At 42.3% G+C, this 1,153,433-nt stretch overlaps 21 protein-coding genes, 6 long non-coding RNA genes and 2 pseudogenes across 95 annotated transcripts; 14 read left to right on the top strand and 15 right to left on the bottom strand.

Annotated features, from left to right (window-relative positions):
• The first annotated feature begins 11,128 nt into the window (after window positions 1-11,128).
• Window positions 11,129-86,037, top strand: PDGFRB (platelet derived growth factor receptor beta). The gene is made up of 24 exons (XM_083728679.1): window positions 11,129-11,983; window positions 45,380-45,462; window positions 49,124-49,396; window positions 50,073-50,339; window positions 50,863-51,005; window positions 52,404-52,578; window positions 53,541-53,733; window positions 55,009-55,124; window positions 60,005-60,131; window positions 61,554-61,759; window positions 63,587-63,681; window positions 64,690-64,822; window positions 65,700-65,804; window positions 66,434-66,544; window positions 67,917-68,070; window positions 69,219-69,397; window positions 69,655-69,764; window positions 74,072-74,194; window positions 77,176-77,287; window positions 78,652-78,751; window positions 79,143-79,248; window positions 79,690-79,937; window positions 80,515-85,053; window positions 85,393-86,037. Exons 1-23 carry the CDS (start codon window positions 11,691-11,693, stop codon window positions 80,636-80,638), a joined length of 3,576 nt encoding a protein of 1,191 aa, XP_083584805.1. The 5' UTR covers window positions 11,129-11,690; the 3' UTR covers window positions 80,639-85,053; window positions 85,393-86,037.
• An 8,783-nt stretch (window positions 86,038-94,820) lies between these two features.
• CSF1R (colony stimulating factor 1 receptor) lies at window positions 94,821-129,386 on the top strand. The gene is made up of 22 exons (XM_083728681.1): window positions 94,821-94,967; window positions 95,058-95,300; window positions 106,003-106,254; window positions 107,604-107,876; window positions 108,664-108,797; window positions 109,643-109,808; window positions 111,037-111,226; window positions 111,561-111,676; window positions 113,189-113,306; window positions 113,657-113,847; window positions 114,558-114,664; window positions 115,204-115,330; window positions 115,825-115,929; window positions 116,509-116,619; window positions 117,758-117,923; window positions 118,836-118,918; window positions 120,056-120,168; window positions 122,684-122,806; window positions 123,101-123,212; window positions 124,090-124,189; window positions 125,256-125,361; window positions 126,826-129,386. Exons 2-22 carry the CDS (start codon window positions 95,228-95,230, stop codon window positions 126,958-126,960), a joined length of 2,901 nt encoding a protein of 966 aa, XP_083584807.1. The 5' UTR covers window positions 94,821-94,967; window positions 95,058-95,227; the 3' UTR covers window positions 126,961-129,386.
• A 1,047-nt stretch (window positions 129,387-130,433) lies between these two features.
• Window positions 130,434-153,415, bottom strand: HMGXB3 (HMG-box containing 3). The gene is made up of 20 exons (XM_083728677.1): window positions 153,097-153,415; window positions 151,125-151,272; window positions 148,816-148,990; window positions 147,862-148,425; window positions 147,406-147,504; window positions 146,495-146,626; window positions 144,158-144,591; window positions 143,674-143,849; window positions 143,213-143,310; window positions 141,999-142,097; window positions 141,028-141,177; window positions 138,848-139,149; window positions 138,249-138,376; window positions 137,883-138,014; window positions 136,512-136,696; window positions 135,938-136,157; window positions 135,064-135,197; window positions 133,940-134,056; window positions 133,332-133,541; window positions 130,434-132,325 (listed from the first exon to the last, which is right to left on the bottom strand). Exons 2-20 carry the CDS (start codon window positions 151,268-151,270, stop codon window positions 131,858-131,860), a joined length of 3,969 nt encoding a protein of 1,322 aa, XP_083584803.1. The 5' UTR covers window positions 151,271-151,272; window positions 153,097-153,415; the 3' UTR covers window positions 130,434-131,857.
• A 29,488-nt stretch (window positions 153,416-182,903) lies between these two features.
• LOC310839064 (neuropeptide Y receptor type 2 pseudogene) lies at window positions 182,904-198,535 on the bottom strand (annotated as a pseudogene). Of its 2 annotated transcripts, none has more exons than XR_014568661.1 (2): window positions 198,228-198,535; window positions 182,904-184,919 (listed from the first exon to the last, which is right to left on the bottom strand). The product of XR_014568661.1 is annotated as a neuropeptide Y receptor type 2 pseudogene (transcript). The 2 variants fall into 2 exon arrangements; XR_014568662.1 differs by lacking the exon at window positions 198,228-198,535 and adding an exon at window positions 186,800-187,490.
• Window positions 197,600-206,997, top strand: LOC310839065. The gene is made up of 3 exons (XR_014561318.1): window positions 197,600-197,693; window positions 206,231-206,288; window positions 206,673-206,997. It is a non-coding gene; the product is annotated as an uncharacterized lncRNA (long non-coding RNA).
• Window positions 206,998-234,713: 27,716 nt separating this feature from the next.
• LOC310839780 (zinc-binding protein A33-like) lies at window positions 234,714-255,430 on the top strand. 2 transcript variants are annotated; one of them, XM_083728703.1, is made up of 7 exons: window positions 234,714-234,859; window positions 236,039-236,314; window positions 237,457-237,552; window positions 250,370-250,603; window positions 252,454-252,473; window positions 254,248-254,363; window positions 254,520-255,430. In XM_083728703.1, the coding sequence occupies exons 2-7, from the start codon at window positions 236,042-236,044 to the stop codon at window positions 255,059-255,061; spliced, it is 1,281 nt and encodes a 426-aa protein (XP_083584829.1). In that variant the 5' UTR covers window positions 234,714-234,859; window positions 236,039-236,041; the 3' UTR covers window positions 255,062-255,430. The 2 variants fall into 2 exon arrangements, with proteins under 2 accessions (XP_083584829.1, XP_083584830.1); XM_083728704.1 differs by having other exon boundaries at window positions 234,731-235,126.
• Window positions 255,431-275,635: 20,205 nt separating this feature from the next.
• FLT4 (fms related receptor tyrosine kinase 4) lies at window positions 275,636-369,024 on the top strand. Of its 5 annotated transcripts, none has more exons than XM_083728355.1 (30): window positions 275,636-276,179; window positions 304,964-305,060; window positions 309,088-309,362; window positions 316,791-316,903; window positions 318,232-318,394; window positions 319,647-319,786; window positions 321,667-321,838; window positions 322,696-322,813; window positions 324,245-324,399; window positions 327,110-327,272; window positions 333,945-334,086; window positions 338,330-338,438; window positions 340,369-340,728; window positions 341,397-341,543; window positions 342,721-342,852; window positions 343,164-343,270; window positions 344,251-344,386; window positions 344,989-345,093; window positions 347,037-347,150; window positions 348,311-348,399; window positions 349,396-349,552; window positions 351,014-351,108; window positions 352,447-352,569; window positions 353,374-353,485; window positions 354,262-354,361; window positions 354,696-354,801; window positions 355,505-355,644; window positions 356,562-356,682; window positions 357,559-357,644; window positions 359,365-369,024. In XM_083728355.1, the coding sequence occupies exons 1-30, from the start codon at window positions 276,122-276,124 to the stop codon at window positions 359,582-359,584; spliced, it is 4,155 nt and encodes a 1,384-aa protein (XP_083584481.1). In that variant the 5' UTR covers window positions 275,636-276,121; the 3' UTR covers window positions 359,585-369,024. The 5 variants fall into 5 exon arrangements, with proteins under 5 accessions (XP_083584481.1, XP_083584482.1, XP_083584485.1 ...); XM_083728356.1 differs by having other exon boundaries at window positions 275,765-276,179; window positions 359,368-369,024; XM_083728359.1 differs by having other exon boundaries at window positions 275,863-276,179; window positions 309,088-309,172.
• Window positions 280,070-288,223, bottom strand: LOC310839754. The gene is made up of 4 exons (XR_014561638.1): window positions 287,910-288,223; window positions 287,148-287,268; window positions 281,036-281,172; window positions 280,070-280,594 (listed from the first exon to the last, which is right to left on the bottom strand). It is a non-coding gene; the product is annotated as an uncharacterized lncRNA (long non-coding RNA).
• On the bottom strand, window positions 341,481-356,555 carry LOC310839747. The gene is made up of 6 exons (XR_014561629.1): window positions 356,456-356,555; window positions 355,236-355,392; window positions 346,453-346,527; window positions 343,158-343,300; window positions 342,792-342,881; window positions 341,481-341,563 (listed from the first exon to the last, which is right to left on the bottom strand). It is a non-coding gene; the product is annotated as an uncharacterized lncRNA (long non-coding RNA).
• LOC310839572 (uncharacterized protein) lies at window positions 357,145-377,963 on the bottom strand (the record flags this gene model as incomplete). Its single annotated transcript, XM_083728203.1, has 3 exons — window positions 357,145-358,787; window positions 376,054-377,754; window positions 377,838-377,963. The coding sequence occupies 2 exons, from the start codon at window positions 377,961-377,963 to the stop codon at window positions 376,741-376,743; spliced, it is 1,140 nt and encodes a 379-aa protein (XP_083584329.1). The 3' UTR covers window positions 357,145-358,787; window positions 376,054-376,740.
• RNF130 (ring finger protein 130) lies at window positions 376,898-419,349 on the top strand. Of its 3 annotated transcripts, none has more exons than XR_014561601.1 (9): window positions 376,898-378,292; window positions 388,102-388,293; window positions 390,452-390,702; window positions 397,199-397,270; window positions 398,044-398,126; window positions 399,576-399,672; window positions 400,283-400,487; window positions 409,636-417,431; window positions 417,675-419,349. XR_014561601.1 is itself a non-coding variant. In XM_083728585.1 (9 exons), the coding sequence occupies exons 1-9, from the start codon at window positions 378,034-378,036 to the stop codon at window positions 405,141-405,143; spliced, it is 1,269 nt and encodes a 422-aa protein (XP_083584711.1). In that variant the 5' UTR covers window positions 376,898-378,033; the 3' UTR covers window positions 405,144-405,308. The 3 variants fall into 3 exon arrangements, 1 of the variants encoding a protein (XP_083584711.1); XR_014561602.1 differs by lacking the exons at window positions 409,636-417,431; window positions 417,675-419,349 and adding exons at window positions 402,783-403,034; window positions 405,128-405,308; XM_083728585.1 differs by lacking the exons at window positions 409,636-417,431; window positions 417,675-419,349 and adding exons at window positions 402,941-403,034; window positions 405,128-405,308.
• A 3,549-nt stretch (window positions 419,350-422,898) lies between these two features.
• Window positions 422,899-458,298, top strand: TBC1D9B (TBC1 domain family member 9B). 3 transcript variants are annotated; one of them, XM_083728360.1, is made up of 22 exons: window positions 422,899-423,151; window positions 430,348-430,458; window positions 431,646-431,764; window positions 433,203-433,431; window positions 433,876-434,134; window positions 435,231-435,438; window positions 436,091-436,303; window positions 439,585-439,746; window positions 440,683-440,833; window positions 441,323-441,537; window positions 442,703-442,820; window positions 444,366-444,651; window positions 445,975-446,104; window positions 446,856-446,954; window positions 447,904-447,972; window positions 448,841-449,078; window positions 449,699-449,764; window positions 451,118-451,189; window positions 451,549-451,599; window positions 454,508-454,561; window positions 454,931-455,037; window positions 455,830-458,298. In XM_083728360.1, the coding sequence occupies exons 1-22, from the start codon at window positions 423,034-423,036 to the stop codon at window positions 456,520-456,522; spliced, it is 3,768 nt and encodes a 1,255-aa protein (XP_083584486.1). In that variant the 5' UTR covers window positions 422,899-423,033; the 3' UTR covers window positions 456,523-458,298. The 3 variants fall into 3 exon arrangements, with proteins under 3 accessions (XP_083584486.1, XP_083584487.1, XP_083584488.1); XM_083728362.1 differs by having other exon boundaries at window positions 422,970-423,657; XM_083728361.1 differs by lacking the exon at window positions 451,549-451,599 and having other exon boundaries at window positions 422,906-423,151.
• Window positions 458,299-459,269: 971 nt separating this feature from the next.
• MRNIP (MRN complex interacting protein) lies at window positions 459,270-466,664 on the top strand. The gene is made up of 7 exons (XM_083728614.1): window positions 459,270-459,645; window positions 461,441-461,500; window positions 462,206-462,303; window positions 463,692-463,764; window positions 464,441-464,574; window positions 464,746-464,833; window positions 465,996-466,664. The coding sequence occupies exons 1-7, from the start codon at window positions 459,586-459,588 to the stop codon at window positions 466,530-466,532; spliced, it is 1,050 nt and encodes a 349-aa protein (XP_083584740.1). The 5' UTR covers window positions 459,270-459,585; the 3' UTR covers window positions 466,533-466,664.
• A 947-nt stretch (window positions 466,665-467,611) lies between these two features.
• Window positions 467,612-477,137, bottom strand: SQSTM1 (sequestosome 1). The gene is made up of 8 exons (XM_083728573.1): window positions 476,381-477,137; window positions 473,541-473,636; window positions 471,551-471,786; window positions 471,270-471,426; window positions 470,923-471,006; window positions 469,844-470,067; window positions 468,613-468,820; window positions 467,612-467,930 (listed from the first exon to the last, which is right to left on the bottom strand). The coding sequence occupies exons 1-8, from the start codon at window positions 476,562-476,564 to the stop codon at window positions 467,770-467,772; spliced, it is 1,350 nt and encodes a 449-aa protein (XP_083584699.1). The 5' UTR covers window positions 476,565-477,137; the 3' UTR covers window positions 467,612-467,769.
• A 22,151-nt stretch (window positions 477,138-499,288) lies between these two features.
• Window positions 499,289-575,462, top strand: MGAT4B (alpha-1,3-mannosyl-glycoprotein 4-beta-N-acetylglucosaminyltransferase B). Its single transcript, XM_083728518.1, has 15 exons — window positions 499,289-499,737; window positions 545,711-545,890; window positions 547,230-547,370; window positions 548,862-548,995; window positions 551,747-551,793; window positions 554,603-554,716; window positions 555,736-555,811; window positions 556,751-556,865; window positions 558,795-558,925; window positions 563,338-563,445; window positions 565,068-565,261; window positions 566,660-566,738; window positions 567,237-567,324; window positions 573,146-573,258; window positions 574,405-575,462. Exons 1-15 carry the CDS (start codon window positions 499,641-499,643, stop codon window positions 574,426-574,428), a joined length of 1,641 nt encoding a protein of 546 aa, XP_083584644.1. The 5' UTR covers window positions 499,289-499,640; the 3' UTR covers window positions 574,429-575,462.
• A 918-nt stretch (window positions 575,463-576,380) lies between these two features.
• On the bottom strand, window positions 576,381-595,799 carry LTC4S (leukotriene C4 synthase). Of its 2 annotated transcripts, none has more exons than XM_083728643.1 (6): window positions 594,426-595,799; window positions 588,584-588,655; window positions 583,028-583,127; window positions 579,091-579,161; window positions 577,589-577,670; window positions 576,381-576,614 (listed from the first exon to the last, which is right to left on the bottom strand). In XM_083728643.1, exons 1-6 carry the CDS (start codon window positions 594,523-594,525, stop codon window positions 576,503-576,505), a joined length of 537 nt encoding a protein of 178 aa, XP_083584769.1. In that variant the 5' UTR covers window positions 594,526-595,799; the 3' UTR covers window positions 576,381-576,502. The 2 variants fall into 2 exon arrangements, with proteins under 2 accessions (XP_083584769.1, XP_083584770.1); XM_083728644.1 differs by lacking the exon at window positions 594,426-595,799 and adding an exon at window positions 589,345-589,945.
• A 474-nt stretch (window positions 595,800-596,273) lies between these two features.
• MAML1 (mastermind like transcriptional coactivator 1) lies at window positions 596,274-618,297 on the bottom strand. Of its 2 annotated transcripts, none has more exons than XM_083728381.1 (5): window positions 617,429-618,297; window positions 605,649-607,046; window positions 603,449-603,715; window positions 601,684-601,795; window positions 596,274-600,310 (listed from the first exon to the last, which is right to left on the bottom strand). In XM_083728381.1, exons 1-5 carry the CDS (start codon window positions 617,852-617,854, stop codon window positions 599,331-599,333), a joined length of 3,183 nt encoding a protein of 1,060 aa, XP_083584507.1. In that variant the 5' UTR covers window positions 617,855-618,297; the 3' UTR covers window positions 596,274-599,330. The 2 variants fall into 2 exon arrangements, with proteins under 2 accessions (XP_083584507.1, XP_083584508.1); XM_083728382.1 differs by having other exon boundaries at window positions 605,649-607,043.
• Window positions 618,298-620,204: 1,907 nt separating this feature from the next.
• On the bottom strand, window positions 620,205-646,928 carry CANX (calnexin). 3 transcript variants are annotated; one of them, XR_014561594.1, is made up of 15 exons: window positions 646,688-646,897; window positions 638,898-639,089; window positions 637,066-637,139; window positions 636,225-636,283; window positions 635,076-635,217; window positions 634,384-634,465; window positions 633,205-633,397; window positions 632,749-632,938; window positions 630,370-630,483; window positions 627,843-627,999; window positions 626,278-627,050; window positions 624,759-625,755; window positions 624,524-624,650; window positions 624,249-624,358; window positions 620,205-623,121 (listed from the first exon to the last, which is right to left on the bottom strand). XR_014561594.1 is itself a non-coding variant. In XM_083728493.1 (15 exons), the coding sequence occupies exons 2-15, from the start codon at window positions 639,084-639,086 to the stop codon at window positions 623,068-623,070; spliced, it is 1,827 nt and encodes a 608-aa protein (XP_083584619.1). In that variant the 5' UTR covers window positions 639,087-639,089; window positions 646,688-646,928; the 3' UTR covers window positions 620,205-623,067. The 3 variants fall into 3 exon arrangements, 2 of the variants coding, with proteins under 2 accessions (XP_083584619.1, XP_083584618.1); XM_083728493.1 differs by having other exon boundaries at window positions 624,759-624,878; window positions 626,835-627,050; window positions 646,688-646,928; XM_083728492.1 differs by lacking the exon at window positions 646,688-646,897 and adding an exon at window positions 646,155-646,275 and having other exon boundaries at window positions 624,759-624,878; window positions 626,835-627,050.
• Window positions 646,929-651,423: 4,495 nt separating this feature from the next.
• Window positions 651,424-658,435, top strand: CBY3 (chibby family member 3). Of its 8 annotated transcripts, none has more exons than XM_083728657.1 (2): window positions 651,424-652,117; window positions 657,805-658,435. In XM_083728657.1, the coding sequence occupies exon 2, from the start codon at window positions 657,850-657,852 to the stop codon at window positions 658,339-658,341; it is 492 nt and encodes a 163-aa protein (XP_083584783.1). In that variant the 5' UTR covers window positions 651,424-652,117; window positions 657,805-657,849; the 3' UTR covers window positions 658,342-658,435. The 8 variants fall into 8 exon arrangements, with proteins under 8 accessions (XP_083584783.1, XP_083584784.1, XP_083584785.1 ...); XM_083728658.1 differs by having other exon boundaries at window positions 651,424-652,121; XM_083728659.1 differs by lacking the exon at window positions 651,424-652,117 and adding an exon at window positions 652,190-652,214.
• On the bottom strand, window positions 654,272-662,979 carry LOC310839741. The gene is made up of 3 exons (XR_014561620.1): window positions 659,630-662,979; window positions 654,936-655,020; window positions 654,272-654,823 (listed from the first exon to the last, which is right to left on the bottom strand). It is a non-coding gene; the product is annotated as an uncharacterized lncRNA (long non-coding RNA).
• Window positions 662,980-663,095: 116 nt separating this feature from the next.
• On the top strand, window positions 663,096-679,894 carry HNRNPH1 (heterogeneous nuclear ribonucleoprotein H1). Of its 30 annotated transcripts, none has more exons than XM_083728543.1 (14): window positions 663,096-664,661; window positions 665,072-665,236; window positions 672,857-672,985; window positions 673,720-673,875; window positions 674,053-674,196; window positions 675,403-675,541; window positions 676,431-676,609; window positions 676,695-676,766; window positions 676,842-676,954; window positions 677,041-677,176; window positions 677,432-677,515; window positions 677,639-677,689; window positions 678,707-678,799; window positions 679,153-679,894. In XM_083728543.1, the coding sequence occupies exons 2-14, from the start codon at window positions 665,188-665,190 to the stop codon at window positions 679,269-679,271; spliced, it is 1,464 nt and encodes a 487-aa protein (XP_083584669.1). In that variant the 5' UTR covers window positions 663,096-664,661; window positions 665,072-665,187; the 3' UTR covers window positions 679,272-679,894. The 30 variants fall into 30 exon arrangements, with proteins under 30 accessions (XP_083584669.1, XP_083584662.1, XP_083584666.1 ...); XM_083728536.1 differs by having other exon boundaries at window positions 676,824-676,954; XM_083728540.1 differs by having other exon boundaries at window positions 672,851-672,985.
• On the bottom strand, window positions 666,774-671,235 carry LOC310839713 (deoxycytidine kinase 2-like). The gene is made up of 7 exons (XM_083728630.1): window positions 671,102-671,235; window positions 670,158-670,273; window positions 669,770-669,963; window positions 669,424-669,571; window positions 668,334-668,449; window positions 667,838-667,937; window positions 666,774-667,188 (listed from the first exon to the last, which is right to left on the bottom strand). Exons 1-7 carry the CDS (start codon window positions 671,196-671,198, stop codon window positions 667,165-667,167), a joined length of 795 nt encoding a protein of 264 aa, XP_083584756.1. The 5' UTR covers window positions 671,199-671,235; the 3' UTR covers window positions 666,774-667,164.
• Window positions 679,895-680,646: 752 nt separating the features above from the next.
• Window positions 680,647-705,734, bottom strand: RUFY1 (RUN and FYVE domain containing 1). Of its 7 annotated transcripts, none has more exons than XM_083728470.1 (18): window positions 705,174-705,734; window positions 696,971-697,144; window positions 695,885-696,002; window positions 694,344-694,445; window positions 693,600-693,723; window positions 692,986-693,047; window positions 691,920-691,985; window positions 691,244-691,313; window positions 690,510-690,611; window positions 689,942-690,058; window positions 689,460-689,627; window positions 687,799-687,896; window positions 686,723-686,842; window positions 685,060-685,189; window positions 684,411-684,505; window positions 683,262-683,310; window positions 682,307-682,384; window positions 680,647-681,368 (listed from the first exon to the last, which is right to left on the bottom strand). In XM_083728470.1, exons 1-18 carry the CDS (start codon window positions 705,466-705,468, stop codon window positions 681,228-681,230), a joined length of 2,109 nt encoding a protein of 702 aa, XP_083584596.1. In that variant the 5' UTR covers window positions 705,469-705,734; the 3' UTR covers window positions 680,647-681,227. The 7 variants fall into 7 exon arrangements, with proteins under 7 accessions (XP_083584596.1, XP_083584597.1, XP_083584600.1 ...); XM_083728471.1 differs by having other exon boundaries at window positions 696,971-697,141; window positions 705,174-705,586; XM_083728474.1 differs by having other exon boundaries at window positions 705,223-705,353.
• Window positions 702,705-703,618, bottom strand: LOC310839479 (cytochrome c oxidase subunit 4 isoform 1, mitochondrial pseudogene; annotated as a pseudogene). The gene is made up of 2 exons: window positions 703,432-703,618; window positions 702,705-703,322 (listed from the first exon to the last, which is right to left on the bottom strand). The product of its transcript is annotated as a cytochrome c oxidase subunit 4 isoform 1, mitochondrial pseudogene (transcript).
• On the top strand, window positions 705,357-1,033,458 carry ADAMTS2 (ADAM metallopeptidase with thrombospondin type 1 motif 2). Of its 5 annotated transcripts, none has more exons than XM_083728369.1 (24): window positions 705,357-705,434; window positions 706,532-706,616; window positions 757,568-757,741; window positions 811,005-811,366; window positions 896,859-897,012; window positions 959,708-959,907; window positions 968,917-969,000; window positions 978,781-978,937; window positions 979,668-979,773; window positions 981,341-981,484; window positions 990,318-990,450; window positions 993,192-993,305; window positions 1,005,870-1,006,015; window positions 1,006,722-1,006,897; window positions 1,007,631-1,007,764; window positions 1,008,675-1,008,798; window positions 1,009,493-1,009,573; window positions 1,014,204-1,014,367; window positions 1,015,429-1,015,585; window positions 1,017,135-1,017,267; window positions 1,021,442-1,021,649; window positions 1,024,315-1,024,444; window positions 1,025,070-1,025,159; window positions 1,029,863-1,033,458. In XM_083728369.1, the coding sequence occupies exons 5-24, from the start codon at window positions 896,865-896,867 to the stop codon at window positions 1,030,324-1,030,326; spliced, it is 3,093 nt and encodes a 1,030-aa protein (XP_083584495.1). In that variant the 5' UTR covers window positions 705,357-705,434; window positions 706,532-706,616; window positions 757,568-757,741; window positions 811,005-811,366; window positions 896,859-896,864; the 3' UTR covers window positions 1,030,327-1,033,458. The 5 variants fall into 5 exon arrangements, with proteins under 5 accessions (XP_083584495.1, XP_083584494.1, XP_083584492.1 ...); XM_083728368.1 differs by lacking the exon at window positions 705,357-705,434 and adding an exon at window positions 705,737-705,872; XM_083728366.1 differs by lacking the exons at window positions 705,357-705,434; window positions 706,532-706,616; window positions 757,568-757,741 and adding an exon at window positions 809,285-809,893.
• On the bottom strand, window positions 1,016,111-1,021,617 carry LOC310839762. Its single transcript, XR_014561646.1, has 2 exons — window positions 1,021,413-1,021,617; window positions 1,016,111-1,017,020 (listed from the first exon to the last, which is right to left on the bottom strand). It is a non-coding gene; the product is annotated as an uncharacterized lncRNA (long non-coding RNA).
• A 15,143-nt stretch (window positions 1,033,459-1,048,601) lies between the features above and the next one.
• On the top strand, window positions 1,048,602-1,057,701 carry LOC310835642 (uncharacterized protein). The gene is made up of 2 exons (XM_083720516.1): window positions 1,048,602-1,048,863; window positions 1,052,266-1,057,701. Exon 2 carries the CDS (start codon window positions 1,052,268-1,052,270, stop codon window positions 1,053,246-1,053,248), a length of 981 nt encoding a protein of 326 aa, XP_083576642.1. The 5' UTR covers window positions 1,048,602-1,048,863; window positions 1,052,266-1,052,267; the 3' UTR covers window positions 1,053,249-1,057,701.
• Window positions 1,057,702-1,062,163: 4,462 nt separating this feature from the next.
• Window positions 1,062,164-1,100,952, bottom strand: CNOT6 (CCR4-NOT transcription complex subunit 6). Of its 5 annotated transcripts, XM_083728513.1 has the most exons (14): window positions 1,095,694-1,099,143; window positions 1,094,405-1,095,560; window positions 1,091,596-1,094,027; window positions 1,083,061-1,083,174; window positions 1,079,304-1,079,490; window positions 1,076,252-1,076,337; window positions 1,075,657-1,075,761; window positions 1,075,497-1,075,565; window positions 1,074,131-1,074,288; window positions 1,070,944-1,071,098; window positions 1,070,246-1,070,400; window positions 1,068,556-1,068,786; window positions 1,067,748-1,067,950; window positions 1,062,164-1,066,184 (listed from the first exon to the last, which is right to left on the bottom strand). In XM_083728513.1, the coding sequence occupies exons 4-14, from the start codon at window positions 1,083,170-1,083,172 to the stop codon at window positions 1,065,972-1,065,974; spliced, it is 1,674 nt and encodes a 557-aa protein (XP_083584639.1). In that variant the 5' UTR covers window positions 1,083,173-1,083,174; window positions 1,091,596-1,094,027; window positions 1,094,405-1,095,560; window positions 1,095,694-1,099,143; the 3' UTR covers window positions 1,062,164-1,065,971. The 5 variants fall into 5 exon arrangements, with proteins under 5 accessions (XP_083584639.1, XP_083584640.1, XP_083584638.1 ...); XM_083728514.1 differs by lacking the exons at window positions 1,094,405-1,095,560; window positions 1,095,694-1,099,143 and adding an exon at window positions 1,100,850-1,100,952 and having other exon boundaries at window positions 1,091,596-1,091,724; XM_083728512.1 differs by lacking the exons at window positions 1,094,405-1,095,560; window positions 1,095,694-1,099,143 and adding an exon at window positions 1,100,438-1,100,639 and having other exon boundaries at window positions 1,091,596-1,091,724.
• On the top strand, window positions 1,100,804-1,110,246 carry LOC310839739. 3 transcript variants are annotated; one of them, XR_014561616.1, is made up of 3 exons: window positions 1,100,804-1,100,877; window positions 1,101,205-1,101,983; window positions 1,110,039-1,110,246. It is a non-coding gene; the product is annotated as an uncharacterized lncRNA (long non-coding RNA). The 3 variants fall into 3 exon arrangements; XR_014561617.1 differs by lacking the exon at window positions 1,100,804-1,100,877 and adding an exon at window positions 1,100,943-1,101,035; XR_014561618.1 differs by lacking the exon at window positions 1,100,804-1,100,877 and having other exon boundaries at window positions 1,101,130-1,101,983.
• The last annotated feature ends 43,187 nt before the right edge of the window (window positions 1,110,247-1,153,433 follow it).

The raw sequence follows: 1,153,433 nt of genomic DNA, 5'->3' as shown, positions 1-1,153,433 counted from the left end.
TTAGCTCAGTTCAGATGCCATTGCAAAGTCTATGGTTATTGCAAGCCATGAAACGGAAGGAGCATCTATGTGTAAGGGGGGAAGACAGAGGGGAGGGACCGTGCAAGCCCAAGAGTTAATAAGTTTCTAGATGTAGGTGGGCCCAGGCACACACAGCATTTGCAGCCCAGTACTAAATCTGCATAACTCTACATTCAGTTTCTAGGATCAGTCTCCATTTTTATTTCTCTCCTTTCTGCAGGCATGCAGTAGATCACTTTAAAAAACAACAACTCCACAACCCATCTTCTCTGAGAGGTTGTTTGTGGAGTGAGTGGAGAATATCCAGTGTGATAAGTTAAAGGTAAAGGGACCCCTGACCATTAGGTCCAGTTGTGACCAACTCTGGGATTACGGCGCTCATCTCGCTTTATTGGCCAAGGGAGCCAGTGTACAGCTTACGGGTCATGTGGCCAGCATGACTCAGCTGCTTCGGGTGAACCAGAGCAGTGCACGGAAACGCCGTTTACCTTACCGCCAGAGTGGTACCTATTTATCTACTTGTACTTTGATGTGCTTTCAAACTGCTAGGTTGGCAGGAGCATGAACCGAGCAACGGGTGCTCACCCCGTCACGGGGATTCGAACCGCCGACCTCCTGATCGGCAAGCCCTAGGCTCTGTGGTTTAACCCACAGTGCCACCCGCCTCCTGTGATAAGTTAGAGGGATAATCATCATCATCATCATAAATTTTTATTTGTACCCTGCAGCGAACATCATATAAATAATACAATATGGGGGCAGGGGCTTGGTGCCTGCTGTGAACAGCACTCCCTCCCCTCCCCTTGGACTTGCAAGAATCTGCAACAGCTTGGTTAGTAAATGGTTAATCTTCCCAGAATGTAAGTGGCTCCAGATGTGCTGCAGTGACTGGGTGACCGGAAGGTGCTTCTATTAATATTCACACTGGAGTTGGGCCGCTGCCTGTGAGAATGCGGATTCTCCCACCAAGTTCAGTTAGGAAAGCACTTAAGGGAAGAAGACTCCAAGGAGCAGGGATGTCCGCAGATTCAGCTTCACGTGGTGTTTCACATCAATGCATCATCATCATGGGAGAAATACAACTGGTTTTTCCAGAATGGGTGTATAACACACTTAGATGCCCTTCTGTGCCATATTACTTCTCCTTATCTTTTGAATCCTCAGCCAGAAAACTCTGTTCTGAGTGACAGGCCTCCCTTGCAATACACATGAATAACATTAGCCCCTCCCTCTTTCCTTTCCACCACATTAGGAGATAGGAAATATCAGCCACTTGAACCCTGGGCAGGCAGTGAGAAAGTGTGGCTTTCACACTAGCTGTTATTTATCAAGCTCCCAGTTATCTCACCCACCTCATTCAGATTTTTTGAGACTGTTTTTTTTTGTATTTGGTATGGCAAAGTGGGGAATATGTAAAAGCTTTGCCAACCTTGTAATTAGAAAAAAAATTAGGGTGTGGGAAAAATACAAAAACTTATTAGAAAACAAAACACCAAGGTGGCTATCTCCAATAGAAGCTGAAACAAGGGGAAAAAATAATATGAGCGGAAACTGGGGTACCTATAACGATTTGTTAGACTTTTCAGAAGGAGAACCAAAAATTGGGGGGGGGGGTGGAGAGAATATGTTTCAGACTGGCTAAATTATTATCAAATCAATTCAAAATTCAAGGTACAGTGGTACCTCGGGTTAAGTACTTAATTCGTTCTGGAGGTCTGTACTTAACCTGAAACTGTTCTTAACCTGAAGCACCACTTTAGCTAATGGGGCCTCCTGCTGCTGCCACACCGCCGGAGCATGATTTCTGTTCTCAACCTGAAGCAAAGTTCTTAATCCGAGGTACTATTTCTGGGTTAGCGGAAATTGGGATTTGCAGAAAAACCATCACAATTTGCAAAAGTAATATTAAGATCCAGAATTAAAAATTTATCTAAAATGTGCAAGATACTATTAGATTGGGAAACTAAGGAAGAACTTGTGAAATTGTCTATGATCAGAATGGGCACAAGATGTAGGTCATAATATTGATCTGAACTTGTAGGAACATCTGTGGAAAATAAATTCAAAATTTACTGCTAGTTATGTGTTAAAGGAGAAGTGTTTAAAAATGATCCACAGGTGGCACTTGACACCAAGGAAACTAGCTAAAATGTTTATAACTAAAAGTGACCTATGCTGGAAATGTAAAGAAACAATAGGCACCTTCAATCACTCATGGTGGTCTTGTACAATAATAAGAGAATTCTGGGAGGTGGTTTATAACAAACTTAAGAAAATGTTTAAAAGAATGTTTCCTAAAAACCCAGAAGCTTTCCTTCTGGGAATAATAACAACAGAAATCCCAAAAAACCAAACTACTATCTGGATGTACGTGACAACAGCTGCCCGAATTCTTGTAACACAAAAGTGGAGAGGAGATGCAGTACCATCAAAAGAAGAATGGCACATTAAAATATCAGAATATATAAACTTGCCAGCATGACATCTATTAAAGAAATAAAGATGATAAGAATTTTAAACTGGACTGGATATTATGTATAGAAAATAAGTGTAACAGACTGAAAAAAGAATACTCAGCAGTAGATGTGACAAAGTGGGATAATGTGTAAGGTAATGAAAATGATTTAGTAGAATAAGAAAACGCAGTCAAAAAGATAACAGTAAAGAAACCAGGGAAAGAGTGGAAGGGGAGTTAAAATTAAGGCTCATAAGAGTCAATTAAATTGGATGAATATCCAATATTATGCTACTATTATGACTTACAGAAATATATTTTATAATTATGTTATCTCCCCCTTCCTTTTCTTTTCTACTTTCTTACTACCATCTGTTTGACTGTAACATACTATGCATTGATGAGGCATATAATGATGCAGAAAAGCAAATAAAAAAAGAGATTTTTTGTGTGATCTTAGGTAAAAACACACACCTCGGTTTTTGTGGAAACAAACAGAGGTGAGTGTTGATTTAGATCTACAGTTCTGCTTAGGATCCATTGATAAACTGTGTAGTTTGTTAATCAGCTTATAATAATCAACTGATAATAAAATTTGAGCAGAGCTGCAACAGGAGAGGCATGCTTCACAAACAATTTGGCCCTGCAAAGCCCTTTTGGGTGATTTGTTTTATTTTTTGCAGCCCTGTCTGAAAAGGTTCAAAATTTTTTGCTAGGAGTGACTGTCTGGGGAAGACAGCTGGGCTAATGTACTCTCAGCCCAAACCAACCACACATATTTTACTTGGGGCAGATGTGAATAGGGATATGCAATCATTTGTGCATCTGAATGCACATGCCATTTAAAGTGGACAACCTCTGTGTCTGGTTGTCACAGTGGACTACATCTGTATCTGGATAGTTATCTGAATGTAATCAATCTATTACATGCCCGTTACTTCCAAAGTGACATGCATCCCCATTCTGCCTGCCTGCCTGAACTAGTCACATGACTTAGGGCTGTATTGATGCAGAAGATTTGGTTTCCACTGCTCTTGGCAAGTGAAGCCATCAGTGCTGTGTGGCAAAACAGGGAGCATTGCCATGATTGCCCACGCAATAGCAGTGCATTTTGTCTTTTCTCCCATTCAAGGTGAGGGCAATGGGAAAGCTTTGTTTGTGCTCAGAGGCGTTATTATGTAGCCAGATCTAACTGGCTCTGCGGCATGGTGAAACAATCATTACCAGTGCTTGATCCTCGTGATCACACAGTGAAGGAAGAGTGTGAGTAATGAGGGAGGGACTGATGCCAAGGGAGCAGCAGATTAAAAGAATAATTCCAAAAAAAAGCAACAAAAAATGTGAAAGCGTAGAATTTAGGGGATTTTTTGTAGATAGCCCCACCCCAAAGCATCAGATTTCACACAAAAATTGAATTTTGCACACCACTAAGCAAAATACAAGAGAATTTGTAATCTGCAAATTACAGCATCTGGTGAACTTGATACAATGTCCTGGTATGAATCACATGGATGAAACCAAATAGATCCTGAATGGGCTACATAGAATAGCTACCCCACTCTAACCTCCATCCTTGTAAAAGGAAATGTGTATAGCTTTTTAAAGATGTCATTGGGACTGTATAATCTTGTAAAACACAAAGAACAATGGCTTTAAAGCAGATATCTTAAAGTATTACAACAAACCTATAATCATATTCTGGTTAATCAATGTAACCTGTAATCAAGACCATCCTATGGGGAAAACCTGTTACAATTCTCCTCTTCTCTAACAAGCTTCTCTTAAAATATTTGCATTTGAATGAGGACTGAGTCTGTTCATGGCTGACAGTTCATGAATGCTTTGAGTTGTGTTTTTTAAAAAGTAAAAAACATAAAAACCTCACCAATCAGGCGATATATAAATTTAAATGAATAAATGTGCTTTAAGGCAGTGTTTCCCAACCTTGGGCCTCCAGATGTTTTTGGCCTACAACTCCCATCATCCCTAGCTAGCAAGACCAGTGGTCAGGGATGATGGGAATTGTAGTTCAAAAACAGCTGGAGGCCCAAGGTTGGGAAACACTGCTTTAAGGTATAGGGTGTACACAGCCTCACCTGATAGATGGCACAGCAATTGACCCAGATGAAGCCAGATTGACTTCCTCCCTCCCATGGACGTCATGAACTGCGGGCTTGTGAATATGGGGGTGACCCCACTAATTTGCAAAGCAGCTGATTCTCAGTAGTCTTACTCCATGAAAATCAGTTGCCAAAATGAAAGTCTCTGCCTCTTCACAGCCGTCTTATATTCTGTACTCTCCTGGGCTTTTCCCAAGCAATAAGAGACTATGCCTGCCTGAAGCCAACCTGTCCTCTGCCCTTTTCATGCCTCTTCTGGTTCAGATAGACAACAGTGATGGGCGTTTGTCACAGCAGGAGGGGGAGACACTCATGACTCTTCACCAGCCTGACTCATCTCTGCCTCTTGGCCTCCCTCCTCCCGTTATCCTGCTCCAGCTTCTTCCTCTGGTTCTGGAGTACTTTCTGCCACAGACTCTCCCAGCTCACTAAACCCTGTTATCTCTCCAGCTTCTGACACCTCCTTTTCCCACTTTTCTCCCTCTTCCCACTCATTTTTGTCCCACCACCACTCCCTGGGCTCTGAGCCTTCTTCCCTTGATAGTTCCCCACCTACTGTTCCCACCATTCCTCTGCTTCGAACCAGTCCATGACATCCAGATTTGGTGGTGGTAGTGGGGACTGTTGCCACTGTTACCCTACTGCTCTCTCTCTCTTGGGGCCAGTCAACACCACAGCTCAGAAGGACAAGGCAATTAGAAACTGTTGCACCCCTTTCCCTTTGTTGCAGCTCAAATGTTGGAGGAGACAAGTGAGCAAGTGGCAAAAACAAGGAGGGAGCGTGCAGGGGGCTCTGGGAGTCAGCAGATTCCCCAAGATGTCAGGCACGCAACTCCAGTCAACACAGCAACCACTTGGGCTAGATTCAGAGGATGTCGGAGCCAGACATTTGGTGAGGGGTCAAGACTAGCAAAGGACCTATGACATTATCCCAGTGGTGCTGTCTTCCTCACACTAATGAGAGCACCTGAGAAGCTCGCTCAGAGGCAGCTTGGGAGAATGTTCAGCATGCATGTGCTTTTTCTTCCAGGTTACCACTGAGAGTGGTGCGCCCAGTGGTCCCTCTCAAAAGTCACTGACAACAGGTTCAACATGAGCCAGCTCACACAAGGATAATGCTTTCCGGCCAATGGATGAGCCCAAGAATGTGTGAAATGAGAGGAGGACAATTCTGGCAATGCAAAAGGGGTCTTTGCCTCATCTGTAAACAGCTCCCTAGCCCCAGAAAAGGAAGGGCTTTGGGTTGGGGACAACCTGGAGCCCCAGAATTTCCAACCCCTTAAAAACTATCCTTGCTATTTGGTGAGTCACCCATTAATCTTCGGCTGCCCCTGATCTCATCTCTACAGAACATGTCAATTTTAGGACTGCCTTCCCTTTAAAAGATAATGCTGTCAGCGCCATAAAAATATATAATGTAGAAACGCCTTCAGCTTTATGCCATTCATACTTGGTGCAGCTTTCCAGTGTTTGCTCTTTTCTTAAAGAAAGAAGGTTCAGGAGGGAAGCAACTCTACAGAACAGTTACTCAGTGCCTGGATATGTGATATCTCCTGACATCACACCAGTACTTCCTGTCTCTTTCTGGGCTCCATTTCAGCATTTGCTGCTATCGTTGCAGATAAAATAAACCATTTGCTCTTTCATCTGGGGACCACATTGCACCAATTTCCAGTCTGCTAAAATGGTTCAAGATGCCTTCGTCTCAGCTGTCCCAAAGGCAAACACTCCTTTCGAAGCCTGTGAAAAACCTGGGGCGCTGCCAGCCCCACCCCAATGGAGTATTGTTGTTTTCTCTCTTGTTGCTGTTTGGGATGCCATCTAAGTTCCGTCATGAGCATTAATACACCAAGCCAATAGTGCATCTTATTTGGGAGTCTGTTGTTGTAATCCCACATTCCATTTAAAGTTATAAAGAGTACCAGCACCTTTATAGCACACATGCATACATTAAAAACTTACTGGAGGAATGGAAAATGTACCAAATTTTAATGTCAAAAACGGACAACTGGCAGCTGTGACTGGATAAGGCTTCAAAGTGATTTTACTCAGCCTCTAGTGACCCTATCAAAGACCTTTTAAAAAACAGATTCCCATCATTTATACATTTTTATGCAATATGTACATAGGGATATTTTTGTGTATTGAGCACATGTGCTGTTTAATGGGTAAGCTTTACTGCTGGCTAGTGCCAAACTTATTATGAAACTAACCTTTTCCAGCCTGGAGAACAGAGTGGACCATCTTCATTTTAGAAGAAAATGGTAATAGACCTGTTCACATACGCTGAGTTTTCTAGAAACAGGCCCAGATTGGTGGTGGGGGTGGGTGAGGGGAGGAAGCAGGCATGTGTCCCAGGTAGCAGGCTGGGTGTGTGTGCGGAAAAACAGCATCTTGCATGGAAGAGAGAGGAGAGAGGCACTCCACAGGCCCACAGCACATGCTATACCTCCTTATGTTCTGCTCATAGTCTGCTGATTAAAAGGTGGCTGGCTGTCCGCCCATCTCTTCTAAAAAGTGGAACCCAACTGGGAATGTTAAGGAGTGGCTGAGCATGTGCTGTGGGCCTCTGACATGTGTCTCTCCTCTCTCTCTCCCACACTACATCCAGTTGTCAGGGCCTTACTCCCCCTTTATGCTCTTATGGAACCAGCAGGAGCACACAGGAGACAGATGCACTGTGGCTGGCTACAGCCCACCTGCCTCATCTTAGAAGAGGTGGGTGGCTGTGGAAAGACCTGTCCACTTAGCTGTAAGAGGATGGGTGGGTAAGGTATAAAGGGAGGAGAGTTTAGTCAGGGGTTGGAGAAGGGTAGTTGGCAAAAGTGTGGTGGGTACGTGAGGTTGATGAGTGGAAAGATCAAGGACAGCAGCCCTTAGTGTATATACATCTCAAGATGCTATTCCCTGATCATGTTCTCTTTATCTACTTTCTTCGAATTATATTATAAAAGATGAAGATCTAGAAAACTAAGACGCTTTGCAAATCCTCTGGCACTTGTTTACTGATTTTTGTTTCCGTTTCTGACATTTTGTCCCTGATATCTTTGGGGGTTTTGTCATCTTGTTTGTGCTACTTAAAGCAGACTGTTCCTTAAAGAGCTCTCTAGGGATTAAAAGAATCCCCCCCCCAAGCGAGCAAATTTATAGCACTGCTTTTGCTATAAAAAGACTCAAGTTCAGTAGACCTCTACATCTTCAAATACTGATATTTTAGTGTTCACTGTTTTTGACATCTGCTAAAAACCTTTTTGTCTAGGCAAGACATGTAATTGTATTACGTACCTGTTTTTAAAATTCATTGGTTGTCTCTAATTGCAATATACCTATGCAGTGCTTGGAATGAATTAGTTCAGTTTAAGAAATTTAACTGCATTGGTTCAAAAATTAGTTCAAAAATATACTACACCTGATAATTGCCTGGTGAACTGAACAAGTTTGTTTGGGGGTGAAACTTTGACAAACTTCATAAAATTATTGGCCTAAAGCCTGGATAAATGAAAAAAGGCTTTACAAGTTTCCTGAGTGCAGGTAAAGAGGAGAACATCCTGATTTCCCCTGAGAGAGAGTTCCATAGCCACACTACCACCACTGAGAACGTCTCTTAGGTCCCCATTCTTCATCCTACAGCTGTTGAGAAGAACATGTGCAGTCCTCAAACTGCAAATTTCTGACCAGTACCTTCTTTTAAGTACCTGGCTTGCAAGATATTTATAAAGGTAAAGGGACCCCTGACCATTAGGTCCAGTCGTGACCGACTCTGGGGTTGCGGCACTCATCTCGCTTTATTGGCCGAGGGAGCCGGCATACAGCTTCCAGGTCATGTGGCCAGCATGACTAAGCAGCTTCTGGCGAACCAGAGCAGCACACGGAAACGCCGTTTACCTTCCCACCGGAGCGGTACCTATTTATCTACTTGCACTTTGACATGCTTTCGAACTGCTAGGTTGGCAGGAGTAGGGATCGAACAATGGGAGCTCACCCAGTCGCAGGGATTCGAACCGCCAATCTTCTGATTGGCAAGTCCTAGGCTCAGTGGTTTAACCCACAGCGCCACCTGTGTCCCCTTGCAAGATATTTAGGGCTTTGTTAACTGGGCTTGGTAGCTCACAGGCAGCCAGTGCAAAGTTGAAAAATATATACATCAAGGAAGATACATGCTGGAGAAGTGAAGAGCTAGAGTATGCAGCCTTCAATAAGGTTTAAAAAACCAAAAAAAACCAAGAAGATCCATAAATGGAATTGTGTTGCAGATAGCATTTGATGGGATGGGGCATGTCGTTCTCCATAAATGATGTCAAGTACTGTCATGAGATGATTGTGACCCTTGCCCAACCACATTACATATAGTACTTGAAGCTGCAGTGGTCCCTCAGCATTTCCCCAGAACAATATATTGTGAGTAAAGTGCTCAGAGAATGCAATACCCACCAGATGGCCATGCTTCTTCAAAGGAAAACATGCAACAATTGAGCAATGACACTCCTTTTAAAAAATGACCAACTCAAGAAGCTCTTTGACAGTTTTTATAAGCAAGCAGCTCAGCTGATTAGCATCTCAAATGCACAGTGCAGTGACTAGAATGTCAGGAAGTCTTGAGAAACTTTTGAAACAGCTGATAAATTTCCCCAAACCTTAAGATTTGCCTGCTTTCCTTATGAAAAACCAACAAGGATGTGGCATGGCAAGAACTATTTGCAAATTCTAGTTGCAAATCCAGAGTTCAACACAAGTATCTCAGGTATGAATGACATTGATGCTTTCCGTCATCCATCACCATATAAAGAGTCTTCAGAAAAGCTTGCTCGCTATATTGTAACATTTTGGTTGGTCTTAATTCCCAAGTATTGGCTGACTATGAGTTTTGGAATTTCACAGGATTATTTCATACATTATGCATATCTGAGTCAGCCATTGAGCCAGCCAAACCTGGGCTGTACCGGTAAAGAATGTACTTGTATGATATGTGTGTGTTTGTTTGTTGCATTCACAGGACCCTAGGTAGATACTAATGCCAGTGTACTGGAAGAAGCAAAGATCACCCGTGTCAAAGCAATGATTCTTCAACATCAACTTCGTTGGACTGGTCATGTTGTGTGGATGCCTGATTAACGTCTTCCAAAGCAACTACTGTACTCTATTCAGAACTTAAAAATGGAAAGCATAATGCTGGTGGTCAACAAAAGAGGTTTAAAGACTCTCTCAAGGCAAATCTTTAAAAATGTAGTATAAACACTGACAACTGGGAAACACTGGCCTGCAAGTGCTCCAACTGGAGAACAGTCTTTACCAAAGGTGTCATGGGCTTTGAAGACGCTCGAACTCAGGACAAAAGGGAGAAATGAGCTAAGAGGAAGGCACACTTGGCAAATCCTCACCATGATCAGCTCCCACCCGGAAACCTATGTCCCCACTGTGGAAGGACATGTGGATCCAGAACTGGCCTCCACAGTCACTTAGGACTCACTGTTTAAACTGTGTTTATGGAAGACAATCTTACTCGGCTACGAGTGATTGCCAAAGAAGAAGAAAGCGAGCAAAATTCACAGTGGTGTGTGCATATTGATAAATCTTGCACATTCTTCAGGTAGGGGAAGAATGCACATCCTCAATAAGAGCTGTTCGACAGTGGAATTTGCTGCCAAGGAGTGTGGTGGAGTCTCCTTCTTTGGAGATCTTTAAGCAGAGGCTTGACAACCATATCTCAGGAGTGCTCTGATGGTCTTTCCTGCTTGGCAGGGGGTTGGACTCGATGGCCCTTGTGGTCTCTTCCAACTCTATGATTCTATGAATATCCAGCAATGAATGTGCTTTCTTTCTCTTCCAGGCAAGGCTGGAAGTAAGTCGTTTCTCTTCCAGGCGACTGCCTCAGGTGGCACAGTATCTCAGGGGCAGCAGACCCCAATGTTGTAGATCTTTATTCCCCTCCCTTGTTCCTGGTGTATCTCTTCAGTCATCCCTTCTTCCCATGGTTTGGTTCACCACCTCAGATGCCGAATTGTCTTGCTTCCAGGCCTCCATCAGAAAAGAAAACCGCACAGTATGCTAATTTGCGGAGGGGCCTGAAGATGGATGGCTAAGCGGCCTCCTCTTGGCCCGCTATCAATCGGAAGCAGACGATGCTGAGGCACATGAGTCCCACTCGGGCCTGTGAACCATTCCACAAGCTCTATTGTTCGGCAGAAAAAGAAAAAAGAAAATCCTTTCAAAGGAGCTTGTAAACAGCGGCTCCGCCCAGCAAACAAAGCCGCCCTGTAGCAAAACGTTATCTCGGCGATAAGGAGCTGGGCAAAGCCCACCGTGGTCGCCCCCGTCAGAAACCCCCACCCCGCACGGCCCTTCCCGGGGAAGGCTAGGTGCCAGCGAGCGCGGGGTGTGGGGTAGGGGGGCCGGGGAAGGCCTGGCGCGCGCAGGGATTTTAAGACGTGGAGGCAATTTTAAGGCACAGGCCTCTCTCTTCTTTAATAAAAACATGAGTCAGCGGCTGGCGTGGGCAGCGGATTTTCTAAACATCCCCTCATATCCTGAGAAAGGGGAGAGCAGGGAGAGGAGGGGAAAGACGGGAGGGGCGGAGAGGGGAGAGAGAGGCCAGAATCGAAAGGAGGCGCGTTCACACGCACACACAAACAGCAGCGTGTGAGGGAACTTTCACGGTTTAATTCGTAAAAAGTCCAGTCATGAATTAAAACGCGCACGCTTTTGGTTCCTCTTGTTTTTATTTTGTTTGGCGCCTGGAGCTTTCCCAGAGGCTCCCCTCGCCCTCTCCCGCCCAAATTCGGCGACTGAAGTTCTGCTGGTGTCTGTCTCCTCGTACCCCACCTTGGGGCCGACGGAGGTGTTTGTTGTGTCTACCCCACTGAAGCTTCTTTGCGTCTTCCCTCTGTCTTTCCCAACAAGAAAGAAGCAGTAAATCGATTCAGCCTTATTCCCCTGCCCTACATCTTTCTTTGCGAGAGTGGACCAAAAAGTTTGAGCCAAGTAGAAGTTCAAACACGCGCGCACACGCACACCATTCGTGGCATCTTTTTCTGAAGGAAAATAGAAAAAAAGGCTCCGGAGCTGCGAGAAAGCCGCGGAGCCTTGGATCCTGGCGAATGCTCTGGGGGGTAATAAAATGCGCTAGAGGCACCAGCAAGGCAGCCGGCGCGCTGGACAGCGGGGACACCCCACCCCCACCATCGCCCAGTCCCGCCTCTCCGGGCTGCAGACGACTCTCCCTCCCCTCGGGCTCTGCAAAGGGCTGCGCAGCTCAGCCGAAGGAAGCTGGGGTCGCGGACTCAAAGCAACGGGGGGAACTTCAGGAGAAGGATAAAAGAGAGAGGCGAAAGTCCCCGCAAGTTCCGGGCGCGATTTGGCGAAAGCCGTCCTGTCCCCTCTGCGAAGTAAGGTAAGCGCTAAGCGGTCTCTCTCCTTCGCTCCCAGCAGCTCGCCTCCTTTTCGCTTTTCCAGTCTGCGAATGGAAACTCTCCTTTAACAAATCCAGATGTGGAGAGCCCGCAGCCTTGTTCCTTTTCCCCATGACAAGTTCCCAAAAGGCCAAACCCAGCCAGTTTCCTTTGCAGACGCCTGGATCCTTCGCCTGCATCTTTCGATTTCTTTCTCCGCTGCTTTCCCAAGGCGCCGGGCAGAGGGGATGCGGTGCAGGATGCCCCTCTATGGACGAACTCCTGGGATGCCCCTCTATGGACGATCTGTTCTCATCCTGCAGGCTCCAGAGTAGAGCCGGGTGGGGAGGAGGAAGCCCGTTGCTTCTTGCCTGGTCTGGTAAGGAGAGGCAGCAGTGCTCCTGCATCTCCCTCGCTGTGCTGTGTGTTGCCCATCTATCTATCTGTGCAAAGGATCTAAGTTAGTTCTAAGCTATGGGATGCACAAAGTGCTATTATTGGGTCTGTCTTTTTTTTCTTTTTTCTTTAATCAGCAGAAAGAGAATGCCTGTGATCCTGATGCCTGAAAATAACTTTCTGATGCTCAAAACTCCTTGGAGCTTAGATTCCTGGGGTGGATGATGGATTGATTGGACAGAGAAGGAGAATCTTTCCCCTGACTGCCACTCTAACATCCGCAAGGAACATCTGTCTTGCATCAGAACAGGCTGTTTGTCTGTTGAAAGATTAGATTCTACCCCATGTCTGGGGTTAGAACTGTTTATCATTGAAGAGTTGCAGCTCACCATTGGCAGGAACTCCCCAAACCTGTAGGTGGGAGGGTCAGCAGATGTCAGTTGGAGTAGTAGTGCACAATCAAAACGTGGTTAAGTGCTGATTTGGACACTTTGTTTACTAGCTGGAAAGATAACAAACAAATTTCTTACACACCCTTTCACACAAGAGCTAAAGCACCAAGCACTTTAAAAGATCTTAAGCAAAGTAGAAAGGAGGGACTCTCCTGCGCTTGATGGTACCTGCATTGGCAGAGAGTTTGCCTGGATGTTATATGCGCTTCCAATGCTGCACCAAATGTTACTATTACCTTTATGCTAAAAGCTGGCAAAGCCATTGGTCAATAACATTCCCCTCCCCAAATAACAATAGGTTGTTTCAATCAGTAGAAGAGCTCCTTTGGGAGGAAGGGTGGGAAACAAATTTAATAAATAAATGGATAGGTTTCCTTCATTATATCCTGTTTTTGGTGACTTTTCATAACCACAAGTCTACCTGAAACTGATTGGCACCTCCTTCGTAACCACAAAATGTTCTATCACGCTTTGTGTCTGTCTTGTTTTCTGTTCCAGCAACAGCTAAAATACTTCTAAAAGCCTCTCACTTATGCCAATATGATTTTCTATGCCTACAAAATCTAAGAAGCTTATATATAGGCATATATGTTGGTGCAAAATGAATAAAGCCCATTCTTGTGCACTCTGGAAGTATCTCGCCATGGTCTCTAGGTAGAAAAGTATTCCATGTTACTTGCTTCTTAAGCTTTCCTTCCTTCCTTCTCTATTTTCAGAGGAACCATGACTCTATCTGTGGTTCCTTCCAGACATCTGCAGTTCTTATACATGGGACTAAAATTCCAATAAATGAACTCACACACTGGTGCTTCTCAAGGTGTAAAACAGATATACTGTGCAGTAAGAGACATCACCTGTTGCTGTCATACCTTGCATCTCTGTGCCAGGAACTAAACTACTTTAAGTTTTAGGGGAGAGGCTGTAGCTCGGTGGTACAGCACACGTTTTAAATGCAAAAGGCGTCAGGATCAGTTCCTGGTATCTTTAGATAGTGCTGGACTCCTGACCCCAAACCCTGCTGTCCAAAGGGCCAGTGAGCGTTGTCGAAACTGAGCTAGATGGACCAATAGCCTGACTTGCTGTATAAGGCAGCTTCCTATGCCCTTTTGCGAGTCCCCCTTCTTATTTATTTCTGCTGCAGCCACTAGAAAAATGCCATATACTTCTTATATTACAACCCAGCACTGATGTCGATACTGTAGACAACTTGCTTCTGCTTAGCATGATCATTTTTACTGTTTTCACAGTCAAGAATCCAAAAGCTATGTTTTTACTGAGCACTGGTAAATTGACTGACGATTTGCAACTATTGTTACAACTATGTGTTACAGCACATATGCTTATCACTTTTTGATAAGCGCGTTCATTGTGATCCTTACTGGAAGCAGAGTTTCTGTTGTGACTTTCTTGAGTGCCTACACTGTCATTTCATTATAATGTTACAATCATAACAATATGGTGAGGTTCTCTACTTAAAAAATAATTTTGGAAGGGACAATAAGGACCATCTAGTCCAACTCCCTGTGATGTAAAGATATGCAGCTGTCTCATGTGGGGATCAAACCTACAACCTTGCTGTTATCAGCACCACACTCTAACCAACTGAGCTATCCACTTGGATTAGGCTATTCCCATCCAGCAGTGCTGTGCCCTTGACAAAATACCATGCAAGTATGCTAAGTATGTTAAGGACCCAGCATATGTTTTGCCAACTAACCATATTATATATTTACATGCATAGAGAGGCACGTCTCTGAATACTAGCTACTGGGGATCCTAAATGGGGAGTGCTGGAGGAAATGAAGAGCGCCAGATCATTGATGAACCTCTCGTCTATCTATTGAGAAACAACAGAGAAGCAGACCTGGAATATTAGTTTCTCAGAGGCCAACGTTACCCAGGGCTCATTGCTGCTCAGTCGACTGAGCTACGAGAAATGGTTAACCCATTCTCTGATACTACTTGTATACATTTATTTATTCATTTGGAGTATTTAATTTGTCCCTCCTGGAAAAATTCATGTGTATGCCCATGAATGATATGTATGTGGATGCATTTTAAATTGGTCTTCTTGTGTGAAAGGTATGTAGCATGGATAAAAAATGCACAGCTAACACATATTTGCATACACAAAACCTTTGCTGTATCAGAACCCAATCAATCTATATACAGATGATCAGCACAGGACAGTGATTATCACAAGTTTTGAGGATGGAGAGAAAAACTGGTTGTAGCATCTGTTTCCCATTTTACACTTAAGGACAACCATCACAGACAGTGCTATACATCTGTTCAAAGGGCAGATCTTCATGCATAGGAACATGTCTGGATGATGACCTGAGTGATCAAAGTACTGAAACAGCCTCTACTGTAGTATTAATGTTTCATCATGTTTATCACTCTCTTCAGAAATGGCATCTTTCTTTCTTTTTTAAAAAAGGTTTCTTTTAAAAATAATAATTCAAAACTGCTTGCCACATTTCAAATGAAAAACTGCCCACCACTATATGCTGTTGTATGATAGTATCAGCACATTCAGTACCATTTTGTTCTTGCATCATTAATTCATTAGTTCGTAAAACGTGTATCCTACTTTTTTCTGACTATATCACAACCAAGAAATAATAGTGCCATCTGTGACAATGGCTGTCAATCACAATAATAATACCAGCAATGACAGCACAATGCAGTGAAAATTGGAATAGATATTCACACTTAATGGCTTTTTTAAAAAAATAAAAGGGTGTTTCACCCTACTCTTCCAGCACATGAGTTATTCCAGATTAATTAGCGCAAAATTTTAGGATGTGGATTTGTGTGTGGTGTGGGGCTGTTTATTAGTATCCACACAATGCTTTTCTTCTATATGTGAACCATCTTGACTCAAACGCCCAAGCTGTAATAGGAAAACTCATGATAATAGATATGGCCAAAAACATTACCTGTGGCAATACAGTTTTCTGCCATGCTGACTGCAGGATGTGCCACAGTTGCTGAGTGATAGGACAGTTTACACATTACTTTTCTCCATGCAAATATGTTTTCTTCACAACAAGAAGAAAATTATTTGTTTCCAAGAGTTGTTTCCCAAATGAATAGATTGTACACTGTAGTCCCATTGACTTCTTCCATTTCCTTTGACTCTGATGTAAAAGGACATGTGGTTCCCACTAATAACCCCCCCCCCTTTCACAAAACATCCAGGGTGAGCTGTGACTCTGTGACCTGGGAATTGTGGTTTGTGTCCTTTAGTCCTGTTACAGTTTCTCAGAATGTTCTCATTGATTTTAATGGAAGAAGGCTTTGTTAAAACTTTAACTTATTCCAACTCAAAAAAGTGAGGCAGAGGTTGGAGTTAAAATGCTGCTGGGAGTTTAATTCCATTTAAAGAGAGAGAAATCCCAAACAGAATATTTTTGATAGGAACATCATGAGCAGTGCATTGTTTCCTGAGATGCTGAAACAGCTCTAGAGAACCTTTTTGAACTGATGGATAAACAGGGCATAATGTGCATAGCTTATATAGTCTCCAAATATAGTGTAGCAATTGTTGCAATTGATAGACTTATCTTAGTAGAACTCATAAATCATAGGCCTGTTCTCTTATTCTCCTCTTCCTCACATTGCTAAACTCTCTGCTGATACTAAGCAACCCAAAGAGCCATTTCTAAAAGTCTGCCACCACCCAGACATCTGGTATAGTGCAAGCAGCTGGTAGCTAGAAGAGAACATTGCAAAAGCTCTTCTGCATAATTTGAAATGCTTATGGGTGGGCATGGGGACTTGAATCACATCCATTGTTTACACATGTCTGTTCAAGATGCAATAGTGCTGAAAGGTGTTCAGAGGTCTCTGGTAGTAATGCTCCTGGGATATAAAGCTCCATTTCAACGTCAATCTTCTAATCAGGCCTTGATTTGTGTCCCTACTCCATGTGAACTACTGTCACAACTAGAAGTAAAGCCTCTGTATCAGTTGCTTGAAGGTAATGGGGAAAAAAATCTCTATCCAGAAGTGTGTAATGCCTTCTCACGGGCCTTTTGGGGTGGGGTGGGGTTGCAATACGTATCATTTTCATGGACATATATTCTTGTTGTTTCTTTATTTTTTTAATTGGGCACTATTTTATGCTTGTTTTTTGGGGGGAGGGGTGGAAGCCACTTTGGAAACACAGCATTCAAATGTTTGGAATGAATAGGTAAAGGTAAAGGTAAAGGGACCCCTGACCATTTGGCCCAGTTGTGACCGATTCTGGGGTTGCGGCGCTCATCTTGCTTTATTGGCCAAGGGAGCCGGGGTACAGCTTCCAGGTCATGTGGCCAGCATGACTAAGCCGCTTCTGGCAAACCAGAGCAGCGCACGGAAACGCCATTTACCTTCCCGCCGGAGCGGTACCTATTTATTTACTTGCACTTTGACGTGCTTTCGAACTGCTTGGTTGGAATGAATAAACAACCATATTTCTTTCAAATATGTTTTATTTTTATTTGTTGTAAACTGCTTAGAGGTTTTTTTTATTACAATCAAGCAGTGTTTCAATTTTGTGAAATGAAATGAACATGAAACAACTAGCTATATAGATAGGTTGCTCTCACTGTGGCCCCACGATGTGTTTGAAAAAAATATATAGAGCAAGGGAAACAATAGTTTCATTACAAACAAAGGAAGAACCTTTTCAAGAACTGATCTTTTCATTAGAGAAAAAAAAAGCAGAATAGATAGCAAACATCATCCTAACAATGCAGTTATCTTCTACTCTCCTCAAATTTCCTGGACTAGGATAAAAGATCAGGATGACTCAAAAAAGTTTTCTGTCAGCATTGTTTACATCATTTGCTCCAATAAAGAACTGTCCTACTTGCTCAGTGTTTGTAGTGAAAGTTTGCATTCATAAAAATCTAATAATAAAATGCCACAGAAGCTGCCTAGTCATAGGATCAGTGCTCTAGCAAACCATCCAAAGAAAAATGGCAAATTCATAATACATTTCAAAATAGCACAGGGCCATAATTCTAAAATACATTTTATTATCTGTATCTCACACTGTGATGTTAACAAGCAGGTTTTCAATTTAATAATAATAATAATAATAATAATAATAATAATAATAATAATACCCCACCCATGTGGCTGGGTTGCCCCACCGTTCTAATTCATCCTCAAGAGACACACACACACTTATTTATAATATTGTTTTAAAGTTATATTTATTTGCACTTGAAAGCTAAAGTAAAAGTTGTGCATTTCACAAAACATGTTTAGTTTGCACAATTTGGCTAAATACAGATTTTTATGGGCGGCCTTTTTTATTCTTTCCAAGAACGCATAATATTTTTGCAAGGTCTGAGATGGTAAAGGAGAAAAGCAAAGTGAAACATCCATTGGACTGGGAAACAGTAGTGACAAAGGAGCAATGAATGAAGGAATGTGTGCTATTTTCCCATATTTGAATATTATTGTACTTGAGGAACATGTATGGAGGATGATCTTGCAAGTAATGGGACAATAAGATCACAAGATTTCATAGGGCAGCATCCAAGTAATTCGTCTCATCAATGCAAGGATTTCTCCTTGTGCAAAGAAACCCTTCCCTTTTTTGTGCCCCCCACACAACACAAATCTTCTCTGAGCAGTACAGCTTCCCTCCTGCACTCCACTCCATCCTCATGTATGCTGCATACTTTGCCCCTGGCATCAGTGCCAGCTTCACTTTCCATCCTGGTGCCACCTCCCTTGTTGGATCAATGTCTTAGCTTGCTTTACCATGTATGGCACCTGCTGCAAAAGAGAAGACCTGAGTTTGAGGCTATCACCCGGGGAAACCAGGACATTTCTATTCCTAAGAGAAAAATAATTCTGGAAGATAATCCTAGAAGTTTCCAGTGGGATGGAATGGGTACTAATTGCTGATTTTTTTCAACACCTCGCCATAACCTGGCTTCCATGCTTGGATAAGCCTTTCTTGCATCTGCTTGTTTAGCAGAAAACTATGGCCAGCAGATGGACTGCAAGCTCAACAGGGCTAGTCTTTGGTACAGGGCCACTTTTCTGAGCACTACCTTCTTTTTCTTGGTGTTTGCAGTATTTTAAGGAGCTGTGACTAAATTCTTAATGCTACCGAGAAACAGTAATTGGCACCAATTAAATTGCTACATTCATGTTTGAATTGCTTTAACTGGCGAGACACACTGTCTTATTTATACTGAAAGTATGTTTGCTTTGTGGTTTGCTCTGAATCAGGGCCAGGAGAAACTAAACCATCTTGAGCCTCTTTCTCTGAAGGCATATTCTCCCTTTGCAAGCTGGATGCCACCTCAATTCCAGAGTACTGATTTATTCATTTATTTTTGCCTCCAACAAGCTGTAAAATAGAATACCTGCTTGTCTGAGGCTTATGCATTCTCTCTCTCTCTCTCTCTCTCTCTCTCTCTGTGTGTGTGTGTGTGTGTGTGCGCTGTCCCTTTTTCTTAAAGTACTGCAGATTTCCCCCTTCCAAACTTGGGAATTTTCCAATACATAGTTGCAGCTAAGAGAAGAATTCTTTCAAGATGGGGAAATCAGGGCATTAACTCTTCAGTACTCATAGATCAAAAAATCAGATCTTGATTCAAATGCTCAAAGTATAAGTACATGAGAAAAGCCCTGCCAGATCAGACCAAAGCCCAATCTAGCCCAGTATTCTGTCCCCACAATAGCACACCAGATGCCTACGGGAAACTCCCAGGCTGTTTAATAGTTGGGATTGTGTACTAGGAGATTTGTGTCATCATTATGAGACCCAGTTCTGTTTCACTGTGATATCTGAATCAGGACTGGGCCAGTGTCTGCATGCAGTGCAGGCCTGGATGAGGGCTGAAACTGAAACTGAATTCTGATATGACAGAGGTCCTGCAAACAGTGGTTCTACTTTCCAGGGCAAAGGTCAGTTACCTGTTCTGGATGGGGTTGCATTCCCTCTGAAGGAATAGGTATGTATTCTGGAAGCACCATGTTGGGCTGCCCTTCTGCTTGGTCCAGAAGCGGTAGCTAGTGCAAAATGCAGCAACATGGCTTGTGGCCAGGATTGCCTTGTTATGTATCAGCACATAACATCATTGCTGAGGGAACTGCTAAAATGCTATTGGTCTGAGCTTCAGATTTTATTGTTCATGTACATAAAGCCCTAAAGAACTTTGGACCAAGATAGCTGAGGTACCACAATATACCTGCCTGTTCAATGCAGTTGCATGTGCGGGTCCTTCTTGAAGTGCTGCATGTGGCCAGAGGTACATTCCATGGCAGTTCAGACTAGGGCCTTCAACACAACAGTACCTGCCCTGTGCAACACACAGCCCATTGCAACTCCAATAATATTGATAACCTTTTGTCAGGTGCTAAAAAGTGCATTATTTTTACAGGCTTCCCCACAAGTATGTTTATTCGCTGGATGCTTTTAAAGAACAGTTTCACCTGTTTCTAGTTGTTCTGTTTTTTATTGTTGTATTCTGATGTACTATGATGATGATGCAAAGTGGGTTTATAAATATACCTAATAAACAAACAAGACCACAATTTATGAGTGCAACTTGAGCACAAGAGCACTCTCTCCACATGCACTCCCTTGTAGCTGGTATTCAGAAACCTACTGCTCTCTGACTGTAAGTATATACTAGGAGTAATTGGTAAAGATGCACTTTTTTAGTCTTGAGAAAGAAAAGGAGACTTGAGATTTGATTGGCTGTAGTTATGTCCCTGGTAAGCACTGAGAGTTAGATTTGTTTGTTTGTTTGCTTGCTTGCTTGCTTGCTTGCTTGTTTACTCCAAGGATGTCAGATTAGGAGGTTAAAAATAAGATATATTGCAGGGCTATGGTGTCTGTGCTACCAGCTGAAGAAGGATACAAATCACAGTGGTCTAGCTTTTTTCCTTATTATTATTTCCATACTGAGACAGTTAAGAAAAAGACTGTAAGACACTAAAGCACAACACACCAAGCTTCTAGTTCCATGCTAGATGACAGAATGACTGTGACCTGATTCAGTAACTATGCCTATTAGCACAGAAAAAAAAGAGTATTTCCCCAGTTGAAAGGACGTACTGTCTGATGGACCATTTGCCTCTTTATTTTGCTAACTTCATGTTTCACACCATTTTCTATTTCTGTCTGTTTTCATTCCTTTTTGGCTAGAATCTGCTGGAAGTTGGTATCATGTTGCCTTCTGCTATTTCACTGTAGGTTTTTCCCATGACACTCCTGGTGCATTTTCTCCCTGGAAGAACAGGTATTCATATCAATGCAGAGCACGCCATGAAACAGTGGCAGCCCTGTTTGAAATAGCATCCAAGCATTCACACCTGGGATATCCTTTCTGTATCAGTTTGAACGATCCCCTCTCTTTCTTTCGCGTGCATTGATTTTAACAATGTTTGGGTGCATTTTAGTAAATCCCAAGCTGCCTTCATAATGGCATCATTACTATAAGGGAATTGTGAGTATGTGTGAAATGCACACTCTTCCTCTGCCCCCCCCCGTCTCACACACACACAACACATGGCTCAGGTCCAAATGAAGGCATGGGAATCTTTCTCCTGGCTTTAAAACAATTAACCAACCAACAAAACCTTAAAAGACTGTGAGTATAAATGGAAAAATAGCAGGTGGTGGGGCTGATTAGCCCTTCCTTGGATAGCTAGTTTTCCACTCAAAACCACTACCTAAACTTCCAGGGCCAATCCCTGTTAGGCAGAGTGAAGTGGCCACCTCAGGGGTTAGATACTGGGTGGTGGGGGGAGGCAGTGGTGAAGCCCCTTCAGCCATCCACCTGAACCCACTGACTGTTGAAGGTCGGAACCATGTGTGCTTATGTGGTCTGAGCCCTTCCCCATCTTGTCCATTTCCTCAGGCAGCAAAGTATATTGGGCTGACCCTGAAAACAGCTTTTATATCTGAACTGGGGTGGGTGGGGAGGCACAGCTAATATCCAGTACACCTCGGGTTACATACGCTTCAGGTTACATACGCTTCAGGTTACAGACTCCGCTAACCCAGAAATAGTACCTTGGGTTAAGAACTTTGCTTCAGGAGGAGAACAGAAATCGTGTGGCGGTGGCGCAGTGGCAGCAGGAGGCCCCATTAGCTAAAGTGGTATCTCAAGTTAAGAATAGTTTCAGGTTAAGAACAGACCTCCAGAGCAAATTAAGTTCTTAACCCGAGGTACCACTGTAACTATATCCCATCTGTCTGACTGAAGCGTCCTGCAAAACCTAGCAGCAAGTTTGCTGCTTGGCATTGTGCAAAAAAGCTGGAATTTCTGTGTGTGGCTGCAGCTGATGGTATGCCAGGCCTGGAATGAGTATATCTTGGCTTGTTTCCCCCTTTTCCTTCTTGTGGCTTTCGTATCCCTGAGAGATGGAGAGGCTCATGGAACTAACAGAATGTTCTCTGTGTACCAGGCCTCCTCCTGCTGCTACAGAGGGCTGAGCTTTGCTGAGGATGGAGCGGCTAACAAGCCAGTCATTTCAGTAGCATTTGCATTTTCTGTGCCACATAAGAAAAGGGGCACTTGTTGAATTGTTTCAGTAAGCAAGGCAGATGAGATGGTCTGTGAGCTGCATGCATGGTGAATAATATCCTTTTCCCCATGGTGGCCAGTGGGGCGTGTGAATAGGGTTGTATTGCTCTCCTGCATTCCCCGTACATCACATTGCTGTTGCTTACTGAAAGGAGAAGGGGTGAGGTACAGGGAACTTGGTGTCCAGTCTGGCTCCACCACCACGCTCCATACTGAGCTCTCCGTGCCTTGCGTCTCCTCTCAGTTAAGTTGCAACAATGCAGCTCTGTTGTAAAGGTGGAAGAACAAGGCATTCCTGTCCAGCCCGCCCCATAAGGCACTACTACACCTTTCTAGGAGATCAGTACCAAGGAGGACTGATAGAAGAAAGAGACAAGGATCAAGCAAGGTCTCCTAGTCAACTGCAAAAGCCATGGCAGAAACAGTGCTACCTTCCCACCATCTGTGCCCAGCTTACTAGGTGGGTGTGAGCGTAGATGGCTGCATTGGCTCTACCAGTGCACCCGTGCAGCTCCAACTTCCTCCCACCATCTCCAAGTAAGCAGCAGTGATTTCAAAGCCAGAAAGCTAGTGTCACTTGCTTCCACCCTACCAGGCAAGCAGCTTCTCTCTCTCTCTCTCTCTCTCTCTCTCTCTCTCTCTCTCTCTCTCTCTCTCACACACACACACACACACACACACACCACTCCATCCTTCATACAGGCAAGCAAGAAGCATTATTACACTTCAAGGACACATTCCAGTTGGGCAAAAGCACTCAACGAGAGTGCAGAGCAGGGCAGGCGATGGGTACGGCCTGAGGAGAGAATGTGGCTGGGGCAGATAGAGAGGCCTGGAGGGCCACATTTAGTCCCCAGACCTGAGGTACCACTCTGACCCTTGATGTAGAAGAGTGGTTTTGCTTATTATAAGTATTTTTATTCCACCCTTCAATCGTATTTGCAGGGAGGCTTACAGAAATACCTTGCTCTTTTGAAATACATAATTTGCATGCTAATTGGGTTTGCACACCTTAAGTGAAGAGAAGGGGTACATTGTGCTAGGCCCTGTGCATATACATATTTACTCAAAGATTACTTTGTAGAAAAATTTAAAGTGGCATGGGGTTTTTTAAAGAATTAATGTGGAAAAGAATGAGTCACCAAAACACCTTCTTTGCAACCAAAAAGGTAGAAGCAGACCTGGAAATTAGGCCAGGCTGACACCTGATCCATTGCTTTTCCACTGAAAAAAAATTCATTGAAAATAATATATCCATGAATGTCTGGATTTAGGACATTGGGATCATGCTTGGTATTTGCTTGTACAGAGCCGAATGCTTGAATAGGGCCTACGTGTACATGAGCAAGTTGCATGATCAAGAATCCTGGGAAAGGCAAACGTCCTGTTCAGTTGCACAGCTGTAGGCTTTGATCGGACCTGTGGCTGAACTCTCAGAGGTCAGGGGCAAGTCAGGGGCAGCAGGAGTGACCATGCACCCTCCAGTAAATACATTAGTGCTTGCAAATATGTTGTATGCACAGGGTTCAGGGTTCTCTTAACTGGAAGCTGCGCATGCATCAGCTCATCACATTGTTACATTATTGTTAGATATACAGTGGTACCTCGGTTGTCAAATGTAATCCGTTCCAGAAGACTGTTTGACTTACGAAACATTCAAAAACTGAGGCGCATTGGGCCGTCAGCAAGTTCAATGGGGAAAAATGAGAAATGCGCCTTGGAAGCTGTTTGTCTTCTGAGGTGTGTTTGAAAACGGAAGCAGTTACTTCCGGGTTTTCGGCATTTGGGTTCCAAATTGTTCAGCTTCTGAAACGCTAAAAAACTGAGGTTCCACTCTACTTCCTTTTTCATCCATGTTCAGCATTCCCAGGCTTTGTTCTGCAAGGAAGACAAAGGGCACCTTAGCCATGCAGGAGGCTTCATGGAACTTGGGATCCTGCTTTTCTATTATTCCCATTTATACAGACAGAATCTATATTCATCTTGTACCCGTGTAGGCTCTGTTTTGCTTTTATCTAATAGCGGGAGATCCAGACCTGTTCCACCCACTCTCGGCACAGCCCTTCTGAATACTAATCTGGATTCCTTTTAACCACTTAAAATCCACTTCTTAACCTGAATGAAATGGGAACCCTGGTTAGTGTTGGTAATTGTTAGTGCACTGTCCACATAAACGTAATGTTCAACGTGGTTAAGTTCAACGAGGAAAGTGAGCAGGGGAGTTCATATTGGTGAGTGCAAAATAGAAGGTGTGGCAGTGTATGTTCCTGGTATTGGCTTCATGCCTTCCCCTGGGAAGCAGCATGAAGACATAGGGCTTTTCCAGATGACCTGTTCATTGAACATTCATCCTGATTTGTTTGTTGAAAAATTATGCTGAGGTTATATGACATCACTGTTTATTGAGCCTTCATTCTGATTTGTTTGTGTGGAACTTATATGTTGTTGCCATTATCCCACATTTCCACAGCACTTTCCTGCCCCTTTTCTTACCACAAAAATGCAGGGTTTCACTGGAAGCAGGTTTGTTTGCAAGAGCGCTAAATCCATTTTAACTGCGCAAACAAAATCTGCTGGGTTTTGATTGACTCATACCTGCAAAATAGTGACCGTCTGGAAACTGCCACAGCACATAGCCTAACACGGGGTAGGCAACCTAAGGCCCGGGGGCCGGATGTGGCCCAATCACATTCTCAATCCGGCCCACGGACAGTCTGCGAATCAGCGTGTTTTTACATGAGTAGAATGTGGCCTTTTATTTAAAATGCATCTCTGGGTTATTTGTGGGGCATAGGAATTTGTTCTTTCTTTTTTTCTTTCCAAAATATAGTCCGGGCCACCACATGGTCTGAGGGACGGTGGACCGGCTCACAGCTGAAAAAGGTTGCTGACTCCTGGCCTAACACAAAGTATCCAGAAGGACTTTGGGCAGCAACTTGAAAGGTTCGTGTTACACAGAAGTTCTCCTATGGTACTCAGATTAGGTGAACAATTCATGCTGGGAACATACATTAATTGGAGTCTGTATATTCAGGTCAATTAGTGAGACTATAAGATCCCTTTTACTGCCTAGATTTGTTTTCTTCTCAGCACCCTCATCCTTGTTATTCTTAATGATGAGGATTCAAGGGAGGGTGGATGTTTCCTGACTTTTAAATTAGCTCCCTTCCTCTTTTCCTCTTCATCTGGTCTATCATTAAAGAACGACTGCAGCTGGTCGATACATGGGAGGATGTCTGAATCTGCTCCTAGTTTAGTTTTTACCACAGTGACAAAGTTGAAGTGATTGTAACTAAGCAGCTGAAGGATGTATCCCTCCCACACACCAGTAGCATATTGGTCTTTCTTCCTTTTTGTTCTTTCCTCATGTACTCCTTAGAAAAACATTTTTCTTTAATTAATAAAAGCTGGTGATGGATCACAGCTTCCTAGCAGTTTTGAATTTGTCTGACAACACAAAAACTTCTCTGTCTGTTCATTTAAAGGGAGTCTTCTCCTCACAACCAGATAATTTTTCTATCCAGTTCTCTGGTGTTTTGTTTTTTTAAAGCTTTTTCTCACCCACTTGAATTTAAACCAGTGGTGCAGTATGGTAATTTTAGATTTTGGTTTAATAGACACTCCACACCCTTAGACTGCTCTTTAGACAGCAATGTGTATTAACTTCACTTGATCCAAAGTATATTAAGCCAGCCCATCTGTGCTTGGACACACAGCCATGCCCATTCTGCTGATCTAGGCCCCACCCATAAGTCCTGATCTGATGGCATCAGTGACCTAGGTTTCTTGTTCACCAAGGGTGAGCTGGTCCCAGAAACGCAAGGGATGTCCTCATCACTCAGGATGGTTCCAAACTGCTTGCATTTATAGAGAAAGTGACTTTGCGAACCCAGGCAAACCTTATGTCCTAGTTCCTGATGCCAAATATGCAGCTTGTGGGGTGGGGTGAGGGAGAGACAGTTGCAGTCTGGAGGGCAGACTCTGCAGATGGTGCCATGAGAAAGTGCTCCGTGCCATTAGAAGTGACAACACATCTCAAATGGAGCAGACATGCAGAATCAGCAGAATCAGAGACACAGACCAGCACTGATCTTAAAGGGCCAGTGAATGGGAGCTTAGGAACCAGTTGGAGTAGTTTCATCTATAGAGACGGCAAATCTGGAATTATGGGATAGGAGAAGAGGGTTGTGATAAACTATAGAAGTAATCAAGTGGTTGCATGTAATTGCATCTATATGTGTGCATTTCTCTAAAATGAACTAATAGCAATGGCTACAAAGTTGTGTGGAGGTATAACTAGTCCTTCCCCACTGTTTTGTTTTGGGTTTTTTTGCTCCTAGCGCTATCTTCAGGAAAGCCATTCTGCATTCTCTGTGCCTGCCCCATCTATATACATTAAGATATTTTCCCATGAACAGTTCCAAGATTTCTCGTTATTCAGAAGCAAGCGAATGCACTGTGGGGCTGTTCTTTTAACATGAAGCTGGGGGCAGAGGAAGCATACACAGTGAGCGGGGTGAATAATATCAATGCTCCAAGACTGAGGAATTATTTATAACACTGGCAGCTTGCCAAACAGATGTTCCATTTTATTTTAAACTTAAACAACGCAGGCTCCCATTTCTACTGCCCCCATAGACCCGAATGGGGTCGGGGAGCATACTATGGCTTGATCCCGCATCCCCTGGAAAGCTTAGAATAGGGATGCTTTGTGCTCTCCTAAGAAATGTGGTGAATAGACTCAGAGCAGCACTTTAGTGTGGGATCACACATAACATATCATTCACGTGCCTGGCTTTACACTCAGACACACTTCCAGATCGGCGAGGCTGACCCACACACGCATGCACAAAAAATTCAGAAAACCCTGCACACACAAACTAATACTGAACACTTGCGAACCTCAGAGGCAGTCTGGTTTTGTTATGAGAAAATAACTAAGATCAGAAATGCTGAGTCACACAACTGGGTCACTCACTGCATAACACAGAAAAGCACCCATCATTGTTTCCAATAGTCATTTCCTCTATTGTAACTGTGTTTCTCATTACTAGCCCTTGCCAAGTGTTTTGAAAGGTCAAGCCCTGCACTTAGCAATAAACATTCGGAAACTTGGGCTTGTTTCACATGGCTGTCACTGCATATAATTACAGACAAATGCATGTGCCCACCTTGGTCTCACTTAAGAGCATGTGGATATGGGCAAACACCCCTTCCCTGACTTACTTTTGCCTGCTGTTGGGAACAGGCCATTGTAACCAAAGCTCAGTGTGAACTGCTATCCTTCACGGCTCTAAATATAGCATGGCTGTCAGTCAAAGCTCCTGAATCCCAGAATGTGGCTTTTCATCAAGGTGGAGCCTTGAGACTCCACGAGGCATGGGGACGGTGTGGTTCTTTTCCCAGAGGGGAGAACAAGGACTGAGCCAGCCTCATGTGAAATCAGTCTTGGTCACAGATCCCTGTATCAGTAAGGGGCATGGGTCTTACTGTTTAAAGAAAAGAGCTATCTGTGTCCACCTGGAGTGTTTCACTCGTTCTGACATGGAAGGAGGGAATGGCAGTAGAGGATAAACCGACGCATCAGCGACCTGATGCACAACCCTTTGCTGTTAGCAGCAAGCCCGCTATGGGCGCTCTACCAGAGATTATCCATCAGCAAGCACATTCCAGCACAGGATGAAAGCTGCTCAGCCCTCATGATTCATTACCACATTTAGCCCATGAAACAAAGCTGTTTCTTTTCTTTGTTTCCACTGCTAGTCTTTGTGTACAGGCTGATGCTACTATTTTATATTCTAGGCATCAGTATCCTTGCCTTGGTTTTTAGTTCTCCATTACAATTACCCAAATTAAAGGAGGGTGCGTAGTGTCAGACTAGAGCCAGATTCAGCATGGTGCTGGACAGCAATAGGATCAGCTCCCCCAACACACGTATTATATATGTTTTCATTGGCATTTGAGAAAGCCTGCATTATTAAAGCGGCTCCCAGGCTGTTATTTACCTACATCAGCCTTTATGTGCATACTGTTGTACTTTCCCTTTCCACAGGATGACAAATGGAGTCTCTTTAACAGGTTCATAATGCAGGGCTAGTCCTGTGCAGTCAGTGAGATAGGAGTCTTCCTGAAATTGTAACCAAACCTTTCTGCAATTCAGCTTATGTAATCAGCAGGGGTGGAAACAACCCTAAATACCTAGATCCAGGATATACTGTATTAGGGACCTACCGGTACTTATTCCATGCTATCAAACCTGCTCCCTTCAATCAGAAGGAGAGACTGTCCCTAGGTGGGAACCTAGGGTGGAACCATGTATGACTGGGACAAGAGAGAGGGCCTTCACAGTGTCTGAACCCAGATGATGGAACATCTTGCCCTGAGAAGTATGGTTGGCCCCTTCCTTCCTGTTTTTCGTATGATTATTTTATTCTTGCAGGTTTTTTGTTGTATGTGGCAGATAAGGCTTTTATGCTCGATCTTTTATACTGCTGATCCTGTCTCCTTGGCTGGCTGTTGTATATTGTTGCTTTTTGTGGGGTGGGGGAATCTATATTTAAATGTTGTAAACTTTCCTGAGTCATGCTTGTGCATCAGAAGGGTGAGACATAAATGTTTTATAGAAATAAACAGTGCTTTTTTCTAAAAAAAATGTTTAGGTGTATTCTCATTTTCCTACTCATGTTAATAGTAATAATAATAATAATTTATTATTTGTACCCCGCCCATCTGGCTGGGTTTCCCCAGCCACTCTGGGCAGTTTCCAACAAAGATTAAAAATACATTAAAATATCACGCATTAAAAAGTTTCCTGAACTTCAGATGTCTTCTAAATGTCAGGTAGTTGCTTATCACTTTGACATCTGATGGGAGGGTGTTCCACAGGGCGGTCGCCACTACCGAGAAGGCCCTCTGCCTGGTTCCCTGTAGCTTTGCTTTTCACAGTGAGGGAACTCGGTCAGAAGGCCCTCGGTGCTGGACCTCAGTGTTGAACAATGGGGGTGGAGACGCTCCTTCAGGTATACTGGGCCAAGGCCATTTAGGGCTTTAAAGGTCAACACCAACACTTTGAATTGTGTTTGGAAATACTGCCCCTCAATGAGGCCAAACTTAGATTCACAAAATGTTTAGGGGTATGCGTATCCCTGCGTACCCCCAGAAAAAAAGCACTGGAAATAAATAACCTTGGCTGAGGAAGGGGGGGGTCTTTTTCCCTTTCCTCTGCTGTTAGCCTCACAATTTTACCAATCGCTTACACTATGGGCCAAGATTCTGACCCAAATTGCAGCATCTTCCTCTCTTTGATTGTACAGGTTAGATAAGGTGGAAGTTTTTATCACTCCAAGTGGAAGTCATCTAGAAGATGTATGCTTTTTTAAAAAATTGACACAAAACCTGAAGCTGTTTATTTTGTTTTTAAAAATTGTGTTTTATTGTAATTGGCTTTCTGTTGTGTCTGTTAGTTGCTTTGAGTCATTTCCATGAGTAAAGTGACTAATTAATAATCATAACAACAATAATAGAAATAGAAGATCCCTGAGACTTTGTACTTCTGTGCATACATGCACAGAGACCACCAGCCTCCTGAGGCCATCAGTCCCAGCTTAGTTTCAGTTTTCAGACATCTGCGTTTTATCATAAATTGTTTATGCACTTTCAAAGGCTCCCCACATATGTCTGCTCTTCTGGATTTCAATGAGGGGATGGGAAAATGGCTTTCTCGTGATAATCTGGACTATGAGTAAACATGGTGTCATGGGACTCTGAAGACCCCAGAGGACAGATGTTGCAATAATGGATGTTTAAAACACACACACACACACAACAGCCATAAAATGCTTTGATTTATTTAGATTATAGAGTGGGAAAGAAATGGACTTGGAGAGGAGGCCAGGTTGACAGGAAGAAGGAGTATTAGTGCTTATTGCAAAGGCAGATCCACATGTTAGATGGGGTTTTTTTTACAGTTTACCTTGGCTTGTCCCGGGAAGAATAATTTGTTGCCAAAAAGTGTGAAATGCTCAGAACTTTTTAATCAAACCAGAACCTTGCTTGAGACATTGGTACGTGCCAGAATAGTATTAGGGCTCTGACAGTGCTTCCTCGTTACACATGGGCATGTATGATCTCACTTAATGACTCAGATACATTTTTAAAAGCAAAAATAAAATGTATTTTATTTTCTTCTAATTTGTAACAGCTGTGCTCTGCTGGCTTGGCAGAGTCTCAGTCTAGCAAGGCATTGTGGGAAATCATGAAAGTGCAGGCCAGTTAAGCAGCAGTTTCTAAAATAGACATTGTTTTCAGCAGATTAGAAGAAGGCAGGATCCAGGTCCAAATTCATAATTTTTTTAATGGAGTTAAATGAAGTTTTAACTTGTAGCCTTTAGTGATATGTTTTCTTTTTTTCTATTGTGCATTAATGTATTTATGATTTTAGCTTATTGCTGTTTTAATGTGATTTGTAAACCACTCTGGAATTTGATCATAAATATTCTAAATAATAAATAAATAAGATGTTGTTTTAGGTCAAGTAAAACATTCTGCTGGTCCATGAGCTCCCCAAATTTATTTATCTTCCTAGCTGAATACCCTGGGCAATTAAAAAAAGAAAAACGAAAAATGAGAGGGAAAGAGAGAGTGGCTATTCATAGACTCATTGGTTGTAGAAAGTGCATGTGGATCAAAGTTCTACATTTCCCCCCACTTTCTTCCCTTTGCTCTTGGATCCACTTAGCTGGAATAAGGGGTCATCTTAACCTTTGTAATGAGCACATACAAAGAGTTATAGAGTTGGAAACTGATACTTTTGGGGGTGTGTTAATTTTTTTTATGACCATTGCCTAAGTTGTGAGATAACTTGTTTGGTTGTTTTTCTTTATATATATTTTCATCTTCCCTTTCAGACAGACTCTTGAGGTGCCTAACAAAATTTTGAAAGAAAAGACCTATTGGAACTGCCAAAACATTTACAACTAGTTCAGTCAGTAACCAGTAACAAAACAACAATAAACTCAAATAATATTAAAAGTCAGAGACCGTAAAAACATCTTTATCACTCAATTAAATGCATTGAATGTAGCTGCCTACACTGAGAGCCAGTGTGGTGTAGTGGTTAAGAGCGGTAGTCTCGTAATCTGGAGAACCGGGTTCGAGTCTCCACTCCTCCACATGCAGCTGCTGGGTGACCTTGGGCCAGTCACACTTCCTTGAAGTCTCTCAGCCCCACTCACCTCACAGAGTGTTTGTTGTGGGGGAGGAAGGGAAAGGAGAATGTTAGCCGCTTTGAGACTCCTTAAAGGGAGTGAAAGGCGGGATATCAAATCCAAACTCTTCTTCTTCTTCTGCCTGAGAAATTGTCAGGGAGTTCCAGTCCCACATAAGACCCCCAAAATCTGCTCCACAGGGTCCCTTACAGAGTAGATTGTGAGGGTGTATTGGTGGCTGCAGTGGGGAGGAGAGGAGCCCCATTGCATGAGCAGAAATCTTTGAAATGAAAAGTTGCATAGCCTTGGAGGTATCTTTTGGTGTTTGAGTAGGGATTTTTGGGGTCTTCCTAAACAACAATGTTCATGAGTATCCAACAGTTTCCTCTGCAGATAGCCTTGTTCGTTATGCTAGCTGGTTCTGGTTGGTATTAATGGTCAGGGGGCCCTGCAGAGCAGATTTTGCAGGCATAGAAGGGGGCCTGCAGGGGATGGGAAGGGGAAGTACTAAAGATTACCTTCCTGTTCCATTGACAGATGCCTTCTATTAACAAAATGGCACCCATTGGATTTTACTCTTTTTGTGGTAATACTAACCCAGGGATAGAAGAAAAGAGGCCACAGGAAAGAATCAAGCACTACATTAGGGTTTGTGTGTGCACGTGTGCACATCTGGGTGAAACAGCTGCAGTTGAGAGATTTATCATTCATGTTGATCCTACTAATCCTCAGTCTGCCTTTTGGCTAGCTGGGAGAAGTACAGGATTTGGCTAGCAAAGGATAAACATGGTGGTTGGCATAGTTTCTACACGGCTTAGAGGTGTTGGGCATGCTGAATCAGCATACCTGCTATTAAGAGAGGAAGAAAAACAACCTTTTGCCTCAAAGTGCCCTTCAAGTGGATTAAGGTATTTCCCCAGGTTCAACAAATGCCACAACAATGGATGAATCCATGGTTGTTGTTGTTGTTGTTGTTGTTGTTGTTGTTAACAATGGCCTAAAATCTGAACACACACTGACTCATTCAGGAAATTGAGATATGGATGATATCCAGCATAAGATCATTTTTTAATAAATGGCATTGTAATGGGGAAAAAAGGTCAGACATGATCAGTGGATTAATCTACCCCGTATAATTCATGGCTCAGATTTCCGCATTTGTATATATAGACTAGCGGGGTCTAATAACTTAGAGTTGGATTTGTACCTGGTAGATTCTGTCCTGACGTCAGATGGCGACTTACACATTGGCCTTGGGTAAATCATGACCTTTCAAATCATGACCTTTCAGGATAAGTGAGACAGAAATAATAATGAAGAACCTCATTGAACTGTGTCTAGGAAGGAGCTGGAAAAAAGGCATATTTAAAATTTTAGCCATATGGATAAAAATTTAACATAATAAATCCTGATCTGCATGTTTGCAGCACAGCATCATTCATTATTGTCCATTATCATGTATTGAAGTGTTTTGCTGTTTTTATTAAAGAGAAAATAAGTGCCAGAGGTGCAACAAAATCAAAGTTGTTGCATTAACATAGCCCATAATACTATTTTGACTGTTGTGCCTAAACCCATGCAGCCTGTTTTGTGCGGACCTCATACAAGATCATGGCACACAGCAAGAGTAATCAGTAAGTCAAGCTGTGCACACAATTAATCAATATGATTTAGCAACAATAATTTTTTATAATTAAGTGGTGGGTTCAGAAAAAAAATCTCAAGGAAAAAGAGGCTTTTGCTTGAACATATGGAGAGAAAGATCCTAAATTACTGCAGTACGTCAAATTATAATGTTGAACTGTAATGTGAATAGCTAAGTGAAGTGTGCCACATAAACACATAATAAAATGTAAAAAATGAGCTGTATGTGCCCAGCATCTGCCCACACTTTGCCTACATTGAGGCCAGAATAATCTGCTCTTTGTTTATATTAATGCTGAAAAAGGCTCCCCCCCCCCACTTTTTTGCAAGCTAAACTAGTCACACACCTCCCTCCTCTCTGGATACTAGTGACCATAAGCTGAAAACTGACATCTTCCATCAAAGGAAACTACTGAGTGGTTTATCTGTTAAGTTGCAAGCATTTCTAAACTATGCAAGGCAGAGTGATAACGAGATTGGAAGAAAGGCAAGACATTACAGTTTGGACACAATGCAAAGTCATGCGTAGTAGTAGCAGCTAGTATCCATATTCTTTTCCTAGTGCTGATAACAATTCAGTGCAGCCCCCCGAGGGCAGGAATGAGCTCTGTGGCCACCCCTAACTCTTCCCATTAATTTTAGTGAATGATGTGAAGGTTTTTAATAATTTCCTTTAATTTAAGGGATAGGTTTTTGACATTCATTGACCCATGGATATACTTGAAAACATATTATTTAAAAAATCTGAAACCAAGTTTTTTTTAAAAAAGAGTAGTTTTCAGCTATCTTGGTTTCTAAGCCCTATCTCAAGATGGAATCCATTCTCTTTCTCCCCCCCCCCCCCACAGTGCCGAACAAGTTGACATCACAGAAATAACCAGTCCCTTTCAGTTGGTCTGTTCTTTTTGATACAAGCAAAGAAACTCTACTAGCTTGATGACTGCCAGGGTAAGTGTTCAGGAACTGTACGTGTGTATGGCTACGCTGTGGGAAATCCTGTCTGACACTACTGTTGAGATAGTCCAAAACTTATTTGGGCTGTTCACTACATCTGGCACTGTGCTTTTCAGGGACTGAAGTGCCTGTTTCCCATTCAGAACAGACTGTACCCCAGAGTGAAGTGACCTCTTGTCTCCTCTTCCAGCCACATTCCTTTTTTACAATAACAAATCATTCCCATGATAGGCTCCCAACTATTTCCTGTTGAGCAGTTCTGTGGTAGGGGCAAAAAGGGTGACCAGAATCATTTCTGTTGCTACAGTATAAATCCTAAAGGAATAGTGGTGGTTGAGAGAGAGAGAAAAAAATAAACAACTGGCAATGGAGAAAGATAAGGGTAAACACAATGAGGCGTTTTCTGGGTTTATTTGGCTCTCACCATAGCTGGCACTTGGATGGATTATGAACGTATGCATATATTCTTACATTCCGAAGATGTAGGGGGCTAAGGAGGATACTGTGCAATCAGCTTGTCAGAGGATGCTCACTTGAGCTCCTTTCTTCAGTTCTGGAAGAGTATTTTTCTAGTTCTTCTCATCCTTTAATTACTTGGGGTTTGAGTGGTAGCTGCATCATATTATACTTGACTGACTTGACTGCTACACTGTTAAGCTGCATGTGAAAAAGACATTGTGCCTCTGCCTATTTCCTTGAAGTGAGGAGTAAAGAGGTGAGGTGTACCCAGTCCATGCGGCACAGAGACAGTCACTCTGATTGGAGTTGTGGCCCACAGAAGCCAAAGGGCACTACACTGAGAAAGGCTGACGCGACGCAAATGTCACCCTTTAGTAATAACAGCTGCTGCAAAATGGGTTTTCTCTGTTAGAGTCTTAACAATGCAAGTTGAAAGGGCAGAAACACAAACACCCAACACAGAGTCTGGACTCTTGAGGGTCACGTATGAGTCTGGATCACAGATCTTGCTGGCCACACATAAGAGATTCACAACTTCCATACGACAGATTTACAGCCACCTATTTGGCCATTAAAGAAGGTGGACATTATTTTCCTCTTTTCTTACTTGCCTCTTGATGTAAGCAGGGAAAAGTAACATGGAAAGAGGTTCAAAGAGATAAAAGGGCACACTCATTTTTGCAGTTCTGCTACAAACACTAACATATTTTTCATTGCAGCCCCTCTCTCCCAGCCTAACCTAACTGCAGCTTATCCTTTTAACCCTTTTTATCACCTCTTACTCATCCACCCCAACTTCTTGATATGCCTTCCTATCTCCAGATGCAAATGCATGGCGTTAATTATTTGTATTCCATCTGGTAAGGTCAAATGTGTGGCATTTGATGGAATCCACATGGATTTTAAATGAAATGTAGTCTTTGAGTCAGCATGAAAGCCCTTTATAGGAGTATGAGAACAGCTTTAGCGAGCAACAGAAAGATTTGTTCTCCAGTGTAGTACATTGAACCCTTCTGGGAAAGGGCTACGTTGAATAAACAGGAGTGCCCCCTTTCTTATTTTCTTTTTATCTCTTCCAGTCACAAAGTCACAATTTGAAAGAAAAAGAGCTAGGAATGATGAACATTTTCACAGAGATAGGAAATCCCCAATATTTTCTCGAGGTATTCATGATTAATCATTCCACCAAGGCAGATATACAAAGGACAATGTTAAGACACCATTGCAAGCACTACTTCATACACTCCAACATTTCTCAAATGAAAATAGGGATGTCCCATTCCACAATGATAATTTTACTATTTATACCCCACACATCTTACTGGGTTTCCACAGCCACTCTGGGCAGCTTTCAACATATATATTAAATATTTTTTTAAAAATCCCTATACAGGATTGCCTTCAGACAGGTCAAAAGTCAAATAACTGCATACCCTCCAACATTTCTCCAGTGAAAATAGGGACATCCTAAGGAAAAGTGGGACATTCCGGGATCAAATCAGAAACCAGGATGGCTTCTCTAAATCAGGGACGTCCCTAGAAAATAGGGACACTTGGAGGGTCTGCTACTTTACTGCAAACTGTTCTATTAAAATGAGCTATGAACTCAGATGTGAGAAGGCTGTCTGAAATAACACTGTAGCAATTGCCTCTCACACTGCTGTTGATTCTAGCCTTCATTTTAAATGATGTTATCACATGTGATGCTAAAATAAAAGCATATTTAGCCTCTTTGGCTTCACAATGCAAAATGTGAATCTTGTTAATGTGGAAGGTTTTGCAGCAGAGACAATAGGATGAACAGTTTTTTTTTAAAAAAATATTTTATTAAGGGTTTTCTTGTTTTACAGTGTAAGTGTAATGCCTCGTGTTTTTTTTCCATGTAACATTTTTACAAATCCATTTCATTTGTTGAGGCATTAGGGGGAGAAGAAAAAAAGAAAAAAAGAAAGGGGGTGGAGGGAGGGGAGATGGATGGGGGTGGGGTGGGGTAGCGGTGTTTCTATTATGCTTAATGTATGTAGAGTTTGGTGTCAGCGTGCTTGTGTTGTTCACTTGTGTTCCTTTGGTGGTGAGAGAGGTTGGGGTTGGCCTAGGGTGTGATTGTTTGTTTGTGATTGGCTGTGGTGATCTTTGTTTTCGTGTGTGAGTGAGGTGGGTGGATGTTTTGGATTAGGTTAGCCATATTGATTTGTATGCTGTTGGTGGATTATTGTCATTGTCCTGTTGGGCTGTGTATGTGATAAAGGGGAGCCATACCGGGGTGAAGGTGTCTTCTTCTGTTTGTCCCCGTGTCAGTTTCAGTTTATTAGTTAATTTTTCTAGTAGGGCTGTTTCCCATACTATTTGGTACCATTGGTCCATGCTTACTCCTGACAGGTCTCTCCAGTGTCTGGTTATGGTGTTTCTGGCTGCTGAAAGTAGGTGGGTTATGAGTTCTTTGTGGTGTAAATGGGCATTGTTGTCTTGGAAGATGTTTAGTAGGGCCAATTCTGGGGTGAAGTCTAATACTTACTTAGTTATTTTACATATTTCTTGTATGGCTGTTGTCCAGAATATTTGGATTTTGGGACACTCCCACCACATGTGGAGGTATGTGCCTGTGGCGGTGCACCCTCTCCAGGATTTTGGTGAGGTTCCTGGGTGTATTAGCACTAGTTTCCTTGGTGTTAGGTACCAAGGATCAACAGTTTAGGCAACATTGGCTCTGCATGCACATTATTAGATAGATTTAGAGCAACCAATTTCAGCCTTATTTATAAAATCTCTCTAAATTGGGATCAGTGCTGATTCCTGCTAATCAACAGGTCCTGAAAATTCCCTTAAAGGTTCATTCATATCAAGCAGCACTCTACTTGCTTCACTTTTCTCATTTCACATCATTTTCCTTTTCATGCTGTATCCTACTTTATTCTGAAATAGATTTTATTCTCACAGACAAACCCCTTCTACCAAGATTGTATGTATAGGTTTTGTTTTCTTTCGTTGTTTTTTTAAAGGGCTGGTATAATTTTTGTTCAACCTGTTCTGGGTGGAGTCACACTCCCCTTAAAGGATCAGATTCACAATTTGGTGATACTGGTACAACCATACCCCACAGTGCCTTCACCAGCTACAGAGGCTGCATGAACCGCAGCCCCTCCTGGACAGAGATAGCCAACATGGCCACTCCAAAACATTGTACATGGAACTGCCTTTGAAGACTTCTATGGAACTTCAATTAGTACAAACACAGTGGCTAGTTTGCTAAATGGGATGGGTTAGTTACTACCTAAATGGTTTGGGAGCTGACTGCCTGAAGAACTGCCTTCCTCCACACAAGCCTGCCTGAACCCTCTGTTTTTCACTGGATAACATTCTTGGTGTGAGATTAGGCAGAGGTGACTGGACAGAGACAGGCTCTTTGGTCATAGTGCAATGAATGCCCTTCCTATGAAATGCAATCTGGCATCAATTCTGCTGTCCCTTTGGTACCAGAGAAGACATTTTTATACTCCCAGGAATGGAGTATAATATAGCTCTGATATATTTTATTGGTTTTATGGCTTCTGTTTATATGCTTTTATTTTTGGTTCCGTGCTTTTTTATTCAGAGCCGATCAGTTGTATGCTGTGCTAGAATTTTTATGCTTAGAGTGATCTAGAAATTATATTAGCTAAATAGGTCTAATTAATGATTTTTAATTTTTTTAGAATGTAGAGGTTGGCACTAGTGAAAACCATGTCTCTTTAATCTATAAATAGTCTTCATTCATAAACATAGAGTAAGAAACGTTACACTCCAGCAAAAATATTCAAATCTATTTTTTTTGTAATATGAAATAATTGCCAGATCTCCTGGCATACCGGCTCCAGTTTAAATCTATGTTCTTCACATGTAATTGGAAATTGTGGCACTATATATAGAATTGGTTTAAAATTCAGATTACAATTAAAATAAATCTGATCTGCCCTAGAAGAAAATCCTTACTTTCCATCAGGGTTGTTTTACAATGGAGATGGATATAAATGCAACTAGGCTGCTTTTATGGCATATGACTGTTTAAAAAGCTAAGTAAACAGGAAGTAAATTCTTCCATGTGAACAAGACCTGGGAAAGCAGAAAAAAAAAATCACAAGACTTTGGGAAAAGTTGATGAATAAATCAGAAACACATTAAGATTTGCTGGTAAATCAATTAATTCAAGCTGAAGTGATGGAATAAGAAAAATATCTGGTGACCACACGTAATTTAAAAACTCATTTCCCCTTCAAAGCTGAGCAGGCAACCAGGAGGCCAAGACACAACGTCCTGGTTCAACAGCAGTTCTTGCAGCCAGGCCTGGCACAGTCTTTAGGAGCTCTGCTGATGCAGTGTAAGATTTTGGCATGACTTCTACTTTAGTTTTTGCTTCTCATGCCATCATGGGAAGAAAGCTGTCTTTTTGCATTATTCTGTCCAGTAAATCCAGATTAGTGCTGACACTAGTGCTATTTCTTTTTATGTTGGATATGCTACTACTACTACTACTACTACTACTACTTATAATTACTATTTATTCATCAAGTTTAACAGCAGCTGCAAATAGCAGCTTCCCTCATGTGCCAAACAGCAGTTTCAGCAGGGGCAAGTTTCACACTGGAAAGTGTTACACTCCTATCCTTTTGCACCATAGTCTAGATCATGGGTAGGCAAACTAAGGCCTGGGGGCTGGATCTGGCCCAATTGCCTTCTAAATCTGGCCCGTGGACGGTCTGGGAATCAGCGTGTTTTTACATGAGTAGAATGTGTGCTTTTATTTAAAATGCATCTCTGGGTTATTTGTGGGTCATAGGAATTTGTTCATTCCCTCCCCCAATATAGTCCAGCCCCCCACAAGGTCTGAGGAACAGTGGACCAGCCCCCTGCTGAAAAAGTTTGCTGACCCCTGGTCTAGATCCTGATCCACACCACCAATGGCTACCATTTAACTTAAAAATGTGGAAACTTATCACCAAACAGTATGTTTAACATAAAGTGTAGTTTGGCCTGTAGTTGAGTTGGTATTACTATCTAGATATTATAAACTGGGATTTCTGACATGGTGGCAGTGCAGAATCTGACATTCTGTAGCCATAGTGTGGCTTACCAAATCCCATAGCCTTCCTATCTGGTGAATCTTCAGTATACGATTGCACCCAAACAGATTTATTTGTGGCATTCACTTTTATGATCCTGCATCTGGTGGTCTAGGCTGTTCAAAAGTATGACATGTTAAATGGTTTAGGCTTTAATGTATTTCCTGTTTGTCAGCCTTTTATCTGTGCACTGGAGACAGCGACTTGTCACTTTTCTCACGAGGATAAAGTTTGGTGACTGAGCCATAATGGCAAGGACCAGTGTTTAATTTCCAGGGGGAAAGCTGATTAAGTCTACTTGAGAGTCACATCCTGTGGACCATAAAAATGTTTTTAAAGTAAAATAAATAAATACTTATGTTAGTATGGTAACATAGTGCTGGCTTGATTTCACTAGTAATGCAGTTTCTTAGTCCCACTATTAACTCCTTGCTGCAGTGAGAAGTAGCTCTGTACTGTGCCTGTTTGCTATTCCACCCCCCTTAAAAATAAAAATTAAACCAGAGTACATGCATGCTTCAAAGGTGATTACTGAAGAGGAGGAATGCAGAGCCAAAGAGGAACAAAATAGGAAGAAACTAGAGGGCAGGGGATGAAAGTGCAGTGAGGAAAGGTGCTGGTGTTCACCAGGATTATTATGCTTTTTAAGTGTAAAGGTTATATGAACCTGATAGTCTGGTAGGGCAGAGAAAGCTCAGCTTCTTAGAAAAGCAATTTTAACATGGGCAAATAGCTTCCCAAAAGGTGCCATGAGCAGCAATGAGCAGGAGTATGCCTTTGGTCGCCAATGACGCCATGGGCACCATCCATCAGCTGCTCATGACATCCAAGTGAGGTCCTTCCAAGGCACAATCAATCAAAATAGGAACACTAGCAGAGCGGGTGGGTGGGGGAACCTAGGAGGGGGTTGCATTTCCCAGCACCATTAACTTGTGGTTTGAGGGCTTGCAAAATGAAATTTCCCCACAACTGAGGTACTATCTGGAGGGAAAACATTTGGATTTCCTGTGCAGCTGAGTGATGTCTGCACATTCCCTTGAAACAGTTGTCTGGAAAGGGACTACTTCTTGGGAAAAGAACATTTATTTGCTTCTTTGTTTTTCTAGCCTTCTTCAACCTGAAAGCTCAAGAGGATAACAAAAATACGTATTTTTTAAGAGTGAGATGTCATTGTTAAAAGCTACCCTATGTACACCTTCTGTCACCTTCACTCTGAAAGCCAGCCCAGACTGATAGGACTCTGCTTGGATTTTATTACACCTGCAGGGTGAGACTGTTCCATAGCTAGGGAATGGCCACAGAGAATGCCTCATTGCTGTGTGAGAACAGTATCAGAAAGAAGATGTTCTTGGCGGATCTTACAGATTGGAATGGGATATATGGGAGGACCTAGTTTTGATGGTATATGGGGCTTAAACCATTTAAGACCTTCTATGTAGGCTAAAACCAGGAAAGAGAAGGGAGCTAATGATCACGGCTGCAATATTCTCCAGGTGAGTTGTGCAAATCGCATAACGGAGAGATGAATCCAATTTTGATACAGCAAGCAGGTGTGCGAGTGAAGGGTGCTGGTTCCTTTTCATAGTCCCCATCCCAGGTTGCTGAGCCAAGCACTCAGGGAAGAAAACTGGGGAAATAAGCCATAAGGAAGGAGAACACTGTACTCCTCAGCCATGCTCCCCCTTTGCTGATAAAATCAGATCCACAAATGTTATTTTTATATATGATATGTATGGGCATGCTTTCTTCAGGCAGACAGTTACAGCAAGTGCTGCTTCTAGCTGAACAAGTTGCTATCTCATGGCAATCCTAGCCAACTTTCCCCTCAAGCGTTTTTAATTTCCCAGGAATTTGCCATCTTCTTTGTTCTTTTGCAAGTGGAACATTCTCCTTTCTGTTTGTTTCTTTGGCTCTATGGTGTTCCTTTTCCAAGCATTTCCTCCCCACCCCCCAGCACAAGGGATAAACTAGGGTTTTTGAGGAAGAGGTTAGTACTTTTAGCGAGCGAAGCTCAATCTGGTTTGCTGTTAGTGGTTATAGTAGACTATTCTATTCTATTTGATACCGACTAATATAAGATTGAGGGCACAAGGAGAAGGGGACGACAGAGGACGAGATGGTTGGACAGTGTTCTCAAAGCTACTAACATGAGTTTGACCAAACTGCAGGAGGCAGTGAAAGACAGGAGTGCCTGGCGTGCTCTGGTCCATGGGATCACGAAGAGTCAGACACGACTAAACGACTAAACAACAACAATATGACACAAATTTGTTGTTTCACTTCGCTCTGGCCAAACAGTGAGTGAGTGAATGAGAGACAAAGAGAAGAAAAGCTTTTGAAAGAAGCAGAGTACAAGGTAAAGGGTGGGGGAAAGAAATTGACTGGACCATAAGTGTTTTGTGACATAGCCTAGTGAATTTCATATCTGAGCTGTTCTGCCAGGCCTTTGGTCTGGGCCCAGTCTGACCCCCTTTTTTCTGTGGGACCCTGTATGTAAGTGGCCTCCTTGGCTCTTTCCATCGGCCCATATGAGACCAGCACGGGTGGGTGGGCCTGGTGAACATTTAATATTCCTTACCCCTACGGCTGCGATTCGTGGGTTCCCACTTAATTTTATTCTGATTTTAAATGTGATTTTGAACTGTATTTTAACCAATTGTTTGATTTTGTGTTTTTAATGTGTTATATATTTGGTGTTAGCCGCCCTGAGCCCGGTCTTGGCCGGGGAGGGCGGGGGAGAAATAATAATAATAATAATAATAATAATAATAATAATAATAATTATTATTATTATTATTATTATTATTATTATTATTATTATTATTTATATCCTCCCTTTGAATCCTATGGGAATAAAGGGAGCAGCTGCGCATAGTAAAATTGAATGAATAGGCATTTCCCTATAAATGAGATTCTCACTCCATTATATTTATACAGTTATCAAGCTACCATTGTGATATGAAGGTTAGTCCTTGTGGGGTATGGAGAAGTTCTAATTTCTGTTCAGAAATAGTAATACCCTAATCCTATGCATACACATTGGGTTTAGTGTAACATACCCAAGTATGTGTACATAGAATGGCAGCCTAACTTTTCTGGAATTATCCATTTATTGTTTTACAACATTTACCCATAATGCATATCCATCATAATGGCTCACAAAGCACTTCACAATAATAAAATCAGGCTGATAGATAGATTCTCAGAGTGATAGATCTGGAATAGCAAGTCTTATATCATGTGTTGTATCAAGGAAGGTCCACCAGGGGCGTAGGGTTAAGGAGATGTTTTTAAAAGACCTTTCCCCAGTTTAACTGGTGTTTCTGCTGCCACTACTGCTGCCATCTCTGGGCATATGGTATCAATCGATCACAGTTCATAAAGCTATTACGAGCAAAGGTCATTGGAGTCACTATGGACAAGTGATGTACAAAGACCTCTGCCCAGCCTTCTTGCTGCTGATGGTTGTGGCAAAGAAAGGGAGGGAGGAATCTTCTTTGCAGGCCAACATGTGTCCCTATAGTTCCATAATTCTAGTCACTAGAACTGTGGAATGATAGAATTATGGCCGAATATGTCTTCTTCAAACAAAGTCTTTTTAAAAAAACACCTTGCAAAAATATTCAGAACATACTTAACACAAGAAATATGATAAACAGATTGTATAAGCTGGAATCTGTAATGTACTAATCTCTGCATGCTGGAAAGGCACATATTTCATTTTGCTAAGGAAAACATATCATAGGAAGAGGCGTACAAATTACACCAACTGTCTAATGGAATTTATTTATTATTTCAGTGGTCTCAGCCAGATAGGATTCTATCCCAAGTATTGGTGGTGGGTAGGGAGCTGGGTGAGTGATTCAGATTCCAGCAAGGCAAAGCCAGTTTCCAGTTCTAGTAAGGCAATGCCAAATATGGTAAGGGTCAAGTTCCAGCAAGGCAAAGTTCAAGCAAAGCAAGTAGCACCCTGGAGAGCTCCATGCAAAGCTCAGGCTGAAAGGTCATGCAAGCAAATTCAAAATGCTTCAATGGCAATCAAACACAAAGCGAGCCCTAAATAAAGCTGCAGCTCTTTCCGGGGTGGTGATCTCCCCTTCCAGTGCTCAAAGCCTCTTCATTTAAAGGGGTCTAGCCCAATTCAGCAACCAGGGGAAATGATGGTTTCTCTGAGGCAATATGAACTCACCAGACCAGGGAGGTGCTGGCAACTCAGACTCTGCTTATGCTAAAACTTCTGGTGCAGTGGGAACATATGGCAATGATATTTCCTCTGAATCCCTGGCCTTGTTCCTTGAAGAGTCATGACAACTTTCAAAGAGTCATGAGAAGACAATGAATTTCTAATTGGCCACTGCGCTTAGGAAAGTTGGGTTGTTTTTTTTTAAATAGAATCAGTCACACACCATATCATATATAGGCAACAGCAAATCCATATGCAACCCTGCCCCATATATTTTAGATTTTTTTAAAGAAATGATTTTAAAGAAACTGTGAGTGTTAGAGATCAATCACATAACCAGGCACAGCACACCCATGAGGCAAAAGTGCTGATCTCACCAAAACCTGACAAGATATGGTGGAGTGCACAACATCTCACAAGATTTCAGTGAGATCTTGCTGGAAAACAGCACCACTTCTTCAGTGAAGGTGGCCTTGTGGGTGGTGCGGCAGGGCAGGTTGGCACTTCCTGTTTTGCAATACAGGATGCATTGTCCTGCTCATAGTCATTCACTATTTTACTAAAAGTGGCATACTGAGTGGCATACTGAATATTCATAAGAACATAGTAAAAAGTTCTACAGCCAGTTTATAAATAAAGAGTGTAAGCCTCCATCTTCAGGCTCACTGTCTCATCTGTAAAGTGGAAATAAAAGGAATTTACTCCACAATTCTATAATTTGCTAACTTTGCAAAAAAATAAAATCACTGTATAAACCCCAAGTGTTATGATTAGTAATCCTCACATGTACAGGACAAGTGTTGTTGCTCAGAAGACATATATAAAAACCAGATGAGTTGTAGTGGTTTCAAACATACACACTCTGTACACCTACTATATCCAGCTAGCAAAATAAATTGGCCCTTAGATGACGCAGGAAGTACCATGAGTCGTCACAAAGATGCTTCATAGCTCATTAATCTGGAATGCTGTGGTTATGATCCTATGCTAACCCTGTTCCAAAATTAAAGCTGAGGAATTATGAGCAATCCCTGCAGACTCTGTTTGGATCTTCAGCAATCACCATGCACTCAATACACAACCAACCTATAGTGTGGAGGAAGATAGCATAGGCTGGCTGTTCACCAACATTGATCCAGTGTATGACCAGTCCAAGGATTTGCACTTTGTGGACTTGCCTTCTGTATGAGGCTCGCTTCAATGTTCATTGTCAAAAGGTTGGCAGCCAAAAACCACATTGAACTTTTGATTACCTTGGATTTCCCTTGCTGATTTCCTCTTTCCACCTACACTGGTGGTCCCTGTCTGAGGCTGAGAAAGAGGATGTTAGTAATTAAGTCTACAGGGAGAAGATGTCTCCTGTGGAATTGCTACTCACATTTGTAATCTCATGTTTTCTCCAAAGGAACTTGGGTATTCTCCAGCTTTCTACTCACAAGAATTTGCTTTTTTAACAGGGCATTGCTTGCTACAAAAGGAACTCCCACGATGCGACTTCTGTTTTTGAAGATGCTCCTCTTCTTGCTGTTCTTTCTCACAGGTAAGCAAACACATGACTAAGTGTGTCTGTGTGAACTTCTCAAGGAATCCCCACGGTGCACAGGACAGATGAAGAGAAAAGGAGGTGCAGATATGGCAGTTCTCCTGTTGAGACATGTCCCCCTGTCTTAAGCCATGTGCATGCAGTGTTAGTGTGCAGACCCAGTAGCATTTAAATGAAAGACTTTTTCCCCCTCATAGGCTGCAACATGCTCATTTTTCTGTTCTTGTAGGGCAGGCCTATACAACTCGCAAAACAGGAATAAATACGCAGCCCACAATTCCCTTTATAACAGCTATGAGGAACTAGATTTAGGTTGCAGACAAAGGCTTGGATGAACCCAAGTATGTGCAATGTGCTTCTGTATAGGTAAGGGAGAGGCTAATTTTGCTTACCAGAGGTAGCCTGTAAAACAAGAATGGGGAGCCTGTGGCCCTCTAGAAGTCGCTGGACTTCAACCCCTTTAATCTCTGGCGATTGGCCATGCAGGCTGGGAATTGGAATCCAACAACATCTGGAGGACTTCAGGTTCTCAAGCTCTGTCTTGAAGGTTGGAGGCTTTCTCGAGCATGTACTAGTTTAATATTTAAATGCTCCCTTTTCTCCCTATAGGGTGTTATTAATAGGTCGTCAATAAATGCCAAAAATAAATAAACATCATTTATTTTGTTGTTTATTATTTATTTAAAACATTTATATGCCACCTCTCTTTAAAGTCATTTCACTGCCTTGTAAGTGAAACAATTTAAAATGATTCAATATACAATTGCAAACAATCTGATAAGAACCGCATATATCACAATACATAAAGAAAACGGGGTGGAATAGGCTGCTGCCACAGAGGGTCCAAAACCTTTAGGGAGATTTTAAGGGGCATATAAGGGTTGCTATCAGAAAAGGGAAGTTGAAACTACCCTGTGTTTAAGCAGAAGTACCCACATGCTTCTCTGAAACTAAACCAAATTAAAGGATTGTGGGGGTTTTTTTGAGAAAGTTTAAGTCACTTTTAAAAAGGGATGCTTCTGGTGGTTTGCTGTACACTCTTCCAGCTTTTTTCAGATGTTTTGTGGTATTGCTTCAAAAAATTGCAAAATTTCATCAGAAGTGACAGTGGGATGAAAGAAATGTTTGTGTGTGCATAGTAGGGTTGTCAGCTTTTCATCATGTTGCTGTGTCCTGAAACACAGCCAGATGGGCAGGTTATAAATAAATTCTTCTTCTTCTTCTTCTTCTTCTTCTTCTTCTTCTTCTTCTTCTTCTTCTTCTTATGCAGCTTTATGTGCAAACATTAGCAGACTGGCACATCCACTCAGTGAAACGCTTCGCTTGAAGTTGCCATTGCTGTTGGATGGACTGAGTTCACCTTGGTCGCTTATAAACAGCAATGTTTAAGGAATTCATTATTTGTGAATTTCAGTAGGAACTGATCTGATCCACATCTCCTGGATTATTATGCAGATTGGAGCACAGTTATCCCTCAGGCTTTCTTGGCTTAAAAAAAATACCCTAATGCATTTAAAGATGGAGAAATACATTTAGAAATGTGTGTTTTGAGGGGGGGAGTTTCAAAATGTGTATTTATTAGAAAATACATTCAAAAATATGAATTTTGAATTATTTTAAAATTGGAGATTAAATGGAGAAATGGAGCACATGCAAACCAATACAGACCAGAAATAAAGTGATCTGTTCATCCCTATTTGCAAATTGTGCAGGTCTCTTATAGTGTTTTTCTCCTTCTTTCTACACAAATGGAAGATTTCTGGCAGAGGTTTTCTGGCAGCTGAAGAAGCTGTCTGTCTGACATCCTTCAGGCAAGGGACCTTCAAAATAAAGATTTTGTGCCTTGGCACCAAATGAAACAACATGAGTACCTTCACTTTCTTTACGCTCCAAGAGCAAGGCCAGAACTGCTTCCTAGATGCCCACGCTTAAAAGTTACTGCTTCACAGTCTCCACTGCTGTCCCTCAACATCCTGTTTTTCCCCTGCTACAATTACACCTTTTATTCATGTTATTTTGTAAATGTCCTGAGCATAGTAAGTCTCTGTTGTTGTATTTGTGGGGAACATTTTTTTTTTTATTTAGATGTGGGCAAAATATGTTTAAAAAGCAGATCAGGGTGGCTGTTCATTTGTTTTAAGACAACAACAAAAACAAGTCTTTCAAATATTTTGGGTCCCTTTATTATATTTTTCCATTTTTGTTCTGTATTATTTCATTGTTTTTAACATTCGTAAGCCACCTCTTAATGGAAAGGCAGGGTGCTGAAAAGCACCATAAATAAATAAAGTAATCCATATTTTGGAAGCTCAGATTGATGAGTTTTGAAATCCTGGAATTGGCAGTTCTACATAGAGATATAGCCTGGTGATAAATCTGCAAGACACTTTCTGTCTTTCTAAGGACAAGCTGCAGTGTACATTTCTAAACGGAAGCATTTTGCACTCTCCTTTCATTGTCCTATGCAATGGAAAATGATTTGTGACTGTTGTACTTCCATGACCAATATAATAACTGTGGGAGCACAATTACACAATAAGAAGGAGGACAGTTAAGTGGAGAATAGCATATCCTTCTTATATGGCTGTTTCCACTCTCTAGTAACATTGGGAAACCTCTCTGCAAAAGCTAGGAAGCTGGCAGCTGTGATGGGCTCATAGGAAGCAATTCAGGAAGACATTGTCTACCTTAACATTTCCGAAATTTCCTGTTGTGATTTTCCTCTCACATTTGGAACATGACTAGATCTATCCAACACAACCTGCAAATGAAATCACATAATGGAAATAAGTGTCATAGAAGACACGTCACCTTTTAAATACATGAAATGAAATGCAGCTTGTTCCTATGACTCTCCCCTTCTTCAACAGTATTAAAAAGCCAGAATCTTAAACGTTCTAAGAGAAGAAAATATATGGATTATCCTGTGGCTTTCCTATGGCCAGGCATAGGCAAACTTGGCCCTCCAGCTGTTTTTGGACTACAACTCCCATCATCCCTAGCTAACAGGACCAATGGTCAGGGATGATGGAAGTTGTAGTCCCAAAACATCTGGAGGGCCGAGTTTGCCTATGCCTACCTATGGCCCTGTGCTGATGTCTGACAGTGCAATCCTATACACGTCTACTCAGAAGTAAATCTTATTTAATGTAATGGTACCTGTCTCTTGGTAAGTGCATAGAGGATTGCAACCTTAATTATCCATTCACACCATATAATCATCATTGAGCAAATCTGTGTTTTCTTTATAATGTTTGGTTTTGCCATAACAAAGCAATTAAGGACCAACACCAGGCTCTCACTTTTGGTTGAGAAATAGTAGGTGGAGAAAGAGGCCAATTATCTCATATATGCCTATGAATTTTCATGAAACATCTGTGATTGACCAGTGTGTTAGAACCACTAAAGCAATCAGGATTGCGGATGAGCTTTGCATGCAATTCAAGAGTTAAAACAATGAATGCATTATTAATTATTAATATGCTGCTTCCATTTCTGATCTCACTTTCTGAATTCACCACTGCAAATTCTACTGCCATGTATTGTAAGTTGCTTGGAGACCTTTGGGTAACAAGCGGCTAACAAGTTTTAACACCACCACCTCAGCTTCTGAACTGTGGGACTTTAGTGTTTCTCTTATGATTTGTTTTTCTTCAAGGATTGCCACAAACCAGCTCCCTGGAGATTTCGCCTAATGACCAAGAAGTCATCCTCAGCCTCTACAGTGATTTTTCTGTGACATGCTCAGGGCAGAACGAGATTTACTGGAAAAAGGACAGCAAACACGTATTAGACACTGGGCTGGAGAGAAGGGACAACACTTTTATTAGCGTCCTTACACTCAGGAATGTGACCGGCTATGATACGGGTGAATATTCCTGTCTCTACAAACAATCCGCAGAGGAAAAAGCCATCTACATTTTTGTACCAGGTATTGGAGATTGCAGTGCCTTGCTGCTTTTAAGTCTCTGGGTTGGTGTGCATGCAAGGAGATCTGGAAGACTAGAATATATAGGAGGATGTTGAAGAAAGGTGACGCGGTGATCTGTGGTGTGGTTTGGGACTGTGAATGTGGTTTGGGTTTTAACTTTGTGGCATATGCAAGAAACAAACAACCCAAACTCTTGTGAACAGTGTGCTTCTAGCCCCATTCCTCTTTTTTTTACCGTGTCCAGTTTCCACAAAACCCTACCATCTCCAGAGATGGCCCACCTTAAAGAAATAATTTAACTTAGATATATATAATCTTCTTTTGCAACAACTCCAGTCTGACAAGTCTTGTCCAAGCTAGAGAGAAAATAGGACTGTAGTATTCCAATAACACTAAACCTGATGTTGAGTCTCTTCCAATTCATCCTTATTCTGTATTGTTTTTAATATTAATAATATTTTAATATTCAGTTGGAAGCCACCCAGATTGCCTGAGGAAACCCAGCCAGATGGGTGGGGTATTATTATTATTATTATTATTATTATTATTATTATTATTCATTGTTCAGTTTACAAATGTCTTATGCCAGGAATTCATCTTTTTTATTATTGTTACTGAATATTATCTGTGCCGTTGCATAATTAATTGGTTTCTCTCCACCTTCTTCTACCTATAGACCCCTCTTTGCCATTCGTACCTAGCAGCCAAGAGGACACATTTGTTTTCACCACAGGCCATGGTGAAGACATTATCCCATGCCGTGTGACAGACCCCAACACAAGAGTGACCCTTTATGAAAAGAAGATCGATGACCCAATCCCCAGCACTTATTTTGCACAACAAGGCTTCAAGGGGTACTTTGAAGACACGTCCTACATCTGCAGGGCAACATTGGACGAGCAGGAGTTTGACTCTGAAACATTTTATGTGTACAGCATCCAAGGTGAACCTTTTCATAATACTTTCCTCATCTAATGTGGGCAAAGGAGTTGCTCTTCAGTCAAAAGTTACGGCCTTTCTGTACTGAAATACAGCAGCCTAATTTTGTGTTTTGGTGTTGAGTCTCACCCATTGAACAACATGTAGCAGATGAAGCCAGTCCACCCTCCTGCCCCAAGTGCAAGACAACCTTTTGGAAGTGGACCTGCTCAATTAAAATTGGCCATGTCCGCAGAGTGTTCAGTGTGCTTTGCACCTGGAACAGTTGCCTGATGTATTACTCCATTGTGTTGCCATATTTATTCTCCAGCCTATGCTGAGATTTATTTTTTGAGGTGGCAGCAGGATTACTCACATCTTCATAGAGAGAAAATGAAACTCAATGTGCAAAGGAATAATCATACAACAACCATGAAGCCAGCAATATGAACTTGGTGTACATCCCATGTACAATTTCAGTCACGTGAATCTGTCCTCCTGTAATTTTGGCTTCTTTTCATACTAATTTGAAATTTCCCCTTTTATAGTTTCCTCTTCTCCTACCTCCGTCATCAATGTCACTGTCAGTGCTGTGCAAACTATTTTGAAACAAGGGGAAAATATCAGTGTGACTTGTGCAGTGAGAGGCATTGATCTGGTCAATTATACTTGGAGTTATCCTGGTCAGAAGGTAAGTAAATGGCCGGGGCGGTGGGGAGTGGCTGGGAGGTTTGTTTTGTCTTCTCGTCCAGACTGGACATAACACAAGTGATGGACTAATTGCCCTGTTGTCTTCTCTGTAGAAGGGTGGGCAGTCATTACAGCAGAGAGGCAACTGTTTGAGTGTAATAACTGGGCTACAAAGCCAAATGTGGACGCTCCCTCCCACAATCAGTAATAATTTTGGGACTGCATACTTATGCACACTTACCTGGGAGTAAGTCTGTTCCAAGAAGGCATGCACAAGATTGCACCATTAACTTGCTTGATTTTTTTGTGGCAAAATGCCCTGGGAACATGGTTACAGGGTAACATATAAATATTATTTAATAATTTGATGACTGAATACTCCATGAGCACCTAGGATAGGATGGAAATATTAATGAATTCATTAGTGAAGTGCCCTCCATTTCTGTTCACTGCCTTGTTACTTTAAAGGCAAAGGTAAAGGTACCCCTGCCCGTACAGGCCAGTCGTGTTCGACTCTAGGGTTGTGCGCTCATCTCGCTTAAGAGGCCGGGAGCCAGCGCTGTCCGGAGACACCTCCGGGTCACGTGGCCAGCGTGATGAAGCTGCTCTGGCGAGCCAGCACCAGCGCCGCACACGAAACGCCGTTTACCTTCCCGCTATAAAGCGGTACCTATTTATCTACTTGCACTTAGGGGTGCTTCCGAACTGCTAGGAGCTGGGACCGCAGACGGGAGCTCACCCCACCGCGGGGATTCGAACCACTGACCATGCGATCGGCAAGCCCTAGGCACTGAGGTTTTACCTCCAGCGCCACCCGCGTCCCCTGCCTTGTTACTTTATGAGATGGTAATATGTAAATACTCCTATTAAAAATAAAATATAAATAAAAGAGTGAACACAATCTGCTGCTTGAGTAGAAGAATGGGGAAAAGCATACCAAGCTGCCTTACTTATGTATTAGCACACTGCCATGGTGCTTTCTTCTAAGGGCCTTTCAACATCAGATGTGTTGATTTGTTAGATGGAAAATAGATGCCAGATGCAAGTGCCATATGAACAGCAGAGAATTTGCACATCCCTGAATGACTCCTATAGAGGCTCCTTTACCTATATATCAGTAGATAGAAGTCATGATTGTTATGCTCTACCTCCACTGCAAGGGGCATTATCCACTTTCAGGCTTTGAATAGGCACCTGGTCATCCACTGTGAGAACAGGATGCTGGACTAAATGGGCGACTGGCCTGATCCAACAGGCTTATCTCGTGTTCTTATGCTCTTACCTTCAATCATTTGAGCATGGCTACGTGGGTTCAACAAACCCTTTGACAAACTTGAAAAAACTCCTGTAATGCTAAGCGCTATTTACATCATGTAATCTTTTTTCCATTCTTCTGCAGGTAGGCAAGGAGGTAAAACCATGGACCGATGTTGGAGCAAGGGGCAGTCGCGATACTAGTACCACCTTAACCATCCACAATGCAGAGCTGGAGGATGAAGGAGATTATATCTGTGAGGCCACTGACACCTATCATGGGCAAAAAGAAACACAAAGCATCTTTATCAGAGTGATTGGTATGTTTGTTTGTATATAAAATTCCATCAGCCTGGTGAAATGTAATTAGATGGTGTTGAACTGACTCTATAAACCTTTTTTTTGCGCTTTGATTATTTTTACAGAACTATTATCTTGTAAAGGAGTTGCCAACCTTTGTGGGGCCTGTAGGCACCTCTCCCTCTGGTCACTTATTTCCCTTTTCATCCAGGTCATACATCAACAGACAGAAAAGCATAAAACATGAACACTTTTCCATGGGGTCTGGATATCCAGTAGAGTTAAAGTCGATCCTCTTGACTGTATAATTTTCAGTGGGTTCCTCCAAAAGCTTGCACTGGTGAACTGTTAAAATCACAGATCTGGTGTTTCTAAGGAGCGCAAAAGCATTGTTCCAAAACACAGAGCCTCACACGTATTCATGGTTTTTATACTAAATGACAACAAAACCACCAAGAAGTCACAAGCACACCTATGTACACAAAGGTGACCTATGTTTTGATGGTGGTTTTGAGAGGAATGGTAAAAATTACAAGGATCCCTAAGGATCCATGCCTCAGATTCATGTTTTTGCAGCATTGGAAAGTGTCAGATCTGTGATTTTGTTGTTGTTTCCATTAAGAAACAGATGTGAGCCGTGACTTGATGGTGGGATGTTGGTAACCCATGAAAGAAGTGCAATATTAAAACCATCCGTTTTACTGGATCCAACATGTGTGCACATGCACTGTCTTGGAGACGCTGTTCTTTCTCTTTTCCCCTTGTGATACTCTACATTCTCCCCTTTCTCCCCGCCGGTCACTCTGTTTTCCTCCAATCTCTCAACGATCCCATTTCCTTCCTACCCACTCAGTCACTTTGCTTTCTGTTCAGCTGTTCAAACTGCAGAACACATAGATCTGAAAGAGGAAGCTGGAAAGATGGCAAAGTCAAAGCCACTCTGCTTACCTGTGAATTCTCTCTCCCACTTTTTCTTATCTAGAGCATGGCTTTGTGACCTTCCACACTATTCTGAATGACACAGTGTCTGCTGAACTGCACAAAAGCCACACCTTCCATGTGCTGATTGAGGCGTATCCAAGCCCAACTATCGTTTGGCTTCAGAATCATCAGCCCCTGACTTCAGAGAGCAACAGTGAATTTGCCATCAGCACCAGGAATTCCTCAGAAACCAAGTAAGTGTCTGCTGTCAGATGAGCTGGCAAAATCAGCCAGGGAGTGTGACCCTGGTTGCTCCTTCTGGATCTTTCAGTGGCTGTTATTGCTGTCCACCACTGCATCCTCCAAGAACATCTCTGTGAGCTGAAGGCACTGATCTGTTGTGGTTCCGCTCCTACCTGCAAGACTAGTCTCAAAGAATGGTATTGGGAGTCTATGCCACACCCTAGCAACATAGATACAGGGTGCCACAAAGCACTCTTTTATCCCTAATGCTACTTAGCATCTATATGAAGCCGTTGGGCGTAGTCATCTGGGGCACACAATCCTCATCACACCCATCTGTGAGTCTCCATTAAGGCTGTGCACAAGCTGAACCAGTGCCTGCCTGGATGCAGTGAATGAGGGCTCACAAAATGAATCCTGTTAAAAGCAGAGACACTGTCTGAGTGGTTCCTAGGTCTAGGAACTGGGCATTTCACCTTTTCTAGAAGGGGTTGCACTGCTTCTGAAGGAATAGGTATGCTGTTGAGGACATTGGGAGTACCTTTGCACATGGAGGCCCAAGTCTCCTCTGTGGCAAAGAGTGCCTATCACCAGCTTCAGATGGTACATGAACTGTGCCATTTCCTGGGCAGGTGCCACCATCACCCATACACTGGCAATCTTGTTCAGAGAAAATGGCATCCATCAGAGCAACCAAGGTGAATTTCTGGCCCAAAACCTGGCCTGAACCCAGATTGGAATGGGTCCAAATAATCAATTTCCTCCAAAAGTTCCTGCAGCTGAAACACCACTCCCCTCTTGAGCACCTTGTCCAAAAAGGGGATCTTAGTGACCAATCAGTAGTTGTCAGGTACCTCAGACTCCAGGGACCATGTTTTCCTTCAAAGTGGCAGGGACCATCCCCTCATACAAAGATGCATTAACCATCGCCTGGATCCACATGGTCACACACACCCTGCCAGCCTGCATGAACAAACCAGGATGGGAAAGAGATGACAGAGCAAGTACTGTGACTACAGTGTGCTTCAAAAGCACTGTGGCTTTCCTTTTCTGTGTATAATTGGGGGGAAATTCCTGCCTTGAAAGAAAGAAAGAAGAAAGTCTCTTTTAGTCCATGATGGGCAATTTTCTGGATTGCTCCAATAATTTCACAAGAGTCTTCAAATTTAGTTTGATTGAAGGGACTTGGCAGAAATGCCACTTTAACTGTAGCAGGTTTCGTGCTTCTGCATGAGCTGATCATCTGCTCCAGCATCTTAATTTACATAAGGTTCTAATTCCTCCAGGTACCATACTACTCTAACCCTTGTGAGGGTGAAACAGAGTGAGGGAGGTTTATATACTGTCCGAGCATTCCATGAAGATGACTTGAAAGAGCTCTCCTTCACCTTACAGATTAATGGTGAGCAGATTTCTTTGCAAAAATTTATCTTGCACTAGGAAATTATTTATCAACCCAGCTCATTTAAACAAAAGCAACACAAATGTCAAGGGCAGGGAACAAGCATTGTCCCACTGCCAAAGGGATTGACTCTGCACTCACTTCTGTACCACTGAACAAATGAGTCTCTTTTCTTTTCTTTTCTTTTTGCAAATATGCTTTATTGTTTTAAAGTACAAATACAAACAAAGCCATACCACAGTAAACAAACAAAAACCAATTGTAGGGAACAGCATTGATGATAGAGGCGCACCAATAAAATCAGAGTGGTGCATATTTCACATCCCTGGCTCCCTCCCACTGCACTGCAGACCTTGCCAAAGACTCACATGCAAAACTGGAGGATTAACTGAATGCAGGTTTCTATTTGCAGAGCTTAGGAAAGGAAAACGTACTTTGTCAGACTGTTCATGTTTCATCAAGTCTCTGACCACTTTGCTGTACTGTATTAAGCACTCAGAAAGTGTGGGTACATTTTTCATGCAAAAGTTACATCTGTGCTCATGTTTACTCTGGCATTTACTCCGCCACCACATGTGGCATCCATACACGTGGAGTTTTAGCATGCTTGCAATCAGCAGTGTGGTTGTGTATGGCAGTAATGAGTGAGTGTTGCACATGAATGGGCCTGCCCATGTGGCAGGTGCTTTTTAACATGGCAGGCCAAGCATTCTAGAATGTTTTCATAGGTAAGTCCAGGCCACTCTCTCTTGGCCCTCTCATTCTGCTCTCTCTTTCACGGTGTGCTTGCTAAGTCCATCAGAATTGCTTTGTTGGATCAATAGAGAGCAAAAACCCTTGCAGATAACTTCGCCTCGGGACTTCAGAGACAAACACTCCATGGGAAACTCTGCTTCACTCCTGCGACAGAGGATGCAAGGACAAAGTTCTCCACACAGGTAAGCAAGGAAGGGGAAGTCCATGCCTCAAAGTACGAATTCTGTACATGACATGACATGACATACCTTCCATGTTCACAATTCCTCACAATGTTGGAAACTTCATATTGGTGAACAACCCTTCACAGCAGCAGTATAGAGACATATATAGTGGGATTGAGCTGTGGAGCCATACCTGCAATGCCAGCATTACTGCAGCATATCTGGGCAGCCCTACGACAAGTCAAGATGGCAGTAAGGTTAGGGCCATATAGATGTCCTGGTGGAAGTAATGGAATGCTGGTAGCAGTCCCATCAGTGACAGTATGATCCTAATCTCTCCACTATCTCTCCACTATCTCAGATAAGCAGTGTTGGGAGGGTGGCTCCACCTCACCTCACCCATTGCCACTGCTCAGCAGATAGCACAAATTTATCCCACACAGGGCACACAGCGTAAATAGGGAGTAAGAACTACACCAGACACCATGAAGGCAGCAGAAAGCACATCTATTTCTGCTGGTGAAAACCAATCACTCATTTCAACCACCGCGGCAGCTGCTTCTGGCCAAAAACACATGACCTCTTTTTCTTTGCAGGATCAGGACTTGGCACATGAAGAGGAATAAACATTATCAGCAGCCAGAATTCCACTACAGCTCCCCTACATGGGAAAGGTGAGTTTTGTTTCTGTGACCATTGACAGATGAGTCTCTGAATTCAGTTGTCAGGCATCTCCGGGCTGGGGGGGATGGGTGGGTCTGAGGCACAGGACGTGGAAGAGCACTAAGGTTAAAGCATCTTGTTTTCATCACTTGCTCACAACCACCTGCTGAGCATCTGAGCTATTGACCATTACTCATCACTTCCCCTGTGTCTCTCTTTCCAAGGTAACCCTCCAACAGGTGCAGATGCAAGTCTGGTTCCAAGTCCAGCAGAATGTGGACTGTGATCGAGGCCTGCAGCAGGACCTGCCACAACAACAGCTGCCAGAGTGAATGCAATTGTTTCCACACGGGATTACCATCATTTGCTTTAACAGTGTTCCTGTACCTGTGCAAGCTGCTTCACAGACAGCCATGTAGCAGGTGCAGTCACACTCTAGGATGTGGATGCAGGAACAGCGAAATATGTTCCTGGTACCCTGTTGTGTGTCATGCACAGGGCCTAGGAGCCCTGCTGGAACAAGAAAGTTGGGAATCCCATGTGCCCACCTTAATTTCTGAACCTATTCTCCCACTGTGGCTGTTCAATAAAAATTTGCTTGTTTGACAACTGTTTCTGTGTGATAATAACGCAAAGCGGAAAGGGATTTCCCTCCCCACACACCTGTACCCACCTTCACAATGGAGCTCCTAATGGAAGAGGGTCTGTGGCAGGAATGAAGCACTTTTGGTCCTCCAGATGTTGATGGGAGGACTGCAACTTCTATCATCCCTGGCCACTGCTGATGGGAGGAGGAGTTCAGCAACAAGATATTGAATGCCACAAGTTCCTCATTCCTAGCCTAAAGCATTAAACACCCCCACATCCCACCAGAGCTCAGGTTATGCATTGTATTCAGCTTCCGAATGGAGAGATGTAGAAAGTTGAGTCCCCTAAAGATCAGTATTGGGACCTGTGCTTTTTAACTTGTTATAAATGATCTGGGGTGAGCAATGAGGTGGCCATGTTTGCTGATGATACTAAATGGTTTATGGTCATTAAAACAAAAAGATTGTGAAGAGCTCCAAAAGGACCTCTCCAAACTGAGTGAAAAGGTGTTAAAATGGCAAATGGAATTCAGCATAAGCAAGTATAAAGTGATGCATGTTGGAGCGAAAAATCTTAATTTCACAAATATGCTCATGGAATCTAAATGGGCAGTGACTGACCAAGGGCAAGAAGTCATAGTAAATAGCTCAATAAAGATGTCAAGCCAGTGTGTGGTAGCTGTGAAAAAGGCAAATCCCTTGCTCGGGATCTTTAGGAAAGGAATTGAAAATAAAGCTGCAGATATCATAATGCCATTATACAAATCTATGGTGTGATTGCATTTGGAATACCATGTACCATTCTGGCTGCCTCACCTCAAAAAACAAAATATGTTGTAGGTAGGATTCGAAAACAGTTCAGCAAAGGGCTACCAAAATGATGAAAGGGATGGAGCAGCACTCCTGTGAGAAAAGATTGTAGCATTTGGGACTTTTTGGTTTAGAGAAGAGGTGAGTCAGAGGCGATACGATAGTAGTTTATTAAGTGATGCATTGCATGGAGAAAGTGGATAGAGAATCCCCCCCCTCCCTCTCTCATAATAGAACTCATGGACATGCAATGAAGCTGAATGTTGGCAGTTTCAGGATAAACAGAAGAAAGTACTTCTTCACACAGCACATAGTTCAACTATGGAACTCTCCCAGGAGGCAATGATGGCCACCAACTTGGATGGCTTTAAAAGAAGATTAGACAAATTCATGGATGCCTATGTACTACCTTCATTGTCAGAGGCATTATGCCTCTGAATACCAGTTGCTGGAAATTGCATGCGGGCAGACCGCTTGCAGGTTTCCATGGGCATCTAGTTGGCCACTGTGAGAACAGGATGCTGGACTATATGAGCCATTGGCCTCATCCAGCAGGCTGGTCTTATGTTCTCTAGCAAGAGGACAGCATCCTGGTATCTCACCATCTCCCTGGTGAACTATACAATCAGACTGTGTGAAGACTCTGCTACATTAGTCAAAATACAGCATTATAAATACTTTATAACACTGTGGCACCGGATGGCGCTGTAGAGCTGAAATCGCAACTCAATGATATTTTCAATTGTGAGCTTTACAATGGTTTTTTCTTTGGCCTTTTTTTTTTTGCAGATTGTTTTCAGAGCATTTTTTGTGTAGGTGTGTAGAATTCAGAGGTCAGCAAGGTTTATCTCGCCTGGGCCAGATCAGTCCCATGGAGATCCCTCTGTGGGCTGGATTGCATGTGCGCCTGCGATTTTCAGCATCTGCGCAGACGCAATTTTCGGTGCCGTGGAAGCGAGTCCCCATGCCATGCTGCGCCAGTTTAGTGCAGCGCACGAGCGGGCAACTCACTTCGGGGACAGCTTGTGGACCGGTCAAACAACCTCTGCAGGCTGCTTCTGGCCCATGGGCCTTAGGTCCCTGACCCCTGGTGTAGATGTAGCCTGAAATGAAGGCTAGAGGGGCAGATGCATAACAAGATCTGCTGGAGCAATAAGCAGCAGACAATGGAAAACCACATGTGGGTGAATAGGATCAAGGAGGTGGGAAGGATGACAAGCATCCACAAGTCAGTCCATGGAATTACTTCCTCTGACTGGCTAGGGTGCTTTGCTGTTCTAGCCTCTGACCTCCCAGCCAGTTCTACCATGTGACCACATGTAGGCTTTGAACCTGGGATCTAATGTGTGTTAAACCTACAGGGCAACAGTTCCATCTGGTGGCTCCTAAGGCTTGGTGTATATGACTAGATTCAAGGGTTGGGCAGCTGGAAGGTCACAAATGTCCTATGATGGGTGCTGCTCTGTTTGTTCTCTCTGAAAGTGCACAGGATCACAACTATATATGGACACACACACCAGTATTAGCAACCTACAGTGCAGCAAAAGCACAGGATTTCTCTGTAACCAGTTGACTCACAAGAGCATCACAATTGTAAGGGCCATTTTCAATGAGTTTGAACCCTGAAATTCATCACACGTGTAAATGCCTTGATTATTAGGATGGGAAATCAGGAAATGGAATGTTTATATATACACCATCAAAATCAGGGACTCAAATTGGACTACTATGTTTCTGATTCTGGGTATTTATCAATAATAGTATCATTTGTAACACAAATGTTTCTTTCGGGTGGCAGAGGTGGGGGTCTATTTTCTGAGACTTGTTTATTCCAACCACCTCCTTCCTACCTTTTAAGCAGCTCCTTGTTTTCTTGTGTTCTTTCCTCCAATATAACCAGTACCAGCAAAGGTGACCCATTTGAGAGAGGACAGCAACACGACCAGTGGGGAGCAAACGGTGACCTGCATCACAGAAGGAATGCCCCAGCCAGAGGTTGTCTGGTATACCTGCAATAATGCCAAATGGTAAGGAGATCACTTCTGAAGGGCCTGTTTGGTACATTTGTGCTTGGGACTTCCGGGAGCATGGGATGGAATTAAAATATGATGGAATAGGAGACTCAATAACTGTATAACACAGAGAAAGGATTCCAATAGGCATGCTACTCATCAAAGGATTGAAATAAGTGCATGGCAGATGGGGTCTGCAACAGAATGTTGCAGTATTTTTCACCTCCTGATTGGATGGAATACTCCTCCTTTTCAGTGCTCCAGGCAGCCAGAACCTTCTCTAGCAGTTTATTCCATCACCTATTGTTTGCCCCCATTTTTCTTTTCCAAGTGACAGCCAACATTCTGTGAGTACTGATCATGCTCAGATCTTATTAGGCTGTTTTTGTTTTACTATGCCCCATTACAGGGTTTTTTTTAAAAGTATTTTTTACTTCCGCAAACCTCACCTAAGCATGTCAATACACCTCTCTCTTCTTTATCAGTTTTGGCTACAACACTTGACTCCCCTATTAAAAGGATTAATAGCTTGCAGTGACCATGCTTTTCATATAGCTATTTTCACAGATTCAGCACTCCAAACATTTTGAACGTGAATTATATACCTACATAATTTTATTTGTATCATAAGATTTAAAATATAGATACGAAAAATTAATGTCAATAATAGCAGCAACAACACCCCCATAAAACCCTCAAACAATACCCCATCCAAGAGTCTGTTCAGCAGCCTCAGCTTTTGTAGCTGGAGTCAGTCAGGCCAGGTGGAAAAGGCCTGCAAGGCAGGGAGCAGGTTTTCTGTGACTCACAGCTAAGATCAGGGGTCAGCAAGGTTTACCTCACCTGGGCTGGTTCACTCCCACGGAGATCGCTCCGTGGGCTAGATCGCGTCTGCGCAGACATGATTTCTGGCATCTGCACATGCACAGACACAATCTCCGGCACCTCGGAAGTGAGTCCCCACTCCATGCTGTGCCGGTTTAGCACAGCGCTCGGGGACTCACTGAGCAGGCAGCTCGGGGGACATTTAAATGACCCCTGTGGGCCACTTGTGGCCCATGAGCCGCAGGTTGCTAACCCCTGGCCAAGATGGTCTCAGGCCTCTTCAGTTTGCAGATCAACGCCAATAAAAAATGTTGTATTGCACTTATATCCTGCCTTCCTTCCCTCATGGAACTCATGGTGGTGCACATGGGGTTCCAAGGTGATCACTGACCAGATGCAGTTTCAGCAAGGGGGCTGAATCATGTACTTTCAGAGTCATACTTGATGTTGCACTGAATGTCTCCAACTAGACCTAGCATACAATCCTGTACAAACTTACTTTTAAGTAAGCAGGCACAGGGCTGGGTTGCAGCAGTTCAAATGGAGCGTGAATAAATCAAACATCAGAAGAAGCTGGGCTGTCTTCCATTGGCTGATTATCTTCAACAACAGGTGTGATGCAGAAGCCACCAAATCCCTGGTGAATGCCTCTGAAGAGATGGTTCTGGAAACAAACACCACCTACCGAGATGATATGAGGATTTACATCGTGACAAGCAAGCTGCACCTCCACAGAGTAGATGAGCCAGTCTTCCTCAGTTGTGCTACTCAAAACCTCTTGGGCACAGATACTCAGAACATCACCTTGGTCCCAGACAGTGAGTTCCACAGCATGTCTTGCATAATACGTGTGTGTGTGCGTGCGCACACAGCAATGTTTATTTCAGTGTAGGATTGTAGGAACATCGTCATGTCCTCGACTTATGCCATATGTCCCTTCTGATATTCCTATTCCTATATGGCAGAGTTTAAATTAACTCACAGGAGCACAAGTTATAGAGGCACAGTAAGAGAAAATGAAGAGGCATAGTTCCAAAAGCAGATGGTGTTAAGTGAGTGAGAAAATACTGAACAGGGAAGCATGAATGTGATAAATGCATAGCCTTGCTTCTCCTATGGGTTCAGTGCCTGCAAAGCTTGCCACCACCATTCCTTTTAACTGCATTTATCCTCTGTGTGCCCCAAACCATAAAAGGTTTGAGAAAGGCAAAGGGGTTGGGAGTGTACAATCTTTTAAAATGTTTGTTTTCTCCGCGCGCCCCCCCCTCAATCCCTCACAGGTATATACAGAGTCAAGCTAATAGTGCATTTAGTTCAACATTGTTTACTCACAGTCTCACCCCAGGGTTTCAGGCAGGAGCCTTTCCAAGCCCTGCCTGGACATGCCAGGAATTGAACCTGGGACCTTTTGCATGCAAAGCATGAGCTCTGCCATGGAGCTATAGTCCTTCCCATACTAGATAAGGCAGCAAAGCAACCAGCAACATACTACAACATTGCATTGTGTTTCTCAATCCTTTGCTGTTCTCTGTGGCTCTATATAGCTATGGCTTCTTTGGCTTCTTTGTTGTGTGATCACCACAACCCTATATGAGCTGCTTTACAAAACTCTGAAGGAGACCAGCGATGCAAGCTGAGCAATGAAGTTGAGTATGTGACAAAACAGTCAATGCGATTGTTTTGGCACATGCCCACACCCCAGTTATTCTTAATGTTCAGTGATAATATACCACACTACTGCAGAGACTGATGAGAAGTAGCAGAGATGTCAGCCTGTGTTGAGAAATGGGGATTTGGGCATATGGTGGTGAGTCAGTCACTCAAGACATTCCTCTTGCTCTTGAAGACACGCCTGTTTAGAAAAGCACCAACGCATGGAGAGGAAAAAGCAAAATAACCACTTAGGGCTTGGAGATGTGTATGCTCAGGTGTACATGCAGGGAAGAGGTCCTTTTCAGACCTTTTTATGAATGCATAGAGGACAGGCACCTGCAGTCCTATTCCACCTCTCTTTCATGTTGTTGTTGTTTAAAATAATATCCATAATGGTGTCTTGTTGTGATCAGAGTAGGATGCCACAGATTATGACAGATATCTGAGGTGGCTTCCTATTATATATAAATAGTATTTGGCAGGAGTTGCAGGACCTTGGATAGCTCCAAGCAGGTAATTCACACTGATAAAAGTTGTGTTTGGGCATTTCCTTGGATATATGGGGTTGTAGTCAACTAATGTTTACTCAGAGTAGACCCACTGAAATAAATGGCCATGACTAACTTAAGCCTGTTGAGTAAAAAGATAGTTGACTCCAACCCATGACCTTCAGAATCACACATACACAAGACTCACCTTCAAATGTCCCTGAGTGTCCCTGCACTGCCCACTCAGTTCTCGACGTTTCCCTGTTGAGTGGGGAAGGTTTACAGGTTTGCTGATTGTTTCTGGTTTTAATATGAGGTGAGCCTCTGGCAGTGTTTGTGCATTTTTGTTTTTTAAACAATGGCATATTCTTTTTATTTCTCTTAGTGTAAGCATTTCTAGCTGAAAAGTGGCTTTAAAATATACATCTAAGCAAATAAAATGTGTTTTCGTATTCTCTTGATTAGAATGGGACCTTATGTTTCTGTATACATTTAATGTTTCAGATTTGCCCTTTAAAGTGATAATCATCTCAGTTATCCTGGCCTTGCTGGTGCTCATGTTTATTTTCCTAGTGATCCTCGTTGCTGTGTGGCGAAAGGTAAGAGCATGCTTGACCCTTTTCTGTGTCTCAGTAAAAGTCCTATAGCGAGCCTGGTAGTGATATTATTTCCCTACTGTTAAGCCTTTTTTGAGAGAATGAGTTCAACAATTTGGAAAAGGGCCTGAAGGACTAGGGGACAGATTCCTGACCCAAACTCCAGAGATCAGCTGGTAGTCAGTGTAGAAAATATTGAACCAGATGGACTAATAGTCTGACTTGGTGAAAGGCAGCTTTCTATGTTCCTATGCCCTTGATTGGTTGGCTGAGCAACCATGAAGCTTTAGCTATTCAGCTACAGGGAACCTCAGGAATCTAGTGGTAATAGTTGATAGGCTGAAGCAGTTCAGTTACCACTATGAACTGTCAGTAGGCAAGGATTTAGGCATGCACATCTAGAATAAGCCTGGTATATAAATAAGGAATTATTCCCAGAAAATCCATTAATGTCTGTAGGAGACTCTTACTCACCAGAGCTACTAGGAGACACACAATATATTTTCCAGATTGTAAAACAATTTCCCCTCATTATGAATTGCCAACTTATTTTTTTTAAAAACTGAAAACTAAAAAACCCCACCAGTTAGTAAAAATGGAAGGTTTCAGGAACCTAATGGACATTTGGAAATTTGGGGGAGCACTTCCTTTTGATAAGATGATAAATAACAATGGAAGTGTGGCTGCTTTCATGTGGCTGTTCCATGGTGGGCAGGTGGATAAAGCTATAGAACAATTCAGGATGGCTGTGCCCACTTAAGCTTCACTGATTTCGATAAGAATTAGGTGTGCATAATTCTGTGGTCATTGTGTTCATAATGTCATCACTTCACTTGATTAGCCTTCCTGGAGAGGCAGAAACCATCCCTCGGATAGAGGTCTTGATATGTAGAGATTGGGGAAATGTGTGGATTTGCTTACTGAAAACTACATGGACACCTAATCTTGCCAGGCTTCTTGGATACCAACACAGCACAGTCCTTTCTAACACCTTCCTTTCCCTTTCCTTAGAAGCCTCGCTATGAAATCCGCTGGAAGGTGATTGAGTCAGTCAGCTCTGATGGACATGAATATATCTATGTGGACCCCATGCAGCTTCCATATGACTCCAGCTGGGAGGTTCCCAGAGACAAGCTTGTGCTAGGTGAGGGGAAGAACAGGCCATGGGAAAGGATTCGTGCTTAAATGGTTAGTGCCACTAAGCAGAAGAAGGGCAGATCTGTTCCAGGACTACTACCTCCATGTCTTGCTTGGACTACAACTTCCAATACTACAGGAGATGAGGAATGATTTTTGTAGTCCCTCATAGAGCCACCTTCTTCAGTCCTCTGCATTTGGATACTGGAGGGTAGTACACAGAAAAAGCACTTCAAGTTTCCATAGCAGAATTCAACAGCTGCAGCACTAACTCAACTTCCAGGTAGTCAGTGCACCACTAGGGGGAACCAGAAAGCTGTGGCATACTATTGCAACACTTGTTCAGCAATAGCATTAATTTGCAAGTTGCTCCTGTCTTAGAAGGAGCAGTACAGAAAGTCTCCTGCCATGCAGAGAAGAGGAAGCAGCGCCATGCAATAGCGGCTGGGGTGTGATCAGCAAATACACTAATGGGGATCGGTTCCCAATTATACTGAGGCCACTAGGCACATATTCTCATAATCAGAGAATATGTAAAGAGATAAGCAGCTAGGAATGAGATGCTGTGGAATTTGCAATAAATTCCCCACCTAGCGGTCTCAAGTAGAATACATCCAATGTTGTTTAGAAGAAAGCAAGACTAGTGCAGGAGTCTTATCGGTCATGCGGAAACCATCTCTTGCCCAGACATCATAACTCCCAACTTTAGTCATTCCCCAGTGGAATAACTCATGCTGTCCAATCGTTCAAGTAAAGAGCTGAACATTTTCCATGCAGCTGTTCTGCGGACTCCTCCCATTACTGTTAATAGCTGGAAAGTCCTAAAGTTATGGTTTTCTTATGTTGTTCCTGATGGAGAATATGCCTTCATCTTTCTGCTGCAGGACGCACACTGGGCTCCGGGGCCTTTGGGCGTGTGGTGGAAGCAATAGCCCACAGCCTGAGCCACTCACAGTCTACCATGAGAGTTGCTGTGAAAATGCTTAAGTGTGAGTTTGGAATCTTCTCTCCCCCTTGCTGCCAAGTGTTTGCACCCCCTTTCCATGCACCTTGTCTTTCTAATATATTTTCACCATCATCTGCCTGTGTCTTCAGTGTTCACTGGTCTTGCTCATGAGACACGCGTAAAAGCATGCCATTAAGCAAACTGTTTCCCCAAAGAAAAAATACATAGTAACCTTTAGCCATTTCCCTGAATCCAAGGTGATGTGAAATCACTTGTGGTTTGTGGCTTGCTTATGTGGTAGCCACAATATAACAGTCCACAGTATGAAATACAGCCACATGGAAATCTACTTTTTGGTAGTGGCCAGGTGAGGTGAGTAATATCTGGATCATACTGCAATCTATGCTCACCTAGATGTAATCTTCTTTGAACCCAATACTTCTGAGTAGTCACAATAAAGGATTGTGCTGTCAGCCCTCAAGTGTATAATCCAGAGGAGGCTTCTCATTACCTGTTGTCACCTGTTGTCTCTTTCTTCCCACTTCTGATCATCTCTCTGTGTCTATCCGATGTTAACATTTTTCTGAAGATGGATGTGTCTAGAGCACTCCCCCCCCCTGTACTTCTAAGCTGCTGTTCTGCATTTCATAATTTGATCCACCCATCTTACAGCTACTGCCAGAAGCAGTGAGAAGCAGGCACTAATGTCAGAACTGAAGATCATGAGTCACCTTGGGCCTCATCTGAACATTGTCAACCTGCTTGGAGCCTGCACCAAAGGAGGTACCAGCGTCACGACTGTGTTCTTGTGCCCTTGCCTTTCTCTTCCCCTCCACGCACATTGAAACGTTTATCATTAATAGATCTTATTTTAACCTGAGAAAATAACAAACCTGCATTGGGGCAAGGAGAGTGAGGAGGGTCTCATGCTTTGCTGTTCCATCACCTAAAGTGCTGTTCCATGTGGTTGTTTTCCGGCAGGCGAAGAAAACCTGCCAATTGCCCTGCCACTATCCAAACCTCCATGTTATGGAACTGGCTCACCCACCCTCTCCACCTTTTTATTTTAGACTGCCCAGCAGAATGATAGCCCCCCCTCCGCCCCGCCCCCTGTTGTGCACTTTTAATGGGTCCATTTTTATTTTGCCTTGATACTTTTAATCATTCCATTATTTTCAAAACCACATTTTCCTTTTTTCTCTCTAGGCCTTTAGTGCTATAGAGACTGATCTCACAACAAGACAAGTTAGACACAGTAGGGGAGAGGCAGCAAATAGCTACCACAGTAGGGGAGAGGCAGTTATTTTGATACAATGCATAGTCCTTCCACACTTCCTGTTGCAGCTTTATGACAGCATTGTCACATTTTCCCCATTTTCAAAGCACTAAGTAGCACACCCATCAACTGCTACAGCTGCCAGTAGATGCTTGCATGCCTTTCTTTTTGGCAGCCCCAGATTCTCTCCCCTAGAGAATGCTCTGTCCCATTTGTGCCCACAGATATTTAATACATGACGCTTATAGAAATGATTAGTTGTTTAGCCAGCCGGCTTGCATACTTATGAACCAGTGCTAGTGGAGGTCCGCACAACAACTTGTGCACACATCTATGCAACTCCTCAGAAGATGCCTCTACTTAATCTAAATAAATGAAAGCAGAAAGTGTGAAATGTAAATGCAAACAGGCAGCCTTGAGCAACAAAAGGCCTGGTTCGCACACTAACCTAGCACGGGATCTGTGCTGTGTGGTCAAATAGCAGGCAGGAGGCAACATGCAAGGCAAGTGCTTCAAAGGGAGCACTTGCTTTAAAACATGTGGAGACAAAGCAAGCAATGTTGCTTTCAACTCTGATAAAGATATAATGCACACACACCTAGTTTTCACACTTGGGTGGTAAAATCTATGTCTAGCTGCACCACTGCCAGCAGGGATTCACTTAACAGAATATCCCTCCTGGCATGCATGTTTACAATGCAGAGGGTTGGCTGCTGCTGCTGTTGTTGCTTGTAGAAGTATTCAGCAACATGAGCCCCACACTTGCAGTCTGAAGTGGATTACCATTTCTGTAAGGCCACAATTGCCCTACTCTCGAGTCATATCCAAGGAAAGCAATACTCCTACCTGGATGGCTAGAGCTGTTCTTCTTCTCTGCAGGCCCTATCTACATCATAACAGAGTACTGTCGCTTTGGAGACCTGGTGGACTACTTGCACAGGAACAAGCACACCTTCCTGCAGTGCTGCAGTGAGAAAGCCAAGCAGGAAGCAGAGGTGTATGGGAATGCCCCCACGGAGGACAGGGTGCAGAGGTACCTGCTGTTTGACACTCTCCCCTCTCTTTAGTGCATGCTACTGTTATTCCATCACCACCTACATACAGGAGTGTGGCTTTTCTGAAATGGAAACCTGTGAATTATAGCGTCTCTGTAAACAAGTTTAAAGGATAGCAAATTCAGCACAGAGCTGGCTTTCCCTTGCATTTGCGTGTGTGCTTATTTTAGTTCTACATTTCTAAGGCGGACTCTTTTGCAATCAGTATCAAGGGAGTTGACATCTAGATTCCAGTACAATTTTGCCCGAGTTGTTTGTTTTGCTCAAAGAGGATTTACATAAGCATTTCCCTCAGTCATGGGGCTGACATTTGGAATCGCCCCAAGGTGAGAGCCCCCTGGAACTCAGTTCCATGTAACAAAGATCTATATGCATTTGCCCCACATGTGACTCTTTACTACTTAATTCACTCCGTTGAGATTATTGTGAATTGCAGCACATAGAAAATCAAATGCCAACTGTTGATCCCATTCCAGATGTGCAAGGAATATTTTAGCAGAACAATGCAGATGCTTGAAGCAATTCCCTCAAGCCAAACTAAAAATAAAATAAAATAATGCCCACTAAGGAAGCGGCATTCTTCAGGAAGATTATTGTTGCTGTTTAGTCGTTTAGTTGTGTCCGACTCTTCATGACTCCATGGACCAGAGCACGTCAGGCACTGCTGTCTTTCACTGCCTCCCGCAGTTTGGTCAGACTCGTGTTTGTCTCTTCAAGAACACTGTCCAACCATCTCGTCCTCTGCCGTTCCCTTCTCCTTGTGCCCTCCATCTTTCCCAACATCAGGGTCTTTTCCAGCGAGTCTTCTCTTCTCATGAGGTGGCCAAAGTATTGGAGCCTCAGCTTTAGGATCTGTCCTTCCAGTGAGCACTCAGGGCTGATTCCCTTAAGGATGGATCGGTTTGATCTTCTTGCAGTCCATGGGACTCTCAAGAGTCTCCTCCAGCACCATAATTCAAAAGCATCAATTCTTCGGCGATCAGCCTTCTTTATGGTCCAGCTCTCACTTCCATACATCACTACTGGGAAAACCATAGCTTTAACTATACGGACCTTTGTTGGCAAGGTGATGTCTCTGCTTTTAAGATTCTTACATGGTCTAAATAAACTTCTCCCCTCTTTGCAGCCATGTTTCCTTATCTGTGGAAAGTGATGGGGGCTACATGGATATGAGCAAGGATGAGTCATTGGATTATGTGCCCATGTCAGTGCCCATGTCAGATATGAAGGGTGAAATCAAGTACGTGGACATTGATGCCTCCAATTATGGTACTACCTATGAGCTGGACAGCTATTCACCATCAGGTAAGAGAAGTGACAGAGACAGGCTGCATGCATGGATGTCCAGTCATACCAATGTGAAACAGTTTGATTGCTTCAAAATCCAATATGCAGAACTGAAGGTGTTTTCTGTGTCATCCTTAAATTGTATTTTCAGTGTCAGGAGAAGTAAGCATCTAATATTACTCCTGATATCTCTTGGTCCCATGTTTTAGCAAGCCTTTTATTGTGTGGGTTTAGGTGTAGTTAGACCTGATTGTATCTCTGCTCTTTGTTTTCAGCTTCTGAAAAGGTGGCGTTGATAAATGAGTCTCCTCTCCTCAGCTATATGGATCTTGTTGGAATTAGTTTTCAGGTTGCCAATGGAATGGAGTTCCTAGCTTCCAAAAATGCAAGTACTTTTTATATTCAGAAGGATGTAATAATACCTAGGGATGACTGGCTTCAAAGTCTTTTTGGGCATGTCTGTAGAATATGAAATTAATGGAAGCAGGTAGAGGGGTTTAGGATCAGCTCGCTTTAGTACATTTCATTATAAACAGAGACAGGATGTTTGAGTCAAGTGATACTAGCCATCCTTTAGACATTGCTGCTTCTTCCTTCTTCTTGGGAACAGGCAATATTATCTCATTACATGAGGGTGCGGACCAGAGACATGACACAGTGAAGGTAGGCTGCATATCATGAAGTTAATTCATTCAGGTAATTTCTATCCCACTTAGATCTTTAGCAAAACCCCTCCAGTGGTTTATAATATAATGAAATATGAATGAATAAATTTATTATAATGCAATGATATGCAATCCAGCTTCACTGTAAAATCAAAAGTATTTTTTACACACACACACACACACACACACACACACACACAAAATTCATCTCTTCTGGAGATATCTCATATGCTCTGGGACATCCTGCCAGAAGCCATCACTGCTTCTCCACTGGCAGCAGAGGCAGCAGAATGGGCAGGGCATCTATGGGGGCATTGCTTTTTAGGCTTCTGCTGCCCGAGGCAGCTGCCTCACCTCGCCTCATAGAGGTGCTGGCTATGTTGATATAGTAGGGAAGGTGATCTGTTAGGTACCCTGGCACTAAGCTGTTTAGGGCTTTATAAGTCAGTAGTATCTCTTCTTGGCTCAAGGCAGACCAGAGTTTAGTTATGCAATACTCAGTCCCTATTTCAGGTCTTTTCAGTGCTAATATGGACTATGGAGATACCATTAAAAATGCATCTGCCAGTACTATTCCTGAAAGCAATTCTCCTCCACTCTGAGGAAGTTACCTTCCCCGTTTCAATGTAGAAATCATTGTTCATATAAGACTGCTTTTAAAAAAAATTGTTCTACGTTAAGGTGACTCAAGTTCTGTGCCAAGAAAACCTACATTTTGTGACTGGTATAAATTTTACAAGTTAATAAATTCGCATATATTTTCCATAGTTTATTTTGGTTCTTGTAGTCATGGGGGAAGGGGGGGGGGGAGCAAAAAGCTATGCAGTCATTGCAGTCCCACCTCCTGGCCACTGCAAATACTACTTTGCTCCCTTACTGGTTTCTGCAATTTCTGTATACTTCCTCTGACTCTTAGAGGGCTAAACTTACTTTAAAATTGAAAGAAAGAAAGAAAGAAAGAAAGAAAGAAAGAAAGAAAGAAAGAAAGAAAGAAAGACCAAGTCTCTCAAGGTGATTACCGTATTTTTCGCTCCATAAGACGCACCAGACCACAGTTTTTGGAGGAGGAAAACAAGAAAAAAAATATTCTGAATTTCAGAAGCCAGAACAGCAAGAGGGATCGCTGCACAGTGAAAGCAGCACTCCCTCTTGCTGTTCTGGCTTCTGGGATAGCTGCACAGCCTGCATTCGCTCCATAAGACGCACACACATTTCCCCTTACTTTTTAGGAGGGAAAAAGTGAGTCTTATAGAACAAAAAATACGGTAATTGCACTGCCAGTCTGAATGTATGCCCTTGTGATGTATAGTCACGCACTAAACACAGCCCCCCACCTACGTGGCATAGCGTGCATTGGGCTGCCCTTAGACAATGTAAGTATTCTTAACGCTGAATTGCAAAGTAATGTTTGCTGCCACTAACTAACACAATTGCCATTTCACTGGGATAACTTCAGACTGTAAATTACTCAATGGCATTTCAGTGATGCGGTATTATTTTTTATCCTTGCTGAGTCATCCTTTTCATAGAAGGTATTAAAAATATATATATACTGGGAAAAGGAAGCATGGGGAAAGTGGTCAAACTCATGCAGACCAAGTTACTGCTAAGAGTTACCACACCTAAGCCCTGTGGTTATTTTCCAGAGAGCATTCCCACAAGCCACAGTTTGTTCTGAAACATTACACATACAACACAAATGCCACAGGCTATTAATGGTACTGCAGGTAAGCATACTGAAGCAGTGCTAATCTAAAGGCTTTTGTTAGGCAACAGACTTATGCAAGAGAATGGAGAAGTGAAAATGGCAAGACAATTGCATGCAAGAAAGGTGTCATCCCTCATGAGAGGTTCCGTTCAGCAATGAACTCTGAGACTAAAAGCACAAAGGTTCAAGAAAACACAGTTAATTAATTCCACAGTGTTAGATTCTCAGGCTGTGTACAATTATTATTCCTTTGCAACCATCATCATATATAACGTGGAGAGCATATTTTCACTGCTTTCCTGCTCTGATTCCTAAACTACAATTTCTTGCCTATGTCCCAAGTAGGAAAGGTAAATTTGGTTCAGTTTGCATTTCAGGGCAAACCTACCCAATCTGCACTTCCTACAACAATGTGTGAACCAGAACACAGCCACCTTTCAAAATTCACAAATTCTGCATTGCAATTCTCCAGCCAAGTAATGTATACAAAAATACTAAGGGAAGATGTGCATAAAAATGCATATATACTAAATGTATATATGCAAACTAAAATGTATTATTTTAAGGGAAATTGCATAAATAAAATGCATACAGTTTTATACATTAGAATAAATCTACAGTAAAAAGCTGATGAATTTTCATGAACACTTAAAAACAACAACCACAAGTTGATGTGGAAATGTGGAGAACTAAATTTAAGATTGGAAAAATGGGAAATGGAAAAAACACCCCAGGCAAATCAAAGATTAGAGCAGGGATAGTCAACCTTTTTATATCTACCGCCCACTAATGCATATTTCTTGATGGCAAAATTTCCTTACCGCCCACCAGTGCTCGATGGAAGGAGCATTCAGCTTGTGCCGTAGAACCCCCTACTGCCCACCTAGAATCCTGAAACGCCCACTAGTGGATGGTAGAGACCAGGTTGACAACCCCTGGGTTAGAGTGTGATGCTGATAACGGTAAGGTTGCAGGTTTGATCCCCATATGGGACAGCTGCATATTCCTGCACTGTAATTCTATGATTCTATGATTCTGTGACAGTAGTCAGTGTCAAGAATAAAAGGCACACTACAAAAAGAAAATGTTCTGAACATCAGGCCTTACACCCCCTCTTCCCATTTTGTAAAGTGGTTGGCTATGCATTTGTATTTCCACATCATCAATAGGTAAAGGTAAAGGTACCCCTGCCCGTACGGGCCAGTCTTGACAGACTCTAGGGTTGTGCGCCCATCTCACTTAAGAGGCCGGGGGCCAGCGCTGTCCAGAGACACTTCCGGGTCACGTGGCCAGCGTGACAAAGCTGCATCTGGCGAGCCAGCGCAGCACACGGAAACGCCGTTTACCTTCCCGCCAGTAAGCGGTCCCTATTTATCTACTTGCACCCGGGGGTGCTTTCGAACTGCTAGGTTGGCAGGCGCTGGGACTGAGCAACGGGAGCGCACCCCGCCACGGGGATTCGAACCGCCGACCTTTCGATCGGCAAGCCCTAGGCGCTGAGGCTTTTACCCACAGCGCCACCCGCATCCCGCTACATCATCAATAAAGCAGCTCAAAACCTGTATCAGTCATTTTAAAATATGTATGTCTTCTGCATTAGGGCTGGTTGCATTCAGGTTTTTCAGGGTCTTACTTGAAGCACTACAAAATCCTGCAAAACTAGAAACTGCAGCCTGACAGGAGAAGAAAATCCCCACAAATGTATGAACCACAGGCAATAGCAGGGATGAAATAACACCAGACTGGCAGAGACTTCAACACTGGCAATGGGACTGTGTCCTCTACTGCATCTGAGGACAGCATGCTAGCTTGAGGGGTGTAGGGCAGGCTGCATGGCACACACACACAGTTCTGTTGTCTGTCACCTCACTGCTCCTTAGTATCTGCCGCCTGAGATCTGCCTAATGGAAGGGATGGTCCTCAAAGCCTGTAAAGCTATTGGGCAGGATTCACCTAACAAGTCCTATTAGTGGAAGCCCTGTGCAAAGATTTCTAACAAGGTTTCCCCTCCTCTATTCCCCTGCATGCCCCCAAAATTGGTTTGTGAGGTCAGGATAATCCCCAGACTAGTGTATAGCAGGGGGAGAGGGGAATAATTCTGTCAGGCAAGCTGAAACACTTGCACTGATGGAACAATTTCCTTAGCATGACATTGAATTCCTCCCATCGTTTGATCACAGTGCACTCACTACTATTTCACAAAAATTTCTTGTTGATGCTAATTTGGTCTGAAGGCGCTTCCTGCAGAAAGCAGCAGATTTCTTGAAAAATCATAACTGTTTAACAGTTTATACACTGTGTCTTTTCCCTATTCCACAGTGTGTGCACCGAGACCTGGCTGCAAGGAATGTGTTGATCTGCGAGGGGAAACTGGTGAAGATCTGTGACTTTGGTCTAGCTAGAGACATAATGCGGGATTCAAATTACATCTCCAAAGGCAATGTGAGTGACTTGATTACATGGACTCTGAGTGTCCCTTTGAACTTCCACGAGTCTTGTCTTGTGTAAGGGCCATATGACAGATGTCTCCAACTTCTGACAGAGACTTACAAAAATGGTTCCTGACCTCTTTACAGAGCATCTGCAGGCTATTTTCTGAGAAATGGATCTCCAAGCTCCAAGTTATATATGGCCCATAAATTATTTTCATGCTCCAAAGAAGAATTTCACCTTCTTTGTGATTCACTGTCTCCATCTCTCCATCTCATTCAGCTCCTCCAGCTTTTGTTTTAAAACCTCCTTCAGTCCCCCTGAGAAGTTGCTTCTACTTCCCTAGATGATCATGCTTCAGTTTCCTGAATACTGACTTAGTCATCGGCTATGAGTAAGTCCTTTAGTCCAGAGCTCCCATGGTTACTATGTCTCTTATAACTTAACCTCCAACTTTAACGCAATCTCTAGAACTTCACTGGACCTACTGAGCAGCCCCATCTCCCTCATTTGTCAGTACATGATGAACAGACAACAGTGCTGCCAGCCACTTGTCTCTTATAGCTGCTGAGCCTCCTAAGTGTATGAAGCAAAAGCAACCAGAGCCTCCCACCTTTCTGCAATTTCCAATCATTCAAATATTTCAGGAAGTCCTGAACCCTCCTAGGACACTTCTTTCACACCAAAAATTCTGATATTGACTTCACGGGGAAAGAATAGCTGGTGCTGAGACCACAGAAGTCATCAGTTGTAAGGAACCTGGTCTTCATGATCTTATCTACATTCACAAGGAACCCCAGCTAAACATGGTTCCTTCTGACCCCAGTAGTCTGCATACCCCTTATTTAATCCCATTTGGTTTTAAGGACGTAAGAAGAGGCTGCTGGATCAGGCCAATGGGCCATCCAGGCCAGCATCTCATTCTCACAGTGGCCAACCAGTGGGAAACCTGAGCACAAGAGCTCCCCAACTCCTGCTGTTTCCAATAAATGGTATTCAGAAACATTACTGTCTCTGACTGTGGCAGCAGAGCATTTCTTTGGTTCTGGAACGCAGTATATTCCACCCCTCAAATCTACACACCGGACATCCCCTTCCTGGTTCTAAATGCTAGGCTGTGGGTGCACCCTCTCTAGCTTTGGGTTCTTCTGCTCCTTTCCTCTCACATATTTGCCTTCCATCTCCTCCTCTATACTACATTGACTGGCATGTCTCAGCTCTGGGCCTCTAACCTTCTCACAGCAAAAGGCCCACATCCATTTTCTTGATTCTGCACCAAAGCCCTTCATGACCTGTGTTCAACAATGGATTGCTTCACAATGGTTTATGCATTTCCTCTGTCCCCTTTTAATTCCATGAGTCATCTTACTAGATAAGGTAAAGGTACCCCTGCCCGTACGGGCCAGTCTTGACAGACTCTAGGGTTGTGCGCTCATCTCACTCTATAGGCCGGGAGCCAGCGCTGTCCGCAGACACTTCCGGGTCACGTGGCCAGCGTGACAAGCTGCATCTGGCGAGCCAGCACAGCACACGTAACGCCGTTTACCTTCCCGCTGGTAAGCGGTCCCTATTTATCTACTTGCACCCGAGGGTGCTTTCGAACTGCTAGGTTGGCAGGCGCTGGGACCGAACGACGGGAGTGCACCCCGCCGCGGGGATTCGAACCGCTGACCTTCTGATCTGCAAGTCCTAGGCGCTGAGGTTTTACCCACAGCACCACCCGTGTCCCATCATCTTACTAGATACTAGGCAACAAAACTCCTTGCATCCTAACTGATCCATGCTAGCCTTACAAATTTTGGTTTCCCAAATTTCTGGGAATCTGAGCAAGGAGGCTTCTCAGCACAGACGGCTGTGGTGGATGGGGCATGGAAAGAGTATTCTTCAAGAACTTTCTAGAAGCTCCAGTCTGCAGTCTGTGCTGGCACATTCCTATATGTGGGACTATCCCAAATATCCACTGAAACAACCATTGCATATGCTTTTTTCTCCTTTACATGGCAGCCACTGAGACATTTGGCTCCTGCTGTCATTGGATAGCATCTTGTTCTAATAAAAAAATACCCATATACACAAGGCTCAAAGCACTCTGCAGTTATCCTCAAGAGCCACATATCTGATTCTTTTTGTCTTGAGCTGATTGTGCGAATGCACAGGCTGAGGTTTTCAGAGGCTTAAATAATCTAACCACTGTGAGTCACCTTGCACATCTCAGAATCTCCCTTACGTGACCCCTCTCTTAGATGAACAGGGAAATGAAACCATGGTCCTTCGCAATCCTTCCTGGAGATTATTTTTGATGCTGGTTGCACAAATAAGCCCACTAAGAGTTCAGGGAATTGTAATAGGAAAGCAGCACGCAAGCTGCTAGAGAGAAAACCAGAAGCAGGCTAGTTTCATATGTAACAAATAAGTATGGTCTGGAAACTGCGGAGACAAGTACAGGAAATGAGGGCAGCAAGAATTGTATGTCTGTCCCTTTTGCCAGAGCCTCTTATGTTCATCATGTTCATTCTTTTCTATCAAGCACACTGTGTAACCTGACTGTTCCTGCCAACACTGGGCGTGTTTCTAAGCATTTAGCTCTGACTACTGGAAACTCACTAACGCCCTTCACACATTATATTTGTGAAGAGGACTTGCCACGTTGAAGGGGATTCTATGTGCTAGCTACAGGCCCTGACCTTGGTGTTTCACTGCTCTCTGGTGTCATCTCCCCCCCCCCTGCCCCAATGCTTATGCATTGAACATGGATGTCTGAGCAGGGGAAGCCCACACACACAGATTTCTATGCAGGGAAGTCTATGTGCAAAAAATTCTCCATGCATATATTTCCCCTGGAATATACCATAATCCTAAATAGAATACCTGGTGGCTTTTCCCATGCTACAGGCTAGGTTTCATTAAAAGCCACATGGAAGGCCCTCACTGTTAGCAAACAGATGAAAATTCATTGAAGATCACTGCATTTCTGCTGTGTCTTTTGGTTATAGACCTTCTTGCCATTGAAATGGATGGCACCTGAGAGCATCTTCAACAACCTCTACACTACCTTGAGTGATGTGTGGTCCTTTGGAATCCTCCTCTGGGAAATATTCACTCTGGGTAAGCAACTGGTCAGTGTCACCCAGACTCTGTTTGACCCATCCCACTTACTGGATTTCTTGTGTACGGAATGAAAACAACGTTTCTCACTCTCTTTAATCTACATATGCTTCATGCCACACTATAAGTACCTTCACACAAGCCCAGAATCCTTCATCTTTCAAGCTAAGGACTAAACTATGCATGATGTCCACTTACCCTCTTTTAGGGATGCAGCGGCATTGCAGGACGCCCAGCGCCTCCCCTCCTGCCTACAATGCAGGACTGGGTGTCGGGGTCTGATCCCTGCCAGAGTGTGAGATTCAGTTCTCCCTCCTGACTTGAAATCCTGCTCTGCATCAGCCTGCCGAATTGGCCAATGGCAGGCTGGCACGGAGGGCTGGTCTCTCGGGGGGTGGGCTTGAGGGGACAATCAGGCTTCCCTCAGGTCTGCTCCCAGGGGACTTAAAACAGCCCACGCCAGCCCCCAACGCCCAGCTCAGTGACAATTTAGGCATTGGGTAACCTTAGCCTAGTTGTACCCACACCTTCCCCTCCAGAAATAGGGTATCCCGTTAAAGGGACCTGTGATAGAGTTGCTTCTGTCCATTTGCCCAGATGGGGGGCTTGGGCCTTAGCACTCCTAGAGGCTGGTATTCCTGTGGGGATCCCCCTATTTTATGTAAGTCATAGGAATCCCTGCTTCCGGGTGGACCCTGATGTCATTTCCAGAAATATATGCTTACCCAATGCTTTTGCCAAACCACTTCATCTGTAGTCAATAAAGTTGTAGCCTGATTCAGGCCCATTCAACTGTGTGTTCTCCTTTATTGGTAGCTCACCTGAGCGGGGGGGGGGGGGCGGGCGAAGCGGGTTGGGAGTGCGCAGCCTGGGTCTGCAAGTTAATCACATCTTTTGTTAGTTCATTCACTGACCACGTTCCTGTGTGTGGGCTAGACTGGGACCCTGGCATGGGCTTAGTAGGGCTATAACCCTTTATCCATCCAACTTGCATTGAGGAAAAACTCAGAGTGGAGTGAATTTGAGTTCTTCCCCCCAATGCAAATTGCAGGCACAGACCCCTTGATCTGAAATGAGACCACAGTAGGGGCAAAGGGATAAGTGGGGGTGGAGCAGGGGCAGCATTCTGATACAGGCTGGGATCCCTGTACTGGCAATTTGTGCATGAAGAAGTTTGACCTGAAAGTCCATGTGTACTGTCAGTGCGGTCCTCAGAGGGGCCACCAAACATTAGCCTTTTGCCATTACCATTGCTGTATTGGTAGTGAGAAAGAGACTAGAATGAGGTGGTGCTGGCATTGGCATGCAGTATACAGAAGTTTCCCCACTAACTGGTTTTGCTTGACCTCCTTTCCTATCCCTAGGTGGGACTCCATATCCTGAACTGCCCATGAATGAGCAATTCTACAATGCTATCAAACGCGGCTATCGTATGTCCAAGCCTACACATGCTTCTGATGAGATGTAAGTGTTAACAGCATATGTTTGCCTATCTTGTACAGAAAAAAGTCCCTTCCTTTCTCTCAGTATAAAAAAGGTAAAGGGACCCCTGACCGTTAGGTCCAGTCGTGGACAACTCTGGGGTTGCGACGCTCATCTCGCTTTACTGGCCAGTCATGACTAAGCCGCTTCTGGTGAGCCAGAGCAGTGCACGGAAATGCTGTTTACCTTCCCACTGGAGCGGTACCTATTTATCTACTTGCACTGCGTGCTTTCAAACTGCTAGGTTGGCAGGAGGTGGGACCGAGCAACCACAGCTCACCCTGTTGTGGGGATTCAAACTGCCAACCTTCTGATTGGCAAGCCATTATAGCACTTCCCAAATTATTATTATTTGCTTTTTGTGTCTCTCCAGCTATGAAATCATGCAGAAATGCTGGGATGAGAAATTTGAGATCCGACCTTCTTTCTCTCAACTGGTGGTACTCGTGGGGAACCTGCTGGCAGACAGCTATAAGAAGGTAGAGTTGGGTTGGGCTGAGAGGATAAAAATGATAGGAGGAGAGCACAGAAAACAGCCTCATTTCTAAAATCGTCCATGACTGTTGACATCAGCCTGCAATAGACTGTGCAAAAGATTGGGAGTAAATCTGATTACAGAGGGAAAGTGGTGGGAAAAGTGGGCTGTCTAACATTTTAATATTTTCTAGTATGATTCTGGTTTCTTCATTGCCATTTTCAGTTCCAGATCTGGAGCTAGCCCTTTTCACAGACTTGTGCTCTTAAGAAACTGTAGATTCATCAGGGCTGTCCTTATATTTAGAATCAATAAAAATTCAGCAGTGCCTTTATCTTATGTAATAACCTTGTCCTTGTGTGAAAATGTCATGTGCAGAAACATTACATGTGGTATTCATGCACTCACAAGCACTTTCTGTCCTATCTGCCTTATATGAGAGCAGAAGTACCAACAAGTCAATGAAGAATTCTTGAAAAGCGACCACCCTGCTATTGTCCGCACAAGGCCCTGGAACTCAGGTCTCAACAATTCCAGGTCCACTGCCATCAATTCCAGCGCCACCTCAGGCACTGTCCTTTATACAGCTGTTGAACAGAATGAACTGGACAATGATTACATCATTCCTTTGCCGGACCTTAAACCAGAGGGAGCCAATGAAAACCCTCAGGAGGCCTCCAGCAGTCGGGCAAGGTTAGAATCTTAATCTTTCTTCCACTGTGACATTATTCACTCCCAGACCTCCATTATCTCTGTTCTACCAATTGATTATCTGGAAGGTGAAGTAGATTAAACTGTTTTTATATTCAGTAGCCAGTATGGAAGCTGAGTGGATTAGTCTTAGCTCTGTGTGCCTTGAAATGGTGGTTCCGAAAGGTTTTTCTCACCTATTGCTCTTCCTTTTGAAGTATCCTGAAATATCAGGGCGCTTGGAACACCCTGAAGTGGTGGTTGCCGAAGAGCCAAATGAAGTACAAATGGAGAAAATAATCATAGGTAGAATGACTGCAGATTTTGAAACCCATATTTTGAAGGACCTTTCAGTATAGTCACTGAATGGCCCCCATATATTTACTCCATTTTGGAGATGAGGAACATGGTTGTCCAAAGCTTCTTATGGAATTTTCTTTAAGAAGAAGAACAACTGGTTTCAGAAATCAGAATGGCAGCCTACATGGCACCCAGCTAAGGCTTTCATAATGTATTTACTCCTGATTAAAGCTGAAACTTGATTCTTTCTCTTTCTCTTCTTTGCTCATTCCACCATTAGCTCTTCACTGAATGAAGCACACACATCGTCTACTATATCCTGCGACAGCCCTCTAGCCCCACAGGAAGAAGAAGAAGAAAAACAAGAAGAAGAAAAAGCACCAGAACTAAAGCCAGACTGCTAGGATTGTTAGAGAGGTGTGTGTGAGAGAGAGCATGTGTGTGTGCATGCATGGTGGTGCCGGGGAGTTCTGGCCACAAATTGGTGCTTCCCTCTCCTTCAGCCCTACTGCAATATGCCATTCTCTTCAGCCCACAGCAGAACCCAGAAACTGTAACATTGAAGAGACTTTCTGCAGCCAGCATTGAGTAGACGTTTATATGGCTCCTCACGCTTCATAACTGAGACTATTTTCATTCCATTGCCTAATGCAGAATTCATTTTCCATTCATACTTGTCTCTGCTAACCAAGACCATCATGATGAGAAATGTCACTCTTTGCCTGACAGCTTCACTACCTTATTGCTGGAGCGGAATGAACCTTCGTATAAGACTAATCTCTCCACCATAAGGCATGTTCCCCTTGTATCAAGCCAGAGAAAAAACCCCAGTGGTTCTCTTGAGGAGTGCCTTTACTCTAATTGTTTCACTTTCTATTTTTGCAAGCTTATTTTTGAAGCCAGCAACTGTTCAACGAATTCTCTAATCAATGGATTATTAAATTACACCTTTTAAAACTTATCATGAAAGTGTGGATGGGGTATGAATGTACATATGTATGGACAGTTTTTTTGTTTTTACTTTGCTAGCGAAGGAGACACCAAGAAGTGATCTGCCCACAGTTTTATCCAATTTACAGACATTGCATGGATTCTCTGTTCAGGGCAGCATTATGATGATGACCAACAGAAGAGCAATATCAGGCATTTCACTCGGGTTGTGCTCTTCATGGCCTGGGTTCTCCACTGCTTTTGCTGAGTAGTTCCAGGATCACGAGAATGATGGTACAGATACAGGTACCATGGATTACAGGTACTAATAGATCTCAAGGATCAGAGATTGTCTAGACTAGACCTAAAGCCACAACTTTATCACCCAAGGACATACTGAGCAAATGGAGACCATCAACTAATGACTCAGCTGTGGCAACAGGAGGACAGTCCACGGCTACATTTCTCTGCATTCTGTCTTTTTATCATACTTCTCATTTTAAAAGGAACAGGTGGGTCTTTCTGAGATCAGTAGGAGAATGCTAGTGTACCTTGAGAGGAAAGACAAACTGCACTATATTTGTTTTACTTTGGAGGTCGATTGATAGCAGTTGTCATTGGTCTGTCCCATTCTGCCTCTAAGGGGAAAGGACTGTTGGCAGGTTCTTTCAGGAAAAATGCAGGTTGTGCATATGGCAGCCTTTGCCAACCTGATGCCCTCCAAATGTTTTGGACTACAACTCTGTTGCACCCGAAGGGGCAATGGTTCTTTTTGGATTCAGAACACAATGGGGTGAAGGCTGAAGATTTTATTAAACAGCTCAAAGAAAACCACAAAGCATTGCCATTTTCATACATCCATGATGCTGTTGGAGAGCCGCTCAACAGACAATGGGCATGACCCCTGCAGCTGGAGCTTGACCAGTATACAGCACTTTCCAGGTAGCCTAGTATAGAGGTTCTGACTAACCAACATGCTCTTGGGGGTAGCATATGCTGGCTGGAGCTGATGGAAGTTAGTCCCAAACAGGTGGAGGGCACCAGGTTGCCAAAGCCTACCATATGGCATAGCCTGCATCTCATATCAGACTTATATAGAGAACCTTTACGTTTCTTGTTTTAAGCACAAAGCATTGAGAGATGATGAGGATGGGCAGAGGAGATTCTACTCCAAAGATGAGCAGTAGATGGTATGTGAGGTTCTCAATATATTCTATTTAAGAGAATCATGAAAAATTCCTGCCAGTGTGCCTCAGAGCTAATCTACATTTTAGACAGAATGAGCTAGCAGAGTTCTTTCCCATGCTACTTCAAATTACAGGTGGGGGGTGGCACACTTTGAATATTCTCCCTTGTAAAAAATCACTATGTATAGCAGAGCACACCATGTATAGCCTTCTCTGTGGAGTGCTGGCCTATTACATGCAAAGAGCTTCAAAAATATGGTTTCTCACTGTGGTCATGAACTGTCAAATTTGGTTCTCATTCGTCATAATCTGTAGATCAACTCCAAACTTGCCTCAGCAAGAATGCCCCAGTTGGAAAACTGCTTTTTCTCAAAGCCTTCCTTAACAGAAGCAATTCCTGGCAGAATTGACTCTAATGTCTCCTCCAATTCACTAAATATGCATTCTGGTTGGTGTTAACAAAATATTGTTTATTTTGTTTTGTACCATATCTTTCACTGCCTTCCATAGATATAGATGGGGGAGGGGTGGTGAGTCAAGTTAGGGATTTTTTAGAAAGAAAAAGAAAGAAAGAAAGAAAGAAAGAAAGAAAGAAAGAAAGAAAGAAAGAGCTTTTCAGTACATTTACTATAATGTTGACTTTTTTAAAAAGGCATTAGTACCTACCACTACCCCACTCCCAATGTTGTATTTGCTAATTTTCTGTCCATTTTCTTGTTATACATTTAGATTTAAGTTCTAGTAATAGAAGCAGGAGGTGTTTTCAAAAGAATGTGCCACTTAAAAGGATTAGTGTTATGGCAGCGAGAAAGTATATTCCATAAATCATGGGCAGTGCCAGGTTTATCTCTTTCCAACTGAAAGACACATCCTTTTCAATCAGTCTTTGAATTACACTCGTAATTCAAAGTAGTTACCTACTGGATGATATTGCTGCCTGTAGAAATGACCTATTGGTATTCTGCTTTAGGACACTAATATGATGGAAATATCTCTGGGTGGGGATGGGTAAGACCACTACGGCGTAGCTTCTTTTTAAGTGCTATGTAGTATAGTAACTACACCATGTTCATATATTACCATAGCATGGACAATGTTTTATCCCAGCTGGCTTAAACAGTATTAGCCCAATGGGCTTAGTACTTTTCCATGGTCAGAGACCTGTAGCCCAGTGGCAACAGCACACGATGCTTTCCATGCAGACATTCTCCCTGGCATTGGCCAAGACATTTACTGAGATCCCGGAGAGCTATTGCCAGTCAAATTAGTCTGCCATGGTGTCAGGCACCTTCCTGTGCTCTGTGATGGGATTTTGGTGTGATCTGAAATACAAGCCAGCATTTTAAAGAGCACAGTAACCATATATAATTATATAGCTCAATGGGCTATAGTTGTAACTGGGCAGATATGCTCTACTACACCTAAGGTTCCTTGACAAGGATGAACAAAAGGATTTGCCTTCTGTTCCACTAAGCTGAATAATTTTTCTGGGTAAGGCGGTGGTTTAACAGTGTTGCTGCAAGCGAAAATGACTCCAGCCGAGGCCAGTGGAACAGCCAAATGAAGTCACTGGGCATTTCCATTCCACTGTTTCAGACTGCTGGGTACTATGTTTTTTCCCCAAACACTGCAATTCATTTGTACCTGCTGGGCCCCAGTCGCCAGGTGGCACCAGCTCCAATGGGTTCTAGGTAATAAAACTTTCACACTAATATAAGACATCTGAGCTTTGTGCATTAGACCCCTGACATTGGCAAGACTAGAGTGAGGGGCAAAGAGGAGGTACTTAATCAAAGAACTCTTCTGTATCCACAACTTTTATGGCCATGGTTTAGCCTATGAGTCTCCCTCCTCCAGGGGTCCATTGCTGTTTTGTATTTTTGCATTACTATCATTTGGGTTTGCTTGGCTTTATTTTATATTTTTAGAATATTGGCTAACCAAATCCCTGACTGAAACGTGCTAAATTTTAGAAATGCCTCAAATCCATTTTTGCAATCTTGGTCTCATTTCTAGTCTAGCATATTAGTATAGTGTCTGTAATATTTTAATCTACAGCTGTTTCACTGTTATCTGTTCAAATATAAGCACCTTTTTCCAGCCACCCACTACTGCTATGTAGCCAGAATGTACCAGAGGAATATTGTCACACTACAAAATTATGTTTTTTATATATATTTTCTGCGCTTTGAAATGCTTATGGGATTGATATGTATACAGTTTTTTTGTCTCTGCCTTTCCATTTCTGTTTGACTGTGTTGTTTTTATTAAGTGAGGGATGTAGAGAATAGCAGAGTTTTACTTTCTGTTGCTGTTGTGTGATCCATATTATGGTGGACTTTAGTTGCCTTTAGTATGGTGGACAATGAGGTGCCTTGTCTACTTTTCCAAGGGCCAACATGTCCTTCGTAGATCGAAAGACAGGATATAGAAGTGCAATTAAACAATGTTATTGAAGTTGGCCAATATTGGCAGTTAAGCTCCCTTCTTCATAGTCTCACCAGCTTTCTGAAATAAGCAGGCCATTCAAAAACAGTTTGGAAACCAGTAAACACTAAATTGAGGACTGGAGAATCAAACCAGTTCTGTTTATTTGTAAAGCATTGCACAAAGGGAATCCTTTCTCAGATTACTTTCTTTACAGACACTCATAATGCAAATCCTATTGACAATTATTATAGGCAGTTATTATAGGGACGCGGGTGGCACTGTGGGTTAAATCACAGCCTAGGGCTTGCCGATCAGAAGGTCGGCAGTTTGAATCCCCGCGACAGGGTGAGCTCCCGTTGCTCGGTCCCTGCTCCTGCCAACCTAGCAGTTCGAAAGCACGTCAAAGTGCAAATAGATAAATAGGTACCGCTCTGGCGGGAAGGTAAACGGCATTTCCGTGCGCTGCTCTGGTTCGCCAGAAGCGGCTTAGTCATGCTGGCCCCATGACCCGGAAGCTGTATGCTGGCTCCCTTGGCCAATAAAGCAAGATGAGCGCCGCAACCCCAGAGTCGGCCACGACTGGACCCTTTACCTTTACTTTATATGGTCAGTGTTAAAATAATCTGACACCTCTAAAAGGGTCAGTTCCACGTTATGTTTCTTCTATTAATTTAAAGAATCTGAGATAAAAAGGCCGAGATTGCCACTGATTCTGTTGAATCAGATAGAAGAACTTTGCCATTTGTGTGTATCAAACTTGGATTTAATAATCTTTTGACATCTACAAAAACGTCCACTTTATTCTTATTTTGTTACATGTATCTTAAAGTAACGAATAGGGGGAAAATAACATTAGAAATGAATCACAACGTATCTCTTCCTCTTCATCCATCAAATTTGCTCTTTGTGGAGGAAGTTGTTCCACTTTCCAGGCACCTTTTTGGCATTCCCATTCCTTGTCTCTGGGCAGAGCCATAGAGACTCTTTCGTATAGCAACTGACAGCAGTCTCTGAATGGGAAGCAAAATCCATTTCTTGTCTTTTTAATCCTTTGTACACCATCATGGGAGTGAAAGACAAAAAGGTGTCCTGAACTAAGGTACCAAAGATTTAATGTTATCCTAGGTTTACAAATGTATGTTAAGACTCTTATTAAGCCACATTTATACCAGTGAGATATTATTTTTTATGCTGTAAACTTATCATATGTGTTTTCTTAAAAGATTTTTAAAATTAAAAGAGCTTCTTTTTAAAAACCCTGGGGCTTCTCTGTGATCTTACTACAGCCTACATTTCTTAGAAAACATGGGGTGTTGAGGAGGTTTCTCCTGAATTTCTTAGCAAATGAATTAACAGCATTAAGAGGAAGAATGTTAATATGCTTAGGTGCCACAAGACTCTTTGTTGAACATGGTTAATATAACTCCAGGGCTTAGAGAGAGCTTATCTGCAGTACCAAGGAGAGAGTGTACGTGACAGAGAGAGAAAGAAAGAGTTATATAGCAAAAATGATATGCCATTGGAGACGGAGTCTGTGAGCAGATGAAGACTCAGTGGGCTGTATGAAAAAAAGGTAAGTGGAAAGAAGAGCTTACAGGTGCTGTCTAGGTGTGTAAGAAGGCATACAAGCAGGTCTCCCAACAGCATAGACCTGGTCTGTTGTTTGTATGCACATCTGAGAGGTGTGAGCCAAGACTTTGAGGGCTCCTCCAATATCTGGAATCCTACCAATTAATTTACCAGGACCTCTCTTGCCTATAGCAGTGCATTCAATGAAAATGCTTCACCTGAGAGAACATACAAGCCTTGCCCTAGCATAAATCAACACTGGAGGCTAGCCTAAAAATGTTTCTTCCATCCAACGTCTCTGAAGTTTGAGAGCTCTTCTCCACTTCCATGGGGGAAACTAAATGCAAAATGTGTGTTCATCATCAGGGATGATTATCATATACATTCATTTGTTTGCAGCTTCCCAGAGCATGTGAACAGCATACAGATTCTGCAAAATACACTTATGTAAGCTATTTCCTATATGGAAGTGTCGTCTGTGCAGAGAATCTTCATGTTTAAATTGCCCTTAAGCTGCACATTCTTCTCCAGCTGAGGATATGTGAGAGGTGTAATACCAAGCTTATATTTTACATCAAAGGTTAAGGCTCATGTTGCTGCCCTAGGGTGGTCAGGCAAGGTGTGGACCTTGCTAGGTCTGGATCCAGCCAGTCCTTGAATGGAGCATGAGAATTCCATGTATGCCACTTTGAGTTCCATGAAGAAATAAAAGGGGTGGTGTTATAAATTGCATTAAATAAATAATCACCCCACCTGTCCTGGGGAAAGGAGGGGCTGTTGCTTTTTGCATGTATTCATTTAAATTCTACGCAGTCAACTAAGTGTGGGGCTCACCTAAAAATGCAACCCAGACACAAGGCAATAACCAAAAGTAACCCAGAACAAGGAGATTGACCTTTAACAGGGGACACAAGGGACTCAGCCACATTGGCAAAGAAAAAGTGCTTTATATGCATTGTACTGTATATGCATTATAACACTGTGACACCAGATGGCGCTGTGGAGTTCCGTTTTTGCCAACCCGATTTCTCATACAAAGTTTACATGTTTAACTGAAACGCTTCTTTGAAGTGTCTAGATCCAGCCAAGGACAGCTGCAGAAAGCATCGCTTGGTCTGTGGGCATCTCATGCCTGGTCTAAATGATTATTTGTTGCCCACAATTCCCCCCCCCCCATTTGCAAGACCATCTGTACTCATGTCCTGGTTGGAGTGCTCTCACATTTCCTGTGCCATGTTCCAGCTACTGCAGATTATCCGATGCAACAGCTAGTTCAGCATTTTGTCAAACACTTAAATTCCCTCTTCCTCTCTCTTGTATTACTAATTTAGTAAAATCATTCCGTCTTGTAAAACAGCTGTTTTAATGCATCTTCATGGGTGTCTGCTAGCAACCTGGGTGCAGGTTACTAAGGAGACGGTTTTCTGAAAAGAGGAGGTAAAATGAGCATCCTTGGCACATCCACTTAGCTGAAACTCTCAAAACTCATTGCCTTTAAAATCAATTTGGTGCTGTGGCTACAGCAGGCAGTGTTTTTGTCCTCCTTCCTGCTTGTGTCAGCTAGTAAACTGCATTAGCCGATAGAAGATTATTCATGTGCATGTGTAAAATGAGCCTGCTTTAGGACCCTGAAATGTACCATAAAGGTGCAGCTTTAGTCCCAAAGCTAGAAGACACCCCAGTCAAAGCTTCCTGTGGCTGATTTCCCTGGATACAGGTGAACTGCTACTAAGCTGAGGAGAACAGCTTGATGGCTTTTTCATTGGAGAAGGCATGATTCATAGGGGGAGGCTGAGATGTTGTCAAGACTGGCTGCTCTGTTCACTGACAGTCATTAATAGTTGAGTCAACAAAGAAGGAAAAATAATCACCCTTACCCTGTCAGAAAATACTGCATATATACAAACCCTTTTTATGTTAAGCCTTTGGGGAAAGAAAAGAACTCAGCAAACTTCAGTGGCTGTGGGGAAAATCATAGACATCCATCAAATGTAAGCAGACATGAAGTTACCTGAGCATTAGGGCTGTCCAAACAAAAATTACCTCAGAACCAGTCTCAGATTTATGCACAAGCTAAGTAAGCTACAGCTTACGGGCTCCATTTACGAAGGGCCTCCAATTATTTTTACTAAATTTCTATGAGTTTGCTCTCAAAAATGTCACCAAACAGTTTTAAATTTATCTCCGCTTCCATTTAGTAAGTGCAAACTGCATGTGTGTGTAGCTGCTCCTGTGTTGCTGAACATTAAAAGTTCTTACGTATGTCAAGCAAGAAATTGTAAGCTGTTTTCCATTAAAGATATTTCAAAGGCAAATAGGCTTATTGCAAGATATATGTTTTTAGGTGCAACATTGCCTATATATGCAAATATAAAAGTTTATAATTTCTGCTGGAATAACACACACTTTCTGGGTCATGTTATGGGGCCTCTTATACCTGACACAGCTTGTCTTAATTGGACCTTGATCAGAACCCACCTGGTTGGCTTGAATAATAAACCAGAACCTGCTTGGAGGCTGACATTGCAGGCAGGCAAATTCTTTTTCCTCAGCCCAAACAAGAAGCATCCCCTTCTGATGAAAGTGAGGGTCATCTTCAGTTGGCAGATTCCCCACTGGAGCAAACACTTCATATTAAACTGGGATTTGCACCTTGGGTTACACCTACAGTGCCACAAACATTCACATCAGATTTGGACCTCATCCAAGGTTTTGACGGAGCCTTACTAGGAATGCTGGCATCTTATATTCAATAATTTTCATTACTTTTGTTAAGGATTTAGGTTTACATCTTGTTTATGAGGAAGTACGCTTACTTTGCTTTTCATACTCAGGACCCACAGGCATCTTGGTTGGCCACTGGTGAGAAGATGACGCTGGACTAGCTGAGCCTTTGGCCTGATCCAGCTGGATTCTTCTTACGTTCTGAATGGAAGTGAGTTCTGAAATGTTACCATCACCTATTATGAGGTGCCTCTTCAGTTTCATCATTTGGCTTGCAGTTGCCTTTTGCTTCTATTTCCATGCAATTAAAAGCAAAGTTTTGAGTGGAATTCCTTCAAGTTACCTGGTACTCATCAGGCTCCCCATGGGAAAGATTAGTTTGCCTGACCTTAAAGCATATCTTTAGTTTCAGAACACCACGAGTGCACCAGAATTCAAGTGCAGAAGACTCACTTAACCCCCAAGGCACTCTCTTGCATCATACCCTCCAATATTTCTCTGATGAAAATAGGGACATCCCATTCCATAATGATAATTTTACGGTTTATAGCTCACACATCTTACTGGGTTGACCCAGCCGCTCTGGGGAGCTTCCAACATATATAAAAACATAATAGAACATTAAACATTTTTAAAAAAACTTCCCTATACAGGATTGCCTTCAAACGGCTCGGGGGTCAGATAACGCCATACCCTCCAATATTTCTCCTATGAAAATAGGGACATCCTAAGGAAAATTGATGCTTTTGAATTATGGCGCTGGAGGAGTTTCTTGAGAGTCCCATGGACTGCAAGAAGATCAAACGTATCCATTCTTAAGGAAATCAGCCCTGAGTGCTCACTGGAAGGACAGATCCTGAAGCTGAGGCTCCAATACTTTGGCCACCTCATGAGAAGAGAATGCTCCCTGGAAAAGACCCTGATGTTGGGAAAGATGGAGGGCACAAGGAGAAGGGGACGACAGAGGGCGAGATGGTTGGACAGTGTTCTCAAAGCGAGTAACATGAGTTTGACCAAACTGCGGGAGGCATTGGAAGACAGGAGTGCCTGGCGTGCTCTGGTTCATGGGGTCATGAAGAGTCAGACACGACTAAACGACTAAACAACAACAAGGAAAAGTAGGACATTCCAGGATCAAATCAGAAACCAGGATGGCTTCTCTGAATCAGGGACATCCCTGGAAAATAGGGACACTTTGAGGGTCTGTGACATTGTCTCCCAAGACAGACAGATGAAAACAGTTAAATGTATGGTGGTTCTGTGATCACATTCTAGGTAATTATTTCCAGTTATTGAAGTGCTTGATGCTGACACAGTCCTCATAAACTAAATGTAATCCCAGACCCTTTAAAGAAAGTAACATATGAACTGATAATGTCAGTTTTAAGACCTAACAATTGTCTGGCATTCATCTGTGGATAGAAACGATTGACAGACCACTGAGAGATAGTTTCCCCTCTGGGCAAGCAATTTAATATTTGTTCCTTCAAAGCAAGTCAGTTCCTTTTGAGTTGGCATTTGTTCCTGGAAAAATGGGTAAATAAGGAAATAAACGTCTTTAAAAAAAAACCCCTTCCGTTAAAAATATGCGTTGGTCAAGATTTTTGAGCAGTGGCATTACCAGCCAGGATGGTATCCTTAACTCTATGTTCAAAGAATCTAGTAGTAAAACTAGATTCTAGTTTTACTTCAAGGTCTAGTAGTTTCTAGATCTAGTTTTACTAGATTCTAGTTTTACTACTAGATCTAGTAGTGAAACATAGAATCTAGTAGTAAAGATTTGTGTTACTGTTCTCACAAATCACTCATTGTTTCCTGCAGTTCTGGTGCACAAATCATAGAGTTGGAAGGGACCCAGGAGTCATCTAGTCTGACCCCCTGCAATGCAGGAATCTCAGCTAAAGCTTCCATGACAGATGGCCATCCAACCTCTGCTTACAAACCTGCAAGGAAGGAGAGTCCACCACCTCCTGTGGGAGTCTGTTCCACTGCTGAATAGCTCTTACTGTCAGAAAGCTTTTCCTGATGTTTAGTTGGAATCTCCTTTTTTGTAACTTGAATCCATTGCCTTGAGTCCTACCCTCCAGAGCAGGAGAAAACAAGCATGCTCCCTCCTCCATGTGACAACCCTTAAGATATTTGAAGATGGCTATCATATCTCCTCTCAGTCTCCTCTTTTCCAGGCTAAACATACCCAGCTCCTTCAAGCGCTCCTCATAAGGCTTAGTTTCCAGACCCTTGATCATCTTGGTTGCCCTCCTCTGCACATGTTCCAAATTGTCAACATCCTTCTTAAATTGTGGTGCCCGGAATTGGACACAGTGAGCAAATGGGTAAATGTGGACAGGATTGCAGCATAAATAGGACCGGCTGTAATTTTAAGGGGCTCTAGTACAAATGTCCTCTGGTGAACTCTGATGAGCATACCTGACTGTGGTGGCAATGCTCACATACTGAACTGGGCAACCTTTTAATTTCTCACTATGCCCTACAGTGAGACTAGGTCAGCAGCATTTTGGGAAATTAAAAAGGCAGTGAGCTCCAGCTGTGTGGTACTTCTTATGAGACCCCATATTTTAAAGACTGTCTAGGCTGTAAGTCCTGGTAGACCTGCTCTTTGCCTTACAGGCCTTTTCCCACCTGGCCTGGGAGGGAGGGGCCTTGATTGATTCCAGCTGCAAAAACTGAGGCTGCTGAAGAGGGCAGAGGCCATCTTCTTGGCTGCCTCAGACCCAGATCATGGAGCCTGAGCTTCCACAGCCACCGCCCACCATTGGCAGCAACAGCAGCAGATAGGTTCAATGCTTAATATTTTATTCTCTTACTGATTATGCTGTTTTAAATGTGTATTTATATATGACTTCCTTTAGTGATGTTTTCTTCTGAAATGTTTAAGATAATTGTTTTTGTTAACTTTGCTGCATTTGATGTGCATTCAGTAGTTGAAATCTTTAAGATAATAGGAAACAAAAATATGTAGCTTTGAATGTATACTTTGCATTTGACTTTCTTCAGTAATGTTTTATTCTGGATTGTTTTATTTGAGGTTTTGATATAGGTTGTATAGTGTTTTGAGTCCCCTCTCCCTAAAAAACATATAAAGCTGTATAGAAAGAAGAAGAAGAAGAAGAAGTGTGGGGGTTAGGGCAGGTATCAGCAGTGCCCCCTGGCAGGGCATAGTTACCCTAGCAGATGCCCAATGATATGAGGTGGCTGACTCCAACGATGAACTGAAAGCAAAGGAGCCTTTCAGCTCAACAAATGCCCCTGCTGATCTCTGGAACAGTACATTAGTTAGTCAGATGCAGCTGACAAAGGATTCCTCATTGCTTGGTTTGGAATCGGGGCAGAGTTGTGTGTCAAAAAGCCAGCCTGCTCTTGATTTTTCACAACACTGACAACAATTCCCTCATGGGTGACTCATTGGTTTCATCAACATCAGGCAGAAAAGCATGGATTCCTCTGGGCTAGCTTAGGGGTGATAGGGGCCATTGCATTTTGGTCCTAGCTATCATTCTGAAGTGTTCTGCTGGAAATGAAAGGAGCGTTTCTGCAAATATTCAAAATTTGCCAGCATTTCAGATTTTGGCTTTCCAGTTTACATCTGAAATGTAAATGTTGACTTTGAAATGCAAGTGCTTTATTATGTGTTTATCACATTTATGGCCTGCCCTTTCCCCCAGGAGCTCAGGGACTTCATGCCCTGTTTGTCTTTAAGCAGAAAGCATCTTACTGGCCACCATATAACACCAGTCTGCTAGCTGAAGATAATTTGGTCTGGTCTAGCAAGGCTCTTCTTACTGCCTTAGGGCAGTATCCAATTATATCCTTACAACAACCCAATAAGGTGAGTTAGGCTGACAGGTGCAGTGACTGGCTCAATGGTCACCTAGTGAGCTTCAGGGCTGACTGGAGATTTAAATATAGCTTTTCCCCCTTGCCCAAATCCATTGCTCTAACTACTTCACAAAACTGTGATCATTTAATGGGGTTTCATTGACTAAATTCCATCAATTGAAATACTGCTAAATGCAAATAAGCCACACCTGTCAAATATAGGGAGCTAATAAATAACACTGTATGCCAAATGCCCTAAATTACAATTTTAGGTCTACGAGTGCTTCTCTGGCTGAATGAAACAATGGGGTGTGGCACATCATTTGGGAGTCAGAACCAATCAAAACAATACAAAAACAAAAGTACAACCAAGAGATACTCAACCATGAGATACACTGATCCAGGCTTCCATACACATATTCCTAGCAGGATGAAGACCCTTATGCACAAATTCAGTGACTCTTTCCAGTCCAGTGTTATTGAACCTATCTGTGGTTTGAGAGGGGGAAAACAGAGGGCTGGGTTTAGTCTTCATCCCAAACCTCCTAATCAGCATAGTGGCACAATTACTGGATGTTTCAGGGTGGTGGGGCTCTCTATACACACAGTCGAAGCTTTTGTGCATATGCATACACAGATCAGGTCCCATATTTATCGTTGTAAACAAAACCCTTAAGGTTACTGTAAAGGAAAGATGCTTCCTCCCACTTACTTCCCATTTTGCTAATGCTGACCAATCTGAAAATTCACCAAGGAAGGTAAAGGGGGTCCTTGGCCTGTGCTTCCATCCCCATGTCAGCCTTTTCTTTAACCGCAAGCTGTGCAGAGCTTCACCTAACTAGTTCATTAGTGAACCCAGAGCAAACAATATATAATAAGAACATAAGGCAACTCCTGCAGGATGGGACCCAAAGGCCTCTCCGACATACTGCACCTCCTGTTCCTTTAATGACCATGTGCTCTGCCATTCCTATAGTGTTTGTGTCAAGAAATAACTACAGTGGTACTTCAGGTTAAGGACTTAATTCGTTCTGGAGGTCCGTACTTAACCTGAAGCACCACTTTAGCTAATGGGGCCTCCTGCTGCTGCTGCGCCGCCTTGAAGCAAAGTTCTTAACCTGAGGTACTATTTCTGGGTTAGTGGAGTCTGTAACCTGAAGCGTATGTAACCTGAAGCGTATGTAACCTGAGGTACCACTGTATGTCCTGGTGGTTCTCTCCATTTCACCAGATTTCCATTATGCCACTATTCCTATGTTCCTCTTTAACACCAAACACCCCAGCTCCCTCATCTCGTATTGGAGGCTTCTATCATTACCATATAAAAGCGGTTACTTCTGCAGATGTTTGCCATGAGCATTTCCCTCTACAGATCCTTGGCCGGCTATTAAGCCCTACTATGCACTCATTGCCTAGTTCTGCCCTGTTCCCCATCTGAATGATTTGGATTTCTATCCTCATCCTCCCAGCTCACACCAGCTTTTCCCCAGGGGTCGGTTTAAAAGCTCCCTCTGCAGCATTTTTATATTTGTTCCATGATGAGAGAGGCCAGAGAAGTTTACTAGTTTGCAAGCAGGAATGGGAGAGGACTTTGGTTCAGTTCACATGTTAATACAAACCTACCTGATTTACACTTCTCTAAACAATATTCAAATGGAAACACAGCAGTCCTTCAGATTTTGTGATGCAGTTCTCCAACTTTAAAAAATGCATATTAGAGAAAAGTGTGCATAAAAATGAATACATTGGTGTAAACAGCATACAGAAATGCATCATCTTAGGAGGAAATGTGTGCAAAGTTTATTAGGTGCGCTAAAATGGATTTTTTTATTTTAAAAAATGTAAATTGATGTGGAAATTTGGTGAACTGGAGTTAATGCTAGAAATTGAGAAAGCAAGTGAAACTGAAAGTGATCTATCCGTCAATCCCTATTGACAAGAGATCCTTTCTGATTGTTGTCCATGACAACATAGGCAAAGCTCACCTATATGAAGGGTTAACCCTTTAAATGGGGCATCACAATGCAGCTGCACCTCCCCTCCCCATCTACGACTGGTGAGTTTTCGTGACACACACGCCTTTGCTCATTTTCTTCTTTTTTTTAACTAAAAAAACTAGGAATTTCCTAACTTGTGGTCATTTCAGAAAAAGGAGAAGTTCCCACTCCAAAGAGAGAAACAGACACGGAGAACACACAACTGAAAAAAGCTTAGCAGCATTTTCTGCCTCATCTATCTCTCTTTCTCCTAAAGAAGATCCACTGGACCAAAGCCCTGGCACGATTCTAATACCACAGCACACCTGTCCTGTGCAGGATGGGCATGTTTATTCCAGGGCCAGTGGGCCCAGCCATCCTGATGCTCTTGGTAGCAGCTGATATCTGGCATGGTAGGTTTGCTTTTTGTCTATTGCATGGACACCAGGGTAGCTTTGGGCGGCTCACGAGTGGTCTAGAAAATGTTGCATAGTATAAGGGAGCTCCTTATATCAGTACGCATTAGAAACAGCTCTGAATTATTACAATAACTGTAATGTTATCTGTTGAACCTGCATGATTCTGTCAAAGTTTGTTCTTTTTCCACCATTACTTGGGATTTGGTCACCAGTTCATATTTGTGTCATATTTCAGAAGTTGTTTTTAAGATTGGCTTCACTTTTCCATAGTTAGGTTATATCAGCCTTTTGTCCACAAACTGAATACTCGGCTATGAAGTTTATTCCCCACCGCCCCGGTACGATAGTTCTAAAAAGTGGCTCTAGAATTTCTCAGTCTGAATGGTAGGCATACTGTGGAGATTACATAAACTGACTCGGTGTGCGTTCTCGGAGAGGATGAAGTCCATCAATGTTGCATTATTTCTCATTTTATTTAATATATTCATGTACTGTTTCATACTTAAGACAGTCTCTAAGCAGTTTAAGATGGTCTCTAAGATCAGAGACTAGGTTTACGCTCAAGAAAGAGAACTGAATTTAATACTTCCCATCTGCTAGTGACCAGAGGTTTTCTTTGTCAGACTTCTAATCATGTTTGTTTTTATTTGTTGTTTTTTAAATAGCTAACCACTGGACTAGGGCCAGAGTCAATTCATTATATCCTTATATGTTTTTAAATTAATAAATTAGAGAGGATCTTGGAAGGTGCCCAGTGATTAAGGCATGGGATGTCTACTCAGTCCCAAGTTTTCCCAAACCCTACAATTCAAAGTGCTGCAGCTCTTTGCACCTCATGACCTCAGTACTTCAAGGACAGCCTCAGGGAGAAATTCAGGTAGGTAGCCATGTTGGTCTGACGCAGTTGAAAGAAATTAAAAAAATAAAAAATTGCCCAGTAGCACCTTAGAGACCAACTAAGTTTGTTCTGAAGAAGTATGCATGCACACAAAAGCTTATACCCAGAATGTACTTAGTTGGTCTCTAAGGTGCTACTGGACAATTTTTTAATTTATTTAACCTCAGGGAGAGTGAACCAACCTGGACCCTGCATTCATCGTCTGAGGTCCTTCACCATGTATCTTCTCTGAGGGAGATGTATAAGGTGACAACATGAGAACAGGCCTTCTGGGATTCTCTCCCCAGGGAAGCATGCCTGGCACCATCATGGTCAGTTTTTAAGCATTTATCCAGTCCTGAGGTTCCTAAATTGGGGTGGGGGTGGAGGAAGCTAGTTACTGGTCTGTGGCCTCATTCTTGTGCTCATCCTTTTAAGAGGGGCGTGCGTAGGATTTGCTCCCCCCCCTCCCTCTCTCTCTCTCTCTCTATATATATATATATATGGATAAGCACTTCAAGTCTTCTGTTATTGCTGCTTTTATGTTTGGCTTTAATTTTGTTTCATTTCGTTGCTTTAATGTTTCTATCATGTAAGTCACTTGCAGACACTTCAGTGTAAAAAGCAACTAATACATTTAATAATAGTGAATAACCACATCAGCCTTTTTTCTGCTTAACTGACTTATTTCCCTTCAACTTTCTATGAATATCACTCTTCCATCTTGTTCCTATTCCCATCCCTTCCACATGCCCACTTAAAAAATAATAATAACAACCCCATAGTTTCTAAATTTTTGCTTCCACCAAAGGAAAGAAAGCTTCCGGTCACAGAATTCTGCATATTTATTGTTTGTGAATAAAGAATGCACATCAATAATGCACACAATTGTAAATGGCCTCAAAAGGCAGGCGCAATCAAAGGTTTGCTGCAAAAGAGAGTAGCATTCATATGCCAGCTTTAGGGTGCAACCCTATCCAAGTTGGCTGCTAATACTGTAGCAGCAGCAACAAAAAAGCCAAGAACAATGTGGGCAGCAATATAACCAAATCATTACTGTATAAGCTGGAAAACTTCTTGGTTAAGGTAGAAAGCTTCAACACATGTCAAAATGTGATTGTTCTGGTTTAGTGTCCAAATGTAACTGCAAACAGCAGGGTGAAAGAGTTATGTGCCTGGTTGAAATGGCTTCACTGGAAGAGAGAGAGGGGGGAGAAATGGGCCAGCAGGACAGTAACTGAAGGCCACTTATGCAATGTGGTAATGTGGTAAAGTGATAGCCAGAAGTTACTGAAAGTATAAAGGAAGTAGGGGAGGAACGGGGTCAGTGACGTTTTCTGAAAGTTGATGAGAAAATCCATTCTCATCAGCTTAAGAAATGGCAGCAAATATATTTATCCGTATTTTGAATAAACTGCAGAAGCTGACTATACATTCTCATTGGTGTCCTACTACTACTACTACTACTACTTATAATAATAACTCTAAATCCACAATCGAATGACAACAGTATAGCTGAATATCACAAGTTGTGTGCATATACACTAATAATAGTTAATACAGTTGGTCTACAAAGTATAACCTTAAGCTTGTAAGAAGAGTTAACTACCGTACATAAATACCCCAAAGTCAGCTTCTGCCCCCATCCCAATTCTGAGTAGGAAAGGAATGTAATATCCTCTGTATGCTTTTGATGTGTCCCGCTTCTAAGCAGGAGAGATCTGTGGGACTATGAAGACATTCACTTCCTCCCCAACCCCACCCTTTCTGCCCCAGCTGGCCAGTTTTGAGGATAGCAAGGTGGCTCCCATTCAGGATCCTTCACACCTGGTGTTTCCGAGCCCCGCTTTAATAACCTTTGGCATCAGAGACAGGAAAGGATAGCAATGGATCTCTGTGTGCTCTCCTTTTCTCAGGGAGCATGGGCAAAGATGTTTCCATCTTTTCTAATGCTGTCCCCTCCTTAGGAACATATGTGCACTCAGCCCAAGAAGACAGATGTGTGTAAACTCTCCCTGCCTCACCCATGCCTCTGAATTCTGAGAGCCAGTGCATTTTTTCAGGGGGTACTCAAGTATACACAGTATTGGCACCTTTTGTTGTTGTTAAAAAGTGTGGCACTTAGTGTAACAACTTCATGGTGAGTACCAGCACCCATCTTTCTAGGGAAAAAGCACTGCTGAGAGCTAATATATAGTCAACTCGTAGCTGGAACAAGGATGTTTTATTTCCCTCTGGAACCAAAGGCCAATTTATATATAAACCATCCGACGGATGGAGGGATATCTGAAGAGTCTGGACCAGATGACAATAAATCATATTGCTCCTCCACTTAACAATGACTGAGTCACCAGTATCTCACATAGTCACTCTCTATTCCATACCACCTAAAGTCAATCATAAATTTAAAAATTACTGTTTCTGGCTATGGCCATGAGAACAGGTGTTCCACAGTTAAGGAGCAGAGGCAATTCCCAGTTAGGGAGGAGGAGAGACTGTTGGGTCTCCTGCAAGCCACCCAACATTTTGATGTTCTTGCAATTCCCTGATGTAGCATCACTCCACAGTGGAAATGTAAAACTGGCAGGTGTGCTGGTGCCAGGTGTGCGAGAGCCTCCAACTCAATTCCCAATGCCAGTGGGTCACTTCCTGGGTGCTGAGCATTGGGCAGATGTCTGCACGTGATGGCAGGCATGCTACCATCCCTGGTTGAGGGCAAGGCACCAAGAATCCCGCTCTGTGCAGTCCTGATTTGCTGCATAGATAGTAAACTTAATGATTGCATTCTCAATCACTCATCAAGGTTTTAATGTAACATGAAGTGGAGGAAATTATTAGGATTTACTTTGGAATACATATGCTTAGGATTGCACCGTGCACACAAAATTGAGAGAAGTTTGGGGCATGGAACGGAAGGGCAGGGAGAAGTGAGATAGCATTGTCCTGGGAACATTCCTGCCATCACAGAGCCTTCAAAACCAGTACAGGTCTATGTACCTGATTTCTCAAGAGTCAACAGCTAGAAAGGTTTCGGTACTGTTAAAAGGAAATGCAAAATGGAGCCATTCTTCTGCATGAGAAATGTGCGGTGCCTAGTAGATTTTGTTATTCATTAGGCTTTTGCCCCACCTTTCTGCCAACATTGACCTAAGACCAGTGCTTTCTTTCTGGGGGGACACAGGGGTGCGCATACCCCTAAACATTTTGTGAATCTTTGTACTTTTGTCCATTTACTGTATGTATTTTTCCTGATTTGAACTATAAAATGGTGATTTTCTTGAGTCGAAATGAGAGTACCCCTACCCTAAACATTTTTTTAAGAAAAAAAGCACTGCCTAAGAAAGTTGCACAAAAAATGAAAGCAGGTGTGTGTGTGTGAGAGAGAGAGAGAGAGAGAGAGAGAGAGAGAGAGAAATACAAAAAAGAAATACAGATAAAAGCACTATGAAATTCTCAGAATAAACAGAGTTTCTGATTAGTAAAACAGAAGAATTAAAAAACCTCTTCACCTAAACTCCTGTTGTTGTTTTTTTTATAAAAAAAGACATTTATTAAAAAGTTATAATACAGCTTTGTCTGCTGCCATAATAAAGTGATACCTCGGGTTAAGTACTTAATTTGTTCTGGAGGTCTGTTCTTAACCTGAAACTGTTCTTAACCTGAAGCACCACTTTAGCTAATGGGGCCTCCCACTGCTGCCGCACCACTGGAGCACGATTTCTGTTCTCATCCTGAAGCAAAGTTCTTAAACCGAGGTACTATTTCTGGGTTAGTGGAGTCCGTAACCTGAAGTGTATGTAACCTGAAGTGTATGTAACTCAAGGTACCACTGTATCACAGAATGATCACTCCAATCTTCAATCCCACATCACTTTCATGTTGGCTCGCCGAAAACCTTCCATAGAAACCAGCTACCAATCTGGTTTACTAGACATTTTGACTTCTAAAAAGTCTTTGTTTCTTAAAATTATACACTCTGGGGGCTGAGTTCGAGAGTCTTTTTGGCGGGAGGCATTAAGGAATCTTCCCCATCCCTGGTCACTCTAATCGGGGTGACATTTTGTCAAGTGCTTCCATTTCAGAGGAACGTTCGTTTCCTGGCAGTCCTGGCACTAAAGCAAGTTGCTGGAAAAAGACTGTCCTTCCCACACATGTTGCATGCACAAGCGCTGTATGAAATGTGGTTGCAAAAGTGTCACAGCTGGTGCTCGTGAACAGCAGCACAAGTCTTCCCCACCAATGCCTCTGCAATTTTATGCACTTTTTCAAAGTCCTGTTTTGTTTTTATTATTTTTTATTTTGCTCTCAAGGCTTAGGCTCACTGTGCCACCACTGTGGAAAAGCACTAATCGAGCCCTTAAGATAACCCTTTCCCAAACGTAGCAACCAATCGCTAGCAACTCTCTCTGTATAGAACTATCCCACTGCTTCATGAAAGTTCACCTCCTATCAAAAAGATGGATTCTGAAGTGAACTTTGATCAGGAAAGTAGTGCAGTTAGATTATTTTAGATTCTGGACTTATAGTCTTGCCTGTTTAGATGGTGATTGTGTATTACTTCATTTACTTCAGAATTAGATAAGGCAGCCATGTTTTCATTCTCGTTTTTTTGCGCCAAAGTCCTGACTTGATAATACCAGCAGACCAGAATTTCTGGTTCTTTATCCCAAATTTGTAAGTTCTTTACTTAAGCTGCGCACACACCAGACATTTACAGCACACTGCCACCCAAAGAATTGTGGGAGCTGTAGTTTACCCCTCACAAAGCTACAATTCCCAGCAGCCCTAGCAAGTTACCGTTCCTAGGATTCTTAGGAGGAAGGATGTGCTTTAATTGTGGCTGACATGTATGGTGTGCAAGCAGCCTTAGTCCAAGTTTAATTTGCACAATTTAAGCAGTTTTCAAACCTTGTTCTGGAGAACTCTGAGTTTCCTTAGAAATGTATCAGGGTTTCAGTGGCAACAAACTTCCTGAAAAGAAATATTATATGTTTTCCTCTGAAATGCGCAACCATTGGGACAGTGGTTGTTTTTTACTTGCTTAAGGTCCAGGACAAAGTGCCGCCTTTCGGAAATTTCCCCTGTACGTCAATTCCGCCACTGAAATCCTGGTAATGTCTGGAAAAATCCGGACATGTAGCAGTCCTAGAAAGTTGGGGTGTTATTTCTAGGGCACGTTCTCAGCTCAGACAAGGCTGCAAAGAAGCTACAGACAAAGCTTTTAAGGAAAATTGATGTGGAAGGAGTATAACAACAATAATGATAATGAGACATAGAATGATTGAAAAGCCCTGTTCTAGACTTGTGTGCCAAGTTGTACAATTAAAACATTACATACTTAGAATAACTAGAAGAGGAAGATGCTGTTAAAATACTGGATTATTTTTTATTTGACAAATTGTGGTGGTGATTTCAACTTGTTCATTGTGATATTCACACAAGAATGCAACTGAGTCAAAATTGACTCATGTAATTAGTTGTGTGCTTTGAGCTTCTTCTTCTTCATCATCATCATCAAGAGTAGATCTATGCTGTTTTTGATACCGTACTATTATACTTCAATTTCTATTTCTATTCAGTTATTATTTCTTTGCTACTTCTAACAGTCATAAAATAGGATGGTGATTTCACTATTACATTGAGCTTTGTGAAAGGTACCAGGTTTAAGATCTCTTGTTGTCCCATTAAGGACATCCTTTTTTAAAAAAAAGGTCTTGAAATTACTTTGACCTTTTTAGTTATTCATTCATTTAGTAAATTGAATAGAGAAGATTCCTCACAAAGCAATGTAGAAAATACAAGATTGAAGCTGCAGTCCCAACCCCCTCTACATAGGGCTAGGTGTGTGTGTGTTCGATTGGACAGAGGTGCCCTAGCCTCTGCCAACCACTGCCCACATATTGATGGCAGTGCCACTCCACCAGAACAGAGCTCCTTGCTTCACCCATCAAATCAGCAGGCGGACGTACTATTGGTGGGATTTCCCCCCCCACACACACACACACCAGCAAAAGCTCATAGAAACCCCCCAAATGGGGGCATCAGGCCTGATTTGGGCTCAATCACTATACCAGCTTCAGGCTGGAGCTTGGATGGCAGTGTAAGCAACAACCAAAACAATGCAAAAATACAACACTAGAATTTTAAAAGATTCTAAAGTACATTTTAAAATCTTTAAAATAGTCCATGCAAGACAACAAATATTGCAGCATAAAGCTGAACAGATCAAATAGAAACATGCCTTTTGCATTCTTAGGGATTATAGTGATTAGGGTATGATCTGGATTTTAATTTCTAAATTAATATATTTTGTATGATTTTTATTAGGAATCCACCAAATGTTTTCCCATTTTAATTTGAGGGCAAAAATATATCTACCCCTCACCAAATCTGCTTACTGTTCTTTATTTCCCTTTTGTCATGTTGCCATTTTGTTCGGAGCGTCTTTCTCCTCCTGAGAGTGATCTCAGCAAACCAGAGATCCCACTGTGAACACAATTACCATTTAACCTTAGAATCATAGAGCTGGAAGGGACCCCCAAGGATCATCTAGTCCAACCCCCTGCAATGGAGGAATCTCAGCTAAAGCATCCATGGCAGATGGCCACCCAACCTCTGTTTACAAACCTCCATGGAAGGAGAGTTCCCAGCTTCATGAGGGTGTCACAGAGCTGCATAGCACAGTTCAAGTAAAGAAACTCTTCTTTCAGCAACTAAACTAGTTTCCCTAGAGCAGGGATGGGGAACTGGTGGCCCTCCGGATCGGCCCCAGCCAGCATGACCAATGATCAGAGATGATGGGAGATGTAGTCCAGCAACATCTAAAGGAATAAACTACTATAAACTAATTGGAGAGGAAAAGCCATAACAACATACTTTAATGGTAGCACTGTAATGTTTAATCAATTAATTAAACAGATTTATTTTAAAATCTTTTTGTAAACCAAAAATGTGTCCCAATTACAGTAATTGAGCAGCAGCTTTTCTGAAAACTTTTTTATTTTAGCATTTTTCATTTTATATAACAAGTAAGAAAAAGTATAATTAACAGGACCTAAGTACGTATTATTGAGCAGTCACTGCCTCATTATTAATTAAGCTTCTCACTTTAGTTTTTTGTTAAGCTTTATAATTACTAAATTTATTTAATCATTTGACAATTATTAACATTAATCAACAAAACTGCTCCAGAAAAAATACTTCAGATCATAATATTCTGCAAGAATATAAGACTTGTCATAAAGTTGCAGTGTTTCTTCTAAAAAAAATTAAAACCTATTTGAATTTGCTTTTGCGAAAGATCATTACTGTATTTTCATGACAGCATTGTAAAATAGGGCAACCAGTTTTCTCATAATTTATTTCAATATTCACTTGCAGTTCTCACTATTAGATGTTATTTTTGCTATTATAGCCAAATCCCAAACTGTATTAAGCCATTATTTAAATAAGGGAGTAATGCAACTTTCCAATTTTGAGCCATTAACATTGTTGCAGCTGTTAAGAGCTGTTAAGGTCTTTCTTTATGATAGGTGGCATATTGTTCAGGAATAGCAATAATGGATCTAAGGGAACTTCATGTCTCAGTATATTTGTTATTATTCTAATAACCATCTTCTAGTCTTTTTGTGCATAATCACATGTCCACCAAATAAGGTAATACCGGTATGTTCCATTCTGCTTATTGCACTTCCCACATATTTTTGAATAAGATTTATTGCTCTAATAGAGTTTGGATTTGATATCCCGCTTTATCACTACCCTAAGGAGTCTCAAAGCAGCTAACATTCTCCTTTCCCTTCCTCCCCCACAACAAACACTCTGTGAGGTGAGTGAGGCTGGGAGACTTCAGAGAAGTGTGACTGGCCCAAGGTCACCCAGTAGCTGCATGTGGAAGAGTGGGGATGCGAACCCGGTTCCCCAGATTACGAGTCTACCGCTCATAACCACTACACCACACATAATTACAGTTATGTTGGTTTATCTATATGAGAGTGTATGCAATTTTAACCAAGAGTTTAATCAATTACTTGACTAACAGCACAACCCTATACTGTACATGTCTAATCAGAAGCAAGTCCCATTTAGATCAGTGGGACTTGCTGCGATTCAGCTGCAACTTAAAGCTCCTAGGACTGTGCCCTGCAACCCTGGCACTAATGACAAAACTTTATTTGGCAGAAGCTAAACGCAGAACTATGGTGCCATGTTGAGATCATTTGAATCAGAGCTAACACACTTCCATGACCCAAGTGTTTTCTTATTTTACTTTTTTAACCTAACATTGAAAGAAAGCCAGAATTCATTTTCAGTGGATTGCCACGAGTGCGACAAGAACATTTGACATAGTAATCTTGGGCTTGTTTTCAATCTGGAGTAAAGTGCAAAAAGCAGAAGTGGAAGAACAAGAATACCAAGGGGTTAAACGGCAGCGATGAGGAGTGGGAAGAAGAGAGAGGAGCCACAGAACCCAGAGCAGAGACAACCATCTTCAATGTGTTTCCTCTGTTATTGAAGGGCACTTCAGAGTCCGTCTCCCCGCAACTATTATTCACAATGCCTTCCTCAGCACATTTGAGGTGCTGATTCACTTCTCACTTCCTCATCCTTGTATTATAAATATGAACAGCGGTCAAAAGAACTTGCTGACGCTGCAAAAAAGGCAATTGGCTTCAGCCACAGTAAAAGCCTGAAGATGCTCCGTTCTTTCTTTCACCTCCCATCTCATTCAGCCTGAGGAAGAAGCCAATTTGGATCCTTAATAAGAAAGCTGGCATCTGGGGCTCGGATGGCCAGATGGAAAAGAAGACAGGCCTCCTGCACCTTTCACTCTCCCTTCGGCACAACTATTAAAGGTGCAGGAGCTCTGCCCACCCCAATGTACAGTGGAACCTTGAGTTGTGGACGTAATCTGTCCCAGAGGCATGTCCGCAACTCCAAGCATTTGCATTCAGAAGCGCTGAGGCTGCGCATGTGCGAGACGTGATTTAGCGCTTCTGCGGAAGCAGCGAAACCTGGAAGTAACCGTTCTGGTATTTCCGGGTTGCCGTGGGACGCAACTTGAAAAGACGTAACCTAAAGTGGACGCAACATGAGGTATGACTAGATCCAAATGTCAGATCCATTGTAAAAAAAAAATCAGCACACAGAAGCCCCTGTAGACAAAACCCCTGACTTTCAGTCATTTGGAATTAAAACCTGTGATTTACAAGGCAACTGCGGCAACACAATAAACCAACACCGTTGATTAATCTATAATAAATAAATAATAAATTTTTATTTATACCCCGCCCTTCCAGGTTCAGAAAACCGGGCTCAGGGCAGCTAACAACAAATTTAAAACACTTAATTGATGCAACAAAAAACGGCATAAAATACAGTATAAAACGTGAATAACAATGAATTCAAACTCTAGGAGTGCTTAATATCTTTCTGTTTCTGTCTTGCCACAATCCATGCAATGAAACTTCTGACTACACAGCCTATGCCAGATGATGAGTGCATATGCCTGGCCCATTCTGGAAGAGCTGCTAGGAGAAAACAGAGGATTGTGTTTGCATACCATATGGATGTTTTTCAGAGTACCAGAGCCTTATTTGGGCTGCAGTCTGGCAAGGCAAACAAGTCACAGGGCTCACCGCCGGCTTCATTTATTTTACTCATTTCAGAACAAATGGGTGCAAGTTGTTTGGTTGTAAGTCGCTTAGGGTTGCCTTGGGCAAGATAAAGCGACTAACAAATTTTAAAAATAAATAATAAAAAGATTTGCCAATGGTACCTGAAGATACACAGGCTGCTCACTGTCTTTCTTCTTTCTAGGCTCAGCCTCTCCTACCATCAGCCCTAATCTCCCCACTGTGATTGTGGACAAGGGAGACCCGGTAAGCTTGCATTGCTCCGGGAATTCTAGTGTGGAGTGGGTCGGCATAAGGAATGAGTCTAACATCGTGGTGTACACCAATGGCACCCTCTACATACCCAAGGCCAGTTACAAGGAAAAGAAAAACTACCAGTGTGCTTATGTTAACCGTACCAGTGAGGAAACAGCATCTGTATCTCTCTGTGTAAAAGGTAACCAGACTTTTCTATTCTACTTCATTCAGTTTCACTCTCTGTTCCCACTCTATGCTTCCAAAATATCAGACAAAGGCTATGCACTTAGGGAAACCCTTTGGAGGCACTGTCTCCATGTAGCTAACAACGGTTTGAAAAGGAAGAGTGGGGCAGTTTCTCCTAGAAACCTCCCTCTGTCCCCAACCCTCTGCAGCCAGCTTGCTGTACAGGCGTAGTCTCTCCTCATGATTTGAAACTGTATACAGCAGGCTCCCCTCTATAGATGTTTCCCTCAATGCATGGATGTCTGCTGGTTACCATAACGCATGGATGGTAGAGGAGCATAGAAGGCCTGGACTCGTGAGTGGGAGCCAACTCTCTCCATCTGTATGTTTGTTAATATTGTGGATTGACTGCATGTGTTGGAAAGGGGCAGTATGTTTGGTGGGGGACACAACGTGCTCCTTCTGGATAGTTGATCCATCTTTGGGCCCCCTGCACTCAGCTCACACCTGTGGCTCCTAGACACCTGTGACAGTGGCCACACCTCAGGAATGGCTTCATCTGGCTGGCTAAACCAGATGAGGGTAGCTGATGGGTCTTGGTGAGTTAGGGGCTTCCCCTGCACATGACGACAGACCAATAAGTGAGTCCAACGGTCAAGAAGGCAGTTTCTGCTTATTCTGTAGAGGGAAGTGAGGACCAGATGGGGCTCGTCAACCTGGAAAAAATGAAAACTCTGATCCTAAACCTCCCCTACCTTGTGACTACACTCACTTTGGAGTGAGAAAGGCTTTGGGAGCAAACCCCCAAGGAAAAATCTGTACCTGCTGCTTTGTGGGACATCATCAGGATAAGAAAAGGAGTAAACCCTACACAAATCCGGAGTGGAGTCCTTAAGCTGGTTGGATGGCATTTTGTATGCCTCCTTCTGGCAACTCCTGCTGCCAAGCTGGTGCCAAATGTATTGCTTTCCTTTCCTTTGGACCACATCCATAAGGGCCAGAGGAAGAATCTTATTGTCTGGGCAGCCCAGGACCTCCAGACACACTGCCCAGGCCTGCGCCCCAGAGACAGAGGTTGTACAATGAATGTGTGTGAAATGGCGCCGTTCTTACTTCAAATTTTCAACCCATTGGCTCAGCTATAAATATACATGAACATTGTTATGTGGGTATATAGCAGGGGATACCTAAACTCAGTTAGGGCCATTTCCCCAGATAATTTGGCGTGAGGGAGCCTAGGTAGTTGCCATTGCTTCCAGTTGCTTCTAATGTATTCCAGGTTGCCACACGCACATCTGCTAAATGCTGGCCTCAGCTTCACAATTGATTTCTGACCCTTCTCTCTCCCCCCCCCCCCCACAGATCACAGCTCAGCCTGGTGTGTCATTAAAAAATTCATTAGGGTGACAGAAGGTGAGGATGTGGTGCTGCCGTGCTTGATCCCTAACCCAGAATTGGCAAGCAATGTTACCCTGTGGACGGACTCGCGCAACATCTCCTCTGGATTCTCTTTCAGCGCTCAAGAGGGAATACGTATGCACAGTGTAAACATGAGTGATAAAAACTTCTATAAGTGCCGTGCCCTGGTGCAAGGACGGTGGGTGGATTCAGCAAAAATAGGCCTTATTGTTGAAGGTAGGTTTGCAGTTGCTCTTTCTACAGTGGCGCCACAACAGCAGCAGTGGTGGGGACCAGGGTGGGGTGAGGTATTTCTAAGTTGCTGGTGTAGTTATTCTGATAGCACAGTGCTGGAAGAGTGCTAAAGGTCACCTCTTGTTTCCTCTCACAACAGCTTTGAGCACTGGGTGAGGCTAAACTATGGAGACTTCAAGGGCACGGTGCAACTTTCATATCTGAGCAAGGATTTTAACGTCAATCCCTTCTTGCATTCAGACTCCACATCCTTTTCTTGCTGCATTGCACTGGACCCGTGCTAAAGATGGGAGAAAAAAATTGGCTCAGTTCACATTTTAATACGAAATTAGCTAATTTGAATTGTCTGGAACAATGTATGAACCAAAACTTAGCTATCCATCAAAACTGCCACTTTTGCAAACACTGACTAGTGTGTCTGAGCATGCAGCTTTGTGCAACACACAATAAATGCAACAAATTATAAATAGCAGTGGTGGCAAACCAACTCCTAGCCAGCAGTGGCAGAACTTCATAGAACAGCATAGCTGCTGCCACATCCTCGCCCACTCTGTTTATGCCAGCTGAAGTCAAAGGGCACTGCATTTTTGCTTTGCCAGCTCTTAGGCAAAAGGGCTGACTTTGAATTCATGGTTTAAAAAAGTGGGCCACACAGTCAAAAAATGATGGCACAAGCTGAAGAAATCTTGACAGATCTGAAAATGCTGCTTGTTACTTCACTTAGTCTGTAGCTAATCGGCATACTTCTTTTCTTTTTTGCTTGATTTAGCAAGCACCTTATCTGTCACAATTAAAACGAAAGATAATGTGAGACTACGAGGAGAACCTTTCAATATCACCTGCAGAATAAGTTCCCGCTCCTATTCCTATGAGGCAAAGTGGACCTATCCTTCCACTGCAAATGTAAGTCATTTTTAAAAGGTATTTAGTCAGAACTGTCTGTTATGGCTGAAGCAGCAAAGACCTGGGATAACAGAGAGATTTGGTGGCACGGGCTAATTGATGCACGACTTTAAACTGGATGTCATATGTATCCCTGCTGATCTGGTCTTTGCTGAGCATGATCTAGATCACTTTGCTGATCTAGATCATTTTCAGGTTGGATTCAGACTTAGTCTTTGCACCAAAGTCACTTTTGGCTGCCCTGATTGATCAAGTGCATTGGGAGAAGGGTGTGTGTGTGTGTGCGCGCGCAATCCTGCTCCACCTCCTTGCTCTCTCAGTAGATGTTGATACCATCAAAACATGCTATCCTCCTGCTAGACCAGCTCTCGGGGTTGGAAGTTGGGGCACAGTATTGCTGTGGTTGTGTTCCTACCTACAAGGCTGAGGAAATTTCCTACCTACAAGCAGGAATAGGAAATTTCTGCTCAGCCCCTTGGCAGTTGTGCTGTGGGGTCCTGCAGGGATCCATTCCCCCACCCCCTGTAATATTTAACAACTGTATGAAACTTTTGGTGTCAGCCATTTGGGGAAGTTGACTTTGCTTGTGCACTTATTTAGGTGAATACTGCCCATAGTTTCCTATGCCATTGCCATTCTCTAGGAGCAGGCATAAGCACAAATAAATACCCTACTGTGTATATTTACTTTATGATTTAGGTCTAATCCTCTGGGTGATGATGGAGCAACACTGGGTCTAGGATGGGCACTAATGAAATGGGATGAATTAAAGTGAGGATGGTGACAACTAAAACAACGACTTGTCTGCAAAATGTGCCATCATTTCTAACTTTCCTGGCTTACAGGTCAACTTGTTTCCAATGGAAGATTATAATGTGACCTCTAGAAAATACTTCACAGACCACATCCTGTCCATTCCAGCAGTACGGTTAGAAGACACTGGGGAATATACTTGCTTGGGAACCAATTCCGCAGGAACTAGTAATTCTTCAGCCACCCTCCGGGTGATAGGTGAGCAAGTCTTGATGTTTTTGTAAGCAGATTTTAAAAAATTAGACTGCAAAACAGCCAATTTTTCCAAGTCTCATATTTCCATTCATTGTTAATCACAGCTTCCCCTTCTATGGTACTTTAGCTGCAACCTAATTCTCTGTATTTTCACTCCATGGATTCTATATTTTCTTCTCCTACCAATTTGTTCCCAGCAGCACTCAAGACATCCGTGATGGATCACACTTATTCACTCATTTGCCACCAACTTTTAAAGTGACTGATATGCCCCACAATAAATCAAATGCCGCAAAGCTTGTTCATATCTAATGGGCCCAGTTCTCAACATCATTCACAACCCAGGAGCCCAACAATACAGCTCACCCAGTATTAATATGAAAACAAACCTCAGTCAAGAGAGATGTGTGTTGCCCCTTCCTACAGGTTTTATCTGGGCAAAGGTTTCTGATTCCTCCATTGCAGGTGGTTGGACTAGATGACCCTCTGTTTCCCTTCCAACTCTACAATTCTATGACTTTGTGATCATTGCACACTTAATCTGGTGATAATGCACACATTTAAATGAGTGCCTAAGCTGGGCTTTGTTTCAGGAAGCGTTTAAGAAAGGAGCATTTGGGTTAACATGAGAACAATGGATTCAATACATAACCCAACGTATGTCCCCAAGTTCACTGCTCCCCATCAGATTTCTAGGTGAAACACCACCACAATTTCCTACAGACAATAACTCTGTCCTTTTGATGTCCTTTTGACTTCAATATTGCAGGCTTAATTCACCCATCTCGAGCTCTCATCCAGGAAGAAGACAAAAGGATGAATCATCTTCTTGCCTTTCTGGTCCATCATTTATGGCTTCCTGGACCATCTTCACTTCCACTGAGACCCATACCTGAATATCACAGGTTATATGTGGCCTGGGGAGAAGCATGGCTTAGGGAGAGTCCCAGACAAGGAAGCCTGTAAGACCACATTTAGCCCATGGGCCTATGCTTCTCCATCCCTGCATTAAGCAATTTGCTTATGGCATTGGAAGGCGGCTGCTTTGCTATGTGGAGGTCCAATTACTGTGATTATTCAAGTTGCCAAATTCCATGTGGGTACCACAAGGGAAAACCCACACTGATCCTAGTTGTGTCCCGACCTTTTCTCCTAGGAGAAAGGTTTAAAAAAACAAATCAAAAAAAGAATTCCTCTGTGCAACATCTTCATTCATTCATTTTCTTTTCAGAGAGTGGCTATGTGCATTTGTCCACCATACAGAACAGAAGCCAAGCGACAAATTTGCACAGCAGCCTGAACCTGCACGTGCTCATTGAGGCTTATCCTAGACCTCACACACAGAGATGGACATACATGAACCCATCAAGGAGCTCCGAGAATTTCACACTCAATATGGAAATGACTTCTGGCAACAACAGGTAAGAAAGAATGTGCCTCCTCTTTCCTAAATGACTTTCCAAACTATAAATTAATTGCATGAGGGATGCACAGAACTCCTCCATTGGCCAGGCTTGCTGGGGCTGATGAGAGTTGTAGCTCTATCATCTCGAGGACCAAAAGTTTCCCACACTTGATCTAAGGTATGATATGAGCAATGCCCTCTGTCTTGCTTTTACATAGACTATTTATGAAATCTAACAACACCTGTTCATAGATAATGCAAAATTATCTCTGGTCTCTATTTGAGAGGCTTCCATTCTGATTGCTTCTGAAAGGACCCTACCCTGTGCATTTGTTCTTTTTTTGTGAAAGGTACAACAATACGCTCAAACTGAACAGGATGGAGGAAAAGAATGGTGGAATATACACATTTTTTGCAGATAATGGTGAAGCCAACGCATCCATCACCTTCAACATCTCAGTGAAAAGTAAGGGTTCCATCCACCACTGTTCTTCCAATGTTATGTCTATGTTGAGAAGGAACAGCAGAGCATTCAGTCTCAACCAACAAGCTAAAGTGAAGGATGCTGGTGACCTTTCTGCTCTTCCTGTAAGCAAATGTGATGTCCCAAAATAGCTATAACAATAAAATACACCGAAAGGAATTGTGATTGCAGTGATACAACCACATACACTCAAAGCAGCCCCCAAGAATAGATCAAGTGATCGAGAGTGAAGTATAATTGCCAAAAGTAGCCTTTCCTAGTGGGAATTGGAATAATCCACACCAAAAGAAAAATATTGACTGTGCTTTTGCTTGGATAAAGTGGTGACCAGCTACAGAATAAATTTGCTCCAAAGGCCACATCTGAGACTCTGGTATAGAATCATGGAATTGCAGAGTTGGAAGGGACCCGGCAATTGTCGAACCTCCTGCAATGCAGGAATCTCATCTGAAGCATCCATGACAGATGATCATCCAACCTCTGCTTTAAAACCTCTTGTGGAGGCAAGTCTACCACCTTCTCAGAGAGTTTGTTCCGCTGTCGACAGCTCTTACTGTCAGAAAGTTCTTCCTGACGTTTAGTCAGAATCTCGTAACTTGAATCCATTGGTTCCTATCCTTCTGGAGCAGAAGAAAACAACCTTGCTCTCTCTTCCTTGTGATGGCCCTTTAGATATTTGAAGATGGCTATCATATCTCTTTTCAAGTCTCCTCTCAGTCTCCTCAACATACCAACTTCCTCAACTGTTCCTCTTAAGGCTTGTTTTCCAGACCCTTTTATCATCTTGGTCACCCTCATCTGCACATGTTCCTACTTGTTAATATCCTTCTGATTGTGGTGCCAGGTTTGGTGTGGCCAAAATAAAACATGGAGTGTATTCTAAATATACTGCATAAGCAGGGCTTATTGTAAATGTTAGAAGGTTCTATTAGTTACCTTGCTCTGGACACTATATTTCTGCTAACACAGCCTAGAATAGCATTTTGTTGTTGCTGCTGCTGCATCACACTGTTAACTCATGTTAAGCTTGTGGTCTACTGAGACCTCTAGATTCTTTTCCCATGTACTACTGGCAAGCCAGGTGTGTCCCACACCTTATATTTGTGCAGCTGGTTATTCTTGCCTAATTGTAAAACCTCACACATTACCCTTACATGTTACCCACTTTCCCATACACCCAAGTTTCACTACATATTATTTCATGATGCAATTTCTCATGTTGCCTATGTTAAGCATGGGGTGGAAAATGAAGACTACATATGCACCATACATTTAAAGCACCCCCCTCCAAGAATCCTGGGAATGGTAGTTTAGGTAAAAAGATAAAGGACCCCTGGACGGTTAAGTCCAGTTGAATTGAACTATGGGGTGTGGCGCTCATCTCCACTTTCAGGCCGAGGGAGCTGGCATTTGTCTGCAGACAGCTTTTCCAGGTCATGCGTAGGTATACAAATGGCTGCTATACCTAACAGCTCTTTTACCTTTGCTATTCAGCTCCCCCTACAGCTAAACTGATGGACAACAGCTCTGGCAGCCTTTGGTGTGAAGCCAGTGGTTATCCTGCTCCACACATTGAGTGGTATAAATTGCCTCGCAATCTTCATCCAGACAGGTGAGATAAGTTATAGCATTCCCTACAGTTTCCAGAAGTAACACTACTGAGTTCACTAGGGAAGTTTTTAATCTTTGATCTTTTATTGTGTTTTTAAATATCCTGTTGGAAGCTGCCCAGAGTGGCTGGGGAGGCTCTCCCAAATGGGTAGGGTATAAGTAATAAATTGTTATTATTTATTGGGTCTGTCCCAAGTAAACGCTGCACTGATCCTAAGGTCAAAGGCCTGGTAGTCCAGTGAATCTACCTGAACACATCTCAATCCTTCATAGAGCAGAATTTAGAAGCTGATAAATAAAGGAACAAATATGAGCATATGAATATCTCCATCATCTTTGGCTGTCCGGCAGATGTGACCAAGGTGGAATGCTGCTTATGAAAGACACCAGCCCAGAGATAACGCATGAAATTCCCTTCGGAAGAGTGACATCGAAGAGCACCCTCAAAATTGATGAGATGCTGGACAACATGACATACTGCTGCCTAGCAGTTAATAACATGGGGAATGGATCCAGTTTCGGTCCATTGGTTCGGTACATAGGTGAGACAAATCTGAGCATCTTGTTCACTAAGAACTAGCTTTTTACCTTTCATCTCACTAAATCCTGGTTGTGGCTGCGTTTACGCCAATATAAAGGGGGCTCCTATGTGATTCTGTCCCTTGGGGTTGGCCTGGCACCAGCATTGTACATCGTTTGGCCCCAGGCCTTTCCCCTCTGACAGGCATTTCAAGTACCTCTGGAACAGATGGCTGGATCTGCTGCTTGATAATTCCACTGTTTTAATTTAATGTGCTGTGTCATTTTTTAATTGTATTCTTGCTATCTGTCCTGAGATCATCTATATTGAAGCATGGGAAAGAAATCACATAAAGAAACAAGCAAGCAAACAAATGTCAGAAATGTTGTGCAAGTGTGTGCACCTATACATCCATACATACTCATTCTGCCCGAGCTGGAGCAAGCCACAGGACTTTGGATGTGGCAGTGGTTCTGCTGCGCCTTTTCATTCTGCTGCTCCTAGTCAGGGGGTGGGATTGCTCTGTAAATCGGCTTTGCTATCACTGGATATCTGTGTCTTTGTTTTTTATAGCAAAGCAGGGAGGAAGCCAGGTATCTCTCTTGTTCTAATGTTGTGTTTGATCTGATAGCATGGTTCAGGAACGACTGATGCACTACAAACTTTTAGCTGATAGCATGGTTCAGGAACGACTGATGCACTACAAACTTTTATTTTCTTTCCCTCCTGCAGCATCTGAACCCCTGAGTGAATTCCCCAAACCAATTCTTATTGCATGTGCTGGGACGATGTTTTTCCTGCTTCTGTGTATCATCTTCCTATTCTACAAGTATAAACAGGTCAGATGGGTGTTCGTGGTCTGTGTGGAAAGAAAAGTAGCCAGGGAAGAGGTCCAGAGGTTGAAAGCAGCTCTACTGCTGTCACTTCTCATGTCTAAAATGGCTCTCTCTCACAATGCAGTACAGGAGAAGACCCTGCTGATGGAAAGATTTTTTAAACCTTAGTGTCATAGTGGCATAAAAACATTCCAAGCTTAATTGTGAAGGGGCATATTGACCCAATTAAACCAAACTACAGCCTTCCAACCCACCCAAATTTGACAAAACTGTATCCTTAATCAAACTGGGACTGTATGCCATGTGTTTGATTTTAGTATGGAGGCCTCATTTAGTAAAATTCATGGGCCTCTTCAAACTTATAACAGTTGCAACATCTATGGAGGAGGCTGCTGGGAGTTTAGCAGGCCAATCCTATGTATGTCTAGTTGACATTTAAGACCCACTAAATTCAGTGAGACTTATTTTCCAGATAATATGTTGAAGTGCTAAAATGCTATTGAACAATGCTTTTCTGATGCATGGATAATTTTTCCTTGCAGAAACCAAAGTACCAAGTCCGTTGGAAGATCATTGAGGCCTGTGAGGGAAACAATTACACTTTTATTGATCCCACCCAGCTTCCTTACAATGAGAAGTGGGAATTTCCCAGAAACAACCTGCAATTTGGTGAGGAGCAATCCTTGTACACTTGCTCTGGTAGTCGTAAGTCATTCTGTTTATCTACATTTGTGGACGATCCAAATTATTGAATACACAGCAGTTGCATAATACTATCCTGCCTATATGAAGGACTGCACAGTTTCCCCCCTCGTAATTCTTGGGATTTTGCAGAATGAGCAAAATGGCATTCCATGACAGCTACTGACTGATAGGTCTCAATGAAAAGATCAGAAAAATCAGAAGCGGAGAAATCTGGGCTACAAATAACAAAGAAATGACATTGAACTGTGCAATGCACAGAAACTGATCATGTTGTTGACTGCAAACCTTCTCATAGCCTGCTGTGGCTTATTGAACTTTAGGAGATATTACTTGTCTGCTCTCAAGGATATGTGCATATCCACAGGGACACACACGCACACACAATGATCACTGAATCAGTATCAAAAATCCTCCTCCTGATTCTGTTATGCTTCTAAACACCATGTTTGCTTTCATAGGAAAGACCCTTGGAGCTGGAGCTTTTGGAAAGGTGGTTGAGGCCACTGCTTTTGGACTTGGGAAGGAAGATTCTGTCCTGAAGGTGGCTGTGAAAATGCTTAAATGTAAGTGCTGGTTAAAGCAGTCCTTGGCCAGTGCTCACTAGGTAATAATCATTCTAAGGGCCTGCAAATTGAAAACCAGCTCCAGCATTGGAATAAATTGGGGGTGATGTAAGTAAGGAGCAAGAAGCAAGTCCTTCTCATGATACTATCTGTATATTTCTATTTAAGAACTGGACATACTGATCCTAGGTGACTAGTTGGGATGGGGAGGTATCAATTCAATGTGCATTTATAGGTGAACTTAACCTAATACATACTTTATGAAGCAATGTGAAACACAGCCACTTTTTGAAGTGTGCACTTATCTTAATTTTGCAATGCAGTTCTCCAGCCAAGTAATGTACACAAAAGTGATTATATTCTATGTATATGCATATAAATGCATATATTAATGAAAACAACATACAAAAATGCATTATATTATGGAAACCTGCCTTGCAAAAGAAAAGAGTATACATTAGGCAAAGTTGCTTTTGAAAAATGTGTGTATAACAGGAGAAATTTGCACAAAAACGCTGTGCATTTTCACAAGAACCTGCATACGGGTTTGAATACAACTAGTTTCATTTCTGGTTTCAGCAACAGCACATACTGATGAGCAAGAAGCCCTCATGTCAGAACTGAAGATCATGAGCCATTTAGGTCACCATGACAACATCGTCAACCTGTTGGGAGCATGTACACATGGAGGTAAGAAGCGGTCCCTGGCGCCACTACAGTCCCCTCCATTCTCGTTCCTATAGTTTCATTCTTTTCAGCAACATTTCCTCATAATGGAAGAGTCATAGATTTTTCAAGTCAGTATCACAATCATGCCAAGAATAAACATTTCTGCTTTGAGAATGCTGGCTATTAAGACCTTAAGGGTTACAATACACAGTCTGTAGGAAATTAGAAGTGGCCTGAATTTACACGAACTATATTTAGTTCGGATGGAGTGGCAGGAGGTAGACCTCATTTCACAATAGGTGTGCTATTCTCACTTTTTAATCTGCCATCATAGTGCTGCTTCAGACTACTTTCTCTTTGTCCTATTTCACCTGTTTCTGGTTTCATACCTGTCATTCCAACACCTGAGAGTGGAACTACACAGTCAGTAAAATCATGATGTGTAGTTTTTGCTATACTGTACCACTTTGGCTTGCAGGTAGAGGAACACATGCTTGAATTTTCCTAGTATAAAAGAATTTCAAAGAGATTTTTAAAGCAAAAAAACCATGCATGTCAGAGTTTTACATGAAGCTTCTCCAGGTGGCTTTCTATCTATAGGGAATCGTTTTACAGAAACAGAGCGTTCAATTCCCTCCTCCCCCCTCTGAAATGGTGCTGTCCAGCAAGAACCATGTCACGTGATTCTACTGATTACATAACTTGCCTTTGAGAGCAAAACTACACTTTACATTCCACTTAGGAATTACTTTTCCCTGCTTGGTTTTGTTTTATTTTAAGCCCAGGTCAGTCTTGATAAACCACAATCCAGTCACTATCTGACTGCAGGAAAAGCAAGAGATAGTGTTGCTTAGCCCTTTCTCTTGTGACACCTTTCTGATCATAATTCCTTCGTCCATGATGCTAGTCTACCTGCAGGGGGGAAAAGGCAGCTTGAATAGGTAATTCTGAGTGGTAAAGAAATCTGGAGGGAATGGGGTGATGCACATCCTGCTTTGAGTTAAAAACAATGTGGAAGCCCTGTGTGGCGCTGCTACAAAAACCAACATCCTTTAAACTGAAATAGTTAGTGTTGATCAGTCAGACTAAGCTGCTACCTAGCAGAAACAGAGTACAATGATGCCACTTTCTGATCAGGTTTATTTTTTTTCTTTTTCAGGCCCTGTATTTGTCATCACTGAGTATTGTCCTTATGGGGACTTGCTGAATTTCCTGCGAAAGAAAGCAGAGTGTCTCATAATCCAGGATTTAACATTTGAGTCTTCTCTTGATAGCATGGCAGCAGACTATAAAAATATGTACCTTGGGAAGAAATACGTCCGGAGGTAAGAATCCAAACCAGTACAGATTCAACAGAGGGCTAAAACCCAACAGAATTAGGGCAAATTTCCAACCTAGCATACCTTTACAATACAGTCGTCATCTGAGAAGTCAATGAGAGCAAGAGTAATTTTGCTAAGCTTTCATGACTGGGATTTCTACACAAGGTAATTAGCTCATGTTTCATATAGTGTGAGAGATGGTGGCTACATGATCTGAGCACTTCATTCTAGGAACCAGACAAAATGGCCAAGGACCTCACATGTATCTGTGCAATGGAATGGCCTACTCTATCTTTAAAATGGTTTTGTGGCATGAAGGAAGTTGACCAGAACCTTTATTTACAGATGAGAAAGGCTGGTACCCACATTCTTCAGCACCTTCCATCCCACATACAACTGCTCTCCCTTCTTGAAATGCCTCAACACACAGGAGATAAGCTCAATAAATATAGTGCTTGTTGGAAAGAGACAAAGAAATTGATGCCTGGTACCAGGATGCCTGCCAATCATTATTATTTTTCGTTTACATTCATGGGCTTTGTCCCACCCTAAACAAATTCCTCACACACTTACACCATTTCAAATAATGACATACTTAATATTATTAGCAATGTGTTAATATGCGAGGAAGTCCCTATAGCGTTTTTTTAAAGGACACTGAGAAAGCATTTGATAGAGTTGAGAAGCCCCATTTGAAGTTTTTAATAGATTGGGGGAGCAGTTTGTTATATGACTTTAAAGTTTTAATGATGCATCTAATGCTAAGCTCATGATGATAGCCAGCATCAATTGGACTGGAACTTAAAATTACAGATTTGCACCTTTAGCGCTCCTCCATTGATATTCAGGATGCTAGATCTGCTGCAGAGATTAGATTGTTAATAAATTTTTCTTTCTCTGTTTCCATTGATGCAGTGACAGTGGAATCGGTACCCAGTGTTTGGACAGTTATTTGGAAATGAAACCAGTAACAGCATCAGGCTCTATGCCACCAAACGGTAAATAAGCAAGGAATGATGCTTTCAATTATTATTGCCAGAGGAGGTAGTTCCTGCTGCTGAGGTTTTCAGTTTTTGCCATTATTTTTATATGATGGTTTGTTTATTACATTAAAAAAAAATAACAGAAGTGAGCTCAATGTAGCATCTCCTTTCTTTTCACAATAGCCCTTACAGGTTGGACTGAGAGATGTATAAAAATGTCTGCTGACACCATCCAACATTGGCACAATTTGTGTATTATCCCTATGTTCATTGCATCCTAAACTTTTACACTAGACTTTGATTGTCCACTATTACAGCTGCCTGAATGTGCATAGTTTTCAGGATCACGACCCTTACAGCAACATATTGTGCCAAAATTCAAATAAATTAGCCAGAATGTGAATTATTATGGGGAACTACATTTTGAGATATGCAGCTTTTCATTAATCACCATGAAATCCTGTAAGGGCAGATTCTAATTTTATTTATTAAATTTGTGATTCTAAATGCAGAATTTGAACACAAATTAACAGAATGATACATTGCTTTTTGTAACTGGAACTCAGCTCCCATGTACAAAGATCACATGACCAGCATTGCTAAGCACATCTATGTGTATAAAATAGGAATTGCAGCTCTTGCATGGAAAATATGCTCAGTCCATTCATATTTCCCACTTCAGTATATTCTGCAACCACAACTGCACACATCATTACACAGGTTAGCATCATAAATGACATGTGCATAAATTTTGTACCGAACAAAGCAGTCCTATTACTTGTAGGGACTGGGAACAGCTTGCACATATAATCCGATTGTATTGAACAAATAGAACTGGGCCACTAATTCTGTTCCTACTAGTAGACTTCCAGTTCAATCATAGTCAAAAGCAAGCTCATCCGAGTTCAGTGGGACTTAAATCTTAGGAAAGTGTTACAACCTTCATTGTACACTGGAAGTTTCAAATTCAAGTGATTGCTCTTTCCTTTCTCAAGATGCTTATCTGTTAACCATGGTTCCCTGTTATTGTTCCCATTTCTAGACTTCATTCATCTCCCTATATTGGAGATGTGGTTCAGTTAGCTTGAACATTGACTTCATCCTGTGGTAAAGTTGCCCTTTGTTGATCACCATGAGTTTTCCCCATTCCAGGGAGGAGCTCAGTGTCAGGAGAGGACATAGACGGCCATCCTCTTGACTTGTATGACTTGCTGCATTTCTCCAACCAGGTGGCCCAGGGAATGGCTTTTCTTGCTTCAAAAAACGTGAGTTCACACTCCTCTGAACATAGTTCTCTTTAGAAAATGTTTTCAGGATCAGTTATTCAGAAACCAAGGCGTCATTTTCCATTACTGTGCAGGAAACTGACTTGCATCCCAAACAAAAGGCCTTGGCCCAACTTTTACTCTACATATGTGCAGCAGTTGGAACCCCACCCTGCTCTGTACACAAGTATATCCTGCATGTTACCCTTGAATAATGAACGCATAGCGCTGAAGTCTGAAAGAAACAAAAGAACATCCCAAAAACTAAGGCTTAGTTCTCAGTGAGGTGATAAGCCTGTGTCAAGGCTGTACCATTTCATACTGTTGGTAGGAGTTCACGTGATTGAATGTTTCTTTATTAAAATGAATCCCATATAACACCCACCCACTGACTAAAACAACAACTTACTAGTATGGCAGGGAGAGGGCTGAGTTGCCTTTTCCCCAGCAGCTAGTTTTCTGTGTGGAAGGTTGTTTTGAACATGGAGGAACATTCAAATGTGTGAGGTAGTCTGAAGTGTTTCTTAGATTAAGAACCTGCTTTTGTACAAGAGAAATTTATTATTACAGCATCCTAAATATATTATTATTATTATTTTGCATTTTTAATGAATTCCATATCAAACAAAACTTAAAACTAAAACAATGCTAACAGAAGTGGTTCTCTAAAGTAAATAAGAAGTGGCATTGTTAACAAAGCAAAGAATTATTCCTTAACTGACTTCCCATCCCCTTTCCACGGTTCCTCTTATCTCCTCTTTTTCTCACGTTGTCTTGGTTCACCCTGTCTATCACAACTATTTTTGTAAACTTAGGTTATTTCCTACACTGCTGAAAATCTTACCATTCTGCTAAGCTGATTGTTTGATTATAATACTTTTCCATATAGGCAATAAACAGTATCCAGTCCTCCTTAAATACTTGCGGCTTTTGATAGAAAGGAATCCAGGTGTATGTGTATATCTCCCTATATGGTGAGAAACCATTTCTCTGACCAGGGCTTATTTCTCATGCGGATCATGTCAGGAGAGAAAGATGCTAGCAAGTGGGGCACTCCTTCCCCTTTGATTTCCCTTCCTTGCCCCTTGCATGAAATTAGGGGAGGGAATTTGTGCTGCCTACCCCAATCTGTTCCTGCCAACCTAGCAGTTCGAAAGCACGTCAAAAGTGCAAGTAGATAAATAGGTACCGCTCCAGCGGGAAGGTAAACGGCATTTCCGTGCACTGCTCTGGTTCGCCAGAAGCGGCTTAGTCATGCTGGCCACATGACCCGGAAGCTGTACGCCGGCTCCCTAGGCCAATAAAGCAAGATGAGTGCGGCAACCCCAGAGTCAGTCACGACTGGACCTAATGGTCAGGGGTTCCTTTACCTTTTACCCCAATCTGTACCTGCGTATACATATGGATGCTGTACAATAACATGAACTATATTTTTCAGCTTGTGCAGTCCCCTCTTCGCATACCAGCAGAAGTATTACCATTTTTAAACATATTTTTCTATCTGAATGTTCACATTTGTTTAGTGGTTTGAGCCCAAAGCTTTTACAAAGATTTACAAGATTTAGGGTGTTCATTATGCCTCCCATTCCAGGAATAAGGAACTGAAAGTGACGGTTGGGGCTTCTGACCCACCATGTTATAAATATAATTAGTGAGTGCAATCTCACTGGCTGCTCATCACAGCACAGATTGTACTGTGCCGCAGACACAGGCTTCCACAAAAGGGTACCTCCCTACCTTTTAAGCTTGTACAGCAAGGAGATTGTGTAAAAGCTATAGACTCCATATGTGGCATTCTATAGCTTGAAAAGGTTTTACAACCATTTCAAAATTAATGCTGTTGGAGTGTTTAACCTTGACATTACAGGAAAGGGAAACATGGGCTATAATTATCCAATTACCTGGATGTCCTGAGCACTAAGACTGCTTTAACCTAAATCAATGCAAATGATTTTCAAGGCTGATTCAGGCATGACTACTTCTGTAGTGGCTTAATGAAATGGTTAGTTTTGTCAGGTGCTCTATTCTTTGTGGAGGTGTCAGCACAGTCTCACAACCAGTCTTTTACATGCTGTGTCCAAAGTACAGTGTCTTCCTACCTGTATCACCAATGGCTGGAAGCTCATACTAACTATTGGAGTTCCATAGGGGACCAGTGGAGTGAGAATAAGAAAGCCAAAACAAATACTCCAGCCCAGCTGTTTCCAAGCCTTAAGATATTTTTGACAATAGCTCTCATCAGCCCTGGCTGTTGACTATGCTGGCTGGAGCTTATGGAAGTTGTAGATCAAAACATCTGGAGGATGTGAAAGCAACTGTAGCCTGTGGTCTCACTAATCCAGCCCGGATGTCTACATCGTGCTTCAGGTCACCAGGAGGAACAGGCACAAGCACAAATTGGGTTGAGTCCATCATGCTCAACCTGTATTTCTCTATGGCCGTATGTTGAAATAAGTCAGGAAGATCAAGAAAAACTGATATGCCATTTCTCACCCTTGCTATCTGTTTAATCTAGTGCATCCACAGAGATTTGGCAGCAAGAAATGTGCTAGTGGCTGATGGACGAGTGGCCAAGATCTGCGACTTTGGCCTGGCCAGAGACATCATGAATGATGCTAACTATGTTGTTAAAGGCAATGTAAGTAACGGGGGTGGCAAATGTGCACTGGGTACACAGGAAATTGATTTACAGTCAGACCTGTTGCTGATAGTAGCTTTCTGGGGTTTTGAACACCGATCTCTTCTGCCCTCACCTGGAAATCTTGGGGTCACAAACATGGGAAATTTTTGAGTGTGTGTGTTCTTTGTCAGTGGGACAGGTGTTGCTGCATGTAAATTCTGGCAGAGGCTACTGAACAAAATCTGGTGGAAAACAGTGGCACAAGATCTGTATATCACAGGATGTTTCCTCTCTAAATAAATTTAATTCCAGGCTCGCCTGCCAGTGAAGTGGATGGCACCCGAGAGCATCTTTGAATGTGTCTACACAGTCCAGAGTGATGTGTGGTCTTACGGCATCCTTCTCTGGGAGATATTCTCCCTAGGTAGGCAATGATGTGTTTGTCCATCCCCAATTTTCTGTATGGAAAGGCTTTAGATCAGAAATGGGGTTTGGGAGAAAACTGACTGTAGCGCTGATTCTTCAACGCCATACACTGGCATAAGAAACCTCAGGCCTTTGGAGAAAAGTCATACTAGACTACTTAAAAGTTTGGCTGGCATTTGGGGGATGACCTCAGGTACTTAACAGGGCCCAGATCCATAGAGAGCCAATGCCACCATCTCGGCTTTCACCTGATGTATGATCTGCCCTAGTCAGAGGCACTACATGCTACAGTACTTCTGACTTTTGCAGCAGAGTACTAAAATCGCTTCAATAACCCAAAGGCCTCTAGAGTTACACACCTACTCCCCCAACTTTTCCTCCCTATTCACCAGACATTGCTTCCTGCCAACCTAGCAGTTCAAAAGCACATCAAAGTGCAAGTAGATAAATAGATACCACTCCAGCAGGAAGGTAAATTGCGTTTCCGTGCGCTGCTCTGGTTCGCCAGAAGCAGCTTAGTCATGCTGGCCACATGACCCGGAAGATGTACACCAGCTCCCTCGGCCAATAAAGCGACATGAATGCCACAACCCCAGAGTCGGCCACGACTGGACCTAATGGTCAGAGGTCCCTTTACCTTTACCAAAATGGCTTCAATAACCCAAAGGCCTCTAGAGTTACACACCTACTCCCCCGGCTTTTCCTCCCTATTCACCAGCCATTGCTTCAGTGCACCCACACAGTTAGGGAATTCACGTAGCATTGCCTTCAGCCTCTTAGATATTGACCTAAGAATCAGGAGCCAGTCCTGTAGGAAAGCAACATGAGAACAGCATGGTGACCGTAGAGTGTTGTACTTCTTCTTATCACTATAGGCAGGAGCCCTTATCCTGGCATGAAAGTGAACAGCAAGTTTTACAGCCTGGTAAAACAAGGATACCATATGGGCAGACCTGAGTTTGCACCAGAGGATATGTAAGTAAACGGATTTCAGAAATCTCCACTGTAACTGGGCAACACACACAAGCATTACAAGGAAGCGACGGAGGTTTGTTCCAGAGTGTCACTGACATTTTCTGTGATGAGCATACTGCATGTTGCTGCTGTAATTCCACCAAGGTGTTTCAGATGCATTTCACAGCTCACAAAGTTGTGTTCAGTGACAGGCCAAGATTTAGGCACCTTAGTAACAAACACTCTTCTAGCCACATGAGAACTGCTTACCTGTGACTGGACTATATGCACTGGCAGAATGTCAGAAGTTACCCAACCATGTGGGCAGGGCTCCTTCAAGCGCTTCTCTTAAGGCTGTTTCCAGAGCCTTGATTAGGCTGGTTGCCCTTCTCTGCACACATTCCAGCTTGTCAACATCCTTCTTAAATTGTGGTGCCCAGAACTGGTGTGGTCTGCCCAAGGCAGAACAGAGCGGGACTATGACTTCCCTTGATCTGAACAATATACTTCTGTTGTTGAATCCTAGAATAACATTAACTTTTTTTTGCTGCTACATCACACTGTTGACTCATGTTAAGCTTGTTAATCACAGCATCATTCTCTAAATGCTCACAGACCAACAGTTGAATTATTTGTTCTCTGGTATCGATGTCCAGCTCACCGGTCAGTAGTTACCTGGGCCTTCCTTTCCCCCTCCCCCCCTTTTTGAAGATGGGGACAACATTTGCCCGCCTCCAATCTGTAGGGACCTCACCTGTTCTCCAAGAATTCTCAAAGATAATAGATAAAGGCTCTGAAATTACATCCGCAAACTCCTTTAGTACCCTTGGATGCAGTTCATCAGGCCCTGGAGATTTGAAGTCATTTAAAGTAGTTAGGTGTTTCCTTAATACCTCTTTTCCTATCTTGGGCAGCAGCTCCCTCCTTACATTTATTCTGTTGTCACCAAGTCGGGCATCATTATAGGATCTGCATTTAGCCCTTGGGAATGATCACAGACTTGTCATTATTTCAGTTGCTTTTACACAGAATACCACAAGTTGCAGCTGAATGGGTAATATGCAGATTCCTCCCCCCTCCAATCCAGGTACAACATCATGACTGCATGCTGGAACATGGAGCCCACTCAGCGGCCAACCTTCAGTCAGATTTCCACTTTCCTTCAGAAGCAACTGGATACCAGTAAGGAACAGGTGAGATGCTAAAATTACTCGTAAAAATGCAATGTGAAGGTAGTTCATACCTGAATTATCTGTTTCTTCAGTAACTGTGTCTTTCCTTATATTTTCACATAAATACATTTGTATTATGTTGGGTAGAAACTGCGCCACCCTAAAAATATTCTGGGATTTCTCATACTACTTCATTATTTGCAGAACGTTTGTTACTCCTCCCCCCCTTCCCCTTAAGGCATAGATTGCACTATATAAATTACACTGCCCACAGTATATAATCCAATTCCCACCCAGATTAGATTTAACCCATTGACCTAATTGGTCAGGGATAAGGATCTTGTGCTCCTCCATTAATTGCTGGACTACCACTCCCAGTATCCTTGAGCATTGGCCATATTGGAGTCCAGCAACATCTGGAGAGCTGCAAACTACCCATCTCTGCTCTAGCCATCCTACACAGTCATAGAATCATAGAGTTGGGACCACATTGGTAATCTAATCCAATCCTCTGCAATGTAGGAATCTTTTGCCCAACTTGGGGCTTAAACCCACAACCCTGAGATTAAAAGTCTCATGCTCTGCCGACTGAGCTATCCCAGCAGGATGTCAAGACTGGCATCAAATAGCAGAACAGGGGTGGGGAATAGGATGCAGCCAGACGACCACGTCCAGAAGAAGTGGCCCAACCCCCTCTGAGTGACTCTTGTCAGGTGGGTAGTGCCACCCATTTGTGAGTCCCTTTACATCTTATGTCAGGGGACTGATACTTCAGGCCACTGCTGCAAAGGAAGTTTCTCCCTTTCACTTGTGGCTTGCTGGGCGGTTGGGGTTGGGGAAGTTTCCTGGAAGTCCAGGAAAAGTGGGCACGCCAACCTCAGAAGTCTGCCAGGTCTAATCAGGTCTGTGAGAGAGGTTCCCCAGGCCCGTTGCAGAGTTCCCACGTTGCTGAACATACACTAAAATGGCACTTGTCGCTGGCAAAATCAAAAGGGGATTAATGCTGTGTTCAGGTGTTTGGAAACCATGGTAATACATGAGAAGCTGTAAAAAGCAGCTGTCTCCCAGTGACCATTGCAATCACCTTCCAAGTCATGGACGGCAACTTTGTGAAGGGGGGGGGGTGTCCTTCCTTCATGGAGGGGTTCCCACACATTTTTAAAGCCTGATTTCCCAGAGTAAAATGCATGGGGACCAGGAGGCTCCCTGCTCCACAAGGTTACCCTCCATGAGTCTTAAGGTGACTGTCATAGCGACAGGGAGGTAGAGCCTAGCACACTCACCTCCTTACCACCTCAGTTGTTAGCAGGCTTTTCAAATGGCTGAAGAGGGATAAAGAGGCATCAAATTGTTTAGGAGCTTCTGTTTTATTTATTTTTAATGCTGTATTTTCCTGAATGCAATTGTTAAGAAGGCTTTCTCTTCAGATTATATACTCCAAGCACTAAAGTTTGTGGGTTTCCCCCCCCCCCCCTTGCTGTGAAGGGTTACACCAACTTACCAGCCAGCACAGAAGAAGACAGCGGATGTGAGCCTTCCAGCTATTGTGAAGATGAATCTTGTGACACTGGAGAGAGCATCCAACCCCTTCTGAACAGCAACAATTACCAGTTCTGTTAAAGGGTATACAACTGCACCCTACTTCTTGGTTCGATTTCAACTGAAATGTAGTTCTCACGCAGCTATCCCTCTGGGAGCATTTCATACCAGAAAGCCAGATGTAACTGGTGGGCACTGCACTGGCAGCAGACTTCAAGACATGAAACATTGCCTGCCATTACACACACACACATACCCCGGCTACTTGTAACTGGTTTCCAATTTTTATAGAGCTTAGCTTAGAGCATGCAGGAATCTTGGGCAGAATCATCGTATAAAGTCAGCAGATTGCCATAGCCTACTACGCACCAGTCTTCATATAAGTGTGCTTGTAAGAGTGAGAGAGTGGGGAATGTGGACTTTAAAACCAAGTTTTCTATATCTCGTGTACCTTTCACTGCTCATCCATCAGTATATGAGTTTAGAATGGACTCCTTTCCCTATCTTGACTTCTTCCTGGGAAGGAATGCCACATTGATAAGATTAGTCGAAAGCAAATGGACAGATCCTAACCAATTTGACTCTGGCTCAGGGATTTTGCAATGGTCAGGGTGGGAAAAGAATCATAACCATTCCCCATCTGTGAAGTCACATCTCAAGAGGGGAAATGACCTTAGCTGGAAGAAAGGTTCTCTATTTCTCCACAGATAAGAACTTCAAACAAGGAAGTAACAGCAACTCTTTCTCTCACTTGGGATTACCATTGTACCATGTGCTAATCGAGCAAACAAAAATTTAAGTATTAAACTGTGATTTTTAGTAGTATAGCCAATCTATTAGCAAAGCTTTAGATTTAAAACACATTACTAATGAGTGACTTACAGTGCAGTTCTATACATGTCTATGCAGCTGTAATCAAGTTCCATGGGGCTTACTCCCAGGTAAGTCGATACAGGATTGCAACCTCTCTTGCTCAATTGATTTAAATGACTGCTTTTTGTTTTGGAGACATCAATATGTGAAAATTTAGTGCCACAAAATATGTGAAAATTTAGTGTCACAAAAAAGGAAGGGAGGGTATTTTGGCCAAGCCTTAGTCAATATTGTTTAATATTGGACCCAGAGATAATCGCAGCCATCATTGTAGTTTGTAGTTTGTAGTTTGATCACTTAACCAGTTTTTATAGGTTTTAGAAACTGGTAATTTTTATTTGCCAATTTTTGGTTAATGGAGAGAAAACTCACAAGGCTTAATTCATTCTTACTTGGCAATTCAAATGAAACAAGAAGCCAAAAGGAGCAATAAGCTAGGGAATGTACTACATTAGGAATAATTTGCAACAGTATTAGAAAGCAAGTTATTAAATATGTGATAGCAAGCATTGAAATAATAGAAACAATGTGAATGGCTTGGCATGCAACAGATCAACAAGACAGGAAATGACCTAGAATAGTACCTAAAGTCCCATTGATTTTAATGGAGAGTTTAAAAATTGTGAAATGTTCTCCTTTAGGAAAGACTGGGTTTTATTAGCGACTGGAATGTACCAGTAGCTCATGAAGTCCCTACATTTACTACAGCAAACACAAATCACCACTGCTGGAGGCTTTGTCCTTAGGGACAAACAATATTAGTAAAATTAGAGAAATTAGAAAACAAAGCAAAATTAGAGCTCATATATATAAAGGGCATTGCAGCAATAGAAAGTAATGTTTATTGAGGCAAACACTCAACTCGACTGGTTGTAATCAATTGTTTTATTTTTCTCAATTTTATCACTCTTTGGCATTGTTGCTCTGTAGTTTATAACACTGAGATTTTATTGCATTTGTGTTAATATGTAAGCTGCCCTGGGCGTTTTACACTGCAGGGTGGCATTAATGTGCTAAAATAAATTGTTGCAATGTATTAGTTTTTGGGTTACAAACGGGTAAGCAAATCTCAGGCAATTTTATATTAAGACTACTGACGTTTGATATTTTTTTCTGAAATATGAAAAAAATAAATATTGTTAACCTGCTGCAGAATGGATGGGCAGTCTCATCTGAAGTATCTAACTCACATTCTCCAATAAGTCAACTGTAGCAAATGTGAATTTGTACTGCTTGCATACACAAATTGTCACAACTGTTTTATGTATTACTTTGTTATTTTTACATACACTGCAGTTTTAAAAACCAAAACTAGAAAGGAGCAGCTTCATAATGGTTTTCATAATATTTTGCAAGCCACTGATTTGAGTTTTATGTAAAGGTTACTAGCTTTGCTAAGCAGCTATCTTTGAAGCCTTGTGTAAATGAAAAAGGAGCATCTCTTTTACTGGATAAGAACTAGCCAGACAGTTTTCCAGCACAAACTACCAGCATTCAGTTGCTGCAAGATTGCTTTTAAATAGTAAACTGCTATGTGTTGAGTTTCCAAATGAAACCATTCTTCCAAGTACATAAATTAGTATGTTCACATTTAACTCTCATTCAAAATAAAACAATTTGATTAAGCAAAGTAATTAGAACTCTTTAGTTGTTTACTTTTTTCCTAGGTGACAATACAATTTCTTCTATAAGGGCATTTTTAAATAATGTGTAATAAATAATAATAATAAAATAAGTGAGTTTGAGAATAGTTCTGATACTAAAAAAAAAAAAAACCATGCCTCAGCTAATGTACTTACTTATGAACCATGAACCATGTAAAGTACAGGTTTGTTTAAAGACAAAAGCTGGCACACAAATGCCCAATTCTACAAGATTCTGAACTAACTGAGCATTACCTAAAGCTTTAGGTAACATGTCCCCTTGTTGATACCATCCAGTTAGAACTCTATTCTCTCTGGTGTCCAATTAAACTGTCCTCTCTTCTTATTGGACATCAACTACAAAGAAGACTGCTCTCCCAGCTACAAAATGGTAGGAGGGCTGAAGCAGACAACATGGGGGAGAGTGAAGAGAAACTTTGACTATGTCAACACTGAAAATATGCCCTGAAGGTGATTCAAGAAATTCCTCTGGTGCTCTGGTATGTCTGATTGCCTTAGTGCTCACAGGTGCTGTGTCTGAACCTGAGAGCTAGAGTTTCAGATCAGGACTGCGGTGACCCAGTTTAAAAACTTCATCTCGGCCATGAAACTCATGTGGGTGACCTTGAGCCAGCCACTCATTCATCCTAGCCTACCTCTTAAGAGTTGTTGTGAAAATAAAATGGGCATGGCAAAAGAACCATCCATGCCACCTTGAGCTGCTTGTAGGCAAGGTGGGGCATAAATGTAATAGTAGTAATTCAGGTGTTTTCCCCCTGATAACCTATGCCCCACCCCAAGGCTTTAGCCACCCATAACTAAGTTGATAAAGCATCATTATGTAGCTTCTGCAATGTTCTACACATCTCAATACTCAGTTTCAACAGATGTTTGAAATTAATCTTGACATGATACAGACCTCACAAAACCTTTCCCTTCCACATCTTGGGTAACTATGATCTTGAACTTTGGAGCAGTATTTCAAGTCACTTTCAACAGCCTTAGGGTGCCATACAACAAATTCCACAGTAGGCCAAATAGTTTCACCCTCCAAACACTGGAAGAGATAATTTATTAAAGTTTTCACTGACTGTAAAAGTGTCATTCATAAATTAGCATTTTTAACAGCAAATCACAAGCTTTGCTTGAAAATTCATTATGGTGGTGGTTTGTTTTACAGCACAATACACACTAGAATCCTTCATGGAAGGAAGTTTTTAAAACCACACCACAAATCTGAATAAAACAGTGGAAACTCTTCCCCTATGTTTCAGAATTTCCTGCTTTCAGCTATAGTGGAAATCCATTTTCACTTTCCAGATTTATAGATGGGCAAGAGTGAATGGGAATCAGTGGGTAATAATGCAAAGAGTTGACACACCACATTTCAATATATTACACAGGAGGAAGAATGCTGGTCTCCTCAAGACAAAGTGTTGGAGTGAATATAACCATATTAAATTCGCCCAAGTCAGTTTTGTAAATGTTGGAAATGGAGAATACATAGTGGTTTGCAAAGAGCCCAGGCAGTAAGTGTTGCACACCTTCCCTAACAGGCATCAGCTGGGGAAATAATAAAAGCATCTCTTGTTGGGCTGTGTTCACTGAATCCCACTACCAATGCACAAATACTCTTTAATAATGTTACTAGAAATAGCAACAGACAATCTTCTATCAAGTCCATGGATAGGATGTAAAGTGCCTGAAAATCCTCTCCTGATCCAGATGCTTCATCCAAAACACAGAAATCCCTGAAGAACCTTTATAATAACTATGCTAGCCAGGATAATTATAACCTACGGCAGAACAGCTCTTACCTTAACGCACGGTGCCATTAAAACTTCAGCTCACTCTGGATTTCAACCACTACTAAATAAACATAGAAGCTTCTCAGATAGAGCCAGAATGAGTTAGAGGAGCAGATGTGCTCTCACTCCTTCAAACACTGACTGGTGCTGAAAGTCAGTCTAAGTTCAAGTCTTTTCAGAACGGAACCAAGTAGCAGCTGGGGCTCCAAATGCTCATTGATCTATTATGGTCACCCACTTCAGGGTATAATATTGGGAGAGTCACACAAGCTTGCGGCTCCCTGTCGTCTCCTGGTATGATCCCGACACCCAGCAACATACACACTTCGAAAAACAGGTTCGATGATCCTCTGCAAATCCATTTCTGCAAATTTCAGGCCACTGGAAACCCTTTGTCTTCTCCCGTTCAGCACGCTATCCCAGCGGGCTTAGGGATTCAAGTAGCTCCTGGGGAGGAGAAACCTGCCTGTTTTCAGCTAGCTGGTCTGCAGATCAAAAACCCAATCCAGATTTTAATGGAAGCACACAACTCTTTGGTCAGCATAAGCTGTCAAAGCTGCTCAGGCGTGGGGCGTATCTGGGTGACAGCTGCCCAGAGTATCTGCAGCCTAGCTCTCTTTCCTATGGCTAAGATGACCACCTCAGACCATGTTATTATGCAACACCATCCTCCCCTTGGATCTCCTCATCTTCATCCATTTCCGTCTTGATCTGGGCCACACCTAGGCGGTACAAAGTATCCCGGATCACCACCTCACCTGGCTGGCAGCTTTGTACAATCTCGTGAATCTGCTTGTTCACAATCTCACGGCTGGAGAGGAAATCCATCAGGCGATTATAAAGATAATAGTGTGTTGCGTTGTCAAAGGTTATAGGCCTCTGACGGACGTTATTGGTTTTGCTGTCATTGATGGCTGTAATGATAGCACCGTAGGGTTCCAGTTCCCGGCAAATGGAGAGGGAACGGTACTGAGCTGTTGCGTCCCCCTGAGTGCTCTGCTCTGTCCCAGCATGAACTACTCGTCGAGACGCTGATTTGGTGACAGGATGCTGAACGGAATGTTCAGCACTGGTCATATCTACATTGTAGTGTCTGTCAAGAAGTTCTGGGCAAGACACAAACTGATGAAAGAGAAAGGGAGGGGGAGTTACCGTTCATGTATCAGAATAATGTTTGCAATTTCCTTCTTCAGAAGTGCCTAAGCAATAAGAGAAATATCTTAAGAAGAGTCAGCATGGTATCATAGGGGCAACTAGATCTGAACCTCTAATTAGTCCAAGATTCTTTGAGTAAATCATACACTTTAACATGCTCAGTTCTGCATCTGTACAGCAGGAAAAATAGTTGACTATTTCCACAGCAAGACAAATGTATGGATCACGCTATGGACTAAGATATAAATAAAAACCCATGCCAAGCATTTGAAATGGACATACATTTGTATTCATTTTTATGTACATAACCCCAATCAGTGAGAAAGAGGGGAGGCAGAGAGAAAAGCCCAAAATTATTGCTTAGAGAAGTAATACCAGTTTGGGGCCGATTTTCCTACAATGAACAATTAGGATAAAAATATTACTATTATTATTAAATTCCTTAGCCGTTCTTCACTGCAAGGTTCCCAGGTTATAGCAAAGTTAAAATAAGTTTAACACATATTGAGCTGTCTTTCTCATTCTTACCAATTTGCATGGCATTCTTTTCGTTGCCTAACTAAAAACAAATGAATTCTAAAAACACGTAACACAGAGAAACATTTCTCATTGAAATGTGTTGCTTAAGCCGACAAACACTGAGCTGGACAAAGAGGAGTAGGAGCTAAAAAGGAAGGCAGAAGAAGACTGCAGAGGTAACTCAACTGTAGAAGTTTAACACCCATACTGTCTGATCAGAGTAATTATATTGCTCAAAATTAGACCTTAATGAAGTTACAGTAGGCAAAATAATATCAGAAAGATAGCATATGCCTTAGGAAGTTGTAGCTCATGTTATCTGAAAAACAACCCCTGACAATTCAGAGTCCCCACCACCTTAGCACCTTCTCTTAAAGGCACCTCCTAAGAAGACAAGCTTGCCCTTGATGATGCACTAGCTTTGAAAACAGTGCACTGATGCAAGGCAACTAACCTTTAATGGCTCCATGGGGTCAGAGAAGCAGCCCTGGTTCCTCCCCCACATCTGAGCAGTCAAGTCAGGATAGCAGATATCTGCACACAGTGCCACAGAGGAGGCCAAGTCTACCACATAGACTGGTGGCCAGTGGCGTGAAGAGGCCAGGAGGTCCACGTGGTCCCGGGGGCTTTCCCCCCTCACAATGTATTTTGAGCCACACACAACCTGGGGAGATAAAAAGTGTAACTGATCTGGTGCAACGCACTGGAAGATAAGGAAGCACGTCTCAGGCTCCACCCTAAACTTCTCAAATGCTGCCCTGATAACTTACGCCTCTCTTCAAATGAACAACTTGAATTCTATAGAGGAAGATTCAGTCTACGTTTCTCTCTAGGGTGACGGTCAAGAAAAGAGCATGGACTGTCCTGACACCATGATCCAGAGCACGTTCCCTGATCCAGAGACATATAGATAAGCTGTGGTTTATCCAAAGAGAAGTAGCTGCAGCGATCGTGGGCTCTGCATGCTCCTCCTCCTTCTTGGGGAACCGTAAGGAGGAGTTCAAACCATGTTATGAAACAGGCTTATTTAAACTTACTAGTGCAATTTTTAATCCTTCTCACCTGGTGTGGACAGACTTTGTAGACCTTCCCTCCAGTGAAGTGTGCTGGGGGCTGACTGATCTGTGTCCCATTCTGTACAAAATCATATAGAGCCAGAAGAGAAAGACACAGCTGCTCCTACGGAATATGTCACAGAGAAAAATCAGCATGAGAGAGACAAAACAGGAAGACAAAACGTGGTGTAGTTATAAGTTCATGTAAAGGTTGCAAGGGTCAAAACCCCCAGACTCTCCCATTTTATTTTTTCATGAAATACCCTATTCCCATCACAGCCTCATATTTTTAGATGATATTTTCTCAAATAGATTTTACCATATTACCCCCAGGAAGTGTTTTCAACTTGGGAAAACATTTGGGTGTTTTTTTAAGCACACACGTTACGTACTTTCTTTTTAACAATATCCAATATAAGAACTACCCTTATTTAATTATTTTATGTAATCATTTCCCTTCTTTCTTATTAATAAATTTTTTTTTATTATTATTATTATTTATTAAATTTTTATACCGCCCTATACCCACAGGTCTCAGAACAGTTACAACATAAAATCAGAATATAAAAACACCAAATACGTTATAAACATAAAAACAAAAACAACCCAATAACCCTCCCCTCATATTAAAAGGGCATTGGATGTCACTCAGCCAAAGGCTTGGTTTAGGAGGAACATTTTCACCTGGTGCCTAAGGGTGTATAATGAAGACTCCAGGCGAGCCTCCCTGGGGACAGCATCCACAAATGGGGAGCCACTGCAGAAAAGGCCCATTCTTGTGTTGCCACCCTCCAGCCTACTGGTGCCCTCCAGATGCTTTGGACTACAACTCCCATCAGCCCCAGCCAGCACCATTGTAGTCCAAAACACCTGGAGGACACCAGGCTGGTGAATGCTGGTCTGTATAATGCAAAAAAAAAAAGAGGCTTCCCTTGATAATGCAACAATAATACCATGAAGCCTCAAGATGAATTGCACAGTACTATCATCAAGCCATTTACTTTTCCAAACATACTGAAGTGATACTGTATGCTTCTGTTTCCCTCTGTAATTGAATCCCAAGAGGACACGGAAGCAGCACACACTTCAAAAGCCAGGGATTGCTATGTGCTTACAGAAAACCTCCATTACCTTTGAGTCCTCTGCCTCCCAGGGAACGCTGCACTGGGTCAAGAAATTCTGCAATTCTTCCTCACTGTATGAACCAATCTGCTCCATTTTACAGGTTTCGTCCTGAATCAGCCTCACTAGAACACTTGCATTACCTAAAGAGCAAGGTGTAATTCTCACTTAGAAGAGAACATTTTAATTAATTCTACAAATGGCAAAACAGTCCTTGCCTTGCACCAGAATGCAGGAAGCTAAGCCACTTCACAAATTCTGAATTCCTAGAATGACAGACATCAAGCATCTAAGCTGAGCACCAGAAGTTGGCAATATGAAACTGAGGGCACAAGACCTTTGTCTAAAACAGGCATAGGCAAACTCGGCCCTCCAGATGTTTTGAGACTACAATTACCATCATCCCTGACCACTGGGTTCTGTTAGCTAGGGATGATGGGAGCTGTAGTCCCAAAACAGCTGGAAGGCCGAGTTTGCCTATGCCTGGTCTAAAAGGTCTTCCCAGTCATGTGGTGCTCCACAGAAAAAATGATAATGTTTAAAACATTCCTTATCCCTTAATGTGGCCAACATGAAGCTTCTGCAGGCATGCCAACCTAAGGGTATTCTAGCAGATGTTTTACCAATGTGCATAGGCTCCATGGGCACAAAACAGGATAGAAAGCGTAAAAAAATTATTGCTTCCCTATGGCAGCTCACCGTGGGAAATATTTTTTCCAGCAGTGTTCATACAGAGCTGGCAACATGCTACTCAGCCCTTGGCAATTCCACCAGCCTTTTTAAAAGCACACATTCTCAAGGCTAAACTTCCTGCCTTAGTGCTCAGTTGTTAAGTGTCCTTTTGGACACCATATAAAGCTACCATTCCAGAGAAACAAGTTACCTGGCATTATATGTGCTTCAAGGTTCTTCTCTCTCTCTGTGTTGACAACCACGGTGCCCCTCATCAGTGGTGGGAAGAAGGGGGAGATGATAGAGGCATCAAACTTTGTGATTGGGATGCTGGAGGGGAATGCCACCTGCTCTATTACCTCCGTCTCCATGGTGGACCAAAAGTCTTCCACGTTTACCTCACTAGAGGCCAAGAATTCTGGCCAAGTAAACTAGCATTGGAAGAAGAGGGTAAGAAAAATATCAACCAATAACTTAATTTTAAGACAATTATATGCCCTATTCAACTCTACACACAGAAATCAGTTCTTCTTTCCGCTTTGAATTTCACAGTATCATTAGCTCTGGGTTGTCCCAGTACTCCCCACTCACTTCTCAGAACTGCAGGAAGAGGTTTGCGGAAGAGAATGCCCTGAGAAATTTTGCTGAGAGTTTCTCACTTTCCTGCTTTGGAACAAACAAGGCTATAAACTGACCCAGTACATAGTAGCACTACAAACAAATATAACGAGCAGCAGAATTCAAGGTATGACTGGAGCGCATGGCACATGCCTAAGATAATCTACCTCAATATTTTTCAGCAGCAAAACATTTTCCACATTCCTCTGGGCTATTTCGACTTTGGGTGCGATGCCACAGACTCCACAGATCATATCATTGTAGTCTCGGACAGTGAGGCACTCAAAGGCCCAATAGCCATTACATAGCAGTTCCTCGAGCTGAGTGAGCTCCTCGGTGCTCAGGTTTCTCTCTAGGGATAAAAAGAGAACCATTTAACTAGTCAGGAAGCCTCAGACAATCGTCATCCCTAAGAATGGGATTGTGGGAAGGACAATAGAATAAATGGTAATGCTAAGCTTCTGTGCTGCCTATTTTCTAGCTCTGTACTCTCATTGGAAAGTCACAGAAGTACTACTTGAATTACAGTTTACCCAGAAATTTTATCTGAGCAATGCTGCTCCCTTTAATTCAGGTACACTGCGATATTTACACCTGTGTGGGTCCCCAGAGATGACAGGGAACAGAACAGGCTATGTACTCTGTATGACTGGCTTATTGCACTCACAGCAAAGGTGTGTGAGGAAACAGGTACTGCTTCCTTTAACCCTGCACTCCAGTTGTAGCTACACCTACAGCGAATCCAACACATTTCCAGAATATGCCACTCACAGACATAGTGCAGTATTCAACTAAATAATTGTGCTCACACAAGGCTTACCATCAGCACAATAGGACTTTCCCCCTTCTCCACATTCTATTGCATAAAGAAGAATGCTTGCACTGACACAACAGTCAGTCACAATGGCTGGGAAACCATGGCTGAGCAAAAAGAAAGTCAGCTTAATTCAGTAACTTTCACATTTTATTCTTGGAAAAGCAGAAGAAAAAGTACCCAATGATCAAGTGAAGGCAACTTTACACTGCCAGCAAATCCCTATCCAAAGATGTCAGACAATCCTGCTGGGTAGGTTCTGTAGTCTCATCTTCTGCATATTTTGGGACACAGGAAAAACGTTCATTCATAGTTTTTCAGCCAACATCATACCAACAGGCCCTTTTGCCTATAGTCCTGTGTAGCTAAAATACTAATCTCTCTTACAAAGCCCTCCATTCCACAATAGTCAGCTGATTAAATAAAGCATCCAGGTAATCTGCTAAAATAGTCCTTGATTCGCCGCTGTTTTCTCAAGGAGAAAATGTTAAATGGTGGCTAAAAACTGTTGACTCAGCAGTCACAACTGCTGGGTAGATTTCTGAATGGGTAACAGACATTTTCACAAACTCATCAAATAAAGTGCAGGGGAATCTTAATTTGGAAAGAACTGGTTGGAAAAAGCCAATTACTTTAAACCCCCTCACAGAAAAAACATCCTATTTCCAAGCAAACTAAGGGTGCAAAGCTGTTGGGAAATAAGGAGAAAGGGAATTATCAATACCAGTCTGCTCCTGCACCGATTCCAAGATGCTGCTGACTGCCACTTTAGGATCCTCTCCGAGTTTAATATGATTTCTTATTGTAAACAGAAGGTCCAGGCTCACCAAAAGCTTGTTGCCCACATTAAACAAGCCTACAATTGAAAACAGAAACAAAGACAGCTCTTACTATGGATTTAGAAATTCAGAAGATAGCTCAGATCCCAAGTTCAGAAACTCTGCTCACATTCAAGCACACAGGGCAGCCTCATGAAGAAGAAACACATGAAAACCACAACAGAAGAACAGAATGCACATGTCACACTTTTATACACCTCCCTTTGAAGCTTAGGGCTCCAATATATTAGTTTATTGATACAGTTTCTTACCTGTGTATATATCATTGAAGCTGTGGAGAGCCAAGCACTGCACATTCACGCACACCTTGAGCTGAGCAGTGACCACCTGCAGCCGGTTAGCTGTCAACAACCAGCACTCTTGAGGACCCGCAAGAGAACTATGACAATAGATGGAAAAGAAATTGATTTCAGTTTAAGAAATGCCAGGAAAGACAGAAGTAGGATCAAATGCTTAGCTGAAAGTACTTACTTTAACCCCTTCCTGGAAATCTAAACACAGCCTAAAACACAGGTTATCTCCAGTTGGGGGGGAAAGCCACCCTGATGGTGTGTTTGAAGTGTGTTTTGTGGTTTCATATTTTGATTTTATTCTGTGAACCGCCCTGAGATGTCCTTTACTTAAGATTCGAAATGCATGAACCAGTTATGAGAGCAAGGAAAACTTTCTTTTAAAGAGCAACCCCTGTAGAATAGGAGCAGGGAACCTGTGGCCTCCAGGTATTGCTCAGTCAGAACCCACCCACCCCCACCTCAGCCACAGACTGACTGGAGCTGGGAGTACAGTGACATTTGGAGACACGCCCCCATCTGCTTGAGAAGAATGGCAATCAATGCAATTCTTCACTCACTTTGGTCCTCCTTTGAACAAAGGGCTGCTACAGAGAAGGCACTGGCATGATGGAAACTCGTAATAGTTTGACCAAGAGGTCTGCTCAATGGTGACCGTCTCCTCATTCATATTGGACAGGATGAGCCGCGAACTATTGAGTTCATGAATCAGTGCAAAAACATCAGCCAGCTCTGATTCGTTCTCCGGTATCTGTATTACTTTGCGAAGAAGCTGTAAGGTGGACTGACGCTGGACTTCTTTTTGGGACTGAATTAGAGGCTCACTGGTGTTCAGCACATCTGCAGGGCTAGAGGTGACCTCCTACAAAAAAAAGATTCGTTTTGATTATCTGCCAAGATGTTTGAGGGTTCGAAAATGATCTTATTTTCTGCTATTTATGTGATGACTAGACAAAAACAGTGATTTGGTAATACTCTCAAGGGCGTGCTGAGCCCCAGCTCAAACAGAAAGCCTGCACAGGGTTCCCTATTGCAGGGGAGATTCTAACTATATTCAGCCAAACACAATTAGAATCTCCCTGCAGATCTTTGCAGTTTAAGGCTAGGAAATGAAGGGGCAGAGCTGCCGCCCATGAGCCCACACACCCCTACCCAGTTTGAGCCCTCACACATTCTTTTGAATACCTAAAGAAGGCTAAGGTTAACTGTGGAAGAGTCCACACACTCTCACAGGTGTATGAAGAATGGAATTCAGTGCCATGTTGCGTCTGCTCAAGCATTTCAGCTTGAGTCCCTCCTCCCCCCCCCCCAGTTATGGGGATTTTCCTGGCCTCCCAAGTGCCTATTTGGGATTTGTGCAAAGGGGGGGACACTGTGAGGGAAGAGAGGGGAAGCCCTGTTGTGCAAGTGGTAGCCCTGGTGCAGGTCTTCCACTGATGGGGTTTATTAAGTGAATCCCACCTGAAATGTGCAAATAGTCTTCAATTATTAACCTGCTGCCTGTTAACTACAGAAGGTCTGAGAAGTGCAGCTTCAAATTTAGTGCATCAAGGAATTGGAAATTAAGTACATCAAGGAACACTAGGGGGCTCTTTAGGATAGTAAAACAAAACACGCTTTGCTTTAGTAAATTTACACCCCAACAGTGTGTCAATCTGCAGTACAGTGGTACCTCGGGCTAAGTACTTAATTTGTTTCGGAGGTCTGCTCTTAACCTGAAGCAACACTTTAGCTGATGGGGCCTCCTGCTGCTGCTGCGCCGCCGGAGCACGATTTCTGTTCTCATCCTGAAGCGCAGTTCTTAACCCGAGGTACTATTTCTGGGTTGGCAGAGTCTGTAACCTGAAGTGTATATAACCTGAAGCGTATGTAACCCGAGGTACCACTATATTAAAGGGCAGATGGGGGGGAGGTGAAGAGACAGCTAATGAAAACTTAATTAAAAGGGGAACAGTTCAGCATTTTCCCTTAAGAGACCACTGCAGAATCACAGATAATTACACAGCACAGCATTTTAACCATGGTTAAAGGTTCAGGAATGTGCCACAATATCAGACAGTCCTTTCCGAACACTCTCCATTATTCCATGCAATTTGTACCATCTCATTTTATCAATGGTAAGAGTTAGCTCATCGTGTTAGCTGATCTGCTAACCAAGATTTGTAGCCAGCTTCAAACCCTGATTAAGAGCACACCATCAAAGTAGTTTGCCAACTATGACTAACAGTGCCAATAAAATCCTGAACCATGGTTAACTCTTAACCAGCAGAGATAATTCATGAATGAGAGGGAAGGAGCTAGGAATGGAGCATATGATCCCAGCACCCATCCACAAACCCTTCACCCAGCTTACAGTTGCAGCAAAGCAACAGCACAGAACAAAGATTTTAAAGAAAATGCAGAACTCTGTCACTTCGTATTAATTATGCTAAGACTAGAAGCAGCCCAGAGTGGCTGGGAAACCCAGTCAGAAGGGCAGGGCAATAATAATAATAATAATAATAATAATAATAATAATAATAATAATAACAGCACTGAAAAGTAAACCAGAATGGTATCAAGAACTAATAGTTATAAAATGTAGCTTCTAAACACATTTGTCATACTACCCAACCAGTTAATTTTACTCAGAAGCAGGTCCCACCACATTCAAAACCACAGGCCGATAGGAAAGAGATTTCTAGAGTAGTACACTCAATTATAAGGAGTAATAAAAAACAAAACACCAGCCACAACTCACCAGGGATTTTGCTGTTTTCTCAGCCCTGTCTTTGGCAAGATTGTAGCCACAGCTGGGACAGATCCTTGGTTTGTGCCGATTAGTGTATACGTAACTGCAAGAAGGATTCTTACATTTCCCTCTGCCACGTAAAGTGGCCAACCCCAAGTCCTACAAAGAAAGACAGACCAAATAATTATCCAATCTGCTTTACATGTACCAGGAGGATGCTAGACCTACAGAACTTGCTACACTACCCACTTTCCCTGAACACGTAAAAATCAGCAATGGCATTAGTCACCACACCAACAACCACCGAAAACTGTTTGCTCCAGAATTAACAAGAATTATCGCAAGCATTAAGCTAGATGATGTTCAAGCAAACATAATAGGGTTAGGGTTGGATGCTGGTTTTGATGAAGGGGAAAACAGAAGCAGAATTCCATTAAGATGTCATGGAAAACCGTGTTCAAAAGAGATTAACGTCAAGTAAGATAACAACCTGTACACTTTCCATTTCACTGCACTACTATGAACCACCAGCGGGTGAGAAATGAAACCCACACATGCTCTCTGACTAGAAGCTGTGATGTTTCAGGGCAAATCAAACTGCAAATGCTTATGAATGGAAAGGGAGGTAGAAGCTGACCTAGAAACCAGTTCATAATGGGCTGTGCAGTTCAAAGCATGGGCAACACCACCTTGTGCTTTCAGTAGAGGTCAGCTAAAAGTCAGTACTAGTTAAGGAAGTTTATACACCTAAACCAGCCTCAGTTCTTAGCCAGTTCCTAAAATAAGAAGCTTCAAAACTTTGAAGTGCTTTGACAGTATCAAAGATGATAACCACAGCAAAACCGTGGCCTACTTTTAAAAACAGACAAGGGGTTCTCATTTGAGGAAAACCATGCACCTGATAACAGAAAGCAAACGAGAGAGAGAAAAAGCCACATATTGCATTCTCCTGAGGTGCTGCAGTGACAAAGGATTCTCACCAAGGTTACAGTGCAGCTGTACTTATAGGAAGGGAATACATCTGGTTTGACCTCCACCACTTTGACGTGAGATGCTGAGCTGTCTGTGCTGCCACGGAGCTTTCAATGGAGATCAAGGAAGCAAGAGAAAAATAAGACTCAAGTCATATGCACTGTTGGAAATTCTACTAGACTGCCATCTGTACCTAACATACTTCTGATTATTTCCCTCCACATATCACCAGGATACCAGTCTCTACTTTACAGCAAAGCCCTCCCAAGACACATTCATTTTCACTCTTCCGTATATATACAGCAAATTGCTGTCTGAAGGCCAGTTTGTGCATGGCCTCTAAATGCAACACACACAGGCGCACAGGAGCAGCCTAAAGCTTGCAGACAGAAGGCAACCCTAGCATTTCCCCATAATTAAGCCTAACATTCCCATAGGATATGCTCTGCACAAATAGTGAACAAAGGCTGAAAACATATGCTTGAACTCAAGTAGGCCCAGCTCATATAACTGTCTGCCACAGAATTGGGGTGGATGGATTATGTGAGCAGAGTTTATTAATTATGAAGTCTACACACAAATCTTACAGTTCACACCACACATGGTGAGAAGGTTGTAAGCAAAGCCAAGTCTTGTTCCCAGCGTGAACTGGCCTTGAAACGACTTCACTAGAAATAGAACAGGCCAGAATACTCTCTCTATATATATTGAAATTTCCCCTAGAGACTGTAATAGTGTAGCAGGTCATACCAGGATGGGGAAAGGCCAGATCAAACCCCCGCTCTGCACCCTGGGTCCAAACACATCCTCTCAGTCAAGCTACCTTGTTATGAGGATAAAATGGAGGGGTGGGGACTATGTATACAGTCTGTGATTCTTAGAGGAAGGGTGGGATTAAAGTGCATAACATAAATAATAAGTAATTTAAAAGATTACACAGTATCACACACACTACTCAGTATTTTTTTTTAATTTTAGGAAGCATTTGCAAAGTATAATGCAAGAAGCATTTCCAAGCTCCAAAAGCTCATGCTCATGGCCCAAGGAATAGAGATCTGTAGGCCAGAGCCTGATGTTTGCAGGATAAGCCCCATGAAATTAAATGAGTTATGTAAACTAAATTTTCCCCCACTTTACATGAAAAAACTGAATTCTGTAACATGCTAACAATGACATTCCTAGACAAAAGAAGAGCATGAATTCAGGCAAAAACCACCATTACCTTGTTCTCTTCAACACTGGGCGGTTGCAGGGGAGACTGGCCCAGCTGCTTCAGAGTGCTAGGCTTCAGTCCTGAGATTCTTACACAGGAGTTTTTTTCTTAAATAAAAAACAAGCACGGAACGTTTAACATATGTGAACACTACACATCAATATGTTGCATTTTACACTGACTGGTCTAGCAAATGCAGTGTGGGATGTGGTGTAGCAAAATCACTTCTGAATCTCAAAGAGACCAAGGCACAGGTGTGCAGGCTCTCTTTTCTTACAAGCATTTGCGAAACTGACAGTCCTGGAAACATAAAACTGCTTTGATGGGAAATCACAATCCAAGCCTTCTCGTCATTAAGAGGCACTCACAGTCGCACCCTGCCAGCACAATTCTAGGTACAACAATTCAAGTCCTGCCATTCAGAAAACACAGTTTACCTCACCACACACAAACAGTAAGCCTTGTTTTACCATTGTTTGTAAATGGCTGCCTGCAAGCGGGCTGCTCTGTGTTGGTTTCTCTTGCCACACTGACAGGGGCAGGCAAAATGGCCCTCGTGGGTCTTGCTGCGGCCAGCAAGGAAGGCTTGGGCTTGGCTTTGCTCTTCTGCTCCTGCCCTTTGGGTGCAGTGCCAAGAGCATCAGCTCTGAAAAGAGAAGAAACGCAGTTGAGAATTCCACAGTTCAGTTATGCCAGCAGCAGTCACAACCTGCTTGAGAAGCAAGGTGGCTGCCTTGTAATTTATCTGAGGCTTCCCATCTGTCAAAAAAGAGACACAAAAATATAGATAGCATTGACTCAAAGGTGTCAATACAAGCGTGCTAAAAGAGCTACTCTAAGAAGCCCAGAAGGCAAAAGTGTCCTTGGAGCTCACCAAGAAAATCATTTGTAGCCAAAAGTGTAATCAGCAGTGCAAGACATGAAATGTCTGTTTTTCACACAAAATCGACTTACCCTGTTGGATGTTTTGTGGCAGAAGCTGGATTTGAAAGGGAGCTGGCAGCACTCGCTACCTCCACCAATGCCTGTGCCTCCAGCCCTTCATTCTCCCTGTCCTTCTGTTCTAATAAAGGCTCCGCCTGTACAATGCCCTCTTGAAGTTGAATAACAGCTGTGGTGTTTCCTTGCTCCTCTGGCTGCATGTTGTTTGCAAGGATGTGAGCCTCCGAGATGATCACTTCTTCCCATTCTGTTTCCTGCACTTGCTGCCCAGAAGGGGCAGCATTCAGAAGCTGAGTAACTGCTTCGGAGCTCTCCAGCATAGATTTGGAGGCACTGTCGTGAACCACAGCCTGTCCCAAGGCTAATGGCTGCTGACTTTTTTTGGGCCCCAATGTTTTTAAAGGCACACCGGAAGTTGGCTCAGTTTTGCCTTTAGGCTGCTTCTCCTGAAAGGCAAAGCACATTCAAAGTCAGCATCACATATACTTCATATTGCATTAAAATCCATACAGTAAATAATAATTGGCAGACATGGAGAATGAAAACACGAAATTCTCCAGGGCTGAAAATGTGAAATGAATATCAACCCGTCAAATAAGCTGATGTGAGACCATATTAAAATTAAAAAAAGGATTTCTCTTTCTTTGAGCAATTCAGCTAATTTTAAATAGGTAAACTTACTTTAAAAAAACAAAAACTTTTGGGACAACAGGAAATACACACTGATTCCTGATTTCATCTGGCACTAGTGCCTTGGGCTTTAATTTGTATTGTGGATTATATATTTTATGTGCATTTAATAGTTCAAAAGGAGGGATATAAAATCTTTGAATACATAACTAAATAAGAATGGTTGATCAAGCATCATTCTTCACCTTCATTTAACTGGGTTCTCACTTGTGGGGTGCCTCAGGTTTCCGTCCTCTCCCCCATGCTTTTTAATATCTATTTGAAGCCGCTGGGAGAGATCATCAGGGGTTTGGGCTGGGTGTTCATCAGTATGCAGATGACACCCAGCTCTACCTCTCCTTTAAATCAGAACCAGTGAAGGCGGTGAAGGTCCTGTGTGAGTGCCTGGAGGCGGTTGGAGGATGGATGGCGGCTAACAGATTGAGGTTGAATCCTGACAAGACAGAAGTACTGTTTTTGGGGGACAGGGGCAGGCGGGTGTGGGGGATTCCCTGGTCCTGAATGGGGTAACTGTGCCCCTGAAGGACCAGGTGCACAGCCTGGGAGTCATTTTGGACTCACATCTGTCCATGGAGGCACAGGTTAATTCTGTGTCCAGGACAGCTGTCTACCAGCTCCATCTGGTACGCAGGCTAAAACCCTACCTGCCCGCAGACTGTCTTGCCAGAGTGGTGCTCTAGTTATCTCCCGCTTGGACTACTGCAATGCGCTCTACGTGAGGCTACCTTTGAAGGTGACCCGGAAACTGCAATTAATCCAGAATGCGGCAGCTAGACTGGTGACTGGGAGTGGCCGCCAGGACCACATAACACCGGTTCTGAGAGATCTGCATTGGCTCTCAGTACGTTTCCGAGCACAATTCAAAGTGTTGGTGCTGACCTTTAAAAAGCCCTAAACAGCCTCGGTCCTGTATACCTGAAGGAGCGTCTCCACCCCCATCATACAGCCCAGACACTGAGATCCAGCGCCGAGGGCCTTCTGGCGGTTCCCTCATTGCGAGAAGTAAGGTTACAGGGAACCAGACAGAGGGCCTTCTCGGTAGTGGCGCCTGCCCTGTGGAACGCCCTCCCAGCAGATGCCAAGGCAATAAACAACCATTTTACTTTTAAAACACAACTGAAGGCAGCCCTCTTTAGGGAAGTTTTTAATGTCTGATGCTGTACTGTTTTTAATATTCAGTTGGAAGCCGCCCAGAGTGGCGGGGGAAACACAGCCAGATGGGAGGGGTATAAATAATAAATTATTATTATTATTATTATTATTATTATTAACTATCAGCTGTGCAATGAAGGAGGGGAGGAGCTCAGGTTTTTATCACAGCAGTTCAAAAACGAACTTAATGTTTTTAAAATGAGTTAGAGCAGAAAGCAATGGCTGATTTCAGTTTATTAGACCCAACTCAGCCCGAGATAGAAAAAGGACACTGCAAAAAAGTTTTCCACTTGTAGAATTATGAAAGGAAGGAAATTGCTTTGAGTATTTTTGACAGTATGGAGTCAACCCTATCCACATACTTCTTGCCAAGAACAAAGGCTCTGAAGAGTCACCATTTCAACAAATAAACCATTCCATAGCCTTACTTACTTTATGCATTAAAAGCCAAGAATAAACACAAAAAGCGAGGTGCAAGGTCAGATTTCCTAAAATCTGAAAACATACCTTTGGGATCCATTTGCCTCCCAGAAAGTTCCCACACATTGGACATTTGGGTGGCTTGTGTCTGGTCACGTATGTGAATGTACAACCAGGGTTGGTGCAATTCCCATGCCCTCTGCGGGTGTAGGTAGTTGTCTGAAGTGAGAGGGTATGGATTATTTTGCTAGAACTACATCACAACTGGAAGTTTCCTTCCTATCATTAAGCATATTCAAACATCATTAAAAGACTGCATCACGACAGTAGCATAGAATCACTCTCATTACTTCACTTGGATCCCTGTTCTGCATGGCAACTAGGGCAGATCATTTTACCCAGAGTTATCGGGTTGATAAGCCAGCAATACTGCCATTTTAAATTTGATGATACTAAAATGCTAAGAACAGTAACTTTAAAAACAACCCCCCAGCTCACATTCTGTAATTCACACAAAACAGTTGTCAAAAGTGAGCATGGCCACACAGACAAAAAGCACAACACAGATGCATACTCACAGGCAGACATACACCCACAACTGTTCTAACCTCACCAGCAATAAAGGTTGTTATTGTTGTTGTTTTAAAAGAATTGTAGCCTGCTATTGGAGGCCTTTTCCAAGCCAAATTATGGCATGAGTTGCATTTTCGGAGGAGTCACAGGTGAGGAGGGCAGGATTAACCCTCATCACCTCATGTACTGTATGTTGCATATATGCAAAGGTTCTGGCTTTAGACCCTAGTATCTCCTGTAAAAGGACTGGAAAATCCAAAGAACTGAAAATCCAAAGGAACAGTAATATTCTAAAAGACTGATTGTCTGATTGTCTGATTCAGTAGAAGACAGTGGCTTAGTGTGTTCTAGACCTAACTAAAAGCAATGCATGAAAAATGAAGAGCCTTTCCAAGAGAGATGGCATCAGCGCTTCCTTTACTGACCAGTTTGATTGATGTTGGATTTTCCAAAGCAGAATGGGCTGACAGAGGTAGCATAATGAACTGTGCAGTAGGCGTTGACGAATTACTTTCTTCTCTTTCCTACAAGAGAGAAACAGGTTGCGTGTGTTTTCTATGTTCTAGCAATTTTACTGCACATCCTCCCCACCCCATTAATATAAAATTCACAAAACACAGTATGCCAAAACAACAGGGCAGTGGTAGTTAAGACCTACAAATGCAGCCATCTTGATCTGTTCAATAAGCTACAGGACTGGATAAATTTTGTTTCACAATTATTCAAGAGTGTGACCAGCAACAAGAATAAGGCTGCAATCTAGGCAGATTACATTAGGTATCTGTCCCATTGAACCAGTGGAATTTATTTCCCAGTAAAAATGCACTGGATCACCCAGTAAGGAAAGCCAAGAGGGAAAAACTTTCAAAAGCTTTACTTACTCTTCTGGTCACCACAGCTACAACAGAGAGACCCTCTGAAGGCTGTGGTTGGGCCACAGCAATGCCCCCATTGGAGGAATCTGAACTGTTTACCAGGGTCTCTTCAATAACCACGCTAGCTGCTTGATAGGGATAGCCATCGCTTACTTCCAAAGAGGCTTCATCCAGGAGAACGTCTCCAGCCCCTTTGTGTGCATCAGGTCTGACATAATGAGACAAGATCTCCGATGCAACAACTTCTTCTATTGTGTCTGACTGAACAAATGAGGCTGGGTCTTCTGAAACCCCTTCAATGGCAATGCACTGCTCAGCAATGCCAATGTGGCTGGAATCTACAGAGAGGATGTTCTGCACAGTGCTGTGGGAAAAACCTGTGACATTGGTAGAAGCTGTCAGTCCTTCTGATGCTGTTTGGCCCTGGGTGACGCAGAGTTCCAAGTGCTGCTTGCTTCTCTCCTCCTGGAGAGAGCCTTTGGGGATAATTATGTAATCTGAACGCGGGAGGATTTTACGGAAACCTGGAATGTCTGGAACCACAGCAGTCAGGGAAGACAACTTTGAGTTCTATGGAGAAGGGCAAACAAGGGGCATGAGGACACATCAGTTTGGCTATTTTAACGCATTCCTGGCATATCAAATAAGCCGCAAAAGCAAAATTCTACCAAGACTTCCTTATCTGTAGCAAAGCATGCGGATAAGGTATGCACACATACCTCAAACGTGTGTGCAGTCATTTCAGGACCTCAATGAAACTTAGATGCTTCTCCATACTAAAAAAAGTTATTCCTGGCTACCTCTAAACACAGTACTGTGTAAGTAGCAGAGTTTAGAAAAAGCAAGTAAAAGGCCATGATGCTTAAAGCATTTTATTTCTTGCTGGTTTCAATATATAGCAAAACATAATATTTGCATGCCAGTAGGTGCCATGAAAGGAAGCTACTTAGGATGAATTACCGGGTCTAGACCTTCTTTTTCTAATTTGGCCTTCTCCAAATAATAACTCTTCTCAGCCACACTGAGCAGCTTCCAACTCTCACTGATCTTCTTGTTAATTTCAGACTGGGGAAGATGTGGGAGCTCCTGCTGAACTTTCAGGTATATGTCATAATAATATAGAAGGTATGCAGATCTGGAAAGCAAGCAAACACCAGACTTTTACAGCCAGTCACAAATTACAGTGACAGCAAACAAATCCACTTAACCCGGGCCAGCCCAGCAATTACAGGTTTGCTTTAAAATAAACATTCAGAAAATAAAAAGGTGTTTTGTAAAGAGAAACACATTAAGACTGAAAGATGTATTTGGTAAACAACAGTCCAACCCTATACATGATTACTAGGAAGCAACTTCAGTGGGAGAATTTGGATGTCACACTAAGCCATAGATGAGCATGACAAAGATGAGCCACAGTGAGCTTTGAGTTTGCATCCTCCGCCCTCCCCTCTTCACTGTCCAGGAGAAGCTTTCGCTTAATCATCTAGAGTAACAAACTTGTGTTTTAATAATAATCATGATTTTTCCTGAAACAAGCCAACTTCAAATTGTGGGTTAGGAAGCAGGCTTGTTTAAAGAAAACTATTGTTCTTTCCCTCTTTAGATCATGTGTCCATTCCTCTCTCGCGATGTCTAGAGAGAAGTTGTCTCCCTCTCAACTTTGGTCACCCAGTCAGAAAACTGACAACAGGTTCAAGACACAGGCTAAAAAAAGTACTTCTTCCACACAACCAATGACTAATTTTTAGAATTAATCACTATGGTATGTGAGGATGGCCAGTAAGATGGCTTTTAAAAGGATTGGTCACGTGCATGGAAATCAGCTCTATCCCAGGCTAAATGGAACCTCCATGTTCCTATGCATTATTTTTCCTGCTGCATATCTGCAGATTTATATCACTGGTGAATCCTGTATCATGCAATGCTTCCCCCCCTCCCAGCCCGAGTCCTGGATTAGCAAAGAAGAAAAGCTCGAAGCTTCTGCACATCAGCCCTTTATTTCATGCCTGTCATGATCATTCACAGAGCTAGAGTTGCCATGGACCCAGTCACAATGAGGGGCTTATTCCATGTAACATAAAGCCTTAACTTTCACACTCGGTCACATTCAACCTACTATTTCAGTTCCAAAGCCCTTCATTTACAATATTATCTGTTCTGGCACTAAGATGAGTACTTCAGGAACTGAATCCGAGAAAAACAGAGGAAATGACTGTGAGAGGGACAGAATGAGTGTTGGCAAGGGACTGTCTGACCTAAACTCACTTTTCTTTTCACGCCTAAGAAGAGTACAATGGGGATCCAAGCATTTATTTACAGACCAGCTAATACACTCTCTACCCTGCTGTAAACTGTTCTTTTACTGTAAACAAGACAAGAGTTCTCTCAAGCACTCAGAGAGTTTGAATTATTTCTGAAACAAACTTAGTTTTCCCACCACAAATTTACAAGGCACACTACATTCCTGCTGCCCTTGTACGTTCAGGGAGAGATCTAACATAGAGCAAAAGGGAATCTGCTCAGTCAAGGAGGATTCTCCTTCCTTTCTTTCACCCCACGGGTAGGTCTCAAGCTCCCACAAAATCTACTCTGAAGGGTTGGAACAAGGTGCTAGAGAAGGTAGAATTTTTTTTTGTCTCATTGTGCAAGCAGATTTGCTTTGCACAAGCAGGTGGACATTATTGGGTGTTACTTTAAGTTCTGGAACAAATCCAACACTTTAACCTTTCCTACTGATCTTATAGCAAAAGATATCCAAATTTTCAGATACACTGGCACTGTCTTATCTCCAGTGACGATGTTATGTTTTTCAACTAAGATCCATGGCAGAGTGATTTCTATTCTCAGCCCTAAGGCCCTGTTGATTTTTCTTACCTCTTTACAGAGGAGACCTACTTTACTGAAATATTTAACTAGCTAACAGAGGATGAGTGCAGACAAGTGCACAGAATTCAAGACAGACTAGAGGGTGGACTAGCAGAAAAGGGGTTGAGTATGTGCCCAGCAAAGAAAGCAAATCAATGAAAAAAGGAGGAAATCCCCTTCTTCCCAAGACAGAAAGCTGCTAGAGGAGGGATGGAGCTTTCTGGCCCACCTCTGCTGCCCATCTCACCCTGCAGACTAGCAAAAAAATTTGCAGGCTAGTTACTTTTGTGGACTTCTACAAAGCTGACATTTTTGGAAAAGGAATGCACACTAAAAAAAAAGTTATCTTAGATGGAAAGCTCTTCATACAATATACATCCATTTAGGCGGGAAATATCACCCACCTGGGCTTCTTAGTCTTTTCCCCTTGATCTCCAGGACTTCTATATTTCTTCTTCTTTTTAGATGGCACCGGAGAAGCAAAGGTGTATGTGCTTTCTATTTCCTCCATTACTACAGTAACTTCACTGCCATCATATGGAGCTTCCATTGCTATGGAAAAATTCTAAGAAGTTATACACTCTTCAAATCATTACTGGTCATAAAACCGTAACAATAATCATCAAAGCTGAAAGATCCATGCTGAGTTTGAACTATTGCTTTCAAAACATAGTACAGAAATTGAATGTACTTCTGACATCCTCCAGGCATTGTGAGATCTAAATGTCTCTTGAAACTGGACACTCAAATTGAGCCCTAAGCAGCTGCCACTCAATGTATTGAGAGCATTTGTAAAATAAGCCTAAAGCTATTTCACACACAATTGCTTCATACATGGATATTACTTTCGACACATTATTCTGTTGCATGCACATGTAGCGAAGGTACATCAAACAGCAGGTGTACAACACATGCACAGTTGCAATTGCCTTATAGGCATAAATCAGATGACAACATACATCCAATTACCCTACACAGAAGTAATGCTGGTGTAGAAAATAAAATTGCTCTGTTAGAAGCAGCCCTTAGATCTGAACTAGTTTATTATGGTTGAACGTTTCATTTTAAAAAGTGCAGCTGTTCATTCATGAATACAGCAGCAAAACAAGAGAGACTTAACATGAGGACTAAGTATGGTGATTTGTAGAGCACTAAAACTTTGAAATCTGCCCCAATAGTTTATGGGGTTTTTTCTGCCCAGTAACATGTTTAAAGCATATGTTTACAGTGGCTCCCTTGAAGAAGAAAAAACTAAATTATAATGGTAGTGCTTTTTTTAAAATAGAAAAAAGGTGCCGGTCTTCACCATGAAGTTGTTACAGTACACCTTTAACATTTTTTTTTTTGGGGGGGGGGGAGGTTCCAGTACTGTGTACCCTTGAGTGCACCCAGAGAAAAAGCTCTGGACAATGCCATCCTATATACATGTAATTATATTCAAAATAAAAAATGTTAGTCTCAGTATATAGATAAGAGTTACATAAAGGAAGGATATTTACACTAAAGTCAAGAGGGCCTTTCTCTGTAGTAGCCATATGCAAAAGGAAGTACTTGCCTCAATCAGAATTGTGTCCCCACTTTGTTTGTATAGAAGCCTATCTATTTAGGAATGTTTCAGTTGCCCCCCTTTCAGTTGAAACAAACACCAGAGCCTGTCTCAAAATATTAGAACCCAGAGCCATCCATTGCAGTCAAATAGTGGGAGATTCAAAACAGGCAAAACCAGAGCTTTTTTTCCAGCTGGAACTCACTGGAACTCAGTTCCAGCACCTCTCAGGTGGGTGCCCCTGCAATTATAAGAGAACAGAGGAGGCGTTCGTGGTGAGTACCAGCACCTCTTTTTCTAGAAAAACAGCACTGGGCAAAACCTTTCATTTCAGAGTGCAGCATGGAATTCACTACCACAAGATGTAGCACCGGCCACCGACTTGGCATGCCTTAACATGTGATCAGACAAGATAAAGCTGTCAAGGGGTATACAACGCTCTCCAGTATCAGAGGCAACACTTATATTTATTTAACAGAATCCGTTCTGCACTTAGTTGTATAACCGCAAACGGCAGCAAACTGCAAGAAGATGCAAACAGCGGGCAGGTGCCGCTGCGCTCAGCTGGTGCTTGTGGGCTTCCTGCCAAGTCATCTGGCTGGCCGTGCGAAAACAGAATGAGGGGCTGGGTGGGCATTTGGAGATGCGAGCGGCGGGGCCCCCAAAGTCAGCCTCCCGCTCCCCCAGCTCCACCCGATACCCTCCTGTCAGCCCCAGCGCCGCCGCCCCCAGCCTTGCGGGTGGGGACTCCACACTCCACGCCCCGCTCTGCCGGCGCTTCTGCTATTAAAGGCGAGAGCGAGGCCGGACTTGCCCTGGCCGGGACTCACTTGGTGGCGCGGGACGAGCCGCTGATACCCCAGCGGAGAAGAGCCCCGCCGTCCGCGCATACCGGGCAGCCACGGCCAGGCCGCTTCGCTCACGCCTCGCGAGGAAGCCTCTCAGCGGAGCCCGGCGCCTCCATAGCTGTTCAACGCCTGGCTAAGAGCAGCTCCAGAGCACAGCTTTAAGCACCAGCGCCGTGCCGGAAGTTCTGCTCCCGAGAGTTCTTCCTGGGTCTATAGGTCACCGGGCCGGCGAACGTTCGGGCGAATAGGCAGGCAGGCCGATTGCCGCGAGCGAAAACCATAGAGTTACGGTAACAGCGGGAGGGAGGAGGGAACCGAGGGACTATCTAGGAGAGGGGAGAAGGTTATAGAGTTGAATCGCGCCTCTTGCGGGAGGGAGGTTTGTTGGATGCTCAGGGCGTCTATAGAACAAGAATCTTGGTGCGGCAGAAGTCGTGGTACTCGAGGGCGAGGTGGTTGCTCGCCGGGTGTTAGAGTTGTGGAGTTGGAAGGGACCTCGAAGGTGATCCAGTCCAACCCCCGGCGATGCAGAACTCTCAAATAGGCAGATGGTCATCCAACTTCAAAAAACCTCCAAGGAGTTCACCGTCTCTTGTGGGAGTTTATTCCACTGTCGAACAGCTCTTACTGCCAGAAATTTCTTCCGGGTGTTTAGTTGGAATCTCCTTTCTTGTAGCTTGAATCCCTTGGTTTGGGTCCTATAAGCCTCCGGAGCAGGAGAAAGCAAGCTTGCTCCATCTTCCATGTGACGCAACAAGATCACAAAAGGAATAAACCCACTTTTAGCTATTCTTTGTGTTTTATGCTTGTGGCACAACAAGGCAGCAGAAATAAAACAGAAAATGGTAACATATCTTTTTTTTCATCCTTCCACTATATGAGTGGTTCAAAACACTAGAATCATAGAGTTAGAAGGGAGCTCAAATGTCATCTAGATACTCATGGGTGTAACCAAGGAGGCCAGGGAGCGGCAGCTGCCCCCTCCCATTCAATAAAATTCAATAAAAATACATAGCAAAGTGAGGTTCTCACCCCGCAACAAAAGATCTGCCCCTCCAACAAAAATCCTGACTACACCCATTTATTTATTTTATATACAGCATGGGTAGGCAAACTAAGGCGCGGGGGCCAGATCTGGCCCAATCGCCTTCTAAATTGGCCCATGGACGGTCCAGGAATCAGTGTGTTTTTACATGAGTAGAATGTGTCCTTTATTTAAAATGCATCTCTGCGTTATTTGTGGGGCATAGGAATTTGTTCATTTCCCCCCCAAAATATAGTCCGCCCCCCCACAAGGTCTGAGGAACAGTGGACCGGCTTCCTGCTGAAAAGGTTTGCTGACCCTGGTATACAGTCTTATACCCAGGGGTCTCAGGGTGGTTCACAGAATGAAATCAATATATAAAACCACAAAATACATAATAAGAATAAAAACAACAAAGGCCTGGTTAAAAAGGAACATTTTTGCCTGGCACCTAAAAGTGCATAATGAAGGCACCAGGTGAACGTCCCTGGAGAGAGCATTTCATAGACAGTGAGGCACTGAAGAGAAGGCCCATTCTCGTGTTGCCGCCCATGTAGGTACTGCTGTAGTGGGGTATGGAAGCCTGATGGTATTGCTAAGGAGAGAACAGCCCGTGGGTGAAGTGTTGTATCTCCACTGCACATTGTCAAGTCACATCTCATTTGCTTTTGCAACCCTATTGAACATTTCCTACAGTTTCAAATTGTTCCTCAGCAAAATCCATGCCATTGGTCCAAAGCATTGTACGTGAACATGAATCTCAAAATTTGGGCATTTTTCCACATGCTTTACTTCTCTTCAAATGACATTAGTGCATGGGGCTACTCTGTTTTTTGTTTTTGCTGTCTTCCTGCCAAGTAGCATAACACTGCACAGTTCAAGTAGGGCCTGTCAAAAGCAGGAATGGTGGACAAAACCTGCTTCACAACCCTTTCTTGGAACAGAAAGCATTGCGGAAATTGGGCCCCCACATCTTCCGACTGATTTATCATTAACCCGAAGTGCTACTTATAAACAAGGCTTTTGAAAACTTGGGGCTTCCTCCCTTGGTTTACTTGCCTTTTAAGGACTTTTATATTACTCTTGTTTCATTTAGTGTCCCCCAGCCAACTATCATTATGTTGCACCTGTAGTGGAATCAAGCAGAACATGCAAACATACAAAATGGGAACTGTGAGGAAAGCCAACTCTACAACCGGTTCTTAGAAAATAATGCATTAAGAGGAAATGATATCAATGAAGTGGTTCTAATTAAGTTATATCCTTTCCTAAACAATATACACTGGCCACAGGTGGTATGGACCTGGTCCAGACACTTAAACCAAAATATTTAGGTGAGTTAGGAAAGAAGTTCCAGATTCTAATGGTGTTTTTTAAAAGTAGGGATTATAGTGATGCGAAGACCTTGCCTCGCTGTTCCTCCACCACCCACCCTCCCACCCACCCAATCAATGAGTACAACTGATAGCGTGGTCCAAAGTTCACTCAGTTATTGTGCTATTGATGTGGATATAATATGTTAGGGAGGCATTTCCTAAAATAGGGAGTCAGTCCACTCCACACCAGCTGTCCACCTCTTCACACATATGGAAATATTTTGCTTGAGAAGAGAATTGGATACAAACTGGAGACAGCTGTGCTATTTCTTGAGCCAGTTCATAGTGCTGTTGGGGATGTTCCTAGGGAAAATATAGGTAAATGGCCCACACAATCTAGAAGGTTGAAAAAGATGACTCATCGTTCCCCTCTCCAGCCAGAGATAAAGAGCCAGCTAGCTGTGAGGAGATAACAATAAAAGTTGTTTCTGAGATGTGGACAGGCTGTTAGCTGCAAGAGCCTGAGAGACATGCCACCCCGATACAATGGAACCTCTGGTTACAAACTGAATTCGTTCCAGAGGTCCGTTCTTAACCTGAAACTGTTCTTAACCTGAGGCACCACTTTAGCTAATGGGGCCTCCCGCTGCTGCCGTGCGATTTCTGTTCTCATCCTGGGGCAAAGTTCTTAACCCAAGGTACTCTTCCAGGTTAGCGGAGTCTGTAACCCGAGGTGTTTGTAACCCGAGGTACCACTGTATTACCTTTATGATTTTAAATCATGGCTTCACTGTGCTTTCCTTTGCAAGGCAGGGAGACGAGTAGCATCATACTTGCATGAATCATTTCAACAAAAATGTCGCAAGTCCCACCCTTGCAATAGGGTGCCACTCAGGAGATGCGACCACAAATCAAGAGACTTAACATACAATGAGACTTGCTAAATAGTAAGTATCACCATTGGTCTCCACAAAATAAAATACTGTCAGGGTGGGGATGTGTCCCATCTTGAATTGCAGAACCATACTACCGTATTTTTCGCTCCATAGGGCGCACCGGACCATAGGGCGCACCTAGTTTTTAGGGGGGGAAATAAAGATTATTATTTTTTTTACAAAAAAAATATTCCAGCCAGGAGAGGCTGCACGCGGCTTTGGCAGAAGCCAAGACACCGAGCGGGATGGATCCTGCTCGCTGTCTTGGCTTCGTTTTTAGCCGCAGGGCTGGGGCATGGGAAGCCTGAGCTTCCCCTAACCCCAGCCTCCAAAACAGGTCCAGGAGCAGCGGCAAGATTGCGTGCAACCTCGCCGCCACTCCCGGAGCTTGCGGATAGCTGCCTGAAGCACGGGGAGCGCAGCGGGAGTTGGCGCTGCACTCCCCGGGCTTCAAGCTGCTATCCGCAAGCTCCGGAACTCCCGCCGTGCTCAGAAGGCTTGCGGATAGGTGCCTGAGGCCTGGAGAGTGAGAGGGGTCGGTGCACACACATTTCCTCTTCATTTTTGGAGGGGGAAAAGTGCATCCTATAGAGCGAAAAATACGGTACATATTGGGGTAGGAGGTGGCAAGGAAGCAAGACTATGTCTAATCATTTTTGGAATTTACTTTGTAGCTTTTTGTTTTTGAAGCAAATATTGTTCCCATTTGCCATGGTTCTACTTGCTGCCTTAAATCACTCACTGAGCTGTTTCCTAGTTCTGCTGGATCTCTCAGCGGCCTTTGACACCATCAACCATAACATCCTTCTGGACCGTCTAGAGGGGCTGGGAGCTGGGGGCACTGTCATACAGTGGTTCCGCTCCTTCCTCCTGGCCGTGTCCAGAAAGTGGTGGGGGGGGTGAGTGTTCAGGCCCCTGGGCTCTCACTTGTGGGGTGCCTCAGGGTTCTGTCCTCTCCCCCATGCTTTTTAATATCTATATGAAGCCGCTGGGAGAGATCATCAGGGGGTTTGGACTGGGTGTTCATCAGTATGCAGATGACACCCAGCTCTACCTCTCCTTTAAATCAGAACCAGTGAAGGCGGTAAAGGTCCTGTGTGAGTGCCTGGAGGCGGTTGGAGGTTGGATGGCGGCTAACAGATTGAGGTTGAATCCTGACAAGACAGAAGTACTGTTTTTGGGGGACAGGAGGCGGGCAGGTGTGGAGGATTCCCTGGTCCTGAATGGGGTAACTGTGCCCCTAAAGGACCAGGTGCGCAGCCTGGGAGTCATTTTGGACTCACAGCTGTCCATGGAGGCGCAGATTAACTCTGTGTCCAGGGCAGCTGTCTACCAGCTCCATCTGGTACGCAGGCTAAGACCCTACCTCCCCGCGGACTGTCTCGCCAGAGTGGTGCATGCTCTAGTTATCTCACGCTTGGACTACTGCAACGCGCTCTACGTGGGGCTACCTTTGAAGGTGACCCGGAAACTGCAATTAATCCAGAATGCGGCAGCTAGACTGGTGACTGGGAGTGGCCGCCGGGACCACATAACACCGGTTCTGAGAGATCTGCATTGGCTCCCAGTACGTTTCCGAGCACGATTCAAAGTGTTGGTGCTGACCTTTAAAGCCCTAAACGGCCTCAGTCCTGTATAACTGAAGGAGCGTCTCCACCCCCATCATACAGCCCGGACACTGAGATCCAGCGCCGAGGGCCTTCTGGCGGTTCCCTCATTGCGAGAAGTGAGGCTACAGGGAACCAGACAGAGGGCCTTCTCGGTAGTGGCGCCCGCCCTGTGGAACGCCCTCCCATCAGATGTCAAAGAGATAAAGAATTACCTGACGTTCAGAAGACATCTTAAGGCAGCCCTGTTCAGGGAAGTTTTTAATATGTAATGCTGTACTGTTTTTAACACTGATTGGGAGCCGCCCAGAGTGGCTGGGCAAACTCAGCCAGATGGGCGGGGTATAAATAATAAATTATTATTATTATTATTATTATTATTATTATTATGACATTAGTAACTCCCCCTGCCCCCCCTCTCTAAAGCACAACCTGACAGAGACTGATTCAGTTATCTCTCCTTGCTTTTCCTCTTCTGCCTCCAGTCTCCTGGCTGTCTGCTTCCTGAAGCAGAGGTCTTTGCTGCAACTGCTTCAGACATTCATTTGAAAGGTCTGTTACTCTATTTCCTCAGCTTCCCTTGCTTAATAAAACTATGGTTTAGCATTATGTGTAACAGGAGACAGTGAGAAGCAGAGGGAGCTTATGTGGTAATGGATTTGGCTGTCACTTGGGCTGTGCCTCCACCTTTGCTTAACCTGTATATTTGTAAATAAAACATCACACAATATAACAAGTGTCCAGCAGCCTCCTCCCAAAAGGCACTGCCTGTACCCAGGAGAGTATTGCACATACCCCTGCTTTACCACTCAGGGAAGTTGGGGTGAGTGTAATAACCTCCTATTGAAATCAATAGCAAATCCCAATTGATGGAAGAATTTTTGTGCAGTGTTGCTTATCTGAACTCCCTACCCCATGACACATTTTGACCTTGAAATCTAAAAGAACTATAACAGGAAAAATAATTTCCTCTAATAGAAGTCTATGAATAAAAACAGCCAGAATTAAACAACAGGAGGTATAATATGAACTTAAATGGCAGTGTGGGATATAAGGTCAGATATTTAGCTTGCCCAAATCCCATAGCAGGCGGTCTGTATGTAAGTAAATGGTGACAATCTGTCTGTTCTGTGTCAAGCATTATACAGGGAACTTTTCAGCCATGCAATTCCTAATGGCGTTCTGTTTTCTAATCGAGAGTAGTCGGTGTTCCTTTGACTCGCAGACCAAACTAATTGCATTCATCAAGTTGACCTGTGCATGTGGAAAGAAACCGGGGACAGAAATGTCACTTTGATAATCTGTTTGAAAGCACAATGTGTCGGTGGAATATGACATTCTGTTTTGGCTAAATTATGTGTCATTTCTGTATCTCCTGCAGGCATACAACAGTATTAATGGAATAACGACCACAGCGGTACATACCTTTTTGTACTACCGTAATGGGTTTTTTTATTTTAAGTGTGTGCTGTTATTTAAAGATCCTCATTTACTGCCTCGCAGGTAAAAACAAATATAGCAGCACCTTTATTGAAATAATATATTTGCTAAACCATCATTTAACTTTCATCCGATATCTGAGGGAAGGGAGAAATCACACAGATGATATTGGGGTTGTATTTTCTATCTGAATGAGAATTCCCAGTGTTTGGTGGGGTAGACTTTAGATCTGTTCAGAGTGCTGACTTGCCAGCCATCCCTTCTCCACATTACCCCAATTTCATTCCCTTTCCTTACTTTTCTGTTTCTCTCTTTTAACTGGCACTTGGCATTTTGTGATTATGGAAATGTCACGTCCTAATTGCTATATATGGTGGGGTGCCCTCTTAGTTTTCCTTTTTTCAAATGGTGTTACTGTGCTGGTGCAAACCTTGAACTTTCCCTACCCAAGCTGAACCCTCCCTCGCATTTCTCAATGACACCTTTTTGGCGCAATCTCTCACTATCTCAGTTCACCATCAGATGAAGTAATAGCAATCTATGTCAAGGAACAGATGGTGAACCAGTATGATGACTTGTCCTTGAGAAATTTTCAATGTCAAATAATATAGTTCCAGCAGATTAACATGTTGCTACACATGCTTAACTTCACTGAGCAGTGAACGGTCTAGGGACAGCACTACATTAAGTAGTTCCTATTGAATGAGGGAGGGTACTTATTGCATTCCTTCTGTCCACACATATTTGCACACTTTGATCCAGATGAACTCGTTGGGTTTGTCTGTATATAGTCATATAGTGGAACAGCAATGATGTTATAATCCCAGTTGGGAAGGTTAATATGAGCATTGCTCCATTACGCTCAGATTAAAGAAGCTTTTAAGTCAGATAAAAAGTTAGGATTCCAGGTGGAAAAATCAAAGTTAGAAACAGAACTGTTAGAACCCAGCTCTAAGTTACTTTCAAGAATGTATAACTTGCTGCTAAAATGGAACACACAGGATGAAACGGTCAAATCAGCTATGATAAAATGGGCACAGGACATAGGGCACAACATTATGTTCGCGGACTGGGAAAAGTTATGGACCACAGGTTTGAGATTTACGGCATGTAATGCCTTGAAAGAAAACATTATGAAAATGATATATAGATGGTACATAACTCCAGTCAAGCTTGCAAAGATATATCATGTGTCTGACAATAAATGTTGGAAGTGTAAAGAAGCTGAAGGAACATTCTTTCACCTCTGGTGGACTTGCCCTAGAGTGAAGGCTTTCTGGGAAATGATATATAATGAGCTGAAAAAGGTATTTAAGTATACCTTCCCTAAGAAACCAGAGGCCTTTCTTTTAGGCATTGTCGGCCAGAGTGTGCAAAAGAAGGATCAAACCTTTTTTATGTATGCTACAACAGCAGCAAGGATACTCATCGCCAAAAGCTGGAAAACTCAAGATTTGCCCACACTGGAAGAATGACAGATGCAACTGATGGACTATATGGAACTGGCGGAGATGACTAGCAGAATCCGAGATCTGGGAGAAGAACTGGTGGAGGAGGAATGGAAGAAATTTAAGGACTAACTACAAAAATATTGTAAATTGTATGAATGTTAAGAAAGATGTAAGATTAGCAATAGAATGGCTCCAACAAATTAGCTACAAGGAATACAAATTTAATAGTAATTGAAAGAAAAGACAAATTTTGGACAAATTGTCATAACTAAGTCTCCAAAAGAGTGATTTAAATTCTAAAATCTGAGATTTAATATTGGAAAAATATATTATATGAATTGAAACAAGTTAATAATTTGCTAGTAAAATTTATGAGTTTAGGATGCAGGAACAAGAGATGTGAGGAAGTCCAAAGATGAGAATGAAATGTGGATATTAAAAAATACTATGTTATTATGTATGTTTTTTATTGTGTAAACAAAAACTTAATAAATATTATTATTAAAAAAAAATATGAGCATTGCTCACTAGTCTTCAATTCAATGATCTATCAAAGTGACTGAGATATTTTAGAATTTAACAATTCAGCTCAATGGTACTCCCACCCACTCCACAAAACTTTGGGAATAACCTGGCTTATTCTGAGCTGTTTAAAGTGAAATTGGATTATTTCACATCCCAGTTTCAAGTGCAGCATAGATCAACCATTTCCCCAGCCTCTCTGCGCCCCCCCCCCATTTCTGTGTCCCCCCTCCCTTTGGATTCTAATCCAAACCAAAGAAAACAGTGTGTCTTCTCTCCCATCTGCAAGACTCCCACCTTGTATTTGTGGTAAATCAAAGAATTATGAAGCTCACTGTTGTTATGTAATATCATTATGAGTTTGTGGGAGGCCAAACCCTATAACCCTAGTAAGTGTTAAAAGCTAATCAAGACACAGGCTAGCTGTCCTGAGGTAATCGCCTGGGTGATGAGCCATTAAGAGAACAAAGAAGAGGTGATGGGCCATTAAAAGAACAGAGGAAAGGGGGCTCTGTGTGAGGTAGAAAATGCGTGGGGGCCCTCCTCCCTCTGTTAGATAGACAAAGCAGGAGTTTAAGAGCAAGAGTTTGCTGCTATGTGGCCTAGAGGGGAAAGCTGCAGGCTGAAAAGGCAGAAGAAAGCCATGGCTGATTTCTGTTTGAATCCAAAGCTGTGGCTATGGCAAAAGCAAGGCTCTCTTGGGGTGTTGATGCTGTGAACCTCTCCATCATAGGCTCAAGATGTATATTTGTGTAAATAAACCATATATCATAAGGGCACCACAGTCTCTCGTGCCTCATTCCCAAAGGGAAACACAAACCGGTTAACCACCTAGAACATTGGGATTTCACACCACTTGAAGATCAGGGTGGCATGCAACAATATAATTAGTTCCAAAATCCTAATTTCCTTGAATAAACTTTAGCAATTTCCTTTTCTAATGTCTTCAGAAATTGTCTCATTCTTACTTATAATAAAGGGTTGGTTGTTGTTTTTTAAAAGGAATATATCTCGGTCTTTTCTTTATAGCACCATGAAAGTCTAATCAAAGTTTCACGGAAATGATGCTGAAGATAAACGTCTGATAAATGAAATAGCACTGATAACAGGCTTTGCCATTTCTAAAATGGAATCAGCTTGACAGGTAAAAATGAGGTGCTTGTTTTTCACCTGTCACATTCTGTTGTCTTTAGAAAGCATTAGCGAGGACAAACATAATCCCCAAGAATGCTAATATTTTAGCTAAATGCATACTATAAATTTGGGGGGAAGCAAAGTAGCTACAAGTGTTTGTGTTATTGTAGTACAAAGTTTCGTAAAAAGCATTAACATGGAAAGCATGTTACTTTGTATAACTTTCCTTGTGTTTTTCCAGAAGCCTACTTGTCTCCTTTAAACAGTAACAAAGGATCAAGAAAACAAAATGTTTTTAGTCCTAAATCAGCAGGATTAAGAAGTCTCTTCCATTCAAAATGAACTTCCTGTGAGCAGCAGTGTAGCATTCCAGTTATTTATGTAGAAATCCTACTCATTTCCATGATCTTACTTCCAAGTAAACAGGTTTTGGATCAGTGTGTTAGTCCCATTCACCGCAATGCCTTTCAAAACATCATTGTCAGCTTAGTTTCCCCTGTATAGAAATGATAGAAAAGGCATTTATTTTTGACAACAGCATACAAAAAATAAATTATATTAGGGCAAATTGCTTTGCATATATGTGTGGGTGTGAGTATGTGGAAAAAATCCAGATCAAAACATTTAAGAGAAATTCATTTTAAAATGCTGACTTTTTAAATGCAAATTAATGAGGAAAAATGAGAAACTGAGAGAATCTGAAATTCTCAGGTGTGTCCATCCTTAAAGCTTGCACTGATTTTCCTCATAACATTTGGGGATTGTAAACATGTCAAGTTGGAGCTATAGCTTCATGCCTACCCAGGTTATCATAAATGCTGAAACTAAAACAAGCCTCATGTGAGGGGCAATATTTGGGGATGTTTCATATTGGGTATCCCCTGCTCCATTCCGTTTTGGCATGCTCACAGGTATCTCTTTAATTGTAGGAATCCAAATCGTAGCTCATAGCTCTTGTAAGGACAGCATCAAGAAGCAAGTCAGAACCAAATGACAGAGAGGGTGCCAGGACCAAACAACAGCCAGAGACACAAGAGCTCAAGGAAGGCTCAGTGTTTTAACAGATGGGTGAAGTCAACACAGTACAGACACACTGAAATGGATGCCTCTTGAAGTTCAGTGATTCACCACAAGGGGCAGCTGCATACAGATCCTGCAGTTCCTGACTATTTGCTTTTCTTTTAACTTTTAGACTTCTGTATTGAATAAATGAGGGGGGATCCCCCCCCCCTCTCTCTCTCGCAGCTACCTAACAACCACTTTGGGTATGTGTGTTCAACTTTGACTCTAGATATTAGCCTCCTGCACTTGAGGAATGACACTGGTTGCCCTGCCACATAGAACACATTTCGAGTTTTCCAGCGCACAAGGTAAAGGTAAAGGTACCCCTGCCCGTACGGGCCAGTCTTGACAGACTCTGGGGTTGTGCGCCCATCTCACTCAAGAGGCCAGGGGCCAGCACTGTCCGGAGACACTTCCGGGTCACGTGGCCAGCGTGACATCGCTGCTCTGGTGAGCCAGAGCCGCACACGGAAACGCCGTTTACCTTCCCGCTGGTAAGCGGTCCCTATTTATCTACTTGCACCCGGAGGTGCTTTCGAACTGCTAGGTTGGCAGGCGCTGGGACCGAGCAGCGGGAGCGCACCCCACCGCAGGGATTCGAACCGCCGACCTTTCGATCGGCAAGTCCTAGGCGCTGAGGCTTTAACCCACAGCGCCACCTGCGTCCCTTCCAGGGGAAGACTAATACATGCCTTGGGCTCTCCTAGCCTTGGCTATTAGAGTATAAATACTAATCTTAACGAAATACTGCAGAGCTGAAATTTATGTCTTATTTTGAATGGCCTGATTAAAGAAAATAAACAGGCTTGAGGTTTAATCCATTCTGAGGAGAAAGCAATTATGTGCTTTTGGGGAAATGAAGGGGCTTAATGGTGCTTACAAAGAGCAATCAAGCAACAGAGTGAGGAAATGAGGAAATGCTCGGCATGGTTTAGCATCCACGCTTCAGCGTCCTAGAAAATAAGTCAGGGATTGTACATTTCCCCAGGTTAGAGCTGGGGTTAAACCTGCTGCTTCACCAACGAGGGAGCCCTTCCTGGTTTTCGGCCAGGTCATGATCTAAGCAGATGGTCTGATATATGGCCCTCCCCCCCATTTATTAATTGCCTTTATATCCCACCTCCCCACCCCACGCATCAAGGTGGCGTACATGGTTCTCCTCATGCCCTCCTCATTTAACACCCTCAACAACCATGTAATGTAGGTGAGGCTGAAAGGCATCGATTGGCCCAAAATGAGCTTCAGGACTGAATGGGGATTTGAACCTTGAACTCCCAGCCCCTAGGCTAACAATCTAACCACTGCACCACACAGGCTGTCCTGAGGAGCCTCACATGCAGCTAGCTGCACACCTTGGCAATGACTCTGAAGTTATTGTCTGGTTCACTATCTCCTCCACTCCTGTGGCCCTGGGAGAAGTGCGTGTGTGTGTGCACACACACACGCAAGAGAGAGCGAGAGAGAGGAGGTGCTGGCCAGGAACCCAGGCAGTTGGTGTACGGACCTTTAGTCCTAGGGCAGGGTTGTGTGGGTCTCATGCAAGCCTTAAAGTCCCACTGAACTCAGTTGAATAACCATGTATAATATCCATCATATAGGATTGCATTTTGGTCTGGTTTTACTGGCTGATATCCTTAAATTATAATACACTATTTTGTTTAGGATGGGCTGAACATTTAAACACATCTATGGAGTGTTCTAGCTCAGTCAGTAGAGCATGAGATTGTTAATCTCAGGGTTGTGGGTTTGAACCCCATGTTGGGCAAAATATTATTGCATTACAGGAGGTTGGGCTAGATGACCCTCATGGTCCCTTCCAACTCTACAGTTCTATGATTTTACCTCTCCTGGCTACTTATGAAATTAATTTAGAATATAGTCTATTAGACAAAAACTAGTTTCCAAGTACAGAGAATAAATTCCACCCCTCCATCCCCTTTGGTTGTTTGTCTGACTTCCAGCGAATCACTATATAGGTCTCCAGGAGAGGAGGCTTTGTTTTGCACACAAAATACTCTTTTTGGTGCTGCCTCTCTTGGCAAATGAAAGGGTGATGTCTGACCTTAAAATCTCTCTCCTATGCAGTGTGTCACATGCCACCGCCTCTCAGCTGCAGTAAACGAAGGCAGGATCCAATAGACAGAGAGAAATCATTGGCCTTTCATTTTTTATCAGTTCCATTCTGAAAAGTTAATTCCTTTCATGGGGTCTTATTCAGAGCCAGCTAATGCTGAAGTGTTCATCTTCTCTTTTTCATTTTGGAAAAGGAAGTGACAGGCCCAAATGGCCTGGGCATTTCGCATCATTTGCCTCTACCTGCCCTCTCTTTTTATTCACTCCTTACAGTGCTGCCAGCATCAAAGCTGAGTTACCTTATCACCTTCTGCAGCTGGGAATTGATTAAAATAATCATTAAAGTGCCTTCAGGCCCCCTCTGCTTTGCTTGTACAGCAAAAGGCTTCCAAGCATAGCAGAGTTCATTGAGCAAAACCGATTGTTAGGACCAGAGTGTATAGGCTTAATAGCAATATAACATCCCTTTAGATGGGATGGAATGAGACGGTGACCAAATACACCTGATGAAATTCTACACAACTATTAAGAGCGCAGGAACACTTTTGCATCTTGCCACTTTATTAAAGGAATGGATGGTGAAACTGAAAAGATCCCGTATTGTTTTTTAAGGGTGCCTGTATATCCTACTAACTGAGAGTCAGTCAATGTGGTGCACTACAGGTGCTGCATGACTCCCAATCATCCCTCATCATTGGCTGTGCTAGCAGGGGCTAATGGGAGCTGGAGTCCAACAAAATCACATTGACCGCCCCTGTTCTAATTCATGTTTGAATAGGGAGGGAATCAGAGCTAGTTGTCCACAGATGCCATGCAACTTAAATGAGCAAGTGTATCTGTGATTACCAAAACACATTCTTTAGAATCATCCGACATGTGGAGACAAATAAAATATAAAAAGATAATTCACAGTGGGGGTGCATCGCTCAGCTATAGTGTGAAAATCTCTTCCATCTGGCCTTGTCATGAGCCCAGCAGAACTGTCAAGATTGGATTTGGATTGCAGGAGAAGAAACAAAGAGGGGGAGCTGAACAGTGGGAACCTGTGTCAGAGGAGGAGAGACCTTGACCCTTTGCACCTTGACTTCAGCCATTTCGGAAGACAGAGCAGGGATTCCAACTCTCCGCCATTGTTACTGCAGAGCAGAAAGCCTCGATGCAGGCTGGGGTGGGCTTTGAGCAGCCAAGAAGGAGGCAGGACAGGAGGCATCAGCAAATGAACAGGAAGGGGCAGTCTTGTTGCCTAGAACCATGTGCCATTTTCACAGACGGTGGGGACTCATCCCCCTTGATGGAGCAAATGTATGCAATTCCTAGAAGACGAGCGACTCTCGTGAGGGAGTGCACCACACCTCAGCTTTCGAACTGCATAATAATAATAATAATAATAATAATAATAATAATAATAATAATAATATATTATTATTTATACCCCGCCCATCTGGCTGAGTTTTCCCAGCCACTCTGGGCAGCTTCCAATCAAGTGTTAAAAAACAATACAGCATTAAATATTAAAAACTTCCCTAAACAGGGCTGCCTTCATATGTCTCTTAAAGATAAGATAGCTGCTTATTTCCTTCACATCTGAAGGGAGGGCGTTCCACAAGGCAGGCGCCACTACCGAGAAAGCTCTCTGTCTGGTTCCCTGTAACCTCACTTCTTGCAATGAGGAAACCGCCAGAAGGCCCTCCTCACTGGATCTCAGTGTCCGGGCTGAACGATGGGGGTGGAGACGCTCCTTCAAGTATACAGAAAAACTTGCTGGGATATCTTCGTCACTTCTGTGAAGTTCTGAGCTTCTTGCCCTAATGACTCCCAAGCCTTGTGTCTGAGGCTGAGCCTGCTCTGTTACCTGCCTGAATTAAGCTCTTTTTCTTTCTTACAAGTAACAGGCACTGCTTGTGGGTTTGGGGGCAGGGCCACAGCATTTAAAGCAGTATTTTGTATGTGGACTATGTCATGCATCTTGTGCCCTTCCTCCCATATCTCATCTCGCCTACTCCATTTTTTAAAAAACTTATGAGTTTGACCAAACTGCAGGAGGCAGTGGAAGACAGGAGTGCCTGGCATGCTCTGATCCATGGGGTCACCCATGGGGTCACAACAACAAAATTTACATTTGTATGCTTGAACATCCATTCATCACCATTTCTAAACTGTTTTTACAGAAAGAAGCCGTTCTGCGAAAAAGGTTGCGGGATTTTTTAACGCTTTCCCCTTTCCTCTGAATTCTCACTGCATAGCATGTATGTGAAGAGCCAACTTCTTTTTAAAGGTAGGCTCCAACCGTGCATTATTTTGTAGAGAATTTATGGTTCATGCAGTCTGGAGTCACTCAGGACCCAATTGTAAATCTGAAACTTTAATTACAAGTATCCCATCTCAACCTGTTGAGATGATGTGTATGTTCAGCTTTTTATTGGACACCAGTAAAGGCAAGTTGTCATTTGTTTATATGACACTAACCTTGTGTAACCATTACTCTACGTTAACTGACAGAAAAACATTAATGCCAAGCTTATTGGAAGACACATCTTTGTAAGACAACTTAAGGGAAGTTTTATTAGCAAATATTCTATTCTGACTTTCCACCTATAAATAATGTTATTTCCTCCAAATATTTTTGACAAATCTCAAAAAGGAGGGAGATCTGTGTTATGACTGTGAATGCTTAGCAGCTACTTCCACATCATTAACCCCTCCCTTTCTTCACCCATATTTGGGACAATAAATGTGCCCAGGTGGAAGTGGCAGGAATAGCCCATGCTGGTCATTTCTTCTGGATCAGTTGTTTGACAGGGAATGAAACACCCTATCAGTGCTGCATACTGTCTGAGACAGTATGCTGGAGAAACGGCTATAAACTACATAAGGACAAAGTCATTGTTTTAAAATGTGCACTTGAATTTCCCTTTCGCCTTCTGTTTTTTTTAAAAAAAGAATGCACATGCTTCCGTTTTATTTTAATTACGCATTGCTGCATTTACACCACACCTTTCATCCAAGGAGCTCAGGGTAACCTCACAACAACCCTGCGAGGACGGTTAGGCTGAGAGTTGATAACTGATGCAAAGTCACCCAGTGAGCTTCATGATGGAGTAGGGATTTGAACCCTGGTCTCCCAGGTCCTCTTCCAACCACTGCTCCACATCGTCTCTTTCTCTGCAAGTCTGAGAACTAAAATAAGCCTGGACACCCTTCTTTTGTCTTCCCACACTGTCTCCTCCGGTGCATTCATCTCTGCCCCCTAACCAACCATCAACCCCCATTCCACCTGCCTTTCCCCAACATCTTCTTCTACACTCTAGTCAGAATTCCCTGCTCCATCCCATTTCAGCAGGCACTGATTATGGAGACAGATCAAGAGGGCATGAACCAATCACCTTCCCCATGAAAGCAGAAGCACAGATGTCTGCCTTCCAGCAACCTAATCTGGATGTGATAAATGTTATTTGTCATAAGGTCACCTATCTGCTATCTCTAAATTACATTTTCTGTCATTGCTGATTGCCAAGATATGTGTGTGACATTATAAGCTGCCTTTATAGCAAGCCTGAACCATTTTTCTTCTCTAACCCCTCACTTGAGAAGGCCGTGATTTAGTACTTGTTTTGCATTCTCACAATCATTTTTCTGTGAAAAGCCTTGATTTCAGGCACTTACTCTGTAGAATTGGCAGTCAAAGAAATGAAAAAGAGAATGACATTTGGCTAAATCATATCGATGCGGCAGGACATTACAATTAAGGAATTAATGGAAACAGTATTTTAGAGTTAACTAGAGCCATCTAACTTATTTAAGAAAGCAACACAAATACCGCAATTACTTTTTTCCACATTATGGAAAGCTAAAAGTTGGCACTTGGTAACAAAATGAGACGTGTTAATCTTTTTAGGCAAAATTGTAGATAGCCATATTGATCACTTAGAAAAACAACAGCAATAGTGTAAATCAAGAGGGTAAATTAGCATCACAAAGGAGTTTAGATGGGTCTAATTACACTGTTACTTTACTGTTCCTTTTGAAATTATAAATTGGTGTTATTCAGAGTCATCTACCTCTGTATTATATTTGAGCAGTATATACATGCTATGTACGTTTCTGGTCACCTCACTTAAAAAAGAATACCGTAGAGCTGGAAAACATTCAGAAAAGGGCAACTAAAACCATGAAGGAATTGGAGCAATTCTACCATGGGGAAAAGTAACAACATTTTGGGCTTTTTAGCTTATAAAGAAGGCAAGTAAATGTGTCATAATCCAGGTGTAAAATATTGTTGCATGCCACCCCAATCTTTGAGCAGTATGAGATTTCAGGGGTTCCAGGCACTTGCCCAGGGTTCATGTTTCCTTTTGGAAATGGGGCACAGCGGAGACTGTGGTGTCGTTATGATATATGGTTTATTCACACACCTATACAACCTGAGCCTACAATGGAGAGGTTCACAGCACTGAACAGAAATCCCAGCAAACAAATCAGAATAAATACTCAGTAAATCACCAACATTGTCTAACCTCCCCAAACACTTTTGCAAACAAATCAGGATTAGCGCTCAATGAACAGGTCAGCTGGAAGCAACCCTAAAAACAAAGTTTCTCAATTTTACCACATTTCTGGGAATATGATTGGTTACATTTCCTCCCTAATTTGTAGGGATTGTTAGTGAAGTGCTGCTTCTTTTACCCTTTTGTGAGTCAGAGCATAGAAATAGCTTAGCTGACAGCCTAACAAAGACCCTAGTCTCTTAATGCACTGCAGAGATTAGTTGTCACCCTTCAGAAAAAGCAGCTTTCAACTGTTCACTCTACAATTAAAACAATAAATCAGAAAATTACATTATTACAGAATCATAGATCTGTTGGTACATATTATTCGTTATGAATTACATACAAAACCAGCATAGCCATTGTCCCACTTTACAAAGGCTAGTGCTTTAGTTGAAAGAGTCCTTTGTATGAAGGACTGTCCAGTCCAGGTCTGGTTTTAAGAACTGAGGACTCAGAGAATGGAGAGTGAGCAGGGGCCTTGAACTTGCCCATTAGCACAGCAGACTAAGCAGGCGCACAAGAGATTGCATTGTATTTCTATTTAAATAATAGCAATTTATTACATTTACATTGATATATGCAGATTTTACGCAAAGTTGTGTCCTCTCTTTTGGTTATGCATTTTCTCTCCCATTAGTCTTAGTATTAGTCTGCCTGTGTTCCCAAGTGATATGTAACACTTTCACATATGGGTCCCCAACCCCACCGACACTTTGTTCTGTCCTTTAGATGGATAGCTGGATGACTTAGTTGGTTATAGTATGGAGCTGACAAAGCCAAGATTGCAGGTTCGATTGCTGTAAAGAACAACTACATATTCCTGTATTGCAGGGATTGGACCAGATGATCCTCATGGGCCTTTCCAACTCTATGATAAAAGATAAAAAAACCATATTCTATCAGGTGAACATTCATCTGAGTAGGCCACTAGTCCGTCTGTCTCCAACAGCAGCCAAACAGAACTCACTGGCTCTGGAAGGAAGTCAAAATGTGAACACTTTCCCAACCATGCTACATTTTATTTCTGAAGCTCAGAGTTTGGCTTTTAGAAATGCTCCCCTTCTGCTTCAGTGACTGCTGATTGCTGCTGACGAGCGGAGGGGAACGCAGCTGGAGACATTGCAATGAAACGCCTCTGCCGGATGAAACGATGATGGTGAGACAGTAGGGATTATTTTATGAGGCAGGTAGTGTTGAGGCCTAGCCTGTCAGCCATGACAGAAAAGATAAAATGAGAGTTATTCAGACCGGCACATGTATTTCTGAGCATGTGAGTCATGGGAGATGTGCTGTCTCCCTCAATCTGAAATAATCCTAGCTATCTAAGAGATCATCCACACGCCTGTTTGGTCCGTGACTTCTTGTCCTGCTGCTGTCCCCAGGAAAACCCTCTGTTCACTGCTGAATCGAAGCAAATGTCAGTCAGGTGCCAAATGGAAGAAATCATGGGACGAAGTGTGCATGAGCCCTGAGTTTGCATACAGTGGAAGGGGCAGGGAGTAACTAGCACTGAAAGGAAGACTTCCTCTCTGAAAGAGGTCTAGCAGATCTATACTGCGTGGTCAGATATGCATTGCCCAAAAAAGAAAAAGAGAGTTTGCATCACACAAGTGAACACCGATTTGTATAAAATTTGCATGTGGTGATTTACATCTATAGATACAAATTTAAAATCATTGCTATAATTTAAATTGAAATAAAATATATCTCACCATAGTAGGGAAGACATCAGGCTCAGACTGCTGACCATGTGTTGCTAAATGCTGATGGTCACCTTCAAGGCTTCTCATCTCCCTTTTGATGCTTCCTTATCTTTTAGCCAAACTTGGACTGGTCAAACCTCAAATAGAGGACACCTTCATAATACCATCCTCTGTAAATGAAGCCACCATAGATCTAAATGACTGTAAGTGCCGAATGCTGGGTATCAAATCCCTAGTGTTTGGAATAATGTGAGCCAGGACTCAGCTAGCCTGTTTTAAAATGCCAGGGCTTAGGCCTTCAGGCAGGAAACAGAATATTTATATATTTAAATTATTTGTACAGAGTTTTCCAAAGATAGGAATTGCAAAATAAATAAATAAATTGCAAAATAAATGGACAAACCAGTTTCTTTGTTAATGTAAGTATCTGGTTTGTTATGTAATCTTGGGGCACAGTTTTACCATAAAAACTAAACAGCTGTAGACACTTCTGGAGACATGTCTTTCTCCCTGCTCTGTCACGTCCCCTGGCTGGAAGAAATGTCTTTCAGGTCTCTGCATGAAAAAGAAAAGAAAAAAACAGTCTGGAAACTGGAAGGGAAAGAGATGGAGGCCGGACTCACTTCCAATGAGTGAATCCAAGTTTATGGCTTTGGTGGTGCCCCTAGAAACCTAATGTGGGGAGCAGGAAATGCTGGAGTGTTAATACATTGAATCTTGCATTTTATGTTCAGCCTAGCTATATGTGTAAATAAATCTCTTATCATAGAATTGCCACAAACTTCCAAGGAAACCAAACTCAAGGTATGAGCTGGAACACTTGAAACCTCTCACTGCTCAGATATTGTGCTACTGAAGTACTTGTGCCTGTCCTTTTGAACAACTTCTATCACTAGACAGATTACCAGCAGCATCCAGACTTCATGACTCAACAGACTACTGTCAACTCTCTGAACTTCCACAGAGACTACCATCTGTTTTCTGCTGTCGGCATTTACCACCCAAGCTACTGTGGAAAGGGTAACGCTTTGCATGTGATTTCATATGCAGAACAAGTCCTTGTTTTTAAACTGTTAAATAAGCATAGCCAAATCAAAGCTGTTCTGGTGACTGCATTAAGGTGAGAAGACACTGCATTCAATTTGCACTCGAAGATGCCTTGAGCTGAAAACCCAGCGGGACGTCCTTGCCCTTCTCAATCAAACATTAATTTCACTGATGAGAGATTCAGGAGATCAGCCCTCTCCTGAATAGGCTCTCAGCCTCGGAGATTTTCAGCAAGACCAGACAGCTCAAAGAGGCCAATATTATAGCATATCAATACTGATTAACCACTCTAAGCAAAAGAACACCGCCATCCCCATAACATTACTGAAGTCCGATTTTCCGTATCCTGCATTTTCTTTTTATTGGAGCATTTTTTGCGTGGAATAGGGTAAGTTCACTAGGCTAGTTCAAGGTCAGTGGCAATACCAATATCCAGGACTGGTCCAAGGTTGGGCTCCAATGCAAAGCCTGAAACAATGGGCCAGGCAAGGTGAGGACAACCCAGGGTCGTGTTAAAATTGGTCCAGGGGAAAAAAGGTATAGGCAGGCAACAAGTCAAATGCAACCTGTGGCCAGGCTCAGAATAGGGAGGAGATCAGAACAGCAGGCAAAGCATAGCACTAGTAGTAAGACAGCACTTCCAGCCTTACACTGGGTTTTTTGAGCTGGAGCTGCTGGAAACCATACGCTGACCTCAGCTGTCGTCATCCAGACGTTTTTATTCCCTAGGAGACTTTTACTCCTGAGGTTTCCTTTTCTGCAGTTGAGCACTTCTCCAGATGGGGTGGGTTTCTTTCTGGCAGTTGAGGTGTCATCTCTCCCTCAGGATTGGGACTTGTTCTGCCTCAGTGTCAGAGGCCTAACTCCAAGGCCTCAGATATGGATTGTGACTCTTCAACCCCAGATTGAGACTGGTCCAAGGTCTAGCATAATGCCAAGGCCTCCAGATTGTCTTCAGACTAGGATTCTCCCAGCTGAGACATGGCAGTAGGGGAGCAGTCAGGAGATTTCTGAAGCTACTACAGATGTGCATACAGCTTTAAGTCTGCGTTGTCTGGTGGTGCTGAAGAGCTTGTTGTACTCTGAAGAGGGAAGTTTGCTTGGAATTCAGGTCCATTTCATTTGATTAAATTCTTTAGGAACACAGTTCCTTTTCCTCAAACACAATGTCCTCAACCATTACTGGAAAAAATAAAAAACAAGAGAACACAGGAGCTAGTGGATTCAGCTATACAGTTGTGAATAAAACATTTTGAATTAGTTGTAAAGTGAAATATACAAATGTGACACTGGATGGCAACAGTGAACTAGGCCAAATTTAATGTATTTTTCTAAACGGTTTTTTTTAAAAAGCATTTTCACAGCATTTTTTATATGTGTGTAGATTCCACCAGTAAGACTTCCTGTCTCTCTGAACAGAATGTGACAGCTGTGCTATTGCTTTTCTGCCCATAACATATGAATGAAGTTCTGTTTAGAACAGGTAAAGAAAAGCATGTTGGGCTGATAAGAACCACAAAGGTGTGACAGCTTATGAGAGGAAAATGCTACTTTCCCACAAAATGCTACAGTCACCTTTATTCCAATAGGTCAAAAGTGCTTTTAAGATTTTAAAAAAGTAAACAAATTTCAATGTGTGTATGCCTGAAGTAAAATTGGTGCTTCCTTTTGTGTTGCTGAATGCATGACGCAGATGACAGTAGTTGTAAATTCATACATATCTGTACGTTTAACCCAGTGGGTCAAAGAGCAGCTTTGGGAAGATGATTTAGATCAGGAAAGCTATACAGTGGTACCTCAGGTTACATATGCTTCAGGTTACATACACTTCAGGTTAAGAACTAACCCAGACTTCACTAACCCAGAAATATTGCTTCAGGTTAAGAACTTTGCTTCAGGATGAGAACAGAAATCGTGCTCTGGCGGCACGGCAGCAGCAGGAGGCCCCATTAGCTAAAGTGGTGCTTCAGGTTAAGAACAGTTTCAGGTTAAGTACAGACCTCCAGACGGAATTAAGTACTTTACCTGAGGTACCACTGTATGAAGGTTTAAAAAGGGGGCTTAAAAAAAAAACCCTCCCCCAGCACAACTGCTCCAATCAAAATGGGAGCGCTTTGCAAAAATGGAATCCTTTTCTAAAAATAAACTTTTCAGGAACTGAAGTTCAATCACATATTTTCTGTGTCTCTCAGGTAGTTTGGAACGACTCAGTGAATGTTAGTGGCTGCAATCAAGCATAAAGTAAGCATCCTCTGTCCTGTAGATTTCAATGGGCTTTGGTTCACCCAACTGTGTGTGCTGGATTGTGACATTGAGGCATGTTTTGGGAATACTCGGAAGCATCTCATAGTTAGCAAGCTCTGTCTCTCATTTATCATATTACTTAAACACAAAATTAGGACTAGAAATAGCTGAACTCTTTCTCCTGTCCTTCGCCAAATCTATTTTCATCAATATTAGGCCCAAGGGAAAGATTAATACTCTGACAAGTGTATGTAATATTGTTTCTGGCACTTAAAGAACCTCAAAATAGATGCAAGATACAGTGGAAGGAGATAATTCAAGCGATGCTGGTTCAAACCTAATGATCCTTTTCCTCCGTTGAAAACCAGATTACAGAAGTTTGTATACGATACCAAATTTGGCAAGAGGGTTTTTTCCTTGGGTTTATTTTTTACAAAGCAGGGCATCAGCTAGCCCCAAAGTCTACATTGTTCATTACTGAATCACAGACAAGATAATCCCTTGTAGATAAAGCACTGAAATAATTACAAATCATGCCCAGGCAAAAATGTATTTGCCTTGGCTTAAATTAGTAATAATAATCAAAAGATACATGCCTAATCTCAGTGGAAGTTGCTGGCCATCTGTGACCCCTGTTTGGCAGAATTATTTCTTTCATTAACATATATTAAAAGAACTGATCTTGTCTCCTGATATGGTATTCGTATTACTGCAGGTCCTTTATCAAAAGCACAAGACTTACCGGTATTTATTTATTTTTGTTCTAGCTCTATCCAGCCTGTTATGGGCTGTGAGACGTATGCTCTCTTACATTGTTTGCTTGGAAGGAAATGGAAGAAATATCCAATTTGTAGTGCAAACATTTAGCAATTGATTCAGCTCAAGACTTAAAGCATGGTGGACCACATACATTCAACAAAATAATAATTATAATCATAATAAATCATATAATTTAGCTCTTGTTTGCATATTTTATATGTTTCTTTTCCTAGCACAATTCACAAATTGCAGATCAAGAATAGCTGCTGCAGTTCAGGAGTTGAGTTGGTTAGTAGTAGGTTTGGAGAATAAAAAATCCAAGATGAAAAACTTAAAAAGGATTCCATTTCCAGATCTGAGGTTGTTGTGGGCAGGTGTACTCAACAAAGAGAAAAGTCAATTGTTAGCATTATTGAATGTATATAGAATTCGTTCTTGTCTTGGATTGTTCTGACTTCCAATGAATTTGCAAAATCCCCTACAACACATTTCTGTTAGCATTCATGTAGTCAGAAAGCTGCAATCTTCAAGCAGCTGTACATTGATTATGGACATATAGTTCTTCATTTCAATCTAATAAAATGATATACATTTTTTTTAATGTCATTGGAAGGTCTTTGGTAAAAGATTTGGAAGACAGTGAATAATAGAGGGACAGCACAACCTACTTAGAAGGTAGGGACGAACAGAGCAAATCGTTTGCTTATTTATAGTGAGATGTGAGCAAAGATGATGTCATGGGAGGCATGAATTTTGGTGTAATGGCAAGAGTGTTGGTGTTGGGTGCAGACTAAGATCCCTGCTTGGCTATGGAGCTTACTCACTATCTGTTAGCCTAACCTAGCTTTTTGAAAGAAGTTGAGGGTGCAGGTATAATTTTAAAAGCACCCATTCATTGCTATAACAGTAGAATATTTCCCATTTCTAAGAGTGTTGTGGCATAGAAGTACACACCCTTACAATTTTGGATACAGTAATGAAGCCTTTTGAAAATAATAATAATAATATGAAAACCTGTGTGTGTGTGTGTGTGTGTGTGTGTGTAAAATGCTTTAAAAAGAGGACAGATGTTGCCTTGAGGAGCCCAGACACAAGGGAGATACAGTATCAGAGGAAGGTGGGAGGAATTACTCCAGCAACATATTCATTCATAGCACAATCTCCTTATTGCTGAACATCCAGCTGCTTTGTATATAATGTCAAATAACAAAACCTTTGGCTAGCTCATAGGAAACTCGTTTGCTTCCCTGTCTGTCACAGCTGAGAGAAAGCTCTGATCCATTATAGATGTGGCTGAACACGCTACTTTGACAAGCACTAGTGAGTATGAAATAGCTCTGTGAGATGTTTATGCATGAAACAAAATAGTTTCCACTCCTTTAAGCCTCTTTATATATAAAAAAACCAATAGTACTCTGTGAGTCTGAGGAAGATGCACTGCTATGCAAATGGAATGTGGAGTACAGAGCCCTTGTGTTCATTGCTTCTGACATTAACCTGGTCCCCTCAGAAACAAATAGAACATCCATTTTGTTGGAAGTGAAACATAGACCTTGGCCAAGAGGGACAGGAATTATTATATGGGGGGGGGGCATTATGTGTGTGTTTTTATGTCTATGTGTGTGTGTTATTTATGTGTTTACTGCCAAGAAACTATACTATCTACAATCTTAACACAGATTAATCACTTAATTTGAGATTTACCTACCTTGCTGTTATCCCACAAAACATGAATATTTCAGGAATCATTAAACCTACCCAGCCTTTAAGGAGCATGAAATGTTGGCCCCTCAGATTAAATGGTTCGCAGGAGTCCTGTTCACATGGGCAATGTGTAGATACTGAACAAGAAGAGAGAACAGGATCTTGACAGCAGACTCACCCCTGACCTGCACAGTAGGTTTCAATAGGCTCTGTCATTAGGCCTATATGCATGCGTCTGGCCTTGCCTGATGGGGAACCCTGCTTTCTACAGGACTCCAGATCACATGCATAGAGCCTGTGCTTGTACAAACTGTACGTGCAACAAACCTGTATACACAGGGTCAAGACGTTCCTGTGACACCCCACACTGTGGAAATGATTCAGCGGAGGCATAATGGGAGGCAGGTGCATGAAGGTTATTGAGATGGTGGTTCAACGACAGCAGCCACAGCTAGCAGCTGAGCCAAATGCTAGAGTATAATATGGGTGGACAAAAGTAAGACCCTCATCTTGTACCTGATGAAAGAACATCCTTTTTTTCTTTTAATGTGTTTTTATTGATTTTCAAGAGACGAATAAAAGAACATCAAATATCCATGAAACTTGTCAGTATACTGCTTCCTTCAAGGTCTTATCATGAAGGAAGCCAGCTAACTACATATAGAAATTTAAAGAAATTGCTCAGGCTGATATTTTTATGGAGCAAATATCTTTTCTGCTGCTCAAGAGGGGTAGAACCTGAATCAATGGATTCAAATTATAATAAAGGAGATCCCAACTAAAAGTAAGGAAGAACTTTCTGACAGTAAGAGCTGTTTGAGAGTGGAATGGAATACTCCAGAAGATTATGGACTCTCCTTCCTTGAAGGTTTTGAAGCAGAGGTTGGGTGGCTATCTGTCAAGGATTCTTTAGCTGAGATTCCTGCATTGCAGGGGGGTCAGACTAGATGGTCCTTGAGGTCATTTCCAGCTCTACAAGTCTATGATTCTTCTCTGAGAAACATAGCTGAATCCACAGGTCATGCACCAGGCACCCAAACTGGTAGGAAAATGAGGGAAGTTGGGGAGAGGGAAGGGGGGAGATTAAAATGTATAAGGCAGAGATTTGCTTCCCTGGAAGATCTAGCTGTGTGAGAAATGAAACAATGAGAATTCTAGAAATGCCTATGAGAATGCCTATGTTGATGTAAATATGCAATTTATATCACCAGGTATTCCCTAACCCTGGGAAAAGGAGCTTGTGGCCTTCCAGATGTTGCTGGATTTCATTTTCCGCAATCTCTGACTTTGGCAATGCTGGCTGTGGCTGATAAGGAATTCTGCCACATCTGTTGGGCCTTAAGTAGAGTATGGATGGGTTTCTCTTACAGCAAGGGTGGCCAACTCCCAAGAGACTGCAATCTACTCACAGAGTTAGAAACTGGCAGTGATCTACCCCCTTTTGGGGGGTTCAGGCCAAAGTTGTTTTTTTTCAGGGAGGAGGTAAAACGTTGAGCTTTTTTAGGGGGGGCACAGTTGTTCAGCTTCTTCGGGGGGAGCCAGGGATCTACCAGGGATCTACCGCAGATGTCCAGTGATCTACCGGTAGATCACGATCTACCTGTTGGACATGCCTGTCTTACAGTATCTGCTTGTGCCAAGTACTGCCAAGGTTTCCTGGCAATTGGCAGCCACCATTAATATGATAGCCTTTCTAAAGAATGGCCTGCCTCCCATTGATTTGTGTATGGGAAAGCTGTGTCTTGTTTTGTGGCCTTTACAAGATGGGAACAAATGAATGCAAACAACAGAAAGTATGAAGAGACTGGAGAAATTATCGTAATCTGGCCTGGCAGCATACAACAGAGTTGGAGAGCTAGCACAGCAGGAGCCAGGACTGCTCAGGATCAGAGTTTTGCAATAAGCCCCACTGGAGCAAGTCTCTCTTAATAAGTTTCCTTCCTCCCCCCCCCCCCCCCGAACTTTAGCCTTGCAGAACCAATAGTCTGACACAGTATGGCAAATTCTATACTCAGTGCTTAGAGGAAAAGATGGCACCTTTCCCCTAATCCCTCAGATTTCTAAATCCTTCCTCCAATAACTGATGAATGAAATCTGCCTTGCAGTTACTTAGGTCTGAGAGAAAATGCACTCTGAGCCTCTGGAAGGAAACTTCCATATAATTTTGCTTGATAGGTTCAAGAATTGAGCCTTGGCACCAGAAATAGATTCTGAGGCAAAGTAAGTCCTGTTTTATTGTTTTATATAGTCAGGAGTTGCAAATTTCTTCCTCTATGTTAAGAAGGTATGAGAAGTCTTATTTTTTTCATTTGGGAGAAATTCATTTTCTACCTGGTTGAGCAAAGACTTCAAATGACGCAAGTGACAAGCTGTTAAGAGTGCGGTGGCAATCAAACCTCTCTTGATGGCAAAGTTAAAAATATGCTTCTCTGCCTGTCAAAGTCTCAAAGATTTTTATTTTAAAGAAAGAAGTGGTACAGGCTGGTTTTTTTAATGCATTTTATGAATCCAGGGGAAATATTGTGTCATGGGATGAGAGGGGGCATATAGGTTATTTTTCTCTCCTGAGATAAAACATTAATATATTTAAAGCATAGCCCCTAATTGCATTTAAAAAAATAATCAGACAGTGGTCAAGAGTCCTCCAATATTATTACTCTAATTTTATCTAAATGAAAAGTTCATCTTTGTCTTGGCGTTTCTGAAATTTTGGATGACTACAGATGTCATCAGCAATCCCAGTGAAGGTTCATAAGGCAAGGAGCACCAGTCTAGGGTGGGTGGGAGATTCTCTTCGGGGAAGACTAAGACAAAATAGCACTGAGGTGTTAAATTCTGACCTTGTCATTAGGTCGTTGTTCCACTTACCTTTACAAATCCTGCTACCCTTGTGAAGAAAGAAGAAACCCTTAGAAGCAATGTCTGGTAACAGGTCACTTATAGTAGTCTCATGCTGCCTGCTTCACCAAACCCATGTGATTTTCCTCTTGGCATGTCCTTGTTGTCATGGAAATATGTGTGACACCATATGTCAGCTTGCAGCAGCTGTAACCTGATGTGTGGTGCATGATGGTGCAACAGAATTGCTAAACAGACATTCAATACAGGCAAGTGCATGGGATATTCTGTGTGCGTGGAGCAGGAATGGCAGTATTGTGCTGCATGTGGCATAGTCCTCATGCAAAGAAATAGCTATGTTTTGGAAATTTGCTACCCGTCCCTTCTCCCTGCCACTACCGTTCCAGATACTCTGAGGAGATATTCCCCAACTTCGATATCCTTCCTCCCCTTCAAAAGAACATTTTTGGTGTGTCAGCATTGGAACCCTTTTATTACCGCAGCTCCCCTCTCTGGTTCTCCTTAAGGGGACTCCTGCCAACTGCCCTCCCAATGACAAAAGGAGATTCCCCAGATCTTTCTCCTGAGGCGATGGATGTCTCTGTTGGCACTGTTGTTTGTCCTCCCACTTTGCTTCTTGTCCTGAGGCCTCCATTTTTTTTCAAGAGTGGGTAATAGGGCAGCTAAAGTGCACCCATAGGCAATGCCCTAACTGTATTTGCTCAGTCATGGGAAATATGCCCCTGGTGGACTACTCGGGTACCAACTCTTTCCTTCCCTATTCTTTTTAAGTTAATTTGGCTGCCTTTCTGACAAAAAGATAAAAGGGAGAAATCAAGGGAAGGAAAATTTGTGCCTCTCAGCCCCACAAACTATTTAAATTGTGAGACAGTAGCACAGCAGTCAAGGACGCAGGTGAGTGAGATGGGCGCACAACCCCAGAGTCTGTCAAGACTGGCCCGTACGGGCAGGGGTACCTTTACCTTTACCTAGCACAGCAGTCAGTTGACACCAGGCTGAAGGAAATGTGTTAAAACCATGTTGGGAGATAAAACAATCACTTCAAGAACAGAAACTGAAAAATCTAGGGTGATAATAGGCACAGCACAGGAATGTAATGATTTGGGAGAAGTTTGGGTCACTACCTAAAGACCTGTCTGCCCAAAGTTTGCAGGAAGGTTGGACAATGTCAGTTATTTCCTGAACAGTCATTCTGATTTGTTACATGGTGTTGCATTAAGTGTTATCCTACACTTTCCAGAGCATTTTTCTCATAATGCTCCTTATAGCAGAAAGTTCCATTTTGGGAGGGGGGGATGGATTTGTCATGCAAAAGCATCAACTGAACTATCAAAATAGCAACAGTCCAGAAGTGCCCATCATCTAGATTCTCAGGAATGAATGAGTGAGCAAATGACGTCAAAAATAGAATAAAATGGTCTGTACTATGGCAAAGGGTGCTTGTTTTTTTTTTTCAATTTTAAAAGGGCTGGGGAACATTCAGGAGTGTGGGGGAAATGGATTAACCCCACACACTTGTATTTCCAATGCTTATCACACACACATTCTGCGGCTGCTGCTATTTAAAGTTTTAAAAACAAGCACACATCACCAAACTATGTGTTTAATGTAAAGTGCGGTTTGGTCCTATTAGTGACCTTTTAAGGACAGGAAAGTTCCATTCACTTGAAAGCAGAAATTCCAGTAGATTGTGCCCCATATTTCACTTCCAAACATGCCTACCTGGCACATGTCACTTCAGTTTTGGCCTTCACTGTCTTGGAACAATGTTTTGCATATTTCCTGTGCATACATACCTTCTCCACCCAGAGAGCACAGTTTTAAAAAATGTTTTGGACCACTCAAAAACATTTGGCAAAAAGGGAAGTTATTTTCAGAAGCGACCATATAGTTGTCTGTTAAAAGGGAAAATTATGAATGTGTGTAGGTGACTCCATGCACAAACACAGTGGTGCATATTCACCATATCTAGAAAGAAAGGAAGACTCCATAGGAGGAAGACGTGCCAGGGAGGATGCCTGTAATTTCTGCTCAGAAAGAAAATTAGCATTAAAAAGAAAAGAGCTTTTAAATACTGCCCTTTGAGCTAGAAGTGGAGTGCAAGTAGAGGCTGGGTGTAGGATGCAGTATGAACATCACTTCCTCAAGACACTATTATCGGTACATCTGGTTACATGAAAAGCTGCCATTCTGGACAGCAACCATTCCAGTTTCAGATACCAATGCAAACCTTGAGCAGTCATCATTTGTGATAGTCTGGAAACCTAGAAGAATCTGGTATTTCAGCCGAATCCATGTGCTGAATGCCCAGCCTTTGCTTCTCAATTGTTTTATAATACCTATTTTAAAAACTGCACACAATGGGTCGTGAATTGTTCAGTCTTTAAAACTGGAAATAATAATATGACTTTGGTATGAGAAATTCAAAAGAACAGGAGGACATGTCATTTAAAAGAATATACAGCGCATTTAATATATAATAGCATACTATCCTGTAGTTTGCAGTACTGGAGGCAGATACTTTCATTCCCGCTGGATGCCTAAAACCAGCCTTTCCCAACCTGGTGCACTCCAGATGTTTGGGACCACAGCTCCCATCTGAACCCAGACAGCATGTCAATTGGCCATGCTGGTGTCTGAAGAAGTGTGCATGCACACGAAAGCTCATACCAATAACAAACTTAGTTGGTCTCTAAGGTGCTACTGGAAGGAATTTTTATTTTATTTTGCTTCGGCGATGGCAGACCAGCACCTGTAACTAGAGCCAACTCTATGGGAGTTGTAGTACAAAATGCCAGGAGGGCACTAGGTTGGGGAAGGCTGCCTAAAACAACCAGTCCTATTCGCCGTTTCTCTCCTCTCTCAGATTATGGTAGAACTGAACTGAAAGCATTCTGTGAACAACATGTTTATGCTGCTTATGTAAGAAGCAACACAGAATTCAAAGCAAGGTTTAGTTAACTTGCTTCATGAGACAAAATAGACAGTGCATGAGGTTCTTTGTTTGGACAGATAAGACAATGTGCTCCCATGTAGGCTATGACAAGTAACACTATTTTGGCAATACGACACATTGAGTTTTAGAAAAGGCATCAGTCCTAGGTAGATGCCACCGAGGTTCCTGCCGCTTTGTGGAGGCACAGCTACTTGTGGTCCTAAACTGGCGTGGGCAGCTGCCCATTGAGTGTCGAGTGCTTGATGCTGTCATTCAAGGTGGTGGCTCGGAAAGTGTAAGACCGCCCTCTGACCGAGCCCTCCGTATAGAGCCTCTCCGGCTTGTTCTGGCAACGGAAGAACATGAGGAATCCATTGCGGTAGTTCTTGTTCATCCAGCCATAGAGCAGAGGATTAGCAAAAGTGGAGCACATGGCCACCACGTGGAACACGGTGTAAAGAAGCTTATAGTCATGGAAGATGAGCACCAGATCAAGGTCAACGGCAAGTTGGAAAACATGGAAGGGGAGCCAGGAAACTGCAAACACCACCACCACCATGACCAGCATCTTTGTGGTCTTTCTCCTCCGGCAGTGGCTGTCACTCCTAGCAGTGGGACTGATGTGGCTTTTCAGCTTGAACCATATTCTGATGTAGGCATAGCAGATGATGGAAAGAGGGAGGACATATTGCAAGAGGAGCATGGATAAGCTGTATATGGTGGCGTCCCTGCTTTCAGAAGGCCATTTCTCGGAGCAGACAGCGATTCTGAGATTGATGGATGGGATTTCTTCGTACCTGTACTCTCGGAAGATGGCCAATGGACTGGCTAGGACGGCGGCAACCAGCCACGTGAAAGCGATGATGGTGAAGCTGACCTTCTTGGATATCCTGCTATCCAAATGGAAAACAATGCATCTGTACCTGTCCAGAGCAATCACAGTTAAGGTGAGAGTAGACACATGGACACTTAAAGCTTGAGCGTAGGAGACCAGGTGACAAAGCACAGCCCCGAACTTCCACTCATCCAACAGAGTGTAGGCCAAAGTGAAGGGCAAGCAGAGCGTGTCCACCATCAAGTCTGCCAGAGCCAGGTTAGCTATGAAGAAGTTGGTTACAGTCCTCATGGTTCTGTATCTCACAATCATGTAGACTACTAAGGAGTTGCCAATGAATCCCAGAAGAATGATGAGGGAGTAGGCAGTTATCAATATGATCTGGACTCCCAGGATCTTGGTACTGTCCATCATAACATTACTGGATCCTTCAAGCCCCTGGCTAGGGGTGGCAAAGCCCTTTGCATGCCAGCTGAATGGCAGTTGTTTATCCAAGTTGTGCTCTTCCAGGATGATAGTGCTGTTGGCTTGATCAAGCAACCCCATTCCTATTTATTGGCTTATTCTCGCTTCTGAGCTAATAATTTATGTAAAGTTTGCAACTCCACCTGTGAACATGGAAACAAGAACACACAAAAAGGATATTTTAGATAGGAGGGAGGGGAAACCCTAGATATTTCAGCTTTCAACAGCATATCCAAGAGAGCATTTCAAATTAGGCTCCATCCCTAAAGTCCTACCAACACTCTTTCAATTAAAATTCATTGTCCATAGTTTCCATACAACGTTTTCATGGCTGTTCTTTGACTCAGTTGGATGCCCCATCCCCCATTTTTATCCACATGATAAAATTAATGCTGACCAAAGATCTAAGAGGCTGGTCTCAATTGAATTATTTCATTAAAAATGTATTTACTTCAAAAAAAATTATTTGTCTGAAATTGAATGGGCTGAAAAGACCCTTTAAAATGTCATGCTGATGTAATCAGATAAACCAAATCTTCTATTTAGCTGCTAACAACAGGCAGCCCTTGGCTTGCAATCTGCCTCCGTGGTCTCTGGTGACATGGGCTCTGCTTGTCAGAATAATTAAATCTGAGAGAAGGATGGGAAGGAATACAAATAAATATATAAATCAATAAAGGCCTGGGAAGGTAATAGAATCTGTGGTAGTTTGCCCATGAGGGTGACATAAAGTTGCAGTTCCACACACACACTTACCTGGCTGAAATAACACAGTGGGAAGCAAAGTCTGAGTCACATGGGGTCATGTAGCATCCTTAGGCACCCACTGGGCCCAGAACCTGGCTGGGCTGAGCACCACCACTTAGCCTGGCCCTTTGACTGACAGTCCAATCCACTGGTTGCTCATCAGCTGCATCCTGGAGCTGTGTGTTCAATTTCCCACAGTGCCCCTGAAGTAGCATTGCTTTGGGGCACTGTGGGAAATTTAAATGGCTGCTCCCAGTAGGGATCTGGGAGCTGCCATTTAAATTTACCACAACACCTTCTAGAGATGCTTTGTTGGGGGAACTGGGCTGGGGGATTACAAAGTTGTTTCATCAGAGTGCTGCAGCCACCAGGTCATGTAGCTGAGGGCCCCCTCAAAGGTGGAGCTGGCTGTGTTTTGAATACACATACTGTACTTAGGATTGGGCTGTCAAATGGAAGGCCTGGAGGACTTTCTGGAACCATAAACTTTTCCCATTGTAGTATACAGAATTTTTTTTTTTTTTCATAATCTGAATCTGTTAATTATTGGTATGCTAGGGTTAGTAACTTTATCAGTTACTATCATTGCCAAACAAAATATAAGTGGATCTCCCAGCATTTGTTTTTGTTTTTTGTTTTTTTGTCCTTTTAAGATAAAATGAAGAGGGACAATGTTCCCAATTTCCCTGATTTAAATCATCCTATCATTCTGCCAAAGTAGCCATGGATAGGAAGAAAGACTGCTACACTCTGGGATACAATCGGATTCATGAAGCTAGCATAACTTGATGGTAGGTTGTGATAAGAAATCAAGTGAGTTACATGCATGAGTGAGCAAGCTCCAAGATGCAGATTTGAACAAGATAATGTTTCTTTCCTAGAGCTAGACACAGCTTCTAATTTACAACTTCCATTAAGCTTCATCTCAAATGAATATATCCCCAATGCGCCTTGAGTTTCCAGATGATAATTATCTCATCATCCAGCACACCCAGCTGCTTATCACTTCCCTTTGGAACATTCCAAACATTTGCTCTGACCATTCCATTTTAGCCTGAAGAAAGGTTATGTGAACCTGAAAATGTGATTATTATGCTTTTGCATTTGTTCCTAAGCAACCTGCATTCATTCTCTCAAAAGAAACGTTTATACATTTTACATGCTACACTCCTCAACAATTGGATCATGACGACTTAGTGAAATCAGTGGGGCAACTTGCAAACAACTAGTTTGAAGCTAGTGGAACTGAGTAATTTGGACCACAAATATCATTGACCTGGTTGTTGCTGGAGCATCTATTTTCACCATGTGGCTGTTCTCTTGAGTTTTTCCATGAAATGCATGCAGTGGTTCCTTAAACAAACGGGTGGGGAGAGAGAACGGCTGACCAGATGGTGATAAAGGCTGAAGCTATGTCACAATTCATAATAAATGTCCCTTTGTCCATTTATCATTTGGTAGAACAAAGTTCATAATCCCTCTTGGGAGCAGCTGCAGGAATTCATGTTGCTTGGCTGCTAAATTCTGCTGTATGGGAAGTGAGGAAGCGAGGAAGGGGCCTGGTTTAGATTGGTCTGAGCTCCTTCCTCACTTAAATATTATTGGCTGACAGAGATGAACACCAATGGGTTAATCTGGGATGGTGACTTTTGTAGTAGATTCTCTATGAAACACAAATTAATATCCCTCTGTACAGTTGTGAGGATAAAGACTGTAAGTTCAACTTCAGTGCTGCCCAGAAACATTCTTCTGGCTCAAGCCTCCCTTGTGCTGTAGGGGTCATATTGACCCAAACTTTTCAGCAAGAATGAACAATAACTCATGACACAACCCAAAAGCTGGTGACATATGGGATTAAGGTTGGGCATTGTGTTTCAAAGGCTCCCACACTGTCCTGTGTATTTAACCCTCATGGCCACAAATTTGTGTGTTAACATGTGCTAAGTTTCACTGTTGGTATGGCTTATTTTTCTTGCCATTTCCCACCCTCCACCCCTACTACTTGCCATACTGGACATTTGTAAACTTGAGGGAAATGGGTATTAATTGCATGATGAGCTGAGTTCACTTCTGATTTTACCAGATTACTCTTGTAGCAACTGCCTATAGGCATTGCAGAAAAGCCTAGTGGTCATATTTAGCCAGAGCTGTCTAGGATAACATCTAAAAGTTATCATGAAATAGACTCACCACCACACTGACCGTTAAAAGTATTGCCTACAGACACCAGCTATGTTCAGTACTGTGGTTGCAGTTCTAGCCCAAGTTAAGCACATTTATATTTTATTGATAAAGTGATCTTCGGATGAAGGGTAGTATATAGACTCAGTAATCCAGCCCCAATCCAGCTCTAGTCATGCATTCATTAGTGGCTTGTGGTTGGGGTAGCACATCACTGCTCCACATCAAAAGGAGCATCTGACTGAGGGCTGACCCAAGACATTTTGTTGCTTGATATGAAGTGGCAAATGGCACCCCATTCTCCACCCCCACCCCCAAGGTGAATGTGCATAATGTCCAAAGCCAGCCAAGTCATTTCGACACCTGAGGCAAAAAAACAACAACAAACCCAACAAGCACATTTTCCCCACCATGGCAATAAAAATTCAACAACAACAAATTAAATGACTAAAATTATCCTTCTCTTTCTGACTAGTTCAGTTGGATTCAGATGAGCAATGTAGCTGCAGATATTCATCCACATCAGCCACCCTGGTTTAGATTGGTCTGAGCTTCTTCCTCACCTTATATATTATTGGCTCACAGATCTCTCTTGATGGTTCCAAGGATAAACACTGAGGTATACACACAAGCTGAAGCAACACAGGATGTCCTAACATGCGTGAGCATGCGATAGTTTGTCTATAAGACCCTTTTATCCAGTAAAATATATTGAGACCATGCAAAAATAAATTAATAAATTGTGCAGGTTTTTCCCATGTGTGTCCATGATACCATTCCCTTTACCACTGTATTTGGCTTGACTGTCCCATTGACTTCCACATGCTGATAGCCATGGATAGCTCACTTGGTTAGAGCGTAGTGCTGATAATGCCAAGGCTGCAGGTTTGATCCCCATATGGGACAGCTGCATATTCCTGCATTGCAGGGGGTTGTGCTAGATGATCTGCAGGATCCTTTCCAACTCTACAATTCTATGATACTGTGAATCTTATAATTATACTTGATTTCCTCATCTCCTTTGCAAGTAGGCTGAAATGGACAAAGGCTGCACAGCAAATTATGCTTGCTCAGTTGTCTTCTTCATATTTTTCCCACTTCAAACAATTAGCTGCAGAGTAACCATTATTGCAGTTTCTAAAAGTTAACAATTAGAGAACAGTCAGAGGTACAATTATTGTTCGGACCATTTCGGATTATTTGTTTTAAGTGTCTTAATGGGTTTTTTTAAAAAAAAAAATAGGCTAACATTTCAGAATTAATTAATGCATTTCATAAATGAAGCAAAGTAATAAGTGTGATCAAAAATAATTTGCAATGCTTCTAGACTAGTTAATATCATGCGGTGGATTTCACCCAAACAGAAATCACGTTTCCTGAAAACATGCTAAAATTTTAAGCTGTAGCCAGGCAGGCTCCTCGCGTATATGGAGAAACTGCTGGTGTTTCGTAAGAATCAAGCAACAGCTAAGCAGTCTTGCTGACTGACACAGGGAGAATAATTTATTTGTGACATGATATAGTTGTAAAAGCTCTAAGAGACTATTAAACTTTTTGGTGGCAAACATTTTGGGTACTTTCGTGTGTCTTCTTTCCCATAGAAGCAATAACTAGCAAGGGTCATGGCCACACAGTTAAGGTGATACTAGGACAAGTTAAGCTAATGCAGTGAATATACAAAGCAGGGTTTCATAAACTGTGAGCAAGGGATCAACCCTCTTTCAGGTTGGCCTCAGTGTTGCAGCCAGCCCAGTGCTTCCTTGCTTCTTCATCCCACCCATGATTCCAGCATCAGCAGCTTCCCACATGTGCAGTACAGAGGCACTCATGGGAGTGGGAGCTGACTAGAGAGTGAGACTGAAGCGCATGAAGTTGGAGGGAGGAAAGAAAGAGAAGGAAAGAGATTAGGAATGGGCAGAGTTGCTGGCCAAGTGTGAGGGAAGGAGGAGAAAAACAGAAAGGAGGCAGAAGGGATGCTCAGGCAGAGGAAGAGGGAAAGAAGCAGCAAGTGTTTAGTGGTGTGCTGCTGCTGCATCTTCTGCCCCCTTCCGTCTCACGCACACACATGTACACTTGCTCGCTTACTCGCTTTCCCACAGCCCAGCTTTTTAGCTAGGAAGCCTCCCCTCACTGCCTTCAAAATGGCAGCTGTCTCAGAAAAACGACCAGCCATTAGGCAGTGGTGCTGGGAAGTGGGCAACTGGTGTGTGCGCATGTGCTTGCATGTGTCATGTGCTAGGACAGAGGAAAAGAAGGTGAGACTGAATGAATAAGACCAGGAGAGGGAGAGGTTTGAGTTGGGTGGGAAGAGAGAGTCTCCCTTCTCTGAGGTGAAAGGGCCCTCAGGAAGAGATAACAGAGAGAAGCTGTTATGGGAGGAATAAGAGTGCATAACAGGAGCAGAGAAGAGGGATCAGAGAATGTAGACCTTATTCCTTCTTCTCACCACAAACTGAGGGGGAAGAGAAGGGTAAATGACAGAGATGAATAAAATACTTTGAAAGGCATGCGTATGGGAGGAAAAATATAAAATAACAAGCTTTCTCCACATGGGAGCCTCTGGGTCAACAAATTCTGCTGAGTCATGATACCTCCAGAACCAACCGGAGGAAAGGTAAACTATGGAACTCCCTATCACAAAGAAATCGCTGTGGCACATTTTGAAGAGGAATTAGCAGTGCTTTTTTTCTTTAAAAAATGTTTAGGGGTACTCTCATTTTCCTACTCATATTGAAATATTGCCCCTCAATGAGGCCAAACTTAGATTCACAAAATGTTTAGGGATATGCATACCCCTGCGTCCCCCCCCCCCAAAAGCACTGGGAATTAGATATCAATTAAAAGCTATGTCAGCAATTGCCTGCTGAATATGCCAAACGCTACACTCTTCTGCCATCATTTTGTGACAGAACTGGAACCAGGAGATCTCTCAAACTATACATTTGCCATGGCAGGCAATTTACTGATTTCCTGGACCCAGAAACCCCTCCCCCACCCACTTTGGTCTTTCAAATTGTAGTGGTGCCCTTTGTGAGGCAAAAATTTGTTGTCCCACCACTTCTTGCCTTCTGTTCTGTGTGTGCACTATGTCACAGTTGTGATGCCCTGCAGCTCTCCCCCTTGGTGCAACAACCAGCACGGGAAAAACAATTGCGCTGCCCTACATCTGCCTCTGGGGGACGCTGTGGGTAAAACATCAGTGCCTAGGGCTTGCCAATCGCATGGTCGGCGGTTCGATTCCCCGCGGCGGGGTGAGCTCCCGTCTTCCGGTCCCAGCTCCTGCCCACCTAGCAGTTCGAAAGCACCCCCGGGTGCAAGTAGATAAATAGGTACCACTTTCTAGAGGGAAGGTAAATGGCGTTTCCGTGTGCTGCGCTGGTGCTGGCTCGCCAGAGCAGCTTTGCCACGCTGGCCACGTGACCCGGAAGTGTCTCCGGACAGCGCTGGCCCCCGGCCTCTTAAGTGAGATGGGCGCACAACCCTAGAGTCGGACACGACTGGCCCGTACGGGCAGGGGTACCTTTACCTTTACCTTTACATCTGCCTCTGCCTCTGCCCACAGAGCTTCCATCCTGCAAGTTGTCTGATTCAGTTTATTACCCCTCATCCAGCCCAATGCTGTATGCAGACACCAGTCCAGGGCCTTTTCAGCCATTCCTGATTTAGAAAATACAGAGAATTAAAGTTGGGTATCATGAGCAAACACCTTGCTCCAAAACTCCTAATGGCTGCTCCCAATTGCTTCGTGTAGATGTTAAATAGCTTCAGAGACAAGATAGTGCCCTGTGGCACCACATAACCAGGGGGCCAAGGAGCACTCATCCAATGCTACCTTCTGGAACCTGTCCCAGCAGTAAGACCAGAGCCACTGCAGAACAGTGTCCCTTAAACCCATCTCCTGTAGAGTATCCAATAGGATACCATGGTCAATAGTATCAAAAGCCCATGAACAATCTAGTAAGAGCAACAGAGTTGCAGTTCCCCTGTTGCTCTCCCAACAGAGGTCATCCATCTAGGCAGATTCAGTCCCAAACTCAATCTGGTTATATGTAAACAGCCTGTATTTGGACTGGATTAGTTCAGACTGCAAGTTGTGGGCATGCATGATAATGTTCCTCCATGCAACAAATTACCATTACAAAGAATACTAGAATGTCTAGCCAGCATCTCTAGAGGGATTTAAAAAGAAATAGAGGAACGTGAGCCCCCATGATTCAGAAATGTTATACTAGAAATAAGTTGATCGTTACATAAATAAGTGGACCTTTTAATGGGCGGAATAAGATTCCAACATGATAGACTTTTAGGAAGCAATGGATTTAATTAAAGCTAGGAAAGTACCTTAGAGGTCAACTAAAGTTGAGTAAGATCTCATAATATGTTTTGATGATATAAGCTGGAGAATCAGGCTAAGGTACTCCGTAAGGTTAGAGGGAAACAGCTTAGAAGCCATTATGCCAATAATCTAAGTTCAGACAACAAAGTCAAAGGACTTGAATTGCTGATATTGTGACTACAGTACAACTGAAGTCCGATAACATTAGTGGGCATGTACTTCTAGGATAGATGCCATCTATGAAAGGTGGAGCTTGGATTATCTGAACAGTTGCAAAACTACAAGGTTTATTGCACCCTAATGTAGAATTGGTCTGCCCTAGTAATATGATCCTAAAGGTTCTTGATCTCCCTTTGGGGTGTGATTGGTGGCAGAATGATCTACTGATATCTGCATGGGATCAGAAATTACCCTAGTGCTGGATCAACCCTTCCTCTGCCATCAGAGGTAGTAGACTTTCTGGTAATTTTCTCTTGATGTGAATAAGTATAAGTAAATAAATAAATATTTACTATATGTAAATATTTGCCCAGATCTTAGGTTGACTCTTGATTCAGGCCTTCAGAGCAGATTTTTTTAAAATGAGAGCTGTTGTTCTGAAGGCAACAGGTTAGGGCACTGATAACTTGCAGGAGAGGATTGCAGTCCCTTCTTAGCAAGGCTTTCTCCTTATAATTTCCTGAGCCTCTAACCTCATGACATGGCATGCTGTGCAATAACTGAAAGCCTCCTGCTAATGCTCCAGATTTGATCTGTCACTGCCTCAATTATCCTGCCCTACTGAAGATGTGGAATCTATGTCACAATACAATTTTCGGTGTTAGTGGTGCCACAGGGCTCTGCTGGGTTTTTTGGGGGGTTTTTTGCCACAACACACTGTAGCTCTAATTGCTTACCACAGGATTTCTGGGTTGTGCTTGTTTTTCTCCATTTCTTCTTGCTTTGACTCTGGATTTATTTCTAACACTGGAACCATCCTTTAACCAGAATTGTTGTGTGTGTGTAAGCAATTAATAAGTGAGTGTTTTGTCACCAGATTCATATTTGTATGAAAACATGGTTGGTATACTCTCCACCTTTGATATTGTTAAATGGGCATAACAAGTGATACAGCTGAATATTAATTATTCTAGGTTTAAAAATTATCACAAGAAGGTAAATATCATTCTTTCTATGTTTGGTAACTAGTATTAAAGGGGGGGCATTTTTGGCAACCTTTTCAGGCTTTTGTCATTCTCTTTTGATCCAAATATATCAAATTTGTTAATTTGGACATTAATTCTATATCTCAGAGCTTTCTGGACCCCTGCACTATGTGCACACCATATATTTTAAGCACATTCCCCCCTAAAGGAACTGCAATTTGTTATAGTTGCCCTACTCGGTAGATGACAAATTGTGGGCTTTACCTGAATGTGTTACCTGGAATGATACTTGGAAGTTAGCAGTAGCTTAGTGACAGAAGGCACGTATAAACAAGGGAAAGGGGAAGAGATAACCAAAAACACACTCTGTAGAAACAGAGCACTTTAATTAAAAAATTCCTCCCAAGAGCAGTGAGTTTTGATTGCCTCCAGCGAATGGAATGGGAGAAGCATATAGACTAGAAAAAAATAACATCAAGAGCAGAGGACCCTTTACAATCACAAGTTATCAATAGTGAAAAGCTGGAAATAAGGGTGTTTGAACCGCCCCAGCCGCCTTTCGCTGTTTCATATCTAATTATCAAGAGATGGAAGCCATTTCCATCACCAGCTTTGGCCATGAAACGTACAAAGAGACATTACATTTCCTTCCAAATCAGGGTAATTTCTCCAACTGTTGTCCTGCTCTCCGTGTAATAGTGTTTATCTACCTTTGCCTTTTTATAGCAATAAAAGAGGAGCCTTAAATTGCTGCTAAATCCCCATCTTTGTGTGTCAAATGAAACTTTCACAGCTTCCCTTTACCTCCATGCTCTCCCAGTTATCACTTTGGCTCCTTTTCCTCTGGCAATTAATTTCCTTTTCTTATCACAACTTTCATTATTACTCTTGCAGTTATTATACACCCGTTGTTTCACCCTTCCCTCAGGTTGCTGGTAAGGGGTACCTTTAAAATAGCAAACATGCCTTGTAGAGGATGAGGGAATGCTGAGAATAATATATATTTCTAAAGGTAAAGGTAAAGGTAAAGGTACCCCTGCCCGTACGGGCCAGTCTTGACAGACTCTGGGGTTGTGCGCCCATCTCACTTAAGAGGCCAGGGGCCAGCGCTGTCCGGAGACACTTCCGGGTCACGTGGCCAGCGTGACATCGCTGCTCTGGCGAGCCAGAGCCGCACACGGAAACGTCGTTTACCTTCCCGCTGGTAAGCGGTCCCTATTTATCTACTTGCACCCGGAGGTGCTTTCGAACTGCTAGGTTGGCAGGCGCTGGGACCGAGCAGCGGGAGCGCACCCCGCCGCAGGGATTCGAACCACCGACCTTTTGATCGGCAAGTCCTAGGCGCTGAGGCTTTAACCCACAGCGCCACCTGCGTCCCATTTCTAAAGGACAACTAGCTAACTTTTTGCACCTGGGAGGAGTGCAATGCTATTTACCTCAGATCCTGGAAGCATTTGAAATACTGTGTACTGGTGGATGGGGCAGGCAGAAATGGAAGCATACCAATTAGGTCCCAGCAAGAAGAATAAAATGTGATTAGCATTGCAATCCTATGCAAGTCTACTCAGATCAGCAGTAAGCCCCATCAACTCGCAGGTAACATTTCATAGGATTGTTTCCAAGCAGACCAATTCTAGCAAGGGGCTGGGAGGCATAGAACAGTGAATTCATTGCCATATCTGTAGCCCTCTAGCTCCTGCTCACCAGGGTGGAAGCTTGGCATGCTGGTAAAGCAGAAATGAACTGACTTTGGATCCTTCAGATCCATCACCGGCCCTGTTCTGCTCTTCTCTCACCCCCAGCTAATACAGTCAAGAACACTGCTGGTGCTATCTTCCCAGCTGCCCTTGCTTTCAGTAGGGAGGCTCTCCACTACAGTTGACCCCCACCCACGGGAGGAGAGATGAAGCCACCTCACTCCCTCCAGAAGGGCTGAGCAAGGCCTTAGGATTCAGTTAAGACTGCCTTTGTTCCTAGTCTTCACTTCCTTTGTCCCTCAGACTTTCCAGGCAGTTGGAGGGGCTGCATAGCATGTACTCTGATAACACATGGCTGCACTCCTATGTACACTTACTTGGCAGAAAATCTCATTGGATTTAAGAGCATTTGTTTCTGGATAGGATTGCACTGTAAGGCTGTAATACTGCATTTTTATTTATTTCTATGCATGTATGTATGTATGTATGTGTGTGTGTATGTTGTTGTTGTTAATCATTCACCTTTCTGCAAAATTACTAGGGAGCAAGTTCCATCAAACTGATTGAGACTTACTTCTGACCAAAGAAGCTGAGGGTGCATTGTGAAAGTGCCTCTCACAAAGTATCACTGGGTCGCTCTTCAGTGATATTCAAAGCACAGCTGCTCTCTCTGTACAGTCTTACAGCGTCTGCAATTCCTCAAAAGCACTTAGGAACTTAGCGGAATGTCTGTGTCTGCCAGGACCTCAAGAGAAAACAGCCAGGGAGGTGAAATGATGAAGCCTAATTAAGTGATTTGTCCCAGGTGGCTCAGAAATCCAGTGGCAGAATACAGCTTTTAAGGGAGCTGTCTTGTTTTGTATTGTTTTGTTTTGTTTTGATGTATCTGACACCTGCGAGCCACATGGGAATCTGGAACTACGCCAGTACCATCACTGAATGATCCCTACTTGTCCAAATAGCAGATCAAGGGATTTGTGAGATCAGGCAGCACAGTTCAAATGAGGGGTTTAGACAGCAGCCCTATAACAACTTGCACAACTTTGAACCTCATGTCTGCCTGGTACGTCTTTGTGTGCATTGCTTTGTACTAAATCACTCACCACAAAGGTATCATCTGATCGCTGCCTGACACCTTTTAGTCAGTTCTTTGTCGTTTATTTATTTTTAATCGGGCAGGCGGCTAAAGCCCCATTCCCAAAGGAAAGGTGAGAGAAAGGGCTATGCTCTGAAGACAGGATACTCTGTGAAGAGATCCAGACAACACAGCCAGGAGGGGGCAGCCACCAACACTCTCCGTTCAGCTGTGGTGTTTTCTTGATGATTGCAACAATGTTTTACATTTAGCGTGAGACAGCATTCTACTTTTTCCAAATCGGTGCTGTTTCGTCATGTCAAGCATCTGGCTCAGGGGATCAACAGAAACAGCTGTTCCTTGTTTGGTGTGATGCTTCTTTGAGACAGAGGAAAGTGAGGGGCAAAGGGAAAGTACGGAGGATTCACAAAACTGCAAGTTTAAATGGAACGCCCCGAAGCACCACAGAGCACAATCTTCAGCCCACTCCTCAAGGACCCCCTCCATGCTCAGTAAGCCAAAGGCCCTGTGCTAAAAACCCAAACATATCTTCACACTTCTGGACTACAAATCCAGCAAAACAAAGAGCTATGTCCGACACCATATTCATGACGTCTGTCATAGCCTCATTCTGTTGAACCAACCCAACCCAGATTTTTCCATCTGAGCAAACTTTTTCTCTCATGGGCATCAAATGCTTGTGAAATGCATTTGAAGATGACACCAGATATTCTTAAACATGTGATTTCATGGAAATTCAGCTCAACAGGACTCACTCCTTAGGACAAGTGCAAGAAAAACAGCTGTTTTCTGGTGGCACTTAGAGTAAATTGCAAAGCTGTCTAGAAGGGGGGAAACAGGGTGGGCAGCAAATGAATTGTGCATAGGGTAGGTTATGCATCTGGTATTCCCATTGTAAGGAACACTTGTAGGGGTTCACTTTTTTAAACCTATGCCCTCAATGCTCCTCAAGCATGAGTTTCCCATGCAGTTGGACTAGTGAAATACTTTCTTTGCCAGGAATAGGTCAAGAGCTATGCCTGCGGATGTGATCTGCCATGCACTTTGCAAAGGGAGGACAAGCATGGTGTTGGAGGAAGGAAACAGAGAGCAAGAAAGCACAGCTGGAAGTCTGTACTGTATATCCCAACAGGGAGGTGGGTGGTCTTGTGGGATCAATGCTCCTCATGCATGCAAGTTTGTTTTTTGCTGTGTTTACATGACATCGTTGGCATCAAAATGCCAACCCAAGTTTTTCTACCATTGAACCTGAATTTTCCCTTTCTAAGGGAAATCCAGTAAGTTGTGTTTTTTAAAACTACCTGTTGCCAATGACTTTCTTGTGATATCTCAATGGCCTGTTTGCGATATCTGGAGGCACCTGGAGTCTCTTGAAAAGTCACTCCCTATCTGTTGCATTTAACTGCTACACAGAAGCTGTTACAGGCTGCAGAACTGGCCCGTTCTTTTAATTCTATGTGTAGGATGCAGCCCAGAAGCAGGCTGAATGTAGCTGGCAAAAGAGCATGCCAAGGTGCACCAGCAAGAACCTTGTCCCTCATTCTGTAAATCCAGCATCTGCAGATAAAGGAGAGTGCTTATAACTAGTCAGTGACCAGAAGAATCAGACTTTGCACTGTTTTACAAAAGCTGCCTGGGAAGGTGAATGAGACCAGAACCCTCCAACATTGCTGTGCTGTGCTCTGGAGATCAGAAGAAGTCATATATGCTGACCAGTGAGTGACCCACCTTTTGCATATCTTTCTCCATCTCATCCCACAAACATTTGGAAACTCCTAGCACTATTGCTTGCAGCACGTGCCTCTGTACCACCACCTGAGGCTTAGCAACAGACAATATTCCTTTCAGAAAAACAAAGGCGACAAGGCTACACTGCGTGAACGATCACTCCCCTATTGTCTCAGTTCGTGGGTTTTGCAAATTTGTGTAGCAGCGGTTAAAAAACCCCCTGCAAAACATGTTCAACCAGAGACGAAAGAAATAAGGGTATATGGCTCCACAGTGAAGCTATGCTTCCATGTTCCCACCTTCAACTCTCTTAAAAACTATTGTCTGTCTTCAGACTAAAATTAGCTTTCCAAGAATGCTGTTTTATAAGTGATGGCAGGGGATGATAAAACATGCTAATTCTCAGCTGCACAGTAAGGTACAAACTCTTCTCTCCCACCAACAAAATAAGACTCACAAAAAAATGAAAAAGCAGTTCTAATTGTCCTTCCTGGATGATGAATAAAAGGAAAGCCACTTACCTGAAGTTACTGTTTCATTGCTGCGACGAACCAAGCTCCTTGCTTCTGTCTTTGCACTCTTCTTCCACTTTGTGAAATCTCGTGGTGGCCGAGACAAAAGCACTTTCTCAAAGTAATTACTTTCAGAGAGCAGCCTTCCTCCCCCTACCCAATTACAAAGGAGCCCTTTCCTCAAGAACCTGCTTCATTCTTGACAAAGGGAGAGGTGATGAGGAAGGCTTTGACTTCTGAACATGACTGGCAATCCCTATCCCTCAAAGCTGGATGCTCTGTGATGCTGAAAGAGAGGGGGAGTGTGCTTAACCAACGGCAAAGCACAGGGAGAGAGGGAGGGAGGGAAAGAGAGAGAGCGCCAGCGGTTGCTGCTGCTGCTCAGGGATTGCTCAGCCCCCCACTGGGCTTCTTACTGAGCTAAAACATCCTATGACGGTGACCAAACTGGATTCTCTGGCAATGAAATATAGGTTACAGATAGCATGGTGCACATCAGCTAGAGCACCATCTATATGGCATTCAGAAGATCAGTGCTAGGTCTGCCCCGGTACTGAGCAGCTTGATAGCCCTTGGCAAAATCTCCTTTTCTTTGTGCCCTTATCCATGCCTTCTCATTACGTGATAAATATTTTTAAATACACATGAGGTATTATCCTTTCCTAGCTGTTGTATATCTGCAGTAACTCACTTAGGTCTGCTTGCATATTAGCATATCATAGCAAAGTATGCCATTTTGGATATGCACAATGTTTCCTACGGTATGTGATGTGCTTGCATCTGGCAGCACTATTCAAATAACTTGTTTATTTATTGGATTATTGCATTTCTAATGGCAAAGCCTCATGATTTCATTTGGAGGGGGTGATATTTTCATCGCTATAATAATCCAATGTATACTTACTCAGAGGAACTCCCATTGAACTCATACAGCTTACTTTCAAGTACACATGCAGCAATCACAATACCAGAAATAAGTGCATGGAATGCAGAGTATCATGTAAACCTTTTGTTTATTTATTTTTTAAGAAAAGCAATGTGGACCAGGCCTAGTTCCATAGGTCCTTAGTACATCTAAGAACATGAATCTCACCTTTAAGAACTGTACTGATATACACACATACCTTGTCCTTACCATTTTCAGAGTTAGGGAACTTCCACAGTTTATTGTGGGTTCACGCATGCAAGTTTTTCACAGCATCTACACATCTCATTAAAATGCCACCCCATATCTCCCCTACCCCAATTTAATCCTGATTTACTGTTTCCGTGTTTTGTTTTGTGTTTTACTTATTAGACTTTCTGCAGAAAAGGTAAATCCAGAATAAATGGGAAAATAATATGGGGTGGCATTTTGGTGAGGACAGCGTTGTGTATGAGGCAGCCCCATAATTGGAAAATTGGTAAACGTTTGCAGGAATTGTGGCAGCACACTTGTTAACAAAAGGAATGATGTGCTGGTGAATTGGATAACATAAATAAGTATCCTAAAATGGATACCAAGTTTCACCACATGTGAAATTTCAAAACTAACCAGAAGCTCCTGCCAGAGCAAATGATTCAAGGAATTCTGAAGGGGGAAAAAGAAAAGAAGATGTCTTGATAAGTATATCAAAATTTCTCAAGGGGGTTGTGTGCACTCCTAACCCTGGTGCATGATTTACATGTAAATATATATTTCACGGCAACCGCATTGATTCTCAATTGTTCTGTTATTAGGTAGAAAGCAATATAAATAAAGAAAAAAGAAACAGGGGAAAAGGTGGTATGAAGCAGAAGTTCACCCAAGATTGAAAGCCAGCATAGTAACCAACCACAGATCTTTAGAAAGAGTGGTCTTTCGAATAACAGCTATGCAGCTGAGCTTCCCCCCGGCAGGGCCTGCAGAGATACAAGTGCCCAGACTCTTCAGCTTGAAATCTAGGAACAAAAGCGGCTGCTTTATACTGAGTCAGACCAATGAGCCATCTAGCTCAGTATTGTCTAAACTGATTGCAGCAGCAGCAGCATTCAGCATTCAGCCGGGCAGCGCAGCCAGGGCGGCATTGCACACCTGGCCTCCCAATGCCGAGTGTGACTGCTGCTTACTGAAAGCGGGGAGAAGCAAGGAGCTCAGCAGTGTGAGCACAGCAGCACTGAGCCCTTCACATCTTGCCCAGTGCTGGATTTACGTATAAGCTAAACTAGCTATAGCTTAGGGCCCCACTCTCTTGGGGGCCCCAAAAAAAATTAAAGAAAAAAACCCCTGGATGTACATTTCCAAAATATAAGATTAAAAACAAATAAAATAAAACCTACATACAGCAACAGTGTTTTGTGTTGTGTAGGCTCTAACAACAACAACAATAACAACAACTTGTATTTGTATCTCACCCTCCCTGGCCGAGATCGGGCTCAGGGCAGCTAACATCAAGAAGAAGAAGAAGAGTTGGGCTTTAAGGAGTCTCAAAGCTGCTAACATTCTCCTTTCTCTTCCTCCCCCACAACAAACACTCTGTGAGGTGAGTGGGGCTGAGAGACTTCAAAGAAGTGTGACTGGCCCAAGGTCACCCAGCAGCTGCATGTGGAGGAGCGGAGACGCGAACCCGGTTCCCCAGGTTACGAGACTACTGCTCTTAACCACTACACCACACTGGCTCATCAAATATAAACATTGATATAAAATCAAACAATAATTAAACCACATTTTAAAAACAAATCAGGATAGAATTAAAATCTGAATTAGATGGCTTTCCGCAGGATTTGGGTTGGGAACAATAAATGCTCATCAGGCCCAACTGTGTACGCTGATCTTATATGGGCCTGTGAGAATGCTGGGAGGCCCCTTCTGTACTAGTTCTTATACAAAAAGGGAAGGGGAGTCAGGCTGAGCCCTGACCAAAGGCCTGGTGGAACATCTCCATCTTGCAGGCCTTGCGGAAAGATGTCAAATCCCGCAGGGCCCTGATCTCTTGTGGCAGAGCGTTCTTGTGGCTGGTCGAGGCCAGCCTAATCTCCCTGAGGCCTGGGATCTCCAAGATGTTATTATTTGCAGACTGCAAGGTCCTCCGTGGGGCATACCAGGAGAGGCGGTCCTGTGGGTACGAGGGTCCTAGGCCTATGATGTGAGTAATGGACCCCGCCTGCTCCGTAAAATATCACTGGTTTGCTCATTTCTATATACAGTGGTACCTTGGTTCTCAAACTTAATCCATTCCGGAAGTCTATAACAGTGACAATTTGTTGTTGACAAAGGATAGCTGGACAAATAAAGAGCCTCATTACCTTCAGTAGCTTAAAGGTAAAGGTAAAGGTAAAGGTAAAGGTACCCCTGCCCGTACGGGCCAGTCTTGACAGACTCTAGGGTTGTGCGCTCATCTCACTCTAGAGGCCAGTGCTGTCCGCAGACACTTCCGGGTCACGTGGCCAGCGTGACGAAGCTGCTCTGGCGAACCGGCACCAGAGCAGCACACAGAAACACCATTTATCTTCCCTCTATAAAGCAGTACCTATTTATCTACTTGCACTTAAGAGTGCTTTCGAACTGCTAGGTGGGCAGGAGTTGGGACCGAACGACTGGAGCTCACCCCGCCGCGGGGATTCGAACCGCCGACCATGCAATCGGCAAGTCCTAGGCGCTGAGGTTTTACCCACAGTGCCACCCTAGCTTAGGGCCTCATTAAACCTAAATCCGGCCCTGGTCTTGCCCTGTCTCTCCCCCAGTATGTGGCAGTGATTGGGAAGTGAGGTGTGCAGTGCTGCCCTGCCTGCCCTGTCCCACCAACTACTGCTGACTGACTGACAGCAGCTCTTCAGGACTTTGGACAGGAATCTTTGCTGGCCTGCCTGGAGACACAGTGAACTACAGCCCTTCCTCAGTCTAGTATTGAGAGGATAAATATCAGTGCTATTTTTCTAGAAAAAGAGGTGCCAGAACTCACCCTGAACGTCTTGTTCTCTTATAATGTTCTTGTTCTCTTATCATGGCAATGGCACCCACCAAGGAGCTGCAGGAACTGAGTTCCGGTGAGTTCGGGCTGAAAAAGCCCTGATAAATATGCAACGTAGAACCCAAGATTGAAGAGCTTTCATCTGCTTTCAAGAAACATGAGCCGATATAGCTTCAAGATGCACTCAGGTGCATCTCAAGCTGCAAGCCCTTGCCAAAGAGGCAAAGCTAGGCATAGCGAGCGTCTGGCTCCAAGGAGATCGTTGCTGGAAACCTGGCAAGGGGTTCTTTGTCGGGAGAGGAGCCAGATGGTGCAACAGACAAAGGAAAGCAGCGAACATGTTCAAAATGCAATTATCCTTCCCTTTAGCACATTAGCATCTCTTTTCAAGTCACCTGCGGCCTCCAGCCATTCAGTAAATGAGCATATGCAGCAAATATAAGCGTAACCATACTTGTTAATTTACAAGGCAAGCATTACTCAGAAGTCTCTGATGAGTGCTTTAACAACAAATGGGACCATATGTACCCCTAATAAAGATCGCCTAGAGATTGCCCAAGTCTGTGATGCTCTGTAGGAATAGCCAGGAGCAAGGAGTGAATATGTCACAGCAGACTTCCAAGCACCCTAACCATATGCTCTGACAGACCCAAGCAGCCGTACCTTCCATCTGGCAACAGCTAGACTACGCAGTACCGAATCGGCGTTCTGTCTCCATCCACCTGGCAGGCTGCTTGGATATTGTAAGCATTGTGCAGAAGATAACTGAATGTCAGTCTTTGGCCCCTTGAGAGAAGGCATTTGAGCATGAGTGCTCACTTGAGATAATCTAAAGACAATGAAGTTTAATGATCCAAAGTTTAATGGTCCGACAAGGTTGTGTGAGAAAACAAATATACACAGGTCTTTTCACCATCAGGTCTGCCACATACCATTTAGCAGCCATTCAAATGTGTGCCTGAAGAACTCGCCTCTAGAAAGCTGGTTGTGCGTTCCCCCACCGTATTGCAGGTAGTAGATATGCTACATAGGAGAGGCGTAGGAAGCGGGCAGCCTCTCTGAAGGCTCCGAACTTTGCCAAATACATTTGGAGGGGAGGAGGCAACAACTCTGTACCAGGAAAAAGCACACATAGCATTCCATCCTGATGTTGGGAGGAACTAAAAATAATTCAGGCATTTTAAAGCAAATTTGCATACATTACTTAATTTGGATACTTTAGTTTGACGGCAAGATTTTGATTTCAGAAGATTTTGTAAATTGCTTTCTATAGCAATAAATGGTGCAGAGAAGAAGTGAAACACTGAGGCTGCAATCTGTTATTCTCACTTGCGAGGGAGTAAGCCCCATTGAGCTCAATAGGACTTCCTTCTGAGTAGGAATGTATATAATTACATGCCTTTATTCTAGTCTATTTTCTATTCTGTTCTATTCTATTCTATTTATTTAATTTACTGCATTAAATCACACCTTTTTGTCCAATATGCCCAAGGTGGCATGCATTCAACCCCACAACAACCTTGTGAGGTAGGTTAGGTCACCCAGTGAGCTTTATGGGATCCAGGATTTGAACTCTGGGCTCCCAGGTCCAAGTCTGGCACTCTAACCACTGCATCATACTATGCTGTAAAGTGTTTTTTTAAACAAACAAACAAACAAACAAACAAACAATTGAACCCTACTGGAATCTTGTACATATGCCTGAGAATTTGATGAAGTGTGTGTAATTTGTGGATCCTGAGGTTGACTACATCAATAGAATCAGATTCTGGCCTGGCATGGTATTCAGCCTCCTCAGAATCCAAATTCTGGTTTTTAAGAAACAAGTTCCCAGTCTTTGTGGCCACAGGAAAAGGCTGAGAATGTTGGGCAATGTCCAGTCAAAACTCAAAAGCAGAGTAATAATAATAATAATAATTTATTATTTATACCCCGCCCATCTGGCTGAGTTTCCCCAGCCACTCTGGGCGGCTCCCAATCAGTGTTAAAAACAGTACAGCATTACATATTAAAAACTTCCCTGAACAGGGCTGCCTTAAGATGTCTTCTGAACGTCAGGTAATTCTTTATCTCTTTGACATCTGATGGGAGGGCGTTCCACAGGGCGGGCGCCACTACCGAGAAGGTCCTCTGTCTGGTTCCCTGTAGCCTCACTTCTCGCAATGAGGGAACCGCCAGAAGGCCCTCGGCGCTGGATCTCAGTGTCCGGGCTGTATGATGGGGGTGGAGGCGCTCCTTCAGAGCAGAAATTCCAGCACATAGCTTTCCCTACCTACACTTATCCTTCATTTCCTCATCTTTCCCTTTTCCTATTGCCTCAGTGCATTCAGTGTCCTTAGAAATTAAAATCATTAGGAGCAGAATAAATTATGCATAGTAAGTAAAGTACAGGGTATTTTGCTTAATTTCTGTATTATTTTATTTTGATCAATGAGCACAGTTTTGGGGTTCTTCATGAGAATTGAAGGGTTTTATGCAAAGTGGCTGTTCAACTCAAGTAACAGATTTACCCTTGTGCGACTGGATTTACCCAACCTCATTTTCCCCTTTCACCCCCTCGAAATCTGCTCCAAATGCAGAGTACTTGTAAGTAACCGAAAGGAGAAGGAACCTGCAAGTTTCTTTTCCAAATTTGACATGCTGATCGAAACTTGCATCACTTCACATATTTATTTAGGGGCAGAGTCCTAAAATGGAATAATAGGTTTGCCTTCTGCTCATTTCAGTGACAAAAAAAATTATCCATACCCAAAGCCATTTGTTGGACTTATTCCCCCTTAATTGGAATGACATTTCTTCATTCAGTCACAAGAGCAGTCTGGGGTAGGGAGAATTAAGCAAGAAGGACTCTTACTAATTTGGGGAATGTGGCGGCGGTGGCGCAATACAGAATCTTGACAGCTTGGATGCCAGCAATATTAATGCAGAAACTTCTGCCAGACTACATATGTCCTTTAAATCAATCCTTTTTCTTCTCCCACAGCTAAATCAGGTCCCAGTGGAGGGTTTATCAACCAAAGATTAGATGCCGGGGGGGGGGGGGCTAATTCTGAATTTTCTGGCCAGTAAACAAATCATATTTTGTTGCAGACTCCGAGTTGCTTAATCAGAGGGGAAGTCTGAGTTTCCACCTCTCCCACAGCTACACAGGGTCAAGGGGCCTGGGATATTGAGAAATCACCATGGAGCACTGATGGAACACGGAAGCCATTCCTGGTCACAGCTTTGGCCTATCCAAAAAAGGCTGCAAAGAAGGGGACAGTGAGAAGCTTCTCAATAGTGTTAAACCAACGACCTTGTTGTTTTATGTGCACAAGGCCATTACACCAGCAAATGAAATAGATGAAGAATAAAAACAAAACCTTATCACCGAGGAGCACTTCTCATTATTGCTGGAGGATAATAAACCTGGTCAAGCTTAATTTCCTCTTGATCTGCGTAATATAGAAATCCGCTGCAAGCCGCGCCACAGGTCATAAACTTTTGCCAACGCATTGATTTGCCATTGTGGTGCTCAACACTGCTGTGATTGTAGGTTACAGATAATTATCCTGACCTGGATTTCTTTTAGAAATCTCTGTACAACCTTGAGTCAAATGATGGTATGGGAGGATGGGGGGGGGGGTGAATGAGCAGGTGTAATTGAAGACATTCTAACTGTGTGACAAGCACTCTGTATGGGCATACCTACATGGATGTCACCTAATTCTGCAACACCAAACATACTGCAGCTCTCTGTAATATACAGTGGTACCTTGGGTTAAGAACTTAATTCGTTCTGGAGGTCTGTTCTTAACCTGAAACTGTTCTTAACCTGAAGCACCACTTTAGCTAATGGTACCTCCTGCTGCCACTGTGCCGCAGCTGTGCTGATGCTGCATGATTTCTGTTCTCATCCTGAAGCAAAGTTCTTAACCCGAGGTAATATTTCTGGGTTAGCGGAGTCTGTAACATGAAGCATATGTAACCCGAGGTACCACTGTATGCTAGCTGTGTTTCAGTTTGCATATTGTTTCAGAAGGTCTGAATTAGATAGATTTGGCTTTAAATGCATATTGATTTACATTTCTCTTCTATCCCCAGTGGTGGCACCCCAATACCAGCTTGCCTGACACCGAGTTTGATGTCTTTTCAGCACCAGGTGATTTTTATTCTTTTATTATTATTTTTGCCCAGCACTCTGTGAACTAGTGAGTTCTTAGATCTGGTGGTTTTTATAGTTTTAAGCTGAGGCTGTTGTGGTACTATTGCTGTTATCAATTTTAGACCAATCTTATTGGTATGTGTTTAACTAGCAAAAACCACCCTGGAAATCATTTGATTGAAGACCTGGGTAGTAAGTTTTCATCATCAATAAATACATTGGGAAGAGAATTAAAGGCAAGATTTCCACTAAGAAATCTTTCCCCCATAATTCAAGCATTGACCAGACCATTCACCTCTCAGAAAAGCTCTACTAGATGACACTCCAAAATGTAATCACATCTACTGCTGCAGAAATAGTGACCATTCTTCTTCGTTTCAGCTTTCCAAGGGTGCAGCTAGCACTGAAAACCCAAATTTGGCCAGAGAACAGAAAGCAAGCAAACATGGGCACCGAAAAAACTGCCTGAAGGCCTCTGAAAAACTGTTGTCTGACTCAGTACAAAATCTAAATTCATATTTCACCTGGTTATTATCACTTTCCCACTAAACATTCCATCTTGTGGAGAAATTGTGTCCCACAAAGTCTTGCTTTAGAAGGGGATGAGGGAGCCCAGAATTCCTAAGCCATGTAGCAAGTCATTGTGATGGATAAAACTACCACCTTTCTTCAACCCCACATCCCTAAACCTGGCACAATGGGGTGGGTGTGTTTTAATATATATATCTTCCCCACCACCACCATGTGATTCTTTGGAATGAAAAGCAGTCTAAAAGCATAATCAGTCAATCATTCAGACTAACCAAATGCTTCTACAATGACGCTGTCTACAAATCTTTGCTTCCTAACTTCACTGTGGGGTCGGGATGCATACAAGCATCTTTAATCTTCCTTGTACTGTAAAGTAATTATGATTGAATTTCTGTTCCTTCAACATCATGCTGAGAGCACCAGTCACATCCTGTGCTTCTAATTAGTTATATGAACCCCAGGAAAGTCTGTACTGTGAGAAAGCCAGCCAGCTAGCTATAGCTTTCCTCCATGATCAATTAGGGAATGATTTGTAATAAATATCCTTACTTCTAACAGGTCTGGAAAGCAACTTACAGGCTGGTGCAGATGGGCTCAAGGCCTAGCTGCATCATAAAGCTTATTGCCACTCCTTCTCTTACCTCTCCTCACCACAACTCTCTTAATTCCGCAGAATTCTGACACTGATATAAGCCCTTCAGCACAGAATGTGCTCTTATCAGCATTCTTGTCATAAATCAAGCCTGGTATCCTGTTGTCTCTAAATGCAGTCAATACTAGGAATTAATGCAAAATGCTACAGAGTCTTGCTCTAACTTAGAGACTGGGTTATAGCCAACTAAATCAGTGTGTGCCTGGAACTGCAATGGAACTTCCCTTCCCTTTCCTCCGCCTAAGCACAGTCAAAGAGAGTTTCCAAAAGCTACAATAATATAATTCCCTATGTATTTTCCTGTATATATCATACAGTATTAACAAAAAAATATACTGAAGATGTACTGTCTTAAGGCCTGCAAGCATTTGGAAGTTCTGTGGCGCACAATGGAAACAAAGATATTGATGCTGAAGATCAATGCTGTGAACTTATAATGAAAGCTCAAAGACATCCAAAGTCCATCTGCCACAAGGAGTACTTCTCTTCATCCTACAACAAAAACTCTTGGATAATGTGCCTAATGTTTCTGTTGCTCTAAAGGATCCTTCTTATACTTCCAGTGTCAGCGGTAAGTGGTGAACAGTTTCTCAAAGTTCAAACTTATAAAAATTTACATACACTCAGCATTGTTGCAAAAGAGACTAGTTAGCTTGACAACTGTATCAACTGAACATGCAGAGCATCAGCACTTGACCTGAAATAATTGATGACAAAAATTAAGAGACTTAAATTTTAACATCACAATTCACAAGATTATTCAAAATGATTTGCTTCTTGAAACATTTCCTTTTGTATTTGCGAAAGATAATCAAGGATTGTTGTATTATTTATTCTTGCCATTTAAAATAAATTTAGCAGTTTCTGGTTTTGCGCTTTTCATTTTTTTCTACAACATATCTATTTTTGAAAATTGAAGTTAGCAATTCTTGGCAAACAAATCAGGGTGATGCGTCAATGAACAGATCGCCTGGAAGCAGCCTTAATCCACAAAGCTGGATTCAGTTTATTTATATGTCAGACAGGCTTTGAAGGGATGCGGGTGGCGCTGTGGTCTAAACCACAGAGGCTAGGGCTTGCCGTTCAGAAGGTCAGTGATCTGAATCCCCACGACGGGGTGAGTTCGCATTGTTCGGTCCCAGCTCCTGCCCACCTAGCAGTTCGAAAGCACATCAAAGTACAAGTAGATAAATAGGTACCGCCCCAGTGGGAAGGTAAACGGTGTTTCCGTGTGCTGCTCTGGTTCACCAGAAGCAGCTTAGTTATGCTGGCCACATGACCCGGAAGCTGTCTGCGGACAAACACCGGCTCCCTCAGCCAGTAAAGCAAGATGTGCGCCACAACCCCAGAATCATTCATGACTGGACTTAACTGTCAGGGGTCCTTTACCTTTACCTTTTTACAGGCTTTGAAATAGAAGGACTGTAGACAGAATGGGCAAGACCAGAGTCATGCTTTGTAATACTTGTGACTATGGCTCAGGTATTAGAAGAAGGAACTGTATACGTTGCTGACACTTCTTGCCCTAGATGTGCATGTGGAATTGGGAATATATATATGAGTGCAAAGACAATTGGGTCAAGGAAAGGATAATTCTTTTGTAGAGTGGAGGTTATGACTGTCTGATGTTCCCTATCTTTATAGGGAGAAGAGAAACTACTGTTATCTTGTTATAGAGTTATATATGCCCACTCGACCACTTCGAGCTGCAGAACTAGCGCTGTTACAGATACCACGTAATACTCATTCTGCACTTGCAAGAAACCAACCTTTTAGTGTGGCATCACCCACACTTCGGAAATCCCTGCCTATTGACATCAGGCAGCTTCTTCCACTGTGATCCTTTTGGCACCTGCTAAAAATATTTTTGCTTAGGCAAGCTTATCGGGAGATAGAATCATAGAATTGTAGAGTTGGAAGGGATCCCAAGGTTCATCTAGTCTAATCTCCTTTTCAGCTTACTATTCATTTTTAACTTTTTTGAAGGTTTAAAATATTTATTTACTTGCTTGCTTGCTTGCTTTTGTTTTATTCCTTTTTATAAACTGCTTTGAGCTGTTATCACAATCAAGCGGTATAGAAATCGTGTGATGTATTTTAAAAAATGACTATCTGAAATGGCTAAGGTGTCATTTCTGTCTCTTCCCCAGTTACCTGTGCTGATGGGGAAAGGAGCTGGCATCTAGGGTTTGTCACTGAAAAGAACCACCTACGGCACGTCAACTGCATCTCACAAAATGCCACAGAGGTCACCCCAGAAGTGAGGTGAATGGGACACCATCATCTTATCTTGTTGTTATTAGCTAACTTGCTTATTTCTCCTTCCCATTGTGATTCCTCTCTATCCTTCCTACTCTTCTTCAACTTGAAGAACTTGGAGAAATTTTCAGTTGTGTGTCTGTCTAGTTGTTTGGGGTGTCATTTGCTTGAGCTTGTAAGGTCTTTTTAATTGGGTTTGAAAAACAACTCAGTTTTTCAGGATAATGTCCCTTTCATTTGATCTGAATCTCTGCTATGTTTCATGATGGATGTTAAGTGGAGAGGTATTTATTGAGACCAGAACTTAAAGTAGAAGAGGAGGGCTGAGGAGGAAGCTTCCCCTTTATCTTTTGTGTTGTCTCCCATTGCTTTTTTCAGGAAAGACTGTGAGGAGCATGATTTAGCTAAGATTGGGCACAGTCAGGGTGTGGAGCTTTTTGGCTTTACTATAGACCCCCTACCTTTACTTCCAGCATTCAAACACTGACCCAGACAACCAAAGGCCCAAGGATTCTTGGGTAGGGGGTGCTTAAAGCCAATGTGATCTGCAATAAGGACACATTAGACCAGGGGTGCACAACCTGCAGCCCTCCAAATGTTTCTGCACTACAACTTCTATCAGCCCCTGACAGCATAGCAAGTGTTCAGGGATGAGTGGAGGTTTAGTCCAACAACATCTGGAGGACCGCATGTTGTGCACCCCTCCATTAGACCTTTGTACCTGGTCCTTGGTTCTAATACAATTTTCCATAGAACGACTAGCTGCCTCAAACACAATATGGTGAAAGTTGAGCCAGCAGAAGTATGAGGCTAATCTTGATTCTGTGTGGTGAAACTTGTGACTGTATTTTGACTCTGTGAGAAAAGCGTCACACAGCTCTTCTAAGCAAGATTTTTGAGTTCAATACTTCTTCACAAAGCTAGTTTTCAGTTATATAAGACTGGCAAATATTTCTAAAGCATCCTCTCCATCTGTTTAATTCTGTGGGTGAATGTTATCACAACAAGTGTTTATAATATTCATTCAAGCTCTTCATAGCCTTACTCCAGATAGGCAGAAATTGCGTCACGTAACTGAAGAAATTTTCCCTTTTGAACACAATAATGCCTAAATGCAATTAATTCAGCTGTTTCTGAGCACTCTTAAGAAAATTACCCACAGATGCAATAAGGGGCTATGTTGACAGAATGAAATGTGGCAGAATATTGTGCTATCAAATGATAAATGAGCCAATGATGTGATGCAGTGGCAAAAGAATGAATGTTATGAATATTATATCAGAGTTTAAAGAAATAACAATAGCACCCCTGGAAAAGCTCCATGGAGAACCCTGTGTTCAGTTCCAGGTATCACCGTTCATGAAGGAACATCAAGAAAAGTGTGTGAGAGAAAGGAGCACAATGGGAATGAAATGGAGATTAGAAAGCAAAGGAAAAAAATACACAGAAACTGATTATATGTAGCATAGAATAAATTGGTCTTAAGAGCTTTCAATTCTAACATATGGCTTAGGATTCACAGACTATCATTATGTTCTACATTGATATCCCCCTCCAATGATATTCTAACATTCATCACTTTCAGACCCTGACTGTGCCCACATTGCCTTGGCAGAGCCTACCAGCACTGATGCCTCCCTATGCCAGAGAGGTTGCTGATAAATACTATAAAAAACTAAGACTTTTTTTAAAAAAGGAAATTAGGATAGTTATGATAGGAAGAAGGTGAAACAAGGGTGCTTTTCATTCACTGAGAGCATGTCATTCAAATAAAACACACACAGTCTAACAAAGGAACAAATATGTCACAGGTTGGAAATTAAGGTAGAACCCTCAACTAAAAGAGTTGTTCCTGTGCTTGTTCTGAACAGCTGCCACATGGAAGGAGATACGCAAAGCTGGAGATTCTTGAGGTTGGGTAACCCTAGTCCCCCAAAGGATCCAGTAGGAAGAGGAGGTGAAGCCATGAGGGGTGATGGAGAAAGAGAAAGGAAAAGAAAGGAGTTGATGGAGTTGTTCATTAATAAAGTTTGCAGTTCAAGCTATACTGCTATCTTATATTTGTGCGAGAACCAAGATACAAACTTCATATTATTATTTTTATTCTCATACCCACATGATCAACATCTGAGGCCCTCCTCTCTTCAAGACATGTTCAGAGGGTAGAACCCTGATTGCTTGCAGTTTTCACGTATTATTTTCTCCTAAAGTCAGAATTGTTCATCCTAGTAACAGTGCCATTGTCACAATGACCAAATATGGTATCATAACAATGTCACTGAAAACAAACAGACCTAATTCAGAGTGAGCGCAATGACTGCCGCAACTTCAGTGGCAACCACCCCAAACAGCATCTTCCTGGCCTGGATATACATGTTTCCTGATCAGGTCTCTAGGAGACAGGTAACTCTGACCTTGCTTGCCTTAACTGTCCTTCATCGTCTGTATTGCTTGTCCATTTCTTTGTTAGCTTCCTTGCCTGCCAACCCTCTGATATGATATTTCCGTACATTCTGCTTTCAATCGCCGTCAACGGCGGACCCCTCAGCTCTCTGACCTTGGTGATATTGTTGGTATCCATCTGTCTCGAGAGACAATGGAGTGCACCTCCGGGGGCGGGTAGGTGCTTCATCCTGCCTCCAATTTAACAACTAGAAAAAATACATACAAAAAAGTTCACATGCAAAATCTTAGTAAAACTATTATAAGAATGGCAACAGTTATCAGATCCAAAGCATCAAAAGATCAAGACATCAGAAATTCAGATTATCCCACAGCAATCTGTCCCAAACATCAGCCAAATCAATATACCTGGATAAGTATTATTATTATTTTAATGTATTACCCACCCATCACCCTAAAGTCCCAATTTAAAACAGAACATTAAAAACAGCTTACAATCACAAAAACAGCATGTGTCCTAAGAATATACACCTCAGGTGTCAATGTAAGAGGTGTGTCTTTTTCTTTTTAATTTTTATTTATGATTTTCAATTTTATACATTTCAATAATTTTACAATCATTTTAACATATCAAAACTTGACTCCCTTCCCCCTATTTCTGCAATTCCTTAAATTAATTTTTTATTCTTTCTGCATATTCCAAATTAACTTAACTTAAGCATGTATTCATCTACTTTAAATGTATACTCTTATAAAACTGAAGGTTTTTACAGAAATCCTGCCGATGTTCTTACCTGTTTAGAGTTTGTTTGTAAATATTCAATAAACCCTTTCCCATTCTTTTATAAAAAGTTTATCTTGATTTCTTATTTTTCCAGTAAGTTTTGCCATTTCTGTGTATTCCATAAGTTTTTGTTTCCATTCTTCTTTCATCAGGACTTCTTCTTTCCATTTTTGGGCAAATAACATTCTTGACTCTGTAGTCGCATACATAAATAAATTTCTATACAGTTTGCGTAGTACTGTCCCTATAACTCCCAAAAGGAAAGCTACCTGGTGTTTGTTTTTTTACAAATGTTATTCTAAACATCTTTTCCAATTCATTATATATCATTTCCCAGTAATCTTTAACCTTACTACAAGACCACCACATATGATAAAAAGAACCTTCTTTCTCTTTACATTTCCAACACTTATTTGATTTTGATTTATACATTTTTGCCAGTTTACTCCAATGTAAGGATATTTGTCTTAATCTGACACCTAAAAACCACTAGCATAGTGAACAGCTGGATCTCTTCGTGTTTCAAATCTGAGGTGCCACAAAAGAGAAGGCCCTGTCCCTCATTGTTGCACCATGAGCTATAGATGCCAACAGAACTACAGTGGTACCTTGGGTTACAGACGTTTCAGGTTACAGACGCTTCACGTTACAGACTCCGCTAACCCAGAAATAGTACCTCGGGTTAAGAACATTGCTTCAGGGTGAGAACAGAAATCATGTGGTGGTGGCGCAGTGGCAGTGGGAGGCCCCATTATCTAAAGTGGTGCTTCAGGTTAAGAACAGTTTCAGGTTAGGAACGGACCTCCAGAACGAATGAAGTTCTTAACCCGAGATACCACTGTATGAGCAGGGTCTCTTCCACAGTCCTAAAAGCATAGGATGTTCCTGCCACCGCATGCCACGCCATGCTGACTTCCCTGCGCCTCACTCCTGCCCCTCTTGGTAAGCGGCAGCAACCCACAGTTTTTAGGAAGCTGGGAGAGCAATCAGGGCTGTCTTACCCACAGTGGCGTAGCGTGGGTTGTCAGCACCCGGGGCAAGGCAAGTAATTTGCGCCCCCTAACCCGTGGATTTGCGCCCCCTAACCCGTGGATTTGCATCCCCTAACCCTAACTCCCAGATGTTGCACCCGGGGCGGCCGGCCCCCACTGCACCCCCCACGCTACGCCACTGCTTACCCATAGGCGCTAGGGGTGTGGGGCACCCAGTCGCCGGGCTCTCAGGGGTGCCAGGCCAAGAGTTCAGGCCTGAGAGTTGATTCCAGGGAAGAGCCCACCCGAGTGCCGTGACGGGCTCTTCTGCTGCAAGTTCGGGGACAACCGAGCCAGCGAGACACTGAGGCAGCTGGCCGGCTCCACCCTCCTGCGCACCTGGGACTGGGCAACCTGGGGAGGGGGATTGGCAGATCTTTGCACCCCAGCACCGCATATACTTAAGACAGCCCTGAGAGCAATGGATCTTCACCCATGCCAGCATATAAGCCACTACTAATGAGATAGCAGGTAACAGAGGAAGCAGTGCTTCAGATAATTGAGTGGGCTGCCTACCATTCTGTACTGCTATTTCATAACTGTGAGAAGATACAGCAATAGAATGTGTTACCTGGTAAGGTTATAACATCTTTTTTAAAAAAATATATAAAATTGGACAGATATCAACAGGGAATGTCTAAGGTACTATAAATTGCCATAAGAACCTGCCATAAGAAAATAGATTAAATTAGCTGTTCCAGCATCCCTCTCAGCCCTATGGCAACACCCATACAACCACACAAGACCAGAATTTATAAATCCCTTTGCCAGTGTCTTATTAAACTTATTCCTGTACAGTTTCATAACTAGAGGGATCTATACATAGAAGATATTTTTGCTAGAATGTGTGGCAGCACTCAGGTGTCAACAGTCAAAACCAGCATACAGAACAGATAAAAGAATAAGATTTTTCCTGCAGGTGTGAAAAGGGGAAAGAATCAGGCGTGGAAGTTAAGAGTGTCTTCCATAACTGCAAAGCACAAAGCACCAAGTAAAGAACAGAGAATCAGACTTTAAAAGGTTAAAGTTGGAAGCTCCAGATGGGCTGGTTCTGAGCTGCAGTAGATTAGATCAGCTGTCAGTTAATATGGCAATTTCTTGCATCAGGGAAAAATTGATTTCTGTGGCAGAATATCACAAGCCATATCAGTCTATCAGTCGGGATTCCGGCCTCTACAGCAGGAGTTCCTGAGCTGTTTTGCAAAGCTTTCTTTCAGATGCCGAGGCCTGGGCATGCTACCAATGCAGATACAATTGCCATCCACAGAATTATTTAATACACATTGTTCCTGTGTCCAGTCAATCTTTTTTCCGCATCAGATACTTTTGATTGCTGTTCTGTCAGTATCTGCCCCTTTTACATATTTCTAGAATGTTTGCCATGCAGAGGGTGGGGGGAAATAGGCAGGAAATACAGACTGGTTATTTTCTCCACTCAGCCTTCACACTGACCTCAAGCAGGTCAGGGGTGCTTCAAATAGAGGCCATCTTTGCAGCTAGACTAGATCGTTGGGGCAGCACCAGGAGTAGGGCTTTGCTAAAAGGTTGGTGTTTTCAATGAAATGTGTCACTTGCCAAACTTCACTGAGAAAGGAGCCGCACAGGTTCTGTTCCGGTTCCGTAGCAGTCAGTACTGTATTCCACTGGACTTAGATGCATCTGGGTAAAACCAGGAGTTTCTTGGTTGGAAAAAGATGTGAAGTTGTTCCCTAGCTTCCTGACTGGTGTGATCTTGAAGCCTGCATCTAGCAATTACTCTTAGGAATGCAAAGTGAACTCTATAAGTTAGACATGGAGTAATGATGAAGGCAGCAGCAGCACAGAAGAAGATTGGGAGAGTGCTGGTGCTGGCATAAACACTGCCTAAATGACAGCTCTGCACAAGACCAAAATCAGGGCTATTATTAGTGAAGTGTAAGTTGACGACTCCTTTGGATTCAGTGGCTCAGAAAAGCTGCTTGATTGACAGGCAGAGAGCTAGGATTTCCCAAAGTGCTTTGCTCACTCTGAAAACATTTGAAGCGTGAGTTGCTGCTGAACAGGTGCTTGTTGAAGGCTGACTTTTTTTGGCACCAAAACTGGAGGCAGTGCACCTGCTCCCAGAAGACCAGTAATTTCAAGGGGCTCATAGGCACCTAAATCCAGGGGTGGCTCAGGAAGGGAGTAGTGGCAGTGTTCTCCAATGGTACTGCATTTGTCGGGAAGACAGGTGGGGCAGAGCGAGGGAGGCTCAGGGGGAGTTCTTGGTTGGCAGTGGCCCCACAGGTGCACCACTGCTAACCCAAAGTTTCTCCAGTCTTGTCTCCATCTCACCCTATCCCTGCCCTGCTGAGTGCACAACCACCACTGCCAAGAGGACAACACTGTCTCCACCACAGTGCTGCACAAACCAACCTCATGACAGGAGAAGTGGGCCCTCTCTGCCCCCCCCCTTACAACTTGACACTGAACCTGGGCACCAAGGCATCTGATCAATTAATTTATAATAAGAAAAATGTAAAGGTTTGGTTTTCAAAAATCACATTTTAAAAATCCTGGAAAAAACTGTAGGAAATATGAAGCCTTTTCTTTTGAAGATCTCTCTCTCTATATATACATATATATATATATCTTTCTGTCTAACTCACTCTCTCTGCCCTTGAATTTCTTGAGTCACTGCCCTTGCTGATCAAGTTAGTTATCTCTTTCACTTCTTTCATAAATATTGCTCTATAAATTCAAAGGAGTCCTGGATTCTAGCCAGGAAAGACACCGAAAGACAGTTCTTTGATTGCATGTACCACTCCTATGCATGTACAATTTGTACACTCACAAGTTCTTTTAGAAGTTCTGCTGCATCCATATAGTGCTCTAGCTATCAAATGAATCTATTTATCTAAGGGTAGGGATAAGTAGCACTAAAATTATAGGGGAGGTAAGAGCCCATAATGAAATAGGTGACCATGGGCTTCCACGGTTGTGGCAATCACCCTGTAGAAGAAACTATGCCAAGAAGAACACTTTTAAAATCAGCAAGTTGAAACATTTTAATTCGGGAAAAGTGAGTATTTACTTCCAGTGAAGTATTACTGGAAAGCTAAATTGTTTATTTTAAAATAGGTATTGCATTGCTATTGGCTTTCAGCTGCTGCCAGTTTAAAATGTTTTTATCAACATACACTTTTAATTTTCTGTTTTATTGCCTGTCACTTTGGGTATTTAATAGAGAAGCAACTATCAAGCTCCATAATAAAATATAGGCTCATTTGGTGTTCTCTGGTTCCCATGACTACTGCAGCCATTCCCAGAGTTCGTTAGTGTCTGAAATCAAGTGCTAACGTAGTGTTGGCACATCTGAGCTTTCAGATCTTTCTCCTCTGATAGTGAACACAAAAGTCCCCCTAATCAGCACTTTCCAAGGTTTGTCCTAAACTTTCACAATGCATTTGGCAAATGTGCTTCTCAGTGATTCTAATGGTAATATACAGCATAATCCTATAATGCTTACTCAGAAGTAAGTCACATTGAGGTCACTGGGATATAAAGAAGGGACGTGGGTGGCGCTGTGGGTTAAACCACAGAGCCTAGGACTTGCCGATCAGAAGGTCGGCAGTTCAAATCCCCGCGACAGGGTGAGCTCCTGTTACTCGGTCAATGCTCCTGCCACCCTAGCAGTTCGAAAGCACATCAAAGTGCAAGTAGATAAATAGGTACCGCTCCGGCGGGAAGGTAAACTGCGTTTCTGTGCGCTGCTCTGGTTCGCCAGAAGCAGCTTGGTCATGCTGGCCACATAACCTGGAAGCTGTCTGCGGACAAACGCCAGCTCCCTTGGCCAATAAAGCGAGATGAGCGCCGCAACCCCAGAGTCGGTCACGACTGGACCTAATGGTCAGGGGTCCCTTTACCTTTTTAAGGATATACAGGGTGAGTCTTTTAAAAGAGGCCCCGTGGAACATGTGTACTCTGTATCCATGGGGCCTCTTTTAAAGGACTCACCCTGTCCATGATTGCAGCCTTTGGTTGTATGTTTGGCACCTCCCAGCATTCTTCAGATGCCTAGTCCACCTTATAAAAAAATAATAATTGCCACATAATTCTTTTGCATTTGTTTGCCATTAATTTCTTTTTTTAACCCAAATCTATTTTAAGTTACAAAACCACTGCAGCAATTGGAGATAGGGTTGGGACACTTCAGGTGGAATCCAATTATTGCAGTGCTCAGTTGACCTCTACTGAAAAGTGGCAGAGCTGGTTTTCATGGAGTTTAACCTTGGACAGAAAATTGTTCAGCATTCTGTATGCAACAACACCTCCACAGCAGCTTAACCTCAAATAATGTTCATTTATATCCACCATCAATGAGTGTTTTCTGCCCCAAATCTAGTTAAGGCAAACCTTGGGCTGAAATCTTGTATCATACAATCTTGACTCAATTGCTTGAATTCAAAGGAATTCAAAGGAGCATCTCTCTGATAATCAAAAGAATAACTGGACAAACTTGTACAAACTTGTTTTGAATTTCTATTGTTACTAAAAAGAAGGCTATCTAAAATTTTAGCTGAAACCTTCCTTGTGTTTGTTTTTTTAGTTCTCATTCCATCTTATACAAAGATTTGTTGTTATGGTGATAATTCCAGTAGGGTTCCAGCACAGCACAGTTCTGGAGATGTTATTGTCATTGTTATTATAATTACCTTGCTGAAAGAAGATACCATTATCTTTGTTCTGTATTAGACGATGCCCCATTTCTGACCTTTCCTTTCTTAACATTGTCTTCAACTTGTATTGGGGATGCTAGCGATATCTTTGCTGCGCTGCACAACTTTTAAAATTAAAAGCATCTCATAATGTTTTAAAAAGTAATCATGGAGGCATTAAATCCATGTTTTCATGATGAGCAAGAAAGCCTTCTGAAAGTTTAGCTAAGCCACAGTTCGGAGCAAATTAGGGTTTCAGATTGGTTTAGATTTGTAACACAATATGAGTCAGTGAGCCGGTCATGCATCCACATTCTTATCAATGATTGCAGCATCAAATAGCAACTTGCACATTCCATGGTTCGAGTTTTGCAGATGGAAATTTTCATATAATCTGCATAGTAAATCCAGTGCAATCAATTAATACATTCTGTGGGTCATCAGACACTGAGAGATGAAATGGTGAAAAATCAAGAGGTGTGAACAATTGTTTCTATCTCACTTAGAGCTGGAGACAAAGCAGCAAAATAGGTTTGCCTTCAACACGCACTGTTGTGGGATGGGGAGCACAAATAGATCAACAATGAGGCTCCAAACAGACGGATATTATGTGGATCTAATTGATTCTGGTGGAACCCACAGTGTAATAAGGATAATAAACAAATAAAACTGCATGACTTCATCTCTTTATTCTGTCTATTCTTGTACTTTAGAAGTTTCTCCACCTGCCTTGCTCTTCTCCCAGTAATGATGCAGCCATTACAATAAAGGTACTGGTACTTGCTAATTTGCCAAAAGGCAAGGGGGGAAAAATAGTGGGTTCCCATTTGTATGTATAATTATTCAGTTAGCCCTTTTGGATTTGCCCAGTTTACATTTTAGAACTGTTTTTTTAAAAGTCTGGGCAGGGAAGAGAACCCTAGGGCCTAGGCTACATGGAAAGCAGATTGCTAGCAAACCTATTAACAGCTCTGGGGGTGCTGGGAGTTCAGTGCCTCACCTACAGGTCTCCCTGTTGGAGTTTGGCACGCAGCATGTATGAAATACCCCTGCTTTGTCTAATGCCAGACAAATTCATGCAAAATTTGGAACAAATTAAGCAAACAGCAGAGAGGTTATCTCATATCGTACTCCCAGAAAACATTGGCTTTGCAGCTGAGATCAAAGCAGCACTAGGATTCCACATGGAATGCTCACACGGATTCCAAACTGTCCACAGAAGGGCTGGTATGGTAAATCTCTCTCATTAAAATGCCAGACTCCTTGACAGGCCAGCTTGTGATCTTTGCAGGAAGGAGGCCAAGCCAGGCAAAAGCTCTACATCTGTAAAGTGTACCTCTCTAGAACTAAACACACAGAGCAGCACCAAGGGTGGCAAGGCACACTAAGAACATGGCAGGAGCTGTCACCCCAAAGGGCAGCCCCTTGCCAGCAATTTCCCTCCACCACCATCAGTGCAGTTTTGGAGAAGAGGGATTCTATTCTAAGAAACAAAACAGATAACAGAATGCATCTCGAAGATATATGCTTTATCTGTGTTAAACCGGGGGGGGGGGGGTTGAGGCAATTTGGTATGGGCCATTGCACAACACAGTGAGAGTTCCTCCCCACCTCAAAACACACACCTATTCCCCTCTCTTCAAAGCCAAACATACAGCCGCCTGTACTGTGTATATGTATGTCTTCACCTTAGTGGCTAATAGCAGGCGCAAAGCTTATGCTTACGCAGTTGTTAGACCATGGTAAGCACATTGTAATGATGGCCAGGCATGGGATAAATTGAACCAAACAAAGGGAGGAGGCAATTAAATATGAGGCTGCTCCCCATATCCACACTGTTCTGGCGAGATATGCCAGCGTTTGAAATACTTGATGCCTGCCAGCTAACAGTGATGATTGATGATGGAACTTTGGATCATTTTTGTTCTTTTATAGATTTTTGCAGGAAGTCCAGGATCCAAAGTTCCATCATCAATCATTGTGGAAATAGGATTTGTTTCCCTTACAGGGTAGTCGTTGGTTGTGTTTTTCCTCCCTGTTTCTTTTCTTTTTCTATCATTATTTTTTTTAAGTCTTGCTTTCATTTGGTTATAAAAAGGCATATGTACCTATCTGTTTATGAGAAATTAAATTTAAAAAGTTAAACAAGGTGGGAGCTGGCGTTGAAAACACAATTTGCAATGTGTAATTTCATCATAAGGGGGGGAGTCTACAGTGAGGAGCCACACAGCAGCTCATCTAGCTTGTTGCTATGCAGAAACAAATTTTAGGGATACTTTTTAAATAAGCAAATTGCCCTAATTTGAATTTTCTAACAACCAATTTGATTTATACCCCTGAATTCAATTATTAATGATCTTCCTGAAACTCAACAGTTAATGGCCACTCATTTCTTTAGAGTAAATTTCCAGATGAACTGAAAAGATAAAGATGAAGCTGCTCCATAGCCTGCAGTACAATTTCCTGCTACATACTGTTATGATTTTGTGGGGTGCCTGGATTCCCCTTCTAATTCATGGAGCCCACCCCTTCTAATTCCTGGGTACCAGACACTGGATTTAGTTAAAATGGTTTGTTAAAAAAGAGTTATTAGGGAGACAAAGAGATTGGTTCTGTGCCAACGCAGAATTAGGACAAAAACATTTGAAGTAGTTTTTAGAGTTGGAAGGAGAGCAGCTGTTTTTAGGATTGCAGTTAGGGATGTTGTGGGCTGGAAGAAAAATAGTTGCAGTTGGTTAAATGCGGTGAGCTGGGCAGTGGGACAGAGCGCCATCGCTAATTTCTGCAGGCTCCAAGACTGTGGCTATGGGAGAAGCAAGACTCCCTTGGGGTGTTAATGCTGTGAGCCCCTCCATCACAGGCTCAGGTTGTATATGTGTGTAAATAAACCATAGACCATAAGGATACCACAGTTTCCGCTGTGCCTCTTTGTCCAAAAGGTAACACAAACCCCTGGGTGAGCGCCCAGAACCCCTGGAAACTTGCACCGCTCAGAGAGTGGGGTAGCATGTAACAATATATTGTGTGAGTTTTATTTGCAGTCATATTGGTATGCAGGCATAAAATTCTGTGTAATGAAAAATGTGGTGAGGGAGGTGTTTTCCTCTGCCCCCTCCCTTCTTAAAACTGGGAAAGTTGGGGTCATCCAATCAAATGAATTGACAGTTGATTCAGAAAAGTGCTCCTTCATGCAAAGCATAATTGATTTCACTGCCACAAGGTTTGTTGATGTTCATTAGCTTAGATGGCTTTTAAAAGAGTTTGGACCTATGCCTCTGAATATTTGTTGCTGGTGGGCAACAGCCTTAGAGGACTGTTGCCTTCACATCCGGCGTCCTGGAGGCACTTGACTGGCCACTGTGTGAGGGATTATATAAATGGTTTTTCTGATCCAGCAGAGCTCTACGTTCGTTCTTACGAATTCCGTAGCAACTGCACTTCCACATGCTGCAGCTTGCCCTAATACAGGTGTGTCGCAGCTGGATAGAACTGAGCAGCCAGGCAACAGTTCTGAAAGAGGCCTCTTAACAAGGCTTTAATGTTTACTTTATTCTAAGTTATACAAAGGATAAAAGCCTTTAACTGTCCACAGTGCAGCTCTGACTTGGGAATGGTGGTGTTAGGGGAGCTAAGCAAATCCATCACTCAGTCATATGCAGCTATAATAACAACAGTTTATGGAAACGGGTTAGAATTACAGTGGAGTCCTCCACATTATATACTGGTGTTGCTTATTTTTATAAGGCAAAAGCAGTTCTTTTTATATTCTATGGCCTCTATGGAGTTGAATTCCACCGCTGCTATGAGACTGTTTACAACAAAGGGCAAACAATTCTAAAGGATATTGGACGAAGCCCATTAGCATTAAGCCAAATCCTTCTAGACTGAGGTTGACACTCCATCTCTCTGTTAAGACTGCTGCTGCCAAAGACATTAGTATTTTCGGACCTCGTTTTTCAGAATCCTGAGCCCTTTGCCCATTAAGGAAGAAAACTGATTTCATTTTGCATGAACCAACTGGTCTAATATGGATCTACTCTGAAATTGGGACCAGATTTTAAAGCTAATATAACAAAATGCCTTGTGGTATGCTCTCACCCTGACAGCAATCTTCTGCTCTGTCTATAGGACAAACAGGTAAAAGGCGACACAAATCTGACACAAAAACTGGCAAAATTCAGAAACCCATGGAAGGCCATTTCATTCTCTCAGGACACTCTGCTGACCTTAAAGCCATTATTCTTTGAAAAATCAAAGGGAGAGTCCAACATGAAATTGCTGAACTAGAATTTATCACCAGGAGTTTTTTAGGATTCATTTGGGATGAAGACCTTTTGTCCCACTGCAAGTGGTAAATTATAACAGAAAAACTTTATTATATAACAAGGCTTTACTGTTCCTGTGAAGAACTGCTGTTGTAAATGGTCTCTGTGCTTATCTGTGCTTATACATTTTAGCTTTACATAGAACTACAACTGAATCACAAACATTGCCTCTTGCATTTTGCATCCTTTTAGTTCCATTATTTATATATCTTCCTTTACACCAGGGTATATGTTCGTGTATTATCTGCTGAGGGTAATACTTAATATATCTAATGAAGCAGGCTATAGCCCTGGCATAGGCAAACTCAGCCCACCAGATGTTTTGGGACTACAAATCCCATCATCCCTAGCTAACAGGTCAGGGATGATGGGAATTGTAGTCTCAAAACATCTGGTGGGCCAAGTTTGCCTATGTATGCTATAGCCCATGATAGCTTAGGCCACAATAAACCCATTAGCCTTTAATATGCCACAAGACTTTCTGGTTTTGTTCTTTGGAAAGTTTCAGAGTGGTGCTTGGTTGCATTTTTAAGTTTTTAAAATTTAATGCTCCAGCTCTGTAATGGGACTTTTCCATCTTTGGAGGATTGCAACTGAGATGGTCACTTTGCTGTAAGTTATTTACAACCTCAGCAAAAATGTGACCAAATAAATGCCCTTGGAGTGCCAAGTGTTGAGATCTATGGTGGTTCTTAGTAATAAAGGTCTCTTTGTTATGCAGTTTTGGACTCACTCCTAAATAAGCTATATTGTCTGGTTCGCCAGCTCTGGAAGCAAAAAGTATGGATAGAAACTGGGGTTTGCAGCCAATTCACAAATGCATGTTTTTGCTAGACAAGCACAGGGCTAGTACACAGAGACTTCTTAAACTTGTGTCTCCTCCTTTTCCTTGAAAGCACTATTGAACCATGATATATAACTCCCCCCCAAAAAAGTGGACCTTCTGTGTGCTTGCCTTCTCTAGGTGGGAATTCTGCAACAAAGGAGATAATTCTTTCTACTTCCTCCTGCTTTGAGGAGACTTTCTCCCCACCATGCTTCCAAACTGATCAGACATGTGTCTGGGGGCTCCAGACACCCACAGCCTATTTTGAAGCCATCTTTTGTATTTTGTGTTAATGAAGTTTTCTTACATGTACTGTATTTTCTGCCTGCATTGAAATGTAAGTAAACTTTTTGTTTATTTTGCTGAAAACATGTGGTTCATTCTCTGCAGCGGGGTGAAGAGGCAGAGGTCAACATACCACAAATAAAAAGGATTAAAATGTGTAATTGCCTTATTGCTAGGATTTAGTAAGCTGCAAAACGTACAAGTGTTTTACTCTGCTAAAAAGGCTTCAAAGCCTGCTTACTTTTTGCATCTCTCCCACATACAAGGGATAGGAGGTTTAAATTTTAATCTGCAGATTTAACCATCAGTCCATGTCTTACAAAAACAAACCTACATGTACAGCTGGTACACACGCCTTGTGGTGGAAGGATTAGCCAGAGGGAGAGAAAGAAATGAGGAGACAGCCCATTAAAATCACTGTTCTAGATACATACTTTATTCCCACAGCATGCTGCTGACACAAACAAAATGATGTTTAATGTGTCTAATGAGCTATATAGCGTTTGATGGTTTCCCCCACAGTCAGTATTCTGTCTGAAGTGTGGGGAGGTTTTGAACTGATAGTAAACTAGAAGTAATTGCAAAATGCCAGATATTCTTTAGAAATCTCAGTTTATAATAACTTGCCACAACATTGATAAATGCATGGCACACAGTTTCTACTCTAGTACAGGCTTGGGCCACACTTTAAAATCAGCTATACATCCTACATTTCCAGGGTTAAATCCCTGCCAGGCCTATCCATGAGGCAGACTGAGGCAGCTGTCTTAGGTGGCAGAATCTAAGCAGTAGTGCCCCCGCAAGCAACCACCCCCGGAGAAGAAAGGAGAAGCAACTGTGGTGGCAAGATCTCTTGTGAGATCTCACCAGAACCACACAGAAGCTGACACCACACCCACAGGATCCTGGTAAGCAAGGCTTCAGGGGAGGGTAGCACGGAGGCTGCACCTTCCCATTTCAGGTTACAGTCTCAGCTAACCCAGAAATATTACCTCAGGTTAAGAACTTTGCTTCAGGATGAGAACAGAAATCGTGCAGCAGCAGGGCAGTGGCAGCAACAGGAGACCCCATTAGCTAAAGTGGTGCTTCAGGTTAAGAACAGTTTCAGGTTAAGAACAGACCTCCAGAACAAATTAAGTTCTTAACCTGAGGCACCACTGTAATCTGAAAGGGCAACTGCATCCCTGTGTCTCCTCCTTTTCCTCAAAAGCACTATTGAACCATCATATATAACTTTCCCCCCACAAACCTGTGTTAAACCTAGTTAACACAGTGTTGCAAGGAAGACTTGTGATGTATAAGGCCTACCACTTACGCTGCAGTCCCCTTTCCTCTTTTTGATTCTGAAAGGGTCACAACCTTTTTGGAACATAAGCTTTACATGTACAGTACATGCTGAAAGCAGTCGCAGTGCATGAGGATACAGGGTGACAGAGGCACCTTTCTGACAACAGTGCTACACTCACCAGGACAGGGGTGGGGTGAGGCCAGGGGAGTTCTGAGTTGGTGGCAGGCTGCAGGTGCTGGCCCATTAGGGTGAAGGAGGCCTCCAGTCTCAACCTGCCCTCACCTGCCAACCTTCTTACTCACAACTAGTCCAGGGGGTGGCAATGCCTACCAACCTGTTTTTCGTTTCCATGCTGCCCTTGTAGAACTCAGCAGGGAGGAAGGCAGGACAAAAGCTAAAATCAGTTGACTCCACCTGTCGTGGGCTCTGGCTCCACCTACTGGTGGGCTTCCTGTCTTCTGTCCTACCAGTCCCCATGGGCAGCAGTTATCACCGCCCACAGGTGTGCTTACCTCAGGCATAGGCAAACTCTGGCCCTCCAGATGTTTGGGACTATAATTCCCATCATCCCTGACCACTGGTCCTATTAGCTAGGGATGATAGGAATTGTAGTCCCAAACATCTGGAGGACCAGAGTTTGCCTATGCCTGGCTTGCCTGGTTGGAACAGGTCTTTGAACTGTAAAAATATTGCTTCTTCTTTGCCCAGGCAGAGGATGGAGAGGCTTGTGTGTAGAAACCTGTGGTTTGTGTGTGGTTGGAAAGTAGCATGCGGTACAAAGATAAGTCATATCTCTTGCTCCATCCACTTGCTTGCCTCTGGTTGTTCTCAGCACTGGCATGTGTTTCTAAAAGAAAAAAAGAAAGAAAGAAAGAAAGAAAGAAAGAAAGAAAGAAAGAAAGAAAGAAAGAAAGAAAGGAAGGTAGGTAGGTGACCCATTCCTGCAATAACATATCCTATAGAAACCCTGAAACCCTGTTAATGTTTAAAAAAGAATGCCAGTATTTCTTTTTAATCTGTCTGCAGACAGTTCTCTTGGACAGAACGCTAGAAGGCTTGTGCTATATTGCAGGAGGCTGAGATAAATAATGTCACACAAATCTCGGGATTATTCAAAGATGCAATGAGCTGAGCTTGGTTGGCTCTTCGCTCTAAAGGTGTTTATTACTCCAGACATCTCAAGAGTGAAGCATAAACTATGATGACAAAGCCACCTGCCAGCAGAATAGAATTTGCATTATTGAACAATCAATTCATTTTAAAAAGTCATTCTGGACTTGACAGGTTAAGATCCATTTAAGATATGTTAGGGTTCCCATTATTCTTGTTATCACCGATTGCCAATGACCATGTATAGCTCACAGACAAACTCTATTAAAATGAACAGGATTTTTGCTCAGAAGTGCTTACACAGCTTTGCTACATCCATCTTTAGTGTGCTATGTGGGAATGGTCAGTTGGTAGAGCATGATATTCTTAATCTCTGGGTCATGGGTTCAAGCAAAAAGATTCCTGCATTACAAGGGAACCCTAGTTGACCCTCATGGTCTCTTCCAACTGTATGATTCTATGCAGCTAGAGGTACAGTGTTCCTGAACCTTTAATAGTTCAAGAGAGGACATTTCAGCTGATGCAGGTTTTTTAATGAAATATCCATCCTGCTATTAAAGGTACAGAAGCCCTGTCCTTTTTTACATATAATATCTGAAGTATGGTGAGCATAAGTTTGTCAAATATATATAATGCATTGCTCCTGTACCTTTAACAGCTTATGAAAACAAAGCACAACAAACAAAAGCAGCTGAAGCTTTTCACACCATGCAGATACAGAGATAGGAAAAGCTTACCCTGTTGGATTTCTACATCTTATGCAGCTAATAAACGCAAAAAAGTGATTTGCTTCCCACACAAGTCCCATAACACTACAACATTGGCAACCCTATTGTAAAGTATTTCAAATTCAACATGGTGTCAAACTAGAGTTCAAATTACCAACAGTAATGGCATCTGCATTTAAGGTAACTGGAAAGATTTCTTTCTTCCTCACATCATTATTTAAGGCTCATTTTCTCTTAATTTATCTATCCATGTTTTGGGGGGAGAGCTTGGTGTAGCTGTGTTCTTTATAACTTCAATATCTTAAAAACCTGTAAACGGTAATCTTTTTACCTTTCATAAATAACACCACTTTGGCATAAATACATTTTTTAAAATAAATTGTTTATATCTGCCCTACAACAGAGTATGGTTGCCCATCCCAACAGACTCCAACATTGGTCAAACAGCAGACTCATTACAAATAAAAAGCACAATATAAGCAAAATTATTAAATCTTTCTGTACAGACAGAAATAATAAATAAAAAGCAGGATTCATCCTTTATCCGGGGCAGAAGAGGACAAGGAGTTTTTATATGCATTTTGAACAGATCAGTAAGTCACCAGCTCCATTTCTTTTCCATCAGTGCACAGACCAGAGTAATGAGATGCCCCAATGCACGTTTACTGCTGGATCCTATCCTTTTCTCCTGCTGATCAAAAGCATGTATGATCAAGCTGTTTGTATGTGACTGCATGTGTACAGCTCAATTGCATCACTTTAGAGTTGGTACATTGTGGCTTCTTTTCACACTTTAGCCTTTGAATTCTCCATTCTATCTTTTCTCCTTTATCTACTTCAGAATGTATTTTCTTAAAGATGGGATCTATTTTAGTTTTGTATGCTTCTCCACCGTGTACAATAATGGCACAAGAATAACAAACAGGGGATTAGACCCTGAAGCACAACCACAGTCCTTCCCAGCAAGAATGCAGCCTAATGATAGAAAGCAGAAATAAATAAAATGAGAGCACTTAACCCACTCATGAGTTATACAAGATTATCAGTAGGTGCTGCATATTATGGTACAAATAAGAACGAGGAGAGACAAGCCATGTTTAATGTGGAACACAAACAATGTTTTGCTCACAGAAATAATTAGATTGTTTTTATTCATGGCATTCTGAGAATCCCCCATGCAACGTCCATTCCCTCTACTGCTTCCCTATTTAAATCAGTTGTGTTTCCACCTACCTAGCCCAGCGCATTTGGTAAAAATGTAACATCTGCAATTCATAGTTTGGTCCAACTTCACTGAGGCTTAGCATTAAGTGTGAAAGGCAAAGTAAGTCATTTAGAAGCTGCGATTCAATGTGAGCTTAATTTGGAGTAAGCCTCATGGATTGTATGAAGATGCTAGGTCGGTGCAAACAGGCAGAGGATTGGGCTCTGAGAAAATTCAAGTGGGTAGGCTAAACCTGAATCTCACTGTAGAAAGTTAGCATTAATTGAAGGTTGGGGACATGCTGTTATAAGTTTGTGTGGGTACCAGGCCACTTTAATACATGGATCCAGCAAGGGTTAGAATTTAACCAAAGCTTGGGGTGTTAAGATGGCTGCCAGACAATTGGAATCCTTGGATCCAGCAAGTGTTAAAAACTAAATATGGGAAGAATTATGGGTAAAGAATTGGAAATTTACAGCCTGCGAAGCGCTAAGGGAAAATTTAATCAATATGTTTTATAGATGGTATAAAACCTGCCAAAATAGCTAAAATGTATAAAACAAAAGCAAACCTGTGTTGGAGGTGTGGTAAAGCAGAAGGGACACTTATACATATCTGGTGGACCTTAAAACACCACATTCTCCGCTGCGCCTCATTTCCAAAAAGAAACATGAACTCTGGGTTAATGCCTGGAACCTGTGGAATCTCGCACCGCTCAGAGACTGGGGTGGCATGAGCCAATATTTAGGAAGTCGAAATTATACTTTCAGCTTTTGTTGGGCAGAGAACACACCTGGACACGACTAGTGCAAACATCCTGGCATGCTTTCAGCCTGTTGCCTTGCCCTCTGCATACTTATATACAAAGCCACCATCCTCAGTTCCCCCCCCCCCCTTTTGTGAAAGGAAAGAGGATGTTCTCTTTCTAGAGGTAGTACCTGTGTGTTGCAGTCATTATGTTTTCTTCTGTTAAGAGTAATTGATATTTCTTGAAAAGGTGTGTTGCTCAGTTAAAAAAGGCGAAAATAGCCCCCTCTTCATTCATCTCAGATTGTTCCTTTCCTTTGTTTATTTCATTACTGTGGAGCAGAAGCAAGAAGCGGAAGTGCATAAATGGATGACACTAATAGACCCTCTGTTACTGTTCATGTTGGGGAAGAGGATGTTAAAGAGCCCTTTTGTCTGTATCTTCACTTAAGTGGCTGAAGTGTATAAGGAAGGGCAGATCTTGCCCCCAGTTAACTTTTGCTAGCCTAACCATGTTTCCTGTACTGCCACCTCATGGGGTGTGCAGGTACTGCACCCAGCACATTATAATCATACCACAGTACCTCACGCTTCAGGTTACAGACTCCGCTAACTCAGAAATAGTACCTTGGGTTAAGAACTTTGCTTCAGGATGAGAACAGAAATTGTGCGGCAGCAGTGCAGCGGCAGTGGGAGGCCCCATTAGCTAAAGTGGTACCTCAGGTTAAGAACAGTTTCAGGTTAAGAACAGACCTCCAGAATGAATTAAGTTCTTAACCCGAAGTACCACTGTACGAGACACCTTAATGTTAAAGATGCTCTGCTTCCAAAATTATTCTTGGACATTTGCTTTACACGTGGAAAATACATATGAATTTCTGTGGTTTTTAAGGGCTTCCATGGTAGCCAAACATTTAATTTCACAATTTCACTAAACATCAACTTTAAAATGTAGACAAAGACTCTTTATTAGATATGGCAGTAAAGGGAGGAAATGTCATTTAAACAGTAAGGTGATTTTAACAGTATATGACATGAATTACTTAAAACATGAATCATTTTGGTAGAGGATTATAAATCTGTGGAGAGGGTGCGGGGATAATGGGGGATAGAGGTGGGGACTATTATGGGGCTATTTTCTGTTATGTTCAAAGGAGAGAAAATGCTGTGCTTAAAAAATGGTGATACCCAAATATGCTCGAAGGTAGGATATGGGAGGTTTGCTTGTTTTGCCTGCCTATGTCTCTCTTCTGTTTGTTTCCTGTGCACTTCTGTCAGTTTATCTCACATTTTTCCACAGAGGAAAATGGGCACAACAGCTTTGATCAAATTTGGGGTGCTACCAAAAAAAAAGCAAGCCACACACACTTCAGTATTTCCATGTTTCTTGTGGGGTCCAGGAGTGGAGTGCTCCAAATCAATATACTACACATACTGCAGGACATGATTACTCTGTGAATGGCAACATTGCCTTGCTTAATTTGGGGAAATTAGCAAAAACCAATAAATGCCAATCATAATGAATACAAATGCTTATTCACATAAAATGGCAGACTGTGAATGAGATGGCTTTGCTGCTCGAAGCGCCAGTACAGAAATAGAAAATAATGACATGGTTTGTTGTCACGAATGACCCAAGCTACCCAAGGCACATCTGCCTGGGCCATGTGCTTAAGCAGTTCCTATCGCAGAGATGGAGAGAGGTGGGGAAAGAATGCCCTAGCTAGATGGAGTAGAGGTGGGCATTAAGGAACTAAGCAAAAGGCAGTGGAGTGGAGGTTTAAAAGCATCAAAAGGAAGAACACTTGGGCTGGATGATAAAAGGCCTCCCATTTGAGCCTTCCAGTTACTGGCTCCTTGTTCCTGATTTCTGTTTCCCTGATTTGCTGTGTTATTTCTTGCCAGAATTCCCTGTGCTATTGACCCTGAACTACTGTGCAACTTCATCTCTAGATCATGTTTAGGCCTAGACTGATTCTCTGTGCTTGACCTTGATTTGTTTGGACTGTATAGCACTTGTAACCCTTCCCTTATGGTAATTGGTGGCATGGGTGTAGCAAGGATTTATGTTGGAGGGCAGGCTTTATGTTGGCAGGGGCAGAACCTCAGTTAGTTAAGTATTTTCTATTGATTTACTTAAGACGCCTGCTTCTTGGGAGAAAAGCGATGACAAAGCCTAGACAGCACCTCAAAAAGCAGAGACATCAACTTGCCTACAAAGGTCCGTATAGTTAAAGCTATGGTTTGTCCAGTAGTGATGTATGGAAGTGAGAGCTAGAACATAAAGAAGGCTGATCGCTAAAGAATTGATGCTTTTGAAATACGGTGCTGGAGGAGACTCTTGAGAGTCCCATGGACTGCAAGAAGATCAAACCTATCCAATCTTAAGGAAATCAGCCCTGAGTGCTCACTGGAAGGACAGATCGTGAAGCTGAGGCTCCAATACTTTGGCCACCTCATGAGAAGAGAAAACTCCCTGGAAAAGACCCTGATGTTGGGAAAGATTGAGGGCACAAGGAGAAGGGGACAACAGAGGACGAGATGGTTGGACAGTGTTCTCAAAGCTACCAGCATAAGTTTGACCAAACTGCAGGAGGCAGTGAAAGACAGGAGTGCCTGGCATGCTCTGGTCCATGGGGTCGTGAAGAGTCAGACACGACTAAATGACTAAACAACAACAAGCTGCCCATGGACCTTGGGGTCCCAAATTTCAGCAGTGCCCATACCTATCACCTTCCATTCTACATTATACTTGCAGTGCCCCCTGTGGCAGCCCCGAGACTCCGCTCCCAGTACAACCAAACTAGCTGTGATGCCCTAAATCCACCTCTGCCTATTGGGCAGAATGCAGTGAAGGCTTATATTTTCTAGAACTGGGACCCTAGTCCTTGAGGGCCTCCCTTGGACAATGGGCACTAGTACATCACCTTGTAATTTTTTTAATAGAACATGCCTATGGTCAAAAGTTGTATGAGTGGGGAAGGGATTCCAGTTTGGGACCAGTGGCATAGCGTGGGTTGTCAGCCCCGGGGCAAGGCAAGTAATTTGCGCCCCCTAACCCGTGGATTTGCGCCCCCTAACCCTAACCCCCAGATGTTGCGCCTGGAGCGGCCGGCCCCCCTGCACCCCCCACGCTACGCCACTGTTTGGGACCAAGCCCAAAGCCCAAGTTAAAGCTCCCATTCTACCCACATCACAATCCTGATCCCAATTAGGGAACCCGCAACCACAAATTACTTTTTTATTTTAAAGTCATTCACACAATCATTTATTCATATAGATTTTTTTAACCCTGCCTTTCTAATGCGTATGCATTACTCAGCATGGCTTACAATAATTTAAACCATGTCATTATCAAACAAAATGCAGCAGAGGCAGCAAGTAAAACACAACCTTCAAATAAAACACAGTATCTGCCTGGCAGGCTAAATGCCTGTTTGAACTAAAAGAAAAAAAGAAAAAGTATTAACCAACTGACATAAGACAACCACGGGGGATTGGACAGTTTCATGAGACAAAGTGTTCCACAGTATTAGGAAGCCTGCTGTGTTCACTAGACACAGAGTATGACCTCTTTCTTGCCTACACCAACTGTGCTTCCACCAGATACAGATAATAGCTTCAATGCTTGATATTAATGAGCAGGCAGCTAGGTATAAGAAGAAGTGATCCCTCAGCAATTACTGATTGCCCAAATAACATCGCATCTGTTTTAGTCAGTGGGCGACTTGTGTCAGAGAAGGCATTCTGAGCAGAACAACAGCACAATTTGTTTCAACCAAGTCATATGGTTGAATGCCTAGCAGCTTGGATGCAAAACAGTTACCCCCAAAATAAGAGAACTCCCCAGGTATATTGAAATACAGACACTTGTAGATTAAAGGAACTCCGGAAAAAAGTAGAAGATGGCTTGACAAGGGCCTATTAACTCCCATATTATCTGTTTATTGAGCATCCATTCTGGGGGATTTGCACAATGCTTGCAACGTTAGACAAGGTCAAACTTTCCAGTTCCTTTTCCTACCACTTTCCTTGTTGAAAGCCATCCAATTTAGGCTGCTAGTATTTTTGGATTGGACTCAATACATACCAGAAAATTCAAGCGTTAATTATTGTTGATTAGGAGGTATTGTGCAACACACCTGCTTTCCCCAAAGATTTGACTTTTTTGTGATAAGGATAGCGGCAGATAAAATGGCTGGAAAGTGCAGGATAACACTTTCCTTGACTTGGCATCATCTAACCTCCCTGCAAACTAATCATAATGAATGCTCAATAAATAGCCAACATCATCTAATCTTCCTGCATACCAATCAGGATGAACACTGATAATAAACAGGGTCTCTGGGAACGTCCTTAGCTGGGGAAGTAAGGCTTCTTGGGCTAAGTGTCAAATCATCTTTAATTGTGCAACCTGAATGTGCCAGTATGGGACCAACACAGTGTCTAGAGGTGCATTTACAGGTATGTTGATGTGTCAAGCTGAAGAACAGGATGGCATTGGAAGCAGAGGACTGGCCTGCTCAAGCCCTCCTGGAAAAAGGAGATCCCTCTCCTCACCACACTGGGATGCATTTTGAAGGCAATGTGACTACACATTTTATAGAGTGAAACTCAGCAGACTCTTCAAGAGACCAAGCTCTTAAAAACAGCAATTCATTTTTGTAGAGGATTATAGATGATGGTGGGCAGGGGTGGGGTTGTTATGGAATTGTTGTTGTTGTTAGATATGTACAAAAGATAGAAAATGCTGCGCTCATACACACACATACATATGATGATGCCCAAATATGCTTGATGGTAGGACATGGTTGTGGATGTTTAATTCCTGTTTCTGCCTATGACTCTGCTGTTTGCTTCCCCTGTACTTCTGCCCTGTACTTCAGAACCATCAACGCCACAGCCAACAGCTGGCTTTTGAGTCCTAACTTTCTAACAACCTTCCTTCCTTTTGGTGGGCGAGAATGATGCAAAGGTTTTTATTATTATTATTATTAGTAGTAGTAGTAGTAGTACCACCACCACCAGTTGCTCAGCGACACTGCCCACGTTGATGAATCACACCACCACCAAGGAGATCTCCGGCCTAAAAACAACCAGGTGTTTCCCGTGTTTATAATGTATATACAAAATCATTGTGAACAGGTCAAAACCTTAGCAGGATTTTAAACACACTTGTAATAAAATAACAGAACGCATAGATAATTTAGGAAGATGAAAAATTGGAGAAGTACTGGTATGCAGTTGAAAATAGAATTAAAAGGACCCATGGAAGGGACAGGGGAAAAGTCAGGAGATTCAGAGCAATCTCGAGATTTGGATTTTGTTTTCTGTTTATATCTTTGAAAATCAATAAAAACGATTATGAAAACAACAACCACCAGGTGCCGAGACTGCCCCATTCCGCCTCCCGCAAGGGCAAGCCTGGTGCAACAACCAACCCGCCGCCTGGCGTCCGAGTCGCGCTCTCGAGACCCGCCGAGGGCCCCGGCGGAGCAGATCTCCCTCGCCGGCCAATGGAGGGCGACGCAGCCTCCCAGGGCCTGCCCCAATTGGCGGGGAGCGCCCGTCGCTCAGCTACCGCGGGGCAGGCGCGCCGCGCAGGGGAAGTGAAAGTTGGAGCGCCTGGGCCGAGGGTCCGTGGCGCGCGGGGAGCCAAAGCGCGAGAGCGGGCGGCGGGTAGGGTTCCGGCGGAGGAGAGCGGCGTCCCCGTCAGGCGGTGAGTCCGGAGCCGGGGCAAGCAGCCCCAGCGCAGCCCTTCTCCTCTCCCGTGGCCTGCACAGGGGGGAAGAGGGATTTGGGGGGGGGGGGGGAGAGAGAGAGAGAGCTGGCGTCTCCGCTCTCCCGACTGTCTGCTTCGCTCCTTCCGTGGGTCTTCCGACGAAAAGGCTCGTTTTTGCCTTGAAGGAACAGCAGTTCGACAGGTGTTGCTTTCCTTGCCGTGGAGGTGTTGGGCTGCATTTTTGCCTGTAGGGCAGCTGCTAAGGTGGCAACCTCCTATTTATTGTTATTGTTATTACATTTATAGCCCACCTGTCCTCCAAGGAGCTCGTGGTCTCCCTCTCTCCATCTTCACCTCACAACAACCCTGCGAGGTGGGTTAAGCTGGGAGATAGTGACTGGCCCAAGGTGGCTGAATGAGGGTTTGGACCCTGGTCTCCTGGGCCCTTGTCTGACATACTAAGCTGGGGTAGCTTACAGCTTCCTTCATCTCTGACCTTTGGCCAAGTTGGCTAGGGCTGGTGGGACCAACAATGTATGGAGGGCACCCTTTCTAAGCACTACACTGCCTTTGCGTGTAGGCCAGTGGTTCCCACTAATAATTCTTCTTACTCAAAAAGTGAACTCCTGTTCAGGTGGAGGAAGTCTAAAAGGCCATTAACTTGGTCTAACTCATTCTCGAATTGCCCCCCTTAAAAATCAAATTGCCCCCCTGTGGGGTGTGTGCCCCATGTTGGGAACCATGGGAATAGGCAGATATGCATCTGGTGCTGCTTTTCTCCTTGGCACATCTGAATTTGTAGAGGTTGTCCTAAAACTCTATTATTACTGCTGTTAAAGGCCTAAAACAGGCATCCCCAAACTCGGCCCTCCAGATGTTTAGGGACTACAACTCCCACCATCCCTAGCTAACGCAACCAGTGGACAGGGATGATGGGAATCGTAGTCCCAAAACATCTGGAGGGCTGAGTTTGGGGTTGCCCGGCCTAAAAGGACAGCTGTTTGTTTCTGTACCTGCCACATTTTAGCGTGAGTGTGCAACAGAACCATGCACACAGCTAGCTTGTTTGCATGTGTTGCAACCGCAGGGTTTTGTGAATGTGCAGGAGAGGTTCGGACCTTGGAGTCTAGGGGTTTGTGGCAGGTAGAGTGAGGAATGTGTCTTGTGTCTGTGCAGGAAATGGCCCATAGGAGCGGGGAGCAGAGCCTCCGGGAAGAGCTGACCTGCGCCATCTGCTATGATCTGTTCCGAGACCCAGTCATGCTGGAATGCATGCACCACTTTTGCAGGGAGTGCATCCAGAGCTATTGGGATAAGAGCTCAAAAGTTGCCACCTGCCCCCAATGCCGGCAAAAGTTCCCCACCAGGTCCTTCCGTCCCCAGTACCTTGTTTCTGGAGTAGTGGAGACAGTTCGGAGGTGCACCTCTGAGGAACACAAGAAAAAAATGCAGGTGAGCAGCTGAGTGGCAAGGCAGTGATTATTACTTCCTTTCCTCCTGGAGTGTTTCCCTCAATGAATTGTGGGGCTTGGCATTTCTCTCAGGTGGTCAACTTAGCTACAAAACAGGATGGTCAGATATGAACTAGGCAGGGGTACCTTGTACAGTAGTATGAGGGTTGCTTGGGACTGTATAGAAAGATTCAAGGAAGTGTGGGACAGACTTGTTTGGACCAAGAATTCTGGACAAGTGGAAAATTCCATTTGTCACCTTCTGATTCTAACAGAATCTCCCATCAAGCAGTCTCCCCTGCAGCCTCTGAAGCAAAGACAAATAGCACTTTGACAAAGATATTTGTGTGTCTTTTTAAAATCTCAACTCCCTGTTTCCAGCTCAGTTTGCCAGCAGATGGCTTGCCTGTCATTTGTGCAGAGCCCAGTGGATTTCTTTTCCCTGCATAATTTGCCCTACTCCTACCCCAGCGTCTTAACTCCCTGGGAGTTTCAGTCCAATGGCTGATTGTATTCTTTCTGTAGTTATTCCTCTTTGCTGTCTTGGGTCATTGCAACACTATTGTTTGCACTGGACTACCACATCACGTGAGGCGCTTAATCAAAGGTCACGGGTTTCATATTCTGTTGATTCTGCACAAAGGCTAAAAGGCATGTTAAATATTCTGGGAAGGTAAATTCCCATCATAGGCCTAGTGTGGGATTTTCAGCTTTGTGGATTTCAAGGTAAGTCAGTGACATTGAGCAAGTCATGCTCTCGTAGCTTAATTTACAGCTGGGGTTATTGGAGAGTGAGGTTTGGGATTGGCAAGTGAATAGAAGAGGAAAGGGTAGCAGTTGATCAAGCAGTAATGGAAGAACAGGAAAGCTGGGGCTGCAGAAGTCAATTCTAAAGGAGAAAAAGAACATGGCAGTTACTGTTAAGGGCAGTACCCTGGCTTTTATTTAAGAAACTCAGGGAGGTAGGACTTACCTCATTTTGCTCTTCTATCAACCCTATGAAGTGGGAAAGCCGGCTAGGCCAGAAGTTTTGCATCCTTGCTCTGTTTATTATTATGCCATCCTGGCTCTAAAATTGATAGGCAGAGACTGTTGCACACATAATGATTAAGTGTTCTATCTATCCATCTATTTCATTCTTAGACACACCTCCAAGAGGCATTTCAGTCTTGCCAGGTGGAGTGTGAGAAACTGATGAGAATGAAGCATGCAGCTGAAGAGAACATCTGCACCCTGCTGGTACCAGTACATTCCCCACTTTTCCTTCTGTGGTCGCTTTTGTTTCATGTTGGCTTGCTCAGATGAGAAATGCCAAAGTTTCTAAAGGTGGAGGCTTCCCTACAGAGGAAGAGATGTGTTGCTCTTTTGTATTGCCGGTGAGAAAGGGCTGGAAGAGATCAATTGGGGAGTCTTAACTAGAGAAAAGAATGGACAAAAATAGAAAACAGCTGAAAGCTGGGCCTCGGCAGGCTTATCAAATCAGCAGGGCTGCAATTGGGGTGTCTTGCTGTTTTGTGACCGCCCATCTTAATGGTTGCTTTAAATCACAGGCAAAAAGATAAAGCCGCCAAATAAATGACAGTTGCTTTGGGGTTGGAGCAAACTAATTATCTGCCCAGATAACCATTGATCTGCTGACGCACCTCAGCAGAAAAGAAGATTAATACCTCTAATTGCAGCACTTTCACAGAGGGAGCTGAGCAGTAGGGAAATTACTTGGGAGTGGTATAGAGAGAGACAGCTGAAAGCCACTAAGCTTCAGCAAAGAACCTCAAATTTCCCCATGTCACCAGGCTTCACATGCCAGATTTCACTTAGTCAAATCCAACCTGTTGGGTTTTTATCTTGGGGAAACAAGCAAAATGCCTCTTAAATAATAGAGGGAAGAGAGAAGCTTTTGTACACCAGGGTTTATGACACAGAATTAAACAAGACAAGTTGATTTTCTATAAGCTTCTCAGGGTCACGGACAAGGAAGGCGGGATTACCCCAAGGGCCTTTGGACAACAATGCCCATCAACACTCCCATCAGTCTTTTCCAAGCATCTTCAGGCAGGGGCATCAGAGCCACCTCAGCCTCTCCAGCACCAAAGCAAGTAAGGACCGCAGTGGGAGTTACACTGAACATGCAGCTGTTCTTAAACAGCTCTTAGCCGGACAGGTGGCAGGGAGTGCCACACAGCTGCTTGGATAACCCCCACCCACCTCCACCACCACAGCTTCAAAGTTGGGAGGAAGGAAGGGTTGGCCGCTCTTCATGCTCGCCATGGTGTAGCACCTCACTCACCATGCTGAGTGGAATAATGGAAACCCCTTAGGGCTAGAGCGTTGGTGTAATAGATGTCCTTCTTCACAGAGCACAGAGTCAAACAAGAGGCAGTGATGGCCACCAATGCAAATGGCTTTAAAATAGGATTAGGCAAATTCATGGAGAGGAAAGCTGCTTGTGGCTACCAACCCTGAGGGATATGGTCTCCTTCCATTGCCGGAAGCAATATGCTTCTGCATACCAGTTGCTGGAAACCAAAGGAGGGGAGAACACTGTTGTGCTTGGGTCCTTCTCATGTGTTTTCTCAATTGGCATATGTTTGGCAACTGTGAGAATAGGGTGGTGGAGTCAGTGGGCCACTGGCCTGATCCAGCAGACACTTCTTATGTGGTGAGCTTGCAGCTGGGGATTTGCCAACTAAGCATAGTCCCTGGCTAACATCTTGGGTTGCGTCTTCCCAGTGACTTCTGCGTATTGGCAACTTTGAGAGTTGTTGGCACTAGTGACTCTCCCAAATTGTGTTTTTCATTCACAATTATTTGTTCAGCTCTAAAAGTCCAAGGGAGCAGTGCCAAGCTAATTCAAAACAGCACCCCATAGAATCTCCAGTAAAATTGTCTGTCTGCTGCTCAGAGCAAAGAAATATGTCAGCAAGACTCCTGGCAATGTGAGCACTTAGTAGAGCATCATTAGCTGGTAGGGCAAGTCCTAGACAGGAGCCAGATGGTTCAGCGACTGCTAAAAGCAGCTGATATCCGGCCTGAGCAGGCGCTAGCTTTGGAGAGCTGCCAGACCTTGATTAAAAAGGATCCCCATCTCTCATGTCTCATTCTTTCCTCCTTTTATGCTAGATATGTTACAATTATTGTCATATTTAAACATAGTACACATTTGAAAGATAACATCGCCCCTGAAAGCATTTATGTACACTCTTTATATATTTAAGCCATCATGCTCTTTCCGAGCTCATTGTGCACTGTGGCTTTTTCACCAGTCGAGGAGACACAGTGCAACAGTTCACTCTAAAACAATTGTCAGGGATGCCTAGAATGCCAATCTGAAAGCAACCAGAACCTGTGATCAGAAAACGCAATTTTTCAAATGAAGCAAGTTATAGTAACTGGCATACAGATGTTTTACACACACACACACACACACAGAGAGAGATCGGCAAACAATCAGCAGCTTTCCCTGATCGGCAAACAATCAGCAGCTTTGTTTCAACACCCTCTTCCCTCTTTCAAAAAAAAAAAAAAAAGCATGATCTGCTTTTTGCCCCTGTGCAATTCAGCTCCAGGGACCACATATTCGCTCCATAAGACGCACAGACATTTCCCCTTACTTTTTAGGAAGAAAAAAGTGTGTCTTATGGAGCGAAAAATATGGTACACATCTGGTATGGAAGCAGCCTAGCTTTGTGACAGCAAAAATCGAGGCGGCGCGAACGGTAATGGCTGCCCTTTCCTAACCGGGAGAGGGAAGCTACGCTGGAAAAGGGTCGTCCGCTACGGCGAAGCGGAGACCCATTCTGGAAAACCGCAGGCAGCGGAAGCCTGCGGTCTCGGGACCCGGCGGGCGCCAGGAGCTACCCCCGAAACGTTGAGGGAACCCCGTAAGGGGCTCCGGATCGCAGAGGGGGTAGCGGCGCTGTGGGTCTATGCGCATTCAGCGGAGCGAAGCCGCGTTGCCGTTGCCGGTGAGCGCCGACCTTTCTTCCTTCAACACAAGATTCCAAAACGTAACAACCCGTGAGTAATTGAGGACTTTACTAAATTTCGGGACTAAAATATTGAAAATAAGCTGAAAGCGGAGAGACGAGGAAAAGGAAGTCCGTCCTCCGCAGCCATTGATTTTTAAAGCAAAGAGCAGGAGGAGTGGAGGCATAGAGAGAACTTTTGACAGCTCAGATTGAGCACCCGCAGAAATTACTTTTCCTTTTAAAGACTGTAAGCAATTGATTTTTGGACTTTTATTAGGACTTATATATTCCTTTCTTTGTGGATTACAATTCTGTTTAAGAAGCCCAGGTGTCAGAACTGCCTGAGCAGTAGAACTGTCAGACTGCAAATTTGGATACATTCTATTTAAACTTGGAGACAGTCTGAGGGAGTTCAGAATGGTTACGTTCTTGCATTTTGGAACTCCAGTAAGCACAACTTGAAATATTGTGGCAAACCTAAAACCAACTCTGCTAAAACTACTTTTGTGAAGATCCCTAAGAATTGGTTTAGATTTTGTATGTGGAATGGACTCTTCTTCCTAGGACATTTTATGCTCCCCCTAGAGGATTGAGGACTTACAACAAAAACATTGTTTTACTTTCTATTTCCCGGCCCTCTGTTTGATTGCTACCATCTGGGCCGTAGCTTTCCCATGGGAATAACTCAGCTTGACCTTGACTGCTAGATATTTTTGGAATGAGTGGCGCAAAAAGAAAGGGATTAAGAACCAGACAAACAACTCTGACAACCGTAACTGCAGCCTCACAAGCACGCAGATCATCTGTGCCCACTTCGCCCTCGGAGGAAAAAGTTACCTCCCTGTCACAGGCAGGGGAGGAAGAAACTGAGGATTTACAACTAGAAGAGATGGCCTCAGGAGGATCTGGTTCTGTATTAGAGAGAATTCTTGAGAAATTGGAGTCTTTGGAGAGGAAAGTTGACCAACAAACTGCGAAAATTGACCTTAATACAGAAACTTTAAACAAATTATCTGGGCAAGTTGCACAGAATGCACAAGCAATCGGACAACTGAAGGAGGCTGCAGGTGAAAATCAGAAACTGGCCGAAGAGACCAGCCAAAGAGTGGGAGAGTTGGAAAAAGAAGTAAGGCCGCTCAGTAAGCAGGTCGGAGAACATCAGACCTATCTCTCTATGTTGGAACTTCGGAACAGGGAGATTAATTTAAGGATAAGATCGATACCAGAAGTGGAAGAAGGTAATCTAGCTGAGTTTCTGACCAAAGAATTCTCCAAGTTCTGGGGTTTAGAGGAGGAAGATTTTAAAATTGTGTCAGCCTTCAGACTTGGAAGACTTACAAAGAGAGAAAGGCCCAGAGACTGTTTGATTACGTTGAGATCAAAGGAGGAAAGGGACAAGATTTTGGGCCTGCACTACGGAAGCTCTTTGAACATTTCGGACAAAAGAATTGAGATTTTTAAGGACATTCCTAAACAGCTGTTGGATCTTAGATCTGAATATTTGGACTTAGTAAAACTGCTGAGAAGCAACTCAATCATCTTTAGGTGGGACTTTCCCCAAGGACTATCTTTTACCTTTAGAGGGAAGAAGATCAAAATTAGAACTTTGGAAGATAGGGATAAGTTTTTGACTGCCTACGGTGAGGACCTTCATAAAGGACTTGAACTACCCTCAGGGTCTGAACCACCACAGGTGCCTGTACCTCAGAACCCTGAAGACTCACAGAACAAAATACCATCCCAAGGAAACTAAACAGATCTATCCAGGATGTCTCTGCAACTTTTAAGTTGGAATATAAATGGCTGCAACAGCCCGGAAAAAAGGAAGAAAATCTTTCACTTATTAAAAAAGGAGCAACTAGACATTACTTGTTTACAAGAAACACATGTGACTAGGCTCCACAGAAAAATATTGGTAAATAAAAGGATAGGCCAAGAATTTATATCTTCGGATTTAGTTAAGAAGAGAGGAGTGGTGATATATGCAAAGGAGAGCCTCTCACCAAAATTTCTATTTAAAGATGAACATGGAAGAATTTTGGCAATTGAAATACAGCACCAAGGAGAGAAAATTTTGATATTAGGAATCTACGCTCCAAATGAAGGGAAATCAGAATTCTACAAGAAGTTGCATGAGATTATGCTGGATTATCTGGACTATGATAACATCATTATGATGGGAGATATGAATGGGATCGTTTCTACAAACATGGATAGGTCACAAAGCCAAAAGGTTACTAAAGAAGGCAGACTACCAAAGACCTTTTTTGAAATGACAGACAACATGGACTGGATTGATATATGGAGGACAAAGAACCCCTTAGGGAAAGAAGGAACATTTTTCTCTGAAGCCCAACTGACTTGGACAAGAATTGACCAAATATGGATTTCTAGAGGTCTGGCTCCTAAGGTGAAGAAAGTGGAAATCTGCCCAAAGACCTGCTCCGATCATAACGCGTTGAAAATGGACATGACATTATTACCAACCGGCTCCTTTAGATGGAAGATGAATGACAACTTGTTTAGAGATCAGGAGATTATCAAGAAGGCCCAAAAAACAATAAAGGACTATTTTGAGATAAATTTGAACACTGCTGTGGAAAAAAGAACAATCTGGGACGCAAGCAAAGCTGTGATGAGAGGGTTCTTGATACAACAGAACGCCATAAAGAAAAGACTACAAAATGAGAAAAAGGACAAGATTTTGGGGAAAATTAAAGAGTTAGAGAAGAAACTAAGAGTAAACCCGAAGTCACAGCCGATTTTGAGAGAAATTAAACTTCATCAGGCACAATATTCCAAACTGATAAATCAGGAAATAGAATGGAAGATTAAATCAATGAAACAAAAAACATTTGAATCGGCTAATAAATGTGGGAAACTGCTGGCTTGGCAGTTGAAGAAGAGACAAAAGCTGAACATAGTAACAAATTTGGAAATAGAAGGAAGGAATATTCAGAACCCGGTGGAAATTAGAAAATGTTTCCAGAAATATTTCAAGAAATTATACACTCAAGGGCCACAAAAGGAGGAAGAGATTGCAAAATTTTTGGAGAAAAATGGACTTAAAAAACTATCACAAGAAAATAGATCACTCCTGAATAGTAAAATAACACGACTAGAGATAGAACAGGCCATTCAGAATATGAAGTTGGGCAAGTCTCCAGGGCCAGATGGCTTGACCTCCAAGTACTATAAGACATTAAGTGACTATTTGATTCAACCACTGCTGGAGGTCAGCAATGAAATTATGGAGGGAAAGAAGGCGCCTGAATCGTGGAAGGAAGCTTTCATCACATTGATACCAAAATCAGAAACTGAAAAGACACAACTTAAGAACTACCGCCCCATTTCCCTTTTAAATGTGGATTACAAAATATTTGCTGACGTTTTGGCAGGAAGATTCAAAAGAGTTTTAAATGAGATAATTCATAAAGACCAGGCAGGCTTTCTCCCAGGAAGACATTTATTTGCTAATACAAGGAACATTATTGACATTTTGGAACTCTTGCAAACAAATATTAACACTAAAGCAGTTCTAATTTTTATAGACGCGGAGAAGGCCTTTGATAATATTTCTTGGAAATTTATGAAGGGGAATTTAAAAGAAATGGGAGTGGGGCGGGGTTTTGAAAATGGGATTGACGCGATTTACTCAGAACAAAAGGCAAAACTGATAGTTAACAATGTGGTTACAGAAGAGTTTAAGATTGAAAAAGGGACACGACAAGGCTGCCCGATTTCCCCCTTGCTGTTTATTTCTGTCCTGGAGGTGCTCTTGAACTTGATTAGAGGGGACCGGTTGGTGCAAGGGATTCAGATCGGAGTGAAACAATATAAACTTAAAGCTTTTGCAGATGACCTTGTTTTGACATTGCAAGAGCCAGAATCTAGTACAAAAAGAGTGTTACAATTGATTCAGGACTTTGGTCGGGTAGCGGGCTTTAAACTAAACAAACAGAAAACTAAGGTGTTGGGAAAAAACTTGACAGATGCAGAGTCAGAACGGTTTCAGAGAGAAACAGAACTAACTGTGGTTAAAAAAGTAAAGTACCTAGGGGTAAACATAACAGCAAAAAATCTGAGTCTATTTAAGGATAATTATGAAAAATGTTGGTCTGAAATTAAGAGAGACTTGGACAGTTGGTCAAAATTGAAGCTTTCTTTGTTAGGCCGAATTGCTGCTATTAAGATGAATGTATTGCCTAAGATGTTGTTTTTATTTCAAACATTGCAAATTGTGGATAAGACGGAGTGCTTCAGGAAGTGGCAGAGAGATATTTCTAAATTTGTCTGGCAGGGCAAAAAGCCCAGAATTAAGTTTAAGATATTAACTGATGCGAAAGAAAGAGGGGGCTTTGCCCTGCCAGACTTAAGGTTGTACTACGAAGCCGCAGCTTTCTGCTGGCTAAAAGACTGGCTACTTCTAGAGGACACTGATGTGTTAGATTTAGAAGGTTTTAACAATGCATTTGGCTGGCATGCATACTTATGGTATGACAAAGTTAAGATCAATAAGGCCTTTAAGAACCATATTGTCAGGAAAGCAGTGTTTAATGTCTGGACAAAATACAAAGACCTATTGGAAAATAAAACTCCAAGATGGCTATCACCTCTGGAGGCTAAGGCCCGAAAAAGACCCAATATGGAGGCCAAATGGCCGAAATATTGGGAAATAATAGAGAAAGAGGGTAACAATTGGAAATTGCAGAGTTTGGAAAAAATGAAAGATAAAGTGCGAGACTGGTTACATTACGCTCAGATTCAAGAAATTTTTAAAAAGGATAAAAAGTTAGGATTCCAGGTGGAGAAATCGAAGTTGGAAACAGAATTGTTAGAACCTAAGACTAAAGTACTTTCAAGAATGTATAACTTGCTGTTGAAATGGAATACACAAGATGAAATGGTTAAGTCGGCCATGATAAAGTGGGCACAGGATATTGGGCATAATATTATGTTTGAGGATTGGGAAAGGTTGTGGACCACGGGGATGAACTTCACGGCATGTAATGCTCTGAAGGAAAATGTAATGAAAATGATTTATAGGTGGTACATGACCCCAGTTAAACTAGCCAAAATATGCCATGTGCCAGACAACAAATGCTGGAAATGTAAGGAAAATGAAGGAACATTCTTTCACCTCTGGTGGACTTGTCCCAGGGTGAAGGTCTTCTGGGAAATGATATATAATGAGCTGAAAAAGGTATTTAAGTATACCTTCCTTAAGAAACCAGAGGCCTTCCTCCTGGGCATTGTCGGCCAGATGGTGCCAAAGAAGGACCGAACATTCTTTTTGTACGCAACAGCAGCAGCAAGGATACTTATCGCCAAGAAGTGGAAAACTCAAGATCTACCCACTCTGGAAGAATGGCAGATGCAGCTGATGGACTATATGCAACTGGCCGAGATGACTGGCAGAATTCGAGACCTGGGAGAAGAGAGGGTTGAAGAAGATTGGAGGAAATTTAAGATTTATTTACAAAAATATTGTGATTTGGCGGAAAGTTAAGTAGGATGTTTGATCATAAATAATTGGCCACCACAAAATCGGATCGAAATGGGATGTAAAGTGAGATTAAGAGAAACTAATTTACAGAGGATTATATTTAAATGAGTGGTTATAAAATTTGCAAATTAGATGATAAATTGCTGGGAAAAATTTATGATGATGAAAATGGCAGCGGGAGATGTGAGGAAGTCCAAAGAAGTTATGAAACTTTGTTGAGATAAAAGAAAGGTTGTTTATTTCTGTACTTTATTTTGTAAAAACCCCTAATAAAAATTTATTAAAAAAAAAAATAAAACAATTGTCAGGGATGCCTAGAATGCCAATCTGAAAGCAACCAGAACCTGTGATCAGAAAACGCAATTTTTCAAATGAAGCAAGTTATAGTAACTGGCATACAGATGTTTTACACACACACACACACACACAGAGAGAGAGAGAGAGAGAGAGAGAGAGAGAGAGAGAGAGAGAGAGGGGGGAGAGAGTGTTTGTTGGTTTCATTATTATTTTATTTTGAAGATTGACCAAATGGGCAGATAAGAGATGGTTATGTGTTCTTATGTTATGCATTGAGTTTGCTTGTTCTGGAAAGCTGCTGTTACTAGTGCTCAGTGGCATGCGCACACATGCAATAATTTTGCCACCTATGACATGGAAATGGGTTAGATACATCCTTATAGTCCCATGGAAGAAGGAAGAAAATGGTTGCAGTTGCAACAATGTGTAGTTGCTGTTCAGACATCTGTCTCTAAACAGTGTGGTGACCTTCTGACTTTCACACTCCCTTATCTTCTCCTTTATTTGTTACTCTGTTTATATCCCACCTTTTCTCCAAAGAGCTCAAAGTGGCATATATACTTCTTCCCCTCTCCATTTTATCTGCACAAGAACCCTGTGAGGTAGGTTAGACTGAGATGCGTGACTGGCCCAAAGTCACCCCCATGGGTTTCATGGCTGAGTGGGGATTTGAACCCTGGTCTCCCAGGTCCTAGCCAATACTCTAACCACTGTTCCATGCTGGCTCTCTCTTTGCACATGACAAAGAGCGAAAGCTTTCACTTTTGACTGAACCATAGTTTCTTGTTATATATGACTTCAGTAACTGTGGTCTATTTCAAGGGAAAGCTTGGGTGATCTTCTTAAGGTAGGATATTAACAAGCATTTCCCACACATGTTTTTCCCTTTGATCCTCCATTTGTTTGAGCCAGCAGACTTTTGGATTCTTACACTGCTTGTAGACTTCTCAGAGGTAGCTGGTTGGCCATTGTAGGAAATGGGAAACTGGAGTGGATGGAACTTTGGCATGATCCAGACAGGATTTTCTTACGCTCTTATCTGTTTGTACCAGAAGACCCCCATGGGTTTGGGGTGGGGATAGTTAGTAATTTCCCAGGAGGCAAAGGCAGTGTGATTAGCAACACAAATGGATTATCCTGCACTAACCGTTCTAATTGGTGAGGATTGAAGGTTGGATAAAGATACCCTACCACAAGCAGGGTTGAGGGAAAAGTGAATGAGCTGTGAGTTGGCCTAACTTTAAGAGACATAATATTGTTTTAGTTGAGGCTGAAGTCTGCCAGCAACATCAAAAGGACTTGGGTGGCCTAGTTTAGGAAGCATTACTAGACACTATTGACATTGGCAAGCTGCAAGTAATGTGCACTTCAGAAGGAATAATTTGAAATAAAAATGAACTCTAATCACTGATAATGCATACTGATGTTCACTATGGAAACCCTCATATGTGATGTGTAGCAAAGACTTTTTAAAAATGGCAAATCAAATAATGAGAGACATGGATAGAGGATATATATATTGAGGCTGTTTTGATGCCATCCGTGAAGTGGCTTCACCTGGGCCTTTCTATTTCATACTAGTCATGTCATCAGAAATGCAATACTGTACCGTTGGAGGTCAAAGATGGACAATGTGAATGATTAGTACTTTGATAGTATTTCTTTGTCTCTGTAGTGAAAAGACCTGAATTGCTTGCAGGGGAGTAGTAAATTGGAGAGGCCAAAGGCTGTAATAGATGGGTGGGGTATAAATAATAAATAATAAGAATAAGAATAGTCAATACAAAATAACCCAGTGCTACCAAGAATACAGAAGAGATGAGGGAGCTTCTGGTTATTCTTCTCCAGTCCAAGAATAGGGGCACCACCCACCACTCCATTTCAGTCTGGTGGGCTCTGGATAGAACATTCCACCTTGTGAAATTGTTCTTCAGAATTAGATGCTTTTTATTCTTCAGAATTAGATGCTTTTGCACTACACAATTTACAAGTGCTCCCACTGGTGAGTTGCTGGAGGTTCTGCTTCAAATTCTAGACCATCTTGCTGAGAAGTTGCTTTTAGGATGGGCTTCTGGAGTGCATCTGGTCTCCACAAGACACCTTTGGCCAAAGCTCAGCTCAGATTGGGGTTCTTGCACTCCGCATAGCAGAGATGAGCATCAGCGGCACCACTTCACAGGAGAGGAGTGAGTATCTCAGACTCTCACTCATGCTGCTGTATCGATAAAAAAAGAGAAAGAAATAGCAGACAGGCCTTTCTTCCACTCTTTACCCCCTTATCGGAGACTCTGCCCCTCCCTCTGCACTTCTTATGTGGAGAAGGAAAGCTGACATGTCTATCCATATCCAAACCTTCCTGGAGTTCAGAAAATGCTCCTATCTCTTCTTTGAGTCTGTCAAGCATGGAGAGAGAGACACATGGTCTTGCAGGAAACTTTGAAGGATAGAAACAGCAGGCATCTCTGGAACTGATTACATAAGGTCAACTCCTGAGGCAATTTATCAGAAATTTATCAGGTACACTCAGCAGGAAGCAATCAGAGGAATAAGCCATAAAGAGGTATGTGGCGATCACACAGGGTCCCCGGACGTTTGATGGTCTATTGACCCTGTGGCACCACTGTGATTGCTTTCTTCGCTGCCACCAACCCGTTTCTCACGGGTACACACAGAGTCCAGTCAGTTGTTAACATTAACAAATAATCAAGTTTATTTTATAGGCATGAACAAGCTTATGGTTTCAGTTAATTTTTCTTGTCAGTTTCTTAATCTTAGTTCCATAACTGTCCTATTCGTTCCTAACAACTTCAAACTGATTATCCCAACTAACTATCTGACTCCACCTAACAATTCCTCTCACTCTCTCACCACACAACTCGACCAACCCACAGACTGTTCCTCACTCTTCCTTCTCCAACTCCCCACTCTCAACTGATTTTCACACACCTCCGACTCTAACCCTAACTCCTCCTATCTGTTTCCATTGGCCAATCACATCACACTCATTTTAACCCTTTCCTTATGACCCACCTAGGAGGCAAACGCCGCAAGGTAGCTTCTAATTAAAGCTGTAGCAGCTCTGAAAAAGTTTAATCCATGCCGAAAAGACTGGCAGTGCAGTTAAGTTTTATGAGGTCAAACAGTTGCCACCAGTCAGTCCTGAAAAAAGACAGGCGGGCCGAAGAAAAATGGTATTGTAATGAAACAGCATCAGCAGTTTCTTGTAAACAGTTCTTGAATGATGGATGGCAATTCCCGATTGCCGTATTTTTCGCTCCATAAGGTGCACCTGACCATAAGACGCACCTAGTTTTTAGAGGAGGAAAACAAGAAAAAAAATATTCTGAACGAAATAGTGGATGTATGATTTTTGTGGTTCATGCTGTGGCCACAGGCATGTGATCTGATGGTGAATTTGGGGTGACCCAATGCAAAATCCTGAGGATCCATGTGGATCCGTGCTTTGTAACCACATTTTTGCACCCAGGAAACAGTGGATATGTGATTTATTTGGTGCAGGCTGTAGCCATGGACATTATATGTGATCTGATGGAGAATTTGGGGTGACCCAGTGCAAAAATCCTGAGGATCCATGGGCTTTTACCTCCCCCCTCCCAGACAGCCTCTGCTAGCGGCCCTTATCTCTCTTCTGATCCCACCGATCAACTGTTTCCTTTCAATACTCCCTTCCCTCTTGTTTGCCTTAGTGTCTTAGCTGGAGCAGTTTTCTGCTCCTTCTTCTAATTTCTCTTCTTATTGCTTTAGTCTTCCTGTTTCCCCCCTTTGCAAGTTTGCTGTCTTTATCTCCCCCCTCCCCCTCCTTTATCTCTAGCGTCCCTTATCTCTCTCCCTGATCGGCAAACAATCAGCAGCTTTGTTTCAACACCCTCTTCCCTCTTTCAAAAAAAAAAAAAAAAGCATGATCTGCTTTTTGCCCCTGTGCAATTCAGCTCCAGGGACCACATATTCGCTCCATAAGACGCACAGACATTTCCCCTTACTTTTTAGGAAGAAAAAAGTGTGTCTTATGGAGCGAAAAATATGGTACACATCTGGTATGGAAGCAGCCTAGCTTTGTGACAGCAAAAATCGCTATGAAGCCAATGAACATGGATGCAAATGTTTTATATTAGAAGGGCCATAGGCTGCTCTCCCCTTGACCGGCACCATATTGTATTTTCTGTCCCACAAATGTTTTGGCTTTACAATCCTCCTTTAATTACACAGAATTCTGTGGATGTGGCTGAACATGTTGCTTTCATACATAGCCCTTTTGCTGTTTCAGACAACATCTCGTGAAATGAACTCCAAGATCCGGGCAGAATTTGAGTATCTTCATCAGATCTTGCAAGAGGAAGAGAGAGCTGTGCTGACGGGGCTGGCCAGAGAGGAAGAACAGTGGTTGATGAAGCTGGACGGAGATGCCACACGTCTCAATATGGCGATAACTGAGCTGAAGAAGAGCATGGAGCACATTCAGAAAAAGCTTGATGAGCTGGGGAACTCATTGCTGCTGGAGGTGAGACTCATCATGCTTACAAGGCTGAGGTGAGAGGAGTTTGGGTCATGGGTGTCGGAGGCAGATTTGTATTTTCTCACGTTTTCTCAGTCATAGGCTCCACCCTCTCCACATTCCCTGACGCGTATCACACTGCACACTGGCAAATGCTATAGTTTTCTATGGATTGATTTACCAAGCGAGGGTGTCATCTTGTACTTCATTCTATGCATTCAGGAAGTGAGGCTTAAAAAATCCTAGAGTCGGAGCTGGAATGGACCTCAGAGGTCATCTAGTTCAACCCCTTTCTAGTGCAGGAAATCCACTGTGGCAGCATACCTGATTGGTGACCTTTCGGCCTTTGTATAAGATGCAGTGAGACCTGGGAGTGGGTCATGTGTGTGTGTGTGTGTGTGTGTGTGGTGGGGGGGGGGGGGAAATGCGTGTTCAAAGAAGTCTTTCCATATTTTAAACTCCGGACTGAAAATGTTTGTCTCTATCAATAATATGTTTTTCTGCCCTAGACCAGAATTAGGCCTTGTCAATGTCTGCCAGATAACATTGTCAAAGAAGGCAAATAACTGTTGGCCTTTGCACTGAGATGTAAAGAGGTTTATCTGCCATTAAAAGTGTGGCCTCCCAAATTCCCTCTCTCTTTTAAACAGAGGTGAGACAGTGGCTGGAACACTTCTCTCACCACAAAAAAAACCCAACATTACAGCTTTCTATTTGTCACTTCCCTCATAAAGGAAAACGAGTGCTTGCCATTTTCTTCCCCAGGCCCCATGGTAAGAGGCAGCCCTTTCCATCTCCCTCTAAGATTGAACTATTGCTGGTTGCTTGGCGTGATGCTTTTCCGTAGTTGGTTGCCACGGTTACTGCAGCAGGATTGTGCTGTGAAGTGACCGAGGTAGCCTTTGCTAGGAGGTTTAAGATTGCTTCTCCAGCAGGATCTGCTTGTGCATGCTGTGAGATTCATGGTCCTTAACCTCTGACAGGCATGAAGAAGCAGTTCAGGCTTGGAGACTGGTTCTGTCATAAGAACTAGCTGCTCTTGGGGAAGTAGGGATGAAGTGCTTAGTTTCAGCCAAGGTTACTGTATTGTGTGCCTTCGGACCATGCTGCGCTGTGCTGTGCAGGTCTGCATGAAAATACTTCTAAATGTTTTTTTCCTAAATGTCCCAAATACTCCTTTCCTTATCTATCTCCTTCCATCATCAGACTTCTATGGGGTGGCTGGTAGTGATACTACCTTGGGTTTTATTTTACTGGTTGTATAATTTTGAAATTTTAAATGCAAGCTGCCTTGAGGGTGCTTGTTAGAGCCAAAAGGTGGGTTATCGTTTGTTTTGATAGGCAGGTACATGTATGTCCTCACTTCTCAGTCAAGATTGTGCATATATTCCGCCTCTTTGCGTGCCAGAGGTACAATATGACAAGGGAAATGTTGTTATGTGTGTATGGCATGCTCTCCTGACAGCTGACAGTGATACTGTCTAGGTTCCAGGCTTTTCATTCTTGGCGATATGAGGAACCTGCCTTCTCTTGCATCTCTCTTTTGCTTACAGAAACCAGTGTTTATATATCAGAACTAGCCCATACCCCTTCAGAATTTGCTACCACCTCATTCATTCATTTATTCATTATATTACATTTATATACCAACTTTCATCCGTCATGCAACTCAAGGCAACATCCCATGTGGTTCCCAGGCAGCCACTTGAAATTGTAGGGCCATAATTATGTTTTTAATTGTCTGTACTTCAGTACAGAGGCAAAAAATGGACAGGAGAATTTACTTGAGCAGCTGCAATAAGGATTAAGTGAGGGGTTTTGTTAATTTTCTCCTCTTTTTTCTTTTCTTTTTGCAGGTGGAAAATGTGTCTGTTAGGTACGTGCCTGGAAAGAAAAAAAGCTGCTTTTGTCTTCATGAGCCTCTTATTTTACCTGCTCAGCTGGCGGGGTGGGGGGACTGTTATCGCTGTAGCTTTTAAAGCATTGGAAAATAATTGTTGGGAGAGAAGCTGTTGGGGAATATAAGAGATCTCTCCTTCTGGGCATTGTTGCATAGATGTGCTGACCTCAGGGTTCAAGATGTAAATGCAAAAGCACTGAGGTACACCCAGGATTTACCGTATTTTTTGCTCTATAAGACTCACTTTTTCCCTCCTAAAAAGTAAGGGGAAATGTGTGTGCGTCTTATGGAGCGAATGCAGGCTGCACAGCTATCCCAGAAGCCAGAACAGCAAGAGGGTTCGCTGCACAGCGATCCCTCTTGCTGTTCTGCCTTCTGGGATTCAGAATATTTTTTTTCTTGTTTTCCTCCTCCAAAAACTAGGTGCGTCTTATGGTCTGGTGCGTCTTATAGAGCGAAAAATACGGTAACTGCTTTCATAAGGTCCTCCCACATTACTTCAAGGAAATGCTCAGAATGGTCTTCTGGGGCCACTATGTTTATGTTCTAATAGCCTCAGAATACAAGTTGCCGGAAATCACAGGGGGGCAGAGTGTTATGCTCAGGTCTTGTTTGCCTGCTTCCCATGGGCATCTGGTTAGCCACTGTGGGAAAAGGAAGCTGGAATCGGGGCCTCTGGTCCTGCTGGCCTCTTTCTGTGTTCAACAAGGAGGCCTGGCAAATGAGCCTAAATAAATTTTGCAGGTCACCAAGCTGAATGCACCTCACCTGCCATATAATGTTGTCTGTCAGCTGCTTGAAAACCTTGCTTTTTTAATTTTATTTTATTGTAGCCTAGGAAGGCAAGGATGAGGGAACAGGTTTAATGAGCCACCCAGGGGCTGTGTTTTGGTGGCCTGCCTTAAAATGATTATCGCTCTCTCAAGTTGTGGATTTGCCAAGCTTCTCTAATGGCTAAACTTGGGCGAATCTCGCATACACAGCCATATCCCACCTCTTGGCTGAAAGATTGCCAGAGCAGTTCGTTTCCCAGCTCACTTTGCTGGGGAGAAAGGAGAGCAAATACATCCATATAAGATAGGTTTGAGACTGCTCTTTGGCTGCTGTCAATGTTGAGGAGAATTAGGGCATTTGGCTCATGTTTCTATGGAGTACTGTGCCAAAACTGGTGGATTCTATTTTATTATCATGCATGTTTCCATTCTGGAAGTTGGCTTCCATGGAACTTGTGTCCGACTACATTCTGTCTCTCTAGGCAGTAGGCTACTTAACCACTAAGGCAGAGGAGAACCAGTGGCCTGCTTATGTCAGAATCCACCCCACTCCAAGGTGGAGTACTGAAACCACTAGGAGTTGCGTCCTTTTCCAAAGATACCTCACTCTTGAAATACCTGCATAAGAGGGGTTGTTCAGCAGAGATAGTGTTTTGCCCTTTGACCTAGGATCCCAGGGAGTACTTAGATTGCAAGGACAGGAGATGCACATCTTTTGTGATGGCCCCCTTAGCTACTGTTTTTAGAAAGCTAGAAGGAAAGGGGGAAAGAATGATTTGGCCCCCACAATAATTTGAGGACGCTCCCTGCCATTATGTGCGCCAAGCAAATGGCACTGGCCAAGCCGCAACTGCCTTATTGTCCCATCCTTATTCTGGCTTAAGCACTTTCAGATTGGTTAGGAGCCACTTTCTAAACTCCAGAACTTCCTTATCTGGAATCTTGTTTTGCTCAGCAGACATTTCTTTCTTCTGCAGGCCAGCAGTGCAGGTGAAAGAGTTGACCGCCTTTAATATAGAGCAGCACAAGGACCGGTATGATGGACCTCTGCAGTTTATATTTTGGAGAAGGATGCTGAAATCGATCTGCACAGGTGAGTCGCACCCACCCCCCAATTGCAACAGAGCATACTGGGGATATGGGAACAGGACAGAGTTCATAGACTCATTTGACGACACCCTACCCAGTTTCTTTCTTAGAATTATCATTAATTCAATTAGTTGAATCCTGGTATATTCTCTTCCTACAGCTCCTGCTCCTCTGACCTTGGACCCTGAATCGGCTCACCCTAATCTTGTCCTCTCCAAAGACCTGACGGCAGTGACAGAGAGGAAGATGCCCCAGTCTGTGCCCAGAAGCCCCAGCCGCTTCCTGCAGTGTGTGAATGTGCTGGCGAAGGAGTCCTTTGAGAGTGGAAGACATTACTGGGAGGTCTGGGTGGGCACCAAGACCAAGTGGGACCTGGGAGTGGCGGCGGACTCAGTGGACCGGGCAGCAAGAGTCAAGCTATGCCCCAAGAATGGCTACTGGGCTATACGGCTGCGGGAGAAGTCTCGTTATTGGGCTGCAGCCGCTCCCTGGGTGCGTCTGAATCCTGGGCGCTTGCTGAGAAAAGTAGGTGTCCTGCTGGACTGCAGGGCAAGGAAGGTGGCCTTTTATAATGCCGAGGACATGTCCCTTCTCTTCACCTTCCACGAGGCCAGGGCACGCAGGTTCTACCCTTTCTTCAGCACTTGTTTCGGCGATGGCGAGAACGCAGAGCCCATGAGGATCTGCCACCTGAACCTGTAGGAACATCCTGAAGTCTGATTCCATTCAGCAAGACTTGGTGGGTCCCTCTTGTTTCCTGGGAACACATAAGTTCTACCCTGTGTGTCTCCCTGCTGTGATGAACAAGTTAAGGGAAACTGAACGGTTTTGCAAAGAGGTTTAAAAAAACCACAACCCACTCTTCTATTTCATAGGACAAAACCACCTCTTAGAATGCATAAAACAATATCAACATGATGGAATGTATTAGAATAGATATTAAAGCAGATGAGTAAGAAGAATTAGTCGGTTCCTGGTTCATTCCCCCCCCCCCCTAATTATAATTATGTCCCCTTCTCCAGGTTAATGCTTTCTTCTGTCTGGTGTACTTAAAGGGCCTTGTGCTTTGTAGATGGTGCTGCCTGGTCATTTCTGCCAGCTGTATAAGATGGGAATACAGCCCAAAGCACTAGGGGTCAGTAACACACAACCACAACCATTGGACATTTTGACCTGCGTTCTGACTTACAGACACATACAAAAACACAGGTGTAGAAAAGCTGGAGCCAAAAGTGATAATGGCAGAGACAAGGATAGTTTGTTGGTTGCATTCATACCTTGCCCTTTCTCCAAGGAGCTCAATTGACATATATGGTTCCCTCCCCTTTTCATTTAATCTCCACGTCAACTCTGCGAGGTAAGGTAGGCTGAAAGACAGCAACTGGCCCAAGGTCACCCAGTGAGCTTCATGGCCAAGTGGGGATTTGAACCCTGGTCTCCCAGGTCCTATTCCAACACTCTTAACGACTACGCCACACTTAAAACTACCCCCAGGCTCTGCAACACATACACTCATGCAAAAGCACAACACAACATAATCGTTCATACTAGTTGTGGAGGAAATTAGATTGTCAAAATAAGACTGGGCACAGTGAAGAGCTGAATAATGGTGCTGAATAAAGCAGTGCAACCTAACAGTGGCAACAAGAATGGCAGATTGCAGGAGAGAGGATTGGGATCGGTGCACCTTCATGGACTAAGTCCGCATTGGCAGAGCTATGCTCCATGGACGAACCATTGGATGATAGAATTGCATTGGCGCGTTGCAGCACAGTACGGTGGTACCTCATGTTACATATGCTTCAGGTTACATACGCTTCAGGTTACAGACTCTGCTAACCCAGAAACAGTACCTCGGGTTAAGAACTTTGCTTCAGGATGAGAACAGAAATCGTGCAGCAGCGGCAGCAGGAGGCCCCATTAGCTAAAGTGGTGCTTCAGGTTAAGAACAGACCTTCAGAACGAATTAAGTTCTTAACCCGAGGTACCACTGTAGTTCAGAGTAGCTTGTATATTTAGCAGAGATGCGTAAAGGTCTTTGTGCCAGTTTTGGCCTGTTCCAGGACGCCATGATTTGTCTTCATTATATTTCACATCATCTTGCCGTACCACTTTTTAAAAATAATAATAAATGCTTGCTTCTGCCCATTCTTCCACAAGAGTTTTCAGTTTCACAAGCTGTCATTGTTTTTGCAGCAGTGCACAAAATGCTCAATCAATCAGTCTTTTACCCAGTGTTGACACTAAAGAATTTCTTCATACGAAGAGTGGAATTTCCTTTTGCAAGCGTGTTTTTTCAGTGGGTATAAGGAGTTCCTGTTCTTGGTGCAGGGCCACATTTTGCCAGCAGAGGGCTCTGCATGCTAACAGAAGGCGCTGAGTGATGGCGTTGATGCTCAGCAGTTGCTGCATGCCTTTCATATTTGGCATTGAATTCTTAGCCAGTTCTTTGCAAGATTGTTCTAGCATGCAGCAGCCTTTATCAGGAGCCATATAGAAAGAGTTAACAAAGTTAATCTGTTTGTCAAGATTAGCTATTTCAAAGTATAGCGGGCTGAGTTGTCCTCCTGCCTGCCACTAAGATAGTCAAATTTTACAGTAACAGCAATTTTACAAATCTGCCTCTCAAATTTTACAGTAACTTCCATCGCTGCCCCCAAGACTTACTTGGTCATAAAAGATCCAAAATTCTGCCAGTGTTTTACAATTCTTTACTAAATCTGACAGTAGTAGTTTTTTAAAAAAAAAATTAAATTAATGGAGTTGAAAAACTATTAATTTAGTTTTAATACAGATATATGTATATATAATTATAGTTTTAATTCTATTAATTTTTACTTGTTTTTAAATTTTTTTTCTGTTTTTAGCTATTCTTATAGTAAGCTGCCTTGAGTCCCTTTGGTGGGGGATGCCAGGGTATCAACAACAGCAATCCTGCAAAACAGGGTGGACCAGCTGCTCAACTGATAGAACACAATAACTTAAGTATTTAAATGAATATTTTCCCATCTAATGTCCAGTTTTACACGCTGTATTAAACCATTATTTTGGGTTTATCACAATACAAACTAAATTATCTTAGCAGCCTACACAGTTCAACCTGTGAATCGGAAATTAAAATAACATCATTAGCACAATAAAAGGATAACTATCCTATTGCAGCCTACTTTCACAGTACAAAGATGATTGCTTTTTAAGAAGGGCGCCTTTAAAAACAATTTGAAAAGCACATCCCTAGCAACAGTTCTAGCCGGTAAAGTTATTCCAGAATGCATCCTTATGAAGGAGCTTAATAGTTTTAAATAAATACCTACTGATTGCAACTTTCTCCCAAAAGCATTAGGGAGGGATAGAGTCAAAGTCTGCTTTCAAGTCATTGAGAGCCGTGAATCTGCTTCTCTGTGCTTGCCAAGGTATTTGTTGATAATGTGCTTCAGCAACAAGCATTGATCAATAGTTGAATAGTCATGACTTTTCCACTTTGAGAGATTCAGTGCCTGTCTCATGCAACCCATGCGCATGAAGCCATTGCACAACCGCTCTGTGTTAAGCACACAACTGCACAAGGGAAGCTGAGAGGTCACACTCAATGTGACTGACTGCACCCCTTTTAAATGAAGGCAGTGGCACTTTGAAGCAGGGACCTAAACTGGTGCTAGGCCTTTCCCCTACCAATCTGTGTCCATCCAGATAGAGCTGGATTCCCAGCTCCCATTATCCTTGACCAGTGGCCATGCTGGCTAGAGCAGATGGGATTTGGAATCTTACCTGTGGGTTAACCACCAAGGACACACACATTGTTGGGGGCATATTGTTGGTCTTTGAGCCTGGCCAGGACAAATGTAAATGGGTGGGGGTGGGGGAAGGCAGTAGATGCAAGAAGAGATTAGCTAGCTCTCCCCCCTCTTTCCCTGCTTGAAATTGCTTCTACCCCTGCATTGTGGTTCAACTGAGTTTTGAAAATGCAATATCCCATCTAGATCTGCCCCACAGCCTTCCTAGTGCAGCTTTCGTGCCTACTGCACAACTGTACTGCACAGGGGTTAGAGGCACAATGTGCTTGTTCAGGCTCCATTGCTTCTCCTTGACCTGCTAGAACTATTCTCCACAACTTTTGGGGTTTTTTAAATATAAAAAATACTGTTCTCAAAATGAAAGATGAGAGTCCCATTCATTTGAGGAATGTAACAAATGGCGCCTGATTCTGCTATTTGTTTAGATTCCTAAGACTGAGGTTGGAGTGACAGGTTTGGACTCTTTTCAGAGCTGCTTTAATACTTGGAGGAAAGGGGCGGGGGTTGGGGATCACCTCCTGGCTAAGAAACCCTCGTCTGTCAGCAGCCTTTCTAATGGGTGAGATTATACGGAGCCTTCCTGTAGCTCAAGGCTTTCAACAAGCCTGGTGGATCCAGGCCCAGTGGGCAAAACAAACATATCCATTGGCCGAAGCCAGCAGCTTTGAGGGGTGAGACACTGGTTGAAGATACTGTACTTGATGGATTGGTCACAGTTATCTAATCTTAACAGCAGCCAGGGATTGCCAGTGTCCTATTATTTTACCCTGGCACTGAATGAAGCAGATCTGTTCGTTTCCCAGAAGCTCATCAATCTGGTTTAAAAGTGTTACAGGAAGGCCCAAAGGCTTTGTGAGAAGGCTCCTTCCCACTTTCCCAGTGCACTGTGCAACCTAATAGGAAATGTACATTCACATTCCAAACCTGTCCTCATTAAAACTCAAAATTTTAATAAAGCATGCCAAATGTATGTGAAGTCAATGAATGTAAGCTTGATTACAAAGTGTGAACAAAAGCAGTAAGTGGGATAAACAAAAAGTGTGGTGGAGGGATTGATCCAACCAAGTGGGCTTCCTTCAGGGAAATTCAGAGGACGGTGTTTCAAAATTCAGGTGTGCTACACCTCTTCTATTTCTTAGGACAGCATAGGAAACAATTAGAGGTAGCACATTTGAATTTTGCATTACTGTTCGCTGAATCCCTATAGCGTCTGAAATATATTAGGTCAACAAATCCCCTCCTTTCTTTGGTCGGCCCCATTGCCTTTTGCATTTGTTGCTACTTGCTTTATTTTGAGGGCAGGTTCCCATTTTTGTTGGGGCTTTGATCACTCAATGTGCTTGTTTTTTGCACAGTTTGGAATATTTTAGTAATGACTTGGAGCATGTAAGGAAGCAGGATAAATGCATTTCTGCGGCAAACAAAAAGTACTAAGCTTTTCTCATTTCTGACGTTCTACAAATGGTAGGAGTTTGTTCCTTTTTAAGTGGAAGCTGAGAAACAGGGCACTATGGTTCACCTTGGGGGGAGCATTGTTCTTATACACATACACCCCTGCAAGTGTCCGTGCATCTCCTTGCATGAACATCATGGTATCTGGCCTTGGCTCAGTCTGCCTCTGACACATGTAAGCCATATCTAAATTTTCTAACAATACCCAAGTACAGAAGAGTTTGTTGGCATATTTTTACATTTTGCCCTCCAAGATCCCAGATGACAGATTTACCCAAGTTCCCTTCAATGGCAGATACGATCCTTGTAACCATTTAGAGTTTGAAACACTCTTAGGTCTTCTACTAAAGCTTCTGTCAATGTTAGAGAACCCATAACGGGTGGAGGAATGCATAATTTATCTCCTTAGGAGGCAGTTTCCTGGTTGATCCTTGGAGACCCTTTCAAGTGTCTACTTTGAGGGGGTCTAATAAATCCAGTGCTTTTTTTTCTTAAAAAAATGTTTAGGGGTACTCTCATTTTCCTACTCATATTGAAATACTGCCCCTCAATGAGGCCAAATTTAGATTCACAAAATGTTTAGGGGTACACCCAGAAAAAAAACACTATGACCAAACAGGTGGCATTCATCATTTGAATGTTGTAATTAATTTCCCTTATACCTGCTATGATTGTGAGTTCCCAACTTTTCACTGTTAATAATTAATCATTGGTTCTACTGAGGCTGTGATTGTACACTACTTTTTCATTTGTACTTTATTTAATGGTTGATCAAGCATAATAAATATTTGATTGATTCAATTGATTTACCTAACCCATTCTTATGGAGCAAAGTCTTGTGGAGCAAAGCAACTTAGAGTTGACAGAGATGCTGACTTTGTGTATAGCAAACCAGATTGGGTGGGGGAGAATAATTTATGGAACAATGTGTGTTGCAGATACTGTATTATTTGAAGGTTGGGGGTGGGGATCTCTCTGAGGTGCATCCATGTGACTGCTACCCACGTTATTGGTTAGGCACTGTAGAATATAGTCAAAAATTAAGGAAGAATGCTTGGGAAAGGCATAGAACCCTTTCCCCAGAAAGTGCTTAGGCTGAATGGAAAACTCACTGCTTGTGCTGGTCATGTGAACATCACCATAAAACTGAGTGGATGTATCCATGTACAGGCTAAATTCCCTTAAAACAAAACTTTATTGAAAAATTTTAAAATGATTACCAAACATAAAGACAAATATATGTACAGATGTTAAGTATTATATGCAGTCATACACATGGCATCAAAACAAACTTGGAAAATCTTTGTACATTACTGAATAAGTTTGCATCTACAGGGTAGACTTCAATCTAAAGAATTAAGATAATTTATGTTGTAAGTGGCTGCTGTAAGACAGAAGTGAGATTACTGTACTATTGTTAATAAATTATATAAATTGAACCATAGAGAGTCAAGCCCATCTTTGTTGTTGTTGTTCCTCTTATCACCACTCAGTGGTGAGTTAAGCATTTCATAAGTGCCATATTCCACACATATAGGGTCTGAAATGTGGGTTACAGACAGTGGAGAGAAGACACACTCCCAGCCACAAAATAAACAACCCACAGATCTTAAGAGATAAGAATAGGACCATGGCAGCCAAGCTTCTCTTTTCCTGCTCCTGATTCATTTCATTACATTTATGTCCCACCTTACTGAATGGAACCCAAAGTAGTGTATATGTGATTCTCAGGCAGCCACCCATCCAAGCACTGACACACACACACCCAGCCTGCTTAGCTTTGCATGCTTTCAAACCACATCCCCTCAGAGGAAGTAAAAAGAGTGGGCCATTATCCCATGGTCGCTGCTTCAAAACATCCTACATGGAGGAGCTGATCGAACCTGTACAGTGGTACCTTGGGTTAAGAACTTAATTCGTTCCGGAGGTCCGTTCTTAACCTGAAACTGTTCTTAACCTGAGGTACCACTTTAGTTAATGGGGCCTCCCACGGCTGCAGCACAATTTCTGTTCTCATCCTGAAGCAAAGTTCTTAACCTGAGGTACTATTTCTGGGTTAGCAGAGTCTGTAACCTGAAGTGTCTGTAACCCGAGGTACCACTGTATTAGCTTAAGTATACGTGTCACATTCAGCTTGCCAAATGGCCAAAGTCTGCCATTCCCCTGCAGTGACCATGCAATAGGCCACCATCTGTTTTCTCCAAGGTATGCATCCACTGTGTATGATTTGTGTATGATTTGTACAAATCGGAAAGGGAGCTGCTTTTGGACAGAAGGAATACTCTCGGTGGGAGAGCCTCTGCTGGGTGTTTATTTGATTTTTCGTTCTCTCGGGCTGTTATGCTAGTGTGTCATCTTCCAAGAATCAGCTTCTTTTGTATTAAACAACAGCTCTGAGTCTTGGCCTGTTCCTTCCAGAGTCTCAAGCCATTTGTAGCTCCACTACCCAGCGTTGCCTGTGCGGGACCCAGGGAGTTTATGCAACCCATTTTCGTCTGTGGATGTCCTGGAACAGAGCTAGCTCCCTTACAGCCTGCTGGCCACAGATGAAATGAAAACAGAATAGCAAAGGGGTTGTTTGTTTGAGATCTCCTGTGGGGAAAGGAAAAATAAAGTTCCTGGGGATGTTTTGTCCGTGTGCAGCCTGTAAGAAAAGGTGAAGACTGCTTAATTCAATGAAGAAGCTGGCTGACCCACACATATGCAGCAACAAGACTAAATCTAATCTCTCTGGAACAAGAAAAAAAATTCATTTTTTCTTTCCTGGCTGTACCAACACAACAGTGATATAGGGTTAGCCTGGGTGATTTGGTTCTGGCTGTTGCAGATGCAAGAGCTTGTTGAGAACTGTGAGCTGCTGCTGTTGCAGGCATTTTGTTAACAGCAATAATATGACTACAATGCACATTTGTATAAATTTACCTTTACAAAAGACTTTACAAAACAATATTAACTTATGTTTTTTAGAAGCCAGATAATTTCAATCTCTGCTTTAAAAGGAGGGAAGATTGGAAATGGCTGGCCCAAGGCATTGTGCTGCCTGTGACAGAATAACAAATGCCAACTGTCCCATTCCCCAAGTCAAGCTGCAAAATTCTCAAGGCTGACCAGCTTGTTTTGCCGCCTCCCATAATCTCAAAATCACCTGCTCACCACAATCTCCATAGTGATGTTTTGTTGCTGCCCTGATCCATCTCCTGCCCTGAGCACTTCTGACAAAAGAAACAAAAGGTACCCATTTACAGTGGTACCTCGGGTTACATACGCTTCAGGTTACATACGCTTCAGGTTACAGACTCCGCTAACCCAGAAATAGTACCTTGGGTTAAGAACTTTGCTTCAGGATGAGAACAGAAATCGCGTGGCGGCAGCACAGCAGCAGCGGGAGGCCCCATTAGCTAAAGTGGAACCTCAGGTTAAGAACAGTTTCAGGTTAAGAACAGACCTCCTGAACTTATTAAGTACATAACCAGAAGTACCACTGTACCTGGATAGTTACCTGCTCTGCTCCCGCTCACCTTTCTTCCTTTTTTTGTTTTGTTTTGTTCTTTTTTTGCTTCCATCGCTCAGCTAACCAGGCGCTCTATGGTAGCCTAACATATTTATGGAGCAGGAATTTTATGGAGAGCAATTAGGCGCTGCAACACACCGGCTTGTCATGGGAATGAAATAACGCTAAGCACATGTTTTGATGACAAATAAATGAAGAGCAGGTTTAGAAAGTTTCCTTTTCTTACTGAACTTACATGATTCTGGAAGAGTGTTCTGTACTTGAATGACAAATTGTGGTGTTGGGAGAGAATTAAACAGTTTTGTGGTGGTTTTTTTTTTAAGGGGGGGCATAATTTTATGCACATTCCCTGTGCAATGGACTTGGAAGGACTTGTTCCAGTTCCCAGCATGCACTTCTTCTTTGCTCCATGGGATATGCCCTTGACCCATCTGCCTCCCACACAAGGAAGAGACTTGTATTGGGAGAGAATGCTCTTTGGGTCAGGAGGGGAGGAAGCACATTGAAGCTCCTGCTGGGGTCACTGTGAGGAAATGGGTTGCTGACAAGCATTTTTTTAAAAAACAAAACAAAACCCTGCCAACATGTCAAAATATCTATATATTAATCTGTTTACCCCAGGTGATACCATAATTCGGGCCCTGTAGCCCCTTTCAGAGCTGGCAATGTGGTTGAAACAAATAAATTGTGCTGTGGATGGATTGTAAGTTTCACATGCTGTATGTGCAGATGAAATTATGGCTTTTGTCTGTTAGAGGATGTATGGGGCAATTTTATAATCTAATAAAAATCACAGAAACAAGCACCATTCATGAACTTTTATGTGTCACATAGTCCTACACTGAAACACATTTTAAAAATAACCCAAAGCTTTCCTGTTTTTCCATGATGTGTGCTTACTCCCCCCTGCTCTCCCTATTAAGAATGAGAATTGCTTTGGGTATCATGCAAATCCTTTTATTTTCCAAACGCAGGGTTGCAATGCAGCTCTGTGGGTTCATATGCTTAAGTTAGCAAGGACAACCTAAAAATCAGCCTTTGGTGTTCTGGTGCAAGAAGGATAGGAAGCTTCTCCTATGTTTGATCTTGCTGTGATGACAGTGGTGCATCGCTACATACACATGTATCATACAATCCATAGTCTGATAGGTGGATTTTGTACACACACCAGGACTGTGCCATCAGTAGCGACCAATTTTTCCAACCCCCAGGTATGCCTCTGCCCATAATAATAATAATAATAATAATAATAATAATAAATTTTATTTATATCCCGCCCTCCCCAGCCGAAGCCGGGCTCAGGGTGGCTAACAACAATAAAACAGTACAAAAGTACAGCACAAACACTGTAAAATCATTCATTATAAAATTAATTAAATTCAAGCCACTGGCCACCATTGGGTCAGAGCTCCGCGAAGGTTGCCAAGCGAGGGAGTCAGGCTGCGCCCTGGCCAAAGGCCTGGCGGAACAGCTCTGTCTTGCAGGCCCTGCGGAAAGATGTCAAGTCCCACAGGGCCCTAGTCTTTTGTGACAGAGTGTTCCACCAGGTCGGAGCCACAGCCGAAAAAGCCCTGGCTCTAGTTGAGGCCAGCCTAACTTCTCTGTGGCCTGGGACCTTCAAGATGTTTTTATTTGAAGACCGTAAGTTTCTCTGTGGGGCATACCAGGAGAGGCGGTCCCGTAGGTGCATTCTGCACCCGCTGGAGTTTCTGGGTCAGTCTCAAGGGCAGCCCCATGTAGAGCGAGTTACAATAATCCAGTCTGGAGGTGACCGTCGCATGGATCACAGTGGCTAGGTCAGGGCGAGAGAGGTAAGGAGCCAACTGCTTAGCTTGGCGGAGATGGAAAAATGCCGCCTTTGTTATAGCTGCAATCTGCGCCTCCATGGAAAGGGAGTCCCAGCCAGCAAAGTGATGGAAGTTGCACTTCAAAACATCTGAAGGGCACCAGGTTGGTGAAGGTGCTTTAGGGTGCTTTCACTGAGGGCAAACATAATTTATCAGCAGACCTCCTTGGGGAGACAGCCTAGAAATATGTAGTGTGGCCTACCAGACCCTCTGTAGCAAAACATTTCTGTGGTTCTAGACAGGGCAGTACTGGAGATTGAAAGATTTTTATTTTCATTTTGTAAGACTCATGTACAATATCATTATAAAACTGGAAAATGTTTTAGTATGTTTCGTCAACTCTTCTCCTTAAAAAAAAAAAAATCAGGGAAAGGTTGTAATTTTTGCTTAAAATATTTTAAATATTTTTCTTCTTTTTATTTGTATGTGTGCAAATAAAGTGTGGCCAGTTGTACAATCTCAGTTTATATATATGTCCTGTTTCTTCCCCCTTATCTCTGAGTTGTTTTGCTACCCTGATTTCAGTATTAAGCTGTCTCACATTTCCTAATTAGCTACTTTGAAAAACCTGAAAGATAACAAGAATATTGTGGAAACAAAATTTACAAATTCCTTCCAGTAGCACCTTAGAGACCAACTACAGTGGCGTAGCATGGGGGGTGCAGGGGGGGCCGGCCGCACCGGGCGCAACATCTGGGGGTTAGGGTTAGGGGGCGCAAATCCACGGGTTAGGGGGCACAAATTACTTGCCTTGCCCCAGGTGCTGACAAGCCACGCTACGCCACTGACCAACTAAGTTTGTTATTGCTATGAGCTTCCGTGTGCATACCAATAACAAACTTAGTTGGTCTCTAAGGTGCTACTAGAAGGATTTTTTTTAATTTTGTTTCGACTACGGCAGACCAACTCAGCTACCTACCTATAACTAAGAATATTGTGCATCATTTCATGTCTCAGGTCTGAAAGCACATGAAGCTCATTGCTGAAGTGAAACAGGTCTAGGTCTGGTTAGTGACTGGATGGAAGGCTGCCTGGAAGCCACTTGGGTTCCATGATGGAAGAAGGGCAGTATATAAATGTAAGAAAATAAATAAATCTCAACTCTCAAAACAGCAAGCAACTAATATGCACTTTCAATCCTTTACCTTATGTTGTTAACTGGTCATACTGGGCTTGTCAGGGGCAGTATTTTTCAGATTATAACAACGAAGAGTTCCTGTTGTTCACTAATAATCTACAGCTTATGTGTAAATAAAGTCCTAATTGCTTCCCACCATTAGGTGGCAGTGTGGTAAAGCTGGGTATTGAGACTTTGGCGATTGCTTGCATGGCGTGCGATTCAGCCATTTTGCAGATTGTACTGCCAGGTGACACCTTGTCCCTGTCCTTCAGGTTGAACACAATTTGCCCCTCCCCACAGTCACACAATTGAGGGTTGCCAAGAGACCAGATAAATATGTGGAACTGAAGCCAAGTTCTCATGATCCCCCATCCTTTGCTTTCCACTGCCATCAACGCTCTTTTCAGTGCAATGACTCTTTATTTCCTTTGGTGTTTTAATATATCCCAGTGCCATCTCTCGGTCTGTTTATCTCTCTGTCACACTTTTGTTACCTCTCTTTCCCAATACGAATGTTTGTATTAATTCTCACTCTTTACAGTCCAGTAAAGCAGAGGAACAAAGGCATTTCAGTCTTCAGCCTCAACATCAGCTCAAAGAGACAGGAAGTATAAAAGGTGTCAAGTGATGTGAAAGACCTTCTTCCTGAGACCCTGGAGAGCCACTGCCTGTCAGATTAGATGGTTCTGGAATAGATAGACATGGTAACCTTGTTTGCAGGTAATGCTAAGCCAAACCACGGCTTAGCACAGACAAATACATGTGTGCGCTCCTGGAGAGAGGAGATTACAACCACTTTGCTCCACTTCTGGTCAGGTTGCTGCTGTGCTACTCTGAGCTAAGCCGTGGTTTGGCTTAGCATGGGAGCCAGCAAACTTTTTCAGCAGGGGGCCAGTAGTCCACTGTCTCTCAGACCTTGGAGGCCGACCATGTATGGAGGGCCACAGGTCCCTCACTCTTGCTCGGAGTGGAGCACAACCTCTGGGATGGGACAAGAGAGCCATCAATAAGATAAGCATTCAAGGAACCATTTCTTGTTGCACTCTGTTGAATCCTACTCACGTGTCTAGGTGTAGGTTCCTGCCCCCTCCTTTGTGTTTTGGGTTTATTGTGTGTTTGGCCTTTATTTTGGTAGTCGGCTTGAAAGTACTCTGGTTCTCTGAACAGCTTGAATCCCTGTTCATTCTTACAACTAGTGTGGAGTTCAGTTTCACATCTTGCTCCTGGAAAGGCCTGTTCCCTTAAGCCTTGCCCTTGGCACTTCTGAACAGTTGCTATCTGTTGCAGCTTGTGGGGTCCAAAGGAGGAAAGGGCTTGGCTTTACAGAGTGATTGTTGGATCATGTAAAGCGGGGGTCAGCAAACTTTTTCAGCAGGGGGCCAGTCCACAGCCCTTCAGACCTTGGGGAGAGCCAGACTATTTTGGGGGGGGGGGGTGAACGAATTTCTATGCCCCACAAATAACCCAGAGATGCATTTTAAATAAAAGCACACATTCTACTCATGTAAAAACACCAGGCAGGCCCCACAAATAACCCAGAGATGCATTTTAAATAAAAGGACACATTCTACTCATGTAAAAACATGCTGATTCCTGGACCATCCATGGGCCGGATTTAGAAGGCGATTGGGCTGGATCCAGCCCCCGGGCCTTAGGTTGCCTAACCATGGCTTAGCATGTCATCAGAACCTGGGTTCATGGTTCAGCTCTCCCAGACATAAATAGCAAACCGTAATGCAAACATTGGTTACAGGTCATGGTTTGGAGAGAGCTAAACCATGAACCTGAGCTCTGATGATACTCTAAGCCATAGGAGCCAACTCCTAGGAGTCTTTGCCCCCCAATAAATATTTGAGGGGGCCCCGCACTGTGTCATGTGATTGATTATGTGGGGCAGGACTTACCTGCCCCCTACTCCAATCTTTTATTCAAGTTGGCACCCCTGCTCTAAGCCAAACCATGGCTTAGCTCAGTTCACCACAGCAGCAGAAAAACTGGAGGAGCAAAGTAGTCAGTCTCCTCTGGCAGGCCCTAGTAGTTGATGGGAGACATGGGAGGAGTCGGAGGAAATAGGACAGAAGAGAAAAGAATATGCTGAGAATGTGCCTGGATGCTACAATGAAGATCTCCTTTGAAATAAGTTATATCTATTCTTAAGTAGTTATGAAAGACTGGGCAGAGAGGCCAGAGCTACATTTGGTGCCTTCCCCACCCCTGCTTTCTATGACTGCCTTCCAGGTCTTTGTCTCATTTATGACTAGTGTCAAGACATTGCTCAGCCTGGCCCAGGAGCCTGTGGCAGTAGCCAAGACTATAGCTGATCTAATACATTAGAAATGAGAACAAGAATGGCCCAACATGAAATCCAGTACATCTCCCTCTTGCTAAATGAGAAAAGAAGCTGGTATAGAGAAGTCTGCTGGTTCATCTGGGCATAAATAACTTTCTGTGAAGTGAAAGAAGTTGAGCTTTGCGTTTCCTACGTTCTGTAGACGTACAGTCGCCTCTCCACTGTTTGTGAAATTCATATTGTTTCTTTGATCATGGTGTCTGTTGAGTAGCTGTTTTTGTTTTTGTGCAAGAAACATCCCAAGAGACTCAGGTGACCTTTGTACCGTTCTTTAATGGAACTTGTTAGAGCAGTTCCCTGCTGACAGGCATCCTTCCAGATTCCACTGTCATCTCGACTGGCACAACTGAAGCCCCTCACCAGCAGTGACATGCGGAATGAATATAGGTGTTGAAGCAATGTGTTTTCTCGTCTCCGAAGGCTTGCTTGACTAATGGCCTGGAAAGGGAATGAATAGCAAAGCGATTAAAATGTGCACAGGAGGACCTCTCAAGGCTAGGAGAATGGGTAATAAAACGCAATGCTTAACAAGTGCAAAATTATGTACAAAAAAAACCCCTCGACAGGCTTAACTGTCCTTAACAGAATTCTGGGTTCTGAAGTAGGTCTTGTCATGGAAGAGAGATTATTATTTAATTGTGGACAGCTCCCTGAAGACTTGATGCAGTGGGCTGCATCTGTCAAATAAGCAGATGGGGCATTGGGAGAAAATATCGCAATGCACAGTGTCTGCCTCAAGTACTGTAAGGATATGACAGACTAGAAATGTGTCATGCATAAACCACATTGGACCAAAGAAGATTTGCTATATGAGGCAGTGGCTTTCAGCTTAGAAGTTAGATGGGGGAGAGGGGGGGATACTATAGAACAGGGATGAGGAATCTATGGCCTTCCAGATGTTATGGAACTATAGTTCCCATCAGCTCCAGGCAGCATGGACAATGCTCAGGGGTGATGGATGCTGTAGTCCAGCAACATCTAGTGGGCACCTGGTTGGGGAAGGCTGATCTAGAAAGTGACAGGTTTTCTATCCGTTCCATAGATGCATACAAAATTGATGAAGAAAAATAAAGCAAACAGAAAATTTCTTGCAATGTTAGGGGATGCAATGACATTATCATAACCCAGATTCAAAAAGATGAACAGGAAACATTTTTCTCATTGTGCACTGTTATTCTTTATGGCTGAGTTGAATGGGAATTTTAGTAGCTTTAAAATAGCCATAGTAGAGGTCTTTATCGCCAACAGTATCTGTACTGGATTTGAAACTGGTTTTTTATATGCAGTTGTTTTATATACATTTTTATTGTATTGCGAAATCACTTTGAGATGCCTCAAAGGAAGCTGTTCATAAACAAAATAAATAACAGCAGTAATATTGGTTCCATGGGGATAATAGTAATCTGCGAGAGATGTGAGCATAAATATAAAACTCTTGTATGCAATGGGTGCAATCCTGTTCCTGCTGAATTCAGTAAAACAAGAATTTACTAAAACATACTGGAACCTGTGCAAACAGGTGCAGAACTTGTTGTTGTTGTTTAGTCGTTTAGTCGTGTCCGACTCTTCGTGACCCCATGGACCAGAGCACTCCAGGCACTCCTGTCTTCCACTGCCTCCCGCAGTTTAGTCAAACTCATGCTGGTAGCTTCGAGAACACTGTCCAACCATCTCGTCCTCTGTCGTCCCCTTCTCCTTGTGCCCACCATCTTTCCCAACATCAGGGTCTTTTCCAGGGAGTCTTCTCTTCTCATGAGGTGGCCAAAGTATTGGAGCCTCAGCTTCACGATCTGTCCTTCCAGTGAGCACTCAGGGCTGATTTCCTTAAGAATGGATACGTTTGATCTTCTTGCAGTCCATGGGACTCTCAAGAGTCTCCTCCAGCACCACAATTCAAAAGCATCAATTCTTCGGCAATCAGCCTTCTTTATGGTCCAGCTTTCACTTCCATACATCACTACTGGGAAAACCATAGCTTACAGTTATGTATAAAGTATTTATATTAAACATGGGGGGAAAGCCCTATTTATTTGATTCTAACTAGTGCATAGATTGCATGAAGGGTTTTGAAAGAAACAAATTGCAGCATAAATTTTAATAGTTGCAGAAAACAGTTCCCATATCTCTCAGACTCACCACATTCTTACTGGTGGCATACATAGGAAGGTAAAAGGATGCAGGTGGCACTGTGGTCTAAACCACTGAGCCTCTTGGGCTTGCCGATCAGAAGGTTGGTGGTTCGAATCCGCACAGCGGGGTGAGCTCCTGTTGCTCTGTCCCAGCTCCTGCCTACCTAGCAGTTTGAAAGTACACCAGTCCAAGTAGATAAATAGGTACCACTGTGGCGGGAAGGTAAATGACATTTCCGTGCACTCTGGTTTCCGTCACGGTGTTCCGTTGCCCCAGAAATGGTTTAGTCATGCTGGCCACATGACCTGGAAAGCTGTCTGTGGACCAATGTCGGCTCCCTTGGCCTGAAAGCGAGATGAGCACCGCAACCCCATAGTCACCTTTACTGGACTTAACCATCCTGGGGTCCTTTAGCTTTTATATACATAGAAAGTGATTCTGAACTCAATTCACATAGCCACTATATATGACTGCATAGTGTTAGGACTGTACTCCTTCAATGTACAGTGTCATACGGTACTCCAGCTCCCATCTGCTCCAACTAGCATGGCCAGTGGTCAGGAATGACAGGAGTTGCAGTCTGACCTCAGGAGGGCTCCAGGTGGAGAAGATTGCTATGGACAATGATAAAAGTTACTATAATTTTGCCTCTAGGAAAATCCATGAAGTCAACTGATTAGTGAATAAACTTCTTATCCACTACAGTGGTACCTCGGGTTAAGTACTTAATTCGTTCTGGAGGTCCATTCTTAACCTGAAACTGTTCTTAACCTGAAGCACCACTTTAGCTAATGGGGCCTCCTGCTGCTGCAGCGCTGCCGGAGCATGATTTCCATTCTCTTCCTGAAGCAAAGTTGTTAACCCAAGGTACTATTTCTGGGTTAGCGGAGTCTGTAACCTGAAGCGTCTGTAACCTGAAGCGTCTGTAACCTGAAGCATATGTAACCCGAGGTACCACTGTATTATATATCGTGATAAACATAGACCCTGTAAAAGGCATTTGTCAGGTGATTTTCTGTTTTTCCTGTGGTAGTTTTTTTGCTATTTCAGTAATCTGCTCTTGTTTATATAAGTTACTGTGTGATTTATGGTTTTATTATTAAGCCACTTTGAATGTATCTGTGGAGGAAAGTGAGAGATAAAGAACCACAGTGTGCTTGTGTTGATAAAACCCTTATTTCTTCCTTTGAATCTGCTCATTAAATTCTGAACAATCATTTACTTGTTGTGTAATAGATGCAGAAAACCTGCTGTAGGCTGTTGCTGGACCCCAGCTCCAGTAATACCCACAAGTCATCACTTTCATCACTATCTGGGGTTTTCAGAAAGAGGGGGTGATGTGTATTTGAATTGGTTTATAGAAGACATTGAGAACACAAGCTACTTGTACCATTTGGAAAAACTAAGCATGTGGTTCTCAGCCCAGTGTCATTTTCAATGTCCATGAGGTCATATCATTGATAAAAAATTGTGTAGCCAAACCACCCACCCACTCTCACTTCCACTCTATGCTAGATACACATTGTAAGGAAAGGGTTGGCCTCCCAATTGGCCTGTTGTAGCTTTAATTTGTAAATGATGACACTGTATCCATTTATACAAAGCCAGAACTCAACATTTTACAAGCTGATAATTGAACAATATTTGTGTGCGGTTTTTTGCCTTTGATTTGTAATGTTTACCTTTTTCTTTTTGGTATTTGCTCCCTCTCCTGTTTAAAAATAAATAGATGGTGTTATTCAACTAACTCAGAGTAAACCCACTGAAATTCCTCGCCATGACTAACTTAGGTACAAAGTTAGTTGAATACACACATCCCCCACTGTTTTCTTCTCATACAACCTACATTAGTTCTTTGGTACAATATTTGAGGTGCCTCACACAACACTCTGTCCTGCAAAAAGCTTGGTTTGAGCTGGTCTTCACTGTAGGTCGCCCAGTAAAGTCAGGAGCACTGTAACCTTCTGCTGTGACATGCAGTCTTTCAACCGCTGCAGGGGCAGAAAATAAAGGACATGATACTCTGGCATTGTGCTGTCAATCTATGTTGCTCTGCAAGGCTAAAGCAAACCAGGCTTCACTGTGTCCCCCGCCCATCCACCTCCAATCAAGCATTTATTTACTGTGGCAGAGAAACTCAGGGTCAGAGTGCAATCCACAATATACCTAAGAAGTTGTACTAACTTTAATAGGACTATTCAGAAATAAAAGGTTGTAGGTTGAGGCTACGTGGGCATATATGGCTGGATTCCTACATACACTCAGTCAGAAGGATGCCATGTTGACCTCTGTGGGACTTACATGTGAGTAAACATACATAGGGTCAGCTCTTAGAATGTTTAATACTTCTGGGGATTAAGGGAAAAACTGGACATTATATATGCCATTGGCAACTAGATTTGTATACTGAAAATGATTAATACTACAGTGGTACCTCGGGTTACATACGCTTCAGGTTACATACGCTTCAGGTTACAGACTCCGCTAACCCAGAAATAGTACCTTGGGTTAAGAACTTTGCTTCAGGATGAGAAAAGAAATTGTGCTCTGGCGGCGCGGCGGCAGCAGGAGGCCCCATTAGCTAAAGTGGTGCTTCAGGTTAAGAACAGTTTCAGGTTAAGTACGGACCTCCGGAACAAATTAAGTACTTAACCCGAGGTACCACTGTACTACTACTACTACTACTACTACTGGCCATTCAGAAATAGTTAAGACTACGCAGGACGGCTTGATGTGGCAAATCTCATTATGATACAAACAAGACACAAGGTAACAGCTACAAGCTACTTTGCACCCAGCCAAATATGTGTCCCATGTTGCCACCTCATATCCATGCTGTGATCACCATTATTCCTGAAGAGGCTTGCAATGATGCACTAGATATATCTTGGAGAGCACAGGCAACCACAGCAGAACCCCCGCGCGGTATCCCTATATGTTTACAGAGGCATATCTTAACTTTCATACATGACTGCAAGACACATGGTGGGCACATGGGGAAACATGCTTTCTATGCAAAGTGTGAAATGGCCTTCAATCCTTTAAGCTTCTAAAAAGCCGGAATTCTGTTATCTGCCATCAGGGAATTACTTAAGAATAATTGTCTTCTCTGCAGGACATCCACAAAAGGATAACATCCCATAAGAATGGTGGACAAAGCCTGCACTTTACAGGCTGTCAACACCTGTAAGTCCACAAAAAGGAAAAAAAAGAAAATTGGTAATAAGCTCCGCTTTTAGAATAAGTTGGTTGTATTCTCCGGGCCAACTAGAACAAGAGGCTACTGGACTCATTGTTTTCTAGCATAACTGCTCTTAAGTAATCACAGCAAAAGAGCAGCTTATCCGCAGATGCCAAGAAGTGGTCCTGATCCTTGGCACAGCTTGGCTGCCTTTGTCCTTACTGTGCTTTGAAAGGTTAGTGATGCACTTATTAAAGCAGACTTCTCTAAATGGGGGGGGGGAGAGGAAAGGAAACAAAACAACAAACAGCTGGAGGAGGAAATAGCAGGTCAGGTCCCCGAGGCGCTGGTTTCTGCAGATGGAGAGAGATCTTTCAATGACTCCCATGTGTTTAAAATGCTCTTTTACATGGTGAGAGCTACAGTGTGTGCTTATCTCTGTGTGTTTCAGACACACATATGAATCCATGTGTATGTATGTACCTGGCCATGCAGTGGCAAAGTGATACACATACTTATGTCAAGCATTCCGTAAGTTTGTCCTGATTTGCACATTTGTATGGCTGGGTGACCCCCCCCCTTCTACTCATCTATTTCTGCAGCTGGCAATATGCATGGCAAGTGTGTTTGTTAGCATGGAACCAAAGTCAGCAAGTATGATTTTATAGGGTCACTTAGTGCCCCTGTCCACATGTCTATGCATTCCTGTCAGTGTACTTGCTCTGTTACTGGGATTGTTACACTGCATTTTCATGCTTCCCTTTCTCCAAGGAACGAAGGGTAGTGTAGGGTTGATTTTATCTTCACAGCAGTGGCGTAGCGTGGGCGGTGCAGGGGGGGCCGGCCGCACCGGCTGCAACATCTGGGGGTTAGGGTTAGGGGGCGCAAATCCACGGGTTAGGGGGTGCAAATTACTTGCCTTGCCCCGGGTGCTGACAACCCACACTACGCCACTGCTTCACAGTAACCCAGAAAGGCAGGTTAGGCTGAGGGATCATGACTTGCCCAAGGGTCACCCACCAAGATAAAAGGCTGGGCAGAGATTTGACATCACCTCTACCCACTATTTTTGTTATCTATATGTCTTATGTTGCCTTTGCGTTATCATCACTACTTTTTATATAGCAGGGATGGTGGACCTCAGTCCTGGGGTTCCTCTTCAGGCCTCTCTTCACGGTCTACCTGTGGGACATGCCTGCTCTAAGGCATAGGCTGCATTGCTTATCCACGTGGAATCACAAAGTCTGCAGGCAGGTAGTGGAGTCCACCCCTCTTCCCATGGTTCCATGGAAGAGACTATTTCTGGTGCTTCTGGCTTTGCACAGAAAGCACAGCAGGAACTGGAACAGCATGTTCAGTAGTGAAAAGGGATATAAGCAAGGAAGCACATTATTCTATGGCTGCCACTATTGTTCTGGCAGAGCTCCTGCTTCTCTAACACGGGCAGCGTCGGCAATAAAAATAAAATAAAATCCAACAGGTGAAGCTTTCCCCTCATCGAACGTCAGTGTCAGGAAATTGCTCATTTATGGTATTGTCCCGTTGTTGTTGTTGTTGTTGTTGTTAAGCGCACACAGAACCAGCGTCCTCAAAAGAGAAGACTCCAGACTCCCTTTGCCTGAGGAAGCCATTTGTCTTTATAATAATAGCAAAGCGGTGGTGGAGCCTCTCACCTGCTCCTTGCCGCGTTTCCCCCGTCCCACAACGCTGCGTCTGCCCATCGCCTACCTCAGCAAACTTCTCGGCCTCCCACGAGTCATTCAATCTGACTCGCGACGTGATTTCTCCCGCCGTCCAGCCCCCCCCCCGCCCGTGCCAACTTCGCTCTAATTGCGCGCGCTCCCCTCACACACCTTAACGCTCCTGCCCACCCCGTCGTCGAAGAGCTTTTATCTTTCCCCACGCCCACCCCCGTTTCCCGCCGCTATCCCTTGGCGGGTGAGGGAGAAACTCCGCTTTCCGACCCAGCAAGCCCCACCCCACACTCGGTGCCCTTCTCGTCGTCGTCCCCCTTCTTCACACTTTCCCCCCTTTGCCCACCAGCCCGCCCGCCACCTTCGCTCCCCGCCCCCGCCGCGCGTTTCCCGCCTTCCTTCCGCCCCTCACACCGGCTGGGCTGCCTCGCGCAAAGACGGAGCAGCTCCCGGCCGAGCTGCTGCGCCGGGGCAAACTTGGCCAAGCCGCTCCAGCGGGATTTGCTCCCGGCAGCGGGAGGAAAAGGAAAGGGAAGCGCGCCTGAGGCATCGAGAGAGCGCGTCCGCTCTGCTTGAGGCGGACGGAGGAGGCACAGCCTTGCGCCGGCCGTCGAGTAGAAGCAGCCGCGGAACCCCCGTGGCCAGACGTGGCTTCGCCTGCTGCCGCAGCCCCTTCGCTGGAAATGAAGAGAGTGTGCACGCTCTCCCTCTGGCTCTGGATCGGCATCGTCTCGGAAGCAGGTGAGTGAGCGCCGGCGCGCCTTCGACGGAGCGCACGCCGGCGGCGCCGCGCAAGCCGAGGAGCTGCTGTGGGCTGGCAAGGGATGGGACGGGGCGGGTGGCGGCGGGCATCGCCTGGCTGCAGGATGAACCGGGGTGGAAAGCTCCAGCCCAGCAACTCCGCGTTCCCTCCCTCCGCCCGCGTGCGCGGAGTTGCGCCAGCGGCTCCCGACCGCCTGGCACCGGCGGGGACGGGCATCCCCTGGCTCCTCTCACCCTTCTGCTGCTATTTGCATGCTCTCCGTGGCCTCGGTCCCCAACCTTGCCTTTTGCCTCCCTTTCTAGATAATATTTGGCACTTTTCAGCTCTCCCCGCTTTTATCGCTTCTTTGGATTCTGAGTCCCCAGCTGTGCGCTCTTCCTCTGTCCCTTCATTCCCTTTCACATCCCTTTCCCTCTTTTGTTCAACTCCGCCGCTGTCCGGGCAAAGCATCTGCCAACTCAGTAGTACTGTACCCGCTTCCTTCGACTACTTGTTCATCTTTTTCGACTTCAGCTGGATGACCGAGCGCCATTCAACCACCAGAGGGCACACTTGGGTGACTAATCTTTTCTTCCAGCTGCACGCAAAGTTCGGGCAGGAAAGGGGACTTTAGACATCCCTTTGGTTTAACCCCGCAACAGGGATCAAACCTGCGCTGGTTCCTCAGGAAGTGCCTTCTGGTGTGATCCTGTACAGTTTATCCTGCCTTTGTGTTGGTTTTTTTCTTTCTTTTCCTTTTTAATGCATTGCCTGTTGTTTTTGGGCTATGATATATAGTCTGTGTGCAGACACATAAGTTGGTTCAAGTTACTGCATTTATTACCAAAACACATTGGCTGGCCCAACACTAGGGCTACAGTCCCAAAGTGAACAAAGTGGGACCATAGGACCATAGGAGAAGGTGGCGGGCGGGCTGGTGGACCTCAGTCCTAGGGACTGAGGTCCCTTCACCCTCCCCCAATAAAATATTGGAGCCCCCCTCCCCATTGATCGACATCGCCATTTAAATGGTGTGTGCACACTGCTTCTTGCTATTGATTATGTGGGGTGGGGCTTACCCCCCCCCCCAATATTTCATTCAAGTTAGCATCCCTGAGTGGGACTTTCCTTCTGAGTAGATCTATACTGGCTGAGACTGCATGAGATGCATGTCAGACTTAGGAGTAGGGAGGTGGTCTGCCTGCGTGTCGGAGCTACTAATAAAATAAAGCTGTAGGTAACATTTGCTGAGATGCAGAAAATGTTTCCGTGGAGGAGGACTATGACACATGATTTGCTAGCATTCAGGTGGGAGGCTATAAGGAACCAGAGAGACCACAGCAAAAGTCATAGTGCAGGAAGCTTTGCAAGCGGTAAGATCAATTTTTGCAGCATAAGACCATTTTCTATAATCACAGCTCCATGATTCATCACTATTGTGGTGTATTGTTTATTCCACACAAAAAAGTGATTTAAAAGCAGGGTCTTAAGCATCAGAGAGGTATAGAATGCAGCACCATGCTCATTGCAAGTCCAGACAGCTGCTGCTCAGCAAAGGTGCTTTTAAGGCATAGTGCTTTGCAGCTGGAATTGGACATTGTGATGAATTATTTGTGGGTGATGTTACCTTTCTCCTACTAACCTAATGGGTCTGAACAAGGCTAATACACACTGAATTGCTGCCTCTGGGGTGGAGTGCACACAAGCAGCGCACATGCTTGGTTTTTCATGTCCTGATACAAAGAGAACTGAGTTGATATAATGCTCCCTTCATAAGGATCAGAGTTTCTGTGAGGCAGGAGGGCAGTGTGGATTAAGAACACTACCTTTCCTAAATGAATAGCTAGAAAGGAATGAAGAATAAACAGGTGTGAGATAAATCTGGCATAGGGGCTTGAATGTGTTCAGAAAACCGATGGTGGTGATGTTCAAACCCAGGTTCAGCCATGAAGCTCACCTGGTGACTTTGGAGTACATTAGTTTCAATGGCACACAATTTTTTATAGTAGCTTTAACACTCTTTATCTGTCTCTTATGCTATCATGAATGTCTTATGATCAGGTGCCACTATTGGCATACTTAGCTTTGATCTGTAAATATTTCCTTTTAAATCCAGACAGTATTGCACCATAGTTCAGGGGTGGGGTAGGTGATTTTAGCCGGTCACTTTGTCAGCCTGTCCTATCTCACTGGGTTATCGAGAGGATAAAGCAGGAGAGATGAGGAGATCCATACATATTCCCCGTGAAGAATTGTGTGTGGCGGGGTAATCATCACACATAATGTTAAGAAATGTTAAGTCTTGTTGTTTGGGTGAGCAGATTTACAGACTCCTGTATTTGGGCTCTTTATAATAGGGATGTCTAAACTGAGGCCTTTCAGATGTTGTTGGACTACAAATCTCATCAGCCCCTGGCAGTAGTGGGGGAATCACAGGGGTGGTTGCCCCGGGTGCAAAATTCTTAGGGGTGCAACATTTCAACACCCGGTACTGCCTCAATGCAATGCTTCCATTGCTGAGTTCTGTTGAAAATGGCTTCTCCATGCAAACCAGGAAGTGTCCTCTCCAGGCAGCGGAATTATTTCTCTTTTCTTAATCTCTGCGGCTGTGATCTCACAGGGTGCCATGGTGTCATTAGGAATGTGCATGCGTACTCTGTCCTTTTCCCTCCCTCCTTCCCTCCCTTGTCAGGCCCTGGGCACTGGCAACCCACGCTATGCCAATGCCTACCAGCATGGGACAAGGCCCTTTGTTGCCACCTTATTTTGTATGATAAGTTGTAAATAAACATGCACAGTCTGTTCTCCTCAGGCCCATCCAGCCACTTGGTTAAGGGTGCACCAATTTCTTTGGCCTGCAGTACATAGCTGGACTGCAGATCATACTGACTCGCCTGGCTCCATGGATCAAGTCTCCATTTACAGTGAGAGTGCTAAAAGCATCCTTTTGGCACGAGGCCAAGTAAAACTCAAACCTGCCGCTTTCAGGAATGTAGCTGAGGGAGGCAGACAAATCCTTGTAGCAGACGTAGTGGAGCATGCTGACATGATTGCAGAGGGCATATGGAATATATTATTGCCGCACTTTTCCCCGATAGATCCCCAATTGCCGCAGCACCTGCTGCAAGGACGACGCTTGACACAATGTGTTAAACAGATACCCCCTGCTCCTTGTAGCCTGGGACTTGGTGCTAGGCATTCCGATGGATTGCAGCACGATCATAATTTCTCCTCTGTGGGCATAGAAATACTTCTGCAGCTGCTCTGATATCCAGTGACTGTTTAAATTAATCCCAGGATTTTTATTGCCTCTGGCTATCTTAAAGCTTTGTTTCTTATTTCAAGCTGCTAATGAGGTGGTTTGTGTTAGTCCCGTTGGTGGATTTCTCCTAAGGTCAAAACTGTAATGGTGCTTAATGAATTGCAGTGGTATCATTGCTCCTCCAAAGTGCCTCGTTATTAAAAGGACACAGCCAGGCTCAGTGCCTAGGCTGGCTTTGTGTTCTAAGCCTGGCTCTATTGAGCGGCAGAGGCAGCCTCTCGGGCACCTGGGGCGCCCATAGGGGCGGGGCGAACTGCCCATAGGGACGGCACGGGGCATGTGGAACCCATAGGGACGGGGTGCACAGCGCCCATAGGGAGGAACAAGGCACATGGCACCCATGGGGGGGACTGTGCCCTTAGGGAGGGATGGGATGGAGCGCACAGCACCCACAGGGACGGGATAGGGCATGAGGTGCCCTTAGGGAGGAACAAGACAGGGTGCGGGGCACCCATAGGGATGGGATGCACCACGAGGGCCAGCCACCCTATAGCTGGGGGGGGGGAGGCAGCGGGCGGACATCAAGGAGCCTGTGAGTGCCCAAAACACGCTGCAGGCCCTGTAGTGAGTGCTCCCCACCATTTGTCACCCCCCTCAGTGGGGACACCTGGGGTAGACCGTACCTACCGCACCCCCTTGCTACACCCCTGGTTCTACCCCCTCACAAAAATAAGTCTACATATACTCACATGCTTTGCATCCAGAAGGTCCCCCCACACTTTGCCAGTAGGGTTGTTAAAAGTCAGAAACTCTGGAGAGCCATTATTAGTCAGGGTAGACAATACAGTGTAGGCTGTAATGGTCTGATTTGGTATAAGGCAGGTTCCTATGCTCCTATTGTGAGTGCAGACAGCTTACAAAGGGAGATTTCCAGTCCACCGTCCCACCATATAATTCCTCCGTCCTTTTAGTTTTCTTCTTCTTCTTGCAATAGCCTTCTCATGTTACACTTGACTAAGACATTCAAAGCCAGCTCAGCACAGTTGTGGCTACTTGGCAGTGAGGCCAAACCAAGAGATGATGGAAAATCCAAAACAAGCTAGCAAGTGTCCAAATGGAATTCCAGTTATTGTGCTACAGTCCATTGATGCCCTTCATAAAAAAGAGACAAAGATAATATTGCTGCAAAATCAGAAGGATATCATGAATCACCAGCCACTGGAGAGACAAGAAAGAATGCAAAGTTGTGTAATGCGCAAAGGGCAGAACCTGGCGAATTAACTTATTGAATCTGCCCCCCTCACATTCTGCAACTGCAGTCATTCACTTGCCCTTCTGACTATTTCCAGTATTTTAAACAGTATTGTTTTTCCACAGTTACTCCTCCTATATAAATAATGCCTCTTTACTTCTCTCCATCTGTGTTATGAATTTACAGCAAAGATTTATCCCCCTTTCCTCCCTAAAAAACCCCAAGTTATCTGATCAGACAGGAAAAAATAATAACCCAATATGTTATTCACAGAAAAGAGAGTGGACCTTCTGGAATTTATCTTTAGACATTAGGAAGTTTCTAAAGGATACAGGGATTACCTTTTCATAGTAGTAAACCTAGAGTTCGCCAGATGTCAGTTTATTCCGTTAATGGCTTCATAATAGGAAATAACCTGTTCAGCATACTGGAAGTGTGTGAGTATAGTTGTTGCATAGACAAGCAACTGTAAACCTGTCTATAAGGAGATAAAATAATCACTGAATGCTTTCAAGACATGCATATGCTTAACTTCCTGGCATGAATTTAATAGAGGTACATAGTCAACTGTTTGCTGTTACAAATGGGTTAAATTTATACACTGCTGAGATAGACATGCACTGAACTGAAGTTGGGTGATACATTATAGAGATCAAACTGTGCCAATATTATGCTCTCTGAACTTTATGTAAAACTGAGTCACGCACTATGATTAATCCAGGTATCTGCAGGTCCCTGGCTTTTAACAGGTAGCCTGCAAAGAGTTAAGTGAAGATGCTTAGCTACGATGCCAGGCATGATGTCCAAGCCTTTGCTGGCGGAGGTCAGCAGTGGTTCATGGGAAAGGAAAAATTGGCAGCTGGGCCGGATGTCCTGCATTTCCCCTCTTCCTGCAGCCGCCTGAACTGCGGTCCTTATTTAGCTTTCCTGATGGGCAGGAGGAATCCGATGGCGGAAACTGTCATAGCCTGATAACAGTTCAGGGACCCCTTTATGATGGGTGTCTAGGTAGGCAATGGGTCAGTTTTCATTTTGGTGAGGATGGGGGAGGAGAACAGCATGCCCGGCCAACTCAGGCATGATTGACACTGGCCATTTAATATACATTTTCCAGGGGGAGAAAGTATCTGCACTTCAGTGTGTTGATCTGCTCACTTACTTGTACAGTACACAAATCACGCTGCATTTCTAGTCTGAAAATAATCCAACAATGAAATGATGACGTCTTTCAAGGAGGTGTTTCCCCCCCCCTTTCTGTGGGCGGTTGAGCCAGCTGACTCAGGGAGGAGTTCATGGGGAGAGGGGAAAGGGGGATCCTGGAGTAGAGCCTTCTGGCTGGAGTCCAGGCCCGGGCAGAGTTTTCCACTGACTTATGGTGACAATGTGTCAGCAAGGCCAGCAATAACAATGGCATGGTACATGGTGACGCAGGGCTTGTCAGAAGTGAGAGGCGGTCAAGAAGGAATCTCTGTACAAGCAGCATGAACAAAACATTTGGACGTGTATTTTCACCATACATGGTGCTTTGATATGATCTGTGTACTAGAGTCTACGTTTACAGTTACATACAAAACAAACCCGTATTAGAACTGCTGAAGTAAATATATTTCCAATAAAAGCAACCCCACTATATTTGTATTGACTTCTGCCATTTTTTCATGGAGCAACATGCTCCATGAGAATGGTCATCATATGCACACTTAGCTATTCCTTTACCCCATGTATCAATCTCCATTTGGAGAATGAAACCTCAGCACAGAACAGCTTAAACTGCAGGTCAGAGCTAGGCAAGCACTGATGATTTGGGGGGTAGCTATGGTGAAATTCATTGTGGACATCCTAATGATCACCAGTTTTGCCCAACTTTGACTTGAAGCTTAAGCATTTCTGTATCCGTGGTTTAATTTTCCATGTGGTGACTGATACATTAAAAATAATAATCCAAGAAAGGCTGCTTGAAATAAGAGATAGGAAACGTGCTCCAATTTCCACTTCACTGAAGAGGGCAAAGTTACTCTGGATTTAAAACAAGACAAGATGGGGCATGCAATTTTGCAAACATATCCAATTAGCATAACTCATGTTGTTCGCCAAATGTTGGTTTTTCTGGCTGCAGAATTGTAAACTACACATTAGTAGGCAAACACAGGTTCCCAGTTTGCCTAATACTGTTAATGAATGGATAGACAGGGCATTAGCAAGGGAGTGTTACTGGGCAAGAGTGAGTGCTTAAATATTTTCAGCTCACCAATGTCCCCCATAACCCTTCTCTCCCACCAGTTCCCCACCCCTCTCTTTCTCTCCCAGCTCCCTGCTTTGCCCAGGTGGCTCCAAGGCCATGCATTAGCCTATCAGTCAAGCAACAAGTCCAGGAAAATGGTTGTAGGGAAAGGTTAAGCACTTCCAGCCTCTGATTCTCCTCTGTAAATACCCGCTGCTGCATCACTTTTGACTTTGCTTGCTGAGTTAAATTGTACATATACCCCGACTTTATGTATTAACATGCACAGGATTGTTTGAGTTGCTTCAATAAACCTCTAAAAGGGAACATGGAAATAAGTGACTGTTATGTCCAACAATGGCTGCGCGCACATTACCCGGGCTCCAGTGTGCTCTCATTCTGGAGGTACACCTGACATAAGCCACAATCCATATCTATCATGTAGTTCTTGATGCTTGATGTGTTTTCCCTCAAACCAGTTGCCATATGATTTGAAAACATAAGCCACATTCACTTCCCAGTTAAGCTGAGGTGTGTACCTTTGAGACAACCATTGTGCATGTGCAGATGACAGCTTCACGGGGGAATTGCAGGCGAGGGGAAATGTGCATTGGATGAAGATATCCTTGCCAGGCAAATGCAACTTGAAATGCAGCAGGCGGGCATGTCTCATTGTGTTTTAAGTCACTAATATGTACATAGCCTACGTATTTTGGAAGAGCCTACGGCCTATTCCAAAGAGTAACCATATTTGCTCCATCTTGCTGGTTGTTCTGTTTTCCTTGGAGTTTTAAATCTTACCTCATTTCCACCCTAGCAGCATCTGCAGGAAGGAATAAGGGTGATCAACCAGAATAGCTGATGGGTCTAGTCTCAAGAGTTGTAGACAGAGCAGAAAGGAACATAGCTATGCCCTGCAGAGTGTTCCACAGAAAGAAGGAAGGAAGGTTTTATTACTAGGCTAAATCCTAAATTTCTTGTTCTGCACTCAATGACATCCGAGGGACTGTTGGCTGATTGAAATTGAGAATAAAAATTACAGGAATCACTGCAAGGGCCTGGGGTATGTAAAACGTTTGGCAAACCATAAGTTTTCAGAAATTGCACTTTAGTAAGTTGAAATTGCACTGTTTCCACAGGTAAAACTGAGATGATGTGGACAGCCAAGGCTCTTATGGAATATAGGCCCTAAATCTAGAGGAGGAAATAGTTGTACTTTAGTCCTGTTGAAATAAGTGGGTCAGGTTTAGCCATGGCTAAGCCTAATAAGCCTGACTGTATTAGGGCCAAAGTATACAAGGATTTAGTTGTCCTTCCTCCACATGTCTATATTGCAAATTATAAAATGTACAATTCAAGTACATATGCGATTTGAGAACCAAATGTTTCAGCCTTGTAATTTGATTTTCTGATCAATCAATCATTTTATTTGCATGCCATCTTTCCATAGTTAAAACTATGCTCATAAGAAAAAGAAAAGTAGTTATAAACATAAGAAACATAAGAAAAGTAGTTATAAACAATAAACAAAACATCAAAAAGGACACAACCAAACTGAACAATTTCCACATAAATCATAAGATCCAGTATAAAGATATAAAAAACTAACATCAACAACAGCAGCAAACCCCCGCAACAAAATCCCCTAAACAGTTCCCTGGCCCCTGATAATAAAATGATATTTACTTTATCATTGGATCATCCTTTATATTTTTATTTATACAGGCAACAACAGATTTATGTGCGCCCAAACGACATGTACACACGCACAGCACCGAACCTGGAAATACCCTAAAATGTCATAAAGACATCACAATATGGGGCAGAATGGGGTAGGGGCGGAGCAGGCTTATGTGTGCTCTGCCAACACATGGGAGGATCTGGGATATAACCCCCCCGCACAAAACCGAGGATTGCCTGTATACTAGGGACTGCACCACTGTTTAGGTTTCTCACCAACCCCTGCCTGACCACTTCCCCTTTTCAACCCCTCTCATCTTACACCTGGCACTAAACCCATCCCCTTACACCTAACCCAAGCCTGCCTTCTCTCTGTTTAGTTTGTTATTCTATTTTTACTGCCAGGGGAGACTTGCTTTTGAGATTTTCTGTCTCAGATACGCAATAACTTGGTTGGCTTTGGATACTATGCACATTGATGTGTGTGTGTGTGTGTGTGTGTGTGTGTGTGTGTGTGTGTGTGTGTGTCCATTTATTGCTCCACCTTTGGGCAGCAAAATGTCCTGAGTTGGCTCTGTTTCTGCATAATGTATTAATATTTCAGGTAAAATATCCTTGAGATAAGAATACAAATGAAGGAAGCAGGGTTAAGACTTACCAAAAGGAGTGAGAGTAAAGATGGTACAATATTTGAAAGAGGTGCTTTGCTCAAAGTATTGTCAAAAATATATTTGGGAGGAAAACGTGTTTGTGTGTGTATGTTTTAAAGTTAGTACCTTTCCTTGTGCCTTCCTCATTCTCGAAGAATGAGCATCCACTGCCTCATGTTGATATGTAGCTTTGGCATTCTGCTTGCTCCTGACTTTGCAGTTCAGTGGCAGAGTCAGACAAGGACTGTGCTCCCAGGGCTTGGCATTTCCCAGTATTTACAGCCCCCTCCCCACCCCCAGCTGGTTAGACAAATAAAATCTAATGCCGACTGAATCCCCAGCTCTCTGTCCTCAACAGCAATAACAAGACCTGGGTGGCATTTCAAAGAATGTATCCGTAGGAGATGGCTTGAAATTAGCTAGCATTGGAATATATTCTTTTAATTTTGGGGCCTGGAAGAGAAATGTAATACTTTCTTTGTAATAGACTGGAGACTCTGGCTTAGCTGCTGTTTAGCTAGTATTGCTATGAATTGGAAAGATTGCTTAGAGCATTGACCTCTCACTAACCCCTTCCCCAATCCCAATGAAAACATGTTTTATTGCAAGAGCAGATAAAAGGAATCATAAATAAATGTGATCTTGCGCAAGCTCTATGCTACCTGACCAAGTGCAAAAATATGTGTTAGCACTGACAAGTTTGATTAAAAATCGGTGGCTAAAGTTCCTGCTTGCACTACATTTACAGTTTTATAATGTTTTAAGAGAAGAGAGACTGTATCATCCGCTTTAGAATACAAACCACCAAGCTTTGAGAAAAAGATTCAGATCCATCGCTGATACAACAGATTGCTAGAAATGAAAGTTTCTGAATTCCTCCTTGCAGCTTCAGTAGGGGGTACATGGGCCCAGGGGGAGACTAGGCCCATTTTTATAACACTAAACTGTGGTTAAACCAGGTGTTCAATTAATTCATCAAGATAACAGATTATAGAGTTTTTGGAGACCACGCTGTTGTGGATTTCCCTATACCTTTCTGCTACATCTTGAATGAATGAGACCAGCTAGTTCATCTGATTTTCAACCCCTTTCAAGCACACTCAGTTATTAAGCACAACATCTTTGTTAGTAATTACGTTCCTTAATTGAGTCATTAGCATCTATCAACATTTCTCTGCTATTGTATTCTACTTGTGAGTACCTCTGGGGTTTGAGTTATTGTGTATGGAAACAATTTTAAATAGGAAAACAACAATCAGTAGAATTAGATTTTTTTTTTTTAAAAAAATGGCAATTTATGATGGCCTGCAAACCATTTATAAAAAAAAAATATTTTCAACTTGAAGTTCTAACTATGAAAATATGATTGATCTGAACACAAGTAGCCTGTTGAGAAAGCCATAGCATGGCATTTCAATGGACATCTTTTTTTGTTTGAGGGGAAAAATGAATTTCATGCCTGCCTGTGATTATTAGTACTGGTAGTTCTAAGATGCCTGAGGTATCTGTGCAGATTCATTGACTGTCTCTTTGAACTTGTAATCATCAGGATTTGTACTCTGCAAAGGTTGCACTATTTGACTGTTTTATTAAAGGGGGAGGTAACTGAAGTACTTCAATCCTGGGAGGCTGCAGAATAAAATATTAGATATGCATTCCTTTAAGAATTAATTATATGATCAAAGCATTTTCCATCCATTTCCTGCTCTCTATACTGCTATGATTATAGCTCATCTCTCCACCAGAGAATTCAAGAAAACTGTAATGTATTTATGAACCTAAATAGGGAATAATGTTTACACATTGGGGGGAAATGGTCTGTTTCAAAGGCTATAAATTTAGCCAGTAACTCCAAAGTAATGAAAGTAATCAAGGGCCAAACCAGGGATGGCACCTCCTCACCTCTCTGCAAGTGCTCGAGCATTTTTCACACCTTTGTGATGTGAACAAATTCAACAGATGAAGTGTTTCCCAATATGGAGATGATATGAAGTATCTCCTATTAGGTTTCTCTGTCAGGCAGCTGTTAAAAGAAGTCATAGGAACACTGATTTTAGAAAAAGGCCACACCTACATTTAAAGTACTTATTTAGCTTTAATGGTAATAGTTTTCCACAAAGAATCCTGGGAACTGTAGTTTGGTAAAGGCACTGAGCTCACAGACCTACAGTTCCCAGCACCAGCTCCCAGGATTCTCCATGTGTGGTGCAAAGAGTGCTTTGAAAGCATGGGGTGAATGTAACTAAAGAGAACTGGCAGTCCTAGAGAAAGAGATGGCTAGCCCCCTTGCCATCAGTTGTTGGCAGGCCAGATCCAAAAGGAAACACGTGCTGTCAAATGTGCAAAGAACACCCTACCCCTCTAACTTAAAAGCAGCACATATGGAGCTCAGCAGAGGGACAGAAAGGCTGCTGACAGCCCAGATCCGAGAGGAGGTCTGCAGGGTGGCCCTGACTGACCTAGTGGCTCTAGGCCGGACATGTGGCTACCTGACAGGCTAACTTTGGCCCAGGACATCTCCTCTCTGAGAGGATGGAGCCGGGGAGGGAAAGGGCACTGCGGTGAGGCAGGGGGGAGAGAAAGGAAAGCTGACAGAGATAGAAATGCAAACATGGCCTAGCAGTTATGGTGTGGGGGAGGTGTGGAGGAAGATGAAGGGTAAACCTGGCAAGAGAACTCAGGAAGTCAAGCTGAAGCAAAGTGAGGGGAATGATGAGATAGAGTTTCCTGGAGAGGGCTGGAGAGAAAGGCAGACAGATAAACAGCCCGGAGGACCCAAGGAACGGATGCTGTTCCCTGAGCAAAGTCCTAGAGGGCGCTACACAGCTGGCAGCTTGCCAAGGCCTGGTTTCTGTTCTCTCCCCTTGTCTCCTTATGCCTTTTGATTTTACTTCAAGGACTTCCACATATGGCAAACATATTCGAAAGAAGAGGTGTCACTGCACCCCCCTCCCCACTACTGTTTTCTAAACACTAAATATTGTTCATAACATCTAGCAATGTGCCGGTAATGCTGCATATTTCAAGGGAAGGCTAGGTGTTAGAAAGGTTAGGTTATATTCTTCAGCCACACAGCCATCAGGCTTCCTTTAAAGGCTGCAGCTTGTAGTGCTGCCTCTTATGATATCAGTGCTATATTGTTCTGTCACATCTTGGTTGCCTGTGTACACATTACTTTAGGGCTGCCCCAAGACATTTTGGAACCTGAGGCAAACCACAAAACGGCACCCCCTATCCCTGCCAGGTGAGAAGGGGTGAGTTATAATTCCTGTTATGTTATCTTTATGAAGAATGCATAGGTTATATAATGTTTTTATTGTAAACTGAAAATAACAATGGTGGTGGGGTTTTTTAAAAACTTTTGACAAAACTATACTGACCTATAGTTACACAGAAAATTATCCAGTACAATTATACTTACTGATCTACCTCACGGTGATAATGTGAACATGGGATTGTCATTTCTCATCTAACCTAGCATTTCTACCAAAAGCTTTGCTGCAAGGAAGGATATCCAGGATATGTGTTGCCTGTTCTAATGCTGTAGGGCTCAGGATGCAACCTTTTTCTGGGTGTGGTATTGCTGGGTTCAGCTCCATTCTACAGGAAATGAACAACCAGGAAAGGCAACAAAAACTCTATAGCACTTGAAGCAAGCAAGAAATGCAGGATTACCCATCTCCTTCTTGCAATGTAGTCTTTATAAATGTTGAGAAATTAGGTGCAACAAAACTTTGGGGTCGCCCTGAGCATTCTGATACCTCCTTTAGATTTCTTAGTAGCTGCATTTTCTATTGGCATGAGAGCACATAAGTTCACCAGCCAAATGCAGGCTATGAATTTTAATCCTTGTTTTAATTCTGCCTGAGTTTTGTAAGAATAAATGAACTGCCTGTGGTGGTGTGTTCCACTGTAACAATTTCCAGAAGAGTAGGGATGTTAGTTTTCTTTAGCAAAAACAGCAAAGTCTTGTGACAACTTTATTATAGCATAAGCTTTTGAGTTCAGGTGCATGAAGTGTTATCCTGTCAATGCATCTGATGAAGTGGACTGTAGTCCACAAAAACTTATACTATAATAAATTTGTTGCCCTTTAAGGTGCTTTACTGCTTTTTGTTCTTTTTGCACTATTGGCTCTGAATAAAGGGCCTCAGATTCCACCCCGCCTCCGGAAATTTGGCATTTGTAAGGTTTTTTCATTCTATTTATCTCCCAAGACAGTCCCGGGAGGGGTGGGTTTTTTGTTGCTGTAGTTTTGAGGAACCTAAACAGGCAAACTGATTTTGGTCTCTTTCTCCAACTATAATAATGTTGTCTCAAGGAACAATTAGAGTTGCCAGATTTCCCATATTATTATATCATATTTCAAAATATCCCAACTCCATAAAACAGGCACTCCTAGATTCTTGGCATGGCCCATTTTGATCTAGTGGTTTCATGACAGTTTCATGTACAGCATTAAAATATCTGCCTCCCCTCCCCATACTCTTGCCCTAAAGTATTAAGAGCTGAGACCAAATTTCCCCATGTTGTTCTAGTAGCTATATTTAACCAATAGTTTCACAGTTTTCAGACGGGAGATAGGCCTCTCAGAGAATATATGGGCAGCTGGTAGGTTTGAGAAATATGACATCTGCTCACTCAGCCCAGTAACCAATTCCTTTCAGTTGTGTTTCATCTTGCCCAGCATGATGTATTGTCATATCCGTCAGTATAACTTGGGTGTCTATGCAGTAGTCAGGTGCTGCATGTCTTTATTGTTAATCCGAAAGGTCAAAGGAGCTGCCACCTCTGCCAGTTATTGATGTGGACTTCTAGCTTCCAGAAACCTCATTCTTTGGGGACATTAAAGCACTGATACCCAACTGACACCTTCCCTTTCCCTGCCTTTATCTGCCCATGCATCCCCAAACTACAGTGACAATTCCAGCTCTGAAGTTGACTGCCATCTGCATCCACCCTTTGTTATTTTAAGGAGGGTCCTTTATGACAAACTTTGAGGAGCCCAGGTTTAGGGTCTGCATCTGCTCTGTAAGGCCTGCTTTGCCACAGGAAGCAGCTCTCAAATTTGTTTGGGCTCTCATTTAGGCCACCTAGTTAGTCGCCGCATACACCAAAACAAAGGATAAGTACATGTCCTTGAATTAGGTGAATGGCCTATTCTGGGAGGGGTTGCACTCCACGAAAAGTTTAGGACTCTGGGAGTACTTCTGGATTTCAGCTTGTCACTGCAGTCCCAAGTGGTTTCTGTGACTAGGCCTGCTTATGTCAGCCTTAGGCTAGTACATCAGCTGTAGTCATTCCTAGGCTGAGAATGTCCTCACTTCTCCATGCTGTAGTGACTTTCTGCTTGGACTGCTGCAATGTGCTATATGGGGAGCTGCCCTTGAAGATGGCTTAGAAGCTGAAGCTAATGCAGAATGTTTCTGGAGGCTGGCATCTACAGCAAAAGAGATCTAAAGTGAGATGATTAAAACCTGCCCTCTATGCTTTCTGAGCAAGGAAAGTTGTGAATATTGCTGCTTACAACACTGGATGTTCTGAAGTTCCACCTAGAGGTTTTGTGCGTTTATTTATTTGTATAAATACAGTTTTATTTTTTCCCAGACCACAAATTATTTCTAAGTGTCATTTAGCTGGGAAAAGCTCTAATCTTCATTCCATATCTTCAAAACATCACTTATATTGAGCTACTTATTTAATTAGTTAATGAGTAGACTTTACAACCTTTCAGTGGATTTTTTTTCAGAATTTTAATTTAATGGTGGCCGTTTATCTTAAAACTTCTCAATATTGTCGTTGTAGAGTAGATTCCACTTTGGAAAGAAGCCGGACATTGCCCGTGTTAGGAACTATTTTAGGATAGGTCTGGGAGCTCACAGTTTAATTAATACCATGTGGAGCAGGTTGGAGGACATTAACTAATCCTTTACTTATTTTGTTTATCATCACTTGGGATAAACAAAGACTCTGGACTAACTCTCGGCATGATTAACTCTGAATGGGTGGGCAGACTTGACCTTGTTATAATCAACACCTTGTAAATTATGGCAAAAGTGTGACTATTAGCTATACATTAGCTATACATTTCTAAAAGCAAGAGTGTTAGCAATTAATCTTGTATGGGACGGGGGCAAGACAGTGATGGAAGACTTAAAATTAACCCCATGTGGGGCACACATGGGATACTGTCAGATGCCCTCATGTGAGAAACAGGAAAAGGATATTGGCACTGATCCTATAAAAATAGTACACAATATAAATTGATTGTGTGTCTGTGGTGTGGATTTATTTGTTTACGTGTGTATTTAGTATATTTGAAAATTTCCCTCACTTGCTACGACTCAGAACCGTTCACTGTATATCTCCGTATCTATACTTTACAATAAAGTAAAAATATATAAGTAACATGGTTAGAATAAACCTATCTTCATTCTTATCTGTATTTGTAGAAACTTACAGCACCCAGGAAACATTTTTGTGTGTGGAAGCAAGCTTCAGAGTTGGGGAGTCAACACAGGGTACATCAGACTAGTGGCCCATGTGTCCTCCATCGGACACATGGAGGATACAATCAAAAAGTCAGCTAGCTTGGCTGACCACTCAGACTGCAGAGAAAAGAGTTGCTCTGGAATCAGACAAGCATATCAACAAACTGAGCTCTGGTCCAAGCCTGCCAACCTTGCCCTTTCCCTCTCACTACCTTGCTTGCTCCCACTGCCTCTTCCTGCTGATTGCTACAGAAAGCATCAGTATCTGGGTTACTGAAATGGAACACTGGCTGCAGGATGCTTTGTTAATGGTCTCTAGGTGGAGGCAGTGGTGGACAGGTGAAGGAAGCAACACAGGAGAGGGGAAACAAGAGTGATGGGCTTGAATTAGTACTTGCTGGTGTTGATTGACTTACAGGAGTTGTGGAAGCAGCCATAGTGAATGGAGCCCTGTTTGTCTTTTATTTCCGCTTAAGGCATTTACAGCCCAAACAATGTAGAACTTTATAGGTTCACAATGGTAGCTAGAACTGTAGCTTGATAGCTATATTTCCTGAAATTGTGATACAATGCTGTTTTAGCAAATGTACCTATCAAGTAGTGTCACTATTGTGCTGTTGGTTTTACCTCTTTTTTGCCCCCTAATTATAAATGTAGCTCTATTTTGTGAGACCACTTTGGGGCAGTTGTGGCTGTTAAAGTCTGAAATAAATCCTTGGAAGGTGTTTGTCTGTGTGGACCAACTTTGTGTTTATAGAAAAATGATTTGGTGCAGGACAGGGTGGAGGTACAATTCCTGCCACTACATCTGCAAAGGAGAAGCGGAAGAACGCACACACTTTGAACCAGGAAGGCAAAATCAGTGGCCTCGTCCTGACACTTCTGGTGCTGACATCACTAGTCAGCAGTAACCTCTACTCTTGTTGACACAAGGAACAAACCCCAAAGACCGTCTAGACATTGAGTTGGCTGCCAACTTATTCACTAATATCTGGAAATGCTCAGAGATCCACTTGGAGGCAAACCAGGGGGAGAAGGAGGCTTGAGAAGGGAAATGCCATTTCCCGTGTTATTTTTTAAAAATGGATTCCAATCCCTAGGCCAAAGCTGATTCTTGCACCTCCCATTTCCCCACCATCTGCTGCCTGTGAGGTTAGAACAAATGCCAGTTTTAAAACTCTGTTCTCACATCATAGTTGCTGCTGTCTCTTCTCTATGCCAGAACTTCTCCAAGTTATGCAATTCCTCCTGCTGATTCTCTTTCCTAATGAAGTGGGGTGGGTGGTCATGAGGAAGAGGGTCTTTTTCAATGGTGGCCCCCCAGCTGTTTTTTTAAAAATTATTTTTTAAAAATATTTTTCTCATTTAAAAAAGCACATGCATTGTCTCTTTCTTCAGGTTGTGTTTTCTACAGATCAGTTACATTTGTTGTGAGACATTGGTGTTATATGCAGTATAGGGTTGGGAAGAAAAGAAGTGGGGGGCGGGGCGGGAGAGAGGGGGTAGTGTGGTGTTGAATGCCCTCCTCAGAGAGGCTCAGTTGGTACTTGGTAGCATCTTTTGGCACCAGGTGAATATCTTTTTATTCTCCCAGGCCTTTCAATTAAATGCTCTGGTGGGTTTTCAATTCTGACATTAATGATTCTTTTAAAGCTGGTTTTATAGAGATGTTATACTACTCTGTGTTGGTTTTATGCTGAATTTTGTAAAATAGCGTAGATATTATTAGTTTTAGCTTTTTTTATTGCATTTTGTTTTGGAGTTTTAAAAAATATATATATTAAGTTTTGTAAACTTCCGAGAGGAATTTGTTGATGGTAAGTATAGAACTAATGTCTAAATAAAAATAAAATAAATCTTCCGCGGATCAGTGGCAGCTGCTAACTCTGCTGGGATTGGCTGCATTTATTAATTCCTATGTGCTGCTGATCCCTGTTGAAAATCAGGTTTGTATCCAGTGCCAATCAGCTGATGGGCAGTGCCTGCAAGCCCTGTTATCATTCTGGATCTTCCTTTGCAGCTTGACTTGAGTTCAATACCAGACTGCAAAAGAAGAAAGGAAAGAATTGAGATCACACTTAGAGCATTGCCCAATTCTTTCCTTTGAAGCTGGGTCAGGTGATTGATAACTGGGTGCCCCTGCTCACTTGTCAGAGTGGCCCACATGAGTGTGGGAGCCGAAGATGTGGCTGACCAGATCCTGTTCCTTAACCCCACCTGTGTTATTTCAATCAGAAGGGCCAAGTGGACTTGAACAATGATTAGGGCTTGCTCTTCTAACCCTGTCACAAAACCAGCCCATCGTTTCATCAGACTGGGAAGGGAGTCAGCACAAAGGGCATAATGTATACTAAATACTTCACTGAGAGGAAACTCTGTGAATCAGCAGATCTGCGAAATCCTCCAAGAGGGAGGCAAAAGGAAGTGCAAAAAATGCTGAAGCATTTTGAGACTTAGGGATGAGGATGCAGGAGAGGATTTCCTGCTGGCAGGAAGGGAAGCTTTTAAAAATGGCTCTGAAAGGTCTTGAGTATTTCATCCTCAGCTTTGAAATTCTGCACAGCTCCCATTTGCTTCTGTGATCTTCCCACTTAGCAAAACAAAGAGTCTGTATCCCTCTGGCTCTGACCAAACACCTGTTTTCGAAACTGCAGAGTGCATAAATGGAATTAAGTGTGAAAGTTTCTTAGACTGAGCTGTCATGAGCTGTGACAGCTGAGTGATGATAGGTATGTGGAGCTGGGGACACAGTCATGCAGCCAGGGGTTGACTTTACGGAAATGCCCCCTCCCTGAATAACATGCACATGCAACAACCAGGAGAGCAGAGGGAGCAAACTGGGAACCGGCACATATCATCTGCTGCTCATGGGTAGGAACGTAGTGTTTAGAAGATAATCACAGAAAGGCAGAAATTGATCATAAAAAAGAAAACCCAAAGGCTCCTATAATAAAGGGCAGGGGATAACCAGGAAGGACAAAGGAAGAATTCTGTGTAAGCCACTCACACAATTTGTCTTTGGACAAATTTGTCTTTGGCAAATTACAATGAATTGCCAACATCCTTGGACCAGTAAGGAATAATTGTTCTACTCACCTGTCAGTTTGCCAAAGGGTGTTTCTGATATGTACTAGTCACTGGCCAATGTTATGCTGTGGGGTAAGGGTTCATAGTCCAGGGGTGCCAACTTGAATAAAATATTGGGAAACGTGTGTCAGATAAATCCCGCCCCACATAATCAATCACAAGACATGGCACGCACGCACCATTTGAATGGCAATGTCCATCAACTTGGGGGGGCAGCCCCCTCAAATATTTTATTGGGGGCGAAGGGACTTTGGCCCCTTGGAGTTGGCTCCTCTGGTTCATACACATAACCAGGTTGTAAAGGACCAATAGTCACAGATTGTAAAGCGCTATGGAAACTCTTTAAAGTGTTTGCATGAATTTCTGTAGCAGATTCTGCATTACGATGCCAGTGTGGGCACAACCCTACAATCCATGGCAAATGTATATCAGTTTCTGCTTGCAATAAGCATCAAGTTGCATCAAGAATATACTTATGCATCAAGCGGGACTACCAGAGCAATGGCACAGAATAATTGCAAAGAAACTGTGCTGTCACTGAGCAATCTGAATGTTCCACAGTAAGTCCAAGGAATCAAATTAATGGGAAAATGGGTACCACCTAGGGAGGGCAGGAGAAAGCATCCCCCTCCTCTCATGACTACATAATCATTTATCATCAATATCTCTGTGAAAGTCCAATGCTTCTTTGTAACTTGGTGTTGAATATATTCAATATCAGGACTTGAAGTTTGCTGTGAACTTTATTCCCACTTCTACCACCAAAATTTGAAATGGTGCTCTTGAGGAAAAACATGATAATCCTCTTCAAAACTTCCAACTACAGCACTAGTAAAAATTTGGCCCCATTGGAGGATTTCAGATTGATATTCACGGATTTCTCTGTCACCCATATGAAAATTAAAAAATGAGATTTGCTTATCATAAAAAATATTGCAGCTGTTACATTTTCAGGTGGTTTCTTAAGATCTTCATTTACAACGTTGCAGATAAAACTGTTTGAGTTCCCTTATGTAGGTTAGAATAATAAGGGTTACATGAGGGGCTTGTGGAAAAGTAACTGCATGTTTTAAAAGAGACAAAACCCCAACCACAAGATTGATTCCAGAAAGAAACAAAAAAGTATTGTGGCACCTCAAAGATAGGAATAAATGTATCATGGCTTAAGCTTTCATGAACTTATGAAGTGAAGTGTGGGCCATGAAAGCTTTTGCTAATACTGTAGTTAAAAGTGCTATAAGATTTTTTGCTTTTGCTGCACAAACTTAACACAACTACAGGTACCCCTGAAAGAACTCGAAAACTGCATTTTCTCTCTCTCTCTTTACAACTCATGACCTGTGCATATCTTGGTATTGTTTAGTTCTCAGGAGTGTTTTCTGTAATGTTAAAAATCAACTAAAAACATAGGTGGGGTGTTCAGTCCCCCCTTTACTTTGTTTTAGTAAAAACAAATTACAGTGAACAAAAAAAGTAACTGGACCACTAAATCTTGTTGCTAACCTTTCAGTACACCAAGGACTCTTTCTAATTATGCATGTTGCAATCATTAACAAATGCTGTTTTAGGGAAATTATCCCCCCTTGCCCAGCAATGAGCTATCCATATCAAGAATAAAGAGGAATGGAAACATGCCAATAATGATATGGTTATGCACAAGATATCTTGAGTCAACAATCTCAATTAATAGAAGACGTTTGGTGACAAGTACAATTAAGCAATGGCAGACAATGAATCCACTTTGGATAAAGACCCTTGTCTGCAGTTTGCCCCTTTAAAAACCATAAACTGAAAGATCAAGGATAGGAATAGGAAACCCAGTTTTCCAGAAATAGACAAGGTGTCAGCAACTACAGAATCCTGCTTCCTTTTTCAATGTCCCATCAATCCAGTTGTGTTTATTTTACTATCCAGCTGCCAGCTCTCTTGGAAACCATCTTGAGAAAACAAATATTACTGGAGTTGCTGCATGCCTTTTTAATTACACTAATTCTTTCTCCCTGTTAATAGTATGTGAATATTAGAATAATATATGCACATATGAGACACAATGACTCATACTTTTTACAGCTGCATGGATGCTATATGTTAACTCGTCATCATGTATGCGTGTGAGCTCACTTGGTTTCCTCCATGAGGCTCTGGAGAAAAAACCCAAAGGATGAAGGTCACAGCATATAAATCTTGGAGAGAGAGGAAGGGCATTATAGTCTAGCAGGAGTATCTCCTTCACACCTTGGGGTTTTACTTGAGACACAAACCATCTGCATGTCAGTCAGCTGCCATTTCATAGCAGACCTCCCTGCGAAAATCAACTGTCTGGAGGGCCTTGTTGTGCCTTTGCAGGCACCAGTGAGAATTTCAACCTGGTGGGGTCAACTATACAAAGTGTCTATACAAAGTGGTGATTTTGGATTGGAGGGATTGAATAGAGTTGCAAATGAATCTGGAAGAAGGGATTTTTAAATTTGAGGATCAGATCCTGCCTTTGTGTTTACTTCCAAATCTGTGAATGTAACAGCAAAATGACTACCCAAAGATTGCGGTCAACCCTCTGAAATGCGCTCAAGCATCCAGTTGTTGCCAGACAATCATCATTTTAAGGGGCTTCTTGTTTTAGAGCAGAGATGGTCACCTTTTTTCGCCTGAGGGGCACCTTTGGTCAACTCTCGCAGTCTTGAGCTGATCCAAGTAGCTCAGCTGAGTAGGATGCTGTCTCCCCAATTATCAAATGATTAATCTGATAACTAGGAAGGGGTGAAAGATCCATCCCATCAGGGTCATGGGATTCTAGTGCAGTGTCAACTTTAGTGTTTTTCTTCTTCTCTTTTTGCTGCTGTTGCAACAAAAATGGGTGGCGGGGATGACAGAGAAAGTTTGTTTGGAGGGGTGTCATGTGGCTCCTAGGCCAGGTATTTGTTGTTGTTGTTTAGTCGTTGTTTTAAAGAGTTGCTTCTCATTTAAGCAGGGAATTAGCATCGTCCAGTAGATAAAATGTTTGAATGCAGAAGTCATGAGTTCAACTAGAGATCACCTAAGGGAATCTCTTGAGCATTCTTTGGCTTTCTATTGTCACTTTTGAATAATTGTTGTGAATATGTACAGGATAAATATTTAAAAGCATATTCATTTTTTTAAAAAATGCAATGTAACTGATGAATAATAATTATTTCCAAACTATAGGAGTATAGAATACCATACAATGGATATCCCACCACTCACCATTATTTTTTCATACTTCAGCACACTTTAGACCACAGCATAGCAACCTGTGTTGTTGGTGTGATGAACTGGCAATGTCACACCCTGTCATTGACAGACTTTAGAGAAGAGGTGGAGACACCTGCCCATGAAGTTGGAAATGATAATTAGAACCAATTAAGCATAAACAACAACAGCTGTTAATGTACTAATCATTTACTATTCCTATTTTAACTCTCACACTTCTCTCTTAATGAACTTTACTCACTGCCCCTCAGCTGAATTTAACACAGGCTTCCTCAACCTCGGCCCTCCAGATGTTTTGAGACTACAATTCCTAGCATCCCTGACCACTGGTCCTGCTAGCCACGGATCATGGGAGTTGTAGGCTAAACACATCTGGAGGGCCGAGGCTGAGGAAGCCTGATTTAACAGATGTTTTAACTCCCTAGAATGCTGCTGCCTTAATTCTCAGTATCACAAACACTTTGAATACCTATTGCTCTTGGGACTAAGCTGGATGTACATGTGATTATTGAACATGGGTTTGCCGGGGTAAGGGTTAATTTCTGAGTCTTAAAGAAGCAGTAATTGTTTTTGTTGTTGTTAATACCCTGCCCTTCTGGCTGGGTTGGCCCAGCTACTCTGGGCAGCTTCCAACATATATAAAAATATAATAAAACATCAAACATTAACAGTAACAATCTGATCTAATATAAAAAGTCACCATAAATTTAAAATAACGTATATCAAATACGTAAAGCAATATTCAGTCATCCTTTAGAATCTAATAGTAAACAGTAAGCACATGGTTGACAGGAACAAAACCTGCCCTCTCCTTTACTCCACATGCTTTGCTGCTTTAATGTTCTTTCCCCTCCAGCCAGATTACTTCTGGTATCAGAACTAGGCTGAAGGTAAAAAAGTTTTAAAGCATCAGAGCATAGAGCATACGGCAAGAACAGGCTTGATTCTTATAGGGTTTATCACTTTAGAGCCAAACTGGCAAGCATGAATGCTATAAACAAACATGCATCAGGTTTGGTCCTTCCTCCAACACAACATTACATCTTTAGTTGCTACTGGTACAATTTAAAATGTTATATTTACAGCCCAAGAAACCATGATTCACTGGTGTAGGAATGAGTGAAAAGCTCCACCACTCCCTGCTCTGAAACCTTCCTTCGTCTTCTTCTTGTATGTTTAGCTGCAGAAGAACTTTCTTGGTTTGTTAAGACATAGTTTCCTGTGATGTCTGAATTCAGAAACTTATCCTGATCTGAAGGGAGCACTTAAATCAGTTTCCCAGGTTGACATCATGGTAAACCATGGCTTAACAAACCAGGAAGTCTTATTTAAAGCCAAGCATGGGAGGGGGGGAGAAGATAAAACACGCAAGCTCATTACTTAAGAATGAGATGCCAGGATGCTCAAGAACAGGGCCAACCATCCAGATGTGGAATCAGAATAACAAGCCTTACTTATAACATGTGCATTTCCAGATTATTTCAAAGGCAATGTACCTAGAGCAGCAATAACGATTGTCACTAACTTATTTTGAAAGCTCCTTTTTACTATGGCAAGGGACAGCAGTTAAAAGGGAACAAAAGATGAATCAAGGAATGTAGGACACATTGATAGGAGGGGGGTTCCAAGATGACTGGTCAATACTACTGTCATCCTATGTTTCCCGCATTCCACCCCCCCCAAGTACAATAAATGCAGTTTATGGTGTATTCCAAAGGATAGTTTGTTCCTTTTCCTGTTGTACTTGTGGAGAGCCTCTGACAGGATACATCTGGAGGAATCCCAGAACCTAAACCTGCACAGACCGTACATTTTCTTTCTCTCCCCCCTCCCACCCCCTGCAACCCTAGTATAGTGCTGTTGCCTAACAGGTCATAAAGCTAAGAGAGGTGTCTTCGGTTTTTGTTATTTTGCATCCTTCCTTGTATCCTCCACCCAGTTCCACGGGACAATATTTGTGCCCAGCCCTCTGATCAGTTCTCATGAGCAGAACAGAGGAGCACCTATCTCTGTCCCAACCATTGTTTGCGTGTTTTGCCTTTACCTAAAGGAAGCAACATGGGTTAGTTGCTGGCAGGGACATTGTTTCTAACAATGTGTTAGATAAATAAATAAATCCCAGCATTCGTAAGGAGGAGAGCTGTTTCGCAAGAGACCCATGAGTGACACAGTTACATCTGCTGTTTACCCATCTTCCTGCTGATGTAGCTCCGCTCTTTGAGAGCACCAACAAAGAATCCCCAGCAGCAAAATTTGTGGAAGCATAGAGAAGGGTTTAGTGTGCAAAGCAAGATGGTGTTGTGCCTTAAATATGAGAAAGCAAGATATTTCACATAGGTTTCTAGAGGGTACTTAACCCACGACACTTAGAGCTGTCATCCTTCAGAACCAATTACCTCCCTAATACACACACATGTTGAATGCAATCCTATGTATGTTTACCCAGAAGTAATGGGGCTTGTATCTCAGTAAGTTTGTTTAGGATGCAGCTGCAGGTACCCATGTTTTAGAGGCAAGGAGTTCTCTCATTATATAGTGATAATGTCCTGCTTCAATGGGGAGTGTGTCCTCAAGTCCTTAGTACACTGATTTCAATGCCTGTTATGATTCTCCTCAGGACACCTCTAAACATGTACTGAGGGACAGTGAAATTGTTCCTGTGTCAATAGTGTCTAGCCATCTGGAGCCCAGAATTTATACTGGAGGCAGATATGTCCAGCAGTAAATTGGATATAAAGATTTGTATTCAGGACGGATCGGAATTATTTTTGTTTCAAAATGGTTATATTTTCATGGGATTTCACAAAAATGCTTTCATTTATTTTCATTAACACAGAACACATTTTTTGTACAACATCCAAAAGTTTTCCCCACCCCTTGTGTCTTTTCAGTCTAACTGTTTTGTTAAGTGATAGCTTCAGGGAGAAAAAGGATGCTTAACCCTTTCTAACTGTACCTCTTCCCTTACTCCTACTCAGCCATTCTGTTTTATTTCATCCTGCACTGCAAGTTTAGAACAGGTTTCCATCTTCCATTTGCAATTCCATCTCATTGTCAGGGACGCAGGACTTGAGCTAGGAATCTTCATGTCCAAGGAAAGGATCTTGTTTTGTGAGCCACCAAGCATGGATTACATGTGCTCAAGCCACATAGACTTGTTCATGTTCATAAAGATGTTTTGCATGAGCACCCCATGCTTTCCTATGGAGGGAATTATTTATTTATGTTCACAAGGACTGAATCCCCATTCTGCACCTCAAAATGTACCCTTGCCTGAGAAGAGACTGGGGAGGTGTTTCATGTACACTGCATCACAGCCAACTTCCCACTCCATCTACTTCTGGATATATGGATATGTTATTAATATTTATTTTTCATTTCATTTCTATACTGCTTTATATTTTTACAGAAAAATCTCAAAGCGGTTTACAACACATTAAAACATCAAATAAAACCATCCAGAATCAACATTACCAAAGAAAGTCAAATATAAAATATACATTAAAAGTGACATAATTAACAGGAAGCTAAAATATCATTTTAAAGATTTCAAAATAAAACATTGTGAAGGAGGTCAACTACAGAAAACATATTTAGCACAGGAAAGTTCACACAGAAACTTAACCATTTCAAAAGAAAACATTACTAAAGGAAGTCAAATATAAAATAATCATAATTAACAAGAGAATAAAATATGATCATAAACATAGAACATATCTTCTGCTGTTGCTGCCAAGTCCTGCCCATAGTAATTCATGGCAGGTGGTGGCTGCGGAAACTCAGGCTCAATGACCTGGGTCTGCACTAAGAGAGTTTCTGATGTACGTGGTGTTCTGCATGCACTTCTGTGAGAGGGGTAATACTCCATGTATATCCTCATTGCACATGGCCATTGTCATCTTCACATTGAAATGAAGTGGGAAACGTGAATGCAGGAGTTGCGTGCACATGTCAGAATGCTCACAAAGCTCAAAGATCTACAATACTGAAAATTAGATGTGTAGCTTGGCAGACAGAACAAAGCCTCCAGATACTAGGAGCCAAGACTATGCTTGCTCAACTGAGCAGTGCGTTCCTCATGCTTTTAGCTTCAGGGCCTAACAGTTCAGGCCACTAACTCCATTGGAGTGTCAGGGGCTGGATTTGGGTGTGGCTTTAATTGAGGAATGATATGAGGAATGAAAGACACAAGTTAACCATTAAAAAAAAAAGCCCTTCCTCTTGACTAACGTGGTGAAAATGAAAGCCAGAAGGACTTCAAAAAGCAGAAGGCAATAAAAATTTGTAACCGTGACCCTGATTCCTTTAAGGTTAGTGGTGGGAAAATGCATGTATATAGGGACAGACCTCTCAGCCCAGTGTCTTCTCCATCTACATTATCTTTCATCTCTCCACCTCACACACTCACATGCAGCCTTGTGCGTGATGTACATGGATGCTCAGTCTTGCTCTGATTCTCCATCTCATTATTCTCTTATTACAGTTCATTGGTTGCTGCTGAGTGGCCATGTGCTAAGTGCACCACTGAGGGTCTATTCTTGCTTTACTTTACATGTTTTGCTTTTTCGGAAGCCACCATGAAGGATGCTACCTCGATGGTTTTGCACAGTGAACGTTTTCCATAGGGGAAAGAACCTCTGAAAACTAGAAGTCAGAAACTCATCCACCTATGACAAGTATTGGCTCCTGGTGCTTAAGGACACTTACTGAGCTGAATGCACTGATCAAAGCTTTCTCTACTCTTTTGACCTCTAAGTAGTCCACCACCTAAGACTAGGCCTCTGTAGTAGCTATGTTACCAGCACAACTATGTATCTGACAAGTGTCCAGGTACTTGTATGCCAAGGCTGATGGTTGACCTATCAGAGCACTGATCTGACTCAGATCTGCCGAGCATCATGTGCTTTCAGACCATTCATTGGCCCCTCTGGACCTACCTATGCCCACTGTGGAAAATGAACAGTGGAGGTGCTATAACTTCCACTTGTTGCATCTGGGTCCTTGTCAACTGCTGTAAAGTTTTCTAAATGGAGGGAATCTGAGCATTGTCTAAAATATAGCCCACCCTAGCAATAGGGTGATGCGTGTTCCCTCCACCGCCACCCTTCCTTCCGGACGTTTCTTCACACTTTAGAAATCATGGTTCTAAATTTTGTGAGCAAAGTGGGGCAGGGGGGGAAGCCACAATAAGAAACTTGAGAGTGGGATGTGACGGATCCACCCCCATCCTGCCATTCTGTATTGCTGCTGTGGCTCCTGTTGCTCCCATTATTACTCCTATTACTCCGGCCGCTACTACAGGAAAAGCATGGTTGGGAGACAAGCATGTCCGGCAGAGATAGAAGCTCGAGACTGCTGATGCCAGCCCAGTTTCTAAAGATATACCTAGTCAAATGACCACAGTCTGTGTGGCTTCTTGGCAGGAAGGAAGTGTAAAACAATTAAAAAGAGCAAGGATGTCTACACAAAACTAGGTTTTGGACAGGTCATTCTTATGACCTGGGTGCTGCCGTGCACGTTTCTCAGCCGCCTGTGGGAAATTGCTCCCCAAATGCTTTTTCTCTTCTGATTCCCTGGTATTCCTCTTACCTGCTTTCCCAGATTCTAATTTAGCCTGGGGGAGCATGCCCTTTCTCTTCCTGATTGCCCTCCCCCTCAGCATCCCACTGTTGTTGTAAGCATATAAGATGAAGCGGCCAAGGAATGCAAATATTTTAAGTTCCTCTGGCCATGGTGTTTCTGAAAAACAAATACTGTTTTACTTATGAAGCACCATGTATATAGATGTTCGAAGTGTGATTTATTTCTTATCATTTAGTAATACTGTAAGGGGATATTGCACTGCTTAACTCATTCATTAAAGTAGCAGTCAAAAGTGTTACTGGGATATGAATCAACATAAGTTCAAGTGCTTACAGATATTTTCTCCTTTTGTAAAAGAGAATGTGTGAATTTAAGGTGACAGATCTTTCCTGCTTTTGCAGGATACCCGTAACCAGTAGACTGAAACCCGTGAAGCAAATCTTGATATACTACTACTAAGTGTTTCCTCCAACGTTAATTTATTTTCTATTTATAAAACACTTAAAAAAAACCACCTCTTTAAGTTTTGAGCAGCCTAAGGGCTTATCCACACTTACCTTTCTGCTGCTCTTTCCAGACACAATCTGCGCTTTAAAGCTCTGTGTCTGAGCACCGTTGTGTTTTTTTTGCTCTGCCGTTTCCCCCTCCCACTCTTAAAAACTCAGTCAGAGCAAATGGCCATCCAAATGGACATTTGCTCCAGTTGAGCACTAAAGAGTAGGTTTGGGGTAGAGATGGGAAGGCCTGGGGTGGGGAAGAAAAATTGGGGGGAGGGGACCAGTCCCTCCCTTTTCCGCCCAAAGCCGTCCCCCCCCCCCCAGTTTGGAAAAAAACAGGGGGGAAACCTGGTTTTCCAGGTTTTTCCCCAGCCGTCCCTTCTCTAGTTTGGGGCAAAAAACAAAAACAAAACACACAGACACTGATCTTTTAAGTGTGGACCTGTGCCTGGAAATAGCATGGCCAAAGGTAAGTGTGTTGTTGTTGTTTAGTCATTTAGTCGTGTCCGACTCTTCGTGACCCCATGGACCAGAGCACGCCAAGCACTCCTGTCTTCTACTGCCTCCCGCAGTTTGGCCAAAGGTTAGTGTGGATAAGCCCTAAAAAAGAACAATGTATAATTACAACACTGAAACAAAAACAAAAACACAACCTAAAACCTATAAAACAACAATATAAAAACACATTGAATGAAAGTGAATGAAAAAAATTAGACAAACCTGAAATATCAAACGTAGTTAGCCCATGATGGATGATTGATAGAACTACTAGAGTAGATAATAATGAGTGACTGTTGTTCTGTACTATGAACTTGTTTCTTTCTCTCCCTAGATCTAGTGAGTGGCTATTCTATGACCCCACCCACACTCAGCATCACAGAAGAAGAATACGTGATCAACGCTAAGGACACACTGAATATTACTTGCAGGTAAGATTAAAAGAACAGTGCCTTTCACAGTTGCCAGCTGTTGTGTCAAAGATTCTGAAAGACCTTTCAAAGACACTCAGTGGGAAACCTCTTTCTGGTTTCTGGACTGATGGAAAAGCTGAACTTAAGTTGACTGGTTTGAATACTTGGGACAGAATTGTGGCTCTCCATTTGTGATGGGGGAATACTGGGTCAGGGCAGCCAAGAACTGTCAATCATAGCCTATTTATACAATCAGGGGGAACACTATACATTATGATCACAACCTCCACATTTACTGATTACAGACACTTGAGGGCTTATAGTAATATTTGACCAATGGATTTTAGTAGGCTTTCAAGAAAATGCATGGAATTAGTATTATTTTCACCTGAGCTCCAAAATTCAAAAAAGCAACAACAAAAGCAAGTTCGAGGGCATATATTATCAATGGCTGAGTGCCAAAGAACATTGCAACTCACTCTGCATGCTGAAAGAGTCTTGAACAGCCCACATAGCAATTCGCTTTGGAAATGAAAAGGGCTTTCAAAAGTGTGTAATCATGACAAAGAGCAATCCCATCTTAGTATTGCATGCTTTCCACCAGTTTACTTGGAAGGAACAGGAATTAGGTTTGTAGGTCTTTGCTGTGGCAGGCAACCATGCAACCAGGACCTAAAAATTAGTGCCCGTTCAAGCATGCAGAGGCAATGTGGTCATGTAGCTACACTTTCACAGATTCCTTCTACCTAAAGCCTGTGTTCCCTGTTCTTTTCTTCCCCAGGAAACCCTGATCTGCACCTTGAAAAATGTAGCATAGTATAGTATGGTTGAGTGCACATCTCCAACCTACTATGTACCCACTTACCTTTTTGCACATATGCCCTTATCCTAAGCCTGTTGGGTAAAACCCCTCCTTCATTGCCTCCTCCCAAGGACAGAGCAGCAACTATGCTAAGGTTATATCTTTATTTATCTGACAGAGGCTTACAGGGAGCAGGAAAGTGTCTTATTTCCAGTCTGAACTCTTATGTGCAAAGATGCCCTTGCCAAAGCAAAGAGGCTGATCTGTTCTTTGAGTTGTCCAAGGGAATCTTCCCAAATAGCAGTTAACTCTGTTTTGAGCCAGCTCATCTTTAAATCCCAAGGGGGATATGACCAGAAACCCGCCTCATGCTAGGATGAAAACAGCAGGAAGGAAGTATTCCTATCTCCTGCTTCCAGACCACATATTCAATGCAACTTAAAGCTTGTCAACAGATCACTGGAAAAGAATGGGGCCCATATCCTTCATCAATAGCATGGCTATCTTGCCCACCAACACTTACCTCCCCCAAAGTTCAGCTTCCGCATTTTTCATTAACTTTCAATGATGTGGAAGAGCCATAGCTCAGTGGTAGAGCTCATGCATTGCATGTACAAGTTCAGTCTCTGGTGCCTCAACCCCACAGACTAAGATCCCTGCAAACCCTGCTTGTTCTGTCTGCGTGATTTGAAAGCAAACAGCGAGGACAATGGCTCAGGGGTGTGTGGACACAGTTGATCAGTGCTGCCTGCAAACAGTGCTTTCAGTAGGGAGCTGCATCTCTTTACTTGCTCCACATCTAAATGTTGTATATGATGTCAAGCTGTAGGGCACATGGGGAAAATAGCCTTGTGGGCGAAATGGTTTCACGAAGAAGGAGATTTACCGTATCATTCTTACTTACCTAGTACCGTCATCTCCACTACCTTCTCCCTGCAACAGCTGCTTAATTTGAATCAAATTCCTACTTGTTCAGACATCTTTAATCTTGCCCAGCTGTGCCTCAGAGTCTCTGCTCTGGAGCATAGACCATCCTGAATGGACATGGTTCACATTAGTGAGAGCCGGGGGAGTTGAAATGCAGAAATATGCAACATGTCGGCCGTGGGGGAAAACATGGTTGGGAGGATGCTCGGAGCAGCCAGTAGGAGACTTCTGAAATAAAACATAATTATTTTAAATGAGTATGAAGCAAACGCTCTCCTCAGATTTCACTGGTGAATTGGAGATAGATTTGTTTGTCCATGCTGTAACTCAAAGAAGAATGTTCTGGCTGTTGCTTGTGAGCAGCATTTAAATTTACCTTAACCATCCCAACTTTCTTTGCAAACCTCTGAAGTTTTTGCCTGTTTGCACATGTAATATGATACTGGTTTTCATTTACTAAGTAGCAGTAGAATATGCACAGTGCACCAACTGCTAGTTTCTGTCCAAACGTTGAATCCAGAATGACTGGATATTCCCCATTCTATTTTGTTATCATCCTGACCTTGATTCCACTCCACATGCCTCACACTTTTACTTGGAGAATTTATACAAATTAGTTTCATAACTTGAGCATGTTCAGTTTTCTGTGCTCTTTGGGGTACCGTATTATCTCCAACCTGTCCTGTGCTAGTTATTGATGTGAAGAAACTTACATGTGCATTGATTATACTACAGCATGAAAAGGAGTCTCGATGCGATTGTATACTTGCATAGCGATTTCAACTATGAATATGAGCAGTGATAAAACCACAGTGCAAAAAGGGATCTGGATGTGTTCAAGTAATCACATCAGGATTCCTTTTTGTGGTATGATTTCATCAGTGTCTGCACGTTTCAACTAATAAACAGGGCAGGGGGTTATGTTGAAGTGAAAACTGTAACAATGCACAGCTATTGAAAGTCCAGGAAAAAACCCCAGAAAATTAATCACTAACTCATCAGTGCAGCTCTGCCAACATGATTAGGTAATTTGGAACCCTGGAGAAAAATCTCTGGAGAAATTCATATGAGGATAACTTCACAAGCATCCCTAGATTAAACAAAAAGATTTAAAACAAATTCCTACATAAACATGCCTTGGGCAGCTTCATTATAGAGAGGATATAAAAGATGCATGCAATTCTTATTCAAGAACTGAGAAGTAGAGCATATGGAAACTGACAGCTGAGCTCCAATAAGAGATGCATAAGAAGCTGGTACTACCAGGCCTTACTTTGTACAACATGGAAAAAGCAAGTACCTAATCAGTCAGCATTCAGACAGAAGTGTGAACTTCTGCTATCTGCAGTTTGATAATGTGACTGTACAGTGGAGTCTTGTAATTGCCACAATAGAAAAGAGGGAATATGAACACACACAAACACAGAGTCCAGCAGAGATAAGCAGTAGCCAAATATAATTAGTGGCATGAAATAACAGGATGGGCCTGCCTTGCAAAAGTGCCTGGAGGAATTTTGCTGTTGTGGATTGTCAGTTTTCCAAACTATCAGCATCTCTAGAAGCTGGGAGCCTTTAACTGGGATACTTCTGTGAGTTGGATGACACAAGGACCGTCAGCCTTCGTAATCAGACAAATGTAGTGACCACCACTTTCCCTCTTCCTCTCAGATGATGAGTGGGCCTTGCCTGTGACATCTCACTGTACTTTGGGAATGCTCACCCACCTTCAGGGTCCAGTACAGCTGCAAGGGCAGGCCCACTCTCCTTCTCCAGCTCTAAGTTGGGAGACAGGCTTAACCCTGGAAGTGCTGGAGTGTGGAGAAGCTTGCAAAGCAATGAGACATCTTGCAGCTCTGCAATTCTCTCCATGGTGGCATTACATTTGTGACACTTTTTGGAAAAAACAACAACCATATATGCTGTTTTTATAGTAATAAATAATAATTAATGCTGAGAATCATACACTAAATATTTCTCACTTCTACATGCTTAGTGTGCTAGATAGAAAGGGTCAAGCTTTCTTCACAGGTGAGAAGTTGTCACACTTAGGCTGTGTACACCCTCCTATTTACTCTTCATCCAGTGTGCTCCTACCACTGACTTGGAAAGCAGCGTACATACGACATGTTAGCTACAATCCACATCTTGTGGATTCTATGATTCTGTATTAGAGGAGGAATGCAGCTGAATCCCTTAATTTGCAATGTGGACATTAGAAATGGAGTAGTAAAGGAATTTTAGAATGCCATACCTATTATAGAAGGCCATAGTATCACATCTAATTCTGCTTCCGTTATTCCTTTTGTTCTGGTGAAGAGGGCAGCACCCCCTGGAGTGGTCGTGGCCTGGAGGCCAAGAGGACACCGTCCAGATTGGGAAGGAGAGCGATTCAGTGGTGTTGGTGAGTCTCGACGGTGTCCAAACAGTCAAGGAAGAGGATTGTGAGGGCACTGACACAAAGCCCTACTGCAAGGTCTTGACACTGACAGGGACTCAGGCTAACGACACGGGCTACTACCGCTGTTACTACAAGTACATCAATGCCAAAATCGAGGGCACCACTGCAGTCAGCACCTATGTATTTGTGAGAGGTAAGAGGGTAAAAGACCTGCACAGCCAAAACAGATTGAACTCCAGGTGGAAGAACGTATTGGCCAAACTGCATTACAGCCTTAAAAATAATAATATTTTTTTAATCGAAACTCTGTATTACATAGCAGGTTGCTTAAGGAAAAGCTACTTGGAGTTAAAATCATTGTGAAGAGACAGAGGTTACACTGTCCTCTGAAAGAGAAAGGTTATCGCAGTTTCAAATGATGTAAGATTGATGTGCCCATGTGCAATTTTGCCTGCCTGCCTCTATCCTGACTTACTCTATCATGGCATGGCAGTCAATTATACTGAGTTCCTACATCATGCTGTTAAGGCTTCTCTGTTATCTAGGTCAGTAGTTTCCGACCCAGGGAGCCCACTTTTAACCTAAACATGCATTTGGAGACCCAATTCTCCCCCCCTTTTTTTTTCTTGTGCCATATATTTGCATGGCGGTATTGCTGCTGTTTCAGCCCACATTGGATCAGGCCACAACCTAGTCATGGTCCCCAACCACCAATTGAAACCAAGGATTTAGGTGGCTTGGAATTACATTAAATATACATAGTTGCATATGTTGTTCTGGAAGGGCACCACCTGTACCTTTGTGCATCAGATAGAAGGGCAGTGTTAAGAGAGGCTGCAATTGCAGCTATCCAACCTATTTGCAGCAAAACTGTGTGTATGTTTACCTGAAAACTGTGTGTATGTGTATGTTTACCTGAAAGAGCAGGAATTCTACATCATGACTGAGACTCCATGCTGCCTATGCAGACACACCGTGTTTATTGGTTTATTGTGTAGAAGACATTGAGAGGGCTGGGGAAGACTGCTCTAGACTACTCAGATGTTGCCTGTGCCCTGGGCTTAAGGAATGGTGGGGGTGCACAGCACATGGTGATAGAGGCTGAGGACATACATGAAATAGTTTTTTTTTTTTGTTTAGGTTTCTATGGTGAAATCGCTTTGAGTTGTTTTAGTGATTCATAAATGGAATGAAATAAATACTTGAATAATAAGAAGGGGGAACCCCAGAGTATATAGAGGAATCTGTAAGAGAAATTTGATGTTTCCCCATTCCCACCAGTTCTGAGGTGGCAAAGGTTCCTCCCGCCGCCCATCTCTAGCACCTGGTCATCCTTCACGTCTGCAAATGCTTCTCTGTATTCTGGTTTCCTCTATCATCTGCATAACAGTGATTAAATCCAGGGGAGTTGAAGAGGGGTGTCAAGTCTTCTGCTGAGAACAAATCAGTATTCATCCTCTTGTGTGGGATTTCTGATTATAGGCTCTGACTAGGGGATTCAATTACACTGGTGCCTGGGGTGAATGTTTCTGTCAGGCTGGAATGCAGGAATTTTTAGTTCAATGGCACCCTAGAACCACAGCAGTGGCCTTGTCTAGGCTTTTTTGGTTGTTTTTTTAAAGAGAGAAATTAAATCAATTGTTTAGAAGGGAAGGGTGAAACGCAGGAGCTGTTTTGAATAAAACTGAAGCAGAGAAGGATGAAAAACTGTGGTGCTAGAGTTAGAGAGGGTGTAGGAGGTAGAGATTCTCTTTTCCCCAATCACATATTGTTTAGCCTCTGGCACCTGAATCATAATTTGTGTGTGATATAGCTAGATCTTCCAAACTCCCTAGATTCTTGCCATTTAATGAAGTCATGATGTGCTACATTTTCTGCTTTTAAAAGTGTTAAAATTATCCGTTGAGTATGTCCTGTCAGTCAAGCATAATTTTAGATTAAAATTAGGAAAGATTGTGCACTAGGGGTAAAAAATCTAGACTCTCGTGCTTTGTGATTTTTGTGACTGAGAGGACATATTAATTATCTAGATTTCTTTAAAACACAGAGGCTGTAGGATTCTGAGGACACTTTCTAAAGCATTCCACTTATCCAAAAAAACAAATCCTAACCTTTCGTCCCCATTCACCAACTCTGTTTGTATGATCAAAAGTGGTTAGGTAATGTAACTTGAAGGAGCAATCCTAATACCCAGACGGGTTTTGCTGTGCTAGCTCTTAACTGGTTCAGCAGAGAGGTCCAGATTAGACCCCTTACCCCTTCCCCACACAGGAATGCCCCTTTCTAAGGGTTTACACTGACTACCACCCACTGCTTTTAGTGAGTGCAGTGGGGAACCAGTGGGTGGACTAAAGTTTGCTCTCCCCCCCTCACGCCAAATGAAGAGGCATATCTTCCACTCTGGGGCAGTGGATAGCATGTTTGGATTGTTCTGCCATCTACCTAGTAAACTTGGGGATGAGTTTCAAAATGAGATATAATAATTCTAAAGCACAAAAATGCATTCATCTGGTTTGTGATGGCTAAGTGAAGAGCAAGCATGTGTTGTGCAGAGTGCTGTGGTGAGCCGGTCATATCTATCTGTTTCAACATAGATTGGCAAGCACCAGAAAAAAATGACAATGCAGTATTACGATTATATCTCGGTGCCAAAAATCTGACTGTACAAGCAGTAATGAGAAATTAAAGGCTACTTCTAGTTCTATAGTTGTGGTGGTTACAATTACCAACAAGAAGATGGACGTCATCTGTGAGGTCACTAGGCAGGGTGGGGGAACCTGTTGGACTCCAACTCCCATCAGACTCAGCCAGCGTGGCTAGTGATTTTGGGAGTTGTGGTCCAACAACATTCAGAGGGCCAGCAGTTTGCCCAGCTTTGCTATAAGGGGAACCTGTGCATTCTCTGTCACTTCTCCACTCCAAATCACTCTCCTAACTTCTTTCCCCCTGCACACTTCCAACTGCCTGTCCCCCCTGGCAAACTTGCATTTGGAACTGCAAAGAGAGATAGAAAGTGCCTGCATGGGCAATTTGGAACAAAGAAGGAATGAGCGAGAAGGGGAAAAAAACCCTAAGCCTTGCCTGGTCTCTTCTCCAAATTCCCCACCCTCAATGCTGCTTTTCTTTATAAAGTAAACAACAGTATATTAATACAGCTTATTGACACTTATCTGATTTTTCTTTTGCACAACAATCCATTCATGGGTGGTCTTAATTTTTGCTATACTTTGGGATCAGAATATCTGACCAAAATTTGCTGGGAATTGCAACCACATGGTAGGCTCCCATGCTGCTCAGACCAACTTTCCTTGCCAGCGTCATTGACCTCAGAGGAAGGCAATGGTGTTGGTACTCAGGTGACTCCCTCTGTATGAATGTTGAAACATGGAGCACCATGGGAACCAGGAATGCAGAAGTGGTCCTGATGCCATTCCAGCATTGGCCCTTGAAATCATACGATGTGATAAGCTGATGGACAGAGTCTTCATGCTGCACTGGCCCCCAGTCCTTGCCCCACACCTCAGCCCCCAAACTCAAAGCCACACTTTAGCTTTCTCGTCCATAATAATGTTCATCATTGCTTCTTCTCACGTGCATAAATGCATGCATACCTAAGCATGTCTCCCACAAACTTACATGTGTCCCATCCCCCTGTAACTGTCTGCCCTTAAAATACTTAGAAAACAGGGAGTCAGTGTTCAAAGAGAAATTGCAATTGCTTTTGGGTTATGTGGATATTAGTGTAGATTATGGACTTTGGATATTCAGAATCCAGTCTAAATATAATATGGGCAATTAATAGTGAGCCCCTGTGGTTTGCCAGCTGAGCAACTGTTGCTGGTATTTTAAAATAAATCATTCTCCGATAACAAACTCAAAATAACAATAGCCAGAGGCATTAGAAGTTTGGCAGGAATTTCCCCTCATGAATGTTAGTTCTCTCTTAATCTAATCTGCCCTTGGTCTTTGCTATGAACATCTGTGGCTGCTCTTCAAATACATCCTGGAGGAATATTTATATAAAAACACAGAGATGGAATAAAATCCAAAACCTCTAGTCAGGAGCACTTAGCAGCAAAGAAGCTGATGTACAACACTGCCCATGAAAATATGTCTCAATCGTGACCTCGTGCTACAATTGTAGGATGGTGAAATGGGTTTCTTCTCTCAGTTTAGAGCTAACTTGCTCTTTGCTAGCATACCGGGGGCCTAAGTTGGAGATTTGTGTATATGTTACAAACTTCTGAAGAACAGCGGGAGGCAGCGTGGTTAGAATGTCAGACTAGGATCAGGAAGACCTGAGTTCAAAACCTCATTCATTATACGTAGAGTCTTGGGCCAGCTGCTATCTCTCAACCTAACCTCCCTCACAGGGTTGTTGTGAGGATAAGAAGCGGGGCAGGAAGACCAGCGGATGCTGGCCTGAGCTTCTTAGTGGAAGGTTATAAATGTAATAAGTACATAAACTGTGGTCTGATATCTGAGTTGTCAAAGGGATGGGGAATGGTACATTTATTGTCACTCACCTCCTAGGATAGCTTTCGCAATCTGCATCATGTCTCTAACCCTAACCCTAACCTTAAATTTCCCTTCCTTTCTCCAACTTCTCAAGGATGTCATTGTTACAAAGGCAAGAAGTGCCTTCCTCCAAGTGCTTGCTACCAAGTTTATACTTGTTTTATCTCTACATTTAAGGGTTGTGGCTCAGGGGGTAGAAGATCAGCTTATTGAGCTAGGTAGACCAATGGTCTGACTTGTTATATAAGGCTGTTTCCTATGTTCCTACACACTGAACAGCCATTTAAAAAATATTCAGACAAATGACCATTTTTCCTGTGTGAGAGTGAGAGAGAGAGAGGATATAATCAACCACTACAACAAGTTTAATAATAATAATAATAATAATAATAATAATAATAATAATAATAATAAATAATTTTATTTATATCTCCCGCCCTCCCCAGCCGAAGCTGGGCTCAGGGTGGCTAACAACAATCAAAATAGTTCAACATTCTAAAAACATTCATTATAAAATTAATTAAAATCAAATTAAAATCAAATTAATGGCAACCATCAAGCAAAATTCTGTGCAGGTTGCCAGAGGAGGGGATCAGGCTGCGCCCTGACCAAAGGCTTGGTGGAACAGCTCTGTCTTGCAGGCCCTGCGGAAAGATGTCAGGTCCTGCAGGGCCCTAGTCTCTTGTGACAGAGCGTTCCACCAGATTGGAGCCACGGCCGAGAAAGCCCTGGCTCTAGTTGAGGCCAGCCTAACCTCTCTGTGGCCTGGGATCTTTAGGATGTTTTTATTTGCAGACCGTAAATTCCTCTGTGGGACATACCAGGAGAGGCGGTCCCGTAGGTACGAGGGTCCTAGGCCGTATAGGGCTTTAAAGGTTAAAACCAGCACCTTGAACCTGATCCTGTACTCCACCGGGAGCCAGTGCAGCTTGTATAGTACTGGATGAATATGATCTCGCAGCGAAGACCCCATAAGGAGTCTCGCCGTGGCATTTTGCACCCGCTGGAGTTTCTGGGTCAGTCTCAAGGGCAGCCCCACGTAGAGCGAGTTACAATAATCCAGTCTGGAGGTGACCGTCGCGTGGATCACAGTGGCTAGGTCAGGGCGAGAGAGATAAGGAGCCAACTGCTTAGCTTGGCGGAGATGAAAAAATGCCGCCTTTGTTATAGCTGTAATCTGCGCCTCCATAGAGAGGGAGGTATCGAAGATTACACTCAAACTCTTAACGGACGATGCTGGCACTAATTGCACCCCGCAAGAGATGGGAGTTGCCCCCTCAATACTATCACAGACCCAGTACAAGCGAATTAAAATGCCAAAATCATACAGTTTCTAATATTCACTGATTTAAAATACTGTATATGGTACGATGAAAACAAATAAAGATACCAAGTAAACTGACACAATCCCTTTATGGTTCTATGCAGCAGAAAAGAGAGATCTTCCATTCCAAATTGTTCCATTACATTATTTTGTTTGTGTTAGCCAATAAATAGCCCAAATACCATTCACAGGTACTTCCTGGGTATTTTAGTAGCATGGGAGTATATCATTCATTCTGCTCATCTCTATGAGAATATAATGATGATAGCAGCTAGGACCTTAAAAGCGTCTGAGGCTTGAGTCCAGCACTCTCTCTGCCTTTAGGGGCAATGCTAGAGCACTGCATAGACACCCACACAGTTGTCATGCATAGGTGGGGAGCTTCACTGTAGCCCGTGAGTGACAGACATTTTTAAAAAACCACCGTCCATTTTTTCTTCTGCCTTTTAAAGCCAGAGTTGTAATCTGGAGTCCACACTGACACTGGATATGATTGTGTGGGTTAAAGAAGATTGCCAGCCTCTCCACGCATGTGGAGAAGGTTCTCTGAAGCTTTCTTTGTGTCTTCATTTTAGCATTCGAATTTGTGGTTTTTTAATTGGAATTTGGGGAATAGGGGTTTTGTTGTTTCTACTATGCTAAGCTCATGGCCACAACAATGGATTTGTATAGATCAGCCTTAACTACAGGAATTCTGTAAGGAAATCTGGCCACATGAAATCCAAGTTGCCATTGAGCTATCGTATGGCTTGCTCCCCTCGCCTCCTTATTCCCTTTTCTAAAATTCTACACTGCAGGATAATCTGTTAATTCCAAATATACAGAAAAAGAAAGGAGCAATAAAAATTTCTTGAATGCTTCTGTGGGGAAAAGAGTTTTCTCTTAATGTCAAGAAATACAATAAGCAGGAGCATTCTAAGCTTGGCTGCTGATAAATTGGATTGACAAAACAGACATGAAAGGCAGTTTGCCTACTTTCCTGATTCATGTTATTGTTCTGCAAGTCAGGGCATGAAAATTGCTGAGTTTTGAAGCTAAAAAGATTGGGGAAAGGCATTATTCATGCTAAAGAGATTAGCAGTAGTACCCATATTCAGACTTATACTTAACTAATTTCCATCCTGTCCTTTCTCTGAGGGGCTCATAAAGGTATATATGGGGCTGTCCTATTCTGTCCTCTCAAAAAACCTATATAGGTTATTCTGCGATAGACACTTTGGTTGAGCAGAGATTTGAATCCAGATCTCCCCCTTTCAAATCAAGCACTCTGTCCATTATAACTCACATCTGAAGTGATTACTAGAACATACTACCACAGAGCACTGAATTCAAAATAAGAATTAAGCAGACAACTTAAATTAACAAAAACAGCTAAACATATTATAGCTACACACAGGTCTGCTGCCTGAGTTAATGGAAACATAGGCAGTTTCCTAAAGTTTACTATGATTCCCTTTGCTTTCTGGGTGCCCTTTCATTGTTGTTGATCATGATGATGATTAAATGAACTGGTAACCTACGGTTGTAATCCTATACCCTTTTTGCCTGGGAGTAACTACCACTGAAATAAGTGGTACTTATTTTTGAGTAGGCATGTATAGATTTGCACAATAAGACTGTTCATACATTTCCCATCTCATATTTGTGCCTGACTCAGTACAATGTCCTGCAGATTTTAGCTAACTTTATTTTTCTTAAAAAAAAGCAGCAAGGGGAAAAAATAACTACGGTATATTTTCCTTGTTTTCTCCAATTCTGCGGCTCTTCTTTCATTCTCAGATTATGAGCGGCCATTTATCAATAAACCAGAGGCTCTTCTTATCTACAAGAAGGAGAATATCTGGGTCCCTTGCCTGGTATCTATTCCAGACCTTAACATCACTTTGCTCTCGGTAAGAAATCTCCCTGCGGGATGACTCAGGAATCTGCCTTATTTCAGTGTGAAGGGGAACAGAGAAAACACCCGGGGGTGTGTATGTGTGAAAAAAAAAACAGAAAAGAAAGAAACCCCCTAAAGGTGCTGTCCTTGCAAATCTGGATGAAATCCCTGGATGTAACCCCTGTGGATGTTTCCCAGTAACAGTTGTGGTTCCCCCATTTTGGATTCCCTTGCACTGCTGATTTCAGAGTCCCTTCAGATTGCTCTGAAACAGGCGCCCTCCAACTCTCATCAGCTCCAGCCAGTATGGCAAATGGTCAGGGGGAGGATGGGAACTGCAGTCCCAACAACATTACAGATTACCCATTCCCACTCTACAGTGTTAATGATCTTCTTTGAAGAGATACTACAGCATTATAATATATTATAATCTGGAGAAGGAAGTGGAACTCCTAGGGAGGGGAGGAAAACATTTCATATATATATTCAGTTATCTCTAAGGCTTCATTTTCTGGCACACCAGCATCAATTTATACAGTTCTCCTTTTCTGGGGGTCGCACTCCACTTTCTGCAGGCTGTGAGAACCATTTCATATGCACTGTTCCATCAAGTATACACTTTTCTGGGAGATGCATCCAATCATAGCCCCTGATGTTTGTTCCTGTATGATGCATGTTTTTGAAAATACATCTTTGCTTACATTTTACAGGTTTACAACCTATTTGGTGCACACCCAAATATAGCATGCGAAGCAGCCCTTTGCTAAAATGCATAAGCTGCAATCTTTTAAAGGGTTTCCCAGTTCTTAACAATGCTTGAAATACTACAAGAGTCCTGAGAAACTATGGAAAGGACCAGCACACTGTTTCATTTGCTGCTGTATTTACACTTCTCATGAAATGCAAAAAGAAACATTAGTCCTGGAAGGCCAGAACCAATTTCCATTACCTGAGGGAAATGGCAGCCTGTGCACAATGTAACCTCACCAGTGTCATAAATTCACTCTTTGGTTCACTCCTTCACTCTTTGGGCAAGCTGTCCTCTCAGCCATTTTTCTTGCCTCTTCCTCTCCTAGAATCCCAATAGTCGCATGACCAAAGCTTCATTGGAAGTACATTTGGATTTATGTTGGGGGTGTCAGTAGACACCCCCCCCCTCAAAATAACCCACAGGGTCACATACTGTAACAGAAAGCTCTCTATAAGTTTGGAGGGATTTCCCCACCCCCATCAGGTGTGAAATATTGGAACTAGTCTTGAATAACCCTTCAAAGAAATGGAGGATGCAGTATTAATGATACCACCCTGCACATCTCTTAAAAATAATTTATCTGTTTCTAGACAACCTCTCCCATATATCCGGACGGGAAGAACATTCTTTGGGACAACAAAAAAGGAATGCTGGTCCCCACTCACCTGATCAAGGACTCCTTGTTTGTTGAGTGCGAAACTTTCATTGATATGAAGCCCCGCAAATCAAGTTTCTTCCTTGTCCACATTGCAGGTGAATTTTGGAACAGAGTCAGTCACTGTGACAATCGACCTCTTAAAAGTGCTCAGGCAGTACGATAACCATTTTTCACACATGAGGCTTCCAGCCATTCTTGCTGCAGTCCCTTTGTAATGTGATTATGAAACCTGCTATGACCAGAAGGCTTGTTTTGTATTGTAAATGCCTCTGGTTTGCCTGCTACATCATCAACAAACAGCTTCAATTGTCATGTCCATGACTTCAAGCCATGATTGAAGGATTGATTTAGAAGGTGAGGAAGGCTCCAGGCACAGGCTCCAGGTGCCGGTTCTGGACCTAATCACCCAGACAATCGCCTCCAGTTCCCTCTGAGCCATAGGCCCCTACAGCAGCACAACTGTCCTTACTCTTAAGGGCTTATTAGTCTCCATGCCTGGCCAAGATGCCACTAGATGTGGATAGGCATTGGCCAAGTAGTGTATCACTCCAGGAACAGGGACTGTCCCTTTAAACTTCGCTATCCATCTCAGTGAGGGCAGAAGCTGGCAACCAAGCCAAAGGTAGGAGACTTGGATGGGTTTCAGGCATCATCAGAACAAGTAGTCACTGCGGAGCTGTCTGAGGTGCTGCCACTCCAACATGACCTCGCCATGCCCCTAATTCTGATAGACGCACGTTTGTGCCTAAGTACAATTGTGAAAATGCTAAATCTTACATATTAAAATCCAAAACACACATGCATTCACAATCTTGGGAACAGGCAGCCGGTGGCATCAGAGAACATTTCAGAATAAGGTAGGATGACGTGAAATGAAATTAAAGTTTAAAAATAAGGAAGCAAAATAAGCAATGTCTGGGTGCAAATAAACCCTCACATTCTATCTGTTCTATCTACAATGGCAGTCATCGTTACCCCTTCAAATGGGCACATATTCCTTGTTCAAAATGCACTTTTTGATATGGCACACCCTCATTCCTATTCCCTGCATATATCTTGTATTATTCTGTAGGATGTCAATTGACAGTTGAATAAGGAAGTAATCAACAAACTTTTAAGGCAGGAGGTTTGACCATCCAGAACCACAGTAGTCTGATAACACAGACAAATGGCTACAGAATTAAGCAAATATATGGTGGGGGGCATCTTAGACCAATGAGCCTGTGTTGTGTGGTTTGATTTTATTTTTTTATAAATTTGTTACAATTTTGTAGCAAGAGTTCTGTTCTCCCCCCCCCCCCAGGAAAAACTGTATTTGTTTAAGTAGTTGCCTTACTTTTACACCAGGGAATGAACTTTATGACATCCAGTTGTTTCCAAGGAAGGCCATGGAGCTTCTAGTGGGAGAAAAACTATATCTCAACTGTACAGTATGGGCTGAGTTTAATTCGGGAGTTGATTTCCAGTGGGATTACCCTGCGAAACAGGTAGGAATTGACATTATACTATTCAGTTTTTGCTTCTATGAGTGGTTTGTGTGCACTACTTTTAATTTTGGATCCATGGAGTGGAAGCAGAACACACACACACACACACACACACACCAATTCATGCATAGTTGACAAACCTAATTATACTGGTATAGTCACATCTGATGTTCCTTGTACTCTTTGCCTTGTTACTTGCAGCCTTCCTTTCCCCCTAAATTTACTCCCTGCAGAGAAAAAATGAAATAGCAATGCCTTCCTGAGTACATGCCAATTCAATCCAGTTTGGGGCATGTTTGCGTTCACAATATCCCTGACATCTCCATCACTGTTGGGATGGGCTGCAGCTCTCTGGCACAGCATCTGCTGTGCATGCAGAAGATCTGTGGCATCTCTAGGAAGAGCTGTGAATTGTCCCCTGCCTGAAAACCTGAAGAGATGCTGTCCGTCAGTGTAGACAGTACTGAGCTGGAGGAAGCAATGGTTCTAACTCGGTGAAAGGCAGCTTTCTGTGTCACAACAGCCCTACTCATATGTTTAATAGAATGGGTGTAGAGAAAGACATGTATGCCAGCCCTGCCCCAAAGGTTGCTGTCGCCGTAGGCTCCATCCCCAACATTTCTGGGACATTTTGCTGAGCAGACTAAATGAGATCAAAGGTTTACCAAGGAAGATGTAGAGGGAGGCTCCCGTGCAGGAGTTTCTTTGGGGAAGCAAGCTAGGGTGATAGAAAAAGGAGACTTGCCTCCTCCAAGTCACAGTGAGAGTCTTTGCTCCCCTATTGACCCACCCTGTAGACTTGCCTATGCTCGTCTTCATCGCTCCTTTTTCCTCTTGGCTCCTTATCTGGGAGGTAAATTATTATTATTATTATTATTATTATTATTATTATTATTTATTTGTACCCCGCCCATCTGGCTGGGTTTCCCCAGCCACTCTGGGCAGCTTCCAACAAAGACCAAAAATAAAATAAAATGTCACACATTAAAAACCTCCCTGAACAGGGCTGCCTTCAGATGTCTTCTGAATGGCAGGTAATTGTTTATCTCTTTGACATCTGATGGGAGGGCGTTCCACAGGGCGGGCACCACTACCGAGAAGGCCCTCTGCCTGGTTCCCTGTAGCTTTGCTTCTCGCAATGAGGGAACTGCCAGAAGGCCCTCGGCGCTGGACCTCAGTGTCTGGGCAGAACGATGGGGGTGGAGACACTCCTTCAGGTATACTGGGTCAAGGCCTTTTAGGGCTTTAAAGGTCAACACCAACACATTGAATTATGCTTGGAAATGTACTGGGAGCCAATGTAGGTCTTTCAAGACCATTGTTATGTGGTCTCGGCGGCCGTCCCCAGTCACCATATGTGTTTGCAGAGGTGTTCGCACTTCACATCCACACAGTTATGCAACACCTTATATGTCTGGAAGTTCTTCTATGCATGTACAAAATATCCCTCCACACAGCAAGCTAAAGTGTTAGGGGAAAACTTTTTAGCCTAAAACTCTCCTTGAAATGGTGGTTTTCCTATACACAAAGAATCCTCTTGTATGAAGGAACATCCAGTCATCTGAGCTCCCTTGCTAGCTGATGTGGTTTAGCCCAGATGCAAGTTTACTTTACCAGCTGGGATTAGGTTTTTGACTACTCTGTCATTCCCCTTTTAAATCAGCCTTCTCCAACCTGGTGCCCTCTGGGTATTGTTTGACTACAACTTCCAACATCCCTGACTGTTTGTCTTCCGGCTGGGGTTGGTGTGAGTAGTCCAAAGTACCAGGAGGGCACCAGGTTGGGGAAGCCTGCTGCGGTGGGGAGGGCGTACTCCAAGCTTTATATTTCCTAATATCTTATATGTTTATTCCTTTCCTTCTGTTGCCTTCTTCTGGCAGATGAACCGGAAAGTCACAGAACTGCCTGAGAGGCGCTCCCAGCAGACACACACTGAACTTTCCAGCATCTTGATCATCCAAAATGTGAGCCTACAAGACCTGGGAAAATATACATGCAAGGCTAGCAATGGGGAGCAAGACTTGAAGGAGAGCATAGATGTCATCGTACATGGTAAAAACCATTAACTCAGGATAAGAAAACCTTGTAGGAGCTTCTGGTGTGTTAGCATGGTGGCAAACAGTTTAAAGGCAGCTGGTGTCTTTGTGAAACAGTGGAGATCAGACATGATAAAGGAAGCAGTGGAGAACTTCCTGTGAAGACTGACCTTTTGTCCTCTGTTCCCTGCCATATGAAAATGTGTGTGAGTGTGTGTGTGTGTGTGTGTGTGTAAGTAAGAAAGAGGGAGAGAAATGCTCCTGCTAGACAACAGCAAAGGATATTGTATGTTCCCTGACATGACATGATTCTGAGTTAAGTCATGCTGGTACTGATACCAAACTCCATATTATCACTGAGATGTCAGAACAGATGTTCCCTTTCTCTCTAAGGACTGCCGTTTTTATAGCAGCTGAAACTGTCCACTTGCCCTCCTTATGCCTATGTCATTCTATAGGTAGTAACTATAAACTAACCACCACCCATACAATGAAAACTTTTACTTGAGCTGAAAAGTTATGGCAAAGGTAGCGGTAAGGGTTAGTTAAAATATCCATCCGATGCAAGGTTATTTGCAGGATAAGGCATGGTAGCATTGTCAACGTTTAAGAAAGACAGGTCCCTGTACCTTCACAGAGCAAACTGTGAATCAGCGTGAACAACTGTTCTCATGTCTGCACAAATTCATGGATACACAGATTCAGTATCTAATGGGCATCTGTGCATACGTGATGTTTATTTCCAAGCAGTGCATACTTCTACTATGTGTATGGATTAATGCTATCTAATCTCTGCTGTAGCTCCAGCATGCTCATCTCACAGCTTTCACCCTGCTTTCTTCTTCTTCTCTCTTATCTGTCTTGTTTTCACAGAGAAACCCTTCATCAATGTGGAGTGGAGGAAGGGTCCAGTGATTGAAGCAACAGCAGGAGATGAAATGGCGAAGCTGCCGGTGAAAGTGGTTGCCTACCCCCAGCCTGAGTTCCAGTGGTAATGCACTCCCCCTCTTAGCATATGGGCTTAGCAGGCTTCAGGGCTGACCTTTGTAGAGAAGGGGAAAAGAGGAGGAGAAAGGCCCCTGTCTTGCTGAAATTGATTTTGTGAGAGGAGTGACACTGCCCTCCCACACGGCTTGAGGGTTCTGATTTGGAGGTCTGTTTCAAAACCTGAGCGATTCTTCTTGACTGCCGTGATCCTTAAGCTTGACTCATTACCCACCATTTTAATATTGTATAGCAAAGCAGGCTATTCTTTTCACCAGAGATATAAAAATTCTTCCTCGTCTTTTCTCCAGAGTTCTGGCAGACGTTAGAGGCAGGGAGAAACAATCTTTCTCATCATTCACTTTGTTGGCAAACGCACGCCACACAAACACACAAATGTTCTCCACCCACACACAAGTGCTGTCTCACATTCCCTGTGGCTATGTAAACACCTGTTAACACTTTCAGAAAGCTGAGGTCCTCCTGACTAAGGGAAAGTCGTGGAATCTGGTACTGAGGTGGCAAGTGTTTGGGTCTAGACTTGCACCTCAGTCCCGGTCAGAGGGGATAATAGCTGAGCTCCCTGGGGGTGTCACATATATCCTGATCTCATTCTGATCAGCCAGTGGATTCCATCTCTCACAAACTCACTTCATTCTGTCATATCAGCTTGTGCTGTGTGTAAAATTATAAGTAGTATAAGCCCTTCACTTCAGCCCCTTGCTCAGTTATGTAGCAATGACTTGCCATAAATGGCACTTTTGCAAGATACCACAAGGCAGTGAAGTGTCATTTCATAAGGGCAGGACACGCCTGTCATTTTAAATTTCTCTCCTTTTTTTCCTCTCCCTTTTTTCCAATCTCACAGTCAGTTCTCCATACTTCCATTTCAGTTTACAATTAAAAAAATTCTCATGAAAATTTATCAGAATTTTAGTACGCACTTCTCATATGTACATTTTTACAATTTTACCTATTAAACACAATTTTGCAAGTGATTTTCCGTAACATTTTTGGATGTTATCTTCACTAACGTATGTATTTTTAAATGCACATATTTACCCTTGCATATACATTTTTAAAAAACATTCTTTGGTTTGATAATGCATTGCAAAATTTGGAGAAGTGTGGATTTTGAGGAAAAGCTGTGTTTTGGGATCTTGTATTGTTTTGAGAAATGCAAATTAAGTAATTTGACATTACATTGCAAACCTAATTTCCCCTGCATTTTATACATCTGAATTTTGCCTTGGGTGGTTGTCAGTGTTTTCCCTTTGGCCAGAAAACGCAGCAAGCTTTCCTGGAAGGGGAGGAATTCGTGAGAGGCCTCCCTTTGAGGAAGTGCCTCCTGCCATGGACTGAAGCCCTGTGACTGCCTTTTGGGAGGAACGTGCTAATCCACACACCCCTCTCTCTTTCTCTCTCTGCTTCTGCCCAGGTTTAAGGATGGAAGGTTAATTTCCAACAGGCAGTCTCAATATTCCCTGCAGATCAAGGATGTGGCAGAGCAGAACTCTGGCTCCTACACGTTGGTTCTGAAGAACGGGCCAGCTGGACTGGAGAAGAGCATCAGCCTCCAGCTGGTGGTCAACGGTAAGGAGGTTAGACTAATGGGAGAGGAATGTCCTGAAACCCTGTGCAGTTCGACAGATGTTTGTACCTGATGTCATTTGGACTTGTGTGGTTGTTTATTTTAACAAGTCCGTGCTATAGAGGATGGAGACCATAGTCCTTTGCCCCTCACCCCTGGCCCCAGTCCAAATTGGCCCCATGTGCATCCTATTCACAATGGGAGGGGAGCTGTCATTGGCAAGAGGGGAGCTGGCTCTGTCTGGGAACATGGCAAGGGCAAAAGGGTTGGAACCCCTCTTCTCCCCACACAAGGCTGAACAATGAGGATGACATTGCATCTAGAATGACTCCTTATCGGTTTGTGTTATCTTTCCCTCTCTGGGATTTCTCTGTCCTTTCAGATCAGAAAGTTATAAAATGAATGCCATTGGGTCAATGGGTTTTTTTAAATAAAAAAATAAAATATAATATGATGAGTAGGGCAAAGAAAGGGTGTCAGGTTTGGAATGGCGGGACCCTCTGTTCAAATACCTTTTCTGACTGCACATAATGGCAGCAGATCCATGTCTCAAGATTTGATTGCCATCAAAATCCCTATATAAAATGGTTTAGTGCAGGCAGGTGGGAGAAACTGAAATCTTCTCCCACCCCCATGTTCCCACTCCCACTGACACTGCATTCTAAACAAAGTTCTCTTTCATTGGGGCTTTGTTACCATTGCCAAGGAAAGGCTAAAATGTAATTTGGAGGTGGGAAAAACAATTTCACTTCCCCCCCATCCTGCACATTAAATCCCCCCTCCCCGCCCTTCTCTGCTTTGTAGGGATTCAGCACCACCAGTCTGGGTCTCATTGTATTTGGCCAGGGGTAGGCAACCTAAGGCCTGGGGGCCGGATGCGGCCCAATCGCCTTCTCAATCTGGCCCACGGATGGTCCGGGAATCAGCATGTTTTTACATGAGTAGAATGTGTCCTTTTATTTAAAATGTATCTTTGGGTTATTTGTGGGGCATGGAAATTCGTTCATTTTTTAAAATCAAAATATAGTCCGGCCCCCCACATGGTCTGAGGGACGGTGGACCAGCCCACGTCTGAAAAAGGTTGCTGACCCCTGTATTTGGCCCTCAATAGCAGCAGACAGGAGAGTGGAATGTGGGAGGGGTATGAGGAGTAAAATTGGGGAGGGTCCTCATTCAGGCTACCAAAGGATCTGCAGTCTTGTGACTCCATGATATCAATGCACAAGAAAGAATTGCAATAAGTGAGTTTTCCTGGAGCTAGTCCAGCATCCATAACATGCCTGGCAGTCACATCACTGTAGTGTTTATAGAGGAAGAAAATAACTTCCCAGTGTTTTAAATTAGGATTGGGCAGAAGGTAGATTGGGATCTAATGTCAGACCTTTGGATGATTTGCAGTAGATCAGCAAGGGCTTCTGATTCCCAGCTGTCTAACAATAGCAACAGTTTAAACTCTGCACACCCTCACCCCCATGCACCAAATTAGTTGAAAAAGAACACCAGGAGCAGGATTCTCCTAACAATCCCTGTCAGCAGAAGCCCTGAACAAGGACTTTTACCTGTGCAATGGGACTTCCCCACCTCTCCTCCCACCCACCATGAACTTGGGGCTGGAGAACTCCCAAGAACAGCACACCGAGGGAGAAGAGGGGGGTCATTCGGCAAGCTGAATTGCTTGCACACTTGGAAGTCTATAATAGTGCAGTATTGAATTCCACCCAATGAATGGGTGTTTTGTGCGAAGGACTTGTGAGCTTGGTTATGGGAACTGCTCATTCATTCCTAGACTGAGCATGTGCTCAGAGGCTCCTTGTTCCTTAATTCTGAACTTACATCCACGTACCTGATCCACTAATTTGCACCTGGTTCTGGTTGGTGGTCCTTGATGTTGTAGTAGAAAACAAAGTAGATCTCGCAAGCCTGACGCCCACCCAGCCGTACTCTAAATGCACCCATAGCTTATGCTCAGGTTATTTTATCCATTGCATTTAGTACATAATTTCTTAAATGAGAGGTGTGCCAGGTAATTGTACATTACCTGCTGGTAGTTCAGCATTTGCTTGCTCTCCTGTAACAGTTGCCCTCAAGCAATGATGTGTCATTCTCTTCCTCAAAACAATGACTTCCAACAGGGACAGGGAAAGACCAATGTACACTGCCTCCATAGTGCTATCCTGCTTAATAGAAGGCAGCACCAGCATTGGCCTGTGGGGTGGGGTGGGGTGGAGCTGCAGATCCACCCTCACAATGCCTGTATCACTTACATTGCACCTTACCTGTATGGAACCTCCCCACCCCTTCCCCACTCTCGCCTGGTAAGCAGCAACAACCTTGCTGCTGGGAAGCTAGTGTTGCAGCTCCACCACACTGGGTGAGGCACTTTTGGACAGAACACGGCACTGGTGAGGTTGAGGCTGTACAGGAGCACCAGCTGAACCAATCAGGTGATCCCACCCTGACATTGCTGCCCCACTCCAGCCCTGCCCAGGTAAGCTGCAGTGACATCAGTGCTGCTGGGACCTAGAGCAATTCTAAGGGAGAGGAAGGAGTATAATTACTACTACTACACAGCAGCAACACGAGGTTGGGAGGGGAGGGAGAAGATTGACGGAGATAGTGTGGGTGATTATTGGCAGAGAGAGCAGCAGAGGCAACCATCCCAGAACAGTTATTACTTACAAGGCTGATACATCAATATTCTTCTTATTTCAGTTCCTCCACAAATCCATGAGAAAGAAGCAACTTCACCCAACATCTATTCCCGTAAAAGCCGACAGGTGCTCACCTGCACTGTGTATGGCATCCCAGCACCAGAGAAGATCCAGTGGCAGTGGAGGCCTTGGACACCCTGCCCAATGTTCTCCCGTCACAATCTGTAAGTGACTGGCCTCCTTTGATCTTTGCCGTGTTCTTGATGCTGCAGCAAGGGAGGAAGACCTTGGCATGTTTCTTCATGCAAATGCATATGAGATGGTCACCGCAAGAGGGTCACTAGGGATGTGCATTGGATGAATGCCAAAGCGGGCTACTTCGGACAGATTTCAGGCATCTCCGAGCTAAAGTGGTATCTCTTCAGTATGCCCCAAACCGAAGTGGGATTTAGGGCACTTCAGTTATTTGGATATTTAAAATATTGCTGGTTATGTTGTAGAGGTGTCCCTAGGAAAGTATGCCATTTTCATAATAAAATAGTTGCCCACAAAACCAGAGGGAGAGAAGCAAATTCCTTTTAGTTCTTCCCATCCTCAAAAAGCACCCAGCACAAAAAAACATTTTGTATTTTGGCAGGTTTCTTACAAAGAGGGGGCTGTCTGGTGTATGCTATTTGCATACAGATTGCATACAAAATAAGAGGGGAACTTAAGTGATTTCTTTTTTGACCATCCTAAAATGGAAAACCACTTGCAGGAAAACCACTATGGCTAGATTAAAAAGTGCCAGAGTACATCCTCTCAGAAAAGGCAAACAAGAGAGCAAATTTCATACACTTCTGCCAAAAGGTAAAATAATTGTAGACAATTCTGGTTTTGTTTTTAAAGGTGCCTAGTACAAAAACTAATGGAACTATTTGGCAGGCTTTATCCACTAAGCCTTGAAATTTAATGCAAGTCCATTAAAAATGAAACTGTTTTTTGTTTTCCTATTTGTTCCTTACAAATTTGGATTTGGACCCAAATCAAAATGGGTAGCCTCCGTGTTGCTGTTGCTAACTGTTGCTGTTGCTGTTGCTGTTGCTGCTGTTACTTGCCTACCCTTCACTTTAAGGTGCCAGGACAGGCTACAACAATTAAAACACAATGTTAAAAATGGATTAAAACAACTTACAGTAATAGAAATGAAGCCATTTGTGTGCAGTGGCTTCTTGCACTTACAGGACAATATTTATCCACACTGCCTTTTGGAGAACATTTGTAGTGGCATGGAGAGTGGTGTGAGTACCTGTCCATTTGAAGGGCATGCCATAAATAATGTTGGCCAGGAGCTAAATGCAGCTGTTCCTTCACTTTAAAACCTATGAATAAGACCTAATTCAAATGTCATAATAAGCTGGTATTATCACCTTGATCTCAGAGAGGTATTATTGTCCAGCATCTGTAGGTGAAAGTACAAATGGTGGTCCTTGTGCAAGAGCATCAGTTTTTTATTCATATGAGTGGAGCAGACAATGAGGTTTACCCTCCTGCCTGCATCTTCTAGTCCCAAGAGAGGGGGCTATTCATTTGGCCCACAAAATTCTCCCTCCTTATGGGTGTGACTGGGGTGGCATGAATCCTGACTACTGGAAAAGAGATTCCATGCTTCTCTAGCAACTAATTGTGCCATGGGGGTGCATTTTAGATTTCTCACAGAGCAACACAAAGGAGCAGGGTTAAGAGCAGGGGTTTAGACAGGTTTTTCTTCTGGTGTTGAATATGTAAAAATGTTGCTGATTACTCCTGCATAGAATTATCCTGCTAGTGCTTTTTCTTTGATTTCTCTGGCCACTGAGGACTGAACTATTGGCTTAGGTCCAAACTAGGCATGCCATGGGAGATTCAAGAACTGGATGTCTCATTTTTCCAAATAAAAACAAGCAGCTACAGAGGGCTCATATTTGGATTGAAACTGCTGTGTTTGGGAAGGGAGAACATAGCAGTACTGTATGGGTAGATGTACATTTTTGCCCTCAGAGTTGATTTAAATCAGGGAAATGTAATGCAGGCACAGGGGTGTTAAAAAGCAAAACAATTTCCCCACAACATGGCAGTGACAATCTGAATGAGGGGCCCTGTGGCTACTTTTAAATATTTTTAAAAGCTGGGGAACCTGAGCCCATAACTCCTGCATCAATTTCAAGTTTGGCCCTTCCGTGTCTGAAAACTTGTTAGGATCTAGGCCTAGTTTAAAGTAGAGCTGAGAAGCAATTGTTCACAAACATGAACAGGCCAGCAGCTGCATGAAAAGGCAATTTGTAAAGTGGACTCAGCTCAGCCATTTGACAGAAAAAGAACGAGAAATGCAGTGGTCTAACATGAAGAATCACCTATAAATAAGTGGCTCTTCAGTCTTCACAGACATTTATCAAACCAAAGCTGCTTTGCCTGGTGCAGTTTGCACCATCTTAGGAAGCTGTAGAGATTTGTTAGCCTCTTCAAGAGATTTGTTTCTGAGCATGCTAGTGGCAGAACTCAAAACTTGCCTGCTGCTTGTCTGCAGGGACAATGAAGGCAGAAATTATTACAATGGCAGAGTTGTGAGGTTTTCAATGTGTGTGGGTTTTTCCTGCAGAAAATTTATGTAGCTGCCAGAAAATGTCTAGGTAGGAAGTGGCATCTAAGGCGTTTAATACTCTATTTAACAGAAACAGACTTAGAAAGATCGATGGGAGTCTGATACAAAGTTTTACAAAGATGTGTTTCAATGCCCTTGTTGCTTACCAGAACAATATCTCATAAAAACAAATCTATATGAGTAATGCTGTATAATTCATGCACCTCAGAAGGTTCTAGTAGTGCTAATAGATAAAGGGGTTTTTTTAATAGTCAGAATGCAGAGTGAGATGATCCAGTGGTTGTTGAAAATAAAACTAGATAAGAATATGTTTGGATCCCAAAGTGTTGGCACAATGAAAAAAAAGGGTATACTGTATAAAGAATTCCCTAGATGCCAAAATCCAAGTTTGGGGCAAGTACAGAAAAAGCTGCACAGGCAGTAAAACCTGGATTAGTTACAGTAGTGAAAGTTCCCAAATTATTGGTATAGGAACTCAAGAATGGCTTGTTAGAGCCATGTGGCTAAGTTGGAGCAACCAGCTTAGCCTCTTCACATGCTGAGCTTCTCCCACAGACTAGGAAGAAACGATAGGCTTGATTACCTAGTTCCTCCCAAGGTGAGGGGAAGTGGGCATAACTAAGCCTGGCAAAACAGCTTACTCTATGGTATTAACCCCTTCGTGTGTTAATCAGACTTAAGCACATTGGTTATGTGAGGCTGGTTATCCCACACAAAGAAGTTATGTTACTTCAATAAATTCCACAAAGGCAGAAGCTTGAAATCGCAAATCTGTCAAAGTAAAGTGTGAAAGCCTGCAAAAATGACTGAACAGTATGTTACCCCAGCAGTGGAACATACGCTCCTGCCACCTAAATTGGGTGCATAGGGCATGCCCTAAGGGGGCAGGGGCGGTGGGAGCCTGCTGCGCCCAGCCAGGCATGATAATGCTGCCTTGGCAGCATCCTCACACAGCACTGCCCGGCCGAGGAGAGGGGCAGCAACACTGCTGCTGTGACTATCCTCCTTCTCTCCGCCTCCCGGGTCAGACCTGGCCCAGGAGCTGGAGCCAGGCCCAGTAAGGGAGTCTGGGAGGGGCGCCTAGTCATGCCCCTCTCAAAACTGTGCCCAGGGCCATGCTCCCCACACACTATGCCTCTGTGTGACCCCAAGATCATATTTGATTCAAAGTGACGATGAAGCTTGAGTAAAAGCTGAGTGAATGTAGAAGTAGCAGATTCACGCAAGTTAAAGTCATAAGGCAGAATGTATGGAGCTCTTATGATACTAAGTGATAGGAAGACTCATAAAAAGTTTTGGACTCCAAGATGCCTGTGACTACATCAAGAAGCAGAGAGATTAAAAAAGCCCATTAGATTGGGAGAAGAATAATGTGTGAGAGAAAGAGAGAACAAGAATACGAAACAAAGTGGTCCACTTTGTTTCGACTGTGTGGAGGGAAACAGTTCTTGGAAACATTAACACAGAATTGAAACATAGGGCAGCAGCCATTTAATAAATGAGAATTTTACTGGCCTTCAGCATTTTAACTCCAAAACAAACCCCTTAGTGCAACGGTTCTGAGAATGTGAAGTAGGCCTGTCTCCAAGGAAACCTGGGCAGCTTGCTAAGAAAGGCTTGAACTGCTTGTTTTCTCCCAGACTGTTTAGTATCTGTGCTTCAACTGGGTGAGATGCAGGGTGCTTATTTTCCCTGTCCCAAGCAATGTAGCCCAAAGAGCTGTGGAGGCTGCTAAAAAGGTAAAGGACCCCTGACAGTTAAGTCCAGTTGTGAACGACTATGGGGTTGCGGCGCTCATCTCACTTTACTGCATAGCTGTCAACTTACGGATTTGAAAATAAGGGACCAGCAGCCAAAATAAGGGACCTGCAGCCTCACCTGTTCCAGTCTTCCTGTCCTCCTGCAGTCTGGTCAAACTCATGCTGGTAGCTTCGAGAACACTGTCCAACCAACTTTGTAACCAGAGGTTTAACTGAATAGAATCTGAATCACATGCACAAGGCCTATGCAGCCTCAACTTAAGATGGCTTTGCACTGCAAAGTTTGCAGCAACCCGTGCAACAAAATGGCGTCCAGCATTCAAAAAAACCCCTCAGCTTGCATTAACTAGCCACACACAAGGCATGCTAGCTCCACACACCCCCAGTCGTTCTTAGACTTCTTATTGGGTGAGCAACACAGCCAAGCAACACAGTTGGAGCCTCCTTCCTCCCTGGCCGGCAGGGAGGGAGGGGAGGAGCTGCTTCCTTTGAAATTTAAGGGACATCATTTAAGGGACATTTAAGGGACATCTATCAATAAGGGACAGCAGCGGGATATGGCGCTGGAATAAGGGACTGTCCCTTCAAATAAGGGACACTTGACAGCTATGCTTTACTGGCCGAGGGAGCTGACGTTTGTCCACAGACAGTTTTTCCGGGTCATGTGGCCAGAGCAGCACATGGAAAAGCCGTTTACCTTCCCACGGAAGCGGTACCTATTTATCTACTTGCGCTTGACGTGCTTTTGAACTGCTAGGTTGACAGGAGCTGGGACTGAGCAACAGGAGTTCACCCCGTCACGGGGATTTGAACCACCGACCTTCCGATCGGCAAGCCCTAGGCTCTGTGGTTTAGACCACAGCGCCACCTGCATCTCTTGTGGGTGCCCCATAATTTTCCTTTTTCTCTTGCTGGTTGACTGGAGAAGCTTGTGGTGATTTGCAGTAGTATTCAGCATGCACCAGTTTGGAAGAGGCAGTAGTGCTAGAGGTTCTTTTCCTCATGGAGGCCCTGTTTGACCAGGTGTGACAGACTCTGGATGTGGCGAAAGTAGTTGTGGAACTGCCCTTAGAAACAAGGACAATTTATATGACCTCTATCTCTGTCTGAATGGTTATTGTGCAGGAGACAAGCTGCCTCCTGTTTCTTTGGGTACTGCTGGCAGGACATTTTACAGCAAAGGTCTATTATTATTGAGAAAGAAAGATAGAAAGAGGCCTCTAAGATAGAGAGGAATGTGACAGGGAAGCATTATTGACCCAGGAGGAAGTGGGGCATCTATAAAAATACTTATGCCGTAAATGTACTGTTTGACTGGCTGAGGAAACAAGGGCATTTCCAGTCCCATCAGAATGCTTTGTGGCCTTGTCAGGAAGGAGAGGAGTTGTTGAATTATTAGCACTGTCTCCAAGGCCACAATCTTTATGCTTATCCCAGCTTCAGAGGATGCATCATGATTTCCTGTTGTTTAAGCAGATTCTCACCCTTGTTATGGTACACTAAGTGTGCTAAACATCTGTCCCCTCATCTTCTCTAATGAAGGCATGTTGTTTGGGCAGAGGAGCACACTATCTGCCAGATGTTAATTTGGGTGCCAGAACTATCCAACACTCTCAGAAATGTTTTGGGCCACCAGTTGTCCATACCTGGTCTACTGCATACACAGCAGTGCAGACACTTTATCCAGGTACCCACATTGCATTACATTTGAACCCGACTTTCCAGCAGACACCTTCTGACACATGTTGCAGGATGCCACACCCTGTAGCATACTCTCTCTTAACTCTCAGTCAGTGTCCCTTAGATGCATATCAATCCCCTGACATCCCACATTAAAAACTCTTTCAGGTTGTGTGCACACCATATATCTAACACGCACATCCACACAGCATGGCATGAAGGCTATATTCTTCTCCTGCTTTTGCTCCCCAGACACTGGCACCCCATCTGGTCAAGGTTCCAGGCAGAGGGAGGGGCAAGGTGCAGGGAGCTTAACTGTGCAGGCATGGCAAAGGAGCCAGTCCAGTGCTCTTGCCACACATCACCCTGCCTGCACAACCTTGAGCTTTCTGGACCTTACCACCCCACCAACTGCTGCTGGCTCCATATAACAATCTGATAGCTGTATATGAAATATCCTTTCATTTTTTACCCCTTTTTAAAGCAATCTAAGCTAGTGGTTATCACCACATGAAATAGAGCGAATTGTTCACTACATTAAGAGAAGTGCTTATATTCCATCTCTTCTGACTCTCTTGCTATCACTGGCGATCCTTGATTTCTCATACTGTGGGAGAGGGAGAACATTTTCTCTTTATCCGTTTTCTCTGTACCATGCAATGTTTTATAATGCCCCCTCGTGCTCCCCCTTAGGCATTTTCCCTCTCCTCCTAATTATATTAGAGGCAGCATTGTATGTTAATGCCCTGTAATCTTCCCAGTAACGTCTTTTATTGGCTAACCAAATCTCCTGTTTCTCTCTGTCTCTTCTTCTTTCATGGCTTCTGGATAAATAGGAGCAGGAGGAGGACTGTCCGGCGCCATCAGCGAGACCGGATGCCCGAGTGTAAGGACTGGAAGGATGTGTCGCAGCTGGATGCTGTGAATGCCATTGAAAGCATTGACACCTGGACAGAGTTTGTGGAAGGAAGGAACAAGGTGAGGACACATGTTTCTCTTTGTCCTTTCTGCGTTGGAAAGAGGTAGAAGCACCTCGAGCTCATGAGACGGAGCCTTCTAAGGCCAAACTGTTTTAGCTGATTTTGCAGCATGAAGCCAAACTGTGAGTTGACTTCCATCATGTGGTCAGTTTTATGCAGCTAAATGATTACACATTTAGTAATCAGTTTTTGTCTTATCTATACCTTTATATGAAAAACCAAAGCCAGTTTTGGATAACCTGTTAAGATCCTTACTACCAATTATGATACTTGAGAGAGGTATAAAATGTGAAGACTGACATTTCTGAATACATTCACATGAAATAAAAAATAGTTCACAATGCGGGGGGGGGGGAGGACTCTGAAGAAATGAAGGCTGCAGAGTGTGAAACTTCCATAGCTGTCATGTACACCTAATATGGCTGACGTTACTCAAAGGTTAAGAATTCACCAGATTTATGTGAATGGCACTGGCAAATTTGGGGGCAAACGTTGTATGAATATGCAAAGGAAGGAATACTAGAGACAGTGATCATAATGATCTAAATTTGAGATGCCCAACAATATTCATTCCAAACTCAATTCCATAAGAATATATATCACAACTGTTTTTAAGACTCAGGCCAGCATTCTGATTATTAAACTACACTTTGTCCCACATTAAGCTAGATTCAGTGAAACTGCTGAAAATTAAATTTGATGTCACAGTGGCAGAACCACCTTGGTCCTGCTAAATATAAGGGGTGGGTGGGAATTGGAATTGAGAACTTGAGGTGGAATGGCAGGGAGAACCCTTTTCCTATCCTTATTTTTTGCCCCCAAACTACTGTGCTTCAGCCATTTTTCTCCTGGTTGGAATTTCATAAAGCCACTCAGGGATGGTGGGACAGCTGAGGTAGGACATTTAAGGGGTAAAAAACATAGGCAACAAGAGTCCAACTCTTCCATCTTGCTTATGCTGTGTTTTCAGTCACCCCACTCACCTGCCCCCTACTTTCTCTCGATTCAACTACCAGACTCAATGGGCCATTATGAACAGTTTGGCCCTGTACACTATCCCAGTACAAATATGTGGATCCAAGTGTATGAAGTGTTGCTTTGAAGTGTGAGAGGTTCCATTGGACATTACACTATATTTCCTTTCTGGAATGATTTTTTTTCTTTCTCTCCAGTCCTGATGCATGACTAGCTGGCATTTAAAGGCTGTTTCTTTCCATCCCCCCTGTATAAATGCCAGAGTCATGTGTGCTTTTCTATGACTAGTTTCCTGTTCTAGGTGACAATGTCAGTTACCAAACACGCGTGCATAATAGTGATGCAGGCTAAAGAACAAACAAATGGTTCCCAGTTTCCTGAAGTCACTTCCTGTTTTCATACGCCCCTCCAAAATCACTTCCTGTTCCAATTTCAGTCAGGAGTTGGAAAGCAACAGAAAGGATGATGGGAAGGAGAGAGGCATGTTTCATGCTCTGATGCAGGCTGTGTTAATGGCTTATACCAAGAGACAGTCTGTTTTCTGAACCTATCCTAATAATAGACAAGTCATATTTGGTGATATTATTTGGGATAGTAATTTAACATATATTACATTCACTTCTTTTACTTTCCTTTCTCTCCTTCAACCCATTCCCCCCCCCCCCTGCTTTGTCCTTTACAGGATCCATTGCCATATATATTTCTTTATTTCCTCCCCCCGCCCAAGTTACTAGTAGGGAAAGAAGCATGAATAGAAAACATTTGTAAATAACTTGCAATTCTGACTCAGCCAGTCAGCCCCTCAAATGCTTGGGCTCTGGTAATGCTCCTGGAGTGGTGAGTGGTGTCTCCAAAAGCTGTCTCGCATTTCCGTTATGTGATGGCATTTTTGCATTTGTTTATTTTATTGTTGTTAGCTACCTGAATCATATTCAGTGGAAAGGTGGGCTATATGTTTCATAATATGAGTATGCCAGTATAAGAAAATAGCTAGTCTTTTGGCCTTCAAAACTTTTGCTAATGGAATTGATACTCCAGAACATTAGGAAAGTCTCCTGTCTATGAACAGGTCACTAGATGCAGCTCTGGGTACCACTATTTAAATTTGTTTGTTTCATTGATACCAATTCAAGTAGAGGAAGAACCCAAAGTTGCTGGTTTTTCCACTGAGCGACAGAGTGGCTCTGCTTCCTTTCTTCTTCCTCTGTGGGCAGTCTGACGGAATGGCGGCTACTAAATGACCGCTGATGCGGGGAGAAACCTGATGGAGCTGGTTTCTCAGCAGAGCTAATGGAATGGCCCTGCTTCCCTCCTTCATTGCAACCTGAAGGAATGTCTGTTACAAGACAACAAACGAGGAATAAACTTCCCAGGGTTAATTGATTTCATTTGATGAATGAATTTCTAACCAGCCTTTCAGTTTACAAGAAGGATTCCCCAGAGCACAGACTGAAAGCCACTCCTATGTAGTTTCTGAAATAGAAGAAAGCAGGACTATGCAGATAGGTGGAATAGGCTTATAACACCAGAATAGTTAATTTCCAAGCATAGGTTATAAGACAAATTGGAAGCAATAGGAATTAAATCTAGATGATGGACGTTGTGCATACCCTGTTGTGCATGGTTTTGTACTGTTTTGTACTGTAGAATTTGTTAAATATTATATTATTTGGTTTATATTATAAACCAAAATATTATGTTGGTTTAATTGCACTAGCCAGCAGCTGTGTTGACATTTTGTGGACCACTGCATATATCATTAAAGGAACTGGAGCTATCCTTCCACAGATGATCTGCAAAGGTCAGCAGAGCAGATCCATCTTAGAGTGGGCTTGTCCACGTTTGAGCATTACTTAGTTCTTAATCCACCCCAATTCAAATTAGACTGGAGTGGTCTTTCCCATTCATACTAGCAGGCATTCTATTTTGCGTTTGTTGTAGCCTTCTAATTTCTTGATTCTATTATGCCAGTTAAGGACTGACAGGGCATGCATGCAGGTACGTGCACCTTGTTTTGTTTTGTTTTTGTTTCTTAACATCTTTGCCCAAGAAGTGTGCAAAAACACGCTGTCAGGCAATCATAAATTTGCTTGTGCAGTTTTCTAGTTCTGTGCAAATCTGAGGAATCAAAAGAATATCAAAAGAATAAAATATCAATATGAATGACTAGGCTCCTGACTCACTAGGATGCTGGAAAAGAAATGAAATCAATTGTAAAATTTCAGCACCCACTTTTCAGATGGCTGCCCAATGTAATTGGTGTAGAAATTTTTCATGTGCTTTGTTTGTGCAATTTTCTGGTTAATGCAAATCTGTGGGATCAAAGGCTGGGGGTGGGGTGGGGTAGGGGGAATCCTGCATTCAGGAGAACACCAAAAACAGTTACGGGCACAGCTGGAAAAGCAATGAAAGCACCGATGAAGTAGCAGGCATGGAAAGAGCAGTAGCAGAAAGTGACAATTGATTTACCCATCCAAAACACACCAAAACAAATGATCTGCAAACCCTGGGTGAAGTGGTTTGCAGCCAAATTTTCCCCAGTTTATCAAAGTATCCCTGTATTGTGTAAACCTAAATTTACAGGGGGAAAGCCCTGAGATTGGTGTTGTTTGAAGGTGACATCATGTGGACTAAGCAAATTAAATGGGGATGCAAACAGCTGCAAACACACTGAACTGTAGTGTGGACAAGCCTAGTGGTCCCACCCATACATTTCTCATCTGTTGCTTTTCCTATAGTTTGCACTACATCTGCAATCCTCTCTTTAAACAGGGACAAAAGATGGCATTTGTCTGGTGTACACCTCTTTGTTCCTGTCCTTGGCTTCTCCAAAATTCTGTGTCAGGTCATTATGCACCATCTGTTTGTGTATGGCTACTAACCCCCTTTCAGCCTACTTCCCTGTAAGCAGAATGGCAGCACATAAATAAAGTTTGCTGCCCCTGATTTAACCCTTTTTATTGAGGGGAGTGTCTCAGTGCAACAGCAGCATTTCAGTAGGGGAAGTGGTGAATGGAGATCACAGGACAATGCTGAATGATAAGCAAACTATCAGTGGAAACAAAATGAAGAGATAGGAGAAACTGGACATCAATTGAATGGGTGGTGCAAACATACCCTTAAATATTTCATCATGCAATTCCCCAGAGCATAAGAATGAAGCTAGAGCATCCTCTTCCTTCCTGGAAGGTTGGTAAGAAGCTGAGAAGTCTTGCGTTTCCACATTTTAAATGTCATTCATGTTGCCCATTCTGTTTCTTTACCAGACGGTCAGCAAACTTATCATCCAAGAAGCCAACGTTTCTGTCATGTACAAGTGTGCAGCCTCTAACAAAGTTGGCCGTGATGAACGGCTCATCTATTTCTATGTAACTAGTGAGTATCATAAAGCATGCATGTGTGTGTGTGTGTGGGGGTGTCAGTCCTTTGTCTTTGCATCTGACCTTCGCTCACAGACCATTTGAATGGTTCATGAGTGTTTTTAAAAGCATTACTGCCATGATGTGCTCACAATCAGACAGCAGTGTGTGTGTGTGTGTGTGTGTGTGTGTGTGTGTGTGTGTGTTTATATGGCCTCCTCCGGGACTGAAGATACAGATCACTGAAAGACATGGACCTTTTAATAAGGGCTAGTGGTGAATTAAAAAATTTCTCAGATTTCAAAATCTGTACAGTTTCAGATTATCAGATTTTTAATAATATAGGAGTTCCCTCAAACTTTGTCAAAACGTTGAGTTTGAGGGTAAATCTCTAACTTTGGTTCTTATAGTTTAGTCAGTAGAGCCACACATTTGCCACCTCAATTTCTTTTTTATAATCATGATCAAAATTTGAGCTTTGTAGCTGAAAGATGAGTTTTCAAATTGGGATTTCACAGAATCATAGAATTGTAGAGTTGGAAGGAACCCTGAGGGTCATCTAGTCTGACCCCCCTGCAATGCAGGTGTCTCAACTAAAGCATCCTTAACAGATAGCCATCCAACCTCTGCTTTAAAACTTCCAAGGAAGGAGAATCCACTTTCTATAGAAGGAGACTTTTCCACTGTCAAACAGCTCTTACTGTCATAAAGTTCTTCCAGACACTTAGTTGGAATCTCCTTTCTTGTAACGTGAAGCCATTGCTTTGGGTCCTAACCTGGAGCAGGATAAAAGAATCTTGCTCCATCTTCCAAGTGACAGCCCTTTTAGTTGTTTGAAGATGGCTATCATATCTCCTCTCACTGTCATCTTTTCAAAGCTAAGCATACCCAGCTCCCTCAACTGTTCCTCATAAGGCTTGGTTTCCATGCGTCTTTGAAAAATTCACTTTGCAGATGTTTATATTTGAGCATTCATCGTTTGATTTGGGATTTCATTTTTTCAAACTGGCTTCATCTGTAACAAAAACATGGGCCTCCACCTCCTTAGTAAAGTCTGCATCCAGAATAAAACATATCCACTCTGAGATGTTAAAAAGCCAGGCTTGTTTCCACTGCAAATAAGAGTATGCAAGAGATGTCCTGGAGCTAGAAAAGGGAAAATACAAACTCAGTTCCTCTCTCATGCTTCCTGTGAGCAGATATTTGCTAGTGAAGAGATCAAAGCTCCCTTCCACGAAAATGCTGGAGCATGCATTTCCCAAGTGTTCCTGGTGCAGTAGCACCCCCTAGTGCCCTGTCGCTGAATAGACTCTCTGTGGTGTCCCAGTTTCATTACATATTTAGGAAGTTGGGTTTTTGTCTCTTTAGCAGATTTCTTCAACCAAGTTTGGGACTACAACTCCCAAGTTTGGGACTACAACTCCCAGGAGCACCCAGTGGACTGTGCTATGGAGTCAGCCTCCTGACACTGGTGTCACTTCCACTTCCCAGAGTAGAGCAGCACAGTGGCAAGGTTGGGGCTACATGATTGCACCGGTGGGAGCTCCAGAGGGGCTCTGCTGGTGTGCCAACACAGCCCTGACCTTGCCACTCATAGTATAATAGTAAATCATAGTATAATAGTAAGTCATAAATCATATTATACTAAGGCATAGTATAATAGTAGTGGTTTCCTCTTATCAGTGTTTGGATTGTGGCTTTATTCATTGGTGGCTTTTTTCATTCTTCTCTGTGTGTGGACAAAGCCAAACCTTTCATTCAGCATATTTGAAGCGACCGTTGTGCATGCATTTAAATAAACACATACAAGTAAGTGGTTTCTCCCATTCCTTAACCATACAGCCTTGAGCACATAGAATAGAATTCCATAAGCGTAGCCTGAGACTGGTATTTCAACTTTTGCAATTCCGTCACACATCTGTTTCCTTGTCTTGTTTTCCTGGCAGCCATTCCAAATGGGTTTGAAATTGAATCGCAGCCTTCAGAAGAGCCCATTGAGGGGCAAGACCTGAGGCTAAGCTGCAATGCTGACAATTACACCTATGAGAACCTGCAGTGGTACCGACTCAACCTTTCGACGCTGCATGATGAAGAGGGCAACCCGCTGGTCTTGGACTGCAAGAATGTCCACCACTATGCAACAAAGATGCAAGGAGAGCTGCATTTCAAACCCAACTCCAGTTATGCTGCTTTGACACTCACCATTCCAAGTATCTCACTAGAGGACGAAGGGGACTATGTGTGCGAAGTGCAAAACAGGGAGAACAGCGAAAAGCACTGCCACAAAAGATACATCTCTGTGCATGGTAAGGACCACTCTGAAAGTACTCGTCAGGTTAGTTGGCAGGACTTCATGATGCTGAAAGATGTATGGAAAAGAGAATGTGGTAGCAATGGCTGTAGGGAATTTCAGCCACTAGGTTGGAGCCTAGATTGAGATATAATCTTTGGGCCACAGATTGATCCAGAAGGCACTTCTTTTTGGATCACATATTCTTGTTAGAATCCTGAAACAACATAGTTTTCACCAGAAGAAATAACAAGGGCAGGTGCTAGCCCTAATAGCTGGAGAAACATCAAGAAAAGGAGAAACTTAGATTAGGAGAAAGTAATAATTCCAATGCCAAATAAAATTGTGTCCAGTCATATGTCTGGTTTATTATTTCTGTATTTTTATGAGAGTGACTCATGATTTAAAATATCCAGTTTTACAATAATAAGGTTCATAGTGGTCCTGAACACTCCAGGAGTCTCATACTGGCAACAGCAGGAATCTTGTTAAACTGCTTACTAACATTTCAAATATTGTTTCATGATTAACAAAATGCCCCCTGTCACAGCTGTAGTCCAGCTGTATCAGAAGAACCAAATGTTTCCCACCCCTGCTATAGAGTGTTTCTTCTTGACTGTTCTGCCAAACTGGGTTTTTTTTTGTGGTTGATCACCTTCATTTACCATAACGTCCCTCTTTTAGCTCTAGAGGTCCCCAGGTTGAAACAGAACCTGTCAAACATCTTGGTGAATGTGAGTGATTCCATAGAGATGCGCTGTAAAGTGGATGGCACACATATTCCAAACATCAGCTGGTATAAGGATGAGAAGCTTGTAGAAGAGGTCTCAGGTATGGCTGGTTGAAGATATCTGTGGGGGAGGGAATGAATGGCACATGAATTTTCCTGCTTCCTAGTGGAGCCTTGCAAGCCTCTGGGTTGGGATATTCAAATTCAAATTCAGGCTGGGTTGTATGCCCAGGCAACAGTGTGTTGGTGCATTCAGTTCAGTTACATTTCAATTCAGTTACATTTATATGAATTACATTTATATCCTACCTTTCTTCCGTTGTGGAACCCCAGGCAGCATACATGTGGAATCCTTGTGGTCACCCATCCAGGTACTGACCATACCCAGACCTGCTTAGCTTCAGCGTCATGTGGCCTCATGTACCTTCAGCCCATCCCTTGGGAAATGTGGGCAGCAATCCCAAGGAACTATTTGCATGCATGTAAATGTTTGAGCAGTCACTTCTGTTTTTGCTACTGAAATTCTGATAACTATGGGGTAGGATAAGATTAAACAGCTTACCTCATCAGTTGTGTGCTTAAAAGCTACAGGAAAATATTTGACTACATGAGCAGTTCCCATTCACCAAAGTAAATGGTGCATTTGGACCCCAGTTTCATTCTACTGACCTGCAGTGGCAAACCAATCAATTTTCAAATCTTTCTTACAGAAGATTTATGCCATAAAGATCATGGAGAAAACAATTTGTTCTATGGTTTGTTACTTTACCATTAATGTGTGTCATGTTATACTCGTTGACCACTGAAAACCTCCACAAGCTTTTTCTATCTGTACAGCCTTCAGGAGCTATCTAACTAGTTTCTGACTTTTATCCATAATGAGGTGGGCTAAAATAAATTCCAAAAGAAAATTGGAAATTGTAAGAGCTGCAAAAATCAAGTGTTGTAGAACTGTGAATTGTGAAGCCACAACCTGTGATTTGTTTATATCTCCGTAATGGCACACTGCATTTTGTGAAAACTACGTATTGCCTCTGGGGGCTACTCTTTCACAAATATTACTTCATTGCTGGGGGATGAGGCATATGAAAGTGACTAAGTGCTGTTACAACAGCATGTGGCGAGCAGTGGTGAAAAGGACTGGTCCCTGTTTGATTTCCATACTCTAATTTTAGTCCAGGCTTCCGCTTTGAACTAGGCCAAAGGCCTGAGGATCCCAGCCCTCCCTAGACACCACTAGTTCACACCTGAAAGCCCTTCCCCTTCTGCCTGTTTCAGGAATTGACCTGGCAGATTCCAATCAGAGGCTGAGTATCCAGAGGGTGAGAGAAGAGGATGCTGGCCTTTACCTGTGCAGTGTCTGCAATGCCAAGGGTTGTGTGAATTCCTCCGCCAGTGTCTCTGTAGAAGGTACTGTTACTAACTTCAACCCCCTAAGCCTGTAGAGGGAAATGTTATTTGGAAAGAAAGCAAAAGAAAGACAGAGGGATCCCATCAGAATAAAGACCATGCCGAGACAACAGTACAAGATTCATCTTCCTTAACCCAAACTATTAAAAAGAAATCATATTCTCCTATATTTATCCCAACTGGAAGGAAATCTGGAATATTCTCAACAATGTTTCCTCTGCTGTCTCTTGAAAATGCCCTTGGTTTTGTCATGTGCCTGCTTTAAACTTTATTCTCTTGCTAATTATTATGTGGTTCTTTCCGACCTGTAGGCTCGGATGACAGGACCAATGTGGAGATTGTGATCTTAATTGGGACAGGTGTCATTGCCATCTTCTTTTGGATTCTCTTAATCCTCATCTTCTGTAACATCAAGCGAGTAAGTCTCCTGTGATGCTTCCAACAGAGCCTTCAAACAGAATCATGAGCAAGAGATGATCCCATAGAACCCATAGAACCTCAGGCCTGGGGCCCAGATGTGGCCTTCAATGACTCTCTATCTTGCCCTCTCCACAGGCCACACCTCCTCACTGGCCAGTCTTCATGCTTCAAGTGGTTTTGCTTGGCTGGAAAGTGTCATTGAACTCTGATAGTGCCTTTTCCTAGCCTTAATGGATGAAAGAGAGAGCTGTATAAGTTTATGTAGAAACTAACCTATTACACAAAAGTCAAATTCCACCTCCACCCACTACTAGCATGTGGCCCTTGAAATGTTGCCCAGAAGGGAATGTGGCCCTAGGGATGAAAAAGGTTCCCAGTCCCTGCCATAGGATGGCTTTGTCTCCCTCCTCTACATTCCCACTGTCTTATGTTTGCAGTTCACCCCATTCACCTAAGGTAGAGAAGTATCTGGTTTCCAGCAGAATGAGAAATCACCTTGGTAACCACCGCTGAATACAGATTGCATTGCCATGGGAGGGTAACCAAGGATAAGCCATCTTGGATGCCTTGGCAGAAAGGCGGTATATAAATGTAAAAAATAAATTAGGGCTCTCCTTTTTTAATAATTGCAGACCCATAGAATCATAGAATTGTAGAATTAGTTTACTTTGTTTCAACAGTCTGGTTAGTTTAGCTGAAGGATGAACCCTTGTTGTGTACAATTTCTTGTGAAGGAAATGATTTAGAGGGAATTGCAATATATCCTGAGCTAATAGTAACAGTTTTGTTTCAAACATGGGCCCCTTTCTATTGGGATGGGGGACTGAGACATGGATGTTGAAATGTCAGGCCATCTACTTCCCCCTTTTGCTTTGTCAAGCAAAGGCCAATGTATAGGTTCAAGACATGAGGAAAATTGCACAGTAAAAGGGTCCGTTGCAAAACAACAGATTTACCAGCATCTCTCCCTCCCCGCAGCCTGCTCATGCAGATATCAAGACGGGCTACCTTTCTATTATCATGGACCCAGGTGAAGTTCCCTTGGACGAGCAATGTGAATACCTGCCCTACGATTCCAGCAAATGGGAATTCCCTCGGGAGCGACTTCGACTCAGTAAGGTTCAGCATGTTGTTTGCTGCTAAGTGAAGAATATGTTTAGCTCTTCTTTTTTTTCTCCTTTCCAGCTTGCCTTTGCAAATCCAATTGCCATTTATGAAAGTTGGTTTGCACCACAAAATAACTAAAGAAGCCATTGTCTATTCAGTCTCAGAACACAGCACATTCTAGAACAGCCCATACACCCAGCTTATTTAGGGCTGCCACAAATGCAGGCATTGATGGAACAATGATGAAGTTCTCATACCTATGCAGTATAGCCTCACCTTTCCCATGCGCTCTGGTCAACAGCAACAAAAAATGACACCTCATTTTCAGCTATCTGTTTCCTTCCTCTGCTTTGTTGACTCTGCGTCTGTCTCACTTCCTCCCCTCTCTCTAAAAATACAGCCACCTGGAGATGGTGAAAATGCCATTCTTTCCTCTTCCTTTTTTCACACCTTTTCTTCTTTTTTGTCCCAGTTTCCTGTTTTGTTTTGATCCCATTCAGTGACTGTTACAGTCATTACATGAAATGAGTTCATCTAACTGCACCCTGGCCTTTTTTTTTTAAACGCTGTCTCTCTCCCCCCCCCCCAAAAAAAACTTTCTTTTTTCAGGTAAAGTCCTGGGCCATGGAGCCTTTGGGAAAGTGATGGAAGCCTCTGCATTTGGAATTAATAAGAGTAACAGCTGTGAGACAGTGGCAGTAAAAATGCTCAAAGGTAGGCGTAATAAATGATATCTAAGTATTACTTGTCTGTCTAAAAACACTCACTTGGTTAATTTTTTCTTTCTGGAAGTCCATTTCTCCATGATTTAAGCAAATTCCTCATCATCTCCCAACCCTACCCCAATATGTTCTTCTGCCAGCAGGATCCACTAAGCTGATCTTCCTCCGTAGAAGTAATTAGCTATAGCCTTTTCTGAATCTTCAGTTTCTTTGCCTTTGACTGTTTGTCAGTCAGTAACTGCTAAACAGTGTCCCATTCCTCCCAATACAGCTGGGCAGGGAGTGAGGGGAAGGTGGCCTTCTTCAAACAGAGCTGACCTACAGAGGCTCTAAAAGTCAGATCAACATCAGATCCAATAAAATGAGGGCAGAGAGGATTCTCCATAACCCGTTAATATAGATGACCCAAGTGATAACTTGGGACCCATGGAACCAGTTGGTGAGCCAGCTGTTTATATTGGTAAAACCATTTTGTTATTGGATTATCAGATGGGTACTCAATACCATGGTAAGTTACCACTAGGTAAACTGTCATGTCTGTTCTCCCAGTGGGCCAATGAGTCTCCAAAAAAAATGTTACAGTGCCCAAAGATTGATTACAGGAGAGAAAAAGATCAGCTGAGATAATGCAGATGATAACAAGGAGGAAACAGATGTAAGTGACATACTCTAATGGAACAACAATAGAATAGTTATCTCAGTAGACAAGAATAGCGTTGCTCAGATTCTCCAGGTAGGAACCTTCATATAGCAGCTGTTCAGGAAAACCTGTGGGTATACCTTGCGCTGTTTGTCAGAATTAACCACGGTGCTGCAGTCAGGCATTAAGCTGTGGTTCCATCTGTTACAATCAGAACCAAAAAGAATCCAAACCCCTTGAAATTAGAGCTTTCCATAAATGCTTGTAGTCATAATTTCAAATGGCCAAGAGCAATTCAGGTAGGGATTTCTGCAAAGGCCACCCAATGTTCCTGTTCTATCTCCAGGGCTTGTGGACATCCACACTTGGCTTAGGGGACATGGGGGTGGGAAGTCTGGCTGCATGAGTAGAACTTAGCACTACACTGAATTCCACCCCATATTTATAATTATTTTTCTTAAGCTTTCTTATAATAGCAGAGCATGACACATTTTAATGTACTGGCACTGCCGTACAGGCCCAGTGAATGTATGATGGTGGCTGCATTGTATGGCATTCTTAAAGTTCAAGCCTATACATGTTTTCTTAGAAGCATGTCCCATTGATTTTAGTGTGAGTACATTTACTCCCAATGTACTGAGCTGAAAGAGGCAGATGTTTGAATAACAAAGCCTTTGCTGCACTGGTGTCAACAAACAAATAACAACTTACTGTCAAGAGAAGTTGTCCATGCTAAGTAGTTGCAAAGACTACGCTTTCCTCTCCTCTCTCTTAGAAGACGGGATGCTGAATGAAGAAATTAATATTTTGTTTTGGATGAATCATATCAAGTTTTGCAATGTAACATTTGCAAACAATTTCTTAAAGCAAGCTATAGCTATCTAGCTATCTAGCTATCTATCATCTATCTATCATCTATCTATCTATCTATCTATCTATCTATCTATCTATCTATCATCTATCTATCTATCTAATCTATCTATCTCAGAACAAAAAATATTCCTTCCAGTAGCACCTTAAAGACCAACTAAGTCAGTTCTTGGTATGAGCTTTCGTGTGCATGCACACTTCTTCAGATACACACGAAAGCTCATACCAAGAACTGACTTAGTTGGTCTTTAAGGTGCTACTGGAAGGAATGGAAGGAATTTTTTTTTGTTTTGACTATGGCAGACCAACACGGCTACCTATCTGTAACTATCTATCTCAGGAATGGTTTTGGGTGACAAACATAGATATGAGCTATCTGGATGCTAGAAGTGGCAATTAAGGGATAATTGTAACATTGTTTTCAGAGGGAGCTACTGCAAGTGAACACAAAGCACTTATGTCAGAGCTGAAGATCCTCATCCATATTGGAAACCATCTGAATGTGGTTAACCTGCTGGGTGCCTGCACCAAACCTAATGGTAAATATTGCAGCCAAAGCCGGGGAGGAGGGGATTAACAGTGTGAATGCGGTTAGAAAGACATGGCACCAGCTTGGGATAGAAATAGCCACAACTCTATTGCCACAGGCATTGGGCAAGGATCCTGAATCAGCTAACCCAATTGCTGACTGATATCGCCAAGAGTCGTACAAGGTGAGAGGATAGCCTCCATTGATGCAAATCTAACAAGGAAATCCCACCAAGATGCCATTCAGGATGCCATTCAGCATGTTCTGTGGTCCAGGTTTTTGGATAGAACCCTACCCCCTTTACCAGATTACCTTGAGTTTAGCCTGATATTTGGGGGGTGGAACATCTACCCAGCCCAAGCTTTTGTCTAAGGAGCCAACCCAATGCCTTTTTCCTAAAAGTGACAATTGCTATGAGGAAGGCAAAAAAACCCAAACTGGCCTGATACATCTGCAGGCAAATTCCTTCCTGCTCATGAATACGTCAACTGGGAAATTCAACAGCAGGGTCCTGTACATGCGCTGCCCTTTTCCCATTGGGCAAAGCCACAAAATAAAGAGAGGGTAGGTGGGATATCCGTTCCAGATTGTGCTGCTGGATAGTAATGCAGCCGACTTTTATGCCTCACTGACATCAGCTAGATGTGTGGGGTGATGACCTCCCACCCTTGGTCTCCCTAGTTCCGCACCAGGCCACAACTGCTGCCACTGTCTTGATCACCTTGCATGTAAAAGAAAAATGGTACGAGAGCCAGTCCACATTGTCCCTGTACAGCAGGATAGGGAACCTCAGGCATAGAGGTCAAATATGGCCCTCCAGGCCTCTCTGTCTGTCCCTTGAGACACTTCCTGATGCCACATTGCCCCTGCTCTGCTTCCTCCTTGAATGCTTTTACCAGGCTATAATGTATATTTGAATTCTGATCACGCTTCTTGCTCACCCTGATGGGGCGTGTTTCAATAAATTAACATTTGTTGCGCCACCCACTTTTGCTCCTGGCCCTGCCCACCACTCCCTGTCGCCTTCAGAAGCATGTCTAGAGAGGACCGCAGCTAGAAGAATGTCTTGCACATGTGGGTAGTATGGTGTGAAAGACAAGGCAATACAAATTTCTCACGCTTAAGCCTGCCTGAAAGAAACACACTTTCTTCTTGACTTCTCTACTGCAGGTCCCCTCATGGTTATTGTTGAATTCTGTAAATATGGAAACCTCTCCAATTATCTGCGGACCAAACGGGAAGGATTCAGTCCTTATAGGGTATGTGACTGACATTATCTTGGCAATAATTCTAACTCTGTTTTCATAGGATAAGCTGAACATCATCATCATCATATCATTGAAGAAAAATCACTTGCTTAAGCATGTTTCAGTCCCTCTAAACACTATGGCTTGGTGTGTAAATAAAAAGGCTGAGGTGCCAGCTAGATGTGATGTTTGGACATAATTCTGATGTATAACTGTAAAGTGTCAGAAACAATCTAAAGTAGAGGAGGAGGAGCTGGAAAACTGCTACTGCTTCCCCTGCCCTTGTCCACAGGTTTTGCCTCCTTTACTGTGTCCCCCAATCACTTTTTTCCTCGCTAGGCCCACATTCAGTCTAGGGGCCTGCGCTGGAGAAAGGAGATGAAGGGGCTTGTGGTGTTAAGAGCGACAGGACAAACCAGGATCCAGCATCCTTCTTCACCTGCTCTGCTCTTTCTGCTTCACACTTTCCCCTGCCAGGAGGCCCACAGGCAGCATACCTCCAAATGTCAGTTGCAGGAGAACAACAGTGGTAGAGGGCTGCTGCCCACATGCCCTGTTTTTGCAGTCTTCCCAGGGGCATCTGGTAGGCTGCTGGAATAGATGGACATTTGTTCAGGGCTCTCCTGATGCTCACCATAATACTTTACAGCTCAGTAACAAATGAGCCTTCTGACAGCTGGGTCTGCTTCTAGTCAGTTGCTCCTAAGTGGAGGTTAGAGCTTCTGGGCTGCTTAACCTCATCTGAGATTGAATCACTGCAGCATGAGCATGAAGGCTTTTCCACACTTCCACTTGTGCCATGCCTAAAAAGTATGGATTCAAGCAGTTTTCCCCTGGTCCTGCTCCTTTCCAAAGGAAAACCCAGTGTTTAGTGATAGATCGGAACAAATGGCAATCTGGGGGAAACCCAAATCGCTGTTTGCTCAGATTGAGCACTAAAGAGAGGGAGGTGTGGATAAGCCCACAGTCTGCCTCATGGTAATCCTTGTGATGGGGTGTGCTTCCTAGGAAAAATCTCCCCGACTACGCGTCCAAGTTCGTTCTATCGTGGAAGCTGTCAGAGCAGACAGAAGGAGTCGGTCTGGTACCACTGACAGTGCAATTCTTAATAGACTTCTGATGAACAAGAGCCAGGCAGCACCGCCGCCACCACTCATACAAGAAGGTAAAGAACTCACTGAATCTTCATGGGCGGAGGGGAGCAAGGAATTGACATTTAGGAAACTTGAAAGAAAGTGTGCAGGATTTCTTTAAGCACATGTGAAGGTTGGGCCAGTGGCAGAGTGGATAATGTTCCCTTTTAGAGACCTGGAAGCAGATGGAAAGGGAGGGAGCCAGACTTTATGGGTATTCATCACAGTTCACATGCAAGGTGGGAAGAACTTGAGGAACCAAAACGAATGCACTGAAGAGGAAGCTGGGGGCATTGGTCCTTAGCGACCCTAGTCTGTGTAACAAGTGCAAAGGAGTACAGCCTGCACAGCAGCCTACACTGAGTTTATTGAGAGGTGCAAAGGGTAAGATTCCACTCTGTTCCTTGACCATAAAAATCTAGGTTAGAGTATGGAACAAAGTCATGGAGGGTCCTGGACCTTCCCTTGGAGGCCCTTCACCAGGCAGTCAGATGACCATATATCATGTGCAACTTAAATGTGTGCCTTGTATAGAAATTTTGAGGGCATTCAAAACATTGAATACCAACAATATTTTTAAAAATTAAAGAGCTTTATACAGCTTTACAACTGCACAAACATAAATAATAATTGTTCTAAGTACAGCATGAGGACAGTAACAAATTCAAACACAGTCATACAAAATGCATAATGTTGATTAGTAAATATAGATCCAATTCTCAGACCTTTCCTGTTTCTCTGTTAGTCTCCCAAAGCTTTTGTAGGAGCAAAGGAATCCCTTCTAAAGAGAATGATTCCTAGGCTTTCCTAGTACAGTAAACCAGTGTTCTTACCCCATGAATATATATAACTTTCCACAATAAGCTACAGAACTACCTAAAGATGATTAGCCCCTAGTCAAATGGCAAGTTTGTAAATCTACAAAGGTCAGCAATCTGCAATGTCTTAATCAGGCAGTACCTCAGCCAAGTAAAATGATTTTCCTGGAGGCAGGCAGTTTTCCTATCTGTCTGGCACTGAAATACAGTTTTCTTCATCAGGAAGATACTAAGCCCTGTCTTTATTCTCAGCTATAGGCCTCACATCTGCTTGAAGTGTCTCTCATAATTAATAGCTCTGTAGGTTTCAGTACCACCTTTCCATTTATGCAGAGACAATGTCCCTAGTGCAGAGTCCTCATCAATTGTATAAAGTCAGGCTATGCTTTCAGCAACACAAATGGTTAATGATAATCATTTTTAATATCAGGCATACAGCTACACAGGCTTAAGTTCTGTTGAGCTTGTACTTAACCATGCATAGCTTTGTCTTTGATTGCTGTCACTGATCCCAGTTATCTGTCCCTACTTAGCCAGCAAGTCTAAGATTTCTCTAGGACACTCTAAAAGAAAATCACTTTAGTCTAGGCAAAAGCTGGCTGACCTGGAGATAGTTGTCTTTTTCACTGCCACAAACCTTCAGAATATAACTTCCTTTCTTGCACATTTGTACAGTGGATGATTTGTGGCAGAGCCCTCTGACAATGGAAGATCTGATCTGCTACAGTTTCCAGGTGGCACGTGGTATGGAGTTTTTAGCTTCCAGAAAGGTAAGCACTCCACATACTTATCCTGACTCCCCGTCCCCGCCCCACCCTGGTTCTTTTTTTTTTTTTTTTGCCTGCTATCTTAACAGAGGGGATATAATAAGAGATTTATAAAACAATGTGTGGTGTGAAGAAAATGGGCAGAGAGGAGCATTTCTCCTTCTCTTGTACTAGAACTTTTGAGTCATCCAGTGAAGTGGACTGACAGTAGATTCAGGACAAGTAAAAGACGGTACCACTTGACAAACCACATAATTTGTGCTGCCACAAGGTGTGCTGATGGCCATGTACACACTTTATACACATTCAAGAAGGAGCAGTCTAACCATGTTTTTTAAGCCATGGTGGATGATATTTAGTACATCCAATTTGAAAGACAGTACCCTGTATGCTAAGGGATGTGGGTGGCGCTGTGGGTTAAACCACAGGGCCTAGGACTTGCCGATCAGAAGGTCGGCGGTTCGAATCCCTGAGACGGGGTGAGCTCCCGTTGCTCTGTCCCTGCTCCTGCCAACCTAGCAGTTCAAAAGCACGTCAAAGTGCAAGTAGATAAAAAAAAGGTACCACTCTGGCAGGAAGGTAAACGGCATTTCCGTGCGCTGTTCTGGTTCACCAGAAGCAGCTTAGTCATGCTGGCCACATGACCTGCAAGCTGTACGCCGGCTCCCTCGGCCAATAAAGCGAGATGAGCGCCGCAACCCCAGAGTCAGTCACGACTGGACCTAATGGTCAGTGGCCCTTTACCCTTACCTTTACCCTGTATGCTAATTGTGATCTTGTTCTCTGAGTGTGTAGTAAAAACTGCACCATCCACAAACAAGGGGGAGGTAGTGGCATGCTTGGACAATCACAAGGCTTGCAGAAGTACAAAAAAATCATTTGAAAAAATACATAAAGGGAGGGGGTGGATCCCAAAACAGTCCAATGAAGACTGAGCATGGTCAGTGGAGACAACAGGATGCAGACAGATTGTTGGGGAAGAGGAACAAAAAATGAAGGGGGGTGGAATGGAGTATGCTGGATAAGGGCATGGCTGGCTGGAAAATTGATCCACACTGCCATTGTGTGATTGTATTCCAGTAGAGGGCTGTTGCTTTCAAGCCCGGCCTGCTCACATTGGGTGACTTGTGAGCACTTCCCAAAGGAGCTATTACTTGTCCTGAACACAGGGATTACTAGAATATCTTCATAGGATCAATGATCTGCTTTTGACTTACTTTGAGAGAAAAGGTCTAACTGAGACTTTTGTACTTGTTCATAGTTTCTGATACCCCATCTGTCATTTCCACACTGGAATCTATATTCCTGATGATGTCTCCCCTTTTTTTCCTTTTCCTTTAGTGCATCCATAGAGACTTGGCAGCGCGCAACATCTTGCTATCAGAAAACAATGTGGTGAAGATCTGTGACTTTGGTCTGGCTCGGGACATCTATAAGGATCCTGACTATGTCAGGAAGGGCAGCGTGAGTTGTGGGTCATGGATATGGGGAACTGGAATCGGCTTTAAAAGTTTATAGTCAGTCAGTGCCTTCAGTATATGTTTGCTTATGACCAGTTCTTACTGAAATACAAAGAGGATGTTTATCGTCTGTTCTTATAGTTGATACGAAGAGGAATGGAGTAGAGAAATAAAATGGTTAAGAGGCTTTGTCTAATGCACTTCCTTGGCACAAAATATGCATTTTTTTTCCGTGTAAGATAAAGACAGTATAGAGGGTAGCACTTAGCCTTGCCATCTGTAGTGTAGGGCTACTTGATTTCACCTGTCATCTGCAATAAACATCATGCTTCCCTCACCTGAAAGATGTTCATATGTTTTCTGCTTAGCTGTGCATCCTCAACTGAATTAAAGCCTAGGTCCCTATAACTGCTTTTGCTCACAATTATTTATTGCTACACTTTGTATACAGTATTTTGAAACATGTGTGCAAAACATCAGCTTTCTATCTGTTGTGGAAGTATTCATAACCTCATTGAGTTAGTGAGTGAACGAAGCCCAAGCATCTAAGGATTCCAACTCCCATGATTCCTGGGGCTGATGGCCAGCAACATCTGGATGGCCACAGATTAACCACCTCTGATCTAGGTAGATAATATCAGGCTACAGCTTCCTAATATGCACCTAAATAGATATTCACTTGATTTGGTGCCTGTCTGCATGAGCCACTATAGGATGTTCAGAGATTTTTCTGTGGGTTTTCTTATTTAGTTGCTATTAACCTTTTTCTGAGCTGTAATAGCCATTCACATTTATTTCTCTTCCATAGGCTCGTCTCCCACTAAAGTGGATGGCTCCAGAAAGCATCTTTGACAAAGTCTACACCACCCAGAGTGATGTCTGGTCATTTGGAGTCCTCCTATGGGAGATCTTCTCACTAGGTGAGCACTGATGAATAGTTGAACTCTCCCCTGGGCCACCCATACTTTTAGATGCATGTGACTTTGAAGGTAGGTTGCTGGAAGGGCCCCCTAAGTCTCCTTATTTTTCCTACCTTACCACTCCAGTTACATCTATCCTGCTAATTATTTTGCGTTGTCATGCTTGTGCAAGGACTTCCACCTAAGGAATTGGACTCTTTCTCTCCACATGAACCCCAACCTCCCCAGCTCTGTTCTGGGGGGTTCCTCTAACCATCCAGAGTAAATTGGGAGGGAGCTTGGGGGGAGGTAGAGAGAGGAAGTCCCATTGAGCAGGTAGATGCAACACTTTGCTACCTGTGACCTGCAGCACACCTGCTTCGTGCATTACAAAGCCTACTTTTGGATCTTAGCACCCCTGAATGCATATCCCAGAAACCTCCTGTCTCAAATTTATCAACTAGGTTTCAATTCTATAGAATTTCTTTACAGAAAGTTAGCCTTTCCTTTTTGTGCATAGATAAAGGCCTAAACTAATATTGACTAGTTCTTGAGCAACATTTTTATTCCAGTACTTGTAGCTTTGGCCCTGTCTAAGTAGGCTACTTCAGATTCCTTAAAGTGAGTCTAAAATAACAGGTGAGACAGAGGAGCACTCACACAACAGGGATATCTCTGTGAGTTCTCTCACAGTGTAAAAGAACAGATGGGGCATTTTTGCAGATGCAAGAGTGCCTTATTCCCTTTCATCTTTCCTTCATGCCCCTGCCTGACAATCTGTGGATTATCTTCTTCAGGTGCCTCCCCATACCCTGGAGTCCAGATCAATGAAGAATTTTGCCAGAGACTGAAAGATGGCACCAGGATGAGAGCTCCAGAATATGCCACTGCAGAAATGTGAGTCAGAGCACTTGAAAACATGGCCAGCAGCAAAAAAAAATAAATAAATACTGTGGTCAACAAAATATAGATCCATAGAGGTTCCCAAGGTCTGAAGCATATTTTCTTCCTCTGCTTTGGCTAGTGTGCTGGAGGTTCAACATGATATAGCCATTTAAACTGTTTCATTTGCTTCTGTAGTAACACTTCTGGTGCTCAAGTCCAGCATTTACCTTAAGGAGAGGCTTTCCCTTTGCAGCAGTTTCCAAATTCTAGCTTTGTATCTGATTGAGTTATAGGATGAAGAGATTGATCAGCTTTATGCAAAGGCTTGTTCTGTTTTTCTCCGCAGTTACCGTATAATGCTAAGCTGTTGGTATGGTGATCCCAAGGAAAGGCCAACATTCTCGGACTTGGTGGAGATCCTGGGGAACCTTCTTCAGGAGAATGTCCAGCATGTAAGTTCTTATTTGTAATCATAGCTCAGAAACCAGCTGCAAAAGCCAGCTATGTGCAAGGAGTTATTTCTTTGGTGAGCTGCTGAGTAAACATTTAGATACAGTGGAGATGGGGAGCCTTTTTGTCTGGCAGCCCAACTTTGACAGTTGAATGTGATTAAGTTTAGAAGACGAGTATCAAATCTCTTTCCTTCTCTCTCTCTATTCAGAGAGGTTTTTTCAACACACATGCTGCCCTCTTTTACCTTAGTGTCTTTCTAATTGTGCTTGGGGGAAAGCTTAAAACCAGAAATTGTTTCACAAATATATATCCTTACTTATCTTGTGCCCCTTGCCTGTCTTGTATCCCAGGACATTTGGTACAATCGGACTGTGGAGTTGATGCCACCAGAAAATAGTTAAATGGGTTGGATGACAGAAGTGGGTGTCCTTACCTTTTATTTGCAAGTCAGGAGATGGGGAGATGAAAGCATTGTTTCACTTTCTGATATAAACCAGTTTGATCTATTTGCTTTCCTTATGAAATTCATCTACCCATTATTCCTCAGAAGTATGTGTCTGCACAGCCATTAACAGCTACCCTCTTTTTTCCTGGAGGAGAAAATGGGAGCAGGGGGAGAACTATATTCACTCTCATTGTTGCTGCTTCTGGCAAATTCTTCAATTTTCCTGGCACATAACTACTTATTTAAATTCCCATTAGGAAGGGAAGGATTATATCCCACTTAATGACTCTCAGAGTTCTGAAGATGATGGCTTCTCCCAGGTAGCTTCCTCCATCCAGCAGAATTCTGATGAAGAGGAATTTGACTTGAGGATGCACTGTCACAATATAGCAGCAAGGTAAGTCCCTGCTGAATCCTGGAAGAGTCAAGCTGAGAGCTGGCCAAACTAAGAACAAAGCCTTTTAGAAAGGCAGTATTATCTCACATCAAACATTTTTATATCATTAGGCTACGAACAATATTTTCAGCCATAACTACTTCTCATGGATGTTATGCATTTGACTTGGACCCCTGCCCTCCCCAAAATACAGTTTATCTGTTGCTTGATAATAAAACAGCAAGATTTGCTCTATACATGTCCAGATAATATACATGTGGGACAATAAATACTTTTTGCTAGACTGGAAAAGGTGGGTACCCCAAGCACTAAAAAATGGAAGGCCATTGATGCACAATATTTGTCTTCATCTTGGAGATGCAAAGTGACAGTAGCTATGGGGGTGGCATAGGAAGAGAGACATGTCATTTCCACCCAAAGCATCAACATCCCCAGTGACAGCTGGTGAATCCTGCTTCATGTTGCTACATTTAAATCACTGCTGTACTTACCAAGGTTATTCTAAGGGATAAACCAGGCACTCTATGCAATATATGTGTAGCAGTGGAAGAATGGCAGGGGGAGGGGGATTCTTAAAATTTCCCTGCCATCCATATTCCTGTTCAAAACCAGCCCTCAACCAGCTTTTCATCCTTGAGGACTGGGAAAAGTGGCTTCTCCCAGGCTACTTTTCCTTTCCTGAAGCTACATAAATCTGTGTGCAATGTCTACTTAGGCCTTAAACATACTTCCTGAGGAGCAAGGGGAAAGGGTAATAACACATTCAGACTGTGCTAGCTTTTTTTCTGCAGACTTTTATGTTTTAACTGACCCAGTATTGCTGACCAGAAGAGCACAAAGTGAAGATTTCCTTATTTAATGTGTATGTTCCACCAGTATCTTTTCTGATTCACCCTTTACTTTATGTCCTTTCCCAGATATTATAACTGTGTGTCTTTCCCTGGCTGTTTAACTGGTGGGAATCAGATAAGGTGTCCATCCAGAATAAAGACTTTTGAAGAATTTCCTATGACACAAACCATGTATAAAGCACATCCGGTGAGTGGAGCAAAGTGGTAGTGGGACAGAAGGAAAAATAAACAGTTCAATGTATATTTGTCCATTACTGCAGTCTAAAGACAAGTTAAACTGTGTTTTCTGCCACACTTCAATATTCACACAAATTGCTAACACCATGATTTACAGTTGGCATGAAAGCTAGATGTGTATTGAGGAAACTCTTCTAAAAATAGAATATAGGGACTACCTATCCTCATTATATTTAGGCAACTACATCCCAGATAAAGGTATTTGCTGTATTAACGGTGGTGGGGTGTGTTAATTCAAATCTGCTATTATTTTTGTGATTGGACAACATTTGGTTTGGTAAGTCTACTTCTGATGAAGAAGCACGTACACTGCTTTCAGAAAACCAAAGAATTTAAATTTTACCTTCTGAAAATGTCAGGTAATGCAACATAACAAGAACAAAACAACAACTAATAATAATATATACTAATGTATAATATAACTACAAGTACTTGGCAATCATTTTTAATGATTTCTATGCAATTTTACACACATTTTACTTACCAAGCAAAACTTAATTATATTAATTTAACCAAAAGATCTTTTGAATTCCGAAGTTGTGTTACAATTTTTTAGCACCCCTCATTTTTGAAAGTTGAAAAATTCAACATGCTCTATAACATGCTTATAAAAATTTGTACAGGCTTCTAAGTTTTAGAGGCATATTTACAAGGCTGAGTTAAGCTCCACTCTTCTTGCTCATCATCTGCAGCTGTTCCCTGCCCTACATTTGCTTTTCAGTCTCCATCCATCAGAGGAAAGGTTCCTGGTGAAAAAAATTCAGAATGCTTGCTCAACAAGGCTGGCACTTCTAACACTTTTTATTTTTTTTCTGCTCCCTTGCAGGACAATCAGACAGACAGTGGGATGGTTTTGGCATCTGAGGAGTTTGAGAGGATAGAAAATAGACACAGAAAAGAAAGTGCATTCAGGTACTTGGTTATTTAGTTCTCCTCGCTATATCTCACAGCCCTCAGTAACATACAATACCCAGCAGTGTCCTCTGCAGCAAACCTCACTGCAGCCTCCTGTAAATGTGCTGGGAGCACAGAAATGCAAGCGCATCCATTCTCCTGTAACCTGCTGCTGGCGGCAGCATTCCTGATGGCATTTGTAACAAAAAGGGTTGATTGAGCTTAATGGCTTTTGAGTGGAGTCAGTTGACTCTGTGCAAGGAAATAAAGAGAGGAAGCATATTACACAGGCATGAAATACAGCAAGAAATCAAGGAGCTTTCCAGACAATCAAGCAGCAAAGGTACAGTTCTTTCAAGGAAACACTTTTCTTGTGGAAATGTCACATATTCCCAGTGCTCAAACTGCAATATAATGCCATTGGGAAAATGTGATTCTTTCCCCAGCTAGTGGGAAATGTTTCTGTAGTTGTTATGCATTTGACAGTGGATATGGCATCAAATGACAACACAAACCATCAAGGCACTATTTTATGGCTACTTTTAGAACATATAGAACAAAACTAGGCTAGGTTCCATTGATTTCAGGAAGAGAATTAATCTGTTTCTCCCACTGAAATAATTGAGACTTAGGCTGCTGCCAGATGAGGAGCTCCTAAGCTACAAGGGGAAGTCCAATTGACTTTCCATACTATCAGGAGTATTGCATTTGTTCTGTGTATACATCCTGTTATGTTTCATTAACCATAAGATTGACTGAAATAAACAAAAAATAGGGACAAACATGATATTCACTGTAATAATTATAATGAATATGTGCTGAGTTGCAATAGGTTCACTTTTCTGATATGTCATTGCCCATGTCAATACTCTACCCTTTTTAAAAAGATGTAAGAGTAGCACTAAAGGCATCTGTGCCTGTGGAAATAGAACCACTAGTGAGAAAAGTCAGACTTTCTGAAGTCTGACAAACGAGGGAAGAATCACAGGGAAAATACAAGATTTATTAAAGCTTAAAGTGTAACTCAGCTGATATTCAAAATCATTGGTGATACTTAACTGGCCTATATGGTTCCTGGCTTTGTTCAAATCCTCCAATAGAAATGGTGGGTAAGAACAATGAAATCCTCGGTGGTGAGCATGAGGTACATCGCTGGTAGGTCTAAAAGCAATAAGAAAATCAGTATACATACATACATACATACATTTTTTTGGGTTTTTTAAATGAAACTCCCTGCTTTGAAGAAGTGATATTGCAGTGCAATCCTATAGGATCTATGGGGCTTACTCTCTAGTAAGTCTGTTTAGGTATAATCTGCCAGTAGCTGAATCCAGTTTTCCTATATGAAATCAAGCTCCTGACAGCAATAAGGTTTACAAAAAACTACATTCTTGCATCTCATTTCTGGCGCACCACCTTCACTTTCTCATTAGAAAGATGCTCTCTGCATTTATTTATTTATTTAGTCAGACATACATACATACATACATACATACATACATACATACTGCCCTATACCCGGAGGTCTGAGGGTGGTTCACAGAAGTCCTCTATCATGTAACTTCACACATCTTGTAGAATTACCAACCTGCTAAATGGCTAGCTGTGCTTGCCCTGAGCTTTCTAATGCTAAGATGCTTTTGTTTTTCCCCTGGACAGTCAATTAGAATACTATCTCTTACTCAGAAGAACTGACTTCCTGTCTCTTGCTCTTTCTTTCTTCCCCCACCCGCAACAGCAGTAAAGGATCCAGTCGAAATGCAGAATCAATAGTGGATCAATCAGACCTGAGGGGTAGGTGTCGGCCATCGTACCAGTCCCAGCTCAGAGGCCAGACTTTTTACAACAGTGAATATGGGGAACTGTCAGAACAGTCGGAGGAAGGCAGCTGCACTCCACCCACTGAGGGAGCCAGTCCCTCCCTCCTCCATGCTTCATTCTTTTCAGACCAATACTGAAGGGAAGAACAGATTGTGGAGACACTCTGCTGAGAGACTACACTTCGCCCCTTATGCAGCACTACATTTGTTCAGTGGAGCCCACTTTCCCTTCATCCTTGAGGAATCCACAGTAGGGAACCCCTGTGGAACAGATGGCGAACTCCTTGGATGTGAAGATAGATGCCAAGCATTTTGATGCGGGATATAGTCCTTGCACTTGGCACTAGCACACTTCCTTGATCTGATTCTGTATTTGCCCCCCACCGCCCTGCCACCCTCAATAGATATTGGATGCAGTTCCCTGGGTGAAACAGGACTGTTCTGCCACCAGATGGATGTGTGTAGAGAGCTGCAGCCTCCGCTCAGTATTCAGCCTCCATTCAAATACTTTGCCGTAATAAGCTTCATTTCAGGTCAGATAAAAATAGATGTGTCTTAGCTGAGTTTCTTCCTGATATGCAGCCTTGTTTGCTTCTGCTCTTGTTTCAACTCAGCTATCATGGGAGGGGGAAGAAGCAAATGAATGAATTTGGGCAATGGAGGAGCAGCAGTATTTCCAGACTTGGAGAGTCCTGCTTCACTAGATATAGACATTCCCTATAGACACATCAGTACAAAACTATATATTACATACTTAATTCTTGTATGGTGTTACATATTTCATTTATGTTAGACACTAAGCCTATTATAGATTTTATCACATCACCATTCCCATGTCTGTGGTGGCATTATTGTCTGCTCTAGTACAAACGGACCACTTTATCTCTGTGCAGTGGGGGATTTGGTGTTAACTAGTTCAAGGTGGAAATTAATTTCCTTCACTCTCTACTGACATATACAGACTTGGAACCCATTTATGTGTTCAGTCATTTCCCACCCCACCCCTGAATCCCTGGTCAGCTATAAAATGTTTTTTATTGGCAGCCATCATTTTCAAAAATTTAGTGTCCCTTATCATCCCACGGCAAAGTGTGGAACTTTGTCTTTGTGGAAATGAATGCAACCTTATAATAGAGAATCTAATGAAACCCTTAACTGGTGTTTTTAGCTCTGTCCCTCTACTTATTCTTCTCTACCTCCCAATTCCTACATCCTTACTTCCTCTTTCCAGGATATCATATGTTAGAATAAATAGTACAAAGTAAATTTCTGCAAATGTATCTAATTTGCATTATTTATAATAGGAGGAATACAATGCAGGTCATTTTGTTAGTGCAAGCTGTTCTGCTTGCCTAATTAAACAATCTACCCTATCCTCTTGCTGTCTACGGTTCCAGGGGTTTCCTGACACCTCATCCCTGAGCCAATGGGGGAGGATATGGGGCACTGAAGGGAAGAAAGTCCCATTGCGCTAGGAGAAGTCCTTGTGTGGGCTTCCACTGGTGGCACTGGTTAGCTGAGCCCAGCCCATAGTCTGGAATTTGAGGATATTACTAAACATATACACACATTTGCATTCTTCCCTGACACAGTCCTTAGCATAGTTTTCCATCTTCTAATTGTAAACCATTGCATCAATGAGGTTTTGTTTTTTACATAAATGAGAAATAAGTATAGAGTCAATCTGAACTTGTTTGTGTAGTTGTTCCCTTGCATAGCCTACGAGCCTTTCCCTCCCAGCTCTAATTCTGAAGGACGCTGCCATAGGAAAATGTCTGTGAAAGCCTTATGAAATGGCTTTTGACCAGCTTGTGAACTTCACTTCATAATTCTGTACAGTGTCAGAGGCTCCCACTCTCAGTTGTGTCTCCATGTGAAAGAATTTCTGCTTGCAGGCCAGGCTTCTGTTTATAGAACTGATAGTTTTGGTTTAGCTTATTTTATTTTTTTCATATTGGGCATATGTTTCCCCCCCTCCAGATTATATATATTCCTCCATAAGAGGGCTTTATGCATTTATACATTTGTAATTATCATTGTTCATGCCTTTTCTACATTCATTTGTATCTTTATGAGTGCACTCAATGTCTTGTCCCTTTTTATTACATTTCCTATCTACATAAGTATACAGTTGTGGTTTAGTTATTATCAGGTGTGGAAGGGATGAAAGTCTCTTGCCTCTGTGTGTGTATTACATATTCTGTAGAAAGGGGGAGGGTGACTCAAAGAGATATATAAATGGTGTACAAATGGAAAACACAATTCTACATGGAATATTTCCTTCCTTTTTTCTGTTAGCAGAATCCCATTGACCTGAACAGCTGAGAACTTCACAAACTGGACCCATTTCAGTTGTACTTTTAGTGCACTGAATCACTACCCAGATGCAGATGAAGTCCCCCTGCCCTGAGCAACGTAGATACACGTGCAAAGCTGTAAATCTAATCTAATCAAGTGTTCCAGATTACAGGAAAGCTGAAGGATCATGTTGCAGGTCCATTAAGACCAAACAACCTGTTCATTGAGCATTCATTCTCATTTCTTTGCAGGAAGGTTAGATGACCTTGCATCAAAGCAAGTGTTATCCCATACTTCCTGGCACTTCCTTTACTGCAAAAAATCTATGGGGGGTGGGAGAGCAGGTTGTTGCACAGTACTTCAAAATCAGCTGTAATTCTGCAACCTGAATTTTCCAGTATGTGATTGAATTCCACTCAAAAACAGTGACAGTCTGGAAGTGCCCTTAGTCTTAATACCTAGTTTTAAAAGATAAGGGACAGTGTGGAACCATAAAAAGTTTAATGTTGTATGAGCATCAATGTGACTTGCTCATCCTGTAGTATTGTTATAGGCATTGGTGGATCTTTAACGGGGGAAGAACTCTCGATTAAGTGATTTTGGGGTGCAGCTACACAGCATCCAGGAATTGGAGCGTTTTGAAATGTGACATTGTTCCTGCAGTGTTTACATAAGAAAAACACTGTTGGGTGATGCCAAAGGCCCATCTAGTCCAGCATCCTCCTCTCACAGTGGCCAATCATATAGTGTATCTGGAGGGGTGTGTGCATCCACCTCTCACAGGATTAAAATGTCACAATGAAAGCAGCCCTCAGTGTTAATGTGTGAAGAAGCCACATTCTAGATTCCACTTCCAGTTTTATTCTCTTGCAATACTAAACTAGCAGTAGTACTTCCATTTCATTAAAATAACTTATTTTAAAAACTATCATCTTTTTTCTCTTTTCTATTTGGTCATATTCCTGTTTACCCAGAGGTGTAATTAGGGGTTTGCGAAATCAAGGGCAACACAACACTGCTATTGTGGCGAGCTCAAACGCAGGAGAAGCTTCCCGTTTTTCTCACACCGCAACAGAAAGGCATGCATTTTTTCCACCCTTCCTCTTCACCTCACTCTCACTCCGGATGCTTCGGGTACTTGGTTGTGTAAAATGTAGGAATTTCTAATATGGTATTGTGGTAAAGTGATGGGGGGGGGGGTACCAATACAGCTCCTTGCCAAGGGTGCAAGGGAACCTTGATACGCCTCTGTGTTTATCTGCTGAATTTTACATGGCTTCAATTGCTTAAATAAAGCATTTAAATAAATGTTTACCAGTATAGTAGCAAACTCTGTAAAGCGTTAAGCAAACTGCACTGGTAGAAGGCCATATCAATTCTACAGATGAAGGTATTATCCCATTAATGCACCAATAATTGTAAACTGGGTTTTTTTAAAAATAGAAAAAAATGAAAACCAATTATAGATATCTCCGTGAGTATGGAGGGGCAATTTGCTCATGCTAGGTCAAATAACCAAGTGCCTCAGGACATGGTCAGTTCTTCCCTGTTGTGAGATAGCAGTTTCTTTATGATTTCTTGATGCTCACGGTAAAGAGTAGGCCATATAAACAGATTGTCCCCAGAGAGGAATTCCCAAATAATTACACAATTTTGGGGAAGCAACTATTTGGAGCTCCTCATCATCCTTTTAATTTTATCTTGTTCTGAGCACTTTCACTACTACTTGCCTATTACTTTTAATATGTTACTTCTCCTGATGTTATTTGATGGGTAAAGTGATTGATGCACCCCAATTCACCATGGTCTTTTAATGGTACTGTTGTCTTCCTAAATTTGTAATTCAAAACATCCACAAAGTGTGCAGATTTTACATCTCCAAAGAAAAAACTCTTGTTTCTCAGTTTCTCTGTTCAGGACACCAGCTGCATAAGCACAATTACTGCAAAACTGGAAATATAAATGGATAACAGAAAGAATGGTGGTGGGGCAGTATTCTAGGACATAAAAGCAAATACAGACTTGCAAAGTAAAGCATTCAACTTTTCTTTGTCCACTATTCTGTTGTTTCAAAGAGCATTTTAAAGCATATGCTATCTTCCGGATGCAAGGGTTAGTCTCACTTCCCCATTCTCTGATAAAAATGCTGTGAAAGTCTGATTCTGACTGAGTCATTCTTTAAAAGAACATATCTGTTGGAAAGATCTGGCACAGGACAACACTTCTACTCCTGAATGAAACTCCCAACACTCTGATTGGATCAGGGACCATACTTGTCTGTAAGGCAGATTATACAAGCTGCTTGCATGCTGGATATGTCTTCTTTATTTGAAGCTGCAGCCTCAGGTTTCTTCTGCAACAAGGGTGAGGGACCTGTGCACCTCCAGATATAGCTGGACTGCAACTCCCATCATCCCAAATCACTGACCATGCTGACTGGAATTGATGGGAGTTGGATTCCCAACAGTATCTGGAGGGCCACAGCTTCCTTACCACTACTGCATTCTACAATATATCTCTTTCTAGTTTTCACTAAGTGGAAGCATTAAAAGTCTGGGTAGTATTCATCTGATTCCCATTTCCCTTGAATAGATTTGCAGTGTTTTGAGAAACTCTGAGAAAGAATCAGTTTGCCCTTGGTATGGGCAAGTGTCTAATTTTAATGCAGACTCTAGATCTTAAATAGCATGAATATATAGAAAGGCACTTCAAAATTACAGGACTATCGCAGGACAAAACCGCAGAAAAGTAACCTCTTTTCTGTTGGATCTTCTGCCACTGCTGTAACCTCTTAAAGGCACTGTAGAAATGCATCTGTTGTCTGTATGGAGTAATATACATTTTTAATCAATTAAGATGTATGAAAAGTCCCCTGTGTGGAAAAAATACTTCTGGAGTTAATTGAAATTGGCTGGTAAGAATCAAGAATTGTTTCTTAGGCTCCAAATTCACATTTGAGAGGGAGAAGGATGAGCTATTTATAGAGTGGTTATCTATAACTTGCAAGATCTTTGTTGGGCCTCTTTGGTGTCAAAGATACCCTGTGTGATTTGGGATTCTTCTCCAGTCTCATTTTCCAGTTTGTAAAATGGACAGGATGCACTTCCCCATATCATACATAATGTAACCAGATGTATGTGAATTTAAAGAAAATCCATATTTCCATAGCACTTAATAGAATTCCAAGCACAGTTCCAGAATGTACTTTGTTTTACTGCTGTTGTGTTTTGATACAGCAATTCTACACTTTTATAAACAGGAACTATTGCAGTAAGAGGAAGCCTTATGACAGTCATGGGTTTGTGGGCAAAAGTTGCCAAGCATTCTCCAGAATGTTGTTGGGTCCTCTACCACTTGCATTCCTTGGCAAATCCTTTATTGCCTTCTGAAGTGCACGTTCAGCTCAAACTAGGCTAAGGAAGCAGGACAGGTTTTGCTGAGGATCCCCTCATAATGCCACACCTTTAATACGAATTTAGTAACTATATATATTCACAAGGTTTTTAAGAATGTTTTCATACTTAGTGGGGGGGAAGCTTCTCATTAAATTGGACCTGAATTAGAAAGATGAAATGAGATTTCTTTTCCATTGTCCGAATGTAGAGATAAATTAGTCATAGACTCACCAGGATGATCTCAAAACGGCTTCAAAATAAGCCAGAAAGTCCTTTCTCCATCTTCATATTGAAGCTATTTTGATCTTTCCTGGTGAGTATATGACTTTAATTTTCTTTAGAACACTCATCAGTCTAACTCTGGCTTCACTAATTGTCTACAAACACTGAAAGGTGGGAGAAGGCTCATTTCTCACAATGGAATTGATTAGAACAGTGTCTACAGGATTTGCTTCATAACACTCCTTAAAAGGGCTGGAGGCTTATTTTAAAATAAATCATGACAGCTAGGAGTCTCGGCCCCTTGTGTGTCATCAGTACACTTTTGACAGTCAGCTTTACTTCTCTGTAATCAGGAGTGGCTGTGCAAGCCCTGGCCCAGTGTCTGGATGTATTAGTGGGCTGATGGGGGCTAATAAGCTGAGTCTGAATCATGGCAAGATGGAGGCTCTGTGTGTGAATGACTTCTGGATCCAGGAGGTCAGTCAATTGCCTGCCCTAGATGAGACTATACCATGAAGGAGCAGCTACATTGTATGTGCTCCTGATCTTGCTTTGTCACTGGAAGGTCAGGTGGCCTGTGTGGCTAAGAGTGCCTTCAACCAGCTGTGGCTGGTGTCACAACTGCAACTGTTTCTAGACCACAGCAGCCCAGGCATTGGTAATAACAAGATGAAATTACTGCAATGCACTCTAGGTAGGTCTCCCCTTGTGATCTGGAGGTTGCAGCTAGTGTAGAATGTGAACTGCTTGTGAATTCTAAACACTGACTGATTACCTGCAATGGGCTAAAACCAACCAAACATATTAATATTAATTAATATGTATGATTTACTGTTAGCACACTTAAAGCTGGTGAAAGAGTAGCATTTATTACCATTCTTTGACTGGTTTGATTAGGGCTATAAAACCCTGGTTATTGTTCTCCCAATCAGACCTGTTAAACAGTATGGAGGCCTTCTATCCTCTCAAAGCATATTGTTGATAATCCATTTGTAGTGTAATCCTGCATGTGTCTACTGAGAAGTAGCCGTGCAATCCTAACTGTCATCTGAGAAGCTGTAATTAATTCAGTGGGGCTTACCTCCAGATACATGGGGTTAATATTATAGTCATACCTTGTTTCTCAAATGGAATCCATTCCAGAAGTCCATTCAACTTCTGAAAATGTTCGGAAACCAAGGCGCAGCTTCCGATTGGCTGCAGGAGCTTCCTGCACTCAATCAGAAGCTACGGAAGCCGTGCTGGACATTTGGGTTCCAAAGAATGTTCACAAACTGGAACAGTCACTTCCGGGTTTGCGGTGTCCAGGAGCCAAAATGTTCGAGTTGCAAGGTGTTCACAAACCAAGGTACGACTGTATGTCCTTCATAGCTTCGAACATAATGGCCAGTGCTTATTCCAAATTAATTTATGAAGACTACAAGGGTGTGCTTTTGTGTATGACAGACACAAGATGGCTTTAGTGACTGATCAGTATTACAATCAGCAAATCACTCTGAAACTTGCAAATCAGTTGTTGTTTTTACTAGACACACATCTGGACCAGTAACTGTCCCACACTAAACTTTAATGACTTAACTCATGTACTTACCAGCTTAAAAAAAATAAGCCATAAAATATACCCCAGAATATGGCTGTTCTTGTTCAGAAAACCTAAGCAATGATGAAGTAAGCATTTTGCTACACACACCTGTGCTGAAAATGTTTGTGCACACACAAACAACTGACATAGATGTATTCAGTGTAGTGATGTTGGTGGGGGTGAGCAAACTACTTCTGGACTGGGTCACCTGCATATGCAAAAGGGTAATGTGAGACCTTTAATCCAACACACAGTTCTGAATGCTAGAGTCATTTGTGCTTTGTCACCTTTGACTGAAGCATCCACCAGTTTGGGGTGTGATGATTCAATCCAACACGTACCATTTGTCCTTCCAGCAGGTGAGCTAAGGTAGCAAAGCTTTCCTGGGCATGGGTAATGTGTTCACTGTGGCATATATATTGGTAAATTGTCTGGACTATTGTAATGCAAGCTTTGTTGGGCTTTCCTTGCAGCTGGTCCAGAGTAGGGATGGAAGAATCTGTCTATTTCACATCTCGGACTCTCATTTTTCCAATCTTAAACCCAGTTCTCCACATTTTGCAGCAATTTGTTGAAAATTTTGAAAATTCAGCAGCATTTTAGTGTGAATTTCTCCTAATAAACAATTGTATACAGTTTTCAGTAATGTACACATTTGTGCAAGTAATTTCTCCTAATACATGCATTTTTGTAAATATTGGTTGGCAAAATACAATGCTAAATTTGGATGAGTGAATTTTGAAGCTGTGCTTTGGTTTGCATCTTGTTTCAGAAAGTGTCAATTTGATAGATACTTACATACAAAATCTAAATAAGCTGACCAGGTTAACTGAAAAAAGTATTCTTATTCACTGCCTAGCAAGGGCAGTAAGATCAGCTAAAGGAACTAATTTAGTTTTGCAATAATTACAGGCTTGTGGTAACATGGGCTTTTTCACTGGCAGCAGCAATGTTGTGGAATGCCCTCCCTGCTGATATATAAGAGACCCCATCAGTATTGGCATTCTGCCAGCTCCTGAAGACACATCTGTTTAGGCAAGCATTCCCCTGAACTGAACTTCTGGTTTGATGGTTTCAACTGTGTTTTGGTTTTTTAAACTGCTTTAAAAACAGTTTTTTAATTGTTTGTTTTATTGCATATTTTAATTAAGGATGTTTTGGGCACAATTGAATTGTTATTGTGTGTTTTAATGATGTATTGATTTTATTGTTGTAAAACACTTAGGAACCATTTTGGCATATATGCAGTATATTTATTAATAAGAATCATAGCTGTCTATTTAGCAGCTATTTCTACACAGAGCCTCATGCACAGCACACTATTGCTTGTCAGCAAGTGTCAGATATGTGGATTTCTTAGTAAAAAAATATATCTTAAAGCTATCTGTTAGATTGTCAGTAAATGGAAAGTACATGAGGCACGCTTGGTTTATTTTTTTATTTTACATTTACTGTATTCCCAAACAAATCTTTAAATGCTATAGACCTCATTTTCTCTTTATCCTTAGCATCAAGGAAAACCTATTATGGCCTATATACCTTTCTACTTTTCATTAAGCACTATCCACTAATCATATCTGTTCATAAAGCTTAGAGGAATTATAATGCTTCTTCAAAAGAAAATATTGTGGAGTCATTTAATTTCTGCCGAATGTCCTAGTGTTCTGATGTCTGGGCATTTAGGCGCACTCCTGTTCCTCTAGTGAAAACGATACTAGGGATGAGGCATAGAGAATCTGAGCTCATGCAAGCTACAGAAAAGATGATTACAGAGAGAATCTTGGATGACAAGGTCTTAATGGAAATAAAAGCTGTACCTGGGGAAAAGAAGAAAGGCAGGTGGAAGAAGACAACATAGAAGAAACTGGATCCAAGAGACTGGGGTCTGCCCTAGTATAAAGAGAGAAGGGGTCTAAGAATCAAGTATGTGTGGTGGGATTTAAGATATTAAAGGACGGAAGGGTCAAGAAGAGTTCAGCTCCTTTTATTCTGTCAATAGATCTGCCACTGATTTGTGTGTTTTGTTTCCTAAGGACTTTAGTTTGTTCACCAATTAAAGTACGTAATGTAATAAACACTAATGAATGCTGCTTTGCCTGATTAGACAGTACAATTGTGCATGGGGGGGGTTATGTTCCAAGGATGGTGAGTATATGCAAACTCAGGTAGTTCTGAACTACTTCCAGGCAACCACCTGTACCTTCCAAGCTTAAAAGCTCTCTGCCTTACTTAGTGGGCTCTAGGATGCTCTTGTGCCAGCTGTGAGATGTTCCAAGTTCCAGCAAGAACATCCCAGAACCTAGTATGCATGCTTAAAAGCTCTTTCCACCAGGAAAACTCAACACAAAAGGAGCTTTTAAGCTCTTCACCTTGTGTGCAATTAATTTGTGGGATTTCAACCGGACAGTTTTCAACCATACAAGGTTGAGATCGCACAAGTTAATTGCACACAAGATGCTATTGTACTGTATATGAAAATATTTCCCATTGGACGATTTACTTTCATTTCTCTTTGCCCATGCAGGAGTGTTTGTGCTTTTGTATATAGCTGTGCTGCAGATTTACTTCTGAATAACAGCAGTACGTCAAGTTGTCTGGTTTGTTGTATGAATGCACCCAGTGTTTTTGTACCTGTTTCTCATTTTGATTTCTTAATGAATGGCTGGACTGACTTGATAAGGTGCTTTGACTCATTTGAAACAAAATAGTCGTAGAATTATTTACTTCATACAAATATAGCACCATCTGTGTACATAAGCACATTGAAGAATTATATTAAAAAGCTGTGAGTGCCATTAGGATTGTAGCCAAAACAGAGCTGCTGGAAAGCAAGAGGGAGGGAGAACCAGGAGGATTGCAAAGGAACAAAAAGAAAATAAACTATTGAGACCAACCAACCCCAATCCCCAAGGGGTTGAGATCATGCTCAATGGTCACAGCAAAGGGCTGTAGCTCAGTGGCTGAGTATCTGTTTTGCATATGGATGGTCCCAGTTTTATTCACTGGCATCTCCAGGTAGGGCTGGGAATGTCCCCTGCCTGAAACCCTAGCCAGCTGCTTCCAGTCAGTGTAAACAATACTGAGCTAAACAGACCAATGGTCTGACTTGGTATAAGGCAACTTCCTATGTTCCACATAATACTGTTATTATTTAGTGCATTTAAAATCACTCTTCTTTCCAAATTTTTGTGTACATTGGTTTTTTTTTGTGGGGGGGGTGTTGGTAGGGTTGGTAAAAGACCAGGGAGAGTGGAGTATGGAATGGAGTATGCTGGAAGGGAGCATAGTTGACTAACTGGCTGGAGCACTGGAGAGCAACATTTTGTTGCAGCTTCCACTTGCTGTAAATAATAGTGTTACAGCTATGTTGTGCTGTTGGGCTAAGCAAAGAGCTAGAGCTTTCTTTCTAGGTTCTAATTGTTTGATAGTAGATAGTGAACAGTATGTACTGTATTTACGCGAATCTAATGTGCCTTTGAATCTAATGCGCACCTCAATTTTCAAAACCTTGAAACCAAAAAAGTATTTGCTGCCAAAGGTAATATGCGCCATCAAATCTAATGTGCACCCTAATTTTCGCAATGTTAATTTGGCCAAAAAAGATGTGCATTACCTTTGAGTAAATACAGTATTTCCTTACTGGCTAGTCACTACTATCAGTCTTGTTGCCCTTTATTTAGTCTAATGTAGGGAGGGAGGCTGTATTTGTGAAAAATGGATGTGCCAAGAGAGCTAAAATCTTCTGACGCTGACCCAATCCATGGATAATGCAAATTGGTTACAAAAGGTTATAAAATGGTGCCAACCAGTAGAACTGATCTTTAATAGTGTGCTGGGATGAGGCTAGAATTTTGTCCACTTGCTTGGGTTTCCTGCCTGCTCAGCTTGTACATTTGTAAATAAGCAGTTTATTACAAATGCCACACTAAGTCTCTAGTGTTACTTTAGCCAAAGGAAAACTGCTCTATAGAATAAGATTTCCCTGGAACATCCCGCTATTCAGAGATTTACGTAGCACAAAACAAAATCTACATCTCCAAAACATTTCTAAAACTTTAGCTGTCACCCAGCAGAACCAAATGCAGTGAAAACTTGTTATATAAACTGTTGTGATATTCGTTACACCCCTGCTCTAGATATTCATAAGCTCTATATTCACCTATGATGCTATTCTATCCTCTGTTGCTGATATTATAGACAGATTTCATAAATTCTGCATAGGAAGGAATTTCAAGGAGACAAGCAGGCAGCTTTTGCTGCTGATTTTAGTTCTGGTGTTACTGCTTACATGAGGGACACAAGATGCTACCGTGACATTTACACATTTAGAAAAGCAGCATTCTTCCCAAGTATTTTCTGCTTTGCATAAAAGTGAACACTGTCAACTCCACTGATGTGGTGACACTTTACAGTACAGCTGAGCTGTCAATAAAGTTGCACTAGATTGGGAGATATTATTCACTGTAGAACTGTGAAATTTCTCTACAGCAATGAAAGCACAAGACCAGTTCTGAGCAATCAGTGGAACAGCAAGGCATTTTCTGTATAACTAGTATTTTTGTTCTGGTGCCTGAGGCATAGGTGATATTTTGCAATTTCCCCTTCTGGATTGTAGTTTTGTAACCCTTTTTTATTTGCACAGTTTGATTGAGCCTTTCCAGCGTCATAAGCCATGGTTTATGAAGCCAGGAACAAGCATCAGGAATGAATGCTTCTCCTCTGCTTCTCCACTCCTCCAACTGTGCATTGGGTTCTTTGGTATGAAAAGTCTAGATGTATTAAATCAAAGTTTCCTGCTATGTCCAAACCAGTGAACTCTGTCTAAATGTCAGCAAACCAAGAAAACAAGTGAGGATTGATCCTGGCTTTATTTTCCTGGTTTGCTGATAGGTAATGGAGTACAGTATCCTGGAAAAAAGCATGCCTGTATACTGAAAAGGATTGTAAAGGCAATGAAAAATCAGAAAAGACTGGCAGGAGAGATTTCACGTGCTTATTTAATTATTGTTAATGGTACGTTTCTTAACACAAATGTGCAGATAGCTCAGCCAAGTCTACATTATCTTCACATCAGACATCATGGATGCCCGTCTATATGCAGAACAGATGTGGAGCTAAGGAATCAAACTGTGCCATGTGCACAGGACTGATTCCAAACAGCAGAATAATTTTAGCTAGGCCTGTTTCTGTGCCTTTCTGCTACTGGGTGGCACCACACATCAGTTATAAAACACATGATTTGCATGTGGAAGAGCCTAGGTTAAACCCCTGGCACCTCCAGATGATTGATTGATTGATTGATTGATAGATAAATAAATAAATAAATAAATAAATAAATAAATAAAGTAAGTAAGTAAGTAAGTAAGTAAGTAAGTAAGTGATGGGGGAAATCTCTTTCTGGGATCTGAAATAACTTTTCCCAGACAGAATATTCAGTAATAGGCTAGATGGACCAAGAGTCTGACCACCTATAGTATGTAACAGGTATAAAAATATTCATTGTAGTCAGAAGGATCTAGCAAGATCTGCTAGGCATTGCAGCTGGTCACAGTCATCTGTGTGAATTCAGATACAAGATGGAATGTACAGTAACAAACACTCATTATAGAATGTAGTACAACGATAGAAAATGGATCGGTTCATTATAGCTCTATTATTTTCTTATAGCTTCAAGTAAAAGCAGATGCAAGTGGGCTAGACATGAACTAATAAGGTTGTTCTAATTTTGCTATAAAATGCAAGCTGTTTTCCCACAGAGCTGTCTCCTGATTCCTGTGACAGAACAAATACAGGAACCCATTTTTCTGTTAAAATAATAAGTGTATTATTTTCAATAACAAAGACGCATGGAAAACATTAAACGTTGTCAAGCAATCTGCCCACTGTTAGACACAGTAAATATTTCTTGTGAAGGACACTAGTGAAATGTGAATATTTGTCATTTTTGTTGCTGCATAGTCCCCTGAGTACAGGATGAAGAGTTTTTGCAGAATGCTTAAAAGGCCATTAGTGGACCCACTGTGGTTCATCACCTTGCATTTCCCAAGCACGGGGGTGGGGGGTGGGGGAGATGTGATGTGAAAGCAGAACATTCAGCTACCACTTCAAAAACATTTCCTGTATTATATTGACATTTCTATAGAGCTTTTCATAAATGACATCTCTGAGGATTTTACAGATCCACAAGTTATCTGCCTTTAGTGGGTTTTGTGGGTCAATGTTTGCTCTCACAAGCACGCACAATGCGTACTGCATTTGTTGAAAGCCACCCAAGAAGAGGAGAGAAACTTGGCCCTCATTAAAGGAAAAATTAAACTAGCACAATGCAATTTGCTGCTAGATTCCTCACACTGGTGATCAAGTGTATCATTCACAACAAACACATTAGCTTCTCCAAAAGGAAACATTTAACCACACTGCTAAAGATTAATAATTGCTCTCAATGTGGGGCTTTCCATTGCTGCTAACAAAATAACTAGGCAGGACATGTCTCTGCAGAGCAGACAGGTGGTTATTTGCTTCAAAACACACATATTTTCTGCAACAAATACTAAAAATAAAAAATAAAACAGTGTATTTAACCATCATAAATGTTAGATGGAAGGTTGCTTCTGAGTTTTCTTTTTGGATTTTTTGTGGCATCCATTTCTGAGGACATAAAAAGTGATCCGGAGTGGTTTCATGCATATTTATTTTATTTATCTGTGTACCCACTTTTCAGAGCAAAAAGCCTTCAGAAAGCAATTTAAAAGAATAAATTGGAATAAATACAAGTTAAAACCAATTAAATATAGCAAGCAATACAAAAAACAACAACCCAACAGCTATATAAAACAGGAGTCCAATATGACAGTTAAAAGGCCTTCAGACTCAGGCTAGTCTTTAGCACATACCTAAAGTCTGTGAGTGAGGGTGCTGGCAAATCTCACTAGGTAGTGAGATACACAGTCAGGGAGCCACCCCTGAGAGGACCCTGTTTCTAGTATTTCTGATAATGGCAGGGCCAAGGCAAGACCGTAGATACTAATCTCAAGATAGATTCACATGAATGGGATGTTCCATATTGATGAACAAAATTACAACTACTTTACCATTGTTACATGTGGTGGTATTATTTATGTATATGGTGCATCTGCTGGTGCACCAACTGCAACCTTCTCTGGAAAGTTAAGACAGTAACCCATGCCCTTCTCACAGGCAAGCTAGGCTTGACTATTGAAATGTGGGGGGGGGGGCTGCCTTTAACATGACTCAGAAACTTTTAACTGGTTCAGAATGTAGCCACATGAATCCTGATGGGTGCTAGTATTTGTGTCATAGGACACCATTATTGTGCCACTTGCACTGGTTGCTGGTGTGCTTTCCAAGCCCAATTTGCCAATTTTAACTTTTAAAACCTTAGAGGGATTGGATCCAAGTAATTTGAAGGACCAAATTCACTAATACCAATCTTTTCACATGTTATGACCAACAACTGAGGCCATTCTCACTTGCATGCCACCAAGATGGTGGGCACAATGTGGAGGGCTTTCTCCGTGATAGCCCATGACTCCAGAATTCAATGCCAGCTGGCTGCTATACAGTTAGTATTGTTTATAAATAAAAAATTATTATTATTAGGTCTTCAGAAAGGCCTTGACAACCCGCTTAGTCTCAGTGGCTTATTTATGAGTGATACCTTATGCTGCCATTGCACTTCTGCAAATTATGTTTTATTCCTGGGATGCATGTGTATTTATTATTATGGCTTTTATTAATGTTGTGAGCTTTATTGGAAGTTTTAGCATTGTATTCTGTTTTAATATTTTCAGGAAATGTTTTTATGTGTTATTGTGTAAGCCACTTGGAGGGGATTTTAGTCATAAAGGCAGCCTATAAATATTTTTAAATAAGTTGTAGAAGGCTGATTAAAACTCTAACAAAAACTGTGCTACAGCATGGACAAATTCTGTAGCCTCTCCCCCTTTATTGCCAGCACAGGTGACAGCCACAAGTCTTCCCCCACCCCAGTGATACCCTGATCTTCATCTATGAAATATTGATTGGTGTATGACCAAGATGGAGATGAATCTTTAACCCCAACATTGAAAAATGTGCACCCATAATAGCCAAATGAGTATTCTGTATGTATGAAACGTGTGGATGTAGATGAAACACATGCTAAGCCCATTCTTCTGCTGTGAAGTAAATGTGTTCATTCTCCACACTCTCAATACAGTAGTCACAATGAAGGACTACTAAGCACCAAGAGAGGAAAAGCTGGTTGATGATACAAGGTATAACAAGAATGGGATGTTTATATTTAGTAAAATGAATCACAGTGCAATTCTAAGTGCATTTACTCATAAGTAAATTATGCTGTGTTTAATTGTATTACTCCTAAGTAACTAGATAAGAGTCCCTTCTAGGCAAAATACATGGGATTGCACTACATAATATTAACTTATTTATGTACTGCTTTTCAGTCAGGATTGGCTCTCACACCAGGTTCCAGTTAAAACCCACATAAAGGTACAATATAATTAAGGATATATTTGGCATATGTCAGGAAGTCTCTTCTGGTTTTGGCAGCTGGTGATACAGTCCAGGCTCTTCCCTTTGAATCAAGAGGGACAGAGCAGAAGGTGCTATATAGATAGACTGGCAGAGGGTAAATAGGCAGCTTCTGTAGCTTGACATTTTTGTGAACCCACTGTCTGGCCAGCATATTGCCAGTGGGACAAAAAGTTTCTCTTCTATCAGGATATGGCTTAAGCCACATTTAACCCCAATGAAATGTAACTTGGCATATGAGGTTTTAACTTATTAAAAAGGAGCCAGAAGAGACGTGCTTACACTATGCACTCACTAACAACTTAATACATAGGCATATCAGAAGGAGGTGCAGAAGAAATCTTGACGCCCAGGCAAATGACCCTCATAAGACCCCAACACACACACACACACACAGAGCTTAGCCCGTGCATGAGAAAGAGGGATTGGGGGAAAGCTGTTTGTGTGTCTATGTAAGAGGGATCTCAGGCTTCACCGACCTCTGGCATGTATTCCTGGTCTACACCAACCGGCAAAATCTTTGCAGGGTTTCAGAAAGGAATATTTCCCAGCCTTACCTGGAGATGAAAGAGGCTGGACCCGGGACCTTCTGAATGTGCAGCTTTAGCACTGATTTTGGCCCTTCCGCCGGAGCAAGGCAAGGTGAATTATGCGGACTTGAGGGGACTTGGGTCCCAGAGAAATGTGGGTGGCGCGTAACCTGAGGGGATTTCTAGCTCTCATCAGAGAAGTGAATTTGTGAGGCAATTTCTTCCTAAAATGACGGGGAGGAGTGTCGTGTCGTTAACTATTATGTCAACGTGTGGAAGGCACAGCATAATGCGGGAAGGAAAAGGGGGCTTATGGCTGGGAAATGGAATGGCCGGTGTGAGGTAAATGGACTGAGCGAAGGAGTGATTTGCTTGAGGGGGACATGACGGGTGTTGCTGCCCTGCTTTCGCTCCCTCGGAAGAGGGCATAATAATGACACTCAGCTTCGATCGACTGGTAACGGCGGAGGAGAAAGGGTCAGTTTCTATTGGGAGCACACACACACCAGTCCTGCCTCAGTGTCCAATGAGTGTGTGGAGGGGGAGGGGTTGCAGTAAAGCAATATAAGGAAGATACATATAGATGTGGAGCTAGTTCGCATGCACAGCTGTCCCTGAGCCTGGCTGCCTTTTCCCTTTTCGACGGTTCAGCTCCCCAAAAACAGCCACCGCGCTGCCGCCTCTCCCTCAGAATCCAGCGCAACCCAACTATTTTTAAACTAGCCCCGCCTCCGCTGCCTCAGTCCCTGACTGTAACGCTCGCGCACCCTCCCCTAGGAGTGGGTGTGACTTTTCACTCGAGTTCCCTCCCACCTCCTCGTGGCGGTGCGTGGGGGGAGGAGGGGGAGAGGACGAGGGCGAGCAACGGGTTGGCGCAGTGCGCCTGCGCACGCGGCGCGAGAAACTACCCGGCAGGTTGCAGTTGGTGGTTCCGCCGTAAGAACCCGCCCGGGCGCTGCCGGCTGCCGTTGTTTCCAAGCTGAGGGGGGAAAGGGAAAGGCTTGACGGTTGCTCGGTGGGTGGGGCTGCTGGCGCCGCGAGCTCCCTTTCGGCTGTTGGTCGCGCGGCCGGACTGACCGAGGGGGGTGGGGGTGGGAAGAGGAAGAGGAGGGACCCGCGAAGCGGCCGGAGCCGAGTCGGCCTCCATGGAGCTTCCGCGGCTCCTGACTCCGCCGCAGTCGACCGCCTGGGGCTGGGGAGGGTCTGTGGAGGCTGCGCGCGAAACTGGGCTCCGCCTCGGGACCCGACAGCAAGCCTGAGGAGGGCCGAAGGCTCCGGGGCAGCCGAAGCAGCGGCGCCGAAGCGCTCTCCTTGCCGAGCCGCAGGCTGTCCTGGAAGCGGCGGCGGCACCGTTCGCCTTCTCTGTCTCTCTGTGCCCCTCGGGTGGAGCGGCGACGCTGAGTGACTGCTTCCCTCCCTCGGACGAGACTGTCGGCCGCTCCTTCCCCGCGGCCGCCCCCGGAGATACGAAGCCCCCCCGGAGCGACCGCCGCCACCTGCGCTTCTCTGCCTACCTTCATCCTTCTCCTTGGTAGAAAGCGAAGCCCCAGGAGGCGAGCTGGCAGGCCCAGAGCTGCCCCTCTCTTCGGGAATCGAGTGACGGACTGCTCGGCCTCTGGAGCCCCATCCTCTGCTTTTAAAGCATTTGGATCCCAGTGCCCCCCCCCCCCGTCTCCTTCGAATAAGCTGTTGTGTCTCGTCTTCCTTGCAGCTGCTGTAGAGCTTAGGCTATTATCCCGGTCTCTTCGTTCTGATTCGTTTCCACCTTTTAAAACCCGATATATTTTTTAAAAAAATATCCTTTCCCCCACCATCCATATCATTTTAATCTTCCTCCGGTGGCTGAATGTATGGAAAGGACTAGGCACCCAGGGTGGCTCTCTTGCTTCTTGTAGCGATTCTAATTCCTTTTTATTGTGATATGGAATAACATGCATTTATGCACACAATAATCTTTTGTTCAAGAGACGTTTTGAAGATAAAATTTACATTTTTTTAGGGCTGAAAATGTTCCTAAAGTGGGTTTTGCCTTATTGGAGCTATTTATCCTCTGTGCCCATTTTGGTCCTGTTTAATTGTTACACTCTTCCAGCTAGTGCAGATAATGCTAGTCAAGCATATTATACAGCCCTCATAAATGTGACTGTACTGAGTCCTGATCGTTCAACACCTACTTTGCTGATACTTGAGCGTGGACGCTATGGACAAGATTCTCCCAAAGTAGCTGTCAGAGGCCAACTTTTGGCACCTCTGCCAATCAATGGAGGTAAGGATTTCCTTTGGTTCTTTCTCTTTAGTTTAAATGAGGCTTTGGTTTGTTAAGCTTTCCTTACAGTGTACATTAAAATTTTCACAAAAACTATCAAACCCTCTGCCTTCTCCCTTGCCCATTGGTTCTGGTTGGGTTTCCGTATTTCCTTATTTAAGCAATCTGTAACTATGAAAGTCAGTTCGTGGACTGACCTGTGAAGTACATTTGGGTGAATGTAGTACAATTTTATACATTTTTTTGGTGTACACCTAAAATACATACACACATGTTGAAAACACATGTATCATAGGCACTCCTTTTCAGCCTACTGGGAGCTGCCTGTCAAGTTGCCCTTCAGAAGTAAATCTGAGTTTGCTGCCATGTAATGTGTGAAATGGCTCTTTGTATTCAAGGGCATTGAACACAAGATTGATTCGAAGCCTCTCACAATCTAGTATGGTATTATACTAGGTTCGGCCAACAGGCAAGAAGTGGTGGTTTCTGCATCTGCTGCAAATTTCTACAGCCTTCCAGGTTTGCATTATAATAGTGGCAAGGTTCTTCCCTCTAAGGAGGTAAGCAACATATCAGGGAACTAATTGCAAGCAATCTGACTGTGGATGCCATCTGGCCCTCGAAAACAAAGCTGAGACTAAGGCCAGTCAGTCTTAGCTTTAGTGTTTAACTTGCTTTAAAGTGAAGTTCCATCTAGAACAGGCAGTCCCACCAATAGCAGCTCTCTATAAAAAGAATGTTTTTCCTAGTCCTTTGAAAGTTAATCCATTAATTACTGTTACATTAATTTAGACACATGGGTAAGTCTTTTTTAAAAAATCTCAACCTCACAGTCTCTTGAGTACCTTTTTAGTTCTGAAAGACCTTGGAGCAATAAAGTTCTCTTCTATCTGATATCATAAATTGATGCTTAGGATTTGTTTTAAGTTTTGTAAGAGTGTTTTGTATATATTTAGCAGATTCTTTTACACAGTAGCTTGATTTTTTGTCACAGTTGAAAACTTGCTTAGAAAAAATGGTTGCTCTGGAATGTAAGCATAAGACATACATTAAGTATGCAGTTTTATAGCTATTGTAAAGTGGAAAGTGCTATAGAACTAATTTTTAAAATTGCAATTAGGACATACATGTAAGCGTTAAGTGGTGAATAAGTTCTAATTTAGTACTTCTGTGCAGTTAATTGTCAGCACTCTGAGTTATGTGATCTTATGCATGTTTGCTCATAAGCAAGTCTCATTGTAGGACTTACTCCTAGGTATATGTGTATAGTATTGCAGCCTTAGGCCTGTATCATTTTCTACTTCCTATTTTTTCTTCATACCTCACCTTCTGTTTAATTTTCTTCTTCTTTTGTGCTCTTTGCATGTTAACAGTTTGCCTAAAACCTTGCGTAATTCATCTAAATACTGTAGGTTTTTCCTTTTTCGTCCTGTGAAACTAACATTACGTGCATGCTGAGAATGACATGCCCTAAACATTTAAAAAGATTATTTGGAACAAATTTAATAGAAAACAATACGTAGTTGTTTGAGGTTATAGATGTTCTTCGTTTTATGCTGTCTTGACTGTTAAGGACCTATTGATAGTACAATTTAGATTCAGGTATATCTGAATGTCCAAGGAATAGACATGGGCACAAAGCATTTTCAGCCATAATTATTTATCTGGATTCAGCTTTAGTTAGCTTGTCTGCATCCAGTCTCCAATTCTAGCCAGACAGAGTGAACATTTGCAGGACAAGAACTGAGTGACATAAACGTATTGATAACTCTAAAGTCTGTATAAATATACAGTAGTTCTCCAAACCGAAAGGTGGGGGACCATGGTGAATAGCATCTTGTACATGGACAGCAATTCAGAAATAATAAGAAGTAGGACACAGAGTGCTCCTGCATTTTACCATTTGGGAAGAGTGGGGTGTAAGTATGAGGTCCACAAATTAGTGACATTTCATACCTCTCATATGGACAGTTTGTGCCTCTGAAGGACAGTTTACGTCTCTGAAATTATCTATTTTGACTCTTCTTTCCATCACTCTTTCCATCACTTCCTTTTTCCATCACTTCCTTTTTCCATCACAGGAATAGGTTTCTCCTTATTTGGGGGTGGGGTGGAATAAAAAAGGCAGAACTTGAATAATTTTTAGGGGCACTTTTTTACTGAACCCCTATTCCAGTTGGCTTTATTTTATTTAAAGAATTTTAAAACTGTTTTAAAACAATTCTTTCATCTGTTGTTTGTATGCTACTTTTCTGATACTGAATGGAAAATAGTGTGGCTAAACAGCTTATAGACTGCTAGAAAAATTGTTTTATTTTAAAATAGAAAACAACTACTTTCAATTAGTCAGCATTATAGGTTATGAAATTTCACCCCTCCAAATTACTGCAGTTTAAAAATGGTATAATCATTAAAATTTGGTATCATGATCATTTACCAACCTAGTCCAATATTACTGGGAAAGCTAAATACACAGCAGCCATTAACTATTTACCACTTTTTTTTCTTGTGTGTTGCTCTATTTAGGCAGTTCTATATCAGATGCGTTGTCTTTAAGCAGTTAATATGTGAGTGAAATTGAAGTCACACATTTCAGAATAGGCATGTAAGCTGCTGTATGTAGCTTATTTTTAGTATTTTGAGTGTCAGTTAACCTGAATATGTCTGATCTCAATAGTTGTACCAGGTGACCCTTTTATATCATGCATTCACTGTTGTGAGTCAACTGTGAAAATGAATACACTCTTAACACACTGATTGGGTGCTTCATAGCAAGATACATAGTAAGAGTAGGAAAGGCACTTGAAATTGTTTGCCAGTGTGTTGTGTACATCTGCTAAATGCAAGGTTCAACCTTCTACATCCACAGTAAATGTTCAAGTGACATTTTGTGGTGGTAAAGCAAAAGTTGGGCCCTGTGCATAGGAGCAGATGCATACCGCCAGGTGGAGATGGGCTGGCACTTGCATGTTTCTTGATCTGTTACTATGCCTGTGTGAATAATCTCTGAGAAGAATGGATTTATTTATAGCATTTATATACCATGTTCTCCAAGTAGCTGAAGATGGTGTACATGCTTCTCTCCCTCCTTATTTAATTCACACAACAACCACGTGAAGTTAGGTTGAGAGGTCAGTTTAATGGTTTAATGGTTTTGAACACTGGTCTCAGAGGTCCTAGTCTAACCATGATACCACATTCATTGTGATTAAGGATGGAAACCATCTAGATCATTTTTATTTCCATAAGAAGTCCAAGTTCTTGAGGTAAATGACATTGTCATCAAATTTACTGTCCCTGAACTTTGGTATAGGTAGTAAAGATTATGGATATGTGTTGTAGTGCACTGAAATTATTGCACTTGTTAAGTAAAGTGACTGAATTGAATTTCATGAATAAACTCTAGTTGTGAAGGCATTTGCAGTTTGTAAGAGTATTAAGATTATTTGCGTGTTTCCATTTCCAGGTAAACTCCTAAATCTTTTTACTGCTGTTTTATTATGATAATTTTATATAGCGTGCTTGTATGTATTTCTCATTCTACCTGAAAGGTACCAAGTTGGGGAAGGCTGTTAAGTATGATGGAGATCTCTACTTCTTGTTCTTTGAAATACTGTAGAGGGTTTTTTGTGTTTTGTAAAAACATTAGATATTCTCTGACATAGTTTTCCTTTGGAAAAGTATTTCAGACAATATCTAATGTTTGCTATGGAAAACATAATTTTAATAATATGTGATGTGATGAATCCTAATCCATAAATTGTTATGTATCAGGAAAATCTTTAAAATGTTGTCAGATAGTTTTTGTTTAATAAATCAAATTTAAGGAAAACTTTATTCAAATTGAAGGCAACCATTATCTTCAAGATTAGATAACAGAGATACTCTAATTTTAAGCAAAAGAAAATTATAAAGGCCCCAAACATATTGGTATTTGTGATGACATTTAACTGGAATAGAACTGGAGTGGGTTATCTGGCAAAAATTACAGCTGAAGCTAGTTGGGTTGGCCTTGGTGTAACTGGTGCTTTTGTCAGAAGTAAGTAGTATTGTATCAGAACCATCACAGTGAAGCTTTGGCTGTTTATCGTGGATGTGTGGATTTTTAGAGACCAGCTATTTGTGTAAACCAGTGTTTCCTATCTGAGGGCCATATGGCCCCTGGGAGGCCCCAGGATATTCCAAGGGGGCTACAGGTGAAAATCACACAAATGATTTTATTTGTGTAAACCAGTGTTTCCTATCTGAGGGCCATATGGCCCCTGGAAGGCCCCAGGATATTCCAAGGGGGCTACAGGTGAAAATCACACAAACGGGGGGTCACAGCACGAGGCTAGGGGTCTACAGAGTGAACTGAGAAGTGAAGATAAAAGGAACATATGAGATGACAGAACACAGCTGGTGAATATGTTATACTTCTTACGTGATGTCATGAATGGAGTAACTGGTTTGAGGGTGATATGAAGGTTGTTAAAATGTTGGTCACGTTGATCTGATCCCATATTTACATATAATATAGTTCGGAAGAGAAATATTTGCACTCGCATGCACATGCTGGCAACAAAAAGCTATGCTAAAAGTATTTATGTATCATAGATTTTAACTATGTTAAGTAAATTCTATTTTTTTTTCTTGTTCCTCTTCTTCCTCTTATTATTTATTGAATTTGTTCGTCACTTTATCTTGCCCAGGGCAACCCAGAGCAACTTAAAATCAGATAGACAAAAAACCCCCACATAAGATACTTTAAAACTTAGAGGAAAAATGAAATACATTAAAAATGTCATTTCTACTTTTGTTTTATTCCCAAAGTAGCCTGGGGCAAACTTGTGTCTGTGGGAAAAGGTGCCTGGGGAGACCTGCTTAACTGCTTCCTCTTCCCCTCTGGTCATTTTGCTCACAACTGCCTTCCCCAAGCTACTTTCCTTCCATAGAGGGAAAACATATGGGAACCCTACATCTTTTCTATCACAACTTAAAAAAGGAGCTGAGCATGTATTATATTGAGCTAAAGCAACTACTGAATGAGAAAAAATTAAGCAGGTCCCCACCCCTGCCACCTTGTCCCTGACTACTTTGTGTTTAACCAGCACAAGGATGAAAGAATTGTAGAACTCCTCATAACAAGTACTTTGAGTCTCAGGTGACTAAATGTTCTGATACTGCCAATCCAAAGTAGCCTAATTTTAAACTGTTTCAATTTATAAATGTGTGTTCTAGTTCTAAGCTTTTTAGGACATATTTTCTCCACAGTGCTGTGAAAACTACCACATGTACTGTAGTCATATTGCTTGATACTTTGGGCAAGGTTTTTGATATTAGCAGGTGGATGTTATAAACATTTATTTCAGTTCAAGCACTTTGGAGAGGAAAAGAGTAAGTTGTTGCACAATGCTAATTTGTTAACTATAAGCAAATAACTGCTGCTTCCTCTTTGAATTAAGCAAATTGTACTTCCGTATTCTTCAGTAAATTTCAGTTGTAGGCAGAACTTGGGTGACTGCTGAAACTGATAACTGAGGGGAAAGGCCATAATCTGTGTTGCATCTGTCGGAAGAATTTCAGTCAAGATGGGGAACCTATTGGACTCCCAGCTCTTTTATTTCCTTTATTACCTGATGATTGGTCATACTGGCTAGTGCTGATGGGAGTCAGTAGAGAACATCAGTAGAGGCACAGGTTCCCTATCATTGGCTTAGAATCACAACAATCAACATTTTTGAGACATTCCTGTAAAATAGGAATGAGTTCTCAAAAACATTTTTTCCCAGAGAACACACATTCCGTTAAATCTAATACATGTCCCCAGTTTTGTGGTAAAACTGAGAATGAGAGGAAACAAAATATGTTCATCAGGGAATTAACCTGAATGTTTACATGAAATTGTTAATTTTATATTGTAATTGTGAGGGGAAGGCAATGTATGCTGCTAGGTGTTAGTGCTGCTTCTGTCTTTTCTCTTTATACTGATACAGCATTTTTGCAATACAAGTGGACCTGCAACAAAATATTACCTTTTAAATCCACTGTGATAGTGGGATGTTTGCACATTTATGGTCCGCCTGGTTTCTTTTCCAAAAGATAGTGAGTAAACTAATATTTCCATGCAATACAACCAACTCTGAAATAAGTTCCATTGCAACAGTTTTACAGTACTGTACTTCCAAATAAGCTTAAAATTGAACAACATTGCTGTGTTAAGGAAATGCCTACATTGAATCTATTATATCAGGAGTTTACTTCTTTTGGTGTACAGCATCTGTCTGTTTGAGGGGACAGTGGAGGAGTGTACTTTTGGGGGTGAAGTCAAATTGTTGAAGAGTTACAGCACCTGCTGTGGCTGTAGAGACACTGGTATGGATGAGATGTGTTCTGTTGCAGCTGAGGCAGATGAAGGCACCCAGTTGTGCTGAGGCTGATTCCCCATGGCGTTTCTTCTCTCTGTGCTCCTCTCAGAGGTCCTATTCCTCCTCTGGTCACTGCTGTGGATACACAACTTGACTGACTTTCTCCAGGCACAGCTGTCATATGCAAGGGATTCCCACACAGCAGGGCTGATGTTACCAGCCTTTATGTGACATTTGCAGTCATCTTTGTAATGCAGAGTTGGTTCTGTCAACAGGCCTGGTGCTTGAAGCCAGCTCCCAGTAGAGCACATCCTTGGGATCCTGCCATCTTTCATTCTGTGGACATGACTAAACCAGTGTTTACTAGCTTGTTTATTTTAAAAAAATATCTGTACCAAACTTCAGTTATATAAACTCAGATTAGATTAGATGTTTATTTTATTTGTTTATTGCATTTATATCCCACCTTTCCTCCAAGAAGCTCATAGTGATGTATATGGTTCTTCCTCTCCCCGTTTTATCCTCACAACCCTGTGAGATAGGGTTGAGAAACAGTGACTGGTGCAAGGTCACCCAGTGAGCTCCATGGATGATTAGAACTCCAGAAGGAATCTGCTAGCAGAATGAGGAAGGGAGGCAATGGAGGGGGGCAATTCTCCTCCCTCTCATAGCTCTCTGCCCCCCCCCCCCGCCGCATCTGCTTCAGGGGATTAGGGATCCTCAAACAGATGATGGCATGGGACCTGTAGTGGGGAAGGGAATTGTCATCTTCCTTCATTTCACTGACAGGTTCCTTTCATTGGTGACCAACATTCTTTACCAACCCATTTGTGCAGTTTTGTAATATGTGAGCTTTCACCATTTCATCCATCCATTTGTAATGTGAAGTGATACAGATTGTCACATGGGCTGGATGATTCTGTATTTAAGTAGTCAAGAAAAGGTGTTTCAGGGAAACTTGTTTACAGAAAAGTGCACCTGCAATTCAGTTAGAGGCATGTTTGATTCCCTCCACCCCTGAAATTTATATAATGTGTACATCTCAGGTGTGGATATTTCCAGAGTGGTAAAGGTCAAGAGAGCCATCTGTAACAAGAAGCATCTGATCAGCACCATCTGCTAGCTGGTAACCAAGATGTTGTAGTGTTATACAGAGTACTGTACTACTTTGAGATTTAGATTCTCCTTTGGAGTGGATTATGCTCCAAAATTCTGTGGACTGAAATTGCTTCCCCCCCAAAATGAATTGCAACTGTCTCAGTTTTGCTTCAGCTTACATGCTTTTCTGCCAAGTCTTTATTTCCTGTAGCTCAAAAGATGACACCTGAGGATTTCTATTTTTCTCTAATTAGCACAACTATGCAAGTTTGCCAGGTGTAACCTCAAAAGTTTCTCACACATAACACATAGAAAATGCAGAAGATTTTGCTTTAGCAAGTACAATAGCTACCAGAAAATAAGCAGTTGCATACTTCATTGGAAGCTCTTGGAAGGACTAGGAAGGATACTTAATAGGATGGTGAAATCCCATTTTCTGCATGTTTTGTGGGACAGACTAGTTTCTCCAAATAATCCACTACTTGTTGAGTATTAGAGCATTACAGCAACTTGTTGAGTACTTGAGTATTACAGCATCACCTGTGCTGTAGGCATTGAACACCACCACTGAATAAAAAAAGAATTAACCAACTTGAAAGACAAGACCTTAGATAGCAGTTTTGCATGCAGTGTTAGATCAGATTCTAAATAATATTAAGTTTAAGTGGCTTAGCTCTAAATGTTCTGAGCCAGATGATCTTTGAATGTGGCAGCTTGAAAAACTGGAAAGCATAGCAAATTCACTGCACACAAGAAGTTCAGAATTCATTGTGAGTGAGCTAAGGTAGAGGACGGTTGTCAGTACAGAGAAGGTACTTGAATTTGAAATAGACTAGGTTGATGGAATTTGGCACTTTATTGAAAAGAGAAAACATTTTATATAGTAACCTTTTGTACGATTGTGAAATGACATAAATGACTTCAGAACACATATTTTTAAATAAGTGATTTGTATAAGCTTGAAATTACTCTTAAATTGCTTTTCATTATGCCATGGAGACTTTCCAGCATATATATTCAGAGTCCTCAGCTTGAGAAAAATATACATTAGAAATGGATTCTAAATAACTGATCATAGATGACAGATGATAATGGACAACTATTGACAATTAAACTTGCTGACATGGTTGTCTGTGTCCTTTACAATGCTGATTGATGTGTCTGGCACTCAAGGTGTATGGTAGTATCCCTTAGTTCCAGTAAATATTGGAAGATTCTATGAGAAGCTATGAAGAGGACAGAGATTGCCAGCCTGTTTGCCTTTCTGATACATGTAGAGGCACAATTAGACATTGTACTGATTCAAAGCTACCATAAAGATTGACCATTACATCTTACTAAATTTGCCATATCAAGTTGTATACATTTTTTTGGGGGGGGGGGTCTTTCTCATTTTTTAAAATCATTGATATAGTTAATAAAATCATACCAAACTATAGCAAATAAAATATTTTTTTGCTCTGTTCTCTATACTGCATATTCTTAGTTTATAAGCTTGCTTTTACAATAGGACTGTCTCCCAAGTATCAAGCAGTTGGTAAAAGGTAAAGGTAAAGGACCCCTGACAGTTAAATCCAGTCACAAACAACTCTGGGGTTGCAGTGCTCATCTTGCTTTACTGGCTGAGGGAGCTGACGTCTGTCCACAGACAGTTTTTCCAGGTCATGTGGCCAGCATGACTAAGCCGCTTCTGGCAAAACCAGAGCAGCACACGGAAATGCCATTTACCTTCCCGTCGGAGCGGTACCTATTTATCTACTTGCACTTTGATGTGCTTTCGAACTGCTAGGTTGGCAGGAGCTGGGACTGAGCAATGGGTGCTCACCCTGTTTCGGCGATTCGAACTGCCGACCTGCCAATCGGCAAGCCCCAGGCTCAGTGGTTTAGACCACAGTGCCACCCGTGTCCCTATATCAAGCAATTGGAGTACCAAGCAATTAGAGATTTTTAAATAGAGGTTGGATGGCCATCTGTGATTCCGATATTCCAGGTAGGGGTTGGACAAGATGGCCTTTTGAGTCGCTTCCAAATCTCCATTCTAAATTCTAAATATATACATAAATTTTGGGCAGCTGAAGATGACAGCGGTACATGAACAAATTTATCCTAACGTTTTGCCATTCCTCTGACCAGGTATTGAAAATATTCACTAGTAAGTATTCTGGAGCTGAAAAAAATCTTTAAGTGTAATGATCATAATGATCAAATATGGTTAACACTTACAGATTATTATTTAGCTTAAAAATTGCTTTGGGTTGTGCAAATTGTTCTGGTCTCATAACTAGAAAATAATTTTAGCCAGTGAACTGCTTTTTAGATATTTTTATCAACAAACTTTAACTGACATCTCTTTCCTTTTTTTAGTTTCAGATCGTTTAGGCTGTGATCCACGAACTCGGTTTCCAGTTCCTACAAACAAGCAGTGGGTTGCCCTACTGCAGCGAGGAAATTGCACCTTTAAACAAAAAATCCTGCGAGCAGCTTTACATAATGCTTCAGCTGTGGTAATTTACAATAATATGTCAAGTGAGGAGCCTGTCACCATGACTCATCCAGGTAAAAGCTAAGATACCAGATATTTCTTTGTTTTTAGACATGTTCAGATACATCATGGTGGATAGTTAACAGTATTTTGTCTTTTTTGTGATTATCAAGCGTGGAAGTTGGTCATTCATTCTTTGATTTATAAAAGTGCTGGATAAAGTGCTGAGACTGGCAGTCTCCACTAGCTGCATGACCATAGCATATTGCCATGTCTACTTTATTTGTGACAGAGAAGAAAATAATGTGCTTAATTTAATGCCTGTAACAGAAACTAGATGGGAAGAAGGATAAGTATACGGAGTATGGTTTGTGCAACAATCCCTTCCAATGCATATTTGCATGATTGTATTAGCTGTGCTCAAATATTCTACAAAACATACATGATCTATAGAAACCCTTCATGACAGCTTTCCATTAGCATAGTATCTGAAAATACAAGACTTGGAGCCCATATTGCGCTGTTGAACTATGATAGTATACTATTTCTCTGACAAAGTGAAATCTTCAGTTGCATTCTTCCTAGACATAGATTAATGCTGGAAATCTTGCTCAGCCAAGTATTAGTTGCATATACTTTTAATCTAATTTTCAGTTAGTTAGTCCTCTCCTGTTGTTCCCTGGGAGCTCGCATTGAGGTATCCATTGGATTTGCTGTAACCTTCAGCCCTGGTCTGCTTCTTTCTAAACCTGCTTGTTTGCCCCTCACTGGCTGATCTTAGCTGCCTTAATGTAATAGAGGTAGTCGAGTAGACAATAAATGCTAGGAGCTTTTCCACTGCAAAATGCAATAAAATATAGAATAGTTGGCGTCCAGTAGTGGACAACATTCAAGTAGGCTATTTGCTTCTGGTGATATGTTTTTAGCTCTGGGCAAACCTTCAGATTCAGAGCCAGCATGTACCTGAACACCAATTGCTGGTGGTGTAATAATGGGAGAGGGCTGTTGTTTTTGTACTCTGTGGGCTTCTCAAAAAGCATGAATGCATAAAATAGACATTACTGGCTAGATGGACCTGTGACCAGATGCATTATATTCAAGTTCATAGTCTCTGAATGCTACATTAAAGCATCTACAGAAAAGTATCAAATACTTACTAGTTCCCATGGTTGCCTTCTAAATTATTGTTACCTGGACTTGTGTAAGGGAGAAAAATATAGTTGCTAGGTCATTTGTGGCAATTGTTAAAAAATTAAGATTAGAGTAGATAAGCAGCAAGTGAAATGTGACAGACCAATTGTTTGAGTACATCATTCTGTCTCCAGCATCAAAGAAAATGCTCCTATAGCTCACAATCGGGTGTGGCAGAGTTGTCCAGTGTTTTCACCCAGTATCTGTTAGGCAGAGATATGCTGTACACAGGAGATATATATACAACATTATTTTAAGTTTCCTTTCTCAATTTGCCCAATAAGCTCTACCATTAAAATTGCATTTTTTTTATTGCTGCTAGATGGTTTCATTGAATTTTACTCTGGGACCTTCAGTTCTGTTTCTTGGATTGAGTGAAAACCAAAAACCATCACTAAATCTTTAGCTAGCTAGTGATTGTGTATTATATCCAATGTTGGTTATGATTGGAGTTCACTCATTTATATCAGTGGAAAATTGTTGACCATTAATTTCATGAGATTAACTCTGAGTATGACTTAGTTGCTTAGTTGGATATTATCCTGTATACTTGGCTCAGTGGAGCATTCATTACTTTCTAGGTCACTCAGGAAGGAATATGATTATCTTTTCATTACTCAAGGGTGAAGGTATAGCTTGGCCAATTCTTTTCAATGTTTTTGAGTTTCCTTTAGCCTCAGAACTAAACTGCTATATTTAGGAGGAATATAGGTGCTTTTTTTGTCTCACTGCTTTGTTCTTGGTAGATATCAGTATGAATAGTTCATATATGTGTTGTTTTGAAATTAAATCATTTTCAACAAATGTTGGTTAAGAGATGTGCATGTAAAAAAGTGTTTGCAAAGTAATGTTGCTTTCCTAATTTTCTAAAATTTGAGGTTGCTAATCTCATACTGTTTTTCACAATTCGGGATCAGCTTTTTGATACCTAACAGTTTGTTTAAATGTATATATGTACAGCCAAATGATTTGCTTCTTAATAAACATACATGTTATGTCAGATGTTGATTCATTGTTTTCTTCTGCTTATTCTTTTGATAGGAACTGGAGACATTGTCACTGTCATGATCACAGAATTGAAGGTTAAGGAGATTCTGAATTACTTGGAGAAAAATATGTCTGTCATTATTGCAATAGCAGTTGGAACCCGCTATCCAAACAAAAACTTTAGCCGTGGTTCTCTTGTCTTTGTATCAATATCGTTCATAGTTTTGATGATAATTTCTTCAGCATGGTTAATATTTTACTTCATCCAGAAGATCAGATATACAAGTGCACGTGATCGGAACCAGGTAACTATCTTTTGATTCTTCATATCAAATGTGTAGGGTTTTTATGTTGTGTTGATAGATTTTTATTAAATGTTTTTGTAACTGCTTTTCACTACTATACACCATCCTGAGTGCTATGACTACAATGGAAGGGTGGGATATTAATTTTCCCTTGTAATTAAATTGTAAAGTTAATGCATGCAACATGTGAGCTGTTTCATACTGTGATAAAAATATATTTTGGTATTTTGCAGAAGGTCTTTATCATATGCAATTATACAGTATTAAAGGGAATATAAATGGGCCTGTACTAAATGTTGACCCATATATATTTTTAAGACAAAAGTAATACTTTCTGGTGTAGGGGAGAAAGGGGCTATTTCCTGTAAAACCCTTAAACTTAGGTGAATGTTCAACTTGTTTTGAACTACTTTCCTGATCTGTTACTTTTTGCCTTCTTTTTTTAATGAAGTATTCTGGTGTTACCTAAAAAGGAGGTACCTACAAATAAAAACACAGATTCTTCTCACCAAAAGAAGACAAATACAGCGCTTGGAAAGAGTTCAGATTTATTGCATGCTGCAGTGTGAATAAAGAGACCCAGTTGGATAACTGCCAAAAGAAACTGGGCCCTCAAACGAAGGGTTCACAGAGCTTTTATAGCATTTTAGAAAAATATGCAATAATGGCAAACGCTTAAACTATCCTAACTGGCTATCTTTATGTGTGTTCAAAATATGCTCTTATCTCCATATAAGGTAGCTTGGCAACAAGTTGTGGTTGTGCCTGTGAGAACCTGTTTATGCAGACTTGGCACTTAGCAGGCTGTGGTCAGTTGTGTAAGCATAGTGACAGAGGATTTGAGCATAAGTGCATGCTGTGCTGTGCTGACTTGAGGGTCTTGACATCTGCCTTAGGTCATGACATTCACCTGGGTCCCAGGGTATGACACACAGGTATCACTGGGAATGGTCATAAGTGTTATCCCAGGCAGGTGGGATTCAGTTAATGAGAATTACCGGTACGTTACAGTGTTGGGGTTAGCCAAACTAAGTTGCTTGGTTCTAATATCACTGAGGGCAGCCTTCAAGAATTACTTTGTTCTCTCTGTTGGTGAACACAATCACTACCTCTAGTTTTAGTTTGTAAGCTAAGCTATTTAAGTTTCCTCTGGATTCCAGAAATCTCTTGAGCAACATTCCTCTTCAACCAGGCCTTTGGCTTATCAATATTCTATAGCCTTTAAAATGTGTCTGTGGAAAGGGGTGTGTTCTTGTTTTGCTGGGTTTTTTAAATAATTAGTAGTTACTTGTTTTTCTGCTGTATTTTATGAACTGCCCTGAGATCTATTGAGGGTGGTATACAAATCAAATAAATAAATAAATAAGCATGACATAACTAAACTGCTGCTGTTTGTAACCTTCATTTTCATTCATTTTATTTGTATGCCACTTTCCACAAAAAAACATGCTCAAAGCAGCTTACAAAATAATAATAATACCAGGAGTACATTTCAAACAAGTACTGCAAAAATAATTTCATAATAACATGAGAAACCAATAGCAAATATAGTAACATACAAAAAAACCACTTTTCAAAAATATAACAAGATTACTTAAATAACATGAATCATCCAGTAGCAAAAACAACAAGGGAGCTTCACTGTTTCACCTTAGTCCTAGAAACACTACTCCCATAATGTGCTGGTTTTAAAAAATACAGACAATCTTCATATGTCTGAGAGTCTTAAGTAATGAAAGACTAGATCTTCAACATTTTTCTGAAATGCAGTGTGTCATTTCTTAGGAATTAATTTCAGTGTAATATGCTATAAACCATTCGGGAGTTGAAATGCAGACATTTTCCTCCACTTGGGAGCATTGTAAATTGCCAAATATTATTAACAAGATTCTGTTCTAATATAAATTGTTGAGTGACTGCTTGTTTATGGTGTGTGTGTGTGTGTGTGTGTGTGTGTGTGTGTGTGTGTAGCTATTCAGTGTTTCTCATTCATTGTAGGTAAACTGCATTGGGGGGAATATAGGTGTGCCTTTATTTGGGGGTTCTGAAAACAAGGTCTACAGAGCTATGGAAAAGAAGAATTTTTTGGATTGAACGGTAGCTCACTGTTTCCTATTGCAAGGCAGGGCAAAGATTTTTCTCAGCCTGGATTTTGAAATGAGGCCTTCATTTTAACGTCTCATTTGCCCCAGTGGAACAAAAGGGTAGTGCCCAAACAGGATCTGAGAAGCTAGACATTGTTTCAAAATATTGGTTTTAAATACATCAGCAGGCCAGTGAATAAGTTACAATCTTAATAATATCCAGAAGAAATTAACAGCACATTATACATATTGGGGAAATAAGGAACAGTATGTGAAAATAATAATTTCATGGAAAAACAAAATGAATATGAATATGCAATTTTAGTTTAATATTTAACTTTAGTGAGAGGAACATAATTCAAATTAACTTTACAAAGCATCATGATGGCATGCAAAACGAATAATTTTTAACTGTTGTTATGCAACTCTATTGTTTGTTCCTCTAAAACATTCACTAGTCCAAATGACCTAAAAGCTGTGCTATGTTTTAGCCGTATAGGCACTTGTTCTAAATACTAAGAAAAGAGAAGATATAGCAAATAGCTACCAATCCAAACAGGGTAGTAGTCAACTAAGTTTTATCCAGAGTAGAACTGTTGAAATTAATGAACATGACTAAGCCAGGTACATTTCAGTATGTCTGCTCTGGGTAAAATTTCACTGAATACAACCCAGCAGTTTCTGTGGGTTCAGGGAAGAACAGAGAGATGACTGCAGGGTCCTGCTGGCAGGATCCACATGGTGGAGAAAAGCTCGGGGGGTGGGGAGGTGAAGTATATCTCAGCTTGGAACAAGCAAAAAATACATATATTCAAAGATGTCCAAATGCTGGAGCTCAGGAAAAACTCAGTTCTGTGTAGTAATTACAAGGAACAATTCTAGTAACAGAGAAGTACCGGTAAAAGCTTCCCAAAACAAGTAATTAAGATTAACTGGAGCTGTACAAAAAGTATTTGGAAAACTGGTATGAATAAAGAAAAAATCCCAGTGTAAAATTACCATAAACTGTAAGAATGGAATCAAAAAGCAAAGTTCTCTTCTGCATTCTAGAGAAAAGTTACAGGAGAGAAAGAAAAACTGCTTTTGTGAAATAGAGATGAAGCTAAGATGGGGTTCAGAGAAGAATCTGTCATTTCTCTGTTTCCCAACACCCCCAAATCTTTTCCTGCTCACTGGTTTATTTCTTTATTTTCTTTCCTCACAACTTTAATTTGTTTTGTACTGGTAAATGACAGGTCATGGGGCAAATACTTGCAGAAACAGAAAATCTGCTCCAGCAAGTCCCCCAACTCTCCAGGGAGTTGTAGGGGGAGGAAAGGAAGGGGAAGTCCCACAGTGCAAGTGGAATGGTTCTCCATTCAGTTTGAATTCCATCCTCTGTACCAGGGGCCAGTCTGGGGAGTGGGGAGCCAGACTATATTTTGGGGGGAAAGCCCCCCCAACTCTCCCTCTCTTCTCCACAGCACCGGACGAGCCCTGGTGGCTGCTTACCTGTGCCTTGTGAGTGGCAGGGGCTGGCGGCAGCAGTGGAGGGACAATGAACGGCATGATATGGCTGGCTCCAGAGAGGGGCTGCTAAAATGGTGCTCGTGGCTCAACAAAACCCAGCCCCCTTCCTCCTCTAGGCAGGGTGGGGAGAAGCCAGGAGGAGGGAGGGAGTAGGCGCCGCTGCGGTGTGTGTGTGGGGGGGGGAATGGCACAGCCCGAATGATCAGAATCCCCATGCCGATCCACGTGGCGATTCCCAGACCGTCTGGATCCAGAAAGCAATTGGGTCGGATCCAGCCCCCGGGCCTTAGTTTGCCGACCCATGCTCTGTACAGTCGTACCTCGGAAGTCAAACGGAATCTATTCTGGAAGTCTGTTCGACTTCCAAAACGTTTGGAAACCAAGACGTGGCTTCAATCGGAAGCTGCATCAGATGTTCAGGTTCCAAAGAACATTTGCAAACAGGAACACTCACTTCCGGGTTTGCAGCGTTCGGGAGCCAAAACGTCCTTTTATCAGATAAGCATAGTCACTGCCCAGTTGTACTTGAAACACCCAGGAAAGAGGAGGTTGTGAGATACTTTCTGTTCTGCTTCATAACTTGTGTGTTTATGCTGCTTCGTTACTTTTGTATTTCAGACTTTTGACAATGTTACAATTCTCTTTTTTACCTATCTTGTATTTGGCAGTTGAAAAGAATAACAAATAGGCAACTGATTGGACAAAGTAGCAATCCTATACATTAGCAATTTCTGGATTTCAAAAATCCACACCTGCACAGTTGCTCTTTAAGTAAAAGTCTTTAGACCTTTTTCCTTTAGAATTTTACAAAGGTCAGGAGAAACTTGATAAAACTTTTATGTGGTTTAAAAGGCTTGTCTTATTAAAATTTTATGAAGAGGTAGCAACAGCTAGAGCACAATTGGAAAAGCTTAGCTATTTTATATAGGGGGGAACAGCTGCTAAGTGATAGGATAACTGTGCATTTTAAGTCTGTTGCTGACTTCACACAATAGTTTGGAAGTAAACTACTGCTTCTGAAAAAAGGTTAAATATCATGAAGCTTGCTTTGATATGCCAATAATGCATTTTACAACTCACATGTATTCTGGAATCAAAGAAAGCATTTAGCAATAGACTGGGCTTGGTCTGTACTCACAGCCAGTAGTTGGCAAAGTATATATTCTACATCGCTGTCTTGAGTGAGCAGAACTATTGAACTTTTTGGTCATTATGGAACCAAATATGTAGTTAAAACAGCCAGCTTTGAAAATTTACCGTGTCTTAAGTTAGGGAAAACGTAATGGAAATTAATAAACAATACCCACTTCTCTTTGCCATTTTGGGATGACCATTACCCCATTATGAGACTGACTGAAATATTTAAAACCTTTTCAAATGATACCTGTGATGTTTACTACTGGGGCAGGTTCTGCTGCTGTTGATCTTTTGGTTTTACTATTTTAAATTGGGCTTTCAGCTGTTCTGTTTTTAGTGTACTTCTAATTTTGTAAGCAACTTTGCATTAAAATGAGTTGGAGTGTAAATGGTTCTCTCCACAGTACCATCCATATAATATTGGATTAGTAAGAGACTGTTTGGCTTGTTTGCTGTATTGATTGAAGCATACAAAGGACAGTCTTACTTAGCTTTTTGTTGCAGGAGACCTGCAATTGGCTTATCAAGAGGCTGGCTGGATTTTAATGTGTTGAAACTTGTACATTATATGGCAATGTTTAGGAGTGGAAGTATGCTGAAAACACTTGATTTGGGGACCTTTTTGCTTTTCTCTTTATAGCCTATGTGACTTTACAGTGCTGATGAGCTTCCTATTTTTCTCATATTTGATGGACAATGAGAAAAATAAAAGATACATACTTGAATAATGTAGGAGACATCCAGAGGCACAAACAAGCAGAAGCAGGCCAAAGTATTTAGCACAATGGATTAATATGTTCCAAATGGTCCACTTGTTCCTTCTCCATTTCATCATCCTAAGCGTCCAGTTGAATGTAAACATTGGAATGGCCTCTGATTTGGCCCTTTCCGTATGTTACTTTGAAATATGATTCTTTTGATTGCCGATTCCTCCTTCCATTGTGCCCCCTGATCTGGAGGGTTTGGGCACCCTTTGGAACAGAATGGGAGTTGCTGCAAAGGGCTGAAGGGGAAAGGGGAAATTGGTGCAAGGCCCCCTTCCCCATTCTAATAGGTAGCTTTATCGTATCTGGAGCCTTTCCATAGATGGAAGGTGCCTTTTTGTTTGTTGAAAGGGCACTCAGGATCTATCCCCCTATAAAGCAAATAAATACATCTAGCAAAGATTAACACAAAATTGAATCTCTCTTTACATATTATTGACAAACTTGAGAAATTAAAAAAAATCGGAGATTTCTGGTTTCAGGTGTTTCCAGAATAGCTACAAGATGATATCAGGAAACATCTCTGTAACAGCATACTCTTCTAAATAACAACATAATTACAGTAGCTTAAAGAGCAAAAATGCTAACACATTGCTTGATCCTCACTGTATAAACCTAATCCTCCTCCTGTTGGGAGTCCTGGTTACTGAAGCAAGGAAATGTGAGCTTGTTCTATTCAAAGTGACCTGTCTCAGAAATCTATTGAATCACTTGGCAGCTGGCCATTCTCAATTGCCTTGGATAATATTGTTGAAGGTGAATCTGCACTTTAAGCGTAGACGTTCTTGCTTGCAACTAAAAGAGATTCCCATAAAATATGAGCTTGATGTTTATGGCCCAAAGAGACTTTAGTTTTGAAAGTGCCATGAACTGTGTACCTGGTACTCTTCAGAATATAGTGAACAAGCTGTAATCACCATTTTAGTATATAACCAAAGGAGATTTAAGAGGAAGAAGCACAGTTTTTCCAACACCTAATAACTCTCTCTGTGTTTTATTCAGCGTCGACTTGGAGATGCAGCAAAAAAAGCTGTTGGTAAATTGACAACAAGAACAGTGAAGAAAGGGGATAAGGTATAGTCACCCAAATGAAATGTTAGTCACATTTTTTCTTGAGAAAAGTGTTAACGCTTATCTGTGCAAGTCTGTTTCCCCCCTCGATTTATCCCAATCCTTTTGGTTTGTGGAGTCCTCCACAAAAGAAGTTGTTGAGCTTTTTTGGGGGTGGGGAGACCAATGTTGTTGAGGGGGGCGGAGAGTTCTTTCACTTCCAACAATAGGGATCCAGCGATCAACCGCGAACATCCCGGGATTTACCTGTTGATCACGGTCAACCGGTTGGACATCCCTGATGTAGATAATGTTTTTTTGTTTGTACCCGGCCCATCTGACTGGGTTGATCCCAGCCACTCTGGGCGGCTTCCAGCATATATAAAAACATAGTAAAACATTAAACCCTATACAGGTAAAAGTGTTGACGCTTAGGGAGCTGAATACCAACACCTTACCCGTATTGCAGTTTTTCGTTTTCATTGGTATATATGTAGAAAAGGGAAGAGTATAATACCATGAGGAAAAATGAGAAAGGGTGGGCGGGTCCCCTCTAGTCTTCTAGAATAGTGGTTCCCAATTAGCTAAGTACTGCAGAACCCCTGTTTCTCAAACCCCAAACCATGGACCCCTGACTTTTGAAAATGTTGATATATCTGTGTTAGTTTTTGTTATGTGAATGGTACCACCATACCTCCAACATGTCCCAGCACAAAACCAGGTCATGTGTCTTACTACAGGATTTCTGTGACTGTCTGCTCTAGAGATTGGTTGAATATTCACTTTGTTCATTTTAGGAAACGGATCCAGACTTCGATCATTGTGCTGTTTGTATTGAAAGTTACAAGCAGAATGATGTTGTCCGCATTCTTCCATGCAAGTAAGCCAGTAATTCCTCTTTCCTTTTTGAGAGTGCTTTACCCTTGAAAATATATGTCTTAGCTTCATTATCCTTTTTGTCACTCTTGGGTTCACTCAACTCATTAGAACCTGTGTATTAATTTTATGCACACAATTAATTTTGTGTGCACACAATTTCTTAGAGTAGTGTGGGAAACTATGCAAAAAGGCCTGGGTGGTGAAAGATACTTAGTATAGCCTGAAAAGAAAGTGGTTTGTGAATTAGGAGAATAGATGTGGTGGTAGACAAATAAGACAATCATGGTACCCATGAAGAATTTTCTTGGTGACTTCCAAGGCGCTCAAACAGATCTCTGAATGAAGATGGGACCTGTGTGTGGCCTTCATATTGCAGAGTACTTCCTGTAGCTGGAAAGGCCCACCCCTTCTACTCTAATTGGTTGTGAAGGCAACCCCTCCTCTTTGAAGGAAATCTTGAAAGTGCCATGGAGGATGTTTGAACTAGTTTGTGCAGTGGTCTGGAAAGGGAGAGGTAGGGTGGTGGCCACCACTTCTTTTATTGCCCAGAAAGGCATTTTATTTTGGGAAGCAGGAGACAGAAGCAATGGGAATGTATGTGGTATCTACGTGAGAAGGAAAGGGGCTTTCTTTTTCACTACAGAGCACATAAGAAATGCTGGAATCTGTAAAGACTTAGACTAAAATGTATTTAGTCTATTTGAATATTAATACATGATGAAATTAACAGTGGCAAGACATGTTACATAATTACAATGAGCTTGAATCTCAGATTATAACAAATCTGACATCCGTTCACTTCCCTTATTAAGTCCATTTGGTATTACTGTATTTAGTTTATAAAACTACCTGACTTCTTCCCTTCATAATTATTTAAGTATTATTTTTCTGCTCCATAAACTTTCTCAGTATACCAAAACTTACAAGGATTTGACATCATGCTGCTGTTCTATAATTTTTTTTACCAAATGCACCTGAAGTTTTTTATTCTTCTTTCTGCCCTGTGTACTCCTGTTTTTATCTGAATCTTTTGAGTGGTCATCTTAATATATAGCAAAGGACACAGGCATTGAACTGCATAAATAACCCAGTTCAGTTCCCATGTTCCTTGTTATATGCACACACACTAAAATGGAAGAGGAACTAAATAACGTTTTGGTATGTGTGTGGCTGTTACTTAAAACCCCTGAAATTGGTATGTTCTGTACAAAAATGTAACACAAGCAGAAGTTATAAGTGAAATATGCAATCCCTACATTCTCAGATCTAAATGTAGCTTTCCTATTAAGGAGTTAGTTGTACCCAACTCAAGGATGATTGCCAATTTATTCGAATTCCCAAAATAAATTGTTCAAAATTCCTAATATTTTTTCTTATTATGACCTCTCCAGTATGTCTGGTGTTATTAATAGTTTTGCAACTAGCATTTGTTGTGCTACTCTGTTTTCAGGCATGTTTTCCACAAAACCTGTGTGGATCCATGGCTCAGTGAACACTGCACTTGTCCTATGTGTAAACTGAACATTTTGAAGGCTCTGGGAATTGTGGTGAGTCAAGTCTTATTTAAACAGTAAGGAATGTAGAGCTTTCCTTTCCAAAATGATCATAAATCAGTAAAGTCAGGTACGAGAGGACCAGAATTCCAGGGTGTTAGCCATTCTTCCTTTCTTGCATGAAATTGCAGTGTTCCAATTCTAAATATTGGAAGCATCCTTGGTAGTGGGTGTAAAAGGACTGTGGCAGAGGCACAGAGTGATTGGTGTCAGCATTGTGCAAGCCCTGGGTGTCTGCCTTCCCATTAGAATATTGTGTTCGGACCTACCTACTATACCTCTCAAGTATATTTGCCTCTCACTATTACTTTTGGAATTGGCTCTTTGTACAATTTATCATCTGGACACTATCAGAATATCTTATGATGGGATTACTGAATCCTTTGATTGGATGTGTGGCTGACTGCTTGACAGTCCCTGTTCCAACTGGTTGCTGCTCAGCAGTAACTGCTTCTTCCTGTGAATCACATTTCATCATTGGTCACTATTGGATGCTTGTGCATCCCTCAGATAGCCTTCTGCAGACATTTTACAATATCTCTTATGATTTTGCCAGAAGCTTACAAAAAGGAAATATATTAACTTGCCAACACTGTGTTTTCAGACAAATGTGCCATGTGCTGACAATATGGCCTTTGACATGGAAAGGCTCACCAGAGGCCAACTAGGCAACAGGAGATCAGTTCTTGGTGACCTTACCAGTGACACTTCACTCACTCTTGAGCCCCTGCGTACTTCTGGAATATCACAATTTCCACAGGATGGGGAGCTGACTCCAAGAACAGGAGAGATCAATATTGCTGTAACTAGTAAGTGAAGTTTGGTTTTAATTTGAGCATTGTAGGTTTCATGTTGCTTTCAGATTTATGCTCTATTACTGTAACATGCATGAAAGTTTTCTATTGGTTTTAAGTGACAGTGAAAAAGACTCATATTGAACATCAAGACAATGCACTTGGAAATAGCTTTGGCAAAATCTTTTTCAAAATTAATTACCAAGTAAGAAAATAAATTATACAAGTCAATTATTTAAATGGCTAACAGTTAAGATGGTTAAGTATTTTAACAATTTTCCCCGTCAGTGAATTATGTTTGCAAATCATAATGGCTGGATCTAGAAATTCAGTAGATTGCTCCAATTATATCTGCCATCTTTTTATAATTATTTTGGGGCTTGATGCAGTCTTCAAGAAGTTTATAGTTTGAGTGCCATCAGAAAATCACATATGCCAATTGTTTATGAAAATCACGTATGCCAATTCAGCAATCTACCTGTGAACACAACCTTGCATTAAATGAACTCTGGAACAGTGATCTGTGTTGAGCTAGCTGTTTGGGGTATCATTTAGGCAAAGAAGAAGACATAGTACCAGGTCCTAAAAGCTAAAGAACCCTTACTGGATATATAAATAAGAATTTTGCTTCTGATTCTGTTGCACAGTCTAAGCCCCAGACAAACGGTGTAATCCTTACTTTGTTCAATTCAGCTGCAACTCATCAAGGGTAGAACTTTCATATTTCCTGGTGCTAAGCATTGCTTGGTCTGCCTCATGATCAGTAGCAACACATGGCTTTTCTTTCTTTCTGCCTATCAGGCCTGTGCAGAGCTTGTCTGAGGCCTGGGATGGAAGTCTTGTTAGACTAAACTCAAATAAAAACGCAATCGGTCCCTGGCTGGGGCCCCTGGCCAGCTTACTCCTCTGAGGCCTAGGGCACGTGTATCTGTCCCCCCCCCCCCCCCGCATGGGTCTGCTGCCTAACAGACCAGGTAAAACTATTTTGTGGGGGAAATGCAGTATGCAGTCCGACAAACAAGGATGAAAGTTTCTTTTAGTCCTCTATTTGCAAACTTGATGGTTATGTGGTTTTACTAACTAAATGTCTTGGTGGAACCTGGAGATATGTGGGAACACCTGAGCAGAAGCACTTGCATATAATTTGACCAGTAATTAAGAGAAATGTTTGGGCCAATGTGACATATACTACCACTCTGTATTTTGGGAGACTGCTAATTTTGACAAAAGAGCTGGGTTTGCCCCTAACATTCCCCATACGTCCCACACATTTATTTAAAAACTTCAGGCATGGAATTAGTGCTAGCAGGTTTTGCTTTGTTATATTCCCTCAGAAGTTGGGTTTGCAGTGTTATCATATTGCTATGTGTGAAGAATTCCATTTGTCAGTAAAATATCCCTCATGAAAATTGAGACTTACCATTGAATACTTTCTACAGTCTTAAAGTGGGATATATATCTTATAGTGACTTTGACCATCTTGAGAATGAGCAGTGGTAATGCACCCACCCTGTTGTTGTTGGTTTTGATTATTGCTTGCAGGCCCAGAACATGTCTAAGAATGGATTGACAACTCTTTTTCATTGACCGGAAAGACTTATTTAATATTCATAACCACATAACTGTGCATTTAACATAGGTTAAATCTCAGTGTACAAATACTGCTGGTTGCGCGAAATACACATGTACAGCTATACATACAACTTCAAAAATACGCATATTAACTTGGCTTGAGTCCTGTTGCTTTTCCAGTCATTTAAAATGGAGATCATGATAAAGGAGAAGAAATTCATGCAACATTTCAAGCACTGTCATCTGAAAACTTTTCTGATTTATTTTAGTTTGTGTACATTGCACACATTCATATGCCACAAAAAGTTAAAATCAAAGAATGCACCTAGTTAGAAATTATGTCCAAAACAATCACATTCCTTAAAAAAAAATTAAGATGTACTTTTGTGTGATTTTTTTAAACTAAAATTATATTTCATTTTTTATTATTAATGACTCCCTGTTGAATTCTACCTTTTAAAAGTGCTAGAGCACTTTATTTGCGGATAAAGGAGTGGAAGACATGATACAGGGAGGGTGTGTGCGCGCGCTGTCATATTTCTTTTAATACAGGTCTCTTTGGAAATAGTCTTATTCCTTAACTGCAGGTAAAAATTTTGCTTATGCTTTCCTTATTTTGCATTTTACTTTGATCAGTCATTTATCATTAATGTCTGGACTCTGTGATCAATATTATTGTATCATTCCTCTTTCTCTCACTTCTCCGCATAACCTTGTTTGCTGGCCTTCTCCATTTAGTACCTACTTTGCCTTCTGCTTTCCTCTGGAGCTTCACTTCCTGGTGCCCCACATGAGTAGAATTATTGTCTTCTGCTTCTGATCTTTGAGGGCAGTTGCCATCGATTTGACATAAGCCTTCTTCCACGAGTGATTTCCTCCCTTTCCTTTGTCAACAGAAGAATGGTTTATTATTGCCAGCTTTGGCCTCCTGAGTGCCCTTACACTTTGCTACATGATCATCAAAGCCACAGCTAGCTTAAATGCTAATGAGTAAGTAAATGTTCAGATTGTGAGTGTGCCTACACATACGGCAGCATTGTAAAGAAATGATGAGTTGAAGAATTAGAAGGAAGGAGATTTGGGAAACATCCAGAATACAGTGTTCTTTTACTAAGTTGCAATATCAGATTGTTAGAACATCTGAGGATAGGTTTTCCAAAGGGAGGGTACATTTTTTTTTTAAGGTGAAGATGCGTTATCATTCAATTTTACTTTGTATTCTGGCACTCCTGCTTTTTATTCATTTTGTGTCTGGATATGCGTGCTTGCACTCCTTGTTTGGTTAAGTTTATATTAGCAAGCCTACCATTAAGGGAGAATTGTAAGGATCATTGCCTATATGGACTTGAGTGAACAAGCCTAGATTTAGATAACTGAATGTTATTTATTTGTCTAGGAATTATATTCAGGAAGTATATTCCAATAGGGAAGCTTAAGGGAAGAGAGTAGTAAGGATGCTATTTTTTATTTAATATTTTTCTTCTGCTCCCAGAGAACCAAGAGCAGCTTACAATGAAAAATACAATAAAAAAATAATTTTTATCACTAAAACACAAATTTAAAAACAATTCCTGATAACAATTTAAAAGCAGCAATCAATGAAGAATCAAGTTAAGGCTTAGTGCTGTATGTTTTTAAATAGTTGTTGAAAGGAAAACTTTTTTTAGCTTATGTTTAGAGGAGAGTCTCTTGAATTCCTGATTCCAGCGCAGTGTTATCACCAAGCAAGTGCTGGCTTGTGTAGTATGATGTGGACGAGTTTCCTGCATTTGTGCACAGCCTCTTTGCTCTCGCTTCATTTATTTCTTTGTGCAAGCTGGGAAACAAATCAGGAAACCAGAGTTAACCAGAGTTGCCTGTTACTTGCAAACTGGAGAAGTTATGGTTAACTGTAGATTCTTTGTTTCCTTACTCACATGAAGAGACAAGTGGCCTGAAGCAAAGGGGCTGTGTACACGTGCATGAAACAGATTAAGCCTGAATTTGTGCAAACACAGCCACTGAATCTCGTGTCCGCCAACCTAATGGCGTGAGGTAATGGCACAGAGAGCAGGGCTTCCAAGGCACATCTCAAAGGTTTATATGGAAACTAACTATCCTTGAGATAGCCTGGTCTAAGATTGTTTAGGGAGATAAAGATCCAACAATGATGTACATCCTACAAGAAGTGCAGTATAGGAGAGAGCTTAAGGACGAGAATTTAGAGTGAACTAGTGGTGCACCAACATACTTCGTAACTCCTGGAGGACAAATTATGCAGCAAACATATATTTGCAAGCAAATGTACATTAATAAATTATGGTTCTCGCTACATGTGGTGAGCAGCATGAACACAGAGCTTGCTCTCGCACACTGCCCCATGAAGGAGGTATATAGGCTACATATTTTATAGTAATTGACTAGTTCACCAGCACTCTGGTCTGGAATAATCTTACAACTTACTCATGTAGCATTTTGGCTGGCTACTTTCATATTTCCAAAAAGAGACTGGAATATTTTTTAGGGATTTCACACAATATTTCCTACTGGTGATAGCTGCATTAAACTAGAAGGTTCCTCCTAGATTTTTGTATCTAAAAGTAAAAATGATGTTTGCATAAATGGATACTACAGATATCCAAAACCACTTTCAGTCATTACTTTGCCATGCTGGAACAAGATGTGCAAGTTTCCCACATAGTGCCCCATCTCTGATCTTTTGGGTGGAGGAGATGCAGAGATTGTATTTTGGACATGACACAGTATAATAGGAAGCCGGGAGAATTTGTATATTGTGTTCACGTACAGTATTTTTCTTTATTTCACCCCTCCCCCAAAGGTGTAGTAAATAAATGAAACCTAGTGTGGAGGTCAAGGAGGTAGCTAGAATTCATAATTTAGTTCCCGTTTTTATGAACCATCTATTTTAACTGTAATATCTACGGATTTGCCACTTGTGAAAAAGGAATAGCTGTATGCCTTCCTTCCCATTGACTGAAAGCACTAGCAAGTTGTTTTTATTCTGTTCACAATTTATTTTAAACATTTGTGCATTAAACAGCAACAATAAAATATTACTGATAATCTCTTTTACTTTCCCACAGAACTGAATGGTATTGAAGAAACACTTTGACTAATCGCTTTGGAGAGAGAGCGGCTTATTTTTATGTATCATTTCTTGATCATGTAACACAAGCATATGTTTTGTACATTCTATTTTCATAATTTGCTAATGCTGAAGCTTTGTATTACAAAAGACTCAATAAAAGGTCAATCATAAAAAAATTATTCTGAGATTGAATTTTATTATACGCTTATCAGTGGAAAGTGGTCATCCCCCCCACATCCAGTGAATGTTTCTACCTAGTTCTGTTCAATGTATGGACATGTATCAGATTTTGATCTTATACTTCTCCTGTAAATTCAAGGCTTAGTTCCTTGAACTAAAAGTTAACACAGAAGTTTGCAGGAGGAAAGTTTTAGGTCCCTTCCTTTTGCCAGCATGCCTGCTCTTCTGCAGAAAGCTACACTGAAAAGTCAAGAAGGCCCTCTTAAACAACATGAGATGTAGACCCTCCAAGTGTCCCTATTTTCCAGGGACAGTCCTGGATTTGCAGAAGCCATCCCAGTTTCTGATTTGATCCTGGAATGTCCTGCTTTTCCTTAGGATGTTCCTATTTTCATCGGAGAAATGTTGGAAATAGAGTGCAGGCCTGGTGCTGCTGCAGAGAGGATGAACTGCCTAAAATTGAGGTTGGATCCTAAGATAAGTTAACTTATCCTAGGAGTAAAGTTTCCCATTCTTTCCCTCCTCTAGTAGCCCACCATGCTCCATTTTATATTATTCAGGAGGGCCCTTTGATCTTCTACAGCAGGCATCCCCAAACTCGGCCCTCCAGGTGTTTTGGGACTACAACTCCCATCATCCCTAGCTAACAGGACCAGTGGTCAGGGATGATGGGAATTGTAGTCCCAAAACATCTGGAGGGTCGAGTTTGGGGGTGCCTGTTCTACAGAGTCTTTTCAGAAGTCTGAGGGTAGCAAACATTCCTTCTGTGAACTTGCTTAACTTAGTATACAAGCTGAAGCTAACTTATAAATTAGAAAAAGGCACTCACTTTATGGATTTCCACGAAACACTAACGCAAATGGGAAGCAGTTCTTGCTATAGGAAGGAGGGCTTGATTTCTGCCTCCCTTGTTTCAGCTCCCTGTATCGTATCTCGATAATGCTCTGAAGGTATCTCAGTCCTCAAGGGTAGCTTTTTGGGGGTTGTAGTGGAAAAGAAGAGGCGAGCAATCACCTTTCCATAAGTGAAACTCCTCTTGCAATATTTGGGACTTAAATAATTATGACTCCAAATTTGTTCAGAGATTACAACTGGAAATACCAGGTATCGGATATATACTGTTTTATAGCTACATAAACATTTAGCTTGTGTTATTTCATTTTTTTTATTATTATTATTCTCATACAAGCTTCAACAACATGGCATCCTCATGGTTTTGTCTTCCGTTTCTCATTCCTTAATACTTCCGTATAACAATGGCAATTGTGGTCTGTTTTTAGATAAGTTATTACAAAATCTAACACTTGAACAACCTAAATTACCTCAGCTCTCTGCTGTTCGAAAAAATATTCAGGAAAAGAAGAAATTGTCTGGTTAGATAGCTTTCATTGTTGTTGGGATTAAATAGAGTGGTTGGCAAAAACATGATGTATCAATAAAGGAATAGGTATAGTATAATGTATATAGGTATACATGCATTTATACATACTCTTTTCTCTCTTGACTCTTCTCCTGTGGCATTGGGGAAAATGGATTGGGTGGGTGTTGCGAGCAGGCCAGGAATTCGGGCAGCTGATTTGGGGCAAGAATATCCAGATCCAGTGGCCCTTTAGAATCACTGGCTGCATCGCGATCAACTGGGCAGGATTCTGCTCCTCCTGCAGGGAGACCTCAGTTTCAGGGTGTGGCACAGCTGCCCCTGACAATTCTAAATTTAACTTTATCAAAGATGGGAAAAGAAATTTATTTAAATAAAATTTACTCCTTGCAAACCACCTTATTGTCCCTTCTCTGCTACTTCTACATCACAAATTATTCTCTAAGGGAATCAACACTGAACACTAATGTGAAAGTGTGTTCAGCTATTGTGATTGGAAATGAATGGTGTATAGGATTGCTTCCACAGCAAGCTCTTCCATTTCAAATCGGGTCAGTGACACAAAATCTCATGTCCCTGCTGCTTTTTCAGTAGTGGTGCTTGCTTGCACTTCCAAGCCATTGAACACAGCACATTCTTCTTCTTTTCTCATAGAGTAAGAATCATTCAGCTCTTTATAAAGAAAATCCACAGTGGCCTTGTTAGTGAATGTAGAGCTGTTGGGCTCTTGATTTCCAGCCAAAAGCTAATGTCAGACTTAATGAGATTGACTATTGAATCAGGCAGACAAAAAGGCATAAGCTGGCCAAAGCCAGAACCTTTTGTGTTTTTGTTCAATCAAAGTTTAACCTACTTTTGAATTTAGTACTGTGTTTAATTAAAATAAGCCGGTTTGCATTTCTAGCTATCAAAAAAGGAGCTGGCGTTCCTTTTTTTATGATGCTTTTTAAGAAATATTGGGGCTGGGGATTTAAAAGTACTTCTTGAACTTGGGAAAGCAGCCAACATCTATATTAAAATAGTAGCTTAATTTGTGGCTGTCAGGAAACCGTCAGCTGAGAAAGCAGCTTTTATTAATTAGAAATGAAGTGTGTTAAAGTTTCCATAATAGAATATTTCAAAATGTATTTGAAACGTTCAGAGAAATGTCACAAATAAGGAAGTGACTTTGCTTTAGAAAATGTGAAAAAGTGTAATTGAGGAGGAAGGAAGTACCACGTGAATTTTCAAAACATTGTTTTGCCTTTTTTGTTTTGAAAAGCTGAAAAAATGGGTTCTTTGTTTGTTGAATGCCTGCATGTAAATTTTATTAGCCAGTTTTGTAACATTTGAAACAGACCTCATGAGCGTAGTGAACCTGGTCAGTTCTTTCTAGATTTCTGTTTTGTTCATTACATGTAGCGAAGTTGCTGTGCTAGGAAACAAATAAGCTAAGAATTTTTAAATGAATGGGAGGAGGGGGAAATGTATGTAGGTCAGTCCTTTTCTTGTCTCTTGATATGGGCTTGTCTTGTGAAACCCAGTCAAAAGGCAAGAGAACCTTCAATCTGCAAGGCAACATGTCCTTTACTAGGCTCCATTTCCAGCAATTGGAGTTGCAGGGAGAGGCTATAGTTATAAGCAAGCTTCAGATCGCTTTAAGGCAACAGAATAAGCACATAACACATGTGTTTGCCTTCCTCATGCTAGTAACAGCAAGATTTGATGACAGCTTTTTCTTAGTGCACTCTGAGAGTAGGCATATAGTAGTCTTCATCACAGAGATCAGGAAAATTGAACCAATTTGTAGTCAAAAAGCCCATGGCTGTGTTTAAATTTAGCCCATACTGCTGCTTTCACAGCAGTGAGAAGCAAACCTCTGATCGAAATCAATTTAGACTGTCAGTCAACTAACTGTAGCAGAAATCTGTTTTTTTTCCAGCATCTTACTACAGTGATGTAAGCAGCTTCTTTGCGGGGCCTTGGGTGGGTGGGGGGAATACTAGGTAAAAGTTTGGATGAGAGAGATGGTAGAAATGTCTTGGAAGCTTACAACGAATTGATGAATACAGAGCAATGTGGTTGAAATGACCCAAATAACAAAGAGGAAAGTGTCAAGGATTTCCTAACAAAAATGGACAGTCTGTGTTGAAGGAAATGAATGGAGAGAGAACTTGATAGGCAAATGTGACACGAGGCAGATCTGTAACCAGATTATTGAACAGATGTAAAAGGATAGAATGGTATTAATATTTAACACTTAGAAAACACCTAAACTTTTAAGCGTTATACATATGTTTAAAGATAAGACTGTCACTGCCTGCCTTATGATCATAGGCCATCTGCCTGGTGTTGGGGAAGGGGCAAAGTGTGCTTCTGCAGTCCCAAGTAACAGGCGGTTGGAGCAAAATATTCTTTCATGCAGGGTTGCGGGGAGCATTCCCTCTGCAGTTGTTCATACTGTGACTGATGAAAGAGATCTGGATATATTGCAGAAGTTCTATTTTCCAGGTGTATAATATGTAACAGCACTGACTGCTTGCTGCACAAAACACAAGTGGCACGCTTCTGCACACAAGCCTTGCGGCCCTTCTTGGCAACGTTTCATACACAGGCTACCTTGAATTTTATTTTATTTTATTAAATTTGTATACTGCCCTTCATCCAAAGATCACATCTACATGTCATCAGCCAAGAGTTTATTAAACCTGTAGTATTACAATGTCCATACAGAAGTATGCAATGGGTTTATTACCGGAAAAAGAGAGGTCTTTCTAATTTTCCAATAATTCACATAGCCCAGATAACGATGGTTATTTTTTTAAAAAAACTGATGTTTCTTTTGCATTTCTGTGACCTTGGTATAAAAGTAGATTGAAATGCGTAAACTTTGTTGTTAGCAGAGTCGCTTCGTTTTTTCTGCCTCATTCCTAATAGGATTCTTTTTATTGTTGCTTCTTTCCTAGGTGGCCACTTCTTTCACCGTAATTCCCTCTCTCCTCGGAGCCTGGTTTATGAGAATGACTTCTCTTCCATTGAACCTGTCTTGGACATGTATGATGAGAACAAGACCTGAAGGGGATCTGCATTCTTATTGCTTTGCTCTCTTTCCCCTTTCCTTTTCCGTTTCTCATTCCTATTGTTGTGTACTCCTTCCATGGGTGTCCTTTGTCTGAAGAAGAGCTGCCTTTTCCAGAACATGTGCCTGGCTGCCAGGCTGCAAAGGTGAAGCTCAGCTGAGGCAATATCCAAGGATGACATCTGTAAACGGATGAAGTGTGTGCACAAAGTCGGCTGTTGGAGGTTGCCGAGTGACCAAGTTGTCATTAGCAGTGCCAGCGGGATGGTGTTGGTATGCTAGAGGTTTTGCCCTACTCTCAGTTTTAATTTTGTACAACAGTCACCTCTCTCGAGTAGGCACATGATATTTCTCTTCTTTTTTTAAAAAAAAAAGTTGCAGTGTTTGCCAGCTTAGTTGCCTGATGGAGGAGGTGGTAGGCTACATGCCCAAAGCGCTCCAGTTATTCTTCATTCTAACCTTGATCTTACACCGAACATCCCCATTCCAAAGGGATCTATGAGAAATGTATTAATGTTCCAGCTTTCCATTTAACAAGCTGATGGCAGAACAAGCCAACGTTACAGCAGCATTACAGCCTGCAATATTCGTACAGGATTTTTCAGGGGTGGGGGATGAGGGTTCCTACTTAATTGCTGCGGTTAAATATGAACAAAAGCTGCTTAGAAAGAATGCAAAAAAAACAAACAAAAACAGCCATTTTTACAGCCTTCCTGCTGAAGGAATCTCAGACTGATGCTGCTGCTGAAATTTATAAAACCAATATTTGATCTTTAGATGATTAAGACTTCTTAAGAAGAACCCAGGAATCAGAAATTGGTTATTGCTTGTTTTTTTAAAAGGTGTGTACTTTTTCACTCTGATTTTTAAAAAGCCACTTACGTTGGTGTTACATACTGAAAGAACTGGAAGCATCCTTCATACATTTTTACCTGAGATAACTAATCGTAAAGCAACAAACACTTTTCTGAAGCTACACCTGTTCCAGAGGACATCAACAGTATGAATTCAGTATGGAGGAAATGCAGTTGCTACTTTGACATCCAGGAGCAAATCCATATTTACTAGAATGGGACAGTGGCTGTAGGAAATAAACTTTCCAACTGATGCAAAAATGGACAGCTAAAAGAACAAAGACTATAGGGTTTTTTTTAAGTAGTTGGCAGTGTTGCTTAAGCAAAAAATAGCAATTCAGAACAAAATTATGCGATGGTGCATCTAAAGTAGCTTTTCCTACTGTGGGTGCTGCATAAAATGTAACAATTGAGAGTAGTCGTTCCCCCCCATTGCAAATCTGAGCTGCTGTAGAGATAGAAGTGGTATGCTTGTAGTGTGGACACTTAATGCTCTTATGAATCTTGATCGTTGAAGAAATTGAAAACCAAAAGAAAAGGTAAGGAATGTTGTGTGGGTGTCTCGTTCCATTCAGGCAGCTTACAGATGAAAAATGTCTTGTTTTTCTCCTGCAGAAGGCGGGCTTTCACAAGATCTCTCCTGCCCTGAAATGTGATGCTGAAAGTTTTATGCAAAGACTTGAAATTAGCTCTGTGAAGCTAAGTGTTTCTTCGTTAGCAGGAATGCCCTTTCTGTGTTGCTGAGATGGCCATATTGTGTGTCTGATCATTCTTAACTGGGTGATACAGAGCTTAGGGACTTAGCACTGGCAGCCGTTTTGTTTGTTATATGTGCCAGGTAAGTTTTAATGTACTCCACTGAACTGTGAGAGATTCTTTACAAAATCTATTTAAAAGCACAGTCTTGAAGTATTGTGAATGAAAGTTAGATGATTTAGTGGAGAAGATCAGTAATACTGATTACATGATTACAATGATATTATTTAAATGGACACACAAAGTCTAGCATTCATTTTTCCTTTAACAAACTGCCAATGCCATACACTTCTCTGATGGCAAGAAAGGATCTTATGAAAGAAGTGTATGTAAAGTGCTCTGGTATTGCAGAGTTTTTAGTGCATAGCTAGAATCTTGATTTAAAAACGCCTAAAACAGGTTCTGCCCCTGCCCAATCCCTTTTATTAACTATACATCTGCAATTATTCACATGTAATAAATCACAGTAGTTTACCTGATTTTAAAATTTTAACTAGCTGAAGTTAATTTTAAAACTGAACTGTTACTGAACTTTACTAAATTCTTACAGCCATAACATTGAAGTATTTAAGACTGGGTGTTTGGCAGGATGTTGTGGAATGTTCAAAGGTCACTGTGTAGGCCCATAGCCTGAAAGGCAATAAAATATATTAACTGGATAAACTTTTAGAAAATGCTAATTGGAAGCAAAAATACCAATAATTCTTTGTGCACAGAGGACCCATTCCAGAGAAAATGTAGTTCAATCAGTGGTTGATTTCAATGAGATTTAAGTGTAATTAAATTCCTTTGTATTTGCATTTTAACGGGTGAATGGTAATATCATAGTCATGTTTTTAACAGATTCAGGCCACTATTTTAACCAAATTTATACCGTTTTTAGCAAGATCCAGGCTTCTCCTCCTCCTCCTCCTCCTAACTTAATGGATTTTCAAGCTGGAATCATTCTACACAGATGAATAAGGCAACTTATGATTTAGGGCACTGTTTGCTAGATATAAACAATGTTTGCTCTCCAAATCAAGGAGAGATCTATTGTTTGAACATATACAGCTGCTGCTATAGAGTCAGATCATTGGCTCCTCTAGCATCATATTGCCTGTTCTGGCTGCCAGCTGCCCCAAACCCCAGGCCTGCTGCCCTAAATGCTTTAAAATAGAGGCGCTACCATGGATGAGTTTGGTATCTTCTGCATGCGAAACCTGTGTTTTATCACTGAGCTATGCTCTGCCCACTCTCGTTTCTAGAACATGAGGCAGGGCAATCAGAATTCAGTGAACTACAGCTGGCCACTACACTAATATTTCTCTTTGGTATCTGAGGCATTGGTGGCAGTGCCTGAAGCTAAGAAAATAGAGCAATGAAAGGGAAACATGGAAGCCTTTAAACAAACTGTAGTTTCTATTGAGTTATCTGTCTGACTCAGAATGTTGCACCCTACTGCGGCCATTCAACATGTCTTGGCTCATGAAGAACCTTGACAGTTGCCACTGGAGCATGTTCTGTGTCCTGATAACTTGGGAATGGGCAGCAATCAAGAAAAGCCTTCAATTGTAGCTTTTCAAATGTGGCTTTTGTCTGAGCTGTAAATTGTAGTATCCCTCTGAACAATAAAAGCAAACAAACCAGCCCCCAGAATTCACAAGAAAGCACCCTTTGGAAAAGCCTAGTGCTGCTTAAACTTCAATGATTCCTTAAGTAGATGTCATCAAGATTGGGCCTCCTTCCCCTATAGATCTTCCCAAACATAAAATATTTTGCTATCTTCAGAGAGAATGCAGTAGGGGGGTGAGCTCTAATTTAAGTATTATGTATTGCCCTTTAAGAACAATGGTGGCTTACGTTCAGGGGCATATATTTTATCTGGACAGTATCATTCACTCTTTTATTTAGCCCAATATGGGTTTTTTAAAATAATAATAATAATAATAATAATCAAGATTTCTGAACACAGGTCAGACCATGATGTGAGCACACATTGATTCATTCTCAAGACTAGAATGTTTGTACATAATCAGCCCAAATTTGGGGTGGGTAGGGTGGGGTTGAGATGGATTTGGTCCTGTGAACCTACTATTTTGCCATTGACACTGTTGTGAAAAACAGTATTTTTAAAATAAAAAGACAACTGGGGAAATCGGCTTGTACATAAACACAAGTTTTAAAACTCCCATCCTGCTTATATTTGGCTACACTCCAAGCAAAAAAACAGCTTGCATAGTTTTTAAAGATGTTTATATTACATGTGAAATGGCTGTTCAGTCTTCTCACTTAAAAAGTGCAGCAAATACTTAGCCCAATATAAGAATTGTGCTATACACATTTTTTTTCTTCAGAGTTTATTCCATGTAAGGAAAAAATGTCAGAAAGTGGCTCCTCCAAAAGGGATTCTTCATGTGCCTTGCCATCCAGCATTGCACAAGTATCCCTAGCCAACTACAGAGATTGGGTCCTGCTCTGCAACTTTCTAGAGAGCATGCATTTTATTAATATCTGGGTGTGGCTACTTATTATAGGTAACACAAAAACAGGTAATGCAGGCATGGGGGTGGGGCATGTCTGTTTCTAAATTTATTACACTCCCAAAGATTTCAGGCAGTTCATTTGAAAGATTAGTTAATTGCACATATCCTTGCTCAATGATTTTCCCTTATATGTGTATAACTAATTTACCTAGTTAATAATGCATTTTTGCAGATGTAGTACTTAAGACTTATATTGTTTTTATTATCTAATTCCCTAACTGTCGCTTTGTTCAAGAACTGCACAGGTATGTAGAGGCTATACTATTACATGTAAAGTCAACTGTGGCTCAGTTGATAGAAGCTATGTCCTCTCCTTTTCCTGTTACTTTTCTGGGGTTTATTATTGCAACTGGAGGAAATTGTAGCAATGATAGACTGTGGTCTGGTCCACACACTTAACAGGCATTTTCACATTGTGGAGCAGACATGTACTCTTCTCACCCACCGCATAACACCACGCATCGCATACAGCGAACAGTTCACCAAAAGGCCCAAATTTCACAACTTGATTTCACAAGTCAGTTTCACATGATTTCCCCTTGCCTCTGCATGAGACACTCTGTCTCATCTTATGTTCATGGGGCAGGGGTGGGAGGGAGAGGAGGGATAGTTATAGGGCATGTCAAGTCATAGAATCATAGAGTTGGAAGGGACCCTGAGGATCATCTAGTCCAACACCCTGCAATGCAGGAATAGGCAGCTGTCCCAGATGGGGATCAAACCTGCAACCTTGGCATTATCAGCACCACATAACCAACTGAGCTATCCAGGCTGATATGCACCTTCTCCAGTGTATTCACAGGATTGAGGGCTAATATATGAACAAGACCATTATCCACAAACTATTTTTAAAAGGTGTGCGTATATTAAAAGCCTGTTTCACTTGTTAATTCCTAGGAGATAGGCACACACAATGAAGACTAACAGCCCTAAGAAAATGTGATTTTAAAAAATGTGAATAGGAATAGGAACCATACACATACAAATAGACGGTTGCAGTGAGGGCAAAAATGTGGGTAAAACAGTAACTTTGGACAAATGGTATGTTGATTTAGGAGTGCAAATACTTTAGTTAGGCAGAATAGTAACCCATAGACATATCCACCCTACAAATAAATGAAAGTCTGTTTTATACCACTATTGCTGCCTTTGTGCCAGAAAGAGAAGGGTGTATTCAATCTAGCCTGGACTAAAAATAATCATTGACTAATGCAATCAGCAAAGTGTGTGAGCATGGAAAAGGATAGTAAAAGCTGGTGCCTTCCCACTTTTAAAGATGAGCATTTTTATCCATTCCTGGACTTTAGACAGCTAGTGTTCTTCCTTCCACAGGCAAACCACTTTCCCTTGGCATCTGTGTTTTTATTGGTTGTGATAAAGGAAGCTGGAAGCTTGTTTTGCACAATTTTAGAGCTGGAAGGTCATAAGGCATCTAATCTATCTACTCCTGAATACGTGTATTTACATATAAAACACCATAAAAAATATTTCTCTAACCTTGTTTAAAAATGCCCAGTGACAGAGACTCCCTTAGTAACTTGTTCCGTTCATTGTTGCTTCCTAATTATTCCTCCTACTCAATAATTTCCCTTGCTCACTTTCTGATTCATGTTCTAACTTGTGTGCCACACCCTCCCACACCCAATAATACTGTTTTTCACAGTAGTTATGAGTCCATCTCTATCCAGAGGACATATCAACATATTTAAAACATAAAGGCCTATACAAAGACTCTGTTTTCGCAGCAAGACTGCATTGATGTGCCCTATGTGAATGTACAGAGATTAAACAAAGTAACTAAGAAGCATCTGCATCATGGTTCCATGACGTTCAGTTGTTTACAGTGACATCTAGTGGGGAAGAAGGGGGTAAATCAGCTCTCCAGGCATTCATCTGATGTTTAAACAAAGAAAACTCGTCGAGTCCTATTGTTTGGCCTACATAGGAAAGAAAAACAGATATATAGCAACTTTTCAAGCAGACAATGCTGTATCCCCCCCCCCCTTTAACCTTTTCTTCAACTGACCTATAATTTGGTGAAATCAGCATATTATGGATGGCCTTCTACTAGGTGCTATTGGGGTAAATGAAATAGGCATAATCCTTTCTGTACAAAACTTAGCAGCTAACAAGAGAATAGTTTGGTTTTATTGTTCCTTTTTCAAGCTGTACTTCGCCTGTAAAACATTTGCAGTTAGAAGGCTTGTCTACCCTCCTCTCATTCCTGTATGTGTGGAAAGGGCTTCGCACCCTCTTAGATTGTATTTATTTATTGCAGTTGATTGGTGCAGTCAAAACTGTATTATAGTTGTACTGAAGCAGCACAACTGCACTAATGGGTAGTGCAGTTGTACCAAGGATAGCTGCTTCTCTTCAAAACAGTGCCACTTGAACCACACAGCCTGTTTTGGGCAGTGCTCCATTTGTAAAGCTTATCCTAGTATACAGTTGCAGTGATTGGGGGGGGGGGCTGCACCTCTTGAGTTCCCCTCTGTCACGTGGCTATTTAAAGCATAGGATCCCTGATATTTCAGCTTAGACTGCAGAGGGATGACATCAGTTGAAACTGACCTGCAGTAAACTAGCAGTATGTAAACTCAGATTTTACTGTGTTCTGAAACTGGCACAATTAGCAGAATGTACATGATGTATTGCTATTAGCACACCTGTGCATTTGCTATAGGAGGGGCTTAGCTCCCTTTCCTATCAGTTCAGTAAAAAGATGATGATCTGGTGTGGGATTCACATGCACCAGGCGGGAAACAAGTGAGTTTTTGAACAGGAAATATCTAGTTCCATCCAAGCGCTAAACAAGCAAGTTATGTTCAATGCTTCTGTTTCCTCATATATAATATGGTAATAATACCTACCTCACAGGAATAGTGTGAGACTTCATTCATTAATATTTATTCAGAATGGCAAACTTCTTGCATGGATGGTGCTATGTAAATGCTTACATGTTTGTTCGCTTGTTTGCTTATATATCTTCCCAGTTTTCCCTATAGATGTCAGGCCCTCTGGGGTGCTGGACCATGTTGGCTAAAGCGTTGTGATCTGTTATTGTATCTGTACTCTGATTGTCTGCCTCTCTTTTTATTATTTAGTGTTTGTTCACTTATGCTTGATGGGCCATGCTTGTAACTCTCCTAAATGTTATTTCTTTTGATGTATCCAGACAATAGAATACAGTGGAATGGCATTTTAAAGGGATGATCTGCTGACTCACTAAATTGGCATACTCCCAATGAGTTCAGAATGTCTATGCTAGTATAAAGGGTCAATGATTCTCCCATTAGAATTGCCAGTCATGTCAATGATGGGATTTTAGCAAATGCCAGCTATTGAAGTTTTGTTCCATCAAGCACCTAGATTGCTAAAACCATGTTCTTATTATGTTGAGATCTGCTCAAATTATGGGGGGAAAGAAGATAGTGGTCCTTTATAAAACCCACAAGCCTCAACTCCTGAGATTGCCCAATTTTAGTCAGATCATGGGCCCCCTGCACTCTCCCAAAAACAGTAGTGAAGGGAATCAGGCCCAGTGTGGTGTAGTGGTTAAGAGCGGTAGTCTTGTAATCTGGGGAACCGGGTTTGCGTCTCCGCTCCTCCACATGCAGCTGCTGGGTGACTTTGGGCCAGTCACACGTCTCTGAAGTCTCTCAGCCCCACTCACCCCACAGTGTTTGTTGTGGGGGAGGAAGGGAAAGGAGAATGTTAGCCGCTTTGAGACTCCTGAAGGGGAGTGAAAGGCGGGATATCAAATCCCAACTCTTCTTCTTCTTCTCTCCAAGCTCCCTGTAATTTGAGCACTTCTGACAATCCCTGTAAGAGGGTATAAGAACCTAAAAAACACACACCAGCTATCACATTTGTTAACACACTGATGAGGTTGATCTGCATTAACGAAAAGCACATGTCAAATAACTGTCACTCAGCTCTGTAGCTTGGAGAAAAGAGTTGCCATTTTTCTAGCATATAATCTAATCATTTGGAATGGCTCTGGCTGCCCCACTTCCAAGGTCAGTGAAGTTTCCTTCAGTTCTGGAAACTGAAGAGAAGAGACACTTGCTATGTGGTAGTTAGGCTGTGCTGTCTTAGATATGATGGTGGTGGTTATAATTAGCAGGAGCATGATGAATAACCCTCATACCTGGGCTTTATCTGGACACTATATCAAGGATGGCTAATCTGCAACTCTCCAAATATTGTTGGAATCCAGCTCCCATCAGTCTCAGACAGTATGGCTAATGGTCAGGGGTAGGTACACCATCTCTGCTGTATATGAAGGCTTTGCCAGCTTTTTCTGAAAGAGTTCCTGTGCCTTTCACAGCTGCATGCCAGGCTAAAATGCAACTTGTACAACTTCTCTTGGCATAAAGATGCAGTCATTTTTTTTGGGGGGGGGGGAGCTGCAGTTGCTAAGTTCCTTCTTGTCATGCAGCATCTGAAACCACAGGAGCCCTGCCAAGAAAAAGAGGGGGAGGAGAAAATCTGTGGATATTTGGAAATCAACACTTGTGGGTTTAAGAGGAAATGCTGCCACCAGAATTAAACATTTGACCTGCTTTCCTCTCTTCTCTACATCTGCACATTGCTCACTCTGGTGATTAAAATTGCTGCACTAAGCCTTATATGTTGGGAGAAAATAACTTTTCTGAAGTGCACAAAGCTAGCAGTATCCCAGTTGTTTGGTCAACTTAGCAGCAAAATAAATGGATATCTGCTAGATGCCCTTTTTGTGCCACTTAAGGGCTATGCATGCAATCCTTAGGTTTGTGGTTATCCATAGAAACTATTTCTATGGATATTTAGTTACGCTGAACCAACAGTTTGCATTTTTATCAGCACACAGTTCAGTGGATGTGCTTAATCATGATTTGAGCTCATGTAACTACAACCAGCAGTCTTGAATCTAGACTGTTAGCCCAGATAGAAAATTTAAGTGGATAACTCTGTACGTAAGGCTCATGTGTCTGCTCAGGATCCCCAGGTACGGGCCAAGATTAACTATGCACAAAATGCAGTGAGAAGAACTTTTAGCAGGTCTTTTGCAATGTGATGAGTGAAAGTGATTAAACTATCAAACAGTGTGTATGTAAAATACAATGGCAGGGCCTATGTATTTGAATTCCTCATTGCCATATTGTGAATTATACCAGTATGAACAACAGAGAGCCGAAAAATACAAACAAGCTACTAGAGGTCTGGCAAAGTGAAAAGGATTATTTGCCTTGTTTCTAATCTAGGCATGTGCAGGCAATATGCCACCCTCTTGACAATCTAAACTTTAAAATCTGTGTGATAAGCTGTAGCTTGGCAGCCACAAAAATTCTTAGTCTACATATTTTGATGTAAGTATACTACTATATTGTAGCTATGTGGTATATGCTGATATGTTAATAGTGTATACCTTTAAGTTAGGATTTGCTAATGTAATACATTTCAATAAAAAGCTATTTAAAAACAGCCTATGCCTGCTCTGTTCCATTGCTCTGTATATGTGAGAATTTCACTGCCTGGCAAATCCCGGTGCACAACTGGTGAGACAATCTGAGATACCTGTTCTCCAGTGCTTCAAGAAATTGGATGAAATCTTCGGCACACAGAAAATTATCTTCTAGGTATCTCAGATGGCTCTTCATGCATTTTATTTCCTGTTATACTTAGATATCATGTGATCACATGGCAGATAAGGAACCAGTGGACAAATTAAAAATACGTTCATCTGCCTGATTCTCATCTCATGATACTTCACAAACTGTACTTTCACATAGTCAATTTTGTGTTCTATGGTGTTCAGCAAATTTACAGCAGGCAGTTAAGAAGAATAGTAAGGCAAGATAATATAGGAAGAAGGAGCAATCCCTAAATCTTAAGGTCTAACTCTTGTCTATAGACCACTAGTGGTCTATGAGCCTCATTCAGGAATGTCTGTGGATTTGTGGCTGAAGACGAGATGGCACAGCCATTAATTTGATTTTAATATTTATTGTAAATATTTTAATTCTATGGAATTAAAATGGTAATACACTAAAATAAAAGAAGCAATGAAATTTAGCACATCTAGCACATTGCATTACAATTGTTACAATAGAATTATTAAATATTTAGCAATATTTTAAGTGTTCCATGGAGGGTGGGGTGAGTTGGGAACCTCTGGCCTAAGGTATCTCATACCTAAGCAGTTTAGGACTTTAAAGGGAATCACCAACACTTTGAATTGAGCTCATAAGCAAATTGGAACCAGTGCATCTATGTCATGCAGTCATTGTCTCAGTAGGCAAATGGCAGCTAATATTTATTCAGGAAAAGGGCAGAGGGCAGAAAGAGACCAATTCTGGTACTGCATAGCTAGAGATAGGAACAGGACTGCATATTAAGCCCAAGATTTGTGGCTTTTGCCAATATGCAACATAGAATATAATTTAAATGTTTTCTCTATTTTATCAGGGATAGTGAATAGCTTTAATTTAGTGCATCCCAAGGGAGATGTTTAATCCATCTACTGCTTTGTTTTTTGAATTGCCCTGACAAATGCAGTCATTCTGGCAGAGAGACATTTAAGTGAACACTAGGCATTTCAGAAGATTTATCCATGCCTTTTGTAAGTTAGCTTCAGAAAAACAACAAGGTGAGCAATCCTTTGTGCTTCAAGAATTGTAATAAGTACTAAAACAAAATGGGTTGTTGCAGTTCAGGAATGTTGTGGAGAAGTAACTGTGTAGGTGCCACTACATTCAGAAGAATGAGAACTTATTAAGAGATATTGCAGTGCTCTAAAACAGGTAATGTGGTAAAAGAATCTGTCGCCTCAGTCATTCAGCAGGGAATTGCTTCTCCTATGGCATCAGACATCGACTCTAATTCAGCACAAACCATGCTAACCCTTTATTATTATTACTATATATTATTATTTAGCTGCCCATGCTACTGATGGGGATGATTGCAACAACAGCTTCTTGCTGTCAGAGCAGCAGTGGTGGTGAGGGAAAAGGTACCTTCCTGTTCCATGAGTGCTTCCTATATAATATTTATTTATTTATGCAGTGGTGGGAGGGGTGCTGGCACATCAAAGATGGTCACAGTCACAGACAGGTCATTGGATGGAATCAACTTTCATTTCAGTCCTGTCTTCATTGCTAAATGAAACCTGGTGGTTTCCAGTTCTCAAGCCAGCCATGTGGTTAGTTTTGGGCAGAGCCAAACTAGCACACCACCACACAGTGCTTTTTGTAGTAGTGTGCCAAAACCTTAATGCTGCCTGCGGTAGTGAATGAGCTCAAGTGGCAATGGTGCTGCATTTGTGGTCGAGAAGGAATTTTCCCTCAGATCAGATTGCCTTGTGCCTCTGGGAATATTTATTCATTTCGCCTTCCCAGGTTTTGAACGCATGAATCTCAGGTGTATGAGGCATTATTCTAGAGCAGCATTGTCTCTGTTGTTTGCTGGGCCTTTAATTCCTATTATTACTGTTAAAGGAGCAAGGGCCCAGGCAAAGAGGTGATGGCCCTGTTCTACAACTATTTCCTGTACCCTTTCCAGCTCCTCTGTCAGATGATTTGTGATTATTTTTAGCCTGATTATGGAAAGATGACTGCTTTCCTTCCAGTTGTGATTCCTTATGCTCTAATTGCCTCTATTTAACCAAGGATGGTTCTCATTTTCTGATACCAGTTCCTTATAAACCACTTATTTGTGCCTTTCAGATATTCTCAACATCTATTTAAAATGTTTTTGTTAGCATGAGTTGATAGCTCTCTTCAGATGCTCAACCCCATGTCCAGGATCTCTAGAAGTTCTATCCACACCACCCTTGATGGCACAATCTAACATAACTACTCAGAATTAAGTCCCATTGAGTTCAGTGCCACTTACTACTAGGCAAATGCATCTGGTCTCCTGTTTTTAATCCTTGTAAATGCATGCCCACAAGCAGGGAGGTTCTACACATGCATTACCTACTATTTCAGATGGCTGAGGCCCATGTTGAGCTCCTTGTGGAATGACAATATGTTTTCTAAAATACCTTTAACCCAAAGAACCACAATCTTCCTGTCCTTTAAAAAACAGTGTAGCACAAGCCTGTTGAACAACAAATGGATTTGGCATGCACTGCTGGAGTGGGACCTTCAGCAGTATGAAATGGGGATGGGACAGTCTCAGGTGTCAGAAGACTGGTTTAAAAGTGAGTTCCTATTATCATGTGAAGAAATGACTGGGGTTGCGTATGATACTCAGTGCTGGTCCTGCCATTAGCAGAGTGAGGCGGAGACCCCAACTAGGGCTAGGGAGAAACAGCAGGGTATTTGCAGGGCTGCATTCTTGATGTGCCAGGTAGGCTGTCCTGTATCCTCCTGAGTCTGCTGCTTAGGGGCCATTGAACTGCACCTCTAACAGCAGCAAACTCTTCCAGCCTGGACATGGAGCTGGGGCTGGAGCCATCTTGCCCTTCCTCTCATGTAGCAAAACAGCTGAGCTCAGCCCTGGTGCGTCCATGACATTAGAAAAAGCAGGGCGTTGGTTCCAAAGCAGCTAACAGGACACAGGGGTCTCCAAAAAGCCACACTAGGTTGAGCCCAAACTCAAAAACGGGATTTTTTTTTTAAGTCCTAGGTTCCAAGCTGCAACAACTGAAATACCCGGATGGCGAGGGCCTTTCTCTGCGGGGTCACACAGCTTTGCCCACCGCATGACACACTCCAAGTCTCGCCAGGTGCAACGGGATTGACGGTGCCACCCTAGACAGGTCTCCTCGTGAGAAGGCCCCACTGACTTCAGAGGGGAGGGGTGTTACTCCCAGGTCGAATGGGTATAGCAGCAATGCAGCCCCACTTCCCCAATGTGTGCGTAGGACCGCGTAGCCACAAGGCGACGACCGTCGTGGTTTTAGGCGGCTTGGGAAGAGGGTGGACTCGGCTCAGCCTCGCACTGAGCGGGACGACGACGACAAAAATGGCCGTTTTCCCTGCGCTGCGGTGCGCCAGCCACGCCGCTAGAGGGCGCAGTAGGCAGACAACAGCTCCTCCGGGCTCGGTCCGCGACGTGCGTAGCCCCCGTGACCCACCTGTGACTGTCGGGCCGGCCCCGGTTCGGAGACGGCGGAGTGTGCCCGGTTGGCGGCGACGGCGCCGCAGCGGCAACAGCCCCGCTATGTGGCTGGGCCCGGAGGAGGTGCTGCTGGCCAACGCGCTGTGGGTGACGGAGCGGGCCAACCCCTTCTTCCTCCTGCAGCGGCGGCGGGGCCACGGCAAGGGGGGCGGCCTGACGGGTGAGTGGAGCCGCCGGTCGCCAGCTGGGCGAGGAGGAGTTGGAAGAGGGGAGTCCGTCAGCCGCCGTCGCCCGGGGCCTCGCGGGCCGCAGAGGCGCTGCTGGGAAGGCCTCTCGGGGAGAGAATGGGCCCAGTCAGGGCAGCGCCGCAAAGCGCCTTCGCAGCCGCAAGCTGCCCCACGTCCCTCGCTTTAAAACGCACAGGGAGTCGGGCCTCTTCGCCCAGGGCCGCTGCGGCTTGCGGGTGTCAGGTCCAGTGCCCCCCCCATCCAGCCAAGTAGTTGGCTAGTGACATCGCCCCTTGCCCGTGGGTGTCTCTACCTCCCCACCCTTTCTCCAGGTGGACCAGAGAGGATGCTTCTGGGTGCTGAAAGGGTTTGGTCCTGCCCTGGGTTAAGGTGCCTGTGCGCAAAAGCCTCGACACTAGTTTCCCCTTTCTCCCAAGGCTTTCAAATCAGCAGGCTCTTCTTAACTTGTGATCCCGCCCCGCCCCAACCACCAACGCAGGTGAAATTTGGGGGATGTGTGCCCCGTAAATATGTATATTTGAATGTGCCCTCCCGTGTGTGCCAATGAAATACAGAGGAGGGGCTCTGTGGAGTTTCGCAACGTCTGACGTGGGGAGGAAATAAACAAACGAAAAACATTGTTGAAAGGCTTTTTTTGATTAATACATCACTTGTATATTTTCATTTGGTAAATAATATGTCGGTATTGAAACATTTTACTTTAGAGCTTTGTAGAATATGTGCACAGTTTTAAAGGATTTCAGTGTAAACAAGGGAGCTAATTATTTTGCTTTTTAGAGGCTGACACTCTAACCCACATTATTTCAGCAGCTTAGTACTACACTTGTAACATTTGTGGTAGTTTTAAACAATAAAAGCTAATTTCAAGTAAAATTCCCGTATGCCAGTAGCATACCCACTCATTCGTTTGGCTCCCAGACACAGGCTGAATTTATTTACACTATATGCAGTACATCTGCACTGCAGATTCTTGAAGGCCCAATGCAGAGCATCTCTGTGAATTGCTGCATATCTGTTTAGCATATATTTGTATTATAGATAAATTTGGTTCCAAGACAGTAAGTGTTACCTATGTAAACACAGGAATGGCATTGCTGTGGTGTTGTTTTCTGTCACAGTCTCCCTGCAAAAGTATACTTTCTTGTGTTATCATTTCATTTGCCTCAACAAAAGTTAATCTCCATAGGACAGTGCAGAGAATAGATTGGGTCCAGACTAAGACTGCAGTCCTGTATCCACTTACCTAACAGTAAGCCCCATTGAACTCAGTGTGACTCAATTCTGAGTAATACATAGGTTTGCACTGTGTTGGTTGTTGAATCAATAAGTCATGACTAATTTATCCCACAGATTTCAGTGGTACCTAAGTTCAGCTAACTTAGATCCGTACCCTTGGTCATTTTCATGCCTAATTGTGAATTTTGCTTGTTGAATATGCTTGGATCTGGTAATTTGTTTGATATGGGCAGAAGAAGCTAGTGATCTTACACACATGATATGTATGTGGTAGAGGTAGCTGTATCTTTGCAGCTGCAAATCTTGTGAAAGTCTGCAAAATGCTTATATATAGTGGTATTTCAGGTATTTCAGCTGCTATCTCCCTAGTGTGAAGCTGGATTCCTTTACAGTACTTTGCATAAGAAAGGATATTTCATCAGGTTCTTTCCCTCATGTCATAAGTGCTTCAAGCATTGCAAATTCCCACATACCATATTTTTCGCCCTATAAGACGCACTTTCCCCCCTCCAAAAATGGAGGGGAAGTGTGTGTGCGTCCTATGGGGCGAATGCAGGCTTTTGCTGAAGCTTGGAGAGCGAGAGGGGTCGGTTCACACCGACCCCCCCTCTCTCCAGGCTTCAGGAAGCTATCCATAAGCCTGGGGAGCCCGCGGGAGTTCCCTCAAGGCTCCCTAGGCTGCGGACAGCAGATTGCTTGCCGGAGTGCGGGGCGCCCAGCTATCCGCAGCCTGGGGAGCCCTGCGGGAGTTCCTGCGACTGGGGGGGGGGGATAAATTTTTTTTGCTTTATCCCCCCCAAAAACAAAAACTAGGTGCGTCCTATGGGCCGGTGCGTCCTATAGGGCGAAAAATACGGTATATGCATACAGGCCTCTTAATATCGAAAGAGAGATTAAGCCAAAAGTTAAGTTGGTAATGTGGCAATAAAATGCTAATATTTCTTTTATCAGGAGAAAATGTTCATATACATGTGTATGTTGTTTTCTCAAACAGTGTTTTAAAACAGTGTTTCCCAACCGGTGTTCCGCGGCACACTAGTGTGCCGCGAGACTTTGCCTGGTGTGCCGTGGGAGGGAGGCGGGCTCCATGTGCTTAGAGCAACAGGCTGCCGCCCCAAGCCTCGCGCGCCCGACGGGAGCTCCTGCCGGGTGCGCAAGGCTTGCAGACACTCGCCCGAAGCACGGGGCACCCTCCGGAGGGCTCCGCGAGCTTCGGGCAACAGGCTGCCGCCCCAAGCCTCGCGCGCCCAGCGGGAGCTCCTGCCGGGCGCGCAGGGTTGCAGACACTCGCCGGAAGCACGGGGAGCCCTCCGTAGGGCTCCCTGTGCTTCGGGCAACAGGCTGCCGCCCCAAGCCTTGCGCGCCGGGCAGGAGCTCCTGCCCGGCGCGCAAGGCTTGCAGACACTCGCCTGAAGCACGGGGAGCCCTCCGTAGGGCTCCCTGTGCTTCGGGCAACAGGCTGCCGCCCCAAGCCTTGCCGCCTGGCAGGAGCTCCTGCCGGGCGCGCAGGGTTGCAGACACTCGCCCGAAGCACAGGGAGCCCTCCGTAGGGCTCCCTGTGCTTCGGGCAACAAGCTGCCGCCCCAAGCCTTGCGCGCCTGGCAGGAGCTCCTGCCGGGCGCGCAGGGTTGCAGACACTCGCCCGAAGCACGGGTAGCCCTCCGTAGGGCTCCCTGTGCTTCGGGCAACAGGCTGCCGCCCCAAGCCTTGCGCGCCTGGCAGGAGCTCCTGCCGGGCGCGCAAGGCTTGCAGACACTCGCCCGAAGCACGGGGAGCCCTCCGTAGGGCTCCCTGTGCTTCGGGCAACAGGCTGCCGCCCCAAGCCTTGCGCGCCTGGCAGGAGCTCCTGCCGGGCGCGCAGGGTTGCAGACACTCGCCCGAAGCACGGGGAGCCCTCCGTAGGGCTCCCTGTGCTTCGGGCAACAAGCTGCCGCCCCAAGCCTTGCGCGCCTGGCAGGAGCTCCTGCCGGGCGCGCAGGGTTGCAGACACTCGCCGGAAGCACGGGGAGCCCTCCGTAGGGCTCCCTGTGCTTCGGGCAACAGGCTGCCGCCCCAAGCCTTGCCGCCTGGCAGGAGCTCCTGCCGGGCGCGCAGGGTTGCAGACACTCGCCCGAAGCACGGGCAGCCCTCCGTAGGGCTCCCTGTGCTTCGGGCAACAGGCTGCCGCCCCAAGCCTTGCGCGCCTGGCAGGAGCTCCTGCCGGGCGCGCAAGGCTTGCAGACACTCGCCCGAAGCACGGGGAGCCCTCCGTAGGGCTCCCTGTGCTTCGGGCAACAGGCTGCCGCCCCAAGCCTTGCCGCCTGGCAGGAGCTCCTGCCGGGCGCGCAGGGTTGCAGACACTCGCCCGAAGCACGGGGAGCCCTCCGTAGGGCTCCCTGTGCTTCGGGCAACAAGCTGCCGCCCCAAGCCTTGCGCGCCTGGCAGGAGCTCCTGCCGGGCGCGCAGGGTTGCAGACACTCGCCGGAAGCACAGGGAGCCCTCCGTAGGGCTCCCTGTGCTTCGGGCAACAGGCTGCCGCCCCAAGCGGCATATAGTCAATATAGGCACAGAGTTAATTTTTTAAACATTTTCTAATGGTGGTGTGCCTCGAGATTTTTTTCATGAAACAAGTGTGCCTTTGCCCAAAAAAGGTTGGGAAACACTGTTTTAAAAGATCCCAGTTTATCTCACCACACAATCTATCTATCCATTTAGAAAAGTAGTGCATGTATAATGATTATATGTTATAAAAAGATTTATTAAAGTAAAGTTGTCATTCAGGAAATATAATTTGCCTAGCACTCAAAATAGTTTTGCTCCTGAGAACATGTGATTTCCCTCCCTCTTCTGGTTTCATTTCACTAGTTAGTTACAGAAGTGTCCATAACACATTTTAAACAGAGTCTGTGACATCACTGATAATGTGCTGTGAACCCCCCTGAGATCTACGGGCATCAGGTAAAGGTACCCCTGACTGTTAGGTCCAGTTGCAGATGACTCTGGGGTTGTGCGTTCATCTCGTTCTATAGGCCGAGGGAGCCTGTGTTTGTCCGCAGACAGCTTCCAGGTCATGTGGCCAGCATGACTATGCCGCTTCTGGCGAACCAGAGCAGCGTATGGAAATGCCATTTACCTTCCCACCGGAGCGGTACCTATTTATTTACTTGCACTTCATGCTTTCAAACTGCTAGGTGGGCAGGAGCTGGGACCGAACAATGGGAGCTCACCCCGTCACGGGGATTCGAACTGCTGACCTTCCTGTTGGCAAGCCCTAGGCTCTGTGATTTCGACCACAGCGCCACCCGCGTCCCTAATAATGTGCTGTGAACCGCCCTGAGATCTACGGACTTAGGGAGGTATAATAATAATAATAATAATAATAATAATAATAATAATAATGAAGAACAACAAAAGTCTTCCCTCCCCAGTGTCCATGTCATTTTGTTAAAATTTTAATATATTCTGGAATGAAAGAAAGAAGGCTTGTGGAATGCCTTGAATCTCTTAACCATAGTTAAGAAATTGGAGAGTATTCCATATGCAGTCAGCATCTACAGTGTAAAGGGACTTTTCTTTTTCTTTGTAAAATTGCAAACACATTAAAAACAACAACACCCTGCTCTTCCGGAGCTCGTGCTTGGAGCTTGCGGCAGGGACTGGCCCTACTTAGGAAGTCCTAAGGGGAGTTTATCACAGCCAGGTTTGTATTTGTTGCCAAATTTAAACCACTGGTTTATGCATTGGCATGCTTTGTTTATTTTACAAGCAAATGAAACTTGCATTCCGTAAGTTTATGTACATATTCTTGGCTGTTACTGAAAGTTGCCCCTCCCCAGGCTGGACAACACAACAGAACTCCTGTAGCCCAGCATTCTGCCACAGGTATACCTTGGCTTGCTCTGTGCTGGAATGCACAGAGAATGGACTCTATTATGAAGTAAACATCATGTCCAGAGTTTGGACATGCTATCTAGGAAGAATTGTACCTTGGACTACACATGCACCAGATTTCAGCTTTGTGGGTGGTCTAGCAATACTGTGAACATTTTGAATTACACGTATAAGGTTGTCATGTTCCAGTAAAAACATAAAAGTCTATTGTTGCATCTGTATGTGATTTCTTGTGGCATAAGCTTTTGTGTACTTAACCAGATGCATGGTATCATTTGGGTAGGGTGTGTGAGAGAGACTGAAAGAGAAAATTATAGTTTACCATATTGAAAACAACTTCTAATGATCCTCAACAAATCTTAATTATATAAAATAATCATAGATTAAATATACAGATCTTGCATACTTTGTAAAAACTTAGTTTTATCACCTTGGAAAAACAAGCAGTTATTTGTTGTCTTGCCCCTCCCCACAACTAAATGACACAAATAGGAATGCCCTGCATCATTTATGGAAGATAACTCAGGATATGAAATTAGTAAATCCCTAAAGGAAGAGAGTTCTAGTTCTAAAGGGATGCATCACTGAGAGTGCCTCCCTACATGCACGTCTCTGTTGTTTGGACGTGGTATATACAAAGTATATTTAAGAGGACATTCTCAGCTGCTCTTGGAGACTACAACTTCTTTTCAGGTACACAGTGCCAATTGGAAAGCTAATGCATTAGCTTAACTTCCTTCAATATTTCATTGGCAATGATATACTGTCAGTATAATTCTGCACCCACTCACTATCACATAGATCTCTCTAGTCTTTCTCCACTCAGAAAATGTGCAACAGGCCTAACACTGTGTAAAATAGTAAATAACATTACCGCTTACAGCATTCTGAAGGCATTTCCGAAGAAGCTTCAAGTATGCTATTGTAATACTGCATTAAACCCAGTTTTGATGTTGTATAAACATCAGTTCTCCTTCAGCTGTTGTGCCTCACGGTGTTCCTTTCCCTGTTAAGAATGCATTGCTTTAGTGACTTTGCTTTTTAAATGTTTGTGAAACCTCAGTCTCTCCTTAATGTGCAAAGTGTGGTTTGTGCTTGCCATTCAGATCAGGATTGGAAACCATGGATTGACCTTTGTTATTCCCAGTTTTTGTTTGAAGGGAAAGCACAAACCATAGTTTGGACAACTAGGAAACTATGATTTGTCACAACCCCAAAAAGAAAGTGGAATTTTCCCATGCACAAGGGGCATGGTTTAGCATTGTGTCTGAACCAAGCATTTCAGACAGTTGCTTTATCTGTGGGGTTTTTTTAAAAAGTGGGGTGGCTTAAGCAACCTAAGATGACCATGGGGATGATGGAACAACTCCCTAAGAAGAAAGGTTACAACATTTGGGACTTCGGTTCAGAGAAAAGGCAGCATGATAGGGGTGTATAAAATTATGCATGGTGTAGAGAAGGTGAACACAGAGTTTTTTTTATTCCTCCCTCATAATACTGGAACTCAGAGACATCCAGTGAAACTGTTGAAGACAGTATGCCCTGAATGCCAGTTGTCGTTCATGGCAGGTGGGATGAATGCTGTAGTGCTTAGGTCCTGTTTGCGGGCTTCCCTTGGGCATCTGCTTAGGCACTCTTAAGAAGAATGTTGGACTAGATGGGCCTTTTGTCTGATTGTGTAGACCCTTCTTGGGATCTCACATCCTTTATAAACTTTTGTATCAATAAACACTTTATTTTAAAGACCAACTAAGTTAGTTCTTGGTATGAGCTTTCGTGTGCATGCACACTTCTTCAGATATCTGAAGAATATCTGATATCAGATATCTTCAGGTATCTGAAGAAGTGTGCATGCACACGAAAGCTCATACCAAGAACTAACTTAGTTGGTCTTTAAGGTGCTACTGGAAGGAATTTTTTTTTGTTTTGACTATGGCAGACCAACACGGCTACCTATCTGTAACTGGAACACTTTATTTTAAATCATCTCACCATTTATTTCACTCTCTCATTTGCTCAGATCATATTCATTATGTTTCTCTCTGCATCTTGGTCTTCTTAGGGCTACTTGTGGGAACCTTGGATGTGGTTTTGGACTCAAGTGCTAGGGTTGCTCCTTACAGAATTTTACATCAGACACAGGATTCTCAAATCTATTGGGCAGTGGCATGTGGTGAGTAAATACCATTCTATAACAAATAAATTCTGTCAGTGTATGATTGCTGTCCCCCACAGTCAGCTTTTAAATGCTCTTTAACTACAATATCCTCAAAAGGATTTTTGAGCAGTTCAAGTGCTCTTCAGAGGCACATTCTGAAAAGTTTAGAAAAATTTGATTGTACATGTGGACCATGGTTGCGCATCTGGATTATGGCCATTTTACTCAAAGTTTTAATCCAATATTCTATAATTGTATCAGGTGGAGTAGAAAAAAAACCTGATTGTCCAGGATCTGTTCAAAACCAATTGGCTGATAGCAAGCAAATTTGTGTGAAGTAGAGGGTAGGCTGGCAGGGAGCTAGCAGAGGTATATTAAGTAAATACTGGCTATCTAATTTAACCAGTAGTAGAAAGTATTTAATATAAGGAATAGAAGGTTAAAGTTTGCTTTTAAGTGGCGAAGTTACAGTTAAACCATAAAAGAACAACACCTCCCACCCCACCCCAAAAATACAGACAGAGAACCAGCAGGAAGCATGATTACCATAATCCTTGAAAAAACCTGGGAGAAGAGTACATCTGATCCTGGTGCTAAAAGGATGTTGATGCTGGTGCCAGGCAGGCTTTGCAGAAGAGAGTATTCAATAAATTGGAGGGAGGGTACCGTAATTGAAATGCTCACTGAACCTTTCTCATAGAGAGCACCTGGAGAAAAGCCTCGGATGCAGTATGCATGTTCCAATCAGGAGATGTGTTCCGTTACATATTGGTGTCTTGGCCTGTATATGGCTTTGTATGTTAAAACCAGCACTTTGAATTGAGACTCAGAAAATATACATAGCCACTGTCATTTTGCCAGAACTGGTGATGTGGTGAGATAGCTACATGTCCACCAGCAGCCTCGCTGCTGCATTATGCACCAGCTGCAGTTTCCTAGCCATCGTCAGAGGCAGCCCCACATACACCACATTGCAGTAATCTAATCTAGAGGTTTCTAGATTACAGATTACTGACACTGGATTATCCCTTTCCATGGAAGGAACATAGCTAGACTGCCAAGCCAAAAGCTGGTAGAAGGCACTCCATGCTACTGGAGCCACTTCTGTCCCCAGTGATAGTAGTGGATCCAAGAAAACCCCCTAACTATCGACCTGCTCCTTATAGTAGCTCTTATCTGATTGTTTCTGAATTTCTCCTTAGGTTCATCACGTAAGGAAATAACAAAACACTGGGAATGGCTAGAAAATAACCTGCTTCAGACACTTTCTATCTTTGACAATGAAGAAGATATCACTACCTTTGTCAAGGGCAAGATACATGTAAGTGGCACCTATTTGTCATTGAACTTTTCCAGTTTTTTAGCAACAGAATGGCAATCCATAAGAACTGCAGCCTGTGAATTGTTACATAAAGTTGGATGTAGGATAAATATTTGCCATATGCTATGAGGAAGGGACGAAAGAGCTAAAGAGCCGGCTATCTAGAGTATTTTCATTTCACCTGGAACAATAAAATAGGCTGGCTAGTTTAACATTCTACCATATAGTTAAAGATCAACACTATGATTGTGCTTGAGCCAAGGTTCAGTTTGAACAGACTTCCGTATATTTTCATCTATCCTTGCTTCGGCAAGGATATGTACGCTGTTGCTACTTTCCATCTGGAAGTATTTTTTCTGCCTTCCGTTGCAGTTGTACGCCTTCACTGCCTGCATGATTTCTTTACAGTAGGTTTGGCACTTGAGGCTTAAACCAGTGCTCTCATTAGACATGGTGAGCCCTTTCTCTTAGTGAGACATTGCGGCCCCAGAGGGTGCTACTTTAAAAGTGTTAAACTTTACTGCACTGAAATTCTTAAGAAGCTTTTGCACAATGACGGCACAGGCACTCACTAGGTCACACATGGGGAGCCTTTGGCAGCAATTGGGCTCAACGTGCTGGTGGAAGAGGCAGTGTCTCAAAGAGCACCATGCTTTCAGCCAGCCCTGATTTAAAACTTTGCATGCAGTCAGCGTAAAACAAATAAACATAAACAACTTTTGAAGGAAGTTCACACAACGTTGGAGGCCTTGTCACAAATGTTACTGGCAGTATTCAGTATGCACATGTGCATTGGCACAACCACTCAACAAGCATAGTAGTTGTGGATGAGCTATCACATATTTCAGAGTACAGTGCAGATATATATATACAGTGGTGCCTCGCAAGACGAAAATAATCTGTTCCGCAAGTCTCTTCGTCTAGCGGTTTTTTCGTCTTGCGAAGCAACCCTATTAGCAGATTAGCGCTATTAGCGGTTTAGCAGCTTAGCGGCTATTAAAGGCTTAGCGGCTTAGCGGCTAAAAGGCTATTAGCGGCTTAGCGGCTTAGAAAAAGGGGGGGAAGCGAAAAAAATCGCAAGACTCGCAAGACGTTTTCGTCTTGCGAAGCGAGCCCATAGGGAAATTTGTCTTGCGAAGCGCATCGAAAAACGGAAAACCCTTTCGTCTAGCGGGTTTTTCGTCTTGCGAGGCATTCGTCTTGCGGGGCACCACTGTATTTTCATTCTTTCGATCAGGCGTGAGGAACCCCTGGCCCTCCAGATGCCGCCCAACGACAGACATTGAACTTTGAGTGTTTGGAAATTGTATTATATCCACCCAGAAGCATAACCTCAAGTGGTACACTTGTCAGCTGTGCATAGCAAATAAATAATGCAACAGAGAATTTTAGAGGCCATTATATTTTCATCTGCTACTTTTGCTACTCCTTCCTGCAGGGCATTATTGCTGAAGAAAATAAGAATCAACAGCCTCAGGGGGAAGAAGATCCTGGTAAATTTAAAGAAGCTGAAATGAAGATGCGTAAACAGTTCGGAATGCCTGAAGTAGAGAAACTAGTGAATTACTATTCCTGCAGCTATTGGAAAGGACGTGTCCCTAGGCAAGGCTGGCTGTATCTGACTGTTAATCACCTATGTTTCTATTCTTTCCTTTTAGGCAAAGAAGGTAAGTGGTCAGCTGCTTAATGTTTTTTTTTGTCCAGCACTTCTAACTGCCCTTTTTAAAGGTGGTTTCATATCTGGTTGTACATCCATATTGTCTTAATAGTGAGGCCCAGTTGGGGCAGTGGAAGAAATTGGTACTCCAGAAGGGAGGGGGGTTGCACTGTTGTTGTTGTTGTTGTTGTTGTTATTTTTAGTGATATTTAAGCAATCAGCAGCCCTACATCCATGCTACAGCCCCCAAATATTATTTGAACAACATTTTAAAAATATTTTGCAGGGCTTCCTTCCCAATCTGTTTTCTTTCTGCTTAAGTACTTCACTGAGTCAAGCTATAATTAAAAAAAGAAAAACAGATAGGCTTCAAATCTGTTGTGTTCTAATTTGTTTAAAATGTCTGTTAGAAATCTGATAGTAATTGTTGCTTTGCGTTTGCATGTTTTCCTAGTGACCTTAATAGTCCAGTGGGTAGATGTAACCCAGCTGGAGAAGAATGCCACCCTTCTATTCCCTGAATGCATCAAAGTGAGTACCAGGGACAGTGAGCTCTACTTCTCTATGTTCCTCAACATCAACGAGACCTTCAAGTTAATGGAACAGCTGGCTAACATTGCCATGCGGCAACTATTTGATAATAAAGGGTATGTGGAGGACATGTTGCTTCCTAAGCCCAGCAAGCCTCTCAAAAATATTTCAGCACTCAAAAGGTATGTCTGTCTGTCTGTCTGTCTGTCCATCTCCCTCTCTCTCCTGCTACACTCACACACCCCTTGGCACAAGGAATCATTTTAAGAATAGTTAAATATGTTCCTGGACTGGATTGTATCATTGTGTCTGGAAATCACAGAAACATAAATGTGGATTAAGTTTTCCAGAAATCAGGGTTTAGGTTTTATATTGGACAGCTCTCAGCCCCTTCCCATGGATCCTATTTACATTTCTTGAACCTACTAAGTGATTCAGGAACCTTTGACTTGGAAGTTGTACTGGACATGGAAAATGGACTGTAGAAAAATTAATATCTGTGAAGTTGTTCTCTTGGTGTCATTCCAATGGAAGGATATTAGTTTTCTGATTGAATACTATGGGCTTGCAATAATCCATCAAAGGGCTGTGTTCCTCCTTATCTCAACCACTCTAGTATGTAATTTCATAAGATCTCGGTAGACCAGGCTATTATGGGGAATGGGTGTTTTTGTGCATCTTCCCATCCATTCCTCTGTTCAGGTAGTGCTGGGCGGGCTGGGTGGGATGTTAGAGGCATGAATAGACCTCCCATTCTCTATAGCAGTTTGGGGTGCTGAGTGTCTCTATGTACACAGACATAGAGGAGAAAAAGGTTCTATTATACCCTATGGGGATCCCTTGTTGGTACTGAACTTTTGTTGGACTAGATCCATCATCTTTGACACTGAAGTTGACAAAATGTATTTTCCTTTGATTTGAGCATTATTTTTGTCATCACCTGCATCTTTTCACAATTTATGTTTTAATTTATATATAGAAATAGTTGTATACCACCATCTCATAAAATGTCAGGGTATTGTACAGCAATGCACTGGTTCTTCTCACTACAAAAGATATTATAGAGCTGGAAAAAGTTAAGAAAAGGACAGCCAAATGATTATGGGGATGAAAAGTATTTATCATCACTAGGAATTTTTGCCTCTCAATACTCAGTGTTTGATGGAAATAGAATCTTGAGTAAGCTGCATTGGAAAGGGGCATTTCCTGTAATGGTTGGATAGTGGAATGTATTATTTTCCCACTTAGTATCTGGTGTGTATTATCATTTTTCTTCAGAGATTTGGATGCTCGAGCCAAAAATGAATGGTACCGTGCTTCATTTCGACTTCCTAAGGATGAACGTCTTGATGGGCATACAGATTGTACTTTGTGGACCCCATTCAACAAAATTCACATTCCTGGACAGATGTTTGTTTCCAACAACTATATTTGTTTTGCTAGCAAGGCAGAGGAGGCTTGCCATCTCATAATACCACTCAGGGAGGTGAGACACTGTTTCTTAAGGATGAATTGTCTTAGTATCTCATTGTTACTTAGTTACATGCTTATTCAATTTTTTCAGGAAATATTTGAAGGTTTGTTTTTGAGTGTTAGTAGATTGGCCTGTTGGTTAAATAATTTTCTAGGCTGATGGCGACAAGATCCAGTTATGTTTTTCAGTTGCGGCTATATTTTGAGTTGGGAGCTGATAGAAATTCTGTGGCCACTGTTTGAAGAAGCAGTTTTATATACATAACAGAGTCAACAAGAGTCCAAGGGCTCCCTCTCCACTTTTGTCAGAGCAGCTTCTAGAGTCAAAGAACCAAACCATTATCTGGTTTAGCGTGAGAACCGTCTGAAATAAAGCAGGTGTTTCAGAAATGTAGAACTTGAGTAGAATAGCCTTTCTTTATCACACTTCTTGCAGCATTTCAGTTTTCTATGTTTCACATGCACTGTGGCATCTACCTGTACAGAAAAAAACTCAGTGTCTTCAGGAATATCTTGACAGCATTCACCTCCATATGTGTCAATTATGGAGTTGCTAGTAAGATAACTGACATAGTTGTGAATAATCTATTAAAAGTTAAATTTAGAAGTTATGTTAATACAAAGGAGCCTGATACACCCAAATGATCCCCATGTATATTCTCTAGGTCACAATTGTTGAAAAAGCTGACAGTTCCAGTGTATTGCCTAGCCCACTGTCCATCAGTACCAAAAGCAAAATGACCTTCCTTTTTGCTAACCTGAAAGACCGTGATTTCCTGGTGCAGAGAATCTCTGACTTTCTGCAGAAAACTCCGTCCAAGCAATCGTGTAACAATGGAGGAGGACGGAAGAAGAGCTGTGGTGACAATGCACACGAGGTATGAGAACTGAGCATTGAAAAGCCCCTGCTATTATTGCATCATGGTCATGGCAAATTTCAAATATGTTTTGACATGTAGTCTCTTCAGATAGCCCCTCTTTGTAAAGCTAGATGCTTGAACCCTGGTGCTTCATTTGCTTACAGTGGCCATGTTTAGGTGCATTACTAAACCATAGCCCATAGTTAAGCAAATTAGTTTTTGCATTCAACTTGAGCTCTTCCACTAAACTCCTACCTTTAGCGACAGGAAATCAAACCACAAAGTAGATGGTTTAGTGTTACTTCTGAACCAGTACTTGTAGTTTGTTTGGACATAAGGCTAAGCTATCTGTTTCATTTCCATTTGATGGAAAGGGAAAATGGCTTAGAGTTGTGGCCAGTGACCCACAGTGGAAAGGACACTGGGTGTGTTTTTTAATTTTATCCAAAAGATTTGGGAAATTATCTACTTATTCAGTCAAATATGACCTATATTCTCAATATTGAGATGAAATAGAGTTTTATATTAGTCTAAGGGAAAATGGATGAGGCAGCACTGACTGCCTCAGATGTGAGAATGAGGAAGAAAGTGGTTGGAAACTCTGACTAAGGGAAGTTGAGATCATGACTTAGTGATAGAGCAGATGTTTGCATACTGAAGGTTTTCCCGAGGTGCCCAGCCTCACTGTTAGTTTAATATACCTCTTCATGTCTTGACGTATAAAGTTTCACTCTTCATATGACTATGCCATGTAAGGGCATGTGCAAGTCCAATAGAGGGAGTCAGCAGTAGCATACCCTAGCTGTCCTCCTTTCTTCTGTTAAGAGATAGACTTATATCAAAATACTTACCTATCATAGGCAATGAAGATAAGCAGATGCCTAACTACTTCTGACCCCTTTTGCACACAACTAACAGAGATGCCTCTGTTTGGCCATTAGGTAGTTCTGGGGAAAATGGAAGCAGCTTCCCCCAAAGCACGATGCCTACCAAAAATCATCAAGAGGTGCTAGCATTATTAAAGTAAAACAGGGGCTAGAGGGACAGATAGTCTGAGCTGGTATAAAGTGACTTATTGTGTTTGCCATTAATGATTTTCTTACCTGAGATAATCTCCCTGTAGGGGAGGAAAATGTACACCATAGCTTGTGTGGCATGTGTGTTGATTTAGCTGTGAATGCACAAGTTAGGTGGCCAGTTCATCCTGTCAATCCTGGATGTGTCTGGTGGTGTAGGTGTGTATAAATTATTGGTCTTCTGTTCCATTTTGTTTAATGGTTCCACCCTTCCTCATATACTTGGTTCATGAGATGGTATGCTTAATGGTTGCTTCTTAGCTCAGTTCAGTGCTGTTTGCTCAGAGCTACACACTGAGTGAGCTGCCTAAGTGCCCTGGATTCTATCCAGCATGTTCTGCTTTTATCAGAGAAAAATGATGCATCATACCATGCTAGTCTTAAGGGAAAGCAGATTAGGCAGCACTTGACTGCCTCAGATGCTGAGCAAAGGGGAAAGTGGCTGAGAATTCTGGCTAAGTTCTCTAGGAGCAATGTCATCAGTGATGGTTTTCGACATGGGCTAATGGGCTCATAATTCAGTGTCATTCCACTTCATAGTAGTGAACCAAATGACAGGAATGAGGACTCGGTTAATGAATAGTGTTGTGTGATGGCTTCGGTGTCGGGAGGCATAAAGAAAGATGAACTTCAGAAGCAAGTGGGTAGAGGAACACATATGAGGGGTGTAAATCTCTGCATATTGGTGAAAGCTGGCTGAACTTTTTTTTTTTTTTTTTTTTTTTTTTAGCATCCAGGACCAACAGGCTAGAGAAAATGTAAAACGAGCTGGTCACTGTTCCCACCGTCACTGATTGGTAGACTTACTCAGTGATATTTCATATTGGTTGAGATGGTGGAACAGCACTTTATATTCATAATGCTGATCAATAATTTGGGCATCTCATCGAGTGTTGATAAGCCTGTTGGTCAGTATCATCAGGCTCCATCTGACTGTTGTTGTAGTGGTAAGCTTATTGGTCATTACCACTCAGCGCTGCTTCACATACTGCCTTTTTGAGGCATATGCATAATAATGTGCTGTATGCTGAGACATAAACGTTTGCAAACACATCTATATATTTAGGAAAGTGGTTTGTCCATTTGTTCTCTTGACATCTGGTCATCTCTTGAGAAGTCACCAAATTTGGCACCAGGGTTTCCAGGGTGGGGGTGCCATTCATCAGTGTTTGTATGCGGGCTGCCATTTTGAATCAACATGTGAACCAAAACGTGACATGAGTGTGACTTTGTTTTTTGGCATAGGTTTGGCTGCCTTTCAATATATCATCAACAAAGTTGGCACAAGGGTTCCAAAGGTGGGGCAGCAGACTTCATCGCCATTTGGACACTGGGTGCCAGTTTGAAACAAGATGGCAGACTGAAATGTCACTTTGGTGTGGCTTTGTCCATTTTTTGACTGTTTCAACCACCTCTTGAGATACGGTCATCAAGCTCAGCAATAGGGTGGGGTGGGGTTCTATGTTGATGTTTGGGTGCCAGGTGCCATTTTGAATCAAGATGGTGGACCAAAACGTGACTTTTGATTTCACTTCACCTGATATTTGCCGTAACAGATCCAAATTCACAAATTGCACTATCCATTTTAAAATCACAGTATTTTTTGGTTTCTAAAAAATTAGCTGGGCACTTCCCACTAATGATTTAGACAGGGGCCATAGCTTCCTAACAGGTATAGGTAAAGGAACCCCTGACCATTAGGTCCAATCGTGACCGACTCTGGGGTTGCGGCACTCATCTCACTTTATTGGCTGAGGGAGCCGGCGTACAGCTTCCGAGTCATGTGGCCAGCATGACTAAGCCCCTTCTGGCGAACCAGAGCAGCGCACGGAAACGCCGTTTACCTTCCCGCCGGAGCGGTACCTATTTATTTACTTGCACTTCATGCTTTCAAACTGCTAGGTTGGCATGAGCAGGGACCGAGCAACGGGAGCTCACCCCATTGCAGGGATTTGAACCGCCAACCTGATCGGCAAGTCCTAGGCTCTGTGGTTTAACCCACAGTGCCACCCGTGCCCCTTGTTGTTAGTGACCTTCCTGTACATCATAGATGGCCACCTCAGTGAAGAATCAAAAAAAGATGAATTGAAATGCACTAACAGTGGTCTCTAATGTACCTATATTATAAAGCCTTGGAACACCTTTTAGTCACACTAAATGCCATTTAAATTGCAATGGAAGCCTGTTTGTTCCTTTATAATTTTCAGTTTGTACATTTTAAAGGAAATTTCAGAGCTGTCTCCCAGCAGCCCACTTGCAGCCAGCCCTGTCTCACCTCTCAACAATCAGCTGGCCAATTTTTGCAGAGATGAAGTACCAACAGCATCCCAGGGACTGCTTAAACTCTTCGGGAACAACACTGAGGAGCTCGTTGGACCAAAAGGGGTAAGTCACCAACTCTTTTATTGGGGTAGGGGGGTGTCAATAGTTCTAAAATTAGTACAATAAAATCCTCTATAAAACCATATTTATTGAGGGGAGGTCAGTCAGATTTAATTTGCAAAAAAGAATTCAAAAGATGTTCATCTATGCATTAAAGACATGGGTAATATTTTTTAACAAAAGCTGTACCTATTTTTCTCAACTTCGGATGGCTCAACCTTATGGCCTTTGGCAATAAATTTGAAAGAAGAAAGACCAGGCACAAAAAAACTAAGGCATGTCCCCCAAGGAGGGAAATCTTAAGCAAGACCCCGCTTAGTGACCTTCAGGATTCACATGGATAGGTTTTTAAATACTTTTTAGCTTAAGACAACATCTTGCATTGGGCCTGGAAGCCAATGGCAAAAGTTGGTTCCTAGTGCTTGTGTTCCATAAAACGTCTGTTGGGGCACTACATTGGGGTGATGATGCATTGCCTTGTATTATAAAAGTAGATATGTGAGAAAGTAATTGGGTTGATCATATTATTTTGTCTCGTGAATGCTAATAATCCATTCAGGCATGTCTGTACTAATCCTTAGGTATCCAAAAATGCTACTCTCTGAACACAGCAATAATATACCATATAACTATGCTAGAGATTGAGTCCCAACTTAATTTTGCTGAGTGTATATTAAAGCAGATAGTCCGTGAGATGTGCTGCCTTGGTGCCTATTTTGTTTTTAAAACAAAACATAACTGCCCGTTGAGAGGGGAGGTATTTGATATCTTGTTTCATCTTGCACATTTCTATTACAATATCTTTGCCAGTTACTATAAGAGATCGATGTCAATAGATTATTTATAGAGCAAAGTGTGCTGTGTAAGAGTGGAAAGAAAATCCCAGGGTTTGGTCATCTGAAGTTTCCAGTATTGTGATCACAGTAATGGTTTCTTTAGGCAAAGGAGACGATGAAAGAGGAATCATGGAACATTCATTTTTTTGAGTATGGGAGAGGAATGTGTATGTATCGCACAGCCAAGACCCGTGAACTGGTGCTAAAAGGGATTCCAGAGAATCTTCGTGGAGAGCTATGGCTCCTATTTTCAGGTGAGACATTATATGCTCAACAGGTTTCCCTTTTAATGGGAATATAAGTTTTTCAGTTAATCTTTGTGGGCTACTTCCACTGTTACAATGTAGGGGTTCCCAAAGCTGGAAGTGACCTCAAGAATCATCTATAATTCCTTCCAATGGTCCAGGGATGGGGAACACTTCACCCTCCTGATGTTGCTGGACTGCAGTTCCCATCATTGCTGACCAATGACAATGTTGGCTGAAGCTGAAGGGAGCTGGAGTCTGACAGCACCTGCTGTTCCCCATCCTTGCATTTGTCCTGACCAGTGGTGGCCCATGTTGAGTTTTCTTCTCTTGAAAGATTAATGGAGAGATAACATGCATGGATTGCAGGATAGCTGACATGAGTTTAAAAATGATATCTAAATAAACATATAACAGCATTATGTTATGCATTTAGTCCATGGTCTAGCACAACCACAAAGAATTGAAACTGACTAGTTTTTGTGTGCGTCACTGCAGGAGCCTGGAACGAGATGGCTACTCACCCTGGGTATTATGCAGACTTGGTGGAACAGTCACTGGGAAAGTATAGCCTTGCTACAGAGGAAATAGAACGAGACTTACATCGATCAATGCCAGAGCACCCTGCCTTCCAGAATGAGCTGGGGATTGCTGCACTTCGAAGAGTACTGACAGCATATGCTTTTCGGAATCCCACAATTGGCTACTGCCAGGTAAGAGAGTGGTGATCAAGGATTAGCTTGCAGTTTGGCACTTCACATCCAAGTCCAATTAAATTTCATATTGGAGCTCTAGCTGCCTATCAGTACTAATGCTGCCAGTAGGGTGAGAGACTCCCTGGTCCTGAATGGAGTAACTGTGTCCCTGAAGGACCAGGTGCACATCCTGGGAATCATTTTGGACTCACAGCTGTCCATGGAGGCGCAGGTCAATTCTGTGTCCAGGGCAGCTGTCCACCAGCTTCATCTGGTACTCAGGCTGAGACCCTATCTGCCCACAGACTGTCTTGCCAGAGTGGTGCATGCTCTAGTTATCTCCCACTTGGACTACTGTAATGCGCTCTGCACCTTTGAAGGTGACCTGGAAACTACAGCTCATCCAGAATGCGGCAGCTAGACTGGAAACCGGGAGTGGCCGCTCGGACCATATAACCTAAAGGATCTTTATTGGCTCCCAGTGCATTTCCAAGCACAGTTCAAAGTTTAAAGCCCTAAACAGCCTCGATCCAGTATACTTGAAGAAGCGTCTCCACCTCCACCGTTCAGCCCGGACACTGAGATCCTCCTCTGAGGGTATTCTGTTGCTTCTTGGTAGTGGCGCCCTCCCTGTGGAACACCCTCCCTTCAGATGTCAATGAGATAAAGTATATACCTTTTAGAAGACATCTGAAGGCAGCCCTATATCGTGAACTTTTTAATTTTTGATGCTTTATTATGTTTTATGTAGTCTGTAAGCCGCCCACAGTTGCTGGGGAAACCCAGCCAGATGGTGGGGTATAAATAATAAAATTATAATGCATGGTCCTAAGCACCACTCTAGGTTGAGCACAACCAGGGCTGATGGCTTCCCAGTCTGATGGAATCCCCCTGTCTTCCCTCTGTAGAATTTCCTGGAGCTTTTATGGGGGGGGGGGGATGAAGCATCCTCATTTCCCACTCCACCTGCTAAATGTCATTATTTCTAATAATAGCACTAATACTAGTTACTAGAAGCCAAGATGTGGTTCTGAGCTGTAAAATATTTTATTCAAGGTATCTCATTTATCATTTGTGTCTTATGCTCTGACAACCTGAAATATAAACGATTGCTGCCCTAAACAAGCTTCTCACCTAGTGTGGATTATTATTATTCTCATTTTGCATGCCCGCTTGCTCTCAGGCCATGAACATTGTGACATCAGTACTGCTTCTGTACTGTAATGAAGAAGAAGCTTTCTGGCTCCTTGTGGCCCTGTGTGAGAGGATGCTGCCAGATTATTATAACACCAGAGTGGTTGGTAAGTCTTCCAGTTAACCTTAAAAGCTAGAATTTGTTTTTACAGAGCAATTCATTGGATAGGTAAGTTATTTTGTCCTTCGAACAGGAGGTATTCGTTGGAAGCCTTGGCCTCATAAAACCAGGTTTTGAATATATTCTTAAAATTATAGGGTGATAGGATTATAGGATTTTGTGTGAGCATACAGGAGGGCAGAGAGCAAGAGGAAGCCTGCTCCACTGTTGATGGCTTCTACTAAATATCCATACAGGTGGAAAAAAGCCGAACGAGTCAGTTCAATCACCTGTCATAATACAAGATACCTTGAAAAAGACAAATCACTTGCCTGTCTAGTCTGTGATTAAAAATCTTCAAGGACAGAAGTTCTGGTATCTTCCTAACCACTATGTTTGATTCCTAATTTCTCTTGTGTGGAGTTTTTTTTAAAAAAGTTTAATCTGCTATTGACTTTATGCAATTTTATATCCGCTACATCCAATCCTATCTTTAGTGGATAGAATAAATAAATATACTTCCTGTGTATAATCAATTCAAATATTCTAAAACTGTCAATATATTAGCATCTCCTCTCTAGCTCCTCCCTAGTTTCTTTAGCTTTTGCCTGCTTGAGCAAAATGTGCTCTTCCACTGAACTGAGCAATACCATTGCTTCACAAGTCTGAAATTGATATCATCTTCTCAAAATAATTCAGAAACTAGAGTTATTAATAATTAAATGCCCAAAATGATTGAGGTTGGCAGGTACTGCCAGGGAATATCAGCAGGACTGGTGAAGTATAGAAAATTGATTGAAGGTTTTCTGAAATGTTAAAATACATATTTGACTGAGTGAGGCAATGTAATAGGTACTGGGCTGCAGTGAGACCTTTACTAAGTCTTCAGAAATTTAAACTAAATTAAACTAAATATAGATTCCTTATATTTAGTTTATATATGGAATTGTTTAATTGTATATGAGCATACTGCTGAGTCTCCCAACAGGTTGTGTTTTGCTCTGAAAGGCGTGGAAGGTTCAGTCATTTCAGTAAAGACACATAACATTCATTGTAAATTTAGTATCGTTCTTATCCTTTAAAGAAGCTAATAAGGGATATTTCACACATTAATACTTAACACTCAGTGATTGCTACATGAGGTAATGATGTCCCATGAGTAAAACAGCCATTGTAACCTAAATATTGCAGTCAGAAGGTTGTATCCAGTGGAATTCCACTTGCACAGTGAGACTTCCTCATTCTCTCCTTCCCATTTCAGGCCCCATGCACCCTACAGAAATGTTCTGTTGGGCTTTCAGATTTCATTTCATCACTTCCTCAAGCACAATAATTTTTAGTGGACGGCTGCTCACTCACAATATTCCTTTGCAAGCCAAGTGGTGAGTGTACAGGTGACTTCACCCTAAGGCAAACCAGTTATTCTCTGCACTTTTGTTTTGCTCTAGGTTTACCTCAGCCCCTTGTCTGTAATGCTGAGTCTATGCTACACTTCCAGTTCCATGTTGCAGATAACACTCTCTCTCTCTTTCTCTCTCTTTTTCCTGTTCAGGTGCCTTGGTAGACCAGGGCATCTTTGAGGAGCTCACACGGGACTGTCTTCCCCAGCTGTCTGAGAAGATGCAAGACCTGGGAGTCATTTCCAGCATATCGCTTTCTTGGTTCCTCACACTCTTTCTCAGCGTCATGCCTTTTGAAAGTGCTGTGGTCATTGTTGACTGTTTCTTCTACGAAGGCATCAAGGTCATCTTGCAGGTCTCTCTGGCCATCCTGGATGCCAACATGGAGAAGCTGCTAAACTGCTGTGATGAAGGCGAGGCCATGACTGTCTTGGGCAGGTAGCCTCATTTTTCTGTTTCACAATGAAATGAATGGTAATGGATATGGTAATAGCTACCATTAATTCTTCCTTCTTATCCCTGGCTAGTGACTGAAGCTTCTTGCTTTTCACTTGGCAGAGACCAGTTATTACAAGGATAATAATAAAAAGCCATTTGCTCAAAGCCAGCCACCATGTTTCAGTGTGTTGTGAGATATGTCCACCGTAGGTAGTGAAGCCCAGAAAGATTTATTGTAACTGCAAGATCCGTTTAGCCAAAATAGATAATTTGTGGTTAAATTTATAAGTACCATATTTTTCCATGTATAAGACGCCCCCATGTATAAGACTCCCCCTATTTTGGGGGACTTCAAATTAAGAAAACACCCCTCAGCACTATCTGTGTATAAGATGAGCCCCAATTTTAAACCTATTTTTTTGGTAAAAAAAAACCTAGTCTTATACATGGAAAAATACGGTAATTTGTGGATAAATTAATAGAAATTTAACTAGGAAATCTGGTTTCCATGAAAGAGGCTAGTGAAATCTCTTTCAGCCAGGAGCATGTGGGCTAGCAGGGGTCAGAAATGAACAATCACAGTGCTGACTTTGATCATCGTAATGAAGTCTTTCAAGAAGGGTTTGCTTCAGATAGCAATTCAGTTCTGCTGGAACCAGCTGTTACCCAGCCTATCCTGTCTTAGAGTAGATTCCAGTAGCAACCAGCTATCTTATGAGACAGGTGCGGGGAACATTTTGGCCCTCCAGAAGCTGCTAAAGTACAATTCCCATCAGCCTCAGCAAACATGACAAGCTTGACCAAAGGCCAAGGAAAAAGGGATTTGTAGTTCAGCAACATCTGGAGGGCCAAAGGTTCCTCACACATGTTAAAAGATAAACGGTGAGTCAGTGGGTTTACTTGTACAGGGGTCAGCTGCCTTCCTGCCCTTCCCCTCCTTTGAATGAGTGGCCAGCTACTCCCCAGCTAACTGCCAGAAGAAAGAGGGGAGGTTGTGAGGACTTCCTGTTTTGATCATTCATATTTTATTCTAGTTTTTGCATGTTGCCTTGAGTTTTCCTGTTACATTTTCCTGTTAACGCCTGTTCCTACATTTTCCTGTTAACGCCTGTTATTCAACCTTTCACCAATATAGTATGTTCATTTGGTTTCTTGTAGCATATAAATGATTTGTACAGAGATTGAATCAGTAGTAATGAGAATTAATCATCAGTGGAATTATGCAGGCTAGGTAGAACTATATAAACTATTCAGAATGGTAACCCTAAACTTGGGTTATGCATTAATCCCAGGTTCTGTCTTTTACTTTTGGTTTTCCTGTAGGTACCTGGACAACGTAGTTAATCGACAAAATGTTTTCCCACGTATTCCTCACCTCCATGCCTTATTGACAAGTGGGGATGATCCACCAGTTGAAATTGATATCTTTGAACTTATAAAAACAGCCTATGAGGTCAAGTACTGTCTTATTTTTTCACTCCTTTTTATTTAAATACCTTACCAGACTTGTATTCCTTGTTAAACTCCACACCCACCCACCCCTTTTCCCCCCTTCATGCTGCTTTTAATCTTGGGTTGTTCAGGGTAATTATTTAAAAGATGGGATTACTATTATTTTTATCTTTGTGTTTGTTTTTATATTTTGGAAGCTACTTTGACTCCTTTGATGGGGGAAAGTGGGATATAAAATTTTGTATTAATCAGTCAAACTTCTTTGCGATACATGCACAATTTCTGGATATGGGCTTGATGTTACTTCTCTCCCTCTGCCCCACCTTTCATATAAACCTTATTAAATCTGAGTCTAGTCTTCCGAAATGTTACATAAATGGTTAATGCAATAGAAGGGAAGCAAAACCGTAAAGTTTTACTTCCCCTGTTTAGACAGTGACTTTTTGCTGCTTGCTAATGTATCTTTTCCTTCCTCTGCCATTAGTATTTCTATTCATGGCTTTCAAACATTGCTAGAGGCAGCTGTTTGGGACTATAACTCCCATCATCCCTACCTAACAGGATCAGTGGTCAGGGATGATGGGAATTGTAGTCCCAAAACAGCTGGAGGGCCAAGTTTGGCCATGCCTGCTTTAGATAGAGATTTACTTTCTCCCCAGTGAAATCATTGCTTAGGAAATTATCTTTAAATGCTTCATCAAATACATGGCTGTGGCTCTAAAGATGAATCTTGTTTACTTTTATTACTACAGAAATTCGGCCATTTGAAAGCGGATGACATTGAGCAGATGCGCTTTAAGCAGAGATTGAAAGTGATCCATTCTTTAGAGGACACAGCTAAGAGAAGTGTGGTATGTTGCACCCAGTTTTGTGTTATAGGTATTGGGTATGCTGCTGTTTTTCTAATTTTTACCTTTGTGGATAGGATGAGTTTTTAAAAAAGTAAATCAGGTAATCGACTGATTAGCATGCACTGAATGACACTTTGCTTAAAGTTTTTCTACAGAGAGTTGTTTTGTATCACCTTTGAATTAAGGAATTGTGAATGATGATCTTGGGGGTGCATCTGCTGCATCTGAGAAATTGCCATATATTTCTCTGAAGACATGAGAGGTTGGCCTGAAAAAGTTGTGAGAAAAAATGGGCAGGCTTTTAAAAAAAACCTTCTACTGAGCTCTCCTCTTTTCCTTCACTGAAGGTGTGGCAACAGGAGATACTGACCTTTCTCATCCTCAGAACTCCTGTGCCATAGAATCTCAAGGGAAGAATAGCTTTCACGTCTTCTTGCTTCTGTTTTTCCCCCCTGTTGTTTGTGCCATTGTGGTGTTCATTCCCTCCAGATAGGATCAGATGTCTCCAAGTGAATGTCTCTAATGCCCTTGTGGATGTTTGACAGTGAGTGGATCAAATAGATAAAAGCTGAAAGGATGAAGGAGTTGACACATTTCCTGTTCCCACTTCCAATTACAGTGCACTGAGAGCAGGAAATGCATTTAATGTTTTTGACCACTTTTTTGCTGTGTTTACCCCCTGAGTTCAAGGGAATAGAGCTACTCTTCTCTAGCTGTTGTTGAGGTTTTTGCATCTTCCTGTCTCAGATCAATAGCTCCCAAATGCAGACTTTAGTATTCTGTTCAAAATCATTACATGTTCCTTCCTTTCTCCGGTCAAGTCCCCAGACTTTGAAAGTCATTTTGTCATGCTTTGTTCGAAGTAACCTTCCTGGTGTGTTTTAATTTAACTTTTCTGAGTTCACAGCAAAAATAATTAAAATATATCTGTTTCTTTGTGTTTCTGTAGGTCCGAGCTATATCTGGTGACATTGGTTTTTCTATGCAAGAATTAGAAGACCTCTATGTAGTATTTAAGGTAGGAACCCTGCAGAAAAGCTTATTTAACAATATACAGCATAATCATAAGCATGTTTGCTCAGAAGTAAATTTCACTGGGACTTGCTCCATAGTAATCCTTAGTGTATTTTATTTACCAACGTACGGTGTAATCTTGGCATGTTTTCTCATATATAATGCCCACTGATTTCAGTGGGATTTATTCCCTACTGAGCATCCTTGCGACTGCAGCATGAGAGCAGAACCAGAATTATTAGTAACAGTATTATCTGTTAACTTGTACTTTGCTGTTCCAAGCTTAATGAATACATTCAGTTTCCGTAGCCTCTGCCACTGCAGTTGAGAAGTAAGAATCTAATTTCACTTATCTACTTGTTGAACAGATTTAAGTGGAATTCTTCCAACTGATGTGAGCATTCATTGAAAGTTTAAAGGGCTATAGAACTGCAGAAACAAATGCCATTTATTTCCATACCTTTCATTCACATTAACATTTCTACCTGAATCTGCATCTCAAGTTGGTGGTGTTGCTTACTGCAGGGGCAGTCAATGTGGCACCCTCCAAATGTGTTTGGACTCCCCCCAGCCCCAGCCAGGATGGCCAGTCCTCAGGGACAATAGGAGCTGTAGCTCAGCCACATCTGCTGAGAACCACTACCTCCATCTTACTGTTATGATTAACCTTTAGATGTACTGTAGTATCTTTTCTGCCTGTTGCAGTTGATTAAAAGTTATTTCCAAGCCTGAAAAATGTAAAATGGTGTTGGTGTTCAGCTCACAGGTTTCCCCACCATCACTTATGGGTTTGGGTTGGCTTCAAGACTGAAGTTTTGAAAATGTAATTATTGTCCAACCACAATAATTATAGTACCACCTTCCCTTCACAGGCAAAACACCTAATGAGCTGTTATTGGGGAAATCACACTGTATCTGCCCAGCGAGACCAGAGCCTGCCCTACTTAGAGCAGTACCGCATTAACATGGAGCAGTTCAAGGAGTTGTTTGCATCCCTTACTCCTTGGTCTTGTGGCCTCCACACACCAGTGCTAGCAGAAAGAATGTTCCGACTGTTGGATGAGAACAAAGATGCACTAATTAACTTCAAGGAGTTTGCAACAGGGATGAGTGAGTGGCTTATATAAAAGATTCAATGTACTGCTGAAGCATAAATTCTTGCCTCCTCCCTGCTTCTCCTATCTGCTGGTCAATTGTGAGAGAATGATGCAATTGCATATTTGAATGATTTCCTCATAATATGTTTGTGGTTGAAATGTTTTCTCATTATTAGGCCAATTCATTCCCCCACTCTGTGATGTAGGGTGAGAAATATAAATGGCAGTTCTCCTAGTGCCACATTCTACTCCAAATTAGCAGATAAAGCTTCTAATGGCTTGTGTAGGATCTATAGATAGATGTTCGAACCAGTGTGGCTTGGTTGTGAAGCCTGACTTGAAACTTACATTTGCCATGTATTCACTGTTTGACCTTGGCCAAGTCAATAGCTATGATCTTCAGCCCTCCATCTCTAAATTAGAATAGTGAGACCTACCTCACAAGGCTGTTGAGAGGGGAAACATAAACAAGCTCTGTGATGGCATACAAAAATTTCAGTGTGGATATGGGAAAGCTTCACTTGCTAAATGTCTGCATATCAGGCAGATATCAAGCATAATAACCTTTTCAGAATTTTTTTGAAGTGTCTTCTAATGCTAAATTTATTTTCCCTTCCTCCCCATTCCTAATAGGTGGAATGTATCATGGTGATCTGACTGAGAAGCTAAAACTTCTTTACAAATTACACCTACCTCCAGGTGAACCACTTATTTCTTTCAAATGTACATTGGTGGTACCTGAATGCTGCAACCTGTTAAAGTTGGTAATAGGTTCTTTCAAATACATTATATCTTGATAAGCGTTCAGTATTCTGTGTTCACTGGGGTTTCATTTTCCTAAGGTGTCAGTCTATACCAATTGGAAATGTAATTCTGGTTTATCATGACCAGCTCCTTCAGCTACATTGAGAAAGGATTTTAAAATAACTTACAAGAGCTAAAGGTTTTAATTCACTTCACTGGTGTGGTTTAATCAATGAAATTAATATCTGGCCCAAGAGTTTGGGGGTCACGCGGAGTACACCTCCCTGTGCCAGTACACTTCTCCCTATGTACACTTCTCCCTGTGCCAGTTCAGTGGCTTATCTGAGTAGCCTTTTAGGTTTGGGCCAGTGCTTTGGGAGATTCTCTCTGTGATTCTTCATTGCAGCTCTTCCTGTATGTGTCATCTCTTCTCCTGTCTTTAAGAAACTTGGGTTGGGCTTACTGAAATGAGTAGAGCAGAAAAGGTGATCTGAATATTATTTAGAAATTGCTATCATGTTAATCTGCCTATTGAAGAACTTGAATGCTTGTGTCCATATATAGCACAGGTCAGATTTGAATTTAACGATAAACAATAGTCTGCCATTGCATACATGAGCTTCTCAAGCATTAAATCACATTTTGCTGTTAAGTCCAAACCTAACGTAAAGGTAAAGGGACCCCTGACCATTAGGTCCAGTCATAGCCGACTCTGGGGTTGCAGTGCTCATCTCGCTTTATTGGCCAAGGGAGCCAGCGTACAGCTTCCAGGTCATGTGGCCAGCATGACTAAGCCGCTTCTGGCGAACCAGAGCAGCGCACGGAAATGCCGTTTACCTTCCCGCTGGAGCAGTACCTATTTATCTACTTGCACTTTGACATGCTTTCGAACTGCTAGGTTGGCAGGAGCTGGGACTGAGCAACGGGAGCTTACCCCGTCACGGGGATTCGAACCGCCGACCTTCTGATCGGCAAGTCCTAGGCTCTGTGGTTCAACCCACAGCGCCACCCACGTCCCATAGTCCAGGAAAAAGCTTTTTTCATAAAACATGGCTTGAAGATGGCTAGTTCATACAACCACAGTTTTAGGCTCAGACATACAGCTAACTGTAGTTTGTGAAAAATGGATGTATAAGCTTTGAGTCTCCTCATTGTGGCCATGCTGGAGTGGAGTGGGGAAGCACACAAGCCCAAGGCTAGCTTAGGCTTTTTATTGTTTGTAAGCTACCTTAAATTCTTCAAATAAAACAGGGAAGAATTAAAATAAATAAAAAGGCCATGGCTTTATACTTTTCTTTCTTTGTACAGCTCTGAGCCCAGAGGAAGCAGAGTCTGCTCTGGAGGCTGCACGTTACTTCACAGAAGATAATGTTACAGAAGGTAACAGGGATTGGTTCTCATCTGATTGTAGGAATGAATATTCAATGGTGGCTTTCTTAGCTATTCCTCTAAGCAGCATTGTGTCAATGAAATGCTTTAGCCTCTGTTGTGGACTGTGAAGAGATGTTCTCCTTTTATATGAAGCATTGACTGGCTGCTACTAAGGAAGACCAAAACCACTTATCAGATGGCTTTTTCTGCTCAGGCTGTTGCTCAAATCTTGTTTCCATTTTTGTTTTCCCCACTTGTTTCTGTTGCTCTGTATTTTAACTCTCTCTCGTTCTATCTTGAATTTATTCCCTGACCTCAACCCCCCTCCTCTCTCTTTTTCTCTCTCTCTCTTCTCTTTGCTTCTCTAGTATCTCCCTTTGTCTCAGAACTGGATCTCTTCCTGCATTGTGATTCTCAAGGTTAGTCTGCCTGCCCTTGCAAAGGTGGGCCACTATTGATGTACTAAAATTTACCTGCCTACTGTGTGAGTGAAAGCTCATTTAAAATGGAATTGCTTTAGTGCTACTCTTCAATGCGTGGCAGCAGAGTGGATGCTCTATGGGTGAGTCATTCGTGTGTCCAAGAAATCAACCAGTTGCCTGTGCTGCACGGTGTTAGACGCCACGTGAAGGAGCAGTCTGGTACACAGTCTGGGGGGTTCTTCTGAGTCAAGCTTTGTCAGTGGTTGTTTAGCCATTGTTAACTTCAAGATTGGATTACTGCAGTGCACTTTGTGTGGGGCTCCCCTTCCAACTGGTCTAGAAGCTGCAATTAGTGCAGAATACTGCAGCATAATTGCTGACAGAGTGAGATCATCTACTCAAAGATCAGCAATGGCCGTCAATTTGCTACCTGACCAAAATCAAGGTCTTAATTTTATTGGCATGCAAAGGCCTTAAGAGCTTTGGCAACCCTTTATTTGAAGATCTCCTTGTCCTTTCCTTACATGTTTGACCACTTGGCTGTGGTCTGTGCTATAGAACTCACCCCCGGTTAACATTGGGCAGGCACCCACATATTGTTTCAGATACCTTTAAAAAATAGTTTAGGAAGCCTATCCAGACATATGATTTAGTTATGCATACTTGTTTTTAAATTTTGCTGCTTTTATTTGTATATTGATGATTGTTTTATGTATACTGCTTAAGGATTTTTTGATTAATAGTTTATAATTTCAAATAGATAGATAGATAGATAGATAGATAGATAGATAGATAGATAGAGAGATAGATAGATATCATGGATTAAGCTACCTAGCTGTCACCATAACAAGCGTGCTTTATTTTCTTAATCTATGATCAGTTCCTCTAACTCCATATATACCACATTCACTGCACAGATTTTTGACCTAGAAAAGGCACAATGTCTGATAATTAAAATTCATTCCTCAAATGAAGTTGTTTATCTATAGCACTGGTTATCTTTTTTCCTATTTTTTCTAACACTTTAAGCAGTTAGTATCATCTTATGGCCATGAATCTCAAGTTATTGTGTTTTATGTGCAGAAATATTAACTTTATTTGCCCTTAGCAAGTTATCAATGAATTTCATTTAACCTTTAGTTCCAGTAGTTGGAGGAACAGAGAAACAAATTTCTCTTAATTCACACTGACTCCACATATTTTATAACTGTACAATCCAGTAGTCTGTTGTGTCTCACTGTAGTCATTTTCTAAATTAAAAAACCATGTTGCTGCTAGCTCCCAAATAACTGATATATTCTCATGACATTTTATGTCAGATTTTTACCATTGCAGATGAGTTAAACTGAAATATTTTAAAATAAAATATTTTGTTTGTTTGTTTGAGCATATGTTTTTACCATCAATTGCTTCCTCCCTCCCCCCCCCCCAGCAGTACAGGATCAAAGGTGTTTGGGTGTGTAAATTAGAATTCATTGGGAGGTTTTTCCCAGCTGGCAGACATATTGGTCAATAATTTGAAAGCTTATTCAAATGCCTCAGTCATGATATATAGGTGGTACATGACCCCAGTTAAACTAGCCAAAATATGCCATGTGCCAGACAATAAATGTTGGAAATGTAAGGAAAATGAAGGAACATTCTTTCACCTCTGGTGGACTTGTCCCAGGGTGAAGGTCTTCTGGGAAATGATATATAATGAGCTGAAAAAGGTATTTAAGTATACCTTCCTTAAGAAACCAGAGGCCTTCCTCCTGGGCATTGTCGGCCAGATGGTGCCAAAGAAGGACCGAACATTCTTTTTGTACGCAACAGCAGCAGCAAGGATACTGATCGCCAAGAAGTGGAAAACTCAAGATCTACCCACTCTGGAAGAATGGCAGATGCAGCTGATGGACTATATGCAACTGGCTGAGATGACTGGCAGAATTCGAGACCTGGGAGAAGAGAGGGTTGAAGAAGATTGGAGGAAATTTAAGACTTATTTACAAAAATATTGTGATTTGGTGGAAAGTTAAGTAGGATGTTTGATCATAAATAATTGGCCACCACAAAATCGGATCGAAATGGGATGTAAAGTGAGATTAAGAGAAATTAATTTACAGAGGATTATATTTAAATAAGTGGTTATAAAATTTGCAAATTAGATGATAAATTGCTGGGAAAAATTTATGATGATGAAAATGGCAGCGGGAGATGTGAGGAAGTCCAAAGAAGTCATGAAACTCTGTTGAGATAAAAGAAAGGTTGTTTATCTTTGTACTTTATTTTGTAAAAACCCCCAATAAAAAATTATTAAAAAAAAAACAAATGCCTCAGTCATGATGTTTACCTTATTTAAAATTTTATTTTTAAAACACTAGTTTGACATTTATTCAATTTAATGTATGTTCATCTCCCCTTTTCATTTTGTTTTTTCGTTGTTGTTTTTTTTAAAAGTAGGATTGGTTTTTAAACTTGAAAAATTGATTTGAGGGCTAAGGAAAATGACTTCACAATTTTCTGGCCAATCAGCACTTTGTGCATCTTGGTTCTGTGATAAACATGCTGCTGGTTTCTTCTGAGGTTGATCTATAAGAAAAGGCTGCGCATCTATATAAAACACAATGAGTGTCCAATGTCTACACACAACAGAGCCATTGCTCAAATTATGGATGCACCCTTAGCTTTGTTATATATCATTCAGTGTCTTTGGTATCCTGCTGGGATAACTTAGTCAGTAGTGCATGAGACTCTTAATCTCAAGGTTGTATATTCAAGCCCCATGTTGGGCCAAAGATTCCTGCAGGGGTTGCACTAGATCACCTTTGTGATCCTTTCCAACTCTACAGTTCTATGATTTTGCTATCGTTTGTTTCATGTACTTCTCTTAAAGTAGTTGCTACTGTATTGTCTGTTTTATTAGAAGCAGCTATGCAGGAAGAGAAAGCACCAAGAGATGGGAACTCCAAAGACCAAGGTAATTAATTATTATTTGTAATGGCTGACGTATCCCAACATTTCCTTACTGTGACTCATAAATTATCTCTCCCCAGAACCTCAGCCTGGTTCGTTTCCTAGTTTTAACATTTCCCTTTAACATAGAAAAAAATGTCTTGATTAAACCAACATCTTAATAGTCCTTTCAACAGTTTTATTATGTTTGCTGTGTGTTCCAGGCCTCAGCAGAACTTTTACTTATTGCTGCCAGTTTGAAGCAGCATATTATGGCAGAAAGTTTAAAAATAAATAAAATAAATATCAAAATCTATGTCAAGGTTACTGAAGTCAATAAAATGCATCATCATACAGTTTTGCATTGTTTATGCTGATTGGGTTTTCCTTTCAGAGGAAAAGGGCACCAGTCCCCAAGATTACAGATATCACCTGCGAATTTGGGCCAAGGAAAAAGATTCCAAAAAAGAAACTATCAAAGATCTTCCTAAAATGAGTCAGGTAGGAATTTATTTTAAGATCTGTTATGCTTTTTAAGATGAATTTTTGAAATAGTATTTGCCTAGATTTAAGATACTGAATGAGCCAGAAGGGTTGGTGGTTTTATTATTGTACTATATTTTACCAGGCAATAAAGGAGAGCTGTTCTAAGACTGGCATGGGTGACATCCTCATGAAGGGTTGTGTTCTCTGATTTAGCCAAGCCAGTGATATGTGGCTGATTGCTGGAGGAGGATAAAATGCAAAGAAGCAGAGAAGAAGACCATGTCTGCTTTGGCTAAGACAGGGGGGAGCTCTTGGTATCACCATCCCCCTTTGCTGAGAGAAATGTCTCTGGGTGGTGCAGCTCAGGGACATTCTAGGGAAAGAAAGAGGGTGGGGTGGCTGGGGGCCTGCATTTCATTTTCTGCCTTCCTCAGCACCACCCAAGGAGGAATTGTCTGCTACTGTCATTACACCTCTTCATGAGCAGACGGGTGGAAATGGGATTTTCCCAACCCTTAGAAATGTGGAGTTTAGCCAAGTTAACTTGGTAACATTTAAAAAACAGCTAATTTTGGTTCTTTGCATTCAGTTTTCATATATGAAACATTAGTGCACATCTCAAGTGGAAATGCATTACATTTTGCAACATTTTCTGTGTTGTCAGCATGATTGCTAGCTTGAGATGATAAAAAAACGTTTATTTGAATTTGTGACTGGTAAGCTTGTTGTTTTGCAGCATTGTCAGTTTGAATATTTTGCACCTAAACCCTAAGCAGTTGTTATAATGTGCATCTGTCTCTTTTCAAGGAGCAATTTATAGAGCTCTGCAAGACCCTTTACAATATGTTCAGTGAAGACCCCGTGGAGCAAGAGCTGTACCATGCTATTGCCACTGTTGCCAGCCTTCTCCTGCGCATTGGGGAGGTAGGCAAAAAGTTCTCCCACCAGCCTGCTAAGAAAGCTGATGACTTAAAAGCAAACAGCGTTCAGGACCCAGTAAGTGAAGAAGAGTCTCCAACATCTGACCAGAGTCAGAATTCAACTGTGGAGCAGTATTCCCAAGCTACTCCAGAAGAAAAAGCTTCTGGAGACATTCAGGTTGAGAAACAGCAACAGGAAAACCAGATTTTGGTAGATGGAGGTGGTGAGGGTCCAGGATCTCCAATACAGCTGTTTTCAGATGATGAAACTAAAGACGATATGTCCATGTCTTCATACTCCATGGTCAGCACAGGCTCTCTGCAGTGCGAAGATATTGCAGACGACACAGTGCTGGTCGGTTGTGAGGCTGGCAGTTCAGCTGCGCGATATGGCAGTACCATTGACACAGACTGGTCCATTTCCTTTGAACAGATCTTGGCCTCCATGCTTACAGAGACAGTACTGGTAAACTACTTTGAGAAGAAAGTTGACGTTGCACAGAAGATCAAGGAACAAAAGAAAGTGGAGAGGCAGTTCAGTGCATCCAGTGATTATGAACTTACCTCAGTATCAGGCTGAACTCAAGAGATGGATGTAAATAATAGAGGCAGGAGAACTAGAAACCTGGCAGATAGCTGGACACTTGTTTTTTGTTTTTTACCAACACCTACAGCTACCCAACAATTAAAGTCACTTCAGCTGAGTAAGGGACTTATCACAATGACTCTTTGGTATAGATACCTCCCTGGAGGACACCTTGCTTGCTGTGCTTACATTACATTCTCAAAAGCATGAAAGCCATTAGAACCTAATAGCCTCTGTGGCCTAGAATTACTATGGTAAATTATGCATGTGTGCCTCTGCCTATCTTTCTTTAATGAAGCTTGATTTCAGTCACACTATTGCTTTAGGTTCCTTGGTAGTTGCTCACAAGAAATGCAGCCTAGCTTGAATTCCTTCCTCTGTATCTTTGGCTGCCTCCCTGTGACCTTAACGCCATGTATCAAAATGCTGTAGAGATCCCCAGCCTGCCTGAGAGAGCCTTGTTAGGAACCTAGAAGCTACGCAGTAACTAGTCAGAGGTAAAGGATGTTATGCTCAGTTACGCCTGGCATCCTGCCGCTAGAATGTACCAGTGTCTTGGGACAGCTGGTTTCTATCCCAGATGATATACCATCACAGTAGCATGTGGTTTTCAACACTGCCCAAGAAAGATGCATATTAATATGTTTTAGCCCAATTTTAACTCTTCAGTGCCATGTAATTTTTTTGTTTTTTGTTGTTTTAATTTCCCTGAGGGAGGAAAAAGCAGCACTGAGAATTGCAAAAGCTATGGAGACTGGAGAGGGTGAAGTGAATGCAGAAATCCTGAGAATTGCAAGACACTGATAAGAACGGAATTCTCGGTGCTTTGGGGCATTAGAGTGTTTACTTCATAATTTTTGATGGTACAAGGGCTCAGAAATGTGGGGTTTAAATAAGTTAATAATAACATGGAAGATCTAAGCCCCTACACCAGTAAGCTAGTTATCATAAAAAACTTGCATTACTGTACAGGCTGCTTATCTGATCTGTTTCTCACCATGGTGGAAAGTGGATCTATTGCTTTTGTGTGTTTGCTGGGCTCAAGTAATGCAAATGTGTACACAGTTTAGGACTAAGCAGAAAGCAGAGATTAGTCCAGTTTATCTGAACCAAGTAACCTACTGGCTACATGCTGGTCCAGAAGTTCCACACCATAGGAATCTTGCTGGTTGTACCCTCCAAACAGTGTCTGTTACCTACTTTATAATGTTGTGTGGTGTTTAGGCAACCTTCTTTTCCGGCGGCATAGAGTGTGGTTATGAGATCTGTGCTCTGAGAATCAGTTGTAGGTCTGAGGAAAACTGGAGCTCCATTTTGGGATTGATAACTTCCCTATGGGAAGGCATTCACTCTAAAGAAGCACTATTATATTTGTTTATATTTGTATACCTGCTCATCTCATTGCACAATTATTTTACTCAGTCATATGAGCACCATTGAAACTGTGTGAATGCTAGTGTGTGGCTGTTGTTGGACCAGTGATGAATATGGAACATACTGGCAGTTCAGAAAGAGCAAGTGTGACCTTGGAATATACAAGGAATACACCACATGGTGCAATACCCAGTGTTACTACAATTTTGTGGCGTACTCTGTATGTATTCACAACCAGTATTTGTTTTAAGACTGTCTTCTTAGCCATGCACCTGGAGAGCTTTTACTAATTCAGTAATTTATTGTAATTTTTTTAAAAAAACAAATACATGTGATTTTACATTGGTTTTTGTCTGATCAATCATGTATTCAATAAATGAACAGAATCACACATAAGACTTCTTTTTCCTTTATTTCAACTTCAGGACCATTTTTTAAAAATGCCTGTTCTCTTCCACAGTTCCTCTTTTTTTCATATACATAACAATGGCCTTTGGGAAGAATACGTGAAATGAATAGCCATGTGATCAGGGGACACAAGCAATTTTGAAGTTTTCTTGTGTGTGTAGAAATAAAACTTGCAAGCTATTGAAGCAGGGCTTTTTTTCAACTGGAACTCAGTTCCGGCACCACTCAATTGGGTGCCATTGCCATTATAAGAGAATGAGGGAGGTTTTCATGTTGAGTTTTGGCACCTCTTTTTCTAGAAAAATAGCACTGTGGTGAAGACCTTGAGTATGTTTAATGGCATTGAATCATCTTGACTCTAGGAATTGCTTGTAACTGGCTACTACACGCATCCCTTCACTTGATGACTGCAGCATCAAGTGATGAGTTTACTGCAGAAATGGGCCACTAGACATAACATTTTGGTACCATCTCAAATGCAAAAAGTTTCAGCAGAACCAGCTGATACATGCAGCTACCATTCATCAGATGTACAGTAATGAACATATGTAAGCCCATAAAGCAGAGAGATCTTACAGAAATAGTGCCAGCCTCACAAACTGAGATGTAAAGAAATGTCAAATCTTCACTCTGCCCACTAGATGGCATATAAACAAAGTAAAAAGGATGCATGAAATCAGTTGCTCTGATAAACTGGAGGGGAATGGGAAAAACGTGGGACTCGGCTACCTGGGTATAAACTCTACAGGAAGGATAATTGTCATAAGCCACTCTTAGCCTCCTGACCCACCCCATCTCTCAGCCTCATCCCTGCCACCCGTAAAATGGGGATAATAATACTCATTTTTGTTCAGTCGATTAGTCGTGTCCGACTCTTCATTACTACTTAATTAATCCTGGAGTTCTCGCTTTTTATCACCCCACAAAGGCCGGCGGAGGGTTCAAAGGTAACCAGGAAATTCACTCCGCGGGCAAAACAACTCCGCCTCTCGAGGGGAGCCCTTAGCTAATGGAGGAACCTCGTCCCCGCCCATCCCAATTAGATCATGCACGAGGCCAATGAAAAGCCGTAGGAAATGGGGGGAGGGAGGAACCTATCTGCGCATCGCGCGCCATTTCCCGCCAAATGTTTGGGCTTAAGGGGAGCCTAAGCGGGAGGTGGGCTGCTGAGGCGGCGCTTGCCAGTCGCTCTCGCCCCCTGGGAGAGATGGAAGGTGTGTGTTTTTCTCTCCCATGCGAGTGAAGAAGCTGCGCTGACTGAGAGCAGTGTCCCTGATGGCTCAGCAGTTTCAGGTGCTGAGGTGCTGCTTCTGCAACGTCTTCCAAGTCCAGCAGGTGAGGCCGCGGGGGAGCGGGACCTGCCGGCTGGAGCGCGCGAGCTCTGTCCTCCTCGGGCTCACAGAACAGATGAGTTGTAGAATTGGAAGGGACCCCCAAGAGTCATCTAGTCCCATACAAGACGCTGAAAGTAATTCGAAAGGCAGACAGTAATTCGACAGACATAAGTTGAGGTCTTGCAAGCTGGCTTTGCCTTCAGGGCAAACTTGGGCATTTCCATCACTACAGTCAGTGCTCCCCCCCCCCTAAAAAAACCAAACACGTTTAGGGGTACTCTCACTTTGACTCAAGAAAATCACCATTTTATAGTTCAAATCGGGAAAAATAAATACAGTAAATGGACAAAAGTACAAAGATTCACAATATGTTTAGGGGTATGCATACCCCTGCATCCCCCCACAAAAGCACTGACTACAGTTACACAAAGGTTGCTACAGGTCTGAAAGTCTGAAATGGACCAAAATGTATACCAAGGGGGAGGGGGGTGTTACCCTTTCTTAGAGACCAGTGGTCTTTATTGATGAATTAAGTAAATATAGTACTAAAAACCAGCATCTATTGGGGTACTATCAAATCATTGTGCATCACTCACTGGCTGCAGCAAGTGTTCCCAAACTGGTCAACAGGCCACCTGTGGTCCATGAGCTTCATTTAGGTGGTCTGTGGTGTCTCTGGATTTGTGTTTGAAGATGAGAAATGGCACATCCATTTTATATACTCGCATTGTTTTTTAATTGTATTTATTTTGCTTCTGTATATTGTATTTTATTGTATTATAATTTGAATTCTATGGTGATACAGTAACACATGAAATAGGAAATAAAAGAAGCAATAAAAATACAATTAAAATCATACAGCATTTAGCACAGCACATTACCAGTTGCTGCAACAGCCAGAAACATTAATTGGCCTGCCAATTTTCTACAATTTTCAGTTGGTCCACGTGGAAGAAAGCTTGGCAACCACTGGGCTTGAAACTCCTTTTTTTATTATTTGCCATTCCATGTACTTTGACTTGAACCAGCTGCAGCTATTTATTCTGCCACTGTGCCATTCTGCAGTGCTCCTGCTCCCTGGTCAAAGCATGAGTGAAGCAACTTTTCTTCTGTCAAAGGCCACATTACCTTGGACGGAATCCTCCAGGGGCCACATGTTAGCAGTGGATTGGGCAAAAAGAGACAGTATTATTCTGGATGTGTTTTCCAGAATAAAGATAGTCTTGCTTCAGTTTTAACTGTGGCCAAAATTAAGGAGGAAACAAGCAGGAAGGAACAAATGCTGATTGGATGGAAGAATGGAGCAGCTTTGGGAGGGACTTGGGGCTGCATAAAATGTAATGTGTGCAAGGCAGTCAGATGTGGCTTGTAGCAGACTGTAGCCTGCATTGCACATGCCCCAATCTGTAGAATGGTCACTGTTGCACTTTGTCTTTAGAGTTGTGATTCCTTTGGCCATTAAATCTATGGATTATGATTGAATTATGGCCAGGGTGAAGAGTTCAAATGATGGTGCACAATTCTGATATACTTTTTTTATATTAGGTAATACAAAAGAATACTAAGGGGAAAAAGGAACAGAAAACCTACAATAAACAACTCTGATATACGTATAAGTGCACAGTATACACAACACTCTGATCATAGACCTGTTCTTGAGCCCCTTAAAATACACACTTGGCTTTTATTGAAAATCGATGAATAGTTACAGAAACATGCACAGTGGCGAATGTTTCACCCACAATAATATGAATTGTGTGGGTTATTAAAGAATTGTATCTGCAATTCTGTCTTAGATCAAAAAGAGCCAAAAATGGAATTGCAAAGTATGTGATGAAAAGCAGTCAGTTCTAAAGGTGAGTACCCACAGTTCCTTTATTTAAGTCCTGCTATCAGTGAACTGGCTTTTTAGTAGGTGGATTCTTTTTCCTCAGATTCTCAAACTGCAATCCTACACATACTTAACTAGGAACAAGTCTCATTGGATTCAGTGGGGCTTACTGCTGCGTGGACATGAATAGGATTTTGCTGTATTAGTATTAGAAATCTATGTTACCCACATTAATCTCTTTTTTTAAAAAAATCTCTTTATCTTGCAATAGGAATCTGTTCACATAATCTGGTGTTAAAAATAGGTTAAGCAGTGGAATGTTTCTATTTTTTCTGGTACCTCCTCGACTAGAAGAGATTTTAATACGTTATCATGTTGATGATAAAAAATGTGATTCAAATATAGTACTATAGGAGAACTACTATAAAACATGTATTGGAAGAAGGGAGTCGTAGTAATTATTCTGATTATATAAACTATGTGGAGGTTAAAGTACACAAAGAAGAGTATCCTGTATTCTTTGCTAAAGTGTGGAGTGATAAGATGTACAGTGCAAGTCTGTTAAAGCAAAAGGTTGTATATATGTCAGATTTACAAGCAGGAAGTGCCCATTATTAAGTAATGTCCCTGGAACTAGGGCCTCTCAGATATAGCTATAATGTTATTTCCTTGCCTTTATTACATTAAAGAACTGTGAAAATAAGTGTTAACAAAACTTTTGTTACTTTAGATTTTTGGTCAGGGTTCTGGATCTGATTGCAGGCACCATGTACAAAAACTCAATTTGCTACAAGGACAGGTAGAGCAGGGACCTACGGAAATGCTTAGGTATGGTATTAAGTGATTATTTGCTGTTTTGTGTTTGTATACATTTGCATTATAACTTTCATTCTAAATTGCATATAATGGGTGGTATCGAGCAAAGTACACCCATTGGAATTAGTGGACTTAAGGTTACTTAAGTCCATTGATTTCAGTGGGTGTCTTCTGAGTACATCTATCACCCAATGGATTTTAATTAGAAATGTTCAGCAATTCTACAATAATCAACTGCAGTGCAAAGATTTAATGTGATTAAAATAATGCTTCTGCTCCCACTTAGTTAATTCCAATCTGGACTAGCAAACTTCCAAATTCAGAAAGGTGACACGATGTCCATTAAACCTGGCTTCTGTGGAAAAAGGTTCAATAACTGCTTAAAATGTTATAATTACTATGATCAAGGAGTAGAACTGTTGACAACACTTCAATTTAAATCTGAAACAATCCTTTAGACCAGCTGAGCTGCCTAAACCTATTTGTTGCAATAATTGAGGTTTTGTTGAGACCATAGGTACAGTACTGATTTGGCTAGCAGGATTTATTCACACCATCTTAACATTTTTCATTGCATGTTGTATCATATTTCCTTTGTTCCATTATTAACAATTATTAATTACCACAGTTGCATTTTCTAAAGGTGTGGATGTGGGTGAGAGTCAAGTTAATTTTTATTGTAAAATTAAACCAAAATAAAACCAAAGGTCTTTACAATGAATGACAGAAAATAAAAGGAAAACTTTCCTCTAATATCGTAAAACGTAGCCTGTAACAGTTTACAACATAAAAATAAATTTACAACATTAAATTTTAAAATTGGAGTGTATTCACATAGCTGGAACTGCACAAATTTGGTTACCGCTTGTGTAATATATAGATGTTTATCCACTAGGAGTTCAACTGTCACTTTCTGTGCAGATCGACCAGGAAGCCAATTAAGAATTGGAGATATAAATTTTCCTCAGGGTATTGTATACAAGGGGCAAATCAGCAGATAGTGTGTGATGTCTTCTACCTCTTTTTTCTTTTCCTTCTCCTTCTGCGATGAGATTACATTTTAATATTTTAATGTTTCAATATTTTAATGTTGTATTTTTACATTTTTTTTAAAGTTGTAATCATTTAACTTGTTTTTATTATTGCTTGTAAGCCGCTCTGAGGAGGGCCTTGGCTGGGGAGGGCGGGGTATAAATAAAAATTATTATTATTATTATTATTATTATTATTATTATTATTACAGTATTATTATACTTACCTGGCAGGGGAGACACCTTGATCATGTGGGTGAGAGAGAGACCTGATGCTTTGCAGTTTGTGCTCACATTTCCGTACATATGAACTCTAAAACACATACATTTATATAGTGATATAACATTAAGTGCATTGATTATTTTCAGATCCATAGAAGAACCAATAAAGAGAGATGGTGAGAACACAATAGTTAAACTGGAAGAGAATTCGGGTAGGCAGGTAAACCCCTTTGGATTAAATAAAGTGTATCTTCAAAGTCAAAATTGAAGGACAGCCAGTCACAAGCCCTTAAAATACAAATCAAGGAAAGGAGATGACAGTTTAGCTAACCCCCCCATACTCTCAGGATTTATTTTTGTGTAAATGTTTATAACAGTAATTTATCCATTTGTTTAATTAAGTAAGGACCCATTTCTCCATGTGACATTGGGCAACCTTTGTTTTTACTGAAGCAAATTGAATATTAGCAGGATTGTGTAAAGGTCATGGTTCACCAGAATACAGTTCTTCTGGATTGGGCACAGAATTAAGCTCTCTGAGCATACGTACTTTCATTTTAAATAGTTATGAGGATGGGCTTGAATAAACACAGGCAGATCCTATTGAAATCTTAGAAGCCTGGGGTACTAATTAGAAACCATCTAGTGCCCTGCATAGCTCTTGTCCTTCCCCATGACAAGCAAAACCAGAATAAATGCATCTGAGTTTGCATAATTCACCAAATTCAGCTTTTCTTGGTACTTGAGATGGCTGGACAATAGTAGTAGCAGTGGTATTAATAAAAATAATCATTATTCTTGCTATGATTAAAACAGATCACTAAAGCAACAGAGCATTTAGTCTGAGATGGATAGTGAGTTAGGACTCTTGATAAGACATTCTGTAATTTTTCTAGGAGGAAAAGGTAACGTTGGTCAGCCGCTGGACTAAATATCTCGATGGAAGATGTGAAGAGCAAGGGAAGGAAGATGAGGAGGAGATAATGGTGCATACAGAAAAACAGAGCTACTCTTCCAAGAACACACTAAGGTGGATATGTAGTAGTTTCTTATTTTTTGTATAGTAAGTAATGGTGCCTTGTTTGAACATGCCAGAATACTATAACTGAATCACAAGGTTCATCTAAGAGGTACTTGCTTTTTCTCTCCGTGATGCTGTGTGAATTCATTGGACCACTTTTAATCTTGTTGCACCTGCTAGGAAGTGTCAGAAGACCAGCTTAGACGATTCCCAGCGGTCTAGAAAAAGGAGAGCTTCTGGATTTGCAGAGGATGGCCTACATTTTGAGGTATCGCTCTTTCTCCAAGATAGCAAATACTTAATGTTCTATAGGATTACAGGACCCTCTTTTAAATGTCATAAAAAGTTTCACTCAAGTTGTATTCCCTGCCTTGTTACTTAAATGGGTAGAACTCAAATCTGCCTAACTCCCATGGCTCTTCTCAAACCAGCCTACCAAGTGAGTAGAGCTTACTGAGCACTTTCAGTATAATCAAAGCCTCATTGAAAGTGCATGGTGTTTGTACATATTCTAACCAACTCTTTTACCTGACAAATCAACTTTACAGTATTCGTTGCCAGTGAATTGGCTTTTTACTTATCATGCGGTGGGCCTGTAGAGGTTATTACAGCCATTATATGAGGCCCTACTCTAAATTTTTTTCCACCATGTAAGTAGTGTACATCTATACAGGATGCAATGTTAATCTTGCTATGGAAGAGCTGGATTGTCAATGAGTATCAACTTAAAAGAATGCATGAAATGTCTGCAGGATAAGCCAGTGGCTTATCTAAGTCCAGCATCCTGTTCTCACAATTCATCAGCAAACTTGGCCATCTCACTGCTCACTCCTGACTCTAGATTCCTTATGAACCAGTTAAAAAGCACAGGTCTCAATACCAATCCTTGAAGGACTCTGCTTTCTGCATCTGTCCATTCAGAGAACTGTCCGTTGATTCCTATTCTCTACTTCCTGCTACTCAGCCAATTATTGATCCACAAGAGAACCTCTCTTAATGCTTTACCATTAAGTTTACTCAGGAGTCTTTAGTGAGGTACTTTGTCAAAAGTACATTATATCAACCAGATCACCTCTATATGCTTGGTGAAACTCTCAAATAACTCTTTATAGGTTTGTAAAACTGGACTTGCCCTTGCAGAAACCAATGCTGGTTCTGCCTCAGCAAGGCTTCTTAGCAAGCTGTGCAGTTGCTTTCTGAATCTGAGGAGAATGTTCTGTCTTAATAACAGAACCACCACCTGTGGTGCCTGTTACTTCTCTGCAGATAGGTTGACCACTTACCTACCCACCTTAGAACAGACCAACCCATGTAGTCTAGCCGAGTGTGTAACAGAGCAGAAGAGCTACACGTGCATCAGATAAAGAGTAACTTTACTTATTTGCAATCTGGCATTTCCGATTATTTCAGTCTCCTGCTTTTTATTATAGAACAGAAAAGATTCAGCAATAGTAGCTAAAAAAACCTGTGGAGATGATACATCTGTAAATGTGATTCCTGTTGTCAAAGAGCATCTGGTGTGCCAGAAGAATAAAGATTCAGAGTCAAGAGCTGCTGGACTTTCAAAGTGGGAGAAATTCCTTTTATCTGGTAAAAGTTGTAATAGTGGCAATGAAACTGCCATGATGCAAGAGAGGCAGGGAACGCTAGTCCAAACATCTGCTGCAGGGACAAGTGCTGAAAGGCCAGCAACCTTCAGCCCCTGTAATTGGCATCATGCATCCGTTCCACTAGCTGGAGTGCAAAAGTTCTCCAACGCTGAACATGTTCCCATAGCTGACATGCCTGTGGGAAGAGGGAAACACTTTCCTCCTTTGACTAATGTTCATCTTCAAGAAAAACTGCTTAATAGACTGCCTGAACAGCAATCTGCTCCTTTTTTAAATACTCTTATGAGTGTCTCAAATTCAAAGAATCTGCATAGAAACCTCTTTTCTACAGGAGATGACTTTGATGATGATATTTAAATGCCTTTTTCTTCTCAACACTTTTTATCATTATTAGTCTATGTGAGATGACTTAGGTCAGGCTACAGTTTATCCTTCTAAGTCACAGAGCTATGTTGTATAATAAAGGAGATTGTACTCAAATACTGTCAATATCTTTGGCATGTAGGGCTTCTATGATGTTGTTTGTCATTTGTGGTGTCGGGACAAGACTTTAAAACCAGCAAAGCAGTATTCATTGTATACTATGTATAGGCAGAAATTTCTAAAAAGGCATTTTCTGCATCCAAGTACCAAATTGGGGCTAGCTTTGTTTTATCTTGCATACAAAGAGGGAATTTTCTTGTATCTGGTTCTGTAGTGGGAGTAGGAGGAGGAATGATGGCTCAGGTGGTGCTGAAACTTGTGTGTACACTGTAGTTCAGGTATAGGACCACTGGTCCTGTTAGCTAGGGATGATGGGAATTGTAGTCCCAAACATCTGGAGGGCCGGAGTTTGCCTATGCCTGCTTTAGTTAATAAATCAGTGTCACTGTTGATTATCTTGTCTCATAGAATGTCACCGAATTCTCAGGTCATGGGCTAAACCACAACAATGGTAAGCCTATGTATTTAAAACTCTTTTTCTACTTCATCACACCCTAGTACCCCTTTTTGTCAGCTGCCTTCATTTCTTATGACCCAGGCAGACAAGCTGCAGCCAGTTAGTGCAAGGCCTCACCAATCCCACTTGCAGATTTTTGCTATTTGTCCATGACGTGTTCACCATGATTAAGAGAACTTCCTCTTTAAAGATATAAGAGCTGCTGCTTAGCTTGTGCAGCTGTGGAATACAAGGTCCTGAGTGCAGTAACCAATTACAGAAAGTGCCACCAATGTAATGTGAAATGCAAAACCACCTTTCAGCCAAGTTTCCAAAACCGTTCCTTTCCGTAAAAGCAAGGCTTGCAGCTGATTCATCACCTAAGGGTAAAAAAACCAGAAACCAGACCAGCTATCAGAACTTGTGCCTGATAGCGTCCATTGTTTTGAGTACTGGCCCCTACCAAGTATCCTCTGCAATATGAAGTATTACCACAAATTATAGACACACTACTGAATTAAGTGGGGAAAGTTAATGTGAATCTTTATTGATAGTATGAACTTAGAATATGGAAAGACAATCAGAGCCTTGCAGGGGCCAAAAGATATAAAAGGTAGGCTACTCAGTTGCAGCAGCCTTAACAATTTGCTTTAAGAATTATGAGTTACACAGGTGCTATTTGGAAGTTTTTGCTTGCTTGGCATACTGGATGGTATCCAGAGCTGCCCCAATGTCGTAGTTCTTGGAATGCAGCAGGTGAGTGAGCCAGCCTCCTTCATCAGAAAACCCCATAGACAACATCTGGGACAAGGATTCAATGAGACGGGGGTCTGCTTCTGTAAATAAGTAGAAATAGGATTAGTTGACCCAGCTGTCCGTACCACCTTGCCTACATCCCATCCCCAATCTGCAAATCCACAGCTGGCTGTTTTAAGATGGTGTGGGCAATTGACTATGCCTAGGTTGTGTTCTCTAAAAACTGGATCCTTACAAGCTTTATCAGGAAAAGTTACCAATATGAAGACCAGCTGAGGCTGACCTTGATTAGGTAACAATCTTTCAAGTTATCCTGGCAACCCAACTGATGGTTATAAAGCCCTGAACAGCTCAAGACCTGCAGACAGGGCTGCATTCTTGTCTTTCTGGTATCAGGCAAAGACATTTGCTTGGGAATTTAAGCAGCTCATATAAACTAGTTTTGGAACTTTTGTTTTATTGTTTTGTTGTATGTTGTCATGGAAGCTTATACCGAAAGGCAGCTAACAAACTTTCTACACACTTGAGTTCAAGTGACCAATTTGTCTTGTAAATAATACTACTGAAGAGATGTGACTCAAATACAATCCTATGCATGTCTACTCCAGACATAAGCTCACTGAGCTCAGTGGCACTTACTCTTGGGTAAGGGGATGCAGGTTCCATCAAGTAACATGTAATATCAGTCTGTACCCAAGGCGAACAGGATTTGATTTCCTAACATGCCAGAGCTGTATATAGCCTTCCAATCTCTTTTTTTACCTGGTGGAAGGTGAGGATAGAGTGCGGCCTCTCGCAGTCCTGTTGGTCCTGTGTTAGTGGGAGCTTCAGCTGGATTCAGAGAGCTTGGGTTGTCACTCTCTGGCATTTGTAAGGACTGCAGTTCACCAGTTGAAGGGTCTACTTCTTTTGGAGACAAATGGGTCCAGTCCTCATCTGCCCCTGAACTGCTGCTGGATTCAGCTGGTTCCTGGGATTGCACAAAGACACAATGTGGAGAGCCTGCTTTAGAATAACACAAAGTACTCCTTAAAAGGCCTGCGCCTAATGAAGTTGCTTACCAATAGCACATACATATTGCTCACTGGCTATAACTAACTTTTAATTCCCCAACACTAAAGTTCTCTGCCTCCCTCACCTTAAGGAATATTGCAGATTATACTTTCTCTAGGATTTTCCATGACAGCTAAACAGACATTTGATGCCCAAGAAAACACATCAAATGCAACATTGCTAACCACAACCTTCCATGAAAATTTTAGCCACTTCAGTGTGCATTACAGATCTAGCTTCACATCTAAAACTAACCCCTTCGATACATGCTGATGTTACTAATCTGTGGCTTTAAACATACACCAGAAAAAATGGATTTCCACATGTACAATAGTACTTCCTCCTCCCTCTCCAGCACCTCCACACACAACAACACTGGGAGACCCTCCAGAACAAGTGTAAGTGAGGAGCTGCAGTGGGAAGTCCTCTTGTGCAAGTGGAAGTCCACATGTGATAATAGATTTCACCCTGTCTTACCAAACATCTCTTGCTCAATTATATACTCTTGATTATTTTCAGGATATCTAGCATGGGTTTTTTCCCCCGGTCCTGAAGCTAGAAATATACAATATGTTGCATTTTCAGAGTCCACCAGGAAAACCAAACAAAGAATGCCCTGCCAAGTAACCATGCATACTCAATTCAGTTGGGCTGACTCCCACCTAAGCGGGGTTAGGATTGCAGCTTTAGTTTCTTTGGAAATAAGACATTTTTTCTGTTGTATGTTATTGTACAGAGGCTAGAAGATTACCACTACTCATGACCATCCCTAAATAAATTTAGTACTCTCTTGCATAGGAAAACGAAAGATTGATTTATGTTCCTAATATAAAAAGCATCAGTGCTGATCTTAGTGACAAGCATGCGGTGAACAGTGTGTACATCTTTACCCTACTGACTGCACATTTCGCAAGTGACAGTTTCATCTTCATACTCTTACCTCTGACAAGAGGTTCTCCTCTTCCATCTGTGTAGCAGGAGAATGTACTGCCATTTCCTGCAGCTGGTCTGTAAGAGTATCTGCATCTGCAGCTGGTTTGCTGTTGGTACTTGCTTCTGGTCCGGTCTGGTCACTGGAACCTCTCTTCTCAGAACTAGGTTCTGTACTAGGTGACACTTTGCTCCTCTGTCCCTCATGTTCCACATCAATATCAACATCAATACCTAGAAAAACAATTTAAAAGTTGGAAGCTGGTGGTAATCTGCGATCACTTTATGTTTCTGTCTACATCTACATCTCTAGGGATTTGAATACAGTCTTCTTGGAGGGATTTCCCCTCCCCCTTAGAATGGCAATGGTTTGCCATTCTGAAGGTCAGACAAAAGTAGCTCTCCAATAACTTTGGGAATTGTGGACAGAAGTTTCATGTTTCCACTGAGCAATCACTGGGGAGAATGTGAAGACTGATAGCTGGTTGATATGAGAGAAGATGGACAATGTGCCAGCTATTCTGTAACATTCACCTACTGCTGACTGACCTGCAGTGCCAACTTTCTCCTCGGACTGCATTGCTCTACAACAGCTTAAAGTATTTATAGTCTGCCTTTGCACAGTGCAGTCATACATCTGAAGGACAATCACCTTCAACAAACTCAAAACTCAGAGCACAGGTCCAGGAGATGCCCACTTTTGCCTTTATGTTTTTCCTATGTAATGGCAATTAGTATTTGAGAAGACAAACATAAATGAAACACTATTGCTAGGACTACTCCCCCCCCCCAAAAAAGCTTAACCATAGTATTAGAAGACTTTGACAAAACTATTTGGGAGAAAAGCGTAAGGCAAAATAGCCAACTAAACAGAAGGCCCACATGTCCTGTATAGCTGACAGATATCATAATGGCACAGTACTGTAACACATATCCTTTTGATAGTGGCAGAAAGCAGCTAGTAAGAGACCCAACTGATCAAACCACAAAAGGCTACTTAAACCATTTGATATTTCTGAAAGCTCACATGCAGAGTATGAATCATAGATGAAAGCAGGCAATAATAGCCAGATGAAAGCAACGGCTTACCAAGCGGACCCAGAAAAGCAGCAACACTTTCTCCAACATTCTTCAAAAAGGTGACATTGGGATCTTGAGATTGACTGCTAGAAGCTGTTTTTAATAAGGAGAAAAAAGTTACTAATAGAACTTGTAAGAGAAAAGTTGATCAGTAAAGTTAGAAGGATTCACAAACTCAGTTCCTTTTAGCTCCTAATTATGATTTGATTTATAATTCAATGTAACATTCTTAAAGGAGATCTTGAACACATCTATTCAAAAGTAAGTTCCTGAAAGCAATGACTTTGGGACAGAGTGTGCCTTTTTATTTTGCATTTACAACCACCATTATGGTCATCAGAAAGCTAAACGCATACCTTGCTCAGGAGCAGCAGTCTGAGAAGTGGTGCTACCTTGTGCCTGGCCAGGGTTTTGACACTTGCGGGCAGGACAAGGGTGACCACAGCCTTGCATCCATGCAAAAGGTGAAACACCATGTTTCATCTTACGAAGCCAGCGACCTCTGGGAAGCCACTAAAGGGTAAAAGAACACACTGTTAGGGGTAACTGTCGCTTTAGAAAATAGTTGCAGTTCATCTTAGGCAAGATGATCTTTACAGCTCCCTCTGGGCAACTGCTTTTTCCTCATGTTACTTACCTCAAATGGATGGAGCAATGGACTCTGAAACATGATCATGTTATGTTCCTTATGGATACCTTTTCCCTCACAAGTACTGCACAGGTCATAGTCAGGACAAACAGTGCATTTGAATCTTGCACCCGCAACTGGGCCATCACAACCATCACAGATCACGTTGGGATGCACCATGTTCGGTGGGCGCTCCTGGCTGCAGGATTGGCGGTGCAGGTGGTCACGCTTCAGCTCCTTTTTCTCTGAAGGACACAAACACAGGGTGTTGCTGAAATATGCCCAAGATAAATGAACCAATACCCATCGAGCTGCAGAACTAGACAGTTGTAAAAGGAGGTGTGCATACTTTATTCACCCCTGCACCTCCAACTTTGTTTTGCCCAGAAGTGAACTAAACAATTTCTCATAAAATCCTTTAGTGTCTGCCACTACCTCTCTCCCGTGTGTTTGTGGTGTGGATAACCATGAACATAGAGTGTCAAATCAGTATTTGTATACAGAGGATTACAATAAATGTAAAAGTCACATTCTGCAAAAAGTGACTGAAGCATCGTTTTCAGAAATGTTGACAACCCAGCTCATCGAGGACTTGTTTGTTACGAGTGATCGTAACTTTGTTTTCCTATCAAGTTGCACCACAGACTACTGTAGCCAACTCTGATTTTTTTAAATCTTCAAATATGTTATTCATGGCACAGTTTGTACCCGCAGACAAGATATCCATGAGTTCCAATTACCAGAGATACATATGACTTACGGTTTTTTCTATTTCCAAAGGAGAGTAGCCACTGGGTCTTTTTCTCAGCATGGCTCTTATTATAACCCGATATTATTGTTATTGATATATTTTGCTCACCAGCAGTCTCTGCTATCCAAGTCTGCAAAATGCCTTCTCTATTATATCCTAAGACTTTTTTTAAAAAAACCAGACTAATTTTTCCATCAGGGCCACCAATAACTTTTCCTGTTCTAACCTCAATTTTTGGGGTTTCAGCATCTGCTCTGCAGGTAGGAATGGGCAGGGAACAATGATAAGCAGAGGGTTATACAATATATACCCATTCTGTATATTTAAGAATGTTCTAAATATGGGTGCTCATAGGTTATGAATATAAATGCTCATTCTTATTTCAGGCCTTAAAACCACCAAGTCCAATATTGGGGAAAGTTAAGAGAAGGCAAATTCTAGATCTCTTAGCCTATCACCATTCCTCTCTTAGCATGCTGTTCTGGTGGATACTCGTCCTTTCCCATGTGTCTGGCAATGCCTCATTTCTTGCAGAAATCTAGCATGAAACTGCCAACCTCTGTCCAACTGAGCTGTCTTTTAGTGTGTGGCTTGTGCCCCATTGGTACGCAACAGCTTTGTTAGGAGGAATTTCAAGCCTCTTGGAGCACAACAAAGAAGCCTGGTCATGTAAATTTTGGATCAACTATACACTTCTTGTTACAGTTCTTCAGCAAATCTCCTTTACTAGAGTTTCTATGGGAAAGGCATAATCTCCCATTGGCCTAGTTTATGGGCTCTACCACCTCAGACTGCTGCTGCATTCCAACTATACATTGGTATTAGTTGAAAAACAAAATTACACATGTCAAAAATAGCTTGGAACAATGGTCATTGAAAGAATAAGGGTAGAATGAGAAATGGGGGAAGTCTACTTCAAGGGATTTAAATGCAGTAGCCAACAAACTCACCCTAGTACTGGCTCTGGGTGAATTTCTAGTTTTCAAGACTGGTTTTGCCAATGCAGTTTAAATTCCCATTAAGTCACTGGGGTTCATAGATTCTCACCTTACTCTCAAGTGATATTTCCTGTAGCAGCCATTCTCATGAAATACTAGCTCGTTAAAAGCTGTGTCTTAAGTTGTGTAGTGCAAAAGCTGTGAAATGCAGAGATGTTTTCAGCTCTTGAACGAATTATAACTACTAGAATACATTACAAGATAGCTGCCGAAAGCAGTTAAGAGAGAATACTAAACTGGCTAAGATTACCTTTAACATAAATGCGAAAAATCCCATCTTTCACACAGGGCAGGGCCAGCTTCAGTTCTTCATCACTGGAAAAAGCAATCATATCTCCATCTTCATCTGAAATAAGAAAACAGTTAACTCACTTTGACAGCAGATACTCAGCCTTATCCTGAAATTTCTGAATAGGGCAGCAGAAAACACTGTTGGACTCAATATGTACTCTGCCTTCCTCTTGTTGGGCTGTATGCAAATCTGTTGTTAAGAAAGTTGCCTAGCGCCATCTGCATGGGTGGTGAAGTATCCTTTGGTTACACATTTATTTCACATAGCAAAGTAATGCTTTCAGAAGACAGATTTAGAGCTTTTATTCAATTACTTGAATTAAAATCTAAAGGCAAATAAGCTTCAGATTGCAGGCTATGTAATGCAAGCTAGCTCTGATGAAAGAAATGTAACCTTCCACTGAAAAAGCTATGCAGTTCTCAGCTACCAACTGAATTACTGTTCCAGCAGCTGATCTCTAGTAAAGATGCACCGATGCTTTAGGCAGTGACTTATACAAAGCTATTAAAAAGAGCAGCCTTCCCAGACCTGGTGGCCTCCAGCTGTTTTTGGACTACAATTCCCATCGTGCCAGATCAGGTTTTATTGGAGGTTTTATTGTTAATGAAAGCAGCAACAGACAATAACCTCCTAGCACCTGATTCTTGAGATGAGAAAATCCTTCATTTATGTTTCCTTTAATGGGAATTGGCATTCCTTTCAAGAGAACCTTAAAAGCAGCATGCACTGTCAGTAGTACAAAAAAATAAGGCATTGCTAATCAGTTCTGACCTTCAGGCAGGACTGAAAACAGCGCACAACATGCATGCAGGTACAAAAGCCATTTGCTACCTTTCCTCATAATTGGGATGCCCAGGCATTACCAGGTTGCCTTCTGGAAGTAATACTTAATGGAATGACAGAGCATCTGCTGCTGTAAAGGCTTGGAGACCTGTCTGAAATCCTGGTGAGCCTCTGCCAGTAAGTTTAAGAAATGCTGAGCCAGATGGACCAACAGTCTGATAATTTTCTGCACTCTTGTGTACTCAGACATCAGCCTCTGAAAACTACAATACACATCGCAGTTCTCTCTCACACTTTTATATACCAATAGTCATGAGTGGTTTAAAAAACACTTCTTTTGAAAAGTGTGCAAGACTTGCAGGACGGACAGAGCTCCCTAGAAGAAATTCTGGTTGCTACAGGAATATCCCAGGATGATGTAACTGCCCAAGTGTACAAACATGCTTAAACAAATATTTACAGCTGTGCAGTGTTATGCAATGGCACTTATTTTAAATGAATTTATGAGAAGTATCAGCGAGCTCCATATCCTATCGTGTCATATCTTACTACTAAGAGGATCTCACCACCCTTAGGAAACACATTGACAATTCCCAAACAGAAATTTGGACACCAGTAGCTAGTACCATATTAACGCCTGCAGTGGCAGTCCCCTTTTCACAGTGGAGACTCTGCTGCTTATGTCACTCCTCTGTCTGCCATACTTTTTGCCCAGATTGTTGAAGAGCATATTCAATATAACTTAGCTTCACACCATGGGTCCCTTGATACATATCAGAGCAAAATTCCACATCACCGCACTATGTGTATGAGTATCAATAATACAACCACACGGAACCTTCCTATTTGATTAGTATCTACCCTCCCAGGCACTGATTAGTTGGGAAGAACTGGGTCACCCACACATTTTTTGTTATTTGTATGTATGAGACGACAAGAACTACCGTATGTTAATTGCATGGTGGGACTAGAATTGAGCAACTGAAACCAGATTTAGAGTTGGAGCACTTAAAGAGTAGCCACACACTACAGAGTCTTCCCTCTCCCCACCCAACCTCAACAGGTGAATTGAGGTTGTTACCTGCTCTGAGGTTTAGTGAGACATAGCTAGTAGCAGTTTTAGTGCTCAGGCCTCCACACTGGAGGAGTAAACTGTGTGGAAAAGACTGCCTCTGAACTAGTATAGAGTGCCCTTTCTTAAACATTATCAGAGACAGCTTCCATTAGCAAGTAAGGCTTCTAGACTAGGGTGTGTTTCTTCCTAACAGACCTGAATTCCAAATCTTATTTCGTTTAGAGATTAAGAGCTGGTTTAAGCAAGTATAGCAGAAGGGTGTGACAACTATGATAGGTTAATGAGCAAAGAATATATTGTTAGCTTTGCCTTTTATGCACACAGGCACTTGACAAAACCTCCAACTGCTTTTCCATTGCACAAAGGAGTCTGGAAAACCTTGACCTATTGATTTCAGCCCGACAGGCAGCAATAACGGCTACACAGAGCCCTGCCTCCCAGATCTATCATGAAAAGCCTTAGGACTATCAATTCACTAAAGCAGAGGCGCCTTTTAAAGGTAAACACCTTTTTTCCTGGCCTTGTTGCGGTACCTTGAACCACAGCGAAGCTTTTCCCAGACCCGGAGATCAAGTGACTGAAAAAAAGTTTCCCAGGCCGGATTTCATGGAATCATAGAATTGGAAGAGAATTATAAAGCTGGGTCATCTAGCCCAACCCCTGGGATGCAGGATTCTCAAATCCATGACAGGTGGGCACCCAACCTCTACTTAAAAACCTCCGCCACCTCTCCTGGGAGTCCGTTCCGCGATCGAGCAGCTTTCTGTCAGAAACGGACATAACTGTCTGAAGACGTACTGTCTTCCCGACGCTTAGTCGGAATCTCCTTTCTGCGTGCAAGGCTACTGCAGCGATCCTGTCGCACAAATAAATAAAAAACCGGAGTTGGAAGTAAAACACCACGGTGGCCTGTTGCTAATGGTCCCCCGCCCCCACTCACCCTTATAGTACATCTGAAAGGCGCCCGTGGCGGCTGTGGAATTGCGAAGCAGCCCCTGGAAAAGATCGGCGATCTTGTCTCGTATCGGCAGGTAGCGGGCAGGCGAGTCGAGGGCGAAGCGGCGGATCTCGCGAGTCACCTCCTCTTTGCCCAGCAGGTAGGCCTTCACCGTCATCGGAGCCATGGCGGCGGCAGCAGCTGGATCTAGTGGCGCAGCAAGAATTGATTCACGCAGGAAGGCGGGAGGGAGGTCGGACCTGATCGCGACGACACCGCTCCGCGTAGCAGCCTCCTTTAACTCTGTCCTCGAGCCTGCTTTGCCTGCTGCTTCGCCGCTAGTCCCCGGGCTTCTTATAGGCGCTTTTGCAAAGAGGGCGGGCTTGAGCTGGGAAAGTCCCCACCCGGGGAGACGAGCAGGGGAGGAGCGGCAGCAACAACAACAATAGCGGGGGCGTGCGCGACCCTTGCGCTAAAAAGCTGCTTCTAGAATGAAAGGAGGCGGGGTGCAAAAGGGAGCGGGGTTGCAGCCGAGGAAGGAGAACGCCAAGGACAGGGGAAGTGTCATTGTCAGTCGTATGATTTTTAAAGCGGGGAGGGGGAAGGCAAGCCAATTATCCTTTGTGCCCCTGGAGGTGGCGTCTCGTTTGCCTCCTCGTGAGCGGTTTGGAGGAGGTTTGATCTCCCCAACGCCGTTTAGTTCGCTTTGCAAACCCCGCGTGTAAGCATTACTCAGCACTTTCTTGCTCCGCGGCCTACAGAAAGAGAGGTGGGCGGAGGAAAGCAGGCAACAAGGCGAGCTTGTTTTTTGGAGCGGGAGGTGGCAAAGGCGAGCTAAACAAACACGCGAGACGTGGAACCTGCTCCTGCTGCCTCGCCTGCTCCGGTTTTTGCGCCCGGTGTGGTTTCGGATTGCTGACTCACTGTGTGCTGGATCTAATACATTCGAGGCTGGGCAAGAGGAGGTAGGCCTCGGACAGCTTCCCGTCTCTCGTGCCCAGCCAGGGCTTAAAACGTTTGGCTGAAGTGCTGTAGGAGGTTGCTCAAGGTCACAAACAAAAAGCCCCCTCAAGAATTGGTTTCTTTCCGAAGTGAAAATGACGATGAACCTTATTAATTAAGGGTTATTGATGGCTCTGTCACTGCAACACAAGGAAAGAACTGATCCCTCTTTAGTGTCGCAGTTAGGGCTCAGTATGAATGCTTTAAAGCAAAAACACTCTTCTTCAGACACCATCCCGCTGTCCGGATACGCTCCTTACATTTTTGTGCCATGTTAATTTAGGTATGTCTTCCATAACCTCAACCCGCACATAGTGCCAATTTAAGCAGCAAGAAGGTCCCTGCTGAAGGGAGCCAAGGAAATCAACCAAACTACCTGCTTCCAGAAGTGGCCATTCAGTATATTTCTGGATGAATGCAACACTTAGGATGCCCCACTAGTAGCCTCCCACTATGGCCATAGCCAGGATTTATTGGGGGGCAGCAGACATTATATTAGGGGGGGCAGAACCGAGTGCAACACAATTGGTCAGCTTTTTATTTATTTACTTGCTGGGGGGGTACCCTTCAGGTAACTTGGCCCAAAAGCTCATGAGGGCTTTAAAGTTTAAATACCAACATGTTTGGAAGCTGTGGCTGGATGGTTATGTGGGAGCCGGTTGAAGTTAAATCCCTCGAAGACAGAGGCCCTTTGGCTGGGTCAGGACGATATGGGATTGGGGGGGCAACTCCCATCTCTTGCGGGGGTGCAATTAGTGCCAGCATCGTCCGTTAAGAGTTTGGGTGTAATCTTCGACACCTCCGTCTCCATGGAGGCGCAGATTGCAGCTATAACAAAGGCAGCATTTTTTCATCTCTGCCAAGCTAAGCAGTTGGCTCCTTACCTCTCTCGCCCTGACCTAGCCACTGTGATCCACACAACGGTCACCTCCAGACTGGATTATTGTAACTTGCTCTATGTGGGGCTGCCCTTGAGACTGACCTAGAAACTCCAGTGGGTGCAGAATGCTGCAGCGAGACTCCTTATGGAGTCCCCGCTGCGAGATCACAATCACCCGGTGCTATACCAGCTGCACTGGCTCCCGGTGGAGTACAGGATCAGGTTTAAGGTGCTGGTTTTAACCTTTAAAGCCCTATACGGCCTAGGACCCTCGTACCTATGGGACCGCCTCTCCTGGTATGTCCCACAGAGGAATTTACGATCTTCAAACAAAAACATCTTGGAGGTCCCAGGCCACAGTGAGGTTAGGCTGGCCTCAACTAGAGCCAGGGCTTTTTCGGCTGTGGCTCCGATCTGGTGGAACGCTCTGCCACAAGAGATTAGGGCCCTGCGGGACTTGACATCTTTCCACAGGGCCTGCAAGACAGAGCTGTTCTGCCAAGCCTTTGGTCAGGGCACAGCCTGAATCCCTCCTTTGGCAATCTACCCAATGGTTGCCATCAATTTGATTTGAAGTAATTTTTTAATGAAATGATTTTAAAATGTTGTCTTATTTTATTGTTGTTAGCCTCCCTGAGCCCGGCTTCGGCTGGGGAGGGCGGGATATAAATAAAATATTATTATTATTATTATTATTATTATTATTATTATTATTATTATTTAATTGGGGTTGGAAACAGGCTGGCAGCGAAGCAAGTGGCAAAGTACTGGCAGTTCCAGTTAAGTATTGACCAGTTAATATTAAGTATATTGACCAGTTCCAGTTAAGTATCTTACTGTTGTATTTTGGAACTGCTGACATTTCTGGGCCATTTTCAAATGCCACTGTATAATACTGTATGATACTGCAGCAATTGAAAAAAGGAGCATGGATTACTAGCAAGGCTGTCTTAATCCCAATAGGGTCACATTTAGTATAACACTTGTGTCTCCAGAGACAGTAACCTGGTATTTTAGGGCAGCAGCAGGGAATATTAGACCCTGGGGCCAAATGTTGTTATTCACTCTTCTGTTTTTGGACTTTCTCCTGGTCACACCTCTTGCCTCTGTGAGCGCTTTTCCCTAGCTGGTCTGGACCGTGTCCTTTATCTTTGATAGTGGTTTTTTGCTTGCATGGATGGAGGACAGAGAGTTGTCTGTAGAAACCTTACTATAATGTTGCCTATTATACAAAAAATGTATAAATTATTCTGCCCACTTTTGTTTCTAGCCACCCCCAGAAGGCTTCCCTGTTAAGAATGTAAACTGTTGGCCTGTAAAAGCTTCCCTGGCCCTGCTTTAAAGGGGCTGCAACTCTCCAAAGTATGTTGGGTCAGAACTATCTACTAACAGTATCTCTTGGCGTTGGGCAAGCTGGGGTAGGATGCGCTACGCGGAAACGGCGCCTGCATCGAGTCCGCTCCACCCACCGCCTCCTTCCCCTCAGTTGCAGGTACTGTGCCACCTGAAAAGGCAGCATGGGACTCGCATCCACCCACTGTGCCACTGGTCTCAACCCTCAGCTATGCTAGTGACCAGACCACATCTCTAGATAACTTGTCCCAGTGGTTTCATACAGATATTAAACAGTAAGTGGGATAAAATGGAACCCTGTGGAATTTTATACAGCCAAGAGGTACAGCAGTAATGCCCCAGCACCACTTCTTGGAATCTACCATCCAAGTAGGAGTGGAACCATTGCAACACAGTGTCTTCAGCACACAACCCAGACAGCTTCAGAGGTCCCTGGGAGGTCCAAGAAAACTAATAAGGTTGCATGAACCTACCCTGCTCCTCTCTGGGCCACGGTTGTGCTTCTAGGAAACCAAAGCAGTTTTGACTGAACATGCAACAGTTAAACTGAATGTTGGAGGGGAAACAAAAACCCCCACATACAGCAGTACTGTCAAATTAACAGATTAATGCAGATGTTTTAATGTTGAAGTTGGTAGTATTGAAATATAATTTTGTTCACCTGGGAGTGATTTACTCAATCTTCTGTACTATCCAACAGCTGATGGTTGGTTTTGATATTGGGGCTTGTCAGAACCGTTAAACCTATTTGCTGAAATAAAACAACATGATAACAATAGCAACATATGTTAACAGCTAAGAAAAAAATATTTATGCATTCTGGTCCTTCCCTGACCCTCTTTTCCCCTCACGCTTTTGGAACAATTTCTTAGCTAAAGCTAATACATTCTTCTGGGTGTGCAGTTCTGGAGCCTGAATCAGATAGCAGTGCAAATATTACTCACATCAGAGGTCACATTTTAGACTTCCCAAGGCTTTTGGCTGCACAATATGTTGTTCAGATAATGGCTGGCATGCTTTTCAAGTTGGTTAGATAATGTGCAGTTTACAGAAGATGCCATCTGAATCTTCTAAGTAGCTGATGGTAGATGATTGTGAACAGGACTCCTTTTCAGTGTTAATAACCTTTCTCCTTAAGGGTCCACAGCTCAAATTTCTTCGCATTACAGAGTAGTAAAGTGATACCTTGAGTGACATGGAGCCCATTTCTAAGCCAATTGAAATGGCCAAATTTATGCTTACCTAACTATGCATAGACGTTTAATTGTATTGTTTTACTGCTTGGTTGTTTGCCACCCTGGGCTCCTTTAGGAAGGATAGAAATAATAATAATCAAGAAGAAGGAGGAGGAGGAGAATTAGTAGTAGTAGTAAGTTCCGGTTAATGGAGTTAGTAACGTATTAGATATAGGTTTCTCTGTATTATACTTTTCTCTGGCCTCCAGGGTTTCCTGTTTGTGTGCTTTAAAAAGATTGGTCACAATCCACTGTACTGATGGATTTCTGTTTGGGACATTGTTTCTCTTGAACACCTCCTGCGTAGAGGAGTGGTACGTTCAGGGGATTATGGGATGGAGAGAATCAGACAAACCATTGATTTCTTGTGAATTTTTGAAGGTTTGCTATGTTTCATACAGTGTAAGGCCTTAGTTCTAGGTTGCGATGGGGACTTTGGATTTTCAGGATATTGCAACTGCCCCCCTTTGGTTTTAACAGAAAGAAAGAAGCCCTAAATTTCAGAGAGCATTGCAGTAAGGTGAAGGTATTGTCTGTTTAAATGAATAGACGAGCACTCCAGTGCTGTATTTATGCCACAAAAGGTGAGGAAGTGTCATCAAGGGAGAGACTGAACCAACTGTGAAGGTGGAGAATGTTTACCAGGGAATGTTATAGGAAACTGCTTTTTATTTCTTAGTCACATCACACTTCCATCAAGTGGCAGCAATATTTCTTTATTAGCAATTTGAGTATTATTTAGAACAGTAATACTGGAGTCAGTGTTTATTATCCTGCCCCAATGGAGGTCTGGGCATCTTTTCTCAGATGTATTGAATTTTACTATCCACATTTAAATGAGCAACTGCTCACTTAGATAACACTCACAAACATTTTTAATCCTATGTTAGGCGGATTTGGGGGTGAAAGTTCCTTCTTTTATCAGTGAATTCATGTTTGGTTTTCTCATTACGTCATGCTTTTTCTAGAGGTTTCTAAAGTGAAGACAACAATTACATCAGCACTTGCCATTCCACTCCAGCAGCTCTGTTGCGGTCCTTATTATCTAAAAGGAAACTAGCTCAGCTGCTAATGACTCACCTGAGTCCCATGACCATTCTCTTTCTAATTCATCTACTTCTCTCTTGCTGGCCTAGTAAGAAAATGAAACCTGTACCTGTTGTGCATAGTCATTTTGCCTCTCTGTGCCTCTGCAGCAGTGGGAAATCACAGAGCAGAAAAATGCATAAATGTCTCAAGTACAGTCTACTATTTACTTAGGTATCCTACATAGGTTTCTTCCTGGGGGACAGAATAAATTCTTCTTAATCTTCTTAATTTTTTTTTAGCTTTCATTCAATCTATACAGCCTTTCCTTCTAGTACTGTTTGTTATTGTGGATACAGTTGTTACGTCTCCTCAACTGTGCCCTGCCACAGGAATTTAGCTGCTGGGATTTTTTCCATCACTTATTTCAGTGGTGGGAGAAGTGTCATCTCTCAGTATCTGCTTATTGGACTGCTGTTCAGGACATAGGAGCAGCGTCAGTAAAAAAAAATATGGCAATAGGACTGATCCAAGACATTTTATTGCCTGAAAGAGAGCAGCAAATAATGCCTCCTCCAAGGTACATGTAAAATTATTTTGGCAGAAGATCTAAAAAGTGCCTTTCCCTCTCACTGGCAGTAAAAATACCATAATAATAAAATAACTAGTTATTTGCTGGCCCAAATCAGCTGCCTGGGGCAACCATCTCACTCTGGATTGGTAGGGCCTTGCCTTGCCTTCCTGTGCTGTGTTACTTGAGACATTTTCTCCCAATCCTTCTGTTATTGGGGCTGAACTCAATGAAAAGTGTCAACAGCAACTGGCAGTGCGGGGTTCTGTTCCCTTAGCCCACTTCTTGTAACAATCAGCCCTCATCCATTCCCCAAATCCTAGCTCAGGGGTAAGCAAACCTTTTCAGCAGGGAACTGGTCCACTGTCCCTCAGACCTTGTGGGGGGCCAGACTATATTTTGGGCAGGGGGGAATGAACGAATTCTTATGCCCCACAAATAACCCAGAGATGCATTTTAGAAAAAAGCACACATTCTACTCATGTAAAAACACGCTGATTCCTGGACCATCCGTGGACCGGATTTAGAAAACTATTGGGCCAGATCCAGCCCCCGGGCCTTAGTTTGCCTAACCATGTCCTAGCTTTTTATGTGAATGGAGATAGGAATAAACAAATTTGCCTTCCCTATTGCATGTAGTTTGACCCTAATAAATTAAGTGGGGGGAAGTCATGGTTAATTTATATATGTTATACCGTTGTCAAAGGTATAGGATCATGTCCAGTAGGAAAAAAATGTCAACTACGTTCCAATTGAATGTGCTGAAGGTGGGCTTGTAGTGACTGTACACCAGGTTCCTTTTTCTCATGAGGGATATGGTATAAGCGAGTTAACAGGAATCTTTTTGACTAGGCAGTCTAAATGCCATCACATCCTGTGGTGTACTTTTAGTTTCTTGACTGACCATTTTGTTCGCAGACCAAAAGATTCACAACAAACTGTTGGCCCTCTGGAAACCCTTTTGCTGGGCCCTTTGGGGCTACTTGAAGGAACTTACATCAGATTGCTATGATGACTATGACTCAGTTGAGTCTCATGATCATTTTCTTCCCCCCAAATCCTAAAGAGGGAGCTCTAGGCTGTGTTTCCTTGGATCTACAGTATATGCTTGCTCTGTCATAGTGATTCAAGCCCTGCTGAGGCAGTCAAGGGGCATTCCAGAATCTACTGGAATGTTTCCATTTTATGCTGATATTTTGAAGGGGAAAAAACCACTATGCTTTGCCTATTCCTTATGATGTTGTTGTTATCCTGAAGAATTATATGGATAGTTGGAGGAAAGAAAAGCACATATTACTGGTTTGCAAGATTTTTCTTTTATGTTAGTCTGGCCTGCAACACAGGATTTCAGTCCCCCACCTATTCTCAATCAGAATGTTTTCAACTAGTCAGTCTTCTTATACAGAGAAAGCATCTCTGTATCAAGAGAAATTCTCTCTCAGGCTGAAATATTACAATTCTCTTGTAAAATAGCAAGGAGAGAGAGAAAAACCCAAACTGGTTTTTAAGACAAGATGTGTTGAATTTTTATTTCCAAAAGTGACACTACAGTACTTCCTCCAGGTGTATCTGAAAAGTATACTTGTGGGAAGATAGTATTTTAAAGAATCCTGGCAACAACATATAGGAATACTAAGGAGTGGTGCCTATGCTTGCTTTGCTTGCCATTTCCTACATCCCACCTCTTTAAAGCCTCCTACGCCCATAAGAAAAAGGGCTATTATAAATAGGAGAAAGTGAATGTAAAAAGACCAGGTAGGAGGAGGATAAAACAACGTGCATAGAATTAGGATGTTGAACTGAGTTGTAGTCGTGACTGAAAGTGTAGGCTGAAGGAAGATAATAGAAGGAGATGCTAGGCCTATTACTATAAATATAAACAGGATGGCTTTGTTTATTCAGAAGACAAATCTGCATTGGTGTAGGACACACAATCTCTAGTTTAGAATTTGGGAATAAAAGAAGGAAACTTGCAGGCCACATTGCTGTTTATTTGTATAGGTATTAACATGTTATTTATGTTAAAATCTTGAAGCTGCTGCAGTGCTCAGTATTTAATCAATTTGGTACTAAACACCACATCCCATCGCTATTTCAGAAAATGATTGCAACCTAGAGAGAAGTCTGAAAGAGGATTATAATGTGCCTCTGAATTCTCCTTCCATTATTAGAATGCTCTGTCACGTATTTTGTCCTGTTGATACTGCTTTGCTTCATTGTTATGACACAAGGAATGTCATTTTCTGTGCTGCTAGACTGCCTCTGTTTGCATCAATCATTTTCATAGAAAAAGATTCCTCTGCACAATTATATCTTGAGACAGATAATTCCCAGTGCTGAAGGAGCTATGGAGATAGATAGTATCTTGGCACAGATGTTACATGCAGAAGGTCTCAGATTCATTTATTTTATTTAAATATTTTAAATTTACACTTTCATATAAAATATCTGTCACGGGCCCTATGTCGCTAGGCGGCATGGGGCAGGAATGGCAGGCTCTGATAGAGAAGGAGGAGAACCCTGAGACAGCTCCAGCAGTGATAACAGATGAGGGTCCTGCTCAGGGGCTAATGGCCATCCCAATAGGGGAAGGAGAGCCGGCTAGATTGGAAGCAGAGAGAGTCAAGGCTGGACATGAGTTCTGTTGCCAAGATGTGCTACCATCAGTGCAGGTGCGAAGAGACAGCCTACCCCACCCCAACTTACCCTACTTGCAAACTCAGTCCTCCAGCTAGATATCAACTACAATCAGCAGGGTTCCAGAGGACATGTGGTTAGACGATTCACTTCCTGGCATCTCCGGTTAGTAGGATCTTGGGATATAAGGCTGAAAAAAGGCATTACTCTGCATGATACCCTGGAGAACTGCCAAGCCAGAGGAAGTGATTCTGGGCTAGATGGACCTGGAAGTATAAGGCTGCTTCATATGGGGTGTGTCAGAGGCAAATTGTCTGGGGTGTTTACACCAGCTTTCCCCCAACCCAGTGCCCTACAGATGTTTTGTATCACAAGACTCACCACCGCTGACCATTGGCTTTGCTAGCTGGGTCTGATGGAACTGTGTTGTGTTTCTATTCTATTGTAATCCTAGCCTCTCCTCCACAGGACTGCCCAGTCTATTTGTGCTTAGCTGCAGCAGTTCTACATCATCAGTTGTTCTGAGGCCACCTGCTGGACTAGTTCTATCAAATTGTTGACACAATAATTTGTATAGCTTTATTTTTGAGTGTTAGCACACTTCAGGTGCAGTATCTTCTTACGATGCATTATCCTGCTTACAATGACTGTGTAAGAGCTGCAGGGAAGTCAGCTTAAAAGATACTTTCTGTGGTAGCCAGTTGGGGCATTTATTAGACAACAATATCAGAGAGCAAGGAAGCAGAGCTTTCACATATTTTAAGTAAAATACTAATGGAGGTAGAAGGCAGTGAAAATAGATTAGTTTCAAAGCTTTATGAAATGCTCCTTTGGCAAGGTGTGAGATAGTCCCTACACAATTTTAAAAGGCTGTGGAGAAAATGGAATGAGAATTAAATGAGGAGGGTGAAGAGTAGTCTTTATGGAACATCAGCTCAATTCAGAAAAACCTTGATAAAAATATCTTAGCCCATTGAGAATATCACACATCCACAAAAGAAGCTCGCAAATGTGCCAGACAAGATGCGCAGCTAAAGGCTTGTATAAGCTTATGTAGTGGGAGTGTGGGAAGGTATCTGTATTGCCAGTGGTGGGGCTCAGGCTGACAGACAGACAGTAGCTTGCTTGCCTAAGGCACTCTAGTTATAAGAACTATACCCAGATTGGAACCTTAGCTGCAGTTAGGATGCCACTGGTGATCTTGACATTTCAAATGGATTGGTGGTGTGGTGGGAGCAGTTTTGACAGAAGGTCTTAAATCTATTCATTAGCCCTCTCATTACCTGTCTTCTGCCACTACCTGCTCTGCTTACATCACCTTCCTATAATTCTCTGAAATAAATCCGATTGAGTTCAATAGGGTTTGCTCTCAGGTAAATGGGTATAGGGTTGCAGCCAGGGCTGGCAGAAGAAATTGCACCACCTGAATCGCTATTACCAAGGTTTTCTCAAAGAATGCTGGGAACTATAGTTTGTTAAGCATGATTAGAATTGTCAGGAAACCCCTATTCCCCTCACACAGAGCTACAACTTCCAGAAGTGGTTTAACAATCAGCCCCTCTTCCCGGGGCACTCTGGGAATTGTAGCTCTTTGGGAGAAAATTGGTCTCCTAACAATTCTAATCACGCTTAACTAACTACAGGGTCAGATTCAACTAACTCAGTGTGCTAATGGAAGCCAAAACAAGGACTCCCACTAGCACAATGGGCCACTAGTGCAAGGGGATTAGAATAACATTTAATAATATTAAAATAAATCAAACTCTGGTCCTACTTTGTGTACTATTTAGCAATTCTGTGGTGCAGCTGTGTGACATCGGATTATGACAACTGTTTCTATCCCTGCAGCATTGCTCCGGGACTGAAATCCTGCTTCCCTTAGCAACGCTGGTCGTGTGATTGCAGAGTCTTCTTCTACAAGGTACTTCCTCTTGCATTTCCTACTTTTGCACTGCACACATTTGGAGGGGGGGGGTGTTTGCCAATGTCTAGAAATGCAAATCCAGCATCGCATGAGCTTTGTGAGTGCAGCTTTCTCCCAACTGAAGTGCAGAGTGTTTGAGGACTGGGACATTCACAGGGAAACCAAAATGCTTGTTTACAAAGTTACTGTACTACCAAACTTACTGTATGCTTGTGAAACATGGACCACTTATAAACGCCATCTCCAACTCCTTGAAAGATTCCATCAGCAGTGTCTCTGAGAATTTTTGCATATCACTTGGGAAGACAAGCGAACTAATGTCAGTTTACTGGAAGAAGCAAAAATCACCAGTGTTGAAGCAATGATTCTTCAACATCAGCTCCTTTGGACTGGTCATGTTGTTCGGATGCCTGATTATTGTCTTCCAAAGCAGCTACTCTATTCCAAACTTAAAAATGGAAAGGGTAATGCTGGTGGTCAACAAAAGAGGTTTAAAGACTCTCTCAAGGCAAATCTTTAAAAAAATGTAGTATGAACATCGACAATTGGGAAACACTGGCCTGCGAGTGCTCCAGTTGGAGCACAGCCTTTACCAAAGGTGTCATGGGCTTTGAAGACACACTCAGGACGCAAGGGAGAAACATGCTAAGAGGAAGGCATGCTTGGCAAACTCTCACCGTGAACAACTCCCAACTGGAAGCCTATGTCTCCACTGTGGAAGCAAGTGTGGATCCAGAATTGGCTTCCACAGTCATTTACGGACTCGCTGTTAAGACCGTGCTCATGGAAGGCAATCTTACTTGGCTATGAGTGATCGCCAAAAAAGGAGGAGGAAGAAGGAAGGAAGAAATGCTACAAACAGAGTTGACATGACAACAAATGCTAACTGCCTGGCCATAATGATCAGGATAGCTTTAGACACAGCAGAAATCTGTATCCCATCTTGGATCACCTTACAAACTGCAGCTACCTTACCTTACAAACCGCAGCAACATTACACTACCTTTTAACATTAATCTGCTGGCATAGTGGTTAAGTTGAGCTATAGTGTTACAATTAGAAATGACTCGGTTTGGAATGATGCTTCTAATTTCCACAAGAATTTCCATGAAGCGCCACTGCCTGTCAGTGTGGGCAGTGCTGAGCTAGAGAGACCAGTGGTCCGACTCAATAGAAGGCTGTTTCCTATGTTCCATCGACAATCCAGGTAGCCTTGGAGGCTTATGCCCAGCTCTGGCTGCTTTGCCAGTTTACGGCCTTTCTTAGATTGAATGGTTGTTGTCAAACAGATTTATAGACCACTGCACTTCATAAAACTGTTGAAGCACTGTACATGATTATAAGAAGAATAAGAAAGCACAAACACCAACAACAATAAAAGCAATTCAAGCAACTGCATAAACAATAAAAACCATCCCTACAAACTCCAAAAACAGCAAAACAATTCCATCAGATATAAAATAGTCCATAAATGACTGAGTTAACACCTCAGGAAAAGCCTGCTTACGCGCCCCCCCCCCAAATGTATTAAAGTAGTTGCTTAAGCATCATGACACTAGGCACCTGTCTGATTTGGGCTGCTAACTGATTCCAGAGAGGTGGAGCTGTAGCACTACCTGATTTCTAGTACAGGCTAAGCACACTGTTAGTGCAGATGGTACTGTCAGAAGTGCCCCATCTGAAGAATACAATTGCTGGAGAGGAATGTAGTGGGAGAGGCAGCACCTTAAACAATTCAAGATGTTTGGGATTTTAAATACTGAAAGCAAAACCTTGAACCCAGACAACAACCTAGCTGTTGCATTTTGCACCAGCTGCAGCTTCCAGGTAAAGCCAAATAAATGGTATATTAACAACCAGCTGATGTGGTCTAAACCACAGAGCCTAGGGCTTGCCAATCAGAAGGTCGGCGGTTTGAATCCCCGCGACGGGGTGAGCTCCCATTGTTCAGTCCCAGCTCCTGCCAATCTAGCAGTTCGAAAGCACATCAAAGTGCAAGTAGATAAATACCCTCTAGTGGGAAGGTAAATGGCATTTCCATGCGCTGCTCTGGTTCGCCAGAAGCGGCTTAGTAATGCTGGCCACATGACCTGGAAGCTGCCTGGGACAAACGCTGGCTTCCTCGGCCTATAGAGCAAGATGAGCGCACAACCCCAGAGTTGTCCACGACTGGACCTAACGGTCAGGGGTACCTTTACCTTTACCTTTTAACAACCAGTTGATAGCTATCAATGACTAGGGGATCCAGGGTGGACATTATTTTTTAGGAATGGTCACACCGCCGCCTCTTTCAAAATAGCGGACACCACCCCCATCAATGCATAACAATGCATTTATGCCCTGCCAGCTATTTTTAATTAACCATGAGTCCTCCATCCTCTGATAACCTCCATGTTAAGCTGTTGGAATGCACTCTGCTTGAAAACAGTACAGAGGTTACAACTGGTGCAGAATGTGATAAGGGTGCTAATGGGAACTTCTGGTCGCAGGCTGCCAGTGACATTTCAGGCCTGATTTAAAGTGGTTATTATGATATGAAGTCCTAAAGCTTCCAAATATGTGAAAGAATGCCTCCTCCAGTGCCAGCTTGCTTGTTTAAGACCTGCAGAGGAAGCCCTCTTGATGGTTCCTCCATGGAGTGAGGTTCACATTGTAGGGGCCTAGAGGTGTACTTTATTTATTATGGCCCTGCAGCTTGGAAGTAGTCTACCTTATGAGGTGTAGATGGCAGGTAAAATATCCCCTTCATCCCTCCTCAAACACCTGGATAAAGAAGTGCATAGTGCATGGGTAGGCAAACTAAGGCCCGGGGGCTGTATCCGGCCCAGTCACCTTTTAAATCCGGCCCAGGGACGATCTGGGAATCAGTGTGTTTTTACATGAGTAGAATTCATCTTTGGTTTATTTGTGGGGCCTGCCTGGTGTTTTTACATCAGTAGAATGTGTGTTTTTATTTAAAATGTATCTCTGGGTCATTTGTGGGGCATAGGAATTCGTTCATTTCTCCCCCCCCCACCCCCCCAAAAAATACTGTCCGGCCCCCGACAAGGTCTGAGGGACAGTGGACCGGCCCCCTGCTGAAAAAGGTTGCTGACCCCTGGCATAGTGTTTTGTTTTCACTTCTGCTGCCTGTTTTATTTGGTGGTGGTTATAAATAGTATTATGCTGATTGATTTTGTTTTTATTATTATTATTATTATTATTATTATTATTATTATTATTGTTAGTTGTGATTCTTTTTTAATGGTATTGATGTCCTGGGACACTTGAGTAAAGGGATGGGCTACCTCAAATAAATAAATACAATCAAATGATTTGACTTTGGTTGCATCGCATCATGCCAGATAGAAGAATGCTGTTGTTTTTTTTAAATGCTCCTCTACTATCAGGCTCTCTGCTTATTCTGTATGATCTGATGTTATTCGCTGGCTCTCAGGGAAGCCATACTTTCTCTGAGGGCGCTTGCAGATGTCTTTTCAGTTGTAAGCTTGAGGACAGGGATTGTTTTACTCTTGATCTATGCAAGTCACCCCGGGAGCCCTTTTCAGCTGGAGAGGGGGGTACAAATGCTTTAAATAAAATAAATGCATACATTTCCAACGGTACCTAAAAAACCCCCAATAACCTATAGGGCACTTCAAGACCAGAATGCTGGTTCAGAATGTTGAACTACTCCAAATCAGGTGTCTATACTGTTACATTTCCCATACTGATCACTTCAGGCATACCTGCACTGTAGATAAACCAGTTTAACAATCACCAGGTGATGCACAGAACTATAGCAAAGGAGAGCCCCTCACCTCTCCAGGCAGTCCCTGCCATTGCTGAACAAATCTTGCCATTGGGATGTACCCACCCCTCCATGTTAAGCTGAAATCTGCCTCTCAGAAATGTTCACCATTTCCAGTCCCACTCTCTGGAGAAACAGATAGCTAAACTCTATCCCCAGTATTACCTGCTGTAATGTTGGGTATCAGAGAATCAGTGTTAGAAACAGAGATATGAAAGCTAGGAGCTAAATGGCACCTTAAACTAGGTTATGGGCACAACAACAGAATGTCTAGGCGCACTTTTTAAATAACAAGGATACAAAGCTGAAAATGAGAGAACTGCAGCTAAAATATTATGTTCATTTTCACATGGTCTAGTCCTTCCCCTGCCCACCCCCTTAATATTCTTAAGAGGATCTCTTATCCAGTCTTCAGAGAGTAGCTGGAAATGGGGAGGCAGAGAAAGGTCCTCCTTTCCTTCAACTCTGCAGTTTTAATCTGAAATCCTAGGTGCAGAAACTGCTCACGTTAATGAAATTCCCTGTTGCAAAATGCGCCTAGAACAATGGGAGTTTCGAACACTGCAGAGATTGTATTTCACTGCTTTTCCTAACAGTAGCAAACAGAGCCATCTGTCATGAGTTAGTCTACTCTTTTCAAGCACCTTAGGTAGCAGCTACGTAAGTTATTTATGCATTATTTGAAGAATGTCTTCCTGTTGCTTGTCCTGAACTGACTGTTGATAAATTTAATCAGATTATGACCCTGAGTATCATGAGATATACTATATTTTTCATTCCCTCCACAACATATACCTTTTCGTACGCCTCAGTTGTGTCTTCCCATCTCCCCCTGGGCGTTGTCCACACACTCATGTTCATATAAACGCTTGATTATTCAATATTTGATGACTTAAAGCTGAATATATTGGTATATCATGTGATTATTATATTTTTATTTATTTTATTCAAAAGCATTTCTAAACTGTTTATGTGGGTTAAACCACTGAGCCTAGGACTTGCAGATCAGAAGGTTGGTGGTTCAAATGCCCACGACAGGGTGAGCTCCCGTTGCTTGGCTCCTGCTCCTTCAGTTCAAAAGCACATCAAAGTGCAAGTAGATAAATAGGTACTGCTCCGACGGGAAGGAAAACGGCGTTTCCGTGTGTTGCTCTGGTTCGCCAGAAGCAGCTTAGTCATGCTGGCCACATGACCCGGAAGCTGTCTGTGGACAAACGCCGGCTCCCTAGGCCAATAAAAGCGAGATGAGTGCCGCAACCCCAGAGTCGGTCACGACTGGAACGAATGGTCAGGGGTCCCTTTACCTTTACCTAATTAAGATTATTTCTGTTTTGTTTCCAGCCCCGTAGCAAGTAGTTATTTACACTGGATTTGCCCCTTTTCACTTCTGAGAGGTGCTGCACAATGGTTCAAGAAATATATTTTTTTAATTATGTAGTTAGTGACAGTGGAACGGGAAATACAGTCACAAATTATTGATCAACATTCAAGGCTAGCTGCCCTAGTGGTTCCATCAGGACAAAACATGGAAGCAGGACCTGGATACCACATGCACACATGAACACATGCACGCACACGCACGCACACAGATAGAGAATGAACAGGAAGTCCTCCAAACACAGCAAGGCTAGTTTACCACATTTTGAAGCAAGTGAAGTGATGCACATTGTCATCTAAAGAAGAGCACCCTGGTAAGACAACTAAGTCCAGAGTCTTAAACTACCCAACAGTACCACTAAGCAATTCTGCAGCTGGTATTAGGAAAAGACAGGGCCAAAGTAAGCATCAGGCATAGGTATTTGCATTGAGGTCAGGGTGCTGGGGAGGTAGAGATTAACCCTTTCCTTCCAGACAGCTTTCCAGATTAAAATTACCCCACCTCCCAGAAGCTGTAGTTTCCCCCTGTAGGCTGAAACATGAAAGGTTTGTGTTACCTGAAGGCTGCAAATTTATACACATAGTACTAGGATTAAGCCCGTTTAAAATCAGTGGTATTTTATTTCTGAGTAAACATACTTGGATCCAAGCTGATTGTTGGGTCCCTTTGGAGCAATTGCTGCCTCTGAGACTGAGTGCCGGCTCCAATTAGAATTCCAGTGTTTGCTGCAGAACACTGAGCACCTAGCAAGTGCCTACCGTGCTTCACTGACAAATTAAGCAGCAGTGCCATTCTACTCCCCTCCCTTCCTATCAAACAATTATTTTTGTTTGTTCGTAAGCATGTTTCCTTGAAATATTTTGTCACCCTTTGTGCTATAAACCGCGTTTGTGGTTACACAAAGCATTTGCCAGCAACAGCCTGTTCTGTTGTGCACCACTGCAGTTTATTTCCAATTTGATGCCAGGAGCAATGAACTATTAAGAGGGTTAGAGAAAGCCCTAAGAAATGTGCTCTGGGTGATAAGGGTGATGTATTGTATTCACAGAAGGAGTGATGAATTGTGCAATGGCACAGCCTGCGCTCCTGTGCGCAGGGCTTAGTTCTGAGTAACAGAGAACACAACAGAGGCAGCAAAACTGAAAGGCGGCACTCATATTTCACAGCCGAGAGAAACATAATACCCCATTGCTTGTGTGTGTGTATACTTTGGAGGGTATGGTTCAGCGCTAGAATTACATACAGGTCTTAATCACTTTAGAAGGTTTGGAGTAGGGGTCTCCAATGTGGCGTTTATGACCACATATGTAGTAGTAGTAATTGTTGTTGTTGTGGTTATTTGTACCCTATCTGACGTGGGTGGCGTTGTGGGTTAAACCACAGAGCCTAGGGCTTGCCCATCAGAAGGTTGGCGGTTCAAATCCCCACGACGGGGGGGAACTCCCGTTGCTTGGTCCCTGCTCCTGCCAACCTAGCGTTCAAAAGCACATCAAAGTGCAAGTATATAAATAGGTACCGCTCTGGTGGGAAGGTAAACAGCATTTCCGTGTGCTGCTCTGGTTTGCCAGAAGCAACTTAGTCATGCTGGCCACATGATGCAGAAGCTGTACGCCGGCTCCCTTGGCCAGTAAAGCGAGATGAGCACCACAACCGCAGAGTCGTCCATGACTGGACCTAATGGTCAGGGGCCCCTTTACCTTTACCTTACCTATCGGATTGGGTTGCCTCAACCACTCTGGGTAGGTTCCTGCTTATAAAAAAAAATAATAAAACATTCAAAACTTTCGTATACAGGGCTGCCTTCAAATGTCTTCTAAAGGTTATATAGCTATTTGTCTCCTTGACATATGATGGAAGGGTTTCCAAAGGGTGGGCGCCACTACCAATAAGGCTCTCTGCCTACCCTCTCCCTGCAACTTCACTTCTTGCAGTGGGGGAACCGCCAGAAGGCCCTTGGAACTATATCTCAAGTGTCCAGGCTGAATGATGGGGGTGGAGATGCTCCTTCCACTTTCCTCCATCCCTGCTACAGCAGCAAGTCTGGTTTGGCCTCATAGCAGTCAGACCACCCCCCTGTCTCTTTTCATGATGTGGAGTATTACTACTATTCCTCTGCTGCAGAGATGGGGAACCTCTGGCTCTCTAGCTGGTGTTAAGATTACAACTCCCATCATCCCTGACCATTTGTCATAGACTAAAAGGATCTGCAGTGCAAGAATTGTAACTAAAGGATCCTTGACAGATGACTATCCAACCTCCAATGAAGGGGAGTCCACCACCTTCCATGGTAGTCTTTTCCACTAGTGGTAAGCGCTAATGGGAGTTGGAGTCCAGCGATGTCTGGAGGATCCCCAATCCCTGTTCTCTCTATTAGTGCTTGGTGGAATAAATGTTTGAGAGGTTAGGACGGAGTGGATAAACCCAAGGACGTAGGCCGTCTCAATCTCTCCTTTGCAAAATTCGCAGTAAGAACAGCAGGTGGTGCTGCTGGCTTAGCTGGAGTTCACATATGATAGGCGTGAGTATTTTCTCTTGTATTCTGCGCCCACAGAGTACAAACAAGAAAGGACAGAGAGGAGCCCTTCCTAGCTTCTTTTTGTTTTGCATCATCACAAAACATGGGTTTTTCTGACTAGCTTCTAGCATTTGTATCTGCCTGAAGCCTATAAAAAGATACAATTATCTTCTGCCACTGTAACGATATATCTTGCTAGGAATACTGTATTTCAGTGTTTTCTGAGCTTTGCTATTAAATGCTATTAAATTAAACCCTTGGGGATACTTGAGCAATTTGTAGGGAAAACTCATCATAGTTTGCAATAGCCTCCCTTTGCTCAAAAAGTTCTACAGGCATCTCTGTGTCCCCTTCCCACAATAGACCGTATTGGGAGGGTTGCACTGGCTGTGTGGCAGCTGTTCACTGCCTCTTCCAGTTGGGATATTTAAGACTAGGGATTGCTGCAATGATTGACTGACAGCTGTAGGAGTAGATAGAGAGGAACAGTTGGAAGAGAGACATGGAGGGATTAAGGCTAGTTCGTATGCTACTGCAGTTGAGGGGGGCATATGTGTGTCTGGGGCAATTAATCCTAGCTGGAGCTTGTAATAAATATCTGTGTTTGGGTACTGTTGGGACTACTAGAGAGTTGGGATCATGTGCATACTTGTGTGGATTTGTGAATAAGCATTAGAATTTTTGCACAGTGGTGCAGTCTGAAACCAGCTATAGCCAGTGCTGAACTATAAAAGGAGAAAAATCAGTTTTCAACCTTGCTTGCATACTGATTCAACCTTGAGTGTATGCTGGCACACAGCATGTTCTAGTGCTGATCCTTTAGTTTAAGACTCTTGACAGAAAAGGGATTCCCCCCCCCCCCAACACCTTGCCATACTCTCAGAAAACTTCACTGCAAATGTTTCAGGTTTTAGAACTAGACTGAGATTATGCCTATCTTTGGCACCATGTGTTTTATCCACACTTTATTTTTCACTCTTGATATATATGTGCTGCTGCTGTGTGGTGCTGCCTGCAATCATCCAAAGCCCATTTATATTCTGGACTCTCCTGGTCTACCTGGTCTACCACCACCATAACACTGGGGGTTGTTTCTAATTGTGCTTTCCCTTTGCAAAACATCATTTTAAAAAATCAGCACATGACATGTATGACCCTGTGTACAAGCAAATGTGTGCAGCATTATGACCTCTCAAACTCCTCTAATTATCCAGATAGCTGTGCGAGGGTAGGAAAGAGGATAGATGGAGAGTATGCCTCTGAGTGTGGACCTCTCTCTGCCCCACTAAGCCCTGTTACCTCTTCAGCTTCCAACACTTCCTCCCAGTCTTCTCCCTCTGACCACTCACCAGTCTCTTGGCTCTGAGCCTTCCTCTCTTGTGGGTTCCCCAGCTGGTTACTCCCACCATTCCTCTGCATCCAACCAATCCATGACATCACTCATAAACCCAACCCATCCTTAAAATTGATTTACTCTCTGCAAGACACAAATGCATAGTCTTTGCACTTGCTTCAAGATTCAGGTTTCTTTCGCTTTTAAAATAAAAAATGAAAACCGCACACAATATTTTTATTCAAATAGATCAGATACAGAATAAAATCAAAAGGCATCAGAATAAAAATAAGTGAAACACAATTAAGAACTGTGCCCATCAAATCTCATATAAGGAAAGGTAGATGTGCAAGACAGTTATTTTTTGCTTCAGTGGTTTCTATAAATGTATTTGTGATTGAAGTTGAAGAAAGAGTATTATGCAAGACAAACACCTACACAAATCCATCCTTTCTGGTATTGGCAGTGTTTGTTTCAATCCATAGCAAAGGTTTGCAAAACTATTGTTTTGGCTTCCTCCCTTGTAAGCATGCAAAAGATTGCAGCCTTGGTTAAATGTAATGCACACAGTGCTCAGTTACAAATGAGTAAAGGCTGGTTGACAATTGCCCAATTGCGCAATCAAATCCCCAAATGGTAGTAACAATGGTGCATGATATTATCTGTAACTAATTGGCTAGTAGTGTCTGTTACAGAAAGTTATTTTCAGTTTATTAGTTCCATTCCTTCTTGCGCACTCTGTCTTCTTTCTAAAGTCCTGTTTATCTTTTGTTTGTTTGTTTATTATGCAGTTTATATGCCACCTTTCCTCCAAGGAGTTTCATATGGTGTACATGGTCCTATCATTTTATCCTCACAAGAAGCCTATGAGAGTCAGGCTGAGACAGTGACTGGCTCAAGGTCACCTAGTGGGGAGATTAACCTTTCTCTCAAAGGTCCTAGTCTGACACTAACCACTCACTATTTCACACTGGCTCTATTGTCTTCTTTTTCTTCCACTCTTCAGCTTCCCCCTTCTCCGGCTGCCACCAACTAACAGCGCCATAGCTGCAGGAAGGCTAGCAGTGGTTTGTTGTTTTTTTTTGCCCTGGGTGAAACCTCCATTGAAGCTCCCAGCCTGTGTGTGTGTCAAATTGGGTCTTTGACCCATGTGAAATAAAGCCTACCTCCCTTACATTTTCTCAGCATCCTGTATTCTTCTTTTTACTGGCTCCATATTTCATAATAAGCACACAGGAGTAGGCATTGCATGTAGAATGCTCCATAACCTCAAGACATAGTCTGAAGGTTTAATGCAGTTTCTTGAGATAGAAGGCAATTCCAAATAACACTTCGATTCACCTATACTCCTCCTCCTCCTCCTCCTCCTCCTCCTCCTCCTCCTCCTCCTCCTCCTCCTCCTCGTATGCCATTGATGTTTAGAAGTACTGTATGTGGTTTCATGCATTTCCTTACACACTTTCTGTGTTGGGAGATACTGTAGGGAAACCTATGTCTTCCTCTTGAGTCCTGTAAAGCCGTTTAGTATTTTAGAATGGAATTAAGACTTTCTCTCACAATGTCCCTTTGGAGTTAAGAGGGACAGAATGCATGCATTAGGGTAGTTCACACATATATGCACCCTTGTACTGCAGTCATATACATATCCACTCAACTGAGGCTTGCAGCCTTAATGTTTGCCTCATTTGTCAGGCTGGGCCATGGGCCAGTGGCATAGCGTGGGGGGTGCAGGGGGGGCCGGCCGCACCGGGCGCAACATCTGGGGGTTAGGGTTAGGGGGCGCAAATCCACGGCTTAGGGGGTGCAAATTACTTGCCTTGCCCCGGGTGCTGACAACCCACGCTACGCCACTGCCATGGGCAGTGGTTTTTGAGGTGAGTCAGAAGCTGTGGGACAATGCCAGTAGAAAGGACCGACAGAGGAAGTCAGGACTGAAAGACAAACTAGGAGCAAGCCATGAATCAGAAATGAGGGACAAGATAGGAATCAGAACCAAACAATCCACAAACACACCAGAATTCATCACAAAGAGTTTGTTGCACAGGAATAGGAAACCCTCACATAGACCTTCCTGTCTATGAGGGTCCAGTGGCAGACCTGGGATGCCAAGATGCTCAATCAGATGCTGCCATATGGGGCTCACCCTAGATGCTCCCTGCTGAAGCTCCCAGCAGCTTCTGACACTCATCACTTGATTACTCAATGCTGCACGACTCAAGCTAAATATGAGAACTGCCTCTGCTGAAGAGTATTGAGCTTTAGGCTGTATCAGTAATTAAGCAATGAACTGTATGTGTGAATTCAGCCTCATAGAGCCAGCTCACGTGTTCTGCAGGGAGCCATCAAATGACCAGACAAATGTTACTGAAGGATATGCATCTACAGCCATAACTTTGGAGAGACTCCCCACTGTGTGTGATATGAAAGTCCATAGTCGGTTCAAAGATTATGGTCCCTGCAGTGATGCTCCCATGTGGTAGCTAACATTTGTAAATAATTCACTACAAGGCTGGTGCTGTCATGTGGAGCATCTCTATGCCAGTGCCAACAACCTCCACATAAATATATATTGGGCAGGCTAAGGAAAAGAAGCAGAAGAATTGAACCTGTCTTCAGTCTTCCTTGGAACTGAACCCACTAATGAGCTTGAATGACAAATGCCTCCTCTTTATTTTCGGTGAATCATGGTTGCAGAAAAAGACTACTTGGTGGACCATTTACTGAGCACCCATTCACACATGGATCTGCATTTGATGACTAGAAACTTAATGGTTGCACTGGCTCCTCTTAAAAAAAAAAAAAAGTATTCTGAGAGGATGGGAAAGCAGTGGTGTTGAACCTGTGATTACAAAGCGTCATAAAATGCACCTGTGAACCCGACTGTGCCTGTAATGGTGGACTGAGTTTGCTGCAGGTTTCTCCATCGTGTTCGAGGACCGTGCAACTAGGCTTTCCGGAGGTAGGACAAGGTTTCCTCCTCTCCATTATAAGGCAGTCCCCTCTCCTTTCGACTGGGGTGGGGTCTTGCCCACTAACCCAGCTATAAGCTCGAACACGAGGGCGTGGGAGCGTGTCCTGCTCTACAGGTCGCCCTACAGTGCAGCGGCTTTCGGCAGCCGCTCTTCCTCACACCCTCGGCGACCCCGGTTTTCTACACGCGCCTGCCTGCACGTGTCTGTCGCTAGGCACCCCCTTGCCCGCTTGCGGACTGCTGCTGCCGGCGGCGGCGCCCCCCAGGCGCGCGCGCGCACGGCTCCTTTAACACGGTGCTGCCATCATCTCCGCCCCTTCTCTTCCCTCGGCGGCACGGCAGCCCCCCTCTCTCGTCCAGGCCCGGGGAAAGGCAAACGGCGGCGAGAGCAGCCCCTGCTGCCTGCTGGAGCCGGCGGCCCGGTGGGGCGCGGCCAGTGCATGAGGGCAGCGGGCGGAGGCGCCGAAGAAGAAGGAGGAGGGGGAGGAGGAGGCGGGGGCGGCGAGTCCCGCCCGCCTGCCCGCCCGGGCACTGGCAGCCCCTACCGCCGCCGCCTCTCCTTGCCGGGCCCGGGAGGCTGAGGCCGCCGCGTAGCGCCCGGGACATGCGGCCTCTCCAGCCGCAGCCATCGCCGAGGAGACGGGGGACATGAGGCTCCGCAATGGCACCTTCCTCACGCTGCTGCTCGGCTGCCTCTGCGCGCTCTTCTCGCTCTCCTGGTACGGGGCCTTCGGCGGGCACAAAGGTAAGGACGGGACTCGCTCGGAGCCGGGCGGGGAGGGAGCGAGGGAGGGTTCCCGCCTTACGCACTGCGCCTGGCCCGGGAGGAGAGGGGAGAGGGAGCCCCCACCCCAGGCAGCACCCGAGGGGGAGAGGCAGCATCTCCCCCCGCCCCAGGGGACCCCAAAAGGCCGCCGCCGCCGCCACCTGCTGAGAAGGTCCCCTCTTCGTGCTGGATGAAGCCAGGAGACCCTGACATGCAACTTAAATGTTTTTCTGGGTGCCTCTCGCAACTGAACCGCATTTCGAGTTTTGTTGGGGTGGGAGAGGTGAGGCGTCCCCGAAAACCACCCCTTCCTCCCAGATTCCTTGACACCTAGCACTGCCTCCTCTTCAGGTCTTTCCTACATCCCAGATTGCTGTCTGGTCATTTGTTTTTTCCTCAATTCCTCTTTTCCTGCTTCTGACGCAAAAAAGCTCCCTTTTTCTGAGAAAGTGGTGTTTAAGGATTCCCACCTACCCACCACCATTTTCCTCTGTGCCCTCACAGAGAGTGTGACAAAATCTGTTCTGTGGTTGCCTCCTTGGAACAGGTAGTCTCTCACCCTAGCTCCCTTTGTTTTTTTACCCTTGTATTGTTTAGGCTGCTCTTTGATAGAACATCTAAGACTCCCACCATTGCCTATTTACACAGGATGTTTTTATGTGTGCAGGTTTTTAACTCTGGGCTGTAGCCAAAGTGGCCAGGCAGGGCATGCAACCCTTGTGTTCAAAATGGCCCTGAACTTTATACTGCTCAAAGTGAACTGAAGGCGAGGAAATTGAGTTCTCCAGTCTTGACCTGTGTTCTTGAAGACTTTTTGTGTGATATCTGTAAACTTGCCTGTTGAGGGAAGGCGAGTGGGTTAGCTTGACATTGCATCACTGCTGTCAGTGATTGTTGTATTTATTTAAGGGCAGCCAAGCAGTTATCAAATAAAGCAGTTTGTTCTTATGCCGCTAGTTTTCTTTCCCTTTTTTTACGCATTTAGTGCCTCTTTGCATCCCTCTCTCCACATCCTGAATTTTATCTGAATATGAAGCATTTTCCCCATATCTTCCTCTGTTGGTGTTTTAAATAAAATAAATACAGTTGTAATCATGAACCTCCCTAAAAGCCATTTACCTCTTATGACCTGCAAGCTGTACGCCAGCTCCCTCGGCCACTAAAATGAGATGAGCGCCACAACCCCAGAGTCGGTCATGACTGGACCTAATGGTCAGGGGTCCCTTTATCTTTACCTATGGCACATTAAGGCATGTAAGTAGAAAGAGGGACCACATTTGATGCAGGTAGAGCAAGAGACCATGTTGGAGGCATGTTATTAGGTCTTCGAGAACTGCTTCACATGCTGCATTTTAAGACTTGTAGCTTCATGTTGGAAAGAACACAATAATGTGTTGAATAGTGGCTCTAGTGTTGTTTTTTCACTCTAAAATGCATATGCTGGAAAGGTGATAGACTATCTGGCAGCTAACTTCATAATGTGGGAGGATGAAAAATATTTGCATCACCACTCCCTTGTTTACTTTTCTTGAGGCCACTTCATACATTACTTTTTCATAAACAGAAATCGGATCTCTGTATTGGAAAAGATATTTCCTACATTTAGAAAAAGTGTTTTGTAAAATAGGAAGGACAGTCAGTTATACCCCTGTAAAGGAATTTAATTGGTCACAGTTAATGTATTGCAAATAAAAGTCTTCCCCTATAATCTCAGTGGAACAATCTAACACTTGCTCCTTATGCACAATAGGAACAAAATCTATCTTGGAAATGTTGTGCATTGTTGGGGCAAGATGTGAATAAATATAATAAAGCTTATACTTGTCCCTCCCAAACCTTCTTTCTGGGCACTTTGATGTATGTATGGTATGTATGGTAGTGGCAGTGTTAAGGATGACTTGCATGGATAATTACATGAAGAACTTGGGTAAGAATTTATACCTACGATTCTTATCAAGGACTATTGCTGGGGTCCTTGATAACAGGGAGTTAAGAATCGCAACAGTGAACAAAAATAATAAAGGTAGTGCTAGCAATTTTTGTTCTGGGGTAGTAAAAATGGACTTTATGTTGGTGTCTGAGATGTGACCATTTCAGGCACAGTTCATTCTGGCACATCTTCTCATGTTCTTTTCTGTTTCACTTTATGACCTTATATTACACCACATCTGGCAGTAGTGATTATTTCCAGTGTAACAGCTTTAAGAACCGGGTTGCTATACTGTTGTAAACCCAGTCCCAATCCTCATCAGAGTTGCAGTGCCACAGTTCTGCAATATTACAGTTGCACAACAATCCTTGTCCTCAGTTTTATGCACCACATTGCTGGCACAGTAGTTCAGACGAGTAGACACTTGACTGCTGAGATGTAAGTTTAATGACTGAGGAGCATCAGTTGTCTGTCAAGATGAAAGGTTAGTTACTGAGTTATACCTGCATCCTGATCCCATTATTAACTACTTATGCTATTGGAATAACAGAACAACATGTTTAAAGAGGTCTGTTCCGAAAGGAGCTTTGGATTTTAGGATTGGGCTATAGCATTATCAGATACCTCACTTTTGTTTTTGTAGAAATATCTAGTTATCTACTTGTCAAAAGGCCTAAGGAATATTCTATTTATGGTCACAAGTATCCCCTTTCTTCTAGTGATCACACAGTTATAATTTTGCAACTTGTCTTATTTTCTTCACCACAGAAAACTATTTAAGTGTAGCATAAATCAAATCAACTTTCCTATCAAGTTACAGAGGGAATATCATGCTGGTTGTGCAGTTCACTCCCTTAGTCTTGTTAGCACCGCCACCCACGAGCTAATATATACACCTAGCTCCCATCAGTTATGCTGGAAGAGCAGCAAAACCCTGTTAATGGTTGTAGGACAAGTTTGCATTGTGAAAGCAATAATTTCTAAAGTAGGCTCTCTCAAGACTAGTACATTTTTATCTATTTGAGAAAAATTGAGAGAGTTTTGTCTTCTTCTTTCATCTAATAATTGTTATGATGGGACAGAATATTAACAGAGAGGTAAAAAAAAAAAAAAGCCCCTGAAATTAATACATGCATGGAATGCATAAACCAGTGTCAAACAAAGAGGGCCATGATACATTAAAAGGGGGGGGGGGCACCTCATGAAAAAGAGAGGATTGCCATTGGATCTCTTTACTTGTCAATAACTCACAGCTACAGTCCTGAAGTAGTTTTGGTCGTAAAGAATCCATTGCATATATGTATTGATCAGTGCTTGGAATAGAAAGGTTTTCCTTTAGATGCTGCTTAACTGAATAAGAGGCAACTGTTGCTGTTTTGTTTTTTACTGTTAGGAATGTAGGCAACTGCCTTTTATGGAGGTAGACCACTGGTCCATTTAGCTCAAGAGTTGTCCACATGGATTGGCAGTGGCTCTCCAGGGTTTAAGGCAGGGAACATTGACAGCCCTATCTGGACATGCCTGGAATTGAACCTGGAACCTTCAGCGTGCAAGGCAAAAGCTCTTCCACTGAGCTATAGCCCTTCCCTAGTTGTGTGGAATGTGTTTTGTAGAGCTCTGCCAAACCTCACCATCTTCAGTCATCTTACCTGGACACAGGGTTTCTTTCTCTTTGCCACTTTATCCAGCTGTTTATACAACTTCTATTAGCTGGTTTCTCAGCTCTTCATCTCTCAGTAAGCTGAGTGCCCAAAGTATTTTGTTTTCATGAATTGTTCATAATATGGTTAACATCATCATCATCATCATCATCATCATTATTATTATCATCATACTGGCCTACTGAGGATTAGATTTGGCTATCATGTTGCACCTTACATCTTATAACAGCATAAGAGGATCAGTTCCCATCACATCACTCATGTTTTCCTTTTTAATAGAATGAAGCATAACTAGGAAGAGGAACATATGTGTTTAAAAGTGGATCTAGATGTGCAGAGGATACAGTAGTGCAGTTGGGTAATTTTAGATTATGTTCTTATGGGGACTGTTTTGATAGTAATGGGTGCTTCTACTCATTCTGCTGAAGAGTGCTGTGGAATTTTGCCCCAGGGCCTGCCTATATCACTGGTGGTGGTATATGCTTAACATTTTAACCTGGTGAAACTTGTTGCTCCTCTTCTTAACCAGGGTGATTGATGTACACAGCAGAGTACAAGTGCCAGTAAAATACTATGTTATTCCCTTTCTGCATTGATCACATTTGCACTGGGAATACATGTAAGGAAAGGGCATCTGCAAAATCGTTGCCAACAATAATGGGAGCCGCTGATTATGAGGCAGAGCGAATCCATCATGCAGTCGACATCATGTTATCTTTGTGACAGGGGTAGCCTGGAAAAGGTGAGGGAAGGACACTGTGCATAATGATTTTCTATAGCTTTGCCTCCTTTATGGAGTACTCTGTTTTCACAATGCCCCAAAACAAAAGGTGCATACTGTTAATGGACAGTTACAGGCATGGGCTGTTAGTGCTGCTTTGAGGGTAAATGATGGGGGCAGCTTTGCTAAGCCTGGCCTCTGTCAAACTGCACTTGAAAGCAACCGCTTAAAGGAATAGCCATTCATGGCTCTTGGTGTTAGTCTGGCAAAGCTAATGGATATTGTGCGTTGCACACTGCTTAGCCTCTTTATTAACTTAGTGTCTCTACTTTTGCTGCTAGTTTCTTCACTTTAAAAGTCATTAGGGCCACATCATCCATCTGTCTCAAGGCTACTTTACTTCCCCTTACCCATTTAAACAATGCGTCTTTGTTACTGCTGTATAATGGGTTTTGGCTTTGTGATGCTTCTGTTACTTGCTTCCTTTGCATTACTCATCAGCTAAAAGGTTCTTTCAGCTGTGGTTTAAATCTCATTAAAACCATTTCCCTACAGAGCTTCAGTTAAAGAGATTTGGGGACTGATATCAGTGAAGAAATTCTTTATGGCAGCTATTGCTATTTGGATCTTTTTCTTGAAAATATTACATATGATCTGTTTTGGCACTCAGCTCTTTTGGACACTTGAAAACATGGTCATGTGACTGTGTGTATGATGACTACAAAAGATAAAGGAATGTGATTTTCTATTTAAAAAAGAAATGGCACATAGGTAAGCATACCTACTGTACTGAGATGATCCTCCAGATTAAAGGGAGAGTCTTTTCTGCGGTTTATTTTTGTTGTTCACACTATTAATCATCTCCTCTTAACTTCATTTATCAAAATAACAGCATTTTCTCCCTGCCTCATTATCTAAGGGGGTTAATCTTCCAAGTTTTTCTTTCTTCAAAATATGTGTCTATGGACTATGCTCATATTGACTATTTGCAAATAACAAGCAGTGTCTTATATAGGGTTGTGTCTAATGCTGCCTGTACGTGAGCAGAATGGATTTCCACCCTCACAACAGAGACTTCATTTTCCTCTCTTCTCCCCTAAGCACCCTCAAAATATGCTATGGAGAGTTGGGGGACTCTGGAGCAGATTTAGGGGATGCGGGAAGAAGGAAGCCTTGACTTTATAGAAGAATGTAGGAAGTGCCTGCTGGATCAAGCCAATGGCCCATCTCATCTAGCATCCTGTTCTCACAGTGGCCAACCAGATTACTGTGGGAAACCCACAAGCAGGATTTGAGTAAAAGAGCGCACTCCTCTCTTGTGGTTTCAAGCAACTGGTATTCAGAAACCTTACCACCTGCAACTAGTAGCCATTATTAGCCCTCTGCTCCATGAATTTAAACACTATCTCGGTTGCATTCCATAGTTTATCTATGTGCTGTGGAGCAGTGGCGTAGCGTGGGTTGTCAGCACCCAGGGCAAGGCAAGTAATTTGTGCCCCCTAACCTGTCCCTCCCCCAGATAGTCCCTCGCTCTCTCTCTGCACCGCACCGCACGCCTGGCACACCCCCCCCTCTACAGTGGGCGGCGACCCGGCGGCTCGGCTCGGATTCGCACAGCCAGCACTGCAGTGAGAGAGAGTGAGTGAGCCAGGTAGGGGCAGAGAGCTGCGAGTGTGAGCGCCCCCCCCAGATGTTGCGCCCGGTATGGCCAGTCCCCCCTGCACCCCCCACGCTACGCCACTGCTGTGGAGTACTGTCTTTGTGCTTGAATCTTCCAGCCTTTAGCTTCATTGGATGCCATGAGTTCTAGCATTATGAGAGAATGAGAAAACTTTTCTCTTGTCACTTTTCCCCATGCCATGCATAATTTTATAAAATTCTATCATGTCACCTCTTGCCTTTTCTCTAGGCTAAAAAGACCCAAATGCTGCAACCTTTCTTCACAGGCAGGAGTTGCTCCATTTCCTTGATTGTTTTGGTTGCCTTTTCCAGCTATATAATATCCTTTTTGAGGCGAGGCGACCAGAAATGTGTACAGTGGTACCTCGGGTTAAGAGCTTAATTCGTTCTGGAGGTCTGTACTTAACCTGAAACTGTTCTTAACCTGAAGCACCACTTTAGCTAATGGGGCCTCCCACTGCTGCCATGCTTCATCCTGAAGCAAAGTTCTTAACCCGAGGTACTATTTCTGGGTTAGCGGAGTCTGTAACCTGAAGCGTATGTAACCTGAGGTACCACTGTACAGTATTCCAAATACTGCCTTGCCATAGATTTGTATAACAGCATGATGATATTGGCAGTTTTATTTTAAAACCCTTTCCTAATGATCCCTAGCATGGAATTTCCTCTTTCACAGCCACCACACACTGGGTTGACATCTTCATTGAGCTATCATCTACTATGACTCCAAGGTCTTGTCTCTAGTCTGTCACTGACCCCATAAGCACATATGTGAAATTAATATATTTTGCCCCAACATGCCTCACTTTACACTTGTTTACATTGAACTGCATTTGCCATTTAACCATTCACTTGGTTTGAAGACGTCCTTTTGGAGCTATTCACTATTTTTGTATTAATGACTGAAGAATTTAATATCATCAGCAAACTAGGCCACCTCATTTCTCACTCCTAACTCTTGATTGTGTGGGGAAGCCCATCCTGATGGACAGGATATAAATATGATGATGATGATGAAGAAGAAGGAGAAGGAGAAGTTAAAATGCACAGTTTCAGATACTGAACCTTGGGGAAGTCCACTTCTACTCTCCATTCAAAGAACTGTCCATTCATCCCTACTCTTTGTTTTGTGCAACTTAACCAACTCCTGAGCCATATAACAATATAAAGAGCTCCTTGTCTTTACATCTTATGTCTCAATGTTTTTAGCAATGTGTTCCTCAAATTATTTTTTTAGCATCCTTTTCTGTCTGCTTAAGGGCAGATGGGACTCATCAACCTGGGAAGATAGCCCATCTAAGAGAAGGAAAACTTACCCTAAACCTTCACTGCCTTGCAGGATATTTTCGGGAGAAGAAAAGGCTAAGGAGTAAACCCTACACAAATCCGGAGTAGAGCCCCTAAGACGATTGGATGGCACCTTGTACGCTTCCTTCCAGCAACTCCTGCAGCCAAGCTGCTGCCAAACATATTGCTCTGCTTTCCTTTGGACCACATCAGCAAGCCTGAGAAAGGGAGTCTTGTTGTCTGGGCAGCCCAGGACCTCCATACACACTGCCCAGGCTTATGTTGCTAATGTAGTGCTACTAATGTAGTGGTTTGCCTTCACCCCTGGAAGCTCTCTCTCTCTCTATCACTCTCTCTCTCTCTCTGCACACTGAATCTGTGAAGGAAGCAGAGTTGTGGGTTTTTTCAGCTGAAACCTGCTCATTAGGAAGTTGACGGAAGCCATTTATTTAATAGGCTACCAGGTAGCCTTGACTTCTTCCTGCTGATTGTAGTGACGGGTTTGACTGATGATCTGGAGGTGGGGAAATGCTCTGGTGGCCAAGTAGCAATTAAACCCTTGAACCATTATGTTCCAATGTGGCAGCTGCATTCCACAAAGGAGTGACTCCTTGTCACACATTCTGAATTTTTTTCAGCAAATTATTTATCTGAATTAGCACCAAGTTCAACAGGATGTGATCCACTTACCCAATGCAGGCTTATTACCAGCTGGTGATAACTTATACAGATGTCTGTGGCTGTATCTGCTTGAGAGCCAGTGTGGTGTAGTGGTTAAGAGCGGTAGTCTCGTAATCTGGGGAACCGGGTTCGCGTCTCCGCTCCTCCACATGCAGCTGCTGGGTGACCTTGGGCCAGTCACACTTCTTTGAAGTCTCTCAGCCCCACTCACCTCACAGAGTGTTTGTTGTGGGGGAGGAAGGGAAAGGAGATTGTTAACCGCTTTGAGACTCCTGAAGGGGAGTGAAAGGCAGGATATCAAATCCAAACTCCTCCTCTTCTTCTTTTTGCTAGGCTACCTGTTATACAGGATAACATGAGATTACCCTCCTCCCCCAGTATCCAGTAAAAGAAGGATTGACACAGTTACACACAAAATTTAATGTGAAGTTGTTCAGTAAGGATGGTGAAATGTTAACAAATGATGAAGAGAAGGCAAAAATTCCTATTTTGCCCCTGTTTTATTTCCAAAAAGGGGTGCAACCTTACATAAGTAATAACTGGTATGGGGGTAGGACTTCATTTTAAGATTGATAACGAGCTGGCCAGGCAGTGCCTAGCTTCTGTAAATGAGTGCATATCTTTAAAGCCAGATGACTTGCATTTTAAGGAACTTGCTGGTGTACTATCAGGGTCTCTTTTTATAATCTTTTAAGAAATTCTGGAGAACAGGTACCATGGGCAAGTGTCCCAACTTTCAAAGATCTGAGAAACTAACAGACAGGTCAGCTTGACTTCGATATCTAAAAAGGTAATAGAACAGATTATAGAGGAGTCAATTTGTAAGAAATATATAAGCAACTTTAGTGATTAGTAGGAGCCAGCATAACTTTTCCTTCCTTCCTTCCTTCCTTCCTTCCTTCCTCCCTCCCTCCCTCCCTCCCTCCCTCCCTCCCTCCTCCTCCTCTTCTTCTTGCCAGCATGACTTTCTCAAGAATAAAGTCTGCCAGACTAATCTCTTTTTATCATGTAGATTGTAGGAATGCCATGATTGTAATTTAACTTGATTTCAACATGGCATTTGACAAAGCCCCCTTTGGTTTGCAAACCGACTGCATGTGGGCCACGTGATAGTACCATCAGGTAGATTCACAGCTGGCTGGAAAACCACATTGAAGAGTGCTCATTAATGGTTCCTCATCAAACAGGAGGGAGGTTGGGTCTAGTAATCTTTAATCCTTTTACCAATAGGTTAGAAGGCAGGTAGGAATCCTCATCAGATTTACAGATGACACAGAACTGGGATGGATAGCTAATGCCTCAGAAGAAAGTAATACAATGATCTTGATAGAAGGGAAGGCTGGGCTGCAACTAACAAGTTCTGCATCTAGGCAAATTAACCCACATAGGTTAATGGGGTGACTTTGCAGTAGTATATGATCTCAGGATTGTAGCAGATGACAAAGTGACCATGAGCCAGCAGTGTGATGCAGCTACAAAAACAATGTGATTTTAGGCTGCATTAGTAGAACCTTAGTTTTCACACTAAGAAGGATATAGACAAATTGGAATGGGTTCAGAGATGAGCAACAAAGGTGATCAATAGTAAATACAACCCTGTGAGATGGTTGAAGGAACTAGGTATATTCAACGTGGAGAAGAGAAGACTGAGGGGGAAGACAGGATAGCACTCTCCAAATATCTGAGAGGCAGTTGGTTAGAATTAGGTAAATACTTTTTCTCTGATGCCTAAGAGGGAAAGACTTAATTGGCTGAAATTATGGAAAGATAGATTTTGGTTGAACAATGGGATAAATGTCTCCATGGCAAGAGCAGATCAACCAATTACCTAGTTGGGTGGTAAGATCTTTTACTGGAGCCATTCAGGCAGAAGCTGAACAGCCATCTGTTGGGGAAGCGGAGGCCAGAATAGATAGCCCCTCAATTCTGTGATTCTAAGAATTGGTGTTGGCCAGCTAGTTTTGTGCTTTCTTGGTTTGTTAAGCAACTACATAACTTGAAAACACACTTTAATTTAAACCCATGGGAAATTAGGATAATGTAATGATGGCAGTATCTGCCCTGCATTTCTCCTTTTATTTCTTACCTCATATACCAAAAATATGAAGAAGGCTTGCTTTGTTTTAAGATTTTAATTCAGCATCATTTCAAAGGTGTGTGTCTGCTATTTGGTTCCCTGTACTTTTGGAGTGGCAGACGGGGTGACAGAGGTGTTGCCTACTCTTCTGCAGTAAAATTAGAGTTGCTTTATGCATAGAACTTGAGATTTCCTGTGGTCCATCATCACTGCAGGGAATACCTGTTGAATGATTTTTTAAAAAAGAGTGTCTTACTGTTTCCATATTGCATTAACACCCCCCTTTTCTTTTTTGCTAAGAATAAAAGTATTTGCTTCTTTTTCTTCCATCTTTAGGTTAGCTAAGCCTTGAGTAATCAGCCTTTTGGGGTTTTAAGAGAGATTATGCGGAAGTCACTTGTTCCTTTTAAAAAGTAAAGTTTGAAAACTTCTGGTTTTCTAATAATAATAATATAAAAAATTATCAAATCTCTCTTTTCCCTGCGAAATTTTTGCTTTGATTCCCTCTTAACTGTTACAAAACTATTAAGGAGGTCAGGGGAACTGAAAGAACAGAACAAAAGCAGTAATGAAAAAATTATTGAAACCACTTCAAGGTGGCATTTCTTATATGTAGTTAATTTCATCCTGCCCACACATATTTCATTGACATACTGTTTTTCTAATAGAATATAAATGTTAGTTATGAGATCTCAGCAAATGCTGTTAACTAGTGGTGCTCATCTAACCAAAATAAGGTGTGGGAGATTGTATCCTGGCTTGAAAAATAAGCAAGTGTAATACATAGTACCTAAGGAGAAAGGCACATTTTCCCCTTTGTAGCAGCAGGCATCTCTTGTTGTGATTCTGTTTTTAATTAAAGATCACAGGACGTTTCCCTATAATAAGTATTTCAAGGTCCTCTGTTGCAAAATAGGTGTTCTGTTCTTCATCTTGACTATCCAGGAACAACTGTGGCACCCTTTCTTTTCTAGTTACTGTAGAGCCTTGTCTGGAGAGTTTAAAGTGAAATGGTTCTCCTGGGGCTAGCAGTTAACCAGATACCTTTTGGTATTTGTTACACTTTGGCTCAGCATTTGCCAGTATCACAAACATTGCAACTTGTCCAACTACAGCTTTCTAAGGAACTTGTAGACTTGGAAGGTTCAGAGGTGATGTTTTCTCAACCAAACCTCAGCGTGTGCTTTGAAGTGCCAACTTAATAAGTGAGTATGTTCTGTGTCTCTTGCAAGCACAGGCAGCCGCACAAAAAAACACAAACTTGACAAGCTTAAGTCCCCTGCACACATTAAAGACAATCTCTACCCACCTTCAAGAGGCATGCCGAAAGGTCCTTCTCTGCTGCCATTGGTTCCCAGTGCAACTGTCTAATATAAGTAAGACATTGTCCCCATTATGTTGGAAAGGCTGTTGGAATTATGGTTCTTTTTGCATGCATGGTGGGCCTGCAACACAGTGTAAAACTCTGGGGAAATATTTGTTTGCATAATAAGCTATGAATTAAAGCCCAACCAATCCATAGCCCTATTAGTGCTGGAAATTGACACAAACCCAGTGATCAAGCACGAGGACCTACTGTTCTTATTGTTGACAGCAGCATGACTGGCTGAATCATAACCACCAGTGGAGACCTGGATTAATTACTGTATTTTTCGCTCTATAAGACACACTTCCCCCCCTCCTAAAAAGTAAGGGGAAATGTGTGTGCGTCTTATGGAGTGAATACAGGCTGCACAGCTTTCGCTGAAGCCGGGAGACCAAGAGGGATTGGTGCGCTCCCGCTGTGCTCAGGAGGCTTCGCGTTGCTTTTGCAAAGAGAGGGAGCAGCGCCCCTTCTGCAAAGCGGGAGGAGAAATGGAAGGGGCTCCGTTTTCTCCTGCCGCTTTGCTGAAGGGGCACTGCGCAGAGAGGGAGAGAACTTTTTTTTTCTTGTTCTCTTCTAGAACTAGGTGCGTCTTATGGTTGGGTGCGTCTTATAGAGCGAAAAATATGGTATGTCTGAAGCATGAATTTCAGGCCAATCTTGGAGCCTCTTGCTCCTTAATTGGCTGTGAATCAATTTTAATATGGCAAAAGTGGTCATCTGTACCCATCTATTCTTTGGTTGCTACATCTTCCAAGTTAACTGGACAGCATGGTATCTGAAAAGCTAGGCTTTCCAAAATATGACATTGATCAAGGGTTGATCTACAAACATCCACCAAAATTAGGTTGGAAAGTCTTTTTGGGACTGTGCAATTTTGCAGTTTTAAATGGGGTGCATGCGTTTGTGTCACATTTTGAACATTCCTCCATGTAAAATAAACATTAGCTTTCTCCTTAATGTGCTAGTTTGTGCTGAGTGGGTGGTTTGATTGTTGTTGTTTCACATGGGTAAGCTTAAAAATTGCTGTCTCTCGACTGCAGCAGTTTAGTCCTAGAATTACTTATTTTGCCGGGTATGTAGCTTAACTGTTTGGTATGAAGACTTGCGGCAAATGTTTTCACCATGGTGTTGGCTTACCAAAACCTGCATATGAATGTTGACTTACGACATGTGCCAGATTGTCTTAGAGTCATGTTTCACTAATCCCGGCTTAAAATCAACCCTTTTATAACTCATTTTCCCACATCTCAGATGGAACAATCCCTTACAGAAACAGGGGTGGGGAGCAACTAATGTTGTTTGCTCAGCCTGTTTGGCAGTTGTACTTTGGTATTTGGTATTATTTGTATAGCTTTTTGAACCAACAGCAACTACATACAGGATTATAAAAGATGTAGCCAAACAGTTGCCCTGAATAATGATAATAATAAACCTCATGGCCTTTACAAAGGAGGCAAAGAAATAGCTGAGTATATGTATTATCTCCTTTTGGAATAATGGTATGACTTTCATGGTGAAATGTTTAATGTCCAGTAGAAGAGACCATTGATCTCTGTGCCCATGAGGAAGAAAGCTTATCTATGCAGGGTCATTTATAATATAACAGCCTGTGATTTTAACCCTATTAAAGCGTTCACCTGAAGATGAGGGAGGAGCAGAGCAGCAAGCACTAGCCCTGCTGCCAACATCCCTATCCCTTCGGGCTAAAGAATCAGACCTTCCTGCTCATTGGGTGGAAGAACTGAAACGGGATTCTTTGTGTGCTCAGCTGAATGCACTTAGAATCCTCCGTGCTCTTCGGAACTCCAACCATGCAATGTTCCTGATTGCAGAAAGGCTTCTAATAGCATTACACCAAATGTGCTAAGAATACCCTTTCAGACCTTCCTGCTCAGCGTGGGAAGGTCCAGTGGAGCTGGCAGGGCAGGTACACGCAGGGATGTTGGGGGTGGAGGCCATTCATGCTCACTGCATGCTTTATTCCATCCCCACCCCCAATCTCCAAATAGGACTTTTGCTTTGTGAAAAGTGCTAGTATGTGATAAGCGTGCCTAAGGAAAGAACAGTGCAAAAACACTGATTCAAATAGTCTGATTCAAAATAAGACAGCTTCCTGTTGGTCTGTCTGGATTAGTATTGTCCACACTGACTGGTCACAGCTCTCTAGAGTTTTAGGCAGACAACATTTCCAGCCCTACTTGGAGATACTGGCTATTGAACCAGGGACGTTCTGCATGCAAAGCAGATGCTCTGTCACTGAGCTATGGCTCTTCTCCATGAGCATTAATATGTGTGGCCAAGGTGATGCACAGTGAGCACATATGTATATGTGAAAGGAAAAACAACAACTCTGAAGGTCAGCTTTGAAGGGAAGCAGCTTTTGGTATTTTCTAAATTGTAGGTCATTGTCTACAAGTTTTGAAATTTGGGTGGCTGTTAATTAATGCACAGATGAATGTGTTCTCCCAGAATACTGAGCTTTGTAGCCACCGTGCATTGAGCACCAAGTGGAACAAGTTTAAAGAGGCTGAGCGGAAAAATGAATTTGTAACCACAGTCCTTTGGACAAGCTGCAAAAATGTACAATGAGCATGATGTATTGAACCCTTTAGATGAATTAATTCCACTTTGTTCTCAATGCATACCAACCGCAAAAGTCAGACAAATGGCCTTTTCTCCAAATTCCCATGGAAACATGCTTGGCATGACATTGCACTGTTTACCCTCACCCCCAAAAGGAGCTGTGGGGCGCCATGCCCAATTCCTTTTATTTTGGGCCTTTGAATATGCTGCAATGGTACATTATATATCTATCCATTGTGCCAAGCCCAGAATTCTTTAGGTGATGTTGAATACTTGACATTATTAATTCTTCTTTACAGAGGAGCTGGTTCTATAGCATAAGCATGAATACAATACCAGATTGATGTTCCTGACCGTCATACAATTCCTGTGTAAAAGGAACTCGGCAGAATGGAGAATTCTTGCTCCAATATTCTGTGTGACATTATCAGTGCAGCAAATTGATAGAAAAGAGGAGGAGAAACAGTGATAAGCAATTTTCACTTCTTCCTACAGTATTCTTATAGATTTCTTCTTGACACTCAGACAGCAATTGAGAAAGAAGAATAACTCATCATCTGTTGTATCCTGCCATTCCAAAGATATTATTTTGGGCTGCGTCCAAAGGAGCAGTGCAGTCACTGCAAGGATTTCTTCTTGCACAGTGAGATATGCACAGTGGAGCATACAGGAAGGGGTTAACTCCTTTTCAGAAGGCAGGGTCATATGACAAGAAAATGATTTTTTTATCAGTTTCTAGGTGGAAGAGGAGAGAACCTCCCTGCAGTTGAGATCCTGCTCCTGTACTAACCATTGGTGGGTACAGGGACTCTTCTCTTTTGAGAAGTGTAGTTATTTTTTTCTTATTTTCTTCCTCAGGGAAGCCACAAACCCCCTTCCATCAGCTCTTAGTTAGGTGGGGGAAACTCGCTTTCCCTCACATACCGAGAGGCAGGGAAGGTAGGCCCTGCAATAGATTGTACACAACAGCTGAGGTAGCTGGGACTCTCTTGGGTCTCCCAGGTGTTGTGCCTCTGTTTTCAGCTTCCTGTTCCTCTTACTGCTTGGAAAGCAGCCTGAATGTCCCATAGGTTTCAAATGGGGATCATTGGATTCCTGCCTGGACCCTCCCCCAACACACAAAGCATTGGGACACAGACCAGCAAGCCAAGGCTTATCCATCCACCATCTCTTTCACAGAATATAATCCGTAGATCTGACAGAGGCTCTCCATCCCCTTTTGCCCACCCTTCAAGTTGAAGCTGCCCTGGGGTAGCTTTTTATTCTGCACATAGGGTGTATTGAATTTGTGTGGTTTACTCCAGTAACACAGTCAGGACTTCCCACTACTTTCTGTAGCCTTTTCTCACCTTTTCCTTTACGTTCTATTCTGTTGCTTAGGGTTTATCAATTTCCTCATTGCAAATAGGTATTTTTTTCCAGTTAAGTAGATACTGTATAGATATTCCTCTGGACAAGTTCTTACTGCTATTGTAGAGGCCAAGTCTGGTGACTGGAGGGAGTTTCCTGTCTCTTCCTGCCAGACAGGGGGAAATACTCCTCTTCTTCTTTTCGTTTGGTCATCTGACACTATGTCTGCTGAAGAGGCGTTCACTCTTTCCTGTATGCTGCTCTCTCCACTGACCAGAAGAACATTTCCATACCCCCACTCTCCTACCCCAGCATGTCCCCTAAATCTGTTCTAGGGGATTTCTCAAACTCTTCAGAGCAGATATGCAGAGGGTACAGGGCATATGTGTGTGGGGGGGGGGAGTCCAGTTATACAAGTGGAGATCTTTGTGCTGATGGGACATACTACCCTTTTACCTTACTACTTGGGTACCACCCTCTGGAATAAAACATTTCCTGTGTTTTCTAATCACTTGTTCCTTATTTTGCTGTAATCTCTATTACTGTAGTTAACATATACCTCAAGGGAATGTTACTCTCAGGCAGAGGTTGTCTCAGGCTCCCATTTGCTAAGTGAGAGAAGCCTGTCCCCTTTGTGGCATCTTATTTGATCACCTGATAGCCTATTAACATATATTTGCAGGTGTGTTTTTTTTCTAGTTTGAATTTATTCTTCTTTTCACATGCTTTCTTCTTTATTACTATCCAGAATTCCCAGGCAGATTCTGTGTTTTCCTGTAGATTATTTCTCTTACAGAGTAGATCTCTACACTTTAATGCAGACATACATCTCCCATCGACACCAGTCTGCATGAATCGAGATGCTGGAAAGCATCTAATTTTCAGCAGGCTATTGGAATGGGATGCATTATGGGTATAAACTTCCAAAATGTCCTCCCTATGCAACACAGCCTGACAATGAAGTCATAGCCTGTAGCTATTCTCATTTCTTCAGATGTGCTCCCCACCCCACTCTGCTAAAGGAAAGGTCCTGCAGTCTCACCTCTTCACTCCCTTCACAGGAAGAAACTGATTAAAGAATCCCCACAAGCAGCGTTGCAATGTAATAGAAACTGCACTGGTCAGAGATTAGATTCCTGCAGCACTTTTTTTTTCTTGAAGGGGAAAAAATGTGAATTTGCAACCAAAAGACCCACAACAAAAAGGAGAATGTAAGCTCCATGGGACAGGGCCTGTCTCTCTTGCTTATGCTACTTGGTAAAGTGTCATGTGTATAGAAGGCACTAGAGTAAAATACATTTAATTTCATCACTATGAATTATATAAATTTATTGCGTGTAAGACAAATTCTTGGGTATTTCAGAGTGTATTTAAATTGCAAAGCCACACTCTTGTCGTATCTGAGTGAATTTTATGGAAGGACATTATACTGTGTAAGTTCCTTCACATTCCCTATTTCTTTCATACAATGCAGCTGTTTCATAACCTTGCAGTTAAGATACTTTGTGTGTGTGGTATAGCATGTTCTGTGTTGGAGATTAGATCTTTTGCTTCCTCCGATGCCTCCCCAAGGAGGCAAATTGCTTACTTTTCTTGGTAACTTTGCTCTATGGTCTTTGACCGCAATAAAGATTGGTTGATACATTTGTATACCATTTTTATCTTCCAAGGACCTCAAGGTGTGGTGTACATGATTCTCCTCCCCATTTCATCTTCATAACAACTCTGAGGGTAGGTTAGGCTAAGAGATGGTGAGTTGCCCAAGGTCACCCAGTGAACTTGTTAGGAACTGTAATTCTGTGACAGGTCTCCTAACAACTCTCAGTGCCCTTAACAATTTGCTTATTTGCAAATCGCTTATCTTTCTTGGTAACTTTGCTCTCTGGTCTTTGACTGCAATAAAGATTGATTTATACATTTATATACCATTTTTATCTTCCAAAGCAGTATTCTTTGATTGCTTTAAATGTGTGGTGGAGATGTGAGTGGAGACCTTATCTGTGATCCCTGCAGGATCCTGTGTCTTGGCCACACATTATGATAATACTCTCTCCGCCAGTTTTATCTATGGCGTTTATTATTTATTTATTTATTAGATTTTTTTTGTTCTGCTCTGCTTTTAAGTATCTCAGGGAGGTATTCATACAGTTTCACCCATCCGTTTTATTTGCACAGCAATCCTGTGAGGATAGGCCAAGAGATCGTGAGTGGCTCAAGATCAGCCAGTGGCTGAGCTTAATAGTGAAGAAGAAATTTGAACCCGAGTTTCCCTGTTCTCAGTCTGACACTGTAACTACTACACTGGTTCTCCCCCTTCCCTCTTATTTGACAGCAGTAAGCCTATTTCCTGATCTTCTGCCTTACATAAGCCTGATTTTAAAATAATGCGTAACTGTGTAATCTACTGCAATCTTATGTGCTATTAAAACAGTTGTTGTAACAAAACTTAATTAAAAATATTAATGTCTTTAAAACCAGGGTTGGTATCTGCAGATTGATAAAACCTGCCTTGTTATGTGCCATTCTGTTATGTACCTACTTCTTAGACCACCCACTTTTTGTTTTTTGTCTGGCAGCATCTGAATGCAGGTCACTTGACTAAAAAAAGAAAAGAAAATAGTGATAGCAAAGCCAATTTTAGCAAAAAGATTGAGGTTTGTTGAATGAGGAAAATGAAGCCAGTTTAGTAGGTGAATAACTTCTGTATAAGATATTTTTTGTGCCACTTAAATAAGACCTCTGAGGGATGTGCTTCCTATAATTAAATACTAAATTGTGTCATCACAAGGTTCCCCTCCACACAGCCCTGCAGTTAAAATGAAACCCAGGGCATTTGCTGACAGTTTTGTTAATAGGGATATCCAGGTTCTATACCTTTCAATATAGTGAAAGATTTAAGTGCCTGTTGAATTACTAACACACCTTGAAGGTTATATTGATTTCAAGTTGACTTGTGGGCTGTTGTAGAGAAATCTATGGGAGGACTGCTTACATGGTGTCCATAGGAATTTTAGTCCTTATTTCAGGAGTGTCTAAAGAAACATTCACTGCTTGTGTGGGAGGGGGGAGGAAAAGCTGTGCTAACAGTTTTACAAGTAATATTGCAGCTTTCTTTAGTGAAAGGTGAAAGGAACCCCTACTGGAGGATTTAAGGATAATTGGCACCTGTTATCACTCTCACTCTCTCCTTTCTTTATAGGCTAGCGTAAATCCCGCTATGTAAGACAACTCTCCCACGGCTACAATTACAGCGTTGTAACATATACTTGTTAAATGGCTTGCACATATTAATGTGAGATATCTTAGATGCACAATATACATGAAAAACAAATGTGTGTGGGTTTTTTTTTGTAATGGAAAGTACCCTTGAAAGGTTGTGGTGATGGGTGGAAAAGTGGTGGTAAAAGTCCTATTGTGTTTGTGGATAATCCTAGATAAATGGCAAAGTTGCAGCCAAAATCTCCCCACTTCCAAAACAGCAGCAGCAGCAACAACGACAAAAACCACCCCTGTGTTTTCCTTGTGAAGAAGTTCCAAAAGCATGTTTATAAGAATCCCAGAATTCTTGAATCCCGTGGGGGGGGGCATAAAGGTACATTTAGGATTAAAATGATTAGTAGGAGAAAGCAAACAAACATCCCTTTCCTTACCAGTCTTCCACTCAAAGCCTTTTACTGTATCTGCTTTTCATTTATCTGCTTTTCATTAAAAAAACAAAAACCTTTTGGGGTTTCATCAGCAGCATCTGTGTGTAGCATATAAGTTGGTCCTTAAATATATAACTTCTCTCCTTGCATGAGAGGCTCAACCAAGTATATTCTCCGTTTGCCCACATTCTTTGGCCGCCCAAGCCCCACTTGCGTGAGCAGAGGTTGCATGGCAGCATATCTGGTGGGCTGCTTTCCTTGTCCGTTGCTACTTATTTGATAGGTTTGCAGGATTAAGCAAATAAAATGAGATTTGTTTTGTAGTTAATTAATAGATCATGTTACACGTTCCATGTAACAGGAAAGTGCAGTGGAATAAGCTTCTGATAAAATTCCTAGATGGGAAAAGAGTAGTGTTCTCTTACTCTAGCCCCCGACTTTCCCGCTTAAGGGGCTTTAATTGGGATTTGAATTAAAATGAGCCAAACATTGTAAACATGACTGTAGAACACTTGTGAGAGGGTCAGATGGTATGGCAAAATGTATTTCTGACCCCAAACCATTGTCTGGAAAAATAATTTAGAGGTTGGCCATCCCAGATTTATACTGTTGTTGTTTAGTTGTTTAGTCGTGTCCGACTCTTCGTGACCCCATGGACCAGAGCACGCCAGGCACTCCTGTCTTCCACTGCCTCCCGCAGTTTGGTCAGACTCATGTTTGTAGCTTCGAGAACACTGTCCAACCATCTCGCCCTCTGTCGTCCCCTTCTCCTTGTGCCCTCCATCTTTCCCAACATCAGGGTCTTTTCCAGGGAGTCTTCTCTTCTCATGAGGTGGCCAAAATACTGGAGCCTCAGCTTCAGGATCTGTCCTTCCAGTGAGCACTCAGGGCTGATACTGTATATCACTGTAGTCCTTGCCTTTAAGTCTCACCATTTTTTTCTTCTCCCTCTGGTATATGATGATTCTTGTAAATATTAGGGAGCATTTGTTAGGCCCATTTTAATCATGGGTATACATTGAAGACCGTAACTGGCCACTGTTTTAGCTGCCTTTTCTAAATTCAGCTGTAGAGTCCTTTTCTTATTTATTGATAATAAATAAATACAGCGCTTTTCTCTGTCATGTGGTAGGGAAGCTTTTGAGCAGAAGGCATTACAGCTAGCCCTAGAAAGTGTGTAATCTTCATTTGATACAACGGTATAGAGATAATTCCAGTCGGGATTGAAGCTACAAGGACAAATAATGCTTGCGCAATCCGCTTATGGTATTCCCAGACATGGATGAAAACTACTAATGGAATAAAGAAGGATCCAGATAATTATCTCAGCTGCATTAACTATCCATCCTTTCAGTAGGTTACTCTTGCTTTTGACACAGTTTCCACAGTCTGGAGTGCTAAACCTACCTAGATACTTTCAAAATGTAACTGGTTATGTCTTTTTTGAATCATGGAATGGTATTTCAGGAATTGTATTTCTCTTTTGCGTGTTCAGAAGCCTCCAGGACTATCTGGCCCCTCTGCTGTTGTCACCTACAAGCCACCCTGTCTCCTGCTGCAGTGTTAACCATTTATTTGCAGGGGGCTTTTCTACTTCTGTGTGCTTATGGTGTTTGCCCCTTTTCTCTCTTATAGAATCATAGACCATAGACTTGGAAGGGACGCTGGGGCACATATAGTCCAACCCCATGCAATGCAGGAATGTGCAACTGTCCCTTACTGGGATTTAACCTGCAATCTTGGCATTATCAGCAGCACGCTTTAACCAACTGAGCTATCTTACTAGTTATGTCTCAGTTTGTAAGGAAGGGTAGAAGAGTAGGAAGTAGGAACTGCATGGTATTTTCTAAAGAGTGGCAGATTCAAGTTGAGAAAATATATGGGTTCAAACCTCCCGCTCAACAATTAGCTCAGTTCAGTTAACATGAACTTGGTCTGCTCCAATCTTTTAGCCTAACCTACCTCACAAGCTAGGCTGTACACCATACAAGGAGTACACAATCCATGCCACCCTGTGTTCCTTTAGGGAAAGTTTAGTATAAAAATCAATAATAATAATAATATCTTTAAAACTGTGTATTAAGGGAATTGTCATGCATCTAATCATAGACTTGCTAGCTAAGATTATAGTTTCCTGCTTTTCACCTAAGGTTTAAGTGCTCTGGTATTGGGATACACAAAGAGAGAAGCTGATAATGGCCTAGTTTGCATGGCAGAGTAAACCAAACTATAACTTAGTGGGATTTTGTGAATGTATGGGCTCTCAGAGAGGAGCTGCTGGCCACTTTGCTCCTCCCTTCTCCTTTCCGCTGCCATCCTGTGCTGAGACACGAAGGTTTGTTTTTGGCTACAGCTCATAGTTACTGAAGAGAGAGCTTAGCCGCAAGTCCTGGTGTGCATAGCACACTAAGCCAAACCTTGGCTCAGCGCATTGCAGTGTGGGAGCAAAAGGACCAGGGTTGCACACTTCTCTCCGGGAGTATGTGCAGTCCAGGAGTAAGTTGTAGTTTGACTTACCGTGTGATATGAGCCAGGCCAATGTGACCCACAAATCATTTGACTATGCAGACAAAAGCTGATTTACACCCTTTAGCAATTTAAGGTTGCAGTCCTTTGAAAAGGTACATGAGAATAAGTCTCTTTGGAGAATACATGCATAGAATAGCCTGCATGGTGACTGGAATTCACAACTGCTGAGAGTCTGTCTAATAATATGTCATTTCTGGCTTCTCTAGAGACTCAGCATCCCACAATCAATCCGTGCACATTTACTCTTAAAAACCCTTTTTGTAGATAACATTGGGTGCAGAAACCCATATTGGGCATCTCTAATTAAAATGTGACCTGGGAGAGATCTAAATACAAATGCTGCATTAGAACTGCACGCAGCAGAACTGTGATAAACCTTTATGAATGTGACTTAATCCACAACTTTCCTTTAGGTTTGGAGACCTAGCATTCAGAAAAGAACAAATGATTGTGAATGCATCAAAGGGAGTCATTTTAATAGGCAAAATCTGTATCTTGTCCCACTTTGCAATGGGAAGCAAAGTTATAGCTGACTTATGCTGGGCATGTATAGCCAGAAGTGACTCATGGTTGTAAGGGAAACAGAAGTCTGGCCTCCTTCCATGTGGCTCTGCTTCCCTATTCATGCTGGTGGGTTTGGGGGAGGTGGGTTTTTCTATGTGGAGGCAGAATTTCTACCCAGAACCACACATTACTGGCAGTGAGATCATTACAGAATATAAAACAGAGGCAAGGAATCATTTCAACCCACCAGTATGATATAATGGAAATAACGTTGGAGTTCAGATCCTGTGTTCACCCATGAAGCTGACACCTTTCTCTCCATCCCCTGCCACTCTGGTTGCTCTGCTCCCTGTTCTGCCCCAAGCTTACCAAATGGTGTTGGGAAGAGTTTCCTTTTTATTGTTTGTGTTGTTTTTCAGTGCAGTACATTTGCCACCATGTTACTTACAAGGAAGAGTAAAAAACCCATTCCTGACACTGCTTGGTGAGTGTGGAGGAGAGAATGGTGGGCAGATGCTGAGCTTACTCCGTTCTCTCCCCACCGACCCACCCAACCTGGTGATGTTGGGAAGAGCAGGGGCTCTGTTTTGTTCCTCTGATTTCCTGGAAACAGTCAGTCCAGGAGTGGGAGCAGAGTAGCTGAGAGCCAGCTCCAGTCATGAGTTCTCACTCCCACCTTCATTTTCCAGAGCATTGGTGGGCCCCAGATGGGAGTCCAGAGGCATCTTGGGCAAACACAGACGGTTGTGGCATCTTTGTCCTGGCTTCCTGCAACAAAGTAATTTCTCTCACATTTTTAAATGGGATGTTGCCACCTGCCTTTCCTACTCATTTGGGCGATGCTTGGGCTGGCATGGCCCTAGACCTCTGCCACAAAGCCCAGGGCTAACAGCATCACTGCTCTTCCCTCTTCCAACCCATCCCCACCCCCACGTTCTGGATTTATGAATCTAATTGTTTTGTTTCTCTTTTGCTGCAACCAACACATGATTTTGACCTGGGGGTCAATCTCTGCATCCTCCTTACATGAGCAAAGAATGAACAAATATTTTCCTAACAAAAGCTATTTATCAAAAAGTGAGAGCATGGCACAAACATACTGGAGGACTGTGCCAATGTCCAAAATATTTCTGCTTAACAATTAATCTGAATGAGCTCTTGTATAAAACCAGAGAAAGCAATATAAAATACATCCAGATGGGATGAATAAAAAGGCTGGCAGAATTATGATTGTGAATTCGTACAAGACAGCTTCCAGCAGATATCCTATTTGTACTCGGTAAATCTCAGAAATATATTAGTAGACATACTAGCAGGGATAAAAAGACAAGGTACCTGGAATTTGGTATTAGTGGGATAGATATAGAAATGGTAGCGATGTCATTTACCTGGAGTGGCTTGTCAAAATCAACATGTAATTTTATTTCAGGCCTAGCTTCATTGGTTTCCTTGGCTATATTCCTGAGCTCATTTATGCATCCATGGTTCCATTTCCAGAGAAGTAGCCGTTTTAGTCAGTCGCAACAAGGACAAAAAAACCCATCTTGTGTCATCTTACAAATGTAATGAGTCTATCATGGCATTAGCATTTGTGGACCAGTGCACCCTTTATCAGGTATACAAAGTGAAATTCTAAATTGGCCAGTTTATATTCACGGTGGGATGCAGTGGATTGTTAATCTTTAAGATGCTGCAGGACTTTTGTCATTCTAATAGAAAACAATAGAACACAAGAGTTTATAGTTGGACTGGAATACTTGTTTTAAATAAATGCTGAGCTTTCTTACACACTTGGTTGTGTGAAACACTTATCTTAAGCTTTTTTTTTTTAACTAGAAACTGCTCATATTTTGCATGCTATTTTTCAGACTAAGAAAAGTAGGATTTTAGAAATATTGGGGAGATTTTTCAAGCTATAGGAAAATTCTCATAAGGGTTATCATAAAGCTGCACAAAACACAAGCAAAATGCTGTTCACTGAACAAAGTGTAGAAACAGAGTACCAGCATCTATACATGCTACCTGTTCACCCTTTAATAGTGCTGAGCTTAAACATTTTAAACATCTTATTATATAACATCTCTAGATTCATCTAATCTGGATATACAATTTGAGGCATTTGGGGATATGTATCATAGTCTGAAAGTGCTAATTTTAGTGTTCTATAAGTGCTTCCTAATCTGTGGCAAAGAAACATTTGGCCTGACCACTTCCATGTGAGAATGGGAAGTATCAGTTTCTTTTCTAGTCAGGCGGTTGGAATCGCATGCATGAAATCACGTGAATTCCTGTTGTTGTTGTTGTTTAGTCGTTTAGTTGTGTCTGACTCTTTGTGACCCCATGGACCAGAGCACGCCAGGCACCTCTGTCTTCCACTGCCTCCCGCAGTTTGGTCAGACTCATGTTTGTAGCTTCGAGAACACTGTCCAACCATCTCGTCCTCTGTCGTCCCCTTCTCCTTGTGCCCTCAATCTTTCCCAACACCAGGGTCTTTTCCAGGGAGTCTTCTCTTCTCATGAGGTAGCCTCAGCTTCACGATCTGTCCTTCCAATGAGCACTCAGGACTGATTTCCTTCAGAATGGAGAGGTTTGATCTTCTTGCAGTCCATGGGACTCTCAAGAGTCTCATCCAGCACCATAATTCAAAATCATCAATTCTTCGGCGATCAGCCTTCTTTATGGTCCGGCTCTCACTTCCATACATCACTACTGGGAAAACCATGGCTTTAACTATACGGACCTTTGTTGGCAAGGTGGTGTCTCTGCTTTTTAAGATGCTGTCTAGGTTTGCCATCGCCTTTCTCCCAAGGAGCAGGCGTCTTTTAATTTCGTGACGGCTGTCACCATCTGCAGTGATCATGGAGCCCAAGAAAGTAAAATCTCTCACTGCCTCCATTTCTTCCCCTTCTATTTGCCAGGAGGTGATGGGCCCAGTGGCCATGATCTTCGTTTTTTTGATGTTGAGCTTCAGACCATATTTTGTGCTTTCCTCTTTCACCCTCATTAAAAGGTTCCTTAATTCCTCCTCACTTTCTGCCATCAAGGTTGTGTCATCTGCATATCTGAGGTTGTTGATATTTCTTCCGGCGATTTTAATTCCGGCTTGGGATTCATCCAGCCCAGCCTTTCGCATGATGAATTCTGCATATAAGTTAAATAAGCAGGGGGACAATATACAGCCTTGCCGTACTCCTTTCCCAATTTGAACCAATCAGTTGTTCCATATCCAGTTCTAACTGTAGCTTCTTGTCCCACATAGAGATTTCTCAGGTGACAGATGAGGTGATCAGGCACTCCCATTTCTTTAAGAACTTGCCATAGTTTGCGGTGGTCGACATAGTCAAAGGCTTTTGCATAGTCAATGAAGCAAAAGTAGATGTCTTTCTGGAACTCTCTAGCTTTCTCCATAATCCAGCGCATGTTTGCAATTTGGTCTCTGGTTCCTCTGCCTCTCTTAAATCCAGCTTGCACTTCTGGGAGTTCTCGGTCTACATACTGCTTGAGCCTTCCTTGTAGAATTTTAAGCATAACCTTGCTTGCGTGTGAAATGAGTGTGATTGTGCGGTAGTTGGAGCATTCTTTGGCACTGCCCTTCTTTGGGATTGGGATGTAGACTGAACTTCTCCAATTCTCTGGCCACTGCTGAGTTTTCCAAACTTGCTGGCATATTGAGTGTAGCACCTTAACAGCATCATCGTTTAAAATTTTAAATACCATCACTTCCACTGGCCTTGTTATTTGCAGTGCTTTCTAAGGCCCATTTGACTTCACTCTCCAGTATGCCTGGCTCAAGGTCAGCAAACTCACTACCTGGGGTGTACAAGACATCCATTTCTTTCTGGTATAGTTCCTCTGTGTATTCTTGCCACCTCTTCTTGATGTCTTCTGCTTCTGTTAGGTCCTTACCACTTTTGTCCTTTATTATGGTAATCTTTGTACGAAATGTTCCTTTCATATCTCCAATTTTCTTGAACAGATTTCTGGTTCTTCCCATTCTGTTGTTTCCTCTATTTCTTTGCATTGCTCGTTTAAGAAGGCCTTCTTGTCTCTCCTTGCTATTCTTTGGAAATCTCCTGTATTCAATTTCCTGTATCTTTCACTATCTCCCTCGCATTTTGCTTGCCTTCTCTCCCCTGCTATTTGTAAGGCCTCGTTGGACAGCCACTTTGCTTTCTTGCATTTCATTTTCATTGGGATGGTTTTCGTTGCTGTCTCCTGTATAATGTTGCGAGCCTCTATCCATAGTTCTTCAGGCACTCTGTCCACCAAATCTAAATCCTTAAACCTGTTCCTCACTTCCACTGTGTATTCATAAGTGATTTGACTTAGATTGTATCTTACCGGCCCAGTGGTTTTTCCTACTTTCTTCAGTTTAAGTTTGAATTTTGCTATAAGAAGCTGATGATCTGAGCCACAGTCAGCTCCAGGTCTTGTTTTTGCTGACTGTATAGAGCTTCTCCATCTTTGGCTGCAGAGAATATAATCAATCTGATTTTGATGCTGCCCATCTGGTGATGTCCATCTGTAGAGTCATCTCTTGTGTTGTTGGAAAAGAGTGTTTGTGATAACCAGCTTGTTCTCTTGGCAGAACTCTATTAGTCTTTGCCCTGCTTCGTTTTGAACTCCAAGGCCAAACTTGCCAGTTGTTCCTTTTATCTCTTGACTCCCTACTTTAGCATTCCAATCCCCTATAATGAGAAGAACATCCTTCTTTGGTGTCATTTCTATAAGGTGTTGTAAGTCTTCATAGAACTGGTCAATTTCATTTTCTTCAGCACCAGTGGTTGGTGCATAAACTTGGATTACTGTGATGTTAAGAGGTCTGCCTTGGATTCGTATCGAGATCATTCTATCATTTTTGAGATTGCATCCCAATACAGCTTTTGCCACCCTTTTGTTGACTATGAGGGCCACTCCATTTCTTTTACGGGATTCTTGCCCACAGTAGTAGATATGATGGTCAACCAAACTGAATTCGCCCATTCCTGTCCATTTTAGTTCACTGATGCCCAGGATGTCAATATTTATTCTTGCCATCTCATTTTTGACCACCTCCAACTTACCCAGGTTCATGGTTCTTACATTCCAGGTTCCTATGCAATATTTTTCTTTACAGCATTGGACTTTCCTTTTGCTTCCAGGCATATCCGCAACTGAGCGTCCTTTTGGCTTTGGCCCAGCCGCTTCATCAGCTCTGAATCTACTTGTACTTGTCCTTTGCTCTTCCTCAGTAGCATGTTGGACGCCTTCTGACCTGAGGGGCTCATCTTCCAGCGTCATAACTTTTATATGCCTTTTGTCTTTGTCCATGGAGTTTTCTTGGCAGGGATACTGGAGTGGCTTGCCGGTTCCTGCTCCAAGTGGATCACGTTTGGTCAAAACTCTCCACTCTGACCTGTCCATCTTGGGTGGCCCTGCACGGCATAGCTCATTGCTTCTCTGAGTTATTCAAGCCCCTTCGCCATGGCAAGGCAGTGATCCATGAAGGGGGTGAATTCCTATAGGACTTCATAATTGGATAAAGTCTTAAGATATCTAAGATTCAAAGGGAATGGATTGCATGGCTATGAGCTGGGAGATGGGTGGGTTATTGTTCCTGTTGTTGCTTTTGCTTCTAGGTCTGTCATAGGTTTGGCCTTGCTCTCTCACTTTATCTGCAGAACAAAGCAAAACCTTTTAATGTATCTTCTCCAAATAAATGTGACCCTTATAAAGGAGCTGTGGGTTGTATCCAGTGATAACCCTACTCAGAGCAGACACATTGAAATGGATGGATATGATTAACTTAGGTCCATTAATTTTAATGGCTTTACTTTGTTGAACTTAATTGGAAACAGCCCATTGTGCTAAACTTGCCACCTGTTTTGAGACCCAGAATCCATCTTCTGTTTTAGGCAACTTTTAATAAAAACCCTCTTTCTAATGCATTGTTTTGATTACCTTATGCAGTTTGGCAGCATCAGGGTAGTTTGTTTGTTTGTTTGTTTGCTTGCTTGCTTGCTTTTCTTGTATTTACTGAAAGCGGGGATGGGGAAATGCACCTAATTGTGGTACCCTGAAATCACCACAACACCTGCATAGGCTGGTCAGTTGCAGCACCCAGATGTCTGTGCCTTTTAGACATATTTTTAGTGCGCTGTTTGATTAGGATTCATTCTGTATCTGAAATAGAGATGACATTTACTGGATTAGAAGAAGCTGTGTGCTGAATATCATGGTCAGCAGAAACAACACAAGGCCTCTGGGGAAAGCAAATGGGGGGCTATCCTCAGAGGAATGATAAAAGCTTATAGGACTCCCTAGAGGGAGGCATTAGTGTCTGGTTGTGGCAAGGTTTTGCTGAGGCACTTTGACAGCAAGGACTCTTTATAGCCAACTAGATCTCCTGCAACAAGGCTATTGATTTTAGATGCAGCCCGCTTTGTGGTAGCTGTCCTGTTGGACAGCTGTTACTTGAAAGCCTCTGTTAACTTTCAGTTCACTCCAAGGTTATGGTAAACAAGCTTATTATTGTGGCTTTGTAAAACATAGAGGGATTAAGGTACATAAAGAGATAGTTATAGGTTGCAGAAAAACCTTCAGTTGGCAGAGGTACAGCATGTGAATTTCAGGTGTTTTGCAGGATTTATTTGTTGTTTCTATTTACCACCTTGCCTTTGCACTACTCACAAGTACAACCTTGCAGATGTTTGTGGCCTGGCACTGTGAATGGACAACTCTTGTAGGGACTTACCAGTGAACTGGCACCATGCATCTGATACAGTACTTGGAAGACAACACTATCAGCTTCATGCTCAATGAGGGCTCTTCCCATCTCTGTAATTCTAACATTTTTTGTCTGCCATTCCCCTTTTATTAAAGACATTGTTTTTGGTTGCTTTTCTGTATGTGTATGCAGAAGGCCTACAGAAACTATTATTTCAAAAGAGTAAAACAGATTCATTCCAGGCAGCGCTGTCAGATTTCCAGGGGAAACTAATTTGGAACACAAATAACTAGTTTTGCCTAAATTTAGTTTTTATAATAACAAGGGGATGGGAGCTAAAAGTTGCAGGGCAAAAACCTCTATACAGGAGTTTTTATTGTTAAAAGTAAAGAAGACTATTTGTTCTTCTAGAATCATAGAATCAGGGTTGGAAGGGACCCAAGGTTCATCTAGTCCAACCCCCTGCAATGCATCTAAAGCATCGATGACAGAAGCTGCTTGTGCATAATTCCTTGACTTGTCTTGCTGCTTTCTGTAACCTTGACTGCAAATTATAGTACCTTTATACTAGTGAACTACCTTCCCCAATATTGACTTGGGTTTTATTCTAGGTGATTGGCAAACACTGTGGCACAGCAGCATATAATCCACTATCAACATACTATGTTGAATCTGCATGTAATCAATGTAGAGAGCCAAGCTTGCAGGGAAGTACCACTGTTTTCCACTTGATTTAAAACCAAGATACATCTGGTTCTTCCACCCCTAGGATGATGCATATCCTGCCAGGTTTAGAGGAGGTTTACCCATTTCTGAAAGAGCATCACCAGCCAGTTGCCTCTGTGGCAACACATCTGTTCTTCACCAACTCTTTAGACATAATGGCTAAGAGACATGGCCAGACCTATTACCTTAATAAAGAGAATGATTTGACAAGTTCCTCGGTTCCTTCTACTACAGATGACAGTCTTCCAGATACAATAACACAGATTTGTTGGGGACTCACAGGCATAATCCACGCCAGCTCCCAAATCCTATAACATGTCTGAAGTGGTCTAAAAGAGACTGGACATCTGTGATTAACATTTTCTATGGTTTTGCTTGTTTTTGCTAATTACTAGCTTCCTGGGCTGTTTTGAAGATCAGAAAAGTATTGCTATGGGATGAAAGGCTTAAAGAACTTCACCAGAACAGCAATTTCTGCAGGCTTCAACTTAAAAAAACCCCAATATGAATAAATTATATTTACTTATCTGCTGACGCACATTTAGCTTGACTCAGTGTTGGGCTCCATCCTGACGAAACACAATTTCCCCAATCTGCATTTGCTGAAATGTAGGGACTCATTTGCACAGGAGGGTTAGCAGAGATAGTGGTGCTTAACCTATTCTATTCCTGTCAATTATCTATTGTAAATCCATCCATTAGACATTTCCCCAGCTGGACTTAATTCTGGTCTTGGAGCCTAGCTATTGATCAGTACAGAAACCCAGGGTGCATTTGCAGGAAAGCATTGGTGGGTAAGGAAAAGGAAACTTCATCCTTTCATCTGTTGACTCTCCTTTATGAGGGAAACGAGTCTGGCTCCAGCATCAGGTTCATTGTGACAGACACATAGAGATGTCCATCCCTTTGATGTCCTTGCTCTAAAGTCTCTGACTTGCAAGTAGCAAATTGTAAGGAAGAGGATAGGGTTGGGGTTCACATAGCTGAGCTGATCACAATGCAGAAATGAGCACGTACTGCCATCCTAGGCTATGGAAAGGTAGCACAGTGTCTCAGTATTTTGGATGGCACAGAAATGCAAATCCATGACTAAATGGGAGCAATATCATACATATGTTACCTGAGCTGTTAGCATCTGTCTACAGCTGTCTGCACTCTGATTTGGGCATTGAAGCTCATAATTGCAAGTTTAGGAAGCTGCCTTTTCGTCTCTTCTCCTCCAATCCTGGAATGCCTTTGGTCTCCAAATTCCTCAGCCATTCCGATTTGCCAAGTGGATGGACAGGAAAGAAGGGAAGGCTTAAGTGCATGGCGTGTGAGCATCAGATGTGCTGTAGAAGCTTCCTTAGTTCCCAAAATGAATGCCACATTAATGCCCCACTCCACCCAGAAACACTTTCATGCTGTCTTTGGTTTCTAAACATACAACACTTAGGCCAAAGAATTTAAAATAGTTCTCTCTACTTAAAAACCTTAAATACTGACACACTGGCTCTTCCATTTAATGCCTCCTCCCTTAGGTTTTGTGGTCTGATTTGAGGTTGGGGTGGAGGCAGTGGCCATTAAAACTCTGATGGCGGTGTTTTGTTTTAAAGACCGTATTTTGAGACATCATGTTCTTGTTTGGCTGGAGGCTGAAATACCAGTTGAGGTTTTCGGTTTGTGAAGCAGGTTTGCATTTTGGAAGTTAGTGTTCACAGCAGGCGGGCAAGAAGCAGTGGGGGGGGGGGTGACACTGCTTTGGTGCTAGTGCACCCTATTTATTTAGTGCATATAAGTCCTGCAAGTTTTCAGTGATTTACTCCCATGAGGAAACAGGCGTTCTCTTGAAAGCGGGGAGATGAAACAATCCTTGCAGCTTCAGACTGCTTTTGGGACTTTCCTGCTGGTTTTGCTTAGGTAGTTGTTCCCTTCCAAACAATCTCTTGCTGCACTGCCTCCGACACTACCTGTTAACATACCCCCAAGGCTCCTTGCAGCCTTCTATATTTATTGGAAATCCTTATTATAGCATGTGGGTTACAGTAGTTATCCCACTGTAGTGCTGCCAAGAAGCTTTCCTTTGCTGCAAAGGAATCTTATTGCACAATGACTTCAACACATTTTCCTATCTATGATTAATCTGTAAGTGGAAAGTTTCCCTCTCATGAAACTAATAGCAAATGTTCACAGAAATTCTGTGAGTTGGCCTATTTGAGTTGACCTATTAACGAAAGCAAAGTGAAGAAGAGGCAGAAATGCATTCAGCTCCTCTAGGTTTGATTGGTAATAAGAGCCCGCATTTACTGCACCCTTGCCATTATTTCCTCTTGCTCTTGTTAATTTCCATAGAGTTCGTTTTTATTAGAAGGCCTGCTTTCATGCTTGTTTATAATCCCTTCCAACTGTTCTTCTCTCTTGTCTTCCCCCACCCCTTGTAAAATCCATTTCCATAATGCTACTGGGTATTACACAGATTTGCAGAAGCTCTTAATGCTGATGATGTGGGTGAGAATTTGCATGCCCACTTGGTACATATTTAGACTCAGAATTAACGCAAATGGCTATATTTCTTACTCTTGCCAATAAAATATCCTGAACAAAGGAAAAATCAGAAATCATAATGGAGCTCGTTTATTGATTTGCAAACTCTAAGCACCACAGAGACATTATGTCCCTGGACTTATTGGTGCAGAAATGTTAATCACTCCAAATTGCTAAGACTTTTATTATCTTGGCCATGTTCCAGGGAGCTACTTCTTTTAGGTGTGTCCTTGTGTACAACTAGAGGGGGTTTTTATTCTGTTTTATTTGGACAACAAACATTCATGTGCTTTTAAGGCTTTCCTGAGTTTCAAAAGCAGCAGGAATCAAGATAAAAGTCCTGTTTTTTCTGAGTTTAAGAAATACAGATTCAAAGCCACGTGGGCATGTGTAGCTAATTTTGTGGTTCTCTAGATTATGTGTGGGGTTTTTTTTCTCATTCTGTAACATAAAGTTACTCTTGCAAAATATTTAACAGATTTGGTTGGCTCAGACAGCTACAGCTTAAAAGGTGTTGGCACCTATCAGCGTGATCAGTTTTTTTGTTTTGCTATATAACTTCAGTTATTTGTCCTGATGAAATATGTAAAGTGGGGTAAAGGAAGAGCAGGGTCAACCCTTGCTGTTGTGCAGTACCCTCCATCCTCCCAAACCCCTCAAGTTTGACCTTCAGAGCATTTGAACTTGGATTCCTCTAATCTTGATATTGAGCTTTTGAAGAAGCTTTTTCAAATGCTTCTCCAAATGCCCAAGGACTAAAAAATGACTCATTTATTGAAACCTTAACATTGCATAACTTTAGTGAGTTCTTTTTGGGGAGCAGAAAGTGCCAAATATTTGAGAAAAAGAAAAGTGTTACCTTAATTCTACCCTTAGTGTTAACTTAATTCTACTTCCATATGAAAGTTTTTTCATTTTTAACCTGGAATCTGAAAGCACAAATGATATGAGAAATGTTATTTAAAAGTCTAGTTTTTTTAAAAAATGTGTTTTATAAACACACACAGCTGCAGTCAATATTGATGCAAATTTTGAAAAGGCTATTGTAATCAGTTAGGAGTGCTCTTTGTTCAGATGAAGAAGTGCTTCACCTAATGAGACTGTCTGATTTCCTACATGACTTTTGCTGTTATATAGGAAATTTATGTGCATGCTGTCAGTATAATGAGCACACGTCTCTCTCACTTCAGTGCAAACAGCAGAAAACCCTTTGTGTGCTAATTGTATGTGACAGGGAATGTATAACTTCCTACACAAAAGCAATATCAGCATGCATATATGTGTGTGTGTTTGTGTACACACACACACACACACACACACACACACACACACACAAACACACACACACACAATCTTATCTCTTGACCTTCTACTGCCTATGTACTACTGAGGGGGCTATCAACAATTAAAAATCACAATATCATGTTTAAAAGATACATTTAGATAAAAAAATACAATAAAAATACAACAAAGGCAGGGACTGCCGATAAAACACAACCTCTGAATAAAACACCAGGCATTTAGCTGGCAAAAGCCTTTCAGAATAGAAGTGTCTTCACCAATCAGAAAGTATAACAACTACTGCCTTGTGCGAAATGGCCCTGAGATGGTGGCTCTGCAGTTACTTGCGCTACTGAATTCTAGCCAGAGGCATATGTGTCTGAAGAGACAGATGTTCCCATAGAATAAATCCATAGTTGTACAAGAAACTTGGTTATATCAAGGCTCTGTAGTTTTTTTCCTCCTTGCATATATTCAGATTCTGGCAAAACAACCTTTTAAAGTTGGCTGTGGCATCTACTGATCTTATTGGTGAAAAATTATATTGGCGAGTTTCATTCATTTTCCGTGCTTCAGTTGCACATTTGTACATGATAAAACCTAGCTAGCTTGCTAGCTTAAAACCTGTAAATTGTAAAATAATTTGTATTTGCATAGATGGGATTATTTGTCAATATTGCTGACCTTTATATATTGCAGTTATTTATTTTTACAGAATTATCACCTTCTGAGGTAGTCCGTTCCACTGTCAAACTGGTCTTACTGTCAGAAAGTTCTTCCTAATGTTTCATCAGAATCTCATTTTCCTGTAATTTGGATCCATGGGTTCAGTTCCTACTCTCTGGAGCAGTAGAAAAGCTTGCTTCATTTTTCACATGACAGCCCTTCAGATATTTGGAGGTGGCTATCAGGCCACCTCCCAGTCTTTTTCTTCTCCAGATATCCAAGTCCCTCAACAGTTCCTCATATGGCTTGGTTTCCACACCCTTCACCATCTTGGTCACCCTCCTCTGAGCATGTTCCAGCTTGTCAATAGTCTTTTCAAATTGTGGTGCCCAGAGCTGGCCACAGAACTCCAGGTGGGGGTCTGACCAAGGTACTATTAATTCCAGTGATATGGACACTATACTCATGTTGACTCATGTTGCAGTTTAAACAGGATTTGTGTAAGCAAGGAAAGCTCCTCTTGTAGCCATTCTTCAGTGAAGCAGGGCAATATGAGGACTTGTTTTGAGACAAGCTTCTAATAGTTCACCATCTTATACTGGGACATGGGAACAGGACCTTTTTGCATGATTGTCATAGACAACAAAATACAGTGAAAGCAGGATTTATGGGATTAACAAAACAGAACACAAAGTAACAGGATACTGTTCATAGAGGAACAAAGGGGGAAATGCAGTTACGTGCTGGTGATAGTAACATAACTAACAGATGCTTGCCAGCTGAAAACTAAAATCTACCAGTCAATTATGCATGCAGTGCATAGTTGCCCACGAAGACCATCTGAAGCTGGGGGGAGGGGGGAGTAGCTGCACCTAGTGGATTGGCCAAATCTCAGTGAAGCATATCTCAAGCCCTTTAGGGATTTTAGCACCTTCTTATGATGGTACTGGGTTGACTGTTTGGGCCAAATGTTTTTCTGTGCTAGCAAATTTTAAGATTTTCAGGTACTGTAAAATGTAAAATTTTAAACTGTGATTTGTATCCCAAATATCGTTTCTTGATCATGCACCAATTGTAGTCTTCCAGCTGGCTTCAAGAGCAGTTTATACCAAGCAGGTTTGCACAGTCCATGCTTAAAGCATGGAAGGAGAAAGTAGGCAAACTGACCCCATCCCCACAGACCCCCCTGGCTCATCACCCACTATTCCATCACACAGCCTAAAACTTCCAAATAAAAACTTGGCAAGCCAAAGGCCTATACCGCCTAACACACTTCTATGAAAATAACAAACCCACATCAACACAAGAAATACAAGACAAACCCAAATACCCTAGCTAACACACCACCAACTACACGTCTTCCTAAACAACCCAGCAGTACAAACAGCAGCCACTAGGCTCTTGACCACCTTTGAAAATCTCCTGGTAGCAGAGGGACACAGCAAGGGGATGGTATCCACAATATACAAAATGCTACTCCATAATCCGACAACCCCCCTCAACATTCAAAAAAACACAAAAAAAAAAACAAAAAAAAAACAATGGGAGCATGACATAGGCTACGAAATAAATCCTACCCAATGGACTAAAATGTAGTCTAAATCTCCCTTTAAATCCATCTCAGCCAAATGTGGGGAACTCTCTTTGAATCTTACTGATAGATAGCACCTAACACAATGGAAATTGGCACTGATTGGTGTTGGTGTTCCTCATTTTGGTGAGGAACCTCACCAAAATCCTGGAGAGGCTGCACCTCCACAAGCATGTAGCTCCACATGTGGTGGGATTGCCCCCAAATCCAACCCTTTTGGATGGCAGTCCTACAAGAAATATGCAAAATAACAAGGCACCCCAGAACTAGCCCTATTGAATATTTTCCAAGTCACTCACTCACACTATAAAGAGCTTATAACCCACCTACTCTCAGCAACCAGAAGCACTATAGCTGGACACTGGGGAGACCTGTCAGGAGTAAACCTGGACCACTGGTGCAAAATTGCACGTGAAACAGCATTACTAGAAAAGCTAACCAACAGACTGAAACTGACACAGAGACAAATAAAGGAGGAAGCCTTCACCCTGGTGTGTCTCCCCATTCTTACACACAAAGCCAGACAAGACAACAACAAGAATCCACTGACAGCATACGCATCAATATGGCTAGCTTGGCCCAAGAACCCCTCCCCCTCCTCACACACAAAAACACATCTCACTGCAGTCAACTAAAGGCAACCAAGCATGCCCTGAGCTCCCCGCTCAACATTCTCTCACCGCCCATGAAAACTAATAAATGAATAGAAAGAGAACCTACCCAAGTGACACTGACACAAAAAAACTCAGACATGCTCTAAGTAAAAGAATGCAAATTTAGCACCCCTTCTCACTCCGCACCACTCTTCTACCCCAACCTTATACTGTATGCAACATATATGTTTCACATCGAATGAAACTGATCTGTGGAAAAGATTCTACAACCTGAAAATAGAAACAGCGCATGTACTTTTGTAACCTAAGAAAATCCTTAATAAAAAATGATTGATTGATTGATTGATTGGGTTTATTTAACAAGAATAATATTATACAAACAAGTATCCCAAGTTTTCTCATGTCATTTGTATATCACAAAAATAGAATAAATATGGAAAAATATCTACAACATATGTTTTGTTATTAGTGGTCAATGTACAGATATACGGGATCTGATATCATCCTTTATGACTTCCTGACACCACTGGTGGAGGAAGGGGTGTGTGGTGGGTGCGGTCCACCCCAGGTGTCATCCCTGAGGGGGGTGACATTGCCAGGCCGCCCCCCTGGGATGCTCGCCCCGCCCCAGCAGATGGCTAGCCCTGTTCCTGGGTGCACTGCATGTGCGCCACTCTGGGTGCCAGAGCAGCGAGCTCCGCCACTGTCTGACACTGGCCAATTTTGCTTTGTTGTGGAATAATTATTGTGTTTTGCTACAGAAGCATTTCCATACTGTGTGCAAGTTGCTTCTAGCATCACTTATAAACTCAGAATAAGGCATAATTTACTGCCCATCAAGATTGGAATGGCTATGGAAATAAGAGAAAATATAAACTTGCAAACTTGTCTATGAATTTTGTTGGTTAAGATTGTACCTGTATGCCAAAGAATGCTAATTACAAATCTTTATGTTTTCTCTTTCTGGCTAATTTGAAACTGCTCGGAAGACTCAAGTATCTTAGATACTGTAACTAATTGGTAGGATCAGTATAATTACTGAACTTTTAAATTTACCTCTGCATCACCAAGAATTCAGATGGCACTGAATTATTAATCTGAAAGTATATACCAGTACTGAAATATTTTTTTTGTGTGAGGAGGAATTATATCTGTTTAATACTTTCTAGTGTATGTTGATTAAGAGATTTTTTGAAATGATTGAATTGCAGTTTTTGCTCGTGGGAAATCGCAATTATAGATAAGTTGCAAAGGGAAGAATTTTTGCTTCTTTGAAAACCTTCCTTCTATTTTTAATGGTTGTCTGGTGAATTCATTAGTCTGCAGGATGCCAAGTGGTGTGCAGTAGTTTGCAAAAATAAAAATGCTTTCTGATCTGTACAGTAGCTTTTAAATAGAAGCTTAGCAAGAATGTTAATTTTACCTTAGTTAAGGAGCAGCTGAGAAGTGAGACTTTTAAACAAGTCACAAATGTCAGCTCCTCATTTTAAAACTTTGCTCTAATTTGAAATTTGTGTAGAAAGTGGGATTTAAACCTTGCCGTTTCTCATATGTCTTTATGAAAAGACTTTTCCTATGGTGTTGGTTAACTATAGTTCATTGGGTTTAACCATCTCTTATATATATCTTCCTTCACCTCCAGCCCGAGGTAGCATTGGGTCTTCATCAGATTCACAACTCCACTCTTTTAGCAATTGCAGTGAGTCATGCTGAACACTTACTGTTTAAAATAGGACTATTACCATTGCACCATACAGAATTGCTTATGTTCTCCTTTTTGGTAACCAACAGGCATTCATTAACTTAGGAATCCATCCTTTCTATTACGTTATTTTTAGATGTTGATTATCTGCCCCCCCTTCCCCCCATAATATGTTCTGTTGTTTATTCCCAGCATGTTTTATTCCCCAATCAAATGAGAACATAGAAACAAAAACAAAACTCCTGTTTTGTACAGAACAGAGAAAATGCTTAGAAAGCTTTTATTTGTGCTGCACGCCTTGAATAATTAGTCTGTTAATGAAGTAGCTCTGTCGGGGGGGGGGGGGCTTAGAGCAAAAATCCACAGTGAAAGGGAGGAGAGCCTTAAACTGTGTGGATCTGCTTTCCTAATATTGGCCTAGTGAAGGCCTAAAGCTGTCAGGCAATTGCTTAGGCTGGTAGTTGCCAAACTTCCCCCAACCCCACAGACGACTTTAAATTGCTAAGGGTCCTGGTGGAGCAGTTAATGGTTTTCCTGACTGTTGTAGCAGTTGTAGTGTGCTGTGCTAGATGCTGTAGGATTTTTCATTGCTTTTTCCATACATGTTGTGGACCACCTGTATGAAGCTCATGGACCACAATTTGGGAACCCATGGCTTAGGTTAGCCTTCTCCAGCCTGGTGTTGTTGGACTACAACTCCCATCAGCTCCAGCAAGCATAGCTAATGGTCAGGGATGGTGGGAGTATTTATTTTATTTATTTCACAAAAAATTTTATACCACTTGATTGCAAGAAAACCCTTAGCGGTTTATGAAAATATATAAACTAATCACCCAAAACATATGGGTGATACCAGGTTGGGAAAAGCTGAATAGACATCCCTGAGCTTGCACCAACTCCTTGCCATCTCTCCCCGCCCCCTTGCATTGTCATTTCCCCCACCCTTCCAGTTTTGGAGTGCACTGTGATTGATGTTACAACTGCACCAGCATTTTGCTAATCATAGTTAGCACCAAATGACAGTTTGCAAACCAGGTTAGAAGTGGGATGCTACAAAAACACTTGTGCAGACACAATACTAGCCATCATTAGCTCCAAGACTGAAAAGGAGTGGGGAACAGCTCATAAACCAGTGTGGTGCTGTGGATCACCTCCCGAGGGTTAGGCAGTCAGCTGGCATCACATCTGTACTAAACGTCTTTGAATATAAGCTGTAATCGGTTTAAATACTGATTATGGGGGGGGCAGGTCCATTCTGCTATTCTAACATGGGTAAATGGATTATTTTACATGAGTGCAGAAGCAATAAAATGTCAGCTTGCAGTCTTTGGGGTAGGAGAGGTCTACATCAGAACCAGGACACGGGTGGCGCTGTGGTCTAAACCACTGAGCTGCTTGGTCAGCGGTTCGAATCCCTGCGATGGAGTGAGCTCTTGTTGCTCTGTCCCAGCTCCTGCCAACCTAGCACTTCGAAAGCACACCAGTGCAAGTAGATAAACGGGTACCACTGTGGTGGGAAGGTAAACAGTGTTTCCGTGCGCTCTGGTTTCTGTCACGGTGTCCTGTTGTGCCAGAAGCGGTTTAGTCATGCTGGCCACACAACCTGGAGAGCTGTCCATGGAAAAACACTGGCTCCCTTGGCCTAAAAGAGAGATGAGCACCGCAACCCAATTGTTGTCTTTGACTGGACTTAACCATAACATTAGAACCAGCTGTAAAGGCCTCAGACATACTCTGACATTAGCTCAGGCATACTCCACTCTTTTTGCGTTTACTCTTAAAAAGTAAAAAGTAAACTGCCTTGTGAAGGCTTGCTTCACAAAAAGGCAGCATGGAAACAACATATTCTCAGAGAAGAAGTCACATTCATCTTGCTACGTAGGGGCTTTCTCTTCCCCTCCAGTCCCCTTGTCTGAAAACTGGAAGGCACTTGTGATAAGATCGCCCCCTTATTTCTGTAAACAGCAGGTCAGAGATGGCACAGATTATTATCCATCACAATGTTGCATCTGTCAGCTGTGCGCTCCAGCAAGCCTCTTCCTCCTGGCAACTGCCTTGGGCCCCAGACACAGGATGTTTCACTGCAGGAAGATTCCTGTTCCTCCCTTACCATATGGTATGGTGCTTTAGTGTTGGTCTTATGAGCGTTTCAAGAGACTGAGCTATGTAGATCATCTGGTCTCTGAATGATCATGTGCAAAATAATAATAATTATTATTACGTTTTCTCAATTTTTTAAAAAATCTAATGTGCAGCATTTACTTTTTAACTGTGAGCTTTGGGTGAACATGGTGTGTAATGGGGAGGGGTGTCTCATGGCTAAGCTTGAATTTAGATATATGTGAGAACTTTTAAAGATGCATGCTGAGCCACATGTTAAGTGCCATTTGGATTATGAATGACATTGCAGCCTCATGGAATTATTTGGACACAGATTGCATTTTTTCTAAGTTCAGAAGGATTATGTCATCATCATTCAGGTTGCAGATGATTCAGGTAAATCATTGTGTGTTGAAGTTGCAAGAAATGAGATTCCTACTAAGATCTTTTTGGCGGTGAGGAGTTTGAAAGCAGAACAGACTCCCTCGAGGGGTGGTGGACTCTCCTTCCTTGGAGGTTTTTAAGCAGAGATTGGATGGCCGTCTGTCATGTATGAGCTAGCTGAGATTCTTGCATTTCAGGGGATTGGACTAGATTAGGGGTCAGCAACCTTTTTCAGCATGGGCCGGTCCACCGTCCCTCAGACCGTGTTGGGGGCCGGACTATATTTTGAAGGGGGGGAAATGAACAAATTCCTATGCCCCACAAATAACCCAGAGATGCATTTTAAATAAAAGGACACATTCTACTCATGTAAAAACACGCTGATTCCCGATTGGGCCGCATCTGGCCCCCGGGCCTTAGGTTGCCTACCCCTGGACTAGATGATGCTCATGGTCCTGTCTACAATTCTATGATTCTAAATATAACATGTCCAAGAGAACTAGCTATTCAGCCAGCAGCATGGTTGCCCAGTGCAGTGTGAGCAGCCTCCTGACTCAGCTGCCTCCAACAGACACTTGCTGGTAACTCTCATTTGTTGCTCAGCAACTGCTTATTGCTTTCCATCTCACCTCACTAGCCACTGCTACCTTAAGGTGTGAACCTACTGAATGGACTTTGGCGAGGTACTGTCAGCCTCAGGTCTCTTTCCCAAGTGATACATACCGTGACGATAATGATGATACCAATTCATAGAGTAGCATAAATATTATTTAGATGCCATGTGAGTAAATCTATACAGTTATAGTGGCTGCAGTCCCTATGCACATTTAAATATTATCCAAGGTCAAATCTTATTTTCAAATCCTAATTGTAAGGGAGCTTTTTTTTATTTTTAAGCTGGCAGAAGAAGGGTGCAAAAAATTTGCAGCAAGAAGGGGAGAGTCCAGGGGAGAAAAGGAAAAAAATGAAGGGGTGCCTGCTGTTATAGTCAGCTCCTGATATCTTAAACACATTTGGTAACCCTTGGCCTCTTTCTGTTACAAAAAATAGCACCATGCAGTGGGTTTGGTAAATATGGTCATCCCTTGTAAGTCACTGCTTTTGTTTCTTATTAAATGTTTCCCAGATATGTATTCCTATTTCATTTCAAGTTTTCAATATATTTATACTAGTCTAGAAAGTTTTTAATAATTAGCTGAAATTCTTAGTATTTTCACAGGAGCCATTTCTTGATGGTATGAACTAGCTAATTATTGGGATCTCTTCAGGTTGTTACATGAAGTGGAAAGGCACACTTATTAGATTTCAGGACCCTAAAGCACTTATTTCAAGGGCATTTCTGTCATCTTTGGCAGGTTCTCTCCTTGATCCCACTGAAGTGCTATCCATCTAGGCTCTGCCGGATTTTTTTGTAAATGGTTCAGTGCAGTAATACATTTGCCAAGTGGTGCTGTGGCTGTAGATATTTTGGTCAGTGTTTGCTTTGAAATTCAAGGCAGTAAAAGCTGAGTAGCAAATGTGCCAGGTTGCAAAACTTGGCACAGACCCCAAAGTGTAGGTTTTCAAGTCAGTACAGTTTGTTCATTAGCTGGCAAAATACTTTGCCTGATGTGTTCCAGCATAGAGCTGGCATGTATGAACTATTTCTCAAACTAGTTTATTTTATGGTTGTAGCATTGTATTCTGGCATATCATTTACAGCATCAGGTTGGAAACTATTCCTGAAATCCTGCTCAACAACACATTTCCTCAAACTTTCTCCACATTTGGCCTCAGAACAATCCCATTCTGAGTTGCTCTGAGACGGATTTTCTGTTATTTACATTATGCTTCCTAGGAAACATGCTTCCCGCCCCATATATTTGGTTAGTGTTGTCATCTTACCTTAAACAAACAAAAGATAAATATTTGTATGTATTAACTAAACAGACAGGCATCAATATGGTGAGTGTGTTGTTAATGTGGGAGACTGTTTTTCATGCATCTATCACTGCTATAAGTGATATACGTAGCAAACAACTGAACCCCAAATGATTCAGTCTTGACCTCTTAATGTGTCTCTGTAGTCTGCTTCCTCATGTGTACAGCATGGGGTGTTGGTACTTCTTTCATCTCCCAACCTGAAGATGCCAGAGATTGAGTTTGGGACCCTTCCACCGAGCTATAGCCCTTCACCGAAGTACTTGCAGGCTTTTAATATCCTCATAGGGAGAGACCTAAGGAAGGCTAAGGATTGCTCCACATTTCAAAATCAGATTAGGGGAAACTAAGAGTATTTCATAAGACGGCCTCTGACTTTTAGAATGATGATTTTAGCCATTTCTTTGTTTCTTTCTGGCTTTTGTAGGTGGGGGAGACATTGTCTGAATCATATTTTTACAGCCTTTGTAAAACTGATTTTTACAGCCTTTGAGAACTGATTGCGTTTAATGAAAGGGCTGGTGCCTTGCTGTTTCATTATTTAACAGGTTTTATTTGTGTATCTGGTTTTAATACTATTAATGTTTAATTGTTTTTAATGATGGCTTTCTCTATGTTTTAAGCGATTCTTGATTTTATCTGTAAGCGACCTTGAGTCCCATCAGGGAAAAAGGTGGGGTATGCATAAATATAATGATCATCATCATCTTTCACAACTAGGGGACTACTTATAAATTGCCTGTTCTGTCTTTAAAGGCTAAAATTGTTTGGGGCTTGGGGAGAGACAGAGACAGGAAATTGGGAGCAAAGTAGATCTGAAAGCAGAAGCATTAAAACCAGATACAGTTTCACATTTGAAATTTCCAGCTAATGAAAGGGAATCTCTCCGATGTTGCCTCATCTTTCCAGGTTAATGAGCAGTGCCACTCTCTGATGAAACAGGCAGATCATTAATGACCAATAATCAGTGACATTTATCCTCCTACTGTACCTGTGATGGGGGAATTGGCTTCTTTTTAAACTACTGAATAGAGAATTCTATTCATCTTCCAGGTTTTATTTAAAATATTTTCGAAGCAAAAGTTAAGTTGCACCTTGCTTTCCTTAACTGCACTGGGCTGATCCAGAATTACAACATGGGTATGTCTAGACAGTGCTTAAAGGCTGGACTTGCCACAATTTTTCCTCCCTTGCTCTGAGCTGAGCACATCGTCTGGGATGGGACAGGAGAGCCATCAATAACATAAGCATTCAAGGAACCATTTCTTCTTGCACTCTGTTCAATCCTACTCGTGTGTCTAGGTGTAGGTTCCTGCCCCCTACTTTGTGTTCTGGATCTCTGCATCATACTGTGTCTTTGGCCTTTATTTTGGTAGTCGGCTTGAAAGTACTCTGGTTCTCTGAACAGGTTGAATCCATGTTCATTCTTACAACTAGTGTGGAGTTCAGTTTCACATCTTGCTCCTGGAAAGGCCTGTTCCCTTAAGCCTTGCCCTTGGCACTTCTGAACAGTTGCTATCTGTTGCAGCTTGTGGGGTCCAAAGGAGGAAAGGGCTTGGCTTTACAGAGAGATTGTTGGATCATGTAAAGGCTGCCCTTTAGACAGCACAAGAATGGTGCTTTAAGAGATTTTCTGCAGAATATAAAATGCCATTTGATGGTTCTGTAGCTGTACTGTTGCACTCAGGTAACGAATACCTTGGAAATATGACTCTGTTGGTGAGTTTGTGAGTTGGCAATGGGCAAGCCAAGCATACATCTGCCGTGAAAAATCACAACCTTTGCTACAGCTTTATTTCTGCCCAAGTGCCTTCTTGTGCTCCATCAGTGTAAATTCTGTGGAGGAGCAATATCTCTGATTTCTGTGCCAGCAGGATCTGAGCAGGGTCATCTTGCAGTCTTCACTCATCGCTGATTTTAAGACGGGGAGGGAGGGACTGAGCCAGAAGCCTTTGGTAGATAAAAGTCAGGGCTGGGGGAGCAGCTGCTTGTCCATCACTGCCTTCTGGGTATGTCCTGCTGAAAATAATATGAATTTGACTTTGCCTGCAGTGTACTTCTAGCTAATCAGAAGCATGGTTTACATATAGGACACTCAGGGATTTGCCTAACAGCCTGCTAATTAAATACTCGCTCCATCCATTGATTTTGTTTTCCCAAGAGCTGCCTTGTGCCATCTGTCTAAGGGGGCAGTCTGAGGTCCTGTATCCTTCCCTTAATTATTCATGCAGGTCTGTTCGGAAGCAGCTGGCAGTTCGGATGCAGCTGGAGAAAGGTGCCTTGCAGATCTGACTTTTGAGCTTCTCCTGACCTGGCCATGAGGTGATGGTGGCAAGAATCCTGGTTCTGTAGTCTTCATGCATTTTTTTTCATTACAGAGCCTTTGGCTTGGAATTTTAATTTAGCCCTTTTATTACTTTTCCATTCTCTTTAAATTGGTCGCTGCTGGAATTCCAGTTTGTACACAATGCATCAGGAGTGTGGGAAACAATTCAGAGGTTTTTTTTTTCATGTTTTGTGTATGTGTGGAGAGGCTATTTTTGTGTCTTTCTGGTGGCTGGTCTCGGGAACACTGGTTGCTATAGTAATATTAATAATAACATCACTTAGCATTGTGAAATACCCATTTGAATGTTTGAGATGAGGTTAAATTTAAGATTGGTTTATCATTCCTGGTTTCAAATATAGTCCTGAGGCGTGCACACACACCCCCACACACAACCCCCCCTTTGGTTTTTCAAAGTGACGTTTCCTGTAATTGCTGGGTCTGAAAGGGCAAGCCAGAACAGTATTTCCATGACACAGTAGGTTCTCCCTGTTTCCTTAAATGGCATGTTTTAAAATGGCGTTTACTTCCTCAGGATAGTTAAAACATGAACTTAACACCTGGGAAATTAGGAATATCAAATTAGTTAGCATTGGTTATTTTCTGAAATGTTTTTTTGAAGTCTTATTCAAAATGCCAGGATGTGCTTGGCAGGGCACAGATCCACTAATGTAACCTTACTCCAAGTTCAGTGGATTAGCCCACACATGAAAACTCATAAGCAAACAAAACTCAGAGGATGGGGAGGGGGATATAGATGTCTGTGGTATTTATCCACTTACTTGGAATGGTAAAAAATGACATGCTCATCCTGTTGTTTTCACTTGCAAATCCTCAGTGGGCATGCCAGTAGGCTAACCTCCCCCCCCCCACCTTACAATGTGTGTGTATGAGCCAATTTCTGACATACTACTTCAAACAAATTACTCCCTTAGCTGTTCTACATATATGATTACAGTGAAGCAGAAGAAACCAGTCGCTGCTTCCCTCTGTTTTCCTTAATAGGTATTTTAACAAAATGGGCAATTCTATGTATTGCATAGCAAGCTTCCAGCTCAAGGTGACTTTCGAAGGAATCCAGTTTATATATAAACCATTTAACAGTGACTTTGCTCTTGGCTACTTCTAAATTTATCTGTACTTCTGCCCAAAGGCATTAACCATGAATGCAGGTGTGAATGTTTAGAGGTGTGTAGGACCCAAATGAGCATATTGAACTGAGTAATATACTTCTAGTTGAATCAAAAGTCTGCCCCCCACTTCCAAACCAGTAAGAGGAGGAGGGTGCTCCCTCTTCCCTGCCTCCCCCTCTCCACATGGAACCAATTTGTCTGCACTACAGAAATCCTTCCTTTTTCAGCAAAATAGTAACAATCAGCATTTTCTCTTTTGTGCAGGTGATGTTGTGGATATCTATCAGCGAGAGTTCCTAGCGTTAAGAGACCGCTTGCATGCTGCAGAACAGGAGAGCCTCAAGCGATCGAAGGAGCTGAACCTAGTCCTGGATGAGATAAAGCGAGCCATCTCTGAGAAGCAGGCCCTGAGGGATATAAACCGGACGTGGAGCAGCTTATCTGGTAAATCTGGCTTTAACAAGGATGAGCTCATGATACACTGAAGCTGCAGAGAAGAAGCTTCTCCACAGAAGTGTGCGCATTCACACAGATCAGCAGATAGACAGGCATGCCTTTCCACAGGGAGCAGGTCATTTGGATATTTTGTTGAACATATAAAGACTGGCAATATTATTGGCAGGGCGGGTGTGAGTGGCATTAAGACATTTCCCTACACCTATATCACACTCTCACTATGTATGTGATGTGAATAGGATGAAAAAAAGGTTGGAAATCCAGTGAAAACATAGTAATCTTCAACTTGCCAGCTACTGTCACATGGTATGTGAAATCTCTGTGAAAGTTATACTTCTATGCGCTTAAACTTTGGCAACCAAGTTACTTGTCTCCGCCTGCTTATGAGTCTGGTCCCTTATGAATTGCCGCAAATATCATTCCTCGCACCCACTTGTACATTTGTGTTTTCAAATGGCCTGACTGCCTGCTTCTTTCTTTTGCAATTATCCTAGCTTCCCATAGGCCAAGGATGGGGAACCTGAGACTCTCCAAGTATGTTGAATTACAGTTCCCACCTTCCCTGACCATTGGCTATGGTAGCTGGAGCTGAAGCCTGACAACATCTGGAGAGCCAAAGGTTCATCATTCCTGCTTTGGACAGCCTTGTAAATAAATGTTGCTTCCTTCTGCAGTGAAAGCCCATTCTTGCCTTCATAGGCTACACTGGTAGCAGAGGCAGCCTGCAGAAGATGGCCTTCAGTGCTCCCTAGTGGTGATTGAATAAGCACTTCACAGGAGCTGAATGTGGAATCCCCCCCTTTCATTATTTATAAAAATTCATGAATTTAATCCGGATGGATGTATAATATAAATACCATTTTTAAAATAAAAGTTTCAGTACAGTTGCTTTTAAACAACACTTTACTACCCTGAACAAAGTGATTTTTTAATGACTTGTTGGAACTTCTGATCGCTAGTGTGTTCAGTCTCCACAGATTTAGTACATAATAATGGGGCAAAATTAGGTCCTTGAGATTTGGTAAAAGCACAATACTACGAGGTGTAAATTTAGGCCTTTTTGCCAAAGGTTTGGTTTTATTCTTCTCTCAAATGACTTGGGTGTGTGCTTATCTATCTTGAGCCTTAAATAATTCCTGCTAAACTTAATGGGATTATAGGGTACAAGTGAAAAAGATTGGACTGATTAACCCAAGTTAAGTGATCATCTCAGCTGGCCAGATGGTGCTATGAAGTGGGCATGCCCTCAAGCTTAACAGTCTCCCTCCTTCCTCATTATAACATTGGGGGAAATGTCAGAACGTTCGTCTTTTCTTTTCTCAAACAGATGAAACAAAACTGAAACTCTGGAATATCACTAACAAGAATGTGTTGCATCTCCCCACCATCTTCCATCATTTGCCTCATTTGCTGTCCAAGGAGAACAGCCTGCAGCCGGCTGTGCATGTTGGACAGGGACGCACCGGAGGTAAGTGGATGCCGTGGGTTTCTTGTTGCTCTTTAGGCCACTTCCCTTCCAACTCTTCCCCCATGCCTACCCTGTCTCAGACCTAACGGAATTATCAAATGACAAGCTAAGGATGCATAAGATTTATATGTTACGGCTGCTGCCATACCTAGGCCGCTTCCTGTGATGGCCATTTTTGAGAAGCCGGCCGGTTGTGTGGCCAGCTTCTGATACGGTTGAGATGGTGCTTCCATGGAAAACAGCTTCCCTTTACCTGCCAAGGGCATGTATGCACATGAACTTCCCATCCTTCTCATTCTGTTTGTGTGCACAAGCCAGCAGAGACTGAAGGAAGCTCCTAGAAATGGTCTGGCAGGCAGTTTGCTTTGCTAGAGTCTCTCCTTTCAGTTATATGAACTGTTCCTTCTGCGCTTATCTCATTATACACCACTTTGTGGCACAGATGGGCAAGATGACCTGCCCAGGCTGAGCACAAGTGCTGTGTACCTTCCATTCAGAAACTGTCTTAGGGGTATATTGCCTGTGCTATATTATTTTAAGAGACAATGCTTTACTGCATAAAGGAGGGACCTTCAGGTACTGCTGGTGTCTGCAAAGCCCCCTCAATTTTCAAAATGTTTTAAATTTAGTTGTTTTATTTTAGGATGAGGTTGTTTGATCAGGAGTTACCTTTCTTTTGGAAGGAGGGTTGCCTGCCTTTATGTTGTTGTTGTTTTGACATTTAGGTATGTGCATCACCAGGTTTTCTTCTGTGAAATATTTTATGGTACCCACAACAATTTCTTAGATTTGCAAGTGTGCCCACTGGCCTAAAAAGATTGTGGGGTCCCTGGTATAGAGTGTCTTTTGAGGATCTGGCTAAGACTTTGTTAGAACAAACCCAAACCTCCAGAAGGTAAACTACTTAAGTTACATCTCTACTTTTGATTCCCTCAAGTCTTGTTCTAGCAGTGTAGGGCAGATTCTGCTTCCTCAGTCAAAAGCAACATGGTGTACGAGGACTCTCTGCCAGCTTACAATCCCAGGACAGCCATGGTGGCCACTGCTACACATCCATCTACACTCTGTTTGAGGGTATTAGTTCATTCTCCAGCAGAAGCAGCTACTGGGTGGTGCAGAACTGCTTTGCTAGCTTTCTGGAATGTGGGTCACTGTTGCTTACCAGGAGTGGGAGGGGCAAGGTGGCCAGGAGGTTGGTTTGGTGCAAACGTAGTGGCAGGATTGCCATATTTGCCCCCCTGGTGCATTTGCACTATGCCCATCTTCCTACTGTCTTGCCCCCACCATGTGAACAATGGTGATCGACGTGCCATGAAGCTCTTGATGTCCTTCTTGACAAGCCACCTTCATTATCCAGAATATATGGAGAACTTTGCCAAAAACAAGTAGAAAATGAAATTGTGCTCCTTTGAGATGTGAAGTATGACATGAGAAAGTGTGTTTTTTTTAGCAAGCTAACTTTAACTATATTTTTGTTCTGCTCATTTACAGTATCGATAGTGATGGGGATCCCTAGCGTCAAGCGGGAGGTGCATTCCTATCTTACAGATACCCTAAACTCTCTGATCTCAGAGCTCAACCAGCAGGAAAAGGAAGACACTGTCATTGTTGTCATGATTGCGGAGGTAAAGTTATCATCTCACCTCCGAATCCAGCTTTGATAACTCCGTATCACTTTATTGTCCATCTGACAGGGACTTGATGCTGATCCAGGAGCCTGCATGTAGTCATGAAACAGCAGGATGTCTCTCTCCACATGGCTGCGGGCCAACTTCTCCTTTGGCACAGGGAGATAAGTCTAACCTCAGGCTGCTGTCCGACAAGGATCATCGGGCACATCCCGCCAATGGGGCCCAGCGGGCTGTTTCCAGTGTGAAACAATGCTTGGATGCACTCAGCTGTAGAGGGTCAATATGTTAGCAGAAGGCTGCATGGCTGTTGCCAAGAAGGCACTTGTGTATGTCCCTTTAATTTAAATTGCACTCGGCTTGTTGACCTTTGCTCCAGCAGAATGCTAGGCAGCTGTTCTAAAAAAGGGGCCTGGTACAAAATTGCCTTAAGGGTGTTCTTTCAGGATCCTGTGCATTTGCTGCCACCCCCTGCTAGAGATCCCAAAAAGAACCTTAACTGAAAAAAATGCCTATGCATTTTGCTGTACTAAATGCCTCACATCATAACCAGCTTCTGGATTTGAGAGTTAGGATGACCTTTGCACATTAATCCGCTGTGGCCACTTTTTGTCTCAGGGTTTGTGTGTGTATATATTTTTTTCATGTAGCAGTCCCATTGGGATTATTTGTCTCAAGCTTGAAACAAATTAGTTTTTCTTGCTTTCCAGAAATCCTTTCTGCAAAAATAGCCTTCAGTAGCAAATTATTTCGAAGAGAACAGCAGCCCTTAATGACCCCTTTACTGATTCCTTTTTTCAGCATTTATTGATGGTATTTTTGTATGTGGAATTCCTTCCCACTTTGCAATTAAGCTGCATTTGAGGAGCAAAATGGCTGCATTTGAGGAGCAAATGGCTTCTTGTCCTAAAATGGGAGATACTTTGCTTAGCAGAAAGGAGAGCTCAGGGCTGCTTCACATCAGACCCAGTACAGAATATACTCCAGCAAATGGCGAGGCTCTGGAGCCCAGGAGGAGGCACTGCTGCTGATGTTGTTGCCACCATACCTTATGGGGCTCAGCTATGTGGCAACAGGAACAGTGTGGGGGCAAATACACTGAATGGAGTGCCAGATCTGTGCAGCATGCTTTAACTCATTGACTGCTGCAGACATGGGCAGGCAGTCTACCCTCAAGCTACTAAGTTGTCCACGGTGGGGGAAGGGCAGCCACCAGTAGGGGACCATTGAGACCCTCTTGCCCAAATTTCCCCCAAGACTGGAAGTTGGGCCTGCTTCACATATTTTTTTTCCTTTACACTTAAGTTGATCTGTAGTGTATCAAGGGCTGTCTGAGTCTCTCTTGCATGTCATGCATGCACTGGAAAGCCTCTGTGTGCCTTTGTTTCTTGTTTTGGATAAGATACTCATGCTGTCCTTTTCTTACTGCCTGGATACATGTTGTTGTTTTTTGTTTTCTTACAAATTATTCAAAGAAAAAATGGCATGTCAAGTAATTTTAAGGAGCTTGATTGGCATGCTTTGCCTGCAGACAACACATTTTAATGTCTCTGTCTTAGCTTTTAGCCAATGTTTGTGCATCTTGTGAGAATTTTAAGGAGATAGTAAACTTGAAATAGCTTGGATTTCAGGTTGCCCAGAGTGGAACTCCACTAACTGCTCCCTTGGGCATAAGAGGGGGATGCAATTTTTGCTGACTTCCCCATGCCTCTGCAGCCCCCTTTTTCTCCCCCAGTTCTGCTCTGGACAGTTAGAGAACCCTCTGGAAAAGCATGGAAAGTGGCATAAGGGGCTGCCAGGGGGAGGTTAAATTGGTGAACATCACCTCTTCTCTCTCCCCGCCCCCTTTTTCTGCAGGAGGTTCTGGTAAAACAAGTCACTTCCACAAATGAAAGAAGAATATCATTATATATGTCTTTTGAATGTGTGAGGAAATTTGAAGATCGGTTGCTCACCAAGAGACTATGGTCACATCCACACCCTACACTCACAGAGCTAACATTCCCAGCATTCTTGACAATATAGGATTATTTTGGGGGGGAACTGCTAAAGTGGCTGCTAAAGTGGTGTTGGCTGCTAAAGTGGTGTTGGGGTGCTTTAAGGCAACACTGAAATGGAACAGGCAGACTTCCTCTAAACTGGGTGTCTGATGAGGAAGTGCCTTACAGAGCAAGGCAAGGTGGCATTTCCTGAAGGCACATGTGTACTTCTCATTTTCTGATGCCAAGTTCTGAGGCAGTTATTTGAGCAGATGTGTGCTGCATCCATTTACGAAGAACATAAAGCACCTTGTCTTCATTTTGCTGTCTGTTTTCTTAGATCAGAAACCACTCCTTGTTTGGGAAACTGAAAGCATCCTTAGATTCTTCCCTCCTCCCCTCCAAATGCACTTTTATTGTTCCCTTAACATTGTTTCCAAGATGGTTCTGATTTGGGGCATAAAATCCTGACCTTTCATTCATTCATTATGTTGTTTTGTTGCCAGATCTCACTTTTCAAATTGCCTTATCTTGCTATTAGGAGTCCGCTGAGAATGTAAACGCATACTGCATCTTCTGAAGTAGGAAATTTAAAAATAAAGTGTATCTGCCAGCCCTTGGCAAGACTAGCAGCACTTGGCAACAGGACAGGCATGTTGGCATAAGTAGGGCTAGTAAGCATGATCTCTGAGGTGCAGAATATGCATATTGACAACTTCTTAAATCTGCCAGTGCTTATTGACTTGTACTCTTCAATTTTCCTTTGTAGACAGATCCACAGTATACAACAGGAGTGGCAGAAAATATCAAAAGCCTGTAAGCAGCATTCTTTATTACTATTGCATTCATCTTAGGAAAAATACCAATTTTTACTTTTAATTAAAAAATGAGAACAAAAGTGGGGGTTTTTTTTACATGTTATGTTTTCTTCCTGAGGAAGGTTTTTCTTTCTTTTTTTACTAAGCCTATGCATTGAGTTTGCTTGCTGGTTAACCTTTAATTTCCCCTCCCCTGTTAAAACAAGTTGTGAGTCTGCATCAGTCATGCCATCCATTTATTTCCCCTTTGTTTCTTAGATTATCAGGAGAGTCCTTATTTTGGAACAGCAGCATGGCCAGTATTTACGTTACTTGTGGGCTCCATGTCAGTTAACTGCTGCCTTAAGAGTTACAGTGGTCCTGGGCAGACAGTTCTTGTTATCTTCATTCTACAGCCTGTTCACAGCAGGAGAAGCGGCTGCTTGCCAGCAACACAGACCTCAAACCAAAATAAGGCTTAGTTCCAACATCAATATCCCTGCCATGATGTCCTTTGCTGCATTAGGGTTATATTCTGTCTCCCTGCTGCTCCTACCAGGTCTGCATCTGATTTCTCCAGAGCTCTATGTCAGCCTAATAGTTAATTTTCGTCTCAAAGCATTATGTGAGTTTCCTTTTGCAGTGTCAGGGTTCTTTCATCAATAAGTTGCTCAGGGCATTTTCTGGGGGGTTTTAAGGATTTGGATGGGAGGCTCTGGTGGGTTTTTTTTTTAAATGATTAGTGAGCTTGTAGAAGACACTGGGCAGGAATTAGTAGCATCAGTGCTCAGAGGACAGAAGATTTAGAAGATAATGGTAATAGAAGAGTCCCCGACTTCATTACCGCTTCTGCATTCTGCATGTTGCCTATTAATAACAGCAGCTAAGATCAAGACCTGGAAAAAAGGATGTGACCTACTAACTAAAGTTTTGCTCCCTGAGCAAATGAGAGAAGTGATGAGAGAAGGCTCTTGTAATAGCTAAGGTGGGAGTCATTGTGTTTCCAGTGCTGATGAAAAGTCTGTGGCTTATGTGGAGCCTGGCAAACTCCTTTTGGCTCTGGACGTGACCACACAATTATCAAGTCATTATAGGGCTGACTGTGTAATGGACCCCAATGAAATGGATGGACATTGTCTTGGAAAGCAGTTCTCTATCAGATGCCTCAAATGTTTCCCTTTTATCAGTTTAGCAATTTGATTTCCAAACACACATGCATGCAAGCGTGTGCATGCACACAAATGGCTTGTTTTAGCTCCCTTAAACTGAACAGGGAGAACCATGTGGGGAGGGGAAATACAGTGGTGGCAAATGCCATCTTTAGTTTAGATGGCTTAGAGGAAAAGCAATTGCTCCTGTATCAAGAGAACAGCTTTCCCAATTAGAAGCCACCGTTCAAATATTGCAGAAAGATGATTAATTGAAAGGAACACAAAGTTGTCAACAGGAAATAGCCACACACACTCCCCGCACCCCACAATGAGGCAGTGCGTAGACAGAAAGGCTACTTTTTTTATTCCTCAATCCCACTGCTGGTTCCTGTAGCCTTGCAATCACTTGATTAAGAAAAAGACTTACTACAGGGCACATGCTGAGACTGATTATCTACAGGCAAACACTGTCAAAACATGTATTATTTAAGGGCTGCCCAAAACACAGATGCTTTTTGGAATTTGAATGTGTACTGGTATGTTGATGTAACCATATGAAAAGACATTTAAACAAAGTGAAAAGCGAACGAGTCATTAATTGACCCTTGGAATAGTAGTAGTAGTAGTAGTAATAATAATAATAATAATAATAATAATTAATAATAATAATGCAGTAGCTCTGCCATGACAGGAAAAACATCAAAGTAGTTGACTTTTCTAAAGAACAGGGAGACAAAATGCAGTGATGTAATCTTTGTAACAGAATATTATATGTCACTTTGGCCTGCCTGGGGAAAGATAAAATGACTAACCAATTTAATGATTAAATATTGACTTAATGAAGATTCAGATCTGCTTATAACACAGATAACATCAGAAATAAAATGAATTGGGAACCTGTCTAGTCTAAACTGCCTTGGGCTCCTTTGGGAGAAAGGAAAGGACACACATTTAACCAATTATTTATTTTATTTACATCCTATTTACATCCTGCCCTTCCTCCTGAAGGGCCAGCCAGCAGACACAATAATAATAACACATTAGAAATCAAAACTAAATGCAGTTTTAAAACGTTCTAAAAACAGTTACAAACACTCTCAACCAAGTCCTACTCCAACACTCTGCATCATACAGACACACATGGCTGGTGGTCAGGGGTGAGGGCAGTTGGGAGTCCCAACAACATCAAGAGGGCTACAGGCCCCACATCCATGAACTAGGGGGAGGAGCTAGTACCCAGCTGCCTTTTGTAATGATCAGGACATTTAGCATGCAATACGTAAAAATTCACAGTAAACAAACAAGCAGGCAGACAAGCCCTCATACTGAGCAGCATTCAAAAGTAACGTTCATGTAAGAATGGGGCACAAGTGTGGTAGGAAAATCTAACTTCACCTTCCACAAGCTGCTGTGAAGTATTTGAGAAATCCAAGGCAGGGAAGTAAGCTTTTCAAAATGGCAACAATTCCCCCTGCTGCTGTTTCTTCTGTTTTAAAATAGGACCTGAAAGCACAGTAGCTCCTGTGGAGGTTTTCTTCCCCAGAGCTTTTAATGTCGTCCTGCCCTGTGGTGTGCCATGATTTTCAGGCTATTAATCGCTAGTGTTGGGTTGCATTCTCCTCTTTGCAGAAAGTGACAGCTTCTTCCTTACCTCTTTTTTTTTTTGCTCCCTCTCAGGTTCCCCAATGAAATACATTCTGGCCTTCTAGAAGTTATTTCCCCTTCTCCACACTTCTACCCAGACTTCTCTCGCCTCCGGGAATCCTTTGGCGACCCCAAGGAAAGGGTCAGGTAAGAGAGAGCCTGCTGACTGGATACCTACTGGCACTCTGTGTTCGCCTGCCCCGCCCCCCCCCCCCCACCATGGCTTTGTAAGGGAAGAAAACAGGCATTTAAAGGGAGCAAGTAGAGGTTGTTGGCTGTTGAATGGCCTGTACTTCTTTTCCAAAATGTATTTGCCTGAGCAAGCTGCTCCAGTTGTGAACAGCGCTGTTTCTCTTTTCTTGTGACTCCAATGGAATGTGTGCCTTAGAGCTAGTGCCATTATTCACACAATTGCTAATCATGTGACAGCTCTTTTAATTTAACATAAGCAACCCCCGCAGCAAAGGGTGGGGGGGGACACAACCCTTTGCCCCCACTGCAGTTCTGATCCAGATGGCAATTTGCATCAGGAAGGAAACTCCCACCGGCACCCACAGGGGAAAAAAATCTTAATGCAAATAGCAGCCAGAAGGGGGCTGGATAGAAAGCTGCCTTATGCAGAGTCGTTGGTTTATATTGTTGTTGGTTCATATTGGTTACACTGAGTGGCAGCAGCTCTCTGGGAATTCAGACCAAGGACATTCCCAGCCCTGCCTGGCTCCAGGGATTGAACCTGGAGCTTTTTGCATGTAAAGCAGGTGCTCTGTCAATGAGCTATGGCCCTTCCCCATGAAAGTAGGGACTGTAGCCGGGACAAAGGGTTAAATCTCTTACTCCCCACCCCTCTCCTCATGCTGAAGTTACAATCTGGACTGAACCGCCTCCCATGACTGTTCCGTTACTTAGATTTTTAAAACTACACGTTGCTAATCCCATGAATAACAACGGATGTCGTTGGGTCCTAATATCACCTAGAGTCCAAGCTAGAATGATAGCTATGCACTCAGAATAGATCTGGAACTCATTATGGTCTCAGAATGAGAGTGTACCGGATTCTGAATTCCCTGCTGAACTTGTGTTTTTCTCCATTAAAAGCACCTGCTGCCTGCCAGCAATGGAACAACTTTCTGCCTTGTGTGCCATTATAGCCTTTCTCTATTTTATAGGTGGAGGACTAAACAGAACCTAGATTATTGCTTTCTAATGATGTATGCACAGTCCAAAGGCATCTATTATGTCCAGGTAAGTTAAACATTGGCTAAAGTATAGATTCTGTTGCTCCCAGGAAGGAACATTTTGTCTGGGTCCTTGATCAAAACACAAAAGTATGTGTGGGAAGCCTCTGTTTTAGAAGGGGAGAGGGTACATACAGTAGACCATGTTGTTCATTATTTTGATCTGGCTCTTATGTGTTGCATTAAAACTGTTAATTTTAACCCTTTCTTGGGTAAGACCTTGGTGTTCTAACAGCAGTTGGCCAGATGAATTTTGCTAAGATTTAGACGGGGAAATGATCACTTTAACCTTCACAAGATTTGAGGGAGGGCCATAGTTAAGGGAGCAAAACATTTGCTTTGAATGCAGAAGGTCAGTTCCTGGCAGGGACAGGCTCCTGGCTGCAGGTCTGTGTTTACAGCACTGAGCCAGAAGGATCAATGGTCTGACTCGGTAAAAGATAGCTTCATATGTTCTATATCCTGAGTTAGCTGGAGTGGTAGAATGGGGCGTTATGGGTTTTTGTTTTTTTAAAAAAAGTATTTCAGCTTTGACATTATGTGGTCTTGACTTGGTAGCCTAACTGTGGAATCAGCATATTCTGCTGGTACCTTATTATGTAACATGACTTATGATAGCAGGGTCTATTTCTAATGTTTGCCTGCTTCCAATGGCTAGAAAAACAAGATCCGTGTTTGATTATGGGAATAGGTCTTTTCTTGTATAATGCTGGCATGCTTGGAGCTAATTGACCATTACTGATGGAGTATTATTCATTATTTTAGTTCGTTTAACAAAAACAGGAAACTGCTGGAAGGTTTTGTCTTCCTTATTAAAATCCTGTCCCTGGCTAGAGGTTTCTTCCTCCCATTTTTGCTTGTTGGACATGTTGTAGGGTAGAGTTTTTCTTCAGCAGAGTGCATGATCTGTCACAAGTACTGGCATCTCCCACTGTTTGTTTTGTAGCTGGAAGATGATATTGTAGCCAAGCCAAACTATCTCAGCACAATGAAGAACTTTGCTCTGCAGCAGCCATCAGAGGAATGGATGATCCTGGAGTTCTCACAGCTTGGGTTTATTGGTAAGGCTCCCTTCAACATAGCACCAACAGCACCTTCAGGTGCATTTTGCTTAGAGGAGAAACCTCTCCCAGAGGCGTGTGCCTCAGTGCTGTGCCTAACTCTGCCTGCAGGAGAAAGAAAAGCACCATCCATGTTCTCAGTTGTGCTTCTTTTGGCACAAATGGGACACAAAAGTTGTGACAGTTGCACTCTGGCTTCCTCCAAACAACGCAGAACACAAAGAACATACAGCAAAGCCAGCCATCTCTAGTTTCACTCTGCTTTTTTGTGTGACACAAATGTTTTATTGATGTGGCTTGTTAAACAGGCCAAGCGTCTTAAGAGGCTCTAGTTACTAGTTGGGAGGAGCAGCTGGTTCATGTGCATGCTTGTCTTGTGGAGATGGAAAGAGAGGTGTTAAGCAGCCCTGTACAGGGAAATTTTTAATGTTTGATGTCTTACTGTGTTTTAATTTGTTGAAAGCCACCCAGAGTGGCTGGGGCAACCGAGTCAGACTACTACTACTACTATGACTACTACTACTACTACTACTACTACTACTACTACTACTACTATGATGTTAAAACAGCAGAGATCCTTCACTGATTACAGGTGGAAAAAAAACCAGTCTTTCCTAGCACTCCTATTTGGGTGGCAACAATATTGGAAGGGATATGGGGGCACTGAATGCAACTGAATCAGGAACTGGAGAGATGGCCTTGAATGAAGCCTAACAGGAAAGGTTGCGTCAAACCTCCATTCCAATTAAGGAGCAGAGCAGACATGGCTCATGGAGATATAATAGTAGTAGTAGTAGTAATAATAATAATAATAATAATAATAATAATAATAATAATAATAAAAAATAATTCATTAGTAGTTTACCTTTCCTTCAAGGAGCTCAAGGTGGCTTACATAGTTGTCCTTCCCATTTTTTTCTCACAACAACCCTGTGAAGTAGGTTGGACTGCGAGAGTAAGTGGTCCAAGGTCACCCAGTAGGCTTCATGGCTGAATAGGTATTTGAAACCTGGTCTCCCAGGTACTAGTTCAGCACTCCAACTGGTACTCCACACTGGTTCTCTATAACTTAATCAAGGTTGGGTTAAGAAGTTTCCTCCTCATTCATTCATTTGCAGTGTTTCTGTACCGCTTTTCAATATCACCTGGGCCAGGGAGAGGGCTTTTCACTATACTGATGCAGCAAGTGAGAAGGCCCTTCTCTGAGTGGGTACTTACATTGAAACAACAAATGGTACCCCAAGCAGGATCTCATTGGCAGGCCATTAAAGCACAAGATGTGTGTTCGTTAGGTTCATTTGTAAGGAAAAATAAATCTGTTTCCAAAAGTTGTAGGAGGCAGACCTATTGCACTCTTAAAATGCAGGGATTATTGGCTGACTGACCTCTGGCCCTGCAGATGTTGCTGAGCTACATCTCCAGCCCCAGGCAATGAGCGTGGCCAGTCATCAGGGATGATGGATGTCATAGTTCAGCAACATCTGCAAGGCCACAAGTTAGCCACCACTGATTCGATGCTACATTTCTCCCTAGAATAGCACATATTGATTTTAGGCTGTGCCGGAGCAAATACAGCCCTCACTGATATGAGGCATTAACTTTATTTACAGTGTCTGACCTCCTACATGTCAGAACATGTAGCAAAATGTACTTCTGGCCCGCAGACCACTGTTTGGAGAACAGACTGGCCCCTGAGAACATAGAAGTTGGCCTAAAGTCTTGGTCAAGAGTTGTCTGTAAGAGCACGGCCATATGCAAGGGGTTAGCAGTGTGCCAGTATTAGATTCTGCTAATTGGCTCAGCATCAGCAGGCTGAATGCCTTTTTAAAAAGAAGTTCACATCTGTAGAGAGTACTCCAGGGCAAGGAAAGGGTTGTTTCTCTGATCCAACGTGCATTTCTAATTTTTCTTTCTTGTCCACACTTTCAGGGAAGATGTTCAAGTCTTTGGATCTCAGTCTTATTGTGGAATTCATACTCATGTTCTATAAGGACAAGCCCATAGACTGGCTCCTGGATCATATCCTCTGGGTAAAAGTCTGCAACCCAGAGAAAGATGCAGTAAGTTAACCCCAAATTAGTTGAAATGGTCTCCTTCTAACTTATGCAGATGTGCCTTTTAACGAAATGATACTGAAATTATGCAGGGATTCTGCAGTGGGTCTTTTTTAAAGTATATTGAGTCTCTCTTAAATTAAAAACTGAATTCTGTAAAGGATGGAATCACTTGTGGAGATGTTAAGGAATACTGGGTGTTGGCTGGAGGGGATACAATTTGTGGTTCCTAAAAGCTATTACAAGCCACAGAACTCCTCCCTCTGGCATGCTGTGAGATGCTGCCCCAAACAAGAGAGTTCCTGGCACTGGAGAGAGATGAGCTGGTTTGCATTGCTTTGATGCAAAATTCTCTCCAATAAAAACACATCAAATAGTTGGGTAATGAAGTAATTCTTGCAACTGGATGCAAGGTAGTCTGAAGATAATCATTTGTGATATCATACTTAATGCTTGCTTATTCTTAAGAGACAACATTTAGTACCCAGAGTAAGACTCAGATACTGCCTATCTCCTTGCCTGGTTCCAGTCTACCTTTAGCACCCACACGTAGCCTTTTCTGGAACAAACAAAGCTTTTTTCACTCACCCCATAGCACTTAACACTCAGGGAAGACCAGCAGTTGCCACAGAAAGAAATATCTACTTTCCTAAAGAGACACTTTGCTTCCGCTGCAGCTGAGGCTGACTAATACCTGGTTTGCTGGGTGGACAGTGATTTTCCCTGGGCTGGGATTTGCCTTGTGGTTTGCTCTGTGTCAATATAATGAGGTGTTGCTGGTGTTTATCTTGTTTTCAAGGCCTTGAACTAGAACATAGTTTCAATGTCACTGTGCATCCACCTTCGCTTGCCTTCCCCTTCCAAATTCCCCCCTCCCGCCCCCTGGCATGCTTTCCAGGGGATCCTGAGAGCATCTAAATCATTGTCTATTTTAAAATGTAACCTAGTTCCAGCATAGATTTCTGGCTCCCACTCCTGCTGCTTGCCTGATTAACTCTGCACAACAGTCTTTTAAACCAGACTTGCTCTTGTAAATCCTGCTGTGTAGAATCAAATTGGTAACTTGTAGGATTTGTCTCCTTGATTGAAAGTTTGCCTGACCTGAGGTTTAGTGGTGAAATGCTTTGCCTGATCTGAATATCTCTTCCTTTTGTCTGAAAACCAACTTTTAGAGTTCACCCGCTGTAGCTGCTTTCATTAGCTGCATCGGTAACAACTATAAGAAGGCACAAGGCAGAGAGCGGAACCGCTCTTGACTGCTGTGTCCCACTTAACATCAGGCAGGAAGGAGCCCTCTGCTAGCTGCATTCAGGAATTCTCTCATGAGTGGAGCCAGGTTTTTAATTTTCTAAAGTAATGAGAGCTGGATTAGGGGATTATCTTGGAGCAGGGCTTCAGGGAATATGCCTGCAATGCCAAGTGTTGCAGGTAGTACAAATGGTTTTGCGAAGCAACCTGTGTCTGTGAGAGAGGGCTGCCTTCTTACACATATTAGGTAGACAGTTATATTGGCAGTGGACCCACAGGTGACTGCCATTCCTAAAATGTGCAAGTTCTTGGTCTTAAAAAGGCCTACCCAGCGTGATTTGTGAGTTCTATTGTTATTGTTTTCTGTTATATTTGTTTAATAATTTCCTAGCTAAAGATTAATTTAGCACCTCACATTGATAAGAATGTACATCCAGACCACCACTTCTTGGGACCAGCCATAAAGTATGTCACACCTCAAGAAACGAGGGGGGAATGCAAACGTGTGACAGACCGAATTTTTGTAGGGGACAAAAATGGGGCAGGGGTAGGTGATGCCTTTAAAAAAGGTCAGAGAGTGACATGGTGGTTTGGGCGGATTTCATTTTGCTTTGTCTTTTGCTGTCCTAGTCCTCCTAATGGTTGCCTGTTTTCCTTCACATAAAATTGCAGGCTAAGATTTTAAACATGTTTTCCTTAATAAATGCTGGCATCAGGCAATCACACCTTTTATACACCCATTTGCCATTTACCTCATGAAAGGGAGGCAGGGCAAGGCAGTGGGGAATGACCTTGGGAAAAGATAATAAAATAGTATTCTTAAGTAGGCAGGTTTAGCTTATTCTAAGAGAAATTAGCAAGTGAAATTAACAAGGTGAATTAGCTCAAGGGTTCAGCGGCATACACCTACAGACTTTTAAAAGAGAAAAAAGCCTCTAGTGACGGAGGAGGAAGTGTCGATAATGAGTAGACAAGAAACAGCTTCAGACTTGCATCTAGACAAGTTTTGTATATTAGGAAGGTGGTGGTAGAAGTGAAAGTGGTATTAGGCGCAGATTATACCTCCTTTTCACAATACTATAAGTAAAAGAATAGTCTGCGCATGCGCCAAATTCAAAAGCTTATTTGCTCAGCGCTTAGTTTCTCCTTCATGCCTATGTGTCTCTGTTCTTCATAAGTCTCCTACGTGCAGCATATTTTCATTCACAAATGTATTCTCAAACTCTCCCAGGTGACAGAGTTGGGCAGAGGATTTTTTTGTTTTTAAGAAAAAGTGCCACAGATTTGCTTGGTACCACTCTAGAGTTGATCAAAATTTTCTCTTTTACAAACTGGTGGTAGAAACAGAAGGTGGCTCAGTTTCCTCTTAGCTGTGTAGAGACAAAATGAGACAGTTGCAATGAACATCAGCAAAATAGTATTTTATGAACAAAGAATACAAACATATGAAGTTGGGAGGAAGGCCCATGATTTATCCCGACAGCTAGTTAATTAATTTAACAGTAATGACACATTCATGAGACTACACCAACCAGAAGATCATAGCGTCCTGCCGCCCAAGGCTGCCTCTTTCCCGAGATCAACAATACACTGCTACTCAGGCTCCATATAAACAGCCAAGCATGTATCAACAAAACGAAGGGCAAACAGGTGTGCACAAGTTTATATGTTTATACTAATCATTATGTTCCTAGTGAGATCCTAACCCATCCACTTCCCTTAGAGTTGAGTCTAGCAGCCTGGCTCAGTTGAAATCCAATTAAAGAACACATTCCTGAGCTGTACTTCATTCTGACTCACTAGTGGTGACACCAGAATTGAGCTGGACAGCTGATCTCAATCCATATCCATCATCTTTTAAACATTTTTAAGAAGTTGCAATACCAGTCAAGGGAAGATAGTGGTCCACTCGGAACTAGACCATACCAACTTTGGTGTAGATGAAAGCATACCTGTTTTAAGTGTGGCAGAAACATTTTATACACACATTTGCAGCATTCTGAGGTATTTGTTTTCAGGGTAGTAAATATGTATTCAAAATACTTTCACAACACTTAGGCTGTGTACACACTATACCTTTAAAGCATGTTCAAAGCACATTCTATCTCTCAAAGAATTCTGGGCATGGTCGTTTGTAATTCTGTGTAGGGTAAACTACAGGGCCAAGAGTTCTTTGAGGGATAGAATGTGTTTTAATGTGCTTTAAATGTAATAGGAAGGATTCAAATTACAGTCATACCTCGGAAGTCAAACGGAATCCGTTCCGGAAGTCCGTTCAACTTCCAAAACATTCGGAAACTAAATTGCGGCTTCTGATTGGCTGAAGGAAGCTCCTGCAGCCATTTGAAACCACAGAAACCCTGCCAGACGTTCGGCTTCCAAAAATAGTTTTCAAACCAGAACAATCACTTCCGGGTTTGTGGTGTTCAGGAGCCAAAACATTTGAGAACTAAGCTGTTCGAAAACCAAGGTACGACTGTAGTGCAGTGGCAGTTTTGTAGTCAGCGCAATCATTTCAGCTTGCCCCATGGAACAATACTCTCTGTCTCTTCCTCTACTCCACTCTTCTGGGGTTGTCTCAACACGCCCCAGAGCCCATTTCTGGAGGATTACAGGAGAGAAGCCCTGTTGTGCTAGCAGGAGCACTTGTGCTGGCTTCTTCTAGTGCAGGGGTCAGCAACCTTTTTCAGCCGTGGGCCGGTCCACTGTCCCTCAGACCACGTGGTGGGCCGGACTATATTTTTTGGGGGGAAAGGAATGAATTCCTATGCCCCACAAATAACCCAGAGATGCATTTTAAATAAAAGGACACATTCTAATCATGTAAAAACACTCTGATTCCCAGACCATCCACAGGCTGGCTTTAGAAGACAATTGGGCCGCATCTGGCCCCCGGGCCTTAGGTTGCCTACCCCTGCTCAAGTGGGACTCATTAGCTGAATCCCACCCCTTGTGTGTACACAGCCTTAGGGTGAAGAAGACAATAGCAGCTTAAGTGTGGTTTGGACATGCCTTCTTTGAAACCACTTCTTTCACACTTACAGGTGAAAAGTAATTGTGTCCCAAATGGCAAACTTGACTGAAAGTGGTTAACCAACCTATTTCCTACTTTGTGCTTCCTCCTAAGTGGAAAGCACAAATCTTGATTTTTATATATATTATTATTTTAGAAACATTGTGACAGACAGAAGGCAAACCTGAGGATACGCTTCAAGCCCTCACTCTTCCAGCACGTAGGAACCCACTCCTCCCTCGCTGGTAAAATACAGAAGCTGAAAGTGAGTATGTGACGTCATAGCACTGGGAAACTGCATCCCTACGCGTTGGGCAATTTTATATGTAAAATGTGATAAGTTTTCAAATATGTGTAGCAGTTTAGGCAGGGAAAGCAGGTGCTTTCAAATGCAGGTGCCTTCCCTAGGGAAGAGAGGTCAGTTGTGCTTCTTCTGCAGAGAAGGAGTGGATGCTTCACTGACAGAGTATGAAAGAAATTGTTAATGGCTTGGAAGCAAAGGCGAGGCATCGGGGTCAGGAGCCAAGGGAACTGGAGCATGGCAGGTATCAACTCTGATTAATAGCTGCTCGCCAGCGTTCAGTAGCTATGTGTTGCAGCAGCTTTAAAAGCCTCATATCAGCAGTGTTCTTTGGAAAGTGAGTCTGGGCAGAGGACAGGAACTCCATGCAAGCGTTTGACTGTAAAACTTGGGCATCACAACACATTTGAGAGTTGTACTGGTTTCAGTGAGCTCTACCAAAACTATAATCTAAAGATCCAGTTCTAGGATTCTTAAGTGTCTCTCTCTCTCTCTCTCTCTCTCTCTCTCTCTCTCTCTCTCTTACTTCATACAGATTTTGGTTCTCTTAAGTCCCCCCTCTTTCTTTCTTTCTTTCTTTCTTTCTTTCTTTCTTTCTTTCTTTCTTTCTTTCTTTCTTTCTTTCTTTCTTTTCCACCCTTTCTCAAGGAGAGGACTCAGGAGAGAGGGGTATTGCCAGAGGCATCACAGAAATAGGGAGTTTTGAGGATAGATTTGAAGACAGAGAGAGAAGGGCAATCAGTGTTGCACAGGTGTTCTTGGAAGGGAGTTCCAGGCATGTGGGGCAATGTGAGAGAAAGGGCAGACAGAAGTTGGGATGGGGTGGGAGGGAGGGAGTTTAAAGAGCAACAGTTATGCAAACTAATATTTGCTTATTTGTTTGTTTCTCGTTGTTTTATGTATACCCCTTAAAGATTTGTTTATTTTTGACTAAGAGGATTATATATTTTTTCTAAACAAAAATAATAATAAACAGTCTTAGTCAGGGATACATTGACATACAAGTGTGGAAAGGGGAGCCAAGGCCATGGAGTGCTTTTGAAGATAAGAGTGAGGAGTTTGTGCTGGATCCCAGGGTGGACAGGAGGCCAGTGCTGATATTTAAAGAGAGGCATCACATCGTCTGAGAGACTGGAGTGATGAGAGAGGTGAATGACAGAAATGAAGGGCCTGAGCAGTGACAACAGAAGCCCAGCAAGGAAAAGATACAAAGGCAGGAAATGACTGGATTGTGAACCAGAGTTTCTTGCTGGGGTGTATTTTCACCATGTGCAGGCAGAACTGACATGACTTTGGTGATGATGGACTGAATATATAGAGGGAGCAAAGCAGAGATAAAGGAGAGAACAGAGATAAAGCTTAAGGTTTTTTTGAAGCCCAAACAGCAGCCTGGATGGTGATGATGTTCATTGGCTCAGGGAATACAGAAGGAGAGTGAGGCCAGGGAAGAAAGATTTAAAGCCCCCTTAATTAAAGCAGCCCCACTACTGCCATCAGAATAGCAGTATGTCCATAAAAGTGCAATGGGAGTAGGAAACACAGTTTTATATAGTTTAAATTGTTTTGCTTTTACCTTGCATGTTGAGGACAAAGATTTTGGGAAGCAAGCGCTTCGAAAAGAACATGTCAACCCTCCTGCAGAAGTTAGCACCAGTCTGAAAACCTACCAGCACTTCTCCTTAGAGAAAGCGTATCTGAGGGAAGATTTCTTTTGGGCATTTACCCCCACGGCGGGTGACTTCATACGCTTTCGCTTCTTCAAGCCCCTACGCATTGAACGGTGAGTATATGGAGATTTGTGGGGGAAGATTAGCTTGACATTTAAAAGTCACTCATCCCCTCTCCCCTGTGGTAGAACAAGAGTTCATCTGAAAGGCAGGTTGCATCTCATCCACTCATCACCCTGCTTCTCCCACATACGGCCTTTTAGCTTTCAGTTCTGCCTGCACAGCCTTACAGATAGTAAACTAAAGCACAATTGGCTTTTTCAGTTACAAAGGGAATTCTACCCAAGTCTCAGTGGTGCCCAAGTCACCTAGACCCCATCCTGCTTTCTAACAGGGTATATTTAATAAGGTTTGTTAGTTTTTGGTTCCGATACCATTGTGAATCATGTGTAGCGCTTTCATGAAAGTTCAGCCTGTCTCTGTGTGTTTCCTCCCTTTAGTGGCTCTATGATTGAGGTTTTGCCTCATTTTGATACCACTAAGAAATATTCATCTAGGAATGAGGAACCTGTGACTCTCCAGATGTAACTAGACTCCAAATCCCATCAGTCCCAGCCATTGATATGAGGCATGAGTGGGAGAATTTTATTGCACTCATGTCTTGCTTGTGAGCTTCCCATAGGCATTGGGCTGGCCCCTCTGAGAGCGTAATGATAGGCCAAGCAGGGCTTTTGTGGTCCAGCGGTCTCCGGAGGGCCACAAGTTGCCATTCCAGGGGAGGATTTCAACGTCGTGCTGAGTTTATTGCGTCAGCTTGCCAGACAGAATGATCTCCCTTCTCCTTCCCCCATGTGCTGGTCTAGGGGTTCCCCTAACACACACACTCCAGACAATTTAGGAAGGTGGTGGGAGGTGAGGGCAAAAAGTCCTATTGTGCTAGCAGAAGATTATTGCACTGGCTTCTACTAGCAGAACTCATGAACTGAATCTGGCCCCTGGTCTACAACTTAAATCATGTGCAGGAATTATGGGGGAAAGTGAATGTGGTATGTAGAAGTCCATTTGTTTGTCTGTTAAATTTCCCTGAGCATTTAGTGTCCAGGGTGGGTGGGTGTTCTCCCTCTCTCTCTGCCTCTCCCTCTTGATTTGTTAACATGGGAATGTCTTGTGTGTGTGGCTTTATCCTTCCCAGAATCCGTTCAGGAAGCACAAGGAGTCACTTCTTACTTTTCCAGCTTGGTATCACTGAATAGTGAACAGTTCTCATCACAGGAGTAGATAATTGCACTTCTTACTGATATTCATTCATATGCAATGGAGTGCTTAATTTGCAAGCGCAATCAAACAATCAATCCATAATTAGTTGTTTGTGCACTTAGAGCCATCTTTCTCTCAAATGTGGCTTTCTGTGGAAAGAAAGGCCCCTGTTGGGTGAGTTTATGCCTGGTGGGGTCCTTCTGTGTTACATCCCCCATGAAGCTGTGCATTCATTGCTGGTTCCTGCCCCACAGGTTTTTCTTTCGCAGTGGCAATATTGAACACCCTGAAGACAAGCTCTTCAACACAACTGTGGAAGTGTTACCTTTTGACGTAAGTTTACTGAGCTTACCATAGGAGTTCAGGTGAGGGGGGGAGACCAAGGTTTAGGAGATTATAATCCAGATTTTTGTTACTTTGTGGTTGGATACCATGAGAAGAATATGTATGGGGTCAATGGGCTTAGCAGTGGAAGCTTCTGAGAAGCCTGTGCCACCTCATCTGAATTCAAATTCAAATTCCTGAGGCATTATTCTGAAACCTAGGAGCAAGGCTGCTTATTCGTTCTCTATTTAAAGTACACTACCTGTGGCAGGAAAAAGGCAGTCCTTACAAGGTATATTTTAATAGACTTTTTTGGGGGGAGGGGGGGTCCTTGAAAGCATAGAGAAGGTCTTCCAGCAACCCAGTATGCTAGAGTAATTCTGTGTCTCTGAAAAAGTAAACATTGCCTGGTGTTTTATGACCATAGTGGTTTAAACTGTACCCGCAGCAGGCTGCCTAAATCCTTCTTGCTGGCTTTTTGCAAAGATTGTCTCTTTTCCTGCACAGAGTCTCCAGTCAGATAAGGAAGCCCTGCAGGAGGGAAGAGCAACAGCATTCAAGTACCACAGGACATCTGACGGCTACATACAGATAGGTAAATTGCTGGTTCAAGGCAAACAGCAGCCTGCTGGTTGTGGATAATGCACTGTGGTATGTTGCTGTTCAGATAACACAATTACGCAGAGAGTGATTGCATGGAAGGTTTCAGGGGTGGGAGACAAGCTTATCTTGAATTAATTAGCATCCCCCACCCCACCCTTGACCTGGAATTTAGAGTGAAAGTCATTCACTCAGAACACACATGACATTTTTGTCATTTTCCCAAGGAATAGAATTTGCATATGTCTTCATTTTAAAGACTTTGCTGAGGTGGATTTTCTCGGCTAACACTGTGCAAATGCAAATGTTGACAACACTGCAGAGGTCAAGAAGTACGGATAAACCTGAAGGACGGAAAGAACAGCTTGATTATACAGTTAATCTCAAATTTGGGGCAGTAAAAAAAGAAAGGAAATGAAAAGTGTTTTCTCTTTAGTTCTCTTCTTAAGCACATTGATGTGTGGAATCAGTGGAGCCTTTTCTCATGTGGTGTCTTTTTATGATTGGAACTTTGGCACTCAGTGGCAGAAACCATTTACTCATCCTGCTGCTCTTTCTGGGCAGCTTCCAGCATCATCTCTTCTGCCTACTTGCTTTCTGAAAACAATTTCAGGAACTAGGGGAGCAAATGGTTACAGGTTTACATCTTCCTGCCTGTAGGAATGGTATCTTGTGGGTCTGAAACCCTACTCTGAGCACTTTCCACATGTGCCAGCCAGTAGCTGTGTCATGGTTGATTTGTTACCTGTTGTTTTTGCTTTTTTAACAAGTCGAAAACCATGCTAGGGGTTGGACTTAAGATTACGTACTTCTGGCCCCAGTAACTTTCAGATTTCACTGGGCATCTGTGTGTCTGGGTTTGGAGGAAGGAGGACATGGAAGAGGGATGTTTTGTATCTGAAAAGTTTCAATACCTCCAGGGAATAAGCAAAAGGGAGCAGGAGCTGTAACATCAGAAGAGGTCCTCAGCTTATGCAGTTACTTTGTGTGAATCAGAGAATTCCTTGATTGTTGAGAGGCACAAGCTATAGCTGAGCAAGTATAGCTGCTCCTTGTAAGCAATCTGCACATTCTTGTTGCCAGAATGGCTTAAGCCTCATTTAGCACCAAGTCTGAGGCTGCGTACACATTAGTGGCTTAAAATATAGCAAAGCCATTCTTCCCTGCCACTATTCCAAGTCATATTTGCACATTTCTGTGCACACCAGAGGTATGTCTTCACCCAAAGTGCATTAGCTGTTTGGTTTTGCTGTGCCTTCAAACCCCATTTATGAAGCTGTGATCTGCATATGCCCAGCCCAGAGGGTTTGCAGTCCTCTTGAAAACAGGCTGTTTTGGAATTTGAATATGATTTATGAGCACAAAATACATGTGCTATACAGCTCAGTGTGAACTAAGTCCATATGTATATTTAGTTGTCTGTCTCTTTAAAATGCCCTTGAGTAGGTATCCACTCCTTTCCTGGCCACTGCTCACTTGTAATTTAAAGTCTCATTGAAGTGGCCTTTGGGGAACGTTAAGAGAAATAAGTTGAGAGTGGAAAGAGTTTAAGTGGTGGCAGGAAAAATTGAGACTCTAGCAGTGCAGGAAAGGCTTTGCAGAATTTGGTGGACTTTTGAAGGCAGAGGAGGTGACTAGCTGGATAAGACAGGAAGTGCTTTTCCAGGCCTAGGAAACTCCATGATAGCTGCAGCAGGAGAGGGCAGCCAAAGTGGGATGATGTCACAATGTCCTTGTGCAAAACAGGGAAAGCAAGGAGAGAAGCAGAGGCAAATAAGAGAGTCTGCATTCCATGCCAGAGCTAGAAGCTTGGATTTGAAGTGCAAAACAGCAGGGTACCGGCGATGACTTGAGGAGAGAGGTGACAGGATTGCACAGGGTGTGACAGGTGGGTGGAGAAATTTTACCAAAGGTGTTTCTAGTTGACACGAGAAAGGAAAGACTGCAGGCATATTGATCAGGACAAGAAGTTACAGTAGACTTGGGAGAGACAGGAACTGGTCGCAAATGATAATTTTAGCAGAGAGAAAATAATTGATTTGGGAGATGTTGAAGAGGAAAAAGAGGCAATGCATGGTAATGGCTGGGATAGCAGAAAGAGAGTGGCAAGAAGATTATTCCCTGCTGCTTTTTAAGATGGCTGCTCATTTAATGTAGGCATAGATTTCAAGAGTACATCATATCCATACATATCTTCAGTTAGCAAGGGCAAATCTGTCGATCAATAGCTGTTTCCCCTTCAAATGTGCAGAAGTGGGGACAGTCCTTTACCAGAGATGCCAGGGACATAGGAAGGGGGGGGCGATGAGGATGGATCGCCCTGGGTGCCCTCACTGAGGGGGGCGACATTTGGCATGCCACCCACCTGTGACTCCCAATTCTACCCCGAGCCGTCGGGGTAAGGGGGGAGCTTTGCTGGAGGCATTCCCCCCTTCCCCCTTCATTTTGACAGCTTGGGGGAGGCTTGGGAGTCACAGGCAGGTGGCGCGCTGAATGTCTGCCATGGGTGGCTTGCTCCACCACTGGCTGCAGGGCACACGAGTGGCTATCCTGCGCCTGGGAGGGCACCCTCCGTGCCACGCCCCCCTCAGGAGTGCGCCTGCCCTGGGCAGTGCAGCCATATGCTCCGCCGCTGCCAGATGCCACTTCTATGCACAGTGCTAAGAACAATTTGTTTATTTAATAGTTTTGTAGAGTTACAGGAACATATGCAACTACAAAAATGCCTGGAAGCAATAAAATAACATTCAGATGAAACTAACAAATTGTTTGCATGAAAGTTTGTGTCCTTCACAATTGTCATTGGGGTAAATCAAAGCACTGTGTTGTATGTATATACAAGCTTATGCCTTGCATGTAAAAGGCACCAGGTTCAGTCCGTGCATCACCAGTTAGCAGGGATCAGGTAGCAGGTAAAAGGCCTGTGATTTTGTGTGTGTGTGTCAGAAGATTCACATGTATGTTTTTTTCTGGTTTTTGTGCCAAAGTACAAGATGCCAGGAATTAAGTGGCTCTTACATTATGAACTGCAGGTAGCAGTGTCTATGAGGATTTGTTGTTCTTTAGTCATTTAGTCGTGTTCGACTCTTTGTGACCCCATGGACCAGAGCACGCCAGGCACTTCTGTCTTCCACTGCCTCCCGCAGTTTGGTCAGACTCATGTTCGTAGCTTCGAGAACACTGGCCAACCCTCTCGTCCTCTGTCAGCCCCTTCTCCTTGTGCCCTCCATCTTTCCCAGCATCAGGGTCTTTTCCAGGGAGTCTTCTCTTCTCATGAGGTGGCCAAAGTATTGGAGCCTCAGCTTCAGGATCTGTCCTTCCAGTGAGCACTCAGGGCTGATTTCCTTCAGAATGGATAGGTTTGATCTTCTTGCAGTCCATGGGACTCTCAAGAGTCTCTTCCAGCACCATAATTCAAAAGCATCAATTCTTCGGCAATCAGCCTTCTTTACATCACTACTTCCATACATCACTACTGGGAAAACCATAGCTTTAAGGAAAACCATAGCTTTAACTATAAGGATTAGAGCCCTGCAAATAAAGCATAGCAAACTAGGAGATTGTGCTACAAACTGAGAAATCCCTCCATCAAATACCACCTGTCATTTTGGCAAACTGCTCTTCTCTCAGCCTCAGCCATATAACACAATACTGACTCTGATTTGCAGGCTTATGGCAAGAGAGTATACACAAAGAACACAAAGTGTTAGAAAGTGCAAGTGAAAGGGGACAAGGTAGAAGTTTGTAAAATTATGCATGGCATAATATATAGATTTCTATGGATATAGAAAAGTGTTTCTCCCTCTTTCCTAACACCAGAACTCATGGACATTTGATGAAGCTGAATGTTGGAAGAGTTGGGACAGATGAAAGAAAGTCCTTGTTCACACAGTGCCTAGTGAATTATGGAACTCACTGCCATAGGAGGCAGTAATGGCCATCAACTTGGATGTCTTTAAAAGATTAGACAAATTAATGGAGGGCAAGGCTATCAGTGGCTAATAGACATGATGGTTATATTCTACCTTCACCCTCTGATTACCACTTTCTGGGTAATGCAGACGGGCAGAGTGGTGTTGCTCTCATGTCCAGCTTGCAAGTTTCACACAGGTATGTGATTGGCCCCTGTGAGAACAGGATGCTGGACTAGATGGGTCCTGGGTCCTGCAGGCTCTTCTTATTTTCCTAGAATTCCTAATGGCCTTTGAGGACACTCATTTCCTTTCCTCCTCCCTCCAGATTTCCATTTACATCAACAACAAGCAATGCTTTTTTCAGCAGGAACTCACCAGAACTCAGTTCTGGCACCTCTTTTTCTAGAAAAAATAGCACTGACAACTGGCACTCTCCATGTGCCATCATAGATGGGATGTTGCATGTGTGTGTAGGGGCACCCCCTTTATGTTACGGATAGTGCCATTTTCATTACATAAGGATCAGTACACAGAGAATGAATTCACTATTTATGTGAGAGAGAGACTGAGAGTGAGAGATTATAATATACGATAAAGCAGTGCCACCTACTGGACAGCTGCAGCTTTGCAAAGCATAAAAACATGGAACTAAATACAGTGGTATCTCGTCTAGCATCCGCCTCACCGAGCGCCTGTTCCGTTGAATGTCCGCGGCAAACCCAGAAGTACCAGAACAGGTTACTTCTGGGTTCGCCACGAAGTGCAAACCGCTCCGTGCGCAGATGCGGCACTTTGTCCAGCATCCTTTTTGGCCAGCGACCGGGGCTCCGGAACAGATCCCGGTCACAAAACGAGCTACTACTGTAGTCTTTTAAGTTTCTTCAGGGGAGGGAAGATTTGACGTTTGCAGCCATTCACACCACAACTTAGTGTAGTGATATTGTTTGGTGGTCTGTCATGTTTGGATGTTGCTTCCACCTCCAGAAAGCTATTATTTGGGGACTTCTAGTATGGAGATCAAACATTGTGCCCCCTCATCAAGTAATGTATTAAGGATAAGATTTCTCAAGAACTCTTTTTAAAACAGATGTCAATAGCCACATCCTTCCTCTTGGGCAATATGGCATTTTCTTTCAGAAAAAAACCTTTGTGTGTCTACAGGGCATAACTCATTCACAAAGTCATTCTTAATACTACATGTTTGTTAGCTCGGTTAAAAAGGGAAGAGGTCAGTGTGTAAAAATTAGGCAGGAGGGGAAGCCAAACCCAGGAGGCTGCCTGCATTTGAAACATCTACACTGAGCTAGCAGGAGGTTCATCACTTGGTCATCACTAAATATTCAGATGTGTGTTGTGTGGCATTTTAATGTTAACATGACCACGCCAGGCTTGCCGTACATATTTGGGGGATAAGTGGCCCGTGACAGAGAGTAACCCTACAGCAAGTAGGGCAATAATATTGTGTGACATGCTCATCTCTTGAAAATCCAGTCATGCGATTTCACACAAGGCGTGGTTTTTATAAACCGGGTCAGCTTGTAGAACAGTGGGTAGGGAATGTTTCCTCATGAGCACGCTCCCCTACAGCCAGTCACGTAAACTGAAAAGAGGAGTCCGTTTTAGGTAGCTCCATTGACTTCTCTGAAAGAGGGAGGTGGTGGCTTAGGAGCCACAGCAGTTACCATGACTAGCTGCATCTCACATTACAAGCAGCGCCCCTTTGTTTGAGCACAGAGGCTCCAGTGCATGCCATGACATTTCTAGGCATGACTGCATATGCTGGAGCCAGCCTGCAGAAATGACCCCGTTTCACCATGGAGAGCTGAGCGTGCAGTGATGTTGCTGCCACTAAGAGGAACTGAGAGTTGTCCTGAAGTATTTTTTTCTTCGTCCATTGTGCAGGCTCTTTTTCAAAGGGCATTGCTGAAGGAGAAGTGGACCCTTCCTTTGGGCCTCTGGAAGCAATACGGCTAACCATCCAGACTGACTCTCCCGTATGGATCATCTTGAGCGAGGTAATGTGTTTTCCTGGGGAAAAACTCCCTTTATAAGGGTGGTGGTTACAGGACCTCCCACTTAAGCTTTCCGCCAACTGATCTGTCTAGGCAGGACAGGGAAAGAAAGTTCTTGAAAGGTACAGTGCTCGTTTAGGGCCATTGCCTGCAATGCCCCAGACAATTCTATCTGGGGCACAGTGGGGAATTTTAAAATTGTGACTTGTAATGCCAGGGGCTGAGCACAGATGCCAGTTGGCAATGCAACCTGCTGGGGATTCTCTGGGTCTTTCCCCAGGCATGCATTCGGTAAGTAACCACAGTAATTGACCACAGTCCTCCACAGAGACAGGCATAGCTTCCTGACAACCACCTTCGCAGGAGCTGTCCCCCACCCCCCACAACTCAAGAGACCTACCTCCCAAAGCCAGAAAGGAGAATGTATGTTGCTTAGAAGATAAAACACACTTTGGTGCTCAGGTGAACAGGAGTGGTTTGCTTATTTGGTTGTTGCATGGGGCTTGTGAGGTGATGCAAACTGAGTTGGTGAAATAGAAGCTTGGTAGTCAGATCCTCTAGGGACGCAAATGGCGCTGTGGGTTAAACCACAGAATCTAATGCTTGCCGATCAGAAGGTCAGCGGTCCGAATCCCCGTGACGGAGTAAGCTCCCATTGCTCTTGCCCACCTAGCAGTTAGAAAGCACGTCAAAGTGCAAGTAGATAAATAGGTACCGCTCTGGCGGGAAGGTAAACGGCGTTTCCGTGCGCTGCTCTGGTTCGCCAGAAGCGGCTTAGTCATGCTGGCCACATGACCCGGAAGCTGTACGCCGGCTCCCTTGGCAAATAAAGCGAGATGAGCGCCACAACCCCAGAGTCGGCCATGACTGGACCTAATGGTTAGGGGTCCCTTTACCTTTAGTCAGATCCTCTAGACAGCAGTTGCATCCGCCTGCAGCTGTGATTTTATGTCTTAACTGTGAAATCCCTCCCCATTTCCGACAGAGATTTCATGCTGTGATTTGCTTCAGGTATGGTTGTCCAGAAGAGAGAAAACTCTCTTCACTTGCACTTGGCATTAATTAATAGGGCAATATTCTAGAGGAGAAAAACAGATTTGCCCAGCTCTGACCTTTTTCTGTTGTTTTGCTAATCCCATGTACTTCCAGATATTCCTGAAGAAAGCTGATTGAACTTCAAGACCCAGGGATAATGCACAACATGCCTGTCAGCTCTTCCCCTCTTGTCTATGAAACTGCAGACACAGCAGAATAGGAGCAGCCTAGTCAAAGGTGCCTGCGCTGAAGGGCACCTGCTGCTCCCAGAACAGGAAGAAAATGTTGGTGGTGAAACTTGGCAGGGCCTTAAGGGTTTCTGGACCACATTTACTGGGAGAAGAGAAGCATTTTTTCATGCACAGGTGCTGGACTGTATTTAAAAAATGAAGCACTAGTGCTGGCCTATCTTGGATCCAGCTGCTTCTGCAGCTACAAAAAGAGGACCTTGGAGACTAACTTTCCGTGTAAAAGATTTGTTCTCCCCCCTTCCTTTGAGCAAGGACCACACACTATTCCCATGCCTCTTCCTCTTCCCCCCCACCCCCACCCCTGGCCCCTTGGGTGTTGATTCCTGAATGTATCACTAAAGGGTGCATTTAGAAATACGGGTTTAAGGACTATGAAGGCTAACTGCGAGGGCAGCTCAACTGTCAAGCAAAGCACTGATGCATCTTGGGAGCAAAGTAGACTGCACCTCCGGCCCCACGTGTGTAAGTAAAAGCAGTTGCTCCAGACGAAAGCTGAGGATTAAATATGAGGGGTAACTGGTCTGGGGTGGGAGGGAAAGGGATGTATGGAGGGAACAGAATGGCAGGGAAATGAAAAACCACACAGTGCCTGCCAGGGTTGTACATGTGCCCTTCATACAATAAGAGTTCCTGTCGAAGTCTCCAGTGTCTTCATGCCTTGAGAATGAGTGCTAAAGTCCATATCTGTTATTTACTGGTTGGTGTGATTTTTGGAGAAAAATAAACCATGTAGGCCAGTCCTCAAATGGTAGGGATTAGAGTAATTTAAAACAAAAAAAACCCCAATGTCTCTAGCTATACACTGGAATGCGTTATACTACTTTAATGTGCTGTATTTTTTATTATTGGATACATTTGATTTTTAAGTATATCTATATAAAATATATATATTAAAATGTGCACTGTAAAATTTTAATTCAACTTAAAGTTGCATGTTTTATTTTACTGGCTCTTTCATTAATTAGGAAAGTCAAAGGCAAAGCGTGATTTTATAAGGCTATTAAAAGTAAGACATGCTTTCTGTACAGACATAGCTAAGACAGATTTTGCAATGGGGAGGATTTCTATTTAAACCAAAACCTACAGATACTTCCTCTAACACAGTACCTATTTAACACACTGACCCTTAACGTCGTCAAACTTGCATGCTCTCCTCCTTTATCACAGGTATTCTCCATGTGATCCATTAGGGAACTCACAATGGTAGTAGGGTCCCTGTGACGGATAGCAGTATGCACAAATGCAAGCGAAAGGGTGCAAAATAGTTTTTGACCAAATCAAAGGCTGCCTTCCCACAGGCACTGAAGCTCATCACTGAGGCATAAATAAAAGCAGCATTGTGGTTTCCAACTGGAGCACAAAGTACAGCCATTTTGCATGGAGGAAGGTCCTGCTTTGCCTGAGATATTGGAGAGTTGCAGCCACACAGAAGACATTACTAAGTTAAATGTATTGTATAAGGCAGCCACATGCAAGCAAAGGTTCAAGCAAAGGAAAAGGTTGATAAAAAACCTTAAGACCACAGGTTAGTCCTCACCCTTACCAAAGATAGTAAGTTCTTGCTTCAGACAGGAATTCACAGCTTGGTTATGACAGATACTGTTTAGAAACCATCATGTTGGAGCAGAGTTTCTGAGAGGCAAACTGGGCTGGCCACCTCAGAGCTCACTGATGACTCCCAAAACTTGCTAGCACATACAAATAATTGTTACTCTAAATCTCTCGCTCACTCTCTCCTGCTAGTTGAAGTTGTCCCAATGTCACTTTTAATGTAAAAACTGTTGCAACCACAACACAGCTAAGAAATGTACCGTCACAAAATTGCTTTTTTAAAAAAAGAAAGATGTACAATCATTTTAATTTAAAGAAATGAAATGAATGTTGGAATGAAAGTTGAAACCTATAGTGTCATAAGCAGGATAATTTACCAGCAGAAGAGCAGTAGCCGCTGACTCAGAAGCTCACTTCGGGAATAGAAAACGTGGGAGTGGCACAAAATAGACAAGGAGCCCAGTCACAGACAAGCCGATAAGAATGCAAAGAACTCCAGCACTGAGATACAAGGGGGCGAGTCTGTGGGGAGGAACAAGAACACAAGATGCTAGTTACTATTAGGATAGGGTGGTCCGTTGTGACACTTATTAAAAGCTTCTCTTGGGTGATGATTTCCATAGTAATATGATAAATAGACTTTGAGACAACTGCAATTAGTTTGAAAGTATAGAAAAGTTTTAGCTCTTACAACCTCATGTCTACCATTTGTTAAATCTGGTTTTAAATCTTTTTCTAATTTATTTGGACATTTCTGATGACAACACCAAACAGCATTTCAACAAATAGAAAGTTTTCCATATAACACAGGATCCTGTTGGAACTGGGAGCCAAGGAGGACCTGTATGGGATGTAACCATACAGTTACTTACAGGACTTATGAAGCTCCTGTCCAGTGACCCCCCTTCCTGTTCTCTTTCCTAAGAAAGTCACCAGTCAAGTCCAAGCCCCACCCCTCTATAATGATTGCAGGGCATGGGACATCCTTAAGCAGGGCTGCCAGTGCTAGGCCACATGCAATGATACACCTGTGGAACAGCAGGATTGTGGGGTTTTCCAAAGAGGTTTTGTAAAAAGGAGGTCAAGAATGTGAGCCACCTGTGGTTGCTGGAGCAAGGTACTGCTCTCAGTAAAGTGGTCAGTCTGTTTGTGGGGTGTATCATTTCAGACTGCAGTTGGAGCTCATGGGTTTAAATGCACCTCTGCATCAAGAAACTACAACACATGCCTACACATAGAAATCTAGATGCCAGGAAAACGGTAATGCCCCCCGATACTTAGTTTTCTATAAGTAAGGAATGTGTTTGGTATGGAAGCGCACTCGACTCTGTATGCCCACCCCCCATTAGTAGCCTGAAGGGATACAAGGTTAGGCTGCCAGTAAGACTGCAGATGCCAGCTAATATCCAGAGGTGGCAAACAGCCACTTGCCTATTTGAGAGAGAAGCTGACTGGCACACTGAAAAACACAGAGCATTGTGCTTAGAACAACTCACCTTCCTTGAGCACATCGTGCATATCCACTAAAGTACTGATAGCGAGCAATCAGATAAAGAACCCCACAGCATGCAGCCAAAACTATAGGAGGAGACAATCAAAGTAGTTATTATGGAAAGACTCGGGAAGATTGACCCTATTTTCAAACGAAAAACCCATCAAAGGCTTACGCTTACAGTTCATGCTCTTAAGCACTATGCTACAGCAGCTCACAAGATACATCTAAGCACCCAAAATTCTGCAGAAGTCCACATCCCTCAGTTATTTGGAGAAGGGAACCAAAGCAAAGCAGGAGGCTTTTAGTCTGAAGTCACAACAGCCCCTGCATCAGCCTTGCTTTAATAGTGAAAACAACTATTTACCACACCATCACTACTTGAAGGCATCCTGTGCTATTGTGCCACATTAAATTTCTCAGTGTTTAAGTTGCCACAGGATTCTTGTTTTTGCATTAAAAGCATTAAAATAAGCCTTTGAGGTCTTCCAAATCAATCAGCACCAACTTGGAAGGTCACAGCACCTCCCAGCTAGAGGTCAGAAGAGAAGGATTCTACTTAGCCCTCCCCCTGACAGCATAGTGACTTTCCTGGAACTTTAAACATTTCCCCCCTAGGCTCTGGAATTACCATGTTACCACAACCAAAGGGAATTTGGGGGATAAAGGACTTGCTATGTGGATTGGGCCATTATGTCACATGGTACACAAAACATTTTCAAGAAGTGGCTCAAATGAGCATTTGTTTTCACCCGTTCACAAACTTTCAAGCAAAACTGAGGGTAAAAACATGTTAGAGTGGCTTCACACATTACATGTAGCAGAAACAACTGCTGTAGTTTCACCACTGCTTCCTGCAGCAAGCAAGTCAAGTACAGACAGGATACTGACATCTTAAACCCCCTGTGTGCCTGTATCTCTGATTGGACCATGACTTACAGGTTATATTAGTCACACTTTGCAGTGAAAGACACTTGCAGCAATCCTGTTTACCATGAATGTGTGCAAGCAACAGAGTGTGCATGTGTGTGTGAGTGAGTGAGTTAGAGCACGCATGTGTCTGCACATGAGAGACATAAAACAGATGTGCAGGCAACGGCCAACATCAGCCCAGTGGAATGAGGCCCCTGAGTGGCCACCCACCACATGTGATCTTCAGCAGCAAAATAAGTTGCCCACTTTTAACCTGAAGCATGAAGCCACCTCATATAAAGAGCAGAAGACTTGAACCCTTTGCTCAAAATATGCAATAATGTTATAGCACAATGATTTCTACTTGCCCAAAAGAAAGTTCTCCCTCTCTCCAGACAGGGGGGGGGGGGGGAAGTCCCATTGCACAAGCAGAACTCTTGCACTGAGATGACACGGCAGCTGAGGGCCACCCTTTATGGAGCAACAAACATCACTTTGCAGCTGCGTACGTAGCGCAGCGGCAGCAGCTTAGCTGACAAAAACATTTTATGCTTTTCACATTAAGAGTTTTATGAATTAAGGTTTGCTTTTTACCTTGATGGGAAAAGACTCCAGCCACCCACAAGAGTGAAAGAAATATTGGGAAGTATTCGGTGCAATTTGCTCTAAACAAAACAAAGTAGACAATTAATTAATCTGTAGTTTGGGGATGAGGAGATGACACACAACAGAGGCTTAGACCCTGGATAATATCCCACCTAACCAGCTTATTTAATGACTGGATTTATCATGAAGCACCCCACACTGGGCACAATATCCTTATCTCCAACCCACAACACTATGGTCTAGTTCACACTGCAGAGAATGGACCCATGTCTGGGCTGTACTACATTTAGGACATTTAGGACATTTTACATGACTGAATGTCCCTGCAAAGAAAACTCTTCCCTGAGATGAGGATGTCAGAGAGAAGGCTGGAATAGAACCTTTCTCTCCTGACCTCTAGCTAGAAGGTGAAAGTTGGTACCCATTCATTTGGAATATCTAAAAGGCTTATCTTAATGCTTCCTTGACATTTCATGAGGCCAATGCAAGGCTCTGACATGCTCAATCACTGCCATGAACATGACAAGGGAGAAGAATCCAGGTACTATCTGATTGTGGCCATACTACTCTGGTACTTGGCGGGTGAGGAATGGCAGCAAGGAACTCATGTTGAATGCAGAGAATCTAAGATTTTCGTTAAAAAGGAACAAAGAAGTTGCTTCTATTGCTGAGAGATACTGAAAATACAGGGAAAATTCTGTGCTATGTAATTCACTATGCTTATATACTGCCATCAATGCACCTTGTGTTACGATTAAGGAAAAAAAAATCACTGGGCTCGCATTCAAAAATTCAACAAACGGGAGACAAGGGAGGAACTGGGTGGGGGTAGCAAAGGAGACAGATAACAAGGGACACATAGGCAACTCTATACAGTGATGCACATATTTAGGCTTAGATGCAGTTTGGTCAAAGGAGGTTGTGCCAAAGCATTCATGGAAAAGGAGAGGTGAAATTTGAAGGAACAACCGGCACCCTACAAGTGTTCTAAGAGGCAGTTTGAAGCACACACAGGGAAGCAAGGGGGAAAGGGTAGACTCATTTGAGAGGAGAAGAGCTTCAGAGGTAAGAAGAGTGGAGGTTGTGACGGAGAACTTCAGAGCAGCCAAGAAAAAGCATAGGTCCCAATGTTGGCTGACGGGGGACGGGACTCTACTTCCTCCATTCCCAGAAGTTTGTACTGATGCATACTCTCTCTGCTCTCTGTTCTGTAACCAGTTACTGATCCAAAAGAGGAACTTGCTTATTGTTCTGTGACTGCTAAGCTGAATGGGGGAGTCTTTTTGAAAGTCTTATGTATGCTGTGCTGACTGGATCACTTCTGCCTGTATGCTTGCCACTCTCAAGGAACTCTGAAAGGTTAGCGTGATGGGATGAAAGAAAAGAGGCGGGGGCAAGGACTGCTTGAAGGTTTTCAAGAGAAAGGATGAAGAGGTCACGCTGGATGTAAGAGCAGACAGGAAGCCAAGAGGGAAGAGATTTAAGCAGTGGTATCACAGAACTGCAGTTTTAACAGAGGTGGACATATTTGCCATAGGAGAGCTGAATAAAGGGGACTGAGGTGGGAGAACAACACAAGGTTTATTTAATCATATTAAATCTCACACTGTGGCACAACGGAGCCCTTGGGACAAGTCACTGCAGAAATATGAGACAGTCCCAACAAAAAATATATAAAATAGAACATATAATAAAACATATAATAAAATGAAATAGCTATTAAAATCCATTAGAAACCATTCAAAACAGCAGGACAATAAAACAAATCTGATTAGCCACCATCTCCAAACAGTGCTCTTAAGGTACATTACAGAGCAGAAATCTCAGAGTATAGGTGCCACCACTCCCAAGGCCCTGCAGGCCCTGCCCCTTATTTCAGTCAGCCAGATCTTGGATAAGGTTGGCATGTGGGAATGGGCATTTGTTTCCCCAATGTATTCTAGAGTTTAGGTCATTTCAGATTTAAAATTGCCCAGAAAAAAGATATTGTGCCAATGAACTTATCTTGGCCCAGGTAGTATCTGCTTCCTCTGCACTGTATCCATCAGAGAGACATACTAGCACACTTTGAGCTGACTGAAGTTTCAATTCAGTCTTCAGAAAGACTGGCCGATGTAAATTTATGTTAAAGGTAAAAAGGTAAAGGTACCCCTGCCCGTACGGGCCAGTCTTGACAGACTCTGGGGTTGTGCGCCCATCTCACTTAAGAGGCCAGGGGCCAGCGCTGTCCGGAGACACTTCCGGGTCACGTGGCCAGCGTGACAAAGCTGCATCTGGCGAGCCAGAGCCGCACACGGAAACGCCGTTTACCTTCCCGCTGGTAAGCGGTCCCTATTTATCTACTTGCACCCGGAGGTGCTTTTGAACTGCTAGGTTGGCAGGCGCTGGGACCGAGCAGCGGGAGCGCACCCCGTCGCAGGGATTCGAACCGCCGACCTTTCGATCGGCAAGTCCTAGGTGCTGAGGCTTTAACCCACAGCGCCACCTGCGTCCCCCAAATTTATGTTACAGTAGTCCAATCTGGTGATTACCAGTGCACACATCAATCATTAAAAGTCTGAATAGGATACAGCTGGACACAGTAGAGCCCATTTAATTTTAAATGACACACATGTGTGTCTGTTTATGAACAGATGCGGATGGACTGATGCTTATTTTTAGAATGGCAAAGTCTGCAGGCGGCTACATTCAGCTGAGAGGCAAATTACATATTATACTGCAGCTGTGTACAATAAAGGCCCATGGTCCTCTTTGCTCTCATAAAACTCCCACTGGAGAGAAAATTTGCATTGGAGAGGTGAAGGCTACTTTGCTTTTCCTCTGAAAATTGTGGGTAGCAGGTTTTGCCCACAACTGTGTTCCAGGTACATGTTTACTTCACAAAAATGGGTCTAGAACCCAAAGGGGGAGTGAGGAGAAGAGAAAGAGAAAATGCAAAATAATAACAATCCCTTTTTTCATACATTGAATGCAGACTGTCACGATGTCTTTGCGGAATTCTAAAAGCAGTTTTAGCATCTCCTTTGAAAGTATCAGTTAGAAACCAGAGTAGGTGGTCAAGTGAGCTGTGCAGAGATGAGTGGGTAGGAATTTTTTACTAAGCAGAGCCTCCCAGTTACAACTTGCTCTTCCCTGCCATCAGAATTCAGCTGCATGCTGGCCAAAATGCTACCCAAGGGACAAAATCACAAGGGCCACGAAATCACTTCAATGCCAAACATTTACTGAACTGCCGAAAACAGAAGACTATTTGTTCCACAAATGTTGCAATGTATGGAAGGTTTGGTGTTCAAACTCAGTGATCTTGTAGTCACATCACACAGACATGAAATCAGTGAGTATAACACACAGTTGTTACACAACTACGGCAAGTAGTAGTATATGAAGAGCAAAGTGTATGTGGTTGCACCTCATCTGTGCCAACCAGCATGTCAGTGTCTCTTAAACTGGTCAAAGGTTTCATCAAAATGTCTTTGCCTGTTCTCACATTGGCCAACCACATGTCTGTGGGAAACCCCCAAACAAGACCACAGCATCTCCTGTTGATGCAACTCTCTTCTAAGAATTTTTCGAATGCAACGTTTGGAGATGATGCATTGCCAGTCTATGCAGCCCGTTGGAGAGACTGAAATGGGGGCGGAGGAAGTATGTGGTTGGTTAACACCCTGATCGCATAAAACACGTGTACAGAATTACAGCTGCTGGTGCCAATAGAAGTTGGTTCTAAGTATGGTTTAGGAACTAAGTATATGACTGTACGGTAACCAATGTCACCATGTGACTGGAAGTATGCCATTGGGAGATATGTCTACTTGGAGTAATCTAGATTCACATCTCCAGGGGTGGGAAGCTGGAATAAAATTATATTATAGAGAAGGGTGGCATGGAAGGGAAAGGAAGGGAAGGAGGAAGCAGGTTAACTTACTGAGCTCTGAAGATCCTTTCAAATTCTGGTGGACCTGAAGTCACAGGAGGAGAGACTTTGCACTTCCGCCGAACGTAGATCACCTGCATGGCAAAATAGGCTGGATGGGAAGTAAAACAAGGAGGAAAGAAAAGCCAGTTATTTCACCCAATGAAGCACAATGGGTTCTCTATTGTTTTTTTAATTATGTTTATTACACTAAATAACAACCAATAGCAGCTAGTTGCACAGTGGATGATGAGCAGTATGCCCATAGTTTGCTCATCTGCACTAGCAAACACCATTCACGTTTCACTTGCAAGAGTAATAAACGAAAGTCTCATTCATTACTGAATCATCCATTTGCAAACTAACCTTTAGTCTCATCATCCTGATCTTGCCTTCCTCTCAACAGCAATAAAGGTGCCTGAAAAATTCTAAAATTGTGCAGCCAAAAACCCACAATTCTCAGCAAGAGGCTTAAACTGTGCAATCTGAGCAGATTTATGTTATGTTGTTGATTAGTGTGCATACTTCATTTTGGGTTCACAGTTTTGCTTTGGGTTGCTTTGAAACACTTGATATCAAGGGAATAAGTGTAAAACAGAAATGGGTATAGATCCTGCATGAAGACTCATAACTCAGAGGAGGAGCCATTCTAGTCTGTTGCAGCAAACAAACAAGAGGGACAGACACCTTGTGGCACCTAAAAAAAGATTCCTTTATTTAATGTATTTGTATACCACTTTTTATCACAAGTGATGGCAAATAAATAAAAAAATAAAGTATAATTACAAGACACAATTAAGATAGCAGTAAAATATCAACAACCTCATTATCAATAGTAAAACCACGAAATCAGAACTATAAAACAAAAACAGGCTCAAGGCTCAAAAACAGGCTAACCAGTGCCACCAAAAACTAGGAAAAGAAACATGTAAAATTTCCATTGAGCAGGGAGGTCCACTTCTTCAGATGCATGCAGTTGTAAAAGGGGAAAACAGGTAAAGGTTGGAGTTCAGTGGCAGTGAAATGCAAAAAGATAGCCTGCCAATTGAAGATTATGCTTCATGTACCTGACAATGTGGATTCTAAGCTAGAAAGGGTTATCCTAGGGATTGGGAACTTGTGGCCCTCCAGATGTTGCTGAACTACAACTCCCATCATTCCAGACCACTGGCCATGCCAAGTGAAGATGATGGGAGCTGGAGTCCAAGAACATCACGGGCCACAGCTTCTCCATCCCAAGCTTGTGCCACACTTAATCTGTTAGTCTTCAAGGGGCCACAAAACTCTGTTGTTTTGGTCCCTAATACCCAAACCATTTTCACAGTTTTAAACATTTAATTGAAACAACCTGTACATTTTCTTTCCCAGCAGTGAAAGCTAGAAAAATGACAACATTTAAATTAACTTTTTGATTCCACTCCATCTACCCTAATCAAGAGGTAAAAACCTGAGATATACACTTGATTATTAAGAAAAATGGTTGACTGTGTAACATCTCCCTCTCCCTTTTTATCTTCATTAATGGAACTGGCACCGTCATCAGATCAGTTCTTGAATGACAGTCTCTAGCAGGCTTCCTCAACCTCAGCCCTCCAGATGTTTTGAGACTACAATTCCCATCATCCCTGACCACTAGTCCTGCTAGCTACGGATCATGATGTTGTAGGGCAAAAGCATCTGGAGGACCAAGGCTGAGGATGCCTGGTCTCTAGTAAGGAGTGAAATTATAATTCAGCAGCCCCTCAAGACCACTGAATTAAGCAGAGAATCAAGCCAATGAGGCCATCGCTTCTTAGAAACACAATTGCACAGATTTGCTCCCAGCTGCCCTTAGCCTAGCATTGTGGCTTATATTAACATGAGAAGGCCAATAAAATCAAGACCTGAGTCCTGCACTGTGAAGTGACAACCAGCCATGCTCTGCCAAGATACCCATTCCATCTCCTGCCCACCCACTCCCTGCATTTTCCATTTCTCTATCAACATAGACACAGAATTGTATGGTCTCTGGGATTGCTCAGTCTGCATTGCACTGTCAAGTGACATCCATGGAGGGCAGTCAAGATATAATGACTGGAGAACTAGGTGGCTAAAGGGCTGAATGTATCTAATAGTGAAAACTTTAACAGCAATTGCTATACACCCTGGTACTTCGCTTTTGGAAAAAGAGATGCGAGAGCTAAACCCTGGCCAGGGAAAGGGGACACGGACCGACGGACACACACCCTACTCTGAATTGGAAGGTCTTCTTTTTTTATTTGAATATTTAATGGGTATGTGTATGGCCTGCACCAGAACCTCTAAGCAGCTTACGAAAACACAGCGAATCACAAATACAAAAGTTAATATAATCATGTGTATAATCATGTGTATCTCAAAAACAACCACCAAGCCCCTCTGTTAAACAAAATCCCCCAATGATTTTGCTCCCTTCTCCATGACCTCCATCTCAGTGCCGACTGCTTTCTTTTAAGTGCTTAGGAACTGTGCCCTTGCAGCACAACATCTTGACAGTAGGGCGGGCACTGAATCAATTTCTCCTAGATTATATTAATTTTATGTCCTTTTTTTACTCCAGCACTCTGCCTCTTTTATATTCAGATTCAGTCTTCCTCTCCAAAACATCTCTTGGTAATGCTTAGCTCATTTCTCTGGCCACTTTCATCTATCTCTTCTATCATCATCTCCTCAGGCTTTTAGTGTGACTTTTATTCATGCTCCTGCTCCAGCCTTTTTATCTCACTGCATGCTCTAGACATTCTTTACAAATTACTTCTTCACTTCGTGCCTACTCTCGCTCCTTTTTCTCCACTGGGTCTTTCAGCTCCCCTTTCCCAATTTGACTCCTCGATCTCTCAGCTCTCTTATTTTTCCACATAACTTGCATGTCTCATTCATATCGCTGCATGCTGCCCTAATCTCTAAGCGGTGTGAAATTCCAGGGGTTAAAGGTGCTTACCTTTGTGTTTCCTTTGAAATGAGGGACTCTGGAGACTGTGGTGTCTTTATGATAGAAGGCTTATTTACACATATCTACAACCTGAGCCTACGATGGAGGGGTTCACAGCATTATCACCCCAAGAGGATCTTGCTTCCCTCAAAGCCACAGCCTTGGATTCCAACAGAAATCAGGCATGGCTATGTCTCCCAGATGCACCGCCTGCCAGCATCTAGCTTCTAGTTCACATAATTCAACTCTCAACTCTGGCCTTTGTCTTTCTAACTATGACTTCCTTTGTCACCTTAATGGCCCATGCTTAGAGGACCATTACCTTACCAGGAAAGTAGCCTAGCTGTTTCAGGAACTGAATAAGCCAATATTTATTAACTGTGAGTGCCTTTAAGGAATACTTTAGCTGCCGCAGAAAGCACTCTATAAGACCTGCATTCCTCAGCTGACTTTCATGTTTCTCTGCCTCCACCCGCACTGACTTATTCCAGAAAAGAAAGGGAAAGATTTATTAATTGACTAAGGATGTCAGGCTTTAACGGGAAAGCCAAAAGATAGAAAATATGACTCATATTAGCCTGGGTATTGCCTTTCCAAGGTAAAGATAAGATCGCTCTGGCTTCCTGCACAAGCACTTAATTATTTTTGTTTTTGTGGGGAGGGAGCGCTGTGGTCTAAACCACAGAGCCTAGGACTTGCCGATCAGAAGGTCAGCAGTTCGAATCCCCGTGAGTTCCTGTTGCTCGGCCCCAGCTCCTGCCCACCTAGCAGTTAGAAAGCATGTCAAAGTGCAAGTAGATAAATAGGTACCGCTCTGACAGGAAGGTAAACAGCGTTTCCGTGAGCTGCTCTGGTTTGCCAGAAGCGGCTTAGTCATGCTGGCCACATGACTCGGATGCTGTACATGGGCTTCCTTGGCCAAAAAAGCGAGATGAGCACCGCAACCCCAGAATCGTTCGCGACTGGACCTAATGGTCAGGGGTCCCTTTACCTTTTAGGCATGTGTACAGTTCCTTAACATGCCAGAACAGTCATAGCCATGCATAAATTGGAGGTATCAGCAAATGCAGAGGAACCCCAAAGTTTGCAGAAGTACCACAAAAGGAAAAAAAATCTTGAGGGAAGAAACCAAGGAGCAGCCCAGTGAGGTACTGGCTCGACTGTTTGGGGGGGGGATGGAAAACCAGAGTAGCACAGGGGAGACCTGCCTGATGGACTGGAAGAAGGAATGGCAGGGCCTCCACAAATTCTGTTAGTTGGAGCTGGCCCACCCCTGAGGCAAGGTGAGGCAACCACCTCAAGTGGCAGGATCCACAGGGGCAGCTGATCCCTATGTTGCTTCTTGCTGATGTACATACTCAGTCACCCCTTCTTTCCTAGCTGGGAGGTGGGGCACCACTTTATGGTTTGCCTGAGATGCCAAAATATCTTACTTACTACAATTAGGATCAGTCTTAAATGACACACACTGCTGATTTGCCATCAGGTTTCCATCAAGTCGATTATTTTCTACAATTTTATTTTTAATACTCAAACCTGGTTCCTAAAAATATGCTAGGACAACTGAAATAAAACAATAACAAAAAAAGGCAGTTTACTCACATGAACTGCATGATGTGGGGTTCATCAGCTCCTCTGAGATTACAGTCTCCTCTTTGGGGGGGAAACCCTACAACCTACAGTTTTACTTTTGTTGTAAGGGGAATCATAAACTCATGAAAGTTTGCTCTGCATGTTATCCCCTCATATGAAGACCCCACTTGTATGAACAGGTTTTTTTTTTAAAGTGTAAGACAGTTCCCAGCATATCACCAGAACAGACTTTCATATATTATACATCAGCACACAATAAACACACCACTCTAGCTGACATTTTTAATTGGTCAAGCTGTCAATTCAGGAATGAAAAACAAATCTCACTGTCAGTTTATACCAGAACTAAAGGGTTGGGTTTTTTTGTTTTGTTTTGTTTTTTGGGAACAGGCTGCTATCTATCAAGTACACATTAAAGTCTCTTTATATTGTTGCCAGATTTGAACGGTCTTGATCATTATTCTTTCCCCTGCTCATTATGCAAAAAGAATAAAGTTGATTTGAGTGCCTTTTTATGTAATAATCTGCCGTTGCAGATGAAATTGCTAGGATGCAAGGGACACTTTACATTCCATGTACCTCACTTTATGCAGTATTTTGCTCTAACTCCTGGAGACAGAGATTTAAATCATCTTGTTACTACTCAAGGTTTCCCATGAGAGAAGCCTAAATTCCCTAGCAAATTATCCCTTTGATTTAGTTCAGTTAATCTTGACCCTTCTTACCATTTTGTTTCTTCAGGCAATTGTTGGCATTCTAATGAACAAATGTTTTAAAAAGTTGTTTACACCATTATCAACATTGCAATTATGGCTTTACAATCCAGTTTCCAATCCCTGCTGCTCTAAAATATAAGGCAAGAGTTGCAAGTCAATTATCTTTTTAGACTTTAAAGTTCATCTTTTTCTCCCAACAGCTACATCAATGGTACATATTTCCTATTTAACTTCAGAGATCTTATTTGGCTTATATTGCCTAAAAAGAGATATTAAACTTGTCTCTAATAGTAGTGGCATGTTCCTTACCTTGCTCCAAGACTCCCAGGACAGTAACAGTGGCCAGCAAGGCTATGTGATGCAGCATGCTGGATCTTGAAACTGCAAGACAAAAGTGAGACAGCTACAAAGCTACACAGACTTTGAAGCTATGTCTTTTCTGCTCCTTAATATATGCCCACAGTGGCTGTCAATATAATCAGACAGCACAACCCTCCATTTCCTCTTCCAAAGGGCTGGTTAGTTAACTCACTGCTTGCTGGATGGTTTTGACTGGATCCCGTCAACAGTGGTACTACTGAAACAGTCTGAGCTTCATTTACCTTTTCAATAGCCTATTGTTAAGATGTGGGCACTTCACAATGGCTGAATACCTAGCCTTTTACAATAAGCACTATATGCACCACTTCAGCCATGGTATGATAGGAATTAGTGATATTTTCTTTTCTTTTCTTTTAAATGTCATTCAGTTTTGAGGCGAAAGATTTCTTTATGGGCATTTACTTGCTCACTAGTGAAATACTGAACCAATGTGACAGCAGGTGACCACTTCAATGACCAACCTTTGTTTTCTTGCTAGCTAAAGCAATGAAAATTAGAAACCGTGTGCTTTCGGAGTAAAGCAAAAACACAGCATATACCCATTTGATTAAGCAGATATAGTCACACTGCTTCCTTCCTATGAGTGACTTGTGAACAGGTGAGAATGAGTGACATTTTGTGAGCACAGGTGCATTTACACAGTTTAATCCAATTTGCCCTCTGGACAAAGTCATCTTGGATTGACTCACATCCCAAAGTTGGTTAGGTCTTCCTTTTCCAATTATACTGGCTGTGCCTGTATATGCAAGGTTTTTCTTAAAAAGTCAAGAAAACTTATTTCCTGGCCCAGGCCATCATGGGCCTGTTTCTTTTCCCTTCCTAACCACTTTGTCTGAAAGGCAGCATTGGCTGCTGGGCCCATTTCACGTCTTATGGGGCCTTGGACAGGACCTTCTGGTGGCAATGGCAGGCAGAAGCAACAGTGCCCCAACTACTGCTCTGAGCAGCATTAGGCAGTCACCATCATAAATGGCCCACAACTGAGAATCCTGTGGCCCTCCAAATGCTCTTGGAATCCAACTCCTATTTGCCCTAGCCAGCATGCCTGTTCTGCCCACCAGTGAACTACCAGGTTCCCTTCAAGGTGTTAGCATCAGTGTATCAAGTCCTAATTGGAATCAGAGTGCTTAAAAAAGCCCCTCTATCAATATCAACAATCTTGGGACCTACAATCAACAGGAGAAGCCCTGTTGGTGCTGCCTGCTTTGTGGATTAAACAGTGGATCAGCAGGTTTGCTCGCTGCCACTTTGGGCCATCTTCCTTATCATTGCTCTGCTCCTCCTGCATCCTGATTTTAAGGAGCAAGTTAGCTGGTAATGGAAGAGGCACTCCTGCAGGTATTTGGGTCCCAAGCTATTTAGGGCTTTGTAAGCCATTGTTAATACCTTGATGCAAACTCAACTGCACATCTCCTACCTGCTCAATGGACATGGAGATTGCCCTGGGGAGGGGAACCTGGAAGAATGTGTAGATACTGTTGATGTGTTCTGCTTCTCTTATTTTGCAGCAGTCCCCTGTAGTGCAGACAGATGATACTGCATGGAATGTAGTAACAACCTTTGAACATCCTCCATCTCTCCCCAACCACACAATCACTTTGCAGTACTTGCTGTTGATAAGGTATTTGCCATTGTCATTTAAGTTGGGCTCTCATATAAAGGAGGACACTTGCCAGCCATGCTTGCTGTGCTGCCTAATTTGTCAGCATCTAGCATGGCCGCAGCTGTAGGTGCCACCTTGATGTGAAGAAGTGGATGTGGTGGCTGAGTCATAGTGCAAATGTCACCACCCATGACTTCAAAAAGGACTGGATGCAATTACCTGGGAAATAATGTGTGGTCCTTTTTGAAAATTTGGGATAACTCCCATTGAACATGCTGGAACTTAATGGCGTGGCTGAGTTGGGGAGAGGTTGAGGGCATCACTATTGTCGATCCCTGAAGATAAAGGACTGTTCATACATCTCCATTTCTCTGCCATCTATAACTTACTTTTTCATATGTCCAAGCAGCCAACAAGGTCTCTACCCTTTTCCTGCCATCCCAGGCTGTGCCCTCCTGCTTTTCCTCCCTGCCTCCTATCACACTGTCGGGGGGAAAATCATTTCCTTTCTATCTCTCTCTCCCCCATTCTGTGTCTTACACACACACAGACTCCACTGACCAATGCATAAACATTCTGGATAGTTAAAGACATTGACCTATCAGTATAGCAGCATACATGGTCTGCTGCTCCCCCAAAATAAACATTCCTATCTGGATTCTGGGTTCCAAGAGCTGCACATTGGCATAAATGCCTTGACCTCCAAAATAAAACTTGGGCAACTCTTGCTATTCTCTGCACTACCCCAAACCAGCCTCAGTCCTTCCAAGTAACTCATTTTCTATATCTGCTCCAGCAGCCAAGATTTCCCCCTCACTTCCACCAGCTGTCCCAGGCCACACATCAATAGTCATAAGCAAGCTGTTCACAATGCATTTTTCAGGTATTATGAATGCCTTGATAGATTATCACAGTAAGAAAATACTGCACACAGATTGGCAAAATGAGTGCCAAGCACAAGTCAAGCGTTAAAACAAAATCCAGGGAATGCAAATCACAATTCTTATTTGAAAAGGCTTTTTCAAGAGTGGTCTTTGTTTGTGTGCTCTCATGCATGTGCGGAGGAAGGAAATGTAAAAACAAATCATCAGATGGTATTGATGATGCAGAGATAGATTTTCAAATAGCAAATCTGCAACAGTAAAAAAAACCTGTATTGAAGATTATACTTGAATACAAATCTTCCTTTTTTGAAATGTCTAATGTACTTTATTAAAGCACTTATTGAAGCTTATAGCAATGTGAAAACTTTAGATATCTCATAGAAATAGGAGGCAATATCAAAATCAGAGTAAACCTATTGATTTAAATAAGTCTGCTCTAAGTATGACTAATACCGGATGTCACCCACTGTGTAGTTTAACTGGAGGCAAGTGAAGAACACAAGACTTATTTGAAATATATTTTCATATTAAAATCCTCCTGCTCCGGTTCATTTTTTCCCACTAAAGGAGCTGATAAAAAATGGAATTTGCAGATGTATTCAAATTACATTTGCTTAGAAATCCCACAGGATTCAATAATGCAGCTCAGCAAGGTGCGCAGATGACTACAGTATTTTTCTGCAAGTCCTGTGCACTGAGGGGTGGAAGTGAAACAAGAACTTATGTCTTCCTTGCTCATCCCTGAACCATGTAGGCCATCTAGGGTGAAGGTCTGATATCAGAATACTATCAAAAATCTGTGGCAACTAATGTAAGATTTTCCAAAGCGTTTATAATGCTTTCTCCCTAGGAAATACAAAAGGAATTCAAAAATGTGTGCGCGAAAAAGTGACCCAGTATCCTCCTGAGTTTTAAATCTACTTTAGATTTTTTTTTTTTAACCTCTGTTGAAACACCGTATTTTTCGCTCTATAGGACACACTTTTCCCCCTTCAAAAATGAAGGGGAAATGTGTGTGCGTCCTATGGAGCGAAGACGCCATAGCCCCGCTACCCTCTCCCGGCTGGAGAGGTGACGCGCGGCTATGGAAGGAGCCTCTATAGCCGCGCGTCACCTTTCCAGCCGGGAGAGCGCGCGCGGGGCAAAAGAAGCCATAGCTCCGCGACCCTCTCCCGGCTGGAGAGGTGATGCGCAGGTATGGCAGGAGCCTCTATAGCCGCGCGTCACCTCTCCAGCCGGGAGAGCGCGCGCGGGGCTAAAGAAGCCCCCTGCGACCCTCTCCCAGCTGGAGAGGTGACGCGTGACTATGGCAGCAGCCTTTCCTCTGCTCCCTGACCTGCTCTTTGGGGCTGGTGGTGGGCTTCCCCCTGCCAGCCCCAAAGAGCAAGTCAAAAGGAACCTGAAGCCTGGAGAGCGAGAGGAGTCGGTGCACACTGACCCCTCTCGCTCTCCAGGCTTCCAAGGTAGCCGCCTGAATGCACCTTAAACGGCACCTTGTTTTAGAGCGGGAAAACAAGAGGGGGAAAATTCTCCCCCTCTCTGCGCAGCGCCTCCTGCCGCTTCGCTGAAGGGGCGCTGGGCAGAGAGGGGGAGATTTTTTTTTCTTGTTCTCCCCCCTCTAAAACAAGGTACGTCCTATTATCCGGTGCGTCCTATGGTGCGAAAAATACGGTACATTCCAAAATAATTTTAAAAGTCATGACACCTATGAGGATTATTCCATTTTTCATAGATCAATAATTTAAGATGGCAGAACAGACTAGAGTCAGGCTCTCTGTACAACAGCCTGTAGCCAACTCTACAGCCATGAACTCTAGAGAAACCTGCACATGTGCTTTTTAGCAAGTGGATCCATGGCAAATGGGGCTATAAAGTCTCTTCTGAATGGCAAAGGACAAGTTGCTACTCCACAACTTCATGGTGCGATTCTCATGATGGTCCTTAAGGCATTGCAGCCCAACCTTTCTTAAAATTCTTGCCAGCTCTGTCAGTTTGTGGCCAGTATGTTGCATCGCTCTTCCACCACCAGAAAAAGCAGCTCTTTTTAGCATCTTGTACTGCAGTGTTTAAAACCATAAGAGAAACACACAGCTAAAAGTTGCATCTCTACTGTCCTCCTAATTTAATATATAACTGATGGCTGAACAAAGTTTGGCAAATCATTTAGCAAGACCCTAAGTTATTGATACAGTAGAGCAGCGATGGGAAACCTCATGCCTCTGGGCCAAAATCCAGGCTCCCTATTTGATCCTTAAAGACTCTCCACAGACCACAAGACTCTCTGCTCAGACCATGCTCTTCGCCAGCCCTATTCCACCCCACCCCAAAGTGGCTTTACCTGTTTGGAATGTATCCGTCTCTTGGTTGGCTAGATGGAGAGATGGATGTGCAGATGTAGAGAAACACCTGACTTCTGAACGGCTGGGATACAGCTTAGAGGTACATCTGTTGCTCCGCTCACTTTGGTCTCTGGCCCTACTCACCAGTTGCATACAGCCCCTGGTTGCCCAGGAAGGAAGGGGAAATGCCCTACAAACGAAAAAGATTCCTCCGTCCTGTGCTGGAGTATCCATGTACAAAGTATCTCAAACCAAGGAAGTGTAACCCCAATCCCAAGACCCTGACGCAACCCCAAGATCCCTCTGATTTAGCAGCAGCAAAAAGTGGGGGGAAGTAGACCCTGTTTAAACTTCTCCATCCAGCCCAGCACCCTGAAGGGAATGGGAATTGCTGCTTCCCAACTCAATCAGATCAAACATTTGATGAGCATGGAGGGGGCAATAACCGTGCCACCTCTGCTGGTCTGCACAGATCAGCTGAGGAGTGGGAGCTGTGTGTGGCTGGGTTCATTCTGTGTGTGTACATGCAGGTGATGGCATCCATCACTGGCATACAGACCCAGGCGGGTTAACCAAGGGTGAAAGTGGCCCTCAAGCCAAAGGAGGTTAGCAACCCCTTATCTAATAATTGCACATGTCTTTTTGACTGCAAAGCACACAAGTAAGTATCTTAAACGGAATAGTCTATCCCCCCCCCCCCCCGAGTGATACTGCATCTATTAAGGGTTCAGACTAGAATATGAATATTCTGTAACCACAAAAAAAGATTAAAATAGAATCTCAAGCTAAAAGCACAATTGATTTCTGCAAAAGATCTGCACCAGAACTGTGAAAATCGCTGATTCAGCTTGGATGGATTGATAGAAGTCAGAAATACTTTATTTTGTCCTGATGCAAAACATGGTTCTTCAGTTTGAAAGGGGAAACAGATAAAAGTTACTTACCATGCAAAGCGCTGGCTGCTATCATTCTGTGGTCTGTGCATTTGTCATGCGAACCAGTAGCCTGCAAAGTAAGTTTTCTTGGAAAGGAGCAGAAGAACATTTTATGCAAAAGAACAACACACAATTGTACATGGGATTTTACTCTAACCTATAACATGACAGCACATTAACACCTATACACTCCTCACACATTAACATTTTAGGTGTATAGTAATCCCTCGTTTTATGTGCATTTGAATTATGCAGTTTTAACAATATGCAGTTGAAGGTGGCCTGGCTGAAATTGCACAAGTCACAAGCAAGGCTGAGAGCTTAAAGGTTCTTTTTGCACCACGTAACCCCAAGCAGACCTGACACAAAAGAGCATTTAAGCTGCCTACCATGCTTTCGTGTGAGTACTTGCATTTCTGTCTCTCTCTTCCTCACCCGTTAGCCATAGAGTGGCTCCAAGGGTTTGAGAGTATATGCAATTTTTCATGTATGCATGGAATACTTGAAACTGAGCCTATGCATAAAATGAGGGATTATTGTACTTAATAACTGGGGTTCTCCCAGACTTGGTACTATCCATGAAGGTGCAAAGAGCATCAGTGACTAGGAGTGCCTTTTATCAATTCTGGATGATTCACCTGCTGCACCGCCATCTCGATAAAGCAGATATTGCCACAATAAGTCATCTCCTCATTACAAGCAGACTAATTACTGATAACACACACTATGTGGGGCTGCTTTTGAAGACTATCTGGAAGCTTCAGCTGGATAAAAATGCATCTGTCCAGTTGCTTGGAATATTTAATTGTGATTCTGTACTGCTATTGTTATTACTTTTAAAGCTCTAAATGGCTTGGGACCAGGGAGACCCATATGAATTTTCCTGACCTTGAAGACCCAGTGTGAGGGACCACTAGCATGGTCTATCAGGCTGGCAGGTACAAACGTTTTACTTTAAGGTGGTCAAGTAAATAAAGAGAGGTGGCCCAATTGTTATGGCACTCCCTCCTGCGGGAAGTATGCTTATTGCTGTTTGTGAAATTACTTTTTCCCATTATTTTATGATCTGAACTGCCTTGAAAGAGCTATATAGCCCTGAAAGGCATTACACAAATGCCTACATAAATAAAACAAGAAGCAAGAATGTAAACAAATATACATCATACAGGTTAACTCTGTAGCAATCCCGGAGTTTGCCTCTTCAAAATGAATGAAATGGCCCTTAAAGAGCTTAGAGCAACACACCACCTTCTTTCCAGTGTGTTAGTGTTTTTTTATAATGTTTTCTAGAATGTAACTTGCATGTCTCCCTAGTGAAAAATGATGTTAAGAAAATGCCTGTTTTGCAATTTCCTGTTAAGGTAAGTGAAGACTATATACATATACATATACATATACATATTCCTACAGACAGATAGATATAGATATATCATTTTGGATTTTTTCCAATATACAAATCTGTTGAACATTTTCATTTCCTCTGTGATTAACAAAACCTAACATTGTATGCTGAATGCCTACAAGTGTCAAAAAGGTCAACAATTCAAAATGGTGAAAAATAGCTTGTTTCCTATAATAACAACTCTTCATGTTAAAGGGTACCAAAATGTGATCAGAAATAAATGGGTAACATTAGTAAAAGCTTTTTCTACCTATTGTTGAAATACTAAACAACAACAACAGCGGTCTTGACTTTCAAACGTATTTTAGTTCTGTCTTTCAATATTAGGGTTAGTTCAATAAAAGGGAGTTAAGTTTGTTTTCTGCCAGATAAAAGGAATGAGAATTTTTACAATCAGTCTCCACAGCAAAGCTAAACTATATGTAGTTCAGGTGATGCTTCAGAAAACACGACTATTTGTTTAATACACTAGCAAAATATTTATTTTTTATAATGACGTAACAGAAGTGAAATATTTCTTTTTGGTGTGCCACAGTAATTGTAGTTAAAGAAAATAAATGGATTAATGGGCTCTTTATACATTTCAATGACAAAAAAGGTTAGCATCAAATTTGAACTGTTCATTTAAACAAATGTAAAATTTATCATAACCACCCCCGACACACACACACACGCACATATTATATATATATATATTTAAAGAATTATAGTTTTAAAATCTATAAAAAGTAAAAAATATACACTCAGATCTAACTCTTATTCAATCTTTAATATAAAACTGTAAACATTTATTTACACACAAAAAATGTGTAGTATAGAAAACTGAGCACCCTTTTCGATTCAGTTGTAGGGGGTTTGGAAGGCAGTGGATGTTGAACACCTTTTCACCTGTCCATGACCACAGTATATAAATAAAGCTGAGGCAGCAGGCTAGGTAAAGCTCAGGGGAGCCACATCTTATTGCTCTAAAGCTGCAGCAAATGCAAAGCTCAAGTGCATATTCATTTATGAACTGCTACAAGTGGCTGAAGGGCAGCGCTTAGCCCTTCCCCACCCAGCCTCCATACTCAATTATGACTGCCAAAAATATTCTAGGCCATTCTGCTTAAAACTGTATCTGAACAAAGTTAAACAACGTATGCCCACAGCTGAAAAAGACATTAGCATTTTACTGGACATCAAAATCTGATTGCAGCATTAGAAGCACAAGGGATTTCATTTTCTTTTGACCTAAATTATATTTAGGAAATCCAACTAGAATTTAGTATTATTTAATTCCTTAAAACCTGCTATTTTTCAGTGTGCCTGAGGGAGAGGAAAAAATCAGCAGAACCCAGACAATTAAAAAACTATGAGGCGCCAAACACCTCCAGTAAGAAAAGGAAGGCACGCTGGTGCAAAATTTCCAAACTGTTCATAAGCCAAGTTCAATTATTTCCATACCTAACCCCTCTCCCTGCCCCTGCATGTGTTCCCAGGCCAAAAAAAAATCTACAGAGATTAAAAGATATTCTGGTGACATTTTGGAGCAATTTTTTTTTTTTATAAACCGAGCTCACAAACAATTTCACTCACTCGCTGACTTGTAGAAAACGTTAGTAAATTTAACTCTAATCTAATTTACTTATAATATCAGCCATACCAATGTTTCATTCATTAAAATGAGCCGCCTCTTAGAAAACGGTGTTTTAAAAATATACAAATAATGAGATTTGCTTCAGTTTGGACATTCAGCAGTAAAACCATTCATCAACATGCAGCTTCCACAATTTAACCCCCATCAACAGTCCATCAAGATACAATACAAAAATCTGTTTAGCATGGCATACATAACTACTCATGGGTGGCAAGCATATAAAACAGAACTAATATCCATGTGTAATTTGGGAAAAGATTAAATAAAAGTAGTGTTAAAGCGGATTTTTTTTTCCAAAGTGCACATCTGAGAAAAACACTGCAGATACAGTAAAATATTTCCTTCCTATGGTTCAACTGTTGTATCCCTTATCCGTTTCCCTGTCTAAAATATCCCAAACTCAAATCTTCACACTTTTCTTGTGTAGAGATGCTCCTGAATAGGCCTGAAGAAAATTATTTGATTCTCAGTGACAGGTGTGATGAATTAAGGAGGTAAACAGTCCTGTTCATTAAAGAACAAAACCAGACCCAGAGTAGGGAACAGAGGTATCTGTGCATCTAAAACAACTTTCAAATTTATTACCTTTATAAACGAAAGGTTAAGGCAAAAGGTGGTTTGTTGGCAAGTAGAAGAATTTTTGGTAACCTGTTAAGAACAATTCTCTCTTTTCCTTGCCCTGCATGGGACCGTCCCTACATATGTATGAAGGGGTCTCCATGAACCGTGATGAAATAGCAGCATCTGCTTCACTGGAGATTAGTCTACATATTTCTAAAGAGATTAAATCACTAAAAAAAAAATATTCCCCAAAATATGGGGGCTCTCACAATGGAAGAACCTTTAATAAAGTATTACGCTTCCCCAGGCTCTCTGTGCCATTATTGCAAAGTTTTTCAGGTTAGTAACAGTTTCCAAGGCACAAAACTTCCTTCACTTGCTTCACCAAAAGTAACAGATCCTGTTCTCATTGGTACAGCCTATGTGTGGCAACAAAAGATTGCTAATTATAAATGCCCTCTGAATCTAAGAGAAGAAATAAGCTGTGATCAACCCAACGTTCTCATTTAATGGATGCTAAAAAGGAGATAGAAAAAGTGCACACTTGATTTTAAGCTGATTCTCCGATTAAAAAAAAAAATCATCAAAAAACCAAGAGCTCAGTCTTCCCCCACAGCAGAGTGCAAATTGCTTAGCTTAGTAAGCCATAAGCTATTTAAGGATGAGGTGCCCAGTTTAGGGCTCTAGCAACCTACTGCTGGGCAAGTTTTAACACTCAATGATCTTCAGCACAGAAAGCCATCAGCTATTATTATTGTGAACTCTCATATCTTGCTTGCCAAGTATCACTAGAGACTAGAAGAACGACTTCTCAAACTAGAGTAGATTTTGCAAAGAAAGTGTTGCACAATGTTTCCTCAGAAAAAGGTCGCAGAGTGTTAACTTTCACTAGTTTGCAGGTCAAGTTAGAATCAAGAAACCTGTCAAGTACTAGTTGTAGAAATGATTGCCTTAACACTGAGTATTTTGAGTCTTCCTTGCTGGCTTACTTTCTGAATCACCACAGCATGGTTCGCATTTAAACCTTCAACTGAAAAACACTGTTAAAATTGAAACTTCTGAAGGGCTGGCTGGGATGCACACCAAACTGACCAGGACTGTTTCCATGAGCAGTGTTCCAGACCCACTACAAAAATGAGAATGTTATATCCTATCAAATTGGGGCATACTTCTCATGCTGTTAGACCCAGAAGGGAGCAGCTCCAATACATTCCCACTAGTGCCTGTGAATTTTCTCAATTCCACAGGTATTTGGTCCAAAGATAGTTGTAATTAAAAATAAAAGATTTGGGGGGGGGAATCCCCAAACCTCTTTTTAATGATTCCCTAACAACTCATCCAAGTCATTCATCCATTCTTCTGAAGTCCTGTTTTTCAACAAAGTGTCTATAAGATCTGTATCCCCACTTAAGTTCGGCAGTCCATTACTACCAGATGGGTTGCTGTAGGCAAAGGGCAGTTCCTGACTGGGTGTCCTCACTGGATAACCTTGACTACAATGCAGATTGGCTCTGTTAGGCAGTTGCTGATTTTGATTCTGGCTGAAAGAAGTCATATCTGGGACACCTTGATTCATGCCTGGCAAGACCTGCTGTGATGGGACTGCCTGCTGGGTAGGAGGGTTTGTCCTCTGCTGGGCACTTATAGATGACAACATCTGTCCAGAGACAGCAGAGTTCATGGACGTCATTGGCCTGCTGGTGTTGAGGCTTACCTGAGGCATTCCTTGCGCAAACTGTTGATTGGTCAACTTTAGGTGCGTCTGCTGCATATGGAAAGTGGAGTTGGCAGTAAATGTCCCTAAACCACCGTTCCCTTGTGCCTGGTTGTTCATATTTGACATACCTTGATGCTGCCATGATTGATTTTGGACCCCAATAGATGTTGGCATCCTTGCCATTTGTGGCTTGGATAGGTTGGGATTCAGTGCTCCTTTACTGTGCTGCTGAGAAATGCTGGCAGTTCCTAGGGTGCTCTGTCCATATCCAGCAGGAAGAGCAGTGCCCTGTGCCAAACTGGGTTGTCTTTGCATTTGTGGCTGTCCATTGGCACTTGGATTTGCATGCTGTTGAACCATCTGTGTCATACCAGATGCCATGTTGTACAAGGTACCTCGCTGAATGCTCTGCAAACTAGGATACTGAGTTACTCCTCGATCTTGCTGATTGCTGCTTGAGGAGACAGAACTGTGTCCTGTGCCAATCTGGATCATATTCTGAGTCTGAGAAAACATGCGTGGACTACTGGAGTTAGACTGGCCTAAATTATTTACCCCTGCCATCGCTGGAGATGAGCCTATAACACAAAACGAGAGTTTCAACATTTATAAAAACTAAGCAGAACATATCCTCAGTTTAGGTGCAACATTACACATATCCTGCAGCATGCAACATTTTGTAGCTGTATTTAGGACTCATTGTCTTGAACCTTGAGAAGTGCCAGCAGAAGGTGACTTTCCTGCCACTGCTACCTCCCCCCAGCAGCCCCATGAAAAACCTCTCTTAGGAGTTAGGGGATCCTCTTGAATAGGGTGGTATTTGAAGGGGGATGAGGGCAATCACTAAAATTGGGTGGTGGCACCTTTCACACATCACAAAGCTAGCAGCTAAGAACAGAAATAAGGACTGTTAGTTAAACAGAATATTATGGTGCAAGGGGAGAATCACGACTGCCACCTATGTACTGTTCCAAATAAAACTATCTGAGCTGGCTACTTAAATTTAATGCAAACATTAAATGCTTGACACCGTCACATTCCTTCACACATGAGCCAAGCCACGCCTGACCGTGCATGTGCCCAAACAAGACAGTGTAATTGTAAACTGGATGATACATAGATAAAATCACAACAGCAGCTATTTTCTCAGCTGCTGCAATAACAGTAATTAGGCAAAATTACTAGAACACTGGGAGCACAACTTTGGCTGTATCAGAGAATGAAGAAGCTCTGAGACCAGGACAACCTGTACCATTATATATGTGTCTACTTCATTAGTGCTGCTATAAAGTCTATAGCGAGGAAGAGGTTGTAGGGCAGAACAGGAGCACTATACAAGTCTTGTTAACTGCCTAACAAGGGCAAGGAAAAAGAAAACAACAATGCATGAGTTCTGCAATACAGGGGGTGAATTCAAATGAACCACTGATGTGGAAACCTCTGTCCTCATTCACAGCTGTCACTTGCACATATTGAAAAGCTAGCCAATCTGTGTTGGAAATTCACAGTGAATATGCACCAACATGAAAATTACCATCACCACATGCAAAAATATGCCAATCCAGTTTGTCTCATCTGCCACTATCCTAGTACTGAGCCCTCCCAAAATTAACATACTTGATTTAATTGATAGATAGCAAGTAAGAAAGATTATCAGCTTACGTTTCTCTTTAGCAGTGCTACCAGTACTGAGAAAAAATTAAATCCATCATTTGCACACTTCCTCTGTAATTCCTCTGTAACTTGTATGGATGCAATAGTTTGTTTGTTTTTTTTTAAAAAGGCCAAGCACTTAAATCCAGAGCATAAGATTATTCATTATGGAAGTAAAAGAACATTTTAAAGTTAACTAATGACCAAATCCATAGAAGCTGAAGACACTTTGCTTCTGCATACACCTCTCCTGCTTTCCAGCTAGTCTTTCACAAATCATTCCCACAGTCCTATTTACCTGTGAACTGTTGTTGATATGGATTCTGTGTCTGGTCTTGGTATTGAGGGGGCGGTCGTGTTAGATGCCTCTGGAGCTGTTGTTGTTGTTCCTGATGATGCCTTTGCTTTTCCTAAAACAGGGCAGATGCAAGACTGTAAGAACACACAGCCTAAAGTTTGTCATAAACAATGCCTTAATGTAAACAGCAATGTGTATGTAGGTTGATTGCTGTCTCAAGCAGTCTACAATCACGTTAATAACATCATAAAACCAATTAAAGAAAGAAATGCTACTGCTTAGTATGTAAGAAAATCAAGGCTGATGTATACACTAAAATAAAACATAGCAGAATATATCACAGAGGGTGCTAGAAAGGGAGTCATATCTATAAAACAATGAGCTCCACTCAATAATAAACTGATTTTCCACTAGGCAAACTGCCTAGAAGAATTTGAGAACAGTTAAGCCTTTTTATCTAAAACAGAAGGGAATGTAGAATAACAGATTTTGCCTTTCACTGGAGTTCTTCACAGATTTTTGTGCTGTAGTTCCTCTCTAGTAAACATGCTTCAAAAGTAAAGGAAATGCGGTATTTTGAGGGACTCAACATCCACATTGCAATGCCTCCTCTCAAATAAATTTGTTCATGGGGAAGAATAATGTGACATTTTAATCCTGAGGAGGTTCATTCATCATGTTCAAGTACAATGAAAACATTCCTTTGGGATTCCAGCAATACATTGCTGTACAGTGGTACCTTGGGTTACAGATGCTTCGGGTTACGCTTTTTCAGGTTATGGATGTGCCGAAATCCAGAAGTACCAGAATGGTTACTTCTGAGTTTTGGCGCTTGCAGAAGCGCCAAATCATGTCACAAGGTTCCACTATACCTTAATTTTAAATTAATATGGTAGTACAGTATACCAGAACCATTTTTACACTGCACTGTGGGGGCTAGAGAACAGAATCTGGCCAGATCTCCCCCACCTCTCACAGGAACAATTTAACAAGTGGGCAGCACTGCCCTCTGGCCCATTATCTGATGTCACAATGTCATCAGGAGAACATTTTTTTGTCCATAAGGTCTGAAATCAAACTGCCGTAAATTTCAAAGTTTGATTTCAGACCTTATGGATTTTGCAAAGCACTTTGCAAGAGGCTTATCAAGTCCTGACAATCAGCTGATGTCTTGCCAAGTGCTTTGTAGAGCTACTAAATACTTTTTTGTTTAGGCAGGCTTATCCAGACATGTAGAAGCTGCTGAGTGTTTTAATTTCATTTTAGTTTATTTATTTTATTTTTGAATGTTTTGGATACTTGTTTTTAACTGATCTTACTAGTATTTATTGTTTTATTCTTTTTGTAAACCAGTTTGAGGTGTTATTACAATCCTTTTTTCTAATGATTTTTTATTTATTTTTGCAAACCTTGGGGATCTATTCAAGTCTGCTGTGTGTGCGGGAGACGGGTTACCATTTTGGTTGCATAAGAATTCATATTTACCTCTTTGTCAGGAGCTAATGAAGATATCAGTGAGAGGAGAAAGGTGGTATGTGACTTTTTCTCTGTAATATGTGACTGTAATCCCCTCCATTTTTGTCTGTTTGCTTGTGGAGCAGGAAGAGTCTGAGCTGCTCTTATACAAGTAGCATAACATGCACCTTGGCTTCAGCAAAACCTTATTTAATATACAGTATTCAGGTAACAGGAAGGAGTTCAAGTCCATCAAAATAGTAAGACGAATACAAAAAGGAAAAGTTACACTTATTCTGATGTCCCCTACCTGTTCAGCAATTAGTTGCCTCTGCCCCATTATAAACTGTTTCTGTTGTTCCATTAACAGTTGTTGTTTTTGTTGCTGTTCCCTCTGTTTCTGCTGATCTAGTAGCATTTGGTGCTGCTGCTTCATTACAGCTGCTTGCTGCTGGCTGTTGAGATAGGCTGGATTGCCATGGTTACCTGCCATGGAAACATTGGGTGACTGTGCATTCACACCAGAGCCGGGAACAGAAACAGGAATGCGAGGAACACCAGCAGAAGGATTTTGATCCTACAAAAGCAAACACATAAATTGGATGGGAAGCCTGTAATTCAGTTTGGGAACACAGGATTAAATCTATGATTCTGCTTCTGATGGAGAACGTGATGCTCAACGTAATTTTAGTTTTGATTGAATTTTACTTTTAGTTCTGATTGAAACTCACTCTCTTATTATGATGCCACCTTTGTGCAAAAGCACAAACCAGACTGGAGAAACAGAGACATATTTCCATACATTATAAAGTGGGTGAGGAAGTACAGGTCACAGTCCCTCTTCATCACCTGTGGGGGCCACTTACCAAAGAAAAATAGGTGTGGCTTTCACTGCACAAACAAACACCACAGACTTACAAACACACTCCACAAACACACATACAACACATATCTCACACAACTCGTGTGTGTGTGTGCGCGCGTACACACATACACACAGTCTCTCCCCCCTCCCATTCTTTCCTCTCCTAGCAATTAGGCTTTTTCAAGCCCAATGGCTAGAGAAGGACTGAAGCAGCAGAAGGCAGCACAAAGATACCCTTTCAAAAAGTCTTTAAAAGTGACTACTGTACTGCTTTCAGCAACTATTACAATGTAGCAAAGAAGATAAATGAAAGTACAGCAAGCCTGTCTAATAAAAATCTTCATCAAATTAAAAGCCACTTCTGAAGATGCAGCAATCATGCATACTAACAGTGATATTGAAACAAAACCACACAATGAAGTCTGAGTCTGTTAATGTCTAGTGAGTGGTAAGCCAAGATCCATGAAATGGCCGCATGGGGCAGCAACCATCCAGTGATAGGATTCAAGGAACCTCATTGTGAGAAGAAGCCCAAAGGGCATTTATAACCAAGAGGATTAATTAAATACAGCACTGAACAGAAACACAGCACACATACTTTCCAATAATAAGGAAAAGAAACGGATTTCCTTTATGGGTTGCGCTCTCACTGGGGGAAAACCCCAACATTCTGATGCAGTTTAACAGTACCCACTATAATATATGTGATCTGGTACCCCTGAAGTAAGCCACTTTTGTAATATAACTTACATTACACTGTAATAACAGTCATATTATTCATTAAGGAGGTGGAAGCATTCTTTAAGTAAATTTCTGGTTGGCTTTTTAGACAACTTACACCAGAGATGGAATGTATCTTCTCATTGGTCAAAACAGTTATCCATCTTCATTAAGAGACCTGTTTTTTCTGGCTCTAGGTTCCCATAAATACGCTATGTGAGGTTCAATCCTTACCCTTGGATGATTTCAAGGAAATGAAGACTAATAAAGCCCTATATGCAGTGTTAGAAACTGAAATATGAACACTAAGAGCTAAATGGCATCTTAAACCTAGGTTATGGGCACCGCCACAATGGAGTGTCTAGGCATGCTTTTTTATAACAAGAATACAAAGCTGAAAATGAATTAACTGCAGCTAAAATATTATGTTCATTTTTCACATGGTCTAGTCCTCATCTTAAGACTGCATAAAACAAAACCACACTTCCCCTACCCACTCCCCTAATATTCTTATGAGGGTCCCTTCTCCAGTCTTCTTAGTAACTAGTAATATCTCATAAGAAACTTAAATCCTAGTCACACCTATTCAAACAAAATAATCAAAGCAATGAAAAGATCTCCTAAAATTTAATTAGATCCTATTTATCAGATCTTGAAGAACTGAACCTCCGTCTTTATAAAGATCATTCCAGTGACTATTTTGGAACAGAAATAGTACATTATCATGGCATTTGTCTTTTCAGAGAATATGAGAAACAGTATGTTTCTTTCTCAATTAAGACTGTTGGTATTTGTCATGTCCATTGTACTATTTTACATTAAGCTCTAAAATATGCACCTTACAATGGAACTACTTTGCATGGCTGCTCTACTTATTCAGCCCTCCTCATCTACTATTAACAAACCTTCTACTTCAAGCACTTACCTGGCTGTGTAGCCCTAGAGGTCTATAAGCAGTATTTCCAGACTTCTTCATTACAAACATCCCATTCTGCTCATCGCTCATATGAGGCAGAGTGGGTTGCTGACGCTGCTGCATGTATGCCAACATTGGAGACTTGTTCTGTCCAGATACTGTAACTCCTTGACCGCATTCTTTGTAATGTGAAAGAGGTTTCGTATTCCCATAGTCTAGCACAGAGTTTTGACTAGATACAGAGTTCTGGTTTAAGCTGTTTGGCTGATGGCTTAACATATTTCCACCATGATAATTAACTCCAGCCCTCGGAGAACTCTTGTTTGGCATACTAGACATCATGAGTTTCTGGTTATTGAAGTCCTGTTGGTAAACTGAAGGGCTAGTGGGATTTTCCATAGTGTATGAAACAGCTAATGGACTGTGTGAAGGTCCAGACTGCTGCCAGCTAGGAATCTGGTTGGGTTGATGGACTTGCTGTTGGTTCTGCAACAGCTGATCTCTCTTCTGCTTAGCAGCTATCTGTTGAAGCTGTTTAGCAGATGACATCTCTTTGGCACCCCCTGTACTTTGACCAGATAACAATGAACTAGGAAGAGGCCTCTGAATATTCTGAGACTGGCTTGATGGCTGCATCATGGACTGGTTGGAATTTTCAGTTACTGACTGACTAGAAGGCTGAATCATAGTTTGAGAATTACTAACTGATGGAGAAGCAGCACTAACAGAAGAGGTACCAATGAACGTTGTGCCAGCAGAAGTAGATCTGACTTGTGGGGATCCCATCTGCTCTTGTTCAAAGTCTGCTGGGGAAAATTCTGTCTTGATAATGATGTCCTGTGGTAATGGAGTTTGTGCAGCTGAATTTGAAGCATCAACATCCTTCTTTTCCTCAAAGTCTTCTGTAAATAGATCTTTCATATCCTCATCAGGCACGGATCTGTTAAGTTCATCAATGAGCTCCTTCCACTCTTGCTCATTAAGGTTAAGATCAGACATCAAATTATTCTGAGATATTGAACTTCCTGGTCCCGTAATCATACAAGGAAGGTCATCTGGTTCTTGTTTAAGCTCCTTGTTAATAACCATAGCAAAGGGGTCATCAGCATCACTGTTTCCATTCAGCTTAGAGTTAGAGTCTGGCAGACACTTTTTGTTGATGCCATCTAGACCCATGGAATGTTTTCCATTAAGCTGTAAGGTGTCTCCTCCAGAAGATTTGCTGTCAAGCTGGTGCAGAGGTGATGCAGGAGGGATTCCATTAGAGGAGCCACTCAATCCAACAAGACCATCATCATGACGCAATTTCTTGGGGACAGAAAACATGTCCCCATAGCCATTCTGCTGGTCGCCATTCTGCGGTGAAACGGAACTATCAAGTTTCCTTTTGACTGTTTCATGAAGCTGCTGAAAGAGAGACAGTTCTAAATTAGTTTTATGCCTCACACCAAGTGCCATTTTGGTTTTTTAGTCTAGCAATCATTCTTTTAGCTACCAAGCATCATCGTTTTCACTGCAGTTGAAAAACTGCAGGGGAATAAAATCCCCTTTTCTTGAACTACTTAAAACTATGTGATTAAAAAACCTATTTGCTTTGGAGTTACAAAAATGCGACAAGACTTGCATCTTTCAAGGTAACACCTAAGGCAACCTTGGATATCTTTCCCCCACATCCCCCCGACAATGCTTTGTTTGCCTGGGCTCAGCCTCCAACACCATAATGAAGCGTAACCTGGGAACTCAGTGAAAAGTCTGAAAGCATCTGAGGTTACAGAAATGCTGAAGCAGCTTTAGAACTGATCAATCCCTTGGATGGGAGAGCACTGGAAGCCCCATATAATAAAATAAAATAAATATACATAAATGTTTTTAGAATTTACAAACAATGTACTTGTTAACGCTAAAGGGCTAATGCTGCAAAAGAGCACTGTACATGCAACTCCCACAGGGCTGGCCTGCATTGCAACACAAGGCAGCCATGCAAGAGCTGTCCAACAATTCACGGCTCTCTTTGCCCTTCTACTCAAACAATTACTCAGGCTTTTACAGTAGAATATACAGTTGTAATAGCACTTCACCAGCACAGCAGGTCATGGCAGCACAAAGCTCACCACGGAGCAAACAAACTACAGGTGATACAGTTTGACACACACATACAGTTTGACTGAGGATAATTGCTACTATTGCTACTCACCACAGTCTAGTAGCAAGCTGCATTATGCTCCTCAGAAAATTCACCACTCAACCAATGTTTTTATGACTAATAAGCAAGCATTTACAAATCCACACTTTAACTTCCAACTTTAAAAAGGAAGAGAAATGATTCAGAGTAGATAATATTCCTCTTCAAAATTTTATTATAATAATTGGGGGGGGGGGAGTATTACAAATTTGCAGCAGACTAGTGTTCCAAAAAATATAAAAACCTTAACAGAAGCAATTACAGCTCTGTCTACCTCAAAAGACTGGGTTTTCACCTCAGAACTCCTGAAAGCACTAGACTTCAACCCTTCCTCCTGAGGTAAGGTGTAATTTTATACCAGTTTATTTCAGGTAGCCCCAAACCTGAGAGGATTGTATTTAGTGCAAAATATTATATAACAGCAATGGAAGCTTGCACTCAACACAAATCTCATCAATTGACCAATGAAATTGGCTTATTCAGCAGGAAACTGAATTTCATACTCCCTAGGTCTTGACCCCCCATTTTACAACCTTGTGGACATTTTAGCATCTCCAGCATGTAACCAATAATCCGTAGAACTTCACCAGCAAGTCTTGTCTGCATGTTTTGGAATTGATACACCATTAAATCTATTTAGAAAAAGTAGCAAAACCAATTTAGCTTTGCTTCCAAAACTAGAATTATCATTCAAACTTCTTAATTCAGGAACATGTTCCTATAATGTGGGTACTTTTTTTAAAAAAACAACCTACTATTTAGTGGAATACAAGCAATAATTAGTAGCAAAACAAGATGTGGTACAGTTCTGGAAAACACAATGTACACCTATACTTAAGAATTGCTTTAAGGATATTCTAAAATTCTCTATAAGAGGCCTAGTTATGTGGCACAACAGGGAATGCAGAGAAATTCAGTGGAATTTGGCAAGCGTTTCAAGTAGTGTTGTTTAACTGATTAAATTCTTATCCAATATTCACCTATATGCTATGTCAGTCCTCCTCTACCCCTTTTCCTTTGGTTATTGTTTTATTCCTCCATTGGATCAATATTTATCCCCATTTAAAGTCAACTACCTTCAGTTTTAGAGAACCTTTGGGTTCAAGGGCAGAATACAACCATAATAAATAAGAACTAAGAAGATACTGAACTTTATTTTCAATTATCATATTATTTCCATTTTGATGACCCTCCTGCCCATCAATAAAATATTACTACCTTGTAATTTTCCAAACCCATGCAACAGTATTTTCAGTGAAACACATATAAGAACACGTAAACATGCATTACTTTCAGTTACTATTAGATTTTCGGAGGCAGACCACATTGCTGACCTACTCCACACAATTTGTAAAATCAACTTTTGCTATGTATTTTCATTTCCTTAGTCTTATCTGACTACAAGCTAACTGGTCTATGTTCCCATAGCACAAGATAAATTTACTAGTGAAGATTTTCTTCCTACAGCAATTGCATTTGACGATCCATGCTCTGTTCATGAGCTATGATGCAATTTCTTATTTTGTAGTGCCCTCTAGATGTAACTAAAGGAAACAGCAAGTTGTTTAGCCCTTCAAGTCCACAATGTGTTATTTGTTCTCTGGTACTATCCTCAATCTACAATATTAATAAGTAATCTCTTCTCCCATGAATCAGTTGCAAAAACAGATTTTCTACCAATTTTTAAGGTAATGGAATCTTACCTACTACAATCTTACCTTGGCAAACGAACAAGAGTTGTGACATCTAATATATTAACAGATTGTTTCTGCTATAAGCTTTTGTGGACTACTGCCCACTACACACACAAACACTAAGGAAAAAAAACAGTGAGGCTAAATGGTCACAAATTCAGTTCGTAGCAGGACTGTTGTTTTCTCTGCAGCAAGCTAACATGGCTACTCCTCTGGAAGATGTTATGTCTATACAGTCCGAGTTGCATTCAACACTGCGCAAGGGGATTTGCACTTGCACAATGAGACTTCCCCCTCTTCTCACTGTGCACTCCCAGAATCTGATCTGGAGGGTGCTCCAACCTTCTGGGGCAGATTTTGAGGGGGCATGGGGGGCTGGAAGGAGAGGAGGAAAGTTCCACTGTGCAGGTCTGCTGGGTGAGCAGAACAGCAGAATTGGATACAATCTACATACTGCTAAAGAGCTTTAGCACACAAAATACTGTAGAAAAATGCTGTATTGTATACATATTAGAAGAGAAAATGAAAACCTCTGCCTATCCTAAGTAAACCTGCCCTAAGAAGATAAAAACTATTTTAAAGTATAGCCTGTGTGTAAGTAGTAGGGGGAAAGTCCTATCATCAGAGTCCTCTAAAAAAGAAGCAAAGTCTGTCAATATTTAAGACGGAGGCAACTTCATCCATTTTTCTAACTCTGCGTTGTAAAGAGCCTTCATTTTTTGTGGTTATACAAAACTACAGTGAGTCAGTGAAATATTGGAGATTTGTACTGATATAAGTTTTTTGTGAGCAGCCTGCACTAATTTGAAATGCAACCATTGATCTAAAGGGACATGTTATACAAAATCATTTTTCTACTAGAATATCACTTTAGCGCAATGAAGTAATATTGCACTTTAACATTTTTTTACAAAGAAATGGGCAAAATCATGTACAGCTCTCTCCAAAGAGCAGTTTACAACAGTTTGGCAAGTGAGTCAGATAGCAGCTCCACCAAAGTATGTCAAGGCGAGAAAAACCTGTTCTAAGATGAAAATTCAAAGGAGAGGAAACAACTGGAAAATAATGCAATACTATCTGCCAAGATACTACATCCTGTTGATCAGTTTAATTGATGCCAGACAATTACACTGAATTAAAAATTAATTAAATTATTGTTCTAGCAATATGTGTATACTTAACACCCTGATAAGTCTTTCTAAAAAATATTCTATTCTCTGCTTTCTGAACAGAATAAAAAGGGAAATACTGGACAATTTGTCTGAAGAGCAATAAAAATGTATTCATCTGCCAATAACAGTGTTCATAATTCCTTTATTTCCTACAAGAGTACAATTATTATTGTTATTGAATTTATATACTACCCTATACCAGGGGTCTCAGAGCAGTTCACAATATAAATTATCTCCCCTGATCAAATGTTATTTGAACTACAATAGAGATCAACAGTTTTCTAAAATATTGTAAATATAAAATATTTTAAAATACTTATTTCTATATTCTACATATTTCAGTTAACAGCACTGAAATATAAGCAGATTCAGAATCATGTTAACCATTTGTTCCCAATGCACAAACACACAACGACCTATCTGAAGGAAAAAACAAATTTGAACAGACTTTAATGATAGAGCCTTTTTTCCTGAGCTCAAGCTATTGGTGAAGTACCGTATTTTTCAGTGTATAAGACTAGTTTTTTCCCCTTAAAAATAATGTCAAAAATTAGGGGGTGTCTTATACTCTGGACCACCTCCCCCCATTTTCTTAAATCTGAGTCCCCCAAAATAGGGGGCATCTTATACATGGGGTCATCTAATAGACGGAAAAATACTTTAATTCACAGCTACAGTAGAAACTTTTTTTCTATATCAGAACTTCTGTGACTTGTAAAACAAAATGCTAGCCTGTCCACCTCTTTTAAAGTCGAACAGCATTACTAGTTGCTCTGGGTGCTTTATATCTCAGAAAACACCATTACAGTAAAATGAAATGAGACTTGTGAGAAGACAGCATTAAACTGCCAATAGCATACAGACCAGTAAACAACACCCTACCTCAACTTGTTGTGCAACAAGTTAATCAGCTTGTTAGCAGAAACTTCTATCCAAGCACTGAAAGCAATTGTGTGTGTAATCCCACAAAATGGTCTGCAGTCATTCCAACTCCACACCTTGCATTACTTCAGGCAGCCAAAGCAGATCTTAGGCATGCCTGGAAGGCAACTATCACACGGCTTACAGGCAATGTAACTGTTATCAGTACTGTCCTGTCTCTAATCAATCACAAAATCTCCCAATCAGGATGAATACAACTGCTTGGGGCAGTGACACTGCCTGCAAAATTTCTGGGTCCCAAGTTCACCTATGTATACCAAACCATGGCTCCCTGAACTACAGAAGTGAGTAAGGTCAATGACAGACCTCTGATGAGAGAATACCCCAGAAACATGTAGATACCGCTATTTTGTTGGTACAGTAAGTGCCTACATGTAAAAGGGAGAACATTAATTTCAGAACACACAACAGGATCATCGTCATTGCAAGAGTATTTTAATTAAAACTTGTTTATGTTTCAGTACACTAATAAGCAATAAAAGCAAACAGTGTTCTTGTTGACAACATACAGCTCTTGCCTGCAAGTGATGCAAGTTGTCAGTACCAACAGTAGTACGGGGAAAGGATATATACTGGCTAAATTTTTAAAAGGTGCTCACAATCTTAATAAACACTGAACATAATTTCCATAGGGTTCCACCCTAATGTGCTCACTGGAGCTGGTGCTTGCAGCCACTTGTGTGCCTTGAAAAGCTGTTTCAGAGTGGGGAGGGAGGGCCTCCAGAAAAGCAAGGGAAGTGCTAATGGGAGATGCTGGGACAATGAGGAATCACTGCAATTGCTGCTCCTCTCTCTTCCCACAGCTAAGAACCTCTGCTGGATCTGTTCCTTGCCTCAACATAAACAAGGGAGGGACTTAGATTCTAAGTTCCTATGAGTGCAAGTCCACACCTGGGGTACTGCCACTACCTGACTACCAGAAGTGGGGAAAGGTGATATTCGCCAATTTCCTCTTCCCATGCATTCCCTGTGCCCCAGTAAAATCTCTTCCAGAAGGCTGGCGGATCCTCTGAAACAGCATGGGAGGTGGATGGACTCATGTCACTTTCATGAACAGAAGAAGCCATTCCATTTGTAGAAAGGCAACTAAGGATGTAGGGTTTGACATAATTTTCAGTTGTGGTGGTATCTTATCCATTGATAAAATGTCCCCAACTTCTGCTCATTACCACACTTAATGGTAAAGCAATTTGGAGTTTGACTGCTCAAAAATAGGGGCAGATCCATCCACATCTCTTCCAGCAGTGTTTAAGAATATTGTTTGAGAAATACCATCAAGCATATAGTTTGCACATTAGTTCCTTGGTGCTAAACAAGAAAAGGCAGATAACCAGATTGTATGGTACTTATATCCATATAAGTGCTTTTTTCTGTTAAAATATAGATTGTAGATCATCTAAAAATTAGAAGTTTAACCCATACTATATGGTCACATTCTATATGGTCCAACTGTTCAAAAGTAAGCATAAAGTTGTTATTATCTGCCCTTCACCCTAACGTCTCAGGGCGTCAATTAAAACACAATGTTAAAAACAGTTAGCCATTAGAAGGTCATTAAGAGGTCTAATCAGGCTTTTCTTACCCTTTTGCTTTCCTTTTGGCAAGAGGGTTACATAGATATCAACACCTGAAAATAATCAGGTGATGTGGAAATTCAAAACCAGAAGGTTTAAGGGAAAATACTAGAGCAGGGTGGTCCAATGCATGGCCCTTGAAGCCTTTTTTGGTGGCCCTCAGCAACATTTGATGCCCCCCAGCCCTCATGCAGATGAACTTTGGGAAGGAGATGTGAGGGCTATAGGACCCTGCCAGAGACATGCAACTTGCGTACCCAGCTTTGGAAAGGCAGTGTCAGGGCTACAGGGTGTATGTGACATATTGGCATAGTGTACAGGAATTAGATGATCCTCAGGGTCCCTTCTAACTCCATGGAAGATTCAATTGCTCTGCTTAACACTTACTTTTCTGACAATAAAGGGTGGAACCCAACATTGCTACTGGAACAGGCATGTCCAAAGTCCATTTTGGGGGCCAGTTTATTTATTGGGGTCAAATCCTTAAAAAAGCTCAACAACTTTGGTCGGCCCTCACATATGTTCATTCCATCAAATCTGGCCCTCTTTGAAAAAAGTTTGGGCACCCCTGTACTAGAGCAACAAGGAATCACCTTCTTCTACCCTCTGCAACTCCACACCTGCACACCCCAAAATGTTTTCTGGCGGTCTCCCAAACCTACAAACAGTTTTTTAGAGTGTGTGAGGACTGCAAGGTTAAAAGAGGGAAGTGAGCTCCAGTTGTGTGAGTGGAAATCTGTTCTGTTCATGCACTGACAGCATTGGATACAATGCAAAATATGTATAAAACAGAAAGTTATAGAGTTATGTTTTATGTTCTTAGCCATTTTCCTTTCTGAAGTGTGTATTTTAAAGTGTACACTTTGAAATGCAACATAAAGTTTAAAGTATCAAAGAATTTACCAAGCTCTTCTTACAAAGTTTTGAACAACCTTCTATCTGGGACACATACCATTTAAGACATTGTCAGATCACAGGGCCTTCTTACAACCTCACTGCCAGAAAAAGATTAAAGTGACCCATCCTTCTGACTATGTCCTAGCTCTGTCCAGCCAAATTCTAAAACAGACAAATGACTAATAGGGCAGGCAACTCCTGACTCTACCAGATGCAAAGATCACAACCTAAAATGTCATAGAAAGGGTTACCTGGTTTGCTCCTTTTCTCATTCCCTAGCTTACTAAGGGTATTAGTATCATTTTGGATGCATCTTTCAGATGTGTTGTTAACCATAGTGACCTAAACAGCTTGGCAATTCACTTTATCTTTACCAACGTAGTTAACTTTCTTTGTTTTCAGTATTTAAAAATCACTGTGAGCTCAGGCACAGAAGAAATTCAAGATTAGATATGTCAATCTCTTGTATCAAGAATAAATAGCAATCTAATACAAGGAATGTGAGAGATTTTAATTTTTACTTTCATTTTTCTAGCCAAATATTCAGTGACCAATAAAGAGAATACTTCTTCCTTCCCATTTAATCTTACCCACTGGAGACTTGCCAATAGCCACTGGTGATAAAACTGAAGCATAGTAACATTTTATCTACCCTAAAGGATGAAGGTACACAGTTTTTAAAATGTTCATTTTGTAGGAAAAAAATAACATGTTTCAGTGTCAGAGGCAGTATATCTATAAATACCAGCTTCTGGGATTCACAAGTAGGGAGCTCTCTGCTGCACTCAGATCCTGCCTGCAGGCTTCCCATAGGCTTGGACACTGAAGAGAGGATGTTGGATTTAATGGGCCTTGCTTATGAAAAAGTGCTACAGCTCTATTATTAATGCATTTGTACAAATGCACTTGAGAGATAGCTTAGATTATTTGAAAATAACTAGAAAAGGAACCAAGTCCAGTGCTTTGCTAGATGTATCGTACATTGGGGTGGGGAATCACTGGATAATACCCAACCATATTGTTCCTGCTGTAATTAATTTGGTTTTGGTATTTAAATGATAAAATATTACACCTAAAGAAAGGAGCAATGTTGGAAAAAATATGCCCTTTGCATACAATCTGATATATGGTTGCTTATTTTGACTTAGGGACTATCTACAACTAATAACATAAGTAAGCAACTTTCCCCAAGGCATGTCCTTCTCTTCAAGGCTGCTAAAATACAACTCAGATTACAATGTTTATTAATAAATTCTAAGAATCCATTAGAAATACACAAACATTCAAGCCTTACTTAAGACAATGAAAATATGTTTATGTGATGTTTCTGAGTCTTTACCCATCCTTTCACAGAGCTATAATATAAAGCACAAGTAAGGGTACATGAGGAAAAATTTGGAGAACTAAAATCCCAATAAATTTATAATATTCTACCTCTCCAGTGTATCTGGAATTATACTTCACTATTTCAACACAAAAGTTACCGACAGAAAGTATATCTTCCAATTCCAATAGGGGTCCAAAATTTTGAAACTTATTTGGGAGAGGCCACAGCACAGTGATTTGCCTGTCTAAAAGTCCCAGGTTTAAATCCTGGTGAAATAATCACAGAAGTTAATACTAGGAAAAGCCTCAACTTCAGACCTTGAAGCACTGGTGCTAGGCTGAAGAGACAGTTGCAGCTTCATTTTATTTTTCAGTTGTAATCAAAGCAGCGTTCAAAATTTGCCAGGCACCAGGCACATTTTGAACCTGGCTATCAGGCACTTGCGACCAAGTGAAGATGCCCAGGTGCCAGGATGGCGCCTGATGTCTCCACTAACTAGAGTGCATGCTTGGGCATCCTTGGATCTTGACTGTTTTTACACACTAGCAATTTTATCAACTATATTTTATCTGCACAATCAGAATTAATTTCAGGAGCCAGAAAGTCATATTGAAAATTATTACTTTTGAGCTGTCTACCCCCAAAATGGCAACTAGGCATTCTGTTTTGGCAAATGTATCCCTGGTTTAAGGAACCATTTGGCGCCTAGTTTATATATCTAAGTTTCTAACACTGGCTCAAAGGCGAGCAAACCTAAACTCAAAGGCATCATCTCAAAGTGACCATGAAACATAGTCACCTACAGCTGTTTGGGATTACCCACAACAGCTTTACTGTTTCTTATGTGTGGCTTTCTTAGCACACCATCTAACTGTGTGCGATTTTTCTACACCTTGCTTCAGCCCTAAAGCACTGACCTGATTCTATAGGGCAAGTTAGCAAAACCTACCCTTTTACAGGGAAGACAGGTATTATCTTTACATTTTTAAACCCACAGTAGGAAAAGGCATAAGCAGACTTCTTCATTTTCCACAAACTCATACACATGATGTGGTGGATTGAGTCATTGGACCAATATGCTTAGAAAACCAGAACAAGCAGGCTCCACTATATGGAGTAAAATTCTCAATTTCTGTGTATGCAGACATTCCATACCAGTCTCCAAGTTGGTCCCTAAACCCCCATTAAAAACTCTTCATACTGAAGCTCCCCCTCTGTTACATAGCCAGTATTGCAGGGACTAGGCCAGTTGCTCACATACAGTAACCTATCAGACAATGTTGCTGTGAAAATAAAAACAGTGCCTCCCATGTGAACCACTCTAAGAAGAAAAAACAATACATATATACATGGGGAAAATGCAGTCCTTATTTTTCCTGCCAAACGACTATCTGCACAGGCTTATTACACTGGGCATGAGCAGAGCTTCAAGAACATTTCACCAACTTGCCTGCCTGCCTGGATGGATCATTCTCATGCCACATTTCGCTGTAAAGCCAAGATATAGCAACGCTAAAGGAAGTAAAGAATCGCATTCACCTTTATTTTGCTCGTAACGGAACTGGAAGCCTACCATTTCTTACTTTTCCTACATACTTTGCTAGAGATCCCCGCTTTTTCTTTAATCACTATTTACATATGTACGCTGCCTTAATAAGCTGGAAGAGACGAGACTCTCTATATTTATATATATGCCGGGGAATGGGGTAGATAGAATCAGGAGAGCAAACAATCAATTTTCTCTTTCATGCACAGCTGGAGCGGCCCGGGGGAGGTGGAAACAAACATCCTCTTATCTTGTTCCCAATATGAGGAACTCGAGCTCTGAGGGAGGCCTCAAACCTCTCCAGCCTTATTAAAGGAAAGTTCCCTCCAAGCCACGACTCCTTTCTGACCACCGGCCTCAGCCTTCACGGCCCTACAGGTCCTTTTCAAGGGGTGGCGCGGATTCCCCCGGCCAAAGCCCCAACCAACCCCGGGGCCCGCCAGCTGGGACCTTACCGCGATGAGGGCGCTGCTCCGGCCGTGCTGATGCTGCTGCTCACCGCCCGCGGTGTCGGCGTCCAGCCCGTTGACTCCAGGCCTGTCGGGAGGAGCGGAGGTAGAGGCAGAGGAGCCCCCGGAGCCCGGGGCCGGAGTAGGGGGAGGCGGCTGGGACGGGGCGGCCGGCGGAGCGGCTGCCGGGGGAGGCAGAGGAGGCTGGCGGTGCTTCCCGGCCCGCTTGGCCTTGGCCTGCAAGCAGCGCTGGTGGAGGGCGAAGGTCTGCTGGCGCTCCAGCTCCAGCCGCTCCGGGGATACGGCCTGGTAGCGGGACTCGCAGGCGCTGTGATGCCGCCGGCACAGCTCGATCCGCCGGCGGAGCCGCTCCATCACCGCGCTGTGTCGCGGAACCACGAACTCCGCCATGGGGCAGGGGGGCAGGACCATGAGCCGAGGGCGAGAAAGGCAACGCGAGAGACCAGGCGGCCGCTTCACTCCGCCATGGCTGGCGGCCAGAGACACCGGGCAGCCCTCACAGCCTCGGCTCTCTTCCCCTGTAGTCGTCGTCGTCGTCCTTCTCCTCCTCCTTCGCTGCCGCCACCCTTTACAGGCCGGGGCCGCCCCGCCTCCTGCCGGGAGCCTGGCGACGCGCCGCCGACTTTCCCTCACTCCTGCCCCGACCCCAGCTCAGGCCCGGAGCCACCCAAGCCTCCCGCTTTCCATTGTTATCCGCGCCTCAGTCGCCGCCATCTTGAAATTGTTTCACCCCTTTTCCTCCCTCCCCTCCCCCGCCGAGAGCCAGCCCCAGCGAAGAAGGCGGAGGAGTTTCCTATGTGGTGCCTGACGTCACGGCCCCGCACTCATTGCTCACGGGGTTTAACAGACAGCAGGGCAAGCCTATCGGAAGCGAGATCGGAAGAGGGGTGGGTGGGTGGAAAGACGAGACAGAGCTCCTTCCCCCTCCCCTCCGCCTCTGATCTCTTCTTTTCCCCTCCCCCACGCCACCCCGCCCTTTCCGGAACTGGGTAAAGGGCGGGGCTTTAGGTGTGATTAAAAGGTGATAGAAGCTGGAACTTCGCGGCCGCTCCGCCTACCAAAGAAGGGAGAGATGGTGAAGTGCTTGAAAGAGTGACTTAGTGGTAGTCTCCTTGGCCTGAAAAAAAAGAAGCAACAACTCGTGACTTAATGGAGCATTATACAAAGCTTAAGGCCAAGATTAAAAATGTAGAATTCTCGCCCACAATTCATTTAAAGCAAAATGCCTACCATTTTAGGGTTGAGGCTTTTGATGCATAGCAAAAGCAGCACACAAAATCTGTAGGCTTTATGCCTCTCTCGCTACAGCAGGACAGATAATTTAGTCAACTCCCCAGCCCAATTATTCTTGAGAACATAAGAATCCTGCTGGATCAGCCCAGTGGCCCATCAAGTCCAGCACAGCCGATTGGATGCCTGTGTGGGAAAAGCAAGCGCAGCAACTGATACTTCTTTCTGCTCCCTGCCGTGAAGAAGGGCAAGGCCACAATCCAAAGATTAAATACTTTTTGTGCAACTGTATGGGTCTGATAGTTTTACTGTCGAAATACTTCATTAATTGGGCAATATAGTGGTTTAACAGAGGAATGAAAACACAGCTGCCATCAGCAAAAACATTTCTTTTGTAGGCTCTGGAAATTTGGAAGCTCTAGTCACAGAAGCAAACAAACAAGAACTTCTGACTTTTATGAAGTAGACAACAGGTTTACCACACCTATCAGCCAATCACCCATTCTCACCACCCTTCTGAGTAATACCCCTCCCCACCCTCTCACTGTATGTAAGGGTCTGTTAACTTCTGTTTCAGTGTATCTGAAGAAGTGTGCATGCACAGGAAAGCTCATACCAATGACAAACTTAGTTGGTCTCTAAGGTGCTACTGGAAGGAATTTTTTTATTCTGTTTTGACGTTTTATCAAGACATTTTACCATTTAGGCAACACTACCCCACCTTACGCCCCACCCCACTAAAACCAAGGAATGTAAAAGATTGAACTAGTCTCATGCAATTCACTTGAACAAGGTACTAGACTAGAGAGAAGAAAAAGCAAATTTTTTGGAGTGAAAATACACGAATGTTTTAAAGATCTGATCGGATTTTCAGTTAAGCATTGGAAGCCACCAATTCTGGAACACTACACAAAATAATGACCTAGAAGTGTTGAGCTTTAATTAAACCTGTAAGATAATAATTGGACAAAATAAGACAACTTACTCCCAGACTAGTCAGTTACCTTGGGGGGGTGGGGAGACACGTCACATTAACATCCCAAATGTCTTTGAAGGTGTGGTGATTGCTTTGATGTGACTAAGCAATGAAACCTTGCAAATACGGATTAGAGTTTAGTTAGTTTTCAGGCAATTTTATCTGTAGCCAGTTCTACAAAGGTTATGGGAGATTAAAATCCTGCCATGTCCACAACTGCTAATGCTAAAACAAATCAATCTTTAAAAACCTATATGAACAAGCCAAGCCACTGCATTTTGATGACCAGGGTTGAAAACAAGGTGCAACTTACTTGAACTATTCCATTTTTGTAACTTTTTGTAACTCAAGGTATTTCAGTAGCACATAAGAGAATGGAGAACATTTTACTGTTGTGCCTTTTGTATGACGGTAATGTCTTCCAGTACTTATTTTGTCTCTGAAAATCTTTGCCCCAAGAAGCCTAGATTTTTCTTTAGCATTTGCTGAATCCTCTGCCCTTAGATCAGCTGAACTTTAAAAGATAAAAATATAGCAAACTAGACAGTAGAAAAATGGTGATTTAAGTTTCTTTATTAATCAGAGCAAGCTTACATTTGTTTATAACTTAACCAATATATTTATATGCATACCGCATCTTTAGATTTTTTAATAACAGTCAGGACTTTTTAAAGAAAGTCACAGTCTTGTTTACCAACACTTAAGGGGTTTGCATCTGAAACTTGTATGGAGGCAATACTGGCATTTAGAAAACTATAGTGAAGAGAAGGCAGCAAGGTGCCAAGAAATTAGTCTAGCACCATATTTACTGCCACAGATTAAGTGGAACCAAGCACTGAAGATCCAAGATACCTTTCCCCATTCATGGCTAATTGCACAAGACTCCAGGCATCTGTAACATCCACATCTCAGTGGATTTTAACATCAGCATTTTAAAATTTAAGCAAGTTTGCAGTGTAAATATCCTATGAAAAACCACTTTTTCATTGTATAGCATTGCCTTGCTTAAAATCATCTACCTTTTACTCAACACACTAATACAGATAGATCTGAAATTGCTTGAATGCAGTTTTATCTTTTACATAAAATAAAAAGCCAAATAGGTAGTCTAACATCCCATTAACTTTGAAGTCATCCTCTTTGAAAGAGAAACTTTTCCTTTAGAAGTCTTATCAAGGTACCAATGCAGTTTTAGGATTCAGCTTCTTCCCCACTATAAATTCATCTGTGTTGGCAATAAAAGATTTCCTACAGCTGAATGTTGTCTTCAAACAAACAAAAATAATCATCTTCAAGTCAGATAGAATAAGAACCTCAAATTATTTGGAAATTTCAACTTACTCCATAATATGCAAATTCGTGCTTTAATCTGAAATTGTTGATGGGGCAACCCTCTCGTGTGGAATATTTCTTAATATGGGTTCACAATTACACACCAGGCTCAAAGTCTTTAAGCAGTACATTTAAAACAATTGATAAAAATGATGTAGTGCTTTGCAAATTTCACTGATATAAAAAAAGCCAAAAGATGCATATAGGCATATTCTGAAGAGGTCCCACAAATGCCAAAAATATATTACTTTTAGCTTCAAATTAAGGATTGCCTTATGACTTTCATCAGAAAACTTCCCTCACAGTCTGGAGAAAGAGGAACACACCAGAAATAAAGAATAACTTAAGATTGTTCACATGACACACAGCATTAAATAAAGTATGTTACAATTAGCACAAACTGAGGTGTTGAATGGGGCACTGCAAATCTACCATGTGAGGGGAAACGACAGAAGAGGCAGCTATGGAAGCAATTTCTTTTTATCAGCTGCCTAAACAGCTAAAAGAGTTAATTAAGCCTGTGAACTCTGTAGCCTCCAATGAGAACAGCAACACTATTGAGGAAAAACAAACAAACCAGGTGCCAGGAAGCATACCTGAAAAGCATATATGGAAATTTGAATGTGAAAATCATACCTTAAAGAAGCAAAACCTCTGTGACTTTGAGAACCTCTTATCCACACATAAAAATCTGGAGTGTTTCTATTCAGTGCACATACAGTAGTTTTGCCCAAAAGCTTATTTACTTTCTTCGCAACCCCCTAGTCTTCCAATACAACAGCACAGAATTACATTTTATCTTTAGAGGCAAAGTGTGTATTCCACAAAAAAGGGATTACAATTGCTAGATACAAAATGCAACACATTTTTAAAAAATTTATTCAGCTGGAATTGGAACCCCCTACATTAACAATATAGTTTGATACATGAAGAGCAGATTGAGTCTCAAAATGGTACATATACCCCGGAAGCTTTCACATGCTCCTTCCTTAGCCGCAAAATACTGACATCTGCTTTTGGTGCAAATCTTTAGATTGGCTTGCCTTTGCTTCATCTCTGCGCATGAATGTACATACAATGGCAATAATGAGAATGTTAGCAACACTGTACTATCCACAGTGTTTGGACCCCAGAAAGTAGTTCTACCTTTGAGATTAAAAACAGACATCACAAACAGATTTAATGAACTGAGCATATGCATTCTATAGCAGCTAAGCTGCATTCTGAACAAACTGCATAGCAGCAGCAGAAGCTAGAACAGGAGGAATTAGTTTTAAAACCATGGGGGGGATTGTTTAAAAAAAAAACACACCATGAAAATAAATTCTATACTGAAAAGAATTCCAAGGGCTAAATCCAGTCTCAGCCTTAGTAACCTAAACCAGAACTTACTCTCAAATTCAAGTTGATTATGAATACTGTTTTCACTGGGCAGTACCCATGACCAATATATGTATTTCATGGCCTCATTGTGCCCTTCCTCCAATAAGAAGGAAAGTTATTTAAGCACTTTATAATAGTTTCTTGAAATGGATTTGAGCTCTCTCTCTCCTATCTGACTGAAGTACAAGTTTTAACATAACTGACCAGCATACTTTGACATGATCAAACTAAGGGAACTGTGGTGTATAAGTATGTTCATTTTGGTGAAAGAAAAAAGAAAAATAAGAAAAAATAAACATATAAAAATTGTATACCAAGCAATTTTCTAAGGTTTGCTGTTCATTTCCACTGATAGATTAATACATTAAGTTGAGCCAAGGTTTTGAGACTGGCAATTCTATCATTCTATTCAAAAACAAAAATTTTCAAAACAAAAAAATGTTAGTTATTGTAACATTCCAGAAATTCTTAGCTGGGTTGTGTTAAATGCATTCTTTTTCTACAGGAATACTCTATTTAAAAACACAATTGCGAATATTTTACTGCTAACACTCATTTACACTGGAGAGCATTTGACAGGAACCTGTGGATGGTGAAGTCTGAGGTTGGTTTTTTTTTTATTTGAGTTTCAGCAAAAGGTATCCAAGGTCCTCTCCCAAAACCATGTTGGGGAAAATTAATCAGATCAAGTTTTTAGGATATTTCAATCTCTTCTTGGTTTTCTGTTTCGGGGGGATCTATTCACAGTTTCTTCCTCCTGTAAAGATAAAAGAACACAACTCTTACATAAATATGAAGTCACTTCCTGTGTTCAATTTCCTCTTAGCTTTAGAAAGCAACGAGAAAGTATCTTTGAAGTTATTCACTGGGATTTGAACAAAACATTAGGAAGAACTTCTGGAAGATATGAACTGTTCAACAGTGGAAAAGCCCATCTTGGTTTGAGGTTTTTTAAAACAGGGTTAGATGGTCATCTATTATTATTTATTGAATTTGTCAGTTCCTTTTATCTTGCCCAGGACATTCCAACAGACATACAGACAACACTTCCACATAAATACATTAGAACCAAGAAGAAAAAGAAAAACATTTAAAGCTTATGTTCTTCAATTGAACTGTAATGCCTCCCCCCCAAAAAAAATATTGAGCAGCTGTGATTGGTTGGCATAATGTCTATGATAGTGGATTATCCAACAGAAAGCAGCCATGGAAGAAAGTTGCCTGATCACCTTAAAAAAGTGGTTCTCCATCTTTCTTTCTTTTTGATGCTGTAGTGCTGGATTTCCTGTACTAGCGAGCAGGTTGCACTAGATAAAGGATGCAGAATCTGTGGCCCTCTAGATACAGCTCCTATGACCATTGGGGCTGATGGCAGTGGTGATGGCAGTGATGACACCGGGGGGGGGGGGCAGAGAGCAAGTGGGGGCGGGGCACGCTGCCTGCAGGCACGCTGCCCAGTGCGGGCCGGAGGGCAGCCGCAATGGCACCCCAATGGGATTGCACTGCCAGGGGTGGTGCGCTCCCCCCTCACTCCTCTTCCTCCGCCAGCGGCTGATGGGTGTTTTGAGTCCAACATCTAGAGGGCCATGAATTCTTCAACCCTGGACTAGGATCTACTTATTTAAACTACAATACGCATATCAACGGAACTGTGTTTATCCCATTCGCACAAGTTTTTCAAAATTTATTTGAAGGTTACATTGGCTTTTCAGAATTCACAAAACTGATTCCCCAGGTTATGAAGTGAAATGATCCCATCAACTGATGGCACCGAGGTTGCAGTTCATATTTAGGAAGCACTGCATTGCTGGCTACTCTTATAAACAGGTTACCACCTCCAGGCTTGCTCTAGTGCAACACTTTGCAATTAAAAAGCCCCCTTACCTCTGTAATAGGTTTGCTATCTTCTTCATCTTCGTCTTCGTCTTCCTCCTCCTCCTCCTCCTCCTCTTGACTAGCACTTCCTGCATCACCATCACCTCTCTGCTTTTCTTCTGAAGTGTGTAAAAAGGTTTTATTACTATTATTTACAGGATACTTGTGTTTTTTGCTGCCTACTCTCCAATTCAACATTAGGCTTCAAATTTTAAAATATGTAACTTTATAAGGATAAAGCTTTAGTGATTTTGGGACTAGTGAATATCATCAACTTTGCTTACCTGGCTTTTCTTCATGTATTTCTTCTGCTGCTGCTTCTCCCTTGTCTTTTTCCTCCACTTTCTCTTCCTCATTTACATCTGGCTGAGGGGCATCAGTCTTTTTGTACTCTGCAGCACTTGGCTGTTTCTGAAACAGTTGTAGGAATTCCACAAGTAAGTTTCTCAGAGACTATTCACTTCCAATTCCAATCCTACTCAACATACTTTTGAAACCAGTTGTTTCCAAAACACACACCTTTCCAGAGCAGCAGAAGAGGACAACAAGAAACACAGGCAAAGCCACAGTAAGGATGTAGACTACCCAAAGCCAGGGACGCTCTTCAGCAGCTGCCATCATCTGACCCACAACACCGGGCTGGAAGACAAATCAAAATCTATGAAGTTCTCTGTACTTAGCAGTGATTATGAGGCAATATAGCTGCCCAAGAGATCTAACAATCACCCAACCATGGAATTTTGTCCCCCCTCCAAGCCAAAAAGCCCAGGAAAACCCAGGAAAGAAGCTATGTGTTCTGTCCAATCACACCTCCCCATTCTTCAGCCAACCAGCAAAAGGTAAACAAAGAAGAAAAAAATGCTCTCTATTCAAATGTCTGAATCTGCAGTGTGCATAGCAAGGTTTGGGTACTAATTCCTCATGTTTCAATATGAATGTTCGCATAGGGAACATTTGTAAAGTGGGATCTGTGTGTTTATTAACTCAAAAAAGACATACAAATCTGTTAATGACCAAAGAACAGAAAGAGGTTTGGAGTACATTGTCAGCAGTATGCTGATGACACTCAGCTCTATTTCTCCTTTATATCTGCAGGTGAGGCAGTGGAAGTACTCGACCGGTGTCTTGCCTCGATAATGGACCAGATGAGAGCCAACAAACCAAAACTCAATCTAGGTAAGACTGAGGCAGTGTTAGTAGGTTGTTCCCTAGACTGGATGGGTAGGAGATCACCTGTTCTTGATGGGGTTACACTTCCTCTGAAGGAGCAGGTTTATAGTTTGGAGGTACTCTTGGATCCTTTGATGTCACTTGAGGCTCAGGTGGCCTCTGTGGCGCAGAGTGCCTTCCATCAGCTTTGGCTGGGGGTCCAGCTAAACTGGACAGGGATAGCCCAACTACTGTTGTCTATTCTCTGGTAATCTCAAAGTTAGATAACTGCAATGCATTATACGTAGGGCTGCCCCTGAAAACAGGTTGGAAACTTCAGCTAGTGCAGAATTCAGCAGCCAGGTTGCTCAAAAAATTGGGGGGGCGGGGGCCCATACCGACTTATAAAAAATATTGGGGGGGCCCAAGACCTCCAAACCGCTGCTGCTGGGGGAACGAAAGGGGCGAGCCCCGGGCTGCCCCACCTTAAGTGAACCTGTGAGGGCCCGCCCTTTGCGGCAGCCGATTGGCTGCCGCCGTGGGCGGTGAATATTAATGAGCTAGGGGGAATCCCCGCTTCTCGCAGGGCTGACGCCAGCCCCGCGAGATTGTTGATGGGTCGAGAGCCCGCAACCCCACCCCCTCTCTAGATCGGGAGTGGCTTTGTTTTAAAATACATTCAGTAATGTTTTAACTCATTACTGAATGTATTTTAAAAGGTAACTATCGTCAAACAAGGAAAATAAAAAATACCAACATAATTTTGTGATTTTACAAAGCATAATATAACTAATAATTTTCTAAAATTATTGGGGGGCAGAGCCCCCCAAACGAATTTTTGAGGGGGCTCGGGCCCCCTCAGGCCCCATGGAGTCGGCGCCTATGTTGCTCACCGAACTAAGACGGTGTGCGCATATTACAACGATCGTGGTCCAACTGCACTGGCTACCAATTAGTTTCCGGGCCCAATTCAAAGTGCTTGTTTTGACCTATAAAGCCTTAAAGCAGCTCACGACCACAATACATCAATGACCACCTCTTTCCATACTCAGACCCTAAGATAATATTCTGAGGCCCTTCTTCATGTGCCTCCTCCACAAGAGGTCTGGAGGGTGGCAACACGAGAACGGGCTCCGCGTCTGTGGAATGCTCTCCCCAGGGAGGTTCACCTGGCACCTTCATTATACACCTTTAGACGCCAGGCAAAAACGTTTCTGTTTAACCAAGCCTTTGGTTGGTTGACATCCTATGCCCTTTTAAAATGTGTTGAAGGGGTTGTTGGGTTGTCCTTGTTTTTATTTTGATTATCTGTTTTGTGGCTTTATATTCCAATTTTATCCTGAAACCTGTGGGTATAGGGCAGTATACAAATTTAATTAAATAACAACATTTGGATTCTAGTCTGTTATCCTGCTTGTTGTCAGAAACAAAGCTTTTATTTCTCACCTCAGCAGCGCCATCAGCTGCCTTCTTCAGACCCCATCCATCATTACCCCAGTCATCTGCCACTGCCCGATCTGTACAGATGATGAAATTATCAAATAATATGTCAGAGGTCATAGACCATAACTCAAGCCCAAGAGCAGCAAAGGGGGTCATCCTGAAAGGTTCCAAGTCTTCAAAGAAATCTGGGTTTGGAATCTTTCTTGGCTTCCAGATGCCCTGATGAAGAAACAGAACAATTATAACACAAGAATTCATTTTAATGACCCTTCAGAGATTTCTGAACAGATTAGAATACTTCATTTTATTCTTGGCTTATATTCACAATCTTATTGAACATCTATATATACAATGTACTGTTATTTCCCTTTGTTTCTTGTTTTGCTATTTTCCCCACTTCTGCAGCAGCTGTCTGTCGACAGAGCAATGGCAGAGCACATGCTGTGTATGGAGAAAATCCCAGGTTCAGCTTTTCACATCTCCAGGAAGCAGGGCTGTGAAAGACCACTGCCTAGATCCTGTAGATAGAAACTCTTTTATATGGAGATAGATACAGGTCTAAATTCAAATAAGGACTTTGTGTATGTATGTGGGTGTTGTTGTTTTTTTAACCCACTTAGCTTCCTTTCCTGGAAAATTCAGGCACACATCAGTAAAACATTGTTGGAAGTATTTTAATTCTATCCTGCTCTTAGACTACGACATGTAACGGCTGTATTTGCACATAATGATACCCCAAGCTTGTTTAGCCAAAATGATTTTCAATTGCTCTATGCCTTGTGCCTCTGTATCTTGGCAAGTTTTTTGTGTGGCATAGCCAAACAATCCATGGGTAAGTGAGGCCCTTTGGTTTGGACAAAACACCAAACCATAGTTAAACAAACCATGACTCTGTGTTATGTGTTAACCAGATCATAGTTTAGTCTTAAATAGCTGAAAAAGTAGCAGAATACAAAGAATGTACCCTGAAATAGGAGTATGAAATATAATTTGTAATACTAGATAATTTACCTGGTAGTTAGGGTTATCGATCATGGGTGCTTTCCATTTGCCTTTATAGTTGGGATTGTCAATTGTGGGACGTTGCCAAGCACCACAACCAGGGGCAGATTCACATTTGGGATTTGCAATCTGAGGTGCCTCCCACTCTCCATCCATATCTTCATCCCTGAAAAAGGTAACTCTGTTTTAAGACTCCATTTACTTTTTAACAATAAATTTAAAAGGTCTCTGACCTATGGTAGAAATTTTGATCTAGAAATAATTATCAGTGTTGAAAATCAAAATGATTACACTAATTATGCTAGAATTCCTTACCTTAGCATAATCAAATAAATTCAAAATTTAAGCAAATTCATATTACAATCAACTTGTGTTAACAATTCAGAAAATGCATAATTTAGCTTATTTCCACTATTTAAACACCCCCTTTTGCCAATATACACTATTTAATAAAATGAACACAGAAGTGAAAACCTATGTTCATTAAAAAGCACAGCATAAGCACATTAAACTGGAAGAGCAACAAATACCTCTGATCCAGAGCAAGCTAATCAAATCCACTGTAAAGCTTGGGTGAACAGAAATCTTTTCCCATGACAATGGGAACACGTCAACTAGACAGCCAACTGTGCCTCCAGGGAATGAGTCCTAAAGGCAGGGAACAACCCTCAAGAAGGCGCAACCATTGAGGGAATGGAGAGTAAAGCCTCCTACGCTGAACTCAATGCCCAGGCAGGCTGGTATGCAAAGAGGTGCTCCATCAGATTTCACCAATGCATTCTGCACTAGCTGCAATTTCCAGAAAGCGTTCATCAAGGATAACCCTAGGAACAGCACATTAGAGTAGTTGAGATAGGTGGCTGCCAGAGCATGCAAAACTGTGGCGAGGCTATCCCAAACCAAGAATGACTGTAGCCAACAAACCAGCTACTCCTCGCCACTGAAGCTACTTGGGCCTCCAATTAGAGAGACGACTCACGTAGCATTCCCAGGCTATGAACCTACTCTTTCAAGAAGGAGTCAGACTCAATCCATAACAGGCCATTAATTTCCCAGATCTGGGAGCTACTGCAGAAATAAGTTACAGCAAGAACTTGACTGGGACTACAACACTTTCAGAGTTACTCTGACTAGATCTACTTGCAGGTTAGCATCTCCCACCACCAAGTTATCACCACCAGTAAGGACATGTAAACTCCTACCCCCAAGTTGCCACTCAACAACAGGCAAGTCATGTGTCTCACTCTGCCTCACTGGCTGCACCAGGTAACCAAATACCCAATTCCAACACCACTGACACCTCTAAACATATATATATTCCACCCATCTGGTCTAGCAAACCACCCACTAACAATGCCTCTAAGCTGGTGAGATACAAGTAATGTTACAAAGCTTATAGGTTTTGCTCAACTACTGAATTCCTCTTATACTCTGAGTTTTCTCTCACCCTAGCTAATACAAAATTTGGGAATACATGAAATTTCACAACTTGCTTGCAGCTTTCTTTGTGTGAGAAACACAATGCTGATCACACTATCTGTAAATCCATTCACAGTTATCTTTCTTTCTTGATTAATCTTATCAACAGCTGCTTAGAGCAATCTCTTCATCAGGCAAAGTCTTAAAGCTGTTATGCAACCTCTAGCTTTGATTGAACAATAGACTTTGATTGCATCAACTTGTGCATTTGAAAGAAAGTCTTTTAAGAAACAAATCCAAGAACTTCTGGCTTCGGCCAGTCAGGGCAAGAAGTCACAAGTCTACTATAATCAAATATTAATTCAGATCCATACTCCTGAACTCCTCATTCTGTTTTCTTTGTGCTGCTCATCTAAAAGAGTTCCAACTGTAACCATGACTAGATGGGCTTGAACTAACTACACATCATGTCTTCCAGCAGTGATCATATATGAGCGTGCTACAGCAACTCCCATGTAAGTCATTCATACAAAATGACCAACATCAACCTGCTCGTTTGCTGACTATCTGGACTATCTGGGCCAGTAGGTATGGTCTTTCAAGTGCCATATTTCAATGATCAAGTTCACTATGACCATTACCCCATTTCATTTCAGTCAAAGAATGGGTACAGACCAAGGGTTCATGCAATCCAGCCTTCCCCTGTAGTTCAGAAGAGCTGATGGGCAGCAGTTTGGGGAACGCTGGACTAAGCAGCAGCTTTCCAGAAAGCCCATAGCAGCACATTAAGGCAACAGCTCTCACCTGCTTTTGAAAGTGGCAAACAAGCCAAGTGTCTGTCTTAGACCAGTAACAGAATTGTGTTTTTCAATCAGTGAAAAAAATGAACCTGAGCACAGAATACATTGAAGTATATCAGGCTATGTTCCACACATACAACTAGATGCCAAGTAGACATATTAAACATAAAACAGAACAGAAGTTTAAGTACCACACATCTGGAAATATTAGTTGTGGTTACTGAAATGCTCACAAAAAACCCCCTATTTTAAGGATCACCAGCAGAGTTACTATTTTAGTTTGAAGACATTGCAAAGTGGAATCAGGGTTAACTTACCAATCTTCTGGTTTCTCTGCATCAGGATCAGCAACATATTCTGGTTCATCATCTAGCCAACCTTCTGGCTTCACAGCATCCTCATCTGGAATCTTAGCAGGAGCATCCTCATCCCTAAAAGATGGAAGAAACCATTAACACTTTCAGGGAGCATGTTGCTCCAGGCCTGTAGATGTTGGGACCTTCTAGGTCATTTCTGGGTGCAACTCAATGAGTGAATCACCTTACTGTCCCCAACAATTTAAAAGAAGGGTATCTTTGATCCTGCCCATCTCTTGGGGTCAGCTGGAGAGACCCACCTGCATGACCACAGCTGGTAACAAGATAAGGGGCATAAAGACTTCTTTAGGCAAGCTTTGGTTTGCCTTCTGTTTAGTCTTTCATTTCCAAGTTATTTCACTCTGTTATATCTTTTACAATGGTAATAATTGTGATGTTACTGTATCATTTATTTTTTTAGGGTATCATGGCACTGTGGGTTAAAGCCTCAGCGCCTAGGGCTTGCCGATCGAAAGGTCGGTGGTTCGAATCCCCGCTGCGGGGTGCGCTCCCGTTGCTCGGTCCCAGCGCCTGCCAACCTAGCAGTTCGAAAGCACCTCCGGGTGCAAGTAGATAAATAGGGACCGCTTACTGGCGGGAAGGTAAACGGCGTTTCCGTGTGCAGCTCTGGCTCGCCAGAGCAGCGATGTCACGCTGGCCACGTGACCCGGAAGTGTCTTCGGACAGCGCTGGCCCCTGGCCTCTTGAGTGAGATGGGCGCACAACCCCAGAGTCTGTCAAGACTGGCCCGTACGGGCAGGGGTACCTTTACCTTTACCTTTAAGCTATTTGGAGCACTCTGACAGAGCATGCGAAGTATGGTTAACAAAATAAGGCCTTGCTACTAGAGAACACCAGTTGTCCTCCATTTTGTCCCCACTCTCAACTTGTTCCTCAGGTCTCCAGTTGTCTGTAGCTAGCAAGCCAGGAGAGGGTGTGCCTGAAGAACCAGCCACCGCCATCTACTGACAGGGAAAAGAGATCATACCGGCTCTCCTTGCCTGAGGCTAAGGAGCTCTTTAAAAAGGTGAAGGTAAAGGACCCCAGTCACAAATGACTCTGGGGTTGCAGTGCTCATCTCGCTTTACCGGCTGATGGAGCCGGCGTTTGTCCGCAGACTCCCCCCCCCCCCCGGTCACGTGGCCAGCATGACTAAGCAGTTTCTGGCGAAACCAGAGCAGTGCACAGAAACACCATTTACCTGCCTGCCAGAGTGGTACCTATTTATCTACTTGCACTTTGACGTGCATTCGAACTGCTAAGTTGGCAGGAGCAGGGTCTGAGCAACGGGTGCTCACCTTGTCGCAGGGATTCAAACGCCGACCTTCCGATCGGCAAGCCCTAGGCTCTGTGGTTTAGACCACAGTGCCACCCGCGTCTCCAGAAGCGCTTAGATAACATAAAATGCAACCAGGACATGCTTTAATTAATTAATTGACTATTCAGAGCCATGAGTTTTGGTGTGTCTTTCCAACTTGCATCCAACACCCACATTCAGGGTCAAGTACAATTCAGTCACCCTCCTTCCTCTTTTGTTCATCAGGAGAAAGAAAAACCTATTAGTTGCCACCCGCCACCCTTCCCTCCTCGGAAAAGTAGGCAAAAATCAAGGAGGCTCCAAAAAACCTGTAACAAAAGTTTTCACCTCTTCACACAAAAAAGGGGGGGAGGTGACTGATCCACTGGGACCAAGCCAGGCCAAACAAGCTTGTGAACAAGTTAACAGGCTGGCAGTTGGACTTACTGCTATGTTTTTGTTACTATCACTCTCACTTTGCTAAGGATTGGGAAGCAACACAGAAGAATTGGCCTTGCAAAACTCCCTTCCAAGTTATGTCATCAGCAAGTGAAAGCATAGCAGTGTTACAGATGGTGACATGAGAGGTAAAATGTGGTGCCATAAACCTGGTTCTTCCAGTCTCTAGCAACTGCTTGCAATTCATCCCCCTCTCAGGTGCTAAGTTGAGCTACATGCTGGCATCCCCTGAGCCAGAAAAGCAGGGCGATCAGCAGCAGCTAGCTCAAGGCCTTTCAAACAGCACAGACTGCAGAAAAGACACAGACTTCAGCTGATTTGTGACTGAATCTGCAGAACAATAATCAGACCACCTCCCCTCAGCCCATTTCTAACCTTCCTGAGGTTCAACCACAATCTAGTCTCTGCCCAATGCTCACGCAGATATATGGGAATGTAATTAAGGATTACCTAGAAAACCAGAGAATACACTAGAAAAACTACACTCCAGTTACTTCCCTTTATGCTTCTTTTCAAGCCACTCTCAGAAAAAGCTGTTGGAGCAAGCCTCTCCCAAGGTTCCTTAAATTTCAACAGCTACTCACCAATCATCTGGCTTAACAGCATCTGGGTCTGGAATCTTAGCTCTCTCATCCCAATCCTCTGGTTTCTGGTCATTTGGGTCCTCTATCTCTCGTGGCGGATTCACGGCAGGGGTCATATCAGAAAGAAGATTCCCACTGTTTACAACAGTTTGATCAACCAGGATTTCAAAGCTGTTGTCTGGGTTCAGAACTAGGAAGACCAAGGAAAATAAAGTTAACTTGAATACTTTTGAGAAGAACCTATAAAAATATAGGTTCAAGAAGGTCCATTTCCCTGCTTTATAGTCTACTCTTCTCCTGCAGGAAGTTGTTCTATCATTAAAGGTTTCTTACACAGGAAATAAAATAAAAAAATCTTCACTTCCTGCTTTACAATACACTCCATTGTTGCAAACAGCCTCTCCCACATTCTGCACTAGACTTTCACATAGAAATCCAAATATGTGGTTGCTTTACCCAGTGTATAAAGATGAGTCTTCTTATCAGTAAAGTAATTCTTCAAATCAGCATCAGGACGCTTTGCATGCTTCTCCTCATACATGCCCGTTTTGGGGCTCTTGTGCCGGAAGATGAAGTGCAATTTATAGTCTTCTCCACATTTGTCGGGGCCAAACATAATGGTATAGGGAGTCTTGTCATGGAATTGATCCTTAAAAATATAAATATGGCCCAAGCTTCAAACACACAGCATAAGTTAACTTTCAGGACAAGCTCCTAAGCTACATCTTATGAACACTTTGATTCTACAAATCTAGAAATCAATAACCTCTGTATAAGCAGACTTACATCAAACAAAATTGTAAAAGTCTAGAAAAATAAGGCTTTCCTTGTTAGGAGTATTAATAGTGCAATTCAGGAACCTGAAGTTTCAAAAACTGCTGTTAACACTGCACCAACCAACTTATAAGTCGTGGATGCTTAGTCAAAAAGCGAAATTCATGCTACCAATTCAAGGGCATTTTTCATGGTATGAGCATATGAGATGTATGAAATATGCCATCTAGAGTATTCCAAAAGGCAAGGAATTAATAATTTTTCAGCAAACACATACATGGTAGACCACAGAAATCATGAGAATAATGATAGACCCACAAACTGCTCTAACTGTAGATAAGTAGGCCAGCAGACTACTCTTACGACCACAACTAGTCCTTGAACATACTCCGTTTGGAAGTAAAGTCCAAAGGTGTGCTCACATTACTGCCTTAGAGTGCAGTGACATTCTCCCTCCCCTGCCCATGCACTTCTTAGCTCCCCCCCCCCCGATGTTCACATCAGTGTGGCTTCATTACTGTCAGGTTCTCTGTTTGTGTACGCACCAGGGCACATTGAGGGTGGGAAGGTGGAGATGTATTTACTCTATTCAAAGAAAGGTGTACACACCTTAACTACAGACAAATTAGGAATGACTTAAGGATTCCAAACAGTCTGAAGCTGGTTGGAGAAACAATGCATCAAATAGTAGTATTTTATAACCAAGTACAGGATATGTATTTTGGATAAAAATCATAACCCAGCACTGGAAACACAGTAAGTGCACAGTAAACATAGTTGTGGATACAGCCCAACACACATTAGGAGCTAAAACTCAGAAGGCAACAGCTGTATGAATGAAACTGGAAGACAGTCACTTACCAGGTTCAGCTCACGAGTTTTTGAAAGCAGCTTTACATAAGCACCACCACACTCAATTCCATTCTGGAAGTTGACTTCATACCTAAGTTAGTTTGGAATATAAAATAATACTCTCATTTTAAAAAGAAAACCCACCTCATTTTTTCCTGAAGACAATGACTCATTTCAAACAAGAACCACATCCTCCTTTCACAACTGAGACAGCATTTTCCTCGTCATACCTCATATGCTTCAATTCTTTCTTTGGTGCGACTCAATTCAGAAATAGAACCCCACTTTTAAGCCATGTTTTTCAATTCTGGCTGGCAACAAATCATAATTTCCCCAATTCATGTATCAAAGCACATACTGGTTTGCCCAAAGCACCAAATGAAAGACAGATCTAGAGTGGAAATCCAAAGCAAGTCCCCAACTGCCAAACCATGTTTTGAACATTACAAGTGAAGCAAGCTTATAGTCCAGATTGTGAGGCAGGCAAGACATTTTGACTTTGGTTATGAAAAAAAGCCCAAGGCAGTTTCTATCCATTGTACAGAATTGTCGGAGTTTGCTGTGAACTGGCAGAACCCGCTTCCACTGAGCTCAGTCCTTATAGGCCTATATACAACACAGTGAGTGCATTTCCACTGAACTTAACTGCTCAGTGTACACACCCATTCATTGCTAGATAGAAAATTAAAAGGATCACTTACTGTACAATGAGGGGCTTGGTGTCGAAGACAAAGGGTTTGGTGAGTTTGGCAGAGATTGCATGATGCTTAGCTCGAGAAACCAGAACAAGTCCTTTATCCCCTGGTAGTTTAGTATCCTTCATTTCCTGCACTTCCCATTTGCCTATTAAGAAACAGAACAACACATTGCTGTTTTAATACTCTATTCATAAGAAATCACACACACCATGTCATTTCTACTCACCATATTTACATAAGCAGCCAAAATTTCATTGCAGAAAATATCTACCACTTTTAGAAGCCATACGCACAATTCAGCCACCACTGACTGCAATAAACTACAGCTCTAGTTTATGAGAAAATACGACCTTCCACAACACACAAGGAACTTTGCTCAGGAGAGCCACTCATCCACAACACTGCCTAACTGCAACCTAACAATAAACAAGATTCTATGAAAATGAAATTGTTAGAATCAGGTATGTGCCAAGTGTTATAAATGCCAACTTTATGTCATGTGTTTTTCACATGAGTTCTGTTGAATAGTTCACAGAAATGTTTAAATGCTGTCCCAGGACTCTGGCCCAGATCTCATTGATGCAGTAAATCTGTATCAGGTCTGTACAGTTTTGCAAGTAGGGGCTCATTTGACTGAGTGTTCTTCCATACAAAAAACCCATTTCTTCCACAGAGAAAAACATTTTAGGAATAAGGCTAGATGGTTTCTATGTGGAAAATATATTTATTTTATTTTTGTATTGGGATGCATGCAATCACAGTCCAGATGTAGGTTTATCATCTCTGTGAGAACTAGGCCACTAGTGCCACAGCAAGACAAAAGTTTAATTGAGATTTAGTCACATTTGAATCTTAGAATTGTAGAGATGGAAGGGACCACAATGATCATCTAGTCGAACCCCCTGCACTGCAGGAATTTTTCTCCCAACGTGGGACTCGAACCCACAACCCTGATCTATTACCCACCCTTCACCATAAGGTCCCATGGCATATGATAACAATATAAACAATTGTTATAAAAACAAATAAAACAGTTCTAAACAAAAATACCATCCAGTACTGGGAGGAGGCCGGGCCAGTTAAAGTAGTTGTGCTTTGCTACTAACCCCAGTCATTGCATACAGTGAATACCAAGCAAAGCTTTATACTCACCATCGTATTTGGCTATTTCATCATCTATATCATCCTTCTTAGCTTTAGATAGAACCCACCTAAAATTTAAAAACAGTTGTTTTTTTGTTTTGTATTTAAAGCATTTCCCCCCCACTCTTCAGCCAAAAAAGTTCCCAGAGTGGCTAACAAGCGATCATTAACAAGCAAGCCAGTCCCTGGCCTCAGGTTTACAATCTAAAAAACATAGCAAAAAAGGAGAAGGGGGGAAAGAAGGGTAAAGGAAGACAAGGAAAATGAAGCACCAGATATGAAAGCGTTGCATAGCTTAAATGTGTTTAAACACCTTTTTATCTTCTGTAATTACATAATTTAGTGAATTAGTATGTCTTGCAACAAATTCAATAAATATGCATATTACCACATGTCCATCATTTGAAATATTAAAGTCTAAGAACTTGCAACTGAATGGCTCACTGCTAACAAACTGCTGGCACTGTGATTGGTGCACTATAACTAAGGTATACTTCGGCAGAGATGTAAGGCAGGGCCTTCTGTTTCAACACCTAGGCTTTGAAATGCCATGCCCTAAGACACACATCTTCAACCTTTTCAGACCCAGGACCTGCTTTTAATCCCCACATGCATCTGAGGACCCACTTCTTAATCTTTACCATGTATTTGCATGGTAGTGCACTGTGATTATTGCTTGCTGCCAAGGACGTGTGTACATTTTGCTTTGACTTTGTTTAGAATTGCTTTTTTGTTATGTGAGCCCCACTGAATTACTCATACTGAGGCAAAAGGGATATAAATGTTTTTAATGCACACAATAGAAACATCTCTCTGTAAATCTACTAACACCTCTTGGGCTTAAACTTACCCATCTAAAGTTCCTTTATCGAAGTTCTCAGCAAAATAAACGTCTCCTGTTGGGACTGGGGCCTTATAGGTGACCTAATTGAGAAAGATGTCCGATATACCTTGATAAGTGATATCTTGAACAATATTATAAACCAATTCATATTATTTGTGATCAAGTAGAATTGAGAAATATGCTTTTGGGTACACAATGCACTCGTTCTGACAGCACAAGTATTTCCATTAGTGCAATAAAACTTCCCCTCCCTCTCCAAATTGGCTCTGAAGGGTTGGGGTAACCTCCTGAACAGATTTGGGGTTGGGGAAAAGGAGAGGCAGGAGAAGTTCTGTGGCATGGGCAAAAGACCTTGTGTTAATGGAACATATTGGATACTTCCCATAGTTTGTATGTTAATATCCCAAACTATTCCACTTCCTACTGAACAGCAGAATTACTGAAACAGCTCTTCACTGGAAAGAGCACTACAAATAATGGTTTAGAAATTTGAACCCATTGCTTTACTCTACTTCTTATTGCAGATTCCAACCTTAGGGCGTAGTGTAGCACTACACTAGCAATTCATAGGATAGTAGTGAATGAAATATTAGAACTACCACAAGGCGGTGTCCCTCTCCCCTTGCACCATCCCCAAATCTGCTCTGGAGTTTTGGTGGAATTTAGGGGGCATGCAGGAGGATAAATCCTTGTGCTGATGAAATGTTCTCTTCAGCACTATGATGAACGCAACCCATGGCTCAATTTTCATGTTCCTTCCGCCTTAAAGATATAGGAGCCCAGAAGGCAAACATGAGAGAGCTAGGCATACAGTCATACCTTGTGTTGCGTTAGGTACATGTCGCGTCTTTTCAGCTTGCAAACGCGGCAAACCCGGGTTTCACCGCAGGCGCACATGCAGAAGCGTTTTGCACACTTTGCGCATGCGCAGAAACGCCGCTCTAGTTGCGGACTATTTGAGGTGCGAATGGCACCCCAGAATGGATCATGTCCGCAACTAGAGGTACCACTGTACAACACAAAGCTATGTTGCATTGCTATAATGTCTTGGTATAGTTCTATGATGGTGACATAAACTGCTAATATAGATGATGCTACTTTCCCACTGGTATCATCTGTATCACATTCACATGTCGACAAAGCCTGCTGTGTCCAATTTCCACATTAATCTGCACAGAATTTAATTAATCTGCACCAGATTTAAACAGATATTTTTGAATGCGTTCTCACTAAATAAGCATTTCTAAGTATATATGCATTTTTATATGCAGTCTGGTTTGTTTTTAGGCCCAAGTACATCACACAAGGAAAACTATCTTATGATCCACACAGTCATCCAGAAGACATTGAATGGATCTGTTCAAACTAGAACTCAAAAGAATAAGTTCTCCAAGCATCCCTATTTACTAACACCACAGCAGTCAATGTAGTGCCTGCCAGATATAGCAGACTACAATTCCCATCATTCCTTACCTTTGGCTATTTTGGCTAGGGCTGTTGGGAGATGCAGTCCAAAACATATAGATAGCAGCACATGGGCTTTCCTTACACTACACCCATGCAAACAGCACAAAGCTTTAAACAACAGGAGAAGCCTCTCTGGACAGTGCAGCAACTTAAGTTTGGATGCAGGAATTTTCCACATCTTTTCAAGAAGCAAGTTCTAGCAGCCAAAGGAAAGCAACAACTTGGAAGAGTGCACCTCACTCAGATAATGGGCCGGTTAAAATTAGAATTATAGATAGAAAGCTGCAGACCTGGTCCAATCATCAGAATGAAGGAACTTGCTAATAATTTCTTTCTGGAGATCTACACTTGAATTAAGTATTCAAACAAACCTTAGGGAGTGGGGGTGGAGTGCTCGCTTCATGCTTCAACTCTTCTACCTCTTCAACGCCATCATCAAGGTCATCTTCAATATCTATTACGTCGTCGTCATCATGATCGTGATCGTGAGTTTCATGTGCCAGGATAGCAGAGGCTCCAGCCAACAGCAATGCTGCATACAGCAACCACTTCTGCTTCATGGTCTATGCATAAGGGTAAAAAATGAGCATGAAATATCACTACGCCTACCAGCAAAGGAAAGCAACATATATGCACACTATTAGGCATATGCTACCAAAATGGTTCTCTGTTCATCACTAGGTCCCAGCCAATACATGCACAAAAATGCTATTTAATGGTGTAGACCTGTGGTTTTCAACCTTTATGAGTCCCCAGTTCCCTTAACCAATTACTCCCATGTGGGATACCTGGTAAAATCCTGTGTTGTTTTGTAATTTAGCCGTTCTGCCTATCATTTTTTTAAGGCTTAAAAATTGAACAGTAGAGCTTTGAAAAGACTTTTTTTAAAAATTGAGTCATTCATTGCCCTGCTAAATGTTGTTTTTTGTAAGGTGGCACCCAGTAAAATAAAAGTGAAACAGGATTATTAAACAGCCCCAACTGGGAGCAATTTAGGGCATGAAAATGAAAAGGCACTCTGCACATACTCTGAGACACCCTTCCCCTTCCTGTATGACATCAGGTGTCCCAAGGGTGGACCACAAATAACAGGATGGAGAGGCTACTGTATCCAAACAACACACACACATACCCCGCCCAAGTGAGGGGCTGTTGCCATGGGACAGCACACGGAACCCCCACCCAAGAGGAAACAGGAAGCAGTCCCCATAGCAACCACCCCCTTCCTTATTTGGCTTTGAAGGTCACTCAGGAACTCCGCCTTGCCATGTTCTAACTCCTGACTGGCTTCTTCACTAGCTCAAGCTTCTCGCCACAGCTCCCATGCTGAAAACACACGCTTCCAGTATGAAATGGTTACTTCTGGCGTGTAACAGTGACACAGGAGGAGGAAAAAGGTAAAGCATCAGTGCTGGTTCCATGGAGGCACAACTTCCTGGTTCCTTTTAATACGAACTACTACAGGAGCTCCTCCCCATCCCTTCACTTCAAATAATGAAGAGATTTATCACAACCAAACAAGTAAAACTTGTAGAGAGGCTTGCAAAAGCTAATGCAGTATGAATGAGTCAGAACTAGCAGCAAGAACGCCATACTAGAAACAAGCATATCAATTTCTCTAAGTTTCATAACTGAAACTTAAAAAAGAAAAAAAAAGCTTTTGGTGGCTGTTCCAGTCTTATGAGCAAACCTGCATTTTATACAAAGTTCCATTTTGTCTCCTTTTCATGTTGTTTTCATGCTATTATTGTCATAGATGTAGACACAAGTCAAGTGCCAAATGCGGACATTGATATTTTGTGAGCAGAGGCAGAAGGAAGGCCCTGGTCAGATGGTCTTACCTCTGGGCCAATGAAAATCTCTGCCTACTGCTACATAAACATTTATTTCCAACCTTCAGGGGTGACTAGTTTCTTTTTTTGTCCAAGGGCAGTATTCCAAACAGACACCCACCTACACACTCCGATATATACAATACACATTGCTGCACTAGCAACATCAATAGCTGAAAGGAATTGCCCCCACACTTGTTTCCATCATGCTCCCTTGCTCTACTGAGAGTACCAGTTATGGTGAAAGGCACAGATAGCAGAGCAGTGGTGAGTCTCTCTTCCTCCAGCTTCCCCGTGGTGGTGCAGAACAGCCTGCTACCATTGAGAGCAGATTGGAGTGCTCAGAAAAAAGGAAGGAGTATACCAGAATACTAGTGAAACACTGGAATAGATCAGAGTGCCTCTTCCTGTTCCCAGAGGGTTCCTGATGGTTCGTCATGGTGGCAGATTGTTCTACACCACCATAGCTGAAGCTACCACTGAAAATACCACCACCAGTCTATTTCAACATAGGCTGATGTGTCTTTTGAAAATGGCTTGGTGAGCGAAATCAGGCCAACCAATTCACTACCCCTGCATTACAAGAACTATGAAAATAAACCTTATACTAAATAAAACCACTAAGCAAGACAAATGTTTACAGCATATCTCTGCATGCATCACCTAGAGGGGCTTTTTGGAATATAAAAAGGATTGCACATTGCCAGTGTGGTGCAAAGAGCTCTGGATTTATTCTGGGAGATGAGTATTCAAATCCCCCCTCAGCCATGAAATTCAGTGGGTGACCTCAAACAGGCACAGCCTTTCAGTCCAACTTCTAACTCATGGGGTTGTGTGAGCATAAAATAAGTTGGGGGAACTTATTTTGAGCACTACTTTGACCTCCTTGGAGGAAAGATGGGATATAAACTAATTTTTCAGTCATATCTCTAGGATTCCAGAAAAGAGGGCCATTTAAAAGCATGACAAATATCATACATAGGAGAGAATGGGACATTAGTACACCTCTCCCCCCAAAATCCAGAGCTTTGAAGTTCACCCCACATGGTTATTTCTGAAAAAACAAGGAAGTTAATACAGTGATTGCTCGGGTTGCGAACGTGATCTGTGTGGGATGCACGTTCGCAACCTGCAGCATTCGCAACCCACGTCTGCGCGTGTGCGGGTTGTAATTCGGAATTTCTGTGCAAAGAGCAATTTTGCGCTACCGCGCATGCGTGACCGCTGAAACCCGGAAGTAACCATTCCGGTACTTCCAGGTTTCGGCGGTCCGCAACCTGAAGCGGCTGTAATCCGAGGTATGACTGTATTTGGTGCACATTTATTAGCCCACCATATATTAGATTTTAAAATGACACATTTTTGCACCCAGCCCAAATTTGGAAGTGATGGGTAAGACACGGGGGTTGGCAACTTTCCCATTAGCCAGTCCATGTCCAGCAACAAACAACTCCTTCCAACTCCACATTCTGGAGGGAACAGCCTGGATGTTTATCATTTCACCAAGTGCCAGGGAACAGAAGAGACTGCCATGCACTCTCATGTATCTTATATCATACATTTGTTAAGATTTCTAGTGTTCTAAACTGTTTCCAGAGCCTATTATTATTATTATTAAATTAAATTTGTATACTACCCACAGGTCTCAGCTGAAAAGGGGCGTAGGATTCCAATACTTCCTAAGAAGTCCAAAATCAAGCGCAAAGGAAGCTACAGACATATGCTTGCAGACCGGTTCACTGGAATGACAACATTTTTGTTTTGTTTAATATTATATAAACATTTTGTCTATATAATAAATACAAAGATGCTGGGACACAGTCTTATCCCAAAATGTTTAGCCTACATTAGTGAGAATTCTGCTACAGAGAAAGCTGTAATACACAAAATCCAAGACCTTAGTACTATGGAAGTCTGGGTCTTTCTTAGGTCTTGCAGTCAAAACTTGGACATGACCCCAACATTCTAGCACAGAGCAAGCCAAATTGTAGAGGTGATATAATCCTAGGGATGTACAACTTTTGTTGCCTCTTCACTCAGACTATGTCTTATATGGAGGGGGGAGAACATCCAAAAATGGATAGCTGAGATGCAAATTTGCTTCCAGAATGCAAGTACGTACTTAGCTCAAGTACATCTACAGGACAGTGCTGCTTAGTCAACACCTCCGCTGAAACTGAATATAGGAAAACCTGGAGATTTCTGTCTTTTAAATGTATTCTGCTACACTCCCTTCATATTCTGATTTGTGGATATTACTACCAAGTGTTTGTTTTCCTATCTACGACAGTCCTGCTGATTAATTTGGCTTTCCAGCAAATTCTGCTTTGTAAACAGATTGTTTCTACTGTGATGAGCATTTGTCGCCTGCAGAAGAAAAGCAAATTAGTCTGCTCAAGTGGTAACCAACACTTCTGTCCTTCTGCCATTAGAAAAATAGCCTTATAAGCAAAACGAACCAAGGCCTACACAGCAAGCAGGTTAATTTGCTTTTAGCATTTAATTTAGGGTACTAACTACAAAGTGGATCAGGGTATGTGTAGCTTCTACAGAACTAGAGGTAATTGACAGTTTTAATTTGAGTGATAGAACCTTTCTCTTCGGAATCAATATGCCTCTGAATATCAAACGCTGAGGATAAATAGGAAAGGGCTAGTCTTCATATTCTGATTCTAAGTATGCCATAGGCACATGGCTGGCTGTTGGGGGGGGGGGACCAATTCTTACGAGACCTTTTAGAGGATCAAGTTTCCAAGAAGAATTCTTGACTTTTTAAAATCTCCTTATAGCTTGGCAAACACTGGAAGTTTTTAGAATACACACATGAATATTTAACATCCAAGTGACCCCTTTTCTATATATCTTCTATAACTTGTCTTGAAGTAATTAAAGCAAATACTATTATGTTGTGCACACCAAGCACTAATTGTTAAAGGTTATTACGAGTACATGGGAAAGCGTTTGCAGATTGTTCTATCTGTTCTTTTGAGAAAAGCTGTATGTTTGCAAATACATTACAAATGGGATTTGTAACAAGCTATGAGCTACCATGTAGTGCCTTTTCAGGTTTAGCTGAAACAGTTCACAGCTACTGAAGAGAGTACAGTTGTTGGTATCTGAATGTGTGTATTACCGCTCACAGAAATAGAATGTGAAGTTAGTAACACACTGGGAGGTTCTGTGCTGAGAACAGTGTGATAAAATAGAGCAACATTAAGTACTTTGACATAACATGAAACCAGGAGGCAGAAGAAAACAGCTGGACAAATTTATCTTCTTCGAATCAAATTTTTTCTATTAATACAGTATCTCATGGGGGGTGTAGTTTTTTAGTCTTTATTTCTGAACCAGGTTTTCCAACATACAATGGTCAAAATGCATGCTTTTCTACTCAACTATTTTATGCTGTGAACCTCCCTGAGATCTATGGATGGAGAGTGGTATACAAATTGAATTAATTAATAAAATATCAAGGGGCTATTGCCTTGTCTGCCCTAGTCCTAGTGAAAAAAATGAGAACACTTCTGGCATTATTATTATTAAACCCATATAAATTCTCTCACGTAACTCTCACCTTTATTAAAATTTGGTGCAGCAGTAGTGAGTCAGTTAAAATTGTTTTACAGGCCAGATTTTACCCAGTACAGTGGTACCTCAGGTTACATACGCTTCAGGTTACATACTCCGCTAACCCAAAAATAGTACCTCGATTTAAGAACTTTGCTTCAGGATGAGAACAGTGCTCTGGCGGCGCAGCGGCAGCAGGAGGCCCCATTAGCTAAAGTGGTGCTTCAGGTTAAGAACAGTTTCAGGTTAAGAATGGACCTCCAGAACGAATTAAGTACTTAGGTACCACTGTACTAATAATGCCTAACCCCTTACCCAGGGTTACAGAGAATATTAGGTTCCACATTGAGTATATTTCTTAGATCAAACTAGGCTGACTAGCAGGGAGATTTCATTCAAGTTTGCACTACACTGAACTAGCAAGTCATCAATATTTTAAATCCATGGTTCACTAACTGTGACCTGAGCCTCCATAAATAACAATAAACAGTTGTTAAGGGAGGTACAGTTCACTATATCTGTGGCTAGCATTCGAAATTCACCATGCACCAGGTACATTTTGCACCTGGCTATCGGCCACTTGTGACTAAGTTGCCTCAGAATGTTGCCTGAGATCTCCACCATCTGGAGGTGCATACCTGGGGATCGTTGGATCAGGACTCTTTTTACACACTAGCAATGAATCCTGTACAATTCTATCCATTGTATTTTATCTGCACCATCAGAATGAATTTCAGGAACCAAAAAGTCATATTGAAAAATGACTTCTGTCTGGCACAAAAATGGCAACTAGGCATTGCATTTTGGCGACTGTAACCCTGGTTTAGGAAGCCATTTGGCACCGAGCTTATATATCTGAGTTTCTTTGCAAAAAAAAGGGGGGAGATACACATAATCTATTTTAAGATGGGGCTTCATGGTTGAGGTGCCACAGAGGGCCTCCAAAATGCAAATTCCAAGCTACTGTTCTCCCTTCCAGCTTTGGAGCCTGCAGCACCAGTCTTGAAGGAGAGCAGCAGCCCTTAGAACTACATCACAGAAGATTAGAAGGGTGCCAATAGCAGCTGCCCCTTGATGTCTCCTAAGGGGGAGGGCAAGAAGGGAAAATTAGTTTGAGTGAACAGTGGGGGAGCGATGTAGGAAGGCAACGGAGTCAGACTCACCCACTGTATGTCCCTTTACATACAAATCAGCTTTTAGTTATTTTAGGACACCACACCCACCAGTTAACTTAACTCCATACCAAATAAAGGCAGTGAATCGTGTTTAAGGCAACACCTAAACCTCTCTTAATATATATAGAAAATTTCTGTCATTTTCAGTTCATCATAATAGAAACAAGTAATTGTTACTACTTGTGCCAATATAATACCCCAATACTTCCCCCCTTAGTATTGTGTGAACTGCAATAAGTTACTACACTAAAGCAACCTGATAACTTTCCTGTGCATGTTATCCATTTGAAGTTCAAGGCCTCTATAGTTTAGAGCATTCCTTACCCTCCCTTTGCAGTTCACCTTTGTCCTCTTTCTGCTTTCACATGGCACATTGCAAAATTATCACTTCCTTCTTCACACCAGACAGGACTTTTACCCTTATCTTCTTTGACTACCCAATTCCAGTAAAAAAAATAAAAAAATCACATTCACGCAACTGTTGCCAGTAATCTATATTAAGTACAAGCCGGTCTGAAGACTTAATTTTAACTTCAATTATTTTATGTTGCACATTTCCCTGCCCACACAATTATTTCCAGAATATGTGTCCCGGGGGCCCTGGTACTCTGCATAAGTAGTTCAGCACTAAAATAGCTTAAATTCTAGTTTTGAGAATGCCCACTAGAAAATAGAAAATATGCAGCAACAAAATGTGCAAAACCTTTCCCAAGTCATCAATCCATTCAAACGTCACCATACATGACTTACACTCCATTTTATTAAACTGGCCTGTGCCAAATCCATTCCCATGCCCCATGTTCTTTCCTCATGTGAAAAAGCGCCACAAAATAAGTCACAAAGTCACGCATACTCTTTAAACCCAACAGGGGGCAGGGAGGGTTCCTGCGGTGAGGGCCGCGCTACCTCTCCCACAACCGCCACATTTTTCCCTTCTTCCTTTTCTGATATTCAAGAATACGCGACGTGATAAACTGTGGGGCCCGTGTCCCCAGCCCAGTCGGAGAAGGCGCCCCCCCAAAAAAACTCCCAATGCATGACCGCGCAGACCTACCAAGTGATTAGTCATACCGCGCATGTGCTACTCGCGAGCAGGTCTCACGGCGTTGCCACAGCATGACCTAACGGGGAAGGCCCGACTTCCCCACTCGCGGTGCGCCTGCGACACCTCTCCTTCCCCTGCACCCCCCCCCCACCAAAAAAAGGAGAGAAAACCCCAGCAGACCAGGCCTGGCTGCTCCTGGCGGGCCCTTGCCCCCACCAAAAGACTCAACCGCCCAGACTTTGCGGACCCACCGCATCAATACCCACCCCACAACCTGGCCAGACACTTTAGGCCTTACTGGCCCCCTCCCCCGTCACTCTCATCTCCCCTCTTTTCAGCCCCACCGCCCACTCCCCCTCCCTGCATGCAATGGTACAACCCACCCCTCACCGCCCTCCCTGGGGTCAACGTGCCCCCCTCCAGAGTCCCGGCATTCTCTCCGCGGGCGAGTGAGGGGCTGCCCACCAAAAGGCTTCTTCTATTCTACCCTGTCGGATTCCAAGGATGGTTTCATTTTTTTGAGGGGGGGGGCACAGACTCACCTCTCGGCGCACCCCACCCGCCGAAGCACTCGGTTGTAGTAGCCCCAGCGGCTCCTGTCACGTGCCCCTCAGGAGAGTGAGTGAGTGAGTGAGAGAGAGAAAGAGAGAGAGTCGGCGCTGCCAGCCGCCCACCCACTCCGCCGCCTCTCTTCCCAGCCCGAGCTCCGCCTCCGACGCTCGGGTGCTTCCCTACCCCATTGATTCCGGCGGGTACTAACTTCCCGCCCTTGGGTTCACGCCTGGATCTTATTGGCCGGGAGGGCATGTCACTTACCGAGGCTCTTGCCTTCAGCCACGTCCCTACGGCGCTGCCCTTCGTGGAGCGTCCCCATTGGCTCCCCCGTCTCGGCACGAAGATTCCGCGGATTGGGCGGCAGAGGCGGGGAAGGCGGGTATGTAGCGCGAATCGGATCCCGATTCATTCTTTAAAGAGACAGTGCGCTTGCTTAGAGGGAAGCGCTTTTTGCGTTCGGGGCGGAATGTAGTCTCGCGCGTCGTCCCGAGAGGTCCGAAGCGAGGCGTAGTTTGGGGCGCCTTTTTAAAACGGGCACCGAGCGTTTTTGTAGGCAGTGACAGAGAAGTGTTCTTTGAATGAAGTGGAAAGACTGTGAGGGAAGGAGGCAGGCAGCAGTGGTCTGTATTTCTACACCTGTTCAGTCTGCAGCATGTAAGGCAGGCATAGGCAGACTCCGGCCCTCCAAATGTTTGGGACTACAATTCCCATCATCCCTGACCACTGGTCCTGTTAGCTAGGAATGATGGGAATTGTAGTCCCAAAACCTGGAGGGCCGGAGTTTGCCTATGCCTGATATAAGGCTCGCTCATGCGCTATAGGACGGAACCGGTATTACCATAGGTGCCACAAAATACCCGCATTTGTAAGAACTCTGTCCTTTAGCAGCACCTGCACTTCAGAACTCCCTGCTTATTGAGCTCAAGCAGGCACCTTCCCTGCGCTCTTTTTAGGCGCCTGCTAAAAACATTGCTTAGACAAGCCTACCCAGATGCATAAAAAGTTGAGGTAATTTTAATTGCATTAGTATTAAAGGAGATGTGTGCTTTTTTTCTGGATTTTACTTTTTTATCTTTTGAGAACTGCTTTGAGGGTTCCCCCCCCCACACACACAATTAAGCAGAGTATAAATCTTACATAAATAAATCCATATAACGGTGTACAAAAAGCAAACATACAAAATTATTGTGTACCTTTGGGGCAGTTTTATCCACCACCTGTCTTTTAATTATTTGTTTTTTATATTTTATTTTCATAAATGAACAAGCATCTAACAGTATTAATGCATAGGTTTCATGGATTACTAAGAATGATGCTTCTGCTGAACTGGACTCTAGCCCAATAATAACAACAACAACAACAACAATTATTATTATTATTTATTTATTTATACCCCGCCCATCTGGCTGAGTTTCCCCAGCCATTCTGGGCGGCTCCCAATCAAGTGTTAAAAACAGTACAGCATAAGAAACCTTATTCCATAATAAACTGGTTAATCTTTAAGCATACATATAGATATGGCTCCAAGGAAAGTTACTAGTATAGCTTTACAATTTTTCTGTTTGGTATCTGCTCAGTTTTGAAGGAAAGATAAGTCAAACAATCCATTTCAAGTGGGCAAACCAAGGAGAACTCTCTTTGGGATACCTGAATACCCCACCTTCACGCCAGATGGCACTGTTCACAAAGGCACTGTCCTTGAACACTGTACATTGAACCAGTCCTTGAACCAAGTATCATTGGCATAATTGAACTTTTTTGTTTTGTAATTTGGGTGTATCCAGATTTCGCACGATAAGCTGATAATCACATGAGGAGCTAGTTTAAGAAACAGTGTCTTACCTGCTCTTCTTGTTTAGCACCCACATTGGTTTTTTTATGCGCTTCAGACAAATCAGATTTTCTTAACTACTGTATCCTGCTGTTTGTGTCAAAACTAAAACACAGACTACGCACGTCACCCAGCTTCCTGTTGGAATTTTCATTGGAAGCTTTGTTAGGGGCAAAAACATAATGTCTCTGATTGTAAGTCAACAAAAGCAGGAGCCTTCTGAAGCCGGTCAAGTTCTAGACTTGGACTGGGTAGGAGGTCTTGGATTATGGAATTTGGGTTGGAAAACCAAAAGCAGCTGCTGACAGAAAGTGGATAATAATTTAAATCACAGCGTTTTTAAAGCACTTTTAATAAGCCTGAGGCTAAAACAACTTATGGTTTGTTATACAAATCTATTTAATGTGGGGCTTATTAAATAAATAAATGGACATGGGTGGCGTTGTGGTCTAAACCACAGAGCCTAGAGAAACCAGAGGCCTTTCTTTTAGGCATCGTCGGCCAGAGGGTGTTAAAGAAGGACCGAACATTTTTTATGTATGCAACAATAGCAGCAAGAATACTAGTCGCCAAGTACTGGAAAACCCAAGATTTACCCACACTGGAAGAATGGCAGATGCAACTGATAGACTATATGGAGTTAGCAGAAATGACCGGCAGAATCCGAGACCTGGGAGAAGAAGCCGTGGAGGAGGACTGGAAGAAATTCAAGGACTATTTACAAAAATATTGTAAACTGTATGAGTGTTGAGAAAGATGCAAGATTATAAATAATATGGCACCATTAAATTAGTTGAAAGGAATATGAAGATAAGTGAAAATATATGAAAAGTTAAACTTTGGTTAAATGTTAAAATTAAGCTTTTAAGATTGGGGTAAAATTATTTAACATTTGGGACATAATATCTGAAAGTTATAAAATATGAATTGAAACAAGGTGATAAATTGCTGGCCAAAGTTTGATAAACTTGGAACGAGAGACGTGAGGAAGTCCAATGAAGTGAAGAAAGTATGATTATTGTAAAGTTATATGTCATTTTGTTTGTTTTTTATATTGTATTAAGAAAATCTTGAATAAATATTTTATATATATATAAAAAAAAAACCACAGAGCCTAGGGCTTGCCGATCAGAAGGTTGGCGGTTCGAATCCCTGCGACGGGGTGAGCTCCCTGTTGCTCGGTCCCTGCTCCTGCCAACCTAGCAGTTTGAAAGCACGTCAAAGTGCAAGTAGATAAATAGGTACCGCTCTGGCGGGCAGATAAATGGCTTTTCCGTGCGCTGCTCTGGTTCGCCAGAAGTGGCTTAGTCATGCTGGCCACATGACCCGGAAGCTGTGGACAAACGCCGGCTCCCTCGGCCTGTAAAGTGAGATGAGTGCCGCAACCCCAGAGTCATCTGCGACTGGACTCAACAGTCAGGGGTTCCTTTACCTAAATAAATACTGTGCCTTATCTATAATAACCAATATTATTCCACCATTTCAATAGTCCTGCAATGGCAAAGTAGTTACTACAATTTTTTCTTCGGGAGTGGGGGATATTTTAGCAGTGTTTCCAGAATACTGTGATAAGGATAAGGTGGGTAGCAGCAGGCATACTGATTCAGTGTGCTCAGTATGTGTGCAAGATATATGAGACCTTTGCTAATTCTCATGGTGGTCACTATTAGATTGAAACACAGACGCAAAGATCAAAGGCATTAGGAATATGTGGTGTAGTCAAAACAAGGAGTTAACTATAACTTGTTTTGCAAAACCTTGAATAAATCTGAAAGTTTATTGTGTAATGTTTAGCTAAACGTTGTGCAACCAACCATGGGCATAGCCAAGATTTTTGGGGGCGGGCACAGTTTGAGAATACTCACATGACCCAACACATGACCCATTCAAACCCTATACCTCTCATGCTAATACTTGCCACTGGTACTAATGTATGTTTGTTCGGATTAAATCTGCAGGCTTTAATTAATCAACCAAAGCTTTGAATGGATAATGTTTATTGAATATTTTATAAAGAGTTTTTAATAGATAACAAATTGGATGATTAAAAAGATGTGGATTATGCGGAGTAGTAGAAAAGCAAAAGAACCAGGAAAAGGGTGGAAGGGAAGCCATATGATATATGTATATATGCTGTATTTGGTACGAAGTTGTAAGTGGGATGGGGGAGGCGGAGGGGGGTTAAGTATGCTCTCTGTTTCTGTTTTTGAAAATGCAAACAAACAAACAAAAAACAGACATTCAAACCCCATCCCTCTCATGCGAATACTTGCCGCTGGTATACTAATGTGCGGATTAAATCTGCAGCCTTTAATTAATCAACCAAAACTTTAAGCACAGATTCATCCCTGCTTGATTATTAGGTGTGGCTGAAAACAAGCAAAACTTAAGTCATTTTACATACCTGAAGGACTTGCCATTCTACAGGCTGTACAGATATCCTAGACTGAAGCTCCCTGCATCTCAACTAATCCTGAAGGGATAGCTTCTTTGGTAGATCATGAGACTGTTGATCTCAGGGTCCTGGGTTCCACATTGGGCAAAAAGATTCCTGTATTGCAGGGGATTGAACTGGATGATCCTAGTGGCTCCTTCTAATTGTCCCTGTCTTGTGGACCCTACAATTCTGTTATTCTAATGTGTTGAAGACCTTCTCGGTAGAAAAATGCCAGGTATCATATTTTTTAAAAAATAAGTTCGTGTATGCACAATTCATATGTATATACATTCCTTCATTTTAGACATTTTTCCTTCCTATTGTTTTCTTATACTAACGTATATATTAAAAATCCATTTAATAAACTTAATAAATAATAAAATTATTTATTATTTAATAAGTAATAAAAATCCATTTAATAAATAAGAGATACCGTAATTGGTGAACAGCCCCAGCATATAGGAGTCATGTGAGTCATCTCTTACTTTAGCAGTCCTTTTGGCATTAAACATTAAATATTATGTAAACAAAAGAATTTTAACAAAAATGTATATCATGAAACTTTTGGTTCCCCCCCCTTAAAACAATAGTCCCTATAGGATTGTATCCATCTAAGCCATATTCAGAATAGAGCCACTCAAATCAATGGAGTTATGGAGTCCATTGATTTTAATGGATCTAATTTTAGTATGATTTACCTGGATACAGCCTATCGTTTTTAAGTTTCAGTTTTAATGGGCAAAATGTGTGTGTTTGCCTCCAGAGTCACTAAACTTTTATAAGCACAAAGCAGGTAATATATTCACAAATTAACATTTAGTAAGCATCCAGTTTACAGACAGTAGCAATTTACACTCTACTATCAAGAGTGTCGAAGGCCTAATGAAATATCCTGAATCCTAGAGCTGTAATTTCAAAAGAATACAGGTCAGTATCTTGGATGCAGTGCATCTCATACTGAGCATCAATGTATTTCCCAGCATGTGAACAAATAGCCTGCCACAAGTGTGTGAAAAAAGCCTGCTGTGAAACCCCAAAGTAGCAATGGAAATGAGTCTACTTGAAGCTACTCTTTGTGATGCAGATGTGTTACACAGGTTGCCATAGTAGCTGCATCCATAACAAAAGGGAGCCAGCTGCAGGGCAGAAGTAGGTCAGACTGGTCTAAATAATACTTTGATCCAGAAAAAGCACATCCAGATCAGTGAGGGAAAGAAGAGGAGAAATGGGAAGGCTAGAGACAAGAGTTAAGGATGGAAACCTATGATGTTAAAAAAAAAAGAGAAAGAGAAAAGGTTTCTTGTTCTTTTCAGTCCAAGAAACAAATTCAGAGGCAATCGTTTAACTGGACATTTATATTAAGTTTGTCTTAAGACAGAGCTAAAGCAGTGTGCAATTGGGTAGTAAATGGCCCAACTCCATTTTGTTTCTAGAGGGGTCTAAATCCTCTCACAGTTAACAGCACAATCCAATGCGGTTTACTAGAAGCATATCTGACTAAATTTAATGGGACTTCCTCCCAGGTGAGTGTGCAGAGGTTTGCACTCCAATTCTCTTCTGACCCACTTTGGTCTGTGACCAAAAGATTTAGGTTCTAACTAGCTCTGACAGTGATTTGACTTTTGCGTAGGATTTCTAAGCATTCCCAAATAAATATATAGTTTGGGTTGTACATGATCTAAAGCAGAGAAGTGTCAATCAGGAGGTGGGTGCTGAATATTTTCCCCAGCTATGGTTTTGTCCAAAAGCTGCTTTGCCGTAACCAGTTTTCTCCAAACAGTGCTTGCTTGTAAGGAAAGGGATCCTAGGGCTCCTTCAGACGACCTGTTTATCCAGCATTCATCCTGATTTGGTTGCACAAAGCTTTCACAATGCTTAGACAATGTCTGGTCTTTGGTGTGCATTTTGTTCTGATTTGTTTATGGGGAACTTATATGATAATGAGCTTTCATTCTGATTTGCTTGTGGGGTGTTTACACATCTTCCCATTAATAATTTGTTCACCCACACTTTCCCCATTTCTTTCCGAACTGAAAAGTATGGATTTTTTAAAATGCTAGGGTGACTTCAGTCCACTTGGATTATGCAAAACTAAAGCTCCCACAAAATACTGAGATTGGTATTCAACTGAGGCCCAATCTCCACTATACATTATAAGTACACTTATTGCCATGCCACTTTAATCAGTCATTACTTCCTCCAAACAATCCTGGGAAGTGTAGTTTGTTAAGGGTGCTGAGAGTTATTAGGGGATCCCCAATTTTCTAGGGCTTGCCGATCGCATGGTTGGCGGTTTGAATCCCCGCGGCGGGGTGAGCTCCCGTCTGCGGTCCCAGCTCCTGCCCACCTAGTGGTTCGAAAGCACCCTAAAGTGCAAGTAGTTAAATAGGTACCGCTTTCTAGCGGGAAGGTAAACGGCGTTTCCGTGTGCTGCGCTGGTGCTGGCTCGCTAGAGCAGCTTCGTCACGCTGGCCATGTGACCCGGAAGTGTCTCCGGACAGCGCTGGCCCCCGGCCTCTTAAGTGAGATAGGCGCGCAACCCTGGAGTCGGACACGACTGGCCCGTATGGGCAGGGGTACCTTTACCTTTACTAATTTTCTCAAAGAGCTACAGTTCCCAAAGTGGTTTAACAATCTCTCCCCCCAGGGAGATCTAAGAACTGTAGTACTGAGAAGCGCAGAGGGAGTCTAATGACTCTCAGCATCCTTAGCAAACTACAGTTTCCAGGATTCTTTGGGGGAAGACATGACTGCTCAAAGTGGCATGATACCATAGATGAGTTTTACTCAGAGTATACTTCTTAAATTAATGGGCCTGATTTAATAATGTTAATTAATTTCAATGGGGGGGTCTACTCTACTCCATTCTGGTCTAACACTAAAGAACATCCTTAAAGCCATGTGGGTAGCTGGAGTGACCAGCTCAGAGCTCCCTGCCTACTGAAATCCACATAGAGAGATAACAAAGGTTAAGTGACCCATTTCATCTCAAGGAAATGATGACATGGGCTTAGCCTGATAGAACAGCTTTCTCTATTGTTTAACCTCTTCATGCGCTAATTAGATTCAAACATGCTGGAATCCTACAGATTGTTCTCTGACTTACTCCATACATTTCCTAATAATGACCTTTGAATTCCCTACACCTTGAAGTACGGTAGTTGCATGAAAGCTACTATATTGTATGAAGTTGGTTTTCAAAATGAATGTAACATCAGAGAGTTGGGACCTTATAACACGCTTTAAGCTTTCCAACTAAGTATCTTAGGGAATATACAGAAAGATAAAAATATATGCAGGAAATATACTCAAAGAACATATTAACTGCTACATTTGCACAATACATCCTTGTGTCAAATATGAACCAGCAGCCTGCATTTTTAAAAATTAAATACTTAATTTTGCATTTTAAAAAATACATCTAACAGGAACCCTCCTCCCTCCAGACAATCCAATAATGTTATTTTTTCCCCAGTTAGCTAAGTAACAGGTAAGTTTGTAAATACTTCAGCCATTCATTTTGATCTCTGTTCAGATCAAGGGTATCTTGCATGTCTTCCTAACAGGTTATTCCAACATGAACCATTTGTTGATGGTGACAAGTGGCAATACAGCAACCCTCTCTTTTCTAGCATGTTGAATAAACGTATGCCAAACTGTTCCAAAGTCCTCCTTGCCTTTTATATTCTGCAGTGCTCCAAGTTGTTTTGTCAGTTTCTCCATTCGGGCTACTTTTTATAGTCGACCCCACCATGTCTCTAAATTCAGGTTGGTAGCCGTCTTCCAATGTTGGGTAGTTAGCTACTAGCCACAATCATCAAGAAGGTTAGTAAGTCTTTGAATATTAAATCTATACTGTCACTAGTAATGAACAGGTTATTGTACAAATGTCCAATATATTGATTTATTAATTAATTCTGAGTACTTTGCCCAGTACAGGTGCCATATATGTAAATAGTTAACTCACCTGTTTGTTTTAATCAGCTCAAGCTAAACTGAGCTGATTGCTGACAGCAATGAAGCACAGAAACGCACATCAGGGTGTCTACTACCTACAAAAATATGATTGGCCAAAGTAAGAAAAGTAATTGTGAGACACTGCAAACCACATGATGACATGAGGCAATCAACATGATGTCAGGCACAATTTTTGCATGTGTTACTGAAAAGCAACAAACAGATTATTTCCCATGCCCAACTTGTTCATTTCTGAGGTTTCAACAGAAGCAAAAAATTAAGTGACTGCAACAAAGTACTGTCTGGTGAGCAGAGTATTTTGAGAAACGGAAGAAAATGTTTTTTTAATGGCTGGTGGGTGACCTGCCTCCATATGTTTGTTAGAAAGCCTTTTAATAGGTGTGGCAAGGTTGTGACGGGTTAAATTAGGAGAAATGCCTCAGATAAAACAATGCATCCTTATTAAACTGAGATCCAAACTGCAGGCTGTAGCCAATGTTAGCCCTACTCAGAATAGACCCATTGAAACATTGGCTAACCTAAGTGAATAGAAGATAGTTGACTTCCACCCCGGCATTTCTTTAATATTTCCCTTAATTTTATTCCACTGATGCGTACGTGTGCTAACTTCAGCAGCTCCTATGGCTGCACTGAGTTCCACAGAATACTGTACAGTGGGAAGACAGAATTTCTTCACATCCACCAGAGTAGCTCACTGGTCCTATTGCCATGAAATGACATGCTATTTTACTAGCATAAGGTTAATGAGTCATACGTTGAAATTTGTGTCAAGCTCACTAAAGTCTTGGCCCTAGAGGCAGATGGCTTTCTTAGGGCTAGGGGGAGGCAAGTTAAGGGGAAAATGCATTTGTATGACTTTCTTAATTGAGGAAATGATCCAGGTCAGACTCATTTAACTTTAAAAAAAAAATATCCAATGGATATTTTGGGGTAAATCCAATGGGGTAAATGGTCTTCTCATGCTGCTACTAGGATCCATGTTCCAAATTCTATCGAGTTGTTGCATGGAGGTGCTAGTGATTTGAGCAATGGCAATCCCTCAAGTCAATGTTCTATTTTACATCAATCCCTTGCTGTTATTTACGTGGAATAGGACTTAGGCAAGGAAGAGAAAAGGCAGCGGGGGGGGGGGGGAATGGGAAGGTGTTGGTGATGTGACAATGGCACTGCCAGCCCGTGTGAAGCTGGGTTATTATATGACTGCTATCTGTGCTCATTAATAATATCATCCACTGATACTGGAGAGGAGATAGGTCAATGGCAGGGATGAGGAATCTTATTTATAATACTTCTATACCTGCCTCTCATCATAAGGTCCTAAAGCAGGTTACAATATAATTACATAAGTAAAAACAAGTAAAACAGTTTATTAAATGAGAAAAACAAGCAAAAAAAAATAATCCAAACAAAACCAGCACTGTATAGACACTGTGAGTCACAGAAATCCAGAAGTTCATTATCCCTATTGTGTTTCTGGACTACAGTTTCCATTATCCCTGACCATTGGGCATTCTGGCTGGAGCTGATACGGGCTGGAATCCAACAACACCTGGAAGGCCACAGGTTCCCCATTTCCTCATTGCAATACACTGGATAATAGTCATTCTCTTCCCCCTGATAGTTCTGTAAGGGAAGGAGCTGGAGGGTCCTCTAAACAGATATTTCTCAGCATCCTGAATTATTAGGAGGAAGCCATATATGCTAAACTGGTATGAAACCAAAGTAACTATGAGATATATTTATGCCCACCCACTCCCGGTAATATTGGTGGCAGGCACTAGTTGAATAAAATGTAATCCCACTGTATTTCCTCAGGTGCTGGAGCATAAACTCTACACAACCCGAATACCAAATAGTGTTGTTGTGTTTACTCAGTTTGTCCAAAAATGAAATGGGGGCCACCACAAGGAAAATATGTCTTTCACAAGCAATTGCTAACTTGGGGATCTGTCTCTTTCCACATGCTTATGACTAGGTCTGATCCTCAATGAAGGGATTTCTGTGGGTCTCTCTACTCCCTGATGCTAGACGAGACATGATATGACTTGGGGTAGGTCCTCTTTCATTGTGGTGCTCCACATTTAGAACTTGCTTCCCAAAGGAAGTATTAAATTTTTGGCTGAAGGCTTTTTAAAATGTGCCCAGACTTTTAAATAGGTTAAGGTTAAGGTTGACTTATGGGTCAATCTGTCTTTTTTTTTTTTAGGATTATATTAATCATTATCAATAATGCATCCCTTGGGAGGTTGTATATCAGAAAGACAATATATAAATTATTCAGATAAACAAATAAAAACTACTCTGAAAATTTATTATTCCAAAAATGAAACCAGCTGTTGTAAAAATTAAGATCATACCAGCAAGAATAAGTCTTCCTGTAAAAAAAAAAAGATTTAAATCAAGTCTTACTGACTAGTGATTTAAATCAAGCCTTACTGACTAGTGATTTAAATTGTGATTTAAATCAATTTGATTTAAATCAAATCCACCCTGGGTGTAATTATATCCCCTTCTGCTAGGAGGGGCAACATTTTATTTCTTTAAAAGGCCCAATGGCAAATAATAAATAAAACACACACACACACACACACCCCTTCTGCCCTGGTGTGCATCAACCAGAAGGGCTTAGGAAGTGGCAGGTTCTCCACCACAAAAGCTCCTCACTATCACTTTAGGATTGCACTGTTTTGCAATAGTTACCCTGACAATTTATCTCCCTGTCATTCATCCCCTCAATGTCATAGTGTAGATATTGATTTTCTGCTTCTTCTTGGTTGTTGTTGTTGTTTTCATTTTAGCAATGCCATATAATTTCTCTGCTCCTCTGTAACACTGCACATGTTGGCTTTCTGTTCCAGAACTTTCTTCTGTAGGACTTTTATTGACATCCTCCATCCCTCATCATGGAAACCATTTCTCAAATTCTTCAGGATGTGCGTGATTACTGGGCTGACCATTTTTCTCAAAGATTTCTACCCAGGCGGCCAACACTTCGCCAAACAACCTCTTTGTCCACTTACTATCTGTTGGACTACAAAACCCGGCAAGCTGAACTAGGGATGGATTATGGCCCTCCAAGTACTCAGCTGAACAAAGCCAAGTTTGTCTTCCAGGGGGGTGCCTGGCAGGGTGATGGTGTCCCTCCACAGATGCCCTTACTACAGTTATATTCCTCCTCCTCTCATCATGATAAGGAATCACCTAACAAGGCCTTGAAGAAAGCAAACAAAGCTCTACTGGAAGAGAACAATTACTTGAAGCTGCAGCTTGAGCTGCTAATGGACATGCTGACAGAGACCACAGCACGACTACACTCAGTAGAGAAAAAACTGGACATGACTTCATGGCACCCAAAGATTAAGAAGCCAAGCAAGGTGCTGATGCTCCGGTCTTAATAAACATCTTGGACCCAAGACCAGAGAGAATTGTATTTCTGAAGAAGTTTGCCTTCCCATGTCCAGACATTAAATAAAATCTTGAAGAAAATGATTTCGTTTGATGGATCAATATTTTTTTATTGCTCCATTCCCTGGAATAGCACATGGTTTTTATATTTTGATCTAAGGATCATAACTGAAACAAGCCACAAATATACCTGATCTCTTTTTCCTACTTAAAATATCCTCGATAGAGCTTGCTCTTAAAAGCCAACTTACACCTGTGATTCAAAATATCCTAGCCCATTATATGTTATCCCAACTGACAGGCTATATTTCATGGCTATCACTGAAATAATTCTACTGCTGAATTATAATGTTCTCTCCCATCCATCTCACACTTCATTTCTATCTACTGCAATGTGTAATCACAGAAGTCCAGAGCTATCAGAAACAATACTTGAACTGCATTATAATGAACTGCATGATACTGTTTTTGACTGATTACTTGGATGAGATAGAATTGCTTGCAAAACTCCTTGAGCTGCTGGAAGACAATGCTACACCAATTTGGGCAGAGTGGGCGGAGAGAGAAATCACACTGACATTTCCCCAGTGCAAAGGGAGAAATAATGTGGGACTTGGGGCATGGTAGGGAATAAATGGAAGTTAGCTGGAATCTTATGCTTACTTGTGACTGGTGTTCAAGAATGAAATGTCACACATGCAAAAGAGGCAACATAATTTAAATTGTCTGAATGAAGTCAATGGAGAGCCACATACAACCAAATCTGACCTTTACCCTCTCTTTCCGCCCCCACAGCAACACCAGAGGACAGGACTCCTAGTAATTCAGTAGTCAGTTACAGCACAGCAGCATGGATCCAGCAGGGGAACATCTTAATGTATCAAAATGTGCAGTGTGGGTAGAGAACTGGGAGTAAGAAGTGGGAACGATTTTTGACCGGGCCTTTTGCAAAAAGGTAGCTTGCACAACTAACAAGGACACACATAACATGATAATCATGATAATCATGGGCCTAGCCAGGGCAGGGCTGCCCCCCCCCAGTCAAGTAAATCAATAAAAAAAAACTTAACTGAGGTTCTAACACGAAGTCTCAACCCCCCCAACATAAATGCTGGCTACATCAATGATGATAGGCAGATAGCACCCTAACCTAAAACACTTGTCAGCAACAATAAATCACAGAGCAGGCACACAAACGCTGGACCAATATCTACTTAGGCAACACTATTACAAAATACCATGTCAGCCACAACATCAAGGGTTCAATCATCTGCTCACCTTCCAATGTGATATCGGTCAGCAATGCCCTTCTGCATTCTCTATGGAACTAACAGGACCGTATAGAAGTAAAATAAATTATTACAGATCAGAAAGGGTGGTCTTTGGGAGAGGGGGAGGAGGAGAGCATTTCAGCGTCTGTGGATATTCTGAGTTTAAAGGGGCCATTCTTGAACACAAGAATTTCAGAGGGAGTGTGAAACAACAGGACTACAATTTCTTAATAAATCCTAATGCCTATAGCCTGAATAGAGATAATAGTTTCCCCCCCCCCCACTACATGTGTTAATTAGTTCAGTGCCGGAATGTCCATGTTACCATTAATGCTGCTTTGAACAACTTGGTCATGCCTCCATGACCTTCTAGCAGCTTCATCAAGTTCAGTGGGCACCAGCCACCACTTACTAGGGGCCTCAAAAACTGAAAGTGGCCTAGGTCTCCTTGGGAGGGCCTAGCTACAGCACGTGTGGTAAACCCAGTAGTTGGCCTGCTCCATTTCTAAACCTCATAACATTCCATATAAAGGCAGGCAGATACAGCTATTGAGTTGGCCCAGGAGAAAAGAACGTGCTGTCAAATCCACTTTTCTTGGCAGAATTGCTACAGAAGAAACTTTCACAAATACCGGTATATAAATCCAAATCTAATCAGTAACACTATAGTGCACGTCAATATTTTATTATAATTTACTCAAAAGCTCTTCCCCCACTTTGGTCTTTGTGACAACCGCTTCTTTTTTTTACCTTCATCCCTGGAGTTATACAACATTTCACTGGAAACGTTCTTACTTGGAAAATTATATGTTGATACTTTAAACTTATCTTTTGCTGACTTGGCTCCGAGCAGCGGCTTCTGCCTCTTTGCCATTTCAGATAAGTAGCAGCTCTTATCAAATCATCTGCAGCTGTTTTAAATGGTATTAGGGTTGCTCTTTGCAATGAACGGAATGGACATATGGCAAAGTTACTGAAAGCCAGAAGGTGAAGCTAGAAGGACAGTGCCAGTTCCCTCAATATTCAAGGCTGTATTTCAGATATATTTTCCAATCTGTGGTTCTGTTACTGTAATTCAGAAACTGGTAACATTCCCCCCCCTCTCATACTGGTACAGTATACAACATTCAATATGCTTTGTTTTATATTTTCTTCATTATTTCTAGTGCATTGCATACCTTGTTGATACAAATGGATAAACAGATTGTTGCAGTTTATTTAGAAGAAAAACTGGCAAAAGATATGTAGAAATCCAGTTTATGTTTCAATTAATCAGACAACTTCTAATATAATTCACCACTGTATGCCATTAGTCCGTTTGGATATTTTTTAAAAAGAAAACTAGTGGGGATTATCCAGCCAAAATTAAGCACTCTTTAGGTTGGAAGTAAGTCTAATTGAAGTCTAATTATTCAGCCTCATGTGCAGGCAAATCAACAGCTAGAAGTATGCATCAGAAGCAGGGAGTTCCAGAATGTAGGAGCTGTCATGCTAATGGAACCAATATTTTAGCCTACTTCACTTTGCTATAATATTCAGCTTGATAAAAAGTTCTGGAGACTCAAAAACTTTTGTTAGATTTTGGTTCATCATAATACTGTAGTTAAAAATAACCCCTAGCTATGAAAGCAAATGTATATTACCGGTACCTCTTCCCCTCCTTAGCTGATTTAGTGGGTTTTTTCTTTAATAAAATGTTTTTTATGTGGCTCACAGAAAATTGGTAAATGGCACCATAGGAGTCATCATCAAAACCATCATCATCATCTCTGCTGTTAAATAAGCTTTGTTTCTGCACATCTCCACTGCTCTATATACAGCTTTTTGCCCTATATAGCAGTTTAATTAGAGACTCACACTTCACATGAGGGATACTAAGAAGCAAAGTAGAACTCATACTAGACCAGGCTTCCTCAACCTTGGCCCTCCAGATGTTTTTTGCCTACAACTCCTATGATCCCTAGCTAGCAGGACCAGTGGTCAGGGATGATGGGAATTGTAGTCTCAAAACATCTGGAGGGCCGAGGTTGAGGAAGCCTGTACTAGACTAATAATTTACCTCTTATGCCGTAAAATGCTTTCCTTTTCTAATCTTCTGTGAGTCGCATGGATTGTTGCACAGCCAAAATTTGTAAAAATAAGGAAATAAAGAATAAGAATAAAAAAATATTATTTATACCCTGCTCATCTGGCTGGGTTTTCCCAGCCATTCTGGGCGGCTCCCACAAAAATATTAAACAGAATAAAACTTCAAACATTAAAAACTTCCCTAAACAGATGTCTTCTAAAGATCAGATGGTTGTTTATTTCCTTGACATCTGGTGGGAGGGCGTTCCACAGGGTGGGTGCCACCACCGAGAAGACCCTCTGCCTGGTTCCCTGTAACCTCATGTCGCAGTGATGGACCCGCCAGAAGGCCCTCGATGCTGGACCTGTGGGCTGAACGATGGGGGTAGAGATGCTCCTTCAGGTATACTGGGCCGAGGCCATTTAGGGCTTTAAAGGTCAGCACCAACACTTTGAATTGTGCTTGGAAACGTACTGGGAGCCAATGTAGTTCTTTCAAGACCAGTGTTATGTGCTCCCGGCAGCCACTCCCAGTCAAAAGTCTAGCTGCCACATTCTGGATTAGTTGCAGTTTCCGTGTCACCTTCAAAGGTGTAGAGCGCACTGCAGAAGTCCAAGTGGGAGATAACTAGAGCATGGGGAGAGGATGGAACCCTGAGGCACCCCACAACCAGGGGTCCGAACACTCATCCTCCAACACCACTTTCTAAACACTTTCTGAATGTTTTTAAAAGGAGTATCTGCTATCAAACTCTGATTGGATAGAATATTTTGCACCTAATACGTCTGACAAGTGCTCTGATGGGACAGCCTTTTAAAATATTAAACTAAGGGACAGGGTTTTTTTATATAAAAAAGCAAAACAATAAAACATCAGCCTGAGTGCAATTAATTCAACTTCTGACTTCTCTCATACTTGCTAGGAATCATGGCTATATCATATACCATCTGAGTCTCTCCAGAATGAGCTTTGCATGATCAGAGGAGAGACACATCCTACCCTGTTTGATGTATAAGAAAAAAAGGAACCAGATCTTCACAAAGTTATCCTATTTTCCCCACTATGTCTTTCTCCCTGATGATAATGCTACCTGCCACATGAATAAAACCTGCATGGTATACTTTCCGACCATCTTCCAATGCTTTGCTCTCTTCATATGTGCTGCTACTAGGAGGTGCAGCCACCAGGTCTTTGCAAATAATTGACCCCCCCTTACATTCTTTTACTTGCTGAATTCTTTAAGAGATAGCCCTAAGATTGCAATCCCATACAAACTTGCTTAAGCAGTAAGGCCCACTGAAATTCATGTAACTTACTGCCAAACAAACATACACCAGGTGAAGTCAGTGGAAGTCTTTAAAAGCAGATAGACAAACTTTTTGTTGGTTTAACCTTTGTATGATACATTCACTTGTTAAAGTAGGAGGACCGCTAAGAGAAACCAGAGACATTTCTGCAAGTGGACAAACTTGGACTTTAGACTTTAGTGCTCTACTATGCCAGTTCAGAGCTAGAATCAAGAGATAATTGGCTGTATGTAACAGAGATGGGGGAAGGGGGATAAGGCCCACAGTTGAGGAACAGCCATACTTGCATTTTGGCTTCTCTCTCTCTCTCTCTCTCTCTCTCTCTCTCTCTCTCACACACACACACACATTATGGAATTATGGAAGATATGCATTTGAGTACAGGAGAGGTCAGCACAGTGTTTTAAGAGCTTTAAAAAACAAAAGTAAAAGGTTGCCAAAATTGTTGGCTGCTGGTGGTGTGTCTTGGTGTTTTGCTCTACACACTTTAGACACTTTTTCACTGTGGTGATGCAACAGACATTCTTTTTCATGGGCTTAGCCAGGATTTGATGGTGGCAGGCCTTTTGTTAGGGGGCGCAGAACCTCAGTTAGCTATGTATTTTTATTGATTTTGGGGGGCAGCTGCCCCTCCCTGTCTACACCCATGTTCGTTTTAGAAGTTCACAAAGTAGCATGGGGGGAAAGAGTCACTTGTCACCAGTCTTAAAATGACAAACATCCTATCAACTGCAATCAAGGTGCTAGTGAACAGATTGTGTGTCAGGTGTGGAATGTTGGGAAAAGGTTAAATTTATTTGCCACATTTCGATCCCACTTCTTCTCCAATGAGCTCAAGGTGGCACACGTGGTTCTCCTCTCTTTTTTATCTTCACAACAACACTGTGAGGTAGTTTAGGCTGAGAGGCTTTGAGTGGCCCCAGTGAGCCTCATGGCTGAGCAGGGATTTTAGCCCTAGTCTCCTAGCCCAACACTCTGGAAGCTAAATTGAGGGGCAAATACCTGGCTCCCCTGCACCAAGGACATACCCTCCAACATTTATCAGATGAAAATAGGGATGTCCCATTCCATAATGACAATTTTACTAGTTTTAACCCACACATCTTACTGGGTTGCCCCAGCCACTCTGGGCAGCTTCCAACATACGTAAAAACATGGTTAAAACATTAAACATTTAAAAAAACCACTTCCCTTTACAGGGCTGCCTTCAGATGGCTGGGGGGTTGGGGTTGGATAATGCCATACCCTCCAACATTTCTCCAATGAAAATAGGGACATCCTAAGGAAAAGTGGAACATTCCGGGATCAAATCAGAAACCTGGACATCAGAAAATAGGGACACTTGGAGGGTCTGAAAGGATACGACTGACTGCCCTTCCTTGGCCCCTCTCTATTTAAGTATGGAAAGGCTCTTCAGAGGAGCAGAACCACCAGCGGAGATAAGGATGCAGAGTTATTATGTGACGGAGTAAGAACGTCCATAGGATTCCAGCTGCTCCAAGATAGGGGGCTCGATCCGCAGCTCCAGCGTGTTCACTTTAGCCCTAGCGCATTCCGCGGCGTTCGCTTCTTCCTCGGGAGGATCAGGGACTGCTGCCCTGGGGTGGTCGATCCAGTAGGTCTCCTTCCACCCCACCTGCCCCACAGGCCCTCCTACCCTGAAGGTACAAAAGAGCCTTGGCGCTTTAACGGAGAGCAAGGCATGGGGGAGACGCTGCCCCTCCGGCTCCTCTGTAGCCAAGCGATTGGTTGGTTCCGCTGGACGGGAATGGGGAGGGGTTACTTAATCTGATGTCACAAGCCTACAAGTGGGGGGAAGGAGTTATTTATAGAGGCGTAGAGCAACTGCGAGGAAGCCTGGTGAGTCTGAGGGAGGAAGCGGGAGGTGCGCGCGCGCGATCGGATTCGGCCTTTTCTGAAAAATACAATCTTCCTTAATTTGAGGTGCGCTATGGGGAAGCGGGGAGGGGGGGGGGAGAGAAGGAAGCGACGCCAGTTCCGGCTGGGGAAGCTGGACGACGAGGGCTTTTTTTTTTTTAAAACCACCTCTCGTGTTCTTCCTTCATTGTTTTAGCGCCACGCTCGGTTGATCGACTCCGCCAGCCGCCTTGATCGTCGCCGGGCGAAAGACAGACTTGCGCGCGAGCACGCACACACAAAAAGAACAGCGGGGAAAAAAGGCCCGACGCGATGGATCCCTGCCACACTGAAGAAACCGGCCCAGAGATCCCCGGCCTGGGTGAGTGGGCGCCGCCAACTGGCAAGGAGGCGGCGGCGGCGGAAGGAATCCGCGGCCGTTAAGGCCGTTGCTGCTGCTGCGGCTTTCGAGCGCTGGCGCAGATCGGGGGAGGGGAGGGGCTTCGGCGCAGACGCCTCGGTCCTCCGCTCTGCCTGCCTGTGTAAGTCCAACGAGGCTCCCTCATCCCTTCGTTTCTAGGCCTCTCGCCGCCACCAGCTTCCCCAGTGGGGAAAGCGGCGGGAGCGCGCCCTTCGCTCTCCCGGGCCCTCTCCCTTTATACGCTCTCTGCCTTCCTCCTTTTCTCTTCCCTTTCTTCTCTCTCCTCCCTCCCCCCTTCTCTCCTTTGACCACGTCCTGCCTCCGCCATTGTGGTGGGTGTTGCCCAATCTGCGCGCTCGGCGGCCATTCCGGGGCCTAGGCGGCAGTGGAGGCGGTAGAGTCGCGCTCGGAGGCCGCCGCGGAAGAAAACGGCTGGAATCGGCCGCCTTTCTCCCGTTTCTCTTCCTCTCCCCGCCCCCCCCCCACGTCGGGCCCTTATTTGCTTATAGTGAGGCGACGGCAGGGAAGAGAATAACGTGACTACCTCTAGGACTGCGGGGGGGGATCGCGCTGTAAATAGTGGGCGGGGGGGGGAGAGAGAAAAGCTGTTTCGATAAGTAGAAATCCCCGAAATGGAGGGTAGCGCGACACGTGACCGACGGCGGTTCGGAGACTGGTCGGGCGTCGCGCGTCGAACTTGTCCCAGTCCTCCGCCCCCACCGCGCGTCTCCTTGCACAAAGCACCGTGCTGTTTGCTCCGCGGTGTGTCTGAAGATGGCCCTGCCATGTGTTGCTGGCACGCTTGGAAAATAAAAATAATAGCCTCCCCGACATCTTAATCGAGCCATAAAGAATTGGCTGTGCTGGGTTCCGGGTTTCAGGGCGCACGTGGCAGTGGCTCTTTAGCAAGATGCCCAATTCCTTCCTCTCTCTTAAGTTATGGAACTAGCAATAGGCTCAACTAGCCAAGCTGTCCTTTACTTAGAAGTATTTTAATTGCTCTGCTTCATCTACCTAAGCAAAGGTGAGGAGTAAGACCTTTATAGGAAAAAAGCCAATCAAACTTAAAGGAAAACTTGTCTTTCCGTATAAATAAAAAAGTTCCTCTGTATTGTATATAGTTTCACTCCAGAGCACTGTTGAACTTTGACTTGCTTCTAAGGTAAAGATTATACATTTCATGGTTCTAAACTGTTTTAGTTTTCCTCCATAATCTCATACAACCCCCACCCCACAAAAAACCATGCTATTATTAAATATTGACATTTCTCAACCTGTCAGTTCTTACGTTATGAACCCCTGTGACTAAGAAATGAGTGTATTGATAAGAATATGCTTTAAATGCACCAAAGAGTGGGCACATGCTGGTGAGATACCTGATCTGTCTCAGTTTAGTTCCCGAAAGCACATGGCCAATAGTACATGTGAATGTAGTGGCCTTGTTCTCTTGGAGAAAACATTTGCTGCAGTCAAGTTCTGATGAAGGCATTCACAGAGGTTTTATTTACAAAATGTTTATTGTACCTAAAACATATCTGATTTATACAAAACAAGTTATCTGAACAAAACAACTTTGAAGTAAGCTTTTTAGACACTTCCAGTAATGAGTAGAATTTCTTCTAAGTTGTATATTTGTGCAAGATGCACAAATTCTCTCATTTTACCTCAGAGAAACTCAGACCACAAGATGAGTTGATTCTGAAAACAATCCCAGTATCTTGAACAGCTTTTTTTTTACATCTATGTATTAAAGAATTTCTTTTCTGCTGGGTAGCAACCTTACACCTTATGTCCATACGAAGAAAGCAGGGACTGTTTACTGTACAAAGTTATACACTAGATAAAATGGCACTTCTCCAAATATCCTCCTAGACTGGTATTTTTAGTTGCTAAGTTGTCAAAAAACCCTTGACCTGTAAAAACAAGATACGTGAATGAGTTATTGAAAACAATTCTGATCAAAACCCTATGGCCAAACCAGGTATTAAGCATTTGCATGTGAGTTTGGCTATAAAATGTCCATGGAGGAGGTCACATAAGGAAAAAAGCTAGCTAATAATGTTTAGCATTCTGCACATTAGATAATCTAACCTGTAGCAGACAACTTTCATGGCAGCAATCTAATACACTGATTTGGAAATTTGACTTTAATTTAATGGCATTTGATTCATGTGTATAAAACACTAGTCAAGCTTAGTGCAAGAGATCCCTCAGACCTTGTGGGGGGCCAGACTATATTTTGAAAAATAAATAAAAATGAATGAATTCCTATGTTCCACAAATAACCCAGAGATGCATTTTAAATAAAAGCACATATTCTACTCATGTAAAAACATGCTGGTTCCCAGACTGTCAGCAGGCTGGATTTAGAAAGTGATTGGGCTAGATCCGGCCCCCGGGCCTTAGTTTGCCTACCCATGGTTTAAACAATAAAGTTGTAAGCAAGAAAAGGACAGTCAGCTATGGGCCATTTAAGCCCTCGTGGAATTTCTGACTACAAAAGGTAGATTGAGCTAAATCAAGCACGTGGGCTTTAAGAAACATAGGATGGAAGATACTTACTTTTTCCAATAAGTATTCTTGTTTTATTTCATCATTTTTGAAATCATCATTAACATCTAAAACCAGAACTGGTATGTCTCTAATATGGTCAAAATCCACCCTACAAAACAAAATCCACAAAGTACGGTGTTTACTTGGAAGAAATATCAATTAACTTAAGGAATCTCAATGACATCCCATTTGTTAACCTATCAGTTTCTAGACTGTTATGTTTATAGAATTTGTGGCTTAAACTTCGAGTCAAGTTAGGGTTGCATCTCCTAAAGACAACAAGCACCAGCAGCACCTAAAACACTTTTAGAAGTATGTAGCCACTGTGTTGCAAGATAACACTTTTTGCCATTTCAGTATGGCATTCTTTAAGTTACCTTTAAGAAAAAGTAGTAATATAATGAGCTAAACATAATAATCTAGTAACAAAGATGATAAAAAGGCTTTTTGTTGGGGGAGGGGCAAACTAGCATAATGAAAGTGTCAAAGCTATGCGAGTTCTTACTTCATTGTCTTCTCATAAAGCCAGGTTTCATGTTTATAGTGAAGGTTTTCTAGATATTCCAGTGGAATTCCTTGTTCTTCTTCTCTGCCTCTATGGCGTAGCCTCTCCATGCATTTCTGTAATTTTTAATGTCACAATATAACATTTAGCACACTGAATTGTTATTATGAAAAGTTCTCACATGTATCTAATTGTTACCTTCAGTAAATTGCTGTAAATTTATATCTACTTAAACTTTACATATATCTAAAATGAGTGCTACCTAATCATCAGTGTTGGACTTTGAAACATTATTGAAGTGGAACTACTTAGGTATACTAGCTTCTTAAACTTTAATATCAAAACTTTTCAATTAGCTTAAACACAGCCTAATACTTTGATTCAAAGCATGCTGACTGGAAGCAAGTGTGATGAACTGAATTTGCTCCCAACTACATAGGCTTAGGACTGCAGCCTTCTTAATGCTTAGTAAACTTAAGAAAATGGATTGCAAGTAAAACATTGTTATTGAGAGAAGGATACAGAAGATTTTAACAATGCTTTAGTTTAGATGGATATCCTACAAATAAGAATGTTTAAAAGGACTACATAAGCCCATTGTTGTCTCTCGGCAACAGTGTTTACGTAGATTCTGTTGACATCAGAATGTCTTGTTAAAAGGTTTGAGATCTAGGTTTACAGTGTTCTTTAACTGAGCAGGACTGTTTCTGGGTAAAATCAAGCATCAAGTTGCTGTTCATGAATATTGGACTAACAGGTAAGATTGTGATTTGCCCATTTTTAGTGTCTAGGACAAAAGTTACTCTTCAGGGGCCATCAAAGACATATTCAAATTTGATTAAGTAAAAGCTTAGCACAATACAGGCAACTCCCCATTTGCACACCGTCAAGGCATGTGTGACCACTGGCACATGCGCCATTTTTGGCTGTGGAACGGTGGGCTTGTGTGCATCCTGCTGTGTATGGTGTTTCAGAACACAACCCCTGTGCAAATGGGGAGTTGCGTGTACTCTATTCAGTATCAAGAGCTCCTAGTTCTGGTACTAGTATTGCATCTAAAACTAGTCAGTTTAGGGAGAAGGAAGCATACCTCAGGGGTAGTCCTGAGGTAGATAATACCATCTAGCTCTAGGCTGGAGTCAAACTGGTTCAGAAGCCATGCATGCCAATCCTGATAAATTGCCCACTCTGTTTCATTGATGTCTCCTGATTCGAATAAGTTGGAGGCAAACACATACCTGTAATAGAAAAGGCTTTTAAATGCAAATTGATACTATGTACCTGAAGAGAAACTCAGTGGGTCTTTCACTGTACTGTTTACATTTAAAATGACTATTTTGGATGCATACTTCATATTTTATTTTAGCAAGGTGTATGTAAAGTAGCCCCTTAATTCTACCAATATCTTATTTCTGTAAATGTGTGCATGCTCTTACCTATCACTGTAGACTGATCTCTCAAAAAACTGTACAGGATGTTCTGCTTCAAGTAACTTGGCAGAAATTGGTTTTAATTGTGCTTTAACTCTACTCAAACAGGCGTAGGTCTGGAATGTATAAGCCCATCTTGTAGGTTTGCTGTACAACATCTGAAGTAGATTTCCACCACTCTTTTGAGATGTTGAAAGTTCCTGATAATGATAAAAAAGAAAGTCTGTCAGTAATCTTGTCACTTGGTTGTTAGACATACCAAACATCTGCTGTGGAAAGTAAAACAGCATCTAGTGTAACCTAAGAAGCATAAAGTACTGCTAAGTTACATTGACTATTGCAACATTTGTGGTATTGCAACATTTAGCACTAGGGGGCCAGCATGCTTACTTACTTCAGACTCATTTTCAGTTGTCTGGATGTTGCACCACTTGGCAATTGGTTCAGGAATTATTTCCCACTCATCACTGTTCCTTGCCAGTAGTTGGACAAATGTGGACTTCCCTGCAGCTGTTAAGAAAATTCAGCTAGTATTAGGATAAGACATTGGTAGCATAATACAGAGACACACACTGGCCTTTCCAGAAGCTGAGGTATTAAAACACTTGCAAGGCTAGGCTCTTCTTTCTCTTATGAATCCGATTTACCCCTTCTTTCCCAAGCTCATGATTTGGAATGCATTTATAACGTTGTGTAACTTTGTTTTCTATCTCCAAATGACAAAACACTGTGTTGTGTGGAAGGTATGCGGGCAGAAAATAAGTGTACTTAGAGAAGTATTGGAGTATGTATTGAGTATGAGAAGCTCCAGGTTTTTATGGCTTTCTTACCCTTGCACCCTTTTCATTGAAGCCTGTTGTATGACTTGGCTGTTTCAATCCAGACCTTTGTAGTGACTTGTCTTAAAAACTGTTTTTGTTACGATTGATTTTTTAAGGCCTAATATTATATAAGCAGATGTTCCATAAGCATATACTGTGAATTTATTCAGTAAATAGGTAAGGACAGCCTTGAGCCGTGTTTTTAGCAGAGGTAACAGGCGAACACAGCACTGTCCTTATCAATGTTTAGGCGCCAGCGCCTTAAATCCCGCCATATCAACGTCCTTCTTCCTAGCTGTAATTTGGCGCCGGAAGACGTGCTACTGGGACAGAGGGGAAAAGAGCACTCCACTGCCGTCCCAATAGCTCTGTCTTTGTAAATAGGACGCCCTCCTTGAAGCAAAGGCTTCATTTTGCCACCGTTAATTTACAGGTGTTAAATTTTTAAAAAGGCAGACCCCAAAGTTCAGACATTCCTGTCAAGCAAATATAGGCGGGTCCAGGGCCAGGCACTTACCGATATTCCCTTCAATGGTGATTTTCTTCAGGCGTTTTTGGAAGCTGCGGTCCAGCGCACTGGGTCCGACGCAGGGGCGCTTGGCGGGGGGATACATGGCGAGCGGTCTTTGTTTGTCTGGCTTCAGGAAGGAACTGAGGCGAGCTCTTCCCGCGCCTTCGCGTCTCTTCAAGAATCCCGCCTGTGCTCAGCCAATCCATAGCGGCGACCCGCCTCTGCTTTTTCTCCTGTCCCGCCCTCTTGGCTCTGCTGCCAAGGAGAGCTCGACCCTTCGCTCCCGCGCTCTGGAAACCGCCGCCCGCCCTTCTTGGGGAGACGCGGTTGAAGTTGCTTCTTGCAGTCCTCGCCCCTTGCCGCGTGTCTCCCCTTTCACAAAGTGCCTCTGGCACTCGCAATTTCAGGTTGGATCTTTGTTTCGGCTGTATTATTGGGGGCTTTGCAATTGGCGCCTGTGTTGTTGTGGTAAAATTGCAATTTCCATGAATTATGGAACCAGAATGTTCCATAAGCAGAATTGGGCGCACGTGGTCGTGTGGAATCGGGTTAAAGTGGAAAGAGGTCGAATAATTAGTTGGGGCTTAATTCCCCGATCATCAAGGGAGTGGCATTAAAGTATAAAGCATGTAAGGAATCGTTAGGTCTGTGTAGCCCACAACATATTTTATAAGGTACTTTGAGCGCCATTTGTGTTCCTGTGCCATTTTGAGTTGGAAGAGGCTAATTATACCGACATTGTACGTTAGTCTTATATTGGTACAGCTTGCGGTGCCATTGGTGCTGTCTTGAGCGAAATGTGGTGATTTGTCGGTGCTGCCATGTTTGATGGCCATTTCCGTATGCGTTGAAAGCACGTACAACATGGATGACTCCACCGCTTGATTATGCAATGAAGGGTATAGGCCTCGTAGTCTTGCGTGTAAGGGGAAATCAAAAGAGCCAACTTGGGGGAGGGGGTTGGCTTTGTTCTTCGGCGCATGCGTACGATGAGCGGGGATTGAGTTGGGCAGGCTAAGCAGGACGAGAACAGGATCGGTTGTTGCGGGAGGGGGCGGCGGAATCCTACCAACTTTGTTTTACTCGGAAGTAAATGCCATTAAGTTCACTAGGGGTGTACTGTATTCCCAAGTAAAAGCGCACAGCGATTGGTAGCCTTGGACTCGCATCGGGGAGGGGGGAGTTTTGTCTGCCACAAGTCATGCGCAGTGGCGCTTGTATTTTCGGCGCGGGGGAGGGATGGGCAGACAGCACAGCGCATGCGCCGGGTGGGGGTGTGCGCGCACGCGCCGTGAGCTGCGTTTTCGGCCACGCCGCGCAAGAAGCAGGTGAGCCCCCTCGTAGTTTTGTAGCCGTTGGTCCTGTCCCAGTTCGGGTTCCGCGAGTATTTTTTGCTTCGACTAGTGAGGGGCCTCTCTGCGCAGCCGGTTCTTCGGACTGCTGTCGACGACCGAGGCCTGTTTTTTTCTGAGGCGGCGCCAGGGCTCGGCCGAGCGGAAACGCAAGTCCTCCGTCGGCGCCATTTCATAAGTGAACCTAGAGCGCGCCGCCGCCGCCCGGCCCACTGGGTTCGCGGAGGCGAAGCGACCCTAAAACCCGCCCGCGGGGGACCAGCATTTCGGTTTGCCATGTGTACGTGGGGAAGAGACTTGAGTGGGGAAGAGGGAGGGCGAGCGGCGAGTTTGGGCGGGCGAGGTGCTCCGTTGCCGATCTTCTGCCCCACTCAGTGTGGCGACGTCTTTGTTTGCCCCGTAGCAACAGAAGGCGAAACGGAGACTACGCTCACTTCCAGCATGATGTTAAACACCGAAGGCGGCGAGGGGTATGTCGTGAAAGTGCGAGGGTTGCCTTGGTCCTGCTCCGCCGATGAGGTGCAGAGGTTTTTCTCCGGTAAGAGCCGTTCGCGTGTCTGCTTCTCCCCCCCGCCCCAGTCTCCATGGAGCAGGTTCCTTCCCTTACTCAGTTACTGTAGTGAAAGGTAAACAAGCTGTAGAGTTGTTGTTTTTTCTCCATACCCTTTCCTCCGTAAGAACTTCCGTGTTGCAGGTTAGATTAAATCTAGAACTCTGAATTAGAAAAAAAGTAAAATGAACAATTAAGTACTTTCCCCTCTGGTAATAGGGGAAGCTGCCTTCAAGGATATAACAGTTCACAATTTAGGCTCCAATCCTAACCCCACTTACCTGGGAGTAAACCTCATTGGATTCAGGACTTACTTTTGAGTAGTCATGGTTAGATTTGTGCTGTTTACTTCAAATAGTATTAAGGACTACAATGCTTAAAACTGATAAGAAATGAGAACGACAGCTCATGGTAATGAGAACAGAAATAAAGATCATAAGGTTATGTTTCCTTTGTCACTTTCCACCCCCATAATAATATTATGGCTAAGTTAATTTTGCTTTTGTTCTTTTTTTGAAGTTAAACATACAATTACATAATATATTCTGTACTGCAGGATGAAACTGTTTACTTGAAAGAACCTTATTGACTTCTATTGAGATTTCAAGGACACACATCAGATTGTAGCCGTACAAGCCAAGCCTTTGCACAGTTAGAAGTCCTTGATGAAGTTAGTGTTGCTTCTGACAGTGTGTTAAACTTGTTCTTCCGCTCTTTCTTAGAATGCAAAATACTAAATGGATCTTCAGGGGTCCGTTTTATCTACACAAGGGAAGGAAGACCAAGCGGAGAAGCATTTGTTGAACTGGAGACCGAAGAAGATGTGAAGCTGGCATTGAAAAAAGACAGAGAAACAATGGGACACAGATATGTTGAAGGTTTGGATTGAATTGACATAGTAACTGACTTAAGTAGCTCTTCAGTTGGGTGGAGCTTAGATGCATGGTTATTCTTCTGTGTGTATGTAAATGTGAACCTGTTCTCCAAATGAATGTCGTGCATTGACCTTTTTGTGCCATGTTCCAAAATTCATTAATTCTAAGTGCCTCTTGCAGTCTTCAAGTCAAACAACGTTGAAATGGATTGGGTTCTGAAGCATACTGGTCCTAACAGCCCTGATACGGCTAATGATGGTTTTGTACGTCTTAGAGGACTTCCATTTGGTTGTAGCAAGGAAGAAATTGTTCAGTTTTTCTCAGGTATGTGGGGTATAAGTTCTAGCTATAGCTGTATTGGTAAAGATTAGAATTGCAATGGCACTGAAGTAATGCCTAGCCAACTAATAATAAATAATCCTTGAATGGCCAATTCTGTATGGTTATGCTTTAGGTGTTTTTAAAGACAAACACAGTAGTTTAAATTATTTGATAATTTGAGAACTGCCTCTAAAACTTGATGTAGCAAGTAAAACTTTATTCCAGTCTAACCCTGCAAAGCTTTAAGGACTAACTAATCGTTAAACCATAAAGTAAAGATTGGAAGCAAAGTTGCCATTTTAACTCTTCCACTCCACTCAGCCAAACATTTAGAATGCTTTCTTAAATTTGAGTGTCTAGAATAAGGTTATTGAATAAATGTTATAACTTTAGCTTGGTTGAATGGATGGAAGGAAATGCTCACATGTGTAGTAGAAGCTCTTTATGACATGTAAAAGGAATACAGAAAATAAGTATTTGTCTGATAGGTTTAAAAATATTTGCTTCAAGGTTTGGTATGTCATAAAGTAATTTGCTCTTAAAAACTCTATTGAAACTGAAATGTTAAAGCAAATGGAAGTGAGCGTTACATCAGAATGTTTGGAATATATTGCAGTAGTCCAGATAAGTGTGAATGTACTCTGATGAATTGTGATAAACAGATCAACTTGCACAGTATTAGATTTCTGTTGAAATATTTTTTCCCAAGTTGTTTTTTCTTCATAAAATTTAATATGTATATACAGTGTCTTGAAATGAAGTGTTTATGAAAATGCAAATCTTTGATTTTGTTACTAGATCTGTTAAATATTTTGCATGAAATTATCTTTGAGTTTAATTTGATTCTTGTTAAGATCTAGAATTGACATTTTTAGAGGAATTTTAATTGTTCAATTGAATTTATTTATTAGTAAATTGCTGCTTTAATGTTTTTCTTAACACATCCTGCACTAATTGGAAATAATATTAATCAAAATGTTATAGAAATGTTTTTTATGCAAGCAGGCTGAGTTAAGAATCTTTTAAATAGTATGTAATAAGTGTTTCTTGTTGACATGTTTCTTTTATAGTGTTTAATAGTATGGTTTACTGATTCTGAAATTTATAAAGTATAACTTCTGGTGTATTTTAAAGCTATAAGAAAATCATGATTGGGCTTGTGATGTTAATATTACCCCCCTACTGGGGTTATTTGTCCTTGGGTTGAAGGGTTGGAAATCGTGCCAAATGGGATAACATTGCCGGTGGACTTCCAGGGGAGGAGTACGGGGGAGGCCTTCGTGCAGTTTGCTTCACAGGAAATAGCTGAAAAGGCTCTAAAGAAACACAAGGAAAGAATAGGGCACAGGTGGGGATGGATGGTTGGTTGGATATGTCGCTCTTCTTATGGTAAACTGTTATTAAATCCATATTCTCTCTTCTTAAGTGCTCACCTCACAACATGTAATTTCATGCCCTACTAACACCCCCAATTTTATAATGAAACGTTAATTTTTGTTATGTTTATGCAAACTGGCTGTGAAAGGCTAGTTCGTCTACCCCTCCCTAGACCTCTCAAAACTGTTCATTCTGAACAAGTTTAAATGATATTTAAGGAAGTTGAGAGATTATGGCTTTAAATTTTTCTAATAGCACCAATTATGCCTCTAGCTCTAAAGACACAGCATTTTATTACCATAAGAAAATGTGATTACTAAACTTGTTCTATATATTGATGTAACATTTTCTTGTATAATTTTTTCACATAAACACATAATTTCCAAAAATGTCACAAAGGGATTTATTCTAAGTTTTGTGACGTATTAATTGAAGCATGCACCTTTTTTGCATTTGCTGATTTGCTATGCAAACGCATAGGATGGGCTCATGAGCACATAGTGCTTTTTGGAGTGTTGATGGATTAGAATTCTGGCGGAGGCTGGATTTCTAACCCTCTTTCATATTGCCATATGAGCAAAATATGGGTACTGTTGAGTGGACATAAGTCCCTCCAAGTTCTGATTCTTCAGAAGCTTAAACTAGTTTGCTCTCCCTAACCCTTAAGGTTGGGATATCTTAATGAGCAACCTCAAACTGATTTACTGAATTAGCCTTGGATTATTTTCTATGACTAAACGTAAAAATTCTGGCTTAAAATTGCCAGTTCCAAGGCTGTGGTATTGTAATGTATTATATTGTATAACCTAATATGCAAATTTTAAAAAACTCAACTAGTTTTATGTGTGTGAACCTTTTAGGTACATTGAAATCTTCAAGAGTAGCAGAGCAGAAGTGCGCACTCATTATGATCCTCCTCGCAAGCTTATGGCCATGCAGAGGCCAGGTCCTTATGACCGGCCGGGCGTGGGAAGAGGCTACAACAGCCTTGGTAGAGGAAGTGGTTTTGAAAGAATGAGACGTGGTGCATATGGAGGAGGTAAATATATAGAGCTTTCTTATTCAAAAACAGATAGTTCTGTTGGAAGATCATTTTCAACATAACTCTAAATTGTGGGTTGCAGGTTATGGTGGTTATGATGACTATAATGGATATAATGATGGCTATGGCTTTGGATCGGATCGATTTGGAAGAGGTAAGAATTCTTGATTAGGGCAGTTGAGGAAACTTGTCCTACATACAAAAGATTTAGAATGGACTGTTTCCACAGGGATGTCAGACCACAGGTATGGGGATGGATCCTCTACTTTCCAAAGCACAACTGGTCACTGTGTGCACATGAGAGGATTACCTTACAGAGCTACAGAGAACGACATTTACAATGTAAGTGACATTTTTATTTGGATTTGTTGCTGCAGAACATTGCCTGAGAAATTTTCATTGAGTTAATGACTGTCTTTTCTACCTAGTTCTTCTCGCCTCTTAATCCTGTAAGAGTACACATTGAAATTGGGCCTGATGGTCGAGTAACAGGAGAGGCAGATGTTGAGTTCGCTACTCATGAGGATGCTGTTGCTGCAATGTCCAAAGACAAAGCAAATATGCGTAAGTTAAAGCTCCCCTACAGATGTATGCACTTTTTTAAAAAAACTGTAGAGTAGAATGAATCAGTTTACTATACTGGCTTTGCTTGTTAACATTGTGGTTAACTTGGTGAGAGTGTGATGTTCACTACTGCTCATGATTCTCAGAATTGAATAGCCTTCAAGTTTTGCATCAAGTTGGCTAAGTTCTTTGTACTGTACATGAGGTAAGTTGAACTGTTTGTGTTCAGAGCATTGCTGTTTTTTGTTTCCTTAGAACACCGATATGTAGAACTCTTCTTGAATTCCACAGCTGGAGGAAGTGGTGGTGCATATGGCAGTCAAATGATGGGAGCAATGGGTAAGTGTAAGCAATTCAGTTTCATGTTGTCCCGCTGATGTTTAACAAAACTGGCTAATTTTTACAGTTCTGCTTATTCTCGGTGGCCTGAAACTAATATTCAACATTCTGTCTTAATCACAGTCAAGGAAACGGAAGGGGTAGTTCAAGATTGGAACACGAACACATTGGCAGGTATATAAAACATTTGGGTCTACATTTTGACAATTAGACCGTTAAATAAGAACTGCATGTGTGAATGGTGGTATGAATGGTTTCCAAGGTGCAGAGTTGGTAACATTGGGTGCTTGGGGGAAGAGATGCTTGTTGTCCGTAATGTTGCTACAGTTTTCTACCTACAGCAGTCACTGCCGGGAGGGTGAGGGTAGGAATGTTGAATAGAAGGTAGAATTAAATTGGCAAAGATTGTACCACAATGGTGGTTCCTCTTATTGGATATCCTGTTAACTTGAATATTCAGTAAAACCAAAACTTCAGAAGCTTGGTTTGCTTGTATTAAAAAGTTTTATTCTGAAGTGGTGGTTCATTTTATTTGTATGTGGTGCATATGCTGTTTTAGTAGCACTTTACAGAATGGCTTCGTGCTTTACAAGGTACAATTAAGTTAAAAAAGCAAACTTCATATCCTCAACTGCAAAAGAGTTTTGCAGAGATGTGAAATGGGTTACCAGCTGTATTTTGCATTTAGTTTGTACAAAAATGTAGAAAGGTGTTCTGTGTCAGGTGCAGGTTTCCTAGTCACAGCTTGGAAAGACTAACTTCTTTTGGCACCTCCCCTGAGCTGTTTAAAGCTACATATACAAAAGGGTTTGTGTTGTCTGTTAGCCACATAATGAAGGGTATGCTCTATATTGCCAAATGCTGCTTCAGATTAGGTAAATAGGTTTGAAATGAATGGTGGCCAAGAAATAAAATAGCAGTTTTAGGGGGGGGACGGGACACCCTCCTCTGCTTCTAATTCAATTGTTCATATAATTTGAAAACTCCGGTGCTATAAGAATCTATAAAATGTTTTATCTGCAAATAAATTCCTGAGTGAAGAGCAAATTAGGAAGAATCTTCTCAAAATAAAATTCAGGTACACAGTGAACTAGGAGCAGACTTGCCTTTTTAAAGTAGCATGTAGGCATATGCTTTTTGTGGAAGGTGACTGTAGCCAAGGTCTTAACATGTGTGTCCTTAACTTGAAAGGAAGCCAATCCAGTTACGGTGGTCCAGCTAACCAGCAGTTGAGTGGGGGTTATGGAGGAGGCTATGGTGGTCAAAGCAGCATGAGCGGATATGGTAAGATGTTTTTATTAGTCTTGGATGTGTTAGCTACCCACCTAATGTAAGGATCAACTTGTCTTGAAAAAGTTAAGTTAAAATATTATATTTTCCAAATACTTGGTTTCAGCTAGAAAATCAGTTTAGATGAGTGAGCAGGAAAAGCTTTCAGTGACTAGATTTTTTAAAAAAACACTTAAAAGATGATGTTGGGTGATGCAGAGTTGGATCCAATCTATATGAAGCTAGCCTGCCACTTCCATTGTGTGATAGTACAGGATCTAAAGCAGGTTATAAGGATAACTTGGGGGTGAGGGAAATGTGGTGCCATGTATGTAAGTGACTGCACTGAATTGTCTTATCTGTCTTAGGTAACCAGAGTGCAATGAACAGCAGCTACTACAGCAGTGGGAATCGTGCATCCATGGGAGTGAATGGCATGGCTGGAATGTCGAACATGTCCAACATGAGTGGGGGCTGGGGAATGTAACTGGTCTCCTAATTTTTGGTCAACTTTTTTTAAGAAAACAAAACAAACTAAGTTTAACAGTTTTGCAACACAAGCTTGTGATTTATGCTTTACTTGTAAGTGAAATCAGGATCATTTTAAAACATTCAGGTTCAGTATTTTTGAATATGCTGAAACATTCATCTAGGATATAAGTCAAGTAAAGAAGTTCCTGTTAAACAATTTTCAGCTTTTTTCCAGTTTTTGTTGTAGGAGTGTATTTGAGCAGTAAGCGTATTTAGGTTAAAGCTGTTTCAATTATGTTAAATGTTGCTCTTATACCATATAACACCAGACGCTGTTTTCAGAGCATGTTCAAGAACATGCCTTTTTGTACAAACAAGATATAGGAGCTGTGTTGGAATCTCAAAAGTGAACATTTGGCATGTTAGTTCTAGTTTTTTCTTTTTAATATCTTGTAAGGCACATTTAAGCTTTTTAAGTTAATGGGGAAATGTGAGACGCAATACGGCTACCTTTAGGATTTTGGTCTTGGTGTTCGTATGAAATCTGAGGCCTTGATTTAATCTTTCATTGTATTGTGATTTACTTTTAGGTGTTTGCGCTTAAGTGAAAATTGTTAAAATAAAACTTCCTTTTAAAAACTGGAACCTCTCTTGATTTGAAATGTGCACTGTATTGCCAGCAGCAATTGATACACTAATTACTGCCACCAGTTTAGTAGTTTCATCCAGCAGCAGAAAGTTGCTGTTTGCAAAGTCAAGAGTTGTCAATAACCACTGAAACAGAACTTGACAAAGAATGTAAACGCTAATGCTGAAGAAGAGCAGTCATAACCTACCACTATTCTCCATTTACCTTTTACTTAAAATAGTTGGATGTTCTGGTTAGCTTGTGTAGATTTAGGGAACGGAACTACTTGGGGTGCATTTCATTCCCACATGTGCCTGTGTCACACGACTGCTGTTACCTATAAGGACTGGTGTAGACCAACTTAAACCTGAATGGAAACCAGGGGGCTTAAGGGCTGCACAGGGTTCTCTCCAATGAAGTCATCCTGTTACAAGAGGATCTTGTGCTAACAGGAGGGTCTCATCTCCCTATAACAGCCCCAACCAGTCTGCTCTGGAGGTTGGGAAAACCCCCAGAAGAGATGTTTACAGGTGGAAGTCCTGCTAATGGACATCATCACTGCATACACCACTGTTTCACATTTCTTTGAACTTTCACAAATGAAAGAAAAAGATCCTCACTTTGCTTTGACATGTTGTTGGCTTCTGACTCCATTGCAGTTCATATCACCACCTTGTAAGCAAGTTTTGCTATATGAATTTTTTGCACATGGTTGAAGTCACTGTTAAATCTGAATTACAAGAAACTTGCAAATATTGATGAATTTGTTTAATTGCATTTAAGTCTTTATTGCGTAATCACTATTTTGTAGGTGCTTTAGAAACACTATATACTCTATTTACTTTTGAAGTAAAGGCACATTCTTTATACATTACTTAAAAAATTATTCCATAGGGACTAAGATTGGCATTTTTTCTTTACCATATAAATCTAGAGGAATTTTTAAGTGGAACTGTTACAATAGGTAGAGGGATTAAAGTGTTGAGAAAAGTAATGTATTTTAGAGGTCAAATGTACAAATGTCGAAGTACAAAGTTAAATACAAACAATAGCTTTTTACATCTTAAAAACAAAACCAGACGTATGACTGCATCTCAAGATTGCAGCACATTGAGCACATTTAGGGTTATCTCTGGCACTTCATTCTATGCATTATCAGTTTTTATTATTTTTGTAAGCCCAATTTGTATAAATGAAACCTCGTGTCCCATTCTATCATGGGAAACTAGTACCATAAGAAAGTTGTGTGATACATACTGGTGGCATTTAGATTCCCAATAAAGCCTATTAAACATTTGGTTCATTCTCAATTTTAAATGATTTTCCTGTGGACAAGCCAATGTCTTAAGAAGATGATGAACATCTCTGAAGCAGTAAAGTGTGGCAAGTATCACAAACTCGTACAGGCTTTGGATAGGATGGAAGTGCAAGTTCATTGCTGGAACAAGTGTTGCAAAAGATGTCACCGCAGTTTCGACAGTGGTGCTGCAAAGGTAGTGAAAGCACAGTATTAGGACTATAAGCAAAAGCAGTTCTTAAATATAGGCTCCAAATCAAAGGAAACTCAAGTCTCACTAAGATAAATGGAAATAGCTCTCCTGAAGTGCTACAATAAATGAGTTTGGGCTGAAATCAAAGGAGAGTTGTAAACAATATAAAGCCTATGGTCTCAATCAACAATGCATTTCAGATAATTTCGTATTTGTTATCTAGGGTAAAAGTATGGTTTCCTGGCTTTGTAAAATGATTCTAAATTTGCAAACTTAACATAGCCCCAAAGGAGCTGCTCCTTAAAAAAGATTTCTCAGTTTACAAAAGTACCACATTGCCTCTTTTTTCACATTTTCTACAGAACAGTTTCATTTGTTGTGAGACCTTAGTGTTGTGGGATTTTGGAGCAGTATTTTGTATATTGTGGATACCATCCCCTTGCCATGTCCCTTTACTTGTTAGGAGGAGGCTTTCAAAAGTGGTCAAGTTGCTGCTGATTTTACTACTGGATTGTTTTGAGGAGGAGCTGTTCCTTTTGTACAGGTCTGTACATTAAGATAATTCAACGGAGGAAATAATTCCTCAGCAGTGGCACTTCAATTTTGATATACTTTCCCCAGAAGGTCACTTAGTATCAGGTCTTTGATACCAAAACATAATAGTATCCACCAAGTACTTGTTTGCTGATGCATGTCTCCGGACTGAACTGGGATGTTACAAATCTAAATTCCACAGGGTGTAAAAAACAACCATTAGTAGATGTGCTTCAAGGCTCAGATTTATTTTTTTCTGCACTTTCATCCATGATGCTCCTCGTTGCTGTTCTATAAAGGGAGGTTGTGCTTTAGAAATTGCTCTCTCCCAGGCAAGTCTCCCAGATACATGGAATAATTCAGAATTTTACCAGGAGGCTTGTTAGCCCTTTATATTACCTTTCTTCTTGAAATGGAAAATTCCTTCTCACATTGTTTACAGTGGGTTGCTTCGTCATCTTTTAGCCATGTATGACCCTAAAACAAAATTAATTATTTCAATATATAGCTTCTCATGTAAGGTATCAGTGAACTGTAAGCTTCAAAGAGGCTGAATGGTTGTCTAGGTAACGTTGGCCTAGCCATAAGGTAAAGGGACCCCTGACAATTAGGTCCAGTCGTGGCCGACTCTGGGGTTGCGGCGTTCATCTCGCTTTATTGGCCGAGGGAGCCGGTGTACAGCTTCCGGGTCATGTGGCCAGCATGACTAAGCCATTTCTGGCGAACCAGAGCAGCGCACGGAAACGCCGTTTACCTTCCCGCCTGAGTGGTACCTATTTATCTACTTGCACTTGGACATGCTTTCGAACTGCTAGGTTGGCAGGAGCAGGGACCAAGCAATGGGAGCTCACCCTGTTACGGGGATTCGAACCGCCGACCTTCTGATCAGCAATTCCTAGGCTCTGGTTTAACCCACAGCTAGCCATAGCATCAATTATATCTAACATTCCCCTCCCTGCCTACCAAAAGGGGGAAAAAAAGATTTAAGCTGGTACCCTATCCACATTTAACTGGGTGTAAGCGCCAATCAAACATAATGGAATTTGTTTCTGAATAAGCATCCAGAGGACTATATGTTCTATAACTGGTAGTGTCCATTCAGACTAGAGCATGCCATGTTTAGAGAACAAAAATAAAAATAAAAAATTAAGGTATTTAAAAGCTGCTACTACAAGTTTGAAAATGCCACACTCCTGATAACTGAGGCAAAGTATCCCATGCTAGCAGGGGCAGAGATGCAAATAATGAAGCAGCAGCAGCAGCAGCAGCCGCCATCACCAACCAGCTTGCTAATCTGCAGCTTGCTATCTGCAGCTTGCTAATGAATGCCAGAATGCTGTTAAAGCTGCAATACCTTTAATGCTTTATTCACTTCTTTAATATCTTCCATCTTAAGCTTGGATCTAGAAAAAATAATAAATAGCAACATTTTACATTTGTATTGTGCTTTACAGTATTCAGAGGACACCACATACACTGTATGGTGATCCTTACAATAACCCCCATAAGGTCCATTATTATGACCATCATCTCCACACTGCAGATGGAGTGGGGCTAGTGACTGTTTGAAATAGTGGTTAGTCGAAGGCAACTTGGTGAGTTCATGGCAGAGGAGTGTTTCAAACCAGTGACTTCCAATTTGTAGCTCATCCTCTTACTGATATGCAAGCTCTCAGACTGGTGAAATGTTTCTAGAAGGAAACACATTCCAAATCTAAGGAACCAAAAAGTTGCCTTGAACTTCCATCCCAGTAGCATGTTTCCAAATCACTTGCTCCCTATGCAGCATCTTACTAACTTTTAACAGCAGCATCCTCTATTGTTTTGCGCTGTGCAATAGCAAGGTTTTCTCCCCCTCTCGTAATAATAGGAACCTGGGGCCATCCAAGGAAACAATACTGTAAGATTTTGGAAGACAAAATGAGGTGCTGCTTATTCATAGCTAAAATCATGGAATTTGCTCCCACAAAGGAGCAATTTTGATGACCGAAAGACAAATTCATGGCTAAAGCTATCAAAAGCTGCTGACCATGATGGCTATGCTCTACCTCCAGCCCAAGGGATCGTATGCCTCTGAATGCCAGTTGCCAGGAACTACAAGCAGGGGGAGAGCCTTCACACTCAGATCCTGCTTGTGGGCTTCCCATAGGCATCTGGCTGGCCACTGAGAACAGGAAGCTGGACCAGATGGGCCTTTGATCCAGCAGGTCTGTAAATTATGTTTGAAATTGGAGTCACATGGTGTGCATCCTTCCTGCTTACAGCTGCGCCGTCTCTGCAATTTGCTGCAGGAAATACTGGTGTAGCCGTGACAAACAATTGCCATATAAAACATGCTTTAGTTGAGATTCCTGCATTGCAGGGGGTTGGACTAGATGACCCTTGGCGTCCCTACCAACTCTACAATTCTATTATTCTTATCTTACACAAGTTAACTCAATAATGCAACTTCTCTGGGAATGAGAGATGAACAGAAAGGGGCCCAATATCGGAACATGCTTACTGGCTAAGGTGAAGCCCCATTTCTTGAAGGGCTTGCTCCTGTTCTTCGCAGACCTTTTCCAATTGCTGCTTCTCTTCCTGCAGTTTTCGCAACTCCTACAAAACAAAACACAAAAAAGGCTATATAATTTTCATTAGGGAATTCCTCCTCCTCCTGCTGCTATTTTGAACTTGACTGATAAGATCTCAACCTTATCACTTTTGGGTGAAGGAGAGAAAAACTGACTACCTGCCGTTTGTAAAAATGTATTACCTTGCTATTAAGCCAATGAATGGTTGACTTCGCCTTAACCATTAAGAACAACATTCCAATATGTCGAAAAAACCTGCGTGTGGAAAGGCTCCTAGTCTTAGCCGTGGCAATGTTGCCAAAAGACTGGCTTTACTCAGCCTAAGGAGGATGCTCACTTGATCATTTGCTGATCAGAGAAAGAACAGTTCTTCCCTGGTGGTTAAGTGTTCTTGAACCAGTAGCTTACAACAGCCCCTGTACCCTTAAAGGAGAGAATCTGCCACGTTACATACTAGTAGAAAGGCACCCGAGTTACTTCCCCACGTTTCCTGTCCTGCATTCTTCAAGTTGATGCCCTACAGAAGTTCTGGACTACAGCATTTGGTCTGGCTACGATTTGGGTTTCCAGCTCACTTACGTTTTTTAACCCTTCCACTTGCTGCAGTTCTGTTTTTAGCAAAGCTGTAGTGTCCTTCTCTTGATGCAGCTGATGTTGCAGAGTCTGCCGCTGCTCTTTCTCGGATTTTAATTCTCTCTCAAGAGTTAAACTGTTTTAAATTCAGAGACCAAATAAACAAATGCCAAGTTAGAAACAAAGCTTGTTTAACAGCAGTATTTACTTCGCTAGAAATTCTTGAAATAATTATGGGGGTGGGGTGAGGTAGCATGCTCCTGAGGCCACAAGGGAGGAGCTTTGAATTTCTGCATAGATAGTGGATATCACTTGGGAAGACAGGTGTAGTGGAAGAAGCAAAGATCACCAGTGTCAAAGCAATGATTCTTCAACATCAACTTTGTCAGACTGGTCATGTTGTGCGGATGCCTGATTATCGTCTTTGAAAGCGACTACTCTATTCTGAGCTTAAAAATGGACAGTGTAATGCTGGTGGTCAACAAAAGAAGTTTAAAGACTCTCTCAAGGCAAATCTAAAAAAAATGTAGTATAAACACCGACAATTGGGAAAGACTGGCCTGCAAGCACTCCCAATTGGAGAACAACCTTTGCCAAAGGTGTCATGGACTTTGAAGACACTCAAACTCAGGACGAAAGGGAGAAATGAGCTAAGAGGAAAGCAGGTTTGGCAAACCCTCACCATGATAAACTCCTGCCCAGAAATCTATGTCCCCACTGTGGAAGGATGTGCGGATCCAGAACAGGCCTTCACTGTCACCTACGGACACCGTTAAGAACGTGTTCATGGAAGACACTCTTACTTGATGATGAGTGATCACCAAAGAAGAGGATGTAGAGAAAAGCTGGTGGACACTGACTTTCCTGCTTTTGCCTCTCCCTAGCAGCCCCAGGGATGTCTATGAAGATTGGGGCCCCCTGAAAATGAGGTGGGCTGTGGCATGGGAGGGGGTGATCCCTACCAAATTTAGCAGAGGCACTTTCCACAAGCAAAATTCCAACTCACGGAAGGCCTCTATGTCCACTTTTAAACAATTGCTCCCTTACCCCTCAACCCCCCCCCCCCCCATATAGCAGGGGGAATCCAACCTGCAGAAGCTTATCTGGGGCTGCCAGGGGGATAAGGAGATGGGAAAGCCTCCTTCTGCCCACCCCTTCCCACTGGCTCTTCGCTGGATACAACTGAGTGGCTGGGATCCAGAGAGCTACTTTAGGCATGTGAGTTTCTGGGTGATGTTTTCTTTTAACAGCACACCCTCATTTGGGAACGTCTCTGTTTCACGAGTCATTTGCCATGTTTCTTGAGCTGAGCGCTGCTAAGAAATCCAAATTCATAGGCTCCTTTGGGACATGCATGAAAATAGCTATGCAGTTATTCATTTCTTCAGTCCCAGCCAATAAGAGTGGCAACAAGTTAAACCAGGCCCTGCCTTTAGAAACTACAGGCACAATCAATCTGAAGGAATATATGGAAGAATGCATAAGAAATGACAGTTCAAAACAATCACGGCTCCTGTATCATATTAGAAAGTTTAGTGTCAACTAATTTTCTACGCTGATGCATCTTGTTAGCTTTGTGGCTAGCTGATTTTGTGAGGTATTTAAGCTGTGAATTAAACGCCCTGTTTCCAGGAAAACCAAGGATAAACAATACATAACACAAGGTTACCACTTGTTATCCAGCTGGATTAGCTGCTGTTTCAAGGTCACAATTTTGCCGCCCAGTTCTTGTTTCAGTTTGACATTTTTTTCTTCTGCAACCTGCCTGGCCTTTTCTGCATGCTGCAATCTAAAAAAGAAGAAAAAAGACAAACACACACAAGTTACATAGATTTATAGCAGGCTTTCCCTCTTGCCAAAGCTACACCTTTGAACACACCCTTGTCATTCATTAACATGTTATATTATGCACAAACATTTCATACCATGTCAGTAGCTACTGCAGGGTAGGTAGGTCAGCCTTCAGCACTCTGCCCCACAAGGGTCTGTCTAAGTTACCCTGTCTAGCAAGGAGACAGATCTTCACCAGTCCTAGCCTGAGCCTGGGGAAGTTGGGCCAATAAGCTTATGTCTTCAGCTCCTAAGGAGACCACCAGTGAACGGTGCTTCAGTGAACGATCCTAACAGCTATTTAAGCCCCATGTGCCCTGATGGAGGGCAGTAGAAAAGGCTTCCAGGCAGCTCATGCCATCAGCTCCTGAAGGGACCATCGAGTGGCCTGAGAGAATCCTGTTCTATGCTTTTAAACTGTTGTTTTAGTATGTCAAAAGCATAAATCACCTTAGGGTGCACTGGCAGAAATGCGGCATATAAATGAACAATTCTCTTAAAAGTACAACTTGCCTTTCCCTCTTGCAAATTCATCAGTTTTCCATTCCGCCCAAGGGCACCCCAAGCCTCCCCTGCTGGCTCTTTTCCTTTCCCTCCCTTGATTTTTCCACCACATTGAACTTTCTCACATGTCTGCCTTATCCTCCTTCAGCATCTAGCACAGGGGTGAGGAACCTCAGGTTCAGGGGCCAAATTAAGCCCTCCAGGGCTTTCTACGTGGCCCTTGGGAGTCTGGCCATGCCACTCCTGATCACAGACAGGTAAAGGGGATTACAGGAAATAGGTCAGTGGGTCATCCATGCCTTTCCTAGAAATATGTTGTGCCCATGAAAGGAAACTAATGTGGACTTTGGAAACATTAAAACTTGGGGAACTAGGCAGGTCACAGCTAATCAGGCCTATGGAAGGGATTACCTGCCCTCCATCTGCTTGACAGAAGACATCATTTGATCGGTTTTGCCTTCAAAGGATGATATTGCTTCACTTTTCTGCTGCAACGAACCTTCTGCATTCTGGAGGGAAAGAATCAAACTGCTCACTGCAAAATTGTTCTGTGACTACAAAACCCAAACCATTCCAGGTCCATATATGATTAGCTTAGTAATGAAACAGGTCAGAAAGTTACTTCTTCATACTGAAATAGGTTTTTTTTTCCCACTTCAAAAGGCAGAGAATAAAGTTGCCTCATTATTGTAATGCTAGAACAGGCAACTTGGAGGCAAGAATGAAGGAACTGGCTTAACCTTGGGACCCAAGAAAAGATGAATTAGACATTTGAAAATAAGTTTACTACTCCACAGCTTCCCAAACGCTAAAGCCAAATTAGTACAAGGAAATCACTATTGTGCAAGCCCCATCCTATGTCTATATTCAAACCACGTGAGTCTCTCACATACTTTTAAGGCATCTCAGAGAGAAAAAAGTATTAATGGGATTCTCTCACTGACCCTTAATACTTTCTATCATCCAAACAATAAGCAGAGATGTACACAGGCATTGCAATCTTCAGACCTCCTGGACAAAACAAGTGACTGAAAAACTAAGCTGATTAGAGAGAAATCAAGAGCCATGTTTCCCCGGCTGTCATGGCTAAAGAATGTTTAGCTAAGCATTCTCCTGCCTTTCAACTGTATCATGTTAAGAGGCCCTTCCTCATAAGCAGGAAGTTTTCTTTTTCTTCCAGCCACTAAGAATGTGAATGAATGTTGTGCTCACTATATATCATTGAGTACATGAAAAGGGCAGGATTCATCTTACCAGCCCTGTCAGTGGAAGCCCTGCGCAAGGACTTCTGCTTGGGCAATGGAGATCCCTCTAAACACACGCCCTAATTGAGTCAAGGCGTGTCATGAGAATCCCCACTCCAAACAGAGTGCAGGGGGAGAAAAGGGGGGGGGGGATTGTTCAAATTACTAAGATGAAATGCTTATTGGAAGAGTGCAATGTTAAATTCCACCCAAAATGCATATCATGCAAGGTTGGTTGTGTCTACTCAGAATCCTGACATTGTACCTAACAGGCTGACAAATCCCCACAATAAAAATTAATGTAAGAAACTTCTATATAACTGAACCAGAAGGCATATGCAGTTGAGACAGAGGGCCGTGGTTTATGAAGCTAGGAATGAGCATCAGGTCTGTATGCACGCATCCTGCCATGCTCACTTTGGTTCATTTGGGTGCACTGGGGAACTCTGGTTTAAACAAACCAGGATCTCTCCACTGAAGCCAACGGATAAGGGGAAGGAATAATGTGTGGGCTTGGGCAGGCCACTCTCCTTTTCAGTTCCCCATTTATAAACCTGAGCACAATAGTGATCCTACATCAAGGGTAGCCAGTGTGGTGACCTCCTGTGTTGGGGACCATAACTCCATCACGTCAGCATGGCCAGCAGTCAGGAATGATGGGAGTTAAAGTCTAAACATATATGGAGGGCTGCACACAGGCCACCCCTGTGCTACAACACAGGGCTATTGCAAGGACGAAGCTAATGATCAGAATGCACTGTACACATTTAAAGTGTTATGCTCATGCCTAGTGAATAGGTTGCTTCTCCATTTACTTAACAAATTTACCTGAGATTTATTAAACATCTGCAAATTGATAGCTTTAACTTCCTCCAGCTGCTGGCGAAGGGCCACTAAAGTGTCTTGTTTTTCATGAGTATCTTTCTCCAGGAGCTTCATAGCAATTTCCATTTCTGTTTTCATTCCAATCTGCAGCTCCAGCTCTTTTTCCAGCTCCTTTAAAAATAAAGTTCATATCTGCATAAATAACAAATATTTTCTGTTGAGCTGTGTAAAACCTGACCTGTGTGAACTTGTGAACTTGTGTTTCTATAGATTGTGTGACAATGGCTGGAATCAAAAGAAGCCGAAGGTTGCTTCTGAAAGCATGCTGACACTATTCTGCACACCCCCAGTAGTCCCCACCCCCATAGTCGCAAAGAGGGATCAGGGGACCCCTGGCACAGCATCCAAGCAAGCTTGCTATTTTTGGTGCATACAGAAACCGAACAAACAATGATTCGCTCCATTAATGAATTATGGTGTTTCACCGTTCGGATTCTTTTCTCCTCTTTCAGTTGCTTCCAGACATCACTGTACATTTCATCCAGGCCTTGCCTTGACTGCTTGTATGTTTCCAGTTCAACTTTGGTGTCCTGTTTTGTTACCTAGAATAAAAGGTTATTTGAGAAATCAACCTGTTGGTAGATTAGAGTAGGTAAGTTTCTCACAAGAGAAATTATATTTATTTAGAAATGATTTTATATTTACAGACGGTATTAACTACAGGAAGATATGTGTCTCGTATTATTGTTGTTTTATTAATTTATGAATTGTCCTGATTATATAAAATAATCTACCTGGAAAAGCTTGTTGCAACAAAAATGTTTTCAATTGTTTCTAAAAGCTACAAATACAGAGTGCCTGTTGTATTTCAACTAAGATGTTCCCCGAAACAGAGGCAGCCACACTGAAAGTCCTTCTGCAGGCTCCTGATATTTTAGGGACTTAAAGGAGACTTTTCTGCACAAAGTGACCTACAGAGGTATGCTAATGTTTAAATGGAAAACAACCTCCTAGGTGGACCTCCACACACATCAGCTACATACTGTATCTGACCTCGACATGCTTTTCGCTTCGTTCACGGATTAGTTCATTTTCTTGCTTCAGCTCCTGCTGCTCTTCCTGAAGTGCCCTGATCCGATCAGTTGCTGCTGCCAGCTGACAAACAGAGGTGGGTGTGAGAAGAGAGAAGACAAACCACCATGCATCATCTGGATGAATATTTAAAAACATCCCATTCAACTGCAGCCTGAAATTAAGACCAGGCAAGCTCATATTTCATAATTCAGTCACTAAGGTGGATACACATAACTTTTATTATTCCAAGACAGAAACTGGCAAGTTTTTCAGTTGATGAGCATTCCTTTCAGAAAGGATGCATGAAAGGGAAAACTTCTCAGTCTTAAAATGGTTAAGTCTTTCTTAGTTCAGACACTGTGTAAGCGCTGTAGCTCAATGGCAGAGCAGCTGCTTCTCCAGGTAGAGATGAGAAAGGCTCCCCTCTGAAACACTGATGACTTGCTACTAGTCAGCGTCAGCAACACTAAGCTAGATGGAGCAATGGTCTAACTTGGTATAGAAGCAGCTTCCTATGTTCCATGTATACGAGAGGAAATGAACCATCTGGCTCTCCTCACCATGACCTTTCCAGCTTCCCAATTCATATCAGTTTTGCTCTGCTCAGGAAACCCATTTGATAAGATTCGCAGTTTCAAGAAGAAAGTCACTTCAAAATTTTCAAAAAGGAGCAGGCACCAGTAGCAACTGAAATAAACTTGAGCACCACAAACCTCTTCTTGGAGCTTTGAATTGGTCTTCTCTAGGCACTCTATCTTGGTCTGCAGATCTCCAACAGTGCAACTGAGACAAAAAGATTACCAAGACCCGCTTAATACTTGCCACTCAAAAAAATGCCAAGTGTTGAAGGGAAGTCTAAGCAACCAAGATTTATTCTGTTGTTCCCCCCCCCCCCCACTTAGCGCTCACAGTTTAAGAAAATTAATGAAAAATATTATTGGATTGCAAATATGGGGGTTTAAAGTAGGGGAGTTACAAGGCTAGCAGAAGTAGGTGCCAGAAGAGCAGTGGTACCTTGGTTTGCAACCGTCTTGGACTACAACCATGTCAAACCCGGAAGTCCATGTCCCATTTTTTGGATTACAACCCATTTTATTTTTTTTTTTTTGGATTACAACCAATTTTTTTTTGAGGCCCCATTGGCGAAAGCGTGCCTTGGGTTACAACCTGTTTTGGTTTACAACTGGACGTCCGGAACGAATTATGGTTGTAAACCAAGGTACCACTGTACGAAGAAAAGGGGCAGATCCCTCTGAAGGAATAAGCATGAAACCCATTTTTCAATAGTATAGCATTCCTTAAACTGCTGCCGTAGCTAAAGCTGTGATTTTAAACATGGGGGAGGGGAAGAGGACAGAGGAAAATCAAGTTTTCACCAAGGAAGCCTACCTTAGATGGCGGTTAAGTTCTTCTACATAATGTTTCTGATCAAGCACAGCAGTAATGCCTCCATCTCTGATATTGAAATAAAGATGGTATTTTAAAGAATGACTCATTTTCTCAAGTGCAACATTTATATTAGAGACATTCCAGAATGGCAGCCATACAGGTTCTCTTACAGCAAAATCAACAAGAGCTTTGTGGCGTCTTAAAGACTAATAAATGCATTGTGGAATAATTTTTTGTGTGGACTATGGTCAGTTTGCCACAAGACTTGTCATGTTATATTAGAGGAAAGTTATCATACAAAAAACTACATATGCATTATATATGCAAATGCTTTTCCTTTATTAAGACCAGTTTGCTGTCAACAAGATGTGCAGCTGGATTTTTAAAAAAATGACAGCGGACAAATGACTCCAAGGGGTTAAAATCAGCCCCACATTCTGGCCAGCAAGATCAAATTGCAGCTTCACCCAAAATAGAGATGCTGAGAAAAAGCATTATCAATATGAAAAGATAGTACACCAATGTGTAAAGACACAAAGAAACTGGGTTTTTAAAAATTAATTCTGCACACATTTAAGAGCAGGTAAAAAGCACAGTTTTAAAAGCTCGGTCAGAAAAGCACCCAGGACTGCAATGGATGCAGTTTTAATGCATTGTTATGAATTATACATGTTATACAAATATAAAATATACAGGTTTTCTATGCAGCTCGTCCTGGTTCCCCAGTCAGCAGAGCAGAGCTCCTTCAGTCCCCATTAGTTCAACAAGATAGGTGTGTAGGACCTGTGTGTAGAAATAAGGGTTGGGTAGAGGATGCCTGCCCTTAAAATCACATTTGAGTGGAACTGGAGGGAAGGCCACTGAAGCCAGAATTAGCATGTTTGATCCTCTATATATTTCCTCTGCCCTATTTTTTTTTTTTTTGGCAATAGCCTTTCTATATTCCATTTCTCCCACTCCTCTCTTTCTCAGAAAGAACTAAAGAAATTCCTAAATATGGATTCATCTACTTTAATTAAAAACTCTATTAAACAAAGATTAGGAACATAAATTCAACCTTACATACTCTTTGCTATTGTCACTGTTTTGTGTATCTTTAAGGTACAGGGAAAAATCAATCACTGCAACCTGAAAAGACAAATAAGATTTATTTACAATTGAATTAAGTGCCTCAACAGGATAAGCTATGCTTTACTTTTTTTCTTATCCTCTCCTTCGCATTCTAATAAATGAGTTTTAAGGGAACAAAGCACAGGAGGCCAACTTTTTTCAGCCTGGGGGATGCATTCATCCTTGACCAACCCTCCATGGAGTGCACCAACCAGTGCTGGGTATGGTCACCCCACAAAATGGAAAGGAAGGAAACACTATGGCTCATAGTACAACAAGTGCTTTTGGAAATGCTACTCACAGGGACTCAATTCACACACAAAGACACACAGTGGCCTTAGCACAGTAGGAGGCTCTCCCATACGCCAGTGAGTAGGGACAATGGTAGAAATCAGGTGTCCAACCTTGAATGAGCAGAATTGCTTCTGCTTACTTAATGCCGCCATATGACCCCCCTTGCTTCAAGACAGATTTAGACTACTAGGATAATATAGGCCTGAACTACCAAAACACAAGTTATTCCTGGTCTACAGGGTGGTTTGTGAATGTTAAATATTACTCCTAAGTTACCTGGGTGTCCAAATCTTCTCCTTTTAAGCAGAGATTTGCATCAATGACATTCAGTCCCACAAGCAGACCAATGATCACAGCTCCTTCTTCTTCCATCATCAAGGCATCAGGCTCATAAAATTCACTAGGAAAGAAAACAGATAATTTAATAACTATTGTGGGGGGTACTGTATTATCCACCCAATTAAGAACAATTCAGTAAAGATTATACTGAGCTCAGTCCTTCCTATCAACTTAATGGTCAGAATACAAGCACTAGGCTGAATCCAGATTAAAAAATACAGTGGTACCTTGGGTTACATACGCTTCAGGTTACAGACTCCGCTAACCCAGAAATAGTACCTCGAGTTAAGAACTTTGCTTCAGGATGAGAACAGAAATCGTGCTCCGGCAGCGCAGCAGCAGCAGGAGGCCCCATTAGCTAAAGTGGTGCTTCAGGTTAAGAACAGTTTCAGGTTAAGAACGGACCTCTGGAACGAATTAAGTACTTAACCCGAGGTACCACTGTAATAGTAACAGAAGGGAGATAATGCAAGCAAGCTGGCTTTCTCCCTCACCCCACACCCTGTGCAACAGCAGCCTCTGAAAATCTTCTCCCAAGGGTAGGGAGACACTGGGGTGGGCTGAGGACTGCCAGCCCCCTTTCCATAGGCTTTTCTCTGGATCAAACTCATTTACTTTAGATGCTTCCCTGTGTGGCAAGATGTGTTATTCCAGAATAATAATAAAAAGTTCAAAAGATACCTCAATAGATTCTTGTGGTCCAGGAGTACTTTCAGGTAGTCTGCCAGTTTCTTTTGCATCACAGCAAGATAAAGCCAAGCTCTGCCTCTTCCAATCGGGGTCCTACAATTCCACAAGGACACCAGGTGTCAAACATGCTATCCACTTGGTATATAAAAATGCATCCGATAAATGTTTCTGCAGTTTACCATGAGGACATATTTCCTGCAGCAGATAACTGTTTATTATATGAGCCAGATAAAAAACATTTAGGCCTACACATTTATTCATTGCCTTTCCTTTAACTGATTAATTAGTGAACTACCAATTAATATAAGTACTATAATACCCAGTGCTTTTTTTCTGGGGGTACGCATACCCCTAAACATTTTGTGAATCTAAGTTTGGCCTCATTGAAGGGCAGTATTTCAATATGAATAGGAAAATGAGAGTTCCCCTAAATATTTTTTTTTTAGAAAAAAGCACTGGAAATACCTTATTACAGAAGATTTGGAAAGAACATTTAAGTAAAGGAAATATTGTCATGAAATTCTACCCTTATTGACCCATAGCAGATTCCAATGTATAGTTAGTAGAGTAAAATCTTAAACACTTTGCAGGATTCCAAAAAAATAGACCAGAGGCAATTAATACTTCATCCAGTAGAGCTTTACTGCTACTGAAGGCAAATGAACATAATGGTCACAAATCCAATACATTCAGGATTGGCACTGTCCATAAGAAATCCAGTCGCAGCAGACTTAACTTAAACTTACAATAACCTATAATAAGTCTAAATCTTAATACTAAGCATATACCACACCAGTAGGAAAAGAAAGAGAAAAAGTGAAACCCAGGCTCCTTCTGGCCTACTTTTATAGTCAGCATGACCTTGCCAGAAGAGATAAGAGAACCAGTTTAAGCCAGCTGTACTCGGCTTCTCTGAAGGAATAACCAAAACATAATGAACCTTCTGCTTGTTTCTTTCACACAGAGAGGCTTCCGGAACCCTCTTGAATTAATTAGAATAGGAAAGATCTCTACATATCAGATCAATCCTTTCTGTACTAAGAAAAACTGGGAAAGTTTGACTTCTAGGAAAGTCATATGGGCAGGTCTAAATAGTTAATATTGAAGCAGGTCCTACTGAGATCAATATTACTTTTTCCCAGTACCCACTTTAATGTTTCCCTCTGGCATCTGACACCTGTTGAAAACCAATTGCTCTGAATTGGCACAACAATTCTTATAAAGAAAGAAAAAAGAAACCTGTAACAATTTTGACAGTCTTAAATGCAAAACGGTATTGGTAAAAGCATTAGATGACAGGAAAATGTAGCTAAACTGTCACTGTATACAACAACAGCATTAGCACTGAAAACCCCTGTCAATAAAGGATAATTTCAGTGAAACTTTCCCCATCTTTTAACTTGAAATTAGCCCATCATCTTGTTAACAAATCAACCCATAAAATATTATGAAGGTACATGAATACTATTAGCAACCTCATTCCTTATAACAATTTGTTTCCTTAACCTCAACCTGAATCTTTTAAAACTCACTTTAACTCTGGCAGATTTCTGACACTTGTAGCTAAATCTGATGCTTCTGGACAAAGTTTCTCCACCATCTCTAGAGGTCCAAAAAACGATTTGTTTTGCCCAATGAAACTCTTCTTAGCTAGATAAAAGGGAGGCAATGGAAAGGAAATAACGTTACTTTATTTCAGTTTAATGTGTGTAAAGTAAAAAGGTTCACAACAGATCAATGAACATAAAGCAAATGTCAAACACAGAAAGCACACTTAACAAGGGAAGGAGTAAGCATCATTAAACATAGTGGAACTTACTTCTAAGTAAACATGGATACGCTTGCATAATTAAGGTATTTTCACACCTCACAATCAGGCTACAATTCTGCATACACATACCTGGAAGTAAAACCAACTGAACACAGTATGATAATACTTTCAAGTAATATATGATTGTGCTATGAAGTTCTTTGTAGGAAAACAACCCCCCAACTTTGCATTCTGCAATTTTATTGTAAAACTTCTGTGGCTAGATTGAACATTTAGTTTAAAATGGCAGTCCATCTCTGTCACGCATTTACTACATTCACATTTGCAGACAAGTAGCAGGAGGAAGGGTTCAGAGTCATCTTTAGTGCCACATACTACAATGCTCTCAATGCTATTAAACTTGTTCCATTTCTCATCCTACAGAGTTCTAGAACAAGGTCTGTAAGTGGTCCAGCAGATGCGCATTACCTTGCTTTAATGCCACTTCTGTTTCCTTAGTAATAGGTAAATTGATGAATTAATCAGGCTATGAATTCCACTTCAAACACATAATTCCCTTTTGTTTTATCTATTACTCCTTTTAAGCATTTTCTCGTGACATAAACCACACATTTTTTTATGACTTCTAGAAATATCTGGTGGTTAGCCTGCTTATGTGCACAGTTAAAGCAAAGATCCACATCAATTAAAATACTCTTACAATGCTATCCTATATATGCCTATTCAGAATTCAGTGGGGGATAGTCCCAGATAAACTGGTTAAAGCTGCAAGCCTATAATCAAAGGCACATACATAAAAGGATACGAAAAATATACTATTTGAAACCAATATTGGAAGGAAGCTCACCTTTAAGTCCATGCTTGAGACAGTGTTCCATCACAACAAAGAACTGTTGCAAGGGGGGAAAGTCTGAATCAAGGGTCCGACCCAAACTCAGAGCTGACTGGATTAAGACTTTAACACTCAATTTCATCATGTTCATGAGATTTGAACGTTCTTCCATCATGTGGTATTTGGCTGCTGAACAAATGTAGATACACATATATATCAGAAAAGAAACTGATGTAAGATTAATAGACTTATTCTCAAAACATCAAACCCCACAAAACACCATCTTGCTTCATAGTTTAGCACAACAGAAATATGCCAGAGGTGGTGGTGGAGGAGAAAAGAGGTAATAGAAAAACCAAAACAATCCAAGATTTGTTCCGTTCATATAACAGGAACTATATATACACCTCTCTTGTTATGACAGTGAATGTTCATGAAACAGATGCACTCTAGAAAGGGTTGAAATGGTGCAGTTAGGTGGTGTGTGTGTGAGAGAAATAGAGACATTTAACAAACCAAGGAGCAGTCACAGACCTTTAAGGTCTAAAATACCCACAAGCATTAAAACATGTCGCTTAATCCCATCCCAATTTCTGTTAAAAAGAAAGCAGAGAAAACATTTTTGGTGCAATGTTTTCATTCTATTTTGTGTCTCGTATGAGAATGACAATCCTAGTTATGCCCAAATACACACAGAAGAGCTCATAAGGATGGTGACACAGAGAAACAAACACCTGCCAGTCAGACTAAAAGGGAAGCCCCCGCGGATTCTGCCTTCTTACGACCCGCGTTCTGCAGTGAAAAGGAAAGCATCTTAACTTCACAGGGAGAAGGATCAGAGCAGCGAGATCAACGCTGGAAGGAGGGGAGCAGAGGAAGAGCCGCTTCCGAGCCTGTTTTGCCTTCTGCTCTCCTCTGTAGTCTTTTTTTGGCTCACACACAAACACCTGCATTTTGGCAGCTCAGTACTAATAAGCTTCCCGCAAGGTGGGTTCCCCAGGGAGGCTCCCACCCACCACCATCACTTATACGACCCCTAAGCAGAGGCCTCGATAACCCCCCTCCCCCATTGGTATCTCACCTTCACCTGGCGTTACCAGAGCAACACCTCCCACCCCCTCAAAATCCAAAGAAAGGCCCTTCATTGGTTAAAGGCATCCAAGCCGCTGATCGCCTTCCTGCAAGCCAATCGGAACGCCCGGTGCACAAGCCGGTGTCTCGGATTGGTCACAGCCACCGACCTGCCCTCCCATGTTTCGACCGGCCAGGAAATGGTTTTAAGGCCCAGCCGCTACCGCAGCCCTCATTGGGCAAACGGGGAAAAGAGGCTTTGGGCAGAGGCAGCACGACACTGTAAACAAGGGAGGAGTGACGCCATTTTAGTTGTCTGGTCGCTGTTACTTTCTTAAAGGCCTCCTCCTCTCGTCGTGGAAAACCAAACGCGAGGATAATAGTACTATACTGTGTTTTTACACTTGCGTGTATTTTTCCCCTATAGCAAATTATGATTCCCCCCCCCACCTTCCCCCACTCACCTCAACGTCATTCAAAAAGCTTAGGTGGCTGACAAATATAACCTTTTTCAAGACGCTGCTAGACAATTTCATGTGTTTCAACTATATGGGGGAAATGCTTTCCCAGTTTGAAATAAAAATTGAACTGTTGGCAACAAGGTAACACTAGAATTCAAATAAAAGTCAAGACCTCTTTAAGAATAATTAACAGTACAATTTCAGCCACGCAAGTGGCTTTTTAAACGAACCACTTCGTTTCTGTTAGGCACTTAGCAAAGCTGTATGTTTAATTCAGTTTCAGCACCTGGGACTATAAGGGATATACTGTATAATATTTGATGTTTCGTAATTATATTGCAGCCTTGTACAGTATTAGATATGTGTTCCTAATGACACTTTAGTATATGGCGAAATTTCTGGTGGATGAAGTGAACACAAGTCATGTGAAGCTGAAAGAATTTCTACTGAATTTACTACATTACGGTTATGGTATTAAGGTGCTTAGGTACTTTGCCTGCAGTGCAGCTAGACAGAAGCAAAGCATTCTGAACTTAATATGGTTTTTGCAAGCTTTAGGAATTGTTAAAACGGATCATTCACTATTTTTAGGCTTAAAATTAAAAATGTCAAGAGTTCTGGTTTGCAAAACTGCAGCAGGCAAGCCAATGAATTGATAGTCACCAACGGACTGATACTATAAATCTATGCATGTCTCCCAGAAGCAGGTTCTACTGAGTTCAACGGGGGCTTTCTTTCAGATGTGAGCATAAAACTGCAGACTTAATCAGAAGTAAAGGCCATTGCAATGGCTGGGGTGTTTTGTTATATTTGAGAGACAATTCCTTAAATGAAGACTATTTTAGGGCATTTGAGATAATTTGACTTGCATTTAATTTAAAACAGAGTCACAGGCAGCTTTAAGCATAAAGGGAATTTATGTATACAAACTGAAACATTTAATGGTAGTAACTGATAAAAGTTTAAGACACTTCTGAAATTGATAAAAGTATACATATATTGCTTTCTCAAACATGAATAGTCTGATCTTAAGTGTGTATTCATACACAACTCCCTCTTGAGTCCACTGTAGCTTCCTTCAAAGTAAGTGTGGGTAGATTTGCAGGCTTGTTTATTTATTAGAGTATTTACAAACCACCAACTCATTAAAAATATTATGGTGGTGTATAATAAAATCATTAAAACATCAAAAAAATCTAAAACCATAAAATACAGAACAAAGGACCAACAACCTTAGTCAGAAACAACTTTAGTTGCTTTCTTTGGAGCTTCTTTCTAAGTAAGCATGCCCAGCAGCCTGAAACTCACAATAAAACATTTCACAGATACAATAATCTGCCAGCAGTTATCCATCAGCAGTTTACAGTGGCAGCACAGATCAATAATAAAAAGTGTGAATGTACAAGCAACGATGAGAGGTTTTTATCTTTTATTTTCTTGATGGTAATTCTGAAACACTCAGTTAACTGTGATTGTGCAGAAATCAGTGAGGGAATATTTCAGTTGCATTGCCACTTTTTATTGCCATAAGTTCCAGTTGTGTTAGTTTAAGGTAAAGGTACCGCTGACCGTTGGGTCCAGTCGTGGACGACTCTGGGGTTGCGTGCTCATCTCGCTCTATAGGCCAAGGGAGCCGGTATATAGTCTGCAGACAGCTTCCGGGTCATGTGGCCAGCATGACTAAGCCACTTCTGGCAAACCAGAGCAGCACATGGAAACACCATTTACCTTCCCGTTGGAGCGGTACCTATTTATCTACTTGCACTTTGACGTGCTTTCGAACTGCTAGGTTGGCAGGAGCAGGGACCGAGCAACGGGAGCTCACCCCGTCGCAGGGATTCGAACCGCTGACCTTCTGATTGGCAAGCCCTAGGCTCAGTGGTTTAGACCACAACGCCACCCGCGTCCCTTTTTGTGTTAGTTTATTGCAGCAAAAATCCATCTGCTTAAGTGGACCGTAGTCCACAAAAGTTTATGTCATAAAAAATTGAGCCACAATACTCTTGTCATGGTACTTTAACTGAATCATATAAATTTTAAGAATTCCTACGTAAATCAGAATTCATAAAAAGTTTGTAGCACCTGCATTTCTCAAAAGCCTGATAAGGCTATTTTCTTACTTGCTACAAAAAGTGCATTGCCTGCCCATTTGGCAGTGCATCATATGGTTTAATGCAGGGGTAGGCAGGTGGCGCTGTGGGTTAAAGCCTCAGCGCCTAGGACTTGCCGATCGAAAGGTCGGCGGTTTGAATCCCTGCGGCGGGGTGCGCTCCCGCTGCTCGGTCCCAGCGCCTGCCAACCTAGCAGTTCGAAAGCACCTCCGGGTGCAAGTAGATAAATAGGGACCGCTTACCAGCGGGAAGTTAAACGGCGTTTCCGTGTGCGGCTCTGGCTCGCCAGAGCAGCGATGTCACGCTGGCCACGTGACCCGGAAGTGTCTCCGGACAGCGCTGGCCCCTGGCCTCTTGAGTGAGATGGGCGCACAACCCCAGAGTCTGTCAAGACTGGCCCGTACGGGCAGGGGTACCTTTACCTTTACTTTTTAGGCAACCTAAGGCCTGGGGGCCGGATGCGGCCAATCGCCTTCTCAATCCGGGCTGTGGACGGTCCGGGAATCAGCATGTTTTTACATGAATAGAATGTGTCCTTTTATTTAAAATGCATCTCTGGGTTATTTGTGGGGCCTGCCTGGTGTTTTTACATGAGTAATAATAATAATAATAATTTATTTATTCCCCAGCCACTCTGGGCGGCTTCCAACAAAACACTAAAATACAATAACCTATTAAACATTAAAAGCTTCCCTAAACAGAATGTGTGCTTTTATTTAAAATGCATCTCTAGGTTATTTGTGGGGCCTGCCTGGTGTTTTTACATGAGTAGAATGTGTGCTTTTATTTAAAATGCATCTCTGGGTTATTTGTGGGGCATAGGAATTCATTCATATTTTTTCCCCTCCAAAATATAGTCTGGCCCACCACATGGTCTGAGGGACGGTAGATCGGCCCACAGCTGAAAAAGGTTGCTGACCCCTGATTTAATGCTCCAGTAATCAAGATGTGCTTGTTAGCTTAGGTGGGGTGGTACACACATGCCTCTAAAGTGACACAATAACCCACTTAGTCTTTGTCTGTAAGAATATAAAGAACAGCCTTGCTGGACCACACCAAAAGTCTTATCTAGTCCAGCATCCTATTCTCATAGTGGTCAACCAAATACCTATGGAAAACTTACATGATTTAAGACTACTGGAATGGCATACTATTCTATTTTTAGGTTTCTGTGTATTTCTAGGTACTTATATTTAGTTGTAGGGAATTTCTCCATGCCCTTATTGCCTTCTGTTTCTCCAAAATATTTTACACCATGGATAAAAAATACAGTGTCTTAAAAAACCTGAAGTTTGTAACTAATGTTAGTCATACTCAGAGTAGAACCATTAAAAATGATGGCCATGACTAACTTGGGTCCCTTCATTTCAGTGGGTTTACTCCAAGTTGAACTTCAATTGAACTTCAATTATTTTTTCAGTACCACAATATTCTGTTTTTGCCACAGATTAACACAACTATTCATACAAATCCTGCATCCCAGTGTCGGAAAATTGTTTTAAGTTCCAGGACTAAATGTTTAATCAGCTTTCCAGTCCTTTGCAGGAATAGAAGAATGATAAAACATCCCAATGCGACTTATTCTCAAGTGGTGGACATACTGTGCACAGTTGTTTGGGAGTAAGCCCCAAATAACGCAATGGGGCTTGCCATTGAGTAATCATGCACAGAAAGGAACTGGTAATTTGGCAAGACATTTGGGTCTCCCAATTTTCCTACATAACTGGCTTGATAGTAACAGCTCTCTCACACATCTTGTTCCCTTCCAATTAACTTAAGAGTTACATTTCTACACTAGGATATCCCTTTTTCTTTACCCTTAGAGTGTTTTTTTTTCCTACTGGAATTTGATAATACTCCAAATATTATATATAAGACTAGTAAAGGTAAAAAAGTAAGCTACAGTTGACATCCATCAGCCTTTATTTATAAATGTATGGACTTTTAATAATTGAAGAAAACATTTTGGTTGCCTAGATTTAGTAGTTACAACTTTATGCTCTATTTCTACACAATTATGTTTTTATATATTCATCTAAGTCATTGTCACCTGATACAGGGAATCGGTGCAAGTCATGTTTTTAATTTTTTTTAAAAAAATTAATATTCAAGCAAACCAAACATTTATTAAAGGTTTCCCTTTCAATAGAAGGGGTATTTTCTTCCCCATACACAGAAGCAGCGAGGTCACATGGAGATGAAGGAATGGTTTCAACATTTCAAGCCAGAACAGGAGTGGCGGTCCCTGGAGTGCATTTATTTTTTCCATTCATTCTTTTCGTAGTCCACTTGTCCGAGAAGCCATCAATTGGGTTCACTCTCATATCTAACATTCTTTTGGTCTGCATGGCCTCCCACTCATCTGTGAAAGTGTGAGGGATTGGCCCAAAAACATACATCCTTTGCCAAATGACAACAAAAGCAGTGAGGCCTAATAGAAGAGTGTCCCACCAAGAATAGTCTTCCATTCAGATGACCCCTTTTTCACTTCAGCAAAGGTCTCATTGAACTTGATGCGGTACAATGCAACCTTCTCAGCAGAAGAAAGGGCAGTCCAGGATGCCTTCTCTTTATCCTTCAGGGCCTTCTGCTCCGAAGAGAGATTTTTTGTAAACTGAACTTCAGGCAATGGAACATCCCGACATTGATGTAAGCTGGCAGGCTGAAATCTTCTGTTTTTGCAATACCATGCCCATGAGCTCTCACACAGACACCCTGTCACTCCTTGAATGGAAGTGCACACCATCTTCAGTCAAACAGAAGGCATGGGAGACCAACAGGGAGAAGAATATGCCAAAGAGAGTTGGAGTGAGAGCACAGCCCTGTTTCACACCAGTATTAATAGGGAAGGTATCCGAGGATGAACTGTCATACTGAACGGTGCCACACATGTTCTCATGGAAGGACATGGTAATCTTGTAGAGCTTAGATGGGCACCCTATCTTGTTGAGCAGTGTGAAGAGTCCTTTCTGGCTGACAGGGTCAAAGGCCTTCATCAGGTCTATGAAGGCAATGTACATGGGGCATTCCTGCTCTCTGCATTTTTCTGGCACAGTGAGAAAATCATGTTGACTGTTGACCTCTGAGCTCTAAAGCCTCATTGTGACTCAAGATAGACCCTGTCAGCAAGTGACTGTAATCTGTTGAGAACTACATGTGTGAAAGTACTCAGCAGGCTACTGTAATTGTTACAGTCATGGCAGTCACGTTTGTTCTTGTAGAAGGTCACACATGTCTTGTGGTACAGATCCCATTCCCCAACACTGCAAGAGAAGTCCGTGGAGGTGAGTCATGAGCAAATTGAGGCATGCTTTCAGCACCTCTGTTGGAATTCCATCCTGTCCTAGGGCTTCCCCACATACCTGAGACAGACAGAGCCTGGACGCTATCAACAGCTGTGTTGAAGACTATGTTTTCCTGTGAGTACAGTTCTTGATAGTTCTCTGCCCATCACTTCATCTGCTTGCTGTGGTCTGTGATGGTCTCTCCAGACGAGGTTTTTAGTGGTGCAGTTTTTTCTACTGTTGGTTCAAAGGCTTTCTTCATGCCTTTGTATATTTTGTGAGTACTGCCACTGTCAGCAGCAAGCCAAATGCTCTGACACAGCTTTAGCCAATAGCCACTGGCACATCGCCTGGCAATCCTCTGGGCGTTGTTCCTTGCACTTCTCAGTGCAGCAAGCATCTTCTTGCAGGGGCCACACTTTTAGTTCACAACAGCCTTGTGCTTTGCAGTGGTAACAGGCTCCATGTTCTAAATGCTGGTCTCAAACCAGTCAGGGATCTGCTGCTCTCTGCTGTGCAGAGTGGCTTTTCTGTATCTGTGACACCAAGTACAAAGCCTCAGTCTGGAATTTGGGGGGAGTGTTTCTAGGTCAATCAAACAAAAGTACATACAAAGAGCCCTGCTGGATAAGAACAAAGCCTATCTGCCTCTTATACTGGAGGCAATAAATAGCCATCATGACTAGCAGCTGTTGGTAGTGCTTTACAGGGGGGGGGGGGGGACGGTAGCAGAATAATCGATGGAAGGTAACACTATCTAAGTCTGTGACCATCACCAGCTCTGGCGGTAGCCAATCCCAGAATAGAAGGTGTGTGAAGAGGTACCGTACTTCCTTTTCCCTGCCCTGAATCTTTGTTGAACGTGGCCCATGGTTCTAACATCATGACAGACTGGGGGGGGGGATTCTCTGGAGTGAACCGCAGCTCCCATCAGCACAAGCGGCCAGGGATGATGGGAGTTGTAGTTTAGCAACATCTGGAAAGCGGCAGGTTTCCCCACACCACGTGCGTTTTATACGCTTTCTATCATGTTTCCCACACCCTCCACAAATAAAAGGGGAAAAAACATAAAGGTATCCATCGTATGCAGGCAGCCTTGACTTAAGCCTAGCCACCTCCTTATGTTTATATTGGCTCACACTGTAAGAAAGTATTCCCTCCGCCGGGCGACCAACGCTACCGCCCCCACCGGCAGTTTAGGAAATAAAACCACTTGCTGCTTCTTCGCACTCCTCCCGCCGCCCCCCTAAAAAAATAAATTCAATATCACAAGCAATAAGCATGGCCCTACTTGGGTTGGCTGGGCTGTCATTGCTGAGCGGTTTGGGCACGAGTCCTACCAAGGCTGCGGACTTCAGGGCGCTCCCATAGCCGGCTGCTAAGTTTTCCGAGGCTTTCTTGGCCAGCGAGAGGATGGGAGCCGGCCACCGCGAGTCCTCGGCCGGCCTCTCTTTGCCGCCGCCGCCCCTCAGCTCAGGCGCGCTGCCGGGGGTCCGGGCGGCGGCGGCGGCGGCTTCGCAGCCCTCGCTCTCTCCCGCGGCGGGAGCAGCAGGTACTACTTCGCAACTCTGCCCTCCTTCAGCCATCTTTGCTGGGTCATATGACGCGAGTCAGGAGCCCTCGGGCCTCGGCAACTTCTTCCTGTCCCTCTCGGGTTCCTCTCGCGGGCTTCCTCGCCCACAGCCCTGGTGTGGCTGCTCTGCACTGGCGCCGAAGGAGGAACTTGGGCGGGCTTACTCCTGAGGAAGCGCCTCTTTCGCGCGCGCAAGGCGAAGCCGACTTTTGCCTCAGGAACTTCGCCCCCTTGGGCTCGTTTGACGTGGGATTCCCGCGCTGTCACGCCGCAACCCTGCACTCACCTGGGACTGAGGGAAACTTGCTTTTCCGAGTCGACTCGCGGAAGAGCAGGGTCTGGGGTTGCTGCTTTTGCCTAGGGGAAGGAAAGCCGGGAGTCCCGCCGACCTGAGTTTAAAAGCTTGCAGGCTTCCAGGTGGGCAGCTTCTTAGCAAAGGGCGGGGTGGACAAAAGTTGTTTTTCGAGAGTTAAGAACTACCTTGAGGAGTGACCAGGTCAAGGTCCATCCAGTGTAACACCGTCTCCAAAGGCCCAGACCCAAGAAAGGCTGGGTGAAATAACTTCTGCCCTTTGCCCCCAGCATGCATTTAGTAAGAAAAGCTTCCCAAGTTGGAAGCTTTCAGTTTGGCATGGATCTCTCCCTCTGATGCTCTTTACAAAGCATCTAAATGAAAGGCCATCACCAGTCTTGAAACGATTTATTTTGCGGGACGGATTCAAGCACATACCAGAAAGTTTGTGCAATTAAAGCGGACACTTCCAGACACTTGCTGTTTTGGGACAGGATTCACTTACACGCTGGCAAATTCAGGTTGCACAGTTAACACTGATTTGGAGATCTTGCACAATAAACCCTCCCCCCAAGTTCGGACTTGATGAAATAAGGGAAGTGCCCATAAAATGTAATGGAAGTGTGGGTTAAGAATTGCTTGGCATAGCAGTTTTTGCAAACAAATCAGAAGGATCACTCAATAAATAGTCAAATGTCTTTTATTCATGCATGTTGAAAGAATGTTCAATAAACAAGGCATCTGGAAGTGAACACTAGCATAACAAAACTTTTTTTCTTTAAAGGGACTTTAAAGAAAGTGCAGTTAGGAAAGTAACAGGAAAATGCACTGAAAAGTGTAGGATGAATGAATGATTAACAGGAAGACATGTAAGTACTGTACCCTGAAAACAAAGCAGGATAAATGCTCAGTAAAGACTAGAGGTAGTCTAATCACTGGGGTAAGCTCTGTGCAAGCAAATCAGGATGAAGGCTGAATAAATTGCTGGCATGGGAGCTTAGCTTGGACTTCAGTGCTGTTCCAAGCACAGTATCATGAACCATGAGCTTTCACTGCCACCTAGTGGGTTGACAGTAAATTACACTGTCTAGGGAACTACTGTACTCATTTTGGAAACGGGAACAAAGAGTGGAGGGGTTTGCAATAAAATATTGCAATGGATTCTGTGGTTGAACCCTTAATGACTTGCATGCCACCAATCAATGACCAAGCAATAAAGCTGTGAAGCATTAGATTTCAATGCCTTTCATGTGTCCTCTGCTGAAACCTAAACAAAAAGGCACTGAGGTTTCTATGTAATTGACTGTGGGTGGACCATACTCATACCACTACAATGATCTCATCTACCTGGATGAAGGGGCTAGTCCAGGACAGTCTATAACATTTCATACCAAGTGGGCTGCAAGAGTACTTCAATACAGAACATGCAGGCTGCACACTGCCTAGTCACGGGGGCGGGGGGAGTGTTGAGGCCCAAATCTGAGGAACCCCAGCCCTTAATGCTGCTTTCCCAAAGCCTGGTAAGTGAGGCACAGGGCTTTGGGAAGGAGGCACAAGGTCCTAGAGCTCCCCATTCTTTCCCAAAGCTGGGAAAGTGCTAACTAGGCTTTGGGAAGGATAGAGAGGACTCTAGGACCCTGTCAGAGCCCTCACACCTCCTTCCCAAAGACCAGCACCTCTTGGGAAGGCAGCATGGGAGCTGCGTGGGGTGTCAAAGGGGCCGCATGCAGTCCTCGGACACACGTTTTGAGGCACTCGTCAGTCGCATCTCAGCCTTCAGAAATGCAATAAAGAAAAGCTCTAACCATTTGGATGCATTTAGCCAGAGGTTTATATGAAAAAAGCATTTCCCCCCCGATTGAGGTTTCCCATGAGAAAATAGAGATGCCCCCCCCATAAACTGCTACCACAGTTGCAAAGCTAAGCAGGTTTGCAAACTGGTTTTAAATTGGGTGGGGGACTGTGCTGAGATTCCCTCATTGCAGGGGGTTGGGTGAGATGACCCTTGGGGTACCTTCCAATTCTATAATTCCATGATTCTATGTGTTTTCATTCACATCTAATTTATTTTTAACTGCTTGCCTTTAGAAAAAACAACTTTTAAGTTTGTTAAATCTTTCTATTGTTCTCTTATGCTGTTCTGTGTTAGGCAGATTTATCATTTTTATGGTGGATTTTATTGTCATTGGGCAGTATATATATATATAGTTTAGAGACATATTTCGTATGGTCACAAAACACACCAATGTGTAGTAAGAGCATATGAAGAGTCCTGCCAGATGAGACCAAAGAACTATCTCAGCCAGGTTCTTTTTCTCACAGTGGCTTACCAGATACCTATGGAAGCAGGATCAAAAGGCCCCTCCTCACTTGCAATTCCCAGCAGATAGTATTCAAAGGCATTCTGCCTCTCACAGCAAAGGTATCTCATAACCACCATTGCTAGTATCCATGGATAACCTTAAACTCCATTAAGTTGTTGAATCCTCTTTTAAAGCCATTCAGCTAACTACAATTTATGATGCGGGAGCAAATTCCTAAGGTTTAATTATGCATTGTGTAAAGAAGTGTTTTCTTCCACCTGTCCTCAATCATCCAACTTTGGCTGGATAGTCCTGAGTTATCGTATTGGGAGAGAGAGGCAGAGTTTGGCGGCTGGTCCTTACTGACACCATTTTATTAATAACAAATACTAACCTTTTCTCTTTCTAATTTCATTCATTGCCTTCTCTGACCTTTTCTCCTCAGAGGAAGGAGACCTATCTTTCTTCTTCTTGCACCCACAAACTTCTCTATCTCTGCCAACATTTAATCAGCATTCAAGGAGTTGTCCAACCAACAAGCTATGGCATGGCCAGGGGAAGGAGCAGGCAAGTGAAGGAGGGCATGGGGCAGGCACCTGAAAATGACCCAAGGCCCACCGGGAGGTTCCAGTCCACTGCTTGCTCTAGGTGGAAAAGCCCCAAATGTTGCAACCTTTCTTCATAGAGGGGTTTTCATAGTAGTTGCTATTCCACTGGAAACTGATGGACAAGTGCAAACTATTACTGTTGGCCCCTCTCATTGGTAATTTTTGGCTGTAAAGGTAATTTTATTTAAAGGAAAGTTATAAAGGTCTAATATTTTTAAAAAGCTCGTTCCTGAGTTCCATGCATTCAAGCATGACCAAGAAGTGCTCAGTTTCAGCCGGGGGGGGGGGGGCAAAATGTGTTCCTCGTGCCAGAGAGTGGGATTACTATGGTGAGTAAAGGGGCAAATTTAGCTCCCTCCACCCTAATGTATCTACTTACCTTCTCTGATATACGTGAATGGCTGCCACTCACTCCTATAGGAAGGTTTCTGTGGGCTGTACATGGAGGCAACACTGCAGTGTGGTCCTCAAAAATGAATATAGCTGGCTTCCACCCAGGCATTCCATGGCCAGTCAGTGTATATTAGGTTTTATTTACAGATCTGATATCTTAAAGGCTGCTCTTCCTACTGAACCTATTGTTAGCCCAATAAAAGTTTCCTAGATTCCCTCCCTCTCTCAATGATCAGTTCAAAAATGTGACAAGTGCTTGTACTTAACTGTTTTTGCTCACCATAACTTCAAAGTGTCAAAAGTATCTCTTCAGATGAATTTCAATTTGGCTACTCTTTCATCTTTAAGGCTTGGTTCTGGTTTCCTAGAGATTTTGCTTTCTCTCTATTTTTATACAACTTTCCCAGATATTAAATTTGCACACGAAAGGCATTTAATCATCTAAATGCTGAGAGACAGACTATGACACAACCAACTTACTTCCCGCAGACTTAGACTTCCACCACAAAAACCAGACACCTGAGATTCTGGCTTGTTGAAGTGAAAGATTCAGAGTTTCAGATCAGAAGATAAAAGATTATATATGTTGCAGGGTTCTCCTCCAAGCTTCAAAAGGATGGGGAATTTGTTGCTGCACAAAGATCCCTTCCATTCACTCCTTTTTGAAGTGCTGATTTATTTATTTATTTGTTCTGCTCAGGGGATGGTTATCTTCTGTACTAATAAGGAACAGCCAAGGGACTGTGGGGATGCGATAGGTTACTTCCTTAAAGGTAAAAGGTAAAGGTACCCCTGCCCATACGGGCCAGTCTTGCCAGACTCTGGGGTTGTGCGCCCATCTCACTTAAGAGGCCAGGGGCCAGTGCTGTCCGGAGATACTTCCGGGTCACGTGGCCAGCGTGACATCGCTGTTCTGGCGAGCCAGAGCTGCACACGGAACGCCGTTTACCTTCCCGCTGGTAAGCGGTCCCTATTTATCTACTTGCACCCGGAGGTGCTTTCGAACTGCTAGGTTGGCAGGCGCTGGGACCGAGCAGCGGGAGCGCACCCCGCCGCAGGGATTCGAACCGCCGACCTTTCGATCGGCAAGCCCTAGGCGCTGAGGCTTTAACCCACAGCGCCACCTGCGTCTGTTACTTCCTTAGGTCACACCAATTTGTTTCAGGGCTTAAATGAAACTGCACACATTGTAGTCATGCAGAAAAATAAGAACTGGGGCAAATTCCTTCCTTCCTGAGGTCCACAAGACGTTCTTATGAAAAGTTCTACTTTAAAGCTGGACAACAGCTGTGACTGATGCCTTGAGTGGCTGTGGGTGAGGCAAACTGTTGGGGAAGGAAAATGAGTTTGGACCAAACTATACATTACATTGGAAATCTGTGATCAGACCTCTCTGATTCCCCTCCCCCCCGTTTCATTTATAAGCTGTTTTCTGAGTGGAGCGGGGGCTCCAAATCAGAACAGTTGCGGGGGGGGGGGGGAGAATTCAGATTTTCTCTTCATTATTTGCCCAATCTACATCTTCTCACCCTTACCCCATCATTGGTTGTTGATTGCTCTGGTGATGAAAAGGATCTGTATCCCAGGATCTCACCTTTTATCCTTCTGCTTTGTGTATTTCTTTCAAACTTTACCATTCTGTGAATCTTAGGTCTCATGGATAATTTTATCACGCATCTGGAGCAGATGTATTAGTGTGGAGAGGGTGGCGTTGCTTACCTGGTTTCCCAACACCACACATCATTGCCTGTGCCAGCCACTATTGGCAAAATGTATCGTCAATATAGTCATTCTATAATTCACTGAATTGGGATGCCACGCTTGATTCCTGTCTAAAGTTTGGCATCAGGTCTCTGGATAGCATTACTTCATCTCAGAAGAACTTTTTGTGCAGACAACCAGGATTTAGTGTTACCGTGGTGAACATCAGTGAAAGATTAGCCCAATGAAAAGTATCATGAAGTAGAAAGTGATTTCCTAACTACCACTCACAAAGCACTGGTTTTCATGGCAAACCAAGAAACATATTAATAATTTTTAAAAAACTGTTCTTAGGGCTTCTTTGATTAAGTGGCTTGTACATTCTTCCAGACAAACAAAATAGATTATTGGATTAATCTGTTTCCTGTAATGATGGATCAGAGTGCTTTCCAATAGATGTCACTGTAGCACTTCCTTACTCATATTGGAAATCTGCACTTCACAGAATAGGCTTTACTTGCTCAGACCTCTAGCAAATCCACTATACAGCTGCTTAGTAAAACCACACCATTTTCAAAGGCTAATTCCCCTGACATATCTCAGGAGATTACTAAAAACAACCCTAGTTTATTAAGGCACATTCTTAGTTCAGAGGGAGAGAATGGAGTAAAATAATGCTCACCATTAACTCCCCGCCATATAGTACATAGGCTGCACTTCCTTCTAATTTTCCTCATAAATAATATTTAACAGAAGAGTAAAAAAAAAAAAAGTATTTTAATTTATTTTTAAAAGGGGAGGCGGAATACTAAATGAAGCCAATAGAATCTTAACGCTATGAAGACATACAGTATATCCCCCTACATTTTCAGATGCTAGCTCCAAATTGCAAGTATCAAGAAACTCACATATTTAGTACGTTATCTTGCCATATAGTGGTAGTTCAAGAATATGTGTCCTCTCAAAGCATTTGCTTGGCTAATGCAAAATAAGCGGACGGATACCGAATCCTTTTAAAGCTCATCTCATTCATTGTAACCCTGCTGAATGTGCTGTGCTGTTGTGATAAGTCCCAACTCTATAGGAAGCCACAACAGAGAAGTTCGACTCAGAGGGAAACATGGAAACATTTGTCTGAGGGGAGCTGCTTTAGTCAAGATACCTGTGCTGCTCACTGGGAAGCTAAAACACTGCTTAATGAGATTTGGGAGGGGATACTATATTTGGGGAGGGGACGCAGGTGGCGCTGTGGGTTAAAGCCTCAGCGCCTAGGACTTGCCGATCGAAAGGTCGGCGGTTCGAATCCCTGCGGCGGGGTGCGCTCCCGCTGCTCGGTCCCAGCGCCTGCCAACCTAGCAGTTCGAAAGCACCTCCGGGTGCAAGTAGATAAATAGGGACCGCTTACCAGCGGGAAGGTAAACGGCGTTTCCGTGTGCGGCTCTGGCTCGCCAGAGCAGCGATGTCACGCTGGCCACGTGACCCGGAAGTGTCTCCAGACAGCGCTGGCCCCTGGCCTCTTGAGTGAGATGGGCGCACAACCCCAGAGTCTGTCAAGACTGGCCCGTACGGGCAGGGGTACCTTTACCTTTACCTTTACTATATTTGGGAGTGAAGTGATATTATAAAGCACACAGGTAAACCTGGAATTTCCACCCCCCCAATTTTTTTCCAGTGATTTTATTTGGAAGTAGTTTAGGTCTCATGTTTTGTTAGAGAATGGCCAACATGCTTTTCTGCCTTTCTGCTGCCACTGAAGTGGAGCGGGCACACATTCACTCCAAAAAGGCCTCTCTTCATTTGCCCAATAATGGGGTCACAAATGCTTGTAGGGTTGCTATTTGTCCTCTTTTTCATGGGCAGAGTCATCAAAGCGATCCATTGTTAAAAGTAGATGTTGGCAAATGTGTCCTCTTTTTTGCTCTTCAAAATATGGCAACCTTATTTATGCTTCCACCTTCTTCTACTCTGCGGCTGGAGCAACGGATGCTATAAATTCTGCTACTTCTCTTAAATTCTCACTTTTAAAAAAGCCTCCTGATGATTTATGGGAGAATCTTGCTTTTTGACCTTAAAAGAAACACTAGTCATCGCTTACCTAAGGAGCCTTTAAAGTCATTATCTCCAGAGACGTTGGCCGTACCAGAGGAAGCCATTTTAGGAAATGAATCAGCAGCCTGCCTGACATTTATAGAACTGCCAGAGATGTAATGATTGATATCGGGGTACCTAAACCTACTCTCCTGTACAAAGTTTATCGCTAATCAGAGAGATGTTCCACTGAAAGTTGCTGAGAACTTCAATCTGCCAGCTGCCGCCGATCAGTTTTGCTTTTGGTGATTCAGCTCTTTTTGTAAACCAGGCCACTAACTGTAGGATGCACAAGATTTGCTTTTAATAGTGCAATCCTATGTCTAGCTGTTCAGAATCAAGTCCTGTTCAATTCAACGGGGTGTTCTTCCAGGTAAGTGTGTAGAGCAGCGTTCCTCAACCTGTGCTCTCCAGATGTTGGATTCCAGTTCTCATCAGCCTCAGACAGCACAACCAATGGTGAGGGATGGTGGGAGCTGTAGCCTGAAACGTCTAGACCGGGTTCCAGCCCTATTTATAAAGAGAGAGGTTATGGCAACAGTTAGTAATCAAGAAGTACTGTAATAATTACAGTTACCAAATGCCCTTAAAATAAAGCATCCTGAGGGAGCACCCCAAATTAGGGAAGGAGCGCATATTACATGTCTTACAGGTAACAACAAGGCTATAAACAGTAAAGATTTGTGGGCTTTTACTAGGGTTGCCAGGCCAAGCTCTGAGAGATCTTTTACTATGCTTTGAAATGATTGTGTGGATACTTTCCTATAGACAGAATTGTCACCTTTGAAACAGTTCCTGGGTCTTTCCAACACAGAAATATAACAGGTGAAGCTTTTTCTTGCCTGGATATAAGTCTTGAGAGATGCACACTCCCACCATTTCCATGCTGCTTCATCAGTCTGTAGGTAACTGAACCAATGCTGCTTCTTTCATTTGTTTATTTTATTGCTCCCTCTGGGATCACAAATAAGAATATCCAGGCCAGGGATGGAGAATCTGTGTTCCTTCAGATGTTGAACTACGGTTCCCATCACCCCTGATCATTGGCTGGGGCAGAAACCAACACTATGCGGAGGGCCACAGTTCCCTGTGCCTGCAGTAGGAAACAGTATTCCCCCCGGTGCTCTTTTTTCTGTCTGAGTAAGAGCCTCATCTGTTCAATGCCTGCGTGTGAGCCTGCCTGTTGAAGGCACACAAAGAAGGGTGGTTATAAGGTTTAGGAGCCCTAGTCTGGGCTGGAGAAACCGCTTATCAATTCCACCATGGCAGTGAGTCCAGAATAACAAGCAGATTCCAGCCATTTTTTACTTGTTGGAAAGTCCTACTGGATTAAGTGGGACTTTCTTCTAAAAATAAACAAGTGTACCATATACATCTGGTCAAAGTATGTAACGTGTGAAGTTTTCAGAGGTCTACTAGAAAATGGAAGAAATGGCTAACTATTTACAGCTGGGGTGGGGAGCCTCAGGCCTAAAGGCTAAAGTGGCCCTCCAGGCCTCTCTTTCTGGCCCTTGGGGACTGTTCCTAGGTCCTCCTTGAGTGCTGTTGCTTTTGGGCTGGATGGAGAAATGCACATGGGGCATGGGTGAATGTAAATACCTCTGGCTTTCAATGTACAAAGGTCAGAGTCACGCTTTTTGCTGCACCCACTTTTGTCTCTGGACCTGTCCACCACTGACTTGTTGCCCCCGGAAGGTTGCCTATGAGGGAATGTGGCCCTTGATCTGAAAAAAGCTTCCCCACCTCTGGGTGAGATCAAATTACATTGATTCCCCTTCAGGGAAGAAGAACTGTTAACAATTATAATTGTTTTTGCATTCTTTGGACTAGTTTTTGCTGATGTGGTTGTTTCTTTTTTTGCTTCACTCCTTGTCTTGTGATTTACTTTGCTTGTTTATTTGTTTTAGCTCTTACTGCGTTTGCCTCTCCCCCCAGTTCATTGAACTTTGCTTCTATTGTACAGAGGAACATGACCCGTCAAGTATTATTTATTTTGGCTTCCTAAAAGGTAGTAACAGTTAATAAAGCCCTGAAGTATTTGATAAGAAAGGGGTATAAATATAGATTAAACACACAGATTGAATGCAATAGTTTTAAAATTATGACACGTCTTTGGTTAGCAGCCATGAAAATTACGAAACAGGACATAAATAGCCCTCATAAGGAACTCAGCATGATTCCGTTGATGCAAAATAAACATGTTGTGAATTACGGGAGAAAATTAAATATTTTTGTTAACCCAAGAAAATGCAAAGCACATTCCTAAAATGATTTCAAACACCACAAAGACAGAAAATAAATAAAGATGAAACTGTACGGACACAATCCAAATTTCAGCACCTTTCAGTCCCATTGATTTTAACTGGATTTAAGGACTCTGCTGAGATCTGGGTTCCTATGCTATGGAGAATAATCCACAGGGGCCCTGCTAGGATGAGAACGTTGCCAACCCATCCCTATTCCTCTGCTTGGCTTCCAGAATCCCAACTCCACCTCTCATGCTAGCTACCATAGCCTATAGCTGTTGTTTATTGGTGCTGTCGATGAGTAGATAGGGATCTCATCACCCTGCTTCTCATTCTTCTTAGACGGCTTTAGGACAGGGCTTGGAATGGAGATCATTGTAAAAGTCAGTGTGGTTTAGTGGTTAGAGTGTTGGACCATGGCTAGGAAGGCCTGGGTTCAAATCCCCTCCAAGTCCACATTGCTTTCCTTGGACCAGTCACACACACTCAGCCTAACCGCCCTCACATTTGTTGTAAAGACAAAATGCATGGGGAACAATGATATGCATCGCTAGAGGGCTGAGCCCCACAGCTTTTGTGATGGAACCCAAATCTCCTGCCCCTCCCTTCTAAGTTGTATTCAACTTTTTTTTAAAACGCTTTTTGTATTGGATGGCTGGACGCACAGCATAGCATAATACTGGTGAGTCCCTAGCTGTCTGCCATATGAATTTACTTGAAGTATCTGTGCAAATAAATGAGCATATGCAATTTTTATGCAAATTTCTATCATGGGCCCATGCTTCAAGTCCTTTAAATACCTAGCAATGGGACATGTCATTTTAGGGGCAAACTTAATTTTTGCAAATTTATTCAGTGAAGGGTCTTAAAAATATGTTTTAGGATTTGAGGAATTCAGACCTGCTATTATTGTTGTCATTGGGTAACATTTAACTTGGCAAGGCTATGTTTGATGAAGAAGCACATAAACTGCTTTCGGAAAACCAAATAATTTTAATTTTACCTTCTGAATACTAAATACTAAATAATAAAAATAATATGAATACTTGGCAATCGTTGTTAATGATCTCTATGCAATTTTACATACATTCTACCTAACAAGCAAAACTAAATTAAATTAATTCAACCAAAATATCTTTGGAATTCCCAAGTCATGTTACAAATTTATAGCTCTCCTCATTTTGGGAATTTGAAAGTTGAAAAATTCAACATATCTTAGCCTATCCATGCCTTTGTCACCTTTTGTTCTGTGTAGGAAGGGTGGGATGCAAATGTTCTCCAATTCTGGGCTCAGACAAGGGCTTACCTAGTCCAGGGGTTGAGCCTAGTCAGGTGGGCTGAGCCTAGCCACCACTTTTCTAGAATTGGCTTTGGCTTTTCCATCATCACTTTTCCCAGCATTGCCCTCTTCCACTGGGAAATCAAAGACATAATTAGTATAAGAAATTAACATCCCTCTGCTTTTTCTCTCACTCTGAGCTTTCTATTCCCGCCCCCCTAGCTATGTTCTCATTGCCTCAGGCAGTTTCATCCCTCTCACCCCAAGGTTAATCTACCTCAGGCTTCCTCAACCTCGGCCCTCCAGATGTTTTGAGACTATAGTTCTCATCATCCTAGACCACTGGTCCTGCTAGCTAGGGAACACGGGAGTTGTAGGCCAAAAACATCTGGCGAGCTGAAGTTGAGGAAGCCTGATCTACCTGCTAGTAGATGGTTTTTGAAATCAAGATGGAGACTGGGGATCTGGCACCCTGCTGTGTTCCAACTATTGTTGCATCAATATTTGTTACGGGTAGTTTTGACATAATACTTGTTTGCACATATATTTTCTGGGGAAACATTTACATTAATTTCTTTTGGCCAAATATGGCTTTTCCTGTCCATTTCAACTTTGTTTTATTGTATGATATTGTAGTTATCAATATTGAAAACGCAATATAGCAGCAAGGCCTAATATGGTAAATGATATACTGAAATGATATGGTAAATGATATTCCAGTAAGCCTCTGGAAAAAAATGTCTCAGCTGAGACAGGTTTTTTTTTATAAAAAAAATAGAATAAGGGGAGAGGTATTGAGGTTTTGAATTTTGAATTTAAATTTTGGTTTTCAAACTGTCACTCTTCCTGTGTTGTGAGCTGCAAAATATGACTCATCCAAATGATACTTCCCACAGCCGGAGACAGTCAGCCCCTCCCTACACCTCAAGAAGCCAACAGTAATACATATATGTGCAGTTGCAGTTAATGTCACTGGCTGGTGCTAGCTATACAAGAGGTGTTTTTGAATGGCAGATTCTAGTGCTGTATCACACATACCATTACCCCTAGCTTCAAGTGATGTGCCCAAATCACTCAAAGCATCAAAGTCTACCCAGAGCCTCTCTTTTGGAGGTAGTCCCAACCGAATCTACCACTACTTGCCCAGATACACTTGGGAGATAGTGCCCGCTTTGCAAGGAACATCTCACAGTCTTCCAAATACTTGTGGAGTGCCTGAACAAGGAACTTATGTGTCTAGGGCACATTCCAGCCCCTGTAGCGGGAGCCCAAGCCTAGTGTGTGGAATGAAACCCCTTTTAGATGCAAGCTTCTGGTACAAAAACAGAAGCAAAAAGTTTTATTTATTTGGTAGATTTCTTACCCACCCTTCACCATAAAGTCTTCGGGTGGATTACAACAATACAATACAGTGGTACCTCAGGTTAAGAACTTAATTCGTTACGGAGCTCCGTTCTTAACCTGAAACTGTTCTTAACCTGAGGCACCACTTTAGTTAAGGGGCCTCCTGCTGCTGCCGCGCTGCCACCGCGCGATTTCTGTTCTCGTCCTGAAGCGAAGTTCTTAACCAGAGGTACTATTTCTGGGTTAGCGGAGTCTGTAACCTGAAGCGTCTGTAATCCGCGGTACCACTGTATACAATTATTAAAAACAGATAAAATGGTTAAAATTATAAAGCAAGTAAAACTATTCTAGATGGAGCGTAAGAGTACAGATTCAATAAGAGAAGTGGGCCCCATAAGACAAAACAAAAAAACTTAATCACCAAAGTCCAAGGTAAAGAGGTGCATGATAACACCAAGGTTGCAGGTTTGAGCCCTGTAAGGGACAGCTGCATATTCCTGAATTGCAGGGGGTTGGACTAGATGATCATCAGGGTCCCTTCCAACTCTATGAATCTGTGGCTGCTAAAAAGCACCCATTGCCTATCAGAGGCTCACGAGTCCTCCCTTCTCCACCAGATAAATATGTATCTGTACCTGAAAATGCATGAATTTATAGCATCAGAATGATGCATGCTTTTGTTGCAAAGAGAAGGTGTATCAGCTTTGGAATGATTTCTAGGTTCTTATTCCAAATGCACCCCCCACCTCTCCCCTGTCTCAAGTCGATTATAAATTCACCATTAGATTTTATGCCTCTGCTTGAGTCATTTGTGCAGCTCAGTGCTTGCAAAACATGAATTTCAACAGCTTGCCAGAGGTTCTCGTGTATAGTTTTGCTTGACAGACAGTGATTTTCAATAACACACCAGTCCAGTGCCTCCACATCCTGATGTTCCTGGCGTAATGAGGTCTTCCACAATAACTGATGGTCTGGATCAGTTCTGCTTTTTTTTATTATATTTGACCAGGGTATAAGCTGGAACAATAAGTGAACAATACAGAAGCTTTTGATTTCTCATCCTCAAAACTTTTTTTAAAGCAGCAGATAAACCCTGATTTTTTTAAAAAAAACCTGTTTGATAAAGTACAACGATATAAATGGCATTATTTTTTATTTACAAATTCAGTTCACGTAAACCAAAGGCTTAGTCAGATGAGTACCTTCAACCCTGAGATTTTTATGCTTTCTGGAAAAACAAATAAAACCATTTTCGGTGTCCTGTGTTAGTTTTATGGTCTTGTGTTCTTTCTTACACACTTCAGTGAGCCAAACCACTTTCAAGTGAAGTTTTTTTTTGGGGGGGGGGATGTGTGTTATTCAAACGCACTGCAAGAAAATATTGTTACAGTGACTAGGCAGATATTTCCAGAAACCAAGAAATGGAATGTATAAAACGTTCTGGAATTAATAGGATGAAGAGAAAATGAAAAGATGACACGACATTGAATCTCAACAGCTGGATACCAATTACTATTCTCGCTCTCAAGCAAACAGAGTAACTCGGTGGAGGTATCCTTCTTGGCCCACTTCAGGCAGGCAATTTAATTAGTGATCTTTTCTCACTTTCAAATAGCAGAATTTTTTTTTTTTTAAAGAAATTTCACCTGAGATAGGAAAATCTCAGCCTTCATTTCAGAGAGGGCATTGCCACTCTTCATTATTTTCCACCTTCATTTTTATAAAATTACACCTGTCTCACCCTTTGATAAATCCAATAGCTTTTATCTTTTTTATATGCCCCTAAGAAGAACCTCAAACATAAAAGGGATTCTCTTGACTATGGAAATAGCCTTAAAGAGCCTAGATTAGAAGCAGCAAAGTGAAAATAGACATTATGGAACCAATTACCCTTTGTTTCTTGCTACTTGGGTGGTAAGGTCACAAGCTGGCGTCTGTGTCGGCTTCTTTGACAGAACGGTGGTTGTGAACTAGGATGCAGCTACAGTTTCTTCCATGTAAGTCTTCTCGTTATCCTGACACCAGTCCTTCCTCCTTACCTACAGGAGGTTTGTTTGTTTTTGCTTGCGTATTTGAGGAGATAATGATGGGTGATGTCTGGGGAAGAAGCAGGACAAGAGAGGCTTAGGCTACATTTTTACTGGATATCTACCGTATTTTAAAAACCGACAGACAATCAGATGCAATCTCTGGGTTGTCACCATCAGTCCAGAAAGAAAAGATGCAGTCTTCCTTACCCGCCCCCGCCCCCCCGGGATGTTGCTGAAGGCAGGCTCACAGTATTGCTGTGCTATTGGGAGTGCCAGACTCCTCTAAATCCCTGGACACAGTAAGTGCTAGAATTTAATCAAGGCTTGCTTCTTCCATAACCACAGAGCTGGATTCAAGAAGACATCAGCCATAGCTCTCTTAACCTTATTGTCCCTCTCTCTCAAACTTGCCGCTTTCTATCTCGGTGACATCACTCCTAACCTTTCAACTCTAAACTGTGGCAGTATCTGTTGTGATGGGAGGGTCTACCTGTTTTTGGTGCTTTGTTCTTATAATGGCCCATCTGTGATCCATGTATGCATTTGCTCCCTACTGTGGACACAGCCAAGGAAATCTCCAAACAGCCAGGCAATGCACTGCCAGTAGGGGAGTGGCAGAGGCTTTCTGCATGCCTGAAAGATGGAGTGGGGAGGAAGGCCCTGAAGGAGGATTATGAAGTATGTGAGGTAGTTTGGGAGCCATTGGCCACTATGGTAGCTGGCAGGCTTCCTTCTCTGTGATTCTTCATTAAGAAACAAGTTATGAACTGGGGCTAAGCAGATTTAAGTTTAAATGTTGAGTTACGATGCTCACTGCTTCTCTTCTTAGTTCTTGCTTTAGCTCCTTATGTAAAAGGTTTTGTTCAAAAACAACCCAGACAGCCAGGAAGCTCAACAAAGAAAAAAGAGTGTGAGAAGCACGGCCAGTGGGAAGGAGAAATAAATGAGAAATGCACAGAGTGAAAATACTAAAGGGTTTAGATGCCATTGTACTAGTCAGCCTTTTATTATTTGCTTTGGAAAAAGTATAATTAAACAAAGAAAAGAAAGAACTGAACAAAAATCTGTTTCAGTGGCTTGGCTCGGATGTTCCATTTGATTTTGGAGACTTAGGCTGCTAATTTGCTACAGAGATTCTTTGTGATCTTTTTTTCTTTTTTTGTCAAAAAAGGGTGGTTGTTGAAAGACTAGTATTTCCTTTGCCTATAAAGATGAAAGGCATATTTATTTATGTATTTTAATTCCCAGAATTGTTCCTTTAAAGTGGGATAGCACTTACATACCGCATCATAAGCTGTGGCAAAGCACCAGCCACCGCCACCACATTTCTCCTTAAGTTCCGATGGCACTGGCTCACTTTGTTACAAACCTTCATTTTCTACTTTGCTATTAAATAGGAGCAGGTTCTTTGTGGCTCGAGCAACAGCATGCCAGAGATAAATTCTGGTGCAGCTTTCTCTAGCACCTAATGTTGTTAAAGGCGCAGGAGTCCTGCCAGAAAAAAGGTTGGTCATTGCAACACACCATGAATAGTATCCTCAGCATATTTCTATTGCTAACTCTATTGCTAACACTTTAATTAATGTGTGTTACCACGTCTGCAAATTATGCTTATCCCTCCTTTCAATGCAATAATATAATCTCCAGCGGAGAGAAACAACCTGCCTTCTCATCTCTGGCTTGCCTACTTTAGATGGTGGCCTGTTACAGGACTCTGATGCAACTCCAATATTATATGACTGGTAATGGTGCGAAAGTATGTTAGTTTCCTTTAATGGACCCCCACCCCCATTTCCTTCACTATCTCTGTACTCTGGTAGGTGGACAGATTCAAGAGAGGATAGAGCTCCTGCCCCTTTAGCTGTGTAGTGCTTTTAAAAATCTGGACACACTACTCTCTAGCCAGCAACTTGTATGGCTTTATAAGAGGATTAGATAAATTCAAGAAGGACAAGGCTATCAACAGCTACTAGCGGCAATGGTTTTGCTCTACCTCCACTTTGAAGCCAGTATGCCTCTGAATGCCAATTGCTGGGAATCGCAGATAGACAGGGTGCTGTTACGCTCAGGTCCCGCTTGTGGATTTACCGTAGGCATCTGGTTGGGCATTGTGAGAACAGGTTGGGGGAACTAGGTGGTCCATTGGCTGATCCGGCAAGCTCTTATGTTTGCCACCCTTCAACTTCTGCTGCCTGAGGGAGGTTCCTCACTCTGCCAGATGTTAGAGCTGGCTCTGCACTCCTGTGGTTTTACTGTCTGTGAATCAGAAATCCTCCCCTCGCCCCCCAGCAACTGAATTTGTTGCCTGTGACTCTGGCAACTCACTTTGCTTTCTTGTTTTGGAGTCAAGTGGTTGCCAAGTAACTTAGCTGACCCAGAGGTTGTTAGGAGGAGTAGCTTAGCGACTGCAGCACCTGTGCAAATGGACATGACAGTGACACAGTTATTGCTGGTTGAGTGCTAGGAGTTAATAATGGTTTTAAATCTTTCCTTGTATTTTTTTCTTTTTTAAATGTTAGGTTGTTTTTGAGTTGTTGTTTTTTTAAAAAAAACTAAGCAACAAACAAACAAACAAACGAGAATGGAGGATGGAGCCAAAATTGCAGGGTGAAGGCAAGAAGGAAGTTTTGGGATGAGGAGGGAGGCTGGCACAACACCCCTGACCTAGCAGGAGACTTCCATAGTAGGGTGGATGTTATCCTTTTCACTTGCTGTCTTGGAGTTACTAAAAGCAAATTGATTGTAAATGGAATAAACTATAGATGAAACTCATCTGTCAAAGAAACAAGAGGAATATTTTCTGCTGTCACCAGAATTTCTTAGTGATCTGTAATACATTGGGTTGTATCCAGTACAATCATCCTGTTAGCACAAAGACTTCCTCTCCTTCTCCCCCCCACCCCGCATGGCCCCAAACCCTATGGAGCAGATTGTAGGAGAACACTAGGAAAGGGAGAGGAAGTCCCATTGCACAGGCAGAAGTCCTTGAGCCAGTGTGGTGTAGTGGTTAAGAGCGATAGACTCGTAATCTGGGGAACCGGGTTCGCGTCCCCGCTCCTCCACATGCAGCTGCTGGGTGACCTTGGGCCAGTCACACTTCTCTGAAGTCTCTCAGCCCCACTCACCTCACAGAGTGTTTGTTGTGGGGGAGGAAGGGAAAGGAGAATGTTAGCCGCTTTGAGACTCCTTAGGGTAGTGATAAAGCGGGATATCAAATCCAAACTTGTGTGTGTGTGTGCTTGTCAAAGATTTTTGAAAAACAAAAGCTATATTTCCTTTTTATTATTAATGTAAGCCAGCCAGAAGAGCACCTTTTTATTTCCACACAGAAAATTAATGTTACGTCGCCACCTCTTTATCTATTTATACCCTACCTTTCTGCTTATCAGCTCTCAATGTCATCTGCATAATAAGGACAAAGTACAATGAGCAACAAACCCCAGCAAAAACAATAAGCAAAACTCTACAATTGTAAAAACAGCAAAAACATAAACCTTAAGGTTTAAAAAGAGCAGTAAAAAAATTAAAACAAAAACCAACACCTATTACAGTGAAGGTTTTTAAGGAAGTTGTTAAAGTTAACAGGAATTGGATCAAGTAGGCTTCCATAGAAAAGGAGTTCCACTGGTGCTGTGTCACTACAGAGAAGGCCTTGTTGTGCGTGCGCACATGCACACACACACACACACACACACACACACACACAGAGTACACAGTGCTATTTTTCTAGAAAAAGAGATGCCAGAACTAACCATGAATGCATGAATCCCGTGTTCTCTTATAATGGCAATGGTGCCCACCTGACAGGTGCTGGAAATGAGTTTCAGTGAGTTCTGGCTGGAAAAAAAGTCCTGCTTTTCACCAAAGCCTTAAATCTGAAACATAGATTTAGATTTGATTCAGTAGGCCTGAGGGTGAAATTTGACAAGGCACATGAATATCCTCCCAGTTTTGTTGTTTTGTTAAATTGAAATGCAGCTGCAATTTTTGTATGTTTGTGTCTGTGCAAATCCGATCAGAGATGCATTGGGGTGGTGGTGGTGTGGAAACCCTTCCCTGTGGCCCATCTTTCTGAATAAAATTGCCTTGTTGCTTTTCTCAGGAGAAATACAAGGAAGTATATTTTCTTCTACGGATTTTTTTAAGGGAAGGGGTGAGGATAGTGATGGCAGCCCACAGGAAACAGCGAATCACTGCCTACTCCTGTTTACTGCTACTCCAGCCACATCTCAGCCCTTTCCAGCTGTACTTCAGCTTTTTAAAAAACAGGAGGCTCCTCACACATTTCCTGTGTCTTGTCTGGTTTGGCTCTGACAATGAAGTTTGGTTTGGGATGTGATCAGAATGCATTATGTATTTTAAAAGCTGCTCACAGCATCTCACCCCAGTACCAATCTCTCCATGCTCGCACAGCATTGTTTGAATATCTTATCAATGTGTTGAACCAGCATGATCTTGCTTGCTTTTAAGATTTAGTGTGAACGGGGATATGCATTCTGGACCACGACCTGGGTTGCCAGGTGCTGAGGGCAATAGGCAATACTTTGCGGTGGCTCACCCTCCTTCTAAGAGGGCATGCTACAGAAAGTAGGGGACTGTTTTCCCTCCCTATCCTTGTGGGAATTATCCTGTGCCTCTGAATACCAGTTGCCATAAACTACTGGAGGGGAGAGTGCTCTTGTGTTTGTGTCCTGTTTGCAGGTTTTCCACAGACATTTGGTTGGCTACTGTGAGAATAGGATGTTGGACTAGATGGACCATTGGCTTAATCCAGCAGGCTCTGCATGTGTTTTGTATTACCATAGGGTTCCTAGGTATTTGAATTTATCTCCCTTACTCTTAAGCATTTACTCTGAAGCCTTTGGAAACTGTAATCTGTGGATGTGGAGTGAGTGTCTGCAGTGTACTGATGAGGTGAAGCAGTTTCTTCCATTAATTTGTTGGTGCATTTTTAAACATTTCTAAAGAGCCATGGAATCCAGGGCAGTGTAGAAGAAGAAGAAGAAGAGTTTGGATTTGATATCCCGCCTTTCACTCCCCTTCAGGAGTCTCAAAGCAGCTAACAACCTCCTTTCCCTTCCTCCCCCACAACAAACACTCTGTGAGGTGAGTGGGGCTGAGAGACTTCACAGAAGTGTGACTGGCCCAAGGTCACCCAGCAGCTGCATGTGGAGGAGTGGAGACACGAACCTGGTTCCCCAGATTATGTGACTGCCGCTCTTAACCACTACACCACACTGGCTGTGTAGAATAGAGATAAATTAAAATTATCCACACCAAAGTACAAAAAACCCACCAAAAATAATATATGAAGAAAATAAAAAAAAGCGTTATACTGTGTAAAGTTTTGGTTACCTTCACCTTAAAATGATATTATAGAGCTGGAAAAGGTTCAGAAAAAGGCAAATAAAAGGATCAAGAGACTGGAGCATCTCCTCTATGAAAAGAAGTTATAACATTTGTGCTTTTTAGTTTAGAAAAAAAGAAGAGTATGTGGGTGGGGGATTATAGAGGTGTATAATATGTATGTTTTGGGAAAAGTGGGTAGGGTAGAAACCTCTGGGTGGTTGTTTTTAAAAACATGTTGTAACACTAGAACCCAGAGCCATTCAATTTGCTGATTGTTGGAAGATTCAGAACAGATAAAAAAAGAATTTCTCACAGTGCTATGGAATTCACTTCTTCAGGAGGCAGTGATCGTCACAAACTTGAATAGGTTTAAAAGAAGACTAGAAAAGGTCATGGAGGATAACCTATCAGTGACGGCTAACCATGATGGCTCTGCTCTACCTCCACTGTGAGAGGCAACATGCCTCTGAATACCTGTTGCTAGGAATCAGGGGCGCTATCTCTTAGGGGCTGAGCCCTTTTGCCCCCCCCCCCATATTTTTGGGAGGGAGCCAGGCCCACGCCATGTTCAAATGGGGTGAAGCAGGCCAAGCACAGAGCTGAGTGTGGCACGGCTTCTGTGGCCGGCTCCTTCTTTTCTTCCTCCTGCAGTGGAGGGGAAGGAGCTGGTGGCTGCAGGAGGAGAAGGAGGAGCCGTGGCTATTGGAGCTGCGCTGGCGCTGCACAGTTGCTGTGCTGCCGCCACTTTTGGCTCCTCCTAGTGCCGTCTTGATGTCATGCGGAGCACATTCATTGGTCATTGTGACAATAGGCTTCTTTTCTGGATGGCCTTTGACCTGATCCAGCAAGGCAATTTTCATGTTGTTGTTGCTTAATTATTCTGAAGTATATTTTAGGCAAACCTCTGCTGATATGGGGTTTAGAATATTGTTAATAAATAAATTCAGGCCAGCAGTTATTGCTAACCAGGAAAGGTTTGGCTTAGGAAATGGATCAGAGCGGTATGAAGCTCAGTCCTGTGAATTAGTACAGTCATAACCAACCATTGCTGCTATTTACACAAACCTTTGCTGCCTAGATTTACATACGTCTGGCTAGTCTCCGTAGCCAATCAATATGGTATGGAGCCTAGCAAGTCAGAAAGCTAACTAGAGTGAAGAGGCAAACTTCCGCTAGGCAAACTGTATCTAATGCAATGTAGGAGGAAGGAAATGGAGCAAAATTCTCGATGAGGATGAAAAGAATTTCTACAACTTGCAGCTTATCTTTCCCCCTCTCAAGCAATTTTGAGAAAAAGGAAAAGTGAAGAAATGCAGGCCATGGTGGGGTAGGGGCAGCCAAATCCACCATCATTCTGTGGCAGGCTTCCTCAACCTCAAACCTCCAGATGTTTTGAGACTACAGTTCCCATCATCCCAGACCACTGGTCCTGCTAGCTAGGGATCATTTCAACTGAAGGTTTATATATCCTCTGACATCCTGCCCCAAACCAGCTGCAGATGCTTAAACCTGCTTGCTGGGATCCCTTTACTGTTGAGTGCAGTTATTCCTAAGGTGCCCTTTGCTCTTGAGGAGTGTGGTGATACTGAGCTCTCAGGAACCAGCCAGCTGCTTGAGCCTAAACCTTCTGGTACTCATACACATGGGGGCTGTGTGGTGTCTTGCTCCTGTGAATAAGGGTTCTTTACTCATAGGATCTGCGTGCTGGGAATAGTTCCTTTAGTAGAATAAAAGCCAATAAATATCTTGAAAGCACCCCACTTTTAGATGTGGATAGGGGAATCTCTAACTGAGCATCCACATGCAATTTGAAAATAATCATTTGTAGCTTTGGAAGATTCCCCAAAGCTGAGCAGTGTAAAGCCATGTGGTGGAGTGGGTAGGCTGGAGAGTGGAAATTAAGCCCCTGGACACAACAATCTCTGATATAAGAGGTTTTTAAGGAATTTAGTAAGGAGATCAGAATTTAAATGAGCACATAGCAAAATTCATTCACACAAGCTTGATGTTCTAGCCTATAGTCACTGGTTACAGACCATTTAGTGAAAATAAAATAAAATTCCAAGCTGTGTTGAAGCCATGCTTGATGGTGGCTCACTTTATTCTTTAAGAACAAAAGGGGATATTGATGAAGGAATAAGGAGGGCTAAAACTTTGCTCTTCCCCTAAGCATTGCTAATATATTTGAGCTCTTGTTCCTCCAAAGACTAGCTGAGAAGCTTCACACTCCAGATTATAGCAAAACCAGAAAGGGGCAAAAAATTGGCTTATTTTGCTGTGAAGCACTGAACCATCACATCTCCAGTTACAAAATGTCAGGCTTGATGGCGCTGAACCTTCACAAGGAAATCAGCAATGTTTCTCAGCCATGATGAAAATACTTTACTCAGTTGAGAACAAAGCTACAGGTGTTTGAAAGGTATGAAGCTCAACACCATGCCAGAATAAGAGACCTGTATTTGCATGCCAATAGTCAAGTAAGGGCTGCTAGAAAGAAGGCTAGAAAAAGGTTCTCTTGATCTGTTTTTGTATAGAATGGGTGGTGTAACAACAATGCCCATTTACACCACAAAGAACTCATAACCCACCTGCTCTCAGCAGCCAGAAACATCATAACCAGACACTGGAAAGACCTGTCAGGAGTAAGCATGGACCAATGGTACCAAATAGTATGGGAAACAGCCCTACTAGAAAAATTAACTAATAAACTGAAACTGACACGGGGACAAACAGAAGAAGACACCTTCACCCCGGTATGGCTCCCCTTTATCACATACACAGCCCAACAGGACAATGACAATAATCCACCAACAGCATACAAATCAATATGGCTAACCTGATCCAAAACACACACACACCTCACTCACACACGAAAACAAAGATCACCACAGCCAATCACAAGCAAACAATCACACCCTAGGCCAACCCCAACCTCTCTCACCACCAAAGGAACACAAGCAAACAACACAAGCAACGCTGACACCAAACTCTACATACATTAAACATAATAGAAACACCGCCACCCACCCCCACCCCCATCCATCTTCCCTCTCTCCACCCCCTTTCTTTTTTCTTTCTTTTTTCTTCTCCCCCTAATGCCTCAACAAATGAAACGGATTTGTAAAAACGTTACATGGAAGAAGAAAAAAAAATACGAGGCACTACACTTCTGTAAAACAAGAAAATCCTTAATAAAAAATATTAAATAATAAAAAAAGAATTGTACAGAGGGAAGGGACCACGAGGGTCATCTAGTCCAATCCCTGCAATGCAGGAATCACAACTCAAACATCCGTGATAGATGGCCATACAACCTCCACTTAAAAACTTTCAATGAAGCTGCTGTATCACACTATTGACTTATGTGAAGCTTGTGGTCTACTAAGACACCCTAGATGATCCTTCATTCAAGTCATTCATAAAGATGTTGAACAACAATGGGCCCAGGACAGAACCCTGTGGTACCCCACATGTCACTTTTTTTCACAATATGAGGAACAATTATTGATAATTCTTTGGGTTTGGTCAGTCAACCAGCTACAAATCCACTTAACAGTTACCTTATCCAGCCCATATTTTACCAGCTTCTCCATAAGTATATCATAGGGGACTTTATCAAAAGGCTTACTGAAATCAAGATACACTATGTCCATAGCATTCTTCAATGAATAGGGCACAAGAGATGAAGCAGAAATTGGAAAGAGGTGATCATCTCCAGTTGTACCCATTGGCATGTTAGATTTATTTATCGCCTGTTTCCAACAGCAAAATTGGAATATTAGAACTTTCATAATATGCATTTCCCTTGGGCCTTGATGGGCACAGAGTGCTGAGTTCTTAAACAGAAATATTATTGTATTGTATTGTATTGTATTGTATTGTATTGTATTGTATTGTATATGTATTAATATTTTTAATTTACAGTTCATTGAATTCATTGATACTCAAACATATTAGAGCTGTGTTGCAAAGTGATGTCTTTGTCCATGACAAGAAAATCCATCTGTATTCAGATGCTTACAGATTTGTGGTATTTCAATAATAAAACAGCAGGATTGAAGGCTAAAAAAAGAAAAGAATGGGTGGTGTAGATGGCAGTAGCAGTAGCAGCAGGTATGGTAGTGGTGGGAGTGGTGGCAGGGCAAGGTGGCACTTCCTGTTTTACCTCTAGCAGCAAAACAGGACACGGCGCCTCTGCTACAGAGCAACATGTGGACTCTAGTCTTTGTTGACTCTTTGGCTGAGGGAGTAGGGCAAGAAGGACTGAGCTCTGCAAGATTGCAAAGACCTCATTCCATAACTTTCTTGTGGCTGTGTGGTTAGAAAGATGCTCAGTTGAAGGGAAAGCCTGCCTTGTATTCTGCTGAAAAGCACTGTTGTTCTCAAGTAAGGATAGGTGAATTGGTCAATTCCAGTCTTTCTCGGTTTCTCATTTTTCCCAGTCTTAAGGCCAGTTCTCCACATTTTCACATTTTTTTTTTTAAGGCTTCATGAAAATTCACCAGCATTTTAGTGCAAAAGTATCCCAAAATGGGCATGTTTGTATGCCTAGATTTTGCCTAATATACACATTTTTACAAAACATAAGCTTAATAACATAATGCATTTGTGTTACCATTTTCATTCCTTATGCACATTTTACCTTTATATGTGGGTTTTTGTACACATTGCTTGGCTGGAGAACGGCACTGCAAAACTGAGAGAAGTGTGAATTTTGGAGGATGGTTGTGATTCAGTCCACATATTGTTTCACCTTTAAATATGTGCTGAGCCAAATGTCTCCCCCACCCTCTTCTTCTTGAGTTCAGACTCCCATTTGTCAGAGGTGGAAATGAACCTTCCACCTCTTGCCTGTGGCATCACTGTTTCCCACTAAGCTGCTGCTGGCTACCTCACAGTGCTGCTTCCTCTGAGCTTTTCGGTGGAGCCTACACACTCACTCACATGACTCTGCCCCTTGCAGTAGGCTCACATGGACACCCCCCACCTAAACATGTGTATGCAACAGTTTTCTTTCTTTCTTGTTGATGTGGCTTTTCAGATACAAGCAATCTCTCAAAGTAGCTTACAGCTTAAAACAAAACATCGATAAAAATTTACAGCTAGGGCAGAGGTGAAACCAGGGTTGAGGAATCTGTGTTCTTCCAGATGTTGCTGGACTACAGCTCTCAGCAGCCCTGACCACTGGCTACACTGGCTGAGGCTGATTAATTTGGAATCTAACAACATTTGGAGCACCAGAGCATCTCGACGCCCTTTCAGTATTCCCACATGGTAAGAAAAGGCAATTGCTCTTCCATGTTATCTCATTTCATTGTTTTGAATTTTTGTAATTTGCTCTTAGCTGTTACTAAGGTGGAGAGGAAAACAAACAAACAAATTAATTAACTGATATACGGTCACACACACACACACACACACACACACACTGCCTCCCTAGTGACATCTGTTTTGAACCAGCCAGGAGATAACCTGCCGGGATCACATAAGTGGAGACCTTGAATATGTCTCAACAATTGTACTGGGGCAGGAGCTTAAATTTATCCCTCAGAACTACTCGCTAGCATGGAAAGTTCCTGAAGTCTATAATTTAGAGAGGAAATAGGCGAGGCACAAAGTATATGGGGACACTTTAAAAAATGTGTTGCAGAGAAGAGTTTACGTGGCAAGTGCAACATTGGGCAAAAGGCCAGAGAATCACAGTCCTGTTAAGGTCTTAGTTATTGAATGAATATTTGCATTCATTTTATAAGTGATGCTTGAAAACAATTAATTTCAGACACTCGACACAGATATTTGCTTTAAATTTCACAAACACATACTTCAAATTTTGTAAATGCATGCAAGTACTGGTGCGCTTCCAAACTGTTTTTTAAAAGCACTTTAACAACCACGTCTCTCCTTCCTCTGCAAATTTATAGGCTTTCTCTGGATAACGCTTTCATCTGCTCTTCAAGCCAGATGTTAGAAACAAAATGTACCAGATAGTTGACCTTTATTCCCCTCCTCACTTCACCCATTTAAATAAATATTTTGAGAGAAGGGGGGGGGGGTTATAAGCCAGAGTAATCAGAGGACCAAAAAATACCATAAAGAGTGTTTATGGCCCTAAGATTATATATTTACTACTTCAGAATTTAAAAAGTGCTTCTCAAGTTGTAGTTTTATCTTTGGTTGTAGTAAATTACCGTTCAGGCATTGGAAAGGCATATCTGCATATTTCACAGTCAATAAAAAGCCAATAGCTGAGGATTAAGTACAGAGGGTGCAATCTAGAGTCCCATATGCTGTAGATTGTAGACTGTCCACGTACACAGTCATGAACTCATGAAAGACTGCAGGAAGAGAGAAACAGTATATTTCTCCAGCAGGAGGCTCAGGGCATAAGCCAAAAGACTAACACCAGTTCCCCTCGACTCCACTCAAAGCACTCTTAGGTGGGAAATGTGGGCCTATTCCTGTCCCAACAGGTGACACTCATTAGCTACTTAACATGGGGTCTAAACTGCATCAAGTAACTTCATTAATGTAAAACCCTGGGATAGTAAGAAGGCTTTGTAGACTTCCATAATAACCACAAAAGAAATACACCCTTAGGTATCTTAGTGTGTGTTTGTGTGTGTAGCAGTTCATCTCACACTTATTTATTTACTTATTTATTTATCTGAGAACATGGTAAGGTAAGGTAAAGTACCCCTGGACAGTTAAGTCCAGCTGAATTCAACTATAGGGTGTGGTGCTCATCTCCGCTTTCAGGCCAAGAGAGCCAGGGTTTGTCCGCAGACAGCTTTCCGGGTCATGTGGCCTGCATGATTATACCACTTCTGGAAGCCAGAGCACACGGAAACGCTGTTTACCTTCCCACTGCAGCGGTACCTATTTATCTACTTGCACTGGTATGCTTTTGAACTGCTAGGTTGACAGAAGCTGGGACAGAGCAATATGAACTCACTCCACCAGGTGGATTTGAATCTTGGGCCTTCTGACCTTTGACCTTTACCTGAGAACATGAATCAGTTCAAAAAACTACAATATGCAAACCTTTATATTCACAACAGGAGGGAAAAGAGAGAGAAAGGAACCAGTTAGCAAACCCAGCCAATTTCAGCATTAGAATAACAACAAAGTGACGCTGAAATAAGATGTAAAAATAAGCCGTTTGCTTGCACAGACAAGCACAAACCCCACTTTTCCCTCTGTACCTGAAGTCAAACACAGTTGACAAGACACAATCAAAACATCACCAAAAAAAAGACACACCCTTTATATGAGTGAGGCTGAACCATGTCTTTATTAGTATTCCAATTCAAATATAGAATCTCTGCTTTTCAGTGATCTCAGATATTTCTACTGGTTTTCATCTGTTTCTGCAGATAAAAAACAACTAGCATATATGTAGATATATTTAAAGATGCAGTCATGACCCCGCAAAGTCAGTTGAACTCCCCTCCACCAGCTAATGTCACTGGAGATTAGGGTGGTCAGGCGAAATACTTTACAGAGGGCAGCCCTCCATCTGGAGGGCTCTTTGAGCCAAGTCCAGTTCATAGGCACTAGTATACAAAGCTTGGGACCAGGATACCTAAAAGAGATTTTATCCATTAAATATGCAAGTGATCGCTGCCTTCTGCAGCATGGGGATTCTGGGAGATACCATGTCGTGAAGAGGTCAGTTCCATAGGATATTGGAATTGGACCTTCAGTGTTGCAACCCCTTCATTGAGAACTCCCTCCCATCACGTCTGCTGTCTTTTCAGCACTTGTTGAAGATGCCTATTAAATGGAATGGAAGCAGAGGCTCATGATGACAAGCAGGAATGAAGGAAGAGCCCCTTGATTTTTGAGGATGACCATGCTACTTATAAACATTTAGCTCCTCTGAATAATTTTTGCTGGTTCTGAACTTAAATTTCATTTGATACTGTTATAGTAAATTCAATAAAAAGGTTTAGGCCACTACCCCAATCTCCCTCTGCTCACACCTGCCATTTCAGCTGGGCTCCTTCTGGCCACCAGAATGAGTGTGCAGCTGGTCACTGGTTATATCCCCACCAGCTGAGCACCAAAATAGAGCACTCTGAGGGTGGCAAGGAGGCAGAGCTGAGCCAAGATCCATTGGATCCAGAGATGGTCTCATAGCTGTCACCAATTAGCAATGGGATTGTTCTGACTGCTTCCCATCTTCTGCTGCTTGTAAGCAGCCAGGCTGCAGAGGTTGCAGTGGCCCTGCCACTCTGCAGTGCCCCAGCGATGGCAGCAGGGAGTTAGAATTGTTCTGTTAGTTGTTCTGATGGTTGAGGCCATTCAAAATGTTGAGGTCCTCCCTTGATTTTCTGCCTACCCATCTTCAGATGACCAGCTACAGAAATATTTCACACATCTGCATGGGAAAATATTTCCATGAAATGCTATTGAACGACACCCACCAACACTGGAGTGCCCGCTCAAGGCCCACACTCATTTAATTAAGCAAATGAAGTAAACAATCTGTTCTCAAAATGTCTAGAGTCAATGGTGCTTCATTGTTGGCAAAGCAGAGAACAAACTGTTCTGCCTTCAGGGTTTTGGCTTTGAGGTTGTTGTTTTTGGCAAGCTTATTCTAACATGTGGAGTTTTTTTCCTTTTTTAAAAATTACCCTTCCCTGATCATGTCTCAAGTGTATTTGATTTTAATTCTCTTGGTTATTTTTAAAACAGCTTTAGAATAAGATGACAAAAGCTGTGAAAATTAATGGGAGAAAAGAAAGTACTTCATTACATAGCACATGGAATCCACTCCCACAAGATGTAGTGATGATCACCTACTTTAAAAGGCGCTAAGACCAGAACATGGAGGATTAGGCAATTGATGGCTACTGGTCATACTCGCTATATACTAGCCAGTAGTGGTTGGCAGGACAGCAAGGGCAAAGCTACATTCTCTCTAAGCGGGGCTGCATTTCTGATCTGGCTTCCCAATGCTGCCTATTGCTGCCAGTTAGAGAAGGGCAATTACAGTGTGGGAGGCATCATTTGGAGTGGCAGATTGGCTCTGCTGCTGCTCCCACTCCAGCACTGAAAGTGGGAATGCATGTGATCGCCCCAATATCATCACTAGCACAAATCATCGTGAATATGCAATATTTTAGGGGCCCAGTGTTGCCTAATATTTACAGCACTTTGCTGTCTTTTGATTACTCTAATGATGGTGACTGATGTGCATCCTTACTCTCCAAGGTTTCGGACAGGGGTCTTTTTGGACTACCTTTTGTAGTCTCAAAGCATGTGGTCTGTCACTGTAATATGTTCCCTTCCCAATTTACTTGGGAGGGATAGGCATTCAGCATGTGCTCTGTAGCACTTTCTAAACCTATTGTCAGTGCCAGAGGCTGAGATCTGGTGAGGCCTGGCTAAAATTTAATTCTGTAGAGTCAGATCTCTGCCAACAGGTGAGTTATTTAATTGCTGAATGGAGCCAACAGGCCAAACTAGAATGTTAAATACATCTCTGTATTTAACATGCATGATTTTATAATGCAAATAGCTCTTGGAGGCAACACTTGTCACGAACAGGATCTCAGTAGATTTTGGGAGGTGTGCACACATCCTCTAAATGCTCATGCACACATGCACAAAAAGCCATATGGTGTTCATTAGACCTTTTCCTTTTTGAGGTCAAGGATTCAAAGGACCCAATAATGAGAAAAAGAGAAGCCAGTCAATATATTGCTAAAAGCCTGATGGAGACTTGAATGGTTTCTTGTGTGCCATTATATTTCTACGTAACATTTGCTGAGTAAAAGTCATTGCCCAAGAGGCACCAAATTTATTGACACACACTAAGATGAAAATTAGCTGAAAAGTGTCTGGCATAAAGAGAATAAAGTCACTTTGGAACAGGCTGTGTTGAAGGGGGCTGAACCTTTTCAAAGGAATTAATACTCTTCAAAGATATTGCATCCAAGAGCTGAATCAGGCAGGGATCACATCAAAGCGTTCTCCACTAAATCCCCGGTCAGCACCTCACATTTCCCCTTGCATGAGATATTGTGGGAAACATACTGGGAATTAGTTGAGGTCCTCCTGGGGAAATGTGTAGGACTTCTGAAACAACCCCTTTGGACAGGGATGGGGAACCTGTGCGCCCCCCCAGTTGTTGCTGGACCACATGTCCCATCATCCCTGACCATTGACCATGCTGGCTGATGGGAATTGGCATCTAACATCTTGAAGGCCATAGGGTTACCCACTGCTGCATGTTTTCTCAGAACTAAGTCTCGTTGAGTGTATAGGACTGCAGTATTAGCAAGCTCTATGGCTGAGCAGGGATTTGAACCCTATACATAATTGTGCCTGGTCCTAACCTCACAATTACACCACACCAGAGATGGCTGAATGTGTCAGTTTCAGTTAACTCATTTTCTATTTTTTCCAGTCTTAAATTTGGTTCTCCACATTTCTGCAGCAATTTCATTTTTTTAAAAAAAATCCTTATGAACATTCATTAGCATTTTAGTGCTAATTTCTCTGAATAAGCACATTGTTTGTATTGAGTTTTGACTAACAGACACATTTTTAAAAGCACTTTCTCCTAATGCAATGCATCTTTGCATGCTGATTTCAGGGATACGTTCATTTTTATGTACAATTTTCCCCTAGTACCTGCATTTGGTTCAAAAATTGCATCACCAGATTTGGCTAAGTGTGAATTTTGAAGGATAGCTGTATTATGATTTGTGTATAATTTTGGAAAGTTTGAAGCTTAAAGGCAAAGGTAGATTTGCCTTTAAACACACATGGAGTCAAATTTCTCCTCCATCCCTCCTCCACAGTTGGTTTCACCTTCTTGTATGGGATCTTTCTGGAATTATTACATTTTACCTGTTAAGTGATAGGATCAACCTGACAACTGTGCTTGTTAGAACTAATTCCACTATCCCTTCTCATATCTAGTTGTGTTTACAAATGAAATGAGTTTTGCTGTTTGCACACGGAGGCTTTGTTTCTTTTGTTTTTGCCTTTGTTATTCTGGGTTGCTCTTGCATTGCTATCTCACATAGGTACTGTATTAAAAGTCTGACTGGTGGCACACAAATGCCCATATAATATGTTTGCCTGTAGGGATGAATACAATATGTTGCACCACAGGCACAATCTAACTCCTGCCCCCAGACCAGTAACCTTATGGTGTAGTGGTTAGAGTGTTGGACTAGGACTGTGGGAGACCAGGGTTCAAATCCCTACTCGGCCATGAAGCAAATGAACTTGGGTGAACTTGGGCCTATCACTGCCTCTTACCGTAATCCACCTTACAGAGTTGCTGTGAGGATTCAATGAGGAGGGGAGAACCATGTACCCCATCTTGAGCTGCATGGGAGAAAAAGGTGGGTTATAAATAAACACAATAAGTAAATAAATGTAAATTGTCCCTTAAAGGAAGCATGAACCACAAAAAGCAAAAGCCAGTCATATTCTACGTAAAAAATAAGGGGAGGGACTTCACATATTGCACCAAAGAAATCCAAATTCTGTACTCACAAACTTCCTCGTTACCTCTCCATTCCTATTCTTGTAATCTTTGTTCTATAGAAGAGCTTATTATTATGCATTATCACTCTTTCCCCTGCCTTGTTGTTCTGCTTACTTCCTTTGAATCACTGATGAGGTTTTGTTGGCTTTTTCCTTCTTTTTGTTTGTTATCTCCTGTTTAGGAATAAACTGCTACAAGCCTATTGAAGAACACCCTACATGGGAAACTCTCATAGCTCAAGAAAAGCATATGTGCCCACTATCTGTACTTTCCAGAAACAACTGAAGACAAGCTTCAGTTAAGTGAAGCTGGGTGAAAACGTCCCTGCCTTAGCTGTTCATTTCGTATCATTTTAAAACCTTTTTTCAGTTTGGCTTTTGTACTGTATAAACAGCTCTCTTAGCTGTTTTGATTACACTGCTGTAAATCACATTGAGACATACAGTATATGTAAAAGGCAGTTTTAAGTTTCTTCCTCATCATCTATAGATGAGAGGAAAGAAAACTTATGAAAGACAGTCATCACCACTATGGCATCCAGGCTAGGGAAGGGTCTGTACTCTGTGTATAGAAAGTACCAAGTTCAGTCCCAGGAAACACCCCTGGGCCCTCTCTGAAACCCTGGAGAGATACTGCCCATAGCAATATTGAGCTAAAGCCTTTGCATGTGATTTACACGTAAGCAAAGTGATGTGCAAGACCCACAGCAGCAAAGCTTGCACAGTTGCCTTGTATAACAATGGTAGGGAGGAAAACAACATACAGTTTTTACCTTTCCCTGTCCTAAATACAAACAGCGCTGTCAGTGTGCAAGAACCAACTAATTGCTTCCATAACAAGTTATTGATCAAACTGTTTACTTGCTGAGAGTGATGCACTAACATGTAGACAAAACAGAGAGGGGAAAGATAACCCCAAAGCCTGTGTACAGCAAAGGATTCCTTCCTTTTCACACTCCACACATCTAGTGATTCTGTCTCATTGTTCTAAAACTGCATGGTCATTTTTTAACTGTGTATGTAAGGGGACGCGGGTGGCGCTGTGGGTTAAACCACAGAGCCTAGGACTTGCCAATCAGAAGGTTGGCGGTTCGAATCCCGGCGATGGGGTGAGCTCCCGTTGCTCGGTCCCTGCTCCTGCCAACCTAGCAATTCGAAAGCACAAAGTGCAAGTAGATAAATAGGTACCGCTCCGGCGGGAAGGTAAACGGCGTTTCCGTGCGCTGCTCTGGTTCGCCAAAAGCGGCTTAGTCATGCTGGCCACATGACCCGGAAGCTGTACGCCGGCTCCCTCGCCAGTAAAGCGAGATGAGCGCCGCAACCCCAGAGTCGGCCACGACTGGACCTAATGGTCAGGGGTCTCTTTACCTTTTTATGTAAGTTGCCTAGAGATGTAACAAATGATTGATAATAAAATTATTACTACTGATAACAATGATAAATGGCAAAGGCTGCTCTTTTCTAAAAGACGTCATATATTTTGCATAATGGAGATGAAAGTGCACATAGTTTTTTAAAAGTGATTCCTTAATTATTTCATTATTTCTAAAAGTAGTGGGAAGTGAGACTCCTAATCTGCAATAATAGGGTTTCCCGCAAGGGGGTGTTATAAGAACTTGAACATACTGTACTGATTCTTGCAGTTAATACTGTACATAATGTGTGAATGGGCACCGTAATGCAAGTAGACAGCCACGTGTCATAAGAATTATGTGAAATGTCATTCTCCTTTTTCAGTCTTGCTGCTTTGCACTGTTCTGCGGGCACCATTTGAAGCTGCATGGAAGCTTATGTATGCTTCCTTTTACAGAGGGGTAACTGTAAAATCTTTTGCAGCAAAAACAACAAAGCACTATATGGAATCTTAAAGACTCACAAATGCATTGTGGCATAAGGTTTTGTGAATTGCGGTCTACTTCATCAGATGTATGAAGTGTTATCCTGGGTTGCAGATACATTTATACATTGGGGGCAGATTGCAAATACAGTACAGTGGTACCTCGGGTTACAAACACTTTGGGTTACAAACTCCGCTAACCCGGAAGTAGTACCTCGGGTTACAAACTTTGCCCCAGGATGAGAATGGAAATCGTGTGGCGGTAGCATGGCAGCAGCAGGAGGCCCCATTAGCGAAAGCGTGCCTCAGGTTAAGAATGGTTTTGGGTTAAGAACGGACCTCCGGAACGAATTAAGTTTGTAACCTGAGGTACCACTGTAGTGAGGTCAGAAGGAAATGAGATGCAGAAAAGTATGGACAGTGATAACTATGTATTTAAGAGTGGTCATTGCAAAAACCCTACTGTCCTGTGAGTGCTGCATATGTTAGGGTTACTAGACGTCCCTGTTTCCCGGGGACAGTCCCCAGATATGCAAATAAGTCCCCGGACAAATTCAATCTCTGGAATGTCCCCAGATTTCATCTAATGTCCCTGGGAAATGCAGCAGCGGCAGTCTCAGCAGCCCAGAGCAGTTGGCTCTGGCTGGCTTCAGGAGCTGCTCAGAAGTCCCCATATGATGGTGGTGCAGGGGCTCCACAAGATGCAGCTTCTGAGCTGCCTCCACCTTCCCTGACCCCAGCAACTAAGCTGTGAAGGGAGGCTTCATGCTGCCTATCAGAGGCCCTCCCAACTTGTGTGCAAGCAGGAGCGGGGCAGGGATCTCTCAGCTGCGAAGGGAGGCTTCACACTGCCTACCACCACCACCGAAGAACCAACAACTCAGGGGCTGCCCAGGCTCATGGAAAAAGGAGATAGAAGCCTCAGAGGAAGGGGAAACGTGGCGGCTGAGGTCAAGGCGGCGGGCGTCCCTCTGCCACCGCCATCGCTGCAGCATCAACATCCCAAATGTGTAGTATGTATATATTTATAGTGTCCCCGCATTCATTGAAAAAAATCTGGTAACCTTAGCATATGTAGCCGTGACCTGCACTTTTATAAAATCCGTAGCTAGAGTATTGTACCTGTGCCATGCAGGAGTGGTCTGGAATGTACTGATGGCTGTTGTGCCATCACAGGTGCAAATGGATGTGTTCAATTGTGTTGGTGCTGATATGTAACAAGGGTCTGATTCAGTATAAGGCAGTTCTTATGTTCTTTCCCATACCAACCTGCCTGCACCTTAAGAGCTGTAGGGGAAGCTCTATGGTGGTTCACACATGCAGTTGGACTGTGGTTTGGGGATCCAGTGCAGGGCTTTCCCTGTAGTGGCCCCATGCCTATGGAATGGCCTCCCCTCACAGGTGTATCACACCTCAACTTGGCTCTCCTTCCACACGAAACTCTTTTTCTAGGTCTTTTTGCATAGGTGATGTGTATGGGGGCCTGAGGGACGCGGGTGGCACTGTGGGTTAAACCACAGAGCCTAGGACGTGCCAATTGGAAGGTCGGCGGTTCAAATCCCCGCGAGGGGGTGAGCTCCTGTTGCTCGGTCCCAGCTCCTGCCCACCTAGCAGTTCAAAAGCATGTCAAAGTGCAAGTAGATAAATAGGTACCGCTCCGGCGGGAAGGTAAATGGCATTTCTGTGCGCTACTCTGGTTCACCAGAAGCGGCTTAGTCATGCAGGCCACATGACCCGGAAGCTGTACACTGGCTCCCTTGGCCAATAAAGTGAGATGAGTGCCGCAACCCCAGAGTCAGCCATGACTGGACCCAGTGGTCAGGGGTCCTTTTACCTTTACCTTTATGGGGGCCTGAGACTGTTCTGTATCACTCCTGCCTTGTGGTTTTTGAGATTTATTGTAATTTTAATGAGACATTGCTCTATTTTCTTTTGGTTTTCAAATATTCCTGATGCTTATTTTTCAATATTCATGGACCTTCCAGCCTGGGATCTTCAGCCGAAGGGCAGATCATAAATGCTTTTAATAAATAAATCAGCATATAAATAAAATGTTTGAAAAATACACTAAACTGAAGAGATCAAATGCAATCAAAGTTCTGGGGTGTGAAAGAGAAAGCAGAACCAAATTCCAGAAAAAGTTGGAAAGATTGAGAGTATTTACGTGCATTGTTATAAGAAACACATGAAATTTAATTATTTGGTTTCAAGCAAGTTTTGAAGTACTGATTGGGTCTTATTTTCAAATGGAAATGATTAAATACATTTCCCCCCAAGACTTTTACATGATTAATGTAATGGGCTGATCTTTTCCACAAATGCATAATAAATACCAACCATGGTTGCTGCACAGTATATGGAGAGCCTTATTGCTGCAGTGCTTTATGAAATTATTCTTTGGGAAATTATAGCAGCTCGATGAATAATTCAGAGGGAAGAATAAAACAAAATCTAATAAACTCTGTTTATGATTGAACTTTGACATTAATTCAGTAACGTGTATATATAACTTCCATGTTATTTTAAAATATGGTTTTTCTAATCTAAATATAATTGTTGTAAAGTCACTTGTTTATGGTGAATGGCAATGCTGATATGAATATGTACCAAACAAAATGGAATAAAGTATTATTAGGAAAGAAATGCATGGCTGCCACACAAAAGATTCCCGTAGGTGTGGGCATGTCTCACAAGAATCTGATTCCCCTTTCCCTTGAACTGCGTTCCTCACAAATGACTGGTGGTCAGACTCTATGTTGAAATGGCCCCTGTGTGCCTTGGTTGGTGTCACAGATATTGTTTTGGGCAACCACAGTGGGGTTGGCAGCATCTGAAACACAGATGCCCTTCACAGACAGGTAGAAGGCTTCTTTTACATGTAGGCAGAGTAAATGGTTCCCACCCTAGTCAGAGCCTTCCATTAACCAGAGCTGTGTTAGAAATTGAGATATGAAAGCTAGGAGCTAAATGGCACCTTAAACCTAGGTTATGGGCGAAACAACAAAATCTCTAGGCATGCTTTCTTTTATAACCAGAATAAAAAAAGTAAAGGTAAAGGACCCATGACAGTTAAGTCCAGTCGCAGATGACTCTGAGGTTGCAGCGCTCATCTTGCAGAATTTGTCCGCAGACAGTTTTTCTGGGTCATGTGGCCAGCATGACTAAGCCACTTCTGGCAAACCAGAGCAGCGCACGGAAACGCCGTTTACCTTCCCGCCGGAGCGGTACCTATTTATCTACTTGCACTTTTTTGGTGTGCTTTCGAACTGCTAGTGTTAGGTTTAGCACTTCCCCCACACAACACACAGAACACGCAGTTAAATAGCTGATGTTTACTTCTCAATAACAGGCTTACAGCAGTCCAAGCTTCCACAACTCATCCATCGCCGTCGGAGTCAGTTGACTTGACTGGCTTCTGACCCCTCCCAAGGCCAGATATACGCCACATCCTCCCCTGCCTCCTGCTGGCCCGCTTCTGCTCTATTTGTTTGCTCCGCCTCCTACTTCTTGGCAACTCAGGTGCAGCCAATTCCTCTTCCTCTGGAGATTCCACCCTGCTGGGCGTGTCCCTGACAGCTAGGTTGGCAGGAGCTGGGACTAAGAAACTGGAGCTCACCCCATCGCAGGGATTCTAACTGCCGACCTTCTGATCAGCAAGCCGAAGAGGCTCAATGGTTTAGACCACAGCGCCACCCACTCTGAAAATGAATGAACTGCAGCTAAAATATGATGTTCATTTTTCACATGGTCTAGTCCTTCCCCTGCCCACCCCTCCAATATTCTCAGAGGGTCTCTTCTCCAGTCTTCAGAGAGTAGCTGGAAGTGGGAAGGCAGAAAAAAGGTCCTCTTTTCCTATCAGTATAGGAAAGGTCCTCTTTTCCTATCAGTATATAAAATTATGCTTGCCATGGAGAAAGTGAATTGAGAAAAGATTTTCCTCCATCTCTCATAATGTTAGAAGTCATGGACATCCAATGAAGCTGAATGTTGGAAGATTTAGGACAGATAAGAGAAAGTACTTCGCCACACAGTGCATAATCATTGCTGCAGCTGTTGAAAGAGCTCTCTGAAGCCTCTCCAGTGCTTCACCTAAAATAGCAGTGGATGGACAGTCTTGCCAGGTATTTTCTGAGGAAGTGGCTAGCTCTCCACCATCTGTGCACCCTGAGCAAGTGCCCCCAACACCTGCTGCTATGAAATACCTCAGTTTGAGGGTGTATTATCAGATACAGGCTTGGATTGGGAAGGAGGTTTCAAGCATGAATGGTAGCGAATGGGAATGGAAGGAACTTGATGTCATGTTGAACCTGATCATGACATATCGTCTACTTGCACAACTGCTGAAAGTAGTCACATGCAGCTGCAGAAAAAAAGGACTTGAGAGCATAATATTATGCAAAGTGTGCAAAGCCAGAGACTATTTGAATACTAACAATGGTGTTGTCATGGAGCAAGAAGATTATGACAGTGATTGTTAACATCAACAGGTGCTAATGCAAGATTAGCTTTAGAAGCATTAGAGATTTATGTTTTGTTTTTCATAATTGTTCTGATAATAAAGAGACACAAAGGACCCCATTAAATGTTTAAAATGTTTACCAAAAACAAGGGACTAATTTGACCCCATAGAAGCAGACATATTAAATGCTACTTGTCAGCCATTTTTGATAACAACTGATAACAAAAAAGGCTACTTGTCAGCCATTTTTGATAACAACTGGGGATGAAAAATACCCATTTTGCATCATGTGGAATATTGCAACTTTTTGAACATAGCTCCTTATATTTGTCTGATTCTTCTCTCAAAAACTTATTTCTTTTGCAATTATTTTGAAGTTCAGACTGTTTTGACTGGTCTAAGTCTACACAAGAGGCACTTTTAGCATCAAGGTTGAAAAAGTCCTAAGTCAAAGACCATGCTGTGCAGGTAGAATTAGTCATACTGCGCTCTGGATTATGATAATTTTGAAAATTGCATTCAATATATTTTACATAAATTCTTGGTGGCTTGAGAACTGGATGATAGAAAAGATAAATGCAAGAAAAGAAACCTGCCTTTGGGGAATGAAATTTAAGGTCTTGTTCACACAATTATTTTTTGTCTTAATCCTTTCTGTGACCTTGTTTTTCACAAAACAGATGAGAGTCTGTGAAGATTAATTAGTCAGTATCGCAGTTTCAGTCACTGCTCAATTTTGCTGTAGCCACAAAGTTTTGATTGGCTTTGACACTTTCTAGGGACAGCATTATACATTTTAGAGGAAGCAAGTGCACAAATTATGTAATAATTCTAAAAAGGCACAGGAGCAGGCCTGGGTGGGGATTTCGAGGAAAGTTGGCATGCCTAGCCTATAAAGATTGCAATGGCAAAAGAGGAAATTCAACAGATAAAGCATACATCGTCACGGCCCCCTTAAACTGCTTCTTCCTATGGAGAGCCCACCACCTCTTGTGGGAGTCTTTTCCACTGCTGAACAGCTCTTACTATCAGAAAGTTTTTTCGAATGTTTAGTTGGAATCTCCTTTCTTGCAGCTTGAAGCCATTGGTTCGAGTCCTACCCTCCAGAGCAGGAGAAAACAAGCATGCTCCCTCTTCCATGTGACACCTATTTGAAGATATTTGAAGATGGCTATCATATCTCCTCTCAGTCTCCTCTTTTCCATGCTAAACATACCCAGCTCCTTCAAGCACTTCTCATAAGGCTTAGTTTCTAGACCCTTGATCATCTTGGTTGCCCTCCTCTGCACACATTTCAGCTTGTCAACATCCTTCTTAAATTGTGGTGCCCAGAACTGGACACATTATTCCAAGTGTGGTCTGACAGAATAGAGTGGCAGAATAGAGTGGTACTATTACTTCCCTTGATCTGGACACTATACTTCTTTTGATGCAGCCTAGAATAACATTAGTTTTTTTTTGCTGGTGCATCGCACCATTGATTCTTGTTAAGCTTGTGGTCCACTAAGACCCCTAGATCCTTTTCACATGTACTACTGGCAAGCCAGGCATCCCCCATCCTATATTTGTGCATCTGGTTCTTCCTGTCTAGGTGCAGAACCTTACATTTGTCCCTATTGAAATTCATTTTGTTAGCTTGCGCCCAGTTCTCCAATCTGCTAAGGTCATTTTGAATTCTGTTTCTGTCTTCTGCGGCATCAGCTACCCCTCCCAGTTTGGTGTCATCTGCAAATTGGATGAGCATCCCCTCAGTTCCTTGATCCAAGTCATTTATAAAGACTTCATACAACAATGGGCTCAGGACAGAACCTTGCGGCACCCCACTTGTCGCTTAATGATGAGGAACCATTAATGAGTACTCTTTAGGTTCAAAACAAAAAAAATTCTTTCCAGTAGCACCTTAAAGACCAACTAAGTCAGTTCTTGGTATGAGTTTTCGTGTGCATGCACACTTCTTCAGATACACACGAAAGCTCATACCAAGAACTGACTTAGTTGGTCTTTAAGGTGCTACTGGAAGGAATTTTTTTTGTTTTGACTATGGCAGACCAACACGGCTACCTATCTGTAACTGGATCTTTAGGTTCAGTCAGTCAACCAGCTACAAATCCACCTAACAGTTACCTTGTTCAACCCACATTTAACCAGCTTCCTCACGAGAATATAATGGGGGACTTTGTCAAAAGCCTTACTGAAATCAAGATACACTATGTCCACAGCATTTCCCTGATCCACCAAGTTTGTAATTCCATAAAAAAAAGAAATCAAATTGGTCTGCCATGACTTATTTTTGAGAAACCCATGCTGGGTCTTAGTAATCACAGCTGTCTTTGTGGCAGCTGTGTTGTGTCATGGGAACATAAGAAGTTATCACAGTGGCCAACCAAAACCTGTTGGCATCAGCACTCTCCAAACCTGCTATTCCCAGCAACTGGTATTCAGAGGCAAATCCAGGTTTCATTATAAGAATGATTACCAGACTCCATGCACTGTAACTTTATATCTTAGCTCTCAAATTCTTTACATCAATCTAAAATTCTGAATGGTGACCAACTCCCCCGCCCCACCCCGCTACACAAATATGGAAATTTGAAAATGCCTGCAAATATATCCAAACCTAATTTCATTCTGTTTTCCCATCTTACTTTGGGGCTTTGCACATTTAATTTCTTTCACTCTGCTGGAGAATTAATGTTTATTTCACTGAGCTGAGGGAATAAGCTTGGTTATTAGAGAAGGACCTGACATAAATGAAAATGCAGCATAATGCTGGGGAGGAACTGGTTGACTTTCTGAAATTGGAATTAGAGAACCTAGCCCAAGCTGGTAGAGAAATGCTATCTGCTCTAAACTTTTATTTCCTTCTCTTTAAAGGAAAGGTTGGCTTTGTGAAGTTCTAGCCAGTTCTTTTTATTGAAAGAGAGAGAAAGAAAGTAATAGATTAGAAATCACATCATGTTGGTTTTATTTTGGTCTTCCTGTGCGTTAACCAATAGCAAATAAAGCTCATTCTGTTTTAAAAGAATCCAGGAAATAAAATGGCTTTTCTTGGAAAATACATCGTTTTAATTGTCTGAAGGCTCATTTTGTGCCTGTGTCAAAGTACTGGATTGGCTATTCACTATCTTAGCACACCTAGGAACCTGATGTTCCTCTTGTGGCAGAATTGTTGTTGTATAGAGCTCTCCATCCCCAGCAGGAGGAAGACGCTGCAATACAAATCCTGGTCATCCTACTCTTGTATTGTTCAGCATTGTGCCAGTCTCCTAAGAATCGTAGCATTTCTATGAGAGTTTCACAATGTTTGTGGGATTTGCACCATATCATTTCAACACTGAATCCTTCTCTGTGCTGAAGAGTACAGACACATTTCATGAAGGATTTGGAAAGCAGATAGCAAATCTTGAGAGGCTACTGCAGTATTTGGTGATAATGTGTGACAACTGACTAGTTGGATGCTGTGGTTATACTCACTGGGCAAATCAGATGCACCACTGGATAAAACATCACTTGATGTTTCAGGGCTTGCATTGGAATATCACAAAGACCATTGTTATTTTGAGTCCTATGGGCCCCTTAAGAGATTAATTCTGCTGATTCTGCTTTCTCACAGCAAGTTACCGTATATGCTGAGATGGTAGTGTATGGGAATTTTAATCTTTAAACTGGTTTAAGCAGGAACCCATGGTGGCTGCTGTAGGGATCGTCTGCTAGTGTTGGCGCTATCCATGTTGCTTGCTTGCCACATATAAATGAGGAAATGTCAAGGCCACAGCTGTATCAAGGCCAATGATCCAGTAGGGATCTTCATTTGTTTTTAATGAATGAAAATGTCCATCTGAGTGGCTGCAAAACCTTGTATCATTTTATTGTGCATTTCTACAGTGGTTCCCTTCTCCCTCTTCCTCGCTGTCTTGATATCACAAACTGTAACGGTTATTGTTTAGTTGGCATTTTGGGAAGATCACTGGAGCAATGCAGATATAATTATTTGTGGATGATATGACTCTGAATATACAATCGACTTCAAAGAATCAAAGAATTGTAGAATTGGAAGGGATCCTAATGATCATCTAGTGGAAACCCCTTTCTTTGACACTCTGTTTTTCTCATGGAAGTGCACTTCTCCTCAGCACAATAAATAATAGTATTGAACTTCTGAATAAGAGCCTCATTTTTGTAAGACTGATTCTGGCTGCCTTGGCAGTTGACAAAAAGCTCCCTTTTTGTAGCTTCACTAGGAATTTGCAACATCTATATGGTACACATGGGACCAGTTAGCTGCAAAAGAGGCTTCTTAATGTAAGATAAAGGGTGAAATGATGGGTCCACATCTGTTTCCTAGGCACAAGCTTGGGTGACATTATAAACTGAAAAGGGCACCAAGCTTTTGTTGATTGCGCTCCTCTCTCTGGAAATACTGCTCTATACAGAACCAAAGTTAAAATGTATGTAAATCACACTTAGAGGATCTAAACAAAATACATTTTACCTTATTATAATGCCACATGCTGTCTTTGCCAGATGCCTTTGGGCTATGCCTACCAGGATACGTATCTATTCTAGAACTTAACGGCATTTTATAAAGTACTTCCAGCACCCTTGAAAAAGGCCACTTAAAAAAGCAAAACAAAAAACATAACACTGCCCGCTAGAGATACAATAAGTAGTAGCACATAGATGTGGGTGTCTAATGACAAAACCCTAAACATTTTGCTTGGAAGAATATCCCATTTTTCATGGCTTTTCCTGGTGTCTTTGGCCATAGGGATCAGGTCTTCTTGACAGTGACACCAAACTGTAGAGCTCCTTTGACCAAGAGGCATATTGGGCCTTTTCTCTTGCCTTTCTCTGGCAGATAGCAAAAAACCACCTTTTTCTGAGTTGTTTGTGAAAACTGGAATTGTTCCAGCCCCTAATATTTGTCAGTCTCCTGTCCTGTTTGAAATGCTTGTACTTCAGCCTGTTCTCCTGATGTTATGGGCTGTATTTTTGTTCTATAGTATGCTTATGTCTTTTAAGCTATCTGTACACTGCTTTGGAAGCCTCTGGCCCAAGCCGCAGCACAGTATTAAAATACATTTGCCAATTCTCACCGTTGCTCTGCGCCTGGCTTCCTCTGGAACTTTCCACCCTCCATCTCTCAGCAGCTTTTCCTGGCTGATGTGTGGTGTCAGGCCCACACATTTTCTGCTTCCTTTCATTCTTGAAGTCAGGAAGAAAACACTACCGCTTCAGCAGGCAACGTTTTCAACACATGAAATCTGTTTTCCCAGGTGCTCGGCTACATGGAGGTTCTCATCACTGTGCCATTTGAATGTGCATGATTAAAACCTTTTAAGTTATAGGTGATCTTCCAAACTCCTCAATATCTTATCCTCCCAGAGCCTGATATTTATATAATCTCTTCCGAGCACTAATAGAGAGGCAGAGTAAGCTCAGCATGTTTATTTGTCTTGTGGCTTATGCAATCTGTATTCACTCCCTCCCTTTCCAACCACCTCAAAAGAAGGTTCTCTCTCTTTCTCCCCTTTGACAAAAGGTGCTGTTCATAGCAGCCAGAGATAGACTTCTAACAGCTAAAAATTAGCAGTATAGCATCTGAAGGTAAAATTCACATAGAATACAACAGCTCGAGACCCGACTGTGAATCTAGAGAAACACAGGTCAATAAAATAAAATACTGCAGGTCATAAAGGAAGCTGTGTGGTACAATGGAACCTTGGGTTACAGACGCTTCAGGTTACAGACGCTTCAGGTTACAGACTCCGCTAACCCAGAAATATTACCTTGGGTTAAGAACTTTGCTTCAGGATGGGAACAGAAATCGCGCAGCGGCGGTGCAGCGGCAACGGGAGGCCCCATTAGCTAAAGTGGTGCTTCAGGTTAAGAACAGTTTCAGGTTAAGAACGGACCTCCAGAATGAATTAAGTTCTTAACCCGAGGTACCACTGTAGTGTTTTCCCTAAACATGTTAGATAAGAGCTGCTGCATGAAGCGGCAGAATGGATATGATGAGTACAGCGAAGTTTCAGGCACAGAGGGAAGGAAAAGCAGTGCTTTAATGGCAAAGAGGTAAACATCTCTCAGGACCCTTTGCAGTTTCCTCCCCCAAGGGCCTCACAGGGCACAGGGCTCCCCCTAGCAATTGGCAGAGTGCCTGGTTATTGAGATGAAATTTTGTCTGCAGCTAATAATTGCAGTCTGGGACGCAGGTGGCGCTGTGGGTTAAAGCCTCAGCGCCTAGGACTTGCCGATCGAAAGGTCGGCGGTTCGAATCCCTGCGGCGGGGTGCGCTCCCGCTGCTCGGTCCCAGCGCCTGCCAACCTAGCAGTTCGAAAGCACCTCCGGGTGCAAGTAGATAAATAGGGACCGCTTACCAGCGGGAAGGTAAACGGCGTTTCCGTGTGCGGCTCTGGCTCGCCAGAGCAGCGATGTCACGCTGGCCACGTGACCCGGAAGTGTCTCCGGACAGCGCTGGCCCCGGGCCTCTTAAGTGAGATGGGCGCACAACCCCAGAGTCTGTCAAGACTGGCCCGTACGGGCAGGGGTAACTTTACCTTTTTTAATAATTGCAGTCACGGGCAGGACTTTCACTCAGTGCCATTGTCTCAATCTACAATATATCTCCTGTGAACTGAGCTCTCAGACTAACAGCCCACATCTGGTCTGAAAGATGGCACAAAGAGCTACCCTTGCTAATTGGCACCCTGGACAAGTTTTATGGTCAAAACTTTCATATTGCTGTAAAACTGTTCTTTGATTGTACCACTTCTGATTGTTGTAGAGGGAGAAGGCATGAGAGAATAGCCACTAAGAGCAGATTCCTGTGTTCATTGAATTATTTTCCCACGTCAGCCATGTAATTCCCCATTTGCAAAATGGTAGACTCTGGGAGCGGTTTTACTATGCAGTAAGCTGGTTTTTGAGGGAACTTAAGCTGTACATATGTGCATGAATCTGACTGTTAGTTGTATAATTGTTGATATGTGCATGACTTTAGGGGATACTTGACACAAAGGGCCATTCCAGACTGCTGTTTTGTTGCAGGTGTAGTTTGCAGTATATTCTTGACACAGAGGCAGGTTTAGGGGAGCATGTTCGGTTCGGTCACACTGGAAACGGAGCCTCAAGGGCACTGCAGGAGATGCTACAACTATGATATAGAATTTAAAAAAACAAACCAAAAAAACAAAAACAAAACTATGATATAGAATGGAGTGCAAGAGGCAGGGGGCAGTGTTGGAAACTGAGATATGAAAGCTAAGAGCTAAATGGCACCTTAAACCTAGGTTATGGGTGCAACAGTGAAATGTCTAGGCATGGGTTTTTTAATATAACAATAATACAAAGCTGAAAATGAATGAACTTGCAGCTAAAATATTATGATCATTTTTTACATGGTCTGATCTTTCCCCTTCCCACCCCCCTAATAATCTTAAGAGGGTCTGTTCTCCAGTCTTCAGAGAGTAGTGGAAGTGGGGGGGGGGGCAGAAAAAGGCCCTCCTTTCCTTCCACTCTACAGTTTTAATCTTAGGCTCAATACTGCACCCAGAGCTCAGAAACTGTTCGCACTAATGATATTCCCTGTCACAAAATGCGCCTAGAACAATGGGAGTTCCGAACACTGGTGGGGGGCACCAAAATTTGGCATTGCCCAGGGTGCCACTGAAATTTGAGATCTCCAGGTTCGTCACTGCTTGACATAATAATAGTGTGTTAGCGGTGGACTTACTCTGTTTTATCAGTAGTTCTGTGAGGGTGCTCAAAAGCTAGCATATTATTGCTGCCCAGAGGAGCTATAGTGTAACAAATGTGGAAGAAAAATATACCTGGACATTTGTGGTATAAAAAGTCACAGGAGTTTAGCAGGAAGTTACATCTGGTTGGTCAATGTGGAATGAAAGATGTTGAACGAGATGGACACTTGGTCTGACCCTGCCACAGCACTTCTTGTGTTCTTAAGATAGGCAGCAGGTAAACAATATTACTTCTGGATTCTTAGAATAAGACAGATTTCGGTGACCTCGGATTTCCTCTGAACTCCATTCCTCTGATTGTTTTTGATTACCTAGTCCTATTAGGTAAATAGGACTGCACTTTATATCGATCTGACCTTTAAAGTATAGTAACGTAGGGTTCACCAAAATAGCATTTGTCTTTAGAAAACATGATTGAGATCCTCCACCAGGTTACTCTGAGAGAAATTACACCTCCTGGTAGAAGCAGTGCCTTCCAAATAAATAATATGACCTTTATGGGGGTTGTCCTTCTATAATAGTGTTTCCCATTGTGGGCGATATTGCCCCCTGTGGGGTGCTGGAAGGATTCAGGGGGGGCAGTAGTAGCCTCGGGTGCAATTGAGGGAGGATGAATAAAAATAAGGGGGCAGTGGAAGCATAAAGAAAGCAGAGAAGAAAATAAAATTTTGAAAAACTGTTCATGCATGTTTCATCTGTTGTGTGATGCCACTTACAGGCAGGTCAAGTGCTGTTGTGGGTCGGTGACAACGCCTCCCCTGGATCTGGCAGTTGTGCTGCAGATGAGGGGTTTTCCCAGGCCTGGAAAGTACCGTATTTTTTGCACCATAACACTCACTTTTTTCCTCCTAGAAAGTAAGGGGAAATGTCTGTGCGTGTTATGGAGGAAATGCCTACGGGTGACATGCCTACGGATTTTCCTCCTCTAAAAACTACGTGCGTGTTATGGTTGGGTGCGTGTTATAGAGCGAAAAATACGGTAAATTGCAGCTTGCCTGCCTATTTGGCCAATGGCAGGTGGGCTGCAGCTTCAAGGTGTCTTATTTGCAACATCTTTCTTTATTACGTTGTAGGATGTAGCTAGAAATATAGATACATAAAAGAATGCAAATTTGTCACTGAATCTTCCTGTTTGTTCACTGAGTATCCCGCCCCCCGAAATGGGGGTGGTAGTCCAAATAAGTTTGGAAACTTCTGTTCTAGAGGCTTGCAGATTCCCCATCCCTGTTTTGAAGATAGAAATATATCTTTTTCAAAATATATCTTTTTTTACTTAAGGATTAAATCAAGAGGCTCAACATCTTTTAGGATGAAGCTCTAGGTTTGTATCTGAAATGCTCCTTGAAATTGGGTTCTAAAGAAAAATGCTACTTGTTAGGTCTTTTCTGAAATGCATTTCCTTCTTCTCTGTTGCTTCATGCATTTCCAGTATTGGTTAGCTCTCAATGTTAACTTTAAACAACAACAACTTAGTTCTGTTACACAAAGATTAATACTACCATGATTGCTCCATCCGATTTAAAAATAAAATAAAATCTCTCTTTCAATTGTACTGAGCTTGTCTGACTAGATTGAATTGGTTCTTTATTTTTCCCCTTTGCAATCACAATTCCCAAATATTAAGTCCTCCAATATCCTGCATGCTTTATATCAGTGTGTGCTGTTGCTCAGCAACGGAAGATTTGCTCTTTAAGAATTACCCAGGGTTTCTACAGTCAGTTTTCCAATCTGTGCAGTGAGGAAGCAGCAATGCCCTCAGTATTTTGAAACCATGCCCATGCTTAGTTTAAATGCTTTATTAATGGCTTCTGCAATTGGGATCCACTAAATAGTGAGCTCTCTGTTAAGCACTTTACTATTGTTATTCTTCATTGTAATTTTTGTCTCATTTGGTAGATTTGATAACATTTGGTGCATTTTTATCCAATTATAATTTTTCTAACTGGATTGAAGCTGCGATGGGTATCCCTTTCAAATCAGCAAATATTCAATTTCCCAGTGTTTGCAGTGTGATCCTATGCATAACTTCATTGTTGTTGGCATCTATCTGTCTCAGACAATGGAGTACACCTTCAGGGATGAAGTCAAACTGCTGTGTTAGCAGCACCGAAGTGACTTCCCTGGGGGGCAAGCCTGGGCAGTGTATATGGAGGTCCTGGGCTGCCCGGGCAACAAGGCCGCCCTCTTGGCCTCACTGATATGGTTATAAGTATCATAAGTGCTGCTCGGTCAACAGGGATTGAAGTACACCTGTGAGTAGCACTTTCACCACTGGAAGTTCCCCCACCCACATGCACTGTGAGAAAGATCTGCCATTGTAGTTGTTCTGCTGGTGATGTTATGCTAGCAGAGTGGAGGAGAACAGGACATGTCAGGGATTTGCTGCAGGTTACATGCCCTGTCCTCAACCCTTTCATTTCCCCACTGTGTCCCCAGAAAAGGCACAACTCTAGTTAATTAGTAAATAATTCACTCCCAGTGGAAGGGACAACCTTTCAGTCTGCCAGCAGGTAAATGGCAGGGCAATGGATGTGACAACTCCATTGCAAATAAAAATCTTATGAAACCAAGATTGCTCAATAAAGTAATTTCCATTGTAGTAACTCCCCAATCTACCGCTAGTTCATCACCTGTGACCCACAATATAACTGCTTTGAAGCTCCAAAAATATTTTCACTACATTGTAACTTGATAGCAAGCAATAATACTAACTTAACCAAGTTCCTTCTTCAGAAGACTTAAGTCTTCTTTACTTTTCCAGAGATATGAATGCAAAAGTGAACAAATATCCCCTTGGGTGGGTCCCTTCCAACTCTATAGTTTTATGATTCTGTGTTGGCAATTACTGATGAGAAAATACTGTGCTGAAAGGAAATAACAAGGACAAGGTGAAAAAGTCAGACAAGAGGTCAGCTATATTATGTCAAGCTTAATATGAGATTGACTACAATTCATATTTTGATCATTTCTGCATGATCATAGGCAACAATCCAATAATGAAGCAAAGATTGTTTACTAGGGATTACCAGGCAGCAATAATTCACATTTTAAACTAGGTGAAATTATGTGTTAAGCACTAGGCGCAGAAACTTCTGGGATTACAAATGGACCAACTTTTCTCTAATATCTATGGCACTGTAAAACGGGGGTATCTGCTCCATTCTGTCTGCAGTTCTTTTTTTTTTTTTTTTGCCTTTCCCTCCTGTGGTGTTTTAATATATGAAAGCAAATATTTACAGCATTGTTAGCTGCTTGATGTAACATCTGCTGGTTTGTGAATTACATGTTTTAAAGTGGGTAATAGCTTGCCACTGAGCGCTATGTAGGGTGGTAGCGAGTATCTGGAACACATATGCATCTGAACATTTGCACATAACTATTAAAATAAGAAGAGTCGGATACGACTAAACAACAACAACAACAAATTAAACATTAGTGTTATTGTTAAATGGAAAACTCTGTTGTGATGACTGTCTAATCATTGATAGGAAAATGAAAGACACTTCCTTCCCACAGATTCACTCCCACCTTCATCAGGTTGAAAGGTGAAGATGGGGCAGGGGGAGAAAGGTGGGGTAAAAGAGTACTAAGAAGCCACTCCGACTCATAATAATAATTGCACACAGATGCACAGTGCAATAACACCAGGGCTTTTTCCTAGAAAGTTGTTGGGCTTTTGGGGGGAGGGGGGAGCCATTATTTGCATTATACACATTATTGCATTCACACAATAGTTAGATTCACATCTTGTTTGACTCTTAGAATACTCTGGTGATTATGTAAACTGGCCCTTACATGCTGAAACTTGCTTTCTGAAGAAGTCTAACAATACATGGTCTTGCACCTGGAATCTGCAGCAAATCATTACCAGATCTAACCGGAGGTTCCAGGAGAAGGGGCTTCCTTAAGGGGGAAGCACAGAGTGGCATAAATGTGTGCCAGTCTTACAGGAACAAATCTCTTTGGGAAGATTCAAGGGACTCAGATTATGCTCATTTTAAATTTTGGAAGCTTGGCTATTTCCTCCCTTTTATGTAAATTGTGTTGCTAGTTTGTTTGATGTTTTCTTCAAGGCCTAAAGCTCTTATAAAATATGCCTTGGGATTGAGGCAGACTAAACCGTTAAATCTGGAAACTTTACTTTAGCGTGCTACAAAAACAACAGCCCAAGTGCAGAAATCAGTTTTGTTAATTGGGCTTTAGGGGCATATTTTAATCAATTTTCAGGACACCAACCCAGTATCTTGGAATTAATTTTTTAATTAAGTGTTTATCTACTCCCTGGAAACAAATTCCCAACATGTTCTTCGGGTAGCTTCAGTTTTTAAAAACAAACCAAAACAGATTCCTCTTAAAAGTTCTGATGCTCCAAATATTTAGGAAACCCTTCGGCAATGTTCCGGAGCATATGAATTAATTCATAATACATCTTGTCTTTAAAACAACATATGTGCCTCACGCTACAGTGTGATCAGGCAGATGCCATTGGGAATAAGCATTAATTTTATGGGAATTTACGCATTATTTTTCTTTTCTTTTCCTCAGGTTGCCTTGAGGAGGGGAGTTTTACCAAGCCTTGATATGCTTGGGCTCAGTTGAATAAAGATTATGCCTGCAATAGCAGAGAGTGGCATCCGTAATAGTTCTGTAGTTAGTATGAACATTCAGTATTGCTAAATAAACTATTCCTTGAAATAAGGACGAAGTGGCAAGCTTAGCAAAAGCCAAGCTGACTCCAGGTTTCAGAGAGCCGTGGAACAAAAAGTCACCACTAGGATGGTCACTTACAGTGGCCTAGCATGGGGGGTGCAAAATTCTGAGGGGGCACAATTGGGCACCCCCACGCAGGCACCAGCTTAAGTGGGGATCAGGGGACTGCCACCTGGCACATCCAACCCGACACTCCTCTCCGCAGGTGTTGGGGGAATTTGCCCGCCAAGGGCCACGTCAGGCAGCCAGGCTCCCACTGCGTAGGTGGGTGGGCAATGCAGTGTGGCCTTGCTTGGCTTCAGTGGCATGGTTGCTCTGGCAGTGGCACTGGCAACCCACGCTATGCCACTGGATCTTTATGCAGGTCAAGGCAGAACAAATGCTTCTGAGGAGAAACCATATGAAGCCTTGCTAAAAGTTAAGGGATACCTATCATTTGGTTTCCAAGATGAAGAGAAACCCAGTTCTTTCTCCATTTAAGTCAATCAGTATTTTTGTCATATAACTGCATTTTGTTAAATAAGTTCAGAATAGGATCCTTACTAGGCATCAAGAACAGCCTTGTTCCTCCTTTCAGGAACATATTTGTCTTGGGTCAGGACCTGCTGATCCTCCATTAATTAACAGGGAAAAGGAAGCTTGTGAGTTGACACCTATGTAGGCTGTTGCCAGGCTGTTCATCACCAGGGCCAGAAACAAACAAAGCAGATGTCACAGTAGTTCCAATCTGAATGAAATCAAACCTCAATATATGCCCTTGTTTCTCGTTTTGATTGCTGGCCTTTTGTCATGCAGTTGGATTGTTTGGCCTGCTTTGCTGGGGAAACTGCCAAAAAAAATCTGATCCTGGAGAAAGGTGACAATTAATTAAGCCCTGATGACCGTTAGAGAAGGGATTTTCTAACAAAGACAGCTAATAGAAAGAACCAAATATAATGCTCCTGTTTCTCTCATTACTTGGAAAGAGATGCTTGACATACAGGATATATCATTCTTAACAAAACTTACGGCACACACTTTTCTCTCCCACAAAATTCTGATTTCAGCTTCTCTTTCTACATAGTGGGTTGAAATAATGCCTCTGCCCATATCAGAGGAAGTGAACCTTTGGATCCAAACCAATATATTTGTAACTCAGCAATGTGAAGCAGGGCATTGAAACTGGGCTCAGGAAGAGTTGCAAATTGTACCTATGGTTAGAACGATCCTTCTTCAACTGGGTCCTGTAAGAATCAACCAGAACTTGAGCTAGGATCCCATAGTCTATGCACTGATGGTCCTGGTGGTGAACTTCCTGAGGCAGGCAGAAAATACTAAAATTCTGCTGAATCAGTCTCAGTTTCAGATCTAAGGAAACGTTCTATATGAATTCTAAAGCAATTTTCTATTTTTAAAAACTGTATAATACCTTCAAATTCCCTATTCCACATCTCTCTAAGTTCCTCAACTTCTACCTTACCAAAGTCCATTAAGTATTTATAAAATGCAGCTATGTTAAGTGTTCTGTAAGAATGGTTAACGCATGCATACAGAACTGTAAATAGTGTTATATTAAGGAGAAATGTGCACTAAAACTAATATATTAGTGAAAATAACGTACAAGAATATTAGGATAAATTGCATGCAAACATATGTACCATAATAAAAACTACATGCAAAACTGTGTACTAGGAGAATTCGCACTATAATACTGAACCAATTTCAAGAGAATTTAAAAAATAAATAAAATCACAAATTGGTACAGAAATGTGAAGAACTGAATTTCAGATTGGAAAAATGATAATCTCAGAGCGCCAAAATTTGCAGATCTTTCCATCTCTAGTGCCCATATGAGGCCAATGGCATGATAGTCTACAAGGGACCTCTGACATATTACGTTTAATTAATCTGAGAAGATTTATCATCTGTGCTGCTTGAATCACAATGAATCCCATGAGCCACAAATAACCTAACTGTGCGCAGGACTGCAGTCCACAGGAACGATGCAACAGGGGTTCCTGTTCTCAACATGTTAAGATTTGTAGCATACCACCTGGTCCTTAGGACTGTTCCAAATCATTGCACTTTGTACTTGGCTGGGAAAGTCTGGACCACCCTATTTGCATGCAGCAAGGCAGTGAGTGCTTCATCATGCAAGGACAAGAAAAAGAGATTTGTTCTAGGTAGCAGAATTTGCCCCTTATCGACTAACCTTGTACATTGCAGGGTACAAATTAATGAACAGCCTTAAATTAAAAGGAGAGAACACCAACCCCCAGATGATGCAAAGATCTGCAAGGCTCAGCGTCAAATGCACCTGCAAAGTGTATAAAGCTGGGGGAAATGTCACGGCAGCCAACTGATGAAGAGGCAAGGGAGAGGAACACAGCAAATACAATGGTAGGGAAAATTCTGTTCTTACTATTTCCAGACGGCTAAGTCTGTTTAAAAGTGTTATTATTATTATTTTTTTTAAATATAATTTTAATTGATTTTTACACAATTTTTCCAACACAACATAACAAATCCTTGGCTGTCATAGCCTAGGGCTTCTATCAACCCCTTCTAATGGTTTTCTGAATTCCTTTCTAATTATGCATTTTATTACTATGCTTATTGTTTTAAATCCAATCTTACATCAGCTAATCTTAATGGTTCTCACAATAAATTGAATAGTCCTTCTTACAAAATCTTTCAATCCTACAAGTGATGTTAAGTAGCTACAGTTGTCTTCAAATACTACACAAATTTCTTCCAGTCCTTTAGGAAAGTCTGGTCCCACTGGTTTCAAATTTTCCCTGTAAGTCTTGCCAGCTCGATGTAGTCCATCAATTTTATTTGCCACTCTTCTTTTGCTGGCATTTCTTCTTGCTTCCATCTTTGGGCTAATAGTATTCTTGATGCAGTGGTCGCATATTAAAAGGGGGGTTTTTTTGTCTTAAGGGAGACAACATTTAATTACTTATAGATAACAAGAAAACAAAAACTGTAGCATAGACAAGAAAGAATTATGGAAGGATGTTGAGTCCAGATGTTCTCATGTAAATCAGTAGGAAGTAAGCATCACTTTAATGAGCACACTGGAATTATCTAAGGCAGTGGTTCCCAAACTGCCCCCCCCCCTGATCTCTTGAAAATTGCTGAAGGTTTGGCAGACAACTTAATGATTTTTCTGCCTGTTGCTTAGCAGTTGTAATGTGCTGTGCAAGATGCTAAGGGATGGATTGACCATCCACTCCTTTGAGTGCCTTGTCAGCCTCTGTTCCATGCTCAGGGCCTTCTTTCATCTTGTCTTCAATTATAGCTTTATTCCTCTGCATAGGCAATGCCAAAGGAGGTTGGCAATGGGGGTGGGGGCAGGGCCTGACACACAAGTGCCTCACCTCCTCGTTGTCTGGTGTCTGTGGTTGCCAGAAGGACAGGCACTTTTCTCATAGAAATTATATATTATAAATAAAAATATGAATGCAACCCTGCAAATAACAATGCATTCTTGATTAATGTTAACTCCATCAAACCCTTCAGAGAAATATGGTTAGAATGAGAATGTTCGTCTGAAAAAAATACCGTTATAACTGGGACCAGTAACAAAATGTTCTAGATACTCTGTTCCTCTCCAGTTTGGTTTTTTGGGTTCCCTCTCTCTCTCCCAACAATAAGACAACATCTCATGTCAATGAACATGCTCACTAGGCTGTACTGAGTATTCCTTCCCTTAGTTTTCTCCCTAACTTTTTTTAATACTTCTGTGAACCTTGGGGTTCCCCTGAACCCCTGATATTTCCTGTGGGGGGTGCCGTTTTGACTTCCTAAGCAATGGCACCAAAAGGTTGAACAGTGGAACTAGAGGGAATGAATGATTCTCTTTCAAAAATCTGACATGTGAAATAAGGCTTGAACCCTCCTCTAAATCCATTTTGCCCTTCTCTGGTTCTGACAGTGAAATCCTAAAAGGAATATATCTTTATCAAAGTGGATATTCTCTCTGAGGTATAGTGAGGTATGTTAACCTCACTATAGATTTGTGTACATTCCTTTTGTTGTTTCCATTTGGAGGTGGGACCTTCTTACGGACAGAATGAAAAGCCACTAACAACCAGGCAGCAAGCACTTCTTTTCCTGTTTATATATCAGTAAATGCCAGCCTAAGACTGGCAAGTTTGTGTTTTCATTCGCATAAATTGTCACTTCAAGCTCAATGTAAAATCTCACAGAAACATTTCTGGACCAGTTAATTAACAGTTTGAGAACTGGAGCACATAGCTGAGAATGGAGCTTGACAGACCTCACAGCTGCTGACACATATACATGACACAATCCCCAAAGAAATGGTAGGAATAAATTATCATGAAGTTGCTTAATGGTCTGCAGTTGCAACTGGGCAAATGTTTGACCCACTCTAGTAAACAAGCACATGCTTAACCCATCTGGTGGATTTTCAAGGAAATATGTCTAATTTCCTGAATATACACGAATAAGAGAATTGGCAACTTTCCTGACAGACGATGAGTCTAATCTCTAAGAATACTTGATATTTCTGAATCTGCAAGATCAGTGTTTGGAAAGAAACAATGAATGCTACACATTATGTTCACAAATAGACACTCCATCATTTTGGAAAGAATAAGTGCTTTTTGCATGTTGGGGGATAATATAAAGTAACAAATAGCAATTATTATTTGCAGTGGAATACTTCCTTGGTCTTCCTCTTAATTGAATTAAACTACAGTTTGGACAGATAGCACTAGAAGGCCATTGCTGCAGTGCCGCCAAAGCAGGGACAGCCCAGGTGGTGTTTTCCAGCTGTTCTGGAGTCCCACTCCCATCAGCCCCACCCAGTATAGCCAAATTTGAGTCCAACAACAATCTTGAGGGAATCATGTTGGTTATCCCTGTGTTGAAGCTAGCCATTACTACAACTGTGTGCACCACATATTTCAAGCATATCCCCACAAAGCATCCCAGGAAATGTAGGTTACCCCTCACAGAGCTACAATTCCCAGCACCCCTGAAAAACTTCAGTTCCCAGGATTTTGTTTCATGTGTGTTTGTGCTTGTGTTGGTGTGTACACAGACCAGGTCCCCTGAAAGCAATGGGACTTTTCTTTGGTCATGACTCATTTGCTGGAATGCTTTATTTATCTGTGGCTTTCAATGGGTCTGTCACAGAAATTATAGAAATAACACAATTAAAAGTCGAAATGTGTGTGAGAAGGGTTGAGAAAGTTGCTATGCCTTGTAATTAAACCAGTAGAAGCTAGTCAAAGCAAGTGCTGCCATACGTATATAGACATAACTGCCCCTCTGCTTGTAAGTGAATAAATGTTTGTGCCTTTGTTAAATTTGGGTTGCCACCCTTCAACTACCTGCTGGTTCAGGTTGTGCTGCACAGGCTTAAATAAACGTCCTGTTTGACTGACATTTGGAGTCTGGATCTCATTGGCCATCCAGGCTGAACCCAAAGGGTACTGGGTATTGAACCCCAATATTTCCCTAACATACCGTTGTTCATAGGAGCACATGTATAAACCACAACTGATAGAAGTTGGAATCCCATATGAAGGGTAAATAATTTTCTAAGAAAAGCATTGAACTGGATCGTATTTTTACAAAAATAATGGACTACTAATTTCAGTTAATTAGTTGAATGATATAATTGAAGTCCATTACACTGTTTTATAATTAAAGCCGAAATCCTAACCTCACTTACCCAGGAGAAAGACCCACTGAATTCAATAAAACTTCCTTCTGGTTACGATTGCACTGTTATACACTTTCTCTAGCTATTGCCTGTATCTCCTTATGAAGATCTTCCTCACACTCTTAAGAATTATAGAGCCATAAAAGTGAGTTTTAGCTTTGGCCATTAGATAATTTCTTCTTCTGGCAGCTCAAAGAGGAGCTGCTGTGGGGTAAAGCCAGAGAACTAATGCTCTTTCAGGATTACACCCTGTGACTTGGTTATGAGGAGAGCAATATTTAATCAGGCAAAGCAGCTGGACAGGAAGAAGGATTTACGGTGCTTTATTAAATACTCAGCAATATTCCATATAAGGAAAAGTGGAGAAGAGAAGAGCTGTCATTTAAGCCCCCTATGGAGGCTGAAAGATAGTTTAAAAGTATGGAAACTCCTGAGGTATCTATGGACTAAGCTACCCTATGTGACCTTGCTCTTCCAGTATGCTGTGCTGCTTTGACAGGGCTGCCTTTGACAGGCAGCCCCACAACAAAAGAAATGGAATATGAAGAAATGGGCCACTTGACCATAGGCATCTCCAGTTCAAACTGTTACGCGTCTTGGGAAAGCAAAGGCCAATAATTGACTTGTCAAACATGGATCTGAACTTCTACTAGCAATTATGGGAACTCTATCTTATCTTTAAATGTTGCACCAGGTTTATATTCACATCACATCTGTGAATTTGTGTGTCAGGTGTCTCTGCTGAAGGTCCTTTATCTACCTTTAACAAATAATATTGCTGTAGTCTCCCTCCATTTCTGTTGGGAGAAAAATGAGGAGGTGGGCGGAAAGCAGCAGCAGGAGGAAACACTCTGTGACATCTCAGGCCCCGAGACTGATGACACTCAGTCAGCTGATATTGTCATTCTTGCTAATTGCTAGAAAAGGGGATTAGGAAAAAAAACATAAATTGGTTCCTGACATTGATTCCAACAGCCTCACACAGCATAATATAGGCAAGGGTGCTCCTCCCTGCCACACACCTATAGTTCATATGGAGGCCTGTGTAAGGAGACGCCCCATTCACAGTCTTTAACCTGCCCCCACTCCCCCCTTTTTTTGGAAGGGGAAGACTCACATGGTTTGGGGATCTGCATCCATGGGCTCATTGCATTGAGTGCCTATGCATAGTGGAGGGGTGTAGAATCCATGACACTCCTTCCCTACGTGAAACCTCTCAGCAGCCACGAAGAGTTCATAGACAACAAAGATGCCTGCTTCTTGAGAGAAGAGCAATGACAAACCTAGACAACATCTTAAAAAGCAGAGACTTCACCTTGCCGACAAAGGTCCGTATAGTTAAAACTATGGTTTTTCCAGCAGTGATGTATGGAAGTGAGAGCTGGACCATATAGAAGGCTGATTGCCGAAGAATTGATGCTTTTGAATTATGGTGCTGGAAGAGACTCTTGAGAGTCCCATGGACTGCAAGAAGATCAAACCTATCCATTCTGAAGGAAATCAGCCCTGAGTGCTCCCTGGAAGGACAGATCCTGAAGCTGAGGCTCCAATACTTTGGCCACCTCATGAGAAGAGAAAGCTCCCTGGAAAAGACCCTGATGTTGGGAAAGATAGAGGGCACAAGGAGAAGGGGACGACAGAGGACAAGATGGTTGGACAGTGTTCTCGAAGCTACCAGCATGAGTTTGACCAAACTGTGGGAGGCAGTGGAAGACAGGAGTGCCTGGCGTGCTCTGGTCCATGGGGTCACGAAGTCGGACACGACTAAATGACTAAACAACAGTGACAGTATTACACTGATATTTTCATTTTCATGCAAAGGCAACAATATGACTAGCTAGAAAGTGCACAGAACAGAAAGCTCCATAGAATATCTTCCAAATGAGACCATGAATTTGCAAAGAGCAGCATTATGAGTTTGGTGTGCTACACACCCCAATGTGACGTTCCCGTAGAGTGTATTTGACCCTGCCTACTATACTCAGATGTTTATCTGTCTCCCATTTTAGAACATAATGTATTCAGACACTCATAAGAGTGAACCTGATCAGCCAAAACCCAAACAAACCAATTGTGCACAATAAAAAGAGGTTGAAGGGAAGGGTTTATATAGTACAACTTAGTATACAGAAAGCAAATAGACATCTCATTAGCATTAAAAAGCTAGAATTCTATGAAACAGATTCACTCGTATCCTAAAAGAAATTTTAGTTGATTTTTTTATTCCTACTAGGAAAGAACTTGCATGTCATTCAGATGTGTAGGGCTAGATTGTGTACGTCTTCAAGGTCACTGCCCTATTAATAAGTGAAGCAGTGGTCAGTTGAGTGGAAAGAGGGAAGGGATCAGAACAGCTGGCAACCTCCAGCCTTCTGGTTGCTCTCAGGTATTTCCTAGCAGTTTATGCTCCTTTATTTGGCATTTCATATCCAGAATCAAGATAGTCATTGATCCTGAATATGACAGCTAATTGCTGTATAATAGGGATGGGGAACATACGACCCCTCCAGATGTTAAGGTAAAGGGACCCCTGACCATTAGGTCCAATTGTGACCGACTCTGGGGTTGCGGCGCTCATCTCACTCTATAGGCCGAGGAGCCGGCGTTTGTCCGCAGACAGCTTCCAGGTCATGTGGCCAGCATGACTAAGCCGCTTCTGGCAAACCAGAGCAGCGCATAGAAACGCTGTTTACCTTCCCACCAGAGCAGTACCTATTTATCTACTTGCACTTTGATGTGCTTTTGAACTGCTAGGTTGGCAGGAGCAGGGACCGAGCAACAGGAGCTCACCCTGTCGTGGGGATTTGAACCGCCAACCTTCTGATCGGCAAGTCCTAGGCTCTGTGGTTTAATCCACAGCGCCACCCGCGTCCCTTCCTCCAGATGTTACTGAACTACAAATCCCATCATCCCCGATCACTGGCCATGCTGACTGGGGCTGATGGGAGCTGGAGTCCAACAACATCTGGTGGCCACAGGCTCCCCATCCCTGCTATATTGTCTAGCTTTGTCTTGGATGTTTGGAAAGTTCTAAGTTGTATTTATTAGACTTTCATTTATGGGCCCACTTGTTGATGGGAAGGTTCCATTTGCTCCAATAACTAGGCCTTGGACATAAGATCTATGTATTATTAACATGAACTGATGCGTACATATTTGTCTTATCTAACGGCTTTAAAAATTATTCAAAACATTTGACTTTTAAATGTTTTCAGCTGACATTTGGAATTCCTCCCTGTATGAGTAATAGGGCAGTTGTTTGGCAAGCATTTGCTGCACTACAAAAAAACATAAACAAAGGGTGCATCCTCCCAAACTCCTGGTTTTCTTTACATGCCTTTCTCGCTAAAACCAAGAACAGATGCAATGGATCATACAGCAGAAAGAAAAGAAAAAGAAAAAGAAAAGAAAAACACCAACCCATTCATTTTTCCACAACCAGGATTTAATTCATTAATGTTTATTCCTCAGATTTGATTGCTACATGAAAATCTCATGAATATTATGCAAATACATCTACAGTACATCTTCTTTTTAAAACATCCCTTAACTACAGGGCTACAGAATCTGCTTATCTGCATAACACTAGAAAGAAGCCAGCTTGTAAAGAGAGGAAGGGAAATAGATTTTCATGTCATTCAGATGTCTTCTCACTGGCACATCAGAGTGAACCAGGGGTTTGGAACATCAGGTCCAGAAACCCAATGTGGTCTTAATTTGGCCGTTGGAACTCTCCTCAGACCACATCCTCTCCCACAGGCCACATCCTCCTTGAGTACCTGGAAGGAAGATGAAGAGATTTGGGGTGGGTGTGGGTGGGTGTACAGAAACCTCTGACTTTTGTATAGCTGGAATGTAACCTACTTTGTAAAGGTAAGAGTCATTGCCCTGCCCACTTTTGCATCTGGCCCCACGCAGCACAGATATGTGGCTCCCAGAAGGCTGTCCATGATGAAATGTGGACAGAAAGAGGTTTGCCATCCCTGCAGTAAACCATAGGTACTGGTCTACCACGAATGTGCCTGTCTGGGCTGCTTGTCTCCTCCCCAGTACCACATGTAGGAAACATACCGCAATCCTCGACTCAGCCTTATGTGATTTGTTTTACTCCAACAATTGTGATATGTTTGTTCCAACAAACCATGAACAGAAAGTTAAGAACAAAGAGAGCTAGTCACATACCTGGTTGGGTGGGATTCTGGTTTGTTTTTCCCCAGGGCAGCAATATAGTTCTTCAAGAATCCTGATTTCTGAAATGTGTATCCTGATTTCTTTAATGGGCTGTGATGTAGTCCTCTTAGTTTCTTGATTTCTCAACTCATATTCTAGCTTTCCAGATAGTCATAGTACCTGCCTGATGAAAATAGTTACTGGGTTTAATGTCTTCTGGAATATACTATGGAGCACTATGCAGTTTGCAGCACAAAGGTAACAGATTGCAAATGACTGGCAAGGGAAATCCGTTTCTAAAGGTGAATTTATTCATACAGATGAAACATGTTAAGCCAATATATTCCCAGCAGAGCCAATTAAAACCAAGGAATGCAAAAACAACAAAAAATAATTCCTGCACTGTTAACATATAGGATGCACATTCATGTTTGAATAGATCTAATTAGGAACTCACAATTTCATAGCAAGACCCAAGAGGTAAAAAAAGAGCATTGTTAGGTGATAAATCTATAGCTGTATATTGTACTGTAGTTGTAAAATGCTGCAGAGGAAAACTACTTGGGACCATTTCATAAGTCACATGTTCTTAGCATGACATATATATGGTGAAAAGAGAGATCGAAATCTGGTCCCTCTAGCATGTACACCTTGGAGGGGAAAAGGAACCTGTGTTGGACTTAGTCATATCCAATTTATGAGAAAAAAAACATTTTACTCAGTTGGGTTTTTTATTAGCTCATGGAATGTAAATAAGGATCACATGATCCTGCGATGAGAATGAAATACTAACACATTCCACCCTTATAATGGTTCAAGGAGACAGCTGTCACACACTCATTCAATCAGTCACAGAATTAAGTGGGCAAATAAGTCTAAAGTGAGCTATGTGAAGATATTAATATACCTGCCTTTCCATAGGGGAATGTGAAATTAATTTAAACTGGGGGTTCAGTGTCTAAGTTCCTATTGTTGTAGCTGAATTTTTAGCTGCTGAGCAGAAGCTTTTCCAAACTCCATAGGATACAGCAGTATTGCAGTTTCTCTGTTCATATGTGGAATTGAGACCTTTTATCCATGTACTGTATGTGCATCTAACAAGATTCACTTGAGCAGCTATAGACACCAAAGTCCAGGCAGCCTAGTTCATCGTAATATGAATACAGCACTTCTATTGATTTAAGGTCTTAAAAAATAAATCAACTTTAAAAATGGCACTAGAGGAATAGTAATCTAAGGCAATAATAACATGGTGAATAGTTGGGTGTGTCTGAACTGCAAATTGATTTAATTCTGCCTTGTAGAGTTGTTTGTTTATTGCATATTTGTATCTCATATCCCTTCCTGTGGCTCCAGGTTAGAAACAAATCCTTCAGGTTGGCTGCTTCTGTGTCTGTCAGACTATCTCCCCACACCAGCTGCCCAATTAATGGATTAATAATACTTTTCATTTAATATACAACATGTTGCTAAGCACAAATGTCACTGTGCCTTAGCATTCAATAAACTAGTCTGGGCTGAACTCTAATATGAAAAGTTGCAGCAGATGGAATTATGCTGTCCACAGAAGGAATGTTATGCAGCTGCTATATTATACCCCTTCTTAGCGTTTTGCTTGCTGTATTCCCTCCCCTTTTACGCTCATCATTCTTCTTCTCTTTCATTGTTGCCATTTCTGCCTGATATTGACCTAATGCTTTTTCTGCTTTTTTTGGTCTAAACACAAACATAGCTTGCAATTCACTTGCTTGAAATGAAATATACCATTAAGCTGTTATTTGTTCAAATGATGCAAGGGTTGGAGCTGGCATTAGACTTCGGGGGCTGCTGCCAGCAAGTCCCTGTTGCCTAATGCAGCCAGGCAGGGTCCCCCCCGCCCCCGCTGCTGCTGCTGTTGTGGTGGCCCAAACCAATGTGTTCCAAACCCATGGCTTCAAATTACAAGAAAGGAATTCGAATACATGATACGGATAATGTTTGGCTCAGCCCAGCTCTGTTCGGCATGTGGTGCACACCCTGCAACCTACTCTCCCCCCCCCCCCCCGCATGGCTCTCTAACCCAGAGCTTTCCAAACTGTGTGTCATGACCCATTAGTGTGTCAGCTACAGTGTGTAGGTGTGTTGCACAAATGCTCCCCGTGCTCCTTCCAGGGCTGGAAAGGGGTTAGTTTAAACTCCAGTTTGCTAGTAAAACTGAACCAGGGCCGGATTTAGATTTGATAGGGCCCTAAGCTACTGAAGGTAATGGGGCCCTTTATATGTCCAGCTGTCCTTTGTCAACAACAAATTGACGCTGTTTTTTTGTGTTGAATATATGCTATATGGTAATGTATGGACCCGATAGGTATCTAAAGCCACTTGCCACTTTTGCTGTATGTAGGTTTTATTTTATTTGTTTTTTATATTATATTTTGAAAATGTACATCCAGTTTTTTCCCCTTTACATTTTCTTGGAGGCCCCAAGCTATAGCTTGTTTAGCTTATACGTAAATCTGGCACTGATTTACGTATACTGAAATTAGGTTTACGTTTAGTTCAGTTTACATTTAGTTCAGTTTACGTAAACTGAACTACTGTGTTGTGAAATGATGCATGTCTAAAAAGTGTGTTACCAACATGGAAAGTTCAGCTCTAATCTGTGGAAACACGAGGGAACGTGTGGCTGCAACAGTCTTAAATGATCACATGAACCAGGCCATGTTCAACTTCCTGAGTAGCACTTTTCAGGCTTTTGGAGTTAATTTTTAAATCAAATCTCTTCTTCCTTTGAATACTTGTTCCATATACAGTTGTGAAATAGGCCCCATGTCCACTATATTTATTTGGTTCAAGTAGGAATTGTTTAGTTTTCATTTTAGTTAAAGATGAGGGATATGTTGGACTACAACTCTCATCATCCATGAGTGTGTTGGCAAGGGCTTATGGGTGTTTTAAAATAAAACAATAGTATGTATAAGGAAAAAATGAGTTCAAATATAGGACACCGCTGATAAAGAGTCAAAATGCCCAAGAAGTATGCTGGATACAGTGAAATTCTGCACTGACCCTTAAAACCTGCTACTTCAGAATTAAAGGTTAATCTGACTTATATATCAATCAGCCATGAACAAGCAATACATTATACTGAGCAAAAGAATAGGAGATTTCATCATCATAATGAGTTTGTCTTTCAATCTACCTATCACTGCTGGAGTTGTAATCCTGTAATTCTTTTGTGTTGCAAGCCTATATATATAGTTCATAGTGAATGATCATCAGAGTCCTTCCAGATAGAAGTCCATGGATGAATAATTCAGGAAGTATATATGGATCAGAAACACAAGTTGTAAACAATTTATGCAACGTCACAAAAACTGTATAGATGATTTTAGTGATAGTTGACATTCATTCTCTCAATATGCCTCATGAAATCTATCTAAAGCATGTAGAAAATACAGCTAGAGTTTCTGCTTCTGGATCAGGTCAGTGAAATCCAAATATCTAGGGAAACTTAAACAAAAAGTTCATCCTTTTCTAATCTAATCCCTGTTGTGCGTTTCTTTGTGTAGAGCCAATATCTGGCATTTAAATTATTTGTCCTAAGTGAAGGATTTAGACAGGACTCCCTCTACAGTAGATTTTGAAACTGTTGGACAAAGCTGGTTCTCCTCACCATCCAACCTAGATCCATGGTTTGTTGAACTGTGATGGGGCTGCATTAAGGCTGACAGATTGCTTGCACCACAGACACCTTCCACGCCTTACATTTAGATCTGCTGCTGAATCTGGAGAGGAGGCAGGTGTGGCTTCTCCTGCCTACAAAGGCCACAACCTACTGGCTGAGAAGCAGTCATCTAAATTGGTGTGGGGAAGATGAGCAAACAAGTGCATGTTCGCTGTGAATTAACTCACTTGATTAATTTACAGAGGACTCAGTGATATTCTGATCATTTCATATGTATCACCCATATGTACGTAGCCCTCTTGTAAAATTAAAACCAATTGGTCACCTTATGTTTCTGGTTTGAACATTATTCTATCATTTATGAGTGTTTACTAGTATTTTACTTCACTGGCTGTTTAATGACAGAAGGACAAATAGGGTCAGATTCATGAATGGGCTATTGGGAAATACTTGCTCTGATTCAGAGTCTTGTGTTTATTGTGATTCAGGAGAGAGGGAGAGGCCCATGAATATAATCTGTGCTCCATGGAGGCATTGAATATTCCAATGACATTTACATGAAGCGATGGGATTGACAGGCATGTCTTGAAGAAAGATAGATGTATGTTGGTGTGCAAGCTTAGCAATGGATGGGGGATTTTAAATATTTATAACTCTTTCTCAGCACTTTCTTTTGGAGGTCCAGATTTGCAGGGAGGCTTGGCAGAAATTGAGCAGTTGTGCTGATCTTTCCACAGGTAAAAATGTAACCCACTTGGAATATATGCATAATTATCCAGCTCCAGCATGCTCCTGATTTCTGAAATTCTGAAATTTCTGTTCAGAGGTAGAGCATATGGGGGGGGGGAGGGACTTAAGGAGCATGCATAATAAATCCCTAGAGTTATATGAAGATTACCTGGAAGGGTGGGCAATGCCTACAGTGACTTCTTTCTGGGGAATATAGCAACAGCAGTAGGCGTTAACAACTGCATGCAGGTTATGTCACCAGGAAACAAGCTGCATTCCATTTTCCCTTTTTATCCAGTTAGAATGCACGAGTGGATTAATTATGGGCTCAAGAAATGAGAAGGCCTGAATTGCCATCTTTGTGATGATCTGAGAGCGTCAGTGTCTTTTGGCATCTCTAAACTTTACAACCACGTTGGACACAACCTTTCCACATTAACAGTGGTGGTGTTCATGACTGGTTACATCCCCCCCCCAATGTATTGTGTTCTCTCTCCACATTTACATGCTGTAAATGCAACAAAAAAGAATGGTAAGGAGAGCTTAATTTGACCAGGAACACAGGAATCTGCTTTATACCAGGCCATCTAGATCACTATTGTCTATTCCAGGTGTGGGGACCATTTGGCCCTCCTGATGTTACTGAACTGCAACTCCTATCAGCCTCAGCAAGCATGGCCAATGGCCAGGGATGATGGGAGGTATAGCTTTCTCATACTTGGTTTATTCCAATTGGCAGAAGCCACTTTGGGTCTCCAACAGAGAGAGGTCTTTCCCATCAATTGCATCCTACTCCTTTTAACCAGAAATGCCAAGGACCTCCTGTGTCCAAAGCATGTGTTATATACTGTTGATTGCATCTGTGAGGCCACACCAGGGCTCCATACAAAGGATTTGTGGTGCATATTATGTGAGAACGGATGTAAGTGGTACTGAGCAAGTGTTTTCCTCATTATTATGTGACTATTATGCGACACACACACAAGTCTTCTAGATAAGAGTGGCATTTTTTGGGCAGATTTGTTTCCCACTCCGTATTACTGTCAGGCAAGATATGGAGAGGGACACAAATGAGGAAAATGCATGCAAATTGCACTGATATATTACTTATTTAACAGCAGGTTGCATATGGTAAGTGGTCCAACATATTTCCCTCTGATTAGCCCTATGTGGTGGCCTATTAGCAATTCCAAAGGGAGAAAATGTGGCAAAATAAACAAAAGGGACAGACCTTCTATTCTGGGACTTTATAAACCGTGAATATCTTTAAATAAACTTAAATCTGCAACTTGTATACAACTTGCTAAGGAACATGATGCATTTTTTCCTGTTTGTGTAAGCTCAATTGTTACTGTAAAGAAGAAACTTTTATATCGACAACCAGATAACCCGCCCCCCCCAAATATGATGCCATGTGTGAAAGCCTCCAAGGGGAGAAGCCGTGTGCAGGTAGAGCTCCGGAACTCCAAATGACTGAGGTTCCACAAAATGGGAAAAGTCTATGGGTATAGAGGTCTATGGGTGTAGGCTTTCCCTTGCAATGTCCATTCCTCGGAGGGGGGGGGTCAGGGGGACCCCACAACCTCAGGCATGTGGCCCGAAGCACAACCCTGCTGCCCCATTCTAATGCGTGATTTTGTTCACCTTGGCCACCGCTGGGACTTAAAATTGCCCTGTTTGAACTGCATGCATGCCTAAAACTCATCCAATAATCCCCTGCCATCAGCACCAGGCAGATTGTTTTGCAATTATCTTTTCACAGAGGAACCCCAAGGCAAAGAAAAAAAACCCTTTTATGAGCAAAGTGATCATATGCATTGGCCCCCAATTAATATTTTGCCATGTGTTTACAGTATACTAATACAGACACTTGGTGGCCGTCATTTGTTCAGCTAATGTGTTCTCAGTGGAGTCAGGGACATGTCAGGGACTTGTCAAAAAAATGCACTTGAATAGGCTTTCCTGGTAACCTGGAACCTGGAAAGAGCTGGCATTAGCTAAAGCTGGAGTGCAGATGTGGGAGGCTGCAACAGTGACCACCTCAGAGTCAGATGAAGGATCCATGGCTCGACTGCCTGTTTCGAGGAGTCTTTAAACAGCCTTATTGTTTCCAATAAGGTATTTCTGTATATTTGTGAATAAGACAAATATTACAAAGAATCCATGTGTATTCAGTACTTTCTCATTAAAATGGAATTAAACTTTGCAGTGTTGCACTGCAGAAAAACGTTTGTGTTTGTGTCTTTGTTTGTGTGTGTGTGCTCCCCTATATTTATGTCTTAATTCAATTCTGCTGAAACTGATTCAAGGTCAATTTTGTTTGCCTGAAAGCATCTTAACACTAAGGGGTAGTTCCTGAGTGGAAAGGAGATGTCACTTTTAATTTTCTTGAATCTATTATGTATCTGTAGACATTAGACTAGGCTGCTGCACTACAGAATGAATCAAAGAGGTACTTACTTTGCTATGCTCTGGTGTGCGGTAAAGGAATGAATGGCTGCTAGAGAGCACTGAGTGGTACTTAAATTTTTACAGCTCAGCCCACGGGCAATTTATATGCCAGAAATAGCTAGGTGGTATCCCCACACCACTCATATACTCTTTTCCTGTATGCCTGTCACTATTTAAAGGCCACTGTGGGCAAATTCCTCAACAGGATATTGTGAGAGATTCCTGGCTGTATAATAAGACTGACTTCTCCTGCTCTGGTTGGTATCTATGCATATTTACAGGGAATACTCATGGTGTTAATCCCTCAAAAATTGCAAATGTAGCACCTGCATCTATCAAGTTTCTGTTCTGAAACACGTGGGCTGAGTATGTAACCAGCATTTCTGAATGTACCATTTTTGGGCTGGTGCCAAATAGACAATAGTTTGATGACTATTTACCACAACCTCAGAAAAAGAACAGGTCATAGTCAGAAAAAGCATTCATCATCACTTTCATAGCCAATGCTTATTATTACAGTAATATTTCTATGGCAGATGAGGCATATAATTGCCATTGTATTTACTGGATAACTTTTGTCTACATGTGCAGATAAATAGTTCGATTCTGTTCTAGTGCAGTATTGCCTCCTCTGGCAGCAATGGCTTTCTGGGGTTTCAGGCAGAATGGCTTTCCCCAGTCCTGCTACCTGATATTGTTTTACCTGGATGTGGCCAAGACCATCTATCAAACAACTCTAGGGAATTATCTTACAATGTTCATCTGTCCAGTATTGTCTGTGCTGACTGACAATGGCACTCTGGAGTCTCAGGCCAATGTTTTTCTCATCTTTCTGTTTTAACTCTTTTTAATTCTGATTTTTTGTAATTGTTATGACCTGTCCTGGAACCTGCTAGCAAAGAACAGGTAATAATTTTACACACTACTCCCACAGCAGTGTGATATTCCAGGGAGTGCCAGGCACTTACCCAGGGATGGTGTTTCCTTTTGGAAATGAGGCACAGCGGAGACTGTGGTGTCTTTATGACCTATGGTTTATTTACACATTTATACAACCTGAGCCTATGATAGAGGGACTCACAGCATTACACTCCCATAGCCACAGCTTGGATGCCAGCAGAAATCAGCCATGGCCCTCTGTCCTAGCTTGCTGCTTACGGACACCTTTCCCTCCCAGCTCACATCAGGCAAACTGCAATCCTAAACTCAACTGCTTTGTCTCTGCTAACTATCTTTCAGTGGAAGGAGGGGCTCCACTCCTTTGCTGTCTCAAGTAATCTATACCTTCTTAACAGCTTTCTTAATGGCACTTCACCGCTCCCTTTGTCCACTTTTAATGGCCTTCTCCCAGGCAGTTTCCTGCATACGGAAAAACTGGTAGGGTCAGTATTTTTGACACCGTTGAATTTGACACCTGGCAGCCCATCTTAGTACAACAAGAAGTAGTAGTGGTAGTAGTATTCTAGTTTAGGAATATTTTCCCCAAATATGGGTTTGTTCGGGTAGGAGTGTTGCAAAGTTCACACACCCACTGAAATCCAGTGCCAAATTAAGAAGATGAATAATAAAATCTTATAAGCAGTCGTGGCTGGTGCCCATTGGGACTGGTAATGTGGAAGTCTAGGAGACCAACAGCATATGGAGCCAGAGCCAATGCCAAGCAGAGCCATCCCCTGGTGTTAAGTAAGAAAGCAGGTGAAGGGCAGAGTGGAGCAGAGCCCCATTCACCTCAATGGGCTAGCCTCTAATGCTTGTTAGTTTCCTGGGACAGAAACAGCTTCATAGGTTCAGGGAGAAAGCATGGTTCAGTGGGACAATACATGCTTTTCACGCATAAAGTTTCTGGCATCTCTAGTTAATGTTAAATGATCTCAAGAAGCAGAAGTGGGAAATGCCAAACGAATCCTTAAACCCCTCCTCCCAATTATTTCAAATGAAAGATCAACTTGTCAGATGTTGTACTGTCATTTTCTAGCTGAAAAATAAGGACAATCTTAGCCCTATCTTCATGCTACATTTCCTAGAATAAACAAAGTAGGAATTCATCCCTGGCTACTTCCAAACAAAATTACAACAAAAACAAGAAGGATGCAAATATAGCTACTGTTAACGAAATGTTTAGTTAAATATGACAAAATGGTCACGGCTGTGAAGCACTTGTCATTTTTCACCATGATCCCACAGAGTCTGAATGCATTTTCACCAATGGAAAAGTGTCTCACTTCTTAGACCTGCCCTTCCATCCAATTTCAAGTCATGGGGGAAACACTGGAAAGATTGCAGCTTGAGACACCAAAGAGTTGCTGCTAGTCAAACTAGCAGGATCTATGGCCCGACCTCCCTTCCTATGTTCATTTTCTCTGTAATGACATCAGAGAAACTGAAGTGTGGTTGAAGATGATAGCAATTGCCCAAAGGAGTAAGGCATGCAGATACATTCAATTTTACAGCCAGAAATCAAATTAGAAATTACCCTGCTTTAGCTGTACTTGATTTCTGACACAGTTCTGACTTTCTCCAAGTTGATGTGGTTACTCCTTTTGCAAATACAGACATACTGATCTGCCAGGGAATGGATTCCTGAGGCTTCCCTATCGTCTCACAAACTGTTTCCAGCTTCACATTTTTCTTCTTTTGATTATGCAAATTGATCTTAACATTTCTTTTTCTCTTTGAATTGTGAAATCTGCAGCTCATTAATAATATGAAATCCCATTCATCCGAAGCCAGCTGAAAAAAGTTATCACTGGTTTAAATAAATCACTGAAGGATAATAAAGTGATTGAACTGATGATGCTTGGTTGAGCATGTAAAGCTACTATTCTGCTCAACTTTAAAGGACTTCTGATGGACTGTGGCTGTATACACACTGTACCTTTAAAGCACATTTCCCCCCTCAAAGAATTCTGGGCACTGTAGTTTACAGTTCCCAGGTCTAGTGTGTACACATCCAGCATAGGTCAAGGATGGGGAACCTGCAGACCTTCAGGTGTTATTGGACTTCAATTCTTGTTAGACATTATGGGAGCTGTACCCCAGCAACATATGGCCCAATATGCAGCTCATCGCTGGTATAGGCCCTGACTGAGCAATTGGGTTCAGATGTCTTAAACAATGCATGCATATGCTGGGAAGAGGTAGTGCAGGGTCCTTAACATATATTTGGTTAAGAAAATGTTGTGAACCATTTGATTGCATTTTGTAATGATACAGTGAGATTGCATTGCCTCTGATACAATTCTCTCAGCACTCTAGCTTGGACTAGCACAATTTGCATCTCTAAGACTTGATGCCTGGCACTTTGCCCAGTCTAAGCGCATGTTTGAATGTGCAATGGTCAGTCCACTGCTGAGAAACAACAACTGGGACACATCATTATTATGAATTACAGGCTTATAAGGGACTGATGCAGCCACTGAGTCAAACACTCTGTCTGGGGCAAGAAACCCAATACCTAAGACGTTCTAGCCAGATATTTGTCTAATATTGCTTTGAAAACCCCCAAGGAATGAGATTTCTACATCTCCTCTAGACAGTCTGTCCCAAAGTTATGCTGATCCTGGCAGTTAGAAGCCATATCCTAATGTGGGACTTAAATCAAAACACATTGCCCTTCTTTCAGGGGAAAGAATGTACAGATGTTTTCTCTCCTTTATATTTGTAGCCTATTATCTTATCAGGATAAGCCATTGGATTTCAGGATGATTTTGAGAACTCATTGAGTCACTCAGACCACTTCCTTGTCCAGCTTGGTTACAAACTTTTGTCCTCAATTGGTTCTAAGGCCCAGCTAGTGGTAGAAGAAAACTGAAATGGGAGACAGGGAAATCTTGAGGCCTCAGAGAGTTGTGGGTAGGTTGGAAAAGGAATGGTTCTTCATGGGGTACAATGGCAGAAAATAGCCCTAGGCTGAAAAGAGCAAAGGAGGGAGCAAACTGCACTTCACCAGGCAAGTGGGTGCAGCCACTTAGAAGACCCTGTTCCTTGTCCCACTCAAAGTGCATCCATCCTAGATAGGATGAAGGGAAGGCGTCTCTTTCTGATCCCAGAAATAGACAGGATGGTCTGATCTCTAAGGTATTCTGGACCGAAGCCATGTTGGGAGATGATAGATAGATAGATAGATAGATAGATAGATAGATAGATAGATAGATATAGATATCACTCCTTTTCTTTCCCCTCCTTTCAGTTAAAAGATTTAATTCATTTCTTCAGTAATTCAACACTTAAAGCCAAGGAAGCTTCTTCTTGTGACTCATATATCCCTTGCCTGATCTTTCTCACAGAGGGTGAGGGGATTTGCTTTTTGTTTTTCTTTTCCATTTGTTGTGTTGTTAAAACCTGGGTAACATTGGTGCAAGAGCCCAACCAGAAAAGGCTATCCTGATTCCGCACTGGGAGCCCAGCAGAGCCTCATGGAGTTGGCCACCCTAAGAAGAAAGAAAGTGGCAAGCTGCAATTTCCATGCTTTGGTGCTCCCTGTGGCATGAGTCTAGAGGGAGCCTGCTACACATGGGCTCCCCTTAAGACAAACAGATGGCTTATGGGTCTCTGAACCTGTTTCTGCAGAAGCATCACTAGGAGCCAAATTGTAAGTGGACGCCTGCAGTCAATATGACTGCAAAAATGACTGCTATATTGCAAAACAAAAAAAATTCCTTCCAGTAGCACCTTAAAGACCAACTAAGTCAGTTCTTGGTATGAGCTTTCGTGTGCATGCACACTTCTTCAGATACACTTCTTCAGATGCTATATTGCAGTTTCTCAATACAGATAACAGTACAGCACTCAGTTCTTCAGACAATCAGCACCCCGAACCAGTACTTACATAGACTTCTTACAAGAAGCTACCAAAATTCAAAAGTCTCCGAAGGCACAGTTCAGATAATCTTCAGTTTGGGACCTAATCTGGCCTGCAATCAAAATTTCCTTCTCCTTCCCCCGCCCCCTGATTTTGGCAGCAAAAAATTAAGCACAACACTGAGGACCCTGATGGGGTGTTAACTGTTGCTTCCCTGATCAGATCTTTAATTTGATGAGAAGAGAGGGGGGAATAACTGATACATGTCCTGTGTGTGTGGGAGAGAGAGAGTGGGGTGGCCACACCCACTAATATCAATTACCCCTGGAGGGGGAAGGCAGCTCTTGGGCCAAAACAAGCTTAACTACTCCTTTCCTAAACCCATGGTTTAGATTGTCAAGAATGAGCCATGACAAAACTTGAGCTCACAATGTGGATGCTTCCACTTTCCTGTTCTCATGTGTAAATTAGGAACGGAGGAGTGGACATGTGGTGCAGGTGATAACTTGAAATGGGTCCAGAGTCTGTAGTAGAAAAGCTTTTCACAATTGTAAGGGCAATAAGAAGCTCGCTTGAGGAACCAACTGGATTGATTTAGTAGCTCACATTATCTTCTGGTCCAATTTGGCTCTGTGGAAAGGGATACCAGCTCAAACAATCTTCAGTCTCCTTAAAAACTAACTTCAGCCTTTGATTTATGTATATTTGCCTTGGATCTGGTCTGTGCCAGTTCAATCATGTATGCCAGTTTTGATTTCATTAGGGATGATTTATTGAATTAGGAATTTTACAGGGAGAGACTTGTTTTGTACTCTGCTCTTTTTTTGGATGTAATGAGAGGAAAAATTAGGGATTTTTTGTACATTATTATGTCTATGATAAACAGTTCTCCCTCATTTGCTTTGCACTCACTGAAAACATCTATGGTTACGGTTAAACATAAAAAGACACATGCAAAATGATTATCTAAATCTGGAATTAAAAGGACTTATATAGGCTATAACAAGATTCAAAGCATTGATCTCAGTAAGTCCAACCTGTTTTCTCAAGCTTCTCACGCAGTTTGGGATTGGTCTTCCTGTTAGTTTTGCAGATGCTGATTTATTTTGATGGCCTCATATGCAGGTACCAAATAAGTTGGGGTGGTGGGAGAGGAAACCATCTATGGATGCAGGAGAAACAAGATGTATTGCCTTTTCAAAAAATCCATTGTGTGTGCACATTTTGAGCTATGCTCTTCTTATTTATTTATAAAAGTATTTGTGTACCTCTAAGTCATAAAGTATCAGGGCAGTGTCTAATTTTAAAACATAAAGATAAAGGGACCCTGACCATTAGGTCCAGTCGTGACCAACTCTGGGGTTGCGGCACTCATCTCGCTTTATTGGCCAAGGGAGCCGGTGTTTGTTCGCAGACAGCTTTCCAGGTCATGTGGCCAGCATGACTGGCAAACCAGAGCAGCGCACGGAAACGCCGTTTACCTTCCTGCCGGAGTGGTACCTATTTATCTACTTGCACTTTGAGGTGTTTTCGAACTGCTAGGTGGGCAGGAGCTGGGACCGAGCAACGGGAGCTCACCCCGTCGTGGGGGTTCGAACCGCCGACCTTCTGATCAGCAAGTCCTAGGCTATGTGGTTTAACCCACAACGCCACCCACGTCCCTTGGAATTTTAAAACATAAGACACCATTAAAAAATACAGATAGTCATTAAAGTGGGCAGCTAATCAAAAAATTAAAAATTAAACAGCTTCGATGACTTTCAGCATGAAAAGGTCTTCAAGAGGTTCCTGAATGGTGAAAGTGAAGGGTGCCTGACACATCTCTGATGTAAGAGTGTTCTGCAGCATGGGAACAGCAACACTGTATACAAGTGAAGCAATGTTTTAGGCCAAAAATAGAATTAAAATATGCTTATGTATTACTTAACTGGTCTTAATCTGTTTCTTTAAGATAGAAAAAAATGGCAAAATATCGCACTAATGACAAAGAATATTATGAAATGTGGGCTGTATCCAAGAAAGTTCACACCCACCCACCCACCAACACACCACACCCAGGGGGCAGTGGCGTAGCGTGGGGGGTGCAGGGGGGCCGGGCGCAACATCTGGGGCTTAGGGTTAGGGGGCGCAAATCCATGGGTTAGGGGGCACAAATTACTTGCCTTGCCCCGGGTGCTGACAACTCACGCTACGCCACTGCACCGGGGGGGGCGGGTAACACAGAGAGAGGAGAGGGAGAGGAAGTCCCATTGCACAGGAGGAAGTGCCTGTGTTAACAAGACAACTTCATTGGATATAACCTTCTCACATAATGATATTTTCCCACCTTCTTCCCCCATACGCCCCCTAAAATTGTTCTAATTTCCACCCAATCCATACAGCACATTTAGAGGGTACAGAGGACGCATGGGGGGGGGGGCCACAAAAGGTGGAAAGGCCTCTTGCACAAGTGGACCTTGTTGAATACTGCCACATATATGTGCCAGTTATGAGGAAGCACAACAAAGTTAAACAATTAAAAATACTGTGCCAATTTAAAAGTAACATCAGTTTGAAAATCCTTTGCTTTGAACTGGGACAAAATATATTTTGAATGTCCAGAGAAGCAATGTTTTACCTAAAACATGGAATCAGCTTTCTTAATTTTAATAATGAACTGTTATGAATATTTTTTTTTATAAAACCCCAACATCCATTGTATACACAAGCAGCTTAAGGATGAGCTGTGAACATATGCCTTCTCTTTCCTAAATCCTCCTAGGTCTCCTGTAAGATTACTTGTTCTCTACCTTGAGAAGAAACGGGATTAACAAGCCTTGCAACAGAAAATTCACATTGCTTCTTAGAGAATTACTTTCAGAAATTTAATATATAATTGACTTTTTAGCCAGCTCATCACAAAATTAAACTTAGAACTTTGATGAGTCTGTGGACAATAATTAAATGTACAGCTAGGGAAGCCCCCCACCCTGTTCCCCCAATGTATCCTTCCTATGCAACAATGATGACTGTTTTTTTGCTGCTTTGTTATGGGGATGGAGCAGGAAATTTATCAGAAATTTTCACAACTGATTGTGATTACTTTACTGGGTCTCACAAGGAATTGTGGCTGGCAGAAGCTGTGAAAAGAGCATCCCCTGACCCTACAAAGGCAGTTTTTGGAGGTGCAAAATTAGAGAAATATGTGACTTCCCTTTACATGAATATAAATGTTTTCCATTTGCACAGTGGGGTACTTGAATCCAAGCCAGATTAAGCAAATTGCTAGATTCTATTCACTTTATGTAAGAATTAGAGACAATTTTTCATCTATGAATCCAATAAAATAATGGAGCCAGACATGTCATGTTCATTTTAAGAGTGCTGAGCAAAATGTAAATGATGCAAAATACATTTTTTTTCAGGGGGGAAATAAATCATTTCTTCTGGATGCTGGTTTGCGTCAGTAAGGGCCCAGCCCAGCCAAAGTTTAAAAACTTGCAGTTTCCATTGACTTAGATGGGAGAAGAGAGCAGATGCTTAAATAATTTCCCTCTGAAATCAACAGGGATTACAATAAGTGTAGCAAAATTGTGTCCTAAGGCTACAGTCCATACCCACTTTCATGGGACTAAGTCTCAGTGGATCAAGTGGGAATGACCTCTGTGCATACATGCATATGTTTGGCTCTTTTCTAACTAGTTAGGCAGATGCTCTTCATGTTCTCTGTGCCTTTTCTGCTCACAGCATTTCCCCTGTAGTGGTTGTTTGGGTTCTCAGGGAGGGGATGACAGTAGAAAAGGAGAACAGATGTGAAGGCCAACATGGAACGAGTGGGAGAGTGATTGGCAATAAAGCCTTGATTGACAACATTCTTCAGTACAGAAAAATACTTCACTTCCAATAGCTTTTGTTACCTTGAAGTAAAGGGCTGTGGTGTGTTTTTCTGTCTAATGCATAACCACCACCCCCGGATAAGTAAATGACAGCTTTTTATCATTGAATCTCACCTTCACTATCATAAAGGTTCCTAGAAAGGTGTTGATCCTACAAAACGCTGAGCCCTTCAGCCTTGATCTGGCAGAGAATCCTACCTTTGTGTTTTGCATTTTTCAAAGCACTTTGGCAGGTGAACCATGTGTTTCTGAAAAGCGAGGACAGCTTTGGTCTTCAAGGCAGTCACTCCATTCAAATTGTTCGAATTTATTACAAGCAGCACATTATATATTTATCACCGAGTACAAAAGTTAGCAGGTGCATTGATGAGGCCAGCCCATTTATATTGTTAAAATGGTTGAGTGTTTTTTCAGAAGCCACTGAGCCCAGGCCAATGCTTAACCTTGTAGTCACCTGCCCTTCTGTTCCATTTCTTAGGCTTTGGGTTGCAGCCTCCAAAGCAATTTCTTGCTGGCTTCGATGCCGTTTGTTGACCTGGGGATTGAGCTCGCATGCCGTTGCTGGGATACAGGTCGGGAGGAGGGAAGGAGCATCGCAGGTAGAAGCAGCTCATAAGAAAGGCTGCTTAGTTTTAACAAGGTTTGTACGTATTAGGGGGTTGTAGCCATACCTGCTTCAGGCTGAAGTCCTGTGCTCACTTCCTTGGGGACAGACTGAGTAAGCTCCACCAAGCTCAATGTACATGCATAGGATAAGGCTGTACCCCTCATTTTGATCAAGAGAAGGCTTGACAAATGCAGGTGTATGATTGGACTCAAATGCATCCATTCAGTGCAAATTGCAATGTATTTAAAATGAGAAATCTACCCTCAATGTTTCCCCCTTTAGTTCTTGAATACTCTTGATTTTCGAAGCTTTATCGTAGAAGAACAAACTTGTTATTCCCATCCTTCTGGCTTATCAGTTACCATTAGCTGCTCAGTTCACTATACTGTAGTCTGCACTAGATATGCCCAAGTGTCCCTCATTTCCAAGGGCAGTCCTGGAATTACGAAAGCCACCCTGGCTTCTGATTTGATCCCAGAATGTCCCTGTTTTCCCTGCCAGTACCACTGCCACTGAGCTTGGGGAGGAGAATGAGCTGGCACTTATCCTGAGCAGCAGTGGCAGCTGTGAGGGAGCTTCCCACCGCCTCTCCATGGCCACAGGCCTTCACCCTTGGTCAGTTTGTAGCAGCTGCTGGAGACCGGATGAGGAGAAGGAGAGGATGTTACCACCGAGCCCTTCAGGTGTAGGCAGAGGTCAGGGCTGCCCTGGGTGGGAAGAAAGCAGGAATGGAATAGAGTTCAAGGACTCTTTTTATGCTTTGTGCATCCGCGTCAAATCTTGCCCCTTTCCAAAATTTATTTATTGGTGTGCCATTTTCTTTTTGTAAATACACCAAAGAATCAAATCAAATCAAATTGGGATCAAGGTTTTTCCCCAGGACTGTGGAGGCTGTGTGTGCTGTGTCCCATTGGTGTAGTGGTGGAGGGAATGCTCTGTGAGAGAGGGACACAAAAAATGGGGGTTTGAGGAGGGTCATTTGGTGAGGAATGAGAAATGTCCCTATTTTCATCTGAGGAATGTTGGAGGGTATGCATTCTGTCTCCCAACTTGCTATTGGTATTAACCCTTGGTTTGGTTAAAGCTCAGCTTCCTTTTCAGGTTTCTTTAATCGGAACAGTGTTTGTTAATGAGAGGATGAGCCTGGAGCTACAACAGCATTGGTTATCATTTCCTTAGTCTGTTGCATGTGTTATTTTCATGGCACAGATACATTGCTCTTGAAGTAAGGCCTGCTGTCTTTTTATGGGACCAGCTGCAGGCCTCCACCCACAGAAACAACTACTATAAAAACTGCTATTAAAATATTCTTTCTTTGTGTTTAAAAAATAAGCAGTGTAACTGCAAAAAATTGTAGGTGCTGAAATATGCCATCAGACAACCCAGCCCTTAGAGGCGAAACAATAACACCCTTCCCCTTTTCTGGTGCCTGAGCCAGGGTCAGGCATGTTGGAAGGTGCAACCCATATATGGAGCTGTCACCTTATGGCCAACTCCATTGGGGTTCTGGAAAATTGGCATGCTTTTTGCCATCCTTGGGATAATTTTTCTTTAGGTGATAGGAGCATCTTGATTGTCATTGGAGCAAGTGTCACAACTTAGCTGGAGTGAAAATAATGTGAGGAAGAACAAAGGCCCAGAATTGGCTAATTGTTGTTGTTGTTTACTCATTTAGTCGTGTCCAACTCTTCGTGACCACATGGACCAGAGCACGCCAGGCACTCCTGTCTTCCACTGCCTCCCGCAGTTTGGTCAAACTCATGTTAGTAGCTTCGAGAACACTGGCCAACCATCTCATCCTTGGTTGTCCCCTTCTCCTTGTGCCCTCAATCTTTCCCAACATCAGGGTCTTTTCCAGAGAGTCTTCTCATGAGGTGGCCAAAGTACTGGAGCCTCAGCTTCAGGATCTGTCCTTCCAGTGAGCACCCAGGGCTGATTTCCTTAAGAATGGATAGGTTTGATCTTCTTGCAGTCCATGAGACTCTACAGTATGTACCTGCCCTAAATGCTCTTAGCACAGGGATAGTAGAACTTCTCCGTGACAGGATAGATTCCTGGAATGAGCAGCCATGTAATAGGCAGGAGAGGCCAGGGAACTAGCTGGAGAAGGGACCTCTTAGCCCAACAGTATGGCTGGGCAAATGACTGCACCATAGCCAACTTGACTGAGCATAGAACCTAAAGAACATTGGTGGCATGGAGAATCAGGCCAGTTGCTTGGATGAAATCAACCTGAGAGTTGGGGGAGGGCCTTAACACACCCCAATATTACTTACCCAGTTAATCATTTGTTAGTTGATCAGTCGGTAAAGCATGAGACTCTTAATCTCAGGGTTATAGGTTTGAGCCCCACATTGGGCAAAAGCAGTGCTTTTTTTCTTAAAAAAATGTTTAGGGGTACTCTTGTTTTCCTACCCATATTGAAATACTGCTCCTCAATGAGGCCAAACTTAGATTCACAAAATGTTTAGGGGTATGCGTCCCTCTGCGTCCCCCCAGGAAAAAAAAGCACTGGGCAAAGGATTCCTGCATTGCAGGAGTTGGACTAGATGGGCCTTGTAGTTCTTTCCAACTCAACAATTCTATTCCAACTCTGCAATTTTATTCTATTCTATTTCATCAAAACAGATGTGGCCAAATTTTAACTCCCAAACTGGTGCCCACCTTGTTTTTGCCAACCACAAGTGTGAAACTGAGTGAGGTGCATTTTGTGTGCTTGCTTGTTTCTCAGGAGCTGCCTACCATCTAGATGTACAACTCCTAAGGAACAGTAGCCATTTCCCCCAAACCCTTTCTTAGTTTCTCACTCCTGCTCTCCAGGTTTTAGTAGTACTGTTAAGACTATTCATCACCACAAACCATATGGGAAGCACTTTCTGGCAACTGTACCTGATTTTTGCAGGAATTTATATTTAGCACTCAGAGGCTTCACGTGTTAACCAGGAGAGATCAAAAGAAGATATCAGTTGCATTTCATTTTCTTTGTGTTTGGGGGCAGGGGAAATGTTGAAGAAAGAACTTGTGGGGACAGTGCACACATCTCCCTATAGGCGAGTTGTAAAAGTCCGTCCTTCATGACCATAGAAACACTCTTCCTATTTTAGTACTTCCTGGTATTATATAAAGCTGCCTTGGGGAAATTCTGGCAAACCAGTCATGAAACTGCTGTCACAGGGGTCAGAAACCTTGTTCAACCCAATGGCCATATTCCCTTGTGGGTACTCTTTTTGGGACCACATGCCAGTGGTTGGCAAAGCCAGAGGCAAAAGTGGTCAGAGCACAAATTTGAATGTTTTACCTTGTACAACAGGCTAGTTTCTACACACACACACACACCTTTCTCTGTCCTTGGTCTAGGCATGCAAGAAACATTTTCAGAGTTCAAGAACACATTCAAACCAAGCAAGAATGATAAGTGACAATACAAAGCAGGGGCATTGAGGGGCGTGGCCTGGGAAGAGGGGTGTGGCCTGTGACCAGTCCCGAGGGGCAGATAGAACAGCGGGAACGGCTGTATTTTGCCCCTAACCTGAGGTTTCCCATATCTGTCCAGACTGTATGTTGCATCCAGAACCCATGCTTCTTTACGGTGTTTGACAAACCAAAATTTATGTATGTATGTATGTTTACTCAGAAATGTCCCCCTGAGCCCGATGGGGAATCCTCCTTCATATGTATGCAACCAAAACGGTGAAACTACAGGGAAGCCCTAAATGGTCAGGAAAAATAAAAATGGGTTAAACATGAGTAACAATCACTGCAGAAATGGCAGTGGCTCGATACTTGCAGAGACATGTTGTATCAAATCGTAAAACTTGAAAATTGTGCGGCTTTCTGCTTCTGAAAAGTATTCCAGTGTGTCATGACCCAGACAGTAAATTCAAGGGTGTTTACATTTTTTTCCTTTGGAGGCTTGCATTTTTGAAAGAATTCATCTTTTTTCTTAATTGTTAGTTGACATAGGAGACGTCCTTTGCGAAAGTAAACAGGAGAAAGGAAACTGTTGGCCAACCCCATTTTTCAGACTCATTGCTAGAAGCCTTTTCAAGGCTGTGCAAGGCATAGGAAGGTGAAACTGGGAATGAAAACCAGATGCCTTGAATTGCACTCCAGTGCCTTAAACATTTCTGCGATTCAGTATTGTATTACAAGAAATTGAGATGTCTGGAGTCTTTACAGGAATAAAGCTTAGCTTATGTGGATGCTGGAGTGGGGCTGCAGTATGACAAAATGGAGATGGAGAGTCACAATGTGGTTTGGGCATGAAGGAAACTTAGATATTAGAACTGTTCGTGCTTTAAGGGTGCAATTCTATGATCCACCAGAGGCTGCCTCAAGGGCTATAGGGTACATTGCATCTCCCACTCTGGCATCAGAGGCAGAGCTTTGATATTGGAAAAAGGGGCTGGTCCAGTGTTGGCTCCTCCTCCTTGCCACCAGCAGATCCGCGAAAGCCTTGATGTCAGAAGGGCCAAAAAAAGAGAGGAAATGTCAGGGATGTTCTGGAAAGTGACTTGGATACAAAACCATCACAGTCTCCTCACCAGGGAAGCCAACTTTAATAAAATCCGGGGGGGGGGGGGGGTCAGGTAAACCCTGCCCTGCATAATGGATCATAAGATGCAGCGTGTTCACACCAATTGAATGGCAATGTCCATCAACCGGGGGGGGGAGCCCCCTCAAATATATTATTGCACTTGGCTCCTATGTTCCTGACAAGCCCCCAAACTGGGGAGATATATCTTTTAAAGCTACATATACACATATCAAAGTGATTGTAATTCATTGGGCACTGAATTCCTCCTACCCACAGATTAACACAAGAAATTGTAATTGTATAGCATGAAGGAGACAGCAAAAATATGTAATCAAGTTAACAATGTAGAGTACTACCCTCCAGGCAGTTAGTTCTTACTACCGGACCTCTGGTGGGCTGCCTCCCTCCTTTGCCTGTTTGTCAAGGTACATGTCAGTACTCAAAGCACATCTCAGCGTGAGGAATGCAAAGTAGCTTTGTTGGGAGACTAGATGTGGTAGTGAAATGGCTTGTGCTAGTGGAATGGCTTGCGAGAGAGACTGTACAGAAAGCCAACATAGTTCTCATGGCTGGTTATGCAACAGGTTGCTGTAGCTCCAATACTTCCTGTTGCCCAACAAGTTGCTGCACTTAATTTTGTATTGCACAACCTTTATTCTCACTTGTATGATAGCCCTTGTGCTGGTGGTCAGAGAACATTGAATCTGGGCCATCATCTTACTGTATGTTCATGAATGGTGGATAGACCTGGAAAAGAGTTATTGAAAAAGCCACCGCTGAATAGACTGGCTGCCACAGCTGCCACAGGAAAAGTCATGGCCAAGTTGTATGCTGAGCAGCAGAATGTCAAAGGGGCAGTGGGATGATGGAGAATTTTTTTTAAATTGAAAAGCAGTCAGATCCCATGTGGAAATCTGCAATTTAAAGTGTATCTCAGTTCTGTAGCAGCGGATCGCTCCTGCTCTACACGTCAAGGATGTCTTTATTTTCCAGGTTTTTGGCAGTATTTGCTCTTTTTCTTTACCAGCAGGTGTAACATACATTAATTACCGTAGGTGATTTCAGCTTTGTACTTAATCAGGTAATTTATATATAAAGCTGTTACAAAAATTGCAAGGAGTGAAATACACATGAATATTCTGAGCCTTTGAGGAATTCCTCAAATCCCCCATGCTTAAGCAATACATAGGCGATTAAAAGGAAAATGTACAGTGGTAGCCTTGTGTGACCCACACCCTGTACAGACTATTTTCTAGAAAGGGTCTGTGCAGTTCCTTAGCACCTTGGGGCACACAGACTTGGACTTAAGTTATCAGCTATTTCAGAATTATATTAATCCCTGCTTATGGAATAAGGCATGACAAGGCACGGTGGCCGTGAGGACCATGTATATGAGAACAGACCAAAACAGACTTTGGAATGTTTAACAGGCATTTTTGGTGTTGCTTGGGAAGTATATTTAACATCTAATCTCTTGTTCCCCATGGCTTGCATGTCCTCACCTAAAGGAATTGGGAGGTGAACCCCTAATTGTTCCTAAACTCTGTATGAATATTATTACTGATAGAAGAGTTCTTAACTGAATTCCTGCTGCCCGCCCCAGATCTTTACAGAATTACTAGGAGTCATAAAAAGGTACTCTGGCTCTGCATAAAAATCAAATAAGAGCTACTTGTTCTGAGTGGGATTAGAAGCATGCATGTGACTTTATCGATCTGTCATTTCTTCTTATGTCCTTCATTTTAAGAATGAATGAGATGGCTGCAGCAGCTGTGTCCAAGCTCAAAGCTGAACAGGCCCATCATTTGTTGATTCTGTTTTTAGAAAGTATCTGATGCAGAAGGTAATTTACCTTTTGCACATGTGTTTTGATCTTGGTGAACTTTGGAGTTTTCTTTAAGGGTACTTCCATATAGGGGAACTCTAACATTGTAAATGCTTCAGAACTCATGAGCAATAGGTTTTTCTTACCTTTTCTGGTTTCCCCCAGAAATGATAAATCTGGATTAAGTGGGGAGCTGCAGGGTTGAGGAATTAGGCTGACATTTTGATGCCAATGACATCATGCGAACACTGTGAAAAATGTACACCGGGAATGGAGAAGCTGTGGACCTCAAGATCTTGTTGTACTCCAACTCCCTTCATCCATGGGCATTGGTCATGCTGGCTGGGATTGATGGGCACTGGGGTCGAACAACATTTGGAGGGCCACAGACTCCCCAATCCTGATTTACATGGATTAATAGAACCCACCCCACAATAAACATATGTGTGGAAGCACCCCAAGAACAACTTTTACACAGTTTGGCTGTATTCAGGGAAAGTAGACCTGGCCAGTAGCCACGGTTTTAATATTTTTCTACATGGTGTGACCTTATTGCTTAATTTATTATGGTGGAGAAGAGGGTTAAAAATTATCTTCTTCAGTGTTTGTTTCAAAATAATTTGGACACTGTCATTGTCAGAAAATTGATTTGCGGAGCCATTTGTTATGACATCACCACCCTGAACTTTGTCTGGAGTTGGAGCCTGTAGGAGTTCAGGAAGTGTTAAGAGAGTGTCAGCATCTCCTATCAGAGGTTCTCCTGCACTCCTTTCCTGAGCTTTCTGCCTGAGTCTTCTCTGTTGCAGGACATGAAAACCTCTCCCTACACCTTGTAATTCACTCTTCCTATTCCATATTGATCTTAGCTGGTCCCCTGTCTTTCATCTCGTGACACCTCTGCTTGTCCCTCATAGACTTTCAACTTGGATTGCATGCTGTAGGAAGGTCAGGCACTGTCAAGGCTAGAAAGGGCATGACAGCTTTGAGAGAAATTTTTTAATGATGGATCAGGAGGGCAGAAGGCATGACAGAATCAGAGAGGAGGGAACCCTGGAAATCTCACAGACTTGTTAGAGGGAGAACACAAGAAACAAAATCACATGAGTCAGAAAGATTCAGGCGTGGAGGAAGTAGGCAGGAATATCAAAAAGAGCAGTAGTAAGGATCTTCTTGTTGAACAAGCAACCTCAAATTTATCACCCTGCTGCAAGTTTTTATACTGTATGTAGCAGTTTATACATCGGATTGTTGCTTTGGAGAATGCTGAAATTTTGTCTTGGGCCACACAAAGGACTCATTTTTCTATTAGCTGACAATCTCTCTTCCTGCTATTTCTCACAAGTGTTGGAAAGGGGAGGAGGCTCATTTGATACTAAATGTGCTGGTCCCGGGGGGAAGGTACTGCTACCGTAGTCAGAGTTCACAAGATGTGAGGCGAGGTCCGAAACAGGGAGCCGGGCGGGGACAGGAACTCACGGATATCAGAAGCATGAAGCCGGGCGGAGAACAAGAACGCTGGAAGGTCAGAAGCAGGAGGCCGGGCAGGGAACAGGAACACTGGAAGGTCCAAAGCTGGGAGCCGGGCGGGAACAGGAACGCTGGAAGGTCGGAAGCAGGAAGCCGGGCGAGGAACAGGAACACCGGAGGAACAGGACTGGATGCTGGCCAAAACAGCTCTTCAATGACGACGTTGCTCCCGCAACCTGGGACCGGGCTGACTGACCTTTATCTTCTCTAAGGCCAGGGGCGGTCCCGGCCACCAGGAGCCCCGCCTCTCCTGGCCTTAAGGCGAGCACTCTTCCTGGGAGAAACCAGTTCCCTTCGCCTCTCTGCCCTAAGCCTCTGCAGTTCAGGAGAGGCTGAAGGGTTACTGGGCCCCGGGGGAGGCTCACCTGTAGGCACTGAGTCCTCAAGCACCTCTGGGGCCAGAATGGTTTCACCTGGTGCCTGCTCCTGAGGATCTGACACAGGTGCAGGCTCCTCAGAATCTAGGCCTTGCCCCAGTTCAGCCGGCCCTGGAGGCGGGGACTCCTGTGCAGGCTGGGGTTCCTCTGGTTCAGCCTCTGAATCGGAATCCCAGGCCATCACACTAAACCTCAATGCAGTTGAGATTGGGCTATGCCCCAATTTGGGATGGGGGGTGGCAGAGGGGGACCAGATCCCTTTCCTTTAGGAATGGTTCTCTTAGCTACTGTTTTTCAGAAGGCTATAGAGGTCAGGATTTAGATAAAATTGTGGGGCGTCAGGGTGACTTTTTAAAGGCCACCTAAATAAGTTCAAAGCTGAGATGAGATTTGAATGTACTGGTAGGGCTGCTGTACATTAAATAATGGCTTCTTGTGACAGACAATGTCTTTCCCAATCGTCTATTATTTTTCTGATGCTAGACAAGAGTGTCATTTTGGTAGAATCACCAATATCTTTGCTGTTCAGGTACTATAATTGTTCTAACCAATTAACACATTAACCATCTTAATTTCAAGAGATTAATCAGCTAAAATACATTTTTATTGACATATCAACTGAACATGAAATATTCTGTTGTTCTGCAACATATTGTTCTATTCACCAAATGATCACATTCTTTTTCAGTTTGTGAGAGCTTTTGCTAATTTTTAAAAGGATTTGCTTCTCAGTTCGTCCATGACATTTAGAAAAATAACTATTCACTGCATGGCCTGTACTGAAAATCCGATACTGATTAAAACATCATCTAGTCAAATAGCTCTGGAGAGCATTCTTTACAGCCCTGAGCTCTCTGTACATATGGTCAGACAGGCATTTTGTCTAACTAGCAGTATCAAGCTAGAACATGCCTCAGAGTGCACTTAAGAAAGACACAATGAACTCCTAGTGTTACTGCAGTATCTCTTCATATGAGGGGTCTAAGTATTTATTGTAATTTAATTGCAGAATGGGCACATAACAAATTTAGGCTTATTTGTGTTTTTTTTAGGAATGATATTTAGGGTTGCAAGCTAGAGAATGCATCCATCTCATGAATTGTCTCTTTGCTCCACTCCTTCCCTGATCCCACTGCACACCTGATGGAATAACCCGGGACCTCATTTTATCTGGTGTGTGTGTTGAGGTCACAGGTGGATGAGGAAGGCAGAAGAAGCCATGGATGTATCCTCTTTTGTAGCTGTGAATCTGGATGTGATTTCTGGGTTGTGATTTGGCAGCTCTAGACAGAATCTGTTTCTCCTTATCTTGTTAGTAAAAACAGAGGTGTAAATTACTGAACATCTCTGCTTTTTCAGATTTGGCTTCCCTTTCCACAGTAGCAAAACTCTGCCTTCATAAAAGAAAAAGATACCTTAGATATTTGCGACTGCCTGTTGCTTACGGTTACAAATGCTCAAAAGGGAGAAGGCATATGTAGCATTTCCCATGACTGCACATGTTAGACCCAGTCATGTCTACTCTGATTGTCAACAGGATTTCAGGCCGGGATCTTTCCCAGACCTGCTACTCAAGTCCTTTAACTAGAGAAGCCAAGACTTGAACTTTGTATGCAAAGTACAGTATGTGTTCTACCATACTTGTGTTCTACCATGTGTTCTTTGAGCTATACTTTTAGCTATAGTCCTATAACCCTTTCCTTGGAATAAGCCCCACTAAACGCAGTGGGACTTCTGAATAGACACATATAGGTTTAAGTTACATATGATTTCAACATGGCTAAAGTGTGACATAACTTCTTTTGGTTCCAACCCAATATTTTACCACTCCTGATAAGGCATGATGAAATAATTGAACTGACAAGTGAAATATAGTAGTGGGCAGGCACCTAGTCAGCATATCCTCTGCCTTACCAGCTGAAAATGGTAGGGGGGGAATGAAGCTGTATGTCAGCAGCTCTATTTATAAACTACTTTGGAAGGTTGTTTACATGAAAAGTGATATTTATGTATTTGGGTGGCATGCATATTTGTGGTATGATAAGGTCAAAGCACATAAAGCATTTAAAAACCATATTGTCAGGAAAGCACTGTTCAATGTCTGGATAAGATATAAAGATCTACTTGAAAATAAAACCCCAAGGTGGTTGTCACCGATGGAAGCGAAGGCTCAGAAAAAGCTCAATATGGAGGCCAAATGGCCGAAATATTGGGAGATTTTGGAACAAGAAGGAGATAAATTGAAATTGCAGAGCTTTGAGAAACTAAAAGACAAAGTGCGAGATTGGCTTCATTACTATCAAATAAGGGAGGCTTACAATTTGGACAAGAAAATTGGCTTCCAGGTGGAAAAATCAAAATTGGAAACAGAACTGTTAGATCCCAAAACTAAGATATTATCAAGAATGTATAACTTGCTGTTGAAATGGAATACTCAGGATGAAACGGTGAAATCTGCTATGATAAAATGGGCACAAGATGTCGGACATAACATTATGCTGGCTGACTGGGAACAGTTATGGACCACAGGTATGAAATTTACGGCATGTAATGCCTTAAGAGAGAATATTATGAAAATGATATACAGGTGGTACATGACACCAGTCAAGCTTGCAAAAATATATCATTTGCCAGATAATAAGTGCTGGAAATGTAAAGAAAACAAAGGTACATTCTTTCACCTTTGGTGGACGTGCCCAAGGATTAAGGCTTTCTGGGAGATGATCTATAATGAAATGAAAAAGGTATTTAAATATACCTTCCTGAAGAAACCAGAGGCCTTTCTCCTGGGCATTTGGTGCCAAATTGGCCAATTGGTGCCAAAAAAGGATAGAACTTTCTTTATGTATGCAACAACAGCAGCAAGAATACTCATCGCAAAGTATTGGAAGACACAAGATTTACCCACCCAGGAAGAATGGCAGATGAAGTTGATGGACTATATGGAACTGGCGGAAATGACTGGCAGAATCCGAGACCAGGGAGAAGAGTCGGTAGAAGAAGATTGGAAGAAATTTAAAGACTATCTACAGAAACACTGTAAAATTAAGGAATGCTTAAAGGATGTTGGAATGATGTAACGTGGTTTTTGCAGTAATGCTATATTGGGTTAAGGAAGAATGGATTGTTAATAGGCCAGAATGTACAATATATTAAGATAAATTAGTAAGATAAAAACAAGAATGGAAAGGATTTGCTGAAATAATTAATTGAACTAGAATACAAAAAAGGGAGGTGTGAGGAGGTCAAGGAAACAAGTAAATGAAAGACAAGATATGGAAAGATGGATTTTTTAAAAATTGTTTTTACTTTTTCTGTATTTTGTATTTTCTGTTTTTCTTTTTTTCTTTTTGTAATCTTTTTGAAACTTTAATAAATATTATTTAAAAAAATACATGAAAAGTGATATTTAAATTATTAAATAAATAATAGTTAAAGAGAGAGCAGATAAGATGAGCTAATTAAGATGTTACCTCTTCAGGTGTGTTTATCACTAGGTTTATTTCCAGCTAACCAGTTATCTTTATGTACTGTATTTCATTTCAGTGCTTTCTAAAACTCATATGTAAAGCCATCTGGACTGGGTATTTAGTTAAGCTGTAATGCCTTTACAGCTACTGTCCTCTTGTAGCTCTGTCTGAACCCCATCATATTGATTGTTTTTATATTTAAATTTAGGAATTTTGTCAGAAAATTGTCACTGTTTTTATATTATGTATTATCATGTAATATGTATATTAAGTTTACAAATATGAATAAGTTCTTGTGCAATATTTTTCAGTTTTAGCGATTTATTCATTTTCTTTTTGCTTGTTAGTCTCTGTTACTTTTGTTGTTTTTAGCACTAAGAGGCTCCTTGGTTTCCTACTTCATTCCAAATAGTTTTGTTTGGTGTGGGGGCATGTTCTTGTGGATCCCAAGCATCAAACGTATCCAGTTGCTCAATGTTTCCATGTGACCACCATTCGTGGTGCAGCCTCACTGGAAACACTCCTCCTCACACAATACCAGTGGAAATAAATGGAAACCTTGCAGTTCCCTTTCATTTTGATAAGTCTTGCAGTGGAGATGTCCACAGTGGATGGGGTCTTTGATGTTGTTGATAGCACACCCACGGCACGACTAGCACTCTGGCACCACTTTCATCCGCTCAGGGATGCTTCAGTTGCAGGCATTTGGGGTGGAGTATGAGCAGATAGAAGCAGAAAATTATAATCACTTTTCATATGTGCTGTAAACCATTTTAATCTGTTAATCGTTCTGTTGCCCATCGTTATCATTTCTAATGCATGTGGCGGGATGTAAATTATGCAGCCTTGCAACAAGAGCTTAAGTGACTAGGAAACTGAACATCTGTTCTGTAGGTGAACAGAATGGAAGCTAATCTTGTACTGCCATGAGGACATGGTGTGTGTGTGTATGTGCGCGCGCTCAAACTTTTCATTTTATCTTTTGTGAAATGATGAAAAAGATTGTCTAGTGCACACAAAAGTGTTTGAAGGAGCACAGGAGTGACTCATCTTCAACTTTCCTCTTACCAGCTAGATATATCAGCTGCAAACGTTAACTGGCACCTATTTGATGTAGAGAAAAGAGATTCATTCTATGGTAATGAAGCAGCAAGGGGAAACATCTAGGCTGCAAATGGAGGAAGACTCAGGATGTGTGCGACAAAACATGGGATTTAGTCCACTTTAAGGGCTATTCTGAAACAGTGCAGGTTGCAAAGAGGACCATTATTCTGTCTACTTGCTTCCACCCAGCAGATCTTTCCCATGTGATAGAAGCTGTTTAAACTCAAGATGGGTGACAGTGGGCGGGTTCTATTTGTGAAGCATTTTGTATATAAAATTGATCACATTTACTGTAGCCTGGATAGCACACTGGGTGCAGTTCAGTTGCTCCTTCAGATTGTTGCAATTGTTTAGATGAGTTCCGTTCTCTGCAGCCTAAGAATATGGACAGGGAAGTTGTCCTACATGCTCATTTTTTGCCCATCATGGCTAATAAGGTCTGAGTGGTGGTGGTGGGAGGGTCTGTTTGTCTAGATGAGTCTTACTTCATCAATCAGAGGTAGTGAACCTATGGACCTCCAGATGACTTCTGGCTCTAATCCCAAACAACGTGACAAGAGGGCCACAGGTACCTTCCACCCACAATTCCAGTTATGGGTCTCATATCTAGAGCCCTTTGCTTCCTTTTCAGGGAAGTCTCTGTACATCCCCGCAGGTGGTCAACCACAATAGATTTTTGGAAGGCTCCTTTTCTATTTCCTATTTAAAGTGCAGCTCAAGGCCAAAGAAAGACGTGACATTGTTCACATGGTTTTCTTCCCATTCTTCCCACAGTTAACATGAGGGGCCTGATTCTGAGCAGGACCACAGCAAGGGCAAATGGACTAGCACAGTTCCAATCCAGCTTCCTCCTCACTTGTGCTAGCTCTTTGTTTAAAAAATCAACCAACCACACAAGGACAAAAGAAAATGTGAATGGCATTGCATGTAGTTTAGCTCTCAAGTGAATCCTAGCACTTTCAGTGGGGCTTACTCTATGTAAGTGCACATAAATGTCATTGAACACAACTGGGCTTTCTTTTAAGGAAATATGCAGGCTTCATGGACTTTCAGATTTCTAACCTATCACTCCCCCCCCCCCCCACATTCCCCAAACCAGGAAAGACTTTTTAAAAAACTTAACTGCATTGAGGCTGAAACCCTAGATGCAATTGAATTCAGTGGTGGTAGTGCATGGGATAGTTACTGTCAAGGTGCCAACTTTATGAACCTGTTTGATTTGGTAAATTGACATAGGTGTGCAACCCATTAACAAGTCACACAAGTTCACAGAAAGGGTATTGCAAAGATTTCTTGCTTCTAACAATGAACTATTGCTACTAGTTAGGAATTGGTTGAAATGCTTTGTAGATAACGCATGGGATCAGGCTCAGTGGAATTGCTCCCATTAACCTCTGGATGCCATCCAGAATGCTTTAATGCTCCCAGGGGAAAGTGGAATTCTTACATTACTGGAGTGTTGGACTAACCTGCTCATGCCACTTGCTTGGTGAGTTCATTTCCCCCACAGCATCTGGACAAAATCTGTACAGAGGGGAAGGCATGGCAAATAAGCTGTGATTAATACCTTTTTTTAGCCCCTTAACTCCATAAGCTTGGTGTGTGGGCTTGGCCTAACCTAACTGTTAAGCAGCAAAGAAACAAGAATTCCCATACAGCAGATCTCTTTGAAATGTCATTAAGCAACTTTCAGGAGTGAGGCTGGAATGCATGCTTGGACTGTTAGACCAGAACCCCCACTCTCATTGTTTTAGAAGTATCTGTCTATTTACCCATACTTCCTCCCTTCAACATATGGAAACATTGGCTTTCTCCATTATTGTCGTAAAGATTGTTAGCATTGCTAATAAAACATACTTTCAATACCACTGCTTAATGGTTTTCCTGTGGAATGTTTTAAAACCGTCCAATGCTCACTGCTTTTCTAGTAAAGAAAAGTATTTGCAGAACTACAAGAGCAAGGATACCTTGCCGAGGAAATATGGCTATGATTTTCATTACAATGAAGAAAAGGCTGTAGCCCACAAATTCAGCTGTTTTATGCATATTTTCTTTCTAGACAATAAATTATTATTCCACACTTAACTGTAGTGCTAGGGTCCAGAGTTTAACACATCAGGTCACCTATGAACGCCAGTTGTAGATGCCTTAGAGGTAGGTTGCCAGACGACTTGTTACCTGTGTCAGCTTGGCACTTGAGAAGCCTAAAAGCTCCTTAATACTCCAAGACATTTCAACTACAGTAACTGGGTTAGCAGCTGCATGACCACCTATAAAGCACATTAGTAAGTTGTGTAACAATAGCCAATTTGGGGTTATGGAAATTGGCCCAGACTCTTTCAACACTTTCTTTTACGTCGAGGTTCCCATTCCATTGCCAAGGTCTACAAGCCTCACCATCTTCCTGAATTCTTTTACGATTTTCTGGCACCCATCATTTGTGTCTCAGTTGGAAATGTCTGCCCCCGTATCCTGACTTGAAAATAAAGCTTTCATTTTCTTCCATCCTTTTCAGAGAAAGGCATCTCTCAGGAAAGTGCTTACAACAGATAGCAGAACAAAAACTGACAGATGCAGGATCAAGTTGCACAATGAAGGGTGGCTAAGCTTCTTTGAAGATGAATACTTCATATTCAAAATAAAATAGATCATTGGATTTAGTTTGGGGGAGTTTTTTTATTTAAAAAATCCCTTGGTGTAGGGTTTTAAACAAACAGATGCTGCATATATCCTTTAAAATTGTCTTTGTTTATTATACTGAAGTGAATCTGGCTCTGAAGGCTTAAAACACTTCAGGCTCTAGTGTGATTGGCTGGTTTAAATGTTACTTTCCTATCTTGGAACCAAGGCCTGGTGCCAGCTAATTAAAGGAGGCTGTTGAAGAGGTTGGCCACGTGGAACCCACAGCAGCAGCACTGCAGAAAACTGGGTTCAACATTGTAAATGAATATCTGTTGGTAACATGAAAGCACCACTTGTGTCTCCATTTCTTATTCTATGTAACAATAGAATTTCTCAGACGGAAATTATTATTACTATTTGTTCCTCACAGCCTCTCTTCAAATCTAACACCTCAGGATTTCCACCCGTGTCACATTCTGTTATTAAAACTTCCCTTTTGAGATTGCACAATGCATTTCTCCCCAATACTTATACATTGGAGAGGCATGTCCTCTGACGGTTATGTGATCATCTGGTACTGCCCTTACAAAGTCTTATGGTGACACAATGTATGCAAGCTAGTGGTCATGATTTTATATCATCTGACTGCATCAACCTTCTCCTACCTGGTGCTCTCCACACATGTTGGACTACACCTCCCATCACTCTCAGCCAGCATAGGTAATGGTCAGGGAAGATGAGAGTTGTGGTCTAAAACATTTGGAAGACACCAAGTTACAGAAGAGTGCAATATACCATCCTGTAGTAGTGTTGAATGCAGCTTTGCTAAACCCAAACACTGCTGGGCATCAGCAACAAGGTGGTTCTACCTTAGTTGGAGAAACTCTCCAGACTCAGTAAAAAGTTGTCACCCACCCACATTTGGTCATTTCAAATAGAGGACTAACAATAAATTCAGAGACATCTAATGTATTTCAGAGTCTTGCATGTTGAAGGGCTATCTAACCATCATTTTGTCTCGCAAAGCATTGCTTCAGTAGCATTCCCAGTAGCTCTCCCAACTGCACCAGCAATGAGAAAATTCCACAAGGCCTAATAGAAGCCTTCTTCCCATTCCCTGGAGCATTAGTTGCTTGCTAGGGCCGGTACAGAGGGGGATGAGGAAGATTTCCCACTTGTTTCCATATTGCCTTGTGCCACAAGGTCCTCTCACAATGGTGGCAATAGTGGGGACAGAATTCTGTTGAGCCCTGTGCAGTTCCTCCTTGCACAGATGTTGTACGGTGCTTGACTGGATTAAGATTTTTTGCAATAATATTTAGCATATATTGGGCTTTGTGATTGTTCAAAGTTCTTCACATGTATTATCCCTGTAACAATACAATAGAATACGTCAATATCATTAGCCCCATACCATAGATAGGTGGGACTGACAGATAATTGCTTGCCTAAGGAGTTCACCCAACTTAAAGGCTTACCCACACGTACCTTTTGCAGTGCTCTTTCCAGGCACAGGTCCATGCTTTAAAGTTCTGTGTCTGAGCACTCCTTTTTTCCTCCCTGGAGCTTTCCCTGTGAAAACCTGCTCTTTAAAGCTGAAGGGCAACAAATGGAATTTGGATTGTCTATGGATTGCTGTTTGCTCCAATTCAGCAGTAAAGGGTGGGTTTTGTTGGGAAGGATCCAGACATGGAGTTTTAAAGTGCAGGCCATGCCTAGAAAATGCGCAGGAAAGGTAAGTGTGAATAAGTCATGAGATAATGACAGAGTGAAGGGGGCTCTGACTGTTAGAAATGTTATTTGCAGCATGTGAAATGGAGGAAAGAAAGCTCTTGCCTGATGTAGTGCATTACCCAGAGGAAAAAGTGCAACACAGCCACACATGCAGAGCATGATGTGACCTATCATACTGCAGTGTGGAAAAAGGATCTTATTTTATATGTTCATTATACACACCACTTCCCTACCTTATCCTATGGCACCAGTGCAGCTTGCTGTAATTTTGAAAGTCATCACTAGTCAATGAAGGACTCAAAATGTAAGTGACATATGCATACAGGGTGTGAGGAAACCAAGATGAATCAATGAAATAATATTCATTCTTCTCCATTAACTGAGGTTTTCTTGTCCCCGTAATTCCCCATCCCCTAATCATGTTCAGTGTGGCGCTGCTATTTAAGTTGGACTTCTTTCAGTCCAGATCTGTGAGAGCAGAGTCACATAAAAATGCATTAAACAGGTTTTGAGCAGCTCAGTTTCCATTTTCATCTTCTCCCAGGTTTGAAAGGATTTCTTAGAGCCTGCCATTTGTTTATCTGTATTGACATACACTCTCTCTTTTGCTCTATAAATTTCCTCCCTCTGTTCCTCTCTCTCTTGATTCTTGAAATGATGATAAGGCCTGACTACGCAACTGCAGTATATCTGAAAACATGAATCAGCGATAAAACATGGCCAGAGATAATGGCACACAGTGAAACCCCCATCCCATGAAAGTCCCTCCCCCCAGCCTTATGAAATAAGTAAATGCATGCAGGAATTGGGTTGTGAAGCAGTCTCAGCTTGAATATAGATTGCCGGTTGTTTTCTGCCTAGTCATTTTGTCCCCATCTTGGCATTAGGTGAAATGCACAATTTTATATTTGAGCATGCTTACAGAATTAGCGGATGTAAACAAGCCTATTATCCTAGATCTGTCACCAAATATATCACTTTTTCTTTACAACATGATAATACAAGATGAAAGTTAGGAAAAGGAGTCAGTGTAGTAGCATACTGCATAAAGTGATGGACGTTGCATGAATTGGAGCTTTTTCGACTGCAAACAGCAGGTAGGTAAGGGTGGATGATCCAGATCGGAGCCATGGTAAAGCCCCCTGCACTTTCCAGCATACCAGTTTGGGGGGGGACCCCCCGTGTCTTCAATTTGCTTTGGAAAAGCACAAGTGCTAATTGTGTGAATGCCATCTCATTTAGTTTGGCCCCTAAATCAGACATACCTGGATGCAAATCTCTGTTCAGCTATGTACTCTTTATGTGGTGTTGGTCTCAACTGTGTTTCTCCTCCATCCCTATCTCAGGAAAGGGACCAGTGGTAGGCACAAGGTAGTGGCTGCACTATCTCTTCCTGCAACAGACCTTTCAATAGCAGGATTTCCAGACAGCTTGAGACCATGGCAGAAAACAGGACTGGATGCAGCCCATCTGGAAACTCCCCATTAAATTAATTCAACCACTTTAGAATATATATATATATATGCCCAAACAAATCATTTCCATATAGAACAAAAACAAGAAATAAAGACTTCGGAGTTTCATTTGTTTGTTTGTTTTTTAAAAAAGCTTATCTAATTTTGATGACTGACTTCTCTGTACACACAATCAAAACATCTTTTCTAACCAGAGCTGGAAGCTAAAAAAAAGGTCTTTCAGGGGTTGCTGTGTAATGATTTTTCTGATTTGGAAGATGAAATGCACAAACTGCTCTCCTGAACAGAGATGGATTATAACTTCAAAAAGCGACTTTTGTTCTCAAAGAATGAGTATCTGTTTGATGGAGGAAAGTGCACGGGACATTTTGTTTTTCCTCTGACAGTTGGACATTCCAGAGTTACCACTGCCACTCTTATGAGGGGAGGAATTCACCTTTTCACATTAGTTCAAAAATGGCATGATGCTCCAGTGTGGAAACGAAAAGATGATCAGTACCACTTCATTAGTTTAGTGAGCCATTTTGAACCTGAACCCCTACAGCACTCAATGCTGTGACACAGGGGTACCTGAAGGTATGCCTGTTTCTCTATGGATGTGCCTGACTGCTGAGAGCATCATTAGAGATACTTCCCTGGGTGTGAAAGAGGTCCTTTTCTATGGTTCAGCCCCATTTGTGGAACCTTCTGCAAGAGACCCTCCCGACACCTTCTTCATTTTCTTGTAGGCTCAAAGGCACTAGGCAAAGGCCATCCTTTCTCCCAGAGTTTTGTGTACCTGAAGTTTTGTTTTATTAAGTTTTAGAAAGAAAGAAAAAAACCTGTTTTGGATTGGCAGATAGGCTGCTGGAATTGTCAGTTTGTTTATTTGAACATTTGTGCCTTGTTGTTTGTGTTTCTTGATGCTTTTGCTTGGTTTTAATTTTGTCCCAGCGACTTCTTGTTGGCTGCCTTAAGTCCCCATTTGTATGAGAAAGGTGCATGAAAACATTCCACTAAATGAAAACACAATAAACTACCATCGTACCAAAAATTTATGCATAGCACCCAAAAAAAAAGCAAACAGAAAGTTCATTGTCTCCCTGCTGCCCCATGTTTCCATTCCCCCCCCCCCCCCGATGCTTACTGCTATTGCTGTTGAAATGCTCCTGTGATTGGCAAGGACTTGATGTAGAAGCAAGGACAATAAGGAGAAGCAGAGAGGAACAGAAGCGAGAACCCTTCACTATCACCTTTGCAGTCCTGTAGAGGCTGCCTACAGTTCCCAGCACAACTTTCATCTCATTGTGCTGAATACAGCCTGGCAGCTAAAGTACTGCACTTGCCTGTATTTGCAGTCTCAGGCAGGCAGTGGAAATAGGAAATTTACTGAAGGCCTAGTGAGCTGTGATTTGGTTCAGTAGCTCCAAAACGGACCCCCAGCTGCATGCTGGAAATGGGGGTTGGTGCTCCTAAGTTTGTCTTGGAGCCAGTAACAGGGCAACAGTTTTTTTTTGCAAATGTGGGCACTGCAATTATTCTGTCCATCGAGTCTAATTGTGACCTTGAAGCTGATTCCCTAAGATGTCTTTCAGACTGGCAGAAATTCAAGCGTACTGAGTCCAGCAGTAACTCTTCTTCCTGTTTATCATGGTGTAAAGTTAAGGATCCTCAGGCCTCATGGCACACTAATTAGCATCCAGGGCTATACAGCCAAAGGAGGAGGCTGCTGTCTCCCTGGTCACAAAATGAACTCTGTCCCTGCTTATTAAGGTTATGCTTAGAGTCAACATCTGAATTGCTAGAAGTTAAATATCTGCATGCAAGTGGTTTTATTGCATTGTGGAAATGAGTAAAGGTAATTAGAAACATCCAGCAATTTCCCTTCCCTCCCTGCGGGCACCAAACTACCTTCTGCATGAATTTGCATTCTTCAACAAGAATGTGCTTGCACCAGGATGTTGAGTTTCCAGGTGCAAATTGCTTCTTTGTTATGCATCCCAAATTTGTTTCCTTGATTTTCCATCTTCATCAACTTGTGCCTAACAGAGTGCCCAATCTGACTGCCCTATCCATTGACCACAGCCATCAATCCATGCATCACCTTTTATCATGCCCTTCTCCGGAAAAAGACAAATATATAGCAATTGCACTCTATTCTGCTTTGGTCAGACCACACCTGGAGTACTATGTCCAGTTCTGGGCACCACAATTTAAAAAGGATATTGACGTTGGAACATATACAGTGAAGGGCAACCAAGATCAAGGGTCTAGAAACCAAGATTTATAAGGAAAGGTTGAGTGAGTTGGGTATGTTTAGTCTGATAAAGAGGAAACTGAGAGGAGATCTGATAGCCATCTTCAAATATCTCAATGGAAGATGGAGCAAGCTTGTTTTCTCCTGCTCTGGAAGTTAGGAGCCGAACCAATGGAGTCTAGTTACAATAAAGGAGATTCCAACTGAACATCAGAAAGAACTTTCTGGCAGTAAGAGCTGTTGAATAGTGGAACAGACTCCCATGCGAGGTTGTGGACTCTCCTTGGAGATTTTTAAGCAGAGGTTGGATGACCATCTGTCATGTATGACCTAGCTGAGATTCCTGCATTGCAGTGGGGTCAGATTGATGATCTTCAGAGTGCCTTCCAACTCTACCATTCTGTTATTCTAAGACAGGGTTATTCTGATATTGCAGATTCAGAATAGATGAAAGGAAGTAACTTATTCACAGAGCACATAATTCACTAATGGAATTCAACTACTAGAAAATGGGGTGCAAGCCACTGGCTTAGATAGCTTTAAAGGGGCTTTAAATAGTAGCCAAATTTGTGGAGGATAAATCTATCAGTACCTATTTGCCAAGGTGGATTTCTTCCCCCTCCTCCCCACTTTGTTTACTTCCTTCACCTGGTAGAGCATTCTGGAGAGCTTGAAGGCTTGCACATTGTTTTGTGACAATTGATACAGCAACAAGAGCTTAAAACGTAAAAACACACACAATAAAACAGGAAACTCTATAGCAACCATTATCTGAAGATGTAAAATGATGGTCAGATTTTAGTGGCTATGAACAATATTTGCTGAGCGTTTACCTGCTCCCACGAAAATCCAAAGTCACAGTGATTTCAGTAACACAGGGGCATTATGGTTGCACAACCTAGCAGTTTGAGACAACACCATTTTTTATCTCCTCCATTAATCTATCCTGCCCTGAGGAGAGGTCATTCATGGCTCAGTGGCAGAATGCATGCTTTCCATACAGAAGGTACCAAGTTCAAGCCCGGGCATCTCCAGCCAACATGATTAGATAGCTCATTGTTATTTGTTATCTATATCCTGCTCTTCTACAGATTACAATTCAGATGAGGAGATTACAAAGATATCCTAGCACAAGAATACACTAGAGAATAAACACACCATATTACAATCATAGGACTGGAAATATTTGTGGTTTTTAAGAACTAGGTTAGCCCTCAAACACCTGGAGAGCAGTTGCCTGTCAAAACAGGTATTTCTGTGCTAGATGGACTAATGGTCTGACCCAAAATAAGGCAACCTCTTAGGTCCGAATCCATCCACTCCCCATTATTGGGTCTAGTTTTGGCTGCATATGTGCTCCTCCTGTGCATTTCATAGCAGCACAGCAATGGAGAAGCTGAGCAGGAATGAAGTTTCTCTTTTGGGATGCTGCAGTGACTTATGAAGAGTACAGGGCCAGGAGGAACCCATGAAGCTCACTGGGTAACCTTGGGACATTCACACTCTCCCTCAACCATCAGTTCTGCATCATACATTTAAATCACCTGGCTTCTGCTAAAGAATCATTGGAACTGTAGTTTGTTAAGAGCACTTGGGGTTAAGCTCCATGTGGAGTAAATTACAGTTCCCGAGATTCTTTGGTAGAAGTCACATGCCTTATATGTGCTTTAAAATAATGTGTCTTAAATGGGTGGCATGAATGTAATCTACCTCACAGGCTTGTTGTGAGGATAAACTGGGAGGGGCAACCATGTAGCCCACCCTGAACTTCTTGAAGGAAGGGCAGGACAAAAATAGAGGAAGCAAATAAAATGATGATCTTCATTTAAAGAAAGCAAGAATTCAAATGCCTATTAAATAATAACTTATTTAAACTAATAACATGATGACCCTACTCTCCTGCCATGCTCCTACTAACAATTCTGGAGCCATTTTGGGGTCAGGAAGTGGCCACTCTCCCAAAAATATAACATTCTGACCTCATTGATAGCCTATAAGACAACAGAAAGGCAGAAAACCATCAGCACAGTAAGGACAAATTCCAGGTCTGACTAGACAGAAGAGGCTGTTTTGTAGCACTTTGATTCAACAGCTGTGCTGGGCAGCTAGGTGTGAGAATGGCCATGTGTGAATGTGGTGGCCATTGTTCTGGTGCTACTAGAAGCACTGCATTATGAAGCAACCCAAAGGACCACAGAAATAATGTCTCCCTTCATGACAAAACAAAAAACCCACTCAGCCTTTGTTATGTGCTCTGGGGCACCATAGCCTAATTTTTAAGGACTTATTTTGGAGTCGGCCCCTGCTGCTGTCATATACCGGTAAATGGCTGCTTTCTGAAGGTGCCAAAAGCCACATTTTGTCAAGCTCCTTTCTTCCCAACAAAGTCAAACCAAAACCACACAATTATACCTGAGTCTCCAGGCAGAAAATGCAAGCAATGAGGAAATGGCCTAAAACTTTAAAAGAAATAAGAGGAAAGCTAATGCAGATGTCACTTTTAGGAGAGTGCTTATTATTTAAGAAATGGTTGGGTTAGTGAGGTCAGTTATTTTATTTATACAGTATTATTGCCTTTCTCCTGCCATGGAACCCAAGGCAAACCTATTCAATGCGAAGATCCCCCGCTTTACTTTCTTTCTTTTTGCTTTATCAGACATTTTCCTAGAGCTGAACTATAGCTCGTCAGCACAATTATTCTGTATAACACACACACAAGCATGAAAGCAAGTGGGATGGGGGCAAGGACAAGACACAAGATTCAAGCATTAAAGTATGGGAGAATAGCCAAGACTTAAAAAAAAAAACCCACCAAAGAGATTCTGGCCCTTCCTCCATAGGCCACAGCAATGTGTGGGCCCCACTGACTGGAAGAAGGCAGCCACTGTAGCTGGAGAAGCAGGAACTGTTTATGGTCCTGCGAGAGTCCTAGGAGCAATAGGAGTCAGGCAGTGTAACCACTGTGCAACTGGAAGTTGAGTCTGCAGAGCTGGGCTGGGAGGCTGGAACCACAGCTTGATGCTGCTGAGTCTGGTGTACCTCATAGCTGCTGTGCTATGATCAAAATACCAGGATTGAGAAAGACTAGCATTGGCAGCATTGGTTCCCACACACAAAGCAGCTTGCAGTGAGTGGTTGGCTGGCCCTTCAGCAAGTCATCATAGGGACATAGGAAGATGCCTTGTTCCATGTCAGACCATTGGTCCATCCAGCTCAGCAGTGTCTACACTGACTGGTGATGGACCCACCAGGTTTCCAGGCAAGGAACATTCCCAGACCTACATGGAGATGCTGGGGATTGAACCTGGGACCTTCCGCATGCAAAGCAGATGCTCTACCACTAAGCTAGTTCCCGTCCCCAGTGGCTAGCATCCTTTCAGTAGTGTGCCATTGGACCTGGTTGCCTAAGAAGTGACTACAGTGGTGCCTGTGCCCTCCAGCTGGCAGTGCACCTTTGTCTGTTGTTTTGTGAATTGGGGTCTTGCTATGTCAAACAGAAGTCTTAGAATTCTAGCTCTACTGCCGTTCCCTTTTCTCATCCAAAATTAGGGTTGCTAGCAGGACCAAGCCTGGCATCACCTTGTTTGAAACCCTGGTGAGCTGTTGTCAGTCAGTGTAGACTATACTGAACTAGATGGACCAATGGTTTGACTTAATATAAGGCACTGTTCCTGAGATGGACCAAGGAATTCTTTCTATGTAAAATCTTCACTGAATATTTTTTTTGTAACCCCCCCCCCCAAAAAAAAACCCCTTTGTCTTGTTATCTGTCTCTCATTGACTAAATAAAGATATAATCAAGAAGGCGGCAGCAGCAAATAGCAACATTTCCTAGGAGGATAATCAAATGCTCCACTGATAATTAGCTAAATTAATCCAAATATTTATACAAGGGAAGCAGATATTTCTAAAACATCCTGAGATACACCACAGGGCTGGAATATTAATACCAAGGCAGTAAATCAGCAGCACATTAGGAACTGAGTGGGGTAGGGAGTTGTACCAGTCATCAAAAAACAATTATACCCATCATTAAATACAGATGGCTGATGAAAGATAAGGTAACAACGATATTTTATGAACGATGATGGGAGATGAAACATAGAGGGACAATTAAGATCAAGCATTTGATATGGGCCATTAAACTGGGTCCAGGCAAGTGAGCCAAATGCTACAGAAGATGAAAAGTTACAAGGATGTAGCTCATCCTGTAACTCGGGAATGTATCCGTTTCAGATAGGAGACAGACCACTAAAAGAGAAACTCTTCACAAATTAGGGGTATTGACTAGAGGAAAAGTGATTGAGGGATTGTAAGTGACAGGCCAGAAGGGCAGAAGCAGAAATTTACCAGCTAAATTGAGAGTAACATAGTTATCTTGCATGGACAGAGCACCAGAGCAGAGCTGGCAGCATCTGTTGTTTAATTGGTGAGATTCAGAATTTCAGGGGTTTCTAAGAGGCTGGGAGTATGATTGACAGAATCTTATAATTATTATTTTTAAAGCATCTAGCCTTTGTGGCTTTGCAGGGTACTCAGAAGGCTTAGAAAGAAACATGAATACAAAGCACCCATTGTAAAAAAAAAAAAAGTACAGTGCTTTTGGGTGATTTGATACATCATTTCTGAACACTTTGAATTAGCAGCCTTAGAGCTGATTTTGTGGTGCCAAAAAGCACAGGTTTCTGAGACTTTATCCAACCTCTGAAAGTCAAACTAACTAACTTCTTGGTTACTCTTATAATAGTAAACTTGGGGTGGTGCTGGTGGTCTCTTGTGAATCAGGACCACAATGTACAGGGAGGGAAGGTTCAACCTTTGATCCCATCCTGGATTACTGCAATGTGCTGTATGTGGGACTGCCCTTGGACTTGGTTTGGAAGCTCCAGCTGGGGCTGCTGATGTAGGCAAATGGCTGGCTATGTTGGAGTAACTAAACATAAGGGTTAATTTCCTACATGAGCATAAATCACCCAATGGATGAGGTAATCGCAGGTGTAAGGTCAGTTGGTAATGACCCAATGCACTGACTATATCTATGATTAATGTATGTCAGCTCAGTTGGTTAGTCTGTGATTTAGTTAGTCTCTTGGTGTAATTTGTCCAGTGTTACATCTTGAATTGCTGGAGTTTATTTGGAACAACAGAGATACTTTCTACTTGTATGTATCTGTATCTACAAAAGCCTAAGAGCTGTATATATCTATGTTTGGAAATGCTTTACTGAGCCTTAGCTTCTGCAACAGTCAACTATTTGGACCTTAAGCTGCTTCCATGTGGTGACTGGTACTGGGAGCAACTTCTACTACAATTTCTCATATCAGATTCCTAACATTATAACTAGATAATGCACATGCAGCCCTGTGAATACATTAAAGCACTGTTAATATCTTAAGTAAGTTGGACTTGGGCAATTTCTATCAAATGGTTGAGTTTTCAAGGTATTTTTAAGGAATAAAAATCCTGTTTCTCTGACAATATTCTGCCAAACTTTATGGAGATGTGTGTTAAGAGAGAGCTCAGAACAATGATGCATGGACACAATTTTGCTTGGAGTCTAAACCAAAAGTGTGGGGGAGGGGACTAAAACTGGAGCAGGCAGAGAAGAGGACAAGAGAAGAAACTACTGCCTTTTCTGGGGAAAACCCATTCCAGGTGTCTTATAAAACCCAAGTTTAGAAAGAATCACTACTAAGGTTACCAGACGTCCCCGTTTCCCGTCCCCAGATTTACAAATCAGTCCCTATACAAAATCCATTGAAGTTGAAAAGTGTCCCCGGATTCATTGAAAAAAATCCAGTAACCTTATACTAAACCAAAGGCAACTGGTTGTTGCTAAATGAAGGGCTATGAACCCACATAAGTTAAGTAACCTAAATGAAATTATTCCAGGAAGAAGTCCCATAAAACTCAGAGACTTCCTTCCAAGTTAATGTGCTTAGGATGCTAGGCTGTTTGAAGTCCCCTGGGCTTCAGTGACAATAATTTAAGCATGTTATTTAAAACCAGTGGGGCTCAAAAGTATTTTACTTTGGTTGGATCACACCCAAAGAATGTATAGCAATGGGGAAGAGAATTAAGCATGTACCACTATAGTTAATGCAGGCATTTCAACGTGAAGAAAAATCTTAGGCTACAAATGAACAGTATTGAGATTCTGCAGGATCCCTGCTGCAGACTAAAGTAATTAATTCAGTGCCACAGCAATGATCTGGGTGTGATTCCATTTGTTTTTAAATGCAAATTTGATCGGTAGAAGACTGTGAAATGAGGAAGAGTGAATTAAGTTGAACCCACCTTATAAGATCTCTGCCCGCTCCCTCTCTCCCCGTTTGCCTCCAGCTCTTTATTCTTCCAATCCTATGATGTGTTTACGGAGAACTGCCCCACTGAATTCTGCAGGACTTACTCCTCTAACTAAAGTGTAGGAAAGATCGCTGTTGAAAGTTTGGTTGTGTGTGAAACTAGGATAGGGCAGGCGGATTCTCCATGCAGAACAAGGAAACACTATTAAGTTTTGAAATATAGGGGGTGGGCTGATAAACCTTCAGGAGGTGGTAGGGTTTTCCCTGCTGTAGGCTGGGATCCCCAAAACCAAGATCTTAGGGATCCCAGAATGTTTGGTGCAACGTGCAGTCAGATGCAAAGTCCAGGGGAATCTAATAACTTGTGGTAGTCACCACGATCCACAGAACATAAGAGGGGTTCTTGGGCAGTGAGTGGGGAGGAAGAAGCCCCAACACCACAAGATTGCCAAAGTTTTATTCTGTGGGGGTGATCATGAGAGCAAACACATCTCTGAGTTTGGGGGAAATCAGGCGCACCCGTTCCAAACAGACTATAGATCCCAGGAAAGGGGGGGGGGGGAGATTGCTAGATCAGGAGCCTCCTTTCAGCAGCAGCCGCTCCCGAACAACTTCATAGATTCCGAGGTGTGTTTGTCTCTCCCTTTCTTTTGGTGCAATCCCTCCTGTGCGTTCTCTCCTCCGAGCAGCAGAGCCAGGGTTTTGTTGGCTTGGGCGGGGAATGGTCAGGATCCCGCAGGAACCGCCTCTAAGCCGTGGCGGAGAAAAGTGTCCCGTAACGGGAAGCGGCTGCAGACTTTGGTCCCAGCGGGCGCCGGGAGCCACGAGGCTCCAAGCAAAGGGCAGAGCTGCTGCGCCCGACGCCGACGTCGCCACCACCGCCTCCCCGGAGCCAGGCCAGGCGAGGCTGGGCTGTGCAGCAGAAGCGGCGGCGGCGAAGGCGGCGGCGGCGGCAGCAGCGCCTCTGTCAATCAGGCGGACTTCCCTCCCGCACGCCGCGCGCTTCCCAGCCAGCCGCCTGCTGGTGTCTCTGCTGCCTTCGGCGGGGAGAGCGGCCGCTCAGCGAGCGCTGGAGAGGAGCAGGAGGAGGGCGGATGCGCCAGGGCGAGCGCCGCCGGGGCTGAGGGTTCCCCGCCGCGGGCAAGAGGGCGGCGCCGGCTGCCCTCCAATGTGGCCGGAGCCCCCTGCAGGGCACTTTCGGCAGCCTCCCCAGGCTGCGCGACGCCTGCGATGGGTCCTCCGGGCGGGATCGCCGCGCTCCTCGCCGCCGCCGCCTACTGCTGCTGCTGCTCGTGGGCGCTCCTTCTGGCCCCGGGGGCCCCGCAGAGTCCCGGGCAGGGAGGTAAGTGCTGCGGGGGCCCAGCCCTGGAGAGAGCCGCCGCCGCCACCTCCTGGTCCGGGTCTTCCCGGCTGGGGTGCTCTCTCGCTCTCGCTGAACTTCGCCGGCGAAGCACTTTCCCCTTCTTTCCGCCAGCCAGACTTCTCTGCGCCACGCGGACCGAAGGGCTCGGAGGGGGTTCTTCGCGCCGCCACGTGGGGCTGGCTACTTTTGGTGTGCTGTCCCGTGGGGCGCGGGGTGGGATCGGGGGGCGAACGAGGGAGAACGGGGTGGGGGAAGAAATCGCTTGTTGGATCGCGTTAGATCTCTTGAGAGAGGGGCGCGGGACGGGGAGAGTTTCCCGCTGAAGTGGGAACCTCGAATGAACTCTGTTTACAGTCGGGCGCATATGGCAAGATCCGAGCTGAGCGTGTCAATTCTTGGAATTCCATGTGCGGAATAAAACACCTGGCAGAGCCTTAAGTTTTCTTCCCTGCTGTTGTTTAAATTAAAGTAGGAGAGGGGGAACTGGGTCAAGCGGTTGACATGGATTTTTAATAATAATAATAATAATAATTAAAAAAGAAACCTTTCCATTGTGACTGCTAACCACAAGCTTTTAAGCTTCGTTCAATTGTCAGCCACATCGGGATTGGGGAGGAAATTAAGCAGGTCAAAGTTTTAAAGTTGATGTGACAGTAAACTTTCTGCCTTTGGAAAGCCTCACTCAGGGCATCTCTCTCTCTTGGCAGCCCTAGCTGAAAAACGGAATTGCTGGAGAGAGACTGTGCTGATCTCTTTTTGGGAGACGTGTCTTCCCCAAGTGGAGGGTGGGAGCATCCTTGATGCCTGACCATCTCTGAATGGGGATGTCAGCAAGATGGGCTGTGTTGCTAAAACAGCTGGAGAGATGATGCCGGGTGCCTGCCTCGCCCTGTTCTCTGAAATTCCCTCTGCTCTGTGTTAACCCCGTAGTTGAATGAACATTGATGGTGCCTGACACATTAAGAAAGGGAAGGGATGCCCGCTCCAGGCAATGGTGGGATGCAGCGCAGTGATCTCAAGGAGGGGAAACTCAGCGTGACATTAATTATTACTCATTATTTACACATGCTCTCTCTTTCTCTCTCCCTAGATTACCTTCTGGGAGATCTAGAAGAATACAGTCTTGTCATCCCAACTAGCACAGACTCGGAGGGCAGGTTCCTCTCCAATGTCGTATCGGGAGCAGCAGAGAGGCGCTTTCGAAGGGACACAGGGGCTTCTCTGCACAAAGCTGCAAGCGAGCCAATTTTTTACAATGTCACTGTTTTTGGAAGAGAATTTCACTTTAGACTGAGACCAAACTCTAGGCTGGTGGCTCCTGGGGCAACTGTTGAATGGCAGGAGGATTCCAACCTCACTTACGTTGAACCTCTCCATGGGAATTGCTTCTATGTTGGGGATATCACCGACTTGCCTAATGCTTCTGTGGCGATAAGCAATTGTGATGGGCTGGTAAGATGCTTTGTTGTTTATGTAGCTAAGAGGATGAATGACTTTCTTTCTTTCTTATGTGGAAGGTGTGGATCTTCTGCCTTCCAAAAAAATAAAAATAAATCACACCTCAGTTGTTATATTAATTGTGAAATCAAATAAAGGAAATGTTCCCTGACATGAACTAGGGTGTGATGAAGCAGAAAGCTCACTTTATAGGTAGCGGAGGAGCCAGTTCACTCTGAACTGACACGTAACTGCTGTGACAAATCACTAATTATCAACAGGAAACTCTAGATAGCCCTCCTGAAGCTTCTCAGCACATCTAAAACAGTGACCTGATGCCGTCATCTGCACATTTTCCATATTTGCAATATTCTCTGCCATTTTCAATTTAGCAGCGGCCATGGAAGTGTGTGTGTTTAAAAGACAAGATAATAAGGCTGAAAGACAGGCTCTGTGGTAAATTGATTGGGGTTTTTTTGTATTTGGAAATGAAATTTGTTCAGAGGTTGGGGTCAGGTCTTTATTCTTTTGAAAGGTGTCTTCCTCATGACAGTTCTCCTATCTGTCTACTCAGTCATGGGAAATCCAGAAGGAACTGGTTTTATGGACTTCCTATGCTTCTGCACCTTATATAGTGATTCTATGTATTTGAGGAGCTGTTTATTTGTACATATATAGTCAGAAGTAAATTCCAGTTTTCCATTCCTTAGCCAATGTGGCAAGGCCAAACTGTGTGTCTTAAGCTATATTTTTAAAAACTCAGTTGTTATGCAGAGCAAAGTTTGCTTAGTTTAACTTTGGGGAATGAATACTAATTACATCCAGTATCATCTTGTTTATATTGTTTGAGAGAGAAAAGAGGCTTCCTAATGTACAGCTGGCACTACTTATATGATAAATGGATTTAAGCCTAGATCAAGCCTGTGCTGTCTGAATTCTGTTCAGAATCTGATTAAAAAGAAAGAGGCATGGGGTGGAGATGTGGTTGTCAACTTTTGTGGGTGTTGTGGATGGGTGTGTGTTCTTGTACTCTTATTAGCAGCTTAGGCCACAAGGCATTTAGCAGATAAAACGTTTGATACCATTTCAACTCCTGCACCATTCCTGCATCCCATGGCGGAAAACTCTTGGCATTGCTGGGTGGAGGTCACCCTAATCGACTTGGGCTCTCCAGTAAGACAAGGTCTATTGGACAAGTTTATTCTCCTACCCATTTAACCTCCTTCATGATGGAATGATGAACCAGTAGTATAAGAACACCTAATCAGTGGTGTTTTCAGCGCAAAAGCGGGGGGGGGGGGCGGCGGGGGCGGCAAAAGAGAAAGGTATGCTTTTCTTTATATATCTTAGAATGCACTTGAGCCACTTTTTGTTATTCAGATGATGGTCTGGAGATGGCAAGTGTTTTTCTGGCTCCTCAGACATAGATTCCATAGCAAAGTTGATGCCACCAACTTGTAAAGCCCCACAGTAATGGAGCACATGCAGCCAGACACGGCATTCTACACATCCCTGGGTGGCTCACCTGTGCCTTCCCTCATCCCATTAGCTGGAACTGATGGGAGTTGTAGTTCAACAACATTTGGGGTCACAGGTTGAGTGCTCCTGATGTACAGGTATGCACTTTTAAAATTACATATATGTAATTCATAAAATAAAAAAGAGATGCAGTACTGAGTAATATGTAATATAGATATATGGTACGGATGATTGAGTGGAATTCAAAATAGTGCTAAGTGAGGTATTTGTGTGCGGAACAAAGTCTCTCATGCAACAAGACTTTTCCATCCTCTTCTCGCCCTGTGTACACCATAACCTGTTCCCCAACTCTCCAGGGCAGGGGGCACGGGAGAAGGACATTCCATTGCACAAGTGTGCCTCGTTTCATGCAAAACTTAGTTGAATCCCACTGATTGTATGCAACTTGAAAACAGCTTTCTCTTTCCTTTTGCATGAAATGATAGCATAGTTTTTATGTCTCCTTAAAAAAATATATTAAAGGGTTGAAATTGTTGCATCCATATTCAGTCTTTGATCCTTGATCTAGGATAGATCCCCCCATTTTTTTTATTAATTTTCCAAATTTATAACAAATAGGACACACAAATAAAGAGAAAAAACAACATTATAATACTAAAAAAGAAAACAACAAAAACTAACATATAAATACCTAATACTTTAAAGCCAAATTTAAATTTCATTATTAACTGACTTCCTCAAATCCCTCCTTACTGAATTTCATTGAAACACTTTTTAACAGCTTTCCAATATCCTCTTTCTAACGCCTTTAGTTTACAATGTTCTTCTCTTTTCATAATTATCCAAATCCATAGTATTTTACAATTAATTCTTACTCTAGTCCTAGGCCCATTTGGTACTTTCAAATAATTTCTACTTATCGTATGTTACAATATTTAGCTAAATAATCTTTAAATTTCTTCCACTCTTCTTGGTACTCCTCTTCTTTCTGATCGCGGATTCTTCCAGTCAGGTCGGCTAGCTCCAAAAAGTCTAACATCTTCACCTGCCATTCTTCTACTGTTGGTATTTCTTGTGATTTCCAATTTTTAGCCAATAAAAGTCTTGCCGCTGTAGTGGCATACAAAAACAATCTAACATCTTTTTTGGGCAATTCCAATCCTATAACTCCAAGCAGAAGATCTAGGATAGATTTTGACTACGGGTGTCTAACCCATGGTTTACAGGCTGCATACAGCCCCACAAGACACCTGAAAATGGGTCCTTTATATGTCTCAGGTACCAAAGTAACTTGGCTGCCACAGATGCTGTGTGCCTAGGCTTGGGCCAGGTGGTTCTCATGCACTGGGTGCTGAGTCAAGGAGGTGCTAATAATAATAATAATAATAATAATAATAATAATAACCACTTATCTTTATACAGGTACGTGTAATCAAGTGCCAAAAGGAATTATTGTGAAAATAAGAAATATTTTTTTGGGGGGTGGAGGGATCATTTTGTTCTTGCTCAGGACGCCATATTACTGCTTTAAACGTTACAAGAGTGCAGGGGGATGAAACCGTGGAAAATCACTTCCCATAGTGCTCCTCTAATGGTGAAAGAATGCCAGAGCCCAAACCACAATTACTTGAAAATATGTTTAGTTTCTTCTTAGTAATGTCAGTTAAAAACTAGTTGGCTGCCTGCTTGCTGAACTTGTTGCTCAGATAGGACTCACTATTTGTCTCAGGTTGTGAGAATAACCGCCTGGTTATTTGCATGCTCCTCTCCAAAGCTGTTTGCAGTCACTATAAGATCCTGCCAAATCCACAGGGAGGGAAGTGAGAGGGTGTGGCTAATAAAATCTGCCACTGCAAAGCCTGCCTGAAATTTCCCGGAACTCTCCATTCCCAACCATTGCACATTGCGGACTTAACTATCCAGTAGACTTCCTTCCTGCTAATACCGTATTTTTTGCACCATAACACTCACTTTTTTCCTCCTAGAAAGTAAGGGGAAATGTCTGTGCGTGTTATGGAGCGAATGCCTGCGGGTTGCGGGGGGATCTGCTGCAGTCGTGAGCAGAGGATCCATGGTTCCCCTTCCTTCCCTCCTCCGTGGTTACAAAGCATGGATCCACATGGATCCTCAGGATTTTTGCATTGGGCTACTCCAACCTCACTGTCAGATCACATGTCTGTGGCCACAGCATGAACCACAAAAATCATATATCCATTATTTCGTTTAGAATATTTTTTCTTGTTTTCCTCCTCTAAAAACTATGTGCGTGTTATGGTCTGGTGCGTGTTATAGAGCGAAAAATATGGTACTTTATGTACGTGCTTCCCTTAAAGCTTCTGTGGCAGCTGTAGCCATCTTCAGGTGTTATGGGAAGAGAGACGTTACTGTGTGAGATGGAGCAGCAGGGACAAGCATGTTAGCTCCTCTGCCACCCTGGTTTCCATCGCCTTCTGTGAGCTGGAAGGTGGCTGACTGTGCTGGGGAGCCTCTTGTATCCGCAGAGGCTCCTTATGCATTTTAGAACCGGACTTTCCAGGGTACCAGAATGGGTGAGGAGCCTCCATGGATACAAGAGGTTCCTTGCTGTTGAGAGTCCCCTTCCAGCTCATGGAGGGTGATGAAAATGTGGACAGAGGGGTGTGTGGAGCTAGCAAATTCTTCTCTGCTGTCCTCCCTTGTGGCAATTTCCCAATTTCCCTGAGGAAGTTTTAAGCTCTATGGGATTTTAGATTCACACAAGGATGAATTGAAATACCATAATAGATTTGCAGTGTCAGACACCTGGATTTACCTTTCTCTTGCTTTGTAGCAATATTTTTAGGCTTTGTCTTTGCAGTTAGGGAGTATTTGCGAAAGGTCACCTTGTCCCATTTCTAATGCAGTTTTGAAACTGGCCTGTTTCATAATAATGGGATGAAAAAAATCACAAAGCTCTTCTTCTTGTCCAACACTAGGATTCTCCATGATAACCCCTCTCCATGCCATACATTTTAAAGCAGCAACTGGATGATCACATAAGACTATTTCCTGCATCAGTAGGCAATTGGAATACATGGCTGTGGGAGGTCCCTTCAGGTTCTATGATTGCATGAGAAATGGCAGCCCTTGTGAATTAATTCAAAACCACAACATTATCATCTTACCTGCTTCCACCAGTAAGAAACCAGTAGCAGTATTTCAAATAAATGAATGGATACATAATTCGATCCCTAAAGGTAAAGGTAAAGGGACCCCTGACCGTTAGGTCCAGTCACGGACGACTCTGGGGTTGCTGCGCTCGTCTTGCTTTATTGGCCGAGGGAGAATGCTAAATGTGAATTGGAATAATTCAGAGATAGTTTGACAATTCCCAATCAAATCGGCCATCTTTAAAATGTGTGTTGGATTTGGACCTTACTTATGGCAGTATTGAGAGACAAAAGTAAAGCTGATTAAGGTTGTAGCTCTGAAAGCCATTTGCTTAAAAGTGATTCCATTGAAATCGATTCAACTTCTTGCAGATGGTTTGTAATGTAAAGCTAGGCAAAAATCTATATGAATTTCAGACTTTTTAATTAGTGAGTTTGGTCATGGTCATTTTATTTCAGCAGTGAGGATTTGCATATTGGTTGTTCTGAAGGCTCTTGCTCTTAGTTCTGCATCATCCTGCTTTTTTGAATTGGTCTTAGGTTTTTAAACCTCATACCTTGGGCTTGGTGTCTGGTTCTGTCAGCAAAATCTCTAATATGCTTACTCAGAAGTAAGTCCCATTGAGCTCAAATGCTGTGTAATAATTACAATAGACTCTTAGAAACACATCTGAGTCTCTTGCAGTATTTGTGTTGTGTGGTTGTTATTAATGCAGGAGAGAAGACGTTAGTGCAGTAGGACATTCTAACCAACTTTAGTTTTACAATTATGTTCTAGCCTCTCACCGTGAGATGTTCAGAATGGGAGGAAATGGCTTAAATGCCCAAACTGTCCTGATCAGATGCTGATATCTAAACATTGGAAATTATTATTATTTAATAAATTTGTATACCGCCCTATAGCTGCAGGCCTCAGGGAGGTTCACAAGGTAAATGGGTAATTTGGGAGCCATGACTTGACTGAAAAATGTGTTTGCTGGAAATGTGTTTCTGTTACTGGTCTCAGACAGTTAAGTTTTGTTGAGATGAGAATGGGAAAGTGTAAGGTCATCTGTATTTGTGCCTGGTGTCAGTGCCCAGCACACGGGGGCATTTTCCAGGGCTCACGTGCCCTAGCATGTCCCATCGGGGTGACATTTTGTCTGGACAGTCCCAGTGCTCTGTGCCCTTTGGTTACCCTGCAGCTGTGAGCCTTCATTGCATGTAAGTGGGCTTGTTCTTGCCCAATAGCAGCTCTGCTGCCTAGTCATCTCACTCACTTATGAGCACAAGAGGGGAGGGGAGGCTTGCAGCTGCAGCAGAGTCACTGCTGGATGGCCCAAATGGCAGTGGGTGCTGGAACAGGTGCTGGGGGCAGGGGTGGGGCAGCATCCATCAAGGGCAACCTGCCCAGCCCCTAGCCCCATCCCAAAATATAGAGCCGGGCTTGTACCCTCCAGTTATTATTTGTGGGAAATCATTCTTGCTGTGACTGAGATCAAAACTAGATTTAAAAACAATGATTGTGATGGTTCGAATCAGTGCTTTTAAAAAAATATGTTTAGAGGTACTCTCATTTTCCTACTCATATTGAAATACTGCCCCTGAATGAGGCCAAACTTAGATCCACAAAATGTTTAGGGGTATGCATACCCCTGTGTCCCCCCAGAAAAAAGCACTGGCTAGAATCATAGGACTGTAAAGTTTTGAGGGACTACAAGGGTCATCTAGCCCAGTGTTCCCCAACCTTGGGCCTCCAGCTGTTTTTGGACTACAATTCCCATCATCCTTGACCACTGGTCTTGCTAGCGAGGGATGATGAGAGTTGTAGTCCAAAAACAGCTGGAGGCCCAAGGTTGGGGAACACTGATCTAGCCCAACCCTCGGCAATGCAAGAATCTTTTGTTCAATACAATCCTGCAAAATCACAGCATGATAGGAGGGCTGGGGAGGGGAGGAAATTCTTCCCAAGCTACAGGGTTAAAAGATGCTATCCCACTCATTTATGGAATAGAAGACTGATAAGACATTGACAGATAATTTCAAAACAAACAAAGCTCATTCCAACTGGCTGAATTAAGAGTACTGTAAGTTGCTGTCAAAACTGTCCTCTAGTGGGATCTGTTGAATGTGTGTTTGAAACACATTCTGTGTAACATCTAGTTTGAACCTGGTACTCAATGTCACAATGCCACCATCGTATTTGCCTCACAACTTACCTGGCAGCTGTCTTTGCAGTCTAACCTAATCTCCCTGCAGCAAACACGTAGCAGGTGAAAATGTGACATGTGGGCCTATGCGGGATACTAGCAGCCAGTCAGGAGACTCCCTGGTATGTGTTCTTAGATGTTTAGGGCTGCCTTTCATGAGAACATACATATTGGCTGAGAAGGAAAGACTGGCCTAAGGGCTGTAGCTCAGTGGTAGAGCATTTGCCTTGCATGCAGAAGGTCCCAGGTTCAACTCCCAGCATTTCTAGGTACCACTGGGAGAGACTCCCTGTCTGAACCCCTAGAAATCCACTGCTACTCAGTATGTGGATATCCTGAACCCAGGCATACCCAGAGGTAAGTCCTGAGAATGCACACAGTCCCACAGGTAATACTAGAGAGTAGTCAGACAACCCAAATGGCAAAATAGCACTCCTGGTCTAATACAATGAGCAATGTCCCAAGTCAATCTGCCAGGTCAGGTTCCGCCACTGCAGAAGATCCAGGGTTGGAACCTGGGGTTAGTTCTGAACTCACAGTTCCCAAAGCAGCCAAGCTGTGGTCCATCAACAGAAAAAAGGCCTTGCTTCCCCTTCATCCTTCCCAAACTTGATTGATGCACCTGAGTTCACTCCAGCTGAGCAGCTGTACCTCTCCCCTTGACGAAGCACATGATCCTCAGCTGCCCTGAGCCTAATCTAGCTGAGTGACCACAAGCTCCTCCCACACCTAAAGAGTCCCATGATCTCCACCTGTTTCTGTGTTCCCTTGCCTGCCTCAGTCTCCTGAAGGAGTGCACTTCTTGCTGCTTCCAGTGCCTCAGAGCCTGCTGTGTCCTTGGAGACGTGGGCACCTCTGGTTCTGGTGATGTCTCTCTTTCCTCTAGCTCCTGTGAACTGCCTGCAGCTCCCTTGATGTTGTCCAGTGTCCCGTGAGTATCTCCTAAGTCCCCAACCTCCCCTCACCTATATTCAGCTTGTCCTGGTATGTACCAGTTGTGGCTAGGCCCCTCGCCGGGATCCTCCTCCACTTCCTCAGTGTGTTGCCAGCTCATGACCGTAGACAATACAGAGCATAGGAGCCAACACCTAGGAGCAAGGGGGTCCAGTAGAGGGAGCCAGGTCCCCCCAATGTTTATGGGCATTGCCACTCAAATGGTGTGCCTGCACCATGTCATGTGATCAATTATGGAGGTGGGGCTTACTACCCCCCCAAATCTTATGTTCAAGTTTGCACGCCTGATACTGAGCTATATAAACCAATAGTCTGACTCACAGGCAGCTTCCTAGCTGTGGCAGACAGGATTTCTGTACAAAGGTGGCGAGTGAGACCAAGTGAGCTCCTTTTTATAAAAGTAGGAAAAAACGCACTCCAAAATAATCCCTAAAAGATATTTGAGGAAAGCCAATTCTCTGGCTGCTTTCCCAGATGCTAATTTGCCTAGGAATGCCTGGTACAGCAGTAGTGCTATTTAAGCTTCCTTAATAGTAGTGACCGCAGTACAAGGCACATCTTGGTGAGTTAATGACCATCAGTGCCTTCCAGCCAGTCATTAATATCGAGGAAGGAGCTTGTGCTCTGACTGCGACTGCTTGAGGCCTGTGTGCCCAGTGACCTAACAAAGCCCTTTGCATGTGTGCTGCGCTTGCATGCATCTTCCCAGGGCAAAGAGAGACGCCACAACGGAAAGGTCAAAAGGGAAGGGAAGGAAGCGAAGACTAGATGAGTTTCTGAACAGCATGACTTTGTAGGTAGGTGGGAATAGCAGGGGCTATTAGCCAAGGTCATCAGGGGAGCTATGTTTGCGGTTATCCATAGAGACCTTGGAAGAATCTGCCTTATACCAGGTCAGGCTTATTTGGTTAGCTCAGTCTTGTTCAGCCTGATTGGCAGCAACTCTTTGGACACTGAGGCAATAAAGAGGATCTTTCACTGGTTACCAGCTGCTTACTGGTTGCTTTTTTAAATTAAAGAAAATGACAGATGGCTGGGATCGAACATGGAACCTACTGCATGCAAAACATTTAGTCTACCAAAGACTTGAAACTTTCCCTTGCCAGAAGCTTAGAATGAATGGCAGGAAACCCAGTGTTACTTCCTTTCACTCTTGAATAATTCCTTTTTCTCTTTGCCACTGGAGACGTGATGTTTTCACAAATGGATATCGTTGGGCTGCTTTGATGAGACCTTTCTGAACTTGATTGGAAAATATCCAACAAATCTGTTTTGATGTTTCCCCCAACCCTCTGGAGTAGGTTTGGGGGCAACATGGGGGCACACGTGGAGAGGAGTGGGAGGGAAAGATCTGTTGTACAGCTAGAAGTCCTTGTGTTAGTGGAACTACCACTTAGGATGCTGTGTTCCAGAATAGCTGGGTGACCACTTCATTCTGCACCCTCCGTCACCTTTTCTTTCTCCTGTAAACATGCACCCAGATTCCTGCCTGCATGATGCTGGCAGTGGAAGAGGAGCCATTTGAATGTGCAACTGGCCATACAAAGGAAGTGAGGATTGTTACTTGAGAGTTTGCAACACACCAGAAAGGCCAGGCATAGGCAGACATGGCCCTCCAGATGTTTTGGGACTACAACTCCCATCATCCCTAGCCAACAGGACCAGTGGTCAGGGATGATGGGAGTTGTAGTCCCAAAACATCTGGAGGGCCTAGTTTGCCTATGCCTGAGAAAGGCCATGGGAGTGCCTGCTGTTGGACACAAGCTTCAAGTGCTTGCAAATGCAGTCAGCATTGTAAGATAAACAGCAATGCAGAGAATTCTTAGGAGCATTTTTCCTTTGCAGTTCAAGCAATGTGACTCTTGCTTTTGACTTCTCCCACCTTATAAGCAGTGACCTCAAATCTAATATTGCATATTTCATAGGCTTTGCCATTAATGTGGGTGGGTGAGTGAGGGGAGCATGTCCAATTTAGATAACATTTTTATTGGATCACAAAACATCAATATAAATCAAACATCTTGTTTATCCATACTACATTTCTTTCAATTTGAGGTGTATTTGGGTGAATAAAAGTGCACATTCCCCGTCTACATTATGGTGCAACTAGTCATGAATAATTCTATGTCTCTAGAACTGGGTTTGGATGTACATATAAGTAACAGCATACATGACTAACGTGAGTCTTTGGTTGCAAGAAAAGCATTGCATATATGCATTTTAAATAGAGACTGTGAAAATAAAGATACGTTATACACCCTTTCTAAAGTGTATGAAAGCTCTTGATGAAGACCAGGCAACAGTTTCTGTCTGCGCTGTCTTCTTCAGAGATGTCAAGCATCTTCTGCTGTTTTGTTTGTTTAATTTTGCTTTTCGGCCTTGCTATCTTGAGTTGCGTACAGCAAAATTGTGGTCAGGAGGATAATAGGATATTATCCTAGGCTAGTCATGTTCTCATCGTGGTTTAATAGATGTGCACTACAAATGATTCCATTCGTTTTGTCTGCATCGGTGAATTTTCAGCATCTTCATAGTCAGCGCACACACTTCAAGGCCTTATTATTACAACCCGGCAGCTCACATTTGCATTAAGCTGAAGTTTGCCTTGTACCGCATTACATCTTTCATGGCATTTATTCATGGTAAAAAAAGATGAAGAAGAGGAGGCAGGTTTTCTTTTTAGTTCTGTTGTGTTAGTGTGAAAAAGGGCACCACCTCTTTGGTGTTGTAGCAAATTAAACTAGACAATGGGAAACATGTAGACACGGTTTGCAAAAAACTGCATTTCATTGCTTTCTAAACGGCTGTTTGTCATTCTAAATGGGGTCACAGCCTCAGTTATGTGATCACCAGTGGCTCCTAGAATACTGAGAAGGACGAAAAATAGACAAACAAAACAACTTAGATCTTCCTGGAGGGTGGGCACGTGTTCTACTTTACAAAGGACAGTCCTCTGCTCGAAAAAGTCCTGCATTGAAGAGCAGCATGGTCTAAGACAGGCATGTCCAAAGTCCATTTCGGGGGTCTAATCTGGCCAGCCGGTTGGTTTAATCAGGCCCCTGTGGCCCTTTTTCTGGGGTAAATCCTAAAAAAAACCCTCCGACAACTTCAATCATAAGAAGTGCTCAACAACTTCAACCTTAAAAAAAGGTCAACAACTGTGGTTGGCCCTTTGGTTGGCCCTCACGGCCCTTCACTTTATCAAATCTTGCCCTCTTTGAAAAGTTTGGACACAACTGGTCTAAGTCCATGCTATGATAAAGAAGGCTAGCCCAGCCACAGAAGGATTGAACAGACATACCACTGGTGTAGTGATTGTAGTAGAGGCAATGCCTTTCCCAGGACTTTAGGAGTTTAGAGATGATCCCTGGTGTAAGGGGGCAGCAGAGCTGGCCCAAGGCATTTTGGTCCTTGAGGTGAACCACAAAATAGGGCTTGCTAATTAATGAAGTCTTGTGTCAAGGTGTTGAACCCAAATGTATTACATGGCACCAGAAATAGAGACCACAGGGCTTCTGAGGCAATGTGCCACTTTCTTCTGCCTTGGGGCAACTGACTTCTATGGGCAAGAAGGGCCCCACCCAAAGACCCGTGGCCTCTTCTCAATTTAGCAGCAGAAGCACCAGCTTCTATTTAAATTATGGCCATTATTTCTGAATTTACATCTATTATTTCTGAATTTACGTCTATATGTATAAATCAACATATGCAATCTGTGTCTTTTTTTGTGGTGGTGATGATGCACACTTTGTCACCTTGTTCTTACGGCTGCAGAGAAAATCCTGGAATATAACTCTTAATTGTCTGCCTTTATGCCTCTTAATGTATATGTGTATGTGTTATAATTTGTTTGTTTCTTGATGGCACTATGCACCTTTACATTCCATTCTTATTTTATTAAATGTTTCAAGCAGCTGACATACCGGTGTCAAATACTAATGGAAAACACAACCAAAGTTCAGATTTCATCATAATGTAGCATTCTGGTTAGATCTCTTTGTGATGCTTGAGGGTGATAGGCTTTGCTCCTCTTTCCTGCAGTGGGTGGGCCAGCTGGTGGTGGCACAAAAAAAGGGAAGCTTAGGTTTGCCAGCTCTATTTTATATAAAACAAGCAGTCAGGGGTATGTTTCGGAGTCTAGTATGTCTGCAGATTATGAATGGTGGCTATTATCATGCAACATTCTTTCTTTGCCTGTGAGTTCATAGAATTGTAGAGTCAGAAGGGACCCTAAGTGCCATCCTGCCCACAGCCATCCCTGGGTAGGCTTGAACCACCAATCTTCAGGTTAACATCCAGACGTGCCACCAGAGGCTCCTCTAGAAGTGGAGTTCTGACACAGACCACCACAGGTTCTGGTCCCAGACCAGCACTCAGCAGAGGCAATTGCTCTCCTAACACCAGCAATGTTGCAGCTTACCTGCGTAGGGCAGGACTAGGCAGGGCAGCATGGATGCACTGGCATGAGTGCTGGATTGGTTCATCCGTACAGCCACAACCTTGCCACCCTGGCCTGCCCCACCTGTGTCCAGGGAAGCTGCAGTGATGCAGGTTTTGGGAGGACAGCTCCGTTCCATCTCACCAGATGCTACTGGGTGAGCTGGTATTATTGTGATGGTTGTTATTGTTATTAATTTTATTATTTGCACCTCGCCATCTGACAGGGTTGCCTCAGTCACTCTGGGCGGCTTCCAACAAAATATAAAAACACAGTGAGATATCAAACATTTAGAACTTCCCTATACAGGGTTGCTTTCAGGTGTCTTCTAGAAATCGCATAGTTGTTTATCTCCTTGACATCTGATGGTAAATAGCTTCCTTTAAAAAAAAAAAAATTAAGACCAACGTTCAGGAACTTTCTTGTAGCAAACCTGCTTTGCTCTTCTACAAAACACACAAGACAGAGGACAAATGACAGCCACACTCAGTGGGGCTACTGCACTAGGCAAGTATCAGATGGGAAAGTTTTGTTATAGACCCTTCAGATACAGTCCATATCCCAACACAACTGTAGAGGCACCTGCTAAAAAACGAAGCTGGCCTGTTTCCAGAATCAAGTCTTCAGGCTAGCTGGCCTCCACATTTTGATCCACCAGGTATACTGAACCTGCTACCTTCCCAGCATCTTGATTACATAAGCGCAAGCTGACAAAACAGAGCAGCTATTCAACAGAAGTTCAGACTTTTGCTGGCATACATTATCCTTTGGAGGAAAATATCCTGTTATTGCTGTCAAGTCGTAACTTTTCTTGTTGTGTGCTCTGAATGCATCATATTCCCACTAGCTTTTCATCTGAGAATGGGATGGAATAATTTCCTGCATCAAACAGGTGGACACCATCTGGACGGAATGTTCTAAGGCAATCGTAGCTCATATCTTAGCGTCACACAGTAAAGCCTCTGGATAAAATGGAGGTATTTGCTTCTTCGATGACTTTTCCGTTGTGCCCTATTGCTATGGTAATCACAAACCTGTTTAGCTCCTAAGCCATGCAGGAGGTAATTTTCTGTCCAAAGTTGTTGAAGCTACCAGTATGCCTTATGGCCTCTTGTAACTTTTCTGCATATTACACAAAGTATATGCTCATATCCTCTCTGTACTTTCATTCCCTCTAAGCGCTCACTATAGTAACTCATTTAGACAAAATCATAATTACCTCAGCAGGCAAGTAAAACATCTAGTTTGTGAAATGTTGGCTTCAGTCCTCAAACTGCTACCGTTCCAAACAGATTGCTGTTTTTACTGTATGCACATGCTTTTTACCCTTTGTGAGGTAGTGATTTTTTTCTGCAATGCTATCATTTCCTTAGTTGTATTCCACCTTTGAGTTCCCTGCTTATTTTTTTCTCTGTGAGCAGCTGCTGTCTGTTCAGTGCCTCAGAGAAATAACGGCATTCTTCTTTGCAGGACTGCAGGGAGGGAACTGAGGGGTGTTAGTGACAGCCCTCTGGCTTTCAGACCATGTGCCAGGGGCATTGCTAGGAACTCAAAAGGGCTCTCAGGACACAGGCCGACAATACAAATTTCATAGATTTATTGAGTGCCTGAAGAGGGCGGGTGGGCAGGAATCTCACCAGTGCCGCACTTTGCTGTGCAAGGGTTCTGTTTTTTTAAAATAAAAGTTTATTTAGTACCACCCCAGTTCCCTGACACCCAGTTTCTGTTGCATCAATGAAGCTATTAGCCCCAGTATCCCCTGTCGCCTGTAATGTTGTCTCCCACCGCCTCAGGATTTAGTTTAAAGCTCTTCTGGTCAGGTTCATGAGAATCTAATAGCTACAGCCACCTGCACTTGATAATACCAGGGAAAGGAAAACCTGCAGTTGACCAGGATTCTTTGGGGGAAACTATGATTGTTTAAAGTGGTATGATACTGCTTTAAATATATAGTGCAGATGGGGCCTCAGTTAGAGCCAGAAATACCTGGAGGCTGTGTCATTACTTTGATGCAGAGACCTACTACTTTCCTTTCCAGTATATCTCACCTGACTGCCCCCACCAGACACTGCGTTGTCCTATTTTGATGATTAAAGAATGCCCCTCCTGGAAATGGAAGGTTAAATCTTCGTTTGCATTAAATGGATCTCCTGCCTTAGAAATAAAAACAATGGCCTTTTAAGAGCTGCTTCAGTCAAAAGCTGACAGTTCAAGAGAATTTAGTCTAACATGGATGTATTCAAAAATCCCTTTACTCTTCTCACTAGGAGGGCATGGATTATTCACAACAGTGCTTGTTTCTTAAAAAGATACATGTCAAAGATTTGGCAGCTTCTGCCCAATGCATCTTCTTACAAAGAATATGTGACATTGCCTCCCCTCCAGTTCTTTTTATCTTTCTCCCTCCCGTATAATGATACTGAGTCTTTCTTGTTCTCACATTGCAGAGCTGTCTCCAGGCTACCCAGGTGCAAAACCAGGCCCGTGAGCCAGACCATGTAGCATAGCAGAGCAGATACTGTGGACGGGAAGACAGACAGTTATTCAAATAGTCAGACTCAATGTAGTTCACCGAGTAGCCCCACTATTTAAACCACTGGCATCAACTCCAGGGGGCCCTGGGCACCCACAGTTTTTTCACTATGGGTGCCCAGCCTCTGCCCGCTGCTGCTGCCCTCTGTCTTACCTTCAGCCTTACCCCAGTGCCAGGGTATCTGCTGCGGGACCTCTGTTGGGGCCCACCGCGGCTGCAGACATGCACCCACACTCCACTGCCCCGTCTCACTGCTGCTGCAGAAGCACAGAAGTTGTGCAGGAGGGCAGCCGTCCCGTGCCGTGTGTGTGATGTGATGATGTCACATTGTCTGGGGCCCAAGCCGGTGCCTTTGATCTATACTACCTGCCAAGTTATAATCAGAGCAGGTCACTGAAATCAATGGACTTGGATGCAACTTGAGTCCATTGATTTACTCTGAGTCATAGAATGGACCTCATTCCCTTCTGGGCAATGTTTGAGGGGCCATATGGTCACGGTGGGCAGAGGCAAAAGTAGGAAGTGAAATGAAATTTTGCTTTTGTGCGGTACACTAGTTTAGACACAGACTTACACACTCCATGAAGGAAAGGGAGAGTCATTAAGAGTGTTCAATGGCACATTCCAGCTAGGAAAAGCAGTTGGTGAGGGTATGAAACAAGGTGGGAGACTGGTGTGGCTTGAGAAGGCAGTGTGGCCTGGGAAGAGTCTCAAGGCATCTAAGGCCACATAAAAGGCATCGAGGGCCACATTTGGCCCCTGAGTCTGAGATTCTCCACCTCTGGCTTAGTCAGATACCATCCGCCAAATCTCAGCTTAACTATCTTCGCAAGGTTGATGGTAAGATAAAAAGAGAGAAAGTAGATGATTGTAAAGAGAAAGTAACATTTCAAAGACATTCAGATTAAAGCACAGAGCCTGTGCTTGCACAAATCTTTTCCTGTTTTTTATATTTAATGTTCTCCTATGATTTAAAAACAAGGATGATCTATTATGACAAATAAATGCTCTTTTTTTGCTTCTAGTCAGCTAAAAAGGTTTCATGGGAGAACATTATTACATAAGACTTGTATCCCGATCGTTCAGCCTGATAAAATAGAAACTTGAATCTTTATGCAGATCATAAAGACTGTGCCCATAAGATTCCCTCAGATTTCCCTGCTTAATTATACTTTTTTTCCTTTGTAGTGTTGAGCCCGCCACTTCTTAGCACAGCTCCCAAAGCAGCTAAACATTTGCCACACACAGAGAGACCTGCTAACCCTGTTGATTATAAACATGTTACCTTGTGAGATAATGAGCTGCTTATGCAAACTGCTGAGAGCGCTCCACACTGCCATATAAATGTTAAGTACTATTACTTTATTATTACTTTCACACATTGTGACGCTGGGACCTCATTAGTGCAAATCAGGGGCTCCTGATACCAACTCCCTGAAAAACAAACTTAGGGCAAGATGTTGACAGTGAACCACCCTAGATGTTTTTGAGAGCAATATTAATTGCCCAGCTGTTATCTTGTTCCTTGCTTACTGGATCCATGTATTACTATAAGGACCCGGCAAATGTTTAGTTAATCTAGCTCAAACCAGTTTGAGGGTTATTTTGAGCGATTAAAGGCCGGTGGGGGGTGGGGAAGACTGTGGCTTTCAGCTATTGCACCAATTTATTGTTGATGAGAGAATATGAGCAAATTTACTTTTCAGAGCACCTAATAATGATAGTTGTTGGTGCTTTCCAACGAATTGAACCAAATAACCAGGAAACAATTTCATTTCAATTGTATGCTGCTTTTCCAGAAAAAGATCATGCTCAAACCAGCTTACAACAAAGAAGCAGGGATGCATTTCAGACAAACACTACAAAAACAAATCCATATTAACACAGTAATGATTTCATAGCATAGCAAAGCCATAACAATAACATCGGAAAACAACAGCAAATATAGTAATGTACAAAAAACCCCCCACATTGTGTGTTCCGAGCTTCTTCCACTTGTTCCCACTGTTACAGGCAGCTACTAAATACAGTTTAAGCACTTAGATTTTAAGGGATGTATATGCCTGCACACACACACCTCCACCTGTTAATAGTTTGACTGCAATGCATCTCTTGTCAGAGAAATATCTGGCAATAGGATGCTGGTCTGCATTCCGGATTTTATCCTTATATATTTAAATAATTCTGAAAAAAAGGCAAAACACTAGAGAGCACCAGCTATTCTGCTGGTATAAATAGGTGTGTGTGTGCAAGTGTTACCTTCTGTGGGATTTCCCTCTGCTTGGAAGAGCAGAGACTGGGCCAGAATGAGGTTAAAAAAAATCCAAACACATCTGGGCAGCCAGACAGAAAGCTATAATTGGAACCAGAAATCTGAATCACTTTTCTGCACAATGTTTAGCTGCGTGACTGTGGGTACTGTTAAGTGTGTTCAATCTCAAAGGGCTTTTTAAAGATGGGTGTTTAATGCAGCAGTTTCAATAAATGTATATTGTGAGGAAATGTGTATTTTGAGCTGTGGTGTCATTCTTATTAATGACTAGCAAGATGCTCATCAAATGGGCATGTGTAATAAATAGGGTCATGAAAAATGGGCGAGTGAGTGCCAGCCTCAGCATCCCTTCTCTGATCTTAAATAGCTATGCCTCACCTTTGTTTGCCATGTCCCCTGCTTTTCATAATTTCCCCCATAAGTGTCATGCATCTTTCTCCTCTCCTGTGCTTTCCTAAGTCATTTTTGTGGGATTTCCAGTCAAAATCACAAATGCATGATTGCTAGACAGACACCTGAGGAGCTGACACACAAAGAGTCCCTGATTCAATATACAGTGGTACCTCAGTTTAAGTACTTAATTCGTTCTGAAGGTCCGTTCTTAACTTGAAACTGTTCTTAACCTGAAGCACCACTTTAACTAATGGGGCCTCCTGCTGCCGCCGCGCCGCCGGAACATGATTTCTGTTCTTATCCTGAAGCAAAGTTCTTAACCTGAAGCACTATTTCTGGGTTAGTGGAGTCTGTAACCTGAAGCGTATGTAACCCGAGGTACCACTGTAGAAGGGACTGTATGAGGTCACTTCCGTAATACTTTGGCGGGTATTTCTAACGAGGGAGATAATCCTATGTACTACTTTCCTGCGTAAGTGCTCTCTCTTTCTCTACAAGCCAGCAATGTGAGCAGATGTAACTGCCTGGGCTCTGCCTGAGTTTCCATTTTGGAAACTAATTTTGTATTTTGTAACTAAGGAGAGCAGTGTGGTGTAGTGGTTAAGAGCGGTGGACTCGTAATCTGATGAGCTGGGTTCGCTTCCCGCTCTTCCACATGCAGCTGCTGGGTGACCTTGGGCCAGTCACACTTCTCTGAAGTCTCTCAGCCCCACTCACCTCACAGAATGTCTCTTGTGGGGGAGGAAGGGAAAGGAGAATGTTAGCTGCTTTGAGACTCCTTAGGGTAGTGATAAAGTGGGATATCAAATCCAAACTCTTCTTCTAAGCAGCATTTTTACATCAATGTTACTTAGAAGTATTAGCTGCCTGCATTTAATGTAAGTAAACCTTTTTATTCTTACAAATACGTGTGGTTTATTCTTAGCAACAGAGACAAATGGGGAAAGGTCAGCAGACCCACAATAAACGGATAAAAGGTATAATTGCCTAATTTCTAGCTTCCAGGAAACAGCAGAAGTTCACAAATGTTTTCACTCTGCGATGAAGTGCTCAACAGCCTGCTTACTATCATATTTCTCCCACACACGTGTGGCAGGAGGTTTAAATTTTAATTTACAGATTTAATCCTCAGCTGCTATTTGCATTTTAAGGGCTGCTACCATTGGCTGCCATGGAGGCTTTCCATAGAAATGCAAATAGCAGCTTTAGATGTGATTTTTGTCAGGACTGTGATGGGGACAGAATGAAAGAGAGAAACATCTGAGCCCTTTCAGTCCACAATCTCAAGGCTGGACAAGCTTCCCCATGGCTACTATTTTCCTAACAAAAGTATGCAGGTTAAGTGCATTCACACAATTAATGCCATGTCTGGTTTGTCCTATAATTTTCTTCTTTCCTTCCAGATCTATTAAGATGTGGCTGAAATCTCTGGTAAATTTATTTCAGCCCCCCCCCCCAAACCCTTCACTCTTACTTGTGAAAAAGACCATTATTTTTGTTGTAGATACTTGGTATTATAATTTAAAAAGACTAGGTATAACATTTTTACCCACCTGTTCATCCAACGAGCTCAAGGCAGCATACATGGTTCTTCCTGCTACCCTTTAATCCTTAACTACAGATGATACCTGGCTCAAGGCAGACTGGCTCTTCAAGGCAGACTGGAGATTTGAACCCAGGTCATAGTCTGAGATTCTGGCTGCTACATCATGTGGGTGCTTAATTTATGAATGTCCATTTATTTAAGAATAATGTTTGACAGCGTGAAGCCTTGATACCCTCAGAATGTTCTTTCTCATTGGAAGCTCTGATCAAGGACTTCCATTTATGCAACAGGGCTTTCCCCCTTTCCCACCCTCTGGCAGCCCCAATGAGCTGAGAAGGGGCAGTCAGGGGGATTGTTCCATCTGGCAAATGTAAATGTTTGCGGGGACAGAATGTTCAACATGGCACTTCGTTGAATTCCTTCCATATTTTCCTATGCAACTCACTCTCTCACACACATGATTAAAGCTTTATGGAAATGTGGCTGCTTATGTAAAGTGAGAAGCCTAAAACATCTTTAAAATGCTGCACATCTTAATTAGGATGGGGCAAAATGTGGATTTAGATACTTCGCAAAATATTCTACAGCAACACAGTGATTAATTTGTTGGACTTCGCAATATCTGTTTGAAAAGCATACATTCAAGTAGCATTTTATTTCAGAAGCACAGAATGGGCAATATCTTCTCATTTGCAGACTGTAGCAATGGCTATAGACTAAGTCAGTTCAAAATGGTAACTGTGAATTTGGGGAACACATTGGGTTTGATTGTTTCTGTAGGCATGAGCACCTGCATCAAGTTTATGTCCTAATGGTCAGCCTGGGCCAGCTCTGCAAGACTGGTATCTTTACTATGCAAGCAGGGAAAAATAATTTATGAAGCTGTCCTTCTTTGCAATTTTTGAACTCTTCTATTGAATTGCCTTTAACATTGCGTAACATGTCAGCTCCTCCAATTCACACTCATTGATGGCTACTTTTACACCATATTAAGCAGATGTCTCCATGCATATCATGGCTCCCAGCATTTTCCCCATGTGTTTATAGAAATGCCTTTCCCTTTCAAACACTATCATATTCTCAATGTGGCATGCACTGTATATCCCGAAAGCACATTATCATATAATGGAGGAAGCAGTCCTGAGAATCTGGTGTATGTGGATGCTGTTGAACCAATCTCAGGGGCAAATGGTTCACAGGAAATGCATGCATAGGCAGTCTGTATCAGTGGAGAGTAAAGAAACAGTAGTACCAGGCACCATATTTGGTGGATCGAGGAGAGAGATGGAATTCTCAGAATCCCTTGCTGTCCTTGCCTCAAATGGGAAACAGTGCAGCTCCAGCTGCAAACTGCATATTCCTAAATTACATGTTTTGCACCTCCGTTGGTATTTTCGGTGATTTTAAAATGCATGGTCTGTTTTTGCACAGACTTCATGGGGCCAGAACACAGTCTGTAAGGCTGTTTAAATACTTTAACTCTGAATGTGCAATGTAGTTAAGACCATACTTTACCCTGAAAAACTTTTTTTTATAATCATGTGTGCTTAGTCTGTTTGGAAATATTTTGATAGATTAATTTACTGAGAGAAATGGGCTTCTGGCAAAATCAAAGTTTTCCATGATAAGCAACCCTGATTCTATTTGTTGGCAGGACAAATGACCAACACAATTATTGCATGAAACAGAATCTGCACTTCTTCTTATATTTGGAAATGTTTGGGGTTTTGCCTGACCCTGAAATTTATATCTTGTTTATGCCTTGTAGTAGGTGAGGTCTGGTAAAACAAAATGCTTTGGGAAGTAATGTAGAAGACTCTCACTATATAAATACTGAGAGTCAGTGATAGTTTCAGCAAAAAAAAAACAAAAAAAAAACACCTTGCAATATAACCACAGAGTTAATTTTTGTATTTGAGGCTTTAATTGTTTTGGGTTTTTTTTTAAATTAAAAACCCATCAGGTATAGAAGATGCACACTCTTGAAATGTGATGTACAGCTGGGATAGCTCAGCTGGTTAAAGCCAACTGATAATGCCAGGGTTTGATCCCTGTATGGGACAGCTGCATTGCAGGGGGTTGAGGTAGATGATCCTCAGGGACCCTTCCAACTCTACAATTCGAGGATTCTAAGAAACCAAGTGGTAAGGCATTTCAGATTGTGGGGGAGGCTGCACACTTGAATCCTTCCTATAGAAAACAAACACACTAACCTTCCTTTGTACAAAAGCTGTACATTGGAATGACTAGGCTGAACATGCTAGTTTTCTACATAGTAAGAAAAAAATGCGTAATAGTCTTTTGTATTTTTATTTTTTGCTCTTTTTGTTTGATGCTCATCAAAGTCAATCTCCCAACTGCAACGGGGTATGTTTACAATACAGGTAAAGTGTCAACTCTTGATTCTCTTGCACGTTTAATATGGTCAGTTAGGAAATGCAGCTATCTATTGGGATGGTCAAGAAGGCTATTAAGGGAAAAGGATTGGGCATGGGCATGGCACACTTTACAGTGGTTTGCCCATGCATGCTAACCATGCCAACTAGAGAGGAATGGGATTGAATTTATGGACATTGGGAATTCATGGAATGGGCTTCACTATTCATTTCTCTAAAACCATACAAATTCTGATGGTAAAGGAGTGGGGAATAAAGGCTATAGACCAGTGATAGTCAACCTGAGACCCTCCAAATCTTTTTTTTTTTTTTTTTTGCACTACAACTCCCATCAGCCCCAGCAAGCACAACCAGTGGTTAGAGTTGTAGACCCCTATGGGGTGCACCGTTCTGGAATTTGGATGAGTGAAAACGGGGTGGAGGGTTTTGTTCTAGCCCAGAAGTAGACACCAAGGGGACCTGAGGGCCCCAGCCTATTTAGTCCGTATTGTGTTCGATCTCTGTATTTAACCTTTTATTTCAATAAACAACAGAAACATTTAAGAAATAAAATTTCAGTTTAGATTAATTTTATTTTACTCAAAAGATACGCAGCCCAATTCATATATCATTATTAATAATAGTGGTAGTCTTAACACAGCAGCAGCTGGTCTAAAAGCGCTTTGGCTGAGGCAATTCCTGCTCTCCTAGGTTGCCTAAACAGAGGGTGGAAACTCAGGAAGCAGAGAACGCTCAGTTTGGAAAGGTCTGCCCTTCTTGGCGATGACTGGGCAGAACAAGCTTCTTCTGTTCTCTGTCTCTGGATTTCTTCTTCTCTGAGATTCTTTTGAAAACCATACTTTTGTTGTTGGAGGGGGAAAAACGTTTCTTAAAAAAATCACTTTGTGCGAGCATTTTCTATTGTAGCTATTATTTCTAAAGGATGGAAGCGGAATAGAGCAGAAGTGTGAGTCAGGAGTTCTTTCTCTTCAGCCTGAATTGCTGAGATGTTTCCCATTTCACAGGAGTTGTGCCTTTGGGATAGGAGAGTTAGAGAGAAGCAAATGGAGGTTCAAGAGCCTAGACTGTAGAAGACTTTGGCTCCTGGAAGTGTGCTGCTCTTTGGACTCTCCAGTTAAAGCTGTAAAAGCCTGAATTGAAGCATAGCTGTCCACCTTCCCTTTTTTGTGGGAAATTCCCTTATTCCAGCGCCGTTTCCTGCTGCTATCCCGGATTGTTAGACATCCCGTAGACTGTCCCCAGGGCAGGTGAGGCTGCTGATCCCTTATTTTCAAATCCGAAAGTTGACAGCTATGGAATTGAAGGAAGCTTGAAACTTTGACCCTGAGTAGGATTGTGGTATTGTTCTTTTCTGCAAAGTCATCAAGGCTTGGAGGCCAAACTGGTAGGGGAGGCCAGTACTTTGCACAGCTGACAATATCAGATGAGGGATCATTTCAGACAGTTTAAAAAGCATTAACTTTTGCCCTCCTGGTTTGTATGGATCCTCCTCATTATTACTCTAATAAATCACTTGTTTGCATTTTAAATTGCTCTTGGCCGCCTTGCTGTTACAGGAATATTGAAGCTGAGTGCTAGTGTTTCTCTAAGAGCAGGGGGTTAGTAAGTGAGGCCCCAATGAAATATTCAGGCAATGAAATAAAAAGTTTGGGCAGATTCAGAAAGCCTGCCTCTGTATTTACATGCTTAATTCCTTGACCAAATGCATATATGTGAAGTTGACCTATAGTTTGTAGCTTCTTGGTTGCCATCTCTTGACTGATCAGCTGCTCTGAATGTTTTGACTCATTTCTTGCAACTCATCTTAGTTTTGTAGTGTACTCCATCTGTAAAATGAGTCACCCCCCTCCAGCTTAGATGCATGTTATATATTTTGTGAGTTGACGCGTAGTCTGTGAATGAGGTAATATGCTACAATGATTGGCTCTGCATATATTTCTATTCGGTTAACTCTTGTGGCACACTCTACCAGGTTAGATTATGGTAGATCAATAGTGGAACCACCACCCATCTCACCTCAGAAGATAGGGGCACCTGGAGCAGGGCCTTCACTGACTATCTGTATACGTTGCTTGGCACGCTTAGTACAATCTTTTAGACACTTTGGTTCTAGACCACAAGTCAACCCCAGCGTTTTGAATTGTGCCTAGAAACAAGCTGGTAGCCAATGAAGCATTAGCGAGATATCTGTTCCACTAATCCCAGAGTGTTTTAACAATCCCTCTCCTGGGGAATTCTGGGAACTGTAGTTCTGTAAGGGGAACAGCGGTCTTCCAACAACTCTCAGCATCTTTACAAATGACAGTTCCCAGGATTTGTTAGAAGACACCATGATCGCTCAAGTGGTATTATAGTGCTTTAAATGTATAGTGTGGATATGGCTCAGTTAGCCTCTGGACCTGCGAAAAAACTTCAACAATCTTCATAGGCAGTCCCCTGTTTGTAGTGTCAGGGCATAAGTAAGTGGCGGTTTTCCAGGAAGCAATGAAGCTGGCGCACCAACCAACACTGGTGAAAGGTGCTTCAAGCCACAATACCCCTGTGCATCCATCTGCAAGGGTGGATTGAACAACACACCCCAGACTGTGGGCCTGATCCTTTCCTACACCCCTCCGGGGGGGGGGGAATTGTGCTACAAACTGAAGCTAGGCATCATTATGAAGAATGGTTCGATGTTATTGAGCTCGGGACGTAGTGGTTTAGAATTGCATTTAGATGCTGCTCAGCTGAACGGCACAGTATTACTTGTGGCTACTTCTAATTAGTGGAAGGTGACCTTGCAGTTCTGTCTTGGTAGTGGAGGGAGATGATTGAGTTCAGTGCTCAAGCACCTTATTGAACATCTTGTCACATAGCTGTCTGCTTCACTTTAGTGCTGCCCCTTCTAGGCAAGGGGCCAGACCACATCCATTTATATAAACCCCAAATTAACTAAACTTAAAAACAAACTCCATATCCGTTCATGGGCTTGCTTGGTACATAGAGCGATTAGCTTTTGCTTGGCACAATAAGCTGAAAATGCATATTTGCTGGAGGAGATTCAACTCCCTGCACATTCCTTTGAGTCATACATATATAGGGACAATTCGTCTCTTCTTATATCATATTGGTAGCCGATGTCTCAGTCTTAACCTTACAGTATATGTACAAACCTATTAAGTCTGTTTGCACTTCTGCAAGGGGTGTGTGTGCTGGTGTGTAGAAAGTAGGACATATTCTTATGGAGACCATAGTGCCATAGACTCACCATTTGTTTTTGTGTGATGGAACTCCCCCCCAGATTCTAAAACTTTTTATCCAGATGTTTATAACCATGCCAGTAATTGCCTATCCATGTTCACCGCCCTGACAGCTGTGCCACTTCATAGGATGTGAGACTGATTAACACCTTGACAATGGTGCTTAGGTTAAGAACATGGTTTACCTGTAAAAAAACAAACGACATACTTATCCTATCTACTGCGTTATGAGTTCAGTTTCTTTGAGAAGATCAAGCAAGATCTTAGCTGCTAAGCAAGAGTTCCCTCTTTATTAGTTGGAAATATTTCTTTAACTGGAAAAGAATGGGCTGTGGTTCTGTGAAGCAGAAAGCTGTGCATTTGTGCAGTCGAAACACGGCGTGTTCATGGGTTGGTAGGAGATGAATTGACTTGGAAGAAGGATGAGAGAGATTGAGAAAAATGTAAACATGTCTAATTGAACATGAGGAACGTGAAATATTTGGGGTCATTAGTAATTGCAGCTGTGGTTTAATGTGAACAAGCAGCATGCTGGTCCACACTGCATGTGCTTTGTTCTTCTCCCACACCTACTGTGGATTGGAGATGGACAAATGTTGTCCCATCTTCAAAAAGCAATAATAATAATTTATTATTTATACCCCGCCCATTTGACTGGGTTACCCTAGCCACTCTGGGTGGTTCCCAACATATTTAAAACATATAAAACATCAAACATTAAAAATTTCCCTAAACAGGGGTCCCTTCAGATGTCTTCTAAAAGTCAGATAGTTTTTTATTTCCTTGACATCTGATGAGAGGGCATTCTACAGGGTGGGCGCCGCTACCGAGAAGGCCTGGTTCCCTGTAACCTCACTTCTCGCAGGGAGGGAACTGCCAGAAGGCCCTTGGAGCTGGACCTCAGTGTCTGGGCTGAACAATGGGGGTGGAGATGCTCCTTCAGGTACACTGGGCTGAGGCCATTTGGGGCTTTAAAGGTCAGCACCAACACTTTGAATTGTGCTCCGAAACGTACTGGGAGTCAATGTAGTTATTTCAGGACCGGTGATATATGGTCTCGGCAGCCACTCCCAGTCACCAGTCTAGCTGCCACATTCTGGATTTCCATGGTGGCTGCTTTTGACTGCAGAGAGCCCACGATTGTTCACGAGCCATGTCCTCCCCACAGAAACAGCACTGTCCCACTGTTGGGGCAGGGGTGGGGTGAGGCAAGGTCATAGGAGCTCTGGGTTAGTGGCCCCACAATTTCAGCTTTTGTTTGGGGTGGAATAAGTCTCTTTTTCACCCTTTTCCTTAAAGACAGAAAGAGAACTGTGCAGGCAGGATTCAGGACCTCTTGGTTATGACTTCAGTATCAAGTATGTAGGCCTGTCAGAATCTAAGGCCTATAAACTGAATAACTTTGAACTACATTGGATTTATATTGAGGTTTGTACCGTTTCAATATGACTTATTATGTCCTCTATCCGACCCTTGGTGTGTGGGTAGGTTTCCTCACCACAAGCTTTCTGGCTACAGGCCTGTTCTTTCTTTCCCAGATGCTTCTGCCTGACCTGAGTGTCCTTAAAACTGGTGGGTGCCATGTTTCACTCAGGGCCAAATGGTGGGTTAGAGTCTACCATTTGCAACTTTGCAGTACCTTTCTTTCATCCTGCCCCTTTACTTACATAAAATGTTCAGCTCATAGAAAGCAAGGTCAGAAATTTCAAGCTCTACTTTACTGCAAAAAATTTCTTAATTCCATAGATGATAAATGTGAAATGCAGAGTAACAAACACTAAGATTCAACACATCTAGTTGATGATTATCCCATGAAGTCCTTTTGCACAACACACAGACACTAATTAAATCACTTTCCAAAACCAGATAAGCTTGAATTGTTTTTCTTCCTTTTACTCATGGTGTTGACAGTTTTGAGAAAATATTTCTGCTGTCCTTGGCAACCAGCAGCACCCTGAATTCCAGAAATGTGCTACAATACTAAAGTATGTGCTGCCTTATAGCCTCTCCACCTGGACCTTCCATAAAGTACTGTCTTTTCTTTTAATATACAACGTGCAACCTAAGCACTAGATGATTTTGGAAGCACATCTACAAACCTAATGATGATAATACTGCTAATCAATGCAATCATATGAATAAATGTGAGACAAGAATTAAAGGGTGCCTACAAAGGCAGAACACACACCACTATTCAATATCCAAATACCTGCAAGTTCAGGTTGCTTAATGGAAATTCCTAAAATATTAACAACAGCCTGGGTTGTATGCCACAGTACATCACAGTTAAAATAAACTTGCTTTCCTCCTCGCCCACTCCTGCCATGCAGTCAGGAAACAAGCCATGTTGTCCCAACTGGGGCTTGTAGTTTGTCTTCCCCAAACAAACCATGAGCTTACACGCCAAGAACAAACCTTGGTTTAGGCTGATGGTTTGTTTGGAGAGAAGCAAACCATGAGCGCATGTTCACACAACATGGCAGGCCAGACCATAGTTCATTTTCTTGAACTATGTGGAGAGCCAGTGTGGTGTTAGTGGTTAAGAGCGGTAGTCTCGTAATCTGGGGAACCGGGTTCGCGTCTCCGCTCCTCCACATGCAGCTGCTGGGTGACCTTGGGCCAGTCACACTTCTCTGAAGTCTCTCAGCCCCACTCACCTCACAGAGTGTTTGTTGTGGGGGAGGAAGGGAAAGGAGAATGTTAGCCGCTTTGAGACTCCTTAAAGGGAGTGAAAGGCAGGATATCAAATCCAAACTACTCCTCCTCCTCCTCTTCTTCTTCTTCTTCTTCTTCTTCTTCTTCTTCTTCTTCTTGCTGCGTGAGAGAATCATAACTCGCAGAATCAACATCAAGTGGACCAGTCCCTTCTTTTTATTATGATTATTGAAGGTTCAGCAATAATCTGGTCATCTATCCACCATGTAGGTATCATCATACTACATGGATTCCTAAACCCTATTCCATTTATAAATGACTTATTTCCTCTTTTTAATGATTGCAGAAAATTACTTTGTATAGCAAAAAGTACTTTTTCCTTGATCTGTTTCTAAAACATATCAATGTACAGTGTAGACTGTGAACTGCTGTAGAAAAAGAGATAATTTCTTGATGTATGTTCAGTTATTTCTTTGAAAAAAGATTGCCGAGCATGTTTGTGCAGTGTAGATAACATGTGCATATTTCCATAGAAACAACTCGTCTTCATGTTCCAAATGTGTCGATATTAAGCAGATGACTTTTGAAACTTTAAAGCTTGGAGACATATGTTTAATTGCCGAAATACAGAAACAGGAGGACGAGATGATGTGTTGTTAGCATGCCAGAGAACAGCCTGAAGCCTGCTTCTTCCTACCCCTCAGCCCCTGCCAGACACTGAGCAGAAGATATAATAGTTGAGATTTATGGTGGCGGTTTGGAAGCTAAAATGATCAAAAAAGGTTTTAGGTTTTTTTTTTGATAGAGTAGTTGTAATATATGATTAAAGTACACTAGCTGCCCTCCAAAAGAACCCCAAATACCACCCCAAAGATACAAATGAAAAACATATAGGGACTTTTGCTAACACAGAATGATTCCCTCTTCCCCAGCATGCTGTTCTGGGGGTTCTTGCGACTCTCCAGGTTGGATTTGGAGGAAGCGTGAGTCTCATGGCAGGACAGTTTGTTGAATCCCAGCCAAAGTGAATGCTGTGCAAAAGGCAAAAGCAAAAAATTGTCCACAAGCTTATTCACATGATTATGACTAACTAAGTCAGTCTAGTGTTTTTTTGGAGAAAGAAGGGATAGTGGTTTTGGAACTCACCCTTAACTGACTACAGGTCCCAGGATTCTTTGGGTGAAGTCATGGCTGTTTAAAGTGGCATGGTACTGCTTTAAATGTATCGTGCCTAAGCTATGTCCACTAATTGCAGTAGATCTAATGAGCCAAAGTTGGTTTAATACTACCCTATACATACTAATAGTGAATTTGCTAATCTTATGTAGCTAAAATGGAATCACACACAGACAACAGGGGGAAGTATCATCAGGTTTCCTGACCCAAGGTTTGCAGAAGTACAGAAAATCTATAGATAGAAAAAAGCCCCTGAAGCCCGTACCCAATATACCTGGTCCATTGAGGACCATCCTGTGCCCAGTGCCCAGTGCTCTTGTGGCACTGGCAGGGGGACGGACAGATGGACAATGCAATGGAATATTGGCTGGAACACTGAACAAAATAGGACATTTCCAGGCTACTAAGAGATTAAAATTCACATCTAGGGGTAGTATATCTCCGAGTACAGTGGTACCTCGGGTTACATATGCTTCAGGTTACAGACTCCCCTACCCCAGAAAAATTACCTCAGGTTAAAAACTTTGCTTCAGGATGAGAACAGAAATTGTGCAGTGGCGGTGCAGCGGCAGCAGGAGGCCCCATTAGCTAAAGTGGTGCTTCAGGTTAAGAACAGTTTCAGGTTAAGAACAGACCTCCAGAACGAATTAAGTTCTTAACCCGAGGTACCACTGTATATTGTGTTAATCCGCTGTTACTTGCCTGAATCTTTCTGTGAACTGTTTCCTTGAGAAGGAGCGGTGTTTATACCAAACAGAAGAACATGTGAGTTGTATGGCACTGTACAGTTTACAAAGCTTCCCTCTTTAGGGCTGTCCGTGTGCATTTGAATTCATCCTTGATATGACAATGAGGAAGAAAACTGCTTTAGATGGGCAGAATCTGTTGTGGCCCATAAACCACAATTATAGTGGTGAATTTCCACAATGGACTCATAGCGTATAAAATGCTTGTCATGCCATGATTTGTGTGACTGAAGATAGTTAACAGAGGAAACCACTTAAAGTATCGCTACAGACAGATGGAATCTGTGTGTGAGTCTCCCCCACTACAAGAATGAAAATAAATTGCAAATAGTTGCAATTTGTAATACTGTCTATAAATTTCACTCCAGCTTGCTGTCCTGTTGAGATTTTTCCTGTCCTTAAACTGTATAATGTAGTACCGCTTTGCTTTTAAAAACAGGAAACCAGAGTTGTTACGTGAAGGCACCCTGCCACTCATGATCTCACAGCCCCTCTGATAATTCAGCAGCCTCTTCCAGGAACCATTTTGTAATGATTCATGTGGAGGCTCACAGTGTCTAATATTGTCCACCCCCCAATATAAATCAGGGTGCAGTTCTTTACTCACTTGGGAGTAAGTCCCATTCAAATCAGTGGGTTTTACTACTACATAATGTATGGGACATTAGGCAAGGGATCATACTTCTGGTGGGGGACACATCATGCTCCTTCTGGGGCAGTTTGTACACCTTTGGTCCCCACCCTGCACTCAGCTGTCACCCGTGGCTCCTGGAAGCTGCCAGCATGCAACAGCAGACACATCCCGGGAGACGGCTTTGACTGGCCAAACCCTTGGTGAGTTAGGGACTTTCCTGCATGCGAAGACAGGCTCCGGCAGATTGAGCAGACTAGACCAACAGTGGGCCCCACAGTCAAGAAGGCAGTTTCTGCAAGTGCTATAGAGGGAAGTGAGGAGCAGATGGGGCTTGTAAACTGCTGCTGCCTTGAGGGATACCTTCGGGAGAAGAAAAGGGCTAAGAAGTAAGCCATACACAAATCCAGAGTAGAGCCTCTAAGGACAGTTGGATAGCATCTTGTGCAGCTCCTCCTAGAGACTCTTGAATCCAAGCTGGTTGCTCTGTTTTCCTTTGGAAGACATCAAAGAGGCTTGGGGGTGTGAGTCTTTTTGTCTTGGAAGCCCAGGACCTCCATACTCATTGCCCAGGCTTGCACCCTGGGGAGGTCACTTCAGTGAAGAAGAAGAAGGAGTTTGGATTTCATATCCCGCTTTATCACTACCCGAAGGAGTCTCAAAACGGCTAACATTCTTCTTTCCCTTCCTCCCCAACAAACACTCTGTGAGGTGAGTGGGGCTGAGAGACTTCAGAGAAGTGTGACTAGCCCAATGTCACCCAGCAGCTGCATGTGGAAGAGCGGAGACGCGAACCCGGTTCCCCAGATTACGAGTCTACCGCTCTTAACCACTACACCACATTGGCACACGGTGCTTCTGATGCAGCGGTTTGACTTCACCTGCAGAGGTGCACTCCATTGTCTCTTAAGAAAAATGGATGCCAACAATGTATAGATCGGTCTCAGTTACTGCACATATAGCTGTAGATTTGATAATTGCAAATTGTTTTAACTGATTTTGATACTGTACTGTTATATTGTTGCAACCCACCCTGGGACTTTATGATGAAGGATGGGTATGATAGAATAATAATGAATAATACTCCAAAATTTGCTTAATCTGTCTTATTTCTGAGAAAAACCTTATAACAAACTGACCCCATCATTTGGAGGAAAACATTTTTTTAAAATTAATCTCTTAGAATTAATAATATGAGATGTACTTAGAAGAATGGGAGTTATTCAACGGGTCTGAAAACTTCTTTCAAGAACTTGGAACTACCCCTCTCCTAATTCCTCAAAATCATACAGCAACATCATATAGAGTCTGCCTCTCCATACATAGCTGGGGATTTACTCCTTCATTATGTTCCTTGACCGTTGTGGGGGTGGGTAAGGAACATATGAAGAATATCTATTTGCTTGACCCTTATAGGGGATTTTAAGCCCTAGGATTCCAAGTTGACAGTTTTCTAATTATGTGTTAAAACCATATTGACTAAGAGAAATTGGATTGCCGTCACAATAAATGAGATATTTAGAAACAAAACAAGCAAGAACCATCTGGTCCTGCCTCAAACTTTGCCATGCTACTCTTCTCCTGTAGCATTTAAGAAATAATATTAATAATATATATTTATTTATACACCTTTTTCCCTGATGGGACTTAGGACAGCTTACAGATAAAAGCAATAACTGCTAAAACATAGGAAAAATAATAATTTAAAAAACAATTACGCTTTAATAGGAGTAAAACTTTATACATATGTAAAATGTATATTTAAAATAGGTGGCCATGTCCTTACCACAAATAGCAAGTAAACCTTTAGCTGCCATCTGCAGAAGCAGCCTGCTTATGTTGGTTTTTTTGAAGGACTGAGGTGGGGAAAGGCCTTAGCTCAGTGATTGAGCATCTGCTTTATATGCAGAAGGCTATAGGTTCAATCCCTGGCATCACCAGGTTGAGCTGAGAGAAACCCCTTTATGAAATCCTGGAGAGCTGCTGCTGCCAATCAGTTCAGACAATACTGAGCTGTACTGATCTGGACAATAGTGCCCACTGGTCTCACTTGGTATGTTCCTGTGAGAAGGACTTCTCTGGGCTGCATAGCTGAGGTCTGTTTTATGTGTGTGTGGTGGGGGGAGAGGCTCAGATAATATTTTACCCATATATTTGTACTGTTCACATTTAACATGTGCCTCTGAGTGAGGATCTACATGCAAATGAGCACACAGGAGAGGGGGGTTGTGACCTGCTTCTCCCTCCCTCCCTTTCCTTTGCCGTTTCTGATAGTTTTAGCAATTTTCTCCAGATCACTTTCTGCGCCAGAGCAGAAGTAGTGCCCCATATTTTAACATAAAAAGTGGGACCCCACCCACTGCATCATCTGGGAATGGGGCAAGTAATTTCCGTAGAAAGCTGCTCCGGTATTTGGACAATGCCCAGATGGTGGGCGACAGAACTTCTACAGGGCTGCGCAGATGAGGCCTCCAAGATGGGGAGAAAAACCTAGCTCCCGTTTCCACCTAATTACTCCCTGGGTTTTCAAATTGACTAAGATTTTGAGGATCCCAGGGGCATGGGCGCAGCCAGGATTCATGTTGGGGGGTCAGAACCTCAGTTAAGTATTTTTATTGCTTTACAGTGGTATCTTGGGTTAAGTACTTAATTCGTTCCGGAGGTCCGTACTTAACTTGAAACTGTTCTTAACCTGAAGCACCACTTTAGCTAATGGGGCCTCCTGCTGCCGCTGCACAATTTCTGTTCTCATCCTGAAGCAAAGTTCTTAACCTGAGGGACTATTTCTGGGTTAGCGGAGTCTGTAACCTGAAGCGTATGTAACCTGAAGCGTCTGTAACCCGAGGTAGCACTGTACTTGATTTAGGGGGGCAGCTGCCCCCCTGCACCCCCTCGGCTATACCCAAGCCCAGGAGTATTGATTTCATGCAGCCTTAAATGCAAGTTGATGCCTTTGTAAACGTGCTGTTCTTGATCTCATCTTCATCAGAAGGGTACATGTAATAACATCAATTGCCAATAGAGTCATGCAGCCTTTTCAGATAAACAGTTGTTGAAAAAGAGAGAGAAAGAGAACAATAACAGGTGGTGGATTGTAGACCGCCCCCCTTGTGCTGATATGATATGTAGTAGTCAGAATTCGCGTATTAGCAGCCAATGGAAGGAACAGTCAGTGGTCAGAAAGTGAATTATACCTTGCTTATTCCAGTTTGAGATCAAATGTCTGCACACAATCTTTAGGCACTGTTAATGCTTAGGTGACTATTGCGAACAATGCAGAGGAAACTAAAATAAGCGGGGGGGGGGGACATTTTTGTTTTTAAAGCTGTGGAATAAAAAAGCTGACAAATTTAAATAAATAAATAAATAAATAAAAAATGGTGTCTGCTAAAGGCTGTAATTCCTTCTGCAGAAGGCGTTTTACTTGTGTTTCCCAGTCAAGGCTGTCTGCGCTTATCTCATTCTTGGCATCCTCCCATTTTCAACTAAGACGTGGCAGTAAAGTATTCTGAGGCTTTGCCAAAGAGAGATTGTTATAGGAAAAAATGTTTCTTGCATGTTAAGCTGAACTCTATAAGCTGCTAAAGAATTAGGCCAGCACGTTTGCTCGAAGTTTAAGGAAGGACAGTAGGTAGTAAGGGCAAACTGGTTCCTGGGATTGTTAAAGAATGGTGAATGTGAATAGGGAAGGAAGATCAAAGTTGCTTCTACAGTATACAGTAAACCCATTAGGTTCTAGTCAGTTTCACTGCAAGCACACTGCAACAATGCCTTCACATTGTCTTACTGTGATCTGCTCTAGGGTGGGTGAAATGATTTGTTGTCGAGAGAGAGAGAGAGAGAGAGAGAGAGAGAGAGAGAGAGAGAGAGGCAGCTCTTGTCTCGAAGTAAGGAGGTGAAATGTTAAAAGAGTTTTCTATGAAATGGCACTCAGGGTTTTAAGTGCTCCATGTGATGTACATCTTTTGTTTAGGTTTAACATTCATTCTTGGACTTGTTTTATGCAGTATGAAGTATTGATTTCATTAGGTACTCATACATTATTTGATGCATTGTTTTGTAATTGTAGTTAACATATCTCTCTCTCTCTCTCTCTCTCTCTCTCTCTCTCTCTCTCTCATTAATTACTCATATATTAGTTTAAGTGACATTTATGCTTATTTTTTAACCAGTTAAAAAAGCAAAACAGTTAAATAAACATTTTTTCTGGTTGGGCAGCCTTAATTTTAACTCATTTTGCTTTGTAGAGATTCGGATTCCACTCTTTCAGTTCTACCTGCAGCTTCCTTCCTTCCTTCCTTCCTTCCTTCCTTCCTCCCTCCCTCCCTCCCTCCTCCCTCCCTCCCTCCCTCCCTCTCTCTGTCTCTTGTATCTACTTTGCTTAAGTTACGAAAGCAACACTAGACTAATGTATTCAATGTGAATTCCAAGTGCAGGATGAGACATCAGATTCCCTGGTAGCAGAGAAATTACAGAAAATAAACATAGTTTGGGTGATACTCAGAGTAGACCCACTGAAATCCATGAACTAATATTAATTGTATGACTAATGTTGGACAACACCCTTTATGTCAGCATCTGTTTTTCTTCACAAATAGGCATCTGTTTATCACATTATGGTGGAAAGGATAAAAGGCACTTATCTCTGATTGTGTCCCTGGGCTCTGACTACAATATGGGGCAAGGTCCAAACTAGACTAGGTGTTGGAGATCTCTGTGATGTGATCTCCAGTTTCTTTAAATCAGGGGAAGGAACATTTTACAGCCCAAAAGCCAGATGAAGAACTGCCCCACCTTCTGTGAGCCATTTTTGACAAGTGTCAGTCACTTGACATCACCAGGTTGGGTGACAGCTTCAAAGGGGCTTGCTCCCAATCTGAAAATGGACAATTTTTTCACCTCTGTAGACCAACAAGGCTTTCAGGGAACAACCTGAAGTTAAACTCCTGATTATTCCTTTGCTGCTATGTCTTTATTTGACCCATATCAGATGCCACATACAATACTGGGTGTGAGGCAGTTGCGGGTGATTTGAGGAAAATGACCCAATGAGTCAGAAGTTCCCCGCTATTGCTTTAAATGTTAGGCAGTGCCAGATTTAGGTCAGTGCAGGTTGTTCCCCTGCACAAGACACTGAGCTGTGGGGGTACAAAATGGAGAATATCCATAATGGAGAAGCTTCATTTGGGGGCACCACATTTTGGCCTTGCTCAGGGCGCCATATTACCAAAGATCACCAAAGTCTACCCCTCTGTTAGCAGCCTCAGGACACATGGGAGATTGGATGGTACTGCTGGCATGGAAGAGGGTTTAATTCTCTTCCCCAGCATTGTTTTCCTTATGAAAAGTGCCCCCCTCAAAGTTGCATACAACTTTGGTATGTGTACATGTCCCCTAACATTCCAAATATCAACTTTAGGAAAGGGTTTGGGGTTTGCGGGGGCCTTTGGTCTGCAAAACGGCACTGTGTGAAAGTGTTTTTGAAATTAAACCTTCCCCTGTGCCATGGTCCTAATAAGACACTCTTTATCTTATAGCTTCTGTAGCTCAAGTTCAAAGAATTTTTTTTATCACAGATATCCGGTACCTTTCCTGGTTTGGCCCTAATGCTCTGTTTTCTACACAAGATGGATCAGGATATGAGTTTATTCTCTGCCTTTACTGAAAGAGGGTTTGAGTGAGTTTGCAGGATCAGTATATGTGTGGCTTTCCTATGTTTGATCTTTGGGGTTGCCATCCAGCTAATGTTGCAGCCTCTCTGGAGCACGGAGGTTCTCCCCGCGCTTTTAGCTGACGCTTTTTTAATACGGTTTTACAATGGCTGCCATAATTAAAACAATTTGTTTCTGTAAAGCTGTTTGCAGCCATATATGACTGTTTAGTTAAAAAACACAGAGCATTAGCTCATAAAAGGAACAAGGAGAAGTCCTTGGAATAAGCTTGTACATAACTTGCCCCTGTGGCAGAAAGGGAGAAAGCCATTTCTGTTCCATGCTAGGAGGCTGCCTTTACATTCATAAAAGTCATAATCTATTGTGGAGAGGCCAGAAAAGAGTCCAGATGTGAAGACGTGCTGTATATATATAAAAAGAAAAACTCTACTTCAAAAATGTTAACACTTGGGTTTATTACATACATATATGTGGGGGTTCATTACATACATATATGGTCAAAGAACCATGTGGAATACAGAAAAGGTGAGTGAACCTTCTTGAGAAAATTCATTCTTGGGCTTTCTTGGAATGGAGTTTATTCCAAGTAAGGATTCTCATCACAAAACAGAGCAGTCCTAAAGAGCCCTCTGCCCCAGCCTTCTTACCTGTGATGTTTAATTAGTCAGATGGAACTTTTGAGATCACTTAGATGTATGTGTCCTAAGTTAAGTGCCTTTCCCTATTTAGCTGTTACATAAAATTAATTAAATGGTGTTTGTCTAAGAATAACCTTTGGAAGGGCATCCAGTGCAAAATTGAAAGACTGCAGTTGATGGAGAATCTACAGTCTGTGCCAATGCTTAATCATTGCCCCTGTTAACAAAAGAAGCACAGCTGTTTTCTAATTCAACCCCAGTCCAACCCTCACTTTCAGTCCTTGATTCTTCTCTATTCATCGGCAATATTCTGGAAGCAAGTAGAACCAAGAACTCTTATTCTATGAACGTGGCACTGCAGTATAATATAGTTACTTCATACTGTGTATCATTTCCCTTTCCTTTTGTTTGGGGGTCAAATATGGACTGCATTCCTTTTCCCAGCTCAGAGGGTGTGCAGGGCATTTAGTAGGCAGCAGTGCATCATGTAAACAAGTGAGGAGTGAATTACCCCAGGCTATATTTGTATATAGCGGGAGGCAGTGGAAGACAGAAGTGCCTGGTGTGCTCTGGTCCATGGGGTCACGAAGAGTCAGACACGACTAAACGACTAAACAACAACAATATTTGTATGGGGGACCAGCAGTTATGGGGAGAAATGGAGGACTCATGCTCCAGAAAGAAAAATGTTATTTCTGAGAGATCTGCATTTACATGTAATCTATGTTGCACATGAAGCTCCAAGCTCAAATCCTCTTGAGCCCTAACCTTCATTGCCTGGAAGTTGCTGCTGCAGATACTGCTGCTTAGTGGTAGGAGGTCTCTTCCCCTCCTTTTCTTGCAAAGGTTACCGTCCTTAGTGCTTGAGACACAACTGTAACGTTGTGACGTTTTTGTGAGGTTTTCGGGTCACTTCTGGGTTTGGCACGAGGCGTGTATGTGCAGTTGCACACATATTGAACGTGCGTAAACGGGGTGTGTGTGTGTGTGCCTGTACTTACTTAAATTTTAGGATTTATAATTTTAGGATTTGGCCCATGTACTCTTCTATTACCGTTGAATGTATGGCAGGAATCTTCTGGGGAGATTACTGCACTAGCTGTTTGTTGAATAGATAGCTGCTACTGTCTGTAACTCATCCTAAGAGCACTCAGTAAGTAGCACACCGCTTCCTGCCTTCTTCATTTAAAAGTTGGTATCTTATTAAACTGTTACTACCCTTCCTGCAATTAGTTGGAATAAACATCTTGGGATTTCCTTAATTGCAGCTGTTCTTCCTTTACATAGGAAGCTGCCTTATTCCGACTCAAAGGCATCATGAGTGTTTTCTTTTCCCAGAGCTAAACCTTTTCACCTTAAACCTTTTTTCTTTCTTTCCAAAAAATAAAATCGCCATGTGTATCCCTGGAACATTAAGGACCAGGGACAAACTGAAATGCAGATAACTGCGAAAGGGGAGGGATGGGCACTGATGTGTTACCTAAAAGGAAAGTGTACCAAGGATTCCAGCCTCACTGCGCAAGCAAGTGGCTACATGCAGTTTAATCTTATATTTGAAAGGCAAAAAAAGTAAAAAAAAAAGTTAATATCAGTCAAATACCAGAAAAAAATGCCACATCTGTTCCTAAAGAAACAGCAAAAAAGAAAACAGTACATTTTACTCATTAACTATTTCAGTGGAAGGAAGTGGAGGGGTGGGATGCCAACCCATCATGTTAATTAGCCGTTGGTTCTCTTTTACATATCCCTTTTTAGTAGCTAATCTCCTTAATGAGTGGGTTAAAAGACTGTCCCAGAGAGAGACACAGTAAAGGAGCCTAACAATGTCATCTTATAGATACTAGCTTCCAAAGTCTTGTGAGTCAGCCTCTATTTAAGCAGGCCAGAGTATGCTAATATGTCTTGAATTTATGGTTCAGCGCCATACAAGGAACTCAATTTTTTTTGCCCCAAGTATCAGGGGGTATAAGATCAGTTGCCCTACTTCTTGCTAGAAATGACTTGACATTTGCATAAATGGAAGCAAAATTCTTATGGATTCTGTGTATGTTTCTGGTCAGAAAAAAGTCAGTGGTAGTAGATTGTTGACTGGTTATAATCTGCATTGAATTGTGCAACAGTTTCTTAACTGTAAATAAGAACTTTAGGGATAGGAAATTCTAAAACGAAATACCTTTACAATACAAGCTAGTCCATCGTCCTATTAGAAGTCTAGTTTAAAAGTGTTTATCCCAGCATAGACCAGGACTAGGGAACCTCAAGCCCAATGCAGCCCTCTGGGCCTTTCTTTCTGGCTCTTGAGTCTTTCTCCAGGCCACACCCTTTCCCTCAGACACGGCCTTTCTCCCCAAACCACACCTTGTTTAGCACCTTCCTTGAGTGTTTTTGCATGGCTGGATTGTGCCCTTGACCTCTGATGAGGACTCTTGCTTTCCTGGATGTGTGAATGTGTGTAGAAACCAGCTTACTGTACCAAGGTAAGATGGACATTTATTGATAGGATATGCACATCATACAGTGTAAACATAAATTTCCCATGTCCTGTTGCTTATTGGGATAATTGAAGACTGAATTTTACAGGGCCACATTTAAAAGGAATGCTGAAATGAAAATGATGGGTAGCAGTCCCTTTGCCATGACAGCCACGCAATATATGAAAGTGAGGATTTGGATTCAAAAATAGGAAAAGCTGAGTGTGCCTGTGCCTCAGGGTTGTTCTTAAGGATAAGGGAAGTCTGCTGCCTACAGGCCAGATCTCAGAATACTCGTCCAGTGGAGATCTGAAGTCTTGCAGCCTATAGTTAAAAGGCAAGCACCATGTTTAATTTTTATGTCGTTTATAGTGGTACCTCGGGTTACAGATGCTTCAGGTTACAGACTCTTCAGGTTACAGACTCTGCTAACCCAGAAGTAGTACCTCAGGTTAAGAACTTTACCTCAGGATGAGAACAGAAATCACGTGGTGGCGGCACAGCGGGAGGCCCCATTAGCTAAAGTGGTGCTTCAGGTTAAGAACAGTTTCAGGTTAAGAACGGACCTCCAGAACGAATTAAGTTCTTAACCCGAGGTACCACTGTATACCCCAGCCATTTATTAGATCCCCAGACTGGCTTGCAGAAAGTTAAAAGTACAAGAAAACAACATTAAAACTCCAACATTAAAGCATCACAATATAAAAGAGCAGGATAAAAGCAGCCAGCGGAATTAAAACAAGTGACAAGGTACAGAGAATCACGAAACTTGGGGAAATATGCTTTGCCTGCCACCAGAATGACATCAGGGTGGATGTCAAGGGAGTCTCCCTGGGGAGCATGTCACAGCTGGGGTGCCACCACTGAGTAGGCTGAGTTCCATCATGGGCGGGGGGAAGGCAAGTGCTGTTCATGTCCCCAGTTTTGCTTGCTATATGAGTGACTCCTGCTGCAGCTCAGCAGATAGATTCCACCCAATTTACTTGAGACATCAAGGGCTGTTGCTTGTGCTTTTGGGGTTCCCACTTCAAGAACCCCCACCCACTAGTCCATTGTGGCACTTTTACTTTACAACTTCATCAACTCAAGATAGTATAATATGAGACGGAAGGCTACTGGTGACTAATTTTCCTTGCTATGAAGGTCCGTATAGTTAAAGCCATGGTTTTCCCAGTAGTGATGTATGGAAGTGAGAGCTGGACCATAAAGAAGGCTGATCGCCGAAGAATTGATGCTTTTGAATTATGGTGCTGGAGGAGACTCTTGAGAGTCCCATGGACTGCAAGAAGATCAAACGCATCCATTCTGAAGGAAATCAGCCCTGAGTGCTCACTGGAAGGACAGATCCTGAAGCTGAGACTCCAATACTTTGGCCACCTCATGAGAAGAGAAGACTCTCTGGCAAAGACCCTGATGTTGGGAAAGATGGAGGGCACAAGGAGAAGGGGACAACAGAGGATGAGACGGTTGGATAGTGTTCTTGAAGCTACCAGCATGAGTTTGACCAAACTGCGGGAGGCAGTGGAAGACAGGAGTGCCTGGCGTGCTCTGGTCCATGGGGTCACGAAGAGTCGGACACGACTAAATGACTGAACAACAACAACATGAAACATATCCGTGTTTAGGAAACAATGCTTCACTAGTTAACTTGTCTTTAGAGGTGACTCCATCTTTTGTTGTTGGGTTGCTTTTTAAAAAAAGAAAGCAACCATTTTTACATTTCTCCCGATCTCTGGCATATCATACTTAGTATTAGCAAACCGCCCATCAGCATTAAATCAACTGAGGCAATGTAGCCCCAATGTAAAGGGCAGAGGCAGGTTTTCTCATTACCTCCATTGTTGCTGTTTTATCCCTGTACAATTGACTTCTATGGGAGAAGGAGTGTCTGACCTGAAATTGTGAGGGGCCTTGTGGCTTTGCCTGAGCGCCATTATCTTCACCACTCCTCAGATTTCTATGATGCTTGGACTTCAGGTGTGTAGCGGAGGGAGATACAGAGCACCTGACAGCCGATTTGATGAAAAGAACTAGCATCCATTTATGTAGTAATAGATAAATATGCAGTAAAAGATTAGGGACCCTGTAATTATTTTGCACTTAATAAATTTATAGACATGCTACATCCCAGTTTATCCTGCTCTGGATTATTTCTAATTGCCTGGCTGACAAACAGCTTGAAATAACAGCCTTCCTTTACTTGGCATGCTGAAATCTAACAATCTTTCATTCCAGCTGGTGTTTCTGACCTTTTCGACTGGAATGTGAAATGCACAGTCTTGTCAACATTAAGCCTTACAATGGACAGCAGTCAATAATTTGCTGAACTTCTCCTGGGTCTTCCAATATCCATAGTTTCTTTTGTAATAATAAAGATAAATGAATGAGTTTTAAAAGAGAATGCAGTGTGATTGCAAAGTTTTTGACCTTTTTCTTATAAAAGCAATTATGGTGATTTTTTTTTGGTCAGTTATTAAAGCTTATTTTCAATTGATAGAAGAAATTCAAACAAAATGTGTGTGTGTGTGTGTGTGTGGAGAATCCATAAAATATGGATTTGAACTCATGAAAATAATAAAGCAAATGTGCGTTGTTCTCCAGTAAGGCATCTATATTTGTAGACAACATAATTTGATTTTGAACAAATGGATTTGGTTTAATCCTTTTGCACACAAACTCAGACCTTGGAGTTTTTGCATAGGCTTCTGCCGTGGGTTCTGCATGCCATTCTGATTTTCCCAAGGAGTATATGCATATGTTGAAAAAAAAGAAAAGTAAAATCATCCCACAAAGATTTGCCTGGCTCTGCTTGAAATATATTTTTTCGTTCTGAAATAATGATTGTAGAATGCATGGCTTGTCAGAAGAATGAAACATTGCATTACTTTCATGTATATCCATTCAGAAGTAAGCCCCATTCCATGGGGCTTGTTATGAAGTATGTATAGGATTGTAGCCTAAAGGATGGTGCTAATTTTTTTTTTATAAACAAGTATTTAAACTCTGCGGTTTTTATTTAAGAAGTCAGATTTAACTAGTGGCTCATCACCACCCTTGGCCTAAGAGAAGCACTAACTGTCAGTTGATGCGAGAGAACTGTAGCTGAGCTGTTTATTTTGTACCTTTTAAAAAATTAAATCATTCTCCACTAAGGTCTCTCATGGGGGATGGCTCACATTACTTCAGATGGTGCCTCTTAGGCGTGGTTGATCAAAGTGATTGTCTGAAATTTTCCAAAGTTCTGATTGTTCCCTCTCCCCCTGCCCTTATTTTTTTTGGAAAGGACAACACAGTTCCAGTAGTGTCTGGTCTTTTGGCAATTTGGTAGTCCACAGTGACTCGTTATTTTGAAATTAGCTTTCAAAAGACCTTATACAGTCTGCTTGTGTTAGAAACTGTTGTTTATGTGTTGCTTTGTGATGCCTTTCATTACAACTTTACTGGTTTTCTCTTTACTTTTGATATACTGCTTTATACGGCATTTGATTTTTCTTTAAAAGATGGAATCAGCTTAGAGGCTGTGGATGATTAAGCAGTATATAAATTATGATTGAAAAATAATATATGCAACTTGGTCAAAGGGCATGATGATGAGATCATGGATCTCAGGGGTGAGAAGATGTTATAGGATGCCCTGCTTTACAGAGGACAGTCCTCTTCAGTTTAGATTGGGAACCTCTTTCTTATATGTCTACTCTTGTTTTGATGCCAGGTGCTTCTGCCTCTAAAGCACACATACAATGGCTCTTTCAGACACTTAGGCAAAGTTGGTATTGGGATCAAACCACACATGATGTTAATATGTTTAAAAACACATTCCAAAGAGTGCCTGCCCATGTGTTTCCCCACACATTCCCCTTCCCAAGTGGCCATTTGACACTGAAATAACAGCTTTGGTCCTACTCTATATCTGGATTGTTGCAGCTGCTATTTTTGTTGAGAAAAAGGCATGGCCAGCCCAAAGCACACTATTTGGACCCCATATTGGACATAACGGGTCCCACTGTGGAGTGACTGTCTTGTAGTCCCTTTGCGGTAAACATCCTGATCTTATAAACAGTTCACCATGCTCAGATAACTGTCAACTAAGTGGACTTTCAATGAAGGAGAAAATGAATCTTCTCTGAAGGCCAAACTAGCTGTGATGTTATCCATGTGATTTGACCTTTAATGCTGCCATTGCAGTGACACCCAAACCTGATCAGCACCGTGGCATAAAAAAGAAAAAATGGTGGGGAAGAGGGCTTTATCCTTTGCCTCAAGTATGTTCCCAATCTTAGGCACAAGCACCACTACCAGACCTGCTATTTCCAATGGAAGGAATAGCATGTGCCACAGGGTGATCTGAATTAGGACAGGCATCCCCAAACTCGGCCCTCCAGCTGTTTTGGGACTACAACTCCCATCATCCCTAGCTAACAGGACCCGTGGTCAGGGATGATGGGAGTTGTAGTCCCAAAACAGCTGGAGGGCCAAGTTTGGGGATGCCTGGATTAGGACTACAGCAGAGGCAAAGAGATACCGTATTTTTTGCACCATAACACTCACTTTTTTCCTCCTAGAAAGTAAGGGGAAATGTCTGTGCGTGTTATGGAGCGAATGCCTGCGGGTGGCGGGGGGGGGGGGATCTGCTGCAGTCGTGAGCAGAGGATCCATGGTTCCCCTTCCTTCCCTCCTCCATGGTTACAAAGCATGGATCCACATGGATGCTCAGGATTTTTGCATTGGGCTATTTCAAACTCACTGTCAGATCACATGTCTGTGGCCACAGCATGAACCACAAAAAGCATATATCCACTATTTCATTTAGAATATTTTTTTTCTTGTTTTCCTCCTCTAAAAACTACGTGCGTGTTATGGTCTGGTGCGTGTTATAGAGCGAAAAATACGGTAATTCCTCATGGCCCCATACCATGGTCCTGTCCTTTACTCTCATGCTTGGCCCCTCCTCCTCTGCTGGCTATTTTAGCTTATTTTTTAAACACAGATCAGATTTCTCCCAGTGGCTGCTGAACCTTCAATTCCCACCTATATGTAACTGTCCAAATTTTCCCTGCCATCTTCCAACATATTTAACATAGCTTGAGTTTGTCTTATTATTTGATAGAAAACTCTGCTTTTCTAGCAAAGGAAACACACATACAACCACAATTTTCCTTTTGCATGTGTCAAAACATTTAAATTGCTACTTCCTTATTTCATGATATGGAGGGCTGAGTTTTAAAACCTCAGCTGGGCCAATTTAAATCTGCCTGGGTGGTAATGTTCTTATGAAGTCAAGGTAGAACAAGGGATCAGAAAACCAATTTGAAAGGATGGGAGGGGGTGCTTAGTTAATTCCTCACAGGAAGCTTGGCATGGTGGTGTTCTAGATTTTAGAGTCTCTGGTTGTTTTCTGGTTTCTGTGTATTCCCAGGTGGAAATAGCTATCGTATCTCCTCTCCTAATACAAACCTCCTGTGCCATTGTGCTTAGTTTCTTTGATAGTTAGCCTCTATATAGTCAAGAATGAAAGAGGGGGAGGGGGGAATTGGCAACATGCATTTATTTATGCTGGCTTCGTTCAGTGGAATTAACTTCTCAGTTATCCCCCAAACATCTGTGAACTGAAACCGTTCAGCCTATTGAATTTATTACATCCCAGCCACTGCTTAAATCTCCATAGCCAGACAAAACTTTTTTGCATCACCTTCTTCCTTTGCCTTCCTGTTCTACCTTGATGATAAGAACTGCTCTTTATGTATTTTGGTCATGATATTTCATGCTGTCTGTCTCCCCCCCCCCCCCCCCGGGGACCCCTCAGGAAAATGAACGCATGCCTTTTGGAATATTCTGTTGGCAAAAGAGCTTGAATAAAATGCAGATATTTCTTTTGGGACATATGGCCATGTGTCTATGAAAAGACAAGAGGGAGAAAGGGGGCAAACCTGGATTGGCTGTATGTGGGAGGAGGTATCCACCCGCTTTGATCCTGATGAAATGGACAAAGTATACTTTATTTATTAATCATCCCAGGGGGCTGCTCAGTAACAGCTTGAAACGAGGTGGAAGCAGGACTTTTAAGTAGCCAAGTGAGAAAGAACACTTACAGCGTTGAAAACTTAAGCTTGCTTATTTATAAATAAGCCCCATTGAGCTCAAGGAGCTTGCTCCCTAGTAAGTATGGATTGTAGCCTTAGGCTCAGAATCTGTCCTTCCCATTGCCTAGAGCAGGGGTCTGCAACCTTTAAGACAAAAAGAGCCACTTGGACCCGTTTCCAAAGGGAAAAATAACTGGGAGCCGCAAAACCATTGCGATATTTAAAACAAATATACCTCCGGAGCCGCGATCTGACAGCGGGCAGGAAGGTGATGTTGGGACGGTGCGTGACTAATGCATGCACCGCCCCCATGCGACGTCACAGCCAGTACAGCGCCCGCCACAGTGGGGAGTGTCGGGGCGCAGAATGCGCCTCCTCCCCTCGCTAGTATCCGCCCCGGAGCCGCGGCAAAGGTGTAAAAGAGCCACATGCGGCTCCGGAGCCGCGGGTTGCAGACCCCTGGCCTAGAGTAGTGATGGCCAAACTTGGCCCTCCAGCTGTTTTGGTACTACAGTTCCCATCATCCCTGACCACTGGCCCTATTAGCTAGGGATGATGGGAGTTGTAGTCCCAAAACAGCTGGAGGATCAAGTTTGGCCATCACTGGCCTAGAGCTTGATGGTGCAGCTGTGCTAGCATTTTATTTTCAAAGTAACTGGCAACCAAAGCTCATTTCAGGATTTTGGTCTGATTCTCCTGGCTTTCATAGGGCTGATTTCTATATTCATTATCATGTGTATAGTATCACAGTTTTATGAAAGGATATATGCCATATAAAGCAGAAACGGCTGTGCATTCCTTTGTCCTCTTCTTCACGAATGTTTGGGTGACTAACAACTATCACAGGTGCAACCACTGTTGTGAAACACATCCAGATACAGGATCATGAACCTGTAAGGATAAAAAAGCAGGCAGCCCTTAGTGGAAGCTCACAAGGGCTGATATGTATGGTCATTTGCGGTGTCAGAATTTGTGTTGCTGTCTGTGCATGTCTGTGGTTGAATTCATGGTGAATTGGTTCTCTGAGCAATTATTCCTCCACCAAGTTCAATGTGAACTCAATGGTGATCTGTGTTTGTAGAAAAATACTGAGACAACTTGTTCACAACAGATACAAGGCAAGCTGCAACTCAGAATCTGACACAGTAAAATGACAATTTCCCTTGAGAATTGCAGCATCAGTGCATATAAAATTAAGATGGAACACTTATTGACAGCTAGACCATGCATCTTCACAAAACACAGCATTATGCTACTGGTAGAAGAACTTTCTCCATTATTGGTTTTGTATATTTTGTTATTCGTAGTTACAGTTACAAACCACTCATTGTGGGACCTTTAATCTGTTTAAATATAGAGATGAAATAACATTTTTAGAGAAAGAGAGAGGTCAAGTTTTGCCAGATCCTCATCCCTCGACAACAGGCTTATTGTGCTGCTGTGTAGAGAAAGGAACAGGGAATATTTTAGCTCAGCCACTATCTAGAGGTATTAAATCAAGAAAACCCTAAAGGGTTCATTGTCTTCCTAGAACTCATCAGCTCTCCAGTCTGATAAACCTGTTGTGAGGACTTGATACGAAACAACTCTACTTGTTCCCTGCTAAATCTTTCTTGATTCCTCAGTACTCAAATGCCTGGTTCAATCTGCCATCAGATACTTCTCCTCACTGCCTTGTTGCCTTGGACCTTCTATCCAGCTCCAATTTTCTGGCTTAGTACTCGGCACCTGCCTTTGCTCTACACCACTGATCAAACCATATGTTGTACCTTAGTAATATGTCCCTAATTCTGATTCAGAGTCCTGGCCCAGAACTGTGGTTCTGACCCTGAAGAAAAACCTGATACCACCGTAGTCCCCTTTGAAGCCTATCAAGATGTAAAGATTAGTGGGACTCTTGGTTGCAGACACTGTGCCAGCAACGGGGATATTTTTCTTGTGTGTTGGCTGCCTTTATATTTTGCTTCTGCATTGCCTTTCCATTTTCTTCTTTAAAAAATCTATCAGTTTATATCCAGCTTCAAATACCAAGCTGAGGCAGCACATGAAGGCTTAGCATTTTCCCATGCCACTGACAAACAGTGGATGGGGAGAACTACTGGGTTAACCCAGCACAGCCAGGTCACTTGTACCAACAAGGTGGAACCAGCAGAGGAAACTTGGGAGGAGTGCAGAGGTCCAGGCAAAGGCAAATGAGTGCAAGCGTCCTTGTTCTGTTCATAATTCTCTAGCATGTGTTTGAGCTTGACGTTCTGAAGTTTAGATTTGAATCATATACCAAGAGGGACCAATGGGTGGTACCTAATATAAAAAGCCACATGTTTCCTAATGGCAGAGAAACCAACTCTTTTGGTTTTGAAGCCAAGGGTCAAGATATTCTGTTGTGGGACTTGCCAACTGGTAGACCCCACAAATGTGCAAATGTTCATTTCCCAAAGTTGGAAGCTATAATATCATTGTATTGGTTTGCATGGCCTTTCTCATGCGGGTTCCCTAGCATGTGCAATGGACACGTGGGTGGGAGCACCACTGCACCCACTGTCTCCACCTCTGACCTGTGTGTGCTGCTCATTTGCAGGTTCAGAACCTACAAGTTATGTGCAGGTTAAGTCCACATGATCAGGGACTGCAGTTTTCAATCCTGCTCCTCCCACAAGCATTTACTGTACCTGGAAGACTATGTGAAAAGGATCTTGAACACCAAAAAAGGGGGATAAGTTTTAGGTGAGAAATAGCTGTGTAGCCACTGTGGAATCCATTGGCATTAGAAATAAATGAATGTCTCTGGAAATGGATGTGAATATGCAAATTTCAAGTGAAGCTGAAACAGCCGAGCAAAAATGAATAGGCAATGACAATTGCTTGATAGTGTCCTTTCAAGCCAATTGATGTATTTCTTAATTAGGAGGCTGCTTCTTGGGCTAGGGAATAATTAGGTAATTTAAGCGAGAAAGCGAGGGGAAAGTGGATGGGGGAGAGAAGAGATGGGAATAGCTTTGCTTTTTAGAAAAAGTTTGTTTGCTCATTACCAGACACTTTGGAAAACAGTGGAAAATTGCATACTTACATACACTCACATATATGAAAATGATTACTCAGAACCTTTTTTTAAAAACAACAACCTTTACCTTCTTTAATGTATATTCTCAATTAACCACAAGGCAAATGAAAACTGGTGGCTGTTGGTGAACTTACTGATGGCTTGTCGCTCTGAGGGGGAATTTAAACAGATGATTACCTGACTGCATAAACTTTGGAAAATGAAGCCAGGCCAGAGAAATCTGCGCCAAATCCTAAGGCTAAATTCTAACATTGGCTTGATTTTTCATGGATTCTTGTCTTTTCCCGCCTTATTTCAACAAATAAAATTAATAACACTTCTGACTGGAAATGTGGCTTGCCTTACCTTTTGATTTTGGAAGGGATCGATGTATATGACCTTCACTCTCATTGTTTCCCTACTGTATAACTTTATCTTTGGGGAGTTCTTAAATCTGCTGCAATGCTAATTCATGAGTCATTTACTTTAACAAAGAGTAAGAGCACTTTCTGTGGAGCATTCTCATACTTGCTTTGTAAATCGCGTTGGAACTCCTTTTGCTTGTGTGAAGTGACATATAAATCAGCTCAACTCAACTAACTAATTATAGATCTTTCAGCTTAGTAAACACACAAGATACTTTGACTAGCAGGGAGTTGCAGTCTGTTTCACTCATGACCTCTCTTCAGTCCATTTAGCCTTTTCTATCCAACAAGGCTTTGTAATTAACTTGACAATTGTCTAACAGGGAAAACATCCTGTCAGAAATTGGTCTAATCAAGGTTACACTACAAATACTATAATATAAAACAAATTGTCAGTTTTCCACTGGTTGAATCATAAATGGTGTTTTATTCTCCAGAACTAATGCGGTAACAAGTATGTACCGTATTTTTCTGTCTATAAGATGCTCCCATGTATAAGATGCCCCCTATTTTGGGGGACTCAGATTTAAGAAAATGGGGGGGATGGCCCCGTGTATATGACGCCCTCTAATTTTTGACATTATTTTTAGGGGGGAAACCTAGTCATACACACAGAAAAATACAGTACATCAAAAATGGCTTAGCTGGAGTAGGTGAGATGTTGCTATTTATGAGTTGGCATCAGTTGGTACAAGCTTTGTGGCTTCACAGAAATAGTTGAAACAACTGCATATGCTTCACAGTAACATTTGGTTCAGTTAATGGTACTGCTGCTTTAGCCTTTTGGGTATCAACAGCAACATTCTATTCAGAAAGCTATACTTATTGTATACCTGGTTTTTAGTCAATTGGATAAGAACTTTTATGCATCCATCACAAGATGGTAGTTCCACCCAATCAAGGGCCATCAAGTTAGTTCCGCTGGCCTCACCTGTAAGGTCACATGGCTTCTTTGTTTCACCTCTACTTTCTACATGTTATGGGTGGACATCTGCAGTGAGGAGAGTTACACACATAGGCCTTTACATGTTCTGGAACCCCCAACATGCTTGTAAGCTGCAAATATCAATGCCAAATGCATGGATATTGGGGAATCAGGCAAGGAAGCTCCAGAATCTGGGGCGGGGTGTGTGTGGAGCTAACAGTTCAGACCTGCTGGCCTTTGATCACATGGATTCCTCTTCATATGATTAATGAATTGATGAACTTTGTGCGTACTTCCCCATGTATCTGTTTGGATTATGTTTATATTTTGTACTGCTGCATTTTGAAGTGCTGGACATGCAAGTGCAGCAGAGGTGTGAGTGTTTAAACTGTGCCAGGAACCTCACACAAGTGCATCTAAGAGGTAGGCTTGAGTGTACATTTAAGTGTAAGTAGGAAGGAAGGTGTTTGACTAGATCCAGTGACCCCTTTCCCAGCCCATGTCCAGCTCAGTGAGAGCCCAGGTGTACAGTGTTGTGTCAGGAGGCCAAGGCACCTACAGGACCTTGGAGAGCTCCCAGGATCCTTCATAAGAGCCTAGTTCCATTTGAAGGCTTATATGTGTAAGCCCTCCTTCCTCAGCTGGCTGGCTGTTAAATGGCCCTCACCTTATTCTGCAGCCTTTGGCTTTGGTAGCACTAGGGTGCTGAGGGAGACTCTAAATATTTTTTGAATTTCCACATAACTTGGGGTTCTTCCAAGCCAGTTGAAAGCTCCATTCTGTGTGTGGAATATATGGCAGGTGGAGAAAGAATACATTAATAGTTTATGGACTATAAAAATTACTGTTTAGCACATGTAATTTGAATATTCTATATATTTAGATGCATGCTCTGAATTATCTTGAAGACCCAAATAATGTTCCATTATAATGCTCCTTTTCTTTTTACTTTTCCCAATGCTTAAGAATAAATCTGTAGTGTGGTATGCTGAGATTTATTCCTAAATCCCCATACTGGCAATTTACTCCTTACATTTAAAAGCTTAGATTTAATTTAAGCTGCTATAGCAAAACCTGCATCTTGTTTCTAGACAAACATTCCACTTGCATGTGGAGGGACTGAAAGGATGGAAGGATTCCATCCTATCATTTTATGAACACTAATTCGCCCTTCCTCTGCTGTGTGCAATTCCGTTGAATATTTGTGCTCCATTTTCTACCAAACCTTTGTTTATATTGACATGACCCAGCCCCCAAGATGATTTCTATATCAATAACCAGCTCAAAATTTGTATGTAAAGAAAACTCACAACTGATGACAATTTGCACTTCTACAACTCTCAGCATCCCTGAAACTTGGTCATTCTTGCTGGGCTGAAGAGTGCTGTAGTCAAAAACATCTGGATGGCACCAGGTTGTGTCTTCTGTGAGTGGGATGTGCAACAGTATGTTGTAGTGTGGAGTGCTGGTGTTCAGGATTCCTGCCACTCGCCCACCAATATATGTATATACAGTATATATATATATATATATATATATATATATATATATATAATGGTTTCATTTGAGCATGCTGTGTGCCAATGCACACCTCTGTAAAGTTCTTGCTCTGCTCTTCCCCTGTGTTCCTGCAACCATGCTCCTGGCAAACAACGCACGAGTTTCACTTTTCATGATGTCTCAACCTGGGCTGATGGGTTGTTACCCCAAACCACAAGCTGTAAGCCAGTAATAAAGTTGCAAAGACATCATGACCATGGGTTCAAACGTCATTTGTAAGAACCTAGTTGTTTGGTGTGGCAGCACTTATTCTTTGGAACTCCCTGCTTACTGATATCAAACAGGCGCCTTCACCACTTGCTAAAGACTTCCTTGTTTAGTCCAGCCTACTCAGATGCTGGGTATATTGTCTCCTGGCTTATTTAACTTATATGCAGAATTCATCATGCGAAAGGCTGGGCTGGATGAATCCCAAGCTGGAATTAAGATCGCCGGAAGAAATATCAACAACCTCAGATATGCAGATGACACAACCTTGATGGTGGAAAGTGAGGAGGAATTAAAGAACCTTTTAATGAGGGTGAAAGAGGAGAGCGCAAAATATGGTCTGAAGCTCAACATCAAAAAAACGAAGATCATGGCCACTGGTCTCATCACCTCCTGGCAAATACAAGGGGAAGAATTGGAGGCAGTGAGAGATTTTACTTTCTTGGGCTCCATGATCAATGCTGATGGTGACAGCAGTCACAAAATTAAAAGACGCCTGTTCCTTGAGAGAAAGGCGATGGCAAACCTAGACAGCATATTAAAAAGCAGAGACGTCACCTTGCCAACAAAGGTCCGTATAGTTAAAGCCATGGTTTTCCCAGTAGTAATGTATGGAAGTGAGAGCTGGACCATAAAGAAGGCTGATCGCCAAAGAAGATGGACAAATCAATGGTGACTAAGGCTATCAATAGCTACTAATCCTGGTGGATATGTTCTACCTCTGCAGTCGGGTGAGCTATGTTTCCGAACACCATGCTGGGAACTGCAGGAGAAGAGAGTGCTGCTGTTGTCAGATCCTGCTTGCAGACTTCCCATAGGCATATGGTTGGCCACTGTGAGAAGAGGATACTGGGTGAGCTGGGCCACTGGCCTGATCCAGCAGGGCTCCTCTTCTAATAGCTTGTTTATTATGCTTCTTACCATTTCATTTTTAAATATATAGATAAGAGTATTCATCCAAATGAAAGCTCATAGTAATTGATTAGCTGAAGATACATTGGATCACTCCCCCCTCTTTTTTATCTTTTGTAATTCAGGACAACCATGTTATGTTTAGAACTATGCAATCTCAAATGTTATAATGTGCTGATATATCTAGATTTTTCATTGTAAAGGTATTAGAATTGCAAAAATTAGGCCATGTTAAGATATTGTTGTTTTTGTCTGTTGTCTTTGTCAAAGACAACAAAGGTCCGCATAGTTAAAGCTATGGATTTCCCATTAGTGATGTATGGAAGTGAGAGCTGGACCATAAAGAAGGCTGATTGCCGAAGAATTGATGCTTTTGAATTATGGTGCTGGAGGAGACTCTTGAGAGTCCCATGGACTGCAAGAAGATCAAATGCATCCATTCTTAAGGAAATTAGCCCTGGGTGCTCACTGGAAGGACAGATTGTGAAGCTGAGGCGCCAATACTTTGGCCACCTCATGAGAAGAGAAGACTCCCTGGAAAAGACCCTGATGTTGGGAAAGATGGAGGGCACAAGGAGAAGTGGGCGGCAGAGGATGAGATGGTTGGACAGTGTTCTCGAAGCTATGAACATGAGTCTGACCAAGCTGCGGGAGGCAGTGGAAGACAGGGGTGCCTGGCGTGCTCTGGTCCATGGGGTCACGAAGAGTCGGACACGACTAAACGACTAAACAACAACAACAACAACTACAACCCAGATGCTTAGAAAAAAGCTGATGGGAATTTAAATATGATTTGGTGTTTTAACTTATTATATGTTTTAATGTCAATTTGTCCTGATTTTATGGTGTTATCTTTTTGTAAACTGCTTTGAAGTTTTTATGAAGCAAGCAAGCAAACAAACAACATGACAAAGCCAAGCCCTGGCTTGTTTCCTGGTTGTGCGGTGACATCAGGGTAGGAGTGAAGTGAGAACATTTCAGATCACTTTAAACAATAGTTTATGTTTAACTGTGATGTGACAAGTGAACCAGGCCATCACAGTTCCCCAACTACCAGCCTCTGCATGATGAGATGAGAGCACACAGATGAACATGTGTAGGGCTCTCTGTGTGTGACTAAAAATGTTGGGACATGAGGGTTCTTGATTACTGAGAAAGCCCTCTATGCATGGTGGATTGTAGGTTCCATGCAGACCATCAGAGACATATCCTGTTTTCCCTACCCCCATTCTTGGAAAGGACATCTGCATCTACACACTTCTACAGGGATCTGCCACTGTCTTTTTGCAGGCTACAGTTCTTGATTAATAGCACTTTTGATATTTATGGTGGCTATGAACATGTCTCTGTGGAAAAAAAAACTGGTGAAAATGGTCCAAGCTTTGATCAAATATTTCATTCCCCACTTAAACAACCTGCTGTAGTATCGTCACAAAATTACATCTTTCCTTTTGCCTTTCCTGTTATCAGGATTTTTGCAAGTATGAAATAGTGTTTTCTTGTGGTTGTTCTAGAACAATTATTTGACATGGTATTATGGGCTTACCTTTAAATGTCTGTAATTGTTTTAAAGATGCTTACATGGCTTAGGCAGTAATTATATCCGCATTTTCCTGGGAGTAAGGCCTGTTGAACTCACTGAGGCATATTTCTTAGTAGGCATGCATGAGACTGCACAGTTAATGCCCAGAAGCTCACTTTTATTTAGCCATGGCATCCTGGTCCTTTAAAGGCCCATGGAGAATGTTGTTGGGGATCCCACTCCACCTGTGGCTACCTAGAAAGCAGATGGTATAGAGGGCATCTCACCAGGGCAGCTATGCCAATGAAGTTTCCTGTGTTGGGTGTGGCAGAATGGGGCCTAGGATGCTCCTGGCGCCAGGTTCTCCAGTGGTGGAGCATTAGAATTTGGGTTCGGTATGTTGCTTAAGGGATGCAGGCGGTGCTGTGGTCTAAACCACTGAGCCTCTTGGGCTTGCCGATTGGAAGGTCGGTGGTTTAAATCCCTGGGACAGGGTGAGCTCCAGTTGCTCGGTCCCAGCTCCGGCCCATCTAGCAGTTCGAAAGCACGTCAAAGTGCAAAAAGATAAATAGGTACCGTTCCAGCAGGAAGGTAAACAGCGTTTCCGTGCGCTGCTCTGGTTCGCCAGAAGCGGCTTAGTCATGCTGGCCACATGACACGGAAAAACTGCGGACAAACGTCGGCTCCCTCGGCCAGTAAAACGAGATGAGCACTGCAACCCCAGAGTCGTTCGTGACTGGACTTAAAAGTCAGGGGTACCTTTACCTTTACCTTTATGTTGCTTAAAGGGACTTAAAGCTGCCTGCAAAATCGGGATATGGAATTTATTCTAGACTTCTTGGACTTCAGTATACTCTTTTCCATAGCTAATGTGAAGAGATATGATTCTAGTTCATTACTAAAGCACAAGTCTGCTCTCTAGAGTCACCTCCACCAATTTCCTTCTCCATTTTGAGCGAGGGCTAGCTATGGGCAGTGGAAAGAAATGTTTCTGATGCTGCCTTTACATCTGCAGTGTTGCTCATATTAATACAGTTATTACAAAGCAGTGATGTTGTGTCTTTATAATTGGCTATGAAACATCATTCTTATCTCTGGAGAAAGTTCTCGGTCCGGTGATAATTCAACTTTAAGTGGATTATTATACCTAGTGCTTGTGAATTGGCAGGCCTTTTCAGAAATCATGATATGCGTGAGAAAGTCTTGGCATTTGATGTAAATAATACTTAGGGATTTCCACCTCTCTTTCTCCCAAGTATACATTTTGTTTATCTTAATTTTATGAAGATTATGTCAAATTCACCTGTGTGGTCTGGTGCTTGGATAAAAGTTGGACTTGGCAAGCCAAAAACTTGCATTTAGCGATCAAGGACTTGGTTTCTGTAATTACCTACTATTTTCTCTGCATGAATTAAATAAGGCTGCTTATTAGGTCATGCTGGGAAACTATTAAATAGACAAGTCACAAATTGGTTTTACACTGATTTAATCCCATTCAAGTCACGGAACTGTACCTATGTAATTATTCACTCATAGCTCATAAGATGAGGCATATTTTATGTGAGGTCTCTCATTAGTGGCATTGCTATATGGTGCAGTCTTTTTTCATTTGAATGCACATTTCATTTATACTTGTTCCATTTCTCTGCAGTGGTAACTGGTGTACTTGTCAAAAGAGAACTATATGGCTAGTTCTGTGAACAGTTATAAGCCATCTATTAGGTAGATGAAACCTAATAGAGCATTTGATTTCTGTCTCAAAAATGCATATGTTAATAAGTGCACTGTAGTCAAAACTGCATTCAAAAAGGTGTTTATTAGGAAAAATTCACATCAAAGGGCTAAATAATTTTCTTTCTTTTTTTAAAAAAATGCATATTGCTGCAGAAATGTGGAGAACTGAATTTAAGATTGGGAAACTTTTGAGAGAATCCAAATATAAATATATGTCCATCCTCAGTCGATGTTAATGCCTGCTTTTCCTCCCTGTATTCCTGCATATAGATTCTTTCTGCCTGTGAAGTTATTCTTCTGCTAACTTTGTATCCTTTAATCTTTGAATTTAGAAGAAACAGAATGTAGTGCACGGCAATTCTTCTGAATTGCTTTTATTAATGTATGATGGCGTTACATTTTATGTATATCAAAAGTGCAAGACTATGGGGCCTTACTTAACTGAAACGTGTTTCGATAAAGGCTTGAGTTTTTGTTTAAAACAGGTTTGAGATTTATTTCAGTTGGAGGCTGTTCTGCAGCTGCGGTAAAGGAAGTTCACACAGGAATTCTGGAGGATCTTAATTTAGCTTATTATGGTATGTCTGCTTGGCTGCCATTCTCCACAAAGGTACTGTCACTGGAAATTCGGCATGTTTGAACTCTCCCTCCAACGACTTCAAAATGAAGTACTTTACTCATATGCTTACTGGGATTTAATTCAGTTCCTTTTGAAGTTAATGAACGCCTGTCCTCATACTTCAGTTGAAATTGGATCGGGTGGTCTTTTTGTTATCGTATCGAATAAAGCGACTGATAAGAATACAGCGATGTGGAGGGCCAAGGATACCTGTAATTCCAATACCTGCTCACCTGCAGTTTTTCCTTATTAGCTTGGTATTCATTAATTTGCAGTGCCTCTATACTGCTAGCCTTAAAAAAGAAATATAATGACAGTGAACAATACAAAAGCGATAAGAAATAAAAAAAATAAAAGAATGGCTAATAGAACAAGAGATCAGATAGATCTCTTCTACTCTACACCATATACTAACACTAAGGAGAAAGGAACTTAAGTGTAGCAGTGCAGAGAAGAAGTCCTTTCTAAAGTGCTCTCTCTCTCTCTCTCTCTCTCTCTCTCTGTGTGTGTGTGTGTGTGTGTGTGTGTGTGCATGTATGCATTGCTACCTGGGAAGTGTGATAAGAATAAGGCAATTTGAGAAACACTGTGGTGCAGTGGTTTAGAGTTTTGGACAAGGACCGGTGAGACCCGGGTTCAAATCCCACTCATCCATGAAGGTCCCTGAGTGACCTTAGTCCAGTCATTTTCTCTTAGCCTAATGTACCACACAAGATTTTTGTGGGGATAATGTGGGAAGATGGAGAACCACGTACAACTCCTTGAGTAAGAATAAGTAAATGTATGGGGGCGGGGACAAATAAATAAAGCATGATTAGAGTCTTAATAAGGTGTAAAAGCCTATGAGTAACGGGAATACAAGAGGGCAGGGGGTGATTTATGTGCCTCAACATGGAAGGACGGACACGTAAGCAGCAATACTGTGGAAGTGTAATGTGAGATGAGTGCATTTCATTGGACAACCCATGGGAAATTGGCTATTAAAAACAGGATTTTTAAATAAAAAAAGTTTGCAATTGAGACATTCTTGTAAGCCAGGATTTGCAATGCACTGAAAAGATTTTTGAACAGTGTGGCTCTTGGATCTTGGACTCTAGGACTTGTCAGCTAATGAGTTCCAGAGCTGTGCTTGATAAGGTATATCTGGAAGAGAAACTTGTCTAGTGGAAAAAAACAAATTTCCCTAAACTAGCAGCTATTAAAATATGAATGCATCAGTTGGCATCAAACAGATCCAGTAGGTGTGTCTCAGACATCAGCTTAGGTATACATTTGCTCTTGAACTACAGTTGTCTCTGGAATCCAGTTTACTTTTAGGTGAATGACAAATTGTTTAAAGTTGTCTGATCAGCTCAGTGGTCCAACCAAAATATTCACTTTTAAATGCTATTCATTTTGGCAGTTCCTTATGACTGCATCAAGAGAAACCTCATTAGTTGTGGTCCCTGCTGTTGACTACAGTGTGCGATAACACTGTTAGGAATGCTCTGTGGATTTTTGGCATTAGAAATGCATCCTTGGCATTGTATCGCTCTATACGGTGGTCTCCATTTATGTATGAGCACGCCTCTGGGGGGGAAAAAAGCTGGTAAAATGATTTATGGTGACTTGAACTAAAAAAATAAATAAACCCCATTGACTTCAACAGAACATGAGAGCATAAGAAAAGCTCTGCTGGAGTGGATCAGTGGCCTCTCTGGTCCAGCATCCTGTTCTCTCAGTGGCTAACCAGATGCCCATTGGAAGCCTGCAAGCAGGACCTGAGCACAAGGGCACTCTGCCCCTATGTAATTTCTCACAAGTGGTATTCAGAAGCATACTGTATCTGACTGTCGAATCTCACTAAATGTTTTGAAGTTCACTTTCTCTTAGAATAAAGAAACCCCAAGGATAGGAAGGCAAGAACAATGTTTCCCACATGTGCAAATGGAAGATGGGCTAGAATGCCCTCACTGCAACTGGAGAGAGTCTTGATGAAGACTACTTCTGCTTTCCAGTCACCACCAGCATCTCTCAGACGCTAGTCAGGAGAAGGGTCCCAAACAATCCTGAGAGGGAGCCTTAGCTACCAAGTGAGACCTGCTTGGAACTGCCAAACCACGTGTGTTGTTGGTAGTGCTCATGATCATGATCATTCTACATGGCACCTTACTGAGTTACGGAGCCAACACAGACAAACCCCTCCTACCAAGGAATCTAAAATAGACAGTGGGGAAAAGAAAGGGGGGGGGATGAGGGACACATGTGGACAAACGTTGCAGTTTAGTTACACTGGGGAATTAGGTATAGTGAAGCACCGCAGGCCAATATCATCCAAAGATAGGCCAGAGGAAGCATCAAGAAGGTGAGTTTTGAGGGATTTGAAGGAAGGTGGAGAAAGGCGGCACCATGTACACATTTAGGGAGACCATTCTGATCATAAGAGATAGCAAGAGAGAATTGGGTGGCGGTGGTAATTTAAGGGAATAGGCTACCTTTAAATTCTGTGCTCTCCCCCATGGGAGTTGGCCCATTCTGCATGCCCAGAGAGCCTCCATCAGTGGAAACGGATGTGAAAAGCATCATGTTCCATTGCGGACATTGGGACTCCTTGGTGGGAGCTGGATCTCCCACTCCTCCCTCCTGTCATGAGTGTATATTGTGTAGGGTAGGGAGGGTTTGTTGTGGTGGAATGTGAAAAGAAAGGCAGTGGTGAACAGACTGCTTGACCTGAAACCTAGTCATGAGTAATCCTGAATACCCTTTTTGAGCAGACCAGTTCAGTTACTTGCAGCATTCATGGATAGCACTCCCAAGGTGTTTCTAACTAAGACTGGCTTTCAAATGCCAGCAGACTTTTTATTTGTGCCTTCAAGATGTCTGGGAGCAGCAGAAAGTACTGTTAGCATGCAAAGGGGCAAGTCTCCTATGCCAGTTTATTCTTGAAACGTGACCTGTAGGGCATATAAAAGAAGGTGGAATAACATGCATTCAGATTCCCAGAGGAAGGCAAGCAGGCTGCTGTTGTGAAGACCATGTGCTGGTTGCAGTGTGGCGTTTGCTTTCATTTGGAAAGTCAGTCTACAGAGCACCCAAGAAGAATCTGATATCCAATGTCTGATTCTTTCAAAAACTAGTTTAGATTATCATAATATAAAGTAGACTATCAGATAGATAGATAGATAGATAGATAGATAGATAGATAGATAGATAGATAGATAGATAGAGTGAATGAGTGAGTGAGTTTTCACAGTGGCCAGATATCAGATTCCAAATATCAGAGTTGTTTTGCTCCTAGTGAATCTAAACATGTGCATATTTATTAAAGAAGAAAGCCCATCTATGTGTTATAAAAACAGACCCTGCCAAACAACTGTCTTGTCTTGTCAAGACAATTTATTACGGTACAGCTGTATTTAAAGCTGCCAAGCCCCAACACATTTTCCTAATAAAAGGCAGGGGAAGAGTAACACATCTCTGCTGAGTATTTGTTCCCACATCCCATGTCTCTGTAAGAGCTTCAAAGCACCCACTCCCTATAGCATATCTAAATGCACTTCTATTGCATAGGAACTCTAAGAGATATTCTCAAGGTAGAGCTTTTATGGGCAGAGGCAAGCTGAGGACCATCCAGAATGGACCTGGAACAGGGAGAAGCCACTGCCAATAGCTATACGAACAACACCAATATCTGTCTATTATAATCAGGATTAGCTTTTTGAATAATCACAATCAATTTATTATGGTCAGCATACCAAAAACCAAAGGCCAAAAATGGAACTGTGCAATGCACATAACCTCTGAATAAATGTCTAGTTTCGCTTAGCTTTTTTGGAGGTACCAGGCATTCTCCCCTCAAACTGCTTTCAACGCTTCTTAAATGTGGGAATGCAACATTTTTGCTTCACCTTTACGCCTCCAGCTCTGAGAAGCACTCCTTTTATTTTTTAGGCAGAGGGATTCATGCATTCTGTAAGGTGCTTGTACTCTCCAAGTCATTTTTAAAAAAGTTTTTGCTATAGTCATATTATACTTGTTCGCAGGAATGCTTTAGATCACACAAGTTCCACCATACATCTTTCTGAATATATACCGGGTATATATAAAACCCTACCTTTCATTTTCATCCTCTTGTTGTAACATGCTTTGCTTGTAGGCTTCTCCCTGTGATGTTTTAAGGTTGCTATCTGCCCTGCAAGCTCATACACGACATTAATCTTGCAAAACATCCCATAACACTTTGTCTGTTTTTTGTCTCCTTTCATGAGTATGCTCTCGTGTCTGAATGATGTTAGCTCCAATTTGGAGAACCTTGTGCAGTTTAGGCACCGGGCAACAAATGAGAATCCAAATAGCGCTTGAAAACATTCCCCCCCCCCCCCGCCAAATAATGTTTTTCCAAGAAATATATATTCTGTGGAACAAACAGGAAGCAACCTGAAAGCAAAGCAAGCTAATCAACCCCAGCTAATCAAAGGCCATTTTTTTGCGTTGTCATTCCGCTCTGTCCTTCATTCAGGCAATCCGTGTTCAAGGACACATTCCAAACACGCAAAGACACTCAAGTGGGGCAAAGAGCTGGTGTATCCCATTTTGCCACCTGAGGCGAAATCGGAAGATGTCGTCCTGCTGTTGTGCTGCCCCCCGAAGCCTCCCTTCCTTGGGTTGTGTGGCAGCGCCTGCGAAGTGGCAACAGCAAGTTCTGCCTAGAACTCACCGGAAGGTTCTGCTGCTGTCACCACTGCTTCTCCACCAGTAGTTGAGGCAGTGGGGCAGGTGAGGTGTCTGCAAGGCGCTGCCTCTTGCAGTTCTGGTGCCTGCTTCAGCCCACCTCATGGATGGGCTGGCCCTGGGAGGTGTTGGGGGTGTAGCCTGGGGAGAGAGGGGGGAGAGTATTGAAAGAAAGAGGCTTGGAGGGTGGTGTTTGGCCTCCAAGCCTGAGTCTCCTCACTCCTGTGATAACTGAATGCATACCTGTCAGCGCACTGAGGCATTTATATTAATTAGGCAGTCACTGGCAATTTGGCCTAAGCTTTTCTTCATTCTGTATCAAAAAGACACAGTGGTATATTAAAGGACCCTCACTGAGGCTCCAGTCCTATGCCTACTGACTCAGGAGGATTAGGATTGCACGGTACATTGTCATCTGGGAAGTCCGGGACCTCCCTACACGCTGCTCAGGTTTGCGCCTTGGGAGGTCACTTTGGTGCTGCTAATGCCATTACTCGACTTCACTCCCAGAGGTGCACTCCATTGTCTGTTGAGACAAATGGATGCCAACCAGTATTAAAGCAGAACTTCAATACATCCTGAAGTTGTTTAATAAACTCTTGAGGTCCAGAGGGTAGCTTCAAGGGATCGAGCCTTGTGGCCCCTTGGTTATGGAACACTCTCGCCTGAGAAGCCTCCATTAATATCTTTTCATAAAGCATTCTTGTGTGCCCAAGCCCTTGTTAGGGTGTTAATTTATTTTACTTAAGGTAGGGCCCATCTGCACTATACGTATGACTTTATAAACAGCCACGACTTTTTCCAAAGGGTGCTGAGAATTGTTGAAGACCCCCTGTTCCCTCACAGAACCATAGTTCTCAGAGTGGTTTAACAGTCAGTACCTCTTCTGAGGAAACTCTGGGAATTGTTGCTCTGTGAGAGAAATGGAGGATGTGTGTCTCCTAACAGTTCTCAATGCCATTAATAACCTGCAGTTCCCATGGTTCTTTGGGGGAAGCAATGACCCTATAAAATAATATGATACTTATTTAAGTGTATGGTGCAGCTAGGGCCACTGGGCTGGAAGAATTTTCGTGGCTGTCAGCTGCGTGTGTGTTTTAGCCTAATGAGGTTGCTCTCAGGCTTTTACATTAGCAAACATGTTCAGAGCTGCATTGTGCTGCCTCAGTTATTAGCGTTTAGCGTTTATTGATTTTATGATATTGTTAAGCTGCTGTTTTAATTAGAGAATATGCTGTTTTAATAAGGGGACATAAAAATATGGTTTATAGAATGACTCATAAAATATAACGCATAAACAATAAAAAGGGCAACAGGCGTGTATTTCTTCTGACCGTACATCTTGTGCAAAAATTGTGTCTGATCATGATCTGCTAGTAAGGCCAAGATCTATAATAGTGGAAGAGCTGGTTCTGATGTGATAAGGATGGTATTCTCAGTGCAGCCATTTCTTAATTAGTTTTGAACTTGATCCAGAGGGAGAGAGACGGAGCGGGGGGGGGGTGGTTCTGTGAAACTGGAGATTTTGTTCTGTAAGAATTTGACATTTGGAAGTCATTTTTCTCTACTTTGAATGGAAATGAAAAGCTGAAATGTCAAAATATTTCATAAACCCAAGACTTCGGAAATGTCTTCATCTGGAAGTGCCAACATGAAAAATGTCAGTATTTTCAAGCACTATTCATATTTTTATGTTTTTTTAAAGTTTTAGAACAATCTTGGTGAGCTAGAATGATTTTGTTTTAAATTTTTATGCTTCTTTTTTCATTTTAGACGTATGTTTTTCCTGCCAATAGATCTAAATGCATACATTTCTTTAAAGTTTACACTTTCCAGATGATAAATGTGGTTTTGATGAAATTGCATTTTAAGTACAAAGACGTCGGGTTTTTATTTATTGATGCATTTGATCTGTTCTAGAAACTTGCTTCGATCACTTCTGTGATGAAAGATGTGTTGAAATTTGATAGTTAGACTGGCATACAGACCCACTGTATTTTCTTTTAAGCAACATACTTTGGAAGGTGGAAGCATTATTTTGACCCATGAAGGAAAACACAGAACACTGAGACTCAAAGACAGTAACCAGAGTGTTCCTTGCCTCCTTCTGACCTCATTGCCTGGTGACAAGAATGTTCACCATATAGGAGACTGATACTTCTCTGTTGAGGTCCACAGTTTCCACAGCTTCACACACACACCAGTTCATCGATTCAGCTGCCTCTAGGGAAAGAAGGGGAGGGGAGCCTCCTGGCCTGCTGCCCAGTGGATTGATCAAGACAAGTTCAGTAGCTTCCCTGTAATGAATGACCTGCCATCCACCATCTTTAAAATGGATAAAAGCATTTCCATTTTTATTTTGCATTTCTGCTGGGTCAAGTAACACTATATAAACTGAATTTAAAAATTGGCCTTGTTATATTGCTCCGCTCTTTTACTTTCTCCATTCATTTTTTTTTTTTACTTTATTCTTTAGTATTCATTCACATAGATATCCAGGGCACTTTCCGGAGTACATGTTGCTTTCCAAGGGCTTTACAATCTAAATTTCCATTTCTCTCCATGCTACTCCCTCCATTTTTCCACTGTGGTATGCAAAAGATGAAACTAAACATCCTGTGCCCTGTTTGTTTGTTTGTTTGTTTGTTTGTTTGTTTGTTTAGAAAGGCATATGTTTCATCATGGGTGAGGCTAATAGCACCCCAAACCTGAACCTGGATGCTAGAAACAAATTATGTGTGGTGTATTTGTCAATCATAGAAGCATATGCTGAAATTCTAGAAGACCAATAATTTACCTGCATACTCAAGATATCCCGTTTAGGTTATGGTCAGCTGCTCAGGGCTATGTCATATCAAGCAGGTAATCATGTTTTAATGAAAGTTATTATATTATTAATGAGCAGCAGCCTTTCAAAAGGTCTCTGATCTTGGACTCATGAGATCAGTGAGATCAGGCTCTCTGGTGTTCTTCACTCCTACCTGTCCCAGCCAGTATGGCCAATGGTCAGGGATGATGGGAGTTGCAGATCAACAACACCTGGAGAGCCAAACCTTCCACAACTCCAAGTAAGATAAGTGAAAAGCAAATGTAAGTTCTTCAGCCTAAGTAACTAAACAACCCATTTATCTATTTATTTTTTGTTGCAATAGAGGTCTGATCTCAGTAAGCATCTGTTGCTTTAGGGAGCATGCCTTTCAAAGCACATACTTTTGTGACACCTTTATCTAGAAGCATGTCTTGATTTACAGGCTGTGGATTGGTCTTAACAGGATTCCATGCCAACAAATCAGTGTCATGTTTTACTAACTTTGTCGCTGCCAAAGCTAGAGTTACTTCATAATAAGGGCCCTGATTTCATTAATAATATGGCATTCCTCTCTTGATATTCCTCTTTTGTTGTTCTTTTAAACTGACAGTCGCAGATTAATTGCTCATTAATTAACAAAGCCCTGAGCAACTTAGGTCCAGGGTATCTCAGGGACCATCTGAACCCTTATATCCCAGAGACCATCTGCAGGAGCATTGTTAGTCACTGCCCAAGTTGGCAAGGCTCATTCAACAACAATGAGAAACAGTCTTTCATGTCATTGGCCCAGTCCTGTGGAAAACCCTGCCAACAGAGATTCAGCAGGCACCTTCTATTTCAGCTTTTAAATGCCTGCTGAAATACTTTCTATTTCATTGCTCTTATGTAGGCAGTTAAGAACAGGGCTTTTCTTCCCCAGGGGGAACTCACAGGAACTCAGTTCCAGCACCTCTTAGGTGGGCGCCATTGCCATTCAAAGAGAACAAAGGAGGTGTTCATGGTGAGTTTTGGCACCTCTTTTTCTAGGTAAATGTCACTGGTTAAGAATATATATTTCCATAACAGTTAGTTGATTTCAATATTTTTATGTGGCTTGTATTGTATGGTTTTATGTATAGTTGTTGTAAACCACAGACATTTTAATAAATACACTAAATGAAATTCAAATATGGCAGCCCAGTACGTATGGCATACTCCCCTTTCCCATGAAAAAAGCAAGATGAAAAGTGATGATGTCAGCTGGATGTGTGTCCAGCTACCAGGTATGTTGTTTTCCATGGCAATATGCTACCTCTCTAGGTAGGGCTAAGTGAAGCTGAGTATATTATGATTATTTAGGGTTTTTAATGACACATTATAATTTTCACATGATGGTTTAAGCACTATATAACATGCATTTATGTGCCAAATAGTGAGCCACTAGAGGTCTAGTTTACACTGGCTGCAGTGCAAGATGAGATTTTATTGCAAGTGTGTTTTTCTATGGTTTCCCTCCCATGAGTCACTACTAAAATTGGAAACATCCATTGTGCACATCTGTCAGTTGCACCAGGTGCCTGGGCTACTTTGGAACCATGTGTGAGCTTTGCAGGGTAGAAAAAGGCATCCGTAGGTGGTCCTCACTTTCCCAGCTTAAAATGTGTCCCTCCTGCTGTGTGTCATGCTCCATTTCAACATGGATGTGTGGCAGGTTCACAGTGAAGGATTGTGGCACATTGTATGACTTGGCTTTCCTGAAAAGGAACATTTAAAAACACCTTACATCAATTCTTTTTGCTAAGTATAAGGTTAGTTTATTTGGGAAGCGGAAATGTTATATTTGCCCCAGGGGATATGCAGTTTATGGAGAATGCAAGGCTCTTTTAAATGTTGCATAAATAGCCATGCAATGGGCCAATATAAGAGCATTATGGTACAAATTTTATGGGTGATCCTTGTATAGAAACAGTGGAGCTTTCTGCTTCCCTAAGGCAGAGGTTTTCAACCTTTTTGAGTCCATAGCTTCCTTGACCAACTACATTATTTCTGCGCAATTATGCTATCTCCTACCTACAGAGCTGGCACCCTCTCACCCTTTCTTGAACATCCTCCCTTGTAGAGTGTTCCCTCAGAGACATGAGAGGGCATCAGAGGATGGAGGGAAGGAAAGAGGGACAGAGGCCAGTGTTGCCCGTAGCACCCCTGACCATCATTCAAGGCATCCCAGGGTTCCACGGCACACTGGTTGAAAACCACTGCCCTAATGGATTCATGACAATCCTTTTTGGCAGGGAGGGACATTTAGAGCATTGTGGTAAGTGTGGTATGATTAGCACATGGTTCGGTTGTGAAATGTTCCATTGTTTGAAACTCTTCTTAATTGCTGTTTTCCACCATGAGTCTCTGCAAAAAGGGCAAGTACCATTCTTAAGAAATAAACAAACTAGACAGTTTGGAGAAACTAGCTAGGAATATAGAAGTTAAGCAGAGAGATGCTTTTGTGATGGGTGTATAAATGTCATGGTGACTTGCTTGTCTGGTGAGAAGGCAGTGGATGTCACACCTAGTGCTTGTCTCCACTTGTCCCATGTCTAGAAAGCACTGGTCCGATCGGTTTTCTCCTTGCCCTCCTCCTTTCCCAGGGAAAATCCACTCTTTAGCACTGAATTGGAACAAACAGCAATCTGTGGAAAACCTGAATTGCCATTTGCTCCGACTGAGTGCTAAAGAGCGGCTTTCCCCAGGGGGAAGCAGTGGGACAAGAGGAAGTGTGGATAAGTAAGTCCATCCATGTATAGATATGCTAATACTGGGTTCCTCCAAGCCAAGATGGTGGGTGAGTTGGAGTGCTTTATTTTAAAGGAGAAAATAGATTTGATGGGGATTACAGAAATCTGGTGGAATGAGGAGAACCAGTGGGATATGATTATCTCTGGATGCAAACACGATAGGAAGGACTGGGGAAGGTGTACTGGACGTAGTGTTGTGCTGGTATCGTGCAAGGTTCCAAATCTACTTGGAAGCATTTGAGTATACAGCTGCCAAAATGAAGGCTCTTTCTCTCCAGATGTTCACAGTGCACACGCAAATGCCATTGGGAAGGGCTAGTCAGACGGACTGATGACAGGAGTGGAACTGGTTGGCGCGGATAGACTCAGCCATCACTTGCAGGAATGTCAGCTGTGACCAAAGAAAGCCAGTTGGATGCATTTAACCCTGGAATTCAAGATCAATCTGGCATAAAAATTCAATGCGAGAAAGGCCTGACAATTTAAAATTTTGGAAGTTGTGGACCCATCATAGTTTCTGGCTCTCCAAGGTAGATCAGGTTTCTAATGTGTGTTGTAATTCCAGCTGCGTGACTGAAGCTGATGTTGTATGCCCTTTAATCTAGGAGTAAGCTACACTGAACTCGGTGAGATTTACTTTTGAGTAGACACATGCATGAGACTGTACTGTATGGGGATGAGAGAAGCTGCTATTTAAGGAGACGAAATATGACCACACACACAAAAAAAATTACAACTCCTTGGCCTGAGGCTTTTGTGGCAAAGTCTCAGCCTTCTCTAATCCTCATTTCCCAACTCCGATTCTTTTTTGCTTCGCTGATTTCCCTCTGTGCTCTTATGTTGATGTCTGCTGAAATGTGGGCACTGAAGCTGGTTTCAGTGCTGCCAGAGTGATGGTGAGTATATTATGCACACAGGAGATTATTATTTCATTCTTTGGCATTGCAGGAAGCCAGACAGGATACAGCATTTCTATACTTGGACGTTAATTTCATTGAAAGGTGCAGGGGGAATCTTTTTTTCTTCTCATCATCTGGGTGTCTATCCTTATGTAGCCAAAACAGCACTACCCATATATAAGAGGGAGATATCAGAAGACTTGCAGAAGCACTAAGGTTTGCAAAATACTTCTTAAGGAGAGAAAACCCCAAAAATCATTCAGTGAGAAATGAGATTGCTTGGTGGGCATGCAGTGCTGATTGACTGCTGGGGTGGGGAATGGAAAACCAGGGGGAAGGAAGAATAGTAAAGAATATCCTGGAACATGAACATTCTATGTGGCAACATTTTGTTGCAGGTCTCACTCATAAATAATAATAGTGAACTCGTTTTTTCAAGTGCCAGGGCTTTGGCAACCAAAATGGCACCAGAGGTACCAGCAATCCTTTGGGAACTCCAGGGTTTGCAGAAATAGAAATAATGTTTAGGGAGGCTTACTATTCATGTTATTTGGGATCTGCTTGTTATCAGCCAACGTTGCTCTTTCTCATTTTAGAAGAGGAGCACTGAAGAGAAAATCCCCACTCTTTTTGCAAACATCCTAATTTTAATCTGCAGAGGCAAATGTTTGCAAGTTGCAGGTGCTAGGAAAAACAATTCCCTGTACATGAGTTTGAGTTGTGCTTGAGTTTCTCAAAAGCCAGTCCAGGGACCTGTGCTCAGCTGCAGGCAGAACCTGGAACACATGTGCCATTAGGAAATTTTTAAAGTTGGCTTTGTCTGCTAAAGAGAAGCTGTCTCCCAAACACTTAGCACGATGAAGGCAAGTTTTGTCTGCAGCCATATAAAGCAATATTGAATCATACCTACCCATCATACAGGTCAGTTACAATGGAAAAGATAAATGTACAGCTCAATATGAGAAAATATAAATAAATGAGAAAGAGCAATGCTAACTGATACCAAGAAGGTCCCAAATAACGAGAATGGTAAGCCAGAGTGTTAAAATGTAAAATATGAAACTTTGTGAAGGGGTCCACTATGCCCCCTGCTGTGCCGGGGGTTTCCTGTGTCTCTTCCCCAGGCTGTACTGCTTCTTTGGAGAACTACAGATGGCTCTTTTGAACTTGACTCCAGAAAAGGAGAAAAGGGTTGGCATACAAGTACAGCATAGACCCAGCCATATGGGTGAGCTGGACTATACTTGCTCCAATTCCCAGGAGGAGAAGGAGAGGAGGAACTTCAGAGGTTGCTCTTTGTGCCCTCTTTGTTATTCTGTGGGAAGTATCTAATATAATCCAGGGTGGAGCTGCCTGTTCTTTGTCCAAGGGAAGAGAGAGGGCTGAAGAGTGCATGACAAATTTGGAAAAGTTCATTTTCATATGTTTGCCATTAACTAAATATAGACTATTTTCTTTGTGTGTCCCTGCGTATATTTATATATATATGGAGCATTTGTGTGTTTGCAAGACTGGCTGATTTCTGTGTTTCCAAACACTTGTTCAGGCTTCTCCTCCCAGCTAAGCTTTACTCACTTCTGCCAACTTCTCTCCACCCAAGGGGGGTATTTAACTGTGTTTTACTCAGAGTAGACCCACTGAAATTAATGGGCCTAACTTAGCTATGTTTGTTCAATTCAACCGGCCTTCTCAGCAGTGACCCAACACTTGTGGAATTCCATCTCAAATGAGATTAGACAAGCTCCATCCCTACAAGTTTTTAAGTGGGCTCTGAAGATTCATCACTGCTGCCTTTATGGGGTGATTTTAATTGGACTGTGGCATGGCTGAGTTGTCTTTCTCTTTTGCTCTGATTTCACCCATGCATTCTTTGTTTTTCTAGCCCACCCTACACCAAATGATCCCAGACAAAGATATAACAAGTACAGTGGTGACTTGCTTTTCGAACGTAATCCATTCTGGAAGACCATTCAACTTCTGAAATGTTCAAAAATCAAAGTATTTACTTACGGAAGCATTTACTTACTGAAAACTCAATACAGAAACCGTGTGGCACATTCAGCTTATGAAAAGCATTTGAAAACCAAAGCAGTTACTTCCGGGTTTTCGGCATTCGAAAACCGAAACATTTGACAGAAATTCTGAGACGTTCGAAAACCGAGGTACCACTGTATTGTGGAAGTAACAAAATAAAAACCACAATAATATCAAGTGCTGGGCTAATGGTTGTTTATGTGCTGGCTATTTTGAGGATGTGAGGTGTTTTAAAGTTTTGAATACTGTTTTTGTTTTATATGTTGTTGGTTGTTTATTTTGTGTGTAAGCTGCTTTGTGAAGGTACTTGTCTCCATGGAAGTCTTCGATCGCCATATTTGGGGCCAGGGAGGAATTTGCCTCCAGACTATATTGCCCGTCTCATATCAATCACCACAGCTTGATGGTGGATAAAGGATTGGGTTGGAGCCTTAGTCTGGTTGGACAGTGCGGTCGGAATCCTGCTTGTCCAGGGAATCAGGATACCCCTTTAAAGGGAACCAGGGTGGGGGTGCTTCTTTCCAGACTCCCAAATCGGGGCTGATGGTTGATTCAGGATGCACACCCAGTGTCTGCACCAAAGCATGTTAACACATGTAATCAGTGAAGTTGTGGCCTAATTGAATCCCAAATGCTTGTCTTGTGTCTATTGCAATCTCACCTTGGGCTCGCTGCCTACAGCTCCACTGAGCCTTGGGTCCATAATGCCAGCTTCCCCAATAGGAGGGCAAATCTTCAACCCTGCTGGTCCTGGAACTTTTCTGTGCTTGGTGGAAGTGAGGGAAACCAATACCATTCGGGATACTTTCAAGAAACAACTTTTTCCTGCTTTTATAGATGGTGGTGCATTTGATTTTCTGAGAAGGTTTGTCATCCCAAGCATGTTCCACGCATGTTTGGTTCAGATCATGTGAAGTGAACCAGCATTAAAAAAGCTTTGCGTTTGAGCATTTAATGCCACCATACTTGCTGGAGGACCAGCTATTTTGCATCTGTGTCATAATATTTCCTTTGGACCGTTTTCTTTCTCGTCCTTTTTTCTTGTACTGACGTCAGGATTTGGTTCTGCAAGCTGCTGGGCAGATGTCTGCATGGCCTCTGGAAATGCATACTTTCCCTAAGTGCTCCAAACCACATTGTTGAAAATACTGAAGTCCACGAGGCGGCTTTTGGATAAGCACACCTGGAACAAGCATGCTCATAGTCAATCTGGATCAAATGTTTACAGCTCTGTTTCAAAACCCTTCACAAACTGGCGTCTTTATGGCAGATTCAGAATTAGTGATGGAACTGCTCCTGCGATGGAAAAGATGACATTAGACATATTATAAAAAAGCACAAGATTTCTGCTTACACTTAACCACCAGGGTTCTGCAACTTTATTTCTGTCATGAAGTGGCTGTTTCCTCAGTCAAAAGGTTAATGTAGGGCACGGGAGTGGAATAAGTATACCAGAACCAGACAGGGGGAATCAGGGTTCATATTATTGCTTGTTGTTTTCCCCGCTTCCCTAATGTTTTAACATGCACATTTTGCACTAAGGCTTGCTTGAGCCATAAATCTTGCTCTTTGACAAGTGCCCAAACAGTTGGAAGACTCCAAAGAGATTACTTTCCAAGGGTGGGGACACATTTAATCCACAACACTATATTGTTTGAAAACACCATGCCAAAAAGACACTGCATAGCAGAGATGTGATGCCTTTTGTTGGGCTACAGTTCCCATTGCCCCATACCACTGGCCATGCTGACACAGGCAAGTGGGAGTTGGAGTCTATCTATATCTGGTGAAAGGCAGCAGGCCTCCCATCCCTGCTAGAGGAAGATCAGGATGGAAGATAAGCCCCATTTGGGCATTGATATTAGCATGAAGGAGAGAGCAGGTCTCTGCACACTGACCTCACTTTGTCCAAAACTTGGTCCTTTATTGGTTGACTATTGTTTTTACAATGAATTTTATACCATTGCAGCTTTGGACCAATTCAGCTTCTCTTAGACAGATGATGAATTTTGCCTTCCAATTAACCAGAGTACTTGGTTAATTTCAGAATGACAGTGCTTGATGATCTGTTATGCAAGTGGGAGCACTTGTCTGCATTTTGCATCTAATTTACTGGATGTCAGGGTGACAAGGTTTGGAAGTGAGAGCTTTGCTTTGGCAAGTGGCCGGGTCTCATATTCTACCTTTCCTGCACACTTGGTCCAGCCCAGGGCTGTCTGATGCAGTGACACCGACACTTCACATGTATCCACCTCTAAGGCAGGTGATTTGCTGCAAATGATCCCTGCTAGATATAAATACTCAGCAGCTTATAGTGTATTGCTTGAGCAAAAAGTTACTTTGCTGGTTCCCCAGCGCCCACAAACTCCTTGCCCTAAGCTGTGTGACTGCTTCCTATCTCCACTTCCTGTACTTGTCTTCTCCTGTCTTCCCTCTTGGGACAATATTAGAACTGCTGCTATTTGCATAAATCAATTAATATGCATGCTTTAAAAAAATGTTAATAGCAATAGCCTGGGCAACATTGGGACTTCAGGAGATGGGGAAGAACAATTTAGTCATTTCTCCCTTTATCATGTCCCGAAAAAAGGCCCCCCTTTCAAGCTGCTATTGCATTGGGAGAAACTCTTGCATTGGTACCATTCACAATGGATTCTTGAGCTATTGACTCTGGCTTTTCCCTGATGCTCTACATCTGCGCTTCGTGTAGAACCCGGCTGGCCCCAGACATTTGTCCTTGGAAGCAATTATTGCTACTAATCCCTGTCTGGGAAGCCCATGCCCAGCTTCTGCTCTCAACATTTGTGCCAGTCCTCTTGAGAGACAACTCAACACTTGCACGGCTTCTGCATATAACGTATCGGCTCCAATGATGCATAAAGCATATTTGAAAGGTAAAATCTTGCAATTCTAGAAGTATTACACACATGTGAATGGGAAAGCTGTAGGTAAGGAATGGCACAGCAAGGAAGAAATGAATTAAATGAGGAAAGAATGCTGTTCTGGACACGGCCTAGGCCCTGCAGCCGTTTTGCCTCTCGGCCACTACAATTTAGCACAGCTTCTAGTATCTTTCCTCTCCGCGATCTATTTCTGTTATTAACATTGACTTTTCACCTCTCTCCTCGGAAGCATTTCAGTCTGTTTCCCTTCTCCTTGCCTATCATATTCTTGCCCCTGGTCTCTAGATGTTGCTGGACCTTCCTTCAGTGTGCTTTTGTTTCACCAGTTCTGCCTGAAGTGTCAGAACTCTTCTCATTACTGTTGCCATAGCACAGATGGTATGTTGAAGGAAAAATGTGAAAATGGGAAGCCTGCGTGCTGAAATGAAAGGGCTGGGGTTTTTGTTCTTGGTTTTTTTTTAAAGAATATTTTGCATCATTAGCTGCAACGTTAGAGCATCTGGGAACAAGGTGCTCTGGAGGAGAGCAGGCAGTGCAGATCCACAGGAATAGAACCTGGAAATCTGGGAGGTGTTCTTTGGGTGCTGGATTTGCTTTTTTGTGTAATACACCTGGAGTGTCTCTTAAGTGAATCCAGTGAGGAGGCTTGTGCTGACCTTGGCGGGAGCAGTACTTAGATAACACTAATATAACCATTGAAAGATTGTACATGGTCCTCATAAAGCTTCTTTATGCGATTGTTTCTAACCTTTCCTTCGTTTTCAGAGTCTCCTACAATCTTATAGTTGGAGGGGGTTATAAATAAATATAATAATAATAATAATAATAATAATAATAATAATAATAATAATAATATAATTTATATCCTACCCGTCTGGCTGGGTTTCCCTAGCCACTCTGGGCAGCTGTAGACCTTGTAGACAATCTAGTCCTGCTTGATGCAGGAAATCCAGAGGCTACTGCACCCTCAACACCCCCAGCCTCTATTCTTGAAGAATTCCAGTGAGGAAAACACCCCATCCAGTATAGATTACTAGAGCGGAGGCACCACCACCAATTAAACCCTGTTTGGTCCACCTTTACGTGTTACCCAACATGGGAAGGGAAGACAGAGCTGCACTCATTGCCTCCACCCCATTGCCACTTCTTCCTTCCTTCCTTTCTTCTTTGACGCTCACTCGTAGCCAACTAAGATCGTCATCTGTGGCGGATGACTCTTGCTGCGAAAAGCGTGGTCAAAATTAAAGGGTTCAGGAACTCGGACCAGACCAAATTTTATAAAACCATACGCAGACTTTACTAAAACAAAACTGTACAAGAGAGAAAAACTCCAAATAGTTATAGAGTTTAAAATAGCTCAGAAGGTAAGAAAACAACAAACACTAACTTAGAGCCAGTGTAGTGTAGTGGTTAAGAGCGGTAGTCTCGTAATCTGGGGAACCGGGTTCGCGTCTCCGCTCCTCCACATGCAGCTGCTGGGTGACCTTGGGCCAGTCACACTTCTCTGAAGTCTCTCAGCCCCACTCACCTCACAGAATGTCTCTTGTGGGGGAGGAAGGGAAAGGAGAATGTTAGCCGCTTTGAGACACCTTAAGGGGGGAGTGTTGGATATCAAATCCAAACTACTACTCCTCCTCCTCCTCTTCTTCTTCTTCTTCTTCTTCTTCTTCTTCTTCTTCTTCTTCTTCTTCTCCAGCTAATTAACATAAATGCTTACACTTAAATCTCAGTAGACTGAGCAATAGAACAAGATGCCCAAATAGATGCTGACCTCGGCTTGGCTAGCTGCCGAGAGCTCCCACCAATCTAGTTTTTATGGGAACTTCCACCCAATTGCCTTGTGACACTGGCCTCAACATGGGACAGCTGTATGTAAGCTCATTATTTTGGAGGTTCTAATCTAACCCATTCCCATAAACCAGTCCTAAAGGGGCGATATCGCCACACCTTCCATGAACACAGTCTTAACAGTGAGTCCATAAGTGACTGTGGAGGCCAGTTCTGGATCCACACGTCCTTCCACAGTGGAGACATTCGTTTCTGGGCGGGAGTCGATCATGGTGAGGGTTTGCCAAATGTGCCTTCCTCTTAGCACGTTTCTCCATTTTGTCCTGAGTTTGAGTGTCTTCAAAGTCCATGACACCTTTGGTAAAGGCTGTTCTCCAATTGAAGCACTTGCAGGCTACTGTTTCCCAACTGTCGGTGTTTATACTACATTTCAGCCCCTCGTCATCCATGCATAGGGTTGAAGTAGAGAGTTTCATTTACCATGTAGGTTCTTCTCCTTGATTGCTCAGGGTTCTAAATAAGGCAGGTCCTTCCCCCATCAGACTCACCCCACTTCCAATGTGGGGACAGCCCATGGGGAAGAACACACAACAGCAGAGTCAGCAAACATGGCCTTCCTCTTGATGAGGAACACATGAACACTCAAAAAGGGTATTAAACAGCCTGCTTAATACAAGGTGTTAATGCTGTATGCACAAATCCTTTTATGTACACAACCCTATTCTACAGCACAAAGGAAGGGAGCAGGGTTGCATCCATTACATTACATCCCAGTAATGTTATCTGAGCCATAGTATGGCTTAAAGTAGTGTGTCGGGGAGCGGGGAGTGTATTATGTTTGCTCCACTGAAGCCACAGCTGTAATTCTGCCTGTACATGCCATCACTGGTTAGCGTGCTGGGCTAGGACCTGGGAGACTAAAATTCACATCCCCGGTCAGCTCATTGGGTGACTTTGGACCAGTCATCATCTCTTAGACTAACTTACCTCACAGGGTTGTTGTGAGCCTAAAATAAGAAAAGGGAGAACTGTGTACACGACTTTGAGCTCCGTGGATCCATGGAATTGAATCTGTTTCCCTTACTGTCCCTGCTTAAATTAATTCACATCAGTCTCCCCCAGTATCCATAATTCAGTTTGGGCTTCACCTGTTTGTTATCCTTCAAAATGTCTGAACACTAAGTATTATGGAAACTCTGTGGTGGATTTTTAAACCAGCATTTATTTGTATATCCTGTGTGCTTCACAAAGCTATAGGCATGCCTTTTTTTTTTTTACTGCTAAGGGGAGATTTTTTTCTGTGCTTGAGCGCTCTTCTCCCCCACCCTCTTTTTTGCAGTAATGACTTACATTGAAATTGGATAAATTCAACTCCCTAGGATCTTAATAAGAACAAATTTATGAACTCGATATTTTTTTTTGCACTGCCTCTCCAGAATTCTCCGATTAAGATTGAGAATACTGTTTTGCAGAATTGCAATTATTATGCCCAGCTTGCAACAATAGTAATCAAGCTGTGGGTCCTTGATCTATCACATTTATCGTTTTTCACTCTCACCAGTTCTTTAATAATTCTTTCCCCCTTTAACATTCAGTACCTGCATGTGCTTGTGGGCTGCCGGGCTGCACTTTTTTCTCCCTTTCTTTTTTTCTTTTTGCCAAAGCTCCTTGTTTCACACCTTCCATTTTCTGTGAAATGTAAAACCTGCTGTTTAACTCTTTGCAGACCCGATTCTGCAGCCAGTGACCTCTGTAACAAGCTGGGTGAAACTGCCCTGAGAGGAAACGACGGCCATGAATTAATTAGTGTGCTGTGCCAACACTGCACACGAGAACCCAGAACAGCTGCTTAGACTGATTAACCTCCATTTGTGGTAAAAGGAATCTGCCAGGGCTAATTCATATCTAACGTAATACAGGCTCTGGGATGCAACACTTTTTATACTTGACGATAGGAATTCACACCAATCCAATGTGTCTGATAAAAATCCTTGGACAGTAAAGAAACATGGCAAGTTAGCTAGCATATACCTGTGCTATGGTCCATGAGGTGATGGGGAGGTTGGTCAGAATTATTTGGATGCAGCCCTCTGAGGAAACACCCCGGTAACATCTATGTAACTCTGCAACAGCGTTTACCAATGATACTATTATTATTTTTTAAGTCATATGAAGTTTTTATATAGTAGATTTTACTTTTACTGTTGGACAAGCAGCTTTCTTGCTGGAAAGTAAGTGGCACCAGCCCCATCTGCCATATTTTCTGTTGGTAAGCTGCCCTTGATGCCCTTCCCCACTGGTGTGATGGTTGGAAAAACCTCCCCACAACTTCCAGCTGCTTACTAATTAATTGGCAGATAAGTTGCCATCCCAAGGCGGTGGTGCCTGCACCACCGGTCCTGCCATCATAATCATGCAGACTTCATCCCTGACATGCTTCCACCCAAAACTGGTGGTGTTGGCGAGGTCAGGCATGTGGGCCTGGAGCTCTGCTCAGCACAGTTGCCTGGCCCACCCCTCTTGTCCCCACCAGACAGCTCATACTGAGTCACCACCATCCCCTGGGTCCTGCTGGCCACTGCTATTTCATTGTTTTTAAGTATTGAATTGGAACATACCAGATTGATGATGGAATTTGTACTCTTCATATCATTAGGCCATATTTCAACATTTTTGCATTTTTTTAATGGTGCTGTCAGTTTCAAGGCACAAGCAGGGTACAAAGAAAGAGTCACGGTGAGCCACAGGACCATCGTGTGCTGTGCGGTGGGAGCCCAGTGGCCCTGGGCCATCTTGTGTCCATTTGTGCTGCTTGCCTACCCTTGGTTGCATGGCACTAGGAGCCTCCAAGATATGGTGAAGATGGCAATGTGATATCCTCCAGGATCATGCGGTACACATGCAGTTACTGAAATAATGTTAAATTATACAATGTTTTGTTTTTAGAGTGAAATAGCAAGACTCCTTTTCAAATTGGTAGATGCAGAAGAGCCCATGAAAAGCCAAGTATCTTGCGAGTGTATCAGGCAGGAGAGACACCTTTCAAAGTGTCCTTTGGCTTAAAGACAAACAGGTTCATTGCGGCGTAGTAAATCTGCTAGTCTTCAAGATACCACAAAATTCCTTGCCTGCTTTGCTTATATTGCAAATGTTGGATGTTGGTTCTCTTTCAGCTGCCAGTTGTCATTCTGTGCTCGCAAGCGCATACATTGAAGCGCATATAACCATTGACTCATCAATCTCTGCTTTCTCAACCCTCTACTGCTGCCCTTTTAGTTGCTGAGGAGAGTTTGGAAATGTATTGGGTTGCCTTTGGAAAATTTTGGGGGGGAATTGGGAGCCCTTCCAGTGATCATGGCATGGAAGCTTGGTATATAGCACCTCTTTCTATTTCTCCTCTTGGCTGCTGTTACACCAACAACATATAACCGGTCCGTATTGATCAAAAGCTTGAATCTTTAACACAAAGAAAATTGTACAAAATAACTTACATAGATGGTCAGGAAGCCTGTGTGTATCTCCCATATGATTTTCCAGCCATCCATTGGAGTACCTTGTGAGGCAAGCTGCTGGTGAGGAAAGGGATGGATAAATGATTTTTGATGGATAAACGATATGTAGGAATTTGAATTGTTTTTATTGAAACTTTTGCTGTTTTATTGTATCCAATGCATTTTATTATTTTGGGGCAGGATTTGGCTGAATTGCCACATGCCCTGGACAAGATCCACTGACACAAGAGGACTTTTCCCCTCTCCTGTCCCTGAACACACTCATCAGGTGCCCTAAATCTGCTCTGGAGGCTTGGGGAAAACCTTGGAACAAGTTTAGGGGGCATGCGGGTTGGGGTAGAGGGGTAGGAAAGGACCCCCCTCTGTGTTGGCAGACCTCAGTCTATGCATGCATACCTCACTTTGCCCTGTGAAGACCCACTGGTGTACTATGGTGTGTGTGTGCGTGCTTGAGAGCCATGGGACTAGATAGCATAGTTTTCATAACTCATTATTTCTTCAGGGTTTGGGTTTCCTCAAGTCAGAGTTGAGAATTTTTGGCTTGATGGTAAGCACACCCCCACGTCTATTAACTATCGAGTCTTATGGCCCACGTGTGCTTTCAAAGTTTAGTCCTGCTGTCATTATTATTTACCGAGCATGAATTATTGTCAGACGACTAAAAGCCCAATGGTCCGCCAGGCTTGTGCTGGCAGAGCACTCTGGGGCTTGGATTGCAAGCTACCGGGCTATCCTGTCAAAACTGTGTTGCCGCTAAAAGTGAAATTTTCATAAGCAGCGAAGACGTAGCCTAACATAAATCACCTCACTTCATTTGCTCAGGGTTGCCCTGTGCTTAATGTAGAAAGCAGACTAATAGATCAATGCAATGTTACCCTGGGAAATATTTTTATAATATTTTTAACATTTTCTTTCCCAGTCCTAATGGGACTTTGTACAAGTGTAAACATGCATTAAAAAAAGAAGCAGCTTGAAAATAGTCTGCTTATAGAATTTTAAATGAAATACAAGAAACGCATGGCTTGAGTTTAAAACTTCCTCTCCACCTCCCCCCTCCCAACTTGAGGCTATATAAATATTATAGCTTCAGGGTACTGCTAACATCCAGCAAGAATGTGGCAGAAGGTTCCAAAGCTTTACAATCCTTTCTCAGTGCTTCTGTTACTTTAAAGAAGGGGAGTTGAAATGGGTTTTCCATTCTGCACAGTTTATTCGGTATTTCTTTGGCTCTAGAAATCCATATAGAGAAAGAAAGATGCTATCATGCTCATTATTTTTAAGCCCATATTGTCAGGGTGGAGGGGAAATTTTGTACAGTGGTACCTTGGTTTACGAACTTAATCTGTTCCTGAAGCCTGTTCTTAAACCAAAGCATTCTTAAACCAAGGTGAGCTTTCCCATAGCAGCGGGGGACTCAGTTTACACTCAACAGGAAGCGGAACATGTTCTGCTTCCAAGGCAAAGTTCACAAACCAAAAGACCTACTTCAGGGTTTGCAGCGTTCTTAATCCAAGTTGTTCATAAACTAAGCTGTTCTTAAACCAAGGTACCACTGTAGAGGTTTCAGCCTTAGCCTTGGGAATAAATGCCATTGACGCATGGGAGATAAACATGTGCATACAATGATCCTTGTTTGGGCTTTGTGGTTGGAGGGAGGGGGTTGCTTGGAGCAGGGAATGTTCAGGCCCTGAGTGGGAGGGGGAAGTTGTAGGGAGAGCATGGAACAACAGCTTGGAGAGGATGCATGTGTTGGAATGTTGTCAGATGGAAGAGGGCATGAGTTTTAAGAGATTACTAGTTCCAACTGCATTCCCCGCCCCCTGCCCCGACTTCAGTTTATATGCATTTGTTGTCATTGTTCCTCAGGTAAACACTTGGTGAGCTATTCACCCTGAGTAATTGTCTGTGAAGCCCATGCATAAAGGGGTTGACCCTTTACCCCATATACGGTACATCCACACTATGCTGCTAGCACTGCAAGACTATGACACACTCACAGTATTGGGCTGCATGCTGACCAAGTAGCTTATGCATTAAATGAGGAACCAGGGCAGGTATATACTGTGGGTTCTACCAGGATGCTGACAACACAGCAGTTGCCCAACGACCAATACATGTTATGTCTTGCTCCCTAGACTTAATTCCCAGTCACAGACCATGGAGTTTGTAGGGCCTGGAATCATAGCTTCTTAACGTGTACGAACCTGGAGGCCTGGTCCTCAAATTGAGCTGTGGAATGCATGCTCAATTCATTTCAACAGAATTCCTCCTAAGGCCTTAAGAGGTCTTTTGCTCACTGTCAGTGTCCCCAGCTTTGTCTACTCTGAGTTCTCCTCTTCACATCCACAGGTAGTTCCTGGTTGACTACGGTCGTGCTAACAGAAATCAAAGACTAGCTTTATTCTTACATATAGGTCAGCATTTGTAGGAGTTTACAGTAGTATTTTGTATAATTTTTCTATTCCTATACATCCGTTAGGTTTTCTCATCCACCCTAATATCAAATGCAAGTGAAGGCACATGTCATTTTTTGCCTCGCTGCATGTTTTAAAAAAGAAGAGGTACTACTCTGCTTATATAGTGAGAATGGATGGTACATATGTTCATCCTAATGGGCAGGAAACGAACGCTAATTAAAACCGGGGCTACAGGATGGGTCTGAACTCCAGAGCGTTTGAGAAGCAGCTGTAGAAGCTGTGCAGGCTTCCTTCATTACGGGTCTAGAACATGAAGCTGTGATGTGAATGTGAATGAGGAGACAATTAAGGCACTTGCTGGCTGTTCAGCCAGAGGAGACATTTAATTAACGGTAGGACCTCAAGCTGCAAAACTGGAGATTGCTGTCAATTCCAAACACACCAGCAAATTAAACTTTTAAAGAAAGCCAAGTGAATTCATGAGGAATTGGTAGCATTCAAAGGGGCTGAGCTATCACACACCCACACCCATACATACACACTCTGTTCACTGTGGTTTTTTTAATGTGGTTGATTACAGCAGCGGAAATGACCCAGGAAAAGGGGGAATATGTTAAAGTCAGGAAAGGGGATTTGCCCTAGTTGAAAATGGGAAGAAATGCTTCCCTTGGGCTAATATCAGTAGGTCAATTTAGTTTAGAGAAGGAGGTTTGCAGATTTAGGCCATGTACACATTACCAGCTTTAAACGCAGCTTAGTTGTGCTAAAGTTCAATGTGGATCGAAGCTGGTTTGGAGGAAAATGCATCAAAACACAATATTTAATAAGAGATGATGGGATAGATAATGGATTGTGACACGTGCCTTGTGTACACTGCTTTCCCAAACCAGCGCTGGGGTGTACTGCATGCAGAGTAAATGGGAATGTGTACATAGCCTTGGATTATTTGGCTTGTAAAGGTCACTGGCGAATCTAAAATCTTGGGGGTAGCTTTTATACTTACCTTTGACATACATTGCGCTGGTGATCAATACTGCAACCCAAAACCAAAACCACGTTGGGGGAAAGAGATCTGTTCACATATAGTTTCCTCAAATATGTTACATCAGTGGTTCCCAACCTTCCCCACCCCCACCCCCCATGGAGCACTTGAAAATTGCTGAGGGCCTTGGGGAACCACTTAATTATTCTTCTATCTGTTGTAGTAATTGTAATTCTCTGTGCTAGATGCTGTATGGTTTGTAATTGTATTAACTGATGTGGATCCCAGTTTAGAAACCTCTGCTCCATGCTCCATTCACTTTGATCAGTATCCTGTAAACCAAGATTATATGACACTATACAGTTACTCTCGATTGATAACTTCAGAGGTTCAGCACAGATTATTGAAGTGAATGACTTAATACTTATGGCCTTAAAAAAACCTGTTTTGCTGTCAGGCTGTGACTAATGAACACAGCACCCCAATTAGACAGAGACATTGATGGGTATGATCCTACATGACACTCAAATGTATGAAATAATAATTCTAAAAATTTAATCTGAACCAAATACAGTACACGGGCTATTTGAGTGCAAAGAGAAATACTATTTGCCAATAAAAGCCCATTAACATGAAATAACTATTGATTTTTATCCTGCCTTACTTTGAACTGGACAGTAAGTTAGAAAAAAGTAAGCAAATAAAGAAAGATAAATTAGCATGAAGTAGAAACAGAACCAAAAAGTATAACATCCTTGATGCAGTTTTGACCACTGGAGACATATTCACGAACGCTCTTTGCACCCTTATTTAATTACAGGTCTTGATACAGCCAGAAGAAAACACAAGGAGCAGTAGTATTTGCAGATATTTCTGAGCTGTCTTATTCCTTTATTTCAGCAGCTGGAATTTTAATGTTTCCAAGGCCTAATGCCGATTTCAGTCTTATGGAGCTATTCCAGAAGCACTCCAGTGATTTTGTTGAATCTTTGCTGAGCATTACCTTGCTAGTGCTGAAAGCAGAATGTGGCTTCTCTGTTTTAGTCATCTAGTCATTGTAAGGAAATTGCTATAACTTTATAATGAGCAGCAGTGATATTTAATCTAGGTGCTTTTCAGACATTATTCTTGGTACAACCCTGGGACAAGTATGGAAGCAGCGAAGGAAAGAATTCATCATAGGCAAGGCGGCATTCCCGCAATAGCCAAACCTTCTCTGCTGCGCCAGTGCGCTTGTCACACCTGTTATGCCACTTGTTGTAATATAAAACCTGGCTGCACCAGAAGGTGTGTTTTCCTGCATCAAAAAACATTAATTCAGCTTGCTGCTCATTGACCCTGGTTGATAAGAAGAAGAAGAAGAAGAGTTTGGATTTGATATCCCGCCTTTCACTCCCTTTAAGGAGTCTCAAAGCGGCTAACATTCTCCTTTCCCTTCCTCCCCCACAACAAACACTCTGTGAGGTGAGTGGGGCTGAGAGACTTCAAGGAAATGGTGAGAAGCATAGGATGTGAGTGGTGCACACATATAATCTTAATTCCCTTGTCATCTTCCAAAAAATCTAGAATTTATTGCAGTGGTCCTGGGTGCAGAAATCGGAAAATAAAGCTATGCAGGAGTCTGACAGATAGCCCTAAAAAACCACATACACACAAACCAGTGTCCCATAGTTCAGCAAACTATATATTTAAATTAAGTTATCATGCTAATTGAGAAAGGTGAGCGGAAGCTGGCGGAGGACTAAGGCATATAAGGCCAATAAGCAGAAATCAAAAGAAAACCCAGTGTTTTTCTATCTGTGTCATTCAAGCACTATCTTGAGTCCCTCTGCAAATTGCTGATGTGATGTCATTGACAACACTACTCTCAAGCATGTGAGAAAAAGCTGGGGTTCAGACTCAAGTTCCTTCAGTTCAAGATTAAAATTTAAAAAACAGCCAGCCATGCTTGAAGGTTGATTTTTGTGCTCTGATTCTGATGAAAGATGAAAGATTTGTGGGAGAACGAAAAAAGGATTTGTGGAAATGCTGTATTTATTGAATTGTGGAGCAGAGATTGCACCAAGTACGCATTTCAGTATGAGCTGTTTGTTGTTACTGCTCACTGTTGCTGCCCCATACTTCCTTAAGATCCAGTGGCCCCATTGGCCTTCATTGTTGCAGTTTATTTAATGGTTTATGCCAGGGGTGCTCGATGGAAGGATTCAGCTTGTGCTGTAGAACCCCCAACCACCCACCTAGAATCCTGAAACCCCACTAGTGGGCGGTAGGGACCAGGTTGACAATCCCTGGTTTATACTGTACATACGATTATGTATGTCCTAGGAGTAAAAGTGGTGGGCATCCATAAGGCACATTTGGGAGAGAGACGAGGCTGTAGGCAGAAGTGGCAACAAAAACAAGGCACCAGCACCAGTCTTACGGATGATTACCAAGAAAAAACGATCTAAGAGTCTTGTGGCTTCTTTAAAGACTAATACATGTATGGTGGCACATGCTTTTTTGGTCTCAAGCCACAAAGCATATGTGGCAGATATTTCAAGGAGAAAATTGTAAGGTGCAATGTCAATGAGTTGAGAAACTTAGTGATAATTAGAGCATAAATATTTGTTTAATAGGCACAACTTGGACCGCAGCAGATTGATGAACATCGCTGAGATGGCTGCATTCACAACTGTAGGTGGGCAGGGAACCATTTGTAAGAAACAGCCAATGATAGCACAGATACCCAGACTTTGGGAAGCTAATTAACCCATGCAGTGTGATTAAAATCTCATTGGTCTTGAAGTGAACTAATCAAAGAGAAAATATGTGGTGTATTTTATTTTATTTTTAATACAGCACACCTAGGGATTATTCCACAGTTATCTCACCTTTGCATATGAATGCATAGCCTCTTCAGTTTAGCATACGCTTCCCTCTCTCCTCCAGTATCCAGTTGCATTCAACCCAAACAAACTGCATTTTATTTTCCAAGCAAGTGTCACATACCCCTCGGTAACAAATTAAGGTCTTTTTTTGTCAAAGCTGGGTTTTTTTTATCCTATTCAGTTGTAGGGTGCTACACCTTCCTGCTTTTGTTTGTGGGTCTGCTTTTGTTTGTATATCTAGAGGGCAAAAGTTGTTTCATTATTTCTTTCTACTTACTCTGCTATTTTTAAAGCCCATAACAGCATTATGCTCTGCTTTTAAACCAATACACAAAACTACTCCAGTAAATAATACGTATAGATTCCTAGCATGTAAATCAAATGGAGAGGGTGGAAGATGACTGACTGAGCTCATGCTCATGTTGCAACCCACCTGACTTGGAGCTGATGAGCCTGGAGATGCCAGTAGACATTTATGGCTCAACAGTGGATATATTGAGGGCCTGAATAATGGGGAAGGGGCATAATAGGCACCCATTAGACAATGCTGTCCAATTACTCATGCAAAAGTCTCAGTTAAGCCAGTTGGATTTAGCCAATCGTAACTGTTGGTGGGGTTAAGTCCATGGAGCTTCCCATAGAGTCTAGTTCTTTCACATAATCTTTGCTGATGTCAATCAATTCAAGCATCCCTTTGCTGCAGGAAGCTGCCGAGTCCTTGACAATCTTGGCACAGATATTTGGAAAAGAAGGGATGGGGAGTCTAATCAGTTTGGGAAGGAAGCCAGTAGAAATACTTTTTGCTGGCAAATCTCTTGCAGGCTGCCTCGCCATCAAATCTCAGGGCAAGCTCTTCACGTGAGCTTTTGCAGTTAGCATTGCATTTCCATACCACGCATATCCTTAGTATAGCCGTCCCCCTACCCTGGCACTGTTCCCTTGTATGGCCTCCCATAGATGTCCTGTTCTCAGTAGGTAAAATCAAGTAGCAGCTGAAATGGGTGTTGGCATCTTACTCACATGCCAGTCTTTCTGCCCCATCTCGGCAGTGCCAGTAGACACTAAATCTTTTGCCAGGTAGGTTGCCCTCATCTGGACAGGCCCCCTCCTCTTTCTCCTCCTCATCCATGCCATAATTGCTGCAGTGACCTTAATGGTCCCATTAAAATTAAAAGGCTACAACTATGGATGGATCATGTTTTCAGTTTGTATCAATTGCTTGTTGACATTAGGAGGGAAATATCTATCCTGCCTTATCATAAAAGGTCTCCAGCAGAAGTACTTGGGCTGGGGTGGGAAGGCGTTATGATACAGAACCCATCCTGAATTGTTTTGTCTCACTGCTGAGATTTAAATGTGAAACAATTGGGGTTTTATTTTGTCTGAACATGGAAGTCCTTTTCAGGCCATATTTGCTAAGCATTCACGCACTGTTTTGCAAACTTGGTTACCAACAGGTGCAGAAATCTGAAGCAGAATTACATTTCAGGTTGACATTTTCTTGCCGTAATAGTTAAAAATAAATAAATGAAATCAAACTCTGCCTCCTCAGTTCAGTGCTTGTTAATCATTTTGGCTGGTTTTGCCCTGATGTCTTTCTTCTTGTGTTGAATGTGGAATCTATCTAAATTACATTGGGAAGTTGCATGACGGGGCTTTACAATTCAGTTACCTTGGTGCTTATATATCATCAGAGCAGAACTCAATTAGCTGTGTCAAATTTTTGCTCGCGAACATGCCTGCAACAAAAAGATGCCTGGGACCATCCCTGAAATGTTTACCAGGAACATCCCCAGAGAGTCACTCTACCCTGTTCTTATATTGGTTTGAATTTTCAGGTGTTGGTTTTTTAAAATAAAAAAGTATTTTGAAAGGTGTCAAGGCTGTAACTTAGTGGTAGAGCATCTACCAGCATCTCCACCTGGTAGCATTCTTCCATTGGAGGGGTGTTTTGATCACGACTCCCTCTCCTCCCATATATTTGGATCCCAGCCCTTGTTAATTAAATTCCAGGAGAAATCCCTTCAGTCAGATGTGTCACCGTTGTCCTTCCTTGTCGAGCTGAGACACTGATGTTGTATCTAATAAAGAATTCACCTTGCTTACTCTCTGCTTCCTAACTGCTCTCTGGGGAGTGCTAAAGTGTGCTTAAGCATATTGTGAAGTCTTATTCAAAATGTCCGCTGCTGCATGGGCAGTAATCTGAAATGTTCAATCTTTACCCTGTCACTTCAGGCTGGCATGATTCGCACAGACAAGGACGAGTTCTTCATTGAACCTCTGCAGAAGGGGAAGCAGGAGGAGGAGGAAGGGAGGACCCACGTGGTGTATCGCAGGGCAGCGGCCAAGAAAGCGCTTCCTAGTGAGCAACCAGGTATCCAGCATAGAGGTAAGGCTGAGATGTTAATTACAAGCGATGTTTAAAGCTCAGCTAAAAGCATGCGTCCAATGGCCAGTATAATTGTTAATCTGCTTGTGTCTTTGATGGAAGAAATTCCTTCTGTCTCCATTCTATGCTTCAGTTTTTACTGTTTGGAAGATTTGCAGGAACTGGGGCTTGGGGGAATATGAGTCAAAGTTAAATTAGCATGGTAGCAATCAGCATCTTCCTGAACAGACTTTTGATTCTTTCGATGTTGGAAATAGGCAGCATAGGCCAGTCATGAAATGGTTGAGGAGTGGAGACCTTTACAGTTGGAAGGAAAATTGCAGATCCACTTTATATAAACTGGCATGGCATTCTGCAGGGTAGGAGTGTCGAGGTCTGTGCCTGTTAGCACATGCTCATGTAGCAGTCAGCGATGCTGTGATGCTTATATATGGGCAAGAATCACCACTGATTGAGTGTTTTGTATCACCTCCAGCACAACCTTATTCAGTAGATGCTGTTCATACATTGCACTGTCAAGTGGTGTGTGTGTATTTGTGTGTGTATATATATGGACACGGGTGGCACTGTGGTCTAAACAACTGAGCCTCCAGGTCAGCGGTTCGAATCCCCGTGACAGGGTGAGCTCGCGTTGGTGGTCCCAGCTTCTGCCAACCCAGCAGTTTGAAAGTATGCCAGTGCAAGTAGATAAATAGGTACCGCTGCAGTGGGAAGGTAAATGGCGTTTCCGTGTGCTCTGGCACTCGTCACGGTCTTCCATGCGCCAGTAGCGGTTTAGTCATGCTGGCCACATGATTTGGAAAACTGTGGACAAACGCCTGCTCCCTTGGTTTGAAAGCGAGATGAGTACTGCAACCCCATAGTCACCTTTGACTGGACTTAACCGTCCAGGGGTCCTTCTCCTTTACCTCTATATTTCTATCTATCAGTCTGTCTATCTATCTGATTAAAGACTTTCTCCCTTGCATGTCATCTTGCTGCTGGTGGATGTTCAGGGTCAGACTGGCAAGGTGTCGAGCAGCAGACAATGAGAGGCCAGAGTAGTGTAGTATCTTGAAAGGGTGCTATAGCTCATTGGTAGAGCACATGTTTTTCATGCATAAGGTCCCATGTTCAATCCCTAGTGTCTGCACTTGAAAGGATCAGTGACCAGGAGCAAAGACTTCCTTTTGCTGCCACCAGTGAGACTAGATAATATTGAGCTAATAGAATCTAGAATTGTTGATTTGGAATTTAGTTGGAGTTGAATTGGTCATCTAGTCCAGCCCCTTTCAATGAAGAAATCTTTTGCCCATTGTGGGGCTCAAACCCATGGCCCTTAGATTAAGAGTCTCGTGCTCTATCAACTGAGCAATCCCAGCCATGAATAAACTGACCTGGTATGAAGCAGCTTCCTATGTTCTACCAGGAAAAGCGAGTTTTGTGGAACATGTTGGGCCAGCACCCATTCTGTTATTCTAGGATCAGAATCACCTGTTGCACAGGAGAAGAATCACTAAATGAAGAAGCCGCCATGGTTCTGGGTGCATAGTCCCAATGAGCAACTGTTGCTCCCCAATTAGCCATATAGGGAAAGAAGGTGAAGCAATTATGGGGAACAAAGATGAAAGGGCACACGGCACCAGGACAGTGGGAAGCCTATCACCAAGCAGTGCCAGTAGAGTTGATGACATTGTACGGTTGTGCATTATTCAGGAATCATTGGCTGTGGAAGGTGTTAGAGCTGAGATGGGAGAATTGCACTGTTTGTTTGACCTTGTGCTTCCCATCTGAACTGTTAGAGTTCTTCTTCCTCCTCCTGATCACGGTAGGGTTACCGGCCACAGTCTGTAAGTGGGGGGATGAGTGGGGCAATGGGGTACTGGGTTAAGCATTGCCAGCCATGCAATTCCAGTGCTGCTAAATAGAAATTGGGTGCTTTTTCATTTGCAGTTGCTAGGAGAGTTTTCAGAAGTGTGATTCTGTGATTTGTTTTGGGTGCTTTGGGAGCAGTTGCCCTTATTGGCACTTGCCGTTTTCTTCCCCCTGGACCCAGTTAATATATTCAGCCAGCGGCAAAATCTTGTAGTGCAGTGAAGGAGTGGCAGGAGCCCCCTCACCTTTATCTCGCAGACACACAAGGATCAAGTTGCACAAAACTTATATTTGTGTGATTTATTGCCCCAAGCAAGACGAGGAGCCACTGCAGAAAGCGGGGTTTCAACAAATCAATCTGTTGCATTGGGGGGAAATAAACATTTCATGGGGGTTTGTTTGCATGTTAGAAGGAAGGGGTCTTGTGCATCTTCTCTCGCATGCTACTTCAGCCCCCAGCCCCTGGTGAATCAATAAACTGAAGCACTGCTATTGTGGTGCCGAGTAACGGCTGGTAAGAGCAGTACACTGACTAACTTGAATCTGTGCAAAGAGCACAGCACTCTGCGGGGCCATATGCTTGGTGCCAGTGTGGTGTAGTGGTTAAGAGCGGTAGTCTCGTAATCCTGGGTAACCGGGTTCGCGTCTCCGCTCCTCCACATGCAGCTGCTGGGTGACCTTGGGCCAGTCACACTTCTCTGAAGTCTCTCAGCCCCACTCACCTCACAGAGTGTTTGTTGTGGGGGAGGAAGGGAAAGGAGAATGTTAGCCGCTTTGAGACTCCTTAAAGGGAGTGAAAGGCGGGATATCAAATCCAAACTCTTCTTCTTCTTGGGCTGCCCATGTAACCGGCGCATATCTTATGTTGCTGAAATTCCTCTGATGTAGATTGCCGCGTTCATAATGTGTTTACACAGATTACTCCAGCGTTGGAAAAATATTTAATTGGCACATATTTTCCCTTGAAACAAAAGAGCTTGAATATGGTTCACACCTTATGACACTACTTTTTTAAAAAATCTTAGATGTTAAAATAAATATTCCTTAGCAAATAGTAGTTACCCAAATCAACAAATTTCATTCAGATATGGCTGCCGTATGCTCACTCAAGATTAATGCCCCTTGGCAGCCATGGATCTGAAAAGGAGTGAAATACACGACAGAGGGCGCAGCTTACCCTATTTTGAAGATACTTGAAATTAACGCCCATTTAGAAACCTACTGTTGACCAAATTCAAGGGGCTGTGTATCACATAGGGTTGACATTTTCATTGAGCTATCTGCCATGTCATTCACCACCAGCTCAGACTCCAGCAGTGAAACGAAAGTCACCAAAGTTCCTGAATTTTGAGGTCTATATATTCTGATGTGGTTGTACCTGCTAAATTAGTTGAACTGCGTCTGTGCCTTGAAATTATCAGGTAAATGAATAGTTAAACTCATGGCACATGGGAACCAGAACTTTGTTGGTAGTGATGAATTCCAATGATATGTTAAGGAATCTTGCTCTTTACTGTGACAAAGAGCAAAGCTATGCCTTTTCCATGACAACCATATTGTTCATTTTGTGTGTGTGCTGTCTTTTGCATCCCATTCTTAATAGTGCAGTTGTATTAATCACTGTGCTTTTATGATTTGTCCCATTAATTGTATTTCAGCTAGGACAGTGTTGCTGAAGAAAAGCCAGTTGATCAGCAACCTTCAGGTTAGGGCATCAGGCATCAGCCACCTTACTTGGGAAAATGTCTCTCAATAATAGTGGCCTAATATTAGCGTGGCGTAGGCTACTCTTATTTGCAGCAATCTCTATGAGCGTTATTCTCTGACCTATATTCTACCAGGCCCCTACATTCCATGGTACACAAAACTGTTCCATCTGTTGCACAGAATTTGGACTCCCTCAAAACACTAGGCACATCAAGAGAACCTTTCCCATCAATTTTTAAAAGAGATTTATCCTTTTAAAGCAATGGAATGTGCTTGGAGAAAACATATGCTAATAGGATGGCGCAAGATTGTGTCAGGCTGGAGATAATTTCAGCTTTAATCAAAATGTTTTATGAGTTTCAGGAGAAAAGGAAATGCATCTTGGCAGGGCAATCTGTATTTGGTTTAATCTTGTAAGAGGCTAAAGGATATAAAATTTCCAGCTTTTCTCACACAACACTACTTTATTAATGGACCAGGGAAATTAGAGTATCCTGTTCCAACAAGCACCATTATTAATGGTGCTTCCACAACATTGATACATTAGTATCCAGTGTGACAATATATGGAAGCATAAAGTGGAAAATTATTTGTAAGGAGGATTTGCAGTGATATGTTGCTGGGGGGACATGCAGAGCTTTAATTATTTTTGGCACTTTACAGCCAGAACAATTGATTATTTTATGTTTATGATTATAACTGCAAAACTGTGCTAATAAAATTAAAAATAATTATTGAGCCCTTGCTCTACCTACAAAAAATTTAAGTGCATGTGCGCGACACACACACACACAGACTGCAGGGAACGTGAACTGATTAAGGAAGAAAAATTAAATAGTCACAGCTGGTGATGAAGGGACAGGAAGCAACTAACTAGTCACTTAAGAAAACCAAAAATGAAGCTGTTAATTAAAGTGCCAGTTGCCCTGAAAGTCACAGCAACACTTTGAGACTGTTTGTGAGACTTGTCTGGTTTGAATATTGTATTTCATTGAAACGTTGTCTTCTGCCCTAAGGTCTTTGAGTTCAGGGTGGGATAGAAATGGTCTAAATAAATACATTTAATTCGAATTGGGTGATGACACCTTAATCAGGGTTGCAACCATGTTTCTCAGTACTGTAGGTAAAGGTTTTCTTCTTCTTAGAAATCAAATGTCAAGGTGAATTTAAAAGTTTCTGCTTGGAGGAAATGTGTGCTGAATTTCAGTGGAAAGCGAAACGCTTTATGTAAGCTGAATGGTATTTGCCAGGTGGGTTCTGTCCATTCTCAGCCTAACCTGGTTCTGATTTGGTATAAGAATCAAGATAAATCCACCATGCTTTGGATACCATCTTGAGAGCTCCAATTCCATAGCTCACTGAACAATTGAGGTCCCTCAGTTAACATTTGGACTTGGGAGAGTTGCTTCTCAAGAACATGATTTCAACAGTTATTTCCACCAGTAGAAGGCTGGCTTTCATGGCAGGTACAAACATACAAAATGGCCTTGCAGCCAGTAGCTATTGGTATCACTGGATGGTGCTGGTGTGGGGCAGGGCAGCAGCAAGATCAGGCCTGTGTGGGTGCAAGAGCAGGAGCACCATGCAGCACCACCTTGTCCAACCAAACCACACCACGGTCCAGGTAAGCTCCAGTGATTCTAGTTTCAGGAAGGTGGCTCTATCCCACCTCACTGTTTGCAACTGCTTACAGCAAGTTAGACCGTCAGTTCCTCTATCTCAGTATTGTTGGGTCTATTTAGGAGTGGGTTTCTGAGGTGTCAGTCAGAGGGTTTTCATAGCTCCAGCTAGCTGGTCCCTTTTAAACTAGAAACACTAGGGGGTTAACCTGAGACATTCTGCATGCAAAGCATGTGCTTTACCATTCAGCTATGGCCACTCCCCTGAAAAATAACTGAAGTGATTGAAGGAGAGGATCTGTCACTCAAATTGGATTAGTCCTCATATAACTTTGGACAACACTGTCTTGTGGTGCAACACTGTCTTTCGGTTGATATGTATGTGACCACTATATTGATGGATTTCATTACAGCTTCATATACAGCAACACTAAGCAATCATCTCCAAATCTGGTGTTTAAATATATGCCACCATGTTTTCATGTGGTAGGAAAACAAGCTGCTGCAAAGTTATAAAAATTGAGACAACTTTCTGTAGATCTCAGAGATGTTTGAGGCGAATAACTCTTTCATCAAAGTCTCTCAGCCTGACAAATGCTATTGATTTTTCTAAAGTATGTACATTACTTTTAAGAAACCAATGCATATGTTTTCCTTAAAATGTGTATTTCTCTGGAATTCCTGAAATGACTTATAAGTTGGCCAGAGGGCTGGCTGCTGGCCATTCTAATTTAAAGAAACTCTGCCAGTTACCTTTAAAAAGGAATTGTTCCATTAGAAAACCGACATTTCCTCAAATCCAGTCAATATTTCCCTTTCAGTGCGTACCCCTGGTGATTAATGAGAGTTCTCTTATTGTGCACTCAGTAAGGCAGTGGGGACAATATTTTTTTGTATCCTTCCTGTATTGTATGTGTATGATAAATACATCTGTCTTTCTCCTGCCTTCACTCTTCCTCCTCCTCCTGCCTCCTCTGAATTTCAGTTTGCAGATTCACAGAGCTTTCTCAGGGATGAGATGGATTGCAAATTCTGCTGTGATTCAGCTCCCCTGAATAAGAAGCAGGGTTATGCTCTTCAGAGGAAATGAGTCTCAAGGGATTGTTAGGCCAACGGCTGTCACTATTGCTAACCACCAAGGTGGCTGATGAAGCTTCTTTTCCTAAAAAATAAATAGAAGCTTTGAAGCGGTTTTGTCACCAGACTTTGGATACATCACAGGGGTTCTATTCTCATAGTTCAGATAATGTGGCAAGATGGATTGAGCCTTTCACTGCTTGCTTATTTGTTTTTTATCCTTTCATGCGTGCTGTTAAAACTCAGTTTGAAGAGCTCTTTCTTCCCCATTTAAGAAATAATAATTTAATACCTGAGCAAACTTAACTTTGTCCCCAAAACCTATGAATAAATGTTTTCCAGAAAAAATGGAATTCTGTCTGGGCAATAGATGGTGAGCATTCAGTCATATCTTAATAATGAGGCATTCACATATTTGGTGAATACACATACCTGGCATGACATTTTCACCTGCTATGCATTATGTACTTTGAGTGGATAGCTATCTCCTTTAAAGGGTGCTTGTAAACAAAGGGAAAGAAACACAAGAGAGGTGATCATAGAGCATGGATGGAAAGCTGGAGTCCATTATAAAATGTATGTTTTCACAAGCTGATTATGCAACAAAGTCTGCATCTTTACTCACCATTTTTGGTTGATTTGTAAAGTTTCTTGGTATTAGACCTCAATTAAGATCTAAGCTTTGGATTGTTGCAATACAAAATATTTCTTAAACCCAGGTCTGTTGGGGGAATTTAATGCACCTCAGCTTCCCTGATGGATGGTAATAGTAATAATTTTAATGATGATGATGAAGCTGACCAAACATGAATTAGAGCACAACATTGTGCCTTCTATGTGGCAGTGAAGAAGATCTTTGCAACCTTAAGTAACCTAGTAAAACTCTTTGGGGTGGACCATTATATTTTACCAGCTTTGGTAGATGTGAACTTCAGCTATCTGCTATGACATTTTGGCTAGGCGGTTTGAAGGCAAAGGGTTTTTTTTTTGCCTCTGCATTGACCTTGACACTGTTATTATAGCAGATCTAGAGATGTGCCCGATGCCCAACCTGATTTGATGTGGGATCAGTTTCGGTTGATATGACCAGACATTGTGGACAAGTTGCTTGCAAATAAACAGCTGACCTCATGCTTTGGGGACTCCTGCACCTCATGGCTGATTAAAGTTCTTCTTATTTTTATTATGTATTTTGTGTTTTTTATATTGCAATATTATGTTGTGAACCACCCTGAAACCTTCAAATATAGGATGGTATACAAACAAACAAACAAACAAATGTTACTTTGATGGGGGAAATGTTGTCTGTGTGGGTACAGGGCACAGTGAATGTGTCTCTATACTGGCCCTGGTTGCCTTACAAAAGGTGGCATTCCTTGCGGGGGTGCAATTAGTGCCAGCACCATCCATTAAGAGTTTGTGTGTAATCTTCAACAACTCCCTTTCCATGGAGGTGCAGATTGCAGCTATAACAAATGTGGCATTTTTTAATCTCTGCCAAGCTAAGCAGTTGGCTCCTTACCTCTCTCGCCCTGACCTAGCCACTGTGATCCACGTGACGGTCACCTCCAGACTGGATTATTGTAACTCGCTCTACGAGTTTCTGCCCTTGAAACTGACCCAAAAACTCCAGTGGGTGCAGAATGCTGCGGCGAGACTCCTTATGGGGTCCTCGCTGCGAGATCACATTCACCCGGTGCTATACCAGCTGCACTGGCTCCCGGTGGAGTACAGGATCAGGTTTAAAGTGCTGGTTTAAACCTTTAAAGCCCTATACGGCCTAGGACCCTCGTACCTACGGGACCGCCTCTCCTGGTATGTCCCACAGAGGAATTTACGATCTTCAAACAAAAACATCTTGAAGGTCCCAGGCCACAGAGAGGTTAGGCTGGCCTCAACTAGAGCCAGGGGTTTTTCAGCTGTGGCTTCGATCAGGTGGAACGCTCTGTCACAAGAGATTAGGGCCCTGCAGGACTTGACATCTTTCCGCAGGGCCTGCAAGACAGAGCTGTTCCACCAGGCCTTTGGCCAGGGCACAGCCTAACTCCATCCTTTGGCAATCTTCACAGAACTCTAGCCCAATGGTTGCCATCAATTTGATTTGAATTAATTTTATAACAAATTGATTTTAGAATGTTGTACTATTTTATTGTTGTTAGCCACCCTGAGCCCGGCTTCGGCTGGGGAGGGCGGGATATAAATAAAAAAAATTATTATTATTGTTGTTGTTGTTGTTGTTGTTGTTGTTGTTGTTAGCTCACCCTGTGGTATTTGACAACTACTGCCCAATCACTAATACCTCCTCTTTGGGGAAAGTGGTTGAGAGGGTATTGGTGACCCAGTTACAGGCATTGATACTGACTATCTTAAGCCATACCATTCTGGTTCAGGTCTGGCTTTGGGACTGAATCTGCCTCGGTCCCCCGATGGATCACTTTTATTGAGAAACAGACAGGGAGAGTTAACCCCTATTGCTATTACTGAATCTCTGCGTGGCTTTTGACACCGTTGACCACAATATCCTTCACAGTGTAGCAGTGGTTCCACTCCTAACTCTGAGGCTAGTTTCGGAGAGTGGCACTGGGTTAGTGTCTGGCAAGTGTACTTTTAGGTGCCACAGGGTAATTGCATGGTACCAACACTTTGGTTTTTTAGGTGACTTCTTAAGACCATTTTATTCCATCAGTATTTTTTTCAGAGTAGCATTGCTGTTTCTTTTGGTTTTACAGAAGGATTTTGTATATTTTTAGTGTTTGCACTTTGCAATATTTATTTTGTTTTTATTTCTTTTCATTTTTGTACACCACCACAATATGGGTGGTTTATACATTATATAAATAAATATTTACTCAGAAGGAACTCCTGTGGATTTCAGTGGGATTTAAACCCTACTGTGTGTGTTTAGTATTGTGGCCTTTATGCTATATGACAGTTCATATATACTTTATTCACTAGGAAAACCATAAGTATGTGGCAATATCGTATCACTTATATATCATGCATTGAACTTTGTAACACCATGAAGTATTTATAATATATAAATTATTTGACTTGGTTTGGCAACTCTGTGGCATTTCTCGAATAGAATCCAATGCAGTATTTGCAATAATTTGTGCTGGAGAGTCTAGACAAATTTCCATTCAGCTTTATATAAAAAAGTCCTTTAAAAAAATCAAATTAATAGCATTTTCCAGTTGAAATATTTCTCAGAGTTTATTCATGAAGCAAAAAAATGGATGGCTGTTTCAACCATAATCACAATTTCCCCTCAGCATGTGCTATTTTACATGTTACATTCCTAGAGAGTTTTATGGGTTTTAATGCATACACACAACCATTAGCATTGTAGCCAAATAAACAATGAGGTATAAGACAAGACCAATAGTGTTATGTTTGCTGACTGGGAAAGGTTATGGACCACCGGTCTGAAATTCACGGCATGTAATGCCTTGAAAGAAAATATTATGAAAATGATATATAGGTGGTACATGACCCCAGTCAAGCTTGCAAAAATATACCATTTGTCTGATAATAAATGTTGGAAATGTAAAGAAACAGAAGGAACATTCTTTCACCTCTGGTGGACCTGCCCTAGAGTCAAGGCTTTCTGGGAAATGATATATAATGAGTTGAAAAAGGTATTTAAGTATACCTTCCCTAAGAAACCAGAGGCCTTTCTTTTGGGCATTGTTGGCCAGAGGGTGTTAAAGAAGGACCGAACATTTTTTATGTATGCAACAACAGCAGCAAGGATACTAGTCGCCAAGTACTGGAAAACCCAAGATTTACCCACACTGGAAGAATGGCAGATGCAACTGATAGACTATATGGAGTTAGCAGAAATGACCGGCAGAATCCGAGACCTGGGAGAAGAGGTCGTGGAGGAGGATTGGAAGAAATTCAAGGACTATTTACAAAAATATTGTAAACTGTATGAGTGTTGAGAAAGATGCAAGATTATAAATAATATGGCACCATTAAATTAGTTGAAAGGAATATGAAGATAAGTGAAAATATATGGAAAGTTAAACTTTGGTTAAATAATATGTTAAAATTAAGCTTTTAAGATTTGGGTAAAATTATTTAAAATTAGGGACATAATATCTGAAAGTTATAAAATAAGAATTGAAACAAGGTGATAAATTTCTGGATAAAGTTTGATAAACTTGGAACGCAGGAACGAGAGACGTGAGGAAGTCCAATGAAGTGAAGAAAGTATGTTTATTGTAAAGTTATATGCCATTTTGTTTTTTTATATTGTATTAAGAAAATCTTGAATAAATATCTTATATATATATAAAAAAGACAAGACCAATAGTGATGAGTGAGTCGTTAAATCCTTAAGCAAATCCTTAAATGCTCTAGTTTTATTTTCTGCCGTTGCTTGCAAGACGAAGAGCCACGTGCAAGGTCTTAAGTGATGCAAAAATTAATAAGATATTCCAGCTGGTTTTGAGTATTCTCAGCTGTGTGTTTGTTTGCAGAAGATATGCTGCCTGGAGACCCGCCTAGAAAAAGGCCTTTTTGATGTGCTGTTGGTGTCTCTGCTTGGCTAGCAATGGAAGTGGTGATGGTTGCAGGGTCAGTGTGATCTCAGGCTGAGGACTGAGGATTTATGACCAGTTCAGCTGCTTCCATTGGCTTTGGGGGAGAGCAAATAACCACAAATAATTGTTTTGTTGCTAATAAACACTTCACTAATAAAATGGCTTTGAGATCCATGCATTTTCTTGCTTTCACCACTTCATGCTTGAAGTTGGCTGCATGAGGATCTTAGGGATGAAACTTCTGCTTTGGCATCCTGGGATGCCTCTTTGATCTGGGTGGCAGCACCAAGCCAGACTTCAAAGGAGTAGGAAAACTGCCTAGATTAATAATTTAGGGATGATCTTGTATACTTGTAACACCTTCTTCTTGCATCGACACCCATCTTCCCTTCCCCCAACATTACACAATGCTGAATGTCCTTTTTCTGCCAGCTTCATGCCGTATTTGTTTGCGCTGTTGTCTAAAACCACTGAGCCTCTTGGGCTTGCCTATCAGGTCAGTGATTTGAATCCCCACAATGGGGTGAGCTCCTGTTGTTCGGTCCCAGCTCCTGCCAACCTAGCAGTTCGAAAGCACGCCAAAAAGTGCAAGTAGATAAATAGGTACCGCTCCGGCGGGAAGGTAAATGGCGTTTCCTTGCACTGCTCTGGTTCGCCAGAAGCAGCTTAGTCATGCTGGCCACATGATCCGGAAGCTGTGGACAAACGCTGGCTCCCTTGGCCAGTAGAGCAAGATGAGCGCCGCAACCCCAGAGTCGTCTGCAACTGGACTTGACTGTCAGGGGTCCTTTACCTTTTTTTTACGCTTTACTCCAGTGGTTTCTGAAGCAGGTGTGTCAGCGAAATAAGCAAGCATGGGATTCCTCTAGTGAGAAAAGCAAATCAAAATTTAATTCAATGCTTAATCTCACAGCAGAACTGGTTGTGCTTATTGTTGAATAGCTACAACTCAAACACGTTTTGCAATTCTTAGCAGTTGAAAAAGAGACAGAAAGGAAGCAGTGTCAGCATTTTCTGGTCAGACAACCAAGGCACAATGCAGTTGGGGCCACATTAGCTGTGACACTAAGCATGTCATTGGCAACCATGTTAGCTGAATGAAAATTAATAGGTAGGGGAAGTCCTTCTGAGTCCCCACCCTCCACCACCACACATCAGCTATTAGCCCCAGAAAGGAAGGTATCTAAAAGTAAATGCTGACCCTCAGGGTATGTGTCAATTGAAACCATGGTTAGGGGAAGAAAGGGATTCTCCCTTCTCTCTCATACCCTCACACATAATAGCTTGCTACTTTTATATTTTGGTTTTTTTGGCTGGTGAGGTTGCTAATGACCCATCATTGCCAGGTCTGTTTTGATTGATTGATTGATTGATTGATTGATTGTGGAAAAGCGGCATATAAGTAAACACATTGAGCTGAGCCCAAAGTGGTTTACAGCAAACATTCAAAACACTGAAAAACAGAGCGTTAGATACAAAATACAGAACATGTCATATGAAAGGGGGGGGGAATCAAAATTCTGGCAAACACAGAATAAATTCAATATTACAAATAAAACCACCCCACAATATAGCCATAAGTACATAAACAAAAGTTAGCTGACAATAAAGTTTCTGGCACTGGTCTTCTGCACTCCAAGTTCAGAGTGAAGGGGCAGATGACATACTTAGCCACATGATTTGGAAATTGGAAACTCTTGTTCAGAAACTGTATAGCACTCAATGCAACAGCAGGGAGCCCCAGTGCTTTCATGTCTTGCCTATGGACTCCTAGAGACATCTGGCTAGTCATTGTTGAAATGGGCCCCTGAGATGAACCCCTGGTCTGATTCAGCTGGCCTCTTCTTATATTCTTATGATTATCGTGCCAACTATTGTTTTCTTTTTTTGTTTGCATCCATTTGCTTCTTAAGATAGCTTTCTCCCTTGTTTATGTGGAAGCATTTTATAATTGTTAGAAAGCACCTGCTGACTTTGAATGTCAGGAAATGCTAAGGAATAGCTTCTGTGTGAAGCTCCCAATAGCTCTTTCCAGAAATCATTCTCAATACTTACCAGTTCAGTGGAAACAATAAGTTTGATACTAGCTTCTCTGTCTCTCTTAACCCATCCTCATTGCGTAGAAGGTCCACAGGCTATTTTCCTTTCATATAATTGCTATGTATTGCTTTAAGCCTCTAGACTAGTTGAAGCACTTTATTGCAATTGGTTCAAGCTCTCTTTGACTGTTCAGAGACATAAAGCCATGAGCTATCCTGTACATGCAAACTAATCTTAAAAATAAAATTTAATAGCAGGTACTATGGAAAAAACACCCAGTATTTAGACACCCACCCACACCCCTTCCTTATTCTGTAGCATTCATGAATGGATGTTGTGAAGCTATTGCATTTAGATTAGTTATATTTGTAATCTCCAGGTGTTTTTCTTGAGTGTCATGTTGAGGGAGCCAGATTGTATTGACATTTCCATGACAACACTGTGTGACATTTCAGAGGCTGACATGAAGCCATTAAATTATCGGAATATGGTTATCAAGACAAGGTAAAAATCTATTTGTTTATCATGAAACATGTCTTCTTTTAAAAAAAACAAACGGACAAGCAAACCTTCAGTTTTTAACAGTGTAGAAAAGTAATTGTGTTTGAACAACACTGGCACTTGAAATTAATGCTGTTTAATAAAACACAGATAAGTTAGGCTTGAAAGAGGTTTTAGAACTTGCTTTCTACTGATTTCAACATCGTCTGAACCTTGATTATCCAACTTGTAATGATTATTTTATTTGTAAATCTCCGATGTATCTTAAGTCTACAAGTCTGTATGACAAATATCTGATTATCTGAACCCTTTGAATGTCAAATGTCATCTTTGGCTCGTGGATAATTAAAATTTAGCCATAGATCTTTAAGTTTCAATGGTAAGAAGGCCAGTATGCTTTGACACACAAGAGACTATTTTATACAGTATGTTATACAGTATACTTTTCTTTGGTACACAACAACCTACTTCTTCACGGCATTGAAGTAGACAGAATAGCGTCAAAAGTTATGCACTTAACAAAAAGCCCAGATGTATTTTTGTTTAAAAGGCTTTCCTTGATCCAAGCATTTTATGGAATATTAATTGTATAATTGCAGAAAATGTTCCATTGTTTTTGGAGTTTGTATCTTTTGTATTTTATTTCCTTTTATCTTATTGTATTCTGCTTCAGTAGCTTTTGGCTATAAAATGGTTTATATATCTGTAAAATAAATAAAATCAGGTGTAGTTTGACCTGAAATTTTCAATCCTATAGTCACCGACCTGCGAGTAAGGCCCATTGACTGCAGTATATAGGACACATATAGGAATGAACTAACAAACTGAGGCTGAACTTGGACACATCAAAGAAGCAATTCAGTTAAATGCATTGTAAACTTCATACTGTACAGGGAAATCCCGTTGGTGAAAACAGGACTCTAGAGCGCCATCTGGTGTCACAGTATATAAAGTGTTTTCTTCCGTACATCAGTACTGGGAAAACCATAGCTTTAACTATACGGACCTTTCTCAGCAAGCAGAGACATCACCTTGCTGACAAAAGTCCGTATAGTTAAAGCTACGGTTTTCCCAGTAGTGATGTATGGAAGTGAGAGCTGGACCATAAAGAAGCTGATCGCTGAAGAATTGAATTATGGTGCTGGAGGAGACTCTTGAGAGTCCTATGGACTGCAAGAAGATCAAACCTATCCATTCTTAAGGAAATCAGCTCTGAGTGCTCACTGGAAGGACAGATCGTGAAGCTGAGGCTCCAGTACTTTGGCCACCTCATGAGAAGAGAAGACTCCCTGGAAAAGACCCTGATGTTGGGAAAGATTGAGGGCACAAGGAGAAGGGGTCGACAGGGGACGAGATGCTTGGACAGTGATCTTGAAGCTACTAACACGAGTTTGACCAAACTGCGGGAGGCAGTGGAAGACAGGAGTGCCTGGCGTGCTCTGGTCCATGAGGTTACGAAGAGTCGGACACGACTAAACAACATCTTTACCAATGTAGTTGAGTCCTAAGATTAATTCAGCAGTTTTATCTTAACCATGCATTTTGATTTTACTCCACAATACCTCTTTTTAAATTTTTCCAACCTATATGGCAATGATGGTAGCACTCCAGAGATAACAACCACTTTGGTTGTAGATAAAAGATTCTTCAACTCTTCAATATGCTGAGGAATTCCATACTGGCACAGAGCAATCCTTTACATGTTTGCTTGGAAGCAAGTCCCACTATGCTCAGCAAGTCTAACTGAGCTGTGTGTGCAGGATTCTGGCCTAGGTAGCTGAAACCATCCCTTGTGCTTGTGAGCAACAATGCAGTACAGTACTATCACTGTCTCTGTCTCTGGTACTCTAAGGAAATAAGCCCATGAGAAAATATCAAATGGCAGCAGTTAAGAGCTCTGGCCTGTTGCAATCTGATCAGTGCATTGCTTAACTCATGTCAAGGAATGGTACACGTTGACAGGGTACAAGGAACTACATGAAATAACATTGTGAGTCTGATTTTCAAGGGGGAAAGCTGGGGTAGAAGGACAGTATGTGATTTTATTATATATATCTCAATCCAGGAGGAGGAACTTAACCACAGCAATAATAATATTACCAGCTATTTTCTCAGAAAGGTGGTGCCTGGTTGCATTTATATAGACCAGCGGTTGCCAACCTTTTCCACTGAGTCATATGAAGGAACAACAATGCCATAAATACAGAAGTTGGCGCGACCCACCAAAGCACGTTCAACACACACTTCATGCTTGAGAAATCAAATGACAAATTGTAGCATCTGGACATTTAGCTCACAGGGTCTGTCTTTTTTCAGAATCACGAGAATCTCAGCTTTCATTATTATAAAACACATATTTTGTTAATGATGATGAAGAAAAAGAAGGAAATATTGATGAACATCTTCCAAACAGATGTCTCATCACAATAACCCTAAAGCCACTGTCCACATCTGTTTTGTCCCAAGACATCCCTTGAATCCGTTTCCTCTGCCCCTGTTGCCCCAGTTCCTGACCAATTTGAAATTCTGAAAAAAGGCTGCAATTCTGTGCCCATGTTCCTGGGAAGTAGCCCCACCGAGTACAGTGCTGCTTACCTCTGAGAAAATGTACACAAGATTATGTTGTAACAGCACAATCCTGTACATGCCTACTCAGAAGTCAGTACCGCTGAGTACAATAATGACTTACATCCAAATAAGTAGGTACAGGATTGCAGCCTAGATTATGTGTTTGCTGTAATTTAAACCAGTCTGATTTTAAAAACGGTTTATAAATGCAGAATTCTTGTTCTCGTAACCACAGTGCCTTGAGCATAAGTCTACTGTGTTCAAATGGCATTGAGCCATTGCTATCAATGGTTTATAGATGAGCATATGATGGACTTTATTTTATTTTTGAAAAAAATGTTCCATCTGGAGCCCTAATCCTATATTCCTTAGCTATGCCAGTGATATTTGCTTTATTTGAATTTTTGTTGTTCAGGCTCTAAATCCTCTCCATTCTCATGGAAGCCTTGACAAGGTTTTCACCTTCTGCATCACCTCAAACATCTGTTTCATATAAACATCTTATGCACAGGAGGCCTTTCTGCTGTTCTTATTTGATTACACACATTTAATCTATTTAGGAAAGCTTTCTCTTCGCTCTGGGGGTAAATGTCTTCTCAATCTTTGAATGAACTTCCTTACATATACTGTATAAAGGATGAAAAACCACACCCTGCTTGCTTTGACTTCCAAACTATTCCTATATTATTGGCATGAGACCAGCAGCCCAACAGTGCAGTTCTGTGCATTTTGTCCATGGGCTTGTCACTGAAATACTGGCAAGAGTGACAGGGTGTGACAATAATCCCAGTTATCAGGCATCATGGAGAAAAGGGATCAGTAGACAGCAAGGTCTGCTGGGAAATAAATGAATGTTGAGGTGGAGGTGGAGGTATCATGGAATGGGATGAATGATGCAAGTCAAAATTTAAATGTCCTGTAATCTATGCTGGAGATGTCATGCAATATACTTGTCCTAAAATAAGGAAATGTTGGGAGGACATGATAAGTGAAATAGAATAAGTAGACCCATTCATTATTGTATTTAGTAATATCAAAGACCTTGTCTTAATGGATGATAGAGAAATGGTGTTAAACTTGTTAAAGGCTGCTCACTTGACTATCTGATTTGACTGAAAAAAGATAACCCTGTCTCCGGTACTTGAAGATTTTAAAGACCAAGTATGGGATACAGTAAATCTGATACACTTAACCAATAATGTCAGCCTATGAGAGAGGGAATACAGCATTATGACCAGTTGGTTGAGAAACTGAATGTATTCATGATGGATTGGTGTGATAAAATGCAAGAAAATCCATACATATTATTAGGAATATTGTGAAGTAACTACTAAGTACATACTGGTATGTCCATATCCAGTTCTGTGTAAAGTAATATGTTTATTGTTTACATGACTATTAATGTTGTTTATGTAAAAGAATGGTGTCCTGGGCGATGAGGAGGTCAGATAGTCAGATAGTTCACCTGTGTGAAGCAGTTGGACCATTTGTCAATCTATGTGGCTGACATTGTGGCGGGGTATAAAAAAATTATGATGATGAAGATGATGGTGATGATGATATGTTATCAGGGGCTTGTGGCGTCTTTCCTCAGCCTTTCCCCTTGGGGGTCTATCGTCACTAGAAATGCTTGAATGTTAAATCTATTGATGGCTCTATATTACTGGGTTCTTGCAGGGCAGGGAGGGAAGGGGCAGAGCTTGGCTTCTGGGAAACTACAAAGTCATCTGCTATCGGCTTGTGTAGCTGTGTGGTTTGGTTGCTCTGAAGGGTGGGGTCTGCGGGTTCTAGTCTAGCAGCCTTCCCCTTTCCACACCTGAAATTATTGGGAAGGAGCCTCTTTGCCTTTTAAAAGCCATATTTGCATCTCCTTATTTCCCATTGCATTAATCTTTCCCACTGCACAGCTCACTAAGCTGCCTCCTGTGAGTCTATTGCTCTTCCTTTCTTTTTTTCTTATCCATCTTTCTACCTCCCCCGCCGCTCAGAAAAGCCACCTTCCCTCTACCCAGCCACCAGTACAAAGAGATTTTGCACTCTTTTGGTAGTGTGCAATCACTGGCATCCCACCAGGACGCAAACCATTCTCTGGGGATGCCTCTAGTTTCTACACACGAGCCTCCTGGCTGCCAAGCCATGGAGGACTCTGCTGCAGGATTTTATTGTGGTGTGGTTGTTGGGTACGGCAACATCACAGTGGCATCTCTGCATGTTGACTAGCGTCTTCCATTCTTGTATAATGCAGGGATGTTGTCGACAAGCAACATTGGGACTTGTGGGTGGCAGCAGAATCGCCTGAGATTCTGTGGGATGGCTTTCAGTGTCGCTGAATGGTGGTATTGCGCTCTTTGATTTTGTAGCTGGGAGCGCTCTGGATTGCGACTACACTATTCTGGCGATAGCCGTGGGATAGTGGCAGCATGGTGCAATGGGACTACAGGATTGACCTCCTCATTTCCTGAAACTTAACTGGAGCAGAACAGAGAGACCACTTTGCAGCCTGAAATTCCTTTCAGTCCATGAGTTCCATGTAGCCACAAACCATGTTTTAAACTACTGCCAGATTAAAGTGGAAGGGATATTCTGCAGGTTCTAATGCCAATTACAAATACTTATTTAACCAAAGTTTTCTCTAGTATTTCTTCTAGGATTCCAACCAATTTTCCATTGTTTCTTTCATGCTTCATGGCCTCCAACCCAAAGCCCTCAAAACCTTGAAGTTTACAGCTGGATTTGAATATAGTGGTTTGGCCCCATCTTTCATGTTGTTTAAAGAAACCAAAACAGATTCTTTCATATGCTGCTAAATAACCAGTTCAAAATCCCAAACTTGGTTTTAGAACTTCGTGCACACCCCCCCAAAAATCAAAAAATCAAAATCAGATGGAATTGAAGAGTTTAAAGGAGAGGAGGGCCAAAAAGTTGTTGATCTTTCAGCAGATTGGAAAGAGATCTTGCAGTTCCATATCTCACTCCAGTGGAATTATTTTATTCCTACTCTCTGCTTCCTGGTATTTTACCAATTCCCGATCCACAAGAGGACTTCTCCTCTTATTCCATGACTGCTAAACCTATTCATTTTTTTTTAAAAAAATAATATTTATTAAAGGTTTAAGGGTTACAGAAAGGAAAAAAGGAAAAAACAAAGTTAAACAAAACAAAACAACACATCACAATAAAGAAAAAAAACAGAAAACACTACTTATCTTAACAAAACAAAAACAGAAACAGAAACAATTAAAAACACAACGAATATTCCCATAACTTATCTTTCATTTACTTGTTTCATTGACCTCCTCACACCTCCCTTTTTTGTATTCTAGTTCAGTTAGCTATTTCAGCAAATCCTTTCCATCTTTCTCAGTTTTTGTCCTATAATTTGTCTTGACACAATCTAACTTTACTTTTCCCCCTTTAGCCGATTAACAATCTGTTTTTACTTAATCCTTTATAACATTTCTGCTAAAGCCATATAACTTCATTCCAACATCCTTCTAACATTCATTAATTTTACAGTGTTTCTGTAAATAATCTTTAAATTTCTTTCAATCTTCTTCCACCGACTCTTCTCCCTGGTCTCGGATTCTGCCAGTCATTTCCGCCAGTTCCATGTAGTCCATCATAAACCTATTCAGGGGTCTTTGGTGAGGTACCTTGTCAAAAATTGTGTCAGCTGGATCACTTTCATCTATATGCATGTTGACATTCTCAGAGAACTCTAATAGATTCATGAGACAAGACTTGCCCTCTTGACTTAGCTTTCAACTTCCTTTTTTACAAATTCTGAGGAAGTTTCAACTTTAGAAGTCAAAAGTGACCATACTGGATTTTCTCAGCAATTGGCCATTTACATGTATGTTTAATAGCAACATAGTATCTGGTCGCTTACACATCACAGCAGGTTGTGGGCACCATTCAAGGTCAAGTCCAGGGTCGCCACCCCTCTGGTCACATCCATGACCAACTGTTCTATACACAGTTATTTAAGATATCTAGAAATTTTACCTTTTTGTTGTGACTGCAGCCGGTCTGTAGGAGTAGTTTCTCACCCATTACTTTTGTAGTCATTGTAAATGTCCATTTTTGTCAAAGTTATCTGTACTTTAAAGTTTAAATTGTATCACTTTTGCTTGCCATTTATTAGGGAAATTAAGTAATCAAGCAACTTCTGCAACTTCAATTAATTAATTAATTAATTAAAGATAGACAATTTGGCAACTCAGTTTTCAACTGAATAAATCTTTGCCGCTGAACGATATCCACTCAGTGATGTGCTTTTGGTGTTTTCTAAATATTCTTTGCTAGAATGGTTTTTATTCAGTTAATTATATTCTCAGCTATGTATTGGTGATTAAAACATCCTAGTTGAATCACTGTGTGTGTTATACTTGTAAAATCAGGTCAAAGCAACGTTTAAATGTGAGTAATTCTGTCAAGACTGTGGGTGTTATCCAGATGCTTTTTAGAAAATTTGTGTGCTTTGTAAGTTTTGGATTTCTTTCTATAATGTTTTGTCTGGTCAGTGGCCACATTTTCTATATTTAAAACAGATAAACAATATATCACAAGAGAAACTGACATATAGCACTGTTTAAAGGCAGAAAACCCCATGATTTGCACCAATCAATCCTAATTAATGGCCTTTATGAGGAAATTTCTGGTAAAACTGAAATATTGACAATTCAGAAATGCAGTAAAGTACCATTTCCTTCAAATGAATTACCCCAGGTTTATATGGCAGCATAAATCTGCCTTTTTCTCTCTTTCTTCTTCTTCTTCTTTGGGGGATGGGGTGGAGCAAATGTTCTTCTCCTCAAAAGCCAAATATAAATCATGGTGCTATGCTATATGCTAACTACGACATAGTAAATGATGCCAGGCTAATGTATCCAGTCTATTGCTTTAAATGGATGGCTCAGCAGTTCAGCAAAATTCTAGCCAGTTAAATCATGAATGTCAGCAGGAACGGATGGGAACATAAATTAACAGAAAATTCAACTCAACAGTATGACATAGTGAAAAATCTAGGAGTGAACGGCACTTACTAATATCCATGCACATTTCTCCTCCTTTCAGCACATGGAGGAACAATGTTTCCAGGGGGTGGGGAGGTGCAGGAGAGCAAGATGAAGAAAAGTTTCCTCATTCCAAAACAGCCCTTGCACTGTCTGTTTTCCTTCAGTAAGATATATTCTGCCTTATGAACTCATCTGGAAACTAGCAACAGCTTTGACCTGAGAGAACTGAGATGCTGGGCTGCAAATGGATGCTTTGGTCCAATATTATTACATATGCTGGGAACACAGGACCCGTTCTTATAGGATATGCTATGAGGAGAAGATAGGGAGAGAGAGAGATGTGATTTCTGCATTCAGAGAGAGCTGCTTTTGCAGAGATCTGAGCATATTTTTATCCTGGGAAATCCTCTGTTGGCTTGCCATTGTTACTTTCTCCCATTTTCTTTTCTTCTTACTCAGCCCCGATGTCTCTCTCATAGTTGATGGTAAGAAGCAGTGACAGACCTTGGGGTCTCAAAATTTCAGTGCCACCCTGTATAATGCCAAAATTTGGCACTTGTGCCTCTCACCTTCCATTCTACACCATACTTGTGGCGCCCCCTGTAGCATCCCCAAGGCTCCATGCCCAATGCGACCGAACTGGTTGTGATCCCCTAAATTCACCTCTGGTAAGAAGGGTACTATAACAATTGTCTAGAGTGTTCAGACATGCTTCCCCCCCCCCCAAAGATAGGTTGTGGTGTTAATTTTTTTTACTTATTATTTGGTGGTACTGTGTTATTTATATTAATAAATTGTTTCTCTTTGTTTTTCCTTTAAAGCATATATAGAGATGTGCAATACGAGTAGTAAAAGACACACAATTTAATGCCATTCTATTTAAAACATTGACATGTAACCTGTGTTACAATGTGTGGTGACCACAAACTTTATGGACCGGTCACCTGGAAGTGCAAGAGCCTATGCATACAGGTTTGAAGATGGATTACTCTGTACTAGATGTCTGTAGCCTTTAGCCACAGTGGTTTCATTCAAATCAGTACATGAAATAATTGACCCCCTCAGGGTTACCAAGTCATAGAAGTCCATACCATTCCAACTTTTTCAGATAAATTTCTGGACAAGTCATGTGACCCACACCACACTCTTGTCCCCCCAAAAGTGGTTTTTTTCAGGGTGAGGAAGTGTGAGATCGCTGCACTCAAAAAGACTGCCACGATCTCACGTAAAGAAACAGGGTGTACCATTTTTTTCCAGGACACTTGGTGGGTATGGAAGTCCCCATGTCTGAATTCCTCTGTACAATTCTTAAAATATACAACAGACTTGTCATGATCTACTATCGTTCTTGCAACCCTCTTGACCCCTTTGCTCATCATCCCTTAGCCTCTGAAATGTCCTTTGCCCTGGTCACTTACTTCCTGAGGCTCCCCTCACCTTTTTCACAGGGAAGAGAGAGCAAGAGTGTCCACAGCTGAGTGCTATCAGCCTGATTCAGCCAGTGGCTGAACAGCCCCCATTACTTGCACACCTTTCTCCAGCTCAGTTTACACTGACTACAAGCCTGCTTCTTGTGTAAGTGGCCGGCTGGTTGTGGCAAGACTTCTCTTAGGGTTTGAGAATCATCTCCCTTCGTTCTCACTAGGTTGCTTCTCTACCTAGTACACTGCTGCTGTGCCACATGTCTTAAAACTCCACAGCTGCAATTTAAATTGAGGCCCCTCCACTCAACTTAACCTCAGCTTTAATCTCCCAGATGACCTCATGTTAGCATATACAATGTCTGGCTCCTTCCCCAGGCAGCTCTAAAGTAGAGCAGGAACAGAGCTCCGAAAAGGCAGGCTGCTGGATAATCTACTTGGAGGGGGTTGGTCTACAATTAAAAACCTGTGAAGTCACCGATCTCGAGCAGTGGAGGACAAGGTAAACTGGAGGCATCAGAGAGCCTCCCCTCTATTCACACAGAGTGCAGCATTGAAGCCATTACTTGAAAGGCCTGCCAGCCCTAACTTTGCCCAACATATTTTGGCTGCACTCTTTGATGTCTTAGCTGTACATAAAGTTAATTGAAAGCATGATTTGTATTGTATTGCCTCCATCCGTGGGATTTCTGATCCAATGATAATTAAACTGTCTTCCTTTCTTTCCAAGATGGAAAACAGGCCAAAATGCCCACTTAACATAGCTATAATTATTCATAAGAACAGCTCGGAAAGAAGCTGGACTAATTCTTGGTTTTCTTTCACGATATGATCGATCTCCTGTTGCCTTAAATAAGAATCAGCTAGGCCACTTGTAATACACAGTGATTTCATTAGCTGTGCGTGCTTGATGATAAGCCATCTAATCTGAGGAAAAACTTTGAGCTGCCTAATGTTGGCATTTGTGAAGCAATGTTCAAGATTGATCCTGATGAGTGAGGGGAATTTAAGCTGTGTTCTTACCTGTTTCAATGACTAAAATATTACACTGTCAAAATTCCCATCCTTCTATTAGTAATATATATATGTTTCTTTCTTTGCTGTGGTTAACAAATTAAAATATTAAAGTCTCAGTTGTAGGGTCAGACTGCTGGGTCTGATTCCAACCCAAAAAAATGCTTGTGGAATGCTTTAGCCATTCTACCAGGTACACGAATTTTGTTTTCTTATAAAAAAGTCTTTCTTGCTTTTATAGATACAAAATCTGAGAAGGTGACTAGAAAGAAGAAAAAACAACCCCTTCCCCTGTGTTGCTGATCAGTATTACAAATTTTACATGATTTATCCCAAAGTGCTTTTCCACATTTGTCAATGAATCCTGGTGGATGAAAGCCATTCTCCTTTGCTGTAGCATATACAGTAAAAGTTGACCAAATAGTGTTGAAGTTGTCAGTTGGGTGTTCCTTTTTTCTCACATGGAGCTCATGAGTCAGGTTTTCCATTAGGGCCAAATTCCAGATTTGAGCATTCCATTTCATCATCAGATCCCTGTTCAATGAGGTATATTACAGGGCCTTTGAAAAACATGTGTTTCAGTTTCAGAATCAAAGATCAAGAGGAGAACAAGCTGGTGGCCAGCATAAATATGCCATCTAGTGATTTGTTCAATATCCTTAAACACTTTCCCCCAGAATGCCACAATCCTGGGGCATAGCCACCGCGTGTGATAAAAAGATCTGCTCTCTCCCAGCATTTGATGTTCCCTATTTTTAAAAATCTACTAAGTCGTTGTGGATACATATATCAATGATGGGCAAATTCCATGGTGTTTTCTTTAACCCAGGCCAAGACTGACTTAAGAGGCAAGCCATCCCATGCTGCCTGCTACTCTTCATCAGCCATAGGTGTCCTAAGAGCTCCCTCCCAACATTTTTTCAGCCTAGTACTGAAGGTTTCAGAATTCGAATTGTATAGATCTTAGAAATGAGGCTTTTATCTAATATTCCTTGGTTGTAAATCAATGATTCAAATGAAGTTAGGGGCCGATTGGCTTGCTACTTCACTTCTGGCTGGGTTATTAGATGGAGAACATGGTATCCAATTACATGAGGCATCAGTCAATTTAGTACAAATTGCTACTCCTGTTAAAGGTACTGATCTGCTATAAAAGTCTTTAATAGTGCATAAATTCACTATCTGGATTCAAAATGAAGGATATTGAATAATGGGAGTCATGGGGAAAATAGGAGGTAGAGAGGAAGCTTAAACCATTTTTTTTCCAAATCTGGAGATTGTGAAGTAAAAATGGATAGGTGATTATTTGTAAGGAAAAGCCCATAGCAGTGTAAAGGGCAGAGCTTTTAACTTCCCCCATTCCACTGCAGATTCCATAGACAGCCAGAAAATCTGTGGATGTCCCTGAATCATTAATACGTTTTTAAGATGTGAGGCACCATGGTATTTCTGAAAATGAGGAATGGCCAAATTCCCTTGTCTGGTCAGGGCAAACAAGAGTGGATTTTTAAGCTTTGGATGCTTCTCCTGGTGGATAAAATTCAGTAATAACTTCTGCTACATTTTAAGAGTAAACCCTTGAATATTAACAGAGATAGCTTGAGAAAGGAGGAGTGGTTTGGAAACTGGCATCAATTTGTGTGCCTCTACCCAACCCAGCCAGATTTTTTTCAACTTTGCTATTTCAATTCCAAAACTGACGGTTTATAATTTAGATATTTTTGGGATCAAAATACCAAAGTAGAAAAAAATGGGGGGAGGTACAGATTTTAAGCCTGAATTGTATCTGAATAGTTAAATTAAATCGGATACGGTATGTATACAGAGATGTTCTGATTTGCTGTAATTTACTGCAAACCTTGAGATCCAACCATGGAGGTAAAGTTCTTCCATGATAGCTCAAACTGTTGTGTCTGGGTGGGAAGTCGTTAACGCCACATTGTTGGTGAACAGATTTCTCAAGTGGTGTTTATTTTTCATAGTGATGCCCTGAATGCATAAGATTTTGAATAAGAGCCAATGCCAGTGGCTCAATGACCAGGGGCAAAAAGCAGGGGAGAAATTGGGCAGCTCCTGCTCCAGCCAATGGCGCAAAGACTGAACTTTTAACTTTCAGTTTTTTAAAATTGCAATTTAAACAGTCTAAAGCTTTAGGCGCAAGAATTGTAATCTAATCATCAGTTAGATCAGTGCTACCCAAAGTGGTGGTACAGAGACCCCTGCAACTCCCTGAGCCACAAGCTGACAATTTATGGCAACCCCACCACAGCCCTGGTTGGCTGGGATGCTTCAGGAGCAAATATGGTACTGGTCCCTGGCACAGTGCAGTGGGGTGGGGAATTGTTGGTCCACCACATCAGATAGTTTGAGAAGTGTTGAGCTAGATGAATCCTTGGCTATGCATGGAGGGGCACTTGCTTTTGATAGTTGGCCGTGTTGTGGAGCATCACTGTAAGCCGATTCAGCTATTCATGGGAGAACAGTGCTAACTGGCTTTTGGAAAGTATTTATTTATTTACAATGCGCCACACTTTATCTTAGTGCTTGGCAGTTTTTTGTGTGTAACAAAGCATCAGCTTGTAAGGTAAGTTATGCTTGTAATAATGTAATGCACTGCACAACTGATGTTTTGTGCTGGAAAGAAAGAAGTCCCATGGAGTTCAATGCGACTTATTCTTGAGTTAGTGGAGATAGAGTTACAATCTGAACTGAATAAAACTTCAGCTGAGTTCTTGTTTGAGATAGGCTATATTTACTCACAGTTAACTGTCCATGAAGACTGTGAATAAAAACAATTGCAAAATAGCAGAACATCCAATTAAAGCAAATAAACATTGGATGGAAAGCATTTCTTAATGTTTGTTTCCTTCAATCTCCTCTAGTCTCCCTCCCCTCCCCTGTAAGAACTAGCTATGTTGGAAATTTCCTCTATGTTTATAAAGTTAATGAGAGGAGCCAATGCACCAAGGAAATGCTACTTTTAGAAATTGTAATGTACTATCTTGACATCATATAAAATATCATTTCTGCTATAAATTCCTAGACTTACGGATATATGTGTTACAAGAATCTAATTTCCTTCATACAATTTCTTCACTTCATACAATCATGTTTCAATACTTAAATAAACAAACAAATAGCAGAAAACCTGTGAGAGATAAAGGAAGTTGGTCTGTTTGCTAGGAAAGCAACAGATGAGCGCCTTGTTTTAATATATTTTAAATCTGCAATAATTCCTATCTGAATAAAGATGGAAATACTGCTTATTTTTCTTCTCTAACATTTAAAAAGGGATCTCAGACACCTAATATGACATATGCTAGTCCATTATGACTAAAGAATCATAAATACAGAAACTGAAAATAATTCCAGCCCTCTTTCAACCTTTAATATAATCTCCAGAGCTGCTCTAAGGCCCTGTCTGTTCCATACTTTTAAAGCAGTACTATACCACTTTAAACTGTCATGGCTTTCTCCAAAGAATCCTGGGAAATGTAGTTAACAATGTTGAGAGCCATTAGAAGTCTCCTGTTCCCCCTCGTTGTTGTTGTTTAGTCGTTTAGTCGTGTCCGACTCTTCGTGACCCCATGGACCAGAGAACGCCAGGCACCTCTGTCCTCCACTGCCTCCCGCAGTTTGCTCAAACTCATGCTGGTAACCTCGAAAACACTATCCAACCATCTCATCTTGTTCCCCCTCACAGAGCTACAATTCCCAGAATTCCTTGGGAAGAGGGATTAATTGTTAAACCACTATGAGAATTGTGGTCCTATGAGGGGGAAATAGGGGCTCTCCTAAAAACTCTTAGCACCCTTTGCAAACTACAATTTCCAGAATTCTTTGGGGGAAGCCACAAATGTTCACAGAGGTATAATACTGCTTTAAATGCATAGTGCAGATGGGCCTAAAATTTCCTGCGTAAAGACTGAATTGGCTGGGTTGCAAAATCCGAGAGCTTAAAATTGACCTCTGTGTCGTTGCACCAAAATAATAAAAAGTCTCAAGCATTATTTCGCATTTTGTTGTTTTGCTAAGAAACATATGGAAAACAGTCATATTATATTAAAATAAATATGTATGAACAGTATTCTGGAGGAGACATTTAAATGCATCTCCCTGTTGCACTGAAAAGTCTCTTCGGCGCCCTTCACCTTGAACTAATGACTTGGCTTTGCATAACTAGATTCAGCAAAGATACCAAGTAGTTTTTTAATGGCACTTTGTGGGCAAACAGGAGTTTGGCCTGTGTTTAATAAGTCTTCCTTTCCTGTGGTTATGTAATGGTCAGCAGCTGCCGGTTGGCAGAGGGAAAGAGATGTGTCTCTATTTTTCCACTGGGATGGCAAGATTGCTTGATTGCTGTATCCGCTCAGTAATCCTGAGGTGGTCATCATTGTGATGCAGTTCCAGGAAACTGAACTCCACCAATTTGAAATAAACTCTTATTTACAGTTTCCAATCAAAATGAGCCGCAGTCAGAAACATATTTGGATGTATATTGGTTTGGAAGTTTCCATGTCAATCCCTTCTCCCCCCCATGCCATCCCAGTGGAAAACGGGTGACGTGACTTGAGTAGTCTGTTGTATAAGCCTGCTCTTCATAGTTTATCACATATAGAATCCCACTTGTTCCCTTTGCCGATGGAAGATAAGGCATGTTCAGCAACCATCGATGAGGAAGAGAGTGTGTGAGTAAATTAGAGCAAATTAGATCCAGTACATATCACTCTGGTAAAGTTAATGGAATCATGGGAGTGACCTCCTTGGGAAGGGTCATCAGTGGAAGGAACAATGTCAGAATCATAAGATGAAAAAGAGTCATGTACATCATGTACAGTGGTACCTCGGGTTACATACGCTTCAGGTTACAGACTCCGCTAACCCAGAAATAGTGCTTCAGGTTAATAACTTTGCTTCAGGATGAGAACAGAAATTGTGCAGCGGCGGCGCAGTGGCAGCAGGAGGCCCCATCAGCTAAAGTGGTGCTTCAGGTTAAGAACAGTTTCAGGTTAAGAATGGACCTCTGGAATGAATTAAGTACGTAACCAGAGGTACCACTGTATAACTCTTTAAAACACGTAGCAGCAACCCTGCTTTTTATATAAGGAAAAGATGAATATATGAATTTTGATTAAATTTGTTTGTTTGTTTAACTATTATTATTACATTTATATGCCACCTTTTTCTCCAAGGAGCTCAAAGGGGTGTACGTGCTTCTCCCCTCCCCATTTTATCCTTGCCACCACCCTGTGAGGTAGGCTAGGCTGGGAGACTGTGACCGGCCCACGGTCACCCAGTGAGCTTCATGGCTGAGTGGTGTCCGAACCCTGTTCTTCTTGGATATAGTCCAAAAGTCTAACCATTTCACCACAGTGGCCAATATGGGCTTTCCCCTTCCTTGTCTTACAAACATAGGAATGCAAAAAATAGCCTTAAAGTAGCCTTTGTAGCATAAAGATATGAACAAGCTAGTAGATAATGGTTGACTTGATTTATTTCATCTTTGATTTTTCAGTGAAATTAAGCACCTGCATGACACTTGGTTTGTTAGCTTCATCAAGTTTAACTTCAAATAGAAATCAGAATACTGGATGCAGAGCATCCCTTCCCCAAACAGAAGGCCTCTTTTCCTTGGTGAAAATCACCTCCCTTCCTTCTTCCTCCATCTCATTAATTCATTAAAATTCTGGATGATGATGATAATAATAATAATAATAATAATAATAATAATAATGTTTATACCCTGCCCATCAGTTTGGGTTTCCCCAACCACTTTGGGCAGCTTCCAGCAAAATATAAAAAATAATAAAATGCCAGACATTAAAAACTTCCTTGAACAGGGCTGCCTTCAAGGCTAAAGGAGCCTGTGCTTCACACCATAATGCTATGCCACAAACCTTTGTAAATTCATTTGTGATGAAGCTCATTTGATATCAGCAGCCAAGCCTCTTGAATCTGTGTTGGACTGTGGTGCCATTGAATTGACAGTTTGCTATAAAATTTGGAATGAATGAATTTGGAATTTTATCAAATTCACACCTGATTAAGAAATGAAAAAAAATGTTTAGAAATGCACCCTTTTTGCTTGGTGTTTAATTACTAAGACTGTGCTATGTATAGCGGGGAGGTGGGGATATACTGTCTATGAATTTTAACATGTTCTGTGCTTGAATATAGGTTACAGATTTTGGTTCATTAGTGAGACCAAGAAAGTAATTACAATTTCTGGGGAAGACAACCTAAGCCGCTGATGGCAGTCCCGTATGTTGATGTCCCCTGCTGATACATAAAAAGGTTATTTCCAAGAGACAGCACGGGAGAGTTAATGTAAAGCTGTAATGTAATATAAAGGAGAATTGAACAGCTAGGAGAAAGTATTGTCTTCCTTTACCCTCTTTGACTGCAACTACCTGTTCCATCTTCAAGGACAAAATCTTGGAATTCTTTACTGCATCATTACAAACCTTATAATGGAAAAATGGAAGAGGCTGATTTTAATTAATTGTGTACCTATGTTGACTTAGAACATAGGTTTTTCATTCAGTTTGCAGGCACTGTATTTGAAGGAACACTTTGATTGCCTAAATCCATTATCTTTAATTTCAATGATTTTGTGTAGTGGAGGGTGGGGTGATGTCTCTACCCAACTTAAATCATGCAAATCAGAGGCTCAATTAACAAGTGGATTACAAATAATTAATAACCCCCCTTTCCCCCAAACTAGGAATAATTTTCATCATTATTTTCAGAATTGTTCAAATAAATTGTTCAAGTAAAAGCAGTAGGTTAAAAACAACAACAGTCAACCACTCTCATTGTATTACAGTGCAATCTGCAGCCTCCTGCTAAAACTGGGTGACTTATGACAGGCCAATAGATAAGAAGCAGAAATCGGAACAAAACTAAAAACTTTTATTTTGGTGCCTGTGAGAGGAAGTGAAAGAATATGCAGCTAATGGTTAAGGTCAGCCAAGGTAACATGGAACGAGGCCTAGATATGTGCTGGAACTGTGTTAAAAGGTCAACCCAAAGTTGGAAATTTTGCCTTGCTTTAAAAACATATTACAAAAAGATTTTATAGATGTTGAGGAATAGATATGAAGTGTCAATGAGGGATGTGGAGCAGGGGCAGAAATGCATAGGCTATACCCTTCAACATTTCTCCAATGAAAATAGGGACATCCAAAGGGAAAACGGGACATTCCAGGATCAAATCAGAAACTGGGACAGCTTCTGTAAATTAGGGATGTCCCTGGAACACTTGGGGGGGGGGGTCTGATAGGCTGCTGCCAGTGACTTGCAGTCAATAATAATTATTGAAATCCTGAGGTTCTGAGCATCCCTTTGGTTTCTTGGAGCCATTAATTAAGAGCTTCCAGCTTTTGTTCAGTGGGGGCCACTGCTGATGAACTACACAAAATGTGTCACAGTGCTAGAGCTGAAGCCAAAGGAAGGATGGAAGGTGGAATTTTGTAGTTGTGCAGGCCCGGGATAAGAGTATGAAAGGCCTGAGGCTAATAGGAGGGAACAGATTTAAATAGTATGGGCATGCTGCAAATATCTCAGCAGCATCAACATCATGAAGTTATCTAAAATTTAAAAATGTGTTCAAATCGTAATTCATGCACTACACTCATTTCTTCAAACATCTCCCCCCCCCTTTTCCCCCTGGCTTTGGTTGTAGCAAACTTCACGAATTCAAAGATCTGACAAATTCCCTTTCAGTGTTCATGCGCTTGCACCATGGCAGATCAGAAGATATTTGATCCTTCTTAGAAGGAGCATTATCCATTACAGTTAGTAACGATTTGTGACACATACAGCCACAATGCAGTTTCAACATTTCGGAAACACTCTAGCATTGGAGTCAAAGACACTTAGATTCATCCGAAAAAATCCACATTCATCGTCTTTTCTCTCTGTATCTGAGAAAGGGTATTGTCAGAGCCACCCGAGGTCCCAGCTCACAAGAGACCAAAATCCAGTCCAAGTTATATACAAAAGGTTTTATTGAAGAACATTGTTGTCGTTACGTCCAGGCTCCGTGGCTCAGCATCTGTTACCCTTAGATGTTTGAAGTCCCCTCTGAGTCAGTCCCGCCCCTGCACCAGCTTAAGAGGCTTGTACTGCTCCACCTTTTCCTCTCCTTCCTTTTCCGCAGGGTCTTCCTGCCCCCCTGTGCTCCCTCCCTTCGGGACTCCCCCGAGGCTGAGTCTTCTGACGCCTGCTCCCCCCTCCTTCGTGCTTTGGGACCAGGCTCCTCCTCAGGGCTCTCCTCATTTCCGCGCGCCTCCACATTTGAACTTGGCGCGCGTACGTTGCCTCTGACCTTCCTTTCGACCGTTACGCTACTCTCGGTACTACACTCCTCCCCTTCCGGCAGGACGTTCTGCTCCGAACTCCTTCCCCTCTCTGCTCCCTGTTCTGCTCCTTCTGACACACTGGTAACTCCACCCCCTTCACTCCGTTCCGACGGAGAGGCCGGTCCCGATCTCCAACCCCCACTGGGGATTCCCTCTTCGTTCCCCTGCTTCTGACTGCTTCCCTCTCTACTGCCCCTTTGCCTGACCAGGGGGGCTCCCTTTGGGGAATCCTCGGATTCACTTGACGGACTCACTGACAACCTCGGGTCATCGTTGTCCTCTTCCTCGTCACCCTGGGACCCCTCCCCCTCGCTCTCTGTCCCTGAAACCCTGACATCCATCCCCCCCTCGAAGCCCCCCCTTCCCCCCTCCCGCCCATCGGGTGCAGGTTGTAGGAGCTGCAGCTCTTCGGAGGTGGATGCAGGATACAGGTTGTGTACCTCCATATCCTCTGCTTGCAGTTTGGTGTATGAGTGTTCGAATTCGGGTTCTTGACCCAAAGTGTTCTCTTCTCCCTCTTCCATTGGTACCTCGTCTGGTGCTGCCGGCCAAGGTCCCGTCAGCCATTTCCTGCGCCAGTCCTCCTCTGGTTGCTCGTCCCACCAATAGGAGGTTTCTGTGTCCACCCCTGAGCACGATCCCCTGGGCGGGCTAGATTCTGGCGTTCTCTCCTCGACTGAAGAAAAACCCCGGAAAGTACTGCCTGAAAGTGTGGGCGTAAAGAGCCAGTCATCAAAGTACTCGGCTGGCATGGGTCTATGCGGGAAAAGGGCATGGAACTCGTCTTTTAGAAGAGGTTCGTCTAAAGCGTAGCCCGGCACCCAACCGTTGGCACTGGCTGGAGTGCCCTCTGTAGCTAGAAAGTATTCTACCCCCTCTTCCCCCCATCTCGAGTCCAGGATTTCTGTGACCTCGTTGAGTGGTTCGGCCCTAGGCGCCCTCTCCCTCTCCTGTGACTTAGTGTGTAGTTGCGGGACTGTTTCAGACTCCTGAAACCTGTGCGGTGCCTTGTAGGGGGTGAGCACCGACCTATGAAATACCGGATGCACTCTGGAACCTTCGGGGAGGGCTAGTCGAAAGGCTACAGGGTTGATCTTAGCCTCCACTTGGTACGGCCCTAACTGCCTGTGCCCTAGCTTCTTCTTGGCCAACGACTTGGCTGGCATGGCTTGGGTGGCTAACCACACCCAGTCCCCCACCTGGATCTCCTCCCCCGCTCTCCTGTTTTTGTCTGCCTGCACCTTATATGCTTGCTTGGCCAGCTCCAAATGTCTCCGCAACTCTTCGTGCACCTCCTGCAGCTCCGCTGCAAACTGGTCGGCTTCTTGCGGCACCCCCTCTCTCGGTGCCCCGAACCCCGGGAAGGTTCTGGGATAACGACCGTTGTTCGCGAAGAACGGCGTCACCCCCGTGGACGCGTGCTTCGTGTTGTTATAGGCAAACTCTGCCATCGGCAGGTAGTCCACCCAAGCTGCGGGTCGCTGATTGGCGTAACATCTCAGGTACTGCTGCATGATCGCGTTGACCCTCTCAGCTTGGCCGTTGGTCTGTGGATGTCTCGCCGACGTAAGGTTGATCTTGACGTTCAGGATACCTAAAAGCTTCTGCCAAAAATTGGAAACAAACTGGCGCCCCCTGTCGGACAGGATGGACTGCGGCAGCCCATGCACCTTGAACACGTGATCAATGAAGAGTTTGGCAGTCTGCTCCGCCGTCGCCACCTTTGCGCACGGAATGAAGTGCGCCATCTTGGTGAACAGGTCCACAACCACCAGTACCGCTGTCTTCCCTCTGGAGCTGGGCAGGTCAGTAACGAAGTCCAGGGCTACCCTCTCCCACGGTTGCTGTGGCGTTTCCAGCGGTTCCAACAGCCCCGCTGGCTTCTGGTGTACTGGCTTGAACCTCTGACAAGTGTCACACCTGGCGACGTAATCCGCTACCTCTCCGCGCATCCGGGGCCACCAAAAGTCCCTTGCCACCAGTTCTATTGTCTTCTCCTTACCGAAGTGGCCAGCACTGGGGGCGTCGTGCAACTGCTGCAGAACCTTTGCGCGAAGCTCGTCGCTTGGCACGTAGAGGGCACCTTTGCGAGTTAGCAGTCCGTCGCGCAGTTGGAACTCCTCTCCACTCTGCACACCTCTGCGCAACTCCTCCATTTTGGACTGTGCGAACTGATCCACTTGCAACGCGCGTCGCACCGCGTCCAGATCTACTGCGATGGCAGCGCACGACCACGCCTGCGGTGCGAAAATGTGCTTGGCTGCTACTGGCGCCGCTTCATCGAGATATTGCGGTTTCCTGGATAGCGCATCGGCTATAACGTTGGAATCTCCTGGGATGTACTCTATCCGAAAGTCGAAATCCGCGAAGAATTCCGCCCAGCGCATGTGTCTCTGGCTTTGGAGCTTCGCCGTGCGCCAATACTCTAGGTTCTTGTGATCCGTGCGGACCTGTACTGTGTGCTTGGCTCCTATGAGGAAGTGTCGCCACGCTTTGAAAGCTGCGTGAATGGCTAACCGCTCCCTGTCCCATATGGTGTAGTTTTGCTCCGCCTTGCTGAGCTTTCGGGAGTAAAAGGCACCGGGTCTCCAGTTTCCATGTGGATCTTCTTGCAGGAGTACAGCTCCAACCGCCCTGTCTGACGCGTCGGTCTCCACTCGCATGGGCCTGCCTGGATTCACGTGCAGCAGTTGCTCCTCGGAGGCGAAAAGGCTTTTAAGCTTCCGAAAAGAGCGCTCCGCCTGTTCCGTCCACACGAACCTCTTCTTCTTGGAACTCAGAGTGTCCGTGATCGCTGCTGTCTCCTTTGCAAAACCTCTGATGAATTTGCGGTAGAAGTTGGCGAAGCCGACGAATCTCTGGACTTCCTTCCGATTGCGTGGGCTCTTCCAGTCCAACACCGCGCGGACCTTGACGCTGTCCATGGCCAACCCCTTGTCGGACAGCTTGTAGCCCAGGAAATCCACCTCCGTCACATCAAACTGGCACTTCTCTAACTTGGCGTAGAGCCTGTTCTCCCGTAGTCTTTGCAGGACTTCCTTTACGTCCCTCTCGTGGGCCTCTTCTGTCTCCGAAAAGATCAAGATGTCGTCGAGGAAACACACACATTTCTTGTAGAGGAGTCCCGCTAGCACGTGATGCATAAAGGCTTGGAATACGTGAGATCCATTTTGGAGACCAAACGGCATAACTCTGTATTCATACGTGCCCAGAGGCGTGAACATGGCCGTTTTCCACTCATCGCCCTCCCGGATGCGTATGAGGTTATACGCTCCACGCAGATCCAATTTGGTGAAGATCTTCCCCTTCCTCACGGTTGCTAGGAGATCATCTATCTTGGGCATGGGGAAGGCCTTGGGCTTGGTCATACTGTTTATGAACCTGTAATCCACAATGAGTCTTTTTTGGGGCGTGTCTCTCTTCTTTACAAAGAACACAGGACTGCCCCCCACTGCTTTCGATTCCCGGATGAATCCACGCTTCAAATTGTGCTCTATGAACTCCCTGAGCTCTTGCATCTCGTCCTCAGACATGGAATACAGTTTTGCAGTCGGCAACTGCGCCCCCGGCACCAGGTCCATGGCACAATCATAAGGTCTGTGGGGCGGCAACTGGTCAGCTTCCTTCTCGCAGAAAACCTCCAGGAACCCTTCGTACTTGCTAGGTACTGCCTGCACCATGCCAAGTCGCAGCTGGTGCTCAGCCCCCTCCTCCTGGCAGGACTGGATGCAATTTTGAGCACAGTACGATGAGCAAAAGGTGATCTGGCGTTGGTACCACGCTGCAGCAGGACTGTGTCTCTTCAGCCAACTCATGCCTAATACTATAGGCGTGTCAGACAGTTGGGTGACATTGAAGCTAATGACTTCTCGGTGATCTCCTATCCGCATCACCATGGGAGGTGTCTGTTGCACAACTTGCCCTCCTAGCAATTTCCTGCCATCCACTGTGACTACGTTCAGAGGCGTTGTGGCGGGCAGAAGCGCTATGCGATGCTGCTTGACGAATTGCATCCCCACGAAATCGGCATTGCTCCCCGAATCGATCGTGAGGGGCACTTCTAGGGTGGTCCCATTTGGCAACTGAAGTGTTGCAGTGAGCTGCACCGCTGGCTTGGGTGGTAAAGGGTCTGTGGGTTGCAAGGACGCTGGGGACTGTTCTACAGATTCGCCTGGCTGAGCCCCAGCAATTCTGCTTGCAGCCAGGCATTGTCGTTTCCCTGAAGCTCCTCTTCCTGGATCATTTCTGCAGCTACCGTCGCTAAAGCTGCAGTGTGTTTCTGGAGCCTCTGGGGGCACTCTTTCGCCATGTGCAGTGCACTGTCGCAGATGTAACACTTCCTGGTCCCTCTAGGAGGCTTCGCCTTTACTGCACCGGAAACTGGGGCTCTGGCTGTTGCTTGAGCCTTAGCAAAACCAAGTTCCATCGGCTCCTCCCCCTGCCTCCCCAGCGGCGAGGGATGTGACTGACTGAACTCCCTGGGGATGAAAGAAGACGTCCTCGCTGGTGGACGCACCTGACGTTCTTCCTCATTGTGCCAAGGACATCCCTCGTGACGTATCCCAATCGCCAGAGCCCTCTGCACCACCTCCTCCAGGGTCTGAGGTCTGTCTCCCCTGGCAAGTTCGTCCTTTATGGGACCGCTGAGACCCTCCCAGAACAAATCCCTCACAGGTGTGCAGTCTTTCTCCCAGCGTAACGCAGTCAGTAAAGCAAAAAATCTGGAATGGTACTGACGCACAGTGGCTTTGCCTTGCCGCAGTCCAAATATCTCCCTGCGTGCAAGATCCAAATCTACGGTTGACTGGAAGCAGGCATCCATCGCTTTAATGAATTCATCAGAATCGCGGCGGGCAGGGCCATCTTCACGCCACAAATTGCGCAACCAGTCTCTGGCCGGCCCATGCAAGTGAGAAACAATAAACCCCACTTTCTCCTCCTCATCTTTAAAGTTATGACGAAGCAAGTGTAATGCATACAAAACGTCTGCTCTGAAACTGGGGTAGTGCTTCAGGTTCCCATCGAAGTGGGTGACTAGGCTGCCCCCCCGCCTTCCAAGTCCAATGCCCTCTGATCTGGACCCTGGGAACCCTTCCCTGTTTGCACGCTCCCACCTTGTTTGCAGGTCCTGGCAGCGCTTCTCCATTTCGTCATGCTTCTTCTGAGACGCAAGGACTGCAGTGGTGAGTTTGGAAACTGTAGTTCGCAGTGCTGTCAGCTGATCCTCCGCACTCATGGCTGTCACCGTTTGTGAGCTTTGCAAAAAAAAATTTTGCGTTCTTTGGGAGGGGACTTACTGTCAGAGCCACCCGAGGTCCCAGCTCACAAGAGACCAAAATCCAGTCCAAGTTATATACAAAAGGTTTTATTGAAGAACATTGTTGTCGTTACGTCCAGGCTCCGTGGCTCAGCATCTGTTACCCTTAGATGTTTGAAGTCCCCTCTGAGTCAATCCCGCCCCTGCACCAGCTTAAGAGGCTTGTACTGCTCCACCTTTTCCTCTCCTTCCTTTTCCGCAGGGTCTTCCTGCCCCCCTGTGCTCCCTCCCTTCGGGACTCCCCCGAGGCTGAGTCTTCTGACGCCTGCTCCCCCCTCCTTCGTGCTTTGGGACCAGGCTCCTCCTCAGGGCTCTCCTCATTTCCGCGCGCCTCCACATTTGAACTTGGCGCGCGTACGTTGCCTCTGACCTTCCTTTCGACCGTTACGCTACTCTCGGTACTACACTCCTCCCCTTCCGGCAGGACGTTCTGCTCCGAACTCCTTCCCCTCTCTGCTCCCTGTTCTGCTCCTTCTGACACACTGGTAACTCCACCCCCTTCACTCCATTCCGACGGAGAGGCCGGTCCCGATCTCCAACCCCCACTGGGGATTCCCTCTTCATTCCCCTGCTTCTGACTGCTTCCCTCTCTACTGCCCCTTTGCCTGACCAGGGGGGCTCCCTTTTGGGAATCCTCGGATTCACTTGACGGACTCACTGACAACCTCGGGTCATCGTCGTCCTCTTCCTCGTCACCCTGGGACCCCTCCCCCTCGCTCTCTGTCCCTGAAACCCTGACAGGTATGGATACAACAAATTGCTGCTTCTGTCCCCCTCCCTCCTGTAAAATCTGTGGGGAGATGATTTGGGTATTTCTGACGTAGACATCTGATAACTGGACTGGGGAAGGAAGTTGAAATATTAGGGTGAAAACGTAAACATAGATTTCCCGCCTACTCCTGCCTCCTAATAACAAGCCTATGAGGAAGATAAGAGAGAGTGAGTGGCCTGAAGTCACCCAGTAAGCTTTGTTGCTTAGCTAGGAAATTGCAGGCTTAGCGAAGTTTAATCTGGCCCTGCTCTTGAGTCTTTCCACTCTGCAAGGAATGGAAATGTGGGAAGACCCAAAAGCAAGCCATGATACTTCGAATAGAGACTGAAAGGCCTTGAAATGCGGCAGCTAGACTGGTGACTGGGAGCGGCCGCCGAGACCATATAACACTGGTCTTGAAAGACCTACATTGGCTCCCAGTACGTTTCCGAGCACAATTCAAAGTGTTGGTGCTGACCTTTAAAGCCCTGAATGGCCTCGGTCCAGTATATCTGAAGGAGCGTCTCCACCCCCATCGTTCTACCCGGACACTGAGGTCCAACGCCAAGGGCCTTCTGGCGGTTCCCTCACTGCGAGAAGCCAAGTTACAGGGAGCCAGGCAGAGGGCCTTCTCGGTAGTGGCGCCCTCCCTGTGGAACACCCTCCCACCAGATGTCAAAGAGAACAATAACTATCAGACTTTTAGAAGACATCTGAAGGCAGCCCTGTTTAGGGAAGCTTTTGATGTTTGAGGTATTACAGTATTTTAATATTTTTTTGGAAGCCGCCCAGAGTGGAAAAGATGGGTGGGGTATAAATAAATTATTATTATTATTATTATTATTATTATTATTATTATTATTATTATTATATTGAAAGCTCTCCTACAGTCATGGAGTTTGGGCGGTTGTATCTACTGAAGCTGTCCTGTTAGCATAAGGGTTTAGACCTTTCCAACAGGACTTCCTCTTCCTGTGCAAACCCACCCACCCCAAATCTGTTCTGAAGTTTCCTACAGCTTTCTAGAGTAGATTTGGGGGACACAAGAGATAGGAAGTCCCATTTTGCAGGCAGAAGTTCTTATGTGAATAGAACAACTTGAGTTGGATACAAACTGGTATTGCTTTCAGGAATTTATGGCACTGGATGGCTGGTCAATTCCACAATTTAGTCCTAGAGGGCTTCAAATTCTCATTTCTTGAACATAGAAAGCAGCATGGTCAGCAGACACCATGTTGCAATCTACTGTTGCATTAGGAAACTCATATGTATCCATTAACCCCCCCCCCCAACCAAACTTATTTATGTCAAGTTCTTCAAAACCTCAATTGGGAGTAGCTCATTCTCACATGATGATCCAACCTAGAAGGCTTCTAATGATTGTATGTGCTTAAGCCTCAGAAACCAACATCAACCTCTGCATTAGCAGGCAGTATGAAGCTTCTGAATAGGCCATACCTGATATACATTCCTGGCTTTCTACCTTTGGTCAACATAATAATACCTTCTGCTTGTTGCCCTTTGGGTTCAAGGTTAAGCCAGTAACTTCTGAAACACGAACCCTGCCCAGGTTCAGATTCAAGTTTGTCCAGCCTCTGCCAGGTTTCAAAAGCATACTAATTATTTATTAGGGAAAAAAAGACTTGTACTTTGTCCCTAGGTTGGCTTGTCATTTATAGTTGATGTACTTATGACCTACTGAGCTAGGGCCCTCTCCTGACCACTGCTTTCTAACTCTAATGAAGAGTTTCTGTTCTTTCCCAGTGCGGGAGAAAACATCCAGGCACTTATATTGCTCCTGTGTGCTTTCTAATACATGGCAAAGAGATGCTTTAGTGACAGGATTTGCATTGGAGAATTGGCAAGGGAGGGAGTGCTTAAATGTCCAGTCTTCCTGCCTTGTAGTCCTGATCCAAATCTCTCCTGGAACTACTGCTTTTAAGAACAGAAAATAATGCCACGTGATCCAGACACTGATCTTCTGAGGTGCATGTAGTTTTGACCTTAAGTCACAAGAAAATAATCAATTTTGTTTCAGAGCAAATTTATTCATTTGGTTCATCTGAACCTAAGTAGAACCATATTTTACCTCTTTTCTCTCTCCCCCCCCAAAGCTTTGTGCTTTATTTGACCCAACAGTAAGGACAGAATAATATTCCAAAGAGGATTCTATTTTTCACAACTGTGGCCCAGAGAAAACCCAGAACAGATCTAGATGTAAGAGATACAGTAGAGATGATATAGATATAGATATAGATGATAGAGATAGAGATAGAGATAGGGATGATAGAGATAGAGATATCCCACCCAAATTTTGCAGCTTGGAGTCACACTAAACATTTGGCTAAGATGTGGTGAATATCTAGATTTTCTAGAGCTGTCTTGACTGAACAACACATTCATTTTGAAGCTGCTTCATCACTAACTTGCACAGCCAATGATCACAATGTTTAACACATGTCCTTTAGCAGTCTCCAAGAGCAACAATCCTACAAGTTTATCTTGTACATGAGCTGAAGGGGTGGGGAGCCATGTGTGCCAACAGTTTTCAAAAAAAAAAAAGGGTCAGTTTCACATAGTTTTAATGCATCTGACATTTAAGCAACTTACATGTCCAGTACTAAGATTAGGTCCATCAGTAATACTCCACCCCTTTCATTTTCAGTCCTAAGTTTTTTAGGATTTTCATTTAGCTCTCTACAACTGTAATGACTGCAATTATGGTAATTCCCCAATCTGAAATATTTGCTGCAATATTATCCACTTTGTGGATATATACCATCCCTGCTGTGCTGATGCAACATTGTGTAATTGGCATAGTACTCAGCCTACTCAGAAATGTTGAAATGGCATTTGGAATAATGCAGATGGGTCTGTTATTGCTCATACTGCGTTTGCCACCCAGCCCTCACTGTACACTTATCCTGATGGAAGGAGAGATGGGCCAAAGCCATTGAACTATGGCAGGCATAGGCAAACTCGGCTCTCCAGATCTTTTGGGACTACAACTCCCATCATCCCTGACCACTGGTCCTGTTAGCTAGGGATCATGGGAGTTGTAGGCTAAACATTTGGAGGGCCAAGTTTGCCTATGCCTGAACTAGGGTCAGAAAGCTTTAACACTTTGTTATGGTACTGCATAGAACCTCAGTTTAAATTTCATTTCCTGGTAATTGCAAAAAAGGAATGCCTCACAGCGCTAAAGGGTTCTAGTGTGGAAGTAACATTCATATGTAATGATGGAATAGCTGAGTATTTGTTTGGAATACAGAATTCAGTGATACAGGACACCATTGTGCTGATTGCACATGAGAAATGGAAAGCCTTTTTGCTCTCTCCTTTATGTTGCCAGCATCCTCTCTGAGGAAAGGGACATTCAGAGTTTAGAGGTTTGAATATCTGTGCATATATCTATCAGTCTATTTAATTTCTTTTCATATTTTTTTATCCTTCATGGAACCCAAGGTGGCATATTATGTGGTTCCCAGGTGGTCATCCATCCAGGCACTGATCAGACCCAAACCTGCTTAGCTTCAGCAAAATGTTGAGATGGATGGGCATTGTGTCCCATTAAGTTATGTGCACCTTGGGATGACTATCTTAGCCTAGCAAGAATCCAGAACCAGCCTTCCTTCAGAGACAAATCTCATTTCTGCTGTTTACCAGAGATGATTACTGAAACTTAAAATAGATAGTTTCTGAACATGTGTTCAAAACCGGTTCTGAATGTGCGGGAAGCAGCAGAAAGAAGCATTGTTTGGTGCTCGAGTTGTCTAGGATCACTTTTCTATTTGCAATGTGTGAAGCTGAAATGGGTTTAATGAAAACCCTCTTGTTGCCATAGTATCAAAATTTGAAGTTCATTATTTCAGCGAGAGACAGAAAGACTAGTTCGGCCTAATTATCACATAAGATTTCACAAGCGGTCATTTGGCCTGCAGGAATTCTCAGCCTACTTCTGAGATGATCACATCCGTGGTTTTCCCCTAGCTTCCGAGTAACTTCTGCTTTCCCACCCAGTCCTCTGGAGCAAGTCTTGCAGAGGAAGTGGGAAGCTAGAGTGACTCCTGGGGTTGGGACAGGTCCAGGGAGAAAAGGGTGGGTTGGGTATTGAAACATTGGAGAGCCACTGCCATTCATCATAGACAATACTGAGCTAGACAGACCAATTGTCTGACTGAAGGGTCTCCTGCACTAGAGGCAGCCATTTAGAAGGAATCAGGCCCAACTGAAATAAGGCAGCATCAGTTTGCTTACATTTCAGATGACACACTTCCGAAGAGAAGGCGTTTCTGAGGCATTCATGTGTTACATTCAGAAATCTTGGAAACAAACGACTGAGCATGACTATCAGATGGAATATGACAATTTGGAGGCATGTACTTGGGGGGCATCAGCTACTGAGATGTTGCTACGGATGTGAACAATCAAGTATTTAAATATTCATTAATTCATGTGATCATCACTTAACTCGGAGGCAGTATGATTTAGAATCAAGTTTTAAAACATAAAAAATTATTGACAACCAACAATATTTTAAAGTATGAAATCAAAACATAAAGCACCAACTTCCATGAGGTGGGTGGGTGATAATTAGCAATCCACAGCAGCACTAACTCAGCTGGATCATATGCTTGTTGTAGATTCAACTTAACATGAAGTCTACACCTGTGGACCACCTGCTTGTGTTACATGCTCTGCAGACAGTTTATTTCCTGTATTGTGCTTATGATACAGTTGGAGTCTGAACTACGTTAGATTGACCTGTGTTAGCCTGAGATTATTTACGGATGCATTGCTTTGTGGCTGGGGACCTGTAAGCAGATGCAAATAACTGTATACATTGGAGAGACAGAACATTGAACACTAGGCTCCACCATCCCATTCCCTGATCCTGTTGGGTTCTTTCCCTTGACCCTCCCTAGAGCAGTCTCAAGTTTGTTTTTCAGTAATAAACTGTCCCTAATGTTTTGTGGGCAGTTTATTGTGTGATATTCTTGTTTAACTAGAATTTCTAGTTTAGCTGGCCTTAGGTTTGAAGGAGTCATTTTTTAACACACCCAGTAAGCAAAAAAAATGTGGTTATTAAATTTATGCACACATGTGTTTCAACTTTCAGAGAAAAGCAAAACACGAGGCATTGTACCAAATATAGTCTCATGCTGAAATATTTAAGGGACTGTCATTTTATTACTTTGAAATTGACTTTTTCAGTTTGTGTTTTGTGTTCTTTTGCACCATTGGATCAAATTTTTGTTCCAGTATGATTGTCTAGATGACAGCAGCTCACATGTGTAAGTCTGATTACGTAGTTTGCTGCTGGTCTCCATGGCAAATGGCAGAGCCAGGGACCTTGAAGTAGGGGAATGGAAGCTAGAACAATAATGGTGAAACATCTGTGCTTCTTGCATGTATTGTTTGAAAATCTCTTTTATTTCAACTTGAGTGTCCTTATGACCACTTCCAGGATTCTGCCGTTGCTGCAATGTAAAGCAAGGTGTTAATGAAAAACAGCTAGTAATTATACTTAGATATACAGTCTGTATGGGATGTGGGTGGCTGTGGTTTAAACCACTGTACCGCTTGTGCTTGCCGATGAAAAGGTCAGTGGTTCGAGGCCCCGCAATGGGGTGAGCTCCCATTGTTCAGTCCCAGCTCCTGCCAGCCTAGCAGTTCAAAAGCACGCAGTGCAAGTAGATAAAAAGGTACCGCTCCGGCGGGAAGGTAAACGGTGTTTCCGTGTGCTGCTCTGGCTTTGCCAGAAGCGGCTTAGTCATGCTGGCCACATGACCTGAAAAACTGTCTGCGGAAGCAGAGAAACACAGGCTCCCTCAGCCTGTAAAGCAAGATGAGCGCCGCAACCCCAGAGTCATTCGCGACGGGACTTAAATATCAGGGGTCCCTTTACCTTTATACAGTCTTCATAAACTTAGGAGATTCTCTGAAAACATTGAAGTGGTTCAAACCAGAAGCATTCAGCAGAGTTTCATTCCATGCTTACAATATTTGAATCTATACAATATATTCAACCACTCCATTCAAGAGAAACTAATGCATTGTCTTTCACTTAAACTGATAGATGTTGCTATTATAAGCCAAAAAGAGCCAGACCTCTTATATTTGTGATATCCATAATGAAACTTAATCTTGAACTATTCAGAATACTAGAGAATTCCAAGAAACATTGCAAAGCATGAAATTACTCTGCAAGAAAAGAAATTTGGTACTGCAAACATTCATAAATGTTTAGCTCTGCAAGTTGGAGTGGTATACAATAGACTCAATGATGTAGATTCAGCCTACTGTGTTTGTGCTGGGCTTTGTGTTCCATAAGTAGTATGAAATAATAATATATTAGAGATATTACAGTGATGTGACAGTAGAAATTAATGTTGTCATTTATGGAAGGAACTTGTGAACCATGCTTCATAAAAAATAGATTGTATAATGGGTTACACATATTACATAAACAATGCATAAAGCACCATTAAAATATACAGCTTACAACAATAAAATTCCAGATTTCTAAAATAAAAACCCACCTCATGAAAAATAACATAATAAAACTGCAGCAGTTCATAAGACCCCTAGAACCTCTTATTAGAGGCCCAAAATAAATTCATTTTGTTGAAGTTCAACAGACTGTATTTGGTCTCCAACTCAGTGATAGCCGTTGTGATGTCTTCCAGATGAACTACAAGTCCCATCACTCTGGCCATTGGTCATGCTGATGGGAGCCATAGTCCATGGGCACCATGTTGGATAGCTCTGCTGTAACTGTTATCTTAGGGTGGTGGGGGATTTTCCTTTGAGCCAAATTAGTCAGAAACTCTGAGGTACGTCTATGTTCCTCCATACCATGGGATTTTCTCTATCTGGATTGTCTTTATTCAACATATGTAAACAGCTCTCATGTCTTCACCTTCTTTCTGCTTGTGGTACTCCATATTTGGATTTGTAGAGAGATTTTATTTGTTTGACATGAAGTTATATCTAATGGTGGCTTTGCCTTAGGGGAAAGTGCTTCTGCTCACACCACTCAGGGCACCCAAATTTCACTACTTCAGCCCCCAGTTCTCTTCTGATTCTGCTTCAGAAGGTCATCCAGCTCTCAGCAACAGCTTTCAGAGGAGAAATGAGAGGCTTTTAGTGGGGGAAGAGGTTACCAGTGAGAATCAGGTACTCTGAAGCTAAAGCCATCGTTTAGTACAACTCATGATACAAATGTGAGTTAAATTGCACAAGCTCTGGATGTTACATGAATTCCCAATAGGGGCAGTGGTCTGGGATTCAATATATATCTAAGCATCACCAATTCATACTCTGGGTTTCACTTCATATTTAAACAAACCCAATTGACACACTGGGATCCAGTTCATACCCTCTTGACGATATTTCCCCATTGCCTTGTGTGGCATCCTACTGGTGTTATAGAGGCTCACATTCACCAGTCATTTCCAATACTAAAGGGGATTGGAGAATAGGTCATTCCCAGTTAGCATACCAGAGCAAGCCAGCCATGTCCTGTCCCCCACCGCCTGCATGGGCTGCTATGTCAACTGCAGCAGCACAGGTCTGCTGCCTAGAACAATGATATTAGACTCTCTTGGACACGGTAGTTTGTCTTTGTGATTGAAATACAGAATTAGGAACAAATCTAGTTTCTGTTCCTGCTGGCAAGGTGTTTGTTTAAAGGCTGGCTGATCAATGTGAAATATATTCTTGTTTGATATGTGGTTCCCTCCTCCCCCACCTAACAAAACCAAAAGAAAGTTTCAATAAATGGCTTAAGTGCAAGTAATTACAATGGCTCAGTATTCTGCACAGGCAGGAATTAATATACGAGTTGAAAATGTCAAAATAAAAAAGTCAGGGAAGTGAATTGAAAAAGAAAGTTGAACATTAGCTAAAATGAACCTGTATGTTGGCAGAAGCTCCCCGCAGTATTAAGAAAGGTTAGGAGGGGATATATATTAAGGCTGAATATTTCACATTTAATTAAGATGTTGCATAAGATATCCAAAGTGTCTTGTTCCATGTTGAAAGTGGGACAATTAATATAATGAAAAATTCATATTCATAGCTGCAGGGCTATGTTGTGAGATAATTTATATGCCTAACGTGGTTTTTCCACAGTCACGATTTCAGGAGCCAGACATGAAACAGGTGTATTGTGATTCCCCATACCTTCTGGAGAAGATTGTGGGGGGTGGACACAGGCAACTCCCACCCTCCTGCCCTCCCCCTTCATTCACAGAAGCCTCTGGGTGGTCAAAGGACATTAACATATAAAAATTGTTACCTTATTTCTTCTTCTTTTTGCTCAGGGCGACTCTATAGACTTACAACTGCATAAGAAATAGCTCTCTTTATCTTCTTTTTTACTCCCAAGACCAGAGACATTGACCTCAGGTCACATCCACCCCATGCATTTAAAGCACATGACTTCCCCAAGAGAATTCTAGGAACTGTAGTTTGCCGCTCACAGAATGGCAGTTCTCAGCACACTTAACAAACTACATTTCCCAGGATTCCTTGGGGAAAGTGGTGTGCTTTAAATGTGTGGTGTATATGCAGAAAGAATGATAAGCAAGAGCCCAGCATCATGTTCAGTAAATAGCAAGCTGGTCTGCATTTTGAATGAGGAACAAGGCACACTTATGCTAGGATGTGAACTAACGTGCTGACCAGTTTTGACAGTTCTGCATATTGCATAATGGACAGTAATTTGGAAAATGGCAGGACAGCTTTTGTAGATAATTGCCCCAAACATGTAATGTCACTTTTTAGCAAGGCAGAAATATTCAAGGAAAATGAGATTTGTCTTGCCTAGCTTTAGCTGAGACAGTGCCTTATTCTGTCTCACCTTGGACAAATGCTGGGTTTGCTATAGGCACTGAAGCCTTGGTGTGTGGGTGGGTGTTTGGAATTCGCTTCTTATAAGGCCTAAGAATATCTACCATTCTTAAAAACACATTGTAACATCTTGCACGAAGAATCTAATAATATTAATAAAAAAAAAAACCCTGACAGCCTTGTTGGCTTTCCTGGCAGGCTATGGACTTTTGGCTCTTTCCGTTTGGCAAACACAGGCAACACTCCACTATTCTGTGATGGTTTGGGATTTCAAACTGCAGACCAGTTTGTTCCCTGGCACTTGAGATGTTTCAAAGTCATGTTTTCTTTCCCTTCTTATAATTTACAGTGACCGAAATCCAGATGTTCCCTCATTCCTGCTCATGTTCAAACGGTTGACAGGATTTTAGCTTGTTTTCTTTCTGGTTCAGCACCACCGGCACCAGGCCACACAGTCTTGGAGAGATTAGGCCTTTGGAGCCTGAAGCAAAGTTGTTACTTGCATTGACTGCCATTGTTAGTATAAACTGTAGTGTTGTAGGAAGGAAGTCTTAATGCTGAGGGAGCCAGCACAGAACTTGAGTGGGAAAGCAAGATTAAAAGGCAGGGATAGAACTTATTTGAATTGAAAACATTATTCCTGGAACTCAGTGGCCTCAGATCTTTTTCTTGAGAGCAGCACTTGCCCTCTCTCAAGCCTTTCTCTTGCATAATACTTTAAGGGCCGCTGCCTATTAAAGAGCTTGAAAGGTCAACATCTCAGACTCCAACAGGCTGTGTGATGTGAGCATATATTTGCTTTCCATTCCCATTCTCCAACAGACACATCCCCTGTGCTATGGGAGAGATGGAGACTGATGAGAGCTTCTGTGGAGTTGTGGCTGGAGTGTCAGACCAGGGTTCAAGGCTCCACTTGGACATGAAGCTCACTACGTGACTTTGGGCCAGTCAACAAATCTCAGCCTAACCTGCCTAATAATAATAATAGTAATAATAATAATTTATTTATAATCGCCCATCTGGCTGGGCTTCCCCAGCCACTCTGGGCGGCTTCCAACAAAATATTAAAATACCGGAATACATCAAACATTAAAAGCTTCCCTAAAAAGGGCTGCCTTCAGATGTCTTCTAAAAGTCTGGTAGTTGTTGTTCTCTTTGACATCTGGTGGGAGGGCGTTCCAGGGGCGGGTGCCACTACTGAGAAGGCCCTCTGCCTGGTTCCCTGTAACTTGGCTTCTCGCAGTGAGCGAACCGCTAGAAGGCTCTCGGCACTGGACCTCAGTGTCCAGGTAGAACGATGGGGTGGAGACGCTCCTTCAGATATACTGGACCGAGGCCGTTTAGGGCTTTAAAGGTCAGCACCAACACTTTGAATTGTGCTTGGAAATGTACTGAGAGCCAATGTAGTTATTTCAAGACCAGTGTTATGTGGTCTCGGTGACCGGTCCCAGTCACCAGTCTAGCTGCCACATTCTTGATTAGTTGTAGTTTCCTGAGGCAGGCCTCACAAATAACCCAGAGATGCATTTTAAATAAAAGGACACATCCTACTCATGTAAAAACATGCTGATTCCTGGACCGTCCGCTGGCCAGATTTAGAAAGCGATTGGGACAGATATTGTGCTTTCCCTGAGAATGGCTAGGATGACAGATCTGTGGATGCTGTGCTTTCTCTCTATTCCAGCATCACTGGGTGAGCCTTCCTTTTGCAAGCTTGGCACCGGAATCTCTGCTTGTGCAATAGGGCCCCGCCCAAAATGCTAAGAAGGTAATTCTCTGCTGGCCACAGGATGAGCTGCTATGTAAACCATTCCACCCCCCACCCCGACCAATGCAGGGAGAATCACTACACTATGGGCTTCCCTGGCCCTGTTTAAAGATTAATGTGGTAGTAGAAATATAGCCTTGTGACACCTAAAAAGGTAACAGATTTATTATAGCATAAGCTTTTGAGGACTAAAAACCATTACAGCATGGTTGGCAGATTGTGTGCACATGTGTAATGCAACTAAATACCACAATGCAATACAATATGATATTATATTATATGCATGTATATGAATATATATAAAAGGGACCCGGGTGGCACTGTGGGTTAACCCACAGAGCCTAGGACTTGCTGATCAGAAGGTTGGCGATTCGAATCGCTGTGACGGGGTGAGCTCCCGTTGCTCGGTCCCTGCTCCTGCCAACCTAGCAGTCAAAGTGCAAGTAGATAAATAGGTACTGCTCCGGTGGGAAGGTAAACGGTGTTTCCGTGCGCTGCTCTGGTTCACCAGAAGCGGCTTAGTTATGCTGGCCACATGACCCGGAAGCTGTACGCCGGCTCCCTTGGCCAATAAAGCGAGATGAGCGCTGCAACCCCAGAGTCGGTCACGACTAGACCTAATGGTCAGGGGTCCCTTTACCTTTATATATATATATATATATATATATATATATATATATATATACACACACACACACACACACACACACACACACATACACATAATATTTAGTGATAACACAATTTTCCTAGGTAAGCTTTGCCAATTTCAGACATATAATGAGAGGCAAATCACTGTTCTAAAATGAATTAGGTCTGCTAGTTCTAGAAATCTCATGCTGGTGTATTCTGCTGAAGGTTATTATTTTAAAAAAAACACAGTTAAATGTGACTTTCAGCTCAGTAGCAGGGTGTCTGGGAGACTGAAATACTGTCACATTTGTATCTGAAAGTTGGCATATTTTGGTCTATTTATATTCTTTTTTTGTGTTTCCCTTTTATATATCAGCACATTTGATTCTATTCATTTAGGTCTTAATTAAGGTCATGGATTTATCTCCAGTTATGTGTGTTGAAGTACCTTAGCATATCTAGGATCGTAGGTTGGATCCTGAGAAGAGTGAGCAGAATGATACTTTCCTGGTTCCTCTCCCATACAGCCTCCATGTGCTCTCGCAAAGCCCCTCTTGAGACCCTCTAGAATAGTGTGGGTGGGGCTGCAGGAAAACTGGACAATTGTAAGAATTTGACACATGTTTTGCACAAACAGAAAGACCATTCCAATCATACGAGACTCCTTTGGATCCAAGGCAGTAATCACTGCTATTACAAATGGTCATTATCCTTACCTTTTTGGTGTTTTAGCTGTCCATAGAAAGCATAGGGGCTATTCAGGTGTTCAATAAACATACATATAGGAGAAATGGAATCATACATTATGCCATACTCCCAGTCTCTGTGCATTCTCTTGAAAGCCTGCTTGTGGTTCAAACCACAATGACAGTGCAATTCTTTGCACACTTACTTGGGATTAAGCTTGTTGTTGTTGTTTAGTCGTTTAGTCGTGTCCGACTCTTCGTGACCCCATGGACCAGAGAACGCCAGGCACCTCTGTCCTCCACTGCCTCCCGCAGTTTGCTCAAACTCATGCTGGTAACCTCGAAAACACTATCCAACCATCTCGTCCTCTGCCGTCCCCTTCTCCTTGTGCCCTCCATCTTTCCCAACATCAGGGTCTTCTCCAGGGAGTCTTCTCTTCTCATGAGGTGGCCAAAGTACTGGAGCCTCAGCTTCACAATCTGTCCTTCCAGTGAGCACTCAGGGTTGATTTCCTTCAGTATGGAGAGGTTTGATCTTCTTGCAGTCCATGGGACTCTCAAGAGTCTCCTCCAGCACCATAATTCAAAAGCATCAATTCTTCGGCGATCAGCCTTCTTTATGGTCCAGCTCTCACTTCCATACATCACTACTGGGAAAACCATAGCTTTAACTATACGAACCTTTGTTGGCAAGGTGATGTCTCTACTTCTCAAGATGCTGTCTAGGCCTGTCATTGCCCTTCTCCCAAGAAGCAGGCGTCTTTTAATTTCGTGGCTGCTGTCACCATCTGCAGTGATCATTGAGCCCAAGAAAGTAAAATCTCTCACTACCTCCATTTCTTCCCCTTCTATTTGCCAGGAGGTGATGGGACCAGTGGCCATGATCTTCGTTTTTTTGATGTTGAGCTTCAGGCCATATTTTGCGCTCTCCTCTTTCACCCTCATTAAAAGGTTCTTTAATTCCTCCTCACTTTCTGCCATCAAGGTTGTGTCATCTGCATATCTGAGGTTGTTGATATTTCTTCCGGCAATCTTAATTCCGGCTAGGGATTCATCCAGCCCAGCCTTTCGCATGATGAATTCTGCATATAAGTTAAATAAGCAGGGAGACAAAATACAGCCTTGTCGTACTCCTTTCCCAATTTTGAACCAATCAGTTGTTCCATATCCAGTTCTAACTGTAGCTTCTTGTCCCACATAGAGATTTCTCAGGAGACAGATGAGGTGATCTGGCACTCCCATTTCTTTAAGAACTTGCCATAGTTTGCCGTGGTCGACACAGTCAAAAGCTTTTGCATAGTCAATGAAGCAGAAGTAGATGTCTTTCTGGAACTCTCTAGCTTTCTCCATAATCCAGCGCATGTTTGCAATTTGGTCTCTGGTTCCTCTGCCTCTTCTAAATCCAGCTTGCACTTCTGGGAGTTCTCGGTCCACATACTGCTTGAGCCTTCCTTGTAGAATTTTAAGCATAACCTTGCTAGCATGTGAAATGAGTGCAATTGTGCGGTAGTTGGAGCATTCTTTGGCACTGCCCTTCTTTGGGATTGGGATGTAGACTGATCTTCTCCAATCCTCTGGCCACTGCTGAGTTTTCCAAACTTGCTGGCATATTGAGTGTAGCACCTTAACAGCATCATCTTTTAAAATTTTAAATAGTTCAGCTGGAATGCCATCACTTCCACTGGCCTTGTTATTTGCAGTGCTTTCTAAGGCCCATTTGACTTCACTTTCCAGGATGTCTGGCTCAAGGTCAGCAACCACACTACCTGGGGTATACGAGACATCCATTTCTTTCTGGTATAATTCCTCTGTGTATTCTTGCCACCTCTTCTTGATGTCTTCTGCTTCTGTTAGGTCCTTTCCACTTTTGTCCTTTATTGTGGAAATCTTTGTACGAAATGTTCCTTTCATATCTCCAATTTTCTTGAACAGATCTCTGGTTCTTCCCATTCTATTGCTTTCCTCTATTTCTTTGCATTGCTCGTTTAAGAAGGTCTTCTTGTCTCTCCTTGCTATTCTTTGGAAATCTGCATTCAATTTCCTGTATCTTTCACCATCTCCCTCGCATTTTGCTTGCCTTCTCTCCCCCGCTATTTGTAAGGCCTCATTGGACAGCCACTTTGCTTTCTTGCATTTCCTTTTCATTGGGATGGTTTTCGTTGCTGCCTCCTGTATAATGTTACGAGCCTCCATCCATAGTTCTTCAGGCATTCTGTCCACCAAATCTAAATCCTTAAACCTGTTCCTCACTTCCACTGTGTATTCATAAGGGATTTGACTTAGATTGTATCTTACCGGCCCAGTGGTTTTTCCTACTTTCTTCAGTTTAAGCTTGAATTTTGCTATAAGAAGCTGATGATCTGAGCCACAGTCAGCTCCAGGTCTTGTTTTTGCTGACTGTATAGAGCTTCTCCATCTTTGGCTGCAGAGAATATAATCAATCTGATTTCGATGCTGCCCATCTGGTGATGTCCATGTGTAGAGTCGTCTCTTGTGTTGCTGGAAAAGCGTGTTTGTGATGACCAGCTTGTTCTCTTGACAGAACTCTATTAGCCTTTGCCCTGCTTCGTTTTGATCTCCAAGGCCAAACTTGCCAGTTGTTCCTTTTATCTCTTGACTCCCTACTTTAGCATTCCAATCCCCTATAATGAGAAGAACATCCTTATTTGGTGTCACTTCTATAAGGTCTTGTAAGTCTTCATAGAATTGGTCAATTTCAGTTTCTTCAGCACAAGTAGTTGGTGCATAAACTTGGATTACTGTGATGTTAAAAGGTCTGCCTTGGATTCGTATCGAGATCATTCTATCATTTTTGAGATTGCATCCCAGTACAGCTTTCACCACTCTTTTGTTGACTATGAGGGCCACTCCATTTCTTTTATGGGTTTCTTGCCCACAGTAGTAGATATGATGGTCATCCGAACTGAATTCACCCATTCCCGTCCATTTTAGTTCACTGATGCCCAGGATGTCAATATTTATTCTTGCCATCTCATTTTTGACCACCTCCAACTTACCCAGGTTCATGGTTCTTACATTCCAGGTTCCTATGCAATATTTTTCTTTACAGCATTGGACTTTCCTTTCGCTTCCAGGCATATCCGCAACTGAGCGTCCTTTCGGCTTTGGCCCAGCCGCTTCATCAGCTCTGGATCTACTTGTACTTGCCCTCCGCTCTTCCCCAGTAGCATGTTGGACGCCTTCCGACCTGAGGGGCTCATCTTCCAGCGTCATATCTTTTATATGCCTGTTGTCTTTGTCCATGGAGTTTTCTTGGCAGGGATACTGGAGTGGCTTGCCGGTTCCTCCTCCAGGTGGATCACGTTTGGTCAAAACTCTCCACTATGACCTGTTCATCTTGGGTGCCCTGCTCGGCATAGTTCATAGCTTCTCTGAGTTCTTCAAGCCCCTTCGCCACGGCAAGGCAGTGATCCATGAAGGGGGGGATTAAGCTAAATTGAACACAATGCCAGTTACTTCCAACATGTATAGGAGTGGACTGCAAATCTTAGTTTAAAGGTGACACAAGATCCTTTCCATTTTTTGCTGCTACAGTCTAGTATGGCTCCCTCTGTAGGATTGTTGAGTTAGATGATAAGTAGTGTTTTTGTAATAAAGCATTCAAAGAAGGAAGAAAGTAAAATGATTGACAGGTTCAATAAAAACTCCATCAGCCTCCCATGCTGCAGAAGTCCTATGCACTGTCTTGCAGGGTGATCATAATACATTCTGTGGGACCTGTGTGGGTTTCTGACACATATTAAGCAGAAAGGCTTTATTGATTTTAACTGTTCTGTCTCTCTTTTTATTGCAGAATGTATCAATAATAATAATAATAATAAAGTATAGCACATGCTGTGTTTGCACGGCTTGCTCAAAACCAAAGTGCTCCAACATTGATTCAGCTTTGGAAAGTGGCTCACACCCAATATTTGGGTACAGTAGATCTGTGCTTTGAATTAATTGGTGTAATTAATTGATTAAATGTTTCTGAGCAATTGAAATTCTCCTATAATTAACTGGTGGTGGCCTTCCTGCCTGTGACCCTAGAAATATATGCATCTCTGAGTCTTGAGATACAGAGCTGGAAGAAAAGGGTCTATAATCTTACCTAGTTGCTTTCTCCTCATCCTCAGGCTCTGCCCAAGGACAGGGAAAGAGGCCAAGCACAGGACCCAAAATAGTGAATTCATAACTGGACTTGTTAAGCTGCATGTGGTCAGCCAGCTCCGCATATGGCTGAGAAGAGAGTGCCTGGCTGTGCTTGCTTCTATAAGAACATAAGAAGCTATCTTATATCGAGTCAGACCATTGATCCATCTATCTTAGTGTTGTCTACACTGACAGGCAGAGTTGAAGGCAGGAATTTCCCCCACCCTGATCTGGAGGTGCCAAGGTTGTGTAAAATAGCTGCATTCACCTTTAAAGGCAAACTGAATTGAATTCTTCCCCCCCCATCCCTGGTGGGTGCTGTCACTTACTGACTTGCTGGTATGTTCTGGGCTTAGTCCTTGATGCTCCCATTTTATCCTTCAGGGGCATGGCCAAACTTGGCCCTCCAGCTGTTTTGGGATTACAACTCCCATCATCCCTAGCTAACAGGACCAGTGGTCAGGGATGATGGGAACTGTAGTCCCAAAACAGCTGGAGGGCCAAGTTTGGCCATGCCTGCAAGTTCGAGCTGTAGCATTCCAAGCTGAGTGGTCTTTTTAGCATTTTTCAATATCGAATTACCAGCTCAACGATACAGCAATCTAGATTTCCTAAACATGTTATTTTGTTAAAAAGCAGCATTAGTGTTAATTGTAAGGAAAACATTTGTAAGATTTTGGGTTAGTGGTATTTTGAAGTGCTTAAACTGCATAAATTTAAGCAATGTGTTGATGTTTGGGAGGCGTAATAAGAGAGGTAGTGATTTTATGCATAGCTGGTGAAATGAAGGTGATATGTAAGATGACCAGTGAAAACTAAACTTTCAATTCAGTGATTACATAGCTAATTTTTTGAAGGACGGCAGAAAAAAATATGATGTGACCTAATTGGAAGTTTGTGATGGCACTATAAAAAGGGGGAAATTGAGGTGCACATTTGTGTGAGAGAGAGTGATTTGGCAAAATGATAACCACAGGAAAAATAACTGAACCCAAGCAAATCCTGTTTGGATTTGGAGCTTTTTAGCTTCGAAAAAACGTGAGCAAGGGAGCATGATAGAGGTGCATAAGGTCATGCATTGTATGGGGAAGGTGGATAGCTGTTCTTCTTCTTCCAAAATACTAGAACCCTCCAGTCAAGCTGAGTGTTGGAAGACTGAGGGTAGACAAAAGGAAATACCCCTTCACCCATTGCATAGGCAAACTGTGTAATTCCCGCACACAAGATGCAATATTGGCCATCAAATTGGACAGCTGTAAAGGGGGATTAGACTTATCAGTGACTGTGTAGTGCCTCCAGCACCCGAGGTAGTGTGATATGTATCTGAATAGCAGTTGCTGAGAATCACATTTGGGGAGAGTGCTGTTGCACTCAGGTCCTTCTTTGGGGCTCCCCATAGGCACCTTGTTGTCCACCGTGGAAACAGAATGGCAGACCAGGTGGATCTTTGGCCTGATCCAGCAAGGCTTTTCTTTTCTTTTTTACTTTCTTAATACTGTTTTTCCAAGCCTGGTCTGAACCTTTACTTATTCAGATGGTGTTTTGTTCATCTGCCACCTTCCCATTTCTCGCCCCCCCCCTTTTCTTTCTGCTCTTCAATGCTTATTCCACATGGTTCACGTATCAAGACATTATTTACCCCTTTCTTGTTTCTATGACACACTCGCATAATATGTGCTGCATTATGAAAGCCTCACTTCTCAGCTGTTGCCCTGAGGTCCGGATCAGTGTCACACCCACACAGCACAAGAGAACAAAGCCATATTTATATCCATCTGGCTTCAAAAGCTCCAAATATCCCTGGTTTGCTTTGGACGTCTTTAGGTTTTGGGGGTTTTTTGCATAAAAGGTTTTGGCAACATTTGGTACTCTCCATCTTAACTCTTTGCAAAATATGACATTATAATAACAATTTTGTTTAAATGCAACCATTCCCCTTACTTGCTTTTTTAGCTAACTAGGGACAATAAGGTGAGGTGCACATGGTGGATAAAGTATACCTGGGAACCACAAACGAAGTGTGGCTCCCTGACATGTGTCCCCACATATTTTCAATTTTTTGGAGCTACCCCCTGCACTTTGAGATCTAATGCTACCAACATACTTGTGGTGAGCTAAGCATCAGTAATAAGTTCAATATTTTTCAGCCTGTTTTGGAGTGCTGGAGGAATGAAAGGAGAGACAAAATTCACTTGCTGCTCTTGTATTTCTCCAGCTGCCTTTGCGGAGCTGGTGTTGGCAGCAGAGCTGATCTTGACCACATCGCGCAGCTCTTGGCAGCTACTAGGTGACAGCCACCATTTTGTTTTGTCCATAGTGCCTCTGTGAATGACACTACGGGAGGCCATTTCATTGCTCACAGGGGCAACAGAGAGGAACAAAATGGTGGCTACTGAGAGGGGGTCAGTGTGGCCAGAGTTAAGTTCATTCCTCACTTCTGAAATTTCCTCTGAGAAATCACTGAAGCCCCACACATTTTGGTGCCCACAAATGGGGCAGAAAAAAGTGGGAGCTTTCTTTTTAGCCCTGTGGGTGTCAACAGATATAGCATAATGTATGAATGAAATTTAAAGAATGAGTAATGTTAATAATTAGTCATGGTTCTATCATACATTTCAAATTAATTTTAAATGAAATTTTGTATCTATAGACATAATATTGGTGAACGGTTTCATCTTCTAATACTTCACCAAATCTTTCCTCTTCAAGGTATTATTAGTCTTTTGAAATACAAATAAAACATAAATAATGGTTGAGTAACTTCCATGTCTCAAGTACAAGGTAACCTAAATACATAAATAAATCTAATAATATAAACAATTTGTATTCAAAAACAGTTGTCCCCCAAAAAGCTACCGTAATAAGCTTTCTTGTAGCATTTTTTCCCATAAAGTAGATTTTTTCCCTCTTATTTTTATTTGAAGGATTTTTAAAATTGCTTACTTGTTTTACAAGTAATGAATTGTAGTTTCCCTTTTTTCTGAAAAATGAATGCTTCACAGATAAAAGGCTTAATGTTTCACATTAGCCTGTTGTAATTCAAGTCTTGTTCTGAGCCTTGGCATTTCATTCTCCTTAAATTGCAAATGAGATTGTTAGGGATGTCACTCAGAATGCCAAAGGGTCACCTATCACCATCATTAAATGTGCTAATTCCCTGTAATTTAATAATGTTTTTTGGAGAATGGACTAAGCATTCAAGTGTCTCATTGGCAGAGGTTAATGAAAATAATCCTGAACATGTTCACCTTATGAAAACGATACAAAAACTGGATTCGCCAAAAAAAAAAAAACCCTTTTGGATAATAAGATGAGAATGGCAATAAATTCATAGTTTGTGTAGAATCTGATGGAGGATGTGGGAAATCCCACTTTTATGCAATTTTCACTTAATTATATGTTTCTACTTCCATGATGAGTAATTCTCCACTGTGCAAAGTAGCTAATTATTTCAAATACTACTGTGATTCCAGGTAAAATTAAGTATTAATTTTATGGAAGGATGAGAGTATAAAGCAAATTCCATATGCATTCCTATTTTAATTGTTATGTTTTGATTATAATGAAACCCGTTTTGACTTTAAATAAGAGGTGATGGGGTGGGGCTTTGGAAAACTGCATTCCCACTTATCCTATTTGCCGTCACCACATGCTCGTGTGATCCTTGGTGCCATTCATGCACTCTGCTGCTGGTGTACACTATTTTTCTTTAATGCAAGTTCATTCTTGAGCTCTAAAGATTCCATAGTAATGGCAGGAAGCATTCTTACATCCTCTACAGATCTTCCTCTGCTACAGCACGGAAAGTCTGCATTCTGGTCCTGCTGCTCTTGCCAGCGCCCAATGAGTATGCACCATAGAGCATGGCCAAAGTTCTCTCATGGCAACAGTGTTAGCAGCCAAACTACATCTCAGGGACGTTTCTCCAGTATTATCGACCTTTTCTCATTGAAGAACTATAACATTCACTAAACCACAATGTGAAACACCATTATCGTAGGTTGCTGGCCTGATGAAATCTTGCTTTTTCATGTTGTGATTTAAAAACAAACAAACAATTAATAAAAGGGAGATAAAAGGAACCAGGTATTGTTTGCGAGTTAAACTTACAGACACAATACATTTGGAATTGTGGATCAATTGTGGACCTACATTGGCTCCCAGTACGTTTCCGAACACAATTCAAAGTGTTGGTGCTGACCTTTAAAGCCCTAAACTGCATCGGTCCAGTATACCTGAAGGAGCGTTTCCACCCCCATCGTTCTACCCGGACACTGAGGTCCAGCTCTGAGGGCTGTGAGAAGCCAAGTTACAGGGAACCAGGCAGAGGGCCTTCTCGGTAGTGGAGACTGCCCTGTAGAACGCACTCCCAGCAGATGTCAAGGAAATAAACAACTATATGACATTTAGAAGACATCTGAATGCAGCCCTGTTTAGGGAAGTTTTTAATGTTTGAAGTTTTAATGTGTTTTAAATATTCTGTTGGGAGCCACCCAGAGTGGCTAGGGAAACCCAGCCAGATGGGTGGGGTATAAATTATTATTATTATTTAACACAGGGTGCTGCTTTATACCAGGATGCAGAGTGATCTGCTGTGTTGGAGGGGCTTTGCATGGAGCAGAACTGCCTATTGCTGGGTGAGCACCCCAGTACACATGCACAAAAAGCAGGTGGAAGCTTCCACCCATGGCATCCCTGGCTGCAAAAACCTCTGAAATTTGAGGGTGGGCAGGTTGAGCATCTCAGGCTCCTTCACTGTCCCTGCTACCATCCTATGACAGCAACTCTTTGCTGTGACAGCCTGGGAGCTAATGCAACAAACAGATGTTTTCCCTGTAGCACCATCACCCTGGTAGTGCTGGCTGCATTGCTCTGCCAAGTCCCACAGCCAGGATTGCAGTCTTAGGCCGCTGTCCATCCATCCCAATATTTTTCAGACATTATCTGAGTGGCAACATCTCTCCAAGGTCTCAGGTAGAGGTTTTTCACATCCATAGAAACTGGAATGTTGTGCAGGAAAAGCAGTGCTATGTACGTCATTAACACCCAAACACATCTTTTCAGTCATTCTTTTACCCTTATTTTCTGAATCAGGCCTGAATATGGTAGCATTTTGTCCTGACATGATTACAGTAAGTCCACAATTTACATGGGGGTTACTTTCTGGGGATCTCACCTAAAGTCAAAATTGGGCATTCAGGAAAAAAGGCTTTGACAGTCCCACCCACCATTGCACCCAATGTGTTTTGACTATACAATTTTGACTTTAGGTGAGATCCCCAGAAAGTAACCCCCATGTAGAATACCCACCCACTTTTTAGTTTTATTTTATTTTAGGGAGAAGTTCATAAAGCTGAATGTTCACAAGTTAAATGTGCGTAAGTTGTCGGCTTACTGTATGTATGTATGTATGTATGTATAATGTTTAGCCCAGTAGGCTTTCACCTCACAGCACCTCACTCGCAGCTCAGTTCGGCTTCCGGGATTTGTCCAATTTCCTTATGCATGATATGCAGCATAAGGTTCCAAGTGCAACCTGTACTGTGAAAAGAGGATTTATGAATTATGAAGAGGCTTACGTGGCTTAGAGGGAAATGCAGCTAGCAAGATAAAAGACAAGTAGAGGACATTTAGATACAAAATAAGGAAAAGGTGAGGAGGAATGATGGAGCAAAATTATAATTAGCAGGGAAGAGAGTGGAATTAGACATGTGCAGACAATGACTAGCAGGCTAGTGGTTATTGCTGTGTAGCTGGGTGGGGCGGGGAATGAAATCTGCAGTTGGGCTGTATTAAAGGGGGAATGCAAATGATGGGTTTTAACCATGGCTTCCCACCAAGCGGCAGGGAAGCCATTTTAAGCAGAGAACCAAACAAGAATTGAGAACCTTTCCCCTGCCCCTTTCCGCCCACCCAAACCCATCCCAAGTGGGTTCATCTCTGACCTTGGAGCCTCAAGCTGAGTTTTAAGAATCATGCACCTACAGATCGGGCGTCACAATCCTTTAGAAAACTTTTAGGATGTGCTGTGTGTTCATTTTATCTACAAAATAAATAAACAAACCCCGATGTCATTAGTCTTATGTCATTCCTCAACAAAAGGACCAGCAAAACTTCTGTGGGACATGAGTTTTGCCCTCTGCCCAATGCCTCTCTCCACAAGTCCCTCTATTCTCAAAAAACACTCATCCTTTCACATGTTTTCAGGGGAAGGTTATTTAAAATAGAGTTTTACTGCTGAAGACAGTGTGAGCAAGCTGTTGGGTATATCTAATGTAGATTTTAGATATTAGCCACTACATAGCAGCAAAGGAATCATAGAAACATAGAATCATAGAGTTGGAAGAGACCACAAGGGCCATCGAGTCCAACCCCCTGCCAAGCAGGAAACACCATCAGAGCACTCCTGACATATGGTTGTCAAGCCTCTGCTTAAAGACCTCCAAAGAAGGAGACTCCACCACACTCCTTGGCAGCAAATTCCACTGTCGAACAGCTCTTACTGTCAGGAAGTTCTTCCTAATGTTTAGGTGGAATCTTCTTTCTTGTAGTTTGGATCCATTGCTCCGTGTCCTCTTCTCTGGAGCAGCAGAAAACAACCTTTCTCCCTCCTCTATGTGACATCCTTTTATATATTTGAACATGGCTATCATATCACCCCTTAACCTCCTCTTCTCCAGGCTAAACATCCTCAAGACCAGTAATCAGAACTTCCTTCATATATTTTGTTTTGCAGTCAAAGGATTAAAAAATTACATAGATTAATTTATTAATAGTTTTTAATAGTTACTAATTGTAGAGTTCATCTTTTTATGGCTTTTGCAAAAAAAAAATTAAATGATTTTAAAATCGCATAATAGAATGAATACAAATCAAGTTTATAAGCATTTGGAACAATCAGCAAGGTATCTGCATAAAATCATTTGCTTCTGTTAGACAAAATATAAAATCTCATTTTAACGAACTTTGGAATTGAAGCCCTCATCTTATCAGTTATTATCTTGGTTATTTGAATTTTTTATATTTCATGCTTGCATGATCAAAAAAATTATTGGACTTACATATTTTGAGTCTTACTCTTTAGTGCTTCTTTCCATCCAATTCTTGATTTGGCTGGGATAACTTTTACGGCTGTGTGGCCATCACCTGTTTCTAATCATTCATATCTCCAGAACATCAATATTCACATCACTAGAATATCAAGAGGCAGAGGAAAGTATAAGCAAAAATGTGTGATCACCTTTGCTTATTTTCATATTGATATTGTAGTTATGTGAATTATCCCACAAAATCCCTATAATGCCGATTGCATTTTCTTAGTCATGCCATTCATCTCCTCCCTCCCCGTATTCTTCACATCTGTCGATAAGCTGATTTTAGAACAACACAGAGATGGCACTGCATTTGTTAGTATAATGGCTCATATATATTTCCAGTTCCTAGTATTCTGCAAGTCTCACTGATACAATAGTCTGTCTGGGTCTGGGTCTATGTGTACATAGACAGGACAGTATCCATTGAAGTTGCCCCTTTCATGAAGGGATATCAGGCATCCTTCATCTGTTCTGGCGTTTTATTTATTTCTTTAAATATCTATAGCCTGCATTTTTTATTAACAACACAGGTCCTGTACAACATGGGGCAGATTCAGGGTGGGGGGAGGGGCGAAGAGAAGCGGTAAGTTCCTCGCACAAACAGGATGTCTTCAGTGGATACAGCAAACAGTGTATGAAATAAATAAATCTATATTTGTATACAGTGATACCTCGGTTTTCAAACATTATGCGTTCCGGAAGACTGTTTGAGTTCTGAAACGATCGGAAACCGAGGCGCAGACAGTCACAAAAACAAATTGGTTGCAAGAGAGCACCTGAGATTAGCTGAACACCGATTGATTGCACGTGGAAGCTGCGTGGCACGTTTAACTTCTGAGGTGTGTTCGAAAACCAAAGCATTTACTTCTGGGTTTACGGCGTTTGTAAACCGAAATGTTTGTCAACAGAGACATTCGAAAACAGAGGTACCACTGTATATGTACATGCGTAAAGGAAACCTATAAAGAAGTCATGCTCAAATATACACTTTTGATATTGATATCAATTATGCAGATTCAGATTCATGCTGATGCAGTGAAAGAACTCTGCATGTAACCATGCTGCCTTGTCACATAAAAAATATTTGTAGTATTATAAAGATGAAGAAGCACAAATACCACTGAGGAACTCTGGCTGCATCCAACAGATGTCCATTTTAAGATTTCATATCTATATCTATGTCATCTATATCTAATTTACTTACTCACCCATCCTGGAGATTACATTGTCATTAGGGCAATTGTTCAGGTGAAAATTTGACCCCACACCATACTTCTAATCCATAAACGTTTTGGACGCCTCTGTTTACCGGATTTGAGATCTTACATCCAATTCTCGTCTCACCTTAGCTGAATAAATCCAGGTTTATCCAATGGAACTTTAACAAAATTGTCCCAAACTTACACGGTGCGATTGCACCTTGCATGCAATTAACTTGCGTGATTTCAACCTTACGTGACTGAAATTCTGCAAATTAATTGCGGGCAAGATGGAGAGCTTAAAAAAACTCTGCCTTGCTTGGAAAGTGAGGATGCTCACACGGGGACAGTTCCAAGGGTGCTACCTCAAGAAAGTAGCCCCCATTCAAGATGTGATCGTACTGTAAGAGAGGAACTATAATGGGAACTTCTCGTCTTTATGGTTAAAAATAATAATTGAGAAATAAAATGTGGCACTTTTTAAAATTAACAGCTTTTCATTTCTTTCAGGGGCTGATCTAAGCAATCTAGACAGCATGGTGAACCTCTTGCAAGATGAAATTAGCACCTCCAGGAGGAGGAGGAGATACCCAAGGCATGCGACGGATGACGATTACAACATTGAAGTGCTTCTAGGTGTTGATGACTCTGTTGTACAATTCCATGGGAAAGAACACGTTCAGAAGTATCTTCTGACGCTGATGAACATAGTGAGTAATTTACTAATGTTTAAGAAGAGGTCTTGCATGTAGCTATTGCTGTCTCTCATCAAAATAAATACTTCAAGCTAGGGAGCCCTTATTCCTAGGAAGGGACGTGGATTCACTGGAAAAATTCAATCAAGGACTGCAGTGGATGGTGGGCGGAGCCTGAAGCATTGGTGGGTGGAGCCAGAGGAAAAAGTGGGTGGGATGTGCAGCCACAACACCTTCCTCTCACTTTTTTCCCTTCTCTCTATCTGGCAACCAAACTCTGTGGTGTATGAGAAACTGGGGCCAGATGAAACAGGCTGAGGGCCCCTGATTTCCCACCCCTGCTTTAAGTGTACAGTGTAGCAGTGTAGGTCTAGCTATTCACTATTTTTATGAGAATTTCTCTCATGCAAAAATTTGTACCAAATAATTTTGACTGATTTAACAGTGTTGCCAAATAGTAGTTGTTAGGAGTGGAAATGGTATTTGACATTTGACTACTACATTTTGTATGTGTCTGTACTGTTATTTATTCAGGCTGCAACCCTATTATGCACTTACATAGGAGAAATTTTCACGGGACTCAGTTACTTCTGAGCAAACATGCATACAGATAGGTTGCTAGTGCGTTTGCACTTCTTAGGCTATAGCTTGGTAATTAGCTGTGGAAATTATCTTGTAAGAGTGCAGGCATTTTAAGCCGATTGCCCCTTGACATTCTTCTTTGCTCACAGAGCTCTCATGTCACCATTTACTTCAATGGAACAAGCTGCTTTGCTTGCATAGAGAAGTGTGAGATCGGAAGGACACCTGCACCTTAGGCCAGGAAAATTGGTTCAGGCCAGTTTGTATCAAAATTTGATCCCTCACAGTCTACCCCAACCAAATTAGAACTTGTTTGCCATTGATGGTGGTTCAGTTAGCTAGAGTGTGGTGCTGATTATGCCAAGATCGTGGGTTTGATCCCCATATGGGCCAGCTGCATATTCCTGCATTGCGGGGGGGGGGGGTTGGACTAGATGACCCTCGAGGTCTCTTCCAACTCTACAATTCTCTGATTCCATGCTTCTAAACAAGCAGTCTCATTCATGCTACATTATTATTATTAAAACCAAGCAGGTAGTTGACAGAAACGTATTTAGCTGATGAGGCTTAGGATGGACTCAAATATGTGGCTACAACACTGAATCTATTGAGACTGAATGGGACTATGTATATGAGAGAATGACTCTGCGTGTCTACACAGCAGGGATGGAACATAAAACAAGATCAGAAGGCAAAGAGAGAAACCACAGGAGGGAAATAGGAGCAATGAGGTTATGGAGAGGCGCATCTGTAACTCTTTATGGGTTGCCACCTGCTCCATCATTTATTTCGTAAAATTGTTTTTTTTATCCGTTAACAATAGAACCACTATCTTTCATTCTCAAATAAAGAACTAAGTATTGCCTGTTCACGCTCTGAATTTAATTCCCCACCCCACCCCACTGTGTAGAAAATACACCACTGTGTATTGCTTTGCCTGGATTAATCTGTCAAAGCTCCAGTTGCTGTGGTCAATTCCCTATTGTTCTGATTGCAATAAGACAGCCTTAAGCCAGTTTCTCACTCCGTACATGAGAAACATTCCTCCTCAATTTGCTATCAAGTACGGTGGGTACTGATCTATCTAATCTGTTGACTGACAAATCCTGGAGTCAGAGTGACAGACAGAGGCAACATATTTTGCACCTTTATAATTTGCCTTTGTATTTGACTGCAGTTGATTTAATTTGATGTTTGTATTCTATTTTTCCAATGACAAATGCTGAGCTCAAAGCAACTCACAATAACAGCAGCTTTAAAAATAAAGAAATGTTACAATTGCTATAATGATGTCAAAAACACAGGAGCATATAAAGAAAAAAAATGCAACCCCAAATTCATCAAACAGTTCATATAAGCTCATAGTGATGCAAAAACTCTGAAATGGCTGCTGAGCACCAGCCCTGTACCAGTTGAAATACACTCTTTGGGAAGAGTGCAGCTGCAGGACATTCCCAGACAGCAAGAGCTTTCGCCTCCTTTAGTCTTGACTTCAGAATGCTGGGATGAAATTTAGGGAGGCATCTTTGATAATGTCCTTGGAAATACCTGAATTCATTGCTTAGAAATGGAGAAAGCTGGCAAGGCAGTAAAGGTCAGCATATTCATACATGCGACCTGGTGGACATAATGCAAACATATCCCAATAATTCAAGGTTAAAAAGTCAATATCAGTCAATTATGTAGGGAGGGATTTATTTTTGTCCGTGGCTTAAAATAAAGTGGGCAGATGAAACAGATGGTTTCCTACATTTTCAAGTCAAAGGAAAGCAGAGCAACCTAGCAGTTATGTGGCAAACACACAAAAACAGATTTTGAAATGGAACCTTTTTTATTTTTCATGTCACTTAAATCTATTTTAAGAGATATAGTGATTGTAAGGAAATTATAGGATTTGTAGCTCTGAAATATATTTATTCCGCTTGTCACTGAGCTTTCCAGCATAATCCATTGAAGAAAATGTAGAGGAAATGTTAAGAAACTGTATATATTGAGATATGGTAGAGAGGGCCTGAGACCCGCCTGCCCCAGTGACAATGGCTCCCAAGCTTGACCTCATCAACAGGCCAGTATCATTGCCCCAAAGTGCCTCGTGGGCTCTCAACCCTGTTCAGCCCAAGTGGAGATATCAGAGAGGTGACAGGGGACCAGATTGTAGTCCATAGGGCTGCCCCTTTAAGGATTTCCATTTCCTAGTAAGGAGGTGAGACCTAAATGGAGTAGGCTGGCTGAGTTACAGTATATTTATTATAAAAAACACAATTCTTTAGGTACTAATTGTCTTTTTAATAATATTTTTTTATTATTTTTCCAGTAATTATTCAATATTACCACAGTTTTGCTAATTATACATATTTCAGTTAATATCAAAATAATTCCAGTTATTTCCAAATTTACGCAATTTAATCAAAGTGGTTTCCTGCGCCCCTTGATCACTGTTTCCGTTCTTCTATTGCTGGGTTCATATATTTTATTAACATCTAATTATATTTCAATTGGTATATTAATCATTAAGATAACAGCTGCATTTTTAGTGATTACTATTTGTGTTAAAACCATATCTAACTTTCCATAAGATTTCAAACAAGGTGCTCTAATTATTTTCCTTTTCTCTGTGTGTGTCAGTCTGGAAATGTCCAATTATAAAGACCTTGGCCTTTGTCTGCTGTCCAGTTCTTGAAATTCCTCCGATTGCCATTGTCTCTCAGCATAGCTGGGGTGGGGCTACGATCCTGAAGAATTCTCCGAATACCTCATTAGCTCCCTCCTACTGTGCTCTCATCGTGCTTGGTGTTTCCGGACAACAATACACTCCACTCTTTCTCACTACTCAGTCAACATCTAGAAATGTCCGTAGCCCGAGAAAGAGGGATCCACCTTCTGCCACAGGGGATCTTGGAGTACTTTCATTTTAATGAATCACCTTCAAAGTCTCCATGCCTCCCTCATCCACGGCTCCAAATTCTTTTCATCTTTACGACTGCATTTGGGCCAAAGTCCACTTATGTTGTATCTCTTCTATGATGTTTTTAAGGGGGGGGGGGGTAGAGATGGTATCTGCTCTAATTTTCCAAGATAATCCATTCAAGCATTAGAGCTCTCCCCCCATTTCTTTAAACCAAAATGTTCTTTTAATCACAAGTTTTATTCCATACTGCAATCCAACTTCATTTGTATCTTTAAAATTTTGCGTCTGGAGAGAGTTACCAAATCATTAATAAAGAAACTCAAACTAAACAGGAAAATGGAGGTTCCCCTCTCCGCCATCCACCGCCCCCACTGAATAGAATCTTTATCTCAGTTCCAAACCTCAAATCAGTGCAGGTGGGTAATTCCACAGTTCTGATGACATCTTCTCTCGAAGCATGCCTGACTTTAAAGCCAATTAAAAATCCAATTAACAGGAGAAGCTCTGCTTCTTAATGGCAGTGTAGGAGGGTTTTCGCCAGGCAAAGTGCTTTTACGCTCAGCACCTCCCTGCCCCCTGCGTTCTATTCTGGAGCGAGAGCCAAGTACCGAGACGGACTGCGAGTGAAGCCCGTTCTTCCCTTCCCTGTGAGGTTTTTCCAAGAATGATTTACCCTCTGTCATTCTTGTTTTTCTCTGCCTTCGATCCCCGCAATGTTGTGGGGGCTGCCTCCATTAAGACAGATAGGAACCGGAAACCAGTACCTAACCAATTGTCAGAACAGGTCTCCTCCCTCGGATCCGTCCAGGGTTCTGAATGCCCTGTCTCTGACCACTCTTGCCATCTTTCTTCTTGAGTTCCAAGTGGCTACTCACTTCCATGCTGCCAGTGCTGTGCATTAGCTGAGGCTGCATTAACGCTGTGTTTCATGAGTATTCAAAGGGATCTTTTGGATCTCGTCTAGAAACTTCAGCTTGCTTACCTTTGAAATGATCCAAACATTCATTGTTATATGAGACGGAGAGCACATGCTGAGGAAAGGCTCATTATACTTCATGGCACCTTAGGCACTGTAGTGCACCTCTGGAAGCTCTGCTCCCCTCCCACCCTTGGCAAAATCTGTTAGCGAGGACTGGGCTGCCCAGTGCCATGGTGAAGAGCGCCATTTTGTCTCCCTTAGTCAGGAGTTGGGAAAGCAGAAAAGAGTGTACGTGGGAACAAAATTGGTTGGAACAGTCCCTGTTCCTTGACACTGATAATCAACTACCTGTGTCACTCTGAGTTCATGTTTCTTGAGCATATTAGAAGGTTGGGGGGGGAATGTTAGGAACTGGATGTCACAGGGGCCCACAAATTCCCTTGTCACACTTGCCATGATGAGGATCTCTTTCCCCCACACCTCAACAGCTGTGGCGAGGTCCCCTTCCCCTGAGCTTGGAGCTAGAGAGTGGGGTAGCATCTCTGACTTTGCATAGCCCATACAAGTGCTCCGAGTGCTCAGTGTGATGCCAAGGTTCTCTCACATCTTGCAGAGAGTAGAGTCACACCTGTATACCGTGAAGGGTCATGCCATGAAGGCCATCAACAACTTGAGGACCCTCTGGATTTGGATATGGAGATGAGAAGCTAATAAATATATCATGAAACAGTTCCTTGCTGGCAATTTTCCCGTTCAGGTTTTGCCTTTGATATGTCAGTGTGAGCTACTAGGTGTGAGAGCGATGCTTTCTCTGGATGATTTAAATGCAGCAGGTTGAAAGAGAACAGTAGGTCCCAGGTGGTACAAAGGGCAGAAATGTCACTTTTCCCTGCCTAACTGACAATTTCAAGAAAACTCATAAAGTAAATCTAAGCTCAGCTGTGGAAAAGAATCTTATGAGTGCTACACTTGAATGGTTTTTGTTTTTTTGTAAGCAGAATCATGGTTGCAAGATGGCAAGCTGCCTTATACTGAGTCAGACCACTGGTCCATGTAGCTCAGTATTTTCTACACTGACTGGCAGCATCTCTCCAGGGTTTCAGGCAAGGGACATTTCCTGTCCTCCCTGGAGATGTCTGGAACTGAACATGAGACCTTCTGTATGCAGAGCCGATGATCTGCCACTGTACTGTGGTCCCAGTTGTGAAAGTGGCTTGAATTCTGATAGCGTAGGCTTAGGGGGTGGTGTTCTCCTGTCTCTTTTAAAATCCTAAAGCACCTTAGAGAAGAAGCCCAGTTCATGCATTCAGTAGGCAATAGCCTGGTGGGGGAAGGAGCGACACCTGCCCTGCCCTCTACCACCCAAGCAGTCTCCGGTGTGAGCAGGACCTTCCACAGGACCACACCATCAGGCAGAGGCTCATGCTGCAATTAGTCCAGCAGATTCTAAGGTGGAAGGAGCCAACATGGTGCCCTGCCCTGATGAACTCCAACACTGTGTCTTCCATTGCCATGGCTGCTGGAAGCTGGAGTTCAACAACATCTGGATGGTGCCCCCTCTGCAGCCTTCACTGCTGTGGGCTAAAAGCCTGATCCTTTCCCCTGCTTCAACTTGTGTGACAGGGGCAGAGACTTGTGCCACAGCTTCTGGAGTAGCAGCTATTGAAGGGCCTTCCAGTTCTGCCCTGTCACCCCTGTAAGTAACTGAAGCTGCAGCCTTTGCAAAAGTGTCCGGAGTCATGCAGTTCGGCTTCACCTCCCTAAGCGCTCTCCCTCTTATTTGCTTTTTCATCTTTTTCGAACATGCATCCCATGATGGTGCCTTCATAGCTACCGCAATGCACTACTTCAGTTCCCCAGATGATTAGATGCTATTTGTAATGTTTAGCATTGCCTGCATCTGCACGTGTCACCCATGCTTGTTATCTTGGGCTGTGCATTGGAGGTGGGCTGTTTTAAATAGCTCTTGTGGGCAATTGTCCGGACACAGGTATATGCACCAGTTTCCTAGCTGGAAAAGGAGCCCCCCTCCCCTTTTTAGAAGCTCTGCAGTTATGTGGAGAAAACAACCTGCAGCAGGCTTAAAAGCTCTTCATCAAAAAAGTGGTCTCTATATGTCAGCAGTAGTGCCAGCCTTTGCCACTGTCTCACACCCCCCCCCCACCTCAGCTGTGCAATATTAGACCCTAAAATGTTTATAGTGCTTTCCCTCATCCCAATTATCCCATTCCACAACACACACACCCCCAGCATACTCCTTTGGCTGCGTGGAACCCATACAATTTATTTTTACTTGTTAATTTGTATTCCGCCTTTTCTCCAAGGAGGTCAAGACAGTATAAAATGGATTCTTCTCTCTTTATCTTCACAGGTTAGGCTGAGAGATAGCAACTGGCCAAGGTCACCCAATAAGCTTTTTGGCCAAGAGGGGATTTAAACCCGGGTCTCCTCAGCCCTAGTCTGACATTCGAACCACTAGTGTGGAGGAATAACAAGGCAGTAGAAGACAGAATTTAGATAACTGATGGATTTTGGGTCTCCTCCCCGGTTTGTCCCCAATTTACATTCACAATGTAAGAAGTTACTGCACAGATTATTGGGTCATTGTGCTGTAAACACATGACATGATCGTGAGACTGCAGTGTTAATGTAAGGCTGGTGAAAACTGTTTATGCACTTAGTGCAGGTTTTCAGAACATTTTTGTACTGTAGCTTGTAGGCAAAAGTTGAGAAGCCCAAAAGCTCGAGGGAGGAACTCAACAAAATATAAACCGGTCATGAAGCCAGCAGAAAGTTTGTGACCTTTCTAAAGCCAACATTACTGTCAAAGAGGAGACAAAGATCCCTCCGATGTTAAAAAGCTTGCTTTGCCAGGACATCTGTTTTGTGGAATTTCTAAAAACTTTGTTCAGAAGCAGATAACTTAGATTTTGGAACATTGGCTATAAATTTGGAACATTTACTATACGGTCATAGAAATTTAAGGTAATCCAGCCTCTTGATACTTTATGAGCAGATTTGTATATGCAATGCCAGACTGTTTCTGTTGTACAGAGTACAATTGCTATCCAGTTTCTACCCTCTGCCTTTCCTCAAGCTGCCAATGAAAGTGGAACATAATAAGCTCTCTTAGAGTCAGTCACTCTGTCTGTCCATCTAGCCTAGTGTTCTGTACTCTGGCTAGCATCAGCTCCTTCACAGCAGTTGCCATCTGGTCATTTGTTCCTGAAGGTGCCAGAAACCTTCAGCATGCATGTTCTACCACTGAGCTATGGTGCCATCCTATCTGGTTGGCCCTTGCGTGTGTAACCAATGGGCACATGCCGTGGCTCTTCCACTTTGGCTGGTCCCATCTTGGCCTCCTTCATTTCTTTCCCTAGCCTGTCACTCTAAGCTGCTGGGTCTGATCACAATTTAAATTTCCCACAATGCCCCTAGCAATGCATCATTCTAAGGCATTGTGGGAAATTTAAATTGTGATGAGCCCCAGCCTTTCATAGCTGCTCAGTGTGCTGTCATAGCTACCAGGTAGGCTCTTCAGCACACACTGGTAGAGAAGGTGGCCCACCATATAACACTATGCTCCACCCTTATACCCAAATACCATGAGCAGGGCAGTATGCACCAGCCTTAAATCAGCTTATATCTAAGTATTTTGCCCTTTACTTGCTTGTGGATCCTGCCCTTCCTCCAAGAACCCCAAATGGTTATCTCATTTAAATCATGTGTGGAAGGTTAACCTGGGAGAGGGCAGCTGCCCACGGTCGCCCAGTAAGTTTCATGGCTGCTATTCAAACCCTGGTCTCTCCAGCCCAGCACACACTTTCAGGAATGCACATTTGTTTGTGATCCAGTGCCCAGTTCAAAATTCACTGAGCTGCCATTTTTGTCTGCAACAAAAGATTCTAGTCCTTTGCTGATGTGGATTGCTGCAATGCACAAATGCGGGTCGCTTTCTTCCTGCAACTTTCTTTGCACATTATTCTTACTACTCTGATATGGTTTGCAGACTCTAATAAAGTGTTTCATTTTTTGACGTTTGTTTCCATAGGCCCATCTGTTGTTGTCGTGTATGCACTCTGCAGACTTAAGCTTGGGAAGGATATCTCTTAGTGTTCTGCTATGGCTAATAGAAGGCATAATCCTGTTTACCAGGCAGAGCAGAATGCCTTCCTTCCAACAAATCGACTTCCTTTGGTGTCATTTCTGCAGCTTGGCACACTTCAATTGCTCTGGCCAAAGCGAGAGCTTGAAATTCTACCACTTGGGCTCTCCGTTTGCAATCTTACACCCCACCCCCGCCCAAGACAATTTGATCCCTTAGTCAGCAGGCCTTCCAAAGTTGCATATCTGAAATTATATTCTTTTTAAAACCTAAAAGGATTCTTTCTTTCTTGAAAGAAAAATGTGTCTCTTAAAAACCTCTCCCCCCCCCCCGGCATGCAGTGTTTCTTAAACTTGTTGACCACAATATCATGTTTAGCCAATGGTGAGGGATGGTACGAGTTGTAATCCAACAACATCTGGAGACCCAAGGTTGAAGGATGCTGTTTTAGGCTATTTCAGTCCTGTTATCATATGGAATCATAATTAATGCTTTTGTGTCCTCTTGCAGGTTAATGAAATCTATCACGATGAGTCCTTAGGTGCCCAAATTAATGTTGTCTTGGTGAGAATGATCATGCTGAGCCATGGGAAAGTAAGTGTAATTTTAATGATCAGTTCAAATGCCCTACAGTGTTTTATTTTTTTAAACCATGTCTTGCAATTCTCTTGTGGCCTATACTGCTTGTTTTTGTGAATGAGTTTAGTAGCAAAGTAATCATATTTAATCAAACACAAGAAGGAATCTTGAAGCACTGCAAAGACTGAGAGAGAAAAGAGTGCTTCACTCATTTCGGAGAGATGCTGCCTTACTAGGGGGACTCAGCAAATTGCATTCATATGCCCCTCAGAGAGATTTCCACTGAAATTTGTTGGGCAATTTATTTTTTTATTAAAGTTCTAGTAGCACTTTTGTGTGCGGGGGGGAAGAGCAATATTTAGTCTTTATTGTGGAAGAAGGTTTCGTTGACTTTCCCCCTTCATTTCTTAAAAATATATATCAAAACTATAGGGGGTGTGTGTCAATGGCTTCATATAAAAGGTGAGTTTCAAGGAGGGATTGGAAGGAAGGAGGTCAGTAGCTCACAGAGACAGATATGTAAGTAAGGAGGCCTGGAAAGATATGTTTGTGATTGATGCTGAAAACAGAGACTTGAGAAAAGCAACTGCAGGTTTCTGTTGGGACTTTGACTGAGATTAATATCACAGTCTCTGCATGCTGCTGCTGCACTCCTACATTCCTTACTTATTGTCTACATTTGTACATAATCAGATATTTTAGCAACTCAGCATACATTTCCAGAGTTCTCTCCTCCAAAGGAAGCTGAGCACTGGTTCATATATCATGGAGCTGCTGAGGTCTCTCAGCCATATTGCTTAATCGAATTCGCCAAGAGAATGCTTATTATCACATAATCCCACCACCCAGTGGAGACTACCTGTTCTTTTGTAGAAAATCACTATGTACTGGGCAAGATTCATGGGGTAAGTATGATACAGCTAGGAGTGGGAGAAGGGAATAAATTCACCCTTAGGATGAGCACTCCTTTACTTCTGCTTTTGCATATGCAAGCAAAACTATAGAACTGTACTCAGCTAAGGTCTACCCAGAATAGACCCATTGACATTAATGAACCTAAATTAGCTGAGTCTGTTAACATCATGAGGTCTACTCACTAGGACTGGCATAGGATGTAACCTGTTTCTCCAACTGAACATGCTACAGTATTATAGCATCCCTAATCTTGACCAGCTTGGATCACACAAAGGTTGATCTGAATCTCATTCAGTTCAGGGAAAGGAAAACAAAATATGAGTAAAACAACATTTATGTTACCAATGAATTATCACTGATTATCAATAAAAATAAAAATACTAAATAAGCAATCACAATACACACATCTTTGATCAGCAGCTGTCAAGAATGTATGAAAGGATATGCTACTTTCCCCCCACCGTGATATGTAAGATTTAAACAAAACCCTTTTTGAGTTTTTTATGAAGAAGATAGTTTTGTTTCATACAATGCACCCTGTGATGTTGAGGATAACTTGAACAGTACTGTATGTTGCATAGCAACTAGTTTCTCAATGGCTTGGAGATTTCTTAACAAACCATTTTCTTCAGTATTTGTTTCTAATATTACCTGGCACAGTAAAACAAATGCGTAAGTAAATTCAAACTCATAGCTCAGAAAAATGTAGTTACTTGAAATTTAATTATTTTAGAAAATTGACCAAACAGGTATAGTTGTTCAAAGATCTCTATTATGCTATTTTGAAAGTATATAGTGAATTTTAACTGAAATTGAGGCAAGCCAGATTGAATGGTTCTGTTATCCAACACCAGCTAGTACATAGCTGAATATTACAGATGGCATGATACAATATAGAATATTTTAAAATATTATTTTTAAGCCAAAGGTGGTGATAATGCATTGTTGCAACAATGTTCCATTCTTCCAAATGCTATATAAATATGATCTTCCTTATTGGTTCACAGCATTTACATAATGCATTAGTTTGAAAACATCCTGAAGTTTCAGTGGTCCCTTTTTTGCCCAGTCTTGAAGGGTTTATAGTATAATTTATATAAATTTTATACAACACCACAATGAAATGTGGAGGGTTTGGATTGTGTGGCAAAATGCACTGGTGGTCATTGGGACAATGTCAAGATGACCTTCCAGGGTTATAGAATTGGCCACCCTTTCTCTAGCGTTAACTTCTGGCATAGCCAGCTTTAGTGATGCCTTCAGGGTTGGAGATCACGGCAAGAGCTTGGTTTCCATATCTGTTTATTCTTGTGATATTTTTTTTAAACACCTTTGATAATCCATATTGTTCATTGCAAGTTGTATGTTACCCGAAACAGAGACGAAGCAAATGTTGAGAGATGATTTTCTCCTTTAGACTGTGATGCAGTTCCAAGGAAGGCAGCTGTAAGATTTCATAAAATTATTTTTAATGCAACTTTGAGTAGTTGTCTCCCCCACCCCACAAGTTCACTGCTTCCAGCAAAATGTGTTATGATGGATTTTGGATAGGAACAAAATAGCCAAGCCGGCCAAGCTGGAGTACAGCATTTTGCTGTGATCCAACGTTGACCCCCCCCAAAAAAAATCTACAGTTTTTTGTGTAAGGGATTATGGGTGCATTAGGGACAAGTGTGGGTGAGAATGAAGAATGTCAAGAGGCAGACATTTCTGTCCCATCCTGTGTTTGTCGCAATCAGCTCTGCTTCAGTTCTGCTATGGTTTGGATTCCACTAAAACCTTCATCATTCACTTTGTTATTGACTGCATAATTCAATGCATTTTAATGGAAGGGAAATGTCAAAAACAAGGCAGAGAATGGCATAATTATTTATGTAACTTTCACAGACTAAGCAAACAATCTGTGATACTGAATTGGAACGCTGGTTGTCTTCATTTGTACAATTTTTGTTTCTGTTCTTGGGTGAGCAAGCAAATTGTGTCGATTTCTGCTCTCATTTCCATTTCTGATGAAATAATCTGACATCCCAAGTGTGAATAAATTTCATCTCCAGTCAGTGACAGACTGTTGGGTTCATTGCTCAGCATGTCATCCTTAAGTTGTATCCCTTCCCTTTGCATTCTTCAGATCATCTCTTTTTCCTCGGCCAGTTCTCCACAGGTGCTTGCCAGTTCCTTGTCACTCATACCACTTGACATCTTCCCCAAATCTCCAGTGGAATCATTTTCTGCATCTTTCTTCCTAGCCATCTTCCAGCCACTCTCTTAATCCGTTTCCAATCAGAAGTGAAAGCTGGAATTTTGTATCTGTGAGGAAAGAATCCTGGGGCCAGCCATTATTCCCATTAGTGGAAAGAGGGAGAGAAGCTCTCTCTCTAGAGCCAGATTTCAAAGCATGATGCAGATGCCCTCAGAAACAGAACTGGAATTCAGGACATACTTTAGAGTAGACATACTCACTTCCCTTCACCCCAGTTGTAAATGGTAAATTATTTCCCTTTTTTATGAGATTGACGGCATGCCATGTTTTCTTCCCCTTGCTCCCACCCCAAATTTCATTGCTTGTCAGTCGCTGCATTGTCTAATACTTTATTATTGATATAACGTTTCTGCTTGAGCGTTATACTTATATTACAGTATTAGAGGGGAAATCTAATAAGCCACTGCCATGAAATAAAGCTCACAATCCTTTAAACCCAAAATGACACTTTTCTGATTGTGTTTGTTATTGTTGTGAGATCTGTTACCATGGGTTCCAGATGCTTTGTTTTTCTTTCCTTGTTCTTTTCTTTTCATAATAACTTGCCTAGTTCATATGACAGAGGGAAATAATCAAATAAGCCAAGTAAACAATTTGGAGGAAAATATTTTGAAAAGAACTAGTTCCCTTAGTCATTTCTGATGGCAAATGAACACATTTTCTTTATTGTCTCAAACTTGGGTGCTATGTTGCTCGTCAATTTGACTATCAACAGTATTATCAATGCTCTTTTTAAAATCTAACAAGATGAGTATTTTATCCCCGGGAAGTTTCCATGTATTCTCAAGGATGGCATAGAATTGTCAGAAGTTACAGCTGGAGCACCACCTAATGGATACGTTTTGAAAGTCTCCCTTTCAAGATAAAACAAAGGCATCTAAAGGACTTCCAATTGCTTTCTGGAACTAGCTGGCCACAGCTGCCACCATTGAATAACCATATATCCTTAAGCGTGAACTTATTATTTGAGTAGGAATTTTTATATAGACAAAAAGGGATGCCAGCCAACCCATGGAAATTCCAGAATATATGGGGGGACGACCCTAAAGGAGGGTGGAGGAGACTTCATATACAGCTCAACGTGGACTAAGCATGCTTAGTGGGCACAGAATGCTGACGTACTGGAGGGGACAGAAAACTGGGTGAGGGGAAATGGAATGGAGTATAGCTGGCTAGCTGGAACTCAACAGCAGCACTAAACAGGTTCCTACCCATCATATCCCATTCTTCTAATGCCCAGTTCAATTCAAAGGTGGGGGGGGGGACACCTTCACTTTAAAATTGAATATTTGTTTGAATTTTTAATTTGTTTAAATTTTTTTTGTACCATGCTTCTCAGCAGTGCTCCCCCAAGCAATAAGAATTTTGCTTTAAAAAACATTAAAAACAATAAATAGCAGAGAATAATGAAAGCATGCCTTAACATCTAAGTGACAGGCAACCACACCCAGCAAGAGAAAAGGCTCTTTTAAACAGGATGGGCTTCGCCGTGGTCCAAAATGATTTCAGTGAATTAGGAAGACAAGCCTGTCTCTGCACTCTGCAGGGAGTTAGAAGTTCCTGCCTTATTCACCACCCTTTGGACCTGCGGTAAAGCCGAGACTCTCTCAGAAGAGCTTTATTAAGGTCACTTCTGTGTGAGGCCTACACATATGAAGATGTTCCTTTGCCATAACTAGCTATAGTGCCTGTAGCAGTAGAACCTAGTAAGATACACTGCCTCTGTTCAACCAAGGCTTAAGAAACCTCAGTTCGTTCTTCTGATGAAATATATCTGAATACTAAAATGCTTTATTTTAAATCCATGGTTTTGGGACAGAGACATCAGTGAGCAGAATAGCAATGCTTTTCATGAAGAAGGTCCCAAATTCAAAACCTGTCACCTTCAGCTGAAAGGATCAGTCCACAGAAAGGAAGGCTTCTGCCTCAGACCTTGAAGAGCTGTTGTCAATCAACTAGCCCTGGCCTGGTGTGATCTGGTATAAGCCATTTACCTGCATTGCCAAGGGACAGAGTCTTGCCACAGAGCAAGACTCCGTCCCTTTTACGATTATAATATACTTGCCGTAACATGAGTTTCTATTGATCTAAGAATCCCGCGGATCAGGAGGGAGGGAAATATGCTCACATTTATTTCCCCAGTATGATGGGATGTAGTAACCCATCAAGATTTTATAGATTATTACATTTTTGAACTAGTATTTCTTCAGAAACCTCAGCATGGTGCTGGTGACTCAGACCAGTGTTTTCCATTGTATCTGGAATCCGTCTCCTGACGGTAATTGGTTCCAGATGCTTTAGAGGAAGGAAAATATCAGTACAGGGCACTAGAGCAATCCCAGACTCTGTTGTTCATACCCAAATATCATTTAATCTAATGTTTTGGGTCACACTCAGCAAAGCAATGTGTTCCCTTGACTGCATAAGAACCGTTGAACAATTGATGTTTTGAGGATGTTTAAACCCACGTTTAGATGTTTTCTGACAAATAGCTGGGAGCAGATGAGGTGCACTCTTCATAGATTATTGACCTCTCCATAGGCAACTGTTTACTCGCTGTGAGGACAGGATGCTGGACTACGTGGGCCATTGGCCTCATCTGACAGACTCCTCCAATGTTCTTTTCTAGAACTCCTTGTGCATATAGGAGAAGCTCCAGGGTGCTTCCCCAAGGTTAGCATTAGTGCCACGTTAACATATGCAATGTACGTATGGAGTTATCCCTGGTGTTAGAATCATAGAATTGTAGAGTTGGAAGGGACCCCAGAGGGTCATCTAGTCCAGTGTTTCCCAACCTTGGGCCTCCAGCTGTTTTTGGACTACAACTCCCATCATCCCTAGCTAGCAAGACCAGTGGTCAGGGATGATGGGAATTGTAGTTCAAAAACAGCTGGAGACCCAAGGTTGGGAAACACTGATCTAGTCCAACCCCCTACAACGCAGGAAATGGAGAAGACCTTCCTAGCTGGACCACATCCAGACTGTTGCTATATTTCTATTTATTACATTGATATACCACTTTTTCCTTTAAGGTCTTCAAGGTTGGTCACATGGTTCTCCCCAACCTATTTTATCCTCACAACCCAGTGAGGTGGGCTAGGCTGAGAGACAGTGACTGGCCCAGTGCCACCCAGTGAGCTTGATGGCTGAGCGGGGATTTGAACCGTGGTCTCCCAGGTCACAGCCCAACATCCTGGGTAGGATTCATTGCTGTTGCTCAACGAGCCTAATTTATTCATTCAATTATCAGGAAAGTGATGGGGAAATGTGTGGGATTACAGTTGCTTGAATGCAAAATTGTATAATGCTACCTAAACAAATCAGAGTGAATACTCAGTAAACCACCGATGTAGTATAGTATCCTTGCAAACTTTGTGCAAACAAAACAGGACGAATGCTCAAGAAACATGTCTGTAAACAACCTGGTATTTCTGCAAGTATATTGCAGTGTAGTATTTTCTGGAACGGATAATGGCTGCAATCCTAAACACACTCACTAAGGGAGCATAAGAAGAGCCTGCTGGATCAGACCAGTGGCCCTTCAAGTCAAGCATCCTGTTCTCACAGTGATCAACCAGATGCCTGTTAAAAAAAACGTTTAGCAATTCCATTGGACCTAGTGGGATTCAAGCAGATAACTCCAGACAAAGGGATACCAGCAATTTCTGTTTTCACAAGGAAGTCTTAAGCATGTATACTCAGAAACCTGACTGAGGTCAGTCAAACTTACTGCTTGCTAGGTGGATGTCAACAGGATTGCAGCCTAAATAAATGCTAATGTCATCTTCATTTTTTTGCTAGCAACAGAACCTGTTCCTTTTCTCTTCTTTCCGCAAGAATTAAAAGGTTCCAGATAGTATATACTGTAATCCGAAATGCTGTAAGAGCATCTTAAGCACCATTGAATGCCACAGGATAGAATTCAATCTGTATTCCCTGCCCAACCCCCAAAAGTATGGTTCTGCTCACCACCAAAACTGGCAGTTCATTTGTATCTGCGCAGGCTCATTTGTAAGGGCGTTGGGAAGCTTCCTGAATAACAATTCGTTACATGTGGTATAGCTGCGTGATACAACACAGATCAACCAAGCTGTTTTCAACTAGAGACAGCTGGCTGAGATTTTTCACATGTAGTGATGGAGACATTCTTCAAAGCCAGAAGAAATTTTGAAGAATATCTTGCAGGGCAAAAGTAACAAACAAACAAAAACAGTTGCTTGTTGTCCTGCAGTCCATGCTTAGCACTGGAAACCATCTTGAAGCAGCGACCACACACACACGCGCGCGCGCGCACACACACACACACATATATATATATATATATATATATATATATATATATATATATATTTGAGTGGTGGGTGGGTGTTGAACTCCCCCATGGTAGCAGATACTAGGATTCATGTGCTAATCATAGTTGTCATACTGGGGGAATAAATAAGAGATAGATGCCAGCCAGGGTGTCTGGTGATGGGATACTTTAGTTGTTTCTGGTGCACAGTCAGGGTTATCATATTCTGAACAAAGGAGCGTTCATGTATGTATAAGAGCTTCCTCAGATGTGTACCGTTTTCTACTATTGCAATATTATTATTTTTGGCATCTCCGACAACATTGCAAATGGCTCCAGATTCTAATTTCACTGGGGAACCTGTGCCTGCTAGATGTTGAAGGACTACAATTCCCTGACCATTGGTCACATTGGCTAGGGCTGCTGAGGGTTTGGCACCTGAAGGACCAGACGCCCCTCACCTCTGGTGTAAGGGATAAGGGATCCAGACAGTCGCATCATGTGATGCACTTCCAGATTGGGGAAGGTTTAAATGTTGTAAGAAACAGCCAGTAGAACATTGCAAAAGGTTGGAAATGCCAGTGCCAGGCCTTATATTAATTCTCCCAGCTGCAAGTTTTCTCTCCCCTCTGTACAAGAGTATTTGGGGTGGAAATGTATCCTTTGTTTCTTAACAAAATATATACCTTTCCCCTTCCACTTCATTCACAAGACAGCTTACAAGAAGTATATATATATAATATCAGATTCAGTTTCATACACAATCAACCACCCATTTATATATCATCAACTTTCTTTAATTATTCCATAGCTTATCATACTATCTTGGTATGTTTGAAAATTAATGTGCCAAGTAGTCACACAGTTTTATGCCCCTGTGAGTTGGTATACTCAGCATTTATTTACAATATGATTATTCCTCAGTCTTCAGCTGAATGAGAGCTGCTGGCCATAGTGCACTGTCAAAACTGGGTCACATTAGTGGTACAGTGAAATTTTTGTGAATAGATGGGTCTGTCATTGAATGTTAAAGGTTTAGACTCAATTGCCATTTGCTCCGATTCAGAAGTAAAACACAGGTTTTCTCAGGAAAAGCACTGGGGCAAAAACAAACAAACCCACATATACACACAAAAAACTATGCTTGGAAACAGAGCTTTAAATCCCAGATCTGTGCCTGGAAAGTGCAGGGCAACAGGAAATCTGGATGAGCCATCAGTTGAATACAAGACAGCTTGACCAATCGGTTTGGTTTTCAGATCAAATTATGGTACTTACACAAACATCAGCCTTTGAAATTTGGAGCACAGCTCCTTGTGGGGAGACTACTGTCACTCCTACCAATATCAATAAGGAGTAATTCTATGGTGGTTCTTTTCTTTGATTAGTTTATCATGGCCAAATAAGGCTGTTTCACACAAAGGAATACCTACCATAATTTCTATATTACCAGGAATTTTACATGTAACTGTTGAATTATAAAACAGATTAGGTTATGAAGGAGACTAATTTGGATAATCCATTATGCTTATATTAAATTGGGGCAGGGGGACAGAATTTATGCAGAATTACTCCTTTTTCATTTTGATAGGTGCAGTTAGAGGATGGGCATCACAAATCTAGCCTGCAAGTCTCCTGCACACCCTGCCTTACGTAAAGTATAGACCCCCAAGTATAAAATTGTATATATTCCCACTTCATCATTTTTTGAAGTGTTAAATAAATGCCGTATTTAACACTTGTGATACAAGCAGCAAATAAAAGATGCCTGTGGCTTTCACAGCTGATTCAGCATTTATGTATTTTAATTTTCCAGCATTGGGTACAAAACATTGCATAAGAAGCTGTTCTTTGTCCCATATTAGTGTGTCTAGCAAAGCAGCCAAAATACAATATTCATTTGATGTGGTCCCTTCTTTAAAATGTTTGGCAACTCAGAGCTTTAAAAAAAGCACTGCACTTAGTCGTGGTTTTTTTCCATCCTCTGGTATGTTAAGTCCCACTTGACTTCATAGACATGAGATGCCTTTGTCAAAAAGCATCTAAAACGGAAGATTTATGTCTCCTTTGTGTAAGATCAACTCCAATTCTGTCTTCTTGTGAGATAAGTAACCACCACTGTAAAAGGGAACAAATTACTTTTATCCATAAATAAGTGGGCTTAAGACTAAGGCCTTTGTTTGTGGTTGTACCATTACCATAATGGATTGGTAATTCCGTGCTGAAGTGAACATATATATTCCAGAGGCTCTGGGCTAAGACAGGCTGGCTAAAAAACAAATTATAACTCTCTTTCTTTCTTTCTTTCTTTCTTTCTTTCTTGATCTAGTCCACAAGTTTGATTGAGATCGGTAACCCTTCTCAAAGTTTAGAGAATGTGTGTCGCTGGGCCTACTTACAACAGAAACCTGATACTGGGCATGCAGAATATCATGACCACGCAATATTTCTCACTAGACAGGATTTTGGCCCCTCCGGTATGCAAGGTAAGTTCCATGTTGAAGGGCAGCCCATTACACAAAAGGTATGGCTCCTAGATCATGCTTCTCTCACCCTTGTATCTTTTAGCACCATCTGATATTTGGCCTTAGAGGGGAAATTTAGCCCATTGCTATTTCTCTGCTGTTGGTTGTTTCTGACTTTTTTAATCCATATTTGTTTTTCAGCTTCAAAGGCATTTGAGGGATATTTTCTTTTAAATCTTAACCAAACCAAAGAAGTCTTACAAGTTAGCAGACTAGCCAAAATACAGTGCAAGTGCTTTTGGAAACAGCCAAGATTTCTCAGTTGGAAAGCATGAATAGTTCTTCAAATATACTGAAGAACCCATTTCACACTCAAGAATTTCCAAAAGTACTGGGCTTAGAGTGCCTAGTTATTTCTCTAGGGAGCCTTAAAAAAAACACCAGCAACATGATTTTAAAATTGTAGCTCATCGTTGCTTTTTCCTCTTTCCCAAACCTACAGTAGGATTTAATGGGGCCATTCAGTTAACCACAGACCGACTGGTCAATCCCTGGGAGGTTCCAGTCAATTGCTGTCAATTGTGGGCTCCTTTTGCCTAGGAGCATCTGCCCCTGCCCCCTCGCCCCCCAATGTTTTCCTCTATTTCCCACTTATTTAAATAAGACACCTGCTGGAATGCTTCCTACGGATTGGCATACTTAAAGAGTTCTTTTACATGCATCTTTTCATATCTCACATTCTCCCTAATAGGCTATGCTCCAGTTACTGGCATGTGTCATCCAGTCCGAAGTTGCACACTTAACCATGAAGATGGCTTCTCTTCAGCCTTTGTTGTAGCCCATGAAACTGGACATGTGTAAGTAGCACTTATGTGTGGTATATGGCTCCATTCATCCACTAGAAATTTGCCTTTAGGATTGGCTAGTGCAACTGGATCAAACCAAATACCTCCCACCGTGCATAAATGGCATCCTGCCAGTGGCCTCTTAAGCTTTCTCATTATTCTTATTTGCCCACAATGGCAGACACTGGAAGGCTGGACCTACAATATGTAGACTCAGTTCAGTTTGGTGGATGACAGGTTCTTTAGATTTATTTCCTTACCTTGGAATGGGCATGTGATCGCAGCTTACCAAAGCACTTTTCCTGCACAACAAACATGTTAATGTTTGTTCCAAGGGATCTTGTGTGAGAACAGTGCCCGATGGATGAAACCTGATGCCATTAGGCGGGAAGGTGGTAGTAAATCCTCATTTTTAATCCTGAATGAAATACCTTCAGTATCTCAACAGAATAAGGACTCTCAGAGATGCATTTTCCCTCAACACTTTCTATTAGACTAGGATAGCCTGTGGACACTTTTCTGTTTCTTCTCTTAGTTATTACTGAGGACTTTCCTGGCCTCTTAAGAATCTGCACATGATTTGGCTCTCTATATCTTTGATGCATTTCTTTTCATTTATTCCCGAATCTTCTTCTAAAAAGAACATGGAGGGAAATGAAAGGTCATTTCTCTGACAGGGGAATGAGATATTGCTTCACAGTGTATGTCTGCAGTGTTGTGGTGGAATGATAAATCCTCTTTAAGAAGTCTCCAACTTCATCCAAATTCTGTTCGTTGACAAATGGGCCTAGTGGCCGGTCAAGAGCGCTGTAGCACTCCTCAAGCTGTGTGGGTGTGGACCTGATTAGTGCCTGGGTGGGAGGTCATTGACAGTCCATGTAAGCTGCTCTTAGCTTCTCAAAGAAAGAGTAGAATATAAGAAAAAATTAAATGAAACATGATGGGGAAAGTAATTAAGGACAGACTTCAGAAGTTGGACATGAGCCAGCATAACAGTGGGGCTACTCAAAAGCTAATTTAATCATAGGCTGCATTATCAGAAGGGTGTGGGCCCCAGGTGTTTGCATGCTACAGTATAGTCTGCAGGAATATGATGAGCAGGTCTGGGTCTGGTCATTCTCTGAGTGTGTGACAATGTGGGACCCTTGCCATGATGGAAGAAGGACAGGATGTAAATGTAATAAAATTAAATTTAAATACTTCCACTGTATTCTGTACTAGTGAGGTTGCATCTGGAATATTGTGTCTTGTTATGTGTGCCATATTTTAAGATAGACATGGAAAATCTGGAGCATGGCGAGAGGAAGGCAGCCAGGAAGCTGGCCAGGTGATGCTGCTACCTTGCTCACCATCTCAGTACACAGAAGTGCCTGGAGGCCAGATTCATGGCAGCTGCTCCTTGCTTCCTGCTGCTCCTGAGCTTTGTCTCCATTTACAGGCTTGCCAGGGATGCTGGTAGTCGTATCCTTTATTGCAGATCCTGGTTCCAAGGCTCTTTCCATCCAACTCCACCATTCTATTAAAACGATAAGGAGTAAGACTTCTTTAACAGGCTTTGTTGTGCTACCTTTTCCTCTAGTTTAGGCATGGAACATGATGGCCAAGGAAACAGGTGCGGGGATGAAGTCCGGATGGGAAGCATAATGGCCCCTCTTGTGCAGGCTGCCTTCCACCGCTTCCACTGGTCTCGATGCAGTCAGCAGGAGTTGACCCGATACCTCCAGTGAGTACACTGATGAAGTGGGAACCTGTGAGGTTGTGAGTGAAATTCTAAGTGCAGTGTTTATAGACCACCATTCAATCAAGTCTTGGGTTTTTTAAAAAGAAAACAATCCTGCTAGGAATATGGGAACTATTTTTCATTGGGGAAGGGGTATAAGAGCTATAAAATAAATAAATGCTGCCCACTTAACCCCACTTGACTTGAGAGTAAGCTGCATTGGACTCAATGGAATGCACATCTGAGTAGACCTGGATAGGCATGTGCTGTAAATTTTTGTACATGGGGCAACAATGCAAAAACAAACAAACAAAAACGTATTTTCTCAGAGATCAGCACCAGCTTTTTCTCAGTTCTCTTTCAGCAATATTTTAAGGAGTGGCTTCTGGCAAGAACAGATTAAAATAAACAGGAATCAATGTGAGTTTTGTACAATGCCAATATCTTTTTTTAAAGCTATATTTCGTTACATAAAGCGAACATGCCCCAGCTTCTTCTTCTTTTTAATAAAAAAGAACAGAAACAAAATGATCCTTTGATCATCACCAGTAGTACAAATGTATGGTGCTGACTTTTGAAGATGAAACAAAGGTATGGAGAGGATATTGTGAAAGATAATTACCCACCATGCATTTGTAACTTTGATGATTGACTATTGTAATACACTGCTCTTGAAGATAGTTCTGAAGCATCAACTGGTGGTATAGAATGTTGTAGATATTATTTAATATAGAATGAATTTTGGAGCAAAGCTTCATTGTCAGATCTAAACAGCTTGACATGTTCATATGGAAGGAGATGCTCCCATAGGTTTGCTGAGCCTAGGACATTTAGAAGTTTAAAGGTCATAACCAATACATTGAATCAGGCTTAACAACAAAATGAAGAATCACCAACACATGCTCCCTATAGCCCAACCCCAACAAGTTAAGCCCCACTTAACAAGTGGGCTGCAGAAAATTCTGGACTACCTTCGAGAGCAGGCCTATATTACGGCAACTGAAATTGGAGGTTACTATCTCAAGGAGGTGGTGCAGACAGCTATGAAGATTCACTTCTGGCTACAGTTACACCTAGAGATTTCAGGAGCAATGCTTGACCTAAGAGTACCTGCAAACCACATACTTGCTCTGTCAAGAAGGGAGAAACTCACCTGAGGCCTGGCCACCAACAATTCTGTTCCTTGTCAGGATGCAGTTTGAGCTATGAAGTCCTTCATGACCTGGGATTGCAAGTCTTAGAGAGTGTCTCTCCCTCTTCCCTCCATTCTTATGAAGATGTGCATAAAGAGCCATGCTCTTGCTTATGGTGAAACTATAAACTGCAAGGAAAATGTTTGCCCTCTAACATTAAGGCAGTTATAGAGGTGAGCATGTACAGGAGAAATCAGTGAGGTGGAGGCAGATCCTTCCTCTGCACTCCTTCCCTGCATCTGACCTCCCAGACTATTTTAATCTATTGTTTTCTCTATTCACTAGTATTTGAAATAAATCAACTAGAAGTGTGGGGCAGAGGTGAGGAAGGAGGGATGACTTTGGACATTCCCAGGAGAAGTTTGGAAACACATTTGCTAATGCAATATGTAGTTCCACCCTCAAAGACTCAATGGGGCCTTCTCCTATATAGAAGAAGATTGATGCATGTCAGGGTGTGTCTCTTACTGGTCATTTGAAAAATATACAATGTCCTTTATGGAAACTTGCTTTTAGAAAATACACTATAATTTTTCTACTATCTTATATTGCTTGATTTTTTAAAAATGTGCTTATTCTGCTTGTCAAGGTTAGAATTGTTATCTGCTTACTTCTTTTGAGGGATTTTTATTGACTTTGTGCTTTGTAAGTCACCTTGATACATTTTTCTCCTTCAGTCTTCCTTTTTAATCTCTATAAGCTACGTCCCATAATATTTCTTCCCTTATTTTCATTCCTTCTAGAAGCCAGCAGAACTGAAGAGCAAAACAAAACTTTGCAGTGGATGTGCCATTAGCACTAATTGATTTCCTAGTTTTGTTTGTGACACTGTGGAGGGCATTATATATATATATATATATATATATATATATATATATATGCAGGTTTTGGTGTCCTCGGGTGTCTTCCCGTGTAAAAGTTGGGGTGTCTAGGCGACGTTTCGACGAGGTCTCACTCGTCATCTTCAGGCTGGTGCTTTCGGCTTCTTGTTACTGGAACAGAGCGGGATCTCAATGTTTGAGTTCCTATAAATACTGTAGAGGGGGTGTGGTGTCTAGCCTCCAATGTTCTGGGCAGAGAGGAAGTTCCCAGGCTAGTGTGCCTTTTCTTCTTTTGTTCCTTAATTACTTGAGAGATACCTTGAGTGATTTCTTGAGTGATATCCTGAGTACCACTTAGGTGGGTCATTAGGTGTGGATTAGTTGCTAAAGTCTTTGTGTCTTGACCTCTTGAACTTTGTGAAGAGTTTTCCTGAGAAGATGGCTGTATTGCACTTAGTTGTGCTTTGGCTTGGCTTCGTGTATAGGGGCGAGCTGTGGTTTTGTGGCTTGTGTCAGCCAGATCTGTGTAGGGATTGCAGGGGGGTGCAGCATCCGGAGGTGCCACCATGGATTGGCTACTGGATGGTGTCAGTAATTCATCTGTGGAGAGGGTCTGGGTTTGGGTCTGGTGTGGTTGATTGGTGTTGGCGTTCTGTGTGCCTCTGGATCTGGTGTCAGTTTTTGTGGGGAGGGCTAATTTCCAGATGTCTGGCAAGCGGGATGTGTCGTCACGCTTGTTCATGTTGTGAGGGTGTTTCTCTATCTCGATGGCTTCCATGATTATTCTCTTGTGGTGATGTTCCGTGTTAAAGAGCAATTTGGAATCTGCAAAATTAATTTCGTGTCCTGTTTCTTTCATGTGTTGGAAAAGAGAGGAAGTTTTTTCTTCTTTTTTGACGGCATTCTTGTGTTCTGCGATACGTGCATTTATTCGTCTGTTTGTTTGTCCAATGTACGTGGCTGGGCAGACTTTGCAGGGTATTTCATAGATCCCTTGGTTTTCCAACTGGATTTTATCCTTGGGGTTTCTGAGGATATTGGCTATTTTTTGGTTGGTGCAAAAGGCTGTTTTGATATTGTGTTTATGGAGGATTTTGCTAATTTTATCTGTAGTGCCCTTGATATAAGGAAGGAGGGCCATGCCATTGTTTTCTTCTGTGTCTTGGTTTTTGGGGGGTGTTTCCTTTTGGATTAGCTTCGTAATCCTGTTTTGCTGGTATCCATTGGCAATTAACACATTTGAGAGATTCTGTAACTCAGTTGTCAAGTGGTCTTTGTCAGCCAGGCGTTTGGCCCTCTCCACAAAAACTGACACCAGATCCAGAGGCACACAGAACGCCAACACCAATCAACCACACCAGACCCAAACCCAGACCCTCTCCACAGATGAATTACTGACACCATCCAGTAGCCAATCCATGGTGGCACCTCCGGATGCTGCACCCCCCTGCAATCCCTACACAGATCTGGCTGACACAAGCCACAAAACCACAGCTCGCCCCTATACACGAAGCCAAGCCAAAGCACAACTAAGTGCAATACAGCCATCTTCTCAGGAAAACTCTTCACAAAGTTCAAGAGGTCAAGACACAAAGACTTTAGCAACTAATCCACACCTAATGACCCACCTAAGTGGTACTCAGGATATCACTCAAGAAATCACTCAAGGTATCTCTCAAGTAATTAAGGAACAAAAGAAGAAAAGGCACACTAGCCTGGGAACTTCCTCTCTGCCCAGAACATTGGAGGCTAGACACCACACCCCCTCTACAGTATTTATAGGAACTCAAACATTGAGATCCCGCTCTGTTCCAGTAACAAGAAGCCGAAAGCACCAGCCTGAAGATGACGAGTGAGACCTCGTCGAAACGTCGCCTAGACACCCCAACTTTTACACGGGAAGACACCCGAGGACACCAAAACCTGCATTCCTGTACCCGTGAAAATCTACGAAAGCATATATATATATATGCTTTCGTATATATAAACATATATATATAGAGGGGGTGTGGTGTCTAGCCTCCAATGTTCTGGGCAGAGAGGAAGTTCCCAGGCTAGTGTGCCTTTTCTTCTTTTGTTCCTTAATATATATAATATATTAATATATATATATATATATATATTAATAGGAACATGATTAATATTCCAAAACAGTACAACAACTAAAAACCCAGCCATCCTTCAAAATTTGCATATTTCTGAATTTGCAATGCAATTCTCCAACCAAGTAATGTGTACAAAAATGCATATACAAGGGTAAAGTGTGCATAAAGACACATATATTTGAGAAAATAGCATACAAAAATACCTTATAGTAGGGTGAATTGCCCCCATTCCACTTCAGAAATCCATCCTACAGGCAGCTGAAGCCAGATCATACTAGGGAGTGGGAAAGGGATCCTCAAGAAACAACACTTGTGGCAATACCCAAATCTTTACTGAACAGCATCTGGGAAAGGGAAGACACTCGTGTTTGGCTTTGACAACTAATTGCCCCAGCAGGACCTTGGACAGTGATTGACAGACAGCAGGGTAAGAGGAGCAGTGTCCTTTATGACACCAATACCATTCTAGGAACACCTTCAGCTATTCGGTGTGTCTGGAGTACCAAGGTGAGGTTCTAGGCAGAGGAGTCTTAGCGGTGTGCTCAAGTTCCCATGTGTGCTGTGAGGCCAGGCTGTTGTGTACAAAAGTGTCCTCTTACCCTGTTTCCCTTCACCAGTTCCATAGCTTCCTGCTACATGCCCTATTCCCTCCTGTGCTCCTGTGCTGTGAACATATGCTGAGCTACCCCATATCCTTTGTTCTGTCATGGTGACGTGGGTGGAACAATCATCAACATAGGGTCAACTGTTTTTAAAAACGGTTTCCTCCTGTTTAAGTCAATGGGAAGGAAATCCTTTTTGTTAGGTCTACAGCTAGTGTAAAGTACCAGTAGGCATGAGGGTGGGATGAAGGGTTATGGGATATGGTGCATATGTGTGCTGTTCTCCAACACCACCCCATCTCACCCACAGATTGACTCCATTTCAGCCACCCTGTTGGCATACCTGTCATGGCAGCTGCGTATATGGCATTCTGCTGGCTTAGCAAGGTTTCTGGCAAATCCTATTGCCCCCCCTCAGCCTAGAAAGGAAACCTATAGGGAAAGTTTCAGGTAGAAAGTAAAAATGTAACAGTGAAACAGACCTGAGTTTGCTTAAGAAAGCAAAAGGCCAAAAAGAGCCCTGGCTTCTTATATGTATGTACTCCTGGCTCAGGCACAGAATCATTTATTTGTGAAGCTTGGCAGTCAATATTCTTGGATGATCGCACTGCCCTTTCCTCCTAAACTTTTCCTTAAAAGACACAGTGCTGGCACAAATTTCACAAATGGAAATGTAATTAAAGCCTTTGTCCTTATCCCTACTTTGTTTTCAAACACATTATTTATTACAGGCTTAGCAGAAAAGATTTTTTAAAAAAATTCCTAACCAGCATAAGACAACAAATACAAAGCCAAATATAAAATGTTAAACAACATAATGAATTAGCAATAATTGTAATAGAGTTTAAAAGAAAGGGGGAACAGCATCACTTAACTGCTTTGTTTATTTATTAAACAGATGACTCCAATAACAAACAATATTTTTTTAAACATTTTTTTATTGCTTTTTTAAAAGTACAGAAATACAGAATAAAGAATAAAGAGTGGTTATAAGAAAGAGAGATATAAATAACAAATTTCCATATTCTTTTTCCATCTAACCTATAGGACTTCCCCACATCCTCCGAACCCTGCGTTCTCTGTCTTATAAAGCATCAGCAATTTGTTAACTTATTTCAAAACTTATTGTAACTTCCATTTTATCATGTTCCCTATTTTCAATTTTACTGTCGCTCAATTCTTATATGTTTTATATTAAACACAATAAAGTTATTTCATTATTTTACCTCTGAATTCTTGTGTCTTAATTTTCATTCCAATAACTTACATTTGCTGAAGCTAGAATTTCCTGAAAGGTGCATTTTTTTTAACATTCATACAACTTATAGTGCTTTTTCAAATAGTCCTTAAACTTTTCCCAATCCTCCTCAGTTGTTTCTTCTCCCGCGTCTCGGATTCTGCCAGTCATTTCAGCCAGTTCCATATAGTCCATCAACTGCGATTGCCATTCCTCCAGCGTGGGTAAATCTTGTGTCTTCCAGTATTTTGCAATCAGGATCCTTGCTGCTGTGGTAGCATACATAAAAAAGGTTCTGTCCTTCTTAAGCACTCTCTGGTCCACCATGCCCAGAAGGAAGGCCTCTGGTTTTTTAGGTAAGGTAAATCTCAATACCTTTTTTAGTTCATTATGGATCATTTCCCAGAAGGCCTTCACTTTCGGGCAGGTCCACCAGAGATGAAAGAATGTCCCTTCCGCCTCTCCACATTTCCAACATTTGTTGTCAGACAGATGATATATCTTGGCTAACTTGACTGGGGTCATGTACCACCGGTATACCATTTTCATAATATTTTCCTTCAAGGCAGTACATGCCGTGAATTTCAAACCGGTGTTCCATAACCTTTCCCAGTCTGCAAACATAATGTTATGCCCCACATCCTGAGCCCATTTTATCATAGCGGATTTGACTGTCTCATCCTGTGTATTCCACTTAAGCAGCAAGTTATACATTCTCGAAAGTAGTTTACTTTTTGGCTCTAACAATTCAGTCTCTAGTTTCGATTTTTCCACCTGGAATCCAACTTTTTTATCTATTTTAAATACCTCTTGAATTTGCGCATAGTGCAACCAATCTCGTACCTTAGTTTTCAATTTCTCCAAACTTAGCAACCTCCAATTGTCTCCAGTTTTTTCAATTATTTCCCAATATTTAGGCCAGTGGGCCTCCATGTTGGGTCTCTTACGTGCCTTGGCCTCCACCGGTGAGAGCCACCTCGGAGTTTTACTCTCCAATAAGTCTTTGTATTTTATCCAGACCCTCCAAATTGCTCTTCTGACAATATGGTTTTTAAACAATTTGTGCACTTTGGCCTTGTCATACCACAAATATGCATGCCACCCAAACGCATTGTCAAACCCTTCCAGATCCAGGACATCAGTGTTCTCCAATAAAATCCAATCTTTCAACCAGCAGAAGGCTGCAGATTCATAATATAGCCTCAAGTCTGGCAGGGCAAATCCCCCTCTTTCTTTCGCATCAGTTAATATTTTAAACTTTATTCGGGGCTTTTTGCCCTGCCAAACAAACTTAGAAATATCCTTCTGCCACTTTCCAAAACATTCCACCTTGTCCACGATCTGTAGGGCCTGAAACAAAAATAACATTTTCGGCAATACATTCATCTTTACAGCAGCTATTCGGCCTAACAAGGAAAGTTTCAGTCTTGACCATATATCCAAGTCTCTTTTGATTTCTGACCAGCATTTCTCATAATTATCTTTAAACAAATTCAAATTTTTGGAGGTCAAGTACACCCCTAGGTATTTTACTTTTTTAACCACATTCAGCTCCGTTTCTTTGGAGAACTCATCTGTTTCTGTAGCTGTCAAATTTTTTGCTAAAACCTTAGTTTTTTGCTTATTTAACTTAAACCCCGCCACCCGACCAAAATCAGAAATTAATTCTAACACTCTTTTAGTGCTGGAGACTGGTTCCTGAAGTGTTAATACCAAGTCATCTGCAAATGCTTTCAATTTATATTGTTTCACTCCGACCTCAATTCCCTGGACCAACCGGTCCTTTCTAATCATATTTAGCAACACCTCCAGGACTGAAATAAACAATAGGGGGGATAGAGGGCACCCCTGGCGTGTCCCTTTTTCAATTTTAAACCCCTCTGTCACCACATTGTTTACTATCAATTTAGCTTTTTGTTCTGTGTAGATTGCTTCTATACCATTTTCGAACCCCCGCCCCACTCCCATCCCTTCCAAATTTTTCTTCATAAACATCCAAGAAATATTATCAAAGGCCTTCTCTGCATCAACAAAAATCAAAACCGCTCTGGTATTCAGATTTGTTTGTAGAAGTTCCAAAATGTCAATAATGTTTCTTGTGTTGTCAAACAAATGCCTACCAGGGAGAAAGCCAGCCTGGTCTTTGTGAATCACTTCATTTAGTACTTTTTTAAGTCTATTTGCCAAAATATCTGCAAAAATTTTATAATCCACATTTAGGAGTGAGATGGGGCGGTAGTTCTTAAGTTGGGTCTTTTCAGTCTCTGATTTAGGTACCAATGTGATGAAAGCTTCTTTCCACGTTTCCGGTGCCCTCCCTCCCTCCATTATCTGGTTGCAAACCTCCATCAAAGGTTGTATCAAATAGTCCTTTAAAACTTTATAATATTTGGAGGTTAAGCCGTCCGGGCCTGGGGACTTGCCAAGTTGAAGATTTTGAATGGCACTTTCAATTTCTTGCTGTGTAATATTACAGTTCAGGTTTGTTCTCATTTCCAGGGGTATTTTTTCAATAACAAACAATACAAACATGAAGAATAAAAAAAATTATACAGAAAGAAATGGTCTCATCCCCACTTATAGGAACTTAACAAAGAAAAAATTCTTTTCAGATGGTTTCTCAGGGCTATAAATTAGAATATAAACCTACCCTTCAATTTAGGGGCATAACAATGGGCAGAACATTGACCAGCTTCAGAGGCAAATCTAGCATAGTGAATGCCATGTTCAGTGTAACCTAAGGTATTAACTGTGCTTTGTGAACTCATTTCTGAGAAAACCTGCCCTTTATTTTGCTTGGAATAAATTTGAACCGAAACCTCAAACACTGTAAAAATTTCACATTCCCATCTGTGCCTGTAATTTTTGCCTGTTTCAGCTCCTACGATTGTTTGCGTGATGATCCATTTGATCACGACTGGCCTTCCCTGCCTCAGCTGCCAGGAATCCACTACTCCATGAACGAGCAGTGCCGCTTTGATTTTGGTCTGGGCTACATGATGTGCACAGCTGTGAGTACTTAACCGACTTTTGCTGTACCTTGTCCAGGGCCTTTTTGCAGCTGTCACTGAAATGGCTTTAAAGAGCCGTTAAACTAGAGCCTCGGAAGAAGGGTCATGCGTCTGACTGACAGAAAAGAAAGCGCAATAGTAAGCTCTGAGGGGTTGCAGAAAGTCGTGTAAACACCCTGCTTTTGGAAATTGAAAATCCAGAAATTATGATGCCCTAATTTTATTAGGAAGTTTTGAAAACCGAATGAATATGTTAAAGAGGGAGTATCACATTTCACCACTTCAGTGCCCCCAAATGGAGTTCCAAACCCTACTTTGTACAGTGGCTTCTGTTCTCATTTATGAAAATACAGCCTTACATGCATGCACAGGGATTCCCTGTCATGAGCTCAGACATAGGGGGAGCCTCTAGGCTTCTTATGGGGTGCAGATGTCAGTCCCTGCCATGACCCATTCAGCATTTCCAAGTTCAAAAAAAGGTTTGCCAGGATAGCTTAACTTAGCACTATAGCGTCTGTTTCGGCTTGGGATTCCAACCCAAAATATACCTCCATCTTTTGTCCCCACCCCCCATTGTGGATGTCCTGTTGAAATGATAAGAAAAGGGCCAGTTGCTCCTGTGTGAGTCTCGTTTTTACCTTCTTTCCTGATACTAGCATCAGGAGGGGATGCACATGGTACATGACATACGCTCTGCTTCCTTTAGACCTTTTTTTTTTTTTTGCAGCCGAATAATATTTCTGTGGACAGTTTCCCAGCCCAAACAGCAGTCCTAGTTCATCTTGAAATCCAGGCTGCATCAAAAATATTATAGCCGGTGCACCCATGCGTGTGGATGGCTCACAAGAAAGAAGCCCCTCCACTTGGTGGTGCTCAATCATCAATGTTGCCATTTACTCTGTCATCAGTGTATCCAGGTGTCTCTTGATCACTTTCCAAAGAGCACTGTGACTTAGCTTTATGTAACATACAATGTGCTGCCAGATCTGGAGGGGTCAACTAGTATATACAGTAAAGTATTTAGCGTAGCTATTTAGTTGACTGAGTGGGGTTGGGGTGGGGCTGGGTGGAGGATATGGACGTTGCATGCATTCACTTCCCATTGCTTGACTTCCTTTATTGTGCAAACTACATGCTCACCAAGGGGGTGGAGGACAGCCTTATAGGGTTCCCTCCATGTGTAGGCACTGTACCCACATGAGGAGGGAGCCTGCTCATTGTTTAGATGCACTGACTATTTAGACATTTATTTAGCTCTCCAACCAGTTCTGTCCCTGCAGGCTTAAAGCAGGTCACACTTTTTAAATGTTAAAAAGAAACATTTGCTGTAAAAGAAATGAGCCTCTCCCTAAGTCGTTTTCATCCCCTAGATAGAGGTTTGGGGATACTCAACTGACAATACAGAAACAGTCTGAGTTGCGTAGCCTTGGGGTGTAGAATGTGAAACCATGATGATGAAGAGGCAGAGCTTCAAACAAGAATATACCCTTCTTGCTGTCATCATTTTCTTGCCCCTTGTTTCTGCCTTATTGCACACATAAGGTCATTTTGAGGAACTGTGTTTATTTACATTTGCAAATTTGCATGGCACAAAACAGATTGCTTTCCTGTGTTGGTTGTATGACCATTGACCAATGCATTCCTCTTATCATGTACACATAACGGACAAAACGTTTGGACCTAGTTAAAACCAGATCAACTCCTCGGTGGTGTAGTCTTTAGGACACCTGGTAAAAATTTACTGCCCACCCCCAATCCCTGACCCTGATGTGTGTGTGTCTCCAACAGTGAGGACTAAAGCAAAACACAAAACAACTTCCAGCTGGTGTGGTCTATTTTTTCTTTCTTTTTATGTGTAAGGATTTCTGGAATGAAAACCACATCTGTGGTGATGTGTATTGTGAACGCTATGTTCCCCTGGCTCTGAACGGAAGATCTCTTCTTTCTTGTGCCTGAACACTGATAATCTTCATACTTTTACTGCTCTTCTTTGTGGGCAGTCTACTGTGGTTGAACTGCAAAATTCACCTACACTGATCTACAGTCGAAGCCTGTACTTAATAGTAGGATCCTCTGCACTGCATAGTTCCAGTATAGTACTGAGCAAAATCCAATATTGGGGTCATTTTTCATCCAGTTTGTTTTTATGCCCTCTGCTTAATGCCCATTATTTTTTGTTTCCTCTCTCAATTGTTCTTTAAAAGATGTTGTGTTGCTTTATTATTATAGTAAGTAGGCTTGCTATTATTATTGTACACCCGCCTGGAATTGGGTGGATGAAGGGTAGTTTAGACATTTTATGAATAAATGAATAAATACTCATTTAATTCAGTATCCATCCAGTGTTGTTGGAGGAGGATGTTGGGCACCAGGGAGCTGACTAAAATGGAATGCTGACAACGCTGATTTAATGATGACTGGCAGATTTATGACTTCTGGGGTGGCAGGCGGAATGGTGGGACATAAATAGCCCTCAAACGTCTCTGTACATTCTGGTATGTAGCACTGGAGCGCTTCTGGATCCACTGTGGCTTCTGAAAGCTTCTGAAAGCCTACATAGCAGTGTACACTATTCTGTGTCCCCTTCTGGCTGACCAGAATCTAGCAACCTTTATTTCTGCCTTCATAACGCCAGTCTACTGTAATATATTTCACTTGCCAACACAACCTTTGCTAACTGAGCATTCTTAGTATGTAAAAATCAAGAGGTTAACTTATGGCCATGCATCCTTTCATTCTAGTTCCGTACCTTTGATCCATGCAAACAACTATGGTGTAGTCATCCCGATAACCCTTATTTCTGCAAAACAAAGAAAGGACCTCCACTGGATGGAACCATGTGTGCTCCTGGAAAGGTAAGATATTGTAAGATAGCACCTTACTGTATGAAGTGAAGGAGTAGGCATAAGAAGAAGGAAAGGAAATGGCAAAACACCATAATCTCTTCTGATCTTCTGAGAAATTATATTTGGGATCAAAAACATAGGTCTCCAACTGCACTATAAATTTAAGGTAATATCATATCGCTTTAAGCAGCCATGCCTTCTTCCAAAGAATACTGGGAAGTGTAATGTTTTTGCTGAGATCCCTATTCCTCTCACAGAGTTACAGTTCTTAGAATACATTGGTACCTCTGGTTAAGAACTTAATTCATTCTGGGGGTCCATTCTTAACCTGAAACTGTTCTTAACCTGAGGTACCACTTTAGCTAATGGGGCCTCCTGCTGCTGCTGCCGCGCTGCTGCTGCACGATTTCTGTTCTCATCCTGAAGCAGAGTTCTTAACCTGAGGTAATATTTCTGGGTTAGTGGAGTCTGTAACCTGAAGCATCTGTAACCTGAGGTACCACTGTAGTTCACCCATCAGTCCCTCTTCCCAGGGAACTCTGGGAATTGTAGCAACAGGGGTCTAATAATTCTAAGCACCCTAAATGAATGACACTTCCGAGGATACTTTGGAGGAAGGCAGCTCTTTGAAGTGGTATGATACTGCTTTAAATGTATAGTGTGGATGGGGTCCCAGTGGGAAACGTAATGAAACACAGGTGGGAATCCTAGGAAAGGAGTGTGCTGTTTCACCCAGGTCCTACCAATGGGTTTCCCGTGGGCATCTGGTTGGCCACTGTGAGAACAGTGTGTTGGACAAGATGGGCCTTTGGCTCTTCCAGCAGGCTCTTCCTATGTTATTATGTTCTTCAATAACTAGGAGCACTAGAGAGTGGTGGCATTTTATAATCCGTTTTAGGTTTAAATTCTGATCCAAGTTCAAGTCACATCTCAGGTTCAGTTCACGTTTATGTCAAGTTCATTGTTAAAATAAAACTTTAAAGATCCAGATTGGGTATTTTTTAGTTTTTTAAAAGAAAATCTGTGTGAAATCATTAATCCTTGTTACTCATTAAAAGTACAGATAAAGGATCCCTGACAGTTAAGTCTGGGGTTGTGGCACTCATCTCACTTTATTGGCCGAGGGGCCAACGTTTGTCCACAGACAGGTTTTCTGGGTCATGTGACCAGCGTGACTAAGCTGTTTCTGGCGAACCAGCGCAGCGCACGGAAACGGCGTTTACCTTCCTGCCGAAGTGGTACCTATTTTTCTACTTGCACTTTTTGGCATGCTTTCGAACTGCTAGGTTGGCAGGAGCTGGGACTAAGCAACGGGAGCTCACCCCGTCGCAAGGATTTGAACTGCCTCGCATGCATAATAAAATGCCCATAGACAGGAGCGGACTTCTTTTTAAACACCCATTTTTGCCGAATTATTAAAATTAAATAATCCTCACCCTTGCTGTTGGCTTGGATTTTTTTGGAGAAGTAACCACTGTAGAAGACTGGTACAGAAGCTTCACTTTGCAGGGTTGCGATGTCACCTAACTGACCGGTTTTTTCAGCTCCCCGCCCCCCACTCTGTGCTTTCCAGCACGGAGGCAGACGCTGGAGCTTGCCAAACTGCTGTTGTCAGTCTCAGGACTTCTCGAAACCCCAGGTTTCTTCCTGGGGCTTTCTTGGGGGTGCATGTTGCTCTCACACTTCCCTTGACCCTCTGTGGAGCCGAATCTGACAGCGCTCAGCTGGAGCTGTCAGATCCCCATCTGTCCGCCATCTCGCGGCTACCCGGAGTATATGATTCATCCAAAAGTAGTTTACTTTTTTTTGTTTTAACCGTGTGCATAATTCTGAAGATAAACAATGAGCAGTGTGTGGAACTTGGGGGTCACACACGCACCAGAAGCATATACCAGAATTTTGTGAAGTGTCACAACAAGTTGTGGAATAACAATTTCAAAAAATTAGTACAGTGGTACCTCAGGTTAAAAACTTAATTTGTTTTGGAGGTCCATTCTTAACGTGAAACTGTTATTAACCTAAGGTTCCACTTTAGCTAATGGGGCCTCTTGCTGCCGTCGTGCCGCCACCACACGATTTCTGTTCTCATCCTGAAGCAAAGTTCTTAACCCGAGGTACTATTTCTGGGTTTGCGAAGTCTGTAACCTGAAGCATCTGTAACCTGAGGCGTTTGTAACCCGAGGTACTACTGTATAATAATACAGAGGACTGCATAAGTTTGGACACAATTGTCCTGATGCTGGAGCCAACAGTGAACCTTGGCTCAGGTAGATGGCCCAAGCTGTGGTACATCAGTGCCATGCAAGGGATGGTGGGCATGTTTCCATGCTGCTGTTTGTAGGTTTGAATTGACCCTCCAAAGCAGGCATCCCCAAACTTGGCCCTCCAGATGTTTTGGGACTACAACTCCCACCATCCCTAGCTAACAGGACCAGTGGTCAGGGATGATGGGAATTGTATTCCCAAAACATCTGGAGGGCCGAGTTTGGGGATGCCTACTCCAAAGCCTTTTTGTTCACTTTAGAGTAACTCCTTGTGTATACCTTGTCTGTTTTTCTTTCCATCTGAACACCTATTAATTAATGACTTTAGCATTCTCATTGTAAAATGAATCTATACATTTAAACAACCACTTTATTGAGCAAATTAACAAGAAAACAATGCTTCTGAATTCTAAACCAAAGCTTCTTCTTTTTGCACCTTAAAACAATTAGCACTTATGCAGTTAGTCTAATAAAAAGCCTGATAGTTTACTACAACTCTTGACAAGAACAAATAAATGGAAGTAATGAGCCTAATAAGAACAAAAATAATAATGCAGTGATGAAAATTCCCTCTCCCTGGGGATTTCTTCTTCTATTGCACTGTAGCACAAAATATATGTGTTAACAACAACTGAATTATGGCTCCTATAAAATAAAATCTGAAGTGCATTGAAGAAAGGGTTACAGTATATGCCTAAGCCAAATATCACAAAATGAAACATACAAAACTATATTTGAATTGCTAGTGTAACAAGATGGCAGATTTGACCTTGCAGGAAGTCTCTGTTTTTCATTTGCATTATTCTCAACACGCCTGAATGTATGCATATTTTATGATGTTATTAGGCTGCTGCAGAGGAAGCGGGGGGCGGGTAGCATCTTCATCATACCCATTCACATTACCTAAAAGTTGAGTTTGTGTGGGGAATCTTATCTTTCAGCTGTTAGATAATTGGGAAGGTGATAACTGTACTGCCTACTGCTAGATAAGCCATGGGTTGGAAATAGAGTGATGAGTGAACTCTCACACCACCCACCTCTCCTTGTGCTGGATTGCCTTTGAAATAAATCAAGCTACTTCCCAAAAGATTAGACCAGGGGTAGGCAACCTAAGGCCCATGGGCCAGAAGCGGCCCACGAAGGCTGTTTAACCGGCCCACAAGCTGCCCCCGAACCGAGCTGTCTGCTCGGTGAGTCCCCGCACGCTGCGCTAAACCAGCACAGCACAGGGACTCTCTTCCGCAGCTCTGGAAATCGCTTCTGCGCAGGCGCGATTTTCAGCATCTGGGCATGCGCAAAAGCAATTTCCAGGGCTGTGGACATGCACAGACACAATTTCTGGCATCGCGCTGTGCTGGTCCGGCCCACGGAAGATGTCTGCGAGAGTGATCCGGCCCTTGCCCAGCAAGCCTTGCTGACCCCTGGATTAGACGAATGCTCAGTCTCATTTTCAAGCCAGTTTTAATGGCCTTCCTTGAGCGACCCAACCTTCCGCTATATTCCTAGTTCCTTCTTCCCACAACCTCTAAATTCCATTTCATTCCTACTTGCACCACTTACAAGACTAGTCTCTGGCTCCAGTGGCAGCCAGCGAGAACATGCTACAGGTAGAAAGATGCTGCTACCTGGTGCTAGTATCCCTTGGGAAAACTGCATTTCCTACATTGCCTTAGTTCATGATGGAGGAGATTGCATAGAGCAGGTGTCCCAGCTGAAAAACCCTCCCCCCGCCCCGGTTGCTTCAAAAGGAATCTCTATAGATTGCAGCATGACCCATCAGATGACCCATCAGCATGACTCATCAGTGACCAGAAAATTCTTTTCTTATTGAAGGCTCCTTGGTCCATAGTGGATATGGACGACCATTTACTTGCACATCTGCATCTGGTAGGAAATAAAATGCCCACTACCTCTTCAGTGGCTTCATGCTGACTGTGGTAAATTTCAGGTTGGCAAATGGTCATCTGCATCCAACTGGAAACTGAGGAGATTTCACCCCTCCCATATCCAAGAATCTCCTGATGATCTCTGCTGACTCTCCAGAGAGGAGGAGGCGTGTTCTGCTACCTACTTATTCTACTCCAGCAAAGAGTCAGTCAGTCAGTCAGTCAGTCAGTGTGTCGGAGAGAGAGAGACTGAGTGTTAGAGATCGTGTGTAGAGATAAGGTTGCTGCTAGGAGCAGCTGCAGACACTCAGTGCGGTTCAGCATTTCTTTATGCAAAGACCCATTTAGCTCTGTATATAGTTTGTATAGTTGTAGATAGAATAAAAGAAGATATTCTACAGAGCTGCTCTCCGAGTTGTTTATACTCTGCTAGACTCTGCTGTACTCTGTTGTGCGACGACTGTCTTCTTGTTGGAGTGAATCCGGTGCTCACAACTCTAAGCTGTGAGTCCACAGCACTTTGACCTGTTCCTGTGCAGAAGGTGGTCTCTGGAAGTGCTACCCAGCTCGCCTAGCCCAGTCGGGGCTGAAGTAGATGAGTGCAGTTAGTGGCACTGGCTCAAGGGCGATGCTGACAGAAACTGGTGCTCCAAGGAGGAGAGGAGAGGAGAGGAGAAAATGAATCCAGCATATTCTGCTCAGTTTTATATCTGCCCATTGAACAATTTATATTTTTAATCATCTGTTTATTTAACAAAAAAAACTTGCTTAGTTATTTATTAAGGAGTACAAAAATTGTATCATTTTTTAGCACTAATATTTCATTTTCACATATTTACTGGTGGGTTTATGATTTCAGAGTCATGGTGCATCTGCAGCAGCAGAAGTGGGTGCTTTCATCTGCCCCACCTGCAACAAAACATGTCTCTCCCACATCAGGCTCTACAGCCACAGCAGGCACTGTAACTTTCCAATAGTTTGACTTCACCCCCAAAGGCACACTCCTCCGTTGTCTCCCGAGACAGACGGATGCCAAAAACAACAAGAGTCTTTCAAATATAATAAAACGTCATGTAGCAATATTTCATCGCTGTTATGCCTAATGTGTCATTTTGGCAAGATTTTTTTTCTGGCTTCCTAAAAGGGATGATGGGTTCCGTATGTTAACTAGATTGCACTCTCTCTCTCTCTCTCTCTCTTGTGTAAAAGGAAGAAATTGGAATTTCATGGTATTTTGTACCACCAAGAGATCTTTGTTTTCCTATGATTCCATCTCTCTCTGAAATATTTTTAAGTGGAAGCAGGCATAAAAAAGGCTCTTGCACTTCGTTAAAGTGTGAGACTTGTATGTCCACTATAAATATCTATTATTTTTAATGGTCTGATCAATATTTCCATTGCATAAGAAGTTATGTAACCCAGCTGGTAAAATGTTCTTAGCCAACATTGAAATAGGCAACAATTTCCCTAGGCCTCTTGAAAATGCACGTAAGGCAGTGCATATGTGCGTTTGTGGTAGCTTTCTTAACTAACATGTTTTCACAAGCATATTTCTCGTCTAAGTGGTAATAAGCCTGTTTCTAGACAATGCCATTTCAGATTGCAGGTGGGAGCTAACATAATTTAAATACTCTTCCATACAATATAATGTGTGTTGAAAGCTAGCATGTCTGACAGAAGGGTAGGTTAGAACACTTCTTCCTGATCTGTAGTTTTCTATGTAAGGGACCTGCAGGCTGGCATGGTATGGTCCAGGTGTGATATAGACCACCTCAGTGAGAACTAGTTAGCAAGATCTGAGTTGATTGCTGGCAAATAAGCATTTATAATCTTCTAAGGGGTTCTTCAGACATTTTTAAAATGAAACGATCATATTCAGCTGATTATGCCAATCCTTCTTTTCACAACAGCATTAGTTTAAGGCTTCCATTCTTACCTTTCTTGACTATTTGCACAGAAATCATTATATTACTTGATGACAACTCCTTAGTGACTTTCACTGTTTCTGTTTTAATTTTAGTTTGCAATCCTATGCAAATTTACTAAGAACAGGAAGTAAACGACAGGCAGTGATAAAAATGGAGGTTGGTTGTTGTTGTTTTTCTGTTGAAGCTACTAGCCACATTGGCTATGTTCTTTCACGACTTTTGGAGACAGGAGGCCTCTGAAGAGCAGGTACTGGAAATCTCAAATGGGGCGAGTGCTGTTGCACTCCAGCTCCACTTGCGGGCTTCTCATAGGTGTCTAGTTGGCTGTTGTGAGAACAGGATGCTGTACTAGATTTGCCTGAACCAGGACTCACCTTACACTCTTAAGCCAAGCAAGAAAACCGAGCAGTGCCTGCATGGAACACTCCTGAAATCTATATGCAAGCTGCTCTGCTCTCAGTAGGGTTCAAGGGTAATCAGTTAACGAATTAATTAATACCAGATAGGTTTAGCGCATCATGGCTGCAAGACCCAACTGTTATATCTTTCTTAGTTTCGTTAGTACCAAGTTCCTGCCCCCCCCACGCCCCCCTTTCGGAAATCAAGTCACACACATTTCCACTTTCCTTTAGCTAAAAAAAAAAGCATGTTCATGAAGGAAGTAAATAGCTCTCAACTCTCTTTTGTCAGAATATTTTGCTTGGAATAAAGTCAGGGAAACGAGAGAACAGAATTATAACCAATTAAAGATGTTGCTTCAGAGAGATCCATTTCATCCTATTTTAGTAAGATGCCGTTATCATGATTTCATACCACTATTCCCAGTGCCCATTATTAAAGTGCAAGCCAATCTAAACATGGTTGGTGTGTCAGGAAAATATCCTGGCTTTGCAACAGCTGAGGAATTAAGTGCCAGAAGCAGTCATGATGTTGGTTTTGTTTAGCTAGCTTGCAGAAGTGTTCCCTTGTTAGTCTTAACTCTTCCAGGCCACTCATGCTGGTATGGAACAAAGAGATCCCCACCTAACTTTTCAGTGGGGAAATTGTCGGCAATCTAATGCCCTGAATAATTACATATTATAATTTTCTAAGGACAAAGGAGGGTTCTTTGACCAAGCCTGGACAATGAGATCTGAAGGTGTGTGTGGAGGGGGGTAGTTTTATGGAAAGATCAGGGGAAGAATCAAGTACCTGACTCATTCTGCTATAATTACAATGAACTTGGAAATGCAGTTATGTGGATGAAGCATTCTGTGGTTGCATTAGCATGGCAGGCAGGATGTGTTTACATAGCAGAATGTAAGGTGATGAGTGTGCATCCAAAATTGGCTTGTTTGTGGTCCATGTCAGGTTGCTTCTGTTCATGCTTATCCACTGCCTGATGCTGCCCTTTCACATTACAGGGATTACATGGTAGGGACTACAGAACCATTAAATGTTGTGTTGTCTCCCCCTCCCCAAGTGTTAGTGTTGCGTTTTTAAGGAAAAATCAATGGTGTGTTAGAGGAGGAACATTTAATTGATTTTCATTTAAAATTCGACACAAACACTTGTTAGTGCTGAACATTTACTAAGGGGAGCACCAAGTGGGCCTTTTAATTTTAATTCACAGTTCTTCCCACAAAAGAACAAATTACAGGGCTGACCTTAGTTTCTGTTCTTTTAAGTTCTATCCTATTGAGATGTACAAATGTGTTTTGACAGCTGCATCAAGCTATAAATTCACTGGCGGTGTCCTTCCTAACCATGATGTTAAGACACATTTGCATCGGCTGAAGTCACTTAGTTTGCCCCTGGAAGCTTATAAAAGCAACCATGCAAGGAAACAGCAAGCTACTGTCCCCCCCTTTAACAGCAGTTAAAGATCTTAACGTTTACATCCACTGACATGATTGCTCTCAAAAGCACATGAGAACACTTCTCTTGAACCTGTGTGGGAGGGCTTTGAATTGTATTTATGAACACCCTTGATATCCATTGGGACTGGTATGGTGGAAGACAGAGAGGCCAAGAGTAGGCCAACAGAGCCAAGGACAGGCAGAGCCAAGTAATTCTAGTTTTGTACTTAGCCTCTTTCTTGCTCAGTTCTACAAAGGCAGCACTGAGACTGAGGAGGAGGAAGGTGACAGCCACTGCCAGCTCCTGGACTGGTTGTAAGTAAGAAGGCAAGCAAGTGGGTAGACTGTGGTTGATGTGGTGAAGTGGTGCCCACTTCTCCTTAATGGACCAGCCTCCACAGAAATGCACTGAATTGACAGCCACATGCCTCAGACTTGGGACCATTTCACAAATTAGGCCTGGGTTTACCACCATGTCTGTACTCGATAGGGAGCTGTAGCAAAGCGTATGGTAAGTGTGTTTTCAAACACATATTTGTCACATTAATATGTTACATTTTGGGTGTAGATTTAGGTATGCGCCTAAAGTGGAATGTATGAAGAGGAGGAAAAAAGTTGCCAGAAATAGCCTGCCTGAAGGGACATAGGAAGCAGCTCCTCCACATACTAGTTCTGGTTGTGATCCTAGGATTCCACATAGTATTACAATGGGACCTAAATACAACTATCATTAACCCTGGATCTAACTCAAGGAGCCAGTGAGCAGGATGACTCTGGAGAAGCTGATTCCATTTCCAAGAGCTCTCAAACATGGCGCTGTCGTCTCCAGAGTCTTCCTGCCCATTAGTTTCCTACCATTTCCTCCCTGCACCCAGTCACTTTGGAGATGGAGGAAGGCTGAGCCCTCCTTCCTGCTCTGAAATAAGCTCAGGGTTTCTGAGAATAATTAATTTTAGGGACAGAGCACCCTTTGGGGGCATCATCTGTGAAGCCAGTTCCCTCCTTCCAGGTGATTGTTTTTGAGGCAAAGTGGGGACTTGGCCTTTGTTCTTTCCCTTTGACACAGCCATTTTGGGAAGGGATTAGGCTCAGAGAAAATGTATCCTGAACTAAATCCAGGTTCCCCTCCAACAACTGATTCATTGCAGAAAAGAGGACCAGGGCCCTGAGGCAAAGTAATAAAATTATTCTTCCCCGCCCCATCCCATTGCATTTCTTTGTGGGTTCCCACAAGTCCTTTTGGGATTTTTTTTTTCATAATAGCTGGGGAATTAAATAAAAAGATACTGCAAAGGAAATTAACCAAGAAAAAAAATGTTCTCCAAAGTCAATCAGTCCAGTCCAGATGATTTCCCACTGAGAAAGCTGACCTCAGCTTCTCCCAGACAGGAGTCAGATGGATAAATATGTGCTGTGTTAGTCACCACAGAGACAGAGAATCTTGGACTCTCCAAGAGAATTAATTTGCACTGGCTGCCACAGCCTTTTCTGTTGCTACAGCCTTCACTAGCAACCATTCTTTAGCAGATTAACAGATGCAATGGGGTTATCCAGTCCTGTCAGTGCATAAGTATGTTGTGGTCACATTCACACCATACATTCAAAACACTATGAAGTAATGGCTGCCCCCCAAAAAAAAGAATTATGGGAGCTGTAGTTTGTTAAGGGCACTAAGAGTTATTGTTGTGGTTGCTTAGTCGTGTCCGACTCTTCGTAACCCCATGGACCAGAGCACGCCAGGCACTCCTGTCTTCCACTATCTCCCGCAGTTTGGTCAGACTCATGTTCATAGCTTCGAGAACACTGTCCAACAATCTCGTCCTCTTTCGCCCCCTTCTTCTTGTGCCCTCAGTCTTTCCCAACATCAGGGTCTTTTCCAGGGAGTCTTCTCTTCTCATGAGGTGGCCAAAGTATTGGAGTCTCAGCTTCAGGATCTGTCCTTCCAGTGAGCACTCAGGGCTGATTTCCTTCAGAATGGATAGGTTTGATCTTCTTGCAGTCCATGGAACTCTCAAGAGTCTCCTCCAGCACCATAATTCAAAAGCATCAATTCTTCGGCGATTAGCCTTCTTTATGGTCCAGCTCTCACTTCCATACATCACTACTTGGAAAACCATAGCTTTAACTATACAGAGTTATTAGGAGACCCTTAATCGTCTCACAGAGCTACAGTTCGCATAGTTCCCTGTGAAGAGGGCTTGGTTGTTAAACCACTCTACAAACTGAAGCTCTGGGAGAGGAATAGACAACTCTCAGCACCCTTAACAAACTACAACTCCCAGAATTCTATCTGTACTACCGGTACTTCTTGCATTTCATTTCCCTCTGCTTAGAACTCTTTCCCTCACATCCGCTGCCACAGCCCCTGTCACAACATTTAATACTGCAGCCAGCAGTGTCTGGTGCCCAGTGGAACTGGAGGAGCAGAAGATAGGGAGACCCAACAGTAGGCAGAACCCAAGCCAATGACGGGTAGAGCCAGAACCAGTGACAAGCAGAGCCGCTTCCTAATTGGTTGTAAGTAAGAAGACAGACTGAAGTGGGCGGGGCATTCTCCACTGCCTGTAACTCAATAAAACACTTCAAACATATGATGAACTGGACTCAAGTCCATGAAAGTTTACGCCATAATAAAATGTGCTAGTTTTTAAGGTGCCACAAGATTTTTCCATTTTTAAAAAATAGTTCCTTACTGCAAAAGATCTGCAAAAGAAAAGGATGAACTATGAGACTAGTAATTTAAATAATGATGATGATGATGATGATGATGATGATGGAATCATTGTGTCTGCTTACTGCGTCTCTTATAATGGTCAGCCACTAAGAACCAAATTTGTTTCTATCAGCATATGCCCTCCCCATGGTTCTCCTCCTTATTTCAAATCCTGGGTTGCTCCTTCCATCGACTCCCATGACTGGATACTTCTGGAACTGGTTGATTGTTGGAATTTCTCTCATTGCCACTGGCAATCTCCGTTCCGGTTCACAAGAAAATCGAGGGAGGAAACAGTATGCATGAAACATTCCCGCTAGATGTTTCTTCATCTTTCAAGTCGTGGGGGTGACCAAAAGAAGTTATCTCATTTCTGGAAATAATGTTGTGTGAATTGGCAATGGATCTTGTGTGAACATCTCCTGGGAGACCAAATATTAGTATTTTAAAAAACGATTCCAACGTGAGATACAGCTTTCACTTAATTATATTTTGACCTGGAATATCTTACTGGCACACTGAAGAGCCACTCTGAACACCGTGTGCCTCCTTTACTTTTTTTGTTATTGATTACTGATCCCCCATGTCACAGACAGTTTTTTCATTGTCACAGTTCTACCAACTGTAGCCTTTCTCTCCCTTTACGGGTTAATATTTGGCAGCATTCCCACTATTTCTCTGTTACACTAGTCACCATTTTATGCTTAAAGGAGATTTTACTTTATAAACCCTTCTCCTTTGTTTTCGTTGGCAGTGGGTGTTTAGCCATATGCTTTGCATACAGTGCCTGCCAAATGCCTAGATCTGAAGGCTGGTTAAGCTGAATAACATTTGTTGTGGAGTTCATTACTAGGAAGAGCAAGTGAATGATTGCACTTGTTGCTCTGGCCATCTGTCTGTTGTGCACATGCCCAGCTCCCCATGCTGACAGGAACCATTAAGACCCATGAACTGGAATTGTTTATTATTATTATTATTATTATTATTATTATTATTATTATTAAATGCAACATTCACAAACACAAAGCCTAAATTTTACTTCTTGAAATATTGGCATGAATTAAATTAAAATCCAAATAAGTTTTGGTAATATTATTGCTTCAGCTGGAACATAACAAGAGCCCTGCTGGGTCAGGCCAATGGCCCATTGAAGCCAATATCTTGTTCTCACAGTGGCCAGTCAGGTGCCTATTGGAACTCAGTGAGGGGGACCTGAGGGCTACAGCACTTTCCCTACTTGTGGTTTCCTGTGCCACTGACATTCAGGGGCGTACTGTGCCTGATAGTGGGGGTAGAAGAAGCTGACGTAACATTGGTGTAAGGGATTCACCAGAAATCTAGTATCTGGTATTGCTTTTCATCATCTCAAATATAATGGGGCAGATTGATACTATCCCACCAATCTAGCCCATTGTGTGGATTGTAGGATGAACTCACCTGCCCCCCTTTCTGACATATCTGCCCTTCCTGCTGTGTCCCCACACAGGGGAAGCAACATGGCCAGGCATGTATGCCCAAACTTGCACCTAGGCTGTATTGAAACTTGCAATCTCTCTGTAGATATGAGAAGACATCAAAGGAAGGACAGATAGGTCATGTATTTGGGGAAAGCAGGTGTGTTCTCCATTCCATGGGCCAGTTTGGGCAAGAAGAATCATCCAATCTGTCCCAATATTTTTCAGTTGAAACTGTTTACATGTATAGCTGAGTGGTTGTTTTGCCCAGTGAGTTACATGCATGTGTGAGAAACCTATCATTTATTCTAGGCAGGTAGAGAATCATCTATTCTAAAGCTGTGAATGGGGATATTGCATCATATTCCAGTGTTCGCAATAGTATGTAGGCTGAGGAGCTTTCAGTCTGTGTCCAAAAACTAAGACAACTTTGCTGTGCAATGTGACTCATTGTGAAAATATGCATCCACGTATGCTTTTCTCTTTTTAGCATTGTTTTAAAGGTCACTGTATCTGGTTAACTCCAGATATCTTGAAGCAAGATGGAAACTGGGGGGCATGGAGTAAATTTGGTTCCTGTTCTCGAACCTGTGGAACGGGAGTGAAATTCAGAACACGGCAATGCGACAACCCACAGTAAGTTGGACCTAAGCAAGCTGACGAGCAGGAGCAGGTGGCATGGGGTGGAGATGGCTACCCATGTCGTCGCTCTCCCAACAGCAACACCTGTGGCCCTTAGCAGAATGGGCAGAGGTGAGGTGTGGGCTGTGCAGCCACACTGGGGAGTCAAGCGCAGTAAGTGGCAGCAATTCTGTTGTTGGGACCACGGCGGTGCAGAAGTGCACACCTAGGTGCATGCAGGATTAGGTACTTGCGGGACTGAAGCCATTAAGTGAAAGCTTCTCCTGGTATTTGGTCATACTACCAAGGAGAGAGAAGAGAAGAGAAGAGATTAAGGGTGGCATTTAACTATCCAGCACCAGCAGCAGAAGCACTGTGCATGGACTTCCACTTACACAATAGAAGCCCCATTGTGCAAATTGAAGTCTTTCAATGCATGTGCAGATGGAACAACTGGAAGAGTGTGATGCTGAATTCCACCCTAAGTATTTTTTTTTACTGCTACTGAAATCTGTGGGACCAGATATATATAGGTCCCATTGATTTCAACATTGTAGCTTGCTTTTGTAGAGTTGTCTCTGTTAATTTCAGTGGAAGGAGCCAATCTACTCCTGCAATTGATCTCTCAGGCTCCAAATATGAATTAATTAGTAATAAGATAATTTTATAAGTGTCACTGACGTGATATTATTTATTAATCTGGTTTTGTTCTTATTCCTAGCCCAGCTAATGGAGGTCGTACATGTTTTGGACCAAGCTATGAGTTCCAGCTTTGCAGCACAAACGATTGTCCTAAAGATAATGAAGATTTCAGAGAGGAGCAGTGCAAACAGTGGGATCCTTATTTTGAATATCAGAACAAGAAGCACCATTGGCTTGCATATGAGCATAGTGATGGTTAGTACACCACTTCTTCTACATCTACTTCTACTTCTTCTTCTCCTTCTCCTCCTCTTCCTCCTCCTCCTCCTTCTTCGTGTTATTGCTTTGTTAATGGCCTTGGTTCCAGTCTGCCATATTTGAAGACTGTAATTTCCAGTGTATAGAAAATATTACCACCCATTGGTTATTCTGCCAAAAGACTCAGCTTCATTTGGAGAGGGTGGGTACATCGTCAGCTCCTGTGTTCATACATTACTTGGCACCTACTTTGAATTTTGTGCATAAAGTATGCATAAGCATACACTACTGCAATGGCACGTCAAAAAAGTGGATATAAATTTGCTTTAGTGGGTTGCCAAATTGATCAGGTACTCTATAAACAGCCATACACATATTTATGATATTGAGTGTGGTCTGAGGTTACCAGATTTTTTTCAATGAATCTGGGGACACTTTTCAACTTCCCACTAAATAGATGGATTTTGTCAGGGGACTGATTTGTAAATCCGGGGACTGTCCCCGGGAAACAGGGACGTCTGGTAACCTTGGTGTGGTCCACTTCTGCTGAACTTAGTGGGCACCCTTCTACATTGATCTAAATTCTACTGCTAGTGGGTTGATTGGAATCTTTGGAAATCTGCACATTTTTATTCGTAGATCATTATTTTAACTGAATTGCCTTCTGCAGTCTGATCAGATAAGAACCATCAGTTGAAGAGATCAATCACAGGACTCTTTTCCCTTGTAGCCAAAGAAAGGTGCCATCTCTACTGTGAGTCCAAGGAAACTAATGATGTTGTGTATATGAAAAGACTGGTGCATGATGGAACAAGGTGCTCATATAAGGATCCTCATAGTATCTGTGTGCGAGGGGAGTGCCTGGTAAGTGGTGGCATTAATTCCTTTTTCCAGTTTCTTATTTGCAAGAATGAGTATAATATTAATATTTCAATGGAACACTTTTCTCCATGACACATCTACAAATAAGTAGTCATTTTAAGTGTAATCACTGAAGTTTACTAAAAATCAATCATGCCATGCTTCATTGTTTTACTAGAGTCTCTGAAAAGTTACCTCCTAAGAAGGATGGAGTTGGGTTTGGAATTGGGCTGATAACCGTTCAGCCATGCCTAGTACCTTTGCAAAGTGAATTCAGTATCTAATTTGAGAAGGCTCTTGAGCATACAACTAACTTGATTTCTTTTCAGGAAAACACAGTGGTTGCAAGCCACAGTCACATGTGCATGAGAATGTCACACATATGCAAGATTTTATTAGCTTCTCTGTCCATCTACTAGACCTCTAAATGGCTTCTTAATCTCCTCTTAGCTATTGGAAAAGAAACACCAAAACATTCTGTTGTCTGTTGCCTGGAGTTCTTTGTACTGGGGCTCTTCGCCATAGTGTATGACTAGAGGCCGCATTCATTTCTGGAGTACCATTTCTTCATGTGGAGAAATGTGTACTGTTGTCTTCAGTGTTATTTTCTGAGCATGAATTGTCAAATATTTATGTGAATTGGATTAAATGCCTGCAATATGCTCAAATCCTGAATAGCAACATGTACTTGAAATCCTTTGATAATGAATTAATATCAGAGTTCAGTTAAGCAAGCAGTTAGAAACCAATTTATCAGGGTGAAATGTCATTATAAAAACTCATGTGGATATCAACATGCCCTTTTAGGAAGAGACAAATGTGCTGTTTATTATATCTTTGTCTGGTGAAAAGAAAACCCGGAGGAAAATGCAGGCTCTTGCAAGCAGGAGTAATTGCTTTTCATTCTTTGCAGAAAGTTGGCTGTGACAAGGTAATTGGCTCGTCAAAGCAAGAGGACAAGTGTGGCGTGTGTGGTGGAGACAACACCCATTGCAAAGTGGTGAAAGGCACATTCTCCAGGGCACCAAAGAAGCAAGGTTAGTCCATTTTCAGTATAGTGCTCCTGCCCCAGAGAAGCATGCAGGAAGATTTCAGAAGGACATAGTAACTTTGTTTTTAACATCTCTTTTCTGGTGCTGCATCAAGTCTTGTATTTGAACAGCTTCTGGTGCAGAACAGCAGAAGTACTTTCCTGGAAGTACTATGGGCTACACCAGTAGGGCCTATTTGTGCACTTAGAAAGGCTCAGTGGATTGAGGGCTTATAGTTAAATCCTAGATATGTCTACTCAGTTGGCCTTACTTCCAGGTAAGTAGAGGTGGGGTTGTTCTTCCTTCTTGGTCTAAACACCTTCTATGGGGCCACATTTGTGCATGTCTGTATTCACTTTTTGTACAGCCTTTCTAGACTTTGACCTGCTTGGCTTTCAAGTGAGCTAATGGGCAATTTAAACATTGTTTGTTTGTTTAAATGAATTTAAATGCATTTGTTTTTCTTCAGATATATACATATGATTTCATTTTTGAGGAAATCATCTACAAGGAGGTTTTTGATACTTTAGAATACTAATCCATGTCATAAAATCTCATAAAACACATAGTCAACAACAGGGGTACCAGCTGGAGTGGAGCCTAAGGGACCTTGCCCCCCAAAGGATGGCTCCTCAATCTTGTCCTCTTTTCCTTTCTCTGTAATAACAACAACCTGCACTGGTTTAATGTGTCCCTACAGGTTACATCAAGATGTTTGAAATCCCAGCAGGTGCACGGCACTTGCTAATACAAGAATCGGATGCCTCCATTCATAATCTTGGTGAGTATTACATTACAGTGGTACCTTGGGTAACATACGCTTCAGGTTACATATGCTTCAGGTTACAAATCCAAACAAATTACAAATTACAAGGTTACAAATTCAGGATATCAAATCCAAACTACTACTATTACTACTACTACTACTACTACTACTACTACTACTACTACTACTTACAGACTCTGCTAACCCAGAAATAGTGCTTCAGGTTAAGAACTCATGCTCCGGCAGGGTGGCAGCAGCGGGAGGCCCCATTAGCTAAAGTGGTACTTCAGGTTAAGAACAGTTTCAGGTTAAGTATGGACCTCCGGAACGAATTAAGTACTTAACCCGAGGTACCACTGTATCAGCATTGTTCTCTCACCATCTTTTTCTGTACATTTTCTTTTACTGACAATGTGAAAATATCTTTTGTCTGTTTAAAAAATAAAATCAATCAAGAGAAGAATTTCTCCTTGTGAGAAAACTAATATTATGACAATGAAATTGCTGCATACCACCCCAATCTCCAAGTGGTTTGAGATTCCAGAGGTTGCAGGCAGTTACCCAGGGTTTGGTTTCCTTGGAATGAGGGACAGTGGAGACTGTGGTGTCTTTAGGATATATGGTTTATTTACACATATATACAGTCATTTTGTCACCCCCCTCAGTGATGACCCCCAGGGTGACCCACACCCCCTTCCTCCGCCACTGCATGCAGTTTCCATATTTATTTGTTACAGGGAATGTGCTTCCTAGTCAGTGGGCTCACTGCTTCTGCTTTTGCATATGCCTTTATAGCATCCTGGTGCATTCAGATTCAGATTCAGAGCCATCCATCGCAAGGATGCTCAATCAATCACGAAGCTTAAACAGTAATTGAAATCCTCTCCTTCCAATTCAGCGGATCAATAATAGACAATGTCTTGCAGAATGTTATTAATTAGAAGTGGATTCACAACCAATAGCTTTGTAACTGCCATGAATCACTCCCCCACCCCCAGTTTTACTTTAGGAAATGCTTCCCCTGCACTGATGTTCTGTGGAGCCTCATGGGACTCATAGCATTCTTTGTACCAACTTATTCCTTATGCTCGGCAAACTGTTTCTGATGAAGCACGGGCAATATATAAACCTCCGGCTTTTAAAGCCTGGTATCGACCCTGACAGCACTTTAGGAAGGGATCGCAAGAGACACAAGGGTCGGTCCCCCACCCCCCAGAGCAACAGAGAAGGCAAGGCAACAAGTGTATGAAACTGCCACATTTGGAATTATTATTTTGACAGTCAAAGTAGGAAGAAAGATGAAAGAGGACTTAATTATTTTTAGAGATTGGCCAGGAAATTTGGCTGTAGCAAGGTTCAGTAGCAAAGGCTGCAGCAACATTTGAAGTGCAGAAAAGAGATAGAGTGAGATGGTAGACCCCTCAAGTTCAAAGGGGCCTCATCTAATCCAGTCATCTTCACAGAGGAATGATTTGCTGTACTTAACATCTCAGCCAGATGATTCAGCTGAAGCGATTTCCTTAGGTAATTGATTCCATTTGCTAAGTTCTTTCTGAAGATTAATAAAACTCAGAGGCAGCATACGCAGTTTCAGCCTGCACACATGTAACCCATTTGCAGTCTGCTAGCCATGTAGAGCTTATAACCAGGAAGTCATTAACCTCCTGTTTCTGCCATCTACCTGGGGAAGCTAAAACAGGGAGCTGTCAAACACCTCTCAGGCCAGAAGTTACCTTCTTGCAATGTTAAGCCATTGATCCAAATTCAAGCACAGGGATATATCCTTAAATGGTGTGCACGTGGAAAACTGCTCCCTCTTTTGAAGTCAGTAGGGAAGCCCACCCAGGCACAAACTGAGCATCTGAAAGCACATGGAGCTGTGGAACAGAAACATTTACCTAGAATAGCATGTGTTGGCGTGTCTTGCTGATTCAGTTTCAGTTTCCCATCCAGTATAAGGCCTTCTCAGTGATGGTGTTGGGTAGTCCTCAGTTTGAACTTGTGCATTTGTTTGTTTGTTTCCTGTGCGTGAAATTTTCAGGTTGCAATCTTATATAGATTTACCGCTATGGGACTTAGTTCTGAGTAGATACATGTAGAATTTCACTGTAAAAAATTTTTTTATGAGGGATCAAATGAATTATACATAGGACTAAGCTCCATTCAGGTGTGTAGCTGAAATAGTTACAAGCACCATCAGAAAAGAAATGGAAGCATTGAGGAAGCAGTGGGTGTGGAAAGAGGTGTAGCAGAGGTGTAGCCCCCAAAAGGCAGCGAAACATCCAGGTGGAGAGGTTTGGAGCCCAGTTTCTCTCAACTCATTTGATTATCCCCATGTTGGTTAAACCTGAATTTATAGAAGGGAAACATCAAGATTGGTGTTATTCAAGGATAACATTGTGTGCACTACACAAATTAAATGGGAATGCCAACAGCCATAAACACACAGTGAACTCTGGTGTAGACAAGCTCTGAGTGTAATAAATTATTAGTCAAACTCAGAGTAGACCCACTGAAATAATAATAATAATAATAATAATAATAATAATAATAATAATAATAATATCTACTTTGAGAATGACTAACATGGTATATTTCTCAGTAAAGAGATGGAGCCCTTGAGCAGGTGCAGAGTGAATTTTCTAAACCACTTTCTAATTATAGAGAGACCCCCACACACCAGCAAAGAACAGGTGGGTTTGTTTCCAAACACACTAAAGCCCCAATATGTGTGTGTATTATATAGTGAAAAGAAATCAATCACTGCACATACTTTCTGGCATTCTTATCTTGTTACTTCAGGCATGAAGAAAACAAGATTCTAGGGCAGGGATCCACAGGGACAGGGGCAGGAGACTTGTAATGCAACAGGCAGGGCAATGCTAACAGAAATTCAGCTGCTTGATCTGGAAACATAATGCATGATTTGCTCTGCTTTTCGTCTCAGAGCTGATGTAAGACACACCATTGAAGAAGATAAAAAAAGACCAGGTAGCTGAAAAGATACTGGGGATGAAGAGGCAGGACGAGTATTTGTTTTGGTCTGTTAGAACAGAATTCACAAAGTAAAATAATGCACAATAGACGCCAGTTGTTCCTTGTGAATGTATTTCTTCACAGCTCTGTTATCAGATAGGTCCAGCTGGTTCTCCAATTCCAGGTCTGCAATGCAAAATCAAATGAATGGCATAACATAGGCTCAGCCCCAAACGATTTATCAACTCTTAGATAAAATAGCTGACTGCACTGAGGGCTTCCTTCCAAGGGAGAGGGCTGTGACAGGGTGCGAGAGTCAGCAGTGTCTGTTGCCTGATGACAGAGTCACTCCCTGTGACTCTGCAATGCCAACATATTTTCCTTCAAATGTTGGGGAGGCGGCGTCTCCATCTCTGCACACCATACAGAACAGCAGCAGCAGCAGCAGCTCCTTGTGGTGAACTTTGCTGAGACTCAGATCCTTATGAGGAGAGGGCGAACTAGGCTGTATGCCTGATACCCTTCTAATTTCTGGATCCAGCAAGGATTGAATTTCTGGCTCTGGGGCTCGTAGTTAGAAAGATAAAGTCCAAATTTGAGAGTTATTATTATTATTATTTTATTTATTTAATTCCTATACCGCCCTGTACCTGAAGGTCTATGCAAGCTAGAAGCTGGCAGGTTGCAGGTTGGGCTAAGGTTACCAGATTTTTTTCAATGAATCCAGGGACACTTTTCAACTTCAATGGATTCTGTATGGGGACTGATTTGTAAATCAGGACACTGTCCCCAGGAAACAGGGACATCTGGTAACCTTAGGTTGGGCACCTGGGAGACAGAGCTATGCCTGTTTTTTGTTGCAATCCAAGGCTGTGACTATAGGGGAAGCAAGACCCTCTTGGGGTGATAATGCTCTGAACCCCTCCATCGTAGGCGCAGGTTGTATATATGTGTAAATAAGCCATATATCATAAAGACACCACCTTCCAAAGGAAACACATATCCTGGGTAAGTGCCCAGCACCCCAGAATCTTGCACTGCTTGGAGTTTGGGGTGGCATGCAAGAGTACAATCTCTACATTTTCCTTCTGGTCAGGCAAGATAGCACCACCTACAGATGAAACGGTGGACAGGGCTTGCCTTGCAGGCAACTTGGGCCCCTGGATACCTAAAGGAAGGTTAGCTCCGTATCAACCAACAGATGCTGAGATCACCTGACAGTGTTATTCTTTGGATCCACCCATTATCCAAGATAAGGTGGATGGTCATCAGAGAGAGGGCATTTTTGGTTGCGGAGTCCTCTCCTTAAAGAGGCCTGCTTGGCACCTGCTCTGTTGTCCTTTTGGCAAAGCACCCCTGCCCCCCACCCCCCTTTTAAGGAGTTTTTTAGATCCTAGTTTGCTGTCTTATTAGGTGTTTTTGTTCTCTTTTGCTTTTATGACACTTGTCCTTTACATTTTTACTTACATTTTTATATAAACGACATTGGGATCTTCTCTTTTTTTTTTGTGAAAGGCAGTATAAAAATTCTCTAAATGCATCTAATAAATAAAGCAAGCAGACAGACCTCTTCCTGAAGTCTTCCAGTCCCAGAAAAAGAGGGAGGGCAGAGAAAGAGAGAGTGAACTGAAGTCTCTTGAAGATGTTATATTTGTCCTGTTATTTCTAGCTATCAAGAACCGAGAAACAGGGAAGTTTATTTTGAACGAAGAGAACTACGTGCCAGACTCCAAAGTGTTTGTCAACATGGGCGTAGAATGGGAGTATCGGAACGATGAGGATAGGGAAATGGTGCAAACTATGGGCCCCTTACGTAATGGAATCACCGTTCTGGTAAGTAACTTGAAGATGAGAGTGTCTAGATTAGACTGAGTCATACGTACAGTATTTTATGGATTGCATCTGTTAGGACATCTGTTTTAAGAATCAAGGGCATATTTAATGGTAACAACTTTATATATTGCTACATCTGTGTGTAGGGGTTTCAGATGTAGATGTCCAAAAAAACCAGACAAGCTGACTTACTTGCAAGGGAGAAAGCAGGTAGCAGGGGAAGAACAACACAGCTTCCCAGGCAAATATACATAAAGAAAGGCTGGAGAGCCATAAGAGTAAGGCCAGAGTCTGGCTGCTGCCCAGGCAAAACGACTACCCTGGCTGGGAGGATTTATTGAGCATTTTTTGGAGGAAGAGAAGTGGAACTATACTAAGACATGGAAAGTACAATACCTCCTCTTCTTTCTCTACTCCAAGAGGTTTAGCTCATTGTCCTTTTAGTGCCAGAAAACAATCTTTTATTTCCCCAAGCTGTCTTTAATTTGGGTGTGTGTTGTTGTTATTGTATTTACTTTTAAATTGTTTAATTGCACCCACAATAAATAAACAAATTCTCTACAGCTGTGGTAGCCGATGTGGTGCCCTTTGGATGTTGTGGCTGGGCTACAGCTTCCGTCAGGCCAAGGCAGCAAGACCAACGGTATTTGGAGTTGTGATCCAACATCTGGAAGGCACCAAACATTACCTACCCTGCCTCTACAGTTTTGAGGGTCTCCTCACAAGGAACAGTAGAGGACAGTCTCTTGGCCCTAATCCTGCCCATCCTTGTAGTAAGCCCTAGTTGCAAATTCTGTGAGAAAGGGACACATGAGTGTAGTCTCCAGTTGTCATTAAAAGTTGTATATATCATAAGAATACAGGACCTTGAAGGTCAATCCCACCCCTGGACTGGAGCAAAGTTGCCCTCTATTTCTAAAATGTGTTCTGAAGCTTAATTTTTAAAAAGGGGGTGTGGGTGGGACCTGTCCTACTTTTCATGCTTTTAATCTGTTTTCAAAATGCCTCTATGATATTCCAAATGACCTTGCTGAAAAGGTATGCCTTATTTGTCTGACCAGGCAATTCCTCATGGTAACGTCAAGATTACACTGACGTACAAGTACATGATCCATGAAGACTCTTTGAATGTTGACAACAACAATGTTCTGGAAGATTCAGTAACATTTGAGTGGGCTTTGAAAAAGTGGTCACAGTGCTCAAAACCCTGTGGAGGAGGTAAAGAAAGGGTGCTAAACTGATGAATGTGCATAGCTTTTGGAGGGTTACTTAGGGGGCAGTTCTATGCACACTTACCTGGAAGAAAGTCCCACTGAACTCAATAGGACTGTTTTCCAGATTTACATGCATAGGATTGTACTATGTAATTGTGTATGTGTTCAGACATGCAGATGTATATCAACAGCAGAACATATGAAAGACCTTCACTGAAAATCCCCATGTTTGTGGTGATACCTGTAATGAATTATCCACCCATTGCAGCCCATTTGATTTCAAATTCACTAATGACAAATTTGTACATGTAAACTAAATCAAAGAGTAAATGTACCTGAACATCCTCAATTGTGATTTAATGGGTGGGTAAATGAATGAATAGCATGAAAATGCAGGTCTAGAAACACTCTCTAGATAAGCTATTTATTGCTGCTCATTATTCATACTGTATTGCACATTTAGAAACCAGATAGCAGGTTGAATGCATGAGGACAGCTCCATTCAGTAACTGAGAGAATATAAATGAATGAGTGCTGGCAACATGTTTTAATATATAAGCATTCTAGCAGAGAACGTACATTGTAGCCCATAGAAGATTGAGCCATGGATAACTGCTAGTAGGTTCTGCTACCTGCTTCTGGAAGATGTATGCATCTAGATCAGGACCTGTTCATTCATTTCCTGGCTCCCAGAATTCTATCTGCTGTGCAATTTAGGACCTGCTTCAAGCTCTCTCATTCTACTTTTACCACCTATTAGGTAAGGGGAAGCAGCTGCCTCAGGCAGGAGGATCCACAGGGGCAGCAGATCCGGCCTCCAAGGAATACATTGCCTTTTTCTGAGTGCAATGTGCTCCTTGGAGACTGGATCTGCCAGCTCTTCAGCAGTGGTCCCCCTGCTTCCTACATAGCAGCCTCTCAGTGAAAGGGAGACTCTGCTGGTCTCCTCCCACCTTGTTCCCAGTGTTGATCTTTATTTCTTACCTTGTTCCTGATGTAGTTCTTCACTCCCCTATTTTCCCCTTGTGAGCCGGGGGTGGGGCAGCATTTTGTGATTCGCCTCAGGTTCCAAAATGTCTTGGGCCAGCCCTGACTCTACCCAACTGTAACGTTTTCCCACATGCCAGGTAGTAGGTAGCAAGTACACTGGAAGATCCCACATCTTTGTAAGTGTGGGATCTCTGGCACAGTTCAGACACTTTGTGTCCCCCCCCCACTCCCCCCAGGATTGTGTGTGGGAGCCCTAGAAGCTGCCATTAGGCTTGGGGTTACATGAAATTCTTGTTGTTTGAACTGATACAGAAAGTGAAACAGGCCCGTAGAGTTCATAACATTGGTTTGTCCACAGGATTCCAGCCACAAGCCAGGCCTACGAGCAGCTCCCCACATTCCCATGGATGATCTCGTGGGTGGTAAATAATCATCTGAATGAGGCCTCTCTGCAAAACAGAGAAACTCGCATTTTACCCCTAGCTTAATAGGTCTCATAGCAGGTTTCAGGGCATTCTGAGTTGTGTGGAATGCTGAAGATAACAGAAAGTCTCTTTCCTAAGGTCATCAGTTTACAAAATATGGTTGTCGGAGGAAGACTGACCACAAGATGGTTCATCGCAGTTACTGTGAGTCCATCCAGAAACCAAAGCCCATTCGCAGAGTGTGTAATCTCCAGGAATGTTCCCAGCCAATGTAAGCATTTCTTTCTACTGGAATAACTCATCGCTGTTGCATAATAATCAAGAAGTGCCTGGAACTAGCCTCAAATGACCTCTCCACTCCCTTCCTTTGTGGCTGCTTTAGGTTAGAACTGCTTTCTAGCTGTGGTGTGTAGAATATTGCCCAAACAGAGTTATGCAATGATGTAATGTAATTCCCAGAATTTAGCTTGTTGTGGGGGAAAATTCCCTAAAAATTAACGATTCCCCAATTCCAAAGTAGATTTTGATTTGGGGGGTGGCGGCAGCGGGGGGTGATTTCTGTTTTATGGATTGCACACCCATTATGGGCTGTTATTGCAGAAAATGTCAAAGACTAGTCCTAATCGAAACACCAATAAAACTCGCAGCCTAGCTTTTAAAGATGTGGGTTTGTTGGGGAGTGGGTGGAAAGTAGGTATTCTTGGCTTGCAAAAATAACTGTTTAAGCAATTATTATATTTTCCAATTTCATGCTTTATTCTTGTTACAGGGTTTGGTTTTTTGGGGGGAAAGATATTATTTTTTAATGCCGTGGATTAGGATGGATGAGATACTGTTTGGCCCCATCCACCTAAAGAAATGCATGCCCATATGCAATTTAAGAATGTATAAACAGTATTATGGATCATTATCACTTGTTGGATAGAGAACAATGAACATAATTCCATCAAACTCTCAGATGCGCATCCAAGGGCACACCCAACTGAGAATGCAGTAATTCTGCACTTTGTTTCTTTAAATAGGGAGCAGCTTTCACATTTGCATCCCCATTCATGTCTCACGCAACTAATCATGCCATTATTCTGTTTACGCACAAATAGAGAGGGAGCCTGTTCATCCTTTAGCCATTAGAAAACTGTATAATTATTTTGTGAATATCACAACAAAGGAATACTCTGATCAAGAGCTTCATTTTTGTTATTGTTGCGGGATTTTGAAAGTGAGTAGTCAAATTAACAGAAAAAGGGAATGGATGGGCAATGATAGCTCCAGCCTGCATTCTGGCAATTCTGTCTCAAATTACTAGGCTGCAAAGGGTTGGAATCTTATTTTAATTCTCTGTTTAAGTTTCCATAATGTTTAATGCATCCATAATGCATAGCTTGTAGCAAGTAACAACAGAATATAACTAAAATTAATTAAAATTGTCATATGCTCTTTGGCTGGCCCTCAAATGCCAACTCAGACAAGGGAGTCTTTACAGTGCTTCTAAAAATGACTCTGACTTTGGTAAGTAAGCAAAGGACAGGAGTTCCTCTGTAGTGATAAAAATCATTGATAAATATCTCTATGGGTGGTATTCAGTTAAATTTTTACTCAGTGTAGATCCATTGTGAGGAATTCAACATAGTGATATAGCCAGTGCTTTTTTCTGGGGGGATGCATACCCCTAAACATTTTGTGAATCTAAATTTGGCCTCATTGAGGGGCAGTATTAGAATATGAGTAGGAAAATGAGAGTACTCCTAAACATTTTTTTAGGGGGAAAAAGCACTGGTTACAGCAGTCATTCTGCCAGCCCAGCCTTTTAGCTTGCCAGGTGGAATTATTCCCCTCTCTCCTCCGCTGGTGCTCTGCTCTGTATATGGTTCTCCAAACCCCTGCCCAAGCCATTTTTTTGGGGGGGTGCATGGGGAGGAGTGTGGGGGAAAGCTCCCTTGCACTAGCAGGATTCTTTGGGTTGGCTTCTGCTAGTGGCAGCACTTGTTAGTTGAATCCGAACAATGAAATCAATTGACCTAACTAAGGTCAGTGGGTCTACTGTGAATAAAATGTGACTGAATGCCCCCCTATATGTGCTTGTGGTATGGTCCAGAATGTTCAGGCAGTATAGATGTTCCTGGCTGAACTTAAAGAACATGAGTAGGCAGGTTCCACACACCCTTGCTGGGAGTAAGTCCCATGGAACATGGTGGGACCTACTTCCGAGTCGACATACCTAATACGGTTCCCGCAAGGTAAATAATATCAAAGTCATTTTACATTTCAAAAAGATGGCCTTCAGTTTTGCCTAGAAGACAGCAGGAAGCCAGAGCAAGCTGTGGAACAATCTGTACAATGCCCTCTGTCACTTTGCACACCAGTGGGAGCTCACAAGCACTCATCAAAGACAGGGCTATGTGGGCAGGGTTCTAGGAGAAAAGCTAGTAGGAAAGAGGTCCCAAACCATGGACATTCATTTGAAGGTCTTTAAAGGAACATGTGTAGGTTGGGGGTGGCACCTCCACCATGATCCCTGCCCCTCCACACAACATGTTCATTGTGCCTGAATTTAAGGGCTGAGAGGGCACCTTCTAGGCATTCCCAGGGAGACACAGAAGTGGCCATTAGCTAGTTTGGCCCTAAATGATCAGGAAAGGTGTGAGTACCATCTACAGTGGGTGCTCCTGTTCACCCAGACCTCAGTCTGTTATTGAACTGTGTGTGCTCTTATACGTTTTCGGGTACAGGAAACTGGGCTAGATGGAGCCTGAGCCTGACTCTCTAATGCACTTTGCTACATTTTCCACTATTTCCTTGGCAAAGCTTCGGGGCCAGAGGTTTGCAATGCTGGAGTTTTTAATGTTTGGATTTTTAGGATGTAATTGCCATCCTCTGTGTCACCAAGGCTGGCTCTCGGCAACAGCGGGGAGATGAATGAAACTCCTTTTAACCCTACTGGGAGTTGCAAGTTCCCTTTTGCATCATGGTATCTACTGAATTTTGAAAAATCCAGAAAGTACAGAGGTTAATATTCTATTCATTAGCATAGTACAGTAAAGATTTAGAAGGACTTTAGCACTGCTCCTGAGAGAAATACATAAGATTGCTCTGAAAGCTTTATAATGGCAGGACAAACTGCATTGCTGTGGCCTCATTCTTTTTCATGCGGTTCCTTGGTTGATTGCTGAATTGCCGGCATATCCAAAGCAGCAAATTCATCTCTAAGAATTATGCTGCTCCTATGCCAGCATCTACCAACAACACTTGTTTTAGTGGTTTATCCCCCTGCTGCTTTCCACATGAATTATTTAGAACATTACAAATAGCTGTTGTTACGGAGCCTAGAAGGAAATTCTTTTCCTGTAAATCCAGCAAAGCTGCCACAGGCAAAACAAACAAACAAAAGTTTAATGGGGAGGGATCTAGCACAATAATTTAGATCACTGTTAGGGTGCATAATGAGATCTCGTATCTTTTGTGCTTATGTAATAATATCTGTCGGTTTAATGGCTCAGTATTTTTGTGACCGTGTGAAGTTTCCATGATGAGCATTAGAATCCTTACGTTTAATTTTAATTTTTGGCAAAAGTTTAAAGTTTAAAGATGTCAAACTAGGAAGAGGGAGGGCCATCAAAATGGTTTCTAAACTACAGTTTTAAAAAACTACAAAGTATCGAAGAGGATCAATGAAGCTCCTAGCATAGAATTTTTTTGTTGTTTCCTTCAACTGTCATAATTCAAGAATGGAACAAAATTAATAACTTGACTAGATAAGAATACATGCAGTGACAGAAAACAATTAACTATTCAAATGAAAACCTACAACATTACACAGCTATAATGCCATGATTAAACATTCCTAGAGACGTCCCACTAGGTTTTTCTTCCTCCTCAGCTTGAGCAGTCCATGCTGTGTCAATCATTCCATCATAGCATGCCTTCAACTTGCCAGACAGAACAATCCAACCCCCCCCCCCATCTCCCTGGAACCAAGCCAATTTAGGGGAGAGAGGGAGCTGTATTGTGCTTCCACTGACAGAACTCATTAGTTGAATCCTGCCCCAGATGTTCACTTCTAGGAGACAAGAAAGCAGCTTCATTTGACCCTTCTGTTTCCTTGCCAGGAGTTTGAATTCCTTCCTTAGGCATGCTTAGAGGAAGACTGACTGAAATCAATGCGGCTTATGTTGGTCATGACTAAATTGTCCCATTGATTTCAACTGGTCCACTCTAAGCATGACCAAGTGGGGTTTGGGGCCTATAGGTTTCCAAGCTGATGTAATGCAGTTTGCTCATGTGCATCCTACCTGATTGGCACACCATGAATATGTGTACAAGATGTGATGAGAGAAGCTGCCCTGAAACCATGACATTAAGAAATAGCAATCATCAAATTATTATTGTGTGACTTAAACATGTGCAATATAAACTCACCAGCCTGGACTTCTTTTTTATTGAACCAGATGGGTTACGGGAGACTGGGAACCTTGCAGCAAAAGTTGTGGGAAAACAGGATATCAGGTACGTTCTGTCCGCTGCATCCAACCGCTGCACGATAACACAAACCGCTCTGTCCATGCCAAATACTGCAACAGCGATCGCCCAGAGGGCAGGAGGGTTTGCAACCGGGAGCTTTGCCCTGCGCAGTGGCGGATAGGACCCTGGTCACAGGTAAGCAGGATTTTGTTCTGTCATTCAAATTACATTTGGAAGTGTCTATATTAATAAAGGTGGTGTCAAATTCGCTTTAGTGAATTGGTTGTGAGCCTTAGTGTTTCACATCATTGGGGGGGGGACATCGAATGTCAAGATTGCACAAGTTGCATGTTTGTTGGTTAACTTCCATAATTGTGCAGCAATATAACCATACTGTTAAAAACCAAGAATCTAGTTTGCCTGTCCCTATACTGAGGAGATTTCACCCCTCCCATACCCAAGAATCTCCTCATGATCTCCTGATGGTCTCTGCTGACTCTCCAGAGAGGAGGAGGCATGTCCTGCTATCTACTTATTCTGCCCAGCACCACATCAATGTGTGTGAGAGAGAGTCAGTCAGTCAGTGTATCGGGGGGAGAGAGTGTTAGAGATCGTGTCTAAAGATAAGGTTGCTGCTAAGAGCAGCTTAGAATATTCAGCTCTGTATATAGTTTTGTATCATAGTTGTAGTTACAGAATAAAAGGAAGATATTCTACAGAGCTGCTCTCCGAGTGGTTTATACGCTGCAAGATTCTGCAAAACTCTGCTGCGCAACGACTGTATTATTGAGACAGTGAATCCGGTGCTCTCAGCTCTAAGCTGTGAGTCCACAGCACTGTGACCTGTTCCTGTGAGAAAGGAGGTCTCTGGCAGTGCTACCCAGCTCGCCTAGCCCAGTTGGGGTTGAGGTGCATGAGTCCAGTTGGTGCACTGGCTCAAGGGCGATGCTGACATATACTATATTTGCACTCATCTGTCATAATGCTGACAAAGAGGTGTGTGTGTGTGTGTGTGTGTGTGTGTGTGTGGCAGAGTAAGCAGGCAGGCAGGTGGGCACCCCAGGCAGGTGCTCCCATGTTCTTCCTGTTGCCGCTGCCAGCTGACCCAGGTGGGTAGAAGAAAGCAAGACGGTGGTGCAGGCAGGCAATGCAGGTAAGCCGACAGGTAGAGCAAGAAAGCCTTGCTGCACTTCCTCTGTTGTTGCCAGAGCTTCTGCCACTGGTGGGGGAAGGGGGAAAGAGGGATTTCCCCCGTCAGTGGCCGCCACACCAACACCAAAAGGAAGCCCACAAAGGCTTGGCTGTGGTGGCAGGGTAAGGATGGGGACTAAGGTGGGAAAGACTTTCTCTCCTTCTTGGCCCTCCCACCAGCAGTAGTGGCAGGGTGAAAGGGTACCCACCCACCTGTGGTGGCAGCAACAGGGAGCATGGGGATGTTGGGTGAGCTATGGCAGAAGGGTTTGAGAACAAGCTGTGAGATGGAGGAGGAAGGACGGGCAAGCTGTGAAATGATGGGGAGGAGCTTAGGGTTAGGTGTAAAGAGAGGGAGAGGAGTTAGCTAGTTTTAAAGGCAGCAGCCTCTAGTGCAGTAATAAAAAATTGTGTTAACTGGGTCACAGGTGAGGGGCAGAAACCTTTGGGGATATTCCCAGTACTACTTTGCACCATGTCAGGATGCAGTGAGGCTTCATAGTCCCAAAATCCTGGGCGCGGCTTTGTGGGCAGGAACTGGACCATGCAACCTGCCATCAAAGCCCATGATATGATCAAATCCCGAGAATGCAAAACTGATCCCAGGACCAGAAGTCAGTGCAAGAGAGCAGGAACTACAAACCCATCACTGAGAGTAGGGGTGGTATTCAACCAAATTTTACTTAGAGTAGGCCCATTGAAATTAAGTTGGTTCCATCAATTTCAGTGGATCTGCTCTGAGTAAAAAAATTGAGTACCATTCTATGAGTGGAAGCACACGCCAGGAGCTGGAACAAACAGTCAAATGTTTGTCATCAGTTCAATGAATGCAGAATCTGAAGAGGAGAGCATGTGAAGGCTAAGCTGTGAGGAGGATCACATCAAGTTATGGGATCAGGGAAGCAATCTGGAACAATGAGCCACCCTGAGGGCAGTAGCCTACATAGCAGGGGATGCATGGACCAGCTATTCAGGATGCTAACTTACTGCAGAGTTTTGCATTTGCTGTACTCAGTTGCTATTATTATTATTACCATAATTGTTACAAACACTTCAGACCGGCAAACACCCCAAGTCACAGCCCCTTGTGGGTTTCATTATGCACATAGAACACCTCTTTATTTCAATGGACATAGTAGGTCCACAGCAGAAAAGAAGCTTTCTGTGGTCATTGGAGCTCCTTTGCTCCAAAGAAATACAAGGCTGGCTTGTTGTAATCTAACATCTAACACTACCATATATAGCAGTTACAGATAGGTAGCCGTGTTGGTCTGCCATAGTCAAAACAAAACAAAATTCCTTCCAGTAGCACCTTAAAGACCAACTAAGTCAGTTCTTGGTATAAGCTCATACCAAGAACTGACTTAGTTGGTCTTTAAGGTGCTACTGGAAGGAATTTTTTTTGTTTTTACCATATATAGCAAAAAAAATTCCTTCCAGTAGCACCTTAAAGACCAACTAAGTCAGTTCTTGGTATGAGCTTTCGTGTGCATGCACACTTAGAGTCCACTTTGGTTTAGGGTTCTTGGTTGTACTGATGACAACGATGAACAGTGGTAAGTAACAATAAATAATCGTTTTCATACAAATCATGTTACCTGTAACAAATGCCAACTGCCGATAAATTAGCAAAAGTGAAGTTGACTCCTGGTTTCTGCTTTCTCTCCAGTGCTCTGTAACCTGTGGTAATGGTACACAAGACAGACAAGTTCTGTGCAGGACAAGAGAAAACGTTATTGGCTTCTGTAAAGAAGACAAGCCAGAGACAAGGAGGTTATGCATTCTACCTTTGTGTCCCAGTGAGTGCTGATCCCTCTTTTCTATTTATTTGGGGTGGGTGCTTTGTGGCAATTGGGCCAGTGATACAATTAAAATTTGTAGTGATTTTTAGAATACAGTAAGCCCGCAACTTACGCACATGTAACTTCTGCGGTTTCAGCTTGGTAAAAGACATAAAAAGGGGGCAGGTGTCAATTTTGGTTCTCTGATGACACTACCTTTCTACTGGTGTGGTACACATGTTTTCAAACAGGTCCAGGCTGCAACATTTTCAGGCATACATGTTGCAGCCTGGACCTGTTTGAAAACGTCTACCACACCAGTAGAGAGGTAGAGTCATCAGAGAACCAAAATTGTATGTGTGACAAATCCTTGAAATGGTGGGAAGCCTGCATGAAAAAGCCTGTGTGTGGTGCACAAATTTGTTCTGTTTTGTCTTGACTTTTCTGCAGACATTTCACCAATGTGATGACTTTGAGTAGAGGTGCCCAAACTGACATTATTTAAAACCAATAATGTACTGCTGTAGTTTTTCAAAAGCTATTTTCTTTCTTAGAATAGTAGCTACTAATTCTGTTCAGTCAACCAAAATGGTGCATTAAGAAGCTTACAAATATTTTTTCCCTTACTATGGTTCTCTTTCAGGAAATTCATCTGATACATCAAAGAAAACTTACAGGATACAATGGCTGTCAAGACCGGACCCAGATTATCCCATCCAGAAAATATCTTCAAGTAAAAGACCCATTTATAACTCTGCCTTTGCCCTTAAATGCATGCCACATCAAATGTGGACTTTGCCTTCTGCTCTATTCTTCTTCCTATATGGAAAATTTCCTTGAATCTGCCAAGTCTTACCTTGGGCTGAATCTTTTTTCCCCTGCGCTGGGCCTTGGTGCACAGTGTCTTTCTTCTCTGGAGGTTGAGTAGCACTTGCTGCAGTGGCGATCGTGAAGGTGTTGGATGTATGAAGTTGGATCTCTTCGGTGTGTTGGAAGTCCTCTAAAAAGTGAGCTGGTATCAGTTTGCTTGTTGATTGGTGATGGTGAAAAAAGGCTCTTAACTGGCTCATGATTTCAGTTTGATGGTGAAACCGAGAACTTATTGTGAATGTGATCACATCACAATAATGACACCTTGTAGTGCTAAAAGTTCTCCTTTTGTCTAAAGGTCCTCTATCTTACAACAAGTTAGCTTCAGTGTTTTTGCAGGGTAGTCAAATGAAAGTGCTCATTCCATCATGGTTCTTTACAGTCTCATTGCTTATTAACTCATGCGTCACAATTTTTTAAATTCCTGGCTTTAACATTTTCATTTGTTTCCATGAAAAAAGTTGATTACTACAGGTAGATGAAACTCTCTTGATATTCCTGTCAAATGCTGCTACTGTGCTATGCTTTTATTGAAGCTCTTCTACCTATATTTTTTCTTTCCAAAACCAGCAAGGGAATCTTCACACAATTTTGCCAGAAAGTTCCTTCTGTTGTTATTATTTTTTAACACATAAAATGCAAATAGGAAACCAGTATGGCAAAACATGTGGTCTATGCTACAGGTTGTGGTGTGCAGTATTTCAATATCATTGAGACAATATGACATTGTTGTGCTGTGCAATGTCAAGAATTGTTCAGCAGTGAACTCTTTATACATCATTGCATCCATCAGTCTTTTTTCACCATTTGCATGTTTGACTTGACTGGTTCAATTGTGTGTGTGTATGTGTGCGTGCGCGTGTATGTTTGTGATCTATAGATGTGTCAACTGGCAAACATAACAGTGTGAACAATGACAGAATTACCTCAATTTTTATTGCTTTGTTTCATTTTGCTTAGGGAGAAAGAAACTACATTTAGAAAAATGCCTTAAACTTTAATTGCATTGGCATTAACCACCAGTTCCAGCTTTAAATATACAAATAGTGCACTGGTACCATGAATTGATATTCATGTACGGTGTTTTTACTTGAATGCTAAAACACTGAACGGACGTTTGCACAGTCGGGTGTATGAGAAAGGAAAGGATCACTAGCCACCTAAAAGAAAGGGCCATTGCCCAACTTACCCTGTTTTAACTGGTAGATATTTGCTTCGGCATGTGTTTGTGCTGAAGATCTATAACTCACTGTTTATAAAACCACTTATATAAACATCAAATAACAGGTGCATATCAGTACTTGAGGATCATGGCAAATTGCTTGCTACCTTTCTCCACCAAATCATATCCCTTAGGAAGGTGGTCCTGTGGATCTTCTAACAATGTAGCACTTCAAAATTGTCATTATCATGTGATCACATATTTAAATTTTGCTGTTACTATGATGATTGCCTGCAACCTGTTCGTAATTTTACATGGCAACGAAAAAGGCAAAGACACGTTATCTGGCACTAAATACTGTTATGTAAAATAATTGGTGTTTAACTGTTATCAACTTATTCATGACTGTTAGTTACCTTTAAATAGACAACTGTTGAGTGATGTTTCAAGCTATGGATGGCTATTGAGAATGGTGCAATAAGGTATCTGGGCATTGTGCACTAGATCTATATGCACTTTGGTTTATCAGGGATATTTTATTAGTGTTTTGTATGTATTTAACATATTATTAAAGATGTGCCAATTCAGTTTGCTTTTCAATATTTTTTTATGAGGCCAGTTGAAATGTGTACCAAAGTGACTGTGCAAATGACTATTTTTTTCTTACTGCTCAGTTGAAGACATACTTCCAGTCTGTCATGCATACTGCAAAATAAAATAAGATGAAAGTTCAGCAGGTCTGGCAGTTTTGCTTTAGGAAAACAAAATAAACTTACTCTGACATATATGCAAGAGAAACAACCAAGAGTGCCCCTTAAAGACTAAGGTTTATTGTGGCATAAACTATTGAGTGTGCAACTGGGTTGCAGCTGACAGACATTTATGCCCCCCAAAAATATGTTCAAGACTCTGATTCTGTTGTTTTTGCTGCAACAGACTAACATGGCTATCCTTCTGGAGATTTCTTTATAGAAAATGTAATTAGGAATGGGAAGTATATTGACTGTTATCACAAGAGTCAATTATTTCATGTGGCTCTGTATTTTATCTGCATGTTTTGGGGAATGTTTCACTGTTGTTGAAATAAGGCATTTTTCTAAAGATGCTTTAAAAGGTTCTTACATTGAACAGCCAACAAACTTAATTTAAGTTTGAGATACTTGCTATGATTTACTCACCTTATAAATTTGGTAATATTCTAATCCTATTTCTTAGAATGGGTTTATATATAAATAATACATGTTATCCTTATCTTTATAGAACACAATAATCACCTTTTTATTGTTCTCTCGCCCTCAAAACAAAAGGACTGATAGTTCATGTAGAAAGGGGCTAATTTAAAGTTGTTTTCTTTGTTAATCAATTCTAAATTTCCTAGACTGATATGTTTGCCAACTAAACACACCGTGTATCCTTTCTAAAATCAGTGAATGCATCTGCATTTGATCAGGTGGTGCTCTATGTTGCAGTGTGGTTGAGAGCCTGATACACATGCTGCTGCTATCCCTGCCTGCAGTGCTGTCCTAATAGCCTTGTGATGTTGTGATGACATCATGGTTACTTGCACCCTTCCCCTTAGAACACTTGAAAATGTGCATTTGTAACCTCATGGGGGACCAATGCTGCTGGGAGGGTGAATTTCAAGCAGGGAAATAGAAGGTGGGGTTAAACCCTCCTCCACAAACACCACTCATTGCTTCTCTGCTCCTTGTTGCCCTCACTGGAAGAACTTGCTCCTGCTCTAAAAGGGCCATTGAGCTTTACAAATGGATTTTTACCATTTGAGCCCTAGTATTACCAGGGCAGGACAAATACGTTCTGGTGCTTGAAGCACTCCTCCCACTAATTAAGAAATGGAACTATCATCCTGGTGAACTCCATGGAGGCTTCATTGAAATGGACAAGAGGAAAGCAAGGTTCATTTCAGTGAGGCTTGCACTGGAAAGTTTCTCAGTGGATTGTAAATCATAACGTCACTTCCAACAGTTTAAAATCTGCTTCACTCAGGCTTACCTTATGTTAAGGCGGCGTGGGTGTCCTCCAGAAGTAAACACATAAAGGGATGAGTGACAGGAACATATTCTTGAGCAGTATTGTGCATGCCCCAGGGACCATGGATTTGATCTTGCTGTCAGTTCCTTGTCTGTACAAAGGTGTTTGGAAGAACCGGCCTCCTGTTCATCCTGTATATAATAGGTGCAGGAAACACTGGTGTTAGACCAATAGAACAGCAGCAAAATGGCACCATCTACAGCCATGAGAGAGGTGTCTGCAGGTTCAGGAGAACCTCAAGGTTTGAAAAAGCACTGAAAAAAAAACTCGGGGGGGGGGGGACTCCTAACAGGGAAACTGAGCATGCGGATCAGAAACCCAGGTGGGAAGGAGGATGGAATGGCGTGTGTTGAATAGGGAGCATTGTACATTACAACTGTAACATTTGCTGCCATGGTAAGGTGCTTTCTTTTTTTTTTAGTATAGTATATTTTTCTTGCTTTGGGAGTTCTACAGAACTTCTACAATGTATTAGCATTGAACTTCAATTTTCCGCCACTCATTCTGTATATCCCAATGCCGCTGTTAAACTCTTTTAATCCTAGGAGGCCATGAAGCAGAAATCCTTCTTTTTGGGCAGCTTACCAAATCTGCTAGCTGGATGTCAATATACTAATGTAAAACAAATTCTTGTTGTAATCAAAACAACAACAACAACAGGGATGCAATAAAAAACCATTTGAGGTTCTAAGAAGTTACCTGAAGTTTCCATTGCAGCCCCTGGCTAAGGAAAATCAGAGTCTAGTGGCCAGCAATATAGATTGATTGACGGCCCCTGGAGTTCTTCAACTTAATGAACCAGGAGTCCGTTTTCAGTGGCGCAAGCTAAAGCTGGTTGTTCAGGGCCAGGGGTCTGATGTTATGGATACCATGTAAGAGAAGCTATTGGAAATGCTTCGGCATGGTGACAGCGACATGCAACCCCTGCAGTGTGTCAGAGATTCTCATGAATTTCCACACTCAATGCCAGCTGCTGATACAAGTGTAAGGAAATTCTCCATGTGAGTGGTCCCTCCCACAATGGAAGGACAATGGATCCATTGCTACACAATTACATCCCATTAAGCAGCCATAATATGTGTGAGTCCGAGGCCAAGAGCATCTTGAAACCACAACATTCAGGAATGTAAGTGAGTCCCCTTCTAATTTGTCATCACATATCATAAAGGTTGGAGCAGTGTGTAAAACTCTGATGTGAAATTTTAGATCACTGCAAGAAATGTGAGAATGCTTCCGTCAAGGCCCAGTATCAGGTCTTAGTAATATTGTATACAAGAGCCTCTAAGTCCAAGTTTGCTTGATTCTGACTCTGGTTTTATAGTATACACATAATTCCTGTTTTTCTCTTCCAGAAGAACGTTGCCAAGGAGACAAGTCAATGTTTTGTCGCATGGAAGTTCTCTCTCGGTACTGTACAATTCCTGGTTACAATAAACTATGTTGCAAGTCTTGTAAAATGTACAGTAACACAACAGGAAGTGGAAACTCAACAGAATCCAACCATAGCAAGGTTAATGATATCGAAGAGGCTACCTCTCCAACACTTACAACACCTGTTGACGTTCACATCCCACATACCACTTCAGGCCCACCCATTGTTCCCAAGATAAGCATCACCGGTTCCAACGCAACTGAAGATCGGCCACAAGGCAACACAGTGGATGTTCCGTATAAAATTCACGGACTGGAAAATGAAGTGCCACACCACAACATCATCTTGCGGAGGAGACCACCTTACGAACGGACAAGGAACCAAAGAATTCAAGAGCTGATGGCTGAAAAAAGGAAACAAGAAATGCTCAGGAAACTGCATTAAAATGGAAAGACAACACAAAGTTGTTTTCCTCTCTTATAGAGAGATGCTACCACCGCTGGAGCAAAGCCCATGTCATCATAGAGACTTAGATACAAATAGTGGTGCTATGGCAGAAATGCCAAATGCTATAGCCTGCAATAAAAAGGAAATTTAGGATTATTTAAGTTAATATAAATATTATAATGGCTAAGGTTACAAGGTGCCACAGATACTAGTGCAATATCCTCATAGGTTTCACTGCTACTTAGCGGTGGTGCCTCGCTAAGGTCAGCAGGGTTCTTTTGTGGGCTCTCTTGCGCCCTCAGTGTGTGTTCTTGAGTCCAACAGAATGTTTCTTGGGTGCACTCTGTAGAATTAAGAAGAGATTCTAATAGCTTGATCCAAATCCCCCAGCAGTGTTTGGAGGCCTCTTGATAGAACCTCAGCTTCAGGGAAGCACATGTCTGTTTTTTATATATAAAAAAAATCAAGTCCTACCTATACTTATTTGGAAATAAGTTCAATTTATTTCTGTGGAACTTATGTCAAAGTCAGTGTGCTGGAATCTGGTGCGCCATTTTTGCCTGTCTTTCCATTGAATTAAATGGTGGTGCTACCATACTCAGACGGCAGCAAAAAATGGGCTACCATGATATAAAGGACCTAATTCAGATCCTGTTTCAGGAATCAAGCATAAATCAAGCTTTCTGTTAACCACTTGAAAAACAAAAGTAGGTCAGAATTGATGCCACGTAATGTACAAAATAAGAAAGCAAAAACAACAACAGAATGATAACTACTGCATGCAGCACAAGTCGGACCAAAGTATCTTTTAACACTGTTGTCCTTGTAGAAGGAAGATTTACATGCTAGTGTTGGGGAATGCTCCAGTAAAAGGCATCATCACTGTATCTGCTTTTTCTCACACTTAGGGACTAATACATTCTTAATATTAATCAATATACTAGCCCCAGTCAACTTCAGCTAGAGGAGTAGCACACTAAACTTTAGCACCATGTTCTAAAATAATAGCATTCAGGAAAATATGTTTTAAGTTATTAATATATTCACTCACCGGATTGAGCTGCATTGTCCCAGTCACCTCTGGTTCTGCATTTCATCATCTTAAATGCTTGCAATGCAATTACTACAGAGTTTTAACAGGTGTAGATCATTTCCCCCAACTTTTACCAATACTCTGATTCATTTAAATGACTGGATTGCCCTTTGATTTCAGTTGGTGCTTTTTGTGTGTGAAGAAAATGTAGCTTTTGCTTATTCCGGGTTTTTTACAGTGCAATGTTATGTAACTGTGATGGTGAACAACTTGGGTTTTCAGCCATTCATTAGGACAACTGTACTGTAGCAGAAGCAAACACATGTCATTATGCATATATATGTATACACAGTACTGAATCGCTTAGCAATGTATAGTTTGACAGCCCTTTGAGTACTGGTTTCACCCCACACAGCACACAGAAAGCGTGCAGCAACATAGTCAGTTTACTGCTCATTTTGATCAAAGATCAATGTACAGTCAGATCCTAAAGGTGTTTATTTGTCAGTAAGCCCAAGCACTGGGACTTACTTCTCAATAGGTGTGCTCAGGACAGCAACTTTAGATTGGTTATTCAAAAACATCCATGTTAATTCCTGACTAGGTATGGTCTTAAAGCTTGAGCCAGGTCTGAAAACGAAGTTTCCCCATCAATTTAACTTGATAGTGGGATAGACCACACTCCCAGGTATATCTGCTATTTTTACACATCTAGTGGCTGCTGAGGAAAATAGCTGAGCACAGGAAAATATTTTGGGTGCTATTGCTAGTAGTTCAATGGCTGCATGGACTAAAAAGCCTGTAGGTGGTGTGCGTGTTAAAAAAATATATCTTCCTGCTCTGACTACCATGTTTATCTGAGCTGCTTAATGCTTACCAGTTAATGCAAGATTCTGAATGCTGTTGCTGCCTTCATAATCTAACTGAACAGCAGCTCATTAGTACAAGTTAAACCACAGATTTCATAGGCAACTTATTAAGCAATTCAAAGTTTTCGTTGGCATACCTTGTAGGTGGCAAATAGATGGTGGTTGTTCAAAATCATCCATGTTAATGAGTAGATTCCATTTCTCATGAGACCAATATCTAGATATCTTATCATTGGCCTCATCACTCTTTTATATTCACTGGGAAGAAAATTTGGCATGCTATTATAATCATGGCATACAATATAGAATGGGTTTTATATTCAAGCAGCGTGAGTTCCCCTTTTAAAATGTATTGCTCCTGCTCTCATTCTAGCCACATGCAACAGCTACCGGCATAAGCACAGCAATGTTAGCCTGCTTCTACACAGGTATCTTTATTGGGATTGGAATGGTTGTTCTATGAGTGAGAGTTCCAGTGTACACTACTATTGACATAGCAGAACATTCTGGAACCAGTAAACATTTCAAGACTAGTACCAGGGCCGGCCCATTCATGAGGCAAAGTGAGGTGATTGCCTCAGGTGACAGGATTCACTGGGGCAGCAGATCCTGGTGTTCCTTAGCACCATTTTGGAGCCAAAATGTCCTGGGCTGGCCCTGGCTGGTCTTCCTCTGAAATTGTAGAACTCATCTGAAAGACATAGGTTTGCTTTTTTGCCAAACAGTCTGATTCCACTTTCTCTTTGTCCCCCTTCATATTAATGCACTTTCATGAACACCTATGGTGGAAAATATTTCCCAAATGACAGCCTATTTAGTGGGAGAGGTCTTTCCAGTGTAAGGCCTGATATAATCTTAATCTTGCTTAATTCAGAAGTTAGTTTCTCCACCCTACCCCCACAAAAAAGGGGCAATGGCATGTTCTGTTCACTGTATATGTAGCATAATAATGTGAAGTGTCTGAAGAAATAAATCCCATGACAGCTAATTAATTTTATTGGAACTTGCTAATGATATTGGAAGCAATTAGGGGCATGTGTTAGTAATTAGGGACATAGAATTGCTCAGTTTTTCTGGAAAGGCTGCCACCCAGCAGAATGCTTTGGAGCACAATATTATGCCATCACTTCGTGGAAATGAGGACAATTTCATACATTTATTTTGTTCCAAACAAATGGAGAAAAGTGGCTTTTGGTCTGTTTAGGCCATTAACTAGAAGCATGTGTGAATAGGGGCTTCACATGCCCAGTGGGTCTTTCACCTCGTATCATACTAACCCCCCCCCCCTTTGATGTATTGTAAGCAGCTTTTAAAATGTTGGGGGCTTCGGTGAGGCAAAGAAATGAGGGAGGAAGCCCAGCAAGGCACACTTGACTGAAAAAGGTAACACTGTGCCTATAGCCTTCATTAATGTGGAAGTCAAGCAACAGTGGGAGATATGTATTAAAGTAGCTCCACTATCCTTGGTATTTCTCCCCTCAAAAATGGTTTCCCCATAATCCTGCTACGATGGGGGAAGGAGCATCACTGCAAATCATCTTGCTGTCCCATATTTATTTTATCACCTCAAGTTTTCCCATCCAATTTCTTCCACAAGACTCTGTGATACAGTGATAGGGCTTCTGTGCCTTTAAAAGTCATATGGGTAGAAGTCTGAGAGGCACAGCTTACCTTATAACTGAAACTCGGTGCTGGGAAGAACTTCGGCTGTTAATTTGTGCCTATTGTCTTGCTGTTCAGGGTATATGAGACCTACAAGAAAGAAAAAGAAAGTAACTGCATACAGTACAAGTCCTACAGCGGTGCTGCCCAGTAACATTGGAGCACATTGCCAGCTAAATAATGAGAAGAGTACTTATTGTTTAACTGTTAATGGACAAGAATTTCTATATTTCCAAAAATTAAAATGTGGGCTTATTATTATTTTCTATGAAACATATACAGATCTTTTCCTTCCTTGCTGCTTCCTCTCTTCCTCCTGCATCTGTAGTTTTGTATTAGAAGATAACTGTACTCTGACCAAGGTACTCTTTGTGACAGTACTTACTGCTACAGAATACCGTCACCTTTTAATTTCTTTTTGTATTGGCACCCTACAAAAAACAACAACCCACAAAAGCACTGCCAAACAAAATCCCCTTTCTTTATAGCTGTTTCCTAGTTGCTTTTTATAGACAGAGGTGGCTCCCAGCACGTTGACAGAATAGGCTAATTACTTACTATATGTCTAAGCAAACATACTAGATATGGAAGTGGAATGCAAAAAGGGAAACCACAAACGTCTCATGACTGACCCGGGCTGGATCTAGACAAATCAAAGAAGCGTTTTAGTTAAATGCGTTGTAAATTTTGTATGAGAAATCAGGTTAGCAAAAACGGGACTCCACAGCGCCACCTGGTGGCACAGGGTTATATGCAACACATATAAACACTTTTTCTTTACCAATCTAGCTGAGTCTAGACTACTACAGTACATGATTTCTCTTGTTCTGGAATAAGTGGGTTAATTCTTGTTCGACGAACATTTCATAAGTTGTTGACTCTATTGTGGAGCATGCAATGTCTTCTTTTTCATTATATACCTAGCAGTCTACACAGTAGCCTAATGCTACTTGTTCATTTTAAAGCATAGCTATGCCTCTGGTGCAGCATAGTACAATGACACAGCTCTTCTAACTACCACTGCCCTGAGTTTTTAGAAGAGGCCAGTGGGTGCTTGGCACAATACACAAACGAAAGATAGTAAAATACTCTATTCTTAAATGTGATAATAGTTTTGGTCCTGAAAACACTTGGAAGGATATAACATTCAATTGGAATTGCCAACTCCTGTCCCCCCCGCCTTTTTTTGCTTCTTTAATAGCTGCTTGATCTGCAAACCTGAGCAGGTAATAATGTTTCTCTTCAGGCTGTGAAAGGCTTCAGTGGCTGGTTCCTGCAGCTCAAGGTGTTGCAAAGGAGTAGGCAGGGATATTTTTCTAGTTCGTTGAAACCCTTAAGTTCAACTGCCTCAGTAAGCGTGTTTCATGTAAATTACTGCTGCCCCCTGTTATGTTATTTTTTTTTACCCCTGTTGAAATCTGGCTGTGGCTACATTGCCTTTAGCACCATACTGTTAACATTTTACTCTGTCTATCCCCATATATCAAAGCCCTATGTTTTACGTACAAGAGTTTTCAGAACTAAGTTATTCATCTGAATGCAGAATTTTCTCTCCTCAGTTAACACAGCCATTCAAAAGCTGTGCACCCACGGAGACCAAATTGGGGCCTTTAAACATGAACATCCGACATGTGTTAGGCCCTTGACAATCCTGTGCTTCCTGGCTCATTATCTGAGACCAGCTGTACAAATGCACCCACATCCAAGTGCAAAACTCAACGTGCATTTGGAAATGCAAGGAAAATGCTCCTTGTTGCGAGACAAAAGCTGAGTCCTGCTGGTGGTGGGTGCAGGGAATGCCAGCACATGCCAGATTTTCAAGCGTTTTCCAACAAGTGCCCTATGTCATGTGAACAGACCCTTAGAATGCCTTGCTTGAAATATCTCCAAATGGTGCTTCACCCAGTACTCAAAGGGTTTTTTGTGATTTACTTTTACTATGTAATGCATTTACTACTACTATATTTACTCACCTACAATGCACAGTATTACCTATGTTCGTATGGCACAGCCATTCACATACCATGCATATGCCTTAACGTCAGCTGCAATGATTAGCCATGAATTGTATATTAAAATGTATATACAAATCAGAACCTTTAATTTTATAATTTATTAAAGTCCAGATGTCTGGGTTCTTTTGCAAAGGAGTTTGACTTTTTAACTTTGATTACTCAATCCGTGCTCCTAGTACCATTCAATAGGCAGGGGGCTTAACCTTTTTCAAACCACAACACTAAAGCCTGTTGTCTTTTCAGCCTCCATTCATCCCCCCTGTACCCTCTCTGACATGTCTTCAGTGTCCCACCACCATAGAATCATAGAATTGGAAGGGACCCAAGGGTCATCTGGTCCAGCCCCCTGCAATGCAGTCTCCTGGCTCTGAGACTTCTTCCTCTGGGACATCTCTAGGGGGTTCCCCAGCTACTACCTTCCACCACTCCTCTTCATCCAGCCAGTCTCTGACAGATACTTCACTGTGGCAAGAAGGTATGAGGGTGACCAGGAAAACTGGTGGAGGAATAGGACAGGCAGTGCAGAGCATTTAAATCACTGGCACATTATCTGGGGCAGGACTTGACACCTTCTTAAAAAAAAAGAAAAAGCAGTGTGCATTGCTTAGCAATAAGATATGTGGAGGCCCTGTTTGTTTGAAAGGATGCTGTGCTAGTGGCACAACACTTCAAAGCAGCTTCAACTTCCACACTCAGCTTGACAATAAGCTCTGAAACCTTGAAAGCCTGCCTCTTTCCTTGAAAGCCTTGAAAACCTAGAAAGCCTGCCTCTAACAAAATAAAATATACAACCATCTCCCATGAAAGCAGAAGAGTCCAATGATATATGGGGTGAGAAATGTCTCGTCCCCAAGAAGTCAGTAGACTACAACGCCCATCATCCCTGACTATTGGCCGTGCTAGCTGATGATGACTTCCATACACAGCCCACCCTTCCTCCCAAAGGAGGCCAAGGTGGCAAGCAATTACTGGTTAGTAGGGGTTGGGTAGAACAGACAGGGACCCTTTGGCTAGGTATTGTCCAGCAGGAAGCTGCAGGATCTCTCTGCCCCCTCCCCATTCCCTCAAGTGAGAGAGGGTCCACACTTTCACCTTGTGCTTCTGCTCATTTTAGGTCCTACTTGTTTTAGTTAATAGGACTGTGACTCTTAACCCACTTTCTACCTCTGCAGTGTTCATCTGAAAGTTGGGTGGGGGAGGAATATCCATTACTTCCTTGCAGAGTTATCATCTAATTCAGTACAACAGCAGCTCTATGCTCTTAGATCTGGAAGAGATTCACCTATATTATTTTCTCACGTCCACAGCACTCCGGTTGCCTCACATAAGCACTGTGCAATGCACCTAGAAATAAAGCCTTTCTTTCTCCCTGTCTCAGAGGACATTAGTTAAATCTTCCTTGAACACCTTCTCTGGTGATGATAAAAACAGAAGATCTGCCTTCTTTAACCCATTTACTTCCCTCATCAAAGTTCTTCCCTGAAATTGTGCCTTGTGTCAAATTGGCCTTCAGCCCATACATATGCAAAGCTCTTGCTCTCAGGAGAGTACTCCAATTGGCCCCATGGGATGATGCTTCGCTGCTATTTAGGCTTTTGCTTAAAGACATACGTAATTGCCAGTCTGATGTCCTCCAACCCAGCTAAGAAGAATATGGACAAGCTCTCAAAGGAGTAGAAATCACTGCTTGAAGACACCATAGAAAGACAGAAGCAGGCAGACAGTGTCTCCAGGGCAGTAGCAAGAAGACGTCTCCAAAGGAAAAACTGGGCAATGTAGAATGTAGTTGTCCACAGTCCATATTTATACCCTGGCAGAAACCCAGCTGGTGTGACATGCATCTGTGTGGCACATCAGAAAAGAGACGTGGCTCTGGGGCATAAATAAAATGTACTGTCTACCTAGTAGACCGATAGTTCATTCAAGAGTTCGCACATACAAATGGCCCTCTCTCAGACAAACCTGCATGAAGCTCATGATTAACTGTGACTTAGCATTAGCTGAAAAGGTTAATCTACTAAAGATGATCATAGCTGTCCTTTTGTAACAGCCAACTGACTCATTAGGCCTCATTTTGCTTAAGCCCATAACCTTCAGTTATGCCACACTTTTGCAGTTATGCCATCCTTGGCATTTAATTAGCATTATATCCATCCGACATAGATGGACTGCCTTATGAAAGTGCTTTTGATTCTATACGTTGCTAGCTAACATCTCCGTGCACCCAACTTGCAGGCATCAGCAACACATGGAAGCAAATGCTGGGGTAAGGGTAAAGGGACCCCTGACTATTAGGTCCAGTCGTGACTGATTCTGGGGTTGCGGCGCTCATCTCGCTTTATTGGCCGAGAGAGCTGGCGTACAGCTTCTGGGTCATATGGCCAGCAAACAAGAGCAGCACACAGAAACGCCATTTACCTTCCTGCTGGAGTGGTACCTATTTATCTACTTGCACTTTGATGTGCTTTTGAACTGCTAGGTTGGCAGGAGCTGGGACCCAACAACGGGAGCTCACCCCGTCGCGGGGATTTGAACCGCCGACCTTCTGATTGGCAAGTCCTAGGCTCTGTGGTTTAACCCACAGCACCACCCACGTACTTGCAGGCAATTCCTAGCTAGAATCAGAAGTTAAGTTTCTTGCAGAATGCATTTCCTGTATTCTGTTGTCCTACCTCCTGGCAGTAGGAACATTATGGAAGAAAAATAGGTTCTGTTTTTGACAGCAGAAACAAATGACGCATTAACATAAAACATTAGTGCCGAAGAGGACAAATCCTGCCTTTTCTTCCTATTGTCATATTGTATCCTGCCGTAACCGCAAATTGTGAGTTTTTCATGGAGGGCATATTGGCAAACAATAAGCGAACTTTGTTCCTTCTGACTACCTTGATTCCATAAATTAAACCCACAGCTTCACCGCTACTGTTTCACAAAAATTGCTGAGCTAGGGAAATCTAGAAACCCCATTTTTAAAGTATAAAGCTGTTTTGCTGTACTAAGCTTGTCCCTTGAGTTCCGCCTCTGATCCTTTGAAGGGCAGAGTAGGCACCTGATGGCAACAAATCAAAACTTCTTATTATTCATTTTTAAGCTGACAGTAAAAGTAATCTGACAGTAAGAGATGGGTCCTATCTAGTTATGCAAAAGGACTCTGGACTAAGCCCATTAAAGAAGGCTGGTTGGCACATGATATAATTGGCATGTGGCATTGCTGAAATAACCATCACAACAGATCCCATTCCGTGGGGGTACAGGTAATAGCATGTACGTTCCCATTGCCTGTATGCCAAGTATACATGGTCTTCGCAATCCAAAACATTGGGAATATCCTGTTATAAATTGCAGCTCCTACATACGTCACACAGATACGGATGAAAACAGACCAGTCATACTATTAAGCCAGTTTTGTGTACAATCACAAAGCAAATAAATGAATCAAATAAAATATCTGGTATAGTATTCTATTTTGGATGTCCCGCTTCAAAAACAGACAGATGCCAAAGAGAAGCCCATAAACAGGATACAAGGGCAATCACCCTCTGATGCTGTTGTTGACCAAGTGGAGGAAGAGGGCATGCCCTCAGATAGCCCACTGCATTGCCTGCGTACATGAACAGAGAATGGGGTGGAGAAGCAGCACTGTCTTGCACCCTGTGAGGACCCTTCCACAGGGTTTTTTTTTACCTGTGAGATTAAAGGCGTTACCCCAAATGCCTTGGGCATCTGCTGGAAAAGCTATACACCAGCAGATAATCAGTCCATAGCATGTACATTAATATATTTATTCATATATAGTGTCTGTAACTGCTAGGTGCTGAATGAAAATTAAACATAACAAAGGCCCCACCCAGACCTGTCAGGAGTAAGCATGGACCAATGGTACCAAAAAGTATGGGAAACAGCCTTACTAGAAAAATTAACCAATAAACTGAAACTGACACAGGGACAAATAAAAGAAGATGCCTTCACCCCGGTATGGCTCCCCTTTATCACATACACAGCCCAACAAGACAATGACAATAATCCACCAACAGCATACAAATCAATATGGCTAACCTGATCCAAAACACACACACACCTAACTCACACACGAAAACAAAGTTCACCACAGCCAATCACAAACAAACAACCACACCCTAGGCCAACCCCAACCTCTCTCACCACCAAGAAACACAAGTGAATAGCAGAGAACCTGCACAAGCGACACTGACACAAAACCCCACATACTGGTATATTAAGTAAAATAGAAACATCACCACCCGACCCCACCCCCACTCACCTTTCCCTCGTCCACCTCTTTCCCCCTTTTCTTCCTAATGTCTCAACAAATGAAACTGATCTGTAAAAAATGTTACTTGAAAAAGAGAGAGAGAGATTGCACATACTTTTGTAAACCAAGAAAATCTTTAATTAAAAACAAAAACAAAGGCCCCGCCCATAAATTTATAATCTAAAGGAACTATGGGCTGTGGCTCAGTGGGATAGCATCTGCTTTACATGCTGACAGTTCCAGGTTCAGTTCCTGGCATCTCAAGGTTGTACTGGGTGAGGACTTTGTCCGAAATCCAGTCCTGGAGAGTCGCTGCTCCTCAGTGCAGACAATATTGCACAAGACAGACTGTTGGGCTGACAAGCAACTCCCTATGTTCCTATGAGGGTCAATCAATAAAAAGGAAAGAGGGGGGGGGGGGAGTGAATGAAACCTGAATGTAATCGACTCATTCCACAATGACAAAGTTATTCAGCAACACAAAGCCATTAAATAATATTGATTACAAATCAGACAAGTCATTAAATGCTATCTGTACCAGTTGCCCAGACGTGTGATTTCAGACAAAAGTGAGTGAGAGGAGCAGCAGTCACACAAAGCAGGCTCCCAGGGCATTCAGATTATTATTATTATCAGTGCTTTTTTCTAAAAAAGAAATGTTTGGGGGTACTCCCATTTTCCTACTCATCTTGAAATACGACCCCTCAATGAGGCCAAACTTAGATTCACAAAATGTTTTGGGGTATGCATACCCCTGCGTACCCCTAGAAAAAAGCACTATTGTTATTTATTGAATTTATATACCACCCTATACCCAGAGGTCTCAGGGTGGTTCACAGAACAAAAGCAAAATATAAAACCACAAAATATATAATCAAAATAAAAACAACAACACAATAACACCCCCTAATGTATGGACCAGGCTACAAACCTGCCGACAGCCAGGGAGGCAACTTGAAACAGCCTAGATAGGCACATAGCCACAGTCTTAAACTCTCAGCCCTGTAGGCAAAGAACATGTTTCTCTTATGCATTGCAGAACACCCAGCTTAGTTCAAATGAACTCCAAGGCTTGGAGTTTACCAGGTTATCCTCCTAGAGTCTTTTCCACACAGAGAACTATGAACTGGACATACCAAAATCACTGGAAAAAACCAAAACACAGAGACATTGATCTGTAAAAACAACACCACCGCCACTGTGGACATCAGTTCTGCAGCATAAGAAAGAGCTTCAGATAACAGACACTTTATAGCCCATCAGCCACTAGATGTCGGCACATGAAAGCAAATGAGGGAATAGATGGGAAAGAATTGCTTCATTATTAGATTCCTGTGGCTTTTGAAGGGAGCTGGATTTTTTGAGCTCAAGGAGATCGTATTGGTTACCCCCCCCCTTTTTTTTTACTAAACAGGAGATACAGTGGTACCTCTGGTTACGTACTTAATTCGTTCTGGAGGTCCGTTCTTAACCTGGAACTTTTCTTAACGTGAAGCACCACTTTAGTTAATGGGGCCACCTGCTGCTGCCGTGCCGCCGGAGCACAATTTCTGTTCTCATCCTGAAGCAAAGTTCTTAACCTGAGGTACTATTTCTGGGTTAGCGGAGTCTGTAACCTGAAGCGTATGTAACCTGAAGTGTATGTAACCCGAGGTACCACTGTACTGACTCTTAGCTTGAGTCCCACTCACTCCGACACATTTATAAAGGCTGGAACAGATAGCTGAGAGAGAGAAAAGTAGTAGGAGCAGCTTGCCCCTTTGTGCTACAGCCACACTAAGAGGTCTCTGTCTGCTTTTTTCTTTAACAGCAACAGCTGTATGGGGTGAGGGGGTTAGATCTGGACTGCAGCTCTCCTGTGCACTTTCATCCTGCCACACCTACACCAACCTGGCATTGGCCCCAGGAGAGAAGCTTCTATTGGCAGGAATAAGAAAAGCTTCCCTCCAGTATCACGCACCAGACTTGGACGGTGAGACTAGTGGGACCACAAGGGAAGAACACTAAACTCAAGAAAAGGAGGAAGCAGAAACATTTAGATCACATGTGTGCATGCCTTGGACATTTTTATGGAAAGGTCTGCAAATATAAATATAAAAGATGTAGTTTCTGAAATGGCAGAGCAATACTGCAAGGGAACTGGCTGCTATTTTTTACTCATGTTTACTAAAAGACACATACTTTAAATAATCAAAACATGGAAATTCAAAGTCAGCCTGCAAGATTACCCCTGTTGCCCCAATCTCTCATTAAAAATTGTTTTTCTCTAACAAGAGAACTCACAGTTCCAGCTAAACATGAGCTCTTGAAACAACATTTTCCATTGTGCTTCTTTAAAAAGAATGGCCTTTGTGTTATTTTGCTCCAGGTTATCTATCTGGGTCTCTGGTGACTTTACAGGTGTGCTACTTCAGTAATTAGCAGAGAGCTCTGAATGAGTCCTGGATGATGGTTGGCAAAACCAGCCCTGTCTAGCTAATACCCACTTGCTCATTAATGCTTCCCAGCAATTGTCTTTGGTACATACCAAAGTATCTATCACTCATAAAGCACAACAGGCTAATAGGCTATGTACCGTATTTTTTGCACCATAACACTCACTTTTTTCCTCCTAGAAAGTAAGGGGAAATGTCTGTGCGTGTTATGGAGCGAATGCCTGCGGGTGGTGGTGGGGATCTGCTGCAGTCGTGAGCAGAGGATCCATGGTTCCCCTTCCTTCCCTCCTCTGTGGTTACAAAGCATGGATTCACATGGATCCTCATGATTTTTGCAGTGGGCTACTCCAAACTCACTGTCAGATCACATGTCTGTGGCCACAGCATGAAGCACAAAAATCATATAACCACTATTTCGTTTAGAATATTTTTTTTCTTGTTTTCCTCCTCTAAAAACTACATGCGTGTTATGGTCTGGTGCGTGTTATAGAGCGAAAAATACGGTAAATATAATTAGATAAGGCAAATGCTATCCACCATCTCTGTCTCCTTTTAATATGCAATATAAATGTGAAGGCCATCCATGGTCATCCTGTGTTGATCTCTTGTCAGTTGTTTGGTTTTTAAATATATGTTTAAAATATATTTCTAATATATCTCTCAACAACTGCTTGTTTTTAAAAACTTATGTATGTTTGTATGCAGAACAAAAATTGCATTAGCAGTGTGATCCAATGCATGTCTACTCAGAAGCTCCACTGCATTCAATATGGCTTACTCCTAGCTAAGTGGGTCCAGGATTGCTGTCCACAATCGTGCCACTGCACGATTTCTGTTCTCATCCTGAAGCAAAGTTCTTACTATTTCTGGGTTAGAAGAGTCTATAACCTGAAGTGTCTGTAACCCGAAGTACCAATCGGGCTCCGGCGGCATGGCAGCAGCAGGAGGCCCCATTAGGTAAAGTGGTGCTTCAGGTTAAGAACAGTTTCAGGTTAAGTATGGACCTCTGGAACGAATTAAGTACTTAACCTGAGGTACCACTGTACTTGGAGATTCAAGGAGCAGATGGAAATGCTGTGCTCATCCTGGAACGACAGCTGCCTTCAGTAGATTAAGTGAAGATGGTGACCCAGTGTGTGGCATACATGAAAATGGCAGGTTCTAGGGAGCCTTTGGAACAGAATCATAGCTGTCAACTTTCCTCTTTTCTTGCGAGGACTCCTATTCGGAATAAGGGAATTTCCCTTAAAAAAAGGGAAATGTTGACAGCTTTGAACAGAAATGAGAATGAATCTGCTAATTATTACAATATCGTTGATCTATGGCGAGGCTGCATTTGGAATATTGTGTACAGTTCTGGTCGCCTTACTTCAAAAAGGATATTGTTGAATGGCAAAAGACTCAGAAAAGGGCAGCCAAAACGATCAAGGGGATGGCAGGACTCCCCGATGAAGGACAGTTGCAGCGTTTGGGTTTTGTTTTTAGTTTGGAGAAAAGGTGAGTAAGAGGGGGCATGATAGAAGTCTATAAAATTATGCACAGCCTGGAGAAAGTGGATAGAGAAAAGTTTTTTCCTTCTTTTCTCATGACACTAGTACTCATGGACATGTAACGAAGCTGAATATTGGAAGATTTAGGACAGATTAAAGAAAATGCTTCTTCATGCAGTACACAGGCAAACAATGGAACTCCCTCCCCCAGGAGGCAGCTTTAAAAAAGGATTAGACAAATTCACGGAGGAGAAGGATATCAATGGCTACTAGTCAAGATGGCTAACCTCTACCTCCATACATTGGGGGCAGCAAGGCTTTCGAGCGCCAGTTGATGGAAACCACAGGAGGCGAGAGTGCTCTTGTACTTGGGTCCTGCTTGACATTTCCCCACAGGCATCTCGTTGGGCAATGCCAGAACAGGATGCTGGAGCAGATGGACCAATGCCCTGATACAACACACCACATTCGTACCTTGGGTCTTGAACGTCTTGGTTCCCGAACAGATCGGCTCCTGAATGATCGAAACCCGGAAGTGAGTGTTCTGGTTTTCAAATGTTCTTTTGGAAGCCAAACGTCCAACTGGGCTTCCGCAGCTTCCGATTAGCTGCAGGAGCTTCCCACAGCCAATCAGAAGCCACGCTTTGGTTTCCAAACATTTTGGAAGTCAAATGGATTTCTGGAACAGATTCCATTTGACTTCCAAGGTACGACTATAGTCTTATTTTCTTATGTAGTGTGTGGGTGGGGTGTGGGGTAGGGTGTAGGTGTAGTGCCCACCCATACTGCGGCCTGTTGGAACTGCCTACCAGAAGAGGCTTATCCCATTTGCCAAGCATGGGGTGTTGCTACTCCTTAAAGAGGCTGCTGCCACTAGCAGTTTGGCTTCCTCCCTCTGGTTCTGCTTCCAAGCGTGATTCAATTAATTCAGGTAGGTACCCCTAGGTGGCAGAACAGCAAGCATGGTGTTTCGATTTAAGGACTGAGCTAGTATAGGCACTGAAGCTCCTGTCACATGGACCTGTCCTTCCTTGCCCCTCTATGGTTGTCTACTTACTGCCCTATGCTCCCTCTCATAATAATAATAATAATTTATTATTTATACCCCGCCCATCTGGCTGAGTTTCCCCAGCCACTCTGGGCGGCTCCCAATCAGTGTTAAAAACAGTACAGCATCATGCTTCTGGCTTGACTTCTCTGCCTCTTCCCCTAGCAAGAGGGACTGGTGTGACCTGTGTAGGTGTATTCAACAGCCCTTGGTAGTGGAGGGCTCTGGATCTTTCCCCCCTCCTATCTGTTTCTGCAATGTAGCCTCCGAGCAATGGCCTCATGGCGAGTGGACAATGAACACCCAGTTAAAATGTCTCTGAAAATGTCTTAGTAACAACCACACAGGGTTTCTTGACCTCCCACCCCCAGATTAAAGAATGCCATTTGAAGAAATTGCACATTCTGAGCTTTCAGCCAAGCTTAGAATAACAGACCAGAGAAGCAGCCCCCCCTGCCCCCTGTTCTCTCCTAACATTTTTTGAGTTGGGCGATAGTTCAGCATGCCTCAACTTGCATTTGTGTGGGATGTGAAGCTATCAGTGTCTTAGCAACATTTCCGTTAAATGCCCTGGCAGGATCATGTAATCTGCAGCAACTTTTTTTTTTTTCCAGTCAGACAAGTGTGGCCTCTGAAACTTATATACAGTTCATCTTAGAACGCCTGCCTCCTCTTTGGGACACCGTTGTACACATGCACATCTATCATAGCTGTCAACGTTTCCCTTTTGTAAAGGGAAATTCCCTTATTCCAAATAGGATTCCTCGCAAGCAAAGGGAAAAGGTCCATCGATCTAAAAGATTTCTTATATTACCTTCACCATGAAGTCCAAAAGCAGGTTACCACAATACTGTCTAACCATGCAATTAAAAAGAAGTGAGACAGTTAATACAATTGTCAAAAGCAACCAAAAGAAGTAACTTCCCAATGAAAGCAGCAAGTACAGGTGAAATTAAACAGAAATGCTGTATCCCACAATAAGTACCTTAACCTCAAAACACCATAGAAGTTGAAATGCCCCTGCTGGCTGAGAGGCCTGCAGTTTTCTAGCCTCAAATTTTGGAACGTCTGGCTGAATGTAGAATATCTGGAATGTTGTGCCCAACAAACTATTTCAACCACGCCTGATAAGAATCCAGGTCAGATTTGGGAAATGCTTGGCTGGGGGGAGAAACTGTTTTCAAACGGGAGCAGGGGGTTATTGGACTTCAACCCAAGACAGCCAGGTTGCCCAGGGTGGTGTGTGTGTGTGTTTGTGTGCGCATGCGGGGGGGGGGGGCGCACGGGCTGCAAAGCAGGGCTGGCTCAAAGAGGGTGGCATGAGAAGTTCAATAACATCGGGAGGGCAGAGGTTCGTCTCTTTTTCTCTACCCCTTCCTCCATTAGATGACACCGTTGAGCTCTAAAATGCTCTCTTACACCTCAAGGACTGAGGTTATGTACACAGTGCTATTTTTCCTGGCTCCAGCATGCTCCCACCACTGGTATAGAAAGGTATAGTAGTAAAAGCCCACAAAAATATATTGCCCACTTGGATATTGTTGTTCTTAATTGTTTTGCTGCTGCTGTGCAGCTTTTAACATTGCTGTCCACCATTTTGGATCAACTTGTCCTTCTGTTATCGTTCATTGCTATTTCATAGAATCATAGAATTGTAGAGTTGGAAGGAATTCCTGCCCCCATGATTATACTCATTATACTGCTTCATTAGTGAGGTGGGAAAGGCTAGAGATGTCAGAAAGAAAGGAGTAAAAGAAATATCAGTGGGGTATCTTAAGTTCTTTTCAGTAATGCACAGGTTTTCTCTAGTCCATAGGATATGTTGGGCACTTTCAAGAATGTGTTCTTCTCCCACAGCGCTGGGCCAGAAAGCTACAAGTTAAAGGGCAACCCCATGGTTTCAGTCTGTTAACTAGTTATCTGCTTGTCTGAGCCAGCACTGCCTTGCCACCCTCTTCCCTCCAGGCCCCTACTGATTTATGACATTCCTTTAAAGGTATAAATACTGAAACATTCTTCAGCTTCAGGCACTATAAAAACAAGGGATTCTTCAAAGGTTCCATCTCTGATTTTGACAACCAACTGAAGAAACACCAGAAGAAAAACATTGGCTTAAGAGGTAAATAAAAGCCTCTTTTATGCTATATTAAAGGAACGCTTTGGACGCAGAACGAGTGCTTTTGAAATATGCATGTGACACTAAAGACATTTAAAAATGCTTTTAGGTCATCAATAATTAAAAGCTGCGGAGCCATATAGAGAAAATGCTTCATTCTGCTTGATGTAATGCATTATTAAGATACTTCTGTATGTGGATCAATAAAACCTATAACTAGAGCTGTCAAATCATCCTGTCTTTTTGTAAAATAAATGTACAAAAATTTGCATATTAACAAAAGCTCTGTAAATTTGTCCTTTTGAGAATATTAGAGGAAATGCATTGTTCCTCATAGATGTGAAAAAGGACCTCTTTAAATATTTTTAATTTTTACCAGTTTGGAAATCTTGAAAATGCAGTAAACCACCACAGCCAAAACAGGTCCAAAAAGGCACAAGCTGAAACCTCCTCTATATTATGGAAGGTCCATGTGAAAAGATGTTCAGTCATATTTTAGGGTACAGTTCATAGCAGCTTAAGAAGGGCCCGACTGAACCAGATCAAAGGCCCATCTTGTCCAGCTTTCTGGAATTAATTCTGACTGAAATTATGTACATTGCAATGTATCATCTGAAAAGCATGAAGGGGTTTTTTCATCTAAACAGACAGTATCTCTAAGTGTGTGTGTATGTGTCTCAGAGAGAGAGAGACAGGCAGACAGACAGAGACTGTTTTCTATTTTCTGTGGGGAACCTGACCCTCCAGATATTGCTAGACTGCAATTCCTGGTCATTGGAGCTGGGATAGCTCAGGCAGTAGAGCATGAGACTTGTGGGTTCAATCCCCATGTTGGGCCAAAGATTCCTGCTTTGCAGGGGGTTGGCCTAGATGACCCTTGGGGTCCCTTCCAACTCTATAATTCTGTGATTGGCCCTGCTGGCTGGGAGTTAGCCAGCCAACATATGGGAGGGGGGTACAGATTTCGTATCTGTGCTTTGGAATACAGAGATGAATTTGGTCACCCCAGATTATTTGAAAGCAGAAAGCGAATTCCTGTTAACCGTAGCCTCCACATGCATTTATATATATATATATTATATATTATATATATATATATATATATTCCACTTCCCACACCAAAAGAAAAGCCAGCAGCTAGGAATTTGGTTTAATGCTCTGCTAACTGCTTCCTACGGATGCAAATGCACAACACATATAGCCACTCCTTTTCCAGTGCCCTGGGCCTATTGAATAATTCAGAAAATAAAGCACAAGTTTGTGCTCTTCTGTTTGCTATGGAGATCATCTCTGAACTGCTGTGCTCCCCCTGCCCGCGCCCAGATTCCCTGCTTTCTACCCTTCCAGTAAGACGAGGCACTTATCATATTAGAATGCTTGGGAAACAGAGTGGCATCTACCAGTCTATATTTAGCCACGGCAGCCAAAAAGCAGCTGAATCAGCTGACTGGAAGCTGCTACCCTGATGTGCAGCCTTGGTTTAGACAGCAGCACACTCAGTGCTGGAAATCAAGGAGAACAGACAGCGCAGAAGAGAGACGCTGAGCCTGGAGATTTCGAAACAATCCAGCCGTAGCTGCCACAAACAACAGTCAGGTAAGAAGGGAGCAAGAGCGTTCTAACAGAAAATGTGGTCGGTCATAATGAATGTTGTGGTGAGAATTTAGAGCTCAAAGGAGGCAGGGCTGGGGGGGGGGGCAGGGAATAAATATACAAGTATGGATTAGGCCACTGTTGCCAGCTTAGTGCTTGCCATTTTTGTGACCAAGGAAGCAGGAAAAACCAGAGGGTGCCTGGAGTAGCGGTGGAGGAAGGGAGCCACATGTTCATAATGACCGCGGGAGCAATAATGCCAGGGAGATCTTTATCTGGTGTGTTTGTCAATCCTACTGATGTAAGCAAGGCTTACTACCAGTGTACTACTATGCTGCGCCAAGGACCTGAGGTGAAAAGGTCAGTTACATCGGGGTTTGATGCATCGTGGGGCTACGACATCAAGCCTAATTCTAGGACTAGGCTTCTGTTCCCGCCTCATTTCCCCAACACCCACTTGGTGCAGCATCTTGCCTGATGAAGCCTTCAAGAGAAATCAACAGCTTAGTAATTTGTGACATTTTGGATGCTCCTAATAAAGGCACTGCACAACTGTGGGAGTTAATAAAGGGAAGAGGAACAGAGAGAGAGAGAGATTAAGATGCTACAATCGCTTTTAAAGTAATCTTTCCCCACCCCAGCCAGTAAATACTGAATTCTATTGCCTTTTTTTCTTACCAAGTTGCCACTGTTACATTTTGCATTTCTTCACTGACTCCTCGGGGCTGGTTCCCACCATCTTCCTGTCATCTGGCTACCTCCCTATTTCTTCAGCCTGGAGCCTCCCATCTTTTTGGGACTACAACTTCACCAGGTTGGCAAAGGTTGGCGTAGCCTATCAGGAAACCTGACCACCACAGCAGGTGAGGGACAGGGACTGAGGAAAGGGCGAAGGGGAGAATGAGCAGAAAAAGACATGCCTCCATTTTCTCTTGATTCAACTGGAGATTTAAATGGCAAGAGCCCACTGCCTAGGGCAGTCCTCTTAAACGTCTGGAAAGCTTAAAAGAAAGTAAGATTTCCTTTTAAGCAACTAGACATAGTAGTTTGAGAAGAGCAATAAAGCTCTCACACCGTACCTTTAAAGCACATAACTTCCCCCAAAGAACCCTGGGAACTGTAGTTCACCACTCGCAGAACTGCAATTTCTCACAGAACTACAATTCCTCTTAAAAAGCTGCAGTTCCCAGGATTCTTTGGGGGAAGCTATGCGATTTAAATGTATGTTGTGGATGTGACCTGAATTCAATGTCCCCTGGGCCCTGTGAGTAAACAGGAAAAGGTGGAAAGAGCTATTTGTTGTGCAGTTGTAGGTCTAGAGAGCTGTTGAGTAGAGTGTTATAGAAGTATGGGCAACTGCTATGGGACATATATCCTTCCCATATCAAGGAGAAAGGAATTATCCTTTTGAGGTAGAACTACCCCAGGCTTTTAAACTGGTTTGAATCTGCCTTGTATTCCCTGGAAGAATCTTGGGAATTGTAGTTTGGTAAGAATGCTGAGGGTTCTTTGCAATTATCCTGGCTAAGATTTGCTTTGTTGCCATATCCAATATTTTGTGCGAGGCAAGATGGTTTGAGCATACTACGCCAATCCTGGTCCACTGCACTTGCTACCGAATAGTTTCTGGCTCCAATTTAAAGTGACGGCTTTGACCTGTAAAACCTTAAATGGCTCAGTACCACAATGCATCAAGGACCAACTCTTCCCATCTGAATGGACCCAGACCCTGTGACCATCCTCTGAGGGCCTCTCTGTGTGCATCCTCCATTAGAGGTCCAGAGGGTGGCAACACAAAAACGGGTCTTTTCTGTGCTGGCTCCCCATTTGTGGAATGCTCTCTCCAAGGAGGCTTAATTCATATTGCTAGGTACCTCTTCAACCAGGCCTTGGGCTGATTAAACAATCTATAGTGTTTTAAATGTGTTGGGAATATTGATGATGGCGGTGTTATGTTTTTTATGTTGCAAACCACCCTGTGCTCTTCAGATGAAGGGTGGCATATAAATCTAATAAATTATAACAACAATAATTGCAGGCTTGGGGAAACCCAAAGTTTGGCAGAGGTACAAACTGCTTTAGAAAGAAAACACTAACCCAGGGAAATAGTTTATTACTAATATTTGGTTAACAACGTTTGTATGCTGATTTTCAACCATAATGGTTCTCTTACTCTTTTTAAAAAATGTGGTGGGAGGTGCAGTGCGAGGGATATGATTTGTACGTTTCCCTTTCTATGGGTGGAGGCCCATTTCTGTTGCTCCTTCACCGTGCAGAAGGAGATTTGGATCCACTGGAGTATGGATCCCTACCCCACGGAGCCCATGAGGAGAACATAGGTAAAGGTAAAGGGACCCCCGACCGTTAGGTCCAGTCGCAGACAACTCTGGGGTTGCGCTGCTCATCTCGCTTTACTGGCCGAGGGAGCTGGCATACAGCTTCCAGGTCATGTGGCCAGCATGTCTAAGCCGCTTCTGGCAAACCAGAGCTGCACACGGAAACGCTGTTTTCCTTCCCGCCAGAGCGGTACCTATTTATCTACTTGCACTTTCATGTGCTTTCAAACTGCTAGGTTGGCAGGAGCAGGGACCGAACAATGGGAGCTCACCCTGTTGCAGGGATTCGAACCACCAACCTTCTGATCGGCCACCCACATCCCTATTCTCAAATAAACATATTCTCAAATAAACACCACGGAAAGGGGAAGGGGAAAAAGAAAAACACCACCACCTTGTCCCAGTCTGAATCTTCTGAATCTAGTAGTTCCTCCACCTCAAATTTTCCTCATTTCATCGCTTTGCCCTATGTGGTTATTTATCAAATTGCTATCCTATTCTCCCTCACACCCATAGGAGCCGAGGGTGGCACCCAACCAAGTAACAAAACAGTGAAAAAATAAAATACAAACTTATTTAAAATATCAACTATGTCTATTTAAAAAAATAAAATATATAAAACCACAAGCATAAACACTTATATATCAGGAAATTTATATTCAGTCCAAGGGTTAAGCAGTGTTTCCAAACTTGGGTCTCCTGCTGTTGTTGCAACTACAATTCCCACCATCCCTGACCACTGCATATGGTAGCATATGGTAGAATATGATGGGAGTTGTAGTCGAAAAACAGCTAGAGACCCACGTTTGGAAAATTCTGGGTTAAACTATCAGGGCTGGCTACAACTAACCAGCCCTGCTAGAAGCCCACAAAGACTTCCATGCAACAGGGCTTTCATCCCTCTCCTCCCTCCATGCTCCCCTTCAGTTGCAAACCAGCTCATAATTTTCACAAACGTATTCTGCTTCAGCAGAAACTTTCCATTCATTAAGCTATAATGCTTGCTTATAAAGCAACATCTTTGTAGTGTGTTCCCATTGGCTAATTATATCCTGCATATTCTTTACAGTAATGGCTCCCCGGATAAGACTGAACATAGCAAAGCCTCTTCCCACCATAAGTGAAGCCCTTGAGGATATTCTAGATGACATAACAAGCAACACAAAAAGTTTTGGAAATGCTTGCACGAGTCCAGATTCTTCTTCTGGTGAAGACTACCTTCAGTCTATCTGCCAGCTGGCAAGACCTACCTTTCCAGTCCTACCAGAGAGTCAGCGTAAAGTCCAAGACACAGAGAAACTGGGAACGCTGTATAATAGTCGCAGGGTCTTCAGCTTGTCTGAGACACCAAAAATGGTCTCCAGGTATAAAATAACTGACATTCTGCCTAATGTGAGGACATTCGAAAGAAATAGCTCCATTTTAGATCGTATCAAAACCTACTCGAGCTCTAAAGCCGACCCGCTAGAGGAGTTATACACAGAAGCTGAGAGGACTCATCAGTGGAGATGTCCTAATGGAAGTGAGAACACTGACCATTCACAGCATAATTTTCAAGGCATCAGTGTATCTGAACCTCGAGAAAAAGCTATGGAGAAACCAGATGCTGTCAGCTTCCCCAGACTTCCCTCCCCAAGACCAATGCAAAGAGAAAACAGCTGCCCAGAGCTAAGAAGTCTGAAAAACCAAGGCAAGATGCCAACTCTGGAAATTAGCCCATATCAGAAAGAGACTGACCCGCTCATTGTTAATGGTAAATCGATCTGGCTGCACCCACCCAGAGAAACTCCTCCAGACACCAAGATTTTGAGATATTCACAAAGGGGGCAGCAGACTCTGAAGGCAGCGGCTTTCCCTGAAAGAGAGCAGCAGCCAAAGCCTTCCATTTATAATCAAAATGTGAAGGGAGAGGTGAGCAACCAAGCAGGCTGTGTGGGATACTTCCACGTTGACAAAAGAAACACAAGCTGTGACTGGATTTCAGAATACCAAAGCGCTTGGAAAGAAGCAAAGGTGAGAGCTTGCCTGCTGCCTGCCATTGCAGAATCATGAATTGCTGCTTTATGCGAAGAGAAGATGGAGTGTTTATGTGCAGCCACTGTCTGCTGCAAAGTGCATTGTCCAGATGACCTGGAGAACATTCAGAGCTTCAGTGTCAGGTGTGGAGAAGAAATTGCAGCGCTGAAAGGAGAATGCATTGCAGACTCGGTGATTTTAGCTATTCAGATAATGAGTTGTAATGATTATACATTTTGTAACCCCTTGTATCTTTGGCTCTGTGGAAATAGATGGTCCCCCCTATCCTAATTTAAGTTCCTCTCTTAAGTGCGCTCAGAGTTCGTCTATACAGTTCTGTAGAAGCATTTCTTGACAGCAGAATTTTATAATTCTGCATGTGCAGATCCTGCACAGAAATATTAGCTGTGCAAACATTTTTTTAAAAATTAATCTAGAAAACAGAGTGGAAATACATATGCTTCATCTACCCACCCAAAGCGCAACTTCAGTCTTGCTGGATTTATAGTATCATCGCTACCAATGCAAAATAGAAAACTAATCCAGAAGGGCCTAGAAGCAAAGGCCTAAGTTAATAAGGGCATAAGGACACAAGAAAAGGCCAGCTGGACGAGACCAACAATTTTGTTTAGTCCAGCATTCTGTTTCCCACAGTGACCCACCTGGGGAGTCCCCAAGCAAGGCACAAAGTCCATAGCTCAGTGGCTGAGCATCTGCCTTACATGCACTGAAACGTACAAATCCCAGGTTCAATCCCTAGCATCTCCAGGGAAAGTTGGGAGGACTCCTACCTGAAACCCTGGAGAGCGGTTGCCAGTAAGTATAGACAACCCTGAATGGGATGGACCAATTGTCTGGCTTAGTATAACGCAGGCTCCACCCTGTTGGTGCCACACTATTCAAACAACATGCTGCCTCTCAAAATGGAGGCTTGATTTAGCCATCATGACTAATGGCCACTGACAAACCTTTATCCTCCGTGAATTTGTCTAACCCAACCTTAGAGCCATTTAACGACAATCACATATTGTAGCTTCAAGTCCCACAACTTAATTAATCTGCTGTGTGAAAAAGTTGTCTCCCTTGATCGTCAGGTTCCCAGGTAGATTATATACTCATATGTAGAAGTTGCAGTGTCAGCTACTCAACATTCCCTGTTGCCTGTTCCTCTTAGCCTTGGTCATTTCTCCCTCCCTGCCGTCCTTTTTATAGGGCTTTGGCCCTGCCACTCAGCTGCCACTTCCTTGGAGGAAGTCAGGTCCCAGCTGTTTCCTGAACAATGGTCCAACAACCCTGTAGCCTGGTCCTTTTCACCTTCGCCAAGTGACATCTGCTAAGTCATATAAACAAATACTTTTTATTTGTTCTGTAAGCATAATAATGAAGCAACATTGTTTTTGGCTTTTGGTTACTCTAGTCTAGAATAAGCCGTAAGGGAACACAGTACTTTCTTCACTGTGCTGAACCTGAAGTGCAAAGTTCCTGTTTCTCTTAGAGAGGAGCAGGAGGAGGCCTGTCGTTTGTTCCAAGGGAGAGAAACAAGCTGGTGCTTGACACCTTTTGGTGGCTCCCAGAACCTTTTCCTCTTTTTTTACACTTATATGGAAAATGATGTTTTAATGCCGCTTATGTCTATTGATACAAAATTCGTAAACAGAAGGCTGGTGACTCTAGTTTCGCTCTAATTTGGAGGGCCCAAGTAAGGCTTGCCTGGAGGTTACTGCTCATTTTCTTTGGCATCAGCTGAACAGGGAAGTCAGGCTGCCAGTACCTATCTGGAATTCTCTTGCTACTTGTCTAGTGTTGTTATTTAGGTTTTTTTTAAAGAAACAAACCCATTTTGCTTTTGCAACCTAGCTGGCAGTGTGCCATTCCCTCCCCTGCTCCCAGGCATGTTGCACTACTACTTTCTGCACCAACATATTAACAATTAATTTTATATTATGTCCAGTATCCAGCTATTACTGTTCAAAGGGCTGCTTCTCATACTATCACATTGGCAAGTATGGGATATGGGCCTTTGGTGGACTCAGAACTAGCATGTGGCATGTACGTAGGGCAAGAACTGTGTCTCGCTTTGATTTGTTGCCGGATATATGGTCATCTATCCACTAACTTTGCAATGTTTGAAGTGGACCAAAGAGAAACCCTGTAGTTGCCATGTTGTGCAGTTGGCTGTTGTTAATTGTGGCCCAAAGAGGCCAATTATTTGGTGTGCTGTTCCAAGAAACCTTGATTTTTAAACATTATACATATGAGGGGTATCAACATTTACAAACCCATCCCTACTTGTGTTGGAAGAGGTGATATGAGCATTCATGTCATGTCAGCCTTGACTGATAAGGAAGCCTCCATTCTGAATGAGGTCAGAATCTTGTCTCCAGTATTAGTGCAAAATCATGATGTCAGCTGGAAATAAAGCCTCACTTCAGTCCAAGAACAAAGTTGCCAGTATATTCAGTGGTATAGTCTGCAATCCTAGAGTCACTTAACTAGGAGTAAACCCAGTTGAAGAACTCAATAGCACTTACATTACAGGATTGCTGTGCTAGCTGCCTTCTTTATACTTATGGTACAATAGGCACTAAATCACCTCAGACTTCACATGGGGAAAAATATTTTTAAGGCTCCCTTATGTTTTGTCTTCTATCTCTCTGCAAATAGAAACCCAGGACAGCAAGGAAATAGCTGGCAATTAAACTTTTCTCCCTGATGTGATAGGGTGGGATTTTTTTTTTTTTTTGTTCAGCTAGAGGGGGGATTTGAAAGTAGTACCCACTTGCGTGTGCCGATACACATTCACACACTTACAAATATCATGTAGGGTAATTCTCTTTCCAGCTTAGCCACTGGCAAACATCTTGATTTCAGTAAGCCCTGTAATTCCATGGCCCAGTTTCTAATGAGGCTACTAATGACAATTTATTCCTTTTTAAATGTGCAGTGAATCAAAGGGTTGATTATACATGAGTTGTATATTTTTGCCATGTGCTATCTACAGCGACCCGTGTAACATATATAGATTTCTGTCATTGTCAAACTCCTAATAGCATAGCACATTGCAAGCTGACTGTGTTGCGCATTTCAGAAGCTTAAAAGAGACATCTCATCAAACGTGCAATTTACTATATCGTCATTATTGAAATGCGCTTACCAAAAATGTTCTAAGTAGAATCAGTGCTCATTCATGCTTTCCGTTCAATCAATAGCTGAAATGAAAAAGCACAGACATTTCCATGGTGTTTACTGCTTATCAAGCTTGTGCAGCCTTTGGGGGAACGAAAACTGATAACAAAATCAGTTACATGGTCCCCAAATGCAAATTGCTATAAGCATACGTGGGACAAAGCTCGTAAGTCACTCCCCGCAGTGTCATATGTCTTTGTGAGCTGCCTTGTGGATTCTGTCGTGAGCAGAAGGCAGGGTAAAAATAAAATTAATGTTATGCTCTAAAGCTTCAACCTACACAAAGCTAATTAGGAGTATGTGCCATGGAAATTGGTGTGACGCACTTCCAAGTAAACATGCATTACTGGGAAGTAAGCTCCATCGCACTCCCTGAGGTTTCTAAGCAAACATGATTTTAGAGCTGGGATGTAAACCCCCCTGGAAGAAAAAGTGCTTTAGAAAACAAAGCAGTTAAGTGTATATGGGAGAAATTGACAGCTAGAGCACTACTTTTATTTTTTTTCCAAGAGTACAGCTAGACTGATTTGACTATTCCCTTATATTTTTCTGCTGTACCATAATGTCAAAAACTGTGGGACAAATTGCCACCTTAATTTCCGCCCCACAGCTATGATTCTTGCACACTTACTTAGAAGTAGCTTTCTGTGGGGCAGTTTGTGCACGCAGGAGTGCCACATCAAAAACGTGTTACTGCATGTGTGCTTGTATGGGCATACCCACAAACAGAAGTTCCCAATCATCTCACCCACCCACTTTGCTTTACCATGGCGTGGGTTCGCACATTCAGCTGCCAGGCAACAGAGCACAGAAAATGCATTTGTAAATCAGGGCAGCAATATAAATCTTGCACAAGGTCGCAGCCAAAGTGATAATCTAAGATGGCCTTTAAGCTTCCTGGAATTGTCTGAAAACAAAGAAAAGTCGAGTCCTCTAGCCATCCAAAGCAGCTAGGAAGCTTTTAAATAGAGGTGCTTCTATAAGTATGCTTTACTCTTTTTTTTAGCACCTCTTCTTGTCTCCCTGCTCCCACATATCTTAATCCGATTCTGAATATCCCTTCAATGTCAAAAGTGATTTGCAAGTGAAATGAAATGCATGGCCAGCATCCCCTGGACCATGCTGAAAGTTTTTTTGTAACCTTCAGATTGGATTTAAGACACTTAGAGCGGCATTCAACCAACTTGTTGCACTAGTGCAGGCATGTCCAAAGTCCCTTTTGGGGGCCTAATCTGGCCCACTGGTTAGTTTAATCCGGCCCCTGTGGCAGTTTATTTCCTGGGGCAAAATCCTAAAAAAACCCTCAACATCAACAACTTTGGTTTGCCCTCTGGTTGGCCCCCACGGCACTTCACGTCATCAAATCTGGCCCTCTTTGAAGAAAGTTTGGACACCACTGCACTAGTGGAAGCTAATGAAATGAGTTCCTGCATTGCTTATTGTGTGGCAGTGGCTTCCAGCGTGATCCCTGAGATCTCATGGAACTCTTTGAGAGATCTTGCTAGAAGCCACCACGGCATACCCTGGTTGTGTGATGTTGAATTCCACTTGCAGTCATTGTGTTTGATATTCTTTCCCCATCTATGGTAGTTCTCAAGTTTTTGCTCTGCAGTATAGAAGTATATTGTTTGGAGATTACAGCCCTTATATGAATGGATTCCAATAGGCCAGTTTTGGTCAACCTGAACTACAGCTTCCCTCAGTCTCTGGCAGCATGGCCATGCCAACATGGGTAGTCCCAAACATCTGGAGGACACCAGATTGGCCAAGGCCTCTTCTGCATTGAAGTATATCCTCCCCCCAGCATACAATCTATCAAGGGATTTGCGAAAGGTCAGTGACTAGCTAGCAAATATGCTGTGCTATATGTAGGATTTTGATTCTGATAACAATGTGTGCGCTTTGAGAATTTGCACTACCACTTGTGAATCTGTACTTTCACATACATACACATGCTTCCTTCCTTTTTTGGGGTGTGTCTGCTCTAGCTAAGCTGCTGTAACTCCACCATACAACCAATGAACTTCCTCACTATGTGGTGGCAGCAATCCACAAGGCTCCCCCAGCAATGTAGCACACCAAGGGAGAACAGGGGTGCCCTCCACAGCCCCTCTCCTTTCATGTCATTGTTGCCTCTCCCACAGCCCTCTATATCATGCACTGGAGATGTACCAGGTGAGCAAGGAGCCGTTTCTCTTTGCATAGGCTCCAGGCGTGATTTAGAACCCTGATCTTTCAGGCTTTCTATATTGTGCTGGGACCCTGCACGAGTATATAAAAAGCTCCCCTGCTCCAGAGGCTCGGTCCCTAACATGCAAAAAGCTGTGGGAATGGCGATGGTGACACAAGGGCTTGCCACAATGTGGGATAGAATGCCTGAATAATGCTAAAAGGTTAGAGCTAACTTGGTACCCTCCTGAATTTGTGGGACTATAGTTTGCATTATCCCTGACCATAGGCCATGTTGGCTGGGGCTGGTGGGAACGAGTGCCACAACTTTTGGAGGGTACTATTTTGGTTGCACCTTTGGGTCTGAGGAATGGGCACACAGGTGCAAATCTAGAAATAAGATTAAGAATCTTAAGAGGTAAGGGTGCCTGAAGCAGTGAAAGGTATTATCAACAGTAAACATCCATATTACATGTAGGTCCTGCTATCTGCTATCTTTATGCAAAAATTCAGTTATCCGAACATAAAGAATTATGCCCAAACCGTGCTATACATACCACATATTCAGATATCTGAACAGCTGGAGTTGGCCCACTCCCTTCTTCATGCAGGGAGGGAGATTGGACATAACGCTGATTAGAAATGTTCCCATAGGAATCAATGTAAATTGTGGACTTCTTATGCGAATGCCTTCCTAATAATTGTTTGTTAAGTGGGACCTCACCTCTTCTCCTTGCTCTGCACACTGTCAGCTGCATCCTTCCACAAAGATCTGAATGTTTGGGTGATCTCAGAGATCAGCTGTGTTTGATTCTAATAAATTGCTTTCTTAATTGCCAGCTAAGAGTGAAGCACAGCAGAAATGCAACACAGCTGCAAAATGTTAACAGAAGTGATATTTCAGCAGGGTTGGGGAACCTGTAGTTCTTCAGCTGTTGTTGGGTCTCCAGCTCCAATCAGCTCCAGGAAGCAGAAAAATGTGCAAGATACTTCATATAACCCTGAACCGTTCTGAGAGCTAGGCACTAAAGGCAGGATAAAGAACCTGTGGCTTTCCAGATGTTTCTGGACCACAACTCCCACCATCTCTAACCACTGGTCATGCTGGTGGGAACTGATGGGTGTTGGTGCCTAATGACATTTGGAGGTCCACAGATCCCCCCCTCTTGGGACAAAAGACATGCAAACACCATTTGCTGCCACTGGGCTATTTTCACTTCTTCATTCTTATGTCCTAAAGCTTAGCTACCAGGAACCATTTCAGGTATTGTGGCTGACCAGCAGCAGCTGTTTGTAATCATCTCTTGCAGAAGTTGGCTTGTCAACTAGCAAGGGTTTCCCATCTAAGGAACCCTCTTTCACCAATGCCAAACGTGGTAACTGAGGTTGGAAGTAAACTGTGATTCTCTTGCACCCAAAAGTGCCGCTATCTTTGGGATGGTTCATGATATAGGAGTCCTGAGAGTCCTTCACTGCACGGCTAACACACCACAACGTACTTAGTGTGCAGTTGCCAGACCATTTCCAGAAGGTTCATATTGGCACAGAGATGTTTCTTTTAAAATAACTTCTGTTGGGTGTTTTTTTCTGTTAAACATCTAGAGCAAGTATAATTATATTTTTTTTTGAAAAATCCATGTCACTTATACACTCAGGTAGTGATAAAAAACCCCCACCATTTTCATAGATTTAGAAATAACCCTAGTCCTTTTAAGAAAGTTCTGCAAAAGAAATGACTCAGCTGCTAAAGCAACAGGGATCTCAAGCCACTGAGATATGGATGTGGGCAGGAAAAGTCTAAGTAAAATATGAAGTTATTGCTCCATTTGAAACTGAAGAACCTCTCTGCAGGAAACACCACACTGGAGCAGCTGAATAAAGATCATATATAGGTTCTCTGCAAATATGTAAGTTTCAACATAGATGGAACATTTCTTTGCTGCTTGTGATTTTAGAGGAGCTTCACCTATGTAGAAATCACACCTACATACACATTATGGATATTTGTGCTATTATGCACACTATAGGCCCCTGGAGAAATTTGAATTATAGTCCTCCGACAGAGGAAGAAAATACAGTGGTACATTAGGTTATATATGCTGCAGGTTACATATGCTTCAGGTTACAGACTCTGCTAACCCAGAAATATTACCTTGGGTTAAGAACTTTGCTTCAGGATGAGAACAGAAATCGTGATCCGGCGTTGCGGCGGCAGTGGGAGGCCCCATTAGCTACAGTGGTGCTTCAGGTTAAGAACAGTTTCAGGTTAAGAACGGACCTCCAGAACGAATTAAGTTCTTAACACGATGTACCACTGTATTCAGTTCCTAAACATACTTGGTACTTGCTTTGCCTTATTTGGTACTGAAGAAATGTCAGTCTTCCTCCCAAATGTTTCAATACTTGCCCTTCCCTTTAACAACAGGTACTATTTCACCCATAAAAAACTGGGGGATCCTTTTCTACACACTAGTTTCTGGAAATGCATGCATGCATTTGTTGCTCCACCCACTTTTGCTTCTGGCCCCGCCCACCCCAATGGTGCAGCCCCTGGAAGGTTGCTTATGAGGGAATGTGGCCTTAAGGTTGAAAAAAGGTTCCCCACCTCTGCATTAGATCACGTCGGCAGCACTGGTCTTCGGTTCTGGATTGTGAAACCTAGTTTTGTAAAAGGATAAAGTAGCCAGACTGCATTCTGACATTTGCTGGAACGCTAGGTTTTACCGAGGTATGCATGATAGTTACTTTCCAGTAGCTGCCTTCCCTTATTGTAACACATTCATTAAATATCACACCTGTTAGTGGCATACCTGCAGGTCCTACTATCAGAATGAGTGTTATCCAAAATGTCAATTTTATACCCAAACCTCACTACAGTGGTACCTTGGGTTAAGTACTTAATTCATTCCGGAGGTCTGTACTTAACCTGAAACTGTTCTTAACCTGAAGCACCACTTTAGCTAATGGGGCCTCCTGCTGCCGCAGCGCGATTTCAGTTCTCATCCTGAAGCAAAGTTCTTAACCAGAGGTAATATTTCTGGATTAGCGGAGTCTGTAACCTGAAGCGTATGTAACCTGAGGTACCACTGTACACGAATGGCTGACTCAGATTTCTGAACAGATGGAGTTTGTCCGCTTCCTTACTTGTGTTTTGCTGGCCAGTGGCAGCCATTTTGGGTGGAAACCATGAAGAGAAGGAACAAGATCAGAAAAATCACAGATTAGAAATGTTCTCATGGGAAATTATGGAAAACCATCAGCTTGTTATGTGAAAGCTCGCCTAATGAACAATTCCCTGGGAACACATTGTGTTCTGATAGTGGAACCTGCATGTCCTGCCCATCGGCTTTACCCGGGATCCTGAGAAAGTTTTTAATTCTCTTTGAGACAGAAAAGGAAAGCCTAGAGGCCAAGAAACTGGACAGGCCTGCACAGAGAGCTCTGCTTCAGGACTGGACATGTGCTGCTTTCCATCTGCAGCCTTATTCTTTTTGCAGTCAGGACCGGGAATTAAACACTTAATGTAACAGCAATCCCAGCGACCCTGTCTGTTTTACAGGCGGAGGTGAAAAAGGTAAATTAGACTTCAAAAGAAATTTGAAACAGATATTGAATTTATTGGTCAGCTATGAGTAGGAAAATACATTGGTAAAGAAAAAAAAGACAACCCTGTATATAAATATAATACTAACTAGTTAAAATTTGACCAAGAAGAAAGTTCCACTGAAGAGAACAGTAAAAGCCCTTGTTTACCATCAGACCATTTTCAATTTCCCATTTATCTTATTGAAGAGCTGCCTATAGACAAATGCAACATTCTTTGAGCTTAGTGCAGATGATGTGCTGGTTTTTGTTTTTGTTTTGTTTTTTTGTTACACATATGGTAAACAAGAGTTAGTCCAGTGCATTACACGTTATACAGAAGTACTGTGAATAAAGGCTAGGTATTCTAATTTTTAGATACTACTTAAGCATACCAAGATACCTACATTTTAAAAAAGCTTAGACAACCAAAAAGTATAGCAGGAGTTAACATATACTAAAACACTGAGTCAGGCTGGATGGGAAAAAACAGAGTCACTACATAAGCAGTAGTAAATTTGACTTGAAAAATTTGCAGTGCGATTAATTCTGCTGAAAATGTTAGTGCAATTATTTTGGCTTTCAGTTCTTTGCCCTATAGATAAAGTGGAAACTTGACATCTGAAGCTACTTTTAGCCACAGCAGAATTCAAATAACTTTATCAGAGTTTTCAGATGCAAGTTTGCATCCTGAATGGATAGCTTTACAGTTGAGGCTTGAGCCCACAAATAAAAAAGGGACAGAATAATTACACACATTTCCTAGAGCTTTTTCTGTCACTGTCTTTAAAATAGAGAATCCCATATATTTTATATTTCCTGCTTAAATGCCACCATAATTGATTTTATCACCTTAAGATCATTTTTATCCAAAAATGGGCAGGCTGTAGGTATTAGGTTTTTCAATATGTGACCATCCCTAGTCAGACATCTAGTTTGATTAAACTGGGGAATGGGGAAAGGGATCCTCATGCCCACCAATGCTCTACGTCCCTAAAAAATAATAATCATGTGATTACATTAAGAAACACTGAACATTTGTTATGGCAACATCCAAAGCCACCTTAAGATAAGTGTTAGGATTATTGGAAATTAGCATTTTGTGAACACATATAGTTTATTGCATTCATTTATGAAATGTATGAATTTGTTTGATGCAGAAAACTGTATTAAAAGTATGACTATTCTGATATGGACTGCCAGACACATTAGGTGCAACTTCTTATTCTGCAGAGATGCAGATTATTTCCTCAGCGTGTCACTTCAGTACTGTGGGATCTGACCAAAGGCTCACTGAAGGCAAGGGGGATCAGGTTTTTTATTTTTCTGAGCTCTCATACTTCAATAATCTTATTATGCCAAACATGGAAAAGGAATTTCAAGTGCCCATAAACTGCAACATGTCCAGGCAAGAACAGAGTCCTTGAGTACATGAACGGGCTGTAACCTTTTAATGTGCTGCCATAAATTCATATAGATATATATTTAAGATTGAACAAAGAAAGGTGAAAACGCATGTGTAAAGCTTAAACCTTTAGGATTTACCAAGTGCACTCAAGCTCCAGCTTAAAAGGAGAAATTAATCCCTTCTAAGGAATATACAATGAATAAGTGCTTCCCTTCCATAAAGCTTTCTGGACATACAATTAAATAATCCAGATAATCAGGAAACAAAATAGGTTGCTGAGTATGACAAGCTAAATTGGCTCCATTGCCACTGAAAATTGTCATGATGCACATTACCAACACATTGTTAAGGAAACATGAGTAAAACACCTTTTATTCACACTTGTACAAAATAACCCCCAAACCCAAAAAACAAGAACAGAAAAAAAGCAACATTACTAATTGAATCTACTACATCAATTATTACCAGCATTCCGATGTACTGATTATAAACTGGACATGTTTGGTGTTTGCACAACTAAAAAAACATGTAACAAAAGAAAAATCAGGTCCTAGACAAGGATTCAAGATCTGGACTTTTCCTTCTAAAAATTTTTAAACGCTTGTTTGCTAAACATGAACTTGTTGCAATTTTATTGTATTCTTTAAAACAAAATGGTCACGCACTTCTAAGTGCCTATAGTTTCTTTATAAAATTTTCAATCATTATTACCCATTTTTTAATTCATTATATTCAGAATTTCTCAATTCAAGAAAGAGCTTTTGTTTCTCTGCCTGCAGTTGAAACAAAAGCAGTTTGACCAAGTTCTCTCTCTAAATCAGAAACAGACTTATTAATGAAGGTATGTTTGCTAAGGATTAGATAGAATTTCCCTTTTATGGACAGATTTTTTATATATATATATATATATTTATATATACCGTATATATACTTGGCTTTCAAACACTAATGGCACTATGAGGGCATACTACAACCTTGGTTTCGTTGACACTTTGTAGAATAGGACTTGGTCACTTTAATGCTCGATCTGAAATGTTGTCTAGGGAACCTGTACTGAAAATGCATCTCTAGTTACACTGCTTCATAGAACAGAAGACGGTATACTTTTAGCTTCAAGGAATGACGACCGAGGAATGACTGAGGAAGATGCTCCAACTGAAAGGGGACTTCACATGATAGTATTAAGTGGAGAGGGGAGAACAAACCAAACAAACAGCATTGTGCAATGACACTGAAAGAAGCAGTGCATGGGTATCAGAAGCTTAGAATTTGTGTACCCACCATCTGAACGTGTTCAAAAAGTGATATTCAACGCTTCGCAAAGGAAAAAAAAAAAATAGATGCCACAGCTTATACAAAAGTATCTTCATAAAATTTTCACAAAATGTTAACATTATTTTAAAAAAATAAAAGAGGATGCACAGGTTCTCTCTGCATGCACAGGCAGTGCTAATTGAGAACAAAATGAAGCAGGCACAGTGGAGATAGGAAACGAGTGACTTAACACAGAAACTAAGAAGCTTTCACACAATATTCTGCCCTTCCACTTCTGGCAGAAAAAGGTTAGAATGTAGATATCGATAAGGGCTATCAATCCACAAAGCCTAATCAGTCACTGCTTAGCTTATCTGTTCCGAGAACAAGTTTGCGCTGTTGCTTTAAGTTAAAAGAAAGAAAGAAATGAATGTATGTTAACTAGCTTGAAGGAATTTGTTATCATTTAACCAAATTTAGATTTAAAAGCAGTGTTCTCAATTTTAAAAAATGAAGTAGTACATAAGGGCTAAAAACCCTAACAGTGCAAATCATTAGCAGAGAAAGCCTGCTGCAACTTCTTTTACAAGCTGGCCTTTATAACACATGAAACAGATAAAAATTTAGCCTTAGTTTACAATACAATCATTTTCCAAATCTGGTTGTTTTTTTTAAAGTACAAAATCTCATAAATCAGGTTTTCTGTTGTTCATATACAATCAATAAAGGCTAAATTCAAATTCTATATTTTACAAACAAACAAGTCTGAAAAAGAAGGGAGTGAAGTATGGAAGAATGGTCTTTTGATGTTTTACTACTGGCCTCAAAAAAGTAGTGCTACAGATATCTGTGCGAAGAGAATTTATTATAGTAATTCCCTATTTTCAAGGCATGAAATATTACATTGGATAGAACAGGTTACTTGTAACAAATCTAAGAGAGGTGCCAACGCACCAGTCCCTGTCTAACAGTAAATAAAGCAAGTTGGGCTCAGAATTGTGTGTCTGATAGCACCTGGCTTTTACTATTTCTTTATGAAATACTTAGATTTAAAATTAAGATCATTAAGAAAGATCCCTGTTGGCCATACCTCACTCCTCTATATTCAGATTTTACAATTTTACAAATCAGACTGAGGTTGCCCTCTAAAATGTACTTGACTACCTCCTGCTAGGCAGATGGATTCCATTTACCGGGGGCAGGAAAGGCAGCGCCAGCTCCAGTTGTGCAAAAAGTGAGAAGTGGTCAGAAGGAATGAGCGGGTGTGGACAGCCACTTATATTGTTCTCTATTAGCCAATGGTGATCCAAAGGTCCCAGGATGCCAAGAATATTCAGCTGAGGTTTAGAGTAGAAGATGTAGTCAATAATACCCTTTTGAAAAGAGAGAAAATGGCGTGAGTATTTTCAGAAATGGAAGACACAACTGGAAGCAATTTCATCTGATATCAGGTATGGACTTCAGTAACCACATAACTCTAGTGCTGAAGCACCTCCCTGACTACGGTCATGGTCCGAAGGCAAATTCAGGTGCCTAAATGGTATGGATCCCAGACACACTGAGGACCACTTGTTCTCATATGATTCTATCCTACTTTTAAAAGACATCTGAAGGCAGCCCTGTTTAGGGAAGTTTTTAATGTTTAATGCTGTATTGTGTTTTTAATATTCGACTGGGAGCCGCCCAGAGTGGCTGGGGAAACCCAGCCAGATGGGTGGGGTATAAATAACAGCCCAAACAAAAGTTCCAGAAAGAATGGGGGAAATGTAGAAAATATTTTAAAAAGCAGTGCCCCCAAATAAATACCTGGTTTTGTTTTGATTAACTTGGAAAAATCATAAAAATAATTCAAAAAAGAGACAGTTTAGAAGGAGAAAATAGAAAACCGGGTACAGGATGAAGGAAGTCAAGAAAGAAGAATTTGGAATGAAAATATGGTATATATAGGTGACAATTTTTTTTCTTTTATTTTTTGTTTTACTGTTTGGTTCTCTTTTACTGTCTTGTTTGTTTTGCTTTGGGGGGTCAAGGGTAGTGGTTTGTTCTGTTTTTGTTGTTGGTGTAAATGATTTATGTTCTAAATGATTTCAATAAAATTAATAATAATAATAATAATTCTCTGAGTTTGAAAAGAGATGCAATGTCCTGCTTCAGATTTCATCATGCTCAAAGCAAGTCCATTTCTACGGCTGCCCCAGAACTGTGAAATGCCCCTTTTCAGGCTACAGGTTTAGTATTACCCCTTCTAGTGTTCTGGCGGCAGCTTACTGTAAGATAGTCTTGTTGCAACATGAGCTCTTTTCATGGTCATTTATGCTTTGCCTTGCCCTTGATTTCACTGCAGATTTCATGTTCTTGTTGTCTGTTTTATTTAGATGCTAACACACTTATTGTAACATACTTTATGACAACTTGCCTTAGAAAGCTGGATATAAATAAATAAAGCTGGGCAAATAAATGATTTTTAAAAATGTGTTATTTGTTTTACTGTCAACCGCTATAAAATCACTGAATGATAGGAGAGAAACTCTGAGATCATTCTTAAAGAGTTAGTTATCATAAGGTGTTCACATGCTGTGCTACTGAGATTCACATATATTGCTTGTTAATACCTCTGTAGAGGCAATATTACCCCTAGGAATTATTGTGTAAAGTTAGGCAACTTTTCGGTCACCACCTTCCCATGGCCATGGGCCTCTTAAGCACAAGCAATGGCTACTGCTGTTGAGCTGTTTCCTGTGGCTGGGAGAGAATCCTTTTCAATTATAAGCCTGCTTTCTTCTCTTCAAAAGTGCTTCCAAAACTTAATACCTGACAATTAATTTGTTACTAACCCTTCCATTTTTGTTTTAATACTTCATCAAACATCTTGCACACCTATGCTGCATAAGCAATAAAACAGTAATAGTGCAATGGGAATTTATTTCAACTCTCACCTTGAAATCAAATGTGTAATTCGTATAAGGCATTAGGCCATTCTCATAGGCACTCTTCAACTTGAAACCATGAGTAATCCTTCCATTGGTGGTTCCATTTTTCCCATTACAACTGAAGTTAGTGAGACTTTCATTGTATCTCAGTTCCTTAAAATCTTTATGGTTTGTCTCCACTCCACCGGTACTCAAATATTCAACCACACCTAGGGCGAAGGAAATGTTTTTTTTAAAAAACAAGCAACCTATCCCTCTTAAATAGTATTACATTCATGATGGATGATCCATCTCATAGTACAATCCACCCCCCATACACTCACTCTCTTGGCTGGAATTTAGGGATCATAAGATTTGATTAAGGGTGAAGTGTTAGACTAGACGTCTCTGGTTTAATGGTGGTAAACTTCCAGCTCACAGGGGTCCTAATTTGTCCTGTGAGGCTGTTTCCCCAAAATCATGCTCACCTGCCATTATATGTGGACAAATAAAGACATGGCTGCAATGGAACAATTGAGAGCTTGAAGCGGGCATGCAACTGTTTCTTGGCAAGCAGACTCTCTCTTGGCACACACAGGGAACACTGGGAGTCTGAGCCGGGGAGCCCTTCATGAGGAACTCACTAGTGCAGCCAAGAGGGCTTTCAGTGTCTATCAGCTGGTGAGCTCTGAGAGCCATCCCTCAAGTTCATTTCTGCACAGCCTTCAAAATGGCTCTGTGAGCCTCTTTCACTATCAAGTTTTATTCAACTTCTAGCAGTTTCAGCAAATGCGGTGTTACAACACTTCAGCAAGTGGAATATGGTTGCACTTACCTGAATCTGGCAGAGAATTCAGATCTGCACACAATACAAGTGGAATTGTTGCATGTTCTCCCGAAATACCAGGCTTGAGACTCCGAGAGGCTTTGTCTATTATGTTCTTCACCTCAGAAAGGAACATCATGGTCTGAACCAGCTTCACATCAGAATACTCCGGGTCCCAGTGCATGTGTGCATTTGCTACAAGGACCAGCTGTTTATCCATTCCTGGGTGTGGCTTGCCTGCTAAAATGGAAAATAAAAAACCCTTCAGAAAACAGCAGTGATACTTCACTACGTAGGTTGCATTGGTGAAAAGGGCTTTAAAAATACTGCTAAAGAGATAAATCAAACTAATCAGCAGTAATTAACTGGGACTTTACAATTACAGGATTCCTTATCTCAACCAGCCATTTTATGAGTTTAAAACAAAAAAGGGCTCTGTGCTCCCTCTGCTGGCTTTATTGCATTATCGACATGATAATGAACAGCTACTGTAATGGACTGCAAATAAGTTCTAAGCTACTATATATACAATTTTCTAGCAAACATAATATGCATTTTAACTGTAGTATTTGTCAGTCATTACCCTTTCCCCATACAGCAATAAAGACAAGTACCACACAAAAGAGTTCTGCAATCTAGACAGATACTGTTTGCAGTGACAAAGTGTATTAGTATTTCCTTAACTGAAAATACAGGCTACATTCATCACCTGCAAATAGTTTGTCACCCATACTAAGCTAAGCAGCATCTTTACCACAGATGTACGCAAATACTAGGGCAGTCAAAGGAACAAATCATGGCCAGTAGGAAAGCACAGACACAGAGATGAGAAAATATTGATGACTTAGAAATCTTTTTCTAGCCTCAAGAATCTTCACATCTCCTCATTCCACTTTGACCCCATTTCACTTCCCTTTTAAACAAAAACCATTTTTTTTAAAAAATGGGGAGGGGGGTGTTTACAGTACATTTTAAAAGTTGTATTGACAGGTAAAGTAAAGGTAAAGGGACCCCTGACCATTAGGTCCAGTCATGACCGACTCTGGGGTTGCGGCGCTCATCTCACTTTATTGGCCGAGGGAGCCGGCATTTGTCAGCAGACAGCTTCCGGGCCATGTGGCCAGCATGACTAAGCCGCTTCTGGTGAACCAGAGCAGCTCACGGAAACGCCATTTACCTTCCCACTGGCGCGGTACCTGTTTATCTACTTGCACTTTGACGTGCTTTTGAACTGCTAGGTTGGCAGGAGCAGGGACCGAACAACGGGAGCTCACCCCATCGCGAGGATTCAAACCACCGACCTTCTGATCGGCAAGTCCTAGGCTCAGTGGTTTAACCCACAGCGCCACCCGTGTCCCTGTATTGACAGGTAGATGCATGAAAAACCATTCTCCAGTTTGGGGAAGCATAACTACTCCACATACACCTTAAACAGTATGCAAAAAATTTAGCTGGTGGTGGGCAAAAACAAATTTTGTGGTTAAGCAACTGTCTGCATCTCTTTGAAGGTTTTTCATGTCACACTAAGTTCTCAAAGTTAGAGGTAGAGACTTCACCTATCCATTGGTTATGAGTTTCAGTCACCAGAACTGGTAGATAAACCAGTTCTCAACTCTTTTCCAAAGCAGCAAAGGGTATGTGTGTACATGCAGAAGATGGCTGCAGAGTCCAGTCGAAAACTGGATTTGCATTTACTTACATGACATTTCTATTAACTCCTTTCGTAGCTCTAGCAACACAGCAACTCCAATGTTGTCTTTTGTCATTACTCTGTTCAGCATTGCTTCTGATCCTTCTGAGTTTGCCATAGCCAGCTGATTAAATTCAACAGTATGCTTCTGAACCAAGGTGAACCTGAAAGCAATAAAATCAATTTAAAGCAAGATCTGCACATAACACCATATTTTTCATTTTATCACAATATAATTCACATATTCTATCTGCATAGCTGACAGAAATTAGGTAACTAGACTATATTCACAATGTGAATATAATGGCTGTGAGAGCTTACCACAACTGTGGCCATCATAAATGCTTGAACACATACAAGCCAACATGCAGACATTTTCTTAAATAAATATAACCATTACTATTCACCATTCCACCAAAAGCTGTGAACTATTACGAGAATTCATAGGAGGCCATTACTTTATTCATATTTCATGAATGAACAATTTTACTACTCAAGTTACCTAGTCCTAAACAGCCAAAGTATTGATAGGCTCCCCAAATTACTGAAATAATCCTTTTGCAACAAGAATTTATAGTATAATGACACGAAATACACTGAAAACAAAGCTATAGGACTGCCTCTGGTTTCATAGAGGATTAAAAAATGATGTCGCTGTGCAACCTCATTCACTGTAGCCAGAGAACAAGATACAAGTTTTATCTTACTTTTCTGTCTTGAAAAATATTGCACAACCATCAACATGTTTTCTCTCTTGTTCTGACATTGTCCTAGCTCTGGATTTCGGACTGAAGAATCCGTTGTATCCACGCTCTTTCAATTCTGCTAGGAAAAAACTGTAGTACTGCTCAGTTTCAACCTCCTAAAATGTAAGACAGTGCAAGAATTAGGTGAACTATCAAATGCACAATGCAACTTTTAAAAAGAAAATGAATTCAAGTCTCCCAATGAAGATCAAGTCTCTTCTGGATACCCCTTTAAAGCAGGACTCTGAAGTTATGTCCATTGAGAAAGTATAATGTGAAAAGACAGCAACTGAAATAATGGGGGAGATATGTATGATCATATGCCTTCCTGTAGAACAGCTTATGTGGGACTCTGACTTGTCTGCCAACCATACACAATACAGTAGGAACAAAGCAGCAGCAGGAACCCATCATCAGCGTACCTCCCTTCAGGATAGAGAGCCTAACACAGGAATAGCTGACATTTTTGACCAGAGAGCTTTGAGGCTCACATGCCATCAATGGGTGTGACCAATGCTACACATGCACCATAAATACATCACAAGTACACACACCTTCCTGTTTCCTGAGCCTCTAAGAGCTTCTAACAATACTGTTGCACCCAAGGGAGAAGCGGTGCTTTTCAAAGATAAAAATATGCACCTGATTTCAAAAGACAGTTGAGGATTACTAAAAACAGCATTGTGAGCCAGGTTCAACCCATAGCATAGCTAACAGTCTGGGATGACCTGATGCTAGAAGACTGTTCAAGCTAGTTGATGTACTGTCAAAACACCTAGGAAACAGATCACTGGATGGTCATGTAAGCTTCTCTGAGCTTTCTAAGGAAGAGTGGGATACCTCCATCTGGAGATGGGGGACACAAGGAGCTGCAATGGGAAGGAGGAGTCTGTGAAAGTCAACTACCCCCTTTTGCCGGCAGAAGTGTCACATGATTCAAACTCCACTCAGCGGATGCTCCAAGTCAATATAACAAGCAGTCATCAGATGACATTACTGTGAAATGAATTAAGCCACAACACCAGTCCAGAATAAAATGTGCCATTTTAGCATGCCTGCAAAGCATGTAGCTCAGGATGAGTGAAATAGTAAGAATAGTCATAGAGACACTGTCAGCTGATCTGGCAGTTTCCCCTCCCCTCCATCTAAATAGTGACTGATGGAAACAGTCTAAAATTCAAAAGGCACCACGTATCCGAGGACACAATGAAGTAAGCAATTAAATTTAGTGTATTTTTCATCTTTGTTGGAAGCCGCCCAGAGTGGCTGGGGAAACCCAGCCAGATGGGCGGGGTACAAATAATAAATTATTATTATAAAATTATTATTAAATTAAATATAAAAGTAGAACAGTTGGAAGTTTATAGGGTATATAAAGGACCCAGTGCAGAAGACTGTTGAGAACAGTAATAGTACAAAGTCACAAAAATATTTGTTTGAAAAATCCCAATTAAACTTTATCCCTGCCAAGCTATTAAATCTGGAGCCCACAGAAAATCAGATGCCATGGTCACTGAACTCATTTCCACAAAATCATCATCTTGAGTCAAACATTAAGTGAACCCCAGCCATTGTATTAAAGAATTCAGAGTACATTAAGGCAAAGGTAAAGGGACCCCTGACCATTAGCTCCAGTCGGGGCCGACTCTGGGGTTGCGGCGCTCATCTCGCTTTACTGGCCGAGGGAGCCGGCGTACAGCTTCCGGGTCATGTGGCCAGCATGACTAAGCTGCTTCTGTAAACCAGAGCAGTGCACGGAAACGCTGTTTACTTTCCCGCTGGAGCGGTACCTATTTATCTACTTGCATTCTGACGTGCTTTCAAACTGCTAGGTTTGCAGGAGCAGGGACCGAGCAACGGGAGCTCACCCCGTCACGGGGGTTCGAACCGCCAACCTTCTGATCGGCAAGTCCTAGGCTCTGAGGTTTAACCCACAGACGCGGGTGGCGCTGTGTGTTAAACCACAGAGCCTAGGATTTGCCAATCTGAAGGTTGGCGGTTCGAATCCCTGCAATGGTCAGGGGTCCCTTTACCTTTACTTTACCACCCGCGTCCCTATAGAGTACATTAACAACTGCAAAAACAATCTTGCAATTACTTAATACTAGTAGCAATACTGAGTTTTTCTGTGACCAAAATGGGCAGCTTTAAGAACTTAAGGAGCAAAAATATAAGGCATCCACATGCAACTATCTTCAACAGCTGGAGAACCTGCAATTAGTAGAAACCCTTCCACAAACTCGGATGCAGCAACCAGCAGCTTCCAGAGAACACTACAGTACAATTATATTAAACACCAAAATTCTCTGCTATGCACAAAATTCTTTGTTACACTCTGCTACACGCAATAAAAATAGTGTGTAGCAGAGTCCTTCAGAAAAGGTAATCCGAACAGAAGATACACACTAGGCTAGTTCAGAGACAGAAGTATGTCCACAACACTAGGAAAAACAACCAGGTCAGAGTGCAAGAAACTGCGTATTTTAAGCAACAATGGAAGGGAGGAAAAGACAATGGAAGGAGGGGAACATACAGAAGGGAGGAAAGGGGAAAATACCTGGACAGAGTTGTGACCCATTTTAACAGCAATTTACATATTTTATATACATTTTTGATCAACTGTTGCCCACCTCAAGCTCTTAAAGACAGGACAGGCTATCATCTTTAATAAACAGAACAGAATTTCCCTGGCTTGGTGAAATGTCTATTGGCCAGCAGGGTTGACCCTAATTCCTGTTTTCTGCTTCAAGGCCCGTGTAATCCCTGGCAGAAAAGCTCTGCAACTCTTTTCACTGCATCTGCTGGTTTGGCACGTCATCTGCAGCCACGTAACCCAGCCTTCTAACAGATGGGAGAGCAAATGAATCTCGACACAGGGATGATAAATCAGGAAGCGACTCTCCCTGGGTGGGTGGGGAGTAAAGACAACAGCAAATATTTAAGCTTCATAGGCATCCTTTACTAGTCCCCTATTCATTTTACTGTATTATTGGAATTTCATCCAAATAGTTCTCAGAGCAGGCTTAAGAGGATATTATAGGGGTCTTGTAATGATTCACATCTTATATGTAGGAAGAAAATTGCTTAAGTTAAAAACGTTTAAAAATGGATGCATACATAAACAAAAAAGAACAAAGTCATTTCTCACCTGAAGACTTATGATGTCTGCGTTACAGCTTAAGATTTCCTGCATAATAGCCTTTTTTCTGTATTCCCAGTTCAATGCCCATGATGGGCAGTAGCCATATAGCTGCCGAGTAGCATATTTATCACAGAGGACATTGTAACACATGACAGAAAACAGGGCTGCAATATAAGAGAGTTTTACTTAGACAGAGAAATTGTCTGTTTTAAACATACATTTTTCACTTTCCCTTTAAATAAGTTGATCAGCTTTAGGCTTTGCTTACTTTAGCTCCAAGATATATTTGAGCAGCTGACCTATAATAATGCAGCATTATTTAGATTTTCTCTCTCTAGAAACTAGGTTGGTAGTTCCACCATTCACCAAATAGGCAGACAATGCAATATAATGTACTGGTTCAATCTGTGTTGGAATGAAGCACAAAACTTCCCCTACAAGGTCAATAGCTGTTACCGTAGCCAGCATAAAGCCAGATTATATAAAGAAGTTTTTCCAAGATGAGGGTAACCCTTAAACTACTTAGGAGCTCTTATTGAATTTCAGGTCTAAATCAATTGAAGCTTTGTTTCATAACTAAGCTACAATCCTATGCACATGTATCAGGACATAAGCCACACAAAACTCAGCACTTAACTGGTGAGCAAACATGATATATAGGATTGGGTTGCCATTATGACGAAATGGATCTACGTGGTTTGAGGCCACACTTAATTCTGATTTTAACATCCACTTATGTTCTTTAATAATTTGCTTCTAAAGATGCCATGAATGGCTGTGCCATCGTTTGGACAGCATTCAGTTTTGGTGGTGGTGTTTTTATTCAGACAGCTTTACAGATTTCCAAACAGTACAATGGATATATATACATATGGGAAAATGCCTTTTTTTAAAAAAAGAAGTATATTTCTGCCATATTAATAATGTAGTATTTAGAATATTTTCAAAAGAATGAGAAACGCAAGATGTTTCAACTTCTAAACATATATGACTTCCCCCATAAAATGTCTATACTACTTGCTATAAAAAATAAAGTGAAATGGAAAGAAGATGCACAGGCAAGGTACAGTGGTACCTCGGGATGCAAATGGGATCCGTTCCGGAGCCCCGTTCGCATCCAGAAGCAAATGTAACTAGAGACGGTACGTCTGCGCACGCACACGTCGCTTTTCACCGCTTCTGCGCATGACGTCATTTTGAGCGTCTTCGCATGCGCGAGCGGCGAAACCCGGGAGTAATGCGCTCCGTTACTTCCGGGTTGCCGCAGAGCGCAACTCGAATGTGCTCAACATGAAGCATATTCAACCCGAGGTATGACTGTAATACAAAATTTCACTGACTGGAGAGAAAGCACAGATTTATTCAGTTCTACCTGTTGGTCTTGTTCGATCTGGTTCTTGCAACATAATCCAAGATCTGGGAGGTGGCTGTTCTGTTGAAACTATTTGCAGAAGACAAAATAATAATAATAATGAGATAATGATATTTATTCTACATGCCACAAGGAAGTGTTCTAGGAAGTCACTACTTACTTCTTTTTGCAGTACCTGCCAGGTTATCAAGCAAATAATTCAGTAGCCTTCTTGTTCCGTCTGGTTCTTGATAGAGATTCAGTATATCCTGTGTAAGTGGGTTTCCTGTAGAAGTGTTTGTAGAAGAGGGTGAGAAAATGAGACTTCAAGAACATCATGAGGTTTTTATTTTTAAAGTGTCTAGTTCAGGAAACTGTTTTTTGCTGAAAATCTCAGACTCTCACTCTATGGAAATATCACCAAACTGGAGTGGTGGTGGGGGGAGGAGAGAAGAGAGAAAGAACCACACACACACACACACACACACACACACACACACACTATAATATGGCCTCTAAGGTTGTACAGGCAAGAAGAAACAGTAAAATTAACTCAACTTCTTATAAAGGTGGAAAATGTTTTTCAAAACAATTGCAGTTTAGAGAAATTTGTAAAAATCATAATTTCAAAGTGCCTGAATCTTAGTATGCCATTTCTAGTTTAGGTAGTAATTTTATTTCTTAAAATATCAGCTTGAAAGTGATGGCTGGCTGAGGAATGAGATCAACTGAAAATTGAAAACAAAGAGCATGGGGGAAATAGTTAAAATTCATACCTTTCAAACCCAACGTCTGTAACTGAAAGAGTTTTCCCAGCTCAAATGGTAGGACTCGTAACAGGTTGTTATTTAAATGGAGTTCCCTATTAGCAAGTCACATGAAGACAAAAGTAGTAAGATATATACAGTTAATTGTTTTAAATGAAAATAGTTTCACTACAAAAGAGAAACTGCTAACATAGCACATTTCAAAAGCAATGGAAAACTGAACAGCAAAGATTATTGATTTTGCAGTAGTTAAAGACAATGATAAATTAAAGCAAACTGACTTGCACATCTTCTAAACATAAACTTGTTAAACCATTAATGAAGTAAAACCATGCAGAAAGTACTCCTACAGTCAAAATTACTAAACAAAATAATGTAAGGTGGTTACTATAAGAACTATGCTAACTATAAGAAAGCTACTGGGGCTCTTTAACACTCCCCCCCCCCCGCCTTAATTCATTGCTCAGTTCACTGAAATCACAATTTCCTGAACTTCTTTTCATCACAAGCAGCTAGAAAGTTGAGCTATTTTATAGTTTTAGCCTTCTGATATACTATTGAGGTCTTTTTTTTCTCTTTTTTTTTTAAGAAAACCTGCTAGGTAAGAGAAGATTGTTTACCAGGCAGTCAGCAACCCCAACTCTTGAAAAAGAGATAAAAGTGAAAGCGGGTAGCTTTGCTCATTAAGAACATCTATGAAAGGACTCCAACTCATACTTTATTAGTCTTAATCACCTCCTACGACCATTTGAAAACAGGGCTATTAGGTAGGATCAGAGGCTTCTGCTAACTGCAGAGACTCTCTACCTTCTTTTTAAAATTGCTTAGCTAAGGTAAAGGTAAAGGTAAAGGTATCCCTGCCTGTACGGGCCAGTCTTGACAGACTCTGGGGTTGTGCGCCCATCTCACTCAAGAGGCCAGGGGCCAGCGCTGTCCGGAGACACTTCCGGGTCACGTGGCCAGCGTGACAAAGCTGCATCTGGCGAGCCAGAGCCGCACACGGAAACGCCGTTTACCTTCCCGCTGGTAAGCGGTCCCTATTTATCTACTTGCACCCGGAGGGGCTTTCGAACTGCTAGGTTGGCAGGCGCTGGGACCGAGCAGAGGGAGCGCACCCCGCCGCAGGGATTCGAACCGCCGACCTTTCGATCGGCAAGTCCTAGGCGCTGAGGCTTTAACCCACAGCGCCACCTGCGTCCCAAAGCACAAAAGGGAGAGTACTACGGATGAACGTTCCTTCATGCCTCCAAGAAATATATCCAGTCCTCAGCCTTTCGAAGCACACAGATGTCCTATTCCCTAGTGTGGTACCCTTCAGATGTTGTTGAGTTCCTAGCAACAAGAATAATGACCAGGGCTGTTGGAAGCTGGAGTCCAGCAGCATCTAGAGGACACCTTTGCCCTTGTGCCATCCTCTCAGGGACTGGATTAGGAGCCTAGATCAGCTAGGCACTTTCAACTACCTTGGCCCCAAACTAATAACTGAGGGTTTGCTTGGTCCTCTGTAGAAACACACCCTGAAGCGCTCCTCCACTGAACACAATTCCCCCACCCCCACAATAATTTTCTCTCCCCCCCCCCCAATGTGAAGAAGGCATAGGAACAGGAGGTGAGAGACAAGGTGGGCAAGAGGAGGGTGAGTTGGAACAAGACTTTTCTTCCTTCTTTGATCCTCTCTTCTCCTCACCATTCATTCAGCATTTCATGCAGTGGAAACATTTAGTAGACTGCCAGACATCTCCTTGCAGCAAAATGAAGAATACACTGGCACAAGGCAATCCAACACACTCCCTGAGGCCATTTTTGTTGGCCCTCAGCAACATTTGATGCTCCCAGCTGCAGTCCTCTTGCACCTGCCTTCCCAAAGCTGGGTAAGCAAGATGCTGGGCTTTGGGAAGGAGGCATGAAGACTCTGACAGGGTTTTCCATCCTCCATCCTCCTTCTCAAAGCCTAATTAGTGCTTTCCCAGCTTTCGGAAGGTGGTGGGAGGGCTCTAGGACCCTTACACCTCCTTCCCAAAGCCCAGCACCTTTGTTAGCCAGTTTTGGGAAGGCAGCGCAAGGGCTGGGCTGGTGGTGGTCAAATTTTGGCCCCACTTCCCACCTCCCACATTACAAGGCAGTGTATGGCTTATGGGTTCTGTGTCAAAGTACCCTGGCAGACCACTTAGTATGAAAAGCTGGACTGTCCAGCACTGGCACCTTCTTCCAATATCAGATGCAAGAATGATATGGTAACACATAACGGAATAGTTTCAGAAAGCGGCTAGTAGCAACTTTGAGAAAGCATCACAATAATGACACACAAATTAAAACAGTAGGCTTTATGAAATTTATGTGACTGTACTTATTATGACCAATATGATACCACTCCTTTATGTATTGCATTGAATACCAAGGTGGATGCTGCTTTTATCCTTGTTTAGAAATGTTTTAACCTTGCCATGGGGATTACCAATAAGCCAGCAGGAAAAAGAACCATTAAAGTAAGTGGATTTATCATTTTTTCAGGGGAACACATTACACACAAGATTACAGGATTTCATGAAGAGACAACTCAGGATGGCAAATTTGCTATTTAGGAAATGTAACACTTCAAATAAGCAACAAAAATATGAACAGCTGTTTATTCCCATAAAGGACAAATATTTTTAGAAAAACTTTGGAGTTTGAAACCAGTCATCCAGGTTCAAATTGACTCCTTATCCGAGCAGCCATAAAGCAAGCTAAGAGCCTAAAATGGAACTTTAACCTCTTTCTGAATAGCTGGGCAATATACTCCCAAAATTTGGAGCAGGTTCAGAAGCGAACACCAATATATTTCAGCCATCCCCAAGCACCAGAAGGCAGAAAGATTGCAATACAAATTGGAAATAAATCAGCCAAGAAGAAGCTAAAGTGGGATAGCTTTCTGCTTAATAATAATAAATACTACTACTATTACTACTACTACTACTACTACTACTACTACTACTAATAATAATAATAATAAACTGCAATACAAAACCATAAAGAAACCTGAAGTAACATCATACTGGCCTCACAGATGCATTTTGTTTACCTGAGTGACACCATGTTTCCGAGCTCTGCTGGTAAACTGCGGATTTTATTAGATGACAGGTCCAAATATACCAGATTGTGAAGCTTGGCAATGTCTGAAGGAATACGGGATAAGGAGTTGTCACTGAGATGCAAAGCTGTTAAGTGGGTCAGTGACCACAAGGATGAACTTAGGCTTCTTACTTTCCCTGAAAGACAAGAGGCAAACATTTTCTGTCTCGTCTTGCATTTGTGAAAGTACTTCTGCAAATGAATCAAAACAGCAAAACAGTTTCTGCAATTATCTCCTTCCCCTTTTTGTGTTAGGTACTTTTCAATTCAACCACCAAAACACCAACTCATTTGTCTTTTATTTTAAAATGTATTTCGACTGGGAAAGGTTATGGAACACCGGAATGAAATTTACGGCATGTAGTGCCTTGAAGGAAAACATTATGAAAATGATATACCGGTGGTACATGACCCCAGTCAAGCTTGCTAAGATATATCACCTGTCTGATAATAAATGTTGGAAATGTAAAGAGGCGGAAGGGACATTCTTTCACCTCTGGTGGACCTGCCCGAAAGTGAAGGCCTTTTGGGAAATGATTCATAATGAACTAAAAAAGGTACTTAGATTTACCTTACCTAAGAAACCAGAGGCCTTCCTACTGGGCATGGTGGACCAGAGAGTGCTTAAGAAGGACAGAACTTTTTTTATGTATGCTACTACAGCAGCAAGGATCCTGATTGCAAAACATTGGAAGACACAAGATTTACCCACACTGGAGGAATGGCACACGCAGTTGATGGACTACATGGAACTGGCCGAAATGACTGGCAGAATCCGAGACTTGGGAGAAGAAACAATTGAGGAGGACTGGAAAAAATTTAAGGACTATCTGGAAAAACACTATAAGCTGTATGAATGTTAAAAAATGCACCTTTTAGGAAACTCTAGCTTCAGTAATGTTAAACTAAAGAAATGGAAATTAAGGCACAAGAAGTCTGAGATAGAATAAGGAAATAACTTTATTGTGTTTAAATGAAAATGTACATGATTCGGGTTATAACACATTTGAAATTGGGTAACATGATAAAACGAAGGATACAATAAGTAATGAAATAAGTTAACAAATTGCTGATGTTATGTATCACAGAGAATGCAGGGTTGGGAGGATGTGGGGAAGTCCAGTAGATTTGGAAAAAAGAACAAGAAAATTTGTAATCTTTCTACTGTATTCTTATAATATGCTCTTTATTCTTTTTTCTGTATTTTACAAACTTAATAAAAAATATTATAAAAAAAAATATTTTAAAATGTATTTCAACGGATTCATTTCAAATATATGCCCAAAAATTTAACTCGCCACCGTTTTTGTTTAGTTTTGTGATGCAGTATGGAAATGGGAATTCAAGGCTTTTGTGCTTCAAAAGTGATCAAATGCTTCTTCATAATAAAGCAGAAATCAGAGATAAGGGAAGCAGGATCAACAAGTTCCCAAACTCCCCCCCTCCAAGATCACTTGAAAATCGTTGAGGGTCTTGATGGACCACTTTATGATTTTTCCGCATGTTGTAGCAACTGTAATGTGTTATATTAGATACTCTATGATATTTAATTGTATTTACAGACTTGCTGCAGACCACTTGAGTTTGTGCATCACCACCATTTGGGAACCATCTAGACAATAGGTACTAATTCATCCGCAAAAGAGAAAGATACATATTTCGAAATGCTAAGAAATCTCCCAACAGAATCAGATTCTTTTTTAAAAATCCAAGTTTCCAGATTTTATTTTATTTTTAAGGATCTGGCATTACATTTTGGTAGAACAACCTCTGTACTGAGTTCAATAAATATCACTGAACTCATTGATACCAGAATAAAATACCTGCATGTATGGACAACTTGCTGCCTTTGCGATTTATAGATCTTTACACCAGTACCTACAGAATACTTGACTAATAGGCTAATTGCCAAAGCATAGTAAATCAGCATATATCATTTATTATGTTTCTAATCAGAAACTAAAGATCAGGAGTAAATGGCTGATTCTTAACATTAAAAAGGCTGCAAAGCTTTTAAACTGATTTCTGAGGGGAAAACAACAGGAGCTGGTGGACATCTGGCTCAGGATGATTCACCTTTTAGGAACTCTCAGGTGGCTAAACTAGGGGATATGGAGAACTTAGAAATTATCAGGACAAAAATAACAGTGATTTTAAGAGACAAAAAGGAATTGTAGGAGAAACTGCATACAAAAAGGAGTTTTGGAAATGTATCTATATATAGCCTTTTATATTCTAATGCTAGAGGCTTTTAAGCAAAGGCAGGGGGAGAAAAACCTGGGTGCATAGTACTAAAACAGAATGTTGCTGTTGCAACATTAAGGGAACCTGTTAGGAAGATGACAATCGTTGAGATATAGGTATCCTTTTATATACAGAAAGAACAAGGAAGGCCATGTTGGGGTAGTGTTAATTAGAATGTCAAAAAGCAGAATAGATCGTAAGTCACATTATGTAAATATGAATTTGATTGCAGCACTGATGCAATGTCCCTCCCCTAACGAAAAGTGATGGAGAATGAAATCAGATAAAGGAGAAAGTGTAATAATCAATGGCTACAATTACCCTCACATGGACTACATTCAAAATTGCAACACATAACATGTCTAGATGTAATAGATGGCTGTCCTTGAACATGGAATTGACTAGGAGGGAAGAGACCTTGGACTTGAATGGAAAGAGGTATCCACAATTGGCTGAGAAATGGGAGTTTTGTTGAATCAATTGGAAAACAGTGAAGACGGTGCTATCAAATTCAACATATATATTAATGGTATGTTGCCTGTAAAGAGGAAATTTTCTTTTTTTAACACACACACACACACACACACACGGGGATCAGTTTTAAAGAACTGAAATGCCTCCAGGACAAAATGTGAAGGTCTTTTAAATCTACACGTAAAATAAAAAAAAGAGAGAATAAGAGATTTACCAGTGAAAACCTTGAGTCTGGATGGCATATACCTGAAAGCTCTTAAGGAACTTAAGTATGCAAAATTCTGACCTTATGAGAGGCTGGAATTGGGAAGACAAAAAAACATACCACTATTTGAAAAAAGGAATCAGGAAATAACAGACTATTCAGCCTAGTATTGGGTAAACTGATACAAAGCATTACCATATCCACAACCATTAAAATAAAAGTTGCTCAAGAGAATGTAGTTTCTGCAAAGTGAAGTTCTCAGTCATCAAGCTTTCAGATTTATTTTTTTGCTTGTCAGCAAGCACGTAGACAGGAAGATTCAGAAGACATTGTGGGCAGGATCCAGATTGGAAGTAAACTCAAAACAGAAGAGAGAAAGAATTCTTCATCTATTTAACTTACAGCATTCATTTCCACAAGTATTTCAGCAATTTACAATGCAATCCTCTGCATGTCTACTCAGAAGTAAGTGTCAACAAATTCAATAAAACTTACTTCTAGGTAAGTGTGTAGTGGACTGCAGTTTTGGGATGTTTTTAAAAGCCAGATTTTTTGCACAGATTCAGTCTTTTACAAAGCAAAAGAGGCTTTCACACTGTGTTTGACAAAGGGTGACAAATTTAATTACGATACTGAAATTTAAAAAATTAACATGTTTTAGATTTTAAACCACATTGTTATACTCAAACATTTAATAAAACTAAGTAAAATCCTTTTTTTAAAAAAACACAAAACCAGACTATTTGCCATGCTACTCTCGTGAATCCAGTAAGTCTCCACTTACCACTTATTTCCAACTCCGCCCAGTGTGACTTTTTTCCATTGGCTGCTTCCTCCGAGGACATAATTGTGTACATCCTCCGTGGGTCAGGTGGATCGTACTTCTCTTTGGGCATTCCTGTCAGAAATAACAGAACAACATGTGGTTCCAGGATACATTGCCAAAACAAAATTCTTAAAAGAAGCACCTTCCTTCTTAGAGACTAGAATACTAGAATAATGCCAATCATTGATGAAGGCAATAATTACTATTACAGTGGTATCTCGGTTTAAGAACAGCCCTGTTTACAAACTATTTGGTTTACAAACTCTGCAAAACCGGAGGTAGTGTCCAAGTTGTGAATTTTACCTTGGTCTAAGAACGGAAGCTGAATGGTAGAAAGGCACCGGCGGTGAGAGGCCTCATTAGGGAAAGCATGCCTCAGTTTCATAACGAACTTCCGGAATGGATTAAGTTTGTAAACCAAGGTACCACTGTACTTCCAAACAAGAAAAAGCGGCAACCTCACTCCTATGCTAATGTCATAACATCCATACATTTGATGGCTTGTAAAAACTCAAGTCACTTAAGTGTGCTTTAAAAAAATAAAGTTGGCTTGATATGAGTAACTGCAAAACCTCCTGAACTTTGCATGGCTGGACTGTAGCCTACTGTTCCAAGACTAGAGTTGCACCTGTTGCGCCACCCAATTTTGTCACACCCATTTTGCCCCTGTCCCCAAACACTACTAGCATTAGGCTAAGCATGAAGGAACGAGGCACTCAGGCTGAAAAGGTTCCCCACCCCTGCATGAGCCCAAGGTTCACTGCTACTTATTCCCAATCCTCCAAACCATGGTTTGAGCATTCCCTGAATGTGAACAGTACGTTGCTACATTCTGCACAATGTCTAATCTGCCAGTGACATTTAATACATGCTAATTGGAAGTACTTTCCTGAATCATTAAAAAGAAAAAACAGAGTTTGGATTATTCTGATCCACCTATTCTGATCCATTATACTGCCACTGCTTGGCATTTTATCAGCTAACCCCATAGGCACTAAGTTTTCTGATAAACAGAATTCCCCAATGCTTTATTATTTCTGTTGCTATGCAAGTGGAAGATGGGAAAGAATTTGAGGTGTAAACTCCTTTGTGCAGAGGAATAGCACTTGTGGTCAATCTCAACAAAGCGCTCCCAGCTTGACTTAAGAAGGGAAAATGTCCGCCATATCTTTTCCTCAGGTCACACACACAAACATTCCTGGCCTTGAGTATAGGAGAACAAGTCTCAACGGCCCCTATGAAGCATGAACAATTGTAATACAAAGTAGAAGGAATTGAGATCTATTAGAGGAAAGTTTTATAACAAATATAAAAATATTTTTTAAAGTACTGTGTAAACATCAATAGTCATTGCCTCCAACAGCAAATCTGCATGATTATCTTCAGCTTGGAAGCAAAATGGAGACTCCATCCTCCTCTCACACACTATATACCATTAAAGCATCCAGGTTTAGGGCTGACAGCCAGTCTGGATCCTGAGCCCTTATGCACTCCATAGCTTAAGGCAGCAGTGGCAAATCTATGGCACATGCGCCAGAGTGGGCACACAGAGCTCTCACTGCTGGCACGTGCGCCATTGGCCATCCCCAGTTTTGTTGTTTTTTCCGTTTGTGCTCCCGCTCCTCCCCATGCTACTGCGTGCATCCACTGCTTAAACCCAGAACTTTTTTTTTTGCTGGCATTCGGCGACTGGTCTGTTTTTCAATTGGTTGCGGCTGTTTCTGATTGGGTGTAACAGTGTTCGTTATTTGACCCTTGTGATTTTTTTTCTGCACTTTTTTCGGTGCTGGGTGGTAGTTCCCAGCTCCCCCCTCCAAGCCAGGCATCGCCCATTCCCTTCTGCCCCCCGCAGCTCCGATCCTCTGCAGGCCTCTCATCCCCCGTGGGCCTGACCTACTTGGCTAGGAGGACACCTGCGCCTGCCGTCTCTCTGCACGCCTGGCCCAACCCAACCTCACCCCTCTGCCATGGCGACGTTGCTGGAGAGAGGGAGGAAGGTGGGGAAGACCACGCCGGGATCACGGGCGGAGAGCAGGCGGGCGGGCTTGGCTGCTGGGCTGGCTGGCTGGGGTGGGGGGTATCCCTATCCTCCTGGCCGCCGCTGCTCACCTGGTCTCAGGGTTGCTCAGTCCTCCCCATTGCAGTAGCCCAAGAGCTCGCCAGCCAGCTCACCGGGGAGTGCGCCCGGCACGAGGGGGGAAGAGGGAGGGAGATGATAAATAAGTGGGTTTCGGTTTTTGCAGTTTGGGCACTCAGTCTCTAAAAGGTTTGCCACCACTGGCTTAAGGGGTGTTAATAAAAATGGTTTCCTAAGCAATGTTACAAGGTTTGTTTCATAACAGAAGCACTCCTCTCAAGTACTGAGGGTACACCACAATATTTTAAAAACTCAACAGCCTCTAAAATAACAATTTAGCTGGCTACCATTTATTTCTGATATTGCATATATAGATTTCTATTCATTCCATTAACTCACTCTGCATCACAGTGTTAAGAGTTCTACGTGTAAAAACTGCCCAGCTCCATTTTCTGGCTTGGGGAGCTTTCCATTGGCATTCATATTCTTTTCCCCCTCTACCCAGAAATAGGGTCAGCAATTGTAAGTGGAAACTGCTTACTTTCCTGCCAAATTTGCCACTGCCTCATGCAAAGTAAAGGAGGGGGCTCACCTAACATAGCAACAAATGAAGGCATGGGTGGCCTTGACAAAACTTAACAGGTAGCACTATTTCCTTTCAGTTTAAAACCGTCTACAGAACTGGAAAATTTGTCAGGTTGCAAATTGTTTTCTCTAGCCATTTCAGCACTTGAGATGAAGTGACCAAGTCACTATCTTCTCTCCTGTTGAGCCCACCAAGAAGTCACTCCTGCTAGCCTCTCTGTTTCTGGAGAAGCAACTCAAGAGAAAGGCATTGAGCATGTACATTCTAGAGAGGTTTCTGAGAACTCTTGAACAACTTTTTAAAATATTTTCAAAAACAGTCATTCAAAAACAGGTCTACTGCTTCCAAAATCTGTTGCCTGAGGCTGGCTCACTATACTTTATGGTTAGGACAACAGCTGGGTAATTTTCATCAGAAAGGGCGCACATGGTATTTACCATTCCACATGAAGAAGAAAAAACAACAGGTTACTAATCTGAGATTAGGGTCAAGTGGATCCAAATTAAGTTTTTGTTTTTTAAAAAAGCTTTACAATTACCAAATGTGGTGTTACAAGTATGAAATAATCTATACTTACGACTATTGTTTGTAAGTATAGAGGTACAACTATCCAGGGATTGATTATTTAATTGGTTTATTTTATTTATATCCCACCCTTCCTTCCAAAGGATCACTGGGGTTGTCATTAGGATCAAGAATGAATCTGAATGTTAATTCCCATGGGATCTTGCAGATTCCTAATATCTTACTGCTATGTTTGTTCATTCAACTCAAAAACATACAAAGATATGAATAAAGTAACTAAACAGCAAGAAAGTACCTACAGTGTTTTATGTTGATGCAGCAATGTGCTAATTAGTGTTTTCATAATGACTGGAGTTATTTGAATATGACTAGGATCTAACTGACCGAGGAGTTTTTTTAATGAAACTGTCAAATGTGTAGGAGGGTTATTAACAATTTTCTTACATCATTCATGATACATACATAGCATATATTAATCTTCACAAGGCATTAGCACCTTTGTTTCATACATTCTGAAAACCAGTCTGATAAGTTTCCATATGCTGATGTAACCTTTATTTAATTACCCTAAAATATCTATTAAAACATTAAGACTCCTTGCTAATTAATTTTTACTTATATATTTTTACTTTACCCCATAACCAAAGTTTTGCTTTCCCCACTAACATTTTATTAATGGATTAGATTTTTAGAAATGTTTCTGCTACAAACAGGTACTGAAGACATTTCACTACTGCAATAAGGTTCTGAGCAACAGTTCATATTTGTGCATTTCAGAGACAGGTTTTTCCTCATTTTTTTCTGTTTAATGTAAAATGGTTCCTTTATAGAATAGGGATATTTGTTGTGCACTGTCAGAATATGAATATACAACTATCTCATTAATATTCACTTTGGAGTCAGAAAGCAGCAGAAAATGGATAGCTAACAATGCAAATGTGAAATATCTTCAAGTTCATGTGTTTTTCTGTTGTTCTTAAAGTACTTTTACACTAGAAAAGTATTTTCACATTCCACACTTTTAAATGGAAACATAAAAAAACTGATCACATCACAGAAATAGAAGTGAACTACTGAAATGTTTGGCAAGGAAAACAGCTCTGACAGAGTGACCTCCGATTGGCTTTTCCCTTAATTTACCTTAACACAGGTACAGTGGTACCTCGGTTTACGAACTTAATCCGTTCCGGAAGTCTGTTCTTAAACCAAGGCACACTTTCATTAATGAGGCCTCCTGCCGCCAGTGCCCTTCCACCATTCGGCTTCTGTTCTTAGACTGAGCTAAAGTTCACAAACTGGGACACTACTTCTGGTTTTGCGGAGAAACAGTTCGTAAACAGGGCTGCTCTTAAACCGAGGTACCACTGTATTACCAACCTCAGATTTCAGCTCATAATTTAAACCATTTTAATTCAGAATGCATCAAACATCTTGCTACATCTTTCCTTGAGCATCATATTTTTAGATGGGCAAGCAATCACAAAAACCTTTAACAATATACTATTACTATTCGATGGATAATATTAGCCATTACCTAAAAAGGCAATTTCCTAGTGACACAAGCCCCCAAAGACTTGCTTCTATAAAAGTAATTACCTTTTGAAAACTCCATCCTTACCTAGATTTCATACAAACTTGTTCCTCATGAAAATACGTTCACCTCCGGTTACGTATCCTTCAGGATATGTGGGCGGCAAAACCGGAAGTATTTTTCCGGGTTTCGCCGCGCATGCATGCGCAGAAGCGCTCTATGCGCAGCATGCATGCGCACAAGTGGTAAACTGCACCATGCGCATGCACAGAAGCGGCACCTCCGGATACGCACACCTCGGGATCTGACCGGAGCTCCAGAACAGATCCCCTGCACAACTGGAGGTACCACTGTATCAAAATTAAGGTACACCGCCTAGAAACCTGAGTGTTAGTACCACACAGTCCAAAACCGTAGTATTTTAGCATTCAACAGGTAAGATTCGGGACATGGAATTCACCTCATAATGAAGGCCAGCCCAGGGCAAGAGAAGGCAAGATACAGGAGATGGAATGTGGACCTGTTAAAACACTATTGCCCTTTCACACATTTCAATTGGGCCTAGATTGAAAAACTTCCCTCTCGTCATAGTAGCTAGGAACGTGTATGCAATTTGCCAATCCGATGTCCTCCAGAAGCTTTGGACTACACTGGAAAGTTTCAGAGATACTATCGCTTGTGAGCCACTGCATTACCAGTAGCTCTAGCCACACAACCATTGGGCCTCCATGACAGACATAGCATTTGCATGTGTGCGCACACACTGAGAGATAGATATACCCATTTCTGCAGGGATCTTACACTGTGCTGGATTTGGACAATTTTCCTACGAAGAAGCAGGCTTTTGTGCAATTTGTGCAGACGCCATTCCGGTTAAATCAATCAGTAATCCATGCATGGATACACGTTATCTGGGTGAGGGTCACATATTTTAAGATTAATTTTATAAATGCAGTGCCAAAATACCACACAATACTGGCATTATTAGAAAGCTGCCTAAAACCGAAACAAGCAAAAAATTAACAAAACTGATGCAACCAGTTAAAAAAAAAAGATGAAAAGAGAATATAGACCATTCTGATTGATTTAACTGGAATGGAGTCTGACAGGCTGTAATCCATTGCTTCAGTGAGTTGTAAGCATGTGCACTTGTGCCTAAGACTGCAACCAATTTGGTACATAGCAAAATCTTAACACACAACCATTTTAAAAAGATTTTACTGTTCAATTTACCATACTGTACATGTTTACTGCTAGAATACACTACTAAGAGTTAAAGATTAAGCAATGTGATAGTCAGTGAAATATGAGTAAGAAAATTTATTTGTGCCTTTTTTCAAGTTTAGGCATCTCTTTTGGTAGTTCCCACAGTGCTCTCACTCTGTCCCATTCCAACAGGGGTTGGAACAGCATCACCCAGTTCAGATGCAGGTTTTGCCTAATACAAGCAAAATTAAATTAGTAGGTAAAGTGACATAACTGTTGTATGCCCCTCCCTTGGGAGCTGAATAATGCTGAAAATCTATCTATGAATGTACAATGAAGCTCTATTTTCCATTTCTTCAGCCCCAGGAGCTAGGGAAAACCAAAGAGAAAGGAGTGCATTTCAGACTTCACTTTTGGCTTTTAAAGTCCCCATTAGCTACTAAAACAGAAGTAGTGACAGACATTTCACACAGCCTATAAACCAATGTTCTGTGACAGGAAAGTGGGTTGAACTAGATACTTGCTATCCTGTGGGAGCAGGCAAGGCAACAGAGAAAAATTTCCCTTGTTCTTTGTACACCAAACATTATAAGCCTGTATGCATCCTGCAAGTATGATTAAAAAGGACTAATGTATTTCAACCAATTCTCCTGAAGACAATAGGGACATTTATAAATAAGGTTATATGCATATAAACAAGTTGTGTGTATAAAAAATGCAATACCTGTCATTTTTGTAGACTGGAACTTTACAGGCACTATAGAGGACTGGTCTATTAATTGGGCAGGTAGCCAGAATTTTTCTATTAATTAGATAGGTAGCCAAGAAATCTCATTTCCTGGCTAAAAGCAATCCCTTTTCTCCATTTATTTCATTTCTTAACCTATTGGGTGGCTATAAACAATCATTTACAAAACGTAAGGAACGTTCAGAGAAAGTTGGCGACCAGTAAACTTTACATCGCCTCTGGCCCCCAAGTGTGCAGTAAGCTTCACTTTATCATGACTATATGTCATGGATAGCCAATTCCTGTCATAGCTGAATACTCAAAGCAGGCCTCTAGTAAACAACTTCTGCAATCGGCTGATCTTTAAAATTTTGGGTTATTAATGAAGAGAATTTTTAATCCTCAGAGATCTCTCAAACACAATAAAATTGTCTGTTTATTTACCAGCCTTATTTACCTGCCTGCATTTGCATAGCAATAGTTTTAATTTCTGCATTACAAAAAACAATTGCTATTTGTCTGTTCTACACCTGACAGGTTGTTTAAGAAGTTTTTGCTGCTATCATACTGCACCCCTCATAGCTTTCTTCCTCAAAGGAAAAAAATCAAAAGATGCAAGTTCTGACTGTAAATAAATTTTACTACTAAAAAAAAAGAAAGTCTGGTCTTTCAAGGAGTCCTGTGGCACCATAAGGACTAAACTTTTTTGTAACATGACTGCAGCCCTATGCATAGTTTCCTGGAAGTAAGCTTCACTGAACTTACTGGTGCTTACTTCTGACTGCATATGTTTTAAACTTCCTAAACAAAGTGAACTTTAAGAAAAGGTCTTCAGTCATCTGAAGGCACTCATTAGTGTTTAGTTATAAATGCAAACAGTACTTCAAATATGTTCTACCGTTTAAATTACTAAGATGAAGCAGAAATCCCAATTTTTAAAAAATATTTGAAAGCCTTGTTCATTTCCCAGAGCAAAAAGAAACTGTCTTGTCACCCTGGCACTCCAGAGGATGATGTCATCACTCCTTCTCCCATCTCCCCCCCCCCTTCTGCTGCGCTGTTCCCCCCTCCAATAAATCACTGTTTGTGTGAACCAAGAGTCCAGAATTCAATCCTGCCAGACCATGTTTCTGAAGAAAAATCCTTTCAACTCTAGGAATAAATATGCTTGTAAAGAACTCATAGTATTTTTTTAAAAGATCTTTTGTTTAAAAATATTGAATCAGCAGAAGTCACATTTTAGATTACAGAGTTCAAGATTCCACGTTGTAGCCACAGACTACAATCTAATCTAACCAAAACAAGCATATGCAATAAAACCAGCCTTGCAAATGCAAGTTCATTCAAAACAGCTCAGCAAACCTCCAACTATCATCAGTTTTGAAAAATAGGTGTCAACTGATTGGGACAGACATGCCTAATGCTTAATATCCATTAGGTTTTCATGCATTCCCAGGTGCTCCTACAAAGTACCCCTCTTATCTGTTTCTTTCTATGAACTGTAAGAGTCAAAAGCTCCCTGCAAAAACAAAATCTCACATGATACCAATACTGGAAAACCTATCAATTCAACACTTAGTCCAGAACGAATGCTATTAAGTATGTTTTGCATAATTACCATATTTTAACTTATACTGGAACTGAATAAGAAAGAAGAGCATCTGGATATATGCATATTCATCATTCTTGTTAATTTGCAAAAACCTAGCATCTCAATGGCTATTGTACACTTATTAAGTATAGTGTGGTGCATTACATCAAACAAGCAAGTTTTTCCCCCTTGAAGTCTATTTCCCTATCAGTTGACTATTTTAAGGCTGCTAAATTTACACAATATTTACCGGTAAGAATGTGCCAGGAAAATAAGGAAATTTCACGCTGCTCTGGATTTTGTACTCCCTGCCATCAGATTTGCAGTACTCCCAGTCAAATCCACATTGGAAGCCACATATGGCTGACCACTAGGAGAGCTGCAAAACAGATTAAGAAAAAGAAGAGGAAATCCAGTTAGGCTAACGTTCCTATTTTTGGTAAAAGGAATTGTAGCAAATAAGCTAAAAACTGGAAGACTTAAAAGCTTATTTGCATTGTTTTAACTTATCAAGACAGAAAATCTGTAACACCTGCTATTGACAACCCCTAAAGCACTTGACAGTACTTCAATATTTTGGTGAAGCAAGTTAGGCTTGGTGTTGTTGTTTTTTAAAGAGATGCAAGGAGACACTCAAGTACCTGAAAGTCAAGGTCACTGCCTCCCACATTTTCAAACTGTGAAAGATGAAGCTCTATGCAGAGCTAGTTCCAAAAGAAGCAAAACACACTATGGCTGGTGCAAAGTTCTTCATTTTTTGGGTCTCATTTTCAGTTATTTAATCAGATACAAAGTAGAGTTAAATGTAATGAACCCTACAATCCAACTAAACACACACTGACATTGCATCTCCAAGGAGAAGGATGCATTATTGATAAAAGATTACCACAGCACAGGCATAGGCCTTAGCAGTAGATACAGCACAAATGAAGTGGTTCATAGAAATGTGAAAAAGGCAACAGGATTAATGAGCGGGATGCAGGCAAGTGGGATAGGAAAGGGGGAAGTCCAAGATGGTCCATGATAAGTAAGTAAGAGCAGGTGGTTTCAGTAAGAAATGTGAAGTTCCTTTTCTGTCATTTTCAGCTTGACAACTTGCTAGGAAAAGAAAGGGAACAGGGATTTTATGGATGGAAGACTAATTTACAGTCACAAGCATAAGTTTGAAGCTGAAGCTAAGACAAAACACATAACCACCGTGTGCACAATAAGAAAGGTAATGGAACAAAGTCTGGATTTTTATGGATCAGTCATGACCTATCACTGCTAACACATCTGCAGCATATTACAGGGTTCAACTGCATTCCCTTACCTTCTTATTCATCCAAACACAAAACATTCTGTTCAGATCTTTCAGACTGCTCTCCTTTGAAATCATTAATTGAAATCCATCCTTCTTAAAAATGAAGAAACTGAACAATATTCCAAAAGAAGAATCATCACTGCACTAGTCATACTGAAACGAACACTGCAAAAACAGTGTTTCCTTCCTTTTAGGCTATATTATCATCATCCTGGGATTGCCCATCTCAAAGACTTTTTCCCCCTTAACTGTTTTTAGTTGATGACCTTCTGTGTAATAACACTGGGAAATAAGCATGTTACTAGCTACTCATGCTGGCACTGCATATTCCCTCCCTTGTCTGAAAATTGTAATGCATAAGCAGAAATGAACTCTGTAACTGTAAGGATGCATGGTTATCTGACGGAAATTGGCAGAGTAAGACATTGCTGTTCGCTTTTTTAATATGAGTATTCACTCAAAATGCATAGGGAATGAATCTTAAATCTGCATTCCCTATGAACTCAAAACCATCTTACCTTTGAAAGAAAAAACTGTAGCAAGCTATAAGCAGTATCCAATGAATACTACTCAGCAGTGGAAACATATCGAACATGAGCCTCATGGGTAAACTACTATGTTACTCATCCAAATTACAAGTAAGCAAAGAGACATTAATCCCCACCCCATACTGTGAAAGGTATCATTGCACAGAGTAAGATACGGATTTTAATTCAATGGTACACACTTTTATCACAAGCATGCACAATATGGGTCATGTTCAGCTTGTCTTATCACAGTAGAGCACTACAACATACTGTTCATTCTTCCAACCATAATTTATCTAAAAGTAGTTTAAGCCCCAAACAATGGGGGGGGGGATATTACTTCTAGTATTTAGTATATACAGTAGATCTAGACAGGAAGGAATATGCATGAACATTTGTATGTACTCTATACAAAAAATCAAGAACTTAGCATCATTTAGCTTAATAGTCTAAACATCTAGACGTTTTTCATTGTAATTACGCTACCAGAAGCCCTTGGACCTAATTTTACTTCCTCTTTAGCTTTGGTTTCTTACATATTTGGAAGTGTCAATTTACAACACACTTTTATGACTGTAAACTGTAACAGCCTCTTCACATGAGGAATGTAACTTTAATTTTCAAAGTCCATGTTGGCATATCATACTTGCCATAATAAAGACATTGCAATTTTTCTGCAGATATTATGACAATACAATATAGATTACCTAAATAATGTGCTACTTACCTGGGGAATATAGAAACTGTGCAAGTTGGGTAAACAGCTGACAGCCCAACACACTTGCCTATTAACCCCTTTCTCACTGCTCAGGTCACTATTTACCTGCAAATGGCAGCCACCACAGTCCTGTGCTGCTTTCTTAAGGTAAAGGTAAAGGTACCCCTGCCCGTACGGGCCAGTCTTGCCAGACTCTGGGGTTGTGCGCCCATCTCACTCAAGAGGCCAGGGGCCAGCGCTGTCCGAAGACACTTCCAGGTCACGTAGCCAGCGTGACATCGCTGCTCTGGCGAGCCAGAGCTGCACACGGAAACGCTGTTTACCTTCCCGCTGGTAAGCGGTCCCTATTTATCTACTTGCACCCGGGGGTGCTTTCGAACTGCTAGGTTGGCAGGCGCTGGGACCGAGCAACGGGAGCGCACCCCGCAGCAGGGATTCGAACCACCGACCTTTCGATCGGCAAGCCCTAGGTGCTGAGGCTTTAACCCACAGCGCCACCCGCGTCCCTTACCTTGCTTTCTTACCTTGTGGAAATGCAGCCAAGCAAAATGGCGGCTTCTGCATGCTCTTGTCCCCTCAGAGCACGTGTAAGCTCAGACTTACAGCTTCTATAGTGCTGGAATCCTACAAGGACCACTATGCATATTTTAGGTCAAAGATTAGGGGGTGGGGGATTTCAACAACTTTAAGAGCTGACCACTATAACAGGAAAACCACTTTGCACAGAAGGAAATCCCCCCTCACTAATACCAACAGACTGTTAATCTTCAGTCTGCTACAGAAGATTGCAGTAAAATAGCAGAGGGTTCCCATCCTGCACACTACCTTCCAGCCCTTTGTGATGGTATAGCCTGGACAAATCCAAGATGCATACAAAGCCTTTCAGTTATTAGCTTTGTGTGGTCATGATTTATTCTGGTTTGGCTGAGTTAAAGGCTCTCTCCTTTTTTGAGGTTCAGAGTCATTCACATAACTTAGGATCTTTTACCTTCTGCCTTGTCAACTGTTGGTTTGATGTCATGAATTATACAGAACTTTGCACTTAGCCATTTACTAAGGGGCAAATAATTCCCATGCTGCATAAGCATAGTAAGGCTCAATTTTCACCCTGTCACAGATAACACCTGCATGACCTTACACTACATTGATCCTGCATCCCTTACTACCCTAACAAACAGGGAAAACACTCAATGAAAGAATCACAGAAATCCACCTTCTATTTCAGTTTTTTAGCTCAAATACTTGAATGCAACTGTACTGATTAGTACAGAGATCATATCATTCTGACATGGTTCTTGTTTGAACCCTCACATTTTAGGGGAAGCTTACAGGAATCTGATTTTCAATGCACAACACAATGTGCCCAAAAATTATGAAACAGGACACGTTTTTACAAAACTAACATGCTACTTCTAAAACAGAGGTTATGTTTAGACAGGTCAGTGTCAGTTAATTCTTAGAGACACCATCAGTTCTCAGATACACCACCAGTGGTCCTTTTTTGGGAATAAAACATGGGATGTGATGTATCAAGGCTATACTTCACAAATTTATTTTTAAGCTACAGACTTTGGGGGATAATTAATGCTGCTTAGCAATCAGTTTAAACTATATGTGCACTGACAACAGGTTTGTCTAACACACAGGCTACTCAGCTTTAAGGGTAACTACATGTAAAAACATGTTCTCGAAGCTACAAACATGAGTCTGACCAAACTGCGGGAGGCAGTGGAAGACAGAAGTGCCTGGCATGCTCTGGTCCATGGGGTCACGAAGAGTTGGACACGACTAAACAACAACAACATGTAAAAACTACATAAGAAAGGAGTTTGTATGTTAAGTGAAATTTTATGGACTAGTTAAAATGTGAAAAATATTAAAAAGACCTTACTACTACACTGCTAATGAGCATTTGAAGCATTTCTCTTAGCACCACACCTCAGTGTTAAGTAGGTAACAGGGTTCCATGAAGTATTTTAGGTACAGATTAGAATGTTGCCACAAGTGAAAAATGACATGTTTAAATGTTAACACACATATGCACATCTCAAATGCTTCAGTGTTAACTAGTTTCATAGCTTTGTAAGATAAATTGCTAGTTACCAAATACGGTAAACCTAGTATAGCCTTGTTTTTAACTCATTGCCCAGTTGTCATATGTGATAAGGAATTTATCACAGGGGAGTGAATGAACTGGCCAAAAGGGAGAGAACCTGTTTGCTCCCCCCTTCCCCCATTCCATGCAGCAGCTCATTGCATTTCTATAGTGGGTGGGGAGGAGAGTAAGCCCCCTCTTTCCTTGTCTGGGACATGAAGCGCTTCATCCTTCCTCTGGCAGACCACTGCATTTCAATATTTGGTGTGTAGGAGGTGAAGCTTCCTCCCCTGCATCCAGCACAGAAACCAAGAAAGCTGGTGGTGGAAGGAAGAAGTAATGCTTCCTGCTGCACTTCTGCAAGACAAATTAACAATCAAATCTCCCACACCTTTATTGTAGAAGCACAGCACACTGGTAGCAAAGGGACAAAGCAATCCCCAGCATGTGTCAGTTCTATACTGGATGCATGGGAAGTGAAGCACAATGCTGCATGTCCTACATGTTATCACAGTGGGCTAGCAGCAGATGGATTCTGAGCTTTTGTGTTTTATGTACATGCTGGTGGCAAAGTGACAGGGCAATCTGTGACAATGCCACAAGCCTACTAAGCATCTATGCATGGGAGATGTGGCCCCTTCCTGCATGTTTGGCATAGTAACCATGCAGGATAGCTGTAGAGGAATGGATCACTTCATCCCAGTACTAAGTCCACTTCACCTCTTCCCGCACACTCATCATAGAAACCAAGCATGAATGCAGAGGAGGTAGCGTGCTCACTTCTAGCTTGCAATATGTTTCACTAGCCTGCTCATAAGAAGGACTGGCAAAGAAGGGAAGGAGTGCTCCATTCATGTTCCACTGTCCCTTGTACAAGCTTTTTAAAAGTGCAGGCTTGTAATTTTTGGTAGCTAATCCATATACGCTTTTGCCACCTTAGCCAAATACCAATGTTCAAATGCCATACGTGGAAGAATCTCCACTCCCCAGTCCCACTCATGCCTAACATTTACACAGTTGATGCAACTCTTGCCTACAAGCAGAGTTCAATGGAGATATGCATTATATGTACAATTTGAATGTTTGCATAGGGTTATACAGAAATTAAGATGCAAGTTATTTAACTAATCTGCATCTAAATTCCATACAAAAATAGCCAGATTTAATATACCATACCCAAAGAACAGGATTTTGGTGGACCATTTTTCTATCAAAAGAATGCAACTTCTTTCTTAAAATAAAGCTGTCATACACTGGGTGGGTTTTTAAAACTAATTTGAGAAATGCATGGGCTAGCATTACAACATACTTACTAAAAATACACCTTATTAATCCACACAAGCCAATATGTACATCTAAAGATATACATTACCAAAAATAATTACCTGCCCATGCAGTACTGTGGTTTCATTTATTTTTATATTTAAGTTCTTCCTTAATTACTGAAACACAAATAGCCTGAACTTGTCAAGACTACACTTAGGATTTCATTACAAAATGACACAGGGCAATCTCCCTTATAAAGAAAAATGAACTGATCCAAGTGCTTCAAGTGAAAAGTGAATAAAGCATTAATCCATATGTGAATGGTTCCATTTCAGCAATACTGTGAATAAACCCCCAGAGAAGACTTCATTCCTAGCAGCACACTCCAGAGTCCAGATGAACCAGCAGGAAGAACACAGGGTGGATAATTCTGTAAAATTACCCCAGTGGAAATGTTGACAAATCCCCAATTACGAGACCTGCTCTAGGATGAAAAGAAATGCAAGAGACAATACAATTACCAGTCAACACTTGCCAACCTTCACATTCATACCAAATAATTACCATAAATATTCCTTAATCCTTTTGAATTTTAAGTCTCTGTTACCAATATGGTAAAATTCAGATAAGAAAATAACCCTGAGACATACCAGACACTGTAGAAATCCCCAACTGCTTATACAGCACAATTCAAAAATCTCTGCAGGAAACCTCAACAACATAATCATATAAATGTTAGATCTTTACTATTTTAGAATATGAGAATAATGGAATTTCCATTATCTATCTTAAGTTATAGTGAAAAATTATGAGGTTTTCCTAAAAATCCTTGTCTTTTACTACAGATATTTAAAAGGCTTAACGCAAAACAAAAACTCACCTTAAATAAATTTTAAAACCTCCCCGATCATTCAACTAGTAAAAGATGAAGTTTAGCCAAAACAGTGTTGTTACATTTTTTAATTATCGTTTTATTTTTTACTTTTGGGTTATGTCCCTTCACCAATACAAAAGTAAAATTCAACATAAAAATCTACCACTAAAAACACAGAACTCAAAAGCAACCTGTACATAAAAATATATTTCCTACCATATATTTTGGATCAAATTCACAATTGTATACTACCCCTTAGAATCTCACCCTTATAAGGAACAGCCTGCTGACGTTTTGCTTTCTTAGCGGCCTAAAGCAGCACTTCATTAGATACCCCATCTACACAAAAACATATAGAACAAACTTGCTGTTGTAGGTAACCCCAAGAGATCTGCATTCTAATCCTGTTTACCCCTACAGTGGTACCTCGGTTTACTAACTTAACCCTTTCCGGAAGTCTGTTCTTAAACCGAATCCATTCTTAAACCGAAGTGTGCTTTCGCTAATGAGGCCTCCCACCGCTGGTGCCCTTCCACCGTTCAGCTTCTGTTCGTAAACCGAGGTAAAGTTTACAAACCAGAACACTACTTCCGGTTTTGCAGAGTTCGTAAACCAAACAGTTCGTAAACTGAGGTACCACTGTATATGTGTGTGTTCTACAGACTGAGGCCCAGCCAACCTACCTGCATATAAACAGTATTCCTGCCCCCAGCTCATTACATTGGACAGCACAGCTGTCAATCATTCCTGCTAAAGCTCTTTCCTTTCTATTTCAGACACAGGCTGTCTATTGTGGCCTCCTTATTGCAAGCTAGCCCTTTCAGCTACTAGGGTAATGCAACCAAGCTTAAATTTATCCCAAAGTGCAGGTTTTGTTCCCAAGAACCAGGCTTATTTACCCACGGCAAATATGGATCTATAGTTTTTAAATTTACACCTGCCTGTTCTATTTAAATTAATTTTAAGAGGTTGTGGAGGTGTGGAGAAGAAAAACAGCTGTGCAATGCAAGCTTTCTTTTCTTCCTGCTTATTTCCAGAAGTGTTTACACTTTCAGTTTTTATTAAACCAGCTTCAGCCCCACTACACTTGTACTTTTATCTTAGTTGCTTTTAAGTGCAAAAATAAAAATAGCAGTTTGGTGCATTTGTATAGAGCCACGCCAACCCCACAAACCAGAATTCTAACACACTTATTAGACACTTCAAGCAAATGAGCCCTGCCCCCTCTTACCCCCACAACCCCACAGCTCTTGTCAACAGGCACTGAGCACGTCACTTCCTCCAAAACCTTCCCACAGCTTCCAGGAAGGCTCAGCCGCCCCTTCCAAGTGCAAAACACCAACCCCCGTCTCTACTTTCCCAGACCAAAAACTTTTTTCTCCTCGGGAGAACTCCTCCCTGCCAACCCCAACAGGGCTCCTTTTGTTTTCTGAAGAGCAATAATGCCCTCCAAATCAAACTGTGCCAGCTCCAAAGCACCACCACACACGCCAGTGATTTTTGTTTTGTTTTGTTTCAAAACGCCGCCGCCGCCGCCGCCGCCACTACTCTCCACACCACCTTCAGCGCAATAGGCCGCTCGCCTCACCCGCCCCGTACACAAGCAGTTTTATTTGCTACCCCGGCGCCCCCCCCCTTCAAAAGCCCTCGCCCAACCACCACCACCACCCACCCGCCCCGTTCTCGTCCAGCCATGCATTTCACGCACTCCGGAGGCGCAGGGCCCGGAGACCCCGCTTCGTATTTATATCGCCCGTCTCCCTCCGCGCCCCTTCCCCGAAGAGGAGCCGCGTTCCCCTTCCCCTCCCCGGCTGGATTATTATAAAAATAGTAACACCGACAAACCACCACCCCCAAACCTCACAGGACCCCAACACAACCCCCGCTTCCCCTCTCTGGTCAGCAGCCCCCCCCCGTTAACCTTGTCAACAAGACCCACCCCCGACAAACCGACCCACAAACATCTCCTCGACCCCCCCACCCACCCCGGAAAGTCAGCCATCTCTCTCCGCGTCCCACAGGACCTCGAATGCGCCGCCGCCGCCGCTCTCCGCGCCTCCCACCAAAATAATCCTTCGGTCCCCCCCCCCCGCGCGCCCCCATTATGATTACCCGGGGCACTTCTAACCGCCCCCCTCCCGTCAGAAACCTGCTTTCCTCAGGCCGTGGTCGCCGCTGCCGCCACCCCTGCCCCATAGATTCATTCGACGGGGTGGGGGGGCGGTTGAGGAAGAGCCGCCTCGACCCCCGCTCCCTCTTCCTCCTCCTCGCCGCCGCCTTTTCCGTCGGCGCGGCCGCCGCCCCCGTACCTGTAGCTGCAGCATCCCAGTCTCTGCGCTGCCTCTGCCTGGCTCTTTGTTTCCTGCCGCGGGCCGGACGGGAGAACGGGCTCCCCCCGCCTCCTCCTTCTCCTCCTCCTTCTCTTCCTCCTCCGCCTCCTTCTCACACTCATTGAAAGCAAACAAGCATCATGGCGGCGGCGGCAGCAGCGGCAGCAACGACGGCAGAGGCAGCGCTTAGGCCCGGCCCACATCGCCTCGGCTCACAGGCTCCGGGCGCCGACGCCGCCCCTCCTCCCGCCACCAGGATGCGCGATTGGGTGGCGGGCGCTGGGCAGGCGGTGCTCCGCTGGCCCGGCCGAGGAGCGAGCGCAGGCGGAGAGGGGCGGCCGGGGCGCCCAGTCCGCGCGCGGCGGGAGGCAGCTCCACTGGACCCACTTACCTCGGAGGAAACGGGCACGGGGAGCAGGGCAGTTGGAGGAGGGCTAGGCCTCGACCCTGCGGCGGGGCAGAGTTAGGCGCGCCTCAGGCCGGCATCCGTCGGGGTTTCGCCCGCCCAGCTTGGGCCTGGGACCCGGCTGCAAGAAGTGCAGTTTCTCGGAAGGAAGTCGCTGGGACTTGCCTCGGAGTAGGAGCGGCCTGCAAAACCGTCCATGGGAGGGAGCGTTGCTGAATTTGGGGCGGGGGGGTTGCGCGCAGTCAGGCTCGGGGTACCCGGTTGAAGGGCAAAAGCGAAGGGTCTCGGGATGCCTGCCACCTTCTGGGCAAGGATTAACAGCGCTGTCTTAATTTTGCAGTGTGTGCATGCGAGCGATTGGGGCATTAACGACGTGCAGCCAGTATCGGTTTGATTATGATTATCCCGCCACTGCGGACCCATCTGTTGAATTCCTGCTCCAAAGGCGCGCAGGTCAGCCCTCCGTGGTGAGAAGGAGAAAAGCGGTAACCTGCTGTTTGGAATTCCAGGCTGGCAGCCAAAAGCTGATGCCATCATAAATTTGTTGGGACTCAACGGTGCTACCCGGTTCTGTTGTTCTGGTTGTGTTGATGCGGTAAAAAGTTGACTGCTTGTAATGTCACAAACCCAAAATTGAGGCCTTTACGTCACATTGGTTAATAAATACTAACTTCTTCCCCCTGGTTCTTAGTTCTTATATTGAAAGGATGGTCTTTATCTCTGAAGATTACCATTCAAAGGAGCTGTTGAGAAGGTACTTGCCCCTGTTTAAAATGTCTCACATGGCAATCCTAACCAAGCCTTAAATTTAGGAAACACATTGCTGGGGGGGGGGGGGAGAGCTATGAGGATAAGGCTGCTAGTTTCACCCCGTCATTGTTCTGCTCTCCCTCCACAACTTGGAAGGTGATTTTCTGAAGCTGAGAGTCTTCTGTACTCTATGTTTAATTTTTTCAGGGTGAAGCCTGATAGCTACGATCTTTTTTGGACCTCACAGTGTTAACAAATTCTTCACTGGGCTACCAGGAAGAGAAAAGGAGATGCATAGATGAGGGGCTGCTAACAAAAGTGAACAAGACAGAAACAAACTAAAAGCCTAGATGAGATACCACACTCATGGTAAATAAATGTGCAAAAAAACCCCACATTCAATTGCTTTAAAAGTGGTGTAAGAAATTTATGATACAGGCAAAAATGAATTTTTACATACCCCATTTTGAGAAGCTGCTGCAGTCATCTTAGGTGATTTGATAGTTTCACTTTCTCATATTTTCAGTAGGGATAAATTGGACCTCTGACAATTTGAGTAAACTGTAACTTTGAAAAAATTTTTTTAAGGGAAATGGAATCAAAGAACAACTGATCTTAACCGTTGAAAATATGGTACATTGGAATATTAAGTGGCTCAAGTTTGCTTTTTTAAAAAAGTTTAATAACTATTTCAAAAAGCTGCTGGGTCCACAACAATCCCATTAGTACAAGATTGTTAATTATTGGTAAGATATGCGTAGGATCTGACTAAAGTGAAATACTTTGTTAATGAGCTTTGGTGTAAACTGGAGAGGGAAATTGAGGGAGTGGATTGGTTTGGGTAAGGTTGCAGAAAACAGGAATTTGGTACAGATATTTGTTGAAGATCTGAAAGAAGGAATTAATCAAGTTGAGTGGTAGGGGTATCTGGAAGGTGAGTGCAAGGTTTGGAGGTTTCTACATGGTTTGAGGAATGGCACTAATGGGAAAAATACTACAGTGGTACCTCTGGTTACATGCGCTTCAGGTTACAGACTCCGCTAACCCAGAAATAGTACCTCGGGTTAAGAACTTTGCTTCAGGATGAGAACAGAAATCACACGGTGGCAGCGGGAGGCCCCGTTAGCTAAAGTGGTGATTCAGGTTAAGAACAGTTTCAAGTTAAGAACAGGCCTCCAGAACGAATTATGTTCTTAACCCAAGCTACCACTGTATTTAGTTAAGATACAAGGTAGGGATTTCGAAGTATAGGAACTCTTGGAGAGTGTGAGGTCATATATAGTAGTTATCAGAGGACAAGCTCTGAACAGTTTTATTGGGAGCAGATGGGATTCCCCAATGCAGAGTGACCAACCCCAGAAACTTTAACGTATTCTTCACACCATCCAGATTAGGATATTTTAAAGTTAGAATCAGTCACTTGACTGATGAAATATAAAAATTAACATTACAGTACAGAAGAGAGAAGTTTGATTTTAATAGTCATTGCATGTTCAGTTATTCATTTAGCTGAGCTATTTTAAAGCCAAACACATGACATATGAAATCAACTATTAACAATTTAATTGTTGTAAATGTTCAGGGATTAGTCTTAAAAGACATGAACGTTATTCAAAGCAGAACAGCTATAGAAGAAGAAATGGAAATATTTTGGAAAGGAAGTTCAGATTTTACTGTGGATTGGAATACCATTTGGGATGTGGATCATACTAGTTTATAGCATGTTATTTCATAAGCTAGTTGTTGGGATCTATCCCAAATGGTATTCAGTCCTCTGTAAAAAAGAGAATTTTAAAAAGTATTTCCAAGCAGCTCACTTACTTTTATTTACATATGGGACTCAGCCATTTAGCGAAACCTTTTTGAACTCCTTCATGCATAAAACAAATACATTATTATCAGAGCTTCCAATGACTTTATTCTTTACCTTTTCCAAGGAAATGGTTGCACATAGAGGGCTCAGCATGAATCTGCAATCCCACAAATAGGTTTATTTAACATCTTACAGGTTATACATTTTATTCAATTTGGAAAGTGGTTTTACTTCAATAAAGCATTCCCTAGCTGGAACCCTGTGCATTAAGAAGCAGCACAAAGGCATATTGGGGATGGTGTGCGTTGCAGATAGTGTAATGCAAGCATGCCAAGTATACCTTTGCTCATTCATACACTTGAATTTGTTTTGCTGCATATAGCTGTCATCAATGCCCTAAGAAGGCATTTTGAGCAGATGGTTAATGACAGGATTAGCTTTCTCGTCTGGATGTTTAATGGGATCTAAGAATGTAATGTGAGGTTCTTTCATTCAGTATGTCTTACCCAGCAACTGTACTGTGTTAAGTTTGATCATGTTGCTCAATATTATGCATCTACTCCCCGCATCCCAATGTATCACTCTAAATGTTAACCTGGAAAAAAAATGAACATTTTACCAAAAAGTTTATCTAGCCTCAGAATGTCGCTCCAGTCACAACAATATGCTTCAAAACTCTAGGGTTGTTTTTTTTTTTAATGCAGTTCTAAGCACACTTAAAAGGGAGTAATTCCTGTTGAATTCAGTAAGATAGACTTCCAGGTAAACATGCTTAGACTTGTCCTGCACTTGTAATAGAACTTGAAAACAATGTTTATTGGGATATGAAAATTCAGAGATTCTATAGTAAAAGTTGTTGTCAGCTACAGAATACAAGGAAGGTAATCATTGGACCCTCCCACCAGGATTAGAGCCAAAACAAAGCCACTAAGAAGCAAGAGGGAGGTGTCTGCATGAAAGATTGCTTGTCAGTAAAAAGAAAACAGGAACAGGGTCGTGGTGACAGCGTGAAGAAATTAGTTGCCCTATTTGTGTCCCTTTCAACTTCCGGTATGCGGTACTGCAGAATGGCTGTTCTGGCACTCCGAACAGGAGCACTTGTCTTATTCTTTCTAATGGTAAACTCTGTTGGTCAAGCATCTTTTCTTAAGCAAAACAGGGTATTATAAAAAGACAGTAGTGGTTCTACATACCTGAGGGTCTCCTTCAGTACACAGAAATATTAACAGAGAAGGTATGAGATTAACCCCCCCCCCCAAGTTAGCCTGAGAAGGACAGCTTCCAGGATTTATGGACAGTTGAAGGCAACAGCATATAGGAAAATATTCTAAGTCAACTCAACCCATTATCTATAAATGGAGCTTCTGGGTTCTTCTATTTATTTCATATAATGTGTACACTACCTAATTATAACCTGCTCTAATGTGTGTGTGTTTTTTAATATGTGAATAAAACATTTAAATTATCAATAAAAAAACAGCTCTGTAAATCATTCAAAATATAAAATAAACAGTAAACTTAAAGAGACACTTCTCTCCCGAGATGAAAGTGATTCTATGGATGACTTGCAGAAATCCAGAATTTTAGCATAGCTGTGATGGGCCAGAAGCATGAGCAGCCAGAAACATGCAGAGAAGATGCAAGCATGTTCATGGAGCACAAAGCTTTTCCCCTGCATTTGAATGCTGGATTTAGATTGGGAGGAAGTCTTAAGAAAATAATTGAAGTAGATTGACCTTTCAAGTCTAACCCGAGGTACAGTACAGTGGTACCTTGGGTTACAGACGCTTCAGGTTACACGATTTTGGGTTGCGCACCACACCAAACCTGGAAGTACCGGAATGGGTTACTTCCAAGTTTCGGCGCATGCGCAGAATCACAAAATCATGCTTTGCGCATGCGCAAATCGCAACCCACACATATGCAGATGCAGCACTGCAGGTTGAACGTGCCTCCCACACAGATCACGTTCGCAACCCGAGGTTCCACTGTACGTTTTATCAGGAAGATTTTTGGCTGAAAATCCAAACCAACCTCAGCCCCACATCTAACCTAAACTATAGGAACGTTGTAAATTTACCCCTGTCGCAGCCACAGGCCCCTCAACCTACAATATGCTCTAGAACAGGGATGTCCAACCGGTTGACCGTGATCGACAGGTCGATCCCCAGATGACCTTGGGCGATTGCAGGATCCTTTCTGCTCGCATTGTTTAGAAACATGTCTCTGCCCCCCTCTGTCTTTCCCTGCGTCACATTTAATGGGTGTTCCTTTGTTATAGCGCTGCATTCGCGTGTTAGCAACTGTATACCCCCCAAAAGAAAGCTCAACAACCTTGAGCTGCCCCCCCTAAAAAAACCTCAACAGCTCTGAACCCCCCCTGCCCGTCCCGTCCCCCCGGAAGTAGATCGCAGTCTCTTGGGAGTTGGACGTCCCTGCTCTAGATTATTGCTTAATCAGGAGCTCTTGCCTCTGGATAAGCAACCCCTAGTTTAACTATTAGTCAAGCAGAATATAGTTGGTTTCAGCAGTGATTAACTGAATGAAAATGATACTAATATTCTGCAATGACCGACTAAGCCTTGCAGCCTGATTCTTAAAAGTGTTTTAGGTGGCTTTCATCACACCTAAATCAGTGATGTCCCGTGGGTGAGTGTGTTTTAAAGAACTGAGCAAGTACTGCAGGCTGCTACAATGGGGTTGGCACAGAAATGTTGCCTTTTGATTCTGGCTCAGGAAATGCTCTTGGATGTGGTGCTGGGCAGAATCAAAGAAAGGCTAGATGTCATGGCATCATCTGAGCCACAGTTTTGTCCTGCTTACTCTATTCTGTTCTGCTATAGGTGTGTTTCTGCCTATTGGCTCGCTGATAAAGTTAATAGTCCTTTTCAGGGACTCAACCTTAAAATACCTTCCATTAACTGAACATGTATTGCTGGATTTTTATAGCTGTTTAAACTGGCAGCTTCAATGCAGCCATGCAGAACTGTAAAAACAGACAACATGGTTTTACTAAAGGCTACAGAGTAATGACTGTAAAAGACAAAGGAGTTGAGCATCTCTTGTTCCAGAAGGAAAAGGCAAAAGCCAATTCTATAAAATCAGAGTTTCATCATAAATTCAGCAATCCTTGTTGTAGCAGGGATGGATCCTTTTTGCTTCTTCCCCACTGTGGCCAGGCTAAGGTTTTCTGTAGTAGGTTTATCTCTTAATGCATCAAGCAGCAGCACTTTACAAGACCTAATTATATCAGCTGCCTATTTGGGCAGCATTGCAAATCTTTCAGCCAGCTACTGTAGTTGTGCCTTTAATGTGTAAGCATTAGCACAATGATTGGGAATGTTTTCTGGGTGGAGGCACATGCTACCATGATAGACAGCTTTTGGGGACTGCATTCCAGAGCCACACATAGTCACACATACTTAACACATACAGTATACACACACAAAAACTATTAGCCATGGAAACAAAGGCATATGTTTAAGTCTTAGTAACTCCACTTGATTTTACATTGCATTTTCCCTATAAACATTTTAAAAAAACAAAGTTCATTTAAACAACAGCACTCCTACACCCTTTATTGGCCTGACTTCAAAAGATAAGAAGAGCTCAGTAATCCTAGCAGAGGAATGCAGATAACATCAATGCACAGCTGAATTGCAGGCCCTGCCTGACAGCTATTCAAAGCCTCAAACTTCAAAATACAATTCCCTCCCAAAAATGACATGCACGCAGATGCAAAATGCAGGGGCTCTCTTTTTTTGCACATTTGGAAGGATCAGATGTCTGTCTCCCTTCTGAGACATTTCCCCCTCTACTTTCATCTTGCAGCAGATCCTTGCAGAGAAAGGAGCTGCAGTTGCACAATTTGCACAGCATTTCCCACTCAGCTGCTCACTGCAGAACAGCTGATAAGTAGGAGGGGATCCCAAGGGCCTTATGAAATGGCCAAGGGTTCCCCACCCCAGTCTTAGCAGGTGACTGCAGGTGATTTTGTTTGCTTGTTGTGGTCTGGCCACTTCTTATCAATATCATATTCTTATTTCATGGCCATAATGGCAACTCAAGTTCTTGAGGTTTATTTTAGAACAGTAAGTCACAACTCTTGGTCACTTCTGACAATTGAGAATGTACTCCAGGTGGAGAGGGGCTTAAAAGTGATAAGAAGGGGGACGGTGGTGGTTCCCTGTCATCTGCAGCTATTGCCCACCCTATTTTACTGACTTTGGGGAGGATCCACTGTCCCCATTTTGAAGGAAAGAAAAGGACCTGCAAAGACTATGTTGAGAGCACAGTGGTATGCATGGGCCATGAAGTTCTCTACAGGTTTCTAAATCCAGACCTTTGAAACTAAAGCACTGACACCTTGAATTGGAAAGCAGACAGCTAAAACTGGAAGTGAATGTCCCCTGTGGTTCATAAGAAATTAAGAAGAGCCTGCTGCATCTTACCAAAGTCCCTTCTAGTTCAGCATCCTGCGCTCACAGTGGCCAACCAGATGTCTATAGCAGGACTTGAACACAAGAACATTCACCCTGCTTGTGATTCCCAGTAACTGGCATTTAGAGGTCTACTGCCTCTGATTGTCAGTAGGACACAACCATCATGGCTAGTAGCCTCTGACAGGCCATTTTATTACAGGGAAGTGTCTCGTTCCTTCTTGGACGGTAAGCCGCCAAATTCTGCCTTTGCAGAACACATTTCAGGATGTACTGTAATTAAATGGGAAGTTACTGAGGCAGTGACAGGCCTTGTATTTGTTGCACAGGAGGGGCTACAGTTAGCCTTCCAGCAGCCAGAGTTTAAAAAGGCACTCCTAGCCAATGCTCAGTTCTGTTCATTAAGCAGTAGAGCAGCTGTGGGGAACCTTTGGTCTTCCAGATGTTACCGAACCCCATCAGGCCTAGCAAACACAGCCAATGACCAGGGATCAAGAGAGTTGTAGTTCAGCAACATCCGGAGGGCCAAAGATTCCCAAAAAATGCAGTAAAGTAAAGCAGGGTCAAAAACCACTCCCAGCCTAGAGATCTACTCCTTTCAGGGGAGCAGTACAATTAATTCTCACTCTCCTAACTTTTGGTTCCTGATTTACCGTCAACGTCTCTGTCATGTCTAGATTAAGCTTCAGTTTCCTTCTTGCTATGCTACTTAAATTGAATCACCTATTTCTGCATTGTGCTTATTATACAACACTCTGTGTCTACACTTGAATTGCAGCTTGTAGTGTATAAAATAAATTGCTTGCGGGTGGTAGATGGTAACCTATTCCTCAGTAAAACCATTTCCCCCCAGGGCTTTTCCACATCTTGTGCCACACCATGTTTTTAGCCAGAACCTTTCAATATCCTGACAACCTCCTCCTCCTCCTCTTCTTCTTCTTCTTCTTCTTCTTCTTCTTCTTCTTCTTCTTCTTCTTCTTCTTCTATCTACTTAGTGCACAGAAATGTGGGACAGGTGCTTTGAAAAAATTGGACACCAGAATACAAATAAGGCATCCTCATTTTTATTAAATGAGGAAAGCAAACTTCCTGATTTCAGAAGTGGATGCCATAATGTGTTTTAAAGTTCTATCTATGTACAGTGGTACCTTAGGTTAAGAACTTAATTCGTTCCAGAGGTCCGTTCTTAACCTGAAACTGTTTTTAATCTGAAGCACCACTTTAGCTAATGGGGCCTCCTGCTGCCGCAGCGCGATTTCAGTTCTCATCCTGAACCAAAGTTCTTAACCTGAGGTACTATTTCTGGGTTAGCAGAGTCTGTAACCTGAAGCGTCTGTAACCTGAGGTACCACTGTATAGGGTGTATTTTCCCCCCAGTGGTTATGACCATGATGGCTGAAACACAGCAAACAATAAACAAACAAACAGCACTGGATGCATGATTTTCAAGTGACTGAACACTGATTCTGAACATCTAGTACTGTCAGTACCATTGCATTTCATACCACAGTGGTATTAAATTGCTTGGCAGAAAAGAACCCTCAAGGTGGGTCATATAAATAGGCAGCACAGTACATCAGTAGCTAAAGCGCTAGAGGTGTTGGGGCAGATCTGCTTCAGGAGCCTATTCATTTACCTGGGGGGAAGCACCATTGCACTCAGTGGCGTTTAGTTCTCACTCTGCATGCTTAGAATTGTGCACCAAAGTGCTCTGAAGCTTATTCCATCAGAGGTGTTTTTTATGGTATGTTTCCAGTCAGCGCCGTTTCGGATTCAAGAGGCCTGCTCCTTAATTTAAACAAACTCTCACTAAATATGCACTTGACACTTCTTTCCTGCCTCTCAAGTGCAGGTATTGTAGGCCTGTCGATCCAGCAGTTACTCAATAACTTTCAAAATTGTATGGAACAGTTTTTTAAAACAACAACATTTTACAAATGCATATTATTATTCATCCATCATTTGGAAAAATATTGCCCTGAACAGATTAATTAAAAATCACAGCATTATTGCTAAATACAATACTGAAAATGGTTACATGTCAGCTCTCATCTATTGAAATCACTTTATAGTAACAAAAGCAGAGTTGGGAAATCATTTGATGGTTGTGACATTTCTGCTCCCCTGTTTATTTCCATTTCTTGATAGAGTGTTCTCTCTCTCTTCTTGCAGGTTAGAAATCACATAACACCACTCAAACATCAGAACCATTTCTGCATATTTGTATGGCATTTTTAGGACTGGAAAGTTCTTTGTCTGTCCCTCAGTATAATTAGCAGGGCCTGATTTCTGCTCAAAAATATCCTTTTGGCTTTCGTTGTGTGCAACTGTCTTATTAGAGTCATCTTGGCTTTCCATATTAAAGCTGTCATATAAAACACTGAATGTTCAGAATGTTCAGCATTCCCTCTATTTCCGAGGTTTTGAGAAAGATGAGCGAGAATCCTCATGTTAGTCCACACAACACTGACCTTGGACCAGAAGGTGGTGTCAGCAGGCTTGCTGAAATAATAATGAAAAGGAACTATATGGGGGGGGGGGAGCATAAAGCGAGACTCCCGAAACAGCCCAGTGTGGACTGAGTATGCCCTGGCTACAGAGCGTTGACTGCTTGGGGAACTGGGTGGGAGATGGAATGCAAGGGAGTATCATGCGAGAGGGCATGGCTGGCTGGAACCCAAAACGGAGCACTCCATCTTGCAACATTTTGTCGTAGATCCCCCGTTTAAAAAAATAGTTATTTTGTTCAGTCCGCAGGGAAATAAATCTGAGTCTGAGCTACTATACTATTCTTACCTGCAACATAGCACTGGCAGGTTGCATCTCAGTCCTAACGCTGTCTTTCTGTGGCACATTACATTATCTGTGCTCACAGATCTGCTTGTTCTGTTATGCGAAACAGTAAGAATAATATGGAAATGACATGGCAGCTTAATTCAGGTAACCAAGTAAGATCTATGTTTCCTCCTGCTGACAGTAAGCAAATATACACTAATTAAAGGGCCAGTATCAGAGAAGCATCTTAAAAAGCAGAGACATCACCTTGCCAACAAAGGTCTGTATAGTTAAAGCTATGGTTTTCCCAGTAGTGATGTATGGAAGTGAGAGCTGGACCATAAAGAAGGCTGATCGCCGAAGAATTGATGCTTTTGAATTATGGTGCTGGAGGAGACTTGAGAGTCCCATGGACTGCAAGAAGATCAAACATATCCATTCTGAAGGAAATCAGCCCTGAGTGCTCACTGGAAGGACAGATCCTGAAGCTGAGGCTCCAATATTTTGGCCACCTCATGAGAAGAGACGACTCTCTGGAAAAGACCCTGACGTTGGGAAAGATGGAGAGCACAAGGAGAAGGAGACGACAGAGGACGAGATGGTTGGACAGTGTTCTCGAAGCTACCAACATGACTTTGACCAAACTTCGGGAGGCAGTGGAAGACAGGAGTGCCTGGCATGCTCTGGTCCATGGGATCACGAAGAGTTGGACATGACTAAACAACAACAAAAATCAGAGAAGCCTCTTTAAAATAAAGCTAAGGTGGGAGGCAGGAATCTTTGCTGACTAAACTAAAAGAAACTTACCGTACTTTTGATTATGCGTATTTAAGATCCTGCAAGTATTGCAGGAGTGTTGTGAGGCACATAGTGCTATATTTAGTGTCATGTGGAAATCCCATTTTAGTTCCACTTCCAGCTAATTTCAGAAGAACTTTGGCCCTAGTGTGTGTGTGGGGGGGGGTAATCCCCAAAATATTCCTTAGCCAGTGTACCACAGTGAGAAATTATATGTAGTTTTCAAGTAAGTAATTACATTCTATCTGATTTGGTTTTGGTCTCATAACAAATTATTTACTCTGAAATCTTTAGCAATCCACAGCTAATCCACATGTCTGAAGCTTTGCTATACCCAGCAGATTAGTCTGGGATGGTTGCCCATGAAGGGGGAGCATCCAGGTACCCTTGCCCCAGGCCTCAGATTGCTAAGGTGGCTGAGGGCCCCACTAGGACTTGCGCTGCTTTGCCAAGAACAAGATTCTGGTCCTGGGCCTCAGAGAAGCTCTGCATGGGCCTGGGTTGCAAGGACATTTCTTCTATACCAGGGACGTCCAACTCCCAAGAGACTGCAATCTACTCACAGAATAAAAAACTTGCAATGTTTCAGGTCAAAGTTGTTAGTTGTTGAGTTTTTCAGGAAGCACAATCCTGTTTTTGGAGGGTTTGGATCAAACTTGTTGAACATTTTAAAGAGAGGGAAGTCCCATTTTGGGGGGGTTCCAGACAAACATGTTGAGCTTTTTTTTTTTAGGGAGGGGAAAGTTGTTCACCAAAAGATTGCTAAGGAAACACTCTACCTCACAACGAAAACTCCATCTTATGCCACCGAAAAGGAAGAGGAGCCTGCGGTCGACCAAGGTCTGCCAGAACCTCCCGGGATCGACCTGCCAGACATCCCTGTTCTATACAAATAATTTAGAAATAACTTATACTGCCTGCGTTTCCTTGTTGCTGTATGGAAAAGCACATGAATCTGATCTTTGAATAGTTTATAAGTAAACCAAATGTGTGGTCTTTTTCTATGTGAAGAGAAGTAGGGAACTTTGCAAGCAACTTAGTAAGGGGTATTTTAAACGTCTAACAGCCTATATTTCCACGCTTTCTCATCTGCATATTTTGTGGTTTTATATCTGTTGGGGTTCTCTCATCGAAGAGTACTTGCCCCAAACCTGGGTTAACACTGAAAGCTGATCAGATTCCTTTAAAATCTGCTTTAATTATCTTTCACATCATGCTAAAGTTCTCTGAACCCAAACCCAGATGTGACTATCTCATGTCAAAATTGGTGTGGCCAAAATTTCAGAGTAGGGACGGCCTAAGTGTAAAAGTGGATGTGGCCAATTTGTGTTGGGTAGGGGTTGAGTATGTAGCTTACTGTGTTTTTAAAGGGCTCTGTTAGTGTTCCCACATACTAAGATAGAAGATCTTAGAAGATCTTAGAACCTCAAAGCCAAAGTGAGAGCATTTGGGTCAAAATTAAGGGAGAGAAGAATAACAGAGACCTCATTGTGGGAGTTTACTATAGATCCCCAAGCCAAACAGAGGACATAGATGATGCCTTCCTGGAACAGATGGCCAAGCATGCAAAAGGAAGGGAGATAGTAGTAATGGGGGACTTCAATTACCCGGATATTTGTTGGATGTCAAACTCAGCCAAGAGCATAAGGTCAAACAGATTCCTCACTGGACTTGCAGACAACTTCATTGTCCAGAAAGTGAGAGAAGCAACAAGAGGAACAGCCATTTTAAATCTGGTCCTAACCAATGTTGATGACCTGGTTAGTGGGGTAGAAGTGGAAGGATCATTAGGCGCGAGTGATCATGTTCTTCTGAAGTTTACTATACAGCGGAAAGGAGCAGCCAAGCATACTAGGACTCAATTTCTTGACTTTAAGAAAGCCGACTTCATAAAACTTAGGGAAGTGCTGGGTGAGATCCCATGGACAGTAATACTAAAAGGAAAGGGAGTTCATGATGGCTGGGAGTTTGTTAAGAGGGAGATAGTAAAAGCACAACTTCAGGCAATACCAATGAGACGGAAACATGGAAGGTGCCTAAAGAAGCCAGGGTGGCTATCTAAAGAACTTTTAACTGAGTTAAGATTAAAAAAGGATGTGTACAAAAAATGGAAAAGGGGGGAAACCACCAAAGAGGAATTAAAACAAATAGCCAGCACGTGTAGACACAAAGTCAGAAAAGCTAAAGCACAGAATGAACTCAGGCTTGCTAGAGAGGTTAAAAGCAACAAAAAAGGCTTTTATGGGTATGTCCGTAGCAAAAGGAAGAACAAAGAAACAGTGGGGTCACTCAGAGGAGAAGATGGTGAAATGCAAACAGGGGACACAGAAAGGGCTGAACTCCTCAATGCCTTCTTTGCCTCAGTCTTCTCCGATAAAAGAAAACAATGCCCGACCTGAAGAATTTGGAGCAAATGATTCAGCAGAGGAAACACCGCCCTGAATAACTAAGGAGATAGTACAAGAATACTTGGCTAGTTTAGATGTATTCAAGTCTCTAGGGCCAGATGAACTGCATCCAAGAGTATTAAAAGAACTGGCAGATGTGATCTCAGAGCCACTGGCAGTCATCTTTGAGAATTCCTGGAGAACAGGCGAAGTCCCGGCAGACTGGAGGAGGGCAAATGTTGTCCCTATTTTCAAAAAGGGGAAAAGAGAGGACCCAAATAATTATCGCCCAGTCTGACATCAATACCAGGGAAGATTCTGGAGCAGATCATTAAGCAAACAGTCTGTGAGCACCTAGAAAGGAATGCTGTGATCACCAATAGTCAGCATGGATTTCTGAAAAATAAGTCATGTCAGACTAACCTGATCTCGTTTTTTGACAGAATTACAAGCCTGGTAGATTAAGGGAACGCAGTGGATGTAGCCTACCTTGATTTCAGCAAGGCATTCGTCAAGGTGCCCCATGATATTCTTGTAAAGAAGCTGGTAAAATGCGGTCTTGACTATGCTACCACTCAGTGGATTTGTAACTGGCTGACTGACCGAACCCAAAGGTTCCTCTTCATCAATGGTTCCTCTTCATCCTGGAGAAGAGTGACTAGTGGGGTGCCACAGGGTTCTGTCTTGGGCCCGGTCTTATTCAACATCTTTATCTATGACTTGGTTGATGGACTCAAGGGCATCCTGATCAAATTTGCAGATGACACCAAACTGGGAGGGGTGGCTAACACCCCAGAGGACAGGATCGCACTTCAAAACGACCTTAACAGATTAGAGAACTGGGCCAAAACAAACAAGATGAATTTTAACAGGGAGAAATGTAAAGTATTGCACTTGGGCAAAAAAAATAATGAGAGGCACAAATACAAGATGGGTGACACCTGGCTTGAGAGCAGTACATGTGAAAAGGATCTAGGAGTCTTGGTTGACTACAAACTTGACATGAGCCAACAGTGTGACGCGACAGCTAAAAAAGCCAATGCAATTCTGGGCTGCATCAATAGGAGTATAGCATCTAGATCAAGGGAAGTAATAGTGCCACTGTATTCTGCTCTGGTCAGACCTCACCTGGAGTACTGTGTCCAGTTCTGGGCACCACAGTTCAAGAAGGACACTGACAAACTGGAACGTGTCCAGAGGAGGGCAACCAAAATGGTCAAAGGCCTGGAAACGATGCCTTATGAGGAATGGCTAAGGGAGCTGGGCATGTTTAGCCTGGAGAAGAGGAGGTTAAGGGATGATATGATAGCCATGTTCAAATATATAAAAGGATGTCACATAGAGGAGGGAGAAAGGTTGTTTTCTGCTGCTCCAGAGAAGGGGACACGGAGCAATGGATCCAAACTACAAGAAAGAAGATTCCACCTAAACATTAGGAAGAACTTCCTGACAGTAAGAGCTGTTCAACAGTGGAATTTGCTGCCAAGGAGTGTGGTGGAGTCTCCTTCTTTGGAGGTCTTTAAGCAGAGGCTTGACAACCATATGTCAGGAGTGCTCTGATGGTGTTTCCTGCTTGGCAGGGGGTTGGACTCGATGGGCCTTGTGGTCTCTTCCAACTCTATGATTCTATGATTCTAAGATGCACTGGATTAAAAAAAAGGATGCAGTTCTGGGAATAAAGATCCCCAAATTTACGATTTGAGTGCTGTGATTTCCCTGCAATACGTGCTAGCTTGAGGAAATATAATTGGGATTGCATGTAACACTCTGCAATTAATAATGCACTGGGAAACAGCATTTGGAAAGTCCCGCTATCTTGACAGTTAAGTGCTAAAGCCATCCATGAGCTAAAAGCATATTTAAAATAGTTTTTGAAAATTCTTGCTAATATTGGCTTAGATGTATTATTTGATGTGTCATAGGGTGTGTTGGATGTTTTGCTCAGTGTTACTCACATAATGTTAGCTGAATCCAAAGTGATTGTGAAATGTTTTGGCTTCCTCGTTTCACGTCATAGGAGAAAGATTATGATCAGTGTGCATGTTAAAGATGGTTGAGCGGAAGGTCTGGTCTGGGACATGGTTAGAAAATATGGATCCGCATGTGACAGTCAGTGCTAACAAGCCAATTCCAAAAATGGTTACTCTGAAGTAAGTGCTGCTGAGCTCAGTGCGACTCCTTTGTGTGTGGCTAGAACTGAAGCCATTTTGCCTGCTGTGTTAAGGTTTGCTTAGCAGCCAGGTCTAGCTGAGGGGTGGGGAACCTTTGTCTTCCCAGATGTTGTCAGGCTTCAGCTCTCTTCATCCCTGACCACTGGCCATGCTGGCTGCAACTAAAGGGATCTGGAGTCCAAAAACATTTGCCGCAATAAAGGTTGCTCATCCCTGTGCTAGCTTGATAGGCTGAAACCGGAAGCATGGCAACTCTATTTCCAAGGAGCCCTAAGAGTTGCAGGTAGGATTCACCTGCACAAGGACTTCCACTTGTGCAATGGGACTTGGCCTCCTCTCCTCCCCCTCCCCCGCAAACCACCTGAAATGGACTGAGTGGGGTGTATCAGGAGAACCTGTAGAACAGTGCACCGAAGGAGGAGTGGGGAGGGGATCTTTCCAAACTGAAATGTTTGCATGGACAAAAGGTTCATGATAGTGTGACGCTGAATTCTACCTTGCGTCTCTGAAGACGGTTTGTGTGGGTTCCTCCTTGTCTCTAATTAGCACAAAAAGCAATTCATTTTATTTCTTATGTTGTATTTTATTGAATTACAATATAAGAAATAAAAGAAGCAACACAATACAATTACAGTATGACTATTTAATGCCATGGGAGCGTCATCTCCTGTCTCCGACTACAAATCCGCAGATGCCACAGACCACCTGAATGAAGCTTGCAGACCAGTTTGAGGACCCCCTCAAGTATTAAAGTATTGTTAAGTGTCCCCTAGTTAATTTGTCTTCAACTGGTTGGTTTGGATCAGCAATTGGGTTGCAACCTGACCCTAGAGAGTGTGGCAGCAGCACTACCGCCATACAGACATATGGTAATAAAAACTGAGAAGGTGGGTCCTGGGTCTAAAAAGGTTGAAGACTACTGTCCTAGGCTTTAGAGAGCTATTGTCAGTTTGATAACCAAAACAAATGAATGTAATTAATTAAATACTGCCATTCACAAAGCAAAGACACTGGTTTCCTTGAACAAATTACTACATTGGTACCTCGGGTTACATACACTTCAGGTTACAGACTCCGCTAACCCAGAAATATTACCTCAGGTTAAGAACTTTGCTTCAGGATGAGAACAGAAATCGTGCGGCGGCAGTGGGAGGCCCCATTAGCTAAAGTGGTCTTCAGGTTAAGAACAGTTTCAGGTTAAGAACGGACCTCCGGAACGAATTAAGTACTTAACCCGAGGTACCACTGTATGTCTTCTTAGGGCTGCATGCCTTCCCTCAAAACAGGGCTGCAAACCTGTATGGATCACTGAAGAGAAAGGGGGTATGTGTGTGTGCCTTTTTTATTTTTTACAGAAAAAGCTTCACCACATAGTATTTAGATGCAATGGCAACGGTTCACCACTAGAGGCTACTGTGTTCCTTTTAAGAATACAAAATGCCTCAAGTTTTTTGGGCATTGTGGTTTGTTGCTATTTGTTGGGACACAGAGAAACCTTAATATATTTTATCACAAAGATGGGAGCTTTGAATTTAAGCCTTTCAACTGTGAATGTGTGTGTGTGGCTGGGGCACACCTACCTGGTATCACTGCAGGGGGGTGTACTTCCAATTCCCACCCCACCCCAAGTAATAACAAATCAGGGTATGAATTATTTCCTTTCCCATTCTTTTCCTATAGTACATATGTTTTGATGCCCTTACTAGGTATCCTTGAATGGAAAGCTGATTTAGCAACATCAATGGAAAAATCAACTAAATCATTTCTTTTTGCATCATTGCTGGGGGAAGCCCACCAAGAGCAATGATACCTTAGCTCAGTGATCTCTTCCAAAGATTATTCACATACATTGTTAAGAACTTGTCTTTTGAACTTGGAACATGTCCCAGTTTTTATATTCTTCCAGTTGCGATGGTGTGCGAATGTGTAGAATTATGTGACACAGGGTGGGTGGAAGGCTGTGCTAAGGCATTAAAAGTTTTATAGGACTTAAGTGCAAGTGTTCATTCTGCAAGGCCTTTTGTTTTGTGAGAGGTGTGCAAACAAATGAGTTTCAGTTTATCCAGCTGGTGATGTCTTAAAATACCTTTTAGTTGGTTTCAAGCAGATTAGAATCAGAGGTCTGCAGCTCTATGAGAAAGCACAGGAAGTCTCTGGTTCAAAGATCTCCACGTAGGACTGGGAAATACTGGCAGAGCTACTACTAATCATTGTAGACCACAGGGGAGCAGACTTCAAGCTCTCAGGATCTACCTTCTTTTTTTACCAGAACCCAGTGATCCACCAACTAGAGCCAGCTACAAAAGACATACAGTTGTACTTTGGACCTGAACGCTTTGGTACTCGGACATTTCGGCTCCCGAATGCCTCAAACCCTGAAGTGAGTGTTCTGGTTTGCGAAATTTTTTTGGAAGTCGAACGTCTGACGGGGCTTCTGTGGCTTCTGGTTGGCTGCAGGAGCTTTCTGCAGCCAATCAGAGGCTGCGCTTTGGTTTCTAAATATTTTGGAAGTCGAACGGACTTCCGAAACAGATTCCGTTCAACTTCCAAGGTACGACTGTAGACTTAGAATTAAAGACTTCTGAGCTCAGACATTTGTTCTGGCTACCAGAACTGAATTTAGTTCATGGTCTTGGTTACTACACACTTGCTTTGATTCAGCAGTATTTGCAGGCGGTCATTAGTTTTTGCCCCGCCCTCCAACCTGAATATTTATGGGGCAGTTCACAATATTCCAAGAAAGCACTTCATAAAATTTATCTCAGTCCAGCCCTAAGATAAAAACGTAAAGCCAGTTTACAGCAACCCAGCAAGGAGAAACACTTTTTCCCTACATCAGCCTCAACATAGTTTCAATGTAACATGGGGGGGGGGGATAATTTGGAGGACAATCACATTTCCAAGGAGTAGGGAATTCTGCATCTGGGATGCCATAGCAGAGAAGGTCTTGCCCCATTTGGGTGCATAGCAAATTGCAGATACTGATGGAACCACGAGCAAGGCTTCAAGGTGCAGGTTGGCAGATAATGGAAAAAGGAGTTCATTCAAATACTTGGGTTCCAAGCTGTGCAGACAATTGTCAGCCGCTTAAAATGGGCCTAGTAGTAAACAGGCACCCAGTTCACCTCTTTGTGGATGGGTGCAATGTGGTACCATTTTGCAGAGCTAGTCAATAGCTTGGTAGCTGCACCATGCACTAGCTGCAACTTTTGGGCCATCTTCAAGGACTGCTCCACAGAGAACACATTGCAGTAGTCTAAACCTGAGGTTACTAGAGGCTGTATCACTGCAGCTAGGCTATGCTGACCCAGAAGAGTCTGTGACTGGCAAACCAGCTGGACCTGGATGTAAGGACTCCTTGCTACAGAGACTACCTGGGCCTCATACAACACTGATGGGCCAGTAGAACCCCAAGACTATGACATTCCTCCAGGAGGGCAGACATGGCTTAAGTGTTAGTGGTAAGCTAAAATCCATTGTGGAGTTATTCCACTGTATAGAGAAAATTAGTTTCAGCTTAAAGCCAGTCCAGTCTTATATTGATGATGAAGGTCATGGGTCAAAAGTGGATGGCTTTTGTGACTCGCTGATGTAACCTTGGAAAGATTTAAGAAGCCATTTGCGTAATGCAGAATGATATCTTCCTGAAGAAGACTGTTTGAGTTCCACATTTCCATAGCAACCTAGGACATAATAAAACAAGCAGATGTTAGGGAGGGCTTCAAAGTTAAAAGTTCCAAAATAATAATAATAATTGCATCAATCAGACAGGCTAATTGTAATGGCAAGACAAATACATATTTGGAGAGGCTTAAGATGCTTAAAGGATATGAGAATGTGAACATTTCTGGGAGCTAGTCATTTAGTTTGGCAAACTTTTTTCCTTCTACTTATTTTAATTTCACCTTGTTCTCTCTTTTTCATTTTTCCATATCCTTTTTACTCTCATATCCATTGTGCAATCCATAAACTAGCTAAACTGAAATAGCTGGATCTAAAGCCAGCTATGAAGGCTGTATTATCTCTCATGGTTAGAGGCAATACGCCTCTGAATGCCAATTGCTGGGAATCATGTCAGGAAAGTGCTGTTAAACTCAGTTCCTGTTTACGGGCTTCCCATAGGCCTCTGGTTGGCTGCTGTGAGAACAGAATGCTGGACCACACAGAACTATGGCCTGATCAAACAGAATTCTGCCTAAACAGTTTGACTGCATTCCCCTTGGTCCAGTAGTTTTCTGTATTTGTGTGCACATGAAGGTGCCAACCATCATACCAATGGTGAAGGAAGGTCCCCACCCACAAAGGACTGCCCAGTGAATAGGATTAATGAGTAGTCAAGAAGGCTATTTCCATACTCCAACTGACAGAGGGAGGAGCCGCTAGCACCTAACATAGTGGGAAGGAGCCAAATCGTGCCACTGTGGACCATTGTGCCATACCGCCCTTCATCCAAAAATCAGGGCGGATTACAAGTTTTATAAAATTATATGTTTATTAAATTTATTGCTGGCACTAAAAAGGTCCTCGAGCAATTTACGACCAAAGTAAAAAAGAAGCAGTAATAAACACCATTAACACAGATTTAACAATACAGTGGTACCTCGGGTTACATACGCTTCAGGTTACAGACTCCGCTAACCCAGAAATAGTGCTTCAGGTTAGGAACTTTGCTTCAGGATGAGAACAGAAATTGAGGCCCCATTAGCTAAAGTGGTGCTTCAGGTTAAGAACAGTTTCAGGTTAAGTACGGACCTCCGGAACGAATTAAGTACTTAACCCGAGCTACCACTGTATAATATGTTGTGCTGGAGCACAAGAAAACAAAAATGACTTTGGTGCTGAAACAATGACAAGGCTGGTGTCAGGCAAGCCTCTGTGGAGAAAGCATTCCTTCTGCTGCCACCCTTTGGACTTCTCTTGAAGGTGACATGTAGAGAAGAGCCGTAGGTGATCTCAGGGTTCAGGCAAGTTAGTGTGGGAAAGGCTGTCTTAAGTACAGTAGTCTTGTTAATGGACCGCATGGAGGGTGGCGCCAGGAAGACTCCATCTCAACCTGCCTTGTCCATCCTTACCCCTCCTTGGTGCTCCTCTGCTTTCCTCACCTGGGCCCAGTGCTAGGCAGGGACTTGTCAAGCTGGTTCCTGTCCCTTCTATCCCCTCACATCTGAGGCTGTTTTCCAATGTGGTTCTGTTGCAGTCAAAACAGCAGAGAGTCTTGTAGAACCCTAAGGGTGAACATATTTATTACAAAATATAAAGTTATGCAGAAGACACTCCACTATTTGTTTATGTCTGCCATGAAGACCCCAGAAGAGCCCTGCTGGCTCAGGCCAAAGACCCATCTTGTCTGTCACCCTGTTCTCACACTGGCCAATCAGATGCCTCTGAGAAGCCCACGAGGATGATCTCTCCCACCCTTGTTCCCACTGACAGATATTGTCTCTGATCCCAGACCTGAAGGCAGTGAATATTTAATAACCAGCATGATTAGGAGCCACAGAAAGCCTCACCCTCTAGGAATTTGTTTAATCCCATATTAAACCCATCTAGGTTGTGGTCCTAACTTATCTGCTTTCCTTCCCCAGCCATTACTGAGTGCATGAATTGAATGTTGCTATTGATACCAAACACAGATCTCCAATTCCCATATTATCCAGGTGTGTGGCGGGGTGGGGGGGAAGGCACAGGGCAACACCATAATTCATACAATTGCAGTCTGGAATGGCACAGTCCAAGAAAAGCTTTTAAACAGAACAAACCTTTTTTTAGGCATAGAGAGGACTGAAGTTAATCATAAATGGGCATGAAATTAATAAACCCAATTAATAAACCCAAGTTCGCAGCTCAACCTACTGAATGCAGGGTGATACAGTAACACTAAATAAAGAGTCAAAGACTTTGTCTCCACTTTGTTTGCCTGCAAAGGTATTCCTTCCACTTTCAAAAGAAGCCTTTTTACACCTAGCCCTCTGAAAAAGTTAAGGCATTAAATGACCCCATGATAATTCTGTAGACATTTGGAACCCATATGGGGCGTATAGACTGAAGACTTGTTGGCATGTGGACTCTGAATATCAGGGGTCGCCTTGCCCAGGAAATATACCATACCCATATCTGATGGCCAAAGTCTTTATTTGCCCAATACGCATACTCCTGGGCCAAGGTAGATGCTTGCCAGTGTGTACCTGGTTTCAGTTAAGCAAATAGCTTGCCTGGTGTAGAGATGGGGGGAGCACTAAGCTTAGTTGGGACCATAGCATGGGAGGAATGGGTTTTTAACCCTTTGCTGCCCACATGGTCCCAGTCGGAATCCTGCCCCCCACCATGCCATGCCTCTTATTCACAAAGGGAGAGAAGTTCCCGTTCATGCCATGTTTTTTCTAGACCAGCGTGTACTCCTTTTCCAGCTAATAAGATTACCCTTCTGTTACAGCAACACATATAAATTATGACCACACACACACTTAAATCCCCCCCCCCTCTTTACCCCAAGCCATCTGTACAGTGTTAGGGGAGGTGGGAAGAGAGAGGGAACGAAAAAAATGGAAATAATACTGAATAGACTCTTTCAGAAGTCTTGAAATCCAGAAAAATGCTTCTGGCAGAGAGGTGCCGAAGAGATGCAAGAGAAATTTACGAGGCTGATGATGATTCTTTTTGAACACAAACTAGACATGTCCTTGTACAAACACAAACTAATAGAGAGTTTGTCTCATTTTCTCAGGCACATAATGATTTTTTTACAGGCTGCCAACTACTTAACATTGGCGTGTCCTGCCACCCAGTTGATTTTTCTTATCATGTCATGAATGTATTAAAATGTTTTTCCAGCCTCAGTGGAAGGGATGGCTTGGAGGCGCTTAGCCAAGATCCACTTTCCTTGACTGACCAAACACAGACAAACCACTTGGTGTTATAAAAATATTTGTGTCCTTTACTGCAGTCTATATGAAACCCTGTTAAAAAGGGGAATAACTTCGCATCTGTAGATAATGAGTTGGCACCCAAGTCCTAAAGGATTGTATCAGCTAGAATATTTGTGTGTGTGAGTGAGAGGGTAGTACCACATCTCTGCAAGGTCAGCAGCTCTGCTTTATGTTTTAGGTGCGCCATATATACTAGTTGCTGTTGTATAATTTAATATTACTGATGGGTTGTAGTAACCTGATATGAGTTGTCTCGTGAGTTCTGCCATTTAACGTGTCAAACTTGCATAAAAGAGAAAGGAAAAAGGCTCAAAGCAAAATCTTAAGAGCATACAAAGAGCCAGCGGGATCAGGCCAATGGCCCATCTAATCTATCATCCTTTTCTCACAGTGGCCAACCAGGTGCCTGTGGGAAACCCACAAGCAAGACCTGAGCACAGCACCTTCTCCTTTCCTGTGGTTCCCAAGAACTAGTATTCAGAAGCATTTCTGCCTCCAACTGGGGTGGCAGAGCATAGCTTCATGTCTACTAGTCATCAATAGCCCTTGCCTTCGCAAATGTGTCTAATCTGCTTTTAAAGCCATCACTGCCTCCTGTGGAAGCGAGTTCTATAGTTTACGCTCTACATAAAGAAATACTTTCTTTTATCCATCCCAGATCTTCTAACATTCAGCTTCATTGGATGTCCACAAGTTATCTTATCATGCTGAGCTATCTGCTCTTGTTTATTTTACGAGATTCCCCATAAACTGACATGGTTTTCAAGGCTTTAATCCTATGCATCCTTGGATTAAATGCTGCTCACCAGACAGAAATTGGTCTGTGCTTTGTATCCAGGGAAACATTTGACTCACACACTCAAAAGTTCAGGAGTGGAAGGAAGCAGAAGGGCCAGGGCATCCATGTTCCCCCTCTTGCCCTGCCAGCCCTCTTCTGTCACTTCGTTTGTGCTTATGCCAACTTTTTTCAAAAGGTCAGGTGGGCCCTTGTGCATCATTGAAAAAGAGGAACTGCATTGCTCAAAGCAGGACAAAGGGGAGCATGCAACAAGTCCATATGGGGAGATGCACATTTATAAATAATTACTATAATTTAAATAGAAATACAGTACATCGCACCACCTTGGGGAAGACAGGCCAGGTGAGCTGTGTACCTGCTTAGTCTGCTGCTGATGGGCTCAAGGCCCTGCTTTCCCCCTTTTATTGGTTCTTTATCAGACATCCAGCCCCCCTAATAGATGACTGTCCTCTGCGAAGTGAGTCACATGGTCACCCTATGAGAGCCTAGGAAAGAGGAGAGAAATGGGTGGCAAAATAGGAAACAAAATGGTCAGGGTAGTACCCCTCTCTCCCCCCACCCCTGTCCCCATTTCTGCTTTCATCTAGTTCACTCAAGGCTTGTGTTACTGTTGTTTTCCTTTGGAGACTATGGATAGAGATAAACCCTGGATAAGTGGATGAGAAGGCCCAAATGCCACACTTGGAATTGTACTGCTTAGTATTAAGGGGAGTATATTACAACAGTTCTGATAGTGTCTCTAGTCCTATTACAGAAGGGTCCTTTTTGTAGTGGCACCCCAGTTATGAAACAGGCTTCCTAGAAAGGTTCATCTGCCATGATCTTTATGGCCTGTTCACTGATCATTCTATTCACCCAGGTCTTTTAAATAACTTTTAAGTTTTTATACTCTGGGCATTCATTTTTAGCTGTGTTTCAATTTTGTAGTTTTTTACAGCTTTTTTTTGTACTGTATGTTAATTGTGTGAATGTGTGTGTTTGCTTTGTGAGCCACCCAAAAAACTCTCATTAGTGGCTGCATAAATTTTGAAAATAAATGTATAAAACAACCTATTCCAACGTTCTCTTATTGTCTTGAATTTGCAATGAAAATGGAATATAATATCGTAACTCTCTTGGTTTTAAAAAATTGTAAAATATGTTTTTGCTTTTTTTAAAAAATGGAACTTAGTGAGACTTACTTCTGAGTAATCATTCATAGCTTTGGCCTATGAGTGTGTTCGTTATTAATACATTGGTTTTAATATCATGCATCTCCATAGTAGCCTGGCCTTTGACACTATTCAATTGTTTTTAACTGATTTCCATATTCTGTGTTGTAAATGACCCTGGGACTTTAAAATGAAAATAAGAACAACTATTATTACAGTATATCCCTACCATGCCACTTGAAACTATTGCCACTGCAGAGCTGGAATTCTGTGCTAAGGTTTCTTATGTTATTGATTAAGGTTTATGAAAAATGTAATTATCTTGTCTAAACAACAATTCTAAGTCGAAAGGCAAATAGAGAGCTAAAGGCAAATATTTCACTATTTGAGGATTCCATATTGTTCTATTTTAAAAGAATGCAAAGGGACATTTTGTGCTCGGTTGGGAAAGGAATTGTGTGCAAAGAGGCCAAGAGATATTCGATGCCAAAGAGGGGCTGAATTTTACATTTTGATTTGAATTAAATATACTGTACAGTTCTTGGGCTGCAGGTCCCTAGTTTGTTCTTTGGGGCACATCAGCCTCATGCGCTAGGTTTTCCCTGTCTCAATTTCGCCCTGGAACAAGGAGAACCCCAGTTGGAGTGGGGGTGACCTCAAGTGGAGCAAAGCTCAGAACGTGGGCAGCACTTCAGATGTTGTAGACTACAATCCCCATCAATCTCAGCCAGCAGGGCTACTGGTCAGGGGTGGTGGGAGTTGTAGCCCATGACACCTGGAAGGCATCACCTTGGCAACCCCTGCCTTAGATGAAGAAGAAACTTCCCAGCCACGAAGGTAGCAGCAGAGAAGGAGAGCACAATACTGCTAGTCCTACAGCTCCAAAATATTCATTCAGCGAGGAGCTGAAGCAACAGCCGACTTGTGAGTAAGAGTGCAGTTGTGGCTATGAATGGGAGAATAGGAAACAGTGTGGCTTGACCTATAAGAAGCAGAAGGGGCCATGGGATTTCTGGGATTTCTCTTGGCCACAGGAAGCCTGGAGAGCAGAAGGAGAATGTGTGAGAAGCAACCACCTTCTTCTGCTGATGGCTGCTGGTTGGGGAAATCACCAAGGAGGGACCTATCTCGGTATTTTAGTGGTATGAGTTTTGTGAAATAAGTATAAAGAGGAACTCTAAAAGAACATGCAGAGATGACAGGATTCCAAACAGAATTAATATGGGATGTAGTTAATTGTGGAAGGAAAATTGGATTCTGAGTATATAGCGCCAGTGGAAACGCAATTTTGATTTCAAAATGTATTCTAAGATCCATTGCCAAGCATGTGTCCTTAGTCACATTACGAGAAGCAATGGGTGTTTCTTCTTTCAAAAAGGAACAAATTCCCTCATTATAAATTGCTGGCTGTCAGAAAGACGCATCTGGCTCATATTACCGAGTTTGCGTTCACTGTTGACTTCGCAGAGGTACCTCTTGCAGTATGAACCATTCACTGCCTGGTCTAAATAACACAAAGCATCAAGGGCCAGGGCCCACATTGACCCAACAAGTGCCATTTTTATAAGCTATAGAATTTTGAGGGTTATGATGACAGAACCTTAATTTTGCTGCTCACCTTAAATATAGGAGCACTCTTGTTATATATTGCAAGTTTGTGCCCCCCCCTTCCTTTAAGGTTCTCAAATTCTCCCTTCACCCCATTTTCCCTCTTAAAATCCTTGTGAGGGAGCTTAAGCCAACAGATATTGACTGGCCCAAGGCCACCCAGTGAACACAGTGGCTGAGTGAGGCTTTGAACCTAAGCCTGTCCTCTCTTGGTCCGACAACTTACTCAATATGCCACACTACATGTAAATCACTTTGAGAAACACCGGCTTTCCGAAATAAACTGTAAAATAAATAGGGAGCACAATCCACAGCTAGTGCCTTGTTCACTGAGAGCGATCCATGGCAATTGTAAAATAAGATCGTGGGATTTCCAGGGCAGTTAGTGATTTTTAAGAAATCTTTGCTGGCTTTTATCCCCAGAGCTTCACAAACAAGAACATAACATTAGAAAGTAAGAAAAGCCTGCTGGATCAGGCCAATGGCCCATCTACGCCAGCATCCTGGCCAAACAGATGCCTGTGATTAACTCACAAGCAGGATCCGAGCACAAGAGCCCTCTCCCTTCCTGAGGTTTACAGCAACCAGTATTCAGACATATAAATACCTCCAAATGTGGAGGCAGAGCCTAACCACCAAAGCTAGTAGTCATTGAGAGCCTTATCCCCTGCGAATTTGTCCTCTTTCATAGCCATGCAAGGTGCATCACTGCCTCCTGTGGAAGTGAGTTCCATGGTTTAACTATGCACTGTGTAAAGAAGTACAGTAGTACTTTCTTTTATCCATCCTGAATCTTCCAACATTCAGCTCCAGTGGATGTTCCTGTGTTATAAGAGAGGGAGAAAAACTTTTCTCAGGCAACTTCCTCCACATCATGCATAGTTTTATAAACTTATATCATGCCACCTCTTCTTCACATTTCCCCAAGTGCTGCAACCTTTCCTCATAGGGGAGCTCTTCCATCCCCTTGACCATTTAGATTGCCCTTTTCTGAATCTCTTCCAACTCTACAATATCCTCTACAATATCCAAGATGCTGAATTTTTGTAGAGCTATACAACCCTGAAACAAGGTCCTCCTCATAACACAAAATAACCTACACAGGCATCTGCTGACAGATAACATTCAGAGGAACAGAATCAGAAAAAAACTGTCTACTGAAAAAGCCCTTGCCTAAATATTTTTCCATGGCAGTTTTCCTGATATTTCAGCTGCTTGCGAGAGGAGTGCTGCTACTTAAAACACATCGTAGTTCCATGGGGTCTCTATCCTCATGCTGACCATTCATGGAAAGGGGTGGGGTGGCCTTGGCAGAGTGGGGGGGGAGGCATCTCAAAAAATAAAAAATGAGATCCTCACAGTTCAGTAATTATTTATATGTCCTTAATGTTGTTAGCTGTACCAGACACCAGAGTAGCAGGCCAAACAGATGAGTATGATTTCTCCTCCCCTCAAACTGGATTGGTTAAAAAACCATTTCATTCACAGATGGAATTTATCTGTGGAGACCGAGATGGCGACTTTGCCTGCGTAAATTGTGTGCTCTTTTGGGACTTAAGTCTGCAGGCCACTGGAGTTCATTCGAATCTGCCGTGTTTAAGCCTAGTGGGCCATAGATCAAACTCTAAATTGAGGAGTTTCTGTCATGACGTGAAGTAAGTTTCATTGTCCTTGGCACAGACCCTCCTGCCTTGTATGTTTCTTGGCTTAGTTTAAGCAGACAAGTGTGTATGAAACATGAGTAAGAGCTACTGACAGCTCTCGCTAGAGAATTATCCTTCCTTGCCTTCACCCCACCCAATGTCTCCTTTCAGCACATCCATGTAACTCAGTTCCTTTTCTGTGGAGTCTTTCGCAACTCTGTAATAAAAGCAGAACCTTCACAGTCTGGTTCTTTTTTGTCATCCTTCTCATATAAAAATATTATTTACACATAAAGCAGAAAGGAAAGGGTAAAAATCATTTATTAGATTTATATGCCACGCTTCTTCCCTCATGGAACTTAATATATAGGATTCTCAAGTGAAAATGGCTTCTTAACTTTTGCTCCAGTGATCTAGTGGTAGTCATCTGAAAGTGACCAGCGGTCCTGGGGAGATTTATTTAAATCAAAGCACAGAAATGAGGAAGTTATACAAACCCAGCAGTAACTGAAATATAAGATTAAAAAGGATGTACGAATCAATTTCTAAATCAAAACAATATTGCACTGGTAGATAAAAATAACTGAATAGCTACCAATTAACCATGTATGTTACTAAGCTCCAGATTGAATCTTCTGAAAACTTCCACCAGTTCAAACTAGTTAAATAGGTTCAGGTAAAAGTAGAGAGGAATGGAAATTAAAATTGGAATCATGAATCCTAAGCCTCACAAGGGAATAAACAAAATGTAGACAAAATACTGTTTTAGGGTAAAGAAACCGCTGTAAAAACTGTGTCTGTTCAAAACTGTGCACGAGCCAAACATCCAGACCACAAAAGGCTCCGTGCAAATGGAGAAGAGTGAAAACTGAAGGAGGGACATGTTCAAAGCAATAAATCCCTTCTCTCAAGAAGAAGGCAATAATGCTCCAAAGACCTTAGAACAAACAAAACTCAAAATCCTATTATGAGTGCGGTTGTTGGTTTGGTTTTGACTTTGGTTTTATCATGTTCTCATTTTGTATTTTTATGGTCTTCGGAGGAAGGTCAGTATGCAATTTTAATAATAATAATAATTATTATTATTTTTACATTCTTTTTTTTTATTCTTCTGCTCATCTGCTCTAGCCAGTGCTTGGCTTTTATAATCTATTTTGTCCATCAATTCCAGGGACAGGGAACTGCCAGGATTTGTGCCAGATCCAGCCTTTGGCCTGTGGTCTGAGTTCCCACCTTCTCTTCCCAGCTCCACCCCCTCACCAACCTTAAAAACCTCTCCATTCTGGTGCTTGTGCTGCTGCCTGGAGCTCCCCCTGCCCCTTCCTGCCTTGATTATCGGGTGCCTATTCCAACACTTATGCTTGGTTTTAGCACTGTGCTCCACCCCGAACAATCTCTGTTTCACTGATGTCTCCACAGTTTCTATGTATACATTGGAACCTGAGATTCTCTGGATTCCTGAGTTCCACACTGCACCTGACCTCCCTTTGGTGCCAGCAGCCATACACAGATTCTAGCCCGGAGACAATAACTTTGTGCAAAAGTTAGAATGGGACAAAAATTAGCACTCGGTAGTCCTGGATTTGAAAGCAGGTCCTGCAACACTTCCCATAAAATCTTTTTTGCATAAAACAAGTGTTCTCTGCCATGCACTATGAGCCACAATTGTTCGTGCTTGTGGTTGATTCTTCCTTTGAAGCAATGCCTCAAGAATGCAGACTAAAGAGAGGAAGAAGGGTGTATGCGTTAACGTCTTTCCCATGTGGTTTTGTTTCTGTGCTTCACACCTACTGAGCTTTGTTTGGTTCCTCGCTCATAGACCCTTTAAAATGGAACATGCAGCCAACATGGCAGAGATGCATTTAAGCAGTATAAGCTACAAACCATGACTACTAAGGCGGGATGGAATGTGTGTGATGTGAGGCCTCCTGGTTTCCAAAACAAGTGCTTTGCTGCCAGCCATTCATAATATGCCAGCTAAGCTGCTAAGAGTGCTTACCTAAAGTGGCGGTGGAGTTACGAGCACACTTGATGACACAGCCTTTAGTCAACCATTTGAACCAGCCATGCCTATTTACTCATGTAGCATAATGTCTTGGTCTAGTCTTTTATATCGCCACATCCAAAATCAAACATACAACGCAATATTTTCAGTTGCACAGAAACCTGTTTACGTCCTGTTATCGGCTCCTTGCTGCAGATGTGTTAGATGCACAACAGCTTTTTAAAAGAAACTTTGAATCCCAGATGACTTAAGCCAACTACTACTACTACTACCAGGAAGAACACTGGAGCCAGAAGTTGACATAAGACAAGACCTGCTTCGCCTGAACCAATATGGTGAGAGCCAGTGTGGTGTAGTGGTTAAGAGCGGTAGACTCGTAATCTGGGGAACCGGGTTCGCGTCTCTGCTCCTCCACATGCAGCTGCTGGGTGACCTTGGGCCAGTCACGCTTCTTTGAAGTCTCTCAGCCCCACTCACCTCACAGAGTGTTTGTTGTGGGGGAGGAAGGGAAAGGAGAATGTTAGCCGCTTTGAGACTCCTTCAGGTAGTGATAAAGAGGGATATCAAATCCAAACTCTTCTTCTTCTTCATGGCAAAATTAAATATTTAAATGAAATGGCAAACAGGTCTATTGAGGCAAACTATTATTTTTAGTTAACTGTTTTGGTATCTGTATGGACCTTCCAGTAACTTCCATGCACCCCAATGCACTCTGATAGCCCTGGCTTTACACTCTGTAATGTGTTGGGTTTTGTGGCCATCTTTAATAGTTTTTGATTATTTCCTTTGAGCTATTTAAATGGGGCAGCGGACCCCCTAGGCTTACATCTTGATCTTCTTCATAGATCCAGTGAAGTAAAATGGGTTTAGTAATGTCCTTGTTCAAACATAGACTGCGACTGTTTGTAATGGTCTGTGATTATGGTCAGACATTTCTTTCTGAGCAATTTCAAAGTGTGTGAGACAGAGTGAAAGAGAGAGAAGGGGAGGGCTTCAGGAAGTTCAGCATCTGGAAGCAATTGGCCTCTCATTATGCAGTCATTCTATACTGATCTGGAATCTGAAGACAAAAGGGGGTGGGAATCGGAGTGAGCTACCAGAATTTTGTTTATTATTATTCCTCTTTCAAAGCTTCTCTGAAAAAAGAACCTTACAGCCACAAATCACATCCTTCAGCATAAAATGTCAATTGACCACAGTGGTGCAAGCACTGGCTTTGTGGGCCTTTGAAAATAGATTTGAGAAAATGTAAATGAAGTTGTTCTAGGGCACGTAGACCAACCTCCTGCTCAATACAGGATCTGCAAGGCAGGGTGAGGATACAGCATCTCTATCTGGACACCTCCAGAAAAGGAGAGCCCACCACTTTTCAAGACAGGCTGCTCCACTGTTCGACAGCTCTTACCAATCAGAAAGCTCTTTTAATATGTAGCTGAAATCTGCTTTATTGCAATCCCCCTTATTGGTTCTAATTCTGCCTTTGGAGCTAAGTCTACTATTGCATCTTATGCATGATAGTCCTTCTGAGGAGGGCAAGAGGAGGGAAAGATGGTGCTTCACCTTTCCCTGACACTAATATTCCTTCTTACAGGCGCCCGCTCAAGGTCAAAAAGGTATGAGCACAAGCCATTAATGATATTGTTTCTTTGTTGACCTCATTTGGTGTAAGCACCCAGAGAAAGGCTTCCAAAGATGATCTTAAAGTAGGAAAAGGCATTCCTTTAAATAAAGTCCTCCAGACAAAACAGACAAAAAATGAACGGGGGCAATTGCAGTGTGTTTCAACTGCACTCTTTTGTTCACAATTTTTGGCCACCCGAAGTATAATTTGGGGCATTATGTGGATCTTGCAAAAACCTGGACTGCTTGCACTCCTGATACAGTATGTAAGGTGGAGGGGCTGCCCCTTATATGATACGCTGGATTCCTGTATATCAGCACACTGAGCTCTGCAAACCCTGCTTCAGATGTTGCAATATCTTGGCTCCCGGACTGTTCCTTGTTTGTTTTTCTTTCTAAGCATCATACACTTATGTGTGCCCAAGATAATGATCATGAACAAGAATTTGCATAGTCTCAAATGCTAAGATGGCGTGGAATCAAAATAAGAGCCCCCAGTGAACTAGAGTCCTTTCCCACTTGCTTCTATTTTCAGTTAACCCCTTCACTCTGAGAGCGAGTGTGGTTAAGAGCGGAAGACTCATATTCTGGGGAACCGGGTTCACGTCTCTGCTCCTCCACATGCAGCTGCTGGGTGACCTTGGGCTAGTCACACTTCTTTGAAGTCTCTCAGCCTCACTCCCCTCACAGAGTGTTTGTTATGGGGGAGGAAGGGAAAGGAGAATGTTAGCCACTTTGAGACTCCTTCGGGTAGTGATAAAGCAGGATAGCAAATCCAAACTCCTCCTCCTCCTCCTCCTCCTCTTCTTCTTCTTCTTCTTCTTTTTCTTCTTCTTCACAGTGTACACAAATAAAAACACTGAAGTGAGTTATGGATTTGTTGTTTCAGGATGATGGATTCCGTAAACAAGCCCTGCCTGGTGAATGGGTTTTAAAATATGAATGAAGAAACACCTTAGAGGTGGAAACTTTTTTTAAAGTGTCACTTATCCCAGGGCCTTTTCACCCATCAAATGAGAAATGTCTTCACTATATGTTTTCCTGGAAGAAGACAATTATCCATTAACAGCAGGCAAGGAGGGTTTGTGGCACTTACCTGGCCTCCTGTAACAGTTGTCACCGTGACTCACCACATGTGAGAGGTGGAAGGAGATAAGTCCTGCTGCCTCTCCCTTTCAGAAGTTTTTGTGATTATCTGGAACAGTGGTTCCAAATTGGTGGTCCACGGACCAAAAGGGTTATGTGCAACCCACCCAGGGGGTACATGGGACATACCCATCAATGTCCGGGAGATCCCATCTTAGGGGGGCTGTGCTCTTGAATGAAAGCATGGTACACAAAAGCATGTTATATTGATGCGTGTCTTGTGTGAGACAGCAACACCCAAAAACATCTGTTTGGGGGCACTGTGCTTTTGCATGAATCACATGCCTCGTGCTGGAGTGCAGCCCTGAAGACTCCTATCCCAGATCTGTTTTGAGACATGTTGCCACCATTCCCATCACAAAAACTACCGCGGAGATATCAACATTTCCAAAGTAGAGCTTGGCTTTTGAAAAACAGGGGGTCCACAGTACTTAGCTAACTGGGAACCACTGATCTAGAGAGTTGTTACTCTAGCTTCAGACCTGTTACCAGACAGGAAAGGCCTTGGTAGATGGCTTCTGTCGGGAGGTGGAATAAGAAGATCAAGAAGATCAAACGCATCCATTCTTAAGGAAATCAGGCCTGAGTGCTCACTGGAAGGACAGATTGAGAAGCTGAGGCTCCAGTACTTTGGCCACCTCATGAGAAGAGAAGACTCCCTGGAAAAGACCCTGATGCTGAGAAAGATTGAGGGCACAAGAAGAAGGGGACGACAGAGGACGAGATGGTTGGACGGTGTTCTCGAAGCTACAAACATGAGTCTGACCAAACTGCGGGAGGCAGTGGAAGACAGGAGTGCCTGGCGTGCTCTGGTCCATGGGGTCCCGAAGAGTCGGACACGAATAAATGACTAAACAACAACACCCTACTGGGTCTCCTTGGTCTCTCAGTGGTTTTCTGGGCTGCCTTGCTGGACAGGCTCTGGGAGTGAGGCACTGTAGCTCCAAGCATTCCTGAAGCACAGGTCCCAGAAAGTTTTACTAGCCCCTTGGCTTTTTGGCATGGGTTGTTCCACAGTTTCATCTTGTATCCTATGCCATTTGCAGCTACACAAAACTTTTGGGTGAGGTTGTCCAGAGATTTGGGTGGAGATATCATCAGAAATGCTGATGATTTCATGATAGCCATGTCTTTCCATCTGATGCCAAGGAGCAGGCAATGGAAGTTCTGAACCAGTGTCTGAGGCCAGTGATGGACTGGATGTAAGTGAACAAGCTGAAGCTTGATCCAGACATGACAGAGGTACTGTTGGCTGGGGGGTTCCTTTGATTTGGGACTGGGAGTGAAACCCCATCTGACTTATAGCATAGGGATGCTTCCAGACCCGTAACTGTAAAAGTAGCAGTAATGACACAATCTCATCAAGTAAGTTAAGAAGAAATGACCAGTTGGACTCCTATAGCAACATACATTAAAAGCAAGCTGGGTATTGCTAATATAGGATCACACTGCATGCTTCTATGTAATGTTAATATTCTGAAATGTAAAATAGAGATTATGTATTTGAAATTTAAACATTTTTTCTTGACATATGTATTGTCTATTAATATCGTGTCTCATATCTGATCTTGATATATAATTAATGTTTGACTGTACACTGAAGATTGTGATCATTGTGATAATGGAAGCTTATAAATAAAAATTAAATTTTAAAAAAATGTAAATGCAAATAACAGTAACCAAAATTAAAATCAGACAAGAAAATATGATGCCCTCGTTCCAGCTGTTTTTACTCTGCTCCATCTACTTTCATCCTTTACCACACCTCTCGCTTTTAGAGTCCTTTTCCATCCCCCGTTCAGTCTTCTTCCCAATCTTTGATATTCCTAGCTGAACATACTACATGTAAACTGGGGAGGAAAGGTGTTTCAGAAATTTACATTTTTAATAAAGCCATCAACTAGTTGTGATATGCTATATCTACAACAACTAGATTTGATATATCCAAGGGTTAATGTGGTGTGACTAAAAGCAATTTAAATGGAAGCAATTTGTTTCCATGAGCTGACATAGTTTTCAGCTGAAAATGGGTGTATCTCAGTGTAAGATTTTCACCCTTGATACATGAACATGTTTGCTAGCTTTAGGCACAGGGATAAATTGGAATAATCCAGGTCTCATGAAAGATGAGAGCAATGTGTGACTTCTAACTCATACAAACAGGGATGGGGGGGTTATGCTAATTTTAAAAAATAGTAATAATTAAGAATGATACAGCTCTAAAAAAAGAGATGATTAACTAAAGGTTACCACTGTCCTTCACACATCACATTGTTTCATGCTGTCTTATCAGCCTATGGGGAAAGTGTCTTGGGGAAAACTACTTCCCTTTCTATGGAATCTTGTTTTTATGATGTATGTTGGATATGTGATTGAAAAACTTTAAATTGAAAAACCAGATAAATAAATCTACAAAAAAGGTACCCATCCAATCTTTGCTTAGAAACTCCTAATGAAGCACAACCCACCACCTTCTGAGACAGTAGTAATAATAAATAATAATAATTTTATTATTTATACCCCACCCATCTGGCTGGGTTTCCCCAGCCACTCTGGGTGGCTTACAGCTTATGTTGAAATATAATAAAACATCAAACATCAAAAACTTCATGATACAGGGCTGCCTTTAGATGTATCCAAGTTCTCTCTTGTGTCAAACACCTTGTACCAAAGTTCTGTATGTGCTTGGGTCATGGACCTGAGATCTTCTGCAGCATATTTTAAGTCCTCTCCTTACCCTAACATCCAACTGACGGCAAATAAATTGGAACAGACTGGAGGGATTTTTACCAGGTAGCTAGCTGCTTTTGCAGCAGCAGATTATTTTAGACCCATTGTTCAGCAATGCATTTCAGTTTAACTGTTGGAATTTGGTTGTGTTTTTTTTTAATTGTTAAACCATATGGTTGAAACCAAACAAAAAGGGTAACTTACTTAAAGTGACACACTATTGGAGGTTCTTAATCAGATTTTAGCATTTGTCTAGATCCCTTTGTTGAAATGCTGGACAATATTGAGCAACGTCAAACCACATGGAAACTTGCCACATCATCCTAGGATGAGCAAGTGTGGCTTTTGTGTGTGCGTGTGGCTGTGACTCTGTTCCGGTCTATCAAATCTGCTGAGTCTTAATTTGCAACTTCTGCAGCTCCAGTGCAAAGATGTTTGGGCAGCCATAGTCAAGTATTTTTCCATTCCAGCAGAACACATGGTAGGGGATAGAGAGGAAATCCTGTCTGTAACCCTGGAGAGCTACTGCCAGTCAGCATTGAGAGCCAGTGTGGTGTGGTGGTTAAGAGCAGTAGTTTTGTAATCTGGGGAATCGGGTTCACGTCTCCGCTCCTCCACATGTAGCTGCTGGGTGATCTTGGGCCAGTCACACTTCTCTGAAGTCTCTCAGCCCCACTCACCTCACAGAGTGTTTGTTGTGGGGGAGGAAGGGAAAGGAGAATGTTAGCCGCTTTGAGACTCCTTAAAGGGAATGAAAGGCGGGATATCAAATCCAAACTCTTCTTCTTCTCTTCAAAGATCTAGAGAGAGCCATGGCCTAAGGCAGCTTCCTATGTTCCTTTGGCCACTAATTTAAATAAATGAAGCTAGTCATTCATGTAAAAGTATACTGAATAAGCCAGGCATGGCCAAACTTGGCCCTTCAGATGTTTTGGGACTACAGTTTCCATCATCCCTGACCACTGGTCCTGTTAGCTAGGGATGATGGGAGTTGTAGTTCCAAAACATCTGGAGGGCCAAGTTTGGCCATGCCTGGAATAAGTAAACTTCTGCTCAAGGTCCCTGTTATGTCACACGTCTGCTTTGCAGACGCTAGCTAAGCCAATATTCACTCTCCTTCCAGTATTTTTTTCACCCCTGAAAGCAGCTGTGCATACATTAGTACTAATCTAAAAGCATTCTCATTTCCCAACCAATCTGAATCATTTAATTTCTTAACCCAAAGAGTTCCTCACTCGGCCTGTCCCTCGTCTGCATACTGAAGAACATCTTACCAGTGAACATTAAGACCTTCTACAACTCTTGCCTGTAATTAAAACCACACTGGAGCAGAGTCCTTGAGGCTGTCAGGAGTTCAGCCTACACTCGAGTAGGACCCAACTGGCATGTTCCCTCCCTCCTGGTCAATCGTTCGGGAGCTTCAAAAGCTTTCTTCTGCCCGAATATCACAGTGACCAATGCCAACTGACACCGGGACACTTAGGGATCCGCAGAGTATGCGCAACTTGCGTGACAGAACTCAGCATTTTGGCTAATCTACTTTATTTACATATAAACACACATGGAGCACTGCAACATGGCTCCCTCTCTCTCTCTAGCATCAGACAGCAAAGAGAAAAAGAACAAAGGACAATAGTCCCACTTCATGGAACACAGTAACACAAACATCCTGTCTTCGTCACTTCCCACTCTGTGGAGTCGAAACATACACCGTCATGTGATAGACAACAATCCAATGACTGCGACCATGGAGCAGGAATTCTAACAGAGGCTGGGGAAGGGGTATACATTGGCACAGGAAACCAGGATGACCTCAGCAAGTCATGTTAAGGGTGAAATTGCAAAGCTGTCTTTCTTGAACGAAGGCCAAAGGCTCAGAAACCCCGTTCGGCCAAAAAAAATAAGAAAGGGTTCTCTTCTTGCTTCTTTGCCTAGGAGAAACAGATAGGGAACAAGCAGAACAAAAATAAAACCCCTCATTATCCTCAGGTTGTAAGGGTGTGTGTTTTGTGTTGTGCTTTTGCGGTAGGAAGGGAATATTATGAGGATGTGTGGCAATGTGGCTGGAAACCCAGCTTCCCTAAGTCCTGAGCATACTAACTACCAGCATCTCTGTGGGACTTGCTTTCAAATTAAACATGCCTTTGGATTGGCCCGCAAGGCTTGGAGCCTGCAACCTGACAGGAAACTCATCCGAGTGCTTGCGTCAGACTTTGGGACTTGTAACAACAGCGTTGCTGAAAGGAATGGAATTAGGTTTGTAGGGAGAAGGGGGAAATAGAAGGGGGGAGGGTCAGCAGTAATTATGGGTCTGCAAACGTTCAATTTGCCCTTGACGTGGGAAGAACTGCTCTTTTTGCTGCCATGTACAAGAACTATGAAAAATGTTAACCAAGACAAAGCTGAACAACTAAAGATGAAGTGAGAGCCATATTCTGTGGGAGTAAAAATTGCTGGAAGGACTTTAAAATGAATTAGCCATTCCGATAACTTTTTCTTTGTTAGTGGTTCACTAGGCAGTTAGAATGCAGGCAGGACATTTCTGGTTGGCTGATGCCAAATTATGCTATTTTTATTCATTTCACAAAATTTATGTACTTCAAAGCACTTTACTAAAAGAATAAAACAATACAATTATGAGGGGGGGGGGACGAGTTAAAAGCAACTATTTGTTTTTACGCTAGTGGTGGAAAGAAACAGGGACACCTCTTCCACTAGATTTTGCCAAGGGCAAGTTTACATGCTCGTTTTGACACAGAAGTATCACAATTTTTCCTTCTGGCTACTCATGGCTGCACACAGTTCCTATTAAATACAGCACCACATGGCGAAATCAAATCAAGGTCCAACCACATCAAAGGCAAACTTTTGACCTTTCCATTTCACACAACTGAATGATTACCCTTGCGCTTTATGATCCAGTGGCTCAGTCCCAAAGTAGACCTTCAAGCGTACTGGGCTCTCCGTCCTGTGGCACCAAGCAAGTGGATGTTATGTGAAATGCATTCAGCATGTAGCTGCCATTCCCTCTAATAGCAAACTTGGTTGGTGAAGTGCCTAGCTGCTTAGAATGATGATGATGATGATGATGATGATGATGATGATGATAGCACCTGCCTGTCTTGAGAGACAACGGAGTGTGCCTCCAGGGGTGAAGCCAAACCATTGTGTTAGCAGCACTGAAGCAACCTCCCTGGGCACAAGCCTGGGCAGTGTGTATGGAGGTCCTGGGCTACCCAGACAAGACCCCTCTCTCTGCCTCGCTGATGTTGTGCAAAGGAAAACAGAGCAATACGTCTGGCACCAGCTTGGCTGCAGGAGTTGCCGGAAGGAGGCATACAAGGTGCTATCCAACCATCTTAGAGACTCTACTCTGGATTTGTGTAGGGTTTATTCCTTAGCTTTTTCTTCTCCTGAAAATATCCTACAAGGCAGTAGAGGTTCCACAGCCTATGGTCAGCATGCAGCCCCTGACAGATTACTCTGAGGGAATGTGGCACTTGAAACTCACACCCCCAAAAAGGTTCTTTCTGGATCTTGACCTCCAGCAAGAACCGGAACTACAGTCCCCCAAATCCCCATTCCAGCAAGACAAGCAAGAAGGCTACTATGGTCAATACTATCAAAAGCTGCTGTGAGGGCCAGCAGAATTGACCAGGGCACCCTCCCCTGCCCGCTTCCCAGATCAAGACCATCAGTTAAGTTAGAGCAACCAAGGCCATTTCTGTCTAAAAATTGTGGCAGAACTCAGCCACTGCTGCAGTTGCCATAGAGCAGGCATGGGGAACCCATGGCCTTCCAGATGATGCTAGACTACAGTTCTACTAATCCCTGAATATTGGCTGTGCCGTCTGAGGTTGATGGAGTCCATATGGAGGACCACAGCTTAGGCTCCACTGCTAAGTTATTGGGTGCAACTCAGAAATTCCTGGGGGTGGGAGGACAGCAGCATCAACTCCTTCCCATTCTGTATACAAATTGGTTTGGTCCACTATTGAAAGCTGCCTCTGGTTTATTGCTAAGCTCCGGTTTACTGCTAAAGCCTCCATCCCTTCCCAATTCCAGACCTCAGCATTTCTGACTCATTTGCAGAAGGAAAGCTTCACTTCAAGAGACGCTGGTTTATGTTTGTGGGATTTTGCTTTAAAGGAGAGCTCTGGCATGGTTGCTTTTCCTATTGTGAAATCTGACTCATCTTTTTGAATCCATGGATTATTTTTTTTATTGCCCCTGATTGCACATAACATGAGATTGTACATTCCCTAGAAATAGTAAACAACTGAGGTAACCACACAGCTACTAGCAATTAAGAGACACTGCAAAGTGGTCAATCAATGCTTAAAAAAATACTGAAGGATTTCCTAACCCAAATGCATTATGGCTAGCTATATTATTCAACGGTAAGCTCCCGTTGTTTGGTCCCAGCTCCTGCCAACCTAGCAGTTCGAAAGCACGTCAAAGTGCAAGTAGATAAATAGGTACTGCGCCAGTGGGAAGGTAAACGGCGTTTCCGTGCACTGCTCTAGTTCGTCAGAAGCGGCTTAGTCATGCTGGCCACATGACCCGGAAGCTGTCTACAGACAAACAGCAGCTTCCTTGGCCTACAGAGCGAAATGAGCGCTGCAACCCCAGAGTCGTCCGCAACTGGACCTAATGGTCAGGGGTACCTTTACCTTTACATTATTCAGAACATACCAATGTCTCTCACAATATAGATGGTGTCTTCTTGGCTTCTTTGGGAATAAAATATTATTTTAATCATCATCCTTAAATCAATTACCTGTGAGTAAGCCCCTTTGAACTCAGTGAGACTTACTTCTTAGCAGACATGTCAAGGATTGTCCTGCTAATGGCTGAATTGCACAGCACTAACCATGTTACCAGGGGCTTCATCTGTTACTAATGCATCATAGAAATGAACTGCCATGCCACAGCAGTAACGCAGGAAGTAGGTTTATTTATTCAGCTATTTGTCAATTCATAATCTGCCCTTTCATGAAGTATAACAAGGCAGTTTACAACATATAAAATATTATAAGATCTGTCTATAAAGCATAATTCAAAACATCGATAGAAAGTATGAATTGGTTTAAAGAAAAATACATATTGTGAAGGCCTCTCTGATCAGCACAGTTTTCAGAAGTCGTCTGAAGGCGAGGATGATTCCTGCCAAACTTCTACAGGTAGGAAGTTCCACAGGGCAGGGCCTGCCACACTAAAGACTCAGTCCCTAGTGAAGGGCAACTGGACTTCAGGGGAGTGAGGAACCACCAGAAGTGCCCCATCGGATGATCTCAGTGACTGAGGAAAAGTATAAAGGATTGGGTGGTCCTTAAGGGCCCAAGTAGTTTAAGAGCTTGCCAGTTAATACAAGAACCTTGAACCTGGTGTAGTAGCAAATCAGCAAACAGTGCAACTCTCTCAGCAGGGGAGTAACCTGTTGTGAGTAATCTGTTCCTGTGACCAGTTTGAGTGCTGCAATCTGCTGTAGATGCAGCTTCTGGACCAGATACAAGGGCAGCCCCACATAAAGCGTGCTGAAATAATCAAGTTTTGAGGTTACCAAAGCATGGACCACTGTGTTCAGGCTGTCACAATCTAGCAACCATCAGAGTTTGCATACCAGACCCAGCTGGCAAAAACACTTCTGTCCACAGATGTCACTTGGGCAGAGATGGCAGAGAGAGATCAAGGAGTGCCCCCAACAGCAACGTGTCAGCAGCTTAAATTTAAGACGAGGAATAGAACATATTTTATTTATGTGAAATTCCCACCCACTATTTAGGGAGACTTGCAACACTTTAAAATCGCAATACAGTGAACTACAATAAAAAAATAAACAACAGTAAAAATGCACTTAAAACTAGAGCAGATAAAAATGACCATCAGATATAAAATGTAGCAGTCAAAAGCTTGCTGGAATAAAAACGAGCACTGAGCCAAATCCATAAAGGCACATGCCAAGATCCTTATCACGATAATCTGTGGTTGTATTGAAACTTGTCAGGTTCCAGCATATCTCCCTCTACTTCCTCCTGCTGTAAAATTCTCACTTGAATGGCAAAATGTATTGCATTCCATAGCAAGTGGTAGCACTGCACTTTTCCAACACTTTGACGCAGGTTTTTGTGTTGAAATGAACAAAATTATAACTGAAGAATGACAGGAAAAATAGAAATTAGAAAATACCTTTATTGTGGAACTTAGTTCGGAATTCCATCACACTAAAGATTCTACTATATATCTGATCAGGATGACATAAAGATCTCTGGAAAGCACTTCACCAAGGCTCAAGCCTGGCATCAGGACTTGGCATGGTGAGAAGGGTTGCTGCACACTTTCCCAGACATATGTGGAATACTGCTGTCTCTAGCAGTGTCCAGGTGGAAATCGGTAAAATCCATAAACAGCATTGCTAAATAAAACCTCAACAACTTTTCTGTTCGGATTTTTACTGTTTGAAATATGGCAACCCTAATGGTGAGGCAAATGATGGGGACCATAGCCATGCTTTGTTTGATAAAATATGGTTTAATAAACGATGGTTTAACTTTAGCTTAGCACAATGTGCAAACCAGGCCAAGGGTGGGTGGGGCAGCAGGGAATGGAGTAGTGAAAAAAAAGATGAAGAAGGGCAAAGCCTACTATTTCCAAAATCAGTGCTTGACGGGGATAGAAAGCTTTTTATTCCAGTCCAGTAGCAAAGATGCATGGTGAACCCCCCCTTTTTTTTTGCCACGTCTGCCTTCATCTTCACTTGAAAATTGTACCCAGCATTTGTTATTCTTGTATTAATCAAAGAGCAAAGTGGAGGGGTGCTATCAATAGGCAGGGAATCACTAGAATAATCATTTCTGAGAGGTGGTTGTTTTGTAAAAAATAAATGCTGATGTACATCATGTTGGAGCATGGCATTTCCACAGTGGGGCTAAAAGCAGCTGAACAGCTGCACGAAGCATAAAGACCAGAGAGAAGAGAGGGGTGGACAAGATGTGCTACTTACATCTTTAATTCAGAGCAGCACCAAGGAGCTTAATGATCACAAGAGTTCCTTGTCCCGCCTTCTGATGTTTATGCTTGGATGGCAATTTTCGCTTCAGCTTGAAAGAAGACGTCTTTCTGCCCCAAATGAGCTGTCAGTAGAAAACACAGCAGCAGTAATGAGTAATTTGAGTTGCAGCTCTTGTTATTGGAAGTTAAGGAGTCAATAACATCAGGGCTTTTTTCACCCAGAACTCAATTCTGGCACCTCACAGGTGGGCGCCACTGCCGTTCTAAGAGAATGGGGGGTGTTGTTGGCGAGTTCTGGTACCTATTTTCCTAGAAAAATACTACGGGGTATATAACATATTAAAATACAATATAATGCAACCAAAATGATCAGTGACTAGGAAAAACAGCAGTAGTAAAAACACATCCTGAGAACTAAAATCACATATGTAGAAGACAGGAGTGCCTGCCGTGCTCTGGTCCATGGGGTCACAAAGAGTCGGACATGACTAAACAACAACAGCAATGATAAATAGCAGTGAATTCAAACAAGATGAGATGAAACATCAAGATGGAGAAATATGTCTACTTTAAAAAGAGAGATAGAGAGAATTTCAGTGTGGAATTTTAAATTAAAATCATATTTATATTGTAGGAATACAAATGGTGGCTTATAAGTCCAAGACATGTAAGTGCACACGATGTGAGTTCTTCAAAATTTGTGGAGCTGCATGAGTTTCAGTATTCATGGAAATATTTCTAGGGTTGCATATCTAGCATACAGTCACAGTTCTGCTCCTTGAGTATGTATTCATTTATTAAAACATTCCATTTTTTTCTGCCAAGAAATGCTTGTCCTACATGCAGAAAGACACGCAAAGAGAAAACATAAAAGCATTGTTCCATTTGCAGCATGAGGAAGTGTAGATCCATCACTGCAAGGCTCATAGTGAGATTGCCACGCATTATGAGGATGGAGATGGGAGGAGCCTCTATTCATTCATGGGCTAGTACCCTCCTTTTAGCATATTATATCAATAAATGTTCATTTTTGTTGGCGCTCATTCTAAGGAGCAAACTTCTTAATTAGCACAAACACAAAGCATCAACTAAATTTAGTCAGTTAAATTAGTAATGCCAGGTTTATTTAACTTGTTTAAATGGCACACCTTCTAGGGAAAGTTCACTGCCATAGTTTTGCCAGTTCAATATAGAAGAAAAATGATCTCATACACATTCCGGTTCATTTGCTTCACTATTACGACGCTGGTTGGGTTTTATATATATACTCTAGTCTGTGCGTTATAAATTGTGTAAACATAATCACAATTCTGTCCATATTTTGCTGCCCTTTCTGCAGCTGGGCTCCGCTTGCAGCCTAACCTTCAGAGAATGCAGCTGGATGTACAGTTCAGAAATCTGGAATTCATCAGTGCGAATTTGCAGATCTCTCCCCCCTCCTTAGGCTTAGTTACAAGAAGTCAAAGCAAACAGGACTGGAATCTCCAAGTGTGGAGGAGTTGCAGAGTTTTCATTTACTGAAAATGAACACGCAGAAAAATAAAGGTCGTTTTTACTCTCTGATAAGCCTTTCCCCCATAAATTATTTCCAAATGCTAGAGGTTTAGGCCGTGTACACCATCCTGTTTACTCTGCATCCAGTTCGCTCCCATTACTGGTTTAGGAAGTGGTAGACTTAAGATGTTTGTCACAACAATCCATATCTACCCTGTTGTTTCTTGTGAAATACTTCATTTTGATGCATTTCCTCCCAAACCAGTTTCTATCTGAATTGAGAAAAGGGATGTCCTAGCTGCATATTAAGCCAGTGATGTGTGCAGAGCAAGAGAAAAGCTCCTGCTACAGTCCATTTTGAGCTAGGTGTGGACTAGACATTAGCGTTAATGCGGATAATTTCTGCAAGAGGAAAAGTCATTCAGATGTCATGACATTTGTGTTTTCCAGTGGGATTGCAATAGGAACACAACTTTCTGGACAAGCTTTTTTAGGTGTGTAGCTTGACATTTAGTTTTCATAACAAATGCCCAATAGATGCTGAGCTGATTAATCATTCTGAATTAGATTATGTCACTTGGCTACCATAGTTGGATAGCATTCATTTTTGAATACTAACTGTGAAAATAGAGGGGAAAAAATTAAAAATTAATTTGTGATTTATTTATTTATTTGCTTTAAAAGACCTGCAAGAGTAACAGTAGAATATATGTGGGAGATTCCACTCCCAGCTTTCCTTCTATCAAAATCTCCCTCACATGAGAAGCTTGTACTTTAAGGATCATGCATTGAACCTAACCCTGACACAAATGTGTCCCATACACAGAGAGATTTTGACAATGTGTTGCTTGACCACGTGGATTCTGGGTAAACCAGACCAAAGGAGTGTGAGTACTACATCTGGCTGGTCCAGTGCTACTTTACAAAGTGTGGTTGCATGGCCAGTTTAGCCATTAAAAGGTAAAGGTCTCCTGACAGTTAAGTCCAGTCGCAAACGACTCTGGGGTTGCGGTGCTCATCTCGCTTTACTGGCCGAGGGAGCCAACACAGTTTTTCCAGGTCATGTGGCCAGCATGACTAAGCCACTTCTGGCGAAGCAGAGCAGTGCACAGAAACGCCGTTTACCTTCCTGCCAGAGTGGTATCTATTTATCTACTTGCACTTTGACGTGCTTTCGAACTGCTAGGTGGGTAGGAGCTGGGACCGAGCAACGGGAGCTCACCTCGTCGCAGGGATTCAAATCGCGACCTTTTGATCGGCAAGCCCAAGGCTCAGTGGTTTAGACCACAGGGCCACTCACATCCCCTTGTTTAGCCATTAGACGGGACAAATGATAGAATTTTTTTCTAAGTATAGGAAGAGCCGACTGTTTTTCTGAGACTGAAGGCAGTTATGATAGAGCTCTTGTCAAAAGTCCACATGCTCGTTTTGAAAACTTCCCACTATTGTAGGTTATGCAGGTGTCAGAATCACTGCAACAACCTGCAATGTTTCTCTGACCAAATGCCACAGTGGGAGAGAGAAAAATGAATGCCAGACGTTGGAAGTTTAGCTTTCTGTCTAGTTGTAAACATAATTATTGCTTATCACCTTCAGGTTTCTCAAAAACTCGAGAGCTCCATCCCCATGATGAGGGAATTGGACACAACAGAGAACAGGGGAAGAATGTGTGATTAATGCAATTAGCCATACTTAGGCTTCGACATGGGAAATGAGAGTTTGTGCCAAAGGCTTCAAGGTAAGTTTTCTGGATGGATTTGAAGAGAGAGGCAACATTGTGCAAGTGATCTGGGTGGCAGTTCCAAGCAGACAGGAAAGCAAGGAGAAAAGACAGAGTCTTTGGAAAGAACAGAAGACCTTTGGCGTGCTGAAGGTTTTGATTCATTTTGGCAAAGAGTTCTTAAAATACGCTAGACCTCAACGTCAAGGATGCTGGAATAATTGATACAGCATTCAAATGCTTGCTGGCTGTTATGGTTGAGTGCTGCCTCTGAGGGGAAAATGCATTTGCCATAAACTAGTATTAAAAAAACAACAACCATATCAAACCAGCAGCAAGGTCCTATTTCTCATGAAGTTGGTCTGAAATAGCTGTTTACATTTGTTCTTTAACAGCACATTATTTGTTCATTGTATATAAATTGTGACACGTCCAAATTTACCAGTCTAAAGAATCTAATTAAGGTGCAGTGTGGGAGAAGCAATTTCTGGTGTGCGTGTTCTCTTGGTATCCCTAGGCTGGATTTGGATTCTGCTGAAGCAAAATCTGGATTGAAAAATGGCTCCCTGGAGTGTTCCTAGAGTTGCACAAAACCAAATCCGTTACCAAGGGACACGGTGTGTGGGTGTGTGGAATTAATGCAGAACTGTGCCATGATCAGGATGGCCACGCAAGGAAAACCATATAAGGTCCTTAATAGTTAATATTTTCATCTGATGCTGAGATAAACTAGTGCTTTTGTGAGTCAGCATGCTCCATCTGGTTTATGGCTACTTTATTCACATCCGGCTTGGAAGTTGCTTTGGGAGGAATTACACTTTTAAAAAAAAAAAAAAGTCAAAAAGCTATTCATACCATATTAGTTTCAGACTTCATCTTCACAGTAGCAGATGCAGTAAAAAGAGTCTTTCAGAGAGAGGAAGAGAGACATGTGCATACATTGTCTTTAAATAGTGAATAGGCAGGATTAAACAATCAGTTGTCATGTCTGTCTACCAAAGTTAGCTTTAAATTAAGGTCATGTTTATATGAACAGGCACAACTTTCAATATTAGATATATCCTTCTCTTCCTATGTGAATGAAGGTAAAACGAACAATTACTTCAATACCAGAACCATTTGCCAAGATCAAAAACCACAAAGGAGCAATTTCAATAAGATTATGGGTAGGGAGACTAGATTTGTGAGGTGCTGTAGATTTTCAGAAATCCAAAGGACATTCTCTAACTGCTAAATGTTGACTGGGGAATGAAGTCCTTCTGATTCCCTTATTCCTGTACCTCTGCATGAAGGCCCATCTCTAATCAGATTAAAAGAAGTCAAACCAAGAGCTGGCAACACACATTTCTTTAGAGCAGCCAGGTTGCAGTCTACTGTCTAATCACAATCTCTCTTGTTCCGGTCACCTAGACCCCTTGGTTTTGTTTCTCTGCTCCCTTGGAATAGCACTGGGGTGGAATGTTCACAGGAGGGAAAGTGGCTTCTGATGTATTGTTTGATGATTCAATTGGATGCAGCCTATTTGGCTTATTAACCCAAGCCAGGCACAAGCCAGGCAAATGTCTAAGCCACCCCTTCCCTCCTCTCTTCTCAGCATACCACAGCTGAAGACCTCCAGGGTTCATTAACAATAGTTTCCTGTTCTGTCAGGAAACCTTGGTACAGAACAAACCAGAATCTGAAACCAACTTTAAACCATCGTTTCTGATCCCGGTTTGTTCTGAGATAACATTACAGTGGTACCTCGGGTTAAGAACTTAATTCGTTCTGGAGGTCCGTTCTTAACCTGAAGCTGTTCTAAACCTGAAGCACCACTTTAGCTAATGGGGCCACTGCTGCACAATTTCTGTTCTCATCCTGAAGCAAAGTTCTTAACCCCAGGTAATATTTCTGGGTTAGCGGAGTCTGTAACCTGAAGCGTCTGTAACCTGAAGCGTCTATAACCCGAGGTACTACTGTACATGTAAACTAGACCACAGTCTCTGGTTCAGGGCTGGCCCGTCCATGAGGCAGACTGAGGCAGCTGCCTCAGGCGGTGGAATCCAAAGGGTGTATCATGGGCTCCACTGCCACAACTGCCACACTAGTGAGGAAAAGCAGCAGGGGATTCCAAGATCTGGTGAGACCTTGCCAGAGCCCTGTGAAATATCATGAGAGCCCGTGAGATCTCATGTAACTCACAAGTTTTTGCAGATTTGCAAGATCTCGCCAGAACCTGGAAGACCACCACATTGCAACCCTGGTATGCATAGCTTCATTGGCACAGGGAGGCACTTTCACATTTCCCCTCAGGTGGTGAAATGGGAGGGTCTGTTTCTGCTCTGTTTGCTATTTTATTATAAATGATATGGGTGTTGTGTAATTTTAATTGAGTTGTTGATTTTTCATTTGTACTTAATTAAGTCACTGTGAGAGCAACAGGAATGGTGGGAAAGTGGTGTGTAAATGCATTAATATTAACAACAATAATATTGTGTTTTGATCGCTGAGATTTTCAGCAGTATAAAGCCTGGATTCAAGATTCTAGGTCTGGGTTTCCAAAACTGATAAACCTCTGAACTCTGTAGTATCTGGTGACAGTGGCAGTTCTTCAACAGCTGCTGAGGTATTAAATTCAGTGATAATCTCTAGTTTTCCTTTAAAGCCTCGCATAGTGATTCAGTGAAGTTTAAACTTACAGTATATACAGAGCTGCAGCTGAAATATAGACCTGTCTGTATAAAGCATTCAGTGAAAAGGTCCTGGTCATAAAATGGGTTCAGATCAACATTGGTGACTCCTATGTAAGGATTATACAGATAGTTTTGGGATTGTAAATGTTTATCAAACCAGTCAGTAGATTCAGTGGAGGCTGGTCCATTAAGGGAAAGGAGGCACTGCCCCAGCAACCTCAGGAAATCCTCAGTCTGAGGCCAATTACCTGCCTTCTTAACTTACAGGCAGATCAAAGGGTGACACTTGACTGTCAGCTTCCTCCGTCTTAGCATTCCTAGCTCCCTTGGCCTTCTAGAACTCAGCAAGGATGGGAAGGGGAACAAAACTAGAATTTGTTGGTTCTGCCTGTCATTGGCTCTGCCCAATGTTAGGAGCCCTGCCTTCTGCCCTACCAGTCCCAGTGGGCACCGGCCACCACTGAGTGGGCCAGTGAATCGACTGTTTGATCATTAAAAGATTGTCATTGATGCACAGCAAAGCGTGATGTGTATTTAAGTACAGAAAGTCTGTTTCCAACCATTGGCACAATCGAGTCAAAGCTAATCGCTTTTGCAGCCCATTAGTTCAATGGGAGAAACAGGCATGCGTTAAATGTACTCCACTGAAATTGAGGCCGTTTTAAATGTGCTCCGCTCTGGCTGAATTATTCCCATTGTTTTGGAGCTGCTTCTTACAGTACATTTTGTACTCCAGTTCTGATACTCCAACACAAAACTCATGTGTCCTTTGTCTCGGTCTTCGAAGTGTACACACACACGCACCAATAATAGCTTCTCCGATCTGAATACCTGCGAGCGGTGGCTGGAGGACTGGGTTCCTGCTTCTGCAGTTTAGGAAACAGAAGTATGGTTTATATATACGGGCATCATATAAATTATGTGAGGTAGGTATGTGTGTATGCTTATGCTACGTCAGGCTTCCTCAGCCTCGGCCCTCCAGATGTTTTTGGCCTACAACTCCCATGATCCCTAGCTAGCAGGACCAGTGGTCAGGGATGCTGGGAACTGTAGTCTCAAAACATCTGGAGGGCCGAGGTTGAGAAAGCCTTTACTAGGCACTGCTATTCCTGCTTGGTCCGCTTGCCAACCCTGCCTACTAACCAACCACTTTGCCAGTCCTTCCTCCCCGACACCTGACCAATCCCCCTCCTTTTACCTCACCCGCCCTCTCGCCTATCCCTTGACCCCTCACTCCACCCCTCTCCTCACAATTCACTCCTGTCCACCCTACACAACCCACCGAGTCTCCACTCACAGCTCACCCCAACTCCCAACCCCTTTTGAAGGAGAGGAAAGGCACTTCACAGAGCAGCTTGCTAAACTGCTGTATGAAGTGCCTCTCCCACTGTTAAGCCCCGCTGCAACCACATTTAACAGTGGGGAGTGTACTTCACAGAGTGGCTAGCTAACTGCTAAGTCAAGAACCTCTACCCCCCCCCCATTAAACAGTTCCCTTGGGCTGCCTGCCACCAGCACCACTTCCTGTCTCACCTGCCTGCTGTTTGTCACCCTGCAGTGGACATGGTCGTCTATTGGTTGCCACATGACAATAGCTTTATACTTTAATCTTCAAACGGTGCAAGATTCCAGGGGTTCCAGGCATGCTTTACCCAGGATTCCTGTTTCCTTTTGGGAACGAGGCCCAGTGGAGACTGTGGTGTCTTTCTGATCTATGGTTTATTTACACATATATACAACCAGAGCCTGCGCTAGTGGGGTTCACAGCATCAACACCCCATAAGCATCTTGCTTCTCCCATAACAGTAACCTTGGATTCAGACAGATACCAACCACTCCCCTCAGATGCTGCTCTTGAATCTCCTACTCACTGTTTGCTTTCTTCGTCATATTACTCATACTCCCTACTCTAAGCTTCTAGCTCACAGTGCTTCTAACTCTCTAAGCTCTGGCTTTATCTGTTGAGGGAGGGGTCCTACTCATTTGCCATGTCACACCAGGTCCCTTTGATCCTCTGTTCTCTTAATGGTCCATCACCCCAGGCGATTACCTCATCAGGAAACTAGCCTGGCTTTATTGGCTTTTAACACTTATTGATCTGAGGATTAGAGAGGTCTATCACACAGTTTAGCACCCCAAACCTTAATTAGATTTTAACAATTTTGCTGGCTCTGGGGATTATAGCGGTCTGGCTATTTCCCATAATTAGAAGCCTTTGGTTAAATTCTAACACTCCCTGGTTCCAGGAGTATAAAAGTGTCTAGCACCCACAAGCTCATAACAGTACATGGCAATACATACACCCACACACATACAGGAATAGGGGCACAAGGAAAATTCCCCATAAGAAGTAGCCTATGATGCGGAGATGATCACAAAATTTCTTTAACAACAATTTTTGAAAAATGCATGTATAAAAAAAAGTTCCATTGATTTCAGAAAGAAGAATGGAAAGCTAATAGGGACAGGTTTAAAAATGCCTAAAACAAAGAAAGCACAGGATAAACACACATATGTTTGACATTTTGGAAGGGCAAAATTTGGAGCAGATATTTCCTCATTTCCCCCACTATCTCCACCCTCTTCTCTCATCTGCCTTTCCCATTCCCTTGTGTATATTGACCAATATCAGTGGCAGGAATCCCACAAAAACACCAAGGAATAGCTATGCAACATCTGTAACTTCTGAAGCAGACTGATGTTTGGCTGCATTGTTAGTAAAGGAAGGGAAACATTTAATTATCTATCTTGACTATGTAAGAAAGAAAAGCTTCATGCAGACTGAATATTTAGGAATATGAGGTCAACAGTGATTCCATCAGTATTTTACTCAATTGTTGTTAGCTAGCTAATTAGCAACATGGTTTGAGCTGGAAAAGGCTTGTTCTTGATCCACCCCATGTCTCATAAAATAAACAACTATATAATCCATGATAGAAGGGTGTCAAGCATAGTCTTAACTAGCGTTAGTGATAAAAAGTCACTGTTGGCAGTTTGTGCCATTACCTAACTTTTTCTAGGAATTTTCCTGATATTTAGCGTAAATTGAGGCTTCAAGAGTTGACGCCCATTCCTGTTTGTTTTGTCCCTTTTGCTCATATCCTGGCTAGTATGTACAAAAGTGCTATCATGTGCAAAAAAGAAGTGTGAATTCACACTTGCACTTTTGGAGGGTGGGGATGAGGCCTGCTTTCATCAACAATATGCTCCTACTCTTTTCTGCATTGAATATAAGTTTTACCCATGGTCTTTAACATAAACACTTCAACACATAGCCACAGTCTACTGCTCCCACATCAGATCCCTGGGTGGCAGCAAGCAACCTAAGATGCTCAGCTCTCTTTCCCCCTGGAGGTCCAAGAGAAATGCTTTACCATATGAAAACACAGTGAAGGATGTACTCTTGGCTATTACATTTACATAACCCCTTGTGTATTCTGTAGGGAAATACAGGTAAATGATCAAAAGTGTCAAGTGAGAAGAAGGATGAACAGTTGGCCACTGGTGTCCTCAAGCTCTCTTCCAAATAGCTTCCTTTCATCTGGTGCCTTCTTACTACATTACTGGTACAACTATAAATTGGCATGATAAAATAATGGTTTACTAAGGAGAAGTAGTTGTTGCATTTCTTTCCCAAGTAAAGGAATTTGAGCTTTCTATCAACATTCATTGGTAAACAAACCTTCATTCCCATCCTCATTCTATTTAGAAGGCTTTCAGAGATAAGGGATCAAAGTTTCTTTAAAGAGTAGATAACACTGGGTTCTGTCAGTGACGAGCCACAGGTCTCTTACTTCATTATACAAGTAGTGCTAATTATCTAAAGCACAACAACTATTTGCTTGCCCTGTCACAGAAATATACATCGTTTAAAACATGGAACAGATGGCTCTTGGATTTATGGATCTACGAATCCATGGATGACTCATTCCAGATGCTAAATAATTTCATGAAATGAAAGTATGTATTAGGCAAAGAGAGTATGTATTCGGTAAAGCATAGAATTGGTTTATTATGCTTGTTTTCAAAAAGCTATTTACATGTACAACGTGAGTGTAATGGACAGTAGTAATGGAAGAATTACAAAACTGAACAATTATAATAAGGGTGTTTATACATGAGCATATGATTCTCTGTAACATTTGGTGCAATCTTCAGCAGAGGGACTGGCTAAAAAGATCAGATTATCAGGTCTGTGGTTAATGGAGGAGACATTCACAGGATATTTTCTGACAGCAGGATAGAGCGTTTTAAGTGCTAGTTGAATGGTGTTTGAAGTGGTGGCGATTTAGCTGCAAGCAATCTCAAAGGGAACTGATTATACGGGCTCATTTCAATCTAGGTTCAGGCCTGGTTTTGGGACAGATTTGGCCTTGATAATCCTAATGGATGAAAGATGAGGAATGTAACTTTGTTAAACTTGCTGAATCTCTCCCAGCAACTTTTGATCCAGTTGAGCACAGTATTCTCCTAGATAATCTCTCTGGCATGAAATGTGTACTACCAACTTTGGTTGGTATGGCAGCTCTGGTAATTCATGGGCAGGGATAGTGTGTCCACACTGGTTACTATGATCCAATGTATGTAGGGCTGCCCTGGTGCTCGGTTTGGAAGTCGCGCCTAGTGCAGAATGATGTGGATAGTGCATTGAGTGATACATCTAGCCATGCATATATTACAACAGTGGTTAAGGATTTGCACCTGTTGCCTAGCTGCTACCGAACCATGTTCAAGATTTTATGATTGATATATAAAGCCCTAAACAGGGCTTTATTCAGGACCAGCAGACCTAGAAGACTGCTTCCCCTACTATAGGCCAATGAAACCTTTATGATCAACCGAGAACATATGGACCACAGAGCAGCCAGCAGATTGCCACCTGGAAGCCTCTCAGAAATGGATCTTTTCAGT

Source organism: Podarcis gaigeae (assembly GCF_964106915.1).
Source record: "Podarcis gaigeae genome assembly, chromosome: 2".
NCBI lineage: Eukaryota > Metazoa > Chordata > Lepidosauria > Squamata > Lacertidae > Podarcis > Podarcis gaigeae.
The sequence above is the reverse complement of the archived record's forward strand: the minus strand, read 5'-3'. Positions and strand labels throughout refer to the sequence as shown.

Coding starts and splice junctions, on each gene's coding strand:
- PDGFRB (XM_083728679.1), top strand. CDS start 11,691: ATGCTCTGGGGGGTAATAAAATGCGCTAGAGGCACCAGCAAGGCAGCC. Junction 11,984..45,379: donor TGTCCCCTCTGCGAAGTAAG/GTAAGCGCTAAG, acceptor CTTTTTTAACAG/GGCATTGCTTGCTACAAAAG. Junction 68,071..69,218: donor ACGGAGGACAGGGTGCAGAG/GTACCTGCTGTT, acceptor CCCTCTTTGCAG/CCATGTTTCCTTATCTGTGG.
- CSF1R (XM_083728681.1), top strand. CDS start 95,228: ATGGGCATGTTTATTCCAGGGCCAGTGGGCCCAGCCATCCTGATGCTC. Junction 115,930..116,508: donor GGCTGTGAAAATGCTTAAAT/GTAAGTGCTGGT, acceptor TTCTGGTTTCAG/CAACAGCACATACTGATGAG. Junction 120,169..122,683: donor CTTTTCTTGCTTCAAAAAAC/GTGAGTTCACAC, acceptor TGTTTAATCTAG/TGCATCCACAGAGATTTGGC.
- HMGXB3 (XM_083728677.1), bottom strand. CDS start 151,270: ATGGAAGCTCCATATGATGGCAGTGAAGTTACTGTAGTAATGGAGGAA. Junction 138,377..138,847: donor TTGTTCAAAGGAGGACCAAA/GTGAGTGAAGAA, acceptor CTATTGTCATAG/TTCTCTTGCGGGTCCTCAAG. Junction 136,158..136,511: donor TGCTGCTGAAAAATATTGAG/GTAGATTATCTT, acceptor TTCCAATGCTAG/TTTACTTGGCCAGAATTCTT.
- LOC310839780 (XM_083728703.1), top strand. CDS start 236,042: ATGGCCCATAGGAGCGGGGAGCAGAGCCTCCGGGAAGAGCTGACCTGC. Junction 236,315..237,456: donor AACACAAGAAAAAAATGCAG/GTGAGCAGCTGA, acceptor TTTCATTCTTAG/ACACACCTCCAAGAGGCATT. Junction 252,474..254,247: donor GTGGAAAATGTGTCTGTTAG/GTACGTGCCTGG, acceptor TTTCTTCTGCAG/GCCAGCAGTGCAGGTGAAAG.
- FLT4 (XM_083728355.1), top strand. CDS start 276,122: ATGAAGAGAGTGTGCACGCTCTCCCTCTGGCTCTGGATCGGCATCGTC. Junction 309,363..316,790: donor CACCTATGTATTTGTGAGAG/GTAAGAGGGTAA, acceptor TTTCATTCTCAG/ATTATGAGCGGCCATTTATC. Junction 334,087..338,329: donor TTGTGGAAGGAAGGAACAAG/GTGAGGACACAT, acceptor TTTCTTTACCAG/ACGGTCAGCAAACTTATCAT.
- RNF130 (XM_083728585.1), top strand. CDS start 378,034: ATGTTCCTAAAGTGGGTTTTGCCTTATTGGAGCTATTTATCCTCTGTG. Junction 388,294..390,451: donor TGTCACCATGACTCATCCAG/GTAAAAGCTAAG, acceptor TTCTTTTGATAG/GAACTGGAGACATTGTCACT. Junction 390,703..397,198: donor GTGCACGTGATCGGAACCAG/GTAACTATCTTT, acceptor TGTTTTATTCAG/CGTCGACTTGGAGATGCAGC.
- TBC1D9B (XM_083728360.1), top strand. CDS start 423,034: ATGTGGCTGGGCCCGGAGGAGGTGCTGCTGGCCAACGCGCTGTGGGTG. Junction 436,304..439,584: donor GTGGTGACAATGCACACGAG/GTATGAGAACTG, acceptor TACATTTTAAAG/GAAATTTCAGAGCTGTCTCC. Junction 447,973..448,840: donor ACCTCTATGTAGTATTTAAG/GTAGGAACCCTG, acceptor TTCCCTTCACAG/GCAAAACACCTAATGAGCTG.
- MRNIP (XM_083728614.1), top strand. CDS start 459,586: ATGGCTCAGCAGTTTCAGGTGCTGAGGTGCTGCTTCTGCAACGTCTTC. Junction 462,304..463,691: donor GGACCTACGGAAATGCTTAG/GTATGGTATTAA, acceptor GATTATTTTCAG/ATCCATAGAAGAACCAATAA. Junction 464,575..464,745: donor TCTTCCAAGAACACACTAAG/GTGGATATGTAG, acceptor TGCACCTGCTAG/GAAGTGTCAGAAGACCAGCT.
- SQSTM1 (XM_083728573.1), bottom strand. CDS start 476,564: ATGGCTCCGATGACGGTGAAGGCCTACCTGCTGGGCAAAGAGGAGGTG. Junction 471,787..473,540: donor TTTTCGCATTTATGTTAAAG/GTAATCTTAGCC, acceptor TGTGTCCTTCAG/AGAAAAAGGAGCTGAAGCGT. Junction 468,821..469,843: donor AGGAGAACCTCTTGTCAGAG/GTAAGAGTATGA, acceptor GTGCAATCCCAG/GAACCAGCTGAATCCAGCAG.
- MGAT4B (XM_083728518.1), top strand. CDS start 499,641: ATGAGGCTCCGCAATGGCACCTTCCTCACGCTGCTGCTCGGCTGCCTC. Junction 548,996..551,746: donor TTGTTGTCATGATTGCGGAG/GTAAAGTTATCA, acceptor TTTCCTTTGTAG/ACAGATCCACAGTATACAAC. Junction 558,926..563,337: donor GCAACCCAGAGAAAGATGCA/GTAAGTTAACCC, acceptor TTATTATTTTAG/AAACATTGTGACAGACAGAA.
- LTC4S (XM_083728643.1), bottom strand. CDS start 594,525: ATGTTCTTCTGCTCCTTTCCAAGAAAACTTACTTTGCAGGCTACTGGT. Junction 588,656..594,425: donor AGCAGCCAGCGCTTTGCATG/GTAAGTAACTTT, acceptor TTTGTCTTGCAG/TTTCAAGATCCAGCATGCTG. Junction 576,615..577,588: donor GCACGATGTGCTCAAGGAAG/GTGAGTTGTTCT, acceptor TCCTCCCCACAG/ACTCGCCCCCTTGTATCTCA.
- MAML1 (XM_083728381.1), bottom strand. CDS start 617,854: ATGGTCCTGCCCCCCTGCCCCATGGCGGAGTTCGTGGTTCCGCGACAC. Junction 603,716..605,648: donor CTCTAGGGCTACACAGCCAG/GTAAGTGCTTGA, acceptor TTGCTTTTGTAG/GATCAAAATCCTTCTGCTGG. Junction 600,311..601,683: donor ATATCAACAACAGTTCACAG/GTAAATAGGACT, acceptor TTTGTGTTATAG/GCTCATCTCCAGCGATGGCA.
- CANX (XM_083728492.1), bottom strand. CDS start 646,178: ATGCGCGGTATGACTAATCACTTG. Junction 627,051..627,842: donor TCGATAACCCTAACTACCAG/GTAAATTATCTA, acceptor TTTCTTCATCAG/GGCATCTGGAAGCCAAGAAA. Junction 624,359..624,523: donor AATACATGAAGAAAAGCCAG/GTAAGCAAAGTT, acceptor TACACACTTCAG/AAGAAAAGCAGAGAGGTGAT.
- CBY3 (XM_083728657.1), top strand. CDS start 657,850: ATGGAAACCATTTCTCAAATTCTTCAGGATGTGCGTGATTACTGGGCT.
- HNRNPH1 (XM_083728562.1), top strand. CDS start 665,188: ATGGATCCCTGCCACACTGAAGAAACCGGCCCAGAGATCCCCGGCCTG. Junction 675,542..676,430: donor AAGGAAAGAATAGGGCACAG/GTGGGGATGGAT, acceptor TGAACCTTTTAG/GTACATTGAAATCTTCAAGA. Junction 676,767..676,823: donor ATCGGATCGATTTGGAAGAG/GTAAGAATTCTT, acceptor CAAAAGATTTAG/AATGGACTGTTTCCACAGGG.
- LOC310839713 (XM_083728630.1), bottom strand. CDS start 671,198: ATGTATCCCCCCGCCAAGCGCCCCTGCGTCGGACCCAGTGCGCTGGAC. Junction 667,938..668,333: donor CTTTATGAGAAGACAATGAA/GTAAGAACTCGC, acceptor TTTGTTTTGTAG/GGTGGATTTTGACCATATTA. Junction 667,189..667,837: donor AAGAATACTTATTGGAAAAA/GTAAGTATCTTC, acceptor TTGTTTTTACAG/GTCAAGGGTTTTTTGACAAC.
- RUFY1 (XM_083728470.1), bottom strand. CDS start 705,468: ATGGCTGAAGGAGGGCAGAGTTGCGAAGTAGTACCTGCTGCTCCCGCC. Junction 696,003..696,970: donor TCTCAAGCATGGACTTAAAG/GTGAGCTTCCTT, acceptor CCTTTTATCTAG/CTAAGAAGAGTTTCATTGGG. Junction 681,369..682,306: donor TTTCCATTTCAAGAAGAAAG/GTAATATAAAGG, acceptor CTACCTTTGCAG/CACCACTGTCGAAACTGCGG.
- ADAMTS2 (XM_083728366.1), top strand. CDS start 809,782: ATGGGTCCTCCGGGCGGGATCGCCGCGCTCCTCGCCGCCGCCGCCTAC. Junction 897,013..959,707: donor ACCAGGTATCCAGCATAGAG/GTAAGGCTGAGA, acceptor CATTTCTTTCAG/GGGCTGATCTAAGCAATCTA. Junction 959,908..968,916: donor TTCTGACGCTGATGAACATA/GTGAGTAATTTA, acceptor GTCCTCTTGCAG/GTTAATGAAATCTATCACGA.
- LOC310835642 (XM_083720516.1), top strand. CDS start 1,052,268: ATGGCTCCCCGGATAAGACTGAACATAGCAAAGCCTCTTCCCACCATA.
- CNOT6 (XM_083728514.1), bottom strand. CDS start 1,083,172: ATGCCCAAAGAGAAGTACGATCCACCTGACCCACGGAGGATGTACACA. Junction 1,079,491..1,083,060: donor GGCGGAGTTGGAAATAAGTG/GTAAGTGGAGAC, acceptor CTTGTCTTTCAG/GGAAAGTAAGAAGCCTAAGT. Junction 1,067,951..1,068,555: donor GAATTCTCTGCCAGATTCAG/GTAAGTGCAACC, acceptor CCTTCGCCCTAG/GTGTGGTTGAATATTTGAGT.